Source organism: Apodemus sylvaticus, chromosome 6, assembly GCF_947179515.1.
Source record: "Apodemus sylvaticus chromosome 6, mApoSyl1.1, whole genome shotgun sequence".
NCBI classification, from domain to species: Eukaryota; Metazoa; Chordata; class Mammalia; order Rodentia; family Muridae; genus Apodemus; species Apodemus sylvaticus.
In genome coordinates, this window is record NC_067477.1 from 4,383,974 (window position 1) to 5,231,571 (window position 847,598).

The window sequence follows — 847,598 nt, forward strand, 5'->3', positions numbered from 1 at the left end:
CTGTAAAACAATAAAAGTGGAATGTATGGTGATGTATGATAAAAATATCACTAGATCCTGAGTGAACAAAACTCTTTTGAATTGTTTGGAATAAAGTATAATATGAGTTTGACTTATAAAATCCAAATCATCAAAATCTGGGCAAACACTTCCTCATAGTCTTAAGTGATCTCAGGTCTGTTACTATCTCTTGCCATGTGTTCCAGCAGAAATTCCAGTCTCTTAGAAGGTGATGAATATTTATATCAGAATGCACAGGCATGTGAATAGGTTGGTCAAAATGTTACTAAATCACATTTCATCAAACTCCTTTATCATCACATTCTATCTACCTGTTAAATTATGCAGGTTCTGAGATTATATGTAGGTGTTTGATGCAGTATTCACTTCCTTCCAAGACTCAGTAGTCATCCCTACAGTCACTAGCCTTTTTAGAACACGGACCTATTCTGATACAACATCAACTCTCATAGTCCTATTGCTCAACTTTGTTGTATAGAGTTATTTGTGAATGCATGTCTCTATATCCACATGTGTTTCTTATTATTGTTTTTGGTGACTTTTCTTTTGTTTGTTTTGTCCTATTCCCATTTTTTGCTTTCCTTTTACCTATTTTTGTTTTTCTTTTTTATTACATTTACATACTTTTTGTTTTCTAATTAAATAAAGAAACAGAATCAAGCTGGGATAAGATTGGGAGGTATTGGGGAAGGGAAATCAGTATTCAGAGTATATTGCAGGAAGAAATGTATTTTCAATAGAAATAGAAAAAAGAGAACTTTAAAAATTCAACAAATAAATAATTCTGATAATATATTTGTTGTGTAACTTTTCTATATGCTCACATGCCCATAATTTAGGTCTCATGTCTTTGTTTAAATTGTCCAAAGTATAATCAGAAACCAGGCCTAAAAGCATTTAAGTATAAGGCACTTGTCTTATGCATAATTCTAAGGTGTAGTGAAATACATAAGTAAAATATGTGGGTTTTAGCCTCTCTCATTTTCTCTGTCTCTCTGCCTCTGTCATAGTCTCTGTCTCTGTCTTTGTCTCTTACTCTCTCTCTCTCTCAATCTCTCTCTCTATCTCTCTCTGTATTCTCATTGGTTTGCTTTTATTTATTTAATTTATTTTTATTAGATATTTTCATTATTTACATTTCAAATGTTGTTCCCCTTTCCTGTTTTCCCCTCTGAAATTTCCCTAAGGTCTCCTCCTCCTCCTGTTCATCAACCCACCAACTCCCTCTTCCTTGTACTGGCATTCTCCTATACCGGGGAATCTAGCCTTTTCAGGACCAAGGGCCTTTCTTCCCTTTGATAACTATCAAGGCTATCCTCTGCTACATATGCAACTAGAGCCTCGGTCCCTCCATGTTTATTCTTTCGTTGGTGGTTTAGGCCCTGGGAGTTCTAGAATGCACTGGTTAGTTCATTCTAGAAACTGGTTAGTTTCTCACCTTAATTTAGGTGAGAAAGAGAGAAAGAGAGGATGAGGAGGAGGAGAAGAAGGTCTTGGGAGAGGGAGAGAGGAGAGAGAAGAGTTGAATGTGGAGCTGAAGGTTTTGGAAGAGGAAGAGAGGATAAGCAGAAGCACTTGGCTTGGAGATACTGCAAATTATAAAGGGTCTCATAAATGGCAAAGATTGTAGTGTAGTCGTAAATTTTCCCAAAATAGGCAAAAAGGTTTTATTCATGCTAATTGAGTTGTGTTTAGTTAGGTATGAGTCTTGAATTCCTGATCGTTCCAAGACTTTTAACATGAAGACATGTTGAATTTTGTCTAATGCCTTTTCAACATCGAATGAAATGACCACGTGGTCTTTTTCTTTGAGTTTGTTTATTTAGTGAACCATCCCTGACTTTGTTGTATATTGAACCATCCCTGCATCCCTGGGATGAAGCCTACTTTATCATGGAACATGAAAATTTTGAGGTGTTCTTGGATTTGGCGTGTAAGAATTTTATTGAGTATTTTTCATTAAAATTGATCAGGGAAATTGGTCTGAAGTTCTCTTTCTTTGTTAGGTCTTTGTGAGGTTTTGGTATCAGCATAACTGTGGCTTCATAGAATGAGTTAGGTAGTGTTCCTTCTCTTTCTATTTTGTGGAATAGCTTGAAGATTATTAGTATTAGGTCTCTGAAGGTCAAAATGGATTCTGCACTAAAACCAACTGGCCTTGGGCCTTTTTTGGCTTGGGAGACTTTTAAGAACTTCTATTTCTTTAGGTGTTATGGGACTGTGAGGATGGTTTATCTGATCCTGATTTAACTTTGGTATTTGGCATCTGTCTAGAAAATTGTCCATTTCATCCAGATTTTCCAGATGTGTTGAGTATTGGCCTTTGTAGTAGGATCTGATAATTTCTTTGTATTTCCTAAGTTTCTGTTGTGATATCTCACTTTTCATTCCTGATCTTGTTAATTTGGGTGATGTCTTTGTGCCCTCTGGTTAATCTGGCTAAGGGTTCATCTATCTTGTTGATTTTCTTAAAGAACCAGCTCCTGGTTTTGTTGATTCTTTGTATAGTTCTTTTCAGTTCTACTTGGTTGATTTCAGCCCTGAGGTTGATTATTTTCTGCTGTCTCCTCCTCTGGGGTATATTTTCTTCATTTGTTCTAGAGCTTTCATGTGTGCTGCTAGTGTATGTTCTCTCCAGTTTCTTTTTGGAGGCACTCAGAGCTATTAGTTTTCTTCTTAGCACTGTTTGCATTGTGTACCATAAGTTTCAGTATGTTGCACCTTCATTTTCATGAAATTGAAAAAGGCTTTAATTTCTTTCTTTATTTCAACCTTAACCAAGTTATTCCTGAGCATGAAATTGTTCAGCTTGTACATATATGTGGGCTTTCTGTTGTTTTTGTTTCTATTGAAGGCCACCCATAATCTGTAGCGATCTGACAGGAGGCTTGGGATTACTTCATACTTCTTGTATCTGTTGAGGACTGTTTTGTGACTGCTTATATGGTCTTTAATTGAGGAGGTACCATGAGGTGCTGAGAAGAAGACATATTCTTTTGATTTAGGATAAAATGTTCTATAGATGTTTGTTAAATCTTTGGACCTTGACTTCTGTTAGCTTCATTGTGTTTCTGTTTATTTTGTGTTTCCCTGATCTGTCCATTGATGAAAGTGGGATGTTGAAGTCTCCCACAATTTTTGTGTAAGATGCAATGTGTGCTTTGAGTTTTAGTAAAGTTTCTTTTAGGAATGAAGAAATGCATCTTGCATTTGTAGCATAGATGTTCAAAATTGAGATTCCTTCTTGATAGATTTTTCTGTTGATGAGATTGATCTTTTTTGATGACTTTTGGTTGAAAGTCGATTTTATCTCATATTAGCATGAGTATTGCAGCATGTTAACTGAGGCCATTTGCTTGGAAAATTGTTTTCCAGCCCTTTACTCTGAGGTAGTGTTTTTCTTTAATACTGAGGTGTGTTTCCTGTATACAGAAAAATGCTGGGTCCTGTTTAAGTATCCAGTCCATTAGTCTTTGTCTTTTCATTGGGGAATTGAGTCCATTGATGTTAAGAGATATTAAGAAATAATGATTGTTGCTTCCTGTTATTTTGATGTTATTTTTATGGTTGTGTGGATATCTTCTTTTAGGTTTGTTGAAAAATTACTTTCTTGCTTTTTCTAGGGTGTAGTTTCCCTCCTTGTGTTGGAGTTTTCCATCTATTATCATCTGTAGGGCTGAATTTTTGGAAAGATATTGTGAAATTTTTGTTTTCTCAAGCATTATCTTGGTTTCCCCATCTAATTGAGAGTAATTAAGAGTTTTGCTGGGTATAGTAGTCTGGGCTTTCATTTGTGTTTTCTTAGGGTCCGTATGAGATCTGCCCAGGATCTTCTAGTTTTCATAGTCTTTGGTGAGAAGTCTTGTGTAATTCTGATCGGTCTGCCTCTCTATGTTCCTTTGCCTTTTTCCCTTACTGCTTTTAATATTCTTTCTTTATTTAGTACATTTGGTGTTTTGATTATTATGTGACAGGAGGAATTTCTTTTCTGGTCCAATCTATTTGGAGTTCTGCAGGCTTCTTGTATGTTCATGGGCATCTCTTTCTTTAGGCTAGGGAAGTTTTCTTCCATAATTTTGCTGAAGATATATACTACTCTTTTAAGTTGGCAATCTTTACTTTTTCTATACCTATTGTTCTTAGCTTTGATATTCTCATTTTGTCCTGGATTTCCTGGGTGTTTTGGGTTAGGAGCTTTTTGCATTTTGCATTTTCTTTGACTGTTTAGTCTGTTTCCTATGGTATATTTTGTACCTGAGCTTTTCTCTTCTTTTTCTTGTATTCTGTTGATGATGATTGCATCTACACCTTCTGATTTCTTTCCTAGGTTTTCTATCTCCAGGGTTGTCCCCCTTTGTAATGATGTCTTTATTCTTTCTACTTCCATTTTTAGATCCTGGATGGTTTTGTTCAATTCCTTTGCCTCTTTGTGTTTTCCTGCAATTCTTTAAGGGATTTTTTTGTCTTTCTTCTTATGGACTTCTTATGGACCTGTTTACTTGTATTATCTTGTATTTCTTTAAGGGAGTTATTTATCTCATTCTTAAAGTACTCTGCCATCATGAGATGTGATTTTAAATCAGAGTTTTGCTTTCCTGTTGTGTTGGGTTATCTAGGGTTCACTCTGGAGAGAGAACTGGGTTCTCATAATGCCAAGTAGTCTTGATTTCTGTTGCTTGTGTTCTTTTCCTTGCCTATCATCATGTGGTTATCTCTGGTGTTAGCTGGTCTTGCTGTCTCTGAATGTGGTTTGTCCCACTTGTAAGCCTGTGTGCCAGAACCCCTGGGAGACTATTTCTCTCTGGGAGGAACATAGCTATGGAGAATTGTGTATAGTTTCAGCTCCAGGGTGCAGACAGAAATGGGAAGGAACCTGTCCCTGGCTGTTCCCTGGTTCCAGTGTCCTGATGGCTTAGAGTGGGTCCCTCTTGGACCAGGAATTTGAGCAGAAGTGGTGTCCTTACCTCTGCTCTAGATGAGTCTGCAATCCAAGGAGACTGATTCTCTCCATATGGTATTTTCTTATAGATCACTGTGGCACAGGATCAGCTCTGGGCACAGATTCATACTGCTCCTTACAACATCTCTAAAGTGGCTATTCTTGTATCTAATGTATGTGATATCTGACGACACCATGGTGTATCCATTTTTGAATGAATCAGAATGAGAAGATGTGAGCCAATTTCCAGACATAATGCCTTTTGGATAGACATACAGAATAGTGAATTAGGGCACAATCCCATAGGTGGTGTTCAGAATTATAAAATATAGTAAGGTCCAAAAAAAAAAAAAAACAGCTAGGGGTTTATGATTGATGAAAAGAGGATCTAACCAAAGAAGAATGGAAAGTAATTCACAATGAATGCAAAAAATGCTATAAATCAACATGTCCATTTATTCAAGGAAATCTCCTATACAGACATTGCATGAGATCAGCAAGTATTATGATCCTCATATTAGATTTCTTAGAAGAATAAGCTTATATTATATATTTACAATTGTATGGAGTCTAGACATTTGTGAATGGATTACATTATATGAAGAAGATGTCAATATAAACCCATACTACATAATTAATTTCTCATTCCTATGCATTGAATCTTATGTGAGTCATTAGCATTCCAATGTACTGAAATATGAAGTACAGCATTATAGATATTATCCAGCACATCACAGGGATTCTGAGCAGGTATGGATGGTAGAACATGCATTTAACTGGTTCTCCTCTTGGTTTCTTGCAATATATGTTGCATCCAATTTGTTAACCTGAAATTTGAGCACAACATATATGAATATTCTGAGTTCATTTAATATGGATTCTTGTTTCAATATGTGTAGCTACATTTCAGGTAATCTACTACATATGTAAACATATTCCTACACAGTGCTATTGTTTTCTCTGATCCCTGGGACCATATTCCAAATCCATCTTTCTTTAGCAAACCCTCACCTCCCGAAAAGCTTTGCAAACACATGCACTGCCCCAGAATAGGAGGACCCTGGATTGTAAAGCTACTCAGGCAGAGATAAGGCTTTCTAGGCACACATATTCTCTACCAATTAGAATCCCTATTATGGAAATTTCCTCTCTACCCTCATCCCATTAAATGTATGTTCATGAAGATTGGGAGACAGATGGAGTTGCTGAATATATTTCCTTGATTTCTATCTCCTAATCAAATTGAATTTCTTTTGGAATGTTAACTTCTCTGTGAGTATCATAGTGGTACTTCCTCTTTTTGATGTATGTGAATGTTCCAATAATTCATACATGGAAAAACAGGGTGATACATCTTAGACCAAGACTCCTTCTATCTTCTACTGCATTTGCCCGGGTACAGCCTGATGAAGATAACAAAGACCATGATCTCTCTGTGTACACTTTATTACAAATGGGAACATCTAGAGCTGTATCCAAGTGCCACTAGGAAAGAGGATGACTTTGAGAGTGTCATTGATGATAATGCAGAAAGAACTTAAATTCAGACACTGAGACATCAGTTAACTCTACAAGTAAACAAGAACCATTTATCCCTGCAGCTGAGCCCTGTTAGAACTGGAGTTGCAGGGATAACTTTTTGCTCAAGTCACACTGAGCAACTTCAGAGTAAACATTGAAAAACTTATCTGAAAAAAAAAAAAAAGAAAGAAAAACCTATCTGCAGGTGGGTTCAGGACCAGTAGGGGGCACAGTGGGACCAACAATCCCCAGCAGAGAGATGTGGTGCTTGTGTGGGAGACTGTATCCTCTGTGGTTTCCTTTCTTAACTTACATGTAACTATTGTGATTGACAGGTAATGTTTCCATGCTCAAAAACTGTGAAAATTCTTTGTTAAGCATGTCATAGATTTATATTTTCTTGACACACACACACACACACACACACACACACACACACAGACAGACACTGACACACATATGAAACATACTCTTCTTGATGAAATCTTCTGTTTACAGATACACAGTTAATTTCCATAATTTATTTATTGTGATGGTGCTGTTAAAATCATTCATGTACAACTCTTTCTGAAGTATATTTAGTTTTCGTTGTTTGGGCAACAATTTTTTAGTATATAACATGTTGGAAAGGCAAATGATACTTGTATGTATTGAAAGGAAGTTGTAAATTCTAATAACTTAGCTCTTTTTTAACTTTGCCATTAGTGTGTCCTTCTTGTAACAACCTGTAAATCTATCTCTTAACTGTGGCAGAAGAGGAGGCACTGTTTCAGGATGCAAATCTTTTTAGAGCACAGGCCCTGATGTTAGTTACATCCATAGCCTCAGCACAATCTCAGAGATGAGGTATGGGATGAACTTCCTCAGACAGAATTAGGGCTTGGGCTTCTGTGTCCTGATTTTTAACTCAGGTGTCCCTCAGGTGTCCCTTCTTCTTCAGCAGGACTAGGCCTTTATCTAAGATGTACCCTGCTCATGAATATGCAAATCATGTGAGTCTATGGTGGTAAATATAGGGATGTCTACATCCCTCAAAATCATAAGATCACTGTTGTCTGTACAGTCACTTAGTATAGAGGACTTCACCATGGGGTGGAGCTGTATCATCCTCTTCCTGGTGGCAACAGCTATGGGTAAGTGGCTCACAGCAACAGACTTGAGATTCTGAGATACTCTCAGGTGACAATGACATCCACTCTGTCTTTCCTTCTACAGGTGTCCACTCACAGGTCCAGCTGCAACAGTTTGGGCCTGAGCTGGTAAAGCCTGGGGCCCCAGTGAAGATTTCTTGCAAGGCTTCTGGCTACACATTCACTGACTATGTGATGTCCTGGGTGAAGCAGAGTCATGGAAAGAGCCTAGAGTGGATTGGAGCTATTAGTGCTCATGGTAGTACTGCTTACAATGAAAAATTCAAGGGCAAGGCCACACTGACTGTAGACAAATCCTCCAGCACTGCCTATATGGAGCTTAACAGATTGACATCTGAAGACTCTACAGTCTATTACTGTGCAAGACACAGTGTTGCAACCACATCCTGAACATGTGAAAAACCCTGGCGGTGCAGGAAGCTTCCTGTGACTAATATGAGTCAGAGAAGATTATCCTGAAGACTTGCTGAGATGCAATCATTTTTATAGTCCATTTTTGTGTCTCTTTTTTAGAGACCTCTGGTGCAGTTTATTAACTTTGCAACAGCACATCTCTGAATTCTTTGATGCTGATTTAGTCTGCTCCTTAAGTACCCCATACTTTGTCATTCTCTTCACCAGTGACAGCCTCCATTGACATATTTCTTCTTTAATAAAACAAAAAAGGATAAGTGTGATTATGCATGACAAAATTATCTTTGGAATCTGAGAAAGATTAGAACTTTCACTGTAATAGCTGGGAATAAATTATAGTATGAATTTGATCTGTAAAATCCCATCAACTTTTGGGCAACCTACAAAATATCATCCTAATTGAGGTTACCCAGTCACAAAAGAACACACACGGTATGCACTCTCTGATAGGTGGATATTAGCCTAAAATCTCTGAGTACCCATGATACAATTCACAAACTACATGAAGCTAAAGAAGAAGGAAGATCCAAGTGTGGGTGCTTCAGTTTTTCTGAGAAGGGGAACAAAATTCTCACAGGAGAAAATATGGAAATATAAAGTAGAGCAAGACAGTAGGAAAGGTAGTCCAGACACCATCCCACCTGGGGATTCATGCCATACACAGTCACCAAACTATTGTGTATTCCAAGAAATGCTTGCTGAAAGGAGCCTGATATGGCTCTCTCCTGAGAGGCCCCGTCAGAACCTTCGAAATACAGAGGTAGATTCTCTCAGTCAACCATTGGACTGACCATGGATTCCCCAGTGGAGGAGATAGAGAAAGGACTGAAGGAACTGAAGGGGTTTGCAACTTCATAAGAATAACAACATCAATCAACCAGTTCCCCCAGAGCTCTGATGCACAAAGCCATCAACCAAGGAGTACACATGACTCCATATGCATATGTAGCAGAGGATTGCCTTGTTAGGCATTAATGGGAGGAGACATCCTTGGTCCTATGAAGGCTTGGTAGATGCCTCAGTCTAGGGGAATTGAGGATGGGGAGGTGGGAATGGTGTGGGTGGAGGAGAACCCTCATAGAAGCAGGGGGAGGGAGAAATGGGATGGGAGTTTCTGAGAGGGGGGAAACTGGAAAAGGGCATAACGTTTGAAATGTAAATCAAGAAAATATTCAATAAAAAACAGGAAAAAAGACCAAAAAAAGAAAGAAAAAGAAAAAAGAAAAAAAAGCCCTTTCGCAGTCATAAGTCTTAAGTGACTTCTAGGTGGTTTGCTATCGCTGCTTGTGTGGTCCAACAGAAGATCTAGGCTCTTGGAATGTGAAGGTAATTAATATCAGAATACATAGCTGCATTGTTCCTGCATGCATAAAGTCGAAAAGTCTACTAAAGAGGGAGTGAGGATGACTATAGGATAGATGGAGAAGAAGACTGAGACAAATGTTAGAAAGCAGAGGGCTGTCTAGTGAATACTATGGCAACCCCAAGTTTAATTATCATATTCCTATAGACTTTACACTGTCATAGGGAACAAAGTCATAATCAGGCAGAGACAATACCTGACATACATTGGATATCTATTGCCATCCAGAAGCCTCCCATTTCCTTCTTCCAAGATTAACATAACATTCAGCCCTCCTTCCTTGACTCTGACTGACATATGGTCTTTCACAGAAGTAGGCAAAATGGCTTCTGACAAAGCCACAAAAGTTTAATTTCTGTATGATGGATAAAAATAATATTATATCAAGTTTCACAGAATTCATTTATCACCTTAATGAATGTACATGCTAACTGAGGTAGATTCTGAGGTTATATGTTAATATATGGTCCCATAATAGTGTTCCCAGTCTCAATAATCTGTCCTACAGATTTTAGAGAACATGGGCCTTCTGTCATTATGGTTTTAGAAATGGGAACTGCAAGAGCTGAATACAACTGCCAGCAAGCAGGAACCTGGCTTCAAGAGAGACATTATAGTAATATTGGCACAACTTAAAATTGCTGATGCATAAATCATCATGCCCAGGCAAATGAGCCATTTCTCTCTTCAGTGGAACTCTGTCAACACTGAAGTTAATGGATAGGTTTTCTTTTTCTTTATTTCCATAGATATTTTCTTTACATTTCAAAGGTTATTCCCTTTCCTGGATTCCCCTCAGAAAATCCCCTATCCCATCCCTCCTCCTCTTGCTCACCAACCCACATAAGGTTTTTCTTAAACCAGACTTTGAAACTTCAGTTTAAACCATGACAAACCTATTTTCAGGAGCATTCATGACTAGTAGGGGGCACAACGAGACCAATAATCCCTATAGAGAGATAAGCTTGTGTGGAAGCGACTCTGTATTCTCTCAAGTGTATTAACTGATTTGCACTGCTTTGATTGATATATGATGTCTCCATGCTCAAACTCAGTAAAGATTTTTTGCTAAATAGTTCTTAGATTTATCTTCACTTGCTTTTATTTGTTTTTTATAATTTTTTGAATAAAATTCATACAGTGTTTTCTAATAACTGATTTTCCCGCCCTAACTATTTTCAGATTCTTCCTACCTCCAAATTCATGAAATACATACCATTTTCCTTTCTGAATAACAGCAAAAAGCAAAAGAAAAAAGGAATTTTAAGGAGGAATAAAAACAAATGGAAACAAAGCAAAAGATAATAAAAAACAAGACACACAAACACCACACACACACACACACACACACACACACGCGCGCGCGCGCGTGCGCACACACACACACACACACACACACACACACACACACACAGAGAGAGAGAGAGAGAGAGAGAGAGAGAGAGAGAGAGAGAGAGAAACTCAAATAAAACCACAATTCTATAGCCATGATATATACAAAAGGTAAATGATACAAAGGGTTTTGAACAAGACAATGTCTCCAGAAATTCTATTGAGGTAATATTTTTTGTTGGAATCAACTAATAAACATGTCTTCTATGATTAATCATGCTTAACATCACAGGAGAGACTCCACTGGTGAAAACTAACTATTCCTTTACACGACTGTCAGCTGCACTTCTTCTTGGTTTGGGCTGAAAGCCTGCACTCATTTCCTTCTCCCAAGTTTATCTAGGTTGATTTGCCTCAGGCTCTGTGTCTGCAGCCACACTCTCTGTGAATTCATAAAAGCATCAGTCAAATTGTGTCTGGAAGTTGCTCTTTCCTTGGAGTTTCGCATCCAGTCTGGCTCTTACAATCTGCTCAATTTTAAAATGTTTTCTTCTCTATTCTCTCTCTATTTATTGTGTCATCTTTGTAAATTCCTTATACTGTAGTGACCAAATTCTATTCCCTCGGCTTCTACAATTAAATACACCAAAACAAAATATTCAGTTCTTGGAACATGTGTGAATGAGAACATGAAGCACATGCCTAATGTGTGTAGGTGACCTATTCAGTATATATTTTCCAGTTCCATAAGACTCTTGTAGATCAGATAATTTATGATTTATCACTGGGTAATACTCACTTTTCTATATGTATGACTATGTCCTTTTTATTTATGCTTTATTAGAAATATGGGATGGTTTCTTCCTCTATATGTTGTGAAAAGACCATGAATAACATGCTGTGAATAAACATGAATGTACAAGTATGTCTACAACAAGATGTAGAGCCATTTGAGTAGCTGTATTTACCAGCACAAGATACATTCAAATCAAACCAGTGAAAATTACCACATGTGAGACCTAGAAATGACTGAGCAGGTAGAGATGTCTACTGGCAAGCTTAGCATAAGTGTAAGTCATCCTCTGAAGTTAATATATCCAACTTGGTTCGGGTGTACCTTTTTACCACTACTAAGAATACCATAACACTTTAAAAATTACAACATGGATGGGGAGGAACTCTTAGGACCCACTGCAAGCTGAATGTCTTTTGGCTTTCAATGATTGATACGCAAAATATAATCTCTGTATTGGCAAAAATTTCTGGAAGTTCACTATTTAGTAGAGATAATCCTATATATGTATATATAGGTAGTAATAATAAAACTCACTATGTTATTAGTTAATTAAATAGAAGATCAGTATGTTTGGAAATAGTTTTTGGAAGGTCCCAAGGAGAATCACAGGGACCTAGTGATGGTAGACTGTGGTGAGAGTACTGAGAGTGGTGGTAGATCATAACATATTTCATATATGATTGAAAATCACAAAGAATAAAATCATTATGAGATATAAAATAACAACCTTACATGTATATAGAATTTTCATAAAAATATATTTTGTACACTGTGCATATTTCTTCTGTAACCTCTTGTCTGTACTATTTTTCCTCTATTCTACTAGACAATTTCAGTGATACGATATCATATATTTGTATACATAGTTGCATATAACTATGAAATAAATAAGAAGTAATAAGGAGAGTTTCACTTAATGTATGTGATTTTTGAGATTGTCTTAATTTATATAGGTTTATCTAATTGCATCCACTTTTCCAAAATCATTGTAAATTGCTTATTCATTTCATTCATTTATATGCATTCATTTATGCATATAAATGAAGTTTTTAACTTCACATCACACACATATATATGTGTATATACAAATATATATGTATATATGTGTGTGTTTATGTATACATGCCTTAGTCATAAAATCCTTTGTTCACATGTGTAAAACTTATATCCATAATTTAGTTATTCATGGTAGTGCAGCAATAATCATTGATAGGTAAATATTTTAAGCACATTTACTTTTAGTTATTTAGTGAGTTTTGTATTCTATAATCTGTTAGAAATATCTGAAAGAAGTCCCTAAAGTTTCAAAAAGTTAGCTATTTTTGGAAATTTTCACCAACATCACTGTTGTCATCTTCGTCGTCATCCTCATTGTCATTATCACAAAGCATCATGTGTAAATCAATGTCTTAAAATTGTGCCAAAGTCAAGCAACAGATTCAGGGCAAAAAATCTGAGAGCTTACAGCATTTGCCTAGGGTTCATGGAATGTGTATGGGATGCCTTTCCTCAGAGAATTAGGACCTGAGTACTCTGCTGACTGACCAATGTGCCTTCCCAGTCCTTCCTCTCCAGTTCTTCTCCAGATGGACTAGGTTCTTATCTAAGATGGACCCTGCTCATGAATATGCAAATTACCAGAGTGTATGGCAGTAAATACAGTGATGTCAACACCCTGAAAACATCTTGTGATCAGTGTCCTCCTCACAGTCCCTGAACACACCAACTCTAACCATGGAATGGAGCTGGGTCTGTCTCTTCCTCCTGTCAGTAACTGCAGGTAAGGGACTCACCAGTTTCTAATCTGAAGAAGAGACGGGGCTTGAGCTGACAATGGCATCCACTCCGTTTTTCTCTCCACAGGTGTTCACTCCCAGGTTCAGCTGCAGCAGCCTGGAGGTGAGCTGGTGAAGTCTGAGACTCCAGTGAAGCTGTTCTGCAAGGCTTCTGGCTACGCCTTTACTGACTATGAAATGGACTGGGTGAAGCAGTCACCCACACATGGCCTGTAATGGATTGGAGCTGTTAATCCTGCAAGTGGTAGTACTAGATACAATGAGAAGTTCAAGGGCAAGCACACACTCACTGCAGACAAATCCTCCAGCACAACCTACATGGAGCTCAGCAGTCTGACATCTGAGGACACTGCTCTCTATTACTGTGCTAGACACAGTGTTGTAGTCACATCCTGAGTGTGTCAGAAACCCTGGAGGAGTTGAAAGCAGCAACCAGACTGAGATGGCAGAAAGGCTAATCTTTACACTTATTCAGAAACTGTAATTTTGAATGTCCACTCACTGCTTCCTCCTCACGGTCCCATAGTGCCTTTGTCATCTTTGTAAAAAAAAACTTCTAGGACTAAAGTGACGGTGGTTTAGGGCAAACCTACAGAACACCATACCTTCCCTATCTCTTCATCAGTTACCACCTCCATTAACATGTTTCTTGCTCCCTAAAACAATAAAAAGTACAAGTGTGATGACACATGATAAAAATATCTCTAGATCCTGAGTTGTGTTGCTAACTCTGCCTGTGTGTTTCAACAGAAGTTCCAGTCTCTTAGAATGTGAGAAATATTTATATCAGAACGCACAGGCTAGTAAATATATTTCCAGTAGGTTGGTCAAAATATTATTAAATCATTTTTCATGGAACTCATTAACCATCACATTGTATATACCTGTTCAATTAAGTAGGTTCTGAGATGATACCTGTTTGAGACCATATTTATTTACTTCCCTCCCAGTCTCAGCAATCATCCCTACAGTCACTAGCCTTTTTAGAAGGTGGACCTATACTGATACGGCATCACCTCTCATGATTCATCACATACACTTTGCTCAGCTTTTTCTATAGATTATTTGTGAACGTGTGTCTCTCCATCCACATGTGTTTCTTGTGCTTCATTTTTGTTTGACTTTTCTTCTGTTTGTTTTGTTTTATTCCTATTTGTTTACTTTTCAAAATTATTTTTAGGTTCCAGTTAGATAAAGAAACAGAATGGAGCTTGGAGAAGATCAGGAAGGTGTTAGGGAATGGAAATCCTTTATCAGAAAAAATCATGATAAAAATATACCTGGATTCCAAGAGACCAGAACTTTATTTATTTATTTATTTTTTATTGGATATTTTATGTAGTTACATTTTAAATGTTATCTCCTTTCCTGGCTTCCCCTCTTTAAACCCCCCTCATGCCCTCCCCCGCTTCTATGAGAATGCTCCCCTGCCCCCACTCCTGCCTCACTACCCTGACATTCCCCTACATTGGGGAATGGAGCCTTCACAAGACCAAGGCCTTCTCTTCCTATTGATGTCAGATAATGCCATCCTATGCTATACATGTGGCTGGAGACATGAGTCCCTCTATGTGTACTCTTTGGTTGGTGGTTTAGTCCCAGAGAGCTCTGGGGGTTCTGGTTGGTTGATATTGTTCTTCTTCCTATGGGGTTGCAAACCCCTTCAGCTCCTTCAGTTCTTTCTCTAATTTCTGCATTGGGGACTGGTGTTAAGTCCAATGGTAGGCTGCCAGCATCTGCCTCTGTATTTCTCAGCCTTTGTCAGAGCCTCTCTGGAGACAGCTATAACCGGCTCCTGTCAGTAAGCACCTCTTGGCATCTGCAATAGTGTCTGGGTTTGGTGTTCATATATGAGATGGATCCCCAGGTGGGGAGGTGTCTGGATAACTTTCCTTCAGTCTCTGTTCCACACTTTGTCCCCCTATTTCCTTTAGACAGGAGCCTTTCTGGTTTAAGAATTTGGAGATGAGTGGATGGCCCCATCCCCCAGCTGTGAGCCCTGCCTAGCCTCTGGATATGATCTCTACAGGTTCTCCCTCCCCTTTTTTGGGCATTTCAGCTAATCTCATCCCTGTTGGATCCTGGGATCCTCTTGCTTTTCTGGCATCTGGGATTTGCTGGTGGCTATTCCCAGATCTCCATCTCCCATTGTTGCACACCTCTGTTCAAATTCCTGCCCCTCTATATACATCCATGTCTCCTTTTATACCTTATCTTGCTCTGCTTTCCTCCATCCCTCTCATTTCTTCATCCCAAATCTCTCCTGTGAGCATTTTATTCCCGCTTGTTGCTGTTAGAGGTGAAATTATATTTTTTGGCCATCTTCTTTTGGATTTGTTGAAAGAAGATTATTTCTTGTTTTTTCTAGGGTTTAGTTTCACTCCTTGTGTTGTTGTTTTCTATCTCTTATCCTTTGTAGGGTCGGATTTGCATAAAGATACTGTGCAATTTTTTGACATGGAATATATAGGTTTCTCCACTTATGGTAATTAAGAGTTTTGTTTGATATAGTAGTCTTGGCTGGCATTTGTGTTCTCTTAGGGTCTATATGATATCTCCCCAGGATATCCTGCCATACAGAGTCTCTGTTGAGAAGTTTGGTGTTATTTTAATAGGTCTGCCTTTATATGTTACTTGAACTTTTCCATTACTGCTTTTAATATTCTTCATTTTGTGCTAGTTCCTAAAATCTATGCCACACTTCTAGAAATGCTACAGAAATATAAATGACAAAATATGACGGTCTTCTTTGTCACCAGGAAGACATTTTACCTGATAGTTGAATAAATCATTTAATTGGAAATTGAAGCCAAGCAAGTGAAAGAGGTAACTGGTAAAAACTCCAAGTCTTTGAATAAAAATATTTAAAAGATAACAACATATGAAAATATCTAACCTTTATCTAAATTGGAAGCATAAAATGTAATCTGAAATCTGAGCACTCTTTTATTACAGTGCCAGACACAGTGTCACAACATGCCTCTAAATTGTATCAGAATATCTGAAGGATTAGGAAATTGTGCTGGAGCTTGGAAGACAGCAAAGATTAGTTTATAGTCTTGCTCAAAATTGTAGTTAAGTATTGAGGAAAGGGACTAAGTATTAATTCTTATTTCATAAGAAAATTTCATAGTGACCTTGCATGTAAGATTCAGAGTGAAGGAGTATTAAATTAGTGAAATTGATCCACATTTTTACTGTTGGAGTGATTTTATTGTGCATTGTGTGAAGGCTGCCATTGTATTATTCATATACTGATTTCTGGGCAGCAGAAAGTTGAGTACAGACAAGTATTCCATAATATCTTCATATCTCTAATATTGTGTGAACATTCCCTCTCCTGACCCTTGACTGGTTTAATAAGCTGATAGCCAGTCACAAAGGAGGAGAGAATAGGCAGGACTTCTGGAGAGAGATGGGAACTTTTGGAAAGAGTCAGGAGCAGATTTTCCTAGCCAGATGTAAAGAAAGAAGCAGGCCAGTGCTGAAAATGTAGAAACTAACAAGTCTTTTGGCAGAACATAGATTACTAAAGATGGATTACTTTAAGTTATAAGAGCTAGTGTGAAAAAAGTGTAAGATAAGGCTTAAACCTGTAGTAAATAAACATGTCTTGGCGTTTTATTTCAGAGCTGGAATATGCAAAGTAAACCTATATGCATGTACCCATATTAATGAGTTAAAGTGAGCACATATATCTACCACATTTTGGTCTATACTTTAGAACAGAAGTGTTTGATTACAGATTTAACAAATATGTGATTCTCAGGATATGATCAACAATGCTGTTAAAGTGCTGTTTTGTTTTGTTTAGTTTTCCCAAATTAAAGAGTTACACTTTGTGTAACTCTGATTGTCCTGGAACTCTCTGTGTGGACAAGTTACCTTCAAACTCAGAGACCATGGGTTCTTCCCCCCAAATCCTGGGATTAAAGGTACTTTCAACCACCATCTTCATATGCTGATATATTCTCAAGAACTAATTTTAATAAGCCCATGTCCTTTCATGAGATTGGGGTGAAGAGATGGGAAGTTCTTTGATGGTAAACAGTTTCAGGGCCTTTTAGATACCAGGGCCGACACAGCAGTGCTTTCCTCCAGGCACTGGCATTCAGCTTAGCCACTTGAGGCCATGGGCCACACATTTAAGGGGAATAGGACAGTCACAAGATACATTACAAAGCTCAAAGCTTCTAACTTGGAGGGATAAGGAAAAGAATATAGGAACAGTTAGGCCATTTGTAGTACCTGGACTCCCTGCTAACCTTTGGGGGAGAGATATTCTATCCCAAATGGGGATGATGATGTGCAGTCCTAATGAGATTATTACCAATCAAATGTTACATATGGGGTTCCTCCCTGGGAAAGGATTGGGTAAATATGAACAGGGAATAACAGAACCCCTGGCTTCCACCCCTAATACAGATAGGAAAGGCTTAGGTGTAGACCTTTTTTCATAAGGACTGATGATCCCCCTGCACTCCAGGATGATAAAATATCTTGGAAATCAAACGACCCAGTCTGGATCGATCAGTGGTCCATGCCTAAAGCAAAGGTTCAGGCTGCCATAAGATTGGTGCAGGAACAATTTTCGCTGGGGCACCTCAAACCCTCCACCTCCCAGTAGAACACTCCCATATTTGTCATAAAAAAGAAAAATGGCAACTGGAAGTTATTACAAGATCTCTGAGAGGTTAACAAAACCATGATCTCAATGGGGGCACTACAGCCTGGGTTGCCCTCCCAAATAGCTATTCCCAAAGGCTTTCATAAAATAGTGATTGATATAAAAGACTGCTTTTTCTCCATCCCCCTTTATCCTGAGGATTGCACTTGTTTTGCCTTTTCTATCCCTATTACTAATCATGCAGGTCCCAACTCCCACTTTCAATGGCGAGTATTACCCCAAGGAATGGCTAATAGTCCTACCTTGTGCCAGCATTAGTGGCACAGACTATAGATCCAATAAGGATACGCCATCCAATGGCCTATATCATTCATTACATGGATGATGTGCTAGTTTCAACAGCTAATCTATCAGAAACCCAAAAATAGCCCAAGAATTGGTTTTTGTCCTACAAAAGAGAGGCATTGCTATAGCTCCCGAGAAAATCCAGACACAGTTTCCCTTCTTGTTTCTGGGATTTCAACTAGGACCTATTACTGTCTGCTCTCAAAAGTTAACAATCAGAAGATCACAATTGCAGACCTTAAATGATTTTCAAAAACTTTTAGGTGACATTAACTGGCTCAGACCATATCTTAAGCTGACCACTGGCGATTTTAAACCCCTCTTTGATATTCTGAAAGGCAGTGCTGATCCTCTTTCCCCTAGAGTTGAGATTTCTTTACAATTAGTGGAGCAGGCTATTAGCCAACAATTTATAGGGTATTTTGACCCATCCAAGAATCTTTTTAAAATTATTTTCACAACAACATTTACACCAACTTTCTTCTATGGCAGAGAGGACAGCCACTTATGTGGATTCACCTATCTGCCACTCACTCTAAAATACTTCCTACTCACCCTTCCCTAGTTTGCCAGACCATAATTCTAGGGCTCAAAACAGCTGTCCACTATTTTGGCCTGATCCAGACATAATTATTTCACCCTATTCACAAGAGCAACTTGCTTGGCTACAACAGAGAGATGATGAATGGACTATTTTATTGGCCTGCTATCAAGGGAAGATTGATACCCACCTACCAGGAGATAAACTAATACAATTTCTCTATAACACCCCTTTTGTTTTTTCAAAAGTTATGTGATTAAAACCTATAAGGGATGCTTTAACTGTCTTTATAGATGGATCAAAAAATGGAAGGGCTTCCTTTGTCATTGGAAATTTGGCCTCTCATATTAACACGCCCTATGCCTCTGCTCAATTGGTAGAATTACGAGGCACCCTTGAGGTATTTAAAACAACTGATGAGAGTTTTACTCTTTATTCAGATAGCCATTATGTAGTCAGAGCCCTCCAAGTTCTTGAAGTTGTCCCCATTATACAGCCTTCATCACCGGCCTTCTCGTTGCTTTTCAAGATACAGCAGCATAAAAGGGTTCGAACTAGCCCATTCTTTGTAGGACACATAAGGGCCCATACAAACCTACCTGGCCCTCTAACTAAGGGGAATGATTTGGCCGATAAAGCTACCAGCTATTGTATTGGCCTCCCTTACTGATTCACTTCGAGAGGCTCAGATGGCTCATTCCCTTCATTGCCTAAATGCTCAAACATTGAGACTTAAATATAAAATAACTCGAGAGCAGGCTATGCAAATTGTGAAACGTTGTAAAAGTTGTCTAATATTGCTTTCTGATCTGAATCTGAGAGTTAATCCCAGGGGCCTTGTCCCTGGAGAACTTTGGCAAATAGATATTACTCATGTTCCCTCTTTTGGAAAATATAAATTTGTGCATGCGACTGTTGATACCTTTAGTGGATTTTTATGTGCCTCTGCACAGAGTGGAGAGGCCACAAAAAATGTTATTTCTCATATGTTATTTACCTTCTCTGTTATGGGCCAATCCAAAATACTTAAGACAGACAATGGACCTGCTTACACCAGTCAAACATTTAAGCAATTTTGTTCTCATATACATATAAAACATATTATAGGCATCCCCTACAATCCCCAGGGTCAAGGGATTGTTGAACGTGCCAATCAAATGCTTAAAAATACCCTTTTAAAGCTCACCACTGAGGAAACTCTCTATTCCTTTAAAGGCAATGCTAAGCTCCTATTATCTCATGCCCTGTTTGTTTTAAATTTCTTAACTTTAGGTAAACATCTCCACTGCTGATTGCCTATGACATCCCACAACAAATATGGATTATGCCCAAGCCCTTTGGAAAGACCCCCTATCTGGGAAATGGCAGGGGCCAGACCCTGTTATCATCTGGGGAAAAGGGTCTGCCTGTATTTATAATTCTAAAGAAGGGGGAGCCAGATGGCTCCCTGAAAGATTAATAAAGCCTTATAACAAATTCCAGGGTGGCTCCTGAGAAAATTCTATGTTTTCTCTTCTAGTACCATGAGTAACCATTGAAGAATATGCCTTCTCCTTCTCATAATGACTCTGGAGAGGGTAAATCCCTTGGGGGTGGAAAGTCACCATAAGTCCCCCTACCAAATTTTCAATTACATATGGCTCATCATAAATCAGGCTGGGAATGTAGCCAATTCCACCTCCAAGGTTGCAGCCCAAATACCCTGGATCCCATTAGAAGTGGACCTTTGTAAATTATCCCTAGGGGCCCATTCTGATTCGGGTGTACCAGACAAATATTTGCCTCTAGAGCATGCCCCCGAGATCTCAGATTATAGCACGGAGCCTGGCTGCAGTAATACAGTCAGTAGAGCTAGTCTCGCCTTAATAAAGGACGAAATTTATGTTTGCCCCCGGGGCCTCTCATAGTGACTGTTCTTTGGACTGCCGTTGTGGGTACAGCACTGATTACAACTGTGCTGCCTGGGGCTGTAAGACCACAGGAGATACTTACTGGAAGCCTTCATCCTCATGGGATTTTATCACAGTTAAAAGAAAGTTCCCTGTCAAGAAAATCTATGATCCCAATGAAATGCCCTTGAATAGTCAATGTGGGAGAGATAGCTCACTAAAAGGATGGTGCAATCCCATCATAATATCTTTCACGACCCCTGGAAAAAACTATGATTATCTAAATTCTCGTGGAGCTGAATGGTGATTGTGCCTTTATAAGAGTGGGAAAGATACTGGATTGACCTTCACAATAAAGTTAACAAAGGCCCTCCCAAATGAGCATCGGGCTTCCACTGGACCTAATCAGCAATTACATAATCTTGCCCCTTCATCACCTAAGGAAGCCTCAAGGCCTAAGGGCCCCACACGAGCTCCAAGAAGTTCCTCATTGACTCCCTTGTTTCAGCCCACCATACCCCCGGGCCCTATGCCCTCCTCCCAATTGATATTTTCCATTCTTAATGCCTCTGCCTCTGTTCTACTTCTTAAGGAACAAGAACTTAATTTGACCCAATATATAGACTGCTGGATGTGTTTCTCAGCTTCCCCTCCCTTTTATGAGCGTATAGCTCTCTTTGGAAATTTTACCTACACCAATGATTCGAAGGAGCTTGTTGGCACTCCTCTAGAGATTACTCTTACTGAAGTTTCAGGGATTGGAAGCTGTGTGTTAGGAAAGAGCATGATCCCACCGCGACAATTGTTAGAAACTTGCAACCATACAATTACCATTTATGAGCATTCTGAGTACCTATTGGCTCCAAATCACACTTATCTGGCCTGTTCTACAGGCTTGACTACCTTTCTCATCACCACTCAGTTTATAGAAAAAAGAGATTATTGTGTGTTGGTGCAATTAGTACCTAAATTTAGCATCTGTGAACCAGAAGATCTGCTGAAATTTTGGGAACGTGGAAGCGAGACGCCCCATAGAGCTAAGAGAGAGCCTATATTGGCTGTCACCCTTGCAGTCATTCTAGGATTAGGGGCAGCTGGAACGGGCACAGGCATTGCCTCCCTTGTTACTTCTCAACAAAATCGGCAGCACTATTACATGCTCAGTGCTGCCATTGATAAGGATCTGGCTGAACTCAGAGATGGTTTAGCCAATTTAAAGGATTCTGTGGCCTCCTTATCAGAATGTGTTTTACAGAATGGGCGAGGTCTTGATTTGCTCTTCCTCCAACAAGGAGGACTTTGCGCAGCCCTTAGAGAGAAGAATGCTGTGTTTATGTAGACAAGACTGGGCTGGTAGATGATAGTCTGAGGAGAGTAAAAGAAAGTTTGGAAAAATGCAAGAAAGAATGAGAACAACAGGAGTCCTGGTATAAGAACTGGTTCTCCACATCCCCATGGCTTTCCACCTTATTACCCTCTATCCTTGGACCCTTCATAGGATTATTGCTATTAATCTCCTTTGGTTCCTGGGTCTTTCAATGATTAACCTGCTTTATTAAATAACAAATAGATTATCCTCTGCCTAAGAATTATCTTTCAGTGCAGTACCATCGGCTGGAGACTGGAGAGGCGGGGGATCCGAAGGCACAGAGCGACCAGGAAGAAGCCTCTTCCTCACCGACATCAGGGAGGCTCAATTTTCAAAACCTCTTGAAATAATGTCCTTGCCCCCATTTATCATCTCTGGGCTTCTCCGGAGGTGAGATGATTTGACCTAAGGTAGCCTTCTCAATGATGGGCAACTTCCTCTGTCCCCTGACCAACCTAAGACACGGGGCATTGAGGAAGACAAGGTAACCCTATGGCAGGTAAAGCTGGGGATCAAGAGGTTGATCCTAAGACAGAGTGGGCTACACATTTACGGTCTAGACACCCTCCACCCAGCCATCTCCCCCAAAGAGCATTCAGTCTTCTAAAAAAGAATTAGGGGAGAGATGTGGGAAGCCGTCTTGAGCTATTCAGATTTAATGCTTACTCATGGCCCTAAGGTGGTGGCTGCTAAAATATGAGAACAATTAACTAGAGCCTTCCCCGTGAGCTGTCAGTGTGAGAAGATTCTGAGAATACCACAAAATGTTCCTGCCCTAACTGCAGAATATTCCTGCTGGCTAAACACCAGGGGTCCCCACCGGATGACCTTTTTGCTTCCTGCTTCTGATAGCCAAGAATGTCTCTGCCCTTCCTTCCTTTGTTCTTGTGTGAAAGTTATTTCTTCTCTGTAAGCCTTAACACCCGTTTGCCTCCCCCACATTAAATTAGACCTTGACATAAAGACACCCCAATTGCTTGGTCTCCCTTTCTTTCTTCCCCTTTTTGACCCTCAGGTAGCACCTCTTCCGGACCTTGGAATAACTGGACCTGCTGGATGGGTCAAGCTACAGTATACTTATATATAATAGATTTATAAATCTTTAAAAAAGAGCTCATTCTATTTTACCTGGACAAGACCCCTTAAGGCAAGGTCACATGAGACTGGTATCCCAGGCAGACTATAAGCCTTACATAGGAACAATTGGCCATACAACCATATTCATTACATTATCAAAATAGTAATGGCTTGAGAATAATTTTATATTTTTATAAAATGTGCATAAGAAATTGTAAAGCCTTTTTCTCGGTGTCCCCAATTTCTACCTGTAATACATAATGGTGTTAATTCTAGAGGACTTAATCAATGACTACAAATGAATGGTTCTCATAATGTCTGATTTTAGAAAATTAAAATATGTGCATGTGACTAATGATACATTTTTAGGTTTTCTAGTTGCAACTGCTCTAACAGGAAAAGCAACTAAAATGCTACGTTTATTATCTATGCTTGCATAGTCATTGTCTACATTATTGGCTATGCTTGGTGTTCCAACTTAGATTAAAAAATATAATAGAACTGGCTATTTATTACAGTCATCAAACATTTGAGATGTCTTTCACATCAATTTAACAACAATTTAATTCTTTATAATCCTCAAGGATGAGGTAATATGGAAATTTTAAAACAATATCTTCTTAAAAACAAAAAGGAAAAAAAATATAACCCTATGCATATTATTTAAATTATGCTTGTATATTTTCAAGAAAAATTTAAAATTTGGATGCCAAGGAACTCTTTACTGAGTGTCTTAGCACCCTATAACTAGGCATGCTCACGCGTAGATGAGATGGAAGGATCCACTTTTCGGTATATGGCATGATCCTGACTTAATATGGGGAAGAAGGCGTGTTTGTGTTTTTTTCCACAGAATGATACAACAGGATACTAGCTGCCAGAGTGATTGGTGTGGCATGCTGTATATAATGCTGACTTGTGGGCTTGCTGAGTGCCCTGACAATGGTGACTTTACTTGCCTATGTCCCAGTTTAGTTAAACTGCCTTGCTTCAAGCTCTTAGTCCTTGTGGGACAGAACATGGAGTCTGTTAAACTAACCTAGAAAAATTAATTTAAAGGAGGCATTATAATGACTCTTCTCTTTCCTTTATTGTGGTCAGTTGACTCAATCATGGACCAGTCTAGAAATAATTGCAATATTGTAGATTCCAATTATGAAGACGGCTAATAATTTTCTTCAGCCAGCTGAGTTAATTTAAAATATAGTCTCCACTCTGCCTGAAAAATAACAGCTTATCTCTTGATTCACAAAGCTACCTCCCTCACTCCAGAGGCTACCTTTTGTGTTTGATAGCTGCTAAATTGCAGCTGAATCCTCAAAACCACTCCCCCCACACTGGGAAGTCAGACTTAGTGTCTGAAAGTTGCTAATATACAACTGAATGAGTTGGGCCATACAAAGACAAGTTAATTCTGCTTTGCTTCTGACTCTTGACCTTGTTTGTTAAGCAGACTGGTTGTCTCTACCCAGGCTCACCTGGATTAAAAATTGTCGAGTCTGTTAAAGACACTTACAGAATGTTTGGCACAAATCCACTCTCTGTCATCAAAACTTATACAAGTGGATCATCCTGAGTGAGGTAGCCCAATCACAAAAGAACACAGGGTATGTACTTTCTGATGATTGGATATTAGCCCAGAAACTCGAAATTCCCAAGATACAATTCACAGACCACATGAAGCTCAAGAAGGAAGACCAAAATGTGGATATTTTGATCCTTCTTAAAAGGCGATCAAAATACCCATGGCTCACAGCCAACCAATGGACTGAGCATAGGGTCCTCAATGGAGGAGCTAGTGTAATCACACAAGGAGCTGAAGACATTTGCAGCACCATAGGAGGAACAATAATACGTACTAACCAGTATTTCCAGAGCTCCCAGGGACTAAACCACCAAAAAAAAGAGTACACATGGAGGGGCCCATGGCTCCAGCTACACATGTAGCAGAGGATGGCCTTTTCAGACATGAATGAGAGGAGAGGTCTTTGGTCTTATGAAGGCTCCATGCCTCAGTGTAGGGGGATGCCAGGTCACGAAATGGGAGGGGTGTTGGTAAGCAGGGATGGGGCAGATGGGTTTAGGTGTTTTCGGAGGAGTAATGAGGAAAGGAGATACTATTTGAAATGTACACAAAGCAAATATCTAATAAAATAAAAGAAAAAAACAAGAAAAAAGAAATACTCTCAGTGAATATTTTTAATCATCTCACTTTCTTTCATGAGATTCAGGTAGTGGCATGTTGCAGCAATATGTATAGATCATTGATTTCAAACTCATAGACTTCCCTGTTCCCAATCCAGCCCTGTAATTGTCAGGAGCCATAATGGGATAAGCTAATATACTAGCATGTGATCATCCTGAAATGGCCTGCTTCAGATTAATATAAAATCTGTGACAGGTGAGCCCCCATTCAGCAAGGCTGTGGGGGACTACATTTAGAAAAGATACCTACTATTAGTATCCTTTTCTGGTTATCATTATATATATATAATAATCAATAAGTATTAGGACACCCCTTTGGAGCAGATCTCTGCAGATCCATGAACATGTACTGTCAATATCAAATCCTGTAAATCTTAAATAACATATAATCTGCACAGGAATAAGAGGATTCTGGGTTGGAAAGGCATACGGAGACAGATAAAGCTTTCTAAGCTTACATGTTTCTACAAGTTATAATCTTTGTCAATATGATTTTTTCTCTCTTCATCCCATTAAATGCATATGCATGCAGGTTTGGAAAGAGATTTTGTTGCAGAATACATGTGCTTGATTTCTACTTCGTTCTCAATGTGAATTTTTTGAATTTCTAAGTTTGCTGTCAGTACAACAGTGTTTCCTCCTCTTTCTTTTGACTCTTGTATGTTAGTGTCCCAAGAATTAATGCATGGATATATGAGGTGATGCCCAAGACTCACTGCTGTTCTTCTGTCTTTAGTTGCTCTTGCCCAAGTAGAGCCTCATGAAGCCTCAAATAGACCCTAGTCTCTGTGGTTAACACTTTATTACAAATGAGAACTGTAAGAGCTAGATCCAATTTGTACTAGGAAAGCAGATGGTTTTGAGAGTGTTATTGATGATAATATAGAAGCAACTTAAATTAAGAGGCTAAGACATTAGTCATCATCTTCAGATAATCAAAAGCCATTTCTCCCTGCATCTGATCCCTGCAAGCACACTAATTGCAGGGATATGTTATTGCTGAAATCAGACCATGCAACTTTATTGTTAGTGATGATAAATCTACCTGCAGTAGAGTTCCTGACCAGCGGGCGGCAGAATGGGGCCAAGAATCACCAGCAGAAAGTGTTGAGTGTAGGAATGGATTCTTTATCCTCTGTGGTTTCATTTCTTAACATACATTTACCTATTGTGATTGACATGTCACATTTCCATGCTCACACACTATGAAGTTTCTCTGTTAAACACTTGAAAGATTTATATTTACTTGTCTTTTTGTACATATAAACCCAGAGTGCTGAGACCTTTTAGACACTGAGCAACCAGCCAGGCAGCATATATGTGCTGGTTTGAGACCCCTGACACTTACATGGTAGAGGACTACCTGGTTTGGCCTCAATGCTAGGAAATGCATGTAAACCTCAAGATACTTGAAGCAATATGGAAGGGGAGGCCTGGTGTGGGGGGAGGTGCGCATCCTCTTGAAAACAGAAAGGAGAAGTGGGATAAGGAAATGTGGAAGTTTGGACCTGGAGTGTGGCAATGAGTGGAGTATAGAAAATACAAGTATTAGAGAATAAATATTAGAATTCACAATGTATTATGATCACTGCTATTCTTTACAAACTTCTTCTAGCACCTTCCCACTCACCCAATTACTCAGCCTTTCATTTTTGGATAGAAAGATAAAACACATAGTGGCTGGATATAAAATTAACTCAAACAAATTAGTAGGCCTCCTATATGCAAAGAATAAACAGGCAGAGAAAGAAATTAGGAAAATGAAACTCTCACAAGTGTCACAAACAATACAAAGTATCTTGGTTTGACTCTAACCATACAAGTGAAACATTTGTATGACTAGAAGTTCAAGTCTCTGAAAAAATATCGAAGCAGACATCAGAAGTTGGAAAGATCTACCATGATCATGGTTTGGCAGGATTAATATAGTAAAAATGGCCATCTTGCTGAAAGCAAACTACAGATTCAATCCAATCCCTATCATAATGTGAAATCAATTCTTCATAGGGTTAGAAAAAGCAATTCTCAAAGACTTCTAGACTAACAAAAAGCCCAGGATAGCTAAAACTATTCTCAACAATGAAAGAACCTCTGGCAGAAACAGTATCCCAGACCTCAAGCAGTACTACAGAGCAATAGTACTAAAAACTGTATGTTATTCATACAGTGACAGGCAGATCAATCAATGGAATAGAATTGAAAACACAGAAATGAACCCACACACCTATGGTCACTTGATATTTGACAAAGGAGCTAAAAACATCCAGTAGAAAAATGATAGCACTTTCAACAAATGGTGCTGGTTCAACTGGCAGTTAGCATGCAGAAGAATACAAATTAATCCATTCTTATCTCCTTGTAGAAAGCTCAAGTCCAGAGGGATCAAGGCTCTATACATAAAACCAGATATACTGAAACTAATAGAAAGGAAAATGGGGAAGAGCCTTGAGCAAATGGACACATGCAGGGAGCCATGATTCGCCGCCATTACAAGATGTCGCTCACTTCCTTACCGGCCAGAGACAAACTCCATATATGGCCAAACCTCACCAAGTAGCCCGCCAAGCCTTTGCACATGCGCGTCATATGACTTGTCCCTAGCCAATACCGAGGCTCACAAGATCGGCAGACTGGCACTGGCCTATCAGGTTTTCTCCTGGCTCCTTTCACATGAAAAATTGGAAGCCGCAAGAGAGCTAGTAAAGGAACAATTGCACTTAGGTCACATTGAACCCTCCATCTCTCCTTGGAATACTCCAATTTTTGTCATAAAAATGGCCTCGGGCAAATGGAGATTGCTTCATGATTTGAGAGCAGTCAATGCACAAATGCAGATCATGGGGGCAGCACAAAAGGGCTTGCCCTTGCTTTCAGCATTGCCAAAGGATTGGCCACTTATAGCCTTGGATATTAAAGATTGCTTCTTTTTGATTCCCCTTTGCCCTGGAGACAGGGAGCACTTTGTTTTTACATTGCTGTCTGTTAATCATGAGCAACCAGACACTCACTTTCAGTGGAAAGTGCTTCCCCAAGGGATGGCCAATAGCCCCACTATGTGCCAGTTATATGTGGATGCAGCCCTGTCCTCGGTTAGGCAGAGGTTCCCCTCACTGAGATTGATCCATTATATGGATGACATTCTCCTTGCAGCTTCCTCAAGAGAAGTCCTATTAAAGGCCTTCCAAAACACTACATCTACCCTAGAAGGGTGGGGGGCTCACTGTGGCGCCAGAAAAGGTACAGATGTCCACAATTGTAAAATTCCTGGGGACAGCTATTGCCCCAAAGACCATCCGGCCCCAAAAGATTGTTATACATGTCTTAAGGACCCGTATCACTTCCAACGATTAATCACGTAAGGACCCTCAATGACTTCCAATGATTAATGGGGGACATTAATTGGGTCATGGGACATTTAAACCTCCCCCAGTCAGAGCTTCTGCCTTTATTTGCTATTTTAGAAGGCAATCCGGATATTTTGTCCCCAAGGGAGCTGACATCAGCTCCCTCTGCAGCCCTGCTTAGGGTTAAAGAGGCTTTGACCAAGGCTCAACTCTGCCAACTCGATCCATCACGTCCCATTCTTTTGTGCATTTTAAGGACTAAAGGCTATCCCACAGGTGTGCTCTGGCAGGATGGCCTGCTGTGGTGGCTCCACGGTAATTCCTTGGGGGCAAAAAGCATTCAATATTACCCCAATCTTGTAGCCTCCCAGGCTCTATTAGGTATGAAATATTGTGTAGCTCATTTTTCAAAACTGCCAGATAAATTGATAATTCCTTATACTAGGGAACAAGTGGAGATCCTTTCTGCCACAATAACTGAATGGGCTATCTTGGTGTGTACATTTTCAAATGTAATAGATAATCACCTCCCAAGGCATCTACTTCTTTCCTTTGTGGAACGAAATGCAGTCTACTTTCCAAAAATAACCTCACACCGTCCCCTGATGGGAGCCCTCACCATTTATACAGATGGCTCAAAAACAGGAAGAGGAGCCATAGTGGTGGAGGGACAAGATCCTATCATTTTAAATTTTCGGCCTGATACTCACCAAGTCACGGAGTGTCTGGTGGTGTTGGAGGTCTTCTCAAAATATTGGGAACCATTTAACCTTTTTTCAGACTCCCAGTATGTTGTTAATGCTGTCGCCTCCTTGGAGGTTGCTGCCTCTATTCGGCAGTCTAGCATGGTGTCTAATATTCTATGGCAAATTCAGAAATGTATACACCAGAGGAAAGAACCCTTATGTCGGCCATATTCGTGCCCATTCCTTGCTTCCTGGCCTGATGGCCGAGGGCAATGCTAGGGCCGACCTTGGAACTAGAACCCTGGCACTGGCGGCAATGAGCCTGCTAGCTGAAGCAAAAGAATTCCATAAGTTGTATCAAGTGCCTGCAAACACCCTAAGGATTAAGTTTGGCCATTCCCCATCATGCTGCCCGAGACATTGTCATGGCTTGCTCATCTTGTGTTACCTCCATCCCCCTAATGTGGGAGTTAACCCTAGAGGCTTAAGGCCTATATCTCTTTGACAAATGGATGTAACCCACTTCCAAGAATTTGGCACGTTAAAATACTTACATGTGTCTGTGGACACCTTCTCAGGCATCATTCATGCTACACCCCTAGCTGGGGAAAGAGTGTCTCATGTAAAAACACACTGCTTGGAAGCATGGGCAGCCTGGGGAAAACCCCTCCGTCTCAAGACAGACAATGGACCTGCCTATGCCTCTGCTGGATTTTGGGCCTTCTGTTCTCAACTTCAGGTTGCCCACACTCTTGACCTACCCTATAACCCTCAAGGGCAGGGTATAGTAGAAAGAGCCAACAAAAGCCTCAAGGACATGCTACACAAACAAAGAATGGGGATAGCGGAGACTGCTACCCCCAAGGAAAGAGCTTCCCTTGCACTTTTTACACTCAATTTTTTGATTTTGGATAGTCAAGGCAACTCAGCAGACAAAAGGCATACAGCAATACCTACCAAAGGAAAGAGAGAAAAGGCCATGTGGAAAGATGTGCTCGATAACAAATGGTATGGACCGGATCCGATTATTACGAGATCCAGGGGTGCTGTTTGTGTTTTCCCACAGGAACGAGAAACCCCACACTGGGTTCTGGCTTGCTTGACAAGGATTCTCCACGATGAAGAGAGTGATGCAGATTCCCCTGCAGAGGAAGACCCTACAGTGGAGCCTGAGCCTGACCCTGTTCCTGATGCTCCAGAGGCAGGGACACGCGGAGCAAAGATGGGGAATTCTGTCGGCTTATCCAAAAGCAATGCCGACTCACCATGATGCAGTAGTTTTCCCCAGGTTTTTTACCACCAATAAGGAAATAGGTCAACCCTATTTAAACCTAAATACCCAAATAGCTACATTGGGAGAAAATCGGAGTCTGATCGAGAAAGGATCCCTATGTTTCTATCTAATACCCCAGAAGGAATCCTCGCTAGAAGACTGCATTCCCTTAAAAAGGCCAAACCTGGCTTGGTTTGATTCTCAAAAAGAAAAATACTTAGAGAGCAATGATAGACAGGGAAATTATATCTTTGGAAAGGAGATTGATGATGGGCCATGGTGATTCACCAACTATAGCTATATAAGAAGGGCTGTCTGGTTTTCAGGCATTTTCCTTGGGTCTCGGAATAATGATTCCTCTATTCCCCCTAGGCAACCAAGATTAGAGCCTAATTATTGGGAGTATTATGTCCCAGGGGACCTTTGGCCCTGGTCCGATTGCCAGACCACTGCGGTCAGGTGGGCTGACAAGTCACATCATTTTACCTTCTCCTCTGATATGCAGGGGCCAATTTTGGATGAAGCCCCCTTTACAAAGGATTGTTTTTGCAGGATGAGAGGATGACACCTTATAACAAATGGCTCCTTTGCGGTATCAATGGTAGTTGCTCAGACCTCTCTCCCCTAGTCCTTTTACAGGGAGGAGAGGCAGGAGTCCATTCTTTTACTTGTGCCAACAACCTAACACAGAGGTGTGCTAATAACGGTCAGTGGATAGATAAATGCAAATCCACCAATGATGGCAAGGGAGATCCTCCAGGCTTTGAATGGAAATTTATAAATATGACTGGAGGCTGAACCAAGAAAAATGAGGCTATTGTTAATTCCACACAATATGCCCCTACCCCAGTCTGTCTTTACCCACCTTTTCTGTTTATCTTATCTAATGAATCCTTTGTGAATTGCACGGCTGGTACTTGCTAGATGGGACAGTGCTGGGACTCTCGCCAATTTACTCGAGCCATGGTGGCCCGCGTTCCGCGCTGGGTACCGGTTCCGGTGGAAGCCCCTAGTACTATGACACTGTTCCAACACAAGAGAGATTTTGGCATAACAGCAGTGGCACTATCAGCTAGTGCCGTGGCAGCCACCGCAGCAGGGCTGGCCATGCATTCCACAGTCCAGACAACCGAGGCTCTTAATCAACTCTCTGCTTCAGTGGCTCAGGCTGTAGAAAAGAAAATCCATATGGATGGTCATATCCGAGGAGGAATCACTGTCCTCAATCAGCGCATCGATTTAATCCAAGAGCAAGTGGATGTGCTTTGGCAACTGGCCCAGCTGGGCTGTGAGTGTAAATACCAGGCTCTGTGCGTCACAAGCATCCAATATGAAAATTATACCAAGGCCGCACATCTGTCACACTCTCTCTCTCTTTGTTTATTGCAGGGAATTGGCCCGAAGAGTTTGATAGTACCCTAGAGGAACTGCGGCAGGCTGTAGTCACCATCAACTCCAACCCCGTGGATCCCAGCCTGCCGATGGGACTGACCTCTTGGATAGCTTCCACTTTCTCTTTCTTTAAGGAGTGGGTGGGGGTTGGGATGTTTGTAGTTTGCTGCTTGGGAGGATGCGTGGCTTGCCTGTGGTTGTTGTGCCATCTCTGAACTCAATCAAAAAGGGATAAAGTCATAATTTCTCAGGCCCTGGCCACTTTGGAGCATGGTTCCTCGCCCCAGATCTGGCTATCGGCCTTGAAGGGCTCGTCAGCGTCTCGATTGTAGCCCCTATGTACCAAGGGGGCCCCGACTTCCTCCTCCAGGGCATACGATCCCGTTCAGATGCTCATGCGCACAGGATGCGAGGCTTAGCACTGCACTCGGGGACCTTTAATGCAACCCGAGGAGGGCATATTCGACTGCATACGGGTTGGTACCCCAGAACCCGTCTCTGAGCAAAAGGTACCAGACGGGTTTGATGAAATCCATTGGGAATATGACCCAAACGGGCATCAATACAATGTGCACAAGTCCACCAAATGGACAGCTCCACTTATCAGAGGTCGGGCCTCTACTCTCGCCTGTGCGCGTGTTCTTTAAAAGAAAAGGGGCAGCTGGTGGGAGCCGTGAGTCGCCACCATTACAAGATGGCGCTCACTTCCTTACAGGTCAGAGACAAACAACTCCATATATGGCCAAACCTCACCAAGTAGCCCGCCAAGCCTTTGCGCATGAGCGTCATATGACTTGTCCCTAGCCAATCCCGAGGCTCACAAAATCGGCAGACTGGCACTGGCCTATCAGGTTTTCGCCCGTGTCCCTACTCCCTATATAAGCTTCACCCGCTCGGCCATCTTGCCCTTTCACTTCCTGCTCGCTCTCAACTAAGGGGCTCCAATAAAGTGTGATCTGAGAAGAATCCTCATGTGACGATCATTCTTCCTCGCTGGTCGAGGGGTGCGCGTTGCAGACACAGGGGAAAATTTTATGAAGAGAGCATAGCTTATGCTCGAAGATTAATAATGGACAAATGGGACCTCATAAAATTGCAAAACTTCTGTATGGCAATGGACAATGTCAATAGGACAAAACAGCAAGCAACAGATTGGGAAAATATCTTTACCAATACTAATCCAATAGAGGGCTAATATCCAATATATACAAAGAACTCAAGAATTTAGACTCCAGAGAAACAAATAGCACTATTAAAAAATATAGTACAGAGCTAAAAAAGGATTCTCAACTGAGGAATACTGAATGGCTGAGAAGCACCTAAAGAAATGTCCAGCATCCTTTACCACCACAGAAATGCAAATAAAAACAAGCCTGAGATTACATCTCACACCAGTCAGAATGGCTAAGATCAAATACTCAGGCAAGTTCAGATATTAGTGAGGATGTGGAGAAAGAGAAACCACTCCTCCATTGCTGGTGAGATTGCAAGCTGGTAAAACAACTCTGGAAATCAGTTTGGCAGTTCGTCAGTAAACTCTACATAGTACTAACTGAGGAACCAATTATACCACTCCAACATGTAATAAGGACACATGTTCCTAGCAGCCTTATTTATAATACCCAGAAGCTGGAAATAACCCAGACATCCCTCAACAGAGCAATGAATATAGAAAATGTGGTACATTTACACAATGAGACTATACTAAGCTATTAAAAACAATGAATTCATGAAATTCTTAGGCAAATGGATGTAACTCGAAAATATCATCTTGAGTGAGGTAACCCAATCACAAAAGAACACACATGGTATGAACTCACTGATGAGTGCATATTAGCCCATAACCTCAGAACACCAAAGATACAATTCCCAGACCAAATGAATATTAAGTAGGAGAAGGAAGACCAAAATATGGATACTTTGGTCCTTTCTTTAAGGGAGAAAAAAAATACGCATGGGAGAGGATACAGAGACAACGTGTGGATAAGAGACTTAAAAGAAGACCATCCAGAGACTGTCCCACCTGGGAATCCATCCCATATAGAGTCACCAAACCCATACACTATTGTGGATACCAACAAGCACCTGCTAACAGGAGCCTGATATAGCTGTCTCCTGAGAGGCTCTGCCAGTACACGAGAAATACAGAGGTGGATGCTCTCATCCAACCATTGGACTGAGCACAAGGTCCCTAAGGGAGGAACTAGAGAAAGAAACAACTGAGCTGAAGGAGCTTGCATCCCCATAGGAGCAACACCAATATGAACCAACCAGTACTCCCAGAGCTCCCAGGGACTAAACCACCAACCAAAGAATACACATGGTGGGACCAATGACTTCAGTGGCATATGTAGTAGAGGATGGCCCTGTTGAACATCAAATGAGGAGAGGCTCTTCATCCTGGAAAGGCTCAATGCCCCAGGGAAGGCTCAATGCTCCAGTATGGGACAATGCCAGGATGAGGAAGCTGGAGTGGGTGGGTTAGTGAGCAGGGGCAGAGGAGATGGGATAGGGTGTTTTTGGAGGGGAAACCAGGAAAGGGAACGGCATTTGAAATGTAAATAAAGAAAATATCTAATAAAAATTTAAAAAAAATTAAAAGAATGAGAAAACACATAAAAAGTGGATAACATTGTAATAAAGATGAAATTATCTCTCTCTCTCTCTCTCTCTCTCTCTCTCTCTCTCTCTCTCTCTCTCTCTCTCACACACACACACACACACACACACACACACACACACTCACACATCCACTCACAAACTCATAATTGGAACTCCATAAGTATGATATGTGTTTTAAATATGTGTGCCATAAAATTACTGCAGAAAACAATGGGAGCAAATATTCACAAAAACACTGTTGAATACATTTTGTGCTGACCTTCTACTGTTAGAGATGTATCCTTCATTAAATGTGGTTAATAAACTCAAACCATTGGAGAAATCTAATTTTTCCTTTGGACATGAATGTCAATTTCTAAAACTTATTGGTTAAGGGTGAGAACCCGTGGCCATATCCTTCTATCAACACTAGGTCTTCATGAGGATGGAGTCTGTGTGTGCATACACTGTGCATGCTGTCAGTCTCTGTAGGTTCATATGTGCAGGAGTCCTCTTATATCTGGAAGTCAGTTTTTTTGGCAGATTCACTGTTCTCCCATGCAGGTTCCTCTGTTCAAAGTTTTCTACATAAAAATAAAACCCAAAGCTCAACCCTGCGGCTTCTTCTATTCAGCTTTCTTCAAGTGTATAACTCACACAACTGTAGAGCATGACCAGAACCAGACCACTGCCATAACACTAACAACTAAATTTCAAGTCTGCATATCACCAGTGTTTGCACACTTTCCTTAAATGTATTATCTTTTAAAAACATAATGTATCAGCAGACCCATAAATCCACACTACATTCTGAAAATAAAATTAACTCATCAACATAAAGACATTCTCAAATATGAACTAGGCAATTATGAAGTATTGATTACATTTTGATTATTAGTTTAGAAATAAGTATTTAAGTCTTTTCTTTTTACTATATAATGCATATTTTTGGTTCCCAATATCCTTATTTTTCTTTTGCTACATGCATTCAGTATCCTCTATATTTTTTTATTTTTACTTACACTGTAGATCCTAGATTTCATCTTACCTCTCTCTTCATAGTTCAATATGCTTTATTCTATACCAATGACTTAGTCTCCTTTTCCTACCACCATTTAATGTTTGAAATATCATGCCTCATCTATCTGAGATTTCTGCTTTAATTTTTCTCAATTTTAATATTTTATATGCTTTATATTACTCAGACCCAATAACCCATTTCTAGACTCTTGGCCTCTAAAAATTTAAAAACTATTCAATTCCTGGAGTCTCATATAAAAGAAAATGTGAAGCATGTGTTTCTAAGGACCTGGGCAACCTCACCGAGCAGTTTTTCCAGGGTCTTCCGCATATGCATACACTGCATATTTCATGTCTTTACATGAGGAATACTTCATGGTTTGTACTCCACATATTGTGACTTTCGATTTGCCCTTTATTATGAATCTAGATATATTCCATTTCCCAGCTGCTGTGCATGGAGCAGCAATAAACATGAATGTGTAAGTGTCTCTGTAATAATAAAGAATCATTTCAGTACATGCTTGGGAGGGATGGAGCTGGTACCACAGCCCAGGTTTATTTACTCTTCTTGTTGACATTTTCAAACAGAATCCCAAAGTCAGTACACTACATTAGTTTACACTTACATCAACAATGAGTAAAGATGACAAGTTTCAATACCCATGCCATTATTTTTTCACATTTGCATTTTTCTAATCGGGACACTAACTTTCTTTAATCTCCACTTAGCTAAGCACTATAGTACAGAACATAGAGAAACCAAACTTCAACTGATCAGTATAGTCTACCTGTTGCTTTGATTTCCTAGTATAGGACAGTGTCATGCTGCTTAGAAAAAACACAAAGGCCTCAGTGATCTTATACAGTACCTGACCTAGCAGTTTATAATATCATCCTTCAGATTAGATGAACCCACTAGCACGTGACTTTTGTGTAATTACCAACTGTTTTCCAATTGCATATATGGTCTGTTGCATAGGAAAGACTTCATCCCAGATAAACATGGTCCAAATCACGTGCCTATAGATGACATAGGCCTAATAGATCCTAGTTGAACTTTCAGTGGTCAAGTTGACAAACTGTCTCATAATATATGTTTTTATGCATTAGACTGTTGCTCTTCTCATCACAGGGGCTTCTCATTGAAGTGTGTAATAACTGATATAGACACCCATGACTGTTCTGGTTTAGAGAATGAGGAGATGCAAATATTCATTTTATTTTACAAATTTATCCCAACCTTAATCCCTAATCTTGTAAATCTATCAGAGGAGCAGATCCCTCAATTCCCAGGTCCCCTCCCTCAGTGATCAACACTAAACATAGAATACTCAAGAAGGAGTTGACACTAAGGTAAGATTCCTTGTTCATTTTTAAGTTTTCTAATCAAAATTTTAAGGGAATTTCTTATGTGAGTACTGATATAGCAGATACTGTATCCATAAATCCTTGTCTTTCATGATGCTTGTATCACATGTCTAGAACAACAATCCAGAACTCAATGTTTTTGCTAGGCATGGTGACAAGATACATGATAAAGTACCTACACTCCTTGAAGTTCATGAGCAGGGATCTCTCTTTTTAACACTCACCACCCTACATCTTATTGCAGGCAGACATCAGTGGCTGTGATACTGAGGCAGTGGAAGAGCAGCCTGACTACTGGACAGGTGTGGGCATAATTCAGGAATTTTCACATCCTTACCCCAGAGCTGAGTGCAGCAGGGCTGAAATCAGTGTTGGAGGTATATTATCTGTATTTAAGATCTCCCAGACAGTTACATTCATCATATACTTGTGTCTCTGAGAAAGGACATGAATGCCATAATTCCTGACATGACATAGACATCTGAATTTCCGCACCATTTCAATATTCTCAGAAATTTGCTCTGGCCACTGCAGGGCAACACTGGTGATGGGAAATTCATGGCAGTAGAGTCCTGGGACACTCAGGCCAATGTTCTCAGCACAAAGTTTGCCCCCTAGAGACAAAGGCAGGGAAAAAGGAACAAAGACAAGAAATAAAGGATGAGGGAGAAGGGGAATTGATCAAGGGAGAGGGAGGATTCGTCCCTGAATAGGACAAAGGAAAATCTTTGTTTGCAAAAGAAAATAGCTGTTTATGAAGATAAAGCGGATGACCTATGTTAAGAAGAGGGCTTTATTTCAAATTGGACATGCTAATTAGGATATCCAAAGGGGCTATTGATTGATCGATCGATCGATTGATTGATTGATGGATTTTATGTTCCAATTGCTGCCCTCACCTCTGGTACTCCATAAAAAGTCCCTCCTTCTATTTTCTTCCTTTCTCTTCTAAGAGGGTAGGTGCACCACTAGATATCCTCCAATCTAGGCCCATCCAGTCTCTGCAATGTTTGTGGTATCATCTTCCACTGAGGCCAGACAAGGAGTTGAGTAAGTGGCATGGTTTCCAAGGGGGTAACAACTTTAGTGACAGACTCCACTCCTCTTATAGGGAAACAGATATGAAGACTGAGCTAACCAACTAATATATATATATTCTGGGCACCTTGGACCAGTCCATGTATGTTCTTTGGTTGGTGTCTCAGTCCCTGAGAGCCCCTGCAATTATTGAGTGATTCTCATTGCAGATCTCTAAGATCAGACCTTTTATCTGGCAGGTCCTTTTTATTTTCTCTATGCAGAGTGTTTACTATTTACCATCCTTGTCAATGCAGTTTTCTTTCAGCACAACATTCCAAACTGTTTGAGGTTCTAAGGGTCAGACAGGACCTGAGTTGCTTCAACATTTTAGTTATTGATATCAACAGTCTCACTTCTACGTACAATTATTGTAAAATTCTTTCTACTCTGTCTATTAAACAATGTAGGATGAGTGATTTACCCTCTTGACACTGGTACTCTTCCAGAAGTATAGCCTGGTGAAGACAGGAATGAAGCTGTTAATTCCTGCCATTATGTTTTTAGACATGGGAACTGGTAGAGCTCAATCAAACTGCCTCCAAGGTAGAATCTGTCTTTGAAAGGGACATCTCCTTGTCTTAGTCAGGGTTTCTATTCCAGCACAAACACCATGACCAAGAACCAAGTTGGGGAGGAAAGGGTTTATTTTGCTTACACTTCCACATAGCTGTTCATCACTAACGGAATTCAGGACTGGAACTCAAGTAGGTCAGGAAGCATGAGCTGATGCAGAAACCATGGAGGGATGTTACTTACTGGCTTGCTTTCCCTGGCTTGCTCAGCCTGCTCTCTTATAGAACCCTAGATTGCCAGGCCAGAGATGGTACCACCCACAAGGGGTCCTCCCCCTTGATCCCTAATTGAGAAAATGCCCCACAGCTGGATCTCATGGAGGTACTTCCCCCAACTGAAGTTCCTTTCTCAGTGATAACTCCAGTCTGTGTCAAGTTGACACACAAAACCAGCCAGTACACCCTCATATATTCTGGGCCATCTAAAGTCTACATGAGTAGCAGAACAGAAATAAAGAGTTAAGATTCCAGTTTCTAAGAAAGCACAGAGTTCAAAAGAAAAGAAGCCAGTGGGTTTCAGGCACAGAATAAGCAAGGGAGTGTTAAGATTCCAGAAACCATCACTATCTATCCCCCAGTACAGTTAGAGATTGTTACAAGGCCAGAGATCATCAGTCTTTTGTTTAACTCTTTTTCACGTCAGCTCCAAACCTCCAAAGGCCGGAGCAGCCCTCAGTGCTGTTTATGGTATTTATGTAAATTAAAAATAATTTCATATAAACACTAGTTAGCATGTATGATGTGTGCTCAGGTATGAGCAAGGAACATGTGTGAAAAACCCCACAGAGGATCAGTAAAAATACTTTGGATAAAGCACTGAGTTCTTAGATTAGATGTGGTGAGAGTTACTGAGGGATACTCACAGGTTCATGTGTACTGACCTGAAATAATATTATGAAAAATATTATGGTAAGTTTCAAGCTCTATGAGACTTCTGGCATCTGAGAGACAGAACATCAACTTGTGACCAGGTTTCCAGCCAGATATTCTAAGAACTCACAGCAGGGCCCAAACTTTGGCTCCAGTGTGTCCAGAGTCCATTGAGAGAATGGAGCTTTGATTCCAGTGGTATCTGAGGCCAATGCAGGTGTGGAATTCTGATCTCTGAAATGCAAAATGTCACTGCAGAAGCTGTGATCCTGGACACCTTTGGGTCTTGTACTTCTAATCAAAGACCCCTGATAGTTGATGAACTACAGGTGGTGTGAAGTTTGATATTCTGACTCCAGTAGGTTCATAGAGTGCAGGGACGACCAGGTTTTACACCACCTAGTTACCTCGGAGCTTAGTGTGCAGCTTCAGCTATAGTCGTTTTGATACATAGCTAACTTCAGCAACTTTTTTTGATGATTAACACCACGTTCTTCTAGCTAAACTTCGTGCAGATATGCCTCTAAGAAGAGACATATAATCCCAATATCACAAAAGCATCTGAAGATGTAAAAACATGCACTCTTTAACAGATGTATGAAGCACAAGAAAATAGTATAAAAAAATGTATGGCATGATCATTACTGGAGACACAATACCAATCATCCAGTTCCTATCTGAGGGAATTCAAAATTACAGAAATATATGAAATGTCTTGAAAGAATTTGGAATCTTAATACTCAAAAGAACTGACAATCACACAGAAGAACCAAACAAATATACCTTAGTTATGGGAATCTATTCAAGATCTTGACAAGGCAGTCTCCAAAGTGAATGCAACAGTTAATAAGGTGGAGGGCAAAACTCAGAATGTGGAGTAAAAAAATTGCAAGGAGTTTAAAACATTGAAAAATAATCATACAATAGTGCTTGAAATGATGAGATGGGCAGCCAAACAAAAACTACAACAGATATTATCATTAACAGACAAATCCATGAAGAAGAATGAGTTTCATTGATGAAGGATACAGTTGAATAAATAATATAAACAGACAATTATAAGGAAAAAATCAGTAACACACATGATATTTCCTAGAAGTCCAGGATATGTGCAAGAAGCCAAACCTGAGAATTCACAGTGTAGAAGAAGAACAGATAAAATTGAAAAAGATCAACTAATTAGAAAGATTATATGAAATTTACAGAAAGAAGTAGGCTTCTAAATGACAAGAGCTATGTCAAACACCAAATAGTCATGAGCATGGTATATTACAATCAGGATGTCAAATATAAAAAACAAAGAAACAATCCTAAAAGAAGCATTCCAAACCACCAATTCACATACAAAGATAGAAATAGCAGCATTATCCCAGACCTTTCATTAGCAACCACAAAGACTGAAAAGACATGGAATGCAATAGTTCAAGTTCTGAAAATGAGCAACTGTGAACCAAGAATTTTATGCCCTGCTAAGCTATCTTTCAAAATTGATGGAAAAATGAAAGTATCTCAAGTAAATTCAATTTGATGCAGCTCTTGATGACCAAGTGGGCACTGTAGGAAGTTCTTAGTGGAATGTTTTACAGGAAGAAAGATGAAAGGTAGCCTCACTGTTGGTAAGCATGCTAGACCAGGGAAGAAACAACCATGTCCAACACAGCAGCTCACCAAACCCTCAGAACTAGTACAGAAACAAGAAAATACATCAAGACTGTTATGTGTTGATGTATTTAATTTCTGTTATGTGTAATTTAACCAAACATGCTACTGCCTTCTCAGGTGCTCTGCCTGTGCTCTGAACTCTCCTGGTTCCCTTTGTTCCATCTGTCTTCGCCCAGGATGGAATGCAACCATCTCCCAACATGGGAATTGGGAGCTGCTGTCCATGCTCCATCAGCTATGACTTGCTTCTGGCTAGTTTCACCAAGCTGCCATCAACCAACCTGTCTTTTCTCTTTCTCCTGCCTACATTAGCTCTACTAAGAAGAAAAACACTAGACAGCTTTCTTATTTTAAAACTAGCCAAGTAACACAATTGTTAGGCACAGAAATTGCCTACCCTAAACTTATCAGCTAGCCTACATCAGCTATCTGCTGGTGGTGGAGGCCACCGGTTCTGGCTGCCTCAAGAACTTACATGGTGGTTATTGTGTCCTTCTCATTCCAAGCCTGACTTGAAGTGCTCCCTTCTCTTTCTTCTGGGACATGAAAATCCCAGAAGTTTCCATTTGCCTATCAATTGAGTTTCACCTTCTTTATTGACCAAATCAAGAACCAATTAAATTTCAGGAACCAAAATTTAATATCAGCTTCTCCACCATATGAAAAAATATTCTGGAAAACAGAAAAATGCCCAACAAACTTATAGGAAATAGCAAACATCTTTTTAACTAACCTTAAATGTAAATGGCCTTGATGCATCATCAAAAATATAAAACAAATTAACAAAATTAAAAAAATTATATTCTGTATTCAGGAAACTATCAAAATCTTATCAAAGGATGAAAAAAGAACATTAAGCAACTAGAAAACATAAAAACCTGATGTAGTTATCTCAATTAGTCAAAGTAAACATTCCACTAAAATTAATTAAAAGAGATTACAGTGTTTGTTGCATAATGGTAAACAGAACAATTCATCAAAGAGATATAATAATTTTAAATCCTGACGCATAATTTTTGGATCCCTAATTCTATAAAGAAACACTAAAAGGCAAAACTCTACATAGATCGTGACACAATAACAATTTTGGGACTTCAATATCGATGGCTGATAATCGATGGGAGGTTGTGGTTATTCAACTTCAAGAAGAACCTACGTGGCCCCTGAAAGAAAAGAGGATAAGGCCTTTATAAAGTGTGGGTCTGTCAGTGAAGAACCCATCAGAACGTCACCCATTCAAGGACTAATTCACTGTGAAGCAGATGTCTGCCACCACAAAGATTCAGCTTTGTATTACTGTGCAGGAGACACAGTGAGCAGGTTCCCTGTGTGTCAGAAACAAGCCTCTTTGAGGAAGCTCAGGAGCAACAGGGGGTGGTGTAGATCCAGCTTTCACCAAGGAGAGAAACAGTAACAGGTGCAGAGAAACATCTGGAGAGTGAGGTGGTCCTAGGAGACTCTGGGGCTTCTTTTCTAATATTCCACAATTTCAGAGACCACATGATACATGTGATGGAGCTACTCTGACAAGACCACAAATTTAGGACAGTAAAAGGTGTTTGTTAAGTAATTGTGCATATTTTTTATTCATTACATATTAACCTTATTGGACGGACAAAAACCAATTATATAGGCAAGTGACAGAATGATGGAAAATTTCAAACATGATGTGTCAAACGTTGGTTCATCATCATCATCATCACTGTCATCTGCATCTGTAAATCTAATCTGTAACTTCTTTTCACTGGAGGGATTTTTCTCAGTTGGAAAATATGATTGAGCGTGACTTAGGAACACAGCTCTTGATGTTCCATCCACAATGTTGAACCAATGCTGCTCTGCTGGGAAAGTGTAGGAGACCTGGTCCTACTGCCGTGTGATGTCCACAGCTCAGGAGAAGGAGAGAGCGAGAAGCTGGGTGCATTTTCACACTTGACCTTCCTTACATTTTTATTTTCATCACTCATTTTTCTGTATATTTTCTTCTAAAATATTTTAAAAATTAGTAATATTAAACTTTAATATATGTTTTTTTTTTGTGTATGGCAAAAATGGACTCTGAAGGAAGTGAAGAGATGATACCTATACCATACTACTACCAATTACACATGAATATATACAATGTTCCTGACAATATCTGGATATCCAGCCCACCTTTCCCTGTTCACAGCACTCTGGACCTCACATGGCACCAGTTTCTTCACTATACTGTCTTGTGTTTTCATATGAGAGTCTTTCGTTCTGATGTGATGTTGCAGGTATGTACTGTATCCATCCTACTTTTTAGATTTACTCTTAGAACATTTTATTAGCTTGTCAAGACGCAGTTGTCCACTGTTAGAAGTTTAGAATTCCAGCCTACTGGGGATATACCTGAGATTCCTAATATTTCCTGATAAGATATTAACTTTCTTTTCCCTGGCTGGATGCCATTTGTACCTTATGAAATTAGATCCTACCTCTGCTAGTAGACTTTTTATGTCATCTAAAGGAATGTCTGGCTGCTGTTCTACTCTCTGCAGTAATTGGAATCCTATTACTCACACCATCAACATATAACATGCCCTCATCAAAAGAATCCCATGATAGTATTGTCATTTTCAGTCCAAGTGCTTGGGAGTTTCTGAAGGATGGGTTTGTAGTTCCACCTTAGCTAATACATGTTCAGTCTGCAGTGCCTTTCTCCTCACATGTCCTTGTGGTGAACATGGAGACACAGCAATGCTTATGGCACTGATTAAATATACATAAACACTCTAGCTGAGTTGGAAATAGGCTCTCTAGCTGAGTATAACTGAGTACAGGAATTTTGAAAGCTGTAAAATATATCTAATCGAAGAAGTTAATGTGATCCACATTTAGAGTAATACATTCCAATTTTTGAGGCCCAATTGGCATGGTGCTTTATATATAAATTTGTATAAAATCTTGTTGGATTATATTTCTGTATTTTAATTTTTGTACCATGTTGTTCACATCTCTGTACATTTGTGGACTTGGACCTCGAATTACTTCAAGTACATCTGAAAAACTCAGGAAAAATGTCTTCATCCATTGCAGCTCATATCACAGACTTAACATAACACCACACTTTTAGGCCTTCCATGGACAAAGCATATAAAACACAACATCTGTGTTCCTAGTTAGAATTGATATTCTCTCTTCTGAAGAGTCTGTTGTCTGACATTCCAATATTCAGTAAGCAGCAATATTTGTTTTTCTGGCCCTCTTGCTCCTTCATCCAAACCTGGCAACTCAGCCTCTGTGTCATCCATTCCAGGATCTTTCCTTCTGTGGGTCTTTCCTCCTGCCTCATGAATATGTACAGGATGGTCTTTAAGTCTCATGGAGACAATGTCAGAAACCCTTCTATTTCAAGATACATAATTTACTCATAGATAAAAAGTCACTTTGACATTGACAGCCCTCTGGAAAGGAACCCAAGTGTTAGTTCAGGCCTTATTGCCCACCCTACTCTAATGGTTCATGATCTCAGAAGGCACTCACTTTTCTGAGATTTATTTCTCTTTCTTGTGTTGATACAACTTAAGATCTTATTTTGTGGTTTGGACATGTCTTGATATTTTTATCTTTCATACATCTGAGAATATGAGGATTTTTTTCATAAAAGCGACTTGATTGCATTTGGTGTTGATTTCTCAGTCATCTACTCAGGCTCTTTTCCATATACTCATTTATGTTCATGCCAACAAACCACTGCATATCGTTGACCAAAGTTAGGTAAATCTTACTCTCTCTAAGTTCTAAATCATCAATACTGATAAGAACAAAGAACAGTGCATTGTGTTTTAACATTTCTGAAGGCAGTGAAAAAAATTTCCTAAACTTGTGGGCTGTGCCTTCCAGCATCGTTTGCCCACTGTGCCTTCTTCTAAGATCTTCAGCATCTAGGGGAATTGAATAAATTTCTCCCTACTTAGAGTTTCTATTTTCTGCTGTTGATTTTAAAGTTGTCACAAATACAGGTCAGTATAAAGATGAAGGTTTGTCCACTGTGCCTTCTTCTAAGATCTTCAGCATCTAGGGGAATTGACTATATTTCTCCCTACCTAGAATTTCTATTTTCCGCTGTTGATTTTAAAGCTGTCACAACTACATGTCAGTATAAAGATGAAGGTACTGATTGTTGAATAAATAGCAATCTTAAGTTTGTGAGTCAGGAACTTGACACTTCAGTAATGTCAATGAAATCACACTCTTTCCTGGAATTATTTTATTCATCGTTTTCAGCTTGAGATGGCATATACTCTTACACTATTCAGGAAGTCTATAATTAGTGTACCAATTATGTGGAAAAATATATATTGATAAGACTCATAGAGGCCTTAGAAACAGAGAGCATCAAGGTAGTAGTAAAATCGCCCCTTTGAGCTCCTCATCTGTCCTCCATTCAAAAAACATAGGGAAGTATTCTTAGATGAGTGAACAGAGTCACGACCTTTTGTGCTAGAGTGCGGGTCTCCCTCAACCACACTGCAACCCAACATCACTCACTAGAAGTATGTATGGAGGAACCTGGTCTTGTGTATTACATACTCTCTATGAAAAGCAGAAATGAACTCCCTTCAGGGCTCCTGCATCTCCCATCATAGACTGATACCACTTGAGTCCATAAACTTAAGTATGCCATCAGAGTCAGCACCTGGTGAGGGAATGCAAATCTCTCCTGGATCCACCCAACCTCGGGTTGAAAAGCCAAAGCTGGGCCTGTGTACTCACTAGTGTGCAGCCATGGACAGGCTTACTTCCTCACTCCTGCTGCTGATTGTCCCTGCATGTGAGTGCCGAGGCTCCCTGAGGGATGACTGTTTCTATACTCACCTGTTCCAAACTTACCTTCTCCTTTTTCTTTTTCTCCATAGATGTCCTGTCCCAGGTTACTCTGAAAGAGTCTGGCCCTGGGATATTACAACCCTCCCAGACCCTCAGTCTGACTTGCTCTTTCTCTGGGTTTTCACTGAGCACTACTAATATGGGTGTGAGCTGGATCCATCAGTCCTCAGGGAAGGGTCTGGAGTGGCTGGCAACCATTTATTGGGATGATGATAAGTACTACAACCCATCATTGAAAAGTCGGCTTACAATCTCCAAGGACACCTCCAGCAACCAGGTATTCCTCAAGCTGGCCAGTGTGGACACTTCAGATACTGCCACATACTACTGTGCTCGGAGAACACATTGAAACAGTCTCAGTTTTCAGCTGTACATTATTTCAGGCTGGATTTCAGCTCTGTTCCTTCCTATTATATCATAAGAATGTACAGCTACAGCTTTCCTGCTGGCCTCTGTGGTTTCCTGTTTGCTCTTAAATTAAGAGCTTTCTATTCCTTTTCTTCACCCTAGGTCCCTATTATAATGTTCATAAATGATTCTGTGTTTTACTTTATAAAGCTGATGGATGTTTGGTGCTTATACAACGTAGTTCAGAACTATGGTTCCACTCAGTCTTAGGCTTCAAATTCCCACAGTGGAAAATTCCAAATTATTGTAATGTGTACCTTCAGTAAGCATCTGTATATGGTGAAGATGGGATTTACTGGATGAGTATTCTCAAATTGAGTCATCAACCAAAGAGTATCCATAGATACTCCCAAATAATTCAAGGTATTTTGAAGTCTATTTTTTGCTCCCCACAAACTAATTTTAACATCACATGGTTCAAGGCAGCACTTATATATCTCACTGAGCACAGAGAAGTTGATTATGTGTCCATGTAGAATTTTTATTCCTACTGATTAGTGTTCATAGTATTGGAGGTACTTTGTATGGCATTAAAGGAGAAAGGTAATAAGATATCTAACTCTAAAATCTGTTGTCTACGATTATTACCTGTCTGTGTGATAGACATCATAGGGGATCAAACATTGTGGGATTAATCATTCATTCTTTGATGGAATAAAGGCCTATGAGATTAGGGTTAAGGTTAGCCATGGCTGACTCTGCTAGAATTGCCATGAAACTGAAATTGCATAGACCATGGCCCTAAGGGAAAATCATATGCCACTGTTCTGATAGAGCAACATATCAATAAAATCATTTTATTTACATTACCTTACACTTAATCCAGTAACTCATCTACCTGTAATCTGGCACATGTTTTATAGTAGATGGGAAGCTAGAGAGAACCAGAAGTAAACAATTTTTAGAGCAGTGGTACTAAATGAGTTTTTGTCACCAAAGCTTCATCCCAGGACTAAAGGACCATTGCAAAAGAAGATTGTAAGAGTCAGAGATGATGGATTACTCTACAAAAGCAGTCTTATCCAGACACAGTAGAATTGATACACATATGAACTCACATAGACTATGGGAACAAGCACAGGGCTTATATATTTTCAAACCAATGGGAATTTCTACAGAGAGGGGGAAGTAGATATGTGCTCCCACCACTATGTAAGAATCTATCTGCAGCTGGTACTCATCTACAATAGAAGCTTAGTCTTCTACAATGGGAACTTTCTCCTGTATTAACCACACTTGATGTTAGGCCCTATACCCAAGAGATGGCCAAACAAAAGCAACACAATGGCATATTTGTAGTGTTTGTCTCATATAGCTTTACTTAGGCAGTTTATCTTACTAGTTTTTTCATGTATATTTGGTTTCATATTTTGTCTTCTTTTGAGTTTGTGTATGTGTGGATATGTATGTATGACAAGATAGGGTGGACAGTAATAGAGAGAAAGGCAAAGTGACAGAAAGTGAGTTTTGTTTTACCTTTTTGTTTGTTTTTGGTTAAAGAGTGAGAAAAATAAAGGGCATGAAGTTGGGTTGGTAGCAAAGGAATGAGGATCTAAGAAAAGTTGAGGAGAAGAAAAGTGCGATTAGAATATATTGTTTATAAGATATTTTCAATCAACAAAGGTCATTTAAGTTAAACAAACTGGGCAAAGGCCCTAAATCTCATGTACCTCTTAGTTTTCCCTAAATGAAAACACCATGAAAAGACAAAACATGTTTGTTTCTTTCTGGCATGTTCATGCACAACCTGGTTGGAAAGTTTCCAGTAATTTCTGGTCAGTTGTCAATTGTTCTGTTGACACATCTCTTATCATTTCTGTCTTCCTGAACTGAAAATCAGGAAAGAATCTCTGGAGAACATTGCATGTTTCACTGCTCAGACATTTTCTCAGACAGTGCAGAGTCTTCTTAGGTTAATGTTCCTTTTCACACATAATCAAGTATAGCAACAGCCAAACAAATCTCTGTTACTAACAAGAAAGATAAGTTTCCATTACCTTATAACTCCTTGTCCTTCATGATATCATCAGGACAGGAACAGATGTCACCAGCCACATGAAAAGGAAGAAGCAGGCCAGGACTGAAGGAGAAGTAATTGACATACCATTTGTCAGAATACAAGATTGATATAGATTGATTAATTTAAGATATAAGACTATTTGGGAACAAGAGTATGATAAGACTTAAAAGTATAATTAATAAATATAAATCTTGGTCTTTCTATTTAGAGCTAGTGTAGCAGAGTAAAACTATGTTCTTATACCCATGTTAGTGTCAATGTGAGCCATTTACCTATCATAGTTGAGTCAATAACTTGGAAGAAGTGTTTGATCACATACTCAATCAATATCTAATTGTGAGGATATGAGCAACATTCCTGCTAAAGAACTGTTTTGTTTTGCTTTGTTTATCCAAAACAGTTTCTTTGTACAGCACTGATTGCCCTTGAACTTATCTCTATAGACAAGGATAGACTTGAACTCAGAGATTCACATGTTCCTACCTCCCCAATCTTGGGATAAAAGCTATTAGCCACTACCATCTGGATTTGTTGACATACCCTCAACAATTATTTTTAGTTTTCTCTGGTCATTTCATGGAATTCGAGGTGGGAGTTTCAGTGATTATGCAATGATTACTGATTCCAAACTCATAGTCTTACTCATCCCCAATATCCTGCTCTGTAATCAAATGATTGCTACAGCACACTAGCACCAAGACCATCTTTACAGTTTTTGAGACAAAGTGTGACAGTTATCCTCAGTGATTTGCTGTGGAGTGATTAGCAGTTCCAAATGGTGGTTCAGGACATTAATCTCGATGTATGTTCTGCAGAATTTGTCAGTTACTTTCTTCAGAGGTAAGTAACAGAGATTCACCAAAACATGTTTAAAGTGGCTGTTCCTGCATCTTATATATCTGACCACTGAGGATACCATGGTGTATCATTCTTTGATTGAATCAAAGTGAGATGTGAGTCACTTTCCAGATGCAATCCTATCTGCAAAGGGACTTGGAATAGTGAAAATGGTGCCAGTCCTTTAAGTGGTGTTCATAATCATCAAATATAGACAGGTCTAAAAGGAACTGTTATGGGTGAGAGATTAATGATAAGAGAGCCCAAGCAGTGGACAAGGGAAAAACAATACAAATTAATAAAATAATATACATCAATATGTCCATTTATTCAAGGAAAGCTTCTGCACAGACATTGCAGCAGGTCAGCATGTATTACGATCCTCATATTAGTTGAACTTAGGAGAATGAACTCATATGTGTATGGATATAAGAGGAGGATGTCTAAGTTACTATTTAATTATATTACTTACGTAGGCATGAAATCCTATGCATTGCAATCTATGTGAGCCATCAGCACCCAATATTCTGTCATATGAAATTCAGCATTATACAGATTACCCAGCATATCCGGGGTTCTGAAATGCCAAGATACAACTGTCTAGCACTCTGGATTGTAGGGATAACTGCTCCTCTATAGTAAGCAATCACTGATGCCCTGAGGACACTGCCTTGTAAACTGAAAATTCACAGGACTTCACATGGATTCTGACTAATTATGGAAGAGAGAACATGCATTTAACTTTTTCTTTCTCTTTTTATCCTGAAATATTAGGTGGGCCTCCAACAGCAAGTTAGAGCATAATATACTTGAATGTTCTGTATTCATGTAGTGTGTATTGTTGTTTTATTATGAGTAGTTATACTTCTGATATTTAAATATACATGATCGAGCCTTCGTGTGCCTGCTTTGGGATCTGAACAGCCTGGGCCACAGCACTCGGTCTCCAGGAAGTGTGGGAGACCTGGTGTACACCCAGAGGCAGTCTGGGAGCTCACAGCACAGCTTGCTCCTGTGACACGGAGCTTAGGCTCCAGTCCTGAGGCCTCTGGCAGTAGCCCTCAGACCTCTCCACTTCCGGATCCAGATCAGCCTAGGCCGCAACACAACATCTCCAGGTCCTGCAAGAGGCAAGAGGGGCTTCCAGGCGGCCGGCGGGGAGAGGTCGGTGTGCTCTGTTGAATCCAGCAGGCCCCAGCGGGAGCCTTCGGTTGTCTGCTTCAGTATCTGAACAGCCTTGGCAACAGCACCCTGCCTCCAGGCAGTGCAGGAGGTAAGCTGTGCACCAGAGGCCACCCAGGAAGGGGCAGCTTGCACTGGTGAGTCCAGTATTGACAAGACCAACTAACACCAGTGAGAACTAGATGGCAAAAGGCAAACGCAGGAATGTCACTAACAGAAATCAAGGCAATATGGCAACATCTGAACCCAATTCTCCTTTAACAGCATGTCCTGGATACCCCATCACACCAGTAAAACAAGATTTAGATTTAAAATCACTGGTCATGATGCTGGTACAGGAACACATGAAGGACATACTTAAAGAAATTCAGGAGAAAATGGATCAGAAGTTAGAAGCCCTTGCAAGGGAAACACAAAAATCATTGAAAGAAATCCAGGAGAATACAAAAGCCAATAATGAGGAAACGCAAAAATCACTTAAAAAAATACAGGAGAACTTTGGTCAACAAGCTGAGGTCATGAAAGAGGAAACACAAAAATCTCTTAAAGAATTACAGGAAAGCACAAACAAGCAAGTGAAGGAGCTAAGCAAAACCATCCAGGATCTAAAATCAGAAGTAGAAACAACTAAGAAAACTCAAAGGGAGACAACTTTGGAGATAGAAAACCTTGGGAAGAAATCAGCGGACATAGATACAAATATCAACAACAGAATACAAGAGATAGAAGAAAGAATCTCAGATGCTGGAAATACCATAGAAACCATGGACTCAACAGTTAAAGAAAATGCAAAATTCAAAAAGCTTGTAACACAAATTATCCAGGAAATCCAGGACATCCAGGACACAATGAGAAGACCAAACCTAAGTATTATAGGCATAGATGAGAGTGAAGATTTGCAACTTAAAGGGCCAGCAAATAAAATTATGGAAGAAAACTTCCCTAACCTAAAGAGAGAGATGCCCATGAATATACAAGAAGCCTACAGAACTCCAAACAGACTGGACCAGAACAGAAATACTTCCTGCCACATAATAATCAAAACACCAAATGTACTAAACAAAGAAAGAATATTAAAGTCAGTAAGAGAAAAGGGCCAAGTAACATATAAAGGAAGACCTATCAGAATCACAGCAGACTTTTTACCTGAGACTATGAAGGCTGGAAGATCCGGGGCAGATCACATGCAGACTCTAAGAGAACACAAATGCCAGCAAAAACTACTATATCCAGCAAAACTGTCAATCACCGTAGATGGAGAAACTAAGATATTCCATGACAAAACCAAGTTCACCCAATATCTATCCACAAACCCAGCCCTACAAAGGATAATAGGAGGAAAACACCAATACAAGGAGGGAAACTTCACCCTGGAAAAAGCAAGATAGTAACCTTTCATCAAACCCAAAAGAAGTTAACCAATCAAATTTAAAAAGTAATGCTAAAAATGACAGGAAGTAACAATCACTATTCCTTAACATCTCTTAACATCAATGGACTCAATGCCCCAATGAAAAGACATAGACTAACTGACTGGATATGTAAACAGGACCCTACATTTTGCTGCTTACAGGAAACACACCTAATGGTCAAAGACAAACACTACCTTAGAGTAAAAGGCTGGAAGACAATTTTACAAGCAAATGGTCTCAGGAAACAAGCTGGAGTAGCCATTTTTAATATCAGATAAAATTGACTTTCAACCCAAAGTGATCAAAAGAGACTCTGAGGGACACTTCTTGCTGGTCAAAGGAAAAATACAACAAGAAGAACTCTCAATCCTGAACATCTATGCTCCAAATGCAAGGGCACCCTCTTTCATAAAAGAAACTTTATTAAAGCTCAAAGCACACATTGCACCTAACACAATAATTGTGGGTGACTTCAACACTGCACTTTCCTCAGTGGACCGATCAGGAAAACAGAAACTAAACAGGGACACAATGAAACTAATTGAAGCTTTGGACCAATTATATTTAACAGATATATATATAGAGAACATTCTATCCTAAAGCAAAAGAATATACCTTTTTCTCAGGACCTCATGGTACCTTCTCCGAAATTGACCATATAATTGGTCACAAGGCAGACCTCAACAAATATAAGAAGCTCGAACTAATCCCATGCCTCCTATCAGATCACTATGGAGTAAAAGTGGTCTTCAATAGCAACAAAAACAACAGAAAACCCACATACACGTGGAAACTGAACAATATTCTACTCAATGATACCTTGGTCAAGGAAGAAATAAAGAAAGAAATTAAAGACTTTTTAGAACACAATGTAAACGAAGACACAACATACCCAAATCTATGGGACACAATGAAAGCAGTGCTAAGAGGAAAACTCATAGCCCTGAGTGCCTCTAAAAAGAAAATGGAGAGAGCATACATTACCAGCTTAATGACACACCTGAAAGCCCTGGTACAAAAAGAAGCTATTTCACCCAGGAGGAATAGAAGGCAGGAAATCATCAAACTCAGGGCTGAACTCAATCAAGTAGAAACAAAGAGAACCATACAAAGAATCAACAAAACTAGGAGCTGGTTCTTTGAGAAAATCAACAAGATAGATAAACCCTTAGTCAGACTTACCAAAGGGCACAGAGAAAGTATCCAAATTAACAAACTTAGAAATGAAAGGGTGATATAACAACAGAAACTGGGGAAATTCAAAAAATCATCAGATCCTACTACAAGGGTCTGTACTCAACACAACTGGAGAATCTGGAGGAAATGGACAATTTCCTTGACAGATACCAAATACCAAAATTAAATCAGGACCAAATAGATCATCTAAACAGTCCCATAATGCCTAAAGAAATAGAAGGAGTCATAGAAAGTCTTCCAACCAAAAAAAAGCACAGGACCAGATGGTTTCAGTGCAGATTTCTATCAGACCTTCAAAGAAGAGTTAACACCAATACTCTTCAAACTATTCCACAAAATAGAGACATAAGGAACACTACCCAATTCCTTCTATGAAGCCACAATTATGCTGATACCAAAACCACACAAAGATCCAACAAAGAAAGAGAACTTCAGACCAATTTCCCTTATGAATATCGATGCAAAAATACTCAATAAAATTCTTGCCAACCGAATCCAAGAACACATCAAAACGTTAATCCACCATGTTCAAGTAGGCTTTATCCCGGGAATGCAGGGTTGCTTCAATATACGGAAATCCATCAATGTAATCCACTACATAAACAAAGTCAAAGAAAAAAAACACATGGTCATTTCATAGGATGCTGAAAAAGCATTTGACAAAATTCAGCATCCTTTCATGCTTAAAGTCTTGGAAAGAACAGGAATTCAAGGCCCATACCTAAACATAGTAAAAGCAATATACAGCAAACCGGTAGCCAGCATCAAACTAAATGGAGAGAAACTTGAAGCAATCCCACTAAAATCAGAGACTAGACAGGGCTGCCCCCTTTCTCCTTATATTTTCACTATTGTACTTGAGGTACTAGCTTGGGCATTTCGACAACATAAGGAGGTCAAAGGGATACAAATTGGAAAGGAAGAAGTCAAATTATCATTATCTGCAGATGACATGATAGTCTACCTAAGTGACCCAAAAAACTCCACTAGAGAACTCCTACAGCTGATAAACAACTTCAGCAAAGTGGCAGGTTATAAAGTCAACTCAAGCAAATCAGTGGCCTTCCTATAGTCAAAGGATAAGCAGGCTGAGAAAGAAATTAGGGAAATGACCCCCTTCACAATAGCCACAAACAGTATAAAGTATCTTGGGGTGACTCTTACCAAACATGTGAAAGATCTGTATGACAAGAACTTCAAGACTCTGAAGAAGGAAATGGAAGAAGACCTCAAAAAATGGGAAAACCTCCCATGCTCGTGGATCGGTAGAATCAATATAGATAAATGTCCATTTTGCCAAAAGGAATATACAGATTCAATGCAATACCCATCAAAATCCCAACTCAATTCTTCACAGAGTTAGAAAGAGCAATTATCAAATTCATCTGGAATAACAAAAAAACCCAGGATAGCTAAAACTATTCTCAGCAACAAAAGAAATTCTGGGGGAATCAGTATCCCTGACCTCAAGCAATACTACAGAGCAATAGTGTTAAAAGCTGCATGGTACTGGTACAGTGACATTCAGGAGGATCAATGGAACAGGATTGAAGGTCCAGAAATGAAACCACACACCTTTGGCCACTTGATCCTCGACAAAGGGGCTGAAAACATCCAATGGAAAAAAGATAGCCTTTTCAACAAATGGTGCTTGTTAAACTGGAGGTCAGCATGCAGACGAATGCGAATTGATCCATCCTTGTCTCCTTGTACTAAGCTCAAATCCAAATGGATCAAGGACCTCCACATAAAGCCAGACACTCTGAAGCTAGTAGAAAAGAAACTGGGGAAGACCCTTGAGGACATCAGTACAGGGAGAAAGTTTCTGAACAGAACACCAATAGTGTATGCTCTAAGATCAAGAATTGACAGATGGGACCTCATAAAATTACAAAGTTTCTGTAAGGCAAAGGACACCATCAAGAGGACAAATCGTCAACCAACAAATTGGGAAAAGATCTTCACCAATCCTACATCAGATAGAGGGCTAATATCCAACATATATAAAGAACTCAAGAAGTTAGACTCCAGAAAACCAAACAACCCTATTAAAAATGGGTTACAGAGTTAAACAAAGAATTCTAACCTGAAGAACTTCGGATGGCAGAGACGCATCTTAAAAAATGCTAAACTTCACTAGTCATTACGGGAATGCAAATCAAAATAACTTTGAGATTTCACCTTACACCAGTCAGAATGGCTAAGATTAAAAATTCAGGAGACAGCAGGTGTTGGAGAGGGTGTGGAGAAAGAGGAACACTCCTCCACTGCTGGTGGGGTTGCAAATTGTTACAACCACTCTGGAAATCAGTCTGGAGGTTCCCCCGAAAACTAGGCAACTCATTTCCAGAAGATCCTGCTATACCAGTCCTGGGCATATACCCAGAGGATTCCCCACCATGTAATAAGGATACATGTTCTACTATGTTCATAGCAGCCCTATTTATAATTGCCAGATGCTGGAAAGAACCCAGGTATCCCTCAACAGAAGAGTGGATGCAAAAAGTGTGGTATATCTACACAATGGAGTACTATTCAGCCATTAGAAACAATGAATTCATGAAATTCTTAGGCAAATGGATGGAGCTAGAGAACATCATACTCAGTGAGGTAACCCTGACTCAAACGGTGAATCATGGTATGCACTCACTAATAAGTGGATATTAACCTAGAAAACTGGAATACCCAAAACATAATCTACACATCAAATGAGGTACAAGAAGATATGAAGAGTGGCCCCTTGTTCTGGAAAGACTCAGTGAAGCAGTATTCGGCAAAACCGGAACGGGGAAGTGGGAAGGGGTGGGTGGGAGGACAGGGGGAGAGAATGGGGCTTACAGGACTTTCGGGGAGTGGGGGGATTTTAATTTTTATTTTATTTATTTTTTATTAGATATTTTCTTTATTTACATTTCAAATGTTATTCCCCTTTCCTGTTTTCCCCTCTGAAATTTTCCTAGGCTCTCCTCCTCCTCCTGTTCATCAACCCGCCCACCCCCTCTTCCTTGTACTGGCATTCTCCTATACTGGGGCATGTAGCCTTCTCAGGACCAAAGGCCTCTCTACCCATTGATAACAAACAAGGCTATCCTCTGCTACATATGCAGCTAGAGCCTTGGGTCCCTCCATGTGTATTGTTTTGTTGGTGGTTTAGGCCCTGGGAGTTCTAGAATGCACTGGTTAGTTCATTCTAGAAACTGGTTAGTTTCTCACCTTCATTTAGGTGAGAAAGAGAGAAAGAGAGGATGAGGAAGAGGAGAAGAAGGTCTTGGGAGAGGGAGAGAGGAGAGAGAAGAGTTGAATGTGGAGCTGAAAGTTTTGGAAGAGGGAGAGAGGATAAGCAGAAGCACTTGGCTTGGAGATACTGCAAATTATAAAGGGTCTCATAAATGGCAAAGATGGTAGTGTAGTCGTAATTTTCCCAAATTAGGCAAAAAGGTTTTATTCATGCTAATTGAGTTGTGTTTAGGTAGGAGTTTTGAATTCCTGATCTTTCTAAGACTTTTAACATGAAGACATGTTTAATTTTGTTTAATGCCTTTTCAACATCTAATGAAATGGCCACGTGGTGTTTTTCTTTGAGTTTGTTTACCTAGTGAACCATACCTGACTTTGTTGTATATTGAACCATCACTGCATCCCTGGAATGAAGCCTACTTTATCATGGTACATGAAAATTTTGAGGTGTTCTTGGATTTGGCGTGTAAGAATTTTATTGAGTATTTTTCATTAAAATTTATCAGGGAAATTGGTCTGAAGTTCTCTTTCTTTGTTAGGTCTTTGTGAGGTTTTGGTATCAGCATAACTGTGGCTTCATAGAATGAGTTAGGTAGTGTTCCTTCTCTTTCTATTTTGTGGAATAGCTTGAAGACTATTAGTATTAGGTCTCTGAAGGTCAAAATGGATTCTGCACTAAAACCAACTGGTTTTGGGCCTTTTTTTTTGCTTGGGAGACTTTTAAGAACTTCTATTTCTTTAGGTGTTATGGGACTGTGAGGATGGTTTATCTGATCCTGATTTAACTTTGGTATTTGGCATCTGTCTAGAAAATTGTACATTTCGTCCAGATTTTCCAGATGTGTTGAGTATTGGCCTTTGTAGTAGGATCTGATAAATTCTTTATATTTCCTAAGATTCTTTTGTGATATTTCACTTTTCATTCCTGATCTTGTTAATTTGGGTGAGTGATGTCTTTGTGCCCTCTGGTTAATCTGGCTAAGGGTTCATCTATCTTGTTGATTTTCTTAAAGAACCAGCTCCTGGTTTTGTTGATTCTTTGTATAGTTCTTTTCAGTTCTACTTGGATGATTTCAGCCCTGTGTTTGATTTTTTTCTGCTGTCTCCTCCTCTGGGGTATATTTTCTTCATTTTGTTCTAGAGCTTTCATGTGTGCTGCTAGTGTATGTTCTCTCCAGTTTCTTTTTGGAGGCACTCAGAGCTATTAGTTTTCCTCTTAGCACTGTTTTCATTGTGTACCATAAGTTTCAGTATGTTGCACCTTCATTTTCATGAAATTGAAAAAGGCTTTAATTTCTTTCTTTATTTCAACCTTGACCAAGTTATTCTTGAGTATGAAATTGTTCACCCTGTACATATATGTGGACTTTCTGTTTTTTTTTGTTTCTATTGAAGACCACCCTTAATCTGTAGCGATCTGATAGGAGGCATGGGATTACTTCAAACTTCTTGTATCTTTTGAGGACTGTTTTGTGACTGATTATATGGTCTTTAATTGAGAAGGTACCATGAGGTGCTGAGAAGAAGACATATTCTTTTGATTTAGGATAAAATATTCTATAGATATTTGTTAAATCTTTGGTCCATGACTTCTGTTAGTTTTATTGTGTTTCTGTTTATTTTATGTTTCCCTGATCTGTCCATTGATGAGAGTGGGATGTTGAAGTCTCCCACAATTATTGTGTAAGGTGCAATGTGTGCTTTGAGTTTTAGTAAAGTTTCTTTTAGGAATGAAGAAATGCATCTTGCATTTGCAGCATAGATGTTCAAAATTGAGATTTCTTCTTGATAGATTTTTCTGTTGATGAGTCTGATCTTTTTTGATGCCTTTTGGTTGAAAGTCGATTTTATCTGATATTAGCATGAGTATTGCAGTATGTTAACTGAGGCCATTTGCTTGGAAAATTGTTTTCTAGCCCTTTACTCTGAGGTAGTGTTTTTCTTTAACACTGAGGTGCGTTTCCTGTATACAGCAAAATGCTGGGTCCTGTTTAAGTATCCAGTCCATTAGTCTTTTCTTTTCATTGGGGAATTGAGGCCATTGATGTTAAGAGATTTTAAGAAATAGTGATTGTTGCCTCCTGTTATTTTGATGTTATTTTTATGGTTGTGTGGTTATCTTCTTTGGGGATTGTTGAAAGATTATTTTCTTGCTTTTTCTAGCGTGTAGTTTCCCTCCTTATGTAGGAGTTTTCCATCTATTATCATCTGTAGGGCTGCATTTTTGGAAAGATATTGTGGAAATTTTGTTTTGTCATACATTATCTTGGTTTCCCCATCTAACTGAGAGTAATTAAGGGTTTTTCTGGGTATAGTAGTCTGGGCTTTCATTTGTGTTTTCTTAGGGTCTGTATGAGATCTGCCCAGGATCTTCTAGCTTTCATAGTGTTTGGTGAGAAGTCTGGTGTAATTCTGATCGGTCTGCCTTTCTATGTTCCTTGGCCTTTTCCCCTTACTGCTTTTAATATTCTTTCTTTGTTTAGTGCATTTGGTGTTTTGATTATTATGTGACAGGAGGAATTTCTTTTCTGGTCCAATCTATTTGGAGTTCTGTAGGCTTCTTAAATGTTCATGGGCATCTCTTTCTTTAGGCTAGGGAAGTTTTCTTCCATAATTTTGCTGAAGATATTTACTGCCCTTTTAAGTTGGCAATCTTTACTTTTTCTATACCTATTATTCTTAGCTTTGATCTTCTCATTTTGTCCTGGATTTCCTGGATGTTTTGGGTTAGGAGCTTTTTGCATTTTGCATTTTCTTTGACTGTTTATTCTGTTTCCTATGGTATATTCTGTACCTGAGCTTTTCTCTTGTTTTTCTTGTATTCTGTTGATGATGATTGCATCTACACCTTCTGATTTCTTTCCTAGGTTTTCTATCTCCAGGGTTGTCCCCCTTTGTGATGATGTCTTTATTCTTTCTACTTCCAATTTTAGATCCTGGATGGTTTTGTTCAATTCCTTTACCTCTTTGTGTTTTCCTGCAATTCTTTAAGGGATTTTTTTTGTCTTTCTTCTTATGGACTTCTTATGGACCTGTTTACTTGTGCTATCTTGTATTTCTTTAAGGGAGTTATTTATCTCATTCTTAAAGTACTCTGTCATCATGAGATGTGATTTTAAATCAGAGTTTTGCTTTCCTATTGTGTTGGGTTATCTAGGGTTCACTCTGGAGAGAGAACTGGGTTCTGATAATGCCAGTAGTCTTGGTTTCTGTTGCTTGTGTTCTTTCCTTGCCTATCATCATTTGGTTATCTCTGGTGTTAGCTGGTCTTGCTGTCTCTGAATGTGGCTTGTCCCTCTTGTAAGCCTGTGTGCCAGAACCCCTGGGAGAGTATTTCTCTCTGGGAGGAACTTAGGTATGGAGAATTGCGTATAGTTTCAGCTCCAGGGTGCAGACAGAAACTGGAAGGAACCTGTCCCTGGCTGTTCCCTGGTTCCAGTGTCCTGATGGCTTAGATCAGGTCCCTCTTGGACCAGGAATTTGAGCAGAAGTTGTGTCCTTACCTCTGCTCATAGATGAGTCAGCAATCCAAGGATACTGATTCTCTCCATATGGTATTTTCTTATAGATCATTGTGGCACAGGATCAGCTCTGGGCACAGATTCATACTGCTCCCTACAATACCTCTAAAATGGCTATTCTTGTATCTAATGTATGTGTTATCTGATGACACCATGGTGTATCCATTTTTAAATGAATCAGAATGAGATGTGAGCCAATTTCCAGACATAATCCCTTTTGCATAGACATCCAGAATAGTGAATTAGGGCACAATCCCATGGGTGGTGTTCAGAATTGTAAAATATAGTTAGGTCCAAAAGGAACAGCTAGGGGTTTATGATTGATGAAAAGAGGATCTAACCAAAGGAAAAGGGAAAATAATTCACAATGAATGCAAAAAATGCTATAAATCAACATGTCCATTTATTCAAGGAAATCTCTTATACAGACATTGCATGAGATCAGCAAGTATTATGATCCTCATATTAGATTTCTTAGAAGAATAAGCTTATATTATATATTTACAATTTTATGGAGTCTAGACATTTCTGAATGGATTACATTGGGAAGATGTCAATATAAACCCATACTACAAAATTAATCTTTCATTCCTATGCATTGTAACTTATGTGAGTCATTAGCATTCCAATGTACTGAAATATGAAGTACAGCATTATAGATATTATTCAGCACATCACAGGGATTCTGAGCAGGTATGGATGGTAGAACATGCATTTAACTGGTCCTCCTCTTGGTTTCTTGCAATATTTGTTGCATCCAATTTGTTAACTTGAAATTTGAGCACAATATATATGAATATTCTTAATTCATTTAATATGGATTCTTGTTTCAATATGTGTAGTTACATTTCAGGCAGTCTATTACATATGTAAACACACTCCTACACAATGGTATTGTTCTCTCTGATCCCTGGTACCATATTGCAAATCCATCTTTCTTTAGCAAAATCTCACCTCCCGAAAAGCTTTATGAACACATGCACTGCCCCAGAATAGGAGGACCCTGGATTGTAAAGCTACTCACGTAGAGATAAGGCTTTCTAGGCACACATATTCTCTACCAATTGGAATCCCTATTATAAAAATTTCCTCTCTACCCTCATCCCATTAAATGGATGTTCATGAAGATTGGGAAACAGATGGAGTTGCTGAATATATTTCCTTGATTTCTATCTCCTAATCAAGTTGAATTTCTTTTGGAATGTTAACTTCTCTGTGAGTATCATAGTGGTACTTCCTCTTTTTGTTGTATGTGAATGTTCCAATAATTCATACATGGAAAAATAGGGTGATACATCTTAGACCAAGACTCCTTCTATCTTCTACTGCATTTGCCCAGGTACAGCCTGATGAAGATAAAAAAGACCCTGATCTCTCTGTGTATACTTTATTACAAATGGGAACATCTAGAGCTATATCCAAGTGCCACTAGGAAAGAGGATGACTTTGAGAGTGTCATTGATGATAATGCAGAAAGAACTTAAATTCGGATACTGAGACATCAGTTAACTCTACAAGTAAACAAGAACCATTTATCCCTGCAGCTGATCCCTGTCAGAAATGGATTTGCAGGGATAACTTTTTGCTCAAGTCAGACTGGGCAACTTCAGAGTAAACATTGAAAAACTTATCTGAAAAAAAAAAAGAAAAGAAAAACCTATCTGCAGGTGGGTTCAGGACCAATAGGGGGCACAGTGAGACCAACAATCCCCAGCACAGAGATGTAGAGCTTGTGTGGGAGACTCTGTATCCTCTGTGGTTTCCTTTCTTAACTTACATGTAACTATTGTGATTGACATGCAATGTTTCCATACTAAAAAACTGTGAAAATTCTTTGTTAAGCATGTCATAGATTTATATTTTCTTGACACACACACACACACACACACACACACACACACACATGAAAAATACTCTTCTTGATGAAATCTTCTGTTTACAGATACACAGTTAATTTCCATAATTTATTTATTGTGATGGTGCTGTAAAAATAATTCATGTACAACTGTTTCTGAAGTATATTTAGTTTTTGTTGTTTTGGCAACAATTTTTTAGTATACAACATGTTGGAAAGGCAAATGATACTTGTATGTATTGAAAGGAGGTTGTAAATTCTAATAACTTAGTTCCTTTTTAACTTTGCCATTAGTGTTGTCCTTTTTGTAACAACCTGTAAACCTATCTCTTAACTGTGGCAGAAGAGGAGGCACTGTTTCAGGATGCAAATCTTTTCAGAGCACAGGCCCTGATGTTAGTTACATCCATAGCCTCAGCACAATCTCAGAGATGAGGTATGGGATGAACTTCCTCAGACAGAATTAGGGCTTGGGCCTCTGTGTCCTGATTTTTAAGTCAGGTGTCCCTCAGGTGTCCCTTCTTCTTCAGCAGGACTAGGCCTTTATCTAAGATGTACCCTGCTCATGAATATGCAAATCATGTGAATCTATGGTGGTAAATATAGGGATGTCTACATCCCTCAAAATCATAAGATCACTGTTGTCTGTACAGTCACTGAGTATAGAGGACTTCGCCATGGGGTGGAGCTGTATCATCCTCTTCCTGGTGGCAACAGCTACAGGTAAGTGGCTCACAGTAGCAGACTTGAGATTCTGAGATACTCTCAGGTGACAATGATATCCACTCTGTCTTTCCTTCTACAGGTGTCCACTCACAGGTCCAGCTGCAACAGTTTGGGCCTGAGCTTGTAAAGCCTGGGGCCTCAGTGAAGATTTCCTGCAAGGCTTCTGGCTACACATTCACTGACTATGTGATGTCTTGGGTGAAGCAGAGTCATGGAAAGAGCCTTGAGTGGATTGGAAATATTAATGCATATGGTGGTACTGGTTACAATGAAAAATTTAAGGGCAAGGCCACACTGACTGTAGACAAATCCTCCAGCACTGCCTATATGGAGATTAACAGATTGGCATCTGAAGACTCTGCAGTCTATTACTGTGCAAGACACAGTGTTGCAACCACATCCTGAACATGTGAAAAAACCTGAAGGTGCAGGAAGCTTCCTGTGACTAATATGACTCAGAGAAGATTATCCTGAAGACTTGCTAAGATGCAATCATTTTGATAGTCCATTTTTGTGTCTCTTTTTTAGAGACCACTGGTGCAGTTTATTAACTTTGCAACAGGACATCTCTGAATTCTTTGATGCTGATTTAGTCTGTTCCTAAAGTACCCCACACTTTGTCATTCTCTTCACCAGTGACAGCCTCCATTGACATTCTTCTTTAATAAAACAAAAAAGGATAACTGTGATTATGCATGATAAAATTATCTTTGGAATCTGAGAAAGACTAGTACTTTCATTGGAATAGCTGGGAATAAATTATAGTATGAATTTGATCTGTAAAATCCCATCAACATTTGGGCAAAGTACAAAATATCGTCCTAATTGAGGTTACACAGTCACAAAAGAACACACATGGTATGCACTCTCTGATAGGTGGATATTAGCCTAAAAGCTCTGAGTACCCAAGATACAATTCACAAACCACAAGAATCTCAAGAAGAGGGAAGACCAAAGTGTGGGTGCTTTGGTTTTTCTGAGAAAGGGAACAAAATATTCATAGGAAAAAATATGGAAATAAAAAGTAGAGCTGAGACAGTAGGAAAGGTCATCCAGAGACCATCCCACCTGGGGATTTATCCCATACACAGTCACCAAACTATTGTGTATTCCAAGAAATGCTTGCTGAAAGGAGACCAATATGGCTCTCTCCTGAGAGGCCCGGTCAGCCTTTCAAATACAGACGTAGATTCTCTCAGTCAACCATTGGACTGACCGTGGGTTCCCAGTGGAGGAGTTAGAGAAAGGACTGTAGGAGCTGAGGGGGTTTGCAACTTTGTAAGAATAACAACATCAACCAACCAGATCCCCCAGAGCTCCCAGGCACAAAGCCATCAACCAAGGAGTACACATGACTCCATATGCATATGTAGCAGAGGATTGCCTTGTTAGGGATCAATGGGAGGAGATGTCCTTGGTCCTATGAAGGCTTGGTAGATGCCTCAGTGTAGGGGAATTGAGGATGGGGAGGTGGGAGTGGGATGGGTGGAGGAGCACCCTCATAGAAGCAGGGGCAGGGAGAAATGTGATGGGGGTTTCTGAGAGGGGGGAAACTGGAAAAGGGGATAATGTTTGAAATGTAAATCAAGAAAATATCCAAGAAAAAAAGACCAAAAAAAAAAAAAAAGGAAAGAAAGAAAGAAAAAGAAAAAAAAAACCCTTTTACAGTCATTAAGTCTTAAGTGACTTCTAGGTGTTTTGCTATCTCTGCTTGTGTGGTCCAGCAGAAGTTCGAGGCTCTTAGAATATGAAAGGTATTTATAACAGAATACATAGCTGCATTGTTCCTGCATGCATAAAGTCGTAAAGTCCACTAAAGAGGGAGTGAGGATGACTATAGGATAGATGGAGAAGAAGACTGAGACAAATGTTAGAAAGCAGATGGCTGTCTAGTGAATACTATGGCAACCCCAAGTTTAATTATCATAGACCTATAGACTTTACAGTGTCATAGGGAACAAAGTCATAGTCAGGCAGAGACAATACCTGACATACATTGGATATCTATTGCCATCCAGAAGCCTCCTCTTTCCTTCTTCCAAGATTAACAGAACATTCAGCCCTCCTTCCTTGACTCTGACTGACATATAGTCTTTCACAGAAGTAGGCAAAATGGCTTCTGACACAAAGCCACAAAAGTTTAATTTCTGTATGATGGATAGAAATAATATTAGATCAAGTTTCACAGAATTCATTTATCACCTTAATGAATGTACATGCTAACTGAGGTAGATTCTGAGGTTATATGTTAATATATGGTCCCATAATAATGTTCCCAGTCTCAATAATCTGTCCTTCAGCTTTTAGAGAACATGGGCCTTCTGTCATTATGTTTTTAGAAATGGGAACTGCAAGAGCTGAATACAACTGCCAGCAAGCAGGAACCTGGCTTCAAGAGAGACATTATAATAATATTGGTACAACTTACAATCACTGATGCATAAATCATCATCCCCAGGTAAATGAGCCATTTCTCTCTTCAGTGGAAGTCTGTCAATACTGAAGTTAATGGATAGGTTTTCTTTTTCTTTATTTTCATAGATATTTTCTTTATTTACATTTCAAATGTTATTCCCTTTCCTGGATTCCCCTCAGAAAACCCCCTATCCCAGCCCTCCTCCTCCTGCTCACCAACCCACATAAGATTTTTCTTCAACCAGACTGTGCAACTTCAGTTTAAACCATGACAAACCTATTTTCAGGAGTGTTCATGACTAGCAGGGGGCATAATGAGACCTATAATCCTCATAGAGAGATGAGCTGTGTGTGGAAACGACTCTGTATCCTCTGTAGTCTTCTTTCTCAAGTGCATTAACTGATCTGCCCTGCTTTGATTGACATGTGATGTCTCCAAGCTCAAACTCGGTATTCTTTGCTAAATAGTTCTCAGATTTATGTTTACCAGTTTTGATTTGTTGTTTTATAATTTTTAATAAAAATCATACAGTGTTTTCTAATAACTTATTTTGTCACCCCAACTATTTCCAGATCCTTCCTACCTCCAAATTCATGAAATACATACAATTTTCCTTTCTGAATAACAGCAAAAAAAAAAAAGAAAAAAAGTAATTTAAGGAGGAATTAAAAACAAATGGAAACAAAACGAAAGATAATCAAAAACAAGACACACACCACACACACACACACACACACACACACACACACACACACAGAGAGAGAGAGAGAGAGAGAGAGAGAGAGAGAGAGAGAGAGAGAAACTCCAATAAAGCCACAATCCTGTAGCCATGATATATAGACAAAAGGTAAATGATACAAAGGGTATTGAACAAGACAATGTCTGCAAAAATTCTATTGAGGTAATATTTTTTGTTGGAATCAACTAATAAGCATGTCTTCTATGATTAATCATGCTTAACATCGCAGGAGAGACTCCACTGGTGAAAACTAACTATTCCTTTACATGAGTGTCAGCTGCAGTTCTTCTTGGTTAGGGCTGAAAGCCTGCACTCATTTCCTTCTCCCAAGTTTATCTGGGTTGATTTGCCTCAGGGTCTGTGTCTGCAGCCACAGTCTCTGTGAATTCAAAAAAGCATCAGTCAAATTGTGTCCGGAACACGCTCTTTCCTTGGAGTTCTGCATCCAGTCTGGCTCTTATAATCTGCTCAATTTTAAAATGTTTTATTCTCTATTCTTATCTCTATTTTACTGTGTCATCTTTGTAAATTCCTCATACTGTAATGACCAAATTCTATTCCCTTGGCTTCTACAACTAAATACAGCAAAACAAATTATTCAGTTCTTGGAACATGTATGAATGATAACATGAAGCACACACTTAATGTGTGTGGGTAACCTAGTCAGTATATGTTTTCCAGTTCCATAAGACACTTGTAGATCAGATAATTTATGATTTATCACTGAGTAATACTTTTCAATATGTATGACTATGTCCTTTTTTATTTATGCTTTATTAGAAATCTGGGATGGTTTCTTCCTCTATATGTTGCAAAATGACTGTGAAGAACATGCTGTGAATAAACATGAATGTACAAGTATGTCTACAACAAGATGTAGAGACATTTGAGTAGCTGTATTTCCCAGCACAAAATACATTCAAATCAAACCAGTGAAAATTACCACATGTGAGACCTAGAAATGACTAAGCAGGTAGAGATGTCTACTGGCAAGCTTAGCATAAGTGTAAGTCATTCTCTGAAGTTAATATATCCAATTTGGTGCAGGTGTACCCTGTTATCACTACTAAGAATAACACTTTAAATTATTTCAACATGGATGGGGAGGAACTATTAGGGCCCACAGCACACTGAAGGTCTTTTGGCATTTGATGACTAATAGGCAAAATATAATCTCTTTATTGGGGAAGATTTCTGGAGGTTCACTATTTACTAGAGATAATCCTATATATGTGTATATTGGTAGTAATAATAAAATTCTCTGTGTTATTAGTTAATTAAATAGAAGATCAGTATGCTTGGAAAGAGAGTTTTAGGAAGGTCCCAAGGGGAATCACAGGGACCTAGTGATGGTAGACTGTGGTAAAACTCCTGAACGTGGTGGTAGATCACAGCATATTTCATATATGATTGAAAATTACAAAGAATAAAAGTCCTTATGAAATATAAAATAACAACTTTACAAGTGTATAGAACTTTCATAAAAATGTATTTTGTACACTGTGCATATTTCTTCTGTAACCTCTTGTCTCTATTATTTTTCCTTTATTCTACTAGACAATTTTAGTTTTAACATTTCTGAAGGCAGTGAAAAAAATGTCCTAATCTTGTGGGCTGTGCCTTCCAGCATCGTCTGCTCACTGTGCCTTCTTCTAAGATCTTCAGCATCTAGGAGAATTGAATAAATTTCTCCCCACTTAGAGTTTCTATTTTCTGCTGTTGATTTTAAAGTTGTCACAAATACAGGTCAGTATAAAGATGAAGGTACTGATTGTTGAATAAATAGCAATGTCAAGCATGTGAGTCAGGAACTTGACACTTCAGTAAAGTCAATGAAATCACACTCTTTCATGGAATTATTTTATTCATCGTTTTCAGCTTGAGATGGCATATACTCTTACACTATTCAGGAAGTCTATAATTAGTGTACCAGTTATGTGGAAAATATATATTGATAAGACTCATAGAGACCTTAGAAACAGAGAGCATCAAGGTAGTAATAAAATCTCCCCTTTGAGCTCCTCATCTGTCCTCCATTCAAAAAAACATAGGGAAGTATTCTTAGATGAGTGAACAGAGTCACAACCCTTTGTGCTAGAGTGAGGGTCTCCATCAACCTCACTGCAACACAACATCACTGATTAGAAGTATGTATGGAGGAACCTGGTCTTGTGTATTACATACTCTCTTTGAAAAGCAGAAATGAACTCTCTTGAGGGCTCCTGCATCTCCCATCATAGACTGATACCACTTGAGTCCATAAACTTAAGTATGCCATCAGAGTCAGCACCTGGTGAGTGAATGCAAATCTCTGCTGGATCCACCCAACCTCGGGTTGAAAAGTCAAAGCTGGACCTGTGTACTCACTAGTGTGCAGCCATGGACAGGCTTACTTCCTCATTCCTGCTGCTGATTGTCCCTGCATGTGAGTGCTAAGGCTCCTTAAGGGATGACTGTTTCTATACTCACCTGTTCCAAACTTACCTTCTCCTTTTTCTTTTTCTCCATAGATGTCCTGTCCCAGGTTACTCTGAAAGAGTCTGGTCCTGGGATATTGCAGCCCTCACAGACCCTCAGTCTGACTTGCTCTTTCTCTGGGTTTTCGCTGAGCACTACTAATATGGGTGTGGGCTGGATCCGTCAGCCCTCAGGGAAGGGTCTGGAGTGGCTGGCAACCATTTGGTGGGATGATGATAAGTACTACAACCCATCATTGAAAAGTCGGCTTACAATCTCCAAGGGCACCTCCAACAGCCAGGTATTCCTCAAGCTGGCCAGTGTGGACACTTCAGATACTGCCACATACTACTGTGCTCGGAGAGCACATCGAAACAGTCTCAGTTTTCAGCTGTACGTTATTTCAGGCTGGCTTTCAGCTCTGTTCCTTCCTATTATATCAGAAGAATGTATAGCTACAGCTTTCCTGCTGGCCTCTGTGGTTTCCTGTTTGCTCTTAAATTAAGAGCTTTCTATTCCTTTTCTTCACCCTAGGTTCCTATTATAATGTTCATAAATGATTCTGTGTTTTACTTTATAAAGCTGATGGATGTTTGGTGCTTATACAAGGTAGTTCAGAGCTATGGTTCCACTCAGTCTTAGGCTTCAAATTCCCACAGTGAAAAATTCCAAATTATTGTAATGTTTACCTTCAGTAAACATCTGTATATGGTGAAGATGGGATTTACTGGATGAGTATTCTCAAATTGAGTCATCAACCAAAGAGTGTCCATAGATACTCCCAAATAATTCAAGGTATTTTGAAGTCTATTTTTTGCTCCCCACAAACTAATTTTAACATCACATGATTCAAGACAGCACTTATATATCTCACTGAGCACAGAGAAGTTGATCATGTGTCCATGTAGAATTTTTATTCCTACTGATTAGTGTTCATAGTACTGGAGGTAATTTGAATGGCATTAAAGTAGAAAGGTAATAACATATCTTACTCTAAAACCTGTTGTCTACAATAGTTACCTGTCTGTGTGATAGACATAATAGGGGATCAAACATTGTGGGATCAATCATTCATTCTTTTGATGGAATAAAGGCCTATGAGTTTAGGGTTAAGGTTAGCCATGGCTGACTCTGCTAGAATTGCTATGAAACTGAAATTGCATAGACCATGGCCCTAAGGGAAAATCATATGCCACTGTTCTGATAGAGCAACATATCAATAAAATCATTTTATTTACACTACCTTACACTTAATCCAGTAACTCATCTACCTGTAATGTGGCACATGTTTTGTAGTAGATGGGAAGCAAGAGAGACCCAGAAATAAACAATTTGTAGAGCAGTGGTACCAAATGAGTTTTTGTCACCAAAGCTTCCTCCCAGGACTAAGTGACCATTGCAAAGGAAGATTGTAAGAGTCAGAGATGATGGATTACTCTACAAAAGCAGTCTTATCCAGACACAGTAGAATTGATACACATATGAACTCACATAGACTATGGGAACAAGCACAGGGCTTATATATATTCAAACCAATGGGAATTTCTAGATCCATTCCCCCCCCCAGAGAGGGGGAAGTGGATATGTGCTCCCACCACTATGTAAGAATCTATCTGCTGCTGGTACTCATCTACAATAGAAACTTAGTCTTCTACAATGGGAACTTACTCCTGTATTAACCACACTTGATGTTAGGTCCTCTACCCAAGAGATGGCCAAACAAAAGCAACACAATGACATATTTGTAGTGTTTGTCTCATATAGCTTTACTTAGGCAGTTTATCTTACTAGTTTTTTCATGTATATTTGGTTTCATATTTTGTCTTCTTTTGAGTTTGTGTATGTGTGAATATGTCTGTATGACAAGATAGGGTGGATATTAATAGAGAGAAAGGCAAAGTGACAGAAAGTGAGTCTTGTTTTACCTTTTTGGTTTTTTTTGGTTAAAGAGTGAGAAAAATAAAGGGTATGAAGTTGGGTTGGTAGCAAAGGAATGAGGATCTGAGAAAAGTTGGGGAGAATTAAAGTCTGATTAGAATATATTGTTTATAAGATATTTTCAATCAACAAAGGTCATTTAAGTTAAGCAACTGGGCAAGGGCCCCAAATCTCTTGTACCTCTTAGTTTTCCCTAAATGAAAACACCATGAAAAGACAAAACATGTTTGTTTCTTTCTGGCATGTTCATGCACAGCCTGGTCGGAAAGGTTCCAGTAATTTCTGGTCAGTTATCAATTGTCCTGTTGACACATCCCTTATCATTTCTGTCTTCCTGAACTGATAATCAGGTAAGAATCTATGGAGAACAATGTATTTTTCACTGCTGAGATATTTTCTCAGACATGTACAGAGTCTTCTTGGGGCAATGTTCCTTTCCACAAGTATTATGATCCTCATATTAGTTGAACTTAGGAGAATAAACTCATATTATCTAATTATAATATTATGGAGCCCAGATATTTGTGTATGGATTATAAGAGGAGGATATCTCAGTTACTATTTAATTATATTACTTAACTAGGCATGAAATCCTATGCATTGCATCAACAGCCAATATTCTGTCATATGAAATTCGGCATTATACACATTACCCAGCACATCTGGGGTTCTGAAATGCCAAGATACAACTGTCTAGCACTCTGGATTTTAGGGATAACTGTTCCTCTATAGTAAGCAGTCACTGATGCCCTGAGGACACTGCCCTGTGAACTGAAAATTCACAGGACTTCACATGGATTCTGACTAATTATGGAAGAGAGAACATGCATTTAACTTTTTCTTCCTCTTTTTATCCTGAAATATTAGGTGGGCATCCAACAGCAAGTTAGAGCATAATATACTTAAATGTTCTGTATTCATGTAGTGTGTATTGTTGTTTTATTATGAGTAGTTATACTTCTGATATTTAAATATACATGATCACATATCCCTACACAATGCTATTGGTTTCTCTCATCCCTGGGATAACATTCCTTATTCTGTCCTTCATTAGCAAAACATCAATTCTGAAAGCTCTATAAGCACATGCCCTGCCTAGGAATAAGAGAACACTGGATTGGAAAGTTACACAGATAGAAGTAAAGTTTTCTAAGCACATATATTCTCCACCCATTAGGTTCCTATAAATGAAATTTCTTCTCTCATCCCATCTCATTACAAGCATGGGAATGCAGTATGGTAAACAGATTGAGTTGCACAGTACATTTGTTTGATTTCTATTTCCTTCTCAATGTGAATTTTTTGAATTGTTCACTTTTCATGAGTGCTGCTCTATTTCCTCTTCTTCCTGTTGACTCCTGTATGTGATTGCCATAGGAATGCACACATGGATACATGGGGAGATGCATCTTCCCTTAAGACTCACTGTTGATTTTTTTGTCCTCAGTGCTCTGCCCAACTATAGCCTGATAAAGGCAAGAAATAACCCTGATCTCTCCTGTTAACACCTCATTAAAAATAGGACCTGCTAGTGACAGATCCAACTGCCATAAGGAGAGAGTAGGCTTTGAGAGGATCATTGATGGTAATGTAGAAACAACTTTAATTCAGTCTCTGAGATATCAGCCATCTTCTATAGGTAAACAAGAGCCATTGCTCCATTTAGCTGTGTCTTCTCAGCAGTGGAGTTGTAGGTATATGTTACAGCCCAAGACAGACTGGACACCATCAGGTTAAGCCACAAGAAATCTTCCTGCAGATCAGTTGAGGACCAGCAGGGAGCAGAATGGGGCTAAGAATCCCAGCAGACAGAAGTTTTAGGGTTGAATGAACTCTGTATCCTCTGTGATTTCCATTTTTTGGCTCCTTTTATTTTTTCTTTTTCTATTTTTTAAGGAGTTTTTTTTGTCAGAGACACAAGAACAATTTATTTGCTTTTTTAATCAAATCTGCAAATGTTATTTAGTTCACAAACAAATTACTGAGGAAAATCTCATCTATTGACTTGTGATTGAGATACAATGATTTTGTGTTCAAACACAGTGAAGATTCTTCACTAAACTCTCCAAAGATTCATGTATTTTTTTATTTACTTATTGTATATTTTTTAAAAAAATCATAAAATGTATTTACGTCACTGATTTCCTCCCCAAACTTATGACAGCTCTTTCATCTTAAACTGAACTACACAGCTTTCATTCTTTCTGTAGAATGGAAAAAATGGAACAAAATTAAAGAGGGATTGAAAACATATCAATAATTAAACACATACATACACACAAGCGCTAAATAAAACTGTAAAATTGTACCTTGTACCTAAACATATATATATATATTTACACATATATACATATGTATATGTTTATATATATACATATATGCATATATATGTAAAGATATGTGTATGTGAGTATATATATGTATTATATGCATTATTCTTTCAGCTTCTACAAATTCAGCACACAAAATATTCAAATTAGTAAATTGCATGAAGAAAACTTGAAGCACTTGTCATGTGGACTCAGGTGACCCCATTCTGCACATCTTTTTCAAGGTCCATTCACAAATTTTAGATTTTGTAATTCATGTTTTACTATGAGAAGTGTTCCACTGTCTATACATCCCACATTGTCAATATCTGTTTGTCTTTTGTTACAAATCTAGGTGGATTCAATTTTCCAGATGCTGTGATTGGATCAGCAATAAATATGTATGGGCAAGTGTCTCTGTAATAGTGTATAGCATCATTTGAGTACATGAATGTATAAATATGGCACTACACAGTTTTGTTTACTATTTTTGGTGACATTCTCAAACTGATTTCCAAAGTCACTACACTAGTTTACACTTACATCAAATAATCTTAATTATCATTAACAAATTATCATTGTCTAATTAATATTATCATTAATATTCTTGTTTATTGTCATCTCACTGACGACAAATTGGAACATTAAATTTCTGGGACTTTTCATTCATTAAGTAATTTATTCACTTTGCATCTTTCTGGTCCTCCTCTCACCCATTTTCTCCCCTATCCCCTTCTCCTTTGAGAGGGTGGAGGCCTCCCTTCACTGGGTATACCCCTATCTTGGCACATCAAGCCTCTGAATTACTAGGCACATTCTTCCCAGTGCAGCCAGACAAGGCAGACAAGTTAGGGGAACAGCATCCACAGGAAGGCAACATCTTTATGTACAGTTGCACTCTATTGGGGACCTACACTAAGACTGAAATGCACATCTGCTACATATATTTAGGGTCCTGTTAGCCAAAGACTATGGTACAGGACATAGAGAAACCAGCCTTCTACTGACCAGGATATTCTACCTGCCACCAAGGGTTTTTGTGTGTGTGCAGAACAATGTCATGCAGTTTAAAAGAAGTATAAAGGTTTCGGAATAGCTGGGCGGCGGCGGCGGCGGCGGTAGCAGTGGCTGCTCCAGCTGAAGGGCCATCAGCAGTGGAACCAAGGCGACACAGGGTCCAGTTAGGCCCTGCGCCCACGACCACTGACCTTCGCTGACCAGCCGGGCAGCAAGCAGCTGCGGTTCTGCGGAGCCTTTCGCTGCACGGAAGCCACTTCAGAACTCGGCTTCCCGCCAGTCAGGAGAGACTCACCTCCATCTTGATCCCGGGCTCCAGAGATCGGTCAGACTGAGGTACACAAACATAATCCTAGGCCCAACACCGCAGGGGTCTGAGCCAGACAGGCGTTGGCCTGCACCCAGGCCCTGGGCTGTTCGAGTGGCCATCGGGGCGCCAACCCAGCCAGGAGTTTTTTTTGCCCCGGCCGGCGCACTCGCCGCCATTTTGCCTACAGGAGCCAGAGTGCTCGGGAGGGCAGAGACTGCTAACAAGCGTAGCCTGAGGCTAACAAAACGGGGGTCTAGGCCCCAAAAGGCACAGGACTGACCCCAAGAACTGGGCGGCTTGGTGGGCCATCTGTGTGTCAACCCGCCCAGGAGGTTATTAGCACAACAGACTCTCCCGGTGCTTTCGGGGAGCGCAGACGCGCACGCCCGCCATCCGGGTCACCTGGCGGACCCAAATAACAGTTCCCTAGGGGAACTTTGCTCGGACCTTGGCCTCCCAGGCGTTTGCCTGGACTCAGGGCCCGGGCGACAAGGCTAACCTAGTGTGCGCCAGCCCGGTTGGGGAAATCGGCTGCCCAGCGGAGTGAGCAGAACACAGGGGAGGTCACAGCAACATACACCTTCGGAGCTCCCTGGGGGTGCACACGGGTTCCATCTGGCCCACAGACACAATCTGGGGCAAGGCCTCAGGCAGAAGCCCTCAGGTCAACTCTCTCCGCTTCAGATCAGCCTGGGTGGCCGCCACATCTCCAGGTCCCTCAAGAGGCTAGTGGGGGCTTCCGGGCGGCCAGCTGGGAGAAGTCTGTGTGCTCCAATAAATCCTGCGGGCCCCAGCGGGAGCCTTCAGGTGCCTGCTTTGGGATCTGAACAGCCTGGACAACAGCACCCTGTCTACAGGCAGTGCAGAGTGTAAGCTGTGCACCAGAGGCCAACGGGGAAGGGGCAGCTTGCACTGGTGAGTCCAGCACTGACAAGACCAAGTAACACCAGTGAGAGCTAGATGGCAAAAGGCAAACACAGGAACATCACTAACAGAAATCAAGGCAATATGGCAACATCTGAACCAAATTCTCCTCTACCAGCAAGTCCTGGATACCCCATCACACCAGTAAAACAAGATTTGGATTTAAAATCACTGGTCATGATGCTGGTACAGGAACACATGAAGGACATTCAGGAGAAAATGGATCAAAAGTTAGAAGCCCTTGCAAGGGAAACACAAAAATCATTGAAAGAAATCCAGGAGAATACAAAAGCCAACAAGGAGGAAATGCAAAAAACACTTAAAGAAATACAGGAGAACTTTGGTCAACAGGCTGAGGTCATGAAAGACGAAACACAAAAATCTCTTAAAGAAATACAGGAGAACTTTGGTCACCAGGCTGACGTCATGAAAGAAAAAACACAAAAATCTCTTAAAGAATTACAGGAAAGCACAAACAAGCAAGTGAAGGAGCTAAGCAAAACCATCCAGGATCTAAAATCAGAAGTAGAAACAACTAAGAAAACTCAAAAGGAGACAACTTTGGAGATAGAAAGCCTTGGGAAGAAATCAGGGGACAGAGATGCAAATATCAACAACAGAATACAAGAAATAGAAGAAAGAATCTCAGATGCTGAAGATTCCATAGAAACCATGGACCCAACAGTTAAAGAAAATGCAAAATGCAAAAAGCTTGTAACCCAAAATATCCAGGAAATCCAGGACACAATGAGAAGACCAAACCTAAGGATTATAGGCATAGATGAGAGTGAAGATTTACAACTTAAAGGGCCAGCAAATATCTTCAATAAAATTATGGAAGAAAACTTCCCTAACCTAAAGAGAGAGATGCCCATGAATATACAAGAAGCCTACAGAACTCCAAACAGACTGGACCAGAACAGAAATACTTCCCGTCACATAATAATCAAAACACCAAATGTTCTAAACAAAGAAAGAATATTAAAGGCAGTAAGAGAAAAAGGCCAAGTAACATATAAAGGAAGACCTATCAGAATCACAGCAGACTTTTCACCTGAGACTATGAAGGCTAGAAGGTCCTGGGCAGATCTCATGCAGACTCTAAGAGAACACAAATGCCAACCAAAACTACTATATCCAGCAAAACTCTCAATCACCATAGATGGAGAAACTAAGATATTTCACGACAAAACCAAGTTCACCCAATATCTATCCACAAACCCAGCCCTAAAAAGGATAATAGGAGGACAACACCAATACAAGGAGGGAAACTTCACCCTGAAAAAAGCAAGATAGTAACCTTTCATCAAACCCAAAAGAAGTTAAGCAATCAAATTTAAAAAATAAAGTAAAAAATGATAGGAAGTAACAATCACTATTCCTTAATATCTCTTAACATCAATGGACTCAATGCCCCAATAAAAAGACACAGACTAACTGACTGGATACGTAAACAGGACCCTACATTTTGCTGCTTACAGGAAACACACCTCATGGTCAAAGACAAACACTACCTTAGAGTAAAAGGCTGGAAGACAATTTTACAAGCAAATGGTCTCAGGAAACAAGCTGGAGTAGCCATTTTAATATCAGATAAAATTGACTTTCAACCCAAAGTGATCAAAAGAGACTCTGAGGGACACTTCTTGCTGGTCAAAGGAAAAATACAACAAGAAGAACTCTCAATCCTGAACATCTATGCTCCAAATGCAAGGGCACCCTCTTTCATAAAAGAAACTTTATTAAAACTCAAAGCACACATTGCACCTAACACAATAATTGTGGGTGACTTCAACACTGCACTTTCATCAATGGACCGATCAGGAAAACAGAAACTAAACAAGGACACAATGAAACTAATTGAAGCTTTGGACCAATTAGATTTAACTGATATACATAGAACATTCTATCCTAAAACAAAAGAATATACCTTTTTTTCAGCACCTCATGGTACCGTCTCCAAAATCGACCATATAATTGGTCACAAGACAGACCTCAACAAATATAAGAAGATCGAACTAATCCCAGGCCTCCTATCTGATCACTATGGAATAAAAGTGGTCTTCAATAGCAACAGAAACAACAGAAAACCCACATACACGTGGAAATTGAACAATACTCTACTCAATGATACCTTGGTCAAGGAAGAAATAAAGAAAGAAATTAAAGACTTTTTAGAACACAATGAAAATGAAAACACAACATACCCAAATCTATGGGACACAATGAAAGCAGTGCTAAGAGGAAAACTCATAGCCCTGAGTGCCTCCAAAAAGAAAATGGAGAGAGCATACATTACCAACTTAATGACACACCTGAAAGCCCTAGAACAAAAAGAAGCTATTTCACCCAGGAGGAGTAGAAGGCAGGAAATCATCAAACTCAGGGCCGAAATCAATCAAGTAGAAACAAAGAGAACCATACAAAAAATCAACAAAACCAGGAGCTGGTTCTTTGAGAAAATCAACAAGATAGATAAACCCTTAGCCAGACTGACCAAAGGGCACAGAGAAAGTATCCAAATTAACAAACTTAGAAATGAAAAGGGAGACATAACAACGGAAACTGAGGAAATCCAAAAAATCATCAGATCCTACTACAAGAGCCTGTACTCAACACAACTGGAGAATCTGGAGGAAATGGACAATTTCCTTGACAGATACCAAATACCAAAATTAAATCAGGACCAACTAGACCATCTGAACAGTCCCATAAAGCCTAAAGAAATAGAAGGAGTCATAGAAAGTCTTCCAACCAAAAAAAGCACAGGACCAGATGGTTTCAGTGCAGAATTCTACCAGACCTTCAAAGAAGAGTTAACACCAATACTCTTCAAACTATTCCACAAAATAGAAACAGAAGGAACACTACCCAATTCCTTCTACGAAGCCACAATTACGCTGATACCAAAGCCACACAAAGATCCAACAAAGAAAGAGAACTTCAGACCAATTTCCCTTATGAACATCGATGCAAAAATACTCAATAAAATTCTTGCCAACCGAATCCAAGAACACATCAAAACGATCATCCACCATGATCAAGTAGGCTTTATCCCGGGAATGCAGGGTTGGTTCAATATACGGAAATCCATCAATACAATCCACTACATAAACAAACTCAAAGAACAAAACCACATGGTCATTTCATTGGATGCTGAAAAAGCATTTGACAAAATTCAGCATCCTTTCATGCTTAAAGTCTTGGAGAGAACAGGAATTCAAGGCCCATACCTAAACATAGTAAAAGCAATATACAGCAAACCGGTAGCCAGCATCAAACTAAACGGAGAGAAACTTGAAGCAATCCCACTGAAATCAGGGACCAGACAAGGCTGCCCCCTTTCTCCTTATCTTTTCAATATTGTACTTGAGGTACTAGCTCGGGCAATTCGACAACATAAGGAGGTCAAAGGGATACAAATTGCAAAGGAGGAAGTCAAACTATCATTATTTGCAGACGACATGATCGTCTACCTAAGTGACCCAAAGAACTCCACTAGAGAGCTCCTACAGCTGATAAACAACTTCAGCAAAATGGCAGGTTATAAAATCAACTCAAGCAAATCAGTGGCCTTCCTATACTCAAAGGATAAGCAGACTGAGAAAGAAATTAGGGAAATGACACCCTTCACAATAGCCACAAACAGTATAAAGTATCTTGGGGTGACTCTTACCAAACATGCGAAAGATCTGTATGACAAGAACTTCAAGACTCTGAAGAAGGAAATGGAAGAAGACCTCAAAAAATGGGAAAACCTCCCATGCTCATGGATCGGTAGAATCAATATAGTTAAAATGGCCATTTTGCCTAAAGCACTATACAGATTCAATGCAATACCCATCAAAATCCCAACTCAATTCCTCACAGAGTTAGAAAGAGCAATTATCAAATTCATCTGGAACAACAAAAAACCCAGGATAGCTAAAACTATTCTCAGCAACAAAAGAAAATCTGGGGGAATCAGTATCCCTGACCTCAAGCAATACTACAGAGCAATAGTGTTAAAAACTGCATGGTATTGGTACAGTGACAGGCAGGAGGATCAATGGAACAGGATTGAAGATCCAGAAATGAACCCACACACCTATGGCCACTTGATCCGCGACAAAGAGGCTGAAAACATCCAATGGAAAAAAGATAGCCTTTTCAACAAATGGTGCTGGTTCAACTGGAGGTCAGCATGCAGAAGAATGCGAATTGATCCATCCTTGTCTCCTTGTACTTAGCTCAAATCCAAATGGATCAAGGACCTCCACATAAAGCCAGACACTCTGAAGCTAATAGAAAAGAAACTGGGGAAGACCCTTGAGGACATCGGTACAGGGAGAAAGTTTCTGAACAGAACACCAATAGCGTATGCTCTAAGAGCAAGAATTGACAAATGGGACCTCATAAGGTTACAGAGTTTCTGTAAGGCAAAGGACACCATCAAGAGGACAGATCGGCAACCAACAAATTGGGAAAAGATCTTCACCAATCCTACATCAGATAGAGGGCTAATATCCAATATATATAAAGAACTCAAGAAGTTAGACTCCAGAAAACTGAACAACCCTATTGAAAAATGGGGTACAGAGTTAAACAAAGAATTCTCACCTGAAGAACTTCGGATGGCGGAGAAGCATCTTAAAAAATGCTCAACTTCATTAGTCATTAGGGAAATGCAAATCAAAACAACCCTAAGATTTCATCTTATACCAGTCAGAATGGCTAAGATTAAAAATTCAGGGGACAGCAGGTGTTGGAGAGGGTGCGGAGAAAGAGGAACACTCCTCCACTGCTGGTGGGGTTGCAAATTGGTACAACCACTCTGGAAAGCAGTCTGGCGGTTCCTCCGAAAACTGGGCACCTCACTTCCAGAAGATCCTGCTATACCACTCCTGGGCATATACCCAGAGGATTCCCCACCATGTAATAAGGATACATGCTCTACTATGTTCATAGCAGCCCTATTTATAATTGCCAGATGCTGGAAAGAACCCAGGTATCCCTCAACAGAAGAGTGGATACAAAAAATGTGGTATATCTACACAATGGAGTACTATTCAGCCATTGGAAACAATGAATTCATGAAATTCTTAGGCAAATGGATGGAGCTAGAGAACATCATACTAAGTGAGGTAACCCAGACTCAAAAGGTGAATCATGGTATGCACTCACTAATAAGTGGTTATTAACCTAGAAAACTGGAATACCCAAAACATAATCCACACATCAAATGAGATACAAGAAGAAAGCAGGAGTGGTCCCTGGTTCTGGAAAGACTCAGTGAAACAGTATTTGGCAAAACCAGAACGGGGAACTGGGAAGGGGTGGGAGGGAGGACAGGGGAAGAGAAGGGGGCTTACGGGACTTTCGGGGAGAGGGGGGGGCTAGAAAAGGGGAAATCATTTGAAATGTAAATAAATTATATCGAATAAAAAAAAAGAATGAAAAAAAAAAAGAAGTACAAAGACATCAGTGATGTTTTATACTTTGCCTAACCTTGCAGTCTAAATATCAGGCTTCAAGAAAGTTGTACCTGTTAGTACATGACTCTTATGCTGTGCCCAAGTGTTTTCTGATTGTAGTTGTTGTCTATTGCATAGGAATGACCTCCTCCCAAATAAACAAGGCAAAAAGCCCATGGCCTGAGATGACAGAGGCCATAGTTGACCCCAGTTGTATTGTTGAAGTTCAAGATGTCAAAATGCCTTATAATACTTATGTTTATAAAATAGATTATTGCTGCTCTCAGCCTTGACCAAGAAGCTTCTGTGTTCAGTGTATAAAGATTGATGCAGACATTCATGACTAGTCAATGTGGTTAGAATGATTACAGAGTCCTCCTCAGACACAGATTTGTTATTGATATGTACTTTCCAATATATTAACTGTATTAATGACTATTTGCAAGCATCATATGAGTATCTCATTAGTAGCTCTTATATATTGCATTCTTACATACAATTATGTATTTCAATGCATTCTAGTGTATAAATGAGTGTCTAGCATAATAGAGAAAAATAGGACATTCAAGAGATGAAAGAGTAGAAATTATGATTGAAATAAGCAGTGTGAAATAATCATTTACACAAAAATTCTAACCAGATGTAAAAATTGTTATTTTTATTTTTCAGAATGAGTTTGCTTATTCTTTGACATTTTTATTCATGTGTGAAATACATTAGCATCATTTGCACCCCACTGTAACCTTCTGGTTTCCATTAAGAACGTCCAATAAATCTCTCCCATCTAACTGACCACTTTTATTTCAGTAACTAACAGTATATGGAGTCCAATCAGTGCTGTGTATATATACATATGTGTGTCATTCACTAGTATATAAGGAACAACTCAAATCCTTCCAAAGAAAAAGAGTATATTTTTATCATCATTTATCAGGTGCCAATCGATCTGAACCTTGGTGAGTATTCTTGGAAGTCACTCACCATCGTGTTGTAATATTTTAAAAATATGGCTACACTTTGTTTAGTGGGGCAAGCCTCAAGCACATGCACCAAGGTGGATGTGTTAACCTGAGAGGGAAATCCATCTCTCACAGTTTACCATGCCGATCTAAGCAATCAAAATTTTATGTCTAAGCTTACAATTGTACACACTTGCTACTCAGATATTTCACATATGTTCTCTGCCCCAGGTGTGGTCTGATGTCAGGAGAGACTGTTGTCTACTTTCATTACTTTTTTTGTTACAATTTTTATTTTCCATAGATTATCTCTTTGTTTTAATTAACATGCAGTGTATTAAGGTTCAGTTTGGCCACCCCTCCTTTTTGACAGCATTTTATCTTCCTTCTTAGATCTTGGGTAAATATGCACATTATGATTGGATATTTTTATTTACATTTCAAATATTTTCCCCTTTGGGATCCCCTCTCTCATCACCCCTCCCCTTCTCTATGAGGGTGGTTATTCACTCACCCACCCACTCCTGTCCTCCTCCACTAGCATTGTAGTGGTTCAATGGAGCACTGAACACACTCAGGCCCTAGGGCCTCTCCTTCCACTGATGTCCAACAAGACCATCCTCTGGCAATATGTGACCAGCGCCATGGGTAGCTCCATGTGTATTCTTTGGTTGGTGGTCCAGTCCTGGGAGCTCCAGGGGTCTGGCCTGTTGACACCATTGTTCCCTCCATGGGGCTGTCATTAATTTTTTTAGAAATGGGAACTGCAAGAGCTGGCTCCAACTGCCAGCAAGGAGGAACCTGGTTTCAAGAGAGACATTATAGTAATATTGGCACAACTTAAAATCACTGATGCATAAACCATCATCCCCAGGTTAACTAGAGTAATTTCTCTCTTCAGTAGAACTCTGTACACGTTGAAGTTACATGGATAAAATTTTCTTTTTCTTTTTTACACAATGTTTTTTTTATTATTTTTATACACTCCATATTTTATCCCCCCTCTGACAACCCCTGTCCACCCTCCGACTGTTCCACATCTCAAACCTCCTCCCCTCCCCCTGTCTCCACATGGATGTCTCTACCCCCACCCCACCTGACCTCTAAACTTTCTGGGGCTTCCGGGCTCTTGAAGGTTAGGAGCATCATCTCTGAGTAAGCACAGACCTTGCAATCCTCTATTGTATGTGTGATAGGGTCCTCATGTCTGCTAGTGTATGCTGTTTGTTTGGTGGTCCAGTGTTTGAGAGATCCCAGGGGTCCAGATTAATTGAGACTGCTGGTCCTCCTACAGGGTGACGCTCAACTTCATTCACCCTTCCCTAATTCAACTATAGGGGTCAGCTGATTCTGTCCTTCAGTTGGGTGCAAATATCTGCATCTGACTCTTTCAGCTGCTTGCTGGGTCTTCTGGAGTGCTGTCATGTTAGTCCCTTTTTGTGAGCACTACATATCCTCAGTAATAGTGTCAAGCCATGGGACCTCCCCTTCCCCTGGATCCTAGTTTGAGCCTTTCTCTGGACCTTCTTTTCCCTGAGCTCCTCTCCATTTCCATCCCTGAAATTTGTTCAGACAGGTACAATTATGGGTCAGACCTATGACTGTGCGATAGCCCTCTTCTCCCTCATTTGAAGCCCTGTCTTCCTGCTGGAGATAGGCTCTACAAGTTCCCTCTCCCTACTGTCAGACATTCTTTTTTTGTGTAGGCCATACTTTATTTTTTAAAATTATGTATATTTATTTACACTTCAAATGTTGTTCCCTTTCCTGGTTCCCCCCTCCCTTGAAAATCCCATAAGCCATCTCCCCTTCCCCAATCAACCCACTCCTGCTTCCCTGTCCTGGTATTCGTCTACACTACAGCATCAAGTCTTTCCAGGACCAAGGGCCTGTCCCCCATTTGGTGTCCAAGAAGATTTTCCTCTGCTTCCAATGTGTCTGGCACCATGAGTAGCTCCAAGTGTACTCTTTGGTTGATGGTTTAGTCCCTGGGAGCTCTCGGGGGGCGGGTAATGGGTGGTTCTTATTGTTTCTTCTATGGTGCTGCAAACCACTTCAGTTTCTTTGGTCCATTCTCTATATCATCCATTGGGGACCTTGTGCTCAGTTCGATGGCTGGCTGAGAATTTCCTCCTCTGGCCAATTTTCATAGGAAATTCTACATCCCAGGTAAGTGTGATTAAAGCCCCTGTTTAGAGATGATATAGGCCCTAGTAGACCTCATTTGTATTGCTAATGATCATGTTGTCAATCTGTCTTATAAATATTTATGTTTATACTCTGTATAATGTCTGAGCCTTGGTCACAGAGGATCATATGTGTTATGTGTAAAGACTGATGCAGACATTCAGAGTGTTGAGAATTATTGATAGAGTATCCATCAGCAGTTGATTCAATGATGCCAGCTTCTCACCCAAGAATCATAAAACATGGAAAAGAATGTAAGATACAGAGAATGGGGTTAAAGGACAAGAAATTTTATCTCCATTTAACATCTGTGATTTTTTTAGATTGTCTTAATTAATACAGTTATATCCAGTTGCATCCATTTTTCCAAAAGCAATGTAAATTTCTCATTCATTTCTCATCAAACACACACACACACACACACACACACACACGTGTTAGTGATAAAATTCTTTGTTTAGACATAGATAGCTTATATCTATAATTGAGTTAATCATTATAATGCTGTAAAATTCTTGATGTATAAATATTTAACCATATTTACTTTTATTCATTTTAGTGAATTTTGAAGTATATGACCTGTGGGAAAGGCAAATATTACTTGCATTTATCTGAAAGAAGTTTCTAATACATAAAACTTACCAATTTTTGGAATGTACCATCAAAATCAAATTCATCATCATCATCATCATCATCATCATCATCATTACTATCATGATCATGATCTCAAAGCACCATCTGTAAATTCATGTGTTGACCGTGTCCCAAAGTGGAGCAGCAGACTCAGGCCAAAAATTTATTGAGTGCTTGTCCCCTGATGTTGCTTCCATGATATGTGACCTGGGTTCAGGGAAAGTGTATGATGCACTTCCTCAAAGAGGATTAGGACTTGGACCTGAGCACTCTGCTACCTGATCCATGTGCCTTTTCAATTCTTCCTCTCCAGTTCTTCTGCTGGACTAGGTTCTTACATAAGAAGTACCTGCTTATGAATATCCAAATTACTTCAGACTATGTGAGTTAATACAGGGATCATCATACAATGAAAACAAGCTATGATCACTGTCCTCTCCACAGTCACTGAAAACACTGACTCTAGCCATGGAATGGAGCTGGTTCTTTCTCTTACTCCTGTCAGTAACTGCAGGTAAGGGGCTCATCAGTTCCAGATCTGAAGAGGAGACAGGACCTGAGGTAATAATGATATCCACTCTGCCTTTCTCTCCACAGGTGTCCAATCGCAGGTCCAGCTGCAACAATCTGGAGCTGAGCTGGTGGGGCCTATAGCTATAGTGAAGTTGTCCTGCAAGGCTTCTGGCTACACCGTCACCAGTGACTGGGTGCACTGGGTAAAGCAGAGTCCTGGACATGGCCTTGAGTGGATTGGATATATTTATCCTGCAGATGGTGGTACTAACTACAATGAGAAATTCAAGGGCAAGGCCACACTGACTGCAGACACATCCTCCAGCACAGCCTACATGCATCTCAGCAGCCTGACATCTGAGGACTCTGCTGTCTATGACTGTGCAAGACACAGTGTTGTCATCACATCCTGAGTGGGTCAGACACCCTGGAGGGGGAGAAAGCTGCCTTAGGAATGAGATGACTGAAAGATTAGTCTTCAGACTTGCTCAGAAACACAGTCCTATAGAGCCTTTGTCATCTTTGTAAATGTCCATCTGTGATTAAAGTGCTGCTAGCTGAGGATTCCCAATCTCTTCACCAGTGATCACCTCCATTGACATGTTTCTTATTCTGTAAAACAATAAAAGTGGAAATGTATGGTGATGTATGATAAACATATCACTAGATCCTGAGTGAGCAAAACTCTTTTAAATTGTTTGGAATAAAGTATAATATGAGTTTGACTTATAAAATCCAAATCACCAAAATCTGGGCAAACACTTCCTCATAGTCTTAAGTGATCTCAGGTCTGTTACTATCTCTTGCCATGTGTTCCAGCAGAAATTCCAGTCTCTTAGAAGGTGATGAATATTTATATCAGAATGCACAGGCATGCGAATAGGTTGGTCAAAATGTTACTAAATCACATTTCACCAAACTCCTTTACCATCACATTCTATCTACCTGTTAAATTATGCAGGTTCTGAGATTATATGTAGGTGTTTGATGCAGTATTCACTTCCCTCCAAGACTCAGTAGCCATCCCTACAGTCACTAGCCTTTTTAGAACATGGACCTATTCTGATACAACATCAACTCTCATAGTCCTATTGCTCAACTTTGTTGTATAGAGTATTTGTGAACGCGTGTCTCTACATCCACATGTGTTTCTTATGATTATTTTTGGTGACTTTTCTTTTGTTTGTTTTGTCCTATTCCCATTTTTTGCTTTCCCTTTACCTATTTTGTTTTTCTTTTTTATTACATTTACATACTTTTTGTTTTCTAATTAAATAAAGGAACAGAATCAAGCTGGGATAAGGTTGGGAGGTATTGGGGAAGGGAAATCAGTATTCAGAGTATATTGCAGGAAGAAATGTATTTTCAATAGAAATAGAAAAAAGAGAAATTTAAAAATTCAATAAATAAATAATTCTGATAATATATTTGTTGTGTAACTTTTCTATATGGTCACATGCCCATAATTTAGGTCTCATGTCTTTGTTTAAATTGTCCAAAGTATAATCAGAAACCAGGCCTAAAAGCATTTAAGGATAAGGCACTTGTCTTATGCATAATTCTAAGGTGTAGTGAAATACATAAGTAAAATGTGTGGGTTTTAGCCTCTCTCATTTTCTCTGTCTCTCTGCCTCTGTCATAGTATCTATGTCTCTGTCTTTGTCTCTTACTCTCTCTCTCTCTCTCTCTCTCTCTCTCTCTGTCTCTCTCTGTATTCTCATTGGTTTGCTTTTATTTATTTTATTTATTTTTTATTAGATTTTTCTTTATTTACATTTCAAATGTTATTCCCCTTTCCTGTTTTCCCCTCTGAAATTTCCCTAGGCTCTCCTCCTCCCCCTGTTCATCAACCCACCCACCCCCTCTTCCTTGTACTGGCATTCACCTATACTGGAGCATCTAGCCTTCTCAGGACCAAAGGCCTCTCTCTTCCCTTTGATAACTAACAAGGCTATCCTCTGCTACATATGCAGCTAGAGCCTTCGGTCCCTCCATGTGTATTGTTTCGTTGGTGGTTTAGGCCCTGGGAGTTCTAGAATGCACTGGTTAGTTCATTCTAGAAACTGGTTAGTTTCTCACCTTCATTTAGGTGAGAAAGAGAGAAAGAGAGAATGAGGAAGAGGAGAAGAAGGTCTTGGGAGAGGGAGAGAGGAGAGAGAAGAGTTGAATGTGGAGCTGAAGGTTTTGGAAGAGGGAGAGAGGATAAGCAGAAGCACTTGGCTTGGAGATACTGCAAATTATAAAGGGTCTCATAAATGGCAAAGATGGTAGTGTAGTCTTAAATTTTCTCAAATTAGGCAAAAAGGTTTTATTCATGCTAATTGAGTTGTGTTTAGGTATGAGTCTTTAATTCCTGATCGTTCCAAGACTTTTAACATGAAGACATGCTGAATTTTGTTTAATGCCTTTTCAACATCTAATGAAATGGCCACGTGGTGTTTTTCTTTGAGTTTGTTTATCTAGTGAACCATCCCTGACTTTGTTGTATATTGAACCATCACTGCATCCCTGGGATGAAGCCTACTTTATCATGGTACATGAAAATTTTGAGGTGTTCTTGGATTTGGCATGTAAGAATTTTATTGAGTATTTTTCATTAAAATTTATCAGGGAAATTGGTCTGAAGTTCTCTTTCTTTGTTAGGTCTTTGTGAGGTTTTGATATCAGCATAACTGTGGCTTCATAGAATGAGTTAGGTAGTGTTCCTTCTCTTTCTATTTTGTGGAATAGCTTGAAGACTATTAGTATTAGGTCTCTGAAGGTCAAAATGGATTCTGCACTAAAACCAACTGGTCTTGGGCCTTTTTTTTTGCTTGGGATACTTATTAGAACTTCTATTTCTTTAGGTGTTATGGGACTGTGAGGATGGTTTATCTGATCCTGATTTAACTTTGGTATTTGGCATCTGTCTAGAAAATTGTCCATTTCATCCAGATTTTCCAGATGTGTTGAGTATTGGCCTTTGTAGTAGGATCTGATAAATTCTTTGTATTTCCTAAGTTTCTATTGTGATATCTCACTTTTCATTCCTGATCTTGTTAATTTGGGTGATGTCTTTGTGCCCTCTGGTTAATCTGGCTAAGGGTTCATCTAGCTTGTTGATTTTCTTAAAGAACCAGCTTCTGGTTTTGTTGATTCTTTGTATAGTTCTTTTCAGTTCTACTTGGTTGATTTCAGCCCTGAGTTTGATTTTTTTCTGCTGTCTCCTCCTCTGGGGTATATTTTCTTCATTTTGTTCTAGAGCTTTCATGTGTGCTGCTAGTGTATGTTCTCTCCAGTTTCTTTTTGGGAGGCACTCAGAGCTATTAGTTTTCCTCTTAGCACTGTTTTCATTGTGTACCATAAGTTTCAGTATGTTGCACCTTCATTTTCATGAAATTGAAAAAGTTTTTAATTTCTTTCTTTATTTCAACCTTGACCAAGTTATTCTTGAGTATGAAATTGTTCACCTTGTACATATATGTGGGCTTTCTGTTGTTTTTGTTTCTATTGAAGACCACCCTTAATCTGTAGCGATCTGATAAGAGGCATGGGATTATTTCAAACTTCTTGTATCTGTTGATGAATGTTTTGTGATTGATTATATGGTCTTTAATTGAGAAGGTACCATGAGGTGCTGAGAAGAAGACATATTCTTTTTAGGATAAAATTTTATTTAGGATAAAATATTCTATAGATATTTGTTAAATCTTTGGTCCATGACTTCTGTTAGTTTCATTGTGTTTCTGTTTATTTTGTGTTCCCCTGATCTGTTTATTGATGAGAGTGGGATGTTGAAGTCTCCCACAATTATTGTGTAAGGTGCAATGTGTGCTTTGAGTTTTAGTAAAGTTTCTTTTAGGCATGAAGAAATGCATCTTGCATTTGTAGCATAGATGTTCAAAATTGAGATTTCTTCTTGATAGATTTTTCTGTTGATGAGTCTGATCTTTTTTGATGTCTTTTGGTTGAAAGTCGATTTTATCTGATATTAGCATGAGTATTGCAGCATGTTAACTGAGGCCATTTGCTTGGAAAATTTTTTTCTAGCCCTTTACTCTGAGGTAGTGTTTTTCTTTAACACTGAGGTGCGTTTCCTGTATACAGCAAAATGCTGGGTCCTGTTTAAGTATCCAGTCCATTAGTCTTCGTCTTTTCATTGGGGAATTGAGTCCATTGATGTTAAGAGATATTAAGAAATAGTGATTGTTGCTTCCTGTTATTTTGATGTTATTTTTATGGTTGTGTGGTTATCTTCTTTTGAGATTGTTGAAAGATTATTTTCTTGCTTTTTCTAGGGTGTAGTTTCCCTTCTTGTATTGGAGTTTTCCATCTATTATCATCTGTAGGCTGAATTTTTGGAAAGATATTGTGGAAATTTTGTTTTGTCATGCATTATCTTGGTTTCCCCATCTAACTGAGAGTAATTAAGAGTTTTGCTGGGTATAGTAGTCTGGGCTTTCATTTGTGTTTTCTTAGGGTCTATATGAGATCTGCCCAGGATCTTCTAGCTTTCATAGTGTTTGGTGAGAAGTCTGGTGTAATTCTGATTGGTCTGCCTTTCTATGTTCCTTGGCCTTTTCCCCTTACTGCTTTTAATATTCTTTCTTTGTTTAGTGCATTTGGTGTTTTGATTATTATGCGACAGGAGGAATTTCTTTTCTGGTCCAATCTATTTGGAGTTCTGTAGGCTTCTTGTATGTTCATGGGCATCTCTTTCTTTAGGCTAGGGAAGTTTTCTTCCATAATTTTGCTGAAGATATTTACTTTTTCTATACCTATTATTCTTAGCTTTGATCTTCTCATTTTGTCCTGGATTTCCTGGATGTTTTGGGTTAGGAGCTTTTTGCATTTTGCATTTACTTTGACTGTTTAGTCTGTTTCCTATGGTATATTCTGTACCTGAGCTTTTCTCTTCTTTTTCTTGTATTCTGTTGATGATGATTGCTTCTACACCTTCTGATTTCTTTCCTAGGTTTTCTATCTCCAGGGTTGTCCCCCTTTGTGATGATGTCTTTATTCTTTCTACTTCCATTTTTAGATCCTGGATGGTTTTGTTCAATTCCTTTACCTCTTTGTGTTTTCCTGCAATTCTTTAAGGGATTTTTTTTGTCTTTCTTCTTATGGACTTCTTATGCACCTGTTTACTTGTGTTATCTTGTATTTCTTTATGGGAGTTATTTATCTCATTCTTAAAGTACTCTGTCATCATGAGATGTGATTTTAAATCAGAGTTTTGCTTTCCTATTGTGTTGGGTTATCTAGGGTTCACTCTGGAGAGAGAACTGGGTTCTGATAATGCCAGTATTCTTGGTTTCTGTTGCTTGTGTTCTTTTCCTTGCCTATTATCATCTGGTTATCTCTGGTGTTAGCTGGTCTTGCTCTCTCTGAATGTGGCTTTTCCCTCTTGTAAGCCTGTGTGCCAGAACCCCTGGGAGAGTATTTCTCTCTGGGAGGAACTTAGTTATGGAGAATTGTGTATAGGTTCAGCTCCAGGGTGCAGACAGAAACTGGAAGGAACCTGTACCTGGCTCTGCCCTGGTTCCAGTGTCCTGATGGCTTAGTGCGGGTCCCTCTTGGACCAGGAATTTGAGCAGAAGTGGTGTCCTTACCTCTGTTCATAGATGAGTCAGCAATCCAAGGAGACTGGCTCTCTCCATATGGTATTTTCTTATAGATCACTGTGGTACAGGATCAGCTCTGGGCACTGATTCATACTGCTCCCTACAGCATCTCTAAAACGGCTATTCTTGTATCTAATGTATGTGATGTCTGACGACACCATGGTGTATCCATTTTTAAATGAATCAGAATGAGATGTGAGCCAATTTCCAGACATAATCCCCTTTGCATAGACATCCAGAATAGTGAATTAGGGAACAATCCCATAGGTGATGTTCAGAATTATAAAATATAGTTAGGTCCAAAGGAACAGCTAGGGGTTTATGATTGATGAAAAGAGGATCTAACTAAAGGAGAAGGGAAAATAATTCACAATGAATGCAAAAAATTCTATAAATCAACATGTCCATTTATTCAAGGAAATCTCCTATACAGACATTGCATGAGATCAGCAAGTATTATGATCCTCATATTAGATTTCTTAGAAGAATAAGCTTATATTATATATTTACAATTGTATGGAGTGTAGACCTTTGTGATTGGATTACATTATATGAGGAAGATGTCAATATAAACCCATACTACATAATTAATCTTTCATTCCTATGCATTGTAACTTATGTGAGTCATTAGCATTCCAATGTACTGAAATATGAAGTACAGCATTATAGATATTATCCAGCACATCACAGGGATTCTGAGCAGGTATGGATGGTAGAACATGCATTTACCTGATCCTCCTCTTGGTTTCTTGCAATATTTGTTGCATCCAATTTGTTAACCTGAAATTTGAGCACAATATATATGAATATTCTGAATTCATTTAATATGGATTCTTGTTTCAATATGTATAGTTACATTTCAGGTAGTCTACTACATATGTAATCATATTCCTACACAATGGTATTCTTCTCTCTGATCCCTGGTACCATATTCCAAATCCATCTTTCTTTAGCAAAATCTCACCTCCCGAAAAGCTTTACAAACAAATGCACTGCCCCAGAATAGGAGGGCCCTGGATTGTAAAGCTACTCAGGTAGAGATAAGGCTTTCTAGGCACACATATTCTCTACCAATTAGAATCCCTATTATGGAAATTTCCTCTCTACCCTCATCCCATTAAATGGATGTTCATGAAGATTGGGAAACAGATGGAGTTGCTGAATATATTTCCTTGATTTCTATCTCCTAATCAAGTTGAATTTCTTTTGGAATGTTAACTTCCCTGTGAGTATCATAGTGGTACTTCCTCTTTTTGTTGTATGTGAATGTTCCAATAATTCATACATGGAAAATAGGGTGATACATCTTAGACCAAGACTCCTTCTATCTTCTACTGCATTTGCCCAGGTACAGCCTGATGAAGATAACAAAGACCCTGATCTCTCTGTGTACACTTTATTACAAATGGGAACATCTAGAGCTGTATCCAAGTGCCACTAGGAAAGAGGATGACTTTGAGAGTGTCATTGATGATAATGCAGAAAGAACTTAAATTCAGATACTGAGACATCAGTTAACTCTACAAGTAAACAAGAACCATTTATCCCTGCAGCTGAGCCCTGTTAGAACTGGAGTTTCAGGGATAACTTTTTGCTCAAGTCAGATTGGGCAACTTCAGAGTAAACCTTGAAAAACTTATCTGAAAAAAAAGAAAAGAAAAACCTATCTGCAGGTGGGTTCAGGACCAGTAGGGGGCACAGTGGGACCAACAATCCCCAGCAGAGAGATGTGGTGCTTGTGTGTGAGACTGTATCCTCTGTGATTTCCTTTCTTAACTTACGTGTAACTATTGTGATTGACATGTAATGTTTCCATGCTCAAAAACTGTGAAAATTCTTTGTTAAGCATGTCATAGATTTATATTTTCTTGACACACACACACACACACACAGACACACATATGAAATATACTCTTCTTGATGAAATCTTCTGTTTACAGATACACAGTTAATTTCCATAATTTATTTATTGTGATGGTGCTGTAAAAATTATTCATGTACAACTGTTTCTGAAGTATATTTAGTTTTCGTTGTTTGGGCAACAATTTTTTAGTATATAACATGTTGGAAAGGCAAATGTTACTTGTATGTATTGAAAGGAGGTTGTAAATTCTAATAACTTAGCTCCTTTTTAACTTTGCCATTAGTGTTGTCCTTTTTGTAACAACCTGTAAATTTATCTCTTAACTGTGGCAGAAGAGGAGGCACTGTTTCAGGATGCAAATCTTTTTAGAGCACAGGCCCTGATGTTAGTTACATCCATAGCCTCAGCACAATCTCAGAGATGAGGTATGGGATGAACTTCCTCAGACAGAATTAGGGCTTGGGCCTCTGTGTCCTGATTTTTAAGTCAGGTGTCCCTCAGGTGTCCCTTCTTCTTCAGCAGGACTAGGCCTTTATCTAAGATGTACCCTGCTCATGAATATGCAAATCATGTGAATCTATGGTGGTAAATATAGGGATGTCTACCTCCCTCAAAATCTTAAGATCACTGTTGTCTGTACAGTCACTGAGTATAGAGGACTTCGCCATGGGGTGGAGCTGTATCATCCTCTTCCTGGTGGCAACAGCTACGGGTAAGTGGCTCACAGCAGCAGACTTGAGATTCTGAGATACTCTCAGGTGACAATGATATCCACTCTGTCTTTCCTTCTACAGGTGTCCACTCACAGGTCCAGCTGCAACAGTCTGGGCCTGAGCTTGTAAAGCCTGGGGCCTCAGTGAAGATTTCCTGCAAGGCTTCTGGCTACACATTTATTGACTACTCCATGTCCTGGGTGAAGCAGAGTCATGGAAAGAGCCTAGAGTAGATTGGAGCTATTAATGCATATGGCGGTACTGGTTACAATGAAAAATTCAAGGGCAAGGGCACACTGACTGTAGACAAATCCTCCATCACTGCCTATATGGAGCTTAACAGATTGGCATCTGAAGACTCTGCAGTCTATTACTGTGCAAGACACAGTGTTGCAACCACATCCTGAACATGTGAAAAAAACTGAAGGTGCAGGAAGCTTCCTGTGACTAATATGAGTCAGAGAAGATTATCCTGAAGACTTGCTGAGATGCAATCATTTTGATAGTCCATTTTTGTGTCTCTTTTTTAGAGACCTCCGGTGCAGTTTATTAACTTTGCAACAGGACATCTCTGAATTCTTTGATGCTGATTTAGTCTGCTCCTAAAGTACCCCACACTTTGTCATTCTCTTCAAAAGTGACAGCCTCCATTGACATTCTTCTTTAATAAAACAAAAAAGGATAACTGTGATTATGCATGATAAAATTATCTTTGGAATCTGAGAAAGACTAGTACTTTCATTGGAATAGCTGGGAATAAATTATAGTATGAATTTGATCTGTAAAATCCCATCAACCTTTGGGCAAACTACAAAATATCGTCCTTATTGAGGTTACACAGTCACAAAAGAACACACATGGTATGGACTCTCTGATAGGTGGATATTAGCCTAAAAGTTCTGAGTACCCAAGATACAATTCACAAACCACATGAAACTCAAGAAGAAGGAAGACCAAAGTGTGGGTGCTTTGGTTTTTCTGAGAAAGGGAACAAAATACTCATAGGAAAAAATATGGAAATAAAAAGTAGAGCTGAGACAGTAGGAAAGGTCATCCAGAGACCATCCCACCTGGGGATTCATCCCATACACAGTCACTAAACTATTGTGTATTCCAAGAAATGCTTGCTGAAAGGAGACCAATATGGCTCTCTCCTGAGAGGCCCTGTCAGCCTTTCAAATACAGACGTAGATTCTCTCAGTCAACCATTGGACTGACCGTGGGTTCCCAGTGGAGGAGTTAGAGAAAAGGCTGTAGGAGCTGAGGGGGTTTGCAACTTTGTAAGAATGACAACATCAACCAACCAGATCCCCCAGAGCTCCCAGGCACAAAGCCATCAAACAAGGAGTACACATGACTCCATATGCATATGTAGCAGAGGACTGCCTTGTTAGGTATCAATGGAAGGAGATGTCCTTGGTCCTATGAAGGCTTGGTAGATGCCTCAGTGTAGGGGAATTGAGGATGGGGAGGTGGGAGTGGGATCGGTGGAGGAGCACCCTCATAGAAGCAGGCGGAGGGATAAATGGGATGGGGGTTTCTGAGAGGGGGGAAACTGGAAAAGGGGATAATATTTGAAATATAAATCAAGAAAATATCCAAGAAAAAAAAAGAAAAAAAAAGACCAAAAAAAAAAAAAGGAAAGAAAGAAAGAAAAAGAAAAAAGAAAAAAAAAACCCTTTTACAGTCATTAAGTCTTAAGTGACTTCTAGGTGTTTTGCTATCTCTGCTTGTGTGGTCCAGCAGAAGTTCGAGGCTCTTAGAATATGAAAGGTATTTATAACAGAATACATAGCTGCATTGTTCCTGCATGCATAAAGTCGAAAAGTCCACTAAAGAGGGAGTGAGGATGACTATAGGATAGATGGAGAAGAAGACTGAGACAAATGTTAGAAAGCAGAGGGCTGTCTAGTGAACACTATGGCAACCCCAAGTTTAATTATCATAGACCTATAGTCTTTACAGTGTCATAGGGAGCAAAGTCATAGTCAGGCAGAGACAATACCTGACATACATTGGTTGTCATCTATTGCCATCCAGAAGCCTCCCATTTCCTTCTTCCAAGATTAACAGAACATTCAGCCCTCATTCCTTGACTCTGACTGACATATAGTCTTTCACAGAAGTAGGCAAAATAGCTTCTGACACAAAGCCACAAAAGTTTAATTTCTGTATGATGGATAGAAGTAATATTATATCAAGTTTCACAGAATTCATTTATCACCTTAATGAATGTACATGCTAACTGAGGTAGATTCTGAGGTTATATGTTAATATATGGTCCCATAATAATTTTCCCAGTCTCAATAATCTGTCCTACAGCTTTTAGAGAACATGGACCTTCTGTCATTATGTTTTTAGAATTGGGAACTGCAAGAGCTGACTACAACTGCCAGCAAGCAGGAACCTGGCTTCAAGAGAGACATTATAGTAATATTGGCACAACTTAAAATTGCTGATGCATAAATCATCACCCCCAGGTAAATGAGCCATTTCTCTCTTCAGTGGAACTCTGTCAACACTGAAGTTAATGGATAGGTTTCTTTTTCTTTATTTTCATAGATATTTTCTTTATTTACATTTGAAATGTTATCCCCTTTCCTGGATTCCCCTCAGAAAACCCCCTATCCCATCCCTCCTTCTCCTGCTCACCAACCCACATAAGATTTTTCTTAAACCAGACTGTGCAACTTCAGTTTAAACCATGACAAACCTATTTTCAGGAGCGTTCATGACTAGCAGGGGGCATAATGAGACCTATAATCCTCATAGAGAGATGAGCTGTGTGTGAAAGCGACTCTGTATCCTCTGTAGTCTTCTTTCTCAAGTGCATTAACTGATCTGCCTTGCTTTGATTGACATGTGACGTCTCCAAGCTCAAACTCAGTATTCTTTGCTAAATAGTTCTCAAATTTATGTTTACTGGTTTTGAATTGTTGTTTTATAATTTTTAATAATAGTCATACAGTGTTTTCTAATAACTTATTTTGTCACCCCAACTATTTCCAGATCCTTCCTACCTCCAAATTCATGAAATACATACAATTTTCCTTTTTGAATAACAGCAAAAAAAAAAAAAGAAAAAAGTAATTTAAGGAGGAATTAAAAACAAATGGAAACAAAACAAAAGATAATCAAAAACAAGACACACCACACCACACACACACACACACACACACACACACACACACACACACACACACAGAGAGAGAGAGAGAGAGAGAGAGAGAGAGAGAGAGAGAGAGAGAGAGAGAACTCCAATAAAGCCACAATCCTGTAGCCATGATATATAGACAAAAGGTAAATGATACAAAGGGTATTGAACAAGACAATGTCTCCAAAAATTCTATTGAGGTAATATTTTTTGTTGGAATCAACTAATAAGCATGTCTCCTATGATTAATCATGCTTAACATCACAGGAGAGACTCCACTGGTGAAAACTAACTATTCGTTTACAGGAGTGTCAGCTGTAGTTCTTCTTGGTTTGGGCTGAAAGCCTGCACTCATTTCCTTCTCCCAAGTTTATCTGGGTTGATTTGCCTCAGGTTCTGTGTCTGCAGCCACAGTCTCTGTGAATTCATAAAAGCATCAGTCAAATTGTGTCTGGAAGACGCTCTTTCCTTGGAGTTCTGCATCCAGTCTGGCTCTTATAATCTGCTCAATTTTAAAATGTTTTATTCTCTATTCTTATCTCTATTTTACTCTGTCATCTTTGTAAATTCCTCATACTGTAATGACCAAATTCTATTCCCTTGGCTTCTACAACTAAATACAGCAAAACAAATTATTCAGTTCTTGGAACATGTATGAATGATAACTTGAAGCACTCACTTAATGTGTGTGGGTAACCTATTCAGTATATGTTTTCCAGTTCCATAAGACACTTGTAGATCAGATAATTTATGATTTATCACTGAGTAATACTTTTCAATATGTATGACTATGTCCTTTTTTATTTATGCTTTATTAGAAATCTGGGATGGTTTCTTCCTCTATATGTAGCGAAATGACTGTGAAGAACATGCTGTGAATAAACATGAATGTACAAGTATGTCTACAACAAGATGTAGAGACATTTGAGTAGCTGTATTTCCCAGCACAAACTACATTCAAATCAAACCAGTGAAAATTACCACATGTGAGACCTAGAAATGACTGAGCAGGTAGAGATGTCTACTGGCAAGCTTAGCATAAGGGTAAGTCATTCTCTGAAGTTAATATATCCAATTTGGTGGAGGTGTACCCTGTTATCACTACTAAGAATAACACTTTAAAATATTTCAACATGGATGGGGAAGAACTATTAGGGCCCACAGCACACTGAAGGTCTTTTGGCATTTGATGACTAATAGGCAAAATATAATCTCTTTATTGGGGAAGATTTCTGGAGGTTCACTATTTACTAGAGATAATCCTATATATGTGTATATAGGTAGTAATAATAAAATTCTCTGTGTTATTAGTTAATTAAATAGAAGATCAGTATGCTTGGAAAGAGAGTTTTAGGAAGGTCCCAAGGGGAATCACAGGGATCTAGTAATGGTAGACTGTGGTGAGAGTCCTGAACGTGGTGGTAGATCACAACATATTTCATATATGATTGAAAATTACAAAGAATAAAAATCCTTATGAAATATAAAATAACAACTTTACAAGTGTATAGAACTTTCATAAAAATGTATTTTGTACACTGTGCATATTTCTTCTGTAACCTCTTGTCTCTATTATTTTTCCTTTATTCTACTAGACAATTTTAGTTTTAACATTTCTGAAGGCTGTGAAAAAAATGTCCTAATCTTGTAGGCTGTGCCTTCCAGCATCGTCTGCCCACTGTGCCTTCTTCTAAGATCTTCAGTATCTAGGAAAATTGAATAAATTTCTCCCCACTTAGAGTTTCTATTTTCTGCTTTGATTTTAAAGTTGTCACAAATACAGGTCAGTATAAAGATGAAGGTACTGATTGTTGAATAAATAGCAATGTCAAGTATGTGAGTCAGGAACTTGACACTTCAGTAAAGTCAATGAAATCACACTCTTTCATGGAATTATTTTATTCATCATTTTCAGCTTGAGATGGCATATACTCTTACACTATTCAGGAAGTCTATAATTAGTGTACCAATTGTGTGGAAAATATATATTGTTAAGACTCATAGAGACCTTAGAAACAGAGAGCATCTAGGTAGTAGTGAAATCTCCCCTTTGAGCTCCTCATCTGACCTCCATTCAAAAAACATAGGGAAGTATTCTTAGATGAGTGAACAGAGTCACGACCCTTTGTGCTAGAGTGAGGGTCTCCCTCAACCTCACTGCAACCCAACATCACTCATTAGAAGTATATATGGAGGAACCTGGTCTTGTGTATTACATACTCTCTATGAAAAGCAGAAATGAACTCTCTTGAGGGCTCCTGCATCTCCAATCATAGACTGATACCACTTGAGTCCATAAACTTAAGTATACCATCAGAGTCAGCACCTGGTGAGTGAATGCAAATCTCTGCTGGATCCACCCAACCTCGGGTTGAAAAGCCAAAACTGGACCTGTGTACTCACTAGTGTGCAGCCATGGACAGGCTTACTTCCTCATTCCTGCTGCTGATTGTCCCTGCATGTGAGTGTCAAGGCTCCCTAAGGGATGACTGTTTCTATCCACACCTGTTCCAACCTTACCTTCTCCTTTTTCTTTTTCTCCACAGATGTCCTGTCCCAGGTTACTCTGAAAGAGTCTGGCCCTGGGATATTGCAGCCCTCACAGACCCTCAGTCTGACTTGCTCTTTCTCTGGGTTTTCGCTGAGCACTACTAATATGGGTGTGAGCTGGATCCGTCAGCCCTCAGGGAAGGGTCTGGAGTGGCTGGCAACCATTTGGTGGGATGATGATAAGGGCTATAACCCATCACTGAAGAGTCGGCTTATAATCTCTAAGGGCACCTCCAACAGCCAGGTATTCCTCAAGCTGGCCAGTGTGGACACTTCAGATAATGCCACATACTACTGTGCTCGGAGAGCACATTGAAACAGTCTCAGTTTTCAGCTGTGCGTTATTTCAGGCTGGCTCTCAGCTCTGTTCCTTCCTATTATATCAGAAGAGTGTACAGCTACAGCTTTCCTGCTGGCCTCTGTGGTTTCCTGTTTGCTCTTAAATTAAGAGCTTTCTATTCATTTTCTTCACCCTAGTTTCCTATTATAATGTTCATAAATGATTCTGTGTTTTAATTTATAAAGCTGATGAATGTTTGATGCTTACACCAGGTAGTTCAGAGCTGTGGTTCCACTCAGTCTTAGGTTTCAAATTCCCACAGTGGAAAATTCCAAATTATTGTAATGTTTACCTTCAGTAAGCATCTGTATAGGGTGAAGATGGATGAGTATTCTCAAATTGAGTCATCAACGAATGAGTGTCCATAGATACTCCCAAATAATTCAAGGTATTTTGAAGTCTATTTTTTTGCTCCCCACAAACTAATTTTAGCATCACATGGTTCAAGACAGCACTTATATATCTCACTAAACACAGAGAAGTTGATCATGTGCCCATATTGAATTTTTATTCCTACTGATTTGTGTTCATATTACTGGAGGTACTTTGTATGGTATTAAAGGAGAAAGGGAATAACCAATCTAACTCTAAACCCTGTTGTCTACAATAGTTACCTGTCTGTGGGATATGTTGACATAATAGGGAATCAAACATTGTGGGATCAATCATTCATTCTTTGAATGAATAAAGGCCTATGAGATTAGGGTCAAGGTTAGCAATGGCTGACTCTGATAGAATTGCTATGAAACTGAAATTGCATAGACCATGGCCCTAAGGGAAAATCATATGCCACTGTTCTGATAGAGCAACATATCAATAAAATCATTTTATTTACACTTAATTCAGTAACTCATCTACCTGTCATCAGACACATGTTTTGCAGTAGATGGGAAGCTAGAGAGAACCAGAAATGTACAATTTGTAGAGAGCAGTGGTACGCAATGTGTTTTTGTCACCAAACCTTCATCCCAGGACTAAAGGACCATTGCAAAAGAAGATTGTAAGAGTCAGAGATGATGGATTACTCTACAAAAGTAGTCTTATCCAGACACAGTAGAATTGATACACATATGAACTCACATAGACTATGGGAACAAGTACAGGACTTATATATATTCAAACCAATGGGAATTTCTACAGAGAGGGGGAAGTGGACATGTGCTACCACCACTATTTAAGAATCTATCAGCAGCTGGTACTCATCTACAATAGAAACATAGTCTTCTTCAGTTGGGATTTACTCCTGTATTAACCACACTTGATGTTAGGCCCTATACCCAAGAGATGGCCAAACAAAAGCAATACAATGACAAATTTTAGTGTTTGTCTAATATAGCTTTACTTGGGCAGTTTATCTTACTAGTTTTTTCATGTATATTTGGTTTCATATTTTGTCTTCTTTTGAGTTTGTGTATGTGTGGATATGTATGTATGAAAAGATAGGGTGGATAGTAATAGAGAGAAAGGCAAAGTGACAGAAAGTGAGTCTTGTTTTACCTTTTTGTTTGTTTTTGGTTAAAGAGTGAGAAAAATAAAGGGTATGAAGTTGGGTTGGTAGCAAAGGAATGAGGAACTATGAAAAGTTGGGGAGAAGAAAAGTGCGATTAGAATATATTGTTTATAAGATATTTTCAATCAACAAAGGTCTTTTAAGTTAAACAAACTGGGCAAAGGCCCCAATTCTCATGTACCTCTTAGTTTTCCCTAAATGAAAACACCATGAAAAGACAAAACATGTTTGTTTCTTTCTGGCATGTTTATGCACAACCTGGTTGGAAAGTTTCCAGTAATTTCTGGTCAGTTGTCAATTATTCTGTTGACACATCTCTTATCATTTCTGTCTTCCTGAACTGAAAATCAGGTTAGAATCTATGGAGAACATTGCATGTTTCACTGCTCAGACATTTTCTCAGACACTACAGTGTCTTCCTAGGGCAATGTTCCTTTTCACACATAATCAAGTATAGCAACAGCCAAACAAATCTCTGTTACTAACAAGAAAGATAAGTTTCCATTACCTTATAACTCCTTGTCCTTCATGATATCATCAGGACAGGAACAGATGTCACCAGCCAGATGAAAAGGAAGAAGCATGCCAGGACTGAAGGAGAAGTAATTGACAAACCATTTGTCAGAATACAAGATTGACATAGATTGATTAATTTAAGATATAAGACTATTTGGGAACAAGAGTATGATAAGACTTAAAAGTATAATTAATAAATATAAATCTTGGTCTTTCTATTTAGAGCTAGTGCAGCAGAGTAAAACTATATTCTTATACCCATGTTAGTGTCAATGTGAGCCATTTACCTATCATAGTTGAGTCAATAACTTTGAAGCAGAAGTGTTTGATCACATACTCAATCAATATCTAATTCTGAGGATATGAGCAACATTCCTGCTAAAGAACTCTTTTGTTTTGCTTTGTTTATCCAAAACAGTTTCTTTGTACAGCTCTGATTGCCCTTGAACTTATCTCTGTAGACAAGGATAGACTTGAACTCAGAGATCCACATGTTCCTACCTCCCCAATCTTGGCAAAAAAGCTATTAGCCACTACCATCTGGGTTTGTTGACATACCCTCAACAATTATTTTTAGTTTTCTCTGGTCATTTCATGGAATTTGAGGTGGGAGGTTCAGTGATTATGCAATGATTACTGATTCCAAACTCATAGTCTTACTCATCCCCAATATCCTGCTCTGTAATCAAATGATTGCTACAGCACACTAGCAACAAGACCATCTTTACAGTTTTTGAGACAAAGTGTGACAGTTATCCTCAGTGATTTGCTGTGGAGTGATTAGCAGTTCCAAATGGTGGTTCAGGACATTAATCCAGATGTATGTTCTGCAGAATTTGCCAGTTACTTTCTTCAGAGGTAAGTAACAGAGTGAACATCCAGAGATTCACCAAAACATGTTTAAAGTGGCTGTTCCTGCATCTTATATATCTGACCACTGAGGATACCATGGTGTATCAATCTTTGATTGAATCAAAGTGAGATGTGAGCCACTTTCCAGATGCAAGCCTATCTGCAAAGGGACTTGGAATAGTGAAAATGGTGCCAGTCCTTTAAGTGGTGTTCATAATCATCAAATATAGTCGGGTCTAAAATGAACTGTTATGGGTTAGTGATTAATGGTAAGAGAGCCCAAGCAGAGGACAAGGGAAAAACAATAGAAAATAATAAAATAATAGAAAAATGATATACATCAATATGTCCATTTATTCAAGGAAAGCTTCTGCACAGACATTGCATCAGATCAGCAAGTATTATGATCCTCCTATTAGTTGAACTTAGGAGAATGAACTCATATGTGTATGGATTATAAGAGGAGGATGTCTAAGTTACTATTTAATTATATTACTTAAGTAGGCATGAAATCCTATGCATTGCAATCTATGTGAGCCATCAACATCCAATATTCTGTCATATGAAATTCAGCATTATACACATTACCCAGCACATCCGGGGTTCTGAAATGCCAAGATACAACTGTCTAGCACTCTGGATTGTAGGGATAACTGTTCCTCTATAGTAAGCAGTCACTGATGCCCTGAGGACACTGCCCTGTGAACTGAAAATTCACAGGACTTCACATGGATTCTGACTAATTATGGAAGAGAGAACATGCATTTAACTTTTTCTTCCTCTTTTTATCCTGAAATATTAGGTGGGCATCCAACAGCAAGTTAGAGCATAATATACTTGAATGTTCTGTATTCATGTAGTGTGTATTGTTGTTTTATTATGAGTAGTTATACTTCTGATATTTAAATATACATGATCGAGCCTTCGGGTGCCTGCTTTGGGATCTGAACAGCCTGGGCCACAGCACTCGGTCTCCAGGAAGTGCGGGAGACCTGGTGTGCACCCAGAGGCAGTCTGGGAGTTCACAGCACAGCTTGCTCCTATGACAAGGAGCTTAGGCTCCAGTCCTGAGGCCTTTGGTGGTAGCCCTCAGACCTCTCTGCTTCCAGATCCAGATCAGCCTGGGCGGCAACACCACATCTCCAGGTCCTGCAAGAGTCAACAGGGGCTTCCGGGCGGCCAGCGGGGAGAGCTCGGTGTGCTCGGGGAATCCAGCAGGCCCCAGCAGGAGCCTTAAGGTGTCTGCTTCAGGATCTGAACAGCCTGGGCAACAGCACCTTGTCTCCAGGCAGTGCAGGAGGTAAGCTGTGTACCAGAGGCCACCTGGGAAGGGGCAGCTTGCACTGGTGAGTCCAGCATTGACAAGACCAACTAACACCAGTGAGAAGTAGATGGCAAAAGGCAAATGCAGGAACGTCACTAACAGAAATCAAGGCAATATGGCAACATCTGAACCCAATTCTCCTTTAACAGCATGTCCTGGATACCTCATCACACCAGTAAAACAAGATTTGGATTTAAAATCACTGGTCATGATGCTGGTACAGGAACACATGAAGGACATACTTAAAGAAATTCAGGAGAAAATGGATCAGAAGTTAGAAGCCCTTGCAAGGGAAACACAAAAATCATTGAAAGAAATCCAGGAGAATACAAAAGCCAATAATGAGGAAACGCAAAAAACACTTAAAGAAATACAGGAGAACTTTGGTCAACAGGCAGAGGTCATGAAAGGGGAAACACAAAAATCTCTTAAAGAATTACAGGAAAGCACAAAGAAGCAAGTGAAGGAGCTAAGCAAAACCATCCAGGATCTAAAATCAGAAGTAGAAACAACTAAGAAAACTCAAAGGGAGACAACTTTGGAGATAGAAAGCCTTGGGAAGAAATCAGGGGACAGAGATGCAAATATCAACAACAGAATACAAGAGATAGAAGAAAGAATCTCAGATGCTGAACATATCATAGAAACCATGGAATCAACAGTTAAAGAAAATGCAAAATGCAAAAAGCTTGTAACACAAAATATCCAGGAAATTCAGGACACAATAAGAAGACCAAACCTAAGGATTATAGGCATAGATGAGAGTGAAGATTTGCAACTTAAAGGGCCAGCAAATATCTTCAATAAAATTATGGAAGAAAACTTCCCTAACCTAAAGAGAGAGATGCCCATGAATATACAAGAAGCCTACAGAACTCCAAACAGACTGGACTAGAACAGATATACTTCCCGTCACATAATAATCAAAACACTAAGTGTACTAAAAAAAGAAAGAATATTAAAGGCAGTAAGAGAAAAAGGCCAAGTAACATATAAAGGAAGACCTATCAGAATCACAGCAGACTTTTCATCTGAGAGTATGAAGGCTAGAAGATCCTGGGCAGATCCCTTGCAGACTTTAAGAGAACACAAATGCCAGCCAAAACTACTATATCCAGCAAAACTGTCAATCACCGTAGATGGAGATACTAAGATATTCCATTACAAAACCAAGTTCACCCAATATCTATCCACAAACCCAGCCCTACAAAGGATAATAGGAGGAAAACACCAATACAAGGAGGGAAACTTCACCCTGGAAAAAGCAAGATAGTAACCTTTCATCAAACTCAAAAGAAGTTAAGGAATCAAATTTAAAAAATAACGTCAAAAATGACAGGAAGTAACAATCACTATTCCTTAATATCTCTTAACATCAATGGACTGACTACCCCCAATAAAAAGACATAGACTAACTGACTGGATACGTAAACAGGACCCTACATTTTGCTGCTTACAGGAAACACACCTAAGGGTCAAAGACAAACACTACCTTAGAGTAAAAGGCTGGAAGACAATTTTACAAGCAAATGGTCTCAGGAAACAAGCTGGAATAGCCATTTTAATATCATATAAAATTGACTTTCAACCCAAAGTCATCAAAAGAGACTCTGAGGGACACTTCTTGTTGGTCAAAGGAAAAATACAACAAGAAGAACTCTCAATCCTGAACATCTATGCTCCAAATGCAAGGGCAACCTCTTTCCTAAAAGAAACTTTATCAAAGCTCAAAGCACACATTGCACCTAACACAATAATTGTGGGTGACTTCAACACTGCACTTTCCTCAATGGACCAATCAGGAAAACAGAAATTAAACAGGGACACAATGAAACAAATTGAAGCTTTGGACCAATTAGATATAACATATATATATATATATATATATATATATATATATATATATATATATATATATATATATATATATATATAACATTCTATCCTAAAGCAAAAGAATATACCTTTTTCTCAGCACCTCATGGTACCTTCTCCAAAATCAACCATATAATTGGTCACAAGACAGACCTCAACAAATATAAGAAGATCTAACTAATCCCATGCCTCCTATCAGATAACTATGGAGTAAAAGTGGTGTTCAATAGCAACAAAACAACAGAAAACCCACATACACGTGGAAACTGATCAATATTCTACTCAATGATACCTTGGTCAAAGAAGAAATAAAGAAAGAAATTAAATACTTTTTAGAACACAATGTAAATGAAGACACAACATACCCAAATCTATGGGACACAATGAAAGCAGTGCTAAGAGGAAAACTCATAGCCCTGAGTGCCTCCAAAAAGAAAATGGAGAGAGAATACATTACCAGCTTAATGACACACCTGAAAGCCCTGGAACAAAAAGAAGCTATTTCACCCAGGAGGAATAGAAGGCAGGAAATCATCAAACTCAGGGCCGAAATCAATCAAGTAGAAACAAAGAGAACCATACAAAGAATCAAAAAACCATGAGCTGGTTCTTTGAGAAAATCAACAAGATAGATAAACCCTTAGCCAGACTGACCAAAGGGCACAGAGAAAGTATCCAAATTAATAAACTTAGAAATGAAAAGGGAGATATAACAATGGAAACTGGGGAAATCCAAAAAATCATTAGATCCTACTACAAGGGTCTGTACTCAACACAACTGGAGAATCTGGAGGAAATGGACAATTTCCTTGACAGATACCAAATACCAAAATTAAATAAGGACCAAATAGATCATCTAAACAGTCCCATAATGCCTAAAGAAATAGAAGGAGTCATAGAAAGTCTTCCAACCAAAAAAAGCACAGGACCAGATGCTTTCAGTGCAGAATACTATCAGACCTTCAAAGAAGAGTTAACACCAATACTCTTCAAACTATTCCACAAAATAGAAACAGAAGGAACACTACCCAATTCCTTCTACGAAGCCACAATTATGCTGATAGCAAAACCACACAAAGATCCAACAAAGAAAGAGAACTTCAGAGCAATTTCCCTTATGAACATCGATGCAAAAATACTCAATAAAATTCTTGCCAACTGAATCCAAGAACACATCAAAATGATCATCCACCATGTTCAAGTAGGTTTTATCCCGGGAATGCAGGGTTGGTTCAATGTATGGAAATCCATCAATGCAATCCACTACATAAACAAACTCAAAGAAAAAAAAACACATCGTCATTTCATTGGATGCTGAAAAAGCATTTGACAAAATACAGCATCCTTTCATGCTTAAAGTCTTGGAGAGAACAGGAATTCAAGGCCCGTACCTAAACATAGTAAAAGCAGTATACAGCAAACCGGTAGCCAGCATCAAACTAAATGGAGAGAAACTTGAAGCAATCCCACTAAAATCACGGACTAGACAGGGCTGCCCCCTTTCTCCTTATCTTTTCAATATTGTACTTGAGGTACTAGCTCAGGCAATTCGACAACATAAGGAGGTCAAAGGGATACAAATTGGAAAGGAAGAAGTCAAACTATCATTATTTGCAGATGACATGATAGTCTACCTAAGTGACCCAAAAACTCCACTAGAAAACTCCTACAGCTGATAAACAACTTCAGCAAATTGGCAGGTTATAAAATCAACTCAAGCAAATCAGTGGCCTTCCTATACTCAAAGGATAAGCAGGCTGAGAAAGAAATTAGGGAAATGAACCTCTTCACAATAGCCACAAACAGTATAAAGTATCTTGGGGTGACTCTTACCAAACATGTGAAAGATCTGTATGACAAGAACTTCAAGACTCTGAAGAAGGAAATGGAAGAAGACCTCAAAAAATGGGAAAACCTCCCATGCTCATGTGTATTGTTGTTTTATTATGAGTAGTTATACTTCTGATATTTAAATATACATGATCACATATCCCTACACAATGCTATTGGTTTCTCTCATCCCTGGGATAACATTCCGTATTCTGTCCTTCATTAGCAAAACATCAATTCTGAAAGCTTTATAAGCACATGCCCTGCCTAGGAATAAGAGAACACTGGATTGGAAAGTTACACAGATAGAAGTAAAGTTTTATTTCTTTTTTTTTATTCGATATATTTTTTATTTACATTTCAAATGATTTCCCCTTTTCTAGCCCCCCACTCCCCAAAAGTCCTATAAGTCCCTTTCTCTCCCCCTGTCCTCCCACCCACCCCTTCCCACTTCCCCGTTCTGGTTTTGCCCTATACTTCTTTACTGAGTCTTTCCAGAACAAGGGGCCACTCCTCCTTTCTTCTTGTACCTCATTTGATGTATGCATTATGTTTGGGGTATTCCAGTTTTCTAGGTTAATATCCACTTATTAGTGAGTGCATACCATGAGTCCCCTTTTGAGTCTGGGTTACCTCACTTAGTATGATGTTTTCTAGCTCCATCCATTTGCCTAAGAATTTCATGAATTCATTGTTTCTAATGGCTGAATAGTACTCCATTGTGTAGATATACCATATTTTTTGCATCACTCTTCTGTTGAGGGATACCTGGGTACTTTCCAGCATCTGGCAATTATAAATAGGGCTGCTATGAACATAGTAGAGCATGTATCCTTATTACATGGTAGGGAATCCTCTGGGTATATGCCCAGGAATGGTATAGCAGGATCTTCTGGAAGTGAGGTGACCAGTTTTCTGAGGAACCGCCAGACTGATTTCCAGAGTGGTTGTACCAATTTGCAACCCCACCAGCAGTGGAGGAGTGTTCCTCTTTCTCCACACCCTCTCCAACACCTGCTGTCTCCTGAATTTTTAATCTTAGCCATTCTGACTGGTGTAAGATTAAATCTCAGTGTTGTTTTGATTTGCATTTCCCTAATGACTAATGAAGTTGAGCCTTTTTTAAGATGCTTCTCCGCCATCCAAAGTTCTTCAGGTGAGAATTCTTTGTTTAACTCTGTACCCCATTTTTTAATAGGGTTGTTTGGTTTTCTGGAGTCTAACTTCTTGAGTTCTTTATATATATTGTATATTAGCCCTCTATCTGATGTAGGATTGGTGAAGATCTTTTCCCAATTTGTTGGTTGCCGATTTGTCTTCTTGATGATGTCCTTTGCCTTACAGAAACGTTGTAATTTTATGAGGTCCCATTTGTCAATTCTTGATCTTAGAGCATACGTTATTGGTGTTCTGTTCAGAAATTTTCTCCCTGTACCAATGTCCTCAAGGGTCTTCCCCAGTTTCTTTTCTATTAGATTAGTAAAGTTTTCTAATCACATATATTCTCTACCCATTAGGTTCCTATAAATGAAATTTCTTCTCTCATTCCATCTCATTACAATCATGGGAATGCAGTATGGTAAACAGATTGAGTTGCACAGTACATTTGCTTGATTTCTATTTCCTTCTTAATGTGAATTTTTTGAATTGTTAACTTTTCATGAGTACTACTCTAGTTCCTCTTCTTCCTGTTGACTCTTGTATGTGATTGTCCTAGGAATTCACACATGGATACATGGAGAGAATCATCTTCCCTTAAGACTTACTGTTGATTTTTTTGTCCTCAGTGCTCTGGCCCAACTATAGCCTGATAAAGGCAAGAAAGACCCTGATCTCTCCTGTTTACGCCTCATTAAAATTGCGACCTGCTAGAGCCAGATCCAACTGCCACAAGGAGAGAGTAGGCTTTGAGAGGATCATTGATGGTAATGTAGAAACAACTTTAATTCAGTCTCTGAGATATCAGCCATCTTCTATAGGTAAACAAGAGCCATTGCTCCATTTAGCTGTGTCTTCTCAGCAATGGAGTTTTAGGTATATGTTACTGCTCAAGACAGACTGGACACCATCAGGTTAAGCCACAAGAAATCTACCTGCAGATCAGTTGAGGACCAGCAGGGGGCAGAATGGGGGCTAAGAATCCCAGTAGACATGTTTTAGGGTGAATGAACTCTGTATCCTCTGTGATTTCCATTTTTCAGTCCTTTTCTTTTTTCTTTTTCTATATTTTTTAGGAGTTATTTTGGTCAGAGACACAAGAACAATTTATTTGCTTTTTTATCAAATCTGCAAATGTTATTTAGTTCACAAATTACTGAGGAAAATCGCATCTATTGACTTGTGATTAAGATATAAGGATTTTGTGTTCAAACACAGTGAAGATTCTTCACTAAACTCTCCAAAGATTGATGTATTTTTTTGTTTTTATTTACTTATTGTATATTTTTTAAAAAAATCATAAAATGTATTTACATCACTGATTCCCTCCCCAAACTTATGACAGCTCTTTCATCTTAAATTGAACTACACAGCTTTCATTCTTTCTGTAGAATGGAAAAAATGGAACAAAATTAAAGAGGGATTGAAAACATGTCAATAATTAAGAAACACATACATACACACAAGCACAAAATAAAACTGTAAAATTGTACCTTGTACCTAAACATATATATATTTTATACATATATACATATGTATATGTTTATATATATATACATATATGCATATATATGTAAAGATATGTGTGTGTGAGTATATATATATATATTATGTGCATTATTCTTTCGGCTTCTACAAATTCAGCACACAAAATACTCAAATTAGTAAATTGCATTAAGAAAACTTGAAGCACTTGTCATGTGGACTCAGGTGACCCCATTCTGCATATCTTTTTCAAGGTCCATTCTCAAATTCTAGATTTTGTAATTCATGTTTTACTATGAGAAGTGTTCCACTGTCTATACATCCAACATTGTCAATATCTATTTGTCTTTTGTTACAAATCTAGGTGGATTCAATTTCCCACATGCTGTGGTTGGATCAGCAATAAATATATATGGGCAAGTGTCTCTGTAATAGTGTATAGCATCATATGAGTACATGCATGTATAAATATGGCACTACGCAGTTTTGTTTACTATTTTTGGTGACATTCTCAAACTGATTTCCGAAGTCACTACACTAGTTTACACTTACATCAAATAATCTTAATTATCATTAACAAATTTTCATTGGCTAATTAATATCATTAATATTCTTGCTTATTGTCATCTCACTGAAGACAAATTGGAACATTAAATGTCTGGGACTTTTCATTCATTAAGTTATTTATTCACTTTGCATCTTTCTGGTCCTCCTCTCACCCATTTTCTCCCCATCCCCTTCTCCTCTGAGAGGATGGAGGCCTCCCATCTTTGGGTATACCCCTACCTTGGCACATCAAGCCTCTGAAGTACTAGGCACATTCTTCCCAGTGCAGCCAGACAAGGCAGACAAGTTAGGGGAACAGCATCCACAGGAAGGCAACATCTTTATGTACAGTTGCACTCTATTGGGGACCTACACTAAGACTGAGATGCACATCTGCTACATATGTTTAGGGTCCTGTTAGCTAAAGACTATGGTACAGGACATAGAGAAGCCAGCCTTCTACTGACCAGGATATTCTACCTGCCACCAAGGGTTTTTGTGTGTGTATGTGTATGTGCAGAACAATGTCATGCAGTTTAAAAGAAGTACAAAGACATCAGTGATGTTTTATACTTTGCCTAACCTTGCAGTCTAAATATCAGGCTTCAAGAAAGATGTACCTGTTAGTACATGACTCTTATGCTGTGCCCAAGTGTTTTCTGATTGTAGTTGTTGTCTATTGCATAGGAATGACTTCCCCCCAAAGAAACAAGGTCAAAAGCCCATGGCCTGAGATGACAGAGGCCACAGTTGACCCCAGTTGTATTGTTGAAGTTCAAGATGTCAAAATGCCTTATAATACTTATGTTTATAAAATAGATTATTGCTGCTCTCAGCCTTGACCAAGAAGCTTCTGTGTTCAGTGTATAAAAATTGATGCAGACATTCATGACTAGTCAATGTGGTTAGAATGATTACAGAGTCCTCCTCAGACACAGATTTGTTATTGATATGTACTTTCCAACATATTAACTGTATTAATGACTATTTGCAAACATCATATGAGTATCTCATTAGTAGCTCTTATATATTGCATTCTTATATACAATTATGTATTTCAATGCATTCTAGTGTATAAATGAGTGTCTAGCATAATAGAGAAAAATAGGATATTCAAGAGATGAAAGAGTAGAAATTATGAGTGAAATAATCAGTGTGAAATATTCATTTACACAAAAATTCTAACCAGATGTAAAAATTGTTATTTTTATTTTTCAGAATGAGTTTGCTTATTCTTTGACATTTTTATTCATGTGTGAAATACATCAGCATCATTTGCACCCCACTGTAACCTTCTGGTTTCCATTAAGAACGTCCAATAAATCTCTCCCATCTAACTGACCACTTTTATTTCAGTAACTAACAGCATATGGAGTCCAATCAGTGCTGTGTATATATACATATGTTTGTCATTCACTAGCACATAAGGAACAACTCAAATCCTTCCAAAGAAAAAGAGAGTATATTTTCATCATTTATCAGGTGCCAATAGATCTGAACCTTGGTGAGTAATCTTGGAAGTCACTCACCATCGTGTCGTAATATTTTAAAAATATGGCTACACTTTGTTTAGTGGGGCAAGCCTCAAGCACCTGCACCAAGGTGGATGTGTTAACCTGAGAGGGAAATCCATCTCTCACTGTTTACCATGCCGATCTAAGCAATCAAAATTTTATGTCTAAGCTTACAATTGAACACACTTGTTACTCAGCTATTTCACATATGTTCTCTGTCCCAGGTGTGGTCTGATGTCAGGAAAGAGCCTGTTGTCTACTATCATTACTTTTTTTGTTACAATTTTTATTTTCAGTAGATTATCTCTTTGTTTTAATTAACATGCAGTGTATTAAGGTTCAGTTTGGCCACCCCTCCTTTTTGACAGCATTTTATCTTCCTTCTTAGATCTTGGATAAATATGCACATTATGATCGGATATTTTTATTTACATTTCAAATATTTTCCCCTTTGGGATCCCGCTCTCCCATCGCCCCTCCCCTTTCTCTATGAGAGTGCTTATTCACTCACCCACCCACTCCTGTCCTCCTCCACTGGCATTGTTGGGGTTCAATGGAGCATTGAACACCCTCAGGGCCTAGGGCCTCTCCTTCCACTGATGTCCAACAAGACCATCCTCTGGCAATATGTGTCCAGTGCCATGGGTAGTTCCATGTGTATTCTTTGGTTGGTGGTCCAGTCCTGGGAGCTCCAGGGGTCTGGCCTGTTGTCACCATTGTTTCCTCCATGGGGCTGTCATTAAATTGTTTAGAAATGGGAACTGCAAGAGCTGGCTCCAACTGCCAGCAAGGAGGAACCTGGTTTCAAGAGAGACATTATAGTAATATTGGCACAACTTAAAATCACTGATGCATAAACCATCATCCCCAGGTAAACTAGAGTCATTTCTCTCTTCAGTAGAACTCTGTAAATGCTGAAGTTACATGGATAAATTTTTCTTTTTCTTTTTTACAAAATGTTTTTTTATTATTTTTATACACTCCATATTTTATTCCCCCCCCCCGCCAATCCCTGTCCACCCTCTGACTGTTCCACATCCCAAGCCTCCTCCCCTCCCCCTGTCTCCACATGGATGTCTCTACCCCCCACCCCACCTGACCACTAAACTTTCTGGGGCTTCCAGTCTCTTGAAGGTTAGGAGCATCATCTCTGAATAAGCACAGACCTTGCAATCCTCTATTGTATGTGTGCTAGGGGCCTCATGTCTGCTAGTGTATGCTGTTTGTTTGGTGGTCAGTGTTTGAGAGATCCCAGGGGTCCAGATTAATTGAGAATGCTGGTCCTCCTACAGGGTGACACTCACTTCATTCACCCTTCCCTAATTCAACTGTAGGGGTCAGCTGCTTCTGTCCTTCAGCTGGGTGCAAATATCTGCGACTGACTCTTTCAGCTGCTTGCTGGGTCTTCTGGAGTGCTGTCATGTTAGGTCCCTTTTTGTGAGCACTACATATCCTCAGTAATAGTGTCAAGCCATGGGAGCTCCGCTTCCCCTGGATCTCACTTTGAGCCTTTCTCTGGATCTTCTTTTCCCTGAGCTCCTCTCCATTTCCATCCCTGAAATTTGTTCAGACAGGTACAATTATGGGTCAGACTTATGACTGTGGGATAGGCTCTACAAGTTCCCTCTCCCTACTGTCAGACATTCTTTTTTTGTGTAGGCCATACTTTATTTTTTAAAATTATGTATGTTATTTATTTACACTTCAAATGTTGTTCCCTTTCCTGGTTCCCCCCTCCCTTGAAAATCGCATAAGCCATCTCCCCTTCCCCAATCAACCCACTCCTGCTTCCCTGTCCTGGTATTTGTCTACACTACAGCATCAATTCTTTCCAGGACCAAAGGCCTCTCTCCCATTTGGTGTCCAAGAAGATTTTCCTCTGCTTCCAATGTGTCTGGCACCATGAGCAGCTCCAAGTGTACTCTTTGGTTGATGGTTTTGTCCCTGTGATCTCTGGGGGGTACTGGGTGGTTCTTATTGTTGTTTCTTCTATGGTGCTGCAAACCACTTCAGTTTCTTTGGTCCATTCTCTATCTCATCCATTGGGGACCCTGTGCTCAGTTCAATGGCTGGCTGAGAATTTCCTCCTCTGGTCAATTTTCATAGGAAAGTCTACATCCCGGGTAAGTGTGGTTAAAGCCCCTGTTTAGAGATGATATAGGCCCTAGTAGACCTCATTTGTATTGCTAATGATCATGTTGTCAAACTGTCATAAATATTTATGTTTATACCCTGTATAATGTCTGAGCCTTGGTCACAGAGGATCATATGTGTTGTTAAAGATTAATGCAGACATTCAGAGTGTTGAGAATTATTGATAGAGTATCCAGCAGCAGTTGATTCAATGATGCCAGCTTCTCACCCAAGAATCATAAAACATGGAAAAGAATGTAAGATACAGAGAATGGAGTTAAAGGACAAGAAATTTTATCTCCATTTAACATCTGTGATTTTTTTAGATTGTCTTAATTAATACAGTTATATCCAGTTGCATCCATTTTTCCAAAAGCAATGTGAATTTCTCATTCATTTCTGGTCAAACACACACACACACACACACACATGCGTTAGTGATAAAATCCTTTGTTTACACATTGATAGCTTATATCTCTAATTTAGTTAATCATTATAATGCTGTAAAAATCCTTGATGTATAAATATTTAAGCACATTTACTTTTATTCATTTTAGTGAATTTTGAAGTATATGACCTGTGGGAAAGGCAAATATTGCTTGCATTTATCTGAAAGAAAGTTCTAATACATAAAACTTACCAATTTTTGGAATTTACCATCAAAATCAAATTCATCATCTTCATCATCATCTCATCATCATCATTGTCATCATCATCACTATCATCATGATCATGATCTCAAAGCACCATCTGTAAATTCATGTGCTGACAGTGTCCCAAAGTGGAGTAACAGACTCAGGCCAAAAACTTATTGAGAGCTTGTCCCCTGATGTTGCTTCCATGTCATGTGACCTGGGTTCATGGAAAGTGTATGATGCACTTCCTCAAAGAGGATTAGGACTTGGACCTGAGCACTCTGCTACCTGATCCATGTGCCTTTTCAATTCTTCCTCTCCAGTTCTTCTGCTGGACTAGGTTCTTACATAAGAAGTACCTGCTTATGAATATGCAAATTACTTCAGACTATGTGAGTAAATACAGGGATGTTCATACAATGAAAACAACCTATGATCACTGTCCTCTCCACAGTCACTGAAAACACTGACTCTAGGCATGGAATGGAGCTGGGTCTTTCTCTTACTCCTGTCAGTAACTGCAGGTAAGGGGCTCATCAGTTCCAGATCTGAAGAGGAGACAGGACCTGAGGAAATAATGATATCCACTCTGCCTTTCTCTCCACAGGTGTCCAATCGCAGGTCCAGCTGCAACAATCTGGAGATGAGCTGGTGAGGCCTGGGGTTATAGAGAAGTTGTCCTGCAAGGCTTCTGGCTACACCGTCACCAGTGACTGGATGCACTGGGTAAAGCAGAGTCCTGGACATGGCTTTGAGTGGATTGGATATATTTATCCTGCAGATGGTGGTACTAACTACAATGAGAAATTCAAGGGCAAGGCCACACTGACTGCAGACACATCCTCCAGCACAGCCTACATGCAACTCAGCAGCCTGACATCTGAGGACTCTGCTGTCTATGAGTGTGCAAGACACAGTATTGTCATCACATCCTGAGTGGGTCATAAACCCTGGAGGGGGAGGAAGCTGCCCTAAGAATGAGATGACTGTAAGATTGACTGAAAGTCTTCAGACTTTCTCAGAAATTGTAATTTTGAATGTCCATTTATTGCCTCCTCCTCACAGTCCTATAGAGCCTTTGTCATCTTTGTAAATGTCCATCTATGATTAAAGTGATGCTAGCTGAGGATGAACCTATGGTTCACCATACTTTCCCAATCTCTTCACCAGTGATCACCTCCATTGACATGTTTCTTATTCTGTAAAACAATTAAAGTGGAAATGTATGGTGATGTCTGATAAAAATATCACTAGATCCCGAGTGAGCAAAACTCTTTTAAATTGTTTGGAATAAAGTATAATATGAGTTTGACTTATAAAATCCAAATCACCAAAATCTGGGCAAACACTTCCTCATAGTCTTAAGTGATCTCAGGTCTGTTACTATCTCTTGCCAGGTGTCCCAGCAGAAATTCCAGTCTCTTAGAAGGTGACGAATATTTATATCAGAATGCACAGGCATGCGAGTAGGTTGGTCAAAATGTTACTAAATCACATTTCATCAAACTCCTTCACCATCACATTCTATCTACCTGTTAAATTATGCAGGTTCTGAGATTATATGTAGGTGTTTGATGCAGTATTCACTTCCCTCAAAGACTCAGTAGCCATCCCTACAGTCACTAGCCTTTTTAGAACATGGACATATTCTAATACAACATCAACTCTCATAGTTCTGTTGCTCAACTTTGTTGTAGAGTATTTGTGAACGCGTGTCTCTACATCCACATGTGCTTCTTATGATTGTTTTTGGTGACTTTTCTTTTGTTTCTTTTGTCCTATTTCCATTTTTTTTGCTTTTCTTTTACCTATCTTTGCTTTTCTCTTTTATTACATTCACATACTTTTTGCTTTCTAATTAAATAAAGAAACAGAATCAAGCTGGGATAAGATTGGGAGGTATTGGGAAAGGGAAATCAGTATTCAGAGTATATTGCAGGAAAAAATGTATTTTCAATAGAAATAGAAAAAAGAGAACTTTAAAAATTCAACAAATAAATAATTCTGATAATATATTTGTTGTGTAACTTTTCTATATGCTCTCATGCCCATAATTTAGGTCTCATGTCTTTGTTTAAATTGTCCAAAGTATAATCAGAAACCAGGCCTAAAAGCATTTAAGGAGAAGGCACTTGTCTTATGCATAATTTTAAGGTGTAGTGAAATACATAAGTAAAATGTGTGGGTTTTAGCCTCTCTCATTTTCTCTGTCATAGTCTCTCTGTCTCTGTCTCTGTCTTTGTCTCTTACTCCCTCTCTCAATCTCTCGCTCTCTCTCTCTCTCTCTCTCTCTCTCTCTCTCTCTCTCTCTGTATTCTCATTGGTTTGCTTTTATTTTTTATTTATTCATTTTTATTAGATATTTTCTTTATTTACATTTCAAATGATATTCCCCTTTCTTGTTTTCCCCTCTGAAATTTCCCTAAGCTCTCCTCCTCCCCCTGTTCATCAACCCACACACTCCCTCTTCCTTGTACTGCCATTCTCCTATACCCGGGCATCTAGCCTTCTCAGGACCAAGGGCCTCTCTTCCCTTTGATAACTAACAAGGCCATCCTCTGCTACATATGCAGCTAGAGCCTTCAGTCCCTCCATGTGTATTCTTTCGTTGGTGGTTTAGGCCCTGGGAGTTCTAGAATGCACTGGTTAGTTCATTCTAGAAACTGGTTAGTTTCTCACCTTCATTTAGGTGAGAAAGAGAGAAAGAGAGGATGAGGAGGAGAAGAAGAAGGTCTTGGGAGAGGGAGAGAGGAGAGAGAAGAGTTGAATGTGGAGCTGAAAGTTTTGGAAGAGGGAGAGAAGATAAGCAGAGGCACTTGGCTTGGATATACTGCAAATTATAAAGGGTCTCATAAATGGCAAAGATGGTAGTGTAGTGGTAAATTTTCCCAAAATAGGCAAAAGGGTTTTATTCATGCTAATTGAGTTGTGTTTAGGTATGAGTCTTGAATTCCTGATCTTTCCAAGACTTTTAACATGAAGACATGTTGAATTTTGTCTAATGCCTTTTCAACATCTAATGAAATGGCCACGTGGTGTTTTTCTTTGAGTTTGTTTATCTAGTGAACCATCCCTGACTTTGTTGTATATTGAACCATCCCTGCATCCCTGGGATGAAGCCTACTTTATCATGGCACATGAAAGTTTTGAGGTGTTCTTGGATTTGGTAAGTAAGAATTTTATTGAGTATTTTTCATTAAAATTCATCAGGGAAATTGGTCTGAAGTTCTCTTTCTTTGTTAGGTCTTTGTGAGGTTTTGGCATCAGCACAACTGTAGCTCATAGAATGAGTTAGGTAGTGTTCCTTCTCTTTCTATTTTGTGGAATAGCTTGAAGACTATTAGTATTAGGTCTTTGAAGATCAGAATGCATTCTGCACTAAACCCATCTGTTCTTGGGCCTTTTTTTGCTTGGGAGACTTTTAAGAACTTCTATTTCTTTAGGTGTTATGCGACTGTGAGGATGGTTTATCTGATCCTGATTTAACTTTGGGATTTGGCATCTGTCTAGAAAATTGACCATTTCATCCAGATTTTCCAGATGTGTTGAGTATTGGCTTTTGTAGTAGGATCTGATAATTTCTTTGTATTTCTTAAGTTTCTGTTGTGATGTCTCACTTTTCATTCCTGATCTTGTTAATTTGGATGATGTCTTTGTGCCCTTTGGTTAATCTGGCTAAGGGTTTATCTATCTTGTTGATTTTCTTAAATAACTGGCTCCTGGTTTTGTTGATTCTTTGTATAGTTCTTTTCAGTTCTACTTGGTTGATTTCAGCCCTGAGTTTGATTATTTTCTGCTGTCTCCTCCTCTGGGGTATATTTTCTTCATTTTGTTCTAGAGCTTTCATGTGTGCTGCTAGTGTATGTTCTCTCCAGTTTCTTTTTGGAGGTGCTCAGAGCTATTAGATTTCCTCTTAGCACTGCTTTCATTGTGTACCATAAGTTTCAGTATGTTGCACCTTCATTTTCATGAAATTAAAAAAGGCATTAATTTCTTTCTTTATTTCAACCTTGACCAAGTTAATCTTGAGTATAAAATTGTTCAGCTTGTACATATATGTGGGCTTTCTGTTGTTCTTGTTGCTATTGAAGAGCACGCTTAATTTGTAGCGATGTGATAAGAGACAAGGGATTATTTCAAACTTCTTGTATTTGTTGAGGACTGTGTTGTGACTGATTATATGGTCTTTAATTGAGAAGGTACTATGAGGTGCTGAGAAGAAGACATATTCTTTTGATTTAGGATAAAATGTTCTATAGATATTTGTTAAATCTTTGGTCCATGACTTCTGTTAGTTTCATTGTGTTTCTGTTTATTTTGTGTTTCCCTGATCTGTTCATTGATGAGAGTGGGATGTTGAAGTCTCCCACAATTATTGTGGAAGGTGCAATGTGTGCTTTGAGTTTTAGTAAAGTTTCTTTTAGGAATCAAGTAATGCATCTTGCATTTGTAGCATAGATGTTCAAAATTGAGATTTCTTCTTGATAGATTTTTCTGTTGATGAGTCTGATCTTTTTTGATGATTTTGGTTGAAAGTCAATTTTATTCGATATTAGCATAAGTATTGCAGCACGTTAACTCAGGCCATTTGCTTGGAAAATTCTTTTCCAGCCCTTTACTCTGAGGTAGTGTTTTTCTTTAATACTGAGGTGCATTTCCTGTATACAGAAAAATGCTGGGTCCTGTTTAAGTATCCAGTTTGTTAGTCTTTGTCTTTTCATTGGGGAATTGAGTCCATTGATGTTATGAGATATTAAGAAATAGGGATTGTTTCTTCCTGTTATTTTGATGTTATTTTTATGGTTGTGTGGTTATCTTCTTTTGGGATTGTTGAAAGATTACTTTCTTGCTTTTTCTAGGGTGTAGTTTCCCTCCTTGTGTTGGAGTTTTCCATCTATTATAATCTGTAGGGCTGCATTTTTGGAAAGATATTGTAAAAATTTGGTTTTGTCATGGATTATCTTGGTTTCCCCATCTAATTGAAAGTAATTGAGAGTTTTGTTGGGTATAGTAGTCTGGGCTTTCATTTGTGTTCTCTTAGGGTCGGTATGAGATCTGCCTAGGATCTTCTATCTTTCATAGTCTCTGGTGAGAAGTCTGGTGTAATTCTGATTGGTCTGCCTTTCTATGTTCCTTGGCCTTTCTCCTTTACTTTTTCCTTTGCTGCTTTTAATATTTTTTCTTTATTTAGTGCATTTGGTGTTTTGATTATTATGTGACAGGAGGAATTTCTTTTCTGGTCCAATCTATTTGGAGTTCTGTAGGCTTCTTGTATGTTCATGGGCATCTCTTTCTTTAGGCTAGGGAAGTTATCTTCCATAATTTTGCTGAAGATATTTACTGCTCTTTTAAGTTGGCAATCTTTACTTTCTCTATACGTATTATTCTTAGCTTTGATCTTCTCATTTTGTCCTGGATTTCCTGGATGTTTTGGGTTAGGAACTTTTTGCATTTTGCTTTTTCTTTGACTGTTTAGTCTGTTTCCTATTGTATATTCTGTACCTGAGATTTTTCTCTTCTTTTTCTTGTATTCTGTTGATGATGATTGCATCTACACCTTCTGATATCTTTCCTAGGTTTTTTATCTCCAGGGTTTTCCCCCCTTTGTGATGATGTCTTTATTCTTTCTACTTCCATTTTTAGATCCTGGATGGTTTTGTTCAATTCCTTTACCTCTTTGTGTTTTCCTGCATTCTTTAAGGGATTCTTTGTCTTTCTTCTTATTGACTTCTTATGGACCTGTTTACTTGTTTTATCTTGTATTTCTTTAAGGAAGTTATTTATCTCATTCTTAAAGTACTCTGTCATCATCATGAGAGGTGATTTTAAATCAGAGTTTTGCTTTCCTATTGTGTTGGGTTATCTAGGGTTCACTCTGGAGAGAGAACTGGGTTCTGATAATGCCAGTAGTCTTGGTTTCTGTTGCTTGTGTTCTTTTCCTTGCCTATCATCATTTGGTTATCTCTGGTGTTAGCTGGTCTTGCTGTCTCTGAATGTGGCTTGTCCCTCTTGTAAGCCTGTGTGCCAGAAGCCCTGGGAGAGTATTTCTCTCTGGGAGGAACTTAGTTATGGAGAATTGTGTATAGTTTCAGCTCCAGGGTGCAGACAGAAACTGGAAGGAACCTGTCCCTGGCTGTTCCCTGGTTCCAGTGTTCTGATGGCTTAGAGCAGGTCTCTCTTGGACCAGGAATTTGAGCAGAAGTGGTGTTCTTACCTCTGCTCATAGACGAGTCAGCAATCCAAGGAGACTGGCTCTCTCCATATGGTATTTTCTTATAGATCATTGTGGCACAGGATCAGCTCTGGGCACAGATTCATACTGCTCCCTACAATACCTCTAAAGTGGCTATTCTTGTATCTAATGTATGTGATATCTGACGACACCATGGTGTATCCATTTTTGAATGAATCAGAATGAGAAGATGTGAGCCAATTTCCAGACATAATCCCTTTTGCATAGACATCCAGAATAGTGAATTGGGCACAATCCCGTAGGTGGTGTTCAGAATTGTAAAATATAGTTAGGTCCAAAAGGAACAGCTAGGGGTTTATGATTGATGAAAAGAGGATCTAACCAAAGGAGAAGGGAAAATAATTCACAATGAATGCAAAAATGCTATAAATCAACATGTCCATTTATTCAAGGAAATCTCCTATACAGACATTGCATGAGATCAGCAAGTATTATGATCCTCATATTAGATTTCTTAGAAGAATAAGCTTATATTATATATTTACAATTGTATGGAGTCTAGACATTTGTGAATGGATTACATTATATGAGGAAGATGTCAATATAAACCCATACTACATAATTAATCTTTCATTCCTATGCATTGTAACTTATGTGAGTCATTAGCATTCCAATGTACTGAAATATGAAGTACAGCATTATAGATATTATCCAGCACATCACAGTGATTCTGAGCAGGTATGGATGGTAGAACATGCATTTAACTGGTCCTCCTCTTGGTTTCTTGCAATATTTGTTGCATCCAATTTGTTAACCTGAAATTTGAGCACAATATATATGAATATTCTGAATTCATTTAATATGGATTCTTGTTTCAATATGTGTAGTTACATTTCAGGTAGTCTACTACATATGTAAACATATTCCTACACAATGGTATTGTTCTCTCTGATCCCTGGTACCATATTCCAAATCCATCTTTCTTTAGCAAAACCTCACCTCCTGAAAAGCTTTAAAAACACATGCACTGCCCCAGAATAGGAGGACCCTGGATTGTAAAGCTACTCAGGTAGAGATAAGTCTTTCTAGGCACACATATTCTCTACCAATTAGAATCCCTATTATGGAAATTTCCTCTCTACCCTCATCCCATTAAATGGATGTTCATGAAGATTGGGAAACAGATGGAGTTGCTGAATATATTTCCTTGATTTCTATCTCCTAATCAAGTTGAATTTCTTTTGGAATGTTAACTTCTCTGTGAGTATCATAGTGGTACTTCCTCTTTTTGTTGTATGTGAATGTTCCAATAATTCATACATGGAAAAACAGGGTGATACATCTTAGACCAAGACTCCTTCTATCTTCTACTGCATTTGCCCAGGTACAGCCTGATGAAGATAACAAAGACCCTGATCTCTCTGTGTACACTTTATTACAAATGGGATCATCTAGAGCTGTATCCAAGTGCCACTAGGAAAGAGGATGACTTTGAGAGTGTCATTGATGATAATGCAGAAAGAACTTAAATTCAGATACTGAGACATCAGTTAACTCTACAAGTAAACAAGAACCATTTATCCCTGCAGCTGAGCTCTGTTAGAACTGGAGTTTCAGGGATAACTTTTTGCTCAAGTCAGACTGGGCAACTTCAGAGTAAACATTGAAAAACTTACTGAAAAAAAGAAAAGAAAAACCTATCTGCAGGTGGGTTCAGGACCAGTAGGGGGCACAGTGGGACCAACAATCCCCAGCAGAGAGATGTGGTGCTTGTGTGGGAGACTGTATCCTCTGTGGTTTCCTTTCTTAACTTACATGTAACTATTGTGTTTGACATGTAATGTTTCCATGCTCATAAACTGTGAAAATTCTTTGTTAAGCATGTCATAGATTTATATTTTCTTGACACACACACAGAGACACACATATGAAACATACTCTTCTTGATGAAATCTTCTGTTTACAGATACACAGTTAATTTCCATAATTTATTTATTGTGATGGTGCTGTAAAAATTATTCATGTACAACTATTTCTGAAGTATATTTAGTTTTCGTTGTTTGGGCAACAATTTTTTAGTATATAACATGTTGGAAAGGCAAATGATACTTGTATGTATTGAAAGGAGGTTGTAAATAATTAAGAACTTAGCTCCTTTCTAACTTTGCCATTAGTGTTGTCCTTCTTGTAACAACCTGTAAATCTATCTCTTAACTGTGGCAGAAGAGGAGGCACTGTTTCAGGATGCAAATCTTTTTAGAGCACAGGCCCTGATGTTAGTTACATCCATAGCCTCAGCATAATATCAGAGATGAGGTATGGGATGAACTTCCTCAGACAGAATTAGGGCTTGGGCCTCTATGTCCTGATTTTTAACTCAGGTGTCCCTCAGGTGTCCCTTCTTCTTCAGCAGGACTAGGCCTTTATCTAAGATGTACCCTGCTCGTGAATATGCAAATCATGTGAGTCTATGGTGGTAAATATAGGGATGTCTACATCCCTCAAAATCATACGATCACTGTTGTCTGTACAGTCACTGAGTATAGAGGACTTCAGCATGGGGTGGAGCTGTATCATCCTCTTCCTGGTAGCAACAGCTACGGGTAAGTGGCCCACAGCAGCAGACTTGAGATTCTGAGATACTCTCAGGTGACAATGACATCCACTCTGTCTTTCCTTCTACAGGTGTCCACTCACAGGTCCAGCTGCAACAGTCTGGGCCTGAGCTGGTAAAGCCTGGGGCCTCAGTGAAGATTTCCTGCAAGGCTTCTGGCTACACATTCACTGACTATGTGATGTCCTGGGTGAAGCAGAGTCACGGAAAGAGCCTAGAGTGGATTGGAGATATTAATGCTTATTGTGATACTGATTACAATGAAAAATTCAAGAGCAAGGCCACACTGACTGTAGACAAATCCTCCAGCACTGCCTATATGGAGCTTAACAGATTGACATCTGAAGACTCTGCAGTCTATTACTGTGCAAGACACAGTGTTGCAACCACATCCTGAACATGTGAAAAACCCTGGAGGTGCAGGAAGCTTCCTGTGACTAATATGACTCAGAGAAGATTATCCTGAAGAGTTGCTGAGATGCAATCATTTTTATAGTCCATTTTTGTGTCTCTTTTTTAGAGACCTCCGGGGCAGTTTATTAACTTTGCAACAGGACATCTCTGAATTCTTTGATGCTGATTTAGTCTGCTCCTGATGTACCCCACACTTTGTCATTCTCTTCACCAGTGACAGCCTCCATTGGCATTCTTCTTTAATAAAACAAAAAAGGATAACTGTGATTATGCATGATAAAATTATCTTTGGAATCTGAGAAAGACTAGCACTTTCATTGGAACAGCTGGGAATATATTATAGTATGAATTTGATCTGTAAAATCCCATCAACTTTTGGGCAAACTTCAAAATATCGTCCTAATTGAGGTTAGACAGTCACAAAAGAACACACATGGTACGCACTCTCTGATAGGTGGATGATATTAGCCTAAAAGCTCTGAGTACCCAAGATACAATTCACAAACCACATGAAACTCAAGAAGAAGGAAGACCAAAGTGTGGGTGCTTTGGTTTTTCTGAGAAAGGGAACAAAATACTCATAGGAAAAAATATGGAAAGAAAAAGTAGAGCTGAGACAGTAGGAAAGGTCATCCAGAGAACATCCCACCTGGGGATTCATCCCATACACAGTCACCAAACTATTGTGTATTCCAAGAAATGCTTGCTGAAAGGAGACCAATATGGCTCTCTCCTGAGAGGACCTGTCAGCCTTTCAAATACAGACGTAGTTTCTCTCAGTCAACCATTGGACTGACCGTGGGTTCCCAGTGGAGGAGTTAGAGAAAGGGCTGTAGGAGCTGAGGGGGTTTGCAACTTTGTAAGAATAACAACATCAACCAACCAGATCCCCCAGAGCTCCCAGGCACAAAGCCATCAACCAAGGAGTACACATGACTCCATATGCATATGTAGCAGAGGATTGCCTTGTTAGGCATCAATGGGAGGAGATGTCCTTGGTCCTATGAAGGCTTGGTAGATGCCTCAGTGTAGGGGAATTGAGGATGGGGAGGTGGGAGTGGGGTGGGTGGAGGAGCACCCTCATAGAAGCAGGGGGAGGGAGAAATGGGATGGGGGTTTCTGAGAGGGGGGAAACTGGAAAAGGGTATAATGTTTGAAATGTAAATCAAGAAAATATCCAAGAAAAAAAAGAAAAAAAGAACAAAAGAAAAAAGAAAAAAGAAAGAAAGAAAGAAAAAGAAAAAAGAAAAAAAACCCCTTTCACAGTGGTAAGTCTTAAGTGACTTCTAGGTGTTTTGCTATCTCTGCTTGTGTGTTCCAGCAGAAGTTCGAGGCTCTTAGAATATGAAAGGTATTTATAACAGAATACATAGCTGCATTGTTTCTGCATGCATAAAGTTGAAAAGTCCACTAAATAGGGAGTGAGGATGACTATAGGATAGATGGAGAAGAAGACTGAGACAAATGTTAGAAAGCAGAGGGCTGTCTAGTGAACACTATGGCAACCCCAAGTTTAATTATCATAGACCTATAGACTTTACAGTGTCATAGGGAACAAAGTCATAGTCAGGCAGAGACAATACCTGACATACATTGGATATCTATTGCCATCCAGAAGCCTCCTATTTCTTTCTTCCAAGATTAACAGAACATTCAGCCCTCCTTCCTTGACTCTGACTCTCATATAGTCTTTCACAGAAGTAGGCAAAAGGGCTTCTGACACAAAGCCACAAAATTTTAATTTCTGTATGATGGATAGAAATAATATTATATCAAGTTTCACAGAATTCATTTATCACCTTAATGAATGTACATGCTAACTGAGGTAGATTCTGAGGTTATATGTTAATATATGGTCCCATAATAATGTTCCCAGTCTCAATAATCTGTCCTTCAGCTTTTAGAGAACATCAGTCTTCTGTCATTATGTTTTTAGAAATGGGAACTGCAAGAGCTGAATACAACTGCCAGCAAGCAGGAACCTGGCTTCAAGAGAGACATTATAATAATATTGGCACAACTTAAAATCGCTGATGCATAAATCATCATGCCCAGGTAAATGAGCCATTTCTGTCTTCAGTGGAACTCTGTCAACACTGAAGTTAATGGATAGGTTTTCTTTTTCTTTATTTTCATAGATATTTTCTTTACATTTCAAATGTTATCCCCTTTCCTGAATTCCCCTCAGAAAACCCCCTATCCCATCCCTCCTCCTCCTGCTCACCAACCCACATAAGATTTTTCTTAAACCAGACTGTGCAACTTCAGTTTAAACCATGACAAACCTATTTTCAGGAGTGTTCATGACTAGCAGGGGGCATAATGAGACCTATAATCCTCATAGAGAGATGAGCTGTGTGTGGAAGCGACTCTGTATCCTCTGTAGTCTTCTTTCTCAAGTGCATTAACTGATCTGCCTTGCTTTGATTGACATGTGATGTCTCCAAGCTCAAACTCAGTATTCTTTGCTAAATAGTTCTCAGATTTATGTTACTGGTTTTGATTTGTTGTTTTATAATTTTTAATAAAACTCATACAGTGTTTTCTAATAACTTATTTTCTCACCACAAATATTTCCAGATCCTTCCTACCTCCAAATTCATGAAATATATACAATTTTCCTTTTTGAATAAAGCAAAAAAAAAAAAAGAAAAAAAGTAATTTAAGGAGGAATTAAAAACAAATGGAAACAAAACGAAAGATAATCAAAAAGAAGACACACACACACCACACACACACACACACACACACACAGAGAGAGAGAGAGAGAGAGAGAGAGAGAGAGAGAGAGAGAGAGAGAGAGAGAGAGAACTCCAATAAAGCCACAATCCTGTAGCCATGATATATAGACAAAAGGTAAATGATGCAAAGGGTATTGAACAAGACAATGTCTCCAAAAATTCTATTGAGGTAATAATTTTTTTGTTGGAATCAACTAGTAAGCATGTCTTCTATGATTAATCATGCTTAACATCGCAGGAGAGACTCCACTGGTGAAAACTAACTATTCCTTTACACGAGTGTCAGCTGCACTTCTTCTTGGTTAGGGCTGAAAACCTGCACTCATTTCCTTCTCCCAAGTTTATCTGGGTTGATTTGGCTCAGGCTCTGTGTCTGCAGCCACAGTCTCTGTGAATTCATAAAAGCATCAGTCAAATTGTGTCTGGAAGACGCTCTTTCCTTGGAGTTCTGCATCCAGTCTGGCTCTTATAATCTGCTCAATTTTAAAATGTTTTATTCTCTATTCTTATCTCTATTTTACTGTGTCATCTTTGTAAATTCCTCATACTGTAATGACCAAATTCTATTCCCTTGGCTTCTACAACTAAATACAGCAAAACAAATTATTCAGTTCTTGGAACATGTATGAATGATTACATGAAGCACACACTTAATGTGTGTGGGTAACCTATTCAGTATATGTTTTCCAGTTCCATAAGACACTTGTAGATCAGATAATTTATGATTTATCACTGAGTAATACTTTTCAATATGTATGACTATGTCCTTTTTTATTTATGCTTTATTAGAAATCTGGGATGGTTTCTTCCTCTATATGTTGCGAAATGACTATGAAGAACATGCTGTGAATAAACATGAATGTACAAGTATGTCTACAACAAGATGTAGAGACCTTTGAGTAGCTGTATTTCCCAGCACAAACTACATTCAAATCAAACCAGTGAAAATTACCACATGTGAGACCTAGAAATGACTGAGCAGGTAGAGATGTCTACTGGCAAGCTTAGCATAAGGGTAAGTCATTCTCTGAAGTTAATATATCCAATTTGGTGCAGGTGTACCCTGTTATCACTACTAAGAATGACACTTTAAAATATTTCAACATGGATGGGGAGGAACTATTAGGGCCCACAGCACACTGAAGGTCTTTTGGCATTTGATGACTAATAGGCAAAATATAATCTCTTTATTGGGGAAGATTTCTGGAGGTTCACTATTTACTAGAGATAATCCTATATATGAGTATATAGGTAGCAATAATAAAATTCTCTGTGTTATTAGTTAATTAAATAGAAGATCAGTATGCTTGGAAAGAGAGTTTTAGGAAGGTCCCAAGGGGAATCACAGGGACCTAGTGATGGTAGACTGTGGTGAGAGTCCTGAACGTGGTGGTAGATCACAACATATTTCATATATGATTGAAAATTACAAAGAATAAAAATCCTTATGAAATATAAAATAACAACTTTACAAGTGTATAGAACTTTCATAAAAATGTATTTTGTACACTGTGCATATTTCTTCTGTAACCTCTAGTCTCTATTATTTTTCCTTTATTCTACTAGACAATTTTCGTTTTAACATTTCTGAAGGCAGTGAAAAAAATGTCCTAATCTTGTGGGCTGTGCCTTCCAGCATCGTCTGCTCACTGTGCCTTCTTCTAAGATCTTCAGCATCTAGGAAAATTGAATAAATTTCTCCCCACTTAGAGTTTCTATTTTCTGCTGTTGATTTTAAAGTTGTCACAAATACAGGTCAGTATAAAGATGAAGGTATTGATTGTTGAATAAATAGCAATATCAAATATGTGAGTTAGGAACTTGACACATCAGTAAAGTCAATGAAATCCCACTCTTTCATGGAATTATTTTATTCATCATTTTCAGCTTGAGATGGCATATACTCTTACACTATTCAGGAAGTCTATAATTAGTGTACCAATTATGTGGAAAATATATATCGATAAGACTCATAGAGACCTTAGAAACAGAGAGCATCAAGGTAGTAGTAAAATCTCCCCTTTGAGCTCCTCATCTGACCTCCATTCAAAAAACATAGGGAAGTATTCTTAGATGAGTGAACAGAGTCACAACCCTTTGTGCTAGAGTGAGGGTCTCCCTCAACCTCACTGCAACCCAACATCACTCACAAGAAGTATGTATGGAGGAACCTGGTCTTGTGTATTACATACTCTCTATGAAAAGCACAAATGAACTCTTTGAGGGCTCCTGCATCTCCAATCATAGACTGATACCACTTGAGTCCATAAACTTATGTATGCCATCAGAGTCAGCACCTGGTGAGGGAATGCAAATCTCTGCTGGATCCACCCAACCTTGGGTTGAAAAGTCAAAGCTGGACCTGTGTACTCACTAGTGTGCAGCCATGGACAGGCTTACTTCCTCAATCCTGCTGCTGATTGTCCCTGCATGTGAGTGCTAAGGCTCCTTAAGGGATGACTGTTTCTATCCACACCTGTTCCAACCTTACCTTCTCCTTTTTCTTTTTCTCCACAGATGTCCTGTCCCAGGTTACTCTGAAAGAGTCTGGCCCTGGGATATTGCAGCCCTCCCAGACCCTCAGTCTGACTTGCTCTTTCTCTGGGTTTTCACTGAGCACTACTAATATGGGTGTGGGCTGGATCCGTCAGCCCTCAGGGAAGGGTCTGGAGTTGCTGGCAACCATTTATTGGGATGATGATAAGTACTACAACCCATCATTGAAAAGTCGGCTTACAATCTCCAAGGACACCTCCAACAGCCAGGTATTCCTCAAGCTGGCCAGTGTGGACACTTCAGATACTGCCACATACTACTGTGCTCGGAGAGCACATTGAATCAGTCTCAGTTTTCAGCTGTACATTATTTCAGGCTGGTTCTCAGCTCTGTTCCTTCCTATTATATCAGAAGAATGTATAGCTACAGCTTTCCTACTGGCCTCTGTGGTTTCCTGTTTGCTCTTAAATTAAGAGCTTTCTATTCATTTTCTTCACCCTAGGTTCCTATTATAATGTTCATAAATGATTCTGTGTTTTACTTTATAAAGCTGATGGATGTTTGATGCTTACACCAGGTAGTTCAGAACTATGGTTCCACTCAGTCTTAGGCTTCAAATTCCCACAGTGGAAAATTCCAAATTATTGTAATGTTTACCTTCAGTAAACATTTGTATAGGGTGAAGATGGGACTTACTGGATGAGTATTCTCAAATTGAGTCATCAACCAAAGAGTGTCCATAGATACCCCCAAATAATTCAAGGTATTTTGAAGTCTATTTTTTGCTCCCCACAAACTAATTTTAACATCACATGGTTCAAGACAGCACTTATATATCTCACTGAACACAGAGAAGTTGATCATGTGTCCATGTAGAATTTTTATTCCTACTGATTAGTGTTCATAGTACTGGACGTATTTTGTATGGTATTAAAGGAGAAAGGTAATAACCACTCTAACTCTAAACCCTGTTGTCTACAATAGTTCCCTGTCTGTGGGATATGCTGACATAATAGAGGAGCAAACATTGTGGGATCAATCATTCATTCTTTGATTGAATAAAGGCCTATGAGATTAGGGTTAAGGTTAGCCATGGCTGACTCTGCTAGAATTGCCAGGAAACTGAAATTGCATAGACGATGGCCCTAAGGGAAAATCATATGCCACTGTTCTGATAAAGCAACATATCAATAAAATCATTTTATTTACACTTAATCCAGTAACTCATCTACCTGTCATCAGACACATGTTTTGCAGTAGATATGAAGCTAGAGAGAATCAGAAATGTACAATTTTTAGAGAAGTGGTACTCAATGAGTTTTCGTCACCAAACCTTCATCCCAGGACTAAATGACCATTGCAAAAGAAGATTGTAAGGGTCAGAGATGATTGATTACTCTACAAAAGCAGTCTTATCCAGACACAGTAGAATTGATACACATATGAATTCACATAGACTATGGGAACAAGCACAGGGCTTATATATTCAAACCAATGGGAATTTCTACAGAGCCGGGGAAGTAGATATGTGCTCCCACCACTATGTAAGAATCTATCTGCAGCTGGTACTCATCTACAATAGAAACATAGTCTTCTTCAGTGGGGACTTACTCCTGTATTAACCACACTTGATGTTAGGCCCTATACCCAAGAGATGGCCAAACAAAAGCAACACAATGACATATTTGTAGTTTTTTTCTCATATAGCTTTACTTAGGCAGTTTATCTTACTAGTTTTTTCATGTATATTTGGTTTCATACTTTTTCTTCTTTTGAGTTTGTGTATGTGTGAATATGTATGTATGACAAGATAGGGTGGATAGTAATAGAGAGAAAGGCAAATTGACAGAAAGTGAGTCTTGTTTTACCTTTTTGTTTGTTTTTGGTTAAAAAGTGAGAAAAATAAAGGGTATGAAGTTGGGTTGGTAGCAAAGGAATGAGGATCTAAGAAAAGTTGTGGAGAAGTAAAGTCTGATTAGAATATATTGTTTATAAGATATTTTCAATCACCAAAGGTCATTTAAGTTAAACAAACTGGGCAAAGGCCCCAAATCTCATGTACCTTTTACTTTTCCCTAAAAGAAAACACCATGAAAAGACAAAACATGTTTGTTTCTTTCTGGCATGTTCATGCACAACCTGGTCGGAAAGTTTCCAGTAATTTCTGGTCAGTTGTCAATTGTTCTGTTGACACATCTCTTATCATTTCTGTCTTCCTGAACTGATAATCAGGTAAGAATCTATGGAGAACAATGCATGTTTCACTGCTGAGATATTTTCTCAGACATGTACAGAGTCTTCTTAGGGCAATGTTCCTTTCCACACACAATCAAGTATAGCAACAGCCAAACAAGTCTCTGTTACTAACAACAAAGATAAGTTTCCATTACCTTATAGCTCCTTGTCCTTCATGACATCATCAGGACAGGAACAGATGTCACCAGCAGGATGAAAAGGAAGAAGCAGGCAGGACTGAAGGAGAAGTAATTAGCAAACCATTTGTCAGAACACAGGATTGATATAGATTGATTAATTTAAGATATAAGACAATATTTGGGAGCAAGAGTATGATAAGACTTAAAAGTATAATTAATAAATATAAATCTTGGTCTTTCTATTTAGAGCTAGTGCAGGCAGAGTAAAACTGTATTCTTATACCCTGTTAGTGTCAATGTGAGCCATTTATGTATCATAGTTGAGTCAAAACTTTGAAGCAGAAGTGTTTGATCACATACTCAATCAATATCTAATTCTGAGGATATGAGCAACATTCCTGCTAAAAAACTCTTTTGTTTTGCTTTGTTTATCCAAAATAGTTTCTTTGTACAGCACTGATTGCCCTTGAACTTATCTCTATAGACAAGGATAGACTTGAACTCAGAGATCCACATGTTCCTACCTCCCCAATCTTGGGATAAAAGATATTAGCCACTACCATCTGGGTTTGTTGAAATACCCTCAACAATTATTTTTAGTTTTCTCTGGTCATTTCATGTAATTTGAGGTGGGAGGTTCAGTGATTATACAATGATTACTGATTCCAAACTCATAGTCTTACTCATCTCCAATATTCTGCTCTGTAATCAAATGATTGCTACAGCACACTAGCAACAAGACCATCTTTTCAGTTTTTGAGACAAAGTGTGACAGTGATCCTCAGTGTTTTACTGTGGACTGATTAGCAATTCCAAATGGTGATTCAGGACATTAATCCAGATGTATGTTCTGCAGAATTTGTCAGTAACTTTCTTCACAGGTAAGTAACAGAGTAAACATCCAGAGATTCACCAAAACATGTTTAAAGTGGCTGTTCCTGCATCTTATATATCTGACCACTGAGGACACCATGGTGTATCAATCTTTGATTGAATCAAAGTGAGATGTGAGTCACTTTCCAGATGCAATCCTATCTGCAAAGGGACTTGGAATAGTGAAAATGGTGCCAGTCCTTTAAGTGGTGTTCATAATCATCAAATATAGACAGGTCTAAAAGGAACTGTTATGGGTGAGAGATTAATAATAAGAGAGCCCAAGCAGTGGACAAGGGAAAAACAATACAAATTAATAAAATAATAGAAAAATGATATACATCAATATGTCCATTTATTCAAGGAAAGCTTCTGCACAGACATTGCATCAGATCAGCAAGTATTATGATCCTCATATTAGTTGAACTTAGGAGAATAAACTCATATTATCTAATTATAATATTATGGAGCACAGACATTTGTGTTTGGATTATAAGAGGAGGATATCTCAGTTACTATTCAATTATATTACTTAAGTAGGCATGAAATCCTATGCATTGCATCAACAGCCAATATTCTGTCATATGAAATTCAGCATTATACACATTACCCAGCACATCTGGGGTTCTGAAATGCCAAGATACAACTGTCTAGCACTCTGGATTGTAGGGATAACTGTTCCTCTATAGTAAGGAGTTGCTGATGCCCTGAGGACACTGCCCTGTGAACTGAAAATTCACAGGACTTCACATGGATTCTGACTAATTATGGAAGAGAGAACATGCATTTAACTTTTTCTTCCTCTTTTTATCCTGAAATATTAGGTGTATCCAATTTGTGAACCCAAAGTTAGAGCATAATATACTTGAATGTTCTGTGTTCATGTAGTGTGTATTGTTGTTTTATTATGAGTAGTTATACTTCTGATATTTAAATATACATTATTACATATCCCTAAACAATGCTATTGGTTTCTCTCATCCCTGGGATAACATTCCGTATTCTGTCCTTCATTAACGAAACGTTAATTCTGAAAGCTTTACAAGCACATGCCCTGCCTAGGAGAACACTGGATTGGAAAGTTACACATACAGAAGTAAAGTTTTCTAAGCACATATATTCTCCACCCATTAGGTTCTTGTAAATGAAATTTCTTCTCTCATCCCATCTCATTACAAGCATGGGAATGCAGTATGGTAAACAGATTGAGTTGCATGATACATTTGCTTGATTTCCTTCTCAATGTGATTTTTTGGAATTGTTAGCTTTTCATGAGTGCTACTCTAGTTCCTCTTCTTCCTGTTGACTCCTGTATGTGATTGTCCTAGGAATTCACACATGGATACATGGGGAGATGCATCTTCCCTTAAGACTCACTGTTGATTTTTTTGTCCTCAGTGCTCTGGCCCAACTATAGCCTGATAAAGGCAAGAAAGACCCCGATCTCTCCTGTTAACACCTCATTACAAGTGGGACCTGCTAGAGCCAGATCCAACTGCCACAAGGAGAGAGTAGGCTTTGAGAGGATCATTGATGATAATGTAGAAACAACTTTAATTCAGTCTCTGAGTTATCAGCCATCTTCTATAGGTAAACAAGAGCCATTGCTCCATATAGCTATGTCCTCTCAGCAATGGAGTTGTAGGTATATGTTACTGCTCAAGACAGACTGGACACCATCAGGTTAAGCCACAAGAAATCTACCTGCAGATCAGTTGAGGACCAGCAGGGGGCAGAATGGGGCTAAGAATCCCAGTAGACAGATATTTTAGGGTTGAATGAACTCTGTATCCTCTGTGATTTCCATTTTTGAGTCCTTTTCTTTTTTCTTTTTCTATTTTTTTTAGGAGTTTTTTTGGTCAGAGACACAGAACAATTTATTTGCTTTTTTTTAAATCAAATCTGCAAATGTTATTTAGTTCACAAACAAATTATTGAGGAAAATCGCATCTATTGACTTGTGATTGAGATATAATGATTTTGTGTTCAAACGCAGTGAAGATTCTTCACTAAACTCTCCAAAGATTCATGTATTTTTATTTTTTATTTACTTATTGTATATTTTTAAAGAAAAATCACAAAATGCATTTACATCACTGATTCCCTCCTCAAACTTATGACAGCTCTTTCATCTTAAACTGAACTACCCAGCTTTCGTTCTTTCTTTAGAATGGAAAAAATGGAACAAAATTAAAGAGGGATTGAAAACATATCAATAATTAAACACATACATACACACAAGCACAAAATAAAACTGTAAAATTGTACCTTGTACCTAAACATATATATATATATCTTTACACATATACATATGTATATGTTTATATATATACATATATACATATATATGTAAAGATATGTGTGTGTGAGTATATATATTCTATGCATTTTTCTTTCGGCTTCTACAAATTCAACACAAAAAATATTCAAATTAGTAAATTGCATGAAGAAAACTTGAAGCACTTGTCATGTGGACTCAGGTGACCCCATTCTGCATATTTTCCAGGTCCATTCACAAATTTTAGACTTCGTAATTCATGTTTTACTATGAGAAGTGTTCCACTGTCTATACATCCCACATTGTCAATATCTATTTGTCTTTTGTTACAAATCTAGGTGGATTCAATTTCCCAGATGCTGTGATTGGATCAGCAATAAATATGTATGCGCAAGTGTCTCTGTAATAGTGTATAGCATCATTTGAGTACATGCATGTATAAGTATGGCACTACATAGTTTTGTTTACTATTTTTGGTGACATTCTCAAACTGATTTCCAAAGTCACTACACTAGTTTACACTTACATCAAATAATCTTAATTATCATTAACAAATTATCATTTTCTAATTAATATTATCATTAATATTCTTGTTTATTGTCATCTCACTGAAGTCAAATTGGAACATTAAATTTCTGGGAATTTTCATTCATTAAGTAATTTATTCACTATGAATCTTTCTGGTCCTCCTCTCACCCATTTTCTCCCCTATCCCCTTCTCCTCTGAGAGGGTGGAGGCCTCCCCTCTCTGGATATCTCCCTACCTTGGCACATCAAGCTTCTGAAGTACTAGGCACATTCTTCCCAGTGCAGCCAGACAAGGCAGACAAGTTAGGGGAACAGCATCCACAGGAAGGCAACATCTTTATGTACAGTTGCACTCTATTGGGGGACCTACACTAAGACTGAGATGCACATCTGCTACATATGTTTAGGGTCCTGTTAGCCAAAGACTATGGTAGAGGACATAGAGAAACCAGCCTTCTACTGACCAGGATATTCTACCTGCCACCTAGGGTTTTTGTGTGTGTGTGCAGAACAATGTCATGCAGTTTAAAAGAAGTACAAAGACATCAGTGATGTTTTATACTTTGCCTAAACTTGCAGTCTAAATATCAGGCTTCAAGAAAGATGTACCTGTTAGTACATGACTCTTACACTGTGCCCAAGTGTTTTCTGATTGTAGTTGTTGTCTATTGCATAGGAATGACCTCCTCCCAAATAAACATAGTCAAAAGCCCATGGCCTGAGATGACAGAGGCCATAGTTGACCCCAGTTGTATTGTTGAAGTTCAAGATGTCAAAATGCCTTATAATACTTATGTTTATAAAATAGATTATTGCTGCTCTCAGCCTTGACCAAGAAGCTTCTGTGTTCAGTGTATAAAGATTGATGCAGACATTCATGACTAGTCAATGTGGTTAGAATGATTACAGAATCCTCAGACACAGATTTGTTATTGATATGTACTTTCCAACATATTAACTGTATTAATGACTATTTGCAAGCATCATATGAGTATCTCATTAGTAGCTCTTATATATTGCATTCTTACATACAATTATGTATTTCAATGCAATCTAGTGTATAAATGAGTGTCTAGCATAATAGAGAAAAATAGGATATTCAAGAGATGAAAGAGTAGAAATTATGAGTGAAATTAGCAGTGTGAAATATTCATTTACACAAAAATTCTAACCAGATGTAAAAATTGTTATTTTTTTTTTCAGAATGAGTTTGCTTAATTTTTGACATTTTTATTCAAGTGTGAAATACATCAGCATCATTTTCACCCCACAGTAACCTTCTGGTTTCCATTAAGAACTTCTAGTAAATCTCTCCCATCTAACTGACCACTTTTATTTCAGTAACTAACAGTATATGGAGTCCAATCAGTGCTGTGTATATATACATATTTGTGTCATTCACTAGTATATAAGGAACAACTCAAATCCTTCCAAAGAAAAAGAGAGTATATTTTCATCATTTATCAGGTGCCAATAGATCTGAACCTTGGTGAGTATTCTTGGAAGTCACTCACCATCATGTTGTAATATTTTAAAAATATGGCTACACTTTGTTTAGTGGGGCAAGCCTCAAGCACCTGCACCAAGGTGGATGTGTTAACATGAGAGGGAAATCCATCTCTCACAGTTTACCATGCCGATCTAAGCAATCAAAATTTTGTGTCTAAGCTTACAATTGTACACACTTGCTACTCAGCTATTTCACATATGTTCTCTGTCCCAGGTGTGGTCTGATGTCAGGAGAGCCTGTTGTCTACTATCATTATGTTTTTTGCTACAATTTTTATTTTCCGTAGATTATCTCTTTGTTTTAATTAACATGCAGTGTATTAAGGTTCAGTTTGGCCACCCCTCCTTTTTGACAGCATTTTATCTTCCTTCTTAGATCTTGGATAAATATGCACATTATGATCGGATATTTTTATTTACATTTCAAATATTTTCCCCGTTGGGATCCCCTCTCCCATCACCCCTCTCCTTTCTCTATGAGGGTTTTTATTCACTCACCCACCCACTCCTGTCCTCCTCCACTTGCATTGTAGGGGTTCAATGGAGCATTGAACACCCTCAGGCCCTAGGGGCTCTCCTTCCACTGATGTCCAACAAGGCCATCCTCTGGCAATATATGACCTGCGCCATGGGAAGCTCCATGTGTATTCTTTGGTTGGTGGTCCAGTCCTGGGAGCTCCAGGGGTCTGGCCTGTTGACACCATTGTTCCCTCCATGGGGCTGTCATTAATTTTTTTAGAAATGGGAAGTGCAAGAGCTGGCTCCAACTTCCAGCAAGGAGGAACCTGGTTTCAAGAGAGACATTATAGTAATATTGGCACAACTTAAAATCACTGATGCATAAACCATCATCTCCAGGTGAACTAGAGTAATTTCTCTCTTCAGTAGAACTCTGTAAATGCTGAAGTTACATGGATAAATTTTTCTTTTTCTTTTTTACAAAATGTTTTTTTATTATTTTTATACACTCCATATTTTATTCCCCCTCTCTGCCAACCCCTGTCCACCCTCTGACTGTTCCACATTCCAAACCTTCTCCCCTCCCCCTGTCTCCACATGGATGTCCCTACCCCCACCCCACCTGACCATTAAACTTTCCGGGGCTTCCAGTCTCTTGAAGGTTAGGAGCATCATCTCTGAATAAGCACAGACCTTGCAATCCTCTATTGTATGTGTGCTAGGGGGCTCATGTCTGCTAGTGTATGCTGTTTGTTTGGTGGTCAGTGTTTGAGAGATCCCAGGGGTCCAGATTAATTGAGACTGCTGGTCCTCCTACAGGGTGACGCTCAACTTCATTTACCCTTCCCTAATTCAACTGTAGGGGTCAGCTGCTTCTGTCCTTCAGTTGGGTGCAAATATCTGCGACTGACTCTTTCAGCTGCTTGCTGGGTCTTCTGGAGTGCTGTCATATTAGGTCCCTTTTTGTGAGCACTACATATCCTCAGTAATAGTGTCAAGTCATGGGAGCTCCGCTTCCCCTGGATCTTACTTTGAGCCTTTCTCTGGATCTTCTTTTCCCTGAGCTCCTCTCCATTTCCATCCCTGACATTTGTTCAGACAGGTACAATTATGGGTCAGACTTATGACAGTGGGATAGCCTTCCTCTCCCTCATTTGAAGCCCTGTTTTCCTGCTGGAGATAGGCTCTACAAGTTCCCTCTCCCTACTGTCAGACATTCTTTTTTTGTGTAGGCCATACTTTATTTTTTAAAATTATGTCTGTTATTTATTTACACTTCAAATGTTGTTCCCTTTCCTGGTTCCCCCCTCCCTTGAAAATCCCATAAACCATCTCCCCTTCCCCAATCAACCCACTCCTGCTTCCCTGTCCTGGTATTTGTCTACACTACAGCATCAAGTCTTTCCAGGACCAAAGACCTCTCCCCCATTTGGTGTCCAAGAAGATTTTCCTCTGCTTCCAATGTGTCTGGCACCATGAGTAGCTCCAAGTGTACTCTTTGGTTGATGGTTTTGTCCCTGGGAGCTCTTGGGGGTACTGGGTGGTTCTTATTGTTGTTTCTTCTATGGTGCTGTAAACCCCTTCAGTTTCTTTGGTCCATTCTCTATCTCATCCATTGGGGACCCTGTGCTCAGTTCAATGGCTGGCTGAGAATTTCCTCCTCTGGCCAATTTTCATAGGAAAGTCTACATCCCAGGTAAGTGTGGTTAAAGCCCCTGTTTAGAGATGATATAGGCCCTAGTAGACCTCATTTGTATTGCTAATGATCATGTTGTCAAACTGTCATAAATATTTATGTTTATACCCTGTATAATGTCTGAACCTTGGTCACAGAGGATCATATGTGTTGTGTTTAAAGAGTAATTCTCAGAGTGTTGAGAATTATTGATAGAGTATCCATCAGCAGTTGATTCAATGATGCCAGCTTCTCACCCAAGAATCATAAAACATAGAAAAGAATGTAAGATACAGAGAATGGAGTTAAAGGACGAGAAATTTTATCTCCATTTAACATCTGTGATTTTTTTTAGATTGTCTTAATTAATACAGTTATATCCAGTTGCATCCATTTTTCCAAAAGCAATGTAAATTTCTCATTCATTTCTGGTCAAACACACACACACACACACACATGTTAGTGATAAAATCCTTTGTTTACACATTGATAGCTTATATCTATAAATTAGTTATTCATTATAATGCTGTAAAAATCCTTGATGTATAAATATTTAAGCACATTTACTTTTATTCATTTTAGTGAATTTTGAAGTATATGACCTGTGGGAAAGGCAAATATTGCTTGCATTTATCTGAAAGAAAGTTCTAATACATAAAACTTATCAATTTTTGGAATGTACCATCAAAATCAAATTCATCATCATCATCATCTCATCATCGTCATTGTCATCATCATCACCATCATCATGATTTCAAAGCACCATCTGTAAATCCATGTGTTGACAGTGTCCCAAAGTGGAGCAACAGACTCAGGCCAAAAATTTATTGAGAGCTTGTCCCCTGATGTTGCTTCCATGACATGTGACCTGGGTTCATGGAAAGTGTATGATGCACTTCCTCAAAGAGGATTAGGACTTGGACCTGAGCACTCTGCTACCTGACCCATATGCCTTTTCAATTCTTTTTCTCCAGTTTTTCTGATGGACTAGGTTCTTACATAAGAAGTACCTGCTCATGAATATGCAAATTACTTCAGACTATGTGAGTAAATATGGGGATGTTCATACAATGAAAACAACCTATGGTCACTGTCCTCTTCACAGTCACTGAAAACACTGACTCTAGCCCTGGAATGGAGCTGGGTCTTTCTCTTTCTCCTGTCAGTAACTGCAGGTAAGGGGCTCATCAGTTCCAGATCTGAAGAGGAGACAGGACCTGAGGTAACAATGATATCCACTCTGTCTTTTTCTCCACAGGTGTCCAATTGCAGGTCCAGCTGCAACAATCTGGAGATGAGCTGGTGGGGCCTATAGCTATAGTGAAGTTGTCCTGCAAGGCTTCTGGCTACACCGTCACCAGTGACTGGGTGCACTGGGTAAAGCAGAGTCCTGGACATGGCCTTGAGTGGATTGGATATATTTACCCTGCAGATGGTGGTACTAACTACAATGAGAAATTCAAGGGCAAGGCTACACTGACTGCAGACACATCCTCCAGCACAGCCTACATGCAACTCAGCAGCCTGACATCTGAGGACTCTGCTGTCTATGACTGTGCAAGACACAGTGTTATCACTACACCGAGTGTGTCAGAAGTCCTGGAGGGGGAGAAAGCTGCCTTAGGAATGAGATGACTGAAAGATTAGTCTTCAGACCTGCTCAGAAACACAGTCCTATAGAGCCTTTGTCATCTTTGTAAATGTCCATCTATGATTAAAGTGATGCTAGCTGAGGATGAACCTATGGTTCACCATACTTTCCCAATCTCTTCACCAGTGATCACCTCCACTGACATGTTTCTTATTCTGTAAAACAATAAAAGTGGAAATGTATGGTGATGTATGATAAAAATATTACTAGATCCTGAGAGATCAGTACTCTTTTCAATTGTTTGGAATAAAGTATAATATGAATTTGTACTCTAAAATCCAAATCACCAAAATCTGGGCAAACACTTCTTCATAGTCTTAAGTGATCTCAGGTCTGTTACTATCTCTTGCCATGTGTTCCAGCAGAAATTCCAGTCGCTTAGAAGGTGACGAATATTTATATCATAATGCACAGGCATGCGAGTAGGTTGGTCAAAATGTTACTAAATCACATTTCATCAAACTCCTTCACCATCACATTCTATCTACCTGTTAAATTATGCAGGTTCTGAGATTATATGTAGGTGTTTGATGCAGTATTCACTTCCTTCCAAGACTCAGTAGTCATCCCTACAGTCACTAGCCTTTTTAGAACATGGACCTATTCTGATACAGCATCAACTCTCATAGTCCTATTGCTCAACTTTGTTGTATAGAGTATTTGTGAACGCGTGTCTCTATATCCACATGTGTTTCTTTTGATTGTTTTTGGTGACTTTTCTTCTGTTTGTTTTGTCCTATTCCCATTTTTTGCTTTCCCTTTACCTATTTTTGTTTTTCTTTTTTATTACATTTACATACTTTTTGTTTTCTAATTAAATAAAGAAACAGAATCAAGCTGGGATAAGATTGGGAGGTATTTAAACATAGTAAAAGCAATATACAGCAAACCAGTAGCCAGCATCAAACTAAATGGAGAGAAACTTGAAGCAATCCCACTAAAATCAGGGACTAGACAGGGCTGCCCCCTCTCTCCTTATCTTTTAAATATTGTACTTGAGGTACTAGCTTGGGCAATTCGACAACATAAGGAAGTCAAAGGGATACAAATTGGAAAGGAAGAAGTCAAACTATCATTATTTGCAGATGACATGATAGTCTACCTAAGTGACCCAATAAACTCCACTAGAGAACTCCTACAGCTGATAAACAACTTCAGCAAAGTGGCAGGTTATAAAATCAACTCAAGCAAATCAGTGGCCTTCCTATACTCAAAGGATAAGCAGGCTGAGAAAGAAATTAGGGAAATGACCCCCTTCACAATAGTCACAAACAGTATAAAGTATCTTGGGGTGAATCTTACCAAACATGTGAAAGATCTTTACGACAAGAACTTCAAGACTCTGAAGAAGGAAATGGAAGAAGACCTCAAAAAATGGGAAAACCTCCCATGCTCATGGATCGCCAGTATCAATATAGTTAAAATGGCCATTTTGCCAAAAGCAATATACAGATTCAATCCAATAGCCATCAAAATCCCAACTCAATTCTTCACAGAGTTAGAAAAAGCAATTAACAAATTCATCTGGAATAACAAAAAACCCAGGATAGCTAAAACTATTCTCAGCAACAAAAGAAATTCTGGGGGAATCAGTATCCCTGACCTCAAGCAATACTACAGAGCAAGAGTGTTAAAAACTGCATGGTATTGGTACAGTGACAGGCAGGCAGATCAATGGAACAGGATTGAAGATCCAGAAATGAACCCACACACCTATGGCCACTTGATCCTCGACAAAGGGGCTGAAAACATCCAATGGAAAAAAGATAGCCTTTTCAACAAATGGTGCTGGTTCAACTGGAGGTCAGCATGCAGAAGAATGCGAATTGATCCATCCTTGTCTCCTTGTACTAAGCTCAAATCCAAATGGATCAAGGACCTCCACATAAAGCCAGACACTCTGAAGCTAATAGAAAAGAAACTGGGGAAGACCCTTGAGGACATTGGTACAGGGAGAAAATTTCTGAACAGAACACCAATAGCGCATGCTCTAAGATCAAGAATTGACAAATGGGACCTCATAAAATTACAAAGTTTCTGTAAGGCAAAGGACACCATCAAGAGGACAAATCGGCAACCAACAAATTGGGAAAAGATCTTCACCAATCCTACATCAGATAGAGGGCTAATATCCAATATATATAAAGAACTTAAGAAGTTAGACTCCAGAAAACCAAACAACCCTATTAAAAATGGGGTACAGAGTTAAACAGGGAATTCTCACCTGAAGAACTTCGGATGGCGGAGAAGCATCTTAAAAAATGCTCAACTTCATTAGTCATTAGGGAAATGCAAATCAAAACAACCCTGAGATTTCACCTTACCCCAGTCAGAATGGCTAAGATTAAACATTCAGGAGACAGCAGGTGTTGGAGAGGATGTGGAGAAAGAGGAACACTCCTCCACTGCTGGTGGGGTTGCAAATTGGTACAACCACTCTGGAAATCAGTCTGGCGGTTCCTCCGAAAACTGGGCACCTCACTTCCAGAAGATCCTGCTATACCACTCCTGGGCATATACCCAGAGGATTCCCCACCATGTAATAAGGATACATGCTCTACGATGTTCATAGCAGCCCTATTTATAATTGCCAGATGCTGGAAAGAACCCAGGTATCCCTCAACAGAAGAGTGGATGCAAAAAATGTGGTATATCTACACAATGGAGTACTATTCAGCCATTAGAAACAATGAATTCATGAAATTCTTAGGCAAATGGATGGAGCTAGAAAACATCATACTAAGTAAGGTAACCCAGACTCAAAAGGTGACTCATGGTATGCACTCACTAATAAGTGGATATTAACCTAGAAAACTGGAATACCCCAAACATAATCCATACATCAAATGAGGTACAAGAAGAAAGGAGGAGTGGCCCCTTGTTCTAGAAAGACTCAGTGAAGAAGTATAGGGCAAAACCAGAACGGGGAAGTGGGAGGGGGTGGGTGGGAGGACAGGGGGAGAAAAGGGGGCTTATGGGACTTTCGGGGAGTGGGGGGCTAGAAAAGGGGAAATCATTTGAAATGTAAATAAAAAATATATCGAATAAAAAAAAGACAAAAAAAAAATTGGGAGGTATTGGGGAAGGGAAATCAGTATTCAGAGTATATTGCAGGAAGAAACGTATTTTCAATAGATATAGAAAAAAGAGAACTTTAAAAATTCAATAAATAAATAATTCTGATAATATATTTGTTGTGTAACTTTTCTATATGCTCACATGCCCATAATTTATGTCTCATGTCTTTGTTTAAATTGTCCAACATATAATCAGAAACCAGGCCTAAACGCATTTAAGGATAAGGCACTTGTCTTATGCATAATTCTAAGGTGTAGTGAAATACATAAGTAAAATGTGTGGGTTTTAGCCTCTCTCATTTTCTCTGTCTCTATGCCTCTGTCATAGTCTCTATGTCTCTGTCTTTGTCTCTTACTCTCTCTCTTTCAATCTCTCTCTCTCTCTCTCTCTCTCTCTCTCTCTCTCTCTCTCTGTATTCTCATTGGTTTGCTTTTATTTATTTTATTTATTTTTATTAGATATTTTCTTTATTTACATTTCAAATGTTATTCCCCTTTCCTGTTTTCCCCTCTGAAATTTCCCTAGGCTCTCCTCCTCCCCCTGTTCATCAACCCACCCATCCCCTCTTCCTTGTACTGGCATTCTCCTATACTGGGGCATCTAGCCTTCTCAGGACCAAAGGCCTCTCTCTTCCCTTTGATAACTAACAAGGCTATCCTCTGCTACATATGCAGCTAGAGCCTTCGGTCCCTCCATGTGTATTGTTTCGTTGGTGGTTTAGGCCCTGGGAGTTCTAGAATGCACTGGTTAGTTCATTGTAGAAAATGGTTAGTTTCTCACCTTCATTTAGGTGAGAAAGAGAGAAAGAGAGGATGAGGAAGAGGAGAAGAAGGTCTTGGGAGAGGGAGAGAGGAGAGAGAAGAGTTGAATGTGGAGCTGAAAGTTTTGGAAGAGGGAGAGAGGATAAGCAGAAGCACTTGGCTTGGAGATACTGCAAATTATAAAGGGTCTCATAAATGGCAAAGATGGTAGTGTAGTCTTAAATTTTCCCAAATTAGGCAAAAAGGTTTTATTCATGCTAATTGAGTTGTGTTTAGGTATGAGTCTTGAATTCCTGATCTTTCCAATACTTTTAACATGAAGACATGTTTAATTTTGTTTAATGCCTTTTCAACATCTAATGAAATAGCCACGTGGTGTTTTTCTTTGAGTTTGTTTATCTAGTGAACCATCCCTGACTTTGTTGTATATTGAACCATCACTGCATCCCTGGGATGAAGCCTACTTTATCATGGTACATGAAAATTTTGAGGTGTTCTTGGATTTGGCGTGTAAGAATTTTATTGAGTATTTTTCATTAAAATTCATCAGGGAAATTGGTCTGAAGTTCTCTTTCTTTGTTAGGTCTTTGTGAGGTTTTGGTATCAGCATAACTGTGGCTTCATAGAATGAGTTAGGTAGTGTTCCTTCTCTTTCTATTTTGTGGAATAGCTTGAAGACTATTAGTATTAGGTCTCTGAAGGTCAAAATGGATTCTGCACTAAAACCAACTGGTCTTGGGCCTTTTTTTGCTTGGGATACTTTTAAGAACTTCTATTTCTTTAGGTGTTATGGGACTGTGAGGATGGTTTATCTGATCCTGATTTAACTTTGGTATTTGGAATCTGTCTAGAAAATTGTCTATTTCATCCAGATTTTCCAGATGTGTTGAGTATTGGCCTTTGTAGTAGGATCTGATAAATTCTTTGTATTTCCTACGTTTCTATTGTGATATCTCACTTTTCATTCCTGATCTTGTTAATTTGGGTGATATGTCTTTGTGCCCTCTGGTTAATCTGGCTAAGAGTTCATCTATCTTGTTGATTTTCTTAAAGAACCAGCTCCTGGTTTTGTTGATTCTTTGTATAGTTCTTTTCAGTTCTACTTGGTTGATTTCAGCCCTGCGTTTGATTTTTTTCTGCTGTCTCCTCCTCTGGGGTATATTTTCTTCATTTTGTTCTAGAGCTTTCATGTGTGCTGCTAGTGTATGTTCTCTCCAGTTTCTTTTTGGAGGCACTCAGAGCTATTAGTTTTCCTCTTAGCACTGTTTTCACTGTGTACCATAAGTTTCAGTATGTTGCACCTTCATTTTCATGAAATTGAAAAATGCTTTAGTTTCTTTCTTTATTTCAACCTTGATCAAGTTATTCTTGAGTATGAAATTGTTCAGCTTGTACATATATGTGGGCTTTCTGTTGTTTTTGTTTCTATTGAAGACCACCCTTAATCTGTAGCGATCTGATAGGAGGCTTGGGATTACTTCAAACTTCTTGTATCTGTTGAGGACTGTTTTGTGACTGATTATATGGTCATTAATTGAGAAGGTACCATGAGGTACTGAGAAGAAGACATATTCTTTTGATATAGGATAAAATATTCTATAGATATTTGTTAAATCTTTGGTCCATGACTTCTGTTAGTTTTATTGTGTTTCTGTTTATTTTGTGTTTCCCTGATCTGTCCATTGATGAGAGTGGGATGTTGAAGTCTCCCACAATTATTGTGTAAGGTGCAATGTGTGCTTTGAGTTTTAGTAAAGTTTCTTTTAGGAATGAAGAAATGCATCTTGCATTTGTAGCATAGATGTTCAAAATTGAGATTTCTTCTTGATAGATTTTTCTGTTGATGAGTCTGATCTTTTTTGATGCCTTTTGGTTGGAAGTCGATTTTATCCGATATTAGCATGAGTATTGCAGCATGTTAACTGAGGCCATTTGCTTGGAAAATTGTTTTCTAGCCCTTTACTCTCAGGTAGTGTTTTTCTTTAACACTGAGGTGCGTTTCCTGTATACAGAAAAATGCTGGGTCCTGTTTAAGTATCCAGTCCGTTAGTCTTTGTCTTTTCATTGGGTAATTGAGTCCATTGATGTTAAGAGATATTAAGAAATAGTGATTGTTGCTTCCTGTTATTTTGATGTTATTTTTATGGTTGTGTGGATATCTTCTTTTGGGTTTGTTGAAAGATTACTTTCTTGCTTTTTCTAGGGTGTAGTTTCCCTCCTTGTGTTGGAGTTTTCCATCTATTATCATCTGTAGGGCTGTATTTTTGGAAAGATATTGTGGAAATTTTGTTTTGTCATGCATTATCTTGGTTTCCCCTTCTAACTGAGAGTAATTAAGAGTTTTGCTGGGTATAGTAGTCTGGGCTTTCATTTGTGTTTTCTTAGGGTCTGTATGAGATCTGCCCAGGATCTTCTAGCTTTCATAGTGTTTGGTGAGAAGTCTGGTGTAATTCTGATCGGTCTGCCTTTCTATGTTCCTTGGCCATTTTCCCTTACTGCTTTTAATATTCTTTCTTTGTTTAGTGCATTTGGTGTTTTGATTATTATGTGACAGGAGGAATTTCTTTTCTCATCCAATCTATTTGGAGTTCTGTAGGCTTCTTGTATGTTCATGGGCATCTCTTTCTTTAGGCTAGGGAAGTTTTCTTCCATAATTTTGCTGAAGATATTTACTGGCCTTTTAACTTGGCAATCTTTACTTTTTCTATACCTATTATTCTTAGCTTTGATCTTCTCATTTTGTCCTGGATTTCCTGGATGTTTTGGATTAGGAGCTTTTTGCATTTTGCATTTTCTTTGACTGTTTAGTCTGTTTCCTATGGTATATTCTGTGCCTGAGCTTTTCTCTTCTTTTTCTTGTATTCTGTTGATGATGATTGCATCTACACCTTCTGATTTCTTTCCTAGGTTTTCTATCTCCAGGGTTGTCCCCCTTTGTGATGATGTCTTTATTCTTTCTACTTCCATTTTTAGATCCTGGATGGTTTTGTTCAATTCCTTTACCTCTTTGTGTTTTCCTGCAATTCTTTAAGGGATTTTTTGTCTTTCTTCTTATGGACTTCTTATGGACCTGTTTACTTGTGTTATCTTGTATTTCTTTAAGGGAGTTATTTATCTCATTCTTAAAGTACTCTGTCATCATGAGATGTGATTTTAAATCAGAGTTTTGCTTTCCTATTGTGTTGGGTTATCTAGGGTTCACTCTGGAGAGAGAACTGGGTTCTGATAATGCCAGTAGTCTTGGTTTCTGTTGCTTGTGTTCTTTCCTTGCCTATCATCATCTGGTTATCTCTGGTGTTAGCTGGTCTTGCTGTCTCTGAATGTGGCTTGTCCCTCTTGTAAGCCTGTGTGCCAGAACCCCTGGGAGAGTATTTCTCTCTGGGAGGAACTTAGGTATGGGGAATTGCGTATAGTTTCAGCTCCAGGGTGCAGACAGAAACTGGAAGGAACCTGTCCCTGGCTGTTCCCTGGTTCCAGTGTCCTGATGGCTTAGAGCAGGTCCCTCTTGGACCAGGATTTGAGCAGAAGTGGTGTCCTTACCTCTGCTCATAGATGAGTCAGCAATCCACGGAGACTGGCTCTCTCCATATGGTATTTTCTTATAGATCACTGTGGCACAGGATCAGTTCGGGCACAGATTCATACTGCTCCCTACAACATCTCTCAAATGGCTATTCTTGTATCTAATGTATGTGATATCTGACGACACCATGGTGTATCCATTTTTAAATGAATCAGAATGAGATGTGAGCCAATTTCCAGACATAATCCCTTTTGCATAGACATCCAGAATAGTGAATTAGGGCACAATCCCATAGGTGGTGTTCAGAATTGTAAAAAATAGTTAGGTCCAAGAGGAACAGCTAGGGGTTTATGATTGATGAAAAGAGGATCTAACCAAAGGAGAAGGGAAAATAATTCACAATGAATGCAGAAAATGCTGTAAATCAACATGTCCATTTATTCAAGGAAATCTCCTATACAGACATTGCATGAGATCAGCAAGTATTATGATCCTCATATTAGATTTCTTAGAAGAATAAGCTTATATTATATATTTACAATTGTATGGGGTCTAGACATTTGTGAATGGATTACATTATATGAGGAAGATGTCAATATAAACCCATGCTACATAATTAATCTTTCATTCCTATGCATTGTAACTTATGTGAGTCATTAGCATTCCAATGTACTGAAATATGAAGTACAGCATTATAGATATTATCCAGCACATCACAGGGATTCTGAGCAGGTATGGATGGTAGAACATGCATTTAACTGGTCCTCCTCTTGGTTTCTTGCAATATTTGTTGCATCCAATTTGTTAACCTGAACTTTGAGCACAATATATATGAATATTCTGAATTCATTTTTATGGATTCTTGTTTCAATGTGTAGTTACATTTCAGGTAGTCTACTACATATGCAAACATATTCCTACACAATGGTATTGTTCTCTCTGATCCCTGGTACCATATTCCAAATCCATCTTTCTTTAGTAAAACCTCACCTCCTGAAAAGCTTTAAAAACACATGCACTGCCCCAGAATAGGAGGACCCTGGATTGTAAAGCTACTCAGGTAGAGATAAGGCTTTCTAGGCACACATATTCTCTACCAATTAGAATCCCTATTATGGAAATTTCCTCTCTACCCTCATCCCATTAAATGGATGTTCATGAAGATTGGGAAACAGATGGAGTTGCTGAATATATTTCCTTGATTTCTATCTCCTAATCAAGTTGAATTTCTTTTGGAATGTTAACTTCTCTGTGAGTATCATAGTGGTACTTCCTCTTTTTGTTGTATGTGAATGTTCCAATAATTCATACATGGAAAAACAGGGTTATACATCTTAGACCAAGACTCCTTCTATCTTCTACTGCATTTGCCCAGGTACAGCTTGATGAAGATAACAAAGACCCTGATCTCTCTGTGTACACTTTATTACAAATGGGAACACCTAGAGCTGTATCCAAATGCCAGTAGGAAAGAGGATGACTTTGAGAGTGTCATTGATGATAATGCAGAAAGAACTTAAATTCAGATACTGAGACATCAGTTAACTCTACAAGTAAACAAGAACCATTTATCCCTGCAGCTGAGCCCTGTTAGAAATGGAGTTGCAGGGATAACTTTTTGCTCAAGTCAGACTGGGCAACTTCAGAGTAAACACTGAAAAACTTATCTGAAAAAAAGAAAAGAAAAACCTATCTGCAGGTGGGTTCAGGACCAGTAGGGGGCACAGTGGGACCAACACTCCCCAGCAGAGAGATGTGGTGCTTTTGTGGGAGACTGTATCCTCTGTGATTTCCTTTCTTAACTTACATGTAACTATTGTGATTGACATGTAATGTTTCCATGCTCAAAAACTGTGAAAATTCTTTTTTAAGCATGTCATAGATTTATATTTTCTTGACACACACACACAGACACACATATGAAACATACTCTTCTTGATGAAATCTTCTGTTTACAGATACACAGTTAATTTCCATAATTTATTTATTGTGATGGTGCTGTTAAAATCATTCATGTATAACTCTTTCTGAAGTATATTTAGTTTTCGTTGTTTGGGCAACAATTTTTTAGTATATAACATGTTGGAAAGGCAAATGATACTTGTATGTATTGAAAGGAGGTTGCAAATTCTAATAACTTAGCTCTTTTTTAACTTTGCCATTAGTGTGTCCTTCTTGTAACAACCTGTAAATCTATCTCTTAACTGTGGCAGAAGAGGAGGCACTGTTTCAGGATGCAAATCTTTTTAGAGCACAGGCCCTGATGTTAGTTACATCCATAGCCTCAGCACAATCTCAGAGATGAGGTATGGGATGAACTTCCTCAGACAGAATTAGGACTTGGGACTCTGTGTCCTGATTTTTAAGTCAGGTGTCCCTCAGGTGTCCCTTCTTCTTCAGCAGGACTAGGCCTTTATCTAAGATGTACCCTGCTCATGAATATGCAAATCATGTGAATCTATGGTGGCAAATATAGGGATGTCTACATCCCTCAAATTCATACGATCACTGTTGTCTGTACAGTGACTAAGTATAGAGGACTTCGCCATGGGATGGAGCTGTATCATCCTCTTCCTGGTGGCAACAGCTATGGGTAAGTGGCTCACAGCAGCAGACTTGAGATTCTGAGATACTCTCAGGTGACAATGATATCCACTCTGTCTTTCCTTCTACAGGTGTCCACTCAGGTCCAGCTGCAACAGTCTGGGCCTGAGCTGGTAAAGCCTGGGGCCTCAGTGAAGATTTCCTGCAAGGCTTCTGGATACACATTCACTGACTATGAGATGTCCTGGGTGAAGCAGAGTCATGGAAAGAGCCTTGAGTGGATTGGAGCTATTAATGCTTATGGTGGTACTGGTTACAATGAAAAATTCAAGGGCAAGGCCACACTGACTGTAGACAAATCCTCCAGCACTGCCTATATGGAGCTTAACAGATTGGCATCTGAAGACTCTGCAGTCTATTACTGTGCAAGACACAGTGTTGCAACCACATCCTGAACATGTGAAAAAACCTGAAGGTGCAGGAAGCTTCCTGTGACTAATATGACTCAGAGAAGATTATCCTGAAGACTTGCTGAGATGCAATCATTTTGATAGTCCATTTTTGTGTCTCTTTTTTAGAGACCTCTGGTGCAGTTTATTAACTTTGCAAAAGGACATCTCTGAATTCTTTGATGCTGATTTAGTCTGCTCCTAAAGTACCCCACACTTTGTCATTCTCTTCACCAGTGACAGCCTCCATTGACATTCTTCTTTAATAAAACAAAAAAGGATAACTGTGATTATGCATGATAAAATTATCTTTGGAATCTAAGAAAGACTAGCACTTTCATTGGAATAGCTGGGAATAAATTATAGTATGAATTTGATCTGTAAAATCCCATCAACTTTTGGGCAAACTACAAAATATCGTCCTAATTGAGGTTACCCAGTCACAAAAGAACACACATGGTATGGACTCTCTGATAGGTGGATATTAGCCTAAAAGCTCTGAGTACCCAAGATACAATTCACAAACCACATGAAACTCAAGAAGAAGGAAGACCAAAGTGTGGATGCTTTGGTTTTTCTGAGAAAGGGAACAAAATACTCATAGGAAATATATGGAAATAAAAAGTAGAGCTGAGACAGTAGGAAAGGTCATCCAGAGACCATCCCATCTGGGGATTCATCCCATACACAGTCACCAAACTATTGTGTATTCCAAGAAATGCTTGCTGAAAGGAGACCAATATGGCTCTCTCCTGAGAGGCCCTGTCAGCCTTTCAAATATAGACGTAGAATCTCTCAGTCACTCATCGGACTGAGAGTGGGTTCCCAGTGGAGGAGTTAGAGAAAGGACTGTAGGAGCTGAGGGGGTTTGCAACTTTGTAAGAATAAGAACATCAACCAACCAGATCCCCCAGAGCTCCCAGGCACAAAGCCATCAAACAATGAGTACACATGACTCCATATGCATATGTAGCAGAGGATTGCCTTGTTAGGGATCAATGGGAGGAGATGTACTTGGTCCTATGAAGGCTTGGTAGATGCCTCAGTGTAGGGGAATTGAGGATGGGGAGGTGGGAGTGGGATCGGTGGAGGAGCACCCTCATAGAAGCAGGGGGAGGGAGAAATGGGATGGGGGTTTCTGAGAGGGGGAAACTGGAAAAGGGGATAATGTTTGAAATGTAAATCAAGAAAATATCCAAGAAAAAAAGAAAAAAAGACCAAAAAAAGGGAAAGAAAGAAAGAAAAAGAAAAAAGAAAAAAAAAACCCTTTCACAGTCGTTAAGTCTTAAGTGACTTCTAGGTGTTTTGCTATCTCTGCTTGTGTGTTCCAGCAGAAGTTCGAGGCTCTTAGAATATGAAAGGTATTTATAACAGAATACATAGCTGCATTGTTCCTGCATGCATAAAGTCGTAAAGTCCACTAAAGAGGGAGTGAGGATGACTATAGGATAGATGGAGAAGAAGACTGAGACAAATGTTAGAAAGCAGAGGGCTGTCTAGTGAATACTATGGCAACCCCAAGTTTAATTATCATAGACCTATAGACTTTACAGTGTCATAGGGAACAAAGTCATAGTCAGGCAGAGACAATACCTGACATACATTGGTTGTCATCTATTGCCATCCAGAAGCCTCCCATTTCCTTCTTCCAAGATTAACAGAACATTCAGCCCTCATTCCTTGACTCTGACAGAAGTAGGCAAAATGGCTTCTGACACAAAGCCACAAAAGTTTAATTTCTGTATGATGGATAGAAATAATATTATATCAAGTTTCACAGAATTCATTTATCACCTTAATGAATGTACATGCTAACTGAGGTAGATTCTGAGGTTATATGTTAATATATGGTCCCATAATAATGTTCCCAGTCTCAATAATCTGTCCTACAGCTTTTAGAGAACATGGGCCTTCTGTCATTATGTTTTTAGAAATGGGAACTGCAAGAGCTGAATACAATTGCCAGCAAGCAGGAACCTGGCTTCAAGAGAGACATTATAATAATATTGGCACAACTTAAAATCACTGATGCATAAATCATCATCCCCAGGTAAATGAGCCATTTCTCTCTTCAGTGGAACTCTGTCAACACTGAGGTTAATGGATAGGTTTTATTTTTCTTTATTTTCATAGATATTTTCTTTATTTACATTTGAAATGTTATCCCCTTTCCTCGATTCCCCTCAGAAAACCCCCTATCCCATCCCTCCTCCTCCTGCTCACCAACCCACATAAAGTTTTTCTTAAACCAGACTGTGCAACTTCAGTTTAAACCATGACAAACCTATTTTCAGGAGCGTTCATGACTAGCAGGGGGCATAATGAGACCTATAATCCTCATAGAGAGATGAGCTGTGTGTGGAAGCGACTCTGTATCCTCTGTAGTCTTCTTTCTCAAGTGCATTAACTGATCTGCCCTGCTTTGATTGACATGTGATGTCTCCAAGCTCAAACTCAGTATTCTTTGCTAAATAGTTCTCAGATTTATGTTTACCGGTTTTGATTTGTTGTTTTATAATTTTTAATAAAAATCATACAGTGTTTTCTAATAACTTATTTTCTCACCCCAACTATTTCCAGATCCTTCCTACCTCCAAATTCATGAAATACATACAATTTTCCTTTCTGAATAACAGCAAAAAAAAAAGAAAGAAAAAAGTAATTTAAGGAGGAATTAAAAACAAATGGAAACAAAACGAAAGATAATCAAAAACAAGACACACACCACACACACACACACACACACACACATATACACACACACACACAGAGAGAGAGAGAGAGAGAGAGAGAGAGAGAGAGAGAGAGAGAGAACTCCAATAAAGCCACAATCCTGTAGCCATGATATATAGACAAAAGGTAAATGATACAAAGGGTATTGAACAAGACAATGTCTCCAAAAATTCTATTGAGGTAATATTTTTTGTTGGAATCAACTAATAAGCATGTCTTCTATGATTAATCATGCTTAACATCGCAGGAGAGACTCCACTGGTGAAAACTAACTATTCCTTTACATGAGTGTCAGCTGCAGTTCTTCTTGGTTATGGCTGAAAGCCTGCACTCATTTCCTTCTCCCAAGTTTATCTGGGTTGATTTGCCTCAGGCTCTGTGTCTGCAGCCACAGTCTCTGTGAATTCATAAAAGCATCAGTCAAATTGTGTCCGGAACACGCTCTTTCCTTGGAGTTCTGCATCCAGTCTGGCTCTTATAATCTGCTCAATTTTAAAATGTTTTATTCTCTATTCTTATCTCTATTTTACTGTGTCATCTTTGTAAATTCCTCATACTGTAATGACCAAATTCTATTCCCTTGGCTTCTACAACTAAATACAGCAAAACAAATTATTCAGTTCTTGGAACATGTATGAATGATAACATGAAGCACACACTTAATGTGTGTGGGTAACCTATTCAGTATATGTTTTCCAGTTCCATAAGACACTTGTAAATCAGATAATTTATGATTTATCACTGAGTAATACTTTTCAATATGTATGACTATGTCCTTTTTTATTTATGCCTTATTAGAAATCTGGAATGGTTTCTTCCTCTATATGTTGCGAAATGACTATGAAGAACATGCTGTGAATAAACATGAATGTACAAGTATGTCTACAACAAGATGTAGAGACATTTGAGTAGCTGGATTTCCCAGCACAAAATACATTCAAATCAAACCAGTGAAAATTACCACATGTGAGACCTAGAAATGACTAAGCAGGTAGAGATGTCTACTGGCAAGCTTAGCATAAGTGTAAGTCATTCTCTGAAGTTAATATATCCAATTTGGTGCAGGTGTACCCTGTTATCACTACTAAGAATAACACTTTAAAATATTTCAACATGGATGGGGAGGAACTATTACGGCCCACAGCACACTGAAGGTCTTTTGGCATTTGATGACTAATAGGCAAAATATAATCTCTTTATTGGGGAAGATTTCTGGAGGTTCACTATTTACTAGAGATAATCCTATATATGTGTATATAGGTAGTAATAATAAAATTCTCTGTGTTATTAGTTAATTAAATAGAAGATCAGTATGCTTGGAAAGAGAGTTTTATGAAGGTCCCAAGGGGAATCACAGGGACCTAGTGATGGTAGACTGTGGTAAAAGTCCTGAACGTGGTGGTAGATCACAGCATATTTCATATATGATTGAAAATTACAAAGAATAAAAATCCTTATGAAATATAAAATAACAACTTTACAAGTGTATAGAACTTTCATAAAAATGTATTTTGTACACTGTGCATATTTCTTCTGTAACCTCTTGTCTCTATTATTTTTCCTTTATTCTACTAGACAATTTTAGTTTTAACATTTCTGAAGGCAGTGAAAAAAATGTCCTAATCTTGTGGGCTGTGCCTTCCAGCATCGTCTGCCCACTGTGCCTTCTTCTAAGATCTTCAGTATCTAGGAGAATTGAATAAATTTCTCCCTGTCTAGAGTTTCTATTTTCTGCTGTTGATTTTAAAGCTGTCACAAATACAGGTCAGTATAAAGATGAAGGTACTGATTGTTCAATAAATAGCAATCTCAAGTATGTGAGTCAGGAACTTGACACTTCAGTAAAGTCAATGAAATCACACTCTTTCATGGAATTATTTTATTCATCGTTTTCAGCTTGAGATGGCATATACTCTTACACTATTCAGGAAGTCTATAATTAGTGTACCAATTATGTGGAAAATATATATTGTTAAGACTCATAGAGGCCTTAGAAACAGAGAGCATCAAGGTAGTAGTAACATCTCCCCTTTGAGCTCTTCATCTGACCTCCATTCAAAAAACATAGGGAAGTATTCTTAGATGAGTGAACAGAGTCATGACCCTTTGTGCTAGAGTGAGGGTCTCCCTCAACCACACTGCAACCCAACATCACTCACTAGAAGTATGTATGGAGGAACCTGGTCTTGTGTATTACATACTCTCTATGAAAAGCAGAAATGAACTCTCTTGAGGGCTCCTGCATCTCCCATCATAGACTGGTACCACTTGAGTCCATAAACTTAAGTATGCCATCAGAGTCAGCACCTGGTGAGTGAATGCAAATCTCTGCTGGATCCACCCAACCTCGGGTTGAAAAGTCAAAACTGGGTCTGTGTACTCACTAGTGTGCAGCCATGGACAGGCTTACTTCCTCATTCCTGCTGCTGATTGTCCCTGCATGTGAGTGCCAAGGCTCCCTAAGGGATGACTGTTTCTATCCACACCTGTTCCAAACTCACCTTCTCCTTTTTCTTTTTCTCCACAGATGTCCTATCCCAGGTTACTCTGAAAGAGTCTGGCCCTGGGATATTGCAGCCCTCCCAGACCCTCAGTCTGACTTGCTCTTTCTCTGAGTTTTCGCTGAGCACTACTAATATGGGTGTGAGCTGGATCCGTCAGCCCTCAGGGAAGGGTCTGGAGTGGCTGGCAACCATTTGGTGGAATGATGATAAGTACTACAGCCCATCACTGAAGAGTCGGCTTACAATCTCTAAGGGCACCTCCAACAGCCAGGTATTCCTCAAGCTGGCCAGTGTGGACACTTCAGATACTGCCACATACTACTGTGCTCAGAGAACACATTGAAACAGTCTCAGTTTTCAGCTGTACATTATTTCAGGCTGGCTCTCAGCTCTGTTCCTTTCTATTATATCAGAAGAGTGTACAGCTACAGCTTTCCTGCTGGCCTCTGTGGTTTCCTGTTTGCTCTTAAATTAAGAGCTTTCTATTCCTTTTCTTCACCCTAGGTCCCTATTATAATGTTCATAAATGATTCTGTGTTTTACTTTATAAAGCTGATGGATGTTTGATGCTTACACCAGGTAGTTCAGAACTATGGTTCCACTCAGTCTTAGGCTTCAAATTCCCACAGTGGAAAATTCCAAATTATTGTAATGTTTACCTTCAGTAAGCATCTGTATATGGTGAAGATGGGATTTACTGGATGAGTATTCTCAAATTGAGTCATCAACCAAAGAGTATCCATAGATACTCCCAAATAATTCAAGGTATTTTGAAGTCTATTTTTTGCTCCCCACAAACTAATTTTAACATCACATGGTTCAAGACAGCACTTATATATCTCACTGAGCACAGAGAAGTTGATTATGTGTCCATGTAGAATTTTTATTCCTACTGATTAGTGTTCATAGTATTGGAGGTACTTTGTATGGCATTAAAGGAGAAAGGTAATAAGATATCTAACTCTAAAACCTGTTGTCTACGATTATTACCTGTCTGTGTGATAGACATAATAGGGGATCAAACATTGTGGGATTAATCATTCATTCTTTGATGGAATAAAGGCCTATGAGATTAGGGTTAAGGTTAACCATGGCTGACTCTGCTAGAATTGCCATGAAACTGAAATTGCATAGACCATGGCCCTAAGGGAAAATCATATGCCACTGTTCTGATAGAGCAACATATCAATAAAATCATTTTATTTACACTACCTTACACTTAATCCAGTAACTCATCTACCCGTAATCTGGCACATGTTTTGTAGTAGATGGGAAGCTAGAGAGAACCAGAAATAAACAATTTGTAGAGCAGTGGTACTAAATGAGTTTTTGTCACCAAAGCTTCATCCCAGGACTAAAGGACCATTGCAAAAGAAGATTGTAAGAGTCAGAGATGATGGATTACTCTACAAAAGCAGTCTTATCCAGACACAGTAGAATTGATACACATATGAACTCACATAGACTATGGGAACAAGCACAGGGCTTATATATTTTCAAACCAATGGGAATTTCTACAGAGAGGGGGATGTGGATATGTGCTCCCACCACTATGTAAGAATCTATCTGCAGCTGGTACTCATCTACAATAGAAGCTTAGTCTTCTACAATGGGGAATTTCTCCTGTATTAACCACACTTGATGTTAGGCCCTATACCCAAGAGATGGCCAAACAAAAGCAACACAATGACATATTTGTAGTGTTTGTCTCATATAGCTTTACTTAGGCAGTTTATCTTACTAGTTTTTTCATGTATATTTGGTTTCATATTTTGTCTTCTTTTGAGTTTGTGTATGTGTGGATATGTATGTATGACAAGACAGGGTGGACAGTAATAGAGAGAAAGGCAAAGTGACAGAAAGTGAGTCTTGTTTTACCTTTTTGTTTGTTTTTGGTTAAAGAGTGAGAAAAATAAAGGGCATGAAGTTGGGTTGGTAGCAAAGGAATGAGGATCTAAGAAAAGTTGGGGAGAAGAAAAGTGCAATTAGAATATATTGTTTATAAGATATTTTCAATCAACAAAGGTCATTTAAGTTAAACAAACTGGGCAAAGGCCCTAAATCTCATGTACCTCTTAGTTTTCCCTAAATGAAAACACCATGAAAAGACAAAACATGTTTGTTTCTTTCTGGCATGTTCATGCACAACCTGGTTGGAAAGTTTCCAGTAATTTCTGGTCAGTTGTCAATTGTTCTGTTGACACATCTCTTATCATTTCTGTCTTCCTGAACTGAAAATCAGGAATGAATCTCTGGAGAACATTGCATGTTTCACTGCTCAGACATTTTCTCAGACACTGCAGAGTCTTCTTAGGGCAATGTTCCTTTTCACACATAATCAAGTATAGCAACAGCCAAACAAATCTCTGTTACTAACAAGAAAGATAAGTTTCCATTACCTTATAACTCCTTGTCCTTCATGATATCATCAGGACAGGAACAGATGTCACCAGCCACATGAAAAGGAAGAAGCAGGCCAGGACTGAAGGAGAAGTAATTGACATACCATTTGTCAGAATACAAGATTGACATAGATTGATTAATTTAAGATATGAGACTATTTGGGAACAAGAGTATGATAAGACTTAAAAGTATAATTAATAAATATAAATCTTGGTCTTTCTATTTAGAGCTAGTGTAGCAGAGTAAAACTATGTTCTTATACCCATGTTAGTGTCAATGTGAGCCATTTACCTATCATAGTTGAGTCAATAACTTGGAAGAAGAAGTGTTTGATCACATACTCAATCAATATCTAATTGTGAAGATATGAGCAACATTCTTGCTAAAGAACTGTTTTGTTTTGCTTTGTTTATCCAAAACAGTTTCTTTGTACAGCACTGATTGCCCTTGAACTTATCTCTATAGACAAGGATAGACTTGAACTCAGAGATTCACATGTTCCTACCTCCCCAATCTTGGGATAAAAGCTATTAGCCACTACCATCTGGGTTTGTTGACATACCCTCAACAATTATTTTTAGTTTTCTCTGGTCATTTCATGGAATTTGAGGTGGGAGTTTCAGTGATTATGCAATGATTACTGATTCCAAACTCATTGTCTTACTCATCCCCAATATCCTGCTCTGTAATCAAATGATTGCTACAGCACACTAGCACCAAGACCATCTTTACAGTTTTTGAGACAAAGTGTGACAGTTATCCTCAGTGATTTGCTGTGGAGTGATTAGCAGTTCCAAATGGTGGTTCAGAACATTAATCCCGATGTATGTTCTGCAGAATTTGTCAGTTACTTTCTTCAGAGGTAAGTAACAGAGTGAACATCCAGAGATTCACCAAAACATGTTTAAAGTGGCTGTTCCTGCATCTTATATATCTGACCACTGAGGACACCATGGTGTATCAATCTTTGATTGAATCAAAGTGAGATGTGAGTCACTTTCCAGATGCAAGCCTATCTGCAAAGGGACTTGGAATAGTGAAAATGGTGCCAGTCCTTTAAGTGGTGTTCATAATCATCAAATATAGTCGCGTCTAAAAGGAACTGTTATGGGTTAGTGATTAATGGTAAGAGAGCCCAAGCAGAGGACAAGGGAAAAACAATAGAAAATAATAAAATAATAGAAAAATGATATACATCAATATGTCCATTTATTCAAGGAAAGCTTCTGCACAGTCATTGCGTCAGATCAGCAAGTATTATGATCCTCATATTAGTTGAACGTAGGAGAATGAACTCATATGTGTATGGATTATAAGAGGAGGATGTCTAAGTTACTATTTAATTATATTACTTAAGTAGGCATGAAATCCTATGCATTGCAATCTATGTGAACCATCAACATCTAATATTCTGTCATATGAAATTCAGCATTATACACATTACCCAGCACATCCGGGGTTCTGAAATGCCAAGATACAACTGTCTAGAAATCTGGATTGTAGGGATAATTGTTCCTCTATAGTAAGCAGTCACTGATGCCCTGAGGACACTGCCCTGTGAACTGAAAATTCACAGGACTTCACATGGATTCTGACTAATTATGGAAGAGAGAACATGCGTTCAACTTTTTCTTCCTCTTTTTATCCTGAAATATTAGGTGGGCATCCAACAGCAAGTTACAGCATAATATACTTGAATATTCTGTATTCATGTAGTGTGTATTGTTGTTTTATTATGAGTAGTTATACTTCTGATATTTAAATATACATGATCACATATCCCTACACAATGCTATTGGTTTCTCTCATCCCTGGGATAACATTCCGTATTCTGTCCTTCATTAGCAAAACATCAATTCTGAAAGCTTTACAAGCACATGCCCTGCCTAGAAATAAGAGAAAACTGGATTGGAAAGTTACACAGATAGAAGTAAAGTTTTCTAAGCACATATATTCTCCACCCATTAGGTTCCTATAAGTGAAATTTCTTCTCTCATCCCATCTCATTACAAGCATGGGAATGCAGTATGGTTAACAGATTGAGTTGCACAGTACATTTGCTTGATTTTTATTTCCTTCTCAATGTGAATTTTTTGAATTGTTAACTTTTCATGAGTGCTATTCTAGTTCCTCTTCTTCCTGTTGACTCCTGTATGTGATTGTCCTAGGAATGCACACATGGATACGTGGGGAGATGCATCTTCCCTTAAGACTCACTGTTGATTTTTTTTGTCCTCAGTGCTCTGCCCAACTATAGCCTGATAAAGGCAAGAAATAACCCTGATCTCTCCTGTTAACACCTCATTAAAAATGGGACCTGCTAGAGACAGATCCAACTGCCATAAGGAGAGAGTAGGCTTTGAGAGGATCATTGATGATAATGTAGAAACAACTTTAATTCAGTCTCTGAGATATCAGCCATCTTCTATAGGTAAACAGAGCCATTGCTCCATTTAGCTGTGTCTTCTCAGCAATGGAGTTGTAGTTATATGTTACTGCTCAAGCCAGACTGGACACCATCAGGTTAAGCCATAAGAAATCTACTTGCAGGTGAGTTGAGGACCAGCAGGGGGTAGATGGGGCTAAGAATCCCAGTAGACAGAAGTTTTAGGGTTGAATGAACTCTGTATCCTCTGTGATTTCCATTTTTGGCTCCTTTTATTTTTTCTTTTTCTATTTTTTTAAGGAGTTTTTTTGGTCAGAGACAGAAGAACAATTTATTTGCTTTTTTTAAATCAAATCTGCAAATGTTATTTAGTTCACAAACAAATTACTGAGGAAAATCGCACTATTGACTTGTGATTGAGATATAATGATTTTGTGTTCAAACACAGTGAAGATTCTTCACTAAACTCTCCAAAGATTCATGTATTTTTTGTTTTTATTTAATTATTGTATATTTTTTAAAAAAATCATAAAATGTATTTACATCACTGATTTCCTCCCCAAACTTATGACAGCTCTTTCATCTTAAACTGAACTACACAGCTTTCATTCTTTCTGTAGAATGGACAAAATGGAACAAAATTAAAGAGGGATTGAAAACATATCAATAATTAAGAAACACATACATACACACAAGCACAAAATAAAACTGTAAAATTGCACCTTGTACCTAAACATATATATGTCTTTACACATATATACATATGTATATGTTTATATATATACATATATGCATATATATGTAAAGATATGTGTATGTGAGTATATATATATTATATGCATTATTCTTTCGACTTCTACAAATTCAGCACACAAAATATTCAAATTAGTAAATTGCATGAAGAAAACTTGAAGCACTTGTCATGTGGACTCAGGTGACCCCATTCTGCACATCTTTTTCAAGGTCCATTCACAAATTTTAGATTTTGTAATTCATGTTTTACTATGAGAAATGTTCCACTGTCTATACATCCCACATTGTCAATATCTGTTTGTCTTTTGTTACAAATCTAGGTGGATTCAATTTTCCAGATGCTGTGATTGGATCAGCAATAAATATGTATGGGCAAGTGTCTCTGTAATAGTGTATAGCATCATTTGAGTACATGCATGTATAAATATGGCACTACACAGTTTTGTTTATTATTTTTGGTGACATTCTCAAACTGATTTCCAAAATCACTACACTAGTTTACACTTACATCAAATAATTTTAATTATCATTAACAAATTATCATTGTTTAATTAATATTATCATTAATATTCTTGTTTATTGTCATGTCACTGAAGACAAATTGGAACATTAAATTTCTGGGACTTTTCATTCATTAAGTAATTTATTCACTTTGCATCTTTCTGGTCCTCCTCTCACCCATTTTCTCCCCTATCCCCTTCTCCTCTGAGAGGGTGGAGGCCTCCCCTCCCTGGGTATACCCCTATCTTGGCACATCAAGCCTCTGAATTACTAGGCACATTCTTCCCAGTGCAGCCAGACAAGGCAGACAAGATAGGGGAACAGCATCCACAGGAAGGCAACATCTTTATGTACAGCTGTACTCTACTGGGGACCTACACTAAGACTGAGGTGCACATCTGCTACATACATTTAGGGTCCTGTTAGCCAAAGACTATGGTACAGGACATAGAGAAACCAGCCTTCTACTGACCAGGATATTCTACCTGCCACCAAGGGTTTTTGTGTGTGTGTGTGCAGAACAATGTCATGCAGTTTAAAAGAAGTACAAAGACATCAGTGATGTTTTATACTTTGCTTAACCTTGCAGTCTAAATATCAGGCTTCAAGAAAGATGTACCTGTTAGTACATGACTCTTACGCTGTGCCCAAGTGTTTTCTGATTGTAGTTGTTGTGTATTGCATAGGAATGACCTCCTCCCCCCAAAAAAACTTAGTCAAAAGCCCATGGCCTGAGATGACAGAGGCCACAGTTGACCCCAGTTGTATTGTTGAAGTTCAAGATGTCAAAATGCCTTATAATACTTATGTTTATAAAATAGATTATTGCTACTCTCAGCCTTGACCAAGAAGCTTCTGTGTTCAGTGTATAAAGATTGATGCAGACATTCATGACTGGTCAATGTGGTTATTATGATTACAGAGTCCTCCTCAGACACAGATTTGTTATTGATATGTACTTTCCAATATATTAACTATATTAATGACTATTTGCAAACATCATATGAGTATCTCATTAGTAGCTCTTATATATTGCATTCTTACATACAATTATGTATTTCAATGCATTCTAGTGTATAAATGAGTGTCTAGCATAATAGAGAAAAATAGGATATTCAAGAAATGAAAGAGTAGAAATTGTGAGTGAAATAAGCAGTGTGAAATATTCATTCACACAAAAATTCTAACCAGATGTAAAAATTGTTATTTTTATTTTTCAGAATGAGTTTGCTTATTCTTTGACATTGTTATTCATGTGTGAAATAAATCAGCATCATTTGCACCCCACTGTAACCTTCTGGTTTCCATTAAGAACGTCCAATAAATCTCTCCCATCTAACTGACCACTTTTATTTCAGTAACTAACAGTATATGGAGTCCAATCAGTGCTGTGTATATATACATATGTGTGTCATTCACTAGCACATAAGGAACAACTCAAATCCTTCCAAAGAAAAAGAGTATATTTTCATCATTTATCAGGTGCCAATAGATCTGAACCTTGGTGAGTAATCTTGGAAGTCACTCACCATCGTGTTGTAATATTTTAAAAATATGGCTACACAGCATCAAACTAAACGGAGAGAAACTTGAAGCAATCCCACTGAAATCAGGGACCAGACAAGGCTGCCCCCTTTCTCCTTATCTTTTCAATATTGTACTTGAGGTACTAGCTCGGGCAATTCGACAACATAAGGAGGTCAAAGGGATACAAATTGGAAAGGAGGAAGTCAAACTATCATTATTTGCAGACGACATGATCGTCTACCTAAGTGACCCAAAGAACTCCACTAGAGAGCTCCTACAACTGATAAACAACTTCAGCAAAGTGGCAGGTTACAAAATCAACTCAAGCAAATCAGTGGCCTTCCTATACTCAAAGGATAAGCAGGCTGAGAAAGAAATTAGGGAAATGACCCCCTTCACAATAGCCACAAACAGTATAAAGTATCTTGGGGTGACTCTTACCAAACATGCGAAAGATCTGTATGGCAAGAACTTCAAGACTCTGAAGAAGGAAATGGAAGAAGACCTCAAAAAATGGGAAAACCTCCCATGCTCATGGATCGGTAGAATCAATATAGTTAAAATGGCCATTTTGCCTAAAGCACTATACAGATTCAATGCAATACCCATCAAAATCCCAACTCAATTCTTCACAGAGTTAGAAAGAGCAATTATCAAATTCATCTGGAACAACAAAAAACCCAGGATAGCTAAAACTATTCTCAGCAACAAAAGAAAATCTGGGGGAATCAGTATCCCTGACCTCAAGCAATACTACAGAGCAATAGTGTTAAAAACTGCATGGTATTGGTACAGTGACAGGCAGGAGGATCAATGGAACAGGATTGAAGATCCAGAAATGAACCCACACACCTATGGCCACTTGATCCTCGACAAAGAGGCTGAAAACATCCAATGGAAAAAAGATAGCCTTTTCAACAAATGGTGCTGGTTCAACTGGAGGTCAGCATGCAGAAGAATGCGAATTGATCCATCCTTGTCTCCTTGTACTAAGCTCAAATCCAAATGGATCAAGGACCTCCACATAAAGCCAGACACTCTGAAGCTAATAGAAAAGAAACTGGGGAAGACCCTTGAGGACATCGGTACAGGGAGAAAGTTTCTGAACAGAACACCAATAGCGTATGCTCTAAGAGCAAGAATTGACAAATGGGACCTCATAAGGTTACAGAGTTTCTGTAAGGCAAAGGACACCGTCAAGAGGACAGATCGGCAACCAACAAATTGGGAAAAGATCTTCACCAATCCTACATCAGATAGAGGGCTAATATCCAATATATATAAAGAACTCAAGAAGTTAGACTCCAGAAAACCGAACAACCCTATTAAAAAATGGGGTACAGAGTTAAACAAAGAATTCTCACCTGAAGAACTTCGGATGGCGGAGAAGCATCTTAAAAAATGCTCCACTTCATTAGTCATTAGGGAAATGCAAATCAAAACAACCCTAAGATGTCATCTTACACCAGTCAGAATGGCTAAGATTAAAAATTCAGGAGACAGCAGGTGTTGGAGAGGGTGCGGAGAAAGAGGAACACTCCTCCACTGCTGGTGGGGTTGCAAATTGGTACAACCACTCTGGAAAGCAGTCTGGCGGTTCCTCCGAAAACTGGGCACCTCACTTCCAGAAGATCCTGCTATACCACTCCTGGGCATATACCCAGAGGATTCCCCACCATGTAATAAGGATACATGCTCTACTATGTTCATAGCAGCCCTATTTATAATTGCCAGATGCTGGAAAGAACCCAGGTATCCCTCAACAGAAGAGTGGATACAAAAAATGTGGTATATCTACACAATGGAGTACTATTCAGCCATTAGAAACAATGAATTCATGAAATTCTTAGGCAAATGGATGGAGCTAGAGAACATCATACTAAGTGAGGTAACCCAGACTCAAAAGGTGAATCATGGTATGCACTCACTAATAAGTGGTTATTAACCTAGAAAACTGGAATACCCAAAACATAATCCACACATCAAATGAGATACAAGAAGAAAGCAGGAGTGGTCCCTGGTTCTGGAAAGACTCAGTGAAACAGTATTTGGCAAAACCAGAACGGGGAACTGGGAAGGGGTGGGAGGGAGGACAGGGGAAGAGAAGGGGGCTTACGGGACTTTCGGGGAGTGGGGGGGGCTAGAAAAGGGGAAATCATTTGAAATGTAAATAAATTATATCAAATAAAAAAAAAGACAAAAAAAAAAAAATATGGCTACACTTTGTTTAGTGGGGCAAGCCTCAAGCACCTGCACCAAGGTGGATGTGTTAACCTGAGAGGGAAATCCATCTCTCACAGTTTACCATGCCGATCTAAGCAATCAAAATTTTAGGTCTAAGCTTACAATTGTACACACTTGCTACTCAGCTATTTCACATATGTTCTGTGCCCCAGGTATGGTCTGATGTCAGGAGAGACTGTTGTCTACTATCATTACTTTTTTTGTTACAATTTTTATTTTCAGTAGATTATCTCTTTGTTTTAATTAACATGCAGTGTATTAAGGTTCAGTTTGGCCACCCCTCCTTTTTGACAGCATTTTATCTTCCTTCTTAGATCTTGGATAAATATGCATATTATGATCGGATATTTTTATTTACATTTCAAATATTTTCCCCTTTGGGATCCCACTCTCCCATCACCCCTCCCCTTTCTCTATGAGGGTGGTTATTCACTCACCCACCCACTCCTGTCCTCCTCCACTGGCATTGTAGGGGTTCAATGGAGCATTGAACACCCTCAGGGCCTAGGGCCTCTCCTTCCACTGATGTCCAACAAGACCATCCTCTGGCAATATGTGGCCAGCGCCATGGGTAGTTCCATGTGTATTCTTTGGTTGGTGGTCCAGTACTGGGAGCTCCAGGGTTCTGGCCTATTGACACAATTGTTCCTTCCATGGGGCTGTCATTAATTTTTTTAGAAATGGGAACTGCAAGAGCTGGCTCCAACTGCCAGCAAGGAGGAACCTGGTTTCAAGAGAGACATTATAGTAATATTGGCACAACTTAAAATCACTGATGCATAAACCATCATCCCCAGGTAAACTAGAGTAATTTCTCTCTTCAGTAGAACTCTGTGAACGCTGAGGTAACATGGACAAAATTTCCTTTTTCTTTTTTACGAAATTTTTTTTATTATTTTTATACACTCCATATTTTATTTCCCCCTCTGCCAACCCCTGTCCACCCTCCGACTGTTCCACATCCCAGATCTCCTCCCCTCTCCCTGTCTCCACATGGATGTCCCTACCCCCCACCCCACCTGACCTCTAAACTTCCTGGGGCTTCCAGTCTCTTGAAGGTTAGGAGCATCATCTTTGAATAAACAGAGACCGGGCATTCCTCCATTGTATGTGTGCTAGGGGCCTCATGTCTGCTACTGTATACTGTTTGTTTGGTGGTCTAGTGTTTGAGAGATCCCAGGGGTCCAGATTAATTGAGACTACTGGTCCACCTACAGGGTGATGCTTAACTTCATTCACCCTTCCCTAATTCAACTGTAGGGGTCAGCTGCTTCTGTCCTTTCGTTGGGTGCAAATATCTGTGTCTGACTCTTTCAGCTGCTTGCTGGGTCTTCTGGAGTGCTGTCATGTTAGGTCCCTTTTTGTGAGCACTATATATCCTCAGTAATAATGTCAAGCCATGGGACTTCCCCTTCCCCTGGATCCCACTTTGAATCTTTCTCTGGACCTTCTTTTCCCTGAGCTCCTCTCCATTTCAATCCCGTAAATTCATTCAGACAGATACAATTATGGGTCAGACTTATGACTGTGGGATAGCCCTCCTCTCCCTCATTTGAAGCCCTGTCTTCCTGCTGGAGATAGGCTCTACAAGCTCCCTCTCCCTACTGTCAGACATTCTTTTTTTTGTGTAGGCCATACTTTATTTTTTTAAATTATGTATGTTATTTATTTACACTTCAAATGTTGCTCCATTTCCTGGTTCCCCCCTCCCCTGAAAATCCCATAAGCCATCTCCCATTCTCCAATCAACCCACTCCTGCTTCCCTGTTCTGGTATTCGTCTACACTACAGCATCAAGTCTTTCCAGGACCAAGGGCCTCTCCCCCATTTGGTGTCCAAGAAGATTTTCTTCTGCTTCCAATCTGTCTGGCACCATGAGTAGCTCCAAGTGTACTCTTTGGTTGATGGTTTTGTCCCTGGGAGCTCTGGGGGTACTGGGTGGTTCATATTGTTGTTCCTTCTATGGTGCTGCAAACCCCTTCAGTTTCTTTGGTCCATTCTCTATCTCATCCAATCGGGACCCTGTGCTCAGTTCAATGGCTGGCTGAGAGTTTCCTCCTCTGGCCAATTTTCATAGGAAAGTCTTAATCCCAGGTAAGTGTGATTAAAGCTCCTGTTTAGAGATGATATAGGCCCTAGTAGACCTCATTTGTATTGCTAATGGTCAGGTTGTCAAACTGTCTTATAAATATTAATGTTTATACCCAGTATAATGTCTGAAACTTGGTCACAGAGGATCATATGTGTTGTGTGTAAAGATTGATGCAGACATTCAGAGTGTTGAGAATTATTGATAGAGTATCCAGCAGCAGTTGATTCAATGATGCCAGCTTCTCACCCAAGAATCATAAAACATGGAAAAGAATGTAAGTTACAGAGAATGGGGTTAAAGGACAAGAAATTTTATCTCCATTTAACATCTGTGATTTTTTTAGATTGTCTTAATTAATACAGTTATATCCAGTTGCATCCATTTTTCCAAAAGCAATGTAAATTTCTCATTCATTTCTGGTCAAACACACACACACACACACACACACACACACACACACACAAACACGTTAGTGATAAAATTCTTTGTTTAGACATTGATAGCTTATATCTATAATTTAATCATTATAATGCTGTAAAATCCTTGATGTATAAATATTTAACCATATTTACTTTTATTCATTTTAGTAAATTTTGAAGTATGAGACCTGTGGGAAAGGCAAATATTACTTGCATTTATCTGAAAGAAGTTTCTAATACATAAAACTTACCAATTTCTGGAATGTACCATCAAAATCAAATTCATCATCATCATCATCACCATCATGATCTCAAAGAACCATCTGTAAATTCATGTGTTGACAGTGTCCCAAAGTGGAACAACAGACTCAGGCCAAAAATTTATTGAGTGCTTGTCCCCTGATGTTGCTTCCATGATATGTGACCTGGGTTCAGGGAAAGTGTATGATGCACTTCCTCAAAGAGGATTAGGACTTGGATTCGAGCACTCTGCTACCTGACCAATGCGCCTTTTCAGTTCTTCCTTTCCAGTTCTTCTGCTGGACTAGGTTCTTACATAAGAAGTACCTGCTTATGAATATGCAAATTACTTCAGACTATGTGAGTTAATACAGGGATGTTCATACAATGAAAACAACCTATGATCACTGTCCTCTCCACAGTCACTGAAAACACTGACTCTAGCCCTGGAATGGAGCTGGGTCTTTCTCTTACTCCTGTCAGTAACTGCAGGTAAGGGGCTCATCAGTTCCAGATCTGAAGAGGAGACAGGACCTGAGGTAATAATGATATCCACTCTGTCTTTTTCTCCACAGGTGTCCAATTGCAGGTCCAGCTGCAACAATCTGGATCTGAGCTGGTGAGGCCTGGGGCTATAGTGAATTTGTCCTGCAATGCTTCTGGCTACACCTTCACCAGTGACTGGGTGCACTGGGTAAAGCAGAGTCCTGGACATGGCCTTGAGTGGATTGGATATATTTATCCTGCAGATGGTGGTACTAACTACAATGAGAAATTCAAGGGCAAGGCTACACTGACTGCAGACACATCCTCCAGCACAGCCTACATGCATCTCAGCAGCCTGACATCTGAGGACTCTGCTGTCTATGACTGTGGAAGACACAGTGTTATCACTACACCCTGAGTGTGTCAGAAGTCCTGGAGGGGGAGAAAGCTGCCTTAGGAATGAGATGACTGAAAGATTAGTCTTCAGACCTGCTCAGAAACACAGTCCTATAGAGCCTTTGTCATCTTTGTAAATGTCCATCTATGATTAAAGTGATGCTAGCTGAGGATGAACCTATGGTTCACCATACTTTCCCAATCTCTTCACCAGTGATCACCTCCATTGACATGTTTCTTATTCTGTAAACCAATAAAAGTGGAAATGTATGGTGATGTACGATAAAAATATCACTAGATCATGAGAGATCAGTACTCTTAAATTGTTTGGAATAAAGTATAATATGAATTTGACCTAAAAATCCAAATCACCAAAATCTGGGCAAACACTTCCTCATAGTCTTAAGTGATCTCAGGTCTGTTACTATCTCTTGCCATGTGTTCCAGCAGAAATTCCAGTCTCTTAGAAGGTGACGAATATTTATATCAGAATGCACAGGCATGCGAATAGGTTGGTCAAAATGTTACTAAATCACATTTCATCAAACTCCTTCACCATCACATTCTATCTACCTGTTAAATTATGCAGGTTCTGAGATTATATGTAGGTGTTTGATGCAGTATTCACTTCCTTCCAAGACTCAGTAGTCATCCCTACAGTCACTAGCCTTTTTAGAACATGGACCTATTCTGATACAACATCAACTCTCATAGTCCTATTGCTCAACTTTGTTGTATAGAGTATTTGTGAACACGTGTCTCTACATCCACATGTGTTTCTTATGATTGTTTTGGGTGACTTTTCTTCTTTTTGTTTTGTCCTATTCCCATTTTTTGCTTTCCCTTTACCTATCTTTGCTTTTCTTTTTTATTACATTCACATACTTTTTGTTTTCTAATCAAATAAAGAAACAGTATCAAGCTGGGATAAGATTGGGAGGTATTGGGGAAGGGAAATCAGTATTCAGAATATATTGCAGGAAAAAATGTATTTTCAATAGAAATAGAAAAAAGAGAACTTTAAAAATTCAACAAATAAATAATTCTTATAATATATTTGTCATGTAACTTTTCTATATGCTCACATGCCCATAATTTAGGTCTCATGTCTTTGTTTAAATTGTCCAAAGTATAATCCAAAACCAGGCCTAAAAGCATTTAAGGATAAGGCACTTGTCTTATGCATAATTTTAAGGTGTAGTGAAATACATAATTAAAATGTGTGGGTTTTAGCCTCTCTCATTTTCTCTGTCTCTCTGCCTCTGTCATAGTCTCTCTGTCTCTGTCTCTGTCTCTTACTCTCTCTCTCTCTCTCTCTGTAATCTCATTGGTTTGCTTTTATTTTTATTTATTTATTTTTATTAGATATTTTCTTTATTTACATTTCAAATGTTATTCCCCTTTCTTGTTTTCCCCTCTAAAATTTCCCTAAGCTCTCCTCCTCCGCCTGTTCATCAACTCACCCACTCCCTCTTCCTCGTACTGGCATTCTCCTATACTGGGGCATCTAGCCTTCTCAGGACCAAGGGCCTCTCTTCCCTTTGATGACCAACAAGGCTATCCTCTGCTACATATGCAGCTAGAACCTTGGGTCCCTCCATGTGTATTGTTTCGTTGGTGGTTTAGGCCCTGGGAGTTCTAGAATGCACTGGTTACTTCATTGTAGAAACTGGTTAGTTTCTCACCTTCATTTAGGTGAGAAAGAGAGAAAGAGAGGATGAGGAAGAGGAGAAGAAGGTCTTGGGAGAGGGAGAGAGGAGAGAGAAGAGTTGAATGTGGAGCTGAAGGTTTTGGAAGAGGGAGAGAGGATAATCAGAAGTACTTGGCTTGGAGATACTGCAAATTATAAAGGGTCTCATAAATGGCAAAGATGGTAGTGTAGTGGTAAAATTTCCCAAAATAGGCAAAAGGGTTTTATTCATGCTAATTGAATTGTGTTTAGGTATGAGTCTTGAATTCCTGATCTTTCCAATACTTTTAACATGAAGACATGTTGAATTTTGTCTAATGCCTTTTCAACATCTAATGAAATGGCCACGTGGTGTTTTTCTTTGAGTTTTTTTATCTAGTGAACCATCCCTGACTTTGTTGTATATTGAACCATCCCTGCATCCCTGGGATGAAGCCTACTTTATCATGGTACATGAAAATTTTGAGGTGTTCTTGGATTTGGCATGTAAGAATTTTATTGAGTATTTTTCATTAAAATTCATCAGGGAAATTGGTCTGAAGTTCTCTTTCTTTGTTAGGTCTTTGTGAGGTTTTGGTATCAGCATAACTGTGGCTTCATAGAATGAGTTAGGTAGTGTTCCTTCTCTTTCTATTTTGTGGAATAGCTTGAAGACTATTAGTATTAGGTCTCTGAAGGTCAAAATGGATTCTGCACTAAAACCAACTGGTTTTGAGCCTTTTTTTTTTGCTTGGGATACTTTTAAGAACTTCTATTTCTTTAGGTGTTATGGGACTGTGAGGATGGTTTATCTGATCCTGATTTAACTTTGGTATTTGGCATCTGCCTGGAAAATTGTCATTTCATCCAGATTTTCCAGATGTGTTGAGTATTGGCCTTTGTAGTAGGATCTGATAAATTCTTTGTAGTTCCTAAGTTTCTATTGTGATATCTCACTTTTCATTCCTGATCTTGTTAATTTGGGTGATGTCTTTGTGCCCTGTGGTTAATCTGGCTAAGGGTTTATCTATCTTGTTGATTTTCTTAAAGAACCAGCTCCTGGTTTTGTTGATTCTTTGAATTTTTCTTTTTAGTTCTACTTGGTTGATTTTAACCCCGAGTTTGTTTATTTTTTGCTGTCTCCTCCTCTGGGGTATATTTGCTTCATTTTGTTGTAGAGCTTTCATGTGTGCTGCTAGTGTATGTTCTCTCCAGTTTCTTTGTGGAGGCACTCAGAGCTATTAGTTTTCCTCTTAGCACTGCTTTCATTGTGTACCATAAGTTTCAGTATGTTTCACCTTCATTTTCATGAAATTGAAAAAGGCTTTAATTTCTTTCTTCATTTCAACCTTGACCAAGTCAATCTTTTTTTTTATTCGATATATTTTTTATTTACATTTCAAATGATTTCCCCTTTTCTAGCCCCCCATTCCCCGAACGTCCCATAAGACCCCTTCTCTTCCCCTGTCTTCCCACCCACCCCTTCCCACTTCCCCGTTCTGGTTTTGCCGAATACTGCTTCACTGAGTCTTTCCAGAACCAGAGGCCACTCCTTTCTTCTTGTACCTCATTTGATGTGTGATTTATGTTTTGTGTATTCCAGTTTTCTAGGTTAATATCCACTTATTAGTGAGTGCATACCATGATTCACCTTTTGAGTCTGGGTTACCTCACTTAGTATGATGTTCTCTAGCTCCATCCATTTGCCTAAGAATTTCATGAATTCATTGTTTGTAATGGCTGAATAGTACTACATTGTGTAGATGTTCCACATTTTTTGCATCCACTCTTCTGTTGAGGGATACCTGGGTTCTTTCCAGCATCTGGCAATTATAAATAGGACTGCTATGAACATAGGAGAGCATGTATCCTTATTACATGGTGGGGAATCCTCTGGGTATATGCCCAGGAGTGGTATAGCAGAATCTTCTGGAAGTGAGGTGCCCAGTTTTCTGAGGAACCGCCAGACTGATTTCCAGAGTGGTTGTACCAATTTGCAACCCCACCAGCAGTGGAGGAGTGTTCCTCTTTCTCCACACCCTCTCCAACACCTGCTGTCTCCTGAAATTTTAATCTTAGCCATTCTGACTGGTGTAAGATGAAATCTCAATGTTGTTTTGATTTGCATTTCCCTAATGACTAATGAAGTTGAGCATTTTTTAAGATGCTTCTCCACCATCCGAAGTTCTTCAGGTGAGAATGCTTTATTTAACTCTGTACCCCATTTTTTAATAGGGTTGTTCGGTTTTCTGGAGTCTAACTTCTTGAGTTCTTTATATATATTGGATATTAGCCCTCTATCTGATGTAGGATTGGTGAAGATCTTTTCCCAATTTGTTGGTTGCCGATTTGTCCTCTTGATGGTGTCCTTTGCCTTACAGAAACTTTGTAATTTTATGAGGTCCCATTTGTCAATTCTTGATCTTAGAGCATACGCTATTGGTGTTCTGTTCAGAAAATTTCTCCCTGTACCGATGTCCTCAAGGGTCTTCCCCAGTTTCTTTTCTATTAGCTTCAGCATGTCTGGTTTTATGTGGAGGTCCTTGATCCATTTGGATTTGAGCTTAGTACAAGGAGACAAGGATGGATCAATTCGCATTCTTCTGCATGCTGACCTCCAGTTGAACCAGCACCATTTGTTGAAAAGGCTATCTTTATTCCATTGGATGTTTTCAGCCCCTTTGTCGAGGATCAAGTGGCCATAGGTGTGAGGGTTCTTTTCTGGATCTTCAATCCTGTTCCATTGATCCTCTTGCCTGTCACTGTACCAATACCATGCAGTTTTTAACACTATTGCTCTGTAGTATTGCTTGAGGTCAGCGATACTGATTCCCCCAGACTTTCTTTTGCTGCTGAGAATAGTTTTAGCTATCCTGGGTTTTATGTTGTTCCAGGTGAATTTGATAATTGCTCTTTCTAACTCTGTGAAGAATTGAGTTGGGATTTTGATCGGTATTGCAGTGAATCTGTATTTTGCTTTTGGCAAAATGGCTATTTTAACTATATTGATTCTACCAATCCATGAGCATGGGAGTTTTTCCCATTTTTTGAGGTCTTCTTCCATTTCCTTCTTCAGAGTCTTGAAGTTCTTGTCATACAGGTCTTTCACATGTTTGGTAAGAGTCACCCCAAGATACTTTATACTGTTTGTGACTATTGTGAAGGGGGTCATTTCCCTAATTTCTTTCTCAGCCTGCTTATCCTTTGAGTATAGGAAGGCCACTGATTTGCTTGAGTTGATTTTATAACCTGCCACTTTGCTGAAGTTGTTTATCAGCTGTAGGAGCTCTCTAGTGGAGTTTTTTGGGTCACTTAGGTAGACTATCATGTCATCTGCAAATAATGATAGTTTGACTTCTTCCTTTCCAATTTGCATCCCTTTGACCTCCTTATGTTGTCGAATTGCCCGAGCTAGTACCTCAAGTACAATATTGAAAAGATAAGGAGAAAGGGGGTAGCCTTGTCTGGTCCCTGATTTCAGTGGGATTGCTTCAAGTTTCTCTCCATTTAGCTTGATGCTGGCTACCGGTTTGCTGTATATTGCTTTTACTATGTTTAGGTATGGGCCTTGAATTCCTGTTCTCTCCAAGGCTTTAAGCATGAAAGGATGCTGAATTTTGTCCAATGCTTTTTCAGCATCCAATGAAATGACCATGTGGTTTTGTTCTTTGTGTTTGTTTATGTAGTAGTGGATTGCATTGATGGATTTCCATATATTGAACCAACCCTGCATTCCTGGGATAAAGCTTACTTGATCATGGTGGATGATCATTTTGATGTGTTCTTGGATTCGGTTGGCAAGAATTTTATTGAGTATTTTTGCATCGATGTTCATAAGGGAAATTGGTCTGAAGTTCTCTTTCTTTGTTGGATCTTTGTGTGGCTTTGGTATCAGCGTAATTGTGGCTTCGTAGAAGTAATTGGGTTGTGTTCCTTCTGTTTCTATTTTGTGGAATAGTTTGAAGAGTATTGGTGTTAACTCTTCTTTGAAGGTCTGATAGAATTCTGCACTGAAACCATCTGGTCCTGTGCTTTTTTTGGTTGGAAGACTTTCTATGACTCCTTCTATTTCTTTAGGCATTATGGGACTGTTTAGATGGTCTAGTTGGTCCTGATTTAATTTTGGTATTTGGTATCTGTCAAGGAAATTGTCCATTTCCTCCAGATTCTCCAGTTGTGTTGTGTACAGTCTCTTGTAGTAGGATCTGATGATTTTTTGGATTTCCTCAGTTTCCGTTGTTATATCTCCCTTTTAATTTCTAAGTTTGTTAATTTGGATACTTTCTCTGTGCCCTTTGGTCAGTCTGGCTAAGGGTTTATCTATCTTGTTGATTTTCTCAAAGAACCAGCTCCTGGTTTTGTTGATTTTTTTGTATGGTTCTCTTTGTTTCTACTTGATTGATTTCGGCCCTGAGTTTGATGATTTCCTGCCTTCTATTCCTCCTGGGTGAAATAGCTTCTTTTTGTTCCAGGGCTTTCAGGTGTGTCATTAAGCTGGTAATATATGCTCTCTCCATTTTCTTTTTGGAGGCACTCAGGGCTATGAGTTTTCCTCTTAGCACAGCTTTCATTGTGTCCCATAGATTTGTGTATGTAGTGTCTTCATTTTCATTGTGTTCCAAAAAGTCTTTAATTTCTTTATTTCTTCCTTGACCAAGATATCATTGAGTAGAATATTGTTCAGTTTCCATGTGTATGTGGGTATTCTGTTGTTTTTGTTGCTATTGTAGAGCACCCTTAATCTGTAGCGATCTGATAAGAGGCATGGGATTACTTCAAACTTCTTGTATCTGTTGAGGACTGTTTTGTGACTGCTTATATGGTCTTTAATTGAGAAGGTACCTTGAGGTGCTGAGAAGAAGACATATTCTTCTGATTTAGGATAAAATGTTCTATAGATATTTGTTAAATCTTTGGTCCATGACTTCTGTTAGTTTCATTGTGTTTCTGTTTATTTTGTGTTTCCCTGATCTGTTCATTGATGAGAGTGGGATGTTGAAGCCTCCCACAATTATTTTGTAAGGTGCAATGTGTGCTTTGAGTTTTAGTAAAGTTTCTTTTAGGAATGAAGAAATGCATCTTGCATTTGTAGCATAGATGTTCAAAATTGAGATTTCTTCTTGATAGATTTTTCTGTTGATGAGTCTGATCTTTTTTGATGAATTTTGGTTGAAAGTCAATTTTATCCGATATTAGCATGAGTATTGCAGCCTGTTAACTGAGGCCATTTGCTTGGAAAATTGTTTTCCAGCCCTTTACTCTGAGGTAGTGTTTTTCTTTAATACTGAGGTGCATTTCCTGTATACAGAAAAATGCTGGGTCCTGTTTAAGTATCCAGTCCGTTAGTCTTTGTCTTTTCATTGGGTAATTGAGTTCATTGATGTTAAGAGATATTAAGAAATAGTGATTGTTGCTTCCTGTTATTTTGATGTTATTTTTATGGTTGTGTGGATATCTTCTTTTGGGTTTGTTGAAAGATTACTTTCTTGCTTTTTCTAGGGTGTAGTTTCCCTCCTTGTGTTGGAGTTTTCTATCTATTATCATCTATAGGGCTGCATTTTTGGAAAGATATTGTGGAAATTTGGTTTTGTTATGGATTATTTTGGTTTCCCCATTTAATTGAGAGTAATTGACAGTTTTGCTGGGTATAGTAGTCTGGGCTTTCATTTGTGTTCTCTTAGGGTCTGTATGAGATCTGCCTAGGATCTTCTAGCTTTCATAGTCTCTGGTGAGAAGTCTGGTGTAATTCTGATTGGTCTGCCTTTCTATGTTCCTTGGCCTTTTTCCTTTACTGCTTTTAAAGTAATTCTTTGTTTAGTGCATTTGGTGTTTTGATTATTATGTGACAGGAGGAATTTCTTTTCTGGTCCAATCTATTTGGAGTTCTGTAGGCTTCTTGTATGTTCATGGGCATCTCTTTCTTTAGGCTAGGGAAGTTATCTTCCATAATTTTGCTGAAGATATTTACTGCCCTTTTAAGTTGGCAATCTTTACTTTTTCTATACCTATTATTCTTAGCTTTGATCTTCTCATTTTGTCCTGGATTTCCTGGATGTTTTGGGTTAGGAGCCTTTTCCATTTTGCATTTTCTTTGACTGTTTAGTCTGTTTCCTATGGTATATTCTGTACCTGAGATTTTCTCTTCTTTTTCTTGTATTCTGTTGATGATGATTGCATCTACACCTTCTGATATCTTTCCTAGGTTTTCTATCTCCAGGGTTGTCCCCCTTTGTGATGTCTTTATTCTTTCTACTTCCATTTTTAGATCCTGGATGGTTTTGTTCAATTCCTTTACCTCTTTGTGTTTTCCTGCAATTCTTTAAAGGATTTTTTGTCTTTCTTCTTATGGACTTCTTATGGACCTGTTTACTTGTTTTATCTTGTATTTCTTTAAGGGAGTTATTTATCCCATTCTTAAAGTACTCTGTCATCATCATGAGATGTGATTTTAAATCAGAGTTTTGCTTTCCTATTGTGTTGGGTTATCTAGGGTTCACTCTGGAGAGAGAACTGGGTTCTGATGATGCCAAGTAGTCTTGGTTTCTGTTGCTTGTGTTCTTTTCCTTATCTATCATCATCTGGTTATCTCTTGTGTTAGCTGGTCTTGCTGTCTCTGAATGTGGCTTGTCCCTCTTGTAAGCCTGTGTGCCAGAACCCCTGGGAGAGTATTTCTCTCTGGGAGGAACTTAGGTATGGGGAATTGTGTATAGGTTCAGCTTCACAGTGCAGACAGAAACTGGAAGGAACCTGTCCCTCGCTGTTCCCTGGTTCCAGTGTCCTGATGGCTTAGTGCGGGTCCCTCTTGGACCAGGAATTTGAGCAGAAGTGGTGTCCTTACCTCTGCTCATAGATGAGTCAGCAATCCACGGAGACTGGCTCTCTCCATATGGTATTTTCTTATAGATCACTGTGGCGCAGGATCAGCTCTGGGCACAGATTCATACTGCTCCCTACAACACCTCTAAAGTGGCTATTCTTGTATCTAATGTATGTGTTATTTGACGACACCATGGTGTATCCACTTTTGAATGAATCAGAATGAGAAGATGTGATCCAATTTCCTGACATAATCCCTTTTGCAAAGACATCCAGAATAGTGAATTGGGGCACAATCCCATAGTGGTGTTCAGAATTGTAAAATATAGTTAGGTCCAAAAGGAACATCTAGGGGTTTATGATCGATGAAATGAGGGTCTAACCAGAGGAGAAGGGAAAATAATTCACAATGAATGCAGAAAAATGCTATAAATCAACATGTCCATTTATTCAAGGAAATCTCCTACACAGACATTGCATGAGATCAGCAAGTATTATGATCCTCATATTAGATTTCTTAGAAGAATAAGCTTATATTATATATTTACAATTGTATGGAGCCTAGACATTTGTGAATGGATTACATTATACGAGGAAGATGTCAATATAAACCCATACTACATAATTAATCTTTCATTCCTATGTATTGTAACTTATGTGAGTCATTAGCATTCCAATGTACTGGAATATGAAATACAGCATTATAGATATTATCCAACACATCACAGGGATTCTGAGCAGGTATGGAAGGTAGAACATGCATTTAACTGGTCCTCCTCTTGGTTTCCTGCAATATTTGTTGCATCCAATTTGTTAACCTGAAATTTGAGCACAATATATATGAATATTCTGAATTCATTTAATATGGATTTTTGTTTTAATATGTGTAGCTACATTTCAGGTACTCTACTACATATGTAAACATGTTCCTACACAATGCTATTGTTTTCTCTGATCCCTGATCATATTCCAAATCCATCTTTCTGTAGCAAAACCTCACCTCCCAAAAAGCTTTACAAACACATGCACTGCCCCAGAATAGGAGGACCCTGGATTGTAAAGCTACTCAGGTAGAGATAAAGCTTTCTAGGCACACATATTCTCTAACAATTAGAATTCCTATTATGGAAATTTTCTCTCTACCCTCATCCCATTAAATGGATGTTCATGAAGATTGGGAAACAGATGGAGTTGCTGAATATATTTCCTTGATTTCTATTTCCTAATCAAGTTGAATTTCTTTTGGAATGTTAACTTCTCTGTGAGTTTCATAGTGGTAGTCCCTCTTTTTGTTGTATGTGAATGTTCCGATAATTCATACATGGAAAAAAGGGGTGATACATCTTAGACCAAGACTCCTTCTACCTTCTGCATTTGCCCAGGTACAGCCTGATGAAGATAACAAAGACCCTGATCTCTCTGTGTACACCTTATTACAAATGGGAACATCTAGAGCTGTATCCATGTGCCACTAGGAAAGAAGATGACTTTGAGAGTGTCATTGATGATAATGCAGAAAGAGCTTAAATTCAGACACTGAGACATCAGTTAACTCTACAAGTAAACAAGAGCCATTTATCCCTGCAGCTGAGCAATCTCAGAACTGGAGTTGCAGGGATAACTTTTTGCTCAAGTCAGACTGGGCAACTTCAGAGTAAACAATTGGATTTAACAGATATATATAGAACTTTTCATCCCAAAGCAAAAGAATATACCTTTTTCTCAGCACCTCATGGTACCTTCTCCAAAATAGATCATAGAGTTGGTCACGAGACAGACATCAACAAATATAAGAAGATTGAAATAATACCATGCTTCCTACCAGATTACTATGAAGTAAAAGTGGTCTTTAGTAACAGTAAAAACAACAGAAAGCCCACATACACATGGAAACTGAATAATACTCTACTCAATGATACCTTGGTCAAGGAACAAATAAAGAGAGAAATCAACGATTTCTTAGAATTTAATGAAAATGAAGGCACAACATACACACATCTATGGGACACAATGAAAGCAGTGCTAAGAGGAAAACTCATAGCTTTGAGTGCTTTCAAAAAGAAATTCGAGAGAGCTTACACTAGAAGATTAACAGAACAACTGAAAACCCTGGAACAAGAAGAAGCTAATTCACCCAGGAGGAGGAGAAGACAGGAAATCATCAATCTCAGGGCTGAAATCAATCAAGTAGAAACCACGGGAACCATACAAAGAATCAACAAGACCAGAAGCTGGTTCTTTGAAAAAATCAACAAGATAGATAAACCCTTAGCCAGACTAACCAAAGGGCACAGAGAAAGTATCCAAATTAACAAAATTAGAAATGAAAACGGAGATATCACAACAGAAACTGAGGAAATTCAAAAAAATCATCAGACCCTACTACAAAAACCTGTACTCAACACAACTGGAGAATCTGGAGGAAATGGACATTTTCTTAGACAGATACCAATTACCAAAATTAAACCAGGATCAAATAGACCATCTAAACAGACCCATAACCCCTAAAGAAATAGAAGGGGTCATAGATAGGCTTCCAACCATAAAAAGCACAGAACCAGATGGTTTCAGTACAGAATTCTATCAGACCTTCAAAGAAGACTTAACACCAATACTCTTCAAACTCTTCCACCAAATAGAAACAGAAGGAACACTGTCCAACTCCTTCTTTGAAGCCACTATTACGCTGATACCAAAACCACACAAAGATCCAACTAAGAAAGAGAATTTCAGGCCAGTTTCCCTTATGAATATCGATGCAAAAATACTAAATAAAATTCTTGCCCACCGAATCCAAGAACACATCAAAACAATCATCCACCATGATCAAGTAGGCTTCATCCCAGGGATGCAGGGATGGTTCAATATACGGAAATCCATAAATGCTGTCCACTACATAAACAAACTCAAAGAAAAAACCACATGATCATTTCATTAGATGCTGAAAAAGCATTTGACAAAATTCAGCATCCTTTCATGCTAAAAGTCTTAGAAAGGACAGGAATTCAAGGCCCATATCTAAACATAGTAAAAGCAATATACAGCAAACCGGTAGCCAACATAAAACTAAATGGAGAGAAACTTGAAGCAATTCCACTAAAATCAGGGATTAGACAAGGCTGCCCCCTCTCTCCATATCTTTTCAATATAGTTCTTGAAGTCCTAGCTAGAGCAATTAGACAACAGAAGGAAGTCAAAGGGATACAAATTGTAAAGGAAGAAGTCAAATTATCACTATTTGCAGATGATATGATCGTATACTTAAGTGACCCTAAAAAGTCTACTAGAGAACTCCTACAGCTGATAAACAACTTCAGCAAAGTGTCTGGCTACAAAATCAACTCAAGCAAATCAGTAGCCTTTATATATTCAAAGGATAAGCAGACTGAGAAAGAAATTAGGGAAATGACCACCTTCACAATAGCTACAAACAACATAAAGTATCTTGGGGTGACTCTAACCAAACAAGTGAAAGACCTATATGACAAGAACTTCATATCTCTGAAGAAGGAAATCGAAGAAGATCTCAGAAAATGGAAAAACCTTCCATGCTCATGGATTGGCAGGATTAATTTAGTTAAAATGGCCATCTTGCCAAAGGCAATTCACAGATTCAATGCTATTCCCATAAATATCCCAACCCAGTTCTTCATAGAGCTAGAAAGAGCAATTCTCAAATTCATCTGGAATAACAAAAAAACCCAGGATAGCTAAATCTATTCTCAACAGTAAAAGAACTTCAGGGGGATTCAATATCCCAGACTTTAAACTCTACTACAGAGCAATAGTGATAAAAACGGCATGGTATTGGTACAATATCAGGCAAGCGGATCAATGGAATAGGATTGAAGACCCAGAAATGAACCAACACACCTATGGCCACTTGGTCTTCGACAAAGGGGCTGAAAGCATCCAGTGGAAAAAAGATAGTCTTTTCAACAAATGGTGCTGGTTCAATTGGAGGTCAGCATGCAGAAGAATGCGCATCGATCCATTCTTATCTCCTTGTACCAAGCTCAACTCCAAATGGATCAAGGACCTCCACATAAAATCTGACACACTGAAACTAATTGAAAACAAACTGGGGAAGATCCTGGAGGACATGGGCACAGGGGAAAAGCTCCTGAATAGAACACCAATAGCTTATGCTCTAAGATCAAGAATTGACAAATGGGACCTCATAAAACTACAAAGTTTCTGTAAGGCAAAGGATACCGTCAAAAGGACAAAACGTCAACCAACAGACTGGGAAAGAATCTTCACCAACCCTAAATCCGACAGAGGGCTAATATCTAATATATACAAAGAACTCAAGAAATAGAACCCAGAGATCCAAATAACCCCATTAAAAAGTGGGGTACGGAGCTAAACAAAGAATTTTCACGTGAAGGACTTCGGAGAGCTGAGAAACACCTTAAGAAATGTTCAACATCATTAATCATTAGGGAAATGCAAATCAAAACAACCCTGAGATTTCACCTCACACCAGTCAGAATGGCTAAGGTCAAAAATTCAGGAGACAGCAGGTGTTGGCGAGGATGTGGAGAAAGAGGAACACTCCTCCACTGCTGGTGGGATTGCAAGATGGTGCAACCATTCTGGAAATCAGTCTGGCGGTTCCTCAGAAAACTGGGAATGTCACTTCCTGAGGACACTGTTATACCACTCCTGGGCATATATCCAGAGTATTCTTCAGCATGCAATAAGGACACATGCTCCACTCTGTTCATAGCAGCCCTATTTGTAGTAGCCAGAAGCTGGAAAGAACCTAGATGTCCTTCAACGGAGGAATGGACACAAAAAATGTGGTATATTTACACAATGGAGTACTATTCAACCATTAGAAACAATGAATTCATGAAATTCTTAGACAAATGGATGGAGCTGGAGAACATCATACTAAGTGAGGTAATCCAGTCTCAAAAGATCAATCATGGTATGTACTCACTGATAAGTGGATATTAGCCTAGAAACTTTGAATACCCAGGTCATAATCCACAAATTAAATGATATCCAAAAAGAATGGAGGAGTGGCCCCTGGTTCTGGAAACACTCAGTGCAAGAGTATAGGGGAATTCCAGAACAGGGAAGTGGGAAGGGGTGGATGGAAGAATAGGGGCACGGAAGAGGGCTTATGGGACTTGCGGGGAGTGGGGACCCAGAAAAGGGGAAATCATTTGCAATGTAAATAAAAAAATAAAATTAAATTAAATAAAATAAAAAAAAAAAGAAAAACTTATCTAAAAAAAAAAAAAGAAAGAAAGAAAAGAAAAAACTATCTGCAGGTGGGTTCAGGACCAGTAGGGGGCACAGTGGGACCAAAAATCCCCAGCAGAGAGATGTAGAGCTTGTGTGGGAGACTCTTTATCCTCTGTGGTTTCCTTTCTTAACTTACATGTAACTATGGTGATTGACATGTAATGTTTCCGTGCTCAAAAACTGTGAAAATTCTTTGTTAAGCATGTCATAGATTTATATTTTCTTGACATACAAACACACACACACACACACATACACACACAGAAACACATACGAAGCATACTCTTCTTGATGAAATCTTCTGTTTACAGATACACAGTTAATTTCCATAATTTATTTATTGTGCTGGTGCTGTAAAAATCATTCATGTACAACTGTTTCTGAAGTATATTTAATTTTCGTTGTTTGGGCAACAATTTTTTAGTATATAACATGTTGGAAAGGCAGATGGTACTTGTATGTATTGAAAGGAGGTTGTAAATTCTAATAACTTAACTCCTTTTTAACTTTGCCATTAGTGTTGTTCTTCTTGTAACAACCTGTAAATCTATCTCTTAACTGTGGCAGAAGAGGAGGCACTGTTTCAGGATGTAAATCTTTTTAGAGCACAGGCCCTGATGTTAGTTACATCCATAGCTTCAGCACAATCTCAGAGATGAGGTATGGGATGAACTTCCTCAGACAGAATTAGGGCTTGGGCCTCTGTGTCCTGAATTTTAACTCAGGTGTCCCTCAGGTGTCCCTTCTTCTTCAGCAGGACTAGGCCTTTATCTAAGATGTACCCTGCTCATGAATATGCAAATCATGTGAGTCTATGGTGGTAAATATAGGGATGTCTACATCCCTCAAAATCATATGATCACTGTTGTCTGTACAGTGACTGAGTATAGAGGACTTCGCCATGGGGTGGAGCTGTATCATCCTCTTCCTGGTGGCAACAGCTATGGGTAAGTGGTTCACAGCAGCAGACTTGAGATTCTGAGATACTCTCAGGTGACAATGACATACACTCTGTCTTTCCTTCTACAGGTGTCCACTCAGGTCCAGCTGCAACAGTCTGGGCCTGAGCTGGTAAAGCCTGGGGCCTCAGTGAAGATTTCCTGCAAGGCTTCTGGCTACACATTCACTGACTATGAGATGTCCTGGGTGAAGCAGAGTCATGGAAAGAGCCTTGAGTGGATTGGAGCTATTAATGCTTATGGTGGTACTGGTTACAATGAAAAATTCAAGGGCAAGGCCACACTGACTGTAGACCAATCCTCCAGCACTGCCTATATGGAGCTTAACAGATTGGCATCTGAAGACTCTGCAGTCTATTACTGCTCAAGACACAGTGTTGCAACCACATCCTGAATATGTGAAAAAACCTGAAGGTGCAAGAAGCTTCCTGTGACTAATATGACTCAGAGAAGATTATCCTGAAGACTTGCTGAGATGCAATCATTTTGATAGTCCATTTTTGTGTCTCTTTTTTAGAGACCTCCCATGCAGTTTATTAACTTTGCAACCAGATATCTCTGAATTCTTTGATGCTGATTTAGTCTGCTCCTAAAGTACCCCATACTTCATCATTCTCTTCACCAGTGACAGCCTCCATTGACATATTTCTTCTTTAATAAAACAAAAAAGGATAACTGTGATTATGCATGATAAAATTATCTTTGGAATCTGAGAAAGACTAACACTTTAATTGGAATAGATGGGAATAAATTATAGTATGAATTTGATCTGTAAAATCCCATCAACTTTTGGGCAAACTACAAAATATCGTCCTAATTGAGGTTACCCAGTCACGAAAGAACACACATGGTATGGACTCTCTGATAGGTGGATATTAGCCTAAAAGCTCTGAGTACCCAAGATACAATTCACAAACCACATGAAGCTCAAGAATAAGGAAGATCCAAGTGTGGGTGCTTCCGTTTTTCTGAGAAGGGGAACAAAATACTCACAGGAGAAAATATGGAAATAAGAAGTAGAGCGAGACAGTAGGAAAGGTTGTCCAGACACCATCCCACCTGGGGATTCATGCCATACACAGTCACCAAACTATTGTGTATTCCAAGAAATGCTTGCTGAAAGGAGCCTGATATGGCTCTCTCCTGAGAGGCCCTGTCAGAGCCTTCGAAATACAGAGGTAGATACTCTCAGTCAACCATTGCACTGACCGTGGATTCCCCAGTGGAGGAGATAGAGAAAGGACTGAAGGAACTGAAGGGGTTTGCAAGTTCATAAGAATAACAACATCAATCAACCAGATCCCCCAGAGCTCCCAGGCTCAAAGCCATCAACCAAGGAGTACACATGACTCCATATGGATATGTAGCAGAGGATTGCCTTGTTAGGCATCAATGGGAGGAGACATCCTTGGTCCTATGAAGGCTTGATAGATGCCTCAGTGTAGGGGAATTGAGGATGGGGAGGTGGGAGTGGGGTGTGTCGAGGAGCACCCTTATAGAAGCAGGGGAAGGGAGAAATGGGATGGGAGTTTCTGAGAGGGGGAAACTGGAAAAGGGGATAATGTTTGAAATGTAAATCAAGAAAATATTCAATGAAAAAGAAAAAAAGACCAAAAAAAAAAAAAAAAAGAAAGAAAGAAAGAAAGAAAGAAAGAAAGAAAGAAAGAAAGAAAGAAAAACCCCGTTTGCAGTCATAAGTCTTAAGTGACTTCTAGGTGTTTTGCTATCTCTGCTTGTGTGGTCCAGCAGAAGATCTAGGCTCTTGGAATGTGAAGGTTATTAATATCAGAATACATAGCTGCATTGTTCCTGCATGCATAACGTCGAAAAGTCTACTAAATAGGGAGTGAGGATGACTATAGGATAGATGGAGAAGAAGACTGAAACAAATGTTAGAAAGCAGAGGGCTGTCTAGTGAATACTATGGCAACCCCAAGTTTAATTATCATAGACCTATAGACTTTACAGTGTCATAGGGAACAAAGTCATAGTCAGGCAGAGACAATACCTGACATACATTGGATATCTATTGCCATCCAGAAGCCTCCTATTTCCTTCTTCCAAGACTAACAGAACATTCAGCCCTCCTTCCTTGACTCTGACTGACATATAGTCTTTCACAGAAGTAGGCAAAATGGCTTCTGACACAAAGCCACAAAAGATTAATTTCTGTATGATGGATAGAAATAATATTATATCAAGTTTCACAGAATTCATTTATCACCTTAATGAATGTACGTGCTAACTGAGGTAGATTCTGAGGTTATATGTTAATATATGGTCCCATAATAATGTTCCCAGTCTCAATAATCTGTCCTACAGCTTTTAGAGAACATGGGCCTTCTGTCATTATGTTTTTAGAAATGGGAACTGCAAGAGCTGAATACAACTGCCAGCCAGCAGGAACCCGGCTTCAAGAGAGACATTATAGTAATATTGGCACAACTTAAAATCGCTGATGCATAAGTCATCATCCCCAGGTAAATGAGCCATTTCTCTCTTCAGTGGAACTCTGTCAACACCGAAGTTAATGGATAGGTTTCTTTTTCTTTATTTTCATAGATATTTTCTTTACATTTCAAATGTTATCCCCTTTCTTGGATTCCCCTCAGAAAACCCCCTATCCCATCCCTCCTCCTCTTGCTCACCAACCCACATAAGGTTTTTCTTAAACCAGACTGTGAAAATTCAGTTTAAATCATGACAAACCTATTTTCAGGAGCATTCATGACTAGTAGGGGGCACAACGAGACCAATAATCTCTATAGAGAGATAAGCTGTGTGTGGAAGCAACTCTGTATCCTCTGTAGTCTACATTCTCAAGTGCATTAACTGATTTGCCCTGCTTTGATTGGCATATGATGTCCACATGCTCAAACTCAGTAAAGATTCTTTGCTAAATAGTTCTTAAATTTATGTTCACTTGCTTTTATTTGTTTTTTTTTTATAATTTTTTGAATAAAAGTCATACAGTGTTTTCTAATAACTGATTTTTCCACCCCAACTATTTCCAGATTCTTCCTACCTCCAAATTCATGAAATACATACTATTTTCCTTTCTGAATAACAGCAAAAAAAAAGAAAAAAAGAAATTTAAGGAGGAATAAAAACAAATGGAAACAAAACAAAAGATAATAAAAACCAAGACACACAAACACCACACACAGAAGAGAGAGAGAGAGAGAGAGAGAGAGAGAGAGAGAGAGAGAGAGAGAGAGAGAGAGCTCAAATAAAACCTCAATTCTGTAGCCATGATATATATACAAAAGGTAAATGATACAAAGAGTATTGAACAAGACAATGTCTCCAAAAATTCCATTGAGGTAATGTTTTTTGTTGGAATCAACTAATAAACATGTCTTCTATGATTAATTAACATCGCAGGAGAGACTCCACTGGTGAAAACTATTCCTTTACATGAGTGTCAGCTGCAGTTCTTCTTGGTTTGGGCTGAAAGCCTGCACTCATTTCCTTCTCCCAAGTTTATCTGGGTTGATTTGCCTCAGGCTCTGTGTCTGCAGCCACACTCTGTGAATTCATAAAAGCATCAGTCAAATTGGGTCTGGAAGACGCTCTTTCCTTGGAGTCCTGCATCCACTCTGGCTCTTACAATCTGCTCAATTTTAAAATATTTTATTCTTTATTCTATCTCTATTTACTGTGTCATCTTTGTAAATTCCTTATATTGTAGTGACCAAATTCTATTCCCTCAGCTTCTACAATTAAATACACCAAAACAAAATATTCAGTTCTTGGAACATGTGTGAATGAGAACATGAAGCACATGACTAATGTGTGTAGGTGACCTATTCAGTATATATTTTCCAGTTCCATAAGACTCTTGCAGATCAGATAATTTATGATTTATCACTGGGTAATACTCACTTTTCTGTATGTATGACTATTTCCTTTTTATTTATGCTTTATTAGAAATATGGGATGGTTTCTTCCTCTATATGTTGTGAAAAGACTGTGAATAACATGCTGTGAATAAACATGAATGTACAAGTATGTCTACAACAAGATGTAGAGCCATTTGAGTAGCTGTATTTACCAGCACAAGATACATTCAAATCAAACCAGTGAAAATTACCAAATGTGAGACCTAGAAATGACTGAGCAGGTAGAGATGTCTATTGGAAAGCTTAGCATAAGTGTAAGTCATCCTCTGAAGTTAATATATCCAACTTGGTTCAGGTGTACCTTTTTACCACTACTAAGAATACCATAACACTTTAAAAATTACAACATGGATGGGGAGGAACTTTTAGGACCCACAGCAAGCTGAATGTCTTTTGGCATTTGATGATTGATACGCAAAATATAATCTCTTTATTGGCAAAAATTTCTGGAAGTTCACTATTTACTAGAGATAATACTATATATATGTATATAGGTAATAATAATAAAACTCGCTGTGTTATTAGTTAATTAAATAGAAGATTAGTACGTTTGGAAAGAGAGTTTTAGGAAGGTCCCAAGGAGAATCACAGGGACCTAGTGATGGTAGACTGTGGTGAGAGTACTGAGAGTGGTGGTAGACCATAACATATTTCATATATGATTGAAAATCACAAAGAATAAAATCATTATGAAATATAAAATAACAACTTTACATGTATATAGAACTTTCATAAAATGTATTTTGTACACTGTGTATATTTCTTCTGTAACCTCTTGTCTGTACTATTTTTCCTTTATTCTACTAGGCAATTTCAGTGATACAATATCATGTATTTGTGTACATAGTTGCATATAACTATGAAATAAATAAGAAGTGATAAGGAGAGTTTCACTTAATGTATGTGATTTTTGAGATTCTCTTAATTTATATAGGTTTATCTCATTGCATCAATTTTTCCAAAATTATTGTAAATTTCTTATTCATTTCATTCATTTGTGTGCATTCATTTATGCATATAAATGAAGTTTTTAAATTCACATCACACACATATATATGTGTATATACATATATATGTATATATGTGTGTTTATGTATACATGCCTTAGTCATAAAATCCTTTGTTCACATGTGTAAAACTTATATCTATAATTTAGTTATTCATGATAGTGCTGCAATAATCATTGATAGATAAATACTTTAAGCACATTTACTTTTAGTTATTTAGTGAGTTTTGTATTATATAACCTGTTAGAAATAAAAATGTTAATTGCATATATCTGAAAGAAGTCCCTAAAGTTTCAAAAAGTTAGGTATTTTTGGAAATTTTCACCAACATCACTGTTGTCGTCTTTGTTGTCATCCTCATTGTTGTCATTATCACAAAGCATCATGTGTAAATCAATGTCTTAAAATTGTCCCAAGTCAAGCAACAGATTCAGGGCAAAAAATCCGAGAGCTTACAGCATCTGCCCAGGGTTCATGGAATGTGTATGGGATGCATTTCCTCAGAGAATTAGGACCTGAGCACTCTGCTGCCTGACCAATGTGCCTTCCCAGTCCTTGTTCACCAGTTCTTCTCCAGATGGACTAGGTTCTTATCCAAGATGGACTCTGCTCATTAATATGCAAATTACCAGAGTGTATGGCAGTAAATACAGTGATGTCAACACCCTGAAAACATCTTGTGATCAGTGTCCTCCTCACAGTCCCTGAACACACCAACTCTAACCATGGAATGGAGCTGGGTCTTTCTCTTCCTCCTGTCAGTAACTGCAGGTAAGGGACTCACCAGTTCCTAATCTGAAGAAGAGACATGGCTTGAGCTGACAATGGCATCCACTCTGTTTTTCTCTCCACAGGTGTTCACTCCCAGGTTCAGCTGCAGCAGCCTGGAGGTGAGCTGGTGAAGTCTGAGACTCCAGTGAAGCTGTTCTACAAGGCTTCTGGCTACGCCTTCACTGACTATGAAATGGACTGGGTGAAGCAGTCACCCACACATGGCCTGTAATGGATTGGAGCTGTTAATCCTGCAAGTGGTAGTACTAGCTACAATGAGAAGTTCAAGGGCAAGCACACACTCACTGCAGACAAATCCTCCAGCACAACCTACATGGAGCTCAGCAGTCTGACATCTGAGGACACTGCTCTCTATTACTGTGCTAGACACAGTGTTGTAGTCACATCCTGAGTGTGTCAGAAACCCTGGAGGAGTTGAAAGCTGCAACCAGACTGAGATGGCAGAAAGGTTAATCTTTACACTTATTCAGAAACTGTAATTTTGAATGTCCACTCACTGCTTCCTCCTCACAGTCCCATAGTGCCTTTGTCATCTTTGTAAAAAAAAAAAAACTTCTAGGACTAAAGTGACGGTGGTTTAGGGCAAACCTACAGAACACCATACCTTCCCTATCTCTTCATCAGTGACCACCTCCATTAACATGTTTCTTGCTCCCTAAAACAATAAAAAGTACAAGTGTGATGACACATGATAAAAATATCTCTAGATCCTGAGTTGTGTTGCTAACTCTGCCTGTGTGTTTCAACAGAAGTTCCAGTCTCTTAGAATGTGAGAAATATTTATATCAGAATGCACAGGCTAGTAAATATATTTCCAGTAGGTTGGTCAAAATATTATTAAATCATTTTTCATGGAACTCATTAGCCATCACATTGTATATACCTGTTCAATTAAGTAGGTTCTGAGATGATACCTGTTTGAGACCATATTTACTTCCCTCCCAGTCTCAGCAATCATCCCTACAGTCACTAGCCTTTTTAGAATGTGGACCTATACTGATACGGCATCACCTCTCATGATTCATCACATACCCTTTGCTCAGCTTTTTTCTATAGATTATTTGTGAACGTGTGTCTCTCCATCCACATGTGTTTCTTGTGCTTCATTTTTGTTTGACTTTTCTTCTGTTTGTTTTGCTTTATTCCTATTTGTTTACTTTTCAAAATTATTTTTAGGCTCCAGTTAGATAAAGAAATAGAACGAAGCTTGGAGAAGATCAGGAATGTGTTAGGGAATGGAAATCATTTATCAGAAAAAATCATGATATAAATATACCTGGATTCCAAGAGACCAGAACTTTTTTATTTATTTCTTTTTATTGGATATTTTATGTAGTTACATTTTAAATGTTATCTCCTTTCCTGGCTTCCCCTCTTTAAGCTCCCCTCCCCCCCTCCCCCGCTTCTATGAGAATGCTCCCCTGCCCCCACTCCTACCTCACTGCCCTGACATTCCCCTACATTGGGGAATGGAGCTTTCACAAGACCAAGGCCTTCTCTTCCTATTGATGTCAGACAATGCCATCCTCTGCTATACATGTGGCTGGAGACATGAGTCCCTCTATGTGTACTCTTTGGTTGGTGGTTTAGTCCCAGGGAGCTCTGGGGGTTCTGGTTGGTTGATATTGTTCTTCTTCCTATGGGGTTGCAAACCCCTTCAGCTCCTTCAGTTTTTTCTCTAATTTCTGCATTGGGTACTGGTGTTAAATCCAATGGTAGGCTGCCAGCATCTGCCTCTGTATTTGTCAGCCTTTGTCAGAGCCTCTCTGGAGACAGCTATAACCGGCTCCTGTCAGTAAGCACCTCTTGGCATCTGCAATAGTGTCTGGGTTTGGTGTTCATATATGAGATGGATCCCCAGGTGGGGAGGTGTCTGGATAACTTTCCTTCAGTCTCTGTTCCACACTTTGTCCCCCTATTTCCTTTAGACAGGAGACTTTCTGGTTTAAGAATTTGGAGATGATCCAGACATAATTATTTCACCCTATTCACAAGAGCAACTTGCTTGGCTACAACAGAGAGATGATGAATGGACTATTTTATTGGCCAGCTATCAAGGGAAGTTTGATACCCACCTACCAGGAGATAAACTAATACAATTTCTCTATAACACCCCTTTTGTTTTTTCAAAAGTTATGTGATTAAAACCTATAAGGGATGCTTTAACTGTCTTTATAGATGGATCAAAAAATGGAAGGGCTTCCTTTGTCATTGGAAATCGGGCCTCTCATATTAACACGACCTATGCCTCTGCTCAATTGGTAGAATTACGAGGCACCCTTGAGGTATTTAAAACAATTGATGAGAGTTTTAATCTTTATTCAGATAGCCATTATGTAGTCAGAGCCCTCCAAGTTCTTGAAGTTGTCCCCATTATACAGCCTTCATCACTGGCCTTCTTGTTGCTTTTCAAGATACAGCAGCATATAAGGGTTCGAACTAGCCCATTCTTTGTAGGACACATGAAGGCCCATACAAACCTACCTGGCCCTCTAACTAAGGGGAATGATTTGGCCGATAAAGCTACCAGCTTTTGTATTGGCCTCCCTTACTGATTCACTTCGAGAGGCTCAGATGGCTCATTCCCTTCATCGCCTAAATGCTCAAACATTGAGACTTAAATATAAAATAACTCGAGAGCAGGCTAGGCAAATTGTGAAACGTTGTAAAAGTTGTCTAATATTGCTTTCTGATCCGAATCTGGGAGTTAATCACAGGGGCCTTGACCCCGGAGAACTTTGGCAAATAGATGTTACTCATGTTCCCTCTTTTGGAAAACTTAAATTTGTGCATGTGACTGTTGATACCTTTAGTGGTAATGACACATGTTATTTACCTTCTCTGTTATGGGCCAACCCAAAATACTTAAGACAGACAATGGACCTGCTTACACCAGTCAAACATTTAAGCAATTTTGTTCTCATATACAGATAAAACATATTATAGGCATCCCCTACAATCCCCAGGGTCAAGGGATTGTTGAACGTGCCAATCAAATGCTTAAAAATACCCTTTTAAAGCTCACCACTGAGGAAACTCTCTATTCCTTTAAAGGCAATGCTAAGCTCCTATTATCCCATGCCCTGTTTGTTTTAAATTTCTTAACTTTAGGTAAACATCTCCACTGCTGATTGCCTATGGCATCCCACAACAAATATGGATTGTGTCCAAGCCCTTTGGAAAGACCCCCTATCTGGGAAATGGCAGGGGCCAGACCCTGTTATCATCTGGGGAAAAGGGTCTGGCTGTATTTATAATTCTAAAGAAGGGGGAGCCAGATGGCTCCCTGAAAGATTAATAAAGCCTTATAACAAATTCCAGGGTGGCTCCTGAGAAAATTCTATGTTTTCTCTTCTAGTACCATGAGTAACCATTGAAGAATATGCCTTCTCCTTCTCATAATGACTCTGGAGAGGGTAAGTCCCTTGGGGGTGGAAAGTCACCATAAGTCCCCCTACCAAATTTTCAATTACACATGGCTCATCATAAATCAGGCTGGGGATGTAGCCAATTCCACCTCCAAGGTTGCAGCCCAAATATCCTGGATCCCATTAGAAGTGGACCTTGGTAAATTAACCCTAGGGGCCCCTTCTGATTCGGGTGTACTAGACAAATATTTGCCTCTAGAGCACGCCCCCGAGATCTCAGATTATAGCACGGAGCCTGGCTGCAGTAATACAGTCAGGAGAGCTAGTCTCGCCTTAATAAAGACGGAATTTATGTTTGACCCCGGGGCCTCTCATAGAGACTGTTCTTTGGGCTACCGTTGTGGGTACAGCACTGATTACAACTGTGCTGCCTGGGGCTGTAAGACCACAGGAGATACTTACTGGAAGCCTTCATCCTCATGGGATTTTATCACAGTTAAAAGAAAGTTCCCTGTCATGAAAATCTATGATCCCAATGAAATGCCCTTGAATAGTCAATGTGGGAGAGATAGCTCACTAAAAGGATGGTGCAATCCCATCATAATATCTTTCACACCCCTGGAAAAAACTATGATTGGCTAAATTCTCGTGGAACTGAATGGTGATTGCGCCTTTATAAGAGTGGGAAAGATACTGGATTGACCTTCACAATAAAGTTAACAAAGGTCCTCCCAAATGAGCATCGGGCTTCCATTGGACCTAATCAGCAATTACATAATCTTGCCCCTTCATCACCTAAGGAAGCCTCAAGGCCTAAGGGCCCCACACGAGGTCCAAGAAGTTCCTCATTGACTACCTTGTTTCAGCCCACCATACCCCGGGCCCTATGCCCTCCTCCCACTTGATATTTTCCATTGTTTTTTTTTTAATTCGATATAATTTATTTACATTTCAAATGATTTCACCTTTTCTAGCCCCCGACTCCCCGAATGTCCCAAAAGCACCCTTCTCTTCCCCTGTCCTCCCACCCACCCCTTCCCACTTCCCCGTTCTGGTTTTGCCGAATACTGTTTCACTGAGTCTTTCCAGAACCAGAGGCCACTCCTCCTTTCTTCTTGTACCTCATTTGATGTGTGGATTATGTTTTGGGTATTCCAGTTTTCTAGGTTAATAACCACTTATTAGTGAGTGCATACCATGATTCACCTTTTGAGTCTGGGTTACCTCACTTAGTATGATGTTCTCTAGCTCCATCCATTTGCCTAAGAATTTCATGAATTCATTGTTTCTAATGGCTGAATAGTACACCATTGTGTACTACACATTTTTTGCATCCACTCTTCTGTTGAGGGATACCTGGGTTCTTTCCAGCATCTGGCAATTATAAATAGGGCTGCTTTGAACATAGTAGAGCATGTATCCTTATTACATGGTGGGGAATCCTCTGGGTATATACCCAAGAGTGGTATAGCAGGATCTTCTGGAAGTGAGGTGCCCAGTTTTCAGAGGAACCGCCAGACTGATTTCCAGAGTGGTTGTACCAATTTGCAACCCCACCAGCAGTGGAGGAGTGTTCCTCTTTCTCCACACCCTCTCCAACACCTGCTGTCTCCTGAATTTTTAATCTTAGCCATTCTGACTGGTGTAAGATGAAATCTTAGGGTTGTTTTGATTTGCATTTCTGTAATGATTAATGAAGTTGAGCATTTTTTAAGATGTTTCTCCGCCATCCGAAGCTCTTCAGGTGAGAATTCTTTGTTTAACTCTGTACCCCATTTTTTAATAGGGTTGTTCAGTTTTCTGGAGTCTAACTTCTTGAGTTCTTTATATATATTGGATATTAGCCCTCTATCTGATGTAGGATTTGTGAAGATCTTTTCCCAATTTGTTGGTTGCTGATTTGTCCTCTTGATGGTGTCCTTTGCCTTACAGAAACTTTGTAATTTTATGAGGTCCCATTTGTCAATTCTTGCTCTTAGAGCATACGCTATTGGTGTTCTGTTCAGAAACTTTCTCCCTGTACCGATGTCCTCAAGGGTCTTCCCCAGTTTCTTTTCTATTAGCTTCAGAGTGTCTGGCTTTATGTGGAGGTCCTTGATCCATTTGGATTTGAGCTTAGTACAAGGAGACAAGGATGGATCAATTCGCATTCTTCTGCATGCTGACCTCCAGTTGAACCAGCACCATTTGTTGAAAAGGCTATCTTTTTTCCATTGGATGTTTTCAGCCTCTTTGTCGAGAATCAAGTGGCCATAGGTGTGTGGGTTCATTTCTGGATCTTCAATCCTGTTCCATTGATCCTCCTGCCTGTCACTGTACCAATACCATGCAGTTTTTAACACTATTGCTCTGTAGTATTGCTTGAGGTCATGGATACTGATTCCCCCAGATTTTCTTTTGTTGCTGAGAATAGTTTTAGCTATCCTGGGTTTTTTGTTGTTCCAGATGAATTTGATAATTGCTCTTTCTAACTCTGTGAAGAATTGAGTTGGGATTTTGATGGGTATTGCATTGAATCTGTATATTGCTTTTGGCAAAATGGCCATTTTAACTATATTTATTCTACCGATCCATAAGCATGGGAGGTTTTCCCATTTTTTGAGGTCTTCTTCCATTTCCTTCTTCAGAGTCTTGAAGTTCTTGTCATAAAGATCTTTCACATGTTTGGTAAGAGTCACCTCAAGATACTTTATACTGTTTGTGGCTATTGTGAAGGGGGTCATTTCCCTAATTTCTTTCTCAGCCTGCTTATCCTTTGAGTATAGGAAGACCACTGATTTGCTTGAGTTGATTTTATAATCTGCCACTTTGCTGAAGTTGTTTATCAGCTGTAGGAGCTCTCTAGTGGAGTTTTTTGGGTTACTTAGGTAGACTATCATGTCGTCTGCAAATAATGATAGTTTGACTTCTTCCTTTCCAATTTGTATCCCTTTGACCTCCTTATGTTGTCAAATTGCCCGAGCTAGTACCTCAAGTACAATATTGAAAAGATAAGGAGAAAGGGGGCAGCCTTGTCTGGTCCCTGATTTCAGTGGGATTGCTTCAAGTTTCTCTCCATTTAGTTTGATGCTGGCTACCGGTTTGCTGTATATTGCTTTTACTATGTTTAGGTATGGGCCTTGAATTCCTGTTCTCTCCAAGACTTTAAGCATGAAAGGATGCTGAATTTTGTCAAATGCTTTTTCAGCATCCAATGAAATGACCATGTGGTTTTGTTCTTTGAGTTTGTTTATGTAGTGGATTGTATTGATCGATTTCCGTATATTGAACCAACCCTGCATTCCCAGGATAAAGCCTACTTGATCATGGTGGATGATCGTTTTGATGTGTTCTTGGATTCGGTTGGCAAGAATTTTATTGAGTATTTTTGCATCGATGTTCATAAGGGAAATTGATCTGAAGTTCTCTTTCTTTGTTGGATCTTTGTGTGGCTTTGGTATCAGCGTAATTGTGGCTTCGTAGAAGGAATTGTGTAGTGTTCCTTCTGTTTCTATTTTGTGGAATAGTTTGAGGAGTATTGGTGTTAACTCTTCTTTGAAGGTCTGGTAGAATTCTGCACTGAAACCATCTGGTCCTGTGGTTTTTTTGGTTGGAAGACTTTCTATGACTCCTTCTATTTCTTTAGGCATTTTAGGACTGTTTAGATGGTCTAGTTGGTCCTGATTTAATTTTGGTATTTGGTATCTGTCAAGGAAATTGTCCATTTCCTCCAGATTCTCAAGTTGTGTTGCGTACAGTCTCTTGTAGTAGGATCTGATGATTTTTTGGATTTCCTCAGTTTCCGTTGTTATATCTCCCTTTTAATTTCTAAGTTTGTTAATTTGGATACTTTCTCTGTGCCCTTTGGTCAGTCTGGCTAAGGGTTTATCTATCTTGTTGATTTTCTCAAAGAACCAGCTCCTGGTTTTGTTGATTTTTTGTATGGTTCTCTTTGTTTCTACTTGATTGATTTCGGCCCTGAATTTGATGATTTCCTGCCTTCTACTCCTCCTGGGTGAAATAGCTTCTTTTTGTTCCAGGGCTTTCAGGTGTGTCATTAAGCTGGTAATGTATGCTCTCTCCATTTTCTTTTTGGAGGCACTCAGGGCTATGAGTTTTCCTCTTAGCACTGCTTTCATTGTGTCCCATAGATTTGGGTATGTTGTGTTTTCATTTTCATTGTGTTCTAAAAAGTCTTTAATTTCTTTCTTTATTTCTTCCTTGACCAAGGTATCATTGAGTAGAGTATTGTTCAGTTTCCACGTGTATGTGGGTTTTCTGTTGTTTCTGTTGCTATTGAAGACCACTTTTACTCCATAGTGATCAGATAGGATGCATGGGATTAGTTCGATCTTCTTATATTTGTTGAGGTCTGTCTTGTGACCAATTATATGGTCGATTTTGGAGAAGGTACCATGAGGTGCTGAGAAAAAGGTATATTCTTTTGTTTTAGGATAGAATGTTCTATATATATTTGTTAAATCTAATTGTTCCAAAGCTTCAATTAGTTTCATTGTGTCCCTGTTTAGTTTCTGTTTTCCTGATCGGTCCATTGAGGAAAGTGCAGTGTTGAAGTTACCCACAATTATTGTGTTAGGTGCAATGTGTGCTTTGAGCTTTAATAAAGTTTCTTTTACGAAAGAGGGTGCCCTTGCATTTGGAGCATAGATGTTCAGGATTGAGAGTTCTTCTTGTTGTATTTTTCCTTTGACCAGCAAGAAGTGTCCCTCAGAGTCTCTTTTGATGACTTTGGGTTGAAAGTCAATTTTATCTGATATTAAAATGACTACTCCAGCTTGTTTCCTGAGACCATTTGCTTGTAAAATTGTCTTCCAGCCTTTTATTCTAAGGTAGTGTTTGTCTTTGACCCTGAGGTGTATTTCCTGTAAGCAGCAAAATGTAGGGTCCTGTTTACATATCCAGTCAGTTAGTCTGTGTCTTTTTATTGGGGCATTAAGTCCATTGATGTTAAGAGATATTAAGGAATAGTGATTGTTACTTCCTATCATTTTTGACGTTATTTTTTAAATTTGATTGCTTGACTTCTTTTGGGTTTGATGAAAGGTTACTATCTTGCTTTTTCCAGGGTGAAGTTTCCCTCCTTGTATTGGTGTTGTCCTCCTATTATCCTTTGTAGGGCTGGGTTTGTGGATAGATATTGGGTAAACTTGGTTTTGTCATGAAATATCTTAGTTTCTCCATGTATGGTGATTGAGAGTTTTGCTGGATATAGTAGTTTTGGTTGGCATTTGTGTTCTCTTAGAGTCTGCATGAGATCTGCCCAGGACCTTCTAGCCTTCATAGTCTAGGGTAAAAATCTCCTGTGATTCTGATAGGTCTTCCTTTATATGTTACTTGGCCTTACTGCCTTTATTATTCTTTCTTTGTTCAGAACATTTGGTGTTTTGATTATTATGTGACGGGAAGTATTTCTGTTCTGGTCCAGTCTGTTTGGAGTTCTGTAGGCTTCTTGTATATTCATGGGCATCTCTCTCTTTAGGTTAGGGAAGTTTTCTTCCATAATTTTGTTGAAGATATTTGCTGGTCCTTTAAGTTGTAAATCTTCACTCTCATCTATGCCTATAATCCTTAGGTTTGGTCTTCTTATTGTGTCCTGGATTTCCTGGATATTTTGGGTTACAAGCTTTTTGCATTTTGCATTTTCTTTAACTGTTGAGTCCATGGTTTCTATGGAATCTTCAGCATCTGAGATTCTTTCTTCTATCTCTTGTATTCTGCTGTTGATATTTGCATCTCTGTCCCCTGATTTCTTCCCAAGGCTTTCTATCTCCAAAGTTGTCTCCCTTTGAATTTTCTTAGTTGTTTCTACTTCTGATTTTAGATCCTGGATGGTTTTGCTTAGCTCCTTCACTTGCTTGTTTGTGCTTTCCTGTAATTCTTTAAGAGATTTTTGTGTTTCCTCTTTCATGACCTCAGCCTGTTGACCAAAGTTCTCCTGTATTTCTTTAAGTTTTTTTTTGTGTTTCCTCATTGTTGGCTTTTGTATTCTCCTGGATTTCTTTAAATGATTTTTGTGTTTCCCTTGCAAGGGCTTCTAACTTTTGATTCATTTTCTCCTGAATTTCTTTAAGTATGTCCTTCATGTGTTACTGTACCAGCATCATGACCAGTGATTTTAAATCCAAATCTTGTTTTACTGGTGTGTTGGGGTATCCAGGACATGCTGGTAGAGGAGAATTGGGTTCAGATGTTGCCATATTGCCTTGATTTCTGTTAGAGACGTTCCTGCGTTTGCCTTTTGCCATCTAGTTCTCACTGGTGTTACTTGGTCTTGTCAGTGCTGGACTCACCAGTGCAAGCTGCCCCTTCCCAGTTGGCCTCTGGTGCACAACTTACCCCCTGCACTGCCTGTAGACAGGGTGCTGCTGCCCAGGCTGTTCAGATCCCGAAGCAGGCACCCGAAGGTTTCCGCTGGGGCCCGCTGGATTCACTGGAGCACACTGACTTCTCCCAGCTGGCTGCCCGGACCTGGCGATGTGGTGCTGGCACCTAGGCTGATCTGGATCCGGAAGCGGAGAGAGTTGATCTGAGGGCTCCTGCCTGAGGCCTTGCCCCAGATTGTGTCTATGGACCAGATGGAGTCCGTGTGCACCCCCAGGGAGCGCCGATGGTGTATGCTGCTGGGACCTCCCCTGTGTTCCGCTCACTCGGCTGGGCAGCCGATCCCCCAACTGGGCTGGCGCACACAAGGTTAGCCTGGCTGCCGAGGCCCTAAGTCCAGGCAAAAGTCTGGGAGGCCAAGGTCTGAATCAAGTTCCCCTAGGGCTATGACTGTTAATTGGGTCTGCCAGGTGACCAGGATGTCGGGCGTGTGCGCCCGTGCTCCCCGAAAGCACTGGGAGAGTCTGCTGTGCTAACAACCTCCTGGGTGGGTTGACTCACAGATGGCCCACCAAGCCGCCCAGATCTTGGGGTCAATCCTATGCCTTTTGGGGCCTAGAACCCCGCTTTGTTAGCCTCAGGCTATGCCCATTATGGCTCTGCCCGCCAGACCTCTCTGTTGTCATGTAGGCAAAATGGCGGCGCGCGCGGAGGCCCGGGCAAAAAACCTCCTGGCTGGGTTGGCGCCCTGATGGCCCCCCCGGAACAGCCAAGGGCCCAGATGCAGGCCAACGCCCGTCGGGCTCAGACCCCCGTGGTGTTGGCCTCGGATTATGTTTGTGTACCTCAGACTGTCTGATGACACTGGATTTCGAAATCAAGATGGAGAGGCCGAGTTCTGAAGTGGCTTCTGTGCAGCGAAAGGCGCCGCAAAACCGCAGCTGTTTGCAGCCCGGCTGGTCAGTGAAGGTCAGTGGTCGTGGGCACAGGGCCTAACTGGACCCTGTGTCGCCTTGGCTCCGCTGCTGATGGCCCCACTGCTGTACTGCTGCTGCTGCTGCTGCCGCCGCCGCCGCCGTCCCCGCCCCCGATATTTTCCATTCTTAATGCCTCTGCCTCTGTTCTACTTCTTAAGGAACAAGAACTTAATTTGACCTGATATATAGACTGCTGGATGTGTTTCTCAGCTTCCCCTCCCTTTTATGAGCGTATAGCTCTCTTTGGAAATTTTACCTACACCAGTGATTCGAAGGAGCTTGTTGGCACTCCTCTAGAGATTACTCTTACTGAAGTTTCAGGGATTGGAAGCTGTGTGTTAGGAAAGAGCATGATCCCACCGCGACAATTGTTAGAAACTTGCAACCATACAATTACCATTTATGAGCATTCTGAGTACCTATTGGCTCCAAATCACACTTATCTGGCCTGTTCTACAGGCTTGACTACCTTTCTCATCACCACTCAGTTTATAGATAAAAGAGATTATTGTGTGTTGGTGCAATTAGTACCTAAATTTAGCATCTGTGAACCAGAGGATCTGCGGAAATTTTGGGAATGTGGAAGCAAGACTCCCCATAGAGCTAAGAGAGAGTCTATATTGGCTGTCACCCTTGCAGTCATTCTAGGATTAGGGGCAGCCGGAACGGGCACAGGCATTGCCTCCCTTGTTACTTCTCAACAAAATTGGCAGCACTATTACATGCTCAGTGCTGCCATTGATAAGGATCTGGCTGAACTCAGAGATGGTTTAGCCAGTTTAAAGGATTCTCTGGCCTCCTTATCAGAAGTGGTTTTACAGAATAGGAGAGGTCTTGATTTGCTCTTCTTACAACAAGGAGGACTTTGCGCAGCCCTTAGAGAAGAATGCTATGTTTATGTAGACAAGACTGGTCTGGTAGATGATAGTCTGAGGAGAGTAAAAGAAAGTTTGGAAAAATGCAAGAAAGAATGAGAACAACAGGAGTCCTGGTATAAGAACTGGTTCTCAACATCCCCATGGCTTTCCACCTTATTACCCTCTATCCTTGGACCCTTCATAGGATTATTGCTATTAATCTTCTTTGGTCCCTGGGTCTTTCAACGATTAACCTGCTTTATTAAATCACAAATAGATTATCCTCTGCCTAAGAATTATCTTTCAGTGCAGTACCATCGGCTGGAGACTGGAGAGGCGGGGGATCCGAAGGCACAGAGCGACCAGGAAGAAGCCTCTTCCTCACCGACATCAGGGAGGCTCAATTTTCAAAACCTCTTGAAATAATGTGCTCAGCCCCCATTTATCATCCCTTGGCTTCTCCGGAGGTGAGATGATTTGACCTAAGGTAGCCTTCTCAATGATGGGCAGCTTCCTCTGTCCCCTGACCAACCTAAGACACGGGGCATTGAGGAAGACAAGGTAACCCTATGACAGGTAAAGCTGGGATCAAGAGGTTGATCCTAAGACAGAGTGGGCTACACATTTATGGTCTAGACACCCTCTGCCCAGCCATCTCCCCCAAAGAGCATTCAGTCTTCTAAAAAAGAATTAGGGGGGAGATGTGGGAAGCCGTCCTGAGCTATTCAGATTTAATGCTTACTCATGGCCCTAAGGTGGTGGCTGCTAAAATATGAGAACAATTAACTAGAGCCTTCCCCATGAGCTGTCAGTGTGAGAAGATTCTGAGAATACATTTTCCTGCCCTAACTGCAGAATGTTCCTGCTGGCTAAACACCAGGGGTCCCCACCGGATGACCTTTTTGCTTCCTGCTTCGATAGCCAAGAATGTCTCTGCCCTTCCCTCCTTTGTTCTTGTGTGAAAGTTATTTCTTCTCTGTAAGCCTTAACACCCGTTTGCCTCCCCCACATTAAATGAGACCTTGACATAAAGATGCCCCAATTGCTTGGTCTCCCTTTCTTTCTTCCCCCTTTTGACCCTCAGGTAGCACCTCTTCGGGACCCTGGAATAAGTGGACCTGCTGGATGGGTCAAGTTACAGTATACTTATATACAATAAATTTATAAATCTTTAAAAAAGAGCTCATTCTATTTTACCTGGACAAGACCCCTTAAGACAAGGTCACATGAGACTGGTATCCCAGGCAGACTATAAGCCTTACATAGGAACAATTGGCCATACAACCATATTCATTACATTATCAAAATAGTAATGGCTTGAGAATAATTTTATATTTTTAGAAAATGTGCATAAGAAATTGTAAAGCCTTTTTCTCGGTGTCCCCAATTTTTACCTGTAATACATAGTGGTGTTAATTCTAGAGGACTTAATCAATGGCTACAAATGAATGGTTCTCATAATGTCTGATTTTAGAAAATTAAAATATGTACATGTGACTAATGATACATTTTTAGGTTTTCTAGTTGCAACTGCTCTAACAGGAAAAGGAACTAAAATGCTATATTTATTATCTGTGCTTGCATAGTCATTGTCTACATTATTGGCTATGCTTGGTGTTCCAACTTAGATTAAAAAATATAATGGAACTGGCTATTTACAGTCATCAAGCATTTGAGATGTCTTTCACATCAATTTAACAACAATTTAATTCTTTATAATCCTCAAGGATGAGGTAATATGGAAATTTTAAAACAATATCTTCTTAAAAACAAAAAGGAAAAAATTATAACCCTATGCATATTATTTAAATTATGCTTGTATATTTTCAAGAAAAATTTAAAATTTGGATGCCAAGGAACTCTTTACTGAGTGTCTTAGCACCCTATAACTAGGTATGCTCACGCCTAGATGAGATGGAATGATCCACTTTTTGGTATATGGCATGATCCTGACTTAATATGGGGAAGAAGGCATGTTTGTGTTTTTTTTTTCCACAGAATGATACAACAGGATACTAGCTGCCAGAGTGATTGGTGTGGCATGCTGAAGATAATGCTGACCTGTGGGCTTGCTGAGTGCCCTGACAATGGTGACTTTACTTGCCTATGTCCCAGTTTAGTTAATCTGCCTTGCTTCAAGCTCTTAGTCCTTGTGGGACAGAACATGGAGTCTGTTAAACTAACCTAGAAAAATTAGTTTAAAGGAGGAGTTATAATGACTCTTCTCTTTCCTTTAATGTGATCAGTTGACTCAATCATAGATCAGTCTAGAAATAATTGCAATATTGTAGATTCCAATTATGAAGACGGCTAATAATTTTCTTCAGCCAGCTGAGTTAATTTAAAATATAGTCTCCACTCTGCCTGAAAAATAACAGCTTATCTCTTGATTCACAAAGCTACCTCCCTCACCCCAGAGGCTACCTTTTGTGTTTGATAGCTGCTAAATTGCAGCTGAATCCTCAAAACCACTCCCCCCACACTGGGAAGTCAGACTTAGTGTCTGAAAGTTGCTAATATACAACTGAATGAGTTGGGCCATGCAAAGACAAGTTAATTCTGCTTTGCTTCTGACTCTTGACCTTGTTTGTTAAGCAGAATGGCTGTCTCTACCCAGGCTCACCTGGATTAAAAATGGTCGAATCTGTTAAAGACACTTACAGAATGTTTGGCACAAATCCACTCTCTGTCATCAAAACTTATACAAGTGGATCTCCCTTTAGGAGCCACATAAAACTCAAATCTATGCGTGTCTGCTTATGAGCCGACATGGGCACCAGGGAGAGGTGCAAGGCACAGCACTGCAAGGGGAGGACCATGTTTTCTTTCTCTGGGTCCCCTGTTAAGCAAACTTGATTGCATAGATGTTGGTGTTTCGAGGAACTCCTTAAAGTAACAGAAAGAAAGCCTAAAACCTCTCCTCTGTAAAAAGACACCATAAAATATCTAGGAGGATCAGGTCAATACTTACTTTCTATGGTTAATGCCAATGCAAGCTGTTTAAAACACTCTGGAAATCAGTTCGGTAGTTACTCAGAAAATTGGACTTAGTACTACCTTAGGACCCTCCTATACCACATGTGGGCAAATACTCAGAAGATGCTCCAATATGTTATAATGACACATGCTCCACTATATTCATAAACAGCATTATTTACAGTAGTCAGAAGCTGGAAATAACCCAGATGTCCCTCCACAGACGAATGGATACAGAAAATGTGGTACATTTACACAATGGAGTACTACACAGCTATTAAAAACAATGAATTCATGAACTTCTTAAGCAAATGGTTGGAAGTAGAAAATATCATCCTGAGTGAGGTAACCCAATCACAAAAGAACACGGGGTATGTACTTGCTGATGATTGGATATTAGCCCAGAAACTCGAAATACCCAAGATATAATTCACAGACCACATGAAGCTCAAGAAGAAATAAGACCAAAGTGTGGATATTTTGATCCTTCTTAAAAGGTGATCAAAATACCCATGGCTCACAGCCAACCAATGGACTGAGCATAGGGTCCTCAATTGAGGAGCTAGTGTAATCACCCAAGGAGCTGAAGAAATTTGCAGCACCATAGGAGGAACAATAATACGTACTAACCAGTATTTCCAGAGCTCCCAGGGACTAAACCACCAGACAAAGAGTACACATGGAGGGGCCCATGGCTCCAGCTACATATGTAGCAGAGGATGGCCTTTTCAGACATGAATGAGAGGAGAGGCCTTTGGTCCTATGAAGACTCCATGCCTCAGTGTAGGGGGATGCCAGGTCACGAAATGGGAGGGGTGTTGGTAAGCAGGGATGGGGCAGATGGGTTTAGGGGTTTTCGGAGGAGTAATGAGGAAAGGGGATACTATTTGAAATGTAAACAAAGCAAATATCTAATAAAATAAAAGAAAAAAACAAGAAAAAAATAAATACTCTCAGTGAATATTTTTAATCATCTCACTTTCTTTCATGAGATTCAGGGGGTGGCACGTTGCAGTAATATGTATTGATCATTGATTTCAAACGCATAGACTTCTCTGTTCCCAATATCCAGCCCTGTAATTGTCAGGAGCCATAATGGGACAAGCTAATATACTAGCATGTGATCATCCTGAAATGGCCTGCTTCAGATTATTATAAAATCTGTGACAGGTGAGCCCCCATTCAGCAAGGTTTGTGGGGGACTACATTTAGAAAAGATACCTGCTATTAATATCCTTTTCTGGTTATCATTATACATATATAATAATCAATAAGTAATAGCACACCCTTTTGGAGCAGATCTCTGCAGATCCATGAACATGTACTGTCAATATCAAATCCTGTAAATCTTAAATAACATATAATATGCACAGGAATAAGAGGATTCTGGGTTGGAAAGGCATACGCAGATAGATAAAGCTTTCTAAGCTTACATATTTCTACAAGTTATAATCTTTGTCAATATGATTTTTTCTCTCTTCATCCCATTAAATGCATATGCATGCAGGTTTGGAAGGAGATTGTGTTGCAGAATACATGTGATTGATTTCTACTTCGTTCTCAATGTCAATTTTCTGAATTTTTAAGTTTGCTGTCAGTACCACAGTGATTCCTCCTCTTTCTTTTGACTCCTGTATGTTAGTGTCCCAAGAATTCATGCATGGATATATGAGGTGATGCCCAAGACTCACTGTTGTTATTCTGTCTTCAGTTGCTCTTGCCCAAGTAGAGCCGCATGAAGCCTCAAATAGACCCTAGTTTCTGTGGTTAACGCTTTATTACAAATGAGAACTGTAAGAGCTAGATCCAATTTGCACTAGGAAAGCAGATGATTTTGAGATTGTTATTGATGATAATATAGAAGCAACTTAAATTAAGAGGCTAAGACATCAGTCATAATCTCCAGATAATAAAAAGCCATTTCTCTCTGCATCTGATCCCTGCAAGCACACCAACTGCAGGGATATGTTATTGTTGAAATCAGACCATGCAACTTTATTGTTAGTGATGATAAATCTACCTGCAGTAGAGTTCCTGACCAGCGGGCAGTAGAATGGGGCCAAGAATCACCAGCAGAAAGTGTTGAGTGTAGGAATGGATTCTTTATCCTCTGTGGTTTAATTTCTTAACATAAATTTACTCATTGTGATTGACATGTCATGTTTCCATGCTCACACACTATGAAGTTACTCTGTTGAACACTTGAAAGATTTATATTTACTTGTCTTTTTGTACATATAAACCCAGAGTCCTGAGACCTTTTAGACACTGAGCAACCATCCAGGCAGCATATATGTGCTGGTTTGAGACCCCTGACACTTACATGGCAGAGGACTGCCTGGTTTGGCCTCAATGCTAGGAAATGCATGTAAACCTCAAGATACTTGAAATGATATGGAAGGGGAGGCCTGGTGTAGGGGGAGGTGAGCATCCTCTTGAAAACAGAAAGGAGAAGTGGGATAAGGAAATGTGGAAGCTTGGACCTGGAGTGTGGCAATGAGTGGAGTATAGAAAATAAAAGTATTAGAGAATAAATATTTGAATTCACAATGTATTATGATCACTGCTAATCTTTACAAACTTCTTCTAGCACCTTCCCACTCACCCAACTGCCCAGCCTTTCATTTTTGGATAGAAAGATAATACACATAGTGGCTGGATATAAAATTAACTCAAACAAATTAGTAGGCCTCCTATATGCAAAGACTTAACAGGCAGAGAAAGAAATTAGGAAAATGAAACTCTCACAAGAGTCACAAACAATACAAGGTATCTTGGCTTGACTCTAACCATACAAGTGAAACATTTGTATGACTAGAACTTCAAGTCTCTGAAAAAATATCGAAGCAGACATCAGAAGTTGGAAAAATCTACCATGATCATGGTTTGGCAGGATTAATATAGTAAAAATGGCCATCTTGCTGAAATCAAACTACAGATTCAATCCAATCCCTATCAAAATGTGAAATCAATTCTTCATAGGGTTAGAAAAAGCAATTCTCAAAGACATCTGGACTAACAAAAAGCCCAGGATAGCTAAAACTATTCTCAACAATGAAAGAACCTCTGGCAGAAACAGTATCCCAGACCTCAAGCAGTACTACAGAGCAATAGTACTAAAAACTGTATGTTATTGGTACAGTGACAGGCAGGTCAATCAATGGAATAGAATTGAAAACACAGAAATGAACCCACACACCTATGGTCACATGATATTTGACAAAGGAGCTAAAAACATCCAGTAGAAAAATGATAGCACTTTCAACAAATGGTGCTGGATCAACTGGCAGTTAGCATGTAGAAGAATGAAAATTAATCCATTCTTATCTCCTTGTAGAAAGCTCAAGTCCAGGGGGATCAAGGCTCTCCACATAAAACCAGATATACTGAAACTAATAGAAAGGAAAATGGGGAAGAGCCTTGAGCAAATGGACACAGGGGAAAATTTCATGAAGAGAGCATAGCTTATGCTCGAAGATTAATAATGGACAAATGGGACCTCATAAAATTGCAAAACTTCTGTATGGCAATGGACAATGTCAATTGGACAAAACAGCAAGCAACAGATTGGGAAAATATCTTTACCAATACTAATCCAATAGAGGGCTAATATCCAATATATACAAAGAACTCAAGAATTTAGACTCCAGAGAAACAAATAACACTATTAAAAAATATAGTACAGAGCTAAAAAAGGATTCTCAACTGAGGAATACTGAATGGCTGAGAAGCACCTAAAGAAATGTCCAGCATCCTTTACTACCACAGAAATGCAAATAAAAACAAGCCTGAGATTACATCTCACACCAGTCAGAATGGCTAAGATCAAATATTCAGGCGAATTCAGATATTAGTGAGGATGTGGAGAAAGAGGAACACTCCTCCATTTCTGGTGAGATTACAAGCTGGTAAAACAACTCTGGAAATCAGTTTGACAGTTCGTCAGTAGACTCTACATAGTACTAACTGAGGAACCAATTATACCACTCCTGAGCGTAAACCAAGAAGATTCTCCAACATGTAATAAGGACACATGTTCCTAGCAGCCTTATTTATAATACCCAGAAGCTGGAAATAACCCAGACATCCCTCAACAGAGCAATGCATACAGAAAATGTGGTACATTTACACAATGAGACTATACTAAACTATTAAAAACAATGAATTCATGAAATTCTTAGGCAAATGGATGTAACTCGAAAATATCATCTTGAATGAAGTAACCGAATCACAAAAGAACACACATGGTATGAACTCACTGATGAGTGCATATTAGCCTCAGAACACCCAAGATACAATTCCTAGACCAAATGAATATTAAGTAGGAGAAGGAAGACCAAAATATGGACACTTTGGTCCTTTCTTTAAGGGAGAAAAAAATATGCATGGGAGAGGATACAGAGACAACGTGTGGATAAGAGACTTAAAGGAAGACCATCCAGAGACTGTCCCACCTGGGAATCCATCCCATATAGAGTCACCAAACCCATACACTATTGTGGATACCAACAAGCACCTGCTGACAAAAGCCTGATATAGCTGTCTCCTGAGAGGCTCTGCCAGTACACGAGAAATACAGAGGTGGATGCTCTCAGCCAACCATTGGACTGAGCACAAGGTCCCTAAGCGAGGAACTAGAGAAAGAAACAACTGAGCTGAAGGAGCTTGCATCCCCATAGGAGCAACACCAATATGAACCAACCAGTACTCCCAGAGCTCCCAGGGACTAAACCACCAACCAAAGAATACACATGGTGGGACCAATGACTTCAGCGGCATATGTAGTAGAGGATGGCCCTGTTGAACATCAAATGAGGAGAGGCTCTTCATCTTGGAAAGGCTCAATGCCCCAGGGAAGGCTCAATGCTCCAGTATGGGAGAATGTCAGGATGAGGAAGCTGGAGTGGGTGGGTTAGTGAGCAGGGGCAGAGGAGATGGGATAGGGTGTTTTTGGAGGGGAAACCAGGAAAGGGAATGGCATTTGAAATGTAAATAAAGAAAATATCTAATAAAAATTTAAAAAAATTAAAAGAATGAGAAAACACATAAAAAGTGGATAACATTGTAATAAAGATGAAACTCTCTCTCTCTCTCTCTCTCTCTCTCTCTCACACACACACACTCACACACACACTCACACACACACTCACACATCCACTCACAAACTCATAATTGCAACTCCATAAGTATGATACGTGTTTTAAATATGTGTGCCATAAAATTACTGCAGAAAACAATGGGAGCAAATATTCACAAAAACACTGTTGAATACATTTTGTGCTGACCTTCTACTGTTAGAGATGTATCCTTCATTAAATGTGGTTAATAAACTCAAACCATTGGAGAAATCTAATTTTTCCTTTGGACATGAATGTCAATTTCTAAAACTTATTGGTTAAGGGTGAGAACCTGTGGCCATTTCCTTCTATCAACACTGGGTCTTCATGTGGATGGAGTCTGTGTGTACATACACTGTGCATGCTGTCAGTCTCTGTAGGTTCATATGTGCAGGAATCCTCTTATATCTGGAAGTCAGTTTGTTTGGTAGATTCACTGTTCTCCCATGCAGGTTCCTCTGTTCAAAGTTTTCTACATAAAAATAAAACCCAAAGCTCAACCCTGAGGCTTCTTCTATTCATCTTTCTTCAAGTGTATAACTCACACAACTGTAGAGCATGACCAAAACCAGACCACTGCCATAACACGAACAACTACATTTCAAGTCTGCATATCACCAGTGTTTGCACACTTTCCTTAAATGTATTATCTTTTAAAAACATAATGTATCAGCAGACCCATAAATCCACACTACATTCTGAAAATAAAATTAACTCATCAACATAAAGACATTCTCAAATATGAACTAGGCAATTATGAAGTATTGATTACATTTTGATTATTAGTTTAGAAATAAGTATTTAAGTCTTTTCTTTTTACTATATAATGCATATTTTTGGTTCCCAATATCCTTATTTTTCTTTTGCTACATGCATTCAGTATCCTCTATATTTTTTTATTTTTACTTACACTGTAGATCCTAGATTTCATCTTACCTCTCTCTTCATAGTTCAATATGCTTTATTCTATACCAATGACTTAGTCTCCTTTTCCTACCACCATTTAATGTTTGAAATATCATGCCTCATCTATCTGAGATTTCTGCTTTAATTTTTCTCAATTTTAATATTTTATAAGCTTTATATTACTCAGACCCAATAACCCATTTCTAGACTCTTGGCCTCTACAAATTTAAAAGCTATTCAATTCCTGGAGTCTCATATAAAAGAAAATGTGAAGCATGTGTTTCTAAGGACCTGGGCAACCTCACCGAGCAGTTTTTTCCAGGGTCTTCCGCATATGCATACACTGCATATTTCATGTCTTTACATGAGGAATACTTCATGGTTTGTACTCCACATATTGTGACTTTCGATTTGCCCTTTATTATGAATCTAGATATATGCCATTTCCCAGCTGCTGTGCATGGAGCAGCAATAAACATGAATGTGTAAGTGTCTCTGTAATAATAAAGAATCATTTCAGTACATGCTTGGGAGGGATGGAGCTGGTACCACAGCCCAGGTTTATTTACTCTTCTTGTTGACATTTTCAAACAGAATCCCAAAGTCAGTACACTACATTAGTTTACACTTACATCAACAATGAGTAAAGATGACAAGTTTCAATACCCATGCCATTATTTTTTCACATTTGCATTTTTCTAATCGGGACACTAACTTTCTTTAATCTCCACTTAGCTAAGCACTATAGTACAGAACATAGAGAAACCAAACTTCAACTGATCAGTATAGTCTACCTGTTGCTTTGATTTCCTAGTATAGGACAGTGTCATGCTGCTTAGAAAAAACACAAAGGCCTCAGTGATCTTATACAGTACCTGACCTAGCAGTTTATAATATCATCCTTCAGATAAGATGAACCCACTAGCACGTGACTTTTGTGTAATTACCAACTGTTTTCCAATTGCATATATGGTCTGTTGCATAGGAAAGACTTCATCCCAGATAAACATGGTTCAAATCACATGCCTATAGATGACATAGGCCTAATAGATCCTAGTTGAACTTTCAGTGGTCAAGTTGACAAACTGTCTCATAATATATGTTTTTATGCATTAGACTGTTGCTCTTCTCATCACAGGGGCTTCTCATTGAAGTGTGTAATGACTGATATAGACACCCATGACTGTTCTGGTTTAGAGAATGAGGAGATGCAAATATTCATTTTATTTTACAAATTTATCCCAACCTTAATCCCTAATCTTGTAAATCTATCAGAGGAGCAGATCCCTCAATTTCCAGGTCCCCTCCCTCAGTGATCAACACTAAACATAGAATACTCAAGAAGGAGTTGACACTAAGGTAAGATTCCTTGTTCATTTTTAAGTTTTCTAATCAAAATTTTAAGGGAATTTCTTATGTGAGTACTGATATAGCAGATACTGTATCCATAAATCCTTGTCTTTCATGATGCTTGTGTCACATGTCTAGAACAACAATCCAGAACTCAATGTTTTTGCTAGGCATGGTGACAAGATACATGATAAAGTACCTACACTCCTTGAAGTTCATGAGCAGGGATCTCTCTTTTTAACACTCACCACCCTACATCTTATTGCAGGCAGACATCAGTGGCTGTGATACTGAGGCAGTGGAAGAGCAGCCTGACTACTGGACAGGTGTGGGCATAATTCAGGAATTTTCACATCCTTAACCCAGAGCTGAGTGCAGCAGGGCTGAAATCAGTGTTGGAGGTATATTATCTGTATTTAAGATCTCCCAGACAGTTACATTCATCATATACTTGTGTCTCTGAGAAAGGACATGAATGCCATAATTCCTGACATGACATAGACATCTGAATTTCCGCACCATTTCAATATTCTCAGAAATTTGCTCTGACCACTGCAGGGCAACACTGGTGATGGGAAATCCATGGCAGTAGAGTCCTGGGACACTCAGGCCAATGTTCTCAGCACAAAGTTTGCCCCCTAGAGACAAAGGCAGGGAAAAAGGAACAAAGACAAGAAATAAAGGATGAGGGAGAAGGGGAATTGATCAAGGGAGAGGGAGGATTCGTCCCTGAATAGGACAAAGGAAAATCTTTGTTTGCAAAAGAAAATAGCTGTTTATGAAGATAAAGTGGATGACCTATGTTAAGAAGAGGGCTTTATTTCAAATTGGACATGCTAATTAGGATATCCAAAGGGGTTATTGATTGATCGATCGATCGATTGATTGATTGATTGATTGATGGATTTTATGTTCCAATTGCTGCCCTCACCTCTGGTACTCCATAAAAAGTCCCTCCTTCTATTTTCTTCCTTTCTCTTCTAAGAGGGTAGGTGCACCACTAGATATCCTCCAATCTGGGCCCATCCAGTCTCTGCAATGTTTGTGGTATCATCTTCCACTGAGGCCAGACAAGGAGTTGAGTAAGTGGCATGGTTTCCAAGGGGGTAACAACTTTAGTGACAGACTCCACTCCTCTTATAGGGAAACAGATATGAAGACTGAGCTAACCAACTAATATATATATATTCTGGGCACCTTGGACCAGTCCATGTATGTTCTTTGGTTGGTGTCTCAGTCCCTGAGAGCCCCTGCAATTATTGAGTGATTCTCATTGCAGATCTCTAAGATTAGACCTTTTATCTGGCAGGTCCTTTTTATTTTCTCTAAGCAGAGTGTTTACTATTTACCATCCTTGTCAATGCAGTTTTCTTTCAGCACAACATTCCAAACTGTTTGAGGTTCTAAGGGTCAGACAGGACCTGAGTTGCTTCAACATTTTAGTTATTGATATCAACAGTCTCACTTCTACGTACAATTATTGTAAAATTCTTTCTACTCTGTCTATTAAACAATGTAGGATGAGTGATTTACCCTCTTGACACTGGTACTCTGCCAGAAGTATAGCCTGGTGAAGACAGGAAAGAAGCTGTTAATTCCTGCCATTATGTTTTTAGACATGGGAACTGGTAGAGCTCAATCAAACTGCCTCCAAGGTAGAATCTGTCTTTGAAAGGGACATCTCCTTGTCTTAGTCAGGGTTTCTATTCCAGCACAAACACCATGACCAAGAACCAAGTTGGGGAGGAAAGGGTTTATTTTGCTTACACTTCCACATAGCTGTTCATCACTAACGGAATTCAGGACTGGAACTCAAGTAGATCAGGAAGCAGGAGCTGATGCAGAAACCATGGAGGGATGTTACTTACTGGCTTGCTTTCCCTGGCTTGCTCAGCCTGCTCTCTTATAGAACCCTAGATTGCCAGGCCAGAGATGGTACCACCCACAAGGGGTCCTCCCCCTTGATCCCTAATTGAGAAAATGCCCCACAGCTGGATCGCATGGAGGTACTTCCCCCAACTGAAGTTCCTTTCTCAGTGATAACTCCAGTCTGTGTCAAGTTGACACACAAAACCAGCCAGTACACCCTCATATATTCTGGGCCATCTAAAGTCTACATGAGTAGCAGAACAGAAATAAAGAGTTAAGATTCCAGTTTCTAAGAAAGCACAGAGTTCAAAAGAAAAGAAGCCAGTGGGTTTCAGGCACAGAATAAGCAAGGGAGTGTTAAGATTCCAGAAACCATCACTATCTATCCCCCAGTACAGTTAGAGATTGTTACAAGGCCAGAGATCATCAGTCTTTTGTTTAACTCTTTTACACGTCAGCTCCAAACCTCCAAAGGCCGGAGCAGCCCTCAGTGCTGTTTATGGTATTTATGTAAATTAAAAATAATTTCATATAAACACTAGTTAGCATGTATGATGTGTGCTCAGGTATGAGCAAGGAACATGTGTGAAAAACCCCACAGAGGATCAATAAAAATACTTTGGATAAAGCACTGAGTTCTTAGATTAGATGTGGTGAGAGTTACTGAGGGATACTCACAGGTTCATGTGTACTGACCTGAAATAATATTATGAAAAATATTATGGTAAGTTTCAAGCTCTATGAGACTTCTGGCATCTGAGAGACAGAACATCAACTTGTGACCAGGTTTCCAGCCAGATATTCTAAGAACTCACAGCAGGGCCCAAACTTTGGCTCCAGTGTGTCCAGAGTCCATTGAGAGAATGGAGCTTTGATTCCAGTGGTATCTGAGGCCAATGCAGGTGTGGAATTCTGATCTCTGAAATGCAAAATGTCACTGCAGAAGCTGTGATCCTGGACACCTTTGGGTCTTGTACTTCTAATCAAAGACCCCTGATAGTTGATGAACTACAGGTGGTGTGAAGTTTGATATTCTGACTCCAGTAGGTTCATAGAGTGCAGGGACGACCAGGTTTTACACCACCTAGTTACCTCGGAGCTTAGTGTGCAGCTTCAGCTATAGTCGTTTTGATACATAGCTAACTTCAGCAACTTTTTTTGATGATTAACACCACGTTCTTCTAGCTAAACTTCGTGCAGATATGCCTCTAAGAAGAGACATAAAATCCCAATATCACAAAAGCATCTGAAGATGTAAAAACATGCACTCTTTAACAGATGTATGAAGCACAAGAAAATAGTATAAAAAAATGTATGGCATGATCATTACCGGAGACACAATACCAATCATCCAGTTCCTATCTGAGGGAATTCAAAATTACAGAAATATATGAAATGTCTTGAAAGAATTTGGAATCTTAATACTCAAAAGAACTGACAATCACACAGAAGAACCAAACAAATATACCTTAGTTATGGGAATCTATTCAAGATCTTGACAAGGCAGTCTCCAAAGTGAATGCAACAGTTAATAAGGTGGAGGGCAAAACTCAGAATGTGGAGTAAAAAAATTGCAAGGAGTTTAAAACATTGAAAAATAATCATACAATAGTGCTTGAAATGATGAGATGGGCAGCCAAACAAAAACTACAACAGATATTATCATTAACAGACAAATCCATGAAGAAGAATGAGTTTCATTGATGAAGGATACAGTTGAATAAATAATATAAACAGACAATTATAAGGAAAAAATCAGTAACACACATGATATTTCCTAGAAGTCCAGGATATGTGCAAGAAGCCAAACCTGAGAATTCACAGTGTAGAAGAAGAACAGATAAAATTGAAAAAGATCAACTAATTAGAAAGATTATATGAAATTTACAGAAAGAAGTAGGCTTCTAAATGACAAGAGCTATGTCAAACACCAAATAGTCATGAGCATGGTATATTACAATCAGGATGTCAAATATAAAGAACAAAGAAACAATCCTAAAAGAAGCATTCCAAACCACCAATTCACATACAAAGATAGAAATAGCAGTATTATCCCAGACCTTTCATTAGCAACCACAAAGACTGAAAAGACATGGAATGCAATAGTTCAAGTTCTGAAAATGAGCAACTGTGAACCAAGAATTTTATGCCCTGCTAAGCTATCTTTCAAAATTGATGGAAAAATGAAAGTATCTCAAGTAAATTCAATTTGATGCAGCTCTTGATGACCAAGTGGGCACTGTAGGAAGTTCTTAGTGGAATGTTTTACAGGAAGAAAGATGAAAGGTAGCCTCACTGTTGGTAAGCATGCTAGACCAGGGAAGAAACAACCATGTCCAACACAGCAGCTCACCAAACCCTCAGAACTAGTACAGAAACAAGAAAATACATCAAGACTGTTATGTGTTGATGTATTTAATTTCTGTTATGTGTAATTTAACCAAACATGCTACTGCCTTCTCAGGTGCTCTGCCTGTGCTCTGAACTCTCCTGGTTCCCTTTGTTCCATCTGTCTTCGCCCAGGATGGAATGCAACCATTTCCCAACATGGGAATTGGGAGCTGCTGTCCATGCTCCATCAGCTATGACTTGCTCCTGGCTAGTTTCACCAAGCTGCCATCAACCAACCTGTCTTTTCTCTTTCTCCTGCCTACATTAGCTCTACTAAGAAGAAAAACACTAGACAGCTTTCTTATTTTAAAACTAGCCAAGTAACACAATTGTTAGGCACAGAAATTGCCTACCCTAAACTTATCAGCTAGCCTACATCAGCTATCTGCTGGTGGTGGAGGCCACCGGTTCTGGCTGCCTCAAGAACTTACATGGTGGTTATTGTGTCCTTCTCATTCCAAGCCTGACTTGAAGTGCTCCCTTCTCTTTCTTCTGGGACATGAAAATCCCAGAAGTTTCCATTTGCCTATCAATTGAGTTTCACCTTCTTTATTGACCAAATCAAGAACCAATTAAATTTCAGGAACCAAAATTTAATATCAGCTTCTCCACCATATGAAAAAATATTCTGGAAAACAGAAAAATGCCCAACAAACTTATAGGAAATAGCAAACATCTTTTTAACTAACCTTAAATGTAAATGGCCTTGATGCATCATCAAAAATATAAAACAAATTAACAAAATTAAAAAAATTATATTCTGTATTCAGGAAACTATCAAAATCTTATCAAAGGATGAAAAAAGAACATTAAGCAACTAGAAAACATAAAAACCTGATGTAGTTATCTCAATTAGTCAAAGTAAACATTCCACTAAAATTAATTAAAAGAGATTACAGTGTTTGTTGCATAATGGTAAACAGAACAATTCATCAAAGAGATATAATAATTTTAAATCCTGACACATAATTTTTGGATCCCTAATTCTATAAAGAAACACTAAAAGGCAAAACTCTACATAGATCGTGACACAATAACAATTTTGGGACTTCAATATCGATGGCTGATAATCGATGGGAGGTTGTGGTTATTCAACTTCAAGAAGAACCTACGTGGCCCCTGAAAGAAAAGAGGATAAGGCCTTTATAAAGTGTGGGTCTGTCAGTGAAGAACCCATCAGAACGTCACCCATTCAAGGACTAATTCACTCTGAAGCAGATGTCTGCCACCACAAAGATTCAGCTTTGTATTACTGTGCAGGAGACACAGTGAGCAGGTTCCCTGTGTGTCAGAAACAAGCCTCTTTGAGGAAGCTCAGGAGGAACAGGGGGTGGTGTAGATCCAGCTTTCATCAAGGAGAGAAACAGTAACAGGTGGAGAGAAACATCTGGAGAGTGAGGTGGTCCTAGGAGACTCTGGGGCTTCTTTTCTAATATTGCACAATTTCAGAGACCACATGATACATGTGATGGAGCTACTCTGACAAGACCACAAATTTAGGACAGTAAAAGGTGTTTGTTAAGTAATTGTGCATATTTTTTATTCATTACATATTAACCTTATTGGACGGACAAAAACCAATTATATAGGCAAGTGACAGAATGATAGAAAATTTCAAACATGATGTGTCAAACGTTGGTTCGTCATCATCATCATCACTGTCATCTGCATCTGTAAATCTAATCTGTAACTTCTTTTCACTGGCAGGAGGGATTTTTCTCAGTTGGAAAATATGATTGAGCATGACTTAGGAACACAGCTCTTGATGTTCCATCCACAATGTTGAACCAATGCTGCTCTGCTGGGAAAGTGTAGGAGACCTGGTCCTACTGCCGTGTGATGTCCACAGCTCAGGAGAAGGAGAGAGCGAGACTGGGTGCATTTTCACACTTGACCTTCCTTACATTTTTATTTTCATCACTCATTTTTCTGTATATTTTCTTCTAAAATATTTTAAAAATTAGTAATATTAAACTTTAATATATGTTTTTTTGTGTATGGCAAAAATGGACTCTGAAGGAAGTGAAGAGATGATACCTATACCATACTACTACCAATTACACATAAATATATACAATGTTCCTGACAATATCTGGATATTCAGCCCACCTTTCCCTGTTCACAGCACTCTGGACCTCACATGGCACCAGTTTCTTCACTATACTGTCTTGTGTTTTCATATGAGAGTCTTTCGTTCTGATGTGATATTGCAGGTATGTACTGTATCCATCCTACTTTTTAGATTTACTCTTAGAACATTTTATTAGCTTGTCAAGACGCAGTTGTCCACTGTTAGAAGTTTAGAATTCCAGCCTACTGGGGATATACCTGAGATTCCTAATATTTCCTGATAAGATATTAACTTTCTTTTCCCTGGCTGGATGCCATTTGTACCTTATGAAATTAGATCCTACCTCTGCTAGTAGACTTTTTATGTCATCTAAAGGAATGTCTGGCTGCTGTTCTACTCTCTGCAGTAATTGGAATCCTATTACTCACACCATCAACATATAACATGCCCTCATCAAAAGAATCCCATGATAGTATTGTCATTTTCAGTCCAAGTGCTTGGGAGTTTCTGAAGGATGGGTTGGTAGTTCCACCTTAGCTAATACATGTTCAGTCTGCAGTGCCTTTCTCCTCACATGTCCTTGTGATGAACATGGAGACACAGCAATGCTTATGGCACTGATTAAATATACAAAAACACTCTAGCTGAGTTGGAAATAGGCTCTCTAGATGAGTATAACTGAGTACAGGAATTTTGAAAGCTGTAAAATATATCTAATCGAAGAAGTTAATGTGATCCACATTTAGAGTAATACATTCCAATTTTTGAGGCCCAATTGGCATGGTGCTTTATATATAAATTTGTATAAAATCTTGTTGGATTATATTTCTGTATTTTAATTTTTGTACCATGTTGTTCACATCTCTGTACATTTGTGGACTTGGACCTGGAATTACTTCAAGTACATCTGAAAAACTCAGGAAAAATGTCTTCATCCAATGCAGCTCATATCACAGACTTAACATAACACCACACTTTTATGCCTTCCATGGACAAAGCATATAAAACACAACATCTGTGTTCCTAGTTAGAATTGATATTCTCTCTTCTGAAGAGTCTGTTGTCTGACATTCCAATATTCAGTAAGCAGCAATATTTGTTTTTCTGGCCCTCTTGCTCCTTCATCCAAACCTGGCAACTCAGCCTCTGTGTCATCCATTCCAGGATCTTTCCTTCTGTGGGCCTTTCCTCGTGCCTCATGAATATGTACAGGATGGTCTTTAAGTCTCATGGAGACAATGTCAGAAACCCTTCTATTTCAAGATACATAATTTACTCATAGATAAAAAGTCACTTTGACATTGACAGCCCTCTGGAAAGGAACCCAAGTGTTAGTTCAGGTCTTATTGCCCACCCTACTCTAATGGTTCATGATCTCAGAAGGCACTCACTTTTCTGAGATTTATTTCTCTTTCTTGTGTTGATACAACTTAAGATCTTATTTTATGGTTTGGACATGTCTTGATATTTTTATCTTTCATACATCTGAGAATATGAGGATTTTTTTCATAAAAGCGACTTGATTGCATTTGGTGTTGATTTCTCAGTCATCTACTCAGGCTCTTTTCCATATACTCATTTATGTTCATGCCAACAAACCACTGCATATCGTTGACCAAAGTTAGGTAAATCTTACTCTCTCTAAGTTCTAAATCATCAATACTGATAAGAACAAAGAACAGTGCATTGTGTTTTAACATTTCTGAAGGCAGTGAAAAAAATGTCCTAAACTTGTGGGCTGTGCCTTCCAGCATCGTTTGCCCACTGTGCCTTCTTCTAAGATCTTCAGCATCTAGGGGAATTGAATAAATTTCTCCCTACTTAGAGTTTCTATTTTCTGCTGTTGATTTTAAAGTTGTCACAAATACAGGTCAGTATAAAGATGAAGGTTTGTCCACTGTGCCTTCTTCTAAGATCTTCAGCATCTAGGGGAATTGACTATATTTCTCCCTACTTAGAATTTCTATTTTCCGCTGTTGATTTTAAAGCTGTCACAACTACATGTCAGTATAAAGATGAAGGTACTGATTGTTGAATAAATAGCAATCTCAAGTATGTGAGTCAGGAACTTGACACTTCAGTAAAGTCAATGAAATCACACTCTTTCCTGGAATTATTTCATTCATCGTTTTCAGCTTGAGATGGCATATACTCTTACACTATTCAGGAAGTCTATAATTAGTGTACCAATTATGTGGAAAAATATATATTGATAAGACTCATAGAGGCCTTAGAAACAGAGAGCATCAAGGTAGTAGTAAAATCGCCCCTTTGAGCTCCTCATCTGTCCTCCATTCAAAAAACATAGGGAAGTATTCTTAGATGTATACTTTATTACAAATGGGAACATCTAGAGCTATATCCAAGTGCCACTAGGAAAGAGGATGACTTTGAGAGTGTCATTGATGATAATGCAGAAAGAACTTAAATTCGGATACTGAGACATCAGTTAACTCTACAAGTAAACAAGAACCATTTATCCCTGCAGCTGATCCCTGTCAGAAATGGAGTTGCAGGGATAACTTTTTGCTCAAGTCAGACTGGGCAACTTCAGAGTAAACATTGAAAAACTTATCTGAAAAAAAAAAAAAAAGAAAAGAAAAACCTATCTGCAGGTGGGTTCAGGACCAATAGGGGGCACAGTGAGACCAACAATCCCCAGCACAGAGATGTAGAGCTTGTGTGGGAGACTGTATCCTCTGTGGTTTCCTTTCTTAACTTACATGTAACTATTGTGATTGACATGCAATGTTTCCATACTAAAAAACTGTGAAAATTCTTTGTTAAGCATGTCATAGATTTATATTTTCTTGACACACACACACACACACACACACACACATGAAACATACTCTTCTTGATGAAATCTTCTGTTTACAGATACACAGTTAATTTCCATAATTTATTTATTGTGATGGTGCTGTAAAAATAATTCATGTACAACTGTTTCTGAAGTATATTTAGTTTTTGTTGTTTTGGCAACAATTTTTTAGTATACAACATGTTGGAAAGGCAAATGATACTTGTATGTATTGAAAGGAGGTTGTAAATTCTAATAACTTATCTCTTTTTTAACTTTGCCATTAGTGTTGTCCTTCTTGTAACAACCTGTAAATCTATCTCTTAACTGTGGCAGAAGAGGAGGCACTGTTTCAGGATGCAAATCTTTTTAGAGCACAGGCCCTGATGTTAGTTATATCCATAGCCTCAGCACAATCTCAGAGATGAGGTATGGGATGAACTTCCTCAGACAGAATTAGGGCTTGGGCCTCTGTGTCCTGATTTTTAAGTCAGGTGTCCCTCAGGTGTCCCTTCTTCTTCAGCAGGACTAGGCCTTTATCTAAGATGTACCCTGCTCATGAATATGCAAATCATGTGAATCTATGGTGGTAAATATAGGGATGTCTACATCCCTCAAAATCATAAGATCACTGTTGTCTGTACAGTCACTGAGTATAGAGGACTTCGCCATGGGGTGGAGCTGTATCATCCTCTTCCTGGTGGCAACAGCTACGGGTAAGTGGCTCACAGTAGCAGACTTGAGATTCTGAGATACTCTCAGGTGACAATGATATCCACTCTGTCTTTCCTTCTACAGGTGTCCACTCACAGGTCCAGCTGCAACAGTTTGGGCCTGAGCTTGTAAAGCCTGGGGCCTCAGTGAAGATTTCCTGCAAGGCTTCTGGCTACACATTCACTGACTATGTGATGTCCTGGGTGAAGCAGAGTCATGGAAAGAGCCTTGAGTGGATTGGAAATATTGATGCATATGGTGGTACTGGTTACAATGAAAAATTTAAGGGCAAGGCCACACTGACTGTAGACAAATCCTCCAGCACTGCCTATATGGAGATTAACAGATTGGCATCTGAAGACTCTGCAGTCTATTACTGTGCAAGACACAGTGTTGAAACCACATCCTGAACATGTGAAAAAACCTGAAGGTGCAGGAAGCTTCATGTGACTAATATGACTCAGAGAAGATTATCCTGAAGACTTGCTGAGATGCAATCATTTTGATAGTCCATTTTTGTGTCTCTTTTTTAGAGACCACTGGTGCAGTTTATTAACTTTGCAACAGGACATCTCTGAATTCTTTGATGCTGATTTAGTCTGCTCCTAAAGTACCCCACACTTTGTCATTCTCTTCACCAGTGACAGCCTCCATTGACATTCTTCTTTAATAAAACAAAAAAGGATAACTGTGATTATGCATGATAAAATTATCTTTGGAATCTGAGAAAGACTAGTACTTTCATTGGAATAGCTGGGAATAAATTATAGTATGAATTTGATCTGTAAAATCCCATCAACATTTGGGCAAAGTACAAAATGTCGTCCTAATTGAGGTTACACAGTCACAAAAGAACACACATGGTATGCACTCTCTGATAGGTGGATATTAGACTAAAAGCTCTGAGTACCCAAGATACAATTCACAAACCACAAGAATCTCAAGAAGAAGGAAGACCAAAGTGTGGGTGCTTTGGTTTTTCTGAGAAAGGGAACAAAATATTCATAGGAAAAAATATGGAAATAAAAAGTAGAGCTGAGACAGTAGGAAAGGTCATCCAGAGACCATCCCACCTGGGGATTTATCCCATACACAGTCACCAAACTATTGTGTATTCCAAGAAATGCTTGCTGAAAGGAGACCAATATGGCTCTCTCCTGAGAGGCCCTGTCAGCCTTTCAAATACAGACATAGATTCTCTCAGTCAACCATTGGACTGACCGTGGGTTCCCAGTGGAGGAGTTAGAGAAAGGACTGTAGGAGCTGAGGGGGTTTGCAACTTTGTAAGAATAACAACATCAACCAACCAGATCCCCCAGAGCTCCCAGGCACAAAGCCATCAAACAAGGAGTACACATGACTCCATATGCATATGTAGCAGAGGATTGCCTTGTTAGGCATCAATGGGAGGAGATGTCCTTGGTCCTATGAAGGCTTGGTAGATGCCTCAGTGTAGGGGAATTGAGGATGGGGAGGTGGGAGTGGGATCGGTGGAGGAGCACCCTCATAGAAGCAGGCGGAGGGATAAATGGGATGGGGGTTTCTGAGAGGGGGGAAACTGGAAAAGGGGATAATATTTGAAATATAAATCAAGAAAATAACCAAGAAAAAAAAAGAAAAAAAAAGACCAAAAAAAAAAAAAAGGAAAGAAAGAAAGAAAAAGAAAAAAGAAAAAAAAAACCCTTTTACAGTCATTAAGTCTTAAGTGACTTCTAGGTGTTTTGCTATCTCTGCTTGTGTGGTCCAGCAGAAGTTCGAGGCTCTTAGAATATGAAAGGTATTTATAACAGAATACATAGCTGCATTGTTCCTGCATGCATAAAGTCGTAAAGTCCACTAAAGAGGGAGTGAGGATGACTATAGGATAGATGGAGAAGAAGACTGAGACAAATGTTAGAAAGCAGAGGGCTGTCTAGTGAACACTATGGCAACCCCAAGTTTAATTATCATAGACCTATAGACTTTACAGTGTCATAGGGAACAAAGTCATAGTCAGGCAGAGACAATACCTGACATACATTGGTTGTCATCTATTGCCATCCAGAAGCCTCCCATTTCCTTCTTCCAAAATTAAGAGAACATTCAGCCCTCATTCCTTGACTCTGACTGACATATAGTCTTTCACAGAAGTAGGCAAAATAGCTTCTGACACAAAGCCACAAAAGTTTAATTTCTGTATGATGGATAGAAATAATATTATATCAAGTTTCACAGAATTCATTTATCACCTTAATGAATGTACATGCTAACTGAGGTAGATTCTGAGGTTATATGTTAATATATGGTCCCATAATAATTTTCCCAGTCTCAATAATCTGTCCTACAGCTTTTAGAGAACATGGGCCTTCTGTCATTATGTTTTTAGAATTGGGAACTGCAAGAGCTGACTACAACTGCCAGCAAGCAGGAACCTGGCTTCAAGAGAGACATTATAGTAATATTGGCACAACTTAAAATCGCTGATGCATAAATCATCATCCCCAGGTAAATGAGCCATTTCTCTCTTCAGTGGAACTCTGTCAACACTGAAGTTAATGGATAGGTTTCTTTTTCTTTATTTTCATAGATATTTTCTTTATTTACATTTGAAATGTTATCCCCTTTCCTGGATTCCCCTCAGAAAACCCCCTATCCCATCCCTCCTTCTCCTGCTCACCAACCCACATAAGATTTTTCTTAAACCAGACTGTGCAACTTCAGTTTAAACCATGACAAACCTATTTTCAGGAGCGTTCATGACTAGGAGGGGGCATAATGAGACCTATAATCCTCATAGAGAGATGAGCTGTGTGTGAAAGCGACTCTGTATCCTCTGTAATCTTCTTTCTCAAGTGCATTAACTGATCTGCCTTGCTTTGATTGACATGTGATGTCTCCAAGCTCAAACTCAGTATTCTTTGCTAAATAGTTCTCAGATTTATGTTTACTGGTTTTGATTTGTTGTTTTATAATTTTTAATAATAGTCATACAGTGTTTTCTAATAACTTATTTTGTCACCCCAACTATTTCCAGATCCTTCCTACCTCCAAATTCATGAAATACATACAATTTTCCTTTTTGAATAACAGCAAAAAAAAAAAAAAAAAGAAAAAAGTAATTTAAGGAGGAATTAAAAACAAATGGAAACAAAACAAAAGATAATCAAAAACAAGACACACCACCACACACACACACACACACACAGAGAGAGAGAGAGAGAGAGAGAGAGAGAGAGAGAGAGAGAGAGAGAGAGAGAGAGAGAGAGAGAACTCCAATAAAGCCACAATCCTGTAGCCATGATATATAGACAAAAGGTAAATGATACAAAGGGTATTGAACAAGACAATGTCTCCAAAAATTCTATTGAGGTAATATTTTTTGTTGGAATCAACTAATAAGCATGTCTCCTATGATTAATCATGCTTAACATCACAGGAGAGACTCCACTGGTGAAAACTAACTATTCCTTTACACGAGTGTCAGCTGTAGTTCTTCTTGGTTTGGGCTGAAAGCCTGCACTCATTTCCTTCTCCCAAGTTTATCTGGGTTGATTTGCCTCAGGTTCTGTGTCTGCAGCCACAGTCTCTGTGAATTCATAAAAGCATCAGTCAAATTGTGTCTGGAAGACGCTCTTTCCTTGGAGTTCTGCATCCAGTCTGGCTCTTATAATCTGCTCAATTTTAAAATGTTTTATTCTCTATTCTTATCTCTATTTTACTGTGTCATCTTTGTAAATTCCTCATACTGTAATGACCAAATTCTATTCCCTTGGCTTCTACAACTAAATACAGCAAAACAAATTATTCTGTTCTTGGAACATGTATGAATGATAACTTGAAGCACACACTTAATGTGTGTGGGTAACCTATTCAGTATATGTTTTCCAGTTCCATAAGACACTTGTAGATCAGATAATTTATGATTTATCACTGAGTAATACTTTTCAATATGTATGACTATGTCCTTTTTTATTTATGCTTTATTAGAAATCTGGGATGGTTTCTTCCTCTATATGTAGCGAAATGACTGTGAAGAACATGCTGTGAATAAACATGAATGTACAAGTATGTCTACAACAAGATGTAGAGACATTTGAGTAGCTGTATTTCCCAGCACAAAATACATTCAAATCAAACCAGTGAAAATTACCACATGTGAGACCTAGAAATGACTGAGCAGGTAGAGATGTCTACTGGCAAGCTTAGCATAAGGGTAAGTCATTCTATGAAGTTAATATATCCAATTTGGTGGAGGTGTACCCTGTTATCACTACTAAGAATAACACTTTAAAATATTTCAACATGGATGGGGAAGAACTATTACGGCCCACAGCACACTGAAGGTCTTTTGGCATTTGATGACTAATAGGCAAAATATAATCTCTTTATTGGGGAAGATTTCTGGAGGTTCACTATTTACTAGAGATAATCCTATATATGTGTATATAGGTAGTAATAATAAAATTCTCTGTGTTATTAGTTAATTAAATAGAAGATCAGTATGCTTGGAAAGAGAGTTTTAGGAAGGTCCCAAGGGGAATCACAGGGATCTAGTAATGGTAGACTGTGGTGAGAGTCCTGAACGTGGTGGTAGATCACAGCATATTTCATATATGATTGAAATTTACAAAGAATAAAAATCCTTATGAAATATAAAATAACAACTTTACAAGTGTATAGAACTTTCATAAAAATGTATTTTGTACACTGTGCATATTTCTTCTGTAACCTCTTGTCTCTATTATTTTTCCTTTATTCTACTAGACAATTTTAGTTTTAACATTTCTGAAGGCAGTGAAAAAAATGTCCTAATCTTGTGGGCTGTGCCTTCCAGCATCGTCTGCCCACTGTGCCTTCTTCTAAGATCTTCAGCATCTAGGAAAATTGAATAAATTTCTCCCCACTTAGAATTTCTATTTTCTGCTGTTGATTCACTCCTGGGCATATACCCAGAAGACTCCCCACCACGTAATAAGGATACATGTTCTACTATGTTCATAGCAGCCCTATTTATAATTGCCAGATGCTGGAAAGAACCCAGGTATCCCTCAACAGAAGAGTGGATGCAAAAAATGTGGTATATCTACACAATGGAGTACTATTCAGCCATTAGAAACAATGAATTCATGAAATTCTTAGGCAAATGGATGGAGCTAGAGAATATCATACTAAGTGAGGTAACCCAGACTCAAAAGGTGAATCATGGTATGAACTCACTAATAAGTGGATATTAACCTAGAAAACTGGAATACCCAAAACATAATCCACACATCAAATGAGGTACAAGAAGAAAGGAGGAGTGGCCCCTGGTTCTGGAAAGACTCAGTGAAACAGTATTCAGCAAAACCAGAACGGGGAAGTGGGAAGGGGTGGATGGGAGGACAGGGGAAGAGAAGGGAGCTTATGGGACTTTCGGGGAGTGGGGGGGCTAGAAAAGGGGAAATCATTTGAAATGTAAATAAATTATATCGAATAAAAAAAATTTCAAAAAAAAAGGCACAAATACAGGTCAGTATAAAGATGAAGGTACTGATTGTTGAATAAATAGCAATGTCAAGTATGTGAGTCAGGAACTTGACACTTCAGTAAAGTCAATGAAATCACACTCTTTCATGGAATTATTTTATTCATCATTTTCAGCTTGAGATGGCATATACTCTTACACTATTCAGGAAGTCTATAATTAGTGTACCAATTGTGTGGAAAATATATATTGATAAGACTCATAGAGACCTTAGAAACAGAGAGCATCAAGGTAGTAGTAACATCTCCCCTTTGAGCTCCTCATCTGTCCTCCATTCAAAAAACATAGGGAAGTATTCTAGATGAGTGAACAGAGTCACGACCTTTTGTGCTAGAGTGAGGGTCTCCATTAACCTCACTGCAACACAACATCACTCATTAGAAGTATGTATGGAGGAACCTGGTCTTGTGTATTACATACTCTCTATGAAAAGCAGAAATGAACTCTCTTGAGGGCTCCTGCATCTCCCATCATAGACAGATACCACTTGAGTCCATAAACTTAAGTATGCCATCAGAGTCAGCACCTGGTGAGTGAATGCAAATCTCTGCTGGATCCACCCAACCTCAGGTTGAAAAGTCAAAGCTGGGCCTGTGTACTCACTAGTGTGCAGCCATGGACAGGCTTACTTCCTCATTCCTGCTGCTGATTGTCCCTGCATGTGAGTGCCAAGGCTGCCTAAGGGATGACTGTTTCTATACTCACCTGTTCCAACCTTACCTTCTCCTTTTTCTTTTTCTCCACAGATGTCCTGTCCCAGGTTACTCTGAAAGAGTCTGGCCCTGGGATATTGCAGCCCTCACAGACCCTCAGTCTGACTTGCTCTTTCTCTGGGTTTTCGCTGAGCAGTACTAATGTGGGCTGGATCCGTCAGCCCTCAGGGAACGGTCTGGAGTGGCTGGCAACCATTTATTGGGATGATGATAAGTACTACAACCCATCATTGAAAAGTCGGCTTACAATCTCCAAGGACACCTCCAACAACCAGGTATTCCTCAAGCTGGCCAGTGTGGACACTTCAGATACTGCCACATACTACTGTGCTCGGAGAGCACATTGAAACAGTCTCAGTTTTCAGCTGTACGTTATTTCTGGCTGGCTCTCAGCTCTGTTCCTTCCTATTATATCAGAAGAATGTACAGCTACAGCTTTCCTGCTGGCCTCTGTGGTTTCCTGTTTGCTCTTAAATTAAGAGCTTTCTATTCATTTTCTTCACCCTATGTCCCTATTATAATGTTCATAAATGATTCTGTGTTTTACTTTATAAAACTGATGGATGTTTGGTGCTTACACCAGGTAGTTCAGAGCTATGGTTCCTCTCAGTCTTAGGCTTCAAATTCCCACAATGGAAAATTCCAAATTATTGTCATGTTTACCTTCAGAAAACATTTGTATAGGGTGAAGATGGGATTTACTGGATGAGTATTCTCAAACTGAGTCATCAACCAAAGAGTATCCATAGATACTCCCAAATAATTCAAGGTATTTTGAAGTCTATTTTTTGCTCCCCACAAACTAATTTTAACATCACATGGTTCAAGACAGCACTAATATATCTCAGTGACCACAGAGAAGTTGAGTATGTGTCCATGTAGAATTTTTATTCCTACTGATTAGTGTTCATAGTACTGGAGGTACTTTGTATGGCATTAAAGTAGAAAGGTAATAACATATCTAACTCTAAAACCTGTTGTCTACAATAGTTACCTGTCTGTGTGATAGACATAATAGGGGATCAAACATTGTGAGATCAATCATTCATTCTTTGATGGAATAAAGGCCTATGAGATTAGGGTTAAGGTTAGCCATGGCTGACTCTGCTAGAATTGCCATGAAACTGAAATTGCATAGACCATGGCCCTAAGGGAAAATCATATGCCACTGTTCTGATAGAGCAACATATCAATAAAATCATTTTATTTACACTACCTTACACTTAATCCAGTAACTCATCTACCTGTAATCTGGCACATGTTTTGTAGTAGATGGGAAGCAAGAGAGAACCAGAAATAAACAATTTGTAGAGCAGTGGTACTAAATGAGTTTTTGTCACCAAAGCTTCCTCCCAGGACTAAATGACCATTGCAAAGGAAGATTGTAAGAGTCAGAGATGATGGATTACTCTACAAAAGCAGTCTTATCCAGACACAGTAGAATTGATACACATATGAACTCACATAGACTATGGGAACAAGCACAGGATTATATATATTCAAACCAATGGGAATTTCTAGATTCCATTCCCCCCCTCCCTAGAGAAGTGGATATGTGCTCCCACCACTATGTAAGAATCTATCTGCAGCTGGTACTCATCTACAATAGAAACATAGTCTTCTTCAGTGGGGACTTACTCCTGTATTAACCATACTTGATGTTAGACCCTATACCCAAGAGATGGCCAAACAAAAGCAACACAATGACATATTTGTAGTGTTTGTCTCATATAGCTTTACTTAGGCAGTCTATCTTACCAGTTTTTTCATGTATATTTGGTTTCATATTTTGTCTTCTTTTGAGTTTGTGTATGTGTGAATATGTATGTATGACAAGATAGGGTGTACAGTAATAGAGAGAAAGGCTAAGTGACAGAAAGTGAGTCTTGTTTTACCTTTTTGTTTGTTTTTGGTTAAAGAGTGAGAAAAATAAAGGGTATGAAGTTGGGTTGGTAGCAAAGGAATGAGGATCTAAGAAAAGTTTGGGAGAAGTAAAGTCTGATTAGAATATATTGTTTATAAGATATTTTCAATCAACAAAAGTCATTTAAGTTAGGCAAACTGGGCAAGGGCCCAAAATCTCATGTACCTCTTAGTTTTCCCTAAATGAAAACACCATGGAAAGACAAAACATGTTTGTTTCTTTCTGGCATGTTCATGCACAACCTGGTTGGAAAGTTTCCAGTAATTTCTGGTCAGTTGTCAATTGTTCTGTTGACACATCTCTTATCATTTCTCTCTTCCTGAGCTGATAATCAGGTAAGAATCTATGGAGAACATTGCATGTTTCACTGCTGAAATATTTTCTCAGACATGTACAGAGTCTTCTTAGGGCAATGTTCCTTTCCACACATAATCAAGTATAGGAATAGCCAAACAAGTCTCTGTTACTAACAACAAAGATAAGTTTCCATTACCTTATAGCTCCTTGTCCTTCATGACATCATCAGGACAGGAACAGATGTCACCAGCCAGATGAAAAGGAAGAAGCAGGCAGGACTGCAGGAGAAGTAATTAACGAACCATTTTTCAGAACACAAGATTGATATAGATTGATTAATTTAACATATAAGACTATTTGGGAACAAGAGTATGATAAGACTTAAAATATAATTAATAAATATAAATCTTGGTCTTTCTATTTAGAGCTAGTGCAGGCAGAGTAAAACTATATTCTTATACCCATTTTAGTGTCAATGTGAGCCATTTATCTATCATAGTTGAGTCAATAACTTTGTTTTATTTTTTTTAATTTTTTTATTCGATATAATTTATTTACACATCAAATGCTTTCCCTTTTCTAGCCCCCCCCCACTCCCCGAAAGTCCCGTAAGCCCCCTTCTCTTCCCCTGTCCTCCCACCCACCCCTTCCCACTTCCCCATTCTGGTTTTGCCGAATACTGTTTCACTGAGTCTTTCCAGAACCAGGGGCCACTCCTCCTTTCTTCTTGTACCTCATTTGATGTGTGGATTATGTTTTGGGTATTCCAGTTTTCTAGGTTAATATCCAATTATTAGTGAGTGCATACCATGATTCACCTTTTGAGTCTGGGTTACCTCACTTAGTATGATATTCTCAAGCTCCATCCATTTGCCTAAGAATTTCATGAATTCATTGTTTCTAATGGCTGAATAGTACTCCATTGTGTAGATATACCACATTTTTTGCATCCACTCTTCTGTTGAGGGATACCTGGGTTCTTTCCAGCATCTGGCTGCTATGAACATAGTAGAGTATGTATCCTTATTACACGGTGGGGAGTCTTCTGGGTATATGCCCAGGAGTGGTATAGCAGGATCTTCTGGAAGTGAGGTGCCCAGTTTTCGGAGGAACCGCCAGACTGATTTCCAGAGTGGTTGTACCAATTTGCAACCCCACCAGCAGTGGAGGAGTGTTCCTCTTTCTCCACACCCTCTCCAACACCTGCTGTCTCCTGAATTTTTAATCTTAGCCATTCTAACTGGTGTAAGATGAAATCTTAGGGTTGTTTTGATTTGCATTTCTGTAATGATTAATGAAGTTGAGCATTTTTTAAGATGCTTCTCCGCCATCCGAAGTTCTTCAGGTGAGAATTCTTTGTTTAACTCTGTACCCCATTTTTTAATAGGGTTGTTCGTTTTTCTGGAGTCTAACTTCTTGAGTTCTTTATATATATTGGATATTAGCCCTCTATCTGATGTAGGATTGGTGAAGATCTTTTCCCAATTTGTTGGTTGCCGATCTGTCCTCTTGATGGTGTCCTTTGCCTTACAGAAACTCTGTAACCTTATGAGGTCCCATTTGTCAATTCTTGCTCTTAGAGCATACGCTATTGGTGTTCTGTTCATAAACTTTCTCCCTGTACCGATGTCCTCAAGGGTTTTCCCCAGTTTCTTTTCTATTAGCTTCAGAGTGTCTGGCTTTATGTGGAGGTCATTGATCCATTTGGATTTGAGCTTAGTACAAGGAGACAAGGATGGATCAATTCGCATTCTTCTGCATGCTGACCTCCAGTTGAACCAGCACCATTTGTTGAAAAGGCTATCTTTTTTCCATTGGATGTTTTCAGCCTCTTTGTCGAGGATCAAGTGGCCATAGGTGTGTGGGTTCATTTCTGGATCTTCAATCCTGTTCCATTGATCCTCCTGCCTGTCACTGTACCAATACCATGCAGTTTTTAACACTATTGCTCTGTAGTATTGCTTGAGGTCAGGGATACTGATTCCCCCAGATTTTCTTTTGTTGCTGAGAATAGTTTTAGCTATCCTGGGTTTTTTGTTGTTCCAGATGAATTTGATAATTGCTCTTTCTAACTCTGTGAAGAATTGAGTTGGGATTTTGATGGGTATTGCATTGAATCTGTATAGTGCTTTAGGCAAAATGGCCATTTTAACTATATTGATTCTACCGATCCATGAGCATGGGAGGTTTTCCCATTTTTTTGAGGTCTTCTTCCATTTCCTTCTTCAGAGTCTTGAAGTTCTTGTCATACAGATCTTTCACATGTTTGGTAAGAGTCACCCCAAGATACTTTATACTGTTTGTGGCTATTGTGAAGGGGGTCATTTCCCTAATTTCTTTCTCAGCCTGCTTATCCTTTGAGTATAGGAAGGCCACTGATTTGCTGGAGTTGATTTTATAACCTGCCACTTTGCTGAAGTTGTTTATCAGCTGTAGGAGCTCTCTAGTGGAGTTCTTTGGGTCACTTAGGTAGACGATCATGTCGTCTGCAAATAATGATAGTTTGACTTCTTCCTTTCCAATTTGTATCCCTTTGACCTCCTTATGTTGTCGAATCCCCGAGCTAGTACCTCAAGTACAATATTGAAAAGATAAGGAGAAAGGGGGCAGCCTTGACTGGTCCCTGATTTCAGTGGGATTGCTTCAAGTTTCTCTACATTTAGTTTGATGCTGGCTACCGGTTTGCTGTATATTGCTTTTACTATGTTTAGGTATGGGCCTTGAATTCCTGTTCTCTCCAAGACTTTAAGCATGAAAGGATGCTGAATTTTGTCAAATGCTTTTTCAGCATCCAATGAAATGACCATGTGGTTTTGTTCTTTGAGTTTGTTTATGTAGTGGATTGCATTGAAGGATTTCCGTATATTGAACCAACCCTGCATTCCCGGGATAAAGCCTACTTGATCATGGTGGATGATCGTTTTGATGTGTTCTTGGATTCGGTTGGCAAGAATTTTATTGAGTATTTTTGCATCGATGTTCATAAGGGAAATTGGTCTGAAGTTCTCTTTCTTTGTTGGATCTTTGTGTGGCTTTGGTATCAGCGTAATTGTGGCTTCGTAGAAGGAATTGTGTAGTGTTCCTTCTGTTTCTATTTTGTGGAATAGTTTGAAGAGTATTGGTGTTAACTCTTCTTTGAAGGTCTGGTAGAATTCTGCACTGAAGCCATCTGGTCCTGTGCTTTTTTTGGTTGGAAGACTTTCTATGACTCCTTCTATTTCTTTAGGCATTGTGGGACTGTTTAGATGGTCTAGTTGGTCCTGATTTAATTTTGGTATTTGGTATCTGTCAAGGAAATTGTCCATTTCCTCCAGATTCTCCAGTTGTGTTGAGTACAGGCTCTTGTAGTAGGATCTGATGATTTTTTGGATTTCCTCAGTTTCTGTTGTTATATCTCCCTTTTCATTTCTAAGTTTGTTAATTTGGATACTTTCTCTGTGCCCTTTGGTCAGTCTGGCTAAGGGTTTATCTATCTTGTTGATTTTCTCAAAGAACCAGCTCCTGGTTTTGTTGATTTTTTGTATGGTTCTCTTTGTTTCTACTTGATTGATTTCGGCCCTGAGTTTGATGATTTCCTGCCTTCTACTCCTCCTGGGCGAAATAGCTTCTTTTTGTTCTAGGGCTTTCAGGTGTGTCATTAAGCTGGTAATGTATGCTCTCTCCATTTTCTTTTTGGAGGCACTCAGGGCTATGAGTTTTCCTCTTAGCACTGCTTTCATTGTGTCCCATAGATTTGGGTATATTGTGTTTTCATTTTCATTGTGTTCTAAAAAGTCTTTAATTTCTTTCTTTATTTCTTCCTTGACCAAGGTATCATTGAGTAGAGTATTGTTCAGTTTCCACGTGTATGTGGGTTTTCTGTTGTTTCTGTTGCTATTGAAGACCACTTTTACTCCATAGTGATCAGATAGGATGCATGGGATTAGTTCTATCTTCTTATATTTGTTGAGGTCTGTCTTGTGACCAATTATATGGTCGATTTTGGAGAAGGTACCATGAGGTGCTGAGAAAAAGGTATATTCTTTTGTTTCAGGATAGAATGTTCTATATATATCTGTTAAATCTAATTGGTCCAAAGCTTCAATTAGTTTCATTGTGTCCCTGTTTAGTTTCTGTTTTCCTGATCAGTCCATTGAGGAAAGTGCAGTGTTGAAGTCACCCACAATTATTGTGTTAGGTGCAATGTGTGCTTTTAGTTTTAATAAAGTTTCTTTTACGAAAGAGGGTGCCCTTGCATTTGGGGCATAGATATTCAGGATTGACAGTTCTTCTTTTTGTATTTTTCCTTTGACCAGCAAGAAGTGTCCCTCAGGGTCTCTTTTGATGACTTTGGGTTGAAAGTCAATTTTATCTGATATTAAAATGGCTACTCCAGCTTGTTTCCTGAGACCATTTGCTTGTAAAATTGTCTTCCAGCCTTTTACTCTAAGGTAGTGTTTGTCTTTGACCCTGAGGTGTGTTTCCTGTAAGCAGCAAAATGTAGGGTCCTGTTTACGTATCCATTCAGTTAGTCTGTGTCTTTTTATTGGGGCATTAAGTCCATTGATGTTAAGAGATATTAAGCAATAGTGACTGTTACTTCCTATCATTTTTGACGTTATTTTTAAAATTTGAATGCTTAACTTCTTTTGGGTTTGATGAAAGGTTACTATCTTGCTTTTTCCAGGGTGAAGTTTCCCTCCTTGTATTGGTGTTGTCCTCCTATTATCCTTTTTAGGGCTGGGTTTGTGGATAGATATTGGGTAAACTTGGTTTTGTCATGAAATATCTTAGTTTCTCCATCTATGGTGATTGAGAGTTTTGCTGGATATAGTAGTTTTGGTTGGCATTTGTGTTCTCTTAGAGTCTGCATGACATCTGCCCAGGACCTTCTAGCCTTCATAGTCTCAGGTGAAAAGTCTGCTGTGATTCTGATAGGTTTTCCTTTATATGTTACTTGGCCTTTTTCTCTTACTGCCTTTAGTATTCTTTCTTTGTTTAGAACATTTGGTGTTTTGATTATTATGTGACGGGAAGTATTTCTGTTCTGGTCCAGTCTGTTTGGAATTCTGTAGGCTTCTTGTATATTCATGGGCATCTCTCTCTTTAGGTCAGGGAAGTTTTCTTCCATAATTTTATTGAAGATATTTGCTGGCCCTTTAAGTTGTAAATCTTCACTCTCATCTATGCCTATAATCCTTAGGTTTGGTCTTCTCATTGTGTCCTGGATTTCCTGGATATTTTGGGTTACAAGCTTTTTGCATTTTGCATTTTCTTTAACTGTTGAGTCCATGGTTTCTATGGAATCTTCAGCATCTGAGATTCTTTCTTCTATCTCTTGTATTCTGTTGTTGATATTTGCATCTCTGTCCCCTGATTTCTTCCCAAGGCTTTCTATCTCCAAAGTTGTCTCCCTTTGAGTTTTCTTAGTTGTTTCTACTTCTGATTTTAGATCCTGGATGGTTTTGCTTAGCTCCTTCACTTGCTTGTTTGTGCTTTCCTGTAATTCTTTAAGAGATTTTTGTGTTTCCTCTTTCATGACCTCAGCCTGTTGACCAAAGTTCTCCTGTATTTCTTTAAGAGATTTTTGTGTTTCCTCTTTCATGACCTCAGCCTGTTGAGCAAAGTTCTCCTGTATTTCTTTAAGTGTTTTTTGCATTTCCTCCTTGTTGGCTTTTGTATTCTCCTGGATTTCTTTCAATGATTTTTGTGTTTCCCTTGCAAGGGCTTCTAACTTTTTATCCATTTTCTCCTGAATTTCTTTAAGTATGTCCTTCATGTGTTCCTGTACCAGCATCATGACCAGTGATTTTAAATCCAAATCTTGTTTTACTGGTGTGATGGGGTATTCAGGACATGTTGGTAGAGGAGAATTGGGTTCAGATGTTGCCATATTGCCTTGATTTCTGTTAGTGACGTTCCTGCGTTTGCCTTTTGCCATCTAGTTCTCACTGGTGTTAGTTTGTCTTGTCAGTGCTGGACTCACCAGTGCAAGCTGCCCCTTCCCAGTTGGCCTCTGGTGCACAGCTTACCTCCTGCACTGCTTGTTGACAGGGTGCTGCTGCCCAGGCTGTTCAGATCCCAAAGCAGGCACCCGAAGGCTCCCGCTGGGGCCTGCTGGATTCACTGGAGCACACTGACTTCTCCCAGCTGGCCGCCCGGAAGCCCAGCTAGCCTCTTGCAGGACCTGGAGATGTGGTGCGGCCGCCCAGGCTGATCTGGATCTGGAAGCGGAGAGAGTTGAGCTGAGGGCTTCCGCCTGAGGCCTTGCCCAGATTGTGTCTGTGGACCAGATGGAGCCCGTGTGCACCCCCAGGGAGTGCTGACGGTGTATGCTGCTGTGACCTCCCCTGTGTTCTGCTCACTCCGCTGGGTAGCCGATCCCCTAACCAGGCTGGCGCACACAAGGTTAGCCTGGCCGCCCAGGTCCTGATTCCAGGCAAAAGCCTGGGAGGCCAAGGTCCAAGCAAAGTTCCCCTAGGGCTATGACTGTTAATTGGGTACTCCGGGTGACTAGGATGGCGGGCATGCGTGCCTGCGCTCCCTGAAAGCGCCAGGAGAGTCTGCTGTGCTAACAGCCTCCTGGGCGGGTTGACTCACAGATGGCCCACCAAGCTGCCCAGTTCTTGGGGTCAGTCCTGTGCCTTTTGGGGCCTAGACCTCCGCTTTGTTAGCCTCAGGCTATGCCTGTTACAGGTCTGCCCACCAGAGCTCTCTGTCGTCCTGCAGGCAAAATGGCGGCGCGCGCGCAGACCTGGGCAAAAAAACTCCTGGCTGGGTTGGCACCCCGATGGCCCCCCCGACCAGCCTAGGGCCTGGGTGCAGGCCAACGCTCATCGGGCTCAGACCACTGCGGTGTTGGCCTCAGATTATGTTTGTGTACCTCAGTCTGTTCGATCCCTGGAGTCCGAAATCAAGATGGAGGTGAGTCTGTCCTGACTGGTGGGAGGCCGAGTTCTGAAGTGGCTTCTGTGCAGGAAAGGCGCCGCACAACTGCAGCTGCTTGCCGCCCGGCTGGTCAGCGAAGGTCAGTGGTCGTGGGCGCAGGGCCTAACTGGACCCTGTGTCGCCTTGGTTCCACTGCTGATGGCCCTTCAGCTGGGCCAGCCACTGCTGCACTGCCGCCGCCGCCCAAGCCCTCGAATTCATTGTTCTTAATTGCTGAGTAGTATTCCATTTTGTAAATATACCACATTTTCTGTATCCATTCCTCCACTGAAGGACATCTGAGTTCTTTCCAGCTTCTGGCTATTGTAAATAAGGCTGCAATGAACACAGTGGAACATGTGTCCTCATTTCGTGCAGGGGAATCCTCTGGGTATATGCCCAGGAGTGATATAGCTGGGTCCTCCAGAAGTGTCATGCCCAGTTTTCTGAGGAACCCCCAGACTTATTTCCAGAGTGGTTGTACCATCTTACAATTCTACCAGCAGCGGAGCAGTGTACATCTTTTCCTACATCCCCTCCAACACCTGCTGTCTTCTGAGTTTTTAACCTTAGCCATTCTGACTGCTGTGAGGTGAAATCTCAGGGTTGTTTTGATTTGCATTTCCCTAATGACTAATGATGTTGAGCATTTCTTAAGGTGCTTCTCAGTCATCCAAATTTCTCCAGATGAAAATTCTTTGTTTTGCTCTGTACCTTATTTTTTAATAGGCTTATTTGGTTCTCTGGGGTCTAACTTCTTGAGTTCTTTGTATATATTGGATATTAGCCCTCTATCGGATGTAGGGTTGGTGAAGATCTTTTCCCAATTTGTTGGTTGCTGTTTTGTTCTTTTGACTGTGTCCTTTGCCTTACAGAAACTGTAACTTTATGAGGTCCCATTTGTCAATTCTTGATCTTACAGCATAAGCTATTGGTGTTCTATTCAGGAACATTTCCCCTGTGCCCATGTCCTCAAGGGTCTCCCCCAGTTTCTTTTCTATTAGTGCAGTGTGTCTGGTTTTATGTGGAGGTCCTTGGTCCACTTGCAGTTGAGCTTAGTACAAGGAGACAAGGATGGATCAATTCTCATTCTTCTGCATACTGACCTCCAGTTGAACCAGCACCATTTGTTGAAAAGGCTATCTTTTTTCCACTGGATGTTTTCAGCTCCTTTCATAAAGATCAAGTGGCCTTAGGTGTGTGGATGCACTTCTGGGTCTTCAATTCTATTCCATTGATCCACACAGCTATGGTCACTTGATCTTTGACAAAGGAGCTAAAAACATCCAGTAGAAAAAAGATAGTATTTTCTTTTTCTGTTTTTTTTTTTTTATTGAGTATCTTCTTCATTTATATTGCCAATGGTAAGATCTTTCCTAATTTCCCCCCTCCCAAAAGGCCCCCTTCCCAGCGATTCCCTACCCCTCCTCCCACCCCCTGCCTCCATGTATATGCCCCTGTACCATATACAGTTCTACCTCCCCCCCAACTTCCTACCTCCCCTCCCAGTCCATTTTCCTTTGTTGTAGCCTCTATTTCACCTTTACCTGACTAAAGACCACTCCTCCCACTGATGCCTAACAAGGCATTCCTCTGCCACATTTTTGGCTAGAACCATTTATACCCATTGGTTGATGGTTCAGTCCTTGGGAGTCTTGGGGTGTCTGGGTGTTTGAAGTCATTGTTCTTCCCATGTGGCTATATACCCCTTCAGCTCCTCCCGACCACCCTCCAGATCCTCCGTTGGAGACCCCAAGCTCAGTTCAATAGTTGGTTGCTAGTTTCTGCCTCTGTATTTGTAAGGCTCTGGCATGGCCCCTCTGGGGACAGCCATGGCATGCTCCTTTGGGTACACGTTTCTCGTGGTAGTGTTGGGGTTTGGTGACTATTTATAGGATGAATCCCCAGGTAGGGCCCTTGCTGAGTGGCCTTTACTTCAGACTCTGCTCCACATATTGCCTCCCTTGCTGCTCCTATGAGTATTTTGTTAACTTTCTCAGAGGAACCATAGCACCCACACTTAAGTCCTCCTTCTTCTTGAGCTTTCTGTGCTGGTTGAAATGTAACTTATTTATTTTGAGCTTTTGGACTAGCTCCCACTTATTAGTGAGTGCATAACATGTATGTTCTTTTGTGACTGGGTTACCTCGCTCAGGATGACACTTTCTAGTTCCATCCATTTGCCTAAGTATTTCATGAATTCATTGTTTTTAATAGCTGAATAGTACTCCATTGTGTATATATACACCACAGTTTCTATATCCATTCCTCTGTTGAGGGACATCTGGGTTCTTTCCAACTTCTGGCTATTATAAATAAGGCATCTGTGAACATAATGGAGCATATGTCCTTATTACATGTAGGATCACTTTCTGGGTATATGCCCAGGAGTGGTATAGCTGAGTCCACAGGTAGTACTATGTCTAATTTTCTGAGGAATTGCCAAATTGATTTCTACAGTGGTTTTACCAGCTTGCAATCCCACGGACAATGGAGAAGTGATCCTCTTTCCCTACATCCTCTCCAGCATCTGCTGTCCCCTGAGTTTTTCATCTTAGCCATTCTGACTGGTGTAAGGTGGAATCTCAGTGTTGTTTTGATTTGCATTTCCCTCATAACTAAGGATGCTGAACATTTCTTTAAGTGCTTTAGAGCCATTTGAGTTTCCTCAGTTGAGAATTCCTTGTTTAGCTCTGTATCCCAGTTTTTAATAGGGTTATTTGATTATCTGGAGACTAACTTCTTGAGTTCTTTGTATAAATTGGATATTAGCCCTCTATCAGATGTAGGGTTAATAAAGAAAAAGATAGTATTTTCAACAAATGATGCTGGTTCAACTGGAGGTCAGCATGCAGAATAATGCAAATTATTCCGTTCTTATCTCCTTGTAGGAAGGAGGATCAAGGATCCATCTATATGCCCCTGTACCCTACACAGTTCTACCTCCCCCCCAACTTCCTACCCCCCTCCCTGTCCATTTTCCTTTGTCGAGGTGGATCAAGGATCTCCACATAAAACCAGATATACTAAAACTAATAGAAAAGAAAATGGGGAAGAGCCTTGAGCAAACAGGCACAGGGGAAATTTTCATGAAGAGAGCATAGCTCATGCTCGAAGATTAATAATTGACAAATGGGACCTCATAAAATTGCAAAACTTCTGTAAGGAAAAGGACACTGTCAATAGGACAAAACAGCAAGCAACAGATTGGGAAAATATCTTTACGAATATTAATCCAATAGAGGGCTAATATCCAATATATACAAAGAACTCAAGAATTTAGACTCCAGAGAAATAAATAACACTATTAAAAAATATGGTACAGAGCTAAACAAAGGATTCTTAACTGAGGAATACTGAATGGCTGAGAAGCACCTAAAGAAATGTTCAGCATGCTTAGACACCATAGAAATGCAAATCAAAACAAGCCTGAGATTACATCTCACACCAGTCAGAATGGCTAAGGTCAAATATTCAGGTGACTGCAGGTATTAGTGAGGATGTGGAGAAAGAGGAACACTTCTCCATTGCTGGTGAGATTGCAAGTAAAACCACTCTGGAAATCAGTTTGTCCATTTATCAGAAAACTGGACATAGTACTACCTGAGGAACCAACTATACCACTCCTGGGCATAAACTAAGAAGATTCTCCAATATGTGATAAGGACACATGATCCACTATGTTCCTAGCAGCCTTATTTATAATATCCAGAAGCTGGAAATAACCCAGATGTCCCTCAACATAGCAATGCACAGAAAATGTGGTACATTTACACAATGAAACTATACTAAGCTATTAAAAACAATGAATTCATGAAATTCTTAGGCAAATGAATGTAACTCGAAAATATCATCTTGAGTGAGGTAACCCGATCACAAAAGAACATACATGATATGATCTCACAGATGAGTGCATATTATCTCATAACCTCAGAACACCCAAGATACAATTCCCAGACCAAATGAATATGAAGTAGGAGAAGAAAGACCAAAATATGGATACTTTGGTCCTTTCTTTAAGGGAGAACAAAATACGCATGGGAGAATATACTGAGACAACGTGTGGCTAAGAGACTTAAAGGAAGACCATCCAGAGACTGTCACACATGGGGATCCAGCCCATATAAAGTCACCAAACCCATACACTATTGTGGATACCAACAAGCATTTGCTGACAAGAGCCTTATATAGCTGTCTCCTGAGAGGCTCTGCTAGTACACGAGAAATACAGAGGTGGATGCTCTCAGCCAACCATTGGACTGACCACAAGGTCCCTAAGGGAGGAACTAGAGAAAGAAACAACTGAGCTGAAGGAGCTTGCAGCCCCATAGGAGCAACACCAATATGAGCCAACCAGTACTCCCAGAGCTCCCAGGGACTAGACTAAACCACCAACCAAAGAGTACACATGGCGGGGTCAAAGACTTCCGCGGCATATGTAGTAGAGGATGGCCCTGTTGAACATCAAATGAGGAGAGGCTCTTCATCTTGGAAAGGCTCAATGCCCCAGGGAAGGTTCAATGCTCCAGTATAGGGGAATGCCAGGACAGGGAAACAGGAGTGGGTAGGTTAGTGAGCAGGGGCAGAGGAGATGGGATTGGGTGTTTTTGGAGGGGAAACCAGGAAAGTGGATGACATTTGAAGTGTAAATAAAGAAAATATCTAATAAATTAAAAAATTAAAAGAAAGTAAAACACATAAAAAGTTGATAACATAGTAACAAAGATGAAACACACATACACACACTCTCTCACACACACTCACACACACACTCACAAACTCTCACAACTGCAACTCTGTAAGTATGATCTGTGTTCCAAAGATGTGTGCCATAAAATTACTGCAGCAAACAATGGGAGCAAATATTCACAAAAATACTGTTGAATACATTTTTGTGTTGACCTTCTACTGTTAGACATGCATCCTTCATTAAATGCGGTTAATAAACTCAAAACATTGGAGAAAGCTAATTTTCCTTTGGACATTAATGCCAATTTCTAAATCTTCTTGGTTACGGGTGAGAACCTGTGGCCATGTCCTATCATCACTTAGTCTCCATGTGTATGGAGTCTATGTGTGCATGCCCTGTGTATGCTGTCACAGTCTCTGTAGGTTAACAGGTACATGAGTACTCTTATGTCTGGAAGTCAGTTTCCTTGGGAGATGCACTGTTCTCCCATGCAGGTTCCTCTGTTCAAAGTTTTCTACATAAAAATAAAACCCAAAGCTCAACCACGAGGCTTCTATTCAGCTTTCTTCGAGTGTATAACTCACACAACTGTAGAGCCTGACCATAACCAGACAACTGCCATAACACTAATAACTAAATTTAAAGTCTGCATATCACAGTTTTTGTACACCTGTACAAACATCACAAACATGATGTGTGGAATAATCCACACATCAAATGAGGTACAAGAAGAACAGAGGAGTGGCCCCTTGTTCTGGAAAGACTCAGTGAAGCAGTATAGGGCAAAACCAGAACAGAGACATGGGAAGGGGTGGGTGGGAGGACAGGTGAAGGGAAGGGGGCTTATGGGACTTTTGGGGAGTGGGGGGCCAGAAAACGGCATATCATTTGAAATGTAAATAAAAATATATCGAATAAAAAAAAGAAAAAAGAAAAAAGAAAATGTCCAATATCTTTAAAATTCAAAGTCTTTTAAAAATTCCAAGTCTCTTAACTGTGGGCTCCACTAAAATACTTTCTTCCTTCAAGAGGGAAACCTATCAGGGCACAGTCACAAACAAAAGCAAAACTCAAACTCCAATGGTTCAATGTCTGCGATCCAACTCACGATCTTCTGGGCTCCTCCAAGGGCTTGGATCACTTCTCCAGTTCTGCCCTTTGTAGCACACAGCTTGTCTTCTAGGCTCCAGCTGCCTGTATTCTACTGCTGCTGCTGTTCTTGGTGGTCATCGAATGGTACTGCCACCCCCAAAACACTGCTATCTTCCACTGTAATTAGGTTTCACCAATAGCCTCTCATAGGCTCTCTTCATGGTGACAAGCCTCTGCTCCAATGCATGACCCCTTCAAGTCCTGGGCCATCAATTGCAACTGAGGCTGCACCTTCACCAATGGCCTTCCCTGGCCTCTCACTGTGCCAAGAGCCTCAGCTGCTTTTTATGATGCTTTCATGCCTTCAAATCCAGTACCACCTGGGTGACTCTTACACAGTACCAAGTCCAGCCACAGCACAAAATACAACTGTGGCTATCTCTGTAACACACTCTCTGTGCTCTCAGAAAACACTTCCCAGAAGATTTCACCTCAGTGATGCTGGTCTCTTCTTAATCACTACTAATTTCTTAGCTCCAGCTAACCAGCATCAATAGTCCCAGTAACACCAAGGTTTGCTTTAGTAGTTCTGGTATTTTGTTAATCACAGCTGATTCTTCAGCCCCAGCTAACCAAAACCACAGAATCTTCACAATCAATATATGGTCCCTTTAAGAGTCTTTAACCTTCCCTCTGAAATTTCACAAGCCAGGCATCTGTCTTCTGCACTGTTCTTAACATTGTCTTCCAAGTTCCTACAGATCTTTCCACAGGTCTCTTAATATTTCTATTGGCTTTTCTAGCTCATAGTTCCAAAGTCCTTCCATAGTCCTCCCCAAAACATGGTCAGGTTGTCACAGGAATACCCCACTATGCTGGTACCAATTTGTCTTAGTCAGGGTTTCTATTCCTGCACAGACTTCATGACCAAAAAGCAAGTTGGGAAGGAAAGGGTTTATTCAGCTTACACTTCTGCATTGCTGTTCATCACAAAAGGATGTCAGGACTGGAATTCAACAGGTCAGGAAACAGGAGCTGATGCAGAAGCCATGGAGGGATGTTCCTTACTGGCTTGCTTCCCCTGGCTTGCTCAGCCTGCTCTCTTATAGAAACCAAGAATACCAGCCTAGAGATGGTACCACCCACAAGGGGCCCTCCCCCTTGATCACTAATTGAGAAAATGCCCCACAGCTGGATCTCATGGAGGCACTTCCTCAACTAAAGCTCCTTTTTCTGTGATAACTCCAATCTGTGTCAAGTTGACACACAAAACCTGTCAGTATACACACTTTCCTTAAATGTATTATCTTTTATAAAATAATGTATCAGCAGATCCATAAATCCACACTATATTCTGAAAATAAAATTAACCCATCAAAATAAAGAAATTCTCAAATATGTACTAGGCAATTATGAAGTATTGATTACATTTTTATTATTAGTTTAGAAATAAATATTTAAGTCTTTTTTTTACTGTATAATGCCCATTTTTTGTTCCCAATATCCTTATTTTTTGTTTGCTACATGCATTCAGTATCCTCTATATTTTTTGTTTTTACATACACTGTAGATTCTAGATTTCATCTTAGCTCTCTCTTCACACTTTAATATGGTTTATTCTATACCAATAACTTAATCTCCTTTTCCTACCACCATTTCATGTTTGAAATATCATGCCTCATCTATTTGAGATCTCTGCTTTCATTTTTCTCAATTTTAATATTTTATATCCTTTATATTACTCAGACCCAATAACCCATTTCTAGACTCTTGGCCTCTACGAATTTAAAAACTATTCAATTCCTGGAGTCTCATATAAAAGAAAACGTGAAGCATGTGTTTCTAAGGACTTGGGCAACCTCACCGAGCAGTTTTTCCAGGGTCTTCCGCATATGCATACACTTCATAATTCATGTCTTTACATGAGGAATACTTCATGGTTTGTACTCCACATATTGTCACTATCGATTTGCCCTTTGTTATGAATCTAGATATATTCCATTTCCCAGCTGCTGTGCATGGAGCAGCAATAAACATGAGTATGTAAGTGTCTCTGTAATAATACAGAATCATTTCAGTACATGCTTGGGAGGGATGGAGCTGGTACCACAGCCCAGGTTTATTTACTCTTCTTGTTGACATTTTCAAAGAGAATCCCAAAACCAGTACACTACATTAGTTTACACTCACATCAACAATGAGTAAAGATTACATGTTTCAATATTCATGCCATTATTTCTTTCACATTTGCATTTTTCTAATTGGGACACTAACTTTGTTTAATCTCCACTTAGCTAAGGACTATGGTAAAGGACATAAAGAAACCAAACTTCAACTGATCAGTATAGTCTACCTGTTGCTTTGATTTCCTAGTACAGGACAGTGTCATGCTGCTTAGAAGAAACACAAAGGCCTCAGTGATCTTATACAGTACCTGACCTAGCAGTTTATAATATCATCCTTCAGATAAGATGAACCCACTAGCACATGACTTTTGTGTAGTTACCAACTGTTTTCCAATTGGATATATGGTCTGTTCTATAGGAAAGACTTCATCCCAAGTAAACATGGTCAAAATCACATGTCTATAGATGACATAGGCCTATCAGACCCTAGTTGAACTTTCAGTGGTTAAGTTGATAAACTGTCTCATAATATATGTTTTTATGCATTAGACTGTTGCTGTTCTCATCACAGGGTCTTCTGGTTTTAGTGTGTAATTAATGATATAGACACCCATGAGTGTTCTGGTTTAGAGAATGAGGAGATGCAATATTCATTTTATTCAACAAATTCATCCCAACCCTAATCCCTAATCTTGTAAATCCATCAGAGGAGCAGATCCCTCAATTCCCAGGTCCCCTCCCTCAATGATCAATACTAAACAGAATACTCAATAAGGAGTTTACACTAAGGTAAGAGTTCTTGTTCATTTTTAAGTTTTCTAATCAAAATTTTAAGGGAATTTCTTTTTTCTTTTTTTTCTTCGATATATTTTTTATTTACATTTCAAATGATTTCCCCTTTTCTAGACACCCACTCCCCGAAAGTCCCATCAGCCCCCTTGCCTTCCCTTGTTTTCCCACCCAACCCTTCCCACTTCCCTGTTCTGGTTTTGCCCTATACTGCTTCACTGAGTCTTTCCAGAACAAGGGGCCACTCCTCCGTTCTTCTAGTACCTCATTTGATGTGTGGATTATGTTTTGGGTATTCCAGTTTTCTAGGTTAATATCCACTTATTAGTGAGTGCATACCATGACTCATCTTTTGAGTCTGGGTTACCTCACTTAGTATGATGTTCTCCAGCTCCATCCATTTGCCTAAGAATTTTATGAATTCATTGTTTCTTTTTTTAAATTCTTTTTATTTGAATATTTTTATTTTCTATATTCTCTGTTTACATTCCAAATGATTTCCCCTTTCCCGGATCTCCCTTCCCCATATGTCCCAAAAACCTTCTTCTCTCCATCCCTTCTCCAGTCACCTCCCTCCTTTTTCTCTGTCCTTATATTCCCTTCCAATGCTAGATCAATTCTTTCCAGGATCAGGACCCTCTCCATACTTCTTCATGGGAATCATTTGTTATGCATTTTTTGCCTTGGGTATTCAGGGCTTCTGGGCTAATTAATATCCACTTATCAGAGATTGCATTCCATGTGTATTCTCTTGTGATTGGGTTACCTCACTTAGGATGATATTTTCAAGATCAAACCATTTGCCTAAAAATTTTGTGAATTCATTGTTTCTAATTGCTGAGTAGTATTCCATTGTGTAAATATACCGCATTTTCTGTATCCATTCCTCCTTTGAGGGGCATCTAGATTCTTTCCAGCTTCTGGCTATTATAAATAAGGCTGCTATGAACATAATGGAGCATGTGTCTTTATTGCATGCCGGGGAATCCTTTGGGTATATGCCCAGGAGAGGTATAGAAGGGTCCTCTGGAAGTGTCATGTCCAGTTTTCTGAGGAACCGCCAGACTGATTTCCAAAGTGGTTGTATCATCTTACAGCCCCACCATCAGTGGAGGAGTGTTCCTCTTTCTCCACATCCTCGCCAACACCTGCTGTCTCCTGAGTTTTTGACCTTAGCCATTCTGACTGGTGTAAGGTTAGGGAAGTTTTCTTTCATAATTTTATTGAAGATATTTGCTGGCCCTTTAAGTTGTAAATCTTCACTCTCATCTATGCCTATAATCCTTACTCATTGTGTCCTGGATTTCCTGGATATTTTGGGTTACAACCTTTTTGCATTTTGCATTTTCTTTAAATGCTGAGTCCATGGTTTCTATGGTATCTTCAGCATCTGAGATTCTTCTATCTCTTGTATTCTGTTGTTGATATTTGCATCTCTGTCCCCTGATTTCTTCCCAAGGCTTTCTATCTCCAAAGTTGTCTCCCTTTTAGTTTTCTTAGTTGTTTCTACTTCTAATTTTAGATCTTGGATGGTTTTGCTTAGCTCCCTCACTTGCTTGTTTGTGCTTTCCTGTAATTCTTTAAGAGATTTTTGTGTTTCCTCTTTCATGACCTCAGCCTGTTGACCAAAGTTCTCCTGTATTTCTTTAAGTGTTTTTTGCGTTTCCTCCTTATTGACTTTGTATTCTCCTGAATTTCTTTCAATGATTTTTGTGTTTCCCTTGTAAGGGTTTCTAACTTTTGATCCATTTTCTCCTGAATTTCTTTATGTATGTCCTTCATGTGTTCCTGTACCAGCATCATGACCAGTGATTTTAAATCCAAATCTTGTTTTACTGGTGTGATGGGGTATCCAGGACATGCTGTTAAAGGAGAATTGGGTTCAGATGTTGCCATAGTGCCTTGATTTCTGTTAGTGACATTCCTGTGTTTGCCTTTTGCCATGTAGTTCTCACTGGTGTTAGTTGGTCTTGTCAATGCTGGACTCACCAGTGCAAGCTGCCTCTTCCCAGGTGGCCTCTGGTGCACAGCTTACCTCATGCACTGCCTGGAGACAGGGTGCTATGGCCCAGGCTGTTCAGATCCAGAAGAAGACATCTGAAGGCTCCTGCTGGGGTCAGCTGGATTCACCAGAGCACACTGACTCCTCCCAGCCGGCCTCCCGGAAGCCCCTCTTGCCTCTTGCAGTGCAGTACCTGGAGATGTGGCGTTGCCACCCAGGCTGATCTGTATCCGGAAGCAGAGAGATCTGAGGGCTCCCGCCAGAGGCCTCAGGATTGGAACCTAAGCTCAGTTCTACCGGAGCAAGCTGTGCGCCCCCAGACTGCCTCTGGGTGTACACCAGGTCTCCCGCACGTCCTGGAGACCGAGTGCTGTGGCCCAGGCTGTTCAGATCCCAAAGCAGACACCTGAAGGCTCCTGCCAGGGCCTGCTGGATTCACCAGAGTACACTGACTTCTCCCAGCTGGCCTCCAGGAAGCCCCTCTTGCCTCTTGCAGGACCTGGAGATGTGGCATTGCAGTCCAGGCTGATCTGGATCTGGAAGCAGAGAGCGGGAATTTCTTATGTGAGTACTGATATAGCATATACTGTATCCATAAATCCTTGCCTTTCATGATGCTTGTGTCATGTTTCTAGAACAACAATACAGAACTCAATGTTTCTGCTAGGCATGATAAGAAAATACATGATAAAGTACCTACACTACTTGAAGTTCATGAGCAGGGATCCCTCTTTTTAACACTCACCACCCTACATCTTACGGCAGGCAGACATCAGTGGCTGTGATACTGAGCTAGTGGAAGAACAGCCTGACTGCTGCTACAGGTGTGGGCATAATTCAGGAATTTTCACATCCTTATCCCAGAGCTCAGCACGGCTGAAATCAGTATTGGAGGTAAATTATCTTTATTTAAGATCTCCCAGACAGTTATATTCATCATATACTTGTGTCTCTGAGAAAGGACATGAATGCCATAATTCCTGATATGACTAAGAGGAAACATATACATCTGAATTTTCTCACCATTTCAATATTCTCAGAAATTTTCTCTGACCACTGCAGGGCAACACTGGTGATGGGAAATCCATGGCAGTAGGGTCCTGGGACACTCAAGCCAATGTTCTCAACACAATGTTTGTCCCCTAGAGACAAAGGCAGGGAAAAAGGAGCAAAGACAAGAAATAAAGGATGAGGGAGAAGGGGAATTGATCAAGGGAGAGGGAGGATTAGTCCCTGAATGGGACAAAGGAAAATCTTTGTCTGCAAAAGAAAATATCTCTTTATGAAGATAAAGTAGATGAACTATGTTCAGATGAGGGGTTTATTTTAAATTGGACATGCTAATTAGGATATCCAAAGGGGTTATTGATTGATTGATTGATTGATTGATTTTACATTCTAATTGCTGCCCTCACCTCTGGTACTCCATATGCATACCCTCATTTTATTTCCTTCATTTCTCTTTGAAGAGGGTAGGTGCATCACTGGATATCCTCCAATCTGGGCCGATCTAGTCTCTGCAGGGTTTGTGGTATCATTCTCCACTGAGTCCAGACAAGGAGATTGAGTAAGTGGAATGGATTCCAAGGAAGTAACAACTTTTTTGACAGACTCCACTCCTGTTATAGGGGGACACATATGAGGACTGAACTACCCAACTAATATATATGTTATGGGCACCTTGGGCCAGTCCATGTATGCTGATTGGTTGGTGTCTCAGTCCGTGAGAGCCCTTGCAATTATGGAGTGATTCTCATTGCAGATCTCTAAGATTCAGACCTTTTGTCTGGCAGGTCCTTTTTATTTTTTCTAAGCAGAGTTTTTACTAATTCCATTCTTGTCAGTGAACTTTTCTTTCAGTACATTCAAAACTGTTTGAGGTTCTAAGGGTCAGACAGGACCTGAGCTGCTTCTACATTTTAGTTATTAATATCAACAGTCTCCTTCCTATGTACAATTATTGTAAAAGTCTTTCTACTCTGTCTATTAAACAATGTAGGATGAGTGATTTACCCTCTTGACACTGGTACTCTGCCAGAAGTATAGCCTGGTGAAGACAGGAAAGAAGCTGTTAATTCCTGCCATTACCTTTTTAGACATGGGAACTGGTAGAGCTCAATCAAACTGCCTCCAAGGTAGAATCTGTCTTTGAAAAGGATATTATAGTTGTAGTGGCACAACTTAAAATATCTGATGCAGAAATCATTATCACTAGGTAAACTAGAGCCCTTTATGACTTAAGCTGAGCTCTGTGAACACTGGAGTTAGAGGGATAAGATATTTCCTAAGCCAGACTGTGCAACTTCAGGCTAAGACATGATAAACCTAAATGCACAGGAGCTCATGACCTGCAGGGGTCACAATAAGTACAATAATCCTCATAGAGAGATGAGCTCTGTCTGTTTGTGGATATTCTGTGACCTCTGTGGTTTCCTTCCTTAAATGTATTAACTGATCTGCTTTGCTGTGATTGACATATGATATCTGCATGCACAGAGTGAAGATTCTTTGTTAAACACTTCACAGTCTTGTGTTTACTTGTTTTAATTTTTTGAATAAAAGTTATACAATTTATTCTAATAACTCATTCCCTCATCTCCACCTTATTTCACATCCTTCCTACCTACCAAATCACCAACTATACATAATTTTTTATTCTGAAAAACAAAAAAAGAGAAAGTCATCCTTAGTGATACTGGTCTCTCACTTAAAAGGGGATTAACAGCAAACAAAAAACTAAACACAAACACAAACACACACACACACACACACACACACACAGAGAGAGAGAGAGAGAGAGAGAGAGAGAGAGAGAGAGAGAGAGAGAGAGAGAGAGAGAGAGAGATGGAAATCAGTAAAACAACAACTCTGTAGATCTGATATATTGGAAAAGTCTAAGTGAAACAAACAGAATCGAAGAAGGTGATATTATAAAAATGTCTGCAAAAATATCATTGAGTTCATCTTCTTGTTGGTTACCAACTGCTAAGCAAGTCTTCCACAATTTGCATTCCCTATGAACGCCACTGGAGAAAACTAATTTTCCTTTGCATGTGTGGCTGCAAAACTTCTTGGTTATCATTGATAGCCCAAGTCCATTTCCAACTCCCAACTTGAGGATTTTATCCAGGTTGACTTGCTTCAGACTCTATGCCTGCAGCCACAGTCTCTGTGAATTCATATGTGCATCAGTCCAGTTGTGTGTGTAAGACACTCATTCTTTGGAGTCGTATATTTTGAGATTTGTCCCTTTAGTTACACCCACAGCATCTGTCTAGGGTTCTCAGAAAGTGTATGATATTCATTTCCTCAGAGAAGATTAGGACTTGTACCTGAGCATCCTGCTACCTGTCCCATGTGCATTTTCAATCCTTCCTCTCCAGTTCTTCTCTAGATGGACTAGGTTCTTACCTAAGAAGTATCTTGCTCATGAATATGCAAATTTATTTAATCTCTGGCAGTGATCAGTGATCAGTGTCTCTTCTCCACAGTCCCTGAATACACTGACTCTAACCCTGGGATGGAGTTGTTTCTTTCATTTCCTCCTGTCAGTAATTGCAGGTAAGGGGCTCACCAGTTCCAAATCTGAAGAGGACCTAGGCACTGCGGTGACAATGACATACACTCCGCCTTTTTCTCCACAGATGTCCACTCCGAGGTCCATCTGCAGCAGTCTGGGGCTGAGCTGGTGAAGCCTGGGTTTTCAGTGAAACTGTCCTGCTAGGATTCGGGCTACACCTTCATCAGCTACTTTATGAGCTGGGTAAAACAGAGGCCTGGACAAGGCCTGGAATGGATTGGATGGACTTATCCTTGAGATGGTGATACTACAATGAGAAGTTCAAGGGCAAGACCACACTGACTGCAGACAAATCCTCCAGCACAGCCTACTTGCAACTCAATAGCCTGACATCTGAAGACTCTGCAGATTATTACTGTGCAAGATACCATGTTGTAACCACATCCTGAGTGTGTCAGAAAATCTGGAGGGGAAGCAAGCTTCTCTGGGACTGAGATAAAAAAATGACTAGCCTTTAGGCTTGCTCAGAAAGAGTAATTATGATTATTTATTACCTCCACCTCATGTAATGTAAATATATACATTGACTATATGTATTAATCTCTTGGCTTCTACAAATTCAACACACAATTAAACTATTCACATAAACAACATACATGGAAGAAAACATGAAGTATTTGTTATATGGATTCAGTTGACCCCATTCAGTATATCTTTTTCTAGGTCTATTCAATACTTTTAGATTTCATAATTCAGATTCCAGACTGATAACCCTTAAACGTAATTCATGTTTTACTATGAGTATTATTCGATTGTCTATAATACCACATTGTAAATATCTATTTGTATTTTGTTACAAATCTAGTTAAATTCCATTTCCAAGCTGCTGTGAATGGAGCAGCAATAAACACGCATGGGAAAATGTCTCTGTAATAATAAAGAGTCGTTTGAGTACACACACGTGAGGGATATAGTTGGGTTACAGCACAGTTTTGTTTACTATTTTTGGTAATATTTTCAAACTGATTTCCAAAGTCAGTACACTAGATTACACTTACATCATATCAAGCAAGAATTATATTCTTTCTGAATCCATTTGCTTGTTACAATTTATTTTCTTGAGTATTCTCATCTTACTGAAGTCAAATAGGGACATTAAATTTGTAGATTTTTGTTCAATATTTCATTAGTTAATATATTCCCTGTACATTCTCTGTTTCCCATCTCAGGCATTCTCTTCCTTCTCCGCTTCTCCCCTTAGAAGGTTGATTCTTCCCTCCCTGAGTACCACCCTACCCCCAGCACATCAAGTCTTTAAAGTACTAGGCACATTCTCTTTTAATGAGGCCATACAAGGCAGACATGTTAGGGGAACAAGATACACCAGAAGGGAGCATCTTTAGGGACAGCCTCCACTCAAATTATTGGGGGATCTGCATGAAGATTGAACTTCATATCCGCTACATATGTTTAGGGGTCCTAGTTCCAGCCTGTGCATGCTTTTTGGTTCATTGTTTAGTCTCTGAGAACCCTGAATAGTCCCGACTAGTTGACACTTTTGGTCTTCCTTTGGAGTTCCTATCCCTTCTAGATCCCTTAATCTTTCTCCCAATTCTTTCATAAGACTTCCATAATTTCATCAAGTGTTTGGCTATGGGTCTCTCTGCATCTGTTTCAGTCAGCTGTAGGGTGGAGCCTCTTAGAGTATGCTGGCCAGTTCTGATGTGGGCCCCATGTACCTGTTGATGGAGACCAAGCTAGGGGTGGGGATAGTCCTTTTGAGGCTGGGTACCTATGGAGGAGACCTGGGGGTGGAGGTTTGTGTTTTTGGTCTGGTCCAGTGACTGGAAGCACTGACAGGCCTGTTCTATTGCTCCAGCATGACAGGATTTGATAAAAGGAGACAGCCTATGATTTTCAAACTTTATTATAGGAGAATAGAGTGAGAATGGGGAGGTAGCAAAATGAAAGCCAACCATGGCCATGTGGAAAGAGGGGAAAAGAATGGTGAAAGAGGAAGGTAAGAGAAGAGAGTGAGAGAGAAGAGAAGAGAGCAAGAGAGAAGGGCAAGAGGGAGAAGGAGCCAGTCATCCTCTATAATAATGATCCAGGCTATGTGGCTATTGCCAAGTAACTGTGGGGCCGGGCAAACCTGACTGTAGCCAGGTGACTGTGGGTGTGGGTACCAGGGGCTTTGGGCAGGCATTGCCCTATGTGACTGATGGTCACAGGATTATGTCCAACAAGAGAATAGTTATGAGAAGATCCTATCTGCAAGCATAAGAGGGTATCATTAAAGTGTCAGGGATTGGTGCTTGTCTGTGGGATATGCCTCGAGTTTGGCCAATTGGTTAACCATTTCCACAGTCCCTGCTTCATCTTTGTCCCTATATTTCTTGTAGACAGGAAAAGTTTTGGGGTTGAAAGTGTTATGGGTGTGTTGGTGTCTCTATTGCTCCACTGGTGTCTTTCTGGACATAGGGAGCTGGCCTCTTGAGGCTCCATACACTAAAGTGGTCTGTAATAGCCAACTCATCCCTGTACAGAGGGTCATCCATTCTCCTGCAACCTCCTTGCCTAACTTCATTGGAACCTGAGGTTCCTGAATAATACAAAACTGCAGGTTGGGAAATATACAGACTAAGGATATCCATCAGAGGCCTACCATACCAGGACCATCGAGGTTCATCTTCCTCCCAATACCAACTACAACAACAACATCCAGTACCAATGTGGTCGATATGGCTAAAACGAACTGAAAGAACACACCAGAGTGAGGGCAAGATGACACCTCCAATGCATAGCTAAACAACTAAAGCATGACCTGCATAGCCTAACACAATCAAAACACAAGGAAATTACCTTACCTCCAGGCTTATAAAGGTGATGGAGGCCTTTAAATAGGAAATGAATAAATCCCTTAAGAAATACAGGAAAATACAATCAAAGTGATAGGATAGAGGTCTTTTGGAGGAAACAAACAAACCCCTTAAAGACATACAGGGAAATATAAGTAAACAGGTGAAGGGAATAAATAAAATGTTTTAAGACCTAAAATGGAAATAGAAGCAATAAAGTAAATACAAACTGTTGGAATCTTGTAGATAGAAAACCCAGAGAACAGGAACACCAAAAACAAGGATAATATTTAATTGTTTCATTCATTTAGTTACAAAATTCATTGTACCCTTGATTTTAATAGCTGAGCAGTATTCCACTGTGTAAATGAACCACATTTTCTATATCCATTCTCTGGATGAGGGGCAATTAAGTGTTTTTCCAGATTCTGGCTATTATAAATAGAACTGGTGTGAACATAGTAAAATACACAACCTTGTGTATGATGGAGAGTTTTAGGGTATATGCACAAGAGTGTTATATCTGGGCCTTCATGTAAACCTATTCCTAATTTCCTGAGAAATTCCAAGACTGATTTCCAGAGTGGTTGTACAAATTGTCACTCTCAGCAGCAATGGTGGAATTTTTTTTAATCAGCATGTGCTGTGTCATGAATTTTGATCTTAGCCACTTTTGTTCTTTGTTTTTAAATTGTTTATTTTTTTTACACTCCATATTTTATTCCCCCATCCCCATCCATCCTCTGACTGTTCCATGTCCCATAATTCCTTCACAACCCACTGTCTCCTTATGGATGTCCCAATCTCCCACCCCTCTGACCTCCAAACTCCCTGGGGCCTTCCAATTCTTAAGGGTTAGGTGCATCATCTCTGAACGAACACATATCTCCACTCCTCTATAGTATGTGTGTTGGGGTCCTTGTATCAGCTGCTCTATGCTGCCTGTTTGGTGGTTCAGTATTTGAGAGATCTCAGGGGTCCAGATTAATTGAGACTGCTAGTTCTCCTACAGGGTTGCCATTCTCCTCAGCTTCTTTCAGCCTTCCCTAATTAAATACCAGGAGTCAGTTGCTTCTGTCCATTGTTTGGGTCTTCTGAGGTGCAGTCATTCTAGCTCCCTTTTTGTGAGTGCTCCGTAACCTCAGTAACAGTGTCAGGCCTTAGGACCTTCCCTTGAGTTGGATCCCACTTTGGGCCTGTTGCTGGACCTTGTTTTCCTCAGGCTCCTCTCCATTTCTATCCATGTAATTATTTCAGACAAGAACATCTATGGGTCAGAGTTGTGGCTCTGGGATGGCCCCCCTCTCCCTCATTTGATGCCCTGTCTTCCTGCTGGAGGTGGGCTCTATAAGTTCCCTCTCCCTATTTTGGGGCATTTCGTCTAAGGTCCTTCCTTTTGAGTCCTGAGAGTCTCTCACATCCCCCAACCCCTATCTTCTAAGGCTGCTTGCTTCCATTCTTTCTGCTGGCCCTCAGGGCTTCAGTCCTTTTCATTCACCCAATACCAGATCAGGTTCCCATCTTTCCCCTACTCTCTACCCCGTCCACTTTCCTTCATAGTTCCTTCAAACCCTTCTCACTTGTGATTGCTTTCTTCTCTCTCCCAAGTGGGTCTGAGCCATCATCACTTGGGCACTTCAGCTTGTTGACTGTTTTGTGTTCTGTGAACTGCATCTTGGGTATTCTGTAGTTCTTTTGAGGAGTTGCTAATATTCACTTATTAATGAGAACATACCATGCATGTCCTTTTGGGTCTGAGTTACCTCCCTCAAGATAATATTTTCTAGTTCCATACATTTGCCTACAAAACTCAGGATGTTCTCATTCTTAATAGCTGAGTAGTATTCCATTGTGTAAATGAACCACTGTTTCTGTATCCATTCTTCTGTGATGGGATATTTCACTCTTAGACTTTTAGAATTCTAGTACTGCAGATATACATGAGATTCCTAATAATTCCTGATAAGAGATTCACTTTCTTTCCCCTGGCTGGATTCCATTTGCACTTCATTAAACTCAATCCTGCCTCTGGTAGCAGACATTACAAGTCATCTAAAGGAATGTCTGGTTGCTGCTCTACTCTGCACATATTGGCATCCTATCACTCACACCTTCAATATATAACATGCCCTCCTCAAATGAATCCAATGATAGTACTGTCATTTTCAACCAAGTGTCTGAGAGTTTCTAAAGGATGGATTGGTAGCTCAACCTTAGCTAATACATGTTCAGTTTACAGCACTTGTCTCCTCACATTTCCTTGTGATGAACATGGAGACATAGCAATGCTTACAGTACTGATTAGAAATCCATAAACACTCTAGTTGAGTTGGAAATAGGCTCTCTAGCTGAGTATACCTGAGTACAGGAATTTTGAAAGCTACAAAATATATCAGTGAAGTAATCTAAGTGAAGAAGTTAATGTGATTCACATTTAGAGTAATATGTTCTAATTTTTAAACCCCACTTGGCAGGGTGCTTTATATATAAATTTGTATAAAATCTTATTCAACTGTATATATGAATTTTTATGTTTATTATATATTTATATTTGTGTACTGTGTTGTCCACATCTCTATCTGCACATTCATGGGCTTTGACCTGATTTTCTTTGAGCACATCTGAAAAATTCATGAAAAATTTCTTCAGCCATTGCAGCTCATACCACAGAATTAACATCACACTTTTAAGCCCTCCATGGACAAAGCATGTGAAATACAACATCTGTGTTCCTGGTTAGAGATGATATCTTCTCTTCTGAAGACTCTGCTGTCTGACTTTCCCATATTCAGGAATCAACAGCACTTGTTTTTCTGGAATTCTGGCTCCTTCACCGAAACCTGGCAACTTAAGACTCTGTGTCATCGATTCCAGGATCTTTGCCTTCTTGTGGACCCTTTCTTCTGCCTCATGAGTGTGTACATGATGATCTTTGAGTCTCATGGGGACAATGTCAGAAATTCTCTTTCAAGATACATAATTTACTCATAAATAAAAAGTCATTTTATCATTGTAAACCACCTGGAAATGGAACCCAAGTGTTAATCTGGGTCTTATTGCACAACCTAACCTAAGGTTTCAGGGCCTCAGGTGGCACTCAGTATTCTAGGATTGTTTTCTTTTTTCTGGAATTGATACAACTTTGTGCTAAGGTCTTATTTTATGGTTTGGTCATACTTTGATATTTTTCTTTTAAACATTTGAAAACATGAAGATGCTTTATTCTCAAAAGGTACATGATTTTTTAAATGAAATCAGTTTTCTACTAAAGTTCTTTTCCACATACTCATACATGTTCATGCCAACAAACTACTGCCTAAAGTTGGCCAAACTTTGGTAAATCTTATTCTCTCTAAGTTCCAAACCATCAATATTGATAAGAACAAAGAATAATGCATTGTGTTTTAACATTTCTGAAGGCAGTGAAAAAATATCCTAAACTTGTGAGCTGTGCCTTCCAGCAACTATGCCCATTGTGCCTTCTTCCAAGATCATCAGCATCTGATTGAATTGAATAAACTCCCTACTTAGAGTTTATAATTTCTACTGTTGATTTTAAAGTTGTCACAAATACAGGTCAGTATAAAGATGAAGATACTGATTATTGATATTGAATAAACAAATTATTGAATAAATTTGATAACAATCTCCAATATGTGAGCCAGAATCTTGACACATATGTAAAGTTAATGAAATCACTCTTTCTCTTTGTGAATTATAGTATTCACAACTGCCAGCTTGAGGTGGCATATACTCTTACACCATTCACAAAGACTAAAATTACTGTTTGAATTATGTGGAAAAATATAGAGTGATAAGACTCACACATGCCCTAAAAACAGAGACTCTCCAGGTAGGAGTAAAATCTCCTTTTTGAGTTCCTCATCTGTCTTCCACAAAGACATTGGGAAGCGATTCCTATATGAGTGAACCGAGTTTAGAACCCTTTATGTCAGAGTGAGGGTTTCTCTCAACCCTACTGCATCCCAACATCAATAGAGTGTGTACTGAGGAACCTGGTCTTGAGTGTTACATATTCTCTAAGGGAAGCAGAAATAAACTCTCTTGAGGTATCCTCTGTCTCCCAGTATAGACTGATACCTCTTGAGTACTAAAACTTAAGTACCCCACCATAGTCAGCACCTGGTGAGGGAATGCAAATCTCTCCTGGATCCACCCAACCTTGGGTTGAAAAGCCAAAGCTGGACCTGTGTACTCACTAGTGTGCAGCCATGGACAGGCTTACTTCCTCATTCCTGCTGCTGATTGTCCCTGCATGTGAGTGCCGAGGCTGCCTAAGGGATGACTGTTTCTATCCACACCTGTTCCAACCTTACCTTCTCCTTTTTCTTTTTCTCCACAGATGTCCTGTCCCAGGTTACTCTGAAAGAGTCTGGCCCTGGGATACTGCAGCCCTCCCAGACCCTCAGTCTGACTTGCTCTTTCTCTGGGTTTTCACTGAGCACTACTAATATGGGTGTGGGCTGGATTCGTCAGTCTTCAGGGAAGGGTCTGGAGTGGCTGGCAACCATTTGGTGGGATAGTGGTAAGAACTACAACCCATCCCTGAAGAGCCGGCTCATAATCACCAAAGACACCTCCAACAATCAGGTGTTCCTCAAGCTGACCAGCGTGGACACATCAGATACTGCCACATACTACTGTGCTCGGAAAGCACATTGACACGGCCTCAGTTTTCAGCTGTACAATATTTCAGGCTGGTTCTCAACTCTGTTTCTTCCTATTGTATCATAAATGTGCAATGCCACAGCTTTTCTGCTGGCATCTGTGGTTTCCTGTTTGCTTTAGGTTAAGAGGTTTTTTTTTTTTTTTTTTTTTTTTTTTTTTTTTTTTTTTTTTTTGATTTGGTTTTTTCAAGGCAGAGTTTCTCTGTATAGCCCTGGCTGTCCTGGAACACACTCTGTAGACCAGGCTGGCCTCGAACTCAGAAATCCAGCTGCCTCTGCCTCCCAAAGTGCTGGGATTACAGGCGTGTGCCACCACAGCCCGGCAGGTTAAGAGTTTTTTATTCCTGCCATTCACCCTATGTCCCTACTAAGATGTTCATAAATGATTCTGTCTGTGTTTTATTTTATGAAGCTTATAGATATTTGGTGCCTACACCAGATGGTTCAGAGCTATGATTCCACTCAGGCTTAGGCTTCAAATTCCCACAGTAGAAGATTTCAAATTATTATAATGTTCACCTTCTGTAAACAGCTGTATATGGTGAAGATGGGAAGTACTGGATAAGTATTCTCAAATTGAGTCACCGACCAAAGATTGTCCAATGATACTCCCCTAATACTTCAGGCTAATCTGAAGTCTATTTGTTGCTGTCCACATACTAATTTTAACAGCACATGGTTCAAGACAACAGTTACATATCTCACTGAACACAGAGAAGTTCAGCTTGTGCCCAAGTAGAAATTTCATTCTTCCTGAATAATGTTTAAAATACTGGAGGTAGTTTGTATGACATCGGATGAGAAATGACTAATGTAGCTATGATTCTTGTCATCTATAATAGTTACCTGTCTGTAGGTTATGTTGATAAATTGTGGCACAAACATTGTAGGATTCAGCTTTTATTTTTCGATGGAATTAAGACCTATGAGATTAGGGTTAGGGTTAGCCATGTCTGACTCTGCTAGATTTGCCATGAAACTGAAATTGGATAGGTCATGGCCCTATGGGAAAAACATGTGCCAATGTTCTGATAAAGCAACATTCCAAAAATTTTAAATCAAAAAATTTATTTAAGTGACTTAAATCAATATCTCATCTACCCATCATCAGAGACATGCTTTGCAGTGGGTGGGAAGCAAAAGAGAACCACGAATGGATAATCGGTAGAGCACTGGTTCTAAATGGGTTGTCGTCATCAAACCTTCCTCCCAGGACTAATGTGCAAATGCAAAGGAAGATTACAAGAGCCAGAGACAATGGATAACTCCAAAGAAACAGAATTATCCAGACACAACGTGACTGCTTCACATGTGAACTCACATAGACTGTGGGAACAAGCACAGGGCTTATATAGATTCAAGCCAGTGGGACTCTATCCAGAGAGTGGGAAGTAGACATGTGCTCCCACCACTAGCTAAGAAGCTGTCTGCAACTGATACTCATCTACAATGGAAACTTAGTCTTCCTCAATGAGGGCTTACTCCTGTATTGACCACACTTGATGGTAGGCTCTATGCCCTGGAGGTGGACAAACAAAACCAACACAATGGCATATTTGAAGAGTGTTTGTTTCATATAGCTTTATTTAGGCACTTTGCCTTATTAGTTTTTTCATGTATATTTGGTTTCATATTTTGTCTTCTTTTGAGTCTGTGTATATGTGTATATGTAAATATGACAAGATAAGGTAAATAGTAACACACAGAGAGACAAGGAGATAGAAAGTAAGTCTTGTTTTACATTTTTGTTTGTTTAAAGAGTGGGAAAAAGAGAGGTTATGAAGTTGGGTTGGTAGCAAAGGAATGAATACCTAAGAGAAGTTGGGGAGAAGAAAAGTATAATTAGAATATAAATTTTATAAGATTTTTTCAATCATCAAAGGTCATTTAAATTAAACAAATGGGGCAAAGGCCCCAAATCTTGTGTATTCTTACTTTTCTATAAGTTATAGCATCATGGAAAGACAAAGCATGTTTGTTTATTTCTGCTATCTTCATGCCAACCTGGATGGAAAGTTTCCAGTAATTTCTGATAATCTGCCTATTTTTCTTTTGACCCATCTCTTGTCATTTCTGTCTTTCTGAACTGACAATAATTAGGTAAGAATTTATGGAGGACACTAAATGTTTCACTGCTCACACATTTTTTTCAGACATGTACAGAGTCTTCTTAGGGCAGTGTTCCTTTCCACACACAATCAAGTATAGCCAGAGGCAAACAAGTCTCTGTTACTAACAACAAAGATGATATATAAGTTTCCATTACCTTATTGCTCCTTGTCCTTCTTGACATCATCATGACAGGAACAGGTGTCACCAGCCAGCTGAAGAAGAAGCAGGCCAGAACTGAAGGAGAGGTAACTAACAAACCATTCGTCAGAATATAAGATTGATATAGGTTGATTAATTTAAGTTATAAGACTATTAGGGAACAAGAAAAAGATAAGGCTTAAAAGTATAATTAATAAATATAAATCTTGGTATTTTTATTCAGAGCTAAGACAGGCAGAGTAAAACTGTATCCTTATACCCATGTTAGTGTCAATATGAGTCATTTGTCTATCGTAACAGAGTCAATAACTTTGAAACAGAAGTGCTTGATCACAGATTCAATCAATATTTAATTCTGAGGTTATGACAAACATTGCTGTTATACTATTTTGTTTTGCTTTGTGTATCTAAAAGGGTTTCTCTGTATAGCACTGTATGTCATGGAACTTATCTCTGTAGACAAGGATAGCCTTGAACTCCGAGATCCACATGCCCCTAGCTCCCAAATCTTGAGATAAAAGATATTTGCCACACCATCATGTTATGTTGAAATATTTTCAACAAATATTTTTAATTATCTCAGGTCCTTTCATGAAATTTAAGGTGGGAGATTAGATGACAATGCATTGATTACTGATTCCAAACTCAGTCTTCCTCATTCCCAATATCTTGCTCTGTAATCAAATGACTTCTACAGTACAGTAACAACAATGATACAAGACCATCTTTACAGTCTTTGGGACAGGGTGTGACAGGGTTGCTCAATGCTTTGTTGAGGACTGTTTAATAATTCTAAATGATGATTCAGGACATTGTCCCAGATTAATGTGCTGCAGAATTTGTCAGTAACTTACTTCAGAAGCAACTGACAGTTAACATGCAGAAAGTCACCAAAACATCTCTAAAGTGGATGTTCCTGCATCTTATATATCTGTCCACTGGGGACATCATGGTGTATCAATCTTTGAGGGAAACAGAGTGATAAGATGTGGGCCAGTTTCCAGTTACTCTCCTATCTTCAGAGGGACCTGGAATAGTGAAAGTGGTGCCAGTCCCTTAAGTGGTGTTCATACTCATCACATAGAGACAGGTCTAAAAGGAACTGGAATGGGTTTGTGATCAATGAAAAGAGGGCCCATGCAGAGGACAAGGGAAAAATAATTAAAAATAATAGAAAAATGTTATAAATCAATATGTCCATTTATTCAAGGAAAACTTCAGGACAGACTTTGTACCAATTCAGCAAGTACTATGATTCTCATATCAGTTTAACTTATGAGAATAAACTCATATTATCTATTTATATTATGGAGCCCAGATATTTCTGTTTAGATTATTAGAGGACGATGTCTAAGTTAATCCATATTACTTAACTAGGCATGCAATCATATGCTTTGCAACCTACGTGAGCCATCAGCATCCCATATACTATCATATACATATTACTCAGCACATCTGGGGTTCTGAAATGAGAAGTTACAACCATCTAGTACTCTGGATTGTAGGATTAATAGTTCCTTTATAGTAAGAAATCACTAATTCCCTGAGGATTTTGCCCTTCTAACTGAAAATTCACAGGACATCAAATGGATTCTGACCAATTATTGAAGAGAGGATATGGATTCAAATGGTCCTCCTTCTTGTATCTTGATATATTAGGTACATCCAATTTGTGAAGCTGAAGTTAGAGCATAATATATTTGAATGTTATGTATTCATGTAGTGTGTATTGTTGTTTTATTATGACTAGCTATACTTCTAATATTTAAATTCACATGATCACATATCCCTATACAATGCTATTGGTTCCTCTCATCCCTGGGATAACATTCCATATTATATCCTTCATTAGTGAAACCTTAACTCTGAAAGCTTTTCTAGCACATACCCTACCAGTGAATAAGAGACCACTGGATTGGAAAGCTACACAGGTAGAAATAAAGTCTTCTAAGCATACATATTCTCCACCCACTAGGTTCTTGTAAATGTAGTTTCCTCTTCACCCAGCCCCATTCCATTAAATTCATGTAAATGCAGTATGGTAAAAAGATTGAGTTGCACAATACATTTGCTTTATTTCTATTTCCTTCTCAATGTGAGTTTTTTTGTATTAGCTTTTCATGAGTACTACTCTAGTTCTTCTTCTTGTTGACTCCTGTATGTGATTGTCCCAGGATTTCATACATGGATACCTGGGGAGATGTATCTTCCCTTAAGATTCAATGTTACTTTTTTGTACTCAGGTGCTCTGGCCTAGGTACAGCATGACAAAGGCAAGAAAGACCATGTTAACACCTCATTCCAAATGGGAACTGCGAGAGCCAGATCTAACAGCCACTAGGAAAGAACTGACTTTGAGAGGATCATTGATAAGGTAGAAACAATTTCAATTCAGTCTCTGAGATGTCAGCCATCTTCTACAGGTAAACAAGAGCCATTTCTCTGAGCTGAGCTCTGTAAGCACTGGAGTTGCAGGGATATAGTACTGCTCAAGCCAGACTGAGTGATATCAAGTTAAGCCACAAGAAATCTACCTGCAGTGAGTTGAGGAGCACCAGGGATGTGGAATAGGGCTCAGAATGCTAGTAGACATATGTTAGTGTTGAAGGAACTCTGTATACTCTGTGATTTTCTTTTTTGAGTCATTTTTTTGTTTTTTAGAATTTTTCTCAGATACACAAGAATAATTTACTTGCTTTTTATCAAATCTGCAGTTGTTATTTAGCTTACAAACTAATTACTGAGGAAAATCACATCTATTCACTTGTAACTATTGTGATTGTGATATGATGATTTTATGTTCAAACACAGTGAAGATTCTCCATTAAACTTTTTGACGTTTCATATTTTCTTGTTTTTTATTTCCTTATTGTATATTATTGAAAAAATCATACAATGTATTTAAATTACTTATTCCCTTCCCGAACTTATGACAGCTCCTTCCTCATAAACTAAACTATACAGCCTTTCATTCTTTCTGTAGAAAGGAAAAATGGAACAAAAATTAAAGAGGGATTAAAAACATTTCAATAATCAAGAAACACACACTCAAACACAAAAGAAAACTGCAAAATTGTACCTCTGCAAACATAATACATAGGGAAAAGATGAGTGTGAAAATATGCACAAGTTGATATGAGAATAATTATCTTTAAAAAGTAATGTGTTCATTGTGTGTGATTTTCTGTTGCTGGACATGTGTCTACCTTTACGTTTGGTTAATAAAAGCAATGATGCTCCATTGGAGAAAGCTAATTTTTTTCTTTGCATGTGAGGTTCAATTTCAGAAACTTCTTGGTTATGGGTAAGAAACTGTGGCCATGACCCTCTCTCAGCATGGGGACTCCATTTGGAAGGAGTCTGTGTATTCCCTGTGCATCCTGTCACTGTCTCTGTAGGTTCACATGTACATGAGTCCTGCTATGTCTGGAAGACAGTTTCCATGAAGTCATTCCTCTCTTTGGTTCTTATAATCTATTCAGTGTTCATATTTTCTCAGAAATGAGATCTAATTATGGAGTTATTATGAAACTTATTGCAACTGCAACACCTCATACTCTTGTAGCACCTGTGAGGATAATTCATAGTGAGTTATTCTATGACTGGCACTGAGATGTTCAATTAATATCTCGTGTCTTTAGGAAACCCCACTCTATACCCATGCAGCTATCTCTGTTCAAATATAGCTAAGTCAAAATAAAACACAAAGCTTATCCCTGTGCTTTCTACTCGGCTTTCTGCAAGCATGTATCTCACATGTATCTCACATAGAGCATGGCCGGAACCCGGTCATTGAGAAAATACTAATAACTAAACTGAAAGTCTTATCTGCATATCAAGAGTTTTTCATAGATTTATCTTGAATTTATTATTTTTGATAAAAATACTCTATAAACATATCCATCAATGCTATGATAATCTGAACATAAAATTACTTCTTCAATAAATAGTTATTCCCAAGTGTACGCTAGGCAATTATGAATGCTTTATTACTTCTCAACAGTTTTTCATAGAAATGAGATTATAATTTTTGTCTCCTTTTACTTAATAATGCACTTTCCTTTAGTTCTACTATCCTTGTTTTTTCCATGCTACATGCATGCTATTTCCTCTGTATTTTTGATTTTACTTACATTTAATTATACTAGATTTCATCTTACCTTTCTTATAACCCTAACTTGTGTTTACCCAGCACCACTTTCTCATTTCTCAGCACCATTTCCTGTTTGAAACATTCTGCCTCATCTATCTGTATTCATTTTATCTCTATTTCATTAAAACATCTGCTTTAAATCCTAGGTCTTGAGTGGCCCATTTCTCTTTTATTCTTTTGATTTCTTCTTCTTACTTTTTTCTCTTCCTCCTCCTCTTCCTACTCCTCCTCTTCTTCCTCTTCTTCCTCTTCTTTCTCTTCTTCTTATTCCTCCTCCTCCTCCTCTTCCTCCTTGTCCCCCTTGTCCTCGTCCTCCTCCTTGCCCTCCTCCTCCTCTTCTTCTTCCTCATCCTTTACATATTCATCCTTTCTCCTCCTTTTGCTCCTCCTCCTTCACCTTCTCCTTCTTTTTATTCTTTCTTCTTTTCTTCTTTGTCCCCTCTTTAGTCTATTTTTAAAACCATTTTCCTTTTTTTATTAAAAACAGATTCTTTTGCCATATCCTGAGTAGAGTTTGCTTTCTTCCTGCTCCACAGATTCCTCACCACCTCCCCCCTACTCCTTTTGTATCTCTCAGTAGAAAAGAACAGGCTTCTAAGAAATAACAGCCAAACACTACAAAATAAATACAGTAAAATAAAGCAAAACCTATTGTGTTGAAGTTGGTCATGAAAATCAAACTAGAGGAAAAATAACCAAAAGCAGGCAGATGAGTCAGGGCACCACTATATTTTACTTTAGTGATCAGGAACTGCATAAAATAACACTAAGCTAATAATTTATGTATATGTAAATGTATATGTATACATATACATAATAGGTATTTCTCACTCAGCTTCTACAAATTCAAAACACAAAACATTCAAATAAGCAAATTGTGTGAAAGAAAGCACGAAACATTAGTTATATGGACTCAGGTGACTTCATTCTGCATACAATTTTCCAGGTACATTCAATACTTTTAGACTTTGTCATTCATGTTTTAATATGAGTAGTGTTCCATTGACTCTACATCCCACATTGTCAATATGTATTTTTCTTTTGTTACAAATCTAGGTGGGTTCCATCAACTGGATGTTTGATCGGAGCACCAATCAACATGTATGGCAAGTGTCTTTGTAATAGAGTCATTTGAGTACACACATGTGAGGTATAGGTATATGTGGTACACAACACAGCTCTGATTACTATTATTGGTGGTATTTTCAAACTGATTTCCAAAGTCACTACACTAGCTTACACTTACATCAAAAGTAAGCAAGGATTACTTTATTTCTGTATCCACGGGGTTATTTGATATCATTAATATTCTTTCTTATGGACATCTCACTGAAGTCAAATTGGAACAATGAATTTCTGGGATTTTTTAAATTTTAATTAATTAATTAATGTATTCATTTTACGTCCTCTTTTCCTCCTCTCACCCATTTTCTCCCCATCCCCTTCTTCTCTGAGAGGGTGGAGTCCAACCCTCCCTGCGTATCCCCCATCCTTTGCACATCAAGTCTCTGAAATACTAGACTCATTCTCTCCCATTGTGGCCAAACAAGGCAGACAAGTTAGGGGACCATGAAACAAAGGAAGCAAACAGCTTTAGGGACAGGCCCAATCTAGTTATTGTGTGATTTGCATGAAGAATGAGATGCACATCAGCTACATATGTTTGAGAGGCCTTGATCCAGCCTGTGTATGCTTTTTGGTTGGTGGTTTAGTCTCTGAGAACCTTCAAGAATTCAAGTTAGTTGGCTCTGTGGGGAGTTCCTATCCCCTTCAGATCCCTCAGTCCTTCTCCCAACTCTTCCATAAGACTTCCATATTTCTGTCCATCCTTTGGGTATGGGTCTCTGCATCTGTTTCAGTAAGATGCTAGGTACAGTCTCTAAGAGGACAGTTAAGAGAAGCTTCTATTTACAAACAAATCAGGGCATCATTAACAGTGTCAGAGATTGGTGCTTGCCCATGAGATGGGTCTCAACTTTGGCCAGTTGGCTGGCTATTCCCACAGTCTCTGCTCTATCTTTGTCCCTGCATTTCTTGTAAACAGGATAAATTTTGGATTGAAAGTTTTGTGGGTGGGTTGGTGTCTCTACTGCTCTAGTGGGTTTCCTTTTCTGAATACAAGAGTTGGCCTCTTCAAGGTCCATATCCCCAATGTAGTGTGTCACAGCTAAGTTCACTCCCATACAAGGGGGACATCAAGTCTCCTGGCACTTCTCTGCACACCTTCACTGGACTTGAGGTTCCTGAATCAAACAGAACTACAGGTCTAAAAACACACAGCCCAACTATATTCAAAAGAAGTCTACTACACCAGGGGTTATGGGATTGTTTAGATGGTCTATCTGATCCTGATTTAACTTTGATATTTGGTATCTGTCTAGGAAATTGTTCAATTCCTCCAGATTTTCCAATTGTGTTGACTATAAGCTTTTGTAGTAGGATCTAATGATTTTTTGAATTTCCTCAGTTTCTGTTGTTATATCTCCCTTTTTATTTCTGATTTTGTTAATTTGGATACTGTCTCTGAGCCCTCTTGTTATTCTGGCTAAGGGTTTATCTATCTTGTTGATTTTCTCAAAGAACCAGCTCCTGGTTTTGTTAATTCTTTGTGTAGTCCTTTTTGTTTCTACTTGGTTGATTTCCGTCCTAAGTTTGGTGATTTTCTGCCTTCTACTCTTCTTGGGTATATTAGATTCTTTCTGTTCTAAAGCTTTAAGGTTTGCTGTTAAGCTGCTAGTGTATGCTCTCTCCAGCTTCTTTTTGGAGGCACTCAGAGCTACAAGTTTTCCTCTTAGCACTGCTTTCATTGTGTCCCATAAATTTGGGTATGTTGTGTCTTTATTTTCATTAAATTCTAAAAAGGTTTTGATTTCCTTCTTTATTTCTTCCTTGGCAAAGGTAACATTGAGTAGAACATTGTTCAGCTTCCATGTGCATGTGGGCTTTCTGTTGTTTTTGTTCCTATTGAAGACCGCCCTTATTCCATAGTGATTTGACAGGAGGCATGGGATTAGTTCGATCTTATATCTGTTGAGTTCTGTTTTGTGACCAATTATATGGAAATCTTCACTTTGGAGAAGATACAATGAGGTGCTGAGAAGAAGATATATTCTTTTGCCTTAGGATGAAATGTTCTATAGATGTCGATTAAATCTATTTGGTCCAAAATTTCTGTTAGTTTCACTGTGGCTCTGTTTAGTTTGTTTCCCTGATCTGACCATTGATGACAGTGGAGTGTTGGAGTCGCCCACAATTATTGTGTGAGGTGCAATGTGTGCTTTAAGCTTTAGTTTCTTTTGTGAATGAGGTTGCCCTTGTATTTGGAGCATAGATTGTCAGAACTGAGAGTTCTTCTTAGTAGATTTTTTCCTTTGATGAGTATAAAGTGTTCTTCCATACCTTTTTGATGACTTTTGGTTGAAAGTCTATTTTTTTGATATTAGAATGAGTGCTCTAGCTTGTTTCCTGGGACCATTTGCTTGGAAAATATTTTCTATGCAACAAAATATTGGGTCCTGTTTATGTATCCAATCTGTTAGTCTATGTCTTTTTATTGGGAAATTGAGTCCATTGATGTTTTTTTTTAATTGTTATTTTTTTATTCGATATAATTTATTTACATTTCAAATGATTTCCCCTTTTCTAGCCCCCCCCACCCCCCACTCCCCGAAAGTCCCGTAAGCCCCCTTCTCTTCCCCTGTCCTCCCTCCCACCCCTTCCCAGTTCCCTGTTCTGGTTTTGCCAAATACTGTTTCACTGAGTCTTTCCAGAACCAGGGACCACTCCTGCTTTCTTCTTGTATCTCATTTGATGTGTGGATTATGTTTTGGGTATTCCAGTTTTCTAGGTTAATAACCACTTATTAGTGAGTGCATACCATGATTCACCTTTTGAGTCTGGGTTACCTCACTTAGTATGATGTTCTCTAGCTCCATCCATTTGCCTAAGAATTTCATGAATTCATTGTTTCTAATGGCTGAATAGTACTCCATTGTGTAGATATACCACATTTTTTGCATCCACTCTTCTGTTGAGGGATACCTGGGTTCTTTCCAGCATCTGGCAATTATAAATAGGGCTGCTATGAACATAGTAGAGCATGTATCCTTATTACATGGTGGGGAATCCTCTGGGTATATGCCCAGGAGTGGTATAGCAGGATCTTCTGGAAGTGAGGTGCCCAGTTTTCGGAGGAACCGCCAGACTGCTTTCCAGAGTGGTTGTACCAATTTGCAACCCCACCAGCAGTGGAGGAGTGTTCCTCTTTCTCCACACCCTCTCCAACACCTGCTGTCTCCTGAATTTTTAATCTTAGCCATTCTGACTGGTGTAAGATGAAATCTTAGGGTTGTTTTGATTTGCATTTCCCTAATGACTAATGAAGTTGAGCATTTTTTAAGATGCTTCTCCGCCATCCGAAGTTCTTCAGGTGAGAATTCTTTGTTTAACTCTGTACCCCATTTTTTAATAGGGTTGTTCGGTTTTTTTGGAGTCTAACTTCTTGAGTTCTTTATATATATTGGATATTAGCCCTCTATCTGATGTAGGATTGGTGAAGATCTTTTCCCAATTTGTTGGTTGCCGATCTGTCCTCTTGATGGTGTCCTTTGCCTTACAGAAACTCTGTAACCTTATGAGGTCCCATTTGTCAATTCTTGCTCTTAGAGCATACGCTATTGGTGTTCTGTTCAGAAACTTTCTCCCTGTACCGATGTCCTCAAGGGTCTTCCCCAGTTTCTTTTCTATTAGCTTCAGAGTGTCTGGCTTTATGTGGAGGTCCTTGATCCATTTGGATTTGAGCTTAGTACAAGGAGACAAGGATGGATCAATTCGCATTCTTCTGCATGCTGACCTCCAGTTGACCCAGCACCATTTGTTGAAAAGGCTATCTTTTTTCCATTGGATGTTTTCAGCCTCTTTGTCGAGGATCAAGTGGCCATAGGTGTGTGGGTTCATTACTGGATCTTCAATCCTGTTCCATTGATCCTCCTGCCTGTCACTGTACCAATACCATGCAGTTTTTAACACTATTGCTCTGTAGTATTGCTTGAGGTCAGGGATACTGATTCCCCCAGATTTTCTTTTGTTGCTGAGAATAGTTTTAGCTATCCTGGGTTTTTTGTTGTTCCAGATGAATTTGATAATTGCTCTTTCTAACTCTGTGAAGAATTGAGTTGGGATTTTGATGGGTATTGCATTGAATCTGTATAGTGCTTTAGGCAAAATGGCCATTTTAACTATATTGATTCTACCGATCCATGAGCATGGGAGGTTTTCCCATTTTTTTGAGGTCTTCTTCCATTTCCTTCTTCAGAGTCTTGAAGTTCTTGTCATACAGATCTTTCGCATGTTTGGTAAGAGTCACCCCAAGATACTTTATACTGTTTGTGGCTATTGTGAAGGGGGTCATTTCCCTAATTTCTTTCTCAGCCTGCTTATCCTTTGAGTATAGGAAGGCCACTGATTTGCTTGAGTTGATTTTATAACCTGCCACTTTGCTGAAGTTGTTTATCAGCTGTAGGAGCTCTCTAGTGGAGTTCTTTGGGTCACTTAGGTAGACTATCATGTCGTCTGCAAATAATGATAGTTTGACTTCGTCCTTTCCAATTTGTATCCCTTTGACCTCCTTATGTTGTCGAATTGCCCGAGCTAGTACCTCAAGTACAATATTGAAAAGATAAGGAGAAAGGGGGCAGCCTTGTCTGGTCCCTGATTTCAGTGGGATTGCTTCAAGTTTCTCTCCATTTAGTTTGATGCTGGCTACCGGTTTGCTGTATATTGCTTTTACTACGTTTAGGTATGGGCCTTGAATTCCTGTTCTCTCCAAGACTTTAAGCATGAAAGGATGCTGAATTTTGTCAAATGCTTTTTCAGCATCCAATGAAATGACCATGTGGTTTTGTTCTTTGAGTTTGTTTATGTAGTGGATTGTATTGATGGATTTCGGTATATTGAACCAACCCTGCATTCCCGGGATAAAGCCTACTTGATCATGGTGGATGATCGTTTTGATGTGTTCTTGGATTCGGTTGGCAAGAATTTTATTGAGTATTTTTGCATCGATGTTCATAAGGGAAATTGGTCTGAAGTTCTCTTTCTTTGTTGGATCTTTGTGTGGCTTTGGTATCAGCGTAATTGTGGCTTCGTAGAAGGAATTGGGTAGTGTTCCTTCTGTTTCTATTTTGTGGAATAGTTTGAAGAGTATTGGTGTTAACTCTTCTTTGAAGGTCTGGTAGAATTCTGCACTGAAACCATCTGGTCCTGTGCTTTTTTTGGTTGGAAGACTTTCTATGACTCCTTTTATTTCTTTAGGCTTTATGGGACTGTTCAGATGGTCTAGTTGGTCCTGATTTAATTTTGGTATTTGGTATCTGTCAAGGAAATTGTCCATTTCCTCCAGATTCTCCAGTTGTGTTGAGTACAGGCTCTTGTAGTAGGATCTGATGATTTTTTGGATTTCCTCAGTTTCCGTTGTTATGTCTCCCTTTTCATTTCTAAGTTTGTTAATTTGGATACTTTCTCTGTGCCCTTTGGTCAGTCTGGCTAAGGGTTTATCTATCTTGTTGATTTTCTCAAAGAACCAGCTCCTGGTTTTGTTGATTTTTTGTATGGTTCTCTTTGTTTCTACTTGATTGATTTCGGCCCTGAGTTTGATGATTTCCTGCCTTCTACTCCTCCTGGGTGAAATAGCTTCTTTTTGTTCTAGGGCTTTCAGGTGTGTCATTAAGTTGGTAATGTATGCTCTCTCCATTTTCTTTTTGGAGGCACTCAGGGCTATGAGTTTTCCTCTTAGCACTGCTTTCATTGTGTCCCATAGATTTGGGTATGTTGTGTTTTCATTTTCATTGTGTTCTAAAAAGTCTTTAATTTCTTTCTTTATTTCTTCCTTGACCAAGGTATCATTGAGTAGAGTATTGTTCAATTTCCACGTGTATGTGGGTTTTCTGTTGTTTCTGTTGCTATTGAAGACCACTTTTATTCCATAGTGATCAGATAGGAGGCATGGGATTAGTTCTATCTTCTTATATTTGTTGAGGTCTGTCTTGTGACCAATTATATGGTCGATTTTGGAGAAGGTACCATGAGGTGCTGAAAAAAAGGTATATTCTTTTGTTTTAGGATAGAATGTTCTATATATATCAGTTAAATCTAATTGGTCCAAAGCTTCAATTAGTTTCATTGTGTCCTTGTTTAGTTTCTGTTTTCCTGATCGGTCCATTGAGGAAAGTGCAGTGTTGAAGTCACCCTCAATTATTGTGTTAGGTGCAATGTGTGCTTTGAGTTTTAATAAAGTTTCTTTTATGAAAGAGAGTGCCCTTGCATTTGGAGCATAGATGTTCAGGATTGAGAGTTCTTCTTGTTGTATTTTTCCTTTGACCAGCAAGAAGTGTCCCTCAGAGTCTCTTTTGATGACTTTGGGTTGAAAGTCAATTTTATCTGATATTAAAATGGCTACTCCAGCTTGTTTCCTGAGACCATTTGCTTGTAAAATTGTCTTCCAGCCTTTTACTCTAAGGTAGTGTTTGTCTTTGACCCTGAGGTGTGTTTCCTGTAAGCAGCAAAATGTAGGGTCCTGTTTACGTATCCAGTCAGTTAGTCTGTGTCTTTTTATTGGGGCATTGAGTCCATTGATGTTAAGAGATATTAAGGAATAGTGATTGTTACTTCCTATCATTTTTGACGTTATTTTTTTAAATTTGATTGCTTAACTTCTTTTGGGTTTGATGAAAGGTTACTATCTTGCTTTTTTCAGGGTGAAGTTTCCCTCCTTGTATTGGTGTTGTCCTCCTATTATCCTTTTTAGGGCTGGGTTTGTGGATAGATATTGGGTAAACTTGGTTTTGTCGTGAAATATCTTAGTTTCTCCATCTATGCTGATTGAGAGTTTTGCTGGATATAGTAGTTTTGGTTGGCATTTGTGTTCTCTTAGAGTCTGCATGAGATCTGCCCAGGACCTTCTAGCCTTCATAGTCTCAGGTGAAAAGTCTGCTGTGATTCTGATAGGTCTTCCTTTATATGTTACTTGGCCTTTTTCTCTTACTGCCTTTAATATTCTTTCTTTGTTTAGAACATTTGGTGTTTTGATTATTATGTGACGGGAAGTATTTCTGTTCTGGTCCAGTCTGTTTGGAGTTCTGTAGGCTTCTTGTATATTCATGGGCATCTCTCTCTTTAGGTCAGGGAAGTTTTCTTTCATAATTTTATTGAAGATATTTGCTGGCCCTTTAAGTTGTAAATCTTCACTCTCATCTATGCCTATAATCCTTAGGTTTGGTCTTCTCATTGTGTCCTGGATTTCCTGGATATTTTGGGTTACAAGCTTTTTGCATTTTGCATTTTCTTTAACTGTTGAGTCCATGGTTTCTATGGAATCTTCAGCATCTGAGATTCTTTCTTCTATTTCTTGTATTCTGTTGTTGATATTTGCATCTCTGTCCCCTGATTTCTTCCCAAGGCTTTCTATCTCCAAAGTTGTCTCCTTTTGAGTTTTCTTAGTTGTTTCTACTTCTGATTTTAGATCCTGGATGGTTTTGCTTAGCTCCTTCACTTGCTTGTTTGTGCTTTCCTGTAATTCTTTAAGAGATTTTTGTGTTTTTTCTTTCATGACCTCAGCCTGTTGACCAAAGTTCTCCTGTATTTCTTTAAGAGATTTTTGTGTTTCGTCTTTCATGACCTCAGCCTGTTGACCAAAGTTCTCCTGTATTTCTTTAAGTGTTTTTTGCATTTCCTCCTTGTTGGCTTTTGTATTCTCCTGGATTTCTTTCAATGATTTTTGTGTTTCCCTTGCAAGGGCTTCTAACTTTTGATCCATTTTCTCCTGAATGTCCTTCATGTGTTCCTGTACCAGCATCATGACCAGTGATTTTAAATCCAAATCTTGTTTTACTGGTGTGATGGGGTATCCAGGACTTGCTGGTAGAGGAGAATTGGGTTCAGATGTTGCCATATTGCCTTGATTTCTGTTAGTGACGTTCCTGCGTTTGCCTTTTGCCATCTAGCTCTCACTGGTGTTACTTGGTCTTGTCAGTGCTGGACTCACCAGTGCAAGCTGCCCCTTCCCCGTTGGCCTCTGGTGCACAGCTTACACCCTGCACTGCCTGTAGACAGGGTGCTGTTGTCCAGGCTGTTCAGATCCCGAAGCAGGCACCTGAAGGCTCCCGCTGGGGCCCGCAGGATTTATTGGAGCACACCGACTTCTCCCAGCTGGCCGCCCGGAAGCCCCCACTAGCCTCTTGAGGGACCTGGAGATGTGGTGCGGCCACCCAGGCTGATCTGAAGCGGAGAGAGTTGACCTAAGGGCTTCTGCCTGAGGCCTTGCTCCAGATTGTGTCTGTGGACCAGATGGAACCTGTGTGCACCCCTAGGGAGCTCCGAAGGTGTATGCTGCTGTGACCTCCCCTGTGTTCCGCTCACTCCGCTGGGCAGCCGATTTCCCCAACCGTGCTGGCGCACACTAGGTTAGCCTTGTAGCCCAGGCCCTGAGTCCAGGCAAAAGCCTGGGAGGCCAAGGTCCGAGCAAAGTTCCCCTAGGGCTATGGCTGTTATTTGGGTCTGCCAGGTGACCCGGATGGCGGGCGTGCGCGTCCGCGCTCCCCGAAAGCACCGGGAGAGTCTGATGTGCTAATAACCTCCTGGGCGGGTTGACACACAGATGGCCCACCAAGCCGCCCAGTTCTTGGGGTCAGTCCTGTGCCTTTTGGGGCCTAAACCCCCGTTTTGTTAGTCTCAGGCTACGCTTGTTAGCCGTCTCTGCCCTCCCGAGCACTCTGGGTCCTGTAGGCAAAATGGTGGTGCGTGCGCCGGCCAGGGCAAAAAAAAAAAAAAACTCCTGGCTGGGTTGGCGCCCCGATGGCCACTCGAACAGCCCAGGGCCTGGGTGCAGGCCAACGCCCGTCAGGCTCAGACCCCTGCGGTGTTGGACCTAGGATTATGTTTGTGTACCTCAGTTTGTCCGATCTCTGGAGCCTGGAATCAAGATGGAGGTGAGTCTCTCCTGACTGGCGGGAAGCCGAGTTCTGAAGTGGCTTCCGTGCAGCGAAAGGCTCCGCAGAACCGCAGCTGCTTGCCGCCCGGCTGGTCAGCGAAGGTCAGTGGTCGTGGGCGCAGGGCCTAACTGGACCCTGTGTCGCCTTGGTTCCACCGCTGATGGCCCTTCAGCTGGACCAGCTACTGCTGCCGCCGCCGCCGCCGCCCCATTGATGTTAATAGATATTAAAGAATAGTTATTCTTGATTCCTTTTTTTGATGTAATTTTTATATTTGTGTGGTTATTCTCTGGGTTTGTTGAAAGAAGTTTAATTTCTTGCTAGTTTCCCTCCTTTGGTTGGTGTTTTCCATCCATTATCCTTTGAAGAGCTGGATTTGTGGGAAGATATTATGTAAATTTGTTTTTGTCATGGACTACTTTGTTTTCTCCATCTATGGTAATTGAGAGATTTGCTGGCTATAGCAGCCTGGTTTGACATTTCTGTTCTCTTAGGGTCTATGTGACATCTGCCCAGGTTCTTCTGACTTTCAGTCTATGATGAGCAGTCTTGTATAACTCTGATATGTCTGCCTTTATATTTTATTTGACCCTTTTCCCTTCCTTACTTCTTTTAATATTCTTTTTTTAGTGCATTTGGCATTTAAATTATTATGTGATGGAAGAAATTTCTTTTAGGGTCAAATCTATTTGGTGTTCTGTAGGCTTCTTGTATATTCATGGGCATCTCTATTTTTAGGTTAGGGAAGCTTTCTTATATAATTTTGTTGAAGACATGTACTGACCCTTTAAGTCGAAAATCTTCACTTACTTCTATACCTATAATCCTTAGGTTTGGTCTTCTCATTTTTCCTAGAATTCTTGGATGTTTTTGGTCAGGAGCTTTTTACATTTTGCATTTTCTTTGACTATAGTGTCAATGTTTTCTATGGTATCTTTTGCATCTGAGATTCTCTCTTCTATCTCTTGTATTGCTGTTGATACTTGCATCCATGAATCCTGTCCTCTCTCCTAGGTTTTCTATATCCTGAGTTGTTTTCCTTTGTGATTTTTTTTTATTATTTCTGCCTCCATTTTAAGATCATGGATGGTTTTGTTCGATTCCTTCATTTGTTTTGTTGTGTTTTTCTGTAATTAATTAAGGGCTTCTCCCTGTTTACTTGTGCTTTCTTGTATTTCTTTAAGAGAGTTACTTAAGTCCTTCTTAAAGTCCTCTATCAGCATCATGAGCTGTGACTTTAAACCCAAATCTTGCTTTTCTGATGTGTTGGGGGTATCCAGTACTTACTGTTGTGGGAGAATTGGGTTTGCATGGTGCCATATTGCCTTGACTTCTGTTAGTAATGTTCCACATATGCCTTATGCCATGTGATTATCTCTGGTGTTAGTTGGTCTTGCTGTCTCTGGCTAGTACTTTTCCCTCCTGTGTACCTGCAATCCTGTCTTAGCACCCCTGGGTGACTGACTCTACCCTGGCACAGAGAGTGTTGGTGCTGCCTAGCTTCTGGGTGCAAGTATGGTCATGGAGGTCCCTGCCCCAGCTGTTCTGACACTCATCTGTTCCCTGCATTCCTTGCTGCACCTTTATGCTCAGTCACAGGAGAAAAGATGGTAGCCTCACCTCTAAAATTGGAACTCCCTCTAAATGTGAGACTCCCTGCAGGACAGATGTCCCCTGGCAGTATATGTGCTCAAACCTTTGTGGCACTGCCCAACTCCTGGGCGCAGGTGAGGTCCTGGCAGACTGTGTTCCAAGTGATCTTACACTTGGTGTTCCCTGTGTTCTTGGCTGCACCAATCTGCCTATTCCTAAGATTTTGGGAAATCCCAAGAGTGATTTCCAGAGTGGCTGTTCAAGTTTCCACTCCCACCAGCAATTGTGGATTGTTTTCCATGATAGGATGTGTTATGTCTTGAGTTTTTTTTTTTTTTTTTTTTTTATCTTAGCCAGTCTTATTCTACATTTCACTCTTAGCTAAGGACTATGGTACAGGGCATAGAGAAACCTACTTTCTACTGACCAGGATATTCAACTTGCCAACAAGCTTTTATTTATGTATTTATCTATTTATATATTTATTTATTTGTGTGTGTGTGTGTGTAGAACAATGTCATGCAGTTTAGAAAAAGTACAAAGACATAAGCAATGCTATACTGTACTCAACCTTGAGGTCTATAATACCAGGCTTCAGGAAAGATATACCTATTAGTGCACGACTCTTTTGCAGAGCCCAATTGTTTTCTGATTATATTAGTTGTCTATTGAGTAGGAAAAAAATTCCTCCAAAATAAGCATGGTCAAAAGTCCATGGCCTGAGATAACAGAGGTCATAGTTAACCACTGTTGTATTGCTGAAATTCAAGATGTCAAAATACCTTATAAATATTTATGTTTATACAATAGACTAGTGATGCAGTCAGCCTTGACCAAGAAACTTCTGTGTTCTGTGTGTAATGATTGATGCAAACATTCATGACTGGTCCAAGTAGTGAGAATGATGACAGAGTCCTCAGCACAGATGTGTTAATGAGATGAGTTTTTTAAATTTATTAACTGTATCAATGAATATATGCAGACATCATATGAATATTTCATTAATAGTTTGTAGAGATTTCATTGTTACATATAATTATGTCTGTCAATACATTATAGTGTATACATGAAATTTTGTAGCATAACAGAGAACAAAGACATCAAGAAATGAAAGTGTAGAATTATGGGTAAAATAGACACACTGCGAAATATTCACTTACATGAAAATTCTAACAATATGTAAAATTGTTATTTTTATTTTTCCGAATAAGTCTGCTTATTTTTTTGACATTTTTATTCATGTGTGGAATATATCAGGATCATATGTACCCCAGTATAACTTTCTGGCTTCATTTGAAATCTTCCATTAAATCTCTCACAACTAAAGGACCACTTTTATTTCATTAACTAAGGTTATATGGAGTCCAATCAGTGCTGTGTATATATTCATATGTGTGACATCCACAAGTACATAAGGAACACCTAGAAACCTTCCAAAGAAAAAGTGAGTATATTTTCATAATCAATTATCAAATGCCAATATATCCAAAGCTTGGTGTGTTCTTGGATTTCCCTCTCCATCGTGTTGTAATATTTTAAAAATGTGGTTACACTTTGTTTAGTGGGGAAAGCAGAGAACACATGCACCAAGGTGTGTGTGTTAACTTGAGAGGGAAATATATGAAATACAACCCTTACATTATCCCATGGCAAGCATTCAAAATTTTATGGCTAAACTTACAAATAAACATTCCTATTACTCAGCTGTTTCACATATTTGCATGCTTTAACTTTGACTGGCTTGATTTATTCAGATTTTGTAGTGGACACTATAGTTGCTAAGAGTTCATACGTACAATGACCATGTGTAGTAGTGATGCACTATGGAGCAAATATCATTGCAGTTCTTTAAAGCTTAGTCCTTTCCTCTGGATGGTACTTTTTCTTTATCTATAAGAGTTTTAATGAATTTTTCAATTTGTTAATACAGGACTACTTCAATACTAGGTTCAAAACTGGTACATCTTCTAAGAATCCAGTCAGGTCGTGAGCTGCTTCAACATTTTAGTTGTTCACATGTATAGTCTCACTCCTGTGTACCATTATTGTGTAAGTCTTTTCACTGTGTCTACTAAGGAATGTAGGGTGAGTGATTTTCCCAGTGAATACAGATGTAGTCTGATGAAGTCAGGAAAGAGCCTGTTATCTATCTAACATATCCCATTATATTTTTAAATGGGAACTGCAAGAGCTGCCTCCAACTGACAGCAAGGAGGAACCTGACTTTAAGAGAGACATTGTACAGTCAGTCGAGGCTCACCTCCATCTTGGTTTCGGAAGCCAGAGAGATCGGACAGACTGAGGTACACAAACATAATCCAAGGCCAACACCGCGGGGGTCTGAGCCCGACGGGCATTGGCCTGCACCCAGGCCCTGGGCTGTTTGGGGAGCCATCGGGGTGCCAACCCAGCCAGTAGGTTTTTTGCCCTGGCCCGCGCGCACTGCCATTTTGCCTACAGGACGACAGAGAGCTCTGGTGGGCAGAGACGTAACAGGCATAGCCTGAGGCTAACAAAGCAGGGGTCTAGGCCCCAAAAGGCCCAGGACTGACCCCAAGAACTGGGCAGATTGGTGGGCCATATGTGTGTCAACCCGCCAAGGAGGTTGTTAGCACAGCAGACTCTCCCGGCGCTTTCGGGGAGCGCGAGCACGCACACCCGCCATCCTGGTCACCTCCCAGACCCAATTAACAGTCATAACCCTAGGGGAACTTTGCTCGGACCTTGGCCTCCCAGGCTTTAGTAACAATCACTATTCCTTAATATCTCTTAACATCAATGGACTTAATGCCCCAATAAAAAGACAGAGACTAACTGACTGGATACGTGAACAGGAACCCACAATTTGCTGCTTACAGGAAACACACCTCAGGGTCAAAGACAAACACTACCTTAGAGTAAAAGGCTGGAAGACAATTTTACAAGCAAATGGTCTCAGGAAACAAGCTGGAGTAGCCATTTTAATATCAGATAAAATTGACTTTCAACCCAAAGTCATCAAAAGAGACTCTGAGGGACACTTCTTGCTGGTCAAAGGAAAAATACAACAAGAAGAACTCTCAATCCTGAACATCTATGCTCCAAATGCAAGGGCACCCTCTTTCGTAAAAGAAACTTTATTAAAACTCAAAGCACACATTGCACCTAACACAATAATTGTGGGTGACTTCAACACTGCACTTTCCTCAATGGACCGATCAGGAAAACAGAAAGTAAACAGGGACACAATGAAACTAATTGAAGCTTTGGACCAATTAGATTTAACAGATATATATAGAACATTCTATCCTAAACCAAAAGAATATACCTTTTTCTCAGCACCTCATGGTACCTTTTCCAAAATCGACCATATAATTGGTCACAAGACAGACCGCAACAAATATAAGAAGATCAAACTAATTCCATGCCTCCTATCAGATCACTATGGAGTAAAAGTGGTCTTCAATAGCAACAAAAGCAACAGAAAACCCACATACATGTGGAAACTGAACAATATTCTACTCAATGATACCTTGGTCAAGGAAGAAATAAAGAAAGAAATTAAAGACTTTTTAGAACACCATGAAAGTGAAAACACAACATACCCAAATCTATGGGACACAATGAAAGCAGTGCTAAGAGGAAAACTAATAGCCCTGAGTGCCTCCAAAAAGAAAACGGAGAAAGCATACATTACCAGCTTAATGACACACCTGAAAGCCCTGGAACAAAAAGAAGCTGTTTCACCCAGGAGGAGTAGAAGGCAGGAAATCATCAAACTCAGGGCCGAAATCAATCAAGTAGAAACATAAAATCAACAAAACCAGGAGCTGGTTCTTTGAGAAAATCAACAAGATAGATAAACCCTTAGCCAGACTGACCAAAGGGCACAGAGAAAGTATCCAAATTAACAAACTTAGAAATGAAAAGGGAGATATAACAACGGAAACTGAGGAAATCCAAAAAATCATCAGATCCTACTACAAGAGCCTGTACTCAACACAACTGGAGAATCTGGAGGAAATGGACAATTTCCTTGACAGATACCAAATACCAAAATTAAATCAGGACCAACTAGACCATCTAAACAGTCCCATAATGCCTAAAGAAATAGAAGGAGTCCTAGAAAGTCTTCCAACCAAAAAAGCACAGGACCAGATGGTTTCAGTGCAGAATTCTATCAGACCTTCAAAGAAGAGTTAAACACCAATACTCTTCAAACTATTCCACAAAATAGAAACAGAAGGAACACTACCCAATTCCTTCTACAAAGCCACAATTACGCTGATACCAAAGCCACACAAAGATCCAACAAAGAAAGAGAACTTCAGACCAATTTCCCTTATGAACATCGATGCAAAAATACTCAATAAAATTCTTGCCAACCAAATCCAAGAACACATCAAAACAATCATCCACCATGATCAAGTAGGCTTTATCCCGGGAATGCAGGGTTGCTTCAATATAAGGAAATTCATCAATGCAATCCACTACATAAACAAACTCAAAGAACAAAACCACATGGTCATTTCATTGGATGCTGAAAAAGCATTGGACAAAATTCAGCATCCTTTCATGCTTAAAGTCTTGGAGAGAACAGGAATTCAAGGCCCATACCTAAACATAGTAAAAGCAATATACAGCAAACCGGTAGCCTGCATCAAACTAAATGGAGAGAAACTTGAAGCAATCCCACTGAAATCAGGGAGCAGACAAGGCTGCCCCCTTTCTCCTTATCTTTTCAATATTGTACTTGAGGTACTAGCTCGGGCAATTCGACAACATAAGGAGGTCAAAGGGATACAAATTGCAAAAAGAAGTCAAACTATCATTATTTGCAGACAACATGATAGTCTACCTAAGTGACCCAAAAAACTCCACTAGAGAGCTCCTACAGCTGATAAACAACTTCAGCAAAGTGGCAGGTTATAAATCAACTCTATCAAATCAGTGGCCTTCCTATACTCAAAGGATAAGGAGGCTGAGAAAGAATTAGGGAAATGACCCCCTTCACAATAGCCACAAACAGTATAAAGTATCTTGGGGTGACTCTTACCAAACATGTAAAAGATCTGTATGACAAGAACTTCAAGACTCTGAAGAAGGAAATGGAAGAAGACCTCAAAAAAATGGGAAAACCTCCCATGCTCATGGATCGGTAGAATCAATATAGTTAAAATGGCCATTTTGCCAAAAGCAATATACAGATTCAATGCAGCACCCATCAAAATCCCAACTCAATTCTTCACAGAGTTAGAAAGAGCAATTATCAAATTCATCTGGAACAACAAAAAAACCCAGGATAGCTAAAACTATTCTCAGCAACAAAAGAAAATCTCGGGGAATCAGTATCCCTGACGTCAAGCAATACTACAGAGCAATAGTGCTAAAAACTGCATGGTATTGGTACAGTGACAGGCAGGAGGATCAATGGAACAGGATTGAAGATCCAGAAATGAACCCACACACCTATGGCCACTTGATCCTCGACAAAGAGGCTGAAAACATCCAATGGAAAAAAGATAGCCTTTTCAGCAAGTGGTGCTTGTTCAACTGGAGGTCAGCATGCAGAAGAATGCGAATTGATCCATCCTTGTCTCCTTGTACTAAGCTCAAATCCAAATGGATCAAGGACCTCCACATAAAGCCAGACACTCTGAAGCTAATAGAAAAGAAACTGGGGAAGGCCCTTGAGGACATCGGTACAGGGAGAAAGTTTCTGAACAGAACACCAATAGCGTATGCTCTAAAAGCAAGAATTGACAAATGGGACCTCATAAAATTATAAAGTTTCTGTAAGACAAAGGACACCATCAAGAGGACAAATCGGCAACCAACAAATTGGGAAAAGATTTTCACCAATCCTACATCAGATAGAGGGCTAATATCCAATATATATAAAGAACTCAAGAAGTTAGACTCCAGAAAACCAACAACCCTATTAAAAATGGGGTACAGAGTTAAACAAAGAATTCTCACCTGAAGAACTTCGGATGGCAGAGAAGCATCTTAAAAAATGCTCAACTTCATTAGTCATTAGGCAAATGCAAATCAAAACAACCCTGAGATTTCATCTTACACCAGTCAGAATGGCTAAGATTAAAAATTCAGCAGACAGCAGGTCTTGGAGAGGGTGTGGAGAAAGAGGAACACTCCTCCACTGCTGGTGGGGTTGAAAATTGGTACAACTACTCTGGAAATCAGTCTGGCGTTTCCTCCAAAAACTGGGCACCTCACTTCCAGAAGATCCTGCTATACCACTCCTGGGCATATACCCAGAGGATTCCCCACCATGTAATAAGGATACATGCTCTACTATGTTCATAGCAGCTCTATTTATAATTGCCAGATGCTGGAAAGAACCCAGGTATCCCTCAACAGAAGAGTGGATGCAAAAAATGTGGTATATCTACACAATGGAGTACTATTCAGCCATTAGAAACAATGAATTCATGAAATTCTTAGGCAAATGGATGGAGCTAGAGAACATCATACTAAGTAAGGTAACCCAGACTCAAAAGGTGAATCATGGTATGCACTCACTAATAAGTGGATATTAACCTAGAAAACTGGAATACCGAAAACATAATGCACACATCAAATGAGGTACAAGAAGAAGGGAGGAGTGGCCCCTGGTTCTGGAAAGACTCAGTGAAGCAGTATTTGGCAAAACCAGAAAGGGGAAGCGGGAAGGGGTGGGTGGGAGGACAGGGGAAGAGAAGGGGGCTTATGGGACTTTCGGGGAGTGGGGGGCTAGAAAAGGGGAAATCATTTGAAATGTAAATAAATTATATCGAATAAAAAAATCAAAATAAAAAAAGAGAGACATTGTAGTAATATTGGCACAACTTAAAATCGCTGCTGCATAAATCAGTATCCCCATGTAAACTAGAGCCATTTCTCTCTTCACTGGATGCTGTAACACCGAAGTTTCGTGGATAAGTTTTTTCTTTTTTCTTTTTAATTTTAATTTTAATTTTTTAAAAAAATTTTATTCGATATATTTTTTATTTACATTTCAAATGATTTCCCCTTTTCTGGTTCACCACTCCCCGAAAGTCACATAAGCCTCCTTCCCTCCCTCTGTTCTCCCATCCATCTCTTCCCACTTCCCTGTTCCGGTTTTATCTTATCTACACTGGGTCTTTCCAGAACTAGGGCCCACTCCTCCGTTCTTCTTGTACCTCATTTGAAGTGTGGATTATGTTTTGCATATTCCAGTTTTCCAAGCTAATATCCACTTATTAGTGAGTACATACCATGATTGATCTTTTGAGACTGGGTTACCTCACTTAGTATGATGTTCTCCAGCTCCATATATTTGCCTAAGAATTTCATGAATTCATTGTTTCTAATGGCTGAATAGCACTCCGCTGTGTAGATATACCACATTTTTTGCATCCATTCTTCTGTTGAGGAATACCTGTGTTTTTTCCAGCTTCTGGCTATTATTAATAGGGCTGCTATGAACATAATGGAACATGTATGCAACTTCAGTGTAAGCTACGGAAAACCTATTTTCAGGGGAGCTTGTGACCAGCAGATGGCAGAGTAAGGCCACAAATCCCCATAGAGAGATGAAGTGGAAATGGAGAGGACTCTGTGTCCTCTCATGTTTTTCTTGAGTAAGTTTACTATACCAATACCATGCAGTTTTTAACACTATTATTCTATAGTATTGCTTGAGGTCTGGAATACTGATTCCCCCAGAAGTTTCTTTTACTGTTGAGAATAGTTTTAGCTATCCTGGGATTTTTGTTATTCCAGATGAATTTGAAAATAGCTCTTTCTAACTCTATGAAGAATTGAGTTGGGATTTTGATGGGGATTGCATTGAATCTATAGATTGCTTTTGGCAACATGACCATTTTTACTATATTAATCCTGCCAATCTAAGAGCAAGGAAGATTTTTCCATCTTCTGAGGCCTTCTTTGATTTCTTTCTTCAAAGACTTGAAGTTCCTATCATACAGATCTTTCACTTGTTTGGTTAGAGTCACATAAGATAATTTATACTGTTTGTGGCTATTGTGAAGGGTGTCATTTCTCTAATTTCTTTCTCAGCCTGCTTATCATTTGAGTATAGAAAGGCTACTGATTTGCTTGAGTTAATTTTATAACAAGCCACTTTGCTGAAGTTGTTTATTAGCTGTAGGTGTTCTCTGGTGGAGTTTTTTTTGACTCACCTAAATATACTATCATATCATCAGCAAATAGTGATAGTTTGACTTCTTCCTTTCCAATCTGTATCTGTTTGACTTCCTTATGTTGTCTAATTGTTCTAGCTAGTACTTCAGGCATGCAGATCAATAGAATAGTATTGAAGATCTAGAAATGAACCTACACACCTATGGTCACTTGATTTTCAACAAAGGTACTGAAAACATACAGTGGAAAAAAAGATAGCCTTTTCAACAAATGGTGCTGGTTCAATTGGAAGTCAGCATGCAGAAGAATGTGAATTGATCCATCCTTATCTCCTTGTACTAAGCTCAACTCCAAGTGGATTAGGGACCTCCACATAAAGCCAGACACACTGAAGCTAATAGAAAAGAAACTGGGGAAGACCCTTGAGGACATCAGTACAGGGGGAAAGTTCCTGAACAGAACACCAATAGCTTATGCTCTAAGATGAAGAATTGACAAATGGGACCTTATAAAATTACAAAGTTTCTGTAAGGCAAAGGTCACCATCAAAAGGACAAATCAGCAACCAACAAATTGGGAAAAGATATTCACTAATTGTTCATCTGACAGAGGGCTAATGTCCAATATATACAAAGAACTGAAGAAGTTAAACCCCAGAAAACTAAATATGGTGTACAGAGCTAAACAACAAATTTTTACCTGAAGAATTTTGGATGGCTGGGAAGCATCTTAAAAAATGTTCAACATCATTAGTCATTAGGAAAATTCAAATCAAAACAACCCTGAGATTTCATCTCACACCAGTCAGACTGGCTAAGATTAAAAACTCAGGAGACAGCAGGTGTTAGTAAGGATATGGAGAAAGAGGAACACTCCTCCACTGCTGGTGAGGTTGCAAGGTGGAACAACCGCTCTGGAAATCAGTCTGGTCTTTTCTCAGAAAACTGGGCACGTCACTTCTGGAGGACCCTGCTATACCACTCCTGGGCATATACCCAGAGGATTCCCCAGCATGTAATAAGGGTACATACTCCACTATGTTCATAGCAACCCTATTTATAATAGCCAGAAGCTGGAAAGAACCCAAGTGTCCCTCAACAGAGGAATGGATACGGAAAATGTGGTATATATACACAATGGAGTACTATTTAGCCATTAGAAACAATGAATTCATGAAATTCTTAGAAAAATGAATGGAGCTAGAGAACATCATAGTAAGTGAGGTAATCCAGTCTCAAAAGATCAATCACGGTATGCACTCACTGATAAGTGGATATTGGCCTAGAAACTTGGAATACCCAAGACATAATCCACATATCAAATGAAGTCCAGGAAGAATGGAGGAGAGGTTCCTGGTTCTGGAAATGCTCAGTGCAGTAGTGTAGGGCAATACCAGAACAGAGAAAGGGGAAGGGGTGGATGAGGGAGTAGGGGGAGGGAAGAGGGCTTATGGGACTTTTGGGGAGTTGGGAGCCAGGAAGGGGGAAATCATTTGAAATGTAAATAAAAATATAGCAAATAAAAAATGATAATAAAAAGGAATATTAAAAAAATGCGTTTACTAACTTATCTGCCCTGAGGTGATTGCCATGATGTCTCTATGCTCAAACACAGTAAAGATTCTTTGCTAAACAGTTTGCAGATTTATGTTCACTTGCTTTTATGTGGTTTTTATAACATTTTGCAAAAAGAGTAATACAATTTATTCTAAGAACTGAATTCTCCACTCCCAACTATTTCAAGATCATTCCTATCTCCAATTTAATGTAACTACACACATTTTTTCTCTTTCTGAATATAACCAAAAAATAAATTTCAAAGGTGATTAAAAACAGAAACAAAAAACTAAAACCAAGATAGAACAAGCTAGACAGAGAGACAGAGAGAGAAAGAGAGAGAGAGAGAGAGCAATAAAATCACAATTCTGTAATTGTGATATATAATCTAAACATAAGTGAGACAAAAGGAGTTTAACAAGGCAATATTAGAAAAAAGTCTGCAAAATATCAAGTTCCTTTTTTTGTTATTAACTACTAAGCATGTCTTCATGATTAACTGTGCTTAACATCCCCTGTGAGACTCCACTGGAAAAAACTAATTATTCCTTTACATGCAAGTGTTAGTCACAATTATTTTTGGTTAGGGCTGGGAATCTGTGTTTCCCCCTCCCAATTTGGAGATTTCATCTGAGTTGATTTGGTTCAGGTTTTGTGCCTGCAGCCACAGTCTCTGTGAATTCATGTATGTATCAGTCCAATTGTGTCTGGAAGACACTGTTTCCTTGGAGTCCTGCAACTGCTTTGGGTCTTGTAATTTGCCCAATTTTAAAATATTTTATTCTCAATTTTTATCTCTACTTTACTATATAGTCTTTGTAAATTCCACATATTCAACTGTCCCACTTCTAATCTCTCAGCTTCTACAATAAAACACACCAAGCACAATATTTTAACCTTGGAACATGTACGAATGAAAACATGAAGCACTTGCCTCATGGACATGGGTAACCTATTCAGTATTTTTTTTCCAGTTCCATATGTGCATAGATCAGATAATTTATGTTTTATCACTGAGCAATATTCACTTTTCTATATGTACAAAATTTTCCTTTTATATTGATTCTTTATTAGAAATTTGAGGTGATTCCTTCCTCTATATTCTGTTAAAAAATCATGAATAACATGTTGTGAAAAAACATGAATTTATGAGCATCTCTAAAGTCATTTGAGTAGAAATGTGAGAGAGTCATTACTGGAAAAATAATTTTATTTTTATATTGAAGCCAATTTTCATAGGAAAGTCTTCATCCAAGTTAAGTGTGGTTAAAGACACTGTCTAGAGATGATATATGACCTAGTAGACCTCAGTTGTATTGCTAATGGTCATGTTGTCAAACTGCCTTATAAATATTTAGATTTATGCCCAGTAGACAGTCTGAGCCTTGGTCACCATGACTCATACGTGCTGTGTTTAAAGATTGATGCAGACATTCATGAATGGACAGTGTGTTGAGAATGTTTGACAGAGTATTCAACAACAGGTGATTCAGTGATGCCAACTTCTCACCCAAGAATTAAAGACTATCATAAACCATGGGCAAGAATGTAAGATACAGAGAATGGAGTTAAAGGACATTAAATTTTATCTCCATTTAATGACTGATATTTTGAGATTGTCTTAATACAGCTATTTCTAGTTGCTTCCATTTGTCCAAGAGCACTGAAAATTTCTTATTTATTCTGGTCAAAAATGCATAAATTCTTGCCTTAGTGTTAAAACTCTTTGTTTATACATTGATAACTTATATCTATAATTTAGTTAATCATGATAGAACTGTAAAAATCATTGATGTGTAAATATTTAACTACATTTATTTTTATTCATTTTAGTGAATTTTGAATTATATGACCTATTGGAAGGGCTAATATTACTTGCATTTATCTGAAAGAAGGTTCTAATTCTTAAAAGTTAGCCATTTTTGGAATTTACCAGTAAAATCATCATCACCATCATTATCTTCATCATCATCCATCATCATCATCATCATCATCATCATCATCATCATCACGCTCCCAAAGCACCATTTCTAAATCCATTTGTTAACATTGTCCCAATGTGGAGCAACAGACTCTAGCCAAAAATTTATTGAGAGATTTCTCCCTGAAATTACATGCACAACAGGTGACCAGGGCTCATGGAAAGTGTATGGGATATACTTCCTCAGAGATAATTAGGACATGGACCTGAGTACTCTGCTACCTGACCCATGTGCCTTTTCAGTCCTTCCTCTCCAGTTCTTCTCTAGCTGGACTAAGTTCTTACCTAAGAAGTACCTTACTAATGAATATGCAAATTCTTGAACCTATGGCAGTAAATACAAGGATGTCCACATCCTGAAAACAACCTATGATCAAGGGTCCTCTCCACAGTCACTGAAAACACTGAATCTAATCATGGAATGGAGCTGGGTCATTCTTTTCCTCCTGTCAGTAACTGCTGGTAAGGTTCTCAGCAGTTCCAAATCTGAAAAGAAAACGGGCCTTGAGGTGACAATGACACTCTCTCTTTCTCTCCATAGGTGTCCACTCCCAGGTCCAGCTGCAGCAGTCTGGAGCTGAGCTGGCAAGGCCTGGGGCTTCAGTGAAGTTGTCCTGCAAGGCTTCTGGCTACACCTTTACTAGCTACTGGATGCACTGGATAAAGCAGAGGCCTGGGCAGGGCCTTGAGTGGATTGGATGTATTTATCCTGGAGATGGTGATACTGACTACAATGAGAAGTTCAAGGGCAAGGCCACACTGACTGCAGACACATCTTCTAGCACAGCCTACATGCAACTCAACAGCCTGACATCTGAGGACTCTGCAGTTTATTACTGTGCAACACACAGTGTTGAAACCACATCCTTAGTGGGGCAAAAACCTTGGAGGAGCAGGAAGCTCCCTTCAGACAGATATGAGAGAAATATTAATTTTTAGACTTGCTCAGAAATTGTAATTTTGAATGTCCATTTATTGCCTCCTCTTCACAGTTCTATAGTGCCTTTGTCAGCTTTGTCCAATGCCCATGTGTGAATAAAGTGATGCTGGCTGTGAATGAAACTACAGTTCACCATACCTTCCCAATCTCTTCACCAGTGACCACCTCCATTGACATGTTTCGTATCCATAAAACAATAAAAGTGGAAAAGTATGGTGATACATGTTAAAAATATCACTGGATCCTGAGAGAGCAGGCCTGTTTTACATTGTTGGGAATAATGTATAATACGAATTTGACCTACAAAATATAAATCATCAACATCTGGCCAAACCAATGCTCCTTCACAGTCTTAAGTAGTAACTGATCTCAGGGGTGTTGCTATCTGTGGTCATGTGTTCCAACAGAAATTTCAGTCTCTTAGAATGTGAGAAATATTTATATCAGAATGCATAGACAAGCACATATAATACCTGTGCATTGGTCAATATGTTACTCAGTCACTTTTCATCAAACTCCTTTACCATAACATTGTATCTACTTTTTGAATTATGTAGGTTCTAATGTTATGCATAATTGTTTGATCCCGTATTTACTCACTTCTGAAACTCAGTAATCATACCTACAGTCATTAGACTTTTTAGAACATGGATCTATACTGAAACAGCATCAACTCTCATAGTCCATTGCATATCTGTTGCTCAGCTTTGTTGTATAGAGTATTTGTGAACTTGTGTCTCTGTGTCCACATGTGTTTCTTATGTTTGTTTTTGGTGACTTTTCTTCTGTTTGTTTCATTCTGTTCCCATTCATTTGCTTTTCCTTTATCTAATACTGTTTTCTTTTTTATTACATTTATTTTCTCTTTTTTTCTAATTACATAAAGAAACAGAATCAATCTGGAATAAGATTGGGAGGTATTAGAGAAGAGAAATCAGTATTTAGAGCATATTGCAGGAACTAATATATTTGCAATAGGAATAGAGAAAAGAGAACTTTAAACATTTAATAAATAAACAAATATGTCTGATAATGTCTTTGTTGTGTAACTATCTCATATGCTCTAGTGCCCATACTTTAGGTATCATGTCTTTGTTTAAATTGCTCAAAGTATAATCAGAATTCAGGCCTGAAAGGATTTAAGGATAAGACACTTGTCACAGGCATAATTCTAAGGTAGTGAAATACATAATTATGAGGTGTTCATCCTCTTCTCATTTTATCTGTCTCTCTGCCTGTCTCTGTATTTGTCTTTCTCTCTCACTTGTTGTCTCTCTCTCCCTCTGTTTGTGTATGTATTGTTGCTTGTTTGCTTTCCTTCCTTCTTTCTTTCTTTCTTTCTTTCTTTCTTTCTTTCTTTCTTTCTTTCTTTCTTTCTTTCTTTCTTTCTTTCTTTCTGTTTATCTTTATTTATATTTCAAATGTTATCCCCTTTCCTGGTTTCCCTTCTGAAAACCGCTTATTCCAGCACCATCCCCCTGCTAACCAACCCACCAACTCCTTATTCCTTGTGCTGGCATTGCCATGTACTGTGGCATCTAGCCTTCTCAGGACCAAGAGCCTTTCCTCCTTTTGATATTCAACAAGGCCATCCTTTTCCACATATGCAGCTGGAGGCTTTTGTCCTTCTTTGTGTGTTTTTTGGTTGGTGGTTTAGACCCTAGAATCTCTCGAGAGCAATGGTTAGTTCATATTGTGATTCTTCCTATGCGGTCGCAAGCTCCTTTAGCTCCTTTGATCCTTTCACTAGCTTCTCCATTGGTGACCTTGTGCTCAGTTTAATGGTTGGCTAAGAGCATCCACCTCTTTACTTGTCAGGTACTTGCAGAACCTCTCATTAGGCAGCTATATCAGGCTCCTGTCAAAAAGTGCTTATTGTAATCTAAAATATTGTCTGGGTTTGATGACTACTATATAGAGGAGAAAGTGGCGAATAGCCTTAAACACATGGGCACAGGGGAAAATTTGCTGAATAGAACACCAATGGCTTATGCTCTAAGATGAAACATCAACAAATGGGGGTAGTGGTGGTGCTTGCCTTTAATCCCAGCACTTGGGAGGCAGAGGCAGGTACATTTCTGAGTTTGAGGCCAGCCTGGTTTACAGAATGAGTTCCAGAACAGCTAGGGCTACACAGAGAATCCCTGTCTCAGAAAACCAAAAACCTAACTGTGGCCGCCGGAGGCCACATGTGAACTGGAGACCTGGGAGAGAATTCTGGGGATAAATGGGGAGGCGACGAAAGATAAATGAGTCAGGACGACATTTGCCGATCAAGACTGATTTTTACTACTATTTAGTCAATATATAGCCTTTAAAGTAAAAACCCTGCCCCCCCCACCTTGGTTGTCAAGGTGAAAACAGCTGTATTGTTCTCAGCAGAACAAAGGCCAGAGATAACACAAGAGGAAGGCTGGGGGGCTGGCAGGCAAGAATGTCGCAGCTGATGGGATGGGCTGAGAAGTCCAGCTCAATGCTGTGGGGGAAGGGACAACTAACAACAACAACAACAAAAGAATAAATAGGACCTCATAAAATTGCAAAGCTTCTGTAAGTCAAAGTAACCAACAGATAGGAAAAATATTTTTTTCCAATTCTACATTTGATAGAGGGCTAATAACCATTGCTAGCATGATTGCAAGCTGATACAAGTAGTCTTAAAATCATTCTGGCAATTTCTCAGAAACTGGTCATAGTACTATTACCTGAGGTCCCAGCTATACCACTCCTGGGCATATACCCTGAAGATGCTCCAATATGTAATAAGGATACATGTTCCACTATGTTTAAGGCAGACATTTTCATAATAGTCATAAGCTTGAAAGAACCCAGATGTCCCCCAACAGAGAAATGAATACAGAAAATGTTGTACATTTACACAATGGAATACTACACAGCTATTAAAAACAATGACTTCATGAAATTCACAGACAAATGGATGGAACTCGAAAATATTATCCTGAGTGAGATGACTTAGTCACAAAAGAACAAACATGGTATGTACTCACTGATAAGTAGATATTAGCTCTTAAGTTCAGAATACCCAGGATTCAATTCACAGATCATATGAAGCCTAAGAATAAGGAAGACCAAAATGTGGAGGCTTCAGCACTTTTTAAAAGGGTGAGACAAATATTCACAGGAGGAAATATGGAGACAATGTTTGGAATAGAGACTGTAGGAAAGGCCATCCAGAGATTGCCTCACCTGTGGCTACATCCTGTATATAGCCACCAACCCCAGACTTTATTGTGGACACTGGGAAGTGCTTGCTAAAGGGAGCCTGATATGGCTGTCCCTTGAGAGGCTCTGGCATACACTGACATAGAGGCAGAAGTTCACAGCCAATCCATAGGACTGAGCTTGGGGTTCCCTGATGAAGGAGTTTGAGAAGGGGCAGAAGCAGCTGAAGTGGTCTACAGTTCTATGGAAGGAGAAACAGTGTTAACAGGATAGACTACCCAGGGCTCATGGAGACTGAAGTTCACAGCCAACCATAGGACTGAGCTTGGGGTTCCCTGATGAAGGAGTTTGAGAAGGGGCAGAAGCAGTTGAAGTGGTCTTCAGTTCTATGGAAGGAGAAAGTGTTAACAGGACAGACTACCCAGGGCTTGTGGAGACTGGTCCAACAATCAAAGAATACACATAGAGTGACCAATGGAACTGGCCACATATGTGGCAGATGATGGTCTTATTGGGCATTAGTGAGAGGAGAGCCCTTGGGCCTGAAGATGTTCTATGCACCAGCGTAGGTGAATGCCAAGGTGGGACAATGGGAGTGGGTGGGGGAGGAATATTATAGCGTGTTTGTAAAGGGTAGTCCTGGAAAGGGGGAATATTTAAAATGTAAGTAAAGAAAATATACAATCAAAAAACAAAAACAAAAAAACCTAAGAATCACTTTTTTTGTCTCTTTATCTCTCTATTACTATCCAACCTATCTTCTTTTACATGCATACACAAACACATTCACAAACTCAAAAGCACACAAAATCTGAAACCAAAGATACAAAAAAAAAAAAAAACTAATAAGAAAATACCTAAACAAAGCTATAGATGAACACTCCTCAAATATGACATCGTGTTGGTTTTGTTTGTCCAAATCCTGGAAACATCAAGTATGGTTAATATAGCTAGTAAGACTTCATTTAAGACAAAGTGTCCATTGTAAATGAGTACCAGTTGCAGATAGATTCTTGACTAGTGGTGGGAGCACATGTCCACTTTTCCCTTTCTATAGAGGGTCCCACTGGCTTGAACCTATCTAAACACCATGCTTATTCCCATAGTCTATGTGAGTTCATATGTGAATCAATCCTTTTGTGTCTGGATGATCCTGTTTCTTTAGAGACATTCGTTTCTTCTTGAGCTTCATGTGGTCTGTGAGTTGTATCTTGGGTATTCTGAGCTTTTGGGCTAATATACACTTATCAGCAAGTGCATAGCTTGTGTGTGTGTGTGTGTGTGTTTTTTGTGAGTGAGGTATCTCACTCATGATGATATTTTCTAGCTCCATCCATTTGCCTAAGAATTTCATGAATTCATTGTTTTTAGTAGTTGAGTAGTAGTCCATTGTGTGAATATACCACATTTTCTGCAATCATTCATCTGTTGAGGGACATCTGAGTTTTCTCCAGCTTCTGGCTATTGTAATTAAGACTGCTATGAACTAGCTCCATTTGTTGAAAATTAGGTCATTTTTACACTGGATTGTTTTAGATCCTTCAGCAAAGATCATGCAGGTGTGTGGGTTCATTTCTGACTCTTCAATTCTATTGCATTGATCTATCTGCCTGTCACTGTGCCATGCAGTTTTTTATCACTATTGCTCTTATAGTACATCGTGATATCAGGGATGGTGATTCCACCAGAGTTTCTTTTATTGTTGAGAATAGTTTTTGATATCCTGTGTTTTTGTTATTTCAAATATATTTGAGAATTGCTCTTTCTAATTCTATGAATAATTGAGTTGGAATTTTGATGGGGATTGCATTGAATCTGTAGATTGCTTTCATCAAAATGGCCACTTTTACTATATTAATCCTACCAATCCATGAGCATGGGATATCTTTACATCTTCTGAGGTCTTCTTCAATTGCTTTCTTCAGAGAGTTGAAGTTCTTGTCATGCAGATCTTTCACTTGCTTGGTTAGAGTCATACCAAGGTATATAATATTATCCATGAGTATTGTGAAGGGTTTCTTTCCCTAATTTCTTTCTGAAACTGTTTATTCTTTGAGTAGAGGAAAGCTACCCATTTGTTAGAGTTATATTTATATTCAGCCACTTTGCTGAAATTGTTTATCAGCTTTAGACATTCTCTGGTCGAATTTTCAGGTCACTTAAATATATAATCATATCATCTGCAAATAGTGTTATTTTGATTTCTTCCTTTCCAATTTGTATCTCTTTGACCTACTTTTGTTATCTAATTGCTCCAGCTAGAACTTCAACTACTATTTTGAAGAAATATGGAGAGAATAGGGAGCCTTGTCTAGTACCTGATTTTAGTGGGATTGTTTGGACATTCTCTCCATTTAGTTTGATGTTGGCTACTGGTTTGCTGTATATTGCTTTTACTATGTTTAGGTATGGGCATTGACCTCCTGATCTTTCCATAACTTTTAACATGAAGGGATATTTAATATTTTCAAAAAAATTTTCTGCATCTAATGAGATGATCATGTGTTTTTTTCTTAGAGTTTGTTTATATAGTGGATTACATTAATTGATTTCTTTATATTGAAACATTCCTGCATCCCTGAGATGAATCTAACTTGTTTGTGGTGAATTATTATTTTGATGTGTTCTTGGATCCATTTGGTTAGAGTTTTATTGAGTATCTTTGCTTCAATGTCCATAAGGGACATTGGTCTGAATTTCTCATTCGTTCTTTGTTTTTTGTTTGTTTGTTTGTTTGTTTTTGTTTTTTTTTGTTTTAGGTATAAGTGTAATTGTAGGAGACCACTGGAGTCAGACATATCTTTCTCTGGCTTGAGCAGGGTCAAGGTGGGGGCATTAGTCACAGGAAGTTGTCTGTTTCAGCTTCTAAGCATCACCCAGGCCCTGAGTTGTTTCAACATTTTAGTTATTTATATCAATATTTTCACTCCTATATACAGTTAGTGTGAAAGTCTTTGTACTTTGAATGTAAAACAATATAGTGTGAATGATTTTCCTTCTAAACATAGGTGCTCCACCCCAGGTGTACCCTGATCAAGATAGAAAAGAGCCTGTTATCTCCTATCATTATTACCTTTTGAGAAATGGGAACCGACAGAGCTGGATCCAACTGAACCAAGGAGAAAAGTGTTGTCAAGAGGGATATTATAGTAATACAAAGATCAAGTGACCATAGGTGTGTAGGTTCATTTCTGGGTCTTCAACTCTATTCCACTAATCTTCCTGCCAGTCTCAGTAACAATACTGTACAGTTTTATCACTATTGCTCTATAGTAGAGCTTGAGGTTAGGGATAGTGATTCCCCAAGAAGTTCTTCTGTTGGTGAGACTATTTCCTATCCTGTGGTTTTTGTTATTTGACAAAGGAGCTAAAACTATGCAGTGAAAAAAAGAGCATTTTTAGAAAATGGTGCCGGATCACCGGGAGGTCAACATGTAGAAAAATGCAAATCAACACATTCTTATGTCCTTGTACAAAGCATAAGTCCAAGGGGATCAAGGACCTCCACATAAAACCAGATACAGTGAAGCTTATGGAAGAGAAGGTGGGAAAAAGCCTTTAATACATGGGCACAGAAGAAAATTTCCTGAACAAAATACCATTGGCTTATGCTCTAAGAACAAATGGGACCTCATAAAATTTCAAAGCTTTTGCAAGGCAAAGGACACTGTCAACTGGACAAAATGGCAACAAACTGATTGGTAAAATATCTTTACCAATCTGACATCAAATAGAAGGCTGATATACAATATATACAAAGAACTCAAGAAGTTAGACTCCAGGGAGACAAATAATCCTATTAAAAATTGGGAACAGGACTAAACAAAGAATTCACAAGTAAGGAAACTTTAATGACTGTGAAGAACCTATAGAAATGGTCAACATCCTTAGTTATCAGGGAAATGCAAATCAAAACAACCCAAAGATTCCACCTCATACCAGTAAGAATGGCTAAAATCAAAAACTCTGGAGGCAGCCTGCACAGGTGAGTCCAGTCCTAGGGAGTGGAGGATCCAGTCTGGAGGTCTCTGACAAGAGCCTTCCGGTCTCACCTCTGGATTGGGAACAGCCTCGGCCACAACACACCATCTCCAAGCAGTTCAGGAAGCCAGCTATACACCCAGAAGCCAGTGATGAGGAGATAATCAGCACAACCTGCATCTAGAGCTGATTGGAGCCACAGTAGAGCCACAGAGGTACATACCTAAATACAACTACAAGAGAGTGGGTATCGACTGTCGTCTTTGCTTCTGTGACTGTGAAACAGATTGGTAGGCAGGTTTCACCAGAGTAGAGGATCACTTGGGACACACTGCATCTGGACTCCACCTGCACCCAGGAACTTTGCAGCACCACAGCAATTTGTGCCAGGAGAAAGCAGCTAACCCAAGGTTGCTGAGATAGGCCTACAGGCACACACACAGAAGAGGCAAGCTCCAGCCAGTCACAGCAGTCCCAACTAACACCAGAGACAACCAGAAGGCAAAATGCAAATGTGGGAATGTTGCTAACAGAAATAAAGGCAATATGGCACCATCCAAGCCCAATTCTCCCACAACAGTAAGTCCTAGATACCCCTACACACCAGGAAAGCAAGATTTGGATTTAAAAAATCACAGGTCATGATGCTGATGGAGGGCATCATGGAGAGCTTCAAGAAGTACTTAAATAACTCCCTTAAAGAAATACAAGAGAACACAAGTAAACAGCAAGAAGCCCATGAAGAACTAAGGGAAAACACAACAAAACAGGTGAAGGAATTAAACAAAGCCATTCAGGATGTAAAGGAAGGAGGTAGAAACAATAATGAAATCACAAAGGGAGACAACTCAGGACATAGAAAACTTAGAAAAGAAATCAGGAGTCATGGATCCAAGCATCAACAACAGAATACAAGAGAAGGAAGACAGAATCTCAGATGCAGAAGATACAATAGAAAGCATTGATACAGTAGTCATAGAAAATAAAAAATGCAAAAAGCTCCTGATCCAAAATATTGAGGAAATCCAGGAGAAAATGAGAAGACCAAACCTAAGGATTATAGACATAGAAGAGAGTGAAGATTTCCAATTGAAAGGGCCAGTGAATGTCTTCAACAAAATTATAGAAGAAAACTTCCCTAACCTAAAGAAAGAGATGCCCGTGAACATACAAGAAGCCTACAGAACTCCAAATAGATTTGACCAGAAAAGAAATTCATCCCATCATATATTACTTAAATCACCAAATATACTAAAAAAGAAAGAATATCAAAAGCAGTAAGGGAAAAAGGTCAAGTAACATATAAAGTTAGAATTACACTGGAAATCAGAATTACACTGGATTTCTTACCAGAGACTATGTAAGCCAGAAGAGCCTGGGCAGACGTTATGCAGACCCTAAGGGAACACAAATGCCAACCCAAACTGCTATATCCAGCAAATCTCTCAATTACCATAATTGGAGAAACCAAGGTTTTTCATGACAAAACAAATTAACACTATCTTTTCATAAATCCATCCCTTCAAAGGATAATGAATGGACAACACCAAAGAAGGGAGGGAAACTACACATTAGAAAAAGCAAGAAAGTAATCTCCTTTCAACAAACCCAAAAAATGATAACCAAACAAACATAAAAATTGCATCAAAACAGCAGGAAGCAGCAATCACTATTCCTTAATATCTCTTAACGTCAATGGACTCAATTCCCCAATAAAAAGACATAGAGTAACCAATTGGATTCATAAAAAAGACCCAACATTTTGCTGCATACAGGAAATGCATCTCAGTGTCAAAGAAAAACACTACCTAAGAGTAAAAGGCTGGAAAACAGTCTTTCAAGCAAATGGTCCCAGGAAACAAGCCGGAGTAGCCATTCTAATATCAGATAAAATAGACTTTCAACCAATAGTCATCAAAAAAGATACAGGAGGCCACTTTATACTCATCAAAGGAAAAATCTACCAGGAAGAACTCTCAATTTTTAACATCTATGCCCCAAGTATAAGGACACATGCATTCATAAAGGAAACCTTACTAAAGTTTAAAGCATATATCACACCCCACTATAATTGTGGGGGACTTAAACACCCCACTTTCTTCAATGGACAGATCAGAGAAACACAAACTAAACAGAGTCACAGTGAAACTAACAGATGTCTTGGACCAAATGTACTTAATAGATATCTATAGAACATTTCATACTAAATCAAAAGGATATACCTTCTTCTCAGCACCTCATGGTACCTTCTCCAAAATTGACCATATAATTGGTCACAAAACAGATCTCAACAGATATAAGACTATCGAACTAATTCCATGCCTCCTATCAGATCACTATGGAATAAGGGTCGTCTTCAATAGCAGCAAAAACAACAAAAAGCCCACATACACATGGAAGCTGAACAATTCTTTACTCAATGATACCTTGGTCAAGGAAGAAATAAAGATGGAACTCAAAGACTTTTAGAATTTAATGAAAATGAAGGCACAACATACCCAAATTTATGGGACACAATGAAAGCAGTGCTAAGAGGAAAACTCATAGCTCTGAGTGCCTACAAAAAGAAGCTGGAGAGAGCATACACTAGCAATTTAACAGAACACCTGAAACCTTTAGAACAAAAGGAAGCTAGTACACTCAAGAAGAGTAGAAGGCAGTAAATCATGAAACTCAGGGCTGGGAGTAAATAGGGCGGCGGCGGCGGCGGTAGCAGTGGGTGCTCCAGCTGAAGGGCCATCAGCGGTGGAACCAAGGCGACACAGGGTCCAGTTAGGCCCTGCGCCCACGACCACTGACCTTCGCTGACCAGCCGGGCGGCAAGCAGCTGCGGTTCTGCGGAGCCTTTTGCTGCACGGAAGCCACTTCAGAACTCGGCTTCCCGCCAGTCAGGAGAGACTCAACTCCATCTTGATCCCGGGCTCCAGAGATCGGTCAGACTGAGGTACACAAACATAATCCTAGGCCCAACACCGCAGGGGTCTGAGCCTGACGGGCGTTGGCCTGCACCCAGGCCCTGGGCTGTTCGAGTGGCCATCGGGGCGCCAACCCAGCCAGGAGTTTTTTTTTTGCCCTGGCCGGCACACGCGCCGCCATTTTGCCTACAGGAGCCAGAGTGCTCGGGAGGGCAGAGACTGCTAACAAGCGTAGCCTGAGGCTAACAAAACGGGGGTCTAGGCCCCAAAAGGCACAGGACTGACCCCAAGAACTGGGCGGTTTGGTGGGCCATCTGTGTGTCAACCCGCCCAGGAGGTTATTAGCACAACAGACTCTCCCGGTGCTTTCGGGGAGCGCGGACGCGCACGCCCGCCATCCGGGTCACCTGGCGGACCCAAATAACAGTCATAGCCCTAGGGGAACTTTGCTCGGACCTTGGCCTCCCAGGTGTTTGCCTGGACTCAGGGCCCGGGCAACAAGGCTAACCTAGTGTGCGCCAGCCCGGTTGGAGAAATCGGCTGCCCAGCGGAGTGAGCGGAACACAGGGGAGGTCACAGCAGCATACACCTTCGGAGCTCCCTGGGGGTGCACACGGGTTCCATCTGGCCCACAGACACAATCTGGGGCAAGGCCTCAGGCAGAAGCCCTCAGGTCAACTCTCTCCGCTTCAGATCAGCCTGGGTGGCCGCCACATCTCCAGGTCCCTCAAGAGGCTAGTGGGGGCTTCCGGGCGGCCAGCTGGGAGAAGCCGGTGTGCTCCAATAAATCCTGCGGGCCCCAGCGGGAGCCTTCAGGTGCCTGCTTCGGGATCTGAACAGCCTGGACAACAGCACCCTATCTACAGGCAGTGCAGAGTGTAAGCTGTGCACCAGAGGCCAAGGGGGAAGGGGCAGCTTGCACTGGTGAGTCCAGCACTGACAAGACCAAGTAACACCAGTGAGAGCTAGATGGCAAAAGGCAAACGCAGGAACGTCACTAACAGAAATCAAGGCAATATGGCAACATCTGAACCAAATTCTCCTCTACCAGCAAGTCCTGGATACCCCATCACACCAGTAAAACAAGATTTGGATTTAAAATCACTGGTCATGATGCTAGTACAGGAACACATGAAGGACATTCAGGAGAAAATGGATCAAAAGTTAGAAGCCCTTGCAAGGGAAACACAAAAATCATTGAAAGAAATCCAGGAGAATACAAAAGCCAACAAGGAGGAAATGCAAAAAACACTTAAAGAAATACAGGAGAACTTTGGTCAACAGGCTGAGGTCATGAAAGACGAAACACAAAAATCTCTTAAAGAAATACAGGAGAACTTTGGTCAACAGGCTGAGGTCATGAAAGAAAAAACACAAAAATCTCTTAAAGAATTACAGGAAAGCACAAACAAGCAAGTGAAGGAGCTAAGCAAAACCATCCAGGATCTAAAATCAGAAGTAGAAACAACTAAGAAAACTCAAAAGGAGACAACTTTGGAGATAGAAAGCCTTGGGAAGAAATCAGGGGACAGAGATGCAAATATCAACAACAGAATACAAGAAATAGAAGAAAGAATCTCAGATGCTGAAGATTCCATAGAAACCATGGACTCAACAGTTAAAGAAAATGCAAAATGCAAAAAGCTTGTAACCCAAAATATCCAGGAAATCCAGGACACAATGAGAAGACCAAACCTAAGGATTATAGGCATAGATGAGAGTGAAGATTTACAACTTAAAGGGCCAGCAAATATCTTCAATAAAATTATGGAAGAAAACTTCCCTGACCTAAAGAGAGAGATGCCCATGAATATACAAGAAGCCTACAGAACTCCAAACAGACTGGACCAGAACAGAAATACTTCCCGTCACATAATAATCAAAACACCAAATGTTCTAAACAAAGAAAGAATATTAAAGGCAGTAAGAGAAAAAGGCCAAGTAACATATAAAGGAAGACCTATCAGAATCACAGCAGACTTTTCACCTGAGACTATGAAGGCTAGAAGGTCCTGGGCAGATGTCATGCAGACTCTAAGAGAACACAAATGCCTACCAAAACTACTATATCCAGCAAAACTCTCAATCACCATAGATGGAGAAACTAAGATATTTCAGGACAAAACCAAGTTCACCCAATATCTATCCACAAACCCAGCCCTAAAAAGGATAATAGGAGGACAACACCAATACAAGGAGGGAAACTTCACCCTGAAAAAAGCAAGATAGTAACCTTTCATCAAACCCAAAAGAAGTTAAGCAATCAAATTTAAAAAATAACGTCAAAAATGACAGGAAGTAATAATCACTATTCCTTAATATCTCTTAACATCAATGGACTCAATGCCCCAATAAAAAGACACAGACTAACTGACTGGATACGTAAACAGGACCCTACATTTTGCTGCTTACAGGAAACACACCTCAGGGTCAAAGACAAACTCTACCTTAGAGTAAAAGGCTGGAAGACAATTTTACAAGCAAATGGTCTCAGGAAACAAGCTGGAGTAGCCATTTTAATATCAGATAAAATTGACTTTCAACCCAAAGTCATCAAAAGAGACTCTGAGGGACACTTCTTGCTGGTCAAAGGAAAAATACAACAAGAAGAACTCTCAATCCTGAACATCTATGCTCCAAATGCAAGGGCACCCTCTTTCATAAAAGAAACTTTATTTAAACTCAAAGCACACATTGCACCTAACACAATAATTGAGGGTGACTTCAACACTGCACTTTCCTCAATGGACCGATCAGGAAAACAGAAACTAAACAAGGACACAATGAAACTTATTGAAGCTTTGGACCAATTAGATTTAACTGATATATATAGAACATTCTATCCTAAAACAAAAGAATATACCTTTTTTTCAGCACCTCATGGTACCTTCTCCAAAATCGACCATATAATTGGTCACAAGACAGCCCTCAACAAATATAAGAAGATAGAACTAATCCCATGCCTCCTATCTGATCACTATGGAATAAAAGTGGTCTTCAATAGCAACAGAAACAACAGAAAACCCACATACACGTGGAAATTGAACAATACTCTACTCAATGATACCTTGGTCAAGGAAGAAATAAAGAAAGAAATTAAAGACTTTTTAGAACACAATGAAAATGAAAACACAACATACCCAAATCTATGGGACACAATGAAAGCAGTGCTAAGAGGAAAACTCATAGCCCTGAGTGCCTCCAAAAAGAAAATGGAGAGAGCATACATTACCAACTCAATGACACACCTGAAAGCCCTAGAACAAAAAGAAGCTATTTCACCCAGGAGGAGTAGAAGGCAGGAAATCATCAAACTCAGGGCCGAAATCAATCAAGTAGAAACAAAGAGAACCATACAAAAAATCAACAAAACCAGGAGCTGGTTCTTTGAGAAAATCAACAAGATAGATAAACCCTTAGCCAGACTGACCAAAGGACACAGAGAAAGTATCCAAATTAACAAACTTAGAAATGAAAAGGGAGACATAACAACGGAAACTGAGGAAATCCAAAAAATCATCAGATCCTACTACAAGAGCCTGTACTCAACACAACTGGAGAATCTGGAGGAAATGGACAATTTCCTTGACAGATACCAAATACCAAAATTAAATCAGGACCAAATAGACCATCTGAAGAGTCCCATAAAGCCTAAAGAAATAGAAGGAGTCATAGAAAGTCTTCCAACCAAAAAAAGCACAGGACCAGATGGTTTCAGTGCAGAATTCTACCAGACCTTCAAAGAAGAGTTAACACCAATACTCTTCAAACTATTCCACAAAATAGAAACAGAAGGAACACTACCCAATTCCTTCTACGAAGCCACAATTACGCTGATACCAAAGCCACACAAAGATCCAACAAAGAAAGAGAACTTCAGACCAATTTCCCTTATGAACATCGATGCAAAAATACTCAATAAAATTCTTGCCAACCGAATCCAAGAACACATCAAAACGATCATCCACCATGATCAAGTAGGCTTTATCCCGGGAATGCAGGGTTGGTTCAATATACGGAAATCCTTCAATGCAATCCACTACATAAACAAACTCAAAGAACAAAATCACATGGTCATTTCATTGGATGCTGAAAAAGCATTTGACAAAATTCAGCATCCTTTCATGCTTAAAGTCTTGGAGAGAACAGGAATTCAAGGCCCATACCTAAACATAGTAAAAGCAACATACAGCAAACCGGTAGCCAGCATCAAACTAAATGGAGAGAAACTTGAAGCAATCCCACTGAAATCAGGGACCAGACAAGGCTGCCCCCCCTTTCTCCTTATCTTTTCAATATTGTACTTGAGGTACTAGCTCGGGCAATTCGACAACATAAGGAGGTCAAAGGGATACAAATTGGAAAGGAGGAAGTCAAACTATCATTATTTGCAGACGACATGATCGTCTACCTAAGTGACCCAAAGAACTCCACTAGAGAGCTCCTACAGCTGATAAACAACTTCAGCAAAGTGGCAGGTTATAAAATCAACTCAAGCAAATCAGTGGCCTTCCTATACTCAAAGGATAAGCAGGCTGAGAAAGAAATTAGGGAAATGACCCCCTTCACAATAGCCACAAACACTATAAAGTATCTTGGGGTGACTCTTACCAAACATGCGAAAGATCTGTATGACAAGAACTTCAAGACTCTGAAGAAGGAAATGGAAGAAGACCTCAAAAAATGGGAAAACCTCCCATGCTCATGGATCGGTAGAATCAATATAGTTAAAATGGCCATTTTGCCTAAAGCACTATACAGATTCAATGCAATACCCATCAAAATCCCAACTCAATTCTTCACAGAGTTAGAAAGAGCAATTATCAAATTCATCTGGAACAACAAAAAAACCCAGGATAGCTAAAACTATTCTCAGCAACAAAAGAAAATCTCGGGGAATCAGTATCCCTGACCTCAAGCAATACTACAGAGCAATAGTGTTAAAAACTGCATGGTATTGGTACAGTGACAGGCAGGAGGATCAATGGAACAGGATTGAAGATCCAGAAATGAACCCACACACCTATGGCCACTTGATCCTCGACAAAGAGGCTGAAAACATCCAATGGAAAAAAGATAGCCTTTTCAACAAATGGTGCTGGGTCAACTGGAGGTCAGCATGCAGAAGAATGCGAATTGATCCATCCTTGTCTCCTTGTACTAAGCTCAAATCCAAATGGATCAAGGACCTCCACATAAAGCCAGACACTCTGAAGCTAATAGAAAAGAAACTGGGGAAGACCCTTGAGGACATCGGTACAGGGAGAAAGTTTCTGAACAGAACACCAATAGCGTATGCTCTAAGAGCAAGAATTGACAAATGGGACCTCATAAGGTTACAGAGTTTCTGTAAGGCAAAGGACACCATCAAGAGGACAGATCGGCAACCAACAAATTGGGAAAAGATCTTCACCAATCCTACATCAGATAGAGGGCTAATATCCAATATATATAAAGAACTCAAGAAGTTAGACTCCAGAAAACCAAACAACCCTATTAAAAAATGGGGTACAGAGTTAAACAAAGAATTCTCACCTGAAGAACTTCGGATGGCGGAGAAGCATCTTAAAAAATGCTCAACTTCATTAGTCATTAGGGAAATGCAAATCAAAACAACCCTAAGATTTCATCTTACACCAGTCAGAATGGCTAAGATTAAAAATTCAGGAGACAGCAGGTGTTGGAGAGGGTGCGGAGAAAGAGGAACACTCCTCCACTGCTGGTGGGGTTGCAAATTGGTACAATCACTCTGGAAAGCAGTCTGGCGTTTCCTCCGAAAACTGGGCACCTCACTTCCAGAAGATCCTGCTATACCACTCCTGGGCATATACCCAGAGGATTCCCCACCATGTAATAAGGATACATGCTCTACTATGTTCATAGCAGCCCTATTTATAATTGCCAGATGCTGGAAAGAACCCAGGTATCCCTCAACAGAAGAGTGGATGCAAAAAATGTGGTATATCTACACAATGGAGTACTATTCAGCCATTAGAAACAATGAATTCATGAAATTCTTAGGCAAATGGATGGAGCTAGAGAACATCATACTAAGTGAGGTAACCCAGACTCAAAAGGTGAATCATGGTATGCACTCACTAATAAGTGGTTATTAACCTAGAAAACTGGAATACCCAAAACATAATCCACACATCAAATGAGATACAAGAAGAAAGCAGGAGTGGTCCCTGGTTCTGGAAAGACTCAGTGAAACAGTATTTGGCAAAACCAGAACGGGGAACTGGGAAGGGGTGGGAGGGAGGACAGGGGAAGAGAAGGGGGCTTACGGGACTTTTGGGGAGGGGGGGCTAGAAAAGGGGAAATCATTTGAAATGTAAATAAAAAAATAATATAAAATAAAAAAAAAAAAAAGAAAGAAACTCAGGGCTGAAATCAACCAAGTTGAAACAAAAAGGACTATACAAAGAATCAACAAAAATAGGAGCTGGTTCGTTGAGAAAATCAACAAGATAGATAAACATTTAGCCAGACTAACCAGAGGGCACAGAGACAGTTCACAAATTAACATAATCACAAATGAAAAGGGTGATATAACAACATAAACTGAAGAAATCCAAAAAATTATTATATCCTACTACAAAAGCCTATACTCAACTAAACTGGAAAATATGGAGAAAATGGACAATTTACTAGACAGATACCAACTTCCAAAATTTAATCAGGATCAGATAGAGCATCTAAATGGACCTATAACCCCTAAAGTAATAGAAGTGGTCATTGACAGTCTCCCAAGGGAAAAAAATTCACAGGACCAGATAGATGGCTTTAGTGCAGAATTTTATCAGACATTCAAAAGAGACCTAAGGCCAATACTCTTCAAACTATTCCACAAAATAGAAACAGAAGGAACATTACACACTCCTTCTATGAAGCCACAATTTTGCTGATACCAAGACCACACAAAGATCCAACAAAATAGAGAACCTTAGACCAATTTCCATTATGAATATTGATGCATAAATACTCAATAAAATTCTTGCCAACCAAATACAAGAACACATCAAAACAATCATTCATCACGATCAAGGAGGCTTCATCCCAGGGATGCAGGGATGGTTCAATATGTGGAAATCCATCAATGTAATCCACTACATAAGCATACTCAAAGAAAAAAACCACATGGTCATTTCATCAGATGTGAAAAAGCATTTGACAAAATTCAGCATCCTTTCATGTTAAAGGTCTTGAAAAGAACAGGAATTCAAGGCCCAGACCTAAACATAATAAATGCAGTATATAGTAGTCAACTATATTTAGTAGTTGTAGCCAACTACTCAGTATAGCCAGTAGCCAACATCACACTAAATGGAGAGAAATTTACAGCAATCCCACTAAAATCAGGGACTAGACAAGGCTGCCCTCTCTCTCCATATTTATTCAATATAGTACTAGAAATTCTAGCTAGAGCAATTAGACAACAAAAGGAGGTCAAAGGGATACAAATTGGAAAGGAAGAAGTTAAACTATCACTATTTGCAGATGATATGATAGTATACTTAAGTGACCCAAAAAACTCCACCAGAGAAATCCTACAGCTGATAAACAACTTCAGCAAGGTGGCTGGTTATAAAATCAACTCAAGCAAATCAGTAGCCTTCCTATACTCAAAGGATAAACAGGCTGAGAAAGAAATTATGGAAATGACACCCTTCACAAGAGTCACAAAAATATAAAGTATTTTGGTGTGACTCTAACCAAACAAGTGAAAGATCTCTGACAGGAACTTCAAGCCTTTGAAGAAGGAAATCGAAGAAGATCTCAAAAGATGGAAAAATCTTCCTTGCTCTTGGATTGGCAGGATTAATATAGTAAAAATGACCATCTTGCCAAAAGAAACCTATAGATTCAATGCAATCCCCATCAAAATCCCAACTCAATTCTTCATAGACATAGAAAGAGCAATTCCCAAATTCATCTGGAATAACAACAACAACAACAAAAAAACCCAAGATAGCTAAAACTATTCTCAACAGTGAAAAATTTTTTGGGGGAATCATTATCCCCAACCTCACACAGTACTGCAGAGCAATTGTATTAAAAATTGCATGGTATTGGTACAGTGACAGGCAAGTAGATTAAAGGAATAGAATTGAAGATCCAGAAATGGACCCACAGAATTATGGTCACTTGATTTTGATAAAGCAGCTAAAAACATCCAGTGAAAAAAGATAGCCTCTTAAAATAATGCTGCTGGTTCAACTGGATGTCAGCATGCAAAAGAATGCAAGTTCATCCATTCTTATCCTCTTGTACTAAGCTCAAGTCCCAGTGGATCAAGAACCTCCACATAAAACCAGACACACTGAAAATAATAGAAAAGAAACAGGGGAAGACCCTTGAAGACATGGACACGGGGGAAAATTTTCTCAACAGATCTCCAATAGCTTATGCTCTAAGATCAAGATTTGACAAATGGGACCTCATAAAACTACAAAGTTTCTGCAAGGAAAAGGACATTGTCAAAAGGAAAAAATGACAACCAACAAATTGGGAAAAGATCTTTACCAACACTACATCTGACAGACGGCTTATATCCAAGATACACAAAGAACTCAAGAATGTAGACTGCAGAGAGACAAAATCCCCCTTAAAAATGGGGTACAGAGCTAAACAAAAAATTTTCACCTGAGGAATATCGAATGGCTGAGAAGCACCTAAAGAAATGTTCAACACCCTTAGTCATCAGGGAACTGCAAATCAAAACAACTTTGAGATTTCACCTCACACCATTCAGAATGGCTAAGATCAAGTGCTATACCACTTCTGGGAATATACCCAGAGGATTCCTCAGCATGTAATAAGGATATATGCTCCACTATGTTCATAGCAGCTCTACTTATAATAGCCAGAAGCTGGAAAGAACCCAGATGTTCCTCAACAGAGGAATGGATACAGAAAATGTGTTTTATATATACACAATGGAGTACTATTCAGCCATTAGAAACAATGAATTAATGAAATTCTTAGACAAATGGATGGAACTAGAAAACATCATCCTAAGTGAGGTAATACAGTCTCAAAAGAACACTCATGGTATACACTCACTGATAAATGGATATTAGTGTAGATGCTTGGAATACCTAAGATACAATGTACATATCAAATGATGCCCAAGAAGAAGGAAGGAGTGGCCCCCGTTCCTGGAAGAGCTCAGTGCAGCAGTGTCCAAAAATATCAGGACAGGGTAGTGGGAAGGGGTGGATTGGGAAACAGGGTGAGGGAAGAGGGCTTATGGGACTTTCGGGGAGATGGTATCCAGGAAAGGGAAACTCACTTGTAATGTAAATAAAGAATATATAGGATAAGATTTTTCTTAAACAAACAAACAAACAAACAAACAAACAAAAAATTCAGGGCACACCAGATGCTGGCATGGATGTGGAGAAAGTGGAACACTCCTCCATTCTTGGTGGGATTGCAAGCTGGTAAAACCACTCTGGAAATCAGTTTGGCAATTTCTTAGAAATCTTGACATAGTACTGAAAGGACTTTCAGCACCAAGATGAAAGGGCTTAAAAGGGGGTAGTATAGGGGGTTAGGTGAGTGTGGCTAGGCGGTGTGGGGGAAGGTGTCTAGGCGGGCCCTTGCCTGGGCACCTCTGCCCCTGAGGGACCACACACACACAGACATGGTATAGAATAGAGTTTATTCAGAGTAGGGGATGGGAGTTAGTAGTAGAGAGAGGGAGAGAGAGAGAGAGAGAGAGAGAGAGAGAGAGAGAGAGAGAGAGAGAATAGAGAGAGTGGAGGCCAGCCATGACCATGTGGAGGGGGGGAGAGCCCCAGGGGCAGAGAGGTGAGAGTGTGGGAGAGCGGAGAGCAAAGAGGGAGAGGAGGAGCAAGTAGCCCCTCTTATAGTGGGCCAGATCTCTGGGGCGGGGCATACCTGGCTATTGCGAGGTAGGTGTGGGGTGGAGCTTAGACAAAACCCCAACATTCCCCAATGTTTGGTTAATTAATAAAAGAAAAAGAAAAAAGAAAAGAAGTGACAGAGAATACGGCAAAGCAGGAATAGGGTCGTTGTTGAGATCTAGCTGCTTCATGCTGACATTGGAGCGGCGTGTCTCTGGGGAACCTAGAGAAAGGGGTATGGGGGGGGTGATTGTCCAGTCTCAGGAGGACTGGCTGCTTCCTTGCTGTCCAGGATTTGTAGAGCCATTTGATGATAGGTCAGGAGAACAGGTCCAGTAGAAGCTGTCTGTGTCTGGAGAAGCTGAGAGGAGATTGGAGCATCTGAAGGTTGCTTCCCTGGAGCTGTCCTGGATATGGCAAGGGCCTGGACTTAACAAGATGTTGGAACACATTAGTATAGGTAGGGAATTAGACTAAGTACATTTGGGAGAAAGAAAATTTTCTTAAGATGTACAATTGAAACCCAGAGGAATCCCACCCTTTGGAAAGGTAGTAAAGTGGGAACTTGGGCAGATGTACTTATCTGGATGGAGCCTACTTGGTCCATGAGCAGTAGATCTGGGTAGGTTTCCTGTAGCTAACAAGTTTATTAAAGAGATAACAACACGAGTTAAGCATATGAACAGTCTTTAAGATGAGCCTTTGTGGATCAGAAGGAATAGAATTGAAGGTTGGGACAGTGACAGAGCAAGAAGAGGAAATATGAAGCATTTAATGGAAACAGAGTTTAGGTAAGGAGATAACTTTCCATCTGTCAATGTAGTCAGAAGTCTGAGGAATAAACAATAATTTAGCAGTTATATTATTAAAGAATGACAGATTCCAGTAGCCAGCAGTTCTTTGTGGTCTCTGGTCTCCATGGCGGCTTTGGCTGTCAGTCTGGCTTTCAAGCACAGAAGATGCATGGCTTTTTCTCTGTGGAATGGATACCCATGACATGAGAAATGGCTTACCTTTATTTAGCTAAGTCATTTGACTCAAGGTATCCTGTTTTGTCCACTGCAGTCTTTCAGGCAGCATCCTGTGGCGGTGTCCATCTTTCTTTTGAGACCTCCTGGGAGAAGCTGTCAGGCCTTTGGGAATTCTGTCTGTCTTAAATCTAATAACAAACTTCTGACAAGATTGAGCACAAGATAGGAGAGCAATAGTTACGAGAGAATAGGAGTGGAAATCTTAAGTAGCTTTGACAGGTTGCATAGGTAGAGGAAAGTATATTGCCTTGGTTAGTAAAGATGCTAGGATCAGAGTAAGAAAGCTGGCAGCAATGGATCAAATTGTGGCGACAGAAAATGAGTTTGTCTAGGCAGATTTAGGCTTGTTAACATCAACTTGAGCACGCAGGCTATAGGAGCAAATGAGTTAAGGATGTGGGAACACAGAATAGGTGAGGTTCAGATTCTTTATCGTTTACCAGACTGTTAATTTTAAAAGTATATAGTTGAAGACAAGTAGCACCCACTGGGAAGGGGAGGGAGTTGTTAACTGCAAACTCAGCGTCCTGAAGAGTGCAGGAACAACTGAAAGGTAGCTGAGCCAAAAAGCCCAGACCGTCTTGAGGATGCTTGGGAGCTGGGGCTAGAATAGCCGGAGCTTTAAAAGCCAGAGGAAGCCTCCCTTGCCGTTCCTAAGATACGAAACAAGCTACTTCCCAGCCACTGTAGGCTACCTAACTTCCAACTTCCACTGAAGACAGGAAGTTCCACTCTGCTCATGTGCGATCACTAACTTTTCCCTGCTACAGCTTTTCTTGCTGACAGTTTGTACCATCAGAACCGCCACAGGTTCTGGTAGCACAACTGTTACCCATGGCTCGGTCTCTCCACACTCTCAGAATCGGCTGCGCTCCATCCCTGCCAAGCGATGTCGCCTCCCCTCCGCAGCAATCCTGCACTCCTTTCCTGTTGCTGCACTCCACCCCCCACCACCATACTGTCCCGCTCTGCTGGCTACAGAGCATATTTCTGGGGCCTTTACCTGCAAAAGCCTAGCCACAGCCCACGCCCACGCCCAGCTCCACAGTTCTAGTTCTTCTCCTAGTTCTTCTCTAGCTGAACTAGGTTCTTAAGTAAGAAGTCCCCTTCTCATGAATATGCAAATTATATGAGTTCATGGATATTAATACAGGGATGTACACACCCAGAAAACAACTTATGAACAGTGTCCTCTCCACAGTCCCTGAACACACTGACTCTAAACATGGAATGGAACTGGATCTTTCTCTTCCTCCTGTCAGTAACTGCAGGTAAGGGGCTCAGAAGTTCCAAATATGAATAGCAGACAGGACTTGAGGTGACAATGACATCCACTCTACCTTTCTGTCCACAGGTGTCCATGTCCAGATTCAGCTGCAGCAGCCTGGGGCTGAGCTGGTAAAGCTTGGAGCTTCAGTGAAGCTGTCCTGCAAGACTTCTGGCAAAGCTTCACTGATTATGAAATGCACTGGTTAAAGCAGACACCCTCACATGGCCTGGAATGGATTGGAGCTATTAATCCTAGAAATGGTTATACTAACTACAATGAGAAGTTTAAGGGCAAGGCCACACTGACTGTAGACAAATCCTCCAGCACAGCCTACATGGACCTCAGAAGCCTGACATCTGAGGACTCTGCAGTCTATTACTGTGCTAAACACATCCTGAGTGTGTCAGAAACCCTGGACGACAAGGACAAAAAGATTAATCTTCATACTTACTCAGAATGCAGTAATTTTGAATGTCCATTAATTGCCTTTTCCTCACAGTCCTAGAGAGCCTTTGTCATCTTTGTAAAAGACATCTACAAAGAAAGTGATATTGGCTGAGAATGAACCTATAGCTCCCCATACCTTGTCAATATGTTCACCAGTGACCACCTTCATTGACATGTTTCTTATTCCAAAACAATAAAAAATTGAAAAGTGTGATCCTGCATGATAAAAATATCAGTGGATTCTGAGAGACCAGAACTTTTTTGAAATTGATGGGAGTAATGTATAATATAAATTTGATCTATAAAATCCAAATCACCAACATCTGGGCAAATGTTATAGACCGTGGGTCTACTGCAGGATAACCAGGGTCCTCTGGTCCAGGAAGGCACAGGTCTGGCTGAGATGACAGACAGAAGCAACCACACACACACACACACACACACACACACACACACACACACACAGTGGAGGTTTGAATCTGTATTTTGTAGCTCTAAGGCAAGGATTTCTATATGGGAAGAGTTGGTATTACCATTTCAAAAGAAATGTGTAGCCAGTGAGGCAGGCACAATTATCATAGCCATTTGGTACAAGGAAATGCAACATCAATCAGGTCCAAAGTTTCTCATGTAACAGATACAGAAGATCAATTTACAGATGCCACCAAACTTCTTGATTAGAATACAAAGTCACTCATAGTTTACAGTAAACCTTCAAAGAATTTGAAGTTTCTTATATCACCTGGGTCTTTAACAAGTTCTTGTGAGAAGTCCTTATCTAACATTTAGCCTTTTACCTTGTAAAACAAAACTTCTTGACTAAATCAATGCTTTTAGTACCAGAGTGCCAGAGCCATCCTCATATACATAAGCACAGCCATAAAAACCTGCATGTGGTTGGAAGGTAGTAATTATGTAAACAACTATGAGGCAAAGCATTGCAATTCTAAAAATGGGTTTGGCGGTCAGTGAGTCGACTTCAAAGACCGGATTATCAGCCAGGCTGTAGGAATCCCAGTGAAGAGAGAAAAGGAGGAAGTCAGGGCAAACTGCTACTTGAAAACTAAGGGCCCATCTTAAATAGCCAGAAAGTAAGAGAGTACAGTAAATTGCCAGGTGAGATTATCAGCTTCCAAATATACAGAGAGTTCCGTTATTTCTAGGAGACATTTTTCTTTTCTGCCTCTGTCTGTAAAATATCATTTTACAGACATCACTGGGCCACCGCGGCAGGCAAACAAACACATCTTTGTAATCTTCAGTAATAAGTGACCTCAGGTGTGTTGTTATTGCTTGACTCATGTTCCAGCAGAAATCCCAGTCTCTTAGTATGTGAGAAGTATTTATATCAGAATGCACAGGCATGTTAATATAATTCCTGTAGGTTGGCCACTGTATTATTAAATCACTATTCATGAAACTTATTTACAAACATAATGTATGTACAGGTTAAGTTGTAGATTCTAAGGTTATACATAAGCATTTACTTTATATTTACTTCTTTTCCAGTCTATAATCATCCCATCAGTCACTAGACTTTTTAGAACACTGACCTGTACGGATACAGCATCAACTCGCATAGTCCATTGCATACCCGGTTTTCAGCTTTGTTCTGTAGAGTATTTGTGAACATGTGTCTCTGCATCCACCTATGTTTCATATGCTTGTTTTGTTCTATTCCCATTTGTTTGCTTTTCTTTCATTTTAGCTTCTTTTTCTTTTTTATTTCATTTATTTTCTTTTTCTTTTCAAATTAGATTAAGGAACGGAATCAAGCTGGAAGAAGATAGGTGTTGGGAAGGGAAATCAGTATTCAGAATATATTGCAAGAAAAAATTATTTTCAATAGAAATAGAGAACTTCAAAAATTTTAATAAATAAACAAGTTTGATAATATCTTTGCTGTTTATTTATCCCTCATGCTGAAGTGCTCATATTTTAGGTCTCATGTCTTTGTTTAAATTGTTCAAAGTATAATCCGAAGCCAGGTCTGAAAAGATTTAATGATAAGGCACTTGTCATATTCATCATTCTAAGGTTTAATGAAATACATAAGTAAGATATGTGGGTTTTAGCCTCTCTCATTTTCTCTGTCTCTCTGCCTCTGTCTCTGTCTCTTTTAATTTTGCTCTCTCTCTCTCTCTCTCTCTCTCTCTCTCTCTCTCTCTCTCTCTCTCTCTCTCTTTCTCTCTCTCTGTCTTTGTGTGTGTGTATGTGTGTGTGTATTTCCATTTGTTGGCTTTTCTTTTTTATTATTTTAGAGTCTGTTTTCTAATTTTATATAGAAACAAATTAGACCTGCGAGAAGATTGGAAAGGTGTTGTGAAGTGGAAACCAGAATCAGAAAATATTGCACGAAGCCATATATTTTTATTAATACATAGGAAAAAGAATTGTAAAATATTAATAAACAAAAATGTTTGATATAGGTGCTGTAAATTTCTTTTATGTTCAAATGTCTCATGTCTTTATTTAAATTTTAAAGTCTATTCAAAAGCCTGGACTGAAATAATTTAAGGCATATGTAAAATGTGTAATGCTAAGGTGTAGTAAAATATATAAATAAAATGTTTGAGTTTTAGCTCACCCCCTCTGTTTCTCTCTCTCTGCCTGTCTCTCTCTCTCTGTTTGTCTCTCTCTCTGTCTGTCTCTCTCAGTTTGTGTGTGAGTATGTGTGCTTGTGTGTGTATTTTCAGTAATGAATTTTTTAAATATTAATATCCTGGAGCACAGAATAATCTCTACTAGAAAGATTTTATTTCTTTAGGTCATTCCTGCAGGTGAGATAGAGGGACACATACCATATGAATCTGTGAATGAAAATGTGGAGCAGATTGACTTTGTCAAACTGGATTGGACTATGAGGTGTCTGATCACAGACCTTTCATTGTAGGTATATTTCAACTTAATACTGGATTTTGGAAAAGGGTCTCCAGGCAATAATAATTTCCACACTCATTCCAATACATTTGCACAAGAAAGCTTAAGAGGTGGTTATCTAGAAACTCTTTTATAAATATCTTGTGATTATGAGTGCCGTTCTATTGCTAAAGCCTAGCATCTACTGTGGTCTCTGAAAAACAGATTATAGCAGGCCATAAAGTACAAGGGATACCTTCTGTAAGCATGGCAATAATCTAATGATGAAAGGGTCTAGGATAATCATTCTGGGAAATTAGGATACGTTCGTTCCATACAAATAGAAAAATAAATTAATAATATGTTAAGAACCGCCACTCTCAGCTTTCTGAATGGAATGCAGTTTCTTTTTCTTCAATGAGCAGCCATCCATGTGTGACTAAAATTCCTCTAATAAAAACTTCAGGATATCGGAGTAAAATAAGAAAGGTTGATAAATGAAACTGAACCAAAAATCCAGATGATGTAAACCCACATGTCGATGGACGCTTCATTTTTCTTAAAGAAGCCACTAATTCAAAATGAAAGAAAGTAAGAATCTTCAGCCAATTCTTCCAATCTAGTTAAATTTCTGTATTTAGAAGAATGCAAATAGATCCATATCATTATCAATATGTCGTACTCAAAACCAAACTCAACAAAACCTCAGTATGAAGCCAGATATTTGAATCAAATGAAGAGAATGTGGGGAAGGGCTTATTACTCATTGGCATAGGAGACAACATCCCACCTGAACAGACAGCAAGCACAGGGACTAAGCACCACAATCAATAAATAGGACTTTATGATTCTGAGGTGGTTCTGTAAGTCAAAGAACACTATCACTAGGACAAACAGGAGCCTACAGAATAGGCAAAAGTTCTCACCAGCTCCAGATGTGACAGAAGGATGATAGCTAAAAATACATACTCAGGAAACTAGACATCAACAAAAATAATCCAATTTCAAAATAGGCTGTCAGTCTAAACAGAATTCTTAATAAAGGAATCAGTACTGAAAAAGAAGCACTTAAAGGAATGGTCAACATCCATAGTGGACCATGAAATGCAAATCAAAATGAGTCTGGGATTCCATCTTACAAATGTCAGAATGGCAAAATCAGAACCACCAATGACAGCTAATGCTGGTGAGGATGTGGATCGAAGTGAGCAGTTCTCCATTGCTGACAGGATTGCAAACTTTTATAGCCACTCTGGAGCATACATCTATATTTAAATTACCATTACAAGTAAATATGCTTAACTCATTATTATTGCTCGTAAGTATTTCATTAACTACATTTGAACTTTATTGAAATAGCAAGCATTAATTGCATATCCATTTAAAAGGAAGCTATATTGTTTTAAACATGAGATTTCAAACATCCATTTGTCATCATAATCATCAATAGTTTATGTAAATCTATCTGTAACTTCTTCAACTGACAGGAGGAGTTCTTCAGCTGGAAAATATGATTGTGAATTAGAAGGACAGTCCTTAGTGTTCTATCCACAGGATTTAGACCACATAGCTCTCCTGGGCAAGAATAAATGTCCTGATTCCAAGGTGCCCTCCAGTGCCATGTGAAGACATCAGCCCAGGAAAAGGAGAGCAGAAGAAGCTGGGCATTTTGCATCATCTGAACTCCATTTCATTTTGATTTTCATCATTCATTTTTTGCATAACAAAGATTTTAAAATCAAATTTGTAGTATCAATGTATTTTGTGAGTTTCATGACTCAGGATAGGAGAGAAGAAGAAAATATCCAAGATTATCTTTGTGGCTGTCCAGAATCCTGAAGAGGGAGAAGAAATGATGTCCTCACACTAACACCATGCCACCTATATATGAACTTATATAATGTCCTCATTGTCAGGAATGACCTCAAGAAATAAAATCTGAAGGCCACCTTTCTCTGTTCACAATCCTCTGTACCTCGCCTGGGATCAGCTTCATCACTTTCATGTTTTGTGTTTTAGGTATGAGAATTCTTCAATCTGTTTTGGTGTCTCATGTTTATGTTCCATAGCCACCCTGGTTTACAGACTTACCTGCAGACTATTTCATTATTTGATTAAGAACTAGCTTGAATGTTGTAGTAGAGTTTCAGGTTACAGTAGAGATTCCTGAGATTAATGATGCTTATTTGTTAAGGATTCACTTTCTTTCCCTCCTTTTCAAATCAAATATAAGTAGCTGGATTATATTTACATCTCATGAGATAAGATCTCACCTCTAGTATCAGATATTATATATCATGTATAGGAATCTTTGGTTCATATTATACTCTGTGAGTATCTTCAATCATATTCCTCACCGTAAATATATAACATGTTTTGAATCCTTTTCAATCCAAGTGATGGAGGATTTCTGGAGGATGAATTGATGGTTCCATTTTATCTAACAATTGTTTCCACTGTAAGACTTTCCCTTCACATATCACTGTGATGAGCAGGGAGACCCAGTGAAGCCTAAAGCACTGATTGGAAATACATAAAATAAATTCTTAGCTTGATTATATCTGAGACATGGAATTTTGAGCACTGTAAATTTATTTAGTTAAATTTGGAGCAGCAAGTGAGCTGCTCCAAATTTTCCATAATATTTTATCATTGTTAATACTGCATTGGGAGGGTGCTTATCATCTATATTTATATAACATAGTTTGAAGAATTTTATATAATACCTAGATATCTTTAATTTGTTTTTTCTCAATAAGTCAACCCATATTCTCAGACGTTTACTCTCAGACCCAAAACTACTCCATGAAAGTGTGAAAAATTCAGGAAGAATGTCTTCAACCATTGTAGCTCATAGCACAGTCATGAATCAACATTACACTTTAATGCCTTCCATGGACTAAGCATCTGAAATGTAGCATCCCTGTGCCTGGATAGATATGATTTTCTCTCTCAGCACTGTCTGCTGTCTGCCTTTCCCATATTCAGGACCAGCAGTACTTGTATTTTTGTCCCTCTGGCCTCTTCTTCCACCTGAAAACTGAGCCAGGTTCCAATATTATTTCATGATTTTTTGCCTCTTGTGGACCCTTCTTACAGCCTGTCTTTGATGAGGACATTTTTGAGATGATTGGATACCATGGAGAGGATTTCACACATTCTGAAATATTCTCCTATTTGAAGACATTTAATTCATTCATAGATGAAAAGTCTCTATAGTATTGATCACTCATGAAAAGAAACCCAAAATTTAATGGATGTTTTGTTGTTCATCCTACCCTAGGGTTCTGAGTCTCAGCTGGCACTCAGCATTCTGGGTTTAGTTTCATTTTGCAATGTTGCTACAACATTGTGGTAGGATCATATTACATGTGTTATACATACCTTGATATCTTTATTTTCAAAAGTTTTTTTAAATATAAAGATAGTTCATTCATAAAAATGAGTATGTTTGGGTGCACCTTTGTTAGATGAATTTAGTTGTCCACTCATACTTATTTCTGTATATTCAAACTGATCCATACCAAAAATTGACTATGAAGGTTGTCCAAATTATATAATTGATATTATTCTTATGTTCCAAAGATCATTAGTGACAGAAACAAAGGAGGATACATTGCACTTTATTTTTTTTTAAATTTTATTGGATATATTCTTTATTTAGATTTCAAATGTTATCCCCTTTCCCAGCCTCCCCAATCCTAGATATCCCCTATCCAATCCTTTCTCTCCATACTTCTATGAGGGTGTTCCTCTACATATCCAACTCCCATCTCCCCACCCTCAATTCCCCTACATTGAGACATCTATCGATCCTTTATAGGACCAAGGATCTCTCCTCCCATTGATGCCTGACACGGCAATCCTCTGCTACATATGCAGCTAGAGCCATCTGTACCCCTTTGTTGATGGCTTAGTTCCTGAGAGCTCTGGGATGTTTGGTTGGTTGATATTGTTGTTCTTCCTATGAGGTTGAAAATCCTCTCAGCTTATACAGTCCTTTCTCTATCTCCTCCATTGAGGACTCTGCACTTAGTACAATGGTTGGCTATGAGTATCTGCCTCTGTATTTGCAAGGCTCTGGTAGGGCTTCTCAGGAGACAGTCATATCAGGCTCCTTTCAGCAAGCATTTCATGGAATCCATGATAGTGTCAGGGTTTGGTGACTGTATATGGAAAGAATCCTCAGGTGGTACAGTCTCTGGACAGCCTTTCCTTCAGTCTCTGCTTTACACTTTTTCTACATATTTGCTCCTGTGAGTATTTTGTTCCCCTTCTCAGAAGAACCAAATCACCCATACTTTGGTCTTCATTCTTCTTGAGCTTCATGTGGTCTGTGTATTCTATCTTGCGTATTCAGAGCTTTTGGGCTAATATCCACTTATTTGGGCTAATATCCACTTATTATCAGTGAGTGCATGCCAAGTGTGTTCTTTTGTGATTGCATTAACTCAGGATATTTTCTAGTTCTATCCATTTTCCTAAGAATTTCATAAATTCATCGTTTTGAATACCTGAATAGTACTCCACTGTTTGAAAATACCACATTTTCTGTATCCATTTCTCTGTTGAAGAACATTTGGGTTCTTTTCAGCTTCTGGGTGTTATAAACAAGGCTTCTATAAACATAGTGGAGCATGCATCCTTATTAAACATTGGAGCATTTTCTGGGTATATGCCCAGGAGTGGTATGCCTGGGTCCTCAAGTAATACTGTGTCTAATTTTCTGAGGAGCTGCCAAACTGATTTCCATAGCGGTTGTACCAGCTTCCAATCCCACTGGTAATGGAGGAGAGGTCCTCTTTCTCCACATATTCACCAACATCTGCTGTCACCTGAGTTTTTGACTTTAGCCATTTTGACTGGTGTGAGGTGAAATATCAGGGTTGTTTTGATTTGAATTTCCCTGATAACCAAGGATGTTAAACATTTCTTTAGGTACTTCTTGGCCTATATTGTGCTTTAACATTTCTGAAGTAATGACAAAAATCATCCAGTCTCATTTTGTGATTTCCTACATCTTCCACCCACTGTGCTGTTCTCTAGGATACTCAGTTTCTGATAGATCTGAACAAACAATATTTCTCTGCTATTAATATTGTCATAAATAGATGTCACCATAAAGATAAAGGTACTGGCTATTGAATAAACAAACAGAAAAATATGAGCCAGGATATTAACAGATATGTACAGTCAGTGAAATATCACCCTTCTGTGTAGTAATAGCATTCACAAGTGTCAGAATGCAAATGATGCATATTCTTACTCTCCATAAGAACTTTATAGGATATATATATATATATATATATATATATATATATAATTTATTTGTATGTGTGTGTAAAAGGGAATATGTTCTGACAAGATACACATAGGAGACAGTCTGTGGCATCAGACATATAGTAATACAACAGTAGGAGAAACATCAATGCTTTGTGTTCTTAATGTGACCCACCTGAAAAAACACAAGTTAATAATCCCTGGGACACTGAACTGAGTCATGATCCTTTACATTAGACTAAGAGTCTCTCTCAATCTTGCTCCTTCCATACAGTATTCATCAGAAGTGAGTCATTCTGAGCACTCTGGTCTTCAGTTAACTACTCTTTAAGGTGATTAGAAGTGAGCTCTCTTGCAGGCTTCCATGCTTCATGTAACAAATTGGCCCCTCTTGAGTCCTAAATCTTAAGTACACCATCAGAGTGAACTCTGGATGAGGGAATACTAATTTCTTCTGGCTCCCACAAAACATGAGTTGAAAAGCCAAAGATGGGCCTTTGAACTCATGAGTGTTCAGACATGGACAGGTTTATTTCCTCATTCCTGCTACTTATTGTCCCTACATGTGAGTACCAAGGCTTCCTCAGGGATGAACTTTTCTATTATCAACCTCTTCCAAACATGATCTGCTTTATTTTCTTCACAGATATTCTGTCCCAAGTTACTCTGAAAGAATCTGGCCCTGGGATATTGCAGCCTTCCCAGATCCTCAGTTTAACTTGCCCTTTGTCCAGGTTTTCCCTGAAGACTTCTGGTATAGGTGAGAGCTGGGTTTGTCATCCCTTAGGGAAGGGTCTGTAGTGCATGGCAACCCATTGATTGGATGATGACAAGCACTACAACCCATCTCTGAATAGTTGGACCAAAATCACAAGGACACCTCCAACAAAGAGTCATTCTTCCAGGTCAGAAGAGTGGACGCTGCAGATACTGTCACATAGTACTGTGCTCGGAGCGCACATTGACACAGCCTCAGTTTTCAGCTGTTCACTATTTCAGTCTGGTTCTCAGCTCTGTTACTTCCTATTATATTATAAAAGGGCATGACCTCAGCTTTCCCGAGGGCCTCCATGGCTTGCTTTTGCTCTTAGGTTAAGAGTTTTCTATTCCTAGAAGACCTCAAAAAATGGGAAAACCTCCCATGCTCATGGATCGGTAGAATCAATATAGTTAAAATGGCCATTTTGCCTAAAGCACTATACAGATTCAATGCAATACCCATCAAGATCCCAACTCAATTCTTCACAGAGGTAGAAAGAGCAATTATCAAATTCATCTGGAACAACAAAAAACCCAGGATAGCTAAAACTATTCTCAGCAACAAAAGAAAATCTGGGGGAATCAGTATCCCTGACCTCAAGCAATACTACAGAGCAATAGTGTTAAAAACTGCATGGTATTGGTACAGTGACAGGCAGGAGGATCAATGGAACAGGATTGAAGATCCAGAAATGAACCCACACACCTATGGCCACTTGATCCTCGACAAAGAGGCTGAAAACATCCAATGGAAAAAAGATAGCCTTTTCAACAAATGGTGCTGGTTCAACTGGAGGTCAGCATGCAGAAGAATGCGAATTGATCCATCCTTGTCTCCTTGTACTAAGCTCAAATCCAAATGGATCAAGGACCTCCACATAAAGCCAGACACTCTGAAGCTAATAGAAAAGAAACTGGGGAAGACCCTTGAGGACATCGGTACAGGGAGAAAGTTTCTGAACAGAACACCAATAGCGTATGCTCTAAGAGCAAGAATTGACAAATGGGACCTCATAAGGTTACAGAGTTTCTGTAAGGCAAAGGACACCGTCAAGAGGACAGATCGGCAACCAACAAATTGGGAAAAGATCTTCACCAATCCTACATCAGATAGAGGGCTAATATCCAATATATATAAAGAACTCAAGAAGTTAGACTCCAGAAAACCGAACAACCCTATTAAAAAATGGGGTACAGAGTTAAACAAAGAATTCTCACCTGAAGAACTTCGGATGGCGGAGAAGCATCTTAAAAAATGCTCCACTTCATTAGTCATTAGGGAAATGCAAGTCAAAACAACCCTAAGATTTCATCTTACACCAGTCAGAATGGCTAAGATTAAAAATTCAGGAGACAGCAGGTGTTGGAGAGGGTGCGGAGAAAGAGGAACACTCCTCCACTGCTGGTGGGGTTGCAAATTGGTACAACCACTCTGGAAAGCAGTCTGGCGGTTCCTCCGAAAACTGGGCACCTCACTTCCAGAAGATCCTGCTATACCACTCCTGGGCATATACCCAGAGGATTCCCCACCATGTAATAAGGATACATGCTCTACTATGTTCATAGCAGCCCTATTTATAATTGCCAGATGCTGGAAAGAACCCAGGTATCCCTCAACAGAAGAGTGGATACAAAAAATGTGGTATATCTACACAATGGAGTACTATTCAGCCATTAGAAACAATGAATTCATGAAATTCTTAGGCAAATGGATGGAGCTAGAGAACATCATACTAAGTGAGGTAACCCAGACTCAAAAGGTGAATCATGGTATGCACTCACTAATAAGTGGTTATTAACCTAGAAAACTGGAATACCCAAAACATAATCCACACATCAAATGAGATACAAGAAGAAAGCAGGAGTGGTCCCTGGTTCTGGAAAGACTCAGTGAAACAGTATTTGGCAAAACCAGAACGGGGAACTGGGAAGGGGTGGGAGGGAGGACAGGGGAAGAGAAGGGGGCTTACGGGACTTTCGGGGAGTGGGGGGGGCTAGAAAAGGGGAAATCATTTGAAATGTAAATAAATTATATCAAATAAAAAAAAAGACAAAAAAAAAATTCAGGAGACAGAAGATGTTGGCGAGGATGTGGAGAAAGAGGAACACTCCTCCACTGCTGGTGGGGTTGCAAATTGGTACAACCACTCTGGAAATCAGTCTGGCGGTTCCTCTGAAAACTGGGAACCTCACTTCCAGAAGATCCTGCTATACCACTCCTGGGCATATACCCAAAAGATTCTCCAGCATGTAATAAGGATACATGTTCCACTATGTTCATAGCAGCCCTATTTATAATTGCCAGAAGTTGGAAAGAACCCTGGTAACTCTCAACAGAAGAGTGGATGCAAAAAATGTGGTATATCTACACAATGGAGTACTATTCAGCCATTAGAAACAATGAATTCGTGAAATTCTTAGGCAAATGGATGGATCTGGAGAACATCATACTAAGTGAGGTAACCCAGACTCAAAAGATGAATCATGGTATGCACTCACTAATAAGTGGTTATTAACCTAGAAAACTGGAATACCCAAAACATAATCGACACATCAAATGAGGTACAAGAAGACGGAGTGGCCCCTTGTTCTGAAAAGACTCAGTGAAGCAGTATAGAGCAAAATCAGAACAGGGAAGTGGGAAGGGTTGGGTGGGAAAACAGGGGGAGGGAAGGGGACTGATGGGACTTTCGGGGAGTGGGGGTCCAGAAAAGGGAAATCATTTGAAATGTAAATAAATATATCAATAAATAAAAAAAATTAAAAAAAAAAAAGAATACAAAAAAAAAAAAAAAAAAAAGAGTTTTCTATTCCTAATACTCATCCTAGGTCCCTACTAAGATGTTCTGAAATTAGTCTGTTTTTGGTTAGGTAAAGCTGAAGGATGAGTGGTGCCTACACCTGATGGCTCAGAATTATGATTCAACTTAGGCATAGGCCAATACTCCCACAGCAGAAAATTGAAAATAATTGTCATGCTCACCTGTAGTATGCAGCTTTATTTATGGAAGATAGCAATTACTGAATTAGCACTGACAAATTGAGTTATTGGGTAAAAAGCTCTTATGGACACTGTCAAATTTTTCATGTTATTCCCAATGATATTTGATTGTCTCCACAAACTTATTGCCATACCACATTGTTAAAAAATATTTCTACATTTCAGTGAACAAGGAGAATTTGAGCCTTTGTCTTTGTACAAGCTTAAGCATTCCTATTTGGTGTTCATGGAACTCTGTGTATTTTGTATGGTATCAAAGCATAAAAGTAGTAATCAACCAGATATAAACCAGGTTACCTCTAAATCTTATATTCCTATGGGTTATGTTGTTGCAAATTTTATGGTGTCAAAAATTTTATGCTGTTAATCATTGATTCTTTGATGAAATTTAATGCCTCTGAGATGGAAGTCATGTCAGACACTGTTAATGTCACCTAGAAGCTGAAATTGGATAGACTGTAGTCTTAGTGAAAAATAAAAGGCTGATGTTCTAATAAAGCACTACACTATTAACATGTTTTTAATTACTTAGCAACATAAACACTTAAATCTGTATGTCTATCCACCTATGTTGGTGTACTGGCTAGTTTTGTGTGTCAACTTGACACAGGCTGGAGTTATCACAGAGAAAGGATTTTCAGTTGGGGAAGTACCTTCATGAGATCCATCTGTGGAGCATTTTCTCAATTAGTGATCAAGTGGGGAGGGCCTCTTATGGGTGGTACCACCTTTGGGCTGGTGCTCTTGGGTTCTATAAGAGAGCAGGCTGAGCAAGCCAGGGGAAGCAAGCCAGTAAGAAACATCCCTCCATGGTCTCTGCATCAGCTCTTGCTTCCTGACCTGCTTGAGTTCCAGTCCTGACTTTCTTTATTGATGAACTGCAACGTGGAAGTGTAAGCTCAATAAACCCTTTCTTCCCCAACTTTCTTCTTGGTCATGATGTTTGTGCAGGAATAGAAACCTTGACTAAGACAGTTGGAGATATTTCTTCCAGCAGATTGCAAGCAAGAGAGAACAGAAATAAAAGATTTCTAGAGTATGTGACATTGGAGCATTTGGTTTGTCATCATCAAACCTTCCCCTCAGGTCTGAGAGCCCATTACCAAGGAGATTGTGGAAATAGTCTCTGAGACAGAGACAATGGATGACTCCAAAGTAACAGTCTCTTCCAGAAACAATAGGACTGATGCACATATGAACTTTCATGTTGACTAATAGTTTGCTCTGTTGTTTTTAATATGCTTAGATATGGGTCTTGAATTCCTGATCTTTCCAAGATTGTTTTCCTGAAGAGGTGTTGGATTTTGTGAAATGCTTTCTCAGCATCTAATGAAATGATCATGTGGGTTTTTTTTCTTTGAGTTTGTTTATATAGTAGATTACATTGATGGATTTCCATATATTGAACCATCTCTGTATCCCTGAAATGAAGCCTACTTGATCATGGTGAATGATACTTTTGATGTGTTCTTGGATTCAGTTGGCAAGAATTTCATATTCATAAAGGAAATTGGGAGTTCACTTTCTTTGTTGGATCTTTGTGTGTTTTAGGTATCAGAGTAATTTTGACTTTATATAATGAATTGGGTAGTGTTTCATCTGTTTCTATTTTGTGGAATAGTTTGAAGAGTATGGTATTAGGTCTTCTTTGAAGGTCTGATTGATCTCTGCTTTAAATCCATCTGATGCTGGGCTTTACTTTTTTGGTTGGGAGACTATTAATGACTGCTTTTTATATCTTTAGGGGTTATGTGATTGTTTAGATCATTTATCTGATCCTTATTTAACTTTTGTACCTGATATCTGTCTACAAAATTGTCCATTTCTTCTAGATTTTCCAGATTTGTTGAGTATAGACTTTTAAAGTAGGATCTGATGATTTCTTGAATTTGCTCATTATCTGTTATGTGCCCCCTTTTTGTTTCAGATTGTGCTGATTTGTATACTGTCTCTGTGCCCTCTCATTAGTTTGACTAAGGGTTGATCGATCTTGTTTTTTTTTTTTTTTTTTTTTTTTTTTTTTTTTTTTTTTTTTTTTCCAAGAACCAACTCTTTGTTTGGTTGATTCATTGTATAGTTCTTTTTGTTTCTACTTGGTTGATTTCAGCCCTGAGTTTGATTATTTCCTGCCATCTATTCCTCTTGGATGTATTTGATTCTTTTTGTGCTAGAGCCCTCAGATGTCCTGTCAAGCTTTAAGTGTATGCTCTTGCATTCTACTCCTCTTGGGTGTATTTGCTTCTTTTTGTTCTAGAGCCTTCAGATGTGTTGTCAAGCTGTTAGTGTACGCTCTTTCCAATTTCTTTTTGGAGGCATTTAGAGGTATAAGTTTTCCTCTTAGCACTGCTTTCATTGTGTTCCATAAGTTTGGATATGTAGTGCCTTTATTTTTTATTTTTATTCTTTATTTTTTTTGCATCTAGGCTTAGTTTATTACACAATTATGGGATACATGCATAGTGACACCCTTTACTAAATCAACAAAAATGCGTCTGGGGACTAATTTTTCTTTTTTTAGATATATTCTTTATTTACATTTCAAACAATTTCCCCTTTCCTGGTTCTCCCCTCCCCAAAAGTCCCATAAGCTCTCTCCCCTCACCCTGTTCTCCAATCAAACCCCTCCGGCTTCCCTGTCCTGGTATTCCTCTACACTGCTGCATGGAGCCTTTCCAGGACCAGGGGCCTGGGCACCATTTGATATCTGAATTGTGTCTTGAGTAATCTGAGCTTCTGGGCTAATATCCACTTATCAGGGAGTACATACTATGTGAGTTCTTTTGTCCTTGTGTTACCTCATTTAGGATGATATTTTTTCAGTCCCACACATTTGGCTAAGAATTTCATGAATGCATTGTTTTTAATAGCTTAGTATTGGTATATGGTATAAATATACAACATTTTCTGTATCCATTCCTCTGTTTTGGGATATCTGGGTTCTTTCTAGCTTCTGGCTATTATAAATAGCACTGCAATGAATATAGTGGAGCATGTGTCCTTATTACATGCTGCGGAATCCTCTGGGTATATGCTCAAGAGTGGTATAACTGGGTCTTCCAGTAGTATCATGCTCAGTTTTCTGAGGAACCGCCAGATTGATTTTCAGAGTGGCTGTACCAGTTTGTAATCCCACCAGCAGTGGAAAAGTGTTCCTCTTTTTCCACATCCTTTCCTGCACCTGCTGTCTGATCTTAGCCATTCTGACTGGTATGAGGTGAAATCTCAGAGTTGATTTGATTTGAATTTCCCTGATGACTGGGGATATTGAAAATTTCTTTAGGTCCTTCTCAGCCATTCGATATTCTTCAGGTGAAAATTCTTTGTTTAGCTTCGTACCACATTTTTAAATAGTGTTTTTGGCTCTTTGAAGTCTAATTTGAGTTTTTGGTATATATTGAATATTAGCCATTTTTCAGATGTAGGGTTGATAAAGATCTGTTCCCAATTTGTTGCCTTACTGAAACTTTGTAATTTTATGAGGTCCCATTTGTCAATTCTTGATCTTAGAGCATAAGCTATTTATGTTCTGTTCAGGAACTTTACCCCTGTGCCCATGTGCTCAGTGGTCTTCCCCAGTTTCTTTTCTATTAGTTTCTGTGTGTCTGCTTTTATGTGGAGGCCTTGGTCCACTTGGAATTAAGCTTAGTATAAGGAGATAAGAAAGGATCAATTTGCATTCTTCAGCATGCTATCTACCAGTTGAATCAGCACTATTTTTTGAAAAGACTATTTTTTTTTCCACTGAAATGATTTTAGCTCCTTTGTCAGAGATCAAGTGATCATAGGTATCATTTCTGGGTATTCAGTTCTATTTCACTGATCTAGCTGTCTGTCACTGTATTAATACCATGAAAATTTTAACATTATTTCTCTGTAGTACTGCTTGTGATCCAGGATTCTGATTCCCTCAGAACTTCTTTTACTGTTGAGAATTGTTTTAGCTATCATGATATTTTGTTATTCCAGATGATTTTGAGAATTGCTCTTTCTATCTTTATGAAGAATGGAGTTGGGATTTTGATGAGAATTATATTGAATCTGTATATTGCTTTTGGCAAGATGGTCATTTTTACTGTATTAATCCTGACAATCCACGAGGATGAAAAATTTTTTCCATCTTCTGAGGTCTTCTTTGATTTCTTTCTTCAGAGACTTGAAGTTCTGTCATCCAGAACTTTCACTTGTTTGATTAGTGTCACACCAATATACTTTATATTGTTTGTGGCTATTGTGAAGGGTGCCATTTCCTTAATTTATTTCTCAGCCTGTTTATCCTTTGAGTATAGGAAGGCAACTGATTTGTTTGAGTTAATTTTATATCTCACCTCTTTGCTGACGTTTTTTTTTTTTTTTTTTTTTATCAGCTGTAGGAGTTCTCTGGTGGAGTTTTTTGGCTTGCTTAAGTATACTATCATATCATCTGCAAATAGTGATACTTTGACTTCTTCCTTTACAATTCGTATCCCTTTGACCTTTTCTTGTCTAATTGCTCAATCTAGAACTTCAAGTACTATATTGAACAAATATGGAGAGTGAGGGCAGCCTTGTCTAGTCCCTGATTTTACTGGGATTGCTTCAAGTTTCTCTCTAGTTACTTTGATGTTTTTTACTGGTTTGCTGTATATTGCTTTTACTATGTTTAGGTATGGACCATGAATTCTTGTTCTTTCCAAGACTTTTAACACGAAAGATGCTGAATGATGTAATGAATGTAGTGAAATGACCATTTGGATTTTTTCTTTGAGTTTGATTCTGTAGTGGATTACATTGATGGATTTCTGTATATTGAACCATCCTTGCATCCGTGGGATAAAGCCTAGCTGATCATTGTGAATAATCATTTGGATGTATTCTTGGATTCGGTTGGCAAGAATTTTATTGAGTATTTTTGCATCGATATTCATAAGGGAAATTGGTCTAAAGTTCTCTTTGTTGGATCTTTGTGTGGTTTTGGTATCAGCATAATTGTGGCTTCATAGAATGAGTTGGGTAGTGTGGTCAGTCTGGCTAAAGGTTTATTTATCTTGTTGATTTCCCCAAAAAACCAGCTCCTGGTTTTATTGTTTCTTTGCATAGTTTGTTTTGTTTCTATTTGGTTTATTTCAGCCATGAGTTTGATGATTTCCTGCCTTCTCCTCCTCTTGGGTGTTTTAGCTTCTTTCTGTACTAAAGCTTTCATATATGCTTTTAAGCACCTCCACATAAAACCTGACACACTGAAACTAATAGAAAAGAAACTGGGGAAGACCCTTGAGGACATGGGCACATGGGAAAAGTTCCTGAACAGAACACCAATAGCTTATGCTCTAAGATCAAGAATTGACAAATGGGACCTCATAAAATTACAAAATTCTGTAAGGCAAAGGACACTGTCAAAAGGACAAAATGGCAACGAACAAATTGGGAAAGGATCTTCACTAATCCTAAATCTAACAGAGAGCTAATATCCAATATATACAAAGAACTCAAGAAGTTAGATGCCAGAGAACCAAATAACCCTATTAAAAATGGGGTAGAGAGCTAAACAAAGAATTTTCACCTGAAGAACTTCAGATCCCTGAGTAGCATGATAAGAAATGTTAATATCATTAATCATTAGAGAAATGCAAATCAAAACAACCCTGATATTTCACCTCACACCAGCCAGAATGACTAAGGTTAAAAACTCAGGAGACAGCAGGTGTTGGCGAGGATATGAAGAAAGAGGAAAACTCCTCCATTACTGGTGGGATTGCAAGATGGTACAACCACTGTGGAAATCAGTCTGGTGGTTCCTCAGAAAACTGGACATGACACTCCCTGAGAACCCTGCTATACCTCTCCTGGGCATATACCCAGAGGATTCCCTGGCATGCAATAAGGACACATGCTGCACTATGTTCTTGGCAGCCTTATGTATAATAGCCAGAAGCTGGAAAGAACCCAGATGTCCCTCAGTGGAGGAATGGACACAGAAAATGTGGTATATTTACACAATGGAATACTACTCAGCAATTAAAAGCAACGAATTCATGAAATTCTTTGGCAAATGGTTGGAACTGGAAAATATCATCCTAAGTGAGGTAACACAATCACAAAAGAATATACATGGAATGCAATCACTGATAAGTGGATAGTAATTTGCCCAGAAGCTCTGAATTCTTAAGATATAATTAGCATATCAAATGGTTCCCAAGAAGAAGGACAGACCTCTCTGCTTCCGGATCAGCCTGAGCAGCAACACCACATCTCCAGGTCCTGGGGGAGGCAAGTGGGGCTTCCGGGCAGCCAGCGGGAGAAGTCAGTGTGCTCCGGTGAATCCAGCAGGCCCCAGCGGGAGCCTTCAGGCGCCTGCTTTGGGATCTGAACAGCGTGGGACACAGCATTCGGTCTCTAGGAAGTGCGGGAGACCTGGTGTGCACCCAGAAGTGGTCTGGGAGCTCACAGCACAGCTTGTTCCTGTGGCACAGAGCTTAGGCTTCAGTCCCAAGGCCTCTGGTGGTAGCCCTCAGACCTCTCCGCTTCCAGATCCAGATCACCCTGAGCTGCAACACCACATCTCCAGGTCCTGAAAGAGGCAAGTGGGGCTTCTGGGCGGCCAGCGGGGAGAGGTCAGTGTGCTCTGGTGAATCCAGCGGGCCCCAGCAGGAGCCTTCAGGTGTCTGCTTTGAGGTCTGAACAGCCTGGACAACAACACCCTGTCTCCAGGCAGTGCAGGAGGTAAGCTGTGCACCAGAGGCCGCCTGGGAAGGGGCAGCTTGCACTGGTGAGTCCAGCATTGACAACACCAACTAACACCAGTGAGAACTAGATGGCAAAAGGCAGACACAGGAACGTCACTAACAGAAATCAAGGCAACATGGCAACATCTGAACCCAATTCTCCTTTACCAGCATGTCCTGGATACCCCATCACACCAGTAAAACAAGATTTGGATTTAAAATCACTGGTCATGGTGCTGGTACAGGAACACATAAAGGATATACTTAAAGAAATTCAGGAGAAAATGGATCAAAAGTTAGAAGCTCTTGCAAGGGAAACACAAAAATCATTGCAAGAAATCCAGGAGAATACAAAAGCCAATAAGGAGGAAACACAAAAAACACTTAAAGAAATACAGGAGAACTTTGGTCAACAGGCTGAGGTCATGAAAGAGGAAACACAAAAATCTCTTAAAGAATTACAGGAAACCACAAACAAGCAAGTGAAGGAGCTAAGCAAAACCATCCAGGATCTAAAATCAGAAGTAGAAACAACTAAGAAAACTCAAAGGGAGACAACTTTGGAGATAGAAAGCCTTGGGAAGAAATCAGGGGACAGAGATGCAAATATCAACAACAGAATACAAGAGATAGAAGAAAGAATCTCAGATGCTGAAGATACCATAGAAACCATGGACTCAACAGTTAAAGAAAATGCAAAAAGCAAAAAGCTTGTAACCCAAAATATCCAGGAAATCCAGGACACAATGAGAAGACCAAACCTAAGGATTATAGGCATTGATGAGAGTGAAGATTTACAACTTAAAGGGCCAGCAAATATCTTCAATAAAATTATGGAAGAAAACTTCCCTAACCTAAAGAGAGAGATGCCCATGAATATACAAGAAGCCTACAGAACTCCAAACAGACTGGACCAGAACAGAAATACTTCCCGTCACATAATAATCAAAACACCAAATGTTCTAAACAAAGAAAGAATACTAAAGGCAGTAAGAGAAAAAGGCCAAGTAACATATAAAGGAAGATCTATCAGAATCACAACAGACTTTTCACCTGAGACTATGAAGGCTAGAAGATCCTGGGCTGATCTCATGCAGACTCTAAGAGAACACAAATGCCAGCCAAAACTACTATATCCAGCAAAACTCTCAATCACCATAGATGGAGAAACTAAGATATTCCATGACAAAACCAAGTTTACCCAATATCTATCCACAAACCCAGCCCTACAAAGGATAATAGGAGGAAAACACCAATACAAGGAGGGAAACTTCACCCTGGAAAAAGCAAGATAGTAACCTTTCATCAAACCCAAAAGAAGTTAAGCATTCAAATTTAAAAAATAACGTCAAAAATGACAGGCAGTAACAATCACTATTCCTTAATATCTCTTAACATCAATGGACTCAATGCCCCAATAAAAAGACATAGACTAACTGACTGGGTACGTAAACAGGACCCTACATTTTGCTGCTTACAGGAAACACACCTAAGGGTCAAAGACAAACACTACCTTAGAATAAAAGGCTGGAAGACAATTTTACAAGCAAATGGTCTCAGGAAACAAGGTGGAGTAGCAATTTTAATATCAGATAAAATTGACTTTCAACCCAAAGTCATCAAGAGACTCTGAGGGATACTTCTTGCTGGTCAAAGGAAAAATACAACAAGAAGAACTCTCAATCCTGAACATCTATGCTCCAAATGAAAGGGCACCCTCTTTCGTAAAAGAAACTTTATTAAAGCTCAAAGCACACATTGCACCTAACACAATAATTGTGGGTGACTTCAACACTGCACTTTCCTCAATGGACCGATCAGGAAAATAGAAGCTAAACAGGGACATAATGAAACTAATTGAAGCTTTGGACCAATTAGATTTAACAGATATATATAGAACATTCTATCCTAAAGCAAAAGAATATACCGTTTTCTCAGCACCTCATGGTACCTTCTCCAAAATCGACCATATAATTGGTCACAAGAAGACCTCAACAAATATAAGAAGATTGAACTAATCCCATGCCTCCTATCAGATGACTATGGAGTAAAAGTGGTCTTCAATAGCAACAAAAACAACAGAAAACCCACATACACATGGAAATTGAAAAATATTCTACTCAATGATACCTTGGTCAAGGAAGAAATAAAGAAAGAAATTAAAGACTTTTTAGAGCACAATGAAAATGAAGACACAACATACCCAAATCTATGGGACACAATGAAAGCAGTGCTAAGAGGAAAACTCATAGCCCTGAGTGCCTCCAAAAAGTAAATGGAGAGAGCATATAATACCAGCTTAATGACACACCTGAAAGCCCTGAACAAAAAGAAGCTATTTCACCCAGGAGGAGTAGAAGGCAGGAAAAAATCAAACTCAGAGCTGAAATCAATCAAGTAGAAACAAAGAGAACCATACAAAGAATCAACAAAACCAGGAGCTGGTTCTTTGAGAAAATCAACAAGATAGATAAACCCTTAGCCAGACTGACCAAAGGACACAGAGAAAGTATCCAAATTAACAAACTTAGAACTGAAAAGGGATATATAACAACAGAAACTGAGGAAATCAAAAAAATCATCAGATCCTACTACAAGAGCCTGTACTCAACACAACTGGAGAATCTGGAGGAAATGGACAATTTCCTTGACAGATACCAAATACCAAAATTAAATCAGGACCAAATAGATCATCTAAATAGTCCCATAATGCCTAAAGAAATTGAAGGAGTCATAGAAAGTCTTCCAACCAAAAAAAGCACAGGACCAGATGGTTTCAGTGCAGAATTCTATCAGACCTTCAAAGAAGAGTTAACACCAATACTCTTCAAATTATTCCACAAAATAGAAACAGAAGGAACTCTACCCAATTCCTTCTATGAAGCCACAATTACACTGATACCAAAACCACACAAAGGTCCAACAAAGAAAGAGAACTTCAGACCAATTTCGCTTATGAAGATCGATGCAAAAATACTCAATAAAATTCTTGCCACCCGAATCCAAGAACACATCAAAACGATCATCCACCATGATCAAGTAGGCTTTATCCCGGGGATGCAGGGTTGGTTCAATATACGGATATCCATCAATGCAATCCACTACATAAACAAAGAAAAAAACCACATGGTCATTTCATTGGATGCTGAAAAAGCATTTGACAAAATTCAGCATCCTTTCATGCTTAAAGTCTTGGAGAGAACAGGAATTCAAGGCCCATACCTAAACATAGTAAAAGCAATATACAGCAAACCAGTAGCCAGCATCAAACTAAATGGAGAGAAACTTGAAGCAATCCCACTAAAATCAGGGACTAGACAGGGCTGCCCACTTTCTCCTTATCTTTTCAATATTGTACTTGAGGTTCTAGCTTGGGCTAGAGGATGTGGAAAAAGAGGAACACTTCTTCACTGCTGGTGGGGTTGCAAATTGGTACAACCACTCTGGAAATCAGTCTGGCAGTTCCTCTGAAAACTGGGCACCTCACTTCCAGAAGATCTTGCTATACCACTCCTGGGCATATACCCAGATGATTCCCCACCATGTAATAAGGATACATGCTCTACTATGTTCATAGCAGCCCTATTTATAATTGCCAGATGCTGGAAAGGACCCAGGTATCCCTCAACAGAAGAGTGGATGCAAAAATTGTGGTACATCTACACAATGGAGTACTATTCAGCCATTAGAAACAATGAATTCATGAAATTCTTAGGCAAATGGATGGAGCTAGAGAACATCATACTAAGTGAGGTAACCCAGACTCAAAAGGTGAATCATGGTATACACTCACTAATAAGTGGATATTAACCTAGAAACCTGGAATACCCAAGACATAATCTACACATCAAATGAGGTACAAGAAGAATGGAAGAGTGGCCCCTTGTTCTGGAAAGACTCAGTGAAGCAGTATTCAGCAAAACCAGAATGGGGAAATTGGAAGGGGTGGGTGGGAGGACAGGGGGAGAGAAGGGGGCTTATGGGACTTTCTGGGAGTGGGGGGGGCTAGGAAAGGGGAAATCATTTGAAATGTAAATAAAAAATATATCGAATAAAAAATTAAAAAAAATAAACTGATCATCTTGACTCAAAAAAAAAAAAAAAGAAAGAAAAAGAAGAAGGACAGAGAGGGCCCTGGATCTGAAGAGAATTGATCCAGCATTGTAGGGGAGTACCAGGACTGAGAAATGGGAGAGGGGTGATTGAAAAATGGGTGGAGAAAGAGGGCTTATTAGACAGATTGGGAGGAGGGAACTGGGAAAGGGGAAAGCATTCGTTATGTAACCAAAGAATATAGAAACTAAAATAAATAAATAAATAAATAAATAAATAAATAAATAAATAAATAATATTGGCACAAATCAAAATTGCTAATGCACAAACAATTATTTTCAGGTAAACTAGTACCATTTTTCCTTCAGTTGACCTCTGTGAACCCTGAATTTACAGGGACAAATTTTTTCTTTTTTTCATTGGATATATTTTTTTATTTACATTTCAAATGTTATCACTCTTCCCATCTCCCCCTTCCCAGATAGGCCCTTTCTTGTTCTTCCTCCCCCTACTTCTATGAGGGTGTTCCTCCCCTCAATTCCTGCCACCTTCCGGGCCTCAGTTCCCCTACGCTGGGGCATCTATTGAGCTTTCATAGGCCCAAGGACCTCTCCTCCCATTGATGCTTGACAAGGCAGTCCTCTGTTACATATGCAGAGGGAGCCATGTGTACCCCTTGGTTAAGAGCTTAGTCCCTCATCAAGGCCAGGATGTGCTACAGAGAATTCTTAGTCATGTGACAAATTAACTCTCTTGTGGCTTGTGATGACAGGTCCTCCTCCCTTCAAGATAGATTTATGGGGGAGTACTGGAGGTGTCTGTGAAGTTTCACCATAAATCACACACTTCATGGACCACTATAGTGATGTCTCCCTCCTCGCAACCAAAGCTCCTGGATCTGCAAATACTCAGGGGATCAGACAGGGTCATTTTGCAGGGAGGTTCACAGAAACTACAATTTGGGGTGGTTGAGTTTCAAAACTTCTTCATCCCTAATAAAGGTAGTTTTCTATTTCAGTATTTTCTCATTTTTATTAGTTCTTTGCAAATTGTGGTAGTATATTTTGATCACACTCACCACTCCAAATGCTACAAAATTGATCTACTTCCCCACTCACTCAAATTCTTTGTCGCAATAGTTTAACTCACCCAGTTCAATTTGCACTTCCCTTGTACTCTTGGACGTGTGACCTTCCAGTCTAGCATGATTCGACTGCCAGGTGCCACATCCTTAAAGAAAACTGATTATCCCTGTCCCAGCAGCTATCGCTTGCCAATAACTCCTCATCTAGGGACAGACTTCACTCCCAACTTCTTTCTCCGTGCTAGGATTTTTGTCCATCTTGAGCAGGCATGTCTTATGCATGCTATCACAACTACTGTGAGTTATTACATGCAAATATCCTGTACATCCTGGCCTTGATGAGCATATGACAAGTATCTAGAACAGGCTTGCTGAGTAACTGATACACTTAAGAACTCGCTCCCTAAAGATCTCTAAGAGATTAAGCCCCCCAAAAATGAATGACTTCCTTACCCTTGGGTGAAAATAGCAATCAGAAATTAAGGCCCAGAGGAAGGGAATAGGCAAGGGAATAAGTATTAGAGCGCTGTGTCCTGGTACTGTTCTCTAGCATTAAGAATGTTTGAGAAGCAGAGAAGAAGCTCTGTTTAAAATCCCATGATCCTAGAGAAAACACTCCACTGATTTTGATGATCTACTTTTGCACCTGATCTTCAAACTGACTATTACGAAGTCGGCTACCTCTGCCATCAGAAAATCCTGGAAGAAGCTATTGAAGATGCTTCTCTTCATATCCTCTCTTCCAATTCAAAAAACGGTAATGTAGTGCTTAAATAAAGAAAATAGTAGAATATAGTTGATGATTTTATGGCCCTGAAAAATTCCAATGTTCACATTGTGAGAGCATCTGATGTGTCAAATATAGGCACAGTGTACGTTGTTTATTCACGATCTCACTCATGAGTGAGCACTCTCCTCTCCTACCCAGATAGCACTATCAGGAAGGCATTATCATATCCACTCGATATTGGAAAAAAAGAAGAAATAAATATTTTCTCATAAAAAAAAAAAGAGCTTAGTCCCTGGGAGCTCTGTGGTGTCTGCTTGGTTGCTAAGAGGACTAACAGAACTGAGGGGGTTTGCAATTTCACAGGAAGAACAATGATAAATTATTAATTATTTCTTAAGCCAGACTGTGGAACTTCATTGTAAGCCATGACAAATCTACATGCAGGGGAGCTCATGTCCAGCAGGGGGCACAATGTGGCCAATAATCCCCATAGATGAGGTGGGTGTGGAGGGGATGGTGTATCCTGTGTGGTTTCCTGGTGCATTAACTGATCTGTCCTATTATGATTGACATGTGAGGTCTCTGTGCTCAAACACCATTAAGATTCTTTGTTAAACACTTCACAGATGTATGTTTACTTGTTTTTATGTGTTTTTTATATTTTTGAATAAAAGTCATACAATGCATTTTTTTGGCTTTTTTAAAATATATTTTTATTTTCTATATTCTTTGTTTACAATCCAAAAGCTTTCGCCTTTCCCAGTCCCCCCCTCCCCATATGTCCCATAAGTCCTCTTCTCTCCATCCATTCTCTATCTTTCCCCTCCCTTTTCTCTGTTCTGGTACTCCCCTACAATGCTGGATCAAGCCTTTCCAGGATTAGGGGCCTCTTCTTCCTTCTTCATGGGAATCATTTGATATGCTAATTGTATCTTCAGTATTCAGGGTTTCAGGGCTAATTATCTCCAACTTATTCCAGATCCTTTCTACATTCCAACTCATCTATCTACATATACTTTTTTCTTTCTGAAAACAACAAAAAGATATTTAAAGTGGAATAGAAAAAAACCAAAAGGAAAGAAAACAAACAAACAAAATGCAAGATATTCTTGGGCATCACAAATACACACACACACACACACACACACACACACACACACTCATGCAAACCAATAGAACCATGTAGGCCTGGTATATAAGCAGAGGGTAAGTGAAACAAAGAGAACTTATCAGGCTGACATTAGAAAAAAATGTTTGCAGAAATAACATTGATTTTATATTTTGTTGGCTATCAATTGCTAAGCATGACTTCCATGATTAATTGTGCTTAACATCCCTGTGAGACTTCATTGAAGAAGACCAGGCTTTACTTTTCATGTGAGTGTGAATTGTTGAACTTCTAGGCTAGGGGTGAGAGAGCCGGGGTATATTTCCTTCTCTCAACATTGATACTTTATCTGTGTTGACTTGGTTCAGGCTTTGTTCCTGTAGCCACAGTCTCTGTGAATTCATTTGTGTATCTGTCCAATTTTGTCTGGGAAACACTATTTCCTTTTAATTATGCACCTCCTCTGTCTCTTACAATAAGCTCAATATTAAAACACTTTACTATAATTTTTCTATATTTTACTATATCAGCTTTGCAAATTTTTAATTGAATAACTTCATTTGTATTGCCAGTGGTAAAACCTATCCTGATTTCCCCCTAAAGACCCCCAGCTCCTCCTCCCACCACTGCCTCCAAATTCCTCATATTTTAATGGCCAAATTGTTGCCTATCAGCTTCTACAATTCAATATGCCATACAAAATATTAAAATCTTGGAACATATGTAAGTGAGAATATGAAGCCCTTGCCTTCTGGACATCGATGATATTTTCAGGATGTATTTTCCAGTTCCATGGGGACACTTATAGATAACATAATTCATGTTTTAGCACAGAATACTATTCCTTTGTCTATTTGTACCATTTTCTTTTTTCTTTTTTTCTTTTTTATATTCTTTGTTTCCATTCCAAATGATTTTCCCCGCCAGGTGGTGGTGGTACATGCCTATAATCCTAGCACTCTGGGAGGCAGAGGCAAGCAGATTTCTGAGTTCGAGGCCAGCCTTGTGTGCAGAGTGAGTTCCAGGACAGCCAGGGCTATACAGAGAAACCCTGTCTCATAAAAACCAAATCCAAACAACAGCAACAACAACAACAACAACAACAAAACCAAATGATTTTCCCTTTTCCCGGTTCCCCCTCCCCTTAAGCCCTCGTCCCTCTGCCCGTTCTCCAATTAACCCCCTCCTTCTTCTCTGTCCTGGTACTCCCTTACAATGCTGGATCAAGCCTTTCCAGGACCAGGGACCTCCCCTTCCTTCTTCTTGGTTATCATTTGATATGCGAATTGTGTCTTGGGTATTCAGAGCTTCTGGGCTAATATCCACCGTATCAGTGACCGCATTCCATGTGTGCTCTTTTGTGATTGGGTTACCTCACTTAGGATAATAATTTCCAGTTCCAACCATTTGCCCAAGAATTTCATGAATTCATTGTTTTTAATTGCTGAGTATTCCATTGTGTAAACATACCGCATTTTCTGAATCCATCCCTCCATTGGGGGACATCAGGATTCTTTCCAGCTTCTGGCTATTACAAATAAGGCTGCTATGAACATAGTAGAGCATGTGTCCTTACTGCATGCAGGGGAATCCTCTGGGTATATGCCTGGGAGTGGTATAGCAGGGTACTCTGGAAGTGTCATGCCCAGTTTTCTGAGGAACCGCTAAACTCATTTCCAGAGTGGTTGTATCAACTTGCATTCTCACCAGCAGTGGAGGAGTGTACCTCTTTCTCCACATTCTTGCCAACACCTGTTGTCTCCTAAGTTTTTAACCTTAGCCATTCTGACTGGTGTGAGGTGAAATCTCAGGGTTGTTTTGATTTGCATTTCCCTAATCACTAATGATGCTGAACAATTCTTAAGGTGCCTCTCAGTCATTCGAAGTTCTTCAGGTGATAATTCTTTGTTTAGCTCTGTACCCCATTTTTAATAAGAGTATTTGGCTCTCTGGGGTCTAACTTCGTGAGTTCTTTGTATATATATTGGATATTAGCCCTCTGTTGTATATAGGCTTGGTGAAGATCTTTTCCCAACTTGTTCATTGCTGTTTTCTTCTTTTGATAGTGTCTTTTGCCTTACAGAAACTTCGTAATTTTATGAGGTCCCATTTGTTAATTCTTGATCTTAGAGCATAAGCTATTGGTGTTCTGTTCAGGAACTTTACCCCTGTGCCCATGTGCTCAATGCTCTTCCCCAGTTTCTTTTCTATCATACAGTTTCAGTGTGTCTGGATTTATGTGAATGTCCTTGATCCACTTGGAGTTGAGCTTAGTACAAGGAGATAAGAATGGATCAATTTGCATTCTTCTGCATGCTGACCTCTAGTTGAGTCAGCACCATTTGTTGAAAAGGCTATCTTTTTTCCAATGGATGGTTTTAGCTCCTTTGTCAATTGTTACAGTGACAGGCAGGTGGATCAATGGAATAGGATTGAAGATCCAGAAATCTACCATTTTCTTATTTTTAGGTTTTGATGGAAATGTGGGATGACTCATTCCTATATATTTTGTGAATAAATCATGAATAACATGCTTTGGACATATGAACATCACTATAATAAGTTGTGAGTCTTTTGAGTACATGTTTGCAAGGTTTATCGATGGGATACCACATAATTTTATTATTTTGATGGATTTTTATATAAAATATTTCATTCCAGTTAAGTGTGATTTAGAGATAATATTGGCATTAGTAGACCTCAGTTGTATTACTAATGGTCTTGTTTTCCAACTACCATGTGTATGTGTGTGTGTGCGTGTGTGTGTGTGTGTGTGTGTGTGTGTGTATATATATATATAGCTTATACCCAGAAGATGGTCTAAGCCTTGATCACAGAGGCTCATACATGCTGTGTATAAAGACAGATGTAGACATTCGTGAATGTTTAGAGTTCTGAAAATGACAGTTCTCAATTGCAGGACAGTCAGTAATTCAAACCTCTCACACAAAAAACAAGGAAATATCTCACCAAAAAAAAAAAAAAGGAAAAGAAAGGATGGAAGATAATGAGATTGGGGTAAAAAGACATGCAAAATTTATCTTCCTTTTTAAAAAGTTTTATTTATTTATTTATTTATTTACTTATTTATTTATTTATTTATTTATTTATATGAGTACAATGCAGCTGTCTTTAGACACACACCAGATGATTGCATCTGATCCTGATTGTGAGCCACTATGTGGTTGCTGGGAATTGAACTCAGGACCTCTGGAAAAGCAGTCAGTGCTCTTAGCCGCTGTGTCATCTTTCCAACCCCTATATAGTCACCAAACCCTGACACTACTGTGGATTCCAAGAAATGCTTGCTCAAAGGAGCATGATATAGTTGTCTCCTGAGAGGCCCTGCCAGAGCCTTACAAATACAGAGGTGTATTCTTGCCGCTAACCATTGAACTAAGCACGGGGTCCCCAATGGAGGAGTTAGAGAAAGGACCGAAAGAGCTGAATGGATTCCCAATTGGAAGAACATCAATATCAACCAACCAGACCACCAACCACCCAAAGAGCTCCCAGGGACTAAGCCACGAACCAAAGAGTACACATGGTTCTAGCAGCATATGTAGGAGAGGATGGCCATGTCAGTCATCAATGGGAGGAGGGGTCCTTGGTCATATGAAGGCTTGAGAGATATCACAGTGTAGTGGAATCAGGGCAGGGAGGCTGGAGTGGGCAGGTAGGAAGAAGAACACCCTCACAGAAGCAGGGGGAGAAGGGATGGGATAGGGGGTTACTGGGAGGTGGTGGACTGGGCAAAGGGATACCATTTGAAATGTAAATAAAGAAAATATCCAATAATAAAAAGAAAAAATGGCAGAAGATAACCCTTCTCCACAAAATCAAAAAAACAAAAAACAAAAAGAAAATCTATCTTCCTGGGTTGACCTGCTCTTATTGCACAAATGAACTCCCAGTAGCTATATTTACCAACACAAGATACACTCAAATCAACAGTGACAATGACTTCATGAAAGACCTTCAAATGGCTAAGCAGTTAAAGATGTCTATTGGCAAGCTTAGCAATATCAGTTAAATCCTTTAGAATTAAATTACCCAAGTCATCCTCTGAGGTTAATGTATCCATCTTGGTGCATGTGTATCCTGTTATCATCACTAAGAATTATATAATAATTAAAAAATTACAACATGGATGGAGAGGAACTCATGAGGGACCACAACATGCTGAAGGTCTTTTGGCATTTGATAAATGATAGGCAAAATATATTCCCTTTTTGGGGGAAGATGTCTGAAGTTTCACTCTTTAGTAGTGATGACCCTATCTGTGTTCATATAGGAAGTAATAATTAAACACACTGTGTTATTAGTTAATGAAACAATAAATCAGGATGTTTGGAAAGAGACTTATTTGACTGTCCCAAAGGGAACTACAGGAACCTAGTGGTGGTAGATTGTGGTGAGAATACAGAGAGAGGTGGTTGATTACAGCATATTTCATATGTGATTAAAAATTTCAAAGAATAAATATCCTTACAAAATATAGAAATAACAACTTTACATATGCATAGAATTTTCATGCAAGTGTATTTTGTCCACTGTGCATATTTCTATAACCTCTTGTTTCTCCTATTTTCCCTTTATTCTACTAGACAATTTTACTGGTACATCATCACATATTTTTGTACATTGTTGTGTATAATGATGAAATATATCAGTTAATAATCAGGGTTGCATTTAATGTCCTTAAATTTGAGACAGTTATCTCTAATTGCATCCATTATTTCCAAAAGCAGTGTAAATCTCTCCTTCATTTCTGGTCAAAATCTTCTGTTATTTTGTATATATACATTCATAGGTGTGTGTGTGTGTGTGTGTGTGTATGTGTGTGTGTGTGCGTGTGTATGTGTGTGTAACCATGCCTTAGTGATAAAATGATTTGTTGACACATCTGTAACTAATATCTATAATTTATTGTTGAAAGTGTACTCACTAATAAGTGGATATTAACCTAGAAAACTGGAATACCCAAAACATAATTCACACATCAAATGAGATACAAGAAGAACGGAGGAGTGACCCCTTGTTCTGGAAAGAGTCAGTGAAACAGTAGAGGGCAAAACCAGAACAGGGAAGTGGGAAGGGGTAGGTGGGAGAACAGGGGGAGGGAAGGGGGGTTATGGGACTTTCGGGGAGCTAGAAAAGGGGAAATCATTTGAAATGTAAATAAAAAATATATCGAATAAAAAATGAAATGTAAATAAAAGAAAGTGCTGCAATAATCATTGATATGTAAATAGTTTAAGCACATTTACTCCTTGTTATTATAGTGAATTTTGAAGTATATAACCTGTGGGAAAGGCATATATTTCTTGCTTATATCTGAAAGAAGTTTCTAATTCTCAAAAGTTAGTGACTTTTGGAATTTATCATTAAAATTGTCATCACCATCATCATCTCATCATACTCATCATTATCACTACAAAGCACCATTTGTAAATCAATGTGTTAACATTGTCCCAAAGTGGAGAAATAAATAGACTCAGGCCAAAAATCTATTGAGAGCTTAGCCCCTGAAGTTACATCCACAGCATCTGCCCAGGGCTCCAGCAAAGTGTATGGGATGCATTTTCTCAGAGAGGATTAGGACTTGGAGCTGAGTATCCTGCTGACCTTCCCATGTGCCTTTTCAGCATTTCTCCCCAGTGCTCCAGCTGGACTAGGTTTTTATATAAGAAGTACCCTGTTCAAGAATATGCAAATTACCTGGGTCCATGGCTGTAAATACAGGGATGTCCACATCCTGAAAACAACATATGATCAGAGTCCTCTTCTTGAACACACTGACTTTAATCATGGGATGGAGTTGGGTCTTTCTCTTCCTCTTGATTATTACAGGTAAGGGACTCACCAGTCCCAAATCTGAAAAGACCAGTCCTTATATGACAATGTCATCCACTCCATTTTTCTCCCCATAGGTGTCCACTCCCAGGTTCAACTGCAGCAGTCTGGAGCTGAGCTGGTGAGGCCTGGTTCTTCAGTGAAGCTGTCCTGCAAGGATTTTGGAGACACCTTCATTAGCTACTATATGCACTGGGTAAAGCAGAGGCCTGGACAGGAACTGGAGTATATTGGATGGATTCATCCTAGAGATGGTGACACTAACTACAATCAAAAGTTCAAGGGAAAGGTAACACTGACTGCAGACACATCCTCCAACACAGCCTACATGCAGATCAGCAGCCTGACATCTCAGGATTCTGCGGTCTATTATTGTGCAAGACACAGTGTTTTAACCATAGCCTGAGTGTGTCAGAAACTGTGGGGGAACACCAAGCTGCACTAGGACTGAGATGACAGAAAGATTAACCTTATACTTACTCAGAAATGGTAATTTTGAGTGAGCATTTTTGACCTCCTCCTTACAGTCCTATAGTGACTCTGTCATCTTTGTTAAAGGAGATCTATGATTAAGAAGATGCTCTTTGGCTAAACCTACACTGTCCCATGCCTTGTCATTCTCTTCACCAGTGACCACCACCTCCATTAACATGTTTCTTACTCCATGAAGCAATGAAAAGGAAAAGGTCTGATGGTTGTGATAAAAATATCACTGGATCCTGAGAGACCAGAACTTTTGTTAAATTTGTTAGTAAAAATGTATATTATGAATTTGATTGGTAAAAACCAAGTTACTAACATCTGGGTATACAGTCATTTCCTTCATAGGTAAGCATTAAGTGACCTCAGGTGCATGTTAACTCTGGCTATGTGTTCCAGCAGAAGTTTTGGTCTCTTAGAACGTGAGAAATATTTCCATATTTTTATTTGTAATTTATTTTTTATTGAAAAAGGAAGTAAAAACCTTTTATCAGAAAATTGAAGATTTACATGGAAAATATTTCTTACAAAATTGAAAAATATATAAAAAAGTTAAAATTGACAGTTTTCATGGAAAATTAAAGAGTAAGATCATAGACATTTAGAACATTGCTAAATTAATTGAAAAAGGAAGTAGAAACATTTTCTGACAGAATTAAAGATTTACGTGAAAATAAATTTTTCATGGAACTGTAGAAAATATACAATAATATGTTAAAATTGAAGATTATCATTGAAAATTACACAGATAAAATGGTAGGCATAAAATATTTGTAAGTTGAATGAAAATGGAATTATAAACATTTTCTCTTAAAACTGAAGATTTACATGGAAAATATTTCTGATAAAATTAAAGAAATACATAGAAAAACAGGATAAAATTGAAGATTATCAGGGAAAATAATTCAGATAAAATGGTAGATATAAAACATTACTAAATTAATTGGAAGAGGAATTACAAACATTTTCTGATTAAACTGAAGATTTGCATAATCATTTCAAATACAGTTGTTCAATGAAGCTTAAGATGTAATGATATAAAAATATTCCATGAAGATATTGTGACCATGATGGTATGTTCTATTGCTAAATTCTAATTGCAGTGTTGTCTCTGAGCAACAGCATACAGTTCAGCAGGTTATAAAATACATGTGACACCTCCCCTATAGATGTTTATTAAATTAATGATAGGAGAATCTGAGATAATTCTTGGGAATTTGAGTGTGCCCTGTCCCTACAGATAGCAAAACTATCAACAGGTAGTTTAATATCTCAACTCAGATTTCTGGATGGAGTGTAGGTGTTGGATTTTACCTCCTTCCTGGAGGAGGTATCCCTACAGGACTAAAATTCCTGATGCTCTTGTGCTTCTTTCTGAGTACAAGGCTCTCATGTATTCATTACGTTTTAATTTTCATCATTCATTTTATGCCCATAAAATAGCTTTTAATTCAAATTTATAATGTGAAGCAACTGTATGACTTACTTACTCCATATATGAGAGAAGAAGAATAGCTAACTCGGGATAATACATAAGAAGTAACATAATTAAAGACTGTCTATGTGGCAGTCCAAGATCCTGAACATGGAGAAGTAATGTTCATACCAAGCCATACCTACACACCTTACACATAAGTTTAGACTGTGTTTACTGCAATATCCTGGATTCCAAGGCTACCTTTAGATGTGCAGAATGCTCTGGACCTCACCTGGTATCAATTTCATCATTATCCTGCCTTGTGATTAGGGTATGTAAAGCCTTCAATCTGGTGTGATGTTCAAGGTTTATGTGCCAAATAAATCCTTATTTTCTTTTCAGATTTACTCGTAGAACATTACATTAACTGATTAAGAACCAACTCCAAAACAAACAAACAAAAAGAACAAACTCCAATATTGTGCTTAGAATTTCAGGTTACAGGGGACATTAATGAGATTAATGATAATTATTCTTTAGGGATGCACTTCATTTTTCCCTTTTCCAAACTCAAATACTAATGACTGGATTACATCCCATCTCCTCAGATCTTGCCTATAACAGCTGACTTTACACATCATGTAAACATAGTTCTGGTTGGTGCTATACTCTATACAGATCTTTGATCCCATTACTCACACTATCAATATATAACATATTTTCCTCACATAAATAAAAAATAGTACCACAATTTTCAATGCAAGTAGTGCTAGAGAACTTCTAAATGATGAATGGACAGTTCCATTTTATCTAACATTTTTTTTTCTACTGAAGATATTTTTCTGTCACATGTCATTGTGATGAACAGGGAAACCTACTCATGCCTTCATCCCTGAGTGGATATAAATTAAATAAACTCTCACCTTGAGGATATATGAGATCTGAAATTTTGAACACTATAAAGCCACTCAGTAAAAAAAATAAGTGAACTGCTCCAAAAGTTCCACAATATTTTCTAGTTTTAAAGATCTCACTGGCAGGTACTTAACATCTATATTTATTTAACATTTTAGAATAAACTTAACAGAATGCATAAACTTTTAATTTTTGTACTACATAGTACTTACTTATTTTAAGTCTTTAAAACTAAGACTGAGAAGTACTCCATGCACTTCTGAATAATTCAGGAAATTTATCTACATCAATTACATATCACATCACAGACTTAAATCAATGTCATACATTTATGCCCCCATTCCATGGACAAAACATCTCTGTATTTCTGGTTAGATATGTTTCTTTCTTATAATAGTTTTTTGTCTGAGTTTCCCATATTCATGTCCTGCAGTATTTGCTTATCTAGTCCTCTGTCCTCTTCTTTCAAACCTGACAATTTAGCCATGTTCCAATATATTCTATGATCTTTTGTTTCTTGTTGACCCTTCCTACTGCCTGACGTTGAAGAGGACATTTGGGGTGATATATGAATCTCATGGGAGAATTTCAGGCATTCTCAAATACACTATTTCAAGTCATATAATTCAATCATAGAAGAAAAGTTCCTGTAATGTTTATAACCCTGGGAAAGAAAAGGTACCTAAATGTTAGTGCAGGTTTTATAGTTCATCCTAGTCTAAGGGTTCATGGCCTCAGCTGGAACTCAGAATTCTGGGTTTGGTTTCTCCTTACAGTGCTGCTACAACTTTGTCATAAGATAATATTTCATGCATTATATCGATCTTGATATTTTTATCTTTCAAGATTTTTAGAAATAAATATTTTTTCCCTTAAAACGACTGTGCTTTGGTGAAGGCCTCATTTATGAAATTAGTAATTCACTCAAGCTTATTTCCATATATTTAATAATGTCTTACCAAAAAAAAATTACTGAGAGTTGTCCAAGTTTAGGCAATTCATATTATGACAGTGGTCTAAAAGAACATTATTGACAGACTCAAGAAGAAGTCATTGTACTTTAACATCTCTGAATCACTGAAGAATTTCCCCAATCTTACTGTGTAACTTTTATCATCTGCCTCTGTGTTGTCTTCCAGAATGTTCAGTGTCTGATAGATCAGAAAAATACAATGTTTTTCTGCTTTTAAAATTGATCTTAAGATATTTGACTATATTTTGAAATCCGGTATTTTGACATTAACTGCATTGAGTCAATAGGATATTTTAAGAAGTAGATCCATTACTACAATATTAAACATCAGTATATCTATTTCATTGTATTAAATGGCATATATGATTACACTACCATACAGGTATTTTTCCTAGACTACTGATTGGCAAGTGTCAATTGGTCTATGTTTATTGACTTATAAACTATCTGTTGTTATCATAGTACTATTGTGATGGTTTGTAAATGCTTGGTCTATGGATCGGCAATTTTAAAAATTGTGGTCCTATTGAAGTAGGTATGATCCTATTGGAGAAGGTATGTCACTGTGGGAATTGGCTTAAGTCCCTCATCCTAGCTGCCTGGAAGTCAATATTCTGCCAGCACCCTTCCATAGAACTCTCACCTCCTCCTGTACCATGTTTGCCAGGATGCTGTCATGTTACAGCCTTAATGATACTGGAATGAATCTCTGAACCTGTAAACCAGCCCCAATTAAGTGTTGTTCTTCATAAGACTTTACTTAGTCATGATATCAGTTTACAGACATAAAGCACTAAGAGAAAAGATGGTACCAGGTATGAGGTATTGCTGTGACAGGACTGACCTTGCTTTTGTTTAGAAGAATGTTGATTTTGGGACCTTGGAAAGCATTGGAATGCTTTAATTTGGGCTTAAAGAAGGTCTATAAGAAATATGGAATAGGTAGTTGTTGAATATGATTTGAACTGTGCAAACATAGCCCAGGAGAAGTGGAGAAGATTTTCAGAATGTGGTCTAGAGACAGTTTTTTTTATAGTATTTTGGTGAAGAATGTGGTTACATTTATACCTTTGTCTGAAGATTCTGCCGGAGACCAAGGTAAAGAGACTCAGATTAATTGCATTGAAAAAGGAAGTCTCAGAAATGCTCATCATAGACCTTGATTCCTGATTCAGTCTCATGAAGAGAATTTTAAACAAGCATAGCAAGCTTAGAAAGGAAAAATATAAAATAAAGTGTATGGTTCAAGTATTAGTAGTGCAACAAGAATTGAAAAGGAGCTGTATCTTGTTTTCTAGGAAATAGCAGATTAATAGAGTGAGACTTCGGGGCAAATTCCTACCCAGGTAAATTTAGTCCCAGGTGTAGTGGTACAAGTCTTTAATCCCAGGCTTTAAGTAGTGAGATCTCTGAGTTCAAGATCAGTCTGGGGCAGAGCAAGTTCTAGGTGAATAAAAGCTTAAATCCAGGTGTGCTGATAGACACATTTTATCTCAAGAGAAAGGTATGCAGATCTCTGTGTTCAAAAGCAAGATCTAGGATAACCAACCTTAGGCAGTAAAGGAATTATAAAACATAAAGCAAGTAATAATATAATAGAAAAAGGGGGCATCGTCCAGCTCCTGCAAGCAGTAGAACTTGGCAGCTTCAGCCATATGCTTCTGGCTGTAGAGTGAAAAATAGAAGGCACTACTAGGGTAATTGATGCTGGTTAGCTGAACCTAAGAAATTGGCAGTGATTAAGAAACCAAGATCATAGAGGTGAAATCTTAGAAGGGTTTTCTGAGAGCACACAGAATCTGTGTTCCAGAGATAACCAAGATTGTATCTTGTACTACAGCTGTGCTTGTTAATGTGTAAGAGTCACCCAGGTGGTACTGGTTTTGAAGGCATGAAGAGCAGTTGATTGAGGCTTGGTATTGTTAGAGGCCATAGAAGGCCACTGGTGAATATGCAGCCTCAGTTACAGTTGATATCCCAGGTCTGAAGGGGTCACAAAAAGTATTTGAGGCTTTGCATTTGAGTATATGAAGTGATCCTGTAAAAGGCTATTGGTAAAGCCTAGTTGCAGTGGAATGTCTCATTGTATTGGAGATGCCAGTACCATGAGATGAACAGCAGCAGCATTGGAGTACTGAGCTTAGAGTACTGCAAAATGCAGAGCTGGAGAAGTGAAACCAGCCCTTTGGAGGCATCTGGAAGATCATGTGTACATCCCAGAAAACAAAACAGGAAGCTGTAGTTTCTTGAAGCTGCCTTAGAGAATCCAAGAAATTCAAGATGCCAAATTCATGGGTTATGCACTGAGGAAAGCTGCTAACAGGGAGTGGGAATCAGTCCAGAAAAAAGAACTTTGTTGCAGTCAATAAAGATGTAAAGGGAGTTGGAGATCTGAAAACTGCTTTGACACGAGACATGGACATGCAGTGTTTGTAGTTTTCCTAGCTGTTTGGTTGTTTTGCTTTGGAGATCATGTTTAAGTGATTGAATTAATCTCAGAGGAGACTTTGAACTTTGTACTTTTAACCTTGTTGAGATTGCTATAGACTATTGGGACTTTTGAAATTAAACCAAGTGTCTTTTGCATTATGGTATGTTTAGGTATACCCCCCATAGAATCATATGTTTGAACAAGTCTACAGGGGCCAGGGAGTGGAATATGATGGTTTGTAAAAATTCAGCCCCAGGAGTGGTACTTTAAGATGTTGTGGCTCTGTTGGACTTGGTGTGGTTTTGTTGGAGGAAGTGTGTTACTGTGGCAATTGCTTTAAGTATTTCATTCTATCTGTCTTGCACCTAGTATTATGTTAGCACCTTTCAGACAAAAATGTAGAACTCTCAGTTCTTATATCATGCCAGCCTGGATGCTGCCCTATTCTGCCTTTATGATACTGAACTGAACCTCTGAACCTGTAACCCAGCCCCAATTAAATGTTGTCGTTTATAAAATTTGCCTTGGTCATGGTGTCTGCTCACAGCAGTAAAACATTAAGGCAACTATGAACCATAACTTGAGTATATTCAAGATTACTGCATGTATTTCTAACATAAAGAACATAACATAAGCTACTTCATTTGGTCTCAAGGGACTCACACACAACAACAAAGTTCAGATCATTCTCTTTTCTTTGTCTTAGCAATGTTTACTTGTTCTCTTCTAGGAACTATAGTACTTATTATTTTACTTGTTGGAGACTCCCAACTCCACAGATCCTACTGTTTCCTAAGTACATTGTCTTTAGTAGTTGTTTGCTATTATTCAGATATCACTGCAAATATGCTGATAGGCTTTATGCCGAGAAGCAAAATCATTTCCTTTCATGGTTGTGCAACATAGATGTTCCTTCCTGTTACATTTGGAACTACAGAATTCTTCCTTTTACCAACAATGGCATATGTTAGATATGTAGCCATTCGCAACCCATTTCTGTATGCAGTGAGCATGTTTCCTCCAGTCTCTGTAAGATTTATCATTGCACACTATGCAGGTGGAACTCTGGATGCTATTATCCACTCAGTGGCCACTTTCATCCTGTCTTTCAGTCAGTCCAATGAAGTGAATCATATATTCTCTGTTATACTTCTTCCTCTTGCTATATCTTGATCAGACATGTATATAAATGAGTTCTTGTTCATCCTCTTTGTGAGTATCATAGAGTTAGTCACCACCCTCATTTTTCTTTTTTTCTATGCATTGATGAAGTCATTGGTTACTGAATATACAGAAATCAGAAAGAAAATGTGAGCCAGGAAATTGAATAAGTAAAGTCAATAAAACATCACTCTCTTCTGTATGATTATAGCATTCCCAAGGGCCACCCTACAGATGGCACATACTCTTAATTTATACCAGAAGACTGCAGTATTTGTACATTGTGTGTGTGTGTGTGTGTGTGTGTGTGTGTGTGTGAACAAAAATATGTTCTGACAAAAATCACATAGGAAGCAATCTCTGGCACCAGGCAGAGAGCAAAACAGAAGCATGAGAAACATTATTAAATTGATCTCTTAAGTGTTTTATTTGCAAAACAACAAGGTAATGATCCCTGGTTGAGTGAACAGAGTCATGATCCTTTATGTTAGTATGTTAAGTGTCTCTCTCAGTCTTTCTCCTTCTATACATCATTCATCAGAAGTGCTTCATTCTGAGGACTCTGGTCTTCAGTTAGCTACTCTTCATGTGGATCAAAGGTGAGTTCCCTTGAGGGATCCTGTGCTTTCTATAACAAATTCGTTCCTCCTGAGTAGTAAACTTAATTACACCATCAGATTATAAACCTGATGAGGGAATGTAAATCTCTCCTGGCTCCCACCAAACTTGAGTTTAAAAGCCAAAACTGGACCTTTGTACTTATTAATGTGAGCCAGGGACAGGTTTACTCCTCATTCCTGCTGCTGATTATTCCTAAATGTGAGTACTGAGGCTCCCTCAGGGAAGAACATATCTATTCTCACTCTCTTCCAATCTTGATCTGTTTTATTTTCTTCACAGATGTTCTTTCTCAGGTTACTCCAAAAAGGTCTGAATTTGGGATATTGTAGCCTTCCCAGACCCTCAGCTGACTTGCTCTTTTTCTGGGTTTTCACTGAACACTACTGGTATAGGAGTGAACTGTATTCTTTAGCCTTAGGAACTGGTCTGGTGTAGCTGGCAACAATTTGGTGGGATGATGATAAGTGCTATAACCCAGCTCTAAAGTGCTGGCTTATAGTCTTCAAGAAGACCTCCAAAATCCAAGCATTCCTCAAGATCACCAGTGTATGTACTTCATATACTGCCACATAATAATATGCTAAGATACATGTGGACACAGCCTCAGTTTTCATCTGTGCAGTATTCCAATTTTGTTCTTAGCTCTATTTCTTGATATTATATCATAAGAGGGTGTGAGCACAGCTTTCCTGTTGGCCTCTGTGGTTTCCTGTTTGCTCTTAGGTTAAGAGGTTTCTATTCCTGATATTCAATGTAGATTGCTGTTAAGAAATTAAATAATGAGTATGTTTGTGGTTTTATAAAGTTAAAGGATGTGTTGTGCATATACTAGGTTGCTCAGAGTTATGGTTCCACTCAGGCATAGGCCAACAATCCCATATCAGACAATTCAAAATGATTGGAATGTTCACCTTCAGCATGCAGTTGTGTATGTGGAAGGTGGGAATTACTGAATGAGCACTTTCAAATTGAGTCATTGGCACAAACTGTCTCATGGATGCTCCAAATTTTTCAGGCTATTCTCAAGGGTATTTGATGCTTACCAGAAATTGACTATAACATCATATTGTTAAAGGAAATACTTATATATTTCAAGAAACATAGAATTTGAGCCTTTGCCCAAGTACAAGCTTAAGCACGTTTAACTGGTGTTCACATGGTATGTGTTTTGTATGCTATTAGAGGCAAAAATAGTAATCACCCAGACATAAATCTGCCTACCTACAATATTTACCTTCCTGGGGTTATCTTGGTTCAATACTGTCACGAATGTTATGCTGTTAGTCATTGATTCTTTAATGAAATTTAAGGCCTGTGAGATGGAAGTCATCGCTGACACCTTTAAGGTTGCCAAGAACATGAAATTGGATGGACTGTAGCCCTAGTGAAAAACCAGTGTCATTTTCTAATAAAGCATTAAACTAATAAGATGATTTTTAATTACATAGCCATATATACACTTAAATTTCTAAGTCAATCAATGATCATTAGCAACATTTCTTGCAGCAGATAGGAAGCAAGAGAGAATGAAAATTGAACAATTTTTGGAGAGTGTTAGACACTGGGAGCATTTGGTTTGTCCTCATCAAACCTTTGCCTCTGGACCAAGGGACCAGTGCAAAGGAGGAAGTAAAATATTGTAGGAGCCAGAGGCAATGAATGACTCCAAAGAAAAAGTCTCATCCAGATACAATAGGAATGATGCCCAAATGAACTCACATAATATATGGGAATAGCCATTGGTCTTATATAGATGATAGGCAACAGCACCCTGTGCAGAGAGGGGGAAGTAGATGTGTGCTCTTACCATTAGCTAAGAATCTATTTGCAACTCATATTCACTTGCAAAAATTATTTAGTCTTTTTCAGTGGAGGCTAACTGGCTATATTAAACACACTTGATGGTAGGCCCTAAGTCCAGGAGTTGAACAAACACAGCCACCACCACAATGCCATATTTGTAGAGTGTTTGTGTATCTCCTTTTATCTTATTAGTCTTTGATTTTAATATTTGTTTTCAGATGTGGTGTTCTTTAGAGACAGAGAGAGACATAGAGAGACAAAGAGAGAGAAAGAGACAAAGAAAGAAAGCAACAGAGATAGAGAGAGAAAGAGAGAGTTCTCACAAAGTAAGATCAGATATTTGAGGCAAAACCATTTTGGATACAGACATAACATTCAACACAGCTTAATGGAGCTCAGCAGTCTGACCTCTGAGTTCTCTTTATCTATTAATATATCAGGCACAGTGTCACAGCCTGACTATAAGTCATGCCAGAAAATCTGAAGGAGCAGTAAACTGTCATGGAACCGAGAAGACAAGAAAGAGTAGCCTGTAGACTTGTTCAAAATTATTGTTCAAATACTTGTTCAAAAGTATTGCAGGGAAAAAGAGGATTAAAAGTTAATTCTTATTTTATAAGAAAATGAAGTAGCGAACTTGGATGTAAGAATCAGAGAAAAGGAGTATTTAATTAGTTTACTAGTTTCCTGTGTTGGGGTGATCATTTTGTGCACTAAATAAAGATTGTCTTTGTATTCATATACTGATTGCTATGCAGCACAAAGCTGAGTACAGACCAGGCTTTCTTCCTGGTATTAACATTTCTAATTATACTTTGTTAAATTTCCCTCTTTTATCTCTAGATTGGTTTAATAAAAAGCTGATGGCCTGTCACAAAGGAAGAGATAATAGACAGGACTGCTGGGGAGAGACAGGAACTCTGGGAAAGAGAGTCAGGGACAGATATTGCTAGTTTGGTGCAGAAAAAGAAGCAGGCCAGGGCTCCAGAGCAGAAGGATGGTTAACTAATAAGCTATTTTGCAGAACCTAGATTAATATACATGTATTAATTATAAGAGCTAGTTTGGATCAAAAGTAAGATAATGGTTAAATCTATAATCAGCAAACAAGAGTCTTGATGTTTTCATTTAGGGTTTTGTTAGGCTGAGTAAAACTATATTCTTATATCCATGTTGAAGTTAATGTGAACACATGTATTTACTATAGTTGGGTCAATGACTTGGATCAGAAGTGTTTGGTCAAACACTCAATCAATATCCAATTCCTTGGATAATACCAACATTGCTGTTAAAGTATTGTTTTGTTTTGCTTTGATTTTCAAGGCAGGGTTTTTCTGTAGAGCTCTGGTTGTACGGGAAAGCTTTCTGTAGACAGTTATTCTAAATCTCAGAGATCCACATATCCCTACCTCCCCCCCCCCCAAATCCTGGGATTAATGGTGTTTGCAACCACTATCTTGGTAGGTTAAATGCTCTCAACTAATATTTTTAATCATACCAGGACCTTTCATGGGTTTTTGGGAAACCACAGAGGTCCAAGTACACACACACACACACACACACACACACACACACACACACAGAGCTTATCTCTCTATGTGGATTATTGGTGTCATTGTGACCCCTGCTGGTCATGTTTCTTCAAAAAGAGTCTTTTGTCATATAATATATCCTGCATAGAGTTTGGTTCCTTCCTGCTCCTCAGAATTCCTCCCTGCCTTCCCCTACCTCTCTAGATGTAATCCCTTTATATCTGTCAGTAGAAAAGAAAAGGATGAGCTAATTGTTCCACATCTTCATCTTCTAAGAAATAACAACCAAACATGACAAAATAAAATATAGTGAAATAAAGCAAAACCTATTGTGCTGAAGTTGGACACTGAAAACAAACAAGAGGAAAAAATACCCAGAAGCAGACAGAAGAGTCAGGAAACCACTAAATTTCACAGTAATGATCAGTAGCCACATGAAAATCACAAAACAAATCATATATGTTCATATATATATATATATATATATATATAGACATATATATGTATATATATACATATATATGTATATATAAATACATATATATGTATATTTGTATACATAGATGTAAAAGTATACATATACATTATATGTGTTACTCTCTTGGCTTCTAAAAATTCAACACACAATTAAAATATTCAAATAAGCAAACTGTATGAAAGAAAGCATGAAGGATGTTATATGTAGTCAGGTGACCTCATTCTACATATCCTGTTTCAGGTCCATTCAGTAATTTTATACTTCACAATTCATGTTTTACTATGAGAAGTGTTCGACTGACTATATATCCAATATTGTCAATATCTATTTGTGTTTTGTTACAAATCTAGGTGGATTCCATTTACCAGCTGTTGTGAATGGAGCAGCAATAAACGTGGATGGGCAAGTGTCTCTGTAATAGTATATAGAGCCATCAGAGTACATGCATGTGGGGGATATAACTGGGACACAACCCAGTTTTGTTTACTATTCTTGGTGACATTTTCAAACTGATTTCCAAAGTCACTACCCTAATGGCTGTTCGGGGGGCCATTGGGGTGCCAACCTAGCCAGGAGTTTTTTGCCTGGGCCCGGCACGCTCGCCACCATTTTGCCTACAGGACCCCAGAGAGTGCTAGCAGGCAAAGCCAGCTAACAGGTATAGCCTGAGGCTAACATAGCGGTGTTCTAGGCCCCAACAGGCCCTGGATTGACCCCAAGAACTAGGCTGCTCGGTGGGCCATCTGTGTGTCAACCCGGCCAGGAGGTTGTTAGCCCAGCAGACTCTCCCTGCACTTTCAGGGAGCACAGCAAGCACGCCCACCATCCTGGCCACCTGACAGAACCAATTAACAGTCATAGCCCAAGGGGAACTTTGCTCGGACCTTGGCCTCCCAGACTTTTGCCTAGACTCAGGGCCTAAGCAGCTAGGCTAGCCTTGTGTGCACCAACCTGGTTGGGAGATCGGCTGCCCAGCAGAGTGATCAGCACGCGGAAAAGGTCCTGGCAGCATACACCCTTCAGCACTCCCTGAAGGTGCAAACGGGCTCCATCTGTTTCACATACACAATCTGGGGCAAAGCACACTAGGGCTGCAAGGGCACCCAAGAGGAGGACAGCACATCAGCAATCTGCTACAGGGGAAATCCAGCCATATAGTGTTGCAGAAATAGCGCCAGAGTCCCTCAGGAGGCCCAAAAACCAGCCAGAGACAAGACCAACTAACTCCAGAGAACAAGATGGCAAAGGGCAAATGCAGGAATGCTACTAACAGAAACCTAGGCAATATGGCAGCATCTGAACCAAACTCTCCAACATCAACAAGTCCTGGTTATGGCAACACACCAGAGAAACAAGATTTGTATTTAAAATCACTGGTCATGACGCTGCTAGAAGTACACAAAAAGGACATAAATGAATCTCTTAAAGAAATACAGGGGAACATGAATAAGCTAGAAACCTGTATAATGGAAACACAAAAATCACTTAAAGAAATGCAGGAGAATAAGGCTCAAGAGATAGAAGCCAATAAAGAAGAATCACAAAAAAAACTTAAAGAAATGTGGGAGAACTTGAGTCAAGAGGCAGAAGTCATGAAAGAAGAAACACAAAAATCTCTTAAAGAACTACAGGAAAACACAAACAAACAAATGAAGGAACTGAGCAAAACCACCCTGGATCTAAAAACAGAAGTAGAAACAACTAAGAAATCACAAAGGGAGACAACTTTGGAGATAGACAACCTTGAGAAGAAATCAGGGGCCATAGATGCAAATATAAACAACAGAATACAAGAGATGGTAGAAAGAATCTCAGATGCTGAAGATACCATAGAAACCATTGACACAACTGTCAAAGAAAATGCAAAATGCCAAAAGCTTGCATCCCAGAACATCCAGGAAACCCAGGATACAATGAGAAGATCAAAAGTAAGGATTATAGGTATAGATGAGAGTGAAGATTTACAACTGTAAGGGCCAGCAAATATCTTCAACAAAATTATGGAAGAAAACTTTCCCAACTTAAAGAGAGAGATGCCTATGAATATATAAGAAGCCTACAGAACACCAAACAGACTGGATCTGAGCAGAAATACCTCTTGCCACATAATAATTAAAACCCCAAATGCACTAAACAAAGAAAGAATATTAAAGGCAGTAAGAGAAAAAGGCCAAGTAACATATGAAGGAAGACCTATCAGAATCACAACAGACTTCTCACCAGAGACCATGAAAGCTAGAAGATCCTGGGCAGATCTCATGCAGACTCTAAGAGAACACAAATGTCAGCCAAGACTACTATACCCAGCAAAACTCTCAATCACAACAGATGGAGAAACAAAGACATTCCATGACAAAACCAAATTTACACAATATCTTTCCACAAACCCAGATCTGCAAAGAATAATAGGAGGAAAACTCCAATACAAGGAGGGAAACTACATCCTGGAAAAAGCAAGATAGTCACCTTCCTTCATCAAACCCAAAAGAAGATAACCACTCAAATATAAAAATAACATCAAAATGACAGGAAGTAATAATCACTATTCCTTAATATCTCTTAACATCAATGGAGTCAATTCCCCAATAAAAAGACAGACTGACTGCATAAGGAAACAGGACCCTACATTTTGCTGCATACAGGAAACACACACCTAAATGTCAAAGACAAAAACGACCTTAGAGTACAAGGCTGGAAGACAATTTTACAAGCCAATGGTTTCAGGAAACGAGCCGGAGTAGCCATTCTAATATCAGATAAAATTGACTTTCAACCTAAAGTCATCAAAAGAGACACTGAGGGACACTTCTTGCTGGTCAAAGGAAAAATCCACCAAGAAGAACTTTCAATTCTGAACATCTATGCGCCAAATGCAAGGGCACCCTCATTCGTAAAAGAAACTCTACTAAAGCTCAAAGCACACATTGCACCTAACACAAAAATTGTGGGGGACTTCAACACTCCACTCTCCTCAATGGACCGATCAGGAAAACAGAAACTAAACAGGGACACAGTAAAACTAATTGAAGCTTTGGACCAATTGGATTTGACTGATATTTATAGAACATTTCACCCTTAAGCAAAAGAATATACCTTTTTCTCAGCACCTCATGGTACATTCTCCAAAATCGACCATATAATTGGTCACAAGACAGACCTCAACAAATACAAGAAGATTGTCCTAATCCCATGCCTTGTATCAGATCACTATGGTGTAAGAGTGGTTTTCAATAGCAACAAAAACAACAGAAAGCCCACATACACATGGAGGCTGAACAATGCTCTACTCAATGATACCTTGGCCAAAGTAGAAATAAAGAAAGATATCAGAGACTTTTTAGAATTTAATGAAAATGAAGGCACAACATACCCAAATCTTTGGGACACAATGAAAACAGTGCTAAGAGGAAAACTCATAGCCTTGAGTGCCTCCAAAGAGAAAATGGAGAGAGCATACACTAGCAGCTTAATGACACACCTGAAGGCCCTGGAACAAAAAGAAGCTATTTCACCCAGGAGGAGTAGAAGACAGGAAATCATCAAACTCAGGGCTGAAATCAATCAAGTGGAAACAAAGAAAACCATACAAAGAATCAACGAGTCTAGGAGCTGGTTCTTTGAGAAAATCAACAAGATAGATAAACCCTTAGCCAGACTGACCAAAGGGCACAGAGAAAGTATCCAAATTAACAAAATCAGAAATGAAAAGGGAGATATTACAACAGAAACTGAGGAAATCCAGGAAATCACCAGATCCTACTATAAAAGCCTATACTCAACACAACTGGAGAATCTGGAGGAAATGGACAATTTCCTTGACAGATACCAAATACCAAAATTAAATCAGGACCAACTAGATCATCTAAACAGTCCCATAACCCCTAAAGAAATAGAAGGGGTCATAGAAAGTCTTCCAACCAAAAAAAGCACAGGACCAGATTGTTTCAGTGCAGAATTCTATCAGACCTTCAAAGAAGACCTAACACCAATACTCTTCAAACTATTCCACAAAATAGAAACAGAATGAACACTACCCAAATCCTTCTATGAAGCCACAATTACGCTGATACCAAAACCACACAAAGATCTAACAAAGAAAGAGAACTTCAGACCAATTACCCTGATGAACATCGATGCAAAAATACTCAATAAAATTCTTGCCACCCGAATCCAAGAACACATCAAAATGATCATCCACTATGATCAAGTAGGCTTTATCCCAGGGATGCAGGGTTGGTTAAATATACAAAAATCCATCAATGCAATCCACTACATAAACAAACTCAAAGAAAAAAACCACATGGTCATTTCATTGGATGCTGAAAAAGCATTTGACAAAATTCAGCATCCTTTCATGCTTAAAGTCTTGGAAAGAACAGGAATTCAAGGCTCATACCTAAGCATAGTAAAAGCAATATACAGCAAACCGGTAGCCAGCATCAAACTAAATGCAGAGAAACTTGAAGCAATCCCACTAAAATCAGGGACTAGACAGGGCTGCCCACTTTCTCCTTATCTTTTCAATATTGTCCTTGAGGTACTAGCTCGGGCAATTCGACAACATAAGGAGGTCAAAGTGATACAAATTGGAAAGGAAGAAGTCAAACTATCATTATTTGCAGAAGATATGATAGTCTACCTAAGTGACCCAAAAAACTCCACTGGAGAACTCTTACAGCTGATAAACAACTTCAGCAAAGTGGCAGGTTATCAAATCAACTCAAGCAAATCAGTAGCCTTCCTATACTCAAAGGATAAGCAGGCTGAGAAAGAAATTAGGGAAATGACCCCCTTCACAATAGCCACAAACAGTATAAAGTACCTTGGGGTGACTCTTACCAAACATGTGAAGGATCTGTATGACAAGAACTTCAAGACTATGAAGAAGGAAATGGAAGAAGACCTCAAAAAATGGAAAAACCTCCCATGCTCATGGGTCGGCAGGATTAATATAGTTAAAATGGCCATTTTGCCAAAAGCAATATACAGATTCAACGCAATACCCATCAAAATCCCAACTCAATTCTTCACAGAGTTAGAAAGAGCAACCTCAAATTCATCTGGAATAACAAAAAACCCAGGATAGCTAAAACTATTCTCAACAACAAAAGAAATTCTGGGGGTATCAGTATCCCTGACCTCAAGCAATACTACAGAGAAACAGTGTTAAAATCTGCATGGTATTGGTACAGTGATAGGCAAGTGGATCAATGGAACAGGATTGAAGATCCGAAAATGAACCGACACACCTATGGCCACTTGATTCTCGACAAAGGGGCTGAAAACATCCAATGGAAAAAAGATAGCCTTTTCAACAAATGGTGCTGGTTCAACTGGAGGTCAGCATGCAGAATAATGGGAATTCATCCATCCTTGTCTCCTTGTACTAAGCTCAACTCCAAATTGATCAAGGACCTCCACATAAAGCCAGACACTCTGAAGCTACTAGAAAAGAAACTGGGGAAGACCCTGGAGGACATGGGCACAGGGGAAAAGTTCCTGAACAGAACACCAATAGCTTATGCTCTAAGATCAAGAATTGACAAATGGGACCTCATAAAATTACAAAGTTTCTGTAAGGCAAAGGACACCATCAAAAGGGTAATTCGGCAACCAACAAATTGGGAAAAGATCTTTACCAACCCTACATCAGATAGAGGGCTAATATCCAATATATATAAAGAACTCATGAAGTTAGACTCCAGAAAACCAAATAACCCTGTTAAAAAATGGAGTACAGAGTTAAACAAAGAATTCTCACCTGAAGAACTTTGGATGGTGGTGAAGCATCTTAAAAAATGCTCAACTTCGGGGCTGGAGAGGTGGCTCAGCCGGTAAGAGCACCGACTGCTCTTCCAAAGGTCCTGAGTTCAAATCCCAGCAACCACATGGTGGCTCACAACCATCCGTAATGAGATCTGACGCCCTCTTTGGTGTATCTGAGGACAGATACAGTGTACTTACATATAATAATAAATAAATCTTAAAAAAAAAAAAAGGCTGGGCCTCAGAATCTGTCACTACCACGGAGCCCCATTCCATCTCTAACATTGCTCCATGGTGATTCTGCCTGGGAAACCACTGCTCCCTAGCTGAAAGGACTCTCCATTATCTGCTAGTTAAGAAAAAATGCTCAACTTCATTAGTCATTAGGGAAATGCAAATCAAAACAACCCTGTGATTTTACCTTACTCCAGTCAGAATGGCTAAGATTAAAAATTCAGGAGACAGCAGGTGTTGGTGAGGATGTGGAGAAAGAGGAACACTCTTCCACTGCTGGTGGGGTTGCAAATTGGTTCAGGCACTCTGGAAATCAGTGTGGCGGTTCCTCCGAAAATTGGACACCTCTCTTCCAGAAGATCCTGCTATACCCCTCCTGGGCATATACACAGAAGATTCCCCAGCATGTAATAAGGATACATGTTCTACTATGTTCATAGCAGCCCTATTTATAATTGCCAGAAGCTGGGAAGAACCCAGATATCCCTCAACAGAAGAGTGGATGCAAAAAATGTGGTATATATACACAATGGAGTACTATTGAGCCATAAGAAACAATGAATTCATGAAATTCTTAGGCAAATGGTTGGAGCTGGAGAACATCATACTAAGTGAGGCAACCTAGACTCAAAAGATGAATCATGGTATGCATTCACTAATAAGTGTGTGTTAACCTAGAAAACTAGAATACCCAAAACATAATCCACACATCAAATGAGGTACAAGAAGAACGGAGGAGTGGCCCCTTGTTCTGGAAAGACTCAGTGAAGCAGTATAGGGCAAAACCAGAACAGGGAAGTGGGAAGGGTTGGGTGGGAAAATAGGGGAAGGGAAGGGGGCTGATGGGACTTTCGGGGAGTGGGGTTCTAGAAAAGGGGAAATCATTTGAAAAGTAAATAAAAAATTTATCGATTAAAAAAAAAAGAAAAAAAAAAGAAAAAACAAAAAACAGCAAAAAAAAAAAAAAAAAAAAAAAAAGACTTCCATACTTCTGATCAAAGTTTGACTATGTTTCAATCAATTGCTGGGGGGAGCCTCTCAGAGGATAGTTATGAGCAACTGCTATCTGCAAGCATAAAAGTGTATCATTAATAGCGTCAGGGATTGGTGCTTCTCCATGATATGGGTCTCAAGTTTTGCCAGTTGGCTGGCCATTCCCAGAGTTTCTGCTCCTTCTTTCTCCCGCATTTCTTGTAGACAGGACAAATTTTGGACAGAAAGTTCTGTGTGTTGGTTGATATCTTTATTGCTCCACCATTTCTTTGTTTTCTGAATACAGGAGTTGGCCTCTTCAGGATCTACATACCCAAAGCAGTATGTCATAGACAAGGACACTCCCATACAATAGGGCATTGAATCTTCCAACACCTCTCTACCTACCTAAATTGGACCTGAGATTCCTGAATCATACAGAACTATTGGTCTGGAAACATACAGCTCAACTATTTCTATCAGTGGTGTACCAAACCAGGGCCATAGATTTTCATGTTCTTCCAATATTGACCAAAACAAGAACATCCAGGGCAACATGATACCTCCAAATCATAGCTAGTCAAGTACAGCATGCCCTGCATATCCTAACACAATCAAAACACAAGAAAATGACCTTAAATCCAATTTCATAGGGATGATGGAGGCATTTAAATAGGAAATGAATAAATCTCTTAAGAACTACAGGAAAATAAAATTAAACAGGTGAAGGTAATAAAGTGGTGTAAGACCTAAAAATGGAAATAGAAGCAATAAACACAAGCTGATTGAATCCTCAAGATAGAAAACCTAGGTTAAAGAACAGGAACACCAGATACAAGGATGACATTTTCTAGTTCCACCCATTTGTTTTTGAAATTCATTATGTTCTTTCCTCTGAGCTGTATTCTGTTGAGTAAATGAACCACTCTTTCTATACCCATTCTCTTGATAAAGGAAACTAAGTTTTTTCTAGATTCTGGCTATTACAAAGAGAACTGGTATTAACATAGTAGAATGTCCATCCTAATGCATGGTGGAGAATTTGGGGGGGTATATTCGTAAGATTGTTATAGCTGGATTTTCAGGTAGAACTATTCCTAATTTTCTGAGAAATTCCAAGCCTGAATTCCAGGGTGGTTGTTCAAGTTTTCACTTTCACCAGCAATGGAGGACTTGTCAGCATGTGCTGTATCTTGAGTTTTTGTTTTTAGCCAGTTTTATTCTACATTTCACTCTTAGCTATAGACTACGGTACAAGACATAGAGAAATCATCCTTCTACTGATAAGGATATTCTACCTGCTACCAAGTATTTTTTTTCTTTTTATGTACGTAGAACAATGTCATGTAGTTTAGAAGAAGTACAATGATCAATGATATCATTGATGTTATACTGTGACTAACCTTTCAGTCTACAATACAAGGCTTCAGGTAAGAAGTACTTTTTAGTGCATGACTCTAATGCAGTGCCCAACTATTTTCTGATTGGATTTGTTTTCCTTTGCATAGGAATGACCTCATTTCAAAGAAATAAAATGGTCAAAAGCCCATGGCTTGAGGTGGGAGAGGCCCTCATTGACCTAATTGTGTTTCTGAGTATCAAGATGTCAAGATGCTTTATAAATACTTATGTTTATATAATTGATTTGTGCTGCTTTCACCCTTGACCTTGAATACAGAAGCTTCTGTATTCAGTGTGTCATGATTAATGCAGACATTCATGACTGGTCAAAGGGGTGAAAATGTTAACAGAGTACACAGCCACAAATATGTTAATGATATGAACTTTCCAATGTATTAAGTGTATTAATGGACATTCGCATATATAATATGAGTATCTCATTAGTAGTTCTTAGATATTGCATTCTCACATACAGTTATGTATATCCATATATTGTAGCATTTAAAGAAAGTGTCTACCATAATAGAGAAAAATAGGACAATCAAGAAATAAAAGAGGAGAAATTATGGGTGAAATATTCACAGTGTGAAATATTCATTTACATGAAAATTCTCAACATACATAAAATTGCTATTTTCATTTTTCAGAATGAGTTTGCTTATTCATTGACATTTTGATTCCTGTACCCTTTTGATCTTATGTTTGATCTTATGGACCCCACTATAACCTTCTGGTTTCGACTAAGAACGTCCAGTAAATCTCTCCCAACTAACTGACCACTTTTAATTTCATTAACTAACAGTATATGGAGTCCAATAAGTGTGCTCTCTCTCTCTCTCTCTCTCTCTCTTTCTCTCTCTCTTTCTCTCTCTCTCTCTCCATATATATATATATATATATATATATATATATATATATATATATATATATATATAAACATAAGGAACACCTAGAATTCTCCTAAAGAAAAAGTGAGTACATTTTCATCATCAATTATTAGGTGCCAATAGATCCAAAACTTACTGTGTGTTTTTGGAAGTCCCTCATTATTGTGTTGTAATATTTTAAAAATAAGTTATACTTTGTTTAGTGGGGAAAACAGAGAACACATGCACCAAGGTGGATGCATTAACCTGAGAGGAAACTATTTGAAATCCAACTCTCACATTCTACCATGCCTATCCAAGCAATCAAAATTACAGGGCTAAACTTAAAATTAAACACATTTGCTACTCAGCTATTTCACATATTCATGTGCTTTAACTTTGACTATATTTTATTTATTCTGGTTTTGTGGTACTAAGTATGGCTGCTAAGATTTCATGTGTACAATGATCCTGTGTAATTCTGACATACTGTGGAGTGATTCTCCTTACAGGTCATAAAGTTTCAAACCTTACATTGTGATGGTTCCTTTTCATTATCTATAGAGTTTTCACTGATTTTCCATTTTCTTAATACAGGATTACTTCAGCACTAAGTTCAAAACTGGTTCAGGTTCTAGGAACCCTGTCAAGTCCTGAGCTGCTTCAACATTTTAGTTGTTTATATATATAGTCTCACTTCTGTGTACCTTTGTATTGTGTTTTTACTGTGTCTACTAAACAATGTAGGGCAAGTGATGGACACTCTGAACACAGGTGCTCTCCCCCAGGTGTAGTCTAATGACATCAGGAAAGAGCCTGTTATCTACTGTTATTACATATTTTTTAGGATGTTACAGTTATTCATTCATTAAAATGTTCATTAAAATTTGTTCCCCTTGTTGACTTATCAGGCTTTTTTTAAAATTTCATTCGATATATTTTTTATTTACATTTCAAATGATTTCCCCTTTTCTGGTCCCTCACTCCCCGAAAGTCACATAAGCCCCCTTCCCTCCCCCTATTCTCTCACCCACCCCTTCCCACTTCCCTGTTCTGGTTTTGCCCTATACTGCTACACTGAGTCTTTCTGAGCTGCCTCCAACAGCCATCAAGGAGGAACCTGGTTTCAAGAGAGACATTACTGCAATATTGGCACAACTTAAAATCACTGTTACATAAATCATCATCCTTAGGTAACTTAGAGCAATTTCTCTCTTCGGTGTAACCCTGTGAACACTGAAGTTACATGGAAAAGTTTTTTTCTTAAACCAGACAATGCAACTTCAGAGAAAGCCATGAAAAACCTATTTTCAGGAGGAGCTCATGACCAGCAGATGGCACAATGAGGCCATGGATCTCTGTAGAGAGATGATGTAGCTATGGAGGGGACTCTGAGTCCTCTGTGATTTTCTTTAGTATGTGTACTAACTGATCTGCACTGCAGTGATTAACGTGATGTCTTCATGCTCAAACACAGTAAAGATTCTTTGCTAAAAAGTTTGCAGATTTATGGTTACTTGGTTTTATTTGGTTTTTATATCTTTTTGGAAAAAAAGTGATAAAATTTATTCTAGTAACTGATTTTTCCACCTCAACTATTTCCAGATACTTCCTACCTTCGAATTCATGCAACTACACATGTTTTTATCTTTCAGAATATAATGAAAAAAAACAATGAAATTTAATGGCTGATTAAAAACAAACAGAAACAAAACAAAATGAACCAAAACCAAGACAACCACAGAGCAAGCTAGAGATAGATAGATAGATAGATAGATAGATAGATAGACAGAGAGAGAGACAGATAGAGAGACACAGAGAGAGACAGAGACAGACAGAAGGCAGACACACACACACACACACAGACAGAGAGACAGAGAGAGACAGAGAGACACAGAGAGAGACAGAGACAGACAGAAGGCAGACAGAGACACACAAAGAGAGAGAGACAGAGAGACACAGAAAGAGACAGAGACAGACAGAAGGCAGACAGAGACACACAAAGAGAGAGAGAGACAGAGAGAGAGACACAGAGAGAGAGACAGAGAGAGAGAGACAGAGACAAAGAGAGAGAGAGAGATCAATAAAATTACAACTCTGTAGCCATGATATATAGGTAAAACCTATGTGAGACAAAAGGAGTTGATCAAGGCAATTAGGGAAAAAATGTCTTCAAAATAACGTTGAGTTCACTTTTTTTGGCTAAGAACTGGTAAGCATGTCTTCATGATTAACTGTGCTTAACAGCCTCTGCGAGACTCTATTGGTGAAAAGTAAAACTGTCCATTTCCTTCTTCCAACCTGGGGATTTTATCTAGGTTGATTTGGTCAGGCTCTGTGCCTGCAGCTACAGTCTTTATGAATTCATATGTGCATGAATCTAATTGTGTCTGGGAGACTCTCTTTCCTTGGAGTCCTGCAGCTGCTCTTTCTCTTATAATTGCTCAATTTTAAAAACGATTTACTCTTCTTTTTTATCTCTATTTTACAATATCATCTTTGTAAATTCCTTATACTCTAAGGACCCAATTATAGACCCTCAGCTTCCACAATTAAATATACCAAACACAACATTGAAATTTTGGAACATTTATGAATGAGAATATGAAGCACTGGCTTTCTGGACATGGGTGACCAATTCAGTATATTTTTCCAATTCCATAGATTTATAGATCAGATAATTCATTTTTTATCACTGAGTCATTTTCATATTTGTATATGTGTAAATGTTTCCTTTTTCTTTATCTTTATTAGAAATTTGGGATGATTACTTCCTCTATATTCTGTTAAAAGATAATGAATAACATGCTGTGAATAAACATGGATGTATGAGCATCTCTACAATAAGATTTAGAGTCACATGAGTAGATGTGTAAGAGGGTTATTGCTGAGAAGCAACATAATTTTATTTATTATTTTTGGACAATTTCCATAGGAAAGTCTTTATGCCAGGTAAGTGTCGTTAAAGCCTATGTTTAGAGATGATATGGGCTCTAGTAGACCTTGGTTGTATTGCTAATGACCATCTTGTCAAACTGCCTTATAAATATTTATGTTTATACCCTATAGACTCTCTGAACCTTGACCACAGAGGCTCAGACATGTTGTGTTTAAAGATCGATGCAGACATTCATGAGTGGAAAGAGTGTTGAGAATGATTGACAGAGTATTTAGCCACAGGTGATTCAATGATACCAACCTGTCACCCAAGAATCAAAGACCATCATAAAACATAGAAAAGCATGTAAGATACAGAGAATAGGGTTAAAGGTCCTGAAAGGTCTGTGATTTTAAGATTATCTTATTAATACAGCTAAATCTAATTGCATCCACTAATTGCATCCATTTTTCCAAAGGAACTATAAATTTCTTATTCATTTCTGATCAAATATATGTATATATATATATATATATGTGTATGTATATACATATGTATATATCCATGCTTTAGTGATAAAATCCTTTGTTTACATATTGATAGCTTATATATATTATTTTGATAGTGCTATACTAATCATTTATGCATAAATATGTAAATATTTATCCACATTTTCTTTTAACCATTTTAGTAAATTTTGAAGTTTATGACCTGTGAGAAAAGCAAATATTACTTGCATTTATATGAAAGAAGTTTTTAATTCTCAAAACTTAGCCATTTTTGGAATTTACAATCAACATCATTATCATCATCATCATCATCATCATCATCATCATCTTCATCAAAAAGCACCATCTGTAAATCCACGTGCTAACATTGTCCCATAGTGGAGCAAAAGACTTAGGCCACAAATTGACTGAGAGCTTAGTCGCTGAAGCTTCATCCACAACATGTGACCATGGCTCAGGGAAAGTGTATGGGATGCACTTTCTCAGAGGGGATTCAGACATGGACCTGAGCACTCTGCTACCTGACCAAAGTGTCTTTTCAGTCTTTGTTCTTCAGTTCTTCTCTAGATGGATTAGGTTCTTATCTAAGAAGTACCTTGCTCATGAATATGTAAATTCATTGAATATGTGAGTAAATACAGGGATGTCCACACCCTGAAAACAACCTATGTATGGTCAGTGTCATATCCACAATTAGTGAAAACACTGACTCTAAACATGGAATGGACATGCGTTGTTCTCTTCCTCCTGTCAGTAACTACAGGTAAGGGGTTCAGCAGTTTCAAATCTGAATAGGAAACAGGGCCTGAGATGACAATGACATTCACTCTGTCTTTTTCTTCATAGGTGTCCAATCGCAGGTTCAGCTGCAGCAATCTGGAGCTGATCTGGTGAAGCCTGGGGGCTTCAGTGAAGCTGTCCTTCAAGGCTTCTGGCTACACCTTCACCAGCTACTGGGTGAACTGGGTAAAGCAGAGCCCTGGACAGGGCCTTGAGTGGATTGGAGAGATTTATCCTTTAATGGTGGTACTAACTACAATGGGAAGTTCAAGGGCAAGACCATATTGACTGCAGACAAATCCTCCAGCACAGCCTACATGCAACTAAGCAGCCTTACATCAGAGGACTCTGCAGTCTATTACTGTGCAAGACACAGTGTGTAACCACATCCTGAGTGCATCAGAAACACTGGAGCTGCAGGAAGCTGCCCTAAGAATGAGATGACTGAAACGTTAATCTTCTACTTGGTCAGAAATTGTAATTTTGAATGTTTATTTCCTTCTCCTTACAGTCCTATAGTGACTTTGTCATCTTTGTAAACACCTATCTATGAATAAAGTGATGCTGGCTGAGGATGAACCTAAAGTTCTCCATACCTTCCCAACCTCTTCACAAGTGGCCACCTCCATTGAAAGTTTTTTATTCCATAAAACAATAAAATGGGAAAATATGGTGATGCATGATAAAAATATCACTGGATCATGAGGGAGCAGAATTGTTTTAAATTGTTTGGAATAATGTTTAATATGAGTTTGACCTATAAAATCCTCAGCATCTGGGCAAACAAATACTCCTTCATAGTTTTAAGTAGTAGGTGATCTCAGGTGTGTTGCTATCTGTTGCCATGTGTTGTAGCAAAATTCTAGTCTTTTAGAATGTGAGAAATATTTATATCAGAATGCATAGGCATGCACATATAATACCTTTATGTTGGTCAAAATATTATTAAATCACTTTTCATCTCCTTTACCAACACAATGTCTATACCTGTTAAATTATGCAGGTTGTGAGATTATACATAACTGATTGATCTAATATTTACTTTCTTCTGAGACTCAGTAGCCATCACTGCAGTCACTAGCCTTTTTAGATCATAGACCTATAATGATACAGCATCAACTCTCATAGTCCATTGCATACCTGTTTCTCAGCTTTGTTGTGTAGTGATGTGTTTCTTGTGGTTTGTTTTTTATGACATTTCTTATGTTTGTTTGTTTTTTCCATTCCAGTTTGTTTGCTTTTCCTTCATCTAACTTTGTTTTTTTTGTTGTTGTTGTTTTGTTTTGTTTTTACTACATTTATGTTCTTTCTGCTTTCTAATTAAGTAAAGAAACAGAATCAAGCTAGGATAAGATTGGAAGCTATTGGGGAAGGGAAATCAGTACTCAGAATATATTGTAGGAACAAATGGATTTTCAGTAGAAATAGAAAAAAAGAGAATTTAAAAATTTTAATAAATAAGCAAATAAACCTGATACCATCTTTGTTGTGTAATTCTCCCATATGCTCAAGTGACCATACTTTAGGTCTCATGTCTTTGTTTAAATTGTTCAAAAAATAAGCAGAAGTCAGTTTTCTTCTATACATATAATCCTTTGGTTTGGTATTCTCATTATGTCCTGGGTTTTCTGGAGGTTTTGTGTTAGGAGGTTTTTTTTTTTTTTTTTTTTTTTTTAACTTTGCCTGTTGGTTCAATGTTTTCTATGGTATCTTCTGCACCTTAGATTCTCTATATCTCTTGTATTCTGTTGATGATGCTTGCATCTATAACTCCTGTTCTTTTTCCTAGATTTTCTAGCATCAGTCTTGCCTCACTTTGTGATTTTTTAATTGTTTCTTGTTCCATTTGTAGATCCTGTATGATTTTGTTCATTTCCTTTGCCTGTTTGTTTATGTTTTCCTGTAATTCTTTAAGGGAGTTTTGTGTTTCCTCTTTAAGGGCTTCTAGCTATTTACCTATGTTCTCCTGTGTTCTTTAAGGGAGTTATTTAAAGTCCATCTTAAAGTCCATTATCAGTATCATGAGAAGTAATTTTAGATCCAAATCTTGCTTTTATGGTATACTGATGTATTCTGGACTTGCTATGGTGGAACAATTGGGTTCTGATGGTACTAAGTAACCTTGGTTTCTGTTACTTATGTTCTTAAGCTTGCCTTCTGCCAACGGGTTATCTCTAGTGCCACCTACATTCACTACATCTGACTGGAGCCTGTCCTTCCTGTTATCCTTGTTGTGCCAGAACTCCTAGGAGTAAACCTGTCTCTCTGATCCTGTGATTCTTATCCTCTGATCCTGTGATGAGATCCAGATGTGAGCAAGCTCCTGGAATCCTGGAATCCTGGGTGTATTTGAGCACCTGGAATTTGAGATTACTCTGGGTGTTGTGGGACTGGCTGTGGAGATTGCACCCAAGGTCTGCTCAGGTCACTGTCCCAGACAGACCAGAAGGAACCTATGCCACTGGTCTGGTGGAGTCCTTGTGTTTCTGGATTCTGCTGTTCACAGTTACTCCCAGTGCTGTGTTCTCCTCACTTTTGATCCTATGACCTTGGGCCTATTTAATGATGTTTGATGATCAGCATTTGCACATGGCTCAGGAAAAGTGTTTGGGATGCAGTTCCTCAGACCGAATTAGGACTTGAACATGAGCATCCTGCTGCTTGACCCATGTACCTTCTCAGTTTTTTTTCTCCATCTGGACTAGGTCCTTACATAAGATGTACCCTGCTTATGAATATGCAAATTACTTGAGTCTATGGCAGTAAATACAGGGATGTCTGCTCCCTGAAAACAACATATGATCAGTGTCCTCTATGCAGTCCCTGAACACACTGACTCTAATCATGGAATGGAGCTGGTTCTTTCACTTCCTTCTGTCAGTAACTGCAGGTAAGGGGCTCACCAGTACAACTCTGGGGAGGAGACAGGGCCTGAGAGATGACAATGGCATCCTCTCTGCCTTTCTCTCCACATGCATCCAATCCCAAGTTCAGCTACAGCAATCTGCACCTGAACTGCTAAGGCCTGAGGCTTTAGTGAAGTTGTACTGCAAGACTTCTGCCTACATCTTCAGCAGTAACTACATGAGCTGGGTGAAAAAGAAACATGGACCGGGCCGGGAATGGATTGGACATATTGATCCTGACTAACTATAAATTGATACTAACTACAATAAGAACCTCAAGGGCAAGGCCACACTGACTTCAGGCAAATACTTTGGCATAGCCTACATGCAACTTAGCAGCTAGACATATGAGGACTGTATAGTCTAATATTATAATAGGCACAGAAGTGTAACTACATCCTAAACCTTAAAAGAGGACGAAGTTGCCACTGTACTGAGAAGGCGGTGATTATTCTGAAGAGTTGCTTGGAACTGGTCATTCTGAATGCCCCTTTGTCTCCCTCTCTTCCACAGTATTACATGGTATTTGTCAAGTTTTTAATAGTTGGGAATATAGTGATGCTAATTGTGGACATTGTATCTTGAGGGTTTTTTTCACCAGAGAACACTTACATTGGCATTTCCTTCCTTAATAAAACAATATTAAAAAGATAGTGTGATAATTCCCAGGAATAAAAATATCTCTGGGTTCCAAGAGATTGAAACTTTGGATGGAGTCGCTTGGAATGAAATATAATATGAATTTTACCATTAAAATCCACATAAATAACAGCTAATAAAATAAGCACTTGTCTCAGAGTCTTAAGTGACCTGAATGTATGCTATAAGTTCTGGGTATGTTGTCTAGCAGGAACTTCAGTCTCGTAGAATGTCATGTATGTGTATCAGAATACACTGTCATGTATGTATAATTCCTGTAAGTTGGACACCTATTCACAGAACTTTGCAATCAACTAAATGTATGTACATGCTAATTGAGATGAGTTCCACAATTATACTTAGATTTTTCATCCCATTCTTCCTCTCTTCCTAGTCTCAACATGCTAACTCAGCATCATCTCTCACAGTCTTCCACTGAATACCTGGAGATCACCTCTTGTTCTATAGAGCATTTGCTTTTGGTTAAGTTGTAGACCACCAACCAGCACATAGACACCTGTGGATCATGGAAATCTCAGTGTTTGATATATTAAGATATCTCTGTAGTCAGAACGCTAATTTTGAATGTTCTTGTAGGAGATGATTTTCCTCTTAAAATATGAATGTCTTGTGCTTAATATGGATGCAATCTCATATAGTGAATACATTGGGGTAGGCAGGAATACCTTTGGACAGTTTTGTATTAGACATCATTCAAACTTATTTTGCAAAAGTCATTTTGAAATTCTCAGACACCTCATTCAACAAAGCTCCCTACTGTGTGCATCCACTGTGGGGATCATTGTGGCTGTTTAACTTGAAGCTGGGAATAGATCTCCCTTAATATTTATCTATACCACTCTCAAACCTAGACCCAAAAGACTCTGCATCATACTAGAGACACTTGCTCTATCATATTTCTTGGTGCTTTATTGGTATTAGCCAAAACTGGAAATAGCCTAGAAGTCATCAATGGAAAAATTGCATGAAAATGTGTCATACTAAACTGAAAGCTAGCACATACATATGGAGGCCTTGATGCTTTCACATGCGTCAGTCTTGTGCTTGCTGCTTCAGTTTCTTTTCATCCACATGAAAATTGCTCAGGACATTTAGATGGTCTTGTTCTCCTGGTGTCTTCCTTCCCCTCTGGTTCTTACAGCATTTCAGTCACTTCTACTCAGGTCTTCCTGGAGATCTTAAAATTGGGATTTGATGGGAGATTTCCATTTAAAGCTCTGTGTTCCAAGGTCTCTCTTTTTGCATAAAGTCTAGCATGGGTTTCAGTATTTGTTATCATGTAGTTGTATGGAATCCTGAGCATATGAGCAAATGTGTCTCTGATTCTCGGCCATTGACTTGGTACTTTTTCCTTTTCTCGATTTGCCTTGTCCAAATTTCATGTTATAATTTTTGTTTTACATTATACTAATTTCTTTAAGTTTTGTTTTTATCTTTTAGCAGCCACTTTCTTTGTAATGAGGGTTAGAAAGGTATTGGGTCCAGATGACTGTGGACAGGAGGAACTGGAAGTAGTAGAGGTAGGGGGAAGTATACTGGATATATAATATGAAAAAGAAAATCTATTTTAATAAAAGAAGAAAAGGAAAAGATAAACAACAGAATATTACACATCTGTTAAAATATATAAAATCATGAAATTTTCTGGTGAGTGGATGGAATCACAGGAAAACTCTTAGTTAAAGTGGATCAACTCTGACCCTAAAAGATGAATATGTATATATTTGCTTGAATGTGAATGTTAGCTGTTATATATTCCATAGGCAGGATACAATCCTTATGATTACAGAGATAATATACAAGGAAGAATCTACTGGAGGGGAATAGATATCCTTAGGAAGGGGAAATAGAATATATATGGGTGGATTAAAATAGGAAGGCTGGCCTCTATGCAAGGGTTCCACCAAGAGAGAGCTGTTCTGCCATGAGTATTCTCACTCTCGGGCTCGGAAGTGAGCTTTCCACTTTAAATCCAATAACAGTCTAACCAGCTAGGAGGTCACAATGTACAGGAAAGGTGGGGCAGCGGGGGTAGGATCCTTCTGTCCACCATCTGCACCTGGCAGGAGGGGTTGTTCCATAGACCTCTGATAATGGGTCCTGCCAAAAGAGAGCTGGTCTCCCAGGAGTGCTGACAGAGGCTTACAGTCCCATAGGAGAAACAAGCTTCAGCCAAAGACAGCAAGACCAACTAACATCATAGATAACATAGATGGTGAAAGTCAAGCACAAGAACCTTACCAACAGAAACTAAGCCTACTTGGCTTCATCAGAAATCAGTTCTCCCACCACCGCAGGTCCTGCATACCTGAACCCACTAGCAAATCAAGATGTGGATTTAAAAGCTCTTCTCATATTGATGATAGAGGACTTTAGGGACACAAATAACCCCCTTAAGGAAAGAAATTAAAAGCATTAATGAAAATTAAGCCACAATATACTCAAACTTATGGGACACACTGAAAGCAGTGGTAGGAGAAAATCCCAAAAGCCTGAGTTCCTAAAAAGGAAACTGGAAAGAGTATACATATACACTAGCAGCTTGACAGCACACCTGAAACCTCTAGAACAAAAATAAGCAAATACACCCAAGAGGAGGCAAAAGCAGAAAATAATCAAACTCTGGGCTGAAATCATCTAAATAGAAACAAAACAAACTATAAAAAATCAAGAAAATCAGGAGCTGGTTCTTCGAGAAAATAAACAAGATAAATAAACCCTTAGACAGTCTAACCAGAGGGCACAAAGGCAGTATTGAAATTAACAACATCAGAAATGAAAAGGGAGATATAACAAAAGAAACTGAGGAAATAAAAAAATCATCATGTCTTAGTATAAAAGCCTATACTCAACACAAATGGAAAATCTGCATTAAATGGACAGTTTCCTAGATGAACACCAAATACCAAAGTTAAACCATGATCAGATATACCATCTAAAACAGTCCCATTACCCTTAAAGAGACAGAAGCAACAATTAAAAGTCTTCCAACCCTCCCCCAAACAAAGCCCAGGACCAGATCAGTATAGTGCAGAATTCTAACAGACCTTCAAAGAATAGCTAATACCAATACTCTTCAAACTATTCCACAAAATAGAATGAGAAGTAGCATTACCCAAAGTATTCAATGAAGCCACAATTCTGCTGATAGGAAAACCACAGAAAGGTCCAACAAAGAAAGCAAACTGCCAACCAATTTTCCTTATGAATATCTGTGTAAAAATAATCAAGATAATTCTTGCCATCCTAATCCAAGAACACATCAAAATGGTCATTCACCACAATCAAGTGGACTTCATTCCAGGCATTCAGGAATGGTTCATTATATGGAAATTCATCAATGAAATCCACTACATAAACAATCTCAAAGACAAAAGCACATCGCTATTTTATTAAATGCTGAAAAAGCATTTGAAAAAATTCATCATCACTTCATATTAAAAGTCTTGGAAAGAACAGGAATTCAAAGCACATACCTAAACATAGTAAAAGCAATATACAGAAAACCAGTAGCCAACATCAAACTAAATTGAGAGAAACTTGAAGCAATCCCACTAAAAGCAGGGACCAGGCAAGATTTGCCCTTTCTCTATCTCTTCAATATGGAACTTGAAATTCTAGCTAGAACAATTGGACAATAAAAGGAGGTCAAAGGGAAACAAATCAGAATGGAAGAAGTCAAATTGTCCCTATTTGCAGATGATATGATACTTTAATTAAATGATCCCCAAAACTCCACCAGAGAACTCCTACAGCTGATAAACTACTTCATCAAAGTGGCTGGATATAAAATTAACTCAAACAAATCAGAAAGCTTTCTATACTCAAAGGATAAACAGGCTGAAAAAGAAATTAGGGAAATTATACCCTTCACAACAGTCACAAACAATATAAATTATCTTGGTGTGACTCTAACCAAACAAGTGAAAGATCTGTATGACAAGAATGTTAAGTCTCTGAAGAAAGAAATTGAAGAAGACTTTAGAAGATGGAAAGATCTCCCATGCTAGTGCATTGGCAGGATAAATATAGCATAATTGGCCATCTTGCCAAAAGCAATATACAGATTTAATACAATATCCATCAAAAGTCCAACTCAACTCTTCAAAGAGCTAGAAAGAACAATTCTTAACTTCATCTGGAATAACAAAAAACCCAGGTTACCTAAAACTATTCTTAACAATAAAGGATCTTCTGGAGAATCAGCATCTTGGACCTCAAGCTGTACTGCTGAGCAATAGTGAAAAAAAAAATATGTGGTATTGGTACAGTGAGACACAGGAAGATCAATGGAATAGAATTGAAGACCCAGAAATGAACCCACACACCTATGGTCACTTGATCTTTAACAAAGGAACTAAAACCATCCAGGAGAAAAAGATAGCCTTTTGAACAAATGGTGCTGGTTCAATGGCCTGTTATAATGCAGAAGAATCCAAATCAATCCATTCTTTTCTACTTACACAAAGCTCAAGTCCAAGTCAATCAAGGACCTCCACATAAAATCAGATAAACTGAAACTAATAGAAAAAGTAATGGGGAGGAGCCTCAGGTACATTGGTACAGGGGATAATTTCCTCAACAGAACACCAATAGCTTATGTTCTGAGAACAGCAACTGAGAAGATGGGTAAATATTTTTTACAAACTCTACATATGATAGAGGGCTAATATCCAATATATACAAAGAACTCAAGAAGATAGACTGCAGAGAAACAAATAACCCTATTGAAAATGGTGTACAGTGTTAAGGCAAGAATTCTAACCTGAGGAATACCTAATAGGTGAGAATCACATTAATGTTCAATATCCTTAGTCATCAGGAAAATGCAAATCAGAACAATTCTAAGATTCAACATCATACCAGTCAAAATGGCTAAGAACAAAATCTCAGGTGACAGCAGATACTAGCAAAGAAGTGGAAAAGAGCAACACTCCTTCATTGCTGGTGAGATTGCAAGTTGGTCTATCCACTTTGGAAATTAATCTGGCTGTTCCTCCGAAAATTTGTCATAGTACTATCTGAGGACCATGCTATACCACTGAATATTCTTCTGTTTATATCCTGAACATATACCCAGAAGCTCCAACATGTAATAATTTCACATGCTCCACTATGTTCATAGCAGCTTTATGTATAATAGCCAGTAGTTAGAAAGAACCCAGATGTACCTCAACAGAGGAATGGATACAGAAAACTTGGTACATTTACACAATGTATTTCTAGTCAGATATTAAAAACAATGAATTCATGAAATTCTTAGGCATATGGACGGAACTAGAAAATATCATCCAGTGTGAGATAACCCAATTACAAAAGAACACACATGGTAGCACTCAGTGATAAATGGATATGAGCCCATAAGCTAGGAATACCGTAGACATAATTCACAAAGCACATCAAAGTGTGGATACTTTTGTCCTTCTTAGAAGGGCGAACAAAATACCTATGGTGTGTATTCAGAAACAAAGTGTGGAGCAGAGCCTGAAGGAAAGGCCATCTAGATACTGCCCCACCTGCTGTTTACATCCCATATACAGTTACCAAATCCAGACACTAATGCGGATGCCAACAAGTGCTAGCTGACAGGTGCCTGATATAGCTGTTTCCTGAGAGGCTCTGCTATTGCCTGACAACCACAGGGGGAATGCTGTCACCCCACCATTGGACTGAACTCAATATCCCCAATGGAGGAGCTAGAGAAAGGAGCCAAAGAACTCCAGGGGTGTCTTAGTCAGGGTTCCTGCACAAACATCATGACCAAGAAGCAAGTTGTGGAGGAAAGGGTTTATTCAGCTTACAGTTCTGCATTGCTCTTCATCACAAAAGGAAGTCAGGACTGGAACTCAAGCAGGTCAGGAAGCAGAAACTGATGCAGAAGCCATGGAGGGATGTCCCTTACTGGCTTGCTTCCCCTGACTTGCTCAGCCTGCTCTCTTATATCACCCAAGAATACCAGCCCAGGGGTGGTACCACCCACAAGGGGCCCTAACCCTTGATCACTAATTGAGAAAATGTCTCATAGTTGGATCTCATGGAGGCACTTCCCCAACTGAAGCTCCTTTCTCTGTGATAACTCCAGCCTGTGCCAAGTTGACACACAAAACCAACCTGTACAAGGGGCTTGAAGCCCCATAGGAGGAACAAAAATATGAACCAACCAGTATCCCCAGAGCTCCCAGGGGTTAGACCATCAACCGAAGTAAACACCAGGATGGACCCATGGCTCCAGCTGCATATGTAACAGAGCATGACCTTGTCAGACATCAATGAGAGGAGATGTCCTTGGTCCTGTGAAGGCTCAGTGCACCAGTGTAGGGGAATGCCAGGACAGGGAAGCAGGCGTGGGTGTGTTGTTGGGCAGTGGGAGGATGGATGGGATAGTGGGTTTCAAATGGGAAAACATGAAAAGGGATAACATTTGAAATAAAAATAAAGAACATATAAAATAAAAATTTAAAGAAATGAAAGACTAGAAAGACTGTGAAATATGCACAGTGTGAAATATTCAGTTAAATGTAAATTCTAATCATACATAAACTGTTATTTTTATTTTTTAGAATGAATTTGCTTAATCTTTGACATTTTTATTCTTGTGTGAAATATAACATGATCATATCTACCTCACCATAACCTTCTGGCTTCAATTGGGGACTTTCAATAAATATCTCCCAAAGCACTGACTACTTTTATTTCATTAACTAACAATATAATGCATCCAATCATTGCTGTGTCACATACATGTGACATTCACTAGTACATAAGCAATATGTAGAATATTTCCAAGGAAAAAGAGAGTATATTTTTTACCTTCAATTATCAAATACAAATAGAACTAAAACTTGGTAATTGTTCTTGGAAGTTTCTCTCCATCGTATTGTAATATTTTAAAAACATGGTTACCCATTTTTAGTGGGGAAAGCAGAGAATACCAAGGTGGATATGTTAACCTGAGAGGAAAATATGTGAAATCCAACCCTCACATTCTCCCATGCTGATCCAAGCAATAAGAATCACAGGGCTAAACTTAGAAGTAAGCATATTTGCTACTCAGCTATTTCACACATTTGCATGCTTTAATTTTGACTCACTTGATTTATTCAGGTTTGTGGTTTTAACTATAGCTGCTAAGAGTTGATGTGTACAATGACCTTGTGCAGTCCCGACTCACCATGCAGGGATTCTCATTACAGGTCTCTGAACACAGAGTGCTCTAAACACAGAGTACTACGCTCTGAATACAGGTGTTGTGCCCCAGGTGTACTCTGATGAAGTCAGGGAAAATCCTTTCATCTACTGTCATTACATTTTTAGAAATGGGAACTCCTAGAACTGGATCCAACTGCCAGCAAGGAGGAACCTAGCTTCAAGAGAGACATTGTAGTAATATTGTTACAACTTAAAATCTCTGATGAATAAATCATTATCTCCAGGTAAACTAGAGCCATCTCTCTCTTCAGTGGAACTCTTCAGAAGAGTTCTCTTCTGTCAACCCTGAAGTTACTTGGATTTTTTTAAAATTTTATTTTATTTTATTTTATTTTATTTTATTTTATTTTATTTTTTTATTTTATTTTTTGCCAATGCCAGGCAATGCAGCTTCCCTGTAAGCCATGAAAAACCTATTTTCATGGTAGTTCATGACCAGCAGGGGGCACAATAAGACCACGAATCCATATAGAGAGAGATGAGGTCAATATGGTGTGGACTCTGTGTCCTCTGTGTTTTTTTTTTTTTTTTTTTTTTTTTTTAATAAGTGAAATAAATGATCTTCACTGTAGTGATTAACATCATATCTCCATATCAAACACAGTAAAGATACTTTGCTAAACAGCTTGCCGATTTATGTTCACTCATTTTTATTTGGTTTTTGCAACTTAGACAAAAACAATGCAATGTATTCTAATAACTGATTTCCCAAACCCAAACTATTTCCAGATCCTTCATACCTCCAAATTAATGCAACTATACACCTTAGTTTCTTTCTGAATATAGAAAAAAACAGAAAGAAATTTAAAGGGAGATTCAAAAAAAGAAACAAAACAAAAAACAATAAAAAAACAACACACACAGAGCAACCTAGAGAGAGAGAGAGAGAGAGAGAGAGAGAGAGAGAGAGAGAGAGGAGTAAAATCACAACTGTGTAGTCATGAGATAAGGGCAAAATATAAGTGAGACAAAGAGAGTTGAACAAGGCAGTATTAGAAAAAAATCGTCTGCCATAATTCCACTGAGTTGTGTGGTGTTTTTGTTTTTTGTTTTTTGTTTTTTGTTTTTTGGGTTTTTTTTTTGCTATCAACTGCTAAGCATGTCTTTATGATTAACTGTTCTTAGCATCCCCTGTGAGACTCCACTGGAGAAAACTAATTATTCCTTTACATGTGAGAGTCAATCATAATTCTTTTTGTTAGACCTGATATCCTGTGTCCATTTCCTTCTCCCAACATGGGGATATTTTTTATCTAGGTAGACTTGATTCAGGCTCTGTACCTGCAGCCACAGTCTGTGGATTCATATGTTCATCAGTCCCATTGTGTCTGGAGTCCTGCAACTGCTCTGGCTCTTACAATCTGCTCAACTTTAGAACCAATTGCTCTCAATTTTTATCTCAATTTTACTATATCATCTTTGTAAATTCCTCATACTCCAAAAGCCCAATTCTATTCTCTCAGCTTCTACAATTAAATACACCAAACACAATATTGAAATCTTGGGTATGAATGAGAACATAAAGCACTTGCCTCATGGGCATGGGATGACCTATTCAGCATATTTTTCCAGTTCCATAAATTTATAGATCAGATAATTCATGTTTTATCACTGAGTAATATTTGATTTTCTTTATGTGCAATTTTTCCTTTTTTATTTATGCTTTATTAGAAATCTGGGATGATTCCTTCCTCTATATTATGGTAAAAGATCATGAATAACATGCTGTGAATAAACATGAATGTATAAGCATCTACAGTTAGATATAGAATCATTTGAGTACTGTGTGAGAGAATAATTGCTGGGAAACACCATAATTTTATTTATTATTTTTTTGTCCAATTGTCCTAGGAAAGTCTTCATCCCAAGTAAGTGTGGTTAAAGCCCATGCTTAAAGATGATATAGGCCTTAGATGTATTGCTAATGTCCATAATGCCAAACTGCCTTATAAATATTTATATTTATATCCACTAAACTGTATGAGCCTTGGTTATAGAGGCTCATATGTGCTATGTGTAAATAATGATTCACATATTTATGAGTGGTTAGACAGTTGAGAATGATTGACAGAGTATTCAGCAACAGGTGATTTAATGACACCAACCTCTCACCCAAGAATCAAGAATCATCATAAATCATGGAAAAGAATAGAAGATACAGAGAATGGGGTTAAAGGACAGGAAATCTTATCTCCATTTAATGTCTGTGATTTTGAGATTGTGTTAATTAATACAGTTATATCTAGTTGCACCCACATTTTCCAAAACAATATAAATTTCTTATTCATTTCTGGTATATCCATGTCTTAGTGATAAAATTCTTTGTTTACACATCAATAGCTTATATCTATAATTTAGTTAATCATAATAGTACTGTAATACTCATTGTCCTATAAATATTTAACCACATTTACTTTTATTCATTTTAGTGAATTTTGAAGTATGACCTGTAATAAAGTCAAATATTATTTGCATTTATCTGAACGAAGTTTCTTTTTTGGTGTTTATTTCTATTTTTTGAAAAGCATGTTCTTTAATTGAAACAGGATGTAAAAACTTTTTATAATAAAATTGAAGATTTATGTGGAAATTACTTGTGATAAAATAGAAGAGATATATAGAAAAAACACGTTAAAATTGACAATTTTCATAGAAAGTTAAAGAGTAAAATGGTAGACATAAATACATTGCTAAATTAATTGAAAAAATTAAATAGAAACATTTTATGATAGAATTGAATATTTACATGGAAAATATCAATTTTAACTGAAAATGTTTATAATTCTACCTTCAATCAACTTAGAATTATTTTTATGCTTACCATTTTATCTGTATAATTTCCATGATAATCTTCAATTTTAACTTGTTTTTCTATATAGTTCTTCAATTTTATCAGAAATATTTTCCAAGTAGATCTACAACTTTATCAGAAATTGTTGATAATTCCAATTTTTAATCAATTTAGGAATACATTTATGATATCCATTATTATATCTATATAAAATTTCCTGTGATAATCTTCAATTTTAACATGTTTTTTACATTTTTCTGAAAGAGGTATCTAATACTCAAAAGTTAGCCATTTTTTAATTTACCATCAAAATCATCATCATCATCATCATCATCATCATCATCATCATCATCACAAAGCACTATCTGTAAATCCACATTTTAACATTGTGCCAAAGTGGAATAACAGATTCAGGGCAAAAATTTATTGAGAGATTAACCCTTGAAGTTACAGTCACCACATGTGACCAGGGTTCAGGGAAAATGTATTGTATGCACTTCCTCAAGTATTAGGTCTTGGACCTGAACATTCTGCTACCTGACCCATGTGCCTTTTCAGTCCTTCCTCTTCAGTTTTTCTCCAGGTGGACTAGATTCTTACCTAAGAAGTACCCTGATCATGAATATGCAAATTACCTCAGTCCATGTGAGTAAATACGGGGATGTCCACACCCTGAAACCCACCTATGATCAGTGTCCTCTCCACAGTCACTGAAAACACTGACTCTAATCATGCAATGGAGTTGGGTCTTTCTCTTTCTCCTGTCAGTAACTGCAGGTAAGGGGCTCAGTAGTTCCAAATCTGAAGAGGAGACATAGACTTGAGGTGACAATAGCATCCACTCTGCCTTTCTCTACACAGGTGTCCAGTCGCAGGTCCAACTGCAACAATCTGAGGCTGAGCTGGTGAGGCCTGGGGCTTCAGTGAAGCTGTCTTGCAAGGCTTCTGGCTACACCTTTACCAGCTACTGGATGCACTGGATAAAGCAGAGGCCTGGACAGGGCCTTGAATGGATTGGAAAGATTTATCCTGGAAATGGTAGTACTAACCTCAATCAGAAGTTCAAGGGCAAGGCCACACTGACTGCAGACACATCCTCCAGCACAGCCTACATGCAACTCAGCAGCCTGACATCTGATGACTCTGCGGTCTATTACTGTGCAAGACACAGTGCTATAACCACATCCTGAGTGTGTCAGAAACCCTGGAGGAGCAGGAAGCTGCCCGAAGAATGAGAGGACTGAAAGGTTAATCTTTAAACTTGCTCAGAAATTGCAATTTTGAGTGTCTATTTATTGCCTCCTCATCCCAGTCCTATCGTGGCTTTAACATCTTTGTAAACATCCATCAATGAATAAAGTGATGCTGGCTGAGGATGAACCTACAGTTCACCATACCTTGCTAATCTCTTCCCCAGTGATCATCTCCATTGATATATTTCTTATTCAATAAAACCATAAAATTTGAAAATGATGGTGATGCATGATAAAAAATATCACTGGATCCTGAGAGAGCAGAACTGTCTTAAATTGTTGGGAATAATGTATAAGATGGGTTTGACCTATAAAATCCAAATCACCAACATCTGAGCAAACAAATGCTCCTTCATAGTCTTAAGTAATAAGTGATCTCAGGTATGTTGTTATCTGTGACCATGTGTTCCAGCAGAAATTTCTGTCTCTTATATTGTGAGACATATTTATATCAGAATGCAGAGTAACACAAATATAATACCTGTGGGTTGGTCAAAATATCACTAAATCACTTACCATCACATTGTATTTACCTATTAAACTATATAAGTTCTGAGATTATGTGTAAGTGTTTGACCCCATATTTATTTCCTCTGATAGTCAGTAGTGATCTCTACAGTCACTAGCCATTTTTAGAACATGGACCAGTACTGATACAGCATCAATTCTCACAGCCCATTGCATACCTGTTACTCAGCTTTGTTTTGTAGAGAATTTGTGAACATGTGACTTTGTATCCAGGTGTGTTTCTTAGGTTTGTTTTGGGGGACTTTTCTTTGTTTTGTTTGTTTTGTACTATTCCATTTATGTTTTTCTTTTTATTTATCTATCTTTGTTTTCCTTTTTTTTTACTACATTAATATTATTTTTTGTTTTCTAATTAAGGAAACAAAATCAAGTTGGGATAAAATTGGGACATATTGTGGAAGGGAAATCAGTATTCAGAGTATATTGCAGGAAGAAATGCATTTTCAACAGAAATAAAAAAGAGAACTTTAGGAAGCCTGCCTGTGTTCCTTCTGCACACAGGAGTTGGGCAGCTCTACAGCTGTCTGAGCACATATCCTGCAGGGAAGCATCTGACCTGCAGGGAGTCCCGCAGTTAGTCAGAGCCCTGGTCCAAGGTCACCACCATCTTGGATCCTGTGACAAAGCGGCCAGCTCAGCCAGAGAAGCGTCTGGCCTGCAGGGATTTCTGCAGTTAGAAGGAGCCCTGGTTGAGGTCACCACCATCTTGGATCTGGTGAGAAAGCAGCCAGCTCATTCAGGTGCTCAGAGGACACCGGAGTGAAGGATTGCTCAGGACACAGCCTGCCTGGGTTCCTTTCGTATGAGGGAGCCAGGCAACTCTACAGTTGCCTGGGCGTGTATCCTGTGGGGGAGCATCTGAACAGTAGGGAGTTCCACAGTTAAAGAAAGCCCGGTGGTCTGAGGTCCCCACCATCTTGGCTCTTGTGGCTGAGCTCAGTCAGAGACCTGTTCTACATCTGACACGGGGAAGATCCCACTTCTTGATACTCTCTAGAGAACCAGCTGGGTCAGGTTAATTGCCACTACCCCTTTCCATTGGATGTGCTAGACTTGTGCCACATCTGAAACGGAGAAGATCCTACTTCCTGATACCCTCTTGAGAATTGACAGGAGCAGGTTATTCGGTAGAAGTGGGACATTCGAGAACCAGCAGCATAGCTTTTAAAATCAAGCAGCAAGCCCTGTCCTGTGCTGTTTGCCATACAGAGTGATCAGTGTTTGGAGGAGGTCCTCATGGCATCCACCATCTTCACTACCGTGTGGACCAGACAGGCAACACCAGGTACACAGAGACAACCCGAGTATAGCATTGCTTGGGAAAAGGCATAGTAGGGCTCCAATGGCACCAAAGAGTATGGCAGCCCATCAGCAATCTGTGCCAGGGGAAACCCAATCATCTATGGGTGCTGAAATAGCCTTACAGGCCCACAGGAGGCCCAAGCACCAGCCATTGACAGTAGGACTAACTAACGCCAGAGATAGCCAGATGGCAAAAGGCAAATGCAGGAACATTACTAACAGAAATCAAGGCAATATGGCAGCATCTGAACCCATTCTCCAACAACAGAAAGTCCTGGATACCTCAACACAACAGAAAAACAAGATTTGGATTTAAAATCACTGGTCATGATGCTGTAAAAGAAACACAAAAGGACATAAATAAATCTCTTAAAGAAATACAGGGGAACACGAATAATTTAGAAGCCATTGCAATGAAAACACAAAAATTACTTAAAGAAATTCAGGAGAATATGGGTCAACAGATAGAAGCCAATAAAGAGGAAATAAAAAAAATCACTTAAAGAAATGCAGGAGAAATTGAGTCAACAGGCAGAAGTCATGAAAGAGGAAACACAAAAATCTATTAAGGAAATACAGGAAAACACAACCAAACAAGAGAAGAAACTGAGCAAAACCATCCAGGATCTAAAAACAGAAATAGAAACAACTAAGAAATCACAGAGGGAGACAACTTTGGAGATAGAAAACCTTGGGAAGAAATCAGAGGACATAGATGCAAATATCAACAACAGAATACAAGAGATAGAAGAAAGAATCTCACATGTGGAGGATACCATAGAAACCACTGACTCAACAGTCAAAGAAAATGCAAAAAGCAAAAAGCTTGTAACCCCAAACTTCCATGAAATCCAGGACACAATGAGAAGACCAAACCTAAGGATTATAGGTATAGATGAGCGTAAAGGTTTACAACTTAAAGGGCTAGCAAATATATTCAACAAAATTATGGAAGAAAACTTCCATAACCTAAAGAGAGAGTTGCCCTTGAATATACAAGAAACCTACAGAACTCCAAACAGACAGGACCAGAACAGAAATATCTCCTGTCAGATAATAATCAAAACCCCAAATGTACTAAACAAAGAAAGAATATTAAAAGAAGTAAGAGAAAATTCCAAGTAACATATAAAGGAAGACCTATTAAAATTACACCAGATTTCTCAGCAGAGACCATGAAAGCTAGAAGATCCTGGGCAGAGCTCATGCAGACTCTAAGAGGACACAAATGCCATCCAAGACTACTATGCCCAGGCAAACTCTCAATCACCATAGATTGAGAAATCAATATATTCCATGATAAAACCAAATTTACACAATATCTTTCTACCAACACAGTCCTGATTGTAGGTGGAAAACTCCAATACAAGGAGGGAAATTACACCCTGGAAGAGCCAAGGTAGTAACCTTCTTTCGTCAAACCCAAAAGAAGATAAACACTTAAATATAATAATAACATCAAAAAATGACAGGAAGAAATAATCACTATTCCTTAATATCTCTTGAGATCAATGGTCTCAATTCCCCAATAAAAAGACAAAGACTAACAGACTAGATATGTAAACAGGACCCTACACTTTGCTGCTAACAGGATACATACTGCAGTGTCAAAGACAAACACTGCTTCAGAGTAAAAGGCTGGAAAACAAATTTACAAGCAAATGGTCTTGGGAAACAAGCTGGAGTAGCAATTCAAATATCAGATAAAATTGACTTTCAACCTAAAGTCATCAAAAGAGAGATGGAGGGACACTTGTTACTGGTCAAGAGAAAAATCCACTAAGAAAAACTCTCCATTCTGAACATCTATGCTCCAAATGCAAGGGCAACCTCATTCGTAAAGGAAAGATTACAAAAGCTCAAATAACATATTTTACCTAACACAATAATTGTGGGCAACTACAACACTCCACTCTCCTCAATGTACCGATCAGGAAAACGGAAACACAAACACACACACACACACACACACACACACACACACACACACACACACACACACATATATATAACATTTCATCCAAAAGGAAAAGAATATACCTTTTTCTCAGCACCTCATTGTACCTTCTCCACAATCGACCATATAATTGGTCACAAGACTGACCTCAACAAATATAAGAAAATTGAACTAATCTCATACCTCCTATCAGATCACTATGGAGTAATAGTGGTCTTCAATAGCAATAAAAACCAACAGAAAGCCCACATACACATGGAGGCTGAATAATACTCTACTTAATGATACCTTGGCCAAAGAAGAAATAAAGAAAGAAATCAATGACTTTTTAGAATTAATTTAAAATGAAGGCACAACATACCCAAATCTATGGGACACAAAGAAAGCAGTGCTAAGAGGAAAACTCATAGCCCTGAGTGCTTCTAAAAAACTGGAGATAGCATACACTAGCAGCTTAATGGCAAACATGAAAGCCCTGGCAAAAAAAGAAGCTAATTCACCCAGGAGGAGGAAAAGACAGAAATCATCAAACTCAGGGCTGAAATCAATAAAGTGGAAACAAAGAGAACCATTCAAAGAATCAACAAAACCAGGAGCTGGTTCTTTGAGAAAATCAACAAGATAGATAAACCCTTAGCCAGACTAACCAAAGGGCACAAAGACGGTATCCAAATTAACAAAATTAGAAATGAAAATGGAGATTTAATAACAGAAACTGAGGAAATTCAAAAGATCATCAGATCCTACTACAAAAGCCTATGCGCAACACAACTGGAAAATCTGGAGAAAATGGACAACTTCCTAGACAGATACCAAATACCAAAATTAAATCAGGATCAAATAGATCATCTAAACAGTCCCATAAAACCTAAAGTAATAGAAGGGGTCATAGAAAGTCTTCCAACCAAAAAAAAGCACAGGACCAGGTTGTTTTAGTGCAGAATTCTATCAGACCTTCAAAGAAGAACTATCAACAATACTCTTCAAATTATTCCACAAAATAGAAACAAAAGGAACACTACCCAACTCTTTCTACAAAGCCACAATTATGCTGATACAAAAACCACGCAAAGATTCAAAAAAGAAGGAGAACTACAGGCCAATATCCCTTATGAATATCAATGCAAAAATACTCAATAAAATTCTTGCCATCCAAATCCAACAACACATCAAAATGATCATTCACCATGATCAAGTAGTTTCATCTCAGGAATGTAGGGATGGTTCAATATTTGGAAATCCATCAATGCAATCCACTACATAAACAAACTCAAAGAAAAAACCCACATGGTCATTTCATTAGATGCTGAAAAAGCATTTGACAAAATTCATCATCCTTTCATGCTAAAAGTCTTGGAAAGAACAGGAATTCAAGGCCCATACCTAAACATAGTAAAAGCAATATACAGCAAACCAATAGCCAATATCAAACTAAATGTAGAGAAAGTTGAAGCAATCCCACTAAAATCAAGGACTAGACAAGGCTGCCCCCTCTCTCCATATCTTTTTACTATAGTACTTGAGGTTCTATCTAGAGCAATCAGACAACATAAGGAGGTCAAAGGGATACAAATTGGAAGGGAAGAAGTAAAACTATCACTATTTGCAGATGATATGATAGTATACGTAAGTGACCCCAAAAATGCCACCAGGGAACTCCTACAGCTGATAAACAACTTCAGCAAAGTGGCCGGATATAAAATCAACTCTGGCAAATCAGTAGCCTTCCTATACTCAAAGGATAAACAGGATGAGAAAGAAATTTGGGAAATGCCACCCATCACAATAGCCACAAACAATATAAAGTATCTTGGAGTGACTCAACCAAACAAGTGAAAGATCAATATGACAAGAACTTCAGGTCTCTGAAGAAGGGAATCGAAGAAGACCTCAGAAAATGGAAACATCTTCCATGCTCGTGTATTGGCAGGATTAATATAGTAAAAATGGCCATCTTGCCTAAAACAATATACAGATTCAATGCAATCACCATCAAAATTCCTGGCCAGTTCTTCATAGAGTTAAAAATATCAATTCTCAAATTCATCTGGAATAACACAAAACTCAGGATAACTAAAATTATTCTCAACTGCAAAAGAACTTTAGGTGGGAATCAGTATCCTGGACCTCAAGTAGTACTACAGAACAATAGTGTTAATAACTGCATGGTATTGGTACAGTGACAGGCAGGTATATCAATGAAATAGGATTGAATACCCAGAAAGGACCCACACACCAATTGTCACTTGATCTTTGACAAAGGAGCTGAAAGTATCCAGTGGAAACAAGTGGTATTGACTCAAGTGGATGTCAGCATGCAGAATAATGCAAATTGATCCATCCTTATCTCCTTGTAGGTATCTCCAAGTAGATAAAGGACCTCCACATAAAACTAGACACACTGAAACTAATAGAAAAGAAACTGGGGAAGACCCTTGAAGACATGGGCACAGGGGAAAAGTTCCTGAACAGAACACCAATACCTTATGCTCTAAGATCAAGAATTTACAAATGGGACCTCATAAAATTACAAAGTTTCTGTAAGGCAAAGGACACTGTCAATGGGATAAAATGGCAACTAATAAAATGGGAAAAGATTTTCACCAACCCTACATCCGACAGAGGGCTAATATCCAATATATACAAAGAACTCAAGAAGTTGAGCCAAATAAACCTATTGAAAGGGGTACAGTGCTAAACAAAGAATTTTCACCTGAAGAACTTCGGATGGCCGAGAAGCACCTGAAGAAATGTTAAACATCATTAGTGATTAGGGAAATGCAAATCAAAACAGCCTTGAGATTTCACCTAACACTTGTCAGAATGGATAAGATTAAAAGCTCAAGAGACAGCAGGTGTTGGCAATGATGTGGAGAAAGAGGAACACTTCTTCACTGCTGGTGGGAACACAAGTTGGTACTACCACTCTGGAAAGCAGTCTGGGGGTTCCTCAGAAAACTGGGCAGTACATTTCTGGAGACCCTGCTATACCACTCCTGGGCATCTACCCAGAGGATTTCCAGCATGAAATAAGGACATATATTCCACTGTGTTCATAGCAGCCTTATTTGTAATATCCAGAAGCTGGAAAGAACCCAAATGTCCCTCAATGGAGGAATGGATGCAGAAAATGTGGTATATTTATGCAATGGAATGCTACTCAGCAATTAAAAACCATGAATTTATGAAATTCTTAGGCAAATGGTTGAAACTGGAAAATATCATCCTAAGTGAGGTAACCCAATCACAAAAGAATGCACACACATGGAATGCAGTCACTGATAAGTGAATATTAGTCCAGAAGCTGTGAATATCTAAGACACAATTCACATATCAAATGATTCCCAAGGAGGAGGAAGAAGAGGTCCCTGGTCCTGGAAAGTCTTGATCCAGCATTGTAGGGGAGTACCAGGACAGGGAGGAGGGAGGGGTTGATTGGAGAATGGGTGAATTCTCCAATTGGAGAATTGGAATAGGGCTTATGGGACTTATGGGGAGTTGGGAACCTGGAAGGGGTTGCTCATCTGGAATATAAACAAAGAATATAGAAACAAAGAATAAAAAGAGAGAACTTTAAAAAGTTAATAAATAAAAAATTCTAATAATAACTTTGTTGAGTAATATCCCACATGCTCACGTTTCCATACTTTAGGTTCCATGTCCTTATTAAAATTGTGCAAAATATCATCAGAAGCCAGGCCTGAAAGTATTTAAGAATAAGACACTTATCATATGCATAATTCTTAGGTTTAGTGAAATACATAATTAAAATGTGTGGGTTAAATTAAGGACACATTGGTGCATATGTCCTTTCATTTTTTCTGCCCCTGCCTCTGCCTCTCTCTCTCTCTCTCTCTCTCTCTCTCTCTCTCTCTCTCTCTCTCTCTCTCTCTCTCTCTCTGCGTGTGTGTGTGTGTTTAGTAATACATATTTCCACTATTAATCTCTAGGTGCATAGAATAATTTCTGCTAGGAATTATTTTATTTCTTGAGGGCATCCCTGCAGGTGTCATAGAGAAAACAAACCATGTGAAGATGAGAATGAGACTGTGGTGAAGATTGACTTTGTAAACCTGGATTGGGATTTGAGGAGTCTGAGCACAGACTGTTCAATTTAGGTATATTTCAACTTAATAGTGGAGTTTGGAAAACGGTCTCCAGGCAACAATAATTTCCATACTTTCCCCAAATCAAGTTGCACAGTAAAGCTTTTGGGCTGGTAATATAGAAACTCTTTAATAAGTTTCTCATGGCCCTGAATATAGTCCTATTGCTAAAGCCTAGTATCTAGTGTGGTCTCTGAACAACAGATTACAGCATGCCATAAAGTACACGTGGCAGCTCCCCTAAGGCTTGTAATGATCTAACGATGAAAGCGTCTGGGATAATCATGCTGGGAAATTAGGATGTGTTCTGTTCCCCCAAATACCAAAGGATCAATAGTTTGTTATGAATCTCCACTCTCAGCTTTCTGAATGGAGTGCAGTTACTTTTTACTCTTTTCTTGAGAAGCTATCCCTGTTTGTCTAAAATTCCTGGAACAAAACCAGCAGGATAGTGGAGTAAAATAAGAAAGATAAACACATAAAATTGGATAAAAATTGTAAAAAGATGAAACACACACACACACACACACACACACACACACAATAACTCATAAACTGCAGCTCTGCAACCATAGTATATATTCCAAAGTCATGTGCAATAAAATTAAGAAAGAAAACAGTGTGAGCAAATATCAAAAAAAGAAAAAAAACCACTATTGAGTTCATTTTGTGTTGGTCTCTACTGTTAGACTTGTGTCCATCATTAAAATTTGATTTATAAACCCAATAATGCTCCATTAGAGATGGGCTATTTTTTTCCTTTGGACATGAAATCAAGTTTGTAAATCTTAAGGATGAGAATCTATGGTCATGTCCTTCTGTCAACACTGGGTCTTCATGTGGATTGAGTTTGTGTGTGCATACTCTGTGCATGCTGCCACAGTCTCTCTTGGTTCATATGTGCGTGATTCCTCTTATATCTGGAAGTCAATTTCTTTGGGATATCCACTGTCCTCCCACATATGTACCTCTGTTCAAAGACTACTATATTAAAATAAAATTCAAAACTCACCCTGTGTGTTCTACTCAGCTTTCTGCATGTGTATAACTCACACAACCATAGAGCATGACCAGAACCAGACCAGTGAGATAATACTAGTAACTACACTTCAAGTCTTCATATCACCAGTTTTTCACACACTTTCCTTACATGTATTATCTTTGACAAAAATAATGTATCAGAAGATCCATAAATCCACACTACATTATGAAAATGATATTAGCCCATCAGTATAAATACATCCCCAAATGTGTACTAGGCAACTATGAATTGTTGATAATTTTTTGACTATTGGTCTTGTTTCTTTATACTCTATAATGTACTATTTTTGACTATTTAGTCTTGTTTCTTTATACTCTATAATGTACATCTTGTTTCTTTATACTCTATAATGTACATCTTGTTTCTTTATACTCTATAATGTACATTTTTACTTCCAATATTAAATGCATTCTATATCCTCTATATTTTTTTTAATTTTTACTTACACTAAGATACTGGATTTCATCTTACCACTCTCTTCACACTTTAATATGGTTTATGCTCTACCAATGTCTTAGTCTCCATTTCCCAGCACCATTTCATGTTTGAAATATCATTCCTCATCTATCTGAGATTTCTGCTCTCATTTTAACTCAATTTTATTATATCATATCCTTTATATTCCTCAGACACCAATAGCTTATTTCTAGCCTCTTGGACTCTAAAAATTTACAAAAATATTCAATTCAGGGAACCACACATAAAAGAAATCATGAAGCATGTGTTTCTAAGGACCTGAGCACTCTCACTGAGCTTCGTTCCAGGATCTTCCACATACACTTTATAGTTTTACACTGAGGAATATTCCATGGTCTGTACTCCACATATTGTCACCATTGATTTGTCCTTTCTTAAAAATCTAGATGGATTCCATTTCCTAGCTACTGTGCGTGGAGAAGCAATAAAGATGGAAGTGATAGTATCTCTGTAAAAATATAGTCTTTTGAGCACATACTTGGGAGAGATAGAACTGGGACACAGCCCAGGCTTATTTACTCTTTTTGGTTACATTTTCAAACAGAATCCTAAACTTAGTACACTACATTAATTTACACTCCCATCAATAATGAGTAAATATTACAACTTTTCAACATCCATTTCATTATTTTTTTCTCATTTGCATTGCTCTAATTGGGACATTAACTTTCTTTAATCTCCACTTAGCTAAAGATTATGGTAAAGGACATAGAGAAACCAAGCTTCAACTCGCCGGTATGGTCCATCTGATACTTTGATTTCCTAGTGCAGGACAGTGTCATGAGCTTCCAAGAAACACAAAAGCCTCAGTGATCTTATACTTTATCTAACTTAGCAGTTTACAATAACATCCTTCATGTAAGATGCACCCACTAGCATATGACTGTTGTGTAGTTACCAACTGCTTTCCAATTTGATGCATAGCGTGTTCCATAGGAAAGATTTCATCCCAAGTAAACATGGTCAAAATCCCATGTCTATAGATGACATAGGCCTAATAGACTCTAGTTGTATCATTAATGCTCAAGTTGACAAACTGCCTGATAATATATATTTATATGCATTAGGCTATTGCTATTCTCATCACAGAGGCTTCTGAGTGAAGTGTGTTATAATCAATGTAGACACCCATGACTGTTCTAGTTTAGAGAATGAGGAGATGCAAATATTCACTTTGTTCAACAAATTCATCCCAGCCCTAATCCTGTAGATGCATCTGAGGAGAAGAGCCCTGAATTCCCAGCAACCCTCACTCACTGATCAACACTAAGCATACAATACTCAAGAAGGAGTTGACACTAAGGTAAGATTTCCTGTTCATTTTCAAGTTTTCTAATTAAATTTCAAGGGAATTTCTTATGTGAGTACTGTTATAGCAGATAGTGTATCTATAAATCCTTGCCTTTCATGATGCTTGTGTCAAGTGTCTAGAACAATATTCCAGAACTCAATGTTTCTGCTAGGCATGATAAAAATATACATAATAAGGTAGCCATGCTCCTTGAAGTTCAAGAGTAAGGATCCCTCACCATAACACGTTCCTCCTTCTATTTCCTTCCTTTCTCTTCTGATACTGTAGGTGCACCGTTGGACATCCCCCAATCTGGGCCCATAAAGTCTCTGCAGGGTTAGGGGCATCATCTCCTACTGAAGCCAGTCAAAGAAATTCAGTTAGGGAAATGAATTCCAAGTGGGTAACAACTTTAGAGACAAACACACTTATTTATTGAGGGACACACATGAAAATTGAGCTATCCATCTGCTATACATGTGATGGACACTTTGGTCCAGACCATCTATGCTCTTTGGTTGATGTCTCAGAACCTAAGCACCACTGCAATTATAGAGTGATTCTCATTGCAGACCTCTAAGTTTAGACCTTTTATCTGGGAGGTCCTTTTCATTTTCTCTAAGTACAGTTTTTACTAATATCATTCTTGTTAATTGAGGCCTGCTTCAGCATCACATTCCAAACCATTTGATCTTCTAAGGATCAGACAAATCCTGAGCTGCTTAAACATTTAGTTTCTAATATCAACTGTCTCACTCCTATGTATGGTTATTGTTAAAATCTTTTTACTCTCTGAGTTAAACAATGTAGGATAAGTGATTTGCCCTCTGAACCCAGGTGTTCTACTTGACGTATAGCCTGATGAAGGCAGGAAAGAAAGTGTTATCTCCTGTCTTTACCTGTTTAGAAAAGAGAACTAGTAGAGGTGGGTCAAATTGCCACCAAGGTAGGATCTGTCTTTGAGAGGGATGTGATGGTTGTAGTGGCACGGCTTAAAATCTCTGATGCATATTCCTATCATTATTCCTAGGTAAGCTAGAGTCATTTATTTCTTAAACTGTGCTCTATGAACACTGGAGTTACAGGGATAAGGTATGTCTTAAGCCAGACTGTGCAACTTCAGTGTAAGTCATTACAAACCTAAATGCATGGGAATACATTATCAGCATGGGTCACAATAATGCCAATATTCCACATAGAGAGATGAGCTGTGTGCTTGTGGGGGGAGGTACACTGTGACCGCTGTGGTTTCCTTTTTTAAGTGTATTAACTGATCTACTTTGATGTGACTGACATATGATATCTGCATGCAAAAACAGAAAGATTCTTTGTTAAACACTTCTCAGTCTTGTTTGCTTGTTTTAATTTGTGGTTGAATAAAGGTTAAATAATGTATTCTAATAACTAATTCCTTCATACCCACTTTTTTTCCATTTCCTTACTGCCTACCAACTCACCAAATTGCATAACTTTTAAACTTTCTAAAAAACAAAAAAAAATTAAAAGTAATTTAAAAGGGGATTAAAAGCAAACAAAAATTAAACAGAAAAACTACACACACACACACACACACACACACACACACACACACACACACACACACCATGGAGACCAGTAAAACCACAACTCTGTACAACTCTGTACTCTATGTATGTTCCTGATACATAGGAAAAATCTGAGACAAACAATTGAAGAACGTCATATTCTAAAGATGTCTGCAAAAATACCATTGAGCTCATTTTGTTCTTTGCTAAGGATGTCTTCCATGATTAATTGTGCTTAGCATTCAGTGCGAACTCCAGTGGAGAAAACTATTTTTTTTCCTTTTTGTGTGAGTGCCAATTTCAGAACTTCTTGGTTAGAAGTGATAGCCCATGTCCATTTCCATATGCCAACCTGGAAATTTTATCTGGTTTGACTTGGTTCAGGCTCTGTGCCTGCAGCCACAGTCTCTGTGAATTCATAAGCACATCAGTCCAAGTGTATCTGGAAGACACTCAACCTTTGGAGTCATTCACCCTCTCTGGCTTGTTTAATCTTCTCAACCTTAAAACTTTTTATTCTTATTTATATCCCCATTTTATTTTATTGTGTTTTAAATTCCTTATACTCTACTATCCCAATTCTAGTTTCTTTGCTTCTACAATTCAATATACCAAACAAAATATTCAACTCTTTGAACACATATAAGTGAGAACAGGGAGCACTCACTTTACGAACATTGGTGATCTATTTAGTATATTTTTTCCAGTTCCAATGAGACGCTTATAGTTCACATAATTCATTTTACCACTGATAATATTCATTTTTCTACATGTACTACTTTGCATGCTTTATTGATGCTTTATTGGAAATCTGGGGTGATTATTTCTTCTATAGGCTATAAATAATGCATGAATAACATGCTATGCATAAATATAGATGTATGAACATCTATAAATACTATGTAGAGCCATTTGAGTACATATTTGGGAGAGTTACTTCTGGGACACAACATATATTTATTTACTTGATTTTGGTGAATTTTTACAGGAAAGTCTTCATCCCAGGTCTTAGATTTCATCTCCTTCCCTTGTGTGACAAATTTCCTGGTTCCTTTAGTGCTCTTTAGTGCTTTTTTGTGAGAACAAGGTCCCCATACTCTACAATATTTATATGAATATCATTAATAATATTGATAAATATTTGATGCAATGTGTCTGTGAAAGTAAAATATGTCAATAAATTAACTGTAGAACCTGGAGGATGGTGGAGAGATTGGTATTTTCTGATGCTGTGCAGTATTTATTTTTCTCAGTTACATGTTTGAGAGCTGATAAACCATCTCCTATGTTAGTTAGTTCTTGTTTTAAAGGACAAAATCTCTGAAGCACATTACTGGTATTAGTTCCTAAAATCTATGTCTATCTCCTGGAAATGCTACAGAGACATAAATGACAAAATTTTCTCTCTTTCATCATGAAGCCAGGTTATCTTACATTCAAATAAATCCCTGAAGTGGAAAATTAGAACTTTCTTATAACTTTAGCCAAGCAAAGTTAAAACTGCTATGATAAAAATTTCAAGTCTTTGAAGAAAAAAATTAAGAAGATATCACAAGATGGAAGCATCTGCCATCCTAGATGGGCAGGATTAACATAAGAAAGATCATCCTTTCAAAAGAAATCTACAGATTCAATATAAGACACAACAAAATTTCAGCACAATATTTTACATATATTGAAAGAACACCACTCATCTTCATATGGGAAATCAGTAAAATTCTGGACAGCTAAAATTATCCTTTGTAATTAAGGAACATGTTGAGATTTCAGTATCCCTTATTTCAAAATGTACTACAGAGCTATAGTAATCAGAACATCATGGTGATTTAATAAAGCAAGAGTAGTTAATAGTTATTGCTGAAGTCAGACTGGGCAATGTCAGTGTAAAGAATGGGAAATTTAACTGCCGGGCAGTTCATGACCAGCAGTGGACACAATGGGGCCAAGAATCACCAGCAGACAGATCTTGTGAGTGTGTAGGGGACTCTGTATCATCTGTGGTTTCGATTTTAACTTGCTTGTATTTGTAGTGACTGACATGTAACATTTACATGCTCAAATGCAGAATATTATGTGTTAAACATTTCAAAGATTTATATTTTCTTGACTATATATATATATATATATACACTATAATTATGTATTTATTATATATAAATATACATATATTATGTTTAATGATATATAAATATACATAGATTTAAATATTTATAAATATTTGTATATATTGTACATCTTTATAATTATATATAATTATATATCATATTATATAGAGAGAATTATATATTTATTATATTATGGTATATATAGAGATAATTATATTAATTATATTATGCATATATATATTTGATGCAATTTTCTGTTGACAGATACAAAGCTTATTTCCATCATTTATTTATTGTGATAGTGCTGCAAAAATCATTCATGTACAAATGTTTCTGAAATATATTTAGTTTTGGTCATTTGGGTGATTTTTTTAGTATAGAACATGTTGCAAAGGCAAAGGTTAATTTTATGTATGAAAAGGAGGCTGTAAATTCTAATAACTTAGCTGTTTTTGAAATTTGCCCTCCTATTGTCATCCTTGTACCCACCTTTGATCCATCTGTTTACTGTGTCACAATTTGTGCCACTGTCTCAGGTTGCAAACATTTTTAGAGCATCGGACCTGATGCTCAGGCCCATGGTCAGGGCTCAGGGATAGGGTATGGGATGAATTTACTTAGATAGGATTAGGACTTGGGCCTCAGCAAGCCCTGAATCTTGACCCAGGTATCCCTTCTTCTCCAGCAGGAGTAGGTCCTTATCTAATTTGTAAACTGCTCATGAATATGCAAATCATGTCTATGGTGGTTAATATAGGGATGTGTACACCCCACAAAACCGTCTGATCACTGTCCTTCCTGCAGTCACTGAGTACACAGGACTTCACCATGGGATGGAGCTGTATCATCCTCTTTCTGGTGAAAACAGCTACAGGTAAGGAGTTCACTGTAGTACATTTGAAATCTGGCCAGAGACTCATGTGACAATGATGTCCACTTTATTTTTATCTTCATAGGTGTCCACTTCAAGGTTCAGCTCCAGCAGTCTGGAGCTAAGCTGGTGAGGCCTGGGGCCTCAGTGAAGATGTCCTGCAAGGCTTCTGGCTACACATTCACTGACTACTATAGGCACTGGGTGAAGCAGAGTCATGGAAAGAGCCTTGAGTGGATTGGAAGGATTAAAACTAAATATGATAATACTGACTACAATGAAAATTTCAAGGGCAAGGCTACACTGACTGTAGAAAAATCCACCAGTATAGCCTACATGCAGTTCAGCAGCCTGACATCTGAGGACACTGTGGTCTATTACTGTATGACACACAGTGTTGCAACCACATCCTGAGTTTGTCAGAAACCTTGGAGAAGAAACAAGCAGCACTGGGACTGAGATTACTCAGAGAAGATTTGCTTGAAGACTTGTTCAGAAGCAGTCACTTGTGTAGTCCACTTCAGTTATTTTGTCAACTTTGCAAGAGGACATCTGTGAATCATGTGATGCTGATTTAGGATGCTCCTTGTTTACCCCATACCTTATCAATCTCTTCACCAGTGACCACCTCCACTGGTAATATTTCTTCCTTAATAAATTGGCACAAAGGGAAACCTTGATTATAAGTGATCTCAGGATTCTGAGAAAAACTAGAACTTTGGAATTGCTGCAAATAAAGCGTAATATCAATTTGACCTCTCAAATCCCAACAACTTCTGGGCAAACACAAAACCCTTTCACACCATTAATTCTTAAGTGACTTCTATGTATTTTGCTATCTCCACTTGTGTGGTCCAGCAGAAGTTCCATCTTCTTAGAATGTAAGAGTTATTTACATCAGAATGCATAGTTGCACCACTCCTGTTGTGGCAAAATTGAACAGTCTTCTGAGGGAGGAGGTGATTATAGGGAAGATGGAAAAGAATACCCTGAGTGACCTGCCTTACCCTGGCACAGATTGCTGTGTTGCTACTGAGCTCCTGGATGCAGGCAGTGTCTTGGTAGGAGTGTGTTCCAAGAGATCCTCTACTCCTGTGACTCATGGCTAGCAGTCTGACCCTCCCCACTGCCACAGGAGCAAAGGTGATGGCGGCCTCACCTCTGAATGCAGGACTCCCTCCCTCCATGGCACTCCCTGCAGGTCAGATGCTCCCTGCCATGATAGGTGCCCAGACAGCTGTGGGGATGCCCAGATCCTGGGATCAGCTGGAGTCCTGGTGGGCAGTGTCCCGAGCAATCTTTCACTCTGGTGTTCCCGGCATACCTGGCTGAGCTGGCTGCTTGGTCACAGGAGCAACAATGGTGGTGGCCTCACCTCTGAAAGCTGGATTCCCTCTAACTGCAGGACTCCCTGTAGGTCAGATGTTCTCTGGCAGGATAGGTGCTCAGATGATTATAAGGCTGTCCAGCTCCTGGGATCAGGTAGAGGCCTGTTGGGAAGTGTCCCAAGTGATCTTTCACTCTGGTCTTCCCTGTGTACCTTGGCGTTCTTATTTTAGAATGTCAACCACACCGCCTAAGGTCCTGGCCTCCATTGCAGTTCGTAAGGCTCTCCACCAGCAGCCAACTCCTCCTGGCACAAGTGCAAGAGACGGTCTTTTGTGTGTGTGTGTGTGTGTGTGTTTATAATGAAATTCCCATTAATAATCTTTAAGGACATAGAGTAATTTCTTCTGGGATCACTCATTTTTTTTCTCCTATAACCTTTTAGCAGAATAATATTATTTGTTTCTTCCTATGTCCTTGGCCTATCTATTCAGAGGTTCTTGGTCAAACCACCATTCTTAGGTATGAGTTCAATTTCATGGAAAGGGTCCTGACCAAATCAGATCTTGGTTGATTATTCCCATAAGACTTGTGCTATTTTTGCAGGCAGGTGGCAGGACACTATTTAGATCAAAGGTTTTTTGTTAAAGTTGGTTTCTTGTTGATCTCACTCTATTTTTAACATGTTGAGTGCCTTCCAGTATTATAAACATTTGTTCACAAATGTAAAGGCTCTAGTATAAACCAGTTCTCCATGTTCAATGAGGTGTTTAGGTGTGGTCCTCTTGAAGGGAAACTCTGAAGTTATCAGTAAGCAAATCAAACCCTAAGAAGAGATGAGACTGCAAACTTGGTGTGTATTGACTTCTCCCACCTGGATTAGACTTCTGGGAGTCTAAGAACAGGTAACTTTTACAGTTATACTTAAAGACATAAGAATTAGGAAAAGGGTCTCCAGTCAACAATAATTTTCATTATCATTCCAATTCTAGTTGTACAATGAAGCTTAAGATGTGACTATATAGAAACTCCTTTTCCAAAGTTGTTGTTACTATGACTGTGGGTTCTATACCTAAAAGGGCTAGAATCTAATGTGGTCTCTTACATAAAAGATAGCAGGCCATAAAGTGAATTTGATATTTCCTGCAAGGTTTCTCAAGGGTCTCTGGAGGGAGAAGTCTTAGATAATTATACTGAGGAAATTATGTTAGGACTGTCTATACAGGTTGCAAATATGTCACCCCATTGTCAAGAACCTCTGCTCACACCTTTCTGGATATAGTTCTAGTATTTGATTTTATCTTCTCCAATGAGGAGACACTCCTATTATTAAAATTGCTAGTTCTCTTTGTTCTCATCTGTTAGTAAAGGCCATCATGCTCTATACAATTACTATGTCAATGCCATTATGAATATTATTAAGTATTTTTTGTCATGGGTCAGTGAAAGTAAAAATTTTAAATAAATTAGTTGTGGAGAGTCTGAGGAGCAGGTGTGGAGACTGGTGTTTCCCAACTTTACCCAGTTTTTATTCTTCTCAGTTAATCTCATACAAAACCCAGGGAACTCTTATATCCTATGTCAGCTAATCCTTGATTTGACTGAAACAAGATCAGAAGGAGATAACTGAAGTTAGTTCCTAAAATATTTGTAACCCTCCTGAGAATGCTACAGAACCAGAAATGACATGAGACTTCCCAATCACTATGAAAATACTTTATCATATATAGTAGAATTAATTCCACAGTAGGAATGTTAGATCCTGAGGTAACTCTAACCAAGAAAGTAAAAGACTTGTATGACAAAACTTCATATATTTGAACAAATAAATCTAAGAAGACATTGGAAAATGGAAAGGTATCTCTTTCTCATGGACTGGTAGGATTAACATAGTAATAAAAATGTTCACCCTACAAAAAACATTCTACAGATTCAATACAATCACCAGAAAATTTCCAAGATCTTGAAAGAATAACGCTCACCTTTGTATAGAAATACAAAACAAAACAAGAACAGCTAAAACAATCATGTATAATAAAGGAATATGCAGTGTCATGACCATCCCTGGGACAAAGTTTACTACAGAGCTGTAGTGATAAAAAAAAAAAAAAAAAAAACAGCACAGTATTGGCATAAAAACAGACAGGTTGATCAATGGAATAAAATAGAAAATCCAGACATAAATCCACACATCTATGCAACTTAATATTTGATAAAGAACCCAATGTACACAATGAAAGTAAGAAACAATCTTTAACAAAATATTTGTGTAACTAAATTTCTGAATGTAGAAAATTACGAATAGATCAATATCTATTTGTATTGGGAAGGATTAGTTAGAGTCACAGAACTTATGTGCAGTCTCTATATACTAACGAAATTTTTGATAGCTTACAGTCTGTAGTTCAATTCCTCAACAATGGTCAGCAGCAGCTGTGAATGTAAGTCAAAGGATCTAGCAGTTGCTCCATCACACAGGCAAGCAGGTGAAGAAAAAAGAATATTCCTTCTTCAAATATCCTTTAGTAGGTCTCCAGCAGAAGATATGGCCCAGATTAAAGGTACATACTATCACATCTGGATATGGGGCATGCTTTTTCCCATATGACCTTGAACTCAGATATCTCTTTGCCTTAGTCCCCTTGGAGTCATAGCCACTATGACTCAAGATCTCTATGCCAAAATCAAGGTCAGAAACTTCTATCTTCCAGCCTCGAAATCTGAATCACAGGTGAGCCTTCCAATTCTGGATTGTATTTCATTCCAGAAACAGTCAAGTTGACAACCAGGAATAGCCACTAAAATCCACCCCTTGTCAACATGACCCAAATAGTATCTCATGTCCACATGAAACAATAAAAAGGTCATGAATATGCTTAACATGATATAACTATTCCTTGTACAATCTCAAACACATTTGTAAATTTAAAATTGTTCAATGTCCCTTGGGAACATGCTTCTGGTATCGAAAGTTAAATACCAAATTGATGTTAATAAAATTGGAAGAATGACAAATGTGTTCTTAACAATATAAAACAGAACCCTTCATATTACTTTATAGTACTAATTTCTGCAACTGGTTACATGGCCTTAGATGGCATTTATAATTACCTTCCTGTACTACCCATTCTGTATTTCCTCTACCCTCTGCAAGCACCTCAGCAGGTTTGGCTCCTTTCCTGGCAGGGTGACCAATGACTTCATGCCTGATTTTTCGGTGTCCTTTTCATACTACTTGGATTAGGCTGTTATAGTTTCCCATTGACATTAATCACAGGACATGGTAGTACTAAGAAACACACTAAGGGGTCTCCTGCCCTCTAGACATAATCCAGACATACCTCCATTGTGGAGTGGCAATCCAATTTCCCCTAGGAAATATGGATCTATCTTAGCCTGTTTTTTTTTTTACAGGTATTAAAATCCCAGAATCAGCAGGGGGAAGCCTGGGCTTCCAGTTCAAAGGAAAGTTTCTAGTGGCTCCTGGCAGAAGCACTCTACCATCTGGACCCAAAACTTCTAGGCTTGCAGAATCTAGAGTTTTAGGGTCAGAAAGCAAAAATTTTTCTAGAAGGTTACTATGAGTCATAGTGAGTGGAACTATTCCCTTTACCACTCCTTGATGCCTGAATGCATGGACCCTGGCTACGGGAAAATCTGTATCATATATTGGATGTTGATACAAAGCATATACTGCCGTCCGAAGAACTCTGCCTCAGCCCTCCATGCTGCTGCTACCAAATTGGCACTGTAACTGTGTCCTCAAAAGCCCATTCCCTTTTTTTATCACATCCATCTGCTGCTTCAGGATGATGAGGAACATGCAAGACCAGTGGATTCTTTTATCATGGGTCCACTGTCTCACTTCTCTGGCTGTGAAATGAGTTCCAAGGTCAGAATCAATACTGGGTGGAATACCATGAGATGGATAAGGCATGCTGTAAGTTCACAGATGGTGGTTTTGGCAGAAGCATTATGTGCAGGAAAGACAAATCCATAGCCAGAATAAGCATCTACTCCAGTAAGAACAAAACATTGTCATTTCAATGCAGGAAGTCATCCAAAGTAGTCAACCAGGTTGCTGGCTGGTCACCTCAAGGAATGGTGCCATATACAGGGCTCAGTGTTGGCAGATCTGGCATTCAGCACCAACTGTAGTCAGATCAGGCTTGATGAGTGGAAGTCCATGTTGTTGAGCCCAAGCATAACCTTCATCTTGTCCACCATGAACACTTTGTTTATATGCCCATGGAGCAATGACAGGGATGGTTGAGGAATGAGACTGACTCTCCACATAATGGGTCATCTTATCCACTTGATTACTGAACTCCTCCTCAGCTGATGTCATCTTTTGGTGAGCATTTACATGGTACACTAATATATTCACATCCTTTGCCAATTTGGAGAGATCTATCTACATACTTCTTCCCCAGATGTCTTTCTCACAAATTTTCCCATCATGATCTTTCCATGTCCCAGACCATGCAGCCAATCCATTGGCTACAACCCATGAGTCAGTGAAAAAATATTCATATGGCCATTTTTTCTTTCAAATATACTGTAATACCATGTGTACTGCCCAAAGTTCCACTCAATGGGAGGATTTTCCTTCACCCGTGTCTTTCTGAGTTGTCCTGGAAAAGGGTTGTAATGCTGCAGCTGTCCACTTCTGGGTATTTCTTGCATAATGTGCAGAGCCATCAGTAAAAACAGGTCCTAGTCTTCTCTTCTTCAGTCAGCCAATCATAGGGAACACTTCAAGAGCCTATAGGTACACTTACAGGCGTAAGTGAGTATTCTGCTAGCAACCTTCAGATGAAGATAGAAAATTCTCGGCTCCTCCTGTACCTTGCCTGCCTGGATGCTGCCATGTTCCTACCTTAATGATAATAGATTGAACCTGATAACCTAGAAGCTAATCAAAATTAAATATTATCCTTATAAGAGTTGCCTTGATTACGGTGTCTGCTCACATCAGTCAAACCCTAGCTAAGACAGAAGTTGGTACAAGGACTGGAGTATTGCTGTGATTAGCCTGACCATGCTTTTGTTTAGGAAAATGTGTATGTGGAAAGCAGTGGTATGCATAATGGGCTATCTTAGTAGGAATATGGAAGACTTTGTTATTGAGAGTGATTATGAACTCTGCAGATTAGACACAAGACGTTTCAGTGGAGAAGAACTTTAATATATGGCCTAGAGACTGTTTTTGTATTATTTTGGTAAAGAACATAGCTGTTTTTTGCTCTAGTCTGAAGAGTAAGAATAAGGCTAAGTTTAGAGAGTCAGATTAATTGCATTGACAAAGGAAGTCTCAGAAATCCCTACCATAGACTTTTTTCTCTGCTTACATCTCATGAAGAGTATTTGAAATACAAATTACAACCTTTGAAAGGAAAAAGATAAAATATGTAGTTCATGTATTAGTGGGGCACCTTAATTCAAGGATATTAGATTGAATTAAGGGAGTGTTGAATTTGTGGCAAGATCCAAAATTTATATCCAGGCATGGTGGTATATTCCTTTAATCTCAGAAGATAAAGTTAAGCATATCTCTGAGTTCAAGGTTATCCAGAGACAGAACAAGTTCTAGGTGAAGTAAAGCTTAAATGCAGAGATGGAGGCACACACCTTTAATCTTAGGAGACAGGCATACAAATCTCTGAGTTCAAGGTTAATCTTCACAGAAAGATCTTGGTCAGTTAAGCTTAGGCAGTGAAAGAGTTGGGAAAGAGGAAGCCAGTGATATTGTAATAGAAAAAGGAAACCATGTTCCAGCTCCTGCAAGCAACAGAACTTGTCAGCTTTGGTCATGTGGCCAAGTTGAGTTCAACAAAGCTATGTAGGGAAACCAATATATGCCTGTTGTTAGCTAAGAATAATGAGGCTGAGTAAACCAAACCAAGGCTAAGTGCTAGTCTCCCATGGCCTCTGCGGTCATATTTATATTACTTCATCAAGGATCCTGTCATGTGCTTGCTATATCAAAACATTCTTTCACCTGTGTCTACTTCAGGAAAACATTCTCTCACCTGTGTCTGTTTCAGGAAAAGATTCATATATTTACTTTACCAAGAGTCTTTTCTGTATTTATTATACTTTTCAGTTTAGTACTTTTATGGGACACCTGAGTTTTTTCATCCAGTTGGTCCTTTTCATTTTCTCTAAGGAGAGTATCACCAATTATCCATTCTTGTTAATACAGACCTATTTCAGCACTAAGTTCAACGTGAACAGTTATTGTGTACAGTTATTTTGTAAGTCTTTTCACTGTGTCAATTATACAATGTAGGGTGAGTGGTTTACACTTTCTACACAGTTTCTCTTTCCAAAGTGTAGCCTGATGAAGACAGTAAAGAAGCTGTTATCTCCTGTCATTACCTTTTGAGAAATGGGAATTGCAAGAGTTGGATCCAACTGCCACTGAGGAGGAACCTGGCTTCAAGAACAATACAGTAATATTGGCACAACTTAAAATTCCTGATGCATATGTCATTATCCCCATGTAAACTCTATCCATTTTTTTCTCCTTTCAGCCTAGCTTTATGAATACTGAAGGCATAAAGTATTTCTCAAGTCAGAATGCATCAGTGTAAGCCATGTTAAACCTACCTGCATGGGAGCTCATGACCAGCAGATGGCATAATGATGCCAGGAATCCTCATAGAGAGATTTTTATTGGGGGGGGTGGTTATGGAAGAGAAACTGTGTCATCTATTGTTTCCTTTCTTAAGTATATTAACTGATATGCTCTGCTGCATTTAACATGCACAAACTGAGCAAAGATTCTTTGCTAAACAATTCTCAGACTTATGCTCACTTGTTTTTGTTTGGTTTTATGATTTTTGAATAAACGTCATAAAAATATTTTTTAATTGCTGATTTACCCTCATCCAACTATTTCGACATCCTTCATAACTCATAACTCATGAACTACACACCTACACAACATTTTTTCTTTCTGAATAAAAGCAAAAATAAGAAAAAAATAAAGAAAAGAAAAGAAATTTAAGAGGAATTTAAAACACACAGAAAAAAATGAAAGATACTAAAAACATAACACATACAAACACACACATGAGAGAGACAGAGAGACAGAGACACAGAGAGAGAGAGAGAGAGAGAGAGAGAGAGAGAGAGAGGAAGAGAGAGAGAGAGAAAGAGAGAGAGAGAGAAAGAGAGAGAGAGAACCAATAAACCCATAATTCTGTAGCCATAATATATAGGCAAATGAGTCAAAGGGAACTGAACAAGGCAAAATTAGGAAAAATGTCTGCAAAAATGCCATTGAGGCATTTTTTGTTGGCTATCAACTGCAAAGGATATATGCGTGATTAATAATAGTTAACAATGACAGTCATAATTAATATCTGTATTTTGCGATTGTCTTAATATGGTCATCACTAATTGCATCCATGTTTTCCAAAAGCAATGTAAAATTATTATTCACTTCTGGTTAAATTTTTCTATTGTTTTATATGCATATATAAAAGCTTAGTTCTGAAGTTACATTGCCTGCATGTGCCCTGGATTAGAATTTGGACCTGAGCATCCTGCTCCCTGAGCCATGTGGTTTTTAGTCCTTTCCCTCCAGTTCTTCTACAGGTGGGCTAGATTCTCATCTAAGAAGTAACCATCTCATGAATATGCAAATTACCTGGGTCTATGCCACTAAATACAGATACCAACACCATAAAAACAACCTATAACCAGTGTCCTTTCCACAGTCCATGAAAACACTGACTCTAACCATGGAATGGAGCTGGATGTTTTTCTTCCTCTTGTCAGTTTCTGCAGGTAAGTGGCCCACCCATCCTAAATCTGAAGAGAAGACAGGACTTGAGGTGGCAGTGACATCCACTCTCCCTTTCTTTCCATAGGTGTCCACTCTGAGGTTAAGCTGCAGCAGTCTGGAGCTGAACTGGTGAAGCGTGGGTCTTCAGTGAAGCTGTCCTGCAAGGCTTCTGGCTACACATTTAGCAACAGCTATATGCACTGGGTAAAGCAGAGCCCTGGACATGATCTTGAGTGGATTGGATGGATTTATGCTGGAAATGGTGGTACTAAGTACAATGAGAAATTCAAAGGGAAGGCCACACTGACTGCAGACACATCCTCCAGCACAGCCTACATGCAGCTCAGCAGCCTGACATCTGAGGACTCTGCAGTCTATTACTGTGCTAGACACAGTGTTGTAACCACATCCTGAGTGTGTCAGAAACCCTGGAGGAGCAGGAAGTTGACTTGACACTGAGATGACAGACAGACTAACCTTTAGACTTGTTCAGAAATAGGAATTTTGAATGCCCCCTTTTGGCCTCCTCCTCACAGTCTTATAGTTCCTTTGGAATCATTCTAAGAGGACATCTAAGAATTTTCTGCTGATTTAAAATTAACCTACAGTACGCCTTACCTTGTTAGTCTCCTCACCACTGACCATCACCACTGACATGTTTCTTATTCAATTAAACAATAAAAAGTGAAGGATGGGGCCACCCATCTAACTCCAAAAATTTAGCCCAGAATTGCCTTTGTCTAAAGGAAATACAGGGGACAATAGTGGAGTAGAGACTAACAAAAGACCATCCAGAAACTGCCCCACTTGGGGATCCATCTCATATGTAGGCACCAAACCCAGAAACCATTGCTTGCTGACAGGAGCCTGATTTAACGTTTATTACTTTAATAGCCACTGCTACTATAGCTGGTATTGTACTATCCTAATGTGTAAAAACAGCTCATTTTGTAAATGATTTTGGGAGAAATCTTTCCATGACTTTGCATGCTCAGGAGGATATAGATGATAAGATACAACAGAAGTTAGACGACTTACTTGAGGTGATTAATTTATTATGGAAAGAAATAACGGGGTTTAAAGGCAAGCTATATATAGATGTCATGCTAATTATGAATGGATTTGTGTAACATTAAAAATATTAATGATACTATATTTTTTGGGGAGAGTGTGCAGTCCCACTTGCAAGGTGTTTGGAATCATGGAAATTTATCTTTGAACTTTATAAGATTACACCAAGGAGTTAATATTTAGGAAAGGCTTAGCCTCTCCATTTTGATGCAGCTCAAGCAGCTTGAGATATACTAGGACAGTTGCAGGGTTAGTCCTTTCTTAAGCTGCACTACTACCACAGAACATCACTGTTCTTTTCACCCTTGGTATAGCATTGCTCCTCTATTTTCTGCTGCTGTGTGTCCTTCAGTACTTGTCACATTTTTTTTTTCATCTGAAAAGTCAGATACTTGGCATCCTCTAGGGTTGATGGAGTTCTGAGACCACTCCACTGCAGGACTTGGGCCACTTTGGCAGACAGGATGTATAGGTTTTGACAGAGCTTACCACACTTAGGTACTGGGTGGGTTTCTATGAGAAGACGGGGGATGTCACTCTGGGTTTAGAGAAGCACAGTCTGAGGTCCTGGGGACAGCTGGAGCTGGCATGGGATAAAGCCAGGGCCATCTGGTTCTCTGGGTCTTGGTTACCCAAATGCCACTGGATGCCATCAAAGAGCTGAGAATAGAGTGGGGTCTGCAGGCTGGATCTGGGCCAGGGCCTAGGGAGAAAAGAAGGAAACTCCAGCTCGGTCCCATGGAGAGGAGTTCTTAGCTTGTGGCAATGGCAAGTTTGGTCTTGGTCTGGTGGCAGCCTTGGCTGAGGTCACTGAGAGGCCTTCTACAGGGAGGTTAGACAGCTTGTTGGTGGGCAGCTGGATTGGCTTGGAGGTCATGAGAAAAACGGAGAATCGTTCAGATATTGGATACAGCTCTATGGGCAAATGCCTCCTCTCTGGCTCCACATTGAGACATTTAAGACATTCATTGTCAAGGCAGAAAGTGGATGAGTAATGCTGTATCCCACTTCTCAGTGCAGGCCTGAGGTTAATTACCTTTTGCAGGGAGCAATGTCTGGGAAGAAAATCTTAATTGGCTAAGCCCTTCAGGTCTTTAGGTACGTCATTAAAATGGAGATCTGTCTTGAGCCTATGTGACATGTGATCTTGTCCTCTACCTGTGGAGGGGTTTGGGGTATTGCCTTTATATGACTGATGGCCACAAATCTATGGAGAGCTGTGGCCTTGTGTCAGGCACCTGGTGTCTAGGAACCAGGCAAAATGCCTGCCATCACCTTAGGGTCACTGAGGTTTCTAACCTTAGCTCAAACAGGAACTAGGCTACCTTTCATGGTCCTACATTTTCCATCTAAAATCCTCTTCTTCTCAAGTTTGACTAAATAATTCCAATGATGGGTAAGAGTATTTTAAATCTATCAACCTAAGACAGAACATATATCAAAGTTATGAATGCTTCCACAATGCCTAAGAAGGCACAATATAGACACCAATCTAAGACAGGTGTATTCAGCTGGAGCATCCTTTTTAAATTAAAAAAAAAGGGAAAATTGTGGAGAGCCATATTACTGCCAAGAGATCATTCTGTAGCTGATGTCAGAAAGCAGTTTGTATAGCCAAGAGGAACTCTTATCTGTTTATTCTGTAAAGGAACTGTCTCAAGAAAAGCTTCCTTTGCTGAAGTGCCTACAAACTGTAGTTGCAGAAATAAGCTTTGAGTCTTGACCAGGATCAGGCTTGACTCCATTCCTTGTGTCTGTGTGTTTTTACCCCCACTCCCCCATTTGTGTTTCAGGTTGACTTGTAACTGCAGGCTGGGTCAACAGAAGAATGAATTCAGTGAATTTGTTACATTTACACAATGGAGAACTACTCTGCTATTAAAATCTATGGCTTCCTCAAATTTGCAGGCAAATGGGTAGAGTAGAAAATATAATCCTGAGGTAACACAAACACAAAAGAACATATGTGGTATGTACTGACTGATAAGTGATAGTAGCCCAAAATATCAGAATACTCATGATATCATTCACAGATGAAGCTTAAGAAGAAGGAAGACCAAAGTATAGATGCTACAATATCACATAGAAGTAGGAATGAAATAATCACAGGAGGTAGCGGGAGGGGTGAATCTTAGAGGTAGTGAGGAGGGGGAGAGAAAAAAGAGGGAGAAGGATCACATATGGGAAGGGACAGGGGAAAGAACAAAGGGTCAAGAAATCAAATAGAAATATATATCAGTGTGGCATAGGGAACTGGTGTTACATCCTAGAATGTTCCACATGGATTTCCCAAACGTGCAGTCCACCTGACCTCCAAACTCCCTGGGGCCTCCAGACTCTTAAGTGTTAGATGCATCATCTCTGAATGAACAAAGATCTGAAGTACTCTATTTTATGTGTGTTGGGGGCCTCGTATCAGCTGTTGTATGCTGCCTGTTTGGTTGTCCAGTGTTTGAGAGATCTCAGGGGTCCAGATTAATTGAGACTCCTGGTCCTCCTACAGGGTTGTCATTCTCCTCAGCTTTTGTCAGCCTTCCTTAATTGAATAACATGAGTCAGATGCTTCTGTCAATTGGTTGGTTCTTCTGAGGTGCAGTCATGCTAGGTCCCTTTTTATGAGTGCTCCATAGGCTCAGTAATAGTGTCAGGCCTTGGGGTCTCCCCTTGAGCTGTATTCCACTTTGGACCTGTCGCTGGCCCTTCTTTTCCTCTGGCTCCTCTCCATTACCATTCCTGTAACACTTTCAGAAAGGAACACTTATAGATTAGAGTTATGACTGTGGGATGTCTCCCCTCTCCCTCATTTGATGTCCTGTATTCTTGCTGGAGGTAGGCTCTATAAGTTCCCTCTCCCTATTGTTGGGCATTTTACCAAAGGTCCCTCCTTTTGAGTCCTGAGAGTCTCTAACCTCCCAGGATTCTGGGTCATTCTGGAGGGTTCCCCAAACCCCTATCTTCCAAGATTATTTGTTTCCATTCTTTCTGATAGCCCTCAGGGCTTCAATCCTTTTCTCTCACCCAGTACCAGATCAGATTCCCATCTTCTCCCAATTCTCCCCCCCCCCGACCTGTCCACTTTCCTTCACAGTTCCCTCCAACCCTTCCCACTTTTGATTGATTTCTTTTCCCTCCCAAGTGAGACTGAGGTGTCATCACTTGGGCACTTCAACTTGTTGACCTTTTTGTGTTCTGTGAATTGTATCTTGGGTATTCTGTATTTCTTTTACGGTATTGCTAATATCTATTTATTAGCAAATACATACCATGGCTGTCATTTTGGGTCTGAGTTACCTCCCTCAAGATGATATTTTCTAGCTCCATCCATTTGCCTACAAAACTCAAGATGCTCTCATTTTTAATACACGAGTAGTATTCCATTGTGTAAATGAATCACAGTTTCTGTATCCATTCTTCTGTGATGGGACATTTCACTCTTAGAATTTTAGAATTCTACTACTGTAGATAAACCTGATATTCCTAATAATTCCTGATAAGAGATCACTTTCTTTCCCCTGGCTGGATTCCACTTGCACTTCATGAAATTTGATCCTGTCTCTGGTAGCAGAGTCATCTAAAGGAATGTCTGGCTGCTGTTCTACTCTGTGCATATTGGCATCCTATCACTCACAGCATCAACATATAACATGCCCTCCTCAAATGAATCTCATGATAGTACAGTAATTTTCAAACCAACTGCTTGGGCGTTTCTGAAGGATGGATTTGTAGTTCCACCTTAGATAATACATGCTCAGTCTGCAATGCTTTTCTCCTCACATGTCCTTGTGATGATCATGGAGACCCAGAAATGCTTATGTCACTGATTAGACATACATAAACACTCTAGTGGAGTTGGAAATAGGCTCTCTAGCTGAGTATAACCTAGTACAGGAATTTTGAAATCTGTAAAGTATATCAGTGAAATAATCTAAGCGAATGAATTAATGTGATCCACATTTAGAGTAATATGTTCTAGTTTTTGAGCCCCAGACGGAAGGGTGCTTTATATATAAATTTGTATAAAATCGTATTGGTTTATAGTATGTATTTTTTATTCTTATTACATATATTTATAATTTTCTATCATGTTTTTCGCATCTCTGTCTGAACATTTATGGACTTGGACCAAGAATAACTTCAAGTACATCTGAAAAACTCAGGAAAAATATCTTCATCCTTTGCAGCTCATATCACAGTCTTAAGACAATATCAAATTTTTATGCCCTCCATTGACTAAGCATGTGAAACACTACGTTTGTGTACCCTGTTAGATAAGATAGTCTCTCTTCGGAAGAGACTGTTGTCTGATTTTTTAATATTCAGTGATCAGCAGTACTTGTATTTCTGGCCCTATGTCTCCTTCATCCAAATCTGGCAACTTAGCCTCTATGTCATCCATTTCAGGATCTTTGTCTTCTTGTCAACCCTTCTTCCTGTCTGATGAGGATGTACATGAAAATCATTGAGTCTCCTGGAGACAATGTCAGAAATTCTTCTGTTTCCAGATGCACAATTTACTCATAGGTAAATGTCAGGAGCCATAATGTGACAAGCTAATAACTAGCAAGTGTTCATCCTGAAATGGCCTGCTTCAGATTATTATATAATCTGTGACAGGTATGCCCTTATTAAGCAAGGCTGTAAGGGATTCATTTTTAGTAAGTATGCCTTTCCAGTTATTTACTATATATAACAATCATGAATTAATGGCACACCCCTTTGCAGTACATCTCTGCAGATCCACAAATATGTGTTTACAGTCTTGTAATGTTGCTATTTAGATAAATAGATGAGTGAAGTTTTAATGATGATACTATAAGAATTCCTAAAATTATATCTATGATTATTAAGATCCTTCATAGGGGGACTGCTTTTCCGTCCTTTTCTGATAGTCAAAACTGCAGTGAGAACTCTGCCAGTTTGCCAATTGTCACAAGTTAATTGCTCTTAAATGGTAACCAGACTTTCTCCTAACCAGAGCACATTCCAAGAGGTTGTAAAACAATTTAAAAAAGGTCTTTAAAAAGTGAACTAATGATTTATTATAGGTGCTAGGTCAGAAGATAAATGTTGACTGGGTTTATCTATACAAAACTTCACTAATAATTTAGTTGTGTTTTTTAAACCTTCAGTGAACCCATGGAGTTGAGACAGGTGATGGATGTTTAGCAAGATAATTACTCTTAATGGATATGCATGTAAACATTCTCAGTTGTACACTTCTTTTTCAATTTATGATTTAATTTTGTGTGTGAAATTTTTTATCTATTCTTTACTTGCATTTCAAATGCTTTTCCCTTTCCTGGTCCCTTCCCTGAATGCCCCATAAGCCATCTCACTGCCCCCTGCTCTACAATCAACCGCTTCTTGCTTCCCTTTCCTTGTATTACCATGCACTGCTGCATCTAGCCTTTCCAGGACAAGGGGCCTCACCTCCCTTCGATGTTCGACAAGGCCATTCTCTGCTGCCTCTGCTTCTGGGGCCATGGATAAGACCATATGTATTATTTGGTTGATGTTTTTGTCTCTGGAAGCTCTGGGAGTACTGGGTGGCTCATATAGTTGTTCCTCCTATGGTGCTACAAACCACTTCAACTCCTTGGGTACTTTCTCTAGCTCCCCCCATTGGGTACTCTGTGCTCAGTTTAATGGCTGCCTGAGAGTGTCCTGCTCTGTATTTGTCATGCTCTACCAGAGCCTCCCATGTGATAGCTATATCCAGCTCCAGTGAGCAAGTAATTGTGGGCATTGATAATAGTGTCTGGGTTTTGTAACTGTATATGGGATGGATCACTATGTGGGGTAGTCTCTGGATGGTCTTTCCCTCATTCTCTGTTCCACACTTTGTCTCTGGATCTCCTTCTGTGGGTATTTTATTCCCCCTTGTAAGAAGGACCTGAGGTTGTGCACCCGGAGGCAGGCTGGGAGGACACAGCGTGCTCTGGTGGGTCCTGCCCCACAGAGCTTAGGTTCCAGTCCTGAGGTCTCTGGCAGGAGCCTTCAGATCTCTGCTTCAGGATTCAGAACAGCCTGGGCTACAACACCACATCTCCAGGCCCTGCAAGAGACCAGAGGGGCACCCGAGAGACCGGATGGGAGGAGTCAGTGTACTCTGGCGAGTCCAGCAGGCCCCGGACAGGAACCTTCAAGTATCTGCTTCGGGATCTGAACAGCCTGGCCCACGGCCCTCGGTCTCTAGGAAGTGCAAGAGGCCTGTTGTGCACCCAGAGGCCGGCTGGGAGGACACAGCATGCTCCGGTGGGTCTAGCCCCACAGAGCTTAGGTTCCAGTCCTGAGGCCTCTGGTGGGAGCCTTCAGATCTCCACTTCAGGATCCAGAACAGCATGGGCTACAACACCACATCTCTAGGCCCTGCAAGAGGCCAGAGAGGGACCCGGAGGACAGCTGGGAAGAGTTGGTGTGTTCTGGTGAGTCCAGCAGGCCCCAGGTGGGAGCCTTCAGGTCTCTGTCTCCAGGCAGTGCAGGAGGTCAGCTGTGCACCAGAGGCCAGTTGGGAATAGGCAGCTCACACTGGTGAGTCCAGCATTGACAACAAGACCAACTAACCCCAGTGAGAATAAGATGGCAAAAGGCAAATGCAGGAATGTCACTAACAGAAATCAAGGCAATATGGTAGCATCTGAACCCAACTCTCCTTTAGTAGCATGTCCTGGATACCCCATTACACCAGAAAAACAAGATTTGGATTTAAAATCACAGGTCATGATGCTGGTACAGGAACACATGAAGGACATATTTAAAGAAATTCAGGAGAAAAGTTAGATCAAAAGTTAGAAGCCCTTACAAGGGAAACACAAAAATCATTGAAAGAAATTCAGGAGAATACAAAAGCCAATAAGGAGGAAACACAAAAATCACTTAAAGAAATACAGGAGAACTTTGGTCACCAGGCTGAGGTCATGAAAGAGGAAACACGAAAATCTCTTAAAGAGTTACAGGAAAACACAAACAAGCAAGTGAAGGAGCTAAGCAAAACCATCCAGGACCTAAAATCAGAAGTAGAAACAACTAAGAAAACTCAAAGGGAGACAACGTTGGAGATAGAAAACCTTGGGAAGAAATCAGGGGACATAGATGCAAATATCAACAACAGAATACAAGAGATAGAAGAAAGAATCTCAGATGCAGAAGATACCATAGAAACCATGGACTCAACAGTTTAAGAAAATGTAAAATGCAAAAAGCTTATAACCCAAAACATCCAGGAAATCCAGGACACAATGAGGAGACCAAACCTAAGGATTATAGGCATATATGAGAGTGAAAATTTACAACTTAAAGGGCCAGCAATATCTTCAATAAAATTATGGAAGAAAACTTTCCTAACCTAAAGAGAGAGATGCCCATGAATATAAAAGAAGCCTACAGAACTCCAAACAGTCTGGACATGAGCAGAAACACCTCCTGTCACATAATAATCAAAACCCCAACTGTACTAAACAATGAAAGAATATTAAAGGCAGTAAGAGAAAAAGGCCACGTAACATGTAAAGGAAGACCTATCAGAATCACAGCAGACATCTTACCTGAGACTATGAAAGCTAGAAGATCCTGGGCAGATCTCATGCAGACTCTAAGAGAACACAAATGCCAGCCAAAACTACTATACCCAGCAAAACTCTCAATCACCATAGATGGAGAAACTCAGATATTCCATGACAAATCCAAGTTTACCCAATATCTATCAACAAACCCAGCCCTACAAAGGATAATAGGAGGAAAACACCAATACAAGGAGGGAAACTTCACCCTGGAAAAAGCAAGATAGTAACTTTCTTCCATCAAACCCAAAAGAAGATAACCAATCAAATTTAAAAAATAACATCAAAAATGACAGGAAGTAATAACCACTATTCCTTAATATCTCTTAACATCAATGGCCTCAATGCCCCAATAAAAAGACATAGACTAACCACTGGATATGTAAACAGGACCCTACATTTTGCTGCATACAGGAAACACACCTCAGTGTCAAAGACAAACACTACTTTAGAGTAAAAGGCTGGAAGACAATTTTACAAGCAAATGGTCTCAGGAAACAAGCTGGAGTAGCCATTGTAATATCAGATAAAATTGACTTTCAACCCAAAGTCATCAAAAGAGACTCTGAGGGACACTTCTTGCTGGTCAAAGGCAAAATACAACAAGAACTCTCAATCCTGAACATCTATGCTCCAAATGCAAGGGTACCCTCATTCATAAAAGAAAGTTTACTAAAGCTCAAAACACACATTGCACCTAACACAATAATTGTGGGTGACTTCAACCGATCAGGAAACCAGAAACTGAACAGGGACACAGTGAAACTAATTGAAGCTTTGAACCAATTAGATTTAACATATATATATAAAACATTTTATCCTAAAGCAAAAGAATATACCTTTTTCTCAGCACCTCATGGTACCTTCTCCAAATTCTATTATGTAATTGGTTTCAAGACAGGCCTCAACAAATATAAGATCAAACTAATCCTATGCCTCCTATCAGATCACTATGGAGTAAAAGTGGTCTTCAATAGCAACAAAACAACAGAAAACCCACATACACGTGGAAACTGAACAATATTCTACTCAATGATACCTTTGTCAAGGAAGAAATAAAGAAAGAAATTAAAGACTTTTTAGAATTTAATGAAAATGAAGACACAACATACCCAAATCTAGGGGACACAATGAAAGCAGTGCTAAGAGGAAAACTCATAGCCCTGAGTGCCTCTAAAAAGAAAATGGTGAGAGCATACACTAACAGTTTAATGACACACCTGAAAGCCCTGGAACAAAAGAAGCTAATTTACCCAGGAGGAGTAGAAGGCAGGAAATCATTAAACTTATGGCTGAAATCAATCAAGTAGAAACAAAGAGAACCATACAAAGAATCAACAAAACCAGGAGCTGGTTCTTTGAGAAAATCAACAGGATAGATAAACCCTTAGACAGACTAACCAAAGGGCACAGAGACAGTATCCAAATTAACAAAATTAGAAATGAAAAGGGAGCTATAACAACAGAAACTGAGGACCTTAAAAAAATTATTAGATCCTACTACAGAAGTCTATACTCAACACAACTGGAGAATCTGGAGGAAACAGACAGTTTCCTAGACAGATATCTGACACCAAAACTTAATCAGGATCAAATAGATCATCTAAACAGTCCCATAAGACCTGAAGAAAAAAAAAAAACAGTCATAGAAGTCTCCCAACCAAAAAAAAAAAAAAAAAGCACAGGACCAGATGGCTTCAGTGCAGAATTCTATCAGACCTTCATAGAAGACCTAACACCAACACTCTTCAAACTATTCCACAAAATAGAAACAGAAGGAACTCTACCCAACTCGTTCTAAGAAGCCACAATTACGTTGATACCAAAACCACACAAAGATCCAACAAAGAAAGAGAATTTCCCTTATGAATATTGATGCAAAAATACTTAATAAAATTCTTGCCACCATAGAGCTTAGGTTCCAGTCCTGAGGCCTTGAGATCTCTGCTTCGGGATCCAGAACAGACTGGGCTACAATACCACATCTCCAGGCTCTGCAAGAGGCCAGAGTGGCACACGGGAGGCCAGCTGGGAGGAGTCAGTGTGCTCTGGTGAGTCCAGCAGGCCAAAGGCAGGAGCCTTCATGTGTCAGCTTTGGGATCTGAACAGCCTGGGCCACAGCACTAGATCTCCAGGAAGTGCAAGAGGCCTGGTGTGCACCCAGAGGCAGACTTGGAGGACACAGCTTATTCAGGTGGTTCGGCCCCAAAGAGCTTAGGTTCCAGTCCTGAGGCCTCTGGCAGGAGCCTTCAGATCTCTGTTTCAGGATCCAGAACAACCTGGGATACAACACCACATCTCCAAGCCCTGCAAGAGACCAGAAGGGCACCGGGGAGGCCCGCTGGGAGGAGTCAGTGTGCTCTGGTGAGTCCAGCAGGCCCCGGGCAGGAGCCTTCAGGTGTCTGCTTCAGGATTTGAACAGCCTGGGCCACGGCACCCTGTCTCCAGGCAGTGCAGGAGGTCAGCTGTGCACAGGGGGCCAGCTGGGAAGAGGCAGCTTGCACTGGTGAGTCCAGCATTGACAAGACCAACGAACACCAGTGAGAACTAGATGGCAAAAGGCAAATGCAGGAACATCACTAACAGAAATCAAGGCATTATGGCAGCATCTGGACTCAATTATCCTTTAACAGCATGTCCTGGATACCCCATCACACCAGAAAAACAAGATTTGGATTTAAAATCACTGGTCATGATGCTGGTACATGTAGCCGCCAGCAGCTACATGTAAACCGGGTTACCTGTTGAGAGAATTTTGGGGTCATAGGGAAGAGCGGCGAAAAGAACGTACGGCCAAGTCAATGTTCACTGATCAAAGCCGTAAACTTTAATGGCGCCAGACCTTATAACAGTTCGGGCAAACCCTTCCCCCCAGACTCCAGGCTGAGTTCCGGTGGAAGTTGTCTAGCTTCTCTTGGAGGTCTTCGTCTTGACTGCTCCGGCAGCTGGGTGGGTCACCTGTTTAATTCAGGAATCCCTATACCTGGAGGAACAATGAACTTGACCTTTACTACGTGCACTCCACCCTAGGTGGAGCAGGATCCTGGCTAACTGGGAGAAGTTAACCTTGACCAAAGTCAAACTCTGACCAAGTGCAAGACTGCCCCAATATGGCTCTGTACATGTCCTCCCTTTTTTTATTAATTTGAACACGAGGAGGTAGAAAACAAGTGGATAAATATCCTTCATAAGAAGGCGGGCCTTAACCAGGAGGGGAAGCATTGACCGTAATTCCTCTTAAATATTGTATAACGTCTTTTTCAGAGGAGGGGTAATAGGCTCCCTTATTATTTTAAGGACAGCCTCTCGACGTTAACCCCTATGCAATTAGGTGTACTTCCTGGGGACTCAGAAGCAGAAATTCACCTCCCCATGCAGTGCTTTGCCTCGCACGTCTCGCTGGTACCCATGTTTGTTCATAAACAAACACACATAGATCTGAGTTCTATGTGGCTCCCTCTTTGGAGATCCACTTGTGTAAGTTTTGAAGCCAGGGGGGTCTGCAAGTGTCTTTAACAGACATGTAATCTCTCCATCCAGGTGAGCCTGGGTGGAGACAGCCAGTCTGCTTAACAGACAAGGTCAAGAGTTAAAGGTGGAATAGGATTAACTTGTCCCAGAAGTATCCAATTCAGTTGTAAATTAACAACTTTAAGGATCCAAAGCTTGGCCTCTGAGGTGGGAGAGGTAGCCTTGTGAATCAAGAATTAAGCTGTTACTTCTCAGGAAAAGTGGAGACTATATGTTAAATTAACACAGCTGGCTGAAGATTGTTAGCCATCTTCAAAATTGGAATCTTCAATATTGGAATTATTTCTAGACCAGTCTATGGTTGAGTCAGCTGAGCACAATAAGGAGAAGAGTCATTTTAACTCTTCTAATTAATTTTTCCTAAGCTAGTTTAACAGTCTCCATGTTCTGTCCCACAAAGTCTAAAAGCTTGAAGCTAGGCAATTTATCTAACCTGGGACATTTGACAATTGAGGTAAGTCAAGAACATATACCCAATATAGCTCTTATGTTACCATGGTCTGGGCATTCAGCAAGCACACAGTCAGCATATCTTCTGCAGCATTCTGTGGAAAAAACAGAGGGCATGCCTTCTCCCCCAATATTAAATCAGGATCATGGCATATGTTAGTAAGTGAATTCCTTCATTTCACCTAGACATCAATATGTCTAATTACAAGATGTCATATACATTTAGCAAGGAGTTTCTTGGCATCTAAATTTTAAAATTTTAAAATTTTCTTAAAAACATGTAAGCATAATTTAAATTATATGCACAGGGACACAATTTCCCCTCTCTTCTTTCTTCCAAGAAGATATTGTTTTATTAATTTAAGTTGGAACACAAAGTATAAACCATAACATAGGCAATAACTATGTAATTATATAAAATATAGTTGCTTTTTCTGTTAGAGCAGTTGCAACTAGACAGCCTAAAAATGAATCATTAGTCACATGTACATATTTTTTTAATCTTTTAAATTAGAAATATGAATATCATTTATCTGTAATAACTAAGTCCTCTAGGATTAACACCATTACGTGGTAGAGGTAGAAATTGAGGACATCAAGAACAAATCTTTATAATTTGATGTGCACAAAATATAAAATTATTTCAAATACCTAAAGGACAGTCATTTAGAGAACATATCCTTTGTTCTTAGAAATTTGAATCACATTTGTATAAACTGTAGAAATTAAGAATTAGCAGTATTAAAAATGGACCAATTTTAAGCAATTATAAACCATGAGCTATGTATATCTACTATTATTAAAAGCTTGACCTTTAACATCTTAAAAATAGCTGCTATAGCACCCAATTCAGGTATCTGTGTTGAAGCAGGGAGAAACTTAAAGGAATAAACATGTGATCTGATAGTACAAATTATCTTTTGGATAACAGTTATTAATTTTGCCTAAAAATGCTTGCCATGTAATAGACCAACCATTAATAATAAATTTGATTGTTGCTTGAAGCAAGGAACAAATGTTTCCTACCTTGAAAACAGAGGTTTAAGACCTTCTGTGGCAAGCTTAAAATGAGGTAAATAAGATAAAGCCAATTAATATATCCTAACAACTTTTGAAAGCCATTTACCTAAAAATTCTAAAAGTCTATGGTTAGAGCAAAGGCCTGTAACAAACATTCTATGATTATAGACTGAAAAATGTAAGATCCTAACTCTTGTATTGAAAGAGAGACAAACATTTTTTTTTTTCTCACAGGACATAAGGCTGTTAGCCATTCCTTGAGGCAAAAACTTTCTAATGAAATTGCTTTGTTGTTTCTTTAAAATTGGAAGCAAATGCTTTTATAATTATCAGAATGTAAAGTAAAAAACCAACCCTTTAAATTTACAATAATTTTGTAGGGAGTAGACAGGCCAAATGTTAATGCCTTTATAGCCTCCTTGACCTTTCATAGATTTGAACTGCATTTTAACCCACACCTGGATAAGTCAAAAACTTTTTTTTTTTAAGCCAAACACTCCCTAGGTGGGGCCTGTAAGGCAGAAACAATTTCTCAAGCTTCCTCACTAGCTTCCCCTGAGGCAGCTCTAAGCTTTGCATTAACTCAAATGTAAAAATTCTGCCCTAGGATCCACCCTGAGTCCTTGGCAAGAACATTGTATGAGATTCCTCAAATGTAAATATCTTCTAATCTGAGCCTTTTATCTAAGACCAGACCCAAACCTACAAGGACAATTTAAGGATTAAACAAAAGAAACCTGTAATTTCATGGTCAAGGGAACCTACTTGATATCAAATACATTTCTACAGAGATATCCTTTTTAATCTTGGAGGGTTAAATTTTGCTCCTACCATTGTAGCCTATAAACTTGTGGAAAAGAGGCAATGGGCCTCTAAAACCCATAGCTGCATCACTCTCAAAATTATCTTAATTACAAAATGTTAACAATTACGAGCCTGCAAACTGAAAACTGTAGCCAATGACACACTGATTTTTATTGTAACTCAATGTTTTCTTGCAATATTAGAGCACAATTGTAATTTTGGAAGCAAATCTCAATTTTAAACAATCTATTTTCTTTAAAATTAATGGCAAACATATTTACAGCACAAGGTTTGTATGCCAGTTCTTATGTTCAAGTGTATAACAGTGTAACTTATTAAAGAGACAATATTTTAAATCTTAATCTTCATTAAGTCTAATCTCCAGGCCAAGATTCACATGAAACACCATGCCAATTTAGGAGCGTCCCAAAGGCCTGTATTTCCTGGATTGCGTCATGCCACGTGGTGTTCAAAATGGCGACTACCCTAAACTAAAAGCCTTAACCATCATGCCACGTGTTCAAAATGGCGACTACCCTAAACTACCAGCCTTAACCATCATGCCACGTGTTCAAAATGGCGACTACCCTAAACTACCAGCCTTAACCTAACTTTTGTTAATAACATTATACCTTTTAAATCATGTGCAGTGACTTAAGCCAATACTCTATAGTCAAGACATGCAAAATATACCTTTAAATCCAATTATAAACAAGAACAAGGCATGAGTGGCGTTAGGCCACGTGTAGTTAGTTAAGATAGCTCTAACACTGAATCACCAGTTTTAAACTAACCTTTTCTTAATAACACTATACCTTTTACATAATAACCAATTAATTTATAACTCTTTAGTCAAGAAATGTAAAGCCTTATATCATTAAAACCAATTAGAAACAAGTATAAAGCGACTACCCCAATATGGCTCTGTACAGGTACAGGAACACATGAAGGACATATTTAAAGAAATTCAGGAGAAAATGGATCAAAAGTTAGAAGCCCTTACAAGGGAAACACAAAAATCATTGAAAGAAATCCAGGAGAGTACAAAAGCCTATAAGGAGGAAACACAAAAATCACTTAAAGAAATACAGGAGAACTTTGGTCAACAGGCTGAGGTCATGAAAGAGGGAAGAAATTGGAAAGGAAGAAGTCAAATTATCACTATTTGCAGATGACATGATAGTCTACTTAAGTGACCAGAAAACCTTCACCAGAGAACTCCTACAGCTGATAAACAACTTCAGCAAAGTGGCTGGTTATAAAATCAACTCAAGCAAATCAGTTGCCCTCCTATATTCAAAGGATAAGCAGGCTGAGAAAGAAGTTAGGGAAATGACACCCTTCAAAGTAGCCACAAACAATATAAAGTATCTTGGTGTGACTCTAACCAAACAAGTGAAAGATCTATATGACAAGAACTTCAGGTCTCTGAAGAAGGGAATCGAAGAAGACCTCAGAAAATGGAAAAATCTGCCATGCTCATGGATCAGCAGGATTAATATAGTTAAAATGGCCATCTTGCCAAAAGCGATCTACAGATTCAACGCAATCCCCATCAAAATCCCAACTCAGGATAGCTAAAATTATTCTCAACAACAAAAGAAATTCTGGGGGAATCAGTATCCCTGACTTCAAGCAATACTACAGAGCAATAGTGTTAAAAACTGCATGGTATTGGCACAGTGACAGACAAGTGGACGAATGGAATAGAATTGAAGATCCAGAAATGAATCCACACATCTATGGTCACTTGATCTTCGACAAAGGAGTCAAAAACATCCAGTGGAAAAAAAGATCAAAACAACCCTGAGATTTCACCTTACACCAGTCAGAATGGCTAAGGTCAAAAACTCAGGAGACAGCAGGTGTTGGAGAGGACATGGAGAAAGAGGAACACTTCTCCACTGCTGGTGGGGCTGGAAGATGGTACAACCACTTTGGAAATCAGTCTGGCGGTTCCTCAGAAAACTGGACATGACACTTCCGGAGGACCCTGCTATACCTCTCCTGGGCATATACCCAAAGGATTCGCCCACATGCAATAAAGACACATGCTCCATTATGTTCATAGCAGCCTTATTTATAATAGCCAGAAGCTGGAAAGAACCCAGATGTCCCTCAAAGGAGGAATGGATACAGAAAATGTGGTATATTTACACAATGGAATACTACTCAGCAATTAGAAACAATGAATTCACAAAATTTTTAGGCAAATGGTTTGATCTGGAAAATATCATCCTAAGTGAGGTAACCCAATCACAAAAGAATACACATGGAATGCAATCTCTGATAAGTGGATATTAATTAGCCCAGAAGCCCTGAATACCCAAGGCACAAATCGCTTAACAAATGACTCCCATGAAGAAGTATGGAGAGGGTCCTAATTCTGGAAATAATTGATCTAGCATTGGAGGGGAACATAAGGACAGAGAAAAAGGAGGGAGGGGATTGGAGAATGGATAGAGAAAAGAAGGTTTATGGAACATATGGGGAGGGGGGTATCTAGGAAAGGGGAAATCATTTGGAATATAAACAAAGAATATAGAAAATAAAAAGATTAAAATGAAAAAAAAAAAGAGTACACATGGCTCCAGATGCATATGAAGCAGAGGATGGCTTGTTGGACATCAAAGGGAGAAGAGGCCCTTGGTACTGAGAAGGCTAGATGCCCCAGTATAGGTGACTGCCAGGGCAGGGAAGTGGGAGTGAATAGATTGGTGAGCAGGGAGATGGGTTAGGGGATATTTTGGGTGGGCAGGGGAACCAGGAAAGGGGACAACATTTGAAATGTAAATAAAGAATATATCTAATAAAATGTTCTAAAAAAAAGAAGGACCTGAGTATCCATACTTTGTTCTTCCTTCTTCTTGGGCATCATATGATATGTGAATTGTGTCTTGGGTATTCCAAGCTTCTGGGCTAATATCCACTTATCAGTGAGTGCATACCATGTGTGTTCTCTAGTGATTGGGTTACCTCATTTAGGATGATATTTTCCAGTTCCACCCATTTGTCTAAGAATTTCATGTTTTCATGGTTTTTAATAACTGAGTAATATTTCATAGTGTAAATATACCACATTTTCTGTATCCATTCCTCCGTTGAGCTACATTTGGGTTCTTTCCAGCTTCTGGCTATTATAAATAGGGCTGCAATGAACATAGTGGAACATGTGTCCTTATCACATACTGGGGAATCCTGTGGGTATATGCCCAGGAGTGGTATAAGAGGGTTTTATGGTAGTATCATGCCCAGTTTTCTGAGTAACCACCAGACTGATTTCCAGAGAGGTTGTACCAACTTGCAATCCCACCAGCAGTGGAGGAGTGTTCCTCTTACTCCACATGCTTGCAAGCACTTGCTGTCTCTTGAGTTTTTGATCTTATCCATTCTGACTGGTGTGAGGTGAAATCTCAGGGTTGTTTTGATTTCTATTTCCCTGATGACTAAAGTTGTCGAACATTTCGTTAGGTGCTTCTCAGACATTCGATATTCCTCAGGTGAAAATTCTTTGTTTACCTCTATACACCATTTTTAATAGTGTTGTTTGCCTCTCTGGAGTCTAACTTTTGATAAACTTTTTAACTTGTGATCATGTATTCTGAAAGATGTTTAAGGGCTGAGGACAAAGAGAAGAGTCAGAACTGTGGAACTAAGGTGAGAGGAAGTGAGGTGGAAGAACTGAGCTGAGAGAGGAGCTGAGCTGAGGAGATGATTTTAGTCAGAATACTTTTTAGACATAACCAAAATCATGAAAAACTTAAAAGTATAGGCACAGCATTGTGAGAAAAGGACTTCATAGTAAGGGCATTATTATGACATCAGAGCAGGAGGAGAGATAAAGTTTAGAAGGAGAATGCAGAGTAGAATAACTTAGACACTATTGGTAACATAGTATAGTAAGAGATCAATGTGCAGAATGCAGAAAGAAAAGAGGAAAATAGGAGAAGCTGCAGAGAGCAGAATGAGCAGGCAGGCTTCTCCTTACCATGGGACATACTACTGTGTTCACAGAGCACAATGACACAGCCTCAGATTTCAGCTGTATATTATTTCAGGCTGGTTCCCAACTCTGTTCCTTCCTATTGCATCATAAGAATGTAATGCCACAGCTTTTCTCCTGACCTCTGTGGTTTCCAATTTGCTCTCAGGTTAAGAGTGTTCTACTCCTGTTATCCATCCTAGATTCTTATAAAGATGTTCATAATGATTCTGTCCGTGTTTTGTTTTATGAAGCTGATGGATGTTTAGTGCCTACACCTGGTAGTTCAGAACTATATGTCCATTCAGTCTTAGGCTTCAAATTCCCACAGTAGAAGATTCCAAATTATTATAATGTTCATTTTCAGTAAACAGTTGTAAATGGTGAAGATGGAAAATACTGGATGAATATTCTCAAATGGAGTAATTGACCAAAGATTGTCCATAGATACTCCTAAATAATTCAGGCTATCCTGATGGATATTGGCTTCTCTCCACAAACTAATTTTAACCCCATATGGTTCAAGACAACACATATATATCTCACTGAACATGGAGAAGTTGAGCTTGTGGCCAAGTAGAAGTTTCAATCCCACTGATTAGTGCCATAGTACTGTAGGTACTTTGTATGTTATTGAATGTGAAATGAAATAATCAATCTAGCTATAAACTCTGTCATCTATAATAGTTATCTGACTGTGGGTTATTTTGATACAATAGGGCCACAAATATTGTGGGATTATTATTCTTGATGGAATTTAAGTCCTATGATATTAGGATTAGGGTTAGGGTTAGGGTTAGGGTTAGGGTTAGGGTTAGGGTTAGGGTTAGGGTTAGAGTTAGGATTAGGGTTAGGGATAGGGTTAGCCATGGCTGAATCTGCTAGAATTGCCAAGAAACTAAAATTTGATAATCCATGGCCCTAAGGGAACATCAAATACCAGTGTTCTGGAAGTGCAACATGTCAATAAAATCATTTTTATTTACATAACCATACAGCTAAACCAGTGATTCATCTACCATCATCAGAGACATGTTTTGCAGTAGATGAGAAACAAGAGAAAACCACAAATAGATGATGTGCAGGGCACTGGAACTAAATGGGTTGTCCTTATCACACCTTTCTGTTGGGGCTAATGGACCATTGCAAAGGAAGATTGTTTTTTTTTATTATTTTTTTATTTTCTATATTCTTTATTCACATTCCAAATGCTTTCCCCTTTCCCAGTTCCTCCCTCCCCATATGTCCCATAAGTCCTCTTCTCTCCATTCATTCTCCTATCTTTCCCCCTCCCTTTTCTCTGCCCTGGTACTCCCCTACAATGCTGGATCAAGCCTTTCCAGGATCAGGGCCCTCTTCTTCCTTCTTCATGGGAATCATTTGATATGATAATTATGTCTGCAGTATTCAGAGCTTCTGGGCTAATTGGTATCCACTTATTAATGATTGCATCCCATGTGTATTCTTTTGTGACTGGGTTACCTTGCTTAGGATGATATTTTCCAGTTCCAACCATTTGCCTAAAAATTTCATGAACTCATTGTTTTTTAATTGCTGAGTAGTATTCCATTGTGTAAATATACCACATTTATTGTAATAGCCAGAGGCAATGGGTGACTCTAAAGAAATAGTCTTATCCAGACACAATTGAACAGTTTCACATATGAACTCATATAGACTGTGGGAACAATCACGGGACTTTTATAGATTCAAGGCTCTGGGTCTCTATGCAGAGAGGGTTAAGTAGACATGTACTTCCACCACTAGCTAAGAATTTGTCTGCAACTGTCTCTCATTTCAATGGAAACATAGTCTTCTTCAATGAGGGATTACTCCTGTATTAACCACACTTGAGGGCAGGCCTATGACCAGGAGATGAACAAAAAAAAAAAAAAAAAAAAAAAAGAAAGAAAAAAAAAGAAAAACCAACACAATGGCATGTTTATAGAGTGCTTGTCTAACATAGCTTTATTTAGGCATTTGTCTTATTAGTTTTTTCATGTAAATTTGGTTTCAGATTTTTTTCTTCTTTTGAGTTTGTGTATGTATGTATATGTGTGTATGACAAAATAGAATAGATAGTAATAGAGAGAAAGACAAAGAGACAGAAAGTGATTTTTGTTTTACCTTTGTGTTTGTGTTTTGTTAAAGAGTGAGAAAAAGAAAGGGCATGAAGTTGGGTTGGATGCAAAGGAATGAGGATCTAAGAGAAGTTTGGGAAAATAAACATGTGATTAAGATATATTTATCAGATTTTTTTCAATCAACAACGGTCACTTAAATGAAACAAAATGGGTATAAGCCTCAAATCTTAAATATTTCTTATTTTTATATAAATAAGAACATCATGGAAAGAAAAAGTTTGTTTATTCTTGGCATGCTCACGCACAGTCTAGTTGGAATGTTCCCAGTAATTTCTGGTCATTTGCCTATGGTTTTAGTGACCCATCTCTTATAATTTCTGTCTTCTTGAACTGATAATAATCAGGTAAGAATCTAAGGAGAACATTAAATGTATCACTGCTCAAACATTTTTTCTCAGAAATGTACAGAGTCTTCTTAGGCCAGTGTTCCTTTCCATACATAATCAAGTAGAGCCACAACCAAACAAGTCTCTATCACTAACAACAAAGATGATATATAAGTTTCCATCAACTTATTGCTCTTTGTCCTTCATGACATCATCAGGGTAGGAGTAGATGTCACCAGCCTGATGAACAGGAAGAAGGAGCCCAGGACTTAAGGAGTAGTAACTAACAAACCATCTGGCAGAACATAAGATTGATATAGATTGATTAATTTACATTATAATTCTTTTTGAGAACAAGAGCAAGATAAGTCTCAAAACTATAACTAATAAATATAAATTTTGTTCTTTTTATTCAGAGGTAGGGAAGGCAGGCAGAGTAAATCTACATACTTATAGCCATGTGTCAATGTGAGTCATTTATCTACCATAATTAGGTCAATAAAAAAGCTGAGTGAGTAATAAAGCATAAGTGTTTGATCACACATTCAATCAATATCAAATTCTGAGGACATGACCAACATCGTTATTAAAGTACTCTTTTGTTTTTCTTTGTTTATCCAAAAGTGTTTCTTTTGATCACACTGATTGACCTGGAAATCATCTCTACAGACAAGAACAGCCTTGAACTCAGAGATCCACATGTCCCTACATCCCAATTCTTGGGATAAAACATATGAGGCACTAACATCTGTATAAGTTGAAATACCCTCAACAAATATTTTTAATTATCTCAGGTCCTTTCATGATATTTAAAGTGGGAGTTTCAATGATTATGCATTGATTACTGATTCCAAACTTAGTCTTCCTTATTTCTAATAGCCTGCTCTGTAATCAAATGACTGTTTCAGAACATTAACAATAAAGATACAAGACCATCTCTAGAGTGTTTGGGAAGGGTATGTAACAGTGATCTTCAGTGCTTTGTTGAGGACTGTTTAGTAACTGCAAATGGTGTTTCAGATATTGTCCCAGATGAATGTGCTGCAGAATTTGTCAGTAAATTACTTTAGAGGTAATTTACAGAGTGAACATCCAGAGATTCACCAAAACATCTCTAAATGTTTTGATGGCTGTTCCTGCATCTTATATATTTGACCACTGAGAACACCATGGTGTTTCAATCTTTCAGGGAATCAGAGTGAGAAGATATGAGCCAGTTTCTAGATACAATGCTATCTCAAATGGATCTGGAATAGTGAAGCTGGTGCCAGTCCCTGAAGTGGTGTTAATAATCATCACATATAGACAGGTCAAAAAGGAACTGCTATGGTTTTGTGATCAGTGAAAAGAAGGCCCAAGCAGAGGACAAGGGAAAAATAATACAAAAAAATAGAAAAATAGTACAAATTAATATGTCCATTTATTCAAGGAAAGCTTCTGCACGGACATTGTACCAGGTCAGCAAGTATTCTGATCCTCGTATTAGTTTAACTTAGGAGAATAAACTCATATTATCTATTTATAATATTATGGAGCCCAGATATTTATGTATGGATTACAAGAGGAGGATGTCTAAGTAAATCGATATTACTTAAGTAGCCATGCCATCATATGCATTGCAACCTGTGTGAACCATCATCATCCCATATACTATCGTATGAAGTACAGCATTATAGATATTACCCAGCAAATCTGTGTTCCTGATATGCTAAGATACAAGCATGCTGCACTCTGGATTGTAGGGATAACTGTTTCTCTATAGTATGAAATCAATCATGCCCTGAAGATGTTTCTCTGAGAAATGAAGTTTCACAGGACATTACATGGATACTGACCAATTATGGAAGAGAGGACATGCATTCAACTGGTCCTGCTCCTTTTATCTTGAAACATTAGGTGCGTCAAATTTGTGAACCCAAATTTAGAGCATGATATAATTGAATATTCTGTACATATGTAGTATGTATTTTTGCTTTATTATGAATAGTGTACATCTGATATTTAAATACACATGATCACATATTCCTACATAATGCTGTTGGTTTCTCTCATCCCTGGGATAATATTCCATATTCTGTCCTTCATTAGTGAAACATCAACTCTGAAAGTTTTATTAGCACTCGCCCTGCCTAGGAATAAGAGAACACTGGATTGAAAAGGCACACAAGTAGAAATAAAGTTTTCTAAGCACACATATTTCCAGCCATGAGGTTCTTGTAAATGAAATTTCCTTTCTCCTTCCATCCCTTTAGATGCATGTAAATACAGTATAGATTGAGTTGCACAACACATTTGCTTGATTTCTATCGCCTTCTCAATGTATTTTTTTGAATTGTTAGCTTTTCATGAGTGCTACTCTTATTCCTCTTTGTTCTGCTGACTCCTGTATGTGATTGTCCCACGAATTCATACATGAATTAAGATGCACCTTAAAAGAGGTGCATTTTCCCTTAAGACTCACTGTTTCTCTTTTGTCCTCAGCTGCTCAGGATCAGGTAAACCCTGCCAAAGGCAAGAAAGACCCTGATCTCTCCTGTTAACACCTCATTACAAATGGGAACTGCTAGAGGCAGATACAACAGCCTCTAGGAAAGAGTTTACTGTGAGGGGATCATTGATGATAATGTAGAAACAACTTAAATTCAGTCTTTGACATATTAGCCATCTTCTCTAGGTGAACAAGAGCCATTTCTCTGTACAGCTGAGCCCTGTGGGCAGTGGAGCTGTAGGAATGTTACTGTTTACACCAGACTGGACAACTTAGGTTAAGCCACAAGAAATCTACCTGCAGGTGAGTTGAGGACCAACACGGGGCAGAATGGGACTAAAACTTCCAGTAGCCAGACAGATGCTTGGGTTGAAGGAACTCTTTTTACTTTGTGATTTACTTCTCTCTCTCTCTCTCTCTCTCTCTCTCTCTCTCTCTCTCTCTCTCTCTTTCTCTCTCTCTCTCTCTCTCATGTTTTTTCTTTTTCTTGGAGACACAAGAACAATTAATTTGCTTTTTATCAAATCTGTAACTGTTATTTAGCTCACTAGCAAATTACTGAGGAAAATCTATTGATTTTTACCTGTTGGGATTGGGATATAATGATTTTGTGTTCAAATATAGTGAAGATTCCTCATGAAACTCTTCAAAGATTCATAATTTTCTTTTTTGTTTACTTAATGAATATTTTTGAAAAATCATTCAATGTAGTTATGTCACTGATCCCCTCCCGAAATTTATGACAGCTCCTTCAAGTCCATGAACTCTACTACACAGCCTTTAATTCTTCTTTAGAAAGGAAAAAATGGAACAAAATTGTAGAGGGATTAAAAACATTTCAATAAACAAGAAGCACACATACACCCACTCAAACATAAAAGAAAACTCTAACATTGTACCCCTTCAAACATAATCATTAGGCAAAAGACAAGTGTGAAAAGATGCACAAAATGACATGAGGATAAATATCTATAAAATTACTTTTGAGTTCATTTTGGTTGACCTTCTTTTGCTGGTCATGTGTCTACTTTTAAGTGTGGTTAATAAACCGAATGATTCTCCACTTGATAAAGCTAATTTTTCCTTTGCATATGAGGTTCAATTTCAGAAACTTCTTGGTTATGTGTGAGAACCATGGCCATGACCCTCTCTCAGCACTTGGACTCCATTTGGATGGAGTTTGTGCATATTCTGTGCATGCTGTCTGTCTCTATAGGTTCACATGTGCATGAGTCCTCCTATGTCAGGAAGATAGTTTCCTTGAAGTCCTTCCATTACTTTTGCTCTTGTAATCTATTCAGTGTTTACATTTTTCTCAAAAATGAGGTCTAATTTTGGAGATATTATAAAGCTTAGAGAAAACTGCAATACCTCATAGTCTTGTGGCACATGTGTGGACTCTTGGACCATTAACTCAGAGTAAGTTATTTTATTACTGGCACTGAGATATTCAGTTAATAACTTGTGTCTTCAGGGAGCCACACTGTCTACCCATGTAGCTACCTATGTTCTAATATACCTAAGTCAAAATCAAACACAATGCTCATCCCTCTGTTTTCTACTCAGCTTTTTGCAAGGGTGTATCTCACATGTATCTCACATAGAGCATGACCAGTCCCAAGTCACTGAGACAATACTAATAACTAAATGCAATTCTATCTGCATATCAAAAGTTTTTCACAGATTTTTCTTGAGTTTAATATTTTTGATAATAATACTGTATAAACTTATCCATAAATGCTATGATAATCTGAACAAAAAATACTTCTTCAATACCTATATTCTCCCAAGTATGTACTAGGCAACTATGAATGATTTATTACTTCTCGACAGTTTGTCATAGAAATAAAATTATAATTTTTGTGTCTTTTTACTTCATAATGTACTTTTCTTACTCCCACTATCCCTGTTTTTCCATGCTACATGCATTTTATATACTCTGTATTTTTTTACTTACTTTTAATTATCCTTGATTCCATCTTACCTTTCTTAATACACCTAACTTTGCTTTATCCAAAACCAGTCTCTTATTTCTCAATTTCCAACACCATTTCATGTTTGAAACATTCTCCCTCGTCTTTCTGCATCTATTTCTATTTCATTATATCATGTCCTTTAATATCTAGGATCTGAGTGGCCCATTTCTATTATATTCTCTTGCTTTCTTCTTCTTCCTTTTTTGTCTTCTTCTTCTTCTTCTTCTTCTTCTTCTTCTTCTTCTTCTTCTTCTTCTTCTTCTTCTTCTTCTTCTTCTTCTTCTTCTTCTTCTTCTTCTCCTCCTCCTCCTCCTCCTCCTCTCCTCCTCCTCCTCCTCCTCCTCCTCCTCTCCTCCTCCTCCTCCTCCTCCTCTCCTCCTCCTCCTCCTCTTCCTCTTCCTCCACCTTCTCTTTTATCTCCTCCTCCTCCTCCTTCTTCTTCTCCTCCTCCTCTTCCTCCTCCTTCTCTTTTATCTCCTCCTTCTCTTCCTCCTTCTCCTCCTTCTCCTCTTCCTCCTTCTCCTCCTTCTTCTTCTCCTTCTTCTTCTCCTTCGTCTCCTCCTCCTCCTCCTTCGTCTCCTCCTCCTCCTCCTTCTTCTTCTCCTTCTTCTCCTTCTCCTCCTCCTCCTCCTCCTCCTCCTCCTCCTCCTCCTCCTCCTCCTCCTCCTCCTCCTCCTCCTCCTTCTTCTTCTTCTTCTTCTTCTTCCTCCTCCTCCTCCTCCTCCTCCTCTTTGTCATCCTCCTCTTCTTCCTTCTTTCTTCTTCTTTTCTTATTATTCCCCTATTAACTCTCTTTTAAAAATAATTTCCCCCTTGTTATTGAAAACAGATTCTTTTAGCATACAATATATCCTGAGTAGAATTTGGTTTCTCTCTTCTCATCAAAATTCCTCTACACCTCACCCTAACTTTCTGGATATTCTCCCTTTTTATCTCTCAGTAGAAAAGAACAGGTTTCTAAGAAATAACCAAATACTACAAAGTAAATATAGTAAAATAAAGCAAAACCTATTATATTGAAGTCAGATATAAAAAACAAACAAGAGGAAAAATACACAAAAGCAGGTGGAAGAGTCAGGACACCACTATATTTCACTCTAATGATCAGAACCACATAAAATAACACTAAGCTTATAATATATGTATATATATTTACATTTATACATATATTACTGTATACATATATAATATGTGGACTCAGGTAACTCCAACCTGCGTATCATTTTCCTGGTCCATTCAATAATTTTAAACTTCATAATTCATGTTTTAATATGAGAAGTATTCCATTGACTATACACCCCACATTGTCAATGTCTATTTGTATTTTGTTACAAATCTAGGTGAATTCCATTAACCAGATGCTGTGATTGGAGCACCAATAAACATGTATGGGCAAGTATTTTTGTAATAGTGCATAAAGTCATTTGAATACACACATGTGAGGGATAAAACTGAAACACAACAACACAGTTTTTTTTTTTTTACTATTTTTGGTGACATTTTCAAACTGATTTCCAGTCACTACACTAGCTTGCACTTACATCAAATGTAAGCAAGGATTACTTTTTTCTGTATACACGTGCTTATTTGATATCGTTATTATTCTTGCTTATCATTATCTCACAGAATGTCAAAATGGAACATTAAATTTCTGGAATTTTTTGTTAAATTTTCCATTAATATTTATTCACCTTGCATCCTCTGTTCCTCTTCTCATATACTTTCTCCACATTCCCTTCTCTTCTGAGAGGGTGAAGCCCTCTTCTCCCTGGGTATCCCCCTTCCTTGGCACATCAAGTCTTTGATACTAGGCTCATTCTCTCCCAATGTGGCCAGACAAGGCAGACAAGTTAGGGGAACAGGAACCAAAGGAAAGCAACAGCTTTAGGGACAGGCCCAATCTAGTTATTGGGGGATCTGCATGAATTCTGAGATCCACATTTGCTACACATGTTTGAGAGGGCTTTATCCAGCCTGTGTATGCTGTTGAGTTGTGGTTTGGTCTCTGAGAATCCTCAATCATCCAGGTTAGTTGACTCTGTGGGTCTTCCTTTGGAGTTCCTATCCCCTCCAGATCCCTCAATCCTTCTCCCAACTCTTTCATAGACTTCCATATTTCTGTCCATTGTTTGGCTATGGATCTTTGCATCTGTTTCCGTCAGCTACTGTGTAGAGTCTCTCAGAGGATAGTTAAAAGAAGCTTTTCTTTGAAAACATAGCAGGACATCATTAACAGTGTCAGAGACTGGTGTTTGCCCGTGAGATGGGTCTCAAGTTCGGCCAGTTGCCTGGCCATTCCCACACTCTCTGCTTTATCTTTGTCCCTGCATTCCTTGTAGACAGGACAAATTTTGGATTGAAAGTTTTGTTTGTGGGTTGGTGTCTCTACTGCTCCACTGTGTTTCTTTTGCTGAATACAAGAGTTGGCCTCTTCAAGATCCATATCCCCAAAGTAGTGTGTCACAGTTAAGTTCACCCCTGTATGTCCATTCTCCTGGCACCACTCTGCCCATCTCCACTGGACTTGGTTCCTGAATCACACAGAACTATAAGTCTAAAAACACACAGCCCAACTATATTTGACAGAAGTCTACCAATCCAGAGGTTATGGGATTGTTTAGATGGTCTACCTGATCGTGATTTAAATTTGATGTTTGGTATCTGTTTAGGAAATTGTTCGTTTCATCCAGAAATTTCCAGTTGTTTTGAGTATAGGCTTTTGTAGTAGGATCTATTTTTTTTTTTAATTTCCTCAGTTTCTGTTGTTATATCTCCCTTTCATGTCTGGTTTTGTTAATTTGTATATTGTGTCTGGGGCCTTTGGTTATTCTGGCTAAAATTTTTATCTATCTTGTTGATTTTCTCAAAGAACCAGCTCCTGGTTTTGATTCTTTGTATAGTTCTTTTAGTTTGTACTTGGTTGATTTTACCCCTGAGTTTCATGATTTCCTGCCTTGTACTCCTCTTGGGTGTATTATCTTCTTTCTGTTCTAAAGGTTTCACATTTGCAGTTAACCTGCTAGTGTATGCTCTCTCCAGCTTCATTTTGGAAGCACTCAGAGCTACGAGTTTTCCTCTTAGCACTGCTTTCATTCTGTCCCATAAATTTGGGTATGTTGTGTTTTCATTTTCATTAAGTCCTAAAATGTCTTTGATTTCTTTCCTTATTTCTTCCTTGACAAAGGTATCATTGAGTAGAACATTGTTAAGCTTACATGTACATGTGGACTTTCTGTTGTTTTTGTTTCTATTGAGGACCACCATTACTCCATAGTGATCTGATAGGCATGGGTTTAGTTCGATCTTCTTACATCTGTTGAGGTCTACTCTGTGACCAATTATGTGGCCAGTTTTGGAAAAGGTATGATGAAGTGCTGAGAAGAAAGTATATTCTATTATTTTAGGATAAAATGTTCTATAGATCCTGTTAAAACCATTTGGTCCAAAACGTCTGTGTGTTTCACTGTGTCTCTGTTTAGTTTGTGTTTCCCTGATCTGTCCATTGATAAGAGTGGGGAGTTGAAGTCACCCACCGTTATTGTGTGAGGTGCAATGTGTGCTTTAAGCTTTAGTAGTTTTTTTTTTTTTTTTTTTTTTTATGAATGAGGTTGTCCTTGTATTTGGAGTGTAGATGTTCAGAATTGAGCATTCTTAATGGTACTGTTTTCCTTTGATGATTATTAAGTGTCCTTCCATGTCTTTTTTGATGACTTTTGGTTGAAAGTCTATTTTATTGGATATTAGAATGGGTAATCTAGCTTGTTTCCTGGGACCATTTGCTTGGAGATTTTTTTCTAGCCTTTTACTGTGAGGTAGTGTTTGTCTTTGACACTGAGATGTGTTTCCTGTATGCAACACAATGCTGGGTCCTGTTTTGGTATCCAATCTGATAGTCTATGTCTTTTTATTGGGAAATTTAATTCATTGATGTTAAGAGATATTAAGGAATAGTTAATGTTGCTTTCTGTTATTTTTATGTAATATTTATATTTGTGTGTTTATCTTCTTTTGTGTTTGTTGAAGGAAGATTATTTTATTGTTTTTCCAGTGGGTAGTTTCCCTCCTTTTGTTGGTGTTTTCCAATAATTATCCTTTGAAAGGGTTGGATTTTTGAAAGATATTGTGTAAATTTGTTTTTGTTATAAATTACTTTGGTTTCTTTATCTGTGGTAATTGAGGGATTTGCTGGCATTTGTGTTCCTTTAGGGTCTATATGACATCTGTCCAGGATCTTCTGACTTTCATAGTCTATGATGAGCAGTCTGATGTCACACTGATAGGCCTGCATTTATATTTTAATTGTCCCTTTTCCCTTTGTCTTCATAAGGGGTTCTATTCCTGCACAAACATCATGACCAAGAAGCAAGTTGGGGAGGAAAGGGTTTATTGAGCTTACACTTCCACTTCCATGTTGCAGTTCATCACTAAAGGAAGTCAGGATTGGAACTCAAGCAGGTCAGGAAGCAGGAGCTGATGCAGAAGCCATGGAGGGATGTTTCTTACTGGCTTGCTTTCCCTGACTTGCTCAGCATGCTCTCTTATAGAATGCAAGAACACCAGCCCAAAGGTGGTACCACCCACCACTTGATCACTAATTGAGAAAATGCCCCACAGCTGGATCTCATGAAGGCACTTCCCTAACTGAAGCTTCTTTCTCTGTGATAACTCCAGCCTGTGTCACGTTGACACACAAAACTAGCCAGTACACCCTTCCTTACTGCTTTTCATATTCTTTCTTAGTTTAGTGCATTTGCCATTTTAATTATTATATGATGGGAGGAATTTCTTTTATGGTCAAACTATTTGGTGTTCTGTAGGTTTCTTGTATGTTCATGGACATCTCTTTCTTTAGGTTAGGGAAGCTTTCTTCTATAATTTTGCTGAAGACATTTACTGACCCTTTAATTTGGAAATCTTCACTCAATTTTATATCTATAATCCTTAGGTTTGGTCTTCTCATTTTATGCTGGATTTCCTGGATGTTTGGGTCAGGAGCTTTTTGTGTTTCTCATTTTCTTTGACTGTAATGTCAATACTTTCTATGGTATGTTCTGCATGTGACTTTCTCTTTTCTCTCTCTTGTATTTTGTTGTTGATGCTTGCATCCATGACTCCTGACTTGTTTCCTAGGTTTTCTATATCCAGAGTTGTTTCTATTTGTGATTTCTTTATTGTTTCTACCTCCATTTTTCGATCCTTGATGGTTTTGTTCAATTCCTTCACCTGTTTTGTTGTGTTTTTCTGTAATTCTATAAGGGCTTCTCCTTGTTTACGTGTGTTCTCCTGTATTGCTTTAAGAGAGTTATTTAAGTCCTTCTTAAAACTCTCTATCAGCATCATGAGCTATGATTTTAAATCCAAATCTTGGTTTTCTTATGTGTTGGGGTATCCAGTGCCTGCTGTCGTGGAAGAATTGGGTACAGATGTGCCACGTTGCCTTGATTTCTCTTAGTAATGTTCCTACATTTGCATTTTGCCATGTGGTTATCTCTGGTGTTAGTTGGTCCTGCTATCTCTGGCTGGTGCCTGCGAGCCTGTGTGCCTGCAATCCTGTCTCAGCACCACAGGGTAAACGGATCTCCCCTGGCGCAGAGAGCTGTGGTGCTGCTCATCTCCTGGCTGCAGGTGTGGTCCTGGTGGACGCTGACCCAGCTGTTCTGACACTCAGCTGTTTCCCACATTCCTTGCTGCACCTTTATGCTCAGTCACTGGAAAAAAGCTGGTGGCCTCACCTCTAAACTTGGAACTCCCTCTAAAGGAAGGACTCCTTGCAGTGCAGATGTCCCATGACAGGATATGTGCACAGACTGCTGTGGCATCGTTCAGCTCCAGGGTGAAGGTAAGGCCCTTGCAGACTGCATTCCAAGTGATCTTACACTTGTGTATTCCTGGTTGTAACCATCTACCTATTCCTAACATTTTGAGAAATCCCAAGACTGATTTCCAGAGTGGCTGGTCAAGTTTTCACTCCCACCAGCAATGGTGGGTTGTTTTCCTTGCTAGCATGTGCTGTATCTTGAGTTTTTGATCTTAGCTAATCTTATTCTACATTTCAGTCTTACCTAAGGACTGTGGTACAGGACATAGAGAAACCAACTTTCTACTGACCAGGACACTTAATCTGCTATCAAGTTTTTATTTGTGTATTTATTTATTTATTTATTTATGAGTGTGTGTGTGTGTGTGTGTGTGTGTGTGTGTAGAACAATGTCATGCAGCTTAGAAGAAGTACAAATTCATAAAGGATGCTATACTATACTTAATCTTGTAGTCTACATCATCAGGCTTTAGGAAAGATATACCTATTAGTGCATGACTCTTTTGCAGTGCCCAATTGTTTTCTTATTGTATTTGACGTCTATTGAATATGAAAAAAATTCCAAATAAACATAGTCAAAAGTCCATGGCCTGAGATAACAAAGGCCCTAGTTGACCCCTGTTATATTGCTTAATTTCAAGATGTCAAAATACCTTATAAATGCTTATGTTTACACAATAGATTAGTGCTGCTCTTAGCCTTGACCAAGAAGCTTCTGTGCTCAGTGTGTAATGACTGATGCAAACATTCATGACTGGTCAAAGTAGTGAGAATGATGACAGAGTCCTCAGCACAGATGTGTTAATGAGATAATTTTTTTAAATATATTATCTGTATCAATGAATATTTGCAGACATCATATGAGTATCTCATTAGTAGTTCTTAGAGATTGCATTGTTACATATAATTATGTCTGTCAATACATTATAATGTATAAACAAAATTGTGTAGCATAATAGAGAAAAAAAGGTATCAATAAATGAAAGTGTAGAATTAAGGGTGAAATATGCACATTGTGAAATATTCATTTAAATAAAAATTCTAACCATATGTAAAATTGTTGTTTTTATTTTTCAGAACGAGTTTACTTATTTTTTGGTGTTTTTTTTTCATGTGTGGAATATATCAGCATCATATGCACCCCATTGCAGCAGTCCAAATTCAGCTGTGGGATAACCAGGATCCTTTTGGTCCAGAATGGCATGGGTTTGGTGAAAATGACACACAGATACCGAGGTGGTTTTTGGATCTGAGTGTATTATTCTGGGTATCCCCTGGTCCAGTCAAGTTAACATCTCAAATTATTCATCACATTCATCTGTCAAAGCTTCAGTTTTTCTTGGGCAGTACAGGGTATTTACCCATTGTCTGGTTGGCCAATTGGTGCATGCAGTTAAATTGCTTCCTCATTGGGGCCCTGCTGTTGCACTATCCCAGGAGCTGGGGAAGAACAGCTCCCCTGCCTAGCCTCCCAGGCAACAATGGTGGTATTGCAGAGCCTGGGGAGCCGCCTGGCTCACGCCCAGCCTCCTTGGAGCACTTCTGCCAAGTCTGTCCACTGTATTCTTCTCTGTGCCATGCCTGGGGCCACCCTAGGTGCTCATTGATCAGCTCTGGCTGCAGCCCCTAGCCCCAGCCTGGTGAACTAACCCGGGAGTCTCTGTGAGTAAAAATAAAAAAAAAAAAAAAAAACTGTATCCTGAATCATACCTGGATAAGTTAAGGATGTTGTTTTGACCAAAGACTCCCTAGGTGGGGGTCTGCATAACAAAAGAAGTTCCTCACAAGCTTCCCTTGAGGCAGCTCTGAGCTCTCCACCAACTCAAATGTAAATTCTTTTTAGTTTTCCCAACACCCACCTGTTTGGCAAGGGCATTATATAAGGTTTTTCAGATGTAAACATCTTCTAGACTGGGCCTATTGTTTCAAATCCACCTGCCCTGCAAGGGTGACTAAAAAACAAAAGGAACCTGTAATTTTAGGGTTCCTGGAAAATTTTACTTTCTGCTATTATTATTTAATAATATTTTGCTTTATTATTAATGCTTTTTATACCATATTTAGAGCCATATTCATATATATCCTGTTGGGAGATAAATGTAATTACATAAACGACTGGAGCAAAGTGTTGCAGAATTTTTTGGCTACAAGATGGATTCTCATATATCTTAATTTGCTTGGTTTTTCTTAGTGCCAGCTACTAGGAAGGAGGATAGCTTAGAAGTGTAGTAAATTGCCAAATGAGATATTCAGCTTCTAAATAGGGGTGTTCCAAAAAGCCCCAAGAGACATTTCTCACCTCATTCTGTAACATTTTGTTTTACAGATTTCATTGGGGCCACTGCAGCATCTCTCCCTTTTCTGTTTATTAATTGAAGTGCATAGATATCTCTTTTGGCAGTAGAAATGGAGGAAAAGACTAGTCTGAAAATGAGTGGAAGAATAAGAAGAAGAGCAATTATTCCTGTAGCCATGGTGATGACAATAATCCAATGTAACCAACTTATAGGGTTTAGGGACCATAGACTGGAAGAAATAGACTGAGCCAAACCTTCCAAATCAGTAAATCCATCATGTGCCTTGCTCATGGCTGAAATTTGAGTTTTTAATTGAGCCATATCACAAGTAATATTATCTTTCCAAACTCCCAACAGATGATTTTTAGTAAGAGTCCAATTATGGTGCTTATCATAGGCCAATGGTGCTACACATATATATTGAAGACCAGCATGGCACCTGGTAGAAAGCTGAACCTTAATATTTTCTATCTCTTGCCATAATTCTAAATCTACATCCTCTAAAGCATAAAGCTTTGCTTCTAATTTCTTATCTATAACTTGTTGCTCTATTAGCGTCAAAGAAACATTTTTATTTAAATCATTAACGAAGTGTACAGTCTTCATCTCTGAGACTAAAGTGATTGATGAAGCTGTAAGCAATGTTAAAATTGTAATCAAAGCACTGATTCCTAATATCAAGGCTGCCACAAAACGCTTTGGTCTAATAAGCTCATTAAGTCTTTTAGATACCTGTAAGGCTTCGTTGTCAAACCAAGCATCATCTTTCAAATCTACAGGAAGCATAACATAGGAAGGTCTTTTTAATATCAAAATGTGTGGATAAGACTTAGCTAACTTATGATCAATGCAATTAGTCAGAATACATTTGGAACAGTGAACCTTATAAGATTGCTCCACTTTGGTAATTTTTAAGTCTGCAGTTTTCTAGCAAGTATGCTATAAGAAAAATCTAAATAGGAGCTAATTGCCATAGGAATGCATTTAGATTCTTGATGCTTTTTTAATTAAAATATGTCAGCTGCAGCAAAAAGTCTGAATAGTCCTGGAAAAGTTTTTAAAATATTACCTGAGGGAGAATAAGTCACATAGATAGGTTCTACCCATTCTGGTGTGAACCATATAATAATAGATTCATTTGTAAGTACCTCAGGTTTATATCCATGATAAAGTAATTCTTCATTATGAAAATAGTATCTACAGTTATTATATGGTGAAGCTATAGAATAATCATAATTTTTTTCTTGAGTCTTCCAAGGATCATGCACTGCAGCAGTATTCAAAATCGCATTTAAGTCAATTTGGTCTCATATCTCTCAGCAAAGATTGCCACATTTTATCCTGATCCCTATACACTGTAACACATGATTTTAAAGGAATAGCTTTTGATACCTTTACCAAAGTTTCATTATTATGAGCAGTTCTCAAAATCTTTATTTTAATCTCCCCATAAACATTCTAGGGTATGGGGGTTCTTTTGCTGGAGGCATTCCATCTGGAGCAACAAAAGTTGTATAAGTAGTGGAAAGACAACCCATGGGAGCTATACCTGAAAAATCAACATAATTAGTAAGTCCATATGTATAGCAATTAGTCATATAATGCAAGGAAACCAAACTCTGCAGTCTGCAGCTGCCATCGAGTAGCAACCAACTCTATAGCCTCTCCCATTAGATATTTTAGCTGCGTCCACATAGGCAGTCACTTTGGAGCCAGCGAAAGTCCATGCAGTCTTGCCTCTGTCTGCACAGGTTGTACAAGTCGATCTAGGATTCAGGCTGTGGAGCCAGCATTCTATGAAAAAAACATATGCATATCCTGTCTCGGAGGAAACTAGAGTGTTTAGCCCCTCGTGCTGGTCATTATTAGCCTTAGATGGAGTTTATCATTTGCTGTGGGCTGCACTTCTAGTCAACTTGACTCTGGGTTGAATTGGCTGCTGGGGGTGGGTGGGACTACTGTCTCTTTAAGAAATTTAAGCCACGGGGTTCCAGTCCTGCAGCCTCTGGCAGGAGCCTTCAGATCTTTGCTTCCAGATCCAGGACAGCCTGGGCTACAATACCACATCTCCAGGCCCTGCAAGAGGCCAGAGGGGAAACCAGGAGGCCAGCTGGGAGGAGTCAGTATGCTCTGGTGTGTCCAGCAGGCCCCAGGCAGGAGCCTTCAGGTGTCTGCTTTGGGATCTGAACAGCCTGGGCCACAGCACCCTGTCTCCAGGCAGTACATGCGGTCAGCTGTGCACAAGAGGACAGCTGGAAGAGGCAGCTTGCACTGGTGAGTCCAGCATTGACAACAAGACCAACTAACACCAGTGAGAACTAGATGGCAAAAGGCAAACACAGGAATGTCACTAAGAGAAATCAAGGAATTATGGCAGCATCTGAACCCAATTCTCCTTTAACAGCATGTCCTGGATACCCCATCACACCAGAAAAACAAGATTTGGATTTAAAATCTCTGATCATGTTGCTGGTACAGGAACACATGAAGGACATACTTAAAGAAATTCAGGAGAAAATGGATCAAAAGTTAGAAACCTTTACAAGGGAAACACAAAAATCACTGAAAGAAATTCAGGAGAATACAAAAGCCAATAAAGAGGAAATGCAAAAATCACTTAAAGAAATACAGGAGAACTTTGGTCACCAGGCTGAGGTCATAAAAGAGGAAACATAAAAATATCTTAAAGAATTACAGGAAAACACAAACAAGGAAGTGAAGAAGCTAAGCAAAACCATCCAGGATCTAAAATCAGAAGTAGAAACAACTAAGAAAACTCAGGGAGACAACATTGGAGATAGAAAACCTTGGGAAGAAATCAGGGGACATAGATGCAAATATGAACAACTGAATACAAGAGATAGAGGAAAGAATCTCAGATGCTGAAGATACCATAGAAACCATGGACTCAACAGTTAAAGAAAATGCAAAATGCAAAAAGCTTGTAACCCCAAACATCCAGGAAATTCAGGACACAATGAGAAGACCAAACCTAAGGATTATAGGCATAGATGAGAGTGAAGATTTACAACTTAAAGGGCCAGCAAATATCTTCAATAAAATTGTGGAAGAAAACTTCTCTAACCTAAAGAGAGAGATGCCCATGAATACAAAAGAAGCCTACAGAACTCCAAACAGACTGGGCCAGAACAGAAATACCTCCCTTCACATAATAATCATAACCCCAAATGTACTAAACAAAGAAAGAATATTAAAGGCAGTAAGAGAAAAAGGCCAAGTAACATATAAAGGAAGACCTATCAGAATCACACCAGACTTCTCACCTGAGACTATGAAAGCTAGAAGATCCTGGGCAGATCTCATGCAGACTCTAAGAGAACACAAATTCCAGCCAAAACTACTATACCCAGCAAAACTCTCAATCACCATAGATGGAGAAACTCAGATATTCCATGAGAAAACCAAGTTTACCCAATATCTTTCCACAAACCCAGCCCTACAAAGGATAATAGGAGGAAAACACCAATACAAGGAGGGAAACTTCACCCTGGATAAAGCAAGATAGTAACCTTCTTTCATCAAATTAAAAAGAAGATAACCAATCAAATTTAAAAAATAACATCAAAAATGACAGGAAGTAACAATTATTATTCCTTAATATCTCTTAACATCAGTGGGCTCAATGGCCCAATAAAAAGACATAGACTAACTGACTGGATGCGTAAACAGGACCCTACATTTTGCTGCATACAGGAAACACACCTCAGTGTCAAAGACAAACACTACCTTAGAGTAAAAGTCTGGAATACAATTTTACAAGCAAATGGTCTCAGGAAAGAAGCTGGAGTAGCCATTCTAATATCAGATAAAATTGACTTTCAACACAAAGTCATCAAAAGAGACTCTGAGGGACACTTCTTGCTGGTCAAAGGAAAAATACCACAAGAAGAACTCTCAATCCTGAACATCTATGCTCCAAATGCAAGGGCACTCTCATTCATAAAAGAAACTTTACTAAAGCTCAAAGCACACATTGCACCTAACACAATAATTGTGGGTGACTTCAACACTGCACTTTCTTCAATGGACCGATCAGGAAAACAGAAACTGAACAGGGACACTGTGACTAATTGAATCTTTGGACCAATTAGATTTAACATATATATATAAAACATTTTATATATATATATATAAAACATTTTATCCTAAAGCAAAAGAATATACCTTTTTCTCAGCACCTCATGGTACCTTCTCCAAAGTCAACCATAAAATTGATCACAAGGGAGACCTCAACAAATATAAGAAGATCGAACTAATCTTATGCCTCCTATCAGATCACTATGGAGTAAAAATGGTCTTCAATAGCAACAAAACCAACAGAAAACCCACATATACGTGGAAATTGAACAATATTCTACTCAATGATACCTTGGTCAAGGAAGAAATAAAGAAATTAAAGGCTTTTTAGAACATAATGAAAATGAAGACACAACATACCCAAATCTATGGGATACAATGAAAGCAGTGCTAAGAGGAAAACTCATAGCCGTGAGTGCCTCCAAAAAAATTGGAGAGAGCATACATTACCAGCTTAATGACACACCTGAAAGCCCTGGAACAAAAAGAAGCTATTTTACCCAGGAGGAGTAGAAGGCAGGAAATCATCAAACTCAGGGCCGAAATCAATCAAGTAGAAACAAAGAGAACCATACAAAGAATCAACAAAACCAGGAGCTGGTTCTTTGAGAAAATCAACAGGATAGATAAACCCTTAGCCAGACTAACCAAAGGGCACAGAGACAGTATACAGGACCAGATGGATTCAATGCAGAATTCTATCAGACCTTCATAGAAGACCTAACAGCAGTACTCTTCAAACTATTCCACAATATAGAAACAGAAGGAATACTACCCAATTCCTTCTATGAAGCCACAATTACGGTGATACCAAAACCACACAAAGATCCAACAAAGAAAGAGAACTTCAGGCCAATTTCCCTTATGAATATTGATGCAAAAATTCTTAATAAAATTCTTGACAACCGAATCCAAGAACACATCAAAACAATCACCCACCATGATCAAGTAGGCTCCATCCCAGGGATGCAGGGTTGGTTCAATATAAGGACATCCATCAATGTTATCCACTACATAAACCAACTCAAAGAAAAAAGCGATATGATCATCTCATTAGATGCAGAAAAAGCCTTTGACAAAATTCAGCATCCTTTCATGCTAAAAGTCTTGGAAAGAACAGGAATTCAAGGCCCATACCTAAACATCGATAAAGCAATATACAGCAAACTGATATCCAACATCAAACAAAACAGAGAGAAACTTGAAGCAATCCCACTAAAATCAGGGACTAGACAAGGCTGTCCTCTCTCTCCATATCTTTTCAATATAGTACTTGAAGTTCTAGCTAGAACAATTAGAGAACATAAAGAGGTCAAGGGGATACAAATTGGAAAGGAAGAAGTCAAATTATCACTATTTGCAGATGACATGATAGTCTACTTAAGTGACCCGAAAACCTCCACCAGAAAACTCCTACAGATGATAAACAGCTTCAGCAAAGTGGCTGCTTATAATATCAACTCAAGCAAATCAGTTGCCTTCCTATACTCAAAGGATAAGCAGGCTGAGAAAGAAGTTAGGGAAATGACACTCTTGACAATAGCCACAAACAATATACTGTATCTTGTTGTGACTCTAACCAAACAAGTGAAAGATCTATGAAACAAGAACTTCAAGTCTCTGAAGAAGGAAATTGAAGAAGGCCTCAGAAAATGCAAAAATCTGCCATGCTCGTGGATTGGCAGGATTAATATAGATAAAATGGCCATCTTGCCAAAAGCGATCTACAGATTCAATGCAATCCCCATCAAAATCCCAACTCAGTTCTTCACAGAGTTAGAAAAAGCAATTCTCAAATTCATCTGGAATAACAAAAAACCCAGGATAGCTAAAACTATTCTCTACAACAAAAGAAATTCTGGGGGAATCAGTATCCCTCACTTCAAGCAATACTACAGCAATACTTCAAGCAATAGTGTTAAAAACTGCATGGTATTGGCACAGTGACAGACAAGTGGACCAATGGAGTAGAATTGAAGATCCAGAAATGAATCCACACACCTATGGTCACTTGATATTCGATAAAGGAGCCAAAAACATCCAGTGGAAAAAAGATAGCCTTTGCAACAAGTGGTGCTGGATCAATTGGATGTCAGCATGCAGAAGAATGTGAATTGATCCATTCTTAACTCCATGTACTAAACTTCACTCCAAGTGGATCAAGGACCTCCATGTAAAACCAGACACACTGAAACTAATAGAAAAGAAACTGGGGAAGACCCTTGAGGACATGGGCACAGGGGAAAAGTTCCTGAACAGATCATCAATAGCTTATGCTTTAAGATCAAGAATTAACAAATGGGACCTCATAAAATTACAAAGTTTCTGTAAGGCAAAGGACACTGTTAAAAGGACAAAATGGCAACCATCAAATTGGGAGAGGATATTCACCAACCCCACATCTGATAGAGGGCTAATATCCAATATATACAATGAACTCAAGAAGGTAGACCCCAGGGAACCAAATAACCCTATTAAAAATGGGGCACAGATCTAAATAAAGAATTTCCACCTGAAGAAATTCGGATGGTTGACAGGCGCCTTAAGAAGTGCTCAACATCATTAGTCATTAGGGAAATACAAATCAAAACAACCCTGAGATTTCACCTTACACCAGTCAGAATGGCTAAGGTCAAAAACTCAGGAGACAGCAGGTGTTGGCGAGGATGTGGAGAAAGAGGAACACTCCTCCACTGCTGGTGGTGCTGTAAGATGGTACAACCACTGTGGAAATCAGTCTGGTGGTTCCTCAGAAAACTGGACATGACACTTCTGAAGGACCCTGCTATACCTCTCCTGGGCATATACCCAAAGGATTCCCTGGCATGTAATAAAAAAACTTTCTCCATTCATGTTCATAGCAGCCTTATTTATAATAGCCAGAAGCTGGAAAGAACCCAGATGTCCCTCAAAGGAGGAATGGATACTGAAAATGTGGTATATTTACACAATGGAATACTACTCAGCAATTAGAAACAATGAATTCACAAAATTTTTAGGCAAATGGTTTGATCTGGAAAATATCATCCTAAGTGAGGTAACCCAATCACCAAAGAATACACATGGAATGCAATCTCTAATAAGTGGATATTAATTAGCCCAGAAGCTCTGAATACCCAAGGTACAAATCGTGTAACAAATGACTCCCATGAAGCAGTATGGAGAGGGTCCTGATCCTGGAAAGGATTGATCTAGCATTGGAAGGGAATATAAGGACAGAGAAAAAGTAGGGAGGTGATTGGAGAATGGATGGAGAGAAGAAGGTTTATGGGACATATGGGGAGGGGGCATGTGGGAAATGGGAAATCATTTGGAATGTTAACAAAGGATATAGAAAATAAAAATATTTAAAAAAGAAGAAAAAGAAATTTAAGCCGCTTTCCCCCTAGCCTAGCTTGCAACATGGCTTTGCTTTAACTCTGCCCCTGCACGAATTGTGGGTGAATCATGAGACCGCCAGAATGCTATGTTTGAATTGTTTGTATGAATCTGCCAAAACAGTTTCTTGGCCAGAAACTCACGCTTTATTTTAATTAAACAGGCAGATTTTCTTGGTCCCTACTAGTTTAAAATTGGCTGTTAGACACCGCTGAGGAGAAATGTTGCTGAGGCAAAAAGCCACTTGGAAAAACTGCACCCCTTGTGATGGAGCCTGTGCCCATATTGGCCATAGCTGATTTAAACTTTATCACTCTTAAAATTATCTTAATTACAAAATATGGTAAGAATCGTAGGCCTTTAATCAGACTGCAAACTGTAGCCAATGGCACATTGACAATTTTTTATTGTAAGTCTTAATTTTCTATTGTAATATTAGAGCATAATTACAACTTTGGAAGCAAAAAACCAACTTTAAACAATCTATTTTCTTTCAAATTAATGGCCAAATGCATTATTTTTACAGCATAAGGTTTGTCTGCCAGTTTTTATGTTTAAACGTTTGATAGTATAACTAATTGAAGAGACTTTATTTCAAATCCTACTCCCCACAAGTCCAATTTCTAGGATAAGATTTACACAAAACACCATGCCAATTTAAAAGCATCTTAGAGGCCTGTATTTCCTGGGCTGTGTCACATGTTGTTTAAGATGGCGGCAACCTTGAGCTACCAATTCTAAACTAACTTTTTGCTACCAACACTATACCTTTTAAATCATGTTCAATGACTTATAGGCTAATACTCTATATAAGTCAAGACCTGCAAAATATACTTAAACTTTTAAGACAAAGACACGAATCTCATAAACTTAAACCAAACAAATTTTTCCTTTTTCTAGCTAAAATTATGAAAGAATAAAAAGCACTTTGAACCAAAAACCACAATTGTAGAGATTTTTCTTTGGAGAAACAACCATTAACCCACTTTTCCTAGACCTGAGGCTTCTAGCCCCCTTTTTAAAAAGCAACTTTCTCTCTAACTATATTTGTCTCCTGGCTAAGTGCAGGACACCTTAAATCAGCCTCTGCTGTATAAATTTCAGCTAGATTAACAGGCTGCCAGTAGATGAAGTTTTTACCATTTTTTTAATTGTTCTTTTATCGATGCTAAAGCTTTAATAGCTATTTGAGTCATAACTTTTTGAGACTTAGTATTAGTGTCTCCCAGTAGTAGTTGAAATAAAGGACTCAATTTTTTAACTGTTTAAATGGCCTTTTTATAGCAAATTTTGGAGCCTCAGGATTTAGAGAACTCTCTGATGTATTAACATTATTTTCCTCTCTTTCAAGTTCGGGTCTGTTAGGTTGCCCCTGACTTAAAAAACTAAGTTGAGTTTTCCTCTTTCTCTTCTCTTGTAAGCGGTGTTCCATTTTTGTGGAACTTGGATTTGCATTTATTTTCCCAATGTTTGCCTTTTTGGCAAGGAGGACAAACTGCCGGAGGAGCACTCCTTTTGTTGGAGTCCCTCTCATTGCTTCTTGGACATTGCTTTTGTATATGTCCTTTTTTTCCTACACTTATAATAAGTGAGGCTGGAGCAGTCTCATCCTCCTCCGTGTATATGCTTAGCATTGGCGCTGAATTCCTGTCCTTTCATAGCTGCAGTGTAGGCATATTTATTTATTTATTTATTTATTTATTTATTTATTTATTTATTTATTTATTTATTTGCTCTATGGCTGATGAGGTATCTATGCAGGCCTTTACAAAGTCCTGCACTGTTCCTGTCTTTCTGATAGGACTTATAAGGTCTTGACACAAAGCATAAGCATTCTCTCAAGCCAACTGCTTGAGCAGGATGCCTGTCCCCTTGAGCACAGCATCCTAAAATTACCCTGCTTTCCTCCAGAGAGGGTTGTTCTCTTGGTTCCAGGAGGTGGCAATTTCCATTCCTCTGGGAACCAAGGCCTTACTTCCTTTTGTTTTGTGGGGAAAGCAGAGAACACATGCACCAAGGTAGATGTGTTAACCTGAGAAGGAAATATATGAAATCCAGTTCTCACATTCTCCCATGCCATTCCAAGCATTCAAACTTTTATGGCTAAACTTACAGGTAAACACTCTTACTACTCAGTTATTTCTCATATTTGCATGCTTTAACTTTGACTGGCTTGATTTATTCAGGTTTTGTGGTGAGAACTATAGCTGCTAAGAGTTCATGTGTACAATGACCATGTGTAGTACTAATGTACTATGTAGCAAATATCATTGCAGGTCTTTAAGGCTCAGTCCTTTCCTCCAGATGGTTCTTTTTCATTATCTATAACAGTTTTCATGAATTTTCCATTTTGTTAATACAGAACTACTTCAGTATTATCTTTAAAACTGGTACATCTTCTAAGAGTCTAGTCAGGTCCTGAGCTGCTTCGACATTTTAGTTGTTCACATGTACAGTCTCACTCCTGTGTACCATTATTGTGTAAGTCTTTTCACTGTGTCTACTAAGGAATGTAGGGTGAGTGATTTTCCCAGTGAATACAGATATAGTCTGATGAAGTCAGGAAAGAGCCTATTATCTATCTATCTAACATATCCCATTATGTTTTTTAAATGGGAACTTCAAGAGCAGACTCCAACTGCTAGCAAGGAGGACTCTGGCTTCAAGAGAGACATTGTAGTAGTATTGGCACAACTTAAAAATTGCTGATGCGTAAATCAGTATCCCCAGGTAAAGCCAATTCTCTCTTCAGTGGAACCCTGTAACACTGAAGTTTCATGGATAAGTTTTTTTCTTAAGCCAGGCAATGCAACTTCAGTATAAGCCATGGAAAACCTATTTTCAGGGGAGCTTGTGACCAGCAGATGGCAGAGTCAGACCAGGAATCCCCATAGAGAGATGAAGTGGAAATGGACGGGACTCTGGGTCTTCTATGTTTTTCTTTAATAAGTTTACTAACTGATCTGCCCTGAAGGTGATTAACATGATGTTTCCATGCTCAAACACAGTAAAGATTCTTTGCTAAACACTTTGCAGATTTATGTTCATTTGTTTGTATATGGTTTTTGTAACATTTTGCAAAAATTGATACAATTTATTCTAAGAACTGATATCCCCACCCCCAACTATTTGTAGATCATTCCTACCTCCGAATTCCTGCAACTACACACATTTTTCTCTTTCTGAATATAACCACAAAAATAAATTTCAGGGGTAATTAAAAACGGAAACAAAACCAAAACCTAAAAGCAAAACAGAGGAAGTTAGAGAGAGGGATAGATAGATAGTTAGAAAAATAGAATCACAATTCTGTTATTGTGATATATAGTCTAAACATAAGTGAGAAAAAAGGAATTGAACAAGGCAATATTAGAAAAAATGTCTGCAAAATACCCTAGAATTCATTTTTTTTATTTTTATATTTTGCTATCAACTGCTAACCATGTTTTCATGAGTGTGCTTATCATCCTCTGTGAGACTCCACTGGAAAAAACTAATTATTCCTTTATGTGCAAGTGTTAATTTATATCTATAATTTAGTTAATCATGATAGATCTGTAATAATCATAATGTGTAATATTTAACTACATTTAGTTTTCTTCATTTTATTGAATTTTTAATTATACGACCTATGGGAAGGGCTAATATTACTTGCATTTTTCTGAATGAAGCTTCTAATTATTAAAAGTTAGCCACTTTTGGAATTTACCTGCAAAATCATCATCATCATCATCATCATCATCATCATCATGTTCACAAAGCATCATTTGTAAATCTATTTGTTAGCATTGTCCCTAAGTGAAGCAACAGACTCTGGCCAAAAATTTATTGAGAGCTTAGTCCCTGAAATTACAAGCAAACAAGGTGACCAGGGCTCAATGAAAGTGTTTGGGATGCATTTCCTCAGAGAGAATTAGGACATGGACCTGCACACTCTGCTACCTCACCCATGTGCCTTTTCAGTCCTTCCTCTCCAGTTCTTCTCTAGCTGGAGCAGGTTCTTACCTAAGAAGTATCTTACTCATGAATATGCAAATTCTTGAATGTATGTCAGTAAATACAGGGATGTCCACACCCTGAAAACAACCTGTGATTAGTGTCCTCTGAAAACACTGACTCTAATCATGGAATGGATCAGTGTCTTTCTCTTCCTCCTGTCAGTAACTGCAGGTAAGGGGCTTAGCAATTCCATGTCTGAAAAGGAAACAGCGCTTGAGGTAACAATGACATCCACTCTGTCTTTCTCTCTGTAGGTGTCCACTCGCAGGTCCAGCTGCAGCAATCTGGAGCTGTGCTGGTGAGGCCTGGTACTTCAGTGAAGCTGTCCTGCAAGGCTTCTGGCTACACCTTCACCAACTACTGGGTGAACTGGATAAAACAGAGGTCTGGACAGGGCCTTGAGTGGATTGGACGGATTTATCCTGGAGATGGTGATACTAAATACAATGATAAGTTCAAGGGCAAGGCCACACTGACTGCAGACACATCCTCCAGCACAGCCTACATGCAACTCAGCAGTCTGACATCTGAGGACTCTGCGGTCTATTACTGTGCAAGACACAGTGTTATAACCACATCCTGAGTGCATCAGAAACCCTGGAGGAGCAGGAAGCTGCCTTCAGACTGAGATGACAGAAATATTAATCTGTAGACTTGCTCAGAAATTGTAATTTTGAATGTCAATTTATTGCCTCCTCATCACAGTTCTATGGTGCTTTTGTCAGCTTTGTCAATTCCTATCTATGAATAAAGTGATGCTGGCTGATAATGGACCTAGAGTTCACCATACCTTCCCAATCTCTTCACCAATAATCACCTCCATTGACATGTTTCTCTTTACATAAAACAATAAAGGTGGAAACGTATCGTGATGCATGTTAAAAATATCACTGGATCCTGAGAGAGCATACCTGTTTTAAGTTGTTGAGGACAATGTATAATATGCGTTTGACCTACATAATACAAATCATCAACATCTGGCCAAACAAACACTCCTTCAGTCTTAAGTAATAAGTGATTTCAGGGGTGTTGCTATCTGTTGCCATGTGTTCCAGCAGAAATTCCAGTCTCTTAGAATGTGAGGAATATTTATATCATTATGCATAAGCATGTGCATATAATACCTGTGCATTGGTCAATATATTACTCAATCACTTTTCATCAAACTCCTTTACCATCACACTGTATCTACTTTTTGAATTATGTAGGTTCTAATGTTATGCATAATTGTTTGATCCAGTATTTACTCACTTCTGAAACTCAATAATCATCCCTACAGTCATTAGACTTTTTAGAACATGGACCTATACTGAAACAGCACCAACTCTCATAGTCCATTGCGTATCTGTTGCTCAGCTTTGTTGTATAGAGTATTTGTGAACTTGTGTCTCTGCGTCCACATGTGTTTCTTATGTTTGTTTTTGGTGACTTTTCTTCTGTTTGTTTTGTTCTGTCCCCATTCATTTGCGTTTCCTTTATTTAACTTTGTTTTTCTTTTTTATTACATTTATTTTATCTTTGTTTTCTAATTGAATAAAGAAACAGAATCAATCTGGAATAAGATTGGGAGGTATTTGGGAAGAGAAATTAGTATTTAGAGTATATTGTAGGAACAAATGTATTTTCAATAGAAATAGAAAAAAGTGAACTTTAAACATTTAATAAATAAACAAATATTTCTGATAATGTCTTTGTCGTTTAACTATCCCATATGCTCAAATGCCCATACTTTAGGTATCATGTCTTTGTTTAAATAGTTCAAAGTATAATCAGGATGCAGGCCCGAAAGGATTTAAGGATAAGGCACTTGTCACAGGCATAATTCTAAGTTGTATTGAAATACATAAATGTGTGGTGTTCATCCTCTCTCATTTTCTCTGTCTCTCCGTCTGTCTCTGTAGCTGTCTTTCTCACTTTTTGCCTCTCTCCCTTTCTCTCTCACTTTTTGTCTCTCTCCCTCTGTTTGTGTATGTATTATCACTTGTTTACTTTATTTATTTATTTATTTATTTATTTATTTATTATTTTATATTTATCTTTATTTACTTTTCAAATGTTATCCCTTTTCCTGATTTCCCCTCTGAAAACCTCTTATAACAGCACCATTCTCCGCTCACCAACCTACACACTTCTTCCTTGTCCTGGCATTGCCCTATACTGGGGTATAGAACCTTCTCAGGACCAAAAGCCTCTCCTGCTTTTGATATCCAACAAGGCCATCCTTTGCCACATATGCAGCTGGAGCCTTTTGTCCGTCTTTGTGTGTTTTTTGGTTGGTGGTTTAGACCCTAGAATCTCTCGAGAGCAATGGTTAGTTCATATTGTGATTCCTCCTATGGGGCTGCAAGCTGCTTTAGCTCCTTTGATCCTTTCTCTATCTCCTCCATTGGTGATCTTGTGCTCAGTTTAATGGTTGGCTAAGAGCATCCACCTCTTTACTTGTCAGGTACTTGCAGAACCTCTCATGGGACAGCTATATCTGGCTCCTGTCAAAAAGTGCTTGTTGTAATATACAATACAGTCTGTTTGTTTGATGACTACTGTATAGAGGAGAAAGTGGGGAAGAGCCTCAAACACATGGGCACAGTAGAAAATTTGCTGAATAGAACCAATGGCATATGCTCTAAGATCAAACATCAACAAATGGGGGGTAATGGTGGTGCTTGCTTTAATCCCAGCACTTGGGAGGCAGAGACAGGTATATTTCTGAGTTTGAGGCCAGCCTGGTCTACAGAGTGACTTCCAGAACAGCTAGGGCTACACAGAGAATTCCTGTCTCTAAAAACCAAAAACCTAAAATAAATCAATAAATAGGACCTCATAAAATTACAAAGCTTCTGTAAGTCAAAGGACAGTGGCAATAGGATGAAATGGCAACAACAGATGGGAAAAAGATTTTTTTCCAATTCTACATCTGATAGAGGGTTAATAAACATTGCTAGTGGGATTGCAAGCTGATACAACCAGTCTTAAAATCATTCTGGAAGTTTCTCAGAAACTAGTACTACTACCTGAGGACTAAGCTATACCGCTCCTGGGCATATACCCAGAAGATGCTCCAACATGTAATAAGGACACATGTTCCACTATGTTTATGGCAACCATTTTCATACTAGTCATAAGCTTGAAAGAAACCAGATGTCCCTCAACAGAGAAATGGATTCAGAAAATGTGGTACATTTACACAATGGAATAATACTCAGCTATTAAAAACAATAACTACGTGAAATTCACAGACAAATGGGTGGAACTTAAAAATATCATCCTGAGTGAGGTGACTCAGTCACAAAAGAACAAACATGGTATGTACTCATTGATAAGTAGATATTAGCCCAAAAGTTCAGAATACCCAGGATTTAATTCACAGATCATATGAAGCCTAAGAAAAAGGAAGGCCAAAATGTGGAGGCTTCAGCACTTTTTATTAGGGTGAGCCAAATATTCACAGGAGGAAATATGGAGACAATGTTTGGAGCAGAGACTGTAGGAAAGGCCATCCAGAGATTGCCCGACCTTTGGCTACATCCTATATACAGCCACCAACCCCAGACTTTATTGTGGATACTTGGAAGTGCTTGCTGAATGGAGTCTGATATGGTTGTCCCCTGAGAGGCCCTGTCATACACTGACATAGAGGCAGAAGTTTACAGCCAACCATAGGACTGAGCTTGGGGTTCGCTGATGCAGGAGTTTGAGAAGGGACTGTAATAGCTGGAGTGGTCTACAGTTCTATGCAGTGTTAATAGGACAGACTACCCAGGGCTCATGGAGACTGGTCCAACAACCAAAGAATACACATAGAGTGAGCAATGGAACTAGCCACATATGTGGCAGATGATGGCCTTGTTGGACATCAGTGAGAGGAGAGGCCCTTGGGCCTGAAGATTTTCTACGCACCAGTGTAGGTGAATGCCAAGGTGAGATAGTAGGAGTGGTTGGGGGAGCACCCTCATAGAAGCAGGGGTATGGGGGATATTATAGGGTGTTTCTGAAGGGTAGACCTGGAAAGGGGAAAATATTTGAAATGTAAATAAAGAAAATATACAATCAAAAAAGAAAAACAAAAGCAAAAAAACCAAGAATCACTTCCTGTCTCTTTATCTCTCTCTCTTTATTACTATCCAACCTATCTTGTCATACTTACATATACAAATACCTACATGAACTCAAAAGCACACAAAATCTAAAACAAAACATACATGAAAAGATTAATAAGAAAATGCCTATACAAAGCTATATGAGACAAACACTCCACACATATGCCATTGTGCTGGTTTTGTTTGTCCAAATCCTGGATACATCAAGTATGGTTAATATAGTCAGTAAGACTCCACTGAAGAAGACAAAGTGTCCATTGTAAATGAGTACCAGTTGCAGATAGATTCTTGACTAGTGGTGGGAGCACATGTCAACTTTTCCCTTTCTGTAGAGGGTCCCACTGTCTTGAACCTAGCTAAGCACTGCACTTATTCCCACAGTCTATGTGAGTTCATATGTAAATCAATCCTTTTGTGTCTGGATGATACTCTTTAGAGACATTCATCATTTCTGCCTCATTTTTTTCTTTTTTTTAAAATTAGATATTTGGTTTATTTATATTCCAAATGACATCCCCTTTACTCACTCCCATTCATTGGTGAAAGTGGAGTGTTGAAGTGACCCACAATTATTGTGTTAGGTGCAATGTGCACTTTGAGCTTTAGTAAAGTTGCTTTTATGAATGAGGGTGCCCTTGTATTTGGGGCATAGATGTTCAGGATTGAGAGTTCTTCTTGTTGGATTTTTCCTTTGACCAGCAAGTAGTGACCTTCCATGTCTCTTTTGATGACATTAGGTTGAAAGTCAATTTTATCTGAAATTAGAATGGCAACTCCGGCTTGTTTCCTGGAACAATTTGCTTGAAGAATTGTCTTCCAGCCTTTTACTCTAAAGTAGTTTTTGTCTTTGACATTGAGGTGTGTTTCCTGTATGCAGCAAAATGCCGGGTCCTGTTTACGTAACCACTCTGTTAGTCTATGTCTTTTTATTGGGGAATTGAGTCCATTGATGTTAAGAGATATCAAGGAGTAGTGGTTATTGCTTCCTAACTTTTTTGATTTTAATTTTATACGTGTGTGGTTATCTTCTTTGTGTTTGATGAAAGAAGCTTAATATCCTGCTTTTTCCAGGGTATAGTTTCCCTCGTTGTAATAGTGTTTTCCCCCTATTATCCTTTGTAGGGCTGTGCTTGTAGAAAGATATTGTGTAAATTTGGTTTTGTCATGGAATATCTTTGTTTCTCCATCTATAGTAATGGAAGGTTTCGCTGGGTATAGTAGTCTCGCCTGGCATTTGTGTTCTCTTAGAGTCTGCATGAACTCCGCCCAGGATCTTCTAGCTTTCATGGTCTCTGGTGAGAAATCTGGTGTAATTCTGATAGGTCTTCCTTTATATGTTACTTGCCCTTTTTCTCTTACTGCCCTAAGTATTCTTTCTTTGTTTAGTACATTTGGGGTTTTGATTATTATGTGATGGGAGGTATTTCTTTTCTGGTCCAGTCTGTTTGGAGTTCTGTAGGCTTCTTGTATATTCATGGGCATCTCTCTCTTTAGGTTAGGGAAGTTTTCTTCCATAATTTTGTTGAAGATATTTGCTGGCCCTTTAAGTTGTAAATCTTCACTCTCATCAATACCTATAATCCTTAGATTTGGCTTTCTCATTGTGTCCTGGATTTCCTGGATATTTTGGGTTACAAGCTTTTTGCATTTTGCATTTACTTTAACTGTTGAGTCCATGGTTTCTATGGTATTTTTTGGCATCTGAGATTCTTTCTTCTATCTCTTGTATTCTGTTGTTTATATTTGCATCTATATTCCCTGATTTCTTCCCAAGGTTTTCTATCTCCAAAGTTGTCTCCCTTTGTGCTTTCTTAGTTGTTTCTACTTCTGTTTTTAAATCCTGGAAGTTTTTGCTCAGTTCTGTCATTTGCTTATTTGTGTTTTCCTCTAATTCTTTAAGAGATTTTTGTGTTTCCTCTTTCATGACTTCTGCCTGTTGATCAAAGTTTTCCTATATTTGTTTAAGTGATTTTTGCGTTTCCTCCTTATTGGCTTTTGGATTCTCCTGAATTTCTTTCAATGATTTTTGTGTTTTCCTTGTAAGGGTTTCTAATTTTTGATCCATTTTCTCGTGAATTTCTTTAAGGATGTCCTTCATGTGTTCCTGTGCTAGCATCATGACCAGTGATTTTAAATCCAAATCTTGTTTTTCTGGTGTGTTGGGGGTATCCAGGACTTGCTAATGTTGGAGAATTGGGTTCAGATGCTGCCATAATGCCTTGGTTTCTGTTAGTAATGTTCCTGAGTTTGCCTTTAGCCATCTGCTTCTCCCAGGAGTTAGATGGTCTTATTGTCACTGGCTGGTGCTTTAACCTACTGTGGATCTTTAATATTATCTCTGCAATGCTGGATGACTGGGTTTCTTCTGGCACAGATTACTGATATGCTGGCTTCCTCTTTTTTGCCTTTGGAGCCCTTCTCAGTCTTGCCTCAAGCAATGCTATACTTAGGTTGTCAAGGTCAACCAGGTATTCTCTGCTCTATTATGAGGGGAAGAAGTTGTGGTGGGTGTCACTACCTCTGTTGATTCTCACATAGGACACAGGTCCTGCGATGGACTGACTTGCAGATGAACCGCCTATGTGCTCAGTTCCTGAGTGCAGGCAGACCCCTGGTGGTTTGCACCACCAGAAATCTAAAGCTCAGGGTGATACAGTACCTAGTGATCCTTTTGTGTCCCAGCAGGCAGCGAGTATGGCCACGGGGCTTCTCTCCTTCCACAGCTCCCTGGGCAGGATATGGCCCTCGAGCCCAGCGGGCTGGCAGACAAAAGCCGCCTGTGTGCTCAGTTCCTGAGTGCAGGCAGACCCCTGGCGGTTTGCACCACCAGAAATCTAAAGCTCAGGGTGATACAGTACCTAGTGATCCTTTTGTGTCCCTGCAGACAGCAAATATGGCTGCGGGGCTTCTCCGAATTCATTGTTTTTAATAGCTGAGTAGTACTCCATTGTGTGAATATAACACATTTTCTGTATCCATTCATCTGTTGAGGAATATCTGGGTTCTCTCCAGCCTCTGGGTATTGTAAATAAGGCTGCTATGAACATAGTGGGGAACGTGTCCTTATTACATTTTGGAGCATCTTATGCTTATATGCCCAGGAGTGGTATATCTTAGTCCTCAGGTAGTATTATGTCCAATTTTCTGAGGAACTGCCAGAATGCTTTCCATAGTGGTTTTAGCAGCTTGCAATCCCACCAGCATTGGAGGAGTGTTCCTTTTTTCCACATCCTCTCCAGCGTCTGCTGCCCCTGAGTTTTTGATCTTAGTCATCCTGACCGGTGTGAGGTGGAATCTCAGGGTTGTTTTGGTTTTCATTTTCCTGATGACTAAGGATGTTGAACATTTCTTTATGTGTTGTTCAGCCCTTCAAGTTTCATCAGTTGAGAAATCTCTGTTTAGCTCTGGACCCCATTTTTATTAGGGTTATTTGTTTCTCTAGAGTCTAACTTCTTGAGTTCTTTGTATATCTTGGAATTTAACCCTTGATTGGATGTAGGACTGGTAAAGTTCTTTTCCCAATCTATTAGTTGCCATTTTGTCATATTGACAGTGTCCTTTGCCTTCCGAAAGCACTGGAGTTTTTAAGGACCTATTTGTCAATTGTTGATCTTAGAGCACAAGGTATTAGTGCTCTGTTCAGGAAATTTTTCCCTTGTGCCCTTGTGCTTCAGGGTCTTCCCCTTTTCTCTTCTATTAGATTCAGTGCATCTTGTTTTCTGATGGGGTCCTTGATCCACTTGGACTTGAACTTTGTACAGGGATATAAGAATGAGTCAATTTTCATTCTTCTACATGTTGACCACCATTTGAACCAGCTCCATTTGCTGAAAATTAGGTCTTTTTTTCCCAACTGATTGTTTTAGATCCGTCCTAAAAGATCATGCTTCAGTAGGTGTGTAGGTTCTTTTCTAACTCTTCAATTCTATTGCATTGATCTACCTGCCTGATACTATGCCATGTAGTTTTTTTAATCACTATTGATCTATAGTACATCTTGAGGTCAGGGATGGTGATTCCACCAGAGTTTCTTTTATTGTTGAGAATAGTTTTTGATATCCTGGGTTATTTTTTATTCCAAATGTATTTGTGAATTGCTCTAACTCTATGAAGAATTGAGTTGGAATTTTGATGGGGATTGCATTGATTTTGTAGATTGCGTTCAGCAAGATGGCCATCTACACTATATTAATCCTAACAATACATGACCATGGGAGATATTTCCATTTTCTGAGGTCCTCTTCAATTTCTTTTTTCAGAGCGTTGAAGTTATTGTCATGCAGATCTTTCACGTACTTGGTTAGAGTCACACCAAAGTATATAACTTTATCTGTGAGTATTGTGAAGGGTGTCATTTCTCTAATTTCTTTCTGAGACTGTTTATTCTTTGAGTAGAGGAAGACTACTCATTTGTTAGTTACTTTTTTTTATACAAAATTATTTTTTTAAATATTTTTATATTCTATAATCTTTGTTTTCATTCCAAATGATTTTCCCTTTCCCGATCCCCCATCCCTATATGTCCCATAAACCTTCTTCTCTCCATCCCTTCTCCAATCACCTCCCTACTTTCCTCTGTCCTTATATTCCATTCCCATGCTAGATCAATCCTTTCCAGGATCAGGGCCCTCTCCATACTTCTTCATGAGAGTCATTTGTTATGTGATTTGTGCCTTAGATATTCAGAGCTTCTGGGCAAATTAATATCCACTTATCAGAGATTGCATTCCATGTGTATTCTTTGGTGATTGGGTTACCTCACTTAGGATGATATTTTCCAGATCAAACCATTTGCCTAAAAATTTTGTGAATTCATTGTTTCTAATTGCTGAGTAGTATTCCATTGTGTAAATATACCACATTTTCTGTATCCATTCCTCCGTTGAGGGACATCTGGGTTCTTTCCAGGTTCTGGCTATTGTAAATAAGGTTGCTATGAACATAATGGAGCATGTGTTTTTATTACATGCCAGGGAATCCTTTGGGTATTTGCCCAGGAGAGGTATAGCAGGGTCCTCCAGAAGTGTCATGTCCAGTTTTCTGAGGAACCACCAGACTGATTTCCAAAGTGGTTGTACCATCTTACAGCCCCACCATCAGTGGAGGAGTGTTCCTCTTTCTCCACATCCTCACCAACACCTGCTGTCTCCTGAGTTTTTGACCTTAGCCATTCTGACTGGTGTAAGGTGAAATCTCAGGGTTGTTTTGATTTGCATTTCCCTAATGACTAATGATGTTGAGCACTTCTTAAGGTGCCTCTCGGCCATCCGAATTTCTTCAGGTGAAAATTCTTTGTTAAGATATCTACCCCATATTTAATAGGGTTATTTGGTTCACTGGGGTCTAACTTCTTGAGTTCTTTGTATATATTGGATATTAGCCCTCTATCAGATGTGGGGTTGGTGAATATCCTTTCCCAATTTGATGGTTGCCATTTTGTCCTTTTAACAGTGTCCTTTGCCTTACAGAAACTTTGTAATTTTATGAGGTCCCATTTGTTAATTCTTGATCTTAAAGCATAAGCTATTGGTGATCTGTTCAGGAACTTTTCCCCTGTGCCCATGTCCTCAAGGGTCTTCCCCAGTTTCTTTTCTATTAGTTTCAGTGTGTCTGGTTTTACATGGAGGTCCTTGATCCACTTGGAGTGAAGTTTAGGCACTCAGGGCTATGAGTTTTCCTCTTAGCACTGCTTTCATTGTATCCCATAGATTTGGGTATGTTGTGTCTTCATTTTCATTATGTTCTAAAACTCTTTAATTTCTTTCTTTATTTTCCTTGACCAAGGTATCTTTGCGTAGAATATTGTTCAGTTTCTACGTGTATGTGGGTGTTCTGTTGTTTTTGTTGCTATGGAAGACCAATTTTACTCCATAGTGATCTGATAGGAGGCATGGGATTAGTTCGATCTTCTTATATTTGTTGAGGTCTGTCTTGTGACCAATTATATGATCGATTTTGGAGAAGGTACCATGAGGTGCTGAGAAAAAGGTATATTCTTTTGCTTTAGGGTAGAATGTTCTATATATATCTGTTAAATCTAATTGGTCCAAAGCTTCAATTAGTTTCATTGTGTCCCTGTTTAGTTTCTGTTTTCCTGATCGGTCCATTGAGGAAAGTGCAGTGTTGAAGTCACCCACAGTTATTGTATTAGGTGCAGTGTGTGCTTTGAGCTTTAATAAAGTTTCTTTTATGAATGAGTGTGCCCTTGCATTTGAAGCATAGATGTTTAGGATTGAGAGTTCTTCTTGTTGTATTTTTCCTTTGATCAGCAAGAAGTGTCCCCCAGAGTCTCCTTTGATGACTTTGGGTTGAAAATCAATTTTATCTGATATTAGAATGCCTACTCCAGCTTGTTTCCTGAGACCATTTGTTTGTAAAATTGTCTTCCAGCCTTTTACGCTAAGGTAGTATTTGTTTTTGACCCTGAGGTGTGTTTCCTGTATGCAGCAAAATGTAGGGTCCTGCTTACGTATCCAGTCGGTTAGTCTATGTCTTTTTATTGGGGCATTGAGGCCATTGATGTTAAGAGATATTAAGGAATAGTGATTGTTACTTCCTGTCATTTTTGATGTTATTTTTTAAATTTGCTTGGTTAACTTCTTTTGGGTTTTATGAAAGGTTACTATCCTCCTTTTTCCAGGGTGAAGTTTCTCTCCTTGTATTGGTGTTTTCCTATTATCCTTTGTAGAGCTGGGCTTGTGGATAGATATTGGGTAAACTGTTTTGTCATGGAATATCTTCGTTTCTCCATCTATGGTGATTGAGAGTTTTGCTGGGTATAGTAGTTTGGGCTGGCATTTGTGTTCTCTTAGAGTCTGCATGAGATCTGCCCAGGATCTTCTAGCTTTCATAGTCTCAGGTGAGAAGTCTGGTGTGATTCTGATAGTTCTTCCTTCATATGTTACTTAGCCTTTTTCTCTTACTGCCTTTAATATTCTTTCTTTGTTTAGTACATTTGGGGTTTTGATTATTATGTGATGGGAGGTATTTCTGTTCTGGTCCAGTCTGTTTGGAGTTCTGTAGGCTTCTTGTATATTCATGGGTACCTCTCCCTTTAGGTTAGGGAAGTTTTCTTTCATAATTTTAATGAAGATATTTGCTGGCTCTTTAAGTTTAAATCTTCACTCTCATCTATGCCTGTGATCATTAGGTTTGGTCTTCTCATTGTATCCTGGATTTCCTGGATGTTTTGGGTTACAAGCCTTTTGCATTTTGCATTTTCTTGAACTGTTGAGTCCATGGTTTCTATGGTGTCTTCAGCATCTGAGATTCTTTCTTCTATCTCTTGTATTCTGTTGTTGATATTTGCATCTATGTCCCCTGATTTCTTCCCAAGGCTATCTATCTCCAAAGTTGTCTCCCTTTGAGTTTTCTTAGTTGTTTCTACTTCTGATTTTAGATCCTGGATGGTTTTGCTTAGCTCCTTCACTTGCTTGTTTTTGCTTTCCTGTAATTTTTTAAGAGATTTTTGTGTTTCCTCTTTCATGACCCCAGCCTGTTGACCGAAGTTCTTCTGTATTTCTTTATGTGTTTTTTGTGTTTCCTCCTTATTGGCTTTTGTATTCTCCTGAATTTCTTTCAATGATTTTTGTGTTTCCCTTGCAAGGGCCTCTAACTTTTGATCCATTTTCTCCTGAATTTCTTTAAGTTTTTCCTTCATGTGTTCCTGTACCAGCATCATGACCAGTGATTTTAAATCCAAATCTTGTTTTTCTGGTGTGATGGGGTATCCAGGGCATGCTGTTAAAGGAGAATTGGGTTCAGATGTTGCCATATTGCCTTGATTTCTTTTAGTAATGCTCCTGCATTTATCTTTTGCCATCTAGTTCTCACTGGTGTTAGTTTTCTTGTCAATGCTGAACTCACCAGTGCAAGCTGCCTCTTCCCAGGTGGCCTCTGGTGCACAGCTTACCTCATGCACTGCCTGGAGACAGGGTTCTGTTGCCCAGGCCATTCAGATCCCAAAGCAGACACCTGAAGGCTCCCGCAGGGGTCCTGTTGGATTCACCAGAGCACACTGACTCCTCCCAGCAGCCCTCCTCGAAGCCCCTCTTGCCTCTTGCAGTACCTGGAGATGTGGAGTTGCTGCCCAGGCTGTTCTGGATCCGGAAGCAGAGAGATCTGAGGGCTCCCACCAGAGGCCTCAGGACTGGTACCTAAGCTCTGTGCCACTGGAGCAAGCTGTGTGCTCCCAGTCTGCTTCAGGGTACACACCAGGTCTCCCGCACTTCCTGGAGACCGAGTCTCCCTTTTCATTATTTAATTTTACTAATTTGGATGCTGTCTCTGTGCCTTCTGGTTAGTCTGGCTAAGTGTTTATCTATGTTGTTGATTTTCTCAAAGAACCATATCCTCATTTCGTTGAATATTTGTATCGTTGTTTTTGTTTCTATTTGGTTGATTTCGGCCCTGAGTTTGATTATTTCCTGCCTTGTACTCATCTTGGGAGTATTTGCTTCTTTTTATTCTTGAGCTCTCAGGTGTGCTGTCAAGCTGCTAATGTAAGCTCTCTCCAGTTTCATTTTGTAGGCACTTAGATCTATGAGTTTTCTTCCTTACCACTGCTTTCCTTGTATCCCATTAGTTTTGGTGTGATATGTTTTCATTTTCATTAAATTTTAAAATGTCTTTAATTTCTTTCTTTCTTGACCAAGTTATCCATGAGTAAAGTATTGTTCAGATTCCATGTGTATGTGTATTTTCCATTGTTTTTGTTGCCATTTAATAACAGCCTTAGGCCGGTAGTCATCTAATAGTGTGCATGGGATTATTTCTTCTTTTTTTTGAGCTTTTTAGAACTTTATTTTCCTTCCATCTTTTTATCCTTTGCTCAGCTGTGTGCAGAGCAGCTCAGGACCGCTCAGTGGTGGTTCCGACCCACTTGGTGGCCTGCCCTGTGGGAGCTGCTGACCAGTCCTCAGTGGCTGGCTGTGCACTCCACTTTTCTGTGGGGAACTGCTGGATGGGCACAGAGGGTACCTGAACAACCTCAGACCAGATGGCCACTTCAGGCTGGGCAGCAGTGAACTCAGGAGCTGGTGCAGTCCATTCTCCCTGGAATTCCTCCTTAGTCACAGCCTTCTCCGTAGCAGCCTGCTCCTCCTTCTCAATCTCCTCTGGGTCTCGTTAGAAGTAAAGATCAGGCATAACCTCCCATGGGTGCTCATGGGAGATAGTACCTTGCCTGGACCAGCAAGTACTTCCTGGGCCAGCATCCAGCACATCAGCCCCACCGAGTGAGCTCCCTTGTTGTTGTATGGGATGACAATGTCCACATAGCGCAGGGGAGAATCTGTGTTACACAGAGCAATGGTGGGCAGGTTGACATAAGAGGCCTCTGTGAGTGGGTGGTGGTTAGCCCTGGGATCAGTCATCACTAGAAGCTGTGGCTCCCTGAAGACTGCTTGGATCTGGTTAGTGAAGGTCCCAGGTGTGACAAGGTCAGCAATTGGAGTGGCTCCTGTGGCAGCAGCAAACTTCAACACAGCTCGCTGGCCAGTGATCCTGGAGGAGATGAGGCTGACATCAGCAGGGTTCCCAATGGAAAGGATAGTTAGAGCTGACAGCAACAACTTCTTCCAGGTCCTCTTCAGATTTATGATGTAGATACCATCACTTTTCCTTTTGTATATGTACTGTTCCAAAGTCAAGGTTTGTGCCACTTAAGTAGATTCCTGCAGGAAGGAATTTGAGGACATCCTCCTCCTTCATCTGCAGGATGTTGAGGGTTCCGGACATAGTGTAAGTTACACTGGGAATCAAGAAAAACGCTGTATGCACCTGTCCTTGGGTAGTGCAGAAAGGGAAGGATTATTTCAATATTCTTGTATCAATTGACGTCTGTTTTATGACAAATTATATGATCCGTTTTGGAGAAGGTATTGAGAAGAAGGTATATTCTTTTGCTTTAGGTTGCAATGTTCTTCAAATATCTGTCAAATCCATTTGATTCATTACTTCTGTAAGTTTCACTTTTTCTCTTATTAGTTTCTGTTTCCATGATCTGTCCATTTCTGAGATTGGGGAGTTGAAGTCTCCCACTAGTATTGTGTGGGGTGCCATGTGTGCTTTGAACTTTAGCAAAGTTGCTTTTATGAATGTCCATGCCCTTATATTTGGAGCATATATGTTCACAATTAAGAGTTCATCTTGGTAGATTTTTCTTTTTACCAGTCTTCCTTGTCTTCTTTTGACAACTTTTGGTTAAAAGTCGATTTTATTCCATTTTAGAATTACTATTCCAGATTATTTCTTGGGACCATTTGCTTGGAAAATTGTTTTCCAACCTTTTACTTTGAGGTGGTGTCTGTCTTTGTTGCTGAGGTGCATTTCCTTTAGGCAGCAAGATGTCGGGTCCTGTTCATATATCCAGTCTTGCCCCAACCTGCGGGGGTTTCGACAGGAGACCCTAGGAGAGAAGGGCAAAGAAATAGAGACAGGAGATGGAAAGAATGAGGCCAAGACCAACTTTGTTCAAGGCTTCCAAAACTATATTTTCTCAGGGAACTTATACAGGCAGGGAAGAAGTAAGTTAATTGGGATTTTCCACGTGCCTGGGCATTCTGCCAAGGTGAATCTCAGGCAGATCTAAGATGTTTTCTTCTTCTGGGAGGGCACAGTGACCATTGACCACTCAATCTCTCAAAGGTCTGTAGTTGCTGAGAAGTCAAAACCTAAGCCTATCTTTCAAATGAACTCTAAACATAAAGTAAGGTCAGTTTGGCTCCTGGCATCTCCTCCCTTTTTATTTAATTTTTGTGGGGCTGCTGAGGAAGTGGACATCTATAGGTCTCTGCACGAATGGGCATTAACCAAAAAAATGGGGGAAGTATTGCCCTGATCCCTCTCATGGGAAACAGAATTGTTCTTCCCACATCTTAGCCAGTTCTTAGTCTAGACATTAGTCTGTGTCTTCTTATGGGTAATTGAGTCCATTGATGTTAAGAGATATTAAAGAAAAATGATTGTTGCTTCCTGTTATTTCTGTTGTTAGAAGTAGAATTATATTCCTGTGGTTATCTTCTTTTGGGGTTGTTGAAAGATTACCTTCTTGCTTTTTCTAGGCTGTTGTTCCCCTCCTAGTGTTGGAATTTTTCATCTATTATCCTTTCTAAAGCTGGGTTTGTGGAAAGATATTGTGTAAATTTGGTTTTGTCACAGAATATCTTATTTTCTCTGTCTATGGTAATTGGGAGTTTTTCTGGATACAGCAGCCTGGTCTGGCGTTTATGTTCTTTCAGGTCTGTATGACATCTGCTCAGGATCATCTAGCTTTAATAGTTTCTGTTGAGAAGTCTGGTGTAATTCTGATAGGTTTGCCCTGATATGTTTCTCAGACATTTTTCCTTACTGCTTTTAGTATTCTTTCTTTGTTTAGTGCATTTGGTGTTTTGATTATTATGTGGTGGGAGGAATTTCTGTTCTGGTCCAATCTTTTTGGAGTTCTGTAGGCTTCTTGTATGTTCATGGGCATCTCTTTCTTTAGGTTATGGAAGTTTTCCTTTATAATTTTTTGAAGATATTTACTGGCCCTTTAAGCTGGGAATTTTCACTCTAATTTACACCCATTATTCTTAGGTTTTGTCTTCTCATTGTGCCCTGGATTTCTTGGATGTTTTGGGGAGAAGCCTTTTGCATTTTGCATATTCTTTGACTGTTGTGCCAATGTTTTCTATTGTATCTTCTGCACCTGAGATTCTCTCTTCTATCTCTTGTATTTTCTTAGTGATGCTTGTATCTATGGTTCCTGATCCTTTTCCTAGATTTTCTAACACTAGGGTTGTCTCCCTTTGTAATTTTTTATTGTTTCTATTTCCATTTTTAAATCTTTTATGGTTTTGTTCATTTCCTTCATCTGTTTGATTGTGTTTCCCTGTAATTCTCTATGAGAGCTATTTATGTCCTTCTTAAAGTCCTCTATCATCACCATGAGAAGTGATTTTAGATCTGAGTCTTGCTTTTCTGGTGTGTTGGTGTACCCCAGACTTGCTATGCTGGTAGCATTGTGTTCTGATGATGCCATGTTACCTTGGTTTATGATGCTTCTGTTCTTATGCTTGCCTCCTGCCATATGACTATCTCTAATGTTATCTTCCCCCACTATATGTGTCTGCAACCTGTTCTTCCTATGATCCTGGTTGTGTGAGAACTCCTCAGAGTCCAGCTGTCTCTGTGGTACTGTGATTCCTGGATCCTGTTATCTTGATATTCTAGGTATGTCAGAGCTCCTGAGAATCAAGCTGCATCTTGGTCCCTGTATCTTGGTGTGACCAAGCTCCTGATATTCTAGGATACTCTAACCCAGAGATCCTGGTCATATTAGAGTGTTCAGGAATGGTTACTCTATTTCCTTTCTAGCCCAGCAAGGTTCCTCTGGGTGTTGCTGGGTTGGCACTGGAGTTCGTTCTCAAGGTAAACCAGCCCAGACTGACAGGAACCTGAGCCACTGGTCTGGTTGGTAGAGAGTTAAATACCATAACAAATTTATCATTAAATTTTATATACATGAACACAGACAATATTTTATCTTCTGTTCTTTTTTTATTTGATATATTCTTTATTTACATTTCAAATGATTTCACCTTTCCTGGAGCTCCCTTCCCAGAAAGCCCTCTTCCCTCCCCATATTTCCCAGTCCATGACTACCCACTTCCCTGTCCTGGTATTTTCATGCTTCATCTATCTGAGATCTCTGCTTTCATTTTATCTCAATTTTACTCTTTCATATCTTTTATATTCCTCAGATGCCAATAGCCCATTTCTAGACTTTCAGCCTCTACAAATTTAAAAATTATTCAAATCATGGAGCCACATATAAAAGAGAACATGAAGCATGTATTTCTAAGGACCTGTGTGACCTCACTGATCATTTTTTCCAGGGTCTTCCACATATATATACACTACATACTTCATGGTTTTAGACTTTGGAATATTTCATGGTCTATACTCCAGCATTGCTTTGCCCATTGTTATAAATCGAGATGGATTCCATTTCCCAGCTGCTGTGCATGGAGCATCAATAACATGGATGTGTAAATGTCTCTGTGATAATATAGAATCATTTCAGTACATGCTTGGGAAGAATAGAGCTGCCACACAGCTCAGTTTTACTTAGTCTTTTGGGTGACATTTTCAGAATCCCAAAATCAGTACACTGCAATAGTTTACACTCACATCAACAATGAGTAAAGATTACACTTTTCAACATCCATGTCATTACTTTTTCTCATTTGCATTGTTCTAATTCAGACATTAACTTTCTTTAATTTCCATTTAGCTAAGGATTATGGTACAGGACATAGAGAAACAATCCTTCAACTGACCTGCATAGTTTATCTGATGCCTTGATTTCCTAGTGCAGGACAGTGTCATGCAGTTTACAAGAAACACAAAAGCCTCAGTGATCTTATACATTACCTGACCTAGCAGTTTACATTATCATCCTTCAGGTAAGATGCACCACTAACACATGACTGTTGTAAAGTTACCAACTGATTTCCAATTGGATGCATGGCCTGCTCTATAGGAAAGATTTCATCCCAGGTAAACATGGTCAAAATACCATGCCTATAGATGACATAGGCATAGTAGGCCATAGTTGCATTGTTAATAGTTAAGTTGACAAACTGCTTAATAATATATGCTTATATGCATTAAATTTTTGCTGTTTCATCGCAGAGGCTTCTGAGGGAATTGTGTAATGATTGATGTAGAAACCCATGACTGTTCTAGTTCAGAAAATGAGGAGATACAAATATTCATTTTTTTCAACAAACTCACCTCAGTCCTAATCCTGTAGATTCATCAGAGGAGGAGAGCCCGAAATTCCCAGATTCCCCTCACTCAGTCATCAATACCAAACTGAGAATATTCAAGAAAGAGATTACACTAAGGTAAGATTTCTTCATTTTTAAGTTTTCTAATTAAAAATTTAAGGGAATTTCCCATGTGTGTACTATTATTACAGCAGATACTGTATCTATAAATTCTTACCATTCATGATGCTTGTGTCATGTATCTAGAGCAATAATCCAGATCTCATGGTTTCTGCTAGGCATGATATCAAAATACATGATAAAGTACATGCCCTCCTTGAGGTTCACGAGCATGGATGCCTCTTTTTACCCTCACCACTCTACATCTTGTGGCAGGCAGACATCAGTGGTTATGATACTGAGGCAGTGGAAGAGCAGCCTGACTGTGGTACAGATGTGGATACCTGTAAATTCAGGAATTTTCCAATCCTAACACCAGAGCTGAATGCAGCAGGGATGAAATCAGTGTTGGAGATAACTTATCTGTATTTATGATTTCCCAGACAGTTATATATATCTTATACTTGTGTCTCTGAGAAAGGGGATGGATGCCATAATTCTTGATAGGACTAACAGGATCCATATACAGTTGAAATTTCTCACCATTCCAATATTGTCAGAAATTTCTCTGACAGCTGTAGGCAACACTGTGATGGTAAAGCCATGGCAGTAGGGTCCTGGGACACTCAAGCCAATGTTCTCAGCACAATGTTTGCCCCCTAGAGACAAAGACAAGGAAAAGGGAACAAAGAAAAGAAAGAAAGGATGAGGGAGAAGGAGAAGTGATCAAGGGAGAGGGAGGATTTGTCCCTGAATGGGACAAAGGAAAATCTTTGCATAAGAAAATAGCTGTTTATCAAGGTAAAGTGGATGACCCATGTTAAGATGAGGTATTTATTTTAAATTAGGCATGCTAGTTAGGATAGCCAAAGGGGTCATTGATTGATTGATTGATTTTACATTCCAATTGCTGCCCACACCTCTGGTACCCCATAAAAAGTCCCCTCTTCTATTTCCTTCCTTTCTCTTCTAAGAGGGTAGGTGCACCACTGGATATCCCCCAAACTGGGTCCTTCCACTCTTTGCAGGATTTGGGGCATCATCTTCCACTGAGGCCAGTCAAGGGAGTTGAGTAAGTGGAATGGATTCCAAGGGGTAACAACCTCAGTGACAGACTCTACTACTGTTATAGAGGGACATATATGAAGATTGAGCTACACAAGTAATATATATGTTCTGGGCACCTTGGGCCAGCCCATGTATGCTCTTTGGTTGGTGTCTCAGTTCCTGAGAGCCCCTGCCATTATGGAGTGATTCTCATTGCAGATCTCTAAGATTCAGACCTTTTATCTGGCAGGTCCTTTTTATTTTCTCTAAGCAGAGCTTTTACTAATTACCATTCTTGCCAATGCAGTTTTCTTTCAGTATGATATTCAAAACTCTTTGAGGTTCTAAGGGTCAAACTGGTCCAGAGCTGCTTCAACATTTTAGTTATTGATATCAATAGTCTCACTGTTATGAACAATTATTTTTATATTTTTTTATTGAATATAATCTTCATTTACATTTACATTTCTTCTTTATTTTTATTTATTTATTTTTATTATTATTATTTTCTAAATTCTTTGTTTACATTCCCAATGCTTTCTCCTTTCCTAGTTCCCCCCTCCCAATATGTCCCATAAGCTTTCTCTCCACCCATTCTCCAATCACCTCCCTCCTTTTTTTCTGTCCTGCCACTCCCCTACAATGCTGGATCGGGCCTTTCCAGGATCAGGGCTCTCTCTTTACTTCTTTATGGGAGTCATTTGATATGCTCTTTATGTCTTGAGTATTCAGAGCTTCTGGGCTAATTAATATCCACTTATCAGTGATTGCATTCCATGAGTATTCTTTTGTATTTGGGTTACCTAACTTACGATGATATTTTCCAACCATATGCCTAAAAATTTCATGAATTCACTGTTTTTAATTGCTGAGTAGTATTCCATTGTGTAAATATACTGCACTTTCTGTATCCATTCCTCCATTGAGGGACATCTGGGTTCTTTCCAGCTTCTGGCTATTATAAATAAGGCTGCTATGAACATAGTGGAGCATGTGTCCTTATTGCATGTTGGGGAATCCTCTGGGTATATGCCCAGGAGTGGTATAGCAGGGTCCTCTGGAAGTGTCATGTTCAGTTTTCTGAGGATCCACCAGACTGATTTCCAAAGTGCTTGTACTATCTTGCAATCCCACCAGCAGTGGAGGAGTGTTCCTCTTTCTCCACATTCTTGCCAATTCCTGCTGTCTCCTGAGATTTTAACCTTAGCCATTCTGACTGGTGTGAGGTGAAATCTTAGGGTTGTTTTGATTTGCATTCCATAATGACTAATGATGTTGAACATTTCTTAAGGTGCTTCTCGGCCATCCGAATTTCTTCAGTTGAAAATTCTTTGTTTAGATCTGCACCCCATTTTTAATAGGGTTATTTGGTTCCCTGGGGTCTAACTTCTTGAGTTCTTTGTATATATTGGATATTAGTCCTCTATTAGATGTAGGGTTGGTGAAGATCTTTTCCCAATTTGTTGGTTGCTGTTTTGTCCTTTTGACAGTGCACTGTAGTAATGTTTGAGGTCTGGGATACTGATTTCCCTGGAAGTTCGTTTATTGTTGACAATAGTTTTAGCTATCCTGAGTTTTTTGTTATTCCAGATGAATTTGAGAATTGCTCTTTCTATCTCTATGAAGAACTGAGTTGGGATTTTGATGGGGATTGCATTGAATTTTTATATTGCTTTTGGCAAGATGGCCATTTTAACTATATTAATCCTGCCAATTCAAGAGCATGGAAGATTTGTCCATTTTCTGAAGTCTTCTTCGATTTCCTTCTTCAGAGATCTGAAGTTCTTCTCTTACAAATAAAAGTACAGATCTTTTATTTGTTTGGTTAACGTCACACCAAGATACTTTATATTGTTTGTGGCTATTGTGAAGGGTGGCCTTTACCTAACTTCTTTCTCAGCCTGTTTATCCTTTGAGTATAGGAAGGCTACTCATAAAATTACAAAGTTTCTGTAAGGCAAAGGACACCATCAAGAGGACAAATCGGCAACCAACAAATTGGGAAAAGATCTTCACCAATCCTACATCAGATAGAGGGCTAATATCCAATATATATAAAGAACTCAAGAAGTTAGACCCCAGAAAACCAAACAACCCTATTAAAAATGGGGGTACAGAGTTAAACAAAGAATTCTCACCTGAAGAACTTCTGATGGCGGAGAAACATCTTAAAAAATGCTCAACTTCACTAGTCATCAGGGAAATGCAAATCAAAACAACCCTGAGATTTCACCTTACACCAATCAGAATGGCTAAGATTAAAAACTCAGGAGACAACAGATGTTGGTGAGGATGTGGAGAAAGAGGAACACTCCTCCACTGCTGGTGGGGTTGCAAATTAGTACAACCACTCTGGAAATCAGTCTGGTAGTTTCTCAGAAAACTGGGCATGTCACTTCTGAAAGATCCTGCTATACCACTCCTGGGCATATACCCAGAGGATTCCCCAGCATGTAATAAGGATACATGTTCCATTATGTTCATAGCAGCCCTATTTATAATAGCCAGAAGCTGAAAAGAACACAGGTATCCCTCAACAGAAGAATGGATGCAAAAAATGTGGTATATCTACACAATGGAGTACTATTCAGCCATTAGAAGCAATGAATTCATGAAATTCTTAGGCAAATGGATGGATCTGGAGAACATCATACTAAGTGAGGTAACCCAGTCTCAAAAGATCAATCATGGTAAGCACTCACTAATAAGTGGATATTAGCTTGGAAAACTGGAATATGCAAAACATAATCCACACTTCAAATGAGGTACAAGAACGGAGGAGTGGCCCCTAGTTCTGGAAAGACCCAGTGTAGCAGTATAAGACAAAACCAGAACAGGGAAGTGGGAAGAGATGGGTGGGAGAACAGAGGGAGAGAAGTGGGCTTATGTGACTTTCGAGGAGTGGGGAACCAGAAAAGGGGAAATCATTTGAAATGTAAATAAAAAATATATCGAATAAAATTTAAAATAATAATAATAATAAAAAGAGTAGAAATTACAGGTGAGATATGCGCAGTGTAAAATATTTATTTACATGTAAATTCTAATCATACATAAATTGTTACTTTTATTTTTTTGAATGAGTTTGCTTATCCTTTGACATTTTTATTCTTGTGTGAAATATATGATGATCATATCTACCCCATTATAACATTCTGTTTTCAATTGGGAAATTTCAATAAATCTCTCCCTACTCACAGACTACTTTAAATTCATTAACTAACAATATAGTGTGTCCAATCAGTACTGTGTATATACACATACATGTGTCATTCACTAGTACATAAGCAAAACCTAGAATAATTACAAAAAAAGAGAGTATGTTTTATCTTCAATTATCAAATGCCAATATATCCAAAAATTGGTGTTTATTCTTGGAAGTCCTTCTCCATAGTGTTGTAATATTTTAAAAACAAGTTTACCCTTTTTAGTGGGGAATTCAGAGAACACATGCACCAGGTAGTGTGTTAATCTGTGAGGAAAATATGTAAAATCCAAGCCTCACATTCTCCCATGCTGATCCAAGCAATAAGAATTACAGGGCTAAACTTACAAGTAAGCATATTTGCTATTCAGCTATTTCACACATTTGCATGCTTTAATTTTGACTGGCTTATAAATATTCATGTTTATACCCATTATATTTTCTGAGCTTTGGTCAGAGTGGCTCATATGTGCTGTGTGTAAAGATTGATGCAGATATTCATCAGAGTATTGAGTGGACAGAGTATTGAGAATGATTGACAGAGTATTCAGCAACAGGTGATTCAATGATACCAACCTGTCACCCAAGAATCAAAGACCATCATTAAACATGAAAACAGATGTAAAATACAGAGAATGGGGTTAAAGGACATGAAATCTTATCTCCATTTAATGTTTGTGAATTTGAGATTGTCTTAGCACAGTTAAATCTAGTTGCTTCCATTTTTTCCCAAAAGCAATGTAAGTTTCTTATTCATTTCTGGTCAATATATATATTCTTGCCTTACTGCTAAAAACCTTTGTTTACACATTGATAGCTTATATATATATATATATATATATATATATATATATATATATATATATATATATATATATATATAATTTAGTTAAGTTTGATAGTGCTGTAATAATCGTTGCTATATAAATATTTAACCACATTTACTTTTACTCATTTCAGTGAATTTTGAAGTATATGACCTGTGAGAAAGGCAAATATTCCTTTCATTTATCTGAAAGAAGTTTCTAATTCTCAGAAGTTAGCCATTTTTGGACTTTACCATCAAAATAATCATCATGATTATGATCATAATGATCATAATCATTACCATCATCATCATCATCATCATCATCATCATCATCATCATCATCACAAAGTACCGTCAGTAAATCCATGTGTTCACTTTGTGTCAAAGTAGAGCAACAGACTTAGGTCAAAAATGTATTGGGACTTTAGTCCTTGAAGTTACATTTACAATATGTGTCCAGGGGTCAGCAAAAGTGTATGGGATGCACTTCCTCAGAAAGTATTAGGACATGGACCTGAGTACCCTGCTACCTAACCCATGTGCCTTTTCAGTCCTTCCTCTCTTTTGTTTCTCTAGCTGGAGTAGATTCTTATGTAAGAATTACTTGCTCATGAATATGCAAATTTATTGAATCTATAGGATTAAATACATGGTTGTCCACACCCTGAAAACAATCTATGATCTGTGTTCTCTTCACAGTTACTGAAAACATGGACTCTAAGCATGGAATGGAGCTGGGTCTTTCTCTTCCTCTTGTCAGTAACTGCAGGTAAGGGACTCACCACTTCTAAATATGAAGAGGAGACAGGGCCTTACATGACAATGACATCCACTCTGTCTTTCTGTCCACAGGTGTCCAATCTCAGGTCCAGCTGCAGCAATCTGGAGCTGATCTGGTGAGGCCTGGGGCTTCAGTGAAGTTGTCCTGCCAGGCTTCTGGCTACACCTTCACTAGCTATGATAAGCACTGGGTAAAGCAGAGGCCTGGACAGGGCCTTGAGTGGGTTGGATGGATTTATCCTGGAAATGGTGATACTGGCTACAATCAGAAGTTCAAGGGCAAGGCTACACTGACTGCAGACACATCCTCCAGCACAGCCTACATGCAACTCAGCAGCCTGACATCTGAGGACTCTTCAGTCTATTACTGTGCAACGCACAGTGTTATGACCACATCCTGAGTGTGTTAGAAACCCTGGAAGAGCAGGAAGCTGCCCTAAGAATGAGATGACTGAAATATTAATCTTTAGACTTGCTAAGAATTCAAAATTTTGAATGTTTATTTACTGCCACCTCCTTACAGTCCTATAGTGACTTTGTTACCTTTGTAAACACCCATCTATGAATAAAGTGATGCTGGCTGAGAATGAATCCACAGTTCTCCATATCTTGTCAATCTCTTCACCAGTGACTCCCTCATTGATATGTTTCTTATTCCATAAAACAATAATGGAAAAGTATGGTGATACATGTTTAAAATATCACTGGATTCTGAGAGAGTAGACCTGTTTTAAATTGTTGGGAATGATGTATAATGATTTTGACCTATCAAATCCAAATCACCAACATTTGTGCAAACAAATACTCGTTCATAATTTTAAGTAATAAGTGATCTCAGGTATGTTGCTATCTGTTGCCATGTGTTCCAGCAGAAATTCCAGTCTCTTAGAATGTGAGCAATATTTATGTTAGAATGCATAGGCATGCAAATATAATACCTGTAGTTTGATCAAAATATTAACGAAATCACTTTTCACCAAACTCCTTTACCATCACATTGTATCTACCTGTTAAATTATGTAGGTTCTTAGATAATACGTAGGTTTTATCCCATATTTATTTCCTCCCAAGACTCAGTAGTCATCCATACAGTTACTATTCTTTTTAGAACATGGACCTGTATTGATACAACATCACATCTTACATTGCATGCCTGTTGCTCAGCTTTGCTCTGTAGAGTATTTGTGAATGTGTGTCTCTACATCCAAGTTTCCTATGTTTGTTTTTTGTGACTTTTCTTTTGCTTGTTTCTTTTGTTCCATTCATTTATCTATTTCCATTCATTTATCTAACTTTGTTTTTCTTGTTTATTCCCATTCATTTATCTAACTTTGTTTTTCTTGTTTATTACACTCATGTTTTTTGTATTCTAATTAAAGAAACAGAATCAAGTTGTGAAAAGATTGGGAGATATTGGGGAAGGGAAATCAGTATTCAGAGTATATTGCATGAACAAATGTATTTTCAATAGAAATAGGCAGAGAACTTTTAAAAGTTAATAAATAAACAAATAATTTGGATGACATCTTTGTGAGTAACTATCCCATATGCTCAAGTGCCCATAGTTTAGGTGTCATGTCTTTGTTTAAAGTGTTCAAAGTTTATTCAGAAGCTAGGCCTGAAAGGATTTAATGATAAGGCAGTTGTCATATGTGTAATTCTAAGGTGTAGTGAAATACATAAGTAAAAAGTATGGGTTTTAGCCCCTCTCATTTTCTCTGCCTCTCTCTCTCTCTCTCTCTCTCTCTCTCTCTCTCTCTCTCTCTCTCTCTCTCTCTCTCTCTGTCTCTCTCTGTGTGTGTGTGTGAGAGAGAGTATTCCCATTTGTTTGTTTTTCTTTTTTATTAATTTTAGATTATTTTTCTCATTTTATAAAGAAATTGTAGAGTTTGAAGAAGATCTCAGAGTTGTTGGGGAATGGAAACAGTAATCAGAATATATTGCTTGAAACCATCTATTTTCAATAATATATAGAAAAAAAGATTTGTAAAATATTAGTAAACAAATTTCTGATATCTGTTGTGTAAATTTCCCATATGCTCAAAAGTCTTATGTCTTTGTTTAAATCTTTAAAGTGTATTCAAAAGCTAGGACTGAATATCAAATATAAAATGTGTAATTCTTAGGTGTTGTTAAATACATAAATAACATGTTTGGATTTTAACCTCTCAGGCTCTAGTCTCTGTCTCTCTGTCTCTGTCTCTGTCTTTCTGTCTCTCTGTCTCTCTGTCTCTGTCTCTCTGTCTCTGTCTCTGTTGTCTCTCTCTCTCTTTGTGTGTGTGAGTGTTCTTGTGGGTGTATTTTTAGTAATGAATTTTCCATTCTTAATCTCTAATAGCAAGGAATAATTTCTACTAGGAAATCTCTTATTTCTTGAATGCATCCCTTCATGTGCCATAGAAGGAAATACACCATGTGAAGGTACAAATCAAAATAGGTTTCAGATTGACTTTGTCAACCTGGATTGGACTTTATAGAGTCTAAGCACAGACTGTTCATTTTAGGTATGGTTCAACTTAATAATGGAATGTAGAAAAGGGTCTTCAGGCAACAAGAACTCCATACTCATTCCATATCTAGTTGCACAGTAAAGCTTAAGGGGTAGTCATATAGGAACTCTTCAATAAGAACTTTTTATGACCATGAATGTTGTTCTATTGCTAAAAGCTAGAGTCTAGTGTGGTCTCTGAACAACAGATTACTGCAGGCCATAAAGTACAAGTGTCAGCTAACATAAGGCTTGTAATGATCTAATGATGAAAGAGTTTGGGATAATCATTCTGGGAAATTAGGATGTGTTCTCTCCCCCCAAATACCAAAAGATCACTAATTTCTTATGAACCTCCACTTTCAGGTTTCTGAATGGAACACGGTTGTTTTTATTTCTTCCTTCTTGATGATCCATCACTGTGTGACTAAAATTTCTGGACTAAAAACAGCAGTAAAAAAATGGGCAACAATCTTAGCTTACCATGTAATGGAATCAAAAGGAATCTGGATATCCATCTTACAAATGTCAGAATACCTAAAAATGAAGTCACGAGTGATAGATAATGTTGATGATGATGTGGAGCAAGGTGAACACTTCTCCATTGCTGTAGGTGTGCATGCTTTTATAGCCACTCTGGAGCATACATTTATATTAAAATTACCATTCCCAGTAAATATTCTCTGCTAGTTAACATTGCTCATAAGTATTTCATTTATTACATATGAACTTTATTGAAAAGACAAACATCAATTCCATATCCATTTAAAAGGAAGCTTCAAAGTTTCAAACATGTGGTATCAAAAACCCATTCATCATCATCACCATCAATATTATACATAAATTTATCTGTAATTTTTTTCAACTGACAGGTTCACTTCTCCAGCTGGAAATAATTGTTATTTGGAAGCACAGACCTTGATGTTCCATTCACAAGACTGAGCTCATGTAGCTCTTCAGGGCAAGTGTAGATAGGTGTCCTCCAGTGACATGTGAAGCCCTTAACTCGGGAAAAGTAGAGGGAGAGAATCTGGGTATTTTGCATCATCTATGCTTCATTACATTTTATTTTTCATCATTTATTTTATGAATAACAAGTATTTTTAAGTCAAATTTGTAGTATCAGTCTATGGTGTGAGTTTTGTGCCTCAGGATAGGAAAGAAGAAGAAAATATCCAAATTAAATACTGTCTTTGTGACTGTCCAGAATCCTGAATGGTGGAGAAGAAATCATGTCCACACACTAACACCATACCACTGCCAATTACATATGAATTTAGACAATGTCCTGAAACTGAAGGCCACGTCTGTGTACAGTCTTCTGGACCTCACCTGGGATCAGTTTTATAACTGTCCTGTCTTGTGTTTAAGTTATGATAATCCTTCAATCTGGTATGATGTCTCAGTTTTATGTTCCACGTCCAGCCTGGTTTACAGATTTACTTGCAGATTACTCCTTCTTTTTTTATTAGATATATTCTTTTTTTTTAAATTTTTTTATTCGATATAATTTATTTACATTTCAAATGATTTCCCCTTTTCTAGCCCCCCCAGTCCCCGAAAGTCCCGTAAGCCCCCTTCTCTTCCCCTGTCCTCCCACCCACCCCTTCCCACTTCCCTGATCTGGTTTTGCTGAATACTGTTTCACTGAGTCTTTCCAGAACCAGGGGCCACTCCTCCTTTCTTCTTGTACCTCATTTGATGTATGGATTATGTTTTGGGTATTCCAGTTTTCTAGGTTAATATCCACTTATTAGTGAGTGCATACCATGATTCACCTTTTGAGTCTGGGTTACCTCACTGAGTATGATATTCTCTAGCTCCATCCATTTGCCTAAGAATTTCATGAATTCGTTGTTTCTAATGGCTGAATAGTACTCCATTGTGTAGATATACCACATTTTTTGCATCCACTCTTCTGTTGAGGGATACCTGGGTTCTTTCCAACATCTGGCAATTATAAATAGGGCTGCTATGAACATAGTAGAACATGTATCCTTATTACATGGTGGGGAGTCTTCTGGGTATATGCCCAGGAGTGGTATAGCAGGATCTTCTGGAAGTGAGGTGCCCAGTTTTCGGAGGAACCGCCAGACTGATTTCCAGAGTGGTTGTACCAATTTGCAACCCCACCAGCAGTGGAGGAGTGTTCCTCTTTCTCCACACCCTCTCCAACACCTGCTGTCTCCTGAATTTTTAATCTTAGCCATTCTGACTGGTGTAAGATGAAATCTTAGGGTTGTTTTGATTTGCATTTCCCTAATGACTAATGAAGTTGAGCATTTTTTAAGATGCTTCTCCGCCATCCGAAGTTCTTCAGGTGAGAATTCTTTGTTTAACTCTGTACCCCATTTTTTAATAGGGTTGTTTGGTTTTCTGGAGTCTAACTTCTTGAGTTCTTTATATATATTGGATATTAGCCCTCTATCTGATGTAGGATTGGTGAAGATCTTTTCCCAATTTGTTGGTTGCCGATTTGTCCTCTTGATGGTATCCTTTGCCTTACAGAAATTTTGTAATTTTATGAGGTCCCATTTGTCAATTCTTGCTCTTAGAGCATACGCTATTGGTGTTCTGTTCAGAAACTTTCTCCCTGTACCGATGTCCTCAAGGGTCTTCCCCAGTTTCTTTTCTATTAGCTTCAGAGTGTCTGGCTTTATGTGGAGGTCCTTGATCCATTTGGATTTGAGCTTAGTACAAGGAGACAAGGATGGATCAATTCGCATTCTTCTGCATGCTGACCTCCAGTTGAACCAGCACCATTTGTTGAAAAGGCTATCTTTTTTCCATTGGATGTTTTCAGCCTCTTTGTCGAGGATCAAGTGGCCATAGGTGTGTGGGTTCATTTCTGGATCTTCAATCCTGTTCCATTCATCCTCCTGCCTGTCACTGTACCAATACCATGCAGTTTTTAACACTATTGCTCTGTAGTATTGCTTGAGGTCAGGGATACTGATTCCCCCAGATTTCCTTTTGTTGCTGAGAATAGTTTTAGCTATCCTGGGTTTTTTGTTGTTCCAGATGAATTTGATAATTGCTCTTTCTAACTCTGTGAAGAATTGAGTTGGGATTTTGATGGGTATTGCATTGAATCTGTATAGTGCTTTAGGCAAAATGGCCATTTTAACTATATTGATTCTACCGATCCATGAGCATGGGAGGTTTTCCCATTTTTTGAGGTCTTCTTCCATTTCCTTCTTCAGAGTCTTGAAGTTCTTGTTATACAGATCTTTCACATGTTTGGTAAGAGTCACCCCTAGATACTTTATACTGTTTGAGGCTATTGTGAAGGGGGTCATTTCCCTAATTTCTTTCTCAGCCTGCTTATCCTTTGAGTATAGGAAGGCCACTGATTTGCTTGAGTTGATTTTATAACCTGCTACTTTGCTGAAGTTGTTTATCAGCTGTAGGAGCTCTCTAGTGGAGTTCTTTGGGTCACTTAGGTAGACGATCATGTCGTCTGCAAATAATGATAGTTTGACTTCTTCCTTTCCAATTTGTATCCCTTTGACCTCCTTATGTTGTCGAATTGCCCGAGCTAGTACCTCAAGTACAATATTGAAAAGATAAGGAGAAAGGGGGCAGCCTTGTCTGGTCCCTGATTTCAGTGGGATTGCTTCAAGTTTCTCTCCATTTAGTTTGATGCTGGCTACCGGTTTGCTGTATATTGCTTTTACTATGTTTAGGTATGGGCCTTGAATTCCTGTTCTCTCCAAGACTTTAAGCATGAAGGGATGCTGAATTTTGTCAAATGCTTTTTCAGCATCCAATGAAATGACCATGTGGTTTTGTTCTTTGAGTTTGTTTATGTAGTGGATTGTATTGATGGATTTCCGTATATTGAACCAACACTGCATTCCCGGGATAAAGCCTACTTGATCATGGTGGATGATCGTTTTGATGTGTTCTTGGATTCGGTTGGCAAGAATTTTATTGAGTATTTTTGCATCGATGTTCATAAGGGAAATTGGTCTGAAGTTCTCTTTCTTTGTTGGATCTTTGTGTGGCTTTGGTATCAGCGTAATTGTGGCTTCATAGAAGGAATTGGGTAGTGTTCCTTCTGTTTCTATTTTGTGGAATAGTTTGAAGAGTATTGGTGTTAACTCTTCTTTGAAGGTCTGGTAGAATTCTGCACTGAAGCCATCTGGTCCTGTGCTTTTTTTGGTTGGAAGACTTTCTATGACTCCTTCTATTTCTTTAGGCATTATGGGACTGTTTAGATGGTCTAGTTGGTCCTGATTTAATTTTGGTATCTGGTATCTGTCAAAGAAATTGTCCATTTCCTCCAGATTCTCCAGTTGTGTTGAGTACAGGCTCTTGTAGTAGGATCTGATGATTTTTTGGATTTCCTCAGTTTCCGTTGTTATATCTCCCTTTTCATTTCTAAGTTTGTTAATTTGGATACTTTCTCTGTGCCCTTTGGTCAGTCTGGCTAAGGGTTTATCTATCTTGTTGATTTTCTCAAAGAACCAGATCCTGGTTTTGTTGAGTTTTTGTATGGTTCTCTTTGTTTCTACTTGATTGATTTCGGCCCTGAGTTTGATGATTTCCTGCCTTCTACTCCTCCTGGGCGAAGTAGCTTCTTTTTGTTCTAGGGCTTTCAGGTATGTCATTAAGCTGGTAATGTATGCTCTCTCCATTTTCTTTTTGGAGGCACTCAGGGCTATGAGTTTTCCTCTTAGCACTGCTTTCATTGTGTCCCATAGATTTGGGTATGTTGTGTTTTCATTTTCATTGTGTTCTAAAAAGTCTTTAACTTCTTTCTTTATTTCTTCCTTGACCAAGGTATCATTGAGTAGAGTATTGTTAAGTTTCCACGTGTATGTGGGTTTTCTGTTGTTTCTGTTGCTATTGAAGACCACTTTTACTCCATAGTGATCAGATAGGAGGCATGGGATTAGTTCGATCTTCTTATATTTGTTGAGGTCTGTCTTGTGACCAATTATATGGTCGATTTTGGAGAAGGTACCATGAGGTGCTGAGAAAAAGGTATATTCTTTTGTTTTAGGATAGAATGTTCTATATATATCTGTTAAATCTAATTGGTCCAAAGCTTCAATTAGTTTCATTGTGTCCCCGTTTAGTTTCTGTTTTCCTGATCGGTCCATTGAGGAAAGTGCAGTGTTGAAGTCACCCACAATTATTGTGTTAGGTGCAATGTGTGCTTTGAGTTTTAATAAAGTTTCTTTTACGAAAGAGGGTGCCCTTGCATTTGGGGCATAGATGTTCAGGATTGACAGTTCTTCTTTTTGTATTTTTCCTTTGACCAGCAAGAAGTGTCCCTCAGGGTCTTTTTTGATGACTTTGGGTTGAAAGTCAATTTTATCTGATATTAAAATGGCTACTCCAGCTTGTTTCCTGAGACCATTTGCTTGCAAAATTGTCTTCCAGCCTTTTACTCTAAGGTAGTGTTTGTCTTTGACCCTGAGGTGTGTTTCCTGTAAGCAGCAAAATGTAGGGTCCTGTTTACGTATCCATTCAGTTAGTCTGTGTCTTTTTATTGGGGCATTAAGTCCATTGATGTTAAGAGATATTAAGGAATAGTGATTGTTACTTCCTATCATTTTTGACGTTATTTTTTAAATTTGAATGCTTAACTTCTTTTGGGTTTGATGAAAGGTTACTATCTTGCTTTTTCCAGGGTAAAGTTTCCCTCCTTGTATTGGTGTTGTCCTCCTATTATCCTTTTTAGGGCCGGGTTTGTGGATAGATATTGGGTAAACTTGGTTTTGTCATGAAATATCTTAGTTTCTCCATCTATGGTGATTGAGAATTTTGCTGGATATAGTAGTTTTGGTTGGCATTTGTGTTCTCTTAGAGTCTGCATGAGATCTGCCCAGGACCTTCTAGCCTTCATAGTCTCAGGTGAAAAGTCTGCTGTGATTCTGATAGGTCTTCCTTTATATGTTACTTGGCCTTTTTCTCTTACTGCCTTTAGTATTCTTTCTTTGTTTAGAACATTTGGTGTTTTGATTATTATGTGACGGTAAGTATTTCTGTTCTGGTCCAGTCTGTTTGGAGTTCTGTAGGCTTCTTGTATATTCATGGGCATCTCTCTCTTTAGGTTAGGGAAGTTTTCTTCCATAATTTTATTGAAGATATTTGCTGGCCCTTTAAGTTGTAAATCTTCACTCTCATCTATGCCTATAATCCTTAGGTTTGGTCTTCTCATTGTGTCCTGGATTTCCTGGATATTTTGGGTTACAAGCTTTTTGCATTTTGCATTTTCTTTAACTGTTGAGTCCATGGTTTCTATGGAATCTTCAGCATCTGAGATTCTTTCTTCTATCTCTTGTATTCTGTTGTTGATATTTGTATCTCTGTCCCCTGATTTCTTCCCAAGGCTTTCTATCTCCAAAGTTGTCTCCCTTTGAGTTTTCTTAGTTGTTTCTACTTCTGATTTTAGATCCTGGATGGTTTTGCTTAGCTCCTTCACTTGCATGTTTGTGTTTTCCTGTAATTCTTTAAGAGATTTTTGTGTTTCCTCTTTCATTTGCTCAGCCTGTTGACCAAATTTCTCCTGTATTTCTTTAAGAGATTTTTGTGTTTCGTCTTTCATGACCTCAGCCTGTTGATCAAAGTTCTCCTGTATTTCTTTAAGTGTTTTTTGCATTTCCTCCTTGTTGGCTTTTGTATTCTCCTGGATTTCTTTCAATGATTTTTGTGTTTCCCTTGCAAGGGCTTCTAACTTTTGATCCATTTTCTCCTGAATTTCTTTAAGTGTGTCCTTCATGTGTTCCTGTACCAGCATCATGACCAGTGATTTTAAATCCAATCTTGTTTTACTGGTGTGATGGGGTATCCAGGACATGTTGGTAGAGGAGAATTGGGTTCAGATGTTGCCATATTGCCTTGATTTCTGTTAGTGACGTTCCTGCGTTTGCCTTTTGCCATCTAGTTCTCATTGGTGTTAGTTTTTCTTGTCAGTGCTGGACTCACCAGTGCAAGCTGCCCCTTCCCAGTTGGCCTCTGGTGCACAGCTTACCTCCTGCGCTGCTTGTAGACAGGGTGCTGCTGCCCAGGCTGTTCAGATCCCAAAGCAGGCACCCGAAGGCTCCCGCTGGGGTCCGCTGGATTCACTGTAGCACACTGACTTTTCCCAGCTGGCCGCCCGGAAACCCAGCTAGCTACTGCAGGACCTGGAGATGTGGTGCTGCCGCCCAGGCTGATCTGGGCAGCAGAACTCCCAACCCGGTTGGGGCACACAAGGCTAGCCTAGCTGCTCAGGCCCTGAGTCTAGGCAAAAGCCTGGCAGGCCAATGTTGGTGCAAAGCTCCCCTCAGCTGTGGGTGTTAATTGGGTGTGTCAGGTGGCTAGGATGGTGGCATGCGCGAGTTCCCTGAGAGTGCTGGGAGAGTCTGCTGGGCTAACAACCTCCTGGCTGGGTCAGCACACAGATGGCCCAACGAGCAGCCCAGGGCCTGGGGGCAGTCCAGGGCCTGACCGTCTGAGACCCCTGCTATGTCCTCCTTGGGCTATGCCTGTTAGCTGGTTTGGTTTTGCCTGCTAGGTCTCTCTGGCTTCCAGTAGTCAAAATGGCGGTGGTGCGCACACTGGCCCGGATAAACAACCTCCTGGCCGGGTTGGCACACAGATGGCCCACCGAGCAGCCCAGGGCCTGGGGGCAGTCCAGGGCCTGACTGTCTGAGACCCCTGCTATGTCCGCCTTGGGCTATGCCTGTTAGCTGGTTTGGTTTTGTCTGCTAGTCTCTCTGGCTTCCCGTAGGCAAAATGGTGGCAGTGCGCGCAGGCCCGGGCAAACAAGCTCCTGGCTGGGTCGGCACACAGATGGCCCACCGAGCAGCCCAGGACCTGGGGGCAGTCCGGGGCCTGACCGTCTGAGACCCCTGCTATGTCCGCCTCGGGCTATGCCTGTTAGCTGGTTTGGTTTTGCCTGCTAGGTCTCTCTGGCTTCCCGTAGGCAAAATGGCAGCGGTGCGCGCTGGCCCAGGCAAACAAGCTCCTGGCTGGGTTGGCACACAGATGGCCCGCCGAGCAGCCCAGGACCTGGGGGCAGTCCGGGGCCTGACCGTCTGAGACCCCTGCTATGTCCGCCTTGGGCTATGCCTGTTAGCTGGTTTGGTTTTGCCTGCTAGGTCTCTCTGGCTTCCCGTAGGCAAAATGGCGGTGGTACGCAAACGGCCCCGATAAACAACCTCCTGGCTGGGTCGGCACACAGATGGCCCACCGAGCAGTCCTGGGCCTGGGGCAGTCCAGGGCCTGACCGTCTGAGACCCCTGCTATGTCTGCCTTGGGCTATGCCTGTTAGCTGGTTTGGTTTTGCCTGCTAGGTCTCTCTGGCTTCCCGTAGGCAAAATGGCGGCGGTGCGCGCCGGCCCAGGCAAACAAGCTCCTGGCTGGGTTGGTACACAGATGGCCCGCCGAGTAGCCCAGGACCTGGGGGCAGTCCGGGGCCTGACCGTCTGAGACCCCTGCTATGTCCGCCTTGGGCTATGCCTGTTAGCTGGTTTGGTTTTGCCTGCTAGGTCTCTCTGGCTTCCCGTAGGCAAAATGGCGGCGGTGCGCGCCGGCCCAGGCAAACAAGCTCCTGGCTGGGTTGGCACACAGATGGCCCGCCGAGCAGCCCAGGACCTGGGGGCAGTCCAGGGCCTGACCGTCTGAGACCCCTGCTATGTCCGCCTCGGGCTATGCCTGTTAGCTGGTTTGGTTTTGCCTGCTAGGTCTCCCTGGCTTCCCTTAGGCAAAATGGTGGTGGTGCGCGCACTGGCCCAGGAGGAAAAAAACCTCCTGGCCGGGTTTGCACCCCGGTGGACCTCCGATCAGCCCAGGGCCTGGGTGCAGGCCAACGCCCATCGGGCTTAGACTCCCGCGATGTTGGTCTCGGGTTATATTTGCGTACCTCAGTCTGATTTCTCTGGCGACCGAGAACCAATATGGAGCCCTGGTAACTGACTGGCGGGAGGCAGAGTTCTGATGTGGCTTCTGTGTGGTGAAAGGCACCGTAAATCCGCCGCTGCTTGCAGCCTGGCTGGCCGGCGATGGCCAGTGGTCGTGGGCGCCGGGTCTGCCTGGACCCTGTCCGCTTGGTTCTACTGCTGATGGCCCTTCCTCTGGACCAGCCGCTGCTGCTGCTGCTGCTGCTGCTGCTGCTGCTGCTGCTCAGATATATTCTTTATATACATTTCAAATGACTTCACCTTTCTAGGTCCCCTCCAGAGTCACATAAGCCATCTTCCATCCCCTGTTCCCCAATCAACCCCCTTCTGTCTCCCTGTTCTGGTATTCCCTTACACTGCTGAATCCAGCCTTTCCAGGACCAGGAGGCTCCCCTCCCTTTGATGTACAAGAAGGCCATCCTCTACTGCCTTTCCAACTGGAGCCATGATCAACACCATGTGTACTATCTGGTTCGTGATTTTGTCCCTGGGAGCTCTGGGAGTGATGGGTTTCTCATATCCTTGTTCCTCCTATGGTACAACAAACCCCTTCATCTCCTTGGGTCCTTTCTCTAGTTCCCCCATTGGGGACCTTGTGCTCAGTTCAATGGCTGGCTAAGAGTGGCTCCCTCTGTATTTCTCATGCACTAGAAGAGTCTCCCAGATGACAGCTATATCTGGCTCTAGTGAGCGAGTTCTTGTGGGCATCAATGATAAAGTCTGGGTTTTATAACTGTATGTGGGATGGATCACTATGTGGGGTAGTCTCTGGATCGTCTTTCGCTCAGTGTCTGCTCCATACTTTGTCTCTGTATCTCATTCTTTGGGTATTTTGTTCCCCCTTCTAAGAAGGACCAGAGTATCCACACTTTGTTCTTCCTTCTTCTTGAGTATTATTTTATATTTAATTGTGTCTTGGGCATTCCAAGCTTCTGGGCTAATATCTACTTATCAGTGAGTGCATACCATGTGTATTCTTTAGTGATTGGGTTACCTCACTTAGGATGATATTTTCCAGTTCCACCTATTTGCCTAAAAATTTCATAAATTCACTGTTTTTTATAGCTGAGTAGTATTCTATTGTGTAAATATACCACATTGTTTGAATCCATTCATCCGTTGAGGGACATCTGGATTCTTTCCAGCTACTGGCTATTATAAATAGGATTTCTATGAACAATGTGGAGCATGTGTCCTTCTTACATGCTGGGGAATCCTCTGGGTGTATTTCTAGGAGTGGTATAATGGGGTCCTCTGGTAGTATCATGCTCAGTTTTCTGAGGAACAGCTAGACTGATTTCCAGAGTGATTGTGCAAGCTTGCAACCCCACCAGCAGTGGAGGGGTGTTCCTTTTACTCCACTTCTCACCAGCACTGTTTTCTCCTGAGTTTTTGATCTTAGCAATTCTGACTGGTGTGAGGTAAAATCGCAGGGTTGTTTTGATTTGTGTTTCCCTGATGACTAAGGAGGTTGAAATATTATTTAGGTGCTTCTCAGCCATTTGATATTCCTCAGGTGAAAATTCTTTGTTTAGCTCTGTACCACATTTTACTAGGGTTAATTGGTTCTCTGGAGTCTACCTTCGTCAGTTATTTGTATATCTTGGATATTAACCCTCTTTTGGACATAGGGTTCGTAAAGATGTTTTCTCAATTTGTTGGTTGCCATTTTTTTCTATTGAGAGTGTCCTTTGCCTTACAGAACCATTGCAAATTTATGAGGTTCCATTTGTGAATTCTTGATCTTATAGCATAAGCTATTGGTATTCTGTTCAGGAAAATTTCCCCTGTACCCGTGTGCTCAAGGCTCTTCCCGAGATGTTTTTCTATTAGTTTCAATGTGCCTGGTTTTATGTGGAGGTCCTTAATCTACTTGAACTTGAAAATTGATCCATTCTTAACTCCTTGTACTAAACTCATGAAATTCTTAGGCAAGTGTGTAGAAATGAAGAATGTCATCCTGAGGGAGGTGACCCAATCACAAAAGAACACACATGGTATGCACTCACTGCAAAGCAAATATTAGCCCATTAGCTCTGAATACAGAAGAAACAAATAACATATCAAATGATGCCCATGACTAAGGAAGAAGAGGCCCCTAGTCCTGGAAAGGTTCAATGCAGCAGTGTAGGGGAATACCAGGACAGGGAAGTGGGAAGGGGTTGTTTGGGGAACAGCAGGAGGGAAGAGGGCTTAAAGGACTTTCAGGGGGATCATTTGCAATGTAAATAAAGTGGAGGAGTAGCCCCTGGTTCTGGAAAGACTCAGTGCAAGAGTATAGGGGAATTCCAGAACAGGGAAGTGAGAAGGGGTAGATGGAAGATTAGGGGGACTAAGAGGGCTTATGGGACTTGTGGGGAGTGGGGACCCAGAAAAGGGGAAATCATTTGCAATGTAAATAAAAAAATATAAATAAATAAAAATAAAAATGAAAAAAAAGAATGTCCAATAAAAATAAATAATTAAATAAATAAAATTATCCAAGAAAAAAGGAGAATGGATCATTTTGCATTCTTCTACATGCTGACCTCCAATTGAACCCGGACTATTTATTTATAAATATCTTTTTTCCACTGAATGGTTTTAGCTCCTTTCTCAAAGATCAAGTGGCCATAGGTGTGTAGGTCCTTCAATTTTACTCCACTGATCTACCTGTCTGTCACTGTATCAATACCAGGCTGTTTTTTTTTTTTTTAATTTTTTTTATTCGATATAATTTAATTACATTTCAAATGATTTCCCCTTTTCTAGCCCCCCCCCCCACTCCCCGAAAGTCCCGTAAGACCCCTTCTCATTCCCTGTCCTCCCTCCCACCCCTTCCCAGTTCCCTGTTCTGGTTTTGCCGAATACTGTTTCACTGAGTCTTTCCAGAACCAGGGACCGCTCCTCCTTTCTTCTTGTATCTCATTTGATGTGTGGATTATGTTTTGGGTATTCCAGTTTTCTAGGTTAATAAACACTTATTAGTGAGTGCATACCATGATTCACCTTTTGAGTCTGGGTTACCTCACTTAGTATGATATTCTCTAGCTCCATCCATTTGCCTAAGAATTTCATGAATTCGTTGTTTCTAATGGCTGAATTGTGTAGATATACCACATTTTTTGCATCCACTCTTCTGTTGAGGGATACCTGGGTTCTTTCCAGCATCTGGCAATTATAAATAAGGCTGCTATTTATAATTGAACATAGTAGAGCATGTATCCTTATTACCTGGTGGGGAGTCTTCTGGGTATATGCCCAGGAGTGGTATAGCAGGATCTTCTGGAAGTGAGGTGCCCAGTTTTCGGAGGAACCGCCAGACTGATTTCCAGAGTGGTTGTACCAATTTGCAACCCTACCAGCAGTGGAGGAGTGTTCCTCTTTCTCCACACCCTCTCCAACACCTGCTGTCTCCTGAATTTTTAATCTTAGCCATTCTGACTGGTGTAAGATGAAATCTTAGTGTTGTTTTGATTTGCATTTCCCTAATGACTAATGAAGTTGAGCATTTTTTAAGATGCTTCTCCACCATCCGAAGTTCTTCAGGTGAGAATTCTTTGTTTAACTCTGTACCCCATTTTTTAATAGGGTTGTTTGGTTTTCTGGAGTCTAACTTCTTGAGTTGTTTATATATATTGGATATTAGCCCTCTATCTGATGTAGGATTGGTGAAGATCTTTTCCCAATTTGTTGGTTGCCGATTTGTCCTCTTGATGGTGTCCTTTGCCTTACAGAAACTCTGTAACCTTATGAGGTCCCATTTGTCAATTCTTGCTCTTAGAGCATACGCTATTGGTGTTCTGTTCAGAAACTTTCTCCCTGTACCGATGTCCTCAAGGGTCTTCCCCAGTTTCTTTTCTATTAGCTTCAGAGTGTCTGGCTTTATGTGGAGGTCCTTGATCCATTTGGAGTTGAGCTTAGTACAAGGAGACAAGGATGGATCAATTCCCATTCTTCTGCATGCTGACCTCCAGTTGAACCAGCACCATTTGTTAAAAGGGCTATCTTTTTTCCATTGGATGTTTTCAGCCTCTTTGTCGAGGATCAAGTGGCCATAGGTGTGTGGGTTCATTTCTGGATCTTCAATCCTGTTCCATTGATCCTCCTGCCTGTCACTGTACCAATACCATGCAGTTTTTAACACTATTGCTCTGTACTATTGCTTGAGGTCAGGGATACTGATTCCCCCAGATTTTCTTTTGTTGCTGAGAATAGTTTTAGCTATCCTGGGTTTTTTGTTGTTCCAGATGAATTTGATAATTGCTCTTTCTAACTCTGTGAAGAATTGAGTTGGGATTTTGATGGGTATTGCATTGAATCTGTATATTGCTTTTGGCAAAATGGCCATTTTAACTATATTGATTCTACCGATCCATGAGCATGGGAGGTTTTCCCATTTTTTGAGGTCTTCTTCCATTTCCTTCTTCAGAGTCTTGAAGTTCTTGTCATACAGATCTTTCACATGTTTGGTAAGAGTCACCCCAAGATAATTTATACTGTTTGTGGCTATTGTGAAGGGGGTCATTTCCCTAATTTCTTTCTCAGCCTGCTTATCCTTTGAGTATAGGAAGGCCACTGATTTGCTTGAGTTGATTTTATAACCTGCCACTTTGCTGAAGTTGTTTATCAGCTGTAGGAGCTCTCTAGTGGAGTTTTTTGGGTCACTTAGGTAGACTATCATGTTGTCTGCAAACAATGATAGTTTGACTTCCTCCTTTCCAATTTGTATCCATTTGACCTCCTTATGTTGTCGAATTGCCCGAGCTAGTAACTCAAGTACAATATTGAAAAGATAAGCAGAAACGGGGCAGCCTTGTCTGGTCCCTGATTTCAGTGGGATTGCTTCAAGTTTCTCTCCATTTAGTTTGATGCTGGCTACCGGTTTGCTGTATATTGCTTTTACTATGTTTAGGTATGGGCCTTGAATTCCTGTTCTCTCCAAGACTTTAAGCATGAAAGGATGCTGAATTTTGTCAAATGCTTTTTCAGCATCCAATGAAATGACCATGTGGTTTTGTTCTTTGAGTTTGTTTATGTAGTGGATTGTATTGATGGATTTCCGTATATTGAACCAACACTGCATTCCCGGGATAAAGCCTACTTGATCATGGTGGATGATCATTTTGATGTGTTCTTGGATTCGGTTGGCTAGAATTTTATTGAGTATTTTTGCCTCGATGTTCATAAGGGAAATTGGTCTGAAGTTCTCTTTCTTTTTTGGATCTTTGTGTGGCTTTGGTATCAGCGTAATTGTGGCTTCATAGAAGGAATTGGGTAGTGTTCCTTCTTTTTCTATTTTGTGGAATAGTTTGAAGAGTATTGGTGTTAACTCTTCTTTGAAGGTCTGGTAGAATTCTGCACTGAAACCATCTGGTCCTGTGCTTTTTTTGGTTGGAAGACTTTCTATGACTCTCTTTCTTTAGGCTTTATGGGACTGTTTAGATGGTCTAGTTGGTCATGATTTAATTTTGGTATTTGGTATCTGTCAAGGAAATTGTCCATTTCCTCCAGATTCTCCAGTTTTGTTGAGTACAGGCTCTTGTAGTAGGATCTGATGATTTTTTGGATTTCCTCAGTTTCCGTTGTTATATCTCCCTTTTCATTTCTAAGTTTGTTAATTTGGATACTTTCTCTGTGCCCTTTGGTCAGTCTGGCTAAGGGTTTATCTATCTTGTTGATTTTCTCAAAGAACCAGATCCTGGTTTTGTTGAGTTTTTGTATGGTTCTCTTTGTTTCTACTTGATTGATTTCGGCCCTGAGGTTGATGATTTCCTGCCTTCTACTCCTCCTGGGTGAAATAGCTTCTTTTTGTTCCAGGGCTTTCAGGTGTGTCATTAAGCTGGTAATGTATGCTCTCTCCGTTTTCTTTTTGGAGGCACTCAGGGCTATGAGTTTTCCTCTTAGCACTGCTTTCATTGTGTCCCATAGATTTGGGTATATTGTGTTTTCATTTTCATTGTGTTCTAAAAAGTCTTTAATTTCTTTCTTTATTTCTTCCTTGACCAAGGTATCATTGAGTAGAGTATTGTTCAATTTCCACGTGTATGTGGGTTTTCTATTGTTTCTGTTGTTATTGAAGACCACTTTTACTCCATAGTGATCAGATAGGAGGCATGGGATTAGTTCGATCTTTTTATATTTGTTGAGGTCTGTCTTGTGACGAATTATATGGTCGATTTTGGAGAAGGTAGCATGAGGTGCTGAAAAAAAGGTATATTCTTTTGTTTTAGGATAGAATGTTCTATATATATCTGTTAAATCTAATTGGTCCAAAGCTTCAATTAGTTTCATCGTGTCCTTGTTTAGTTTCTGTTTTCCTGATCGGTCCATTGAGGAAAGTGCAGTGTTGAAGTCACCCACAATTATTGTGTTAGGTGCAATGTGTGCTTTGAGTTTTAATAAAGTTTCTTTTACGAAGGAGAGGGCCCTTGCATTTGGAGCATAGATGTTCAGGATTGAGAGTTCTTCTTGTTGTATTTTTCCTTTGACCAGCAAGAAGTGTCCCTCAGAGTCTCTTTTGATGACTTTGGGTTCAAAGTCAATTTTATCTGATATTAAAATGGCTACTCCAGCTTGTTTCCTGAGACCATTTGCTTGTAAAATTGTCTTCCAGCCTTTTACTCTAAGGTAGTGTTTGTCTTTGACCCTGAGGTGTGTTTCCTGTAAGCAGCAAAATGTAGGGTCCTGTTTACGTATCCAGTCAGTTAGTATGTGTCTTTTTATTGGGGCATTAAGTCCATTGATGTTAAAAGATATTAAGGAATAGTGATTGTTACTTCCTATCATTTTTGACGTTATTTTTTAAATTTGATTACTTAACTTCTTTTGGGTTTGATGAAAGGTAACTATCTTGCTTTTTCCAGGGTGAAGTTTCCCTCCTTGTATTGGTGTTGTCCTCCTATTATCCTTTTTAGGGCTGGGTTTGTGGATAGATATTGGGTAAACTTGGTTTTGTCGTGAAATATCTTAGTTTCTCCATCTATGGTGATTGAGAGTTTTGCTGGATATAGTAGTTTTCGTTGGCATTTGTGTTCTCTTAAGAGTCTGCATGAGATCTGCCCAGGACCTTCGAGCCTTCATAGTCTCAGGTGAAAAGTCTGCTGTGATTCTGATAGGTCTTCCTTTATATGTTACTTGGCCTTTTTCTCTTACTGCCTTTAGTATTCTTTCTTTGTTTAGAACATTTGGTGTTTTGATTATTATGTGACGGGAAGTATTTCTGTTCTGGTCCAGTCTGTTTGGAGTTCTGTAGGCTTCTTGTATATTCATGGGCATCTCTCTCTTTAGGTTAGGGAAGTTTTCTTCCATAATTTTATTGAAGATATTTGCTGGCCCTTTAAGTTGTAAATCTTCACTCTCATCTATGCCTATAATCCTTAGGTTTGGTCTTCTCATTGTGTCCTGGATTTCCTGGATATTTTGGGTTACAAGCTTTTTGCATTTTGCATTTTCTTTAACTGTTGAGTCCATGGTTTCTATGGAATCTTCAGCATCTGAGATTCTTTCTTCTATTTCTTGTATTCTGTTGTTGATATTTGCATCTCTGTCCCCTGATTACTTCCCAAGGCTTTCTATCTCCAAAGTTGTCTCCCTTTGAGTTTTCTTAGTTGTTTCTACTTCTATTTTAGATCCTGGATGGTTTTGCTTAGCTCCTTCAGTTGCTTGTTTGTGCTTTCCTGTAATTCTTTAAGAGATTTTTGTGTTTCCTCTTTCATGACCTCAGCCTGTTGACCAAAGTTCTCCTGTATTTCTTTAAGAGATTTTTGTGTTCTGTCTTTCATGACCTCAGCCTGTTGACCAAAGTTCTCCTGTCTTTCTTTAAGTGTTTTTTGCATTTCCTCCTTGTTGGCTTTTGTATTCTCCTGGATTTCTTTCAATGATTTTTGTGTTTCCCTTGCAAGGGCTTCTAACTTTTGATCCATTTTCTCCTGAATTTCTTTAAGTATGTCCTTCATGTGTTCCTGTACCAGCATCATGACCAGTGATTTTAAATCCAAATCTTGTTTTACTGGTGTGATGGGGTATCCAGGACATGCTGGTAGAGGAGAATTGGGTTCAGATGTTGCCATATTGCCTTGATTTCTGTTAGTGATGTTCCTGCGTTTGCCTTTTGCCATCTAGCTCTCAGTGGTGTTACTAGGTTTTTGTCAGTGCTGGACTCACCAGTGCAAGCTGCCCCTTCCCCGTTGGCCTCTGGTGCACAGCTTACACCCTGCACTGCCTGTAGACAGGGTGCTGCTGTCCAGGCTGTTCAGATCCTGAAGCAGGTACCTGAAGGCTCCCGCGGGAGCCTGCAGGATTTACCAGAGCACACCGACTTCTCCCAGCTGGCCGCCCGGAAGCCCCCGCTAGCCTCTTGAGGGACCTGGAGATGTGGTGCGGCCGCCCAGGCTGATCTGAAGCGGAGAGAGTTGAGCTGAGGGCTTCCGCCTGAGGCCTTGCCCCAGATTGTGTCTGTGGACCAGATGGAGCCCGTGTGCACCCCCAGGGAGCGCCGAAGGTGTATGCTGCTGTGACCTCCCCTGTGTTCAGCTCACTCTGCTGGGCAGCCGATTCCCCAACCAGGCTGGCGCACACAAGGTTAGCCTGGCCCGCCCAGTCCCTGAGTCCAGGCAAAAGCCTGGGAGGCCAAGGTCCGAGCAAAGTTCCCCTAGGGCTATGACTGTTAATTGGGTCCGCCAGGTGACCCGGATGGCCGGCGTGCGTGTCCGCGCTCCCTGAAAGCACCGGGAGAGTCTGCTTGCTAACAATCTCCTGGGCGGGTTGACACACAGATGGCCCACCAAGCCGCCCAGTTCTTGGGGTCAGTCCTGTGCCTTTTGGGGCCTAGACCCCCGTTTTGTTAGCCTCAGGCTACGCTTGTTAGCCATCTCTGTCCTCCCGAGCACTCTGGGTCCTGTAGGCAAAATGGCGGCGCGTGCGCCGGCCAGGGCAAAAAAACCTCCTGGCTGGGTTGGCACCCCGATGGCTACCCGGACAGCCCAGGGCCTGGGTGCAGGCCAATGCCCGTCGGGCTCAGACCCCTGCGGTGTTGGCCTCGGATTATGTTTGTGTACCTCAGTCTGTCCGATCTCTGGAGTCCGAAATCAAGATGGAGGTGAGTCTCTCCTGACTGGCGGGAAGCCGAGTTCTGAAGTGGCTTCTGTGCAGCGAAAGGCTCCACAGAACTGCAGCTGCTTGCCGTCCGGCTGGTCAGCGAAGGTCAGTGGTCGTGGGCACAGGGCCTAACTGGACCCTGTGTCGCCTTGGTTCCACTGCTGATGGCCCTTCAGCTGGACCAGCCACTGCTGCACTGCTGCCACTGCCGCCGCCGCCGCTGCCGCCGGAAAAAGCCTACCAGGCAGTTTTTAACACTATTGCTCTGTAATACTACTAGAGGTCTGGGGTACTGATTCCCCCAGAAGTTCTTTTACTGTTGAGAATACTTTAAGCTATTCTTGTTTTTTTTGTTATTCAAGATACATTTGAGAATTAATCTTTCTAACTCTATGAAAGATTGAGTTGGGATTTTGATGGGGTTTGCATTGAATCTATGTATTGCTTTTGGCAGGATGGCCATTTTTGCTATATTATTTCTGCAGTCCTCGAGCATGGGAGATCTTTCCATCTTCTGAGGTCTTCTTCGATTTCTTTCTTCAGAGATTTAATGTTCTTGTGATATAGATCGTTCATGTGTTTGTTTAGAGTCACACTAAGATACTTTATATTGTTTGTGGCTATTGTGGAGGGTGTCGTTTCCCTAATTTCGTTCTCAGTCTGTTTATCCTTTGAGTATAGGAAGGCTACTCATTTGATTGTGTTAATTTTATATCCAGCTACTTTGGTGAAGTTGCTTATGAGCTGTAGGTGTTCTCTGGTGGAGTATATTTTTGGGTTCCTTAAGTGTACTATCATATCATTTGCAAATAGTGATACTTTGACTTTTGTTTTCTAATTTCTGTCCCTTTGACATCCTTTTGTCATCTAATTGCTCTAGCTAGAACTTCAAGTACTATATTGAATAAATATGGAGAGACAGGGCAGCCTTTTGTAGTCCCTATGTTTAGTGGGATTGCTTCCATTTTCTCTCAATCTAGTCTGATGTTGACTATTGGTTTGCTGTATAATGCTTTTACAATGTTAATTATGGGCCTTGAATTCTTGTTCTTTCCAAGACATTTAACATGAAATGATGCTGAATTTTGTCAAATGGTTTTTTAGCATCTAATGAAATGACCATGTGTTTTATTTCCTTGAGTTTGTATGTAGTGGGTTACCTTGATGGATTTCCATATATTGAAACATCCCTCCATCCCTGTGATTAAGCCTACTTGAGCATGTTGAATGATTGTTTTTAATGTGTTCTTGGAATCGGTTGGCAAGTATTTTATTGAGAATTAGTTCATTGATATTCATAAGGGAAACTTGTCTGAAATTCTCTTTCTTTGTTGGATCTTTGTATGGGTTTGGTATCAGTGTAACTGTGGCTTCATAGAACGAGATTGGTAGTGTTCCTTCTGTTTCTATTTTATCAAATAGTTTGAAGAGTATTGTGTTAGGTCATCTTTGAAGGTCTGATAGAATTCTGCACTAAAACCATCTGGTCCTCTGCTTTTTTTGGTTAGGAGACTTTCAATGACCACTTCAATCTCTTTAGGGGTTATAGGACCATTTAGATAGTCTATCTGACCCTGATTTAATTTGTTATTTGGTTATCTGTCTAGGAAATTGTCCATTTCATCCAGATTCTAAAGTTATGTTGTGTATAGGCTTAAGAAGTAGGATCTAATGATTTTATGAATTTCCTCCCTTTTTGTTGTTATATGTCACATTTCATTTCTGATTTTCTTAATTTGAATACTGTATCTGTGCCCTTTGGTTAGTCTGGCTAAGGGTGTATCTATCTTGTTGATTTTCTCAAATAACCAGCTCCTGAATTTGTTGATTCTCTGTATAGTGCTTTCTGTTTGTACTTGGTTGATTTCAGCCCAGAGTTTGATGATTTCTTGCCTTGTACACCTGTTGGATGTATTAGCTTCTTTCTGTTCTAAAGCTTTCAGGTGTGCTGTTAGGCTGTTCATGTATGCTCTCTCTCCAGTTTCTTTTTGGAGGCACTCAGAGCTATAAGTTTTTCTCTTCCCACTACTTTCATTGTGTCCCATAAATTTGGGTATATTGTGTCTTCATTTTCAGTAAATTCTAAAAAAATCTTTGATTTCATTCCTTATTCCTACCTTGACAAAGATATCGTTGAGTAGAGCATTGTTCAGCTTCCATGTGTATGTGGCCTTTCTGTTGTTTTTGTTGCTATTGTAGACCACCCATACTCCAAAGTGATCTGATAGGAGTTTGATATTCTAATATCTGTTGAGGTATGTTTTGTGACTAATTACATGGTCAGGTTTGGAGAAGGTATCATGAGGTGCTGAGTAGAAGGTATATTCTTTTGATTTAGGATGAAATGTTCTATACCTATTACATCCATTTGGTCTAAAACTTCTGTGAGTTTCACTGTGTCTTTGTTTAGTTTACATTTCCCTGATTTGTCCATTTATGAGAGTGGTGTGTTGAAATTACCCACAATTATTGCGTGAGGTACAATGTGTGCTTTAAGCTTTAGTGAAGTTTCTTTTACTAATGAGTTTGCCTTTGTATTTTGAGCCTAGGTGTTCAGAATTGAGAGTTCTTCTTGGAAGATTTTTCCTTTGATGAGTAGAAAGTGTCCTTCTGTATCTTTTTTATTACTTTTGGTTGACCGTCTATTTTATTGGACATTAGATTGGGTACTCCAGTTTGTTTCTTGGGACCATTTGATTGGAAATTTTTTCCAGCCTCTACTCTGAGGTAGTGTTTGTCTTTGACACTGAGATGCATTTCCTGTATGCAGAAAATGTTGGGTCCTATTTATGTATCCTGTTTTTTAGTCTATGTCTTTTTATTGGGGAACTGAGTCCACTGATGTTAAGAGATATTAAGGAATAGTGATTGTTGCTTCCTGTTAATTTTTATGAAATTTCCATGTTTGTTTCATTATCTTCTTTTGGGTTTGTTCAAAGAAGTTTAATTTATTCCATTTTCTAACGTGTAGTTTTCCTTCTTTTTTGGTATATTCTATTCATTATCCATTAAAGGACTGGTTTTGTGGAAAGATATTATGGAAATTTGTTTTTTTTTATGGAATACCTTGGTTTCTCCATCTATGGTTATTGATAGATTTCCTGCTTATAGTAACCTCGGTTAATATTTGTGTTCTCTTAGGGTCTGTATGACATCTGTCCAGGATCTTCTGGCCTTCATAATTTCTGGTGAGAAATCTGGTGTAATTATGATAGGCCCAACTTTATATGTTACTTCACTGTTTTCCCCTTCTGCTTTTAATATTCTTTGTTTGTTTAGTGCATTTGTTGTTTGAATTATTATATGATGGGATAAATTACTTTTCTGGACAAATCTATTTGGAGTTCTGCAGGGTTCTTGCATGTTCTTGGGTGTCTCTTTCTTTAGGTTAGGGAAGTTTTCTTGTATAATTTTGTTGAAGATATTTACTGGTCCTTTACATTGGAAATCTTCACTCTCTTCTATACCTATAATCCTTAGGTTTCATCTTCTCATTTTGTTCTGGATTTGCTTGATGGCTTGGGTCAGAAGCTTTTTTGCATTTTTCAGTTTCTTTGACTGTTGTATCAATGCTTTCTATGGTATCGTCTGCATCTGAGATTCTCTCTTCTATCTCTTGTATTCTGTTGTTGATGTTTGGTTCCATGACTCCTGACTTTTTCCTAGATTTTCTATGTTCAGAGTTGTTTTCCTTTGTGATTTCTTTATTGTTTCTATCTCCATCTTTAGATTCTGGATGGCTTTGTTCAATTTCGTACATGTTTTGTTGTGTTTGTCCTTACTTCTTCAAGGTCTTCTCGCTGTTTACTTATGTTTTCCTGTATTTCTGTAAGGGAGTTTTTTGTCCTTCTTGAAGCCTTCTATCAGCATCATGAGCTATGATTTTAAATCCAAATCTTGCTTTTCTGGTGTATTGAGGCATCCAGGACTTGCTATTGTAGGTGAATTGGGTTCTGATGGTGCCATGTTGTCTTTATTTCTATTGATAACTTTCCTAAACTTGCCTTTTGCCATCTGGTTATATCTAGTGTTAGTTGGTCCTGCTGTCTCTGGATGGTGCTTGTCCTTGCTGTGTGCCTGCAAGCCTGTCTCAGTACCCCCTGGAAGACTGACACTCCCCTGTTTCAAAGTGCTGTGGTGCTGCCCATTTCCTGGGTGCAGGTGGGGCCCTAGCACACCAAGTCCCAAGTGATCTTACACTCTGCTTTCCCCTGCATTTCTGGCTGTACCTCTTTGCTCAGTAACAGGAGCAAAGATGGCAGCCTCACCTATAAACAGGAGACTCCCCCTAAATTAGTGATTCCCTCCAGGGCTGATGTCCCCTGGTGGGGTAGTTGCATATATGGGTGTGGCACTGCCCAGCTCCTCGATGCAGGTGGGGCCCTAGCATACAGAGTCTCAAGTGATCTTACACTTGGGTGTTCCCTGCATTTCTGGCTGTAACAGTCTGCTCAGTCACAGAAGTGAAAATGGTGGCCTCAGCTCTAATTTTGATACTCCCTGCAGAGCAAATATTCCTTGGCAGGATAGGTGCAGAGATGGCTGTGGCACAGCCCAGCTCCTTGGTGGAGGTTGGGCCCTTGCAGATTGTGTTCCAAGTGATCTTACACTCAGGTGTTCTCTGCATCCCTGGCTGCACTCTTCTGCTCAGTAATAGGAGCAAAGATCCAGACTATTTTATTATCTGATTAAGAAGCAGCTCCAATGTGGTAGTAGAATTTCAGGTTACAGTAGGGATTTTTGAGTTTAATGATGCTTATTTTTTAGCAGTTCCCCTTCTTTCCCTCCTTCCCAAATCAAATACTAATGGCTAGATTATATTTACATTTCATGAGGTTAGAAATGCCTCTGGTAGCAGACATTATACACCATGTAAATGTCTTTCTGGTTGGTGTTATACTCTGCACAAATCTTCAATGTCAGTTCTCAACCCATTAAAATACAGAACATTTTCCACACAAAATAAAAATAGTACTATCATTTTCAATACCAGTAGTGGAGAATTTCTGAAGGATGAATTGACAGTTCCATTTTATCTAACAATTGTTTCCACTGTAAGCCTTTCCCCTCACATGTCACTGTGATAAACAGGAAAAGGCTTTCTAAAGTACTGTTTGGAAATACATTAAATAAACTCTCAACTTGAGTGTATCTGAGACCTGAAATTTGGAAAACTATAAAACGATTCAGGGAAATTTTAGAGTAAATGAACTGCTCCAAATTTTCCAAAATATTTTATCATTGTTGATACTTCAGTGACAGGTTGTTTAACATCTATATTTATATTACATAGTTAGAAGAATTCTATAGCATACATAAAATATTTAATTTTTTATATCAAACACTTAATACTTATTCTCCGACTTTTAATCTTATACCCATAAATACTCCATAAACAAGTGAAAAATCCAGGAAGCAAAGTGTTCATCCATTGCAGCTCATATCAACACATACATCAACATAATACTTTGATCCCCTCACACCAAGATAGTACATATTGTTTGAAACTGATGTGAAGGGTGACATTCCCTAATTTTTTCTCAGTGTCTTTATCCTGTGAGAATTTACATGACTAGCAGTGTGTACCTGTTGAACTAGGAAGGCAGTAGATGCTGCAACTGATCTTAAAATAGCACCTAAGTTTACAATGTCTATGTTTACTTCAGCTATAAGTCTCTTATGTCATGAAAGAGAATTAACAGTCTGTATGAAGGCAAATGAAGGAACGTCAATACATCAAGTCTGTGAGAAAGTAATTAGTGACAAAGCATAAGGTAGTTAGTATGCAATGAGAAAAAGCATTATGACACGTGGTGAAGTTATACAATTGGTCAATTAGCATTCTGCTATGAAATAATACATATAGATTTATATTTAACAATTTTATATCTCTTGTATTCCCTGGGTATAGAGTTAAAATTCCAATCAGATACAAATAAGAACCATGTTTTTAGCTTCTTTTTTTGCTGTTTGTTGGGGTTTCTGGCATGATGGAGATTCTGCACATGATGGTGGCTTAAGTGGACTGGAATGAAGGGCAGATGTGGAGGTGTCTGTCCATGGAGAATGCCTGGCACAATCAGCTGTTCTGGCATGCATAGGGTCCTGTAAATAAATGAACAGAACTTCTCCTGGAAAAACATCCAGTCTTTTATTATCTGATTAGTATATCTTTATTACAGGCTTGAAATGTTTAAAAATGGACTTATTCATTTTTTATAGAGTATGAAAAAGGAAATGAATAATTATGCTTTCATTTTGTAATTTGATGCCTATTTCTTTTAAGGTTTGATAAGCTCATTCCACAAAACCATGTCTCTGTGAACTATAGGGAATGTCAGTTGAATATGAGAAACTAAGAGTCCAACACCAATATTAAAGGCTTTTTAAGTTTAAGCAATAACATTGTCTGATTTTGAGCCCTTTGTATATCCAAGATTATAAAATAATGAAGCAAATATTGTATCATATTATTGACAGTTTTCCCAAGTTCTGCAAAGGCTATGAGAATTCAGTGTAGATATGTGCAGCAATACATGGTAACTTTTCAAAAGGCAGGACATATGTAATGTTTGTCTGCTTTAAATCACAAGGACATAGGCTCATCAGGCAGTATTTCTCAAGCTGAGCTTGATAGCTGCAGGAATGCAGGAGCAGTTTCTATGAGTACAGAGGTGATTTGATGATGTAAGAGTTTGCTAAATTATCTTCCTAGAAAAAGCAATGATTTTGTCACTGGATTAAATTAATCCTTACCTTCATGCACAGGACATGGAAGAGTAGAATGAATTTGAACATGTCCAATAGAGAAAAGGCAATTTCTATATTCAAGCACGATTTCCAATTTTGAAACATGGTGCTAAAATTGCAAAATAGCTGCAAAACAGTTACATAATTTTTAGAAAGGGGTTTTTCCTTTGTGTTTAAAAGATATCAACTATTGTCACTATCTCTTTTTGTTATGCAAATGGTTTTGTGTGTGTGTGTGTGTGTGTGTGTGTGTGTGTGTGTGTGTGTGTGTGTGTGTGTAAAATCCTTTTAAAATCTTAAAAGTTAAGATAACCTGCTTGAGGAGCAATGAGCAAATATTTTTTTGGTGGTTTAGTCTTCTGCTGCCTGGGGTTGCCCACTGCATCTGTTGGATAGTCCTTTGATTGATGGATTGGTCAACTGAGGCTGTTGAATTACCTCTATAGTTTGAGGGGCCTGAGGTAGGTCCCTCACATAGTATCCTTGGTTTGATAAGATCCCTATATTATTAGGGATTGCAGTAGCAACACATAAAGCAGTACTATTTTTATGAAAATTTGGCACTCTTTAAGCCAGTGGTACCATTTCAGACAAGGAAGATATCCAGTTGGATTTCTGCTCTGAGTGGGCCCAGGAGCATTAAAATTTATGACACCTCCCATTCTGTTAGAACATTGTTTTCTTATATGTCCAGGTCTGACCCTTAAATACCATTTGTAGATTAAGCCTGTCTGATCAGATTTTCTTTTTCCATGATTATTCAGAAACTGAGTGCTAGTTTTACTCTTTAAAACCACTGCAATGGCCACAACATGAAGATATGTAGGAAAAACCACAGTCCATGCTTTAGTAAGGTCAGAAAAATTTCCAGATTTTTAGATTGTCTTTATAAGAGATTGACAAGTGGACATAGCATCCTCAAAAGCCAGTTGTTTTAAAAGAACATCATTTACCTCAGAGCTAAGGGCCATCCTCTCTACTGTCTCCATTACCTGGGCTTCATATGCCTCAAAAAGTTCTTCTGGTCTCTGCTTTATATTAGCAAGCCCTTTAGTATTTGTATCTCTATTAAGCAAGCATCTTCATGCTTCTAGAGCTGCATCTGATATTTATATAGAGTTTCCTTTGTCATTTTTTGCTGAGCTGTTTATTCAAGCTATTTCCCAGTGCCATAAGCATTTCATTTGTTAACTCTTTCCTTCCCCTATTTTTTCAGACATTGTAGATAATTCTTTTTGAGACAAGTTCTTATATATATCCATCCACTGTAAAAATTCATCTTTAGTTAGATAGGCTCTGGATATTTCAAACCAATCATGAGGAGTCATAAGCACCTTAAAGTTCAAAGCTTCCCATAAGTTAACCTCACTCACTGAGAAATGTCCTAACTATTTACCCTGTTGATGAGTTTGGAGTGTAACAGCAGTAGATATGATAGGCCCCCTTTAGTTTATTTTTGTATTTTTCAGGGAGTCTTGTGAAATGGCTTATATTTAAATGCTACATGGAAGAACAGTTATGTTTATGATATTTTGTTAACTTCTTTCCTGCATCAGTTTCCTTCTCTGGGGTTGATTTTTCCTCTTCTGATTCACCATTATCCTCTCCTGAGTGATGTTTCTCAGACTTTGCTGTTGCGGAGTAAACATTTTTCTTAGATTCTGAGGGAAACTGTAGTAATGGAGTCCCCTCACAAGGAGGTAAATCTAATGTCTCCTGAGCACATATAGCTTTTTTGTAATCTTCGAATGCCTTCCTAACAACATTCCAAATAGCAAACACTTCAAGAGACGTGAAGATCCTCCATTTTCTATAAACTAGTTTTTAATACCTAGCCCTATGTTCTCCCATGTATCCACATCTAAACGTCTACTTCCTGGAAACCAAGGACTGGCAGTTTGTATAAACTGACAAATATCAGTAAACTGGCTAATGTTAACCTCAGTGCCTTTTTTAAAAAGTATGCTTAACAACATCTGAAAAGAACTCTCTGTCTGTTGATTTACTTTGTCCCATCCTGAGAGCTACCGCTGAAATGCACACAACCCAGAGCTGATGGCTCCTGATGTAGGATGGGTGCTGATAGCTCCCAAGAAAATAGGTAGACACCAATGGAACCTAATATTAGCCTCTGTTGATGGCAGCAGGCAATAAAAGCCAGAGCTGAAGGCTCCTAGCTTAATCTGGGCACTGATGGTACCCGATGAAATGCTGACGGCACCTACCATCTGCCTCTTCTGATAGCATCCGGCAATTTAATTCCAGACCTGATGTCTCCTTCTATAACCCAGGTAATAATGGTACCCAAAAAAAACATGGCCAGGTGCTGATGTCACCTACTATCAACCACTGCTGATGGCAGTAAGCAATTAAAGCCAGAGCTGATGGCTTTTGGCATAGCCCAGGCACTGATTATACTCAATATCAACCTCTGCTCATGGCAGTAGGCAATATCAACTATTTCTCACCCTCCATAACTATGCATTCTCTGTCCAACAGGTTTGAAAGACCCAGTTGAGAGTGCTATCTGTGTCTACTCATCTTCTTTAAGGTACCATTTCGGGTGATAATTAAGAGGGCTGGGAAAGTTTCTTCTAAGGGAAAAATTCTTCTTCTAACCCTTCTTCTAAGAGAAAATTTCGATCTTCTATGAGATAGAAAAGGAAAAATTCTATCTGCCCTTTTCACCACTTTGTCATCAGTAATTATACATCTTTCAGAATACATGATCACATATTAAAAAGTTCATCATAAGTTCACATAAAAATCAAATCATAAATTGTAGTAGAAGCTTACTACAGAGAATGTTTACATGCATATCCATTAGGAGTAATTATCTATCCATCACCTGTCTTCACATGTTCACTGAATGTTTAAAATGACACCTAAGTGATTAGTGAAGTTTTGTATAGATAAACCCAGTAAATATTTTATCTACTGTCCTAGCACCCATAATAAATCAGTAGTTACCTTTTTATGACCTTTGTTTAATTGTTTTACAATGTGTTTGCATGTCCTCTGAGTAGGAGAAAGTCTGGTCACAATCTAGGAAAAATTAACTGGTGACACTTGGGAGACTGGCAGAGTTCTCATTGCAGTTTTGACTTTCAGAAAGGGACCTAATAGTACTCCCATTATAAAGGAGTGTTAAGGTCACCAAGAATCTGAAATTTGACAGAATATAGTCCTAGTGAAAAACCAAAGGCTGTTGTTTTAATAAAGCATTACATTAATAAGATTATTTTTAATTCCATATCCATATATACACTTAAATCTATATGTCAATCTGCCAGTGATTTAGATATTTATTGCAGCAATGGAAGCAACAGAGAACAAAAGATGAACAATTTGTAGAGAGTGTGAGATATTGGAGCACTCAGTTTGTTATCATCAAACCTTCCTCTCAGAACTGAGGGCACATTACCCTCAGTGGAAATATTCTAAGAACCAGAGGCAATGGAAGAGTCCAAAGAATGAGACTCATCTGAAATGATAGGACTGATGCACATATGACCTTTCATAGACTGGGAACAAACACAGGGGTTATTTATATTAAAGCCAGTGGCATCTGCTGCATTGAGGAGGTAGTGCATATGTGCTCCCACCATTAGTCAATAATTTATCTACAACTTGTATTCTCTTGCAAAAACCTCTTAATCTGATTCAGTGGAGACTGACTGGATATATTAACCATACTTGAAGTCAGGCCTTATGTCTAGGAGTTGGGTAAAAATATCACAATGGCAAACTTTAAGAGTACATGTCTTACGACTTCCCTTAGGCAGTCTTTCTCTTATGAGTTTTTTCTTTGAATATTTGGTTTAAGATTTGTTGTTCTTTGAGAGATATTATAGAGAAAAATTGTGTGTGTGTGTGTGTGTGTATGTGAGAGAGAGAGAGAGAGAGAGAGAGAGAGAGAGAGAGAGAGAGAGAGAGAGAAGAAATAGTTACAAAATAATTCTAGGTTATGATTTTGTTTGTGTTTTGTTAAATAATGAGAGAAAGAAAGACTATGAAGTTGGGTTCATAGTGAGGGAATCAGGAGCTAGAAAAGTTGGAAGAAAGGAAAAGTGTGATCTAAACATATTGTATATAACACCCTTTTACAATATTAAAGAACATTAAAAAGCAAACAAACTGGGGAAGAGGCCCTAAATTTTGTGTATATTTTAGTATTCAATAAATTAGAACATCCTATAAAGACAAACACACATTTGTTTATTTCTGGCATTTTCATATACAATCTGGTCATAGTTTCCAGTACTTTCTGGTCAGTTGCCTATTGCTCTACTGATCCATCTTTTCTTCTTTTTCTGCACTTACAATAATCAGGTACAAATCTATAGGGAGCATTACATGTTTTGGTGCTCATACGTTTTCTCAGAACATGAACAGAGACTTTTTATGGTAATGCACTCTTCTATTCATAAGTATGGACACAGTCAGATAGATCCCTGCTATTAGAGACAAAGATGATAATAGATGCAGTCACAATGTTCAACACTGTTTAATGGAGCTCAACAACCTGGCATCTGTGGACTCCGATATCTATTAATGTGACAGGCACAGTGCTACAGCCTGGCTCTAAGGTGTGTCCAAAAATCTGAAAGAGCACCAAACTGTCATTGAGCTGAGAATACTGGGAATCTGAGCCTGTAAACCTTCTCAAATTGTGGTTAAGTATTGAATACATAAACAACAATTATAAAAATTATTTCTCATTTCATAAGGAAATTTTGTAGTGACCTTGCATGTAAGATTCAGAGAAAAGGTGTATTAAATTAGTGAACTTGTACATATTATTGTTTTGAGGTCATCTTTTTGTGCACCGTGGAAAGATTGTCTTTGTATTGTTCATATACATAGTTTTTGAGCAGCAAAAATTTCAATACAAACCAGTGTTTGGTCTTATTTTTATATCTCTAATCATATTTTGTGAACACTTCATCCCCCAGCTCTTGACTGGTTTAATAAAAAAAAACTCGTGGCCTGTCACAAAGAATGAGAAAATAGTCATCACTTATGGGGAGAAATAGGAACTATGCAAGAGTCATGTACAGATTTGGAGGTACAGTTGTAGAAGTAGCGGGACAGGGTTAAGTAACAAGCCATTTAGCAGAACATAGATTAATATACATGGGTTAATTTAAGTTATAAGAGCTAGTTGCAAACAGGAGGTAGATAATCTATAATAAATCTATAATAAATAAGCATGAGTCTTGGTGTTTTTATTTAGAGTTAGGAAATGCACAGTAAAACTATGTTATTATGTTCATGATGGCTTTAATGTGAGTCCATGTATCTGCCATAATTGGGTCAAAAACTTTGGAGCAGAAATGCTTGATCATGCAATGTCTAATACCTAGGGTATAAGCAACATTGCTGTTAAAGCATTCTTTTATTTTGCTTTGCTTTTCTAGGCAAGGTTTTTCTGTATAGATCAGGATGTCCTGGAACTCTCTCTGTAGATGAGTTTAGTCTCAAACTCAGAGATTCATGGGTCCCTTTCCCACATATCATGGGTTTAAAGGTGTTTGTAACCATCATCTTGTTATATTGAAATAGTCTCAACAAAGATTTTTAACCATCCTGGTTCTTTTATGAGATTCAGGGGATAGGAACTTGCAGTGATATGCATTGATCACTGATTTCAAACTCATAGACTCCCCCATTCCCAATATTGTGCCCTGTAATTAGGTGATTTTTACAGAACACTATCTACAATGTTATAAGATCATATTTTACAGACTTTGGAACAATGTGTGTGACAATGACCATCAGTGTTTAGTAATTCCAGATGATGACTCAGGACATTGTTGCAGATAAAAGAGCTACATAATTTGTCAGTAAGTGACTTTGTATGTAAGGTTCAGACCAAATATTATAGAGATTCCATAAAACATCTCTAAAAGGGAAATTCCTGCATCTTTTGGGTGAACACTGTGGATGTCATGTTGTATCAATTTGTAAAGGAATTAGAGTAAGAAGATGTGAACCAGTCTCCAGACATAATTCCATCTGTAAAGGACCTGAAATAGTGAAAATGGTGTACAGTCCCTTACATGGTATTCAGAAAACTCAAATATATATAGAACCAAAAGGAACTTCTAGGGATTTGTCATCATTGAAAACCATGCCTAAGCAGAGGAGAAGGGAAAATTAATACACAATGAAATGGAGGAGTAGAAAAAACAGTATACATCCATATGTTCATGTGTGTAAGGAAAGCTCTTGCACAGATATTGCACCAGATCAGGAAGTATTGTGATCCTCATATTAGTTAAACTTAGGAGAATAAGCTCATATAATCTATTACATTCTTAGGAGCCCAGAAATTGATGAAGGGATTACAATATAAGAGGAGGAAGTCTATATAAATCCATACTACTAAAGTAGGCATGCACTCTTGTGCATTGAACCTCATGAGATCCATCAGCATTTCATTCACTGGAGTATGAAGAAAAGCATTAGAGATATTACCCATCACTTCAGGAGTTTGAAAGTTCAAGAAAATACTATCTATCCTTCTAGATAGTAGAGATAACTGTTTCTGTAGAGTCAGAAGTCATTAATGCTGCCCTGTGTAGTGGATAATTCCCAGGACATCACATATAATCTGACAAGATATAGAAGAGAGAACATGCATTTAACTGGTCCAACTCCTTCTATTCTGTAATATTAGAAGCATCCAATTTGTGAACCGGAAGTTCGACCACAATTGAATTTATGTAATATGTATTTTTGTTTTAATATGAGTAGATGTTCTTCAGATATTTAAATACACATGAATACACATGAATACACATTCCTACACAGTGCTGCTTGTTTCTCTAATACCTGGGACAATATTCTTAATGCATCCTCCATTAGTTAAAATATCAAATGATGTAAAGCTTAACTAACATAAAACCTGCATAGGAATGAGGATCCTGTATTAGAAAGGTATACAGAGATAGACAAAGCTTTCTACGATCACATATTTCCACCAGTTAGAATCATTGTCAATATGATTTTTCCCTTTTCCTTTTCTCAGTAAATGCACATGTATGAAAATTTGGGAAGAGATTGTGGTGCAGTATACATTTGCTTGATTTCCACTTCCTTAATGTGACTGTTTTGTATTATCAACTCTGCTGTGGGTACCACTTTGATTGCTCCTTTCTGTTGACACCTGTATGTCATTTTCAAAGGAAATCAAACATGGATACATGATTTGATGCCAAAGACTCATTCTTGTTCTGTCCTCAGCTGCTTTTGTCCAGGTGCAGCTTCATGAAACCTCAAAATGACCCCAATCACTCAGGGTAACACTTTATTACAAATGAAACCTGTAAGAGCAAAGTCCAACTACCACTAGAAAAACAGATGACTTTGAGAACATCAGTGATGATAGTGTAGAAATAACGGAAATTAAGAGTCTGAGACATCACTCATCATCTCCAGACAATCAGGAACCATTTATCACTGCATCTGAGCTCTCCAAGCACACTAGTTTCAAGGATATGTTATTTCTGAAATCAGACTTGGCAACTTCATTTAAGTGATGGGATATCTACATGCAGGAAAGTTTTTGACCAGCAGGTGTCACAATGGGGCCATGAATCCCCAGCAGAAAGGGTTTTGTGTATAGGGAGGATGTCTGTATTCTCTGTGGTTTCCTTTCTTAAACCACATGTACATATTGTGATTGACATGTAACGTTTCCATGCTCAAAAATTTGAAAATTTACTGTTAAACACTTGAAAGATATATATTTTCTTGTCTTTGTTTATATATAAACCCAGAGTATTGGGATCTCTCAGACACTGTGCCACCAGCCAGGCAGCATATATGTGCTGGTTTGAGACACCTGACACATATGTATGGTAGAAGACTGGTCTGGCTTCAATGCAAGAAGATCCACCTAACCTTCAAGATACTTGATTTGGGGAAGCCTGGTGTGGAGGCTGGGGAACTTCCTTTTAAAGACAGGGTGGAGGAGAAATGGGAGGAGGAAATGTGGAAGGTTGGACCCAGAGGGTGGCAATGAATGGACTATAGAAAATAAAATAATAAAGAATAAATTATAAAATTTATGATGTATTCTGATCACTGATATCCTTTCCATATCTGCCAGAATCTTCACCACTCTCCCGGCTATTCACATTCTTTCTTTCTTTCTTTCTTTCTTTCTTTCTTTCTTTCTTTCTTTCTTTCTTTCTTTCTTTCTTTCTTTCTTTCTTTCTTTCTTTCTTTCTTTCTTTCTTTCTTATTATAGAATAGAGTTTACTCAGGGCATGTGGAGGGGAGTTAGGGTAGTAGAGATAGAGTAAGGCAGAGAGAAGGAAAGAGTAGAAAAGTAGAGGCTAGCCATGACCACATGGAATGGGGAAAGGGAATAGGGGAAGGGAAGTACTCAAGTGGGCATGAGGACAGAAAGAGAGGCAAGAGAGCATGAGCCACTTTCATTTTTTCTATAGAAAGATAAAACATATAAAAAGTGAATAAAAATTAAAAAACATGAAACACACACACACACACACACACACACACACACACACACACACACACCTATTAAAATTCTACTCTGTAACCGTGGTATTATATTCCAAAGACACGTGCAATAAAATTAATGCAGAAAACAATCTGAGTCAATATGTACAAAAACACTCTTTAGTTCATTTTGTGTTGGTCTTCTACTGTTAGAAATGTGTTCATCATTATATGTGATTTATAAACCCAACAATGCTCCATTGGAGAATGCTAATTTTTCTTTTGTTCATGAATGCCAAATGCTTAAGGGTGAGAATCTGGGGCCATGTCCTTCGACACTGTTTCTCCATGCAGATTGAGTTTGTGTGTGCATACTCTGTGCATGCTGTCACAATCTCTGTTGGATCATATATGCTTGGGTCCTCTTATATCTGGAAGTTAGTTTCCTTGAGAGATCCACTGTCTTCCTATGCAGGTACCTCTGTTCAAAAAATTCTACGTTAAAATAAAACCCAAAGCTTGACCCTGTGCTTTTTTCTCAGCTTTCTGCAAGTATATATTTCACATAACCATAGAGTATGACCAGAAACAGACCACGAACATAATACTACTAACTAAACTTCAAGTCTGTATTTCACCAGTTTTCACACACTTTCCTTAAATGTATTATCTTTGATAAAAATAATGTTTCCACAGATCCATAAATCCACACTACATTCTGAAAATAAAGTTTTCCCATCAGCATAAAGACATTCCCAATTGTATACTAGGCCACGATGAAGTGTTTATTAATTTTTGACTATTAGTTTAGAAATAAATATTTAAGTTTTGGTACGTTTTATTCTATAATGCACATTTTTTATTCCCATTATACTTAATTTGTTATGTTGTGCTACATGCATTCAGTATCATCTATATTTTATTTTGACTTACATTGAAGATTCTAGATTTCACCTTACCTCTCTCATCACACTTGAATATGGTTTATGCTACACCAATGTTTTATTCTCCATTTCCCATCACTGTTTAATGTTTTAAATATCGTGTCTTATTTACCTGAGATCTCTGCTTTTATTTTCATCTCAATTTTACCATACATACCATATATATATATATATATATATATATATATATATATATATATATATATATTCAAATCATGGAACCACAGATAAAAGAAAAGATGAAGCATGTGTTTCTAAGGACCTTGGTGAACTCACTGAACATTTTTTCAGAGTTTTCCATATATGTCAATACTTTAAAATTCATATTTTTATCCTAAGGCATATTTCATGGCTTGTAATCCACATTTTTCAGCATTGATTTGTCCTTTTTTACAAATCTAGATAGATTATATTTCCCATTTGCTGTGCATCAAGCAACAATAAACATGGTTGTGTAAGTTTCTCTATATACAGTCAGTTGAGCACATGCTTGGAGGGATAGAGCTGAGACACAGCACAGTTTTATGTATTCTTTTTGGTGATATTTACAAACAGTATTCCAAAGTCAGTACATTGTACTAGTTTCCACTCATATCAACAATGTGTAAAGATTAAATTTTTTCTGCATCCATGCTATTATTATTTTTCTCATTTGCATTCTTTATTATCATCATCTGACTCAGTTCTAATTGGGACATTAACTTTCTTTAATCTGCACTTAGCTAAGGATTATGGTACAGGGTTTAGAGAAACTAACCTTCAAATGATCTGGATAATCTATTTACTGCTTAGCTTTCCTAGTGCAGGACTGTGTCATGCAGCTTACAGAAACCAAAAGGCCTCAGTGATCTTATAAAGTACCTGACCTAGCAATTTACAATATAATGCTTCAAGTAAGATGTACTCACTAGTGCCTGACTGTTGTGTAGTTACCAATTGCTTTCTAATTGGATATGTGGCCTGCTCCATATGAAAGACTTCTGAAGTAAACATGGTCAACAGTCCTTGTCTACAGTTGAACTAGACCTAGTAGACCCTAGTTGCATTGTTAATAGTAATGTTGAAAAAATGTCTCATAATATATGTTTATATGCATTATATTGTTGCTGTTCTCATCATAGAGGCCTCTAAGTGATGTGTGTAATGATCAATGTAGGCACTGCTGACTTATCTAGTTTAGAGAATGAATGCCTCAAACTTAACTGTACAGAGCCATATTGGGGTGTCATGCCACATGGTAGGAACTTGACATTAGCCAAGGACAAGGGCTTCAGGTAGGAATCTGACATTAGGGCATAATAAGGAAGTAAGTTACAGCAGGAATTTTTATCCAAGGGTCAAGTGCTCAGAGTGTACTCGACATTGGTCAAGGTGAACTTCTCCCAGCCTTTGTTGAGCATGGATTCCTGTGCTAGTCAGGATCCTGCTCCACCTAAGGTGGAGTGCTCAGAGCAAAGGCAAAGTTCATTGTTTCTCCAGGTCTAAGAATTCCTGAATTAAGCAGGTGACTCACCCAGCTGCCTGAGTAGTGGAGCCAAAGACCTTCAGAAGACTTCTCTAGAACTCAGCCCGGAGTTTGGGGGGGGGGGGGGATTTGCCCAAACTGTTAAATGGTCTGACCGCCATAAAAGTTGGGGACTCGATTAGTAAACTATCATCCTGGCCTCCTTCTTTTCACCCCTTCCCCATCCTTCCCTCAGCTTCTCTTCCAGGAACCCAGATCACAGTAGCTGCAGGCAGCTACAGAATACCACACTTAACTAACTCAAACCCAACGACAATCACAAAAGTCTATATAACAGTGTGGTAACTAAGTACTACAAATAAGACACTCATTTAATGTCTGTGTTTCCAATATGGTATTAATACAGTTATCCCCTGTTGCACCCATTTTCTTAAAATTGACAAAAATTTCCTATATTTTCTGAAGAAAAACTTGTGTTGCATTATACATATAAATATGGAATCTTTATCCAAACATCTGCTGATAGAATGAAGTGTACATCATAATTTCATCATTTTGGTGATGCTGCAATGATCATTTATGTACAAGCATTTCTGAAGTATGTTTACTTTCAGTCATCTTGCTGAGTTTTTTACTATATAACATTTTGGAAAGGAAAATGTTAATTATATGTATTTTAAGGATGCTGTAAATTCAGTAAACTTAACAATATTTGGAATTTCCTGTAGAGAGTCTTATTAGGGTGCTGTGCCACCTGGCAGGAGCCTGACATTGACCAAGGACAATGACAAGGGCTTCAGGAAGGAATCTGTCATTAGCCAATTACAAGGGAGTAAGCTCAAGCAGAAACCTGACTTTAGGGCATGATAGGGAAGTTAAGTTTAGGTGAGCATCTGATGCTAGGCTGTAATAGGGAAGTAGGTTAAGGCAGGAATTTTAATTTTAGGGTGAAATAAAAGAAGTAGGCTTCAGACAAGATTTTGGACTTGGGTGAGGAGGTGGTCTCAGGTATTTTGATCATTCTTACACACCCTTGAGAACAAATGTCACTGTGAATTAATTGTGGGACTTTGCTTACTTTTGTGTATTGTTGCCAATTTTGTGTTTACTGTCTTGCTTGTTCCTTATTGTACTAATATCAATCTTAATTACTGCATGTAATTAAATTGCTATAAAAGTGGATTGGAAATTATTAAACTTGCCCTTTAGTCTCAGAATTGAATGGGGACATGCTACAATGTTGTTTAATCATCGTTTTTCTTTCTAATCCTCACTCCTACTGGAGAACCATTTGAATGACTGAACTGGCTTGGTCAATTTCCCATCACTATCATTGTCCTATAACCATTTGCAAAACCACCTGATAACCTTGTTAGCAGTGGAGAAACTGTCCCAAGATAGAAATCTTTTTAGAGCCTAGGCTGTGATGTTATATAAACATCATCTGTACACTGCTCCTGAAAGGGGTATTGGATGCATTTCCTCAGAGAATATTAGGACTTAGACCTAAGCATCCTGCTCCCTAGTCCTAGTGTTTTCTATTTCCAGCTTTTCCAGCAGAACTAGTTCCTTATCTAAGAAATACCCTACTCATGAATAAGTAATGTGAACTTGTGGGGGTAAATACAGCAATGTTCACACTCCACAAAAACATCTGATCGCTGCATTCTATATAGTGACTGAGTGCCATGGACTGACCCAGCCGGGGGAGTCACGACCGAGGGAAAATCAGGGCTTTAAATTCAGGAAGGCACAGGTTCGGCGAGATGACAGACAGACACACCAGAGAGCGGTTTGAATCTGCTGCAACTTTACTTTTTTAGTCAGGCATATTTATAGTACATTGAGGAACAGATCGAGGTTGGCACACCTCTAGAAACACTCAAACAATTGCTAAACAAGGTACATTTCCATCTTAATTAGAACAGCAAGTAGACATGAGATGATGCCCACAGGAACTCTTACTCTGTGAACCGTGATCAAAACCAAACTATGATCATGAACCTCAGACATACAGTGTTCGATTCTAACTTGTGGTTACTTATTAAAGTTGTGTTAATAATCAACAGGAGAGCTTGGGCCTTCAGACCAATTTGCATGCTTAAAGCCTTCTTCTGTCATCAAAAGTCAAAATGCTTTAAAACTGAACACACATACATTACAAGAGCCGTCTCTACTGCCTTGGACAGCAAACACCACGGTGGTCTGGCTCAAGCTAATCTATGTCCATAATCTCAAGAAAATTATAGGACCTTCTAACCTTCAATGTTTTTATCCATCTATTACCTTCTTATCATAAGTACCTGTATAAAGCAATGGCTCATTAGTAGTCCTATATTTTTTCATATTGCTTTTCTTCTTGTTACAGACTATTTATCATTACCTTTACTAAGGCTAGTAATAAAGACGGACCCTGTTAAAAGAGCATTCCAAGACTTTCTTTCACTAAGGCTCAACATGAGTTCACTGAGTTCAGGACTGGAAGCGGTAGGCATAATCGCCACATCCTCTTTTTCCTTCCACTGGAATACCAAGTTCTCCTTTATCAATTAACCAGCTTGTAGGCTTGGATCGAGCTGTATAAAGAATTAAGAGTAGGAAGAAGAAAGACAAAGTGCAAAACCCATAACCCAGGAAGCGCAATATCCTTAGAGATCATCAAGGCCTTTTCTTAGGCCAGTGGTGGACACACTGCCAGGGACCTCCAGGGAGCCTAGCCCCGAGGGGCATTTTTCTCCTGTCTGCCTTAATGACGCACTGTCATGTCACACAGACGACACTGGAATTGGTGTGGCAACTGAGAACACAGGACTTTACCATGGGATGGAGACTGATCACCCTCTTTCTGACAGCAGCAACTACATGTAAGGGGCTCCTAATTCCAGACCTGAGGATGGGCCACAGAGTTAGATGACAATGATATCCACTCTTCCTTACCCTTCACAGGTGTCCACTCCGATCTTCACCTGCAACAGTTTGGGGATGAGCTGGTAAGGCCTGGGTCCTCAGTGAAGATTTCATGCAAGGCTTCTGGCTACACTTTCACCAGCGAAGTTATGAACTGGGCAAAGCAGAGCCCTGGACATGACCTTGAAAGGATTGGATGGGTTTATCCTAAAGACGGTAGTACTAAATACAATCAAAAGTTCAACAGCAAGACAACACTGACTTCAGACACATCCTCCAACACAGCCTACCTGCAGCACAGCAGCCTGACATCTGAGGACTCTGCTGTCTATTATTTTGCAAGATACAGTGTTGCAACCACATCCTGAGCATGTCAGAAAACTTGGAGGAGCCAGAAACTGCTCTGGGACTGAGCTGACAAAAATAATTAGCTTTGTGACTCATGTAGAAATAATCATTCTGAATACCCATTTTTGTCATTACTTCCTATACACATAAATTACAACTTTGCCAAAAATATCTGTGAATATACTTGATTAAGGATGTTGCAAGATTAAGCTATACTTTACAATCTCTTCACCACTAATCATCTCTATTGAATGCTTCTTTTAAATAAATCAATGAATTAGAGAAACTGTGATTTTTGCATGATAAAAATATCTCTGGATTCTGAGAGAAACAAGAACATTTTTGGAATATCTGGGAATATAGTATAATACAAATTTGACCTGTATAATGCAAGCAAACTCTGGGTAAAGAAAAATTCCTTACACAGTCTACAGTTGTATGTGACTTCCTGGTGTGTTGTCAACTCTGGCTGTCTGGTCTATCAAAAGTTTCAGTCTCTTAGAATGCATCAGACATATCTATCACCATCCAGAGTGGCATAAATTTAATTTTTGCAAGTTGGATGAATGTAATGTTAAATGACTTTTGGAAAACCTCATTTATCGATTCAATGTATGTACATGCTATCTGAGTTATGCTCTGATGTTGGATGTTAATATATTGTCTCATAAAAACTGGATCAAGGTTTGGTAAGCCTCCCTACAGTCACCAGCCTTTTGAGAACACAAGCATATAGTGATTTAGCTCTATCACAGTGGGTTACAACCCTGTGGGAAGCCATAATAGATCCTCACTATGACGGGTAAGGCTGGCGATAGGGAGGTCGATCCTAAGACAGAGATGGCTACACATTATTGGTCTGGCCCCCTTGCCCAGTATTTCTGCCCAGACCTTACCACTTCTAATATAAGGAAAGGGAGGAAATGTGGGAAGCCATAATAGATCCTCACTAACAGCTCAGAGGGCTGACAGGGCAAAGGTCCTGAGTAAAACAAAGAAGAGCCTCTCCCCATGAATTGCTGGTCGAAGGGAAGTTCCAAGATAACCACAGGATGCTCCAGACTATGCAAACATCAGATGTCTTCACCAGAGGACCCTTATCTCTTCCTGCTGAAACTGCCAAGAATGCCCCTCCCTCCTTTGTTCTTGCCTCAAGATGAGCTCTTCCTCTGAGAGCTTAAAACCTGTGTACCCAGGAAAATTAAATGAGGCCTCGACAATTGAACCCTGCCTGGCCTCCTTCTTTCTCTCCCCCCTTTGACCCTCAGGTAGCATCCCTTTGGAACCCTGAATAACTGGACCTGCTGGACGGCTCATAGTGGTGCCCGAACAGGGACCTGAATTACTGTCAACTACCGGACGATGGAGGAGAAACCCCGGGAAAAGGAGGACCCCACAGAATGCATTGCTCGTTGCTGGAGGGGCAGGTAAGTGGCCAAAAAATTGTCATCGATGGTCATGGGGAAACAATTATCAAAAGAAGTTTGTTTTATAGGAGAAATCAAGCAATAACTTAGGGAGAGAGGAATAAGAGTTAAGAAAAAAAGATTTAATTAAGTTCTTTTGTTTTATTGATAAAAAATGCACTTGGTTGGTTTTAAGTGGACCTGATATTCACCCCTAACTTTGGATAAGGTTGGTAAGGAAATTAATAAGATTCTGAAAACCGGTAAACCAGTGTCTGATACATTCTTAGTTACAGGGGGCTCATTCAGAGTGCGAACGAGGACCCTGACAGACAACAGCTTTTGTCAGTTGCTGAATATTGCCTCTTCCCTTTGTCTCGGGCAGCTTCGGGGACCTTGCTTTCCCCTAAAAAGAATTCTCCAAAACTTCCCTCAGTCTTTATAGACAGGTCTGAGTCCCTGCCATCTGCTCCTGTGACTTCTCTTTATCCTCTGCGAGGGATCCATCCCCTGCTGATATGCCATTAAGTTAAGAGACCCCCAGGGAGAAAGCCAACTTGGAGGAGAAAAGCTGCAGAGAGCAAGTAGCCCTCTTAAAGGAGCTATGAGGGACAGATGGTCACTCTAACTTCAAGATTTATTGCAAAGACAAATGCCTAGAAAAAGCCAGAGCCAAAACAAGCCCCTTGACTTTAAAATTTTAGAAGAATTAAAGTCCGCAGTCACAGCCTATGGGTGGACTGTTCCCTTCACTTTGGCACTTAGAATCTTCCACTGAGGGCTGGCTGACACCTGAACAATTTATTCAGCTGGCCCAAGCTGAGCTTTCTCTGAGGGAGAAAATTTTCTTTGGAAGTCAGAGACTGCTGTGGAGGCGGCTGGAGAAAAACCGCTCACCGGCAGCATGTAAGACCTGGACTGCAAAGAAATTCCTGGACTCTCCTCCTCTCCCACCTCTCTCCACAGGTGTGTCTGTTCACCTAGGCACCCCCTGTTCTCCCTTGTTAAATCTTAAATAAGAGAAAAAAAGCAGGTTTCAGAAAAGCAGTTTTTCCATGTGTAGGACACGGTATCAAAAAAAAAATCATGGTTGGAAGCTATTTCAAAACTCTCCTGGTAAAGACAAGAAAATGGAGGACGGTCCTGTTTTCTCTCTGAAACCTACAGGAGATCTCCTTAGTTCAGGTAAAGATATGTGGATCTCTTTGGGACATCAAGTTCCCTCGTTGTCTGTTGTTTGTCTTTGGTGCACCAAAACTTGTTCATATGTGTATCAATTTGTGTTGTTCATTATTTTGTTTAGCTGAATGATTGGTTGTTTTTATGTTTTATGTTAAAAAGAAAAAAAGTTATTTGCTGGCAGTCCTGTCAATCCTAGTTTACACAGAGGAGGCTAATTTGAGGTGCCTCACATTCTAAGGTAGGAGTCAAACAGCTGGAAAAAAAAGCTGCTTCTTAAAGAGCCATCAGCCGGACAAATAGAAATGATTAATTTTCCTAGAAAATTTTCTATCATGATGATGACTGGATTCAATGTGCTTTATTTCCCTAAAGTTACAGCAAGAAAAAAATGTATTTGGTTTAAATTTATGAGATTTATATGATCACTTCATTTTTATTTCTAATTAGTCTTAAAGGTATAAATGTTTTACATATATTGACTATAGAGTTATAAATTAATTGGTTATGATTTAAAATGTATAGTGTTATTAAGAAAAGGTTAGTTTAAAACTGGTGATTCAGTGTCAGAGCCATCTCAACTAGCTACATGTGGCATGACGCAACCCAGGAAATACAGGCCTCTAAGATGCTTCTAAATTGGCGTGGTGTTTTGTGTGAATCTTGGCCTGGAGAGTGGACTTATAAGAAATACGATTTAAAATAACGTCTCTTCAATAAATTACACTGTCATACATTCAAACACAAGATGATAGACAAACTTTACTATATGAAAATGTGTTTGCCATTAATTTTAAGGAGAAAAGATTGTTTAAAACTGGGTTTTGCTTTCAAAAAATTGTAGTTATGCTTTGGTATTACAGGTCCCTTTTGTTATTTGACCTTCATACAATGGGGTCTTGTTACAGGCTAGTCCTTGCAGGACCTGTGGGTATAGGTCTGGCCTTAGAAATAACAAACTAAGATCAGGAGATTTACATTTGAGTTAATAATAACCTCAGAGCTGCCTCAAAGTTACTCAAAGCTGCAGAGGTTTGAGAGATGCAGTTTTGTCTTGCAGGCCTCACTTAGAGAGTTTCTGGCCAAAAGAACATTTTTAACAGATTCATACAGATATGGTTCAAAATAAAGTTCAAACTTAAATCTGTAAAAGGTAATAAGGCTATAAGGCTATAAGGGCATTAACATTTGGCCTGTCTACTTCATATAAAATTATAGATGTAGAGGGTAGTTTTTTGCTTTGCATTCTAATAATTATAAAAGCATTTGCTTCTGACTTTAAAGAAGTAATAAAGCAATTTCATTAGAAGGTTTTTCCTCAGGGAATGGCTAGTAGCCTTACCTTAAATTAGAAAAGACGTTTTGTCTCTGTTTCAATATAAGAAGCTAGGATCTTAAATTTTTCAATGTATAATGTTCTTGGAATGTTTGTTACAGGCCTTTCTCCTAACTATGGACTTTTAAAATTTTTACATAAATGATTTTTAAAGGTTGTTAGGATATATTAATTGGCTTTATCTTATATTATCATCTTAAGCTTGCCCTGGGAAGACCTAAACCTCTGTTTTCAAGGTAGAAAACATTTGTCCTTGTTTTAAACAACAATCAAATTGATTATAATTAATTGTTAATCTATTACATGACAAGCCTTTTTGACAAAATTAATAATTATTGTCTAAAAGATAAATTGTTAAAATTTTGCCTCTAGATATGCTTTTATATTGTAATAGATTTATACATGCATCCTATAAAAATGCATCTAGTATGGGAATAAAGCTCATATAATTAGATCACATGTTTATTCTTTTGAGTGTTCCCTTGCTTCAGCACAGATAATTGAATTGGGTGTGGTAGCTATTCATCTTAAAATATTAAAAAGTCAAACATTTGACTTATATATTAATAGTACATATATAGCTCATGGCTTACAATTGCTTGAAATTGTTTCTTTTCAATGCTACTAATTCTTAACTTTTACAATTATTTATAGAAATACAATTCAAAAAATTAATAAAAAATATAAATACGACTATTGACAGCTTTTCAAGCTTTCTAGTTAAAACTATTTTAACATAAGAAACAAAATATAAAATAAAATTAGTCATTTCATATGTTATTTTTTAATACTAAATGTTCCAAATCAGATTAAGACAAATATTATAACTGATTATTATAGTCAGTCATTTGAGATGTCTTATTAACAATTTAATATTAATCATATTACTGAGATTCCTCATAATTCGCAGAGGTAGGATATTATAGAACAGGCCCATAGAACTTTACAACAATATTTTTATAATAAAAGAGGGGAGAATCACAGCTCTATATACCACAAAAATTTTTAAATTTTAATGCTAGGGATCTCTCTGAGTGTAGAGAGGAGGGCATGTTTGTGTTTTTTCTGCAGGATGCCGAAGGAACATGCTAGCTGCCAGAGTATGCTGAGACAAAGAATGATGCCGATTATAATCATTGAAAATGGTTACAGGCCTCAACACCTTTGGATGCTTCTTACTAATGCTGACACCACAGACAACTATGGAATCAACATCCCTCTTTGCATGGCAATTTTATTTAGTTGAAGAATAAACAAATTATAAACAGATCAAAGGGGAGATATTGGCTACTGCTGATTGCCCCCCTTCAGGGTGTCAAAAGGCCATATATTTAAATTTTACAGATTTCATGTGTAGACCAGATAGAATGTGGCCTGCCATTTATTTTCTTTAAGACATCCACAGGCATTGCCTCCTTTGTTACCTCTCAACAGAATCGACAACAATATCATTTGCTTAGTGCTGCCATTGATAAGGATCTGGATGAACTCAGAGATGGTTTAGTCAGTTTAAAAGATTCTGTTGCCTCCTTATCAGAAGTAGTATTACAAAATAGGAGAGGTCTTGATCTGCTCTTCTTACAACAGGGAGGACTTTGCACAGCCTTAAGGGAAGAATGCTATGTTTATGTGGATAAAACAGGAAAGGTAGATAACAGTCTGAGGAGAATAAAAGAGAGTTTAGAGAAATGCAAAAAGGAATGAGAACATCAGGAGTCTTGGTATAAAAACTGGTTCTCCACGTCCCCGTGGCTTTCCACCCTACTACCTTCTATTCTAGGACCCTTCTTAGGGTTATTACCGTTAATCTCCTTTGGTCCCTGGGCTTTTCAATGATTAACCCGCTTCATTAAATCACAAATAGATTCTACCCTACCCAAGAATTATGTCTTGGTACAGTACTATTGGCTGGACACAGGGGAAATGATGGATCCTGGGAGACGAGACGGCTTGGCAGGAACAACTGCAGTACCCACCATGGAGAGGCTCAATTTCAATAATCTCCTTTTGTGAGACTCTGTCTGGCTCCCATTTATTCCTCCCTGGGCTTGTCTGAAGAGGGAGCTAACCCAAGGTAGCCACCTTAAGAATGGGCAACTTTCTCCAATCTAAGACATGGGGCCTTGAGGATGACAAGGTAACCCTACGACGGGTAAGGCTGGCAATAGGGAGGTCGATCCTAAGACAGAGATGGCTACACATTGTTGGTCTGGCCCCCTTGCCCAGTATTTCTGCCCAGACCTTACCACTTCTAATATAAGGAAAGGGAGGAAATGTGGGAAACCATAATAGATCCTCACTAAAAGCCCAGAGGGCTGACAGGGCAAAGGTCCTGAGTAAAACAAAGAAGAGCCTCTCCCCATGAATTGCTGGTCGAAGGGAAGTTCTGAAATAACCACGGGATGCTCCAGACTATGCAAACATCAGATGTCTCCACCAGAGCACCCTTATCTCTTCTGCTGAAACTGCCAAGAATGCCCCTCCCTCCTTTGTTCTTGCCTCAAGGTGAGCTCTTCCTCTGAGAGCTTAAAACTTGTGTACCCTGGAAAATTAAACGAGGCCTCGACAATTGAACCCTGCCTGGCCTCCTTCTTTCTCTCCCCCCTTTGACCCTCAGGTAGTACCCCCTTGGAACCCTGAATAACTGGACCTGCTGGACAGGTCACAAGCCTGGAGCCCATCCTTATGCTTATGAATTTGTTTCTCTCTGAATCTATGTGTGTTTTTTGTGCATTGTCTTTGGTGGTTTTTCTTCTGTTTGTTTTCTTTGTATTATTACAGGTTATTTGCATTTCTGTTAGTTTTTTCATTATTTTTAGGTTTTGTTTGTTTTATAATTAGATATAGGAAAGAAGTTGAGGAGGGAAGATCAGGGAGGAGTTGGGGAAGGGGAATCAGTAATCATAATAAAATATCTTTTAAAAAACTATTTTTCAATAAAAACACAAAAAGAATTTTAAGACCCAATATGTTTCCTCTGTACAAGAAACGGAGGGGAAAATATGGAACAGAGACTGAGGGAATAGATAACCAATAACTGGCCATAGCTGAGACCCATCCCATTAGCAAGCACCAATGCCTGACACTATTGATGATAAACAGATTTACATGCAGATGGTAGCCTAGCCTAACTATCCTCTGAGAGGATCCACCTAGTAGCTGAATGAAGCATTGGCAGGGACCCACAGCCAAACTTTGCATGGAGCTTGGGGACTCATCCATAGGAGTGTTGGAGGAGGGACTGAGTGCTATGAAGTGGACAGGAACTCCATAGGAAGCACAAGATAGTCAATTAACCTGTGCTGCTGGGGGCTGTCAGCTACGGAACCACCAACCAAACTGCATGGACTGGCTAGACCTAGCCCTCTGGCACTTATATAACAGATGTGCAGTTCTGTGTTCTGTCTGCATGTGGATCCTCCAACAACTGGAGCAAGGTCTGTGCCCAAATCTGGTGCTTGCCTGGAATCTGTTCAAATGGCTAGACTGCCTCATCTAGCCTCAGAAGGAGATAATTTGTTCCTGCTGCAGAAGCTTTATGTTTAAGCAGGATACCCATGCAGGGCCACACACTCAGAGAAGAAGAGTAGGTGCAAATGAGGGATGCACTGTATAAAGGGAAACTGGGATGTGGGCAGCAACCAGGTTTTAAAGTGAATAAATAAATAATCAAAAAATTATAAGTAAACCAAGTATTCTGATATCATGTTTTATGTAAATCTTACATAGCTCCAAATTCCTAGACTTTATGTCTCTTGTCTCTGTTTAAATTGTTTAGGGTTTAAACAGAGGCCAAGATTTAGTAAGGATTTATGGCAAAAGCGTAAGTAAAATGCATAGTGTTAATGTGTATTGAAAAAAGTAAATAAAATATTTGGGCTTTATACTCTCTCTTTCTCTCCCCCACTCTGTGTGTGTGTGTGTGTGTTTGTGTGTACGTGTACGTGTGCGTGTGCGTGTGCATATGCGTGTGTGTATGTATGTGTCTCTGTGGTTGTGCATTTTCACTAATAAGTTTTCTGTTATTAAGCTCGAAGTTCATACTATGATTTCTTCGAGGAAAACTTATTTCTTGAGGGCATCCCTGCAGGTGTCAGAAAGAGAAGCACCCCACATGAAGCGATGAGAAAGAAAACATGGTGCAAATGACTTGGATCAGACTTGGGGAATTTAAGCACAGGCTGTTTATTGTAGGTATACTTAAACACAATAGAATATGGGGAAAGTTCTCTAGACAAAACTGACTTCCATAATCATTCCTATTCCAGGTACACAATGAAGCTTAAGGTGTGACTGTATAGATAACATTTTATGAAATTCTCATGACCCTGAGGGTGGGCTCTACAACTAAAAGTTATAGAGTATAATGTGATCTCAGACCACAGCATAGAGATCAGCAGACCATAAAGTGCATGTGACATCTACCCTAAATATTGGTAATGGTATAGTGAGGGAGAAGACTGGGATAATCATTTTGAAGAATTAGGGTGATATCTGTGCCTCCATATAGCAGAAATGCCACCAAATTAAGAACTTCAACTCTCAGCTTTCTGGATGTTGTGCAGGTATTTGGTTTTATCTTCTTCATTGAGGAAATACCCTCAATGTTTAATCATGATTAATACCCATGATTTTTTTTTCCTCTCTGAGTTCAAGGTCCTTGAGCCCTCTTCATTTTCTCAATGATGTCCATGCCATCAATAATATTGCTAAATACTTGTTGCCATGAGTTAGTGCAAGAAAACATTTGAATAAATTATTTATGCAGAGCCTGAAGAACTGGTGTTTCTTGAAACTATTTTGTGTTTATTCTTCTCAGTTAAGCATTTTTAAACCCAAGCACTATCTCTTATGTCAGTTAATCCTTGCTAAGATAAACACAAGATCTGACAGAGCTCTCTGAAGTTAGTTCCTAAAACCTATGCCATTCTACTGGACCTACTACAGAAACTGAAATGCCAAAATTTTGAGGCCTTCTCTTTCATAATGAAGACAGTGTCTCTCCTTGTAGGATGAACTCAACTTCAATATTAGAACCTGGTGTAAGTCTAAACAAGCACATGAACTACTTGTATGACACAACTTCACATCTTTGAGGAAAGAAATTGAAGAAGATATCAGAAGAGGGAAAGATCTTCCATGATTATACATCAGAAGTGTTAACATATTAAAAGTGGCTGTACTACTGAAATCAATGTAAGGATTCAATGCAATCCTCATCAAAATTTAACACATAATTCATTGCAGACCTCAAAAGGATCATATTAACTTCATAAAGATAAGTGAAACAAAACAAGATCAGAACAACAAAATGCAGGGACAGTTAAAACTATTTTATACACCACAATCCCTGATTTCAAACTGTCTTCAGAGCTATAGTAAAACATCTAGTGTGATATTGGTATAAAAACAGACAGATTGATGTGTGGAATTGAATCAGCATCACAGAATAACATCTACATAGCTATACACATGTGGTTTTTGACACAGCAATCAGAAGTATACAATTGAAGAAAGAGTGCATCTTGGACAAATGGTGCTGGTCTTACAGGATGTTGGCTTTTCGAAGAATGCAAATATATCCTTAGCTATCATCCTGTACCAAACTAAAGCTCAAGAGACTTAAAGTGCTTAACATAAAGCCAGTAACACTGGGGACCTAATAGAAGAGAAGGTTTGGAATTCCTAGATCTCACTGGCACAGGAGAAAACTTCCTGAACAGACAACCCTTGCACAGGTGCAAAGATCAAAAATTAGAAAATGGGGTATTATGAAATTATATGGATCTGTAAATTAAGGCCACTGTCAAAAAGGATACAGAATGGGAAAAGTTTTCATCAATTGTACATGTGACAGAGGCCTGATTTACAGAACACATAAGGAACAAAATAAACAAGGTATCAACAGACCAAATCATTCCATTACCAAATGGAGAATAGAAATAAAAATTTCACAATAAGGAATCTCAACTGTCAGAGATGTTTAACTCCAACAGATGTTTAACATCCTTAGACATTAGGGAAATCCAAGTCAAAATGACTATGAGAGGCCATCTTAACACTGTTATAATGATTAAGATAAAAACCACAAGTGTCATCCATGCTGGCCAGGATATGGAGCCAGAAAAGCACTCCTCCATTGATACTGGGTGTACAAACATGTAAGTCAATTTTGTAAATCAGTGTAATTTTTTTTCAGAAAATTAGGAATGGATCTACCTCAAGACCTAGTTATACTACAGCTGGGAAAATATGCAGAGGACACTCCATCCTATTATAAGGACACTTGCTCAACTATGTTTAAAGCAGATTTATTTGTAATAGCCAGAAAGTGGAAACAATCTACATATCCCCCAATAAAATAATGGATAAAAACATGTTTTACATATTCTCAACTTGAATTTACCTGGAAAGGCCATGGTAAGGTAAAAATGTAGTACAATTAAAACACCCAAGAATCAACAAAGGTGATCCTAGCTAATCCTCCTAGTAATTGTAAATAAGATACAGAACCTGAACAAGGCATTTCCTTAACTGTAGAAGTCATCCAGTGGAGGGATAGGGAATATCAACCCAGCCACAAAACCTTTGACCTACAATTCGTCATTCCTGCAAGATGTACTTGGGTGGTATACAAACTGTGGCAGAGGACAACCAATGAATGATCTAGCTGGTGACCATGTCATAAGATGGAGTACACCCTTGACATTATATCATCCAGGATTCAGGGATTAAACAGCTGAGAGAACTAAGACAGGACCATAAGTAACTTTTTCACCAATAACAGAAACCTAAACCAAACCAAAATACAAACCACCACCAACCAAAAACAATACAAACAATACAATGAGCTGATTTCTTTCTACTATACTTGAAGATAGGTGTCTACCATAATGTTCATCAGAGAGGTTTTATTCAGCAACAAATATAAAGAGATCCAGAGATACATTTAGATGATCTTGTTTTCCTGGTGCCCCCCCCTTCCCCTCTGGCTCTTACCGTCCTTCACCCACATCTTCTTAGTACTTCCTGGAGCTCTTAAAATTGGGATTTAATGGATTATTTCCATTTAGAGCTCTGTGTTCCAAGGTCTCTATTTCTGCCTAAAGTCTAGCATGAGTGTCTGTGATTGTTATCATTTAGTTTTACGGAATCCTGAGTGTATGAACAAATATTTCTCTGATTCTTGTCCTTTAGGTTGGTATTTTTTCCTTTTCTCAGTTTGTGTTGCTCAAATTTTGTCTGATATTTTTTGTTTTACTTTACATTTATTTCTGTATTTTTTGTTTTGATCTTTCAGCAGCCTGTTTCTTCTAAGAAGGATTAAAAAGGGCTTAGGTCCAGATGAGAGTGGAAGAGAGGAACTGGGAATAGTACAGGTAGGGAGAAATGTTCAGGATATATTACATGAAAAAGAAAATCTATTTTAATAAAAGCAGAAAAAGCAAAAGATATGTAAACAACAGAATATTACACAGCTTTTTTTAAATTAATTTTTATTTTCTATATTCTTTGTTTACATTCCAAATGATTTCCCCTTTCCCGGATCCCCCCTCCCCATATGTCTCATAAACCTTCTTCTCTCCATCCCTTCTCCAGTCACCTCCCTCCTTTTTCTCTGTCCTTATAATATATAAAATTATGAAATTTTCTGGTGAGTGGAAAGGGGAAATCATTTGAAATGTAAACAAAGAATATAGAAAATAAAAATTAATTTAAAAAAAGCTGTGTAATATTCTGTTGTTTACATATCTTTTGCTTTTTCTGCTTTTATTAAAATAGATTTTCTTTTTCATGTAATATATATATATATATATATATTTGCTTAAATGTGTGTTGTATTCTGCAGCTGCCTGCAGCTACTATGAACTGGGTTGCTGAAACAGAAGCTGAGGTATGTATGGGGACGGGTTGAAAAGAACAAGGCTAGGACGATATTTTACTGATTGAGGCCCCAAATTTAATCGTGGTCAGACCTTTTAACAGTTTGGGCCAGCCCTTCCCCGCAGACTCCTGGCTGAGTTCCAGTGGAAGTCCTCTAGCTTTGCCTGGCAGTCCTTGGCTCAACTGCTCAGGCAGCTGGATGAGTCACCTGCTTAATTCAGGAATTCATAGACCTGGAGGAACAATGAACTTTACCTTCATGCTGACCTTCTCCACCCTAGGATAAAAATTCCTGCTGTAACCTACTTCCCTATTGTCCTAACATCAGATTCCTGCCTGAAGCCAGGGATTGTCCTTGGCTAATGTCAAGTTCCTACCCTGTGGCATGACTCCCCAATATGGCTCTGTACATTTCCTCCCTTTTTTTTTTATTAATTTGAAAATGAGGAGGTAGAAAACAAGTGGATTAACATCCTTCATAAGAAGGCAGGTCTTAACCAGGAGCGGAAGCATTGACCTCAAATCCTCTTAAATATTGTATAACGTCTTTTTCAGAGGAGGGGTAATAGTCTCCCTTATTATTTTAAGGACAGCGTCTTGACATTAACCCCTATGCAATTAAGTGTACTTCCTGGGGATTCAGAAGCAGAAACCATGGTCCTCCCCATGCAATGCCACACCTCTCACCTCTCACTGGTGCCCATGTTTGCTCATAAACAAACACACATAGATCTGAGTTCTATGTGGCTCCTTTTTTGGAGATCCACTTGTGTAAATTTTGAAGCCAGGGGTTCTGTAAGTGTCTTTAACAGACAAGCAATCCTTCTATACAGATAAGCCTGGGTGGAGACAGCCAGTCTGCTTAACAAACAAGGTCAAGAGTTAAAGATGGGACAGGATTAACTTGTCTGAGATATTCCTGAAGTATCCAATTCAGTTGTAAATTAGAAATTCAAAAGCTTGGCCTCTAGGATGGGAAAGGTAGCCTTGTGTATCAAGAGATAAGCTGTTACTTCTCTGGAAAAGTGGCGACTGTATTTTAAATTAATTCAGCTGGCTGAAGGAGATTGTTTGCCATCTTTATAACTGGAATCTCCAATATTGGATTTATTTCTAGACCAGTCTATGGTTTAGTCAGCTGATCACATTAAAGGAGAGAGAAGAAGAGTTATGAGAGACTCTCCGCCATCTTGGATCTCGGGCGCCAGAGAAATCAGACAGATTGAGGTATGCAAATATAACCGGAGGCCAACATCGCAGGGGTCTAAGCCCAATGGGCATTGGCCTGCACCCAGGCCCTGGACTGTTCGGGGGCCATTGGTGTGCCAACCCAGCCAGGAGGTTGTTTTCCCAGTCCAGCAGGTGCACCGCCATTTTGACTACTGGACGCCAGAGAGTTCTAGCAGGCAAAGTCAGCTAAGAGTCATAGCCTGAGGCTAACATAGTGGGAGCCTAAGACATACAGGCCTTGGACTGCCTCCAGGCCCTGGGCGGCTCGGTGGGCCATCTGTGTATCAACCTGGCCAGGAGATAATTAGCCTAGCAGTGTCTGAACCAAACTCTTCAACATCAGCAAGTCCTAGTTACACAAACCCACCAGAAAAACAAGATTTGGATTTAAAATCACTGTTCATGATGCTGCTAGAAGAACACAAAAAGGACATAAATGAATCTCTTAAAGAAATACAGGGGAACATGAATAAGCTAGAAACCCGTATAATGGAAACACAAAAATCATTTAAAGAAACTCAGGAGAATAAGAATTAAGGCCAACAAAGAAGAAACACACACACACACACACACACACACACACACACACACACAAAACCTAAAGAAATGCAGGAGAAAGTGAGTCAAAAAGCAGAAGTCATGAAAGAGGAAAAACAAAAATCTCTTAAAGAATTACAGGAAAACACAAACAAGCAAGTGAAGGAGCTAAGCAAAAACAATGCAGGATCTAAAATCAGAAGTAAAAACAACTAAGAAATCACAAAGGGAGATAACTTTGGAGATAGAAAACCTTGAGAAGAAATCAGGGGCCATAGATGCAAATATCAACAAGAGAATACAAGAGATGGAAGAAAGAATTTCAGACGCCGAAGATACCATAGAAACCATTGACTTAACAGTCAAAGAAAATGCAAAATGCAAAAAGCCTGTATCCCAGAACATCCAGGAAATCCAGGACACAATGAGAAGACCAAACCTAAGGATTATAGGTATAGATGAGAGTGAAAATTTATAGCTGAAAGTACCAGCAAATATCTTCAACAAAATTATTGAAGAAAACTTTCCCAACTTAAAGAGAGAGATGCCCATAAATATACAAGAAGCCTACAGAACTCCAAACAGACTGGCCCTGAGCAGAAATACCTCTCATCACATAATAATCAAAACCCCAAATGTACTAAACAAAGAAAGAATATTAAAGGCAGCAAGAGAAAAAGGCCAAGAAACATATAAAGGAGGACCTATCAGAATCACACCAGACTTCTCACCAGAGACCATGAAAGCTAGAAGATCCTGGGCAGATCTCATGCAGACTCTAAGAGAACACAAATTTCAGTCAAGACTACTATACCCAGCAAAACTCTCAATCACCATAGATGGAGAAAACAAGATATTCCATGACAAAACCACATTTACACAATATCTTTCTACAAACCCAGCTCTACAAAGAATAATAGGAGGAAAACTCCAATACATGGAGGGTAATGAGACCCTGGAAAAAGCAAGATAGATACCTTCTTTCATCAAACCCAAAAGAAGATAACCACTCAAATATAAAAATAACATCAAAAATGACAGGAAGTAATAATCACTATTCCTTAATATCTCTTAATGTCAATGGACTCAACTCCCCAATAAAAAGACATAGACTAACAGAGTGGATATAAAAACAGGACCCTACATTTTGCTGCATATAGGAAACACACCTCAAATTCAAAGACAAAAACTACTTTACAGCAAAAGTCTGGAAGATAATTTTACAAGCCAATGGTCTCAGGAAATGAACCCGAGTAGCCATTCTAATATCAGATAAAATTGACTTTCAACCTAAAGTCATCAAAAGAGATACAGAAGGACACTTCTTGCTAGTCAACGGAAAAATCCACCAAGAAGAACTTTCAATTCTGAACATCTATGCGCCAAATGCAAGGGCACCCTCATTTGTAAAAGAAACTTTACTAAAGGTCAAAGCACACATTGCACCTAATACAATTATTGTGGGCGTCTTCAACACTCCACTATCCTCAATGGACTGATCAGGAAAACAGAAGCTAAACAGGGACCCAATAAAACTAATTGAAGCTTTGGAACAATAGGACTTGACTGATATTTATAGAAAATTTCACCCTAAAACAAAAGAATATACCCTTTTCTCAGCACCTCATGGTACCTTCTCCAAAATCGAACACATAATTCGTCACAAGACAGACCTCAACAAATATAAAAAGATTGAACTAATCCCATGCCTCCTATCAGATCACTATGGTGTAAGAGTGGTCTTCAATAGCAACAAAAACAACAGAAAGCTCACATACAATTGGAGGCTGAACAATAATCTACTCAATGACACCTTGGCCAAAAAAGAAATAAAGAAAGAAATTAGAGACTTTTTAGAATTTAATGAAAATGAAGGCATAACATACCCAAATCTTTGCGACACAATGAAAGCAATGCTAAAAGGAAAACTCATACCCCTGAGTGTCTCCAAAAAGACAGTGGAGAGTGTATACACTAGTAGCTTAATGACACACCTAAAAGCCCTGGAACAAAAAGAAGGCAATTCACCCAGGAGGAGTAGAAGACAGGAAATCATCAAACTCAGGGCTGAAATCAGTTAAATGGAACAAATAGAACCACACAAAGAATCAATGAATCCAGGAGGTGTTTTTTTGAGAACATCAGCAAGATAGATAAACCCTATCTTGTTTATCTGACCAAAGGGTACAGAGAAAGTATCTAAATTAACAAAATTAGAAAAGAAAAGGGGGATATAACAACAGAAACTGAGGAAATTCAAAAAATCATCAGATCCTACTACAAAAGCCTATACTCAACATAACTGGAGAATCTGGAGGAAATGGACAATTTCCTAGACAGATACCAAATACAAAATCAAATCAGAACCAAATAGATCATCTAAACAGTCCCATAAGCCCTAAATAAATAGAAGGGGTCATAGAAAGCCTTCCAACCAAAAAAAAAGTACAGGACCAGATGGCTTCAGTGCAGAATTCTATCAGACCTTCAAAGAAGAGTTAACACCAATACTCTTCAAACTATTCCACAAAATAGAAACAGAAGGAACACTACCCAATTCCTTCTATGAAGCCACAATTACACTGATACCGAAACCACACAAAGATCCAACAAAGAAAGAGAACTTCAGACCAATTTCCCTTATGAACATCGATGCAAAAATACTCAATAAAATTCTTGCCAACCAAGAACACATAAAAATGATCATCCCCCATGATCAAGTAGGCTTTATTCCAGGGATGCAGGGTTGGTTCAATATATGGAAATCCATCAATGCAATTTACCACATAAACGAACTCAAAGAAAAAAACCACATGGTCATTTCATTGGATGCCGAAAAAGCATTTTACTAAATTCAGCATCCTTTCATGCTTAAAGTCTTGGAAAGAACAGGAATTCAAGGCCCATACTTAAACATAGTAAAAACAATATACAGCAAACCGGTAGCCAGCATCAAACTAAATGGAGAGAAACTTGAAGCAATCCCACTAAAATCAGGGACTAGACAGTGCTGCCCCATTTCTCCTTATCTTTTCAATATTGTACTTGAGGTTCTAGCTTGGGCAATTAGACAACATAAGGAGATCAACGGGATACAAATTGGAAAGGAAGAAATCAAACTATCATTATTTACAGATGATATGATAGTCTACCATATGATATGGTAGTAGATTACAGATGATATGAATTGACCCAAAAAACTCCACTAGAGAATTCCTACAGCTGATAAACAACTTCAGCAAAGTGGCTGGTTATAAAATCGACTCAAGCAAATCAGTAGCCTTCCTATACTCAAAGGATAACAGGCTGACAAAGAAATTAGGGAAATGGCACCCTTCACAATAGCCACAAACAGTATAAAGTACCTTGGGGTGACTCGTACCAAACATGTGAAAGATCTGTATGACAAGAACTTCAAGACTATGAAGAAGGAAATGGAAGACGACCTCAAAAAATGGAAAAACCTCCCATGCTCATGGATTGGCAGGATTAATATAGTTTAAATGGCCCTTTTGCCAAAAGCAATCTACAGATTCAACACAATACCCATCAAAACCCCAACTCAATTCTTCATAGAGTTAGAAAGAGCAATTCTCAAATTCATCTGGAATAACAAAAAACCCAGGATAGATAAAACTATTCTCAACAACAAAAGAAATTCTGGGGAAATCAGTATCCCTGACCTCTAGCAATACTACCGAGCAATAGCGTTATAAACTGCATGGTATTGGTACAGTGACAGGCATGCAGATCAATGGAACAGGATTGAAGATGCAGAAATGAACCCACACACCTATGGCCACTTGATCCTCGACAAAGGGGCTGAAAACATCCAATGGAAAAAAGATAGCCTTTTCAAGAAATGGTGCTGGTTCAACTGGAGGTCAGCATGGAGAAGAATGTGAATTGATCCATCCTTGTCTCCTTGTACTAAGCTCAACTCCAAATGGATCAAGGACCTCCACATAAAGGCAGACACTCTGACACTAATAGAAAAGAATCTAGGGAAGACCCTTGAGGACATCGATACAGAGGGAAAGTTCCTGAACAGAACACCAATAGCGTATGCTCTAAGATCAAGAATTCACAGATGGGACCTCATAAAATTACAAAGTTTCTGTAAAGCAAAGGACACCATCAAAAGGACAAATCGGCAACCAACAAATTGGGAAAAGATCTTCACCAACCCTACATCAGATAGAAGACTAATATCCAATATATACAAAGAAATCAAGAAGTTACACCCCAGAAAACCAAATAAACCTATTAAAAATGGGGTACAGAGTTAAACAAAGAATTCTCACCTGAAGAACTTCAGATGGTGGAGAAACATCTTAAAAAATGCTTAACTTCATTAGTCATTAGGGAAATGTAAATCAAAACAACCCTGAGATTTCACCTTACACCAGTCAGAATGACTAGATTAAGAACTCAGGAGACAGCAGGTGTTGGCGAGGATGTGGAGAAAGAGGAACACTCCTCCACTGCTGGTGGGGTTGCAAATTGGTACAACGACTCTGGAAATCAGTCTGGCAGTTCCTCAGAAAACTGGGTACCTCACTTCCGAAAGATGCTGCTATACTACTCCTGGGCATATACCCAGAGGATTCCCCAGCATGTAATAAGGATATATGCTCCACTATGTTCATAGCAGCCCTATTTATAATAGCCATAAGCTGGAAAGAACCCAGGTATCCCTCAACAGAAGAATGGATGCAAAAAATGTGGCATAATACACAATGGAGTACTATTTAACCATTAGAAACAATGAATTCATGAAATTCTTAGGCAAATGGATGGAGCTGGAGAATATCATACTAAGTGAGGTAACCCAGTCTCAAAAGATCAATCATGGCATGCACTCACTAATAAGTGGATATTAGCCTGGAAAACCGGAATACCCAAAGCATAATCCACACATCAAATGAGGTACATGAAGAATGGAGGAGTGGCCCCTGGTTCTGGAAGGTCTCAGTGTCGCAGTATAAGGCAAAACCAGAACAGTGAAGTGGGAAGGGGTGGGTGGGAGAACAGGGGTAGGGAAGGGGGCTTATGTGACTTTCGGTGAGTGGGGGACCAGAAAAGGGGAAATCATTTGAAATGTACATAAAAAATATATCGAATAAAAAAAAGAAAAGAAAACATCTTTAAAAAAACAGAGATAGGTGGGTGCTAGATAGATGCCTTTCTGCATGCCTTAATAATGCTGTATATAACAGTGGTGGGTTATTAAACACAACTCCCAGTGACATATGTGGAATAAATCCTAATGATTTGTTGGCCATGGGGGCCCCAAAGACTTTTAAAACAATCCATGCTTTCATCAATTCTCTTCAATGCCCATCAGAAGTAGTTTGTTAAACCTTATAGCTGAAAGCACCGGACACTGTCATGCAAATTACAAAGAAATCAACCTGGAACAGAGGTGGAAGCTTTCTCTTCTCTGGCCAGGTTTCACAGTTGCAGATGGTACAAGGTAGGCTGCCAAAAACGAAAAGGCATCAGTGTTCTAGCTGAGAACTCTATGAACTACAATACTCATCTTCCAGGTAGGTTGAATTTACCAGTACAACAGTGTCACAACTGTTGTGAAGGCAACCAAGCACTATCTGATCCAAGGACTCAGATTGGTTTTGAGGCCCAGTCCATAAGAGGGAATTCATGTCTAATACTTCAAACCCAGTTTACAAATCTATGGCTCAGGTAGTCTTAAGAAGGAATTAATTAGCCGGGCGGTGGTGGCGCACGCCTGTAATCCCAGCACTCCGGGAGGCAGAGGCAGGCAGATTTCTGAGTTCGACGCCAGCCTGGTCTACAGAGTGAGTTCCAGGACAGCCAGGGCTATACAGAGAAACCCTGTCTCGAAAAAATCAAATCCAAAAAAACAAAACAAATCAAAAAGGAACTAATTAATGTTGTTTAGCTAAATCAGCACAGTGCCAAGCTGCCTTCTAAATATATGTACCAAAAGATAAATGTTATATTGGTCTTAATTAGAAATTCCTCTTCACAATGAATGGTGAGTTCAGAGATACATATTTGCCTGAGATGCCGAAAATGAATGATGTTCAAGTACTCTAAACAGGACACTCATGTCACCTCCTCCAAACAATGTGTTAGAAAGGGGTTGAAAGGATATAAGTACCCTAAGACAAGAAGAGTGTTGAAATTCTGTCTTCTGCACACTGCACAGCCAATACAGTCAGCACTGAGAACTGCTTGAAATGGTTCTGCACAAGACTAAGCCTGTAAATAGTCAATTATAGAATAGAGAGGAACAAACATGGCCCTATCCATCCCTGAAGAATCAGAGTACTGATAGATGCTAGAAAAGTGGCAGACATTATCTTTGGCTATTTAGCAAGTGATGAGCACACTATGTTCCAAAGGACAGTTACAAACTCATGGTTACATACATGACCCTGTTTAATCCCATGAAGAAATAAATGTAGTAGAGGGTTTAATAGGGAGGTGGGGGTATTAGTGATAGGAAGAAGAGAGAGAAATTGACAATAATCTGAATTCTCTCTCTCTTTCTCTTTCTCTCTCTCTCTCTCCTTCTCTCTCTCTCTCTCTCTCTTTCTCTCTCCCCTCTCCTTCCCTCTCCCTCTCCCTCTCCTTCTGCCTCTCCCTCTCCCTCTTTCTCTCCCTCTCTTTCTCTCTTCTGTGTGTATGGGTATATGTTCTCAAAGAACAAATGTAATAACTGATTATTTTTAAAAAATATGTAATACTCAGAAGACTACAGAAATGAAATGCTTATTTTAAGAGGATTATATAAATTAATACTTGCAAGCTGAAAATTGTTATAAAGGTTTGAAAAGCAGGTGGCATTTATTGACAAGAAATCAACAACAAAGTAACTGGATGGGGACTGGGGGTGGGGGGGTAAACATGCAAATCATATGGAATTACAACCATAGAAGTCTGTATTTCACAGTGGTAAAATGGATAGGGGGAGTCCCAGGGCAGGATGCAAATCTTTTCTTCAGAACAGACAACCAAGTCTGTCATCAGAGCAGAGTAAAAATCATCCAGAATGTGCTGGAAATGGGAACCTTAGAAAACAAACAGCAAGTGAAATAGGCAGATCCAGAAAACTAAAGATAACCTGGTTAGGCTAACGAGGGAAGGTTTGGGATGGGTGCGGGAACCACTGTTCAATGCCAAATTGAATGGGAGGTGAAGGGAGAGGTATCTGAGAATTGAATTTACTGTCTAAGCTGTTTCCATTGGCAGATAAATGGCTTACCCCTTCAGCCCTGGTCCCTTCATCAGTAAATACCAAATGCACTATGGAAAGCAACTAGGAAACATGAATAAAGCACAGCTCCATCTTATTTCTGGTTCTTGTATCTGCACTCCAGATCCATAACCAGTATCCTCTAGCTAGGGATGCTCCGAGGATGAGAACAGCCAATCCAAGAGGGCTTTGTAGTGTCTTGGCTATAGGCTCAAATGTCAGTCTTTATTCTGCCAGGCGCAAGGAGGGACACCTGGGTCACTGAGACCAATCTTCATTCTGACTTCAGAGCATCTATCACTTTAAAGTCAGCTAATGCAGCGATATGAGCATGTGCCCATCTTGCTCAACACTCTTAACCTCAGTTCCTCACCTGACACACAGTAGGCCTATGATAAGTACTCACTGAACCAAATAGAGTACCTTTCAAATAGCATCCCAAGGCCTCAGTGAGGGGGTTCATGTGAGCACATATGCCCACGTAGGAGGCTGCATTTTTTGGTTGCAGTCACACACCAGCTGGGCCCCTAACACCTCCATTGTTTTCTACTTAGAAAAAATGTTAGAAGGCCCCCTCCCCCCTCCTTAGGCTCCCCATTTTGACTTATGCTGGATAAGCAACTTCAGTTTGTTGAACAGCCACATGCAACACAGCTGGGTGAAAATTTCTGTGTCCTGAAATTCCTGGAAAACTATGCTGCAGAGCAAGCATTTGCAACATGGGCACAGTCCCCACTCTCAGCCCCAGAGAGTCAGACATGGGAGGAGGAAAGCAAGCAGGCAGCCTGGGCTCAGTCTTTACTTCCTTAATAAAGCATTTTGCTTCCTCTCCAAGCATGCCACCCCTGGGTAGAGATGAAGCAACCACAAGTGAATTCATTACCAGCACTTACATTACTAGCTGAGCCTGGGCCTTCCAACATCCCTGGGGTGAAGCCTCATGGTTTTTCAGCCCACAGGGACGAAAGAAGGTAAACAAATTCCTCCCCTAGTTCCAGAAGAAGGGATAAAGCATTGAGTCGATACCCCCCAAGAGTAGGTACCTGACTCTGGGAAAAACCTAAACAAGGCACACAAGGTTTAAAAGCATGAGCTTCAAGACAGTACACAAATTTGCAAGTTACTTCATTTCTCCAGCTTGTTTCTTTCAGATCCGAGTCTCTGACTTACATGGTATCCTGATACTTTATGTGTAGCTGGTCTTTGCTACTTTGTGGGTTCTTCTTTCCACACCTTTTATCTCCTGCCTCACAATTTTACCCCCTAACACTAAATAGGAGAGAAACTAGGATAGAAAGAGGAGTATAAAGAGGGAGGGATGGAGGGGGGGAGGGAGAAAAGGAGGGAAAAAAAGGAGGGAAGAAGGGAGGGAGAGAGGGAGAAGAAAAGGGAGAGAGGGAGAGAGAGATCCTTGAATTTAATTTCTTCCCTTTTGTTTCTGCTTTGACCACAGCTACTAACAAACTATAATCAACCTCACTGAATGACCAACAACCACTCACCCCACCTCCAGGAGCCCTGCAGAGCTCCCAGAATTTCAAATATCACACAATCACAGAAATATCTACAACTGGCAATATACAAATTGAACGCAATGCCCATCAAAATCCCAACTTAATTCTTCATAGAGTTAGAAAGAGCAATTCTCAAATTTATCTGGAATAACAAAAAACCCAGGATAGCTAAAACTATTCTCAAAAACAAAAGTCATTCTGGGGGACCTCAAGCAATACTACCGAGCAATAGTGTTAAAAACGGCATGGTATTGGTACAGTGATAGGCAGGCAGATCAATAGAACAGGATTGAAGATCCAGAAATGAACCCACATACCTATGGTCACTTGACCCTCGACAAAGGGGCTGAAAATATCAAATGGAAAAAATGATAGACTTTTCAAGAAATGGTGCTGGTTCAACTGGAGGTCAGCATGCAGAAGAATGTAAATTGATCCATCTTTGTCTCCTTGTACTAAGCTCAACTCCAAATGGATCAAGGACCTCCACATAAAGCCAGACACTCTGAAGCTAATAGAAAAGAATCTGGGGAATTAGTTTATAACTCTATAATCAAGATATGTAAAACCTTATACCGTTAAGACCAATTAAAAACAAGAATAAAGCAATTACACAAATTTCATAAATTAAACCAAAGTTTTGCCTCTCGGGTGAGCATGCTGAACTGCTTTAAATCAGCCCTCTCACAAACCATGCCTGGTTCAAGAGCTCGCTAGCAGATGAAATTTTCACCAATTTTTATTTTTTAACATGAAACAAACAAACAGTCATTCACACAAAAACATGGAGAGGACATAAATGTACACATCGACCAATGGCCGTGCACTGGGACAAACAACAATACACAGAAAGGGAAGCGCGCTTGTTAAGCAATTACATCCATTTTCCTCTTAAAGCAGCTCTTGGAGGATGTGGACATATGCCTATTTTTAAAAGCTTTTCCTTTTCACCTAAATCAACTCTTAAAAGCTGTGGACAAATCCCTAAAAAGTCCCTAACTCATTCTCCACTGTCTGCCCCCTAAGTGAGTTCAGCGCTGGGTCCACATTTCCTCACTTAGTCCCTATCCTCTAGCACCTATAGTTGCTCACCATGCAGGATACCATATTCTTCCATTTTTTGGTAAGCTTCTTCAAGACAGGGTCAACTCAGGAAGCCTTCCTGTATCCAGTCCCACGTTGGGCGCCCATCTGTTGTATTCTGTAGCTGCTTCAGCTACTACAAACTGGGTTGCTGGAACAGAAGCTGAGGGATGTATGGGGAAGGGGTGAAAAGAAGGAAGGCCAGGATGATATTTTACCAATTCAGGACTCAACTTTAATCGTGGTCAGACCTTAACAGTTTGGGCAAGCCCTTCCCTCCAGACTCTGGGCTGAGTTCTGGCGGAAGTCGTCTAGCTTCACCTGGTAGTCCTTGGCTCAACTGCTCAGGCAGCTGGATGGGTCACCTGCTTAATTCAGGAATTCATAGACCTGGAGGAACAATGAACTTAACCTTCACGCTGAGCTTCTCCACCCTAGGATAAAAATTCCTGCTGTAAATTAATTCCCTATTGTCTTAACATCAGATTCCTGCCTGAAGCCAGGGATTGTCCTTGGCTAATGTCAAGTTCTTACCATGTGGCATGACTTCCCAATAAGGCTCTGTACAAATGTGGATGTTAACTGTTACGTATTCCACAAGGAGGATAAAATCCTTACAATCCTTACCATCACAGAAATTACAAGTATAGGAAGAATCTACTGTAGGGACATGGATATCCTTAGGAACGGGAAACAGAATATTGATGGATTAAAATGGGAGGGCTGAGAGCTGAGCCTAAGGGAAAAGATATGGACAGAGACATGTAAAATTAATGTACGTTTGAAGGTTTATATACATTTCCAATGCACTAGAAGTTGCTTAAATTATATACACATATGAAGAAAATCTAAACAGAATCATCCAATAGTGGAAGAGACATAGTCCCAACTAGACATCTCTCGTCACCAAATAAAAACTTCATTTCTCAGAGTGGGTCACATCTAATGAATGTGTCATACAATGAATCACCATGGAAACTCCCAAATTACCCAGGCTACTTCCAAAGCTCTTGGTTCCTTTCCACAAGATGAATGCAAGGTCATATTCCTAAAGACAGCATTTATACCACACATTGAACTTGTGAAGTTTAGCTGCAATCTACTTGGAGTCTTCACTATTCTTGACTAGTATTCTTGATACTGGAAGGCATCTTTTGCAGTGCTCAACTGTTTTCTGATTGTATTTGTTGTCTACTGAATAGGAATGAACTCCGCCCAAATAAACATGGTCAAAAGCCCATGGCTAGAGATGACATATGGACTAGTTGACCCCAGTTATATTATCTGAATTTTAAGATGTCAAAATGCCTTATAAATTCTTATGTTTATACAATAGATTAGTAGTGCTCTCAGCCTTGAGCAAGAAGCTTTTGTGTTCAGTGTGTAACATTTGATGCTAACATTCATGACTTGTCAACATGGTGAGAATGATTATTGAGTCCTCAGCACAGATGTGTTAATGATATGAAAATTTCAAGATATTAACTCTATTAATGAATATTGCAGACATCATATGAGTATCTCATTAGTAGTTCTCACATATTGCATTCTTACATACAATTATGTATAGCAATACATTTTAGTGTATTCATGAAAGTGTCTAGGATAATAAAGAAAAATAGGATAGTCAAGAAATGAAAGAATAGAAATTATGGGTGACATATGCACACTCAAATATTGATTTACCTGAAAATTCTAACTGTATGTAAAACTATTATTTTTATTTTTCAGAATGGTTTGCTTATTCTTTGACATTTTCATTCATGTGTGAAATATGTGAGGATCATATGCACCCCAATATAACCTTCTGGTTTCCATTAGGCAATTCCAATAAATATCTTCCAACTCACTGGCCACTTTTATTTTATTAACTAACAACATAGTTCATCAAATCACTGCTGTGTATGCACACATGCGCGTGATACACCAGTACATAAAGAAAACCAAAAAGAGAAAGAAAAAATATGTTTTCCTCATCAATTGATAATTGGCAATATATCCAAAGTTTGGTGTGTGTTCTTGGAAGTCCCATCGTGTTGTGATATTTTAAGAATATTGTTACACTTTGCTTAGTGAGGCAAGTTGAGAACACATGCACCAAGGTGGATGGATCAACCTTCCAGGAAAACATGTGAAATCCAACTCTCACATTCTACCATGCTTATCTAAGCAATCAAAATTTTACTGCTAAAATTACAATTAAACCCATTTGCTACTCAGCTGTTTCACATATTTTCATCATTTAACTTTGACTGATTTGATTTATTCAGGTTTTATGGTGTTAACTATAGATGCTAAGAGTTCATGTGTGCAATGACCCTGTGCAGTCCTGATGCACCATGGAGTGATTTTCATTGCAGATCTATAATATTCAGATTTTTCATCTGGCTGTTTCTTTTCCATTATCTATAAGAATTTTCACTAATTATCCATTATGTTAATACAGGCTGATTTCAGTAGTAAGTTTAAAACTGTTTCAGCTTTTAAGAGTCAGACTTATCTTCAGCTGCTATAGCATTTTAGTTATTTATGGCAACAGTCTCAGTCCTGCATACAACTATTGTATAAGTCTTTTCACTGTGTCTCTTATACCCTGTAGGGTTAGTGATTGACACTCTGAACACATGTTCTCTGCCCCTGGTATAGTCTGATGACATCAGGAAAGAGCCTGCTATCTACTGTTATTACTTTTTTGCCACAATTTCTCTTTTATGTAGAGTTTCTCTTTATTTGAATTAACATACAATGTATTAAGCTTCATTAAGGCCATTCCTACTTTTTGATAGCATTTTATCTTCCTTCTTAGATGTTGGATAAATATGTATATTAACTTTCATGTTTTTTTCTTGGATTGAATATTTTCTTTATTTACATTTTAATTATTTTCCTCTTTCCAGGTCTCCCATTCACAACTCCCGTATCACTTCACCCCCCCTCCCTTTCCTCTATGAGGGTGCTCTCTCACCTACCCACTCACTCCTTCCTTCTCGCACTGGCATTTCCCTACACTGGGGAATTCCCAAACACACTTAGGCTCAATGGCTTCTCCTTCCACTGATGTCCAACAAGGCCATCCTTTGTTATAGATGTCAACAGCACCATTGGTCGCTCCATGTATATTCTTTGGTTGGTGGTCCAGTTCCTGGGCACTCCATGAGTCTGGTCTATTTGCACCATTGCTCCCAAGCTGTTAGTACTTTGTAGAAAGGGGAAATGCAAAAGCTGCCTCCATCTGCCAGTAAGGAGGAACCTGGCTTCAAGAGAGACATTATAGAAATATTGGCACAACTTAAAATTGCTGATTCATAAATCATCCCCAGGTAAACTAGAACCACTTATCTCTTCAGTGGAACCCTGTCAACACTGAAGTTACATGGATAAGTTTTTTCTCAGGCCACAAAATGCAACTTCAGGGTAAGTCATGAAAAACCTATTTTCACACAGAGATAATTGCCTGCCTCTACCTCTGCCTCCAGAGTCCTAGGACTAAAGCCATGAACCATCATGCCAAACCCTAATGCTGTTTGTACTTTAAAAGAATAAAAATGACTTCTTTGTCTAGCTGTCAAGATGACAGATAACCTGCTTGTGCCAAGAATGCTTGACATAATCTTTGACAGAGGCTTGATCCTTTAAGTCTTCCTTCCAAACTCCCAGGTGCATAGGACTCTGCCTTAACAGTTCTTGTCTCTTCTGCCATTGGCAATGTAGACAGTATTTGAAATCTCTTAAGGAATCCATATACAGTTCCCTTTTATTCCAAAAAAACAAACAAACAAACAAAAACTATTTTCAAGAAATCTCAGGACCAGCAGGGGGCACAATAAGACCAGGTAGCCCCATAGAGAGATGAGGTGGATATGGAGATTCTGTGTCCTCTGAGGATTTCTTTATTAATTGTACTAACTGATCTATTCTGCTGTGATTAACATGATGTCTCCATGCTCAAACACAGTAAAGATTCTTTGCTAAACCGTTTGCAGATATACGTTCACATGTTTTTATAACTTCTTGGGAAAAAAGTGATTCAATTTATTCTATTAACTGATTTCCACACCCCCAACTATTTTCAGATCCTTCCTACCTTCAAATTTATGGAACTACATATCTTTTTCTCTTTCTGAATATAAGGAAAAATGCAAAGAAATTTAAAGGGGGATTAAAAACAAACAAAAAGAAAACAAAAAACAATCAATAATCAATATGCACACAGAGAAAGCAAGAGAGAGATGAGAGAGAGACAGAGACAGAGACTGACAGAGACCAATAAAATCACAACAGTGTAGCCATGATATATAGGCAAAACCTATATGAGACAAGAGTTGGTCAAGGCAATATTAGAAAAAAAAGTCTTCAAAAATAACATTGAATTCATTTTTTGGCTATGAAACACGTCTTCATGGTTAACTGTGCTTAATATCCACTGTGAGATTCCACTGGAAAAAACTAATTATTCCTTTACATGTGAGTGTTAAGCAAAATTCTTCTTATTAGGGGTGAGATCATTTTCCATTTCCTTTTCCCAAGCTGGGAATTTTATCTGGGTTGATTTGGCTCAGGCTCTGTGCCTGCAAACACAGTCTCTATGAATTCATGTGTGCATGAGTCCAATTGTGTTTTGAAGACATTTTTCTTTGAGTTCTTCAACTGCTCTGTCTCATAATCTGCTTAATTTGAAAAAAGACTTAACTCTTCATTTTTACCTCTATTTTATTATGTCATCTTTCGAAATTCTGATACTCTCAGGGCCAATTCTAGACTCTCAGCTTCTACAATTAAATACACCAAACACAATATTGAAATCTTGAAACATGTATGAATGAGTACATGAAGCAGTTGCCTTATGTACATGGGTGACCAATTCAGTATATATTTTTTACTTCCATAGGTTTATAGATCAGATAAATCATGTTTTATCACTGAGTAACATCCACATTTTGGTATGTGTAAATTTGTCCTTTCTTATGTTTGCTTTATTAGAAATCTGTGATGATCCCTTCCTCTGTGTTCTGCTAAAAGATCATGAATATCATGCTGTGAATTAACATGAATGTATGATCATCTCTCCAAAAGATGTAGTGTCACTTGAGTAAATGTGTGAGAGGGTTATAGCTGGCAAACAACGTAATTTTATTTTATTTTTTGGCTAATTTCCATAGGAAAGTTTTCATCCCATATAATTGTGGTTAAATACCCTGTTTAGAGATGACGTGGATTTTAGTAGATCTCAATTGAATTGCTAATGATTATGTTGTCAAACTGCCTTATAAATATTTATGCTTATACCCAGTATATTTTCTGAGCCTTGGTCAGAGAGGCTCATACATGCTGTGTGTAAAGATTGATGCAGATATTCATGAGTGGACAGAGTATTGAGAATGATTGACAGAGTATTCAGCAACAGGTGATTCAATGATACCAACCGTTCACTTAAAAAAATCAAAGACCATCATAACACATGGAACAGGATGTAAAATACAGAGAATGAGGTTAAATGACACGAAATCTTACCTACATTTAATGTCTAGTTTTATCCATTTTTTCCAAAGGCAATGTAAATTTCTTATTCATTTCTAGTCAATATATATATTCTTCCCTTAGTGTTAAAAACCTTTATTTACACATTGATAGCTTACATCTATAATTTTGTTAAGTTTGATAGTGCTGTAATAATCATTGATGTATAAACATTTAACCACATTTACTTTTATTCATTTTAGTGAATTTTGAGGTATAGGACCTGTGAGAAAGGCAAATATTCCTTGCCTTTATCTGATAGACAGTTCTAATTCTCAGAAGTTAGCCATTTTTGGACTTTACCATCAAAATCATGATCATGATCATCATCATCCTCATCATCATCATTACAAAGTACCATCAGTAAATTAATGTGTTAACTTTGTCCCAAAGTAGAGCAACAGACTTAGGTCGAAAATTTATGGAGACTTTAGTCCTTGAACTTACATCCATCCACAACATGTGTCCAGGTCTCAGTGAAAGTGTATGGGATGCACTTCCTCAGAGAGGAATAGGACATAGACATGAGCATCCTGCTACATAACTCATGTGCATTTTCAGTGCTTCCTCTCTTGTGTTTCTTATGTAAGAGTTACCTGCTCATGAATATGCAAATTCATTGAATCTATAGGACTAAATACAGGCATGACCACACCCTGTAAACAATTTATGATCAGTGTTCTCTTCACAGTTACTGAGAACAGTGACTCTAATCATGGAATGGAGCTGGGTCTTTCTCTTCCTCCTGTCAGTAACTGCAGGTAAGGGGCTCAACAGTTCTAAATATGAAGAGCAGGGCCTGAGTTGACAATGACATCCACTCTGTCTTTCTGTCCACAGGTGTCCATTCTCAGGTCCAGCTGCAGCAATCAGGAGCCAAGTTGGTGAAGCCTGGGGCTTCAGTGAAGCTGTCCTGCAAGGCTTCTGGCTACACCTTCACTAGCTACGATATGCACTGGGTAAAGCAGAGTCCTGGACAGGGCCTTGAGTGGATTGGATGGATTTATCCTGGAAATGGTAATACTGGCTATAATCAGAAGTTCAAGGGCAAGGCCACACTGACTGCAGACACATCCTCTAGCACAGCCTATATGCAACTCAGCAGCCTGACATCTGAGGACTCTGCGGTATATTACTGTGCAAGACACAGTGTTAAAACCACATCCTGAGTGTGTCAGAAACCCTGATGGGACAGGAAGCTGACCTAGAATGAGATGACTAAAACATTAATCTTTAGATTTGTGCAGAATTCATAATTTTGAATGTCCATTTACGGCCACCTCCTTACAGTCCTATAGTGACTTTGTTATCTTTGTAAACACCCATCTATGAATAAAGTGATGCTCTCTGATAATGAACCCACAGTTTTCCATAGCTTGTCAAACTCTTCACCAGTGGCTCCCTCATTGACATGTCTCTTATTCCATAAAACATTAATAATGGAAAAGTATGGTGATGCATGTTAAAAATATCACTGGATCCTGAGAGAGTAGAACTGTTTTAAATTGTTGGGAATGATGCATAATATGATTTTGACCTATCAAATCCAAATCACCAGCATCTAAACAAACAAATACTCCTTCATAATTTTAAGTAATAAGTTATCTCATGTGTGTTGCTATCTGTTGCCATTTGTTCCAGCAGAAATTCCAGTCTCTTAGAAAGTGATGAATATTTATATCAGAATCCATAGGCAATCAAAAATAATACCTGTACTTTGATCAAAATATTACTAAATCACTTTTTATCAGACTACTTTGCCATCATGTTGTATCTACCCGTTAAATTATGTAGATTCTGAGATTACATATAACTGTTTGATCCCATACTTATTTTCCCTCTGAGTCTCAGTAGTCATCCCTACATTCACTATCCTTTTTAGAACATGGACCTGTAGTGATACAGCATAACATCTCACTGTCCACTGCATACCTGTTGCTCAGCTTTGTTCTGTAGAGTATTTGTGAACATGTGAATCTGCATCCACATGTCTTTCTTATGTTTGTTTTTGGAGACTTTTCTTCTGTTTGTTTCTTTTGTCCTATTCCCATTTATTTACTTTTCATTTATCTAACTTTGTTTATCTTTTTTATTATATTCATGTTCTTTTTGTATTCTAATTAAAGAAACAGAATCAAGTTGGGATAAAGTTGGGAGATATTGGTAAGTTAAATCAGTATTCAGAGTATATTGCATGAACAAATATATTTTCAATAGAAATAGACTGAAGAGAACATTTATTTTTTTATTCGATATATTTTTTATTTACATTTCAAGTGATTTCCCCTTTTCTGGCCCCCTGCTCCCCAAAAGCCCCCTTCCCTCCCCCTGTTCTCCCACCCACTCCTTCCCACCTCCCTGTTCTGGTTTTGCCTTATACTGCTACACTGAGTCTTTCCAGACCAGGGGCCACTCCTCCGTTCTTCTTGTACTTCATTTGATGTGTGGATTATGTTTAGGGTATTCCAGTTTTCCAGGCTAATATCCACTTATTAGTGAGTGCATACCATGATTGATCTTTTGAGACTGGGTTACCTCACTTAGTATGATGTTCTCCAGCTCCATCCATTTGCCTAAGAATTTCACGAATTCATTGTTTCTAATGGCTGAATAGTACTCCATTGTGTGTGTGTGTGTGTGTGTGTGTGTGTGTGTATATATATATATATATATATATATATATATATATATATATATATATATCACATTTTTTGCATCCACTCTTCTGTTGAGGGGGATACCTGGGTTCTTTCCAGCTTCTGGCTATTATAAATAGGGCTGTGATGAACATAGTGGTGCATATATCCTTACTACATGCTGGGGAATCCTCTGGGTATATGCCCAGGAGTGGTATAGCAGGATCTTCTGGAAGTGATTTGCCCAGTTTTCTGAGGAACCACCAGACTGATTTCCAGAGTGGTTGTAACAATTTGCAACCCACCAGCAGTGGAGGAGTGTTCCTCTTTCTTCACATCCTAGCCAACACCTGCTGTCTCCTGAGTTTTTAATCTTAGCCATTCTGACTTGTGTAAGGTGAAATCTCAGGGTTGTTTTGATTTGCATTTCCCTGATGACTAATGAAGTTGAGCATTTTTTAAGATGTTTTATGCCATCTGAAGTTCTTCAGGTGAGAATTCTTTGTTTAACTCCGTACCCCATTTTTAATAGGGTTATTTGGTTTTCTGGGGTCTAACTTCTTGAGTTCTTTGTATATATTGGATATTAGCCCTCTATCTGATGTAGGGTTGGTGAAGCTCTTTTCCCAATTTGTTGGTTGCTGATTTGTCCTTTTGATGGTGTCCTTTGCTTTACAGAAACTTTGTAATTTTATGAGGTCCCATTTGTCAATTATTGTTCTTAGAGCATACGCTATTGGTGTTCTGTTCAGGAACTTTCCCCCTGTACTGATGTCCTCAAGGGTCTTCCCCAGTTTCTTTTCTATTAACTTCAGAGTGTATGGATTTATGTGGAGGTCCTTGATCCATTTGGAGTTGAGCTTAGTACAAGGAGACAAGGATGGATCAATTCGAATTCTTCTGCATGCTGACCTCCAGTTGAACCAGCAGTTAATAAATAAACAAATAATGCTGATGACATCTTTGTGAGTAACTATACCATATACACAAGTGCCCACACTTTAGGTGTCATGTCTTTGTTTAAATTGCTCAAAGTTTAATGAGTAGCTAAGCCTAAAATTATGTAAATATAAGGCAGTCTTCATATATGTAATTCTAAGGTGTAGTGAAATACATAAGTAAAATGTATGGGTTTTAGCTCCTCCCATTTTCTCTGTTTATCTGTCTTTGTCTCTGCCTCTCCCTCTCCCTCCCCCTCCTTCTCTCTCTCTCTTTCTCAGTTTCTCTGTCTGTTGGTCTGTCTGTCTCTCTCAGTGAGTGTGTGTATTCCAATTTGTTTGTTTTTCTTTTTTATTAATTTAAATTCTATTTTCTCATTTTATAAAGAAACAGAGTAGAGTTTGAAGAAGATCTCAAAAGTGTTGGGGAATGGAAACCAGTAATCAGGATATATTGCATGCAGCCATCTATTTTCAATAATACATAGAAAAAAGATTTGTAAAATATTAATAAACAAATTTCTGATATCTGTTGTGTAAATTTCCCATATTCTCAAAAGTTTCATGTCTTTGTTTAGATCTTTAATGTGTATTCAAAAGCCAGGACTGAAAGTCATATGTAAAATGTGTAATGCTTAGGTGTTGTAAAATATATGAATAAAATGTTTGGGTTTTAGCCTCTCTAGCCTCTAGTCTCTGTCTCTCTGTCTCTCTGTCTCTCTGTCTCTCTCCATCTCTCTCTCTCTTTGTGTGTGAGAGTGTTCTTGTGGGTGTATATTCAGTAATGAATTTTCCATTTTTAATCTCTAGTGGCACAGAATAATTTCTACTAGGAAATCTCTTATTTCTTGAATTCATCCCTGCACATGTCATAGAAGGAAATACACCATGTGAAGGTGCAAAAGAGAATAGATTGCAGATGGACTTTGTAAACCTGGACTGGATTTTATAGAGTCTGAGCACAGACTTTTCATTTTAGGTATATTTCAACTTAATAATGGGATTTAGAAAAGGGTCTCCAGGAAACAATAATTTCCGTACTCATTCTAAATCTAGTTGCTCAGCAAAGCTTAAGGGGTGATCACATATGAACTCTTTAATAAGAGTTTCTCATGAGCACGAATATACTTCTATTGCTAAAGCCTAGAGTCTAGTGTGGTCTCTGAACAACAGATTACAGCAGGCCATAAAGTGCAAGTCACAGTTCCTGTAAGGCTGGTAATTGTCTAATGATGAAAGAGTCTGGCACAATCATTCTGGGAAACTAGGATATGTTCCGTCACCCCAAATACCAAAAGTCACTAGTTTGTTATGAACCTCCACTCTCAGGTTTCTGAATGGAGTGCAGTTATTTTTTTCTCTTCTTTCTTGAGGATCCATCCCGGTGTGGCTAAAATTTCTGGACTAGAAACAGCAGTATATTTGAGTAAAATAAGAAAGGTTGATAAATGAATTGAATTAAAAATCCAGATGATGTAAATTCACTTGTCAATGGACACCTTGTTTTTTCATAATGAAGCCAGTAATTTAAAATTAATGAAAGAATCTTCAGCCCACTGTTCTTGGCTAATTAAATCTGTATTTGGATGAATGCAAATAGATTCATATCCGTGTCCATTCACAATATTCAAACCAAGCTGATCAAATCATCAATAAGAAGTCAGATTACTTGAGCCAAAAGAAAAGAATGTCAGAAGGATTTCAAATTCATTAATACAGTGCACAACATTCTGAATAGAACAGCAAAGCACAAGGACTAAGAATCATAATTGATATTGTGACTTCATGATATTGAGAAGGTTCTGTCGGGCAAGGAAGGCTATCAAAAGGACTGACAGTAGCCTACAGGGTGGTTCCCAGTCTACAGGATGGGAACAAATTCCAGATGTGACAGAAGGCATATATCTACAATACATAAGAAAGTATACATCAAAAAAGTCATCCAATTTAAAAATGGTTTGTAGGTCTAAACAGAATTCTTAACAAAGGAATTACTATTGAAAAACAAGCACTTAAAGAATGGCCAATAGACTTAGCTTACCATGTAATGTAAATCAAAGGAGTCTGAGTTTCCATCTTACAAATGTCAGAATGCCGAAAAAAAAAGTCACGAGTGATTGATAATGCTGATGAGGATATGTAGCAAGGTGAACACTTCTCCATTGCTGTAGGAGTGCATGCTTTTATAGCCACTCTGGAGCATACATTTAAATTAAAATTACCATTCCAAGTAAATATTCTCTGTTACTTAATATTGCTCATAAGTTTTTCATTTATTACATATGAAATTTATCGAAATGACAAATATCAATTGCATATATATTTAAAAGGAAGCTTCAAAGTTTCAAACATGTGGTATCAAAAACCTATTCATCATCATCGCCATCAATATTGTATGTAAAATTATCTGTAATTTTTTCCACTAACAGGTTCATTTCTTCAGCTGGAAATAATTGTTATTTGGAAGCAGAGACATTGATGTTCCATTCACAAGACTGAACTCATGTAGCACTTTAGGGCAAGTGTAGATCCTCTGATTCCAAGGTATCCTCCAGTGACATGTGAAGCCTTTGACTCGGGAAAAGCAGAGTGAGAGAATCTGGGTATTTTGCATCATCTATACTTCATTATGTTTTATTTTTCATCATTTATTTTGTGCATAACAAATTCATAGTATCAGTCCATGTTGTGAGTTTTGTGACTCAGGATAGGAGAGAAGAAAATATCTATGTTAAATACTGTCTTTGTGGCTGTCCAAAATCCTGAAGGGTGGAGAAGAAATTATATCCACACACTAACACCATACACTGCCAATTATATATGAATTTAGACAATATCCTGAAACTGAAGGCCACCTTTGTTTGTGCACAGTCTTCTGGACTTCACCTGGGATCAGTTTTATAACTGTTGTGTCTTGATTTGCATTTCCCTAATGCCTAATGATGTTGAGCATTTCTTAAGGTGCTTCTCGGCCATCTGAATTTCTTCAGGTGAAAATTCTTTGTTTAGGTCTGTACCCCATTTTTAATAGGATTATTTGGTTCCCTGGGGTCTAACTTCTTGAGTTCTTTGTATATATTGGATATTAACCCTATATCGGATGAAGAGTTGGTGAAGATCTTTTCCCAATTTGTTGGTTGCCGTTTTTTCCTTTTGACAGTGAGATTTTACCTCACACCAGTCAGAATGGCTAAGGTTAAAAACTCAGGAGACGGCAGGTGTTGGAGAGGATGTGGAGAAACTGCTGGTGGGATTGTAAGATGGTACAACCACTATGGAAATCAGTCTGGCGGTTCCTAAGAAAATTGGACATGACACTTCCAGAGGACCCTGCTATACCTCTCCTGGGCATATACCCAGAGGATTCCCCAGCATGCAATAAGGACACATGCTCCATTACATTTATAGCAGCCTTATTTATAATGGCCAGAAGCTGGAAAGAATCCAGATATCCCTCAATGGAGGGATGGATACAGAAAATGTGGTATATATACACAATGGAGTACTATGCAGCAATTAATAATAATGAATTCATGAATTTTTTAGGCAAATGGATGGAATTGAAAAATATCCTAAGCAAGGTAACACAATCACAAAAGAATACACATGGAATGCAATCATTGATAAGTGGATATTAATTAGCCCTGAAGCTCTGAATACTGAAGATATAATTAGCATATCAAATGATTCCCATGAAGAAGGAAGAAGAGGATCAAGCCCTAATCCGTTAAAGGGCTTGATCCAGCATTGTAGGGGAGTACCAGGACTGAGAAAAGGGAGGGGGAAAGATAGGAGAATGGATGGAGAGAAGAGGACTTATGGGACATATGGGGGGGGGGCTGGGAAAGGGGAAAGCTTTTAGAATGTAAACAAAGAATATAGAAAATAAATAAAAAACAATAAAAAATAAAATAACTGTCCTGTCCTGTGTTTAAGATATGATAATCCTTCAACCTGGTATGATGTCTTAGGTTTATGTTTTACGACAAGCCTGGTTTACAGATTTACTTGCAGACTACTTATTCTTTTATTCTTTATATACATTTCAAATGATTTCACCTTTCCTGGTCTCTCCCAAAGTCCCATAAGCCATCTCCCATCTGCTGTTCCCCAATCAACCTCCTTCTGTCTCCCTGTCCTGGTATTCCCCTACTCTGTGGAATCCAGCCTTTCCAGGACCAGGGGCCTCCACACCATTTGATGTCCAAGAAAGCCATCCTCTGCTGCCTTTGAAGCTGGAGCCAAGGATAACACCATATGTACTATGTAGTTGATGATTTCGTCCCTGGGAGCTCTGTGAGTACTAGGTGACTCATATCCTTATTCCTCCTATGGTGCTGCAAACCCCTTCAGCTCCTTGGGACCTTTCTTTAGTTCCTCCATTGGGGAACTTGTGCTCAGTTCAATGGCTGGCTATGAGTGGCCTCCTCTGTATTTCTTATGCTCTACAAGTGTCTCCCATGTGACAGCTATATCTGGCTGTAGTCAGCAAGTTCTTGTGGGCATCAATAATAGAGTCTGGGTTTTGTAACTGTATATAGGATGGATCATTAGGTGACAGTCTCTGGATGGTCTTTCCCTCAGTCTCTGCTCCACACTTTGTCTCTGTATCTCATTCTTTGCGTATTTTGTTGCCCATTCTAAAAAGGACCAGACTATCCACACTTTGCTCTTCCTTCTTCTTGGATATCATTTTATATTGAATTGTGGCTTAGGCATTCCAAGCTTCTGGGCTAATATCCACTTATCAGTGAATGCATATCATGTATGTTCTGTAGTGATTGGGTTATCTCACTTAGGATAATATTTCCCAGTTCCACCCATTTACCTATAATTTTCATAAATTCACTGTTTTTAATAGCTGAGTAGTATTCCATTGTGTAAATATACCACATTTTTTCTGGATTCTTTCCTGCTCCTGGCTATTATAAATAGGGCATCTATGAACAAAGTGGAGCATGTGTCCTTCTTACATGCTGGGGAATCCTCTGGGTGTATTCCTAGGAGTGGTATAATGGGGTCCTCTGGTAGTATCATGCCCAGTTTTCTGAGGAACAGCCAGACTGATTTCCAGAGTGATTGTACAGACTTACAACTCCACCAGCAGTGGAGGAGTATTCCTCTTACTCTGTATCTCACCAGCACTGTTTCTCCTGAGTTTTTGATCTTAGCAATTTTGACTGGTATGAGGTGAAATCTCAGAGTTGCTTTGATTTGCATTTCCCAAATGACTAAGGGTGTTGAACATTTCTTTAGGTGCTTCTCAGCCATTTGATATTCCCCAAGTAAAAATTCTTTGTTTATTTCTATACCCCAGTTTTAATAGAGTTAATTGGCTCTCTGGAGTCTACCTTCTTGAGTTATTTGTATATTTTGGATATTAGCCCTCTGTTGGACAAAGGGTTCATAAAGATCTTTTCCCAATTTGTTGTTTGCCATTTTGTTCTATTGAGAGTGTCCTTTGCCTTACAGAAGCATTGCAATTTTATAAGGTCCCATTTGTGAATTCTTGATCTTATAGCATAAGCTATTGCTATTCTGTTCAGGAAAATTTCCCCTGTGCCCATGTGCTCAAGGCTCTTCCCCAGATTTATTTCTATTAGTTTTAATGTGTCTGGTTTTATGTGGATGTCCTTGATCTACTTGAAATTCTTAGGCAATTGTGTAGAATTGGAGAATATCATCCTGAGTGAGGTGAGCCAATCACAAAAGAACACACATGGTATGCACTCACTGATAAGCAAATATTAGCCCATTAGCTCAGAATACCCAAGAAACAGATCACATATCAAATGATGCCCAAGAAGAAGGAAGGAGAGGACCCTAGTCTTGGAAAGGCTCAATGCAGCAGTGTAGGGGGATACCACAACAGGGACATTGGAAGAAGTTGTTTGGGGAACAGGGGTAGGGAAGAGGGCCTATGGGACTTTCAGGGAGGGGGGATCATTTGAAATGTAAATACAGAATGTTGGATAAAAATAAGTAATTAATTAAATAAAATTATCCAAGAAAAAGAAAGAATGGATCAATTTGCATTCTTCTGCACGCTGATCTCCAGTTGAACCAGAACTATTTATTGTAAAGGATATCTTTTTTCGACTGAATGGTTTTAGCTCCTTTCTCAAAGGTCAAGTGACCATAGGTGTGTGGGTTCTTCAGTTGTGCTCCACTGATCTACCTGTCTGTCACTGTACCAATACCAGGCAGTTTTTAACACTATTGCTCTGTAATACTGCTAGAGGTCTGGGGTACTGATTCTCCCAGAAGTTCTTTTACTGTTGATAATATTTTAAGCTATCCTTGTTTGTTTGTTTGTTTGTTTGTTTTTTGTTATTCAAGATAAATTTGAGACTTGATCTTTCTAACTCTATGAAGGATTGAGTTGGGATTTTGATGAGGCTTGCATTGAATCTGTGTATTGCTTTTGGCAGGATGGCCATTTTTACTATATTATTTCTGCAGTCCTCGAGCATGGGAGATCTTTCCATCTTTTGAGATCTTTTTCAATTTCTTTCTTCAGAGACTTATTGTTTGGTTAGAGTCATACCAAGATACATTATATTGTTTGAGGCTATTGTGAAGGGTGTCATTTCCCTAATTTTGTTCTCAGGCTGTTTATCCTTTGAGTATAGGAAGGCTACTCATTTGTTTGTGTTAATTTTATATCCAGCCACTTTGGTGAAGTTGCTTATCAACTGTAGGAGTTCTCTGATGTGGCGAGCCCCTGACCAGCAGGGGAAGAAGACCACCAACACGGATTCTTCTCTGATCACACTTTTTATTGGAGCATGCAGTTGATGAAGAGCTGGAAGCAAGGGGCGAGGGAGGAGGCAAGGGAGCGGCTTATATTGGCAGGGCAGGATGTTTCTACTATAGATAAGCTAGTCAAGCTGGGATAGGTTGATTGCTGTTGCTGGGCAGACTCATGCTGGGACATGGTCCAAAATGAAGATGTTTACCACACTCCTCGGCGCCATTGTGTAATGGCGAATGGTGTGGATCGCCACACTTCCCCCTTTTCTTTTGTATGAACAAGGTACTAGGCCAGAAGGCCAGAACGAAAAAATTCTCCTGCCTTGAACGTGGCATACCCTGGTTGGCTGTGACTCATCACTCCATAGGCAGAGACTCAGTGGTGGGAAGCTCCGTTTGTGCATGCGCACTCGGCCTGTATATGGCTCAACAAAAACAGGAAGTAGGCGCCATTTTGTGCTATGAGGGCTAACAGGTAACCTGGTTAGAAGGTGGAGACAGAGATCGTCCCTCCCTGTTGGAAATTAAATCATGTTAGACCATGTACGGGGATATCCCCTAGACTCCTTGCTACATCCAGGGTATCCTCGACCTGTCCTCTGCTGTTTTGTTGGGAGAGGGGAGACTTGGGCAGGTAACCCCTATGCTGGACGATATGCCTCCTGAAGGTAATTTAACCTCCATGAGATACCTCTTTCAACAACCTTCCCAGGCGCCAGTCCAGACACTCTGCCATGTGCAATGAGCTAAACTCCAGGCGTGCAAGAGCTGTTTGGACCGGCTTTCTATTGCCTCAGGATAGGCAGCCATACTTCTGCAGAGGTTCCATTCTTCAGAGCCGTAAGTGCCTGCGCAATGACCACTTTGTCTCATTTACTTTGGGTTCTGAGCTTACAGACCAACCATAACAGTAATACCAGCCCGCGGCAGACAGCCAAGCCAAGCATTCTCACCCCCATCTACTCCTAGAAGTGCAAAGCCTCATATGTCTTTGTAGAGACTGATCCAGGCTTGGGGGGACTGAGAAGAATTGGAAAAACAAGGTGTTCCTGCCAAAGGAACTCGAGTCTGGTTAAAAACTTGCATTTTCAGTTCGATCTGGTCTTTAGATTTACAGGGTACCCCGTAATGGCAACGGGTGGAGTAGAATTGAGGAAAAACATTAGACTCATTATGCACAGGCACCGGTATTGGCCAAGTGCAAGAAAAGGACCAAAAATAATTTTCACTGGCATGTATCAGGCGAATCAGCCACCACAACATCGTTATTCTCTTCCACATTTTCATTGTTGGGATTTGCATCCTCCTCTCTTGGGTTTTCAACTCGGCGGGTCAGCCTCTCTGGAACCCAGATCGGGTCAGCTCGGTCCTGTGGAAAAACACAAACAGCTCCCCTGGATCTCTGAATCACAGGATCCGGTCCGTACCAGTTATTGTCCAGCACATCTTTCCACATGACGTGCATGCAAGGAGATAGAACTGAATTTACGTGCCTGTCAGCGGCAGTTGTATTGGACTCATTAAGATTTAAAAAATTAAGTGTAAAGAGAGCTAGAGGTGTTCTTTCTCGTGGGGTAGCATGTTCAGCTATTCCCCCTTTTTGTTTTTGTAGTATCTCCTTGATAGTTCTGTTGGCTCTCTCAACAATGCCTTGTCCTTGAGGATTGTAGGGCAAACCCAGATGATGAGAGACTTCAAGGCGTGCACAAAATGCTTGAAAGCCAGGGAGGTGTAGGCTGGGCCATTATCTGTTTTTATGGTATGTGGCTTACCCCAGGCCGCCCAAGCCTCCAGGCAATGAGTTTTTACATGGGAAACACGCTCACCTGTCATAGGCGTGGCGTGAATAATGCCTGAGCATGTGTCTACAGACACGTGAAGATATTTAAGCCTTCCAAATTCGGGTACATGTGTCACGTCCATTTGCCAGAGGGATAAAGGCTTAAGGCCTTTTGGATTCACCCCAATATGAGGCGGGTGATGAAAAGGAACACACAATTGGCAGTTCTTAACTATATCTCTTGCCATATTTCTGGTAATATGGAACTTTAATCTTAAAGTATTCGCTGGGACGTGATATAAGTCATGAAAATGCTTTGCCGATTCAAAAGGATCTATAGCCACCATAATTGTTTGGCGTGTTGTTCTATCCACGATATCATTCATGGTGCTCAATGGTCCTGGGAAGGTCTTAAGAACCTCTAGTACTACTAAACATTCCACAATTTGAGGTGAGGTTTCATTATATTGTTTAGATACTGTCTTGCAATTAACTACATAAGCACCTATACCAGTTTTGATCCATCAGTATATACCACGATTCCATCTGGGAGTGAATTTCTGGCTGTCACTCGTGGAAATACTACAGCCTGACTCAGGGCAAATTGTAAAATTGGATGCTTTGGATAATGATTGTCAATCTGTCCAGCAAAGGAGGTAACTAAAATCGCCCATTCATTGGATGTAGCTGCCAAAATTTGAACTTGTGCTGCAGTATACGGCACAATCAAAGAATTAGGATCTTGCGTACCTAACAGCATTCATCACATAAGAAGAATCTGAAAATAAATTAAATTGAAAGGAGCATTATTTGAAAACTTTTAACATAATTTGTAATTTAATCACCTGTGAGGAGCCAGGCTGATATTGGCACAAAACGGGCTCATTGTGCTCGATCATACAAGCTCCACAGCCTGTTTTTGATCCATCTGTAAATATATTGGGGGCACCTGGCAAGGGTGCTTGTGCAGTTACTTTTGGAAACACCACAGGATGTTCCTTAAAAATGAAAGCAAAGGATGTCTGGGATAATGATCAAAACAACAGTGCAATATGACCCAATCATTAATTGTTCTGCACAAAATCTGCACCTGAGAGGCAGTATAGGGAACGTTCAGTGATGTAAGATTCTTCTCAAAAACTGTAGGCATTGTTGTATCTCTAGAAGGGTCAATTTAGTAATTGCAGTAGAGTAATGATCAATAGATTTTGCTGGTGAGGCTCTAGGATGTACCCACAACAACGGACCTTCTTGCCATAGCAGGCCTGTAGGCTGCAAAAAGGTAGACAAAATGCATAAAGCAATTTTCTCTTTTTCTTTGTAGCGAAACAACACTGTGTCTTGTAAGCCTTGTTTTACTTTGTTGAGGGCTACTCTAGCCTCTTGTGTTAATATTTAGTGTGAATCTAAGGCCGAATTTTAATGCCTTTATAATTTCTATATAGCCTTATTAATGTTTTATAGATCTAAGTTTGAAACTTTATTTTGAACCACATCTATATGAATCTGTTAAAAATATTCTTTTGGCCAAAACTCTCTATGTGAAGCCTGTAAGATAAGGCCAGACCTACACCCATCAATCTTGCAAGGAATAGCCTGTAACTAGACCCCATTTTATGAAGGTCAAATAACAAAAGGAACTTGTAATATTAAAGCATAACTACAATTTTTGAAAGCAAAACCCAATTTTAAACAATCTTTTCTCCTTAAAATAATAGCAAACACATTATTTTCATATTGTAAAGTTTGTTCATCAGCTTGTGTGTTTGACTGTATGACAGTATAACTTATTGAAGAGACATTATTTTAAATCTTATTTTTTATAAGTCTGAGTTCTAGGATAAGAATCACATAAAATATTATATCAATTTAGAAATATCTTAGAAACCTGTATTTCTTGGCTTCTGTCATGCCACATGTTGCTTAAGATAGCTTTAACCCTAAATTATCAGTTTTAAACTTACCTTTTGTTACCATTATATTTTCTTTTAAATCATGTCCAAATAACTTATGAGTCAATACTCTATAATCAAGGCATGTAAAACATTTATACCTTTAAGACCAATTAGAAATAAGGATGAAGCAATTACACAAATCTCATTAATTTAAACCACATATATATATTTTTCCAGCTGTAATTTCAGGGGAATAAAACACCTTGAGCCCAACCATCACCATGGTAGAAATTTTTTTCAGGAGAATTAACCATTAAGTTTGAGACTGCTGGCCTCTTAAAAGTAGCTTTTTTTATCCAGCTGTGTTTAACTCATAGTTAAGAATGTGAAGTTCCTTTAATCATCTTCTTCTGTGTAAATTGCAGACTGACAGGACTGCCAGTAAATAACGCCCCTTTTTAACCATTTTATGTTTTCTTTTTAACACATAACATAAACACAACAATCATTCAGCCACTCAAACAATAGACAACATAAATTGACACACATATAGACAAGTTTTGGTGCACCAAAAATAGGCAACAGACAGAAATGGAACTTAATGTCCCAAAAAGATACAAATACCTTAACCAGAACTAAGAATATCTCCATTAGGATTCAGAGAGAAAATAGGACGTCTCCCATTTTCTTCTGTTTCCTGGAAAGTTTTAAAATTAGCTTTTAACCATTATTATTATTATTATTATTATTATTATTATTATACTTTTTTAATACCATGTCTTGTGCATGGAAAAACTGCTTTTCAGAAACCTGCTTTTTCTCTTGTTTAAGAGTTAACTTTTTATCTTCTTTTTCTTCTGGGAGTTCTGCCAGAAAAGGGAAGAAAACACAGTGACCTTGTAGAGAAAAACACAGTGACCTTGTAGAGAGAGGTAGGAGGGGAGGAGAGCCCAGGATTTTCTTTGTCCGGCCGTTTTTAACTGTCTCTGACTTTTAAAGTATAATTTTTCTTCTAGAGAATTTAGCTCGAGTAGGCTGCATAAATTCCTCAGGTGTGATCTAGCTCTCCGTGGAGCTCCTTTGAGAGGGCTATACTTAAAGCAAGCTCTTGCTCTCCCAAATAACCGCGCAGGCTAGCAAAAAGCTGCTTTAAAAGTAGGGTTGTGAACTTTCTTGTAGTTCTCACTTAACTGTGAAGTTTGTTTTTAGTTTATTACTATGTAAACCCTCTTTCCTTTGGCGAACTTCCCCACCCCTGGTCTGCCTTAATCTGCAGGGCGAGGCTAACTAGCCACACTCTCCTTTGTATAAGGCAGGGAAGGTGGCTATCCACCCAGGCCCATATCTTTTTTCCTATTTAGCTGCTTCCTCTTTTAACTCTTCCTCCTCCCGACTCTGAAAACTCCTGCTCAGAGTCACTGCTAGCCAGATCTAAGGCTATTTATTTTCTTTTAAACATATACAAAGTATTCTCTCCGGGTGACTTGTACTTCATCCCCCGGGGCACAACTGCTTTTAATGGATATAAAGTATCCTCTCCGGGTGACTTGTACTTCGTCTCCCAGGGCACAACTGCTTCTTCTAGTACTGGATACAGGGGTTCCTTTTTACCTTTCCTTTTTGTATCTCTTTTACTTTTACTTTAACAACTTTTTTCTTTTTTGCGCGCTTCCCTTTTTGTGTTTTTTCTTTTTCTTTTCATTTTTATCCTTTTTACACTTTGCAGGCCTGTCTTCCTCCCCCTTTTTTGATTCGGCTTCTGATAGACTATCCTGGTGTGTAGCCAAAACTTTACTTCCTTGCTTAATCAGTTCCATGTTCTTACTGTCCTTGAGGCACGAATGGACCAGCTTCCATAAGGGAATCGATCCTCGGCCAATCCTATCTTCCTGTTTTGCTCTCTCAAGGTCTTTTCCTAGTTTTTCCCAGCAGCCGAGGTTAAGATCGCCCGAAACAGCGAACCATGGTGCTGCCTTATCAATATCCTTCACTATGGTTTCTATTGTACACGGTGATACCTTCAGTCCTCGCTGCTTTAGCAGACCCTGTATAGGGGCTGCAAAGTCACAGGTGCCATGTCCGGCCCCCAAGTTATTGCCCATACTGCCCACTTATCTACGAGGGACTTACAGTACAGTAAGAAACGCCGCTTTATCTACAGCAGTCCTACTTTCGTTTTTAAACCCAACAAAGGCACTCCTCGCCAGGTTTATGGCAATGAAGCCAAAAACAGCACAGAAGAGTTACCACGACTAAGTAGGGAAAAATTCCGGCGAACACCAAAGGGTCAACAGGATAACCGAACCACATACCTGGGGAGCCGCTCCATGTGTAGAGTTCTGAATCCACCCCTTACCTGTGTCCGCTGGGTGCGAGAATATCCCGGGTTTCGGCACCAGCTGTGGCGAGCCCCTGACCAGCAGGAGAAGAAGACCACCGACACGGATTCTTCTCTGATCACACTTTTTATTGTAGCATGCCGTTGATGAAGAGCTGGAAGCAAGGGGCGAGGGAGGAGGCAAGGGAACGGCTTATATTGGCAGGGCAGGATGTTTCTACTATAGATAAGCTAGTCAAGCTGGGATAGGTTGATTGCTGTTGCTGGGCAGACTCATGCTGGGACATGGTCCAAAATGAAGGTGTTTACCACACTCCTCGGCGCCATCTTGTAATGGCGAATGGTGTGGATCGCCACACTCTGATGTGTTTTTTGGGGGGGCGTTTCAGTGTACTATCATATCATTTGCAAATAGTGATACTTTGACTTTTTTTTTTTTCTAATTTGTGTCCCTTTGACCTCCTTTTGTCATCTAATTGCTCTAGGTATAACCTCAAGTACTATATTGAATAAATATGGAGAGAGGACAACCTTTTGAAGTCCCTATTTTTAGTGGGATTGCTTCCATTTATTCTCCATCTAGTCTGATGTTGGCTATTGGTTTACTGTATAATGATTTTACAATGTTAATTATGGGCCTTGAATTCTTGTTCTTTCCAAGACATTTACCATGAAATGATGCTGAATTTTGTCAAATGGGATTTCAGCATCTAATGAAATGATCATGTGTTTTATTTCTTTTATGTAGTGGATTACATTGATGGATTTCCATATATTGAAACATCCCTCCATCACTGTGATGAAACCTACTTGATCATGTTGAGTGATTGTTTGATGTGTTCTTGGAATCAGTTGGCAAGAATTTTATTGAGTATTTTTCCATTGGTATTCATAAGAGAAACTGGTCTGAAATTCTCTTTCTTTGTTGGATCTTTGTGTGGGTTGGGTATCAGTGTAACTATGGTTTCATAGAACGAGTTTGGTAGTGTTCCTTCTGTTTCTACTTTATCGAATAGTTTGAAGAGTATTGTGTTAGGTAATCTTTGAAGGTCTGATAGAATTCTGCACTAAAACCATCTGGTCCTGTGCTTTTTTTGGTTGGGTGAATTCCAATGAACACTTCAATCTCTTTAGGGGTTATGGGACCATTTAGATGGTTGATCTGATCCTGATTTAACTTTGGTGTTTGATATCTGTCTAGGAATTTGTCCATTTCATCCAGATTCTAAAGTTATGTTGAGTATAGTCTTATGAATTAGGATCTAATGATTTTACAAATGTCCTCACTTTCTATTGTCATATGTCCCATTTCATTTCTGATTTTCTTAATTTGGATACTGTATCTGTGCCCTGTGCTTAGTCTGGCTAAGGTTTTATCTATCTTGTTGATTTTCTCAAAGAACCAAGCTCCTGCATTCTTTAATTTTCTGTATAGTGCTTTCTGTTTCGACTTGGTTGATTTCAGCCCAGAGTTTGATAATTTCTTGCCTTCTGCTCCTGTTTGATGTATTAGCTTCTTTCTGTTCTAAAACTTTCAGGTGTGCTTTTAGGCTGTTCATATATGCTCTCTCCAGTTTCTTTTTGGAGGCACTCAGAGCTATGAGTTTTCCTCTTACTACTATTTTCATTGTGTTCCACAATTTGGGTATATTGTGTCTTCATTTTCATTAAATTCTAAAAAATATTTGATTTCATTCCTTATTCCTACCTTGACGAAGGTATCATTGAGTAGAGCATTGTTCAGCTTCCGTGTGTATGTGGGCATTCTGTTGTTTTTGTTGCTATTGTAGATCACACATTCTCCAAAGAGCTCTGATAGGAGTTTGATATTTTAATATCTGTTGAAGTCTGTTTTGTGACTAATTACATGGTCAGTTTTGGAGAAGGTACCATAAGGTGCTGAGAAGAAGTTATATTGTTTGACTTAGAATGACATGTTCTATGCCTATTATATCCATTTGGTCTAAAACTTCTGTGAGTTTCACTGTGTCTCTGTTTAGTTTATGTTTCCCTGATGTGTCCATTTAGGAGAGTGGGGTGTTGAAGTCACCCACAATTATTGTGTGAGGTGCAATGTGTGCTTTAAGCTTTAGTGAAGTTTCTTTTACTAATGAGGTTGCCCTTATATTTTGAGCATAGGTGTTCAGAATTGAGAGTTCTTCTTGGAAGATTTTTCCTTTGATGAGTATAAAGTGTCTTTCTGTATCTTTCTTATGACTTTTGGTTGAAAGTCTATTTTATTGGACATTGTTTGGGCACTCCAGTTTGTTTCTTGGGGCCATTTGATTGGAAAATTGTTTTCTAGCCTTCTACTCTGAAGTAATGTTTGTCTTTGACACTGAGATGCATTTCCTGTATGCAGAAAATGTTGGGTCCTGTTTATGTATCCAGTTGTTAGTCTGTGCCTTTTTATTGGGGAACTGAGTCAACTGATGTTAAGAGATATTATGGAATAGTGATTGTTGATTCCTGTTATTTTTATGAAATTTTTATATTTGTTTCATTATCTTCTTTTGGGTTTGTTCAAAGAATTTAATTTCTTCCATTTTCTAGTGTGTAGTTTCTCTTCTTTTTTGGTATTTTCTATTCATTATCCATTGAAGGAGTGGTTTTGTGAAAAGATATTGGGCAAATTTGTTTTTGTTATGAAATAACTTTTTTATCCATCTATGAAAATTGATAGATTTCCTGGGTATAGTAACCTTGGTTAACTTTTGTGTTCTCTTAGGGTCTGTATGGAATCTGTTTAGGCTCTTTTAACCTTCATAGTCTCTGGTGAGAAATCTGGTGTAATTCTGATAGGCCTACCTTTATATGTCACTTGACATTTTCCCGTTCAGCTTTTAATATCCTTTGTTTGTTTAGTGCACTTGCTGTTTTAATTATTATGTGATGCAAGGAATTTCTTTTCTGATCAAATCTATTTGGAGTTCTGTCGGCTTCTTTTATATTCTTGGGCACCTCTTTCTTTAGGTTATGGAAGTTTTCTTCTATAATTTTGCTGAAGGCATTTACTGGTCCCTTACATTGGAAATCTTCACTCTCTTCTATACGTATAATCCTTAGTTTTGGTCTTCTCAGTTTGTCCTGGATTTGCTTGATGTCCCGGTTCAGGAGTTTTTTGCATTTTTCAGTTTCTTTGACTGTTCTATAAATGCTTTCTATGGTATCTTCTGAATCTGAGATTTTCTCTTCTATCTCTCATATTCTGTTGTTGATACTTGGATCCATGACTCCGGACTTTTTTTGCTAGGTTTTCTATGTTCAGAGTTGTTTTCCCTTGTAATTTCTTTATTGTTTCTATCTCTATCTTTATATCCTGTATATCTTTGTTCAATTCCTTACATGTTTTGTTGTGTTTTCCCTTAGTTCTTCAGGGGCTTCTTCCTGTTTACTTGTGTTCTCCTGTATTTCTGTAAGGGAGTTTTTAAAGTCCTTTTTAAAGCTTCCTATCAGCATCATGAGCTGTCATTTTTATATCCAAATCTTGCTTTTCTGGTGTGTTGGGGCATCCAGGACTTGCTGTTTTGGGTGAATTGGGTTCAGATGGTGCCATATTGCCTTGATTTCTGTTAGTAACTTTCCTACATTTGCCTTTTGCCATCTGGATATTTCTAGAGTTAGTTGTCTTGCTATCTCTGGCTGTTGCTTGTCCTGCTGTGCACCTGCAAGCCTCTCTCAGTACCCCCTTGAAGACTGACATTCCCTTATTTCAAAGCGCTATGGTGCTGCCCAGCTCCTGGGTGCAGGTGGGGCCCTAGCACACCATGTCCCAAGTGATCTTACACTCCGGTTTTCCCTGCATTTCTGGCTGTACCTGTCTGCTCAGTAACAGGAGCAAAGATGGCAGCCTCACCTATAAACAGGAGACTCCCTCTAAATGTGTGACTCCCCAAAGGGCTGATGTCCCCTGGTTGGGTAGGTGCATATATGTGTGTGGCACTGCCCAGCTCCTTGATGCATGTGGGGCCCTAGCATACAGTCTCAAGTGATCTTACACTTGTGTGTTCCCTGCATTTCTGGCTGTAACAGGCTGCTCAGTCTCAGGAGTGAAAATGGTAGCCTCACCTCTAATTTTGATACTCCCTGCAGAGCAGACGTTCCTTGATAGGATAGGTGCACAGATGGCTTTGGCCCAGCTCAGCTCCTGGGTGAAGGTGGGGCACTGACAGATTGTGTCACGAGTGATCTTACACTCAGGTGTTCTCTGCATCCCTGGCTGCACCCTTCTGCTCAGTCACAGGAGCAAAGATCCAGACTATTTTATTATCTGATTAAGAAGCAGCTCCAATGTGGTAGTAGAATTTCGGGTTATAGTAGGGATTTTCATGTTTAATGATGCTTAGTTTTAGCAATTCACATTATATCCCTTCTTCCCAAATCAAATACTAATGGCTAGATTATATTTACATTTCACGAGGTTAGATCTTGCCTCTGGTAGGAGACATTATACTTCATGTAAATGTTTTCTGTTTGGTGCTGTACTCTGCAGAAATCATCAATGTCTGTCCTCAACCCATTAACATATAGCATTTTTAACACACAAAATAAAAATAGTTCCATCATTTTCAATACAAGTGAGGGAGAATTTCAATGTCAAGGATGAATTGACAGTTCCATTTTACCTAACAATTGTTTCTGCTTTAAGCATTTCCCCTCACATGTCAATGTGATAAACAGGGAGGCCCTTTCATGTTTAAAGCACTGATTGGAAATACATTAAATAAACTTTCAACTTGAGTATATCTGAGACTTGGAATTTTGAAGACTATAAAAAATTTCAGGGAAATTTTAGAGTAATTGAGCTGCTCCAAATCTTCCAAAATATTTTATCATTGTTAATACTTCAGTGGCAGCTTGATTAACATCTATATTTATATTGCATAGTTAGAAGAATTTTTTTTTCATTTTTTTATTCAATATATTTTTTATTTACATTTCAAATGATTTCCCCTTTTCTAGCCCCCCACTTCCCAGAAGTCCCGCAAGCCCCTGTCTCTCCCCCTGTCCTCCCACCCACCCCTTCCCACTTCCCCGTTCTGGTTTTGCCGAATACTGCTTCACTGAGTCTTTCCAGAACAAGGGGCCACTCCTCCTTTCTTCTTGTACCTCATTTGATGTGTGGATTATGTTTTGGGTATTCCAGTTTTCTAGGTTAGTATCCACTTATTAGTGAGTGCATACCATGATTCACCTTTTGAGTCTGGGTTACCTCACTTAGTATGATGTTCTCTAGCTCCATCCATTTGCCTAAGAATTTCATGAATTCATTGTTTCTATTGGCTGAATAGTAGTCCATTGTGTAGATATACCACATTTTTTGCATCCACTCTTCTGTTGAGGGATACCTGGGTTCTTTCCAGCACCTGGCAATTATAAATAGGGCTGCTATGAACATAGTAGAGCATGTATCCTTATTTCATGGTGGTGAATCCTCTGGGTATATGCCCATGAGTGGTATAGCAGGATCTTCTGGAAGTGAGGTGCCCAGTTTTCTGAGGAACAGCCAGACTGATTTCCAGAGTCGTTGTACCAATTTGCAACCCCACCAGCAGTGGAGGAGTGTTCCTCTTTCTCCACACCCTCTCCAACACCTGCTGTCTCCTGAATTTTTAATCTTAGCCATTCTGACTGGTGTAAGGTGAAATCTCAGGGTTGTTTTGATTTGCATTTCCCTAATGACTAATGAAGTTGAGCATTTTTTAAGATGCTTCTCCACCATCCGAAGTTCTTCAGGTGAGATTTCTTTGTTTAACTCTGTACCCCATTTTTAATAGGGTTGTTTGGTTTTCTGGAGTCTAAATTTTTGAGTTCTATATATATATTGGATATTAGCCCTCTATCTGATATAGGATTGGTGAAGATCTTTTCCCAATTTGTTGGTTGCTGATTTGTCCTCTTGATGGTGTCCTTTGCCTTACAGAAACTTTGTAATTTTATGAGGTCCCATTTTTATAGAATACATAAAATATTTAATTTTTATATCAAACACTTAATACTTATCCTCAGACTTTTAATCTTATACCCAGAAATAATCCATAAACAAGTGAAACATTCAGGAAGCAAATCTTCATCCATTGGAGCTCATATCACAGACATAAATCAACATCATATGGACATGTCTATGGACAAAGCATCTGAAATGAATATTCATGCCCGGTTAGGCATGATGTTCTCTCTAAGTAGAATTTGTTGTCTGCATTTTACATATTCAGGATCTGGCCCTCTGGCATTTTCTTTCAAACCAGCCAACATGGCCATGTTCCGATATCATTCCATGATCATTTTGTCTCTTTTGGACCCTTATTACTGCCTGACTTTAATGTGGACATTTGGGAGATCATTGAATATAATGGAGAAAATTTCAGATACTATGAAATATTCTCCTATTTATATACAGATAATTCAATCATAGATGAAAAGTCTATATTATAATGATAACTTGGGAAAATAGAGAGATGCAGGGCATTCTTTCTTTTAGGTTCTTATTGAAGCGGCAGAGGAGTAAGTGTGTCAGCGGTAGGTAAGACTTGGTCTTAGGAGTCTGGGGCTAAGGCTGTCTTAAAAGATATTTAGGTTGTTGTATAATAAGAAAAAATTACTTATCTAAGTCTAAGTTACCTGAATACTCTATCAGAACTGTCTTCTCTTATCCTCTGAGGCCAGAAACTTCAGTACAAATAAATGTCCTTTGAATGATCTTAGCTCTAACTTTCTACCTTATAGTTGAATGTCGCAGGAAGAAAAAATGTCACTTAGAGAAGTGATTATAGAGTTTATTAGTAAGGTGTAAAACGTTTCTAATTAAAGATATCTAAAGGGAAAAGCAGAAAAATCCTAAGCAAGGAAAGTCAAAATTCGTCTAAGTGGGGGACAAGAAAAAATTCTATTCTAAGTGGGGAAAGGAAAAAAATTCTTTCTTCCTCTCTCATCTCTTTGTCCTCATTTCTTTTCCCTCTTTCAGAATACATGATCACGTGTATCAAAGTTCATCATCATTTTACACAAACAATCAAATCATAAATTAAAGTAGAGGTTTACAACAGAGACTGTTTAGATGCATATCCATTAGGAGTAATTATCTAGCTAAACATCCATCACCTATCTCAGTTACACAGGTTCACTGAAGGTTTAAAAACCACAACTAAGTTATTAGTTCTTGAGTTCTTTGTATACATTAGATATTAGCCCTCTATTGGATATAGAACTGGTAAAAAATAATTTTCCAAATTTTTGGTTACCATTTTGTCCTATTGACTGTGTCCTTTCCCTTATGGAAGTTTGTAATTTTATGAAGTCCCATTTGTTGATTCAGAACATAAGTTATCAGTGTTCAGTTCAGGAAATTTCCCCCTGTGCCCATATGCTTGAAGCTCTTCCCCACTTTCTTTTCTATTAATTTCAGTGTATCTAGCTTTATGATGAGGTCCATGATCTACTTGTCCTTGAACTTTGTGCAAGGAGATAGGATTGGATTTACTTGCATTCTTCTGCATGCTATTGGCCATTTGGACCAGCACTGTAGGAAGCTGCTAAGTGCTGCACCTTAAAGTTTCTGCCTTCTGCCCCTGAGAAGGCCCCTGAGTATTTGGAAAGCCTGCTGCTTCTTGCCCCTTCTGCATACAGACAGCCTATCAGCAGGTCACATGGGGCTTAACCTAATTTGATCTTGGGACAGCATAAAAAGGTTTGGTCGGCACTCCCCAGAAGAAGAAGAAGCTTTGTTCAAGGTTCCTGAATAAACTGCTTGGAGGAAGAAAACTCCCTGGTCTGGCGTTATCTCTTGCTGGACAAGGGGGATCACAACACAGCACCACCTTTTCAAAAGGCTACCTTCTTTCTACTGGATGGTTTTAGCTCCTTTTTCAAAGATCACCTGACCATAGGTATTTGGGTTCATTTCTGGGTCTTCAATTCTATTCCATGGCTCTACATGCCTGTCACAATACAAATAGCATGTACTCTTTTTTCACTATTGCTCTATATTACATCTGGAGGTCCAGGATGCTAATTCCCCAAAAGTTCTTTTATTGTTGAGAATTTTTTTTGCAATCCTGTTTTTTTTTTTTTTTTTTTTTTTGTTATTCCAGATGAATTTGAGAAATTCTCTTTCTAACTCTTTGAAAAATTGAGTTGGAATTTTGATGTGGATTGCATTGAATCTATATATTGTTTTGGCAAGATGGTCAACTGTTCTATACTAATCCTGCCAATCCATGAGCATGGGAAATCTTTTCATCATCTGACTCTTCTTCAATTTCTTTCTTCACAGACTTGAATTTCTTGTCATAAAGATTTTACACATATGTTGCCGCCCGCGGCCACATGCGAACCGGATTACCTGGAAGAGAATTCTGGGGTTAACGGGAAGGGGGCGAAAGAGAAATGAGTCAAGAGGACAGTTGCCCATAGAGATTGACTTTACTATTATTTAGCCAATATTTATAGTCTTTGGAAAACCACCCTGCCCCCCAAATGGCCGCGAGTTCGTTGGATCTTCTTCTCGGTGGGTTGTCTGCTTTCAGTCAGACAGTTTTCTGCTGGTCTCCAGGTGGAGCTGCGCTGAGGCGGCCCTGGTAGTTAAGGTGAAAGTGGCTGTATCGTTCCCAACGGAACAAGGGCCGGAGATAACTCCGGGGGAAGAGTGGGGGTTGCTAGCCAGGAGGGTCACAGCTAAATGCTGTGGGGGGAAGGGACAATTCCCCCTTAATTATTAATTTTTAACAACTCAGTGGATATAAGTATATTCGTCCAATGGGCGATGGGCTTTCACCAGTGAGGGAAAACAGAGGTCCAACCTCCTTAAACATTAATGACATCTTTTTCAGGGGAGGGGAAATAGACTGCCTTACTAATTTGAGGACAGTCTCTTAATGTCAACCCCCATGCAGCTGGACGTGCTTTTCAGGGAAATCCGGAGTCAGGATTTTTTCCGTTTCCCTTGCATTGCATTGCCTCGCACCTCAAACTGATGTCCATGTTTGTTATATTAACAAACATGCATAGTTCCGAATACTATGCAGCCTCCTTTTTGAGGATCCACTGGTAAAATAAATGCTCTGTGAATATGAGCTGGCTGGCTATAATAACCACCCATCCTCATCCTGGCGGCCATTGCTGGAGGAGCTTATCTTCTGAGTGTTATCTGCTTGAAATATTAAAGGAGATTAAGAGAAAAAACCTGTTTGGTCAGTATCGGAAGGCCCAAGATGCTTAATTTGATTGAAAATTTGTGACTTCAGGCAAGAGGCCTGGCTTGCAACTTAATTGCAAGAACATAAAGGAACCTTTCTTCCCAAGTAAGTGGGAAGCGGCTTAGGGAAAGCCTTTTGAGTTAATTATACTTACCAGCAGCTTTAGGGTGTATTTACCTGTCATACCAATCTCTCTGGCAGCCAGCGTGCTCCATCTTCTCCTTGAGAAAAATGCAAATGGACCCTCTCCCCCAGATTAAAACGGGGTCTGGATCATTCCATGTATTAGTTAAAGGGTCCCGCCACTTAACCATGGCGTAGGAATTGGAAGTAGCTGGGTGCCAATGTCGGTCTGCTGCAGACTGACCTTTAGCATCCGTTTGGAGAAAATTTAAAACAAATAAGACAAAGGCAAGATGTGATTTGGGAGACCTGGGGGGGGGTATAGATTCCCCTTCTTTGTTTTAAGAAGCCAGTTTTTATGGGTGCGGTGAGCACGCTCTACGATTCCTTGACCCATTGGCTTATAAAGAATTCCAGTTTTAAGTTTTATATTAAATTCCTTGCAAAATGAGATAAAGTTCTTACCAGAATAGGCTGGTCCATTGTCTGTCTTAATGACTTTGGGTAATCCCATGGTATTAAAAGCTTGTAAACAATGATCAATTACATTTTTAGAGGCTTCTCCCGAATGCAGGGAGGCAAAAAGGAGTCCCGAGTACATATCAATGCAAACATGTATAAATTTTAATTTCCCAAATTCTGCATAGTGAGTTACATCCATTTGCCAAATTTGATTGGGCATAAGGCCACGTGGATTAACCCCTAAGTGGGGGACTGGTGCTAAAGTAAGACAATTAGGGCATTGTTTCACAATCATTCTTGCTTGCTCCTTTGTGATCTTATGACAGAGTCTTAATGTATGGCTAGAAAGATGAAATTTATCATGATCACGTCTAGCCAATTCTATAGGTTTTAAAACTAAAGCCTCTCCTATGAGAGCCTTGTCAATGCACTCATTACCCTGAGCCAAAGGTCCAGGAAGACCTGAGTGAGCTCGTATATGGCCAATACAAAAGGGATTTTTTCCTAGCAAGAATGATACTTTGCAATTGTGAAAACAAGGATCCAGCTGGCGTATTAAAATTAAATGTGCCACAAGTTTCTAATTGTGGTATAGAAAATGCAAAATAAGCACTGTCAGTAAAGAGACTAAAAGTACTATCTATAGATTGAAAGACACACAACACCGCTGTCAGCTCTGATAACTGAGAAGAAAGCCCAGGGGTCTCTATGACCACCTGTTGATTATTAATAAGATATCCGGCTCTTCCTTTGGAAGAGCCGTCTGTGAAAATTAAAAGAGCATTATGCAACAGCTGTAAAGATGTCATTTTAGGAAATAAAATCTCATGCATATTTAAAAACTTCATCAATTTGTCTTGAGGATAATGGTTATCTATAGTCCCTTCAAAGCCTATTTGAGCAAGCAACCAATCTGTGCTATGCTGTTTTAACCAAGCATCTTGATCTACACTATAAGGCTGAATAATAACATCTGGTTCTTTGCCAAAATACGTTAGCGCCTGCTTTCTTCCAAGCACAATTACTTGGGCTACTGCCTCATAATATGGCAAGATATTATGCCTTGAACACACCCTCAAATGAATCCACATCAGAGGAGCCTTTTGCCATAATAAACCTTTAGGTGAATGAGTCGTATGAAAAATTAGCAGATGCAAAGGTAAAGAATAATCTATATAGGTAACAAATTGATTTTCAATAACTTTCTCCACTGTCTGTAAAGCCAAAAGTCCTTCTGAAGTTAATAATCTAGGGGATGTAGGATCAGCATTCCCCTTTAGAATATCAAATAAATGTTGTAATTCTCCTGTAGTAAGCTTTAAATATGGCCGAAGCCAGTTAATGTCACCCAATAACTTCTGAAAATCATTTAAAGTTTTAAAATTGTCCCTGCGGATAATTATCTTTTGGGAAATAATTGCTTGGTCTGTAAGTTTAAAACCCAGATAATTATACGGATCCTAGGTCTGTACCTTCTCTGGTGCTATTTGCAATCCTTTAGCGGCTAAAGCTTGCTGTAAATCTTTAAAACACAAAAGCAAAGTCTGAGGATTTTTTACTGCAAATAGAAAATCATCTGCGAAATGGATAAAGTAAATATCTGGCCATTTTTGTCTTACAGGCTGAATGGCCTGTGCCACAAACTTCTGACATAAAGCTGGGCTGTTAGCCATGCTCTAAGGAAGAACTGTCCATTGATATCTTTTCATAGGTTCCATGAAGTTAATAGAAGGAACACTGAAAGCAAATCTTTTGCAATCCTCAGGATGCAATGGTATAGTAAAGAAACAATCTTTTAAATCTATGACTATTTTATGAAATCCTTTAGGAATAGCCACGGGAGATGGAAGACCAGCTTGTAAAGTTCCCATGGCAACATAGTTTCATTAACCTTTCTTAAATCTTGTACCAATTTCCATTTACCGGATTTTTTCTTAATAACAAATATTGGAGTATTCCATGGAGATAGAGACTCTTTTAAATGTCCCGCCTCCAATTGTTCCTGCACTAGCAAAGAGGCGGTTTCCATTATTTCTTTAGATAAAGACCACTGATCAATCCACACAGGATTATCACTAAGCCATTGAATTTTATCGGCGTGGGATGCAGGCAAGATAGTGGCCATTACTGAAAATGCCCCAGACTTCTAGAGTTAGGGTTTGGCTGGGGGCTTTTAAACTTTCTAGTGCCTTGCCCTTCTTTCCCAAGCCCCTGAGCGGGCAAGGATTCTTGCTCTGTCTTTTGCTTAGAGGAAATTTTGTTAGGGCTACACATAATCAGATTCATTTGTGACAGAAGGTCTCTTCCCCAAAGGGTAGTAGGCAAGTTTTGCATAACATAAGGCTGGATTTGCCCTGAATTTCCCTCTTTATCTTTCCAAGTTAGAAGTCTCGCGCTCTGTTTTGAATTATTAGCATATCCGATGCCTTGGAGATGTGTAAGTGTCTCCGTCAATGGCCAGCTACACTGCCAATCTTGTCCTTTAATAATTGTTACATCAGCTCCCGTATCTATTAATCCTTCAAAACTTTTTCCTTCAATAGTCAATTTAAGGTTAGGTCTCTTATTGGTGATAGATTGAACCCAATACACTCCGGAGGAGCCAAAGCCTTCTTGTCCTCTTTTATCTTTAACGAATTTGGAAGGCAGTGGATGTAAAGGAACCAAGACAAGCTGAGCAATTCTTTGGTTAGCAGGTATAGTTATGACACCGTGAGGGGAAGCAGCCATAATTTTTATTTCTCCCTCATAGTCACTGTCTATGACACCTGGATAAATCTGCATTCCCTTTATGGTAGAACTGCTTCATCCTAGCAGTAATCCCCAAGTTCCTTCAGGTAATGGTCCAAAAACTCCTGTAGGCAGGATCTGGACACCCATTTCTGGGGTTAATACGACATGGAAGATAGAGCAGGGGTCCAGTCCAGTGCTCCCTGGTGTTGCCCTGGCAAGCTCGAAGATAGATTTTCTTGGCTTGGCAGCAGCTGTGTTGCCCCATAAACTGTCTGTCCTGGATGAATCGGGGCCTGGAGCAGGCCCCTCCTCCCGTTTCCCGACACGGGTCTGCCTTGAATATTAGTTTTGGACTTGCATCCCTTAACCCAATGGTTTCCTTTCCTACATTTAGGACATGTTCCTGGTGAACAACCTGATTACCCGCTTATAGCACCCCTGTTATCAGGGCAATCACTTTTAAAATGACCCAGACTGCCACATTTAAAACACCTTTTATTTCCTCGTCTCTGCAAAAGTATTCCCTGGCTAGTGGTTCCCTGCAACGCTGCAGCCATTGCTAGACCCTGATTATACGAGGGGCCAATTTCAGAACAGAGACGAATATAACCAGCGAAGTCTGTCTTCCCCCTATGAGGTCTGATCACCTCCCGGCAGACCGCATTAGCATTTTCATAGGCTAGCTGAGTAACCAACAGATTTTCTGCCTGAGAATTTCCAAAAATTCTATTAGCTGTTTTTAACAATCTATCCACAAAATCCTGAAAAAGCTCATCAGGAGCCTGTATGACACCTGTTAAGTTTCCACTAAGATCTCCCTTTGATGGTAAAAGATTCCAAGCACGGCGGGCAGCCATCGCAATCTGCGCATACACTGTGATGGGAAACCCAATCTGATTAGTATTTCCTTCATATACACCTTCTCCCAGTAACATATCAGCATTCCATTCTGGATGGCCTGCCTGAGTATTTGTGGTGGCAGTTCTTTTGCTGGCCTCACGCCATTCAGAACTCCAAAGCAAGAAATCTCCTCCTGAGAAGGTAGCCTTACACAGGGTTCTCCAATCCTGTGGAGTTAAATTTGACTCTATCACAGTATCCAATAACGCTTGTGTAAAAGGGACTGTAGGGCCATACTGAGCTACAGCTACCTTTAATTCTTTTATCACTTTAAATTCCAAAGTCTGATATTGTCAAATCTCATTTTCCTGGTCTTCTATCTCAAGGACGTGAAAAGCTAAGATTTCTGACCTATCCTGCCCTTCTCCATGAGCCTGGCTTATCACTCTTTCTAGTGGAGATTGGCGGATCTCAGAATTATTGTTCTCTCTAGTATTTGACACCCTTTTTAGCTCCTGTAATTCATTAGTCAATTTCTGAAATTTAATTTCAAACTCCAACTTTTGTAACTGCATATCTCTCTGGATCTCATCTCCTGCCATCAAGGTCATAGGCAGAGCAGATGGCAGGAGAGGGGCCCATTCTTCCCCATGAGATTCAGCTGGTCGTTTTTTGGGCTGAGCTGCCTCTTTTACAATTAGCTTATCAGCACTATCTCTGTGTTTTTGTAACTTAGGGTGTGGAGGGTCCTCCTTTGCAGAGGTCCTCTCTGGCAGGCTTTCTTCTTGAGATTTCTCAATTTCTTGAATAATATCTAATTCCTCCAAGCCTCCTTCATCTATAATATCCTTTATAAGTGTCCAGAGGCAGAGGGTAATATTATCTGCCTTTGCTGCCTTTAGTGAATTACCAATTCTTTCCCAAGTTCTCTCGTTTAACGTTCGTTTTTCTTGGAACCAAGAACAGCAAGAATATATCTGGTCCAAGAAATCCTCCAATCTTCTTTCTTCAAACCCTATCCCTTTCGCCTGAAGCAACCCTTGAATGTTGCGGGCACAAATTTCACGCGAACTTTCCTGTCCCATTTTCCCTATCACTCTACCCCAAGCAGCCCCTGTGCCAGGTCAGCACAATTTTGCTTGCTAAACCATATCCCTCTGCACTCACAAAAATAGTTTCAAAGAATAAAATTTTACACTAGCGCTAGCATTTGACTTCTATGTTGCTTACCGTGCGGATATCGTCTTCTTTCCACTTTTTCTGCGAAGCTTCGCCAGATAGGGTCACCTCAGGAAATTCTCCCATATCAGGTCTGTCCGTGTTCAGGCGCCAATATGTTGCCGCCCACGGCCACATGCGAACCGGATTACCTGGAAGAGAATTCTGGGGTTAACGGAAAGGGGGCGAAAGAGAAATGAGTCAAGAGGACAGTTGCCCATAGAGACTGACTTTACTATTATTTAGCCAATATTTATAGTCTTTGGAAAACCACCCTGCCCCCCAAATGGCCGCGAGTTCATTGGACCTTCTTCTTGGCAAGTTGTCTGCTTTCAGTCAGACAGTTTTCTGCTGGTCTCCAGGTGGAGCTGCGCTGAGGCGGCCCTGGTAGTTAAGGTGAAAGTGGCTGTATTGTTCCCAACGGAACAAGGGCCAGAGATAACGCCAGGGGAAGGGTGGAGGCTGTAGGCCAGGAATGTCGCAGCTTGAATAGGCCGGAGATAACGCCAGGGGAAGAGTGGGGGTTGCCAGCCAGGAGGGTCACAGCTAAATGCTGTGGGGGGAAGGGACACACTTGTTTGGTTAGAGTCACACCAAGATAGTACATATTGTTTGAAACTGTTGTGAAGGGTGTCATTTCCCTAATTTCTTTCTCAGTGTCCTTTTACTGTGAGAATTTGCATGATTAGCAGTGTGTACCTGTTGGACTAGGAAGGCAGTAGATGTTGCAACTGATCCCAAAACAGCACCTAAGTTTACAATGTCTATGTTTACTTCAGCTATAAATCTCATAGGTCATGAAAGAGAATTGACAGTCTGTATGAAGGCAAATAAAGTAACATGAATACATCAAGTCTGTCAGTGAGTAATTGGTGACAAAGCATAAGGTAGTTAGTATGCAATGAGAAAAAGCATTATGACACATTGTGAAGTTATACAATTAGTCAAATATCATTCTGGTAGTAAATAATACTTATAGATTTATATTTAATAATTTTATATCTCTTGTATCCCCTGGGCTTAGAATTAAAATTCCAATCAGATACAATTCGTAACCATGTTTTCATTGCCTTTTTTTGCTGATTGCCGAGGTTTCTGGCATGGTGGAGATCTGCACATGATGATGGTTTATGTGGACTGGAAGGAAGGGCATATGTGGAAGTGTCTGTCCATGGAGAAGGCCTGGCACAATCAGCTGTTCTGGCATCTATAGGGTCCTGTAAATATATGAACAGAACTCCTAGAAAAACATCTAGTCTTTTATTATCCAGTTAGTATACCTTTACTTTATTATAGGCTTAAATGCTTAATGATGGACTTATTTATTTTTATAGAGTATGAAAAAAGAAATGAATAATTATGATTTCATTTTGTAATTTGGTATCTATTTCTTTTAAGGTTTGATAAGCTCATTCCACAATACCATGTCTCTGTGAGCTATAGGGTGTGTCAGTGGAATATAAGAAACTAAGAGTTCAACACCAATATTAATGGCTTTTTAAGTTTAAGCAAGCACATTGATGTTGAGTCCTTTGTATATCCAAGATTTTAAAATAATGAAAAAAGGGTCTTCCCCAGTTTCTTTTCTATTATCTTCAGAGTGTCTGGCTTTATGTAGAGGTCCTTGATCTATTTGGATTTGAGCTTAGTACAAGGAGGCAAGGATGGATCAATTCGCATTCTTCTGCATACTGACCTCCAGTTGAAACAACACCATTTGTTAGAAAAGAAACCGGGGAAGACCCTTGAGGACATCAGTACAGGGAGAAAGTTTCTGAACAGAACACCAATAGCGTATGCTCTAAGATCAAGAATGAGAAATGAGACCTCATAAAATTACAAAGTTTCTGTAAGGCAAAGGACACCATCAAAAGGACAAATTGGCAACCAACAAATTTGGAAAAGATTTTCACCAATCCTACATCAGATAGAGGGCTAATATCCAATATATATAAAGAACTCAAGAAGTTAGACTCCAGAAAACCAAACAACCCTATTAAAATTGGGGTACAGAGTTAAACAAAGAATTCTCACCTGAAGAACTTCGGATCACAGAGAAGCATCTTAAAAAATGCTCAAATTCATTAGTCATTAGGGAAATGCAAATCAAAACAACCCTGAGATTTCACCTTACACCAGTCAGAATGCCTAAGATTAAAAATTCAGGAGACAGCAGGTGTTGGCGAGGATGTGGAGAAAGAGGAACACTTCTCCACTGCTGGTGGGGTTGCAAATTGGTACAACCACTCTGGAAATCAGTCTGGCGGTTCCTCCGAAAACTGGGCACCTCACTTCCAGAAGATCCTGCTATACCACTCCTGGGCATATACCCAGAGGATTCCCCACCATGTAATACGGATGCATGCTCTACTATGTTCATAGCAGCCCTATATATAATTGCCAGATGCTGGAAAGAACCCAGGTATCCCTCAACAGAAGAGTGGATGCAAAAAATGTGGTATATCTACACAATGGAGTACTATTCAGCCATTAGAAACAATGAATTCATGAAATTATTAGGCAAATGGATGGAGCTAGAGAACATCATACTAAGTGAGGTAACCCAGACTCAAAAGGTGAATCATGGTATACACTCACTAATTAGTGGATACTAACCTAGAAAACTGGAATGCCGAAAACATAATCCACACATCAAATGAGGTACAAGAAGAAAGAAGGAGTGGCCCCTTGTTCTGGAAAGTCTCATGAAGCAGTATTCGGCAAAACCAGAATGGGGAAATGGGATGGGGTGGGTGATAGGGGGAGAGAAGGGGGTTATGGGACTTTCGGGGAGAGAAGGGGGTTATGGGACTTTCGGGGAGTGGGGGGCTAGAAAAGGGGAAATCATTTGAAAAGTAAATAAAAAATATATCGAATGAAAAAATAATAAAATAATGAAACAAATACTGCATCATCTCATTGAACGTTTTCCCAAGTTCTCCAAAGACTATGAGAATTCAGTGTACATATTTGGAGCAATAAAGGCTAACTTTGAAAAGGCAGGTCATATGTAATATTTGTGTGCTTTAAATCACAAGGACATCATCTTCACCTTCATCATTATCATCATAATCATCACCATCATCATCATTATCTTCATCATCATCATCACACTCCACTATCTTTAAATGAACATGGTAACATATTCCCAAGTGGAGCTACAGACTCAGGCCAAAATCTATTGAGTTATTTGCCCCTGCAGTTATATCCACAGCATCTGTCTAAAGTTCAAAGAAAGTGTACGGGATTCATTTCCTCAAAGAGGATTAGATCTTGGACCTAAGCATCCTCCTGCCTGACCCATGTGCCTTTTCATTCCTTCCTCTCCAGTTCTTCTCCAACTGGACTAGGACCTTATCTAAGAAGTGACTGTTCATGAATATGCAAGTTGCTTCAGTCTATGGCACTAAATACAGGGATGTCCGTGCCCTGAAAACAACTTATGATCAGTGTCCTCTCCACAGTCCCTGAACAGACTGACTCTAAACATGGGATGGAGCTGGGTCTTTCTTTTCCTCCTGCCAGTAACTGCAGGTAAAGGGATCACTAGTTTCAATTCTGAATAGAAGATAGGGACTAAGGTGACAATGACATCTACTCTTCCATTCTCTCCACAGGTGTCCAATTGCTGGTCCATCTGAAGCAGTCTGAAGCTGAGCTGGTGAAGCCTGGGTCTTCAGTGTATCTGTCCTGCAAGGCTTCTGGCTACACTTTCACCAGCTAAAATATTCACTGGGTAAAACAAAGGCCTGGACAGGGCCTTGAGTGGATTGGATGGAGTTTTTCTGAAAATGGTAATACTTACTACAATGAGAGGTTCAAGGGCAAGGCCACATTGACTGCAGACAAATCCTCCAGCAAAGCCTACATGCAACTCAACATTCTGATATTTGAGGACTCTGCAGACTATTACTGTGCAAGAGACACAGTGTTGTAACCACATCCTGAGTTTGTCAGAAACTCTGGAGGAGCAGGAAGCAGCTCTGGGACAAAAAATTCTAATATTCAGACTAGCTCAGCAATAGCAATAGGAATAGAAATTCTAAGTGTCCATTTAGTGTCTCTGCCCCAGAGTCCTATGGTGCCGTTGTCATTTTTATAAAAGGACATCTATGAATAAAGGGATGCTAATTTATGATAAACCTATAAGACATTGTACATTGTCAATACCAGTGACCACTTGCTTTATTGAATAAGAAATAATTGCATGTTTCTTATTCATTTAAACAATAAAACATGAAAAATATGATCATGCATGATAAAAATGTCACTGTATTCTGAATGACCAGAAGTTTGTTCAAAGAGATGTGAATAAAGTATAATAGGAATTTGATCTATAAAATCCAAATCACCAACAGTCATTTAAACAAACTTTCCCTTCATACTCTTAAGTGTTATGGGACTTGAGGTATGCTAATAATTCTAGCTGTGTGTTCCATCAGAAGTTGCAGTATCTTAGAATTTGAAAAATATTTGTAGTAGAATGCATAAACATATAAATATAATTCCTATAGTTTGGTCAATATATTACTAAATCAATTTTCATTGAGCTCCATTACAAACATTACTCATGTACTTGTTAATTGAGGTAGGATCTGAGATTACACATTATTTGTATGTAATTTTTATCTAAATATGGCATTTTGACCCCATATTTACTTCATTTGCAGTCCCTACAATCATCCTTACAATCAATAGCCTTTTTGTCCATCGACCTATACTGATACAATCAACTCTCAGTTCATTACATCCCTGAGATACATACATTACACCCAGTTTTGTTCTACAGAGTTTTGTGAATGTATGTCTCTGTATCCACACGTGTTTCTTGTTATTTGTTTTTGGTGGTTTTCTTCTGTTTGTTTGTTTTTACCTTTTCCCATTATGTTTGCTTTTCCTTTATCTTATCTTTTTTATTTTTTATTACAGTTATATTATTTTTGATTTCTAAATAAACAAAAAGATGAAGAAATAAATCAATCTGGTATAAGATTTGGAGGTTTTGGGGAAGGGAAATTAATAGTAAAAAAGTTTGCATGAAAAAATCTATTTTTAATAAAAATGGAAACAAGAATTTTAAAAAGTTAATAAATAAAAAATTCTGATAACATATTTGTTGTGTAAATATCACATATGCTCATATGCCTATACTTTATTTCTCATGTCTTCGTTTAAATTGTTCAAAGTGAATCAGAAGCCGGCCAGAAAAGATTTAAGGGTAAGACTTAAATGTAAAATGCATAATTCTAAGGCATAGTGAAATACATAAGTAAAATGTTTGGGTTCAGCCTCTTAGTCTCTCTCTTTCTCTCCCTCCCTCACTCTTTCCCTCTCCTTTTCATTCTCCCACTCTCCAGTTTTCTGTCTCTCTCTGTCTCTGTCTTTGTCTCTGTCTCTTTCTGTGTTTGTGTGTGTGTATGTTTAGTAATGAGCTTTCCTATTATTTATCTCTAAGTGTACATAGTAATATCTACTAGGATATCTTTAATTTCTTGAGTGTCTCTATGCAGGTGTCAAAGAGGGAAACAATGCCTGTGAGGAGATGAAAATGAGCAGGTGGTGCATACTGACTTTGGTAACATGGATCAAATTTTGTGTGTTACAAGCACCGCCAGTTTATTGTAGATTTACATAGATTTTGGTAAAAGGTCTCCAGGCAGTAATAATTTCCATAATCATTCCAAATCCTGTCTCACAGTAAAGTTTAGGTATGACTATATACAACCCATTTTATGAAGTTCCTGTGAACATGAACATGGATTCTTTTCCTAATGTCCAGATTCTAGTCTGCTCTATGACCAGCAGTATGAAGATCAGTAGGCCCTAAAGTATATATGACACCTCCCCTAAAAATGGATAATAGTCTAATGATGGAAAAGTCTGGGATAACTATTCTGAGTAATTATGATGCATTCTGTCCCTACTCTCCAGATTAATAGACAGATCACAAAGTTGTTAAGAACCTCTACTCTCAGCCTTCTGGATTATGTGCAGGTATTAGATTTCATCTCCTCCCTCAAGAATACATCCTTGTGTTACAAAAATATCCTGATTGCTTTAGTGCTTCTCTGTGAGAACAAGGCCCCCATATGCTACAATATTTAAATCAATATCATTAATAATATTTATAAAAAACTTGTTGCAATGTGTTTGTGAAAGTAAAATTATCAGTAAATTAACTGAGTAGAAATTGGAAGATTGTGCAGAGATGGGTATTTTCTGATGCTCTGGAGTATTTACTTTTCTCAATTACATGTTTGAGCGCTGATAAACAATCTCCTATGTTAGCTAGTTTTTGTTTAAAATTACAAAAACTCTGGAGCACATTACTTGTATTAGTTACTAAAATCTATGTCTATCTCCTGGAAATGCTAGAAAAACATAAATGACAAAATTTTTAGGTTCTCTCTATCATCATAAAACTAGGTTGTCTTACGTTCAAATAAATACCTCAATTGGAATATCAGAACTTATAACTTTAGCCAAGAACGTTTAAGACAGGTATGATAAAAATTTTAAGTCTATGAAGAAATACTTAAAAAGATATTACAAGATGGGAATATCTGCCATCCTAGATTGGTAGAGTTAACATAGTAATGATGATCCTCCTACTAAAAACAATCTAGAGATCAATATAACACACACCAAAATTTCAGTACAATTTTTATAGAACTTGAAAGGACAGCACTCAACTTGATATCGGAAATCAGTAAAGTCTTGTAGAGCTAAAAACTATCCTGTGTAATAAAGGAACATCTGGAGATTTCCGCATACCTTATTTCAAAGTGTACTACAGAGCTATAGTAATAAGAAAATTATGGTAATCTTATAAAACAAGGTTAATAAACAGAATAATATAAAAATTATAGATAAAATTCCACATATTTATGACACTTTGTTTTTGATAGAAAGTTGGTAATATATCATCAAAGAAGAAAAGCATTTTAGCAAATTCTTTTTGTCTAACAAAATGTTAATATGTAGAATAATGCAAATAGATCCACATCTCTTCCCATGCACAATACTTAAGACCAACTAGATCAAAGATCTCAATGTGAAAACTGATATCTTCAGCCAAAAGGAGAGAATGTGGGGAATAGCTTAGAACTCATTGGCACAGGAGACAATATCCTGAACAAAACACCAATGGCACAGGTTCTGAAAGCCAAAATCAATAAATGGAACTTAATGAAACTGAAAATGTTCTGTATGACAAGAAACACCATCAATAGGACCAAAGAATAGCCTAGAGAACGGTAAAAGATTCTCACCAACTCTCCATGTGACACAAGGCTGATATCAAAAATACATATTCAAGAAACTAGATGTCGATAAACCAAGTAATCAAATTTAAAATGGTTTATAGGTTTAAGCAGAATTGATTTTTAAAATTTTATTTATACTTTAATCTCTCTTTTTTTTTAACATCCCAGACTTTATCGGCTTCCCAGTCTACCCTATGACTCTTCTACATCCCATACTTCACCCACTCCTGTTTCCAAGAGGATCTCCCCAGACCCCTACTTCCACCCTCACCATACCTCCCACACCCTGGGACCTGTAATCTCTTTGTTGGGTGTAAATATTTGCATCTGAATCTTTTAGCTGTTTGCGCTCTCCAGGGGAAGTCATGATAGGATATGCTCCTGTCTGTAAGCACACCATCAGTAATAGTGTCAGAACTTGGATCCCTGCCTTGAGCTGAATCCCATTTTGGGCCTGTCATTGGACCTCCTTTTCCTCAGGCTCTTCTCCATTTTTGTCCCTGCAGTTCGTTCAGACAGGAACAACTCTGGGTCAGAGTTTTTGACTGAGGGATGGCAACCACATCCCTCCACTTTATACCTGTCTTTCTTCCGGAGAAGGAGTCTACATTTTATCTACTGTCCTTCCCTTTGAGTTCTCATTTGAATTCACTAATGGCAGAGCAGCAGTTAAAGGAATGTCCAGTGTCCTAACTGAACAGTGAAATGCAAATCCAACTGAGTCTGGGATTCCATCTTACAGATGTCAGAATGACTAAGATCAAAAACACAAGTGTCAGATAATGCTGGTGAGGATGTGGAGCAATGGGAATACTCATGCATTGGTATGATTGCATACATTAATATCCACTGTGGTGCACATATTTATATTAAAGTTACCATTACAAGTAAACATCCTTTGCTAATTAGTACTGCACATATTCATTTCATTCCCTACCTATGAACTGTATTGAAACCAGAACAACAATGGTATATACATTTAAAAGGAAACAACAAAATTTCAAACATGAGGTATCAAATATCTACTTATCATCATTACAATCAGCATCATATGTAAATCTATCTGTAAATTTTTTTTTCACAGAGAGGAGTGATGTATCTGCTGGAAAATATGATTTTTACTTGAGAGCTCGATCCTCAATGTTTCATTCACAGGACTGAGCCCTAGTAATTTGTCTGGGCAGATGTTATTGACCTCATTCCAAGGTGTCCTCTGGTGCCTTGTTAAAGCCCTCAGCTCAGAATGGAAAGAGGTAGAACCTGGGTATTTTGCATCATGTGGACTTCATTACATTTTGATTTTCACCATTTCTTTTTCTTCATAATAAAGTTTTAATAGTTCAAGTTCAAATCTGTAATATCATACCTTTCTATGATTTAGATGGCTCAGGATAAGAGATAAGAAGAAAGTAACTTAATAAAGACTGTCCTTGTGGATGTCTAGAGTCCAGAAGATAGTAAAGAAATGATGTCCGCACACAAACACCATACCTAACTGCTCCTTATATATGAATTTAGACAATGTTTAGTACAATGTCCAGGATTTGATGGTTACATTTTTATGTTAACAATTTTGGGGACCTCCTAGCATCAAATATATTATTTTCCTATCTTGTGATTAGGGTATTTGAATTCTTAAAACTTGTGTGGTGTCCACATCTATCCATGTTTTCAGATTTGCTTTCAGAACCTCTTCTGCACATTGTACTGTTCTTCAGGATTTCCAATATCTGATAAAACTGAACAAGCTAGCAACATGCCTAACATTTTAAAATAATAATAAATAGAGGGAAGCAAACAATGAAGGCACTGACCAGTGAGTCAACAAAAAACAGAAGAATATGTGCCAGGAAAAGGACAGATAAAGTGAATAAGCCATCACACTTCTGTGTAATTATAGCATTCACAACTGCCAGCCTGCAGATGACACTTAATCTTACACTAAGTCTACAAGAAGTCCAAACTATTTGTACGTGTGTGTGTGTGTGTGTGTGTGTGTGTGTGTGTGTGTGTGTGTAAAAGAAAATATATTCTGGCAAGACTCACATAGGTGGCAATCTCTGACATCAGGCAGAGAGCATAATGAAGGCATGAGATACATCCATGTTTTGAGTTCTTTCTGTATTCTTCATGCAGAAATTGAAGGTAATGATCCCTGGATTGGTGAATAGAGTCAGGATCCTTCATATTAGTCTAAGGGTCTTTCTCAATATTGCCCCTTCTATACAGCATTCATCTGAAGTGTTTTATTCTGGGGTCTCTGGTCTTCAGTTAGCTACTCTTTATGGGGATTCGAGGTGAACTCCTTTGCTTCCAATAACAAATTGGTCACTCTTTTCTTCCTAATATTTAAGTACATCATCAGAGTGAGCCCTTAATGAGAGAATGTAAATCTCTCCTGGCTCCACGCAACCTTAGGGTAAGAAGTTAATGGTGAGTTTGGCTACTCACAGGTGTGCAGACATGGACAGGCTTATTTCCTTAATCCTTTTGCTAATTTTCCCCATACGTGAGTGTCAAGGCTTCCCAAGGGATGAACTTTTCTATATTCTCTATATTCTAACCTTATCATCTGCATTATTTTCTTCACAGATATTCTGTCCCAAGTTGCTCTGAAAAAGTTTGGCTCTGGGATATTGCAGCCTGCTAAACCCCTCAGTCTGACTTGATCTTTCTCTGGGTTTTTACTGGTAATTTATGGTATAGGTGTGAGCCGGATTCATTATCCTTAGGTAAGGGACTGGAGTGGCTGGCCATCATTTGGTGGAAAGATGTTAAGAACTACTATCCATCCCTGAAGAGCCACATCACAAACTCCAAGGACAATTCCAAAACCAGGTACTCTTACAGGTCAGCAGTATGGACACTGCAGATACTGCCACATATTTCTGTGCTAAGATAGCACATTGACACAGCCTCAGTTTTCAGTTGTGACATATTTAAGGCTTGTTATCTGCTCTGTTCCTTCCTATTATAGCAGAAGAGGGTATGTCCACAGCTCACCTTTTGTCCTCTGTGGTTTCATGCTACCTCTTAGTTTAAGGACTTTCTAATCCTGATAGTCAAAACAAGTCCATTTTAAAATGTTCAAAAATGAGTCTGTGTTTGGTTTTATAAGGCATGTCTGGTGCCTATACCAGGTGGCTCAGAGTTATGGTTCCACTAATGCTTAGGCCATAATCACACATCAGAAAATGCAATATTAATAGTAATTTTCACCTTTATTATGTAGATGTATATGTGGAAGGTAGGAATTACTGAATCTGTACCCTCAAATTGAGTGATTGGTTAAAAAGTTCTCATGGATATTTCTCAATATTTCAGACTATTCTCAAGGGTATTTGATGTGCTCCAAAACTTATTGTAACACCATATTGGTAAAGAAAAAGCCCCTATATTTTAGTTAATATATAGAATTTGAGCCTTTGCCCAAGTACAAACTTGAGCACTGCTAACTGCTGTTCATGAAATTCTATGTATTTTGTATGGTATCAGAGGTAAAACATAGTAACCAACCAGATATCAACTCAGTTACCTACAATACTTACGTTTCTATGGGTTATGATGGTTCAATACTTCCACAAATCTTATGGTGATGATCATTGATTCTTTGATGAAATTTAAGGTCTATGAGTTGGAAATCATCGTGGACACTTTTCAAGTCATCAAGAACATGTCATTAGATAGACTATAGTCACAGTGTTAAATCAAAGTCTATTATTATAATAGTGCTCTGTACTAATCAGATGAATTTTAATGTACATAATATGTACATAAATTTCCATATGTACACTTAAATCTGTATGTCATTCCATGATCATTGGAGTTATTTCCTGCAGCACATGGGAAATAAGAGAGAATGAAAAATGAACAATTTTTAGAGAGTGTGAAACATTGGAGTATTTGGTTTGTCCTCATCAAACCTCCCCCTCAGGAATGAGGGACGCTTGTAAAGGATCAAGTGAAATATTTTAAGAGACAGAGACAATAGATAACTGCAAAGAAACAGTCTCATCCAAATACAATAGGACTGATGCCAATGTAAACTCACATAGTGTGTGGCAACAAGAATTGGGATTATGTAGATTCAAGGCAGTGGTACCCTCTGCAAAGAGAGGGTAGTGGATATGTGCTCCAACCATTCGAAGAGAATCTATGTGCTACTCCTCTTCACTTGCAGAAATATTTTAGTTTTTTTTCAGTGTAGACTCACTGAATGTTTTATTCAAACTTGAAGTTAGGCCTTATATCCAGGAGTTAAACCAACAAAACAAATACAATGGCTTGTTTAGAGTATTTTTACATGTACTTTTGTCTTACTAGACTTTTTTGAATATTTTGTTTCAGATTTGGTCTTCTTTTGATAGAAAAACAGAGAGAGACAGAGAGACACAGAGAGACACAGAGAGACATAGAGATACAGAGACAGAGAAAGGGAGAGAAAGAAAAAGATAAAAAGAGAATTCTCATGAAGTAAGATCAGATCTTTGAGGACAATTCCATTCTTGATGCAGCAACAATGCTCAGCACAGTGCAATGGAGCTCAACAGCCTGACATCTGAGTTCTCTTTATCTATTAAGGTGTCAGGCACAATGTCACAATTGGAACCAATGGTACTCTTAATCTCATGGTAACAGGTTCGATTCCTACATTTGTTGTGGGAAATATTAAAAAGCAAACCAGCTCACTTCTGCACTATGTTGGCACTGGCACCTGATGTGTGCATGCTGAACAACTCTCTCCAGCTCCCCCGTACTGTACCAATTCATGGTGTCCCTAAAGATCCTTCTCTTCTCCTGGTAGGCACTAGCTCTCTGAATGCTAAAATCCCCTCTAATAGGCTGTCTCACATTCCAGTAACCAAATTGAACCACCAACCTCTCACTTAGAAGTCACAATACCCTGTTACCCTGCAAAATTAAAACTCAGAGCTTGTATTTAGCCAATCAGATTTAATATCAATAAAATCACAATTGAAAAGATGCCAATACAATAATTTCAGAGCCAAATGATAATGATAAAAGGTTTATATCAATTAATTTAACCTTGTAATGTCATCATATTAGCCTCCATTCTCCTTTTTCTCTCTCCTCTCAGACGTTCTCTGCATCTGCCACTCTTAGCTAGGCCTGCCTTTTCCTTGTCTAGTCACAGGCCTCCTTTGTAATAATGTTATTAGACAGGAAAAAATCCTGCAACATCTAGGGGTTTGTGATCAGTACACAGAGGGACCAACCAGAGGGGAAGGGAAAAATAATACATATGAAAGGAAGAATAGAAAAAATGGTATAAATCAATATGTCAATTTATTCAAGGAAAGCTCTTGCACAGACATTGTTCCAGATCACCAAATATTATGATTGTCATGTTAGTCTGATTTAAGAGAATAAGATAATATTATCTATTTCTAATATTATGGTGCACAGACATTTCTGATCAGATTACATTATAAGGGAGGATGTTTATGCAAATCCATACTACTTAAGTAGGCATGCACTCTTGTGCATTCCAACCTGAGTACCATCATCATCCCATATATGGAGTATCAAGTACATTATAGACATCACTCAGCACATCAGGAGTTCTGAAATGCCACAACATAATCATCTAACACCCTGGATTGTGGATATAACTGTTCCTCTATCTTCAGAAGTCACTGATGGCCTGATGAAGCTGCCCTGTGAACTGACAATTCCCAGGACATGGATTCTGACCAGTCATGGAAGACAGGACATGCATTTAACTGGTCCTCCTCCTTCTATCCTGTAATATTAGGCGAAACCAATTTGTGAACCCAAATTTAGAGCACAATATACACAAATATCCTGAATTTGTGTAGTATATATGTTTATTTTCATATCGGTAGCTATTCTTCAGATATTTAAATACACATGAACACATATTCCTACATAGTGCTATTTGTTTCTCTCATCCCTGGGTCACTATTCTTTATCCTTCATTAGTTAAAATATCAAATCCAGTAAAGCTTTACTACCACAGGCCCTTTACAGGAATAAGAGGATCCTGGATTGGAAAGCTACACTGGGAGAGATAAAGTATTCTAAATACACATATTTACACCAATTAAGATTATTGTCAATGAGATTTTCTCTCTATTCATCCCATTAAATGCATGCACATGCAGCTTCGAAAACAGATTTAGATAAAGAATACATTACTTTGATTTCCACTTCTTTCTCACTGTGAATTTTTGACATGTTAATTTTTCTATGAGGAACACAGCAGTTTCTATTTTTATGTTGACTCCTGTGAGTGTCCTAGAAATTCATCCATGGATGCAGGGAGAGATGCATCTGAAACTGATTGTTGTCATTCTTTCCTCCACTGCTCTCACCCAGGTATAACTTTAGGAATGCAACAAATAACTTGTTCTTTCCTCTTGATACCCTATTAAAATGAAAACTGTTAAAAAGAGATCCACCTGATACTAGGAAAGCAGAAGACTTTGAGAGCTTCATTGATGATAATGTAGCAACACATTTAGTTAAGAGGCAGAAGCATCAGTAATCATTTCCAGATAATCAAGAGCAATTTCTCCCTGCATCTGAGCCCTGCAAGCACACTAGTCGCAAGGATATGTTATTGCTTAAATTAGAAAAGACAACTTCATTGTAAGTGATGGGAAATCTACCTGCAGGTGATTTCATGACAATCAGGGGGCACAATGAGGCCAGGAATCCCTAGCAGAGAGATGTGGTGGATGTATCTGGGACTCTCTGTCCGCTGTGGTTTCCTTTCTTAACTTACATGTACCTATTGTGATTTACATGGAAACTTTCTGTGCTCAAACTCTGTGAATATTCTCTGTTAAGCATTTCAAAGATTTATATATTCTTGAATATATATATATATATGTATATGTACATGTACATGCACATGCACATTCACATGCCCATGTATTTGTATATCCACATCCACATCCATACATAATGTATACATACATATATACCATATATATATATATATATATATATATATATATATATATATATATATATATATATATATATATTCATCTTCTTGCTGAAATCTGTGTCTCTTTTGATGACTCTAGGTTGAACGTCAATTTTGATATTAGAGTGGCTACTCCAGCTTGTTTCCTGAGATCATTTGCTTGTAAAATTGTCTTCCAGCCTTTTACTCTAAGGTAGTGTTTGTCTTTGACACTGAGGTGTGTTTCTTGTATGCAGCAAAATGTAGGATCCTGTTTATGTATCCAGTCTGTTAGTCTATGCCTTTTTATTGGGCAATTGAGTCCATTGATGTTAAGAGATATTAAGGAATAGTGATTATTACTTCCTTTCATTTCTGATGTTATCTTTTATATTTGATTGGTTATCTTTTTTTGGTTTTGATGAAAAAAGGTTACTATCTTGCATTTTCCAGGGTGATGTTTCCATCCTTGTATTGGTGTTTTCCTCCTATTATCCTTTGTAGGGCTGGGTTTGTGGTAAGATATTGGGTTAACGTGGTTTTGTCATGGAGTATCTTGGTTTATCCATCTATGGTGATTGAGGGTTTTGCTGGGTATAGTAATTTTGGCTGACATTTGTGTTATCTTAGAGTCTGCATGAGCTCTGCCCAGGATCTGCTAGTTTCATAGTCTCTGTTGAGTACTCAGGTGTGATTCTAATAGGTCCTCCTTTACATATTACTTGGCCTCTTTCTCTTACTGCCTTTAATATTCTTTCTTTGTTTAGTACATTTGGGGTTTTGATTATTATGTGACGGGATGTATTTCTGTTCTGGTCCATTCTGTTCGGAGTTGTGTGGGCTTCTTGTATATTCATGGGCATCTCTCTCCTTAGATTAGGGAAGTTTTCTTCCATAATTTTATTGGAAGATATTTGCTGGCCCTTGTAAATCTTCGCTTCATCTATGCCTATAATCCTTAGGTTTGGCCTTCTCAATGTGTCCTGGATTTCCTGGATGTTTTGGGTTACAAGCCTTTTGCATTTTGCATTTTCTTTGACCATTGAGTCCATGACTTCTACGGTATCTTCAGCATCTGAGATTCTTTCTTCTATCTCTTGTATTCTGCTGTTGATATTTGCCTCTATGATCCCTTATTTCTTACCAAGGTTTTCTATCTCTGAAGTTGTCTCCCTTTGAGTTTTCTTAGTTGTTTCTACTTCTCTTTTTAGATCTTGGGTGTTTTTGCTCAGTTCCTTCACTTGCTTGTTTGGGTTTTCCTGTAATTCTTTGAGAGATTTTTGTGTTTCTTCTTTCATCATTTCTGCCTGTTGATCAAAGTTCTCCTCTATTTTTTAAGTGATTTTTTTCATTTCCTCCTCATTGGCTACTATCATTTGACTCATATTCTCCTGAATTTCTTTAAGTGATTTTTGTGTTTCCCTTGTAAGGTCTTCTAGCTTTTTATCATTTTTCTCCTGAATTTCTTTAAGAGATTTATTTATGTCCTTCATATGTTCTTGTAACAGCATCACAACCAGTGATTTTACATCCAAATCTTCCTTTTCTGGTGTGTTGGGGTATCCAGGACTTGCTATTAACAGAGAATTGGGTTTAGATGTTGCCACTTTGCCTTGATTTCTGTTAGTAATGTTCCTACGTTTGCCTTTTGCCATCTAGATCTCACTGGTGCTAGTTGGTCTTATTGTCAATGCAGGACTCACCCTTGCAAGATGCCTCCCTGCAGCCAGCCTCTGGATGCACCACTGGCCCTCTGCACTGCTTGGGGATGGGGCACATGTCCCAGGCTGCTCTGGATCCAGAGGTGGCGACTGGAAGCCTCCTGCCAGAGGCCTCCAGATGGATCCTCAGTTTTGCCGGGTCAGAAGGACTCACCCGAGCAAGCTGCTGAGGCCTCGGTCCTCAATGAAGATGTCCTGCAAGGATTCTGGCTACGTGTTCACTGACTACGTACTGGATGAAGCAGAGTCATAGAAAGAGCCTTGAGTGGATTGGGCGTATTGTTTCTTATTATGATAGCACTAAATACAATAAAAAGTTCAAGGGCGAGGCATGTTGAACGTAGACAAATCCTCCAGCCTATATGGAGCTTAGCAAATTGATGTCTGAGGAATCTGCACTCTATTATTATGCAAGACATAGTGTTGCAATCACATCTTGAGCATTTCAGGAATACTGGAGGAGTAGCAGCAAGCTGCCCTGGGACTGAGACAAGACAGAGAAGATTAGCTTGAGGACTTGCTCAGATGCAGTCATTTGGAATGTCCACTTTTGGGTCTATTCCTTAGAAAATTTTTTTGGTTTTATCAACATTGCAAAAGGACATCTATGAATTATATGGTGTTGATTTAGGATAGTTCTAGAGTACACCATACCATGTCAATATCATTATCAGTGACCACCTCCATTGCCATATTTAGTCTTTAATAAAACATCAAAAACGGGAACCTCTGATTATGCATGGTAAAATATCTCTGGATTGTGAGAAAGAGTAGAACTTTATTTGGAATAGCTGGAAATAAAATATAATACCAATTTGACCTGTAAAATTCCACCAACTTCTGAACAAATAAAAGGTTCTTTCACAGTGTTAAGTCTTAAGTGACATTTAGGTGTTTTGCTAACTGTTTTGTGTGGTCTGGCAGAAGTTCCAACCTCTTAGAATAAAATTTATATCAGAATGCATAGCTGCACCATTCCTACAGGTGCCAAATTGAACAGTTTTCTAAAGGTGGAGTGAAGATCATTATAGGACCACCAAATAAAACCAGACACACTGAAACTATTAGAAAAGAAACTGGGGGGAAGAGCCTTGAGTACAACGGCACAGGGGAAAAGTTCCTGCACCAATAGCTTGTGTTCTATGATCAAGAATTGAAAAATGGGACTTCATAAAATTACAAAGTTTTTGTAAAGCAAAGAACACTGTCAAAAGGACAAAATGGCAACCAACAAATTGGGAAAAGATCTTTACCAAGCCTACATCCATCAGAGGGCTAAAATCTAAGATAAACAAAGAACTCAAGAAGGTAGACTCCAGAGAGCCAAATAACCCTATGAAAATTGGGATACAGAGTTAAACAAAGAATTTTCACCTGAGGAATTTCGAATGACTGAGAAGCACCTAAAGAAATGTTCACCATCCATAGTCATGAGGAAAATAAAAATCAATACAACCCTGAAATTTCACCTCACACCAGTTAGAATAGCTAAGATAAAATACTCAGGAGACAGCAGGTGCTGGAGAGGATGTAGAGAAAGAGCATAAATCCTCCACTGCTTGTGGGGGTAGCAAGCTGGTACAACCACTCTGGACATTAGTCTGGCGGGTTCCTCAGAAAACTGGGTATGACACTACTGGAGGTCCCAGTTATACCACTCTCGGGCATATAACCAGAGGATTCCCCAGCATGTTATTAGGACACTTGCTCCACTGTGTTCATAGCAGTCCTATTTATAATAGCCAGAAGCTGGAAAGAATCCTGATGTCCCTCAACAGAGGAATGGATACAGAAAATGTGGTATATTTACACTATTGAAAACTACTCAGCTATTAAATACAATGAAATCATGAATTTCTTAGGCAATTGGATGGAACTGGAGAATGTCATCCTGAGTTAGGTGACCCTATCACAAAAGAATACACATTGTATGCACTCACTGATAAGTGGATATTAGCCCAGAAGCTCGGAATACCCAAGAAATAATTCACATATCAAATGATGTCCAAAAAGAAGGAAGGAGAGAGGCCCCAGTCCTGGAAAGGCTCAATGCAGCAGTTTAGGGGAATACAAGGACAGGAAAATGGGAGTTGATTAGGGAACAGAGGGAGGGAAGAGGGCTTCTGGTACTTTCAGGGAGGGGAGATCCAAGAAAGGCAAAATAATTTGAAATTTAAATAAAGAATATATTTCATAAAAAGAAGTTGAAGGGCAAGTCCACACTGACTGTAGACAAATCATCCAGCATAGCCTACATGCAACTCAACAGCCTGATATCTGAGGACTCTGCAGACTATTACTGTGCAAAACCCAGTTTTGTAACCACATCCTGAGTATGTCAGAAAAAACTGGGACTGAGATGACAAAAAAAACTAACTATGACACTTGCTCAGAAAGGGTAACTTTGAATCTTCATGATTGCCTCTTATTCAGAGTCTTATTGCCCCTTTGTCATATTTCTAAGAGAACTTATATGAACAAAGAGATGCTGATTCATGATAAAGCTACAGGACACTGTATATTGTCAATCTATTCACCAGGGAAATCTCCATTTACATGTTTCTTATTCCATAAAACAATAAAAATGGGGAAGTATAATGATGTATGTTAAAAATATCCCCGGATTCAGAGAGACCAGAACTTTGTTGAAATAGTTATGAATAAAGGATAATTGGAATTTGGTCAATAAAAGCCAAAACACCAACATCTTGGCAAACAAACTCTCCCTTCATAGTCTTAATTATTATGTGACTTCGGTTTTAATGATAATTCTGGCTGAGCATTCCGTCAGAAGTTCCAGTCTCGTAGAATGTGAGAAATATTTGTAGCAGAATGTACATTCATGCAAATATAATTCCTGTAGGTTGGTCAAAACATAATTAAATCATTTTTCATCAAACTGCTTTACCAACACAATGTATGAACTTGCTAACTGAGGTTGATTCTGAGATTATATATAAGTGTTTGATCCCATATTTCCTTCCTCTGCAGTCTCATTTATCATCCCTACAGTCAATTTTTTTTTAATATGGACCTATACAGATACAGCATCACCTATCATAGTTCATTGCATACCTGTTGCTCAATATCGTTCTATAGATTATTTGTGAACATATGTCTCCATCCACCAGTGTTTCTTGCGCTGTGTATTTGGTGACTTTTCTTCTGTTTGTTTCATGTGATTTCCACTTATTTGCTGTTCTTCTATCTTACTTTGTTTCTCTTTTTCATTATGTTTGGGTTCTGTTTGTTTTCTAATTAGATAAAAAACAGGGTCAAGCTCAGATAAAATTTGGAGGTGTTGGGCAAGGGAAATCAATAATCAAAAAGTATTGCATGAAGAAATCTATTTTCAATAAAAAAACAGAAACAAGAACTTTAAAAAGTTAGTAAATGAATAAATGAGTCTGATAACATCTTTGTTGCATAAATATCCCATATGCTCAAGTGCCCACACTTTTTGTCTCATATCTTTGTTTAAATGGTTCAAAGTGCAAGCAGAAATCTGGTCTGAAAAATTTAAGGATAAGGCTTATGTAACATGCATAATTCTAAGGCACAGTGAAATATATAAGTAACATGTTTAAGTTCAGATGCTTAGTATGTCTCCCCCTGCCCTCTCCTTCTCCCCCTCTCCTCTTTCCTTCTCCCCCTTCCCCCCTCTCTGTTTAATAATGAACAGTTCTATTATTATTCTCAAGTGCACAGAATAGTTTTCTACTAGGATATCTTTAGTTTATTGAGTGCCTCTCTGCAGGTGTCTTAGAAGGAAACAAACCCTGTGAAGGGGTGGAAATGAGCATGTGGTGCAGATGGAATTTGCTAACCTAGATTGGACTTTGAGGAGTCTAATCACAAGCAGTTTATTGTAGATTTGCATAAATTTTGGTAAACAGTCTCCAGGTAACAATAAATTCTATAATCATTTCAATTCTTGTTTCACAATAAAACTTAAGTTGTGACTACATACAACCCATTTTACAAAGTTCCTGTGAACATGAGAGTGGGTTCTTTTGTTAAAGTCCAGATTTTAGTGTGCTCTATGACCAAGAACATAGAGGTCAGTGAGCCATAAAGTATAGGTGACAGCTCCCCTAAGAGTGGGTAATAGACTAATATGGAAGAGTCTGGGATAATTATTCTGGGTAATTAGAATGCATTCTCTCTCTAATTCCCCAGATTAGTCCTCAGATCACCAGATTTTTAAGATCCTCCACTTTCAGCTTTCTGAATAATGTGCAGGTATTTGATTTTATCTTCTTACTTGAGGAGACATCTCTGTGTGACAAAAATCCCTGGTTCTTTAAGTGCTTCTCTGTGAGTACAAGGCCCTCATGCTCTCTATGACCTTTATATGCATATCATTAATAATCCTGATAAATATTTGTCTCCATATGTCTGTGAAAGAAAAATATCTCAAACAATTAACTGTGGAGAACCTGGGTGATGGTGTAGAGATGGATGCTTTCTGACTCTCTGGAGTATTTACTTTCCTCAGTCAAACGTTTGGAAGCTGAGAAACCATCTCCTATGGTACTTAGTTCTTGTTCTTAAGGACAAAATAATCTGAGGCATATTACTGTTCTTAGCTCCTAAAATCTATGTCTATCTCCTGGAAATGCTGCAGAAACATAAATGACAAAATTAGGAAGTTTCCTCTATCATCATGAAGGCAGATAATCTTATATTCAAATTAATCCCTTAATTGGAAAATTAGAACATTTTTGTAACTTTAGCCAAACAAGTTCAAGACTGGTATGAAAACTTAAAGTGTTTGAAGAAAAAAATTAAGACAATATCACAAAATGGAAATATCTGCTATCCTGTTTTGGTAGGGTTTACATAGTAAAGATGATGATCCTTCCAAAAGCAATCTACAGATTCAATAAAATGCACAACAAAGTTTCAGGACAATTTTTACAGATCTTGAAAGGGCACCACTCAACTTCTTATAGAAAATTAGTAAAATCCTGGACAGATAAAATTATCTTGTGTAATAAAGGAAAATCTGAAGATTTCATCGTCCCTTATTTCAAAGTATACTACAGATATATAATAATAAAAACATTATGATAATAGAATAAAACAAGAATGATTAATAAACAGTATCAAATAAAAATTCTAGACACAAATCAACATATTTATGGACACCTAGTTTTTGATAAAGAAGTCAGAAATAAACTAGAAAAGAGCGAAACCCTCTTTTAGGAAGAATGCTGGTCTAATAAAATGTTAATATATGGAACAAGGCAAATATATCTGTATCTCTGCCCATGTACAACACGCAAGACCAACTGGATCAAAAACCTCAGTGTTGATCCAGATATCTTGAGCCTAAAGGACAGAATATGGAAAATAGTTTAGAGCTCATTGGCACAGGAGATAACATCCCGAACAGAACACCAATGGCACAGGGGCTGAAAGCCACAATCAATAAATGAAACTTAATGACACTGAGAACTTTCTGTAAGGCAAAGAACTTCATCAGTAGGACCAAACAGTAGCCAAGAGAACGGTAGAAGTTTCTCCCCAACTCTTCATGTGGCAGAAGGCTGATATCAAAAATACATACTCAAAAAATTAGATGTCAATCAGCCAAATAATTGAATTTAAAATGGTTTATAGGTCTAAACTGATTTTTTTTTAATATTTATTCTTTAATCTCTTTTTTTTACATTTCAGATTTTATTCGTTTCCCATTCTCTCCTATGACTGTTCATGTCCCATACTTCAACCCCCAACATCACAACTGTCTCCAGGAGGATCTCTTTAGCTCCTATGCCCACTCCATCATACCCCATCATACCTCACCAGATCATGGGGCCTCAAATCACTTGAGGGTCAGGTGCATGTCCTCTGACTTGGTCCAGACCCAGCAGTTCTTGGTTGGGGGCTTCATATCTGTTATATGCTCCCTATTTTGTCAGTGTTGGAGAGATCCCTGGGACCATGTTAGTTTAGTCTGCTGGTCTTTCTTTAGGGTCACCCTCATCCTCAGCTTCTTCCATCTTTTCTTTACTTTAAATATAGGGCTCACCAACTTCTGCCCATTGGTTGGGTGTAAATAATCGTCTCTTAGTCTTTTAGCTCTTTGTTGGGTCTCTCCGAGGGTAGTCATGATAGGCCCCTATTTGTTTATACACCATAGCATCAGCAATAGTGTTAGGACTTGGTGCCTCCCCATGAGCTGGATCCTATTTGGGCCTGTCTCTGGACTTCCTTTTCTCAGGCTCTTCTCCATTTCTCTCCCTGCAGTTCTTTCAGAAAGGAACAGTTCTGGGAAAGAGTTTTTGACTATGGGATGGTGATCCCATATCTCCACTTAATGCCCTGGCTTTCTACTGTAGGTGGAATCTACAAGTTCCCTCTCCCCAACTGTAGGGCATTTTATCTAAGGTCCTTCCCTTTGAGTTCTCATTGAATTCACTAATGGCAGAGAGGAAGTTAAAGGAATGTTCAATGTCCAAACTTAACAGTGAAATGCAAATCAAAATGATTCTGGGATTCCATCTTACCGATGTCAGAATGGCTAAGATCAAAAATACAAGTGACAACTAATGCTGGTGGGGATATGGAGCAATGTGAATATACATCAATTGCTGGTAGGATTACATACATTTATATCTACTCTGGTGCACACATTTATATTAAAACTTACCACTAGAATTAAATATCCTTTGTTTATTAGTGTTGCTCATATTTATTTTGTTCATTTCCTTTGGACTTTATTTTAACCACAAATGTCTGTTGTATATTCATTTAAAAGAAAACAGCAAAGCTTCAAACATGAGGTATCAATCATGTATTTATCACCATTATCATCATCAGCATTTGCAAATCTATCTGTAAATTTTTCCACTGACAGAAGTGCTTCCTCTGCTGGAAAATACGGTTTTGACTTGAGAGTTCCATCCTCTATGCTACATTCACAGGGCTGAGCCCTACCAGTTCTTCTTGGCAGGTGTTGTTCACTTGTATCTAATGTGTCCTCTTGTGCCATGTGAAGATGTCATCTCAGGGAATGGAGAGAGGTAGATGCTGGGTATTTTGTAACATGTGGACTTCATAAAATTTTGATTTTCATCATTCTTCTCTGAACATAATGAAGTTTTAATAGTTCAAAATTCAAATCTGTAATATCAAACCATTGTATAAATTTAGTGACTCATAATAAGAGACAAGATAGTAACTTAATGAAAGACTCTCCTTGTGGGGATGCAGAATCCCAGAGACAGTGAAGAAATGATGTCCTCACAATAACACTGTACCACTGTTCCTTACATATGAATTTAGACAATAGTTAATACAAAGTCTGGGATTTGAAGGCCACTTTTATCTGTTCACAAATTTGGAGAACTCCTGGTATCAATTACAACAGAGTCCTATCTTATGATTAGTGTACGAGTATCCTTGAATCTTGTGTGGTATCCAACATTTGTGCACCACATCTATGTCGGTTTTTAGATTTACTTTCAGGACATTTTCTGTAACTGTGCTGTCTTCCAGGATGCCCAACATGTGATAGAACTGAACAAAATAAGTAGGATTTCTCTCCTTTTAAAATTATAACAAATATAGGGCAGTTAAAAGACGAAGACACTGGCTAGGGAATAATCAGAAATCAGAAAAATGTGAACCATGAAACTGACAGATAAGTAAAGTCAATGAAACATCACTCTTTTTTTGTGTAATGGTAGCATTCATATCTGCCCACATGCAGATGACTCACACTTACACTAAGTCTATAAGAAGTTTACACTCTCCATACATGTGTGTATGTGTGTGTGTATGTTTGTGTATATGTGAATGAAAATATGTTCTGACAAGACTCACTCACATAGGTGGCAATGTCTGACATTAGGCACAAAGCAAGATGTATGCAGGAGATATATCAATGTTTCAGTTCTACATGTGTCCTTCATGCAAAAACACAAGGTAATGATTCCTAGATGAGTGAACAGAGTCAGGACCCTTCATGTTACATGAAGTGTCTCACAATCTTGCTCCTTCTATATAGCATTTATCTTAAATATTTTATTCTGATAACTCTGGTCTGGTTAGCTACTCGTTATGGGGATCAGAGGTGAGCTGCTTTCCTTCCTATCACAATTTGGTTCCTTTAGAGTCCTAAAATTTAATCATCAGAGTGAGCACTTGACCATAGAATGCAAATCTCTCCTGGCTCCACCAAATCTTAGGTTAAAAAGGGAGTGGTGAACCTGGCTATTCACCAGTGTGCAGCCATGGACAGGCTTACTTCCTCATTCCTACTGCTTATTTTCCCTATATGTGAGTGTCAAGGATTCCTAAGGGATGAACTTTTCTATACTCATTCTATTCTAATTTTACCATTTGTATTATTTTCTTCACAGGTGTCCTGTCCCAGGTTACTCTGAAAGAATCTGTCCCTGCAATCTGATATTGCACCCTTCCCAGACCCTCAGCCTGACTTGCTCTTTTTATGGAATTTCACTGAGCACTTCTGATGTAGGTATGGGCTAGATTCCTCAGTCTTCAGGGAAGGTTCTGGAGTGAGTGGCAAACATTTGGGGAGATAATAATAAGTACTAAAATCCATCCCTGAAGAACTGGCCCACAATCTCCAAGGAAAACTCCAAAAACCGGGTATTCCTCCAGATCAGCAGTGTGGACACTGCAGAAACTGCCACATACTTCTGTGCTAAGATAGCACACTGATGCAACCTCAGTTTTCAGCTGTGCAGTATTTCAGGGTGATTCTCAGCTCTGTTCCTTCCTATTATACCAGAAGAGGGTATGGTCACAGCTTTCCTTCTGGCCTCTGTGGTTTCCTGTTTCCTCTTAGTTTAAGATCTTTCTACTCCTGATATTCAAAACAAGTCCCTTTTAAAATGTTCAAAAATAAGTCTGCCTGTGTTTGGGTTTACAAAGCATGTCTGGTGCCTATACAAGGTAACTCAGAGTTATGGTTCCACTCATTCTTAGGCCACAATCACACATCAGAAAATTCAATATAATTGTAAAGTTCACCTTTATTATGTAGGCCTTATATCCAGGCATTGGATAAACAAAACAAACACACAAAAAATACTTTAATTCTAGAGATAATGAGAGAATTCTCACAAAATGAGATCAGATGTTTGAGGACAGATCCATTCTGGATACAGCCACAATGTTCAGTAGAGTGCAATGGAGCTGAGCCTGACATCGGAGTTCTCTTTATTTATTAAGGTGTCAGGCACAGTGTCACAGATGACGCTCTTAATCTTGGGGTTGTGGATTTGATCCCCACATTGGGTGCCATCTATTGAGGGAAATATTAAAACATGAACTAGCTCATTTCTGCACTAGCACAATGTGCGAACACTGAACTACTTTCTCCAGATAGCTCCCACTGTGCCCATTCCATGTGTTCATAACTCTCATTCACTTGTCCTGGTAGTGACTCTACCTCTCTCTCTGCTAAAATCCCCTCTAATTGACTCTTGTGCATTGCAACTTATGAAAGCAAACATTAACCCATATATTGTAGTATAAAGTACATTATAAACATTACCTAGCACATCAGATATTCTGAAATGCCACAACACAACAATTTAGCACTCTGAATTGTGGGTGTAACTGTTCCTCTATAGTCAGGAGTCACTGATACCCTGATGACACTGTCCTGTGATCTGATATTTCCTGAGCCATCGCATAGATTCTGACCAGTTACGGAAGAAAGGACATGTATTCAACTGGTCCTATTCCTTCTATTCTGCAATATTAGGTGTAACTAATTTTTGAACTTGAGTTTAGAGCACAATATACACAAATAATCTGAACTTGTGTAGTATATTTTTTTCTTTTCATATCAGTAGCTATTCTTCAGATATTTAAATATACATGAGCACATATTCCTACATAGTGCTATTGGTTTCTCTCTTCCCTGGGTCACTAGTGTTAATCTACCCTTCATTAGTTAAAAATATCAAATGCAGTAAAGCTTAAATAACACATGCCCTGCAAAGGAAGAAGAGTTTCCTGGATACAGGGAGAGATGCACCTGAGACTCATTGTCATTTTTTCCTCGGCTTCTCTTGCCCAAGTATAACTTGAGGAGGGTAACAAATAACCTTTTCTTTCCTGTTGACACCTATTATAAATGAGAACTGTTAGAACTAGATCCAACTGCTACTAAGAAAAGAGATGTATTTGAGAGCATTATTGATGATAATATAGAAACAACTTAGATTAAGACTTTGAGATATCAGTCATCATGTGTAGATAATCAAGAGCCATTTCTCCCTGGATCAGAGCCATAGAAGCATATTAGTGGCAGAGATATGTTTTTGCTCAAGTTAGACTGGATAACTTCATTGTAAGTTGTCCTACAGGTGAGTTCAAGACCAGCAGGAAGCACAATAGGGCCAGGAATTCCCAGCAGAGAGATGTGGTGGATGTATAGAGGACTGTGTGTCCTCTATGGTTTCTTTCCTTAACTTGCATGTATCTTTTGGGATTGGCATGTAATATTTCCATACTCAAACTCTGTGAATCTTCGGTGTTAAACATTTCAAATATTTACATTTTCTCGAATATGTATATATATATTCTTGATGCAATCTTCTGTTGACAGAAACAGTTTATTTTGATCATTTACATATTTAAATCATGCTACAATAACTATTGATGTACAAATGTTTCTAAAATACATTTAGTTTTAGTCATTTTGGTGATTTTTTTTATTCGATATAATTTATTTACATTTCAAATGATTTCCCCTTTTCTAGCCCCCCACTCCCCGAACGTCCCGTAAGCCCCCTTCTCTTCCCCTGTCCTCCCACCCACCCTTTCCCACTTCCCCGTTCTGGTTTTGCCGAATACTGCTTCACTGAGTCTTTCCAGAACCAGGGGCCACTCCTCCTTTCTTCTTGTACCTCATTTGATGTGTGGATTATGTTTTGGGTATTCCAGTTTTCTAGGTTAATATCCACTTATTAGTGAGTGCATACCATGATTCACCTTTTGAGTCTGGGTTACCTCACTTAGTATGATGTTCTCTAGCTCCATCCATTTGCCTAAGAATTTCATGAATTCATTGTTTCTAATGGCTGAATAGTACTCCATTGTGTACATATACCACATTTTTTGCATCCACTCTTCTGTTGAGGGATACCTGTGTACTTTAAAGCATCTGGCAATTATAAATAGGGCTGCTATGAACATAGTAGAGCATGTATCCTTATTACATGGTGGGGAATCCTCTGGGTATATGCCCAGGAGTGGTATAGCAGGATCTTCTGGAAGTGAGGTGCCCAGTTTTCGGAGGAACCGCCAGACTGATTTCCAGAGTGGTTGTACCAATTTGCAATCCCAAGAGCAGTGGAGGAGTATTCCTCTATCTCCACACCCTCTCCAACACCTGCTGTCTCCTGAATTTTTAATCTTAGATATTCTGACTGGTGTAAGGTGAAATCTCAGGGTTGTTTTGATTTGCATATCCCTAATGACTAATGAAGTTGAGCATTTTTTAAGATGCTTCTTCGCCATCCGAAGTTCTTCAGGTGAGAATTCCTTGTTTAACTCTGTACCCCATTTTTTAATAGGGTTGTTTGGTTTTCTGGAGTCTAACTTCTTGAGTTCTTTATATATATTGGATATTAGCCCTCTATCTGATGTAGGATTGGTGAAGATCTTTTCCCAATTTGTTGGTTGCTGATTTGTCCTCTTGATGGTGTCCTTTGCCTTACAGAAACTTTCTAATTGTATGAGGTCCCATTTGTCAATTCTTGCTCTTAGAGCATACGCTATTGGTGTTCTCTTCAGAAACTTTCTTCCTGTACCGATGTCCTCAAGGGTCTTCCCCAGTTTCTTTTCTATTAGCTTCAGAGTGTCTGACTTTATGTGGAGGTCCTTGATCCATTTGGATTTGAGCTTAGTACAAGGAGACAAGGATGGATCAATTCGCATTCTTCTGCATGCTTACCTCCAGTTGAACCAGCACCATTGGTTGAAAAGGCTATCTTTTTTCCATTGGATGTTTTCAGCCTCTTTGGCGAGGATCAAGTAGCCATAGGTGTGTCGGTTCATTTCTGGATCTTCAATCCTGTTCCATTGACCCTCCTGCCTGTCACTGTACCAATACCATGCAGTTTTAACACTATTGCTCTGTAGTATTGCTTGAGGTCAGGGATACTGATTCCCCCAGATTTTCTTTTGGTGCTGAGAATAGTTTTAGCTATCCTGGGTTTTTTGTTGTTCCAGATGAATTTGATAATTGCTCTTTCTAACTCTGTGAAGAATTGAGTTGCGATTTTGATGGGTATTGCATTGAATCTGTATATTGCTTTTGGCAAAATGGCCATTTTAACTATATTGATTCTACCGATCCATGAGCATGGGAGGTTTTCCCATTTTTTGAGGTCTTCTTCCATTTCCTTCTTCAGAGTCTTGAAGTTCTTGTCATACAGATCTTTCACTTGTTTGGTAAGAGTCACCCCAAGATACTTTATACTGTTTGTGGCTATTGTGAAGTGGGTCATTTCCCTAATTTCTTTCTCAGCCTGCTTATCCTTTGAGTATAGGAAGGCACTGATTTGTTTGTGTTGATTTTATAACCTGCCACTTTGCTGAAGTTTTTTTATCAGCTGTAGGAGCTCTCTAGTGGAGTTTTTTTGGGTCACTTAGGTAGACTATCATGTCATCTGCAAATAATGATAGTTTGACTTCTTCCTTTCCAATTTGTATCCCTTTGACCTCCTTATGTTGTCGAATTGCCCGAGCTAGTACCTCAAGTACAATATTGAAAATATAAGGAAAAAGGGGGCATCCTTGTCTGGTCCCTGATATCAGTGGGATAGCTTCAAGTTTCTCTCCATTTAGTTTGATGCTGGCTACCGGTTTGCTGTATATTGCTTTTACTATGTTTAGGTATGGGCCTTGAATTCCTGTTCTCTCTAAGACTTTAAGCATGAAAGGATGCTGAATTTTGTCAAATGCTTTTTCAGCATCCAATGAAATGACCATGTGGTTTTATTCTTTGAGTTTGTTTATATAGTGGATTGCATTGATGGATTTCCGTATATTGAACCAACCCTGCATTCCCGGGATAAAGCCTACTTGATCATGGTGGATGATCATTTTTATGTGTTCTTGGATTCGTTTGGCAAGAATTTTATTGAGTAGTTTTGCATCGATGTTCATAAGGGAAATTGCTCTGAAGTTCTCTTTCTTTGTTGGATCTTTGTGTGGCTTTGGTATCAGCATAATTGTGGCTTCGTAGAAGGAATTGGGTAGTGTTCCTTCTGTTTCTATTTTGTGGAATAGTTTGAAGAGTATTGGTGTTAACTCTTCTTTGAAGGTCTGATAGAATTCTGCACTGAAACCATCTGGTCCTGTGCTTTTTTTGGTTGGAAGACTTTCTATGACTCTTTCTATTTCTTTAGGCATTTTGGGACTGTTTAGATGGTCTAGTTGGTCATGATTTAATTTTGGTATTTGGTATCTCTCAAGGAAATTGTCCATTTCCTCCGATTCTCCATTTGTGTTGAGTACAGTCTCTTGTAGTAGGATCTGATGATTTTTTGGATTTCCTCAGTTTCTGTTGTTATATCTCCCTTTTCATTTCTAAGTTTGTTAATTTGGATACTTTCTCTGTGCCCTTTGGTCAGTCTGGCTAAGGGTTTATCTATCTTGTTGATTTTCTCAAAGAACAAGCTCCTGGTTTTGTTGATTTGTTTGTATGGTTCTCTTTGTTTCTACTTGATTGATTTTGGCCCTGAGTTTGATGATTTCCCACCTTCTACTCCTCCTGGGTGAAATAGCTTCTTTTTGTTCCAGGGCTTTCAGGTGTGTCATTAAGCTGGTAATGCATGCTCTCTCCATTTTCTTTTTGGAGCCACTCAGGGCTATGAGCTTTCCTCTAAGCACCGCTTTCATTGTGTCCCATAGATTTGGGTATGTTGTGTTTTCATTTTCATTGTGTTCTAAAAAGTCTTTAATTTCTTTCTTTATTTCTTCCTTGACCAAGGTATCATTGAGTAGATTATTGTTCAGTTTCCACGTGTATGTGGGTTTTTCTGTTGTTTTTGTTGCTATTGAAGACCACTTTTTTCTCCGTAGTGATCTGATAGGAGGCATGGGATTAGTTCGATCTTCTTATATTTGTTGAGATCTGTCTTGTGAACAATTATGTGGTCGATTTTGGAGAAGGTACCATGAGGTGCTGAGAAAAAGGTATATTCTTTTGTTTTAGCATAGAATGTTATATATATATATATATATATATATTAAATCTAATTGGTCCAAAGCTTCAATTAGTTTCATTGTGTCCCTGTTTAGTTTCTTTTTTCCTGATGGTCCATTGAGGAAAGTGCAGTGTTGAAGTCACCCACAATTGTTGTGTTAGGTGCAATGTGTGCTTTGAGTTTTAATAAAGTTTCTTTTACAAAAGAGGGTGCCCTTGCATTTGGAGCATAGATGTTCAGGATTGAGAGTTCTTCTTCTTGTATTTTTCCTTTGACCAGCAAGAAGTGTCCCTCAGAGTCTCTTTTGATGACTTTGTGTTGAAAGTCAATTTTATCTGATATTAAAATCGCTACTCCAGCTTGTTTCCTGAGACCATTTGCTTGTAAAATTGTCTTCCGGCCTTTTACTCTAAGGTAGTGTTTGTCTTTGACCCTGAGGTGTGTTTCCTGTAAGCAGCAAAATGTAGGGTCCTGTTTGCGTATCCAGTCAGTTAGTCTGTGTCTTTTTATTGGGGCATTAAGTTCATTGATGTTAAGAGATATTAAGGAATAGTGATTGTTACTTCCTATCATTTTTGATGTTATTTTTTAAATTTGATTGCTTAACTTCTTTTGGGTTTGAAGAAAGATTACTATCTTGCTTTTTCCAGGGTGAAGTTTCCCTCCTTGTATTGTTGTTTTTCTCCTATTATCTTTTGTAAGGCTGGGTTCGTGAATAGATATTGGGTAAACTTGGTTTTGTCATGAAATATCTTTGTTTCTCCATCTACGGTGATTGAGAGTTTTGCTGGATATAGTAGTTTTGGTTGGCATTTTTGTTCTCTTAGAATCTGCATGAGATCTGCCCAGGACCTTCCAGCCTTCATAGTCTCAGGTGAAAAGACTGCTGTGATTCTGATAGGTCTTCCGTTATATGTTACTTGGCCTTTTTCTCTTACTGCCTTTAATATTCTTTCTTTGTTTAGAACATTTGTTGTTTGGATTATTATGTGACGGGAAGTATTTCTGTTCTGGTCCAGTTTGTTTGGAGTTCTGTAGGCTTCTTGTGTATTCATGGACATCTCTCTCTTTAGGTTAGGGAAGTTTTCTTCCATAATTTTATTGAAGATATTTGCTGGTCCTTTAAGTTGTAAATATTCACTCTCATCTATGCCTATAATCCTTAGCTTTGGTCTTCTCATTGTGTCCTGGATTTCCTGGATATTTTGGGTTACAAGCTTTTTGCATTTTGCATTTTCTTTAACTGTTGAGTCCATGGTTTCTATGGAATCTTCAGCATCTGAGATTCTTTCTTCTATCTCTTGTATTCTGTTGTTGACATTTGCATCTCTGTCCCCTGATTTCTTCCCAAGGCTTTCTATCTCCAAAGTTGTCTCACTTTGAGTTTTCTTAGTTGTTTCTACTTCTGATTTTAGATCCTGGATGGTTTTGCTTAGCTCCTTCACATGCTTGTTTGTGCTTTCCTGTAATTCTTTAAGAGATTTTTGTGTTTCCTCTTTCATGACCTCAGCCTGTTGACCAACGTTCTCCTGTATTTCTTTAAGTGTTTTTTGCGTTTCCTCATTGTTGGCTTTTGTATTCTCCTGGATTTCTTTCAATGATTTTTGTGTTTCCCTTGCAAGGGCTTCTAACTTTTGATCCATTTTCTCCTGAATTTCTTTAAGTATGTCCTTCATGTGTTCCTGTACCAGCATCATGACCAGTGATTTTAAATCCAAATCTTGTTTTACTGGTGTGATGGGGTATCCAGGACATGTTGGTAGAGGAGTATTAGGTTCAGATGCTGCCATATTGCCTTGATTTCTGTTAGTGACGTTCCTGCGTGCCTTTTGCCATCTAGTTCTCACTGGTGTTAGTTGGTCTTGACAGTGCTGGACCCACCAGTGCAAGCTGCCCCTTCCCAGTTGGCCTCTGGTACACAGCTTACCTACTGCATTGCCTGTAGACAGGGTGTTGCTGCCCAGGCTGTTCAGATCCCAAAGGAGGCACCCGAAGGCTCTTGCTGGGGCCCACTGGATTCACTGGAGCACACCTACTTCTCCCCGCTGGCCGCTCGGAAGCCCCTCTAGCCTCTTGCAGGACCTGGAGATGTGGTGCCGTCGTCCAGGTTGATCTCATTCTGTCCGATCTCTCTGGAGTTCGAAACCAAGATGGAGGTGAGCCTCTCCTGACTGTCATGAGGCCGAATTCTCTGGTGATTTTTTTATATAACATGTTGGAAAGGCATGTATGGAAATGAGGACATACACTCTAATAACTTAGCTGCTTCTGAAATTTGCCATAAATACTATTATCCTTGTAACCACCTTAAATTCATCTATTAGCCTTTTCACAAGTGAGGTCACTCTCTTTGGCTGCAAAAAAATTTTTTTTTATGACATAGGTCCTGATATTATCCCCACAACCTCTGCACAAGGCTTAGGTGTTGGGTATGAGATGAATTTTCGGAGGCAAGATTAGGACTTGGGACTCAGCAGCCTGAATCCTGATCCAGGTGTCCCTTCTTCTCCAGCAGGAGTAGGTCCTTATCTAAGATGTACCCTTCTCATGGATATAAAAGTCATTCAAGGCTATGGTGGTCAATATAGGTGTGTCTAGACCCCACAAAATGATAAGATCACTGTCCTTCCTACAGTCACTGAGTACACAGGACCTCACCATGGGGTGTAGCTCTATCATCCTCTTTCTGGTGGCAACAGCTACAAGTTAGGGCCTCACTATAGCAGATTTGGGTCACAATGACATACACTCTATCTTTTCCTCCATAAGTATTCACTCCATGGTCTAGATGCAACAGTCCAGGGCTGATCTGTTGAGGCCTGGAGCCACAGTGAAGAAGTCCTGCAAATCTTCTGGCTACACATTCACTGACTAAACTATGTGCTGGATGAAGAAGAATCATGGACAGAATCTTAGTGAATTGGGAATATTGATCTTTATTATGGTAGTACTAACTACAATAAAAAGTTCAAGGGTAAGGCCACATTGACTATAGACAAATCCTCCAGCACATGCTATATGGTGCTTAGTAGATTTATGGCAGAGTACTCTGCAGTCCATTATTATGCAATACATAGTGTTGCAACCACATCCTGAGCATTTCAGAAATCCTGGAGGAATAGCAGCAAGCTGCCTTGGGACTGAGGAGACTCAGAGAAGATTAGCTTGAAGACTTGCTCAGATGCAGTCATTTCGAATGTCCAATTTTGTGTCTGATACTTATAGAACTATTTTGATTTTGTCACCATTGCAAAAGGACATCTATGAATTATGATGCTGATTTAGGATAATCCTAGAGTACTCCACACCTTGTTAATGTCATTACCAGTGACCATCTACCTTCAAATATTTCTTCTTTTGTAAAACAACAAAAAATGGAAACTGTGATTAAACTGTGATAAAAATATCTCTGGATTGTGAGAAAAACTAGAATTTCATTTGGAATAGATGGAAATAAAATATAATATTAATTTGACCTGTAAATTTCTGCTAACTTCTGAGAAAAAAAAAAGCCCTTTCACACTTTTAAGTCTTAAATAACTTCTAGGTGTTAATGGTGTTTTGTGTTCTGGCAGAAGTTCCAAATTATTAAATATAATTTATATCAGAATGCATAGCTGCATCATTCCAGCAGGTTCCAGATTGAACAGTCTTCTGAGGGTGGTGTTAAGATAATTATACGAGAGATCGGAATGAAGACTCTGAGACAATGATTAAAAATCAGACAGCTGTCCCATGAAAACTACCGCAATTCTAAATTTAGTTCTCACAGACTTTATATATATATTAGGGTGTTACTGCTGTGAACAGACACCATGACCAATATTTTATTGGGGCTGGTTTACAGTTTCAGAGGTTCAGTCCACTATCATCCAGGCAGCATGGTGCAGTGAGTGCTGAGAGTTCTGCACCTTCATTTGGCCTTTCACTACTCAGCTGCTCTTCATGATCCCTTCATGCCTCCAAAACCAGTACCACTAGGGTGACTTTTACACATTACCAAGTACAGCCCATGTTACAACCTTGGCTATCTCTGAAACACAGCTCTTTTGTGCTCTCAGAAAACACTTTCCAGAAGATTTCACCTCAGTGATGCTGGTCTTTTCATAATCACCACTAATTTCTTAGCTCCAACAAACCAACATCAGTTATCCCACTAATCTCTTCTATTCTTGACTCTAAAGCCAGAGTCACATGACTGAAGATGCTGAGTTCTGCTGCTTGCTGGGGCTGAAAAATTACACCCTTGCTCTAGCATATCATCACCAGAATTTTGTTTTCCATCTTCTTCACTACCTAATCTTAGATGTCCTGGAACTTGCTCTGACTTTGAATTCAGAGTTCTGCGTGACTGTCTCCTAATCAATGGAATTAAAGGTTTCATACTAAGCCTGGAATTAAGTTTTTATCCACCTAGAATATGCTCTAGATTGGCCTTGAACTCAGAGATCTGTGTGCCTTTTCCTCCTGGCCTTAAAGGCTTATAGTAACTAAACTTAGCTGGGTGTGATCTTGTCCCAAGATCACTAATCCCTTAATTCAAATTAATATCCTTCAACACATTTTTCAGTCCCCTTTCACTTTCTGGTGCTGATTTAATGTTGAAACCATATATTTTATATTTTCTCTTTCTTTACTTGCTATTCTTGCTTAAAATGATCTTCATGAGACTTAGCTAGAGAACAGTGTCTATGATGGGTGTTTATGCAACTTCCTTTATCAGTGCAATTAATGGGTCTCTTCACCTTAGACTTAGGCTGAGTCTTCAGACAAGGAGAAAAAATAGACACATTCTTCACCAAAATAGTTCAAAAATGGGCTGTAAGCCACATACTGAAATACTGTTCCACTGAACTCTCTTGAGCCAGGTCAGCACAGTTCCAGTCACACACAGCAACAAGGTGCTCCATATTCCTTCTAGGATATCCCATTAAGCCCCACTTAAGGCTTATCAATGTTTTCCAAATCCAAAGTCCCAAAATCCACATTCTTTCAAACAAAAGCATGTTCAGGCCTATTAGAGCAATAGCCCAATCCCTGGTACCAACATCTGCTTTAGTCAGGGTTTTATTGCTATTAACAGACACCATCACCAAGGCAAATTTTATTAAGGACAGTAATTATTTGGGGCTGGCTTACAGGTTTAGAGGATCAGTCCAGTATCATCTAGGCCAGAGAGCATAACAGTATCCTGACAGGAATTGTATGGTTAGACCTGAGAATTCTATGTCTTCACCTGAAGGGTGCTAGCAGTATACGGGCTTCCAGGCAACTAGGATGAGAGTATCATAGCCCAGACCTATACTGCCACACCTACTACAACAGGGCCAGATCTTCTAATCATGCCATTCCATAGGCCTATCATATACAAACCATTATAATTTACTTTACAGTATTGTGGGAAAGAAAGTCACAATCTGGCAGAGACAATGGCTGACATACATTGGCTATTTTTTCTCATCCAGAAGCCTCCCAGTTCCTTCTTCCAAGATTAGCAGAACCTTTTGGGCCATCTGCCTGTCCTCTGCCTGACAGGTGACCTTTCATAGAAGCAGGCAAAATGGGTCCTAACACAAAGCCACATAAGTGTGATTCCTATTGTAATATTAATTCAATTTTTATGCAACACATTTATCAACACAATGTTTGTATGTGCTAACTGAGGTAGATCCTTGGGCTATATTTAATATCTGCTCCCATAAAAGTGGTCCCAATCTCAATAAGCCATTCTATGTCCACTTGTTTTTAGAGACCATGGACCTATTCTGAAAGAGCATTAATTTTCACCTGGTGCCCATCTTTGTCATAGAGTGTCATTGTAAACATGTTTGTCTCTGCATATCTATGTGTTTCTTGTGCTTGGTTTTTGGTGATTTTTTCTGATTGTTATTTTGTCTTATTCCAGTTTGTTTGGCTTCTTTTATGTCATTTTAGTTTTTTATAAATATTTTAGGTTCTCTTTGTTTTTCTAATTAGATAAAAAGGGAGTTGATTTTCAGATTATGTGGAAGGAATTGAAGAAGAGAAATCAGTAATCAGAATATATTGCAAGAAAAATTATTGTCATGAAAAATAGAAAAAAAATCTAAGAAAATTATTAAATAAAGAATTCTTGAGTCCTCTATGTTGTGTAGATAACATATACTTCAAAGTGCCCATACTTAAAGACTCCTGTCTGTGTTTAAATTGTTTAAAGCATTTTTAGAGGCCAGCACTCAAAAGACTGAAAAATGAGGCATACATAATTTGCATAATGCTACATTGCAGTGAAATATGCGATAAAATATTGGGGTTTTAGTTGGTTTATTTATTTGAGTGTGTTTTTGTATTTTTAGTAATGAATTTTCCATTACTATTCTTTAAGTACATGGAGCAATTTCTTCTGGAAGAACTTATTTATTTTCATAGAGGAGTCATTTTTCTTCTATAACCCTTTAACAGAACAGTATTATTTTTCCTTCTATCTAATCATGGGTTCTTGGCCAAAGAAACAATTTTAGGTGTGATTTGCTTATCATGGGCCTTGAACCAAACCAGAACTTGGTTGATTACATCCACAAGACGGTGTAACTTGAAGGCAGGTAACTGGACACTATTAAGGTCAAAGATTTTTTAAAGCTGGTTTCCTGTTTATTTTTCTCCGTTGATAGTGTGTTGAGTGCCTTCCAGTATCATAAACATTAGTCCACAGATGTGAAGGCTCTAGATATGATTTAGTTCTCCATGTTCCAAGAGATGTTTAGGTATTGTCCTCTTGAAGGGGGCCCTTGAATTTGCCAGTCAAATAATCAAACCACGAGAAGAGATGAGACTGAAGTCTTAGTGTAGATTGACTTCTGCACCCTGGAAGAGACTTCAGGGAATGTAAGAATAGAAAGTCTACTGTGGATATATTTAAAAACAGCAGATTTATGAATAGTATCTGCAGTCAATAACACTTTCAATAATCATTCCAATGCAAGTTGTACAGTGAAAAAAAAAGTGTGACTATACAGAAACCTTTTTTTACATCTACTTTGGTACTTTGCATGCTATAAGAAGAGAGAAGTAATAATTCAGCTAACTATAAACCCTGTGACTTATGAGGCTTTGTAATAAGCTGCTGCAATAGTGGCAGAAATATTGCATAATAATATTCAAATATTATATGCTTGGATTACAAACTCAGTCCCTGAGATGAAATTTATCCCTGACCCTTAGGTTTGCCAAGACCCTAAGATTGAATAGGCCATGCTACTAGGAAGTTCCCAAGGACTCTTTTTCTGATAAAGGAACATACAATATAATGGTTCATAACAGTGTAGCGATATGCACACCTAAATTTGTGCCTAACTCAAACATGGTGAGAGAAAATTCTTGCAGTAAATATGAGATAACTCAAACAACCCAAAACTGACAATGTGTAGAAAGTGAGATATATTGGGGGTACTCAGTCCTACAGGAGTTGTGGTCATCAAACCTCCTCAGTACTCAAAGAACTATGCAGATAATAAAGTGTTAATATTTTAAGACCCAGAGAGGATGCAGTTTTCCAAAGAAATAGGATCTTCTAGATACCACAAGAAATAGACACATGTATCACTAAACTCTGGAAACAAGCAAAAGCTTTCATAGGTTTAAATTATGTGGGTTGTCAGTGCTGAGATAGGTTCAATGACATGAACTCTCACTTCCAACCAAAACGTTATTTGTAATGTGTCCCTACTTGCAAATGAAAAATCAATCTTCATTAGGGGTATCTCACTGGCTATGTTAGCTATATTTCATGGCTTGTCCCATGCCATAAAGCAGTTGCCATTCTCTGGAATCCATTCCTGTAACTCAGCTGTCTTGTCTGCCTCAGTGGGAGAAGACAAGCCTAGACTTGTGAAGACTAGATATGCAATGGTAGGGACTACAGGAGGGATGGGGCTACATTCTCTCAGAGAATAAAAAAAGGATTATGGGGAGGGCTTTTGGGAGGTGGAACTCAGAAGGGGGACATCAATGTAAACAGGATATAATGTAAATTATAAACAAGCGTGAGAAAAATAAATCCTTTGTGTTTGGGTGTGTAGCGAGCAGAGAAAGACCATGAGCAGATGGAATTGAGGAAAAATATGATCAAAAATTATTGTTTAAAAAAATTTATTTATTTTTCTGTATTTTTCAGTTCTCTATTTCCATTGCTCCCTCTTCACCATCTCTTCCATTCACTTTTTTCTTCATCATCTTCATTTTATTACTATTTTGCTTCCCATTGTGAGTGAGATTCCTGTATCTTCCCTTAGACTGTCTTAACTACCCAGTTAACTTGGGTCTATGGAATGTTGCATAATTATCCTGCACTTTATGGCTAATGTCCACTTATAAGACTGTAACACCATATGTGTCTTTCTGCATCTGGGTTGCCACACTCAGGATGATATTCTCAAGTTCTATCCATTTGCCTTCTATTTTCATGATTTTCTCATTTTTATTAGCAGAATAGTATTCCATTTTGAATGTGAACAGAATTGTCTGTATCCATTATTTGTTCAGGGACATCTGTGTTGTTTCCAGTTTCAAGCTATTATGAATAAGTCTGCTATGAGCATAGGAGAACATGTGTTCTTGTGTTGTGGTGGAGCATCTATTGGGTATATGACCAGTAGTTTTGTACCTGAGTCTTCAGGTAGAATGATTTTCAATTTTCTGAGGAAGCATCAGATTGATTTCCCGAGTGGTTGTAACAAAATAAATGGAAACAGCAATTTGTAGAAAGCTAATAAAATTAGCAGAAAGATGGCTATTAAAAATGATAACTTAGACATAAACACAAAGTTTAGAAAGGGAAGAGATATCAGTATCAACATACACATATACTGTCATATATGACATATGCATTCATACCCTATAGACATGGCTTTATATAAATTTTACATGGTAAAATTGCATTTATGTTCTCACCAAAGAAAGCATTATCAGGGATAATAATGTCGTAATTTCTGTGATTATTGCTTGGCATCCTTGTAACAACATTTATAGAGAATGTTTATTCAAGAAAACTTGCTCTGTTTATTAAAAAAGTGTTCTAATATATATTGTTCTATGTATATCCTGCTTCACTCTTTTACCATGAATGCCATAAACCATGTGGACAGTATAGGAGGTTTTAATGAGAAATACACCACAGTTTAAAAAGATCAATAGGATAAGCAATAAAAGAGAAGAATGATATGATATTATGTCACCAAAATCAAGATATCAAATAGTGTTTCCTAATTTGTTCTGATTTTTAGATCTCAAATATTAAAATTTACCTTTCAATCATTCACAAACAAAAAATAAATATTACTAATATCTCTAAAAAATTTCTGGTTGCTGCTCTACTCTGTGCATATTGGAATCCTATTACTTACATCTTGAATATGTAACACGCCCTTGTAAAATGAATCAAATGATAATTTAGTCATTTTCTATATCAGTGCTTGAGAGTTTCTGAAGGATAAGTTGGTAGATCTCCCTTAGATAATACATGTTCAGTCTGCAGTGCTTTTGTTCTTACATCTCTTTGTGATGAACACGGAGACCCAGCAATGCTTACAGCATTGATTAGAAATACATAAACACTCTAGTTGAGTTAGAAATAGGCTCTTTAGCTGAGTATACCTGAGTACAGGAATTTTGAAAGCTGTAAAGTATATCAGTGAAATAATCTAAGTGATTGAGTTAATGTGATACACATTTAGAGTAATATGTTCTAGTTTTTGAGCCCCAATTGGCAGGGTGCTTTATATATAAATTTGTATGAAACGTTGTTGGATTATATTTATATATTTTTCTTATTACACATAATTTAAGTTTTTAACATATTGTTCGTATCTATGTCTGTATATTTATTGACTTGGACCCAGAATTTCTTCAAGCAAATTTGAAAAGCTCAGGAAAAATGTCTTCATTGCAGCTCATATCACAGATTTAAGACAACACCATACTTTCATGCCCTCCATGGGTAAAGCATCTGAAATGTAACATCTGTGTTCCTGGTTAGATAGGATATTCTGTCTCTTTCCTCTGGCACCCTGGCCCCTTCATCTAAACCTGGCAACTTTGCCTTTGATGTCATCCATTCCAGGATCTTTCCTTGTGTGGGGCCTCCCTCCTGCCTAATGAGGATGTATATGATGATCTTTGAGTCTCATGGAGACAATGCCAGAAATTCTTCTATTTCAAGATACACGATTTACTCATAAATAAAAAGTCATTTTATCATTGTCAACTCCCTGGAAAAGGAACCCAAGTGTTAATGCAGGTTTTACTGCATACCTTACGCTAAGGTTTCAGGACCTCAGATGACACTCATCATTCTGGGATTTATTTCTCTTTTGCATACTGATACAACTTTGTGTTAATATCTTATTTTATGGTTTGGGCATATCTTGGTATCTTTTCTTTCACATTTGAAAACATAAAGATGTTTTCTTCATAAAAATACATGATTACTTTTGCTGTAGATTTCTTTTTTTTATTCGATATATTTTTTATTTTCATTTCAAATGATTTCCCCTTTTCTAGCCCCCCACTCCCCGAAAGTCCCATAAGCCCCCTTCTCTCCCCCTGTCCTCCCACCCACCCCTTCCCACTTCCCCGTTCTGGTTTTGCCCTATACTTCTTCATTGAGTCTTTCCAGAGCAAGGGGCCACTCCTCCTTTCTTCTTGTACCTCATTTGATGTATGGATTACGTTTGGGGTATTCCAGTTTTGTAGGTTAATATCCACTTATTAGTGAGTGCATACCATGAGTCACCTTTTGAGTCTGTTTTATATATATATATATATATATATATATATATATATATATATATATATATATATATATATGTATATATATATTTGTTGTTTTTTTGATTTTTTTATTCGATATAATTTATTTACATTTCAAATGATTTCCCCTTTTCTAGCCCCCCACTCACCGAAAGTCCCGTAAGCCCCCTTCTCTCCCCCTGTCCTCCCACCCACCCCTTCCCACTTCCCCATTCTGGTTTTGCCGAATACTGTTTCACTGAGTCTTTCCAGGACCTGGGGCCATTCCTCCTTTCTTCTTGTACCTCATTTGATGTGTGGATTATGTTTTGGGTATTCCAGTTTTCTAGGTTAATAACCACTTATTAGTGAGTACATACCATGATTCACCTTTTGAATCTGGGTTACCTCACTTAGTATGATGTTCTCTAGCTCCATCCATTTGCCTAAGAATTTCATGAATTCATTGTTTCTAATGGCTGAACAGTACTCCATTGTGTAGATATACCACATTTTTTGCATCCACTTTTCTGTTGAGGGATACCTGGGTTCTTTCCAGCATCTGGCAATTATAAATAGGGATGCTATGAACATAGTAGAGCATGTATCCTTATTACATGGTGGGGAATCATCTGGGTATATGCCCAGCAGTGGTATAGCAGGATCTTCTGGAAGTGAGGTGCCCAGTTTTCAGAGGAACCACCAGACTGATTTTCAGAGTGGTTGTACCAATTTGCAACCCCACCAGCAGTGGAGGAGTGTTCCTTTTTCTCCACACCCTCTCCAACACCTGCTGTCTCCTGAATTTTTAATCTTAGACATTCTGACTGGTGTAAGGTGAAATTTCAGGGTTGTTTTGATTTGCATTTCCCTAATGATAATGAAGTTGAGCATTTTTTAAGATGCTTCTCTGCCATCCGAAGTTCGTCAGGTGAGAATTCTTTGTTTAACTCTGTACCTCATTTTTAATAGGGTTGTTTGGTTTTCTGGAGTCTAATTTCTTGAGTTCTTTATATATATTGGATATTTGCCCTCTATCTGATGTAGGATTGGTGAAGATCTTTTCCCAATTTTTTGGTTGCCGATTTGTCCTTTTGATGGTGTCCTTTGCCTTACAGAAACTTTGTAATTTTATGAGGTCCCATTTGTCAATTCTTGATCTTAGAGCATACGCTATTGGTGTTCTGTTCAGAAATTTTCTCCCTGTACCAATGACCTCAAGGGTCTTCCCCAGTCTCTTTTCTATTAGCTTCAGAGTATCTGGCTTTATGTGGAGGTCCTTGATCCATTTGGATTTGAGCTTAGTACAAGGAGACAAGGATGGATCAATTCGCATTCTTCTGCATACTGACCTCCAGTTGAACCAGCACCATTTGTTGAAAAGGCTATCTTTGTTCCATTGGATGTTTTCAGCCTCTTTGTCGAGGATCAAGTGGCCATAGGTGTGTGGGTTCATTTCTGGATCTTCAACCCTGTTCCATTGATCTGCCTACCTGTCACTGTACCAATACCATGCAGTTTTTAACACTATTGCTCTGTAGTATTGCTTGAGTTCAGGGATACTGATTCCCCCAGAATTTCTTTTGTTGCTGAGAATAGTTTTAGCTATCCTGGGTTTTTTGTTATTTCAGATGAATTTGTTAATTGCTCTTTCTAACTCTGTGAAGAATTGAGTTGGGATTTTGATGGGTATTGCATTGAATCTGTATATTGCTTTTGGCAAAATGGCTATTTTAACTATATTGATTCTGCTGATTTATGAGCATGGGAGGTTTTCCCATTTTTTGAGATCTTCTTCCATTTCCTTCTTCAGAGTCTTGAAGTTCTTGTCATAAAGATCTTTCACATGTTTGTTAAGAGTCACCCCAAGATACTTTATACTGTTTGTGGCTATTGTGAATGGGGTCATTTCCCTAATTTCTTTCTCAGCCTGCTTATCCTTTGAGTATAGGAAGGCCACTGATTTGCTTGTGTTGATTTTATAACCTGCCACTTTGCTGAAGTTGTTTATCATCTGTAGGAGTTCTCTAGTGGAGTTTTTTGGGTCACTTAAGTAGACTATCATGTCATCTGCAAATAATGATAGTTTGACTTCTTCCTTTCCAATTTGTATCCCTTTGACCTCCTTATGTTGTCGAATTGCCCGAGCTAGTACCTCAAGTACAATATTGAAAAGATAAGGAGAGAGGGGGCAGCCCTGTCTAGTCCCTGATTTTAGTGGGATTGCTTCAAGTTTCTCTCCATTTAGTTTGATGCTGGCTACCGGTTTGCTGTATATTGCTTTTACTATGTTTAGGTATGGGCCTTGAATTCCTGTTCTCTCCAAGACTTTAAGCATGAAAGGATGCTGAATTTTGTCAAATGCTTTTTCATCATCCAATGAAATGACCATGTGGTTTTGTTCTTTGAGTTTGTTTATGTAGTGGATTGCATTGATGGATTTCTGTATATTAAACCAACCCTGCATTCCCGGGAGAAAGCATACTTGATCATAGTGGATGATCGTTTTGATGTGTTCTTGGATTCGGTTGGCAAGAATTTTATTGAGTAGTTTTGCATCGATGTTCATAAGGGAAATTGGTCTGAAGTTCTCTTTCTTTGTTGGATCTTTGTGTGACTTTGGTATCAGCATAATTGTGGCTTCATAGAAGGAATTGGGTAGTGTTCCTTCTGTTTCTATTTTGTGGAATAGTTTGAAGAGTATTGGTGTTAACTCTTCTTTGAAGGTCTGATAGAATTCTGCACTGAAACCATCTGGTCCTGTGCTTTTTTTGGTTGGAAGACTTTCTATGACTCCTTCTATTTCTTTAGGCATTATGGGACTGTTTAGATGGTCTAGTTGGTCCTGATTTAATTTTGGTATTTGGTATCTGTCAAGGAAATTGTCCATTTCCTCCAGATTCTCCAATTGTGTTGAGTACAGTCTCTTGTAGTAGGATCTGATGCTGTAGATTTCTTTAATGAAATAAGTCATCTACTCAAGTTCTTTTCCATATATTCTATCATGTTCATGCCAAGAAACCACTGCATAAAGATGGCCAAACTTCAGCAAATCTTATTCTATTTTCATTCTGAACCATCAATACTTATAAGAAAAAAGAAAAATACATTGTGTTTTAACATTTCTGGAGTCAGTGAAAAAACATCTAGCCTCGTGAGCTGTGCCTTCCAGCATCCTCTGTCCACTGTGCCTTCTTCCAAGATCATCAACATCTATGATAACTGAATAAACTTCTCCCCGCTTAGAGTTTCTGTTTTTGGCTTTTTATTTTCAAGTTGTCACAAAAACAGGTCAGTGAAAAGATGTGGCTACTGATTGCTGAATAAATAGCAGTCTCAAATATGTGAGCCTGGAAATTGGTACATCAGTAAAGTCAATGAAATCACACACTTTCATGGAATTATAGTATTCATCATTTCCAGCTTGACATGGCATATGCTCATTATGCAAGAAGTCTAAAATTGCTGTACCAATGATGTGGAAAACTATATAGTAATTGGACTCACACATGCCCTAGAAACAGTGCCATCAAGGTAGGAGTAAAATCTTCCATTTGAGCTCCTCATCTGTCCTCCATGCAAAAACATAGGGAAGTGATTGCCAGATGAGTGAACAGAGTCAGGACCCTTCATGTAAGAGAGAGGGTCTCTCTCAATCTTATTGCATCCCAACATCACTCACCAGAAATGTTGTGTACTGAGGAAACTGGTCTTGTTTGTTGCCTATACTCCAAGGAAAGTAAGAATGAACTCTCTTGAGGGCTCCTGCATCTCCCATCACAAACTGATACCTCTTGAGTCTAAAAACTTAAGTATACCCTCAGAGACAGCACCTGGTGAGGGAATGCAAATCTCTCCTGGATCTATCCAACCTTGGGTTGAAAAGCCAAAGCTGGGCCCGTGTACTCACTAGTGTGCAGACATGGACAGGCTTCCTTCCTCATTCCTGCTGCTGATTGTCCCTGCATGTGAGTGTCAAGGCTCCCTAAGGGATGAACTTTTCTATTCTCACCTGTTCCAACCTTATCCTTTTCTTTTTCTTCAAAGTTGTCCTGTCCCAGATTACTCTGAAAGAGTCTGGCCCTGGGATATTGTAGCCTTCCCAGACATTCAGTCTGACTTAGTCTTTCTCTGGGCTTTCACAGAGCACTTCTCGTTTGGGTGTGAGATGGATCCATCAGTCCTTGGTGAAGGCTATGAGGTGGTTTTCACACATTTATTGGTATTATGATAAGTGCTACAACCCATTACTGGAGGCTCTCCATCTCGAAGGACACATCCAACACCCAGGTATTTGTCAACCAGAGCAGTGTTGACACATCAGATACTGCCACATACTACTATGCTTGGAAAGCACATTGACACAGCCTCAGTTTTCAGTTGTACATTATTTCAGGCTGGTTCTCAGCTCTATCCCTTTCTATTATATCATAAGAGGGTATGGCCACAGCTTTCCTGCTCTCTTCTGTGGTTTCCTGTTTTCTCTTAGGTTGAAAGCTTTCTTTTCCTTTTCTTTACCCTAGGTTCCTATTATGATGTTCATAAATTATTCTGAATGTGGTTTATTTTATAAAGGTAATAAATGTTTGGTGCCTAAACCAGGTAGTTCAGAGCTATGGTTCCACTCAGTTTGAGTCTTCAAATTCCCACAGTGGAAAATTCCAATTTACTGTAATGTTTACCTTCAGTAAACAGCTGTATATGGTGAAGATGAGAATTATTGGATGAGTATTCTCAATTTAAGTCATTGACCAAAGAGTGTCTATAGATATTAACAAATAATTCAGGGTATTTTGAACTCTATTTTTTTGCTCTCCACAATCTAATTTTAACATCACACAGTTCAAGACAGCACTTATATATCTTATTGAAGACAGAGAATTTGATCATGTGTCCAAGTAGAAGTTTCATTCCTGCTGACTAGTGTTCACAGTACTGCAGGTACTTTGTATGGTGTAAAATGAGAAAGGTAATAATCAATCTAGCTATAAACCCTCTTGTCTACAATAGTTATCTGTCTGTGGGTTATGTTGATATAATAGGGGGACAAACATTGTGGGATTAATCATTTATTCTTTTGAATAAAGACTATGAGATTAGGCTTAGGATTAGCCATGGCTGACTCTGCAAGAAAATGAAATTTGATAAGCCATGGCCCTAACGGAAAATCATATGCCACTGTTCTGATAGAGAAGCATATCAATAAAATGATTTTATTTACAGTATCATACACTTAAACCAGTAACTCATTTACCCATCATCAGAGACATGTTTTGCAGTAGCTGTGAAGCAAAAGAGAACCAGAAATGGATAATTTGTAAAGCATTGGTACTAAATGGGTTATCCATACCAAACCTTCCTCACTGGACTAATGAACCATTACAAAGGAAGTTTGTAAGAGTCCGAGATGATGGATTACTCTAAAAAACATTCCTATCCATACACAGTAGGATTCATACATATATGAATTTACATGTGGAACAAGCACAGAGCTTATATAGATTTAAGGCAGTGGGACTCTGCAGAGTGGGGGAAGTGGACATGTACTCCCACAACTAGCTAAGGAACTGGTACTCATCTACAGTGGAAAGCTAGTCTTCTTCAGTGGCGGCTTACTTCTGTATTAATGGCACTTGAATATAGGCCCTATGCCCAGGAGATGGACAAACAAAACGAACACAATGGCGTATTTGTAGAGTGTTTGTCTCATATAGCTTTACTTAGAGATTATGTCTTGCTAGTTTTTTTCATGTATATTTTGTCTTTGTTTGAGTTTGTGTATGTGTGTGTGTGTGTGTGTGTGTGTGTGTGTGTGTATGTATGTATGTCAAGTTAGGGTGGATAAGAATAGAGACAAAGAAAGACAGAAAGTGATTCTTGTTTTAACTTTTTGTTTGTGTTTGGTTAAAGAGTGAGAAAAAGAAAGGGTATGAAGTTGGGTTGATAGCAAAGGAATGAGAATCTAAGAAAGGTTGGGGAGAAGAAATGTGTGATTATAATATGCTGTTTATAAGATTGTTCAATCAACAAATGTCAATTAAGTTAAACAAACTGGGCAAAGACCCCAAATCTTGTGTACTTCTCACTTTTATATAAATTAGAACATCATGGAAAGATAGACAATGTTTCTTTCTTTCTGGTATGTTCATGCACAACCTTGTCCCAACATGCAGGACAGTCAACAGGGTCCCTGGACCACCTAGGAGAGGATGAGAGACAAGAGATGCAAGAGATGAACAACAAGACAGTATTCTGAACAAGCTGTCAAACTTTATTGTTTTACATACCGCAATATAAAGGAAAGCAAGCAGGATGTAGGGAGGGGCTATGAGGGGGAAAACATTGTCTCTGGGGAACAGTCTCTCAGGGGGCAAGAACTGTCTCTAAACATTGTCTCTAGGAAGGAGTCTCTCAGAATTTTCTCTCAGAATCTCATGACAAAGCTGACTTGGGCTGCAAGAAAGCTGGCAAACTAAAATGATCATGAGAATGTGCAGAGGAAAAAGATTGTTATAGTAACCTAACTTCAGGTGAGCTCTGTTTGTTCTAACCAACATGAGCTCTATATGTGCTGACCAACTTGCTATTTAGGAAACCTGAAAGCTACTATTTTTTCCTTCTAAAGGCAGGCTTGAGCATGTAAGATGGTTGAAAGGAGGAGGTTTTGAGATCTAAGTGAGAATGGCTCTTGGCACAACCTGGTTGGAAAATTTCCAGTAATTTCTTGTCAGGTACTGATTGTTCTATTGGCCCATCTCTTAGCAATTCTGTCTTCCTGAACTGACAATAATCAGGTAAAAATCTATGAAAAACATTACATGCTTCACTGCTCAAACATTTTCTCAGACATGTACAGAGTCTTCTTTAGGTAATGTTCCCTTCCACACATAATTAAGTATAGCCACAGGCAAATAAGTCTCTCTTACTAACAACAAACATAAGTTTCCATTACTTTATGATTCCTTGTCCTTCATGACATCATCAGGATAGGAGCAGATGTCACCAGCCAGATAAAAAGGAAGAAGGAGGCCAGGACTGAAGGAGAAGTAATTAACAAACGATTTGGCAGTACATCAGATTCATATAGATTGATTAATTTAAGTTCTAAGTCTATTTGGGAACAAGAGTGGAATAAAGCTTAAAGCATAATGAGTAAATATAAATATTGGTCTTTTTATTCAGAGCTAGGGCAGGCAGAGTAAAACTATATTCTAATAAACACGTTAGTGTCAATGTGAGACATTTATCTACCGTATTTGACTCAATAACTTTGAAGCAGGAGTGTTTGATCACACAATCAATATCTAAGTCTGTGGCTATGATCAACATTTCTGTTAAAATACTCTTTTATTTTGCTTTGTTTATCTAAAACTGTTTCTCTGTACAGCACTGACTGCGCAGGAAATCATCTCTATAGACAAGGATAGCCTTGAACTTGAACTCAGAAACCCACATGTTACTACTTCCCAATATATAGTATCTTTTATCTTGGGATAAAATATATTAATCACTACCATCTGGGTATGTTGAAATACCCTCAACAAATATTTTTAATTATCTATGGTCCTTTCATGATATTTGAGGTGGGAGAGTCAGTGATTATGCATTGATTACTGATTCTAAACTGATAGTCTTCCTCATTCTCAATATCCTGCTCTGTAATCAAATAACTTCTACAGAACACTAACAACAAGACTATCTTTACAGTCTTTGGGACAGGGTTTGACAGTGATCCTAAGTGTTGTGTTGAGGACTGTTTAGTAATTCCAAATGGTGATTCAGGACATTGTCCCAGATGATTGTCCTAAAGAATTTGTCAGTAACTTTTTTTGGAGGTAAGTGACAGAGTGGACATTTAGAGATTCACCAAAATATCTCTAAAATAGCTGTTCCTGCATCTTATATATCTGCCCACTGGGAACACCATGGTGAATCAATCTTTGAGGGAATCAAAATGAGAAGATGTGAGTCATTTTACATACACAATTCTATCTGCAAAGGGACCTGGAATATTGAAAATGGTGCTAGTCCCTTAAGTGGCGTTCATAATCATCACATATAGACAGCTCTAAAAGGAACTGCTATGGGTTTGTGATCAATGAAAAGAGAGTTCAGGCAGAAGACAAGGAAAAGTACTACAAAATAATAGAAAAACTGTATAAATCAATATGTCCATTTATTCAAGGAAAGCGTCTGCACAGACATTGTGCCAGTTCAGCAAGTATTATGATGCTTATATTATTTGAACTTAGGAAAATAAACTCATATTATCTAATTATAATATTATGGAGCCCAGATATTCATGTAAGGATTTTAAGAGGAGGATGTCTAAGTGCATCTGTATTACTTAAGTAGGCATGCAATCCTATGCATTGCAATCTTTGTCAGCCATCACCATCCCATATACTGTCGTATGAAATACAGTGTTATAGTCATTACCCAGCAGATCTGGAGTTCTGAAATGCCAAGATACAACTGTCTAGCACTCTGGATTGTAGGGGTAACTGTTTCTTTATGGTAAGGAATCATTTATGCCCTGAGGACTTTGCCCTGTGAACTGAAAATTCACTGGACATCACTTGGTTTCTGACCAATTATGGATTAGAGGACATGCATTCAACTAGTCCTCCTCCTTTTATATTAAAATATTAGGTACATCCAATTTGTTATCCCAAAAGTAGAGCACAATATACTTGAATGTTTGTATACATGTAGTGTGTATTATTTTATGAGTTATTAGTTATGCTTCATATATTTAAATAAACATGATCACATATCTCTACACAATGCTCTTGGTTTCTCTCATCCCTGGGTTAACATTCCACATTCTGTCCTTAATTAGTGAAACATCAACTCTCAAGCTTTACAAGCACATCACCTGCCTAGGAATAAAAAATAATTTTTTTCATGGCCCACGGTGGTTTTCAACAGGGGACCCTAGAAGAGAAGGGCAGAGAAACAGAGACAGGAGATGCGAAGAACAAGGCCAAGACTAATTAACTGTTCAAGGCCTCCAAAACTGTATTTTCTCAGGAAAAATATACAGGCAGGGGAAGAAGTGAGCAAGTGCGATTCTTTACGTAGCCTGGGCATTTAGCCAAAGTGAATCTCTGGCAGCTGCAAGATGTTTTCATTTTCTGGGAGGGCACATTGACCATTGACCACCTGATTTCTCCAAGGTCCGTAACTGAGGAGAAGTCAAAACCTAAGCCAATCTTTAAAATGAACTCTAAACATAAAGTAAGTTCAGTTTGGCTGCTGGCATCTCCTCCTTATTTATTTAATTTTTGTGAGGCTGGTGAGAAAGCAGACATCTATAGGACTTGTTGATGCATGAGTGGGCATTAACCAAAAAAGGGGGAAGCAGTGACCCGATTCCTCTCGCGGGGAACAGAGGATTGTTCTTCCCACATCTTAGGCGGCTCTTGGTGTCTTATGGAGAGGAGGGGCAGAGCCTATCTTGATGGGAATACCCCATATAGCGTAGAGTGGTCCAAGGACCTACAGCAACCCCTATAGAGATTGGCTGTGCTTCACGGGAGACTCAGAAGTCGACAATTGGGTCCTCCCTCTGTGATGCCTTGCTCTACACTCCTTGCAGGTGCCCTCACTGAGTTCATGCTGTGCTGAACCAGTGTGCATAGTTCAGAGTTTCCACGCATTCCCTATGGGGGTGATGTCATCGCATGGCTCAGCCAGGCCTCTGTCAGCCAAATCGAGTTGATGATGTACTTGTATGATTTTGAATGCCACAGAGTCAACGTGCTGTCTAATGAATTCTATCAATTGATTTAAAATAAAGGGTCCTAAAAAAGTTATCAAAAGCACACAAAGCAAGGGCCCAACAAGGGGCATCAGGAGGGAAAACATGCTACCAATCAGTGGCAGCTCTAGAAAATTTCTGTCTCTGAAGATCTTCATTCAGCTTATGGGGTTTATGCACCTGTAATTCTAAGGGCAGATTATTAACATAATAGCAACATTCTTCCTTAAGGAAAAAAAAAACCTTCTCAGCTGTGAGAAGGTCTAAGGCACAGTAATTCTGCAAAGCAACTTGGGCAAGTGGAGTTATTTGCCTTAGCAGGGAAGCCAGAGATTCAGCAGAAACCTCTATAGCTGAATGAAATTGTTCAGCTAACTTAAAGATGATTACAATAGAATGTCCCAATCATCCACCCACCAGTCTAGGGACTACCACAGAGGTAGTCAGGGAAAGTTCGATTTCAAAGGGCAAAATAAATGCACATTTCTCTTCTGAAATGTTCAGAAGACTTAAAAATTCTGCAGGGAGATGTTGAGTTTGCAGATTTCTGTAGTGTCAGTATTAGCAGGAGGTATCTAAAGGTGTCAAGGACCACGGCCGTTTTTAATAATCAGCATATCTCATTAACCACTCTGGCAGCTAACACACTCCTTTGGCATCCTGTAGAAAAACACAAACATGCCCTCTTCCCCACACTCAGAGAGGTTTTTTGACACTGAAATTTTAAAATTTTTTGTGATGTATGGATAAGATTCTCTCCTTTTTTGATTTATAAAAATATTTTTTTTAAAGTTCCATGGGCCTGTTCCACAATATCTTGTCCTTGAAGATTATAAAGAATCTTAGTAATATGACTAATATTAAATTGTTAACAAAACATCTCAAATGACTGTAATAGTCAGTTATAATATTTGTCTTAATTTTATTTGAAATATCTAGTATAGAAAAACAACAAAGGCAATGACTAATTTTAGTTTTAGTTGCTTCTCCTGTTATGGCACTTGTAAATAGAAAGCTTGAAAAGCTGTCAATAGTCATATACATATTTTTTAATTTTTTAAAATCAGAAATAAGAGTTACATCTGTTTGTCTTGATTAGGTATGAATCCTCAATGATTAACACTATTATGTGGTACATAAAAAAATTAAGGACACTGAGGACAAGTTTTTATAATTTTACTTGTATATTTTCTAGAAATATCAAATTATTGTCTTAAGCTATAAAGAATGAAACCTTTGTGTAATGTCTATCATCTGCCTGATATGTAAATCTGCTGTGGCATTGTCTTCATTAAGGAATCTGGACAATCTAGTATTAGCTTTTAAATGCCCTAAAAGCAAGAAACAGTACATTTTTTTTAAAAAATTAAGCTGTATTTGTATAAAATTGGAAAATTAGCAATATCTATAAAAATATTATTTTAAAGCAATTGTAAGCCATGAGCTATCTATTTTAATTATCAGTCTACAAAATAAAAGCCTGATTATTTAATATTTTAAAAACAGTGGCTATAGCATGTAATTTAATATTTGTTAAGCAGGAGAAATATTTAAGAGAATAAACATATGATCTAATTATACAGATTTTTCTATCATTAGAGGAGCTGTTTATAAATATAGTAAATGTATTTTTATTGGCTATATGTCTATATTTAGAAAAGTACGCATAGAGGCAAATTTTAAAAACTTGTCTTTGGAATAATGATGATCAAATATGTTTAAAAAGATTGCTATGTAATAGACCAAATATTAGTATTCTTCAATAACCAATGTAATTGCTGTTTGGACTAAGAAATAAATATAGTTTTGTTATAAAATATTTTTATGATTCTATCTTATAATTTTGTATTAACATAGCAACAAATATATAATAGTGTGTTCAAACTTACTTTGAGGTGAAGGAATATGAATTTACATTAATAGTCCCTTTTGCCAAAGGACTGCTGGGAAACAGCCAACAATTGACTTTTTTGCAATGTTATTTATACCTCATCAGTTAATTGTCCAGGGGATTAGGATTTGCATTCCTCTTGAGACTACCAAACAGAGGTTTAAGTTCTCCTGTGGCAAGCTTGAGGTGAGGTCTTAACAAATTAACATTTTCTCAAAGCTTTTGAAAATCATTTAAATCAAATAAACTATCTTTTTTATTTGAATTTTCTGTACCACAGTTTTTGATATAACTGATCTCTTTGTCAGATTTTTTAATTACAAATATGAATGAGTTAAAATCCTGAGCTTGTGATAGAACTGTAAACTGCAACTAATGGAATATTGGCAGTTTAACTATATTTTAAATTTTCTTTTGTAATATTAGAGCATGCCCATAATTTTGAAGAATAAAAGTCAGTCTTAAATAATCTATTCACTTTAAAGTTAATATCGGGAGAATTACTTTCACAAATCTTTTACAAGGTTTGATTGCCAGTTCTTACTAAGAATGCATGACAGTGTAGCTTTTATTGCATCAGTAAAGAGACATTGTCTTAAATTCTATCTTTTATAAGCCTAGTTTCTAGGATAAGGATTATATAAATATTATCTCAATTTCAAAGCATCTTTAGAGACCAGTTTTTCTTGGTTTGGCTCAATTCCCCTGTTCTTTAGAGTATCTCCAACCCTGAGATACCAATTTTAAGCTAACTTTCTGTTACCAATGTTATAATTTTTTAAATATACCAAATAAGTTATAAGTCAATAATCTATAACTGAGACATGTATAACATATTTATATCTTAAAAACCAGTCAGGAATAAAAGTGAAATTTCTATGAACATATACTTATTTAAACCAGACAAAAGTTTTTTACATTTTTTAACTGTAATTTCAAGAGAAAAACACTTTGTCACTTGTTGAACCCAATAAACACAATCACAGATTTTTTTTTTAGGAAAAAACAGCCATCAGCTCTCTTACTAATGTTAGAAAAACTGTTGAAAAGCTGTTGGCCCCTTTAAGAGTGGCTTGTGTAGATAGCCAGCCCCTATCAGGACTTCTCCAGCTGCACTTGACTCCCAGCCACAGTGCAGGGTAACTTATCAGTTTCTCTTGTGCAAATTGAGACTGCCTTTTAAACAAGTTAAACTAAATCAAACCATGTACAGCTAGCAGATAAAGTTTTAATCATATTTTTTTCAACATGAAACACACAACAATCAATCATTCAAACAACAAAAACAAACACAAATTGACAGATATATAGACAGACATATGGTGCACCAAGGTGCACCAAGGACAGACAATAGACAGAGAGGGAAGAGAACTTGATGTCCTAAAGAGATCCAGAAATCCTAATCAGAACTAAGGATATCTCCAGTAGGATCCAGGGAGGATGCAGGACATCTCCTGCTTTCCTCTCATCCCCAGGAGACACCTGAAATAGCTTATAAGCATTTCCTTCTTTTGATATGACATCCCAGTAACAGAACAACTGCTTTTCTGAAACCTACTCTCTCTCTCTTGCTCTCTCTCTCTCTCTCTCTCTCTCTCTCTCTCTCTCTCTCTCTCTCGTTCAAGATCTAACACTTTATCTCCTTCTTCTTCTGGGAATTTTGCCAGAGAAGGGAGAGGAGGCACAGTGGCAGCCACTGATAGTTGCTCCCCAGATCCCTGATTTTCTAGCCTCTCCATTTTCTTCTCAACATGTATGAGTTTTTCATTTATATACTTATCATTTCTCCTTCTAAGAGCCATGCACAGTATAAATATACTTGAGCTAAGAATTTTTCTAGCAACTTTTGTTGCTGTTTCTTTGTTTTTTAGTCTTTTTATTTTATTATATATATATTATAAAAATTTTATTATATTTTATATATAAAAATAAAACATTTGGACCACTGACCTTCGCTGACCAGCCGGGCTGCAAGCAGCTGCGGTTTTGCGGAGCCTTTCGCTGCACGGAAGCCACTTCAGAACTCGGCCTCCCGCCAGTCAGGAGAGGCTCACCTCCATCTTGGTTTCAGACTCCAGAGAGATCGGACAGACTGAGATCAGCCTGGGCGGCGGTACCACATCTCCAAGTCCTGCAAGAGGCAAGAGGGGCTTCCGGGCGGCCAACTGGAAGAAGTCAGTGTGCTCCGGTGAAACCAGTGGGACCCAGCAGGAGCCTTCGGGTGCCTGCTTCAGGATCTGAACAGCCTGGGTAGCAGCACCCTGTCTACAGGCAGTGCAGGAGGTAAGATGTGCACCAGAGGCCAACTGGGAAGGGGCAGCCTGCACTGGTGAGTCCAGCACTGACAAGATAAACTAAAACCAGTGAGAACTAGATGGCAAAAGGCAAACACAGGAACGTCACTAACAGAAATCAAGGCAATATGGCAACATCTGAACCCAATTCTCCTCTACCAACATGTCCTGGATACCCCATCACACTAGTACAACAAGATTTGGATTTAAAATCACTGGTCATGATGCTGGTACAGGAACACATGAAGGACTTACTTAAAGAAATTCCGGAGAAAATGGATCAAAAGTTAGAAGCCCTTGCAAGGGAAACACAAAAATCATTGAAAGAAATCCAGGAGAATACAAAAGCCAACAATGAGGAAACGCAATAAACAATTAATGAAAAACAGGAGAACTTTGGTCAACAGGCTGAGGTCATGAAAGAGGAAACACAAAAATCTCTTAAAGAATTACAGGAAAGCACAAACAAGCAAGTGAAGGAGCTAAGCAAAACCATCCAGGATCTAAAATCAGAAGTAGAAACAACTAAGAAAACTCAAAGGGAGACAACTTTGGAGATAGAAAGCCTTGGGAAGAAATCAGGGGACAGGGATGCAAATATCAACAACAGAATACAAGAGATAGAAGAAAGAATCTCAGATGCTGAAGATTCCATAGAAGCCATGGACTCAGCAGTTAAAGATAATGCAAAAAGCTTGTAACCCAAAATATCCCCGAAATCCAGGACACAATGAGAAGACCAAACCTAAGGATTATAGGCATAGATGAGAGTGAAGATTTACAACTTAAAGGGCCAGCAAATATCTTCAATAAAATTATGGAAGAAAACTTCCCTAACCTAAGAGAGAGATGCCCATGAATATACAAGAAGCCTACAGAACTCCAAACAGACTGGACCAGAACAGAAATACTTCCCATCACATAATAATCAAAACACCAAATGTTCTAAATAAAGAAAGAATATTAAATGCAGTAAGAGAAAAAGGCCACGAAACATATAAAGGGAGACCTATCAGAATCACAGCAGACTTTTCACCTGAGACTATGAAGGCTAGAAGGTCCTGGGCAGATCTCATGCAGACTCTAAGAGAAAACAAATGCCAACCAAAACTACTATATGCAGCAAAACTCTCAATCACCGTAGATGGAGAAACTAAGATATTTCATGACAAAACCAAGTTTACCCAATATCTATTCACGAACCCAGCCCTACAAAAGATAATAGGAGGAAAACACCAATACAAGGAAGGAAACTTCACCCTGGAAAAAGCAAGATAGTAACCTTTCATCAAACCCAAAAGATGTTAAGCAATCAAATTTAAAAAATACCATCAAAAATGATAGGAAGTAACAATTACTATTACTTAATATCTCTTAACATCAATGGACTTAATGCCCCAATAAAAAGACACAGACTAACTGACTAGATACGCAAACAGGACCCTACATTTTGCTGCTACAGGAAACACACGTCAGGGTCAAAGACAAACACTACCTTAGAGTAAAAGGCCAGAAGACAATTTTACAAACAAATGGTCTCAGGAAACAAGCTGGAGTAGCCATTTTAATATCAGATAAAATTGACTTTCAACCCAAAGTCATCAAAAGAGACTCTGAGGGACACTTCTTGCTGGTCAAAGGAAAAATACTACAAGAAGAACTCTCAATCCTGAACATCTATGCTCCAAATGCAAGGGCACCGACTTCTCCCCGCTAGCCGCTTGGAAGCCCCTCTTGCCTCTTGCAGGACATGGAGATGTGGTGTTGCAGCCCAGGCTGACCTGGATCCGGAAGCGGAGAGATCTGAGGTCTCCCGCTAGAAGCCTCAGGACTGGAACCTAAGCTCAGTGCCACAGGAGCAAGCTGTGCTGTGAGCTCCCAGACTGCCTCTGAACAACTTATTATTTCTCAACAGTTTGTCATAGAAATGAAATTAAATTTTTGTCTCTGTTTACTTCATAATACACTCTTTTTCTCCCAGTATCCTTGTTTCTTTTCTTCACACTACAAACCTTTTATATCCTACATATTTTTGATTTTACTTACTTTGAATTATCCTATATTTCATCTTATCTTTCTTATAACACATAACTTTGGTTTATTCTACACCACTCTCTTATTTTTCCATTTCTCAGCACCATTGTATGTTTGAAACATTCTACAGCATCTATCTTCATTCATTTAACATCTATTCCATTATATCATCTCCTTTAATTCCTAGGACCTGAGTGTCCCATTTCTATTCTAATTCTCTTGGTTTCTTCTTCCTTCTTCCTTCCTTCTTTCCTTCCTTCCTTCCTTCCTTCCTTCCTTCCTTCCTTCCTTCCTTCCTTCCTTCCTTCTCTCTCTCTCTCTCTTTCTTTCTTTCTTTCTTTCTTTCTTTCTTTCTTTCTTTCTTTCTTTCTTTCTTTCTTTTTTCTTTCTTTCTTTCTGTCTTTCTGTCTTTCCTTGTTCTTGTTCTTTTCCTCCTCCTCCTCCTTCTCCACTTCTTCTTCATACCATCTTTACTCTCTTTTTAAATCAGTTTCCCCCTTTATATTGAAAACAGATTCTTTAGGCATACAATATACCTTGTGTAGGAGTTGGTTTATTCCTGCTCCTCAAAATTTATCCTTGATTCCCCCCATCCCTCTGGATGCACTCCCTTTTTATCTTTCATTAGAAAAAACATGATTCTAAGAAATAACAACAAAACATGAAAAAATAGTTACAGTAAAATAAAGCAAAATCTATTGTGTTAAATTTGAAGTTAGAAAAAAAAAAACAAGAGAACAAATACTGAAAAGCTGGTAGAAGAGTCAGGAAACTACTAAATTTTACTGTAATGGTCAGGAATCATATAAATTATTACCAATCTAATCATGTATGTATATGTGTATGTGTATGTGTATATGTATATGTATATATATATATATACATTCCTATATATACATACATATATACATATATGTATATATATATATGTATATATGTATATATGTATGTATATGTATACCTAGACATAATATGTATTTCTTTCTTGGCTTCTATAAATTCAACACACAATTAAAATATTCAAATAAGCAAATTCTATGAAAGAAAACATAAAGCATTTGTTATATTTATTCAGGTGACACCTTTCTGCATATCTTTTTCCAGGTTTGTTCAATACTTCTAGACTTTCTAATCCATGTTTTAACATGAGTTTTCCTTTGATCATACATCCCACATTGTCAATATCTATTTGTATTTTGTTACAAATCTAGGTGGATTCCATTGCCCAGATGTTGTGATTGGATCAGCAATAAACATGTATGGGCAACTGTTTCTGTAATGTTGTATAGAGTTATTTGAGTACACACATGTAAGGGATATAACTGGGACACAATGCAGTTTGTTTACTATTTTTTTGGTGACATTTTCAAAGTGATTTCCAAAGTCACTACACTAGTTTACAGATACATCAAAAGTAAGCAAGGATTACTTTTTTCCATATCCACACGCTTATTTGATGTCATTAATATTCTTGCTTATTGTCATCTCACTGAAGTCCAATTGGAACATTACATTTCTGGGATTTTTTGTTGAATTTTTCATTAATTAATTTAGTTATTCACTTTACATCATTTGGTCTCCCTCTCACACATATTTTCCCCTATTTACTTCTCCTCTAAGAGGGTGGAGCCTTCCCCTCTCTGCATATCCCCATACGCACTTTGCACATCAACTCTCTGCAATACTAGGCACATTCTCTCCCAATGCAGCCAGACAAGGCAGACAAGTTAGGAGAATAGGGTCTAAAGGAAGTCGACAGCTTTAGGGACAGGCCTTCTCTAATTATTGGGAAATCTTCATGAAGACTGAGATGCACATCTGCTATGTATATTCAGGAGGCCTTGATCCAGCCTGTATATGCTCTTTGGTTGGTGTTATAGTCTCTGAGAACCCCCAACATCCCTGTTAGTTGACTCTGTAGGTCCTCCTTCGGAGTTCCTATCCCCTCCAAATCCCTCAATTCTTCTCTCAACTCTTCCATAAAATTTCCATAGATCTGTCTATTGTTTGGCTATGGGTCTCTGCATCTGTTAAAGTCAGTTGCTGGGTGGATCCTCTCAGAGGACAGTTATGAGAAGCTCCTATTTGCAAGCACAATAGGTAATCATTAATAGTATCATGGATTGTTGCTTGGCCATGAGATGGGTCTCAAGTTTGGCCAGTTGGCTGCTTATTCCCACATTCTCTGCCCCATCTTTGTCCCTGAATTTCTTATAGATAGGTAAACTTTTGGATTGAAAGTTTTGTGGATGTGTTGGTGCCTCTATTGCTCCACTGGGTTTGTTTTTTTCTGAATACAGGAGCTGGCCTCTTCAGGATCCATATCTCCAAAGAAATGTGTCAGAGCTAAAGTCATCACCATACAGGGGGACAACGATTCTCCTTCCATCTCTCCACCCACCTTCTTTGGACATGAGATTCCTGAATCAAACAGAACTGCAGTTGTGAAAACATATAGCCCAACTATATCAAACAGAATTCTACCACACCAGAACCCTAGAGATTCACTTCCTACTAATATCGACTACAACAAGACCATCCAGGGCAACATTGTACATACAAAGCATAGCTACCCCACTACAGGATGCCCTGAATATCCTAACACAATCAAAACACAAGAAAATGACCTTAAATCTAATCTTATAATGATGCTGGTGATCTTTAAATAGGAAATGAATAAATCCATTAAGAAAAACAGAAAATATAATTAAAGAGGTGAAGGAAATAGAGAAAGTGGTGTAAGACATTAAAATGGAAATAGAAGCAATAAAGAAAACACAAATTGGTGGAATCCTGAAGATGGAAAACCTAGGTTACAGAACAGGAACACCAGATGTTATTTTCAAGTCCATTCATTTGCTTGCAAAATTCATCATGTTCTTGCTTTTAATAGGTGAGCAGTCTTCAATTGTACAAATTAACCAAAGCCTCTGTATGCATACTCTGGATGAGGGATGACTAAATTTTTCCAATATTCTAGCTTTCACAAATAGAGCTAGCCAGGCATGGTGGTGCACGCCTCTAATCCCAGCACTTGGGAGGCAGAGTAAGGCAGATTTCTGGGTTTGAGGCCAGCTTGGTCTGCAGAGTGTGTTCCAGGATAGCCAGGGCTACACATAGAAGACCTGTCTTGACAAACAAAAAACAAAAAGAAAAAACACAAAAAAAGACAAATAGAGCTGCTATAAACACAGAATATACATTCTCGTGCATGGTGGAGAGTTTTGAGATGTATTCCCAAGAGTGTTATGGCTGGGTCTTCAGGTAGAACTATTCTGAATATTTTGAGAATTCCCAAGACTGTTTTACAGAGTAGTTGTTCAAGTTTTCACTCCTGTGAGCAATGGAGGATTATTTTCCTTGCCAGCATGTGCTGTATCTTGAGTTTTTGGTATTAACAAGTCTTATTCCACATTTCACTCTTAGCTAAAGAGTATGGTACAGGACATAGAGAAACCAACTTCTACTGACCAGGATATTCTAACTGCTACCAAGTTTGTTTGTTTGTTCATTTATTTAGTCTCTCTCTCTCTCTCTCTCTCTCTCTCTCTCTCTCTCTCTCTCTCTCTCTCTCTCTCTCTCCCATGCCTATCTAAGCAATCAAAATTTTACTGCTAAACTTAAAATTAAACACATTTGCTACTCAGCTATTTCACATATCCTCAGCACTTAACTTTGACTGGTTTGATTTTATTTAGGTTTTATGGCATTAACTATAGCTGCTAAGAGTTCATGTGTAAAATGACCCTGTGCAGTCCTGATGCACCATGGAGTGATTCTCATTGAAGATATATAATATTCAGATTTTTTATCTGGCTGTTTTTTTCCATTATCTATAAGAGTTTTCACTAATTACCCATTATGTTAATATAGGCTGATTTCAGCAGTAAATTTAAAACTGTTTCAGTTTCTAAGAGTCAGCCTTGTATTGAGCTGCTGCAGGATTCAGTTATTATAATTCTTATTTTATGTAGAGTTTCTCTTTGTTTTAACTAACATAGAGTGTACTAAATTTCATTATGGCCATTCCGACTTTTTGATCACATTTTATCTTCCGTCTTAGATCTTCGATAAATATGCACATTAACTTTCATTCTGGTTTTTTTTTTTTTTTGCATTAGATGTTTTCTTTATTTACATTTCAATATTTTCCCCTTTCCAGATCTCCCCTTTGCAACTTCCCTGTCCCTTCATCCCCTCCACTTCTTCTATGAGGGTGCTCTCCCACCTACCCATTCCCACAACCTGCCTTCTCCCACACTGGCATTCCCCTACACTGGTCATCGAACACACTTAGGCCCAAGGGCCTCTCCACCCACTGATGTCCAACAAAGCAATCCTCTGCCACATATGTGGCCCGTGTCTTGGGTCACTCCATGTGTATTCCTTGGTTGGTGGTCCAGTCCATGGGAGCTCAAATGGGTATTGGCCTGTTGATACAATTACTCCCTCCATGTGGCTGTTAATAATTTGTAGAAATGGGAACTGCAAAAGCTGCCTCCATCTTCCAGCAAAGAGGAACCTGGCTTCAAGAGAGACATTATAGAAGTATTGGAACAACTTAAAATTGCTGGTGTATAAATCATCATCCCCAGTTAAATTAGAGCCAATTCTCACTTCAGTGGAACCCTGTCAACACTGATGTTACATGGATAAAGTTTTTTTTCATAGGCCAAACAATACAACTTCACTGTAGGCCATTAAAAATCTATTTTCACTGGAGCTCATGGCCAGCAGTAGGTGCAAGAAGGTCAGGAATTCCCATAGAGAGATGAGGTGGATATGGGGGAAACTCTGTGTTCTCTGTGGTTTTCATTATTAATCGTTCTAGCTGATCTGCTTTGCTGTGATTAACATGATGTCTCCATGCTCAAACACAGTAAGAATTCTTTGCTAAACCATTTGCAGATTTATGTTCACTTGTTTTTATTTTGTTTTATAACTTCTTGGGAAAAAGTGATGCAATTTATTCTATTAACTGATTTCCCCACCCCAACTATTTCCAGATCCTTCCGACCTCCAAATTCATGCAACTACACACCTTTTTTTCTTTCTGAATTTAAGGAAAAAAACAGAAAGAAATTTAAAGAGGGATAAAAAACCAAACAGAAACAAAACAAAAAACAATAAAAAATCTCAAGACACACGGAGAAAACAAGAAAGAGAGAAAGACAGAGACAGAGACAGAGACAGAGAGAGGGACAGAGAGACACACAGAGAGACCAATAGAGTCACCACAGTGTTGCCATGAAATATAAGTAAAACCAAAGTGAGACAAAAGGAGTTGATCAAGGCAATATTAGAAAAAATGTCTTCAAAATGATATTGAGTTCATTTTTTGGCTATGAACTGTTAAACATGTCTTCATGATTATCTGTTCTTAATATCCATCATGAGATTTTACTGGAGAAAACTCATTATTCATTTACATGTGAGTGTTAAGCAAAATTCTTCTTGGTTTGGGCTGAGATCCTTTTCTATTTCCTTCTCCCAACCTGGGGATTTTATCTGGGTTGATTTGGTTCAGGCTCTGTGCCTGCAGCCACAGTCTATGTGAATTCGTATGTGCATCAGACCAATTGTGTTTCAAAGACACTCTTTCTTTGGAGTTCTGCAACTGCTCTGTCTCATAATCTGCTCAATTTAAAAAAAAATATTTACTCTTCATTTTTATCTTTTATTTTACTATATCATCTTTGGAAATTCCTCATACTCCAAGGGCCCAATTATAGACTCTCACCTTATACAATTAAATACACCAAACATAATATCGAAAACTTGATACATGTATGAATAAGATCATGAAGTACTTGCCTTATGGACATGGGTGACCAATTCAGTATATTTTTTCATTTCCATATACCATAGATCAGTTAATTCATGTTTTATCACTGAGTAACATCCTCTTTTCTATATGTGTAAATTTGTCCTTTTTATGTATGCTTTATTAGAAATATAAAGATTTAATAGATTATATGGGTTCTGGTAGATCTCAACGATATTGCTAATGTTCATGTTATAAAACTGCCTTATAAATATTTATGTTTATACCCAGTATATTGTCTGAGTTTGGTCACAGAGGTTCATATTTGCTGTGTGTAAAGATTGATCCAGACATTCATGAGTGGACTGAGTGTTGAGAATGATTGACAGAGTATTCAACAACAGGTTATTCAATGATACTCACCTATCACCCAAGAATCAAAGACCATCTTAAAACTTGGAAAAGGATGAAAAATACAGAGGATGTGGTTAAAGACATAAAATCCTATTAATATTTAATGTCTGTGATTTTGAGATTGTGTTAATTAAGACAGGTAAATCTAATTGAATCCATTTTTCCAAAAGCAATGTATATATGTATATATATATATATATATATATATATATATTTATATATATATATATAACCTTAGTGATAAAAAACCTTATATCTATAATTTAGTTAATTTTGACAGTGCTGTAATAATCATTGATGTGTAACTATTTAACCACATTTACTTTTATTCAGTTTAGTGAATTTGGAAGTATATGACCTGTGAGAAAGGCAAATATTACTTGCATTTATCTGAAAGAAGGTTCTAATTCTCAAAAGTTAGCCATTTTTGGACTTTACCATAAAAATCATGATCGTCATCATCATCATCATCATCATCACCATTATCATCATCATCATCCTCATCCTCATCCTCAAAAAGTAGCATCTGAGCCGGGTGGTAGTTGCACACTCCTGTGATCCCAGCATTCTGGGAGGCAGAGGCAGGCGGATTTCTGAGTTCGAGGTCAGCCTGGTCTACCGAGTGAGTTCCAGGACAGCCAGGGCTATACAGAGAAACCCTGTCTCGAAAAAACCAAATCCAAAAAAACAAAACAAACAAACAAAAAAGTAGCATCTGTAAATCCATGCATTAACTTTGACCCAAAGTAGAGCAACAGAATTAGGCCAAAAATGTATGGAGAGTTTAGTCCTTGAAGTTACATCCACAACATGTGACCAGGGCTCAGCAAAAGCATATTGGATGCATTTCCTTAGAGAGGATTAGGAATTGGACCTGAGTATCCTGTTACCTAACCCATGTGCCTTTTCAGTCCTTCCTTTCTGGTTTTTCTCTAGCTGGTCTAGGTTCCTACCTAAGAATTACTTGCTCACGAATATGTAAATTAATTTAATCTATAGCAGTAAATACAGGGATGTCCACATCCTAAAAACTATGATCAGTGTCCTCTTCACATTCACTGAAAACACTGACTCTAAACATTTAATGGAGCTTGGTCTTTCTCTTCCTTCTGTCACTAACTCCAGGTATAGGTCTCAGCAATTCCAAATCTGAAGAGGAGACAAGGCCTGAGGTGATAATGACATCCATTCTGCCTTTCTCTCCACAGTTGTTCAATCTTAGGTCCAGCTACAGCAATCTGGAGCTGATCTAGTGAGGCCTGGGGCTTCAGTGAAGTTGTCCTTCAAGGCTTCTGGCTACACCTTCACTAGCTACTATATGCACTGGGTAAAGCAGAGGCATGGACAGGGCCTTGAGTGGATTGGATGGATTTATCCTGGAAATGGTGACACTGGCTACAATCAGAAGTTCATGGGCAAGACCACACTGACTGCAGACAAATCCTCCAGCCCAGCCTACATGCAACTCAGCAGCCTGACATCTGAGGATTTTGAGGTCTATTACTGTGCAGGACACAGTGTTATAACCACATCCTGAGTGTGTTAGAAACCCTGAAGGGGCAGGAAGCTGCCCTAAGCATGAGATGACTGAAAGATTAGTCTTTAGACTTGCTCAGAAATTATAATTTTGAGTGTCTATTTATTGCCTCCTCCTTACGGTCCTATAGTGATTTTGTCATCTTTGTAAGCACCCATGTATGAATAAAGTGATGCTGGCTGAGAATGAAGGCACAGGTCTCCATATTTTGTCAATCTCTTCATCAGTGACTCCATAATTGACATGTTTCTTATTCCATAGAACATTAAAAATAGAAAAGTATGGTGATGTATGATAAAAATATCACTGGATCCCGAGAAAGCAGAACTGTTTTAAATTGTTGGGGATGATGTATAAGTGTGACCTATCAAATCCAAATCACCAACATCTGGGCATACTAATACTCTTTCATAGTTTTAAGTAATAAATGATCTCAGGTGTGTTGCTATCTGTTGGCATGTGTTCCAGCAGAAATTCCAGTCTCTTAGAATGTGGGGAGTATTTATATCAGAATGTATAGGCATTTAAATATAACACCAACAGTTTGTTCAAAATATTAGTAAATCACCTTTCATCAAAGTCCTTTACCATCACATTGTATCTACCTGTTAAATTATGAGATTATACGTAAGTGGTTGGTACCACATTTATTTCCTTTTGAGACTCAGTAGTCAACCCTACAGTCACTATCCTTTTTAGAACTTGAACCTATATTGATACAGCATCACTTCTCACAGTCCAATGCATACCTGTTGCTCAGCTTTGTTCTACAGAGTATTTGTGAACAAGTGTCTCTGCATCCACATGTGCTTCTTATGTTTGCTTTTGGTGACTTTTATTCCGTTTGATTCTTTTGTCCTATTCCCATTCATTTACTTTTCATTTATCTAACTTTGTTTTTCTTTTTTATTACATTAATGTTCTTTTAGTTTTCTAATTAAATAGAGAAACAGAATCTAGTTGGGATAAGAGTGGGAGGTATTAGGGATGGGAAAAAGTTTTCAGGGTATATTGCAAGAGCAAATGTATTTTAAATAGAAATAAAAAAGAACTTTTAAAAGTTAATAAATAAATAATTCTGGTAACATCTTTGTGAGTATCCCATATGCTCAAGTACCCACACTTTAGGTGTCATGTCTTTGTTTAAATTGTTCAAAGTATAATCAGAAGCCAGGGCTGAAAGGATGTAAGGATAAGGCAGTTGTCTTATGCATAAATCTAAGGTGTAGTGAAATACATAAGTAAAATGTGTGGGTTTTAGCCCCTCTCGTTTTCTCTATCTGCCTCTGCCTCTGCCTCTGACTCTGACTCTAACTCTCCCTCCATCCCTCTCTCTCTGTCTCTCTTTCTCTCTCTCTGTATTCCTATTTGTTTGCTTTTCTTTTTTATTAATTTTAGATTTTGTTTTCTAATTTTATAAGAGTAGAGTTGGAAGAAGATCTCAAAAGTGTTGGGGAATGGAAACTTGTAATCAGAATATATTCCATGAAGCCATCTATTTTTAATAATACATAGAATAAAGAATTGCAAAATATTAATAAAAACATTTCTGATATCTGTTGTGTAAGTTTCCCACTTGTTCAAAAGTATCATGTCTTTTTAAAAAATCTTTAAAGTTTATTCAAAGGCAGGACTGAAATCATATGTAAAATGTGTAATTCTTAGTTTTTGTAAAATATATAAATAAAATGTTTGGGTTTTAGCCTCTTTTAGTCTCTAGTCTCTGTCTCTGACTCTCTCTCTCTCTCTCTCTCTCTCTCTCTCTCTCTCTCTCTCTCTCTCTCTTTGTGTGTTCTTGTGGGTGTATTTTCAGTAATGAATTTTCCATTTTTATTTTCAAGGTGCACAGAATAATTTCTACTAAGAAATCTGTTATTTCTTGAATGCATTCCTGCATGTGTCATAGAAGGAAATACACCATGTGAAGATGAGAGTGAGAATATGGTGCAGATTGACTGTCAACCTGGATTGAACTTTGTAGAGTCTAAGCACAGACTATTCATTGTAGGTTTACTTTAACTTAATAATGGAATTTGGGAAAGGGTCTGCAGGCAACAGTAATTTCCATACTCATTCCAAATCTAGGTGCACAGTAAAGCTTAAGGGGTGGTCATAAAGAAATTCTTTAATGAATTTCTCATGACCAGGAGAGTAGTTCTATTGCTAAAGCCTAGAGTCTAGTGTGGTCTCTGAACAACAGATTACAGCAGGCCATAACGTACAAGTGTCACCTCCCCTAAGGCTGGTAATAATCTAATGATGAAAGAGCCTTGGATAATCATTTTTTGAAATTAGTATGTTTTATGTCCCCACAAATACCAAAAGATCACTAGAGTGTTATGAAGCTCCACTCTCAGGTTTCTAAATGGAGTACAGCTTTTCTTTGTTCTTTCTTGAGGATCCATTCCTATGTGACTAAAATTCCTGTAATAAAAACAGCAGGAAGGGCGGCGGCTGCGGGGGCAGTGCAGCAGTGGCTGGTCCAGCTGAAGGACCATCAGCAGTGGAACCATGGTGACACAGGGTCCAGTTAGGCCCTGCGCCCATGACCACTGACCTTCACTGACCAGCTGGGCTGCAAGCAGCTGTGGTTTTGCGGCGCCTTTCGCTGCATGGAAGCCACTTCAGAACTCGGCCTCCCATCAGTCAGAAGAGGTTCACCTCCATCTTGGTTTCGGACTCCAGAGAGATCGGACAGACTGAGGTACACAAACATAATCCGAGGCCAACACTACGGGGGTCTGAGCCCGACGGGCGTTGGCCTGCACACAGGCCCTGGGCTGTTCGGGGGGCCATTGGGGTGCCAAACCAGCCAGGAGGTTTTTTGCCCTGGCCTGCGCACGCACCTCCATTTTGCCTACAGGATGACAGAGAGCTTTGGCGAGCAGAGCCGTAACAGGCATAGCCTGAGGCTAACAAAGCGGGGGTCTAGGCCCCCAAAAGCCCAGGACTGACCCCAAGAACTGGGTGGCTTGGTGGGCCATCTGTATGTCAACCCACCCAGGAAGTTGTTAGCACAGCAGACTCTCCCGGTGCTTTTGGGGAGCGCGAGTACGCAAGCCCGTCATCCTGGTCACCTGGCAGACCCAATAAACAGTCATAGCCCTAGGGGAACTTTGCTCGGACCTTGGCCTCCCAGGCTATTGCCTGGACTCAGGGCCTGGGAGGCCAGGCTAACCTTGTGTGCGCCAGCCTGGTTGGGGGATAGGCTGCCCAGCAGAGTGATCAGAACACAGGGGAGGTCCCGGCAGCATACACCGTCGGCGTTCCTTGGGGGTGCACACGGGGTCCATCTGGTCCACAGACACAATCCGGGGCAAGGCCTCAGGCAGGAGCCCTCAGCTCAAATCTCTCCGCTTCCGAATCCAGATCAGCCTGGGCGGCAGCACCACATCTCCATGTCCTGCAAGAGGCTAGAGGGGCTTCCGGGTGACCAGATGGGAGAAGTCGGTGTGCTCCGGTGAATCCAGCAGGCCCCAGCGGAAGCCTTCGGGTGCCTGCTTCGGGATCTGAACAGCCTGGGCAGCAGCACCCTGTCTACAGGCAGTGCAGGAGGTAAGATGTGCACCAGAGGCCAACTGGGAAGGGGCAGCTTGCACTGGTGATTCCAGCACTGACAAGACAAACTAACACCAGTGAGAACTAGATGGCAAAAAGCAAACGCAGGAACGTCACTAACAGAAATCAAGGAAATATGGCAACATCTGAACTCAATTCTCCTCTACCAACATGTCCTGGATACCCCATCACACCAGTAAAACAAGATTTGGATTTAAAATCACTGGTCATGATGCTGGTACAGGAACACATGAAGGACATACTTAAAGAAATTCAGGAGAAAATGGATCAAAAGTTAGAAGCCCTTGCAAGGGAAACACAAAAATCATTGAAAGAAATCCAGGAGAATACAAAAGCCAACATTGAGGAAACGCAAAAAACACTTAATGAAATACAGGAGAACTTTGGTCAACAAGCTGAGGTCATGAAAGAGGAAACACAAAAATCTCTTAAAGAATTACAGGAAAGCACAAACAAGCAAGTGAAGGAGCTAAGCAAAACCATCCAGGATCTAAAATCAGAAGTAGAAACAACTAAGAAAACTCAAAGGGAGACAACTTTGGAGATAGAAAGCCTTGGGAAGAAATCAGGGGACAGGGATGCAAATATCAACAACAGAATACAAGAGATAGAAGAAAGAATCTCAGATGCTGAAGATTCCATAGAAACCATGGACTCAACAGTTAAAGAAAATGCAAAATGCAAAAAGCTTGTAACCCAAAATATCCAGGAAATCCAGGACACAATGAGAAGACCAAACCTAAGGACTATAGGCATAGATGAGAGTGAAGATTTACAATTTAAAGGGCCAGCAAATATCTTCAATAAAATTATGGAAGAAAAATTCCCTAACCGAAAGAGAGAGATGCCCATGAATATACAAGAAGCCTACAAAACTCCAAACAGACTGTACCAAAACAGAAATACTTCCCGTCACATAATAATCCAAACAACAAATGTTCTAAACAAAGAAAGAATATTAAAGGCAGTAAGAGAAAAAGGCCAAGTAACATATAAAGGAAGACCTATCAGAATCACAACAGACTTTTCACCTGAGACTATGAAGGCTAGAAGGTCCTGGGCAGATCTCATGCAGACTCTAAGAGAACACAAATGCCAACCAAAACTACTATATCCAGCAAAACTCTCAATCACCATAGATGGAGAAACTAAGATATTTCATGACAAAACCAAGTTTACCCAATATCTATCCACAAACCCAGCCCTACAAAGGATAATAGGAGGAAAACACCAATACAAGGAAGGAAACTTCACCCTGGAAAAAGCAAGATAATAACCTTTCATCAAACCCAAAAGAAGTTAAGCAATCAAATTTAAAAAATAACGTCAAAAATGATAGGAAGTAACAATCACTATTCCTTAATATCTCTTAACAACAATGGACTTAATGCCCCAATAAAAAGACACAGACTAACTGACTAGATACACAAACAGGACCCTACATTTTGCTGCTTACAGGAAACACACCTCAGGGTCAAAGACAAACACTACCTTAGAGTAAAAGGTGGAAGACAATTTTACAAGCAAATCGTCTCAGGAAACAAGGTGTACTAGCCATTTTAATATCAGATAAAATTGACTTTCAACCCAAAGTCATCAAAAGAGACTCTGTGGGACACTTCTTGCTGGTCAAAAGAAAAATACAACAAGAAGAACTCTCAATCCTGAACATCAATGCTCCAAATGCCAGGACACCCTCTTTCGTAAAAGAAACTTTATTAAAACTCAAAGCACACATTGCACCTAACACAATAATTGTGGGCGACTTCAACACTGCACTTTCCTCAATGGACCGATCAGGAAAACAGAAAATAAACAGGGACACAATAAAACTAATTGAAGCTTTGGACCAATTAGATTTAACAGATATATATAGAACATTCTATCTTAAAACAAAAGAATATAACTTTTTCTCAGCACCTCAAGGTACGTTCTCCAAAATCGACCATATAATTGGTCACAAGACAGACCTCAACAAATATAAGAAGATCGAACTAATCCCATGCCTCCTATCAGATCACTATGGAGTAAAAGTAGTCTTCAATAGCAAAAAAAAACCAACAGAAAACCCACATACACGTGGAAACTGAACAATATTCTACTCAATGATACCTTGGTCAAGGAAGAAATAAAGAAAGAAATTAAAGACACAATGAAAATGAAAACACAACATACCCAAATCTATGGGACACAATGAAAGCAGTGCTAAGAGGAAAACTCATAGCCCTGAGTGCCTGCAAAAAGAAAATGGAGAGAGCATACATTACCAGCTTAATGACACACCTGAAAGCCCTGAACAAAAAGAAGCTATTTCACCCAGGAGGAGTAGAAGGCAGGAAATCATCAAACTCAGGGCCGAAATCAATCAAGTAGAAACAAAGAGAACCATACAAAAAATCAACAAAACCAGAAGCTGGTTCTTTGAGAAAAATCAACAAGATAGATAAACCCTTAGCCAGACTGATCAAAGGGCACAGAGAAAGTATCCAAATTAACAAACTTAGAAATGAAAAGGGAGATATAACAACGGAAACTGAGGAAATCCAAAAAATCATCAGATCCTACTACAAGAGACTGTACTCAACACAACTGGAGAATCTGGAGGAAATGGACAATTTCCTTGACAGATACCAAATACCAAAATTAAATCAGGACCAACTAGACCATCTAAACAGTCCCATAATGCCTAAAGAAATAGAAGGAGTCATAGAAAGTCTTCCAACCAAAAAAAGCACAGGACCAGATGGTTTCAGTGCAGAATTCTATCAGACCTTCAAAGAAGAGTTAACACCAATATTCTTCAAACTATTCCACAAGATAGAAACAGAAGGAACACTACCCAATTCCTTCTACGAATCCACAATTACACTGATACCAAAGCCACACAAAGATCCAACAAAGAAAGAGAACTTCAGACCAATTTCCCTTATGAACATTGATGCAAAAATACTCAATAAAATTCTTGCCAACCGAATCCAAGAACACATCAAAACGATCATCCACCATGATCAAGTAGGCTTTATCCCGGGAATGCAGGGTTGGTTCAATATATGGAAGCCCATCAATGCAATCCACTACATAAACAAACTCAAAGAACAAAACTACATGGTCATTTCATTGGATGCTGAAAAAGCATTTTACAAAATTCAGCATCCTTTCATGCTTAAAGTCTTGGAGAGAACAGGAATTCAAGGCCCATACCTAAACATAGTAAAAGCAATATACAGCAAACCGGTAGCCAGCATCAAACTTAATGGAGAGAAACTTGAAGCAATCCCACTCAAATCAGGGACCAGACAAGGTTGCCCCCTTTCTCCTTATCTTTTCAATATTGTACTTGAGGTACTAGCTCGGGTAATTCGACAACATAAGGAGGTCAAAGGGATACAAATTGGAAAGGAAGAAGTCAAACTACCATTATTTGCAGACGACACCATAGTCTACCTAAGTGATCTAAAAAACTCCACTAGAGAGCTCCTACAGCTGATAACTTCAGCAAAGTGGCAGGTTATAAAATCAACACAAGCAAATCAGTGGCCTTTCTATACTCAAAGGATAAGCAGACTGAGAAAGAAATTAGGGAAATGACCCCATTCACAATAGCCACAAACAATATAATGTATTTTGGGGTGACTCTTACCAAATATGTGAAAGATCTGTATGACAAGAACTTCAAGACTCTGAAGAAGGAAATGGAAGAAGACCTCAAAAAATGGGAAAACCTCCCATGCTCATGGATCGGTAGAATCAATATAGTTAAAATGGCCATTTTGCCAAAAGCAATATACAGATTCAATGCAATACCCATCAAAATCGCAACTCAATTCTTCACAGAGTTAGAAAGAGCAATTATCAAATTCATCTGGAATAACAAAAAACCCAGGATAGCTAAAAGTATTCTCAGCAACAAAAGAAAATCTGGGGGAATCAGTATCCCTAACCTCAAGCAATACTACAGAGAAATAGTGTTAAAAACTGCATGGTATTGGTACAGTGACAGGCAGGAAGATCAATGGAACAGGATTGAAGATCCAGAAATGAACCCACACACCTATGGCCACTTGATCCTCGACAAAGAGCCTGAAAACATCCAATGGAAAAAAGATAGCCTTTTAATCACATGGTGCTGGTTCAACTGGAGGGCAGCATGCAGAAGAATGCGAATTGATCCATCCTTGTCTCCTTGTACTAAGCTCAAATCCAAATGGATCAAGGACCTCCACATAAAGCCAGACACTCTGAAGCTAATAGAAAAGAAACTTGGGAAGACCCTTGAGGACATCGGTAGAGGAAGAAAGTTTCTGAACAGAACACCAATAGCGTATGCTCTAAGAGCAAGAGTTGACAAATGGGACCTCATAAAATTACAAAGTTTCTGTAAGGCAAAGGACACCATCAAGAGGACAAATCTGCTACCAACAAATTGGGAAAAGATCTTCACAAATCCTACATCAGATAGAGGGCTAATATCCAATATATATAAAGAACTCAAGAAGTTAGACTCTAGAAAACCGAACAACCCTATTAAAAAATGGGGTACAGATTTAAACAAAGATTTCTCACCTGAAGAACTTCGGATGGCGAAGAAGCATCTTAAAAAATGCTCAACTTCATTAGTCATTAGGTAAATGCAAATCAAAACAACCCTGAGATTTCATCTTACACCAGTCAGAATGGCTAAGATCAAAAATTCAGGAGACAGCAGGTGTTGGATAGGGTGTGGAGAAAGAGGAACACTCCTCCACTGCTGGTGGGGTTGCAAATTGTTACAACCACTCTGGAAATCAGTCTGGCGGTTCCCCCGAAAACTGGGCATCTCACTTCCAGAAGATCCTGCTATACCACTGCTGGGCATATACCCAGAGGATTCCCCACCATGTAATAAGGATACATGCTCTACTATGTTCATAGCAGCCCTATTTATAATTGCCAGATGCTGGAAAGAACCCAGGTATCCCTCAACAGAAGAGTGGATGCAAAAAATGTGGTATATCTACATAATGGAGTACTATTCAGCCATTAGAAACAATGAATTCATGAAATTCTTAGGCAAATGGATGGAGCTAGAGAACATCATACTAAGTGAGGTAACCCAGACTCAAAAGGTGAATCATGGTATGCACTCACTAATCAGTGGATATTAACCTAGAAAACTGGAATTCCCAAAACATAATCCACACTTCAAATGAGGTACCAGAAGAAAGGAGGAGTGGCACCTGGTTCTGGAAAGACTCAGTGAAGCAGTATTCGGCAAAACCAGAATGGGGAATTGGGAAGGGCGTGGGTGGGAGGACAGGGGAAGAGAAGGGGGCTTACGGGACTTTCGGTGAGTGGGGGGCTAGAAAAGGGGAAATCATTTGAAATGTAAATAAATTATATTGAATAAAAAAATTAAAAAAAAAGAAGAAAAAAACCCAGCAGGATATTTGAATAAAATAAGAAAGCTTGGTAAATTGAGTCAAATAAAAAAATCCAGATGATGTAAATCAACTTGTCGATAGACACTTTGTTTTTCATAATGCAGTCAATAATTCAAATTAATGAAAGAATCTTCAGTCCATTGTTCTTATCTAATTAAATTTGTATTTAGAAGTATGCAAATAGATCTATATAAGTGTCCATTCACAATATTCAAAACCAAGCTGATAAAATCATCGATATGAAGTCAGATATCTTGAGCCAAAAGAAAAGTATATCGGGCATGTTGAAATTCATTAACACAGAACACAGCATTCTGAAAAGAACAGAGAAACACAAGGACTAAAAACTGTAATCAATAAATGTGACTTTTTGATATTGAGAAGGTTCTGTAGGGCAAAGAACACTATCAAAAGGAAAAACAGTAGCCTACAGGATGGGGAAAGTCTGTCACCAACTCCAGATGTGACAGAAGGCAGATATCTGCAATACATATTTAAGAAGTAAACATCAAAAATTGTAATCCAATTTAAAAATGAGTTGTAGGTCTAAAGATAATTATTAACAAAGGACTCACTATTGAAAAAGAAGCAATGGTCAACATCCTTAGCTTGCCATGTAATGAAAATCAAAAGGAGTCTTGGATTCCATCTTACAAATGCCAGAATGGCTAAAACTGAAGTGAAGGGTGATAGATAATGCTGATGAGGATGTGGATCAAGGTGAACACTTGTCCATTGCAGTAGGAATGCACACTTTTATTGCCATTCTAGTGCATACATTTATATTAAAATTATTCTTCCAAGTAAATATCCTTTGTTAGTTAGTATTGCTCATAAATATTTTATTTATTACATATGAACTATATTGAAATGAAAACTCCATTTGCACATCCATTTAAAAGGAAGCTACAAAGTTTCAAACATGAGGTATCAAACACCCGTTCATAATCATCACCATCAATATCCTATGTAAAACTATCTGTAACTTTTTTCACTGACAGGATCATTTCTTCTCCTTGAAATGATTGATAATTGGAAGCCCAGTCCTTAATGTTCCATTCACAGGACTGAGATTATGCTGTTATTCAGGGAAAGTGTAGATATCTTGATTCCAAGGTGTCCTCCAGTGTCATGTGAAATCTTTGGCTAAGGAAAAGGTGACCAGGAGAAGCTCAACATTTTGCATCATCTGGACTTCATTACAATTTGTTGTTCATTGGCCATTTTTTGTATAACAAAGATTTTTATGTCAAATTGTCATATCAGTTCATCGTGTCATTTGTGTGACTCAGGATAGGAGAGAAGAAGAAAATATCTAAATTAAATACTGTCTTTGTGGCTGTCCATAATTCTGAAGAGTGGAGAAGAAATGATGTCCACACACTAACACCAAACCTCTGCCACTTGCATATGAATTTTGACAATGTGTTGGATCTGAAGACCACCTTTGCCTGTGTACAATCCTCTGGACCTCACTTGGATTAAGTTTCATCACTGTCATGTCTTGTGTAGAACGCATGAGAAATTGTCAATCTGGTATGATGTCTCAAGTTTGTATTTAACGTTAAACCTGCTTTGCAGATTAACCTGCAGACTAGTTCATCAGCTGATAAAGAAGCTGCTCCAATGTGGTAGTAGAAATTCAGGTTATAGTGGGGATTCTTGAGATTAATGATGCTTAATTATTAGGGACTAACTTTCTTTCCCTCCTTCCTAAATCATACACTAATGGCTGGATTATATTTGCATTTCATGTGATTAGATCTTGCCTTTAGTAGCATAAATTTTACATCATGTAAAGGTATGTCTGGTTGTTGCTTTATTCTGTGCATATCTTCTATCCCAGTCCTCACCCCATCAACATATAACATCCTATAACATGCTTTCCACACCAAATAATAATAGTACCTTCATTTTCAATCTAAATGATGGAGAATTTCTGAAGGATGAATGGATGGATTCATTTTATCTAACAATTGTTTCCACTGCAAGACACTCTCCTCACATGTCACTGTGATAAACATGTAGACACAGTCAGGCCTAAATCATTGAAATACATAACTGTCACCTAGAGTGTATCTAGAACCTGGAATTTTAAAGACTATAAAACCATTCAGTGACATGTTTGAGTAAGTGAGCTCCTCCAAATTTTCGACAAAATTTTATAATTGTTAAGTCTTCATTGGCAAGGTGCTTAACAGCTATACTTATATTACATAGTTAAATAATTTTAAAGAATACATAAAAATGTGGGGAGCGGGCATGGTGGCCAGTCTAAAATGGTGCCTGGGCTGGTTGCCAAGTCACATGACTCAGCAATGTTCCCCCATGTTCCCCTTTAAGAGTCACGTATGCACTGGAGAAGTGCGCATGTGCACTTTGACGTCATATTAGGCCACTCCCGGGCCATTGTCTCGATCCTATCACGAGCCTCCACGTGACGGTCACTGATTGGTGCAGGCTGGGATATATAACTGGGGCAACGGGCTAGGATCAGGGGCTTCCTGAAGTAACGTTCCTGAATAAACTGCCTCAAGAAGAGTCTCCTGTGTAGTCTCCCTTATTCGGCTGGACGGATTTGGTAGCGACAAGTGGTGGCCCGGATGGGGATCTCAGAACTTGCCGCAGTTAGGGCAGCTAGCTGGTAAGTTCCCAGGTAAGTGCGACAAGTGAAAGTTCTCAGGTTAAGAGACAATAAGGTTCCAGGTTTGGACTATAACTCATTATGGGTAACATATCTTCTAATAGATCTTTGCTTGCAGCACTTAAGAGCCTGTTAGACACAAAAAGGTTTGAATTGAAAGAATCTCCATTGCAGAAATTTCTTTGGGCTATAGTGGCAGAATTTACTCTGTAATTTCAAATGATGGTAAAAGGGGAGGTTTTTTTTTAACAGATGATTTCATTTGTTGCATGATTTAAGAAGAAAGTTAGCCACCGAGTGGCTTTTTGTACAGTAACAAGTTTTATTGCACTGTCTGTGGTTGAAATACCTTTGCAAAGAAATTCAGGGCACAGGGGAGGTAGAAATTAGAGATGTTTTGATAAATTATTACTTTTAAGTTTATATTTGTTTTAAATGGGACAAACATTACTTAATCCTTCTAAATTTTGTTTGGAATTCTAATGGAAACAAAACAGAACAAATCTTTTAGTTTGTCCATGACCAAAGAGTTGTTTTAAAGAAAAACACTGTGCTTATTGTAGACTTAAGATTGACAGGCCCGTTGAGGTGTGAAGCAAGGAATTGTGTTTCTGATGAAGCAGCCTGTACTCATTTTATGACTTCTGGGAGAAGTGGTCTGAGGTATTTATCCTTTGGAGGTGTTCACAAGGCATTGACTGTACATTCGAAACCCTGGAGCGGAGAGTCCATCCCAAAAGTTTCCTTCCAATTTTCATGTAAATTCAAAGATGTTAATGGCTAAATTTAAGATCACTAGGGCAGAAGCCAGGGATATGGTAAAAAGTTGTACCTCCTGTGCCCCTTTACTTCCTCAAGCCTCTTTGTGTGTTAATCCACGAGGCTTGTGCCCTTTGCATGTTTGGCAGATGGATGTGACTCATATACCAGAATTCAGAAGATTAAGATTTGTGCATGTTTCTATAGATACTGCCTTTGGTGTGATTTTTGCTTCCCTCCATAGTGGAGAGGCTACTAAACATGTTTTTGCTCACTGCCTGGAGACTTGGAGTGCATGGGGTATGCCCAGCTCTCTGAAAACTGATAACGGTCCAGCATATACTTCTTCATCCTTTATTGCATTCTACCAAGTTATGGGAATTTCCTTAGTACATGGCTTACCCTATAATCCTCAGGGTCAGGATATCATCGAACGTGCCCATCACATGTTCAAAGAATGTCTTCTTAAACAAAAAAGGGGAATTGGGCAAGGCAGAACCCCTAAAGAATGTGTCTCTCTTGCTCTTCTGACTTTGATTTTTTTCAATTGGATATACAAGGGCGCTCGGCTGCTGAGCATCATGCTTATCCTGATACCACTGAAAAGGGACAAGTGATGTGGAAGGATATTTTGACGGGCAAATGGCATGGCCCTGACCCTGTGTTAATCTGGGCGAGAGGGTCTGTTTGTGTCTTTCCACAGGATCAAGACCACTGTGGATTCCTGAAAGATTGACGCAGGTAATCACCACACGACCTATTTCACAGCACAAGGAAGATGAAGCCATGGATACTGTTGGTGGGACTGCTCCAACTGATGTTTCCTGCCTTACCTTTTGATGGAGATATAGCTGCCTTTCAGGACTGAAGCCGTGTCCCATCTGAAGGAGTGGGTGGGCATTGGGTCCCTAGCCATATGCCTGATTCTGATTAGCTTCCTCATGTTGAGGTGTCTGTGTATAATGAGGACGAGACAGTTGAGATAACAAGCACTAATGGTGTAAGCCTTCGCAGCTATTGAGGTGGGTCAATCCCCTCCAGTATGGCTTGGCATGCTAGAGAAGTAGTCAATGACGTGTAAGATCTCGTGGACATGTTACCAACCTAAGACAGAGAGCAAACCAATGCTGTTTGTATCTTGATGATGGGTAAGGAACAGTGTTTCACGGGACAACCTTAGTCAGGCATTCTCTCTGCTATTTTTGTAAAATAAAGAAGGAGGAAATGTGGGGAGCGGGCATGGTGGCCAGTCTAAAATGGTGCCTGGGCTGGTTGACAAGTCACATCACTCAGCAACGCTCCCCCACGTTCCCCTTTAAGAGTCACGTATGCACTGGAGAAATGCGCATGTGCCCTTTGACGTCGTATTAGGCCACTCCCAGGCCATCGTCTTGATCCTATCATGAGCCTCCACGTGGCGGTCACTGATTAGTGCAGGCTGGGATATATAACTGGGGTAACGGTCTAGGATCGGGGGCTTCCTGAAGTAACGTTCCTGAATAAACTGTGTCAAGAAGAGTCTTCTGTGTCATCTCCCTTATTCGGCTGGATGGATTTGGTAATGACATAAAAACATTAATCTTTGTATCAAACAGTTAATACTTATTCTCAGACTTTTAATCTCAGATCTAGAACTACTATATGAACAAGTTAAAAATTCTGGAAGAATATCTTCATTCATTGCAGCTCATATCACAGTTGTAAATCAACATCATACTTTTATGCCCTCCATGGACAAAGACTCTTAAATGCAGCATTTTTAAGCCTGGTTAGGTATGAAGCGTTTTCTGTAGAGTCTGCTGTCTGCATTTCCCACACTCAGGACCAGCAGTTCTTGTATCTCTTGCCCTCTAACCTTTTCTTTCAAATCTGACAATGCGGCCATGGTCTAATATCATTCCATGATCTTTTGTCTTTTGTGGACCCTTCCTACTGCCTGTCTTTGATGAAGACATTTGTGAAATCACTGAATATCATGGATAGAATTTCAGGTACTCTCAAATATTCTTCTATTTAAAGACATATCATTCAAGCAGAGATGAAAAATCTCTTTAATATTGATAACCCTGGGAAAATGAACACAACCTGTAGGGCAGGTCTTATTGTCTTTCCTACCCTAGGGGTTCTGAATCTCAGCTGGAACTCAGTATTCTGGATTTCATTTCTTTTTACAATGTTGCTACAACTTTGTGGAATGATGATATTTCATGGTTTATACATACCTTGATATCTTTATCTTTCAAATGTTTTTAACATAAAGTTATGTTTTTGGTGTGGCCTTGTTTGATGAAATTAGTAGTTCACTCATACTTATTTCCAACTATTCAATCATGCTCACACCAAGAATTCACCATGAAAGTTGTCCAAATGTAGAGAATTCATATTCCTTCTAAGCTCTAAAGATAATGACAGAAACAAAGGAGACTGTTATACTTTAACATATTTGAAATGATGATAAAATCTCCTGGCCCTGTGTGTGACTTCTAGCATTTTCTGCCCACTGTGCTCTTCCCTAGGATGCTCAGCAACTGACAGATCTGAACAAACATTTCTCTGCTTTTACCATTGTCACAAATATTGGTCACTGTAAAGGTACAGGAACTGGATATTTAGTAAATTGAAATCAGAAAAATGTAAGTCAGGAAATTGACAGAGAAGTACAGTCAATGAAACATTACTATCTTTTGTATAATTATAATATTCACAAAAGCTAGCATGGAGATGATGTGTATTCTTACGGTCTATAAGAAGTTTATAGTTTCTGTAAATGTGTGTGTGTGTGTGTGTGTAAGAAAATATGTTCTGACAAGTCTCACATAGAAGGCAGTCTCTGGCATCAGACACACACAGGATGAAGGCAGGAGAAACGTCAATGTTTTGACTTCTTCATATGTCCTACCTATAAAATACAAGGTAATGATCCATAGATGACCGAACTGAGTCAGGACCCTTTATGTTAGAATAAAGGTGTCTCTCAATCTTGCTCCTTCTATACAGCATTCATCACAAGTGTTTTAATGTGAAGATGTGGGTCTTCAATTAGCTATTATTTAAGGTGATAAGAAGTGAGCTCCCATGAAGACTCCTGTGCTTAATATCAAAAAGTGGGTCCTCTTGAGTCCAAAAACTCAAGTACACCATGAGAATGAATACCTGACACAAATCTCTCCTGGCTCCCATCAAACATGTGTTGAAAAGCCAAAGCTGGGCCTTTGAGGTCACTAGTGTATAAACATGGTCAGGCTTACTTCCTCATGCCTGCTGCTGATTGTCCCTGCATGTGAGTGCCAAGACTACCTAAGGGATCAACTTTTCTATCCTCACATGTTACAACCTTACCTTCTCACTTTTCTTTTTCTCCACAGATGCTCTGTCCCAGGATACCCTGAAAGAGTCTAGCCCTAGGATATTGCAGCCCTCCCAGACCCACAGTCTGATTTTCTCTTTCTCTGGGTTTTCACTGAGCACTACTAATATGGGTGTGGGCTGGATCTTCCAGCCTTCAGGGAAGTGTCTGTAGTGGCTGGCAACCATTTGGTGAGATGGTGCTAAGGGCTACATCCCATCCCTTACTAGCCAGCTCACAAGGACACCTCCTACAACCAGGCATTCCTCCAGATCAGCAGTGTGGACACTGAAGATTCTGCCACATACTACTGTGCTCAGAAAGCACATTGACACAGCCTCAGTTTTCAGCTATATATTGTTTCATACTCATGCACAAGTATGTTTCTTCTATTGTATCATAGGAGGGTAATGCAACAGCTTTCCAGCTTGCTTTCTGTTGGCTCTTAGGTTAAGAGTGTCTATTCCTGTTATTCATCCTAGGTCCCTATTAAGATGTTGATAAATGATTCTGTGTTTTGTTTTATAAAGCTGATGGATGTTTGGTTCCTATGCCAGGTGATTCAGAGCTATTGTTCCACTCAGTGTTAGGCTTCAAATTCCCACAGTAGAAAATTTCAAATTATTATACTATTCACAATCAGTAAACAACTGTATACTGTTATGGTGAAGATGGGAATCAGTGGATGAGTATTCTCAAATTGTGGAATTAATCATTTATTTTTTGATAGAATTTAAGGCCTTTGAGATTAGGGTTAGGGTTAGTTGTGGCTGTCTCTGTTATAATTGCCAAAAAAGTGAAGTTGGATACATTATGGCTCTAAGGGAACATCATATGCCACTGTTCTTATAGAACAACAATCAATAAAATCATTTTTATTTACACTGCCATACACTTAAACCAGCAACTCATCTAGCCATCATCAGAAACCTGTTTTGCAGTAGATAGGAAGCAAGAGGGAACTACAAATGTATAATTTGTAGATCACTGGTACTAAATGGGTTGTCCTCATCAAACCATCCTACCAGGACTAACGGACCATTGCAAGGAAGATTGTAAAAACCAGAGACAATAGATGACTCTAATGAAATAGTCTTATCCAGAGACACTAGGACTTTTTTACATATTAACTCACATAGACTGTGGCAACAAGCACAGGGCTTATATAGATTCAAGCCAGTGGAACCCTTTGCAGCAAGGTATAAGTGGACATGTGTTCCCACCGTCTATCTACAATTGGTATTCATTTACAATGGAAACTTAGTCTTCTTCAGTGAGAACTTACTCCTATATTAACCACATTTGATGTTAGGCCCTATGTCCAGGAAGTAGACAAACAAAACCAACACAGTGGCATATTTGTAGAGTGTCTCATATAGCTTTAATAGGCATTTTTTATTGGATTTTTTAATGCGTATTTGTTTTCAGATTTTGTCTTCTACTGAGTTTGTGTATGTGTGTATATGTGTGTATGACAAGATAGGGTGGATAATAATAGAGAGAAAGACAAAGTGACAGAAAGTGATTCTTGATTTACCTTTTTTGTTTGTGTTTGGTTAAAGAGTGAGAAAAAGAAGGTGTATGAAGTTGGGTTGATACCAAATGAATGAGGATCTATGAGAAATTGGGCAGAAGAAAAGCATGATTAGAATGCATAAATATAAGATTTTTTTCAATCAACAAAGGTCATTTAAGTTAAACAAACTGGGCAAATGCCCCAAATCTTGTGTACTTCTCACTTTTCTATAAATTAGAACATCATAGAAAGACAAAACATGGTTGTTTCTTTCTGGTATGTTTGGGCTCAACCTGGTTGGAAAGTTTCTAGTAATTTCTGAAAAGTGCCTATTGTTCTATTGACCTGTCTCTTTTCATTTCCGTCTTCCTGAACTGACAATAATCAGGTAAGAATCTATGTGAAACATTAAATATTTCAATTCTCAGACATTTTTCTCAGACATGTACAGATTTTTCTTAGGGCAGTGTTCCTTTCCACACATAATCAAGTATAGCCACAGGCAAACAAGTCTCTGTTACTAACAACAAAGATAAGTTTCCATTACCTTATAGCTCCTTGTCCTTCACAACATCATTAGGAAAGGAGCAGATGTCACCAGCCAGATGAAAAGGAAGAGGTAGACCAGGACTGAAGGAGAAGTAACTTACAAATCGTTTGGCAGAACATAAGATTGATATAGATTGATTAAGTTATAAGACTATTTGGGAACAAGAGTAAGATAAACCTTAAAACTATAATTAATAAATATAAGGTTTTTTCTTTTTATTCAGAGCTATGGCAGGCATAGTAAAACTATATTCCATGTTAGTGTCAATGTAAGATATTTTCTACTATAATTGAGTCAATAACTTTGAAGCAAAAGTGTTTGATGAAACACTCAATCAATATCTAATTCTGAGGATATGACCAACATTTCTGTTAAAGTACTCATTTTTCTGCTTTGTTTACCCAAAATCGTTTCTTTTTACAGCACTGATTGCCCAGGAACTCATCTCTATAGACAAGGATGGCCTTGAACTCAGAGATCCACATGTCCTTACCTCTGAAATCTTGGGATAAAAGATATCTGGGTATGTTGAAATACCCTCAACATCATAAAACATGGAAAAGAATGTAAGATATAAAGAATGGGAATAAAAGACATGAAATTTTTCTCCATTTAATATCTGTGATTTTGAGAGTGTCTTAATTAATATAGTTATATCCAGTTGCATCTATTTTTCCAAAAGCAAAGTAAATCTAAATAATTGAATTTAAAATGCTTTAAAGGGCTAAACAGAATTCTTTTATTTAAAAAATATATTCTTTAATCTCTTTTTTTAACACTCCAGATTTTTATCCCCCTCCCAGTCTACCCTATGACTGTTCCACAAACCATACCTCCTCCCACTCACCCCAAAACAGTCTACAAGAGGATCTTTCCAGTCCTCAATCCCCATCCCATCATACCTTCCCAGACTATGGGTCCCAAAATCCTTTAGGGTTAGGTGCACCTTCTCTGACTGAGTCCAGACCCAGATGTTTTCTGTTGTATCTGTGTTGGGGGCTTCATGTCGGCTGGTGTATGATCCCTGTTTGGTTTCTGCCCTAAAAGCAGCAGGTTAGTTTAGTCTGCTGGTATTCCTGTAGAGTCACCTTCATCCTCAGCTTCTTCCATCTTTTCCCTAATTCAATCATAGCATTCACCAGCTTCTGTCCCTTGGATGGGTATAAATATTTGCTTCTGACTCTTTCAGCTGTTTGTTGGGACTCTCTGAGGGAAGTCATGATAGGCCCCTGTTTTCAAGCACATCATAGCATCAGTAATCATGTCAGGACTTGGAGCCCCCCCCTTGAGCTGGATCCTATTTCGGCCTGTCACTGGACCTCTATTTCCTCGGGATCTTCTCCATTTGTGCCATTGCAATTCTTTCAGACAGGAACAACTCTGGGTCAGAGTTTTTGACTGTGGGATGGCAACACCATCCCTCCACTTGATACCCCATCTTTCTACTGGAGGAGGACTCTACACATTCCCTCTCCCCACTGTAGATCATATTATCTAAGGTTCTTCCCTTCGAGTCCTCATTTGAATTTACTAATGACAGAGGCAGTTAAAGGAATGTTCAATGTCCTAACTCAACAGGGAAATGGAAATGAAAATGAGTCTGGAATTCCATCTTACAGATCTCAGAATGGCTAAGATCAAAAATACAAGTGACAGCTAATGCTGGTGGGAATGTGGAGCAGTGGGAATACTCATCCATTCCCGGTAGGAGTGCATACATTTATATCTACTTTGACACGGAAATTTATTTTAAAATTACCATTATAAGTAAATATCCCTTGTTAATTATTATTTTCATATTTATTCCATTCATTTCCAATGAGCTTAATTGAAATAATAAAATCACAAATATCAGTTTTAAATCTACTCAAAAGAAAGCAACAAAGTTTCAAACCTGAGTTATCAAACATTTACTTGCTTCCATTACCACCAGTAGCATATGTAAATCAATCTGTAAATTTTTCCACTGGCAGGAGGTCTTCTTCAGCTGGAAAGTATGGTCTTGACTTGAGAGCTCAGTCCTTGATGCTCCATTCATAGGGCTCAGCCCTACCAGTTCTTCTGGCAGGTGTTGTGGACCTGGTTCCAAGGTATTCTCTAAATGAAGCTCTCAGCTCAGAGAAAGATGAGAGGTAGATGTTGGGTATTTTTCATCATGTGGACTTCATTACATTTTTTTCAATTTTTTTATTTATTTATTTTTTTAATTTATTGATATATTTATTTACATTTCAAATGATTTCCCCTTTTCTGGACCCCCACTCCCCGAAAGTCCCATCAGTCCCCTTCACTCCCCCTGTTTTCCCACCCAAACCTTCCCACTTCCCTGTTCTGATTTTGTTCTATACTGCTTCACTGAGTCTTTCCAGAACAAGGGGCAACTCCTCCGTTCTTCTTGTACCTCATTTGATGTGTGGATTATGTTTTGGGTATTCCAGTTTTCTAGGTTAATATCCACTTATTAGTGAGTGCATACCATGATTCATCTTTTGAGTCAGGGTTACCTCACTTAGTGTGATGTTCTCCAGCTCCATCCATTTGCCTAAGAATTTCATGAATTCATTGTTTCTAATGGCTGAATAGTACTCCATTGTGTAGATATACCACATTTTTTGCATCCACTCTTCTGTTGAGGGATACCTGGGTTCTTTTCAACTTCTGGAAATTATAAATAGGGCTGCTATGAACATAGTAGAACATGTATCCTTATTAAATGCTGGGGAATCTTTTGGGTATATGCCCAGGAGTGGTATAGCAGGATCTTCTGGCAGTGAGGTGCCCAGTTTTCGGAGGAACCGCCAGACTGATTTCCAGAGTGGTTGTACCAATTTGCAACCCCACAAGCAGAGGAGGAGTGTTCCTCTTTCTCCACATCCTCGCCAACACCTGCTGTCTCCTGAATTTTTAATCTTAGCCATTCTGACTGGTGTAAGGTGAAATCTCAGGGTTGTTTTGATTTGCATTTCCCTAATGACTAATGAAGTTGAGCATTTTTTAAGATGTTTCTCTGCCATCTGAAATTCTTCAAATGAGAATTCTTTGTTTAACTCTGTACCCCATTTTTAATAGGGTTGTTTGGTTTTCTGGAGTCTAACTTCTTGAGTTCTTTGTATATATTGGATATTAGCCCTCTATCTGATGTAGGATTGGTGAAGATCTTTTCCCAATTTGTTGGTTGCCCATCTGTCCTTTTGATGGTGTCCTTTGCCTTACAGAAACTTTGTAATTTTATGAGGTCCCATTTGTCAATTCTTGATCTTAGAGCATATGCTATTGGTGTTATGTTCAGAAACTTTCTCACTGTACCGATGTCCTCAAGGGTCTTCCCAGTTTCTTTTCTATTAGCTTCAGAGTATCTGGCTTTATGTGGAGGTCCTTGATCAATTTGGAGTTGAGCTGAGTACAAGGAGACAAGGATGGATCAATTCGCATTCTTCTGCATGCTGACCTCCAGTTGAACCAGCACCATTTGTTGAAAAGGCTATCTTTTTTCCATTGGATGTTTGCAGCCCCTTTGTCGAGGATCAAGTGGCCATAGATATGTAGGTTCATTTCTGGATCTTCAATCCTGTTCCATTGATCTGCCTGCCTGTAACTGTACCAATACCATGCAGTTTTTAACACTATTGCTCTGTAGTATTGCTTGAGGTCAGGGATACTGATTCCCCCAGAATTTCTTTGTTTGCTGAGAATAGTTTTAGCTATCCTGGGTTTTTTGTTATTCCAGATGAATTTGATAATTGCTCTTTCTAACTCTGTGAAGAATTGAGTTGGGATTTTGATGGGTATTGCACTGAATCTGTATATTGCTTTTGGCAAAATGGCCATTTTAACTATATTGATCCTGCCGATCCATGAGCATAGGAGGTTTTCCCATTTTTTGAGGTCTTCTTCCATTTCCTTCTTCAGAGTCTTGAAGTTCTTTTCATACAGATCTTTCACATGTTTGGTAAGAGTCACCCCAAGATACTTTATACTGTTTGTGGCTATTGTGAAGGGGGTCATTTCCCTAATTTCTATCTCAGCCTGCTTATCCTTTGAGTATAGGAAGGCCACTGATTTGCTTGAGTTGATTTTATAACTTGCCACTTTGCTGAAGTTGTTTTTCAACTGTAGGAGTTCTCTAGTGGAGTTTTTTGATCACGTAGGTAGACTATCGTGTCGTCTGCAAATAATGATAGTTTGACTTCTTCCTTTCCAATTTGTATCCCTTTGACCTCCTTATGTTGTCGAATTGCCCGAGCTAGTACTTCACGTACAGTATTGAAAAGATAAGGAGAAAGGGGCAGCACTGTCTAGTCCCTGATTTTAGAGGGATTGCTTCAAGTTTCTCTCCATTTAGTTTGATGCTGGCTACCGGTTTGCTGTATATTGCTTTAATGATGTTTAGGTATGGGCCTTGAATTCCTGTTCTTTCCAAGACTTTAAGCATGAAAGGATGCTGAATTTTGTCAAATGCTTTTTCAGCATCCAATGAAATGACCATGTGGTTTTGTTCTTTGAGTTTGTTTATGTAGTGGATTGCATTGATGGATTTCCGTATATTGAACCAACCCTGCATTCCCAGGATAAAGCCTACTTGATCATGGTGGATGATCGTTTTGATGTGTTCTTGGATTCTGTTGGCAAGAATTTTATTGAGTATTTTTGCATCGATGTTCATAAGGGAGATTGGTCTGATGTTTTCTTTCTTTGTTGGCTCTTTATGTGGTTTTGGTCTCAGCGTAATTGTGGCTTCGTAGAAGGAATTGTGTAGGGTTCCTTCTGTTTCTATTTTGTGGAACAGTTTGAAGAGTATTGGTGTTAGGTCTTCTTTGAAGGTCTGATAGAATTCTGCACTGAAACCATCTGGTCCTGTGCTTTTTTGGTTGGAAGTCTTTTTATGACCCCTTCTATTTCTTTAGGGGTTATGGGACTGTTTAGATGATCTATTTGGTCCGGATTTAATTTTGGTATTTGGTATCTGTCTAGGAAATTGTCCATTTCCTCCAGATTCTCCAGTTGTGTTGAGTATAGGCTTTTGTAGTAGGATCTGGTGATTTTTTGGATTTCCTCAGTTTCTGTTGTAATATCTCCCTTTTCATTTCTAATTTTGTTGATTTGAATACTTTCTCTGTTCCCTTTGTTCAGTCTGGCTAAGGGTTTATCTGTCTTGTTGATTTTCTCAAAGGACCAGCTCCTGGACTCGTTGATTCTTTGTATGGTTCTCTTTGTTTCCACTTGATTGATTTCAGCCCTGAGTTTGATGATTTCCTGTCTTCTACTCCTCCTTGGTGAAATAGCTTCTTTTTGTTCCAGGGCTTTCAGATGTGTCACTAAGCTGCTAGTATATGCTCTCTCCATTTTCTTTTTGGAGGCACTCAGGGCTATGAGTTTTCCTCTTAGCACTGCTTTCATTGTGTCCCAAAGATTTGGGTATGTTGTACCTTCATTTTCATTAAATTCTAAAGAGTCTCTGATTTCTTTTTTTATTTCTTCTTTGGCCAAGGTGTCATTGAGTAGAGTATTGTTCAGCCTCCATGTGTATGTGGGCTTTCTGTTGTTTTTCTTGCTATTGAAAACCACTCTTACACCATAGTGATCTGATAGGAGGCATGGGATTAGTTCGATCTTCTTGTATTTGTTGAAGTCTTTCTTGTGACCAATTATATGGTCTATTTTGGAGAAGGTACCATGAGGTGCTGAGAAAAAGGTATATTCTTTTGCTTTAGGGTGAAGTGTTCTATAAATATCCTTCAAATCCAATTGGTCTAAAGCTTCAATTAGTTTTGCTGTGTCCCTGTTTAGTTTCTGTTTTCCTGATCGGTCCATTGAGGAGAGTGGAGTGTTGAAGTCCCCCACAATTATTGTGTTAGGTGCAATGTGTGCTTTGAGCTTTAGTAAATTTTCTTTTACGAATGAGGGTGCCCTTGTATTTGGAGCATAGATGTTCAGAATTGAAAGTTCTTTTTGGTGGATTTTTCCTTTGACCAGCAAGAAGTGTCCCTCAGTGTCTCTTTTGATGACTTTAGGTTGAAAGTCGATTTTATCTGATATTAGAATGGCTACTCTGGCTCGTTTCCTGAGACCATTGGCTTGTAAAATTGTCTTCCAGCCCTTTACTCTAAGGTAGTTTTTGTCTTTGACATTTAGGTGTGTTTCCTGTATGCAGCAAAATGTAGGGTCCTGTTTCCTTATCCAGTCTGTTAGCCTATGTCTTTTTATTGGGGAATTGAATCCATTGATGTTAAGACATATTAAGGAATAGAGATTATTACTTCCTATCATTTTTGATGTTATTTTTATATTTGAGTGATTATCTTCTTTTGGGTTTGATGAAGGAAGGTTACTATCTTACTTTATCCAGGGTGTAGTTTCCCTCCTTGTATTGGAGTTTTCCTCCTATTATTCTTTGTAGAGCTGGGTTTGTGGAAATATATTGTGTAAATTTGGTTTTGTCATGGAATGTCTTGGTTCCTCCATCTATTGTGATTGAGAGTTTTGCTGGGTATAGTAGTCTTGGCTGACATTTGTATTCTCTTAGAGTCTGCATGAAATCTGCCCAGGATCTTCTAGCTTTGCCCCAGATTGTGTCTGTGAACCAGATGGAGCCTGTTTGCACCTTCAGGGAGTGCTGATGGTGGGGACCTTTTCTGCCTGCTGATCTCTCTGCTGGGCAGCCGATCTCCCAACCGGGTTGGTGCACACAAGGCTAGCCTGGCTGCTCTGGTCCAGGTAGAAGCCTGGGAGGCCAAGGTCCGAGCAAAGTTCCCCTTGGGCTATGACTGTTAACTGGGTCTGTCTGGTGGCCAGGATGGCGGGCATGTGCACTCCCGCTCCCTGAAAGTGCAGGGAGAGTCTGCTGGGCTAACAACCTCCTGGGCGGGTTGACACACAGATGGCCCACCAAGCCGCCCAGTTCTTGGGGTCAGTCCAGGGCCTGTTGGGGCCTAGACCCCTGCGTTGTTAGCCTCAGGCTATGCCTGTTATGGCTTTGCCTGCTAGAGCTCTCTGGCGTCCTGTAGGCAAAATGGCGCCGCGCGCGCCAGCGCGTGCAAAAAAACCTCCTGGCTGGGTTGGCATCCCGATGGTCCACCGAACAGCCCAGGGCCTGGGTGCAGGCCAACGCTCGTCGGGCTTAGACCCCCCGCGATGTTGGCCTCCGGTTATGTTTGTGTACCTCAGTCTGTCTGATCTTTCTGGAGTCCGAAACCAAGATGGAGGCGAGTCTCTCGTGACTGGCGGGGAGCAGAGTTCTGATGTGGGTTCTGTGCGGTGAAAGGCACCGGAAATCCACAGGTGCTTGTAGCCCGGCTGGCCAGAGAAGGTCAGTGGTCATGGGCGCAGGGCCTAACTGGACCCTATGTCGCCTTGGTTCCACTACTGATGGCCCTTCGGATGGACCAGCCACTGCTGCACTGCTGCCAAATCATTCTTTATTGTTCATAATAAAGTTTTAATAGTTCAAAGTTCAAATCTGTAATATTAATCCCATGTATAAATTTGGTGACTCAGGATAAGAGATAAGAAAGAACTTAATTAAAGTTCTGTCCTTGTGATATTTGCTGCCTGCTGGGACAGAAAAGGATCACTAGGTACTGTATTACCCTGAGCTTTAGATCTCTGGTGGTGCAAACCGCCAGGGGTCTGCCTGCACTCAGGAACTGAGCACATAGGCAGTTTGTCTGCCAGCCTGCTGGGCGCAGGGCCTGTGTCCTGCTCAGAGAGCTGCGGAAGGAGAGAAGCCTCGCTGCCATACTCGCTGACTGCCAGGACAGAAAAGGGTCACTAGGTACTGTATCACCCTGAGCTTTAGATCTCTGGTGGTGCAAACCGCCAGGAGTCTGCCTGCATTCAGGAACTGAGCATTTAGGTGGTTTGTCTGCCAGCCCACCCTACAGAGAGCTTGTGTCCTGCCCAGAGAGCTGAGGAAGGAGAGAATCCCCACGGCCATATTTGCTGTCTGCCGGGACAGAAAAGGGTCACTAGGAACTGTATCACCCTGAGCTTAGATCTCTGGTGGTGCAAACCACTAGGGGTCTGCCTGCACTCAGGAACTGAGCACATAGGTGGTTCATCTACAAGCCAGTCCATTGGGGGACCTGTGTCCTATGTGAGAATAAACAGAGGGAGTGACCCCCCACCACACTATCTTTGCTTCATATTAGAGCAGACAGAGAACACCTGGTTAACCTTGACAATGTAAATATAACATTGCTTGAGGCAAGACTAAGAAGGGCTCCAAAGGCACAAAAGAGGAAGGCAGCATATCAGTAATCTGTGCCAGAGGAAACCCAGTCATCCAGTGTTGCAGAGATAAACTTAAAGATCCACAGTAGGTTGAAGCACCAGTCAGTGACAATAAGACCATCTAACACCTGGGAGAACTAGATGGCTAAAGGCAAATGTAGGAACTTTAATAACAGAAACCAAGGCATTATGGCAGCATCTGAAGCCAATTCTCCAAGAATAGCAAGGCCTGGATACCCCAACACACCAGAAAAACAAGATTTGGATTTAAAATCACTGGTCATGATGCTGGTACAGGAACACATGAAGGACATACTTAAAGAAATTCAGGAGAAAGTGGAACAAAAATTAGAAGCCCTTACAAGGGAAACACAAAAATCATTGAAAGAAATTCAGGAGAATAAAAACACCAATAAGAAGGAAACACAAAAATCATTTAAAGAAATACGGGAGAACTTTGATCAACAGGCAGAAGTCATGAAAGAGGAAACACAAAAATCTCTTAAAGAATTAGCGGAAAACACAAACAAGCAAATGACAGAACTGAGCAAAAACTTCCAGGATCTAAAAACAGAAGTAGAAACAACTAAGAAAGCACAAAGGGAGACAACTTTGAAGATAGAAAACCTTGAGAAGAAATCAGGGACCATAGATGCAAATATCAACAACAGACTACAAGAGATAGAAGAAAGAATCTCAGATGCCAAAGATACCATAGAAGCCATGGACTCAACAGTTAAAGAAAATGCAAAATGCAAAAAGCTTGTAACCCAAAACATCCAGGAAATCCAGGACACAATGAGAAGACCAAACCTAAGGATTATAGGCATTGATGAGAGTGAAGATTTACAACTTAAAGGGTCAGCAAATATCCTCAATAAAATTATGGAAAAAAAACCTTCCCGAACCTAAAGAGAGAGATGCCCATGAATATACAAGAAGCCTACAGAACTCCAAACAGACTGGACCAGAACAGAAATACCTCCTGTCACATAATAATCAAAACCCCAAATGTACTAAACAAAGAAAGAATACTTAGGGCAGTAAGAGAAAAAGGGCAAGTAACATATAAAGGAAGACCTATCAGAATTACACCAGATTTCTCACCAGAGACCATGAAAGCTAGAAGATCCTGGGGGGAGCTCATGCGGACTCTAAGAGAACACAAATTACAGCCGAGGCTACTATACCCAGCGAAACTCTCAATTACTATAGATGGAGAAACCAAGATATTCCATGACAAAACCAAATTTACACAATATCTTTCTGCAAACCCAGCCCTACAAAGGATAATAGGGGGAAAACACCATTACAATGAGGGAAACTATACCCTGGAAAAAACAGGATATTAAGCTTCTTTCATCAGACCCAAAGAAGATAACCACACATGTATAAAATTAACATAAAAAAATGATAGGAAGCAATAACCACTACTCCTTAATATGTCTTAACTTTAATGGACTCAATTCCCCGATAAAAAGACATAGACTAACAGACTGGTTATGTAAACAGGACCCTACATTTTGCTACATACACGAAACACACCTCAGTGTCAAAGACAAAAACTGCCTTAGAGTAAAAGGCTGGAAGACAATTGTACAAGCAAATGGTCTCAGGAAACAAGCAGGAGTTGCCATTCTAATTTCAGGTAAAATTGACTTTCAACCTAATGTCATCAAAAAAGACATGGAAAGTCACTACTTGCTGGTCAAAGGAAAAATCCAACAAGAAGAACTCTCAATCCTGAACATCTATGCCCCAAATACAAGGATGCCCTCATTCATAAAAAAAAACTTTACTAAAGCTCAAAGTACACATTGCACCTAACACAATAATTGTGGGTGACTTCAACACTCCACTGTTACCAATGGACCGATCAGGAAAACAGAAACTAAACAGGGAGACAGTGAAACTAATTGAAGCTTTGAACCAATTGGAGTTAACAGATATATAGAGAACTTTTCATTCCAAAGCAAAAGAATATACGTTTTTCTCAGCACCTTATGGTACCTTCTCCAAAATAGATCATGTAGTTGGTTACAAGACAGACCTCAACAAATATAAGAAGATTTAAATAATCCCATGCCTCCTATCAGATCACTATGGACTAAAAGTGGTCTTTAATAACCGTAAAAACAACAGAAATTCCACATACACATGGAAACTGAACAATACTCTATCAATGATACCTTGGTCAAGGAAGAAATAAAGGAAGAAATCAAAGATTTCTTAGAATTTAATGAAAATGAAGGCACAACATACACAAATCTATGGGACACAATGAAAGCAGTGCTAAGAGGAAAAATAGCTTTGAGTGCCTCCAAAAAGAAATTCGAGAGAGCATACACAAGAAGATTAATGGAACAACTGAAAGCCCTGGAACAAGAAGAAGCTAATTCACCCAGGAGGAGAAGAAGACAGGAAATCAACAAACTCAAGGCTGAAATCAATCAAGTAGAAACCAAGAGAATCATACAAAGAATCAACAAACCAAAAGCTGGTTCTATGAAAAAATCAACAAGATAGATAAACCCTTAACCAGACTAAACAAAGGGCACAGAGAAAGTATCCAAATTAACAAAATTAGAAATGAAAACGGAGATATTACAACAGAATCCGAGGAAATTCAAAAAATCATCAGATCCTACTACAAAAACCTGTACTCAACACAACTGGAGAATCTGGAGGAAATGGCCATTTTCTTAGACAGATACCAATTACCAAAATTAAACCAGGATCAAATAGACCATCTAAACATACCCTTAAACCCTACAGAAATAGAAGGGGTCATAGATATGCTTCTGACCAAAAAAAGGACAGGACCAGATGGCTTCAGTGCAGAATTCTATAAGACCTTCAAAGAAGACTTAACACCAATACTCTTCAAACTTTTCCACCAAATAGAAACAGAAGGAACACTACCCAACTCCTTCTTCAAAGCCACTATTATGCTGATACCAAAACCACACAAAGATCCAACTAAGAATATCGATGCAAAAATACTAAATAAAATTCTTGCTCACTGAATCCAAGAACACATCAAAACCATCATCCACCATGATCAAGTAGGCTTCATCCCAGGTATGCAGAGATGTTTCAATATAAGGAAATCCATAAATGCTATCCACTACATAAACAAACTCAACAAAAAAAAAAAACACATGATCATTTCATTAGATGCTGAAAAAGCATTTGACAAAATTCAGCATCCTTTCATGCTAAAAGTCCTGGAAAAGACAGGAATTCAAGGCCCATATATAAACATAGTAAAAACAATATATAGCAAACCGGTAGCCAACATCAAACTAAATGGAGAGAAACTTGAAGCAATTCCACTAAAATCATGAACTAGACAAGGCTGCCCCCTCTCTCCATATCTTTTCAATATAGTTCTTGAAGTCCTAGCTAGAGCAATTAGACAACATAAGCAAGTCAAAGGGATACAAATTGGAAAGGAAGAAGTCAAACTATCACTATTTGCAGATGATATGATAGTATACTTACGTGACCCTAAAAACTCTACCAGAGAACTCCTACAGCTGATAAACAACTTCAGCAAAGTAGCTGGCTACAAAATCAACGCAAGCAAATCAGTCGCCTTTATATATTCAAAGGATAAGCAGACTGAGAAAGAAATTAGGGAAATGACTCCCTTCACAATAGCTACAAACAGCATAACGTATCTTGGGGTGACTCTAACCTAACAAGTGAAAGACCTATATGACAAGAACGTCAGATCTCTGAAGAAGGAAATCTAAGAAGATCTCAGAAAATGGAAAAATCTTCCATACTCGTGGACTGGCAGGATTTATATAATTAAAATTGCCATCTTTCCAAAGGCAATCTACAGATTCAATGCTATCCCCATAAAAATCCCAACCCAGTTTTTCATAGATCTAGAAAGAGCAATTCTTAATTTCATCTGGAATAAAAAACCCAGGATAGCTAAAAACTACTCTCAACAGTAAAAGAACTTCTGGGGGATTCAGTATCCCAGACTTTAAACTTTACTACAGAGCAATAGTGATAAAAACTGCCTGGAATTGGTACAGTATCAGGCATGGGGATCAATGGAATAGGATTGAAGACACAGAAATGAACCCACACAACTATGGTCACTTGATCTTCGACAAAGGAGCTGAAAGCATCCAGTGGAAAAAAGATAGTCTTTTCAACAAATGGTGCTGGTTCAATTGGAGGTCAGCATGCAGAAGAATGCGAATCGATCCATTCTTATCTCCTTGTACTAAGCTCAACTCCAAATGGATCAAGGACCTCCACATAAAACCTAACACACTGAAACTAATCGAAAAGAAACTGGGGAAGACCCTGGAGGACATGGGCACAGGGGAAATGTTCCTGTATAGAACACCAATAGCTTATGCTCTAAGATCAAGAATTGACAAATGGGACCTCATAAAACTACAAAGTTTCTGTAAAGCAAAAGACACTGTCAAAAGGACAAAACGTCAACCAACAGATTGGGAAAGGATCTTCACCAACCCTACATCTGACAGAGGGCTAATATCTAATATATACAAAAACTTGGGAATGTAGAATCCAGAGAACCAAATAACCCCATTAAAAAGTGGGGTACGGAGCTAAACAAATTAACATGAAGAACTTCGGAGAGCTGAGAAAAACCTTAAGAAATGTTCAACATCATTAATCATTAGGGAAATGCAAATCAAAACAACCCTGAGATTTCACCTCACACCAGTCAGAATGGCTAAGGTCAAAAACTCAGGAGACAGCAGGTGTTGGTGAGGATGTGGAGAAAGAGGAACACTCCTCTACTGCTGGTGGGATTGCAAGATGGTGCAACCACTTTGGAAATCAGTCTGGCGGTTCCTCAGAAAACTGGGCCTGGCACTTCCTGAGGACCTGGTTATACCAGTACTGGGCATATATCCAGAGGATTCTTCAGCATGCAATAAGAACACATGCTCCACTATGTTCATAGCAGCCTTATTTGTAGTAGCCAGAAGCTGGAAAGAACCCAGGCGTCCTTCAACGGAGGAATGGATACAAAAAATGTGGTATATTTACACAATGGAGTACTAGTCAGCCATTAGAAGCAATGAATTCATGAAATTCTTAGACAAATGGATGGAGCTGGAGAACATCATACTAAGTGAGGTAACTCAGTCTCAAAAGATCAATCATGGTATGCCTTCACTGATAAGTGGATATTAGCCTAGAAACTTTGAATACCCAAGACATCATCCACAAATTAAATGATGTCCAAAAAGAATGGAGGAGTGGCCCCTGGTTCTGGAAAGACTCAGTGCAAGAGTATAGGGTAATTCCAGAACAGGGAAGTGGGAAGTGCTAGATGGAGGAACAGGAGGAGGGAAGACGGCTTATGGGACTTGCGGTGAGTGGGGACCCAGAAAAGGGGAAATCATTTGAAATGTAAATAAAAAATATTTCAATAAATTAAAAAAAGTCTGTCCTTGTGGATGTCAAGAATCCTAATGATAGTGAAGAAATGATGTCTTCACACCAACATCATACCCTTGTTCCTTATGTATTAATTTAGATAGTGTTTACTACAAAGTTTGAAATTTGAAGGCCTCTGTTCACAACCTTGGTGACCTTCTGGTATCAAGTACATTACTTTCCTATCTTATGATTAGGGTATGAGAATCCTTAAATCTTGTGCTCTGTCCAAGGTTTGTATACCACATCTATCTGGGATTTTAGATTTACTTTTAGGACACCTTTTGCCCACTGTGCTGTCCTCCATGATGCCCAACATCTGATAGAACTGAACAAAAGAAGTAGGATTTTCTCCTTTTAAAATTTTAACAAATAGAATGCAGTGAAAATAAATGAAGGCACTAACAAGTAAATAAACAGAAATCAGAAAAATATGAACCAGGAAGTTGACAGATAAGTAAAGTTAATGAACCATCATTCCTTTTTGTGTAATTATAGCATTCACATCTGTCTGCATGCTGATGACTCTTAGTCTTATACTAAGTCTACATTCTCCATATGTGTGTGTGTATGTATGTATGTATGTATGTATGTATGCATGTATGTATGTATGTGAACAAAAATATGTTTTGACAAGACTCATATAGGTGGCAGTCTCTGGCTCAGGCACAGAGCAAGACAAAGGCTGGAGATACATCACTGGTTTGAGATATCCATGTGCCCTTCATGGAAAAATACGAGGTAATGATCCCTGGATGAGTGAGCAGAGTCAGGACCCTTGCGGTTAGACAAAGCATCTCTCTCAATCTTGCTAAATCTATACCGCATTCATCTGAAGTGTTTCATTCTGAGGACTCTTGTATTCAGTTAGCTACTCTATATGGGGATCAGAGGGGAGCTCCTTTGTTTCCTATCACAAATTATTTCCTCTAGAGTCCTAAATTTTAACCACACCATCAGAGTGAGCACTTGATAAGGGGATGCAAAGCTGTCCTGCCTCCATTCAAACTTAAGTTAAAAATCCAGTGATGAGCTCATAGGTGTGAAGACATGAAGTTCCTTATTCCTGCTGCTGATTTTCCCTACATGTGAGTCCCTAGGCTTCCTAAGGGATGAAGTTCTCTATTCTTACTCTAGTCTAACCTTATCATATGTATTATTTTCTTCACAGATGTCCTGTCCCAGGTTACTCTGGAAGAGTCTGATCCTGGGATATTGAAGCCCTCACAGACCTTCAGTCTGATTTGCTCTTTCTTGGGCTTTCACTGAGCACTTATGTAATAGGTATGGCCTGGATTTATCAGTCCTCAGGGAAGGGTCTGGAGTGGCTAGCAAACATTTGGTGGGTTTATAGTAAGTATTACTACCCATCCCTAAAGAGCCAGCGCACAATCTATGCACCAAGGTAGATGTGCTAACCTGATATGAAAATAAATGAAATCTAACACTCACATTCTTCCATGCTGATCCAAGCAATAAGAACTATATGGCCAAACTTACAAATAAACATATGTGCTTCTCAGCTATTTCCCATATGCACAAACTTTAATTTTGAATTGCTTGATTTAGTCAGGTTTTGTGGTGTTAACTACATCTGCTATGAGTTCATGTTTACAAGGACCATGTGCACTCCAGGGGCACCATAGAGGGATTTTCATTACAGCTCTTTAGGATCCGACCTTTCATTTGGATTGTTCTATTTCACAATTTATGCAATTTTTTCCACTATGTCTCCATTTTGTGAATAAAGGAGGATTTTAGCAGTAGGTTTAAAACTGTTTCAGCTTCTCAGAGTGCAGCCAGGTCCTGAGCTGCTTCAACATTTATTTGTTTATGTATATAGTCTTAATCCTGTGTACCATTATAAATCTGTTCACTGTGTCTACTAAACAACGTAGGTGGAGTGATTGACCCTATGAACACAGGTGTTCTAGCCCAGGCATATTATGATGATGTCAGGAAAGAGCCTGTTATCTACTGCCATTACATTTTTATGAATGGAAACTCCTGGAACTGGATCCAACAGCCAGCAAGGAGAAACCTGGCTTCAAGAGAGACATTATGGTAATATTGGCACAACTTAAAATCGCTGATGCATAAATCATTATCCCCAGGCAAACTAGAGGAACTATGTCAACACTGAAGTTACATGGATATGTTTTTTCCCCTTAGGCTAGACAAGGCAACTTTGGTGTAAGCCATGAAAAACTTATTTTCAGGGAGGCTTGTGACCAGCAGATGGCACAATGAAGCCATGAATCCACATAAAGAGATGAGGTAGTTATGGAGGGCACTCTATGTACTCTGTGGTTTTCTTTATTAAGTGTACTAACTGATCTGCACTGCGGTTTAACTGTTTAACATGTGATGTCTCCATGCTCAAACACCATAAAGATTCTTTGCTAAACATTTTGCAGATTTATGTTCACTTGTTTTTATTAGGTTTTTAGAACATTTTGAAAAAAAAGTGATACAATTTATTCTAATAACTCATTTTCCCAAATTCAAATATTTCCAGATCCTTCCTTCCCCCCAAATTCATGCAAATACACACTTTTTCCTTTCTGAATATAAGCGAATAAAGAATTTAAAGGGGGATTAAAACCAAGCAGAAACAAAACAAAACCAATAAAATATGAGACATACACAGAAAGCAATGGAGGGAGACAGAGAGAGAATAGAGAAGAGAAGAGGAGAGAGAGAGAGAGAGAGAGAGAGAGAGAGAGAGAGAGAGAGAGAGACTAATAAAGTCTCACAACTCTGTAGTCATGATATATAGGCAAAACATGAGTGAGACAAAAGTATTTGAACAAGGCAATATTAGTAAAAACTGTTTGCAAATATACTATTATTGAATTCAGGTTTTTGATTATCAACTGCTAAGCATGTCTTCATGATTAACTGTGTTTAATCTACCCTGTGAGATTCCACTGGGAAAATTAATTATTCCTTCATATGTGATAGTAGTTGCAGTTCTTTTTGATTAGGTCTGAGATCCTGTGCCCACTTCTTTCTCCCAAATTGGGATTTTATTTGGGTTGACTTGTTCCATGCTCTGTGCCTGCAGCCACAATCTCTGTGAATTCATATGTGCATGCATCCAGTTGTGTCTGGAAGACTCTCTTTCCTTAGAGTCCTGCAACCACACTGTATCTTATTATCTGCTCAATATTGAAACAATTTACTCTCAATTTTTATCTCTATTTTACTATAACATCTTTGTAAATTCCTCATACTCTATTGGACCAATTCTATTCTCTCAGCTTCTACAGTTAAGTACCCCAAACACAATATTGAAATCTTGGAACACATATGAATAAGAACATGAAGCACTTGACTCATGGATGTGGTGACCTATTTGGTATATTTCTTTCCAGTTCCATATATTTATAGATAAGATAATTCATGTTTTTTCACAGAGAAATAATCACTTTTCTATATGTACAAATTTGTCTTTTTTATTTATGCTTTATTAGAATTCTGCAATGATTTTTTTCCTCTATATTGTTAAAAGATCGTGAATAACATGCTGTGAATAACATGAATGCATGAGCACCTCTACAATAAGATGTAGAGTCATTTGAGTACATGTGTGAGAAGGTTATTTCTGGTTAACAATAATTTTATTTTTTATTTTTTGGCCATATTTTCATAGGAAAGACTTCATACCAGGTAAGTGTGGTTAAAGATCTGGTTTAGAGATGTAAAGGCTCTAGTTGTAGTGCTAAGGGTCATGTTGTCAACCTGTGTTAAAATATTTATATTTATATCCAGGAGACTGTTTGAGCCTTGATCACAGAGGTTCAAACATGCCCTGTGTAAAGACTGATGCAGACATTCACGAGTCGTCAGGCTGTTTAGAATGATTGACAGTATATTCAGCAACAGATTATCCAATGATACTAACCTGTTGTGATCCTGAGATCCTGGGTATGTCTGAGATCCTGGAAGTCAAGCTGCCTCTGGGACCTTGAGATCCTGTTGTGAGCAACCTCCTGGAATCTTGGGATCCTGGGTGTGTTTGAGCACCTAGAAGTTGAGCTTCCTCTGGGTGTTGTAGGACTGGCTGTGGAGATTGCACCCGATGTCTGCTCAGTTCACTGGCCCAGACAGACCAGAAGGAACCTATGCCACTGGTCTGGTGGAGTCACTGGGTTTCTGGGTTCTGCTGATCTCAGTTACTCCCAGTTCTGGAACAGACATTGTATCCTCCTCATCTCGGACCTTATGATTCTTGGCCTATTTCCTGATGCTAAATGATCAGCATTTGCACATGGCTCAGAAAAAGTGTTTGGGATGCATTTTCTCAGACAGAATTAGGACTTGAACAGGAGCATCCTGCTGCTTGACCTATGTACCTTCTATTTTTCTTCTCCATCTGGACTAGGTCTGTATGTAATATGCTCATGAACATGCAAATTACTTGAGTTTATGGTAGTAAATACAGGGATGTTCACCCCCTGAAACAGCATATGATCAGTGTCTTCTCCACAGTCCCTGAACACACTGACTATAATCATGGAATGGAGCTGGGTCTTTCTCTTCCTTCTGTCAGTAACTGCAGGTAAGCACCTCACCAGTTCAAAATTTGAGGAGAAGACAGTGCCATCCTCTCTGCCTTTCTCTCCACGGGCATCCACTCCCAAGTTCAGCTACAGCAGTCTGAACCTAAGCTGCTAAGGCCTGAGGCTTCAGGGAAGTTGTCCTGCAAGGTATCTGGCTACATGTTTAGCAGTAAATACATGAGCTGGGTGACAGAGACTTGGACTGGGCCTGGAATGGATTGGACATATTGATCCTGAGTAACTACAAATTGATACTAACTACAATAAGAAGTTCAAGGGCAAGGCCACACTGACTTCAGGCAAATCCTTTGGCACAGCCTACATGCAACTTAGCAGCTAGACATATGAGGACTTTACAGTCTAATACTATGATAGACACAGATGTGTAACTACATCCTAAACCTTAAAAGAGGAGGAAGTTTCCACTATACTGAGAAGATGGAGATTATTCTGAAGAGTTGCTTGGAACTGGTCATTCTGAGTGCCCTTTTGTCTCCCTCTCTTCCACAGTAGTACATGTTATTTGTCAAGTTTTTAATAGTTGGGAATATAGTGATTCTAATTGTGGACATTGTATCTTGAGGTTTTTTTTTTCCACCAGAGAACACTTCCATTGACATTTCCTTCCTTAATAAAACAATATAAAAAAGATACTGTGATAATTCCCAGGACTAAAAATATCTGAGTTCCAAGGGATTGAAACTTTGAATGGAGTCGCTTGGAATGAAATATAATATGAATTTTACCATTAAAATCCACATAAATAACAGCTAATATATTAAGCACTTGTTTCAGAGTCTTAAGTGACCTGAATGTGTGCTGTAAGCTCTGGGTATATTGTCTAGCAGAAACTTCAGTCTCTTAGAATGTCATGTATGTGTATCAGAATACACTGTCATGTACATATAACTCCTGTAAGTTGGACACCTATTCACAGAACTTTGTAATCAACTAAATGTATGTACATGTTAATTGAGATGAGTTCCACAATTATACTTAGATCTTTCATCCCATTCTTCCTTTCTTCCTAGTCTCAGCATGCTAACTCAGCATCATCTCTCACAGTCTCCCACCAAATACCTGGAGATCACTCTTGTTTTATAGAGCATTTGCTTTTGGTTAAATTGTTGACCACACAACCAGCCAGCACATAGACACCTGTGGATCATGGAAATCTCAGTGTTTGATATAGTAAGATATCTCTGTAGTCAGAATGCTAATTTTGAATGTTCATGTAGGAAATGATTTTCCCCTTAAAATATGAATGCCTTGTGCTTAATATGGATGCATCTCATATAGTGAATACATTGGGGCAGGAAGGAATACCTTTGGCAAGTTTTGTATTATACATCATTCAAACTTATTTTGAAAAAGTTATTTTGAAATTCTCAGACACCTCATTCAACAAAGCTCCCTGCTGTGTGCATCCACTGTGGGGATCATTGTTGTTGTTTAACTTGAAGCTGGGAATAGATCTCATTAATATTTATCTATGTCACTCTCAAGCCTTGACACAAAAGATTCTGCATCATACTAGAGACACTTGTTCTATCACATTTCTTGGTGCTTTATGGGTATTAGCCAAAATTCAAAATAGCCTAGAAGTCATCAATGGAATAATTGCAAGAAAATGTGTTGTACTAAACTGAAAGCTAGCACATACATATGGAGGCCTTGATGCTTTCACCTATGTCAGTCCTGTGCTTGCTGCTTCAGTTTCTTTTCATCCACATGACAATTGCTCAGGTTATTTAGATGTTCTTGGTCTCCTGGTGTCCTCCTTCCCCTCTGGATTGACCTGTCCAGCAGGTCCAGTTATACAGGGTTCCAAAGAGGTGCTACCTGAGCGTCAAAAAGGGGGAGAGAAAGAAGGAGACCAGGCAGGGTTCAATTGTCGAGGTCTCCTTTAATGCACCAGAGTTCACAGGTTTTAAGGCTTTCAGAGGAGGAGCTTGCCTCAAGGCAAGAACAAAGAAGGGATGGTCAAAGGCATTTGGCAGTTTCAGCAGGAAGAGATAAGGGTCATCTGGTGGAGACATCTGTTGTTTGTGAATACTGGAACATCCTGCGGTTTATCTCAGAACTTCCCTGTAACCAGCAGTTCCTGGGAGAGGCTCTTCTTTGTTTTTCTCAGGACCTTTATCCTGCCAGCCCTCCAGGCTGTTGGTGAGGGTCCATTATGGTTTTCCACACTGGCTCTTACAGCGTTTCAGCCACTTCTACTTAGGACTTCCTGCAGATCTTAAAACTGGGATTTGATGGAGGATTTCCATTTACATCTCTGTGTTTCAAGGTCTTTCTTTTTGCATAAAATCTAGTATGGGCTTCAGTATTTGTTTTCATGTAGTTTTATGGAATCCTGAGCATATGAACAAATGTGTCTCTGATTCTCGGTCATTGACTTGGTACTTTTTCCTTTTCTCGATTTGCCTTGTCCAAATTTCATGTTATAATTTTTGTTTTACATTATACTAATTTCTTTAAGTTGTATTTTTATCTTTTAGCAGCCTCTTTCTTTGTAATGAGGGGTAGAAGGTGTTGGGTCCATATGATTGTGGACAGGAAGAACTGGGAGTAGTAGAGGTAGGGGGAAGTATATAGGATATATTGTATAGAAAAGAAAATCTATTTTAATAAAAGCAGAAAATGAAAAGATATCTAAACAACAGAATATTACACATCTGTTAAAATATATAAAATCATGAAATTTCCTGGTGAGTGGATGGAACCACAGGAAAACTCTTAGTTAAAGTGGATCAACTCTGACCCTAAAAGATGAATATGTATATATTTGCTTGAATGTGGAAATTAGCTGCTATATAGGCAGGATGCATCACAGAGATGAGATAAGAGGAAGAATCTACTGGAGGGGAATAGATATCCTTAGGAAGGGGAAATAGAATATATATGGGTGGATTAAAATGGGAGTTCTCGCCTCTACACACAAGTTCCACCAGGTGAGAGCCATTCTGCCATGAGTGTTCTCAGTCCCAGGCCCGGAAGTGTGCTTTCCACTTTAAATCCAATAATTGTCTAATCAGATAGGAAGACACTGTGTGCAGGAAAGTGGAGCAGTCGGGGCAGGATCCTTCTGTCCACCATCTGTACCTGGCAGGAGGGGTTGTTCCATAGACCTCTGATAATGGGTCCTGCCAAAAGTGGGCTGGTTTCCTAGGAGTGCTGACATAGGCTTACAGGCCCAAAGCAGGGACAAACTCCAGCCAAAGACAGCAAGACCAACTAATATCATAGATAACATAGATGGTGAAAGCCAAGCACAAGAACCTTACCAACAGAAACCAAGGCTACAAGCACAAGAACCTTACCAACAGAAGCCAAAGCTACTTGGCATCATCAGAAACCAGTTCTCCCACCACAGCAAGTCCTGCATACCTGAACACACTAGCAAAGCAAGATGTAGATTTAAAATCTCATCTCATAATGATGACAGAGGACTTTAAGGACGTGCATAACTACCTTAATGAAAGAAATTAAAAACATTAATGAAAATTAAGCCACAACATACTCAAATTTATGGGACACAATGAAAGCTATGGTAGGAAGAAATAAAATAGCTCTGAGTTCCTCAAAAAGAAACTAGAAAGAGTATACGCTAGCAGCTTGACAGCACACCTGAAAGCTCTAGAACAAAAATAAGCAAATATACCCACGAGGAGGCAAAAGCAGGAAATAATCAAACTCTGAGGTGAAACCAACTGAATAGAAACAAAACAAACTATAAAAAGACCAAGAAAATCAGGAGCTAGTTCTTTGAGAAAATAAACAAGATAAATAAACCCTTAGCCAGTCTAACCAGAGCGCACAAAGACAATATTCAAATTAACAACATCAGAAATGAAAAGGGAGATATAACAAAAGAAACTGAGGAAATTCAGAAAATCATTATATCTTAGTATAAAAGTCTATACTCAACACAAATGGAAAAATCTGAATTAAATGGAGTTTCCTATACGAATACCAAATACCAAAGTTAAACCATGATCAGATATACCATCTAAAACAGTTAAACAGTTCCATAACCCTTAAAGAGATAGAAGCAATAATTAAAAGACTGCCAAACAAACAAAAAGAAAGAAAGAAAGAAAGAAAGAAACAAAGAAAGAAAGAAAGAAAGAAAGAAAGAAAGAAAGAAAGAAAGAAAGAAAGAAAGAAAGAAAGAAAGAAAAAAGAAAAAAAAGCCCAGGAGCAGATCAGTATAGTGCAGAATTGTATCAGACTTTCAAAGAAGAGCTAATACCAATACTCTTCAAACTATTCCACAAAATAGAATGAGAAGCAACATAACTCAACGTGATCAATGAAGTCACAATTTTGATGGGAAAACCACACAAAGATCCAACAAAACATTGCCAACTGCCAACCAGATTTCCTTTTGAATATCCGAGTAAAAATACTCAAGATAATTCTTGCCAACCTAATCCAAGAACACATCAAAATGATTCTTTACCACAATCAAGTGGACTTCATTCCAAGTATGCAGGAATGGTTCATTATATGGAAATTCATCAATGAAGTCCACTGCATAAATAATTTCAAAGACAAAAGCACATGGTTATTTTATTAAATACTGAAAAAGCATTTGAAAAAATTCAGCATCAGTTCATATTAAAAGTCTTGGAAAGAACAGGAATTCAAAGCCCATACCTAAACATAGTAAAAGCAATACACAGCAAACCAGTAGCCAACATCAAACTAAATGGAGAGAAACTTGAAGCAATCCCACTAAAATCAGGGACCAGGCAAGGTTGCCCTTCCTCTCCCTATCTCTTCAATATGGTACTTGAAATTCTAGCTAGAGCAATTGACAATAAAAGGAGGTCAAAGGGTTACAAATTGGAAAGGACGATGTCACACTGTCACTATTTGCAGATGATATGATGCTTTAATTAAGTGACTCCCAAAACTCCTCCAGAGAATTCGTACAGTTTATTAAACAACTTCATCAAAGCGGCTAAATATAAAATTAACTCAAACAATTCAGAAGACTTTCCATACTCAAAGTATAAATAGGCAGAAAAAGAAATTAGGGAAATGATACCCTTCACAACAGTCACAAACAATATAAAGTATCTTGGTGTGATCTAACAAAACAAGTGAAAGATCTATATGACAAGAACTTCAAGTCTCTGAAGAAAGAAATTGAAGAAGACCTTAGAAGATGGAAAGATCTCCCATGCTAGTGCATTGGCAGGATAAATATAGCAAAATTGACCATCTTGCCAAAAGCAATATACAGATTCAATGCAATCTTCATCAAAATTCCAACTCAACTCTTCAAAGAGCTAGAAAGAACAATTCTCAAATTCATCTCAAATAAAAAAAACCTAGGATACCTAAAACTATTCTCAACAATAAAAGAACTTCTGGAGAATTAACATCTTGAACCTCAAGCTGTACGGTTCAGCAATTGTTAAAATATATATAGTATTGGTACAGTGAGTGGCAGGAGTATCAATGTAAAAGAATTCAAGACCCAGAAATGAACCCACACGACTATGGTTACTTGATCTTTGACAAAGGAAGTAAAACCATCCAGCGGAAAAATATAGCCTTTTGAACAAATGGTGCTGGTTCAATGGCTAGTTATAATGCAGAAGAATCCAAATGAATCCATTCTTTTCTACTTACACAAAGCTCAAGTCCAAGTTGATCAAGGACCTCCATATAAAATCAGATAAACTGAAACTAATAGAAAAGATAGTGGGGAGGAGCCTCATTGTACATTGGTACAGGGGAAAATTTCCTCAACAGACCACTAATAGCTTATGCTCTGAGATCAAGCATTGACAAATGGGACCTCATAAAATTACTAGGCTTCTGTAAAGCAAAGGACATCACTAATAGTACAAAACAGCAACTGATGAAATGGGTAAAGAGTTTTACAAACTCTACATCTGATAGAGGGCTAATTTCCAATATATACAAAGAACTCATGAAGTTAGACTGCAGAGAAACAAATAACCCTATTAAAAATGGAGTAGAATGTTAAACCAGGGATTCTAAACTGAGGAATACCTAATAGGTGAGAATAACCTTAATGTTCAATATCCTTAGTCATCAAGAAAATGCAAATTAAACCAATCCTGAGATTCCAACTCATACCAGTCAAAATGGCTAAGATCATGATCTCAGGTGACAGCAGATACTAGCAAAGAGGTGGAAAAGAGGAACACTTCTTTGCTGGTGGGATTGCAAGCTTGCCTAACTACTTTGGAAATCAATCTGTCTGTTCCTCAGAAAATTTGTTATAGTACTGTCTGAGGACCATGCTATACCACTGAATATTCTTCTGGATATATCCTGAACATATACCCAGAAGCTCCAATATTTAATAATTATATATGCCCCACTATATTCATAGCAGACTTATTTATAATAGCAAATAGCTAGAAAGAACCCAGATGTCCCTCAACAGAGGAATGGATACAGAAAACATGGTACATTTACACAATGGAGTACTAGTCAGATATTAAAAACAATGAATTCATGAAATTCCTAGGCATATGGATGGAACTAGTAAATATCATCCAGCATGAGATAACCCAATCACAAAAGAATACACATGATATGCACTCAGTGATAAGTGGATATGAGCCCAGAAGCTAGGAATAACCAAGACATAATTCACAGACAACACAAAAGTGTGGATATTTTTGTACTTCTTAGAAGAGCAAACAAAATACCTATGGGGGGATTCAGAAACAATGTGTGGAGCAGAGCCTGAAGCAAAGGCCGTCTAGATACTGCCCCACCTGGTGTTACATTGCATATACAGCTACCAAAGCCAGACAGTAATGTGAATGTCAATAAGTGGTAGCTGACAGGTGCCTGATGCAGCTGTTTCCTGAGAGGCTTTGCTATTGCCTGAGAAACACAAGGGGAATATTCTCATCCCATCATTGGACTGAGCTCAATGTCCCCCATGGAGGAGCTAGAGAAAGGATCCAAGGAACTCTAGGGGCTTGCAGCACCATAGGAGGAACAAAAATATGAACCATCCAGTATCTCCAGAGCTCCAGGGGTTAAACCACCAACCGAAGTGTACACCTGGATGGACCCATGGCTCTAGCTGCATATGTAACGGAGCGTGACCTTGTCAGACATCAATGAGAGGAGATGCCCTTGGTCAGTTCACCAGCAGAGGGGAATGCCAGGACAGGGAAGCAGGCGTGGGTGGGTTGGTGAGCAGTGGAAGGGTGGATGGGACAGTGGGTTTTGAATGGGAAACCATGAAATGGGATAACATTTGAAATAAAAATAAAGAAAATATCTAATAAAATTTAAATAAATGAAAGAGTGAAATATGCATTGAAATTACAGATGAAATATGCACAGTGTGAAATATTCATATACATGTAAATTCTAATCACACATAAATTGTTGATTTTATCTTTAGAATGAATTTGCTTTTCTTTGACATTTTTATTTTTGTGTGAAATATTTAATGATCATATCTACCTCCTTATAACCTTCTGACTTCAATTGGTAATTTTCAATAAATCTCTGACTACATTTATTTCATTAACTCACAATATTGTGTGTCAAATCAGTGCTATGTATATACACATACATGTGCCATTCAGTAGTACATAAGCAATACCTAGAATACTACCAAAGAAAAAAAGAGTGTATTTTTTATCTTCAGTTATCAAATGCCAATAGATCTAAAACTTTGTGTTTGTTCTTGGAAGTCCCTCTCTATGGTATTGTAATATTTTAAAAACCTGGTTACCCATTTTTGGTAGGGAAAGCAGAGAACACATGCACCAAGGTGGATGTGTTAACCTGAGAGGAAAATATGTGAAATCCAACCCTCACATTCTACCATGCTGATCCAAGCAATAAGAATTATAAGAATTACACTTATAAGTAAACACATTTGCTACTCAGCTATTTCACACATTTGCATGATTTAATTTTGATTTGCTTGATTTATTCAGGTTTTGTGGTTTTATTATACCTGATAAGAGTTCAGGTGTACAATGCCCTTGTGCAGTCCTGACTCACCATGGAGGGATTCTCATTACAGGTCTCTGAACACAGAGTGCTCTAAAAACAGAGTTCTATGCTCTGAATACTGGTGTTCTGTCCCAGGTGTACTCTGATGAAGTCAGGAAAAGCCTTTCATCTACTGTCAATACATTTTTAGAAATGGGAACTCATAGAACTGGATCCAACTGCCCACAAGGCTGAACCTAGCTTCAAGAGAGACATTGTAGTAATATTTTTACAACTTAAAATCGCTGATGTATAAATCATTATTTCCAGATATACTAGAGCCATCTCTCTCTTCAGTGGAACTCTGTCAACCCTGAAGTTACTTGGATATGTTTTTTTTTTTCTTTCTTTCTTTTTTTTTCCTTATGCCTGGTACTGCATCTTCACTGTAAGCCTTGAAAAACCTATTTTCCAGGGAGCTCATGACCAGCAGGGGGCACAATAAGGCCAGGAATCCCCATAGAGAGATGAGGTCAATGTGGAGTGGACTCTGTGTCCTCTGTGTTTTTCTTTACTAAGTGTACTAAATGATATGCACTGCAGTGATTAACGTGATATCTCCATACTCAAACACAGTAAAGATTCTCTGCTAAACAGTTTGTCGATTTATGTTCACTTGTTTTTATTTGGTTTTTGTAACTTGGAAAAAAGCAATGCAATGTATTCTAATAACTGAATTCCCCACCTCAAACTATTTCCAGATCCTAAGTCCCTCCATATTCAAGAAAACACATATTTGTTTCTTTTTGAATATAAGAAAAAAACAGAAATTAATTTAAAGGGGGATTAAAAACAAAAAGAAACAAACAAAAAACAAAAATGAAGACAAACAGAGCAAGCTAGGGAGAGAGAGAGAGAGAGAGAGAGAGAGAGAGAGAGAGAGAGAGAGAGAGAGAGAGAATCACAACTGTGTAATCATGATATATGGGCAAAACATAAATGAGACAAAGGAGTTGAACAAGGCAATATTAGAAAAAAATGTCCGCAAAAATTCCACTGAGGTTTTTTGTTTTGTTTTGATTTTTTGTTTTTTTTTTTTATATTTTTTATTTATTTATTTATTTGGCTATCAACTGATAAGCATGTCTTCCTGATTAACTGTTCTTAGCAACCCCTGTGAGACTCCACTGGAGAAAACTAATTATTCCTTTACATGTGAGAGTCAATCACAATTCTTTTTGTGTAGGGCTGATATCCTGTTTCCACTTCCTTCTCCCAACATGAGGATTTTTTTTTATCTAGGTTTACTTGATTCAGGCTCTTTGCCTGCATCCACAGTCTCTGTAAATTCATATGTGCATCAGTCCCATTGTGTCTGGACGACACTTTTTCCTTGGAGTCATGCAACTGCTCTGGCTCTTATAATCTGCTCAATTTTAAAACCAAATGCTCTCAATTTTTATCTCTATTTTACTATATCATCTTTGTAAATTCCTCATACTCTAAAAGCCCAATTCTGTTCTCCCAGCTTTTGCAATTAAATACACCAATCACAATATTGAAATCTTAGGTATGAATGAGAACATGAAGCACCTGCCGCATGGACATGGGATGACTTATTCAGTATATTTTTCCAGTTCCATATATTTATAGATCAGATAATTCATGTTTTATCACTGAGTAATATTTGCTTTTCTCTATGTACAAATTTTTCCTTTTTTAATTTACACTTTATTAGAAATCTGGGATGATTCCTTCCTCTATATTCTGTTAAAAGATTATGAATAACATGCTGTGAATAAACATGAATGTATGAGCATTTCTACAGTAAGATGTAGAGACATTTGAGTACTGTGTGAGAGGTTAATTGCTGGGAAAGGCCATAATTTTATTTATTATTTTTTTGCCAATTGTCCTAGGAAAGTCTTCATTCCAGGTAAGTGTGGTTAAATCCCATGTTTAAAGATAATATAGTACCTGGGTATATTGCTAATGCTCATGATGTCAAACTCCCTTATAAATATTTATATTTATACCCAGTAGACTGTCTGAGCCTTGGTCACAGAGGCTTGTATGTGCTATGTGTAAAGAATGATGCACACATTCATGAGTGGTTAGACTGTTGAGAATGATTGACAGAGTATTCAGCAACAGGTGATTCAACCTCTCATACGAGAATCAAGAATCATCATAAATCATGGAAAAGAATATAAAATACAGAGAATAGGGTCAAAGGACATGAAATCTTATCTCCATTTAATGTCTGTGATTTTGAGACTGTCTTAATACAGTTATATGTAGTTGCATCCACCTTTTCTAAAACATTATAAATTTTTGATTCATTTATGGATATATACATACATATATATATGTATATATCCATGCCTCAGTGATAAAATTCTTTGTTTACACATCAATAGCTTACATCTATAATCTAGTTAATCATAATAGTATGGTAATACTCATTGTCCTATAAATATTTAACCACATTTACTTTTATTAATTTTAGTGAATTTTGAAGTATGACCTGTAATAAAGGCAAACGTTACTTGCATTTATCTGAGAGAACTTTCTTTTTTGGGGGTTTATTTATAATTTTTGAAAAGCGTGTTCTTTAATTGAAACAGGAAGTAAAAACATTTTATAAGAAAATTGAAGATTTATGTGGAAAATATTTGTGATAAAATAAAGGAGATATATAGAAAAACCCGTTAAAATTGACAATTTTCATAGAAAATTAAAGAGCAAAATGGTAGACATAAATACATTGCAAAATTAATTGAAAATGAAATAGAAACATTTTATGTTAGAATTGAATATTTATGTGGGAAATGTCAATTTTACCTGAAAATGTTTATAATTCTACTTTCAATCAACTTAGAATTATTTTTATGCCTACCATATTATGTGTATAATTTCCATGATAATCTTCAATTTTAACATGTTTTTCTATATATTTCTTTAGTTTTATCAGAAATATTTTCCATGTAAATCTTCAACTTTATCAGAAAATGTTGATAATTCCATTTTTCAATCAACTTAGGAATACTTTTATCATTTCCATTATTATACCTATATAAAATTTCCTGTGATAATCTTCAATTTTAACAAGTCTTTTTACATTTTTCTGAAAGAAGTATCTAATAATCAAAACTTAACTATTTTTGGAATTTACCATCAAAATCATCATCATCATCACCATCATCATCTTCATCTTCATCTTTATCATCATCAGAAAGCACTATACGTAAATCCATGTTTTAACCTTGTGCCAAAGTGGAACAACAGATTCAGGGCAAAAATTTATTGAGAGATTAACCCCTGAAGTTACAGTCATCACGTGTGTCCAGGGCTCATGGTTAGTGTATTGGATGCACTTCCTCAAGTATTAGGTCTTAGACCTGAACATTCTGCTACCTGACCTATGTGCCTTTTCAGTCTTTCCTATCCAGTTCTTCTCCAGGTGGACTAGATTCTTACCTAAGAAGTACCCTGCTCATGAGTATGCAAATTACCACAGTCCATGTGAGTAAATACAGGGACCTCCATACCCTGAAAACAACCCATGATCAGTGTCCTCTCCACAGTCACTGAAAACACTGGCTCTAACCATGGCATGGACCTGGGACATTCTCTTCCTCCTGTCAGTCACTGCAGGTAAGGGGCTCAGCAGTTACAAATCTGAAAAGGAGACAGGACTTGAGGTGACAATGACATCTACTCTGCCTTTCTCTACACAGGTGTCCAATCGCAGGTCCAGCTGCAGCAGTCTGGGGCTGAGCTGGTGAGCCCTGGGGCTTCAGTGAAGCTGTCCTGCAAGGCTTCTGGCTACACCTTCACAAGCAACTGGATGGGCTGGGTAAAGCAGAGGCCTGGACAGGGCCTTGAATGGATTGGAGAGATTTATCCTGGAAATGGCAAAACTAACTACAATGAGAAGTTCAAGGGCAAGGCCACACTGACTGCTGACACATCCTCCAGCACAGCCTACATGCAACTCAACAGCCTGACATCTGATGACTCTGCGGTCTATTACTGTGCAAGACACAGTGTTATAACCACATCCTGAGTGTGTCAGAAACCCTGGGGGATCAGGAAGCTGCCCGAAGAATGAGATGACTGAAATGTTAACCTTTAAACTTGCTCAGAAATTGTAATTTTGAGTGTTCGTTTATTGCCTCCTCATCACAGTCCTATAGTGGCTTTCTCATCTTTGTAAACATCCATCTATAAATAAAGTGATGCTGCTGAGGATGAACCTACAGCTCACTATACCTTGCTAATCTCTTCACCAGTGATCACCTCCATGGATACATTTCTTATTCAAAAAAAACATAAAATTAGAAAATGATGGTGATGCATGATAAAAATATCACTGCATCCTGAGAGAGCAGAACTGTTTTAAATTGATGGGAATAATGTATGAGTTTGACCTATAAAATCCAAATCACCAACATCTGAGAAAACAAATGCTCCTTCATAGTCTTAAGCAATAAGTGATCTCAGGTATGTTGCTATGTGGCCATGTGTTCCAGCAGAAACTTTAGTCTCTTATATTGTGAGAAATATTATCTCAGAATGCTGAGGCATGCAAATATAATATCTGTAGGTTCGTCAACATATCACTAAATCACTTTCCATCAAACTCTTTACAATCGCATTGTATCTACCTGTTAAATTATGTATGTTCTGAGATTACATGTGTTTGATCCCATATTTATTTCCTCTGATATTCAGAAGTGATCTGTACAGTAATTAACCTTTTTACAACAAAGCATCCAGCTCAGCCAGGTACTCAGAGGACACCAGAGTGAAGGATTGCTGAGGACATTGCCTGCCTGTATTCTCACCGTATGAGGGAGCTGGGCAGTTCCACAGCTGCCTGGGCACATATCCTCAGGGGAGCATTTGACCAGCAGGAAGTCCCACAGTTAAAGAGAGCCCAGTGGTCTGAGGTCCCCACCATCTTGGCTCCTGTGGCCAAGCAGCCAGCTCAGGTAGAGACTTGCGCCACATCTGACATGGGGAAGATCCCACTTCCTGATACTCTCTAGAGAACTGCCAGAGCAGGTTAATTGCCACTGCCCCTTTCCATCAGATGTGGAGGACCTCTGACCTCTGCCATATCTGACACGGGGAAGATCCTACCTCCTGATACTCTCAAGAATGGACAGGAGCAGGTTATTTGGTAGGACATTCAAGAACAAGCATCAGCAGAATATTTGAAATCAAGCAACATGCTCTGTCCTGGGCTGTTTGCCATATAGAGAGATCAGTGTCTGGAAGGGGTCTTCACAACATCCACCATCTTCACTACCTAGCAGACCAGACAGGCAACACCAGGTACACAGAGACAACCCGAGTATAGCATTGCTTGGGACAAGGTACACTAGAGCTCCAACAGCACCCAAGAGTAGGACATCACATAAGCAGTCTGAGCTAGGGGAAACCCAGTCATCTAGAGGTGCAAAAATATCCTTACAGGCCCACAGGAGGTCCAAGAAAGAGTCAATGACAGCAGAACCTACTAATACCAGAGATAACCAGGTGGCAAAAGGCAAGTGCAGGAACATTACTAACAGAATTCAAGGCAATATGGCAGCATCTGAACCCAATTCTCCAACAACAGTAAGTCCTGGATATCACAGCACACCAGAAAAACAAATTTTGGATTTAAAAATCACTGGTCATGATGCTGTTAGAGGAACATGAAAATGACATAAATAAATCGCTTAAAGAAATACAGGGGAACATGACTAAGTTAGAAGCCCTTGCAATGGAAACACAAAAATCACTTAAAGAAATTCAGGAGAATATGGCTCAAAAGATAGAAGCCTATAAAGAGGAAACACAAAAATCACTTAAAGAAATGCAGGAGAAATTGAGTCAACAGGCAGAAGTCATGAAAGATGAAACACAAAAATCTATTAAAGAAATACAGGAAAAAACACACAAACAATTGAAGGAACTTAGGAAACCCATCCAGGATCTAAAAACAGCAGTAGAAACAACTAAGAAATCACAAAGGGAGACAATTTTGGAGATTGAAAACCTTAGCGAGAAATCAGGGGTCATAGATGCAAATATCAACAACAGAATACAACAGATAAAAGAAAGAATATCAGATGCAAAATATACCATAGAAACCATTGACTCAACAGTGAAAGAAAATGCAAAAAGCTTGTAACTCAAAACAGCCAGGAAATCCAGGACACAATGAGAAGATCAAACCTAAGGATTATTGATATAGAGTGAAGATTTACAACTTAAAGGGTTAGAAATATCTTCAACAAAATTATGGGAGAAAACTTCTCTAACCTAAAGAGAGAGTTGCCCATGAATATACAAGAAGCATCCAGAATTCCAAACAGACTGGACCAGAAGAGAAATACCTCTGGTCACATAATAATCAAAACCCCATATGTACTAAGCAAAGAAAGAATATTAAGAGAAGTAAGAGAAAAAGGCCAAGTAACATATAAAGGAAGACCTAATATAATTACACCAGATTTCTCACCAGAGACCATGATAGCTAGAAGATCCTAGACAGATCTCATACAGACTCTAAGAGAACACAAATGCCAGCCAAGACTACTATATCCAGCAAAACTCTCAATCACCATAGATGGAGAAACCAAGATAGTCCATCACAAAGCCAAATTTACACACTATGTTTCCACAAACCCAGACCTACAAAGAATAACTGGAGGAAAACTCCAATACAAGGAGGGAAACTACACCCTGGAAAAAGCAAGATATTAAACTTCTTTCATCAAACCCAAAAGAAGATAACCACTCAAATATAAAAATGACATAAAATGACAGGAAGTAATAATAACTATTCCTTAATATCTCTTAACATCAATGGACTCTATTCCCCAATAAAAAGACATAGACTAACAGACTGGATTCATAAATATGACACTACATTTTGCTGCTTACAGGAAATACACCTCAGTGTCAAAGAAAAACACTACCTCAGAGTAAAATGCTGGAAAACACTTTTACAAGCAAATGGTCTTAGGAAACAAGCAGAAGTAGCCATTTCTTATATCAGATAAAATTGACTTTCAGCCCAAAGTCATTAAAAATCCACCAAGAAGAACTTGCCATTCTGAACATCTATGCTCCAAAATCAAGGGCACCCTCATTCATAAAATAAACTTTACTAAAGTTCAAAACACACATTGTACCTAACACAATAATTGAATAATTGTGGGTGATTTCAACACTCCACTCTCCTCAATGGACATATCAGGAAAACAGAAACTCAACAGGGACATAGCGAAACTAAAAGAAGCATTGGGCCAATTGGATTTATCATATATATATATATATATTTATAAAACATTTCATCCTAAAACAAACTAATACACCATTTTCTCAGCACTTCATGGTACCCTCTCCAAAATCGATATTATAATTGGTCATAAGAAAGACATCAACAAATATAAGAAAAGCGAACTAATCTCATGCCTCCTATCAGATCACTATGGAGTAAGAGTGGTCTCCCATAGCAACAACAACAACAACAACAAAAACAGAAAGCCCACATACACATGGAGGCTGAACAATACTCCATTCAATGATACTTTGGACAAAGAAAAAATAAAGAAAGGAATCAGAGATTTTTTAGAATTTAATGAAAATGAAGGCACAATATATCCAAGTCTATGGGACACAACAGAAGCCATCCTAGGAGGAAAACTCATAGCCCTGAGTGCCTCCAAAAAGAAACTGGAGAGAGCATACACTATCAGCTTAATGGCAAACCTGAAAACCCTGGAACAAAAAGAAGCTAATTCACCCATGAGGAGGAGAAGACAGGAAAACATCAAACTCAGGGCTGAAATCAATCAAGTTGAAACAAAGAGAACCATCAAAGAATCCACAAAACCAGGAGCTGGTTCTTTGAGAAAATCAAGATAGAAAAACCCTTAGCCAGACTTACCAAAGGGCAGAGAGACAGTATCCAAATTAACAAAATTAAAAATGAAAATGGAGATATAACAAGAGAAACTGTGAATATTCGAAAAATCATCAGGTCCTACTACAAAGGCCTATATGCAACACAACTGGAAGATTTGGAGAAAATGGACAATTTACTAGACAGATACCAAATACCAAAATTAAATCAGTATCAAATAGATCATCTAAATAGTCCCATAACCCCTAAAGAAATAGACAGGGTAATAGAACGTTTTGCAACCAAAAATGCACAGGACAAGATGGGTTTAGCACATTATTCTATCAGAACATCAAAGAAGACCTAACACCAATGCTCTTCAAATTATTTCACAAAATAGAAACAGAAGCTATACTACCCAACTCGTTCTATGAAGCCACAATTACGCTGATACCAAAACCACCCAAAGAACAAAGAAGTCGAACTACAGGCCAACATCGCTTATGAATATTGATGCAAAAATACTCAATAAAATTTTTGCCAATCGAATCTAAGAACACATCAAAATGACCATTCACCATGATCAAGTAGGCTTCATCCAAGGAATGCAGGGATGGTTCAATATACTGAAATTTATCAATGCAATATACTACATAAACAAACTCAAAGAAAAAAAAAACATATGGTCATTTCATTAGATGCTGAAAAGCATTTGACAAAATTAAGCATCCTTTCATGCAAAAAGTCTTGGAAAGAACAAGAATTCAAGGCACATACCTAAACATAGTAAAAGCAATATACAGCAAACCGATAGACAACATCAAACTAAATGGAGAGACACTTGAAGCAATCCCACTAAAATCAGGGACTAGACAAGGCTGCCCCTCTCTCCGTATCTTCTCAATATAGTACTTGAAGTTCTACCTAGAGCAATTAGGCAACATAAAGAGGTCAAAGGGATACAAATTGGAAAGAAAGAAGTCAAACTATCATTATTTGCAGATGAGAAGATAGTACAATTAAGTGACCCAAAAAACTCCACCAGAGAACTCCTAAAGCTGATAAACAACTTCAGCAAAGTGGCCGAATATAAAATCAACTCAAGCAAATCAGTAGCCTTCTTACACTCAAAGGATAAATAAGCTGAGAAAGAAATTAGGGAAATGACACCCTTCACAATAGCCATAAACAATATAAAGCATCTTGGTGTGACACTAACCAAACAAGTGAAAAATCTGTATGACAAGAACTTCAGATCTCTGAAGAAGAAAATCGAAGAAGACCTCAGAAAATGGAAAAACCTTCCATGCTCATCGATTTTCAGGATTAATATAGTAAAAATGGCCATCTTGCGTAAAGCAATATACAGATTCAAAGCAAACCCCATCAAAATCCCAACTCAGTCCTTCATAGAGTTAGAAAGAGCAATTCTCAAATTCATCTGCAATAACAAAAAACTCAAGAGAGCTAAAACTATTCTCAACAACAAATGGCCTTTAGGAAGGATAAGTATCCCGGACCTCAAGAAGTACTACAGAGCAATAGTGTTAAAAACTGCATGGTATTGGTACAGTGACTGGCAGGTAGATCAATGGAATAGGATTGAAGACCCAGAAAGGACCCACACACCTATGGTCACTTGATCTTTGACAAAGGAGCTGAAACCATCCAGTGGAAAAAAGATAGCCTTTTCAACAAATGGTGTTGGCTCAACTGGAGGTCAGCATGCAGAAGAATGCAAATTGATCAATTCTTATACCAAATGATTCCCAAGAAGGAAGGAAAGGTCCCTGGTCCTGGAAAGGCTTGATCCAGCATTGTAGGTGAATACAAGGACAGGGAGGAGGGAGGGGGTTGATTGGAGAATGGGTCTAGGGAAGTGGGCTTATGTACCTTATGTTAAGGGGGAACTGGGAAGGGGAAGAGCATTTGGAATGTAAACAAAGAATATAGAAAAGAAAAAGAGAGAACGTTAAAATGTTAATAAATAAACAATTCTGATAATACCTTTGTTGAGTAACGATCCCATATGCTCAAGTGTCCATACTTTAGATTCCATGTCTTTGTTTAAATTATACAAAATGTAATCAGAAGCCAGGCCTGAAAGTATTTAAGGATAATACACTTTTCATATGCATAATTCTAAGTTTTAATGAAATACATAATTAAAAAGTGTGGGTTTTAGCCCCTTTCATTTTCTTTGCCTCTGCCTCTCTCTCTCTCACCCTCCCTCTCCCTCCCCCTTCTCTCTCTCTCTCTCTCTCTCTCTCTCTCTCTCTCTCTGGGTGTGTGTATGATAGTGTATTCTGATTTGTTTGCTTTTCTTTATTATTTTTAGATTCTGTTTTATAATCTTATAAAGAAAAAGAGTAGAGATGAGATCATGAAGGTATTGGGGAATGCAAACTAGTAATCAGAATATATTGAATGAAGCCATCTATTTTTTTTTTCGAGACAGGGTTACTCTGTAAAGCCCTGTCTGTCCTGGAACTCACTGTGTAAACTAGGCTGGCCTTGAACTCAGAAATCTGCCTGCTTCTGCCTACCAGAGTACTGGGATTACATGCGTGTGCCACCACTGCCTGGCGAGCCATCTCTTTTTAATAATACTTAGAAAATAAGAATTGTAAAATATTAATTAAGAATTTAAGATATCTGTTATGTAAATTCCCCATATGCTCAAAAGTCTCAAGTCTTTCTTTAAATCTTTAATGTGTATTAAAAATCCAGGACTGAAAAGCATATGTAAAATGTATAATGCTTAGGTATTGTAAAATAGAAAAATAAAATATTTGAATTTTAGCCTCTCTCTCTCTCTCTCTCTCTCTCTCTCTCTGTGTGTGTGTGTGTGTGTGTATGTGTGTGTGTGTGTGTGCATGTATGTGTGTGTGCTTGTGTATGTGTTTTTAGTAATGAATATTTCCACTTTTAATCTCTAGGTGCACAGAATAATTTTTGCTAGGAATTATTTTACTTCTTGAGGGCATCCCTGCAGGTGTCATAGAGGAAACAAACCATGTGAAGTTGAGAATGAGACTGTGGTGCAGATCAACTTTGTCAACCTGGATTGGGCTTTGAGGAGTCTGAGCACAGACTGTTCAATGTAGGTATATTTCAAGTTAATAGTGGAATTTGGAAAAGGGCCTCCAGGAAACAATAATTTTCATACTCTTTCCAAATCAAGTAGCACAGTAAAGCTTATGTGGTGGTCATATATAAACTGTTTAATAAGTTTCTCATGGCCCTGAATATAGTCCTATTGCTAAAGCCTAGGATCTAGTGTGGTCTCTGAACAACAGATTTCAGCATGCCATAAAGTGCACGTGGCAGCTCCCCTAAGGCTTATAATGATCTAACGATGAAAGCGTCTGGGATAATCATGCTGGGAAATTAGGATGTGCTCTGTCCCCCCAAATACCACAGGATCAATAGTTTGTTATGAATCTCCATTCTCAGCTTTCTGAATGGAGTACAGTTACTTTTTTACTCCTTTCTTGAGAAAGGAGTAAAAAAGTAACTCCCTGTTTGTCTAAAATTCCTGGAACAAAAACAGCAGGATAGTGGAGTAAAATAAGAAAGATAAAACACATAAAATTGGATAAAAATTGTAAAAAGATGAAACGCAGACAAACATAGACACACAGACACACACACACATACACACAAACACACACACAAACTCATATCTGCAGCTCTGTAACCATAGTATATATTCCAAAGTCATGTGCAATAAAATTAATCAAGAAAACAGTGGAAGCAAATATCAAAAAAAAAAAAAAAACAAAAAAAAAACAAAATAACACTATTGAGTTCATTTTATCTTGGCCTCGACTGTTAGACTTGTGTCCATCATTAAAATTTGATTTATAAACACAATAATGCTCCGTTAGAGAAAGCTAATTTTTCCTTTGGACATGAAAACCAGTTTTTAAATCTTGTTTAAGCATGAGAATCTGTGGCCATGTCCTTCTGTCAACACTGGGTCTTCATGTGGATTGAGTTTGTGTGTGCATACTCTGTGCATGCTGTCACAGTCTCTGTTGGTTCATATGTGCATGATTCCTCTTATATCTGGAAGTCTTCACCAACCCTACAATTGACAGAGGGTTAATGTCCAATATATACAAAGAACACAAGAAGCTGACTCAAGAGAGCCAAGTAACTCTATTAAAAAAGGGGGTACAGACTAAACAAAGATTTTTCACCAAAATAACTTCAGATGCCTGAGAAGGACCTTAAGAAATGTTCAACATCATTAGTCATTAGGGAAATGCAAATCAAAACAGCCCTGAGATTTCACCTCACACCTGTCAGAATGGCTAAGATTAAAAACTCAGGAGACAGCAGGTGTTGGAGAGGATGTGGAAAAAGAGGAACACTCCTACATTGCTGATGGGAATGCAAGTTGGTACAACCACTCTGGAAATCAGTATAGCGTTTCCTCAGAAACCTGGGCATGACACTTTCTTAGGACCCTGCTATAGCACTCCTGGGCATATACCCAGAGGATTCCCCAGCATGCAAAAAGGACACATGCCCCACTACGTTCATAGCAACATTATTTATAATAGCCAGAAGCTGAAAAAAACCTAGATGTCCCTCAATGGAGGAATGGATACAGAAAATGTGGTATATTTACACAATGGAATACTGCTCAGCAATTAAAAACAATGAGTTTATGAAATTCTTAGGCAAATGGTTGGAACTGGAAAATATCATCCTAAGTGAAGTAACACAATCACAAAAGAACACACATGGAATTCAGTCACTGATAAGTGGATATTAGGCCAGAAGCTCTGAATACTCAAGACACAATCAGTTTCCTTGGGAGATACACTGTCCTCCCACAAATGTACTTTTGTTCAAAGACTGCTACATTAAAATAAAATACAAAACTCACCCCTGTGCTTTCTACTCAGCTTTCTGCAAGTGTATAACTCACACAACCATAGAGTATGTTCAGAACAAGACCAGCAAGATAATACTAGTAACTACACTTCAAGTCTTCATATCATCAGTGTTTCACACTTTCCTTACATGTATTATTTTTGACAAAAATAATGCATCAGAAGATCCATAAATCCACACTACATTGCAAAAATGAAATTAGCCCATCAACATAAAGACATCCCCAAATCTGCACTAGGCAACTATGAAGTGTTTATTATTTTTTGACTATTGGTTTATAAATAAACATTTAAGTCTTGTTTCTTTATATTCTATAATGTACATTTTTACTCCCAATATCCTTAATTTGTTTCTTTGTGCTACATTCATTTTATATCCTCTATATTTTTTTATTTTTACTTACACTGAAGATACTAGATTTCATTGTACTGCTCTCTTCACACTTTAATATTGTTTATGCTATACCAATGTCTTAATCTCCATTTCCGAGCACCATTTCATGTTTGAAATATCATTCCCCATCTATCTGAGATTTCTGCTTTCATTTTAATTCAATTTTACTGTATCATATCCTTTATATTCCTCAGACACAAATAACCCATTTCTAACCTCTTAGCCTCTAAAAATTTACAAAAATATTCAATTCAGGGAACCACACATAAAAGAAATCATGAAGTAGGTGTTTATAAGGATCCAGTCACATTCACTGAGCATCATTCAGGATCTTCCATATACACTTCATATTTTTACACTGAGTAATATCTCATGGTCTGTATTTCACATATTGCCAGCATTGATTTGTCCTTTCTTATAAATCTAGATGGGTTCCATTTACTAGCTACTGTGCATGGAGAAGCAATAAACATGGAAGTGAAAGTGTTTCTGCAAAAATGTAGTCTTTTGAGCACATATTTGGGAGGGATAGAACTGGGACACAGCCTAAGTTTATTTACTCCTTTTGGTTACATTTTCAAACAGAAACCAAAAGTCAGTACACTACATTAGTATACACTCACATCAACAATGAGTAAAGATTACAACTTTTCAACATGCATTTCAACATTTTTCTCATTTGCATTGCTCTAATTGGGACATTACCTCTCTATAATCTCCACTTAGCTAAGAATTATGGTACAGGACATAGAGAAACCAGGCTTCTTCTCACAGGATGGTATATCTGCTACTTCAATTTCCTAGTGCAGGATAGTGTCCAAGAAACACAAAGATCTCAGTGATCTTATACTTTACCTGAACTAGCAGTTTACAATATCACCCTTCATGTAAGGTGCACCCACTAGCACCTGACTGTTGTGTAGTTACCAACTGCTTTCCAATTTGATGCGTGGCCTGTTCCATAGGAAAGACTTCATCCCAGGTAAACATGGTCAAAATCCCATGGCTATAGATGACATAGGCCTAATAGACTCCAGTTTTATTGTTAATGCTTGTTGACAAACTGACTCATAATAAATGCTTATATGCATTAGACTACTGCTGTTCTCATCACAGAGGCTTCAGAGTATAGTGTGTTATGATTGATGTAGACACTCATGACTGTTATAATTTAGAGAATGAGGAGATGCAAATATTCATTTTCTTCAACAAATTCATCCCAGCCTTAGTCCTGTAGATGCATCCGAGGAGGAGAGCCCTGAATTCCCATCAACCCTCACTTAGTCATCAACACTAAACATACAATACTCAAGAAGGAGTTGACACTAAGGTAAGATTTCTTGTTCATTTTCAAGTTTTCTAATTAAATTTTAAGGGAATCTCTTATGTGAGTACTGCCATAGCAGATACTGTAACTATAAATCCTTGCCTTTCATAATGGTTGTGTCATGTGTCTAGAACAATAATCTATAACTCAAGATTTCTACTAGGCATGATAAACATATACATAATAAGGTACCAATGCTCCTTGAAGTTCAAGAGACAGGATCCCTCTCTTTAACCCTCACCACCCTACATTTTATGGCAGGCAGACATCAGTGGCTATGATACTGATTCATTGGAAGAGCAGACTGACTGTTGGTGCAAGAGTGGACATAATTCAGGAATCTTCCTAACATAATCCCAGAGCTGTAGGAAGCAGAGCAGAAATCAGTGTTGGAGGTAAATTATCTCCATTTCAGATCTCAGACAGTTATAGACCCCATACACTTGCATCTCTTAGTAAAGAGATGAATACCACAACTCCTGAGATGACTAATAGGAACCATACACATCTGAAATTCCTTACCATTCCAATATTCTCAGAAATTTGCTCTGACAGTTTCAGGACAGCACTGGTGATGGTAAAGCCATGGCAGTAGGGTCCAGGGACACTCAAGCCAAAGTACTCCATACAAAGAGTTCTTGTTTGGCCCCTGGAGACACAGGAAAGGGACTAAGGAAAAAAGACAAGAAAGAAAGGATGAGGGAAATGGGTAAGTGAACAATGGAGAGGAAGTATTTGTCTCTGAATGTGGCAAAGGAAAAGCTTCATCTGCATAGGAAAACCGCTGTTTATGAAGGTAAAGTGGGATGACCTATGTTAAGATAAGGGGTTTATTTCTAATTGGGCATACTAATTAGGATATGCAAGGGGACATTGATTGTTTGTTTGTTTGTTTGTTTGATTGATTGATTTTTTCATTACAATTGCTTCAATCTCCCCTGGTACCCCACAAAAGTTTCCTCCTTCTATTCCCTTCCTTTCTCTTCTGAGACTGTAGGTGTACCATTGGACATCCCCCAATCTGGGCACATCTTGAGACACCTGACACATATATGGTAGAGGACTGACTGGTCTTGCTTCAATGCGAGAAGATGTACATAATCCTCAAGATACTTGAAGCCCCTTGGTTTGAGGAAGCCTGGTGAGGATGTTGGGGAACTTCCTTTTGAAGACAGGTGGAGGAGGAAATGTGGGAGTCTGGATCCAGAGGGTGGCAATTACTGGACTACAGAAAATAAAAGTAATAAAGAATAAATAATAAAATTTACAGTATATTCTGATCACTGATATCCTTTCCATATCTGCCAGAACCTTCACCACTCACCCGGCTATTCACGTTCTTCCTTCCTTCCTTCCTTCCTTCCTTCCTTCCTTCCTTCCTTCCTTCCTTCCTTCCTTCCTTCCTTCCTTTCTTTCTTTCTTTCTTTCTTTCTTTCTTTCTTTCTTTCTTTCTTTCTTTCTTTCTTTCTTTCTTTCTTTCTTTCTTTCTTTTTTTTGTTTTGTTTTTTTTTGTTTTTGTTTTTTTTTATTTTTTTTATTGTTATTTTTTATTCAATATAATTTATTTACATTTCAAATGATTTCCCCTTTTCTAGCCCTCCCCCACTCCCCGAAAGTCCCGTAAACCCCCTTCTCGTCCCCTGTCCTCCCTCCCACCCCTTCCCAGTTCCCCGTTCTGGTTTTGCCAAATACTGTTTCACTGAGTCTTTCCAGAACCAGGGACCACTCCTGCTTTCTTCTTGTATCTCATTTGATGTGTGGATTATGTTTTGGGTATTCCAGTTTTCTAGGTTAATAACCACTTATTAGTGAGTGCATACCATGATTCACCTTTTGAGTCTGGGTTACCTCACTTAGTATGATGTTCTCTAGCTCCATCCATTTGCCTAAGAATTTCATGAATTCATTGTTTCTAATGGCTGAATAGTACTCCATTGTGTAGATATACCACATTTTTTGCATCCACTCTTCTGTTGAGGGATACCTGGGTTCTTTCCAGCATCTGGCAATTATAAATAGGGCTGCTATGAACATAGTAGAGCATGTATCCTTATTACATGGTGGGGAATCCTCTGGGTATATGCCCAGGAGTGGTATAGCAGGATCTTCTGGAAGTGAGGTGCCCAGTTTTCAGAGGAACCGCCAGACTGATTTCCAGAGTGGTTGTACCAATTTGCAACACCACCAGCAGTGGAGGAGTGTTTCTCTTTCTCCGCACCCTCTCCAACACCTGCTGTCTCCTGAATTTTTAATCTTAGCCAATCTGACTGGTGTAAGATGAAATCTTAGGGTTGTTTTGATTTGCATTTCCCTAATGACTAATGAAGTTGAGCATTTTTTAAGATGCTTCTCCGCCATCCGAAGTTCTTCAGGTGAGAATTCTTTGTTTAACTCAGTACCCCCATTTTTTAACAGGGTTGTTCGGTTTTCTGGAGTCTAACTTCTTGAGTTCTTTATATATATTGGATATTAGCCCTCTATCTGATGTAGGATTGGTGAAGATCTTTTCCCAATTTGTTGGTTGCCGATCTGTCCTCTTGATGGTGTCCTTTGCCTTACAGAAACTCTGTAACCTTATGAGGTCCCATTTGTCAATTCTTGCTCTTAGAGCATACGCTATTGGTGTTCTGTTCAGAAACTTTCTCCCTGTACCGATGTCCTCAAGGGTCTTCCCCAGTTTCTTTTCTATTAGCTTCAGAGTGTCTGGCTTTATGTGGAGGTCCTTGATCCATTTGGATTTGAGCTTAGTACAAGGAGACAAGGATGGATCAATTCGCATTCTTCTGCATGCTGACCTCCAGTTGAACCAGCACCATTTGTTGAAAAGGCTATCTTTTTTCCATTGGATGTTTTCAGCCTCTTTGTCGAGGATCAAGTGGCCATAGGTGTGTGGGTTCATTTCTGGATCTTCAATCCTGTTCCATTGATCCTCCTGCCTGTCACTGTACCAATACCATGCAGTTTTTAACACTATTGCTCTGTAGTATTGCTTGAGGTCAGGGATACTGATTCCCCCAGATTGTCTTTTGTTGCTGAGAATAGTTTTAGCTATCCTGGGTTTTTTGTTGTTCCAGATGAATTTGATAATTGCTCTTTCTAACTCTGTGAAGAATTGAGTTGGGATTTTGATGGGTATTGCATTGAATCTGTATAGTGCTTTAGGCAAAATGGCCATTTTAACTATATTGATTCTACCAATCCATGAGCATGGGAGGTTTTCCCATTTTTTGAGGTCTTCTTCCATTTCCTTCTTCAGAGTCTTGAAGTTCTTGTCATACAGATCTTTCACATGTTTGGTAAGAGTCACCCCAAGATACTTTATACTGTTTGTGGCTATTGTGAAGGGGGTCATTTCCCTAATTTCTTTCTCAGCCTGCTTATCCTTTGAGTATAGGAAGGCCACTGATTTGCTTGAGTTGATTTTATAACCTGCCACTTTGCTGAAGTTGTTTTTCAGCTGTAGGAGCTCTCTAGTGGAGTTTTTTGGGTCACTTAGGTAGACTATCATGTCGTCTGCAAATAATGTTAGTTTGACTTCCTCCTTTCCAATTTGTATCCCTTTGACCTCCTTATGTTGTCGAATTGCCCGAGCTAGTACCTCAAGTACAATATTGAAAAGATAAGGAGAAAGGGGGCAGCCTTGTCTGGTCCCTGATTTCAGTGGGATTGCTTCAAGTTTCTCTCCATTTAGTTTGATGCTGGCTACCGGTTTGCTGTATATTGCTTTTACTATGTTTAGGTATGGGCCTTGAATTCCTGTTCTCTCCAAGACTTAAGCATGAAAGGATGCTGAATTTTGTCAAATGCTTTTTCAGCATCCAATGAAATGACCATGTGGTTTTGTTCTTTGAGTTTGTTTATGTAGTGGATTGTATTGATGGATTTCCGTATATTGAACCAACCCTGCATTCCCAGGATAAAGCCTACTTGATCATGGTGGATGATCGTTTTGATGTGTTCTTGGATTCGGTTGGCAAGAATTTTATTGAGTATTTTTGCATCGATGTTCATAAGGGAAATTGGTCTGAAGTTATCTTTCTTTGTTGGATCTTTGTGTGGCTTTGGTATCAGCGTAATTGTGGCTTCGTAGAAGGAATTGGGTAGTGTTCCTTCTGTTTCTATTTTGTGGAATAGTTTGAAGAGTATTGGTGTTAACTCTTCTTTGAAGGTCTGGTAGAATTCTGCACTGAAACCATCTGGTCCTGTGCTTTTTTTGGTTGGAAGACTTTCTATGACTTCTTCTATTTCTTTAGGCTTTATGGGACTGTTCAGATGGTCTAGTTGGTCCTGATTTAATTTTGGTATTTGGTATCTGTCAAGGAAATTGTCCATTTCCTCCAGATTCTCCAGTTGTGTTGAGTACAAGCTCTTGTAGTAGGATCTGATGATTTTTTGGATTTCCTCAGTTTCCGTTGTTATGTCTCCCTTTTCATTTCTAAGTTTGTTAATTTGGATACTTTCTCTGTGCCCTTTGGTCAGTCTGGCTAAGGGTTTATCTTTCTTGTTGATTTTCTCAACGAACCAGCTCCTGGTTTTGTTGATTTTTTTGTATGGTTCTCTTTGTTTCTACTTGATTGATTTCGGCCCTGAGTTTGATGATTTCCTGCCTTCTACTCCTCCTGGGTGAAATAGCTTCTTTTTGTTCTAGGGCTTTCAGGTGTGTCATTAAGTTGGTAATGTGTGCTCTCTCCATTTTCTTTTTGGAGGCACTCAGGGCTATGAGTTTTCCTCTTAGCACTGCTTTCATTGTGTCCCATAGATTTGGGTATGTTGTGTTTTCATTTTCATTGTGTTCTAAAAAGTCTTTAATTTCTTTCTTTATTTCTTCCTTGACCAAGGTATCATTGAGTAGAGTATTGTTCAATTTCCACGTGTATGTAGGTTTTCTATTGTTTCTGTTGCTATTGAAGACCACTTTTACTCCATAGTGATCAGATAGGAGGCATGGGATTAGTTCGATCTTCTTATATTTGTTGAGGTCTGTCTTGTGACCAATTATATGGTCGATTTTGGAGAAGGTACCATGAGGTGCTGAAAAAAAGGTATATTCTTTTGTTTTAGGATAGAATGTTCTATATATATATATGTTAAATCTAATTGGTCCAAAGCTTCAATTAGTTTCATTGTGTCCTTGTTTAGTTTCTGTTTTCCTGATCGATCCATTGAGGAAAGTGCAGTGTTGAAGTCACCCACAATTATTGTGTTAGGTGCAATGTGTGCTTTTAGTTTTAATAAAGTTTCTTTTATGAAAGAGGGTGCCCTTGCATTTGGAGCATAGATGTTCAGGATTGAGAGTTCTTCTTGCTGTATTTTTCCTTTGACCAGCAAGAAGTGTCCCTCAGAGTCTCTTTTGGTGACTTTGGGTTGAAAGTCAATTTTATCTGATATTAAAATGGCTACTCCAGCTTGTTTCCTGAGACCATTTGCTTGTAAAATTGTCTTCCAGCCTTTTACTCTAAGGTAGTGTTTGTCTTTGACCCTGAGGTGTGTTTCCTGTAAGCAGCAAAATGTAGGGTCTTGTTTACGTATCCAGTCAGTTAGTCTGTGTCTTTTTATTGGGGCATTGAGTCCATTGATGTTAAGAGATATTAAGGAATAGTGATTGTTACTTCCTATCATTTTTGACGTTATTTTTTAAATTTGATTGCTTAACTTCTTTTGGGTTTGATGAAAGGTTACTATCTTGCTTTTTTCAGGGTGAAGTTTCCCTCCTTGTATTGGTGTTGTCCTCCTATTATCCTTTTTAGGGCTGGGTTTGTGGATAGATATTGGGTAAACTTGGTTTTGTCGTGAAATATCTTAGTTTCTCCATCTATGGTGATTGAGAGTTTTGCTGGATATAGTAGTTTTGGTTGGCATTTGTGTTCTCTTAGAGTCTGCATGAGATCTGCCCAGGACCTTCTAGCCTTCATAGTCTCAGGTGAAAAGTCTGCTGTGATTCTGATAGGTCTTCCTTTATATGTTACTTGGCCTTTTTCTCTTACTGCCTTTAATATTCTTTCTTTGTTTAGAACATTTGGTGTTTTGATTATTATGTGACAGGAAGTATTTCTGTTCTGGTCCAGTCTGTTTGGAGTTCTGTAGGCTTCTTGTATATTCATGGGCATCTCTCTCTTTAGGTTAGGGAAGTTTTCTTCCATAATTTTATTGAAGATATTTGCTGGCCCTTTAAGTTGTAAATCTTCACTCTCATCTATGCCTATAATCCTTAGGTTTCGTCTTCTCATTGTGTCCTGGATTTCCTGGATATTTTGGGTTACAAGGTTTTTGCATTTTGCATTTTCTTTAACTGTTGAGTCCATGGTTTCTATGGAATCTTCAGCATCTGAGATTCTTTCTTCTATTTCTTGTATTCTGTTGTTGATATTTGCATCTCTGTCCCCTGATTTCTTCCCAAGGCTTTCTATCTCCAAAGTTGTCTCCTTTTGAGTTTTCTTAGTTGTTTCTACTTCTGATTTTAGATCCTGGATGGTTTTGCTTAGCTCCTTCACTTGCTTGTTTGTGCTTTCCTGTAATTCTTTAAGAGATTTTTGTGTTTTTTCTTTCATGACCTCAGCCTGTTGACCAAAGTTCTCCTGTATTTCTTTAAGAGATTTTTGTGTTTCATCTTTCATGACCTCAGCCTGTTGACCAAAGTTCTCCTGTATTTCTTTAAATGTTTTTTGCATTTCCTCCTTGTTGGCTTTTGTATTCTCCTGGATTTCTTTCAATGATTTTTGTGTTTCCCTTGCAAGGGCTTCTAACTTTTGATCCATTTTCTCCTGAAATTCTTTATGTATGTCCTTCATGTGTTCCTGTACCAGCATCATGACCAGTGATTTTAAATCCAAATCTTGTTTTACTGGTGTGATGGGGTATCCAGGACATGCTGGTAGAGGAGAATTGGGTTCAGATGTTGCCATATTGCCTTGATTTCTGTTAGTGACGTTCCTGCGTTTGCCTTTTGCCATCTAGCTCTCACTGGTGTTACTTGGTCTTGTCAGTTCTGGACTCACCAGTGCAAGCTGCCCCTTCCCCGTTGGCCTCTGGTGCACAGCTTACACCCTGCACTGCCTGTAGACAGGGTGCTGCTGTCCAGGCTGTTCAGATCCCGAAGCAGGCACCTGAAGGCTCCCGCTGGGGCCTGCAGGATTTATTGGAGCACACCGACTTCTCCCAGCTGGCCGCCCGGAAGCCCCCACTAGCCTCTTGAGGGATCTGGAGATGTGGTGCAGCCGCCCAGGCTGATCTGAAGCGGAGAGAGTTGACCTGAGGGCTTCTGCCTGAGGCCTTGCCCCAGATTGTGTCTGTGGACCAGATGGAACCCGTGTGCACCCCCAGGGAGCTCCGAAGGTGTATGCTGCTGTGACCTCCCCTGTGTTCCGCTCACTCCGCTGGGCAGCCGATTTCCCCAACCGTGCTGGCGCACACTAGGTTAGCCTTGTCGCCCAGGCCCTGAGTCCAGGCAAAAGCCTGGGAGGTCAAGGTCCGAGCAAAGTTCCTCTAGGGCTATGACTGTTAATTGGGTCTGCCAGGTGACCCGGATGGCGGGCGTGTGCATCTGCGCTCCCCGAAAGCACCGGGAGAGTCTGTTGTGCTAATAATCTCCTGGGCGGGTTGACACACAGATGGCCCACCAAGCCGCCCAGTTCTTGGGGTCAGTCCTGTGCCTTTTGGGGTCTAGACCCCCGTTTTGTTAGCCTCAGGCTACGCTTGTTAGCAGTCTCTGCCCTCCCGAGCACTCTGGGTCCTGTAGCCAAAATGGCGGCTTGTGTGCCGGCCAGGGCAAAATAAACTCCTGGCTGGGTTGGCGCCCCGATGGCCACTCGAACAGCCCAGGGCCTGGGTGCAGGCCAACGCCCGTCAGGCTCAGACCCCTGCGGTGTTGGGCTAGGATTATGTTTGTGTACCTCAGTCTAGATGGAGGTGAGTCTCTCCTGACTGGCGGGAAGCCGAGTTCTGAAGTGGCTTCCGTGCAGCGAAAGGCTCCGCAGAACCGCAGCTGCTTGCCGCCCGGCTGGTCAGCGAAGGTCAGTGGTCGTGGGCGCAGGGCCTAACTGGACCCTGTGTCGCCTTGGTTCCACCGCTGATGGCCCTTCAGTTGGACCAGCCACTGCTGCCGCCGCCGCCGCCCTCTTTCTTTCTTTCTTTCTTTCTTTCTTTCTTTCTTTCTTTCTTTCTTTCTTTCTTTCTTTCTTTCTTTCTTTCTTTCTATAGAACAAAGTTTACTCAGGGCATGTGGAAGGGAGTTAGGGTAGTAGAGATAGAGTAAGGCAGAGAGAAGAAGAGAGTAGAGATGTAGAGGCTAGCCATGACCACGTGGAAGGGGAAAAGGGAATGGGGAAGGGAAGAGCTTTCAGCATTGATTTGTCCATTTTTACAAATTTAGATAGATTATATTTCCCAGCTGTTGTGCATCAAGCACCAATAAACATGGATGTGAAAGTGTATCTAATTATATCGAGTCAGTTGAGCACATGCTTGGAGGGATAGAGCTGAGACACAGCACAGTTTTATTTATTCTTTTTGGTGATATTTACAAACAGGATCCCAAAGTCAGTACAGTACACTAGTTTACACTCCTCAACAATGTGTAAAGATTAATTTTCTTCTGCATCCATGCAATTATTTTTTCTTATTTGCATTCTTTATTATCATCATCTTATTCAGTTCTAATTAGGACATTAACTTTCTTTAATCTGCACTTAGCTAAGGATTACTGTACCGGGTATAGAGAAACTAACCTTCAAATGACCAGGACAATCTATTTACTGCTTAGCTTTCCTAGTGCAGGACAGTGTCATGCTACTTCGAAGAAACCAAAATGCCTCAGTGATCTTATAAAGTACCTGACCTAGCAGTTTACAATATAATTCTTCAGGTAAGATGTACTCACTAGTGCATGACTGTTGTGTATTTACCAACTGTTTTCTTATTGGATGTGTGGCCTGCTCCATATGAAAGACTTCTGAAGTAATTATGGTCAACAGTCCTTGTTACTTAAGATCAAAATTGGGGTGTTAGACATGACATAAAATCTCAGGATTTGACAGTGTCACAATAAGGCTCAACACCTATAGCTACCAGCACAAGACCTGAAAAAATCAAGCCAGTTAAAGTTACAGCCTGACATCTTTTGAAAGAGTTGAATACATAAAAATCTTATCACCTCAATAATAAAAATTTGATCTACTTTAGAACAACCGAATTTCCTAAAATGTTTTCTGAAGATCATACATATATCTTGGTACATATGTGTTCTGTTCTCACCATGAAATATAAGTATAAAAGACATTACAACATGGATGTGAAGGAATATCTGGGGGACCATATCAATCTGAGAGTCTATTGCTAATAGATGACTAAATAGGTAAGTTTAGCTACTTTTGGGGGAATTTTTCTGTTGATTTTCTATATACTAGTGAATAAGAATATTACTACAGGTATATGAATATTACTCATTGTACTCACCATATGATTAGTTAATGAAGCAAAACGGGTCAGGTTTTTGGGCAGAGAATCTTAGTGGATACTCCCAAGGGAAATGAGAGAATCATAGTCGTGGGAGTTAATCATGGAATGTTTTATTTGTGAATGAAACTTATAAAGAAAAAAATCATTCTATAAAGTAGAAATATCAATTTTATATATGCTTAGCATTTTTATAAAAGTGTATTCTGTACTTTGTGAATATTTCTTCTTTAAGAATTACATTTTGCTTCCTATTTTCATGTTGTTATATTAGAAAGTTTCATTTTATACATCTCTATAATTTTTTATAAATCAGTCTATAAAACAGTGTGTTATCTAAGCAATACAAATCAGATACTCATTTAATGTCTGTTGTTTCCAATATGGTATTAATTAATATAGTTATCCCCTGTTGCATGCATTTTCTTAAAATTGACATAAATTTCCTATACTTTCTGAAGAAAACTTGTGTTGCATTATACATATAAACATGGAATCTTTATGCAAACATCTGCTGATAGAATGAAGTTTAAATCCATAATTTCATCATTCTGGTGGTGCTGCAATAATCTTTTATGTCTAAGAATTTCTGAAGTATGTTTACTTTCAGTCATCTTGGTGAGTGTTTTCATATATAACATTTTAGAAAGGAAAATGTTAATTTTTTTATATATATATATTGCAAGGATGCTGTAAATTCAGTAAACTTAGCTATGTTTGAAATTTCCTTTAGAGAGTCTTTTTGCAGTTCTGTGCGGCCTGGCAAGAGCCTGACATTGACCAAGGACAATGACAAGGGCTTCAGGCAGGAATCTGTCATTAGCCAATCACAAGGGAGTAAGCTCAAGCAGAAATCTGATATTAGGGCATGATAGGAAAGTTAAGTTTAGGCAAGAACCTGATGTTAGGCTGTAATAGGGAAGTAGGTTAATGCAGGAATTTTAATTTTAGGGTGGAATGAAAGAAGTAGGCTTCAGGCAGGAGTTTGGGCTTTGGATGAGGACGTAGTCTCAGGTATTTTGATCATTCTTACACACCCTTGAAAACAAATGCCACTGTAAATTAATTTTGGGACTTTGCTGTTTGCCTTGACAATTTTGTTTTTACTGTCTTGTTTGTTCCTCATTGTACTACCGTCCATCTTAATTCCTGCATGTAATTAAGTTGGTATAAAAGTGGATTGGAAATTATTATTATTATTATTACCCTTCAGTCTCAGAATTGACGGGGGTCATGCTACAATGTTGTTTAATTGCCTTTTTCTTTTTAATCCTTATTTCTGCAGGAGAAATAATTGACTGACTGAACAGACTTGGTCAATTTCCCATCACTATCATTGTCCTATAACCATTTGCAAATCCACCTGATAACCCTGTTAGCAGTGGAGAAACTGTCCCAAGCTAGAAATCATTTTAGAGCCTAGGCCATAATGTTATATTCATATCATCTGCAAACTGCTCTTGGAAGGGGTATTGGATGAATTTCTGCAGAGAATACTAGGACTTAGACCTAAGCATCCTAGTGTTTTCTATTTCTGTCTTTTCCAGTAGAACTAATTCCTTATCTAAGAAGTACCCTGCTCAAGAATATGTAAATCATGGGAACTTGTGGTGGCAAATACAGCATTGTTCACACCCCACAACAACACTTGATCACTGCACTTTCTATAGTGACTGAGAACACAGGACCTCCACATGGGATGGAGCCTGATCATCCTCTTTCTGACAGCAGCAACTACAGGTAAAGCCCTCGCAATTCCAGACCTGAGCATGGGCCAAAGTGTTAAGTGACAATGATATCCACTCTGCATTACCCTCCACAGGTGTCCAAATATATCTTCGAATATAGTATAATACAAATTTGACCTGTATAATGCAAGCAAACTCTGTGTAATGAAAAACTCCTTACATAGTCTAAAGTTGTAAGTGACTTCCTGGTGTGTTGTCATCTCTGGTTGTGTAGTCTGTCAGAAGTTTCAGTTTCTTAGAATGCATCAGACATATCTATCACCATCCAGAGACATACATATAATTCTTGCAAGTTGGACAAATGTAATGTTAAATTACTTTTGGAAAACTTCATTTATCAATTCAATGTATGTACATGCTATCTGAGTTATACTTTGATGTTGGATGTCAATATATTGTCTCATAAAAACTGGATCAAGGTTTGTTAAGCCACCCTTCAGTCACCAGCCTTGTGAGAACACAGGAATATAGTGATTTACCACTATCACAGTGGGTTACAACCCTGGAGCTCATCCTTGTGCTATAGAATATTTGTGAATTTGTTTCTCTCTGAATCTATGTGTGTTTCTTGTGCATTGTCTTTGGTGGTTTTCCTTCTGTTTGCGTTCTTTGTTTTATTACAGGTTATTTTGCCTTTCTGTTAGTTTTTTCCTATTATTTTTAGTTTTTGTTTGTTTTATAATTAGATATAGGAAAGAAGTTGAGGAGGGAAGATCAGGGAGGAGTTGGGGAAGGGGAATCAGTAATCATAATAAAGTATATGCAAAAACCCTACTTTTCAATAAAAAACACAAAAAAGAATTTTAAGACCCAAAATGTGTCCTGTATAGAAGAAACAGAGGGGCAAATATGGAACCGAGACTGAGGGAATAACTAACCAATAACCAGCCATAGTTGAGACCCATCCCATGAGGAAGCACCAATGCCTGACATTATTGACGATAAACAGATTTACATGCAGACAGTAGCCTAGCCTAACTATCCTCTGAGAGGATCCACCTAGTAGTAGAATGAAGCATATGTAGAGACCCACAGACAAACTTTGTTTGGAGCTTGGGGATTCATCCATAGGAGTGTTGGAGGAGGGACTGAGTGCTATGAAGTAGATGGGAACTCCATAAGATGCCCAAGATAGTCAAATATCCTGTGCTGCTGAGGGATGTCAGGAACCACCAACCAAACAGCATGCACTGGCTAGACCTAGCCCTCTGGCATGTATATAACAGATGTGCAGTTCTGTGTTCCATCTGCATGTGGATCCTCCAGCAACTAGAGCAAGGTCTGTGCCCAAAGCTGGTGCTTGCCTGGAATCTGTTCAACTGGCTAGACTGCTTTGTCTCGCCTCAGAAAGAGATAATGCATTCCTGCTGTGGATGCTTTATGTGCCAGGGTAGGCAGGATCCACATGCAGGTCCACACACTCAGAGGAGAAGAGTAGGTACAAATGAGTGAACTGTATGATGGGAAACTGGGAGGTGGGCAGCAACCAGGTTTTAAAGTGAATAAACAGATAATGGAAAAATTATAAGTAAACCAAGAATTCAGATATCATGTTTTATGTAAATCTTGCATAGGCCAAAATTCCTAGACTATATGTCTCTTGTCTCTGTTTAAATTGTTGGGGTTTAAACAAAGGCCAAGATTCAATAAGGATTTATAGTAAAAGCATAAATAAAACACATAATGTTAAGGTTTCATGATAATGTAAGTAAAATATTTGGGCTTTAAACTGTGTGTGTGTGTGTGTGTGTGTGTGTGTGTGCATGTGTGTGTCTATATATGTTTGTCTGTGTATATGCATGTATCTCTACATTTGTGCATTTTCACTACTAAATTTTCTGTTATTAAGCTCTAAGTGCATATAGCAATTTCTTCTAGGAAAGCCTATTATTCCTTGAGGGCATCCCTGCAGGTGTCAGAGAAGGAAGCACCCCACATGAAGAGATGAGAATGAAACCATGGTGCAGATGACTTGGACCAGACTTGAGGAGTTTAAGCACAGGCCATTTATTGTAGGTATACTTAAACCCAATAGAATATGGGGGAAGTTCTGTAGACAAAACTGACTTCCATAATCATTCCTATTCCAGGTACACAATGAACCTTAAGGTGCAACTATATAGATAACATTTTTTAAAATCTTAATGACCCTGAGGATGGGTTCTACAACTAAAAGATTCAGAGTCTAATGTGATCTCGGACCACAGCATAGAGATCAGCAGATCATAAAGTGCATGTAACATCTGCCCTAATGACTGGTAATAGTATAGTGAGGGAAAAGACTAGGATAATAACTTTAAAGAATTGGGGTGATATCTGTCCCTACATATAGCAGAAATGCCACCATATTAAGAACCTCAACTCTCAGCTTTCTGGATGTTGTGCAGATATTTGATTTTATCTTCTCCATTGAGGAGATGCCCTCAATGTTTTATCGTGATTAAAACTCATGATTTTTTTTCCACTTTGAGTTCAAGTTCTCAGTTAAACACATTTAAACCCTGAAACTATCTCTTATGTCAGTTAATCCTTGTTATGATAAACACAAGATCTGACAGAGCTCACTGAAGTTAGTTCCTAAAGCCTATGCCATTCTACTGGACCTGCTACAGAAACTGAAATGCCACAATTTTGAGGCCCTCTCTGTCACAATGAAGACAGTATCTCTCCTTGTACGATGAATTCAACTTCAATATTAGTACCTGGTATAAGTCTAAAGAAGCACATGAAAGATTTATATGACCTTATATGACACAACTTCACATCTTTGAGGAAAGAAATTGAAGAAGATATCAGAAGAGGGAAAGATCTTCCATGATTATGCATTGGAAGTGTTAACATATTAAAAGTGGCTGTACTACTGAAATCAATCTAAAGATTCAATTCAATCCTCATCAAAATTTAACACATAATTCATTGCAGACTTCAAAAGGATCATTATTAACTTCATAAAGGATAATTGAAACAAAACAAGATAAGAACAACAAAATGTAAGGACAGCTAAAACAATTTTATACATCACAATCCCTGATTTCAAGCTGTCTACAGAGCTATAGTAAAACATCTAGCATGACATTGGTATAAAAATGGGCAGATTGATCTGTGGAATTGAATCAAAGTCTGAGAAGTACATCCCCATAGCTAAACACATGTGGTTTTTGATACAGTAACCAGAAGGATACAATCAAAGAAAGAGTGCATCTTGGACAAATGCTGCTGGTCTTACAGGATGTTGGCTTTTAGAAGAATGCAAATATATCCATATCTATCATCCTATACAAAACTAAAGCTCAAGAGACTTAAAGTGCTTAACATAAAGCCAATAACACTGGGAACCTAATAGAAGGAGAAAACTTCCTGATCAGACAACCATTTAACACGTGCAAATATCAAAAATTAGAAAATGGGGTATCATGAAATTAAATGAATCTGTAACTTAAGGTCACTGTGAAAAAGGCTACAGAATGGGAAAAGTTTTCATCAATTGTACATGTGACAGAGGCTCGATTTACAGAATACATAAGGAACAAAATAAACAAGGTATTAACAGACCAAATAATTCCATTAACAAATGGAGAATAGATATAAAAAGAATGCACAACAAGGAATCTCAATTGTCAGAGATGTTTAACTCCAAGAGATGTTTAACATCTTTAGACATTAGGGAAATCCAAGTCAAAATGACTATGAGAGGCAATCTTACGACTGTTATAATGATTAAGATAAAAACCACAAGTGTCATCCATGCTGGCAAGGATATGGAACCAGAGAATCACTCCTCCATTGATACTGGGTGTACAAACATGTAAGTCAATTTTGTAAATCAGTGTGATTTTTTCAGAAAATTAGGAATGGATCTACCTCAAGACCCAGTTATACTACTCCTGGGCAAATATGCAGAGGACACTCCATCCTATTATAAGGACACTTGCTCAACTATGTTTAAAGCAGATTTATTTGTAATAGCCAGAAAGTGGAAAAAATCTACATGTCCCCCAATAAAATAATGGATAAAACATGTTTTACATATTCTCAACTTGAATTTACCTGGAAAGTCCGTGGTAAATTAAAAATGTAGTACAATAAAAACACCCAAGAATCAACAAAGGTGACCCTAGCTAATCTTCCTAGTGATTATAAATAAGATAAAGAGCCTGAACAGGGCATTTCCTTAACTGTACAAGTCGTCCAGTAGAGGGATAGGGAATATCAACCCAGCCATAGAATCTTTGACCTACAATTTGTCATTCCTGCAAGATGTACTTGGGTGGTATACAAGCTGTGGTAGAGGATAATCAATGACTGATCTAGGTGGTGACCATGCCATAAGATGGAGTACACCCTTGACATTACATCATCCAGGATCCAGGGATTAAACAGCTGAGTGACCTAAGATAGGACTATAAGTGACTTTTTTAACCAATAACAGAAACCTAATCCAAGCCAAAGTACAAACCACCACCAACCAAAAGCAATACAACCAATTCAATGAACTGATTTCTTTCTACTATACTTGAAGATAGGAGTCTACCATAATGTTCACCAGAGAGCAACACAATGAAACCTTAGGTGGAATTTGAGGAATCCTGCACAAGGTGGAGAGGAAAGAATGTAGGAACTTAGTGGTTTAAGGACACCACAAGAAAAGTAAAGAATCAACTACATTAGGCTCATAGTGCCTCACAGAGCCTGACCTGACAACCAGGGAATCTGCATGCATCTGACCTATGTTTTCTGCATTGTGCAGTTTGGTATTCTTTGGGACTTCTGACAGTGGAAGCAGGGTCTGTTTCTGACATTTTTACCTGCTTTTGGGAACCTGTTCTTCATGCTGACTGCTTGATCCAATCTTAATATGAGGGAAGTTGACTACTCTTTTTTTGAGACAGGGTTTCATGTGTAGCCCTGGCTGTTGGAGAACATACTTTGCAAACCAGGCTGGCCTCAAACTCAGAAATCCACCTGCCTCTGCCTCCCAAATGCCAGGATTAAAGTTATGCACCACCACTGCCCTGCTTGACTAGTCATATTGCAACTTGATATGCATGTTTAGTTGATATATATGGGAGGCTTGCTTTCTTTCTGAATGAAAATGGAAGAAGGGTAGATTGGGAGGTTAGGTGAAGGGGAGAACTGGGAGTAGAAGACGAAGCAGGAAATTGCTTTAGGATGAAATATATAAGAGAATGAAAATTACATTCTCAAAGAATTATCAAAAATATTATAATAAAATAAAAAAGTAGATTTCTTCTGGTACCATTATCGAAAAAAATGTTATTTGAAGCAAACAGTTGTTAGGGAAGGTATTATACACTCTTGGATTGGCAAGAAGGTTTACTGAAGTGCTTGCTATACATTGGAGAGCAAAGTCAATGGCACATATATGAATACAGATCTTTGGACTAGAGTTATTATTAAATGATATGTTTCTAGAAGTGAGGGTCAGTTTGAAACCCATGTCTTAGGAATGGGTTTATAACCTCGATTATACAGTTTCGCTGAGTTATATCTTAGAATATAGGTCTAACACAAGGTTAGTCCTACCTACGTGTGATGGAACATATTTTCATAGAAAAATGATAAAACCCCATTTGTAAAAGTGGACACAGAAGAAAGTTATTAACAGAAGAATAATGCTACACATAATTTATATTATTCTAGTATATTTTCTGTATTATGTAAACTGCACTAGTCATAATTTAATAATCAATAGAATGCTATGTCTTCTAATCCAATTTCTTGAATGTAAAATATACATTCAACATTCATAAAAGATTCTTAATATGAGGTAGTCTGATTGCTGTTGCAGGAGTGAATATAATTCAGGGATTTTCCCAACATAACCCCAGAGCTGAATAGAGCAATGCTGCAATCTGTGTTAGAGGTAAGTTATCTGTATTTCAGATCACCAAGACAGTTTTATACACCCTATACTTGTGTCTCTGAGAATGGAGATGAATGCTGTAATTCCTGATATCACTAACAGGAACCACATATACATGTGAAATTCCTCACCATTTAAATATTCTCAGAAGTTTGTTCTGACAGCTTCAGGACAACACTGGTAATGGTAAAAGCCCTACCTTTAGGGCACTTAAGGACACTCAAGCCAAAGATTTCTGGACAAAGAAGTCTTGGTTTCCACAGGGTAAGAGAGGGCATGGAATTAAAGACAAAGACTGCATATAAAGATAAGGGAGAAGGAGGCAACAAGGGAGAAGAAAGATTTGTTGAGGAGTCGGAAAAAGTAAGTTCTTCCTTTGGACACGAAGGAGAGATGCAACACATAGGAAAATCGCTGTTTATAAAGTTAAAGTATACTGTATTAGGATGAACTGTTTATTTTTAAATAGACATGTTAATTAGGAGATATAAAGGGGGCTTTTGTTTTATTTAGTTTTTTAATTGTTCATTCATTCATTTTCCATCTTGATTGCTGGTAAATTTTACTGGTCCTCTCTAGACAGAGTCCATTCCTCCATTCCCCTCTCTTCTCATCTGAGATTTTGAGGGCCCCATTGAATATCTCCCAACACAGGTGCATAAAGTTTCTGCAGATTTAGGGGAATCCTCTCTTCCACTGAGGCCAGAATGTACAATCCAGTTAGGGAAAATGATTCCACAAACAGGATATAGCTTTAGGGAAAACCCCACTCCAATTGTTGGGAGATGTATATGAAGACTGAGCTGCACATCTGCCATGAATGTGGAGGAAATCAACCCATTAGGAAGACCAGAAGTCACAACTCTCCTGGACATCAATATCTCTCAGACACAGAGCCTCCAACCAGGCAGCATACGCTAGCTGATTTGAGGCTGCCAAAACAAAGAGAGGAGGACTACCTGTTCTGGTCTCAATGAGGGAAGATACACCTAACCTTTGAGATATTTGAGAACCAAGGTAATGGGGAGGTCTCATAGGATGTGTGAGTATATGGGGGGTATTGGACATTCTCTTGGAGATGGAGGAGGAGGAATGGAGTGATGAACTCTCAGAGGACCTAAAGGGAGGGAATTACAACTCGACTAAAAAAATTAAATATAATAAAAGAAATTATAACTGTGAATAATGTGATGCTAATTATGTTTACTGTGGTACACTGTATCTTTTTCTCCTGTTCACTAGTGACCATGTCCATTGGCATTTTCATTCTAATAAAACAATATAAAAAGATACTGTGAGGAAAACATCTCTGGATTCCAAGAGACTGAAATTTGGAAGTAGTTTATATGAAATAAGTGTACTACAAATTTTACCTTGAAAAGACACATAAATAACATCTGATCAAATAAAACTTGTCTCATAGTCTTAAGTGATCCAAATGTGTTTTATGAACTCTGGCTGGGCTGTCCAGAAGAAATTCAAGTATCTTAGAATACAATAGATGTATAAGAGAATACATAGTCGTGTAAATAAAATTCATGTAAGTTGGATACCTTTTCATAGAACTCAGGAATCAACTCAATGTATGTACATGCTTACTGAGGCAGGTACTGAAATGATACATAAATCTTTCATCCTATAATTCCTTTCTTCCCTGTGTCACATTTTGTCTCAGCATCATCTCTCAGAGAAGCCCATGGATACCTGTAGGTGACCCTTGTTCATTTGCTTTTGGGTAAATGAGTGACCATCAGATAGCACATAGACACCTGTGGATTATGGTAATCTCTGGGTTTGATGTAGTAAGATTTATCTGTATTCAGAACATTAATTTTGCATGTTCCTATAGGAGATGTTTTTCCTCTTTAAATATAAATGCCATGTGCTTAGTATGGATGTAATCTCAAATGGTGAATACATTGGAGCAGGTAGGAATATTTTTGTCAATTTTGTATTAGACATTATTCAAACTTATTTTCAAAAAGTAATTTTAAAATTCTCAGACATCTCATTCAGCAAAGCTCCCCACTGTGTGTCTCCACTGGGTGGGCAGTGTAACTGTTTCACTTGAAACTGGGATTAGATCTCCCTCAATATCCCACTATTCTACTTTCAAGAATATTCGCAAATGACTCTGCATCCTACTAAAGACATTTGCTCTACCATATTCCTATTTGCTCTATTGGTATTAGCCTAAATTAAAAATGGCCTAGAGGTCATCAATGGAATAACTGCATGAAAAAATGTAGTACTAAACTGAAACCTATCATGTACACAACAAGGTGCTGGTGCTCACCTCGATCAGCCCTGTGCTTGCTGTTTCAGTGTTTTTTCATCAACATGACCTTTCCTCAGGTGATTTAGATGATCTTGTTTTCCTGGTTTTCCCCTTCCCATCTGGCTCTTACCGTCCTTCAGCCACATCTTCTTAGTACTTCCTGGAGCTCTTAAGATTGGGATTTAATGGGTTTTTTCCCATTTAGAGCTCTATGATCCAAGGTCTCTCTTTCTGCATAAAGTCTAGCATGGGTGTCTGTGTTTGTTACCATTAATTTTAGGGAATCCTGAGTGTATGAACAAATGTTTCTCTTATTCTTGTCCTTTAGGTTGGTATTTTTTCTTTTTCTCTGTTTGTGTTGCTCAAATTTTGTCTGATATTTTTCTTTTACTTTATATTTATTTCTGTATTTTTTGTTTTGATCTTTCAGCAGCCTGTTTCTTCTAAGAAGGATTAAAATGGCCTTGGGTCCTGATGATAGTGGAAGGGAGGAACTGGGAATAGTAGAGGTAGGGAGAAATGTTCAGGATATATTACACGAAAAAGAAAATCTATTTTAATAAAAATAGAAAAAGGAAAAGATATCTAAACAACAGAATTTATACAGCTTTTAAAATATATAACATCATGAAATTTTCTGGTGAGTGGATGGAACTACAGAAAAACTCTCAGACAAAATGGATCAACTCAGACCCTAAAAGACAGACATGTGTATATTTGCTTAAATGTGGATGTTAACTGTTACGTATTCTACAGGGAGGATACAATCCTTACAATCCTTATAATCACCAAAATGACAAATATAGGAAGAATCTACTGTAGGGACATGGATATCCTTAGGAACAGGAAGCAGAATAAATATGGATGGATTAAAGTGGGAGGGCTGAGAGCTGAGCCTAAAGGAAAAGATATGGAGAGAGAAATCTAAAATTAAGGTATGTTTGAGGGGTTATATGCAATCCTAATTCACTAGAAGTTAATTAAATTATATACACATATGAAGAAAATCTAAACAGAATCATCTAATAGTATAAGAGACATAGTCCCAACTAGACAGCTCCCTTCACCAACTAAAACTTCGTTTCTCAGAGTGGGTCACATCCAATTAATGTGTCATAAAATGAATCTCCATGGAAACTCCAAAATCACCCAGGCTACTTCCAAAGCTCTTGGTTCCTTTCCACAAGATGAATGCAAGGCCATATTCCTAAAGACGACATTTACACCACACATTGAACTTGGGAAATTGAGTTGCAATCTACTTGGTGTTTTCACTATTCTTGACTACTACTCCTGATACTGGAAGGCATCTTTTGCAGTGCTCAACTGTTTTCTGATAGGGTTTGTTGTCTACTGAATAGGAATGAACTCCTCCCAAATAAACATGGTCAAAAGCCCATGGCTAGAGATGACATAGGGACTAGTTGGCCTCAGTTGTATTGCTGAATTTTAAGATGTCAAAATGCCTTATAAATTCTTATGTTTATACAATAGATTAGTGGTGCTCTCAGCCTTGACCAAGAAGGTTTTGTGTTCAGTGTGTGATGTTTGATGCAAACATTCATGACTGGTCAACATGGTGAGAATGATTATTGAGTCCTCAACACAGATGTATTAATAATATGAAATTTTCAAGATATTAGCTCTATTAATGAATATTTTCAGACATCATATGAGTATCTCATTAGCAGTTTTCACATATTGCATTCTTACATACAATTATGTATAACAATAATTGACATTTTAGTGTATGCATGAAAGTGTGTAGGATAATAGAGAAAAATAGTATAGTCAAGAAATGAAAGAGTAGAAATTATGGGTGAAATATGCACACTGTCAACTATTGATTTACCTGAAAATTCTAACCTTATGTAAAACTGTTATTTTTATTTTTCAGAATGAGTTTGCTTATTCTTTGACATTTTCATTCATGTGTGAAATATGTCAGGATCATATGCACCCCAATATAACCTGGTTTCCATTGGGCAATTCCAATAAATATCTCCCAACTAACTGGCCACTTTTATTTCATTAACTAACAACATAGTTCGTCCAATCACTGCTGCATATGTACACATGTATGTGATACACCAGTACATAAAGAAAACCAAAAAAAAAAAAACCTTCCAAACCAAAAAAATATATATATTTTCCTCATCAATTGATAATTGGCAATAGATCCAAAGCTTAGTGTGCATTCTTGGAAGTCCCTCACCATCGTGTTGTGATATTTTAAGAATATGGTTACACTTTGCTTAGAGAGGCAAGCTGAGAACACATGCACCAATTTGGATGGATCTTCCAGGAAAACATGTGAAATCCAACTCTCACATTCTACCATGATTATCTAAGCAATCAAAATTTTATTGCTAAACTTACAATTAAACCCATTTGCTACTCAGCTGTTTAACATATTTTCATCATTTAACTTTGACTGATTTGAATTATTCAGCTTTTATGGTGTTAACTATAGATGATAAGAGTTCATGTGTACAATGACCCTGTGCAGTCCTGATGCACCATGGAGGGATTTTCATTGCAGACCTATAATATTCAGATTTTTCATCTGGCTGTTACTTTTCCATTATCTATAAGAGTTTTCACTAATTACCCATTATGTTAATACAGGCTTATTTCAGTAGTAAGTTTAAAACTGCTTCAGCTTTTAAGAGTCAGACTTATCTTGAGCTGCTACACCATTTTAGTTATTTATGGCAATAGTTTCAGTTCTGCATACAACTATTGTGTAAGTCTTTTCACTGTGTCTCTTATACACTGTAGGGTTAGTGATTGACACTCTGAACACATGTTCTCTGCCCCAGGTATAGTCTCATGACATCAGGAAGAGCCTGCTATCTACTGTCATTACTATTTTTTTGCCACAATTTCTATTTTATGTAGAGTTTCTCTTTATTTTAATTAACATACAGTGTATTAAGCTTCATTATGGCCATTCCTACTTTTTGATAGTATTTTATCTTCCTTCTTAGATCTTGGATAAATATGCACATTAACTTTATTTTTTATTTTTGGATTGGATATTTTCTTTATTTACATTTTAATTATTTTCCCCTTTCCAGGTCTCCCATTCGCAACTCCCCTATCACTTCACCCCTCCCCTTCCTCTATGAGGGTGCTCTCTCACCTACCCACTCACTCCTGCCTTCTCTCACTGGCATTCCCCTACACTGCGGCATCAAACACACTTAGGACCAAGGGCCTCTCCTTCCACTGATGTCCAACAAGGCCATCCTTTGTCACATATGTCGACAGCACCATCGGTCGCTCCATTTGTATTCCTTGGTTGGTGGTACAGTTCCTGGGCGCTCTGATGAGTCTGGTCTGTTTGTACCACTGCTCCCTACATGTGGCTGTTAGTACTTTGTAGAAATGGGAAATGCAAAAGCTGCCTCCATCTGCCAGCAAGGAGGAACCTGGCTTCAAGACAGGGATTATAGTAATATTGGCACAACTTAAAATTGCTGATGCATAAATCATCCCCATGTAAACTAGAGCCATTTCTCTCTTCAGTGGAATCCTGTCAACACTGAAGTTACATGGATAAGTTTTTTCTCGGACCACAAAATGCATCTTCAGTGTAAGTCATGAAAAACCTATTTTCAGGAAATCTCATGACCAGCAGGGGACGCAATAAGACCAGGAAGCCCCATAGAGAGATGAGATGGATATGGAGGAGATTCTGTGTCCTCTGAGGTTTTCTTTATTAATTGTACTAACTGATCTACTCTGCTGTGATTAACGTGATGTCTTCATGCTCAAACACAGTAAAGATTCTTTGATAAACCGTTTGCAGATTTAAGTTCACATGTTTTTATAACTTCTTGGGAAAAAAAGTGATGCAATTTATTCTATTAACTGATTTCCCCACCGCCAACTATTTTCAGACCCTTACTACCTTCAAATTCATGGAACTAGATATCTTTTTCTCTTTCTGAATATAAGGAAAAAACGGAAAGAAATTTCAAGGGGGATTAAAAACAAACAGAAACAAAACAAAAAAAAACAATCAGAAATCAAGATACACACAGAGAAAGCAAGAGAAGGATGAGAGAGAGAGACAGAGACAGAGACTGACAGAGAGAGATCAATAAAATCACAACAGTGTAGCCATGATATATAGGTAAAACCTATGTGAGACAAGAGTTGATCAAGGCAATATTAGAGAAAAATTCTTCAAAAATATCATTGAGCTCATTTTTGGCTATGAAGCACGTCTTCTTGATTAACTGTGCTTAATATCCACTGTGAGATTCCACTGGAAAAAACTAATTATTCCTTTACATGTAAATGTTAAGCAAAATTCTTCTTGGTTAGGACTGAGATCTTTTCCAATTTCCATCTCCCAAGCTAGGAATTTTATCTGGGTTGATTTTGTTCAGGCTCTGTGCCTCCAACCACAGTACCTATGAATTCATGTGTGCATGAGTCCAATTGTGTTTTGAAGACATTTTTCTTGGAGTTCTGCAACTGCTCTGTCTCATAATCTGCTTAATTTGAAAAAATATTTACTCTTCATTTTTACCTCTATTTTATTATATCATCTTTGTAAATTCCTCACACTCTAAGGGCCCAATTCTAGACTCTGAGTTTCTACAATTAAATATACCAAACACAATATTGAAATCTTGAAGCATGTATGAATGAGAATATAAAGCACTTGCCTTATGAACATGGGTGACCTATTCAGTATATTTTTTCAATTCCATAAGTTTATAGATCAGATAAATCATGTTTTATCACTGAATAACATCCACGTTTTGGGATGTGCAAATTTGTCCTTTCTTATGTTTGCTTTATTAGAAATCTGTGATGATCCCTTCCTCTATGTTGTGCTAAAAGATCATGAATAGCATGAGTAGATGTGTGAGAGGGTTATTGCTGGGAAACAACATAATTTTATGTATTAATTTTTGGCTAATTTCCATAGGAAAGTTTTCATCCCACATAATTGTGGTTAAATACCCTGTTTAGAGATGATATGGGTTTTAGTAGATCTCAATTGTATTGCTAATGGTTATGTTGTCAAACTGCCTGATAAATATTTATGCTTATACCCAATATATTTTCTGAGCCTTGGTCAGAGAGGCTTATATGTGCTGTGTGTAAAGACTGATGCAGATATTCATGAGTGGACAGAGTATTGAAAATGATTGACAGATTATTCAGCAACAGGTAATTCAATGGTACCAACTTAAAAATCAAAGACCATCATAAAACATGGAAAAGGATGTAAAATACAGAGAATGAGGTTAAATGACATGAATTCTTATCTCCATTTAGTGTCTGTGAATTTGAGATTATCTTAACACAGTTAAATCTATTTTCATCCATTTTTCCAAAGGCAATGTAAATTTCGTATTCATTTCTAGTCAATATATATATATATATATATATATATATATATATATATATTTGCCTTAGTAATGAAAACATTTGTTTACACATTGATAGCATATATATATATATAATTTAGTTAAGTTTGATAGTGCTGTAATAATCATTGATGTATAAACATTTAACCCCATTTACTTTTATTAATTTTAGTGAATTTTGGAGTATATGACCTGTGAGAAAGGCAAATATTCCTTGCCTTTATCTGATAGACAGTTCTAATTCTAAGAAGTTAGCCATATTTGGACTTTATCATCAAAATCATGATCATGATCATCATAATCATCATCATTACGAAGTACGATCAGTAAATCAATGTGTTAACTTTGTCCCAAAGTAGAGCAACAGACTTAGGTCGATAATTTATTGAGACTTTAATCCTTGAACTTACATCCATCCACAACATGTGTCCAGGTCTCAGTGAAAGTGTATGGGATGCACTTCCTCAGAGAGGATTAGGACATGGACATGAGCATCCTGCTACATAACTCATGTGCCTTTTCAGTACTCCCTGTCTTGTGTTTCTCTAGCTGGAATATGTTCTTATGTAAGAGTTACATGCTCATGAATATGCAAATTCATTGAATCTATAGGAGTAAATACAGGCATGTCCACACCCTGAAAATAATTTATGATCAGTGTTCTCTTCACAGTTACTGAAAACACAGACTCTAAGCATGGAATGGAGCTTGGTTTTTCTCTTCCTCCTGTCAGTAACTGCAGGTAAGGGGCTCAACAGTTCTAAATATGAAGAGCAGGGCCTGAGTTGACAATGACATCCACTCTGTCTTTCTGTCCACAGGTGTCCATTCTCAGGTCCAGCTGCAGAAATCAGGAGCTGAGTTGGTGAAGCCTGGGGTTCAGTGAAGTTGTCCTGCAAGGCTTCTGGCTACACCTTCACTAGCTACTATATGCACTGGGTAAAGCAGAGTCCTGGACAGGGCCTTGAGTGGATTGGATGGATTTATCCTGGAAATGGGGATACTGGCTATAATCAGAAGTTCAAGGGCAAGGCCACACTGACTGCAGACACATCCTCCAGCACAGCCTATATGCAGCTCAGCAGCCTGACATCTGAGGACTCTGCAGTCTACTACTGTGCAAGACACAGTGTTATAACCACATCCTGAGTGTGTCAGAAACCCTGATGGGGCAGGAAGCTGACCTAGAATAAGATGACTGAAACATTAATCTTTAGATTGGTGCAAAATTCATAATTTTAAATGTCCATTTACTGCCACCTCCTTACAGCCCTATAGTGATTTTGTTATCTTTGTAAACACCTATCTATGAATAAAATGATGCTGTCTGATAATGAACCCACAGTTCTCCATAGCTTGTCAATCTCCTCACCAGTGGCTCCCTCATTGACATGTCTCTTATTCCATAAAACAATAATAATGGAAAAGTATGGTGATGCGTGTCAAAAATATCACTGGATCCTGAGAGAGTAGAACTGTTTTAAATTGTTGGGAATGATGCATAACATGATTTTGACCTATCAAATCCAAATCACCAGCATCTAAACAAACAAATACTCCTTCATAATTTTAAGTAATAAGTTATCTCATGTGGGTTCCTATCTGTTGCCATTTGTTCCAGCAGAAATTCCAGTTTCTTAGAATGTGATGAATATTTATATCAGAATCCATAGGCAATCAAATATAATACCTGTACTTTGATCAAAATATTACTAAATCACTTTTTATCAGACTACTTTGTCATCACGTTGTATCTACCTGTTAAATTATGTAGATTCTGAGATTACATATAAGTGTTTGATCCCATATTTATTTTCCCTCTGAGACTCAGTAGTCATCCCTACATTCACTATCCTTTCTAGAACATGGACCCGTACTGATACAGCATAACATCTCACTGTCCATTGCATACCAGTTGCTCAGCTTTGTTCTGTAGAGTATTTGTGAACATGTGTATATGCATCCACATGTCTTATGTTTGTTTTTGGAGACTTTTCTTCTGTTTGTTTCTTTTGTCTTATTCCCATTTATTTACTTTTCATTTATCTAACTTTGTTTATCTTTTTTATTATATTCATGTCCTTTTTGTATTCTAATTAAAGAAACAGAATCAAGTTGGGATAAGATTGGGAGATATTGGTAAGTTAAATCAGTATTCAATGTATATTGCATGAACAAATATATTTTCAATAGAAATAGACTGAAGAGAACATTTATTTTTTTATTCGATATATTTTTTATTTACATTTCAAATGATTTCCCCTTTTCTGGCCCCCCACTCCCCAAAAGCCCCCTTCCCTCCCCCTGTTCTCCCACCCACTCCTTCCCACCTCCCTGTTCTGGTTTTGCCTTATACTGCTACACTGAGTCTTTCCAGACCAGGGGCCACTCCTCCGTTCTTCTTGTACTTCATTTGATGTGTGGATTATGTTTAGCGTATTCCAGTTTTCCAGGCTAATATCCACTTATTAGTGAGTGCATACCATGATCGATCTTTTGAGACTCGTTTACATCACTTAGTATGATGTTCTCCAGCTCCATCCATTTGTCTAAGAATTTCATGAATTCATTGTTTCTAATGGCAGAATAGTACTCCATTGTGTATATATACCACATTTTTTGCATCCACTCTTCTGTTGAGGGATACTTGAGTTCTTTCCAGCTTCTGGCTATTATAAATAGGGCTGAGATGAACATAGTGGAGCATATATCCTTATTACATGCTGGGGAACCCTCTAGGTATATGCCCAGGATCTTCTGGAAGTGATGTGCCCAGTTTTCTGAGGAACCGCCAGACTGATTTCCAGAGTGGTTGTAACAATTTGCAACCCCACCAGCAGTGGAGGAGTGTTCCTCTATCTTCACATCCTTGCCAACACCTGCTGTCTCCTGAGTTTTTAATCTTAGCCATTCTGACTGGTGTAAGGTGAAATCTCAGGGTTGTTTTGATTTGCATTTCCCTGATGACTAATGAAGTTGAGCATTTTTAAGATGTTTCTCTGTCATCCGAAGTTCTTCAGGTGAGAATTCTTTGTTTAACTCTATACCCCATTTTTAATTGGGTTATTTGGTTTTCTGGGGTCTAATTTCTTGAGTTCTTTGTATATATTCGATAGTAGCCCTCTATCTGATGTAGGGTTGGTGAAGCTCTTTTCCCAATTTGTTGGTTGCTGATTTGTCCTTTTGATGGTATCCTTAGCTTTATAGAAACTTTGTAATATTATGAGGTCCCATTTGTCAATTATTGATCTTAAAGCATATGCTATTGTTGTTCTGTTCAGGAACTTTCCCCCTGTACTGATGTCCTCAAGGGTCTTCCCCAGTTTCTTTTCTATTAGCTTCAGAGTGTCTGGCTTTATGTGTAGGTCCTTGATCCATTTGGAGTTGAGCTTAGTACAAGGAGACAAGGATGGATCAATTCGAATTCTTCTGCATGCTGACCTCCAGTTGAACCAGCAGTTAATAAATAAACAAATAATGCTGATGACATCTTTGTGAGTAACTATACCATATACTCAAGTGCCCACACTTTAGGTGTCATGTCTTTGTTTAAATTGCTCAAAGTTTAATGAGTAGCTAGGCCTAAAATTATGTAAATGTAAGGCAGTTGTCATATATATAATTCTAAGGTGTAGTGAAATACATAAGTAAAATGTAGGGGTTTTAACTCCTCCCATTTTCTCTATTTATCTGTCTCTGTCTCTGCCTCTCCTTCTCCCTCTCCCTCCTTCTCTCTCTCTCTCTTTCTCTGTTTCTCTGTCTGTTTTTCTGTCTCTCTTTCTCTCAGTGAGTGTGTGTATTCCAATTTGTTTGTTTTTCTTTTTTTATTAATTTAAATTCTATTTTCTCATTTTATAAAGAAACAGAGTAGAGTTTGAAGAAATTCTCAAAAGTGTTGGGGAATGGAAAACAGTAATCAGAATATATTGCGTGCAGCCATCTATTTTCAATAATACATAGAGAAAAGATTTGTAAAATATTAATAAACAAATTTCTGATATCTGTTGTGTAATTTCCCATATTCTCAAAAGTCTCATGTCTTTGTTTAAATCTTTAACGTGTATTCAAAAGCCAGGACTGAAAGTCATATATAAAATGTGTAATGCTTAGATGTTGTAAAATATATGAATAAAATGTTTGGGTTTTATCCTCTCTAGTCTCTAGTCTCTGTCTCTCTGTCTCTCTGTCTCTTTGTCTCTCTGTCTCTCTCCATCTCTCTCTCTCTAACTCTCTTCGTGTGTGAGAGTGTTCTTCTGGGTGTATATTCAGTAATGAATTTTCCATTCTTAATCTCTAGTGGCACAGAATAATTTCTACTAGGAAATCTCTTATTTCTTGAATGCATCCCTGCACATGTCATAGAAGGAAATACACCATGTGAAGGTGCAAATGACAATAGATTGCAGATTGACTTTGTAAACCTGGACTGGATTTTAGAGAGTCTGAGCAGAGACTGTTCATTTTAGGTAAATTTCAACTTAATAATGGAATTTAGAAAAGGGTCTCCAGGAAACAATAATTTCCGTACTCATTCTAAATCTAGCTGCTCAGCAAAGCTTAAGGGGTGATCACATATGAACTCTTTAATAAAAGTTTCTCATGAGCACGTATATACTTCTATTGCTAAAGCCTAGAGTCTAGTGTGGTCTCTGAACAACAGATTACAGCAGGCCATAAAGTGCAAGTCACAGTTCCTGTAAGGCTGGTAATTGTCTAATGATGAAAGAGTCTGGCACAATCATTCTGGGAAACTAGGATATGTTCTGTCAGCCCAAATACCAAAAGTCACTAGTTTGTTATGAACCTCCACTCTCAGGTTTCTGAATGGAGTGCAGTTATTATTTTTTCTTCTTTCTTGAGGATCCATCCCGGTGTGGCTAAAATTCCTGAACTAGAAACAGCAGTATATTTGAGTAAAATAAGAAAGATTGATAAATGAATTGAACAAAAAATCCAGATGATGTAAATTCACTTGTCAATGGACACCTTGTTTTTTCATAATGAAGCCAGTAATTTAAAATTAATGAAAGAATCTTCAGCCCACTGTTCTTGGCTAATTAAATCTGTATTTGGAAGAATGCAAATAGATTCATATCAGTGTCCATTCACAATATTCAAACCAAGGTGATCAAATCATCAATAAGAAGTCAGATATCTTGAGCCAAAAGAAAAGAATGTCAGAAGGATTTCAAATTCATTAACACAGTACACAACATTGTGAATAGAACAGCAAAGCACAAGGACTAAGAATCATAATTGATAAATGTGACTTCATGATATTGAGAAGGTTCTGTCAGGCAAGGAAGGCTATCAAAAGGACAAACAGTAGCCTACAGGGTGGTTCCCAGTCTACAGGATGGGAACCAATTCCAGATGTGACAGAAGGCATATATCTACAATACATAAGAAAGTATACATCAAAAAAGTCATCCAATTTAAAAATGGATTGTAGGTCTAAGCAGAATTCTTAAAAATGGAATTACTATTGAAAAACAAGCACTTAAAGAATGGCCAATAGACTTAGCTTACCATGTAATGTAAATCAAAGGAGTCTGAGTTTCTATCTTACAAATGTCGGAATGCCGAAAAAAGAAGTCAAGAGTGTGTGACAATGCTGATGAGGATATGTAGCAAGGTGAACACTTCTCCATTGCTGTAGGAGTGCATGCTTTTATAGCCACTCCGGAGCATACATTTAAATTAAAATTACCATTCCAAGTAAATATTCTCTGTTAGTTAATATTGCTCATAAGTATTTCATTTATTACATATGAAATTTATTGAAATGACAAACATCAATTGCATATATATTTAAAAGGAAGCTTCAAAGTTTCAAACATGTGGTATCAAAAACCTATTCATCATCATTGCCATCAATATTGTATGTAAAATTATCTGTAAGTTTTGCCACTGACAGGTTCATTTCTTCAGCTGGAAATAATTGTTATTTGGAAGCAAAGACACTGATGCTCCATTCACAAGACTGAACTCATGTAGCACTTTAGGGCAAGTGTAGATGCTCTGATTCCAAGGTATCCTCCAGTGACATGTGAAGCCTTTGACTCGGGAAAAGCAGAGCGAGAGAATCTGGGTATTTTGCATCATCTATACTTCATTACATTTTATTTTTCATCATTTATTTTGTGCATAACAAATTCATAGTATCAGTCCATGTTGTGAGTTTTGTGACTCAGGATAGGAGAGAAGAAAATATCTACGTTAAATACTGTCTTTGTGGCTGTCCAGAATCCTGAAGGGTGGAGAAGAAATTATATCCACACACTAATACCATACACTGCCAATTATATATGAATGTAGACAATATCCTGAAACTGAAGGCCACCTTTGTTTGTGCACAGTCTTCTGGACTTCACCTGGGATCAGTTTTATAACTGTCGTGTCTTGATTTGCATTTCCCTAATGGCTAATGATGTTGAGCATTTCTTAAGGTGCTTCTCGGCCATCTGAATTTCTTCAGGTGAAAATTCTTTGTTTAGGTCTGTATGCCATTTTTCATTGGGTTATTTGGTTCCCTGGGGTCTAACTTCTTGAGTTCTTTGTATATTTTGGATATTAGCCCTCTATCAGATGTAGGGTTGGTGAAGATCTTTTCCCAATTTGTTGGTTGCCATTTTTTCCTTTTGACAGTGAGATTTCACCTCACACCAGTCAGAATGGCTAAGGTTAAACACTAAGGAGACAGCAGGTGTTGGCGAGGATGTGGAGAAACTGCTGGTGGGATTGTAAGATGGTACAACCACTGTGGAAATCAGTCTGGTGTTTCCTAAGAAAACTGGAAATGACACTTCCAGAGGACCCTGCTATACCTCTCCTGGGCATATACCCAGAGGATTCCCCAGCATGCAATAAGGACACATGCTCCACTACATTTATAGCAGCCTTATTTATAATGGCCAGAAGCTGGAAAGAATCCAGATATCCCTCAATGGAGGAATGGATATAGAAAATGTGGTATGTATACACAATGGAGTACTATTCAGCAATTAATAATAATGAATTCGTGAATTTTTTTGGCAAATGGATGGAACTGGAAAATATCATCCTAAGCAAGGTAACACAATCACAAAAGAATACACATGGAATGCAATCAATGATAAGTGGATATTAATTAGCCCTGAAGCTCTGAATACTGAAGATATAATTAGCATATCAAATGATTCCCATGAAGAAGGAAGAAGAGGGCCCTAATCTGTTAAAGGCTTGATCCAGCATTGTAGGGGAGTACCAGGACAGAGAAAAGGGAGGGGGAAAGATAGGAGAATGGATGGAGAGAAGAGAACTTATGGGACATATGGGGGCACTGGGAAAGGGGAAAGCTTTTAGAATGTAAACAAAGAATATAGAAAATAAATAAAAACCAATAAAAAATAAAAGAACTGTCCTGTCCTGTGTTTAAGATATGATAATCTTTCAACCTGGTATGATGTCTCAGGTTTATGTTTCACGTCAAGCCTCGTTTACAGATTTACTTGCAGACCTTTTATTCTTTTGTATTAGATACATTCTTTATATACATTTCAAATGATTTCACCTTTCCTGGTCTCTCCCAAAGTCCCATAAGCCATCTCCCATCTGCTGTTCCCCAATCAACCTCCTTCTGTCTCCCTGTCCTGGTATTCCCCTACACTGTGGAATCCAGCCTTTCCAGAACCAGGGGCCTCCACTCCATTTGCTGTCCAAGAAAGCCATCCTCTGCTGCCTTTGAACCTGGAGCCAAGGATAACACCATATGTACTATCTAGTTGATGATTTGGTCCCTGGGAGCTCTGTGAGTACTAGGGGGCTCGTATCCTTATTCCTCCTATGGTGCTGCAAACCCCTTCAGCTCCTTGAGTCCTTTCTCTAGTTCCCCCATTGGGGAACTTGTGCTCAGTTCAATGGCTGGCTAAGAGTGGCCTCCTCTGTATTTCTTATGCTCTACAAGTGTCTCCCATGTGACAGCTATATCTGGCTGTAGTCAGCAAGTTCTTGTGGGCATCAATAATAGAATCTGGGTTTTGTAACTGTATATAGGATGGATCATTAGGTGACTTAGTTTCTGGATGGTCTTTCACTCAGTCTCTGCTCCACACTTTGTCTCTGTATCTCATTCTGTGGGTATTTTGTTCCCCATTCTAAGAAGGACCAGACTATCCACACTTTGCTCTTCCTTCTTCTTGGATATCATTTTATATTGAATTGTGGCTTAGGCATTCCAAGCTTCTGGGCTAATATCCACTTATCAGTGAATGCATATCATGTATGTTCTGTAGTGATTGGGTTATCTCACTTAGGATAATATTTTCCAGTTCCACCCATTTACCTATAATTTTCATAAATTCACTGTTTTTAATAGCTGAGTAGTATTCCATTGTGTAAATATACCACATTTTTTTTTAATCCATTCATCCATTGAGCTGGATTCTTTCCAGCTCCTGGGTATTATAAATAGGGCTTCTATGAACAAAATGAAACATGTGTCCTTCTTACATGCTGGGGAATCCTCTGGGTGTATTCCTAGGAGTGGTATAATGGGGTCCTCTGGTAGTATCATGCCCAGTTTTCTGAGGAACAGCCAGACTGATTTCCAGAGTGATTGTACAAACTTACAACCCCACCATCAGTGGAGGAGTATTCCTCTTACTCTGTATCTCACCAGCACTGTTTCTCTTGAGTTTTTGATCTTAGCAATTTTGACTGGTGTGAGGTGAAATCTCAGGGTTGCTTTGATTTGCATTTCCCAAATGACTAAGGGTGTTGAACATTTCTTTAGGTGCTTCTCAGTCATTTGATATTCCTCAGGTGAAAATTCTTTGTTTAGCTCTATACCCCAGTTTTAATAGGGTTAATTGGCTCTCTGGAGTCTACCTTCTTGAGTTATTTGTATATTTTGGATATTAGCCCTCTGTTGGACATAGGGTTCATAAAGATTTTTTCCCAATTTGTTGTTTGCCGTTTTGTTCTATTGAGAGTGTCCTTTGCCTTACAGAATCATTGCAATTTTATGAGGTCCCATTTGTGAATTCTTGATCTTATAGCATAAGCTATTGGTATTCTGTTCAGGAAAATTTCCCCTGTGCCCATGTGCTCAAGGCTCTTCCCCAGATTTACTTCTATTAGTTTTAATGTGTCTGGTTTTATGTGGATGTCCTTGATCTACTTGAAATTCTTAGGCAAGTGTATAGAATTGTAGAATATCATCCTGAGTGAGGTGAGCCAATCACAAAAGAACACACATGGTATGCACTCACTGATAAGCAAATATTAGCCCATTAACTCAGAATACCCAAGAAACACATCACATATCAAATGATGCCCAAGAAGAAGGAAGGAGAGGACCCTAGTCCTGGAAAGGCTCAATGCAGCAGTGTAGGGGAATACCACAACAGGGAAATTGGAAGCAGTTGTTTGGGGAACAGGGGTAGGGAAGAGGGCCTATGGGACTTTCAGGGAGGGGGGATCATTTGCAATGCAAATAAAGAATGTCAGATAAAAATAAGTAATTAATTAAATAAAATTATCCAAGAAAAATAAAGAATGGATCGATTTGCATTCTTCTGCATGCTGATCTCCAGTTGTACCAGGACTATTTATTGAAAAGGATATCTTTTTTCGACTGAATGGTTTTAGCTCCTTTCTCAAAGGTCAAGTGACCATAGGTGTGTGGGTTCTTCAGTTGTGCTCGACTGATCTACCTGTCTGTCACTGTACCAATACCAGGCAGTTTTTAACACTATTGCTCTGTAATACTGCTAGAGGTCTGGGGTACTGATTCTCCCAGAAGTTCTTTTACTGTTGAGAATATTTTAAGCTATCCTTGATTTTGTTTTTGTTTTGTTTTGTTTTGTTTTGTTTTGTTTTTTTGTTATTCACGGTAAATTTGAGACTTGATCTTTTTAACTCTATGAAGGATTGAGTTGGGATTTTGATGAGGCTTGCATTGAATCTGTGTATTGCTTTTGGCAGGATGGCCATTTTTACTATATTATTTCTGCAGTCCTTGAGCATGGGAGACCTTTCCATCTTTTGAGGTCTTTTTCAATTTCTTTCTTCAGACACTTATTGTTTGGATAGAGTCATACCAAGATACTTTATATTGTTTGAGGCTATTGTGAAGGGTGTCCTTTCCCTAATTTTGTTCTCAGGCTGTTTATCCTTTGAGTATAAGAAGGCTACTCATTTGTTTGTGTTAATTTTATATCCGGTCACTTTGGTGAAGTTGCTTATCAGCTGTAGGAATTCTCTGATGTGTTTTTTTTGGGGGGGGAGGGGTGTTTCAGTGTACTATCATATCATTTGCAAATAGTGATACTTTGACTTCTTCATTTCTGATTTGTGTCCCTTTGACCTCCTTTTGTTATCTAATTGCTTGAGGTAGAACCTCAAGTAGTATATTGAATAAATATGGAGCGAGGGCAACCTTTTGAAGTCCCTATTTTTAGTGGGATTGCTTCTATTTATTCTCCATCTAGTCTGATGTTGGCTATTTGTTTACTGTATAATGCTTTTACAATGTTAATTATGGGCCTTGAATTCTTATTCTTTCCAAGACATTTACCATGAAATGATGCTGAATTTTGTCAAATGGGTTTTCAGCATCTAATGAAATGACCAAGTGTTTTATTTCTTTTATGTAGTGGATTACATTGATGGATTTCCATATATTGAAACATCCCTCCATCACTGTGATGAAACCTACTTTATCGTGTTGAATGATTGTTTGATGTGTTCTTGGAATCAGTTGGCAAGAATTTTATTGAGTATTTTTCTATTGATATTCATAAGAGAAACTGGTCTGAAATTCTCTTTTTTTGTTGGATCTTTGTGTGGGTTTGGTATCAGTGTAACTATGGCTTCATAGAATGAGTTTGGTAGTGTTCCTTCTGTTTCTACCTTATCGAATAGTTTGAAGAGTATTTTGTTAGCTCATCTTTAAAGGTCTGATAGAATTCTGCACTAAAACCATCTGGTCCTGTGCTTTTTTTGGTTGGGTGACTTCCAATCTCTTTAAGGGTTATGGGACCATTTGGATGGTTGATCTGATCCTGATTTAACTTTGGTGTTTGATATCTGTCTAGGAAATTGTCCATTTCATCCAGATTCTAAAGTTATGTTGAGTATAGTCTTATGAATTAGGATCTAATGATTTTACAAATGTCCTCACTTTCTGTTGTCATATGTCCCATTTCATTTCTGATTTTCTTAATTTGGATACTGTATCTGTGCCTTGTGCTTAGTCTGGCTAAGGGTTTATCTATATCGTTGATTTTCTCAAAGAATCAAGTTCCTGCTTTTGTTGATTTTCTGTATAGTGATTTCTGTTTCTACTTGGTTGATTTCAGCCCAGAGTTTGATAATTTCTTGCCTTCTGCTCCTGTTGGATGTATTAGCTTCTTTCTGTTCTAAAACTTTCAGGTGTGCTTTTAGGCTGTTCAAGTATGCTTTCTCCAGTTTATTTTTGGAGGCACTCAGAGCTATGAGTTTTCCTCTTACCACTATTTTCATTGTATTCCATAATTTGGGTATACTGTGTCTTCATTTTTATTAAATTCTAAAAAAATATTTGATATCATTCCTTATTCCTACCTTGACCAAGGTATCATTGAGTGGAGCATTGTTCAGCTTCCATGTGTATGTGGGCATTCTGTTGTTTTTGTTGCTATTGTAGATCACCCATTCTCCAAAGAGATCTGATAGGAGTTTGATATTGTAATATCTCTTGAAGTCTGTTTTGTGAATAATTACATGGTCAGTTTTGGAGAAGTTATCATAAGGTGCTGAGAAGAAGTTATATTCTTTGATTTAGGATGAAATGTTCTATACCTATTATATCCATTTGGTCTAAAACTTCTGTGAGTTTCATTGTGTCTCTGTTTAGTTTATGTTTCCCTGATCTGGCCATTTAGGAGAGTGGGGTGTTGAAGTCACCCACAACTATTGTGTGAGGTGCAATGTGTGCTTTAAGCTTTAGTGAAGTTTCTTTTACTAAAGAGGTTGCCCTTATTTTTTTTTTGATTTTTTTATTTTATTTTTTTATTTACATTGCAAATGATTTCCCCTTTTCTGGGTCCCCACTCCCTGCAAGTCCCATAAGCCCTCTTCCGTCCCCCTATTCCATCCACCCCTTCCCACTTCCCTGTTCTGGAATTCCCCTATACTCTTGCACTGAATCTTTCCAGAACCAGGGACCACTCCTCCATTCTTTTTGGGCATCATTTAATTTGTGGATTATGTCCTGGATATTCAAAGTTTCTAGGCTAATATCCACTTATCAGTGAGTACATACCATGATTGATCTTTTGAGACTGGGTTACCTCACTTAGTATGATGTTCTCCAGCTCCATCCATTTGTCTAAGAATTTCATGAATTCATTGTTTCTAATGGCTGAATAGTACTCCATTGTGTAAATATACCACATTTTTTTGTATCCATTCCTCCATTGAAGGACATCTAGTTTCTTTCCAGCTTCTGGCTACTACAAATAGGGCTGCTATGAACATAGTGGAGCATGTGTCCTTATTGCATGCTGAAGAATCCTCTGGATATATGCCCAGTAGTGGTATAACAGGGTCCTCAGGAAGTGACATTCCCAATTTTCTGAGGAACCGCCGGACTGATTTCCAGAGTGGTTGCACCATCTTGCAATCCCACCAGCTGATAAACACCTTCAGCAAAGTGGCTGGCTACAAAATCAACGCAAGCAAATCAGTAGCCTTTATATATTCAAAGGATAAGCAGACTGAAAGAAATTAGGGAAATGACCCCCTTCACAATAGCTACAAACAACATAAAGTATCTTGGGGTGACTCTAACCAAACAAGTGAAAGATCTATATGACAAGAACTTCAGATCTCTGAAGAAGGAAATCGAAGAAGATCTCAGAAAATGGAAAACCTTCCATGCTCGTGGATTGGCAGGATTAATATAGTTAAAATGGCCATCTTGCCAAAGGCAATCTACAGATTCACTGCTATTCCCATAAAAATCCCAACCCAGTTCTTCATAGAGCTAGAAAGAGCAATTCTCAAATTCATCTGGAATAACAAAGAAAAACCCAGGATAGCTAAATCTATTCTCAACAGTAAAAGAAGTTCAGGGGGATTCAATATCCCAGACTTTAAACTCTACTACAGAGCAATAGTGATAAAAACTGCATGGTATTGGTACAATATCAGGCAAGCAGATTAATGGAATAGGATTGAAGACCCAGAAATGAACCAACATACCTATGGTCACTTGGTCTTCGACAAAGGGGCTGAAAGCATCCAGTGGAAAAAAGATAGTCTTTTCAACAAATGGTGCTGGTTCAATTGGAGGTCAGCATGCAGAAGAATGTGAATCGATCCATTCTTATATCCTTGTACCAAGCTCAACTCCGAATGGATCACGGACCTCCACATATAACCTGACACACTGAAATTAACTGAAAAAAAAAAAACTGGGGAAGACCATGGAGGACATGGGCACAGGGGAAAAGTTCCTGAAGAGAACACCAATAGCTTATGCTCTAAGATCAAGAATTGACAAATGGGACCTCATAAAACTACAAAGTTTCTGTAAGGCAAAGGATACCGTCAAAAGGACAAAACGTCAACCAACAGACTGGGAAAGAATCTTCACCAACCCTAAATCCGACAGAGGGCTAATATCTAATATATGCAAAGAACTCAAGAAAGTAGAACCCAGAGATCCAAATAACCCCATTAAAAAGTGGGGTACGGAGCTAAACAAAGAATTTTCACATGAAGAACTTCGGAGAGCTGAGAAACTCCTTAAGAAATGTTCAACATCATTAATCACTAGGGAAATGCAAATCAAAACAACCCTGAGATTTCACCTCACACCAGTCAGAATGGCTAGGGTCAAAAACTCAGGAGACAGCAGGTGTTGGCAAGGATGTGGAGAAAGAGGAACACTCCTCCACTGCCCTTATAATTTGAGCATAGGTGTTTAGAATTGAGAGTTCTTCTTGGAAGATTTTTCCTTTGATGAGTATAAAGTGTTTTTCTGTATCTTTTTTATGACTTTTGGTTGAAAGTCTATTTTACTAGACATTGGTTGGGCACTCCAGTTTGTTTCTTGCGACCATTTGATTGGAAAATTGTTTTCCAGCCTTCTGTTCTGAGGTAGTGTTTGTCTTTGACACTGAGATGCATCTCCTGTTTGCAGAAAATGTTGGGTCCTGTTTATGTATCCAGTTTGTTAGTCTGTGCCTTTTTATTGGGGAACTGATTCAACTGATGTTAAGAGATATTATGGAATAGTGATTGTTGATTCCTGTTATTTTTTATGAAATTTTTATATTTGTTTCATTATCTTCTTTTGGGTTTGTTCAAAGAATTTAATTTCTCCCATTTTCTAGTGTGTAGTTTCCCTTCTTGTTTGGTATTTTCTATTCATTATCCATTGACGGGCTGGTTTTGTGAAAAGATATTGGGCAAATTTGTTTTTGTTATGAAATAACTTTTTTCTCCATCTATGATAATTGATAGATTTTCTGGGTATAGTAACCTTGGTTAACATTTGTGTTCTCTTAGGGTCTGTATGGAATCTGTTTAGGCTCTTTTAACCTTCATAGTCTCTGGTGAGAAATCTGGTGTAATTCTGATAGGCCTACCTTTATATGTTACTTGATATTTTCCCCTTCTGCTTTTAATATTCTTTGTTTGTTTAGTGCATTTGCTGTTTTAATTATTATGTGATGCAAGGAATTTCTTTTCTGATCAAATCTATTTGGAGTTCTGTAGGCTTCTTGTATGTTCTTGGGTGTCTCTTCCTTTAGGTTATGGAAGTTTTCTTCTATAATTTTGCTGAAGACATTTGCTGGTCCTTTACATTGGAAATCTTCACTCTCTTCTATACCTATAATCCTTAGTTTTGGTCTTCTCAATTTGTCTTGGATTTGCTTGATGTCCCAGGTCAGGAGCTTTTTGCATTTTTCAGTTTCTTTGACTGTTCTATAAATGCTTTCTATGGTATCTTCTGCATCTGAGATTTTCTCTTCTATCTCTCATATTCTGTTGTTGATGCTTGGATCCATGACTCCTGACTTTTTTGCTAGGTTTTCTATGCTCAGAGTTGTTTTCCCTTGTAATTTCTTTATTGTTTCTATCTCTATCTTTATATCCTGTATATCTTTGTTCAATTCCTTACATGTTTTGTTGTGTTTTCCCTTAGTTCTTCAAGGGCTTCTCCCTGTTTACTTGTGTTCTCCTGTATTTCTGTAAGGGAGTTTTTTAAGTCCGTTTTAAAGCTTTCTATCAGCATCATGAGCTGTGATTTCTATATCCAAATCTTGCTTTTCTGGTGTGTTGGGGCATCCAGGACTTGCTGTTGTGGGTGAATTGGGTTCAGATAGTGCCATATTGCCTTGATTTCTGTTAGTAACTTTCCTACATTTGCCTTTTGCCATCTGGTTATTTCTAGAGTTGTCTTGCTATCTCTGGCTGTTGCTTGTCCTGCTGTGCACCTGCAAGCCTGTCTCAGTACCCCCTGGAAGACTGGCACTCCCTTGTTTCAAAGTGCTGTGGTGCTGCCCAGCTCCTGGGTGCAGGTGGGGCCCTAGCACACCAAGTCCCAAGTGATCTTACACTCTGGTTTTCTCTGCATTTCTGGCTGCACCTGTCTGCTCAGTAACAGGAGCAAAGATTGCAGCCTCACCTATAAACAGGAGACTCCCTCTAAATATGTGACTCCCTCCAGGGCTGATGTCTCCTGGTTGGTTAGGTGCATATTTGTGTGTGGCACTGCCCAGCTCCTCGATGCATGTGGGGCCCTAGCATACAGAGTCTCAAGTGATCTTACACTTGTGTGTTCCCTGCATTTCTGGCTGTAACAGGCTGCTCAGTCGCAGGAGTGAAAATGGTAGCCTCACCTCTAATTTTGATACTCCCTGCAGAGCAGATGTTCCTTGGCAGGATAGGTGCACAGATGGCTGTGGCCCAGCTCAGCTCCTGGGTAAAGGTGGGGCCCTGACAGATTGTGTCACAAGTGATCTTACACTCAGGTGTTCTCTGCATCCCTGGCTGCAACCTTCTGCTCAGTCACAGGAGCAAAGATCCAGACTATTTTATTACCTGATTAAGAAGCAGCTCTAATGTGGTAGTAGAATTTCGGGTTATAGTAGGGATTTTTATGTTTAATGATGCTTATTTTTCAGCAATTCACATTATTTCCCTCCTTCCCAAATCAAATACTAATGGCTAGATTATATTTACATTTCATGAGGTTAGATCTTGCCTCTGGTAGGAGACATTATACTTCATGTAAATGTTTTCTGTTTGGTGTTATACTCTGCAGAAATCATCAGTGTCAGTCCTCAACCCATACAGCATTTTTTCCACACAAAATAAAAATAGTTCCATCATTTTCAATACAAGTGAGGGAGAATTTCAATGTCAAGGATGAATTGACAGTTCCATTTTACCTAACAATTGTTTCTGCTTTATGCCTTTCCCCTCACATGTCAATGTGATAAACAGGGAGGCACTTTCATGTTTAAAGCACTGATTGGGAATACATTAAGTAAACTTTTAACTTGAGTATATCTGAGACTTGGAATTTTGAAGACTATAAAAAATTCAGGGAAATTTTAGAGTAAATGAGCTGCTCCAAATTTTCCAAAATATTTTATCATTGTTAATACTTCAGTGGCAGCTTGATTAACATCTATATTTATATTGCATAGTTAGAAGAATTTTATAGAATACATAAAATATTTAATTTTTATATCAAACACTTAATACTTATTCTCAGACTTTTAATCTTATACCCAGAAATAATCCATAACAAGTGAAAAATTCAGGAAGCAAATCTTCATCCATTGGAGCTCATATCACAGACATAAATCAACATCATACTTTGTCTATGGACAAAGCATCTGAAATGCATATCCATGCCTGGTTAGGCATGATGTTCTCTCTAAGTCGAATCTGTTGTCTGCATTTTACATATTCAGGATCTGGCCCTCTGACATTTTCTTTCAAACCAGCCAACATGGCCATGTTTCGATATCATTCCATGATCATTTTGTCTCTTTTGGACCCTTCTAACTGCCTGACTTTAATGTGGACATTTGTGAGATCATCGAATATAATGGAGAAAATTTCAGATACTATGAAATATTCTCCTATTTATACACAGATAATTCAATTATAGATGAAAAGTCTATATTATAATGATAACTTGGGAAAATAGAGAGATGCAGGGCATTCTTTCTTGTAGGTTCTTATTGAAGCGGCAGAGGGGTAAGTGTGTCAGCGGTGGGTAAGATTTGGTCTTAGGAGTCTGGGGCAAAGGCTGTCTTAAAAGATATTTAGGGTTGTTATATAATAATAAAAAATTACTTCTCTAAGTCTAAGTTACCTGACTACTCTATCAGAACTGCCTTCTGTTATCCTCTGAGGCCAGAAACTTCAGTACAAATAAATGTCCTTTGAATGATCTTAGCTCTAACTTTCTACCTTCTAGTTGAATGTCGCAGGAAGAAAAAATGTCACTTAGAGAAGTGATTATAGATTTTATTAGTAATGTGTAAAAAGTTTCTAATTAAAGATATCTAAATGGAAAAGCAGAAAAATCCTAAGCAAGGAAAGTCAAAATTTGTCTAAGTGAGAGACTGGAAAAAATTCTACTCTAAGTGGGGAAAGGAAAAAAATTCTTCTTTCTTCCTCTCTCATCTCTTTGTCCTCATTTCTTTTCCCTCTTTCAGAATACATGATTACATCATTTCATGATACATCATTTCACACAAACAATCAAATCATAAATTAAAGTAGAGGTTTACAACAGAGACTGTTTAGATGCATATCCATTAGGAGTAATTATCTAGGTAAACATCCATCACCTACCTCAGTTACACAGGTTCACTGAAGGTTTAAAAACCACAACTAAGTTATTAGTTCTTGAGTTCTTTGTATACATTAGATATTAGCCCTCTATTGGATATAGAATTGGTAAAAAATACTTTTCCAAATTTTTGGTTACCATTTTGTCCTATTGACTGTGTCCTTTCCATTAAGGAAGTTTGTAATTTTATGAAGTCCCATTTGTTGATTCAGAACATAAGTTATCAGTGTTCAGTTCAGGAAATTTCCCCCTGTGCCCATATGCTTGAAGCTCTTCCCCACTTTCTTTTCTATTAATTTCAGTGTATCTAGCTTTATGTGGAGGTCCTTGATCCACTTGTACTTGAACTTTGTGCAAGGAGATAGGATTGAATTTACTTGCATTCTTCTGCATGCTATTGGCCATTTGGACCAGCACTGTAGGAAGCTGCCAAGTGCTGCACCTTAAAGTTTCTGCCTTCTGCCCCCTCGCTGGCAGAAGGCCCCTGAGTATTTGGAAAGCCTGCTGCTTCTTGCCCCTTCTGCATAGAGACAGTCTATCAGCAGGTCCCACGGGGCTTAACCTAATTTGATCTTGGGACAGCATAAAAAGATTTGGTGGGCACTCCCCAGAAGAAGAAGAAGCTTTGTTCAAGGTTCCTGAATAAACTGCTTGGAGGAAGAAAACTCCCTGATGTGGCATTATCTCTTGCTGGACAAGGGGGATCGCGACACAACACCACTTTTTCAAAAGGCTACCTTCTTTGTACTGGATGGTTTTAGCTCCTTTTTCAAAGATCAGATGACCATAGGTATGTGGGTTCATTTCCTAGTCTTCAATTCTATTCCATGGATCTACATGCCTGTAACTATACAAATACCATGCACTCTTTTTTCACTATTGCTCTATATTACATCTGGAGGTCCAGGATGCTGATTCCCCAAAAGTTCTTTTATTGTTGAGAATTGTTTTTGCAATCCTGTTTTTTTTTTTGTTATTCCAGATGAATTTGAGAATTTCTCTTTCTAACTCTTTGAAAATTTGAGTTGGAATTTTGATGTGAATTGCATTGAATCTATATATTGTTTTGGCAAGATGGTCGATTGTACTATATTAATCCTGCCATCCATGAGCATGGGAAATCTTTTCGTCATGTGACTCTTCTTCAATTTCTTTCTTCACAGACTTGAATTTCTTGTCATAAAGATCTTACACTTGTTTGGTTAGAGTCACACCAAGATAGTATATATTGTTTGAAACTGTTGTGAAGGGTGTAATTTCCCTAATTTCTTTCTCAGTGTCTTTATCCTGTGAAAATTTGCATGATTAGCAGTGTGTACCTGTTGGACTAGGAAGACAGTAGATATTGCAACTGATCCCAAAACAGCACCTAAGTTTACAATGTCTATGTTTACTTCAGCTATAAATCTCATAGGTCATGAAAGAGAATTAACAGTCTGTATGAAGGCAAATAAAGTAACATCAATACATCAAGTCTGTCAGTAAGTAATTGGTGACAAAGCATAAGGTAGCTAGTATGCAATGAGAAAAAGCATTATGACACATTGTGAAGTTATACAATTGGTCAAATATCATGCGGGTAGGAAATACTACTTATAGATTTATGTTTAATAATTTTATATCTCTTGTATCCCCTGGGCTTAGAATTAAAATTCCAATCAGATACAATTAGGAACCATGTTTTCATTGCCTTTTTTTTTTTTTTTTTTTTTTTTGCTGATTGCCGAGGTTTCTGTCATGGTGGAGATCTGCACATGATGATGGTTTATGTGGACTGGAAGGAAGGGCATATGTGGAAGTGTTTGTCCATGGAGAAGGCCTGGCACAATCAGCTGTTCTGGTATCTATAGGGTCCTATAAATATATGAACAGAACTCCTTGAAAAAATCTAGTGTTTTATTATCCAGTTAGTATACCTTTACTTTATTACAGGCTTAAATGCTTAATGATGGACTTATTTATTTTTATAGAGTATGAAAAAATAAATGAATAATTATGATTTCATTTTGTAATTTGGTTTCTATTTCTTTTAAGGTTTGATAAGCTCATTCCACAATACCATGTCTCTGTGAGCTATAGGGTGTGTCAGTGGAATATAAGAAACTAAGAGTTCAACACCAATATTAATGGCTTTTTAAGTTTAAGCAAGCACATTGATGTTGAGTCCTTTGTATATCGAAGATTTTAAAATAATGAAACAAATACTGTATCATCTCATTGAAAGTCTTCCCAAGTTCTCCAAAGACTATGAGAATTCAGTGTACATATTTGGAGCAATAAAGGCTAACTTCCAAAAGGCAGGCCATATGTAATGTTTGTGTGCTTTAAATCACAAGGACATAATCTTCACCTTCATCATCATCATCATCATCATCATCATCACACTCCATTATCTTTAACTGAACATGGTAACATATTCCCAAGTGGAGCTACAGACTCAGGCCAAAATCTATTGAGTTATTTGCCCCTGCAGTTATATCCACAGCATCTGTCTAAGGTTCAAAGGAAGTGTACGGGATTCATTTCCTCAAAGAGGATTAGATCTTGGACCTAAGCATCCTCCTGCCTGACCCATGTGCCTTTTCATTCCTTCCTCTCCAGTTCTTCTCCAGCTGGACTAGAACCTTATCTAAGAAGTGACTATTCATGAATATGCAAATTGCTTCAGTCTATGGCACTAAATACAGGGATGTCCGTGCCCTGAAAATAACTTATGATCAGTGTCCTCTCCACAGTCCCTGAACAGACTGACTCTAAACATGGGATGGAGCTGGGTCTTTCTTTTCCTCCTGCCAGTAACTGCAGGTAAAGGGATCACTAGTTTCAATTCTGAATAGAAGATAGGGACTAAGGTGACAATGACATCTACTCTTCCATTCTCTCCACAGGTGTCCAATTGCTGGTCCATCTGAAGCAGTCTGGAGCTGAGCTGGTGAAGCCTGGGTCTTCAGTGTATCTGTCCTGCAAGGCTTCTGGCTACACTTTCACCAGCTAAAATATTCACTGGGTAAAACAAAGGCCTGGACAGGGCCTTGAGTGGATTGGATGGAGTTTTTCTGAAAATGGTAATACTTACTACAATGAGAGGTTCAAGGGCAAGGCCACATTGACTGCAGACAAATCCTCCAGCAAAGCCTACATGCAACTCAACATTCTGATATCTGAGGACTCTGCAGACTATTACTGTGCAAGAGACACAGTGTTGTAACCACATCCTAAGTTTGTCAGAAACTCTGGAGGAGCAGGAAGCAGCTCTGGGACAAAAAATTCTAATATTCAGACTAGCTCAGCAATAGCAATAGGAATAGAAATTCTAAGTGTCCATTTAGTGTCTCTGCCCCAGAGTCCTATGGTGCCATTGTCATTTTTATAAAAGGACATCTATGAATAAAGGGATGCTAATTTATGATAAACCTATAAGACATTGTACATTGTCAATACCAGTGACCACTTGCTTTATTGAATAAGAAATAATTGCATGTTTCTTATTCATTTAAACAATAAAACGTGAAAAATATGATCATGCATGATAAAAATGTCACTATATTCTGAATGACCAGAAGTTTTTTCAAAGAGATGTGAATAAAGTATAATAGGAATTTGATCTATAAAATCCAAATCACCAACAGTCATTTAAACAAACTTTCCCTTCATACTCTTAAGTATTATGGGACTTGAGGTATGCTAATAATTCTAGCTGTGTGTTCCATCAGAAGTTGCAGTATCTTAGAATTTGAGAAATATTTGTAGTAGAATGCATAAACATATAAATATAATTCCTATAGTTTGGTCAATATATTACTAAATCAATTTTCATTGAGCTCCATTACAAACATTACTCATGTACTTGTTAATTGAGGTAGGATCTGAGATTACACATTATTTGTATGTAATTTTTATCTAAATATGGCATTTTGACCCCATATTTACTTCATTTGCAGTCCCTACAATCATCCTTACAATCAATAGCCTTTTTGTCCATCGACCTATACTGATACAATCAACTCTCAGTTCATTACATACCTGTCGCCCAGTTTTGTTCTACAGAGTTTTGTGAATGTATGTCTCTGTATCCACACGTGTTTCTTGTTATTTGTTTTTGGTGGTTTTCTTCTGTTTGTTTGTTTTTACCTTTTCCCATTATGTTTGTTTTTCCTTTATCTTATCTTTTTTATTTTTTATTACAGTTATATTATTTTTGATTTCTAAATAAACAAAAAGATGAAGAAATAAATCAATCTGGGATAAGATTTGGAGGTTTTGGGGAAGGGAAATTAATAGTAAAAAATTTTGCGTGAAAAAAATCTATTTTTAATAAAAATGGAAACAAGAATTTTAAAAAGTTAATAAATAAAAAATTCTGATAACATATTTATTGTGTAAATATCACATATGCTCATATGTCTATACTTTAGTTCTCATGTCTTCGTTTAAATTGTTCAAAGTGAATCAGAAGCCGGCCAGAAAAGATTTAAGGGTAAGACTTAAATGTAAAATGCATAATTCTAAGGCATAGTGAAATACATAAGTAAAATGTTTGGGTTCAGCCTCTTAGTCTCTCTCTTTCTCTCCCTCCCTCACTCTTACCCTCTCCTTTTCATTTTCCCACTCTCCAGTTTTCTGTCTCTCTCTGTCTCTGTCTTTGTCTCTGTCTCTTTCTGTGTTTGTGTGTGTGTGTGTTTAGTAATGAGCTTTCCTATTATTAATCTCTAAGTGCACATAGTAATATCTACTAGGATAGCTTTAATTTCTTGAGTGTCTCTATGCAGGTGTCAAAGAGGGAAACAATGCCTGTGAGGAGATGAAAATGAGCAGGTGGTGCATACTGACTTTGGTAACATGGATCAAATTTTGTGTGTTACAAGCACTGACAGTTTATTGTAGATTTACATAGATTTTGGTAAAAGGTCTCCAGGCAGTAATAATTTCCATAATCATTCCAAATCCTGTCTCACAGTAAAGTTTAGGTATGACTATATACAACCCATTTTATGAAGTTCCTGTGAACATGAGCATGGATTCTTTTCCTAATGTCCAGATTCTAGTCTGCTCTATGACCAGCAGTATAAAGATCAGTAGGCCCTAAAGTATATATGACACCTCCCCTAAAAATGGATAATAGTCTAATGATGGAAAAGTCTGGGATAACTATTCTGAGTAATTATGATGCATTCTGTCCCTACTCTCCAGATTAATTGACAGATCACAAAGTTGTTAAGAACCTCTACTCTCAGCCTTCTGGATTATGTGCAGGTATTAGATTTCATCTCCTCCCTCAAGAATACATCCTTGTGTTACAAAAATATCCTGATTGCTTTAGTGCTTCTCTGTGAGAACAAGGCCCCCATATGCTACAATATTTAAATCAATATCATTAATAATATTTATAAAAAACTTGTTGCAATGTGTTTGTGAAAGTAAAATATATCAGTAAATTAACTGAGTAGAAATTGGAAGATTGTGCAGAGATGGGTATTTTCTGATGCTCTGGAGTATTTATTTTTCTCAATTACATGTTTGAGCGCTGATAAACAATCTCCTATGTTAGCTAGTTTTTGTTTAAAATTACAAAAACTCTGGAGCACATTACTGGTATTAGTTACTAAAATCTATGTCTATCTCCTGGAAATGCTACAAAAACATAAATGACAAAATTTTTAGGTTCTCTCTATCATCATAAAACTAGGTTGTCTTACGTTCAAATAAATACCTCAATTGGAAAATCAGAACTTATAACTTTAGCCAAGAACGTTTAAGACAGGTATGATAAAAATTTTAAGTCTATGAAGAAAAACTTAAAAAGATATTACAAGATGGGAACATCTGCCATCCTAGATTGGTAGAGTTAACATAGTAATGATGATCCTCCTACTAAAAACAATCTACAGATTCAATATAACACACACCAAAATTTCAGTACAATTTTTATAGAACTTGAAAGGACAGCACTCAACTTGATATCGGAAATCAGTAAAGTCTACAGAGCTAAAACTATCCTGTGTAATAAAGGAACATCTGGAGATTTCTGCATCCCTTATTTCAAAGTGTACTACAGAGCTATAGTAATAAGAAAATTATGGTAATCTTATAAAACAAGGTTAATAAACAGAATAATATAAAAATTATAGATAAAATTCCACATATTTATGACACTTTGCTTTTGATAGAAAGTTGGTAATATATCATCAAAGAAGAAAAGCATTTTAGCAAATTCTTTTTGTCTAACAAAATGTTAATATGTAGAATAATGCAAATAGATCCACATCTCTTCCCATGCACAATACTCAAGACCAACTAGATCAAAGATCTCAATGTGAAAACTGATATCTTCAGCCAAAAGGAGAGAATGTGGGGAATAGCTTAGAACTCATTGGCACAGGAGACAATATCCTGAACAAAACACCAATGGCACTGGTTCTGAAAGCCAAAATCAATAAATGGAACTTAATGAAACTGAAAATGTTCTGTACGACAAGAAACACCATCAATAGGACCAAAGAATATTCTAGAGAACGGTAAAAGATTCTCACCAACTCTCCATGTGACACAAGGCTGATATCAAAAATACATATTCAAGAAACTAGATGTCGATAAACCAAGTAATCAAATTTAAAATGGTTTATAGGTTTAAGCAGAATTGATTTTTAAAATTTTATTTATACTTTAATCTCTCTCTTTTTTTTAACATCCCAGACTTTATCGGCTTCCCAGTCTACCCTATGACTCTTCTACATCCCATACTTCACCCACTCCTGTTTCCAAGAGGATCTCCCCAGACCCCTACTTCTGCCCCCACCATACCTCCCACACCCTGGGACCTGTAATCTCTTTGTTGGGTGTAAATATTTGCATCTGAATCTTTTAGCTGTTTGCGCTCTCCAGGGGAAGTCATGATAGGATATGCTCCTGTCTGTAAGCACACCATCAGTAATAGTGTCATAACTTGGATCCCTGCCTTGAGCTGAATCCCATTTTGGGCCTGTCATTGGACCTCCTTTTCCTCAGGCTCTTCCCCATTTTTGTCCCTGCAGTTCGTTCAGACAGGAACAACTCTGGGTCAGAGTTTTTGACTGAGGGATGGCAACCACATCCCTCCACTTTATACCTGTCTTTCTTCCCGAGAAGGAGTCTACATTTTATCTACTGTCCTTCCCTTTGAGTTCTCATTTGAATTCACTAATGGCAGAGCAGCAGTTAAAGGAATGTCCAGTGTCCTAACTGAACAGTGAAATGCAAATCCAACTGAGTCTGGGATTCCATCTTACAGATGTCAGAATGACTAAGATCAAAAACACAAGTGTCAGATAATGCTGGTGAGGATGTGGAGCAATGGGAATACTCATGCATTGCTGGTATGATTGCATACATTAATATCCACTGTGGTGCACATATTTATATTAAAGTTACCATTACAAGTAAACATCCTTTGCTAATTAGTATTGCACATATTCATTTCATTCCCTACCTATGAACTGTATTGAAACCAGAAACAACAATGGTATATACATTTAAAAGGAAACAACAAAATTTCAAACATGAGGTATCAAATATCTACTTATCATCATTACAACCAGCATCTTATGTAAATCTATCTGTAAATTTTTTTTCACAGAGAGGAGTGATGTATCTGCTGGAAAATATGATTTTTACTTGAGAGCTTGATCCTCAATGTTCCATTCACAGGACTGAGCCCTAGTAATTTGTCTGGGCAGATGTTATTGACCTCATTCCAAGGTGTCCTCTGGTGCCTTGTTAAAGCCCTCAGCTCAGAATGGAAAGAGGTAGAACCTGGGTATTTTGCATCATGTGGACTTCATTACATTTTGATTTTCACCATTTCTTTTTCTTCATAATAAAGTTTTAATAGTTCAAGTTCAAATCTGTAATATCATACCTTTCTATGATTTAGATGGTTCAGGATAAGAGATAAGAAGAAAGTAACTTAATAAAGACTGTCCTTGTGGATGTCTAGAGTCCAGAAGATAGTAAAGAAATGATGTCCGCACACAAACACCATACCTAACTGCTCCTTATATATGAATTTAGACAATGTTTAGTACAATGTCCAGGATTTGATGGTTACATTTTTATGTTAACAATTTTGGGGACCTCCTAGTATCAAATATATTATTTTACTATCTTGTGATTAGGGTATTGGAATTCTTAAAACTTGTGTGGTGTCCACATCTATCCATGTTTTCAGATTTGCTTTCAGAACCTCTTCTGCACATTGTACTGTTCTTCAGGATTTCCAATATCTGATAAAACTGAACAAACTAGCAACATACCTAACATTTTAAAATAATAATAAATAGAGGGAAGCAAACAATGAAGGCACTGACCAGTGAGTCAACAAAAAACAGAAGAATGTGTGCCAGGAAAAGGACAGATAAAGTGAATAAGCCATCACACTTCTATGTAATTATAGCATTCACAACTGCCAGCCTGCAGATGACACTTAATCTTACACTAAGTCTACAAGAAGTCCAAACTATTTGTACGTGTGTGTGTATGTGTGTGTGTGTAAAAGAAAATATATTCTGGCAAGACTCACATAGGTGGCAATCTCTGACATCAGGCAGAGAGCATAATGAAGGCATGAGATACATCCATGTTTTGAGTTCTTTCTGTATTCTTCATGCAGAAATTGAAGATAATGATTCCTGGATTGGTGAATAGAGTCAGGATCCTTCATATTAGTCTAAGGGTCTCTCTCAATATTGCCCCTTCTATACAGCATTCATCTGAAGTGTTTTATTCTGGGGTCTCTGGTCTTCAGTTAGCTACTCTTTATGGGGATTCGAGGTGAACTCCTTTGCTTCCAATAACAAATTGGTCACTCTTTTCTTCCTAATATTTAAGTACATCATCAGAGTGAGCCCTTAATGAGAGAATGTAAATCTCTCCTGGCTCCACGCAACCTTAGGGTAAGAAGTTAATGGTGAGTTTGGCTACTCACAGGTGTGCAGACATGGGCAGGCTTATTTCCTTAATCCTTTTGCTAATTTTCCCCATACGTGAGTGTCAAGGCTTCCCAAGGGATGAACTTTTCTATATTCTCTATATTCTAACCTTATCATCTGCATTATTTTCTTCACAGATATTCTGTCCCAAGTTGCTCTGAAAAAGTTTGGCTCTGGGATATTACAGCCTGCTAAACCCCTCAGTCTGACTTGATCTTTCTCTGGGTTTTTACTGGTAATTTATGGTATAGGTGTGAGCCGGATTCATTATCCTTAGGTAAGGGACTGGAGTGGCTGGCCATCATTTGGTGGAAAGATGTTAAGAACTACTATCCATCCCTGAAGAGCCACATCATAAACTCCAAGGACAATTCCAAAACCAGGTACTCTTACAGGTCAGCAGTATGGACACTGCAGATATTGCCACATATTTCTGTGCTAAGATAGCACATTGACACAGCCTCAGTTTTCAGTTGTGACATATTTAAGGCTTGTTATCAGCTCTGTTCCTTCCTATTATAGCAGAAGAGGGTATGTCCACAGCTCACCTTTTGTCCTCTGTGGTTTCATGCTACCTCTTAGTTTAAGGACTTTCTAATCCTGATAGTCAAAACAAGTCCATTTTAAAATGTTCAAAAATGAGTCTGTCTGTGTTTGGTTTTATAAGGCATGTCTGGTGCCTATACCAGGTGGCTCAGAGTTATGGTTCCACTAATGCTTAGGCCATAATCACACATCAGAAAATGCAATATTAATAGTAATTTTCACCTTTATTATGTAGATGTATATGTGGAAGGTAGGAATTACTGAATCAGTACCCTCAAATTGAGTGATTGGTTAAAAAGTTCTCATGGATATTTCTCAATATTTCAGACTATTCTCAAGGGTATTTGATGTACTCCAAAACTTATTGTAACACCATATTGGTAAAGAAAAAGCCCCTATATTTTAGTTAATATATAGAATTTGAGCCTTTGCCCAAGTACAAACTTGAGCACTGCTAACTGCTGTTCATGAAATTCTATGTATTTTGTATGGTATCAGAGGTAAAACATAGTAACCAACCAGATATCAACACAGTTACCTACAATACTTACCTTTCTATGGGTTATGATGGTTCAATACTTCCACAAATCTTATGGTGATGATCATTGATTCTTTGATGAAATTTAAGGTCTATGAGTTGGAAATCATCGTGGACACTTTTCAAGTCATCAAGAACATGTCATTAGATAGACTATAGTCACAGTGTTAAATCAAAGTCTATTATTATAATAGTGCTCTGTACTAATCAGATGAATTTTAATGTACATAATATGTACATAAATATCCATATGTACACTTAAATCTGTATGTCATTCCATGATCATTGGAGTTATTTCCTGCAGCACATGGGAAACAAGAGAGAATGAAAAATGAACAATTTTTAGAGAGTGTGAAACATTGGAGTATTTGGTTTGTCCTCATCAAACCTCCCCCTCAGGAATGAGGGACACTTGTAAAGGATGAAGTGAAATATTTTAAGAGACAGAGACAATAGATAACTGCAAAGAAACAGTCTCATCCAAATACAATAGGACTGATGCCAATGTAAACTCACATAGTGTGTGGCAACAAGAATTGGGATTATGTAGATTCAAGGCAGTGGTACCCTCTGCAAAGAGAGGGTAGTGGATATGTGCTCCAACCATTCGAAGAGAATCTATGTGCTACTCCTCTTCACTTGCAGAAATATTTTAGTTTTTTTTCAGTGTAGACTCACTGAATGTTTTATTCAAACTTGAAGTTAGGCCTTATATCCAGGAGTTAAACCAACAAAACAAATACAATGGCTTGTTTAGAGTATTTTTACATGTACTTTTGTCTTACTAGACTTTTTTGAATATTTTGTTTCAGATTTGGTCTTCTTTTGATAGAAAAACAGAGAGAGACAGAGAGACACAGAGAGACACAGAGAGACATAGAGATACAGAGACAGAGAAAGGGAGAGAAAGAAAAAGATAAAAAGAGAATTCTCATGAAGTAAGATCAGATCTTTGAGGACAATTCCATTCTTGATGCAGCAACAATGCTCAGCACAGTGCAATGGAGCTCAACAGCCTGACATCTGAGTTCTCTTTATCTATTAAGGTGTCAGGCACAATGTCACAATTGGAACCAATGGTACTCTTAATCTCATGGTAACGGGTTCGATTCCTACATTTGTTGTGGGAAATATTAAAAAGCAAACCAGCTCACTTCTGCACTATGTTGGCACTGGCACCTGATGTGTGCATGCTGAACAACTCTCTCCAGCTCCCCCGTACTGTACCAATTCATGGTGTCCCTAAAGATCCTTCTCTTCTCCTGGTAGGCACTAGCTCTCTGTATGCTAAAATCCCCTCTAATAGGCTGTCTCACATTCCAGTAACCAAATTGAACCACCAACCTCTCACTTAGAAGTCACAATACCCTGTTACCCTGCAAAATTAAAACTCAGAGCTTGTATTTAACCAATCAGACTTAATATCAATAAAATCACAATTGAAAAGATGCCAATACAATAATTTCAGAGCCAAATGATAATGATAAAAGGTTTATATCAATTAATTTAACCTTGTAATGTCATCATATTAGCCTCCATTCTCCTTTTTCTCTCTCCTCTCAGACGTTCTCTGCATCCGCCACTCTTAGCTAGGCCTGCCTTTTCCTTGTCTAGTCACAGGCCTCCTTTGTAATCATGTTATTTGACAGGAAAAAATCCTGCAACATCTAGGGGTTTGTGATCAGTACACAGAGGGAGCAACCAGAGGGGAAGGGAAAAATAATACATATGAAAGGAAGAATAGAAAAAAATGGTATAAATCAATATGTCAATTTATTCAAGGAAAGCTCTTGCACAGACATTGTTCCAGATCACCAAATATTATGATTCTCATGTTAGTCTGATTTAAGAGAATAAGATAATATTATCTATTTCTAATATTATGGTGCACAGACATTTCTGATCAGATTACATTATAAGGGAGGATGTCTATGCAAATCCATACTACTTAAGTAGGCATGCACTCTTGTGCATTCCAACCTGAGTACCATCATCATCCCATATATGGAGTATCAAGTACATTATAGACATCACTCAGCACATCAGGAGTTCTGAAATGCCACAACATAATCATCTAACACCCTGGATTGTGGATATAACTGTTCCTCTATCTTCAGAAGTCACTGATGGCCTGATGAAGCTGCCCTGTGAACTGACAATTCCCAGGACATGGATTCTGACCAGTCATGGAAGACAGGACATGCATTTAACTGGTCCTCCTCCTTCTATCCTGTAATATTAGGTGAAACCAATTTGTGAACCCAAATTTAGAGCACAATATACACAAATATCCTGAATTTGTGTAGTATATATGTTTATTTTCATATCGGTAGCTATTCTTCAGATATTTAAATACACATGAACACATATTCCTACATAGTGCTATTTGTTTCTCTCATCCCTGGGTCACTATTCTTTATCCTTCATTAGTTAAAATATCAAATCCAGTAAAGCTTTACTACCACAGGCCCTTTACAGGAATAAGAGGATCCTGGATTGGAAAGCTACACTGGGAGAGATAAAGTATTCTAAATACACATATTTACACCAATTAAGATTATTGTCAATGAGATTTTTCTCTCTATTCATGCCATTAAACGCATGCACATGCAGCTTCGAAAACAGATTTAGATAAAGAATACATTACTTTGATTTCCACTTCTTTCTCACTGTGAATTTTTGACATGTTAATTTTTCTATGAGGAACACAGCAGTTTTTATTTTTATGTTGACTCCTGTGAGTGTCCTAGAAATTCATCCATGGATGCAGGGAGAGATGCATCTGAAACTGATTGTTGTCATTCTTTCCTCCACTGCTCTTACCCAGGTATAACTTTAGGAATGCAACAAATAACTTGTTCTTTCCTCTTGACACCCTATTAAAATGAAAACTGTAAAAAAGAGATCCAACTGATACTAGGAAAGCAGAAGAATTTGAGAGCTTCATTGATGATAATGTAGCAACACATTTAGTTAAGAGGCAGAAGCATCAGTAATCATTTCCAGATAATCAAGAGCAATTTCTCCCTGCATCTGAGCCCTGCAAGCACACTAGTCGCAAGGATATGTTATTGCTTAAATTAGAAAAGACAACTTCATTGTAAGTGATGGGAAATCTACCTGAAGGTGATTCCATGACAATCAGGGGGCACAATGAGGCCAGGAATCCCTAGCAGAGAGATGTGGTGGATGTATCTGGGACTCTCTGTCCTCTGTGGTTTCCTTTCTTAACTTACATGTACCTATTGTGATTTACATGTAAACTTTCTGTGCTCAAACTCTGTGAATATTCTCTGTTAAGCATTTCAAAGATTTATATATTCTTGAATATATATGTATATGTATATGTATATGTATATGTATATGTACATGTACATGCACATGCACATTCACATGCACATGTATTTGTATATCCACATCCACATCCATACATAATGTATACATACATATATACCATATATATATATATATATATATATATATATATATATATATATATATATTCATCTTCTTGCTGAAATCTGTGTCTCTTTTGATGACTCTAGGTTGAACGTCAATTTTGATATTAGAGTGGCTACTCCAGCTTGTTTCCTGAGATCATTTGCTTGTAAAATTGTCTTCCAGCCTTTTACTCTAAGGTAGTGTTTGTCTTTGACACTGAGGTGTGTTTCTTGTATGCAGCAAAATGTAGGATCCTGTTTATGTATCCAGTCTGTTAGTCTATGCCTTTTTATTGGGCAATTGAGTCCATTGATGTTAAGAGATATTAAGGAATAGTGATTATTACTTCCTGTCATTTCTGATGTTATCTTTTATATTTGATTGGTTATCTTTTTTTTTGTTTTGATGAAAAAAGGTTACTATCTTGCATTTTCCAGGGTGACGTTTCCCTCCTTGTATTGGTGTTTTCCTCCTATTATCCTTTGTAGGGCTGGGTTTGTGGTAAGATATTGGGTTAACTTGGTTTTGTCATGGAGTATCTTGGTTTATCCATCTATGGTAATTGAAGGTTTTGCTGGGTATAGTAATTTTGGCTGACATTTGTGTTATCTTAGAGTCTGCATGAGCTCTACTCAGGATCTGCTAGTTTCATAGTCTCTGTTGAGTAGTCTGGTGTGATTCTAATAGGTCCTCCTTTACATATTACTTGGCCTCTTTCTCTTACTGCCTTTAATATTCTTTCTTTGTTTAGTACATTTGGGGTTTTGATTATTATGTGACGGGATGTATTTCTGTTCTGGTCCATTCTGTTCGGAGTTGTGTGGGCTTCTTGTATATTCATGGGCATCTCTCTCCTTAGATTAGGGAAGTTTTCTTCCATAATTTTATTGGAAGATATTTGCTGGCCCTTGTAAATCTTCGCTTCATCTATGCCTATAATCCTTAGGTTTGGCCTTCTCAATGTGTCCTGGATTTCCTGGATGTTTTGGGTTACAAGCCTTTTGCATTTTGCATTTTCTTTGACCATTGAGTCCATGATTTCTATGGTATCTTCAGCATCTGAGATTCTTTCTTCTATCTCTTGTATTCTGCTGTTGATATTTGCATCTATGATCCCTTATTTCTTCCCAAGGTTTTCTATCTCTGAAGTTGTCTCCCTTTGAGTTTTCTTACTTGTTTCTACTTCTGTTTTTAGATCTTGGGTGTTTTTGCTCAGTTCCTTCACTTGCTTGTTTGGGTTTTCCTGTAATTCTCTGAGAGATTTTTGTGTTTCTTCTTTCATCATTTCTGCCTGTTGATCAAAGTTCTCCTCTATTTTTTAAGTGATTTTTTCATTTCCTCCTCATTGGCTACTATCATTTGACTCATATTCTCCTGAATTTCTTTAAGTGATTTTTGTGTTTCCCTTGTAAGGTCTTCTAGCTTTTTATCATTTTTCTCCTGAATTTCTTTAAGAGATTTATTTATGTCCTTCATATGTTCTTGTAACAGCATCACGACCAGTGATTTTACATCCAAATCTTCCTTTTCTGGTGTGTTGGGGTATCCAGGACTTGCTATTAACAGAGAATTGGGTTTAGATGTTGCCATATTGCCTTGATTTCTGTTAGTAATGTTCCTACGTTTGCCTTTTGCCATCTAGATCTCACTGGTGTTAGTTGGTCTTATTGTCAATGCAGGACTCACCCTTGCAAGATGCCTCCCTGCAGCCAGCCTCTGGATGCACCACTGGCCCTCTGCACTGCTTGGGGATGGGGCACATGTCCCAGGCTGCTCTGGATCCAGAGGTGGCGACTGGAAGCCTCCTGCCAGAGGCCTCCAGATGGATCCTCAGTTTTGCCGGGTCAGAAGGACTCACCCGAACAAGCTGCTGAGGCCTCGGTCCTCAATGAAGATGTCCTGCAAGGATTCTGGCTACGTGTTCACTGACTAAGTACTGGATAAAGCAGAGTCATAGAAAGAGCCTTGAGTGGATTGGGCGTATTGTTTCTTATTATGATAGCACTAAATACAATAAAAAGTTCAAGGGCGAGGCATGTTGAACGTAGACAAATCCTCCAGCCTATATGGAGCTTAGCAAATTGATGTCTGAGGAATCTGCACTCTATTATTATGCAAGACATAGTGTTGCAACCACATCTTGAGCATTTCAGGAATACTGGAGGAGTAGCAGCAAGCTGCCCTGGGACTGAGACAAGACAGAGAAGATTAGCTTGAGGACTTGCTCAGATGCAGTCATTTGGAATGTCCACTTTTGGGTCTATTCCTTAGAAAATTTTTTTGGTTTTATCAACATTGCAAAAGGACATCTATGAATTATATGGTGTTGATTTAGGATAGTTCTAGAGTACACCATACCGTGTCAATATCATTATCAGTGACCACCTCCATTGCCATATTTTGTCTTTAATAAAACATCAAAAACGGGAACCTCTGATTATGCATGGTAAAATATCTCTGGATTGTGAGAAAGAATAGAACTTTATTTGGAATAGCTGGAAATAAAATATAATACCAATTTGACCTGTAAAATTCCACCGACTTCTGAACAAATAAAAGGTTCTTTCACAGTTTTAAGTCTTAAGTGACATTTAGGTGTTTTGCTAACTGTTTTGTGTGGTCTGGCAGAAGTTCCAACCTCTTAGAATAAAATTTATAGCAGAATGCATAGCTGCACCATTCCTACAGGTGCCAAATTGAACAGTTTTCTAAAGGTGGAGTGAATATCATTATAGGACCACCAAATAAAACCAGACACACTGAAACTATTAGAAAAGAAACTGGGGGAAGAGCCTTGAGTACATCGGCACAGGGGAAAAGTTCCTGAACCAATAGCTTGTGTTCTATGATCAAGAATTGAAAAATGGGACTTCATAAAATTACAAAGTTTTTGTAAAGCAAAGAACACTGTCAAAAGGACAAAATGGCAACCAACAAATTGGGAAAAGATCTTTACCAAGCCTACATCCATCAGAGGGCTAAAATCTAAGATAAACAAAGAACTCAAGAAGGTAGACTCCAGAGAGCCAAATAACCCTATGAAAATTGGGATACAGAGTTAAACAAAGAATTTTCACCTGAGGAATTTCGAATGACTGAGAAGCACCTAAAGAAATGTTCACCATCCATAGTCATGAGGAAAATAAAAATTAATACAACCCTGAAATTTCACCTCAAACCAGTTAGAATAGCTAAGATAAAATACGCAGGAGACAGCAGGTGCTGGAGAGGATGTAGAGAAAGAGCATAAATCCTCCACTGCTTGTGGGGTAGCAAGCTGGTACAACCACTCTGGACATTAGTCTGGCGGTTCCTCAGAAAACTGGGTATAACACTACTGGAGGTCCCAGTTATACCACTCTCGGGCATATAACCAGAGGATTCCCCAGCATGTTATAAGGACACTTGCTCCACTGTGTTCATAGCAGTCCTATTTATAATAGCCAGAAGCTGGAAAGAATCCTGATGTCCCTCAACAGAGGAATGGATACAGAAAATGTGGTATATTTACACTATTGAAAACTACTCAGCTATTAAATACAATGAATTCATGAATTTCTTAGGCAATTGGATGGAACTGGAGAATGTCATCCTGAGTTAGGTGACCCTATCACAAAAGAATACACATTGTATGCACTCACTGATAAGTGGATATTAGCCCAGAAGCTCGGAATACCCAAGAAATAATTCACATATCAAATGATGTCCAAAAAGAAGGAAGGAGAGAGGCCCCAGTCCTGGAAAGGCTCAATGCAGCAGTTTAGGGGAATACAAGGACAGGAAAATGGGAGTTGATTAGGGAACAGTGGGAGGGAAGAGGGCTTCTGGTACTTTCAGGGAGGGGAGATCCAAGAAAGGCAAAATAATTTGAAATTTAAATAAAGAATATATTTCATAAAAAGAAGTTGAAGGGCAAGTCCACACTGACTGTAGACAAATCATCCAGCATAGCCTACATGAAACTCAACAGCCTGATATCTGAGGACTCTGCAGACTATTACTGTGCAAAACCCAGTTTTGTAACCACATCCTGAGTATGTCAGAAAACCTGGACGAGCAGCAAGCTGCCCTGGGACTGAGATGACAAAAAAGACTAACTATGACACTTGCTCAGAAAGGGTAACTTTGAATCTTCATGATTGCCTCTTATTCAGAGTCTTATTGCCCCTTTGTCATATTTCTAAGAGAACTTATATGAACAAAGAGATGCTGATTCATGATAAAGCTACAGGACACTGTATATTGTCAATCTATTCACCAGGGAAATCTCCATTTACATGTTTCTTATTCCATAAAACAATAAAAATGGGGAAGTATAATGATGTATGTTAAAAAATATCCCCGGATTCAGAGAGACCAGAACTTTGTTGAAATAGTTATGAATAAAGGATAATTGGAATTTGGTCAATAAAAGCCAAAACACCAACATCTTGGCAAACAAACTCTCCCTTCATAGTCTTAATGATTATGTGACTTCAGTTTTAATGATAATTCTGGCTGAGCATTCCGTCAGAAGTTCCAGTCTCGTAGAATGTGAGAAATATTTGTAGCAGAATGTACATTCATGCAAATATAATTCCTGTAGGTTGGTCAAAACATAATTAAATCATTTTTCATCAAACTCCTTTACCAACACAATGTATGAATGCTAACTGAGGTGGATTCTGAGATTATATATAAGTGTTTGATCCCATATTTCCTTCCTCTGCAGTCTCATTTATCATCCCTACAGTCAAATTTTTTTTAATATGGACCTTTACAGATACAGCATCACGTATCATAGTTCATTGCATACCTGTTGCTCAATATCGTTCTATAGATTATTTGTGAACATATGTCTCCATCCACCAGTGTTTCTTGCGCTGTGTATTTGGTGACTTTTCTTCTGTTTGTTTCATGTGATTTCCACTTATTTGCTGTTCTTCTATCTTACTTTGTTTCTCTTTTTCATTATGTTTGGGTTCTGTTTGTTTTCTAATTAGATAAAAAACAGGGTCAAGCTCAGATAAAATTTGGAGGTGTTGGGCAAGGGAAATCAATAATCAAAAAGTATTGCATGAAGAAATCTATTTTCAATAAAAAAACAGAAACAAGAACTTTAAAAAGTTAGTAAATGAATAAATGAGTCTGATAACATCTTTGTTGCATAAATATCCCATATGCTCAAGTGCCCACACTTTTTGTCTCATATCTTTGTTTAAATGGTTCAAAGTGCAAGCAGAAATCTGGTCTGAAAAATTTAAGGATAAGGCTTATGTAACATGCATAATTCTAAGGCACAGTGAAATATATAAGTAACATGTTTAAGTTCAGATGCTTAGTATGTCTCCCCCTGCCCTCTCCTTCTCCCCCTCTCCTCTTTCCTTCTCCCCCTTCCCCTCTCTCTGCTTAATAATGAACAGTTCTATTATTATTCTCAAGTGCACAGAATAGTTTCTACTAGGATATCTTTAGTTTATTGAGTGCCTCTCTGCAGGTGTCTTAGAAGGAAACAAACCCTGTGAAGGGGTGGAAATGAGCATGTGGTGCAGATGGAATTTGCTAACCTAGATTGGACTTTGAGGAGTCTAATCACAAGCAGTTTATTGTAGATTTGCATAAATTTTGGTAAACAGTCTCCAGGTAACAATAAATTCTATAATCATTTCAATTCTTGTTTCACAATAAAACTTAAGTTGTGACTGCATACAACCCATTTTACAAAGTTCCTGTGAACATGAGAGTGGGTTCTTTTGTTAAAGTCCAGATTTTAGTGTGCTCTATGACCAAGAACATAGAGGTCAGTGAGCCATAAAGTATAGGTGACAGCTCCCCTAAGAGTGGGTAATAGACTAATATGGAAGAGTCTGGGATAATAATTCTGGGTAATTAGAATGCATTCTTCTCTCTAATTCCCCAGATTAGTCCTCAGATCAACAGATTTTTAAGATCCTCCACTTTCAGCTTTCTGAATAATGTGCAGGTATTTGATTTTATCTCCTTCCTTGAGGAGACATCTCTGTGTGACAAAAATCCCGGGTTCTTTAAGTGCTTCTCTGTGAGTACAAGGCCCTCATGCTCTCTACAATCTTTATATGCATATCATTAATATTCCTGATAAATATTTGTCTCCATATGTCTGTGAAAGAAAAATATCTCAAACAATTAACTGTGGAGAACCTGGGTGATGGTGTAGAGATGGATGCTTTCTGACTCTCTGGAGTATTTACTTTCCTCAGTCAAACGTTTGGAAGCTGAGAAACCATCTCCTATGGTACTTAGTTCTTGTTCTTAAGGACAAAAAAATATCTGAGTCATATTACTGAAAATAGCTCCTAAAATTTATGTCTATCTCCTGGAAATGCTACAGAAACATAAATGACAAAATTAGGAAGTTTCCTCTATCATCATGAAGGCAGATAATCTTATATTCAAATTAATCTCTCATTTGGAAAATTAGAACAATTTTGTAACTTTAGCCAAACAAGTTCAAGACTGGTATGAAAACTTAAAAGTGTTTGAAGAAAAAAATTAAGACAATATCACAAAATGGAAATATCTGCCATCCTGTTTTGGTAGGGTTAACATAGTAAAGATGATGATCCTTCCAAAAGCAATCTACAGAATCAATAAAATGCACAACAACAACCAAAAAATGCACAAAAAAGTTTCAGGACAATTTTTACAGATCTTGAAAGGACACCACTCAACTTCTTATAGAAAATTAGTAAAATCCTGGACAGATAAAATTATCTTGTGTAATAAAGGAAAATCTGAAGATTTCATTGTCCCTTATTTCAAAGTATACTACAGATATATAATAATAAAAACATTATGATAATGGATTAAAACAAGAATGATTAATAAACAGTATCAAATAAAAATTCTAGACACAAATCAACATATTTATGGACACCTAGTTTTTGATAAAGAAGTCAGAAATAAACTAGAAAAGAGCAAAAGCATCTTTTAGGAAGAGTGCTGGTCTAACAAAATGTTAATATATAGAACAAGGCCAACATATCTGTATCTCTGCCCATGTACAATATGCAAGACCAACTGGATCAAAAACCTCAGTGTTGATCCAGATATCTTGAGCCTAAAGGACAGAATATGGCAAATAGTTTAGAGCTCATTGGCACAGGAGATAACATCCCGAACAGAACACCAATGGCACAGGGGCTGAAAGCCACAATCAATGGAACTTAATGAAACTGAGAACTTTCTGTAAGGCAAAGAACTTCATCAGTAGGACCAAACAGTAGCCAAGAGAACGGTAGAAGTTTCTCCCCAACTCTTCATGTGGCAGAAGGCTGATATCAAAAATACATACTCAAAAAATTAGATGTCAATCAGCCAAATAATTGAATTTAAAATGGTTTATAGGTCTAAACTGATTTTTTTTAATATTTATTCTTTAATCTCTTTTTTTTACATTTCAGATTTTATTCATTTCCCATTCTCTCCTATGACTGTTCATGTCCCATACTTCAACCCCCAACACCACAACTGTCTCCAGGAGGATCTCTCTAGCTCCTATGCCCACTCCATCATACCCTTCATACCTCACCAGATCATGGGGCCTCAAATCACTTGAGGGTTAGGTGCATATCCTCTGACTGGGTCCAGACCCAGCAGTTCTTGGTTGGGGGCTTCATATCTGTTATATGCTCCCTATTTTGTCAGTGTCGGAGAGATCCCTGGGACCATGTTAGTTTAGTCTGCTGGTCTTTCTTTAGGGTCACCCTCATCCTAATCTTTTCTTTACTTTATATATAGGGCTCACCAACTTCTGCTCATTGGTTCGGTGTAAATATTCGTCTCTTAGTCTTTTAGCTCTTTGTTGGGTCTCTCCGAGGGTAGTCATGATAGGCCCCTATTTGTTTATACACCATAGCATCAGCAATAGTGTCAGGACTTGGTGCCTCCCCTTGAGCTGGTTCCTATTTGGGCCTGTCCCTGGACTTCCTTTTCTCAGGCTCTTCTCCATTTCTGTCCCTGCAGTTCTTTCAGAAATGAACAGTTCTAGGAAAGAGTTTTTGACTGTGGGATGGTGATCCCATAGCTCCACTTAATGCTCTGGCTTTCTACTGTAGGTGGACTCTACAAGTTCCCTCTCCCCAACTGTAGGGCATTTTATCTAAGGTCCTTCCCTTTGAGTCCTCATTGAATTCACTAATGGAAGAGAGGCAGTTAAAGGAATGTTCAATGTCCTAACTTAACAGTGAAATGCAAATCAAATGATTCTGGGATTCCATCTTACAGATGTCAGAATGGCTAAGATCAAAAATACAAGTGACAACTAATGCTTGTGGGGATATGGAGCAATGTGAATATACATCCATTGCTGGTAGGATTACATACATTTATATCTACTCTGGTGCACACATTTATATTAAAACTTACCATTAGAATTAAATATCCTTTGTTTATTAGTGTTGCTCATATTTATTTTGTTCATTTCCTATGGACTTTATTTTAACCACAAATGTCAGTTGTATATTCATTTAAAAGAAAACAGCAAAGCTTCAAACATGAGGTATCAATCATGTATTTATCACCATTATCATCATCAGCATTTGCAAATCTATCTGTAATTTTTTTCACTGACAGAAGTGCTTCCTCTGCTGGAAAATATGGTTTTGACTTGAGAGTTCCATCCTCTATGCTCCATTCACAGGGCTGAGCCCTACCAGTTCTTCTTGGCAGGTGTTGTTGTTCACTTGTATCTAATGTGTCCTCTTGTGCCATGTGAAGATGTCATCTCAGGGAATGGAGAGGGGTAGATGCTGGGTATTTTGTAACATGTGGACTTCATTAAATTTTGATTTTCATCATTCTTCTTTGAACATAATGAAGTTTTAATAGTTCAAAATTCAAATCTGTAATATCAAACCATTGTATAAATTTAGTGACTCATAATAAGAGACAAGATAGTAACTTAATAAAAGACTGTTCTTGTGGGGGTGCAGAATCCCAGAGACAGTGAAGAAATGATGTCCTCACAATAACACTGTACCACTGTTACTTATATATGAATTTCGACAATAGTTACTGCAAAGTCTGGAATTTGAAGGCCACTTTTATCTGTTCAAAAATTGGAGAACTCCTGGTACCAATTACAACATAGTCCTATCTTATGATTAGTGTACGAGTATCATTGAATCTTGTGTGGTGTACAACATTTGTGCACCACATCTATGTAGGTTTTTAGATTTACTTTGTGGACATTTTCTGTAACTGTGTTGTCCTCCAGGATGCCCAACATGTGATAGAACTGAACAAAAGAAGTAGGATTTCTCTCCTTTTAAAATTATAACAAATATAGGGCAGTTAAAAGATGAAGGTACTGGTCAGGGAATAATCAGAAAGCAGAAAAATGTGAACCATGAAATTGACAGATAAGTAAAGTCAATGAAACATCAGTCTTTTTTTTTGTGTAATGGTAGCATTCATATCTGCCCATGTGCAGATGACTCTTAGACTTACACTAAGTCTACAAGAAGTTTGCACTCCCCATACATGTGTGTGTGTATGTGTGTGTGTGTGTGTGTGTGTGTGTGTGTGTGTGTGTGTGTATTTGTGTATATGTGAATGAAAATATGTTTTGACAGGACTCACTCACATAGGAGGCAATGCCTGACATCAGGCACAGAGCAAGATGTATGCAGGAGATATATCAATGTTTCAGTTCTACATGTGTCCTTCATGCAAAAACACAAGGTAATGATTCCAGGATGAGTGAACAGAGTCAGGACCCTGCCTGTTAAATGAAGTGTCTCACAGTCTTGCTCCTTCTATACAGCATTTATCTTAAATATTTCATTCTGATAACTCTGGTCTGGTTAGCTACTCGTTTTGGGGATCAGAGGTGAGCTGCTTTCCTTCCTATCACAATTTGGTTCCTTCAGAGTCCTAAAATTTAATCATCAGAGTGAGCACTTGACCAGAGAATGCAAATCTCTCTTGGCTCCACCAAATCTTAGGTTAAAAAGGGAGTGGTGAACCTGGCTTCACCAGTGTGCAGCCATGGACAGGCTTACTTCCTCATTCCTACTGCTGATTTTCCCTATATGTGAGTGTCAAGGATTCCTAAGGAGTGAACTTTTCTATACTCATTCTATTCTAACTTTACCATCTGTATTATTTTCTTCACAGGTGTCCTGTCCCAGGTTACTCTGAAAGAATCTGTCCCTGCAATCTGATATTGCACCCTTCCCAGACCCTCAGTCTGACTTGCTCTTTTTATGGAATTTCACTGAGCACTTCTGATGTAGGTATGGGCTGGATTCCTCAGTCTTCACGAAGGTTCTGGAGTGGGTGGCAAACATTTGGGGAGATAATAATAAGTACTAAAATCCATCCCTGAAGAACTGACCCACAATCTCCAAGGAAAACTCCAAAAATCAGGTATTCCTCCAGATCAGCAGTGTGGACACTGCAGATACTGCCACATACTTCTGTGCTAAGATAGCACACTGATGCAACCTCAGTTTTCAGCTGTGCAGTATTTCAGGCTAGTTCTCAGCTCTGTTCCTTCCTATTATACCAGAAGAGGGTATGGCCACAGCTTTCCTTCTGGCCTCTGTGGTTTCCTGTTTCCTCTTAGTTTAAGATCTTTCTATTCCTGATAGTCAAAACAAGTCCCTTTTAAAATGTTCAAAAATGAGTCTGCCTGTGTTTGGGTTTACAAAGCATGTCTGGTGCCTATACAAGGTAGCTCAGAGTTATGGTTCCACTCATCCTTAGGCCACAATCACACATCAGAAAATTCAATATAGTTGTAATGTTCACCTTTATTATGTAGGCCTTATACCCAGGCATTGGATAAACAAAACAAACACAAAAAAAACTTTATTTCTAGAGATAATGAGAGAATTCTCACAAAACAAGATCAGATGTTTGAGGACAGATCCATTCTGGATACAGCCACAATGTTCAGTAGAGTGTAATGGAGCTGAGCCTGACATCGGAGTTCTCTTTATTTATTAAGGTGTCAGGCACAGTGTCACAGATGATGCTCTTAATCTTGGGGTTGTGGATTTGATCCCCACATTGGGTGCCATCTATTGAGGGAAAAATTAAAACATGAACTAGCTCATTTCTGCACTAGCACAATGTGTGAACACTGAACTATTTCTCCAGATAGCTCCCACTGTGCCCATTCCATGTGTTCATAACTCTCATTCACTTGTCCTGGTAGTGACTCTACCTCTCTCTCTGCTAAAATCCCCTGTAATCAACTCTTGTGCATTGCAACTTATGAGAGCCAACATTATCCCATATATTGTAGTATAAAGTACATTATAAATATTACCTAGCACATCAGGTGTTCTGAAATGCCACAACACAACAATTTAGCACTCTGAATTGTGGGTGTAACCATTTCCCTATAGTCAGAAGTCACTGATACCCTGATGAGACTGTCCTGTGATCTGATATTTCCTGGGACATCACATAGATTCTGACCAGTTATGGAAGAAAGGACATGTATTCAACTGGTCTTTTTTCTTCTATTCTGAAATATTAGGTATAACTAATTTTTGAACTTGAGTTTAGAGTAAAATATACACAAATATCCTGAATTTGTGTAGTATATATTTTTTCTTTTCATATCAGTAGCTATTCTTCAGATATTTAAATATACATGAGCACATATTCCTACATAGTGCTATTGGTTTCTCTCTTCCCTGGGTCACTATTGTTAATCTACCCTTCATTAGTTAAAAATATCAAATGCAGTAAAGCTTAAATAACACATGCCCTGCAAATGAAGAAGAGTTTCCTGGATACAGGGAGAAATGCACTTGAGATTCATTGTTGTCATTCTTTCCCCAGCTTCTTTTGCCCAGGTATAACTTGAGGAAGGTAACAAATAACATTTTCTTTCCTGTTGACACCTATTATGAATGAGAACTGTTAGAACTAGATCCAACTGCTACTAGGAAAACAGATGTATTTGAGAGCATTATTGATGGTAATATAGAAACAACTTAGATTAAGACTTTGATACATCAGTCATCATGTCCAGATAATCAAGAGCCATTTCTCCCTGCATTGGAGCCGTAGAAGCCTATTAGTGGCAGGAATATGTTTTGCTCAAGTTAGACTGGATAACTTTATTGTATGTTGTCCTGAAGGTGAGTTAAAGACCAGCAGGAAGCACAATAGGGCCAGGAATTCCCAGCAGAGAGATGTGGTGGATGTATAGAGGACTGTGTGTCCTCTATGGTTTTTTTCTTTAACTTGCATGTACCTTTTGGGATTGGCATGTAATGTTTCCATGCTCAAACTCTGTGAAACTTCTGTGTTAAACATTTCAAATATTTATATTTTCTCGAATATATATATATATATATATATATATATATATATTCTTGATGCAATCTTCTGTTGACAGAAACAGTTTATTTTGATCATTTACATATTTAAATCATGCTGCAATAACCATTGATATACAAATGTTTCTGAAATATATTTAGTTTTAGTCATTTTGCTGATTTTTATATATAACATGTTGGAAAGGCATGTATGGAAATGAGGCCATACACTAATAACTTAGCTGCTTCTGAAATTTGCCATGAATACTATCATCCTTGTGACCACCTTAAATTCATCTGTTAGCATTTTCACAAGTGAGGCCACTGTCTTAGGCTGCAATTTATTTTATGACATAGGCCCTGATATTATGCCCACAACCTCTGCATAAGTCTTAGGTGTTGGGTATGAGATGAATTTCTGTAAGCAAGATTAGGACTTGGGCCTCAGCAGCCTGAATCCTGATTCAGGTGTCCCTTCTTCTCCAGCAGGAGTAGGTCCTTATCTAAGATGTACCCTTCTCGTGGATATAAAAGTCATTCAAGGCTACAGTGGTCAATATAGGGATGTCTAGACCCCACAGAATGATAAGATCACTGTCCTTCCTACAGTCACTGAGTACACAGGGCCTCACCATGGGGTGGAGCTCTATAATCCTCTTCCTGGTGGCAACAGCTACAAGTTAGGGCCTCACAGTAGCAGATTTGAGGTCTGACCAAACTCTTGGGTGACAACGACACACATTCTATCTTTCCCTCCACAAGTATTCACTCCCTGGTCTAGCTGCAACAGTCCAGAGCTGATCTGTTGAGGCCTGGAGCCATAATGAAGAAGTCCTGAAAATCTTCTGGCTACACATTCATTGACTAAACTATGTACTGGGTGAAGAAGAATCCTGGAAAGAAGTTTAGTGAATTGGGAATATTGATCTTTATTATGGTAGTAGTAACTACAATAAAAAGTTCAAGGGTAAGGCCACATTGACAATAGACAAATCCTCCAGCACGGGCTATATGATGCTTAGTAGATTTATGGAAGAGTACTTTACAGGATACTATTATGCAATACATAGTGTTGCAACCACATCCCGAGCATTTCAGAAATCCTGGAGGAATAGAAGCAAGCTGCCTTGGGACTGAGGAGACTCAGAGATTAGCTTGAAGACTTGCTCAGATGTAGTCATTTGGAATGTCCAATTTTATGCCTGATACTTATAGAACAATTTTGATGTTTTCACCATTGCAAAAGGACATCTATGAATTATATGATGTTGATTTAGGATACTCCTAGAGTACCCCACACCATGTTAATGTCATTACCAGTGACCACCTACTTTCAAATATTTCTTCTTTCACAAAAGAACAACACATGGAAACTGTGATTATGCGTGATAAAAATATCTCTGGATTGTGAGAAAAATTAGAATTTTATTTGGAATAGCGGGAAATAAAATATAATATCAATTTGACCTGTAAATTTCAGCCAACTTCTGAGAAATCAAAAAGCCCTTTCACAGTTTTAAGTCTTAAATAACTTTTAGATATTTTGTTAATGGTGCTTTGTGAGTTCCAAATTATTAGAATATAATTTATATCAGAACGCATAGCTGCATCATTCCTGCAGGTGCCAGATTGAACAGTCTTCTGAGGGTCGTGTTAAGATGATTATACAATAGATTGGAATGAAGACTCTGAGACAATGGTTAAAAATCAGACAGCTGTCCCATGAAAACTACTGCAATCCTAAATTTAGTTCTCACAGACTTAATATATGTCTTGGAGTTTTACTGCTGTGATCATACACCATGACCAATATTTGATTGGGGCTGGCTTACAGTTTCAGAGGTTCAGTCCACTATCATCCCGGCAGCATGGTGTAGTGAGAGCTGAGTGTTCTACACCTTCATCTGAAGGGTGCTAGCAGTATACTGGCTTCCAGGAAGGTGAGAGTCTTATAGCCTACATCCAGAGTGTCACACCTACTACAACAGTGCCACCCATTCTAATAATGCCTCTCTCTGGGGAGAGTATGGACAAAAATTCACATTTGTCTCCATGTCCCCAATAAGCTTGTAAAACCATTTGAGTCTATGAGGACAATATTTAAACATTGAATAATGCAAAATACATTTACTCCAACTTCCAAAGCCCGCATAGTCTCTAGCAGTCTCAACAATGTTAAAAGACCAAAGTTCGAGAAGACTGGGAGTGCACAGCTTGCTCCAGAGACACGGAGCTTAGGTTCCAATCCTGAGGCCTCTGGCAGGAGCCTTCAGATCTCCGCTTTGGGATCCAGAACAGCCTGGGCTGCAACACCACATCTCCAGGTCCTGCAAGAGGCAAGAGGGGCATCTGGGAGGCCAGCAGGGAGGCGTCAGTGTGCTCTGGTGAGACCAGGAGGCCCCTGCGGGAGCCTTCAGATGTCTGCTTTGGGATCTGAACAGCTTGGGCCACAGCACTCAGTCTCCAGGAAGTGCAAGAGACCAGGTGTGCACCTGGAAGCAGACTGGGAGTGCACAGCTTACTCTGGCAGCACTGAGCTTAGTTTCCAGTCCTGAGGCCTCTGGCAGGAGCCCTCAGATGTCTGCTTCGGGATGCAGATTGCCTGGGCTGCAATGCCACATCTCCAGGTCCTGCAAGAGGCAAGAGCGGCATCCAAGAGGCCAGCTAGGAGTAGTCACTGTGCTCTGGTGAGTCCAGCAGGCCCCTGTGGCAGCCTTCACGTGTCTGCTTCGGCATCTGAATGGCCTGGGCCGCAGCACCCTGTCGCCAGGCAGTGGAAGATGCCAGCTGTGCACCAGAGGCCACCTGGGAAGAGACAGCTTGCACTGGTGAGTCCAGCATTGACAACACCAACTAACACCAGTGAGAACAAGATGGCAAAAGGCAAATGCAGGAATGGCACTAAAAGAAATCAAGGCAATATGGCAGCATCTGAACCCAATTCTCCTTTAACAGCATGTCCTGGATACCTGATCACACCACTAAAACAAGATTTGGATTTAAAATCACTGGTCATGATGCTGGTACAGGAACACATGAAGGACATACTTTAAGAAATTCAGGAGAAAATGGATCAAAAGTTAGAAGCCCTTACAAGGGAAATACAAAAATCATTGAAAGAAATTCAGGAGAATACAAAAGCCAATAAGGAGGAAACACAAAAATCACTTAAAGAAATACAGGAGAACTTTCATCAACAGACTCAGGTCATGAAAGAGGAAACACAAAAATTTCTTAAAGAATTACAGGAAAGCACAAACAAGCAAGTGAAGGAGCTAAGCAAAACCATCCAGGATCTAAAATCAGAAGTAGAAACATCTAAGAAAACTGAAAGGGAGACAACTTTGGAGATAGAAAACCTTGGGAAGAAATCACGGGACATAGATGCAAATATCAACAACAGAATACAAGAGATAGAAGAAAGAATCTCAGATGCTGAAGATACCATAGAAACCATGGACTCAACAGTTAAAGAAAATGCAAAATGCAAAAAGCTTGTAACCCAAAATATCCAGGAAATCCAGGACACAATGAGAAGACCAAACCTAAGGATTATAGGCATAGATGAAAGTGAAGATTTACAACTTAAAGGGCCAGCAAATATCTTCAATAAAATTATGGAAGAAAACTTCCCTAACCTAAAGAGAGAGATGCCCATGAATATACAAGAAGCCTACAGAACTCCAAACAGACTGGACCAGAACAGAAATACCTCCCATCACATAATAATCAAAACACCAAATGTACTAAAGAAAGAAAATATTAAAGGCAGTAAGAGAAAAAGGCCAAGTAACATATAAAGGAAGACCTATCAGAATCACAGCAGACTTTTCACCTGAGATTATGAAAGCTAGAAGAACCTGCGAAGATATCATGCAGACTCTAAGAGAACACAAATGCCAGCCAAAACTACTATATCCAGCAAAACTCTCAATCACCATAGATGGAGAAACTAAGATATTCCAGGACAAAACCAAGTTTACCCAATATCTATCCACAAACCCAGCCCTACAAAGGATAATAGGAGGAAAACACCAATACAAGGAGGGAAACTTCAACCTGGAAAAAGCAAGATAGTTACCTTCTCTCATCAAACTCAAAAGAAGTTAACCAATCAAATTTAAAAGATAACATCAAAAATGACAGGAAGTAACAATCACTATTCCTTAATATCTCTTAACATCAATGGACTCAATGCCCCAATAAAAAGACTTAGACTAAATGACTGGATACTTAAACAGGACCCTACATTTTGCTGCATACAGGAAACACACCTCAGGGTCAAAGACAAATACTACCTTAGAGTAAAAGGCTGGAAGACAATTTTATAAGCAAATGGTCTCAGGAAACAAGTTGAAGTAGCTATTCTAATATCAGATAAAATTGACTTTCAACCCAAAGTCATCAAAAGAGACTCTGAGGGACACTTCTTGCTGGTCAAAGGAAAAATACAACAAGAAGAACTCTCAATCCTGAACATCTATGCTCCAAATGCAAGGGCACCCTCATTCATAAAAGAAACTTTATTAAACCGCAAAGCACACATTGTACCTAACACAATAATTGTGGGTGACTTCAATACTGCACTTTTCTCAATGGACCGATCAGGAAAACAGAAACTGAACAGGGGCACAATGAAACTAATTGAAGCATTGGACCAATTAGATTTAACACACACACACACACACACACACACACACACACACACACACACACACACACACACATATATATATATATATATATATATATATATATATATATATATATATGTAGAATATTCTATCCTAAAGCAAAAGAATATACCTTTTTCTCAGCACCTCATGGTACCTTCTCCAAAATCGACCATATAATTCGTCACAAGGCAGACCTCAACAAATATAAGAAGATGGAAATAATCCCATGCCTCCTATCAGATCACTATGGAGTAAAAGTGGTCTTCAATAGCAACAAAAGCAACAGAAAACCCACATACATGTGGAAACTGAACAGGATTCTACTCAATGATACCTTGGTCAAGGAAGAAATAAAGAAAAAAATTAAATACTTTTTAGAACTTAATGAAAATGAAGACACAACACACCCAAATCTGTGGGACACAATGAAAGAAGTGCTAAGAGGAAAACTCATAGCCCTGAGTGCCTCGAAAAAGAAAATGGAGAGAGCATACACTAACAGCTTAATGATACACCTGAAAGCCTTGACACACCTTGGAACAAAAAGAAGCTATTTCACACAGGAGGAGTAGAAGGCAGGAAATCATCAAACTCAGGGCCGAAATCAATCAAGTAGAAACAAAGAGAACCATACAAAGAATCATCAAAAGCAGGAGCTGGTTCATTGAGAAAATCAACAAGATAGATAAACCCTTAGCCAGACTAACCAAAGGGCACAGAGACAGTATCCAGATTAACAAATTTAGAAATGAAAAGGGAGATATAGCAACAGTTACTGAGGAAATTCAAAAAATCATTAGATCCTACTACAAAAGCCTATACTCAACAAAACTGGAGAATCTGGAGAAAATGGACAGTTTCCTAGACAGATATCCGACACCAAAACTAAATCAGGATGAAATAGATCAACTAAACAGTCCCATAGCACCTGAAGAAATAAAAAGGGGCATAGAAAGTCTCCCAACCAAAAAAAGCAAGGGACCAGATGGCTTCAGTGCAGAATTCTATCAGACCTACATAGAAGACCTAACACCAATACTCTTCAAACTATTCCACAAAATAGAAACAGAAGAAACTCTACCCAACTCGTTCTATGAAGCCACAATCATGCTGATACCAAAACCACACAAAGATCCAACAAATAAAGAGAACTTCAGGCCAATTTCTCTTACGAATATTGATGCAAAAACACTTAATAAAATTCTTGCCAACCGAATCCAAGAAAACATCAAAACAATCACCCACCATGATCAAGTAGGCTTCATCCCAGGGATGTAGGGATGGTTCAATATGAGGATATCCATCAATGCTATCCACTACATAAACAAACTCAAAGAAAAGAACCATATATTCTTCTCATTAGGTGCAGAAAAAGCATTTGACAAAATTCAGCATCCTTTCATGCTAAAAGTCTTGGAAAGAACGGGAATTCAAGGCCCATACCTAAACATAGTTAAAGCAATATACAGCAAACCAGTAGCCAACATCAAACTAAATGGAGAGAAAGTTGAAGCAATCCATCTAAAATCAGGCACTAGACAAAGCTGTTCTCTCTCTCCATATCTTTTCAATATAGTACTTGAAGTTCTAGCTAGAGCAATTAGACAACATAAGGAGATAAAGGGGATACAAATTGGAAAAGAAGAAGTCAAATTATCACTATTTGCATATGACATGATAGTCTACTTAAGTGACCTGAAAACCTCCACCAGAAAACTCCTACAGCTGATAAACTACTTCAGCAATGTGGCAGGTTATAACATCAACTCAAGCAAATCATTTGCCTTCCTATACTCAAAGGATAAGCAGGCTGAGAAAGAAGTTAGGGAAATGAAACCCTTCACAATAGCCATAAACAATATAAAGTATCTTGGTGTGACTCTAACCAAATAAGTGAAAGATCTATATGACAAGAACTTCAGTTCTCTGAAGAAGGAAATAGAAGAAGGCCTCAGAAAATGGAAAAATCTGCCATGGTCATGGATCGGCAGGATTACTATAGTTAAAATGGCCATCTTGCCAAAAGCAATCTACAGATTCAATGCAATCCCCATCAAAATCCCAACTCAGTTCTTCACAGAGTTAGAAAAACAATTCTCAAATTCATCTGGAACAACAAAAAACCCAGGATACCTAAAACTATACTCAACAACAAAAGAAATTCTGGGGGAATCAGTATCCCTGACTTCAAGCAATACTACAGAGCAATAGTATTAAAAACTGCATGGTATTGGCATAGTGACAGACAAGTGGACCAATAGAATAGAATTGAAGATCTAGAAATGAACCCACACACCTATGGTCACTTGATCTTCGACAAAGGAGCCAAAAACATGCAGTGGAAAAAAGATAGCCTTTTCAACAAATGGTGCTGGTTCAATTGGAGGTCAGCATGCAGAAGAATGTGAATTGATCCATTCTTATCTTCACTCCAAGTGGATCAAGGACCTCCATGTAAAACCAGACACACTGAAACTAATAGAAAAGAAACTGGGGAAGACCCTAGAGGACATGGGCACCAGGGAAAAGTTTCTGAACAGATCACCAATGGCTTATGCTCTAAGATCAAGAATTGACAAATGGGACCTCATAAAATTACAATATTTCTGTAAGGCAAAGGACACTATTAAAAGGACAAAACAGCAACCATCAAATTGGGAAAGGATATTCACAAACCCTACATCTGATAGAGGGCTAATATCCAATATATGCAAAGAACTCAAGAAGTTAGACCCCAGGGAACCAAATAACCCTATTAAAAAATGGGGTACAGATCTAAACAATGAATTTTCACCTGAAGAAATTCGGATGACCGAGAGGCACCTTAAGAAGTGCTCAACATCATTAGTCATTAGGCAAATGCAAATCCAAACAGCCCCGAGATTTCACCTTACACCAGTCAGAATGGCTAAGGTCAAAAACTCAGATGACAGCAGGTGTTGGCGAGGATGTGGAGAAAGAGGAACACTCCTCCACTGCTGGTGGGGCTGTAAGATGGTATAACCACTTTGGAAATCAGTCTGGCAGTTCCTCAGAAAACTGGACATGACACTTCCTGAGGACCCTACTATACCTCTCCTGGGCATATCCCAAAGGATTCCTGGGCATGCAATAAAGACACATGCTCCATTATGTTCATAGAAGCTTTATTCATAAAAGCCAGAAGCTGGAAAGAACCCAGATGCCCCTCAAAGGAAGAATGGATACAGAAAAAGTGGTATATTTACACAATGAAATACTACTCAGCAATTAGAAACAATGAATTCACAAAATTTTTAGGCAAATGGTTTGATCTGGAAAATATCATCCTAAGTGTGGTAACCCAGTCACAAAAGAATACACATGGAATGCAATCTCTGATAAGTGGATATTAATTAGCCCAGAAGCCCTGAATACCCAAGGCACAAATAGCATAACAAATGACTCCCATGAAGAAGTATGGAGAAAGTCCTGATCCTGGAAAGGATTGATCTAGCATTGGAGGGGAATATAAGGACAGAGAAAAAAAAGAGGGAGGTGATTGGAGAATGGATGGAGAGAAGAAGGTTTATGGGACATATGGGGAGGGGGGATCCGGGAAAGGGGAAATTATTTGGAATGTAAACAAAGAATATAGAAAATAAAAATATTTTTTTCAGTTTTAAAAATGTATTTGGAACATTAAACATGATAGGAGTTGAAAATATTTCTTATGAAGTTCTCTATGAAAAGAAATTGTGACAAGTTCCTGATTAGACAGAAATCATTCCCTCTCCGAGGGAAAATATGCAGCTTAACTGTGGCTTCATAGAATGAGTTTGGCAGTCTTTCTTCTGTTTCTATTTTGTGGAATAATTTGAAGAGTATTGGTATTAGGTCTTCTTTGAAGGTCTGATAGAATTCTTCACTAAACCCGTCTGGTCATGATAGCTGAATAATATTTCTTTCTATAAATACAACACATTTTCATTTCCTTGTTATGAGTTGGTAGATATAAGAACTGTTTTTAATCGCTGGCTATTATGAATAGAACATATATGAGCAAATATCCAAGTGAAAAGATGTAGGGTACTATGAGTACATGCCCGAGAATGGTATAGGTGGATCTTGCAGTGGATCTATTTTCAGCTTTTTTTCAGTAACATCTGCACTTATTTCTATAGTGGGTATATCAGTTTGAACTCCCTTCAGAAAAACAAAACAAAACAAAACAAAAAAAAAACAAAAAACAAAAAACAACCTTCCCCTTTCCTTGTATACTTGCTAGGATCTACTGCCATTTGCTTTATTGGTCTTGGTCCTTCTGTGTTGGGTAAGATGAAATCTAAAAGTCGTTTTGCTTTGCATTTCCTTGACGGCTGAGGATGATGAACTCTCTTAGTATTTCTCAGCCATTGACTTCTTTCTTTTGTGAACTCTCTGGCTTTGTTCTGTACCCCAATTTTAATTGGGTTGTTTGTTTTCTTGATGTTCAGTTCTTTTTAGAATTATTTGTTTATTGTAGATACTGATATTCTGTTAGATGTATAATTGGTAAAAATTTTTCCCAGTTTGTAAACTGCTTCTAAGATTGTAGCCTGTGTTGCACAGGTACTTTTTTTTTTTTATTCGATATAATTTATTTACATTTCAAACGATTTCCCCTTTTCTAGCCCCCCACTCCCCGAAAGTCCCTTAAGTCCCCTTCTCTTTCCCTGTCCTCCCACCCACCCCTTCCCACTTCCCTGTTCTGGTATTGCCGAATACTGTTTCACTGAGTCTCTCCAGAACCAGGGGCCAGTCCTCCTTTCTCCTTGTACCTCATTTGATGTGTGGATTATGTTTTGGGTATTCCAGTTAAAAGATCATAGTTCAAAGTCTCTTCATTCATCCAATTGCATAACTGTAATTCTCTAAGCAAGCTAGGAAACCAGCTTGGCAAACTTAAAAGTGTGCATCTCAAAGGTTCATGTCAAAGCAATTTTTACATCTCCTTTTCCAATTTTGTTGACTACAACAAACTTGTTTCATCTGGGCAGGCTTCACCACCTGTTAACAGCTTTCCTCAGCAGATAAGACATGGTTCTGGGCATCTTAAACATTTTGGGTTCTCCTAGGAAACTTCAATGTTACAGATGGTTGTTTCAATATGTGGGACCCACACATGATCATCTGGGCTCCTCCTAAGGGCTTCTGTCTCTTCTCTAGCTCTGCCCTCTGTAGACCTCTAAGCTCAACTTCATTCATTCCACTTATACTGCTGTTCTTGGTGATCATTTCATTTGGATGGCATTTCCAATACACTCTGATCTGCTGAAACTAAGCTTCACCAGTAGCCTTTCAGAGGCTCTCTTCATAGTGAAAAGCCTCAAATACTGCATGATCTCTTCAGTTTTGCAACATCAACTACAACTGAAGCTGCACCTTCACCAATAGCCTTTTAGGGCCTCTCACTCTGCTAAGACTCAGCTGCTCTTCATGATCCCTTCATGCCTCCAAAACCAGTACCAGTAGGGTGACTCTTACACATTACCAAGTACAGAAGTAGCTCATGTTACAACCTTGGCTATCTCTGAATCACAGCTCTTTTGTACTTTCAGAAAACACTTTCCAGAAGATTTCACCTCAGTGATGCTTGTCTTTTCTTTCTTTCTTTTTTTATTAGATAAATTCTTATTTACATTTCTTTATATATATATATATATATATATATATATATATGTATATATTTTTTTCCTTTACATTTCAAATGATTTCCCCTTTTCTAGACCGCCACTCCCTGAAAGTCCCATCAGCCCCCTTCCCTCCCCCTCTTTTCCCACCCAACCCTTCCCACTTCCCTGTTCTGGTTTTGCCCTATACTGCTTCACTGAGTCTTTCCAGAACAAGGGGCCACTCCTCCATTCTTCTGGTACCTCATTTGATGTGTGGATTGTGTTTTTGGTATTCCAGTTTTCTAGGTTAATATCCACTTATTAGTGAGTGCATACCATGATTCATCTTTTGATTCTGGGTTACCTCACTTAGTATGATGTTCTCCAGCTCCATCCATTTGCCTAAGAATTTCATGAATTCATTGTTTCTAATGGCTGAATAGTACTCCATTGTGAATATATACCACATTTTTTGCATTCACTCTTTTGTTGAGGGATACCTGGGTTCTTTCCAGCTTCTGGCAATTATAAATAGGGCTGCTATGACCATAGTGGAACATGTATCCTTATTACATGCTGGGGAATCTTCTGGGTATATGCCCAGGAGTGGTATAGCAGGATCTTCTGGAAGTGAGGTGCCTAGTTTTTGGAGGAACCGCCAGACTGATTTCCACAGTGGTTGTACCAATTTGCAACCCTACCAGCAGTGGAGGAGTGTTCCTCTTTCTCTACATCCTCGCCAACATCTGCTGTCTCCTGAATTTTTAATCTTGGTCATTCTGACTGGTGTAAGGTGAAATCTCAGGGTTGTTTTGATTTGCATTTCCCTAATCACTAATGAAGTTGAGCACTTTTTAAGATGCTTCTCCGCCATCCGAAGTTCTTCAGGTGATAATTATGTCTTTTCATAACCACCACTAATTTCTTATCTCCAACAAACCAACATTAGTGAGATTATCCCACTAATCTCTTCTATTCTTGACTCTAAAGTCAGAGTCACGTGGCTGAAGATGCTGAGTTCTGCTGCTTCCTGGGGTTGGAAAATCAGCCAGCATATTATCACCAGATTTTTGTTTTCCAACTTCTTCACTACCTAAGGTTAGATGTCCTGGAACTTGCTCTGACTTTGAATTCAGGGTTCTGTGTGACTCTCTCCTAATCATTGGAATTAAAGATTTCATACTAAGCCTGGAATTAAGCTTTTCTCCACCTAGAATATGCTCTATGTTGGCCTTGAACTCAGAGATCTGAGTGCCTTTTCCTCCTGGCCTTAAAGACTTATAGTAACTAAACTTAGCTGGGTGTGATCTTGTCCCAAGATCACTAATCCCTTAATTCAAATTAATATCCTTCAACACAATTTTCAGTCCAACTTCATTTTCTGGTGCTGCTTTAATGTTGAAACCATATATTTTATATTTTATCTTTCTTTACTGGCTATTCTTGCTTAAAATGATCTTCATGAGACTTAACCAGAGAAAAATGTCTATGATGGGTGTTTATATGACTTCCTTTATCAGTGCAATTAACGGGTCTCTTCACCTTAGACTCAGGCAGACTCTTCAGACAAGGAGAAAAATTAGACACATTCTTCAACCAAATAGTACAAAAATGGGCTGTAAGCCTCATATTGAAATATTGTTCCATTGAACTCTCTTGAGCCAGGTCAGCACACTTCCAGTCACACATAGCAACAAGGTACTCCATATTCCTTCTAGGATATCCCATTAAGCCCCACTTAAGGATTATCAATACTTTCCAAATCCAAAGTCACAAAATCCACATTCTTTCAAACAAAAGCATGGTCAGGCCTATTAGAGCAATAACCCAATCCCTGATACAAACTTCTGTTTTAGTTATGGTTTTATTGCTGTTAACAGACACCATGACCAAGGCAAATTTTATTAAGAACAATAATTAGTTGGGGCTGACTTACAGGTTTAGAGGATCAGTCCAGTATTATCTAGGCCAGAGAGCATGACAGTATCCTGGCAGGATTGGTATGGTTAGACTTGAGAATTCTATGTCTTCATCTGAAGGGTGCTAGCAGTATACTGGCTTCCAGGCAACTAGGATGAGAGTATCATAGCCCAGACCTACAGTGCCACACCTACTACAACAGGGCCAGATCTAATCATGCCTATCATATACAAACCATTATTGTTTACTTTACAGTATTGTGGGAAAGAAAGTCACAATCTGGCGAGACAATGGTTGATATACATTGGATATCTTTTCTCATCCAGAAGCCTCCCAGTTCCTTCTTCCAAGATTAGCAGACCATTCAAGCCATCTGCCTGTCCTCTGTCTGACAGGTGACCTTTCATAGAAGTAGGCAAAATGGCTCTGGACACAAAGCCACATAAGTTTAATTCCTATTGTCATATTAATTCACTTTTTATGGAACTCATTTATCAACTCAATGTTTGTATGTACTGAGGTAGATTCTGGGGTTATATTTAATACCTGCTCCCATAAAAGTGGTCCCAATATCAATAAACCATTCTATGTCCACTAGCTTTTAGAGACCATGGACCTATTCTGAAAGAGCAACAATTTTCATCTCGTGTCCATCTTGGTCTTAGAGAGTATTTGTAAACATGTTTGTCTCTGCATATAGATGTGTTTCTTGTGCTTGTTTTTTTTTGGTGATTTTTTTCTAATTGTTATTTTGTCTTATTCCAGTTTGTTTGGTTTCTTTTATGTTATTTTAGTTTTTATGTCATAAATATTTTAGGTTCTGTTTGTTTTTCTAATTAGATAAAAAAGGGAGTTGATTTTCAGATTATGTGGAAGGAACTGAAGAAGAGAAATCAGTAATCAGAATATATTGCAAGGAAAACTATTGTCAAGAAAAATAGAAAAATTCTAAGAAAATTATTAAATAAAGAATTAAGTCCTCATTCTTGTGTAGATAACATATATTTCAAAGTGCCCATACTTAAAGACTCCTGTCTGTGTTTAAATTGTTTAAAGCATTTTTAGAGGCCATCACTCAAAAGACTTAAAAATGAAGCATATATAAATTGCATAATGTTACATTGCAGTGAAATGTGCAATAAAATATTGGGGTTTTAGCTGGTTTCTTTATTTGGGTGTGTGTTTGTATTTTCAGTAATGAATTTTCCATTACTATTATTTAAGTACATTGAGCAATTTCTTCTGGAAGAACTATTTTTTTCATAGAGGAGCTATTTTTCTTCTATAACCCTTTAACAGAACAATATTATTTTTCCTTTTATCTAATCATGGATTCTTGGTCAAAGAAACATTTTTAGGTGTGATTTCCATATCATGGGCCTTAAATCAAACCAGAATTTGGTTGATTACATCCACAAGATAGTGTAACTTGAAGGCAGGTAGCTAGACACTATTAAGGTCAAAGATATTTTAAAGCTGGTTTCCTGTTTATTTTTCTCCATTGATTGCATGTTGAGTGTCTTCCAGTATCATAAACATTAGTCCACAGATGTGAAGGTTCTAGATAAAATTTATTTCTCCATGTTCCAAGAGATGTTTAGGTATTGTCCTCTTGAAGGGGATCCTTGAAGTGGCCAGTCAAGGAATCAAACCATGAGAAGAGATGAGACTGAAACTTTAGTGTGGATTGATTTCTTCACCCTGGAAGAGACTTCAGGGAATGTAAGAATAGAAAGTTTACTGTAGATATATATAAACACAGCAGATTTATGAATGGGATCTGCCATCAACAACACTTTCAATAATCATTCCAATGCAAGTTGTACAGTGAAAAAAGGTGTGATTATATAAAAACATTTTTTTACATCTACTTTGGTACTTTGCATGCCATAAGAGGAGAGAAGTAATAATTCAGCTAACCATAAACCCTGTGACTTACAAGGCTTTGTGATAAGCTGTTGCAATAGTGGCAGAAATATTGCATAATAATATTCAAATATTATATGCTTGGACTGCAAACTCAGTCCCTGAGATAAAAGCTATCTCTGACACTGCTAGGTTTTCCAAGACCCTGAGATTGAATAGGCCATGCTACTAGGAAATTCCCAAGGACTCTTTTTCTGATAAAGGGACATACAATAAAATGGTTCATAACAGTGTAATGATATACACACTTAAATTTGTGCCTAATTCAAACATGGTGCGAGAAACGTCTTGTAGTAAATATGAGCTAACTCAAAGAACCTGAAATTGACAATGTGTAGAAAGTGAGATATATTTGGTTACTCAGTCCTACAGAAGTTGTTGTCATCAAACCTCCTCAGTACTCAAGGAACTATGCAGATAATAAAGTGCTAATATTTTAAGATCCAGAGAGGATGCATGATTCCAAAGAAATAGGATCTTCCAGATACTACAAGAAATGATCATATGTATCACTAAACTGTGGGAGCAAGCAAAAGCCTTCATAGGTTTAAATTATGTGGGTTGTCAGTGCTGAGATAGGTTCAATGACATGAGCTGTCACTCCCAACCAAGAAGTTATTTGTAATGTGGACCCACTTGCAAATGAAAAATTAATCTTCAATAGTGGTATCTCACTGGCTATGTTAGCTATGCTTCAGGGTTCGTCCCATGCCATAAAGCAGTTGCCTTTTTTTCTGGAATCCATTCTTCTAACTCAGCTGTCTTGTCTGCCTCATGAGAGAAAAAAAATCTAGCTTTGCAAAAACTAGGTTTGTAATGGTAGGGACTACAAGAGGGATGGGGCTACATTCTCTCAGAGAATAAAGAAAGGGATTATGGGGAGTTCTTGTGTGAGGTGGAACTCAGAAGGGGGACATCAATGTAAACAGGATATAATGTAAATCATAAACAAGACTGAGAAAAATAAATCCTTTGTGTTTGGGTGTGTAGTGAGCAAAGAAAGACCATGAGCGGATGGAATTGAGGAAAATATGATCAGAAATTATTGTTTAAAAATACTTTTATATATTTTTCTGTTTTTTTCAGTTCCCTATTCCCATTGTTCCTTCTTCACCATCTCTTATATTCACTTTTTTGTTCATCATCTTGCTTTTTTTTTTTGTGGCTTCAATAGAGGCTGAATTTATTTATTTATTTTTTAATTTTATTCGATATATTTTTTATTTACATTTCAAATGATTTCCCCTTTTCTAGCTCCCCACTCCCCGAAAGTCCCATAAGCCCCCTTATCTCCCCATGTCCTCCCACCCACCCCTTCCCACTTCCCCGTTCTGGTTTTACCCTATACTTCTTCACTGAGTCTTTCTAGAACAAGGGGCCACTCCTCCTTTCTTCTTGTACCTCATTTGATGTATGGATTATGTTTGGGGTATTCCAGTTTTCTAGGTTAATATCCACTTATTAGTGAGTGCATACCATGAGTCACCCTTTGAGTCTGGGTTACCTCACTTAGTATGATGTTTTCTAGCTCCATCCATTTGCCTAAGAATTTCATGAATTCATGTTTCTAATGGCTGAATAGTACTCCATTGTGTAGATATACCACATTTTTTGCATCCACTCTTCTCTTGAGGGATACCTGGGTTATTTCCAGCATCTGACAATTATAAATAGGGCTGCTATGAACATAGTAGAGCATGTATCCTTATTACATGGTGGGGAATCCTCTGGGTATATGCCCAGGAGTGGTATAGCAGGATCTTCTGGAAGTGAGGTGCCCAGTTTTCGGAGGAACCGCCAGACTGATTTCCAGAGTGGTTGTACCAATTTGCAACCCCACCAGCAGTGGAGGAGTGTTGCTCTTTCTCCACATCCTTGCCAACACCTGCTGTCTCCTGAATTTTTTTTATTCGATATAATTTATTTACATTTCAAATGATTTCCCCTTTTCTAGCCCCCCACTCCCTGATAGTCCCGTAAGCCCCCTTCTCTTCCCCTGTCCTCCCTCCCACCCCTTCCCACTTCCCCGTTCTGGTTTTGCCGAATACTGTTTCACTGAGTCTTTCCAGAACCAGGGGCCACTCCTCCTTTCTTCTTGTATCTCATTTGATGTGTGGATTATGTTTTAGGTATTCCAGTTTTCTAGGTTAATAACAACTTATTAGTGAGTGCATACCATGATTCACCTTTTGAGTCTGGGTTACCTCACTTAGTATGATGTTCTCTAGCTCCATCCATTTGCCTAAGAATTTCATGAATTCATTGTTTCTAATGGCTGTATAGTACTCCATTGTGTAGATATACCACATTTTTTGCATCCACTCTTCTGTTGAGGGATACCTGGGTTCTTTCCAGCATCTGGCAATTATAAATAGGGCTGCTATGAACATAGTAGAGCATGTATCCTTATTACATGGTGGGGAATCCTCTGGATATATGCCCAGGAGTGGTATAGCAGGATCTTCTGGAAGTGAGGTGCCCAGTTTTTGGAGGAAACGCCAGACTGATTTCCAGAGTGGTTGTACCAATTTGCAGCCCCACCAGCAGTGGAGGAGTGTTCCTCTTTCTCCACACCCTCTCCAGCACCTGCTGTCTCCTGAATTTTTAATCTTAGCCATTCTGACTGGTGTAAGATGAAATCTTAGGGTTGTTTTGATTTGCATTTCCCTAATGACTAATGAAGTTGAGCATTTTTTAAGATGCTTCTCTGCCATCCGAAGTTCTTCAGGTGAGAATTCTTTGTTTAACTCTGTACCCCATTTTTAATAGGGTTGTTCGGTTTTCTGGAGTCTAACTTCTTGAGTTCTTTATATATATTGGATATTAGCCCTCTATCCGATGTAGGATTGGTGAAGATCTTTTCCCAATTTGTTGGTTGCTGATCTGTCCTCTTGATGGTGTCCTTTGCCTTACAGAAACTCTGTAACCTTATGAGGTCCCATTTGTCAATTCTTGCTCTTAGAGCATACGCTATTGGTGTTCTGTTCAGAAACTTTCTCCCTGTACCGATGTCCTCAAGGGTCTTCCCCAGTTTCTTTTCTATTAGCTTCAGAGTGTCTGGCTTTATGTGGAGGTCCTTGATCCATTTGGATTTGAGCTTAGTACAAGGAGACAAGGATGGATCAATTCGCATTCTTCTGCATGCTGACCTCCAGTTGAACCAGCACCATTTGTTGAAAAGGCTATCTTTTTTCCATTGGATGTTTTCAGCCTCTTTGTCGAGGATCAAGTGGCCATAGGTGTGTGGGTTCATTTCTGGATCTTCAATCCTGTTCCATTGATCCTCCTGCCTGTCACTGTACCAATACCATGCAGTTTTTAACACTATTGCTCTGTAGCATTGCTTGAGGTCAGGGATACTGATTCCCCCAGATTTTCTTTTGGTGCTGAGAATAGTTTTAGCTATCCTGGGTTTTTTGTTGTTCCAGATGAATTTGATAATTGCTCTTTCTAACTCTGTGAAGAATTGAGTTGGGATTTTGATGGGTATTGCATTGAATCTGTATAGTGCTTTTGGCAAAATGGCCATTTTAACTATATTGATTCTACCGATCCATGAGCATGGGAGGTTTTCCCATTTTTTGAGGTCTTCTTCCATTTCCTTCTTCAGAGTCTTGATGTTCTTGTCATACAGTTCTTTCACATGTTTGGTAAGAGTCACCCCAAGATACTTTATACTGTTTGAGGCTATTGTGAAGGGGGTCATTTCCCTAATTTCTTTCTCAGCCTGCTTATCCTTTGAGTATAGGAAGGCCACTGATTTGCTGGAGTTGATTTTATAACCTGCCACTTTGCTGAAGTTGTTTATCAGCTGTAGGAGCTCTCTAGTTGAGTTCTTTGGGTCACTTAGGTAGACGATCATGTCGTCTGCAAATAATGATAGTTTGACTTCTTCCTTTCCAATTTGTATCCCTTTGACCTCCTTATGTTGTCGAATTGCCCGAGCTAGTACCTCAAGTACAATATTGTAAAGATAAGGAGAAAGGGGCCAGCCTTGTCTGGTCCCTGATTTCAGTGGGATTGCTTCAAGTTTCTCTCCATTTAGTTTGATGCTGGTTACCGGTTTGCTGTATATTGCTTTTACTATGTTTAGGTATGGGCCTTGAATTCCTGTTCTCTCCAAGACTTTAAGCATGAAGGGATGCTGAATTTTGTCAAATGCTTTTTCAGCATCCAATGAAATGACCATGTGGTTTTGTTCTTTGAGTTTGTTTATGTAGTGGATTATATTGATGGATTTCCGTATATTGAACCAACCCTGCATTCCCAGGATAAAGCCTACTTGATCATGGTGGATGATCATTTTGATGTGTTCTTGGATTCGGTTGGCAAGAATTTTATTGAGTATTTTTGCATCGATGTTCATAAGGGAAATTGGTCTGAAGTTCTCTTTCTTTGTTGGATCTTTTTGTGGCTTTGGTATCAGCGTAATTGTGGCTTCGTAGAAGGAATTGGGTAGTGTTCCTTCTGTTTCTATTTTGTGGAATAGTTTGAAGAGTATTGGTGTTAACTCTTCTTTGAAGGTCTGGTAGAATTCTGCACTGAAGCCATCTGGTCCTGTGCTTTTTTTGGTTGGAAGACTTTCTATGACTCCTTCTATTTCTTTAGGCATTGTGGGACTGTTTAGATGGTCTAGTTGGTCCTGATTTAATTTTGGTATTTGGTATCTGTCAAGGAAATTGTTCATTTCCTCCAGATTCTCCAGTTGTGTTGAGTACAGGCTCTTGTAGTAGGATCTGATGATTTTTTGGATTTCCTCAGTTTCCGTTGTTATATCTCCCTTTTCATTTCTAAGTTTGTTAATTTGGATACTTTCTCTGTGCCCTTTGGTCAGTCTGGCTAAGGGTTTATCTATCTTGTTGATTTTCTCAACGAACCAGCTCCTGGTTTTGTTGATTTTTTGTATGGTTTTCTTTGTTTCTACTTGATTGATTTCGGCCCTGAGTTTGATGATTTCCTGCCTTCTACTCCTCCTGGGCGAAATAGCTTCTTTTTGTTCTAGGGCTTTCAGGTGTGTCATTAAGCTGGTAATATATGCTCTCTCCATTTTCTTTTTGGAGGCACTCAGGGCTATGAGTTTTCCTCTTAGCACTGCTTTCATTGTGTCCCATAGATTTGGGTATGTTGTGTTTTCATTTTCATTATGTTCTAAAAAGTCTTTAATTTCTTTCTTTATTTCTTCCTTGACCAAGGTATCATTGAGTAGAGTATTGTTCAGTTTCCACGTGTATGTGGGTTTTCTGTTGTTTCTGTTGGTATTGAAGACAACTTTTACTCCATAGTGATCAGATAGGGGCATGGGATTAGTTCTATCTTCTTATATTTGTTGAGGTCTGTCTTGTGACCAATTATATGGTCGATTTTGGAGAAGGTACCATGAGGTGCTGAGAAAAAGGTATATTCTTTTGTCTTAGGATAGAATGTTCTATATATATCTGTTAAATCTAATTGATCCAAAGCTTCAATTAGTTTCATTGTGTCCCTGTTTAGTTTCTGTTTTCCTGATTGGTCCATTGAGGAAAGTGCAGTGTTGAAGTCACCCACAATTATTGTGTTAGGTGCAATGTGTGCTTTTAGTTTTAATAAAGTTTCTTTTACGAAAGAGGGGGCCCTTGCATTTGGGGCATAGATGTTCAGGATTGACAGTTCTTCTTTTTGTATTTTTCCTTTGAGCAGCAAGAAGTGTCCCTCAGGGTCCCTTTTGATGACTTTGGGTTGAAAGTCAATTTTATCTGATATTAAAATGGCTACTCCAGCTTGTTTCCTGAGACCATTTGCTTGTAAAATTGTCTTCCAGCCTTTTACTCTAAGGTAGTGTTTGTCTTTGACCCTGAGGTGTGTTTCCTGTAAGCAGCAAAATGTAGGGTCCTGTTTACGTATCCAGTCAGTTAGTCTGTGTCTTTTTATTGGGGCATTAAGTCCATTGATGTTAAGAGATATTAAGGAATAGTGATTGTTACTTCCTATCATTTTTGACGTTATTTTTTAAATTTGAATGCTTATCTTCTTTTGGGTTTGATGAAAGGTTACTATCTTGCTTTTTCCAGGGTGAAGTTTCCCTCCTTGTATTGGTGTTGTCCTCCTATTATCCTTTTTAGGGCCGGGTTTGTGGATAGATATTGGGTAAACTTGGTTTTGTCATGAAATATCTTAGATTCTCCATCTATGGTGATTGAGAGTTTTGCTGGATATAGTAGTTTTGGTTGGCATTTGTGTTCTCTTAGAGTCTGCATGAGATCTGCCCAGGACCTTCTAGCCTTCATAGTCTCAGGTGAAAAGTCTGCTGTGATTCTGATAGGTCTTCCTTTATATGTTACTTGGCCTTTTTCTCTTACTGCCTTTAGTATTCTTTCTTTGTTTAGAACATTTGGTGTTTTGATTATTATGTGACTGGAAGTATTTCTGTTCTGGTCCAGTCTGTTTGGAGTTCTGTAGGCTTCTTGTATATTCATGGGCATCTCTCTCTTTAGGTTAGGGAAGTTTTCTTCCATAATTTTATTGAAGATATTTGCTGGCCCTTTAAGTTGTAAATCTTCACTCTCGTCTATGCCTATAATCCTTAGGTTTGGTCTTCTCATTGTGTCCTGGATTTCCTGGATATTTTGGGTTACAAGCTTTTTGCATTTTGCATTTTCTTTAACTGTTGAGTCCATGGTTTCTATGGAATCTTCAGCATCTGAGATTCTTTCTTCTATCTCTTGTATTCTGTTGTTGATATTTGCATCTCTGTCCCCCGATTTCTTCCCAAGGCTTTCTATCTCCAAAGTTGTCTCCCTTTGAGTTTTCTTAGTTGTTTCTACTTCTGATTTTAGATCCTGGATGGTTTTGCTTAGCTCCTTCACTTGTATGTTTGTGTTTTCCTGGAATTCTTTAAGAGATTTTTGTGTTTCCTTTTTCATGACCTCAGCCTGTTGACCAAAGTTCTCCTGTATTTCTTTAAGAGATTTTTGTGTTTCGTCTTTCATGACCTCAGCCTGTTGACCAAAGTTCTCCTGTATTTCTTTAAGTGTTTTTTGCATTTCCTCCTTGTTGGCTTTTGTATTCTCCTGGATTTCTTTCAATGATTTTTGTGTTTCCCTTGCAAGGGCTTCTAACTTTTGATCCATTTTCTCCTGAATTTCTTTAAGTATGTCCTTCATGTGTTCCTGTACCAGCATCATGACCAGTGATTTTAAATCCAAATCTTGTTTTACTGGTGTGATGGGGTATCCAGGACATGTTGGTAGAGGAGAATTGGGTTCAGATGTTGCCATATTGCCTTGATTTCTGTTAGTGACGTTCCTGCGTTTGCCTTTTGCCATCTAGTTCTCACTGGTGTTAGTTTGTCTTGTCAGTGCTGGACTCACCAGTGTAAGCTGCCCCTTCCCAGTTGGCCTCTGGTGCACAGCTTACCTCCTGCACTGCTTGTAGACAGGGTGCTGCTGCCCAGGCTGTTCAGATCCCAAAGCAGGCACCTGAAGGCTCCCGCTGGGGCCCGCTGGATTCACTGGAGCACACTGACTTCTCCCAGCTGGCTTCCCGGAAGCGCAGCTAGCCACTTGCAGGACTTGGAGATGTGGTGCTGCTGCCCAGGCTGATCTGGATCCGGAAGCGGAGGGAGTAGGGCTGAGGGCTTCCGCCTGAGGCCTTGCCCTAGATTGTGTCTGTGGACCAGATGGAGCCTGTGTGCACCCCCAGGGAGTGCCGATGGTGTATGCTGCTGTGATCTCCCCTGTGTTTCGCTCACTCTGCTGGGCAGCCGATCCGCCAACTGGGCTGTCGCACACAAGGTTAGCCTGGCTGCCCAGTCCCTGAGTCCAGGCAAAAGCCTGGGAGGCCAAGGTCCGAGCAGAGTTCCCCTAGGGCTATGACTGTTAATTGGGTCTGCCAGGTGACTAGGATGGCGGGCGTGAGCGCCCGCGCTCCCTGAAAGCGCTGGGAGAGTCTGCTGTGCTAACAATCCCCTGGGCAGGTTGACTCACAGATGGCCCACCAAGCCGCCCAGTCCTTGGGGTCAGTCCTGTGCCTTTTGGGGCCTAGACCCTCGCTTTGTTAGCCTCAGGCTATGCCTGTTACAGGTCTGCCCGCCAGAGCTCTCTGTCGTCCTGCAGGCAAAATGGCGGCGGCGCACGCGCAGGCCTGGGCAAAAAAAAACCCTGGCTGGGTTGGCACCCCGATGGCTCCCCGACCAGCCCAGGGCCTGGGTGCAGGCCAACGCCCGTCGGGCTCAGACCACCGCGGTGTTGGCCTCGGATTATTTTTGTGTACCTCAGTCTGTCCGATCCCCGGAGTCCGGAACCAAGATGGATGCCCATCATCTTGCTTTTATTATAATTTTGCTTCCCACTGTGAGTGAGATTCCTGTATCTTCCCTTAGACTGTCCTTACTACCCAGTTTACTTGGGTCTGTGGAATGTTGCATAGTTATCCTGCACTTTATGGCTAATGTCCACTTATAAGAGAGTAACACCATATGTGTCTTTCTGCTTCTGGGTTGCTGCACTCAGGATGATATTCTCATCCATCCTAATTCCATCCATTTGCCATCTATTTTCATGATTTTCTCATTTTTATTAGCAGAATAGTATTCCATTTTAAATGTGAAAACATTGTTTGTATCCATTATTTGTTCAGGGACATCTGGGTTGTTTCCAGTTTCTAGCTATTATGAATAAGTCTGCTATGAGCATAGGAGAACATGTGTTCTTGTGTTGTGGTGGAGCATCTATTGGGTATATGACCAGTAGTTGTGAAGCTGGGTCTTCAGGTAGAATGATTTTCAATTTTCTGAGGAAGCATCAAGCATCAGATTGATTTCCAGAGTGGTTGCATCAATATGAATGGAAACTGCAATTTGTAGAAAGCTAATAAAATTAGCAGAAAGATGGCTATTAAAAATGATAACTTAGACATAAACACAAAGTTTTGAAAGGGAAGAGATATCAGTATCAACATACACATATACTGTCATATATGACATATGTATTCATACCCTATAGTCATGGTTTTATATAAATTTTACATGGTAAAATTGCATTTATGTTCTCACCAAAGAAAGCATTATCAGGGATAATAATGTCATAATTCCTGTTATTATTGCTTGGCATCCTTGTAACAACATTTATAGAGAATGTTTATTCAAGAAAACGTGCTCTTTTTATTAAAAAAGTATTCTAGCAGTGGCGGCAGTGGCGGCAGCAGCAGCAGCGGTGGAAGCTGGTCCAGCAGAAGGGCCATCAGTAGTGGAACCAAGAAGCCACATCAGAACTCTGCCTCCCGCAAGTCAGTTACAAGAGTCTCTCCGCCATCTTGTATCTCGGGCACCAGAGAGATCAGACCGACTGAGGTACACAAATATAACCCAAGGCCAATATCACAGGGGTCTAAGCCCGATGGGCATTGGCCTGCACCCAGGCCCTGGGCTGTTCAGGGGGCCATCAGTGTGCGAACCAGGCCAGGAGTTTGATTGCCGGGCCTGTGCACACTCCACCATTTTGACTACAGGACGCCAGAGAGTCCTAGCAGGCAAAGTCAGCTAAGAGTCATAGCCCAAGGCTAACATAGCAGGGGGTCTAAGACAGACAGGCCTTGGATTGACCCCAGGCCCTGGGCTGCTCCGTGGGTGATCTGTGTGCTAACCCAGCCAGGAGATTGTTAGCCCAGCATACTCTCCTGGCACTTTCAGGGAACGCATGCTGCCATCCTGGCCACCTGACATAAAAAATTTACACTCATAGCCCAAGGGGAACTTTGCTTGGGCCTTAGCCTGCCTAGCGTTTGCCTAGACTCAGGTCCTCAGCAGCTAGGCTAGCCTTGTGTGCACCAACCTGGTTGGGAGATAGGCTGCCCAGCCGAGTGACCAGCACTCAGAAAATGTCCCGCAGCAGCATAGACCATCAGCACTCACTGAAGGAGCAAACGGGCATCCCCTGGTTCACACAGACAACCTGGGGCAAGGCACCCTAGGGCTGCAGGGACACCCCAGAGGAAGGCAGCGCATTAGCAATCTGTAACAGGGGAAACACTGCCATCCAGTGTTGCAGAAATAGCCATATAGCCTCACAGGAGGCACAAATACCAGCCAGAGACAAGACCAACTAACGCTAGAAATTACAAGATGGCAAAGGGCAATGCAAGAAAGTTACTAACAGAAACCTAGGCAATATAGCAGCATCTGAACCAAGCTCTCCAACATCAGCAAGCCCTGATTATGCAAAAACACCAGAAAAACAAGATTTGGATTTAAAATCACTGTTCATGCTGCTGCGAGAAGAACACAAAATGAATCTCTTAAAGAAATACAGGGCAACATCAATAAGCTAGAAACCCGATTAATGGAAACACAAAAATCACTTAAAGAAATTCAGGAGAATAAGGCTCAAGAGATAGAAGCCAATAAAGAAGAAACACAAAAAAACCTTAAAGAAATGCAGGAGAAAGTGAGTCAAACAGCAGAAGTCATGAAAGAGGAAGCACAAACGTCTCTTAAGAATTATAGGAAAACACGAACAAGCAAGTGAAGGAGCTAAGCAAAACCATCCAGGATCTAAAATCAGAAGTAGAAACAACAAAGAAATCACAAAGTGAGACAACTTTGGAGATAGAAAACCTTGAGAAGAAATCAGGGGCCATAGATGCAAATATCAACAACAGAATACAAGACATGGAAGAAAGAATCTCAGATATCATAGAAACCATTGACTCAACAGTCAAAGAAAATGCAAAATTCAAAAAGCTTGTATCCCAGAACATCCAGGAAATCCAGAACACAATGAGAAGGCCAAACCTAAGGATTATAGGAATAGATGAGAGTGAAGATTTACAACTGAAATGGCTAGCAAATATCTTCAACAAAATTATGGAAGAAAACTTTTCCAACTTAAAGAGAGAGATGCCCATGAATATGCAAGAAGCCTACAGAACTCCAAACAGACTGAACCTGAGCAGAAATACCTCCTGTCACATAATAATTAAAACCCCAAATGTACTAAACAAAGAAAGAATATTAAAGGCAGTAAGAGAGAAAGGCCAAGTAACATATAAAGGAAGACCTATCAGAATCACACCAGACTTCCCACCAGAGACCATGAAAGCTAGAAGATCCTGGGCAGATATCATGCAGACTCTAAGAGAACACAAATGTCAGCCAAGACTACTATATCCAGCAAAACTCTCAATCACAATAGATGGAGAAACCAAGATATTCCATGATAAAACCAAATTTACAAAATATCTTTGTACAAACCCAGCTCTACAAAGAATAATAGGAGGAAAACTCCAATTGAAGGAGGGAAATGACACCCTGGAAAAAGTAAGATAGTTACCTTCTTTCATCAAACCCAAAAGAAGATAACCACTCAAATATAAAAATAACATCGAAAATGACAGGAAGTAATAATCACTAATCCTTAATATCTCTTAAAGTAAATGTACTCAACTCCCCAATAAAGAAACATAGACTAAAAGACTGGATAAGGAAACAAGACCCTACATTTTGCTGCATATAGGAAACATACCTCATTGTCAAAGACAAAAAACACCTTAGAGTAAAAGGCTGGAAGACAATTTTACAAGCCAATGGTCTCAGGAAACGAGCCGGAGTAGCCATTCTAATATTAGATAAAATTGATTTTCAACCTAAAGTCATCAAAAGAGATACAGAAGAGCACTTCTTGCTGGTCAAAGGAAAAATCCACCAAGAAGAACTTTCAATTCTGAACATTTATGCACCAAATGCAAGGGCACCCTCATTCGTAAAAGAAACTTTACTAAAGCTCAAAGCACACATTTCAACCAACACAATTATTGTGGGTGACTTCAACACTCCACTATCCTCAATGGACCGGTCAGGAACACAGAAACTAAACAGGGACACAATAAAACTAATTGAAGCTTTGGACCAATTGGACTTGACTGATATTTATAGAGCATTCCACCCTAAAACAAAAGAATATACCTTTTTCTCAGCACCTCATGGTGCCTTCTCCAAAATCGACCATATAATTGGTCACAAGACAGTCCTCAACAAATATAAAAAGATCAAGCTAATTCCATGCCTCCTATCGGATCACTATGGAGTAAGAGTGATCTTCAATGGCAACAAAAACGACAGAAGGCCCACATACACATGGAGGCTGAACAATAAACTTCTCAATGACACCTTGGCCAAAGAAGAAATAAAGAAAGAAATCAGAGACTTTTTAGAACTTAATGAAAATGAAGGCACAACATACCCAAATCTTTGGGACAATGAAAGCAATACTAAGAGGAAAACTCATAGCCCTGAGTGCCTCCAAAAAGAAAATGGAGAGTGCATACATTAGCAGCTTAAGGACACACCTGAAAGCCCTGGAACAAAAGGAAGCCAATTCACCCAGGAGGAGTAGAAGACATGAAATCATCAAACTCCGGGCTGAAATCAGTCAAGTGGAAACAAAGAGAACCATACAAAGAATCAATGAATCCAGAAGCTGTTGTTTTTTTTTTTTTTTTTTTTGTTTGTTTTTTTTTTTGTTTAGAAAATCAACAAGATAGATAGACCCTTAGCCAGATTGACCAAAGGGCAGAGAGAAAGTATCCAAATTAACAAAATTAGAAATGAAAAGGGAGATATAACAACAGAAACTGAGGAAATTCAAAAAATCATCAGATCCTACTACAAAAGCCTATACTCAACATAACTGGAGAATCTGGAGGAAAGGGACAATTTCCTAGACAAATACAAAATACCAAAATTAAATCAGGACCAAATAGATCATCTAAACCATCCCATAACCCCTAAAGAAATAGAAGGGTTCATAGAAAGCCTTCCAATAAAAAAAAAAGCCCAGTACCAGATGGCTTCAGTGCAGAATTCTTTCAGACCTTCAAAGAAGACATAACACCAATACTCTTCAAACTACTCCACAAAATAGAAACAGAAGGAACACTACCCAATTCCTTCTATGAAGCCACAATTACACTGATACCAAAACCACACAAAGATCCAACAAAGAAAGAGAACTTCAGACCAATTTCCCGTATGAACATCGATGCAAAAATACACAATAAAATTTTTGCCAACCGAATGCAAGAACACATAAAAATGATCATCCACCATGATCAAGTAGGTTTTGTCCCAGGAATGCATGGTTGGTTCAATATACGGAAATCCATCAATGTTATCTACTACATAAACAAACTCAAAGAAAAAAAATACATGGTCATTTCATTGGATGCTGAAAAAGCATTTGACAAAATTCAGCATCCTTTCATGCTTAGTCTTGGAAAGAACAGGAATTCAAGGCCCATACCTAAACATAGTAAAAGCAATATACAGAAAACCGGTAGCCAACATCAAACTAAAGGGAGAGAAACATGAAGCAATCCCTCTAAAATCAGGGACTAGACAGGGCTGCCCCCTTTCTCCTTATCTTTTCAATATTGTCCTTGAGGTACTAGCTTGGGCAATTCGACAATATAAGGAGGTCGAAGGGATACAAATTGGAAAGGAAGAAGTCAAACTATCGTTATTTGCGATGATATGATAGTCTACCTAAGTGACCCAAAAAACTCCACTAGAGAACTCCTACAGCTGATAAACAACTTCAGCAAAGTGGCAGGTTATAAAATCAACTCAAGCAAATCAGTAGCCTTCCTATACTCAAAGGATATGCAGGCTGACAAAGAAATTAGGGAAATGATACCATTCACAATAGCCACAAACAGTATAAAGTACCTTGGGGTGACTCTTACCAAACATGTGAAAGATCTATATGACAAGAACTTCAAGACTCTGAATAAGGAAATGGAGGAAGACCTCAAAAATAGAAAAACCTCCCATGCTCATGGATCGGCAGGATTAATATAGTTAAAATGGCCATTTTGCCAAAAGCAATATACAGATTCAACGCAATACCCATCAAAATACCAACTCAATTCTTCATAGAGTTAGAAAGAGCAATTCTCAAATTCATCTGCAATAACAAAAAACCAAGGATAGCTAAAACTATTCTCATCAACAAAAGAAATTCTTGGGGAATCATTATCCCTGACGTCAAGCAATATTACCTAGCAATAGTGTTAAAAACTGCATGGTATTGGTACAGTGACAGGCATGCAGATCAATGGAACAGGTTTGAAGATCCAGAAATGAACCCACACCCCTATGGCCACTTGATCCTGGACAAAGGGCCTGAAAACATCCAATGGAAAAAAGATAGCCTTTTCAACAAATGGTGCTGGTTCAACTGGAGGTCAGCATGCAGAAGAATGCAAATTGATCCATGCTTGTCTCCTTCTACTAAGCTCAACTCCAAATGGATCAAGGACCTCCATATAAAGCCAGACACTCTGAAGCTAATAGAAAAGAAACTCGGGAAGACCCTTGAGGACATCGGTACAGGGGGAAATTCCTGAACAGAACACCAATAGCTTATGCTCTAAGATCAAGAATTGACAAATGGACCCTCATAAAATTACAAAGTTTCTGTAAAGCAAAGGACACCATCAAAAGGACAAATCGGCAACCAACAAATTGGGAAAAAATCTTCACCAACCCTACATCAGATAGAGGGCTAATATCTAATATATACAAAGAACTCAAGAAGTTAGACCCCAGAAAAACAAATAACCCTATTAAAAAATGGAGTACAAAGTTAAACAAGAATTCTCACCTGAAGAACTTCGGATGGCAGTGAAACATCTTAAAAAAATGCTCAACTTCAGTAGTCATCGGGGAAATGCAAATAAAAGCAATCCTGAGATTTCTTCACCTTACACTAGTCAGAATGGCTAAGATTAAAAACTCAGGAGACAGCAGGTGTTGGCAAGGATGTGGAGAAAGAGAAACACTCCTCTCCTGATGGTGGGGTTGCAAATTAGTACAACCACTCTGGAAATCATTCTGGCAGTCCCTCAGAAAACTGGGCATGTCACTTCCGAAAGATCCTGCTATTCCACTCCTGGGCATATACCCAGAGAATTCCCCAGCATGTAATAAGGATATATGTTCCACTATGTTTATAGCAGCCCTATTTATAATAGCCAGAAGCTGGAAAGAACACAGGTATCCCTCAACAGAAGAATGGATGCAAAAAATCTGGTGTATCTACACAATGGAGTACTATTCAGCCATTAGAAACAATGAATTCAGGAAATTCTTAGGCAAATGGATGGAGCTGAAGAACATCATACTAAGTGAGGTAACCCAGTCTCAAAAGATCAATCATGGTATGCACTCACTAATAAGTGGATATTAGCTTGGAAAACTGGAATATGCAAAACATAATCTCCACTTCAAATGAGGTACAAGAAGAACGGAGGAGTGGCCCCTAGTTCTGGAAAGACCCAGTGTAGCAGTATAAGACAAAACCAGCACAGGGAAGTGGGAAGGGATGGGTGGCAGAACAGAGGGAGGGAAGGGGGCTTATGTGACTTTCGGGGAGTGGGGAAGCAGAAAAGGGGAAATGATTTGAAATGTAAATAAAAAATATATCGAATAAAATTTTAAAAGTGTTCTAATATATATTGTTCTGTGTATATCCTGCTTCACCTTTTGACCATGAATTCCATAAACCATGTGAACAGTACAGGAGGTTTTAATGAGAAATACACCACAGTTTAAAAAGATCAATAGGATAAGTAATAAAAGACAAGAATGTTATGATGTTATGTCACCAAAATCAAGATATCAAATAGTGTTTCCTAATTTATTCTGATTTTTAGATCTCAAATATTAAAATTTACCTTTCATTCATTTACAAACAAAAAATAAATATTACAAATATCTCTAAAATATTTCTGGTTGCTGCTCTACTCTGTGCATATTAGAATCCTATTACTCACATCATGAATATGTAAAATGAATCAGATGATAATATAGTCATTTTCTATCTCAGTGCTTGAGAGTTTCTGAAGGATAGATTAGTAGTTCTACCTTAGGTGTACATGTTAATTCTGTGGTGCTTTTCTCCTCACATCTCTTTGTGAACATGGAAACCCAGAAATGCTTACATCACTAATTAGAAGTACGTAAACACTCTAGTTGAGTTGGAAAAAGGCTCTCTAGCCGAGTATACCTGAGTACAGGAATTTTGAAAGCCATAAAGTATATCAGTGAAATAATCTAAGTGATTGAGTTAATGTGATTCATATTTAGAGTAATATGTTCTAGTTTTTGAGCCCCAATTGGCAGGGTGCTTTATATATAAATTTGTATGAAGCCTTGTTGGATTATATTTACACATTTTTTCTTATTACAAATATTTTAAGTTTTTAACAGATTGTTCATATCTATGTCTGTATATTTATCGACTTGGACCCAGAATTCCTTCAAGCAAATTTGAAAAACTCAGGAAAAATATCTTCATCCATTGAAGCTCATATAACAGATTTAAGACATCCACCATAATTTCATGACCTCCATGGATAAAGCATCTGACATGTAACATCTGTGTTCCTGGATAGATAGGATATTCTGTCTCTTTTCCCTGGCACCCTGGCCCCTTCATCTAAACCTGGCAACTTCACTTCTGATGTCATTCATTCCAGGTTCTTTCCTTGTGTGGGGCCTCCCTCCTGCCTAATGAGGATGTATATGATGATCTTTGAGTCTCATGGAGACAATGCCAGAAATTCTTCTATTTCAAGATACATGATTTACTCATAAATAAAAGTCATTTTATCATTGTCAGCTCCCTGGAAAAGGAACCCAAGTGTTAATGAAGGGTTTATTGCACACCTTACCCTAAGGTTTCAGGAGCTCAGATGACACTCATCAGTCCGGGATTTATTTCTCTTTCACATACTGATACAACTTTGTGCTAATATCTTATATTATGGTTTGGACATACCTTGGTATTTTTTCTTTCAAATTTGAAAACATGAAGATGTTTTCTTCATAAAAACGCATGATTACTTTTGGTGTAGTTTTTTTTAATGAAATCAGTCATCTACTCAAGTTCTTTTCCATATATTCAATCATGTTCATGCCAACAAAACACTGCATAAAGTTGGCCAAACTTAATCAAATCTTATTCTATCTTCATTCTTAACCGTCAATACTGATAAGAAAAAAGAAGAATACATCGTGTTTTAACATTTCTGGAGTCAGTGAAAAAATTTCTAGCCTTGTAAGCTGTGCCTTCCAGCATCCTCTGTCCACTCTTCCTTCTTCCAAGATCATCAGGATCTAAGATAATTGAATAAACTTCTCCCCGCTTAGAGTTTATGTTTTCGGCTTTTTATTTTAAGGTTATCACAAAAACAGGTCAGTGAAAAGATGGTGCCTCTGATTGCTGAATAAATATCAGTCTCAAAAATGTGAGCCTGGAAATTTGGAAATTGACACATCAGTAAAGTCAATGAAATCACACACTTTCATGGAATTATAGCAATCATCATTTCTAGCTTGAAATGGCATATGCTCACTATGCAAGAAGTCTAACATTGCTGTACCAATGATGCGGGAAAATATATAGTGATTGGACTCACACATGCCCTAGAAACAATGTTTTTAAGGTAGGAGTAAAATCTTCCGTTTGAGCTCCTCATCTGTCCATGCAAAAACATAGGGAAGTGATTCCCAGATGAGTGAACAGAGTCAGTACCCTTCATGTTAGAGAGAGGGTCTCTCTCAATCTTACTGCATCCCAACATCACTCACTAGAAATGTGAGTCTGTATTTAGAAGAATGCAAATAGATCTATATCAGTGTCCATTCACAATATTCAAAACCAAGCTGATAAAATCATCAATAGAAAGTCGGATATCTTGAGCCAAATAAAAAGTATATCAGGCAGGTTCAAATTAATTAACACAGAACACAGCATCCTGAACAGAACAGAGAAACACAGGGACTAAGCACCATAATCAGTAAATGTGACTTTGTGATATTGAGAAGGTTCTGTAGGGCAAAGAACACTATCAAAAGGAGAAACAGTAGCCTGCAGGATGGGGAAAGTCTGTCACCAACTCCAGATATCTGCAATACATACTTAAGAAGTAAACATCAAAAATTGCAATCCAATTTAAAAATGAATTGTAGATCTAAAGAGAATTATTAACAAAGGAATAACTATTGAAAAAGAAGTACATAAAGAATGGCCAACATCCTTAGCTGGCCATGTAATGAAAATCAAAAGAAGTCTCGGATTCCATTTTAAAAATTCCGGAATGGCTAAAATGAAGTCACGAGTAATAGATAATGCTGATGAGGATGTGGAGCAAGGTGAACACTTGTCCATTGCAGTAGGAATGCATACTTTTAATGCCATTCTAGTGCATACATTTATATTAAAATTATAATTCCAAGTAAATATCCTTTGTTAGTTAATATTGCTCATAAGTATTTTATTTATTATATATGAACTCTATTGAAATGAAAATTCCAATTGCACATCCATTTAAAAGGAAGCTAAAAAGTTTCAAACATGAGGTATCAAACACCCATTCATCATCATCACCATCAATATCCTATGTAAAACTATCTGTAACTTTTTCCACTGACAGGATCATTTCTTCTCCTTGAAATGATTCATCATTGGAAGCACAATCCTTGATGTTCCATTTACAGGACTGAGATCATGCTGTTATTCAGCACAGGTGTAGATATCCTGATTCCAATGTGTCCTCCAGTGACACACGAAAACTTTGGCTAAGAAAAAGGTGAGTAGAAGAAGCTCAACATTTTGCATCATCTGGACTTCATTACATTTTGTTGTTCATTGGCCATTTTTTACATAACAAAGCTTTTTATGCCAAATTTGTAGTATCAGTCTGTCCTGTCCTTTGTGTGACTCACAATAGGAGAGAAGAAGAAAACATCTAAATTAAAAACTGTCTTTGTGGCTGTCCAGAATTCTGAAGAGTGGAGAAGAAATGATATCCACACACTAACACCAAACCTCTGCCACTTATATATGAATTTAGACAATGTGCTGGATCTGAAGGCCACCTTTGCCTGTGTACAATCCTCTGGACCTCACCTGGATTTAGTTTCATCACTGTCCTGTCTTGTGTATAACATATGAGAAGCTGTCAATCTGGTGTGATGTCTCAGGTTTGTATTCAACGTTAAACCTGATTTACAGATTAACCCGCAGACTATTTCATCAGCTGATAAAGAAGCTGCTCCAGTGTGGTAGTAGAATTTCAGGTTACACTGGGGATTCTTGAGATTAATCATGCTTAATTATTAGGGATTAACATTCTTTCCCTCCTTGCTAAATCAAACACTAATGTCTGGATTATATTTGCATTTCGTGTGATTAGATCTTGCCTCTAGTAGCATAAATTTTACATTAAGTAAAGGTGTGTCTGGTTGGTGCTTTATTCTGTGCATATGTTCTATCACCAGTCCTCACCCTATCAACATATAACATGCTATAACATGCTTTCCACACAAAATAAAAATTGTACCTTCATTTTCAATCCAAATGATGGAGAATTTCTGAAGGATGAATGGGTGGATTCATTTTATCTAGCAATTGTTTCCACTGAAAGACACTCCCCTCACATGGCACTGTGATAAACATGTAGACACAGTCAGGCCTAAACCATTGAAATACATAACTGTCACCTAGAGTGTATCTAGTACCTGGAATTTTAAAGACTATAAAACAATTCAGTGACATTTTTGAGTAAGTGAGCTCTTTCAAATTTTCCACAAAATTTTATAATTGTTAAGTCTTCATTGGCAGGGTGCTTAACAGCTATAAATACATTACACAGATAAAGAATTTTAAAGAATACACAAAAACATTATGTTTTTTATCAAACAGCTAATACTTATTCTTAGACTTTTAATTTCAGACCTAGAACTACTCCATGAACAAGTGAAAAATTCAGGAAGAATATCTTCATTCATTGCAGCTCATATGACAGTTATAAATCAACATCATACTTTTATGCCCTCCATGGCCAAAGCCTCTTAAATGCAGTATCTTTAAGCCTGGTTAGATATGAAGCTCTCTCTCTGTAGAGTCTGCTGCCTGCATTTCCCACACTCAGGACAAGCAGTTCTTGTATCTCTTGCCCTCTGGCCTTTTCTTTCAAACCTGACAATGTGGCCATAGTCTAATATCATTCCATCATCTTTTGTCTTTTGTGGACCCTTCCTACTGCCTATCTTTGATGAGGACATTTGTAGGTTCAGTGAATATCATGGAGAGAATTTCAGGTACTCTCAAATATTCTTCTATCTCAAGACATATCATTCAAGCAGAGATGAAAAATCTCTTTAATATTGATAACCCTGGGAAAATGAACAAAACCTATAGGGCAGGTCTTATTGCCTTTCCTACCCTAGGGGTTCTGAGTCTCAGCTGGAACTCGGCATTCTGGGTTTCACTTCTTTTTACAATGTTGCTACAACTTTGTGGAATTATGATATTTCATGGTTATACATACCTTGATATCTTTCAAATGTTTTTAAACATAAAGTTATGTTTTTGGTGTGGCTTTGTTTGATGAAATTAGTAGTTCACTCATACCTATTTCCATCTGTTTAATCATGGTCACACCAAAAATTCACCATGAAAGTTGTCCAAATGTAGACAATTCACATTACTTCTATGCTCTAAAGATAATGACAGAAACAAAGGAGACGATGTTATATTTTAACATATTTGAAATGATGATAAAATATCCTGGCCCAGGGTGTGACTTCCAACATTTTCTGCCCACTGTGCTGTTTGATAGGATGCTCAGCAACTGACAGATCTGAACAAACCTTTCTCTGTTTTTACCATTGTCACAAATATTGGTCACTGTAAAGGTGCAGGCACTGGCTATTTACTAAATTGAAATCGGAAAAATGTAAGCCAGGAAATTGACAGAGAAGTTCAGTTAACAAAACATTACTATCTTCTGTATAATTATAATATTCACAAAAGCTAGCATGGAGATGATGTGTATTCTTACACTCTATAAGAAGTTTATAGTTTCTGTAAATGTGTGAGTGTGTGTGTGTGTGTGTGTGTATGTGTGTGAAAGAAAATATGTTCTGATAGGTCTCACATAGGAGGCAGTTTCTGGCATCAGACACACACAGGATGAAGGCAGGAGAAACATCAGTGTTTTGACTTCTTCATGTGTCCTACCTATAAAACAAAAGGTAATGATCCATAGATGACTGAACTGAGTCAGGACCCTTTATGTTAGATTAATGGTCTCTCTCAATCTTGCTCCTTCTATACAGTACTGTCAAAAGGACAAAACAGCAACCAAAAAACTGGGAAAAGATCTTCACCAACCCAACATTTGATAGAGGGCTAATATCCAATATATACAAAGAACTCAAGAAGTTAGACCCCAGGGAACCAAATAACCCTATTCAAAATGGGGTGCAGATCTAAACAAAGAATTTTCACCTGAAGAAATGCAGATGGCTGAGAAGCACCTTAAGAAATGCTCATCATCATTAGTCATTAGGGAAATGCAAATCAAAACAACCCTAAGATTTTATCTCACACCAGTCAGAATGGCTAAGGTTAAAAACTCTGGAGACAGCAGGTGTTGGCGAGGATGTGGAGAAAGAGGAACACTCCTCCACTGCTGGAGGGATTGCAAGAAGTTACAACCACTCTGGAAATCAGTCTGGAGATTCCTCAGAAAACTGAACATGACACTACCAGAAGACCCTACTATACCACTCCTGGGCATATACTCAGAGGATTCCCCGGCATGCAATAAGGACACATGCTCCACTATGTTCATAGCAGCTTTATTTATAATAGCCAGAAGTTGGAAAGAACCCAGATGTCCCTCAATGGAGGAATGGATACAGAAAATGTGGTATATTTACACAATGGAATACTATTCACCAATTTAAAACAATGAATTCATGAAATTTGTAGGCAAATGGTTGAAACTAGAAAATATCATCCTAAATGAGGTAACTCAATCACAAAAGAATATACATGGAATGCAATCACTGATAAGTGGATATTAACTAGCCCAGAAACTCTGAATACCCAAGACACAAGTAGCATATCAAATGATTCCCATGAAGAAGTAAGGAGAGGGTCCTGATTCTGGAAAGGCCTGATCCAGCATTGTAGGGGAGTACCAGGACAGAGAAAAAGGAGGGAGGTGATTGGAGTATGGGTGTAGAGAAGGCTTATGGGACATATGGGGAGGGGTCAACTGGGAAAGGGGAAAGCGTTTGGAATGTAAACAAAGAATTTAGAAAGTAAAAAAAAAAAAGAAGTGCTTTCTTGTGAGGATGCGGGTCTTCAATTAGCTATTATTTAAGGAGATAAGAAGTGAGCTTCCATGAAGGCTTCTGTGCTTCCTATCACAAAGTGGGTCCTCTTGATTCCAAAAACTTAAGTACACTATAAGAATGAACACCTGGCACAAATCTCTCCTGGCTCCCACCAAACATGTGTTGAAAACCCAAAGCTGGGCCTTTGAGGTCACTAGTGTATAAACATGGTCAGGATTACTTCCTCATTCCTGCTGCTGATTGTTCCTACATGTGAGTTCTAAGGCTCCCTCAGGGATGAACCTTTCTATTCTCACCTTAGTCTAACCTTCGTCTTCCTTATTGTCTTCACAATGTTCTTTCCCAAGTAACTGTAAAAGACATTGCATCTCTCCCTGAACCATCTGTCTGACTTGCTTCTTCTCTCGGTTTTCACTGATGACTTCTGGTATAGGCATTAACTGGATTTGTCATTCCACAGGGAAGGGTCTGAAGTACTTGGCAAACATTTAGTGGGATGATCATAAGTGCCACAACCCATGATTGAAGAGCCTGCTCACAGTCATTAAGAACACCTCACACCAGTCAGAATGGCTAAGATTAAAAATTCAGGAGACAGCAGGTGTTGGCGAGGATGTGGAGAAGAGGAATACTCCTCTACTGCTGGTGGAGTTGCATATTGGTGCAACCACTGTGGAAATCAGTCTGGCGGTTCCTCCAAAAACTGGGCACCTCACTTCCAGAAGATCCTGTTATACCACTCCTGGGCATATACCCAGAAGATTCCCCAGCATGTAATAAGGATACATGTTCCACTATGTTCATAGCAGCCCTATTTATAATTGCCAGAAGTTGGAAAGAACCCAGGTATCCCTCAACAGAAGAGTGGATGCAAAAAATGTGGTATATATACACAATGGAGTACTATTCAGCCATTAGAAACAATGAACTCATGAAATTCTTAGGCAAATGGATGGAGCTGAAGAACATCATACTAAGTGAAGTAACCCAGACTCAAAAGATGAATCATGGTATGCGCTCACTAATAAGTGGATATTAACCTAGAAAACTGGAATACCCAAAACATAATCCACACATCAAATGAGGTACAAGAAGAACGGAGGAGTGGCCCTTGTTCTGAAAAGACTCAGTGAAGCAGTATAGAGCAAAATCAGAACAGGGAAGTGGGAAGGATTGGGTGGGAAAACAGGGTTAGGGAAGGGGACTGATGGGACTTTCGGGGAGTGGGGGTCCAGAAAAGGGGAAATCATTTGAAGTGTAAATAAATATATCAATAAATTAAAAAAAAAAAAACAAAAAAAAGTGAAAAAAAAGAAAAAAGAAAAAAAATAAAAGAACACCTCCAACAACTAAGCATTCCCTCAGATCAGCTGTGTAGAAACATACTGTGCTCAGGACCCTTTGTACTAGAGTGACTATCATCTCTCAATCCTGCTGCATCCGCAAATCACTCACTAGAAGTGTTGTGTACTAAGCAACCTGGTCTAGTGTGTTTGCTACTCTCTATGGGAAACAGAAATGAACTCTATTGAGGGCCCATGTGTCTTCCATCATAGACTGATACCCCTTGAATCCTAAAACTGAAGTACACCATCAGAGGCAGCACCTGGTGATGGAATGCAAAGCTCTCCTGTATGCATCCAAACTTGGGGTAAAAAGCCAAAGTTGGGCCTGTGTACTCACTAGTGTGCGGCCATGGACAGGCTTACTTCCTCATTGCTGCTGCTGATTGTCCCTGCGTGTGAGTGCCAAGACTACCTAAGGGATCGACTTTTCTATCCTCACCTGTTACAACCTTACCTTCTCCCTTTTCTTTTTCTCCACAGATGCTCTGTCCCAGGATACCCTGAAAGAGTCTGGCCCTAGAATATTGCAGTCCTCCCAGACCCTCAGTCTGACTTTCTCTTTCTCTGGGTTTTCACTGAGCACTACTAATATGATTGTGGGCTGGATCTGTCAGCCTTCAGGCAAGTGTCTGGAGTGGCTGGCAACCATTTGGTGGGATGGTGCTAAGAGCTACAACCCATCCATTACTAGTCAGCTCACAATCTCCAAGGACACCTCCTACAACCAGGCATTCCTCCAGATCAGCAGTGTGGACACTGAAGATTCTGACACATACTACTGTGCTCAGAGAGCACATTGACACAGCCTCAGTTTTCAGTTATATATTGTTTCATACTCATACACAAGTCTCTTTCTTCCTATTGTATCATAGGATGGAAATGCCACAGCTTTCAAGCTTGCTTCTGTGGTTTCTTGTTTGCTCGTAGCTTAAGAGTGTCTGTTCCTGTTATTCATCCTAGGTCCCTATTAAGATGCTGATAAATGATTCCGTGTTTTGTTTTATAAAGCTGATGGATGTTTGGTGCCTATGGCAGGAGATTCAGAGCTATTGTTCCACTCAGTGTTAGGCTTCAAATTCCCACAGTAGAAAATTTCAAATTACTATAATATTCACCATCAGTAGACAACTGTTTATGGTGAAGATGGGAATCAGTGGATGAGTATTCTCAAATTGAGTTACCGACCAAATGTGTTCATAGATACTCCATAATAATTCAGGGTATTTTGAAGTCTATTGACTGCTCTCCACAAACTAATTTTAACACCATATGGTTCAAAACAACACTTACATATTTTAATGAACACAGAGAAGTTGAGATTGTGCCCTAGTAAATATTTCATTCTTCCTTCCTTATTAGTGTTCATAGTAGAGGAGGTACTTTGTATGACATTGGATGAAAAAGGTAATAAACAGTCTAGGTATGGTTCCTGTCATCTATAATAGTTACCTGTCTGTCCTTTTGATGGTGTCCTTTGCCGTACAGAAACTTTGTAATTTTATGAGGTCCCATTTGTCAATTCTTGATCTTAGAGCATACGCTATTGGTGTTCTGTTCAGAAATTTTCTCCTTGACCAATGTCCTCAAGGGTCTTCCCCAGTTTCTTTTCTATAAGCTTCAGAGTGTCTGGCTTTATGTGGAGGTCCTTGATCCATTTGGATTTGAGCTTAGTACAAGGCGATAAAGATGGATCAATTCGCATTCTTCTGCATGCTGACCTCCAGTTGAACCAGCACCATTTGTTGAAAAGGCTATCTTTTTTCCATTGGATGTTTTCAGCCCCTTTGTCGAGGATCAAGTGGCCATAGGTGTGTGGGTTCATTTCTGGATCTTCAATCCTGTTCCATTGATCTGCCTGACGGTCACTGTACCAATACCATGCAGTTTTTAACACTATTGCTCTGTAGTATTGCTTAGGTCAGGGATACTGATTCCCCCAGAATTCCTTTTGTTGCTGAGAATAATTTTAGCTATCCTGGGTTTTTTGTTATTCCAGATGAATTTGTTAATTGCTTTTTCTAACTCTGTGAAGAATTGAGTTGGGATTTTGATGGATATTGCATTGAATCTGTATATTGCTTTTGGCAAAATGGCCATTTTAACTATATTGATTCTGGCGATCCATGAGCATGGGAGGTTTTCCCATTTTTTGAGGTCTTCTTCCATTTCCTTCTTCAGAGTCTTGAAGTTCTTGTCGTAAAGATCTTTCACATGTTTGGTAAGAGTCACCCCACGATACTTTATACTGTTTGTGGCTATTGTGAAGGGGGTCATTTCCCTAATTTCTTTCTCAGCCTGCTTATCCTTTGAGTATAGGAAGGCCACTGATTTGCTTGAGTTGATTTTATAACCTGCCACTTTGCTGAAGTTGTTTATCAGCTGTAGGAGTTCTTTAGTGGAGTTTTTTAGGTCACTTAGGTAGACTATCATGTCATCTGCAAATAATGATAGTTTGACTTCTTCCTTTCCAATTTGTATCCCTTTGACCTCCTTATGTTGTCGAATTGCCCGAGCTAGTACATCAAGAACAATATTGAAAAGATAGGAAGAGAGGGGGCAGCCCTGTCTAGTCCCTGATTTTAGTGGGATTGATTCAAGTTTCTCTCCATTTAGTTTGATGCTGGCTACCGGTTTGGTATATATTGATTTTACTATGTTTAGGTATGGGCCTTGAATTCCCGTTCTTTCTAAGACTTTAAGCATGAAAGGATGCTGAATTTTGTCAAATGCTTTTTCAGCATCCAATGAAATGACCGTGTGGTTTTTTTCTTTGAGTTTGTTTATGTAGTGGATTGCATTGATGGGTAAGATGTTTTTACCTATATTAAACCAACCCTGCATTCCCGGGATAAAGCCTACTTGATCATGGTGGATGATCGTTTTGATGTGTTCTTGGATTCGGTTGGCAAGAATTTTATTGAGTATTTTTGCATCGATGTTCATAAGGGAAATTGGTCTGAAGTTCTCTTTCTTTGTTGGATCTTTTTGTGGCTTTGGTATCAGCGTAATTGTGGCTTCGTAGAAGGAATTGTGTAGTGTTCCTTCTGTTTCTATTTTGTGGAATAGTTTGAAGAGTATTGGTGTTAACTCTTCTTTGAAGGTCTTATAGAATTCTGCATTGAAACCATCTGGTCCTGTGCTTTTATTGGTTGGAAGACTTTCTATGACTCCTTCTATTTCTTTAGGCGTTATGGGACTGTTTAGATGATCTATTTGGTCCTGATTTAATTTTGGTATTTGGTATCTGTCAAGGAAATTGTCCATTTCTTCCAGATTCTCCAGTTGTGTTGAGTACAGGCTCTTGTAGTAGGATCTGATGATTTTTTGGATTTCCTCAGTTTCCTTTGTTATATCTCCCTTTTCATTTCTAAGTTTGTTAATTTGGATACTTTCTCTGTGCCCTTTGGTCAGTCTGGCTAAGGGTTTATCTATCTTGTTGATTTTCTCAAAGAACCAGCTCCTGGATTCGTTAATTCTTTGTACGGTTCGCTTTGTTTCCAATTGATTGATTTCAGCCCTGAGTTTGATGATTTCCTGCCTTCTACTCCTCCTGGGTGAATTGGCTTCTTTTTGTTCCAGGACTTTCAGGTGTGTCATTAAGCTGCTAGTGTATGCTCTCTCCATTTTCTTTTTGGAGGCACTCAGGGCTATGAGTTTACCTCTTAGCACTGCTTTCATTGTGTCCCAAAGATTTGGGTATGCTGTGCCTTGATTTTCATTAGTAATCTGCAACAGGGGAAACCCTGCCCTCCAGTGGTGCAGAAATAGCCCTAGAGCCTCTCAGGAGGCTGAAACACCAGCCAGAGACAAGACCAATTAGCTCCAGAGAACAAGATGGCAAAGGGCAAACGCAGGAACACTACTAACAGAAATCTAGGCAATATGGCGGCATCTGAACCAAACTCTCCAACATCAGCAAGTCCTCGTTATGCCAACACATCAGAGAAACAAGATTTGGATTTAAAATCACTGTTCATGATGCTGCTAGAAGAACACAAAAAGGACATGAATGAATCTCTTAAAGAAATGCAGAGGAACATGAATAAGCTAGAAACCCGTATAATGGAAACACAAAAAACACTTAAAGAAATGCAGGAGAATAAGGCGCAAGAGATAGAAGCCAATAAAGAAGAAAGGCAAAAAAAAAAAAACATAAAGAAATGCAGGAGAACATGAGTCAACAGGCAGAAGTCATGAAAGAGGAAACACAAAAATCTCTTAAAGAATTACAGGAAAACACAGACAAAAAAATGATGGAACTGAGCGAAACCATCCTGGACCTAAAAACAGAAGTAGAAACAACTAAGAAATCACAAAGGGAGACACCTTTGGAGATAGAAAACCTTGAGAAGAAATCAGGGGTCATAGATGCAAATATAAACAACAGAATACAAGAGATGGAAGAAAGAATCTCAGATGCCGAAGATACCATAGAAACTATTGACTCAACTGTCAAAGAAAATACAAAATGCAAAAAGCTTGTATCTCAGAACATCCAGGAAATCCAGGATACAATGAGAAGACCAAACCTAAGGATTATAGGTATAGATGAGAGTGAAGATTTACAACAGAAAGGGCCAGCAAATATCTTCAACAAAATTATGGAAGAAAACTTTCCTAACTTAAAGAGAGAGATGCCTATGAATATACAAGAAGCCTACAGAACTCCAAAAAGACTGGACCTGAACAGAAATACCTCCCGTCACATAATAATCAAAACCCCAAATGCACTAAACAAAGAAAGAATATTAAAGGCAGTAAGAGAGAAAGGCCAAGTAACATATAAAGGAAGACCTATCAGAATCACACCAGACTTCTCACCAGAGACCATGAAAGCTAGAAGATCCTGGGCAGATCTCATGCAGACTCTAAGAGAACACAAATGTCAGCCAAGACTACTATACCCAGCAAAACTCTCATTCACCATAGATGGAGAAACCAAGATATTCCATGACAAAACCAAATTTACACAATATCTTTCCACAAACCCAGCTCTACAAAGAATAATAGGAGGAAAACTCCAATACAAGGAGGGAAACTACACCCTGGAAAAAGCAAGATAGTTACCTTCCTTCATCAAACCCAAAAGAAGATAACCACTCAAATATAAAAAGAACATCAAAAATGACAGGAAGTAATAATCACTATTCCCTAATATCTCTTAACATCAATGGTCTCAATTCCCCAATAAAAAGCCATAGACTAACAGACTGGATAAGGAAACAGGACCCTACAATTTTCTGTATACAGGAGACACACCTCAGTGTCAAAGATAAAAGCTACCTTAGAGTAAAAGGCTGGAAGACAATCTTATAAGCCAATGGTCACAGGAAACGAGCAGGAGTAGCCATTCTAATATCAGATAAAATTGACTTTCAACCTAAAGTCATCAAAAGAGACACAGAAGGACACTTCTTGTTGGTCAAAGGAAAAATCCACCAAGAAGAAATTTCAATTCTGAACATCTATGCGCCAAATGCAAAGGCACCCTCATTCGTAAAAGAAACTTTACTAAAGCTCAAAGCACACATTGCACCTAACACAATAATTGTGGGGGACTTCAACACTCCACTTTCCTCAATGGACCAATCGGGAAAACAGAAACTAAACAGAGACACAGTAAACTAATTGAAGCTTTGGACCAATTGGATTTGACTGATATTTATAGAACATTTCACCCTAAAGCAAAAGAATATACCTTTTTCTCAGCACCTCATGGTACCTTCTCCAAAATCGACCATATAATTGGACACAAGGCAGACCTCAACAAATATAAGATGATCGAACTAATCCCATGCCTCCTATCAGATCACTATGGTGTAAGAATGATTTTCAATAGCAACAAAAACAACAGAAAGCCCATATACACATGGAGGCTGAATAATACTCTACTCAATGACACCTTGATCAAAGAAGAAATAAAGAAAGAAATCAGAGACTTTTTAGAATTTAATGAAAATCACTGTCCTATCGTATGATTAGGGTATGAGAATCCTTAAATCTTGTGCTGTGTCCAAGGTTTGTATACCACATCTATCTGGGCTTTTAGATTTACTTTTAGGACAAATTTTGCTCACTGTTATGCCCTCCAGGATGTCCAACATCTAATAGAACTGAAAAAAGAAGTAGGATTTTCTCCTTTTAAAATTTTAACAAATAGAATGCAGTGAAAATAAATGAAGGCACTGACAAGTAAATAAACAAATTAGAAAAATGTGAACCAGGAAATTGACAGATAAGTAAAGTTAATGAGCCATCATTCCTTTTTGTGTAATAATAGCATTCACATCTGTCTACATGCTGATGACTCTTAGTCTTATACTAAATCTACATTCTCCATATGTTTGTGTGTATGTATGTATTTGTGTATGTGAACAAAAACATGTTCTGACAAGACTCCTATACGTGGCAATCTCTGGCTCGGGCACAGAGCAAGATGAAGGCTGGAGACACACCACTGTTTTGAGATATTCATGTGTCCTTCATGGAAAAATATGAGGTAATGATCCCTGGATGAGTGAGCAGAGTCAGGACCCTAAGCGTCTCTCTCAATCTTGCTAGATCTATACCTCATTCATCTGAAGTTTCATTCTGAGGACTCTTGTATTCAGTTAGCTACTCTATATGGGGATCAGAGGTGAGCTCCTTTGTTTCCTATCACAAATTATTTCCTCTAGAGTCCTAAATTTTAAGCACACCATCAGAGTGAGCACTTGATGAGGGAATGCAAATCTCTCCTGCTTCCATTCAAACTTAAGTTAAAAATCCAATGATGAGCTCATAGGTGTTCAGACATGAAGTTCCTCATTCCTGCTGCTGATTTTCCCTGCATGTGAGTCCCTAGGCTTCCTAGGGGATAAAGTTCTCTATTCTTACTCTAGTCTAACCTTATCATATGTATTATTTTCTTCACAGATGCCCTGTCCCAGGTTACTCTGGAAGAGTCTGATCCTGGGATATTGAATCCCTCACAGACCCTCAGACTGATTTGCTCTTTCTTGGGCTCTCACTGAGCACTTATGTAATAGGTGTGGCCTGGATTTGTCAGTCCTCAGGGAAGGGTCTGGAGGGGCTAGCAAACATTTGGTGGGATTATAGTAAGTACTACTACCCATCCCTAAAGAGCCAGTGTACAATCTATGCACTAAGGTATATGTGCTAACGTGATATGAAAATATATGAAATCCAGCACTCATATTCTTCCATGCTGATCCAAGCAATAAGAACTATATGGCTAAACTTACAAGTAAACATATATGCTTCTCAGCTATTTCCCATATGCACATGATTTAATTTTGAATTGCTTGATTTATTCAGGTTTTGTGGTGTTAACTTCATCTGCTATGAGTTCATATTTACAAGGACCATGTGCAATCCTGAGGCACCATGGAAGGATTTTCATTACAGGTCTTTAGGATCCTACCTTTCATCTGGATTGTTCTATTTCACTATTTATGAGATTTTTTCCATTAACTCTCCATTTTGTGAATACAGGAGGATTTTAGCAGTAAGTTTAAAATTGTTTCAGCTTCTCAGAGTGCAGCCAGTTCCTGAGCTGCTTCAACATGTTATTTGTTTATATATATATATATATATAGTCTTAATCCTGTGTACCATTATAAGTCTTTTCACTATGTCTACTAAACAATGTAGGTGGAGTGACTGACCCTTTGAACACAGGTGTTCTAGCCCAGGCATATTATGATGATGTCAGGAAAAAGCCTGTTATCTACTGTCATTACATTTTTATGAATGGAAACTCCTGGAACTGGATCCAACAGCCAGCAAGGAGAAACCTGGCTTCAAGAGAGACATTATGGTAATATTGGCACAACTTAAATCGCTGATGAATAAATCATCATCCCCAGGCAAACTAGAGGAACTTTGTCAACATTGACGTTACATGGATGTTTTTCCCCCTTAGGCTAGACAGGCAACTTCAGTGTAAGCCATGAAAAATTTCTGGGAGGCTTGTGACCAGCAGATGGCACAATGAAGCCATGAATCCACATAAAGAGATGAGGTGGTTATGGAGGACACTGTATGTACTCTGTGGTTTTCTTTATTAAGTGTACTAACTGATCTGCACTGCGGTTTAACTGTTTAACATGTGATGTCTCCATGCTCAAACACCATAAAGATTCTTTGCTAAACATTTTGCAGATTTATGTTCACTTGTTTTTATTAGGTTTTTAGAACATTTTGAAAAAAATATGATACAATTTATTCTAATAACTGATTTCCCCAAATTCAAATATTTCCAGATCCTTCCTTTTCCCCAAATTCATGCAAATACACACTTTTTTCTTTCTGAATATAAGCCAAAAAAAAAAAGAATTTAAAGAGGTATTAAAACCAAACAGAAACAAGACCAAACCAATAAAACATGAGACACACACACAAAGCAACGTAGAGAGACAGAGAGAGAATAGAGAAGAGAAGAGGAGAGAGAGAGAGAGAGAGAGAGAGAGAGAGAGAGAGAGAGAGAGAGAGAGAGAGACTAATAAATTCACAACTCTGTAGCCATGATATATAGGAAAAACATGAGTGAGACAAAAGTATTTGAACAAGGCAATAATAGTAAAAAAATGTTTGCAAATAATCTATTATCAAATTCAGGTTTTTGATTATCAACTGCTAAGCACATCTTCATGGTTAACTGTGTTTAATATACCCTGTGAGATCCCACTGAGAAAATTAATTATTCCTTCTTTTTGCTTAGGTCTGAGATCCTGTGTCCACTTCTTTCTCCCAAATTGGGATTTTATTTGGGTTGACTTGGTCGATGCTCTGTTTCTGCAGCTACAGTCTATGTGAATTCATATGTGCATGCACCCAGTTGTGTCTGGAAGACTCTCTTTCCTTAGAGTCCTGCAACTACACTGTATCTTATCTGTTCAATATTGAAACAATCCACTCTCAATTTTTATCTCTATTTTACTATAACATTTTTGTAAATTCCTCATACTCTAGTGGTCCAATTCTATTCTCTCAGCTTCTACAATTAAGTACCCCAAACACAATATTGAAATCTTGGAACACATATGAATAAGAACATGAAGCACTGCCTCATGGATGTGGTGACCTATTCAGTATATTTCTTTCCAGTTCCATATATTTACAGATAAGATAATTCACGTTTTATCACTGAGAAATAATAACTTTTCTATATGTAAAAATTTGTATTTTTATTTATGCTTTATTAGAATTCTGCAATGATTTTTTCCTCTATATTACTAAAAGATCGTGAATAACATGCTGTCAATAACATGAATGCATGAGCGCCTCTACAATAAGATGTAGAGTCATTTGAGAACATGTGTGAGAAGGTTATTTCTTGGAAACAATAACTTTATTTTTTTATTTTTTGGCCATTTTTCATAGGAAAGACTTCATACCAGGTAAGTGTGGTTAAAGATCGGGTTTAGAGATGTATAGGCCCTAGTTGTATTGCTAAGGGCCATCTTGTTAACCTGTGTTAAAATATTTATATTTATATCCAGGAGGCTGTTTGAGCCTTGATCACAGAGGTTCATACATGCTCTGTGTAAAGATTGATGCAGACATTCATGAGTAGTCAGGCTGTTTAGAATGATTGACAGTATATTCAGCAACAGATTATCCAATGATACTAGCCTCTCATCCAAGAATCAAAGACCATCATAAAACATGGAAAAGGATGTAAGATTACAAGAATGGGGTTAAAGGTCATGAAATCTTATCTCCAGGGGTTTCACTGTGCTTAGTGCACACATGATCTCTTTGTTGCTTTATATGCCAGCAAAAAAAGCATACAAATCAAGTCAAAATTACCACACGAGAGACCTTGATATGACAGAGCTAGTAAAGATGTCAATTATACAAATCATCCTCTAAGTGTAATATGTCCCACATGCTGATATCAGCACTAAGAATAATACAACAATTTTAAAATTACAGTATGGATGGGATGTACTATTGAGGGACCACAGCAAGTAGATGGTCTTTTGGCATTTGCTGACTGATGGGCAAAATACATTTTTTTGGGGGGGTAAGATTTCTGGAGGTTCACTCTTTACTAGTGATCACCCTATCTATGTGCATTTAGGCAGCACTAATTAAACTCACTGTGTCATTATTTTTTCTTTTTTTATTTGATATATTTTTTATTTAAATTTCAAATGATTTCTACTTTTCTAGAGCCCCACTCCCCAAAAGTCCCATCAGCCCCCTTCCCTCCCCCTGTTTTCCCACTCAACCCTTCCCACTTCCCTGTTCTGCTTTTGCCCTATACTGCTTTGTGTCATTAATTATTAATAGAGAAGTGGTCAGGATGTTAGGAAAGAGAGTTATTGGAAAGTTTCAAAGGGACCCAGTAGTGGTAGATTTTGGTGAGAGTCCACAGAGTCATTTTTGATCATAGCATATTTCATATTTAATAATGATATTTCATATGATTGAAAATTTAAAAGAATAAAAGTCCTCATGAAATATAGAAATAACAATTTCACATATCTATAGAATTTTCATACATGTGTATTTTGTACACTGTGCATTTTCTCCTATAATGACTTATCCCTCCTTTTTTCCCTTCATTCTACTATACAATTGGTACATCATCATGTATTTGCATACATAGTTGTCGATAACTATGAAAAATATAATAGCTAATAATAATAGTCACATTTAATGTGTATGTTTTTGAGACTGTCTTAATTAATGTAGCTATATCTCATAGCATCAATTTTTCCAAAAGCCATGTAAATTTCTTATACATTTCTGGTTTTTGTTTGTTTTTATTGTTTTTTTCAAGACAGGGTTTCCCTGTAGTCCTGGCTGTCCTGGAACTTACTCTATATACTAGGCTGACCTTGAACTCAGAGATCGGCCTGCCTGTGACTCCCAAGTGCTGGGATTAAAGGATATATATATATATATATATATATATATATATTTGCATTAGTGATAAACTCCTTCATATACACACCTATAGCTCATATCTATAATTTAGTTAATCATGATAGTGCTGTAATAATCAGTGATATATAATATTTAACAACATTTTCTTTTATACAATTGTACATTTTATTGAATTTTGAAGTACAACCTGTGGGAAAGGCAAATATTACTTGCATTTATCTAAAAGAAGGCTTTAATTCTCAAAAGCTAGCCATTTTTGGAATTTAGCATCAAAATCATCATCATCATCATCATCATCATCATCATCATCATAAAGCACCATCTGTAAATTCATGTGTTAACATTGTCCCAAAATATAGCAACAGACTCAGGCCAAAGATTTATTGATATATGTTCCTGAAGTTACATCCACAACATGTGACTAGGGCTCAGGGAAAGTGTATGGGATGCATATCCTCAGAGAGGATTAGGACTAGGACCTAAGCATTCTGCTACCTGTCCCATGTGCCTTTTCAGTCCTTCCTCTCCAGTTCCTCTCTAGCTGGACTAGGTTCTTACCTAAAAAATGCATTGCTCATGAATATGCAAATTCACTGAATCGATGGCATTAAGATAGAGATGTCCACACCCTGATAAAAACCTATGATCAGGGTCATCTCTACAGTCACTGAACACACTGACTCTAACCATGGAATTGAGCTGGGTCTTTCTCTTCCTCCTGTCAGTAACTACAGGTAAGGGACTCAGCAGTTTCAAATCTTAAAAGGAGACAGGGCTTGTGGTAACAATGACATCCACTCAGCCATTCTCTCCATAGGTATCCAATCACAGGTCCAGCTGCAGCAGTCTGGAGCTGATCTGGTGAGGCCTGGGTCTTCAGTGAAGCTGTCCTGCAAGGCTTCTGGCTACAGCTTCACCAGTTACTGGGTGAACTGGGTAAAGCAGAGGCCTGGACAAGGCCTTGAGTGGATTGGAATTATAGATCCTTCAGATGATTTCACTAGCTACAATGAGAAATTCAAGGGCAAGGCCACACTGACTGCAGACAAATCCTCCAGCACAGCCTACATGCAACTCAGCAGCCTGACATCTGACGACTCTGCGGTCTATTACTGTGCAAGACACAGTGTTGAAACCACATCCTTAGTGTGTCAGAAACTCTGGGGGATCAAAAAGCTGCCCTGAGAATGAGATGACTGAAACATTAATTTTCAGGCTTGCTCAGAAATTGCAATTTTGTGTGTCCATTCCTTGCCTCTTCCTCACAGTCCTATAGTTCCATTGTCAGCTTTGTCAATGCCCACCTATGAATAAAGTGATACTTGCTGAGGGTGAACTTACAGTTCACCATACCTTATAAATCTCTTCACCAGTGACTACCTCCATTGACAAGTTACAAAACATGGAAAAGTATGATGATGCATAATAAATAATATCATTGGATCCTAAGAGAGAAGGCCTGATTTAAATTGTTGGGAATAATGTATAATATGAGTTTGACATATAAAATCCAAATCACCAATATCTGGGCAAACAAATTTTCCTTCATAGTCTTAAGTAATAAGTGGAGAAGAGCTTCACTAGGTACTATATCACCCCAAGCTTTCGATATCTGGGGGTGCAAACCGCCAGGGGTCTGCCTGCACCCAAGAACTGAACACATAGGCTGTTTGGCTGCTAGTCCGCCGGGCATGGGGCCTGTGTCCTGCCTGGAGACCAGCAGAGGGAGAGACTCCCTGGGGCCATATTTGCTGCTTGCCAGAGCAGAAGAGCTTCACTAGGTACTGTATCACCCTGAGCTTTACATCTCTGGGGGTGCAAACTGCCAGAGGCCTGCCTGCGATTCTCCTTGTACTAAGCTCAACATCAAATGGATCAAAGACCTCTACATAAAACCTGACACACTGAAACTAATTGAAAAGAAACTGGGGAAGACCCTTGAGGACATGGGCACAGGGGAAAAGTTCCTGAATAGAACACCAATAGCTTATGCTCTAAGGTCAAGAATTGACAAATGGGACCTCATAAAACTACAAAGTTTCTGTAAGGCAAAGGACACTGTCAAAAGGACAAAACATTAACCAACAGATTAGGAAAGGATCTTCACCAACCCTAAATCTGACAGAGGGCTAATATCTAATATATACAAAGAACTCAAAAAGTTAGAATCTAGAGAACCAAATAACCCCATTAAAAAGTGGGGTATCGAGCTAAACAAAGATTTTTTACATGAAGAAATTCGAGAGCTGAAAAACACCTTAAGAAATGTTCAACATCATTAATCATTACGGAAATGCAAATCAAAACATCCCTGAGGTTTTACCTTACACCAGTCAGAATGGCTAAGGTCAAAAACTCAGGAGACAGCAGGTGCTGGCGAGGATGTGGAGAAAGAGGAACACTCCTCCACTGCTGCTGGGATTGTAAGATGGTCCAAACACTTTGGAAATCAGTCTGGAGGTTCCTCAGAAAACTGGGCATGGCATTTCCGGAGGACCCTAATATATGACTCCTGGGCATATACCCAGAGGATTCCCCAGCATGTAATAAGGACACATGCTCCACTATGTTCATAGCAGCCCTATTTGTAGTAGCCAGAAGCTGGAAACAACCCAGGTGTCCATCAACGGAGGAATTGATATAAAAAATGTGGTATATTTACACAGTGGAGTACTATTCAGCCATTAGAAACAATAAATTCATGAAATTCTTAGACAAATGGATGGAGCTGGAGAACATCATACTAAGTGAGGTAACCCAGTCTCAAAAGAACACTCATGGTATGCACTCACTGACAAATGATATTAGCCTAGAAACTTTGAGTACCCAACACATAATCCACATATTAAATGATGTCCAAAGAGAACAGAGGAGTGGTCCCTGTTTCTGGAAAGACTCAGTGCAACAGTATAGGGATATACCAGAACAGGGAAGTGGGAAGGGGTAGATGGAGGAACAGGGGGAGGGAAGAGGGCTTATGGGACTTGAGGGGAGTGGGGACCCAGAAAAGGGGAAATCATTTGATATGTAAATAAAGAATAAATGGAATAAAGAAAAAAGAAAGTAAAAAAAAAAAACTAATAAGTGATCTCTAGTATGTTGCTCCCTGTTTTCAAGTGTTACAGCAGAAATTCCAATCTCTTAGAATGTGAAGAATATTTATGTCAGAATTCATAGGCAAGCAAATACTGTATGTTGGTCAAAATATTACAAAATCACTTTTCAACAAACTCCTTTACCATCACATTCTATCTAGCTATTAAATTATGTAATTTCTGAGATTATACATAAGTGTTTGATCTCATATTTATTTACTTCTGGGACTCAGTAGTTATCCCTACTGTCACTAGCCTTTTTAGAACATGAAACTATAATGGCACAGCATCAACTCTCATAGTCCATTGCATACCTGCTGCTCAGCTTTGTTTTGTAGAGTAATTGTGAACGTGTGTCTCTGTATCCACATATATTTCTTAGGTTTGTTTTCAGTGACTTTTATTCTGTTTGTTTTGTCCAATTCCAATTTGTTTGCTTTTCCTTTAACTTTGTTTTTTCTTTTTTATTACACTTATGTTCATTTTTTCTAATTAAAGAAACAGAATCAAGTTGGGATATGATTTGGAGTTATTGGGAAGGGAAATCTGTATTCAGAGTATATTGCATGAACAAATGTATTTTCAATAGAAATAGAAAAAAGGATATTTTAAAAGTTAATAAATAAACAAATAATTCTGATAACATCATTGTTGAGTTACTAATCCATATGATCAACTACCTGTCTTTGTTTAAATTGTTCAAAGTATAATCAGAAGCTACCTCTGTAAGGATTTAATGGTAAGGCGCTTGTCATAGGTATAATTTTAAGGTGTTAAATACATAAGTGAAATGTGTGGGATTTAGCCTCTCTCATTTTCTCTGTCGCTCTGCCTCTGCCTCTGCCTCTGCCTCTGCCTCTGTCTCTCTGTCTCTGTCTCTGTCTCTCTCTCTCTCTCTCTCTCTCTCTCTCTCTCTCTCTCTCTCTCTCTCTGTGTGTGTGTGTGTGTGCACGTGTAAGTATGTGTTTGTGCATTCCCAATTGTTTGCTTTTCTTTTTTATTCTTTTTAGATTCTGTTTTCTAATTTTATAAAGAAACAGAGTAGAGCTGGAAGAAGATCTCAAAAGTGTTGGGGAATGGATCCCAGTAATCAGAATATTTTGCATGAAGCCATCTATTTTCAATGATACATAGAAAAAATGAATTTTAAAATATCAATAAACAAAATTCTGATATTTGTTGCATAAATTTTCCATATGCTCAAAAGTCTCACGTCTTTGTTTAAACCTATAAAGTGTATTTAAAAGTCATGTCATAAAGTCATATGTAAAATGTGTAATTCTATTTTTTTAATAATTCTTCTTTTAGTCTGAGCCTTTTGCCATTTTATTTTTCAGAGCTAAATCTTTATATCATTAGAAGCTAGCAATGCTTTTAGAATTTGTTTTCAACATTTTCCTTATGTAAAAAGGTCTGGGCATATGTTAAATACCCTACAGTTGAATTATTAAAATTGAAGAATTAAGGATGGGTCTCCTTCAAACTCAATACTGCCTCATGGAGAGAAATGACCAAAGTCTGTGCACAGATTCTTTAAGGAAAGATATTAGAAAAGATGCAGTGATGGTCCCTAGGTTTGGATATCAAAGTCAAGTTATAAATACTTGTTCTTTCAAAATACTTTAAATTAATTTATAGAAAACTTTACAAGTTACTGAAGACTGACTTTCTTAGATCTTTTGACTTGTTTACGCAGTAGGCTATAGGCTATACATGGAGCCATGCATTTATAAGTGAGGCACTCATGGGGTAGTGATGGGTGTACTTTGTTTTCCTTCTGCAATTTTAAAAATAATTACATGTTTATTTTTATATAGCAAAAAACAGAGATTTTTATAATCTTTGGTTCTGAGATTACATGCAAAACCCCTTTACCAGATGGTACCCCTTTGAAATAGGACTGATGTATTATTTTTAGATTGGCATGATAATAACACTGCTTAGAGAAATAAAATGGATGACGTGATTCTTGAAAAAAAACTTGTCTCCTTTGATAGGCTGAATAAAAGTAGAGTTTTGAGAGTTAAAAAGAAACAGCAACAGTTTATGCTCTAAAATAAGGACATTCATGGGAGGTCACAGAGATATGAAGACATCAGTTTAGGTGTTGTAAAATACATAAATAAAATGTTTGGGTTTTAGCCTCTCTCAGTCTCTCTGTTTCTCTCTCTCTCCTTCTCTCTCTATCTCTCTGTCTCTCTCTGTCTGTCTGTCTCTATGTCTGTCTTTGTGTATGTGCTTTTGGATGTATTTTCAGTAATGAATTTTCCATTATTAACCTCTAGGGACACAGAATAATTTCTAATAGGAAATCTTTTATTTCTTGAGGGTATCCCTGCAGATGTCATAGAAAGAAACAATCCATGTGAAGATGAGAATGAGAATGTGGTGCAGATTGACTTTGTCAAACTAGATTGCACTTTGTAGAGTCTGAGCACAGACTGTTCATTGTAGGTATATTTCAACTTAGTAATGGAATTTGAGAATGAATCTTCAGGCAACAACAACTTCCATACTCATTCAAATCTAGTTGAACAGTAATGCTTAAGGGGTGGTCATACAGAAACTCTTTAATAAGTTTCTCATCTCATCACCGTGTATTTAGTTCTCTTGCTAAAGCCTCAATTCTCGTGTGGTCTCTGAACAATAGATTACAGCATGTCATAAAGTATAAGTGACACCTCCTCTAAGGCTTAAAATAATCTAATGATGAAAGAGTATGGAATAATTATTCTGGGAAATTAGGATGTGTTCTGTTCCCACAAACAGCAAAATAACACTAGTTTGATAAGATCCTCAACTCTCAGTTTCTGAATGGAGTGCAGTTATTTGTTTTTTTTTTTCTCCTTCCTTGAGGAGCCATCCCTGTGTGACTAAAATTCCTATAATAAAAACAGCAGGATATTGGAATAAAATAAGAAAGATTGACAAATGGAATCAAATAAAGAATCCAAATGATGTAAACCCTAATGTAGATGATTGCCTTGTTTTTTCATAACAAAGCAAGTAATTCAAAATTAATGAAAGAAAGAATTTTCAGCCAATTGTTCTGGTCTGATTAAATCTGTATTTAGAAGAATGCAGATAGATCCATATCAGTGTCCATTCACAGTACTCAAAACTGAGCTCATTCAAAACCTCAGTATGAAGTCACACACATTGAGCCAAAGAAAAGAATGTTGGGAAGCGTTTAGAATCCATTGACACAGGAGACATGCTTAACAGAACATCAAAGCACAGGGACTAAGAACCTTAATAAATAAAAAAGACTTTATGATATTGAGAATATTCTGTAAGGCAAATAGTGGTCTACAGGATGGGAAAATATTTTCCCCAAGTCCGGATGTGACAAAAGGGTGATATCTACAATAAATACCTAAAAAAGTAGACATCCAATAAAGCAACCCCATTTAAACATATTTTTGTAGGTATAAACAGAATTCTTAACAAAGAAATCACTACTAAAAAGGGACTTAATTAATGGTCAACTCCCTTAGCTGACCATGAAATGCAAATCAAAAAGAGTCTGAGATTCCATCTTACAAGTCTCAGAATGGCTAAAAATAAAGTCATGAGTGACAGATAATGCTGGTGAGGATGTGGAGCAAGGTGAAAACTTCTCCACTGATGGTATGAGTGCATACTTTTATAGCCATTCTACTGTTTACATTTATATTAAAATTAGCATTTCAAGTAAATATCCTTTGTTAGTTAATATTGCTCATCAGTGTTTCATTTATTACATATAAACTTTATGGAAATGACAAACTTCAATTCCATATCCATTTAAAAAGAAGCTACAAAGTTTCAGACATGAGGTATCAAACACCCATTCATCCTTATCACCATCAATATCCTATGTAAGCCTACCTGTAACTTTTTCCACTGTCAGTATCATTTTTTCAGTTGGAAATGGTTGTTAATTGGAAGCACGGTCCTTGATGTTCCATTCACAGGACTGGGCTCATGTAGGTCTTCAGGGCAATTGTAGATGTCCTGATTCCAAGGTCTCCACTAGTGTCTTGTGAAGCCCTCAGCTCAGGAAAAGGAGAGTAGAAGAAGCTGAGCATTTTGCATTGTCTGGACTTCATTAAATTTTGTCTTTCCTTTTTTGCATAACAAAGATGTCTAACTCAAATTTGTAGTAACAGTCTATCATGTGAGTTTTATGACTCAGGGTAGAAGAAGAAAATATCTAAATTAAAGACTGTCTTTGTTGCTGTCTAGAATCCTGAAGGGTGGAGAAGAAATGATGGGCACACACTAACACCATACCATTTTCACTTACATATGAATTTAGACAAGTTCTGAATCCAAAGGCCACCGTTGTCTGTGTACAATCCTCTGGACCCCATTTGGGATCAGTTTCATCACTATCCTGTCTTGTGTTTAAGGTATGAGAACCCTGCAATCTGGTGATATATCTTATGGTTATGTTACACATCCACCCTGGTTTGCAGATTTATCTGCAGTCTATTTCATTATCTGATTAAGAATCAGCTCCGATGTTGTAGTAGATTTTCAGGTTACAGTGAGGATTCCTGGGATTAATGATGCTTATTTTTTAGGGATTTACTTTCTTTCCCTCCTTCTCAAATCAAATATTAATTGCTGGATTATATTTACATTTCATGAGATTAGATCGTGCCCCTAGTAGTAGATATTATACATCAACCAGGTATGTCTGGTTGGTTCTATACTCTGTGCATCAATCCCAGTCCTCACACTTCAACATATAACATGTTTTCCAGACAAAATAAAACTAGGACCATCATTTTCAATCCAAGTGATGGAGAATTTCTGAAAGATAAATTGATGGTTTCATTGTATCTAACAAATTTTTCACTGTAAGCCTTTCCACCTCACATGTCACTGTGATAAACAGGGAGACCCAATCATGCCTAAAGCACTGATTGGAAATACATTAAATAAACTCTCACCTTGGCAAAGTTCTCATTGCAGTTTTGCCTATCTGAAAATGACCTAATAACAGTTTTAGTGTAAAAGAGCTTAATAATCACTCATATAATTTTAGAAATTCTTACAGGATCATCATTAAGACTTAAGAAGTCATCTATTTGTCTATATAGCATTACTACAAGACAGTACATCTTTGTGGATCTGTAGAGAACTTCTCCAATGGGTCATAATATTACTGATTGTTATATACATTTAATAATAATTGGAAATGCATATTAATGCAGAAATCTTTCCTAAAGTGTATCCCTTACAGACTTGCTGAATAAAAGTGAGCCTGTAGCAGATTGCATACAAATTTGAAGCAGCCCATCTCAGGACGATCACCTGCTAGTTCTTAGCTTGTCCCACTGTGACTCCTGACATTTCTTTCTTTCAAGTAATATAAATGAAGTGTACATATCTTACTGTGAACAGTTCTGATAGCAGACTCAAGGCACTTGAAAATGCCTGGGAAGAGAAACAGAAGCAGAATAACTAATAATGTCATAATTCCAAAATTTATAATTCCATAAAGAATTATTTTATCAAAATTTATGATTGAATTTGAAACATAATCAGCCAGTTCTGCTGCTGAAGAACTCTTAGTCTGGAGTGACTGATGGCACTGATCTGGGTATGTAAAGTATCCATATCAACAGCAAGTTGTGAATTGTTCCACACACCATGCAAATGTGCTTGAATCAGTTTCCAGTTCATTTCTGACCCATTGTAGGGTAGATAGATGACACAAATCCTTTTATAATTGGCATGACTTTTCGTAGTTAAATGTATTTTAATATTTTCCACCTCAATTCCTTTGTAAAGGATGGTTTCCTCTGAAGCATTGATTCTATCTGTTAAACCTCTATCAATTCCATACTGAGTAATCATTGCTAAAGAAATATTTTATGTTACGGAATGTAGCCGCCAGCAGCTACATGTAAACCGGGTTACCTGTTGAGAGAATTTTGGGGTCATAGGGAAGAGCGGCGAAAAGAAAGTACGGCTAAGTCAATGTTCACTGATCAAAGCCGTAAACTTTAATGGCGCCGGACCTTTTAACAGTTCGGGCAAACCCTTCCCCCAGACTCCAGGCTGAGTTCCGGTGGAAGTTGTCTAGCTTCTCTTGGAGGTCTTCGTCTTGACTGCTCCGGCAGCTGGGTGGGTCACCTGTTTAATTCAGGAATCCCTATACCAGGAAGAACAATGAACTTAACCTTTACTACGTGCACTCCACCCTAGGTGGAGCAGGATCCTGGCTAACTGGGAGAAGTTAACCTTGACCAAAGTCAAACTCTGACCAAGTGCAAGACTGCCCCAATATGGCTCTGTACATGTCCTCCCTTTTTTTATTAATTTGAACACGAGGAGGTAGAAAACAAGTGGATAAATATCCTTCATAAGAAGGCGGGCCTTAACCAGGAGGGGAAGCATTGACCGTAATTCCTCTTAAATATTGTATAACGTCTTTTTCAGAGGAGGGGTAATAGGCTCCCTTATTATTTTAAGGACAGCCTCTCGACGTTAACCCCTATGCAATTAGGTGTACTTCCTGGGGACTCAGAAGCAGAAATTCACCTCCCCATGCAGTGCTTTGCCTCGCACGTCTCGCTGGTACCCATGTTTGTTCATAAACAAACACACATAGATCTGAGTTCTATGTGGCTCCCTCTTTGGAGATCCACTTGTGTAAGTTTTGAAGCCAGGGGGGTCTGCAAGTGTCTTTAACAGACATGTAATCTCTCCATCCAGGTGAGCCTGGGTGGAGACAGCCAGTCTGCTTAACAGACAAGGTCAAGAGTTAAAGGTGGAATAGGATTAACTTGTCCCAGAAGTATCCAATTCAGTTGTAAATTAACAACTTTAAGGATCCAAAGCTTGGCCTCTGAGGTGGGAGAGGTAGCCTTGTGAATCAAGAATTAAGCTGTTACTTCTCAGGAAAAGTGGAGACTATATGTTAAATTAACACAGCTGGCTGAAGATTGTTAGCCATCTTCAAAATTGGAATCTTCAATATTGGAATTATTTCTAGACCAGTCTATGGTTGAGTCAGCTGAGCACAATAAGGAGAAGAGTCATTTTAACTCTTCTTAATTAATTTTTCCTAAGCTAGCATAACAGTCTCCATGTTCTGTCCCACAAAGTCTAAAAGCTTGAAGCTAGGCAATTTATCTAACCTGGGACATTTAACAATTGAGGTAAGTCAAGAACATATATCCAATATAGCTCTTATGTTACCATGGTCTGGGCATTCAGCAAGCACACAGTCAGCATATCTTCTGCAGCATTCTGTGGAAAAAACAGAGGACAAGCCTTCTCCCCCAATATTAAATCAGGATCATGGCATATGTTAGTAAGTGAATTCCTTCATTTCACCTAGACATCAATATGCCTAATTACAAGATGTCATATACATTTAGCAAGGAGTTTCTTGGCATCCAATTTTAAAATTTTAAAATTTTCTTAAAAACATGTAAGCATAATTTAAATTATATGTACAGGGACACGATTTCCCCTCTCTTCTTTCTTCCAAGAAGATATTGTTTTATTAATTTAAGTTGGAACACAAAGTATAACCCATAACATAGGCAATAACTATGTAATTATATAAAATATAGTTGCTTTTTCTGTTAGAGCAGTTGCAACTAGACAGCCTAAAAATGAATCATTAGTCACATGTACATATTTTTTTAATCTTTTAAATTAGAAATATGAATATCATTTATCTGTAATAACTAAGTCCTCTAGGATTAACACCATTACGTGGTAGAGGTAGAAATTGAGGACATCAAGAACAAATCTTTATAATTTGATGTGCACAAAATATAAAATTATTTCAAATACCTAAAGGACAGTCATTTAGAGAACATATCCTTTGTTCTTAGAAATTTGAATCACATTTGTATAAACTGTAGAAATTAAGAATTAGCAGTATTAAAAATGGACCAATTTTAAGCAATTATAAACCATGAGCTATGTATATCTACTATTATTAAAAGCTTGACCTTTAACATCTTAAAAATAGCTGCTATAGCACCCAATTCAGGTATCTGTGTTGAAGCAGGGAGAAACTTAAGGGAATAAACATGTGATCTGATAGTACAAATTATCTTTTGGATAACAATTATTAATTTTGCCTAAAAATGCTTGCCATGTAATAGACCAACCATTAATAATAAATTTGATTGTTGCTTGAAGCAAGGAACAAATGTTTCCTACCTTGAAAACAGAGGTTTAAGACCTTTTGTGGCAAGCTTAAAATGAGGTAAATATAAGATAAAGCCAATTAATATATCTTAACAACCTTTGAAAGCCATTTACCTAAAAATTCTAAAAGTCTATAGGAGCAAGGGCCTGTAACAAACATTCTATGAACATTATACACTGAAATTTTTAAGATCTTAACTTCTGTATTGAAAGAGAGACAAACATTTTTTCCTCACAGGACGTAAGGCTGTTAGCCATTCCTTGAGGCAAAAACTTTCTAATGACATTGTTTTGTTGTTTCTTTAAAATTAGAAGCAAATGCTTTTATAACTATCAGAATGTAAAGCAAAAAACCAACCCTTTAAATTTACAATAATTTTATAGGGAGTAGACAGGCCAAATGTTAATGCTTTTATAGCCTCCTTGACCTTTCATAGATTTGAACTGCATTTTAACCCACACCTGGATAAGTCAAAAACCTTTTTTTTTTTTTTTTTTTTTTTTTTTTTTTTTTTTTTTAAAGCCAAACACTCCCTAGGTGGGGCCTGTAAGGCGGAAACAATTTCTCAAAACTTCCTCACTAGCTTCCCCTGAGGCAGCTCTAAGCTTTGCATTAACTCAAATGTAAATTTTTTTATCTGCCCTAGGATCCACCTTGAGTCCTTGGCAAGGACTTTGTATGAGATTCCTCAAATGTAAATATCTTCTAATCTGAGCCTTTTATCTAAGACCAGAACCAAACCTACAAGGAAGTTGAGGATTAAACAAAAGAAACCTGTAATTCCACGGTCAAAGGAACCTGCTTGATATCAAATACATTTTCACTGAGATCTCCTTTTTAATTTTGGAGACAGCAGTATCACTCTTAAAATTATCTTAATTACAAAATGTTAACAATTACGAGCCTGCAAACTGAAAACTGTAGCCAATGACACACTGATTTTTATTGTAACTCAATGTTTTCTTGCAATATTAGAGCACAATTGTAATTTTGGAAGCAAATCTCAATTTTAAACAATCTATTTTCTTTAAAATTAATGGCAAACACATATTTACAGCACAAGGTTTGTATGCCAGTTCTTATGTTCAAGTGTATAACAGTGTAACTTATTAAAGAGACAATATTTTAAATCTTAATCTTCATTAAGTCTAATCTCCAGGCCAAGATTCACATGAAACACCATGCCAATTTAGGAGCGTCCCAAAGGCCTGTATTTCCTGGATTGCGTCATGCCATGTGGTGTTCAAAATGGCGACTACCCTAAACTACCAGCCTTAATCGTCATGCCACGTGTTCAAAATGGCGACTACCCTAGACTACCAGCCTTAACCATCATGCCACGTGTTCAAAATGGCGACTACCCTAAACTACCAGCTTTCACCTAACATTTGTTAATAACATTATACCTTTTAAATCATGTGCAGTGACTTAAGCCAATACTCTATAGTCAAGACATGCAAAATATACCTTTAAATTCAATTATAAACAAGAACAAGGCATGAGTGGCGTTAGGACACGTGTAGTTAGTTAAGATAGCTCTAACACTGAATCACCAGTTTTTAAACTAACCTTTTCTTAATAACACTATACCTTTTACATAATAACCAATTAATTTATAACTCTTTAGTCAAGAAATGTAAAGCCTTATATCATTAAAACCAATTAGAAACATGTATAAAGCGACTACATGAATTTCACAAGCCAAACCAAGGTCTTCCCAAATCTCGAGGTTTCTGGGCTTTTAAGAGCGGCTTTTTCCCCAGCCATGTTTCTGTCTTGGGTGAGTGAGCTACGCTGCCGCGGCGTGGCTTTGAATCAATCCCCACACAAACTGTGGCTAGCTCAAGAGGTTACCAGCAGATGTAATCTTTACCAATTTTTTCTTTTTAACATGAAACAGTCATTCACACAAAGACACAGAGAGGACATAAACATACACATAGACAGTCGGTGCACCGGGACAAACACGGAAAGATACACAGAAAGTTAAGCGTGCTTGTTAAGCAATTGCATCCATTTTCCTCTTTAAACAGCTCTTAGAAGCTGTGGACATATGCCTATTTTTAAAAACCCCTTTCTATTCGCCGAAATCAGCTCTTACGAGCTTTGGGCAAATGCCTACCAAATTCCTTCCCCATATTTCCCTATCTTATCAACCCAAGCAGTCCTGCGCTGGGTCCACGCAGTATGCTTGAAAAACTGTATCCATTCCTGCACTCACAACCATAGACACGAATTCACTAGCGCTAGTTTTGCCCTCTATGTTGCTTACCGTGCGGACACCATTAATTTTCACCTTTTTCTGCGAAGCTTCGCTGGATAGGGCTACCTCAAGAAATTCTCTCGTGCCAGGTCGCCCCACGTTGGGCGCCACTATGTAGCCGCCAGCAGCTACATGTAAACCGGGTTACCTGTTGAGAGAATTTTGGGGTCATAGGGAAGAGCGGCGAAAAGAAAGTACGGCTAAGTCAATGTTCACTGATCAAAGCCGTAAACTTTAATGGCGCCGGACCTTTTAACAGTTCGGGCAAACCCTTCCCCCAGACTCCAGGCTGAGTTCCGGTGGAAGTTGTCTAGCTTCTCTTGGAGGTCTTCGTCTTGACTGCTCCGGCAGCTGGGTGGGTCACCTGTTTAATTCAGGAATCCCTATACCAGGAAGAACAATGAACTTAACCTTTACTACGTGCACTCCACCCTAGGTGGAGCAGGATCCTGGCTAACTGGGAGAAGTTAACCTTGACCAAAGTCAAACTCTGACCAAGTGCAAGACTGCCCCAATATGGCTCTGTACAACGGAATTTACATGATTAGCAGTGTGTACCTGTTGGACTAGGAAGACAGCACAAGCTTCAACTGATCCTAAAAAAGCAATTAAGATTGTAATGTCTAAGTTTACTTGAGTTATAAATCTCTTAGATCATGAAAGAGAATTAACAGTCTGTACAAAGACAATCAATGCAAAAGCATTACATCAAGTCTGTGAAAAAATAATTGGTGAAAAAGCTAGTATACAAAGAGAGAAAGCATTATGACACATGGTGAAGTTATAGAATTGGTCAAGTAGCATTCTGGTAGGAAGTGATACAGATAGATTTATATTTAACAATTTTATATCTCCTGCATCCCCTGAGTATAGAATTAAAAGTCCCATCAGATACAATCAAGGAATATGCCTTCAAGGTCTTCTTTGGCTGTTTTCTGGTTTTTCTGGCATGGTGGAGATACTGCATATTATGATGGCTGAAGTAATGTCAGATGTGGATGTGTCTGTCCATGGAGAAGGCCTGGCACAATCAGCTGGTCTGGCATCTATATGGTTCTGTAAATATACAAACAGAGCTTCTCCTGGAAAAACATTCAGTTTTTTTATTATCCAGTTGGTAGGTCTTTACTTTATTAGAACCTTGAAATGTTTAACAAATGAACTTATGTATTTTTATTAAGAATGAAAAGGAACATGCATAATTATAATTTCATTTTGTTATTTAAATATCCATACCTCTTGAGGTTTGGTGAGCTCATTCCACAATACCATGTCCCTGTGAACTATAGGGAATGTCAGTGGAATATAAGAAACTAAGAGTCAAACACCAATATTAAAGGCTTAAGTTTAAGCAAGAGCATTGTCTGATTCTGAGCCCTTGGCATTTCCAAGAGTATAAAATAATGAACCAAACACTGGATCATCTCTTTGAACGTTTTCCCAAGTTAGGCAAAGGAAATGAGAATTCAGTTTACATATGTGCAGCAATAAATGGCAACTTTCCAAAAGGCAGGATATATATAATATTTGAGTGCTTTAAATCACAAGAGCACAGACTCTTCAGGGGTAATTACAAAGCTGAGCTTGATAGCAGCAGGAACTCAGGAGCAGTTTCTCTGAGTGCAGGGGTGATTTGATGCTGTAGGCTTTTTTAAATTACCTTCCTAGAAAAGGCAACGATTTTTGTCACTGGTTTAATTTAATCCTTACCTTCATGCACTGGACATGGAAGAGTAGAATGAATTTGAACATGTCCAATAGAGAAAAGGCAGTTTCTAAATTTAAGCAGGATTTGTGATTTTGAAACTTGGTGCTAAAATTGCAAAATAGCTGCAAAAGTTACAGAGATTTTAGAAAGGGGCTTGTCCTTTTTGTTTAAAAGACATTGACTATTTTCACTAGCTCTTTTTGTTATACAAACGTTTTGTGTGTGTGTGTGTGTGTGAGAGAGAGAGAGAGAGAGAGAGAGAGAGAGAGAGAGAGAGAGAGAATGACAGAGAAAGACAGAGAGATTGAGACAGACAGAGACAGAGAGAGAGAGAGAGAGAGAGAGAGAGAGAGAGAGAGAGAATGACAGAGAAAGACAGAGAGATTGAGACAGACAGAGACAGAGAGAGAGAGAGAGAGAGAGAGAGAGAGAGAGAGAGAGAGAGAGAGAGAAATCCTTTTAAGATCTTAAAAGTTAAGACAACCTGTTTTAGGAGTCATGAGCAATATTTTTGTGGTGGTTTAGACTTGTGCCGCCTGGGGTTGTCCACTGCATCTGTTATATAGTCTTATGATTGATGGATTGGTCAACTGAGGCTGTTGAATTACCTCTATAGTTTAAGGGTCCTGAGGTAGGTCCCTCATATAGTATCCTTGATTTGATAATATTCCTGTATTATTAGGGAGTACAGTAGCAACACATAAGGCAGTACCATTTTTATGAAAGTTTGGCACTCTTTAAGCCTGTGGTACCATTTCCGACAAGGATGATACCTGGTTGGATTTCTGTTCTGAGTGGGCCCAGGAGAATTAAAATTTGTGACACCTGTTAGGACATTGTTTACTTGTATGTCCAGGTCTGCCCTGTAAATACCATCTGTAGATTAACCCTGTATGATCTGATTTTCTTTTTCCTTGATTAATTAGTAATTGAGTGGCAGTTTTGCTCTGTAAAGCATTGCATGACCACAACTTGAAGATATGAAGGAATAACCTCAGTCAATCATTTAATATGGTCAAAAATATTTCCAAATTTTTAAATTGAAGTTAGAAGACAAGTGAGCATAGCATTCTCAAAAGCCAATTGTTTTAAAAGAACATCCTTTGCCTCAGAGCTAAGAACCATGTTCTCAACTTCCTCCATTTGCTGGGCTACATATGCCTCAAAAGGTTATTCTGGTCTCTGCTTTATATTAGCAAGCCCTTTAGAATTTGTATCTCTATTAGGCAAGTATCTCCATGCTTCTAGAGCTGCAGCTGACATTTTATAGAGCTTCATTGGCAACACACACATCCATAGTAAAAATTCAAAATTCATCTTTAGTTAGATAGGCTCTGGATATTTCAAACCAATCATGAGGTGTGATAAGTAGCTCAAAGGTGCAAGGTTCCCACAAGTGATCCTTATGCTCTTTGTTAGTCTCCATACTCCCTGGGAAATGGCCTACCAATTTACTCTGTTGTTCAGTTTGGAGTGTACCAGCAATAAATCTGATAAGTCCCTTTGGTTTATTTTTGTGTTTTTTTGGGGGTCTTATGAATTGACTTATATTTAAATGCTACATGGTATTCTAGTTATATTTATGATATTTTGTTAATTTCTTTTCTGAGTAAGTTTCCTTCCCTGAGGTTGATTTTTCCTCTTCTGATTCACCATTAACCTCTCCTGAGCTATGTTTCTCAGACATTGTTGTTGTGGAGTTAACATTTTTCTTAGATTCTGAGTGAGACTGTAGTAATGGAATCCCCTCACAAGGGGCTGAATCTAATATCTCCTGAGCACACCTGGCTTTTTTGTAAATGCCAATTTACCTTTTTGTAAATGCCTTCCTTGCCACATTCCAAATAGCAAACATTGTAAGAAACATGCAGATCCTCCATTTTCTGTAAACTAGTTTAATATCTAACCCTATTTTCTCCCATGTATCCACATCTAAAGTTTTCCTTCCTGGAAACCAAGGACTGGCAGTTTGTATAAACTGATAAATGTCAGTCAGCTGGCTAGTGTTAACATCAGTGCCTTTTTCTTTAAAAGTATGTTTAATAACATCTTTAAAGAACTGTGTCTGTTCATTCATTTTGTCCCATCCTGAGAGCTACCCATGAAATACACACAAGCTAGAGCTGATGACACCTGACCTAGGATGGGTATTGATAGCTCCAAACAATATAGCTAGACACTAATGACACCTAATATTGGCCTCTGTTAATGGCAGCAGGCAAGCTCCTCTGGGCACTGATGGTACCCAATGAAAATAATCACATGCTGATGGCACCTATCACTCACCTCTGCTGATAGCAACAGGCAATTTAAAGCAGAGCTGATATATCTTTGTAAAACCCATGTAATGATGGTACCCAAACAACCTGGCCAGGTGCTGATGGCACCTCCTATCAACCACTCCTGATGGCAGTAAACAATTAAAGCCAGAGCTGATGGCTTCTGGCATAACCCAGGTACTGATTATACCCAATATCAATCAACCTCTGCTCATGGCAGTAGGCAATATCAACTATTTCTCACCCTCCATAACTATGAATTCTCTGTCCTACAGGTTTGCAAGACGCAGTTGAGAGTCCTAACTCATCTTCTTTAAGGTACCATTTGAGGCAACAATTTACAATGCTGGGGAAATTATTCTAAGGAAAAAATTCTTCTATCCATTCTTCTAAGGGAAAATTTCTATTTTCTATGAGATAGAAAATGAAAAATTCTGTTGTTCTCACAAAATTCTGTTTGTCATCTGTAATGATACATATTTCAGAATACATGATCACATATTACAAAGTTCATCATAAGTTCACTTAAAATCAAATCATAAATTGTAATAGAAGTTTACTACATAGAATGTTTACATGCATATCCATTAGGAGTAACTATCTATCTAAACATCCATCACCTGTCTTCACATGTTCACTGAATGTTTAAAACCATAACTAAGTGGTTAGTGAAATTTTCTATAGATAACACAGTAAATATTTTATCTACTGTCCTAGCACCCATAATAAATCATTAGTTACCTTTTTATGACCTTTGTTTAATTGTTTTACAATGTCTTGGTATGTGCTCTGAGTAGGAGAAAGTCTGGTCACAATCTAGGAGCAATTAACTGGTGACACTTGGGAGACTGGCAGAGTTCTCACTGCAGTTTTGACTTGCAGAAAGGGGCCTAATAGTACTCCAACAATAAAGGTTAAGGTTGCTAAGAATCTGAAATTGGACAGACTATATTCCTAGTGAAAAACCAAAGGCTGTTGTTTTAATAAACCATTACATTAATAAGATGATTTTTAATCACATAGCCATATATAAACTTAAATCTATATGTCAATCCAACATTGATTTAAATATTTCTTGCAGCAATGGAAGCAATAGAGAACAAAAGATGTGCAATTCATAGAGAGTGTGAGATATTGGAGCATTCAGTTTGTCATCATCAAAACGCACCCCCCCCCAGGGCTGAGGGTATATTATCCTTAGAGAAAATATTCTAAGAACCAGTGACAATGGAAGAGTTCAAAGAATGTTACTCACCTAAAATGATAGGATTGATGCACATAGGAACTTTCATAGACTGGGAGCAAAAACAGGGGTTATATAGGTTAAAGCCAGTGGCATCTGCTGCAGTGAGGAGGTAGAGGATATGTGCTCCCACCATTAGCCAATAATTTATATGGTACTTGTGTTCCCTTGCAAAAAATTTTAAATCTACCTCAGTGGAGAATGACTCGATATATTAACCACACTTGAAGTCAAGCCCTATGTCTAGGAGTTGGATAAAATAAATCACAGTGGCAAATGTTAAGAGGCATGTCTTATGACTCCTTAGGCAGTCTTTCTCTTATGAGTTTTTTCTTTGAATATTTGGTTTAAGATTTAGTGTTCTTTAGAGAGAGAAAAATGTGTGTGTGTGTGTGTGTGTGTGTGTGTGTGTGTATGTGGTAAGAGAGAGAGAGGGAGAGAGAGGGAGAGGGAGAGGGGGACAGAGAGGGAGAGGGAGAGAGAGAGAGAGAGAGAGAGAGAGAGAGAGAGAGAGAGAGAGAGAGAGAGAGAGAGAGAATGATGCCAGGTGCTGATTTTGTTTGTGTTTTGTTAAATAAGGAGAGAAAGAAAGATTGTGAAGTTGGGTTGGTAGTGAGGGAATCAGGAGCTAGAAAGAGGTGGAAGAAAGGAAAAGTGTGATCTGAACATATTGCATAAAACACCCATTTCTAAAATTAAAGGAAATTAAAAAAAACTGGGGAAGGGGCCCTAAATTTTGTGTATATTTAGAATTCAGCAAATTAGCACATCCTAGAAAGACAAAACACATTTGTTTATTTCTGGCATTTTCATGTACAATCTGGTCATAGTTTTTAGTAGTTTCTGGTCAGTTGCCTATTGCTCTATTGATACATCCTTTCCTGTTTCTCTGCACTTAAAATAATCAGGGACAAATCTATAGAGAGCATTACATGTTACAGTGCTCATACATTTTCTCAGAACATGAACAGAGACTTCTTATGGTAATGCATTCTTCTATTCATAAGTATGGGCACAGACAGACAAATCCCTGTTATTAGAAAGATGATACTAGATGCAGTCACAATGTTTAGCACTGTTAAATGGAGCTCAATAACCTGGCATTTGTGGACTATGATATCTATTAATGTGTCAGGCACAGTGCTACAGCCCTGCTTTAAGGTATGCCAGAAAATCTGAAGGAGCACCAAACTGTCATTGAGCTGAAAATACTGGGAAGCTGAGCCTGTAGACTTGCTCAAATGTTGCCTAAGTATTGAATATATAAACAAGAATTATAAAAATTAATTCTCATTTCATAAGGAAATTTTGTAGTGACCTTGCATGTGAGATACAGAGAAAAACAGTATTAAATTAGTGAATTTGTTCTACATATTCCTGTTTTGGGGTGATCTTTTTGTGCACTGTGGAAAGATTGTCTTTGTATTGTTCATATACATTGTTTTTGGGCAGCTGAAATTTCAATACAAACCAGTGTTTAGCATTGTTTTTATATCTCCAATCACATTTTGTAAACACTTCCCCTCCCAGCTCTTGTCTGGTTTAATAAAAACATTGTGGCCTGTCACAAAGGAGAGAATAGGCATCACTTATGGGGAGAAATAGGAACTCTGCAAGAGTCATGTGCAGATTTGGAGGACCAGATGCAGAGGAAGTAGCAGGACAGGGTTGAGTAAAAAGCCATTTAGCAGAACATAGATTAATATACATGGATTAATTTAAGTTATAAGAGCTAGTTGCAAACAGGAGGAAGATAAGACTTAAATCTATAATAAATAAGCATGAGTCTTGGTTGTTTTTATTCAGAGTTAGGAAATGCATAGTAAAACTATGTTCTTATATTCATGATGATTTTAATGTGAGCCCATATATCTACCATAATTGGGTCAAAAACTTTGGAGCAGAAATCCTTGATCACACAATCAATGTCTTATACCTAGGGTATGACCAACATTGCTGTTAAAGTACTGTTTTATCTTGCATTGATTTTCTAAGCAAGGTTTTTCTGTATAGATCGGGAAGTCCTGGAACTCTCTCTATGAGTTTAGTCTCAAACTCAGAGATTCATGGGTTCCTTTCCCACATATCATGTGATTAAAGGTATTTGCAACCACCATCTTGTTATTTTGAAATAGTCTCAACAAAGATTTTTAAACATCCTGGTTCTTTTATGATATTCAGGGGGTAGGAGCTTGCAGTGATATGCATTCATCAGTGATTTCAAACTCATAGACTCCCCCATTCCCAATATTGTGCCCTGTAATTACATAATTCTTACAGAACACTATCTATAATATTATAAGATCATATTTTACAGACTTTGGAATAATGTATAAGACAGTCATCCTCAGTGTTTAGTAATTCCAGATGATGACTCAGGTCATTGTTGCAGATAAAAGAGCTATAGAATTTGTTGGTAAGTGACTTTGTATGTAAGGTTCAGACAGAACATTACAGAGATTCCATAAAACATCTCTAAAAGTGAAATTCCTGCATCTTATGGGTGAACCGTGAGAATACCATGTTTATAAGTTTGTAAAGGAATCAGAATAAGAAGATGTGAGCCAGTTTCCAGACATAATCCCATCTGTAAGGGACATCGAATAGTGAAAATAATGTCCAGTCCCTTACATGGTATTCATAAAACTCAAATATAGATAAACCAAAAGGAACTGCTAGGGGTTTGTCATCATTGAATAATATGCCCAACCAGAGGAGAAAGGAAAATTAAAACACAATTGTAGCTACCAGCAGCCACATGTAAACCGGGTTACCTGTTGAGAGAATTTTGGGGTAACAGGGACAGAAGAGACGAAAAGGGATTTGAGTCAAGGCGGGGATTCCGGTCAAGACTGGTTTTAATAATTTTAAGACAGGTTAAATAGTATTTTGGGGGATCGACCAACCCCCCACAAGTCTGTGGCTTCAGAGGCGGTCTTGTGAATTCTCTGGCTCCAGGTCTCAGTGGGTCGTCTGCCTTCGGGCAGGCGACTCAGGTAAACACCGGCTTGGGGTCGGTGTCTCAGCGGGTCGGCTGGCGACTCAGGTAAACACCGGCTTGGGGGCGGTGTCAATAGCCGAGGTGCGGAGCCTATTGTTCACAGAACAAAGGCCGGAGGTAGCTATCTGAAGAGTTGAGTGACTCGCCAGCCAGCTTAGTTGCGGGGGGGGGGGGGGACGAGGCAATTCCCCCTTAATTATTAATTTTAAACAACTCAGTGGAAATAGTTAAATTCATCCAATGGATGACGGGCATTCACCAGTGAGTGAAAGCATTGGCCCTAGCCCCCTTATGCGTTATGGACATCTTTTTCAGGGGGGGGGGGGGAGTTAGACCGCCTTTTTTTTTTCCAGGACAGTCTTTCGATGTCAAACCCCCATGCAGCTGGGCGTGCTTTTCAGGGAAACTCGGAGCGAGGAATTTTTTCCCTTTCCCTTGCAGTGCCTCGCCTTGCACCTCAACTGATGCCCATGTTTGTTGTAATAACAAACACGCATGATTCCGAGTATCATGCAGCCTCATCTCCGAGGAATTCCACTGGCAGAGTAAATTCTCTGCGGCTAAGCGCTGGCTGGCTGAAAAGGCTACCCATCCTCAACCTGAGGCCATGCTGAAGGAATTTCGTCTTCTGAGTGTTATCTGCTTGAAATATAAAAGGAGATTAAGAGAACCTGTCTGGTTAGTCTTGGGAGCTCAAACCGGTTTTTGTTTAATTGAAATTCAGTGGCCTCAGGCAAGAGGCCTGGCTTGCAACTTAGTTTGCAAGAACACAAAGGAACTATACCTCCCCAAGTAACTGGGAGGTGGCTTGAAAACAGCCTTTGAATTAATTATACTTACCTAGAGTTTTGGGGGTGGAATCCACTCAGGCAAGAGGCCTGGCTTGCAACTTAATTTGCAAGAACACTAAGGAACTATATCTCCCCAAGTAAATGGGAGGCAAAGGAACTATATCTCCCCAAGTAAATGGGGGGCGGCTTGAAAAACAGCCTTCTGACCTAATTATACTTACCAACCGTTTTTGGGGTGGAATCTACTTGTCTTACCAATCTCTCTGGCAACCAACGCGCTCCTTCTTCTTCCTGTGAGAAAATGCACACCGCACCTCTTCTCCATATTAAAACGGGGTCTGGGCCTTTCCATGAATTATTTAAAGGATCCCGCCACTTAACCATGGCATAGGAATTAGAAGTAGCCGGATGCCAATGTCTGTCAGCGGCAGACTGGCCTTTAGCATCCGTTTGGAGAAAATTTAAAACGAATAAAACAAAGGCAAGATGTGATTTTGGAGACCGAGGAGGATATAAATTCCCCTTCTTAGTTTTAATAAGCCAATTTTTAAGTGTGCGATGGGCACGCTCCACTATTCCTTGCCCCATTGGATTATAAGGAATTCCAGTTTTAAGTTTTATATTAAATTCCTTACAAAAAGAGATAAAGTTCTTACCAGTGTAGGCTGGTCCATTGTCTGTCTTAATGACCTTAGGTACCCCCATGGTATTAAAGGCTTGTAAACAATGATCAATTACATTTCTAGAGGCTTCTCCCATATGCAGGGAAGCAAAAATAAGTCCTGAGCACGTATCAATGCAAACATGTATAAATTTTAATTTCCCAAATTCCGCATAGTGAGTTACATCCATTTGCCAAATTTGATTGGGCACAAGGCCACGTGGGTTAACCCCTAAATGGGGCACTGGTGCTAAAGTGAGACAATTAGGGCATTGCTTTACGATCATTCTAGCTTGTTCTTTTGTGATCTTATGGCGGAGTCTCAACGTATGACTCAAAAGATGAAATTTATCATGATCATGTTTTGCCAATTCTATGGGTGTGAGTGCCAAGGCTTGACCAATTAGCGCCTTGTCAATGCACTCATTGCCCTGAGCCAGAGGTCCAGGGAGACCTGAGTGGGATCTGATATGTCCTATATAAAAAGGATTTTTTCTAGCAAGAATGATACCTTGCAATTGTGAAAACAAGGATCCAGCTGGCGTATTAAAATTAAACGTGCCACAGGTTTCTAATTGCGGTATAGAAAATGCAACATAAGCACTGTCAGTAAAGAGATTAAACGTACTATTTACAGTTTGAAAAACACACAGCACTGCTGTAAGCTCTGATAACTGAGCGGATAACCCAGGCATTTCTACGACCACCTGCTGATTGTTAACACAATATCCGGCTTTTCCTTTTGATGAACCATCTGTGAAAACTAGGAGTGCATTCTGCAGCGGCCGTAGAGATGTCATTTTAGGAAATACAACCTCATGCATGTTTAAAAACTTTATTAACTTGTCTTGAGGATAATGATTGTCTATACACCCTTTAAAACCAGTCTGCGCTAGCAGCCAATCTGTGCTATGCTGTTTTAGCCATTCATCCTGATTTACACTGTAAGGTTGTATAATAAAGTCTGGCTCCTTACCGAAATAAGTCAGCGCCTGCTTTCTACCAAGCATAATTACGTGGGCCACTGCCTCAAAATATGGCAAAATATTACTCCTAGAAGACACCCTCAAATGAATCCACATCAGAGGAGTCTTTTGCCATAACAATCCTGTAGGCGAATGAGTAGTATTAAAAATTAGCAGATGCAGAGGTAAGGAATAATCTATATAGGTAACAAATTGGTTCTCAATAGCTTTCTCCACTGTCTGTAAAGCAAAAAGTCCTTCTGAAGTTAATACCCTAGGGGATGTCGGATCAGCATCTCCTTTAAGAATATCAAATAAAGGTTGTAATTCTCCTGTTGTAAGTTTTAAATACGGCCGAAGCCAATTAATGTCACCCAATAACTTCTGAAAATCATTTAAAGTTTTCAAATTGTCCCTGCGGATAATTATCTTCTGGGAAAAAATTGACTGGTCAGTAAGTTTATAACCCAGATAATTATATGGCTCCTGGATCTGAACCTTTTCTGGAGCTATCTGCAGCCCTTTAGCGACCAAGGCTTGCTGCAAATCTCTAAAACATAAAAGCAAGGTCTGAGGATTTTTTCCTGCAATTAGAAAATCATCTGTGAAATGGATAAAGTAAATATCTGGCCATTTCTGTCTCACAGGTTGAATGGCCTGTGCTACGAATTTCTGGCATAAAGCCGGGCTGTTTGCCATACCCTGGGGAAGCACTGTCCACTCAAACCTTTTCATAGGCTCTGCAAAGTTAATAGAAGGAACACTGAAAGCGAACCTTTTGCAATCTTCAGGGTGCAAAGGAATGGTAAAGAAACAATCTTTTAAATCTATGACTATTTTATGAAACCCTTTTGGGATAGCCACGGGGGATGGAAGACCCGCTTGTAAGGTTCCCATGGGCAACATTGTTTCATTTACCTTTCTTAAATCCTGTAACAATCTCCATTTGCCGGACTTCTTTTTAATTACGAATATTGGCGTGTTCCATGGAGATAATGACTCTGTTAAATGTCCCGCCTCTAACTGTTCCTGCACCAGCAGAGAGGCGGCCTCCAATTTCTCCTTAGATAAAGGCCACTGATCGACCCACACAGGATTGTCACTAAGCCATTGAATTTTATCGGCGTGGGGTGCAGGCAGGATAGTGGCCATTACCGAAAATGCCCCAGACTTCTAGAGTTAGGGTTTGCCTGGGGGTTTTTAAACTTTCTAGTGCCCTGTCCTTCATTTCCAAGCCCCTGAGCAGGTACGGTTTCCTCCGACACTGTCTTTTGCTTAGAGGCGATTTCATTAAGATTACACAGAATTAAATTCATCTGAGATAGAAGGTCTCTACCCCAGAGAGTAGTCGGCAAGTTCTGCATCACAAAAGGCCGAATTTGTCCTGAATTTCCCTCTGCATCTTTCCAAGTTAAAAGTCTTGCGCTCTGTTTGGGGTTGTTTGCGTAACCGATACCCTGCAGATGCGTTAGGGTCTCTGTCAATGGCCAGTTACACGGCCAGTCCTGTCCCTTAATAATTGTAACATCAGCTCCCGTATCTATTAATCCTTCAAAACTCTTTCCTTCAATAGTCAATTTAAGGTTAGGTCTTTTATTTGTAATAGACTGAACCCAAAACACTCCGGAGGAGCCAAAACCCTCCTCCCCTCTTTTATCTTTAATGAATTTGGAAGGCAGTGGATGTAAAGGGACCAAAACTAGCTGGCCAATTCTTTGATTAGCCGGTATAGTTATGACACCATGAGGGGAAGCAGCCATAATTTTAATTTCTCCCTCATAGTCACTGTCTATGACTCCTGGATAAATCTGCAGTCCCTTTACAGTAGAACTGCTTCGTCCTAGCAGCAATCCCCAAGTGCCTTTGGGTAATGGTCTGAAGACTCCCATGGGCAAAACCTGAACTCCCATTTCTGGCGCTAGTACGGCATGGCACACGCAATAGAGGTCCAGTCCTGCACTTCCTGGTGTAGCTCTGGCGAGGTCAAAGATGGATTTCCTTGGCTCGGCAGCAGCTGTGCCCCACAAACAGTCTGATGCATCGGGGCCTGGGGCTGGCCCCTCCCCCCGTTTCCCGACACGGGTCTACTTTGAAAGTTATTTTTTGACTTGCATCCCTTAACCCAATGATTTCCTTTTCTACACTTATGGCATGTTCCTGGTGGACCACCTGATTGCCCGTTTATACTGGGCTTATTATCAGGACAATCACTTTTAAAATGACCCAGACTACCACATTTAAAACACCTTCTATTCCCTTGTCTCTGTGAAAGAATCCCCTGGATCGTGGTTCCCTGCAGCGCTGCTGCCATAGCTAAACCCTGATTATAGGAAGGACCGATTTCAGAACAAAGACGGATGTAACCAGCTAGGTCTGTCTTTCCCCTCTGGGGTCTAATGGCTTCCCGGCAGGCCGCATTAGCATTCTCATAGGCTAGTTGAGTCACCAGCGGATTCTCTGCCTGAGAGTTTCCAAAAATTCTATTAGCCGTTTTTAGCAATCTGTCTACGAAATCCTGAAAGAGTTCGTCGGGAGCCTGTTTCACAGCTGTTAGATTTCCACTAAGATCTCCCTTAGCTGGTAACAGATTCCAAGCACGGTGGGCGGCCATCGCAATCTGCGCATACACTGCGATGGGAAACCCAATCTGGTTATTATTTCCTTCATATAGGCCTTCCCCCAGTAACATCTCCGCACTCCATTCTGGATGGCCTGCTTGAGTGTTAGTGGCGGCGGTTCTTTTGCTAGCCTCACGCCATTCAGAACTCCAAAGCAAGAAATCTCCCCCCGACAATGTAGCTTTACACAGCGTTTTCCAATCCTGTGGAGTTAGATTCGACTCTATCACAGTATCCAATAACGCCTGTGTAAAGGGAGCTGTCGGGCCGTACTGGGCTACGGCTAGCTTTAATTCTTTTATCACCTTAAATTCTAAGGTCTGATATTGTCTAATCACATTGTCCTGGTCTTCTATCTCAAGGACTGGAAAAGCTAAGATTTCTGACGTATCCTGCCCCTCCCCGCGGGCCTGGTTTATAACTCTTTCTAATGGCGACTGGCGGGTCTCCGAGTTATTGTTCTCTCTAGTATTAGAGACCCTTTTTAGCTCCTGTAATTCATTAGTCAATTTCTGCAATTTAATTTCAAACTCTAACTTTTGTAATTGCATGTCCTTCTGGATCTCGGCCTCTGCCATCAAAGTCACAGGCGGAGCAGATGGCGCTACGGGGGGCCAAGTTTCTCCATGAACTTCGGTCGCTCCTTTCTCGGGATGAGCTATTTTTTTTCTTACAATATGCTCATCAGAACTGTCTCTGTGTTTACGAGACTCAGATTGTGGAGAATCTTCTATAACAGGGATCCTCTCTACAAGGCCTTTTACTTGAAAATCCTCACTTTCTTGAATAACACCTAATTCTTCCAAACCTCCTTCATCTACGATGTCCTTAATCAGAGTCCAGAGGCAGAGAGTGATATTGTCTGCCTTGGCTGCCTTTAGCGAATTACCAATTCTCAGCCAAGTTCTCTCATTTAACGTTCGTTTTTCTTGGAACCAAGGACAACAGGAATATATCTGGTCCAAGAAATCCTCCAATCTTTCTTCTTTAAACCCTATCCCTTTTGCCTGAAGCAACTCTTGAATGTTGCATGCGCAATTCTCGCGCGAACTTTCCTGTCCCATTTTCCCTATCTTTTCAACCCAAGCGGTCACTGTGCCGGGCCTACACAGTTGCTTGAAAAACTGTATCCCTTCTGCACTCACAACGATAGACACGATATTCACTAGCGCTAGTTTTGACCTCTATGTTGCTTACTGTGCGGATACCACTTCTTATCACCTTTTCTGCGAAGCTTCGCTGGATAGGGCTACCTCAGGAAATTCTCCCGTACCAGGTTTTCCCACGTTCAGGCGCCAATTATGTAGCTGCCAGCAGCCACATGTAAACCGGGTTACCTGTTGAGAGAATTTTGGGGTAACAGGGACAGAAGAGACGAAAAGGGATTTGAGTCAAGGCGGGGATTCCGGTCAAGACTGGTTTTAATAATTTTAAGACAGGTTAAATAGTATTTTGGGGGATCGACCAACCCCCCACAAGTGTGTGGCTTCAGAGGCGGTCTTGTGAATTCTCTGGCTCTAGGTCTCAGCGGGTCGTCTGCCTTCGGGCCGGCGACTCAGGTAAACACAGGCTTGGGGGCAGTGTCAATAGCCGAGGTGCGGAGCCTATTGTTCACAGAACAAAGGCCGGAGGTAGCTATCTGAAGAGTTGAGTGACTCGCCAGCCAGCTTAGTTGCGGGGGGGGGGGGGGGGGGGGAGGAGACACACAATGAAATGGAGGAATAGAAAAAACAGTATACATCAATATGTTCATTTATGTAAGGTAAGCTCTTGTAGAGATATTGCAACTGATCATCAAGTATTATGATACTCATATTATGTTAACTTAGGAGAATAAGCTCATATGATTTATTACATTCTTAGGATCACAGAATTTGATGAAGGGATTACAATATAAGAGAAGGAAGTTTATATAAATCCATACTACTAAAGTAGGCATGCACTCCTGTGCATTGAAGCTCATGAGATACATCAGCATTTCATTCATTGTAATATGAAGAACAGAATCATATATATTACCCATCACTTCAGGAGTTCTGACAGGTCAACATAAAACAATCTATCCTCCTATGTAATAGAGATAACTATTTCTCTAGAGTCAGAAATCATTAATGCTGCCCTGTGTACTGATAATTCTCAGGTCATCACATATAATCTGACAAGTTATAGAAGAGAGGGCATGCATTCAACTGGTCCACCTCCTTCTATTCTGTAATAATTAGGATCATACAATTAATGAACCAGAAGTTTGAACACAATTGAATTAAAGTAGTATGTATTTTTGTTTTAATGTGTATAGATGTTCTTCAGATATTTAACTACATATGAACACACATTCCTACACAGTGCTGCTTGTGTCTCTAATACCTGGGACAATATTCTTAATACATCCTTCATCAGTTAATATATCAAATACTGTAAAAGCTTAACTAGATAAACTCTGCACAGGAATAAGGAGATCCTGTATTGGAAAGGTATACAGGGATAGATAAAGCTTTGTAAGATCACATATTTCCACCAGTTAGACTCATTGTCAATGTGATTTTTCTTTTTCCTTTTTCTCAGTAAAAGCATGTGCATGCAGATTTGGAAAGAGATTGTGGTGCAGTATACATTTGCTTGATTTCAAATTCCTTTTAATGTGAATTTTTGTACTATTAACTCTTCTGTGAGTACCACTGGGATTCCCTCCTTTCTGTTGACTCCTGTATGTCAGTGTCCAAGGAATACATGGACATGGATAAATGAGGTGATGTCCAAGACTCATTGTTGTCTTTCTGTCCTCATCTTCTTTTGCACAGGCGAAGCCTCATGAAGCCTCAATAAGACCACAATCTCTCTGGTTAACACTTTATTACAAATGAAAACTGTAAGAGCTAGAACCAACTACCACTAGGAAAGCAGATGACTTTGAGAGCATCAGTGATGATAATGCAGAAACAACTTAAATTAAGAGTCTGAGCCATCAGTCATCATCTCCAGATAATCAATAACCATTTCTCACTGAATCTGAGCCCTGCAAGCACACTAGTTGCAGAGTTATGTTATTTCTGAATCAGACTGGGAAACTTCATTTAAGTGATGGAAAATCTACCTGCAGGAGAGTTTCTGACCAGCAGGGGTCACAATGGGGCCATGAATCCCCAACAGAAAGGGTATTGGGTATAGGGAGGGTGTCTGTGTCCTCTGTGGTTTCCTTTCTTAAACTAAATGTACCTTATGTGATTGACATATGTTTTCATGCTCAAAAACTATGAAGATTCACTGTTAAACACTTAAAAGATTTCCATTTTCTTGTCCTTGTTTATATATAAACCCAGAGTGTTGTGGTCGCTCAGACACTGAACCCCTAGTCAGGCTGTATATATGTGCTGGTGTGAGACACCTGACACATATATGGTAGAGGACTGACTGGTCTGGCTTCAATGTGAGAAAATTCACTTAACTGTCAAGATACTTAAAGCCCCTTGGTTTGTGGAAGCCCGGTGAGGGGTTTGGGGTGCTTCCTTTTGAAGACAGGTGGAAACAGAAATGAGATGAGAAAATGTGGGAGATTGGACCCAGAGGGTGGCAATGACTGGACTACAGAAAGGTATTAAAGAATAAAA

At 38.7% G+C, this 847,598-nt stretch overlaps 1 long non-coding RNA gene, 4 pseudogenes and 15 gene segments (V, D, J or C); 18 read left to right on the forward strand and 2 right to left on the reverse strand.

Annotated features, from left to right (window-relative positions):
- The first annotated feature begins 7,531 nt into the window (after positions 1 to 7,531).
- On the forward strand, positions 7,532 to 150,411 carry LOC127686834 (Ig heavy chain V region 108A-like). The segment is given in 3 exon segments: positions 7,532 to 7,614; positions 7,697 to 7,710; positions 149,819 to 150,411. Coding segments are annotated over 3 exon segments (372 nt in total).
- LOC127686841 (immunoglobulin heavy variable 2-5-like) lies at positions 45,941 to 128,779 on the forward strand. The segment is given in 2 exon segments: positions 45,941 to 46,055; positions 128,443 to 128,779. Coding segments are annotated over 2 exon segments (366 nt in total).
- LOC127686835 (Ig heavy chain V region 108A-like) lies at positions 92,454 to 93,181 on the forward strand (annotated as a pseudogene).
- LOC127686806 (Ig heavy chain V region 108A-like) lies at positions 122,630 to 123,182 on the forward strand. The segment is given in 2 exon segments: positions 122,630 to 122,759; positions 122,842 to 123,182. Coding segments are annotated over 2 exon segments (441 nt in total).
- Positions 150,412 to 155,216: 4,805 nt separating the features above from the next.
- LOC127686838 (immunoglobulin heavy variable 2-5-like) lies at positions 155,217 to 155,714 on the forward strand. The segment is given in 2 exon segments: positions 155,217 to 155,299; positions 155,385 to 155,714. Coding segments are annotated over 2 exon segments (366 nt in total).
- Positions 155,715 to 168,330: 12,616 nt separating this feature from the next.
- Positions 168,331 to 168,830, forward strand: LOC127687763 (Ig heavy chain V region VH558 A1/A4-like; the record flags this gene model as incomplete). The annotated part of the segment is given in 2 exon segments: positions 168,331 to 168,418; positions 168,502 to 168,830. Coding segments are annotated over 2 exon segments (417 nt in total), but the record flags the coding sequence as incomplete, so codon positions are not given.
- Positions 168,831 to 183,551: 14,721 nt separating this feature from the next.
- On the forward strand, positions 183,552 to 183,905 carry LOC127687764 (Ig heavy chain V region 108A-like). The segment is given in 1 exon segment: positions 183,552 to 183,905. A coding segment is annotated over 1 exon segment (354 nt).
- Positions 183,906 to 189,136: 5,231 nt separating this feature from the next.
- On the forward strand, positions 189,137 to 189,603 carry LOC127687765 (Ig heavy chain V region VH558 A1/A4-like; annotated as a pseudogene).
- Positions 189,604 to 220,643: 31,040 nt separating this feature from the next.
- Positions 220,644 to 221,620, forward strand: LOC127686810 (Ig heavy chain V region 108A-like). The segment is given in 2 exon segments: positions 220,644 to 220,931; positions 221,014 to 221,620. Coding segments are annotated over 2 exon segments (459 nt in total).
- Positions 221,621 to 227,002: 5,382 nt separating this feature from the next.
- LOC127686844 (immunoglobulin heavy variable 2-5-like) lies at positions 227,003 to 227,496 on the forward strand. The segment is given in 2 exon segments: positions 227,003 to 227,093; positions 227,179 to 227,496. Coding segments are annotated over 2 exon segments (360 nt in total).
- Positions 227,497 to 257,527: 30,031 nt separating this feature from the next.
- Positions 257,528 to 258,032, forward strand: LOC127687766 (immunoglobulin heavy variable 2-5-like). The segment is given in 2 exon segments: positions 257,528 to 257,627; positions 257,713 to 258,032. Coding segments are annotated over 2 exon segments (366 nt in total).
- Positions 258,033 to 310,813: 52,781 nt separating this feature from the next.
- Positions 310,814 to 818,384, forward strand: LOC127687767 (Ig heavy chain V region 3-like). The segment is given in 2 exon segments: positions 310,814 to 310,897; positions 818,017 to 818,384. Coding segments are annotated over 2 exon segments (414 nt in total).
- Positions 382,219 to 382,762, forward strand: LOC127686829 (Ig heavy chain V region 102-like). The segment is given in 2 exon segments: positions 382,219 to 382,334; positions 382,419 to 382,762. Coding segments are annotated over 2 exon segments (375 nt in total).
- LOC127686818 (Ig heavy chain V region 108A-like) lies at positions 407,043 to 407,583 on the forward strand. The segment is given in 2 exon segments: positions 407,043 to 407,156; positions 407,240 to 407,583. Coding segments are annotated over 2 exon segments (396 nt in total).
- On the forward strand, positions 452,154 to 452,693 carry LOC127686824 (Ig heavy chain V region VH558 A1/A4-like). The segment is given in 2 exon segments: positions 452,154 to 452,266; positions 452,350 to 452,693. Coding segments are annotated over 2 exon segments (375 nt in total).
- LOC127686801 (40S ribosomal protein SA-like) lies at positions 465,043 to 465,930 on the reverse strand (annotated as a pseudogene).
- Positions 546,848 to 547,368, forward strand: LOC127686828 (Ig heavy chain V region VH558 A1/A4-like). The segment is given in 2 exon segments: positions 546,848 to 546,945; positions 547,025 to 547,368. Coding segments are annotated over 2 exon segments (375 nt in total).
- LOC127686825 (Ig heavy chain V region 3-like) lies at positions 689,257 to 689,869 on the forward strand. The segment is given in 2 exon segments: positions 689,257 to 689,369; positions 689,453 to 689,869. Coding segments are annotated over 2 exon segments (375 nt in total).
- Positions 725,627 to 726,163, forward strand: LOC127686830 (Ig heavy chain V region 108A-like; annotated as a pseudogene).
- A 7,886-nt stretch (positions 818,385 to 826,270) lies between the features above and the next one.
- On the reverse strand, positions 826,271 to 831,245 carry LOC127686847 (uncharacterized). Its single transcript, XR_007978251.1, has 2 exons — positions 830,995 to 831,245; positions 826,271 to 826,330 (listed from the first exon to the last, which is right to left on the reverse strand). It is a non-coding gene; the product is annotated as an uncharacterized LOC127686847 (long non-coding RNA).
- Between the last annotated feature and the right edge of the window lie 16,353 nt (positions 831,246 to 847,598).